Raw genomic sequence first — 1088782 nt, 5'->3', positions numbered from 1 at the left:
TGATTAGGATCTTTGAATTGTCTAAACAAATCTCAGTTCACTCATCTATAAAACAAAGTAGTTCTTTATTATGCTAGGTTCTCTGGTCCATGCTCAGGAATGAAAAAAAGAAAAAAAAAGTACCAAACGTGATCCATCCAGGTTGAATGGGTTAACTCACATGGAATTAACTGTAACTTTCTTTCTTTCTTTCTTTCTTTCTTTCTTTCTTTCTTTCTTTCTTCTCTCTCTCTTTCTAAGTAGGCTCCTCAAGTAGGGTCGGATCCCAAGGTGGGGCTTGAACTCATCACCCTGAGATCCAGACCTGAGCTGAGATCAAAAGGCTGAGGCTTAACTGTCTAAACCACCCAGATGCCCCCAACTATAACTCTTAATGTAATCATGTCTGGAGAAATAGGATTACAGTGCTATTGAAGCACCCAGGAAATATATAAAAGCATAAATGTGTCCTATACTTAATACCCATTCTCTAATCCTTATCTGAAATGGATAGTATTTTTGTTGGATTAGATTCTAATCCAATCCAATCTAGTTGAATCAAATCGAATCCTAATATTACGTTGAGAATTTTTGCACATAGGTCTATGAGAAAGAGGTCTGTAGTTTTCTTGCAATGTCCTTGCTTTTGGTATTGGGTCAATGCTGGTCTCATAGAAAGAGTTAGAAAGTTTTCCTTTATCTTTTATTTTCTGGAAAAGATTGTAGAAAATGGTGTAATTTCTTCCTTAAATGTTTTGTAGAAATCACTAGTGAAAACATCTGGACTTGGTGCTTTCTGTTTTGCAGAGTTGTTAAATGTTGGTTTAATTTCTTTAATAGATACAGATATAATAGAAGTAGTTTATTTCTTGTGTGAATTTTGGCAGATTGTGTCTTTCAAGGAAAAAATCCATTTCAATTAAATCATCAAATTTGTGGACATAGAGTTGTTCATAGTACTCTTTTTTAAAGTCCATGGGAGGGGTATCTGGGTGGCTCAGGCAGTTGAGCGTCAGACTCTTGATTTTGCTTAGGTCATGATCACAGGGTCATGGGATAGAGGACCGCATTGGAAAGCCTATTTGAGATTCTCCAAAAAAAAAAGTTTTTTTAAAAATAAAGTCCATGGGATATACAGTGATGTCCCATTTTTTTATTTCCAATACTAGTAACTTGTGTCTTCTCTTTTTTTCCTTTGTTGGCCTAGCTAGAAGTTTATGATTTTATTGCTCTTTTCAAAGAACCAGCTTTTGTTTTTATCCATTTTCTCTGTTGATTTCCTGTTTTAAATTTCATTGATATCTGCTCTAATTTTTATTATTTCTTTTCTTCTGCTTACTTGTATTTAATTTGCTCTTCCTTTTTTATTTCCTAAGATGGAAACTTAGATGATTGATTTTAGATTTCTAAGTTTATTCATTTCGAGAGAAAGATCACAAGCATGTGAGTGAAACAGCAGGAGCAGGGGAGGGGCAGAAAGAGAAGGAGAGACAGAATCCCAAGCAGAGAATCCATAGCGTCAGCGAGGAACTTGAGGCAGGGCTCCATCTCATGAACAATGAGATCATGACCTGAGCCGAAATCAAGAGTCGAAATCATGTGTCCGAACTTAACCGACTGAGCCACCCAGTAGCCCCTAGATTTTTCTTCTTTTCTTATATGCATTCAAGTCTATAAATTTCCCTCTAAACACTCTGGGTCTGTGGCTTGTCTTCTCATTCTCTAAACAGTGTCTTTCACAGAGCAGAAGTTTTAAATTTTAAGTATTGTTCTATTTTCTTTGTTGGCGTTTTTTATTTCTATTTCTTTAAAGTAATCTTTATGTGTACAGTGGGCCTTGAACTTACAACCCCCAAATCAAGAGTTGCATGCTCCATGGACTGAGCCAGCCAGGCACTCCCAGTATTGTTCTACTTTCTGAAGGGCTTCCTTCACTTTATCCTGCCACATAAAGGTGAATTCTACCAAATATAAGTAAGAAATTATACCAATTCTCTACAATCTCTTCCAGAAGGTAGAAGCAGAGGAAATACTTCCTAACTCATTGTATGAGGTCAAAATTACCCTAACACCAGTAGTGAACCCTAAAGTAAACTATGGATTTTGAGTGATAGTGACTTGTCTATGTGGGATCATCATAGCAAGGAATGTCCCAGTATGGTGACAGATGTTGACGGTGAGGAAGGCTGTGTGATGGGGGTTGGAGGACAGGAGGTGGGAGGAGTATATAGGAAATTTGTGGACTTACAGCTCAACTTTGCTATGAACCTAAAACTGCTTTATGAAAATAAAGTCTATTTTTGAAAAGAGGAATTTTGTGTCAAGCTCTTCATTTTGATTTTGTTTTTAATTGGATCAGCTAATTTTTGCCCCTTGGCCAGTTGACTAGCAAATAACATTCTAATATTCTATTTTCTTACTTGGTGAGAGGTGCTAAATAAAGGCATATCTAAAATGGTAATTACAGGCCCTTTTATGTATTTTAAATTATTCATAAAATAGAGCAAAATGCATCCCCTGTCGTTCAAGATCTATGACATTAAGCCTTTAGTGATTTAAAAAAAAAAAAAAAAGGTGAAATATTTTACTCTAGATCCCAACTAGAACTTAGAATATTCACTAAGCAAGTAGAAAATTGTGACCGTGGGGCTTTCAGGTCCGGTTTACCCTCTACTTCTCCCCACCGCCCCAGACAGAATAAAGATAAAAACGCGGAATTTAAGCGCGATTTTTACCCGAGGGCCCCTCGAGCCTGCGCTTTCTTTTTGCAGACAGAAAGGCTTCCACTCGTTCACACCTTTACCTCTGGGAGGGGTCTGACCGCAAGCTCTGGAGACTGGGGCTGAATCAGCCCCACTCCGCAGCTCTAGCTCCCCTCCACCCACTTAACCTCATAAGGCGCACCAGGGCCTTTCTCAGCTGGCAGCGGTTGCCGAAGATTCCCGAAACTCCCGGGTCGGAGGCGGAGAAGGCGCTCGATGGCCCACCCTCTCCTAGGCGCCGCTTCCCCCGCACTGCGAGTCTCTAGAGGCCCCCGCCCACGTCCTGGCCCGGCCCCAGCTTCCCCTCGAGTTTGTACAAGGGCGGGGTCACGGTGCGGCGCTCCCGCACTGGCTGTGGGGGTGGGATTAGGGGTCCCTGTATCCTCGGAGGAAAATATCATGGTCTCAACACCTTCCCACAAGGGGGCAGCAAACACCTCCCTTGGCTCTGGAAGCAGCTAGATGAGCAATTCAACTTGAAATTTAGGCACAAACCAGGGTGTGAATTCAGTAGGAAACCTAATTTTGGGAAATAGGCCCTATAGAGTTTAACTTGCCACCTGAATCAGGGAAGGTGACATTATGTAGGACACCTACAATCAGCCAGGCTTGTCTTCTCATTTAATTCTTGGAAAACTCCTGTGAGGGGGGTCGTGGGTGTCCCCATTTCACAGATGAAGACACTGAGGTCAGGGAGCCACTGTGCTTGGGAACCCGAGTGGATGTGATGCCAAAGCCAAGCAATTTCTGTTCCACCAGTTTGCCTCTCAAGGACCCTTGGGCATACTTCCAGGAGGAAGGGGATTTCAGCTTTGAACTGTAATCCCTACCAAGAAAAAACTGTTTCCCTGCCAATGAGTATAGTCAACGTGAGCTGCAAGATCATTATAGAATTAATATGTGTTCACATGATTTTGAAAAATAAAAACGTAACCTAGAGATAAATTTATTCCTCCCATTTTTTTTTCCAGGCAAAATTCTGGGATCCTTATTGTTGTGTAGTCTTTTGCCCTATTTTATAAAAAGGGCATTTCCCCCATGTTGTTAAACATTTTTTCTTTATTATTTACAGTATGTTCTTCTCTATAATTTGTCTTTTCATTTCACACTGGGAGGGCAAGGTATAGGGAATAAGTTTTAATTCTAATTTGGCAAAAAACTATCATTGTTCTTTTATGGTGACAGCATTTGGAGCCATGATCTAGTTCTCTTTACCCTCAAATTACATAAACATCAATCTATATATTCTAATAGCACTGCCTTTTAAAAGATGCAAAATTTGGGGGACACCTTGGTGGCTCGGCTCAGTCGGTTAGGCGTTGGACTTCAGCTCAGGTCATGATCTCATAGTTCATGAGTTCAAGCACCACATCAGGCTCTGCAGTGACAGTGCAGAGCCTGCTTAGGACTCTCTCTAGGCCTCTCTCTCTGTCCCTCCCCTACTCATGCTTTCTCTCTGTCTCAAAATAAATAAACTTAAAAAAAATGCAAAATTTTTATTCTGTTTCTGGAAATTTTTTTATGTGTATGTCAGATAGCCATCCAAATTTATTTCCAAAATACCCAATGCCCCATCACTGTTTTGAAATAATTTTATTATATACCATACTATTTTGTATATATGTATATGTTTGTTTTGTGTGCTTGTTTCTGGACTTCCTCTTCTGTTCCACAAAGACAAGGAGACTGACATGACCTCAAATTTTCAAAGGATCACTCTGGCTGCTATAAGGAGAATAGACGTTAAAAGGGAAATATTTTGATCTCATAGAAAAGTTGTAACTTAAGCCGTTGTAAGACCATGGGGAAGCTATTACAGAGGCAAGAGATAATGATGGCTTGGACTGGACTAGTTTCTTAGGAGTGAAGGCCATGAGAAAATATATATAAACATATTTGAGATATATTTTGAAGGTAGAGCTGACAGAATTTGTTTATAGGTATAAAATGTGACACAAAGAGAGGAAATCAACCAGGTGAATAGTGGTGGCCTTTACTGAAAAGGAGAGTAGTAGGGAAAGGCAGATGTGGGGAGTAGGTTTAAATGAGATACCTTTTATAGTGCAGGTGTCAGGTAGGGAGTCGAATATATCAAATAAACATTTTTCTTCTCTGATTCTTTGTAGTTTGATACAAAGTTGCAAAAGAAAAATGCAATCTCTAAAGAGAAGAAAGTTGTCATCCTTGTACTAGTGATTCTACAGCTGAGATTCTTTTTTAATGGAAATATTTGTAACATGAAACAACTTTCATGTATGCAGATACAGCTGATATTGTTTCCTACTTGCTTGGCACAATTAAGGGCTTACATGCATTAACTCATTTAAGCATCACAGTTCTAGGATCAAGGTACTATTATTGTCATCCCCGTTGTACAAATGGAAAACGAAGGACTAGGAGGTTAGCCACCTTGCCCAAGGTCACACACAACCAGTTAGTGGTGGTGGAGGGAGTGCAGAAACAGGGAAAAAGAGGGGGTGAAGCAGGATCTAGAATTCAGAGCAATTAGTCATCGTTGACGGCAGAATGTCGACAGTCTAAACGTGCCAGTACATCGTGATGTATAATGTTAATTGTATTTATCGAAGTAGGAAAATACGAGGAGCCAGAAATTGTCCTGAGCTTCTTGCATGCATTCAATTAATTTAATCTCCTGAACAATCCAACAAGCACTACTATTTTCATTGTTCACATTTTACAGATGGGGAAATCGAGGAACAAAGAAGTTTGATAAACTGCCCAGAGTCACAAATCCAGAAAGGTAGCAAAGCTGGAGCTGAAATCCATAGCTCTCTATTCCTTTCATAAACATTTTGTGCCAGGCGCAGTACGACCTGCTAAGAATAGCTAGAGAAAGGAAGACCTGCTCCCGGTTCTCAATGAATTCCAACCTATCTGAGCAAGCACACGCAGATCAGACCGTTCTTTCAACCACTTTGCCTTCGAAGGTACAAAAAGACCTGAGCCCTGACTTTGACCTGAGCCCTGAGCTCACGAGACCGTGAGCCCTGACTTTGTCACGTTACTCGACGTTGAAGGTGCCGTGTTCATGTGGCGCCTGCGGACTGAGGGGAAACCGGGAGTTCGAAAGCCGCCCCCAGCTTTCCAGTGCGCCGTATCCGGCAGCTCCGGTGGGTCCCCGCAGCCAGCTTCGGGGTTCCCGCGGCCGCCGCTCGGTTGGGCGCGCGGAGCTGCTTTCGGGGAAGCCTTAGGGCACACAGTGACCCGAGGCAGCGGCGCGCCTTCAGCAAATCCGGACCACCAGCGCACGCCGGTTTCTCGCCTGCTGCAACGGGCTGCGGGACTGGGCGGCCCCGGGGCACACCCTAGCCTACGGCGCCAAAACGCGTCTGCCGCACCGTGGGCTTCCCGGTTTCCCGCGGGCCGTGGTTTACAGCTTCCACCCGGACCTGACGGTGGCCTCGATCAGGAGGAGAGGGAGGATTTATCTGTAAGGCCCAAGACGCTTCGATCTGCGAATTTTCCAGATTTCAAGAAGAGCACCTGCAACCCCAGAGGTGTTTGACCTACCTGTAGTGCGCGCGTCAAAGATTTTTGGTGAGTGCTCGAATTGGGCCGCCCACCATGAGGCCTGTTTAGGCACGCTCCTTCTCCGGCCACCCCTGGTACAATCGCTCGGCCAGCTCAGGCCTATCCTCTCCGGTACCACCTCCTCGCCCCGCGCACAACCCAAGAACCAAATTACACACTTCTAGCAATGGACCAAGCTCCTGCTGTAAGTGCAAATTCTGTACTCCCAGGGCGGCCAGGATCTCCATTTTCCCACTGTCATAGAAGGAAAAGGTTTAGTCCATTATCCTCTGCGGAAGAAGGCAGCTCCTAGTCCATGAGTCACCTGAGGCTAGGAAGGACCACTGCGGGCCCTGGGGTGGCTGGGTGAGTCTGAGAACTAAGGGCAGTGTTGGGATGAATCCAGGGACTGTCCTGAGTGGGGAGCGCTGTTCGCCTTTCTGCAAAGCCTCGCGAGCTTTCTGGAGCCCGCGTCCCGCCCACTCTGGGGAAACCGCAGTCTTCCGGGGTCACTGAAGATTTAGCCGGGTGATGGAAGGGAAAGAATCGGCATGTCCCCTCTGCATGCCCTCTACCCGCCTAACCCCAAAGGGTACCCACCACATGCTCAATTTAGTCCCAAGGAAAAAAGTGGGGGCAGGCTTCCTCTGGTTTCATTTAACAATGGATGAGGGATTTTCTTAACATTTATTTATTTTTGAGACAGAGAGAGACAGAGCATGAACACGGGAGGATCAGAGAGAGAGGGAGACACAGAATGTGAAACAGGGTCCAAGCCCTGAGCTGTCAGCACAGAGCCCGACGCGGGGCTCGAACCCACGGATCGTGAGATCATGACCTGAGCCAAAGTTGGACGCTCGACCGACTGAGCCACCCAGGCGCCCCAAGGATGAGGGATTTTCAACAAGCAGGTATTATGGGTGGCCCTGTGAACTACTGAAAGTCTTGTAGGTTTTTCCTTTCGGAGACAGAGAAGGAGAAGCTAATGGAAGCCATGATGATCATCTATATTAGCTGTTGGTGAGAAACTCTGGGATGCCAGGGCCTTTCCTTATGCTCACCTCAACACAAAGAGAGTGGGTGGGCTGTGTGGGTGCACAGTGTGGGTATCAAGAGGCCCATCCATTTGGAGTTCTGTCACAGAATGTGCCTGTCCTGCTTTTGGAGGGGGGGGGGGGGGGAGGAAAAATTATTTGCCCTTTACTTTTCTGAGTTCTTGGCTGAAACCCCTGTAACAAAAGACATATTAACAAGAGAAAGATACAGGAAAAAATAAGCAACACCGCCTAACCCCTTAGGATTTAGGCTTAAATACCATTTTAATAGGAAAAGAGGAGGAATGTAAATCTCTTAGGGGAGAGGAAGTCATTTTTAGAAAGATAAATGGGTCCTTAGAAGAATAGGTGTGAGGTCTGAGGATTTGTGACAGTTTGCCTGGGTGTCATCCATTTTTATCAATCTTAACCTCGTTTATGAGACTCTGGCCAGGAGGTGTTTATGCCAGTTGAGTTCCTTTTGGAGCCTGTCTTTGGGCAGAAAAAGGGAGTTCAGAGAAAGCCTGTCCCTGCATTTGCTGTTTTTCAACCACCTACAGCCCAAAACAGTGCATCAAAGCAGCTTATTGGGGGTGGCATATCCTGAACTTCTACAGTCATTTTGGGGTGTCATTCTGTTACCTTTCATTTGCTATTAATAGAAACTTGTTTTAAAGATCACAAGTGGTTCTGTTAAAGAAATAAAATTTCAGTTCTTTAATACTGAGTGAGATGATGACTCTTGTTTTGCCAACATACTTAGCACAATTTTGGACTGCAGTTTAGTGTGGTGTACAATGTAGTAATTTTAGAAATCACTGCAATATAATTTTAGAACATTTCCATCACCCCTCAAAAAACTTTGTGCATCTGCAATCACTCCAGCCTCTAGCCACAGGCACTCTTTCTGTCTCTATAAAGGTTTACATAAACAGAATCCTAATAATATTTATCTTTTAGTGTCTGGCTTCTTTCATTTATTATGATGTTTTCAGGGTTCATCCTGCTATGCTATGGCAAGCATTGGTATTTCCTTCCTTCCTTTCATTTATTTTTTTTTAATTAAAAGTTACATCAAAGTTAGCATATAGTGCAATAATGATTTCAGGAGTAGAATCCAGTGATTCATTCCCTACGTATAACACCCAGTGCTCATCCCAACAAGTGTCTTTCTTAATGCCCCTTGCCCATTTAGCCCATCCCCCACACACACAACCCCTCCTTTAATTTATTTCAAGTTTATTTTGAGAGGGGGAGGGACAGAGAGAGGGGAGAACAGAGGCTCTGAAGTGGGCTCTGTGCTGACAGCAGACATCCCAATTCAGGGCCTGAACTCACTGTGAAATCAAGACCTGAGCCAAAGTCAGAAGCTTAATCCACCGAGCCACCCAGGTGCCCCAAGTATTTCCTTCCTTTTGGTTTCAACTAGTGTTCCATAAGATGGATATAGTACAAATTAAAAAAAAAAATTTTTTTTAACGTTTACTTATTTTTGAGACAGAGAGAGACAGAGCATGAACGGGGGAGGGTTAGAGAGAGAGGGAGACAGAATCTGAAACAGGCTCCAGGCTCTGAGCGGTCAGCACAGAGCCCCATGTGGGGCTCGACCTCACGGACCGCCAGATCATGACCTGAGCTGAAGTCGGACACTTAACCGACTGAGCCACCCAGGTGCCCCACAAATTTTTTTATACATTAACCAATTAATGGATGTTTGGGTTGTTGTCATTTGGATGTCATGAAAAAAAAATGCTATGAACATTTGCTTAGAAGACTTTGTTTTCTCTTGGGCAGATATCCAGGAATGCTCATGTAGAGACAGGCAAACTTTCCCAAGGTGGCTTTTGACATTCCCACCAGAAGTGTATGTGGGCTCTAGTTTCTCTACATCCTCAATACTTGTTACTGTCTTTTTGATTTTAGACATTTTGGGTGCTCTAGTGCTATTTTGTGCTTTTAATTTTCTTTTCCCTAATAACGTATGATATAAAGATCCTTTTATGTGCTATTGGCCTTTTGTATGGTGAAAGATACATTAATATCTTCTATCCATTTTTTCTTTAGACTATTTCTAATTGGTTGTCTTAATAAGTTGTAAGATCTATATTTATCCTTTATATAAAACTCTCAAGTAATTTCTCCCAGTGTGTGGTCAGTCTCTTCACTTTGTTGATGGTGTTTTTTTAAAGCACAAATTTTAATTTTGATGAACTCTACCTTACCAACATTTTTATCCCTTTTGCTTTTGGCATTATATATATATATATTATATAATATATATAATATATACATATATATTTAAAGCGCGTGCGCGCAAGAGAGAGGGAGAACATGAGCTTGAGCGTGAGCAGGGGAGGGGCAGAGAGAGAGGGAGACACAGAATCTGAGGCAGGCTCTAGGCACTAAGCTGTCAGCACAGAGCCTGATGTGGGGCTCAAACTTGTGAACGGCAAGAGCATGACCTGGGCCAAAGTTGGACGCCTAACCGACTGAGCCACCCTGGTTCCCCTCTTTTGGTATTATATCTAAAAACTCTTTGCCTAGGGTTACCTGGCTGGCTCAAGTCAGTGGAGCACGGGACTCTTGATCTCTCAGTGTCCTGAGTTCAAGCCCCACAATTGGGTACAGAGCTAACTCTTAAAAAAAAAAAAACAACTTTGCCTAAACCAAGGTCATTAAAATGTCCTTTTTTGTTTTCCGGGCACCAGTAGGGTGTAGAGCTTATTTAAAATCTTTGCCTCAGGGCATGTGGGTGGCTCAGTGGGTTAGCTGTCTGTTTCTGTTGGCTCAGCCCTCCCCCCCCCCCCCCCCCCCCCAGGCTCTGTGCTGATTGCATGCAGTCAGCTTGGGATTCTCTCCCTCTCTCTCTGCCCCTTCCTCATGTGCACTTTCTTTTTAAAAAATTTTAAAAACCCTTGCCTCATGGTGCCTGGATTTGCGTCCTACTTCAGTTCAAGTCTGTTCGTATGTTTAAGCCCTGCATCAGGCTCTGTGCTGACAGCTCAGATTTTGTGTCTTCCTCTGTAAGAGTTTCATAGTTTTAGCTTTTGCATTGTCTTTTTATTTTTTCTAAAAAATGTTTTATTAAATATAATTTATTGTCAAATTCGTTTCCATACAACACCCAGTGCTCATCCCAGCGGTGCCCTCCTCAATGCCCATCACCCACTTTTCTAAAATTTTTTTAAAGTTTATTTATTTCTGAGGGACAGAGAGAGACAGAGTGCCAGCTGGGGAGGGGCACAGAGAGGGAGACACAGAATCCCAAGCAGGCTCCAGGCTCTGAGCTGTCAGCACAGAGCCAGATGCGGGGCTTAAACTCATGAACACTGAGATCATGACCTGAGCTGATGTCAGATGCTTAAGCTACCTGAGCTGAGGTCAGATGTTTAACCGACTGAGCCACCCAGGCACCCCTGCATTAAGTGTCTTAATGTTCTTATGACTGGAATTTTCCTAATTTCATTTTTAGATTGTCCCTTGCTAGTATATAGAAATATAACTGATTTTAGTGTATATTGATCTTGCACCCTGTAACCTTTCTGAACTCATTTTTATAGTAACGTGTGTATGTGTGTGTTCCTTAGGATTTCTTACATACAAAATCTTTTTGTTGGTGGATAAAGACAGTCTTACTTCTTTTCCAGTATGCATACCTTTTATTTCTTTTTGTTGCCTGATTGCACTGGCTAGAAACCTCCAATACAATGTTAAATAAAAGTCAGAGCAGGCATCATTACCTTGTTCTTGATTTTCGGGGAAAGAATTCAGTCTTTCACTATTAAGTATGATGTACGATGGTAGCTGTGTGTTTTTTGATAATGACCTTTATTAAGTTGAGGAAGTTGCCTTCTATTCCTAGTAGTGTTATCATTAATAGATGTTGGATTTTTGTCAAATACATTTGATGAGGGACCATAAGGCAAGCTGAGGGCCAAGCACAAGCTAGCACAACCTCTCCCCCACCCCAGGGTGGGATATGTGTGATATTCCTCAGGCATTCCAGGCTGCCCAAGAATAAAGGAAAGGACAGAAAACAAATGGTTAAACTGATGGAGTCTCCATCAGTTTACAATTATCTCATCAATAACCTAATCTCCAGGAACTCCCTGCCATCTTAATAATGCTTTGCTAGAGGGAAAAACACCCTTAGCCTGATAATACCTAGGCCTCCAGTAATCCGTACGTAAATCTTCTTTAGCATAAGAACATCCCTTTAAAAAAACTTTCTCTTGACTTTATGCCTCCAACTCCAACAGTATATAAGCAGTCACTCAGCATAATCCCAGGGCACCTCTTCCTGCCACAGATCCTGTCCCCATGATTTTAAAAAAAAAAAAAAAAATCACTTTTTTGCACCAAAGACGTTTTTAAGAATTCTTTCTTGGCTGTCGGCTCTGAATCGCACCATCACCCCAAAACACTATTCACATTGTCTGCATTTGTTAAGATGATCATATGTTCTTTATTAACGTTGTATATCACATTAATTGACTCTTTAAAGTTTGAATTATTTAAGTAATATCTACACTCAACGTGGGGCTCACATGCTTTAATGACTGAGCCAGCCAGGCACCCCAGCAGCTTGTATTTTTCTAGGAAGTTTTCCATTTCATCCAGGTAACTTAATTTGTTGGCATATGCTTGTTCATAGTATTCCCTTGTAATTCTTTTTATTTTTGTAAGGTCAGTGATTATATCCCTTCTTTCATTTCTGATTTCAGTAATTTAAATCTTTTTGTCAGTCGAGCTAAAGATTTGTCGAGTTTGTCTTTTCAAAAGACCCACTTTTTACTTTGACTTGTTTTGTTTTCTACTGAGTAGATTTTTTCACTTTATTACTTCCTTCCTTCAGGTTGTGTTGCATTTACTCTTCACATCCTTGTCATTTTCCTTGTTGGACCCTTTCACTGCCCACTAATAGGATCATATCCTCCTGGCTCATACGCAATTTTGCAAACTACTTGATCAAGAAAATAGAGGCAGCTGGGTGCCTGGCTGTCTCGGAGGAGCATGTGACTCTTAATGTTTGTTTGTTTATTTAGAGATGGAGAGACCCAGTGCAAGCAACGGAGGAGCAGAGAGAGGGAGACAGAATCTGAAGCAGGCTCCAGGCTCCGAGCTGTCAGCACAGGGCACCATGCAGGGCTCAAACTCACTAGCCATGAGATCCTGACCTGAGCCAAAGTTGGACCCTTAACCGACTGAGCCACCCAGGTACCCCAATTGGACCACTGCAGCCTTTGACAAAGTAAAAGTTCACTTTCTCAACCTTTCCTCCCTCCGCTATGATACATTTTCTTCAATGATTTTCAATGTTGGGATTTGCCAACAAGTAGCTTTAGGCTTCAGCTCTTTCCACTGGCTGTTTTACTCTACGTATCTAAAGTGAAGCTCTCCAGTGCCTGAAGGCAGAACTCTGACTCAGAGACTGAAATCCAAAGGGATGTCCAAATCCTGTTTGTAAACCTGGGTCTACTTTCCTCCTTTTTTGATCACTATCTCTTGTGTTCTGGGCACTTACTCTGTTCTGTGGCCTCTGTGAAATAATTTCAAATTTATAGATAAATCAGAATTTATTAAGACTACATGCTAATTGTACTTGATCAGTAGATGTCTAAACTCTTTTTTTAAAATAATTTTAATTTATCTACTTACGTGTACAAATCATAAGGCTGAAGCTCAATGCGTCTTCAGGGAAGCTGTAAACACCCTCCAGATCAAATGAAAGAATATTACCAGGGTCCTTGGACCTTCCCTTCTCTTGGCATGTTTTTGAACTTGATATAAATGGAATCATACATTTGATGATTCTTTAGCTTACTCATGTAGTAGATTTAGGAGTAAAGTTATTGAATCATAGGATGCAAGTATGTTCATAAAACAAGCAGGCATGTGGGTACTGTGAAGAAACAATGTGTCAAAGAACTGGAATCAGTGTCACCACATCTAGCCTTTTTAGATGAAAGGGGTCACCTACATGCCATCATCTGCTCCTGCAGGATTATTGCTTTTTAAGTTACTTTTTGAATGTTTATTTATTTATTTTGAGTGAGAGAGAGTACACAAGCCCAAGTGGGGAAGGGGCAGAGAGAGAGGGGGAAAAAATATCCCAAGCAGGCTCCACGCTCTCAACACAAACCCGGATCAGCACAAAGCAGGCTCCATCCCAGGAATCATGAGGTCATGACCTGAGCCAAAGTCAAGTGTCAGATGCTTAACCATCTGAGCCAGCCAGGTGGCCAAAGATGATTTAAATTGTGAAGAGGATGTTGTAGAAATGCTTCTGGTACCAACTGAGTGTGACAGTATGTACTTGTAATATTTAGCTATGTTAGCGTAAATATGTAATATTTAGCTAATGTTAGCCTAAATATGAGACATTGAGATAAGTGGCAGTATGTCCAGACATATGGGAAAGCCTGGTTATCAGTTCATAGGGAGAAAATAATGCACTCCTGAGGGAGTTGTCATTATCAGTAATGATTTATATCGAAGAAATTTAGAATTCTCTGAAAGTTTGGCTAACATAGGTGTTTGAATGTTCTGTTTATCCTTTCTATCATACCTGAAGAATGAAGGTGGGATGGACAGGGAGATCATGAGCAAGATGTAATATCTTACAAAGCTCCTTCATAATGGGTCTGGTGTCTCTATCACTGGAGGTAGAACTCAGAATTTCCTACGCAGGAAACACAAAATCAAGCATCTCCACATGCCACCACCCCAACACTTTTTTGGGAAAAGCTTTGGTCTATCCTGAAAATAGACATGTAATGACTAAACATTAAATCCTGCTGCTGGGGGAAACACAATAAAAACTATTTAGAGGTGCTTAAAGGGGTCTTGAGGGTTTGGTTCCAGGTCCTGTTTCATCTTTACAGTTTTTTTTTGTTTTTGTTTTTGTTTTTAATTTTTTTTTTTAACGTTTATTTATTTTTGAGACAGAGAGAGACAGAGCTTGAACGGGGGAGGGTCAGAGAGAGAGGGAGACACAGAATCTGAAACAGGCTCCAGGCTCTGAGCTGTCAGCACAGAGCCCGACGCGGGGCTTGAACTCACAGACCGCGAGATCATGACCTGAGCCGAAGTCGGACGCTTAACCGACTGAGCCATCCAGGCGCCCCTCATCTTTACAGTTTTTAACGGATTATATTATCAGCAAAGAGGACTTCACTAGAAACTTTTTTGGATATGCCTTTACATTTTTTCATCAGGGCTAGTTTAAGACTAATCAATTTATCTCTGCCAGGAGAATAAGGCTAAATATATCTGGGAAATGTGTTATGTTAATCAGCAATAGCAGAATGGAAGAAAATGGAATTCTAATGGTAAGACATAATCATAAGATTGTAGTCAAAGAACATATTATGAACAAAAAGGATATTGACAGACCTCCAGGACCTTTTAATTTACATCATAAAATATCTTATGATTGTTGCCGATGAACAAAGTACAACAGAAAATTGGGCTTTTTCAATGATAACTTCATATGTATCTGAAGTTACTCCCACTCTTCCTTTCTTTCCCTCTCTCTTGGGAAAATTTTAATTTGATCAGTTAGGAAGAAACTACGTTGTCACTGCACTTACATGCCCCTGAGATGACTACCTCCTTAAATTCTGCATCCTAGGCATCTCACTTACCTCACTTGAGTCCTAGAATGGCCACCCCAACTGCTGGCTGAAGAAATGAGCATGCTTCTAGGAGGCAGAACACACACAGAGGCTCTTTCCCAAATGAATTTCTCATGCACAGATAAGACTGAAGAAATATAGACAAACAACATACAAGATGGTAGCAAAGCGCATTGAGGGGAGATAAAGTTGAAAACCATATTTCACCAGAGCATGCCCCGAATCTCACTAGATAAATAAAAAATTTGATATCAAAGTGCCAAATAGGGGCACCTGGGTGGCTCAGTCGGTTGAGCATCTGACTTCAGCTCAGGTCATGATCTCGCAGTTTGTGAGTTCGAGCCCCGTGTTGGCCTCTGTGCTGACAACTCAGATAGAGTTGCCAAATAGATAGATGATCAAGTCCAGAATCAGGAAGAAATGAAACAAACATACAGTTGGAGACAGAGTCCTCAGCGAGTAAAACACAGGGGTCTTGGTCTTGGAGGTATGCATTATTACTGAGTGGAGGGGAGAGTTTGGTCTGTGGCAGTGAGGTTCACAAGCAAACCTCAGCAGACCCTCCTCCAAATTGTCCTAGCCCAAATACTAGTCAGTATAAGACTACAGGGGACAAGCCTATAGTTTGACAAAGCCAGTTTTATGGACTCATTCTTTTTATTTTTATTTTTATTTTTTTTAATTTTTTTTTTTTCAACGTTTTTTAATTTTTATTTTTGGGACAGAGAGAGACATAGCATGAACGGGGGAGGGGCAGAGAGAGAGGGAGACACAGAATCGGAAACAGGCTCCAGGCTCCGAGCCATCAGCCCAGAGCCTGACGCGGGGCTCGAACTCACGGACCGTGAAATCGTGACCTGGCTGAAGTCGGACGCTTAACCGACTGCGCCACCCAGGCGCCCCATGGACTCATTCTTTTTAAAAAAAAATTTTTTTTTAATGTTTATTTATTTTTGAGACAGAGAGAGACAGAGCATGAACGGGGGAGGGTCAGAGAGAGGGAGACACAGAATCTGAAACAGGCTCCAGGCTCTGAGCTGTCAGCACAGAGCCCGATGCGGGGCTCCAACTCACGGACTGCGAGATCATGACCTGAGCCGAAGTCAGCCACTTCACGGACTGAGCCACCCAGGCGCCCCGATTTATGGACTCATTCTAATGAAGGACAATGCATAACAGAAAACCATGGAGCATCTCACCAACAAAAAACTCTTTTTTCTTTTTACAGGATTTGGGGAAGAATGAAGTGTAGGTAAACTTTACATAAAAAATGTTGCTTTGGATTGTGGGTGTAAGATGAACATCAGATCTTAACTGTGAAGTGGGGTCCTATTTCCTTGCAAACTTCAAAACTGAGATACATTTAGAATGCTGTATCCAGTAGCTGTTTCCATTTATTTTATTTTTGATAGGCAGAGAGAGACAGAGCACAAGTGGGGGAGGGGCAGAGAGAGAAGGAGACACAGAATCCAAAGCAGGCTCCAGGCTCCAAGCCTGGACAGCACAAAGCTCAACTCGGGGCTCGAACTCATAAGCCGCGAGATCGTGACCTAAGCCGAAGTCAGACGCCTGACTGGGCCACCCAGGTGCCTCTCCAGTAGCCCTTTAACTGAAACTCTGCAACTGACTTGTAAGTCAAGACTTCTCTGTCAAAGTGACTTACGTCCTCCAGGCAAAAGTGGGATGTTTCCTTGTTACTGACAGAATTTAAAACAGCAGTTTCTGATAGTCTATAATCTTGGAAAGCAAAGTTTCTCATTTAGTAAGAACACAGTAGTCATTCAAAGAAGGGAGGGGAGGGGCACCTGAATGGCTCAGTGGGTTAAGTGTCTGACTTGGGATCAGGTCATGATCTCACAGCTCGTGAGTGTGAGCCCCGCGTCGGGCTCTCTGTTGACAGCTCAGAGCCTGGAGTCTGGTCCCCCTCTCTTTGCTCCTGCCCAGCTCACTCTCTGTCTCCCTTTCAAAAATAAATAAATATTTTTAAAAAATTCAAAGGAGGAAGGGGAAATCATTATTACAATTTATGAATTTATGGGTGCAGTGTGTCTTTGGGAGAAACACTGTTTCTTGTTAACTTTGCAGCTGGCTTTATCAGTGCCTGTCCTCTTGGCTTTGTAATCAGCAAGGCAGAATTTTCTTCCTCACCCTGAGCTACTTTTTTCCTTTTTCCTTTCTCTCCTCTGTTACCTAAGAAAAGGTTAATTCTGTCAGCAAAGAGGTAGCTTGAAGGGGACTGTAGGAAGGGTCACAGAGCTCACCTTTACCTTGACTTGCCCCAAGCCATTTCAAGTCAGTATGCCAGCAAGGAAAGTCCAATTTTAAAAGAGAATTAAGGGGGCGCCTGGGTGGCTCAGTCGGTTGGGCGGCCGACTTCGGCTCAGGTCATGATCTCGCGGTCCGTGAGTTCAAGCCCTGCGTCGGGCTCTGTGCTGATGGCTCAGAGCCTGGAGCCTGTTTCAGATTCTGTGTCTCCCTCTCTCTGACCCTCCCCCATTCATGCTCTGTCTCTCTCTGTCTCAAAAATAAAAAACGTTAATAAAAAAAAAAAAATTAAAAAAAAAAAAAGAGAATTAAGTACAAGATAAGTTTCTTCTCCCCCATCAGTCAATCCAAAGGTTAAGAAATGCATTTTTTATAGTTCCAATACAAACTCCAGACTATAATGACATAGGCAAATACAGAGGGAAGGTAAGGTGGAAAATGAGAACATGTTGGTCTTCAAATTCAGGGCTGGGAGCAGGCCTCTAATCTGAGCCTTCCTTGACACCTCAGCAACCATTAACTTTTGTAGCTTGTGGGATTTGGGTTGGCTTTGGTTCTTGCTCCATAAAGTGCAGCATAAAATGGAGTTCTAGATGCACATCTGAGTTGGGCCCCCAAAAGAGCCTTGCCACTGTCCTTTGGCCTCTGGGATTCCACATCACTAGATAAAAGCATTATCACTTTCATGGGTCCTGAGCATTTATGCCTTCTTGGGGCTCCAAGAAGCTTGGAGCTTCAGGGCTCCATTAAAAAAGACTAAGTAAATAAATATTGTACTTTACCATGGTATTGACATAAAAACAAATATAATGAGACAGGGCTCATTATTATAATGTTCTTTTTTTCTGAATCAAATATTTTTTTAAGTTTATTTTATTTATTTTGAGAGAGGGAGAGAGAAAATCCTAAGCAGGCCCTGAGCTGTCAGGGTAGAGCCCTACTCGGGGCTCCATCTCACGAACTGTGAGATTATGACCTGAGCTGAGATCAAGAGTCTGATGCTTAACCCAGTGAGCCTCCCAGGCACCCCACTGATTAAAATATTTTGGGGGAGCTTTCTTCTTATTTTGAGTAGGCTCCACATCCAGTGTGGGGCTTGAACTTTCCATCCTGAGATCAAGACCTGAGCTGAGATCAAGAATCTGATGCTCAACCAACTGAACCATCCAAGTGCCACTGATTAAAATATTTTTTAATTAAAACATTGTCATGGGTGGGGCACCCTAGGTGGCTCAGTTGGTTATGCGGAGACTCTTGATTTCAGCTCAGGTCATGATCTCAGGGTTTGTGGAATCAGAGAGCCCCTCGTGGGGCTCTGTGCTCATAGCATGGAGCCTGCTTGGGATTCTCTCTCTCTCTCTCTCTCTCTCTCTCTCTCTCTCTGCCCTGCCCCCCTCAAAATAAATAGAGAAATAAATATTGTCATGGGTCTCATGCACTGTGCCTACTGAACCTGTTGAAGAAGTGGGCCCTGGCTTAATCATTCTCCCCTCCCTGTCAGTACACAATTCAGCTTGAGGTGGGAAGGAAACAACACTCCACCCGAGCACCTCAGGAGCGCCATCCATCGGGGACTTGGTTCACCCATATGGCCCGGTCCCCAGCCCCCAGAGCAACAGCGATCCCTGGTCCGCAACCTCATCTGGGTTCAAGTGGGAATTTACAAGCCTCAGCCCAGTTGCAGTCACTTCTCTCGATTGCTCGGACTTGCTGGGACTTGCTCAAAGTTAAGGCCTGTGTGAGGGAAGAACATTGGGGGTTGGGGGTGGGTGGTGCGGCTCAGTCGCTTTGGCTCAGGTGATTATGTCCGGGTTTGTGGTTTCCAGCCCTGCATCGGGCTCTGTGCTGACAGCTTCGAGCCTAGAGCCTGCTTGGATTCTGTGTCTCCCTCTGTCTGCTTCTCCCTCGCTCACGCTCTGTCAAAAATAAAGAAACATTAAAAATTTTTGAAAAAAAAAAAAAAAAGAGAACATGGGTCCAAGGGCGGAGAGTTTCCGAAACTTGCTGGGCAGTTGGGGGAGCTTGGGGTGGGGTGGGGGGTGGGGGGTGGGGGGGAGGAGGAGCAGGACTCGGACAGGTGTCCCGGGTGCTTGCGGGGCTGGGGAGGAGGAGGGACAGGGCCTCACGTGGGCATCACTTCTGTGCTCACTCACCAAAACACATTTTAGCCAGACTTGCTTCCAGGTGGAAGAGACCACCGCCGAACTTCCTAAGGTTCCCAGGTCCACCTGCAGTCGTGAATTAAAGTCAGATATAATCAGGCCACAAAGAGAAACCAAAGCTCAACTCACCTAGGGAGAGCACAGCCAAGACCAGAAAAATAGTGAGCGGCCAAATTTCGGAGGTGTCGCTGAGCCCCGCCCCCGGTCGCTCATTGGCCCGCAGGGCATGTGGGGCGGGGCCATCCAATCCTAGCAACTAGGGACCTCGCGATCGCTGCTCTTTACGCCCTTCCTTCCTAGTCAGAAGGTAAGGGAGAGTCGCATCCGCCGAGTGGGGAGGGACTTTCTCTGTCTCCTTTTTTTTTTCTGGTTATGTTCTTTACTTTCAGTCCTAAGTAGACCCGGGTGGGTCGGTCTCTGAAGGCACAGAAGTGGCCGCTGTAAGACTTGGTCCTGTGCGCAGGTTGCCACTGCCCGCGGGGCCCCGGTGGGTGGCGAGGGCTGGACGCAGGCACCTAGTCTCCTGGACTTAGCACCTGCAACACCAGTCCTGGAATCGACTCGTCTCTTCACTCGCACCCTAGCCTTTGGCCCCACTGTCGCATGGCTGTCTGGTGTCTGCAGCCTCAGCAGCTTTCCCTGTCCGGTACCAGAAGCACCAGCCACAGCTATTGAGGGCTTGATACAAAATTGAGGTCATGCTGTTCGAATCTATAACTTGGTCTTTTTAGTCAACAGTACATCAAAGATATTCTGTTCATTCTTTCTAGTATGTGTGTGTGTGTATTAACGCTTGCAATGCACTGTATTACGTTTATGTGATTTAGATAATTGGTTCCCAAATTTTAATCATTTTCTTTTTTTTTGTTCAGAACTCTGGCACTATAGCAAACAATGCTGAAATGAAAAAACTTTGTTCATGTTGCTTTATTTGTGAGTTATTGTAGGATGGAGTCCCAGACATTTAACTACTAAGTCATAGAGGCTGCAAACTACATTTTTGTAGGTGACAAATTATATCTTTAAAAAGTATATCCTTTTTATTAGAAGTTGGTGAAGAGCACCCTCCCACAGAAGTTGTTAGGTCCCTCAGTATTCAACCAGGTATGTGGGATTGGTAAAAGGGAGTTGAAGAAGATGCTTCAGGGTTATTATGCTGGTCATCTGTTCTGGAAAGCAAGTTAAATGGAAAGAATGAGACACCGAGTTGAGACTGGAACCTGTAGAATTTCTGATATCTTGAGGACTTCATAGTTGGTGGATATGGTAGCATCAGGAGAGAGGTTCTGGGTGGAGACCAGGGTTTAGAAACCTGGTCAAATTTGGGAATCAATAAGAATTCTTAGGAAGCAAGTGTGAAGACAAGAATAGAACCAGAGGATGGAATCATCAGAACACCAAGCTTTATTTTTTTATTTTTTTAATGTTTATTTTTGAAAGCCCTCTCTCTCTCTCTCTCTCTCTCTCTCTCTCTCTCTCTCATGCAAGTGGGGGAGGAGGAGGGAGAGGGACTGAGGATCTGAAGAGGGCTCTGTGCTGACAACAGAGAACCAGATGCTGGGCTCAGACTCAGGAACCATGAGATCATGCTGGGCCGAAGTAGGACGCTTAAGCAACTGAGACACCCAGGTGCTCCAGAACACTAAGCTTTAGATGGAAGATCATGGAGAAGTCAGGACTGGTGATAGAGAGTAGAGGAGAATCCATAACTTTAATGCCATCATCATGTTTAATAAAATTAACAGCAGCTTATTAATATATCCTGCCCAGATCCTGTTCAAGTTTTACAGTTACTTATTTGAATCCAGATGTTGGAAAGACCTTCCCATCACATTTGATTAATGTCTTTCAGTCTTTTTAAATTTTACAACATGTGTATGACCTAGAAAACCAGGTTATTTTTCCATGCTTCATTTGCTGATTGTATCTTCATTTCACCCATCTCCATGCTTCCTAAAAACTGGTAGTTAGAGCAAGAAGCTTGAATAGTTTCAGGTTCAATTTTATTTTTGGAAGGAAGACTTTATCTGCAGTGGTCTTTACTTCCTGTTGAATATCAGGAGGCATGTATACACTTCTAATACTGAAAACTAACCAGTGGGTTCAAGTGTTGTCATCCTGATTCACCTATTATGAATCTTTCCACCTGCCTTCCATCTAATAGTTTTTGTGTTCATTGATGATCATTTGCTTAGGTCTATTATCTCATCAGTGATTGCAAAATGGTAATATTTTAATTCCACCTTTTATTTTTTTATTATCACTGGCTTGAGTTCTAAATAAGGTGCTTTCCTTATCTTGATTATTCCAAAAGAGTTTCTACAAGAAATGTGGTGTAAATACTTGGTTCTACCCACAATATATCAATTTCCAGCATAATGACTTAGTGCCTTGTCAGCTTCCAAAGTGACTAATCTGTTGGAATTTGGGATTTGGCTGTGGACAGTCATTAGGTTGATGAATGAATGGTATAGTCCTTTGTTTATTTAGGTCCTCTTTTATATCTTACAGTAAACTTTTATAGTTTTATTCTATTTGGTCTATTACTTTGTGTTTTTTATTATTTGAGATTTTCTTTAAATTGTTGTTTTCTGGGGGCACCTGGGTGCTCAGTCGGTTAAGTGTCCGACTTCGGCTCAGGTCATGATCTCACGGTCCGTGAGTTCGAGCCCCGCGTCGGGCTCTGTGCTGACAGCTCAGAGCCTGGAGCCTGTTTCCAATTCTGTGTCTCCCTCTCTCTCTGACCCTCCCCCACTGGTCTTCAAATTCAGGGCTGGGAGCAGGCCTCTAATCTGAGCCTTCCTTGACACCTCAGCAACCATTAACTTTTGTAGCTTGCGGGATTTGGGTTGGCTCAGAGCCTGTCTCAAAAATAAATAAACGTTAAAAAAAAAAGGTATTAAATTGTTGTTTTCTGTTTATCATTGTCCGTTAGTATACTAGTGCACTATTGATTTTGGCATGTTGTTCTTGTATCTGATAAACTTGCTCTCTCATTAGTACTAATAGTTTTATTTATTTCCCTCAACAATCATATCATCTGCTAGTAATGACAGATTTTTCCCTTCATTGTCAGGATTTGACCTGACGTCATTGTGGAAGCTGGTTAGTCTTTGTAAGGTTGTTAGCTTTGCAGCAGTTGCTGCAACTTGAAGACCTCTGGGCAGACAGTTGGAAGGAAAGGGAAGATGATACAAAGCAGAGAGAGCAGGGACAAAGTAGAACCAATAAGCATGAGGTGGAAGCCACAAGGATGTGGACTAGAGCCCATGTCAGTCTTTCAGCACCAGTGACGAGGGTGTCCTGCAGGAGAAACTGGCACTCTTCTTCATGGAGTTAAACATGCACCCATGCCCTCAGAGCCATGGTTCTAAATTGTGGTTCCAACTACAGGGCCTCTGGAGAAATTCCCTACTGAGGGAATTAGCCATGTTAGTCCAGAGCCCCCAAGAGGTCTCAACATGAAGGTTCCACACTAAGGTCTTGTACCCCAGACACACCTCAGGGCACCTCAGGCGCCCACCAACTGCTGTGGGATGTTGTGAGGGGAGGTGAACAGACTCATTCTGGGGCCAGGAGTGACACCCCCACCCCCAGCTACTTCAAGCCTGTGTTTAAAATCAGGAAGGCCCATGAAACCAGAGTCCTGGTGACTACAGGCCAACTCTACCATCTCTCTCACTCTTACTCTCAACCTCTTGGGAAACCAAACACTTTCCCACAAGGCCATCAGCACAGAACTGTCTTTTTAAATTTTAACTCTTCAGATTAGTGGTGAGCTCTGAAATAAATCTATTTGCTCAAGAAACAAGAAAGCCAAAGCAAGCTGAGGATCTGAGTATACTTGCTTTTCTCCAATTTCCAGGGCCCAGCCCACCTCACAAGGTGGGGCCAATTGTCTTCATGGTGCATGGGCAATATGATTCAGTTCCTTCAAGAGCCATTCTCTGAGGGCTTCCTTGGCCTCCTTAGGTCTGAGTTGCCCTACAGAGGAGGGAAGAGCAGTCACATTAGAATAAGAAACTTGTGGCATGAAATTTAAAATAGGCACGTGATTGGCATGCAACTCAATTCCCCCAGGCACTTCCCACTTGCAGAACGCAGTTCTTAGTCCATACTCAGGATGTGCTGACTCTAACAATTCACCTAGAAATTTAGAAGCTCAGGAGTCAAGGTTGGGAGGCTTTGTGGAAGGGAGGGGAGGGGAGGAACAAATGGACTTACCTTTTTAAATATTTTTTTAATGTTTTATTATTTATTTTTGAGAGAGAGGCAGAGCATGAACAGGGAGGGGCAGAGAGAGAGACACACACAGAATCCAAAGCAGCTCCAGGCTCCGAGCTGTCAGCACAGAGCCCAACGTGGGGCTCGAACTCACAAACTGCGAGATCATGACCTGAGCTGAAGTCAGACGCTTAACCGACTGAGCCACCCAGGTGCCCCTGGACTTATCTTTTTAAACAAACTTACCGGTGTGTCTGGCAGGCTCAGTCAGTTAAGTATCTGACTTTGACTTCAGCTCAGGTCATGATCTCAAGGTTGGTGAGTTCGGGGCTGTGCTGACAGCTCAGAGCCTGGAGCCTGCTTTAGATTCTGTGTCTCCCTCTCTGCCCCTCGTCCACTCACACTGTCTCTCTCTCTCAAAAATAAATAAACAGTAAAAAAAAATAAAGTGGGAACAGCCATATATAATGAGCAAGTCCCAGAAAATCTCTAACATAAAAGAGGAAAAAGAAACCTGAAAACAGAAACAATGCAGTAAACAGAAGAAAACTTGAAAAGGCATTCGTATCTTCTGAAAGATAAGAGAAGACATTAAATTCATGAAATAACAGATCATAAAAAGAATATCCAAAGAATAAAAGAGGCTTATCAAATAGGAAAGAAAATATAAGAAAAATACAGGAAGAATCTAGATCGACCACAGAATGTGGCAATCAATTAACAGATTTCAGAAAATAATAGAGAAAATGTTGAGGAGCAGATTGCCAAAGAAATAGTTCAAAAAAGTTCCCAGAACTGTAAGAGCCTATGTTTTCAGATGGAGAAGGCACACTGACTGACTGATCAACGTAATGGGTAAAAGAAAATTACACAGGCACTTCATCAGGACACTGAAGGACAAAGAGAAGTTCTAAGACACAGACAGAGACGGAACAAGAAAATGACACACAAAAGGAAGGGGAACCTAGTCTAATATTGTAATGGTAGATATCATACATCTGTTAATACCCATAGGTTTACATTTTTTCAAAATAAAAAGTTGGTGGGAAAGGAGTACAATAAAATATATGTAATATTACAAAACAGTAAAAGCAAAAATTCCCAGATACTTGTATATACATTTGTTTCAATGGAAGGATAATCCAAAAATGAATGATAGTTAACTATATTGTGGAGGAGAAGACAGGATAAACAAGAGGGGATTAAAAATTAGAGGGGATTTAAAAGTGTACATTTTCCATAATGTTTTAAAAATGTACTTTGTAAATTATCCTTATATTCTAAATAGCCCATCAGTGATGATTTTCATTTCTTACTTTGAGTATGATTTAGTAGTGTGGTATAATGTCTCTGTATTTATCCATCCATCCAACCATCCATCTAAGAGAACTAGTGTATAATTACTGTTTGTAAATGCTCTTAAACATTAGAAAAATGTCCTAAAAAAAAAAAAGAAAAATGTCCTATATTCACAACTATTAGGCCTTTTTATATTCCTTTTCTGCATGATTGCTCCTAGTCTGACTGATTTGTTGAGTATCATCTCCTTACTAGTTTATTTTCTTCATTTTAACCATTTTTCCTGTGACATACATTGTGATATTATTATTTGATGCAAAAAAAACAGTGTTACGTCATCATTAGGCTTTGTACCATTTTTCACTGTGTAGAGATTTCTTAAGAGCTGAAAATTGCAAGAAGTGAGGTTATGAAGAACAAAGCTTCTCAATGAGAATTTACAAAATCAATTCACTCATATACTTATTGTCTGAACCCAAAGCTCTCCAGACTGGTTCCTCCAGGGCCAAGCTAGGAAAATGAAAGCATGCGATCTGCTGAAGTCTTCTTGGTGGGGTTTTTTTTTTGTCTTTTTTTTTTTTTTTTTTTTTTTTTTTTTTACTTTATGGGGTGGAGAGAGCTTAACTTGCATTCAGCCACAGAGCTAGAAAATGTTGGAGCAGTATTCAAATCATGACCCCTCGCACCAAAGTTAAATCAAGAAGCCTTGAAGGTAATAGAATGATTCATATTGGCAGATTCTGCTAAATCCCAAAAAACTCTGTTTGACGCTGGCATAAGGTCAGCAAATAAAACTCAAGACTTGCTAAATGTAGGAAACATTATGGAGTAATATGGAGTTTCTGCATAAAGCTAAGATCCCAAATGACTATACTTCCAAAATAAAACTAAATCAGAAGTAAACTTTGCTATCTAGATGTGATTGGCAAAGGAACATGTCTAGACCTTGCCTTTCCTCAAGTATGTCTTGACCTAATAACTATCACAAACCAGCCTTGTGGCTAACTCACACTGTATGTAGGAGTCTGAAATTTTTCAAGGAGATCATTTGAAGTGGCCTCAAGTTGAATGTATCATTAAGACAATTGCTGAAGGAAAAAATGATCAATATATGAAAAGATGAAATTACATCCCTTATGCCCAAGTTAAAAAAATTAACCCCAGATCATTCAAAGATTTACACGTTAAGATAGAAACTTTAGCATTCTTAGTAGAAAGTATATTGAGTATCTTTAGACCTTAGTGCAGGGAAGGATTTCTTAAGCAAGACATGGAATGCACTTACTATAAAGACTTATAAGTCTGACTATATTAGAATGAAATATTTTACTCATCAAAAGACACCTTAACATGAAAAAACAATTAAAAAATTTTTTTAATGTTTATTTTTGAGAGACAGAGACAGACACAGAATGAGAGAGGGAGTCACAGAATCCAAAGCAGGATCCAGGCTCTCAGCTGTTAGCACAGAGCCCAGCGTGGGGCTGGAACACACAGACCGTGAGATCATGACCTGAGCTGAAGTCGGACGCTTAACCAACTGAGCCACCCAGGTGCCCCAACATGAAAAAACAACTTAAACTAGAAGACATTCACAATACACACAACTGAAAAAAGATTAGTAAGAGATTGAGGGAGAATACTTGAAAGGGAGAACTTTAGGGGCGCCTGGGTGGCTCAGTCGGTTGAGGGTCCAACTTTCGGCTCAGGTCATGATCTCACAGTTCGTGGGTTCGAGCCCCGCATCAGGCTCTGTGCTGACCTCTTGCTCAGAGCCTGGAGACTGCTTCAGATTCTGTGTCTCCCTCTCTCTGCCCCTCCCCTGCTTATGCTTTGTCTCACTCTGTTTCTAAAAAATAAATAAATGTAAAAACAAATTAAAAAAAAAAGGGAGAACTTTAGGGGTGCCTGGGTGGCTCAGTCAGTTAAGTGTCCAACTTCAGTTCAGGTCATGATCTCATGGTCTGTGGGTTCAAGTCCTGCCTCCAGCTCTGTGCTGACAGCTCAGATCCTGGAGCCTGCTTTGGATTCTGTGTTTCCCTCGCTCTCTGCCCCTCCCCCACTCACACTCTGTCTCTCAAAAATAAATAAACATTAATAAATTTTTTTGAAAGGGAGAACTTTCATATATTATTTTATATCCTTGAGAGGTTTTCTTTTATAGTGTGCAAATACTATATTGATTTTTAAAATTAAATTGAAGAAATAAAAATATCCACTAAAGTTAGAGTCAATATCTCCTCTCATAGAGATTATCTGATAAGTGTTGTAGCCCAGATGATGTGGATGAGGGAATTCAGGACATTAAAACTATCACCCTTTTGTAAATTATCAAAATTTTCCATTAAAAAGATTTTTTAAAACAAACACTTCATAGCTAATTGTTAAGAACAAAACAGTTTGCACAATCTGCTATCTATTCTAGAACAACTACCAAACAAGATTTCTAGAAATGCATTAGGAAAGTATAAGAACATGCATGAGATATCAGCTTCAGAACAATGATTTCCTGTGGGAAGGGAAAGATGCTTTAAGTGATACCTATTTTATAACATTTTTTAATGTTTAAATTTTTTTGTAAGTGTTTATTTATTTTTGAGAGAGAGAGACAGAGCATGAGTGGAACAGAGGCAGAGAGAGAAGGAAACACAGAATTCCAAGCAGGTTCCAGGCTCTGAGTTGTCAGCATGGAGCTTGAGGGCTCCAACTCCGTGAGGGCTCCAAAACCATGAGATCTCACTGAGCCACCCAGGTACCCCTTTAATTTTTTTTTCAGTTTATTTATTTTTAGAGAGAGAGAGAGAGAAAGAGAGGACCAGTGGGGGAAGGGCAAAGAGAGAAGGGGACAGATGATCCCAAATGGGCTCTGTGGTGACAGCAGAGAACCCCACATGGGGCTGGAACCCACGAACTTGGAGATCATGACCTGAGCCACCCAGGTGCCCCTAAGTGACATCTATTTTAAAGAAGAGAGGTGAGGCAAAAGTGGGAAGGTGTTAACATCTTGTTAAATGGGGGAGGTGGTGGGAGTTACATAGGTATTTGTTATACAACTTTTCGAATGTGTGAAATCTCTCATAATTTAAATTTTTAACTATAATTAAGAATATTGGGAAGAAATGTTGTTTTAGGATGTTAGAATTAAACGGGATTTATTTATAGTTGCTACATTTTCTGGAAGGACTACCTCTAACGTTTATATTTTATTTTTTTAAATTTTTATTATTTTTTAAGTTTATTTTGAGAGAGAGCAGGAGCAGGGGAGGGGCAGAGAGAGGGAGGGAGAGGGAGAGAGAGAGACAGAGACAGAGAGAGACAGAGAAAGAAAATCCCAAGCTGGTTCCACACTGTCAGCGCAGAGCCCGATATGGGGCTCGAACTCAAAAAACGGTGAGATCATGACCTGAGCGGAAGCCGAGAATCAGAGGCTTAACCTGAGCTACCCAGGCACCCCTCTAACATTTATATTTTCAAACAGGACACACTTGCTTTAATCATTTTGAAGCAGTAACCAACCGTAGAGTCAGTAGACACCAGGGAGCAGAAGAAAGTAAGTGTAAATTCAATAAGGCGGCCCTTGGCCTGATCTACCTACTTACTCCTGGAAGGTAACATAGAAACCTTAACCTAGACACGGAAAGTGATTTGGGGCAATGAGCCTGCCAATTCAACGTTTTTTATTTATTTTTGGGACAGAGAGAGACAGAGCATGAACGGGGGAGGGGCAGAGAGAGAGGGAGACACAGAATCGGAAACAGGCTCCAGGCTCCGAGCCATCAGCCCAGAGCCTGACGCGGGGCTCTAACTCACGGACCGCGAGATCGTGACCTGGCTGAAGTCGGACGCTCAACCGACTGCGCCACCCAGGCGCCCCGAGGCTGCCAATTCAAACCACACTGTTAATCAGCTATGTGCCGGCGCAGGGGCCTTAAAGGCTAAGTGAGACCTTACGCAGCTTCTGAGAGCGGGCTGGAACTCAAACGCTAGTAGCAGGAAATCCGGGGGCCGCCTTCTCAGCGCCACCGAGCAGGGGCGCTGGGGGGGGGAGGGGGGGCGTCAGTTGGGTGGGCTCACCCGGAACCACGCACGGGGTCGCAGGAAGAGGCGGGGTTGGCCGGAAACTTAAAAGGGAGCACAGGATTCGCGCCTCCTTGGAGCTTTGCGGGGGCTGCTTGGACATTGCTCGGACCTTGCTCTTCCTGGGCTGCGGGACCTAGCATGGCAGACGATGCAGGTGCTGCTGAGGCCCAGGGGAACCAATGCACGCCTGCCCAGTCCCTGGGCAGGCTGCTGAAGTTACCACTTCCACCACCTCGGATTCGCACCCGGCCATGGTGGTTTCCTGTGCAGGAACTGAGAGACCCACTGGTGTTTTACCTGGAGGCATGGCTGGCTGACTCGATCTTTGGTGAGCCACCCTAGGTGTGCTGGTGCTGTAACCCCTCCAGTACGACAGTCCAGAGCAACTCTGGACAGTCTCTGCCTGATTTGCAGGCCACATTTGACACCAAGATGCCCACCTTCCTGCGCTTTCCTCTCCTGGCCTTCAAATCTAGCTCCCACTGACCGTTCGACCATGTTTCCCCTCAAAGTCTCTTTTCGTGTTTAGGCCCAGGCAGAGCCATCATTCCAGAAATAGAGTGGATGAGCCAAGTCCTGCTGACGGTGGACATAGTTAACTCTGGGGACTTAGTTGAAATCACCATCTTCGGACGGCCCCGTGTACAGAATCGGGTGAAGAGCGTGCTCCTGAGCCTGGCAAACTGGCACCGGAAACGTCGTGCCCGAGGTGAGCGTCTCTGAAAACCTGCAAGTGGAGGGAGCCACTGGTTAACCACCTGGCGGTACCTGCCTTTCTTCCAGCCTTTATTACCATAGCAAAACCTTTTGCAGTTTCCTAACTCCAGTGTTCTGCATGCATCCAGTTTTCTGGGCATCCCTTTGTGAGAGGAGTGCAAATAGGACCTTGGGAAAGCAAATCTGACACATTCAAGCCCGTCACTGCGCACGCATCCTCAGCTTGGTTTTACCACTGTGTCCAGATCTCAGGTTCAGAGTCTCCACCTGAGAAGTGATGCTGCTAGTACTTCCCCTCCTCCCCCACTCCCCTCAATGCCGAGTACTTTGGAACAGTGAGCATTTTTCCTTATCCAGCTGAGAAGATGAATCAACTTGAGGAGTTCTTGAAGACCCATGCATCAGGTCCCCAGACTCCTGAACATCCTATTGTGTAACTATTTTCAGGAGCATTGTGAGAACAGTCCTGCTTCTGCTGCTAAAGTTCAAGAGAAGCAAGTATGCATAAATCTCTGCATTCTTTTTTTCCTGTGTCTTGATGGGTAGTGCTCTGATTATTATGATGCAAAAGTGAGTTTGTAGTGCCATTCTAGTAAAGAACTGAATTTCCTTTTTGTCCAATGCTATAAAGAACTTTGCTGACTTAAAATTAAGCAAATACATAAAAGAGTGTTCATTCATGTCTTGATGTGAGAGGTGGGTAAAAGGCTGATGCTAGTGGTCTTATTTTTTCCTTTGCTTCTATCATTTGGAATCTACTAGCCCTTTTATGATTTTATGGCCACAGTCAGGCCCCTAAGCACAGGCCCACGAATTTGCATTTCTAATAAGCTCACAGGTAATACCAATGCTTCTCCTCTGGGGCTCTCACTTTGAAGTTGGTGGTTTGGCCCCTGGGTACCACCTACGGTGCATTTTCTTTTTGGAGTGGAGCCTTCCTCCCTGCACATGGGTGGGTGTTCCAACATGAAACCTGAGGTGATTGCTTATTTATTCTGTTGACATTGTGATTCATCAGAGTACAGCCAGGGTCCTTGGCATCTTGACTATTGGAAGGCATCCTGCCACCAAGCCAGCTGTCTCCTTTCTCTCTGAGGCCTGCACAGGTGTTCTGCATGAGCTGGGTTGTTTTTCCATTACCCATTACCATGCTAGGACTAATTTGTGCAAAATAGCCCCCACCTAACACTGCCTCCACTTTCAGGAAGCAGGCTTCTTAGGGGAAAAGTTATGGAGAGCTCTGTGGCTTCAGAGTGGAATTGATTCAACTCCTGCAATTTCTTTACCCCTTATCAGTAATGGATTCTAGCTGTTTGCAAGGGTTGTAAACACACACATACACAAGTCTTTTAAAATGTGCTGCTTTGGGGAGGGGGTTTCCTGGTGGCTCAATCAGTTAGGCATCTGACTTCAGCTCAGGTCATGATCTCACAGTTTGTGAGTTCCAGCCCCGCATCCAGCTTTCTGCAGTCAGGGCAGAGCCTGCTTGGGATCCTCTGTCTCCCTCGGTCTCTGTCCCTTCCCAACTCGTGTGTGTCCTCACGCATGCTCTCTATCTCAAAAATAAGTAAACATTAAAAAACTTTAAATGTGCTGCTTTGATTACAGGTGATATCGAATGTTTTTCTAATTCACATTTTTGTAAAATGCTTTTACATTTCTCATTCCTATATTCCTTCTTTCAACTCTGAAGATAGGAATTTTTATTATCTGTATGAGCTTTTGTAACAAATAATGGCCCATTATAACCAATATTTTCCACTCCTTTGCTTAAATTATTTGTATACGAAAAAATTCCATTTTCTGTAGTTAAACTAATTATTTTCTGTCTGATTTCCCCTCATCCTCATCCCAACCCCTTTTAATTAAGCCTAGGTACTCCTGCGTTTATCCTTCTGCAGAAATTTGATTAAAAAAAATTCCAACAGGTTATTTCTAGTGGGATATCTACAAAACCATTAAACACTTTTTATAATGTTATTTGGAGGAAGAGGATTATGCTTAAAACATTCTAATTGTCTAAAAATTATCCAGAATTATTAAATGATCCTGTGCACTTTTCATCCTTTACATACATTAACATGTTGAAGCCCTTAACCCCCAGTACTTCAGACTGTGACTGTATTTGGAGACAGGGCCTTTAAGGAGCTAATTAAAGTGAAATGAGGGGGGTGCCTGGGTGGCTCAGTTGGTTAAGTGTCTGACTTCAAAACTCAGGCCATGATCTCATGATTTGTGAGTTTGAACCCTTTATTGGGGTCTGCTCTGACAGCTCAGAGCCTGGAACCTGCTTTGGATTCTTTATCTCCCTTTCTCTCTGCCTCTCCCCCACTTGCGTGCACACTCTCTCTCTCTCTAAAAAATAAATAAACATTAGAAAAAACGAAATGAGATCCTATGAGTGGGACCTTAACCAATATGACTGGGGCCTTTATGGGAAGGGGAAATATGCACAGAGATAGGTGGGTGCATGGAGAAAAGACCATGTGAGAAGACAGCAAAATGGCAGCCATCTGCCAGCTGAGGAGAGAAGCCTCAGAAGAAACCAATCCTGCTGACACATTGATTTTGGACTTTCAGCCTCCACATCTTTGAGAAAATATTTAAGCCACCCGGTGTGTTGTGTTGTTATGGCAGCCCTAGCAAACTAATAACACATTTAGTATGGTTTTTCTCTGTGTTCCCTTTCACTGTATGCTGATATGGTATTTTTACTACCTTCATAACTTAATAATTAAAAATAATTAAAATTAAATAATAAAAAGATTGTCATTCTTTTCAGAATTTGGGGGTAATATTAGCTAAGTATTAGAGCTTGTATCACCTACCAGGCCTTGTGCCAAGCACCTAAATATGCTTGAAACATGATTAACTTGCTAAGGTCACAGAGCTAGGACATTGGGATGGATGGGTGAAATTTGAACCAAAACATTGATTCCAGGATCCAAACTCTTTATACTGTCCCACTTGCTTTCATTTTTCCTCCACACCTGAATTTAGACTCATTTCTCATAGTTTTTATTTCTTTTTAAGAGCAATTAGAATAAACCTCTTAATTGTAAAGAATCAGGGACAACGTGGTTTTTCTTTTTCTTTTTTCTTAAGTTTATTTTTTGAGAGAGAGCTAGACCAGGAAAGAGAGGATCCCAAGCAGGCTCTGCACGGTCAGCATGGAGCCCAACGTGGGGCTCGAACTCATGAACTGTGAGAGCATGATCTGAGCTGAAACCAAGAGTTAGACACTTAACTGACTGAACCACCTAGGTGCCCCACATTGACTTTTTAAAGTTTATTTATTTTGAGAGAGTGTGTGAGGGAAAGGGGCAGAGAGTTAATCCCAAACAGGGTCCACACTGTCAGCATGAGAGCCTGACACAGGGCTCCACCCCAACAAACTGTGAGATCATGACCTGAGCTGAAATCAAAAGTTGGATGCTTACCTGACTGAGCTACCCAGGCACCCCTTGTTTGTCCCACTCTTAGTGATGTTAAAAAAAAAACAAAAACAACCTTGTTTTGGGACATCTGGATGGCTCAGTCGGTTGAGCAGCAGACTTCAGCTCAGGTCATGATCTCATGGTTTGTGGATCCGAGCCCCACATCAGGCTCACTGCTGTCGGTGCAGAGCCTGCTTCAGATCCTGTGTCTCCCTCTCTCTTTGCCTCTCCCCACTCATGCGCTCTCAAAAATAAATAAAAAGGCCTTGTTTTGATCGAAAGTGTGAAACTGAGAGATTCTGATGTGCTAAGTAGTACCTGGCTTAACTAAAATGAAGCTGTGGGAAGACCTTGCAATAGGCTACATGTGTGGCCTACAGCTAACCTCAGAAGTTAGTTCTACAGATTCTATCAACCATGAATTTTTTTCTTTGATGCCTCTAATCAGCCTATTCAAAAATTGTCCAGACTGACCTTTTTACTAGCTGTCAATAGTTTTAGCTGAAAAAATATACAAACATGTCATCGTTTCCAGACTTTTGTAGTTTTACCTTTGTTCCTTCACAATCTTTTCATTGACTGCCATGGGTCTCAGTTCCCAGAGTTTCCCATCTAACTCACCATCTTCTTTTAGTTGGTAAAACATACTCTGTAATGCATATATAATGTATTTGTAAAGAATGAAATGAGCACTCCAGTGTACCCTAATAGAACCCAATATTTTTAGAAGGCATCTGTATACACCTTTTCTCTCAACCAATTTTCTGTTTTTAAATAAGTTCCTTTATCTGGAAAACAAATGACCAAGAGTGCCAATAGAACAGTGAGAGGCTTGTCCTATTAAATATTAAAACATTCTATAAAGCTACGTAGTTAGAACTGTGGGATAGGTATTGAAAAAAAATAGAGAAGTGACACACGTGGACATAAGTACAAGTGAAACTGTTGAAAGTGATTTTCCGTAAGAGAATAGGTTGAAAAGGGCAGATAGAGAGCTCTGGAGACCTTCAGCTGGGTGAAAACTCAGGTGGCACTGCTTCATGCCCTACTTTAAGAGTCTAATAGGGCTTTTTAAAAAAAAATTTTTTAATGTTTATTTTTGAGAGAGACAGAATGTGAGCAGGGTAAGGGGAGAGAGAGAGAGAGAGACAGAATCTGAAGCAGGTTCCAGGCTCCGAGCTGCCAACACAGAGCCCAACATGGGGCTCGAATTCACAAATCCTGAGATCATGACCTGAGCCGAAGTCAGAAGTCTGATGCTTGACTGACAGAACCACCCAGGAGCCCCTAATAGTTTTTTTTTTTTTTAATTGAACATTTGTTCTTTATTTACTCTGATATTCCCCTTCTGGATTAAAAAGATATATCAAGTCTTCATTCTACTCTGAGGTGGCCTCAATTGAAATTTTGAGCCTGGATTGTTTTTGAGTCTTAAATGTTTGAAGTTCACTCCACCCAGGCTTTTCTTTGCTTCTTCTAAAAACAGTTAATAATCCATTAAAATTCAGCTTTGCATTTTATTTCCCTTATTAAAATAAGTGCTAATTTAAAATTGGAGTGGTCATCCATTAGTGGTGACCAAAGAGTGTATGATAGATATACCACTCCTTTAGTTTTTAAAGTTAGGTTTCCTTGGAATTTTTAAATGAAAATTTTCACAATCAAGATTAACGTATGTTTTATTTATCCAAGCACCCAGCTGTTCACAGTTTGCTTCCTTCTGCTAGCTAGACACTGGCTCCCAGCTGCTAGGAGTAGAGCAGAAAGCCAAACTGACAGAGGTGCTGATTATCACTACAAAGGCAATCATATTACAATATGTAAATATCTGAAATTAACCTGTGCACCTTACATTTACACAATGTTACAGGTCAGGTATATTTCAATCAAAAAAAAAAAAAAAAAAGCGCCTGGGTGGCTCAGTTGGTTAAGCCTCCGACTTCAGCTCAGGTCACGATCTCTGGGTTTGTGGGTTCCAGCCCTGCGGGCCCTGTGCTGGAAGCTCAGAGCCTGGATCCTGTTTCAGATTCTCTCTCTCTGCCCCACCCCGCTCATGCTGCCTCTCTTTAAGAAATAATAAACACTAAAAAAAGTTTTTAAAAAGTGGCAAAGAAGGCTAGCCATCATCCCGCGCCAGTGCACTTTCGCTGCTGCGATTAGTAAGGGAGGAGTCTCCAGGACTGCTAGTGTCTCACTTGCGATAAAACTCACTGAAGGTCGGGTGACCCGACCCAAACTCGAGGACCAGGGCAGTCCTGGCTCTTTCTCCCAGTTTTCTCCTTCCTCGCCGTCAGGTGGCCGGGCTAGGAAGTCACTCGCGGCTTCCAGCGCCACGATATGCCCAGCCAGGAGGACAGTATTGGAACCAAGTTTTTTCATCCCACATCACCTAGAGTAGAAACACCACAGGCTTTAAGAAGTTTTCCAAGGAGGACGGACTCGATGGGCGGGAGAAGCCTCTTCACAGGTAAAACCAGATGTTTGCGATTAAAGAACACAAGACGTCTCACCTGCCTCTGGGTAGAGAGCAGCCTAGGGCAGATACTGGCTGCTGGAAGAATGGCCTCTCCTTCCCCTTTTACCTGATAATTAACAGACACTAGGGAAATTCAATTCTTTATTAGGATTCTTTAGGTCAGTGTTTGTAAACATTTAACATGGGGGCAGGGACCAAGAACTACCCACACCATTCTTTCCCCAGCTCTGCAGCAAGAATCAGGACTTAGGTGAACAGAGCTCCAGTAAGATCTTCCACTTCAACCTTGCCAGGCTTCTGCTTCCGGGCCCGAAGTTCTTTCATAACCTGGTAACTGGGCCCTAGGTAGCATCCAGGGAGCGCTGGGTTGCCGCCTCGCCTACCGCGCCGGGGTCCTGCTGGGTCGCCGCCTCGCGGACAGCGCCAGGGTCCTGGGTCGCCGCCTCCCGGACAGCGCCGGGGGAACGCTGGGTCGCCGCCTCCAGGAGAGCACCGGGGGAACGCTGGGTCGCCGCCTCCCGGACAGCGCCGGGGTCCTGCTGGGTCGCCGCCTCCCGGACAGCGCCGGGGGAACGCTGGGTCGCCGCCTCCAGGAGAGCACCGGGGGAACGCTGGGTCGCCGCCTCCAGGAGAGCACCGGGGGAACGCTGGGTCGCCGCCTCCCGGACAGCGCCGGGGTCCTGCTGGGTCGCCGCCTCCCGGACAGCGCCGGGGTCCTGCTGGGTCGCCGCCTCCCGGACAGCGCCGGGGGAACGCTGGGTCGCCGCCTCCCGGACAGCGCCGGGGGAACGCTGGGTCGCCGCCTCCCGGACAGCGCTGGGGTCCTGCTGGGTCGCCGCCTCGCGGACAGCGCCGGGGGAACGCTGGGTCGCCGCCTCGCGGACAGCGCTGGGGTCCTGCTGGGTCGCCGCCTCGCGGACAGCGCTGGGGTCCTGCTGGGTCGCCGCCTCCCGGACAGCGCCGGGGGAACGCTGGGTCGCCGCCTCCCGGACAGCGCCGGGGGAACGCTGGGTCGCCGCCTCCCGGACAGCGCTGGGGTCCTGCTGGGTCGCCGCCTCACGGACAGCGCCGGGGTCCTGCTGGGTCGCCGCCTCTCGGACAGCACCGGGGGAACGCTGGGTCGCCGCCTCGCGGACAGCGCCGGGGTCCTGCTGGGTCGCCGCCTCCCGGACAGCGCCGGGGGAACGCTGGGTCGCCGCCTCGCGGACAGCGCCAGGGTCCTGCTGGGTCGCTGCCTCCCGGACAGCGCTGGGGTCCTGCTGGGTCGCCGCCTCTCGGACAGCCTTCGGAGAGCTCTGGGTTGCCACCTCCTGGGCAGCATTGGGGTCCTGCTGGGTCGCCGCTTCCCGGACAGCATTGGGGTCCTGCTGGGTCGCCGCCTCCCGGACAGCCTTCGGAGAGCTCTGGGTCGCCACCTCTCGGGCAGCGTGGGGGGATCTCTGGGTCGCCGCCTCCTGAACAGACTTCGGAGAGCTCTGGCTCGCCACCTGCGGAGCTGCGTCGTCGGACCGCTGGGTCGCCGCCTCCCGGACAGACTTTGGAGAGCTCTGGGTCCCCGTCTCCGGGACAGCGTCGGGGGACCGCTGCGTCCCTACATCCTGGGCAGGGGCCTTCTCTGAGCCTGGAAGAACAGTGTGGAGACCTTACCTGTGTCCCCTACTTTCTCCACAAGAAGATTTATCCAAATGGGCTGGGGGATTAGGGTCTGGAACCTGAGAGTGCAGGATTAATTTGACCATCTATATTCCTTGCAAGAAGGAAACCCTCTCCTGGACTGAGAGGATGAGACCGCTGCCCGGTGATCTCCGGGAAGCATCAAGATCTCTACCAAGGAACCCATGGCCTGCCTAGGGAACCCCTCACTATTCCCGGTTTCATACTTTGTGCCCGGAGTTGGCGATGATAGTCAGCCAAATTCATGATCATCTTGGATACATCTTCCTGGTAATAGGGCCGACCAAATATCAAGATCTCAGCCTCGCCCTCGGGGTCCCAATGATTAACGTGAAGCAGGGTTTGTGACACACACTCGACGTGTGGTATGTGCTCTCCTCCCCGACCTGTGCAGGAAGCAAAGAGGCTGTGAGGGGCGGGATTTGGGAGGGGAAGGCGGCGGGAGAAGGTAGCGCTGGTTTGGGGCTAGGACCACTGGAGAGGCTGGCCCTGGAACGCGGCCAGCCTGGGGGGCGGGGTGGATAGGAGTGTCGGGGGTGGAAAGACCGCATTGGCCACCGCTCTCAGACCCACTCACCGAAGATCGCCTCCACCAGCCACGCCTCGAGGTGAACAGCCTTCGGACTCTTCAGGTACTCGGAGTGGAACCAATAGGGTCGCTTGGTGAGGTTACCGAGCACCTCGAATAGCGTCCCTTCTCTCTGTTCCAGCTGTACGAGCGTCGGAAACCGCTTAGGAGTGGCCATGCTGCAGTAGGCCTTGCTGCTAGCGGCCGTGAAGCTGCAAACCAAGAAGGCCAAGATTAGTATCAGTTGCGGCAGTTGTGGCTTGGCCAGGGCCTTATTTCAAGGGCTTTTGGTAAGCCCCTCCCCATCCGCCTCCCAAACTCCGCAGCCTGGGCTTCTTCCCGAGATTGCAGGAGTGCACTGGGTAGAGCACCTGGGCGCTGTAGGAGGGGCCACTGGTCTGGACCCGCCCATTTCCCCAGGCCCTGGGAGCCAGAGGTGGAGCTTCTTCTGGGAAGCAGGTCTCGGGGAGATGAGGACAGCCCGGTAGAGGCATGGGAAGATCCAACATCTGGACAATACCTTTCAGAGAAGCGAACTGATATTTGCGCAGACACAGGTGCTTTTCAGACGGTTCAAATGGGACCAGCATTCCTGAGGGGTTGGAATGACTTTTTCACGGAAAACCTAATGAAATGCATTAAAGAAGTAAAAACTCAAGGATTAAAAAAGGTGTTCAAGGGCTAAAGTAAGTCCCACTTTCTCTTGAACCCTGAATACTGAGTTCCCTCCTCAGAGACCATCACATTTCCAGCTTCTTCCTTGACTTGTCAGAGACAGCTGAGCACATCCAGAGCAAATTCTCTAAGTAACATGTTATTTCTATGTCTTGGTTTCGTTTGTTTGTTTTGTTTTGTACAGTTTAAAGCATTACCCATGAATTGCTACTCAGGAAGATAAAGTTATATAACTTTAGTAGTTGGGGTGTCATGCCCAGGCCCAGAGGTGAGAGATCTCTGAACTCAGGTTCAAACTTGTATCCTCTGTGGGAGTTCTGTAGGCCAAAGAAGTGCATGAGAAATTTGTAGGTGTCTGACAGGATCTAAAGTCTTGAGACCTAAGCAGAATGTGAATTAAGAGCCAAAGAAGGGCAAAATCTATTCAAAGAATCACAGAATGGATTGGCAGAACGATTGGGTAGACAGAACAATTGAGTGTATAACTGACACCCAAGGATCTGGGCTCCATAACTATCCCCTCTGGAGGTTACGGACTCACTAACATAGCAACTATAAATTGAATTTTAATGTCCCATCAGTACTGCCAAAAATAATCCAATCCGAGAAGTATTTCTATGAAAATCTCTAGTCTGAAATCTCTTTCTTACAGCAAATGATATAGGATAATATATTGTTTCTTAGTTGGTGTAAGAGGATACTTAGAGTTCTACGCATGTTATTGTCATTATGCACACGTAGAGATCTTTTACTTCATTGAAGTTTTAGAATTAGGAATGGAAATATTTAAGATAATTAAAATTAGAGTATTAATATTTAAAAGTGATCTGTCAATTATATAAAATCCTAGAATACGTGGACTAATCTATAGAAAGCATGGAGTATTCTCATGGATAGAAAGCATGGATTGAAAGCATGGAGTACTTGCCCAGGGAGGGGAATGCAGGGAGGAAAGGATTGGAAAGAGGCATTTGGAAACTCTCGGGGATGATGGAAATGTGCATTATCTTGATTACAGTGATGGTTTCACTGGATATGGTTTATATGTCAAAACTGGTTAATTGTACACATTTTAATGTAAGCAGTTTATTGTGCTTTATTCTTCAAAGTGGTTTAAAAAGAAAGGAACCATATACATGGTATTTTATATTGCTGTAATATTTTAGATAATTTATTATATTAGAAAAACAGTTTTGTAACTCCAATTTAAAATATATAAATAAAAAAGTGAAAAATAAAATATATAGTTAAGTCATGGATTTAGATATATGACTTTAAGATGAAATCTTAGTTTATATTCAGTGTTGGATCACTGAGAAGAACTTCAGTTTCAATATATTCATACGTTTTATTTATTTTATTTACAAGAATTATTTAGTAATTGAGAAGTTCTTGTTATTTGAGCCTATTAAAGTACTTTGCAAAGCTCTTTGCCATGTATGAGAATGGGTTTTGTTTTTGTTTTTGTTTGTTTTTGTTTTGTTTTGTTTCTGAGATTGTTTAATCAAATTCGTCAAGGAGACCTTATGTCATTCGTAGCCCATTAAACATAACTTTTAAAACTTTCTAGACTTATGAATAGGATAGTGAGTTTTGAAAGAAAAACTTGAAAGCTTAAGGAAGGACTAAAGGTTTGATTTTTACAATTTGAAAATATATTTCTTTTTTTTTAAATTTTTTTTAATGTTTTTATTTATTTTTGAGACAGAGAGAGACAGAGCATGAATGGGAGAGGGTCAGAGAGAGAGGGAGACAAAGAATCTGAAACAGGCTCCAGGCTCTGAGCTGTCAGCACAGAGCCCGACTTGGGGCTCGAACTCATGGACCGCGAGATCATGACCTGAGCTGAAGTCGGACGTCTAACCGACTGAGCCATCCAGGCGCCCCGAAAATATATTTCTTTTAATGTTTATTCATTTTGAAAGAGAGAGTGCACGTGTGAGCAGGGGAGAGCGAGAATCCCAAGCAGTCTCCTGCACTGTAGGCACAGAGCCCACTCAGGGTAGATCTAACAAACTGTGAGGCTATGACCTGAGCAGAAACAAAGAGTCAGCCGCCCAACCAACTGAGCTACCCAGGCGCCCCTGGTTTTTACAGTTTTAGGAAATATTAATTTTCAAAGAAATCTCTAAACACTCTTTTGTATGCACGTAAATCACCCCCAAGGTTCCAAAAAAGAAAAAATACACCGTCTTTCACCCTCCTCTCCCAGCTTACCTATATTTATCAGACCTGGTACCCCCTGTCCCACTTCAGTAATATGATTTTGTTAGAGCAGTGTTCAAGTTTATACTATTATGACCTTGTAAATAATATTCATAAACTGCAATATGATTTCTTGGGTAAAGTTTTATTTTTCTTGATGTTATTAATTGCTTTTTTGTTCAAATGCTTCTTTTTCTTTTTAAAATGCTTACTTTTCTGGGCACCTGGGTGGCTCAGTCAGTTAAGTGTCCAACTTCAGTTCAGATCATGGTCTCTTGGTTCATGTGTTCAAAGTTCCTTCTCTCTTGGTTCATGTGTTTGAGCTTCCTTCCAGGAAGGAAGCACTGTCAGTGTGGAGCCTGCTTGGGGGGTCTCCCTCCTTCCCTCTCTCTCTTTCTGCCTTTCCCCCACTTGCTCTCTCTCTCTCTCTCTCTCAAAATAAATAAACTTTAAAAAAAATGCTTATATTTCTATGTGTTCCTCCTTTATCTCCAAACTGCCCAACTATGTAAATTTCTCCTGTCCTTTCAAGCCGAGCAGGCAATTTATCATTTCATCTTGACAGTATTGCTCCTTCAGTCTTAACTGTTGTAATCTAAGTTAGTTGCTTTCCAGGCCCATCATCCTGTGGTTTACCACAGCCTTTTTCCGGTGTTGGGTCCTGGGCTCTCTGGATCCCATGACTTCCTTTCTTTGTGCATGTGCCTGTTTGGTTTTGTTGTTGTTGTTTGTTTGTTTGTTTAGTAGATTTTATAGTAGTATCAATAGCATTCAGGCAAAAATTATTAAATTTGTATATAATCATCTTCAAGAGGATCCTTGTGGTTTCTACTATACTTATGTTTCCCACTTTGTTTCTGATCAGCTCCTAAGAAGTTGAGACTGAGCTAGCTGAATTCCAGGAAGGCAGCAGAAAATTAAAGGCAGAGTTGTGAGCACAATTAGTTCAGGCTAAACAAAGAAATAGAGACTTGCAAGCTGATGACAAGACTGAAACATGCAGTGGAAGCATTAAAGGCAATTGTGGCAATAGATGCTGATGCCTAATGTGAGGTTTAGTAAGATGAGAAATATATTTTTTCAGGTGGAACTTAAGAGCAGTAGGCAACAAAAAAAATAAAAGCAAGTTTCAAGAGAATTTTTGAAATAAAATGTTCTCTTCTACTGAACCATGTAAAGGTGGCTTAGAGTTAAGAAGTTCACTTAGAAATTTCATAGCTGTCAGCTTTCTAGCCTAATGTTCCTAACTATAATATTGTAGTTCCTATAATTTTCAAAGGCTGTCAGATAGATTGGTTCATTCTACAGTACTTTAAAATTATATATATGACATATGCAGTTATTTCATTATCGTTCATTGTCCCTTCAGTTTTGGAGTCTAATTTGGGTTAACAATTAGCTTTAAAAAGGAGTTTTCAGTAGTACAAAGATTAACCCTTTTTGTTGCTCTTTACTACCTGCCTTAGCCAAATGCTTGGGAGTGTTTTTGCATCTGGGGAGTGAATGGGTTTGGGGAACGTGGTGGGAGAGTTCAGGTAAGGGATAATGAATTTGGACTCTTAGTGGTGGTTTACACTGGGCTTAACCTGGGCTACATTCACCCTGAGAACCAGAGATTCTCTCACCAAGTTCATAATATTTGAGGCAAAGGTTTCATTATTTGACTTCTCTTCAGAGAGAGACTTCCTTTCATTTTGATGGAGTAAATCCTCTATTATTTTCTGAGGAAATGCATATTTTGAGGCATTGCATGTTGGAATATATTTTTATTCTATCCAGATAGGTATTTGGACATTTGGCCTTAGAAATTTTTCTTTTTCAGAGAGAGAGAGGGAGAGAGAGAGTGCACACGTGTGTAAGCAGGGAAGGATCAGAAAGAGAAAGAGAGAATCTGAAGCAGGCTTTGTGCTGGCAACATGGCTCAAACTCACAAACCGCAAGATCATGACCTGAACTGAAATCTAGAGTTCCACACCCAACAGGCTGAGTCACCCAACTGTCCCTGGCCTTAGAATTCTTGACTGAAATAATTTTCCCCTCAAAATTTCATGCTTTACTTTATTGTCCTCTAGCTTCCACTGATGTTTTTGACAAGTTTAGGCCATTCTGATCTTAATCTTTGGGAAATGATCTTCAATTATTTTACTAAACATTTTTTTTTTTTTCCTCTGGGGCACCTGGGTGGCCTCAGTTGGTTAAGCATCTGACTTCCACTCACAGTTCATGAGTTTGAGCCCCATTGGGCTCTCTGCTGTCAGCCCAGAGCTGGCTTCAGATCCTCTGTCACCCTTTTTCTCTACCTCTTTCTCACTTGTGTTCTCTCTCTCTTAAATAAATAAACTTAAAACACACACACACACACACACACACACACACACACACACACACACACACATTTTTCTCCCTTGTGTTTCCTGGCTCTTTCTCTTGTTATTCAAAAGTTGGCCTTCTGGACCAGTGTTCTTCTTTTTCTTTTATTTTTCATTTGCCCTATGCTGTTTTGTTTGTCTGGTAATCACTGAAGTTTGGAACTAAAAAACTAATTAGAAGCTCTGAGCCTGTACGTTTGTCTACACCCAACATTCACTGAGGGAGATATGTGTAGAATTTTTTTGTGGGAATCCCAGTGCACTCTCATGAGATTTTTCAGTGTTCTCTCCACTGGCCACCCCTTATGTGAGTTCTGCTGACTTTAGAAGCAACACACACTTTTTAAAATCTAGTTTCCTTTTTTCTTTGAATTCATTGTCTTAGTTTAGATAGAAAAATTGTCATTTCAACCATGTACTGAAATCTTAATGTAAGTGAATGCTTGAAGCTAGTCAAAATGGTACCAATATAAAAATGGAGCTAGTAGTCCATGAGCTTGAAATCCATGAGTGATGATTTTTTTTTAATTTATTTTATTTATTTATTTTTTGATGATTTTTTAAATAAATAATAACAGCTATGTGGGAGTGGTATTGGGGTGGGGGAAGGATGTCCTCTGTATTAGAGGATGGCGATGATGATGATGATGATGATGATGATGATGATGAAATAATGATAGTAGCTGTGTGTGAATGAATTAAGGAAGCACTAATCACACACTATGTGACCTAATCTGTGGAACAATTTTGAGAGTAGTAGTGATTATTATTCCTGAATCTGAGGCTCGTAGAAATAACAGTGAGTGAAAATCGGATCTCATATCTTGGTGTATTTTGTCTTTTCCCCTCCCTGAGGAACAGAGTTTGTATCTTTATTCTTTTTGGTATTTATTCTGAGACCAAGGACTTGTTTAACCTGGTGATTTGTCTTCGATCCCCTGAAGGTGCTTTTTCCACAATCCAGGTGATTCTAAGGCACAAGAAAGTTGAGAATCACTATATGAGATCACTCTGTATTTTCTGATTTCCAGGGCTGATCGTGTAGCTTTAATACATCTCTTCTGTTCACAGATACTACTTTGATTCTGCATTTGTTCCTTGTTAATTTCAGAATGTCTTAAAACCATATGTGATATTTGAGTATGGACATATAAGAAAAAATATATACTTCTGCTTCATTACCTTGACTTTAAAAGACTGTTATTTTTTCTGTAATCAAAATAGATGCTTCTACTATAGAAATAAAATTTCTATACTACCTAAAACAACTATAACAAAAAAGAGTATTTCTAGTTGCATCTTTTGTTCTGTTTTAAGTCTTTCTACTCCTGCTTTGTATCTCTTATGGTCTAGGTTAAAAAACACTGAAGTCCACTGTAAAGAAAGCTTTATCATCTTCTGCACATCCACTTTAAATAATACAAGTTGTGGGGTGCCTGGGTGGCTAGGTCAGTTGATTGTCCAACTCTTGATTTTATCTCAGGTCATGATCCCAGAGTTTTGGGATCAAGCATCTCTTTGGGCTCCACGCTGAGTGTTCAGCCTGCTTAAGATTCTCCCTCTCTTTCTCTCTCTCTCTCCCTCTCTAAAATTAAATAAACAAGTGAATGAATAAGTAAGTAAATAAATAAATAAATGAATAATTCATGTTGTAATTATCAACATGGATGTGTCTGGCTCCAGTGTCCTTATACTGTGTTATAGGCCTGAAAAGTAAATAATTAAAATTATTTCTTCTAACAGTAAAAGGAGCCACCAGCTGCTCTGGAATGCTATTTCCAGGAAGACTCTGACCTCAGCTTTTTGGAAGATCTCTGTCACCCTCCCACCTCTTGCATTACTCCCATCCTACCTTCTTTAGTCAAGAAAGTATTTACTTTTATAGCTAGTAACAGGTGTTGAGGGGTAGTGAGTGTTTAGATGATGGAAAGGCCTACCCTAATAACACACTCAGATGGTTTTGAAGTTTTCAACCAGAATTAAACCTGAGTGGATTAAAATATCCAATTATTTGCTACTTAATAGAGATGCTCAATGCAAAAGGATGTAAACATTCTCCAACAGAAGAAAAGCAAATGAATTAGACAATAAGAAATAAACCTGAAGTTATAATGTTTAATATCTAGTAGACTTTAGGGGCGCCTGGGTGGCTCAGTCAGTTGAGCATCTGACTTCGGTTCAGGTCATGATCTCACAGTCTGTGACTTCGAGCCCTGCATCGGGCTTTGTACTGACAGCTCGGAGCCTGGAGCCTGCTTCGGATTCTGTGTCCCTCCCCTCTCTCTCTGCCCCATCTCTGCTTGTGCTCTGTCTCTCTCTGTCTTTCAAAAATGAATAAACATTAAAAAAATAATTAAAAAATATGTAGTTGACTTTACTGTGAATGGCATTAAGCAGGAAATGATCTTTATGTAAGAACATATTGTTAATCATTTTGTACCACAGTGTTCTCTTTAAGTCTCTTAACTATCCACCTTTCACTACCAATAGAACACAATGGTATATGGCAGCTAGAAAGGGGTCCCAAGATTGCAACTGAAATTCAGACAGATATTGAAATTTTAAAATTCTTTTTTTTTATTAGTTTTCTTTATTTTTGAGAGGCAGAGAGAAACAGAGCATGGGTGGGGGAGGGGCAGAGAGAGAGGGAGACACAGAATCCAAAGCAGGTTTCAGGCTCTGAGATGTTAGAACAGAGCCTGATGTGGGGCCCCAACCCACGGACCATGAGATCATGACCTGAGCTGAAGTTGGATGCTCAACTGACCAAGCCACCCAGGTGCCCCAGAAATTTTAAAATTCTGATTCCATTCTTTTAATTAAACTTTTTTTATTTTGGGATAATTGTAGATTCACATGCAGTTGAAATAAAAAATACAGAGAGAAAAAAAATACAATACAGAGAGCTCCCATGTACCCTTACTCAGTTTCCTCCTATGGTAACATCCTGCAAACCTTTAGTACAATATCACAACCAGGACATCAACATTGGTGTAGTCAAGACACAAGAAACCCCCATCTTGCTCTTTGATAGCCACACCCACGTCCTTTCAGTCCCTACCCCCTCATTAATTTCTGGCAACCACTTACATGTATCTGTTCTTCATTTCAATAATTTTGTCATTTCAAAAATGTTATGTAAATGGAATTATATAGTATGTAAACTTTTGGGATTGGCCTTTTTTCCCCATTAGCATTTTTCCCCATGGGCCTTTTTTCCCCATTCAGCATTATCCTATGGAGATTCATCCAGGTTGTTTCTTTCTTCTTCTTTTTTTTTTTTTTATGTTTATTTATTTTTTTGAGAGAGAGAGGGAGGGAGAAAGGAGAGGGGCAGAGAGAAAGGGAGAGAGAGAATCCTAAGCAGGCTCCATGTTCAGCAGGGAGCTCCACCTGGGGGTGGTCATTCTTTCCACCACCCCCCCCCCCCAAATTGTTTTAACTATTCTGGTTCCTTTGCCTTTTCATATAAATTTTGTTATTTTTTTAATTTAATTTTTTATTTTAGAGAGCAAGAGCTATCAGGGGAGAGGGGCAGAGAGAGAGAGAGAATCTAAGCAGGCACCATGCTCAGCACAGAGCCCAATGTAGGCTTTGATCCTATGACCCTGGGATCATGACCTGAGCCAAAATCAAGAGTCAGATGCTCAATGGACAGAGCCACCAAGGCACCCCCATCCAGGCTGTTTCTGTTAATACTTTGTTTCTTTTTATTGTTGAGTACTATTCTATGGTAAAGTATATCACAGTTTATTTAACTACTCACTTGTTGAAGGACATATGTGTTGTTTCCAGCTTTTGGCTATTACAAATAAGGCTGCTCTGAAAATTCCTGTGAGGGTCTTTGTGTGGACGTATGTTTTCATTTTTCTTGGGTGAATACCTCGGAGAGTAATTGCTGGGTCCTATGGTAACTCTGTTTAATTGTTTGGGGAACTGTCAGATTCTCTTCAGAGTTCCCATCAGCGATGTACAAGTGATGTAGTTTTTCTGAAGCTTCACTTTAGGGTTGTCCCTATTTTTAATTTTAGTCATTCTTTTTTTTTTTTTTAATTTTTTTTTTTTTTTACATTTATTTATTTTTGAGAAACAGAGTGAGACAAAGCGTGAGCGGGGGAGGGGCAGAGAAAGAAGGAGACACAGAATCTGAAGCAGGCTCCAGGCTCTGAGCAAGAGGTCAGCACAGAGCCTGATGTGGGGCTCGAACTCACGGACCGTGAGATCATGACCTGAGTCAAAGTCAGATGCCCAACTGACTGAGCGACCCAGATGCCCCTAATTTTAGTCATTCTAATAGTTGTGTATGGTATCTCATTTAGGTGTTTTTTTTTTTTTTTAATGTTTATTTATTTTTGAGAGAGAGAGAGACAGAGTGAGCGCTGGGGAGGGTCAGAGAGAGAGGGAGACACAGAATCCGAAGCCAGCTCCAGGCTCTGAGCTATCAGCACAGAGCCTGATGCGGGGCTCAAACCCACAAACTGTGAGATCATGATCTGAGCCAAAGTCAGACGCCCAACTGACTGAGCCACCCAGGTGCCCCATCTAATTTAGATTTTAATTTACATTTCCCTAATAGCAAATGATAATGAACATCTTTTCATGTACTTATTAGGCATCTCTATATCCCATTAAGTGAAATGTCTTTATGTCTTTTATTTTCTACTTGTATTAGTTTTTACTCTTGAGTTTTGGGAGTTCTTTATGTGTTCTTTTTTTAATGTTTATTCATTTAAAAAAATTTTAATATTTTTATTTATTTTTGAGAGAGAGAGCAAGAGTTGGGGAGGGTCAGAGAGAGAGGGAGACCCAGAATCCAAAGCAGGCTCCAGGCCCCTCAAAAATAAAAAAAGATTACAAAAAAAATTAAAAAAAAAAAAAAGGGGGAGGGGTGCCTGGATGGCTCAGTCAGTTAAGCGTCCGACTTCAGCTCAGGTCATGATCTCACCATTCGTGAGTTCGAGCCTCACATCCTGTTTTGTGCTGTCAGCTCAGAGCCTGGAGCCTGCTTTGGATTCTGTGTCTCCCTCTCTCTCTGTTCTTCCCCCATTCGTACTTTGTCTCTCCCAAAGCAGGCTTCAGACTCCTGAGCTGTCAGAACAGAGCCCGAGGTGGGGCTCGAACTCATGAACCTTGAGATCATGACCTGAGTTGAAGTTAGAAGCTTAACTAACTGATCCACTCATTCTTTGTGAGATATGTAGTTTCCATATGTTTTCTCCCAGTTATAGTTTGTCTTTTCATCTTCTTCTTCTTTTTTTTTAAAGTTTATTTATTTATTTTTGAGAAAGACAGAGACAATGTGAGTGGGGGAGGGGCAGAGAGAGAATCCCAAGCAGGCTCCATGCTGTCAGCACACAGCCTGACTGGGGCTCGAACCACAAACCTGTGAGATCTTGACCTGAGCTGAAACCAAAAGTCTCATGCTCAACTGACTGAGCCACATAGGAATCCCGCCTTTTCATCTTAATAGGTTCTTAACAAAAGTTTTAACTTTAGATGAGATCCATTGATGAATGTTTTCTTTTATTGATCAAGCTTTTGGTGACAAACCCAAGGACTCTTAGATTAACCTAGTTTCTGAAAGATTACTCCTGTATTTTTCCCTAAAGTCTTTATGCCCATATATTTTACATTTTATCTGCCCATACCATGCAGTCTTGATTACTATAGCTATAAAATGATAGTTAAATTTAGGCAGATTAATCATACTTTTTTTTAAAATTGTTTTAGCTATTCTGGTTCCTTGGCCTTTTCATATAAATTTTATTATTTTTAATTTAATTTAATTTCTTATTTTAGAGAGAAAGCAAGAATGGGCAGGGGAGAGGGGCAGAGGGAGAATCTTAGGCCCCACCTTCTGCGCAGAGCCCAATGTGGGGCTTGATCCCATGACCCTGGGATATGACCTGAGTGGAAACCAAGAGTTAGAGTCAACCAACTAAGCCACACTTTCATATAAATTTAAAATGTTTATTTATTTATTTAGAGAGAGTGTGTGCATGAGTGGGGGAGGGGCAGAGAGAGAGGAAGAGAGAGAGAATCTCAAGCAGGTTCCATGCTGTCAGTGCAGAGCTCATTGTAGGGGCTGGATCTCACGAACAGTGAGATCATGACCTGAGCTGAAATCAAGAGTCAGAAGGTTAACCAGACTGGGAAATTAAAGGGAGACACATAAATACTTGCATCCTGGGAAATAACAAAAGTTAAGATAGTTATTCCTCAAGCAAGAAGGGGTTGGTAGTAGCACACTTTCTGAGGAAGGGTTGGGGACAGGAATATACCTCCCCTTAGTAAATCACACCACTTGCCAAATAGGCCCCCAAACCAGCAGTTTGTGAAACTACAATCAAAATGGGTAAGTGAAAAAGCAACGAGGGCTCCATAGTCACTTATCCTAGGGGCCAGGCAGACAGTGGGGGAATCATTGATAGGAGTGGGGAAGCCAGTGCTTATAAGCTGCTGATAAGTTTGAAATAAGTTTGTATAGTTATGCAGGCTTGTCTCTAATGCCCTCAAGTTGGACATAATTCCTGTGCCTCTCTATCTGCTTCTTCAAATACTATATTGGTGGGACGACTGGCTAGCTTAGTCAGTGGAACATGTGACTCTTCATCTTGGGGTTGTGGATTTGAGCCCCATGTTGGGTATGGAGATTGCTTAAAAATAGAAGCTTTTTAAAAAAGTTTTAAGTTTATTTTTATTTATTTTGAGAGAGAGAGAGAGAGAGAGAGAGAGAGAGAGAGAGTACAAGCAGGGGAGGGGCAGAGACAAGGAGAGACAGAATCCCAAGCAGGTGCCACACCATCAGTGCAGAACCCAATGTGGGGCTCGAATTCATGAACTATGAGATCATGACCTGAGCCAAAATCAAGAGTCGGATGCTTAACCAACTGTACCACCCAGGCACCCCTAAAAAATAGAAGCTTTTAAATACATACATGCATACATACTACATTGAACTTCCAGCCAAAGAAATGTTGTGGGGGTAGGTACAGGAAAGTATTTAGAAAGCATGATAAGGAAATTCTCACTGAGGAGATGGGTTACACTTTTGTCCCCCAATAGTGTTACTTTGTATTAGCTAACTAACACACAATTACTTCTCCTCCCTTCCATTAAAATTCAAAACCACAGGTTTTGAACTGAGCCTGGCTGGCTCAGTCAGTAGAGCATGTGACTCTTAATCTCAGAGTCAGGAGTTCAAGCCCTAAGTTAGGCATGAAGCCTACTTAAAAAAAATAAAAAAGCAAAAAAGCAAAACCACAGAAAAGTAAAAAGAATTCTGTATTTCCTTACTGAGAATCAACTGTTGACATTTGTCACATTGGCTTTCTATATATACATAGAAAATGATAGTGTTTCATTTTTTTTGGCAGGGGGCTGAAATATTTGTAAGTAAATTGTAGATATCAACACTTTACATATTTCAGCATGTTTCTCACGGGAAACAGCACTTTCCCTTATATAATAAAACTACTTGGGGTGCCTGGGTGGCTTAGTTGGTTAAGCATCAGACTCTTGATTTTGGCTCAGGTCATGATGTCAGGGTTTGTGAGATGGAGCCCCGTGTTGGGTTCTGCACTGACAGTGTGGAGCCTTCTTGGTATTCTCTCACTCTCCCTTTCTGTCTGCCCCTCTCCCACTCACATTCTCTCTCTCTCTCTCAAAATCAATAAACATTAAAAAAATTAAAAAATATTTGTCATGTTCTACAAGTTATGTATTATAGAACATATATTCAAATATTACTTTACAACATAGTCCATATTAAAATGTCCCCATTGGGGGAAGCTGGCTGGCTCAGTCTGTAGAGCATGTGACTCTTGATCTCAACGTTGTGAGTCTGAGCCCCATGTTGGTGTAGACATTACTTAAAAATAAAATCATTTGTAATATTTTTTAATGTTTATTTATTTTTGAGAGAGAAAGACAGAGCATGAGTGGGGGAGGGGCAGAAAGAGAGGGAGACACAGAATCTGAAGCAGGCTCCAGGCTTTGAGCTGTCAGCACAGAGCTGGATGCAGGGCTTGAACCCATGAACCATGAGATCATGACCTGAGTTTAACTGACTGAGCCACCCAGGTGCACCTAAAAATAAAATCTTATAAGAAAAAACAGCCCCCATTGGTCTAAAATGTTCTGTCTCTGCCTTTGATTCAGGATTTGAATTATGCATTGCATTTCATTGTCTCTTTATTAATAAAAGTCTTCATTTTTGTTTATATGACATTGACAAACCAGTAGTCCAATTGTCCTATTGGTGATGCTAATTCTGGTCTTTGTTGAGGTGGCATCTGTCCTCCAACTCTATACTGTAAAGGAACATTCTCTCCTGTCATTCCTTCCAGAACTTGTGAATATCCAGTTCCTTAATAGTTGAATATTTGATAGTTTTAGCCATGGATAATTATATAAATTGATTACATTGGTGGTTGCTAAAATCCCACAGTTGTTTAACGTTATTTATTTTGAGAAGGGGGGAGAGGCAGAGAGAGAGAGAGAGAGAGAGAGAGAGAGAGAGAGAGAGAGAATCCCAAGCAGGGTCTACACTGTCATCACAGAGCCAGACTTGAACCCACCAACTGTGAGATCACAACCTGAGTCAAAACCAAGAGTCAGACACTCAACCAACTGAGCCACCCAGGTGCCCCAAGAACCTAGTTTTTGACTGAATATGAAGAAGTCTGCCCTAAGAAATAGTCTTAATATAGTAAGCTCATGGGCTTAGATGTTACCAGAACAAGGTCTTGGGGAAAGTCAGCTTCATCTCTGCATTTATGAAGCTACGAAACATTGAAATCACACTTTCATTGGGTGAATCCCATGTATGAACTACAAATGATGTGCTTTTTAAATGAATAAAACTATTTTTTTTAAGTTTATTTATTTTGAGAGAGAGAGTGTGTGCACAAGTGGTGGGAGAGCAGAAAGAGAGAATCCCAAGCAAGAATCCCCAATGCAGGACTCGAACTCACAAACCTGAGATCATAACCTGAGCCCAAGTTGGGTGCTTAACTGATTGAACCACCCACGTGCCCCTAAACAAAACTATTTAGAACCAGAAGTCTGGACAGTGTGGAGCCTTCTTGGTATTCTCTCACTCTCCCTTTCTGTCTGCCCCTCTCCCACTCACATTCTCTCTTTCTCAAAATCAATAAACATTAAAAACATACAGTTTGGGCCAAAATGGCCAGGTGCGGCACACCTGAGCTCTGAAATCTGGATAGATTTAAAAGTTCCAGACTCATGGGCTTCAAGGAACGTGGACAGCTGAGGCAGTTTAGAGCCCCCATCACATTCCTTGAAGATAATTTCTGAATCTCCTTTTCTCATTTGTTAAATGGCAGCAATTTTATTCCCAAGTCCCCAGGAGTTGTAGGGGTCTCAGTGAAGACTCAGGGTTGGGCCCCGTTAGGTCCAGGGGAAATGGAACCCTCCTTTGGAACGTGGGAGGCAAGGACTTGATTTGGCAGCTCCCCTGTGGTTCTCGCACCCTCAAACCTCAGTTTTCGACTTTTGCGGGTTCAGGCCCAACCGCTCGTTCCCAGGGGAAGAGCTGCCATCGCCCTCTCCCCCACACACTCCCCAGGACAAGAGATTCTGGTGCGGAAGCAACGAGTCGACGGAAACCCTTATACCCTCTGAGGCAGCTGGGCCCACCGGTGCTGGGGAGAGAGGAGGGTGACGGAGATGGTCACGTGCACGACCTAAGCGCAGGCGGGCCGGCGGAGCGTTGTGAGTGGCCGACTAGGGCGCCAGGCAGGGGGCGGGGCTTGTCGTAGGCGGGGCCTGCCCAGGTGCTCAACTTCCAGCCCGCGCCGCGGCCCTGGCTGACTGTGTTAGGCCTAGCTTGGGTTGGAGTGTAATTGGTTTTGAAACCAGTGCAGATGGGGACGCTGCCGAAACGAAAAGATATTCCACCGTGGGTGAAAATTCCCGACGACTTGAAAGATCCTGAGGTGTTTCAGGTCCAGACACAACTCTTGGAAGCTATGTTTGGTGAGTGAGCCCAGCCTTGACCCAGGCGTCTCGGTCTCCGTGGTCCTGAGCGCTCATCTCCTTCCCCAAACAGGCGTAGGTGGATCTCGAATCCCGTACATCGAGCGAGTCAGCAAAGTCATGCTTGAGTTAAAGGTTCTGGAATCCTCGGGCCTCGCCGAGGTCGTGGTTTATGGCTCTTACTTGTACAAGCTTAGGGCCAAATGGATGCTCCAGTCCATGGCCGAGTGGCACCGCCAGCGACAGGAACGAGGTGAGAGGTTTGGGGAAGCCTGGGTAGTTTTACTCCCTCTTCTGTAGCCCTTCTCACCTCTCCCTCTCTTCCACTGGCAACCACCACCCGCACTTTAGGCACCACCGGGGCGGCCCCCAGTAATGCCGTCTCTTGGTCCTAGAGACCCTGGATTAAGACTACGAAGAGAGGCTGCCTGGGACTGGCCTCATAGGGAAAGATTATCTGAGACCTGATCCCCATTCTTCCCTTCCCTCCAACACTCCCCCTAGCTTCTTGGGGGTTATTGGAATGGGCTCAGCGACCCCACCTTCTGAGGACTCCCAAGAATTCCAGGTGCAGACCGCTGGGCTGGGAAGTCCCAGAAATGAACCTTTAAAGAGGCTGAGAACTGCCCAGGCTTTTACCTTCTCTCCTCATGAACATCTGTTGCTTTCTGGTGCAGGGATGCTCAAGCTGGAGGATGCCATGAAGGCCCTACATCTAGGTCCTTGGATGAAGTGAAGCCAGTTAGCAACCAACGCACCTGGATGCGGGATTGAGAGTAGACTGTGGTCAGAGCTGGAATGATCTGGCCTGGTTTAAAGTCTGCTCCAGCTTGGCAAGGAAAAACCAACTGTTTGTGGTCTCTGGCTTTGCCTCGGAGTCCTAATGTAGCTACCATTGCCACCCGCCCCTCCCCTCCCAAGTTTGCTAATTAAAGACTAAAATTTTGAATAAATAGCTCCTTGATGTTTCATTGAAGATATTGGAGATAACATCACAGCCAAGGTGGCCCTTGAGTTTAACCCTTAATTAAAACTTTCAAATTTAGAAATGTTCAAGAACACACTTGGGGTAAAAAAAAAAAGGGGGGGGGAGGGTCTAGGAGTTGGGTTCTGAGATGCAGCTTTGACCAAAACTCAGTCTTAGGGGAAATGTGATATTGTCTGGAACTGACCTGGATTCTTTTTAAACGTAACTATAATAGGTGAACATAACATGTATAAAATGAAAAGCAAATATTCTCAAACAAATATAGAAGTGCCAGTACCTTCTCAGTGTACTACTTTTATATACATGTAAACCAAATAGAAGACCACTAGCTGAGTTCTCTGCATTTAGTCTGCTGCAGAATGTTATTTCGGTTGGAATTTGAAGAAAATTTAGCCTTATAGATAGGAATATGAAAAGGGAAAACCATACAGACCTCTTGAAAGGGTCTCTGGGATTCTCTACCACACTTATACAAAATTAACCACACTTGGCCCCCAAAGGGTAAGTGAAATTGGGGGAGGGGGTAGATGAAAGGTTTCCAATAGGTGGGACTCAATCCTGATGGTGGAGGGACAGTCAGACTGGGGACTACACTTTTCCCTACTAGAGATTAGCTTGGTAGTTCACAGATCAGAATGAATCCCACTTAGGGAGCTTTCTGGCCCTATGACCTTAGGTTGTTCAACCGCCTCAGTCTCTATTTTGGAGATAATAGCATCTGACTCCATACGAAGTTGTGAGGTTTAGCTGTTTATATATGTATGGTACTTATAACTGGCATCACATAGTAAGAAGTGTTGACTATTTCTTCGGGAGATTGGCCAATAATGGGAGAGAAAACTATCAATGAGATGTTTTCTGCAAGAGACCAAGGTGGCATGTCCATCAGATAACTGCTCCCCCCCCCCCCCCCGCCCCCTTCACTGTCACTAAATGAATGGCACCACCATTTTAGCCCAGTGGTTCTGGCCAAAAACTAAAAGCCATCATCGACACCTCACATGAAATCCAGGAGCAAGCCCAATCATCTTTACCTTTGAAAAAATAACCCAAATTGAAGCCCCTCCTGCACCTGCATTTTCTCCAGCCCTGCTGTCTCCACTCCCATCTTCCCTTGCCAGGACTCCTGGAAGAGACTCAAACAGGTTTCGATGGTTTCTCTTTTAGTTATCTCATGATCTGTTCTTCAGCCACTCTTAATTATTATTATTATTTTTTAACATTTATTTTTGAGAGACATTTATTTAGCCTGACCTGTAAGGCCCTGTGTAATCTAGTTTATTATCCTGTTGCTGCCTCTCAAGCAAACCATTTTGGTACCCCTTCAGGGCTTTTATCTTCTCTCTTGAGCCTGGAACATTTCTCACATTTTCAAATTGTTCTGATCCCTTCTCTCAGGTCCATGTTCATCTCTAGAGAGGTCCACTCCTTCACAGTCTCTACTTAACCTACTTTACTTTTCTTCATCGCATTTGTAAACCTTACTGACAGTGTTAGCTGCTCATTTTCCTCCTCTCTTCCACTAGAGTGTAAACTCCAGCAAGGCATTTTTTTTTTTTTTAACAGGCAATATGTAGGATAGAATGTTTAAGGGTTATTTCAGAAGACGCTGATACAAGCTAGACTGCTTGGGTTTGAAAAATTATCAGCTACCTATTAGGTTTGGAGCCATGCGCATGTCGGCCTTTGTGCTTCAGTGTCCTGTTTGTAATATGAGGATAATAACTATCTCAATGTGTTGTAGTGAGGATTAAATAAGCCAAGACTATGTCCTAAGACTATGTCAAGTCTTAGAACAATGTCCCTTACAATGGGCATTCAATAAATACTTCTTGAATGTAGGAGGAAGGCTGCTCTTCATCCACTGCCACTGGAACTAGATTGCTCCCTTCCAGCCTCCAGCCCAATCCTTTAAGGTTCTCATTATTGAAGACTCAATGGGAGAAGCCATGGAAATCCTTTGTAAAGGGCCTTGTTTTTCTGTCTCCTGAAAGCGTGGAATGCTCGTCCTGTTTTTTGGGGTCTTTAGCACACCATACAGCTTTTGGGTAACTGGGAAAACAAAGATGCATTTTGGCACACTGTTGAAGTTCCTTTGGCGAGTAGAGCAGGAGACCAGGCATGTACCTCAATTGGCATTTTGACACCCTCCCTTACAGCCTTGAGAATTGTACCAATACTCTGGTCAGAAAGCAGCTCCTGCCCAAGATTTTGGGGGGAAAATCAGTCTCATCTTTCCCACACCCACAAGAAATGATTGTTAAAACAACTGTACCTCTGATTTTGAAGAACTAGACACAGATAAATGAATTTCCTCCTATTTGGAATGTCAGGAGGGGAAGCTGGCTTAGCTCCATGCGGTAAGAGGGCTTGATTATTTACAAAGGTTGGTCTGTCTTGCACATTTGTTCCTTGCAGGCAAGGAGATCTCATGGTCTGTCATGGCAGAATCATTGGTTGCCAGGACCAGAGGCAATACCAGGGCCCAAGACTCCATAGACTGGGGAGGGGCTCGTTTGGGATGAGGTGGGCTGTTGGCAGGTGCCATCTTAGTTTCCAGGGAAGAGATTGTTGGTGAATCGTGGTCACCTCATGGTGGTTCTCTATGGCTTTGGGCACATTTTAACGGAACAGCATTGGTCAGGATATTTTTGAAAACCTGTCAGTGGTTGCAATGTAATGAGAACTATGGACTAAGGGGAGAGTACTGGTTGTAGTTATATTGGAATAAACAGCATTTTCTTAAGTAACAGTAATATTTAACACTTGCAAATTTTTAATAGGTACCACACTCATGGATCAGAATCCCAAAATGATAGAAAAGTCTCCTTCCTATCATTTATAGGATTATAAAAATTATTATCCATTTATCTATTTCTACTCTCCCAAAATAAAAAGCTGTCTATGCACTCTCCCAGAGTTTTTTTTTTTTTTTTAATACAATTACAATTATAAATGTAGATTATTTTCCTCCTTCCTTATAGCTGGGCATTATTCCATTTAATTAGTTCTCTACCAAAGGATTTTTGGGTTGTTCCCAACCTTTGGCTTTTACATAGGTGTGGTGAATATTTGAAAGTCATTGTTTTGCCAGTTTGCAAGTAGTCTGTAGGCTACATTCTAGGGAAAATTGCTGGTCCAGAGAAGAAAAAGTATATATAATTTTGATAGATATTACCAAATCGCCTTCCACAGGGGTTAAGGTAATTTCACCCCCAGCAGTAATATTGCCTGTTTCTCCACAAGTTCATCCAGAGATGGTTGGCATACTCTTCTTTTGCTGATCTGTTAAAATGCATAGTCTTTCTGAGTTCCGTACTTCTTGCTTGAGTCTGCTCTATAGACCAACAGTTGTGGTTCCCTCAAATTGTCCTTGGCTAGTGCACCCTTCAAACAATCAGTTTGCAATGAATGTGTGTGGAAATGTAAACTGGAGAGTTGGGAATCCAAATTCTGCAATGCAAATGAAACACACAAAACTGTCCTTGCCCTTATGTGGCATCTGGGTGGATCAGTCGGTTAAGCATCGGACTCTTGATTTCAGCTCTGGGCATGATCTCCTGGTTTGTGAGATACAGCCCCTTGTGGGATTCTGCGCTGACCTCAAGGGGCCTGCTTGGGATTCTCTCCTCTCTCAAAATAAATAAACATTAAAAACAACAACAACGACAACAAAAACTGTCCTTGCACTTAAAATCTACAAATTTCGTCCCGAGGGCAGTGCTTCCAAGGGTAGAAAACATCTTTAGGTTAATCTGGGTCAAAGTAGCAAAATCTGGAAATTTAAGAATATGCCATAAATTCCATGCACACCCTGGAATGAAGATGTTTTAGCCCTTAGAAACACACACACATACACAAAACTTTGAGAAAATTCATAAGAAAAGTTTTGGAATAACCTGAAGATTAAAAAAAAAAAGGTTGTTTTGGGGGTGGCTACCTTTTTTTTTTTCCCCTTGAGTTTTAAGCTTTTGACCAGTTTTCCACCAAGGATAAGTGCAAGATTATGAAAGGCAAAACAACTTTCATTGTAATGGAGATGGGGGGTCTGCCCTAGGGAAGGTCAGACTTTGGCACTGATGAGATTTGGAGAGGAGGAAAATCTAGGATTTAGTCAAGGAAAGCCTGGATTGCTTACAAAACAGAGTTGATGAACAGGAACAAAATCCAATCTAGTGAAATCCTTTGGCCCAAAAGTGGTTAACAATAGCCAGTGCTGATTAAGGCCTTCTTGCCTGCCAGGAACTCCATTAAGATCTTGCATTTAGTGACTCACCTAATTCTCTCAATACTGTAATTTTACAGTTTAGGAAAACCAAGGCTCATCAGTCACACCCCCTCCTCATGATTCATATATTCACATTTAAATAGGTATATAAGTTTTGAAAATTACAAGAAACAATTTTACTCTTTACATGGAGTGGGGGAAGGGGGAGATTCCTAGCAGGTGTAGGCACTCCTGGTTGGGACCCACACGAGTGCCCAAACAGATCTCCACTCCCTCTCACTGTGGGCTCCCCAGGAGGTGTAACCAAGGACTCCCAGGACCCAGGGCGTCGCTGGGAGTGGGGCTGCCTGGACATCAAGTGTTTGGAGGAGCTTCAGGGTGCTTGGGACTGACCTGGATGGTGGTGGTGGGGGGGGTGGTTAGGGAAGTTTCCCCAAGTAAGTCAGTCTGTGAGCCTGGCCAGGCGTAAGGGACTGGAGCAGATGCACCGCCCAGTAGAGACCTTGGGAACCAACGCTTGGGCCGAATGGCTGGGATTGAAGGAAAGCAGAGCAGACGGTGTTAAGGCTGGGAAGGGAGGAAGCAGGTCAGCCCAAGGCCTTGCAGACCATGCTAAGAGCTGGGGAAGTCATCCAGGGGTTTAAACTGATGGTGAGCTTTTGAAGAAGCTCTGGTTCCTCAGAACCACTCAAGTTCAGTTTCTGTCTCCCCTCCAGCTAGGATCTCAGTTTACATCCCGATTCCTCTCTAATCCCTCTGCCTTGCCTCCCCCCTGCTCCCATCAGTTCGTTTAATCTGGAAACTTTTGTTGAGTGTCTGCTTTGCCACCTGCTCAGGAACCTTGTTCTAGGGAGAAAAGAAAAATGAAGATGTGGCCAGGGAGCATTTTCAGGATTTCAGGGAATATTTTCAGGAAGCAAGCATCTGGAACGTGATTTACAGGAACTAAATCTGAAACATTAAATTGTATGGTTAACTAATGAGGAAGAAGAGGTTTATCTGTTTGGCATGTAGAATTTGGGAATTAGATTTTGTTCAAAGAGAGATGGCTGTACCAGGTCCATGTTGTAATCTCTGCAGCAGCAGTTCTGGAAACACTAGGTAATCCTAACCTGACTTCAGCCATCAAAATCTGGACCTAATTTCTTGGGATTTTGTTTTTATTTCTTTTTCATTAAAAAAAAAAAGTTTAAAGTTGGAGAGAGGAGAGAGGGAGAGAGTGCGAGCACAAGCAGAGGAGGGGCAGAGAGAGAATCCCAAGCAGGCTCTGCACTGTCAGTACAGAGCCCGATGGGGCTCGAACTCACGAACTATAAGATCATGACCTGAGCCAAAATCAAGAGTCGGACACTTAACTGACTGAGCCACCTAGGTGCCCCTGTTTTTCTTTCCAACTTTAGCAGAAAGCATGGTTATTGTTGTTGCACAGGGGATGTCTAAGATTTAATTTTATTAAGCTGCCAAATTAAATAGTGTTCAGCTATATTGTTGAAAAAGAAAAATAAGAAAATGTCCAACCTTCAAGGACTGCTAGCATGAACTTCTGCCACAGGTGTGGGACTTTAATGAGGGACAGGTAAGGCAAAGAAACTAGGGTGGAATGAATCAGGGCTTTGGGTATGAAGAAAGGAACTAAAAGGGAGAACAGATAGACAATTCTTCTCTTTTTTATTTGTATTTATTTTTTTATTGTTTATTTTTGAGAGAGAGAGTGTGAGAGGGAGAGGGACAGAGAGACAGGGAGGCACAGAATTTGAAGCAGGCTCCAGGCTCTGAGCTGTCAGCACAGAGCCCAATGTGGGGCTTGAACCCATGAACTGTGAGATCATGACCTGAGCTGAAGTCGGATGTTTAACCAACTGAGCCACCCAGGTGACCCATTTTTTTTGTTTTGTTTTTGTTTCTTTAATTTTTAAATGTGTATTTATTTTTGAGAGAGAGCGAGCGAGCAGGGGAGGGACAAAGAGAGGGGAGACACTATCTACCCAGAGATAGCATCAGATTCCACAAGTTAAGGGTTCAATCCCACAAGACTGCCTCCCTCCATCACCACCACTTCAGATGCCAGTCATGAACCTGGGTTATTACCTGTGTTTCTGAACAATGGGCTACATATTGGAGCTTCCAACTCCCCCTTCCTTGGGCTTCAGACACCAGGTGCAAATCCAGCTTATTACCTGTACTTCTGAACAAATGGCTATAAATTAGAGGTTTCCATGACCCTCACCCCACCTTGGGTTTGTTAGGGTGGCTCACAGAACTCTGGGAGCCAATTTACTCACTAGATTGACAGTTTATTATGAAAGGATATAACACAGAACAGCTGAATGAAAGAGATGGGCAAAGGGCAAGGAGCTTCCACGCTTTTCCAAATGTACCACTCTTTCCAAAGCTCCACCTATTCCCTAACTTGGAAGCTCTCTGAACCCTCTCCTTTTGGATTTTTAATGGAGGCTTCATTACACTGACATGATTGATTAAGTCATTGGCCATTGGTGATCAATTCAATTTCCCGCCCCCTATCCCCTGGAGGTCTGAGGGCTGGATTGAAAGTTTCAACTCTCTGATCAGTGGTTGGTTATCCTGGTCCAAAAGTCACCTCATTAACATAGAAAAAGACACCTCAATGGCTCTGCCTCAGGAAATTCCAAGGGTTTGATTTGCTGTGAGCCAAAACTAAGGAGTCAAATAGCCAGTCAGAGGAGGATTCACCCTTGATGGGATCCTGTAGTCAAAGGGCCCTCGCTGGAGGGATCTCTGAGGAACCCACCAGAGGACTGCATAGAGTCTGGAATGGAGTTCCGCGGAGTTCTGTTGAGCAGCATTTTCAAGATGACTCAAGGTGGCTTTTTTCTCTAGGTCGACAGGACATAGGCACTTTTGCCCCACTGGCAAGGAAACACCTCTCCATTTTACACTAGTCCTCTCTCCAAGTTTTGCCATCTGGACAATTGGTTGGCCCTTTGCCTTTAGACTTTTGCAGATCTGAAACTCACCCACCCACCAGTCTCTGTGTTCCATCAAGTATAGAGGACACAAAATTTCTTGGCAGTTCTCCTGAAGACCCCTCTCTTGGCTTGGGAAGGGGTTGGGGAAAGATCCCTAGATTTCTCCCATGGACACAAGTGGACACAAGTCTTTAAAGAACTCATTTAAATCTTAGCCTTCTTTATATATAGCCTGGAATTGGGTGATGGGCTAATGTTGGTGGAATTGGATTTTTGCCAAGCAGTCTGCTTTACAAGCCCTCTATAGGTGTTATAACTTCCTCTTGTTGAATGTGAGAGTACTTGATATATATTTTTCTCAGCTTTGGGGCCTCAGACAAAACTACAAAGATTAGGAGTCCTATTTTAACATCTTATTACGGGCTTTGGTGGGAAAATTTGTTATTTGGTATTGGTATTTTGTATAGAGAGGAATATAGGCTATTATTTATATCTGAGTTAGTCCTCAACTTACTATTATAAATCATTAATGTTTCTTGCCAGGATTTGGTATGAAAATTATTATTTTGTTTTTTAAGCTGTATTTATTTTTTTGAAAGAGAGGGGTGGGGGGACAGAAAATCCCAAACAGGCTCCACACTTAAAGCGCAGAGCCTGATGTGGGGCTCAAACTCATGAACTATGAGATTATGACCTGAGCCAAAGGCAGACGCTTAACTGATTGAGCCACCCAGGTGCCCCTGAAAAGTTGTTTTAAAAAGGTTAGCCTTTTAATAGATATATAGGAGTATCCAATTGTGGTTTGTTTGTTTTGTTTTTGAGAAATTTTAAAAGTATGGCACAGAATAAATGGCATGTTAAAAGTGTACATTTTGATGAGTTTTGACATATTTGTATATACCAGTGAAACCATCACCATTATCAAGATAACGAACATCTCCAAAATCCCCAAGTTTTCTCTTGCTCCTTTATAATTCCTCTCTCCTGCCCCTCTCTTGCCTTGAACCTGACTTAGAGGGGACACATTCAGTCTTTCACCATTAAATATGATGTTAGATGGAGGTTTTTGTAGATGCTTTTCATCAACTTGCTTAGGAAAAACTCCTGCGTGTCTCCTGTCCTCTCAGTACTCTACTACAACTATTTCACTTCTGCCACTTCTGGTTATGAAAGGTGTGTAGGCTTCCCCACACCAAGCACTTCTGCAACCCCAGCCGGGTGTCCTACAGTTAAACTAAATTCTTATTTTATTTTATTTTATTTTATTTTATTTTATTTTATTTTATTTTAATTCATTTATTTATTTTTTAATTTACATCCAAGTTCATTAACATACAGTGCAATAATGATTTCAGGAGTAGATTCCAGTGATTCATCCCCTTTGTATAACAGCAAGTGTCTTCCTTAATGCCCCTTACCCATTTAGCTCATCCCCCCACCCATAGCCCCTTCTATGACCCTCAGTTTGTTCTCTGTATTTAAGAGTCTCTTATGTTTTGTCCCCCTTCCCCGTTTTTATATTATTTTTGCTTCCCTTCCCTTATGTTCATGTTTTGTATCTTAAATTCCACATGTGAGTGAAGTCATATATTTGTCTTTCTTTAATTTCACTTAGCATAATAATACACTTAGTTCCATCCACATTGTTGCAAATGGCAAGATTTCTTTCTTTTTGATTGCCGAGTAATACTCCAATGTGTATACATAACCATATCTTCTATATCCATTCATCTGTTGATGGACATTTGGCCTCTTTTCACACTTTGGCTATTGATTATTTTTTATTTTAATGTTTATTTTTGAGAGAAAGAGAGAGCACGAGCATGAGTAGGGGAGGGGCAGAGAGAGGAGACAGAGGATCCAAAAGTAGGCTTCCAGATATCAGCACAGAGCCCCAACTGAGCCACCCAGGCACCCATTAAACTAAATTCTGACACTATCTACCTAAAGATAGCATCAGATCCCACAGGTTAAGGGCTCAGTCTACACAAGACTGCTTCCCCTCCCCCATGCCAGTTGAACCCTGCCTTCTGACCAACTAGCTATAAATTGGAGGTTCCTATTGCCCTCTCCCAGGCTCATTCAATATATTTGCTAGAGCAGCTCAGGAATTCAGGAAAATATTTAGTAGATTACAGGCTTATTATAAAACATATAATTAGCAACAGCCAGATGAACAGATTCATAGGGCAAGGTATGGGGAAATGATACAGAGTTTCCATGCCTCCTCCCTGAATCTCCACATGTTTACCAACTTGGAAGCTCTCCAAACCCTGTCTTTTTGTTTTTTTAAGGAGGCTACTTTACAAAGACATGATTGATTAAGTCCCTGGCCATGGGTCATTGATTCAACCTCCAGCCCCTCTCCTTTCCCCCAGAGGTCAGTGGGGTGGGACTGAATGTTTCAACCTTCTACACACCCTCTAAACTTAAGCAGTGATGGGATCCAAAAGTCACCTCATTAACATGACAAAAGGCACCCTTATCACTCTCCTCACTTAGGAAATTTTAAGGGTTTTAGGAGCTCTCTGGACCAAAAAGGGGATGGAGGCCAAATGTATACATTTTATTGTAAATCAAATATCACTCAGGTTAAGGCAGTTCTCTTCTCCACCTACTGGAGCGTTTTGTTTTGTTTTGTTTAAGTCTTGAATGGGTGTTGAATTTTATCAAATGCTTTTTCTGCATCAACTGGTATGATCTCGTGGTTTTTCTTCTTTAGTCTGGGAACATGGTGGATAACATTGATTTTTTTTTTTTTTAAGTGAATTCTTTCCCCAAGGGGCTTGAAGTCATGACCCCAAGATCAAGAGTCACATGTTCTACTGACTGAGGTAGACAGGTGCCCCACTTTTTTCAGACAGTAAAAAACCCTTTATTTTATTTTATTTTATTTTATTTTATTTATTTTATTTTTATGTTTACTTATTTTCAGAGAGAGTGAGCACGTGCACACGAGTGTGTTAGGGGCAGAGAGAGAGAGAGAATTCCCACTAACAACTCAAAGCCCACAGGGTTCAATCAAAAGAACCATGAAATCATGGCCTGAGCCGAAAACAAGAGTTAGACACTTAACTGACTGAGCCACCCAGACTCCCTGAAAACACTTTATTTTAATGATCTGATTATCTCTTAATTAAAAATTTAAATTTAGAAAAGAGAGATATTACCATGTTCTGTGAAATTAGAAAAGTGTCAAAAATCACATACATTCTCTCTTTCTCACATACATTCTCTTTAATAGATAAGCTTAACATTAGTGACAAATTTTGATAGAGTAGAAAGCCTTCATTATATTTGTCTGTATTTAAAGTTATCTAGGGGTGCCTGGGTGGCTCAGTCAGTTAAGTGTCTGACTCCTGATTTCGACTCAAGTCATGATCTCATGGTTCATGAGTTCTAGCCCTGCTTCAGGCTCTGCAGAGCCTGCTTGGAATTCTCTCTCCCTCTCTCTGCCCCTCCCCTGCTCGTGCTCTCTCTCTCAAAATAAATAAAACTTAAAAAAAAAAAAAAAGTTATCTATCTTTTGAAAAGAGAAGTTCCGAGGCTAATGTGCACTGAGGTTGTCAACGTGAAAAGTGTTTTGTCTTGACTCCTGGCACTAATATTAGCAATAAAGAATTAGAGATTGATGTCCAAAGTGAAAGCAACAGTTTTATTAAAGCAACAGTACACTCTCTAAGAGACAGCAGGCAGGTTCCTCGGGATACAACTGCCCTTAGAATTTTATTTGTTGGGTCTTCCTGGGCTGGGAGGAGCCGAGATGTACACTGGGGTGGTCTCTCATGGAGGCTGCTTTCAATCATTTGTGGGACTCATACTACAGGTGGGTACGGGGAGTTTTTGACCCTGCAAGGTTTGTACCAGAAGGTCATGGCAGTCTTTCTCACTGGGGTGGGGGAGGTTTTAACCACAAGGCAAATGCATTATAATGAATGTAGGGCTTACCCTGGGGCAGAGATGGAAGAGGAGAGCACTTGCTCTGCACCTGTGATTCTTGGTCTCTTAGTCCCAAGGTTTTGGAAACTGCAAAGTCGGGATTTTGTGGATCTCCCCACACTTACCTTCTAACCTGTGACCTATTTATCATCATCCTTGCCTCCTGTTCAAGTCTCTATCATTCCCCCCTTCGAGGACTTGGGACTCTGCCTCCTGGGTTCCTTCCACTGCTCATATCCAGCTTCTACCTAACAAAGTTAAGAAATTTAAGAAATTAGATCAACAGTTTATTCAAATTGTTTAACCTGGTGGTTATAGCTCATTAAGTTAAAGTTATATATTGGTTTGAGAGTGATTGGTGGTGATAAAAATTATCCAAAATAATGAGTAATGAGATATTTTGGCTTTAAAAGGATACCATACTCCTAAAATTTCAATTTTTTTATTTTAGTAATCGGTCAAATTTATTTATTTATTTATTTATTTATTTATTTATTTAAGTAATCTCTGTTAGGATGTCCTTGGAACCACAGTAGAGGGGACGGCCATCTTGCCAGAGCAACCCAATGAAAAGCCCCTAGTAGCGTGCCAGAACGAATTGGAGGTTAACCAATCACCGAGTGACAGCACGACCTGACTCGAAAAAGGCCCACCCGGACCTAAACCCAGAACCGCTGCAGCTTAAAAACCCCACCCCACCACACCTGGGTGCGACTTCCCTGACTTCTCTCTCTCTCTCTCTCCCTGAGTCACGGAACCTCGCCTGAGACCTTAGTTCCCAAATAAAGCCTTTGACTGCTAAAATTTTTTAGCCTCTGACTCCTATCTTTACCCTGCCTTGCGCCTGACCCTAACAATCTCTACACCCAACATGAGGCTTAAACTCACAACTCTGAGATCAAGAATTAAACACTCTTCTCACTGAGCCAGGCAGGCAGGCGCTCCAGTAATAAGTCAAATTTAAATATATATATACACATATATACATATACATATATATGTATATATATACATGTATATGTAATTTTTTTAATGTTTATTGATTTTTGAGAGAGAGAAAGTGCATGTGTGGTGGGGAGGAGCAGAGAAAGGGAGAAAGAATCCCAAGCGGGCTCTGTGCTGTCAGCTCTGAGCCCCACACTGGCTCAAACTCAAACTGTGAAATCGTGACCTGAACCAATATCAAGAGCCAGTCGCTCAACCAACTGAGCCACCCAGAAGCCCCTAAATACATTTTATATTATATATCAGTCTATCTAGTTTATTTCTCACCACAGTTTTGGAAAACTGTCACCAAAATGCAGTTTACTTCACAGAAGAACTTACGTGGTGAACCACAGCCATTAAGCACCCACAACTTAAGACACTTCAGTCACCTGTGCTTGTTCTTATACCTTCTCTCTGTCACCCTATCTGATTGGTACACTCTCCACCCTCAGGAAAATTGTCATTTTCAAAACCAGTTTGTAATGCCCCTGATTTCGAATCCGAGAGACCACCAAGGAGCCGATACCGATGCAAATGCACGAGGGTTTATTTGCAAGCTCGAGCTTGGGCCCAAGTATACCCGACACAGCAGAGCAGGGACTTGGACCCCTAGGTTAAAAGGGGTAGCAGTTTTATAGGGGCCAGTGGGCAATGAGATTGTAACACACACAGAAAGTTGCATAGTCATGTCAGTCCACACGCAGGTGGCCAATTGAATTACCATTTACCCTATAAATGGTATAGGGTATACCATTTATAAAATAAACTGTTTGAACTAGCCTATCACTGGGGTCAGAATTGGTGCGCAAATTTGGCGGGCAAAAGGCAGGGTTTAAGAATTGGTGGTTAGGGGTTCTGCATTCCTCTATGAGCTGGTTTCCAGTAAGGGTGTGCTCAGTGGCTTGACTAGGGTGGGGGAGTGTCTTAAGCAATAAGTAGGTCATGTGGGGGTTATACATGAGATGGTGAGTGTAGCACAAAATGGAATTAGTCTTGCTCTGCTTGTCCAGGGGTAGAGGATTTTTGTTAAATTCCTTGGGTCCCACAAGTTTCCAGACTAGTAGGTCTAGCAAAGCTTCAGCACACTTCCTACCTTGTCCATCACTCCCCACCCCCACCATACATTTCATTATAGATTGGTACCTGCATTAAGCAACCTTAAGGAATTTAAAAATCTGTGGTTCTAATATGAAGTACCTCTTTAGTAAACATAAAGTCACATGGAGTGCTTGTTTAATGAAGATTTTTTTTTTTTTCAACGTTTTTTATTTATTTTTGGGACAGAGAGAGACAGAGCATGAACGGGGGAGGGGCAGAGAGAGAGGGAGACACAGAATCGGAAACAGGCTCCAGGCTCCGAGCCATCAGCCCAGAGCCTGGCGGGGCTCGAACTCACGGACCGCGAGATCGTGACCTGGCTGAAGTCGGACGCTTAACCGACTGCGCCACCCAGGCGCCCCTAATGAAGATTTTCATGTCTACTCTCAGAGCTTTTAATTTCATTTCAATTTAATTTTAAGTTCTGGGTGAGGAATTTTTATATTTCATGTTTGACATTTTAATTATTTAGTGTTGTGGTGTGGACCTCTTTGGGTTCATCTTATTTGGAACTCTCTATGTTTCCTGAGCCTAGGTGTCTGTTTCCTTCCCATGTTAGGGAAGTTTTCAGCTATTTCTTTTTTTTTTTTTTTTTTAATTTTTTTTAATGTTTATTTATTTTTGAGACAGAGACAGAGCATGAACGGGGGAGGGTCAGAGAGAGAGGGAGACACAGAATCCGAAGCAGGCCCCAGGCTCCGAGCTGTCAGCACAGAGCCCGACGCGGGGCTTGAACTCAGGGACGGTGAGATCATGACCTGAGCTGAAGTCAGACGCTTAACCGACTGAGCCACCCAGGTGCCCCTCAGCTATTATTTCTTTAAATAAATTTTCTGTTCCTTTCTCTCTCTCTTCTCTTTCAGGGACCTCTATAATGCACATGATTGTTTACCTGATGTTGACCAAGACATCCCTTAACCTATCTGCTTTAAAAAAGTTTTTTTTTGGAGGGTGCGTGGGTGGCTCTGTCGGATGAATGTCCCACTCGTGATTTCGGCTCAGGTCATGATATCATGGTTTGTAGGATTGAGCCCCGAGTCAGGCTCTGCGCTGTCAGTGTGGAGCCTGCTTAGGATTCTTTCTCTCTCCCTCTCACTCTCTGCCCCTACCCAACTTTCGCTTTTTGTCCCTCTGTCAAAATAAACAAACACTTAAAAAAAATAACTTTTTTTTTTAAAGTTAATTTATTTATTTTGAGAGAGGAAAAAAAGAGAGAGAGAACAGGGGAGGGGCAGAGAGAGAGAGAGGGAGGGAGAGAATCCCAAGCAGGTTCCACACTGAGAGCACAGAGCCCAATTCAGGGCTCAAACTCAGGAACCACAAGATCATGACCCGCGCCAAAACCAAGAGTCAGAAGCTCAACCAACTGAACCACTCAGGAACCCCAACCTACCCTCATTTTTATTTATTTATTTATTTATTTATTTATTTATTTTTATATTTTTTTATTTTTTGTTTTTTGGTTTTTTTCTACCCTCATTTTTAAAGAAATTATTTTTTATTTTTAAACTTCACTATTCTTTTTTTTTAAATGTTTTATTTATGTTTTAGAGAGGGCAAGCAGGGGAGGCACAGAGAGTGAGGGGGACAGAGGATCCAAAGCAGGCTATGTGCTGACAGCAGCAAGCCCGATGGATGTGGGGCTTGAACCCATGAATGAAGAAATCGTGACCTGAGCCAAAGTCAGATGCTCAACCAACTGAGCCACCGAAGCGCTCCCAAAAATTGTTTTTTCTTTTTGTTCTTCAGCTTAGGTGCTTTCCATTTTCCATTACTCTGTCTTCAAGATTATAACCCTCTAATCTACTGTTGATTCCCTATAGTGTATTTTTTATTTCAGTAACTGTATTCTTCAACTCTCTTTGGTCCTTTTTTATATTTTCTGTCTCTTTGTTGAAGTTCTCACTGAGTTCATTCGCTCTTGTCTCCAGTCTGGTGAGTATCTTTATGACCACTACTTTGAATTCTTTATCAGGTGAATTGTTATCTCTGTTTCATTTATGTTTTTTTGAGATTTTGTCTTGGTTTCCTTTGGGACATATTTTTCTCTCTCTCCTCATTTTGTTTGACTTTTTTGTGTTTGTTTCTATGTGTTAGGCAGAACAGCTACTTTTAACTTGAAGGAATGATTTTGTGTATGGTCACTGCCTGTGTAGACTGTGTGTGCATGGCGACTGTGGTTGGCTGGCATGGGCTGGGAATCCCGGGGCTCTCTGTTCTGGGCCACATTGGTGGGATGGCTGGATCTGAAGTGAGTGCAGGCTGGGGCAGTCCCAGGGCTCTCTGCATAGAGTGCACCCTAGTAGGACAGCTGAAGCCGAAGTGGGTACAAGCTGGTATGTCTCAGGGTGCTCCATGCAGAGGGCACCCTGGTGGAGCAGCTGGAGCTGAGGCTGGTGTGGGCTACTGGGTACTTTGCTCCGGGGTGCCCTGGCAAGTTATCAGGAGCCAAAGTGGTACAGGCCTGGAGTGTTCCTGGGTGCTTTTCACCTGTGTCATCTTGTCAAGATGGCTGGAACTGTAGTGAGACTGACTAGGGGTGTTCTGGTGTGCTCCACACTGGAGCTGCCTTGCTGGAATGACTGGGACTGGTGTGGGTTAGGGGACCAGGGAACACTGAGGTGGCAGGCCAGCTATGGTGCCAGGACTGTTTCTGTCTGTGCTATCAAGATGGAGGGGAAACATAAACTCTGGAGCTCATCAGCCCTTCTGACCTGGAGAGAGTTCCAAAAGCTCCCTGACATTTGGCAAGGTTCTAGGGCTGGTTTCTTTATAATCTAGTTGCCGTTTTAAACTGCAGCTTTTTCTCTGTGCCCCAGGGCAGAGAAATTTGCTCACCATACCTCAGTACTATCACTCCCCTAGCTGCAGTTCTCAGCATTGGGGGTGGGAGTTCCCTTTGTTACCATCTCTCCCGCTATTCTCTATGTCTTTTGTTATGCAGAAGCTGTTCAATCAGCCCTAAATTCTTTTTCAGGAGGAATTGCTCTATTTATTGGCGTAGATTTGTTGTATCTGCGGAGGAAGTGAGGTCTTTCAATGTTGCCGTCTTGGACTGGAATTCAACATTGATTGAATTTTGCTTTTTTAATAAAAAAAATTTTTTTAGAGGTTTATTTATTTTTGAGAGAGAGAGAGAGAGAGAGAGAGAAAGAAAGCTGGGGAGGGACAGAGAGAGATGGGGACACAATCCCAAGTGGGCTCCAGGCTCTGAGCTGTCAGCACAGAGCCCTACATGGGGCTCAAACTCACAAACTGTGACATCATGACCTGAGCCGAAGTCAGATGGACACTCAACCCACTGAGCCACCCAGGTGCCCCACTTTAATTTATTTTTGAATGTTGAAACTGTCTTGCCTTGCTAGGATTCTTTTTCTTTTTTTTTTTTTTTTTCTTTTTTTCTTTTTTATATTTATTTCTGAGAGACAGAAAGACAGAGCATGAACGGGGGAGGGGCAGAGAGAGGGAGACACAGAATCAGAAGCAGGCTCCAGACTCTGAACTCTCAGAACAGAGCCCTATGTGGGGCTTGAATTCACAAACCATGAGATCATGACCTGAGCCGAAGTCAGTGGCTCAACCGACTGAGCCACCCAGATGCCCCGGGATTATTTTTCTTATTGTGCTGTTTTATTCCTTTTTAACCTTTTGGGTTTGATAGGGTAATACCTTTTTTTTTTTTTTTTAATTTAATTTTTTATTTTTTTAAATTTACATCCAAATTAGTTAGCATATAGTGCAACAATGATTTTAGGAGTAGATTCCTTAGTGCCCCTTACCCATTTAGCCCATCCCTCCTCCCACAGACCCTCCCATAACCCTCAGTTTGTTCTCCATATTTATGAGTCTCTTCTGTTTTGTCCCCCTCCCTGTTTTTATATTATTTTTGCTTCCCTTCCCTTATGTTCATCTGTTTTGTCTCTTAAAGTCCTCATATGAGTGAAGTCATATGATTTTTGTCTTTCTCTGACTGACTAATTTCACTTAGCATAATACCCTCCAGTTCCATGCACGTAGTTGCAAATGGTAAGATTTCATTCTTTTTGATTGCCGAATAATACTCCATTGTGTGTGTGTATGTGTGTGTGTATATATATATATATATATATATATATATATATACCACATCTTCTTTATCCATTCATCCATCAATGGACATTTGGACTCTTTCCATACTTTGGCTATTGTTGATAATGCTGCTATAAACATGGGGGTGCATTTGTCCCTTCAAAACAGCATACCTGTATCCCGTGGATAAATGCCTAGTAGTGCAATTGCTGGGTCGTAGGGTAGTTCTATTTTTAGTTTTTTGGGGAACCCCCATACTGTTTTTCAGAGTGGCTACACCAGCTTGCATTCCCTTTTTTTTTTTTTTTTAATTGTTGAGAGAGAGAGCATGAGCAAGGAAGGGGCAGAGAGAGATGGGGACAGAGGTTCGAACTGGGCCATGCTGACAACGTTTGACAGCAGCGAGCCCAATGTAGGGCTTGAACTTAAAAACTGTGAGGTTATGACCTGAGCCAAAGTCAGATGCTCAACCAATTGAGCCACCCAGGTGCCACTAGGGTAATAGCTTTTTTTGAGAATTTTTACATTTATACTTATGGCAGATATTGATCTTAGGTGCTATCATTTAGTATTAATAATAGGGTAATAGAAGCCTCTTAAAATGAGTTGGGAAGTGCTAAAAATAGTTATACCAATTTGTGTTTCCACAGGTAGTGTCTCAGAGTTTATGTCGGGTCACATAGGATCATCATTTTGTCTCATTAGACATAATTTTTTCCTTCATGGTGGCATGAGAAATAAGCCCCTTGACCCAATCAAAGGAGGGACGTGGAGACTCAGAGCACAGTGAAGGGAGGTTTTAATCAACATTCTTGCAAGAACAGGTATCTGATGGACAGGCACACTTGGGGCAGTTACAGCAGACAATTTATCTGCTAGTGTAAGTCCCTCCTCTGATTCCATATTGGCTGAGTACTACAGAGGTTGCAGCCTTACCTAGGAAGTCGCCTATGCCCACGTGAGGCAAAATGTATCTGACTGAAACAAATGTACATTCCTTGAGGTGATGCAGAGACTTTAGTTCTTTGGCGCAGGCTCATTGCAAAGCCCAGGAGGAAAAAAGCCTGTGAAATGGAGACTGGAAGAAGAACCAGGAAGTGAAGTGTCTAAGGGTTTGGGACTACATTATTGCGGGGGAGGGGGGTGTTCATACATATTTCCAATAGGTTCTAAACCTATTGTTAACTAGACAGCACAACTTAATTTGGTATTTCTAAAAATGAATCATCTCCCTTACTTATCACAGGTAGATATGAAATGAAGGTTCATTGTGTTTTAATTCCATTTCCTTGGTTACCAGTGAGGTGGAGGATCTTTTTTTTTTTTTAAGTTGAGCATCTTTTTATATGTTTACAAGCTATTTGTCTTTTTTTTCTTTGAAATGACTATGTCTTTTGCTCTTTTCTATTGCTTTGTCCTTTTTTATTGATTCATAGGGGATGAATTTGAACATATATATTCAGTCCTTTGAATATATAATATAGCTATCAGCGCAGGTCAGCCCTCCAGGACACAGAGCAGGGTGGAGACCGGAGGGGAGTGGATACAAAGGTGCAAAATGGTGATATCCAGCACAGAGCCAGAAGCTGATAGGAGAGGTTTGAAGAATGAAGGGGATTCAACATATATCCCTTTGTTTTTGTAAGGGTATAACAGAGTGGTCTAAGGTAAATGAAGATTGGGATAATAGAATGTTTTATTAGTAGAAACGTACACAGATAATCTGCAAAGTTCTATATGCCCCCCTTTCTTTCCTTGCTACATGCTGTGGGTAATATCCTTGGTTTGCCCCACTGGGCCAAGGCTCCTTTTTTTTTCCCTACAAGTCTCCTTTATCCTATTAAAAAAAATTTTTTTTAATGTTTATTTTTTTTTGAGAGAGAGAGAGAGAGAGAGAGAGACAGAGAGAGACCAAACTCAAGAGGGAAAGGGGCAGAGAGAGAGGGAGACACAATCTGAAGCAGGCTCCAGGCTCTGAGCTGTTAGCACAGAGCCCGACACGGGGCTCAAACTCACAGACTATGAGATCATGACCTTAGCCAAACTTGAACGCTTAACTGACTGAACCACCCAGGCACCCCCTTTTTATCTGAATGTTTAAAAAATATTTATTTTTGAGAGATAGGGAGAGAGAGCACAAGTGGCAGAGGTACTGAGGATTTGAAGCAGGGCCCCGTGCTAACAGTGGCAAGCCCATGCTGGGCTCAAACTCATGATTGTGAGATCACGACCTGAACCAAAGTTGGATATTCAACTGACTGAAGCACCCAGGTGCCCCCCGCCCCCAAGATTTACCTTCTGAGTGTATTATTATGCCTTTTTTTTTTTTTTTTTTTTAGTGGGCTTCACACCTACCAAAGGATTCAATGAGCCAGACCTCATAACCCTAAAATCAAAACCTGAGTTGAGATCAAGAGTTGGCCCCTTAACTGACTGAGCCACCCAGGCACCCCATACTTTTGACTTTTGTAAGAAATGGCCTCTCCCATGCTCCTGGGGTGGCCAGGAAGACCTGCTAGATATTTGTGAGGAATCTTTTATTTGATTTTGCATGGAAGATGCTAAAAAGCAAATTCAAAGAATGTGGTCACATGCTGTATGCTGACAACAAGATGGAGAACTGGAAGTCCAAGGGGTGCGCTGTGATTAAGTGTGAGTTGCCAGAGGTGGCTGAAAGAGTCTCTGGGATGATGAATGAGAAGAAGCTGATTGGCAGAGAGATTGAGGTTCAAATAGATAGCATGGCATAAACAATTGCCTTTTTAAAACATCAATACCAGACCTCTGAATGTGTATTTTTTCTTGTTAACCATTTCAATTTGCTGGCTAGATGTATAAAGATGTTTCAGAGGCACCTGAGTGGCTGAGTTGGTTAAGTGTCTGACTCTTGATTTCAGTTTAAGTCATGATCCCAGGGTTGTGGGATTGAGCCTTGCATCGGACTCTGTGCTGACAGCTTGGAGCCTGCTTGAGATTTTCTCTCTCCCTCTCTCTCTCTGCACCTACCCCACTCATGAGTGTGCTCATGCTCTCTCTCTCTCTCAAAATAAATAAATATTTAAAAAAGAAAAAGGGGCGCCTGTGTGGCTCAGTTGGTTAAGCATCTGACTTCAGCTCAGGTCATGATCTCATGGTTTGTGAGTTTGATTCCCGCGTTGAGCTCTGTGCTGACAGCTCAGAGCCTGGAGCCTGCTTCAGATTCTGTCTCTCTCTGCCCCTCCCCGCTTGTGCTCTCTCTCTCTGTTTCTCTCTGTCTCTCAAAAATAAATACATGTAAAAAAAATTAATTAATTAATTAAAAATAATAAAAAATATTTTAGGGGCGCCCGGGTGGCTCAGTCGGTTGAGCGTCTGACTTCGGCTCAGGTCATGATCTCATGGTCCGTGAGTTCGAGCCCCGCGTCGGGCTCTGGGCTGACAGCTCAGAGCCTGCAGCCTGCTTTGGATTCTGTGTCTCCCTCTCTCTCTGCCCCTCCCCGACTCATGTTCTGTCTCTCTCTGTCTCAGAAATAAACATTAAAAAAAAAAAATTAAAAAAAAATTTTTTTAAAAATTCAGTTGTGGGTGCCTGGCTGGCTCAGTCAGAAGAGTGTGTGACTCTTAATCTCGGGGACCTTAGTTTGAGCCCCACATTGGGTGTACAGATTACTTAAAAATAAAATCTTTAAAAAAATAAATAAAAATTCAGTTGCTTTTTGGGGTAATTTGAATTACTTTTTGAATGACTGCGGTTCCATTTGACTGTTTGCTTTGAGACTGCAATGTGTGCATTTTTTTCTGTAGTTGTGGCATCTTGTTGACATCAAATATGACTTTGATAATAAATACCGGTTCCTGAAAAGAAAAAAGAAATGCATTCTGAGTGTATTTTTAGTTTGCATGTATGAGTAAAACTGAACATCTTTTCACATGTTTAAAGGCTATTTTGATTTTTCTTTGGTAAGTTGTTCATGCCTTTGCTCATTTCCTATCAGATTTTGCTACTTTTCCTTGAATTTTATTTATAAAAAATTTTTTTTTAAATGTTTATTTTTGAGAGAGAGACAGAGCGTGAGTGGGCAAGGGGCAGAAAGAGAGGGAGACACAGAATCCAAAGCAGGCTCTGGGCTCCGAGCTGTCAGCACAGAGCCTGATGCAGGGCTCAAACTCACCGACCGTGAGATCATGACCTGAGCTGAAGTTGGATGCTTAACCGACAGGGCCACCCAGGTGCCCTGGTCCTTTCCCTTGAACTTTAAAAGTTTTTTATATATTAGGGATGTCATATATTACGGATGTTTGAATATCACCCCCTTTACCACCTTCTTCCTTCTCCAGGGGAGGAATCAGAGCATTCTTTTGGGAACACAATATATATTGCAAATATTTTCTTCCAATTTGCTTTTTCCTTTGATATTATGCTATCTTTTGATGCTCACATTTAGTTATTTTTATGAAATGAATGTTATTAATTTTTTGTCCTGGGTAGGAAGATTTTTTTTTTCTGTATACAACTTTTAGAGGAATTCACTCCTGTTTTCCTTTAGGACTTTTGTAGTTACATTTAAAAATTTTTAAATCTTTGAGGGCTGAAAAAAAATAGAAAAAATTTTTTAGATCTTTTATCCATTTGGAGTTTTTCTTATGTTGTTATTTGAATGGATCTAGTTTTCTCTATTTGTAAAGGGCTATCCATTTGTCCAAATATATGAATAGGAAAAGTCCATCTTTGTCTCAGCGATTTGATTTTATCACAGTCTAGATATCTATGTTGTTGTACCTATTTCTGGACTGTCTATTCTGTTTTACTGGTCTGTCTATTCATGTTGTGATACCACACTCTTTTAATTATAAAGTTTTATAGTACATTTTCGTATCTGGTAGGACATGTTCCCACTCATAGTTCTTCCATTTCAGTGTTTTCATAGTCTTTTCTGTTTTCCTAGCTATTCTTGCAATGTTCATTTTTCCATATAAACTTCAGTTTCAACTTTTCTATTATAGAAAAAAAGCATATTGGTATATTTTTTTCTATAACTGGAAATAATTGTCAAGAATTTCCTTTTTTCCTCGAGAGTTATGTTTTTTTATACTTAGGGAACTTGATGTCTTGCATGCATTTCCTCCCATCATACCTTCTCCCCTTTCCTTTCTACCTTCTTCCCTTCTTCCTTGTGTGTTTATATAGTTGTTGTCTACTTCCTTGCAAATGTGTAGGTAGCTTTGTCAGATGTTTAATTTTTTCCCCTAGACTTCAACAGAAAATGTTGAGGCCATGATTCTTCTCAGTTGAGGATGCATGGGTACCATAGGTCCATGTAAAGCCCTTCTCCTGTTTCATATATATGAATATTGCCCCCGCCCATCCCCTATCTTCACACTGATTCTTATCCCTCACCCCTTTCATATTTCTGCAGGTTTCTCCTCAAATGTGCCTGTCATAAGACCTTGTAAAAATATCTTATAGCTTTGTGTATGCATATGATTAAAATTTACACAAATATTACTATGCTATAGATTTAATTCTTGCTTATTTAAAAAATCTAATACCATATCCTAAAGATCATCTGGGCATGTCTGTAGTTAATTGTTTTTGACATCTGCTTTGTGTGCATTTACCACATTTTACTTATGTTTCCCCCTAATGATGGGCATTTAGATTGTTTTTAGTTCCTATTTCCAGGAACAATGCTATTAACGTCTTTATATATATATGCCCCCTTGTGGACATGTGGGGAAATTTCTCAGGCAATTAGCTAGTAATGTGCTTTCCGCTAGTAGGTTATGTTCATACTTCTCACACTTAATTTCACTAAATACTGCTAAATTGTACACCAGAATGGTCATACCAGTCATACCAAAATTTCATAAAGGTTCCAGTTTCTTAATGTGCTCACAAAAATTTGATATGCTTAGTTTTTTTCTAGTCTGATATGAATAAAATAGAATCTTATTGTATTTTCTGAACCAAATCCTTATTTCTTTCACCACCACCACCACCAAAAAAAAAAAAAAACCACTTTGTTTCATTTTGTTTGCTTTATTTTTTATTTTATTAAAAAAATTTTAAGGTTTTATTATTCATATTTGAGAGAGAGGGAGACAGAGCATGAACAGGGGAGGGGCAGAGAGAGGTGGGGGGGGGGGGAGACACAGAGTTTGAAGCAGGCTCCAAGCTGTCAGCACAGAGGCCGAAGCGGGGCTCAAACCCACAAACCGTGAGATCATGACCTGAGCTGAAGCCGGACGCTTAACTGACTGAGCCACACAGACACCCCTATTTTTTAAATTTTAGTTTTTTTTTGGCCATTTCCTAAATCTATCCAGTCTTTATTTACTTTTTTATTTTATTAAAAAATTGTTTTAATGTTTATTTATTTTTGAAGGACAGAGACATAGCATGAGCAGGGGAGGGGCACAGAAAGAGGGAGACACAGAATCCAAAGTGGGCTCCAGGCTCTGAGTTGTTAGCACAGAGCCCGACACAGGGCTTGAACTCACGAGCCATGAGATCATGACCTGAGCCAAAGTCAGATGCTTAATTAACTGAGCCACCTAGGAACCCCTAAATCTATCTATAGTCTTAAAGCTTAGCCAGGTTTTGCCTCTTTCTCATATTTTACCTGAATTGCTTCTTCTTTTCTATACTTACTCCCACTTTCTTAGGTCAGTCCCCTAGCACTCACTTTGAGCTTGAAACTGATACTGTGATCTGACTGGTCTCTCTGGCTCCATATTTGTCTCCATCATATCCATCCACATTTCCGTCAAATCTGATCCACTTTCAACAGCTTATATCTTTCAATAGCAATGGCATCAAGTCCCCGCAGTATAAAATCTAAATCTCAGCATTATATTATATTGAAAAATTTTGAATACTTATTTTTCTTCTATTGGCTCAAAAGTGCAAAGACAGAAATCCTGTCTAATCATTTTGGGGGCTGGCACATAATACAATCTCTCTCAAAAGCACTTAATTTATGTCTTGAACTGGAAGTCTTTTTTTTTTTTTTTTTTTAGTTTATTTATTTATTCTGATCTGAGAGAGAGAGAGAGGGAGGGAGAGAGAGCTAGTAGTGGAGGGGCAGAGAGAGGAAAGAAAGAGAGAGAATTCCAAGCAGGCTCCATGCTGTAAGCACAGAGCCTGATGGAGGGCTCGATCTGACAAACCATGAGATCATGGTCTGAGCCAAGATAGAGAGTTGGACGCCTAATCTACTGAGCCACCCAGGTGCCCCTGAACTCTTTCTTATTTTCTTGCCTGTCTTGTGTTTCTACCACATTCACCTGGCTAGTTTGAGACACTTTGCTGGTGTCTTCAAAACAACTAAGGATGCTTCTACTTCAAGGAACCCATAGGAAACAAGTGCTTTTGCTTCTCTTTCTATGGAAGTGCAGCCTGTTTCTCCTGAAAACACTTCTTGCCCATAGGAGTCAGAGTAACTAGTCAGCTCCTTGCCTCAAGACTATTTAGGCATGGGGACCACCCCCTTCATTACCAAATTCTAGAGAATACAGGTCAAGCTCTCTGAGTGGTACCTTTGAAGTTCTCTCACTTATTTCTATCAAATCTTTACCAGTGACCAAGCCTCCCCTTTATAACCTCCAGGTGGGCAATGGGCTCAGAGTTGCCACACCTACTACCCCTTAAAAAATAGTCTTTATTTTTTAGAGCAGTTTTAGGTTCACAGTGAAACTGAGCAGAAACTACAGAGATTTCCAGAAACGTCCACACACACACACACACACACAGCCTCTCTACTATTATCATTCTGTTTTGACAAATGTATAATGACATGTATCCACCATTATAGTATCATACAGAATACTTTTACAGCCCTAAAAATCTCTGTGTTCTGCCTATTCAACCCTCCCTTCCCCTTAACTCTTAGCAACCACATATCTTTCTACTGCCTCATAGTTTTGCATTTTCTAGAATAATTGGAATCATGCTCTATGTGGCCTTTTCAGATTGGCTTCTTTCATGTAGTAATATGCATTTAAGTTTCCTCCATGTTTTTTCATGGCTTAATAGCTCATTTCTTTTCAGTACTGAGCAATATTCCATTGTCTGGGTATCCACAGTTTATTTATCTATTCACCTACTGAAGGACATCTTGGTTGCTTTCAAGTTTGGGCAGTTATGAATAAGGCTTCCATAAATATCTGTGTGTAGGCTTTTGTGTGGACATAAGTTTTCAACTTGGGTAGATCAAAGGAGTGCATTTGTTGGCTCATATAGTAAGAATATGTTTACTTTTGTAAGAAACTATCAAGCTGTCTTTCAGTGAGGGTGCCACTTTACATTCCCATCAGCAATGAATGATTGCTAACGTTTGTTGTTTTCAGTGTTTTTGATTTTGCCCTTCCTAATAGGTGTGTAGTGATGCCTCAATGTTGTTTTAATTTTTAATTCCTTAATGACAATCATGTGAACCATCTTTTCACATACTTATTTGCTATCTGTATATCTTCTTTTTTTTTTTTTTAATGTTTATTTATTTCAAGAGAGAGAGCATGCATGAGATGGGGAGGGGCAGAAAGAGAGAAAGAGAATCCCAAGCACATTCTGCACTATCAGTGCAGAGCCTGACATAGGGCTCACGGTTTGGTTCATGAGGTCATGAGCTGAGCCTAAATCAAGAGAACGATGCTTGGACGCCTGGGTGGCTCAGTTGGTTGTGTCTGACTTCGGTTCAGGTAATGACCTCACAGATCCTGAGTTCAAGCTCCTCACTGGGCTCTGTGCTGACAGCTCAGCCTGGAGCCTACTTCGAATTCTGTGTGTCTCTCTCTGCCCCTCCCCAGCTCATGCTTTGTCTCTGTCTCTCTCTCTCTCAAAAATAAATAAACATTTAAAAAATTAAGAAAAAAAAAAAAAAAGAGAACGATGAGCCACCCAGACACCCCAGCCCTCAGTATATCTTCTTTGATGAGGTGTCTTTTCAGATGTTTTGCCCATTTTTAATTAAATCAGGCTGTTAATTTTCTTATTGTTGAATTTTAAGAGTTTTTATATATTTTGGTTATAGCTCTCTACCAGATATGTCTTTTGCAAATATTTTCTAGCAAATGCTAGATGAAAGATTTCACAGAGCATAAATTTTAAATTTTAATGAAGTCCAGCTTATCAACTATTTCTTTCATGGATTGTACCGTTGATATTGCATCAAAAAAGTTACCACCAATATACAGAATGGAATACTATTCAACAATAAAAAAGAATGAAATGTTGCTACTGTGACAAAATGGATGGACCTTGAGGGTACTATGCCAAGTGAAATAAGTTAGAGAAGACAAACACTGTATGATTTCACTTGTATGTGGAATCTAAAAGACAAAACAAACAGAAAGCAAACACAGATTGGTGGTTACCAAAGGTAAAGGGGGGGAGTGAGTAAAGGTACAAACTTCTAGTTATAAAATAAATAAGCCATGGAGATGTAATATATTGCATGGTGACTATAATTAATAATACTGTATTACATATATGTAACTTAAGAAAGCTAAGAGAGTAAATCTTAAAAGTTCTCATCACAAAAAGAAAAAGAAAAAAACCTTTTTGTTGTACTGTGGTGATTATTTTGCAATGTATACAAGTATTGAATGATGCTGTATACCTGAAACTAATATAATGTTATATGTCCATTATACCTCATTGAAAATAAATAAATAAAAAGTCATCACCAAACCCAAGGTCATCTAAATTTTCTCCTATGTTATCTTCCAGGAGTTTTATAGTTTTGCATATTATTTAGCTCTCTGATGCTTTTTATTATTATTATTATTTTTTGTATGTGGTTGGTCCAGTTCTTCCATAACTATTTGCTGAAAAAACTTTTTTTTCATGGTGTTGCTTTTGCTCCTTTGTCAAAAATAAGTTGACTGTATTTTATGTGGGTCTATTTCTGGATCTCTCTGGACTCTGTTCTATTGACCTATTTGTCTATGTTGTTTTGTTTGTTTTGTTTTGTTTTGTTTTGTGAATGCTGCACTGTCTTGATTACTGTAGCTTTATAGTAAGTCTAGTAAGCTTTATTGTTAAGTCTATAGTAAGGTGTCATTCCTTTGACTTTTTCTCCATCTTATTGTTTTAATGTTACATTTCTCAACGGGTAGGTAGATCATTTCATATACTTGTGTTTTTTGTTTTTACTTTTTATTTATTTTTTAAAAGTAGGCTCCATGCCTAACATGGGGCTTGAGCTTACACCCTTGAGACTGAGTCACATGCTGTACTGACTGAGCGAGCCAGGTGCCCCATCATCTCATATACTTGTAAATCATTTATTTTCCCTTTCTGTGATTTGCCTAATCATGTTCCTTTGTCCATTTTTCTATTGGGATACCCATCCTGTTTTTATTTGCAATTTTTTTTAAGTTTTCAAATATCTTCTTGAAATCTGTCATCAATTTGATAACATCATGTTGTCATCTTTTAATTAAAAAAACTGAGATTTAATTGACATATAATGACATATAATGTAATTGCTTCAAGTGTACAATATGATTAGATATTTGTATATATTGCAAAATTACCATAAGTCCACACATAGTTACAATTATTTTCCTTGTAATGAGAACTTTTAAGATCTACCCTCAGAAACTTCCAAATATACTATACAATATTAGCTATAGTTACCATGCTGTATTACATCCCTAGTACTTATTTATTTTATAACTGGAGGTTTGTACCTTTTGACAGCCCACCCATTTATCCCACCTCCTATTCCCACCCTCCTTCCTCCAAACTCTCATTTGTTGAAAAGGACTTAAGTTTTAGGTATTTGAAACGTGCTTATATAAAGCATTATTTATATAAAATTCAAATAAAACTGGGCATCTTGTATTTTACCTGACAATCCTGGCTGTGAGAATTTTCTGCTATGCCAGACCCTCCTCTTTGCAAGGGTTTCCTGTGAAAGACTATTTCTGTCAATATGCTTCTATGTTGTAAATAGCCAATACAAGAATCAGTCAATTCTTCTTGGTCATCTTTTAAGAGCTGAAAAGCACAAGTACTGCCAGATTGAACATTTGGCCACACTTGTTTTACCTACTGCACTTTTAACCTACCATGTGGACATTCCTCCCTTTCTGTTAAGAATGCTCACGTCTTTGTAAATTTGACAAATTTCTAGCTTCAGAGTTAATCCCATTGTTGGCCACTAGGTAGAGCTAGACTATTATTTATGCTGATTCTTGTGTACCCTATTTCTGGGTGTCCCATTTAAGAGGTAACTTGACCTCTGCCTTACAATTCTTAACATCATTTTATTTTATTTTTTAAAGTAAACTCTACTCTCAATGTGGGGCTTGAACTCACGACCCTCAGATCAAGAGTCCCATGTTCTACTGACTGAGACAGCCAGCTGCTCTGTCTTAAAGATTTTTAAGACAGTTTAAAAGCAACCTTCTTCTTAAAATCCCCCACAGATCTGGGGGCACCTGGGTGGCTAGATGGTGAAACCTCCAACCTTGCTTAGGTCATGATCTCACGCTGTGTGGGCACAGAGCACTGCGAAAGGCTCTGTGTGCTGACAGCTCATGGCCTGGAGCCTGCTTTGGATTCTGTGTCTCCCTTTCTCTTTGCCTCTCCCCAGCTTGTGCTCACTCTCTTTCTCAAAAATAAAAAAAATAAACTTAAAAAAATTCCCCACAGATCATCAAGTATATGAAGGATGTGCACCTGGGTGGCTCATTCAGTTGAACCTCCAACTTCAGCTCAGGTCATGATCTCACAGTTCATGAGTTCAGGCCCCACATTGGGCTCACTGCTGTCAGCTCAGAGCCTGCTTCAGATCCTCTGTCCCTCTCTCTGCCCCTCCCCCCCTCTCAAAATGAATAAACATTAAAAAAAAGGGATAAATAAAGGATAAGGGACGAATTTGCAAGTTCATTTACCAATCACGTTTCAGTATAATAACTATCTCTTCTTGGGGCACCTGGGTGGCTCAGTTGGTTGGGTGTCCGACTTCAGCTCAGGTCATGATCTCACAGCTCGTGGGTTCGAGCCCCGCGTCAGGCTCTGTGCGACAGCTCAGAGCCTGGAGCCTGCTTCGGATACTGTGTGTCCCTCTCTCTCGGCCCCTCCCCGCTCATGCTCTGTCTCTCTCTGTCTCAAAAATAAATATAAACATCAAAAAAATTAAAAAAAAATAACTATCTCTTCTTGAGGATGAGTCTCACAACTGTGCTCAGAGTCAGGGAAGTTCTGTGTTCAGTCAGCCTTCTGCAATCTGCCCAAGATGGTTTAGGTGACTTTGTAGCCAAAAATCAAGAACATTTCATTTTTTTTTTTTTAACCAGGTCCTAAACAGATTCTTTCTTTTAAAATAGCAATGAGCAGGGGGGCCTGGGTGGCTCAGTCAAAGTGCTCAACTTTGGCTCAGGTCATGGTCTTGCATGCGGTTCATGAGGTCCGACCCTGCGTTGGGATCTGTGCTGACAGCTTAGAGCCTGGAGCCTGTCTTCAGCCTCTGTGTCTCTGTCCCTCCCCTGCTTGCACTGTCTCTCTCTCTCTCTCAAAAATAAATAAAACATATATATATATATATATATATATATATATCAGTGAGTATAAGATTGAGAACTTTAAAGACAGATATTAAAAAAATTTTTTTGGTGAAGATCCTTTTATTTGCTACTCAGGATTTTATTTAGTAATAATAATCAGATGTCTCAACCTGCTGAGTCTGGCTTGTTCAAGGGTTCATGGTACAACAGCTGCTTAGAACCTTGGCTCTGCAGAAGGGGAGCAGTTACCACAGCATCTGCTATAATTCCAAACAAAAGCAAATCAAGAAGAACAACATCAACTACCAACAGCAAAAAGCACCCCTAACTCCTGGCACTTTGTCTTGGGCACCTTTATTCTTTGTAAATGTACCTTTATTGGGCTTTTTCAGTTATTGAAATGTCTTCCTAGATTTCATCACCACCTTCATGGATCCCAATTTATGACGCAGTAAGCTAGGCTGGCAGGTAGGAAGATTTATTTTCCCATTGCATCAAAAAAATGATGTATTTTATTTAAAACAAAACTTTTTCTGAAACAAGATGCGATTGGATTTTTTAATTCAGTGAGTCTGTATTAAAAGACACCTTGAGGGGTGCCTGGGTGGTACAGTTGGTTAAGCATCCGACTTTGGCTCAGGTCATGATCTCATGGTTCGTGGGTTTGAGCCCCGCATCAGGCGCTGTGCTGACAGCTCAGAGCCCGGAGCCTGCTTCAGATTCTGTCTCCCTCTCTCTCTGCCTCTCCCCTGCTCGCACTCTGCCTCTCTCTCTCTCAAAAATAAATAAACATTAAAAAAAATTTAAAAAAAAGACACCTTGAGACTGGAGAATCAACTAAAGATGGAACTGTCATTCAAATGGACTTTCCTTCTTCTGTAGCAAGTGTGCCAAATTATTCAATTAAATTTTGTATTTTTTAACACACATGTGCAAACATCAACAGTACAGAAGATACAAGAGGAAAAGTAAACTCCTTTTCCTAACCCACTTTTCTTTATAACCTACTCTCAGACTTTTTTTTCTTTCATATGTCTAGGCATACAGATTTAAGTCATTCTTTTTTCTTAAACTTTCTATTATGAAATATTTAAACATAAATAGAAGTAGGGGGAACAGTGTAACGAGCCCAATGTATTATCCAGCTTCAAGAATTATCAATAATCTTGTTTTATCATATTCCCTGTCTAGATTTTGAGGCAAGTTCTAGACATATTTGTAAATATTTCCTCTTTAATTTTTATTATTTATTTTTTTATAACGGTTTTAGATTTGTAGAAAACTTGAGCAGATAGTAGAGTTCCATACTATATCCCCCCCAGTTTCTGCTATTATTAATATCCCCTACTATTAAGTGTATCATATACATTGTTAACAAATTATACTTGTTACAATTAATGAACCAATAGTGACAATTATTAATTAAAGTCCATACTTTATTCAGATTAAATTTTTTTTACCTACTATACATTTTCTGCTCCAGGATCCATCCAGGATATGTTATATTTAATCCTCTTGACTGTGACATTTTTACAGACTTTTACTGGTTTTGATGACCTTGACGGTTGTGAGGAATACTAGTCAGATGTAGTATAGTCTGCCCCTATACTGGAATTTGTGTGATGTTTTTCTCATGATCAGATTGGAGTTATACATTTTTGGAGGAAGATCACAGAGGTCAAGTGCCCTTTTCATCCCATTTATGACAGTCGATGTTGACCTTGATCACCTGGCTAAGGCAGTGTTTGTCAGGATTCTCTACTGTAGAGATATTCTTCCCTGCCACACACTCCCCTCACCCCCTTCCATGCTGCACCAAGTACAAGGAAGTACCAAGTACCAAGGAAGGAAGTGACCAAGCACAGCCCACACTTAAGGAGTGAAGAGTTATGTTTAGGGTGGAGTCTCTACATAATTTATTTGAAATTCTTCTGCATAGATTTGTCTCTTCTGCATTTATTATTTTATACAATCATTTATATCTATATAGACTTGGGGGTATTTATTTTATACTTTGGGTTATAATCCAATATTTATTTACTTATTTTGTAAATTATTCTAGCTTTGACCATTGGGAACTCTTTGACTTGGCTCCTGTGTTCCTGCAATGTATATCTGTCTACCTACCTACCTACCTACCTATCTGTCTAAAACTTCCTTATTTTCTGGCACTTCAGGATACTCCAGGCTTGGGGTGCTTGCTTGGCTCAGTCCATGATCCACATGGATCATGCCACTCTTTACATTGGGCTTGTGAGTTCAAGTCCCATGTTGGGTGTGGAGGTTACTTAAAAATAAACTTAAAAAAAAAAGGCTTATTTATTTATTTTGAGAAAGAGAGAGAAAGAGTGTGAACAGGGGGAGGGGCAGAGAGAGAGAGAGAGGAGAGAAAGAATTCCCAAGAGAATCCCTGAGGCAGGCTTGAACTCACAAACTGTGAGATCATGCCCTGAGCTGAAATCAAGTCAGACACTTAACTGACTGAGTCACTCAAGTGCCCTCAAAATTAAATCTTAAAAAGGGATGCCTGGGTAGCTCAGTCGGTTAAGCATGCAACTTCAGCTCAGGTCATGATCTCATGGCTTGTGAGTTTGAGCCCCGCATCGGACTCTGTGCTGACAGCTCAGAACCTGGGGCTCCCTTCAGAGTCTGTGCCTCCCTCTCTCTGCCTCTCCCCCACTCATGCTGTCTCTCTTTCCTTCAAAAATAAATAAACATTAAAAAATTTTTTAAATTAAATCTTAAAAAAAAATACTCCAGAGTTTTTTGTATATTTCCTGCCCATTCCTAGCATCAGCCAATTTTCCAAGGACCCCTTTTTAATGGAGAATGGTATTAGAAACCAAAATTTGGGTGCTAAATGTGCTTGTTGCTACTGGCATGTTGTTTCTTTTAGGCCATCTCAGCTACAGAGGAAAGAAATATACAAGTGTTTATTAACTTGTGTATGTATCTACAAATATATATATATATAAAGTTTATATATATATATTATATATATAAATATATATAATATATATATAAAGTTTATTTATATTTATAAAGTATATATTTATAAAGTTTATTTATAAAGTATATATATATTATATAATATATATAATATATATATATATTATATATATATATTATATAATATATAATATATATATGTTATATATATATATATATTATATATATATAAAGTTTATTTATTTATTTTGAGAGAGAGAGTGTGTGCATAAGTGGGTAAGGGGCAGAGGGAGAGGGAAAGAGAGAGAATCACAAGCAGGGTCCACACTGTCAGCACAGAGTCCCATGTGTGGCTCAATCTCATGAACAGTGAGATCATGACCTGAGGCAAACCAAGAGTTGGATGCTTAACCAACTAAACCACTCAGGTGTCCCTATCTACAAATATTTCTATATTAAACATCTGTATCTATCAAATTAAATATGAGTTCCTACTGATGTCCCCAACTCTAATCCATTACTATATAGATCATTCTGTGTGGTATAGATTGTTACTTATTTGTAAATTCCCACTCCAACAATGAGAAACCTGGTTTCCACCATCCACCATTCACTTACTTAATTGTTCCATTCCAGTATGTATGTATAGAGGTATCAGAACTGTTAATCTGTGTCTCGGTGGGAAACAACTTTATCAACTAGAGTACACCGCTTATGTGTAGCTTCTTTTGCTTTTAGTTTTGACAGATTTAATTCATTTTCAAAGTTACCTGTAGCAGCACCTTTCCCTCCCTTCCCCCTTCGGTGAGTTTTTTTCATACATTTGCAATACAGTTAGATTCTCTTGTCACAGTTTGATTTCTTTTCTGAGATTCCCCCAATCTCCTAAATTATTTCTTTTTAATTTGCATACATTAAAGTCCATTCTTTGTGCTGTAAAGTTCTATGGCCTGACAGACGAATAATGTCATGTAGCCACCAGTATCATATCATATAGAATAGTTTCACTACCCTAATAATACCCTGTACTTCACCAATCATCCCTTCCTAAACCCCTATAACCACTGATCTTTTTACTGTCTCGTAGATTTGCCTTTTCCAGAATGTTATATAGTTAGAATCATACAGTGTGTTGCATTTTCAGACTGGTTTCTTTCTTAGCAAAATGCATTTGTTTTCTCCATAGCTTTTTGTGTCTTGATAACTCATTTATTTTCATTGCTGAATAGTAGCCCATTGTATGGAAGTACCACAGATTTTGTTGCTTTCTAATACAATGTATAACTCTATTCACTCATTTTCTATGATGGAAAGGTAGGCTACTTTCTTTTTCTTTATTTCTTCCTTGGTTCCCCTTCCTGAGGGAGGAGCATATATACTTCCCACTCTATTCATGTCATATAGCAAAGCTTGACATCTTTTGGCCAATGAAAAGTGAAGATGTTTCAAGAGCTATTACATGTACCTGTTTTCATATCAGCCATATGACTGGCATGTCTTACATGGAGGCGTTCCCTTTATCTGGGTCCGAGAGTGAAGACAACTTATAGATAAATGAGGGAAAAAAACCCTTTGTGATTGTAAGCAACTGAAATTTAGTGGTTCTTTGTTACATGTATAACAAAGCAAAAGCTGACAAATACATCCCCAACTTTGTTTTTCTATGCCAATGTCCTCTCCTCTCATCTTAGATTTTGTTATTTTTTTTGCAAACCTGGGCCTGTGATTCATTCAGGAGGGGGAAACACTGAAAGGATTTGCTTCAATTTAATATTTTGTTATTTAATTTTAGGTTATTACATGTTTATGAGAAAATTTTCTATATTCTAAATCTATGCTTATTAATTTTGGGGGAGATGGTGGGTAATAGATTGCTTAAAGTTGCACTAATACAGTAGCTACTAGTCACAGGCGGCAATTGCAATTAAATTAGATTAAATTAAAAACTCAATTCCTCATACCATTAGCCATATTTCAAGTGTTCAATAGTCATATGTGGTTAGTGGCTACCATATTGGACAGTACAAATACATATTTCCATCATTGCAAAAAGGAAAGGCCTATTAGTGCTGTTCTAGAGAATTTGTTGAGACCTGCATATGCAAATTTGAGGCCTGTACAGATTCCATGACCCTAGTATGGATCTTAGGTAAATCCCTTCCTATAGTTAGCATGCCCTACCTTATTTTGGGGTCAGTATCTGACCTTGAAATAACTGAAAAATTACGAGTCTACAAAATTCTGTGACTGCCTGGATCTTGACTGTGGGCCCTACACCCATTAATCCATGCAATGTCAAGCAGCCACAACAGGAGAAAAGCTGGTTTTTAAAAATATGCTTTAGTGCCTTTGGCTCAGGAATGCTGTATCTTAAAAGTAGCCATTGTAAATGCAAGGCATGAAGGCAGCTACATTTAAAGAAGAGGCTGCCTCTATCTTTTCTTATTCACCACTAGAGGAATGGATTCTGTGGGAGGGGTGGGTAGAAAGGCAAGCGGAGGCATTTTTCCATGAAACATAGACATGTAAAAATAATACCAGCAATAGTTTATGCCTAGTAGTCCTCAAATACTTGAAATCTACCCCCCCCCCCCCCAAATCTTGCAAGGAAAAGATGATTATTTTCCTTTTTAGGCTGGCAAACCCAATCTCCTATAAATAAATTGCCAAAGATCAAACAGCCTGTAAATGACCAAATCAGGACTTTAAGTTTGGCCTAGTACTATCCCTTAGGCTACCTTCCCAATTTGTCCTCACTTCCCTGCATGTTGATAGATGTGTGGTGAACTGTGAAGGCTGTCTGGGCACTTTTAATAGTCCTGCACATGCACCAGGAGCTGTCCAGATCCAGACTTGTAAGTGAGGTCTCCAGTACTTACCAATAGCTATAGCTCAGGCTCTGGGACCACAACATAAATGGTGGTATATAGACCTGAAAATTATAACACAGTTGCAGATAAAAGGTAAGGTGAAGGCTCAAAGAAAGGAGTGAAAAAGTGTGCCGGTGATTGAAGGAGAGGTGGTTTGTCTAAGGTAAGGCCTTTTGCCTTGCAGATGGGGAACCCAGAAATATTTAGTTTTTTTTTTTTTTTTTTTTAATGTAATAGGAAAAAGAAATAATCTGTGCTAAGGAGAGTAGAAGACTAGGTTTGAGGGCAGCCTGAGTGGCTCAATGGGTTAGGGGTTAGGCAGCAGACTCTTGATTTTGGCTCAGGTGTATGGAGCCTGCTTCTCATCTCTCTCTTCCTCTCTCTATCTCCCTCTTCCCCTCTCACTCTTGCTCTCTCTCAAAATAAATAAACTTAAAATTTTTTTTTTAATTTTTTTTCAACGTTTTTTATTTATTTTTGGGACAGAGAGAGACAGAGCATGAACGGGGGAGGGGCAGAGAGAGAGGGAGACACAGAATCGGAAACAGGCTCCAGGCTCCGAGCCATCAGCCCAGAGCCTGACGCGGGGCTCGAACTCACGGACCGCGAGATCGTGACCTGGCTGAAGTCGGACGCTTAACCGACTGCGCCACCCAGGCGCCCCTAAAATTTTTTTAATTAAAAAAATACATTAAAAAAAAAGACGAGGTTTGATAAAGGCCAGGTCCAGGAAATTATTACAGACTGCAAAAAACTCCCAACACTCAACCCCATGCACCAAAAAAGCGTCACTTATGTGTGAATTGCAGCAATTACCAAACCACAATACAAACAGCGCATATATGTGTTTCACAAAGTTGATCCGCGGTTTAAGGGCAGATGAAAAATTTTACCCAACTCGGAGAGCCTGGTGAACCTGGTGGGGGTGCTAAATCTGAGATGGTTCCAAAGAGCCAGGGATTGGGGCTCGCTCTCGGCTGCGAACGGACCTCATCCTGCTTTGAGTCCCCAGTGATCTCACGGTGCGGTTGATTGCCAAGGGTTACCCGCCTCCTGGGTCGAAGAAGCGAGGGGGGCCGAGCGTTGCTGGGCACTGTAATGTTGGGAGCTGCCCAGGTGCAGAGCACACACGGGAAGGGCGCCTGGGGGACTGGATGAGGAAAGCGGTGCCCAGGGCGGAGTTCACCTGCCAGGAAGGTTCCAGCGGACCTGCTTTGTCTCGGAATCTGAAGTTAGAGTATGTAAGACAGAATGCCCAGGTAGGGGAATCAGGTATCGCAGGGACATCTCGGACCTTCGAGCCACAGGGCCTTGGATCCTAGTGCACGTTCCCCTCTTTCCAAACTAGTTGTTTCAGTCTGCGGAGTCTCAGTTTTCTCGTAGGTGGTTACGATTTCAGCACACAGCCCGCAGAAGACACTCAGTCAACGCGGCTCTAAGTCCCGCCGCCGCCATCTGAGCGCCGTCACAGTTTCTCCCCCGGACGGCAGGTGTGGTTCCTGCGACTGTGGCAGGACGCAGGACTGAAGGGCCTTCTCGAAGGCGTGGAGATTTTGAAGATGGTGGAATTCTCAGAGGCTTCCCTTCTCTCCCCCTATCCCCTTTTCCAGATTCCTCTGCTTTTCACCCTAACTAGCTGGTCCCTCGGTGCCCGGGGGGGGGGGGGGGGGGCATTTCCAGTCTCAGCCGTGCCAGACGCACGTGGCTGCGCAGCCGGCCAGAGACACTCGAAAACTCGGAGCCTGGCGGTCCTGGGGACTTTCCAGGGCCCCTAGACGGCAGGGTAGGTAACCGAATGACTGAACGCGGGAAATGCTCGTTCGGAGGCTACAGGAAACGGCGGGCGGCAGAGTCGGCGGGGGTAGCACAGCGGGAGCGGGTGGGAGGAGCGGCCGCGAGGAGCGGCCGCGGAAGGGGAGGGCCCGGCGCGCTGCGAGAGCACAGCGCCCCACTCCCGGTCCCGGAGGCTGGGGGGCGGGATGTGGCTCCGCGCTCCCCGCCGGCGCGGGGGACCGCCGTTAGAGGACGGTCAGAACCCAGAGATCGTATATGTGTCGAGTTGTGGATGTTACCGACGTCGTTTGCTGCGTGCGTGCGAAGCTCTTGCCCTTCGAAGTCCCGTTGTCAGCATATCGTCGGGTGCCTGCCTGCGTTACTCCCTTCGCAGGGTGGAGGCCTTAACCCAGTGGTCCTCGAGATTTCCTGGAACTCTAAACTATACATTGATACAGGTTTTTGCCGACGGTGACGACCTCCATACGAGAACACGCCCAGCGCCTGGTGCAGAGCCCCAACTTCTACTTCGTGAACCTGAAGTGCCCGGGGCGCTACAAAATCACCACAGTGTTCAGCCACGCTCAGACGGTGGTGGTGTGCGTGGGCTGCACCACCGGCCTGTGCCAGCCGACCGGAGGAAAAGCAAGGCTCACGGAAGGATGCTCCTTCGGACGGAAGCAGCACTAAAAGCACCCTGAATCAACATGAGTGGGAAGCTATACCAATAAGCAGATTTTGGATCCAAAAAAACTCAAAACTGTACATTGTTATAACCTGGGTGGACTCTGACCCCGAGTGCTCCTTTCTTTCCTAACCTAAAGCTCATAACTGGTCCTTCCTGCCTGCTGGCCTTGCAGCAGTACCCGGGCTGTCCCTGGCTGTGGTTTAGCGTCCCCTTTCCTTCACAGGCCAGAGTGGCGAAATGCTGACGGTATTCCAGAGGTGCTTCGATGTCTTAATCGTGGCGAAAGACATCCCGGGATGCGGAGTACTGATTTTCATTATTGGATGGCCCTTTTACCAGTACCTTGCGATGCTCCTGAGTACGACAATGGCTTCTCAGCTTCGGATCCGCCAAAATCGAGGTGAGTAGCTTCAGGGGCCCTGGTGCGGAAAGCTTCATTTGCCCAGGGATCTGGGAAGGGGGCTTTCGCTTTCCGTATCTTTCTGGCTTACTCCACTTCTTTAGTGTAAGAGTCTGGGACAGTTCTGAAAACAGTCACTAAATCTAAATATCCCTGGGTGTGGGCCCTGGCACCTGAGTAGGAAGAATGAGATGAGATTGGGAAGGAGTCTGTGGCTAGATTGAATGTGGAAAATCTAGGATATCTGTGCACACCAGGCTTAGAAGTCCCCAGTGAGTTCTCTGGGCAGCTCCTTCAGGGGTCAGGCTTCTGCCAAATCTCTTTTGTGGATATACTAGATACCCTAGGCCAGCGGATTTCAAAACGTAGTGCATCGTCCCTCCTGCAGAGGCCGAGTCACCTGGAACTTGTAAAAAATGCAAACTCTGGCGCCCATCCCATACCCACAGAATCAGAAATTTTGGAGGTGGGGCTCAGTAACTTGTGTTTTAGCAAGACTGCAGATGATTCTGATGCATGCCAAAGATTGAGAACCACCACTCTGGGGTCATCACCACAAAACATGCACATGACCAGCTGCTTTCTTTTTAGCCACTTTTTAGATGGCTGCTAAATTCTGCCGGGACCTCCAAGCTCAGTTTAAGGCTGGGGCCTGTCTGGAATCCCTTATTCCCTTATCCAGACAGCATGCTTGTGGCTGACCTCGGGACAGGAATGACATTGCTTGCAGAAGAGGTGCTGGCCAGGCAATAGGAGGCCAAGGCTCCATCCAGTTTTGTTTTGTGCCATGAAAGATGGGGATGAGGATGGGTGTGGGGGCATCTGTTCTTAATTGTGTCACGTTCAAATTTTTGCAAACTTGATTTTTTTTTTTTTTTTTTACATCTAAGTTAATTAGTATATAGTGCAACAATGATTTCAGGAGTAGATTCCTTAATGCCCCTTACCCATTTAGCCCATCCCCCTCCCACAACCCCTCCAGTAACCCTCTGTTTGTTCTCTATATTTAAGAGTCTCTTATGTTTTGTTCCCTTCCCTGTTTTTATATTATTTTTGTTTCCCTTCCCTTATGTTCATCTGTTTTGTCTCTTAAAGTCCTCATATAAGTGAAGTCATATGATTTTTGTCTTTCTCTGATTGACTAATTTTACTTAGCATAATACCCTCCAGTTCTATCCACGTAGTTACAAATGGCAAGATTTCATTCTTTTTGATTGCCAAGTAATACTCCATTGTATATGTATACCACATCTTCCTTATCCATTCATCTATCGATGGACATTTGGGCTCTTTCCATATTTTGGCTATTGTTGATAGTACAAACTCGAACTTTTAAGAGCCATTTCAATGGTTTTATAATAAATAATTTTCAGTGGCTTTGTGTTGATCAGTGTTTCTTCCAGATTATGATGGGGGAAAGACAAAATTTTTCAAAATATGTTTTCAGCTTCTCACTTTTGGGGGCCGTGTGAAACTTTTTTCAGAGCAGTTCCCCAATGCCCCCCTGCTGTAGAATCAATCTCTCCTTTCTTGCCTGGTTCTCTGCCAGTAAAAGTGGAGAGTTTAAAGGAGGGAGTTGTCTGCTGGGAATACTGCCTAGTAGTCTAGTCAGATGAGGGCAAAGAACTGCTCCTTGGTTTGTGTGCCCAGGGCTTTCTGCTAGCTTTTGTAGAACAGTTCAGTTGCCACTCTGGGGTTCTTAGAAACTAGGTTGGAATGAGTTGAAGGACTTAAATGGAGATGCACATGAAGTATGTCTAGTAGACTTCTTTGACAAGTGGAACTGATGAAGCTCCTGGATAGTAAAACCTGGATAGTTTTTTGTTGAGGTGGGGAGCAAAGAAATAGCTGGCAATGGAGAAGGAGCTTGACATTTGCTGTAGAAAAGGACAGAATGTTGGGTCAGGGTAGGGATGACACGATGGGAGGGAGAGTCTAACAATCTGGAGGCAGAAGGGGATAATTGAGGCCTTCAAGCCCTTGTGAAAGCAAGAGGGATATTGCCCAAAGCCGTGGTGGAGGGACCACGTCCTGTGAGGTGGAGGAACATACATAACAGGAAGCCAGAAGGGTGAGGATTCAGGAGGCTTTGTGGAGAGTCATTCTGCCTAAAGAGAAAGGATACTCTTACATATACCTGTTTGATATCTGATTACTTATTCTATGACTATTAACATTTCTCTAATAAAACTAAATACATATATACTCCTTCATAATAACCCAAAATATATGTATTTATAAATGTAATTTGCTTAAATTTTAAAATGATTATTTTTAATGAAACTTCTAAAATGTAATTAAGTCACAAATTTAATATTTTAGATTCTCTTAAATGCTAAAAACTTTAAAAAGGAGCCAAAAGGTTTTCAAAATACATTGGCTAACATTTGAGAGTTTAAGTGCTAGATATGTTCTGTTTCAGATGTGTGATCTTATTCAATATTCAAAACAGCCCATAAGATGGGTGCTTAGGTCATTCCCTTGGAACTTAGACACAGAGAAACTAAGCCACTTGGCCATGGTCACACAGTCTGTGAGTGGCAGAGTTAGAATTGGAATCTAGGCTTTTATGTTGTCTTGCTCTTCTATTACAGTGAGTGCAAAATAGATTATAACAGTTTCATTAAAACTAGTTAGAGAAATGCTAGTATCAAGACTTTAGTTTCTTCATTATCTCTGTACTTATTTTAATACCTGAGTGGAGCACAAGTTTTATATATATAATATATATAAAATATATATGTTATATATATTATATATAAGTTATATATAATATAAGTTTTATATATTATATATAATATATATATTGTATATATGTAACTCTAGGAATGTATCATTATATATACATTATTATATATATAATGATATTTATGATATATTCCCAGAGTTGCAATAATATTACCAGGAAATAAGTTTATGCTTTCTTTGGATTTCAGTAAATTTTTAAGATCCCTAAAGGAAAGTAAAACCCTCTCAGATCAGACATATTTGTAGCTGATGGATTCTGGAAGGAAACTGGACCTTGTTTGATAGGGTAGTTCTGTGAAAACTGAACTCATCATTAAGCTGAGTGCCTTTTTTTTTTTTTTTAAAGAAGGCTCTATGCCCAGCAGGGATCCCAATGCAGGGCTTGAACTCATCAACCTGAGATCAAAACCTGAGCTGAGATTAAGAGCTGTATATGCTCAACTGACTGAGCCACCTAGGTGCTTCTAGGCTAAGTGCCATTTTATAGTCAAGTGTAGCAACCACTCAAGTCTCATTTTACTTAAAATTTTAGTTCCAAGGAGTGCTTGGCTGGCTCAGTTGGTAGAACATGTTACTCTTGATCTTGGAGTGGTGAGTTTGTTGGGTGTAGAGTTTGCTTAAAAATAATTTAGTTTCAAAAATATGTAATGCATGTACATGGAGATTCAGAAGATACAAAAGGGTATGTAGAGAAAGGTAAACCTCTCATTTATTGCCCCTCAGTCATCCAGTCTCTACTCAAGAGATATTATGTCTGTCTATATACGCATATTTTATATGTACATATACAGATGTATTTTAATGTGTGGCAGGATATTTCATACATTGATCTATACTTTTATTTTAAATTTTTAGCTAATTTTAAACTTACAAAATAATTGCAAAAATACTAGAGTTCCAGTATATCCTTCACTGAACTTCTACTTAAGTAAACATTTTATATAACAGAACATTTTTCAAAACTAAGAAATCATTTGGATTGCAACAGTTGTTCCACTGATGCAGTTTTTTCCCTTAAATATTTAAACATTTTTTTAAAGATTTAAAAAAGTGTTTATTTTTGAGAGAGAGCGAGAGAGAGAGGGTGAGTAGGGAAGGGGCAGAGAGAGAGAGGGGGAAAGATGATCCAAAGCCGGCTCCACGCCCACAGCGGTGAGTCCAACTCGGGGCTTAAACCCACGAACCACGAGATCATGGCCTGCACCGAAGTCTGTGGCTCAACTGTCTGAGCCACTCAGGCACCCTAAAGGCTTTTAATTTGTAAGTAATCTCTACACCCAGCGTGGGGCTTGAATTTACATCCCCGAGATTGAGATCGAAAATCGCATGTTCTACTGACTGAGTCAGCCAGGCGCCTCTCCTAATGTAGTTTTTCTGTTTGAGGATCCAATTTAGGATCCCACATCATATTTAGTTGTCTTGTCTCCTTTGTTTCTTCTCATCTTTGACAGTTCCACAGTCTTCCCTTGTCTTTCATGACCTTTACATGGTATTTGGATAAATACCGGTCACTTATTTTGTAAAGTGTCCTCGGCTTGGTTTTGTATGTTTTTTAATGATTAGCTGATTGGGCATTATTGGGAAGGATGCCACAGAGATGATGCAACCATGTTTTCTTCTCATTACAGCATATCAGGGGATATATGATGTCAGTATGTGCTACTCTGATGTTAACCTTGATCACTTGGCTAAAAAAATCACTTGCCTAGATTCTGTGCTGTAAACCTACTGTTTTTCCATTTGTGATTGTTAAATATTTGGGGGGAGATACACTGAGACTATATAAATATCATGTTTCTCATTAAACCTTCTAATTAAACTTACTAATTTTAGCATCTATTGGTAAGTCTTGTCAGAGGCAATGATTACTGTGCTGTTTTAGTGATTTCTTATTTCTCTCATTTCATTTACATTTATTAATTGGAATCTTTCTTAACAGTTGTTTCTCTCCAATTTATTCATTTATATTCGTATGCACTGTGGATTGAAACAATTTCTTTGGAGGGGAGGCGGCATGGGAAAAATTTTTTTGGGGTATAATTCAATACTATCATTTTTGTTGCTCAAGTTGACCCAACTTTGGCTCTTTCTTTTGGGTTGGAAGTTTGTCCAGGTTGGCTTCTATGGTGTGTTGTTTCAATATGTATCCATCCTTTGTTTTAGTACTCCCTTACTTTTTGGCACCACAAGATGCTAAAATGTCCAAATAAATATATGTTTGTACATGCATATTTTATATATGCACATATATTTTAATATGTGGCAACACATTTCATATGTTCATCTGTATATTTTAAACATAATTTTATCTTGGGGATTTTTCCATGTTAGTACATATAGAAATAAACCATTTAAAAATGTTAAACAGGGGCACTTGGATGATTCAGTTGGTTGAGCGTCCAGCTCTTGATTTCAGCTCAGGTCATGATCCCAGCATTGTGGGATTGAGCCCTGCATAGGGCTTTGCACTGAGCTTGGAGCCTTCTTAAGATTCTCTTTCTCTCCCTCTGCCCCTTTCCCCCACTTGTGCATGCTCTCTCTCTAAAATAAAAAAAGAAGAAAAAAATGCTAAATAATAATTCAGTATATAGATGTTGTATTATGACATTAAAATAAGATGACTTATTTTGCTGGTCTTAGTTGATGGACATTTAGTTAATTTTAGCCTTCTGCTATGATAAGCATCATATATGAGAGAGCATTTGTAGTGTGAATTCCTAGGATTTTTTTTTTTTTAATATATTTTGTCATTCCCAGAAATATTTAAAATTTTTCTATTGTGAAATATAGTAAAATCTTGGTTTGCAAGCATAATTCGTTCCAGAAACATGCTTATAATCCAAAGCATTTGTATATCAAAGTGAGTTTCAAGAGCCATTCGCTCAGTTGTGATCATGTGACATTTGGTATCAGGTACTACTCATATTGCAAGACATCGCATGTTTATCAAGTTAAAATTTGTTAGAAATGTTTGCTCGTCTTGTGGAACACTTGCAGAACACGTTACTCGCAATCCAAGGTTTTACTGTATATGAGTAGGAAAGTGTGCAAAACACAAATAAATGTACAGGTCAATGAATTATCATAATGTGACCACCCATGTGTTTATCATCTAAGTTAAAAAAAAAATAGACTATTGTCAACAAGCACCTTAGAAGTCCCTCTTGTGCCTTTCCCAGTCCCTCCCCTCCTTAACAAAAGTTCTTGTATGGTAATCATTTCCTTGTCTTTGTAATTATATATCACCTAAGCATTCATTCCTAAACATTATACTTAAGTTTTTCTTTTTTAATGGATGTTAAAGTAAAAGTAAAAGAATGCATATTGTTTCCTTTCATGACTAACTTTATTCAGGATAAGATTTCTCCATTTTGTTGCCTATAGCTGTTTCATTTATTTTCCTTGTTGTATAATATTCCATTATATAAATATACCACAATTCATTTATCCATTCTAACATTAATGGGTTTGGGGGTTGTTTTCAGTTTGGGGCTATTATAATGAGTGCTACAATAAACATTCTTGTATGTTTCTTATTTGTCAGCTAAGGCTGCCAGAACAAAATACCAGACTGAAGGCTTATCAACGGAAATTCATTTTCTCACAGTTCTGGAGGCCAGAAGCCCAAGATCCAAGGGTTGGTTTCTGGTGAGGCCTCGGCTTGCCGATGGCTGCCTACTCATTGTATCCCACATGGTCTTTCTTCTGAGTGTGCAGAGAGAGAGAGCAAGAGTGAGTGCATGAGCTAGAGCTTTGGTGTCTTTCTTTTCTTATGAGGGTATCAGTCCTATCAGATCTTATGACCTCATGTAACCTTAATTAGGTCCTACTCTAGATAATCACAATGGGGTAGAAGGCCTTACCATATGAATTTTGGGGAGGGACATAGTTCAGTCTGTAACAGTCTCCCAGTGTACGTACAAATGCAAATATCTTGGGGGTAGAGATACATACCTAGCTAGGGGCTTATACCATTTGGGTATACCTAGGAGTAGAATTGCCGAGTTGTAGTGTGTTTTCTGAAACTTAAAAGGTGATGCCAAAGTATTTTCTGAACTTGTCATTTTTTTAAAGTTTATTTATTTATTTTGAGAGAGACAGAGACAGCATGAGTAGGGAAGGGGCACAGAGAGAGAGAATCCCAAGCAGGCTCTGCACTGTCAGGGCAGAGCCGATGTGGGGCTCAAACTCATGACAGTGAGATCATAACCTCAGCTGAAACTGAGAGGGGGAATGCTTAACTGAGCCACCCAGGTGCCCCTCTAAAGTTGTCATTTACACTTTTCCTAACATAGTATATGAGAGTTCATGTTGTTCAGCATCTTTGCCAATACTTAGTATTTTCAATCTTAAATTTAACTATTCCTATGGGAAACTAATGGGGTCTCACAGTTGTTTTATTTCATAGTTTCCTGAATAAAATTGAACACCTCTCACAGTTTTATTCTGTTGTGAAGTGCCTGTTTGTCTCTTCCCCACTTTTTGATTGTCTGTATTTTTCTTACTGATTTGTTGGAGCTCTGTATATATCTTGGATATGAGCCCTTTGTTCATCACATGTGTTGTGAATATTTCCTCTGTTCTATGGTTTGTCTTTTCACCTTTTTAATGGTATCATTTGAAGATATTTTAAAAATTTAATGCCCTTCAATTTATCAATTTTTTTCCCTTGTGGTTGGTGCTTTTGTGTCCCGTTTAATAAATTTTTCCTGTCCTCGAGGTCATAAGGCCCTATTTGTCTTCTAGAAAGTTTATTGTTTTGCCTTTTGCATTTAATCTATACTTTATCTATAATTTATTTTTTAATTGAAAAATTTATTGAGATAATTGTAGATTCACATGCAGTTGCAAGAAGTAACATAGAAAGATTCTTTGTGCACTTTACCAATGCATAATAGAGATATTTTGAAAAATTGTAGTAAAATATCACAACCAGGATATTGATACAGACCTATTCCCTGGTTTTATTTGTATTTGTTTGTGTTTGTGTGTATATGTGTGTGAATTCAGGTCTATACAGTTTTTCTGACCTATAGGTTTGTGTATTCAGCACTACAGTCCAGGTTCTGAACAGTTCTGATACCATAAGGATCCCTCGTGTTGTGCTTTTTACATCACAACCACTTCTCTTCCTCCTCCTCCCCATTGTTTTTTGTGTATAGTTTGAGGTAGGATCACATTTCTTCCTTTTATTTCCTTTTTACTTATTTATTTTTTAAAGTTTTATTTATTTAAGTAATTTCTACATCCCTCAAGGGGCTCAAACTCACAACCCTGAGATCAAGAGTCACATGCTCTTCTGACTGAGCCAGTCAGGCACCCCTTTTAATTTTCTTTTTAAATGATATGTATTCAGTTGCCCTACCACCATTTATGAAAAGACTACCCTTCTCCCACTTCTCTGAAGTGCCTTTTCTGCTATAAATCAAGTCTCCATATGTTCGTGAGTCTATTTTAGGGTTTCTTGCTTTTTTCATCGGTGTATTTGTCTATTCTCACACCAAAACCACACTGTCTTAATTGTTGCAATTTAAAAAATGTCTAAAAGGAAAAAAATATATATCTAAAAGGGTCTAAATATGCAGTAGAAAAGCTCTACCTTGGGGTGCCTGGGTGGCTCAGTTGGTTAAGTGTCCAACTCTTGATTTCGGCTCAGGTCGTGATCTCCTGATTGCTGGGATGGAGCCTGCCTGGGGTGCTGCACTGGCATTGTGGAATCTGCTCGGGAGTCTCTCTCTGCCCCTCTCTTCTCCCACTATGCACTCGCTCTCTCTCTCAAAGTCAATAAATAAACTTTAATAAGTAAAAAAAAAGCTCTACCTTCTTATTTTTCCTCTACAGGCGAGTCCTGCTCTTCTTAATCCTTTGTATTTCTAAATACTTTTAGAATTAGCTTGTCATTTTCCATAGACAGTGACATTTTCCATATTCCGAGTGATATTGCATGATCATCTATCTCAAATGGCACTCCCAGTTGCCTGGATTTGTCTGGTGCTCTCTATTCTCTTCATAACTAGTTTTCACCTCTCTCTCTCTCTCTCTTTTTTTTTAATGCTTGGCCAATGTCCTTGCCTAATCCTCCTCAGGACAGAAGTCATCAATATGCATTCCTCTTATCCTTTCTTTCCACCGACTGTTTTGTCAGTGTGGTAAAGTCTTAAGATTAATGATACCTCATTCTATAAGAAATATAGTGAAAAAAAGAAATATGAATTCACACCTAAATTATTTTTTCTAGTTATATTACAAAAAGTGGCTCAAGAGCAGCAGCTGCAATTTGTTCCCATCAGCGTTCTTAGGATCATCTACCCTCCAGTATTTGGTCTCTATTACTTTTCTAGAAGGAGCCAGGACACAAGGAGAGTGGCTGCTTGTAAAACTTTGACTCTGTTACATCCTGCCATAAAGTAAGGAGTGAAAAAGTCTAGCAGACAATGTCAAGTTTTGACTCCCCCCACTTTTGACTTGAACTGTGTGACACAGACTTGGTAACTAGTTATCTCTGGCAGATCTGAAGCTGTGAGTGGCTGTCAGTGAGAGTGTCAGGAACCCTGGGCAGTCTTGCCTCACCGTGTGTTGCAGTTTGGGTTCCTGGTAAGCAGGTGTTTTAAGCCTATCCATGTGCAGGGTGCTCATTAGGGATCAGCATCTGTGGAGGGGAGGGAAAGGAAGCCAATCCAGCTAAGTGAATTAAGATGCAGGCCTAAGGAAGGCCTCATCTGGATCTCTGGAGCAGGGGATTTCTGGAGCAGGAGTAGGCCTTAAGCTGTCCTGAGTTGGGGTAAGAGGACCAAGATTTTGTATCCCTACATTGATCAATTATTGAATGTGGCCTGCCCCAGGAAGGGAGTATGACCTTGGGTGAGGTAGCTCTCTTCAGATAAGGCAATTTTGCAGCCTCAGAGGATTCACAGGAATATGGAAACTCAAAGATTTTCAGGGGCATCAATCCAGATGTCTTATCCTATATATCAGGGTCCCATTCTTTTCCAACCTTGGCAAAGTAGTCCTTCCTTTGTTGGAAGTTCAACTTTGGAGCTCAGCTACTCTCTCTTTTTAAAGTAAGCTCCACACTCTGTGTGGGGCTTGAATTCACCATCTTGAGACCAAGAGTTTCAAGCCCCACCAACTGAGCCAGCCAGGCATGCCCCTTAGCTACTCTCTCTTTTTTTTTTTAATTTTTCTTTAAATGTTTATTTATTTTTGACACACAGAGAGAGAGACAGAGCATGAGCAGGAGAGGGGCAGAGAGAGAGGGAGACACAGAATCCGAAGCAGGGTCCAGGCTCCAAGCTGTCAGCACAGAGCCCGATGTGGGGCTCGAACTCACAGACCGTGAGATCATGACCTGAGCCGAAGTCGGACGCTCAACTCACTGAGCCACCAAGCGCCCCATACCATCTTTTATTTTTTTTAATTTTTAAAAAAATTTTTTAAAATTTACATCCAAATTAGTCATACTCTCTTTTGATTAAGGCCTGGAACTCAGCTTTTTCTGCTTTCCTGCTGTAGATGGGAACCTTTTTACTAGCAATGACTTGACTATCAATTGTGCTAATTGCATTCAGCCTTGCACTGAATTTTTCTCAAGCAGTGGTTCGCCAAGTGTGGTCCCCAATAAGTAGCACTAGCTCCATCTGTGAACTTGTTAGAAATGCAGATTCTCAGAATTCACTGCCTTCTGAATCAGAAACTCTGGAGGCAGAGTGTAGCAATCTGTCATTTCACAAGCCTTTAGGTGATTCTAATGCATTCTAAAGTTGAGAATTATGGGGTACCTGGGTGGCTCGGTTTAGTGCCCAACTCTTGATTTTGGCTCAGGCCATGAGTTCACATTTCATGAGATAGAGCCCTGCTTTGGGCTTTGTGCTGACAGCATGGAGCCTGCTTTGGATTCTTGCTCTCCTTCTCTCTGCCCCTACCACCACACACTCTCTCTCTCAAAATAAATAAATTTAAAAAAACCAATAAGTTGAGAATTACTATTTTATTTTATTTTGTAAAGTTTATTTATTTTAAGAGAGAGAATGTGTGTGCATCTGTGTGCACGTGTGCAGGGGAGGGGCACAGAGGGAGGGAGACAGAGAATCCCAAGCGGGTTCTGTGCTGTCAGTGCAGAGTCTGATGTAGGACTCAATCTCACCAACTGTGAGGTCATGACCTGACCCACAATCAAGAGTCAGACGCCTAACCGACTGAACCACCCAGGTCCCCCAGAGAATCACTGTTTTAGATTAGAGCATTAATTAAGCTTAGTAGCCACCTAATTCTACTGTCATCATATTCCTTGATATTGTACACTATTCAAATTGAGTAGTTATGGAACTCTAACAATTGGATCATGGCCTTATGCCAGAGGCTATCTGTACTCCACTAACCACTAATGATGGTTGGATCATTACTAGTCAAGCAGTAGTGATCTAGCTCCCAAACCCCGTCCTATTGCCCACCCCCTTTCTTTTACCACTTCTTTTTTTTTTTTTTTTAAGTTTATTTATTTTGAGAGAGAGAAAGCACAAGCAGAGGAGGGGCAAAGAGAGGGAGAGAGAGGATCCCAAGCAGGCTCCACACTATCAGCACAGAGCCCAATGTGGGGTTCAAACCTACGAAGCATGAGATCATGACCTGAACCAAAATCGAGAGTTAGATGCTTAACCAACCGAGCTACCCAGGTACCCCACCACTCGTGATGTAATGAACACAAGTTAACTTTCCTAGGAAGGAGATTTTGAGATGGTAGCATTGTGTAGGATGTTCATTAGGGAGCACTCTTGGGATCAACACCCGTGGAGGGGTGGGGAAGGAAGCAGGACTCGGCAGAGAGAGAAGTCGGGCTTATGCCGGCCAAATGATGGCATCAGCCAGCTATCCAGGCCTCTGCAGAACAAAGAGGACCCTTTGTAGTTATAGTGGGATGTCTTGGGAAGACATTTCTTAGTGAGGCAGCTCTCTTCAGTGGAGGCAGGGCCCATATTTCTGACAGCTGGGGGATTTCTGCCTCAAACTCTTTAGCTTGGGTTCTTTCTTTAAAAAAAAAAAAAAGTTTATTTCGAGAGAGAGAGAAATAAAATAAAAAACAAGGGGAGGGTGGGCGGGGCACAGAGAGAAGGACCGACAGAATCCCAAGTAGGCCCGGAGCCATCAGCACAGAGCCCGATGTGGGGCTCAAACTCACCAACTGTGAGATCATGACCTGAGCCAAAATCAATAGTTGGATGCTTAACAAACTGTGCCACCCAGGTGCCTTGGGTTCTTTCTTGAAGGATGATTGGGTTGACACAATTCAGAGTTCAGCACACTGTCTGAAGTATTTTCCTTCATCATAGACAAAGACAGTTTTGATAAAATGCCATTGATTGAACCTAGGAAAGCAAGATTTATGTCATGAGAGATTTGACAAGTTTTATCAAGCAGGAGGAGGAAAGTGGGAAGGTGAAAGCACCATATAGTTCTTCAAAATATTTATATACTGCTTTTTGTCATGAAAAGGTCTGCATGCACATCTTTGTAATATTTCTTTAGAGAATAGATGAGGCAGAACTCTTGGTACCTTAACTGATAAATGAAAAGTTGATTTTGTGAGTGACACTGTGGTTTCAGCTATAAATGGAGGAAGAAGTTCATAGTTCTTCATAGTTCTGAATTTTTATATAGTTCAAGAAAAGAAATCCTCAAGAGCCGAGAGTAAGAAGTTAATGTGGGTAATATCTAATTATTACCAATATCATCTTATGTAAATGATATAAGGGACTATTTTGGATATCTCCTTTGATATATTTCTGTCAGCGTTCCAAGTTTTTCCTTCACTGCTTAAAACAAACAAACCACAGCAAAGCAAAAGGCAAAACTAAACTAAATAAGCAAGGAACAGGATCTTTCTGGTGTTATCTGGCTGCAGGATAAGTCTGGGAGTAGGTACAGAACTCTCCCTGGCTACTTAAATGGGTTGTAAGTCTTGCCTTCTTGAGTAGAAGGTTTTGTTGAATCATATAGATAGATGAGCTTAATAGTTTTTCTCTTTGCCCTTTCTCTAAGTATGGTTGTTAACAGGAAATTAAAAAAAAAGATTGGCCTACTTTGGAAGCAGCCTAAAATCTCTGAGGCAAATGGCCTTTCATTACCTTTAAACAACTAGACAGGAATATAATTAAGATAAGATTGCATTCCATCTTGTGGCTAACTTTGGGATCAGGTCTGGGAACTAGGAATTGACCAAATTTGGAAATGTCATAATTCTTTAAAAAATAATAATAGAGTAATAATAGGAAGCAATTGTAATAAGCACACAAATGGGCATGGAGCCCAAACTATTAGGGTCAATGTACAGCCTTTGTCAGGGCTTGTGGATTCTTGCTAAGACTTTAAAAGAAGATGTATAACAAGTAACCAGTTGTCTTTCTATGGCAAAATGAACCTGTGGAAATTTACAGAGTGGGATATTTACAATGCAGCTGCAGTTCCTTCATAGGCAGTCTTTGATAGGAAGGTTTCCAGTGGTGGAGGAGGCTGATATCCCAAGACAAAGGGCAGCAAAGAGCAGACCTAAAGTCTGATATCTAAGCCTGGCAGAAGAGGCTGCTGCCATTGGGCAGCAATTCCAGAGCTCTAGAGAGGGATCCTTGAGTGGATGGAGGTGGGGTGGGGGGGAAAGTTGTGGATCCCTCCTTGTACTGCAGTAAGAAGGTACTATCAGAAAGAATGAAAACAAATGAGGTAAACATTCAACTCTAAAAATGAGAAAAAATAATCTTAAGGAAACAAAGCAAAAAAAAAAAAAAAAGGTTAAGGCAGAAACCAAAGGAGTATGAAACACAAACAAAATAGGAATAACAAAACCAAAAGCTGGTTTATAATTTTTTTTTAACTTTTATTTATTTTTGAGACAGAGAGAGACAGAGCATGAACAGGGGAGGGTCAGAGAGAGGGAGACACAGAATCTGAAACAGGCTCCAGGCTCTGAGCTGTCAGCACAGAGCCCGACACGGGGCTCAAACTCACGGACCGCGAGATCATGACTTGAGCCGAAGTTGGCTGCTTAACTGACTGAGCCACCCAGGCGCCCCCAAAAGCTGGTTTTTAAAAAAGATAGTAAGATGTGAATCCATACTGATGCAAATAAATGATTGAATAAATAAATGAGGAAGAATAGACAAATGTATGCAGAATTCCAAATAGTTTATATAGATACTATGCCCTTGAGGAAGTCAACTAACTTCTTGCTCTGTTTTTTTTTTTTTAATGTTTATTTGTTTTGAGAGAGAGGGAAAGAGAGAGAGAGAGAGAGTGAGCAGGGGAGGGGCAGAGAGAGAGGGAGACAGTGCTGTCAGTGCAGATCCTGATGTGGGGCTTGAACCCACAACCGTGAGATCATAACCTGAGCCGAAATCAAGAGTTGGACAGTCAACTGACTGAGCCACCAGGGGCCCCTCCTTTGTCTTTAGCTGTGAACTGCACATGGTGACTTCTTTACAAGGGTACAGTAGGGGAAGTGGTGTGTGTGTGATTTTCTGGTGGAGAAGCCTGTCAAAGACTACCTCAGCAAGATGATCAAGGTCAATGTCAAAAGTGAAGTCATTTCATAGTATGTACTTTTGATATAATGTGATGAAGTGGGAGGCTACCTCTGTGGTCTTCCCCCAAACCCATTAACTCCAATCTAATTTTGAGAAAAAAAATCAGACAAATTACAATAAAGGGGCATCTAATAAGATAGCTGACCAGTACTCCTCAAAATTGTCAAGTTAATTAAAGCAAGGAAAGTATGAAAAGCTTTAACAGCCAAGAGGAGCCTAAGGTGAGATGATAACTAAATGTAATGTGGGATCCTGGAACAGATAAAGGACACTAGGTAAAAACTAAGGTGATCAGAATGAGGTATGGACTTCAGTTAATAATAGTATATCAATATTGGTTCATCAATTGTGTTAAAAAATAAAAAGCGTATTAAAATTTTAATAGTTATTTAAGTAAAAATCGATTCGAATAAGGCAGTATCCAATCTAGCAGATAAAAAGGAGCTCTAAGGAGCTGTACAAAATGAAAGACTTTTATAGGCAAAAGGGAAGAGGAACAAGGAAGTTATACTAGGCAAAAAAACAAGTTGGTTATTACAAAGTTAATCCTTTAGGGGATGACAGGTGTCTATCATTATTTAACTAGTGCTGACCAGGTGATTCCTGACTAATTGATTTAAGACTCCATTTCTGGGAGAGCTAAAACTGTAATTAAATTTAGTTTCAGTTTGATGGGTTTGGTGATGTGGTGCTTAGCATAAGCTACTCCATTTTGGGCCTGTTGTCTTGTTTTCAACAATTACAATAAAATGTATCATATTAATATAAGATGTAAATAGGGGAAACTGGGTGTGGGGTAAATGGGTATTCTTTGTATTATTTTCAAGATTTTTCTGTAAATCTAAAACTATTCTAAAAAATTAAGTTTATTTAAAAAAATTAGTAGGAAGAATTCTTGCAAGCCTTACCAAGAAACAAAGAAGATACTGATAAAATCTAGTATGAAGAGGGGTAAATATTGACAAGCACCACAGGTATTAAAAAAAATTAGACCACCTTTCCAGGAAGCATGGGGCTCTGCGCTACCCCATGGCTGCTGTGACCCTCAACAAGGGACACAGTGACTGAAACATGAAGCTAGCTGAGGACAGCTACCACTGCCTTGGGGGCCTCACCAAACACATCAAGTACTTGGGACACGATCTGGGAGGTGTGCAGCTTTGCCACATACAATTGGCTCACCATGGAGCTAAGGGGAAGCAAGCCCAGAGGTTCAAGAAAAAGGTGGAGACACACATCTGCCAAGAGGAAGAGAGGGGAGCTGAGTACTGTCCTGGCTGCCATGAGGAAAGCGGCTGCCAAGGACTGAGTCCTGAGTCCTTTCCCACCTCTGTGCATAATAAAGCCTTTTCAGGAGAAAAACAATTAGATGAGGCAGAAATCTTTTTTTTCTTTTTTTATAAGTTTGTTGATTTTGAGAGCGAGAGAGCGTGAGGGGGTGAGGGAATGCGTGGCACAGAGAGAGGGAGAGAGAGAATCCAAAGCAGGCTCTGCACTCTCAGTGCAGAGTCCCATGTGGGCTCCAACCTGTGAAATTCAAGATCATGACCTGAGCCGAAACCAAGAGTTGGAGGCTTAACTGAGTCACCCAGGTGACCCTAGACCAGGCAGAAATCTTAATTAGTAATGGCAGCCAGACCCTGTAAGAACTTTAAAGGGCTGAGAGAGAATAATAGTCAACTGAAGACTGTTTATCTAGCAAAACTCTCCTTTTAAGAACACAGGTGGAATGAAGGTCTTTTCTGGGAGGAAAATAAGAGTTTACCCTCATGAATGGAATATTTATTTATTTACAACCACCACATTTATTTTTATTAAGCAACAAGCAAACAAATAAACAATGAGATGGGTGGGGAGGACCTAAACCGGCTTTTTTTCTGAACTATTTTTAAAAACCAACTAACTGGTATCCCTTTAAGCTGCAGCTGCACCTGGAGGTATTTAATTTTCATGACATGCAAGACGAATTAGGTGGGGACCACTCTTCTCCTCCTTCCCCAGAACACATTTATAAACTTCAATGGCGGTGAGTTCCATCTAATACTCTGAAAGCCATTTCTCATTTCATAACTTACCAAAATCATATGCACAACTGCAAAAGGAAATAAACAAACCCCTCAGCATAAATAAGCCACAGTAGAGTGTTAATCTTGGAGCGTCAATCGAGTATTAAGGCCAAGTGATCTTTTAAACATTTTATGGAGGACAGCTGTCAGGCTTTCTCTGGAAAAGCCCACAAGGCTTCCTAAGCACCAACGCCTACATCTTTGACTGGCGGGGCACTGATGAGGTTACCGTGAACCCGCACATCTCTTCAAGTGCACAAGGCAGGGCCGCAAACCGTCTTCATTTCCTGCCACTCTGCACAGACGTCACAGTATCTGGTGAAAGGTGGTTTCTGTTTTCCTTGGTGACGCTGAACACCTGAACATCGTACCTGTTTCTCAGCTCTTCCACGAAGGCCAGCGGCTTTCCTTTAGTTGTGGGATTGTGCCCAGAACTACACACTCCTGGGGTGGACAACGTCTGACGAACAGCCTGGACGAAAGGCTGACTGAGCAGCTCCACTTTCCCAGTCTCATCCATGACACACACCCTCTGCCCTGGGCCTCTGCTGGGACCCGCGTTCTCAAGACCGGAAGTGGCGACTGCTCCGAGGGAGTCCAATACACCACGTACTGCCGAGCTCTGCACTGGCGTTTTCCAGGCAGAGGCTCTGACCCAATTCTAGACCAAACTTCCTGCGTGCAGGATGATGTGACAACGTTGAATCCTATTTCCTCCCTGTCTGACTTTTGCGTAAATCCATTGACAGGCACACCAGAGGATTTTAAAATCTTACTGGCTTTCTGGACCAACGCTGTTTTTCCAACTCCTGGGGACCCCGTGAGGAATACGTGCCGGGCCATACCTAGGTGGGTCGGGGTCAGGGCCGTGGGCAGGGTCCCCGAATGGAACTTTTAAAGGACATACTTAGGAAAAAGAAAAATGTCCCCAAGCTGGAGGTTCCAGGGAGAATGGCAGACATATCTAATTTTACATTTAAAGCCACATTAGAGTCCAGTAAAGAGATGAAAAAAAAAAAAAAAAAAAAGACATTAAACCTGAGAAATAGGCTGTCAGCACAGAGCCTGATGCGGGGCTTGAACTCCCAAACTGTGAGATCATGACCTGAGCTGAAGTCGGATGCTCAACTGACTGAGCCACTTAGGCGCCTCATCTTCCTCCCGTTTGACGCTTGAGACCCCTACCCCTTTCTTCTTAGCTCAAGATGGCATATAAGCTTCCACTGCCTGTCTTTGGGTTTCATGTCTTTGGGGATTTCATACATATGAAATTCGTTTTTCTCCTGTTAATCTGTCTTATGTCACTTTAGTGACTAGAAAGAAACTAGAAGGTAAGGGAAAAGTTTTTGGTCCTTACAGTCCCTCACTCTTAGTCATGACCTAAGTGGTAAGTTAATGTACAAATTTAAAGATAATTGTAATTCATAAATAAACATAAATGGATATGTTTAATCTGTAATTATTGTAGGAGGATAAATATTTGGGTATTATTTCTTCGATTAAGTATAGATAATGGCTATCAAATATAAGTATGCACATTTTCTCTATAGAGAGAAGGGTGGATTTAGTAAACTGTGACTAGGCCAAAGGAATGTGAAAAAGTTGTAAGTATACCAAGAATAGGAAGAATGAGCAACAATGATGATCACATGCAAAAGAACAAAACAGAGAGATGGTCCAATGGTGCCTCACAATACTAATGGATTAAATGTTCTAAGAAAACAGCTACCATATAAATGCGATAGAGAAGTTGTGAACTATTCATAGACCAGGTTGGGGCACTTGGGTGGCTCAGTCAGTTGAGCATCCGACTCTTCGTTTCAACTCAGGTCATGATATCACAGTTCATGGGTTCAAGCCCTGAACTGGGCTCTGCAATACCAGTGTAGAGCCTGCTTGGGATTCTCTTTCTCCCTCTCTCCATCCCTCCCCTTCTTTCACTTGTTCTCTCTCAAAATAAACAAAAGTTAAAAAAAAAATAGACCAGGTCAATAAATGACAAAGACAACACAATGACAAAAATACTTATCAAGCAAAGCCTGTATCATTTAAGGAGAGAAACAAGAAACCTGAAGTCCCAAGGCTATAGCAGGTGAATATGGACTATAAAAAGGGGCCCAGGCAGCTCTGGCAGGAAGCTGCTTTCTCTGCATCTCTCAGGTACTCCCAGGAGTGAGGTAGAGGAGGGTGAGGGGGGAGGGGAAGTGAGGGGAGTCTGAGAGAGAGGGTGGGCTTGCACCTGTAAATGGAACCCTACCACTCCTAGAGTCAGTGGGGTCAGAACCCTGAGGTCACTGACAAAGACCACATGGCAGAGCAGAAAGAACACCCCCTGTGGCAGGGGGCCAGTCTTTGAGATCCACAGATGTCTGAGGTTCCAAAGCACCTGAATGCTGCCCTAGTCTACCTCAAATTTGAATTCCTAAGAGTGTATATGATTATGACCAAGCTGAAAGATATGTAAGTTTATAAACAAACTTTCCACATTTCTGCCTGGGAAGGTCTTCAAGGCCTTACTCTTGCAAATTGTAGCCCATTGCTGAGGCCCTGAGGTAAAGCCAGGCCTCTCTCTCCTAGGGTCTTGTGACATGACCTAGAGCCAGAGGAGCTTTCCTGGAACCTCCAATTTACTCACCCTGTGCCTTTGGGCTAGTGGCTGACCCTGGCTACTTCCTACAGGGCTGCCTGGGTGGGCCCTAAGTACCTACTGCAAGAGACATTTTTAAACCCAGCCAGAAGCTTCCTCAATTCTGTAGGCTGAATCTGGAGTACCATGTTACCACTAAGGGAAATGGGGAAAAACAATAATTTTTCCTGATTACATTATTATGAAACTTAACGACTTTTGATGTTGTATAGCATATACAGGGATTCATACATGGTCAAGTGGTCACATTGTACACCTGGTTTTTATTAACACCACTATTTGCATTAACTAGGGCTGACTGGTTAGTAAATGAAGACAATCACTGTAACAAGTTAATAATCCAGTATTTAACTATTTGCCTAGGGCCTCAGGGGTAAAAGAAAACGGAATCATCCCTATAATGCCATAAGGAGTTTATAGTGTAGTGTGAAAATATATCAACATGAAAAGTGATAAATAAGCAGGACAACCCATTATTTGATGTTCTCACCCTGCTCTTTCCACATCTGTAAAATGGGTATAATCATATCTATTTTCATAGGATTATTATGAAGATCCAGTCAAATAATGTATATAAAGCACTAAACAGAACCTGACCTACACCAAATGCTCCATAAATGGTATTCTTGGGATCTGATCCAGAGGTTAATTGGTCAGTGAACCCAGGATATGCAAATTCAGGCTAAGATGGAATCCTTTTCCTTTTATTTATGATAATACTGAGAAAGTAAAGTAACTAATAAAATGATTTAATCCAGGAAACCTATCCTATTTGGAATTACAGGAATAATGAACACTTATAGATGCTTTTGTTCTAGTCATAATAAATTCTGTACTAATGTGTTTTGCTTTTTAAGCTATTAAAAAAGACATGACAAAGGAAAATAGGCTTCTTTTTCACTAAAAGCCAAGAATGGAATAAGTTTGTCATCAATGTTTCAACACTTAAGAACTGATTTCTAAATCTTGTTTAATATCAATGAAACATTTTATTTTTTAAATTAGCATCAATGAAAGAATAAACAGTAATGTTCTTCCCAATCTACAAAAGTGCCCTGGAACATTAAAGATTCTAGCCACACTCACCTAATACAAAACACTATGGAAAGTTAGAATCAGCCATTTGTAATTCTTACTTTTCCCATCTTGGAGCAAGCAAACCAAGATTACTTTCTTTGACAATACTAATGTATATCTATGTATGTATCTATAAATGTTTTTTTTAAGTTTTTTTTTTTTTTTTTTTAAATTACAACATGTTTGAACCTTTAAACAAGCATCTACGCAGGAGAAAGGTGGGTAGAGCACTGACACTAGTTTCCCCTTAGTCACAGAAGCAAAGGCAGAGTTAGACTGTGCCTCTGAGGGTAAGTCTCCTGACTCAGACCACCCTCCCCTGCACTAAGGTCCTGATCACAAAGATCACACTGTTTTGGTAACAGGTTCCTGGACAGTCTCCGAACCTATTTCCAGTGACTGCATGGCTTCATCCAGGCTGGTCATCACTGCAGTGGAGAGGGAAGCACTGGAATGAACATCCTCTCTTTTAACAGACTTCTTAAGGCTGAGCATCATTATGCCTGTAAGAAAAGCATGGAATTGAGCAAGTATACTGTCCAGGAGAACACAAAGGAAACAGGGGAAGTGACTCCACAGAAAACACTGCTGAGTCTACCTTATTGGTCACCTTAGAGCAGGCCACCTATGTTAGAATCACCCAGAACACCCAACAAAATAATGACAGCTCATATTAAGTATTTTCTATGTATTCTAAGTGCTTTGTTGTATTCATTCATTTCAATCCTTGGGAAAAACCTATATGTAGGTTACAACAACTAGACCCATTTTATAGTTAAGGAGACTGAGAACAAAGAGGTTTTGGTTTGCCAATATGCCGAACTCCTAAGTGGGGTCTCCTAGGTGGGGTTGGGGGAAGTGGTGGTGAACAACCCGCATTTTTTTTTTTTTAAACGTTTATTTATTTTTGAGACAGAGAGAGACAGAGCATGAACAGGGGAGGGGCAGAGAGAGAGGGAGTCACAGAATCTGAAACAGGCTCCAGGCTCTGAGCTGTCAGCACAGAGCCCGACGCGGGGCTCGAACTCACGGACCGTGATATCATGACCTGAGCCGAAGTCGGACACTTAACCGACCAAGCCACCCAGGCGCCCCATCAACCCGCATTTCTACAGTGCTCTTGGGTTCATTTGAAGTCTGAGAATCCCTGAGGACAGGACTTCCCAGGCTCCAGTTTTATCTCAGAAAGTGGGGTCCAGATGGATTCCTCCCCAACTTCTGAAAAGACAGGTGGGAAGGGACTAGGGTAGGAGTTCCTTATGGTTCTTCCTTCCCTGGGTTTGCCAGCTGTCTCCCACAGTGCCGTATTCTAGGGTTTCTGTGATTCCCCTAGAAACCTAGGAATCCTAGCGTCCCAGGATGTGAAAGGAGTCCCAGGCTTGTGGGAAGGGAGTGGCAGAAGTGAAAGTTCCCGTGGCACAGCCCAGGTCCGCGGCACCCCGTGCCTCGGCACAGGATGCTCCTCACCTCCATACAGTTTCCTTTCCGGCTTCGCGGCCAAAATGCGAAGCAGGCTTTTGGCACGCTTCCGGTATCGGCGCTTCCCCATGATAAAGATTTCAACTTTGCCCTCGGAGTCGGGCTCTCCCATCCGGAGCAGGACTTTGAACTCCTGTTCGAACCTTGGGAGGAGGGTTCTACTTGGACCTGTGGAGAATGGAGGGTTCCCAAGGGATTAGCGGGGGGGGGGGGGGGGGGGGGGGGGGAGGGGGGGGCCCACACCAGGAGTTTGCGGGGGGGGGGGGGGAAGGTCACTGGGATACACTAGCCACTGCCTTAGGTCTGCGGTGGGTGGTTCAATGTGGTTACCGGAGACCAAGGTGGGGCCCTGTGGCAAAGATTTGCGTGTACTCACCGAAAATCTTTTCTAGCCGACGTGCTTCCACGTGAAGCACTGATGGTTTCAGAAAGTGCTTAAACCTGCACCAGTCCCGTCGAGTGTGCAAAAGGAGCCAGTTCGCGTAATGGGAACACTTACTGCTGGCTCCTTGGCTGTGCGATCTATACTGGGTCGTCATCAGGTACGGCGCCATTGCTCGTGCCTGGGCCGCTATCCGCAGGAAGAGAAAATCCCACGTGGCCGGGAGGCGGGACGAGACTGCTCGCAGTCTGTCTACAGCCCGGTTGGTCCCTTCGCAGGCTCCGCCCACTCCAGGAGCGCTTGCCCATTGGCTCCCTCAAATCCGGGTAGGGCAACAGAGTCCCAGCAGTGCCTAGCGCCAACCTGTGGTCAGGAGGTTTGATGTCGTTGTGGCTGAGCATGGAGGAAGCAGGATTCCAACAGTGGCCATCTATGAGTTCCATTGTTTTCCTGATAATTAATGTTACCAAAACTGTGGGAGTATGAAAAGCACGTTGCTCACCAACATTAGGTATAGTTCAGAGAGATTCACGTTCCCCAGCACTGGATGCACCTGTATGAGGATTACCTCTGTAGTATCAAACAGCTAATATGACAAATTGTGGTCTTTTTAAGTAATTTATAACAACCTGTGAGGAAGATACAGTTATTATTTCCACTTTTACAGGTTAGGAAGTGGAAGTGGTGAGACTAGGACAGAAGTGCATATATTATATCGTGACCATAGATTCCCAAACACAGAATTTAGACTACTTTATCCTTCATCAGGTTGCCAATTCTTGCGGAAGGGGCAACTTAAAAATCATGGTTCTGAATGAACATGGCCCATCTCCCTCCCAGGTACTTTAAGAGAATTATATCTCTTATTCAGAAGCTATTTACTTGGTTGGATTTTTTTTTTTAAGTTTATTTATTTTGAGAGAGAGACTGAGCAGGGGAGGGGCAGAGAGAGAGAGAGGGAGAGGGAGAATCCCAAGCAGACTCCACACCATCAGCATGGAGCCTGATGTGAGGCTTGAATCCATGAACTGTGAGATCCTGACCTGAGCTGAAACCAAGAGTCAGGCCTTTAACCGACTGAGCCACCTAGGCAACCCTTTTTTTTTTTTCCTTAAGCAATACAAATACTGAATTATGTTAGACACCTGAAACTAATATGCTAATTATATCTCAATAAAAAATGACATTTCCAGATGCTTTTTAAGGTTATCTGCTAGAGTATAAGGTCCTTCAATTGCAGGAACCACCTGTGGGTTCCAGTGTTCTGCAAAGTGCCCTTATAGGATGGAATCAGTAACTATCTATTGAATAGCAAACAGTATCAAATTGTACAGATAAATAAATGCAACTTTTATTTTCTATAATACCTCAAAAAATCTGGGGGAAAACCCCATGATAGATAAAAACCAGTAGAGACGAAACATTGCCAATAACAGTAAGTCCAAGTAGGGATCAGATCCAGTTTCTGTGTATTCCTCCCCTCCCACTTCATATTGTGTTGGCTTCATTTTCATGCTGGTAGCAAGATGCTTATAGCTCTTTCCCAAATCATATGTAGTCCCTACCACTAGAAGAAGAGGAGGGACAAAATAATTTTTATGTCTCTTTTCAGAAATGAGAAAACCTATTCTGGAAGCTTCTTAGGCTTTACCTCATTTAAAAACTGAGACATATGCCATTTCCTACTCAGGTCACCAGCAAGGGAAATGAGATTATCAAGATTAATCCAATAACCTGGTATTGAATTGATATTAGGAGCTACTCACATCATCACTACAAGATTCTTTTTCTATATTTTCAAGTCATCTGGGAGTTGAAAATGTTGTTCTATTGTCAGCCAGAGATTGGCAGAGTAATAGAGATGCTGAATAAGAAATGGACTTCCCTGAGGGCCCCTGGGTAGCTCAATCAGTTGGGAGTCAGATTCTTGATTTAGGCTCAGGTCATGATCTCACAGCTTATGAGAGAGAGCTCCAGCTGCACTGACAGTGTGGAACCTGCTTGGAATTCTCTCTCTCCCTCTGTCTCTGCCCCTCCCCCACTTGCACGTGGATTCTCTCTCTCTCTCTCTCTCAAAAACTAGTACATAAACATTAAAAAAAAATCAAATTCAATGTAGAAAAATTGTTTTTGAAAAAAACATCAATTTTTTCATGTAAAATTACAAATATTATCTGCTGACAGCACAGAGCCCCAGGTGAGCCTCGATCTTTCTGATGGTGAGATCTTGACCTGAGTGGAAATCAAGAGTTGGATGTCTAACCGACTGAGTCACCCAGGCACTCCAAATCTGATTTTTAAAAATTCTCATCACAAAAGTGAAACAGTAGCTTTATTTCACCAAAGGGTTGATGTTTCAGAAAGTGAATGTCAACGTGCGTAGAAAGTGAACTAGAAGGTTAACTTTGTCGGAGTAGAAACTGAAGCCTCCTGATAATACTGGCATCAGTTACTTAGAAATGTTTTGAAATTTTTTTGCCCCCCAACACAAAGGCCATACCAGGGAACCACAGGAAAGCAATGATCTATTTTTTTTTAATGTTTATTTATTTTGAAAGAGAGCAATGGAGGGAAGCAGAGAGAGAGAAAGAGGGAGAGAGATAGAATCCCAAGTGGGCTCTGTGCTGACAGCTGGATTTTGGGCTTGAGCCCACAAACTGGGAGATCATGACCTGCCCCGAAAAAAGCTTTTTTTTTTTTTTGGAGCTACTTGCTTAAAATCATTAAGTCATAAAATCTTGCTTGCTTTATCTTCAAAGTGCACCTTAAATCCATGTTTCCTATTGTTGAAGTAACTTCTTTTTCTTAAAAATTTCCCCCAAATCCAAAATAATCAAACTTCTAAGATACCTTTTCTTTTTTTTTTTCTCTTTTAGTTTATAAAGGAAAAAATAGAATATTCAGGTTTGCTTCACATTCTAAAATTTTGAGTAACTCAAACATTATGAATTTTTTTTGGTTGCCAAATTAGAATATAAAAAACTGACAAATCAAAATAAAAGTTGAGTTTTTTTGGGCTAATTTTAATAAAATCATTATGTACTTCTAAAGTGAAAAACAAACCAACCCTTGTTCATTATACAGATTGACAATAACTATCAACACATTGATTTTAAAAAAGAAAATTCTGCAGATTGGTGACTCTTTTAGAGTTCCTGGACCCAATTCCAATGTGTGTGTGTGTGTGTGTGTGTGTGTGTGTGTGTGTATCAGGTGGGTTCCCCCACATACAACACAATTCTTGGATACCAGCAGGGTGTCCAATAAACTCAATTCTGACATTGTCTACTGGGAGATAGCATCAGATTCCACAGGTTAAGGATTCAGTCCCACAAGACTGGTCCCCATCCCTATCCCCTTCAGATGCAGGTAGCAAGCCCCAGGCTGTTACCTGTGCTTCTGACAGCCCAGCTAAAGATTGGAGGTTCCTAAGACATCCTCCTTAGATTTGATTAATTTGCTAGAGTTGCTCACAGAACTCAGGGAAACACTTAAATTTATCAGTTTATTAAAGGATAAGATAAAGAATACAAATCAACAGCAAGATGAAAGGATACATAGGATGAAGTTCTTAACCAAGGAGCTTCTGTTCTCATGGAACATGAGGCCTGGTTCAGCAGCATGTGGGAGCTTTCTGGTTCCCCAGGCATGGAAGCTTTCAGGGGGAAAAAAAAAGACTAAAAAAGCTGTCCACTTGGGTTTTAATGAAGGCTTCATTGTATAGTCATAATTGGCTAAGTCACTGACCATTGGCTGATTCAACCTCTAGCCCCAATTCCCTCCACCAGAGACTGGGGGTGGAGGGGGTAGGACTGAAAATTCACACTCTTCAATCACATGGTTGGTCTTCCTGGAAACCAGTGGCCTCCCTTGGATGGGGTCCAAAAGTCACCTTCATTAATAACAAGACACCCATTTCCCCTTTATGGTTCTGAAGCATTTTCTGGAACTGTGGATGAAGACTAAATATATCTGAGATATATATATTTTGTCATCTGTATATTTGGTCAACTGAAGGAAGCTAACTTCAAAGTGTAATGACCCAGAATTCCAAGGAAATACCTTAGCTTATCACTATGCGAAGCAAGCATTGACCAAAGAAATTGCCCCCGGTGATGGTATATGTACTGGCTATTGTTTACTTACAGGATAGATTGAGGATACTCCTGATGGATAGCCAAGGCTCTGAGGGTAAATTGCTTGATTGTTATTCTGGACCTAAGGAAATCTAACTGATTTCTTTGGTGATGTGGGGTACACATTTCACTGTTGTACTAAAGAGCAGCTCCAAAATGTCCTTTATGAAAAGGCCATGCCAGGGAACTTCAGGAAAGTAATAATCCAATAATTTATAACTGTAAGCATATAATTCTAAGTATTACAAAGGATTCATTTTTTTGTGCCCAAATTTATCATCAGTAAGTATAAGCAATATTCCCCAAATATCCTACCTAACTAGCTTCTGCAAGCTTGGAAACTTGGAGATTTAGTTTTTTGAAAGAGACTAAACTTCCAAAAATTATGGGAAAAATTATCTCTGGCCTCAGTTGAAAGAATTTCATTGAGAAACCTTAAAGGATTCTTACATATCCTCCAGGAATAACTGATCTTTGGAAGAAGACTACCAAACCAAGAACTTCATATAAAGCCAATGATGTGAAGTAGAGAGCTTCAACCCAAGGCAATAAAACAAGATAAATTTTTTGGTATCTCTGCCCTCCTTTTTTTATTTTGCTATACTTATCATTGTACTTTGGTGCCCCCTAGAGGTGAAGAGAAATTTTTCATAATTCTTTCTCATAGTTACATTTCTAATCTTAATCCTTTGTAATATTTCTCTTCCACTTGAGGAGAGGCAAACCTCTTTCTGTGTGTGTGTGTGTGTGTGTGTCCAGGCTATAGATATTGTTCTAAATCTAATTGATTAATGGATTTGTCATCCTACACCAGATTTGACTAACCAAAATTTAATAGCTGTTCTTTTCAACACTTCAAAAAAATAGATTTTCTTCTGCGAGTCCCTTCTGGAATTTGAATCTTCCTGACAGTATTAATCTTAGCTTTCAGCTCTATCAATATTGAACATTGAACCCAATACTTAGCCTGACTCATGAAACAAGATTATAGAATAAAAACAAATATTAAGGCTATCCTTGCAGTATTGGTCTGTTGTCTTCAGTGACTCCCCAGCCTCCACTTGAGGAATCTTTACATATTAAGGGACTAATGATTGTCCTGCTCCCATTGTGATCAATGATACTTGTGCTTCCTATTCAATTTGTGCAACAGTAAGTTACTACGTTTTATGTGGACATCAGGCATTCACCTGATTATTACACAAACCTATTTTGTGTAATAGTATGGAGTAACTTTTAGAGAGTTTGCAATATTTAAAGCATCTACTCCTACAGGAACTGTTTCTCTAAGAAAGATACTGAGAGACCTGAAACAAGGGAAGCATGGACTATTCAGAAGAGCTCCCAGGAGATGTAATTGACTCCCACTGCAATTTCAATAGTAGGAATAATACAACAAGAAAAGCTGGTACAAAATTTGTCTTTGAACCTAAGAGAAGTCATAAATGACACTACCTCTGCTCTGGAGGTCCAATAAACTAGATTAAATTAAAGTTTCATGGTGGTTATGGATGATTAAATGGCCTTTGGTTTCTTCTTGGCTAGCTAAGACCTTTGCTTTATAGAAAACACTGCTTGTAGCACCTCCCTAAAACACTAATGGTTAGGTAGAGCAGTTAGTAGTTGTTAGAAGAAAGACTATCTGGCTCTCTAGAACACATTAGGGTGGATTTGGGGATCTGATTTCATGGTCTGGGTTTGAAATCTAGGCTCTTTCCTTTGCAACCTGTTAATAGGACTAATAATCACTTTGTTTCCAGTAATTACCTGTATTTTAGTTGACCCATGTATCCTGTCCAGTCTTTTTTTTTTTTTTAGTTTACTTATTTATTTTGAAACAGAGAGAGAGAGTGCACAAGTGTGCACATGCATGCACGTGCAGAAGCGGGGGAGGAGCAGAGAGAGGGAGAGGAGGGAGAGAGAAACCCAAGCAGGCTCCACACTGTCAGTGGGCTTGAACCCATGAACTCACATGAGATCATGATCTAAGCCAAAATCAAGATGCTTAACCAACTGAGCCACCCAGGTGTCCCTATCCACAGGTGTCCCTATTAAATGCTACTGTGAAGTCATTATGTTCTTAAATAATTCAGCATCTCACCTTGTAATAAGACTCATGCGAAACTAACTGCAGTACAAATGCAGACAGTGTTCTCCAAATAGCCTTGTGATCAGTGGATTCTGGTGATAGTGTGGATCTAAACCATGCAGATGAATGTCCTGAGGGCTGGCCAATGTCCTTTGGTCAAAAGGGGAGATGGAAAAGTAAAAAAACAAAAAACCACCAAAAAAAAAAAAACACCCTAAGAACTTGCAGCTGGAAGGTAAACTCTAATGTTCCCTACTAAACATAAACGACTCTTGCAGAATACTTTAACCAGTCAAGACCACTCAGCGATTGTGATGCAGCAAGATGTAGAAAGGCCATTTACTACAAACTACGTGTACAACCAGACAGAGACAATGACACTCTTCAATCAAGACCACATTAACCTACCTCCTACATAAAAATCATCAGGATAATCACCAGATTGCCCTATTTTTACAAAACTGGCCTCTGCTTCTCTAAACAGCCCTCAGAATCACCCAGTCAAATCCTATAATAGGCTCTCCACAACTCTTCTGTATAAAGAGGCTCTGTATTTCTGGACTGTTGCTTCTTTCTTGAAGCAGCACACCAAATAAGCTCAGGTTTGACCACACATGTGTAATCATTGGTTGGCTGGTAGTAACTGCTATGGTCTGAATGCTTGCATGCCTCACCAGATTCACATATTGAATTCCTAACCCCCAAGGTGATGGTATTAGGAGGTGAGGCCTTTGGGAAAGTTCCTCCTCATTAACGTGATTCATGTCCTTATAAAAGAGGCCCCAGAAAGCTTGAGTGCCCCTTCAGACATGCAGCCATGTAAGGGCACAGTGAAAAGAAGGCTTTCTATGAACCAGGAATATCTTACCGGATATCAAATCTGCCAGTGCCATGATCTTGGCCTTTCCAGCCTCCAGAACTGTGAGAAATAAGTACTTGTTTAAAAATTTCTTTTAATGTTTATTATTTTTGAGAGAGAGAGACAAAGAGCAAGTAGGGAAGGGGCAGAGACAGACACAGAATTGGAAGCAGGCTCCAGGCTCTGAGCTGTCAGCACAGAGCGCTACACGGGGTTCCAACTCACAGACCATGAGATCATGACCTGAGCTGTAGTTGGCTGCCCAACCGACTGAGCCACCCAGGCGTCGTGGTACTTGTTGTTTATAAACCACCTCAGTCTATAATATTTTGCAGTGTGAGCAAACTAAAACAGTGCCTGTCCAAATCTAGGGAGGCCATTTTGGAATCTTCCTGTTCTAGTGTTTTCCATCCCTCAATCCCTGCCCTCACTCATGCCCAGTAGATATGCTCCAAAATTTCTTTGAAATTAGAATGAAGATAATTTTGGATTCTTGGACATCAGAGAGGCAAGCAGGGAGGAGATAATACAATTTGGCATGAAAGGATTAAGCTCCGATTAGACAGTTACTTGGGATGGATTTTATTGAAAGGAGTTGTAGGCATGGGCTGCCCTTCCCCTAAGGCTGTCCAAGATGTGGGGTTGTTCAGGTGCCAATATTTAGCACAGGTCCTGGGCCTATCCTGACTTCTTCCAGGTTCTTTTTTGACAGGTCATTTTAGCTTGCCCCTATTCCAAACCAGGTATGAGCAATTCAGGGCAAGGATACGAGGGCTTGCAGCAGGAAGCCATGGTTGACAGTATCTCCTGAGAACTTTTCCCTTCCATTGGTATTTGACATGGAAGAGAACCAGGAGGAGTGCATCTTTGTTGGGTGGCTCTTGTCTATGCCATGCCCCCTCCCCGGTTTCCAACCTTCCCCTACTCTGCCACAATCTGTCCCAGAGCACACACCCCTAGAGGTGGAGGTTCACACGTCCCTCCTCTGGTTGCAGGCCACCTAGACCTAGACCTTCACTGAATTGAGGTGCACAGCTACACCCTCATTTAGCTGGAAGGTTGGTTCATAGCCACATGCCAGACCCACGTCACCATAGTTGGACTGCCTGTGGCAAGGCAGTGGCTATGTGATATGATGTGGAGCATGGGGAGCTGGGACTTTGACTGGCAGGCTCAAGGTCAATGTCCTTGGCTGAATTGTAGAGCTGTGCGGCATCTTGATTTCTTCAGGAATCGCTTGGGTGGCCGGAAATCCAGGCACTCCAGTGAGTCCTTAACGATAGTGCCCTGGAGCCACAGCCATTTTGGTGGTCTTCAGTCTGGAATTGCAGCAAGGTAGCAGGGAGGTGTGTGGATAGGCACAGCCAGGAAGGCCCAGGTTGGGGTAACACTGCTTAATGTCTCCTTGGGGGTCCTGGCCTGCCCTGGGTCTTAGTTGTGAGCCCTGCCTCTGTCTCCACAGACCTTCAGATGCTGCAGTTCGGCTGGACCTAGGCCCTGACCAAGGACGACCTGGCCATCTCCCCCAGAGTGCCAGGGCCAGGGCCCAGTCTGCCTACGAGGGTGGGTGGGACTGTCTCTCTCTCAGGCTTTCCCAGGCTTCCCCTACCAATGGGTTGGTTGTCCTAGATTCCATTAGATTTCACTCTGTTAGTAATAAAGGACTGATCTCCCCTTGGCATTTAGGAGGTGAGGGAAAGTTTTGGCTTTGGTGAGAAATGGCATTGATAGAAGTTTGAATTTATGACCTAATCTTGTTCCTCTTGGACCTTCTAGGCATATGTCTGAGACACGTCTCCTAAATGGAAGAAAGTGTTCTTCCACTTCCAATAAAGTAAGTGACTCCATGTACAAAGTCTCTGATGTGCTGTCTTTTTCCTTTGGATAAGCTTATCTGACCCAGGAGGGGCTTTGGGCGGGTCCAGCACTGAGGTCTTCAGAACCATGATGTGCCACCTGTGCTCACTCCCAGAGATGCAGCCCAGTACTGGAGAAGGAAATGGAAAAGAGCTCTCTCACAAACTGCTTCTCTCACACGTGAAGCCTGGTCAGGCTCTTCTAGGTTGAATGAAGACAGGGGCTTCCAGAAAAGAAGGGACCCTGGGGCTCCTGGGTGGCTCAGTCGGTTCAGCGTCTGACTTTGGCTCAGGTCATGATCTCACGGATTGTGGATTTGAGCCGGCATTGGGCTCTGGGCTGACAGGTTGCTTAGAACCTGGAGCCTGCTTCAGATTCTGTGTCTCTTGCTCTCTCAGCCCCTCCCCCTCTCATGCTCTGTCTCTCAAAAATAAATGTTAAAAAAAAAAATAAGAAAAGAAGGGACCCTCCCCAACATTCCCCTGGACTTTAAAAGGTAAACTAATGAGGGGTGTCTGGGTGGCTCCATCGGTTGAGTGTCCGACCTTGGCTCAGGTCATGATCTCACGGTTTGACAGCTCGGAGCCTGGAGCCTGCTTCAGATACTGTGTCTCCCTCTTACTCTGCCCTTTCCCCACTCGCGATCTGTCTCCCTCTCTCTCTCAAGTATAAATAAACGTTTTAAAAAAATGGTAGGCTCATGTGAGAAGAAATGAAGAGAATGTGTGTGTGTGTGTGTGTGTGTGTGTGTGGTGGTGGAGGGTCTAAATGGAGACAGAAACTGGTCCTACTTCAAGTGCCTGCTGAAGTAGGCAGCCAGGCAGCCTGGAGAACCTTAGGTACCCAGGCATTGTCCTTGATTGCTAAATGTTCGGGGGTGGTGATGGGGTGTTCCAGGAGCTAAAGATCCTGAAGTCCTTTAAGCTATGAATAAATTGACAATAAGCCTTCCTAAATCTCCTTTCTAGAACTTTCCTGAATGGCAAATCCACAGCTGGATCTCTCTAGTCAAGATTATGACAAGCTAAACATGTCCTCACTTTGAACTTCTCCTCCTCCAGCAGCCTGGATCTCACAATGAGGCTATTGCAGGTGAGGAAAGATGGTGCCTTGGACTACATACAGTGCAGTGGTGGAGGTGCTAGGAAGTGGTTGAATTTGGAGTCTATTTTAAACCCCTCAAGATTTGTTAATTTCATAGTTTTTGGCCAGTTGTAAACACAAGTAAGAATAGGTTCATAGTAGAAAAACAGTCTGGCTGGAAAGAAAGCCAATCATACTATTTTCAAAGGGAACATTATGCTTACTTTCTAATTGATAATTGAAATATTAATGGCTCACAAAGTAGAAGGAAAGCTTTTATTAAAATAGACAATTTCAGGGTGCCTGGGCGGCTCAGTCAGTTGAGTGTCTGTCTCTTGATTTCAGCTCACGTCATGATCTTGTGGTTTGTGGGATGGAGCCCCACATCAGGCTCCTCACTGACAGCACAGAGCCTGCTTGGGATTCTCTCACTCCTTCTCTCTCTGCCCCTTCCCTGCATGTGCTGTCTCTTTCTCTCTCAAAATAAACAAACAAAAAAAGACAATTGCAAAAAGACTATTTTCTCCCTCAATTAAGTTTCACACTAGGAATTATCAAATTAACATTCTGTCTTCTTGGGACTGTAATTCTGATCTCTAAATCCAGTTCACCAAAGACTTCTGTATGGGCACACTCACATATTAATCATGTAGAAGTGGGGTGCCTGGTGGCTCAGTCAGTTAAGCACCGACTTCAGCTTAGGTCATGATCTCATGTTTTGTGAGTTGGAGCCCCACATCTGGCTCTCTGCTGTCATCACAGGGCCTGCTTTGGATCCTCTGTCTCCCTCACTCCCTGCCCCTCCCTCTGCGTTCTCTCTCTCAAAAACAAACAAACAAAAAAACAAACAAACAAACAAAATGTAGAAGTTAGTATCTCAGGGGTGCCTGGGTGGCTCAGTTGGTTGAGCGTCCAACTTTGGCTCAGGTCATGATCTCATGGTTTGTGGGTTCAAGCCATGTGTTGGGCTCTGTGCTGACAGCTCAGAGCCTGGAGCCTGCTTCAGATTCTGTGATTCCCTCTCTCTGCCCCTCCACTGCTCATGTTCTGTCTGTCTCTCTCTCAAAAATAAATATAAAAAAAAAAAAAAAAAAGTAGTATCTCAAACTCTGGAGTGAGACTACAAGTATTTAAACCGAGCTCTACCACTGAAAAGCTTTATGATCTTCAGCAAGTTAGTAATCTCTCAGTGCACTAGTTTTCTCATCTAATAGTAACTACCTATAACTATATAGTATGACAAAAAATATATATATTTATTATATTTTATATTGTATATAATATATATTTTGCCTAAATTTTTTCTTCCAATAGAACTATGATTTTGTGGGTCCCTTCTCCCTAGTTCCAAAAGGGGAGTTGTGATTGGCTCAAGCCAATCAGGGCAGATACTTGGTGACTGTTACCAGCCTCAAGAATTAACTCAGGAAACAACAGATGTTGGTGAGGATGCAGAGAAAGGGGAACACTTTTGCACTGTTGGTAGGAAAGCAAACTGGTGCAGCCACTCTGATAAACAGTATGGAGCTTCCCCCCAAAATTAAAAATAGAAGTACTCTATGACCCAGCAATTATACTATTAGGTATTTATCCCAAGGATACAAAAATGCTGATTCAAAAGGGCACATGCACCCCAATGTTTATAGCAGCCCTATCAAAAATAGCCAAATTATGGAAAGAGCCCAAATGTCCATTGACTGATGAATGGGTAAAGAAAATGTGGTGTATATACACAATGGAATATTACTCAGCCATCAAAAAGAATGAAATCTTGCTATATGCAACAACATGGATGGAACTAGAGTGTATTATGCTGAGTGAAATAAGCCAGTTAGAGAAAGACAAATATCATATGATGTCACTCGTATGTGGAATTTAAGAAACAAAACGGATAAACATAGGGGAAGGGAAGAAAAAATAAGATTAAAAAAAAGAGAGGGAAGCAAACTATAGAGACTCTTAACTACAGAGAACAAACTGAGGGTTGCTGGAGAGAGGATGGGCTACATGGGTGATGGGCAGTAAGGAGGGCACTTGTTGAGATGAGCGCTGGGTGTTATATGTAAGTGATGAATTGCTAAATTCTACTCTGGAAACCAATACTACACTATATGTTAACTAACTTGGATTTAAATAAAACAAAGCAAAGCACAAAAAAGGGAATGAACATGTGACCTGTTTTAGGTTGATCAAGTGTCAGGAAAGGATTTGTATTCCATGGTGAGTGGCAGGCTCCCCACCTCCTCCCTTTTCCTGTTGGCTGTGATTAAGGGTGTGTGTGGCAGCAGTTGCCTCTGGCAGCCATCTTGTGGACAAGAGAAGAATCATCAATACTATCCTGACAAGGAAGACAGTAGAGATAAAAACGTTGAACCTGGAACCTTGAAGATGTAATTGGGCAAACTGTATTATGCCATCCTACCTCTGGACTTCAACTGTGTTAGATAATAAAATGTTCTTATACATATTTTTAAAGTTTAAAAAAAAGGTTTTTATTTATTTATTTTTGAGAGAGAGAGAACGTGTACAAGCAGGGGAGGATGCAGAGAGAGAGGAGGACAGAGGATCTGAAGCAGGCTCTGCATGCACAGCAGAGAGCCTGATGTGGGGCTCGAACTCACGAACCGTGAGATCATGACCTGAGCTGAAGGCAGATACTCAACCAACTGAGCCACCCAGCCACCCCAAAAATGTTCTTATATTTAAGGTTGTTTCATCCAGAGTGTTCCTGGATATATTACCTGTGGTAATGTGGTAAGGATTACATGGCTTCACACTGTCAGCACAGTGCCCAACATGGGACTTGAACCCACGAATGTGAGAGCATGACCTAAGCCGAAATCAAGAGTCAGAGCTTAACCAACTGAGCCACCCAGGCGTCTCTGGTGTGATGTCTTCATGGCTCACATGAGAATGAGCGGCAGTAAGGGGATGCATGAATACTTCGTTACTTGGGGTCACAGGGATGCGCAGGGACTGGCAATCCAGGAAGGAAGTCACACTAATGTAGGTGAAGGAAGAAGAAGCAAATAATGGAGAGATGAACATCGCTAAAAATAAGAAAAAATGCATGTGGTTGAAAAAGTAGGTGTAGATGTTGTGGCAGGATATGAGAATGCTAGGATCGTGATGTCTCTCCTAGAGCACACCAGACTTAAAATTATGATAGACATGAAGTGAATCATGGGCAAAGAGAAGTAAGTCATACCAGTGTACCTCTGGATTTTCTATTTATTTGAACAAAAACATTTTGCCATTTACCAGTTTTGTGGTGTTGTAATTTCCATGGCAGTGCATAAATCTATAGTTTACACACAATACATCTGATAAATTTCTGCTTCGAAATGTATAATTTGCAATTAGGTGGGCTAGAAAGTGAAGCCTTGTTGTAATTAAAATTAAATTGTTTTTAAAAACAATTTTTACTTGCATCACATTTTTGAAGCAGTGAAAGCCACACTAATAAAAGTTTCCAAGGTCTGGGAACCTATTTTTTTTTTTTATGTTTATTTATTTATTTATTTTGAGAGAGAGAGAGAGAGAGAGGGAGGGAGAGAGCAGGAGAGGGGCAAAGAGAGAGGCAGAGAGAGACAGGATCCCAAGCAGGTTCGGCACTACCAGTGCAGAGCCCAGTGTGGGGCTCAAACTCACAAACCGTGATATCATGACCTGAGCAGAAATCAGGAGTTGGATCCTTCACTGAATGAGCCATGCAGGTGTCCCTGGGAACCTGTTTTTATCTATGGTTAAGATACAGTATTTGTCGGAAGTATAATTTTGCTTTTAAGTGGTGGGGGTGAAAGGTAGTGCTAAACAAGTTCAAACGTGTTTGGAAGTGATTTACACTTTTAAGTTGGTCAAGCAGGCATGTTCCGTACACAGTTTTATTTTCACTCATCTCTAGAAGGTGGTAGAATAGGCATAGACGTGTTTGGTCTCATTAGAGCCGTGGTGGGAAGTCCCCTCACTTTGCTCTCCGGGATAACACTCCTTCTTCCTTCTTCCTCTTGTCTCAAATGCTTCTGTTAGGGCTTTGTTACCTTGTAGTCCAGAGTCCTAACATTCAGAGCTTCCTTTAAAATAATTCCGCTGGAATTAATCATGGATACCTAGTGCAAAATTCCTACGAGAATAGAAGGAATGGGCTATTTTATTTATTTATTTATTTAATATATTGTCAAATTGGTTTCCATACAACACCCAATGTTCATCCCAACAAGTGCCCTCCTCAATGCCCATCCCCCACTTTCAAGTCCTTCTTTGGTATGGTGTTGCTGGCTAGAAGCTAAAAATGGTAATTCTGGGTAGCCAGGGGCTGCAGCTTTGGGCACCTGCCTGGTTTCCCAGTGATTTCCTGTCACTTGTTTAGCAAACCCTTTTATTAGAGTTAATACAAAGCACATGTGACATGTGTCTAGTTAATACACAAGCACTACTTACCTGAATTTTGATCAATATCAAATTAATTTTTCTTATTTTTTATTTTTATTTTTTAAGTAGGCTTCACACCCAGTGCCAAGCCCAACATAGGGCTTGAACTCATGATCTCAGGATCAAGACCTGAACTGAGCTAAGAGTCAGATGCTCAATCCACTGAGCCACCCAGGCGCCCCTAATTTTCTTATGATACACCCTCAAAAACATTTGCAAATCTCCCCCTCCCCAAATTACCAATGGTTTCTTCACTCACATTGCAGAAAGGGAACTTTTATATTTTAGTCCAAAATCTGTACACACCCCATTTGGCTCACTGGGCCCAGTGAGTTCAGAACCAACCGGTTAGTTCCAGATAAAAACAGTCACGCTAACTGTTTATAGACATATTTTTAATGTTTTACTTTAAAACAAATGATCCCAGTAAAAGAGAGCAAAGGAAATTACATTTCAATGATAGCTTGAGATGGGTATGATGTTCCTGATTTATTTGTTTTCAGGAACAGACGACTGTATTGTCATACTTGACTTTTAGAACTGCTCACTTAAAATGCACATAATTATATTAAGTTTCTCTTACAAAAACACAACCATGTCATTTAAGGCAAAAAATATCAGCTTCTGGGGAGATACATTAATGTTTATGACATTTTCTCAGTCTGGTTGAATGAAGTGATCCGTTAATTTAGTTGCTCAGATTTCATCCTTTCTTGTAGTTTTGCTTTGCAAATGGGCATGAGAATTAGTCACTTTGTGCCTGATTTCCTCCTATTAGACTTGTTTCACCTGCAAATTATGAACTTTCAGAATCACTGAGTCAATGGGAGGTGAGAAAGGCACCTTTGAACAGGAGATAAAGACTTAAAAACTCAATAAAGTGTCTTACTTAAAACAAAACTTGCAACCTACAGATATTAATTTAGTTGAACAAAATGCAAACATTTAGACCAGACACAGCAATATTTTTAGTCAACCTCATAGAAGGGATGTTTGCTAGTGCGTGTTAGCTTCATCAACCCTACATATTGAAGAAGGCAGACAAACTTCTGAGCATGTGACTGCTCAGTGCTCAGCTAAATTGTGCTTCAAGACACCATTTGGCATGGACCAATGGGACTTTGCTAAGTGTAAATGGGAGACCCCTCTCAACTCTGTCGAGAGTAGCACAACAGACAAAACCCTACAGTTTGCATACAGCACGACTATCTTTTAACATCCAACAGTTTTTGTGCTAGAGTAAGATAGACACAAAATGGTCATGGCTTCAATGTATAAAAGTTTTTCACATCATGGTTTATCACATTTTGCTACGATTAAGACCTCAGTGATGCATTTAGGGTTTGTTTCTGAATCTTCAGTCTTCAACAATGCTGGATGAATACTGTGTTTGAAGCCTAAAGAGGCCTAAGGAGGGGTCCCCAATACATTCAGAATTCCTGCTGCCAGTGGGGTTCGACCCAGGACAGAGTATGTCCAGGAATCAGTGCTACCTGAAAGTTGCTGCCTCCCTCCTCTTCCTCGACTGATATTTGGAGAGAGCCTGCAGAGTGCATGGCAGGTGTCTGGCTTTAGGTCAGAGGAATGGTGTGTGTGTGTGTGTGTGTGTGTGCGCGTGTGTGTCCAACCTCTTTGGGAGAGTGTGTCGCAACTTCAGGTTGAGGAGAGACATAGTAGGTGAAAAACTTCATTTAATAATTTACTAAAATTCTGTGCTTCAAAAATGAAAATAATTGCTTTAAAAGCTTGATAAAATCTTTTTTAACTGGAGTGTAGAATTGAGACCCTAACTTCTGTGTGTCTCCAGCAGCCAAGAAGATTCTGAATGATACACTCCAGGGGAGGATGCTAGAATCCAGGTGGGTTGAGAAGAGAAAGCTTTTAAAATTTCAGTGCTTATCAAAAGGGGCAAGGGTTTTAAAAGGTTGAGAAGCCTATTTGAGGAAGAGCAGAGAAGTCGCTTACTTGGGGATGGAGACTGGGTAAGGCCTGGTGAAGTTCAGGAGCAAAAGAGTGGCAGGGAATTGATAAGTTATTGGAGAGGAAGAGTAGGAGAGTCAGGGGTGGAGAAAGCCAGTTGGGGGAGACAGTTGGGAAGGACTGGTGGATTTCAGGGCCTCCTCCTGCCTTTGGACAGCCAGTTGCTATCCCTGCTTTGTCTTCCTGGCTGATGAAAGTTTTTTGGAGGAGCATTATCTGCCAAGGAAAAAAACTCTTCCTTTCATAAGTCCTTCTGTGGCTGGAGTTTAACTGAACTGAAGTGCTCTCTGGCTTCTCCTTGCTTTTTTTAATGCCATTACCTTGGCTGAAGTTCTGAGACAGCTAGAGAGGTTTCCAACAAGCAGTCAGCGTGGCTTGCTTTTCTGGTAAATGCATCTTTCACTTTGTTTCCCTTGGGTCCTTGCTGCTGCGGCTATATGATTAAGTGTTTTGATTTGCAGACCCAGCCAGGAGTACCTGGCTTCTAACTGTAAATGTATATACCAGAAACGGAACCAATAATTATAGATTTGGGGCAACATTCTTGGGGGAGAATAGAAAATGTTTGCTACAGTATAAAAAGTAAAGGAAGTTTAGTTATAGCCTTCCGTATGCAAAATGTATTACATAATAGCAAAAAACATTCAGGGCGTATTAAAAAATAAATACCTTGCAAAATTCTCTGTTTATATATAAGACGAAGGGATGTTTAAGTAGTTGAGATTCCCTAGTAATATTCATTTTCTAAAAAGATCAAGTTCTTCTATTTTGGTTTGTTTTTCTCCCTCTCTTTACCCTCTGAGGGTGAGGCTATTTTCATTAACTTCACCCACTTCCTGGTGTTGTGTCTGGATTCTTTTCAAGCCTTTCCCGTTTCAGTCTCACTCCAATGTCTAATTCCCCAGGATCCTGCCTGTCAATTCGGCAGGAATGGTTTCTGACACTACAGCAAGCCGGGGATGGTGCCATTGCAGAGAGATCAGCCCAGCCGCACTGGTCCTTCTACTCATCCGTATTGTATTCGCTTGTGTAGAAGTCGACCACTTATAAAGGTGATTTAGCCATCAAGGAATACCTTCCCATGAACTCACGTGTATCAAATAGTCTATTTGCCCCACTGGCCCTGAATTTCATTATTTGCACACTTTCTAACTGAAGAACATTCTCGTCCTAAAGAACAACATGAAAATGATGTGCAAAATTGCTTGCCACAGCGTTAAATCACCAAAAGCACACAGATTGACATTCAAATTACATTAATAATAAAATGACTGGATAGGAATGGGTTGGTAAATATATCTTGAAATAAGCAGCCGTTTCTATTATTATTCCCAAGTTCTGCTTTCCTTGATACCTTGTTAGCAGCGGTTGATGGTAGCCATTGTGTTTACATATACATTATGGCCTAATTTTGAAAATGTATTTTGTATTTAATCACAAAGCAGAAACGCCTGAAATTTGAAGTTGTTTACTCCCATAATTTCAAAACACAGAGTCAAATCTTCTAAATGACCTAATCTTGACATTTTCACACACCCCAAAGCATTAGCAGTGTTTGGTTTCTCAGGATTTTTAACTCAAGGTACATTACTAAATGAGTGGGTTAATGTTGATGTACCTTGGAATTTCAGCCATCCCTAACATGCATTTTCATGCAATTAAAAGATAACGGGCTTATAAACTTTCTTTCGTGTTCTTCCTGATTCTTGCAATTTCAACTTTTTAGAAGGGCTTTCGAAATAGTTCATGCAATGATATGTCTGGCTAAAGGAACTGCTATGCTAGAAGGAAAATGAAGAACTTATTTCAGTTTGACATGAGGCAAGCTGAGGGCTTCTGTACTTTCTCCTGCCTTACAAATGCTCTGAGATGATCGTGACCTTCCAGTCCTTAGAGAGTCTGACGCAAAAGCAGTTTCCCTGGCAGGCTGCGGCACAGCGTCAAACGTGTCTGTCTCAGTCTCTTCAGGACCCACCTCTTCATCAGTTATAAACAATTTGGATTCCCTCCATTTGGGGTAAAAATCCTGGCTGCCTCTGGAGCCACTTGACTCACTTCCAGAAAGCTGTATATTCAGTTCCTCCGTTGACCTGATCAGGTTTTGCACTGACAGGGATTTGCCCAAGTCCTTGGGCACCACGGGGTGGACAGATAACAGAGTTTCTCCTCCCATATCAAAGCTTTTCCTTAGAGAACGGTCCTTGGTCAGATTTGACTGTGCAACCTGAACATTTTCCTTGGAGGCAACAAGGCAGGTGGTGACATCAGAAATGCTTTCCTGTAAGCCTGCGGGGTTTGGGTGCAGGGTTTCTGGCCTGGGTAGATGCTTGATGGCTGGGAGAGGAGGCGGGATCTGTAAAGTTGTTGGGGCTGCTGGCTTGGGTGCCACATTTATTTGGTTTGCAATGTTGTTGGCGGCTGCCACTGCAGAGCCATCACTTTGACTCATTGGCACCTGTGTTGCTTGACTGTGCATAGTAGGGCTAAGCGCATAGAAAGTCTGAGCACTGAACTCATTTGGCGTCAGAATGAACTGCAGGCCTCGAGAGATGTTGGCACTAGCTGATCTGGATAAGCAGCCACTGTTCTGTGCGGAACTGGACAGGTCTTTGCTATCCACAGGGCTCTGATAGTCAGATGTCTGTTCACATTCAAAAGGTGGGATCTGGAATGAGGCCAAAGTGAGGGCAGAGGCAGAGCCTTTCCGGAGGACCTGTTGATATATGTCTAGTAGGCAGTCTAGCTTGGACTCGATGGACTGCACCTAAAAATGGGGAAAATGGTTACATATGAGTATAACCTGTCATAAGAATGGGCTTCATTTCTAGAATTAAAAAGTGCAGTCAGGGTGTTTCAATACAGTTAAATATTGAGTATAATGAACGTCAGCAGTGGTGGGGGCAAGGGATGATTTCAGAGGAGAGGTATGATTTGGCTTCTACATAATCTCTACCAAGACCCACCCCCTTAACTCTTTAAAATGGACAACTGATGTTCTCAAAAAACATATAAGCACTGTAAGAAAGCAACTTCAAGACTCCCAGCCCAATCAAGCTGCCTTTGGCTAAGCCTCCTCCAAGAAATATTCTGGGACTCTACTGCAGTCTGGTCAGGAACTTCTATAATGAAAGCAAGACCTTAAATATCAATGTAGGTGATTCCAAATTTAAAAATAAAGGTACCAGGGGGCAAAGCATAAGAGACTCTTAAATATAGAGAACAAACAGAGGGTTGCTGGAGGGGTTGTGGGAGGGGGATGGGCTAAATGGGTAAGGGGCATTAAGGAATCTACCCCTCAAGTCATTGTTGCACTATCTGCTAACTAACTTGGATGTAAATTAAAATACATAAATAAATAAAAATAAAGGGATAAAATGCTTCAGAATTAATACTTGAAATATTTTTGATTAGACTGGGGAGCAGTTTGATTTCTGGACAGTTGTCTTTTTTTAAAGTTTTTAATTTTAATTCCGGTATAGTTAAGATACAGTGTTATATTAGTTTTAAGTGAACAATGTAGTGATTCTGCAATTCCATACACTACTCAGTGCTCATCATAAGTGTACTCTTTAATCCCCATCATCTATTTCGCCCCTCCCCCTCCCCCAGCCCCCTTCGGGCCACCATAAATAACCATCAGTTTGTTCTCTATAGTTAGTTAAGAGTCTGTTTCTTGGTTTGGACGATTATCTTTGTATGAGAAGATACAGCTTCAGGGTTAGCAACTTTCAATGTACCATGATAGTTACAATGAAGTTTTGTTCTGTTTTTTAAAGAGTGAAAAAGATAACCACCAAAACACAATGAAAAATAGATCTTTGTTATTTTACTGTTGAAAATCTATAGTTGCCTCAAGTATTAATTGATGAGATGAAATTTTTTATTCCTTATGTGGAAATCCAAGTGTTTTAGAGAACACTGTCTATGCACAAAAAATGTAATTTCATTCACTCTTTCTTGGTTTTATGTCTTTAAAATACATTAATCACTAAAATACATCTAATTGCCAACATTTTGATTAAAAATATTCTGACTTAAAAGTTAACCAATGTAGTTGAACCGTACCTGTTTTTCAACCTTGACCACACGGCCGAGCATACTGAGATCATCAGTGGTCTCATGTTCTGCTGTTATTTTCTCTCGGCTCTTTTTATCCGACGTGATTTGCCCTTTTCCAAGAATTTGGTCAACACTATCAAGGAAAAAGGAGATCTGATTATAAATGCTGAAGGTGGAGATTGCCCTAGGCCAGAATGAAGTGTTTTGAAAAGAAAAATTAAAGACGATTATCTTTAATTTATGTAAGATGAAATAAAAATGATCTTATTCCAGTTGATGTGCTTATTTTCTTAACATGAGAATTACACACGAGATTAATTTTTTCATTACTCCGGTCGGTGATGAAGTCACTTATGGGCTATCTTCTGGAGGCAAAATTGTCCTAAACTACAAGATAACTTGTCTGTTTCCATCTCTAACCAGGCATTTCCTGAATTTGCTGAAAAAATTACAAAATCATAATTATGATTATTTCATGTTAATAGAACAGATTATTCAGTACATCTCATATGTGAGAGATAGGCAGATAAGAAAGTGATCACCTCCATCTTTTGGAATTCTAGTTGGGGAATATACACTGCATGAGCTGGAAATGTAAAGATTAGTTCTACAAATTCTGTGGCATTTCAACTTTATAAAAATGCTTGGAGCCACAGATAGTACTATTAAAGGACTTGGAAGACCATGGCCACACAGGCAGAGATTGTAACATGACTACAGAATGAATTAAAACAATTTCCAAGGAGACTTGATCAACTGAAATGGGGATTACTGTCTTCTTGTGTGTGTGTGTTAGAACTGAATTATCAGGAGTACTGACTCAACATTCCCGTTTGCTTTGTCTGCCTAGAAATACAGGCAGTGCCTACCTTCTGTCATATCTAATCTATTATACTGCAAGCTCTGCAAGGACTAAGTCATTATTTTATTAATCTCTGAATGTCCATAGTGCCTGGCACACATTCAGGACTCAATAATTGCCTGCTGGATGAATGAATGAGTGAATGAATGAATGAACAAATTATGATTTCTATAATTGATGAACAGGCGTTTTAGTAAGGGCGCATTATATCCCACTGGGCTAAGTGTGCTGTGGGATAAAAACAAATGTTTAAGACTCTCTCCTTGTGTTTTAAGAACTCTTCAAACACAAACACCAGTAATTTGTGCCTGAGAGTGAAGCAAGACTCTTAAAAAACTGAGTTGACTGAACATTCTGGCTTCAAGATAACACAATCAAATGTGGTTGGAGGAACATATTGAACTCATTTCTTTTAATCACTCACTAAGATGCTCACCGGAGAGATAGTGTGTACCTAGCACTGTACAGGACACTAAAGAAGAGAAAGGCCAGTCTTAGTCATGAACAAGAGGAATAAACTTGCCTCCAGGAAACAACATGGGAACCAACCCCTTGTTTTTCAGTCCCAATTCTCTGGCACAGTATACCAAGATTGTGAGTGTTTCTATGCTCTGTAGTAGTTCTAAATGCTGTAGGAGGTCAGAGAAGGGAAAGGTCTGATTTTGTGGGCCAGATAGTCGGGTCAAGTTTAATGAAGGAGAAAGACTATTCTTGAAGGATGGTTAGGATTTAGAGAATAACAAAACAACAATAGCGGCAATTATTCAAATGACATCAGCAACAACCATTAACATTTTTTGAGCATTTAGTTAATGTGTATTAATTCATTCAATCCTCATGACAACCCTATGAAGCAAGCACTAACATGAGTCCCATTTGTACAGATGAGGAAACTGAGATACTGTATACTGTCGTTGGAGGCTTCTAATGCCTGATTTACAGGCTTCAATAAAAATCTATGTTAAAAGAAAAAGTGCAGTTATCCATGAAAATGAATTAGAAATATGAGATTCAAGAGTTTTCTCTACAAAAAGTTCTTCTCAGATAGTTTTTATCCCTATTCCTTCACAACAAATCTCATTTCTATTGCTTACCGTGTTTGGAGACTTTTAATTCTACACAACATGTCTAGATGACCAGCAGAATATTGTTCAATGACATCTTTTACATCATATGGGCGTAATGTTTCCTTAAACTTCCGTTTTGCAACATGAAATTTCATAATCCTGTAAAAGCAACATATTCCATATTAATCTCCATAACTTTGCTAAAAGAAGTTACCCAAATAGCTTGCTAGTAAACATGAGAAACTCTGGGGAAAAAAAAGTCATGCATCAAATTATTTTAGGCTCCTCCAGAAATGCAACATAAAAGTCCAAGATTATAGTAGGCAATTTAAGAATATCTCATGGGATGCACACATTGAGAGTAGAAAAACACACAAAAAGAGACTTAATACTAAGTGTTATACCTTTTTAGTGTTCACTGAAACCTCAAATTAAAATCAAAGTTAAAATGCAATCCTGCCTTTCCTATGTGACCCTCGGAAGTCTAAGAAATAACACACTGCATTCCTTAAAAAATATAAAAGTTGTTAAAATGGTCTTTTGTGTACCTATATGCAATTTCAGATGCAGATGTGTCTGCAAAACTCTCTTATTCTCTCTAGAGAAATGTACCTTTGTATAGACATTTTTGAAAATTCTGTTTCATAAATTACTTTTGCAGAATGCTGCTCCATTAGGCAGCCACGTTCCCTTTGTTTCAGACATAACACACATCCACTGAGCTTGGAGATCTAAGATTTCAGAACCAGAGATCTCTTTTATTACAGTGCTTCCCCCAACATGGACCTTTGTTTTAAAACAATGTTTCATCAATAAATCCCATGATGCCATAATAGCCAAGTTGCCTAAGATAACCAGTTACTGCAATAACTTGATATTATTCCCAAAGAAATCAAAGAAGCATAACATTTTAATGAGTCTGTGCAGCCTTATTGCAGGTAAATGTTAAGCCTGCCAGTGTTTTTTCAACCATTAAATGGCTCATAGACTCCTGTTATCACACTCATGGATCCCAGGCTGGGAATTAGTCAATTAGGCTCTGCAAACCAAAATTTGTTGTCCCCCGGTGGAAAGTGGGAAGATTGGGAATAAATGTAGGATTTAAACAGAAAATACTCATTACCTATCCTGATAGCTCATTGCAAGGAATCCAAATTGTTTTACTGGTTAAAAAGCCCCAAACTCTTTCTTGTAATTGTATTATTAACTTCAAATTAATTGCACACTAATTATTCTGGAATCATTTATCCATAATATTCTTTCTCCCTCTCTCTACCACATTTTCTCCAACAAGCTCTTTTTTATTCAGGGTTTTTTGATCTGTTTTTATTTGCAAAAATATGTAGCAAAGTTATTCACAGGAAAGTAAAGGAGATATTTTTTGTTTTTATTTTTTTAATTTTATTTTTTTAAATGTTTATTTTTGAGGGAGAGAGAGACAGAGTGTGAGTGGGGGAGGGGCAGAGAGAGAGGGGGACACAGAATCCCAAGCAGGCTCCAGGCTCTGAGCTGTCAGCACAGGGCCTGAGGTGTGGCTCGAACTCACAAGCTGTGAGATCGAGACCTGAGCCGAAGACAGATGCTTAACCGGCTGGGCCACCCAGGTGGCCCAAGGAAATCTTTTTTAATTTAACCTCTTAGTATTTAGCTTTAGTTCCTTTTTTTTTTTTTTTTTCCAAATTTGGTTGGGGTTCAGTCTCCTATATTAAAAAATGGAGAAAAAATAGTGAAATATGTACTCTCTGAAATTTTTGGCCGTAATTATTTTTTAAATACCTGTTTCCCCACACTAAATTGTCAGCTACATGAAAGCAGGGCTGGGTCTCTTTTGCACAATGGTCAGTGGTCAGTAAGTGTTAGCTATTGTTACTACCAGTACTTCTACTATGGCTGTGACTACTACCATTTTTCTTCAACATTGTGTTCTCAGAGCTTTGCACAGTTCCTGATACACAGTAGAAAGAAATATTTGTTGAATAAGAGAAGAAAGGAAAGAAAGAGAAAAAGAAAATATCTGTGAATTTGGCTAATATTAAGGATTAATATTAAGGATAAAACTGAAAGAAAAGCTAAGCCAAAGCCCAGACACTTCTTTACTAACTGTCAGAGTAGCTAATGGCGCCTGGGTGGGTGGGAAGAAGGGAAAAATCATTCTTACACAACCTAGGTGGTTTTTAGGTGTTGTTGTTTGTGTTTTCAATAACACTACCACTTGTTATGTGAAGTACTTTAGATGTCTTGTCTTCAAGAGCACTTAAGATATTTTTATTTCCCTGGGAATGCAAGCCGGTGCAGCCACTCTGGAAAACAGTATGGAGATTCTCAAAAAGGTAACAATAGAATTACCCTATGACCCAGCAATTGCACTACTAGGTATTTATCCAAGGGATACAGGCATGCTGTTTTGAAGGGACACAGGCACCCCAGTGTTTATAGCAGCACCATCAACAATAGCCAAAGTATGGACAGAGCCCAAATGTCCATCGATGGATGAATGGGTAAAGAAGATGTGGTATATATATACAATGGAGTATTACTCAGCAATCGAAAAGAATGAAATCTTGCCATTTGCAGCTATGTGGATGGAACTGGAGGGTATCATGCTAAGTTAAATTAGTCAGTGTGAGAAAGACAAATATCATATGACTTCACTCATATGAGGACTTTAAGAGACAAAACAGATGAACATAAGGGAAGGGAAACAAAAATAATATAAAAACAGGGAGGGGGGCAAAACATAAGAGACTCATAAATATGGAGAATAAACAGGGTTACTGGAGGGGTTGTGGGAGGGGGGATGGGCTAAATGGGTAAGGGGCACTGAGGAATCTACTCCTGAAATCATTGTTGCACTATATGCTAACTAATTTGGATGTAAATTTTAAAAAATAAAATAAAAAAAAAAGATATTTTTATTTAATTTCCCTCGGTGCCTGGGTGGCTCAGTTGGTTAAGCCTCTGACTCTTGACTTTGGCTCAGGTCATGATCTCACAGCTTCGTGGGTTCTAGCCCTGCATCAGGTCTTTGCTGACAGCATTGAGCCTGCTTGGGATTCTCTCTCTCTCTCTCTCTCTCTCTCTGCCCCTCTCCTGCTCACTCTCTCTTTGTCTCTCAGAAATAAATAAATAAACATTAAAAAAATAAAAAGAAAAGATATTCTTATTTCCCTTTCGTATTTAGGGAAACTGAGATTCAAAGACTTGTCCCTACACAAGCAATCAGTATGAGGCAAAGCCAGGATCCCACCCAGATCTGTCTGTTCTCACCTTCATATCACCTCCTGGTTTCCCATGGCATAAATTCTGGAGATGTTGACAAGGTTGGCTGGGATCTTTGGCAATTTTTCTTGGCTATAGTGGTAGAAACCACCCTACACGCAGAGGGACAAGCTTTGGCATGAGTTAGTGTGTTCCCACCGACTGTAGCTCAGGCATTTGTGGCCTGTGGCATGGCTGCCCAGCGGTGGACCCACATGCCTCCAAACTGAATGATCTGTTTTGTCCTAATGGGGGCCTGCCCTTGTTTTTTGTAGGGAGTTGTGTGAATTCTCTATGGTAATTTGTCTCAGAGTTGAATGTTGCTTTTCTCTTTACCTTTCACAAATATTTTAACAGAAGAACAATTTGAAAGCATTCAACAGACAGTGTTACACTCTAGCCCTTAGTCATATTTTAAGCAGATCATAGATCATTTTATTTACATAATTTACCATTTATAAGCTAGCCAGATTAAAAGAAAATTCATTGTTAATAATTTTGATCAATATTTATAATTTGGATTTGTACTATTTGCACATTTCTGTGGTATAAATACTCCTACCATACTTCATTTCAAGCTATCAATGTGACATCACTTGAATAAGAAATTGGGAAGAGATGTACAATATTATATCATTAATCATATTTACACCATAGAGACACAATAGATGTGTATAACTCAAGAACAGAGAGAGTAATATGTTGTAAAATGATTAGGAAGTAGTGAGTGTTGAATATGTATTGCTTTTGTTTTTAATATAATTTATTTTATTGTGAGTTTATACAATTTACTTTTTCATAATGACTGTATTTAACAACCAGCAAAATTCCTAAAAATGTGACAATCAGCTCCTGAAAGTCATTACAGGCTGGCTCCAGTCCATCCCTGCATATATCCCTCCTTTTCAAATAATTGAAATAATATTATTAATCCAATTTTTAATTCCTAAACATGAAACTAGGCAAATCTGTAAGTAAAGCATTGGAGGGAAAGCAATTCCCCCAAAGAATGATACAATGTGTAGCCTATTAAGAACTTTAACATTGACTCAGCTTTGCATAATCATCATGTGGCCCTACTGAAACACTACAGAAGACAATCAGTCTCCCGTCTAGGACTGCTAAGCATTTACTAGGGCATCAGTGAGTGTGACAAAACCATTTTACCTATTAAGGATTAGGTTTTCTATTATAGAAACAAATAGATTTTCTTTTAACAATTTTAATTAATTAATTAATTAATTAATTAATTTTTATTTTAGAGAGAGAGAGACCACATGTGCAAGGGAGAGGGCCAGAGGGGGAGAGAGAGAGAATCACAAGCAGGCTCTACATTCAGCATGGAGCTTGACATGGGGCTCCATGTGGGGCTCCATCTGGGGCTTGATCCCATGAGCCTGGGACCATAACCTGAGCCTAAATCAAGAGTCAGATGCTCCACCAAGTCACACAGGTGCCCCTATTTTATTTTATTTTTTAAGTAATCTATACACCCAACATGGGGCTCAAACCCACAACCCTGAGATCAAGAGTCACATGCTCCACTGATTGAGCCAGCACCCCTGGACAACAAATAGATTTTCTTAACCGTCTTTGTTGTAGGTTGAAAATGAAAACATTGAAGAGGTCTAAGGTGAGATATGAAAATTCAAAATCGGGCAATATGTTTTATAAATGTGGAGGGAATGTTTAATAACATACATATTTTGGAAACCAGTAATTTATATGAAGGATGATGGCATTCATTTTGCCTTTGTTAAGGACAGACCAAGTATGTACTAATAGCTCCCAAAGCTGTCCCCTCCTTTTGATTTGCAATACTGTAACCTTGAAAGAATAAATCTTTCAAAGTGAAAGTAAGAACATCTTTCCCCCTTCCTAAGATCCTTCATTGGTTTTCATGGCCTGTCAAGTAAACATCAAATTCCTTAGTATATCATAATAATGCTGTTTATGGACTGGCCTTTCTCGACTTCTCTCACCCCATCCCCTTCCACTCTGCCTTTGGAACTTGAGGTTCCAGCAACAACAACAACAAAAACTTGCAGGGCCACAAAACACCATTCAATCAATTATAAACTTCAATTGTTCGTATATGCTATTTCCTCTTCCTGAAATCCTATGATATCTTCAAAAAAATTTAAAAAAATATTTATTTATTTTTGAGACAGCATGAGCAAGAGAGAGGCAGAGAGAGAGGGGACAGAGGATCTGAAGTGGGCTCTATGCTGACAGCACTGAGTCTGATGTGGGGCTTGAACTCATGAAACATGAGATCATGACCTGAGCTGAAGTCAGATGCTTAACTGACTGAGCCACCCAGGCGCCCCATATGATATCTTTAAGACTCAGCTCTAAAGTCAATTTTCTTATGGAAATTTCTGTGATTCTTCCAAAGTAGTTAGTCACTTGCATATCAACCTCTATTTTAGTACTTAGCACACTGCACTGTAATTATTTGCTTGTACATTTGCCTCCTTCCCCAGACTGTATAACGTTCTTGAATGAAGGGTTATTTCCTCTCCCCTTGATAATCCAACATTTGGATTAATGATCACGAGAGGTTTGTTTGTCTAGAAGCTCTACCAAAGAGACTGGGTGGGCCACCCAAGAGAGAAGAGGGTAATGGATGGGGACCTCACACCTTCTCTCTCCACATGATCATCTCTATTCATTCCTCTTTAAGAAGCCTGCACTCCAGTCCTCCTGGAGTTTTTGTCACCAAAGTGCTCATTTCTCAGGATTCTGTCTTTGTACTCTACCTAAAATGCTAACTGTCCTGGACTCAGCCCAAGCATTGACTTCTCTAGGAAGTCTTTCTTGATCACCTCTATAGGGAAAGATGGTCTTTTTTTGTGCCCTCAAATGCATTGTCCTGTAGCTAAATCTGAGGCACTGTATCTCACCCACTGGACTTTATCAATGTTAGGGCTATGGTTTTTACCCTAATGTCTTGCACAATCCCTGGCAAGTATCAGAGGTTCAACAAAAGCCTGCTGAAGAAATGAATGGGGATCAGCTACTCTAGTTGCTCAAAGTTGTTTACATTGTTTTGTGGCAAGGCAGGCTCTTGTAGAGGTCTTGAAAGAATGCCTTAGAATTAAATTGGAGTTCTTCAGACATATTTCAGGGAGCACAAATCCAGAATTACTCAAAGTGTAGACAAGGGGCAGAAATTTTTTTCTATAAAGGGCCAGATAGTAAGTATTTTATGCTTTATGGGTTGTATGGTTTCTATTGAAACCATTCATCTTGCATTGTGGCATGAGAGCAACTACAGACAATACGTAAGCAAGTTAAGTGTAGATGTGTTCTAATAAAACTTTATTGACAAAAAACAAACATTGGGTTGGATTTTGGCTCCCCACTGTAGTTTGCTGCCCCATGGTTTAGATAAGAGAGATGCGGGGAGCAGGAGCAATGAGGAAATGGCTTCAGGCCAGGAATAAACAAAAGCCCGTGCACTGGCCTGGGGAAAAGATGCAGAAGACCTCGGTGGTACCCTACATGCATATAAAGAAGTTTAAAATGTTCTATATATTGCTTGGTAGAAAGGAATGTTTAATCAGGTCATTCTAGAGTAAAATTAGGACTGTTAAGAAACATTTCACAATTAAGATAATAATGCCAAGCAGTAGTTTAAATTATAACCCTATGAGAAGGGTATTATTGTTATCTCCACTTGTAGATAAGGAAACTGAGGCATAGAGAGGTTAATAACTTGCCTGAAGTTAGATAGTAAATGTGGAATTGGGATTGGAATGAGTTTGGTTCCAGTGCTGAACTGTTAATCACAATGTTGTACTATTGTCTTAATATTAAGATTTTATATTTTGACACAAAATAACAGCAACAACAAAGATCCTTTCATATGATACAGCTCTTTTCACTCACATGTGCCTGGAATGTAGGTTCTCAAAGCTGCTAAGTGAATGGACTGTTCTTACTGGGCTTGTTGGAAGGTCTTTTGGAGGACCAAAAAAAAAAAGACTGAGGAGTAAGTTACACTCTCACTGGCTTCTTTTTTTCATGGGGGTAAATTGCACCACTGGAGCTAATGCAGCAGCAAAGAGCAAAAGCCCTTGAAGTTGGTTTCCTTTGATGCTGTCGGGAACTGAGAAGCTGGCTAGGAGTCTGAGAAAAGGAAACCTCTTGCACAAAGCTGACATGCCCTGTAGTACCACTAGAGGGGGAAAAAGATTCATCACAAACTTCATAAACTGGCACCTCCTGTTGAAACTGAAGGAAGTCTGCTCACACAATTTTCTGAGCACGAAGAAATAACTAAAGCAAAGTTAAACTCTGGGTAGAATATATCTATATATACACACAAACACATGTGCACTTATAAGGAAATGTAGGTGCATTTGTTGCCATGAGTTATAAAATCTTGCAAAAGTCTTGTTCCAGTCCTCTAAATCAGGGTAACAACATTGCATATAAATATGCAGAGATAAGAACGATTAGAAAGACAAGCGGCAGTGACTGCGGCCGCCACGGAACAGATGGAAGGGCCCGGCCGGCAGCCAAGGCGCGGGCAGGGCGGAGAGGGCTCAGCCGACTGTGAACCGAAGAGGCAGTTTGATTGACTGTAAGGACAGCCGTACTTCCCAAGCTTGGCTGCTCACTGGAACCGGCCGCGAGCTGTAAAAAACGCCCATGCCTGGGTCCCACCTCCGTTGTAATTGATCCAGGGTGTGGTTCAGAGATTTTGTAAAACTCTTCAGGGGATTCTAACGTGCAGCTCAGGTTCAGAGTCTCTGAAATGGAGGTGGGAAGAGGGAGATGGCAGAAAGATTTCCTTGCTCCCTGCCCCCACGCAAAGAAGTGATGGTGGGTGTTGCTAGGTCTTCTTTGTTACACCTGTCATACCCATAAGGCAGAGGGTCAGTGTGCTTTGGCGTCAGGCCTCCAATCAGAACCTGAATGTTTCCTGACCCCCTCCCTGCGTGAGGCCTGAAGTCTCATACAAGGAATAGTTAAGAAATTCCATTTGTTTTTCGGAAGGGAAAGGGAGTGCCGGGCGACGACTGATTGATTTTCTTTAAGTAAGTGTTCGTGGAGCGCCTACCACTGCGTGCTGGGGTGTGTGCTAGGTGCCGGAGGAGCACTGCCTCTGCTGGAAAGGAGCTGGCAGAGGTGAAGGAGGCTCCAGTGATTATCTGTCTCCAGTTTCTTCTCTCTCCAGTCCTGGTGGAGGCAGCAGCCCCTGTGGCCGGGAGCTCTGACAGGATCCAAGAGCCTCATTTGTTCAGAGCCAGAAGCTCTTTACATGAGCTCAGTGTGGCCGCTTCCCTGAGCGATGCCACAAGCGTGTCTGATGCGTGGGATTTAAGAATTCACTCATGGATTCTATCACTCACCTATCAGACATTTATTGAGTGCCCACCACATGCCAGGCTCTGTGCTGGATGGCAGGCACACAGTGATGAAGAAAATAAATCCTGCTGCTTGAGCACTTCGTGTCTGGTAGGGCAGACTGTGTGTGAGAGCAAGGTGGTGGGAGGTTCAGGCCAGCAGGAGTGCTAACTCAGATTAGTATTAGCGATAGGAAGCAATTTCAGGACGTGACAGTCCCTTACCCTTTGTACTTCCACCTCTGGGGATTATATTACCAAATTTTTATTTTCTTTAAAAAAATTGTTTTAATGTTTATTTTTGAGAGAGAGAGAGAGAGAGAGAGAGAGAGAGAGAGAGAGGCAGAGAGGAAGGGGCAGAGAGAGAGGGAGACACAGAATCCAAAGCAGGCTCCAGTCTCCAAGGTCTGAGCTGTCGGCACAGAGCCTGATGGAGGGAGGACTCGAACCCACGAACAGTGAGATCATGACCTGAGCTGAAGTCAGACACTTACCCGACTGAGCCACCCAGGCACCCTATATTACTGAATTTGTCCAGGCTGCACAAATGGCCCCTTATGTTTCCAGATCTTATATTTTTGGCATAGATGTGTGTTTCTCCTGCTGACCCCTTTTCTTACCTGATGTTGACCAGTTGGATTGACTTACTGTACTGATATGCATTCCATATCCCTCTCTTTCCCAGTTTGGATGATTCTACCCCATGACTTCTGACTCTTCACAAGAAATACAGCATCCATCTGCCTTAAAAGTAAGAGTCCTTGGACTCATTCTTGAAATGATACAGGGCCTTCTAATTACTGAAACTTCCCCACAGCAACCTCTTTTGCCTTTCAGAGATTGGTCAGGGGATGATGTTGATCATGGAGCAAGTTTGCCACGATAACTAAGTTTGTGGAACCTGAAATTTTGGGTCACTTATTAAAGGCATATGTGTTACCTGTTTGGATGATTTATTAATGTTCCTTCTTTGTTAATACATAAACATGATTTAATAATGCAGATTTACATTTGTGTACACATTAGACTCTGAAAACCTTTCAACATTAGTTATAGAATTATATATCCCAAACTCCTTTACCCTTCTTTCATCTTAGATCAGGCTACTAGCCAGGGAAAGAGCCTCAGGAGTTCCTGGATGGACTGACTAGCACTTCTACACACTCTATCAGATGTCCTCACTGCAGGGGCAGTCAGGAACCCCATGTGGCTGACTTAGGGATCAGCCACAGGACCAGTTCTGTGGCCACACTGCTGCCACACTGGATGTAGAGTTGTTTTTCTAATGCTTGTTATTATTATGCTTTATATTCAGGATTTGGTAGACTCTCCTACACATTTTTTTTTTTTTTTTTTTAAAGGGGTTAAGAATAGTAGAACTCAAGCAAGAACTTCTAGATTCACACAAGTCTGCAAATGGTTAACTCTCCTCTTAGGATTTTGTGAGCACTGATCCAGTAACTAAATTTGGGAATTTTGTTTTCCCAGGAGTATAAAATTCTGCATAAACTTTACAATATGAAGTGAATAAGTAAATAAATAAAGTACCCATACATGTTGATTGCTCTTGAATATTTTTAGTCATAGCAATGAATGGGAGTTTCAGTTTAAATTATAACCAAATAAAAGGTTAGAAATTAGAGGCTGTAAAGTAAGTGTGTCTTCAGTGAAAACACTAGTTTAATACAGCCTCAGAGCGAAATGTGGCCACAGGCAATTATCTTTAAAACAGAAACAAACAAAAAGAATATTCCAGGGAATATATTAGCTGATTTTAAAAATACGTGCTAAATGATCCCTAAAATGTTCTTCTAACAGCCTCCTTTACTGTAACATGCCAGGGACTTGGCTGACAAGAATGTCTTAACAGTGACTTGCAAACAAAGACTCATCACCTCTGCTAAAATAGCAGAGATGCTATCAGCAAAATTAAGAACTGGTGATGATTAAACAGCTTGTAGATTTAACAAAAACCCACAACGGCAAACATGTGCCTCTTCTTCTCTATTTGTGGAGTGTTCTTGTCTGAAGGATGGAGTGAGATTTAAGAAGGATTCAAAGATGAGAATGCATTTTAGGGGATGGTCAAGAGAATGGTTCTGAGCTGCCTTTCAAAATAGGAAGAATGCAAGGGCAAGAAAACTGGAAAACCTTGTCACCCAACCCAGGGTTCCAGAGAGGCCTGATTTGCATAATCACTTGAGAGACTCTGACAAATCATCATGGGTCTTCTCTTTGCTGATCAGATCTGAGCAATTTTAGAAGAGTTGATGAGTCTTTGCTAGTTGCAAAGAAATTCTTGACATTTTATCTAGGTTCTTATTAGAATGAAAGATTCTGATAGATAATTCTAAAAAATGTTTTGCTTACAGTCTGGCTTCCAACCCTTTTGCCACTATTGAATTTTTTTTCCCAAAGTCACTGATGACCTCCTGGTTGTCACTTCCAAATGACTTTCTCACACTTTATCATCTTGACCTCTTAGCAGCACTGAACACAGTGGACCTGGCCTCCTGCTCCTAGGCACTGTCTGCTAGCCCTTTCTCCGCCCCCCCCCCCCCCCCCACCAGTTTCCCTTAGTCTGGCTTCCTCATTAGTCTTCACCTGAGCCTTCTTCCTTTTGCAGCTCCCTGCAGGTTTGTGAGCCTTAACTTCTGTGGTGACCGTCTTCTGTCTTTACTCCCATACTCTCCTTGGGATGACACTTCTGCAAAACATCTATGTTTGTGCTGATGACTACGAAGTTTGCTCCCATTCCAGATTTTTCTCTGGGACTTCAGATCCAGGGCTTCATCTGCCTGAGGGGCCCTGCCGTAACTGTGCAAACTCAACAGTTGCAACAACGCACCATCTTCCCACAAGCCAGCCTCTGTGTGACTAGCCCCCCGGATGTACCATCCTGATTCCTCCTGCTCTTTCACTCCGTCTTCTTCAACCAGTAAATCTCCAATCCTGTCATTGTCTCCTGTCCAAAGAGCTCTGGAATCCATCCTTCACGACTGGCTGGCTTGGGCTCCCAGCAGATCCAGGTATTGTAACAACAATGGTCCCCTCTTTCCAATCTGTTCCTTGCACTGTGGTTAGTCATTGTTCTAAGTATTAGAATAAAACACCAGTCTGACAAATTTACGTCTGTACTTAGCCTCCATGCCTTCCTGCTTGTTATAACAGTTCCTGTTCCTCCCTTGAGTCTGACCTCTCCTCCCTATGTTCTCTACCCCCTACCAGCACATATACTTTCTTTTTTTTTTTTTTCCATATATGAAATTTATTGTCAAATTGGTTTCCATACAACACCCAGTGCTCATCCCAAAAGGTGCCCTCCTCAATACCCATCCCCCACCCTCCCCTCCCTCCCACCCCCCATCAACCCTCAGTTTGTTCTCAGTTTTTAACAGTCTCTTATGCTTTGGCTCTCTCCCACTCTAACCTCTTTTTTTTTTTTTTTTTTTCTTCCCCTCCCCCATGGGTTTCTGTTAAGTTTCTCAAGATCCACATAAGAGTGAAACCATATGGTATCTGTCTTTCTCTGTATGGCTTATTTCACTTAGCATCACACTCTCCAGTTCCATTCACGTTGCTACAAAAGGCCATATTTCATTCTTTCTCACTGCCACGTAGTACTCCATTGTGTATATAAACCACAATTTCTTTATCCATTCATCAGTTGATGGACATTTAGGCTCTTTCCACAATTTGGCTATTGTTGAGAGCAGCACATATACTTTCTAATGCCATCTTCAGATCTGGTTCTCGGCAACTGCAGTTCCCTCTGCTAAACTCACACCCTTTTCAATAGCCTGGCTGGTACCTACCAAGTCACCAGATCTCTGCTAGAAAACCCCTTCTTCCAGAAAGACTTCCCGAATGCCATCTCGCACATAAGTGCCAACATTCTTTGTGCCCAAATATCCTGGACTTCTATTATTGTAGCAATATGTTGCTCTGCATCATAATTGACTCTGTACTTTTCTGTCAGCCCTTCAAAACTCTAAGCAGGAATCCATTTTTCTTGTTAATGTCTATCCTGGTGTCTGGTGTAAAGTAGAAGCTCTACCATTTTTTTTTTTTTTTTTTTTTTTTTTTTTTTTAGAGTGTAGGATCCTTTGGGAGGAACTAAAGAGTTTATAGTCAGGCCTCTGTGAGGGCAGGGGAGGAAAAGGAGAAATAACTTCTCCCTTTCACAGTCCTTTTCTTGGGAGGGTGCCTGGGAAGGCAGCAAGCTCATCCAGAGGAGGAAGGGGGAGAAATCTACGTGGAACATTGCCTCATGGTTGCGTGGAAAAAATGCCCTTTCAGCCCTGAGTGGCGTTACTCTGAGTGATTCCTCAGCATAGGTGGTGAGGACATACCTGCAAGGGGTAACAGCAAGTGCTTCCTGGGGAAGGAGGTGCAGGCAGGCAAAGCTATAAACATTTGGAAGTTGGGAGCACCCCTCAGAAGAGAGAAAGAAGTGCTCCTCTCCCATGATATACATGGGAGTTGGTCTGGCCTGAGTGGAGGATGGGCAGAGTAGGCAGCATGCTGGGAAGACAGTAAGGAGCCCAGACACTTGTAGGTTAAAATAGCTCTTACGTAGTGCTTCCATGTGCCCAGCACGGTTCTGAGTGCTCTGCAAATGTCAATCCTCACCACAACCCTACAAGGTCAATACTATTACCATCCTCACTTCACCAACAAGGAAACGAGGCACGGAGAGCTGACATGAGTTGCCCAAGCTCACACAGACGCTGTCATTTCTTGGATCACTTCTCCTGAGCAGTTCTCAGGAGGGTGGGGGCTGGGGATAGAATTAGCTAATGGCACCAGGGTAAAGTTGGCTGCAGCTTCAACTAGAGAATTCTTTGAGTTTTCCTCCCAAACTTTATTCATTTGGTTTTCTAGAAGGCTGGTTTGACCTTCAGAAACAATAGGGTGCGTACAAGTCAAACATAGCAGGTGTGGTGATTATGTTAAGAGAAGTCAAGAACAGGATATAACCAACAGCTTCTTGGTCATTTCTGTTCAGAATACCGAGTAATGTCCATTGGGTTGTTTAGATTATCTTTACAAGAAGAATAGGTTGTATGGTATTCTGATTCATTTCTTGACAACTGACCAAAATAGTTGTGTAAGACAAGCTGACAAGAGAACAGTTGTTGTTGAAGATCTCACTGAGAATGGCTTTGATCTTAGCTATAGTAATTCTATGAAAAAAATGCAGGTAAGAAGCAAGTGAGCTTTGCATTGCATCATTTTAACAGACAGAGCTCATTCGCAGATTGCTTAATAAATCGTCTACACAGCACTTCTGTGTTGCCTAGGTGTGCAAATCTAAGAATTTATCTAGCCAGTTCAGTATAGGAAAACAAATACAAACATTTCTCTTGTATTTTTAAAAATTATTATTCTGAGAACTAAAATAATAAAAAGACAAGAAATAACAAGTGTTGGTGAGGATGTGGACAGAAGGGAAACCTTATGCATTGTTGGTGGGAATGTAAATTGGTGCAGCCACAGTGGAAGACGGTATGGATGTCCTCAAAAAATTAAAAATTGAAATACCATAAGATGAATGGATAAACAGTATGTGCTATATATATAATGGAATATTATGTATCCATAAAAGGGATGATATCTTGCTATTTGTGACAATATAAATGAACCTAGACGGTATAGTGCTAAGTGAAATAAATCAGACCGAGAAAGACAGATACTCTATGATTTCACTCCTATATGGAATCTAAAAAACAAAACAAATGAATAAACAAATAAAAAGCAGAATCAGACCTACAAATACAGAGAATAAATTGATGATTTCCAGAGGTAAGTGGGGTGGGAGGTTGGGCAAAAAGAGTGAAGGGGAGTAGGAGATACAGGCTTCCAGTTATGGAATGAATAAGTCACATGAATAAAGGGCACAGTATAGGGAATATGGTCAATAATAGTGTATAGCGTTGTATGGTGACAGGTGGTAGCTACAGTTGGGGTGAGCAAAGCATATAGAGAAGGTGAATCACTATACTGTACCCTAAAAATAATGTAGCATTGTGTTCAACTCAAATTAAAAAATTATTATAAAAGTTACTATTCTAGAACGCTTTTATAAATAGACTTGTATTGGATATAACTTTAAAAACTTATTTATTATGTATTATTTATTTATATTTATTATTTTGAATTAATGGGCATATATTAATTTTTGTGTGAAATATTACACAAGATTCTCACTTAGATAGTATTTACACAATGCCGAGTACAAGCTTGAAAGGTAATAGTCAACCTCTTCAGATATTCTCAAATATCCAGATGTTTGATATTGCGAGGGAACATATCTAGGTAATTTGTGGGTTTACTTTTAATCGGAATTTTTTGGTATTGTGCCTGAGAAAATATTTTTTAAACAGTGATAGGAAAACTGATATCTTGCCATGTGTTATGGCTGAACTGTGTACCCCCAAATTTCATATGTTAAATCCCTAGCCCCTAGTACCTGTATTATTGTGACTGTATTTGAAGACAGGACTTTAATAACAGAAGTGATTAAGTTGAAATGAGACCATGAGGGTAGGGCCTAATCCACCCTGACTGGGGCTAGTATAAGAGGAGGAGATTTGGACTCAGGTATGTGGGAACACAGAGGAAAGACCATGTGAAGACACAGTGAGAAGGTGCTATCTGCCTGCAAGCCAGAGAGGCCTCAGAGGAAACAACCCTGCTGACATCTTGATCTTGCATTTCCAGCCTCCAGAACTGTGAGAAAATACATTTCTATTGTTTAAGCCACCCAGTCCGTGGTATTTTGTTGTGGTGGCCCTAGCAGATGAATGTACCATGATATAATGAAAAGTGAGTGTGTAGAAAGTTCAAGAGTTTATCAGTTTGCCTGCCAATCTGCTTATTTCCCTGCCAATGTCAACTTTCTATTTAGAAACTAATTTCTATGAGTGAATGAAAAGAGACTTAGCATTATTTGAATTAAATAATTAACAAGATAAAAAAAAATCATTAACAGGATACAGAACTTTTGTTAAAAGTAAGTATAATCTTCCCTCCCATTATGGGTTTAAAACACATCTCTGGCAACTGTGCATTCCCACTAAATAATATTTTGAGAATAATCTGTGATAATCCTGGAGGGATTACACAAAACTAAGTATTGTTCTGACTTTTAAGATGTATTTTGGAAATGTCTAAGAACAGCCATTGTTTATTACTATAAAAAGTGATGTCATTCATTGAAAAAAAGTCTCCAAGTGCATTTGGAGAATGTAATCCAGACAAATTAAAACAGTGGCTTTAGTCATCTCAGAGAATCTTTACTCTCAAAAATAACTACAAATTAGAAAATGGCAGATGCTCAATAAATATTAATAACCCAAACAAGAACTCCTATTTTGCTCTTTGTGGGTGCAGTAGCATTGCTTTCCATGTTGTCATCCTTGCAGTGGAATACATATTTTCTGTTATACATCTAAATTTTAATTTGGCTCTTAGGAAAAACTATTATTATTGTAAGGGCAACTGGAGGACAAAAGGTATATTCAACTACTCATAGTAAATAATCAAACAATCGAGAAATAACAAGGAAAATGCCAAAACAAAGTTGCTGTTTTAGAGATGAATAATAGATGGTTTACAATTGCCATCAGCAACATACATATAAAACAGCACTTTAGGTGAGCTGTAAGAAATGGGTATATTCTGGCCAAAGACATTCCAGTCAACTGCTATTCAGCTTATTTATTTAGCTGAATTCAAGAAAAGGACACTTTTGCATAAGATTTAGGGATTTATACCAACAGACTCCTTTTCAGAACTGCTGATTATATGGATTGGTCTTTTAATCATGTATTTTAAGAAAGTAAGTATTACTGTAAGTCAAATATTTCCAATTAAGTTATTAGCTCTTGGGTGTAGCTATTATGTTTTTAGAGAATCCGTGAATTTTAAGGGGAACTTGGAAATGAGTTTGTAAAAACCCAGTAAGCAGAATCTGGATATGGGAGAGAAAAACATCCCCCTTGAGTGTCACAAAGTAGCAAGCAGAAAGCTTCAGAAATTCACAAAAAGGAGATACATGTAAATAATAAAGTCCTGTTAAAAATAAGAACCAAGAAAGGATTCTGAAAAGCAAGGGAATTCTGCAAAGGACTTCACAAAAATCAGGCAAGTTTCAAGAGGATGGTACAAAAGTAAGTCTTAAGCTGCCACTAAAGTGCTTAGCTCGCGGAATAAACCTATTTCATTTTCTTTCATTCAGCTCACAATTCTTTTTATAGGGTGTGAGGCAAAAGCAGAAAGCTATGGAAGGTCTTGGGAAACGAACAAATTGGGTTAAGAATGACTTTTAGGAAACCTAATCTGTTCCCATTAGATAAGATTTTATGGTACTTGTTGCAAGTCACACTAATCTGTGGATGAACTACTCCACCTTCACATTAGGGTGTTTGAGGGGTATAATGAATGAATGCAGAGAATTTCAAGGTGACTTCTTAGCCAGCCATGTCCAGTAAAACTTTCTGCAAAGATGATGGACTGTATCTTCTGTGCCTAGTATAGTAGCCACTTGTGGCTCTTGGGCACTTTAAAAGTGGATAGCGCCACTGATGAACTGAATTTTAAATTTTATTTAATTTTAATTCAAATTTAATTAGATTTATGTGGCCACTGGTGACTATATTGGACAATGCTGTTCAGGTCCTTTCTGTTCCTTTAACTGAAGACTTCAGGCATAATTTTACTACATATTCTTGGGTTTTCTGGGCTTTAATATTACCTAAGTCTTCTAGGTTCCCCTGGAGTAGTGTGATCATACAATTGTCCATACTGGGATACTTTGAGAAAGACAGGGAGTGACAGGGAGTGACAATGAACAATTATAATGAGACAAGAGGCATACTCTGGGATGGCCCAGGGCACAAAAGAAGGTTGGTCCCCTACTTATAGGGTTTGTTGCTTGAGGGTTCTGTTGAGAAGCAACCAAGTTTTATTTCACTTTTTTTTTTTTTTGGCCAGGGGTGGGGGAGTGTCATTACAGATAAGATTTAAGTATCTTCTAGGGGTACACATTTTCATCAACCATGATTTGCTTTGCCATCACAAACATTTACCAAAATCTTTTATAACTCATTTCTGCTTTCCCAGTGATTCCCAAACATCAAGTAAAGCGATGTCTAATGATACTAAATGACCAACTAAAAATAGCAGTAAATAATCAGTCACGCTGATCTCTGAAATTAGACTAAGTATCTGAAGAGCTATATTGGGTTGGATATTTTATGTTTTCTTTTGGCTTTTTGGTAAGAGACAGAGAAAGCCAAAAAGACCAGAGGTATTTCTTTGCAAGAGAGTCACTCTGGGTTCCCTGACAGATTAAAATTCTCCCAAAGGGATCAAAACTAGGCAGGATGAGCACGCAGCAGTTTATTTAATCCAGAAGCTGGGTTTTGGAGGGAGTGGATCCTGGAAGTATAAATGTAAGTTACTTTGGGTACGCTTTTAGCTTTTGCCATTGGGAGAGAGAGCATACTAAGATCAGTGTTTAAACTGAATATCTATTTAAAGAGTATTTAGAGGCCCAAATTCCTTCCTTGCCTCGGCCTGGTGGATGGCTGCCATGTGTATTCTCACCAGAGAAGAAGGATGGGGTTTTAGTCTCTGGAGAGGTCTCTGAACTGCAGGCTACCAGGCACATACTCTAACCTTAAACCTAACTCTAACCTGAACCCTAGCCCTACCCATGACTCCTAAAAACTAATGCTAATCCTAACCCTAAACCTAACTCTAATTCGAACCCTAACCCTGCTCCTAACTCCTAACCCTAACCTTATGGGAGGTCTCAAAACTGCAGGATACCAGGCAAACAGCCTCACCATGGCCTTAACTCTAAACCTAACCCAGATCTGAAAAAAAAAAAAAAAAAAAAAAAAAAAGGAAAAGAAGATGTGGTATATATATGCAATGGACTATTACTCAGCCATAAAAAGAATGAAATCTTGCCATTTGCCACGACGTGGACGGAGCAGGAGAATATTATGCAAAGCAAACTGATATGTCAGTCAGAAAAAGACAAATACCATATGATTTCACTCATTTGTGGAATTTAAGAGACAAAACAAATGAGCAAAGGAAAAACAAAGAGAGGCAAACCAAGAAACAGACTCTTAACTGTTGAGAACAAACTGATGGTTACCAGTAGGGAGAGGGTGGGCAGATTGGCTAAAGAGGCAATGGGGATTTAGGAGCGCATTTGGCTGTGATGAGCACCCGAGGTTGTATGGAAATGTTGAATCATTATACTGTACAGCTGAAACTAATACTTCACTGTACGTTGACTAACTGAAATTTAAATAAAAACTTAAAAAACAAAAGATCAGTGTTTGACATTATATTTCAGCAGGATAGGAGCAAGTCACTGCCTAGTACTTTACGTTTCCTCTTTTTTAGAACTCAACCTGTTTTGAAACAACCTAGTGGGATTTTTTTCCTTGACACAAGATACAGAACATGGATTGGAGCGTCAAGTCATAAAAATAATTTTAAAAATTCAGCTGGATCTATACACTAAATGTCCTGAAAGCCACAAATTCTTATGGTGAGCCAATTCTCATGGAATCTCTCTGGCATGGCCTGGCATTTCAAATCCTGCCGACCTTTTATATAACGCATTTTGTGTTGCGCACAGTAGAATTTTGTATTAAGAAATATATTTCAGGGGCGCCTGGGTGGCGCAGTCGGTTAAGCGTCCGACTTCAGCCAGGTCACGATCTCGCGGTCTGTGAGTTCGAGCCCCGCGTCAGGCTCTGGGCTGATGGCTCGGAGCCTGGAGCCTGTTTCCGATTCTGTGTCTCCCTCTCTCTCTGCCCCTCCCCCATTCATGCTCTGTCTCTCTCTGTCCCAAAAAAAAAAAAAAAAAAAAAAAAGTTGAAAAAAAAAAATTAAAAAAAAAAAAAAGAAAATATATTTCAGAATTTAATAGGCATGTGAATGAATAGGAACAGAGAAACTAATTATTTTAGGAGGTTTACCTGTAGGAAAAAGCACTTAGCAACATAGTCATTCACACAATCAGGGGTAGGTCTCGGACTCATTTTGTCAAAGGTTTTCCACCAACCTGATAGCTCGAATGACAGTTTTAAGCGGTGGGGTGAGGTCTTCTACTGATACGTCACACTGGCAGCCCTTTTCATCATATACATCATCAGTGCCAAGCGCTGTGTCAGCTGCAAGAGAAGATTACCAGTTAAACAATACCACCACCAGCAGTTTACAACATGTTTGCTGAATTTGTCTCACATAGGAATAGGGGGGAACTCACAGACTAAGCTTATAAACCGAGATATGTGTAAGGCCAGCCAATTGTTTTTCCCCATGTTATTCCTCCTCCTTTTCCTACAACCTCATTAATTTTATGTGATTTGAGATGAATACCTTTCTGAGCTGTTTTCCACGGGAAAGATGAAGCTGTTGACACACTGTCTTTCCAGTCGTGGTGATGGATTTGTGTTGATCCACCCATGCTCTTTTGCCCAGTTCTTTTGAAACTAACTGCCAGCATTCAAATAACAGCTGTTTGGAATTAGGGAAACAGTCTTTGGATACTTAACTAACTGGCCTGTAAATATAGAGCTTGAAGCCCATGTCATTGACCCCATTAGCTCCAGGCCCTGAACAAGTGTGTAAGCAGCTACTCCAAGAATACTACTTATAGGTTACTGGAAACAGGCAGCTCAGAAGAGAGTTTGCTTAAGATAGTGCAGCCAAAGCTGAGAGATTTCAGATTTCAGAGATTCGAGAAAATTAACTTTTGGGTTAATTGCAAAATTTGGAAAAGGGGGAAGGGTTATAATAAATACCAAATTAATAAAGACTTATAAAATTCATAAGGAATAAGCTCATACCATTGAAGCTTTGTTTTCAGCAACAAGATATTGAATACAAGTTAACATTTCTGGAATGGGGGATGGGTTAAATAAATATTGGTGTGTTTATACAATGGAATATTAGGAAGCTGTTAAAAATGATGTTTAAGACTAGGGACTGGGATAATGTCACAATTTATTATTTAAAAAAATCTATGTATCTTAAAAAAATCTTTTTTAATGTTTATCTTTGAGAGAGAGAGAAAGAGAGAACAGGGGAGGGGCAGAGACAGAGGGAGACACAGAATCCAAAGCAAGCTCTAAGCTCCAAGCCGTAGGCATGGAGCCCGACAGGGGACTCAAACTCACAAACTGCGAGATCATGACCTGAGCCGAAGTCGGATGCTTAACCGACTAAGTCACCCAGGTGCCCCTAAAAAAAAAAATCTATATATCTGGGATTAAGAATGATTTTATTCTTTTTGCTTGGCTATATATATATATATATATATATATATATACGTATATATATATACGTATATATATATGCATGTATATATATATACATATATATATACGTATATATATATACGTATATATATATACGTATATATATATAATGTTTATTTATTTTGAGAGAGACAGAGTGCATGAGCATAAGTGGGGACGGGGCAGAGAGACAGACAGAGAGAATCCAAAGCAGGCTTTGCACTGTCAGCATGGAGCCCAATGTGGGGCTCGAACTCACAAACCATGAGATCATGACCTGAACTGAAATCAAGAGTCGGAAGCTTAACTGACTGAACCATCCAGGCACCCTACTTAGCTATTATTTTCTAAAATTTCCATAATGAACATGTATTACCTTGGTAGTAAAGTAAATAAAGTAATAAAAATACACTCATGAGAGATGAGTTATGTAGCCTCTAAATACTATTTCAGCCTCCTTAAATGTTAAGGTGCACTAAAGGATTAACACCGCTTTCTGTTGCCTTTGCTGTGCCCAGTGTTCATTTGCTAAGTCATGAAAAGGAGAGAATTTGCCGTGAGTTGTCTTGGTTGGGTTCAAAATCCCAAAAGGCTATTAGAAGTCCATTCACTGAAGCAGTGCTTATATTTGGACTGCAGCTGGTGCATCATTTAGACTATTTACTGTGTGGTTACTCAGTTTATTGTGTGCTGAGAGCAGAAGTAGTGGTATGGAAAGATATGTAAATGGGTCTTCATAACCCTTCTTCATGGTCCTTCTGGTCTTCCTGCCCTCAAGCCTAGTGAGAGGGTAAGACAGAGCTACCACTTCACGATAATGAAAATAATAGCAACCACTCATTGACATTTATGCCAGGCACTTAGGTGAAGCTTCTGCAACGATTAGTTTTCTCACTTATAGCAACTCTCCCAGTTGGTGGTGATATTATGCTTGGTTTTTAGAAGCCAAAACTGAGGCTTAGAGAAGGTAAGTATCTCACGTGAGGCCACAAAAGTGGTCAGTGGAGACAGTAAGTTGCAGAGCATGTGGTTAAAATCCAGTTCCGGAGTCTGTAAAGCCTTTGCGCTTTACATTGCATTACCCAGTGTCAGCATGGGTTCAGGGTTCCATAATGGGTTCAGGAGTGGCGTGCAACATGCCAGGAGAGAGCAGGGGAGAGAGATCATCGCAAGCCTCATTGGTGCAGCATATCCCTGGGGGGTATGTTCTCAACTTCTCTCTAGAAGAGTTTGCTACAGTTTATTTTTTAAATTATTATTAGTTTTTTTAAATTTAATTTTTTATTCTTTAAAATTTACATCCAAATTAGTTAGCATATAGTGAAACAATGATTTCAGGAGTAGATTCCTTAATGCCCCTTACCCATTTAGCCCATCCCTATATTTAATTATTTTTGAGAGAGACAGCATGAGTGGGGGAGAGACAAAGAGAGGAGGTCAGAGGATGCAAAGTGGACTCTGAGCTGATAGCTACAAGCCCATGCGGGGCTTAAACCCAGGAACCGCGAGGTCGTGACCTGAGCGAAAGTCAGTCGCTCAACTGACTGAGCCCCCCAGGTGCCCCAGTTCATGACAGTTTAAATGAGAGTATTGACCCAGTCTGACACTTGGTTCTAACTCAGTGATGAGCTTGAGGGTAGCTGGCCCATTTCGCTTGATTGACCACCTACACAACACAGCCCTTTCAGTGCACAACATGCCCAAGGTTAGATGACATTCTTGCAGGAACTGTTTGCGATTTCTTCCTCCGATTTGATCCTAACCTGTTTTTAGTTGGTGGAGTGGGCTGAATAGTATTGCCCTAAAGTTCATATGCACTTGGAACATTAGAATATGGCCTTATTTGGAATAAGGGTCTTTGCAGATGTAATTAAGGTAAGGTTGAAGAAGAGGTCATACTGGGTTAGGGTGGGCCCTAAATCCAGTGAAAATGTCCTTATAAGGTAGAAAAGGAGAAGATACAGGAACAAAGAAAAGATGGAAGTGGAGACTGGAATAGTGCATTTAGAAGTCAAGAACACCAAGAATTCTGGGCAACCACAAAACAGAGAGGCATGGGATGGTTTCTCCCTCAGAGTCTCCAGAAGGAACCAACCCTGGTGCTGCCCTGATTTCTTGAACCGTGAGAGAAGAAATTTCTGTTGTTTCAAGCCATCCAGTGTGTGGTAATTTGTTATGGCATCCCTAGGAAACTAACACAGTGGGGAAAACTTTTCTTCATGGTTTCTAAATCTTCACTCAAGGACAATAATGATGATGATAATAACTGTAATAAGCGTTTTTTAGGGAAATCTAATTATGTGCCAAGAAATTTAATTAATTGCTTCAAATCCCACAAGAGGTATGGATAATAATATTTTATTGTTATATTTAACATGATATTAAAATGAAATATAAGCATATATTTAATATAATATGTGTCATATTATATTAAATAATGCCCTATTTTACAGACTATGAAAGTGAGGCACAGAAAGCTGAGAAGCTTGCCCATGGACAAATGAAGAGTAAGTGACAGAACCAGAATTTAAATGTGGGCAGTTGGGTTTTGGAGCTGCACTATTAATTAAATATTTCCTAACCCTGAGACTCATTTCTGACTCCTTCAAGATTTGTCTTTCTTGTCTCTCGTCATCTGGACTCCCTTCTCTTGCATTATGTTTTCATCCACATGGCTGTGTGCACCTGGCTCTCATGGTCTCAGCTGAAGTGATCCCATAACACTGAGAGAGAACTGTATTCAGAGGAGTGTGATTTCCATGGCCAAGTGCCGAAGGAGACCTACAAATAGGTCCCATGGAGGCTGGATGGTCATTGGGTGCTATTATGGAACACTTTGAGATGTCCAGATGTTAGCTCCCTTCAAGAAATATCAAATAATGCACTTAATCGGGATCCTCAGGACTGAATTCACAAAAGTATTTTACACTGTCCTTCAAAAAAGGAATATGTGACTGCTTTCCTCATCTGAACTCTAATGAGAGGTACTTCTAACATGGTCCCACTTCATATCTCAGAAAGCTGGGGAACACTGGAGAGGCTACAAGGAAGGCAGATCCTGCGATGCCTGTGCCAATGGCTTATCTGCTTGAAAATTCCATGTAACCAACCATAACACAATGATGTATGTCCAAAACAAATAGCATAAAATACTAGGTCCTTTAATTATGAGGTTAGTGGAAAACTTTATCAGCAGGTGTGTACTGTTACAATAGGCACAAAAGGTAAAGATAATGAAACTATAATGTTCTCACTGATTGTGAATGAAACTGGAAACATCCCAAATGATTACGAGACAGTTTCCATCCAGCTTAACTCTGCTTCACCTCGCCCCTGTCCTGTACCCCAATAAGAGCTTTAGTTTAGCCATACTGCTTACATTTAGCTTTAGTTTAGCCATACTTTAGTTTTAGCCATACAGGCGGGGCAGAAGATGGGAGTCAGTCACCAACTGCATCATATCCAAATGCACCTTACTGTGGAATATTATACCACTAATAACTTGATTGTTCAAGGCATAAATTAAATTCTCAGTCTTTAAAGAGATATTTTTTGTAGGTTAGGTCAGAGCAAATGAATAGGAAATATATCTTTGCTGGCATGTACTGAAGCAAGGGCTGAGTTAGGAATTTTTTCTCCTTATTTCAAAGCCACAAAAATGGGGAAAATGCTGTCTCTCTCCTTCATAACTATCTTGAGATGTCCATTTTCTTTCCCGTGAGGTTAATAGCACATTAAATGTCTTTCACATGATTCCTAGAGGCTTAAGACGTTTAGTGAATTTTAAGGCACCTAGATGGGGCTACATTTTCAGCCAAGCCTGGCTGTCTGCTCTCCAATCATATCTGGCTCTCTTCCCTTGCATTTTGGGAGATGTGGGTTATGGGTACATAAGCTCATGTGAGCATCAGTCTGCACAACACCTAATCACAGAAAGCAAGATGCCAATAGAGTGAGATGCTCCCTGGAAGTCCCACTCCCTGTGGGCAATCCTCCCAGGTGTGGGGAACCTGACCCAGTGGAAGATCTGTGCCTAGAGATAAAAGAAATTTAAAGTACAACCCTTTATCTCTCCCAACCCTCTCCTGTTTCCTATTAATTAGCAGTATGCAAAATTTGCTTTCAAATACTTTGTTCCCTACATTTTGGAAAATCTATTTCACAGTGTTTGGAAAAGATCATGTAAACCTTAGGTGATGAAGAGAGAGGACGTAAAGCATATTCTGAAACTTCTGCTATATCCCAAGACTGTTTTTCTGTTCCCACTATGAAATTCTGCCATCAAGATGTAGGTAGTTGTGAAAAAAGGAGAAGTAGTTTCTAGTCACCTCCGCTTGGTCACCTCCGCTTACAGATTAGATTTATTTCTACATTTCTTAGTGAAATGATTACAATGGTTTTCTACCTTGCCTGTATGTAAGAATCAGCTGGGGAGTATTAAAAAACAAACAAAAAAACCTTAATACCCAGAACATCCTCAGGACTAATAACATGAGGAAACTGAGGGCTGGGATCCAGGACAAAAAATGACATTCCGTGGTTTCCTCTCCGCCAGAGCTTAGGAGTGTGTTTGACTAGTCTGCCATTGGATTTGGGCTAATTCTCCATGTTTTCCCCGATACCGCTAGTATATTTTTCATGGGAACAATTTGAGACAATACAGGTGCTTCAACAGAAAGAGGAAATGATTGCCAGAAAACAATTTTAAAAACATCCCTTGGCAAATTGGTGATATAGGAGCTAGCTTTCAGCTTTTTACACAGCTAAAGGCTTCAGTTTTCAGAATCTCAGTTTGTGCTTCTATCACTCAGCCATCTGAAACCCCACTCTTTACAGGCCTTGCCTTGGCATTGTTCTCTTAGAAAGGAATCACCACTGTTTTTACACACAAGAGGCTTACATGCTCATCATTCAAAATAAAATCAAATTGTCAAAATGTAGCAGAAAATATTTGTTTTGTCTGTAGAGGAATGATAATGTCCTGATGTTTGGGTCAGTAGAAGAAATTATAAAGGACGCAGCTGACAGCTTTGATCATGAAGACGGAAAATGTTACTACCTGAAATAACTAAATTACAGTGCAAAGAAAAATGCTTGATTAGGAAAACAATGGAAAGATATAAAAAGGCTTAATATTTGTAATGCATAAAGAGCTTATTTGAAGGGATCAAAATTCAAAATGTAAATGTATAAATAAGCCTGTCAGGAGAGACCACTAGTATCAAAAAATGACAGAAAACTATTCAACCTAACTAGAAATAAAATAAATATAAATTAAAGCTATGTGAATGTATGGGTTTACACCAACTTAATTAGCAAAAAAAATAATGACTAATACTAATAATACTGAGGTGAATCTGGTGACTCTGACATTGCTAGTGACCATGTAAATTGGAACAAAATTTTATAATCAGCAATCTTATAATTTTACACCAGAGACATCTTCTTTGGAAATAATTCCAAAAAAGAAAATAAAGACAGCTTAGTACAATAATGTTTACAGCATTATTGTCCATTGTAGAGAAATAGTTATAGAAATTTCAATGTCCCAAAGTAGGAAACTGTCAGTTATGGTAAATTACAGTATTTGACCATGATGCTGTACTACACAGCTACAAAAAAGATAATTATGAGTAGTATAGTATAATATTAAAGTATGTATTTTTAAATGTTCAGTAAAATTAAAATATGAAACTAAATAGTCATGTTGATTATAACTATGTACGGTGATACATAAAAAGAAAACCAATGGAAACAGAATATATAAAAATAAAATTGGCTGTACTGAGCATGAAATTGTAAATGATTTGTATTACTTTTAAAATTCTGTAAGGAAGGGTGCCTGGGTGGCTCAGTCAGTTAAGCATCTGACTTTGGCTCAGGTCATGATCTCATGGTTTCTGAGTTCCAACCCCATGTCAGGCTCTGTGCTGATAACTCAGAGCCTGGAGCTTGCTTTAGATTCTGTGTCTCCCTCTGTCTCTCTGCCCCACCCCCGCCTGTGCTCTCTCTCTGTCTCTCTCCCTCTCTCTCTCAAAAAGTAAATAAACATTAAAAAAATAAAATAAAATTCCATAAGGAATTTAAAGATATTTTTCTATCACAAAAATATTAGAGTGGAGTATTTGAAAAATAGAAAAACAATGAGAGTGAAGAAAAAAAATCTTCCCAAGTTCCAGAGCTTAAAGGAAACAATTATTATAATGTAATTATTACAGTAAAATTGAGGAGGATGGAAATTCACAATACATTTTTATTTTGGGAATTTAAATGAAGCCTATTATAAATTCTATTCCATTATGCTATGGGGAGCATACATTAAAGTGGCCACTGTTAATGGCAGTGATAACTAATTTATTACATTCTGTTATGATTTATAATTTATTTTCCAAGCATTCCTTCCTTCTGTGGCTGTTGTGTTTCAATTACCTTTCCCCACGATCATTTTCCAACACCTTAAATATCATCCTAAAATTAGAGATTCCATTTTCGTCATGTGTTAGTCCAAAGGCAATTCCTTTAATCCAGTTAGAGTTTAGAATAGCTGCTTGGGCCCTGCTGTAGTAGTGCGATTTCATTTCACTATGTCCTTGGCCAGGGCTTTTTTCTTGTTGAGTTAGATGCTGCTATGTCATCAACAAGATGTACTGGGTTCTCAAGGTACTAATAAGGAACCTAGAAAAATACTCCAGTTAATAGATATTTTGTTCTAGATGTTTTTCTTTTCAAATACTTTTTTTAATACTTTTTTAAAATGTTTGTTTATTTTTGAGAGAGAGAGAGAGACAGAGTGTGAATGGGGGAGGGGCAGAAAGAGAGGGAGACACAGAATCCGAAGCAGGCTCCAGGCTCTGAGCTGTCAGCACAGAGCCTGACATGGGACTTGAACCCACAAACCATGAGATCATGACCTGAGCCAAAGTCAGCCGCTTAACCGACTGAGCCACCCAGGTGCTCCTTTTCCAATACTTTTTAAAACTTGTTCTTCTCCCATTATAACAATAATACATGCTCACTGTAGAAACTTTGAATTTTATTTTATTATTTAAAAAAAATTTTAATGTGTATTTATTTTTGAGAGAGAGAGTGTGCAAGTGGGGAAGGCCCAGAGAGAGAGGGAGACACAATCCAAAGCAGGCTCCAGGCTCTGAGCTGTCGGCACAGAGCCCGACCTGGGGCTTGAACTCGATCATGACCTGAGCTGCAGTTGGACGCTTAACTGACTGAGCCACCCAGGCGCCTCTAAAACTTTTAAGTTTAAATTAAATAATAAAGAATGAGAATAATTTGTTTATAGTTTTAACACTCTGAGGCATATCCTATTAAATTTTGGCCTATTCCCTTCCACTCCCTTTTCCTCTGCATTATCTGCTATTTAATGTCAAAGTCAATTTTTCAACACAGATTGCAAGTTGGACATCTCTGGGTGCCGTGTGAGGGAACTTTATTCGTATAGCTCAGCTTCATTCAACCTCACCTCATTATATATAGCCTTTCCATCCCAACCTCCAGCTGCACCAGACTACCAAAGGTTTCTCCAGGTGCTGTTTAGGCGTCAGTTAACTTTGGATACTCTCCCCAAGGGTAGTGTCGACACACCCCTATCCATTCTCCTCCCTGTTTTTTTTTTTTTTTTTTGGCTGGCAATCTCTGGGTGCTAAATTTTCAATCAATAGATTATATTATGTGCAGGGCACCGCAAAAACAAGGCACCCTCCTCCCCGTGGGGACAGCATCAGAATATTCAGAAAAAAATTTACATTTTAGCACGCATAAAAGTTTTGCACCATTTTGAAAACTAGAATTTTATCTTGATGCTTAGCAATGACTGATATTTTGAGTTATCCAAAACAGAGAGGGTGAGCTATAGAGGGAAGCATGACAAAGTTTAGAGCCTCGGATCCAGCTCTGCAATTATAAGCCCTTCGAGAGTTAACCACCTCCGTGAAAGGCAGCCTGATGCCCGACACTGACTCAGCCGTCTTCCTCCACTGTGAGCACATAGCTCTCTGACAGTTGTTACAAAGTATGATGCTTGATTGTTTGCAAGCCCCTTTCCTTGCTAGACATGAACTCTGTGAGGGCAGGGGCCATGTCTTTTAATTTTTGTGTCTATCTACCATGTATCTTCTCATTCATGTGCCTTCTGCCCCTAAAACACTGCATGGTTGAGAGAACACACTCAATGAATGTTTGGCTCATGAGTGATGAAGCATTTCCCCTAGGCTCCGTGACAGTAGTCCCTGTTCAATAATGTCTGGATTTAGGATTTTAAAATTTGGTGGTTGGGTAGATGACGTTTCACTGTGTTCTTGTTTACTGGGTGGATCACCTCCCCAAGTTGAGAGACAAGTGTCTTCACTGAAGAAGTTGTCAGCTGAGCAGTCAGGATGGCCCTAGTCTCTCAACTTTGTGTTCAGAGATGGATGAATTCAGAGCCTTTGCCTTGAGCACTCTGTGGCCTGGAGGGCCCTTTATTTTAGTAATGATAGCTGTAATTAATTTAGCCCTTCTATGTGAGGTGGTTTACAGTACAAACTGTAATTTAAAATATAAGACTGCCAGTTTGGAAATGCTATGCTCATTTTACAGATGAAGAAACTGTAGCTGAACAAGGTTAAATAACTGCCTAAGATACAGGCTTATTAAGGGCAGAGCAATAAAATTGAGATCATGTCTGTCTGTGTGCAAGTCTCCAATGGCTCCCCATTTTTTCCAGAGTAAAAGCCTGTCTTTTCTAGGGCTACAAGGCCCTGTATGTCTGTCTCTCCTCCATTTCCTTTCTGATATCATTTCCCATCATTTTCCCCCTGGCTCTTTTCCCTCCAGGCTTCTCTTCTCTCTCACAGGCCTCCTAGTTGCTCCTTAAAGGAGCCTGCACCTCTTCTTAGGTCTATCTTTGAGGAATTGTCTCCAGAAAACTTGGAGCCTCTTTAGCTGCTTTGGGTCTCTGCTCAGTATCAGTTCTTTAGGAGAACTACCTGAACCACCCTCTGTAAGTACATACCTCCCTACTCCACCAATCTGTGTGTCTCCTTACCTTTCGCTCCTTTTTGCTTTTTCTACAGCACTCACGTTAATATATGATTTACTTGTTGGTGTTTATTATTTCTTTTCCCTACTAGAATGTAAAATCTACAAAGGCCAGTATCTTGTTCTCTGATGTATCTCACTCACCTTGAGGAGCAGTGTGCTAATATTTAATAAGAGAACCATCAGGGTAAGGGAAGTCCCTTCTACTCTAGGATCTATCTTACTGGTTACAAAGTATAATTTACTAACTAACTTCTGGATTTTGGCCACCTTGCTGTTTTCTCTTGTACTGTAGTGTGTGTGTGTGTGTGTGTGTGTGTGTGTGTGATTTTTCATGACTAGGTATACTCTGAGATCCTACTGTAAAAAAAAATCTAATTTTTCCTCATAATGCTTAATTTTTACAGGATTTTAAAATAGGGTTTTCTAGGCCATATATGAAACACTCACAGCTAACGTCATACTCAATGGTGAGAAACAGTTTTTCTTTAAGATCAGCAATAAGACAAGGGTATCCACTCATACCATTTTTTAAAATCTATTTATGTACTGGAAGTCCTAGCCACAGCATTCAGACAAGAAAAGAAACTTGCACCAAAAATAATAAAATACCTAGGAATAAACTTAACCAAGGAGGTGAAAGACCTGTAATCTGGAGACTGTAAAACCGATGAAAGAAATTGAAGAGGATGCAAAGAAATGGAAAAGGATTCCATGCTCCTGGATAGGAAGGACAAATATTGTTAAAATGTCAATACTACCCAAAGCAATCTACAGATTTAATGCAATCTCTATGAAAATACCAACAGAAATCACTAAGTTGTACATCTGAAACTAATGTAACATTGTGTGTCAAGTATACTTTAATTAAAAAAAAGAAAAGAAAATAGGATTTTCCTCCAGTGGTCCATGAAAATATTTAAGAAGCAAAATAAATTTCAAGTAAATGAATGAATAACTTCTATAGTAGAACCTGGGGAATATCTGTTGAGTGAATGTCACACACTATACTTTTATTTTTAGGTGAAATGCAACTTGTAGGTCCACTTTAAATTTTGGGTCTGTAAGTTTATGATTAGTAAATAATAGAAAAAAATTTAATATCAGTACAATAAGCAAGAGGGATTTCTCTCTAGCTATCTATATCATCCATGTTGATATAATAATAAAGGCAATCCAGATTTATTATTCCCTTCAGGAACAATGCAACATTAATGCAAATGTAATTATATTAGAGTGAGATACAGCATAACTTCATATAGTCACTTTTGCATATTCACAACTTTGTGCTTTTCCAAATGTGACATTTATTCCAGTATCTTATATTGCTAATATTGTAGGGACAAATCGTGAAATTTCAGTCATGTGGCCATTGTTCACTCAGTTCTGAATTTTAGGAGATTTGGAGTAAGTAACTTAAAAATGAGTTCTCATTAAGAATTTGGAAATCATCTTACTGAATTCCCATAGAAATAAAAAATAATTTTATAAAGAAACTTTTCTTGCATCTGTGAACATATTCCCATTAATTTTTTTCTAGATTGGAGAATTAAAATGCTATATCATATTTGAAAAAAATTCTGAAAAACCAAAAATTTATTTTTACTGAAAAAAAATCCAAGTACACTCATCTGTGACATAAACTGATTTCAAAGTAATATATCCTCTTGAATTTTTAAGGTGATGTTCTAGTTAAAGATATAACTTTAATATTTTGACCAAGTAATTGAATTTTCCTGTGTATTTTTTTTAACCAAAGTAGATACAATTTATATAGCAAATCTTGCTAGCACAAATGAAGATTACATAATTTAGCTGTGCTCGCTGTGTATTGTACTTTATTATTATTATTATTATTTTTGGTGTTATGACATTCTTGACAGGGAACAGAAAATTTGGGACCCAGAATAGTCCTAGTACCCACAACAGAAGTGACGAGGTACATTCAAATCCACTATCAGAGGAAGTGCAGCTTACTTTTCTTCCCCCCTAAAGACAGTTATATCTATAGTATCCTGTGAATATCACATTCTGACAATATGGCCTATATGCTTTTAAAACTCCTTCAGCTCCATGGAAGATTTTCATAAAAAAAGAAAATACAGTTAACCTTTGACTGGACTTGACTACTTTGTTATTGGCATGGCCTAGCAGTGGTTTCCAATTTTTTTGATTTCCAGCCACAGTAAGAAATACACATACTAGTGTGATCCAGCCCATGTGTGCACACGCACGTGCACACACACAAACTTAAGATGGAAATTCCTTTCAGGGTTAAGATGGTAGATTGAACATACACATTTAATCTTGATCCCTCAAAAACCCACTAAAACTATAGTGATGAGATTATTTTTAAAAAGACATAAGCCCATAAAAGGAACAGAAGAGGAGGCAGCAACGACATAATTTTGGAAGTGGGAAAGCAGATGGACAAGTTAGGTAACTGACTAGCTGATACCAGAGAGAAAACCCTATGCCAACATTGGGAAAAGCTGAGGAATAACAAAATTTACACTTCAGAAAACTCAAAAGGCTCAGGAATTGGCAGCACTAGGTATCTCTGGGGATAACTAAGACAAGGCAGGCTGTGTGCAATCTGTCCCACAACCTTGGGTGTATGCTCCTCTCCTTTTCCAGCAGAAGACTGAATGGAAGCCTTTGGACAAGGGGTCATCAGGCACAGTCGAAGGAGGGGTATTATACCCCAGACAAGGCTATCAAGTGACCATAAACAGCCTGAACATTGAAAACCCACTGGTACCCTGTCACCATCATAACACTGGCAGCTGGACCTTTGCTCTCCAGGTAGCAGTTTGGATGGGTACTCTCTGCAGAATGTGATCAGCCCAAGAAAAAAGAGCTAAAGGTATTGACACTGGAAATTCCCCAAGAAATGGCAACCCCAGGTCAATGCATGGTGAGGATCAAAGGTGATCAGTCCCAATCATATGCTCAGAAATTCCAGTCACCTTCATCATCTTCCACCCTTCATTATGAAAAGACATGCAAGGTTTACCAAATATCTGAGGAAAATTTCCCAAAGATAAACACCAAAATCAACTAGAAGGAGACTAAGAAAATTTCAAAACACTGTCATTAATATCTTTACAGAGATAAGGTAAGAGAGTATATCTATGAAACAAACATGGAAGCTAAAATAAAGGGACACAGTAAACAGCAACATCAACAGAAAAACTTAGCAATGATAGCAGAAATAAAAATCTCAGTAAGAGGTTGGAACATAAACCCTAGATTTGGCCAAAACTCCTAGAAAGTACAGCAAAATCATAAAGAGGTGGAAAAGTGAGAGGAAAGAAAAAAATCAGAAGGCCAGTCCACAGGCACAGCTCATGGATTTCTGTAAGAGACAACAGAGAAAATGAAGAGAGAACCTTAAAAACAAAGAAACAAACAGAAGATTATGAATTATCAGTTTGAAATAACTCCTTGAGTGGAGTTACTCCTACTACAGTGGATAAAAATGTATCCATACCAAAAAACATCATAATGAAAATTCAGAACACAGGGGACAGACAACACGGGGGACAAAAAGTGGATTCTACAAGCTACCGAAGACAAAAACAACTCACTGCTGGTCACATACAACAATCAGAATGGCTTTGGACCTAACAATACTGAAAAGAAGCACACAGGGGTGCAATGTTTTCAAAATTCTGAAGGGAAATTATTTCCAGCCTAAAATTCGATACCAAGCAAACTATCAAGTAGCATGGGGATTTAAAAAAAAAAAAAAAAAAAAAGCCATTTCAGACATGGAGAGTCACTTTTTTTTTTTTTTTTTTTGCTTTCCTTGCATTCTTTCTCAAGAATGTACTGTTTGATGTACCTCATCAAAATAGGAAAGTAAACCAAGAGAGAGGAGGACCCAAGCACAGGAGACACAACAGGAATCACAGAATGATGGTGAGGGAAAACTTCTGTGTGATCACAGTGTGCCAGGTGAAGATGTAATTGGTTTAGGCAGGACAAGGGACAGGCACACTGCCTGCTGTCAGTGTCATACCTTCTGTCAACATCACATCTTTGTACCTAAAAAGGTATTGGAGTTTTACTATCTGAAATACGAGTAAATCAAGAAAGACATGAATATGAGTCCCCATAAACTGGGAATTCAATCCAGGAAAAAGTCAAAAGAAATTCAAAAGATAATGGCTGTGGAGCAGGCTTAGAGAACAGTCAGCTTAGCTCTAAGGAGGATGGAAGATTCCAGGATGAATTCTCCAAGAAAAGTCACAATGGAATTGATCAGTTACCTGATGAAACCGATCCTGTGGAAAATCTTACTGACAGATTACTAGAAGATGTGGGAAGAATTATAAAAGCAATAATAATAAACAGGACATTTATTTATTACAGGGACAGCAAAAAGTAAGAAACAACTGTAGTGCAATGTAACACATATGCATAATGTAGACCCTGAATTTTGACTTATCAAAAAATTACAAAACAATAAAAAAAATAAAAGTGAAAACAAAAAATAAAACCAAAAAAATTTGCAAAGCCTAGGTTGGAAGGATGGGAGGGTCTGCAGAAGAGAAATAGCAAAAAAAGCAAAAAAAAAAAAAAAAAAAAAAAAAAAGGCTAAATCTTCATTTACTAAAATTGGAAGTAAATAGATAATGTTCAAAAATCAGAAGGTAGTTATACACACCTGCTATCAAAAATATGGAAATTTATAAATCTCAGAAGAAACAGCCAAAAAATAGAAAGATTTGCTTCTAGGGGTGCCTGGGTGGCTCAGTCGGTTAAGCATCTGACTTTGGCTCTGGTCATGATCTCACAGTCCGTGAGTTTGGGCCCAACGTCAGGCTCTATGCTGACAGCTCAGAGCCTGGAGCCTGCTCCATATTCTGTGTCTTCCTCTCTTTGACCTCTCTTCCTCTCTTTGACCCTCCCATTCATGCTCTGTCTTTCTCTGTCTCAAAAATAAATACACATTAAAAAAGAAAAAAGAAAAGAAAGAGTTGCTTCTGGAATGGAGGCCTGGGGGTAGAGCAGAAGAGCAGAGCAGGGAACCACCATATTCTTTAATAAAGGGTTTATATTATTTGACTGGAGTTATCAATTTAAACTTTCAATTTTATAAATGGTAATCATAAATTTAAATTTGTAATCGTAGGTTCACATGCAGTTGTAGGAAATAATACAGAGATTCTGTCTACCCTTTATTCAGATTTCCCCAATGGTAATATCTTGCAAAGCTATAGTACCATATCACAGCTGGGATATTAACATTGATATAGTCAAGATACAGAACATTTTCATCTCCTCACATTCTCCTTTTACACCATACCCTCCTCCTTCCTATTCCATAGCCCTGACCCCTGGCAACCACTAATCCGATCTCCATTAAATTTGTCATTTCAAGAATGTTATATAAATCATATAGTATGTGACCTTTTGGGTTTTTTGTTTGTTTCACTCAGTACAATTTCTTCGTCATCCAAGTTCTTGTGCATATCAATAGTTCATTCACCTTCATTTCTGAATAGTATTCTACAGTTTGTGGAAGAATATCTGGGTTCTTTTCAGTTTTTGGTTATTATGAACAAAGCTGCTGTGAACATTCATGTGCAGGTTTTATATGAACATACGTTTTCATTCCTTGGGCGCCTGGGTGGCTCTACTGGTTAAGCATCCAATGCTTGATTTTAGCTCAGGTCATGATCTCACGGTTTGTGGGACTCAGCCCCATATTGGGCTCTGTGCTGACATCTCGGAGCCTGCTTGGGATTCTCTCTTTCTCCCTCTCTTTGTCCCTCCCCAACTCTCTCTCTCTCTTTCAAAATGAATAAATAAACTTAAAAATTAAAAAAAATTTTCTTTGGGATAATGTCTAGGAATACATTTGCTTGGTCATAGGGTAGCTGCATGTTTAGTTTCATTGGAGACAACCAAATTATTTTCCAGAGTGACTCTATGTTCTACTTTCCCCTCAGCAATGTATGATTGGTCCAGCATCTTGAATCTTCCTCAACAATTTGTGTTGTTACTGTTTTTTTTTTTTTTAGTCATTCTGATAGGTGTGTAGTGATGTCTCCTACAGTTCTGGTGGGCATTTCTCTAATGGCTAATTATATTAAATATCTTCTCATGAGTTTATTTGCCACCTGTATATACCCTCTTCGGTGAAATGTCTGTTCATGTCTTTCACCAACTTTCTAATTCATTTTCTAATATAATTATTTTGTTTATTGAATTTTGGAGTTCTTTATATATTCTAGATACTTATCTTTTGTAGGTGTGTGTTTTGCAAGTATTTCCTCTCATTCTGCAGCTTGTCTTTGATCCTCTTAATGAGGTAGTTCTCAGAGCAAAAGTTTTTAATTCGGATGAAGTCCACTTTATCAATTTTCCTTTCATGAAAAATGCTTGTGGTGTCAAATATAAGAACTGTTTGCTTAGTTCTTTTTTTAAATCTTTATTTTTATTGAAATTTTATTTTGTTTTATTAAAAATTTTTTTAACGTTTATTTATTTTTGAGACAGAAAGAGACAGAGCATGAATGGGGGAGGGTCAGAGAGAGAGGGAGACACAGAATCCGAAACAGGCTCCAGGCTCTGAGTGGTCAGCACAGAGCCCGATGCAGGGCTCGAACTCACGGATCCCGAGATCATGACCTGAGCTAAAGTCGGACGCTTAACCGACTGAGCCACCCAGGCGCCCCTTATTAAAAAAATTTTTAATGTTTATTTATTTTTGAGACAGAGAGAGACAGAGCATGAACGGGGGAGGGTCAGAGAGAGAGGGAGACACAGAATCTGAAGTGGGCTCCAGGTTCTGAGCTGTCAGCACAGAGCCCGATGCGGGGCTCGAACTCATGGACTATGAGAACATGAGTGAGCCGAAGTTGGACGCTTAAACGACTGAGCCATCCAGGCGCCCTATATTTTTATTAAAAATTTAAAATGTTTATTTATTTTTGAGAGAGAGACAGAGTGCAAGTGGGGGGAGGGCAGAGAGAGAGGGAGATACAGAATCTGAAGCAGACTGTCAGTGTAGAACCCCATGCAGGGCTCAAACTCACAGACCATAAGATCATGACCTGAGCTGAAGTCAGATGCTTAACCAACTGAGCCACTCAGGCACCTCTGCTTAGTTCTAAATCCTAAAATGAATAGATTAAGATTTGGTGTATATGTACACACACACACACACACACACAGACACACACAATGGACTACTACTCGGCCATCAAAAAGAATGAAATATTGCCATTTGCAATGATGTAGATGGAACTAGAGTATATTATGCTAAGTGAAATAAGTCAGTTAGAGAAAGACAAGTACCATATGATTTCACTCATATGTGGAATTTAAGAAACAAAACAGATGAACATAGGGGGAGGGAAGGAAAAATAAATTAAGATTAAAAACAGAGAGGAAGGGGAACCTGGGTGGCTCAGTAGGTTAAGTGTTTGACTTTGGCTCAGGTCATGATCTCACAATTCGTGAGTCTGAGACCCACATTGGCCTTTGTGCTGACAGCTCAGAGCCTGGAGCCTGCTTCAGATTCTGTGTCTCCCTCTCTCTCTGCCCCTCCCCCGCTTGCACTCTGTCCCTCTCTCAAAAATAATAAACATTAAAAAAATTAAAAAAAAACAGAGAGGAAGGCAAATCATAAGAGACTCTTAACTATAGAGAACAAACTGAGGGTTGCTGGAAGGGAGGTGGACAGGGGATGGTTAGATGGGTGATGGATATTAAGGAGGGCACTTGTGATGAGCACTGGGTGTTATATGTAAGTGTTGAATCACTAAATTCTACACCCGAAACTATTATTATACTGTTTGTTAACTAACTAGAACTTAAAGATTTTCTCTTATTTTTTTAACAAAAGTTTTATAGTTTTATGTTTTACATTAATTAAGTCTGTGATTCATTTGTGTTAATCTTTATTACTTGACTGTTAAAACTAGGCATGCATATTACTATGGCAACATAGAAATTCTTTGAAAGAAACCTGAAAGACTTGTGAAACAATACTGACTCTTGCTCCTCGTGACACATACTAATTCCTATTCTATCCGACCCTATCCCCCCTAACCCCGTACCTTCCCATCTCACCTTGTTTCATTTCATTACAAAAATGCTAATGAAATTAGCTTGATTTCATGGCACTCTACCATAGATTGAAAAGGACAGTAGACACAGTCTTTCCTGCTTGGTGCCCATCCCTCATTGTTCAATATTTCTTTTTTTAACCTCTCCATCAATTCTATTTCAGATGTTTAAAAAAAAATCACCCCCTGCATTTTAAAAGGAAGATAATAAAAAAACTGTTTTTGTCCTGAGGTTTCTTGCCTGTGTCCTTTTCACGTGCTTCCTTATAAAGTGGCACACGTAACATGTGCCATGAGTTCTAAAGTGTAAGGGAGAGCACTGGCAAGTTCAGTGCCAGCTAAGACACCTAAAGCCTGGGAAGACGAGAGGTATTCCTGCTACTTTCTCTTTAAAGTTCTGTACCTTTCTACAATCACCTCCCAAATAGAACACCATCTCCTTATTCTTCACAAGGGCTACATTTTTGCTAACTTCCTAAAATATTATTTATCTCAACTTTCAGGACAAACTCTCAGCAATAGTTGATTATTCCAAGGCAGGTAAAACATCATGTGCCCAGTGCCTGCCAACTGTAGGAAACTTGACTGCTGGGGCTGTCAATCCAAATACTAATCTAAACATGCTTTCCACCTCCACTAACCGGCACTCTTGCGATTTGGTGAATTTGATTTTTAGTGTGTTTGTTTTGAGGTTTGTTAATTAGCAACATCCAGAAATACTAATTCACACTAATGAGGGATCTATTATGTAAGATACTACTGCACTTGAGCATTTTCTTTTTAAGATCAAAGATCCCACTTACACTGATTGAGTAGATAATTCATGCATTATCAGCATCTTAAATTATGTTAATTATGATATGAATTTCTCTAAGATTCTCTATTAAGGGTTGTCAATTAACCTTACTGGCTAACAGAAATGCTGGCAAAATTTCGTGCAATAGTTCCTGACACTTAATTAAAAGGAATCTTTCTGTTCTGAGTGATGATATAAAGCACCAGAGAGTTCTCAAAAACAATTAAATGGTCTCTTCTGCTAAAATTGCTGATGACACCATAATAGCGGCTTAGTAACTGCCCATAAGGTAAAAAAGAAAAATATAAAAACAGTTTTCTTCTTTTTAATTGCATACGTTACTATATTGACTGTCTCTATTCAAAATGGGAACACTGGGGTATATGTTCTTTTAAAATTATTACAACTATAAAGCAATACAAGAATTTCATTATCTTCTTAAAAATCACTCAATGCCCACTTTATTGAATACCTCAGCATTTAGTGATTCAGCAGTAAACACTTCTAATAGTATCACTCTTTAGGCTTCAGTGATGCATCTCATTTGTGCGGTGGCTTTTTACAATCCCAAAGCAATTTTTATCAATGAGGTTTAATGAGTTGACTCCTGAATAACTAAATATTAAATCATTTATTTGTTCATTATCTGTTCACTATTATTCACTGAAAATAAATATTTTCTAAGCAACTATTATGTTGCCACACATTGTACTATCCTATAGTAAACCAATGCCTCTCTTCCCCAACAAATGAATTATTTCTGTCATCTTTAATAAAGGCAATGACCCCTGGATAAATAGTAATAGCATGAGGTATAATAAAGATAACCTCATCTTTCGGTGATTATATAAATTATTCAACAGGAGGACTCTAAAATTCAGTCTGAGGAATATAGGAAGAAAGTTTGTATGAATATATAACTTTAAAACTTCCGTTTACCATTGATAGGAACTGCCATCAAGTACTTGAAGAAGAGAAGATGAAAACATGCAAATTAATCAAGACTAGGACTTCAACTAATTAAAATTAATGAAAAAATTGGTATTAATGAAATAATAAATAATAACAGTCCATTCAACTTATTGAGTGCCTATTCTGTGGTGGGCATTGTGCAAGGATTTTACACACATTCTATCTCATTATTTTTTATTTTACTTTTTTTCCATTTATTTTTGAGAGACAGAGAGAGACAGAGCACAAGTGGGGGAGGGGCATAGATAGAAGGAGACACAGAATCCGAAGCAGGCCCCAGGCTCCAAGCACAGAGCCCGATACAGGGCTCGAACTCACTGACCGTGAGATCATGACCTGAGCTGAAGTCGGACGTTTAACCGACTGAGCCACTCAGGCGCCCCCCCCCCCTTTTTTTTTACATTTACGTTATATCTCATTATTACACAAACACCCTGTTAGGTAGGTATTATTTCAGTTACTTGACAGACACAGGGAGAGAGAGAGAGTGGGAGAAGAAGAGGGAGGGAGAGGGAGAGAGACAATAAACTAAAGTGCCATGTGGTTAAGTCACTTGCCTCATCTCATCTAATCTAGTGGGGAAACTAGGATTTGAAACATGCTGCATTTTATTCCCCAACTGGTTTTTATATCAAAAGTGGTTTTTCTAACTGCTGTTGGGTTAATTCAGTTTTCATAAAAAATTCCTCAAGAACTCACCATACTCAAAGCACTGTGAGTTTTCTCAACGGACAACTCCCGACTTTGAGAAAATGTATTTAAAAAAAATTCATATATACAAATCTACTTCTGTAGACTTTTGTAGTTCCACTAGTAAATCACTTAAGTATTTGTAATACAGGGCACATCATAGGCTAGCAGGAATGCCTTTATTAGAACAAACGTTCAGGTAATCCTAGCAAAGCCAAGTGACTATAGCAAAGCAAAGGCCAACCATTTGCAGGTAACCAGGAGAGTCAATGATCTGTGCCTGATAGCATCACCTCAGACAGCCTCCTCATATAGGAAAATAATTGAACTAAGTCAAATTACAAGAGTTTGAGACCAAGACAGACAGTACTTCACCGTAGGAAGAAACATTCTGAATCAATGACAAAGTGGCTTAAAAGAACTTATTTAATCCTATCTCCAAAAGGATGAGATGTGTCTTCTTTGAATCAAATTCAGAGACATCTGACCTCAACCAAGGCAGTCATGGTTTGCAATGGCCTGTCAGACTGCAGAGTTACAAATCTCCATTATTCATTAATCAAATCTATTCGGGAATTCAAAATGGATCTGGGAAAATTTTCTCTCAGCTTTCAATTTTTATTAGGCTAGCAGTGATACTGTCAGGAAATGCCATTGTGTAAACCTTTTAGATACCACTTGGACTAGGTTGTCCAGAGATAGCAATGTTTAAGTGTTGCTTTCAAAAAACAAACGTGGGGGGCAGTGGCGCCTAGGTGGCTCAGTCAGTTAAGTGTCTGACTCTTGATTTCAGCTCAGGTCATGATCTCAAGGTTCATGAGACTGAAACTTGTATCTGGCTCTGTGCCAACAATGCGGAGCCTGCTTGGGATTCTCTCCTCTGTCTCTGCCCCTTCCCCCCTCATGCTCGCTCTCTCTCAAAATAAATAAACTTAAAAAAACACAACCCCCCACCAAAACAACAACAAAAAACAAATGGGAATTACTGTGGTGCATTCCCTTATTTGACACTTGAGGGTATGGGGGAGAGTCCTTGTAGTAGTATATACAGTGACAAAGGGGCATGGCTTGAGATTTTCCATATTAATTGAAACAGAGGACAAGACAATCATTTGACTAACACTAAACTTAACAGCTGATTTGTACAACATTTCATTCATTCATTTATTAGTGATATGACCTACATGAAAGAAAGATGCTAAACAACATGGTACAACATGTAAGAGCTTTGGAATTATATCTAAATGCAATTTCAAATCCCAATTCTGGCATTTAGACTGAACTACATGGGCAAGTTATTTATATTTTCTAGATATTGATTTTCTTATCTGCAAAATGGCTGTGTGGGTATTGAATGAACCAATAGAAAATGCCTAGTCAATGCCTGGCATACATCAGGCAGGAACAATGCTGTTTTCCTTCCCTTTCCTTCTTAGGATCTAGAAGTGAAGGAAACTATAGGCAATAATGCAAAACAAATCAGACACCAACACATGGGTTAACAGAACCAATAGCACAGTGCAAAGAATAAAAGCGAATATGCTCCCAGTGACTAGGGCAACAGGTTGCCATACTGCTGACAATACTTAGGGCTCCTCGAATTAAGAGGTGGAGCCTCTTTCTCCACCCCTTGCAATTGAGGTGTCCTTGTGATTTGCTTTGGCCAGGATGCAGTGGGATTTACTCTGAGAATTTTTTTTAACTTTATTTATTTGAGAGAGAGAGAGAGAGAGAGAGAGAGCAAGCATGAGGAGAGGAGGTGCAAAGAGAGAAGATCTGAAGCAGCCTTTGTGCTTATGGCAGAGGGCCTGATATGAGGCTTGAGCTTGAACTCATGAACCGTGAGATCATGACCTGAGCTAAAAGTCAGACGCTTAGCCGACTGAGCCACCCAGGCACCTGTCCTCTGAAAGTTTAAGCCTAAGCCTCAAATAGGCCTTACAGGTTCATTTCACACGGCTCTTAAGGGCTTACCTCCACTGCAGGGAACCAGCCCAGCCTGCTGGAGGCTGAGAGACCACATGGAGCAGAGATGAGTCAGCCCAGCTGAGGCCTCCTTAGGCAAGTCAGCCCCCAGGCAACCCAGCAACTGATCACAGATGTACCAGTGAGTCTAGCTGAGAACAGAAGTACTGCCCAACAGAACCGCAGGCTAACTAAATGGTTGCTGTTTTGAACCACTGAATCTGGGGGGAAGGGAACAGTTTTGCTGTAACAGATAACTGATACAAATGTAAAAAGACATGAGGTCGTGACATTTTTCAACTGAAACACAAAATCATGGGAACACAGGTTCAAAACAATTTGGAGAAGATTAGTCACTGACTTCAACAGAATGATGTGGTACACCAGTTGCTACTGTATTAGATTAATGAAAAATGCAAATTTCTCACCAGTGGGGAGTTAGGGGTTTCATGTGCAAATGAATCTTTGTAACTGGAGGTACAGAGATTAATTTTCCCCAGGCAATATTCTTGTGAGGTTTCTGCATTTTCGGAGTCCAGGAACTGTTGTTATGCATTGTACATGGCAACAGAGGAAAAAGATGGCAAGGAAAGAAAAGCTGGGAAAAATTAGACATTGAAAATAAAATAAAAGGAATTTGGGACAATGTAGTGAGTTTCATACTGCAGGTAGCATAAAGGAAGCCTGGCTGGCTTGTCTCGTTTCTGTCCATTGCAAAGAAAGGATCCCGGCCTTCCTCTAACCTTTATTTTCTTCTTTACCAAGTAGAACACCCCATGAAAGCGATTAAATATAATTTTAAAATTGTGTCATATTGGTTTCTCTTTGTGAAGCACACAACTAAGTGTGCCTTTGGAGGAAATAATTTGCGATCCACGGATGAAAAATCACCATGCAGCTGAAAAGTGCTTCTCTTAAATATGGGCTAAATCCTGTGATTTGTGTAATGGCTAACTTTGTGCTGATTTTGTGCGAATTTCAGAGGTCACCCACAGGTTATTTCTGAAAAGTACCAAGTGTGAAAAGTGAGGAAGATGCCTTTTGTTACCCCTGGGTGCCAATCAATACTGTAAGGGATGGGACTGGGCAGTAAAATTTACAGGCAAATGGAAATTCTTTGATGTGGTCCTCGTCATGTCTACTTACTTCGTTCGCCCCTTTGGTGCCCAGGAAAATGCCAGCCCTGAGCAGTGGTATCCAAATACCTGTTGACTTGAATTGAAATGTGCCAGTTAAAGGCATATCCAAATCCTGTGAATGCTCCACTACAGAGAACACACAGACACATTGCAAGGATAGATGGGGCCTACTTGACACACTTTTCAGGGCTATAGCTGACAGTGAGAAGGGAAATCAAGAAGGGGGACTGGTGAGAGGGAAGAACCAATGGGAAGCACTCTGCCTCACAGAGAGATGAGACCAGGGTCAGGACAGAAAATGAGTCCCTGGAGTCCCTCAGGCGATCCCCACCTGCCCATATGCCCCACCTGGTTGTCCACTTTTCAGTTTGGAATTGCCAGGAGGATAACGGTAATGGTTAAGGAAGAACCAGAACAGCAGCTATAGAAGCCCAGGTTTGGGGGAAAATTTCTTTGGGGTTGTCTGGTTCCATCTGAAGAGCCTAGAAATCTCTGAATGTCGATCCTCCAAGTTTGGGTTGAAAGCTTTCGATGATGGACTCCATTCCATTGGTGTGAGGTCTCTAATTGTTAGCCTGTCATGATATAAGTAAAACTTAGTATTGTGCACTTGGTTCTAGCTCTGCCCTTTGACGTGACCAAGAACATCTCTTCAGGCTCTTGAAGTAGCTGATAAGAGGCCCCACATTCTAAAAAAATTTTTTTTATGTTTATTTATTTTTGAGAGAGAAAGAAAAAGACAGAGCATGAGCAGGGGAGGGACCGAGAGAGAGGGAGACACAGAATCTGAAACAGGCTCCAGGCTCAGAGCTGTCAGCACAGAGCCGGATGCGGGGCTCGAACTCACAAACCATGAGATCATGACCTGAGCCGAAGTCAGACACTCAACCGACTGAGCCACCCAGGTGCCCCTAGAGCCCCACATTCTAAAAGAAAGTGTGCTAGAATAGATGTTAGAACACTGGTTTTGCTACTGACTAGCTGGTTTCCTGCTCCCTCATTTTCTTTTATTTTTTTGTCACACTAATTGAATGCTCAATATTTTGTTAATATTACTTTTTGAAAGGCTGCACTAAGAATGGAATGTAATAATCTAGTTATAATGTGATCAAGGTTGAGGGTCAGGATGTGACTGGTTTTTGTTTTTGTTCTTTTTTTTTAAATATACTACATAGAATACTGGACATGAAGTGTTTAGACTAGAGGTCACAAACCCAAATGCGTTTAGAAGCAGGCAGGTAATGAAAACATTTGAAAGAGATGGGAAGCTGGTGGTTGGAGTTCCTAGAAAGACAACGGAGAGTGGTGGGTTCTGTGACCTGAAAGACAAACCCAATTTACAGTTATTTGTGGTAGCTAGCCTCTAAGATAGTCCGTCAATGACATCTACCTCCTGGTACCCACCCCTTTGAATAGTCCCCTTCTGCGTTGTACCAGAGTTAGTCTGTATGACCACTAGCATATGAAAGAAGTGTCACTTCTGAGGTGAGGTTATAAAAGACTGCAGCTTCTGTCTTGGGTACTCTCTCCCTCTCTCAAGCATGCACTCTGTATTGAATTACTAACTTTGGGGGAAGCCAGATGCACGTCAGGAGGACACTCCAGCCGATGGGGTAGCCGATGTGTGCAAGGAAACAAACGAAGGCTGCCAGCAAATGCTCCATTGCGCCTGGAAACAGATTCTCTCCCATTAAGATGACTTTTGTGGCCAGGGAATAATTGGTGGCAACCCCATGAAAGACTGAGTCAGAATCACCCATCTATGCTGCTGCTGAATTCCTGACCACAGAAACTGTGAGATTATGTGTCCCTTGTTTTTAACTGCCAAGTTTGGGGCAAATTGTTATGTATCAATAGATAACTAATACAGTATTCTAATTCACTTTAAAGCACCAATGGACACATCAGCACACTATGATGTGCTGGTGAAACAAAATTCAGAGCTCTGGTTTATAACCCAGTTTCCCAGGAAGACTTGGTTCTGTGGAAGTAAAAAAAAATATATATGGTTTAAAGCTGCACGCATAGGTCATTTGACAGCTTAGTTTCTGCTGGAAGGAAGGAGGTGGGATTCATTTATAGCTTATATCTTAAGCAGGAAGCTATTTTCTCCACCCATAGGAACAAAATATAATTTTCCCTATCACTATAGGGTGGCAACAAACATTGGGGCAGAACCTAGAGAAATCTGGACAGATATTCTGTTACAAAGAGTGCTTGAATTAGAATAGAAAGCTAGGGGGAACTCCAGTCCAATCAAAATAGAAACACATTTCTTCAGTAATTAAAAACCAAAAACAGGCGTTTCACAGAAAGTATTGGAAAAAGCAACCCTTCCCAGAAATACGATAAATATAGGCATACTTGCTTTATTACGCTTCACAGATACTGCTTTGGTTTTTTTTTTTTTTTTTTTTTTTTACTTATTGAAGTTTCAAGGCTTCAGTGGAGGAAGTAAGGGCAGATGTGGTGGAAATAGCAAGAGAACCAGAGTTAGAAGTGGAGACTGAAGACGTGACTGAAAGGCTGCAATCTCATGATCAATCTTGATTAGATGAAGAGTTGGCTTCTTATGGATGAGCACAGAGAGTGGTTTCTTGAGATGGAACCTACTCCTGGTGAAGATGCTGTGAAGATTGTTGAAATGACAACAAAGGGCTTAGAACATGGCATAAACGTAGATGAGAAAGTAGCAGCAGGGTTTGAGAGGATTGACTACAATTTTGAAAAAGGTTCTGCCATGGGTAAAATGCTATCAAGCAGCATTGCATGCTATGGAAAAATCATTTGTGAAAGGAGGAGTCAATTGATGCAGCAAACTTCATTATTGTCTTATTTAGGTATTTGCCACAGCCACCCCCACCTTCAACAACCACCGCCCTGATCCGTCAGCAGCCATCAACATTGAGCAAGATCCTCTACCAGCAAGAAGATTATAGTTCACTGAAAGCTCAGATGATGGTTCACATTTTTTAGCAATAAAGTATTTTTAAATTAAGGTATGCATACTTTCTAAAAATGTTTATTTATTTTGGGAGAGAGAGAGAGAGAGAGAGAGAATGTGTGTTTCTACACACATGCGAGAGTGGGAGAGGGCCAGAGACAGAAGGAGAGAAAGAATCCCAAGCAGACTCCAGCTGTCAGCATGGAGCCCAATGTAGGACTCAATCACATGAACTGTGAGATTATGACCTGAGCTGAAGTCAAGAGTTGGATGCTTAACTGACTGAGCCACCTGGGTGCCCCTCATAGTGTCTTTTTTTTTCTTATTTTTAGACATAATGCTTTTGAACACTTAATAAACGGCAGTATAGTGTAAACATAGCTTTTATAAGCACTTGGAAATCAAACATTTCCTTTGGCTCTCTTTATTGTGATATTGTTTTATTGCAGTGGTCTGAAACCCGACCTGCAATATCTCTGAGGTATGCCTGGACTTAATCACTTACAATCTGTAACCAGATATTGAGAGTTCTTCCCCTACTATCCACCCCCCATCCCCACTATAATAATACAAACATTGGAATAAAGAAGCTGATCTTCGGGGGACAGGAATAGTATAGGACACACAGGAGAGAACTAGGATGTGTCACCAAATGAAGAATAACAGACTGAATGGATAAGGAACCTGGACAACTAAAGGAAAAAGAAACCTATTGACCAGAATTGAGAAAATTTCTCCAGGTAATGGTTTTCACCAACTCCTTAGTGAAGAAGGACTGAAAGTGTATTTCAGAACCGTACTGAGTACCCTTGATAGGCTTTTGCATAGAAGGATGCTAACAAGTAAGTTGGGCATACGGTGAAGTATGTTCTATCGTGAAAGAAAACCCCCACATTTTGTAATAGAGCTCACAGGAGTGAGCATGCTTCTCACTCAGGGATACCCTGCCAGGAACGTGTACAAACAGAAGCGGAAGCCCTAATAGAATACCACTTTGACAAGAATTGTTTCTGTCAACACAATGCAGAGTCATTATCAGGTAATTTCAGAAAGTGCCAGGAAGCATCATATTTTGTGGAAAATTTTAATCAAAGTCTGGCTGAAGCTAGGCCATCAATAGGGAAAATCAGGAAAAACGTTAAGTGCAATGTGATGCTTGGCATTTTGTGGAAACACCAAAAATGTCAACTGGGGAGACTGAGAAAAACATGAGGGAAGACGATGCCATTGGAAAATAAGTGTAAAAGAGGATTAGTATAAGATGAAAGACCCATGTGCATAAATTAGACAAATATGAAATGTTGGTGGCTTGTGATTTATACTGCTTGGAAAAAATATCCCATTGTTTGTACAGAAGTCTGTTAATTCAGGATATTGTCAAAACCATTGCACTAAAATCCTTCCTTTTTGTCAGTATTCTTGTCAATCTTATTCTGATAATCTCAAGCATGAGTTTTAGGAATGGTGGGTCTGGGGCCTGGAAGACAGAGGTTAGAGGAGAGAGGAAGGGGATGGATGGACTTAGTATATTTAAGAGGAGTTGAGGGTTCTCTCATCTCATGCTGTGCATTTCAACTCTGTTGCTATTTTTAGGTGAGACTCCATTAATTATTATGAGCCTGAAAGGGAAGAAGGAGTCTCTAAGGAAGCTACTTGAGGAGGTGGTGAGGAAGGCAAGAGGCCCCCCCCCTCCCCCCCACGCCTGTTTGCCTTGGTCAAGGTAATGATAGGAAATGTACTGGCTGATTGTGTGTGGGAAGGGATTATTTTATCTAAATGGGGATTCATTTATTTTCCCCTACATTTTCCTTTACTATTTTGTCTTCTTTTAAAATTTAAGGAGGTAGGCCAGTCTGTGCTCACTGCCTCATGGAAATTATGTGGTAAAAGAAAGGAGAAAAAAAAAGATTTCTAAATCTGGCTTGTACGTTTAAAAACCATAGACACTTGGAAGAACAGAAATGACATATAAACAGAATGTTTGGGAGAAAACATGCTTAAGGGCATTCTTCCTCCTCAGCCTCACAAAGTAGAAAAGATTTCTTGGCTGTATCAGACACTACTAGAGGTTGCTTTCCCAATAGCCGATTCCCAAACATAAATCCTCAAATCTATCCAGTTACCATCTCCCTTTCCCCTGCTTGATCCAAGGGTTTCTGGGGAGTCTGGCCCCAGATCCAGGTACTGGATCCTGACTGAGACTGCAGATGCCCAATCATTTCAGGCATGAGACCCAATGCCACAAAATGACACAAATGGGCAGTTTTCCTCAATTTAACAAGAGATACCATTGTAATTCGGTCCCTTTTCTGCCTCTCAAAGTGTTGTGTCTGGAGAAGATGCTTAGAGCTGCTGCAGCCATCTTGCTCCCAGCCTGAGGAGGAGGCAGGCACACAGATGGGAGGAGTCAAAAGAAGACCCAAGAGAAGCGGTATCTAAATCAAGTCAGGATGATTGATGCCAGGAGTTTTCTTACCTCTGAATTTCTTTTTAAGTGGTAATATACACTTCATTATTATTTAAGGTATTTGAATCTGCTTCTTTTGTGTCCTGTGGCCAAATGCACCCTAACTGGTACACTGGCTGAGGAGAGAAAGGAACATGGAGAAGTGAAGAGAGAAGAGATACTAACAGTGCCTGCAACAGGGGATTGGCCACAAGGGATCCCCACTATTGGAAAGTATTCCACATCTTTAGCCCACTCAGCCTCTGCTCAGGTGAACCCCCCACATCTCCTGCACTCAGGCCATGCCAGTCTTTCTCAGAAACATCTGGTGAGGATGTGCCTCTCATGGCAGCCAGCATGAGCCCTTAGGATTGTCCAGCAGAGTCTCTACATTCCCCTAAAGCGGAAGCAGTGTTACATATGTTGAGACATGCAGTTTATACATGTACGTGGGTTGGATTTTTTTTTTAAACACGACAGGGAGGAGCTACCTCAAGTTACCTCCTTACCCTTCTCTGTCAAGATTATTGTATCTTTGAGTGCACTTCTTTCTGAAAGGCATTCCCAAGTACAGCAGCGTCCAGCAAGTATAGCCCTCCTTGACTGCAGACTAGCCACCAGAAATCTGGACTTTCCCCATCTCTAGTTTCATTCTCGTGGATTTTGGCTGCTTGGTACTCCTCTTACTTGCAGTATGCCACTTTCCATTTGCTTGTCTGTTGTTGATAGCCATCCATCCCCTGACACTATGTTTTGCATCTTGAAACCGGCCTTAGATGACCTCACCATTTGCCTCCCTCCCTGGGTAAACAGACACAGATCAGCACGGCTATTATCCTGAGGTTCTTCCCAGATACTAGATCAAAACAGAAAGGGTCATCTAAAGGCCATTTCCTTCATTTGCCTAATCTTCCACCTCTGGCAGTCTTTGAAGATGATATAGTTCTTAGGTTGGCATTGGAGGGGGGAGCGTTGGGAGAAAGGCAAGATGGGATGGGATAGTGTCAAGGTCAAATTATTTTTGTGGGAAGGGAATCTGACCAATTAAAGAGGGAAGAGTGAAAGTGAGTGGGGGGAAGGTGGCAGGGAAAAAGAAGAAATGAAAGAGGCTTAAAGGGGAATTGATATGACATTTGGGAGCACATCTACAAATGTGTCCTAAGAGAAGACCATGAAATTAGGCTGCCTGGATGTGTGCTGTGGCTCCCTTACTTCTATGTGTTAGTCTTTGGGCAAGTTTTTCAACTTCAAGTCTCAGTTTCCTCATCCATAAAATGGGGATAATAATGTACCCACTTCATAGGGGTATTGGAAAACTTGAATGAAATAATAGAACTAAAGCACTAAGAACATTGCTTGCCACAAAGAAAGATACAATAGATGTTACTTTTATCATCGTTATTTTATATGTTGAGAAAAAAAAGATTTCTACCCTACCTAATTTTTAAAAATTTTATCTCAAAAATAAAAACTGCATATATTTAAAGTGTATAACATGATGACTTGATATACATATACGCATTGAAATGAAATTGTGGTATAATTATATAATGGAATACTATTCATACTTAAAAAAGTACATCCTGCCATTTGCAACAAAATGGTGAAATAAGACAGACATGGAAAGAAAAAGATTGCATGATTGTACTTATATGTGGAATCTAAAAAATTCATATCCTACTTACTTTTAAAAATTATATGAAGAAGCTTAATACTATTGATTGACCAATGGAAAATTTCTACCTCTTATTATTGGATTTATAAACTAAAAATACTGTTCATATCATATTGTTCAAAATAAATTTTCTATGGCAATAGCACACCAGTCCCTTATAGTTTAATTTCTTCCTTCTGCCATATGTAAATTTCTGATTTCAACATCTGCCTATTACTTTCCACTTCTCTGGTATACATGAATGTGGAATATTGGAAGACAGTTATGCCCTTTTTAAGTGCAATATAAAATTTCATAAAAATTACAGCAAAAAAGCCTCACATGGGATATTTAATAACTTTTGTAAGAGTCATTAAATTATAAAAATAATACCATCTGTAGTAAAAGGTATCAGATTTGGCAGGAATTACTAAAATTACAGATTAACCCTAAGTTTCCCTTGTTTTTCCATGATAGTATCTTTTAGTTACAGGCCCATTATTTTCCAAATGTAACTGAGTTACTAAGTTAAAGGCCAACTGGGATTTTCATTATTCTTTCTGTTATTCATCCACTCTCTCTGAGCTGTTCATGGGCAATGAAATGCCTAAAATATGTACAGGAAGAAGAGAAGTAGAAGAAAAGAGCCTCAGAAATGAATGAGCAAATAGATCTGGAATAATTGGGAGGTGGTTGTGGTGCTATATATTATTTTCTATGGGTAATAAGTGGTTTTTAGACATACTTAAAACTGGGAGAGACACTATAAATAAAAATCTATAATTGAAGTCAACATTTTATTTGATAGTTACTTCTGTTTTTTTCTTTCTTTCTATAAAAAGAATCTTCCAGGGGTGCCTCAGTGGCTCAGTCGGTTGGGCGTCCGACTTTGGCTCAGGTCATGGGTTTGAGCCTCACGTTGGGCTCTGTGCTGACAGCTCAGAACCTGGAGCCTGCTTTGGATTCTGTCTACTTCTCTGACCCTCCCTGGCTTGCACTCTGTCTCTCAAAAATAAAGAAACATTAAAAAAATTTTTTTATTAAAAAAAAAAAAAGGAGCTTCCATTTTCCCAAGCCCTAACGTTGAGTTAAACCAGAGGTAAAGATTCTGGACTACTGGAGAAAAAGGGGAATCAGGAGACATGATCTTCTGCAGGTGGGCAGCCAACAAGGCTGCTTCCACAGAACAGCAATCAGGCCTCCTGTCACTTGTGGAACTCAGAACCAACTGAGATGGGCATCAACCAGGGAAAAACACTTCCTTTCTAACCAATGGAACTGTACTTGTATGAAATGATGCAGAAAATGGATGGCAGGAGACCTTTCCAATTTGTTATTTATTAGAGAATAGGACTTCTATTTCTATCTGTCTGACCTCTGAGACATCTTTGCAGTAACTGAAATACTGTGATGGATAGTGCTGACTCTAGGAGTCTTTGAAAAATGTTTTCCCTCTGGCCAAACATACAAGTAGAATTAATTTTCCATATTCAGGAACCAGATCCTATTGATTTTATATGCAGATGTGCTCAGCCAACCATCAGGACCTCACAGCACAAAGAATATTTTTTGAGGCTCCCCCCCATTGGAAGAGTGTGGACCCACTGTGGGTCATGCATGAATTTCTAGCACAGTGAGAACTCAGGATTAGGTTTGCAGATATCGGCACACCCCAGCTTGTCCAGGGATGCTATGATGTGGGTGAGCAGGAGCTCTGTTACTGGCTGAACTGTGTCCCTCCGAAATTCATATGTTGAAGTCCTAACCTCCAGTACCTCAGGAATGTGACTCTATTTGGAGATGGGGTCTTTAAAGATACAATTAAGTTAAAATGAGCTCAGTAGGGTGTGCTGTAATCCCATCTCATTGGGGTCTTTATAAGACGAAGAAATCTGGGCAAAGATATGCATGGAGGGAAGAGGAAGTGAAGACACAGGGAGAAGGTGGCTATCTACAAGCCAAGGAGATTCTCAGACTTCTGGCCTCCAGAACTATGAGAAAATCAATGTCTGCTGTGTAAGCCACACAGCTGTGCTACTTTGTTATGGCAACCCTAGAGCCTAATACAGCTCTATTTGCACTATGTTAAACTTCATTAGACAATCCATGTCTACACTCAACAAAGGCTGTTCCCCAGCGCTAAGACAAGGTGCTCTTTCTACCTCTTGGCAGCTGGGGAGAGGGAATCAGCCTAAGGAGAGGGATTTGGTGACCATCCGCTAGACCAAGGGCCCCTAGAGTTGGGGAAAGGGAGAGGGCATTATGAAAAGAAGGCTCAATTTTTTTTTTAATAGAAAATCATCCTTTGTTTTCTTTTGCAAAACTTTACATGCTCACTGTAGAAATAATGGGAAATACAGATGAAAAAAATGGACAAACAAAATGCAACTATGATCTCACCACTTGGAGGTAACTGTTCATACATTGTTGTAAATCTTTCCAGACCTTTTCCTATAAATACATGAATTTACACACACATACACACACACACAGCACAGCAAAATGGAATAGTTTGTTTTTTTATGACCATCTTTCCATGTCAATAATTTTTGATTTATAGTATCATTTCTAATGTCTGTTATTATTTCATTATATTGATTATATCCTAGAAATGGAATTGGTGGGTGGGATGTGTCCAAGCCTAGGCATATGTACAGGCTTTTGATATATGTTGCCAAATTGCCTTCCAGAAATGATGCATCCATTTATATTCAGAAAGTCTATTTTGAGTGCAACATAAAGCCCTGTAACGGGTAACTCTTTACTCAGCTGTTCATGGGCTTTCAGCCAAATTCCTGGGGAGGAGAATGTGGAAACCAGAGGACACTGAAAATCTGTGTTGCCAGTGACTCAGGACACTCACAGGCTTGATGGGGGAGTGTCCAGTGCTGGTTGAGGGGGCATTTCCTACCTCGGTAGAGTGATAGGCAGAGTGGAGCCTGGCAGGATGTGTATGTCCTGTGGCCAAGACGGGAGCTGCAAGCTCCAGCGGGAGAGGCCGTGTTGGGTTAGCACCTAGGCATCTACTGGGAAAGCATGGCATCCATGGAGTTGTGGAGAATGAAGAGGTGTGAAGAGGGGACTCATGTTGCTCACTTGATAGTGGGGATCATATCTCTGGGGATCTCTGAATGGGCTGGGAGGGACCCTTCGGCTGAGGTTCCAGGGATATTACTGCAGGGAGCCTGAGATCACTGAGATTATGACCCCTGGTTGTTAATTTTATCCCTCAGGCTTTCAGGGCCTGGGAAAATACAGGTTATACCAGGGAATGAGTACAGAAGGCCCGATAGCCTTTGCAGTTTTTATGCATTAATGGAAGATGCTGTTTGACTTTGGTTCTTTGCCCAGTATAAGAGATCCCAGGGGGGCATACTTAAAAGGAAAAGCAAGCTAATCTTAAATGAAAAAGGAACTATTTTATTTTATAAACATGAAAATTATACGGCACTCAATAAAATGTGTTGGCAAGTAAACTCCTGACACATTGTATGATAAATAAAGTAGGCTAGCTCCTCTTGGGGGAAGAACTTGAATTCTACTTATCGTTAGATTAAGAACTTTCTACAGGAATCTTTCTAGGGAAGATAAACCATGGTCTCTGATTTACTGGTGGATAGAGCATAGTAGAAAAGGGAGTAGCACCTTCATTGTTGTCCAGAAAGGGATTGTTACCCTTCTTACTGTGTTTCAAGACATTCACAGAGCACCTGGTCATCTTTGGGCCATGGACCTTTGCTGGTCAGACATAACCTATACATGAGAAGGACAGTCACATTGATCTTGATATGGACTTTGAGAAAGAATAATGTATTGTAGATAAGAGTGAAGAATTAACAGCAGTTTGACTTCTTTGTGATGTAGATTTAGCTGCCAAAGTTGCTCCCAAAAGTAAACTTATGTTCTGTACATTTGCCCAAGGCAATGAATAAATTTCCAATAAAACAAACAAACAATTCTTTCCTTGGGGTTGTTTTCTTCTATCTTCAAGTGGTACCATGGAGAATTAATTACTTCATAATCTTGCTCATGATAGCTTATCCAATTAAACATAGTTATGGAAAAACAGGGCTTACCGTCTATCACTGGTTTAGGCTGAGAACTTTTGAGGCGCAGCGAGGGCCGGAAGCGGGTTCGGTCGTTGAAGCTCCAGCTTTTCTGCACTTTGGTGGGGCTGCCCTCGGCTGTGATGTCGGTGCTCGGGGACCTCCTGTCACCTACTGAGGCTTGTCTGCTCTTAATACTCTGGCCCCTTGGGCTAGCCATGCGTACTCGCTCCTTAAAACTTAGCTTCTGACTGTGGACAACAGAGGCATGATTATTCCATTTCAAGCAATCTCTTCCACTCCACTTGGGTAAATACTTTGATGAAACTGTATATTATATTTCAATAGTGTTTTCAGCGAGTAGGAGCATAGCAATATATTCTTCCCTTACTGAAAATCTGAGCTTTATTTAAACTCTCTCTTTGCATTCATTTGAGCTCAAACACACTAGACAGGTATGCACACCCTTCCTGGATTCCTCATAGAAAGGACTGAGATCGGGCACGGTAGTTTGTACACAATTACCCTGGAAACAACCAAGAACTGGTTCGGTATTTGCTTTAGAAACAGACTTTAGCTTTAACCTCAACTTTAGAGATGAAAAAAAAAGTTATTTTTATTTGGGAAAATATCTCTTTGTGATTTCTAAGCCTTTCTACAGGGATGACAGTTACATATACATATATATCTACATTCTGCATGCATGTCATATTCCAGGCAAGATTACGATATCCATAAATTCATGCAATCTCGTATCAGTTGGTGGTACTGCATACATAATATTAAACATACAACACTTAACACCCATTTCTTTAATGCTCGCATTCATTCTTGTGAGACAAAAACCACACAATGTAGAACAGCCCCAACATATAATGAATGTGATGACTGATTAACGGAATGAGATGTTATGTTCACTAACACAATTTCCTGCTATTAAACAGGTTATTGATTTGCTGTGGCAGCTACTGGTAAATTATATTTGTTCAGACATTCAGTTCTCAGATGCCAGCTAGGACTGAAATGCTGTGTGCTGATCAAGGAAGCATCAACAACAACAAAACCCAAAGTGCATCTCTGTGCTTTCCTAATCAAAAGATGTAGTGTGATGTGGTGGGAAGGGTAGGCTGGAGTCAAAGAGACTTGAGGTTTGGAGTCCTCAGCTCCAACATAAAGATGAAAACAGCAGCGTTGCTAAGAGATTTTTGTGGGAATCAAATGAATGGTAGGAATTGTCGTGTACCCATTTTGTTTGTGTTCTTGTTTCATTTCTAAACCACTGTTACTCACTAGAAAGTGACACTGTTATCCAGTGACAGGCCCAGGACTCTATAGGGTCTGAAGAAATGAAGGGTGAAGGGTCTGAGGGCAGTAACTTGGAGCAGCCACTCTGAGATGCTGAGATTGCAGTCATGCTGCAGCCTTTGTGGGGCATGAAGGAGGCAGTGTTCTCATGGACACGGATTATCTGAGACGAAGTGGAGTCCTTGTTTTTTCCACTTACCGCAATGTCCACTGTCCCCAGCTGCAGCATGCCAACAGCAAATGTGTTTAGTGGATATGTGTTTTGTAGCTAACAAGAAACAGTAACATTTATTTTTCCATGCCTAGTTGCTTAACAAATGATATTCTAAAAAGACACCACATTTTATGTGTTTACATGAAGACAAATCAAATAATGAACTGCGGTGATCAGAAAGTCCTGGTAACAATAAACAAGTTGACCATGCAGCTGACAGCCCCCCCTCTAAAATGCAGACATAGCTAAGTCCAGCGTGACTAGCTGAAGGCACATGCAGGGAACAGGCCGGGCAGTTTTGTGATGGGGTCAGGTGGGTTCAAGAATTCTTTAAAACAATCGCATCAGTCAAAGGCTTCCTTTGTACTTGACAAATGCATGATTAAATGGTAGGTCACATTAAACAACAGCAACAATAACATATAAAACTGCATCTTTTTATGCTCCGGTTAGGTTCTTCACGTCATCCCAAACCTTCAGATTATTTAAACAAATCCTCAAAGGGACAGGGCCCAAAATGTCTACCCTTTTCAAGCTTTTTCTTTCTTTCTTTTTTTAAATAGTAAAGATTTCATATCTCTTCAGTTTCAGCACATCTGTTCCATCATTTAAATTTATGATGATCGGGTTCAGGAACATATGCTCAACTCTGCACCTTTATTTCAATTAATGAATGGCTCAAGTTTACACAGCTATCATTACAAGTATTCTCACTATACTTCATCTAATTGATTATCTTTTCTGGAGTTAATAGATGCTAATTACTACAGAAGGCCGAGTTTAGTTAATATCAAATCATTTTCTCAAACTTTAAAGATTTATCTCTTTCTTATACTAACTAAATGAAGAGGAAACTGATGAAAAAATCATAAAACCATTTAATATGAAATTTAGTTTTTCCATTTAAAAAATTTCAATTACTGAAGAAGTAAAAAAATCTAAAATAAGCATCAGTGTCACACCTGGCATGGTTTATCTGCAGTAACAAAACATTTAAAAGCAATTGCTTCTATGGAAATAGTTTTTAAAAGTTGCCTCTATGAAACATTTTGATATTATCTCTAATAATCAATGGAAAGTGAAAATAATATTAGTCTCTGAATCTTAGTACTATTTAAAGCACTTAAAGTTGATAGAAATGAATTCAGGTACTATTTCCCTTTTTGTCCTTCTCAACTGCATGAATATTTATTTGCCAATGTCTATACTAAAAAATAGCAGAATTATTTTTAACTGAATCCAACATATTACCTATGAAATTAGAAGAAAAAAGATGTAATGTTTTCACTCTCTCTTTTGACATAATTGTATGAAAGTTAAGAATAAGATCTTAACCCAGAACTTTTTAACCAGGCAAAAATTTTGTTCTCCAAAGCAAAGACCTGTTCTTACAAAAAGCTCACTTTTGTTAGTTTTTCTACTTCTTTTCCCCTTTGGAAATCAACAGAGCATCTTGTTTCGATGACTATTAACTTGATTAGATGAATGTTATTGAAAATGCACATTGATTAAAAATATAAACTCTTTGCTGGTCCATTGAAGTTTGCATTATTTTCCTGCTTTTTTTTGCCACATCTATAAACACAATTTTTTGAGGAAGATTTATGTAACAATATTTTGAGGAAGACTGTCAAAGATTATTCCCAGGAGACCAAAAAGGTGGTCTCTCTCTGGAGAAAGTAACCAAAAGGACATCGTGGTCATGGATTGCGGCATCTTTGAGTATGCAGTCCCACCTTCCCATCTGAGGACTATAGTGGGGGAGCCTGCACAACTACTGGGAATTCTGCAAGGGAATTCTTCTCTCTCTAGGAACCAGATGTACAAGTTACTCAAATGGCCCAACATGCAGGCTACTACCGGTTGTTCCCTGCCAGGGAACTATGTGGCATTACTGTAACCCCAGAGTAATCCTCTTGGACCTAGAATGCTATAGTTCTTGTTATCCTTAATTACGGTTTTAGCCCTTCATAGGATAAGCATTCAACAAATTCTCGCCCCAGGCACAATATGGCAACTGAGCCAAAACCATCCAGTGCGTGCGGCAGCTCAGCAGTTGTCCTACCACAAGGGGGCGCCAAAGGGGCTGACTGCCAGTGCTGTGCGGGACCCTGCCTATTTGTCCCTGGGGTAGAGTATCAAAGCAGGCAACAGGCAACAAGGAAAATTACAAGCGGGTTGAAAACCTCATTCAAGAAGTCCTTAGGAAGAGTGAGTCTGAGCAGGGCTCAGGTAGGATGGCGGTGTAACCTGGTCATGCACCTGAGGTTAGTTGGCATTCTCAAATTTCATGTCAATAGCCGGGATGCTGGGTACCTCTGCTTCCGTGAGGTGTACATTCTGAAGAGCTTCTGCTTATTACTACAGAACTTACTAGGAGTGAGGGAAATAGAGCAGCACATTACTAAGCATTTCACCACCATGAAAGTGCTCAGGGATTTCTTTTTCTTTTTAGAACAAAGCCATTTGACTTTATTGTTTTTCAGATATAAGTATACAGACTATTTAAGCAGTGAGTACTAACTATGCAGTTTAATCGTGCTGCTGGAAATATAACCAGTGCTCTTAATGGTTAGGCTGAAATAACTGGATGTGAAATAGGGCATTACAGATGATGGACATCTATGTGTTAGCATCTGATTCATATGAAAATTAAGAAGATAAATATTTTAGAAATAGCAATCCTTGTAATAAATAGCAATGCAACAGAGTAGAAATGAGGAACAAAATATTTCAGAACTTAAAAAAATAAATATTTATAGGAATCAATGAAGTTGATACCATTAATTGCTTTGAAATATTTAAAAAAAGTTTATTGATTTGTATAAGACACCTGTAGTTATAGTTAATATTGGTAAATAATTGTCAGAATACATGCTCAAAAAAGTCAGAAGAAAAGATTCTAGGTCACTAGCTTGTTAAGAAAAGTTTCTTACTGTAAGTCATATGATGTGTTTTTAAAAGACTAAATCCTTTCCCTCTATCAATAAATGAGAACAGAAGGAGAGACCATTTTCAAAAGATTATTTTTGAAACAATCTAACATTTTGCCCATAAGGACACAAGTTGATTATGCTGAAAAAAGAAGTCTAGTCTTACTTAGTTTAACAACACATGCAGATCATTCTTTGCGCACAGAAGAAAGAAAATGTAAATAATGGAAAATAAATGCAGACGAAATACAAGAACACACAGTCTTTTCTGTCAGCATTCTAGAGTTCTCTCCTAAGAGCCATTCATCTCAGAACCTTATGAAGCCAACCACATAGGAGCTATTTGGACAGAGCACTCGGTGGATCACAGCACAAGATGATAACATAATAAAAGAGTATCATTTATGCTTTAACTTTTAAGACATGCATCCTTGTAACAGTCTCACAAGAACCTGTTAAAGCAACTTTAGATAGTCTACTAAGAAGTCTGACAGAGTTCTATTTAAAGCTATACACTGTGATCAAGGCAGCTTAACTATGGAGCAGGCACATAGCCAACAATTGTTGATTAAGGAGACAGGGTAAGCAGAGGCAGCGAGATTTACAGATCATCCCTAAACCTCCATTGGCATGATCTATTCTCGTAGCAATAAAAACCTAGTAGGCAGGAAGAAGTAAGAGCCTTTTTGTGGCAGTGTGCTCTCGACGGCTAACTGACTTTCCTGTCAAGGAGGAAAGGAGGAGGACATAAAACCTCAAGGTGAGAATATTGGCTTAATCTGGTTAGATGGTTTATAGGTAAATTCTATTTTTTGACAGTGACAATTTATACTAAAATGGAAAAACTATCCAGTTTAAAAAATGAGTTGGAAAATTCCTTAATGGAATGATTAATTGCAATAAAATCAGTAAACATATTCACCACATATGAGATTAGAACTGTTTTGGTGGGAAGACAGAGGAAAACAAATGAATAATTAAATGATGCCAAACAACTTTCATTTATGGTCTAAGTAAAGGAAGAACAGAGCAGGCTCCATTGACACTAACGGTAATGTACCTGACCCTGTACCAAACAAAGACACATTATTTTAACTGTTGTTCAGCTGAGCTCTTGAAACCGTTGGTTTGCATTTTAAAGAAAAATTTTGGACCTGTCACGAACAATGCAAAAGCATCATGGAACTCGATGTCTTTCCCTAGCCAAAACATCATAGATACATTTTGTTTAAACATACCCTAACCTCAGTGTAGAAAGACAAAAATCTAACAAGAATATTCCAAAGCAGGGAACCTTGTTAACTATGGGGGTAAATGAATGTGTGATGCCTCACTACATTCTGCAGAGAGAAAAGCCTCTCTGTGTATGGCCTGGTCATTCAGAGGTAACAAATGCCAGGCACCTGGAGAGAGTTATTGGCTACTGGACTAACCTCATCTACACTTGAATTACTCCCAGTTCTTAACACAATGAAAAACCATGTGGAAAGATTTAGGAGACTCTAGGCTCTGAGATATCTGGAAGATAACAGAGTTGGCTAAAGTTTCTCTCTTCTGCTTCTCTGAATCACCATCAATAACCCTGTGGCCCCAAACACAGTGAGGGGCTTTGCACTGGGGTGGTGTTGATCAATCCACTTGAAACTGGGACAAGGATTATCAATATTATTAGTCTAAACCCAGATCTGCTCTCGTCCAAGAAACAGTCCTCATTCTAAATGCATTTTCTTTTGTTTGTATTTTGCTGGAGTAAGGGCAAATTTGTTTTTCTTAAGGTGGCACTGTTGCTGTTGTTAATACAATAGTCTTTTTGCATTCATTATGCAGTATTGGAAATTCCATTGCCTATGGAGCACAACAAGGTGAAAGCTAACCTAATGTTAAAATGGGAGTTTCAGCTTGTTTCCTTCAGAATGAAATGTTTTAATTTTTTCATTTTCTCTCTTTTTATGTATTTCCTTTTTCTCATTTTTGTTGGTGTTTTTCTTCATAAAACTACTTGAGGTCAGGAACATTTAATTACTCCATCCAAGAACTGTATATTGAGCATATTCTCTGTCATAGCTTTACACAGGGTGATAGGATACATAATTGGGGGATAGAAGACCTAAGTGTATGAAGTATGAAGAAGCCTCAACTAAGGCACGTGTGCTAAATAGTAATAGAGGACATGTTTCACAGTGGTTTTCCAAATGTCCATGACCAGAGAGAAGCAAGAAATCTCTGTTACATAGCTCAGTGTTTCTGTATATGTTCAAAACTGAAGGTGAGTTATTTTTGACACCCTTAGTCACAATTATGTAGAATAAATTTTAACGTTTTAGGTATATGTGAACATCATGAAATTAAAAAACTTTGGTTGTTGTCTTTTTGAATCACAACAGCGGACTAGGAGGTTCCTTGTTGGAGTGAGGAGAAGAAGCTCAACAGTGACACTTTAGTTTTGTCTTTACTTTCTGCCTTGGTGACATTGGGAAAAAGTGCAAGGTCATGTGTCAACCCAAGGGGACCCTTCCCTCAGGACTGCCATAAAGAATCGCACTTTTGAGCATTTTTATGTAACTCACAAGTTTCCCTTTTAGGCACCAATAGCTCTGTTTTGGAGGATGAAACCAAGACAGGTCACCTTACTCTTAGGCAGCTATGGAGTTTGTGCCAAAGATTTGGAGTTTCTGCCTTTAGGATTTGGAGATAAATTACCCTTTGTAAATGGATAGCTCCGGAAACAAGGAAAACTTTTCAAATATCATCAGACTAAAAGAGCTTATAATGGCTATGATTCATTTTGTGTAACTCCTTTCAGGTAAAATTGTCATGACAGAAGGATGGTGGGGTTTGTATGGATGGAGTCTAGACAAAAGAGGACTAAAGGGTCAGAACTGGCCAGCCTGCCTCTGCTAGAGTCTATACAAAGAATGTTCTGAGTCTGATGACCAGAACCTCTCTTTAGGCAGAAATATCTATAAAGTGGAGAACACCAAATCTTCAGGCTTTAAAACTTTCTGGAAGTATCATCCAGGAATATCCAAAGACCTTTGCTCTAACTCCTTGTCTACCAAAGAAGAGAAGGGTCTTTAATGCCACCCTGGTGTAGGCTTACCTACCCCAAAGGAGTGTTGTGCATCCTACCACATCTGTCTCCCACGATAGGTGCATTTATGTTTTGGCTTGTGAATCTTTTTAGGTGTTAATTAACATAATGCAGAAATGCGTGGGCCAGAGTCTCATCACCCCAAGTGAACTTCCAAAACTAGTTTCAGTACTGTATACATGTATTGCAATTAATGTCATTAGTAGGACAGTACAAAACTAAATGAATGATCCTTGGACTCCCGTTGGTCCCCACTGAGGGGCCAATTCTGTGCGGGTGGGGGGTGGGCAGGGAACACCGGTGTTCCCTCAATACTGAAACAAACAGAAGTGACTGGAAAAAGTTTTTTCTTCTTCCCTTTCAGGCACCTGGGTTTCTTCTGCTGGTTCTGCCTCTGCTACTCCTCACACCATCAGTGCTGAGATCCACCTGGCTCTGTCCTTTGAAGCTTTGCTCCCAAATTCAGATCCTTCCTGGCACTTACTAACACAGAATAAAATGTTCTCTTTCACCTCCTATTCCCCTATGTCTAACTCTCTGCTTTTTAATCTGATAAAGCATTTCCTTGAAAGGCATGAAAGAATGACCATAAATTACTTGAAGTTTCTGGGAGGATTATCTTCTTCTTAAAGGATGGTGGGTGGGTGAGGGGGGCGGGTAGGGGGAGCTCTTCTCCTGAAGCATGTCACCTGAGTAAGCCTCAGTGCTTAATGAGCTGGAGATGTCACAGAAAGATTGTTCCTACCTTCTATACACAGTGTTCCTTTTGCCAAAAAAACCCAATTTCTTATTCTAAAAGAAGGACCCTGAAGAAGGGGAATATATCTTACACTGCTTCCTGGAATTTGAATACTTGGGTTAAGACTTCTCTCTGAGAAAATGGTAGCATGAAATAACCAAAAGCCGTAGTTACTATTTTTCCCCAAGAATGTTCCATGCCCTGCCGATTGTAAAAAGCAGTGAGTGAGTTACGGAGACACTTATGCTTCTAAGGGAAAAAAAAGAATCAATGAAACAGCAACCTTTGCAGGCAATATTGTGAAAGGTCACTTTTAATCATTTCCAGTTTGTGATCAATTTTACTTACATGAGACACATTTAAAACATCTGTTAGGCATCAGATTTATAAACAAACATGTAGCAGAAGAGAAATCACAAACCTGCTTGATGTTTCCCCTTGTTCTTTCCTTCAGGTGCGTGCAGGCAGAAGAGAAATGATGATAAACTGGTGAATACATGTATAGCACTTGGTAATGGCCAAATTGGAGATTGGGGAATAAAATTACCTTAAGTATTTCTTTTCAAGCAAGATCCATAGAAGCAACAGTCTTTGTAATAAGTGTGCCTAACTTTTAAACATCTATTTTTTGTGCCACAGACCTGAGCTGGCACGTTTACTTAGCAAGACCAACAGTGCTCACATGTCACCCAAAACTATAGACTCTTCAGTAGCTGAAGTTATCCATCCATAGTTAAGAAAAAGTGGTTCTGATCTAACTGGCATTAGCAAAGACTCTTAGAATGGTGCTGGCAACACTGTAGCTGTAGTCCTGTGCTTTAGGCAGACTTCTGAGTTCCTAAATCTGGATTCATTAATGTGTGACTGTGGCCTTGCACTTTAATCACTTGTTGAGGAAGATTTTGTTTTCATATTGCATTCCATAGGAATTCTCTTGGAATAAATTAGGCACATAGAAAGTTGATCACAACTCTCCTAGCCTAGTGTTGGATGGCATTTTTAATAACCCATCTAGGCAGATTCAGTTCTGTGCAACCTGGTGTAGGGTCCCTGCTCTTTGGGAATGAGCTGTGTGTCCTTGGACAAACATCTTACTTTCTTGTAGGCCTTGATTTTCTTATGAATAAATTGAAGGCGTTAGATTAATAATGTCTAAATTCTGTCTTCTTAAGTATCACATGGCATCCTTGGAGCTTGATAATTCTCCACAGCTTCATAAAATATCAGACTCATTCCCTAAAAGAGCACATTTACCTGTGTTATACACTTTACATAGCCTTCATTTTCTTGGAGAAGAAAATCAAGAAAAAATATGTCCTGCTGTAAATCCTTCTGTTATTAAAACAGAACTTTGAAATAGCAACTGCTAAGACCTTGAAAATGTATGTGAGACCAGCCAGACCAGAAAGGAGAGAGTCGGAAACTGCTGTGTGTATCCCTGGCAGGTTTAAGTGGGTATGGCATGCCCCTCCCTCCCCCGCACACTTGTCACACCTCTTTTGCATCCTACTCCTTGGAATAAGGTTGAGGAGTCAAAGCATCTCATTTTATCTCTAAAACTGCTGGGGAGAAGAGCATGAGTTCATGTTTTTTAATAACAATATCATTGATGATGCTGCTGTTGATAATATGATCTCTCTTCCCTGACCACCTGTTTAAAACTGCAGTCCCTAATGTCCCTTAAATTCTTTCCCTACTTTACTTTTCTCCTTAGCACTATTGCCATCTAATATATTACATATTTATTTGTTTGTTTGTTTTCTCTTCCCAATGTTTGTTGAATATATATTTCCTGCAGCCTGAGATTCTGTTTTTTTTTTTTCTTTCACTGCTACATTTCTAGTGTCTAATAGCACTTTCACTGCTACATTTCTAATAGGTACTCAACGAATAGTTATTTAATGAATGCATGAATGAATGAGTGAATCATTTCTTCCTTCAGAAGTTCTTAAACTCTGAATGTTATAGGAAATATACTATGTAAATAAAAAGAAGTTTCAGTCTGTTTCTGACTACATCACTCTGCACTCAGTAAGCCAGCTAATTATAAATGTCAAAATATCCCTCTAAGTTATTGTAAGTTACTCTCTTCACAGCTCTACAAACTTGAATAAAGCAGGTATGCTTTCTAAAGCAAAGGTTCTGAACTTGGCTTCAGGGAGTCCATGAATACATTAAAATGGTAGGCAAAGTTTTGATTTTTTGTGCATTGAATATTTTTTGTCAGAAAGAGTCCATAATTATGATCATTCTCAATGGTTTAACAACAACAACAACAACAACAATAATAAAGATTAAGAACCAAACAATTTGGAGCAATAATGTGTCACTAAAGGGAGAGATGTTAGGACATCCAGGTTCCTATGAACTTTGCCAGTGACTGTTGTGTCATTCTGGACAAGTACCTGTTATTGAGTAAATGGGACTGAGATTCAGAGGTTAATGTGTGTGTGTGTGGGGGCATGTAGGGAGCCGACAATGAAGGGGATGGCTGATAGCCAGAGTGGAATAGGATGAATACAGGTGTTTGCATAAATTCTCCTCTACCCGCCGGCCCCCCCCCCCCATTTAAAATGGAAGATATCAGAGGAAACAGAGAAATTATGTGAGTAAAATAATAGCTTATGCATTGGGAGAATGTGACTCATTATTAATTTTTTTCTAGGTTTCAGAATGACCTTAATCCAAAAACTTGCGGAACTAGAAAGCCAAATTATCACATGATAAGAGACCACTCTCTTCTGTCACTTGAGAACCTTCTTTTGTTTTTTTCTACTAGCCTTCCTCTTACAAATTAACCCAGACAACTTCATGAGTACAAGACATGCAATTTCTATACAATTCCCATTTCTGATTCATACCCCCAAGTACTAGATGGCATGAGTTATGTCCCTTTTTTGTTTTTAATACCACAACTTTGAAAGAGTCTTATACTCAACAGAGGAAATTCAACTAAATTTTAAGATCTATGCGAAAAGACAATTCTCATCCATGCGTTCATTCAACACTATCCATGCTTCTATCCTTGCTAAGGTTCCATCTCTTCTAAAGCCTAGGGTTCTGTGAGTATCTGTCACAAGTGCTGACAAAGTTTTGACTCCAACTTCTAGGCGCCATGTCCTATCGGAGCTTAGAGGTTATCTTGCTCACCTTTAGTCCTTCACTTGGTAGATGGGAAAACTGAGGCCCAGGGAAGATTAGGGAAGCAATGTAACGGATCCTGACAGTGACACATCTATAGCTTCTCAACAGCATGCACTCTGAAGCATCACAAATCTCCTTCGAGACTGAAATTCCAGGCAACAAGTCATGGAGGTTTCCCCAGATGATTCCTCTTCCACATCAAGTAAGAAGGAGGTTTTTCTGACTGAATCACAGTAGTTAGATGCCTTGAACCCTTTTCAGCGACTAGGATTAAGGTTTTGTTGGACTAGGAAGGGAAACAGCAAGTGCTCTAAAATACTGAGTCAGATAAGCACTTTGATAACTTTTGAACAATGTGAGGAATGGACTGTTGTAATCCAGCTGGGTGACACACAGAAAGCCTTTCCCTTGACTTGGTTGCTTTGCTTGTTTCACTGATTTCTTTAATTAGATGGTGATTATGATTTAGTATGTTCTGCTAGTTGAACTGGAGTCTAGGATTTCAGGACTAAGGACTTTTTTTTTTTTTTTTTTTTAATTAAAGATCACTGTGGTAGCCATTATGGTCATTCATAATTTTTCTGGTTCTCCTCTCTTTTTCAGGCACATAGTATGATTGCACTTTCCCATCCTCTTTGAGTTGAAGCATGGTCAGGTGATTTGTCTTGACCAATGGAATGTGAATGAAAGCCATATTACTCTCAAATTTTGAATGCTTATTTCAACTTTTAATTTGATTGGTCCCATGGCTTCACTGTAGGTTATAATCCCATTAGGACTCCAGCTCTTCCTTTGCTACTGATACTAGTTTGATCAGCAAGTGAAAGCTCAAGGACCATCCTGTCAGGAGATCCAGATGAGAGAGGGCTTTGAGGGACTTCATGCAAACATACATTGCTCTCAAAGTTTTCCCTGCTTGGGGTCAGGTATTGGATGGAGTTTAAACAGTCATTGTTTTTCAGGAGCTCTAGTGCTTACCTTTAGAATTTTGGTGGGTTTTATGAAATGATTTATTAGAAAATAAACATGTAATAATAGAAATAAATCTCTATAAAAATTTGGATTCCTTTAATCTTTAAGCTCAGTCTAGGAATGGTGAGGAATGATCCTGAGACCATTTAGTTTTGTGCCTGAGTTGCTGCTGAACAGGGCTGAATCTCTCAAAGAGCAGCAGAGAATAAGACAAGCCAAAAGTCAACACGTGTGTGTGTGCACGTGTGCTCATGCATACATGGGTGTATGCGCAAGTGCGTGTGCGTGCGTGTGTATGATTTATTTTGCAAACTTGAGGAGGCTTGATGACAGCATCAGCTGTCACACTGATACCTACTTGGTGGGGCTGCAGGTGTGCAAGGCCTTCAAGTGTGGCTTCCAGGTTGCAATGGAAACAGATTTCTCATCAGCTGCATAACTACGCCAAACGCACTGCATGTGGCATACATGAGGACATAAAAAACAAAAACAAAAGAGAGGAGAAAACAGAATAACATGAAAAGGGAGATTATTAAGTTACTATATCTTAAGAATCTTTTCCTTGTCATACTTGGCCCTGATAAATGCCCAAAGGGTGAAAAAGACTACCTTGGCGTATTCTTTCACATTAGTAGAATTGTTTGTCCAAACAACTCACACCAAACAAAAAAAGTACCAAGGGGTGCCTGGGTGGCTCAGTTGGTTAAGCATCTGACTCTTGATTTCAGCTCATGTCATTATCTTGTGGTTCACAGGATCAAGCCCCAAGTCGGGCTCTGTGCTGACAAAGTGGAGCCTGCTTGGGATTCTCTGTCTCCCTTTCTCTCTGCCCCTCCCCCACTTGCTCACGCTCTCTCTCTCCCTATTTCTCAAAAAAAGAATAAAAATTAAAAAAAAGAAAGAGCCCAGCAATTACTTAACAACATTGTTTCAGAAGTAAATTAAAAAAAAAAAAAAGAATAAAAGTACCAAAAAGTAAAACATGAAGCAATTTTTGAATTAGCTAGGAAGAGATATGACTTATTTGAGGTAAATTATCTGAGCATGAACATGCCTTCCGGGAACCAACTGTACATCTTTAATCACTATTTGATAAGATAGTGGCAAAGGACTACTGAAAACCCACAATGCAACTAGTAAACTAACTAGTAAATTAATGACCACCAGAGTCATTAATGTACGTGAATTAGTGTAATTCCATGATGAACTGTGTAATATTCCTAATGCTAAAAATGGAGACACTGGTAACAAAATGCAGGGCTAAAACAAGATGGGGAAATGTATTCTCTAGGAATATAATTGGAAAGTTAAAAATTAATGTCATGGTTGGGGTGCCTGGGTGGCTCAGTTGGTTAAGTCAATTTCAACTCAGGTCATGATCTCGCTGTTTGTGAGTTTCAGCCTCCCGGACTCTGTGCTGACAGCTCAGAACCTGGAGCCTGCTTAGGATTCCGTGTCTCATCTCCAAAGGCATGGGAATTAAAAGCAAAAATGAACTATTGGGACCTCATCAAGATAAAAAGCTTCTGCACTGCAAAGAAAACAATCAACAGAACTAAAAGGCAACCAACAGAATGGGAAAAGATATTTGCAAATGACATATCAGACAAAGGTCTAGTATCCAAAATCTATAAAGAACTCACCAAACTCCACACCTGAAAAACAAATAATCCAGTGAAGAAATGGGCAGAAGACATGAATAGACACTTCTCTAAAGAAGACCTCCAGATGGCCAACAGGCACATGAAAAGATGCTAAACGTCACTCCTCATCAGGGAAATACAAAACAAAACCACACTGAGATATCACCTGCCAGTCAGATTGGCTAAAATGAACAAATTGGGAGACTATAGGTGCTGGCGAGGATGTGGAGAAACGGGAACCCTCTTGCACTGTTGGTGTGAAGGCAAACTGGTGCAGCCGCTCTGGAAAATAGTATGGAGGTTCCTCAAAAAATTAAAAATAGATCTACCCTATGACCCAGCAATAGCACTGCTAGGAATTTACCCAAAGGATACGAGAGTGCTGATGCATAGGGGCACTTGTACCCCAATGTTTATAGCAGCACTTTCAACAATAGCCAAATTATGGAAAGAGCCTAAATGTCCATCAACTGACGAATGAATAAAGAAATTGTGGTTTATATACACAATGGAGTACTACTTGGCAATGAGAAAGAATGAAATATGGCTTTTTGTAGCAATGTGGATGGAACTGGAGCGTGTTATGCTAAGTGAAATAAGCCATACAGAGAAAGACGGATACCATATGTTTTCATTCCTATGTGGATCCTGAGAAACTTAACAGATGACCATGGGGGAGGGGAAGGAAAAAAAAAAAGTTAGAGGGGGAGGGAGCCAAACCATAAGAGACTCTTAAAAACTGAGAACAAACTGAGGGTTGATGGGGGGTGGGAGGGAGGGGAGGGTGGGTGATGGGCATTGAGTAGGGCACCTGTTGGGATGAGCACTGGGTGTTGCACGGAAACCAATTTGACAATAAATTTCATATTAAAATAAAAAAAGGATTCTGTGTCTCTCCCTCTCTCTGTCCTTCCCCCGCGTGTGCTCTGTCTCTCTCTCTCTCTCAAGAATAAACATTAAACATTTTTTTTTAATTAAAAAAATCTAATGTCATAGTCTAAGATTATGTTTATGGCTTTTTGATGTAAAACATAAGCTCTCTTTACTTTATACATAATTACACCTGATACATACAATACAATGTATTTTCATGTAGTCTTCACACTCAGAGTATGGATTAAGAATCTTATTTTGTATAAGAGAAAATAAAGGCTCAGATAAATTAAGTGGTTGGTAGAGTTGAGACATTATCTCAGATTGCCTGGCTCTTGGTCTTAGAATCCCTCTATTGTCCTTTGCTTACTACTTGCTGACTATTGCTGTAAAAGTTTTCCTTTAAACTGTCCATTTGAGAGATTGCTTGAACGTACTTTCCATATAGATTTAAGTGAATTTTTTCCTTTGTAATAAGTCTGCAAACATTTATTTAAAAAAATTTTTTTAAGTTTATTTATTTTGAGAGAGAGAGAGACAGAGAGAGAGAGAGGGAGAGTACAAGCAGGGGAGGGGCAGAGAGAGAGAGAGAGAGAGAGAGAGAGAGAGAGAATCCCAATGAGGGGATGAGGGGCTCAAACTCTCAAACCATAAGATCATGACCTGAACCACAACCAAGAGTCGGATGCTTAACTGACTGAGCCACTCAGGCGCCCCAGTCTGCAAACATTTCTAATGACCAAGTGATTACTCCAATATCCCAAGAGAAAAGTTTTTTTTATTACAATTCATAAATCAAAGCATTCTACTTTATTGGGCAGATTCATTTAAATGGGTCATATCCCCGCTAAATAACTATCATTCATGATTTTGAAACTTATAAGGAAGAGAACAGTGATCAATGATCACTGATCATTTGATCAATAGTCAAAACTTACAATGAAGAGAATATCATTAAATAAATGTGCACTGAACAAAAAAAGTTAAAAACTGACCCAACAACTTTGGGAAACTGGCAGTATCTATTAAAGCTGAATGTATATATATCTTATGATACAGCTACATACTCCTACATACATACTCAGTAGGTGTGTTTATATACGTTCATCAAAAGATATGTACTATAGTGTTCAAAACTGCACTGCTCTCTTAATAAACTGAAGCTGGAAATGTTCAAACTCCTACTAACAGTAGAATAAAGAGGTAAGTTGTGGTACATTAACATAATGGAATGGTACACTATTACAACAGTAACAGCACACTGGAACTATGCTCGATGATGGACAAGCTTCATATGAATAACGTTGAGTGAAAGAAACAAGACACAGAAGGGTACATGTTGTGTAATTCCATTTCCATAAAGTACAAGCAACAGGAAAAACTAAGCTATGCTGTTAGAACACCAGCACAGTGAGGGACAGTGATTGAGAAAATGTATATAGGAGGTACTGTTTAGGTTCTGTTTCTTTATCTGGGTACTGTTCACACAGCAGTGCTCAGTTCTCTTTAGATATGTGCTCTATTCTGTATTCACATTGTACTTCAATAAAATGTTCAAGAAGTGATATAAAAAACTAGAAAAATATATAGTAAGACCTGAGGGTATATATATTTTTAAATATTATTAAGGAAGGTTTAAATAATTGAAACAGGGTTTCTTGCCTGGAGCCTTGCTTACATGGCTCATGTTGATTTATCCTACAGATCTGTGAAAACTTCTGCTAAATATCTTGGTATCTTAAAGAGTAAAACAATTACTGTTTCATCTTGAAATGGTAGTTTTTGCAAATATTGTACAAACATAATTTACAGAGGGACCTTGAGTAACCAATGAAAACACATGGGTTTATTACTGCAGCTTCTTTTTTTTTTAGTTTATTTATTTATTTTGAGAGAGAGAGAGAGAGAGAGAGAGAGAGAGAGAGAGAGTGTGTGCCCATGAGCAGTGGTAGGACAGACAGAGAGGGAGAGAGAGAATCCCAAGCAGGCTCCACACTATCAGCACAGAGCCCCATGAGGGACTTGATCTCACAACTGTGAGATCATGACCTGAGCTGAAATCAAGATTTGGACACTTATCCGACTGAGTCATTCAGGTGCCCTTATTATTGCAGCTTCTCATGTAGTGAGGCCCAGAGAACTTCCAATGCTTTGATAGCATATATGGCTGGTTTAATTTAACAATTTTCATAGAAGGCATCATATATATGTGAATTCAGATGCTTTGAAAGCATGACCCATGTAGAACTAGAAGCACACAGCAAGTCTGTGCATTATTAGATACTAGTGACAAAAATCCCAAACAATATAACAAAAAGTGGAACAAAGACATTACCTGCCAATGTTATAAAGAACTGGGGGCAAGAGAAGCCTCTTTTAGAAAATTGAATATTTTCTTAAAAATGAGACCTGGTTTCTTGCTCTTTTTCTATCACATTGATCTCAATAGCTAAGCTCTTATTCCTTTCATTACTCTTCTCCCAGAAATGTCTTGTAAATGGGAGGAACAGAAGGAGCAAGTGGCATCTATATTGGGGCTGATATTAGGTAACCGTTAAGATAGAAGTGGAAAATGTAACTCCATTAGTCTTATACTCTTAATAACTTTGTCTTGTCCTTAGCTCCGTCTCTCTCTCTCAGCTAATTGGCTTCAAGTACCTGAACCTCAAGGCCACAACTACATGTTCAAGTAGCTGATGTTTCTGTATTTACAGTCAAGATCACATAGTGGTTGACATGAGAAAAATAATGCCCCAGAGGGACATGATGTACATGGCATAAATAATCCAAAGGATAAGCCAACAAAAACCAAAATGAAAGTCAAATTTACCATTTATCAGGTGACCCTGGTGCTTTAGGCAGCCCAAAATGTCAGACTTTGGTCTATAATTGTAAGTATAATATTGGTATAATTAAGTTTTTAGGGAATATTTAGTTTGTATTGTCTGGAGTATAACAGCTATGGCACATTTGACCCTTTCTGGAAATTTTAGTTTCAGGTCACCTCCCAAAGGTATAATTAACATGGATCTGATTATTTCCAAGGTACAGAATTTAAGAGGTCAGAGAACTAAAAGATTTAGGATGAAAACAAGCAATCCCTTTCTCCACTTTGCTTCTGATTAATTTTTAAAAAATGTTTATTTATTTATTTTGAGAGAGAGAGTGTGTGTGTGTGCATGAGCAGGGGAGGGGCAGAGAGAGAGAGGGAGAGAGAAAATCTCAAGCAGTCTCCATGCTCATGCTGTCAGCACAGAGCCCAAGGCAGGGCTCCATCTCAGGAACCATGAGATCATGACCTGAGCTGAAATCACGAGTGGGATGCTTGAGCCACCCCGGTGCCTAACTTCTTGAATAAGGATAAATGGTAGATAAAGTTTTGAGATCTTGCATGTCTAAGAATGTCTTTATGCTACTTTCACACTCCATGAATAGTTTGGCTGAGTGCAGAATTTTAGGTTGGAGATAATTTTCTTCCATAATTGTGAAAGTATTGTTATGTAGTCTTTTTTTCTTTAATTTTTTTAATGTTTATTTATTTTTGGAGAGAGAGAGACAGTGAGAGCGGGAGAGGGGCAGAGAGAGAGAGGGAGACACAGAATCCGAAGCAGGCTCCGGTCTCTGAGCTGTCAGCATAGAGCCTGACGTGGGGTTTGAACTCATGAATGGCAAGATCATGACCCGAGCAGAAGTCTGATGCTCAACTGACTGAGCCACCCAGGCAACCCCAAGGATCCCCTTTTTTGCAAGTATTGTTTTGTTTGAAGTGCCAGGCACTTGGTAGCCCTTCTCCTGTGACCACCAGTTCTGGAGAATCATAACATAACATTACTTTGATAAAATCCTTCCCTTACAGTTTCCCTGTACTCTTTTTGAGGCATTCCTGTTAGTTGGATATTTGATCTCCTAGTAAGGTCACATACCTTTCCTATTTTTTGGTTTCATTTTCTCTGTCTTTTCCTTCTAATTTCTGGGAAGTTTTCACAATTTTAGTGACCTTCTGTTTTCTTTTTTTTTCCTGCTGTCACATTTTTCACTTCTAGGAAATTTTTTTTTTCAGTTTGTTCTTTTTTATGACTAAAGCACTAAAAAAAGATTATGTAATCTCTGAATAAGGCTTGAGTGTATTAACTGGTGGCCTTACTTTTTTTTTTGGTGGGGGGCATAGCAGTATCTATGGGAAATAAGCCTGTCTGGCAGCATCCACTTCACAAACTTTCACTTAATTCCCCTGTTTCCGTTCCAGTAAACATCTTGGCTCCACCTTGAGCTGGTCCAGTCTCTCTTGATGTGAACTCTCTAACACGGCACTTTTGAAGTATCTTTAAATGCTAGCCCCAAGCTTTCAGGAATACATAAATGAGGATGCAACTGCTGCTATTTGATTATGATTCAGACCCCAGGGACGGAGTTCCAACTCTTCCTAGAGTTGGCCTGGAGATCAAGTGACATCATGTATTAGAAACACTCTACAAACTGAAAAACACTTTGCTAGTCTTGGGTATTATTAATAAAAGTTGTGACATTTGGGCAAGTATTCAAGCTGCTTTCTTTTCCCAGACTGCTCCACTTGAAATGAAAAGTTAATTTAAATGAATCATGCAAAGATATTGACACAGCTAAATTTGCTGAAAGCTGCTGGGCTTTTAAACTTTTCTCTAAAACCCAGAAAGGCTGGTTAATTTAATTGTCTCACCAACCAAATGACAAAGCAATTTGGGCATCTCAGTGCCCTTTTGTTTTTTTAAATTTTTTTTTATTGAGGCATAACTGACATATAACATTAGTTTCAGGTGTACAGCCTAATGATTTGATATTTGTATGTATGTGAAATGATCGCCACAATGAGTTTAGTCTCCCTTCAATGCCCTTTTAGAAAGATAGCAGCTCTGGCTTAAAACAAATGACATTACTCTTGGTCTTGATGCTTTGTGTGTTCAGCAAACCAAGGCAGGTTTATTGGGTGAGAAAATAAATGGATCAGCAAATGAGGATTGCTATTCAATCTAGTGTATTCTTAAAAACACATTTCTGCAATATATAATCAAAGCTTAAAGCCCTGAATTCTGGCTAAGGGTCACAGCAAGGAAGAACAATGAATACCTTTAATAATTATATTATTATTCCTATGTCTCATAAAAAAGCAATTGCATTTGGATGGGGGAACAATTACCTTTTAAATTTGTAGATTCAGGGCACCTGGGTGGCTCAGTCGATTGAGTGTCTGACTCTTGATTTTGGCTTAGGTCATGATCTCACATTTGGTGAGACTGAGCCAGCACTGGGCTCTGAGCTGACAGTGTGGGGCCCGCCGGGGATTCTCTATCCCTCGCTCTTTGCGCTTCCCCCACTCATGCTCTCTCTCTCTCTCTCTTTCTCTCCTCTGTCTCTCTGTCTCTCTCTCAAAATAAATAAAATTTAAAAAATTTGTAGATTCTACTTTGATTACTGAAACTATGATTAGATTTTAAAGGTATTCTTGAATATTTTAAGTCTTTCATTTTATACTATTTTTTGTTCAGCATAACATAAACTAGAGTTTTAAGTAAAATAAGAATTAATGGTTTCATATGTATTACCTACATTTGTGTGAGTTTAATTATTATTTTTTATTGAGGCATAGGTGACATATAGTTACATTAACTTCAGGTGTACAACATAGTGACTGGACCACTCCATACATTATGCTGTGCTCCACACAAGTGTAGTTACCATTTGTCACCATACCACACTATTACAATACCATTGACTATATTCCCTATGCTGCACCTTTCATCCTGTGACTTATTTGTTCCATAACTGAAAGTATGTACCTCCCACTCTCCTTTACCCATTTTGCCCAATGTTTTACCCCGTTCCCCTCTGTATTTATGGGTCTGTTTCTGTTTGTTTGTTTGTGTGTTCATTTGTTTTGTTTTTTAGATTCTACATATAAGTGAAATCATATGGTATTTTTCTTTGTCTCCCCTATTTCACTTAGCATAATACCCTCTAGGTCAATCTATACTGAAACAAATGGCAAGATTTCTCTCTCTCTTTCTTTTTTTAAGGCCGAGTAATATTCCATTGCATAAATATACCACATCTTTTTTATCTGTTCATCTATTGATGGACACATCTTGGCTGTTGTGAATAATGCTGCAATAGCATAGGGGTGCAAATATGCCTTCAACTTAGTGTTTTTGTTTTCTTTGGGTAAATACCCAGTAGTGGAATTACTGTATCATAAGTTATTTCTATTTTTAATTTTTTGAGGAACCTCCATACTGTTTTCCACAGTGGCTGTATCAATTTACATTGCTACCAACAATGCACAAGGGTTCCTTTTTCTCCACATTCTTGCCAACACTTGTTATTTCTTGTCTCTTTGATTTTAGCCATTCTGACAGGTGTGAGGGGATATCTCATTGTGGTTTTGGCATGCATTTCCATAATGATTAGTGATGTTGAGCATCTTTTCATGTGTCTGTTGGCCATCTGTATGTCTTTGGAAAAATGTCTATTCAGGTCCTCTGCTGATTTTTTAATAGGATTGTTCGGGTTTTTTGGTGTTAAGTTGTATAAGTTTTTTATGTATTTTGGATATTGCCTCCTTATTAGATACATCATTTGTAAATATCTTCTCCCATTTTAAGCAGGCTGCTTTTTCATTTTGTTGATGGCTTCCTTTGCTGTGCAAAAGCTTCTTACTTGTACAAGTTTAATTACTGATTACAATATATATTACATAGCCCAGTTCCATACAATGAAATTCTAGATCTTGAAGCAAAACTGTTCAACCAGACTCTTTACTTTTCATGGGTTACCTGAGAGGAAGGCCTTATCTTGCTTTATCTGTGGATATATAAATACCTCTGGTCCAAAGATTTGCTGCAAGAGTAGTAATCTGTTTTCAAGTTCAATTGCAAATTGTTTTTGCACAATTTAGTAGTTGATAAGTTAGATCAGGGAATTTTCTCCAATACTCTCTATATCTGTCTTGTACAATATGGTAGCCAGTAGCCATCATATTGCTACTGACCACTTGAGATATGGCTAGTGCCTTTGAGGAATTGAATTTATGAATTAAATAGCTGCATGTAGCTACTGGCAACTGTATTGGGCATCATAGTTCTATATTATTACAAGGGATTCATGCATGAGAAATGCCTCAAAGGGCTCACTTTTTTTTATTATTTTTTTTTAAAGTTTATTTATTTTTTGAGAGAGAGACAGAGAGAGAAAGAAAGAGAGAGCACAAGCAAATGAGGGACAGAAAGAGAGAGGGAGGTACAGAATCTGAAGCAGGCTCCAGGCTCCGAATGGTCAGCGCAGAGCCTGATGCAGGTCTTGAACCCATGAAACATGAAATCATGACCTGAGCCGAACTTGGATGTTAAACCGACTGAGCTACTCAGGTGCCCCAAAGGGTTCAGTTTCTAACAGAACAGCTGATATTTTAAAATGTTTTTTGATATAGAGTTCCACTTTAATATCCAGAATTATCAAGAATATGTGCCTAGAAGTGGTTGTATTTTGAGTATGTGTTGATTGAGAAAATATACAATAAAAAAGTTAATAAATACTTTAGTAAGGATTTTAAATGAATTTAAACTTTATTTTTGATAACAGTATCTACAGTATCCTGGGGGCAAGTAGTCTAGATATGGGGAAGATATATGACTGGTTCCATAGGTAGACATATATGATTAGTGCCTGGATAGATGTAAGGAACTTATAGAATAATGTCTGCATTCACAAATTGGAAAACTTTGTTCTAGAATTAAAAGATGAGAGGTAAATTAAAGATAATTAAAAGATAAAAATAGTAAGAAGAAAAATTCATTGAAAGTGTGTTAATACCTCATAACCAGTTAAGAAGCACCAAAGGCTGAAAGGCTATCTGGGCCTCAGGTATTTTGTGTGCATACTAAAATGTGTGACATTTGTTTTAATTATGGTGATTATCTACTTGGCTTCAGATCTTAAAATTCTACTGCGTAAGGATCTTTTTATTTACAAAAACAAAATTTATCTTTAATGCTTTTTTAAAACCTAAAAATTAAAAAAATAGAGACTCTCAGTGATTTGTGTTAGAAGTCATGTCCAATGGTCTGTCGATAGTTGTAGAATAGTTTGATTTAAAAATTAATACTTATTGGGGCACCTGGGTGGCTCAGTTGGTTAAGTGTCCAACTTGGCTCAGGTCATGAGTTCGAGCCCCGCATCAGGTTTTCTGCAGTCAGCACAGAGCCTGCTTTGGATACTCTGTTACCTTCTCTGTGCTTCTCCCCCACTTTCATGCTCTTTCTCTCTCAAAATAAATAAACATTAAAAAGTTAATACTTATTTTGTCATTAGATACAAAAAGATGTCCTTCATGATATAACTGAACGGCCCTCCCCTGCTTCTTTCCCTTGTTCCATTTCTGTTGGAGGTACTGCATATCATAGCCATGGGCAAAGGCTAAAGATAGAGTTATGTAGTAGCTATCCCCCAGCAACCCACCCATTTAAACCTACAATCTAAATGAAAACAGTATCTTGTCACTAGTAGGAATTTATCCAAAGGATAGAGGAGTGCAGATTCAAAGGGGCACATGTACCCCAATGTTTATAGCAACACTTTCAACAATAGCCAAATTATGGAAAGAACCTAAATGTCCATCAACTGATGAATGGATAAAAAAGATGTGGTTTATATACACAATGGAATACTACTTGGCAATGAGAAAGAATGAGATCCTGCCATTTGCAGCAACGTGGATGGAACTGGAGGGTATTATGCAAAGTGAAATAAGTCAGTCAGAGAAAGACAGATATCTTATGTTTTCACTCATACGTGGAACTTGAGAAAGTTAACAGAAGACCATGGGGGAAGGGAAGGGGAAAAAATAGTTACAAATAGAGAGGGAGGGAGGCAAACCATAAGAGACTCTTAAATACAGAGAACAAACTGAGGGTTGATGGGGGTGGAGTAGGGGAGAGGGGAAAACGGGTGATAGGCACTGAGGAGGGCACTTGTTGGGATGAGCACTGGGTGTTGCTTGTAAGTGATGAATCAATGGGAATCTAGCTCCAAAACCAAGAACACACTGTATACAGTAGCCAACTGCAGTCAACTTGACAATAAATTGTATTAAAACAACAACAACAACAACAACAACAACAACAGTGTGCTGTTACTACAACATGAAGATAAATCTCCTGACATCTCAGATCACCACCCCAAAACCCTTCAGTTTAGAAGTTCTGCATCTCCCACTGTTTGGCAGAAAGGGAAAACAATTTCAGGCTGTATAATCATTGTCTGCATAATTAAATACCAACTTCATGGTATGGATTTAGAGAAGAATATATTTTGTGATTTTCAGGCAACCTGGTTTTAGGATGGTTCTATTCTCAAAAGATATAAATGGCAATGGGAAAAGCATTCCTTTTTAAGCCTGAAGCAAACCCCAAGATATTGAAAAGAGAATGAAATGTTAAACAACCTTATATTATGAGTTAGTTTCAAATAATATGCTTATTAGTTCATATTCTCAAACATTGACATATTCCATAATCCCACCAGCTCTTAAGATATTCAAGTTATTGCTCTAATGATGGCATTAAAAACAATCTCATGGGCAGTAAACCTTGACATCCTGAACAAATATGCTGTTCTTCAGAAGAGTAGCACACATCTGCCTGGAGAAAGTAATCGCAATGCAGGGAACAATCCCATGTTCTGCTCTATCACTTAACGATCAATTATGTTTCATCAAGTAATTCGCAAGACATATTAGGTCATTCCAGGAGCAACACAACTGCTAACCTCTCCATGGCCTTGCTGGCATGGTTAATAAATCTGAGCAATACACGGGCCATTTGCTGAAAATATATATAGTAGGGAGGGGGGAACATTTGCCCAAATCCAAGACTGTACATTAAGTTCCAATTTCATTTTTTTTACAAACAAAACAAATCAGAAGCTCTACTAAGCACTGAAGCACAAAGACTGGAAAATGACCCGGCAAGCGCTTACAGTGACAGATGTTGCCATCAACCTATTACATTGACATTCACCTGAATGAGGTTGGCAGCTGGGTTCCTTCTTTTCTCAAAGTGTTTCTGGCGGTGCTGTTCTTGTACTTTTAATGCAAAACCCGAGCCAAGAATGCCCTGGAACAAAATACAAAAATAGTTCTTAAATTTTTTTCAAAAGGACTGTTAAGCAATATAAATATTAAAAAAAAAACCTCAAATGAGTCTAAGGAAAGACAAACACTATTCAACCTGTTCGTAAACATATTACTTATTAAAACAAACACTATTTACCTCTTTTATGATACCACTGGCAATGGCAAGTTGTGGGGCAAGACTGCCAAGAAATGTAACAACTTTTGTTCTTTAGTAAATCAACCGGGCAATGCCATTTATTTCTTACAGTATGGTAAGAGGCATTACAATTACAAATAAAAATCACAATTTTTAAAGATGTTTTTTGTGTGGCCTTCTCTGTGACACTTCTTTATATGTTAGAGGAAATTCCCCATTTGGAATTAGGGGATGTGATTGAATTCAGAGGCTAGGAATTCTGGTTTTGGGCAGAGGTGGATTTAAAATTTGGGACAGTTTAAAGTCTCACTACTGTGGACATGGGAGTTTTTCTAGCACTTTGATGATACTATGAAATTTTATATTTTCCATTCTTGAAATGGTGGGGTATTTTTAAAATCTGTCCCAGCTTAATTCTCCACGATGCTATAATTCTATGCCTACCCAAGTAGAGTGAAAGGGGTGGGGGGAGATAGTTATCCAGACACTCAGTTTTGAACACAAAGTTTTCCATTTTGCCTGTTTATACAATAAAGACAAGAGCTCGGGTTATTGCAAAGAACATTCCTACTTCCCTGAGTTTTAATCTCACACTTTTAGCATTCCTTACCTTTCTGGTTTTAGCTCACTTTTTCAGATTTTGGAGTTAGTCAGACTAGTATGTGTCTCCTATGTTTATATTAGTACTTTTGGCTGGTTTGCCTCTTTCTGCTTATCATTTTGATCTGCTAGAATCCTGGCTCTTTGAAATGCCTCCCTCTTTTCAGTTTGCTCTGGTCTAACATTTGTGGAATCAAGATGCTTTGTTTCAGCCTTGGGCTGGCTTTTGGAGCTTGCTAAATTCAGTCTCTAGGCTTTGTTCATAAGTTTCCACTTTATTGGCATGGGACGTGGATCTCTACTGCTTTCAAGTCTGTGGCTTTTACTTGCTAGCTATAAATTATTACCTTTTTATTAAACTTCAAGGAGTCTAACTCTTAAGCTAGAGATGGATGTCTTATAAGCACTGAGTCAGTATTTGCTGTAGATAGGGAATGGTTGTTTTTCTTTTCATATATATATGTTTACTTATTCATTTTGCAAGAGAGAGAAGGGGAGGAGGGGCGGAGAGAGAGAGGGAGAGAGAATCCCAAGCAGGTTCCGCGCTATCAGTGAGATCATGAACTCATGAACCGTGAGATCATGACCTGAGCCAAAATTGAATGCTCAACCAAATGAGCCACCCAGGCACCCCATCTTTTATTTATATTTTCAAAGTAGCTCAAAGATGGTATAAGCTACCTAGGCAAGTGGTGGGTTTCTCATCTTTAGAAGGTGTTAAGTCTCGGCTGGATGACAATTTGACCAAGATATATTTGGGCTCTAGATCACCTTTAATGCCCCCTTCTTATCTTACATGTTACCATTCTGAGCACATCTGTGACAATAGCCAGATAATCAGTAATACAATTATGTTTAAAATACAGTTACATGATAATACTGCTTGCTATTAATGAGCAATAATCTCCATTATTAATTAGGATGAATGACTGTACCGTGAAATTAAAAATTACATTATAGGTTCTGTTTTCCATCTGCCTTTTTTTGTGATTGTCTCATGCTGTCTAAGATCATTAGGCTGGGGATGCACAAACCAAACTTCGTGCAAACTTAAAAACCTGGTCCGTATGGTCTTGTTTGTCAATTTAAACAACATTTCCCTCCATGTAGAGGTTATAAAAATGGCCTTCCAACTCTAGTCACTCATAACTCCTAAATTTTTTACTGCTATTTGAAGTGACTTAGGAAAGATTTATTTATTTTCCTTTTAATGTTATTTTTCATGAAGCACATACATGTAAGAAAATAGAAGGCATTAGAGTATATTACATATTTGTTATATGTATTGTGTGTACATACATTACATGCATAGGGCACACAATCCACTCATGGAGCATAATTCAGATTTTGTAGACATTAAATTAACAGTAATAGCTACCATTTTTTGGTATTTATTATGTGAAAATGAGGTTTAAATGTAAATCCCTTTTGGAAAATAAAGACAGGCCTAGCACAAACTCAGCATTTGCCAAACAAACTAAAATGTGCTAAAAATCACACTGGCATTGCTTAGAAATATATATTAGTAGTTGGCAAATGTTTGCTACATATCTCTTGTGCCAGACTGTACATTACAACAGTTATTAAACCAGGTCTGCTCATTGTCTCATTTTGGCTCCATTCCAATTTTCTTCCACCTCTCTACACAGCTCAGTGAACCTCAGAAGTCTGTTAAAATAAAGTTCATTATGTTATATATATATATATATATATATATATACACACACATATATACGTATACATATATAAAACTTATGGGATATATATAAATATATTATATATCTATAACTTATGGGATATATATATGTTATCTATGTATACAATCCATGTGCCATGCCTTCAAATAGCAACATCAATAAAATGAAACTTCATAGAAATTGACTTCTGTTGGGGTGCCTGAGTGGCTCAGTTGGTTGAACGTCTGACTTTGGCTCAGGTCATGATCTCATGGTTTGTGAGTTTGAGCCCTGTGTCGGGCTCTATGCTGACAGCTCAGAGCCCAGAGCCTGCTTCGGATCCTGTGTCTCTCTCTCTCTCTGCCCCTTCCCCACCCGTTCTCTCTCTCTCTCAAAAATAAATAAACATTAAATTTTTTTTTTTAAAAATTGACTTTTGTTTTCATTCATTGCCTAAGATCACATGACTTAAATTTTTAGGTTTTATGTTTTAGTGCTATGTTGAGAAGTATTACATAAACATCAAGTACAAAGAAAATATATTTTGGTAAACATTTAAGTATCTATCCCTTTTTATCTCCCAGATTAAAGGAGCTTAATGTAGCACAGAAGGACAGGCTACACTGAAAGATACTCTTAGCAGGAAGGAAGGGAGTGTTCTAAAGAAGGGAAAGGCCTGCACCTTAGGGCGATGCTGAGGAGCTGACTGCTTCTGTCTGCTCATTAGCTTAGGGATGCTGTGGGCCTCAAGGAAAGTGATCTTCCAGTGGAGTTTGGAAGGGTAGTTACATGGCTCTATGATGTGCAGAAGAGTCCTTCTGCTTTGAAGAAAGATGGGGAAAGGCTCTTCTCTTTCTTGGTCCTTGGTTTCCTGGGTGGGAGGAAACCCAACCAGGGATGGCTCACGTCTCACCTCTAAGTTTCCTAGCAAAATGTGCTTTCCTAAATCTCAATCATACAACACTGTTGCCAGCAGGCACACAAGACATAATGGTATTTCCAGCCACTTTTTTTAAAGGTATATATGGACCATTTAGTTTTTTCTTTTTTAAAGGTATATATGGACCATTTAGTCTTTCATTCAGTAAATATGAGGTTGCAATAAAAGATATATGGTAAGCCAACTATTCTTGGCATTGTTAGGGAGTGTTTTGTGCAAGCAAGTTTCTCAGATTTCCAGCACATATATATTTTTTTAACGTTTTATTTATTTTTGAGAGAGACAGAGTGCGAGTGGGGGAGGGGCAGAGAGAGGGAGACACAGAATCCGAAGCAGGCTCCAGGCTCTGAGCTGTCAGCACAGAGCCCGACATGGGGCTCGAACCCATGAACCGTGAGATCATGACCTGAGCTGAAGTCAGACACTTAACTGACGGAGCCACACAGGCGTCCCTCCCTTTTTTAACATTTTATTTAGATTTCCAACACATATTAATTTAATTTGCATATCTGAAAATTGTAATCACTTTATTGGGAAACATTTCCAAGCATAACAACTTAGTGTCTGACCTCTAACCTAACAGAATAACACAATTTAACCTTCCTGTGATAGTCCAGAGTTTCCTTATGGGGACTGGTATTTTGCTGTGCTGGATACGGCCAGTTTCCAGAGATGGGTTGACCCTAACACTAATGGGCCCCAGGTCCTTACAGATTTTGAACACTCGTGTTTGCTTGCTTCTTACAAATATTTTCCCCTTCCTTTGTTGTTAGTTTTCCACCATCTCTTCCCATTACACTGTTCAATCAGTGGACCTCTGCCTTTGCTGTTTATAATCTTCAGAGAATTGTAAAACTATGTAGCTCAGCTTATCAGAATTTTCTCTAAATTAAGAACAGGTTATGATTTAGGTTTCAAGAGGCTCTCCTATGAGGACAACACATACACTGTTGTCAATTTTAATAGCCCAGAAGTTGCCTGCTTCTTTGTTTATAGTTTTTCACTGGATCACACAGGTTGTTTTATATGTGGTCTCAGGATAAGTATAGACACTAAAGCAGCAGTAAAAAACCCAAGAACGTATTTATTGTTTCTAAAGGTATTTTCATGTAGGGAATTTGATTACTGAATGAATCCCTGCTCTGTTATGGATTGTTGAGTTTGCCAGATAAGTTGATTCTGGATAAGTGAGATTTTTTTTTTTTTGACTCTCCTTGATTTTGTCATTTCACAACAGAAAACAATACATCTAGATTCATACATAAAATGGGAGACAAAAGTCATGAAGGTTTTCTACATGGCAAGCATTAGACATATCACCATATTGCTCTTGACAAAATTTCTGTGGGTGCAATAATTCTTCTTCTATTATATAGATCAAGAAACATACCGCATGTTACTATTATTGGCTGAACTGTATCCCTCTGAAATTCCTATGCTGGAATCCTAATTCCCAGTACTTTAGAAAGTGACTTTATTTGGAGATAAGGTCTTTACAGAAGTAATCAAGTTACAATGAAGTCATTAAGGTTGAGCCCTAATATGATATGACTGGTGTCTTTATGAGAGGAAGTTTGGACATAGACATGTACAGAGGGAAGACAATGTGAGGATACAGGGAGAAGACTGCTATCCGTGAACCAAGGAAAGATGTCTGGAACAGATCCTTCTCTCATGCTCCTCAACAAGAACCAACCTTGCTTGCCCCTTGATTTTGGACTTCTAGATTCCAGAACTGTGAGACAATAAATGTCTGCTGTTTAAGTCACCCAACCTGTGATGTCTTTATAGCGGCCCTGGCAAACTAATATAGTCGCATGGGTGTACGTGACAAAACCAGGTAGCATGTGGCTTTAAATCCAAGCCAAGATCTAATGCTCAAGTGTATGCATAGTCGTTTCGGTGTCTTCTCTGTGGTCTCGTATGGTCTGGGGCAGAACCAGCCAGTCAATCTAAAGTTGGGGTCTGGCCATGGGAACGACATGAGTGTCCTCTGCACTCATTCACAGGCAGAGATGAAGCCCTGTGAGCCAAAGGCTGGGATGCTGAAAATCCCTAATCCCTTGGCTTCCTGTGGAGGGATGCTCTGGGGTCTCTGCTCAGCAGAGACGTGATGCCACTCACAGATAAGTACAGAGAAAGAGTGTCTGGAGCAAGAGTGAAGTTATTGTTCCTTAAGCATGCCTGCTGCTACACTGTAACCCTCCTTTTTGTTGGCTCTCTTCCCCTACAAGAGGTGGAGTGAGCAAAGTGAGAATTTGGGGATGGAGGCAAATTGTAATATTTTGACCAGCTGCCTTTACAAAAACAAGAGGATAAAATGATCAGAGAGTAAGCATCATCCATTAAGGAGAAAATAATCAGAGGCTTGGGAGAAGATAAATGTGCTCTTCATTCTGATAAGATGCAGAAGCTGTTCACTAAGAAAAATCAGTGATGGTGACAGAAAGAATAAATCGTCTGACACATTGAAACCCTTTAAGGTCATATGCTTTTCACTCAAATGGATCTGAAGAGGTAATATTCCACTTATCACATCCAACTCTTAAGCAGCACATGTTATAAGCCAAATCGGAGAGATCAGTTTAAAAAGAAGGTATCTTTAAATCTTTATACATATTTTAAATGTATTAGTAGCACATTGAATGAGAGGTGATGACATCTGAATTATTATTTGGTCATAAAGACCAAAGGGCATAAAACTCTCAGGTTAAGTATCTCCAAGGGAAGAACATATTTCACAAATTTTCCAACTAGATGTATGTATAAAAGTCAACATTATATTAATAAAATTATATCTGTAGCGATATAGATATGTTCCGGGCACACCAATTTGTGAAAGCTCATGCTAATAAACCTCTAAGATCTAATTTAAACTGTTTTATTTCTGCAAAGATACTCACGGCAGGAAGTGCAAAGAAAGAAATGCCAAGGAGTGCAAAGCCTGCAGAAAGCAATCTTCCCAGCCAAGTTAGGGGAGTTTTGTCTCCATAGCCAATCGTTGTCAATGTAATCTAAAAACAAAATAAATAGAACGTGCAGCTTAAGTACTTGAGAGGAAAGTTAGGACCTATGAACAGGAGGCAAAGCAACGTTTCCACTAAATCATTATTCAACAAGCCTTGTTGGCGCATTTTATTACTGTGCTTTAATTTTCCGTGACGCATAACAGAGCTTCTCTTTGTTTAAGGAAGGGAATAACCTACATACTTGTTCCTCCCTTATAACACAATTTTCCATCTTTTCTAAGTGTTTCCAAGGAAAGGTTATTTAAATAAGCGGATAACCATCAGAGATACAGAAATGATAGCACCATGGATTTAGGACTGGATCAGTACACAAAACAATAATTTATGTTAATTAAGCCTGTCTATTTATTACCTTGGCAGGCATTTCCTGGAGGTCTGGTGTGTGCAAGGTACGTGTTATGATTTGTAGTGGAACAAAAATTAGAGGTACGTAGTTCTTGTCCTAAGATATTTACGGCACAAGAGGGGAGACACGTCACACACAAATCATTAAAACACAAAATAGGGCAAGACAGCTACTATGATGGATGCACAAATAATCTGCTAAGTGTATTCAAAGAACAGATTGATTGTTTCCAGCTTGGAGGGGGTGGGGGAGGCGGTCAAGGAGGCTTTGAAAGAGAAGCAATATTTTGCGAGGCAAAAATGATAAAGAGGGTGATCTAGGGTGGGAAACAGGTGACCAGCTGCACAGCAGTGAGAACAAATATGGTAGGTTCTAGAAAGTATAAGTTGTTTAGTTGGGTTGGAGCATGGTGGGTCTTAAGAGGATTAGTGGAAGAGAAGATTAACTAAATATGCTATTGCTAGATCAGGGAGTGTCTTTGAAAAACGATATTTGGATCATGTCTCTCCCATGATCAGACTGCTCCAGGATCTTTCCATGTTTCTTAGAACAAAGTCCCAGCTCCTCTCTAGGGCCCATGAGGTTGTGCACGATCTGGAAGAATGATGGTGCAAGCGAACTGGAACAGTGCCAACGAGGCTGTATGGGAGTGCAAAGTAAAGAGACGTGCTTATGAAGTTCAATAGAAATGCATTTGTTAATTGTCTGGGATGAAGGGGAAGACTAAGTCAACTAGGACTTAAAATTTTTAAGAAGACAGCTCCAGTATAAATAGAAATATGATGAGAAAAAGATTTTGGAGCAAAGATAGAGAGTTTGGTTTTGCAAATAAGTGCTTTTTAAACATTTTTTAAATGTTTATTTATTTTTGAGAGAGAGAGACACATACCATGTGAGCATGGAGGGGCGGAGAGAGGGAGACACAGAATCCAAAGTAGCATCTAGGCTCTGAGCTGTCAGCATAGAGCCCAACGTGGGGCTCGAACTCACAAAACACAAGACCTGACCTGAGCCGAAGTCAGATGCTTAACCAACAGAGCCACCCAGGCACCCTGCATAAGTAGTTTTTAAATGTTAGTATGACTCTGATCTAGAAATGTCGAGCAGGAAATTGATATAGAGAACTTGAGTCTTGAAAGACAGAGACTGGGTTTGGCATGAGATTTGGATTTTAGAGTCAGGCACAGGATGATTATTGAAACTTTGTGAATAAATGAGATTGCAAAGTGTGCAAAGAAAGGGCCCAAGGACACCTCAGGAAATAGACATTTAAGAGATGGAAGGGAAAGGAGTCAGAGGAGAATAAATATTTTAAAAAGTAAGGGAACTAGAAATGGGTAAAATACATGGAAACTCAATGAAGAAGAGAGAGTTTCATAAGGGACCAGGTAATCCCTGGTATCACAGTCTCATAGAAAACAAGGAGAATGAGGACTGAGAAAAAAGATACTGGTTATGGAGATAGATAGTCACTGATTTCTAGGAAAGTGGTTGCTTTGGTCTTATCATCCTACCTGGGTTTTGAAGGAGGGGTTACATTTGAGAGACAGAAATGATAGAAGGAGATGATGCTTTGTGATGCCAGACCTTTCAGAAACTTACAGCTCAGCTGATAAGCCTTTCCTAGCTTTCTTCTCTCCTCACTTCCATGAGGTATCTTCGGTGGCTCCCCTTATGTGGGACCTCCTATGCTAATCAAACTTTGACTATTGGATTCTTAAGGTTTAATTCTGGGTCTTTCTCTCTTTTAAAAAATTCTATTCTTCTCTCACTTTCCTTTCTCTTCTATCCCATTTATTTCTGTCTCTTCCCAGGTGATCTTAAGTGTTCTCATGGATTTAAATTTTTATGGTGAACACATCAATGTATACCTTCAGGCAAGATTCTTTTGAGCTCTAGATTCACATATATACAGTTGATATTTCAATTTGGATGACACACAGTCATTTAAACTTCACATGTTTAAAACAGAGCACTTATCGCCCCCAAAGCTGTAACTCCCCCAAATGTATCCCTTCCCATCCTAATCAAGGGCACCACCATCCACTCAGTTGCTCATGTCAGAAGCCTCAGTTGTCCTCATTCCTTGTTTCCCTCACTCCTCTCCCTGAATCTATCAAGTCCCATGGATCCTATTACCCGAAGATACTGCAAATTCATCCCTTATGCACTGTCTTCCCTGCCACCATGATAGGCCAGGCTTCTGCAGCAATGTCTTAATTGCTATCTCTGCTTTTGCTTTTGATTTCCTCCAGTTCCTTCTCCCAAACCTGTGAGGGAAATTATTTTGTTACTTCCTTTTAAAAATCCTTCAATGGCTATTCACTGAATTCAGAATAAATTCTAAGCTCCTAACTATGGGCCTACCTGATCTAGTCTCCACCTGCCTCTCCAAGATGATTCCGGTTTCACCCTTGCTCACTATACTTTATTCACAATGTCCTTTCAACTCCTCAAACAGGCCAGGCTATTTCTGCCACAGTTCCTTTGCATATCTTGTTTCCTCAGCCAGAATTGTTTTTCTCCCCACCCTTCCCAGGGTTTCTTCTCATTCTTCAAGTCTTATCCAAAATACTCCATTGTCAGAGAGGTCTCCCCTACCCACTCTGTCTACAATGGGGCCTCCAGTCACTTTCTATTGCAGCCCCTTGCTTCTTAATATCACTTACCATAAGTGGTAGATTTCTGTATGTTTCTTTGGGGAGGGATCTCTATTTCCTTTACCAGAAGGGAAACTGTGTCTTTACTCTGTTATCTCTCTAACATCTAGCATGAGTAAATTAAGTAAATTATGTAAAGATTGAATCCTTTCAAGAACACTGGCAACAAATGGAGTGAGAAAAATAGGGCAAGAGCTCCCAGAAACCTCTGACTTGAAGGCAGGCTTTCTAGGATGTATTTGTGCATGTCTGAAGAAAGAATGAGGCTGACAGGGGGGAAGACTGGTAGCTTTATACAGGGTAAGGCAACCGTGGAGGAAGGAACATGGGATCAAGGGTACAGTTGGAATGGTTAGCCTTGGCAGTATGGAAGAACACCTCTTCCCCCATGGGGAAAAGATGGGGACACAGTGTGAATGAAGAGCAGCACTAAGGATGCTTGAGGTGGTCATCTTCAATTCCAGTGAAAGAGAGGGTGGGATCAGCCATGGGGAGCAAAAGGCTTAGAGCAGGGAAAAGGCTTGGGGCTGTGACAGTGTGAGAGGGTGTCAAGCACAGATCAATAAGTGGTCTACGGAGTGGGGGAGGCTCATCCAAGGTTGGAGAGAGGGAGTTTGTAGTAGAACCTAGTAGTCAAGTTAATCACACATCACCAGTGTTATCAGTGGTGGGGCTCTCAAAAGAATTCCTTGAGATTGCAGAAAAAATATTCAATTTTAACATTTTTAAAAAGTTTATTTATTTATTTTGAGAGAGATGGAGACAGCGTGAGTGGGGAAGGGGCAGAAAGAGAGGGAGACAAAGAATCCCAAGCAGGCTCTGTGCTGACAGCGCAGAGCCGGATGCGGGGCTCTGACTCACGAAACCCCGAGATCATCACCTGAGCTGAAACCAAGAGTTGACTGAGCCACCCAGGCACCCCTTGCCTCAATTTTATTATAGGTTCCTAATCTTAAAATACCTGGGAAAGATTTTAATCTATAAATTTTCTGCAAAGTAGCTTAATCCTTTTACAGCAGTTTAATAATAATAAATTAAAGGAGATATTTCATGGTTTGGTCACAGCAATAATGGTAAACTTTACATTCTAATAATACAGTAGTCCCCCTTATCCACAAGGGATGTATTCTAAGACCCCCAATGGATGCTTGAAGCCACACTTAGTACTGAACCCTATATATGCTGTTTTTTCCTATACACATATATCTATGATAAAGTTTAATATATAAATTAAGTATAGTAAGAGATTAACAACAATAATAAGAAGAACAGTTATAACAACATACTGAAAGTTATGTGAATGTGGTGGTCTCTCTTGAAATATTATCCTCACCCTTCTTGTGATGATGTAAGATGATAAAATGCCTACGTGATAAGATGAGGTGAGGTGAATGAGGTAGGTATTGTGAAGTAGTATTAGGCTACTACTGACCTCTGACCAAACACAGGAGGACCATCTACTTCCCAAGGGCAGATTGACTGCAGGTAACTGAAACAGCGGAAAGAGAAACCAGGGATAAGGGGGAACTACCCTGCATTTAAGTTATTCTCATTGACTCATCCCTCAGAGAGCGTTTTTTTGTTTGTTTTGTTTTGTTTTTTTAAATCACTGCCTCTAACTCTGAAGAATGAGACACGGCAAAGTGATGATGTGCTCAGTATTTCATTGTGAGTAGAGAAGAATGCCTGTTCTATCTCGTTCTGGATTTATAATTGCCCTCCCTCTTACATGCGTCCTTTTTCAGGGAGAAAAGAATGCTTCAACTCTGGGAGCTGCCTCCTGGAGCCCCGTGGGGATGGCAAAGACTCTGCTCACCTCTCTGCACTCCGGTTCAGGCTTCCAGACCACCCACCTTCTCTCTGCACTTGGTGCAGGCTTCCAATGACCATGTTCCACTGCCTGCAGGTGGCTGGAAAGACGGGAGCCAAGCTCAGGTGCGACAACTTCCTCCACTCCAATTTCAAAGTCTCTCAGGATGTTGCTTGGTTGAAAGCATAGAGGCCTTTTGTTGCCAAGCCGGGCTTGAGGAGGATCTGGCAACAGGGTGGCAGTTTTGTCTCAGTCCATTCTGGGGAGTGGGCTGGTGGGAGTTGCCTTTGTTTTGTGCCTGGTGGGAGTGTGTCTTTTTTTATGGCTGCAAAGAGGGCAACTGGGCTCCTTGATAGTTAACAGACAGGTAGCATCAGGGATGAAAATGTGACATTTCTAAAATGCACATACAATAAAAAGAGGTGAACTTCTTTATGAATTCACACTGACCCATCAGCTTGATCCGCTGCTGGCTTTCTAAGCAGTAACTGGTACATGCGATGAAACCATCCTCCAATGAGGCCTACATAGCTGTTCATTGATTTTCAGAACTTTTAGGTCAAGCTGTCCTTGAAGTACTGGTGTGTCCCCTTGGAAAAGTACAACTACATTATGTTTCTTTTCTTTTCCTAGCATCTGGAACGCCCTGCTAGTGATTATCAGCTGATCCTTTGTACATGAACTGAGCAGCAGAAGCTCTTTCGGTGTTTACTTTTCCCACATTTGCACCAAACAATAGACCCATTTCTGTCTTCTAGAAATCTTGTGAATCTTTCAATGGCTGAACGTAGTAACGACTAGTTTCATTTGGATCGAGATGCAGAGATGCTCTGGGGGAGCAGCTTGTCTCAGAGAAACTTGAGAGGGTGCGTATGTCATCTTTAGGGAATTGGAAGACATCCACCATATTGGACATCATTCCATTTTTTACCTACTTCCGGAGCTTACAAGAGATATGTTGGTTAACAAGCGCTGAATGGATTAAAATTTTAAAATGTATTTACATATGTACTTACATATTGATGATTGATTCCTACTCATTGACTTTTGACCATGGTGTTTACAATATCATTGGGAAGTTTGTGAAGCTTTGAATTTACTTATAAAATGAAAAGATAAGTTTAAAAACTTTCAAGTATCTCTTCCAGTGCAGTTTTAGGGAGATTACTACTTTCCTTAAGCGAAAGGATGTCATTTATTGCCACGTGTTGTGACCCGAGGTGGAAACTGGCAGATGCATTCTCAGGCTGTAGCCCGACAAGACAGATTAGGATCTGAGAGGGAATGGCCCACTGCACCCTGTCGCCCCTCCTCAGTTGACCTCAGGAATGCTGGTAGTTTGTGCCGTGTCTCCAGTCGGACTATCTACTGGAAGGTGATGTGGCAGCCGGGAACAGTTCAGATACATTTTTGCCCTCATCTTCCATATACTCAGTTGCAGCCATGCAGGTGAAAAAACATATTTTACGAAAAATCTGTGGGTTGCAAATGTTGGCATGGATATGTACTTGTAGTAGCAAAGGCAGACTGGGGGCTCCTTAGTGTGTTTAGTAACCCATAATTCTTCTTCAGGAATAATAATGCAACACAAATGTAAATCCTGGCCCAAGCTTTCTTTTTTTTTTCTTTTTAATTTTTAAAATTTAAATTCAAGGTAGCTAACATACAGTGCAATATTGGTTTCAGGAGTAGAATTCAATGATTCATCACTTAAATACAACACCTGGTACTCATCATAACAAGTGTCCTCCTTAATACCAATACCTGTCATGCATCTAGCCCATCCTCCACCCACCTCCCTCCATCAATCCTCAATTTGTTCTCTATCTCTAAGAGTCTCTTATGGTTTCCCTCTCTGTTTTCTTTCCCCCACCCCTTCCAATATGCTTATCTGTTTTGTTTCTTAAATTCCACATATGAGTGAAATCATATGGTGTTTGTCTTTCTCTGACTGACTTATTTCAATTAGCATAATATAGTCTAGCTCCATTCACGTCATTGCAAATGACAAGATTTCATTTTTTTATGGCCGAGTAATATTCCATTATATATATATATATATATATATATATATATATATATACACACAATATGTATACACACACATACACACACACACACACACACCACATCTTTATCCATTCACCAGTCGAGGGACATTTGTGACCCAGGCTTTTTTTCTTTTTCTTTTCTTTTCTTTTTTTGTGAGATAGCAGATGCTATGGTCGGATTACAATTTGGAAACTGGTGAGGCTGCAGTTTTTTTTCTTTCAATAACAGAATTAATTCTAAACCAGTAGGTATAAACCCATCCTTCTCTTCCAGTAATAAATCAATAAACATTTATTGGTTTAACTTTGAGGATACAATTATGAATACTAGTTTATAGCTAATGTATTCATGTAAACAAACTAAAAACATACTATTTGTAGATTTCCAAAGCACAGTATCATTTCCATGTAAGGTGGTCTTTTACACGAGGATGATTCACATTAGCAGTTTGTGAACCATTAGATGAGAAAGGTTTTCCATCTACAAACACCGGAATCTCTTGTGGTGGTGGTGTCATATCATTTGGGTTCTGTTGTGGCAGGCAGCTCAGGGCAATAGCATTTCATGTTGTTCTTCCAGGCTCATAGTCAAATATGTAATACCAGTAGTGACTAACATTTGTCCAGTGTCTGATAAAGCACATCTACGTGTCCTAATCTCATTTTAATACACATAACAACTTTGTATTTGGGTAATATTATTTTCTCAATTTTATAGACAGAGTAAATGTTTGCTGAATACCACACTAAATCATAACAGTAGGGCTGGAAGCCAAGTTTCTTGACTGTAATTCATCTGCTCTTTTCCAATAAGTATGTGCTCAACGTTTATGGAATAAATCTAAGCAAAAAATATTCAGAACCATGTGTGAGATGACTTCTTAGGAAGGAACAGACTTCTTAGGAAAGGCTTCCCCAAAGAGGCTTCTGACTAATATACTTCAACGATCCATGCCATCATGGATGGCAAGGGCTTGTAGATGCTCACGGCAGCTAGGATGTTTTGGTGGGTAGCAGCTTGGGTATGTGTGTTTCAGTGTTTGCTTGGTACTTGACAATGTTCTTGAATAGTTGGGGGTTGGTGTGTTGATTATCTTGTGGCCAAGTGAAGCTCTGATACCATCAGACAGTGTATTGGTGGTGAGAAACAGCTGTTAACTTTTATTTAATGAATCAGCACTGAGTCAGAAAACAACAGCTTAAAAAAGTGGCAGAAAACATTTTGTACTGTTGAACCCAGTCTAAAGAGGGTTGATTCCTGGTATTATCAAAGAAAAGGGTATTTTTGTTCATTCCACAAATTTACACCATTTCTTATTAATTAAAAATTTTTTTAATGTTTACTTACATTTGAGAGAGAGAGAGAGAGAGTGCGAATGGAAGGGGGCAGAGAGAGAGGGAGACACAGAATTGGAAGCAGGCTCCAGGCTCAGAGCTGTCAGCACAGAGCCCAACGAGGGGCTCAAACTCAGACTGTGAGATCATGACCTGGGCTGCGGTCAGACACTCAACTGACTGAGCCACCCGGGTGCCCCACACCATTTCTTATTCTTAGATTTTGCAGGGGGATGAAACTCATGGCATACATTTGGGCTGTACAACCTGCTGAGTGCACCATACATAGAGTCTTCTATATTATTTGCTTTCAGAAAGTCTGTAAGATTTTCAGCATAAATTCTAGGACTAATACTTCTACATGCCTGAAGTAATCATTTCAAGCACACGGTCCCAGGTGGGGGTTGTGCTCAGATGGTTACTCCAGAATAGATTTATACTACCTGCTGCTGTATGCTTCTTAAAAAAAAAAAAAAGGCTACCCCATAACACTGTCTTCATCACAGAAATATCAGTAAATAGAGAACAAACTGGCCTTTGAGAACAGGTCATATCAGGCAATATTACTTCAGGAAGACCTGATCTTATGTTATTTCAGAATAAATCTAACTGAAAAGGAGAAAAATAATAACAGGAAAGGAGATAATAATAGGAAATAACTCCAGGAAGACTTGTTCTTAAATTGTTTCAGAATAAATCTAAAGCAACCAAAAAGGAAGAAAATAATAATAGGAAATAATATTAAATGGAGCTACGCTTAACAATCAGAAGATCCTCTTTTCCTGTAGCTGTCAGTGCCTCAACCACCAGAGTTAAGTCCCCTTGCACCTTTTTTTACTTCCTCTGTCACAGATGTCCCTTTAGTTGCTACTTCAAAACCTAGAATATCTTTTCACTGTAACCCCCAATTCCCAAACCCCTTCTGTGCTTAAGCTGTGGGTCTGACATGAAGTATATAGCTCTTTGTTCTTTTTGTTATAAAGGTGTTTCCATCTAACATCCACAACGAAATGTCCATAGCAACAGTAGCTACCATCTTTGGGCACTGGCTGTGGTCTTAGTCTTACTCCACTTACTGAGCTAGGTGTTGATATTCAATAGTATGGAATGTTTTCAGGGATCAGAGTTCTTTGAATTGCTACTGGCTTTGAGCAGCGCTGATCACACCATGAATTCCTCCAAAAGTTGGCCTTGGAGATGGCCCTCACCATTTTCTTAATGAAAGAAGTTTAATATTTAACATTCAGAATTCACTGGGATTTTGTATCCATAGACCACAAATTGCATTTTGATACTTAATGTCAATAATTTGGGCTTTTTTAATGAAGAGAATTTCCTTTGTTTTAATGTTTATTTATTTATTTTGAAAGAGGGAGAGAGAGAGAGAGGGAGAGCGAGCTCTGAAGGGGTAGAGAGAGAGGGAGAGAGCAAGCAGGCTCCACACCATCAGCACAGAGCCCTATGTGGGGCTCAAACTCATGAACTGTGAGATCATGACCTGAGCCGAAATCAAGAGTTAGTCGCTTAATTGACTGAACCACCCAGGCGCCCCAAGAATTTCCTTTTTTTAAACGAAAGCCTACCACTTAGAAATACTCCAATTCAGGATGCTTTTATTTCTCTATTTATTATGGATACTTTCATAGTTATCAAGGTGTCCATTATGTGCAAAATGGACAATTTCAACTAAAAAGTATCCAGCCATATATTTCATTAAGGTCTGATCAATATATCATAAAAGGTATACTGTTCTAAATTTATTTTATTTCACACTGGAGATCTAGTATATGTTCTTCTTATAAAGAATAGAAATAATACACACTCTTGTTTGCTTTCTTGTATATTTCTAGGATTCAGACAATTTCATCAATGACTCAGTTAATATCAACAAACTCACTGTGGACCAACACGGCCTTTTCCTAGAAGCCTGACATCGTAGAAGATTTTGACTTTTGCATTGAAGACTAGATTTTTTTTTAATAGAGACATAATTAGGTCATTCAAAGAACCTGTTAAGTACAGGTTAAACTTCAGTCCAAATAGCACAACTGAAATGGGAATCAATGAAAATATGTTGCTTCCCCTCTGAAAGTCACAGATATGACCTTTGAAAACCTGCTATGTGGGTTATTCTGGCAAAAGAAATAAGCTGGTGACTAAGTGAGAAGTATATTAAGACTTTCCCACACACTGTTTAACACACAATACAGCAATTCTTATTAGTAATAAGGAGAAAAGGAAGGCTATTGGGAAGAAAGATAAAGAGCTGCCAGGCTGAACTCACCAACAACTGCATCTCAGTGGGACAGGTACACCTGAATGTCTCAATGACTTAAGTACGTTAGAATTATCAGAGAGAAACAAAAACTAAACTTAAAATTCAAATTGTTGCTTTGAAGCCTGGGATAATAAACTGTCGTCCCCTTGCTGGCTAGAAAAGCCTCCTATTTTCTCAGTTTACACAGTTTATCCCACAATGAGTCATAGATTTTCATTTGCTCTCTACATATAAAAGGTATTTTAAGAATGTCACATGACTGCTCTCTTTCAGGTTTTCTACTTTCTTCCTTTCAAAATGTCCATTATTGCTTGTGAAGTGGAAGGAAGGAGTTGGGAACCAAGTTATGAAACCACCAGATCGCTTTGTTATCAATGGCATAATCTTGTAGACATTTACTCTGATAATTTAATTAAAAAAATCCTAACCTTCAGGTGAATATATTTCTGATTCTTATTCATTTTACTGCTGCCGTGCAGCCAACAAACATACCGAGTTCTGCTTAATACAAGCCCTGACAAATTGTCCTTGTTCTTGACGAGGGTTCTAGTTCTCCCTGATGAGCTTTTAACGGGTAGCAGAACAATGCAACAATTGGTAACTTAAATCCATGCTTCACAAAACCAACAACCAACTTAAAAATATTAAAAAAAATTTTTTAAACGTTTATTTATTTTTGAGAGAGAGAAAGACAGAGTGCGAATGAGAGAGAGAGGGAGACACAGAATCCGAAGCAGGCTCCAGGCTCTGAGGTGTCAGCACAGAGCCTGACGGAGGGCTCGAATACACGAAATGCAAGATCATGACCTGAGCTGAAGTTGGATGCTTAATGGACTGAGCCACCCAGGTGCCCCCCAACTTATAAATATTTTAATAACAGTTTAAGAAAATGGTATTTTAATTTTGGTGAGTGTCTAGCACTCAAGAAATATTATGATTTATTAGAGAACTTAACTTTGTTGGACCAAAGAGATGGGAAGCTGTTTAGACAGTTAAAAATGCTGTACATTTTCACAAAACACACTTTTGGAATGTCTTAAGGAATAAAATAAAAAGACATATAGTTTATACACTGCCAAAAGCACGCCCCTAGCCTGTGACATTATTATTAGGGCACATGTTTCAATGACTTTTATAGATTCTTTACAATGCAGACAAGATTTTTACTTTAATGAAAAACTGTGCCTTGCTTAGAGCACACCCTTCCAGGTTATCAACTTCTGATTTTATGGGGCTGTGCATCTTTCATGGCTTTTGAGCTACTTTACAACTCTGTAAGTTGTAGATAACTAGTAGCAGTGGAAAGTAATTCTTGTCTATAGACACATAAATAAATTCTGTCTAGTGGAGGTTTAATTGACTTCCCTCTCACATTGTGGAAGAAGCCAGATTCATTTCAATATTCCTGATCTTTACGTGGTAATGTTCTTGGATAGCTCTTTGAACTGGATGTAACATCTTACTGGTTCCCTCATTAATCATGACAAGTTTAAAAAAGGAGTTAAAATCTTTAGCATGTGTCTGTATGAGAGTTATGATTTTTTTATTTGGGTGAAGTTTCCTGTAACAACCATTTATTTATTTTTTTAATATCTTTTTTCTTTTTAAAAACATTTTTTTGAAGGTTATTTATTTATTTTGAAAGAGACAGAGACAGCGTGGGTGGGGGAGGCACAGAGAGAGAGGGAGACAGAGATCCCAAGCAGTCTCTGTGCTGCCTCTGTGGGGAGCCCCATGCAGTTGGCTCCAACTCACAAAACCGTGAGATAGTGACCTGAGCTGAAACCGAGGGACATTTAACCTAATGAGCCACCCAAGAGTGGCCTTTAGTAACAATTTAAATGAAAAGTAGGTTTTTGTATGGATAGGTTTTAAAAAAATTATTTTTAAATGTTTATTTTTGAGAATGGGAGAGAGAGACAGAGACCAGGGGGAGTGCAGAGAGAAGGAGACAGAATCCAAAGCAGGCTCCAGGCTCTGAGCTGTTAGCAGAGCACCCAACACCAGGCTCCAACTCACGGACCTCGAGATCACGACCTGAGCCAAAGTCAGATGCCCAACGAACTGAGCCACCCAGGTGCCTATTATGAAAGTTTTGATATTAGGTGTCTATAATCTCTGATCTCACAGATGGTTATCAGTTTTCTCTTTTTCACTTGTGCCATACTTTTCTTAACTTTCATTCAGCTATTATTCCTTTTTTTTTTTAACCTCAGAGAAACTTTCTGATGAGAGGTAAGCCAATGCAACAATTGGTAATTTAAATTTGTGCTCCACAAAGTTAAGACAAACAAACAAGCCTATTAAGATTTTAATCACTGTTTAAAAAAAACCAATGTATTCTTATTTTGGCAACAATCTAGCACTCAAGAAATACCTCTGATGATTTATAAGAGAACTTGATTTTGTTGAGCTATAGAGATGGGAAAGCTCTTCAGACAATTTTAGTGCTGTATATTTTCATGTAACTCTCTTTTGGAAGTTAATGTTTTTATTGAGACCTTTCATAAATGATTCCTAGGAATCATTACATTGTATTCAAAGGAAACATTTCACAAAATCCAAAAAACAAAACTAGATTTTTATACTCACTGTGCCCCACCAGAGAGCATCTGCATATGTAGAAAACTCTTTATTGGCATCCTTTTCCACAAGATAGACAAGGAAAGATGAAAAAATAAGAACCAAAAATCCTATGTACCAAGCCGTGATTAATTCCTAGATATAAAAGGAATTGAAAGATCGTTAGAAGTAAAAAATCCGTGTAAAAGGGGAAAAAAAAATCTATGCATTCATTTTACTACTTTTTGGATATTTATGATAATATTTATTTGTTTATTTATAGGATTTACTCCTTTTTTAATGTTTATTTATTTTTGAGAGAGTGCAAGCTGGGGAGTGGCAGAAAGAGGGGAACAGAGGATCCGAAGCAGGCTCTGTGTGGACAGAGGACAGCCTGATGTGGGGCTTGAAATCACTCACAGCAAGATCATGACCTGAGCCAAAGTTGGATGCTCAACCGACTGAGCCACCCAGGTGCCCCGAATTTGCTTTTTTTATTCAGTGGATGTCCCAGTGAACAGGACAACTTCCTCAGGTTTCTTTTTTAAATGGTTGCACAGTATTCTAAATGTATGGGTTTACTATAATTTATTTGAGGCGTAAGGACTTGGAAAGCATTGCTTTTTATTTGAGTATAGTTGACACACAGTCTTACATTAGTTTCAGGTGTGCAACATCTCTGTATGTTACGCTGGGCTCACCACAAGTGTGGCTGACATCTGTCACCACACATACTGCTACAGTATCAGTGTCTATAGTCCCTGTGCCGTCCCTTTTATCCCGTGACTTAGTCATTCCCTAACTGCAAGCCTGGACCCCCCTCCCCCTTTTACCCACTTTGCCTCTCCTCCCAATCTCCTTCCCTCTGGCAACCATCTGACGACTTTTGAACAACCCATTATACATTGTGCTGTAGCCAATTTCTGAAATGACTCAGTTTGCTTGATGGGTTCTACTCTCCCACAGCAATCAACGAAAACGTTTCAAAAGTCTTGTTCTGCAATTCAGAAAGCAGATCTTACCTTGCTGTGAGCATAAACCACCGAACCTAGCAATTTCCAAGTGCCTCCCCTTCGGTCCATGCGCACCATACGGAGGATCTGTAGGAAACGGAGACTTCTGAGTGCGGACGTGGCGAAAATATTACCCTGAGTTTTTGCAGAAACAACTGCTATCGAAGCGATAAGAACAATGGTATCTGAAAGAAACAGGTTGAAACAATCGTAAGTAGCAGGACTAGGAATTTTGATTTCTCAAAATAATGTTTCAGAAAGTTTCACTTTGACCTATTTGAGGCACAAAGAAACAGATCCAACCCCAGCCTGGAATGGTGCTACTTGGGCTTTGTGATAACTGAAGAGTGAAAAGGGAAGGAAGAAAACCTACTTAACTGCCTTACTTCTGACCCCTTGGCCGTTCTATGCTTTATGTACGCAATTCTGAACCGTTTGCTATGTAACCTTTGATGAATTGGATGGCCAGTGGCCTTCAGAAAGTTCAGTGTACCAGGGAGCAGTGAGGCTGTGCGGCTCTGGTTTCTCAGCATTCCGGTCTGGCAGAAAGGAGCTTCTGCCTCAGTCCCACCACGGTGGCTTCCAGGGTGATGCCACAGAGGCACCACAGCCTGCACCGCTCTGAACGCGCTGCTTGGTATAATCCTATTTCTGGTTTTCTTGCCAAAGAAACTCGTAGCTCCTTTCTCCAAAAAGTTCCCTTATGCTAGGGAGTCTGCCTCGTCATGCACCATTTAACAAAGGTCTTAACTGAGGTGCATCCTCTAGGCTCTCTGCACAGAGCACTCTTTACGCCTGGTCAGTTACATGGAAGTTTGGTATACAAATGAAACAATACTACATTTGTTACAACAGAGTATGTAATTATATACACTGTACATTGCATGGGAATGGATATTTGATGTTTGACATTGACATTTGGCTTAAAATACATCTGCCCTTTTGTAAGTTAAAAAAGAGAAAAAAGAGCAGCTAATGAAAGCATAAAAAAAAAAAAGAGGACTTAATTGCTCCGAGGGCAAATATCTGAGGGATGGCAAGTAGGTTCTGAAGAGGGAGAAGTCAAGTGGGGATGAATGGCCTCCTATGGCAATTTTAAAATAAGTTAACTTGACCTTAACGTTCTCAAATAAATTTTCTTTCCCACTCCAAGTGGGCTGTGCATGACTGGGTGTCCAGACTCCAGAGAGAGGTTCCACTTCAAGGGCATTGGATTTATAATGTTTCTGTGACCCTCAGCATTAACTGCTGTATGAATCTGTATTCATCATCCAGCTGAGTCCTTCTCCCTGTACTGAGCAAACTCTGGTCTCCTGGTGTGGACTGAGCACATCTTTTGAATGACTCTTCTGGTCCCCTTTTTCGGTCAGGACTTGGAGTGGCTGGCGGTACAAGGGTCAGCTAAAGGGCTTTTTCCAATCAGATCTAAACACTATAGGACTTTGTGAGTAGGTACACAGGAAGCCACAGCACCTCCTTGAGTTACAGCTCTGTGCTGCTGTTGGAAATGAGAAGGAACTAAATGTGTTGACAGAGACACCAAAGACATATTTTAAGAGAGGAAGAAGACAGTTGTAAAGCTATATATACAATGTGATCTTATTTTAATAAAAAAATATGACTAGAAAAGCCATGTGAGAATATACACAGGTTATTACCATTAATTCTCCTTCGGGGTAGAGAGTGGGGTGAATATGTGGGTAAAGGGACTTTTTACTTTGAGTTATTAATTTCTGTAATATTGAATTTTATAACATTTTTTAAAATGACTTTTGAAATCAGAAAAAAAACTTTATTTTTAAAATGTTTATTTATTTTGAGAGAGAGAAAGAGAGAGATAGGGGAGGGACAGAGGGAGAGGGGGAGAGAGAATCCCAAGCAGGCTCCACACTGTCAGTGCAGAGCCTGACTCAGGGCTTGAACCCATGAACCGCAAGATCATGACCTGAGCTTCAATCAAGAGTCCGATGCTTAACCGACTGAGCCACCAGGTGCCCCAGAAAAAAAACTTTAGAGAAGAGTTAAGTGTAAAAACATCTCTTGGTCTGTATCATTTGGAGGGATTTCCTCCTGAGATAAGTGATTTACAGACAAAGACATTTCTTATATGGTCCTGTTAGATATATATTTGCTTTTACTTCTCATTGTAAACCTGCTTCCTACCAAGTGTACAAAGGAAAGGAAAAAGAACAATACCCCATTTACCATGTTAAAATATTCAAGATAGTAGAAATAAGTAAACGACTGAGAGGGGTGCAGAAAATACAGCATGTAAAACTTACTGTGTGCCTGGCCCTTTCTTTAGTTCTGTGTTTTTTTTTTTTTAATTAAAAAAATTTTTTTAATGTTTACTTATTTTTGAGACAGAGAGAGACAGAGCGTGAGCAGAGGAGGGGCAGAGAGAGGGAGACACAGAATCTGAAACAGGCTCCAGGCTTCAGGCTCTGAGCTGTCAGCACAGAACCTGATGCGAGGCTTGAACCCATGAACCACTAATTCACGACCTGAGCCAAAGTCGGAAGCTCAACCGACTGATCCACCCAGGTGCCCATAGTTCTGTGTTTTTTAATGAATGTTCATTATTTGATCCTTATAACAACTCTGTTTGTTGGTTAGGTCATCTACAGATCCCATTGTACAGATGAGAAAAGTGAGGCACAAAAAGCACATACTGTATTAGTTTAAAAGAATCAGCCATCAAGCTGTTAGACTACAGCACAAAAAGTATGAAGCTATGAAGTTATGCTAGCTCATTAGAGAAAACCTAGACAAAGTAAAAGCAACAGTGCCGGTTTGAGACAATTTAAAAAATTATGCACACAGTGAATCATAATCTAAGTGTTTGAAGTCATAAAATATGCAAAGGTAACTACAGATATGATTTAACACCCTCACTGTAATTCAGTTCAGATGAGAAAGTCAGAGTTCAGTAAAATGAAATCATAGATGAGCGACCAAATGGCAAATGATGAATGCAGTCATAACAATGTTTCTGGTTGGATTACAGTCCTCCACTGAATTTTGCTGTCAGTACCACCTAGAAATATTTCCCAGGCCCATATTTTAGAAGTTATGACTACTCCTTATTTTTATTTTTATGTATGTATTTATTATTTCTGTAGTCCATTACTTTATAGATTGGAGGTTCCACAAGTTTGGATACTTGTGTCCCAAGTACATAGTGTAGTTCCTGAAACATAGTAAGCACTCAATAAATATTTACAGAATGAACTCTGGTTAATAAATACTTAAAAATAGCTTGATTTTTGTTCTCTTACCGTATCACTGCCTTAATAACTAGAATCATCATCTAAAACACTCTTTTTTAAAAAAAATTAAATGTTTATTTATTTTTGAGAGATAGACAAAGCACAAGCAGGGGAGGGGCAGAGAGAGAGGGAGACAGAATCTGAAGCAGGCTCCAGGCTCTGAGCTGTCAACACAGAGCCTGACACGGGGCTCGAACTCACAAACTGTGAGATCCTGACCTGAGCCAAAGTTGGATGCTTAACTGACTAAGCCACCCAGGTGCCCCTAAAATACTCTTAAATTAATGAAGGGATCATTTCAGTATTCTATCTTGAAGTCTACTGCAACATATTGATTCATAGCTATCATCTATTAAAGTTTATAACTCTCACTAAGATTCCTTTTTTTTTTTTTTTTAAAGTTTACTTATTTTGAGAAAGAAAGCACGTGCACATGCATGAGTGGGGAAGGGCAGAGAGAGAGAATCCAAGCAGGCCTCATACTCTCAGTGCGAGCCAGACATGGGGCTCAAATCCACGAACCTTGAGATCATGACCTGAGCTGAAACCAAGAGTCACACACTCAACCGAGTGAGTCACCCGGGAGCCCCAACATGTCCTTTTTATAAAATTAGATGCGGGCAGTTTTTTTTTTTTAAGTTATGTTTTTTTTTTATTAAAAAAATTTTTTTTTTATTTGGGAGAGAAAGCATGAGCTTGGGAGAGGGGCAGAGGGAGAGAGAGAGAATCTTAAGCAGTCTCCTTAAGCAGAGAGGTAGGGGCAGTTTTTAAAGACAGTGACATAGGAGGCTCCCGAACTCCCTTCCTCCCATATGCACACTGAATAAACAGTTGCACGTGGAGTAATTCCCTCTGAAGGAAATCCAGAAACTAGCTGAGGGAGTCCCACACATTTGGCAAATAAGAAAATACCCACATGGGTAGGAAAGGCTGATGAGACATAATCTTGCCATAAACGTCACTCCTGGTACAGTGCCAAACGGGAGCTAACTTGCAACTCCCAGCTTCTCCCTGAGAGGCTAGGGGTTTGGAACCCACATTTAGCCTCCTAACTTTTAAGACTCCCACTTCAAGGACAGTTCTCCCAAACACCTTGCTCTGAAAGCCAGTGGGGATTGCATCCACAGGATTCACAAAACTATAGCACAAAGAAGCAATTATTAATGGGTGTGAGCACTGCTATGGCTCTCACCCTAGGGCTCAGTACAGAAGGCACAGGCAGAAATGTCCATCTCTCAGGCTTTCTCTAAAAGGATTCTATTTGCATACTTAAAAAAGTTTTTATTTAAATTCCAGTTTGTTAACATACAGTGTAATATTTTTTTTTAAATTTTTTTTTTAACGTTTATTTATTTTTGAGACAGAGAGAGACAGAGCATGAACGGGGGAGGGTCAGAGAGAGAGGGAGACACAGAATCTGAAACAGGCTCCAGGCCCTGAGCTGTCAGCACAGAGCCCGACGCGGGGCTCGAACTCACGGACCGCGAGATCATGACCTGAGCTGAAGTCGGACGCTTAACCGACTGAGCCACCCAGGCGCCCCTACATACAGTGTAATATTAATTTCAGGTGTATAAGATAGTGATTCAGCACTTCCATACATCACCCAGTGTTCATCACAAGTGCACTCTTTATTCTCTATCACCTATTTTACCCATTCCCCTGCCCACCTCCCTTCAGTAACCATCAGTTTGCTCTCTATAGTTAGAGCCTGTGTCTTGGTTCTCCTCCCTTGGTTTTTCCTCTATGATTGTTTGCTTTGTTTCTTACATTTCACATATGAGTGAAATCATGTGGCATTTGTTTTTCTCTAATGGACTTACATTGCTTAGCATAATATGCTCTAGCTCCATCCATGTTGTTGCAAATAGCAAGATTTCATTCTTTTTATGGCTGAGTAATAGTCCATTCTCTCTCTCTCTCTCATACATATATATATATATATATATATATATATATATATATATATGGTATATGTATATACCACATTTATTTATCCATTCATCTGTCAATGGACATTTGGGCTGTTTCCATAATTTGGCTATTGTAGATAGTGCTGCTATAAATATAGGGATGCATGTATCCCTCTGAATTAGTGTTCTTGTGTTCTTTGGGTAAATACCCAGTAGTATGATTGTAGGATCAAAAGGTAGTTTTATTTTTAACTTTTTGAGGAATCTCCATACTGTTTTCCAGAGTGGCTGCACCAGTTTGCATTCTCACCAACAGTGCAAGAGGTTTCCCCTTTCTCCACATCCTCATCAACATCCGTTGTTTCTTGTGTTGTTGATTTTAGCCTTTCTGACAGGTATGAGGTGATATCTCATTACAGTTTTGATTTGTATTTCCCTGATGATATGGTGTTGGGAAAACTGGTCAGCAAAATGCAAAAGAATGAAACTAGACCACTTTCTTACAGCATAACAAAAGTAAACTCAAAATGGATAAAGACCTAAATGTGAGACCTAAAACCATAAAAGTCCTAGAGGACAACACAGGCAGTAACCTCTTTAACCTTGGCCATAGCAACTTCTTTCTTTCTCCTGAGGCAGGGAAACAAAAACAAAGATAAACTATTGGGACCTCATCAAAACAAAAAGCTTTTGCACAGCGAAGGAAACAATCAACAAAACTAAAAGGCAATCTATGGAATGGAAGAAGATATTTGCAAATGACATATCTGATAAAGGGTTGGTATCCAAAAAGAACTATAAAACTATAAAAAAGAACTATAAAACTAAACACTCCAAAAAGCAAATAATCCAATAACAAAGGGGGCAGAAGACATGACTAGATATTTTTCAAAGAAGACATACAGATGGCCAACAGACACATGAAAAGATGCTCTATTTGCCTACTTTAAAAACTGCTGCCTAAGGGTCAGGTTTCAAATTTAGCACATCATGATCATGATCACGCATTTTGATCAAGTAACAGTTATTCTAAGGATGCAAGGATGGCTCAGCATCTGCAAATCAATCAGTGTGATATACCACATTAACAAAATGAAGGATGAAAGTCATATGATCACCTCAATAGGCGGAGAAAAAGCCTTTGACAAAATTCAACATACTTTCATGATAAAAGTTCTCAACAAAGTGGCTATAGAGGCCATATATGACAACCCCACAGTTAACACCGTAGTCAATGATTAAAAGCTTTTTCTCTAAGGTAAGGAACAAGGTAAGAATGCCCACTCTTGCCACTTTTATTTAGCATAGTATTAAAAGTCCCAGCCAAACAATTAGGCAGGAAAAAGAAACAAAAGGCTTTCAAATTTGAAAGGAAGAAGTAAAACTGTCACTATTTGCAGTTGACATGATATTATATATATATATAAAACTCTAAAGATTCCACCAAAACATTATTAGAATAATAAATGAATTAAGTAAAGTTGTAGCACACAAAATATTATACAAAAATCAGTTGTGTTTCTATACACTAACAGTGATGTCTGAGAAGGAGAAATAAAAAAATATCCTCTTTACAATAGTATTAAAAAGAATAAAATACTTACAAACAAATTTTTTAAAGTTTATTTATTTATTCTGAGAGAGACAGAAACAGCATGAGTGGGGGAGGGGCAGAGAGAGAGAGAGGGGGAGAGAGAGAATCCCAAGCAGGCTCTGCACTGCTAGAGCAGAGCCTGATGCGGGGCTCAAACCCATGAGATTATGATCTGAGCCAAAACCAAGAGTTGGATGCCTAACCAACTGAGCCACCCAGGCACCCCAATATTTAGGAACAATATTTAGGAAATTTAACCCGGGAAGTGAAAGATCTGTTTGGTGAAAACCATAAGACACTGATGAAAGAAATGGATAAAAACACAAATAAATGAAAAGATATTCCATGTCCATGGATTGGAAGAATTAATATTGTTAAAATGTCCCTACTACCTAAAGCAATCTACAGGTTCAATGCATTCCTTATCAAAATTCCAATGGTATTTTCCACAGTAATAGAACAAACAATTCTAAAATTCATATAGAAAGGCAAAAGACACTGAATAGCCAAAGCAAACCTGGCTATTCAAAGGAAAAAAGAAGAGGCTGGAAGCATCATGCTCCCTGATTTCAAACTATATTACAAAGTTATAATAATTAAGACAGAATGGTATTGGCAAAAAAATAGACACATAGAACAATGGAACAGAATAGACAGCTCAGAAATAAACCCATGCATACATGATCAATAATTAATGACAAGGAGCCAGAAATACACAGTGGGGAATGTATAATCTTGTCAATAAATGGTATTGGGAAAACTGGACAGCCACATACAAAAGAATGAAGCTGGACCACTATCTTTTCTTTTTAATAAAAAAATTTTTTAAATGTTTATTTATATTTGAGAGAGAGAGACAGAGCCCAAGTGGCAGAAGGGCAGAGAGAGAGGGAGACAGAATCTGAAGCAGGCTCCAGGCTCTGAGCTGTCAGCACAGAGGCAGACATGGGGCTTGAACTCACAAGCTGTGAGATCATGACCTGAGCCAAAGTTGGATGCCCAACCGACTGAGCCACCCACGTGTCCCTGGACCATTATCTTATACCATATACAAAAATCAACTAAAAATGTATTAAAGATTTAAGTGTAATACCTGACACCGTACAAGTCCTAGAAGAAAACATAGAGAGTAAGCTCCTTGACACTGATCTTGACAATGATTTTTTGGATTTGACACCAAGAACATAGACAACAAAAGCAAAAATTAACAAGTGGGACCACATCAAACCAAAAAGCTTCTCTACAGAAAAGGAAACCAGTAACAAAATGAAAAGGCAATGTACCAGATGGGAGAAAATACTTGCAAATCACATATCTGATAAGGAGTTCATATTTAAAATATATAAATAACTCACACAACTCAATAGTAAAGTAAAAAAAAATAATCCAATTAAAAAATGGGCAAGGAAATGAATAGACTTTATTCCAAACAACATAAAAATGGCCAACAGATACATGAAAAGATGCTCAACATCACTAATCATGAGATAATGCAAACCAAAACCATAGTGAGATGTCGCCTCATCCCTGTTAGAATGATTATTATAAAAAAGATAGGAGATAACAAATATTGGTGAGAATGTAAAGGAAAGGGAACTATTGGGCACTGTTGGTGGGAATATAAACTGGTATATTCATTAAGGAAAACAGTATGGAGGTTATTAAAAAAATTAAAAATAGTGGAATAGAGAGTGGAATATTTTTCATCCATGAGAAAGAAGAGAATCCTAATGTTTGCAACAACATGGATAGACCTTAAGGGTATTATGCTAACTAGAATGATCCAGACATAGGAAGATAAGTACTGTACATCAATTATGTATGGAATCTAAAAAAAATTGAACTAATAGAAACAGAGACCAGAATTTTGATTATCAGGAGAGGAGGTGGGAGAAATGAGGAGATGCTGGTCAAAGATTATAAACTTCCAGTTATAAGATGAATAAGTTCTGGGGATCTAATGCACAGCATGGTGACTATAGTTAATGATACTGTATTATTACATACTTGAAAGTTGCTAAGAGAGAATGCCTTAAATGTTTTCACCGCAAAAAAGAAATGATAATTATGTGATGTGATGGAGGTGTTAGTGGACAATCAGTTTGCAATATATGTGTATCAAATCAATGGGTTGTACATCCTAAGCTTACACATTGTTATATGTCAATTACATCTCAATAAGGCTGGAGAAAAAAATCAGAGAGAATAGCTTAAGTTGTGAAATTAGTTAATCATCTAAAGTGGTTTTTGAAATAGAGGAGCCTTGTCTTAAGTGAAGATACCACATTTTAGTATAAGGTAGAAACTATAGACAACTGTCAAAGCTCATTGGCTTCATATTCATTTGTTTATCCATTCATGCATCAAGGAGTTAATTGAATTTCAAATATTTTGTTGGATACTTGCATTAGAAATGAATATTCATCCATCTATCTGGTCCTAAGTACTTATTACATACATCATTGTTGTCAATGGGGATGATTTTGCCTCCCAGGGGACATCTAGCAATGTCTGGAGACATATCTGATTGTCTTAATTGGGAAGGGGATTGCTACTGGCATCTAGTGGGATAGGCCAGGGTTCCTGCAGAATATCCTACAATGTCCAAATAGTCCCCAGAAAAAAAGAATTACCTAGTTCCAAATGCCAATAGTGCCAAGGTTGGGAAACCCTGATGTACATACTTTATTTAGTCCTCTTATGAGGTAGATAATATTATTACCAACTTCTTCTTATAAATGAAGAACTAAGACTTGCATTGGTCACCTAGCCAAGGCCCAATATCCTAAGTGGCTGAGTTGGCCCTTCCTTGACACCAAAATTTGTGCCCTTAAAATTATGGTACACCATTCCTTGGATTAATAAAACGCTGGGTGACATGGGTGGGGTGGGGTGGGGAGATGGGGTGCGGTGGGATGAGGAGAAGAGGGTGGGCTGGTAAAGCAGGTGGATACTAAAGCAAGAATAAATTGTTATCACATGAAACATTCAGGGGAGAGCAGAATGCAGAAATAAAATGATACTAAAAACAGGTGGTACTTTTATAGATACATCAAGAGAAAATGGGGCTAGAGGAAGAAATAGAACTGCTAATAAACAAGGGGGAGATCCAAATTGCATGAAAACAAAAACATAATCCTGAGCTCTTAAAATCTACCTCTCCCAAGAGAAACAGATGCGAACAAGTTGGGACGTGGGGAAGGAATAGTTATTGATTGTAAGCAAGCAGCCCATTAGAAATGTGAAATATAGGCTCATAAGGTGCTAGGAAGTAGGTTCACATACTTTCTGAATCATTTACAATGATTTATGGATGAATCCTTGAGATTTGAGGAGACTGCAAAGATTTGAGCGAAGTAAATACTGTAATGATATTTAAGACACATAGGGACTATAAAAGAGCATATTATTAAATTCCACTGGAACTCTGCTCTAATATTTTTTTCATCAGCAAAATCAATATAAATTGATCACCCTGGACTTTGTGTAAAAGGGATTAGTCACTGAAATACTGAAAATCCCTCATTATAAGGTGGATTCATATCTAAGGCTACCTTAACAAGGACCCAAAGATTGGGTTAAAGCAAGATCAACTGCATGGATGGATCTAGAGACTATAGGGCTAAGCGAAATAATTCAGTTACAGAAAAATAAAGACCATCATTTCACTCATATATAGAATTTAAGACACAAACCAAAGATCAAAGTGGGAAAAAGAGAGAAAGAGACAAACTAAGCAACAGATTCTTAACTATAGAGAACAAACTGATGGTTACCAGACGGGAGGGTGGGGGGATGGGTGAGATTGGCAACAGGGATTAAGGAGCACACCTGCTGTGATGAGCACCTGGTGATGTATGGAAATGCTGAATCACTATAATGTATACTTGAAACTAATACTGTACTAACTGGAATTATAACAAAAGTTAAAAAAAAAAAAAGCAAGATCAACTGTACACCTGAACTTGACGGGATATATTTTGTTGCTACAATTATATGACATAATGCATCTATTAGAAAGTATATTTACTACACCTGCCTTAATTTAAAATCATTATTGGAACAATGAAAACTTATGGATTGAGCAAAACATGGCTGAACACTTTTAAATTAGTAATTGTAAGGACATATAGACTCTGTAGAGGTAAATTACAAAGGGGGTACATCTTGACTCCTAAAAACTGTCTGGAGACTTTAGGCTTTTAAAATTTTTGCAAAGTATGTAATAGTCTCAGAAAGTTTCCCCTGATGTCGAACATAAATTTCCTTCTTGCACTTTAAACTCATTTCATCTGTTATCTCTGGGAAAAACAGAAGTGCAACAAATACAATATTCTTCTCCCACCATCTTTTTTGTTCTAAATCCTTGAGCTCTTGTTAGTGGCCTCACTATAAGCTAGCTTTGGATGATTTAAGTAAAATCTTTCTCTATGTTTTCAAATTATAAAAATAGTAGCTGCTATAAAATATCAAAACACTAGACATATGTAGTATAAGATAGGAAAGAAATTTAATTAGCCAATTATTATTAATGAAGTAAAGGTTACTTTAATTTTTGCTCTAAAAATGATACTGAAATATACAGTTCCTTACACATATTTTTGTAGGTTAAGGATAAATTCCTAGAGATTGGATTGTTGGGTTGAATGTTGGCACATTTTGACGTTTGATATCAAAATACCCTCCAAAGGATGGTACCAATTGTTACTAACAATGTATGAAGGTAAATATTTTTCTGTCTATTTGCTAATACAAACTAATGGTAATAAAAATAATAATAGCATAGGGTGCCTGGGTGGTTCAGTTGGTTAAGTGTCTGACTCCTGGTTTCGGCTCAGGTCATGATCTCTCTCTGGCCCCCACTGGAGTATACTTGCTTGCTCTTTCTCTGTGTCACTCAAAATAAAAAAACTTAAAAAATGTAAAATAACAATAGTAACAGTAACAACTAACAGTAACAGTTTACTGTCTGATAGACCTTGTTCTAAGCATTTTTAGGTATTACATGGAATATTATAAATTTGTAATCTTTGCCAACATGATAGGCAAAAACATCACTTTTTTTCGTTACTGATTCTGGATTTCAGATTATTTAGAAGTCAAAGAAGTCAGGTCATCTAGAAAGACTTTGCCCAAGATTATAAAAATATTTTCCTAGATTTTATTTTGGTGTATTTTGATGCTCACTTAGTTAACATACTGACTTTTACTATTCAGGATGGTTCTCACAGCAAAGTTTTGGACATTGTAGGATGCCTGAGTGGCTCAGTAGGTTAAGCATCCGGCTTTGGCTCAGGTCATGATCTCACGGTTTGTGGGTTGGAGCCCTGCCTCGGGCTCCGTGCTGACAGCCCAGAGCCTGGAGACTGCTTTGGATTTTGTGTCTCCCTCTCTCTCTGCACCCCCCGTCCCACTCGTGCTCTGTCTCTCTCTGTCTCTCTCTCTCAGAAATAAACATTAAAAAAATGTAAAAATTAGATACAATCCAAATTGCTAATAAAAATTGATTCATAAAAAATGATGCAGTCTAGATATTCCAGAGCAAGCACTATGGAGCTCATCTTGCCTGAGTTTCAGGCCTGGCTCGCCTCTTATCAGCTGGGTTACCCCGATGAAGTTACTGAACTCTGCCCCCACTTCTTTATCTGCAAAATGAGAATCATAAAATTACCTATTTCATAGAGTTGTTGTAAGAAGCAAATAAGTTAATGCATTTGAAAGATCTTAGTACAACGCTAATGCACAATAGAGTTTATCTAATTTATTATTATTAGTAGTAGTATTACCATGGATAACTATGTAACCACAAGACATCATGTTTTAATGCTTATTTATTTATTTTGAGACACAGCAAGAGCATGAGCAAGGGAGGGGCAGAGGGAAAGGGAGACGGAGAATCCCAACAGGCTCCATGCTGTCAGTGCAGAGCCTGACGTCGGGCTGGAACTCACCAACTGTGAGATCCTGACCTGAGCTGAAATCAAGAATTGGACACTTAACCAACTGAGTCACCGAGGCACCTCAAGACATCATGTTTTAGAGGAATGTTGGTAAAATAAGAAAATTTCTCCTCCAATATATCATTATGTAAAAAACTAATTACATAGCAGAATACGCAGATGATTCCAATTTTGCCTTCAAAGGATTATGTGCTCTTATAGTATATATAAAAATAAATACTGTAAGTACCTATACTTGCATGCTAGCAGGGATTATTTTTGGGTGGTAGAATTATGTGTCAAGTTTAGTTTCTTTATACATACCTCTTTTCTTCCAAATAATCTATAATAAGCATGCATTGCTTTTGTAACGAGGAAAAGGAGAATTATTACTTATTTAAAATAAGAAGCTCTGGTGGGGCACCTGGGTGGCTCAGTTGGTTAAGTGTATGACTTCAGCTCAGGTCATGATCTCACAGTTTGTGAGAGCCCTGTGTCGGCTCTGTATTGACAGCTCAGAGCCTGGAGCCTGCTTGAGATTCTGTGTCTCCCTCTCTCGCTCTGCCCCTCCCCGACTCGTGCTTTGTCTCTGTCTCTGTCTCTGTCTCTCTCAAAAATAAATAAACATTTGGGCGCCTGGGTGGCTCAGTGGGTTAAACGTCTGACTTCAGCTTAGGTCATGATCTTACAGCTTGTGAGTTCGAGCCCCTCGTCAGACTCTGTGCTGACAGCTCCGAGCCTGGAGCCTGCTTCAGATTCTGTGCCTCCCTCTTTCTCTGCCCCAACCCACTCGCATTCTGTCTCTGTCTCTCTCAAAAATAAATATTAAAAAAAGTTTAAAAACATAAATGAACATTAAAAATGTTTATGGGGCTATGTGCCTTGGATAGTACACAAACTCTATTTCAATCCTTCTCCATAATGGCCCTCCAAGGAGGCACAGAGGTTAGAAGTGTGGACTTTGTGTGAGAGATCCCAGGTATTCCTACTTCTGTTCTTTCCTAGCTGTTTAACTTTAGACCTATTAATCTTGCTGAATCTTGGAGTCCTCACTTGTAAATAAGGACTAGAACCACTCTCCTCACAGGGCCGTTATGGGGATTAAATGAGATCATATACATAAAATTCTTAGTCTGCCTTAATGTGCCTGACTACATGTTACTGTAAGAAACTTATTTTATATACACATACACACTTTTATAGATCGTAATCGATACTAAGAAGGTTCAAGAATCTTATCCAAGATCATTTAGCTAGTAAATGGAGCCAAGAATCAAATTCATATCTGTCTTATTATAAACTGCTTACATTTTATTCCATGCTTCTCTTTTGATAATTTTTCTCTAGTAAGAAACCAGTAAACAGAGATGTAGGCAGTCAACCAAGGCTTAAATGTGAGACTCCAAGAAGTGTTATTAAGAATAGGGAATATAACGACTTACAAACAGTTGGCATTCAGATACATCTAGCCCAAACTTATAATTAACAGATTTTTATATTTTAGCTTGTCCCAACCAGATAGCAGAATATAACAGAGTGGTCAGCCTGTCCTGTCTATGTGGGACAGTTTCTGCATGAATTTGTCATTTTTTAGTGTCCCGTGTATATCATGTGCCAGATGCTTTATTGCCAGTAGAGCAGCAAGACAAGAAGGAATTAAAAATTTGTAGTTCCATTATATTTGCCAGTGTACACAACATTCTAACCTCTCAAAAGGAACAGAGATATGAGGAACAAAGTGTGAACACATAAAGAACACTGAACTATACCTAGTTTAATGATCAGTTCTGCCATTTACTAGCTTTGTCACCACTTATCTCTTGGGTCTGGTTTCCATATCTTCAAAATGAGATGAACTGAAGTGGAAAGTAGCAAGGATACTTTCTAAGTCCAAGTTTCTATAATCAAAGTGATAGTCTTAGCTGAGACATTAAATGGTTGGGTGACGATGCATCAGTAGGACTATTTTGGAAATGATTGTTTCTTAGATTAAATATTAAGGCAATTCACTCATTCAAGGACTATTTTATTTTATTTATTAAAAAAATTTTTTTACATTTTATTTATTTTTGATAGAGAGAGACAGAGCACAAGTGGGGAAGGGGCAGAAAGAGAGGGAGACACAGAATCCGAAGCAAGCTCCAGGCTCTGAGCTGTCAGCACAGAGCCCAATGCGGGACTCGAACCCAGGAACCATGAGATTATGACCTGAGCCAAAGTCAGATGCTCAACTGACTGAGCCACCCAGGCGCCCCTATTATTCTTTATTTCAAAAGTACATGGAAATTTAAAATTATATATCATATATCTGTTTCTCTTTTAAATTTTTTTTAATGTTTATTTATTTTTGAGAGAGAGAGACAGAGTGCGAGTGGGAGAGTGGCAGAGAGAGAGGGAGACACAGAATCCGAAGCAGGGTCCAGGCTCTGAGCTGTCAGCATAGAGCCTGAGGCGGGGCTCGAACTCACAAACCGCGAGATCATGACCTGAGCCGAAGTCGGACGCTCAACCGACTGAGCCACCCAGGTGGCCCCAAGCACTAGTTTATCCAACAAAGAATTTTTATTGCATGTCTGCTATGAGCCATGCTCTGGGGATAGAACAGTGAATAAAAGAGAAAACTTTGCTGCCCTCAAGGTGCTTATGTTCTATTGGGGTAGGCTGACATTAAACCAATAAATAAGTACAGAATCCAATGCCAGGTAGTGACAAAGGCTCTTGAGAAATAATAAACAGGGAAAGGGGCAGAGTCACAGGGGAGGAGGGGGTGCTTTCTCGGCTGGGATGGTTAGAGAAGACCTCTCTGAGGAGATGACAGTTGAACCCAGATCTAGAGACGTGAAGGGCTGACCATGACAATATTTAGGAAGAAGTATTCCAGGCAGAAAATACAAACCTTGAGGCAGAAGCATGGTCCATGTGTCCAAGGGGAGGTAAGAAGGTCAACTTAATTTCAGTGGAGTGAGGGGGAGAGTGAGCCCTGGCCAGATCATGGTGACTTTGGTAAGGGCTTTAGATATCCCTAGGGGTGTGATGGGTTTGGGGCAGAAGAGTTCAGGATCAGGTTTGTATTTTACAAGACTACTTTGGTTGCTCTTGGGAAACAGATCAAGATGGGGCTGGATGGCAAGAGTGGAAGTCAGAGGCCAGTTAATAAGCCACCTGATGGTCTGGACAAAGGGGAGGGCAGCTTTAGAGGAGCAAAGTTAACGTGAGGAGGAGCTGAGAAGGAGTTGGATATGGGACAAGTTGTGAAGGCTGGGATGTCAAGACTTGCTGAGGTATTGATTGTGGGTTGTGACATAAAGAAGGGAAGCGGAGGGTGACTTCTGGGTTTCTGGCCTGAGCAACTGGATGAATGAAGTGCTATTTACTGAGATGGGGGAATACTGCAGTTGGGTGGGTGGGTAAGCAGAAAGGAGGGCCATTTGAGGGGTAGAATGAACAGTTCAGTTTTGGCCTTATTAATTTTGAGATGCCCTCTAGACATCTGGTAGACAATGGGTGAATCTGGAGTTGAGAGAGAAAGTAGTTCTGCAGAGTCAGGCAGTAGATGTGTGTGTGTGTGTGTGTGTGTGTGTGTGTGTGTGAGCGTGCATATGTGCATGCACATGTGTTTTATGCTACAGGACTAATCTCCAATAATAGTAATATACTGAAACTATTGCTTCAGAGTGCAATCACAAACATTTAATTTCAGATGTGGGGTACACATTGGGGGATATAAAGAAGCTGTGTTTCTGTATTTATAAAACATGAAAGAAGCATTTGTCCTCTGAGAATCACTGTAATGAGTAGGAGGCAAACACATCCTATTCAAGGCACACTGTAGTATCTTGAGTAAATTACCTAGGTGTAATCCCATCAGTCCTCAGTACATCAAAAGATGAAAAGTCATGTGTATTTCATATTCAGAACATGTTTTAGGGCAATGACATGATGGCTTTATATTATATTTCTTGATACAGAGAGTACAAGAAAGGCTTTTAGAAGCAGCAATTTCCCACACTGACATCCTCAGATGTTTAAAACGTTCTCCTAGCACCTATTTTCATATATACCAAATGGTTCCGCAGTCAGTTTCAATTCAACAGAGCCCCATACCAGTATTTGACTACAGGTCTAAAAAAAGATTTGGATTCCCACCAGTGAATGATCAAAGTTGAAACTTTTACTGGAAATCCCCTAACATCCTATGATGAAATCCAATGCTTAGATATCTCGTTCAGAGTCATAGCCTGAATGTTTATATATCAGTCAAACAATGCCATTACAGGTTTAAATTTACAGAGTAAAAACAAAACTCCTAACTTTCAATGCTTTCCACTTACCCTAAGCAGTTGAATGATACTGGCTCTTTGAAATCTTGGCAGCCGGTTACAGTTAGTATTGGGATATGTAATCTTTCCTTGAGAAACTTGATATCTATTTTCAGATGACATGCAGGTTATGATTAATCATCACCTACTACTAAAGTTTTTGAAAGGATATCTTCAGGAAGTTCTTTGAATACACTGCTATTTGGGTTTTGCAGATGGAGATGCCATTTCAGCTAAAATGTCACTAAGCAAAGGACACCTATGGATGGCAATTCATTCTAAGTATTGTCTGGGGAAATTGAGAATTACCTGGTACACCTGGCTCTCTTAATCTTTTTCAATACACAATCTCTTATTTTTAGAAATAAGAAATGGATAAAGTTTAGGCTTCTGGATAATCCTTAGGGATAAACACTGGGGTGTGAAAATGGACTTTTCCTTCTGTGAAGAATGAAAAGATAGTGGTTTAAAGGAGTGAATTTGAGTAAATACATGCCACAAATAGATACCTGGCACTCATTATACTTGGTGCCATGTACAGATCTATTCTATCCATCTATCTGTATTTTTAGGAGGTCAATAACCAAATAGATCTTGTTTAATTACACATATAAGTTCCATCTTTAATTATAAAATCCTGGCCAAGTTTGCCCTCATTGGCGGTAGATAAAGGAAAGTTTTAAGAACTTTAAAATTTCACATTTGCTTTTGTGTGTTACTGCTTGTGAACCTCACATAGTATATTGCAGTTTTAAAGGAAAGAAATAGTGTCCCAGAGAGGCTTGTGTAAGATAATACAATGTTACTTCCAGAGACAGGATTAGAATTCATGGCAACCGACTCTGCAAACTGTAGCTCAGACTGGGAAACATATTGCCTCATAACAAATCCTAACACCATGAGGAAAAATCCTACTTTGGACTCGGTTTCTTTTCATTATCAATTCTTTTCCTACCATCATGAGCTTTTTGAATAAGACACGCTCTGTTTAAAGGAGAACAAAAAACAAGGTTTATTGAAAACATGTGGTGATACAACCTAGGAATCCTTTATAAAGAGGATGGAGAAGGTCTGACAGAGTTCAATACCATTCGGAAGCCGGACATTTTCCCACAAACTAAGTATGGGGAAGTATCAAGAAAATGTAAGTAAAAAATAGTTTCAGATGTGCACATTTGAACACTATGATTGGTAAATACTCCAGAAAACCACAGAAACCTGATAAGAGATGGATTCTTAAGTCAGACGATGGCAAACGTCCTGAGGATTAGCATCAGTACTTTGATCTCCAAATTCCAAACACAGATTTGGAGTCTGTGGTAGGGGCTAAAATCAAATACTTAAAGCGTTTTTGCAAAAGGCAGGAGTAAAAATATTGAGAAAAAGGCAGCATGGGAATAGAAGGGCTTTCTGTAAAGGAGCCTACAATTTTATAAGTAGGCAAAATAAGCACTTTATTTAAAAATGTCATCATGTTCATGTGACCAAGTTAAAGTAGGGAACTGAAGCAATTAGACAAAAAAATGCAGGCAAAAATAATTCTTCTGAAAACTCCTGATAGCTGAGGCAAAGGTGCTATGTTCTATCTTTCATTGTTTAGATAATTGCCACACAACTTTTTCTTTATTTCTTCATATTGTTCTTTTTACACTGTGTATGTGGGTACAATGGGGCTTGAGGTTCTGCATGTGAATATCTACTAGTTGGCAAGTTTTTAAATTTTTTATTCACTTAATACACATTTATTGTGGTCAGAAACTGCTAGAATCTGGGTATATAATAATAAAGGACATGGATGGGGCATGGAGGAGGTGGTCAAGACAGACACCTTTTGCCCATACAGGGGTGAAAGGACACTTGGCATAGAAGACACTGAATGGAGAGACCACAATCTCGGATGATGGATGTTATGATAGGAGAAATATAAGGAACCTAGTTATGTGGCCAGAAAGCCCTCCTGGGGGCAATATAGGTGAAACCATAATTAATAACCAGTCAAAAACAAAGCTACAAACCCCGTCTTATTTAACCCAACACCCTTAGGCACCATAACACAACCATTTCTGCAATAATCACATCTATAGAGCTCTAGTCTCAAAAAGTTCCTGGTGTGGTTCCTTCTCCTCCTCTTTTAAAATAAAATTTATTCTTGTTTAAGATACGCAGACTTTCAACCCCTAAAAGTTTAGTTTTGAGAAAGACAATTTAAGAAAAAACAATCAACAAAAACATACAGAGAGGTCTTACCAAGTTGATTTTTTTTTCTGATTATATTTATCACTTCCAGGATTGATGAAAATACAATGAATCCATTACTATTATGATTCAGTTTACTATCCCTAACAGTTGAGTATTTATTACGTGCCAGGCACTTAGCTAAGTACTTTGCATGCACTACCTCATTTAATCTTCTTGGGCAATCTTTTTGAGAAGACACAACTAAAATTCCAAGTTTAAGATTAAAGAATTATATGGAGAACACATTAAAGCAAATCGCAGATCACCTTTTAGAATAGGGCTTTATTAAGAGAGTTAAAAATGCTATATGTTATATGTTATTTCAGTCTAGGATTGTGGGCATTCATGTGAAAATCCTATGGAAAGTTATTGTTGGCATTGTCCTTCTTTGCAATGATAAAAATGTTTTGAGTGGGTGTGAGATCTTGCACAACGGTACATTATATCAACCAACTGGCCCCGATATTGCTATGCAATGATAATGACAATAAACATTTACGCTGTGCTTACTATGTGTAGGCAACAATTCTTTCTACTTAGTTTTGAATAGTTGATATATAGATATATATATATATATCATATATATATATATGGTTTAAGTATGAATATATATATATATATATATATATATATATATATATATGGTTTAAGTATGAAAATGATACAAAGAAGTGAAAAAGAGAGGAAAGCCAAAAAACAAACTCTTACCTATTGAGAACAAACTGATGGTCACTAGAGGGGAGGTGGGCGGGGGATGGGTGAAATAGGGGATGGGGATTAAGGGTGCACTTGTTGTGAGGAGCCTTGGGTGTCTTGTGGAAGTGTGAAAGGACTATATCGTACACCTGAGAACAATATTATGCTGTATGTTAACTAACTGCAATTTAATCAAAAACTTGGGACACCTGGGTGGCTCAGTCGGTTAAGCGTCTGACTTTGGCTCAGGTCATGATCTCACAGTTCGTGAGTTCGAGCCCTGCATCGGGCTCTGTGCTGACAGCTTAGAGACTGGAGCCTGCCTCAAATTCTATGTCTCTCTCTGCTCCTCCCCTGCTCATGCTCTGTCTCTCTCTCCTTCAAAAGTAAATAATAACATTAACATTTTTTTTAAATAAAAACTTAAAAAACTAAAAAGAAGTAGATGACGAGAAATCTAATTTCCCCCACCCCAGTGCCATTCACTTTGTTCCTACTCATTCTTCCAATGTTGCTTTATACAGATAAAAGCAATGTGAATATAGACTCTTTATTTTTTTTACACCAAAAGTTACATACTCTATATGCTATATTACAATTTTTTTTTTTTACTTAATGTATCCTGGATCCTTCTATAGCAATACAGAAAGACCTTCCTTTTTGCATTCTTTGTTTATTCAGCTATACTGAACACGTCTTATACATTGATGGAAATATTAAGAAGTAGAATTCCTGGGTCAGAGAGTAAATGTTATGTAATTTTAGTAAATATTGACACTTTCCATAAGAGTGATACCAGTCTGCACTCCTGTGGAGTATCAGGGCCTGTTTACTCATAGTCTAACTAAAAATGATTGTGGTCAGATTTTGGATTTTTTCCAACCTGACAGGTTAGGATAAGATTGAGTATGTTTAGGAGTCATATATGTATTTATTTTTTTGTGAACTATCTGTTCGTGTTCATTTCCTTTCTTTTATTTTCTACTGGGTTGTTGGGCTTTTCTTCTGGATTTCAGCAGCTCCTATACAGTTTAGGATGATTAACTGTCTCTGATAGAAGTTGTAAATATTTTCCCACATTTGTCTTTTGATTTTGCTTGTTGTTTGTTTTCTTTTGTTTTATCATGCAGTATTCTTTAATCTTATGTGGCCTAATTTTATCAATTAGTAATTTTCATCTGGCTTAAGTTTACCAATATTTTCCTCTACAGCTTCTTTATTTTTTTAAAAAAATTTAAATGGTTTTTTATTTTTGGAAGACAGAGAGAGAGAGAGCATGAGTGGGGAAGGGGCAGAGAGAGACACACACAGAATCTGAAGCAGGCCCCAGGCTCTGAGCTGTCAGCACAGAGCCCAACACTTGGCCGAACTCAGGAACCATGAGATCGTGACCTGAGCCGAAGTTGGACGCTTAAACTGACTGAGCCATCCAGATGCCTCTATGACTTCTTTATTTTTAGTTATAGTTAGAAAAGCCTTCTTGGTTCCAAGGTCACAAGAGAATTTACCCATTTCTGCATCCAGTATTTTTGGGTCTTATTTAATGTAAACCATTGATTTATTTGTAGGTTATCTTGATATATGATGAGATAAATATAGATCCAACCTGAACTTTTTCCCAATGAGTAATCAGTTGTTCCAACATTGGTTCTGACCACAATGAGGATGAAGTTGAAATTCACGAATTTGGCCACATGGGGTTGTTACTAACTTTTGACTTTTTTGTTAGTTATAATGTAAGATCTACTGGGACACATTAAGCAGGGTTTGGGAGGAAAAGCAGAGTCTTAGAGAATAGGTTTAAGAACAGGGGGATTTTCAAAATGTTTGGGATCAGGGAGGACTAATGACCTCTTTTTACATCCTCTTAGGACCATGAATAAGGGCTCCAACTTACCATAAAGCACCATTGGGCCTTGGTAGCAATTTTAAACATTTTATTCTGTGGGAGTCATCCTTCGAGGCTGTCATGTGATTATATACATCCTTTAGCAGGCAAACATAATTATTATTGATCTCAATAAAGTTTACTTGGATATGGACTTTCTGCAGCGTAAAGTTAGATTTAAATAGTGGTGCTTCAGGACTTTGTATAGCATTGGCTTTTTACATTAATTGCTCTCTCAATACTTCATCTACGTAAACGTCAAATTTATATTCATTTGCCAGAGCATGAAGAACTCCTCCTTAATAGTCTCTATTTTCATTTGTTTCTTGACCCAAATGGTTAAATATGAATTTCAGAAACTCTGCTTATTAAAATAATTTTTATAGAAAAACAGACAAAGCAGAAACATACATTTTCTATGAAAATAAAAAATGTCATTGAAGTCAGCATAGATGTAATTTACTGCCATGGAATAGCCTAGGCATTTCTGTATTTTAAAAGGAACGGCCTTGGGGCGCCTGGGTGGCTCAGTCGGTTAAGCGTCCGACTTCGGCTCAGGTCATGATCTCACGGTCTGTGAGTTCGAGCCCCGCGTCAGGCTCTGTGCTGACAGCTCAGAGCCTGGAGACTGTTTCAGATTCTGTGTCTCCCTCTCTCTCTGCCCCTCCCCTGTTCACGCTCTGTCTCCCTCTGTCTCAAAAATAAATAAACGTTAAAAAAAAATTTTAAAAGGAACGGCCATCCTCTGGAAAACAGTTTGGATGTTTCTGATAAAGTTAAACATACACTTACCATATGACCCTCTAATCCTACTCCTGGATGTTTACACTAGAGAAATTAAAAGTTATGTTCATACAAAAAACTTCTACATGAACATTCATAGCAGGTTTATTTATAATAGCCAAAATCTACAAACAATCCAAATGATCTTTTACATGAAAATGGACAAAATGTGGTACATCCATATCATGGAATACCATTCAACAAGAAAAAGAAATGAACAACTTGGAACTAGATCATTTGGAAATGATCTACCCAATGATTTGGATAGATCTCAAGAGCATTATTGGTTAATAAGCATAGGCCTGCAGTTTAGTTCATAATCTATATCGACATCAACTTTCTGGTTTTGATAATTGTAATACACTTATATAAGATATTATCATTGGGGGAAGCTGGGTAAAGGGTACGGATACATGGGAACTCTATGTGCTGTTTTTGCAATTTCTAAGTAAGTATGAAGTTATTTCAAAATAAAAAGTTGAAAAAAAGGCCAGATCTTAGAAAGATGACTGTTGACAGAAGGAACTGCACCTTTTTATGATACTAACATCTCTTCTCTTTTAGACTTCATATTAGTAAATGTCTCCCATGGGGTTTGGGGAGATTTGGGGGTAGGAATCAGACCTCATCACATGGTTTATTTATTTGTTCCTATGCCACATGCGGGTTGTGTAGAGAGACAACGTGGTGTCATAGCAAGAAGTCAGAATTTGATATGAGTAAATCTCTTCCTTCCTCTTTTTTTTTTATTCTCTTGCTTATATGCTGTGTGATCCTTGATAAGGCCCTTATTCTAAGTTTCTGTTTTTTGGTATATAAAAAGTATATAAAATAGGGATCATAATCTCTTCCAACTTCAATAAGATTATTATGAATTATATGAGATAGTCTATAAGCATGATTACAACTTAAACCATGAAATTTTATTCCTGTTCATATAACACCAGGTACCACAACTCCTAATTTCCTGTTATTTTTCTCTTCAAAGGAAGATTTCTTATCTAAATACAGCTCTAAAACTATTGTCTCTTTTCTAATGTGCATATAGGAAATAGAGAATGGATGGACTAGCATGGACACAGACACAGTGAATTAGTGGAAAAATAAACAAAAGTAAAAAATGAAGCAAAATCTCACTCATCTTTTGTTTCAAGAAAGGCTGTAAGTTGTGCATTTAACTCAATATAGTTCTTTCTTTTAACCCAGAAGGAGCGCAGAGGGGAATTATGCACGATTTTCTCTCTTATTTAACAACAGTCCTTATGTTTTATTTCTGACAAAAAAGATGGTTCTGCAGAATTTTCAACTGGAACCCTTCCTTATGTTTCAAAGTAAGAAAAAACAATTAGTCTCTTGTTAATTGTGGTCAGTAGAATTAGGATCATCTGTCACAGCATCAGACACCAACTAGAACATACTGAAAATCTGGATCCCAAAAAGAAGCTAATCTGTATAACATGGTCTCTCACCAACCTGTTAATGAATTCATTTTTTCCTGCACCTTCATTATTCTTCCATGTGTAGATTAAATGGATTATACTGTAATTAAATTTGACTCTTGCAAGAGGCAGTGCTTTAGAGCAGTGAGCTATAGGGAGGCTGGCATTCTATTCCTAGCTTCACTGCTAACTTAAGGGCCGAGCACAAAGCACCCCCACTTCCCGGAGCCTCAATTTTTTCTATCTATGGAGGGAGATAAACAATGTCTCAGAGGAACATGGTGCTGCTTTATGAGCTCTATATTCTAATTGAGCTCCAAATTCCTGTATAGAAAGGTACTCTTTGAAGAATTAAAGATGCATTTATATTGTTGTTGTGACTCTTAATAGGAATAAAGCTTTAAAATCTAATTTTAAAAGCCTCCTACTGCACAGTACATTATCCACGTTCTTAAATACTGCAATCAGCTGTGCACTGAGCTGCTCTGTGGTATTTATTAAAAAAAAAAGCAGCACCACGAAGATATACTGTAGAACATTTTTAAAGCCATGTGCAGTGGTTTTAACTGCAGGACTTCCTCTGAAGTTAATGGGACTCATACTGGCAAATTTCAAGCACCACTTTGAAAATTTACCCCATAGTGATAGTTTAATGCTTCTTATTGATCATAAGTCTTTACATAACATCTCAAGGCAAAAAGGGACAATGTCTCAAAGGAAATAAATAATCTTTAATGAAATAAATCTGCATTGCAACCATCATAACTAAGAGTCTGCAGCAGAGTCCTTTGGGAAGCAGACCCTTGGGAACCGCTCATTGGTGATAGTTACCAGTGGGGCCATAAAAGACCTTCCATCACATTCTCCTAATTCCAGTTGCTCATAGAAGATAACATATTTTCTTTTAATTTTGAAATTTCATGTTTCTAAGGGTAGATATGTATAGATACATGGAAACGTCAGAGGGAACAGATTTATATTCTGAATAAATAATAATTTGTATATTGCTGATAACAAGTTCGAACAGTTACAGATGACTATGAAACCCTGAGACTTATATACTTTTCACTGCCTGATCAAATTTTTTTTTTCTTGTTTTTTTCAACCCAAATATTCACCATTAGGCCTGTCATCAAGCTACTGGATGCTTGCTAGGGCCCCATCTCAGGAAGCTGTCCTGTATCAGGCAACTATTATATGGCCTCAAATGGCCTACATGGTTTTCAGGGTGTGACTGTCCCTCTTTCGTTTCCTACTACTTGCCCACTGCTCACTGAACTCCAGCCATAATGACCTTATGCCTCTTCCTTATATAAGCTGTTGGGTCACAAGAATATTGTAGTTATCATTCCCTGGCCTGGAAAATCTGTGCTTAAATCTCATGAATGGCTCCTTTTTAATATTCAGGTTAACTTGAGTGTCCATTCCTTAGAAAGACTCTCTTGGACCACCTAGTCTCTCTGCCCCTAATCTCTCTGTTTTATTTTTTTCATTGCAATTATCTCTAGTTGATACTACCTTGTTTTTCAAAAATATGTTTGCATAGTATGTTTCTCCATCCACTAGAATATTACTCTACAACGAGGCCATGGGCCATTTGGCACAACATAGCCTCCCAGCATAGAGAGCCATGCTTGTACATGGTAGGTGCTGTATAAATGTTTGTTGAATGACTGAGCTCAAACCCTTGGGTATCTTTTGCTTCTCTGTCTCATATAATCAATCATGATATTCTATATCCTTCTTACCGTGACAACTTCTACCTCCATCACCTTTGCTCTGTATCAGCATAATTAGTCTCCCTACTACTGGTTCTGCCCTTTTCTAAGGACAAAGGAAACCATACTTTCACAGTCAGGGACTATGTTTTAGTCATCTTTGTGTCTTTAGCACCAAAGATCATGTTTGGCACATAAGCGCTCTGTGAATGAATTTCACAGATACAGTGTACAATACTATGTACATACAGTACAGTACAATACAGTACTATGATAGTGCTATGTACTATCATCATAACTAGTGCCTTCCTTAATACCCATCACCCATCTAGCCCATCCCCCATCCGCCTCCCTCCATCAACCCTCAGTGTGTTCTCTTTTGTTAAGAGTCTCTTATGGTTTGTTCCTCTCTCTCTTTCCCCCCTCTTCCCATATGTTTATCTGTTTTGTTTCTTAAATTCCACATATAAGTGAAATCATATGGTATTTGTCTTTCTCTGACTGACTTATTTCGCTTAGTGTCATATATTCTAGCTCCATCCACATTGTTGCCAATGGCAAGATTTCAGTTTTTTCTGAGTAATATTCCATCAATATATATATATATATATATATATATATATATATATATATATATATAAAAGCACCACATCTTCTTTATCCATTCATCAGTTGATGGACATTTGGGCTCTTTCCATAGTTTGGATAATTTGGCTCTTGTTGATAATGCTGCTATAAACGTTGGGGTGCAGATACCCTTTCGAATCTGTATTTTTGTATCCTTTGGGTAAATACCTAGTACTGTAATTGCTGGATCATAGGGTAGTTCTATTTTTACCTTTTTGAGGAACCTCCATAGTGTTCCCCAGAGTGGCACACAAGTTTGCACTCCCACCAATAGTGCAAGAGAGTTTCCTTTTCTCCGCATCTTCACCAACACCTGTTGTTTCTTGTGTTGTTAATTTTAGCCATTCTGACAGGTATGAAGTGGTATCTCATCATGGTTTTGATTGGTATTTCCCTGATGATGTATGATGTTGAGCATCTTTTCATATGTCTGTTAGCATCTGGATGCCTTTGGAAAAGTGTCTATGTCTTCTGCCCATTTCTTAATTGAATTATTTGTTTTTCTGGGTGTTGAGTTTGGTAAGTGCTTTATAGATTTTGGATACTAACCGTTTATCAGATATGTCATTTGCAGATATCTTCTCCCATTCCACAGGCTGCCTTTTAGTTTTGTTGAATGTTTCTTTCACTGTGCAGAAATTTTTTATCTTGATGAAGTCCCAATTGTTCATGTTTGCTTATGTTTCCCTTGCCTTTGGTGACATGTTGAGTAAGAAGTTTCTCTCACCGAAGTCAAAGAGATTGCTGCCTGTGTTCTCCTCTAGAATTTTGATGATTTCCTGTTTCACATTTAGGTCTTTCATCTATTTTGAGTTTACTTTTGTGTGTGGTGTGAGAAAGTGGTCCAGTTTCATTCTTTTGCATGTTGCTGTCCAGTTTTCCCAACACCATTTGTTGAAGAGACCTTTTTTCGCTGGATATTCTTTCCTGCTTTGTCAAAGATTAGTTGGCCATATATTTGTGGGTCCATTTCTGGGTTCTCTGTTCTGTTCCATTGATCTACGTGTCTCTTCTTGTGCCAGCACCATACTGTCTTGATCAGCACAGCTTTGTAATACAGCTTGAAATCCAGAATCGTGATGCCTCCAGCTTTGCTTTCTTTTTCATGATTGCTTTGGCTATTCGGGGTCTTTTGTGGTTCCATACAAATTTTATGATTCTTTGTTCTAGATCTGTGAAAAATACTGGTGATATTTTAGTATATGTGCTGCCAAAGCGAGCACAATACTGGTGATATTTTGATAGGGATTGCATTAAATGTCTATGGGTAGTGTAAACATTTTAACAGTGTTTGTTCTCCCGGTCCATCAGCATGGAATGTTTTGCCACTTCTTTGTGTCCTCTTCAATTTCTTTCACAAGTGTTCTATTTTTCAGCGTACATATCTTTTACCTCTTTGGTCAGGTTTATTCTTAGTTATCTTATTGTTTTTGGTGCAGTTACAAGTGGGTTTGATTCCTTGATTTCTTTTTCTGCTGCTTCATTATTGGTGTATAGAAATGCAACGGATTTCTGCTGCTGATTTTTACATCCTACAACTTTGCTGAGTTCATGTATTAGTTCTAGCAATTTTTTGGTGGAGTCTTTAGGGTTTTCTACATAGAGTATCATGTCTGCAAATAGTGAATGTTTGACTTCCTCCTTGCAGATTTGGATGCCTTTTATTTCTTTTTTGTTGTCTGATTGCTGAGGCTAAGACTTCCAGTATTATGTTAAATAATCATGGTGAGAGTGGATATCCCTGTCTTGTTCCTGACTGTAGAGGAAAGGCTCTCAGTTGGGAAATAATCTTTAGGTATTCATTTCCAACTAAGGGCATTCTCTATATGGTTAAGTCATATCAGCTAATCAAGCCACCTTATAAGTTCAAATTTGTGTACTAAGTCAACAACTATCTGTTTAGACAAGTCTCTCAGTAGTCTACTAACCTTAACAAACATGAGAAGGCATTTCTGGGAGTAAGATCACTTACTCTGGAGATATCCCCAATTAGGAAATACCCAGAGAACTTTATGATAACATTGCTTAAAAAAATATGCAATTTTATACAAGGCAAGTAAGTCTATTTTAGAGACCCATTTCCCTTTTAGGTTAGAAAGCTGCAATAGATAACCTGATTTAGTTGATATAATAAGGCTGATATGTAAGGCCAATACTGCAATTAATGTTGTTTTCTAAAGCGAGGCTTCTCATTCAAAGATCTTAGATTACTAATGAAGAACATAAAAGTATCAGATTCTTTGTCTGTAAGTTGATGACAGTGGACAAGTTTCAATTATATTTAATTTTAGGGGCACTTGGGTGACTCAGTTGGTTAAGCTCAGTTGGTTAAGCTCTTGATTTCAGCTCAGGCCATGATCCCATGGTTTGTGGGTATGAACCCTATGTTGGGCTCTGCACTGACAGCACGGAGCCTGCATGGGATTCTCTCTCTCCCTTTCCCTCTGCAACCTCTTAAAATAAATAAATAAACTTAAAAGTTAATGTAAAAATACTAATAAACTTAAGTAAGAGCAATTTTCTTACAGTTGGGTAGTGTGGTTCAATGAGAAATACTCATTGTCTTGGATTCCTGGCACATGACTCCTAAAACCCTTGGAATTTCTGGAATAATAAGTGTCATTTTATGCAAATTAGATGACTGGTACCTGGGGGGGTGGTGGTGGTGGGGGTGTCCCTAGGTAAATTCAAGATGATGCCTGGTTACCAGAAAGACCAAATCATGATTAGAGAGTTGGAACTTTTAGCCTTATCCTCCAGACATCTGGGAAGGGAACAGGGTCTAGAGATTGAATTTAATGACCAATAGCCAACGTTTAATAAATTATGTCTATGTAATGAAAGCTCCATGAAAATATCTAAACCATGGGGTTCAGAGAGCTTCCAGATTGGTGAACACACCGAGGTGTTGGGAGGGTGGCATGCCTGTAGAGGTCATGGAAGCTCCATGTTAGCCATTCCCTTGCCCCAAGTACCTTACCCTATGCATCTCTTCCACTTGGCTGTTCCTGAATATATCTTTTATAATAAACTGATAACAGTAAGCAAAGCATTTTCCTGAATTCTGGGAGTCGTTCCTCATAAATCCTCATTTATGAAATAGAATATTATAATACCTATGTAGAATTAAATAAGACAATATTTATAGAATGCTTAGTGCAGTACCTAGCATACAGCAAGTCTCAATAAATATCATTTATCAACTAGAAGGACTGAAATGACTTTAGTATTCTGTGATCAATTAATCCAACAGGGTTTAATTGTCCTCAGATGGTCCAACCAATCATATGGAAAGAGTCTAAAGGAGTTTCAGTGCTTAGAAGTAAAGAGTAGTAGCAGAAGAGTAAATGACTGACAGAAAATAATCTGAGAGAACAGAATTTCTCCTAAAGGACAGGAAAGATTGGAAGATAAAGAAAATGATGCAATTCAAGAGCATGTCTCTTAGAACAAAAGATGGGGAAGGAGGAGAAATGGAAAATGATGTTTCAAATCTTCAGTTTAGAAGCCAGTGGCAGTTCTGGGAGTCTCTGATAAAACTTTTGAACACATTAGCAGCTTATGTTGCCTTTTAATAAGATGAACTCACAGATATATTAGAGTGGCCTTGGCTGTGTGGTTAATTTTAATAAGGGCTTCAATTTGGTTTTAGCCAAAGAAGAAACTGGTTATTTTTTTCTCATTAAAAAAAATGCACTTGTTGACATTTTCCTGAGTGACTGTTATCTCATGTCAAAAACGTATATGCCCAATTCATGCGGGAAACATCTGTGCTGTGGTTTGCCTCTTTTGTCCCCTTGTGGAAATATTAATGCTGAAGGAAAATTGTTAAAATAGCAAGAAGAAATCAACTTATATTTAGCATCAAATACAGACCCAAGATTAATAACAGGCTGGTATTTTCTGCTTCCCTGAGACATACTGCAAGACCAAGAAATATGGCTCTGTTATATATGTCTTTAGAAAGAGTCACCAGGGAATCCAAAAAAGCCACTGTTAGAAGTAATTTGTTGGCTTCCTGACACATCAGGCTCATTATTGTGATCTAAGTACCAGCCTTTGGTACTATTTGCAATTTTCAGGGAGGTCATTAATGAAAGCAGAAAAAAAAAAGAATGACTATGAAATTAGTCTTTGAGTGTATTTCACACATTCTCAATACTGAGGCCACTGATTGGTGGTTGAATGCAGAGAACTCATAAAGCAGCCAGTCTAGATAAGTGAAGGGCATCTTGGGGTAGTTATCCCAAAATATACTTGACTCTCCAAATTGGTAATGCACTGATTATTGCCTATAGCTATACACATGTTATTTCAAAAGAGTCTTAGAGGAGAGATGTAAATTGAACACACAGGTATAAGGAAGAATTTTGCAATAAAAGATAAAATTTTTACCAGTTTTCAAAGCAAACTCCCCAAACCAAGAAGAGATAAATCAATATAGTAATGAAAGAAAGCACTTAATTTTTAAAAAATTGAATAAACTTTTTCTTTCCTTTGGTTATACTTGTTTAAAATATATTGTTCAAACACAAGTATATGATGACTTTGTAATTTAAAATGCTCTTCATTCTGCCTAGAATGCAGGGCTGGAAGGGGTAGGCAGTTAAGGAGGGGGAAGTTTAGTCTTTGGGAATTAGCCTGTGGGGCCTCTAGCCACTCCAAATACTATCAGTTGATCTCTCAGACTCAAACTATATGAGCTCCACTAGCTGACCACTGCAGTAGCTTCAGTCTGTTTCCAACTGGAAAGAACAACATTGATGTGCCTACAGAAAGGATTTCTGATGTTGAAGGCATAGCCAGGCTACCACAGTTTTTTCTGTATCCTTTCTGGAATGCTCAAGACTGCTGAAAACATTTGGGCATGTATTTAGCGTGTGCAGGGTAATCAACTCTTACAAATACATGGAGCCTTGAGAGATATTAGCTACATTTGCAAACTCAGAATAGTTTTCACAGATGAGAGACCCCATTTCTTTCTTCCTTTCTTTTTTTTTTTTCATTTTGTCATGGTAAATTAGGTTGAACAAGGGAATTACAGGGCTCACTTTACATTGCACTTTATCATTTTATCAGTGGTATCAATCATTTTTATGCACCTATTAAACAGGCCTAGAATGGGTTTCTACAGTCACCTGCCACAGCCTGCTGCCTTCAGGCAGATGACATTTGGTTCCTCTGTGTAGATTAAATTTTACTGACATCATATGAAGATCCACATTTGAACATGCTCCACTATTACATCAATTCAGCTGGGCCACAATAAGCCCAAAGGTGATTAGGGTATTAAGATTACAGATATCCTGACATCAGTTTTAGAGCCACATATTTTTTTTAAAGATGTTCTATCATGACCACGAAGATCTGAGACAGGAAGAGACAGATTAAAGGACTAAGATGCACTGAGGTATCCAAAGCTGAAAACAGCTATCAAAAGGCAGCAGGCATCTGGGAAAGGACTTTCTTTTTAGCTTGCAGGCCAGAAATACATCGGCATTGCCTCTGGAATTGGAACAAAGCCAATTTTTAATTGGTTTTAAAATCTGGAATGAAACATTCCTTCAGTCATCCATGAACCGACCTCATCCTGTAGAAGCTGAGTGAATCTTGGCCAACCATCTGCCTTGTGAATTGTTTTGTTAGGGGCCCTTATAGGACAGAAAGTACTTGTGCAATAGTTTCACACCAAGTTAAAGTCCTTCATGATGTTTCTGGAGCAGAGAATTGAAAAAGAGAAAAGTCTCTGGAGAGAAAAATCAAATGCCTTCACTGATATGCCTGGGGGCTGGGTAATTTCTACCTACTTTCCTCCATATCTTAGCATAATGGCTTCCAAAAAGGAGTAAAGCCATTTCTCGCAGAAGACAGGCAGCTAGACAAGTAGACTGCAGTAGTGAAAGCCAAACCAGGTATTTTAAGATAGGTTTCATTTAACATTTTACTGGATTCACTACTGTAATTCCAGTGCTTCACACACAACCGAATTTCCATAAATTTCGGTTAAATGAATGGTGACTCTTTTGAAACAAGCATACTCTGAAATTAACTCAGTGGCAAAGAGCATATGGACAGCCCACCTTTTCTCCCATCCCCAGGACAGTGCTCCATCTATACAGCAAGGCTGGAAGAAAGGATTCTTCTTAACAGTGCCCAAGGATGAGCAGACACTTTCTCCAAGACCTGCCTAAGTCCATTCTGCCATTAGTGCAGGGAACAGGGGGAAAGGAGGAGACTAAGAAGATGAATCAACAATTCCTGAAACCTCAAATAAAATGGAAAACTAGCTGTCCATGAAGAAGATAGTATAAACAAGCTCGTAAATAAAAACCTACTTCCTCAGATGGGAAGTAGTTGAAGTAAGTAAGCCTCACCAAGAACTTTTAGTATTTGGATCTGAATGGCTGCCAAAGAAGTGGGAAGGAAAAAAGAGTAAGAAAACCAAATGTAGCTTTTATACAACAACAACAACAACAACAACAACAACAGGTTTTATATCTAGGGTTTTTTTCTCCCAAAGGAAGAACATTCTATTTTTAAAAAATAAGCTATAGTCTTCAAAAATGTCAATGTCCTACAAGACAAAGAATGGCTGAGGAGCTATTCTAGATGGAAGGACACTAGAGAGACAGGACAGCTGAGTGCAGTGTTTCATCATAGACTGGATCCAGCACGGGAGAGGAAAGCATGCTATAAAGGACATAATTAGGTCAGTTGATACAACTGGAATACAATCAGCAGATTAGGTAAAGTATTAATGTTCAATTTATGGAAGGTTATGTAAAAGAATATCCTTATTCTTAGGAAATCCACACCAAAATATTTGGGGATAAAGGGCTGTGATGTAGGCAATTTACTTAAAATTTGAAAATTGAGATATAATTGAATGAGTTTTCAATCTTATGGTATACTTTTAAATATATTCCTGGGAGTCGCCAGATCCTAAGTCCAGACTGCTGTATGACATCTTCATGAAAATGTATAATTTCAGGCTGGTACCCAGGTGATGGAATCCCTCTGAAACCACAGGAGCTAGAGAGCTGAAAAGAAGTGGTATTTATTCAGGGACTGCATTGTGGGGGAACTCAAATTTAACAGGGTAAAACACTTTATCAGGTCTAAAGTTGCCCATACATAAAGTAAGCCATACTTGTAATCATCCTTGAGGCATGCTAATTGAGATGCTTTATCAGGACTAATACATTGCTATCCACTCCAGTTGGTCAAGAGCATAAAAGGGGTATTGCTCATATTGTAAAGAAAAAAGGGGGCTTTATACATACTGAAATCAATGCTTCCCTAATTCAAGACAATACTGGAGAACGATACATTTCGCTGTAACTTAATTGGATATAAGTGAATAGTCTAGAGCCAGACCACTTGCCTCAAACTCCCAACTCCACCACTTTCTTTCACTTCTCTTTGTCTCAGTTTCTTCATTTGTAAAATGGAGATAATAAAAATACTTACCTCATAGTGTTATGGTTAGGATTAAGTGAGTCAATGCTTTTAAAACACAAAGTGCCTGACCCACAGTAAATGTTCCATGAATGTTGTCTTTTAATATTGATTAAATATTGCAATAAAGAAAAAAAAGGATGCAGTGCTGTAAATCCACATCTAGGACTTTGATATTCACCTATAACACAGAAGGGCTTTCGGGCAAATCTCAGTCTTCCTTGCCATCCTCTATACCGACAACAGCAACCTGCAGACCAGATTCGAATGATGAACTCCAAACCAAAGACGACAATCATCACGAACTCCTAAGATATGAAATAAGACATGTTAGAGAGAGGCATTATGGAGCAAACCAGAGCAAGAAGCTCTATGGGCATTTCTGGACACTTAGACATTTGCTATAAAACACATAGTTGTTAATCACTAACGTTAACATTCCCTCTAAACCCAGAGAACATCTGAACCTCACATTGTCTGTACTTCTACCTTGGAATGCTAGTCCTATGCAAGTTCCTAATACTGCAAATTTAGGAGTTGGTTTTAATACTAAATGGGCAGGCTGAATTATAGATCTTCCCTGTGTGGAATATACAGTGTAACTGACTTAGTTACCTGGTAGCATGCGAGATACTTGAAATGAAAGAGGGGACCCTGAAAACACAGCTTTACACTTGTACAAAAAACAGACCTTCATTTTGCTGCAAGAAATGATATAATCCCTTAGCCCTTAAGAATTGCTCTTACAGAAAAGGAAATAAACATTTAGAAGTATACTGAGTTCTTTTGTTATGATGTCAAAATCTTCTTATTAGACAGAAAGTTCCAAAAGCATTACTGTGTGTGTGACACATATATTCTTTGCCTGAAATGAGACCCTGAATCCTCCAGATCTGAAGCCTGTTAATTTTTATGTTGCCTTTTGGTGAAGATGCCCAGAAAATAACACCTGCTCCAGCAAAAGGACTGACATTATTTAGGAACAGTTGTGAATGAGCCCTGGGGAAAGGCCAACTAAAGTGGCTCATTAAGTATGGGTCATAGAATGAGAAACCAAATAGAATTTGTTAAGAATAAAGCATCTCTGGAGCAAGCTTATCATAGTCACTGTGTCGTCCCTTTAGAGGGATAGGCACTGAGTTTATTGAAATTTATTTTCTTTAAAAAATAATTCCATTTCTTGTTTTTTTTAAAAAAATTTTAATGTCTTTATTTATTTTTGAAGGAGAGACAGAGACAGAACATGAGTGGGGGAGGAGCAGAGAGAGAGGGAGACACAGAATTCGAAGCAGGCTCCAGGCTCTAAGCTGTCAGCACAGAGCCCGATGCGGGGCTCGAACCCACAAACTGTGAGCTAATGACCTGAGCTGAAGCCGTACGCTCACCTGGCTCACCCAGGTGCCCCTTCCCTTTCTTGTTTTTAAACAAGGGCTGACTTAGCATTTATCATGCAGGACAATGTTTACTAATTGATTTTTATTATAATTAATTAATTATAAAAGTGATAAGTAGTCTTTATTAAAACATTCAAACATCACAGACATATAGAGCATAGAGAGTAAAGGTCCTAATCTCCCACCCCATGTCCCAAGATAAAAACTGTTACTAAATTTAGAAAAATGGCATTTTTGTTGTTTCAGGCAAATGTCTCTGTTTAGTTAGTGCATGTGATAATATGTTGCACTTTTGCAAAGCTTAGTAGAGATATATCATTCTATCCTTCTGTTATTTTGCACTAAGTGACCCACTAATATTTCTCATGATGAAGAATAAATCTCCAATATCATCACTGCTTACAGTGACTTAAAACTACTTACAGAATAAATCTCCAAAGATGATTTTATGCACAGATAACCAAAACTATGGTTAACATACACTCATTAATGATATGAGGGTTTCATTTTATTTTGGTTTTGCGTATATATCTAGGTAGTTGAGTCTGTTCCTTCACTAAGATGGACAAAGTGCCAGATCACCTATATTTAATCCAGCACATCTTTCCACATAAAGAAAACATGCTGAGAGGCCTAAGATGCCCATGAAGTCCAATCTAGTTTTCATGGCAGGTCAGCTTTTTTTAAATCCCTGCCTCTAGCTCCTACTTGTGCCAAGAAGTCCAGCATGCCACTGGGGAGAGGTCATATAATAAGGGATACCCAAGAGAGTCCTGAATGTAGCTTGAGCAACTAGGCACATCATGCAATGAATTTTTTTCTTAAAATTTTTTTTTATTGTTTATTTATTTTTGAGAGAGAGACAGGGCATGAACAGGGGAGGGAAAGACAGAGAGGGAGACACAGAATCTGAAGCAGGCTCCAGGCTCTGAGCTGCCAGCACAGAGCCTGATGTAGGGCTTGAACTCATGAACCGTGAGATCATGGCCTGAGCCAAAGTCAGACGCTTAACCTACTGAGCCACTCAGGCACCCCATGAATTTTCTTTTTCACAGGAACAGACGAAACCAATAGATGTGTGGCCATTGTTCTAAAGTAAGGTAGGCCATCACTGTACCATTTCTATGTTGCACTGAGGCAGGATAAATTATATCTACACGTTCTTAACTCATGGCCCCTTGTTCAGGAATATTGCTTGCTGCCTTTTTTTTTTTTTTTTTTTAAGAGGTTAGGGGAAAAATCCTTCATTTCCAAATAAGCAAGAGGAAGTTGTAATTGGACTTTACCACAGGGTCACAATTTCTGCCTTGGGGTAAGTAACACTAGGGTCAGAATTCTCCTCTCCTTACTAGGCAATTACTTAGTGCTCTCTATAGGGGATAAAATTTCTAATCCTTGAGTAAGCAGCAGTGGGAGAGGAGAGCTCAGCGGATGACTATGGGGCATTTCTTTCAGGTCGAGAGCTGCAGGCTGTGGGAAATGTTCTTTCCCAAGGACCTGGGGCTTATGTAATAGGGAACAAAAGCATGAAAACCACTTTGACCAAATTCTGTCTATTGGTTCCTGAAATATACACTTTACTGCAATTATAAGGAACAAAATGCTATTGAGTCAGAGAAGGGAGGGCATCCCAAATCTGACAGGTGGGGAATAGATCTGTCAACATGCTGTGTACTGGTATTTATCTTGCACAAGTGAAACTTTGTACCCTTTGACCAACATCTCCCTTTCCCCCTACCTCTTCAGTCCTCGGTAATCACTATTCCACTCTCTGCTTGTATGAGTCTGACATTTTTAGATTCAACATATAAGTGAGATGATACAGTATTAGTCTTTCTGTGTCTGATTTTCTTCACTTAGGATGATGTCCTCCAACTTCATCCATATCCACTGAATAATATTCCTGCCTGTGTGTGTGTGTGTGTGTGTGTGTGTGTGTGTGTGTGTGTGTCTACCTATCTATCAATATATATCACATTTTCTTTATCCATTTGTCCACTAATGGACACTGGACACTTAGGCTGTTTCTATATCATGGCTATTGTGAATAATGCTGTGATGAAAATGGGAGTGCAGTAATCTCTTCAAGATCCCGACTTCATTTCCTCTGAATATACACCTGGAAGTGGGATTCATGGATCATATGGCAATTCTATTTTTAATTAAAAAAATTTTTTGATGTTTATTTATTTTTGAGAGAGACAGTGACACAGAGCACGAACAGGGGATGGGAAGAGAGAGAGAGAGAGAGAGAGAGAGAGAGAGAGAGAGAGACAGAATCTGAAGCAGGCTCCAGACTCTGAGCTGTCAGCACAGAGCCTGATGAGGGGATTGAATCCATGAACCGCATGATCATGAACTGAGCCGAAGTCAGACATTTAACCGACTGAGCCACCCAGGAGCCCCTATTTTTAATTTTTTGAGGAACCTCCATACTGTTTTCTATAGTGGCTGCACCAAATTACATTCTCACCAACAGGGTACAGGGTTCTTTTTACTCCACATCTCTGACAACACTTGTTATCTTTTGTCTATTTGATAATAGCCATTCTAACAGGTGTTAAGTAATAGCTCATTACTTAAGCTGGTTTTAATCAGCATTACCCAGATGATTAGTGATTTTGAATGCCTTTTCTTATACCTGTTGGTCATTTTTATGTTTTCTTTTGAGAAATGTCTATTCAGGTCCTTTGCCTTTTTTTAAGATCAGGTTTTTTTGTTTTTGTTTTTGCTATTCAGTTATGCATTTGGATATAATTCCTTATCAGACGTTTTCTTCCATTTTGGAGGTTGTCTCTTCACTCTGTTCATGGTTTCCTTTGCTGTACAGAAGCTTTTTATTTTAATGCAATTCCACTTTTTATTTTTGCTTTTGTTGTCTGTAATTTGGGGGTATAATCTAAAAGAATCATGGGGCGCCTGGGTGGCTCAGTTGTTTGAGCATCCGACTTCGGCTCAGATCATGATCTTGCGGTTGGTGGGTTTGAACCCCGCGTCGGGCTCTGTGGTGATGGCTCAGAGCCTGGAGCCTGCTTCAGATTCTGTGCCTCCCTTTCTCTCTGCCCCTTCCCCACTCACACCCTCTCTCTCTGAAAAATAAACATTAAAAAAAATTAAAAAAAAATCATTGCACAGACCTATGTCAAGAAGCTGCTTATGTTTTCTTCTAGCAGTTTTATAGTTTCAGGCCTTACCTTTAAGTATTTCATTCATTTTGAGTTGATTTTTGTATATAGAGTGAGAAAAGGATCCAATATCATTCTTCTGCATGTGGATATACAGTTTTCCCATTCATGGTAAAAACTCTTAGCAAGTTAGGAATAGAGGTTTACTATATTATTTGATAAGTAGCATCTACATAAACCAAGTAGCATCTACAAAAACCTATAGCTAATGTCATACTAATGGTGGAAGACTGAATGCTTTACCCTAAAATCAAGAAACAAGGCAAGATATTAGTTTCATCACTTTCATTCAACATAGTTGAGAAATACAGTCACTGCAGTAAGGTAAGTTAAAGAAATAAAAGGCATACACTGGAAAGGTAGATATAAAGCTGTCTCTATTTGCTGATGACATGATTGTTTTCAGGGAAAATTGCAAGGAATCTTCAAAAATAATGTTTAGAACTAGTGAGTCCTGTAAGGTTGCAAGACTTAAGATCAACTTACAAAATGTAATCACATTTCTGTACACTAATGATGAGGATATAGAAACCAAAATTAAAAGCACAATATTATTTATAAACCACTCCAAAGAAAATAAAATGTTTAGCTGTGCACTTAATAAAAGGAGGATATGCATGCTGAAAATTGTAAAATTTTGATAAGAGAAATCAGAATTCTAAGACCTAAATAAATGGAAATACCACATTCATGAATTGGAAGATTCAACATAATAAAGATGTTAACTTTTCATAAGTTGATCTATAGGTTAATGTAATTTATATCAAAATATCAGGAAGTGTTTTTTGTAGACACAAGCTTATTCTAAAATTTATATGGAAAGTCACAAAATCCTGAAAAGGGAGAATAATGTTGGAGAATAAAGAGTTACTTTATCTGACATTAAAGCCTACTATATAGTTTCAGTAATCAAGAGTATGTGGTATTGGTGGAGGATAAGACACACAGAGAAAAATGGAACAGAACAGAGAACTTAGAAATATACCCTGACTAATATGGGTTTGGATAGAGGTACAAAAATATAGATTAAAAATGTTTATTTATTTTGAGTGTGTATGTGTGAGAGAGAGAGGGCGGGGAGGGACAGAGAGAGGGGGAGAGACAGAATCCCAAGCAGTCTCCATACTGTCAGTGCAGAGCAAGATGCTGGGCCTGAACCCACCAATCTTGAGATCATGACCTGAGTCAAAACCAAGAGTTGGATGCTTAACTGACTCACATCTTATAAAAAAGTCAATTCAAAATAGGCCATAGGCTTAAAAGCTAAAGCTATAAAATTTTTAGTAAAAAACATAGGAAAAAATTTTTAGAATTTGTGTTAAGCAAATATTTGACACCAAAAACATAAGAAATAAAAGGAAAAATTGATAAACTGGACTTCATCAAAAGAGGATGAAAAGACAAACTTCAGACTGGGAGAAAATACTTACAAACCACATATCTGATAAAGTTCTAGTATCTAGGATATATAAAAACTCTCATAACTTAACAGTAAAAAAACCCAAACAAGTCAATTAGAAAAGGGGTGAAAGACATGAATAGACATTTCCCTGAAAAGGATATAGAGATGGCAAAGAAGCATGTGAAAAGATATTCAACATCATTAGCTATATGAGAAATGCAAATTAAAACCACACGACGTAACATCACACACCTAGCAGAATGGCAAAAATAAAATAAATTTTGTCCACACAAAATGCTGGGGAGAATTCAGAGAAACTGTATCACTCATGTACTGATGGTGACCATGTAAAATGGTACAGCCCTTTCAGAAAACAAGTTGATCATTTCTTGTAAAAGTAAACATGTAGTTCCTCAAAGGCTCAGCAATTGACTCGTGGGCATTCATGCCAGAGAAATTAAAATTTTTTTTATATGAAAAACTGTACATAAATGCTCACAGTGGATTTATTCATAATGACCAAAACCTGAAAACAGTCCAGATGTCCTTACCACGTGAATGGTTAAACAGGCTGTGATACATCCACACCATGGACTCTACTCCACAATAAAGATAAATGAACTACTGATACACACAACAATTTGGATGAATCTCTAGGGAATTATGCTGAGTGAAAAAAGGGAAATCTCAAAAGGTTACATACCATGTTATTCCATTTATATAATATTTTTGAAATGAAAACATTTTAGAAATGCAGAGCACATTAGTGTTTTTGAGAAGTCAGGGATGGGGGTAGAGGTACGTGAGTGGGAAGGAGATGTGACTATAGGTTTTAAAGGGCAACCTGACAGATCCTTGTGGTGATGGAGCTGTTTGATGTCTTGACATAACCCTCCAAATATGATAAAATTGTATAGAACTGAACACCCGTATACAAATACATACATACCCACATACAAATATCTTAAGCGCAAATGGGAAATGTGGGATATGTGGGAAAATGTGAATAAGATCTGTGGACTGTATCAATATTATTAGCCTGGTTGTGATATTATAGCTTTCCAAAATTGTATCATTTGGGGAAACTGGTGAAGTGTATGTAGGATATATCTGTATTATTTCTTACAGCTGAATGCGAATCAACAATTGTTAAAAAAAAAAAAAAAACTTCAATGAAAAAAAGAAAGCCATCCCCCACCATCTAAAGGAAATGTGTTCCTCTTCAGACTGGGATACTAGATCTGTTCTCACCGTGTTTTGAGTTAATGATGCTCTCTAAATGACCCTTTGGATGGAGTCTTCTTATTTTATTTTCAAATGACATAAAAATACAAACATTTGCTATGCTCAGTTGAAATGATTTAAATTAGGGGTGGTTCTTCTAATAGTTTTTGGACTAGCCATGTGACAGGTTCTGGTGCCTTTGTTGCCATACCTCAGGATAAATCAGTTCCTTTTCTCTTGCTTGTTTTTAATTGAAATAAAATATCCACTATTTATTCAAATGGTTGCTAAAGAGATTAGTGAATCATTATTGGAGTACTTGACCTCCTTGGAGGAAAGCTATAATGTAAAGTTGGTGTTATTAACAATGGTTCTATCCTTTATTGAAGCTTCTAAAAGCTTGGCTTTGACAGTTCTCTATAGAACAAAAGGCAATGTTTATTATTTTTATCACCTGTCTTGAAGAAGTTATAGTGTTTCCTCATTTCTACTCACAGAATTTTGATAAAACACAGAATACCTTTCCTATTCTTATAGACTAAAAACAATGTATATAGAAATCAAGAAACCTAATGGGCAGTGGTAGAGCTAGTCCTAGGTTCTATCTAGAATATTTATTGAGAATACTAACTTAGTACTAACTTTCCATTCTAGATATTAAGGAAGAATCTTTATATCTCACACCAGAAAACTGTGATGCTATTTCATTAATATAGATGACTTTGTTGTGTAATTCAAGATTTAAATTCTGTTCTTGCAGCTACTTTATTTTTGAGTTACTCAAAGTGGTTTTAGGTACAGATTGATTTTTTTTTGTACAAATTCACAATGCCTAACAGCTCATGTTCTAATTGTTTTCTCATTAATTAACAGCACTGTTCATTAAAACACAGTGACCTTTGTCTAATCTACAAGCTGTCTAATGTGACCATTAGTTTTTTCTGGTTTTATGCCATCAAATGGCATTTTTGTGAAGATGAAATGCCAACATTATAAACCCCATGACATTTCCACCAATCCTTGAAGAGCTGTGGCTAATTAGACATACAAAATTGGAACTACTGCCTTTATTCAGAATATCAACATAATCAATTTCTAGCTAGTTTGGCTCGTGTGTGTGTGTGTGTGTGTGTGTGCACTTAAAGTAACACAGGGCTAGCAGGCCAGCATGCCTCCTCACATAATCCCTGGAGGGAAAGGATCTGTGACGTCAACTGAGTCATAAATTTCAAAGAAAGGCATCAGTCAGAAGGGGTGCAGTTATAATTCTTTGTAATTTGGAAAATTCTACTAGTATAACACATATCAAGGAAGTGAAAGTAAGATCTAGAGATCACTCTACATTTAAATCAGAATGTGGAAATAAATACACAAAAGCAAGTCATTTTTTGGATTTTCGTCTCTTCCTAGAACAGAAAAAGACCCTAAACACAAGCTTACTAACCATCACCGAGAGGCCATTACATGCATCCATTGTCACTCTAGCTTCCTTTCACATTTCTCCTTATTTTGGGGGATGGTACATTAACTATTAGTGTATTGGAAGAGAATTTGAGAGAATGAATGTTTCTACCAACGGGGCTGATTTGACCTTGAGTTGAAGACGAGTCAATACCTTCAGGATAATGCTTGCATCCAGGGAGGGGAGTGGTGAGAATATGACGGAACTTTACTAAGTTGCTTAGTAGACACTGAGTGGGGGTGTGCAGAGAAAGGGGACATGGCACTAGCAGTAGGGGAGGGATGGGGAGACCATAACAAAATGTGAAGGGGCATTGATGCTGCCTGCCTTCAGAAACAGCGATTGAGATGGTTTTGAAAGTCACTGATAGACAAATCCATTTCAGGAGCACCAGGAAAATCCAGTGCCTCCTAAGGTCTTCCTTTTAGGGTTGGTTGATTCCTGAAAGTTGTCTAGAAATACTTTATCCTTTCAAGATTTTCATACCTATTAAAATGCAGATATCCCTCTGAAAAGTAATTCATCAACCATGTTTAAAAAATTTTTTTTAACGTTTATTTATTTTTGAGACAGAGAGAGACAGATCACGAATGGGGGAGGGTCAGAGAGAGGGAGACACAGAATCCGAAACAGGCTCCAGGCTCTGAGCTGTCAGCACAGAGCCCGACGCGGAGCTCGAACTCACGGACCGCGAGATCATGACCTGAGCCGAAGTCAGCTGCTTAACCGACTGAGCCACCCAGGCGCCCCCATCAACCATGTTTAGATGCAACATTCATTTATCCCAGAGGATTTTCAGTTGGGGCATAGGGAAGGGAGTAGTTTGAAAATGTCTCATCCCAAATGACTTATTTACACGTTACTACCAAAGGACCAGGGGCAGGTTTTTATCAGGTGTTGGGGTCACAGGTTGAGAGCATATGGGTGAGGGGTAGGAGGCAGTGCCTCCTTTGTGGTGGGGAGAAGATCAGAGGAACAGAGGACATTCCTTATTCCCCCTCACCGCCCCCCCCCCCACCACCCCAGTTCAGCCTAGCAATGGTCCTATGCACCTTAGTTGCTAGATGAGATGCCATGATGATATCTGCTCTCTTGTAGTGACTTTAGACACTTAGGGATAGGTTGGTTGCTGTCAAGTGTTGTAATGCCTGCCTGGTATGAAGGAGTCATCCAAGTGACCCCTCTGTGTTCCTGTTTTGTGCTCTTAAAGTCACATCTACATGAGGGGAAAGGGTGGCTTACGCATTCTACTCCACCTGCCACATCGTGGGTTGGAGAATTCTGTCCTTGGTACAGAGCCACAGTGGTGCTCTCTGAAGTGCCCAAGTTGGTGGTAGGGCTTTCTGCGCATTCTCTCCTTCCCCCTTTGGGAAAAGAAAGCAGTCTCACTGAGTACTTTTTTGGTTCCCCATCCCAAACCAAATTAAACCTTAATGGGTTGGAGATTTATATATGGGCATGTCTACATGCAGCCACATGTGTATGTAGCAGGGATTCATGAACTGAAAGCTAGAAAAACTGAAAACAGTTTGCTGTACCTTGAACTAAACCCAGGTATTCATTCTGCTATGGTTTTGCAAAAAAAAAAAAAAAAAAAAAAAAAAAAAAAATCACAAATGAACCTGTTAAAGTTGGAATTGAAGCTAAAAGCTCTGAATCAGATCAAAATGGGAACACCAAGAAAGTCTCCAAAATGAATGAAATCAAACAAAGTTTTCATTTGATTTGAATTGCTAATTTGTCAATTTCTCATTATCTTATAGGCTTTTCTTTCTCTTGGGAACTGTTATGAGCTTGCCCCCAAACAATATAAGTAACAACTTAAAATTAACATTGCTACTAGAAATAAAATTAGCCTATTCTATTGGTTTTATAATATGAAAATATGTAAAGGCAATGGGTTTTTCTTCCTTATAAAAATTTAAAATACTTATAAAATTTTAAATAAAATTCCTTAAAATAACAAGTAATATATTTCAATAAAAAGACATTCTTGTACTTATGAAATTGGTACATGTCAGCCAAGTTGATTATAAAGCAAATCTTATTGTTTCCTGTTGGTGAAATTTCTCTTGAAGGTTGTGGTGAACACCTGCGACAAGACAAGAGTTAGGATAGTTGCAGTGGAGTGAATGTTCCCTACAAAATTCAGACGTTGAAGCCTCAGCTCCCCCAGTGTGATGGTATTTGGAAGTGGGCCTTTGGAGGTAATTTGGTTTAGAGTCAGTCATGAAGGTGGGGCTCCATGATGGGATTAGTGTCCGTAAAAGGAAGAGAGACAGAGCTGCTTACAGGTTCTCCCACTTTTCCTGCCCCCACCACATGGGGACACAGTGAGAAGGCAATTGTCTGCAAGTCAGGAAGAGGGCCCTCATTGGGGAATAAAATCAGTCATTACCTTGATCTTGGACTTCTACCTTCCAGAACTGTGAGATATAAACATTTGTTGCTTAAGCCACCCAGTCTACATATTTTGTTACAACAGCCCAAGTGGACTAAGACAAATGGATTTTGTGCTACCAAAAGGCTGAGAGTCAGGTCAGGACTCAGCATATTCTTAGGAAACTTTTAGAACTTTTTACTTTTGTTGGGAGTATGTCTCAGCCCTTATAGCTACCCTTGCTTGGACCAAAGAAATTACTCTGATAATGAGAGGTCCCATGATTTTTAGAAAATTGGCCCCTTCCCTCTTCTTTCAGGGTGTTTGCATAGTTTAGTATAACTAACTCTTCTGCAACATTTATTTCATTCATAGGTGTTCTGCTTTTCATGAATTCCTTTTACAAATGTATACTGAATACCATAACCATGCAGTAGAGAGATGGGCAATGTGGCTATCACCCTTGAGTTTATTATTTTTTTTTTATTTATTTTTTATTTTTTATTTTTTAATATATGAAATTTACTGTCAAATTGGTTTCCATACAACACCCAGTGCTCATCCCAAAAGGTATCACCCTTGAGTTTATAATCTATTTGGCACTATAAGATATGCATAGTAGAACACTCATAAAATTATGTGCAGTAAGTGCTATCTGAGTGGTGGTCTTTTGTTTCTGGAGAAACTCCTCACTCGTTGTAGCAAATCCTCTACCTAGGCAGGCCCTCACAACAAACAAACTTCAAATGTTTGTTGAAGTTTCCTTCAGTTCAAAACTTCAGGTTCAGCAAAAACTAATTAGCATCCAGGTTTATCAATCCATTAAGATCAAAATTCTGAAAAAGGGCTGGTTAGAAGTAGAAAAATTAGGATGAGTTAATTGGCCTATGATTTTGGTCTAACCTGCCTATTCAGCACTATTACACTAATTGCAATTGGAGAGTGAATGGGTTCTCACCACAAGAAGTCTCAGTGTCAGTGTGTGCTTATTTTGATTAATCGAAGGTACAGAATAGTAACAGTAATTACCTAATTTCACTCTTATGATTTATAGCACTGAACAATTTTGTTTTCACTTGGGGTCACCTGATGATATCTCTTTTCTTTTTACTATCTTACTACTAGAATGATAAGATTTTTCGCCTTTGGTTAAGAAAGTTTAAGAAAATGTTTTTCCACATTTTATTTATTTTCGAGAGAGAGAGAAAGGACAATGACTTCAAGTAAGGGGTTTGTACTCAAACTTTCTCAAACTCCTTCTGACAGTTTTTGAAACCAACTCTAACTACCCTGTGCCTGGTAAATTGAAATTGACCACACTATCTCTGGTCAATAAAGATAGTAAATACTCTTAAGACAGGCTGGGAAAAGAAAAGAAAGCGAGGGGCAGTTTGTTCCTTTTATCTGAGTATAGTTTGGGTGGAATCCCCAAATGTTTTAATGTTTGGAGGAAATGGAACTTCAGGCAAGAGCCAAAGTGGCTCTCCTGAAGCAGCCAGTGTTTTATTAACTCGGTAATGAGGAAGGCAGATGCTGTGTTGATGGGGGGGTGGAACTCTGAGAACCTCAACTGTTGAGCTGTCCAATGGGAAAAACACTGCCTGTTGGTAGACCATGAAAACAGTGGGCATAATATGGAAGAAATAGAAACCTTTGGGACCATGGCTTTCTGAGGAGGAAAGGCTATGGGGCAGGGTGGTGATGGAGTCCAGCATAAATCAGTTACTTTCTTGTTTTCTTTCCATGTCCATAAGCTATAGACTGCAATGCAGACCTCCATATGCTACTGGGAGAAATCCCCATGCTTTCTTGGGTCATCTAACCCACCTTTCTTCTAGGCCTCCTGATAGAACAGGAGCTATTTTGATTTAAAACAGTCTTGGTTTCCTCCTCTCTTGCCCATAATAATTGTTTTCTCTTATAAGCATCAAAATGCATTTTCTTACCTAATGTTGTACATGCCCCCCACCCCATTACCATAGTATGTCTTATTGGTGTTAGTATACTCTGTGGTAACAAGAACAGTTTCCTTCGGTGAGCATGGAGAGGTAGGAAAACACATACCTAACTCTGTACATATTGCACATGTGCTGGCACACACACCTGTATGTGCACTTGCACAAAAGCTTTCAGAGCTGATATTGGGATTCAGTCAACCAGGCTCATGTTCAAGAAAAGGAGAGACAGAAATCTAAGAATGAAAATCTACAAGAGACCCTAGTAACAAAACATACCACACAAATAGAAAATGCATATCTGTTCTCAGGGCAATCTTTCATAAATATAAAATGTTAACTATCCCCAAAGTATGTGAGTCAGTGGCACTGTCACAATGTTCCATTAATAACACATTCTAAATTGGAGAAAAATGTAGTTTTCTGACCTTTTGAACATTAATATCATAAAGACAAATAAAATATATGCAAGATCACTTATTTTCATAGTTTCAATTTTATTAGCCATGTGAATCTTCACGTGAATCATCTTTTATGAAATCTGTCATGATCCTGGGATATTTATTTATGTGTCTAATTGTTTCTAGTGATCCCTCAAGATCATTCAAGACTAGTCATGCTATAAATCAAGTGTACTCTTAAATTGGGTAAGATGGAGGGCCTATTCACCGATAAACTTGAACAAATTTAATGAGTTCCTCTGCCTATTGTTCATTTGCACCATTAAACAATAGATTAAGAATGAATATATCTTTGGGGCGCCTGGGTGGCTCAGTTGGTTAAGTGTCTGACTCTTGATTTTGGCTCACATCATGATCTCATGGTTCCTGAGTTTGAGCGCTAGGTTGGGTTCTGCGCTGACAGCACAGGAGCCTACTTGGGATTCTCTTTCTCCCTTTATCTCTGCCCCTCCCCTGCTCTCTCTCTCAAAATAAATAAACTTAAAAAAGAAAAGAATGATTATGTCTTCTATACCTACTGGCTTAAGAAAAAATTGAGATGAGGATAAAATGAGAAAGATATTTGGGAAATTTCCAAGTGTTTTAGAATACCAGCTTTTATGATCCCTAAGCATAAGACAGCAGATGGCACGTATTTATCAATTTGATTTACTAGTAAGTTATCCTGGCAGCAGAATCCAAGGAATATTGGGGATATCCTTTGTTTTTAATCATAACCTATTTCTGTGTTGTGTTATTCACCAAGCCATGTTCTGATTCCAATTTGTTTTTCTGAAGTTTCTCTGCTGAAGAGAAAAATGACTTCACTTGCTACATCTAGCCTTTATCTCAGACAGAGATGGCTCCGATTGTACATTAGCCAATACTCTTATTTGCCCATAATAGTATGTGGAATGCTATTTCTGCCAAACGTCACATCCTCACATCATTGACGTATCTTAATTAATACGTTATCGACTTCTTGTCACCCGTTATGCACACCTGCCAAACAACCTCTGATTGGAGATGGCCTCCTTCTGCAGGATGGATTGCCATCACTTGGACTGATTTGGAAAATTACTTAGTGTAGGAGGGAACTGATCTGTCACAGTAATTTGAAACCCTGCTCTGCTCTCCTGCTCTTTTATTTGGTTGAAGACTTATTCCTACCTGGCAACACGACACTTGATTTGGAGACCACAGTAGTAGTATAATGATATATGAGAGGACTGATTGACAATTTTAACTAAGAAAGCATCCCGTACACAGTTCGTGAAGAAAGTTGTGGAAATACAGACCCATACATTGACTTTATGGGACACTAACAAAAAGTGGGCCCTGAGCAAAAATAACCATCTATTCAGAAGTAAGGCACTGCCCCAGAAAAGAATGCACTGGAGAAAGTACACTCCTTACCATTTCTGAAGCAGCATGGAATGCCTGAATAGATGTAAAGTGATATAGCAGTGTCAAGTTGACCTTTTGTAGAATCTAGACAAAAGAAGTCCTGGAGCAAGGTGTGCTGAAAGTAAATTTGCTCAGAGTGAGGGGGGTGGGGAGGTGATGGGCTGAAGAGAAAAGGAACATCTACCAACAGAGGTGGATTCTCCTGTTGAAGCAAAAGGGCCCTGGGAAATTTTCTCCAATGAAAGGGAAACCGACTCTCTCTTCTTTCTCGTCTGTGTTCCCCTTTATCATCCTCATTTGCCTTCCAGGCTAGTCCATGAAGTCTCCAGTGAAGAAATGCTGTCAGGCCCACCGCAAGGTAGTCTGATTAGGCAGCTGTGTGTATCACAGCCTCTAGTCATGGTCAAAGCCCCAACAGTCTCTCACCAGGTGTGGTTGTAGGGGAGACTTCCTTGCTGTTGCTTTACCTCGCAGCCCCATATCTTGACAGACAGGGAATAGAATTGTACTAGAGCAAGGATTTCACCACCCTCTCAGCCAATTAAGAGTATCTAAAAGTTACGGAAGGTAGTTTTCAAAGACTAGCTTTATATATCTAAAATGAGTTATCTTATCAGAGAGTAGAAATTGTTTATACTTCTGAAAAGTTCCCATTTTTACAACTTCTTCCATTATTTTACTCTGCATATTTACATAGTAAATGCAGGCTCAGTGGAATCTTTTCTTTTTAAAGAACACAAATACAATTCATTACTTCCATTCAGCCTTCTCTAATTCAGAATTTGTGATAATTCCACTAGAGTCTGGGTAACACTTATTTTTGTGCCATTTATTCAAAGAGGATTTACTAGGCAAATTAAGAACAGAAATGAGAGGACAAGGGGGAAGGTTTAACATATTTAAGAGGAAACAGTTTTCAAGATCTTTAATAGTACTTATTTGCATTTAAACAATTAATGGAATAATTACAACCAAGCCATCTCATTAATTAAAGAAAACCCAGCAGGATCTTTATTTGGCAACAGTTAGCAGAGATTCCCTAAGTATCAACTCAATGGGAAATTGGTAAGAAATATGCCTTCTCCCAAATTCTAATTACCCCCTTTCAATCATCTTAAATGTTTCCCAAACACTGAGGTAAACATTCCAATAAGCTGTAGCTAGCTTCATAAATTAGTATACAGATATGCATCAGTCTGTGCCATAGGTATCTCCAGGATCCTGTGATCACTGAAAGCAGCCCCCAACCTAGTAGAAGCATGACAAGTGGAGCAGGAGGAAGGGTCCGTAGCTGATCCAAAGGGCTTGTGTTCTGTTCTGGTCCTTTTTGTATCTCTCTTGTGACCTGACCCGGTAGATAGGCCTACTTACCTCTCCCTCCCAGGTACAAGCCCCTAGAGACCTTATAAACTACAAGTTTCCCTTCCAAGGAAACAGAAAGCCAGCACAAAGACTTGATTAGGTCATTTTCAAACACTGGGATCATTAATTTGGTCCTAGTAGGGCACTTAGGACAAAGTGCAGAAAATGGAGATTCCACCATGTTTCATTAATTCACTTAGCAGAGAGCAGGGGTTCAGAGCACAGAAGGGCTTTGCCACTTACTAGCTGTGTGACTTTGGGAAATTTATCTTAACCACACTGTGCCTCAGTTTTCTTTTCTATAAAATGGGGATATAAATTCCTTCTTTAAGGGTTGTTACCAGGGTTGAAATGACCTAATATTTGTACAGTGCTTACAACTGTGCCTGACAAGTAGAAATCACTTTATAAGTGCTAAATAAAATGAATTCATTCATCTAATATTCAATAAGTGCTTACTACATGACAGGTCCATTTCTAGATGCTGAAGATACAGAAGTGAACAGAATCAAAACCTCCTGTGTTCTTGGTGCTTCTAGTGAGGGAGGCAGATAATAACATAATAAATAAGCACATGTTACAGACATCAGAAGATAAGTGCCACTGAGAGTGATAAAGGAGGGGAAATGTGCTGAGGAGGGCTGGTGGATGTCCAGCCTTAAACAGGAGAGTCAGGGTAGGCCTTTCTGAGCAGACTAGAGGTTGTAGTTACAAGCCTGATGCAAATGCCCTGAAGTGTGGATGAGGAACAAGGAGACAGGGGGGCTGAAGTAGATTGAGTAAGGGGAGAAGAGTGGGAGGTGAGGACAGATGGGAATGGACAGGCAGACAGTCTTTAAGGGTCATTGTAAGTGGGTCTTTTAGGTCACTGTAAGAACTTTGGCTTGCTTTTTTTTTTTTTCTTTTTTTGATGTTTATTTATTTTGAGAGAGAGATCTAGTGAGCAGGGCAGGGGCAGAGAGAGACGGAGACAGAGAATGCCAAGCAGGCTTCATGCTCAGAGAGGAGCCCGATTCAGGGCTCAAACTCACGTAATGTGAGATAGTGACCTGAGCCAAAGTTGGACGCTCAACTGACTGAGCCACCCAGGTGCCCCAGAACCTTGGCTTTTACTCTGAGAGAAATGGAATGTGTTCTCCAGGACAAAGGCCTTAGGAAGAACCAGCCTGCTTTCTGTCTCCTCACCCACCATAGCTGCTCTGTTCATTCTCCAGGTTTTGGTAAAGATGGAAGATCTCTCTGAGAGGAACTGGGCACCCACCAACAATGGAAGAAGCAGGGTGTGGAAACTCAGACGGGACCCATATGTCTGTCTATTCTAGGCAAGAAGATAGAAATGAGGCTCTACTCTGAGAATAGGCTTTCCCTGATATGTACTAAAGTAGAAGCTTGAAGCTGTAAATATATTATATCATATGTTCATTAGACGATTTCCATAATTATCAGAACCTTCAAGTAGACACTATTCTGCTCACTGCCAAGTGCCAACCCACAGGTCTTCATTCCTAGTCTGCAGTGTGGCCCTGAACTGACAAGCTTCCAAGAGCTTCCACTCTGAGGAGATGAGAAACAATGTTAGATCTGATATGATTGATCAGCAGTAAAGGAAAGAAGAGAAGCAGATACAGAATAAAATTATTTTTTATTTAATTTTTATGTGCTTTCCAAACAAGATAAATTTAAATGGAAATTCAGAACACGTGAAATGTTTTTATTTGTAAGTTTGTAGGATATAAAACCCGACAATCCTTGCTTATCCTGTTCTGCTTAAATGCTTCTCTCTTTGGGAATCTAGAGCATCAATAATGCAACAGTTTTTGTAAAATTGCCAGTTTTTTCCTCAAATTTGATAAATGTCTGGCTCAAATTCTCTGAGATAAGATGAAGATAGTGAGAATCAGATCCCTCTTTACTTTTCTGACAGCTAAGCCGAAGCTGGGGAGAAGAGACTTCAAATTTCCCTTATTTTCTGACTTCAGGGCTCCATGTAAAAGAGTGACCATAAAGTGAAAATATTATTAAAGAAGCTATGGACAAAATAGTAATCTTCCCCCATCTCTCAACCAATTCTTCTGTGTTCAAGATGTTAAGAAAAATATATGACTCATAATTGATACTATTACATAAATGTTGAAACCTTTGAGTGTTAAGGGGACTGTTTTTAAAAAATCTTTTTTTAATGTTTATTTATTTTTGAGAGAGAGAGACAGAGTGCAAGTGGGGGAGGGGCAGAGAGAGAGGGAGACACAGAATCTGAAGCAGGCTCCAGGCTTCAAGCTGTCAGCACAGAGCCCAGTGCAGGGCTCAAACCCACGAACCATGAGATCATGACCTGAGCCAAAGTTGGATGCCTAACTGACTGAGCCACCCAGGTGCCCCAATTCAGGGGACTGTTTTAAGCAGTGCTGAGCTGTGGGTGACTACTGGGCACGCAGAGTGCTCTTAGCATCTCAGCATCCTCAGGCTGGGCCATGATTCACAGAAGTTGAGTGTGGTTATTTGCTTTGGTGATTTTTTTGTTTGTTTATTGGAAAGAGAACCTACTTGAATAATGTTTTTGTTCATCTGAAATGTGAGTCTTATAAAAAGTGACTAGACCATGGTGGTTAGAAATTTCCATCTTATAATTAAAAACAAAAAGTTGTTGGCTGTCAACAGAAGCATAAAGATGAATGCTCTGGTGAGGGTCAGATTATGTTGAGGTTTTATTTCATCCCTCTATATTTCTGAATGTTACTGAGTCAAGAGAAAGAGTAATCCCTCATTTCAGATGAATTTTTCTTGGAGACTTTCCCAAACAATTAATTCCCCTTTTCTTTGGCTTTCCTGCTTTCATCTCCTAAAATCTCAAACTTTGATTTTTTAAATCTCCAGCTATCATTTGATGACGCATCAAGGGAAGTATACATATGTAGGCAACCTAAAGCTTTTTTTTTTTTTTTTAATTGTTTCCCTTTGCAATAATTCTGTCCTAATGGTGCAAATACTTGTGCCTGTGACTGAACTCTTCTACTAATAATTTGTTGCTCGGGTATTTGACCAGGATTATTTATGTCAGAGGCTTAAGTCCTTAGGCTGACTTTTTACAGTTCACAATAGCTTAGTGAGTGGTTCTCAAGAGGGCAGGACATTACCTATGAAGTGCTAGGAGGCAATTTTGATTCATCCAATGATCGTTGGAAAGGGAAATTATATCGGGTAAGATGCTAGATTCCTGCAAAGCACTGATCCCACACAACCTTGGACATTTATGTAGAGGAAAGGAACTAAGCTTTCCAAGGTGCTTTTTTTCTGGGAGAACTCCAATCTTCTGTCATATGGGACAATGAACAGCATCAGGTGATTCCCCTAAAGCTTCAGGGCTTTTTAATCTTACATTTAGGTTTAAGAATGGTTCTTAGTGAGCCCTTTAAAGTTTTTTTGTTTTTGTTTTTGTTTTTAACAAATTAATTAATTTCCCTTAGTCTTCAGTGCAATACTGATCCATACATCCTTTAAAGGAAGAAGGCTCTATCCACAATTTTGCTTCCATCACTCAGGACCACTAGACTTTGGATGAAGACTGCTGTCTGCTAATACTCTAACTAGTTAAATGCTAGCATTGAAGATGATGCAGGTGGTAAGCCATGTCCTGGGAAGGCACCTAATTAAATGCCTCAAGTCTAAATTTAGAAGGCGTGCTTGGCATTAAGATTTCTAGGGGACATGGCATAACAAAGAGCAGTAATATTGGGTCTGATCTTAGAACGGTTTACTCATCATAATGGTGGCTACTGTTGTACAATTTTCTCACTCTCCACCTCTCAGGTTTCCTTCATTTCCCTACATATCCATGATCTCCAAATATAGACTGCCATATCTCCTGGACTATAGATAAATATTATTAATATGTTTAAAAGTAGCCTTTCTTCTGAACCTGTCGAATGCTCTGTGTTCTCAGTCTTGCATAATGGCATCACTATCTAACCACAGTCCAAAGTCAGAAAGTGCAGGCATCCTCACCTCCAATCTCTCACCTTAAACAACTACTCCTTGTTGGCTTGGCCTCAGAAATGTCCCCTGGGGTCACCCGGGTGGCTCAGTCCGTTAAGCGTCTGACTTTGGCTCAGGTCATGATCTCATGGTTCTTGAGTTTGAGCCCACTTTGGATCCACTGTCCCCCTCTCTCTCTGCCTCTTATCTGCTCATCTCTTTCTCTCTCAAAAATAAATAAACATTTTTAAAAAAGAAAAGTCCCCTGAATTCAGCCTTTCCTTTCTATTCCTTCTGCTTCTGTTTTAGTCCAGATGTTCACCATATGACTCAGGGCAATGCAGCAGCCTCCATTCTCTCCTGTCCTCCACTGCTCCTTCTCTTTTTCAGTTATCCTCCAAGGTGTAGTGAGAATTATCTTTCTCAAACCCAATTTGATCAAGTCATTGTGCTATTCATCAAAAGATTTTTCTTTTTTTTTTGATTCCCATCACTTACAGCATAAAATCCAAATGGCTTTAGAAAACTAGGGTCTTTTCAGTCTGGTTCCAACCTTCCTCTGAGCCTCTCTGTTCATCTACCTTAAATTTGGCCAGACTGCCCCAGACCTTTGTGATTCCAGACCCAGCTCAAATATCCCCACCTCTGGACACCTTCCCCAACTGGCAGTGGAGAATCATTTACTTCCTCTGCTGTAACTAATTGTTCTTCTTACACATTTCTTTCCTTTTTTTTTTTTTTAACAATTTTTTAAAATTTAAGTTTATTTATTTATTTTGAGAGAGAGAGCACAAGCCAGGGAGGGGCAGAGAGAGAGAGGGAGAGAGAATCCCAAGCAGGCTCCATGCTGACAGTGAAGAGCCCAACATGGGGCTCCATCTCACAAACCATGAGATCATGACCTGAGCCAAAATCTAGAGTTGGACGCTTAACCGACTGAGCCACCTGGGCTCCCCTTCTTACACATTTCTATTACTCCATCGTATTTATAGATCACCTACTCTCTAATTCCAGTTACTTTTGGTTCTCTCATTCACTTTTCGTTCTTTCTTTCAAGGTAAGAAATTGGACCTTTTAATTCAAAAAATGGTTTGGAATTTCACTCTCTCTTAAAAACTCTAGACAGAATAATTTACATGAGGTTAGGGAAAAGGCTAGGGCATAAAGCCTAGAATATAATAGGCACTAAAGACATGCTTGTCTAATGCCTGGTTTAAAGCAAAATACGTGTCAAAAGTGAAATATGGGCAATGTTATTATGTGAGGTCTGAGGAGGAAGTGATAACTATGTCTCAGTTTGATTAGGCTCAGTTAATCCAAAATGCCATTATAGGAAGCTATTTGGAGACTTTAGTCCCTATTTCTTTTGCCTTCAGAGATCATTAGTGAATGATTTAGTCATTAGTAAATGACTTTGTAATTAAAATATATTAGTGTTGAATAACTGACTAGGTCATTGCAATATCTCTCTTGTTGTGTGATCTTATTCTTTAAAAAAATTTTTTTAACGTTTATTTATTTTTTGAGAGACAGAGACAGAAAATGAGTGGGGGAGGGGACAGAGAGAGAGGGAGACACAGAATCCGAAGCAGGCTCCAGGCTCTGAGCTGTCAGCACAGAGCCTGATGCAGGATTCAAACCCACAAACTGTGAGATCATGACCTGAGCTGAAGTCAGATGCCTAACTGACTGAGCCACCCAGATGCCCTCGCCTCCCAATCTTATTCATTTTTAATGTTGGCTACAGAATCATTTTATACTATTATTCTTTAATGTCAATGATCAGCCTGCTTTGATATTAGGTAAGAGTACTTGCTTTAATAACATGAATACTTGATTATCCTAGATTCAAAAGGGTATTGAAACTCAGCAGAAAATAAGAATGAGTGAAAAAAGAAGAGGTGAAAGTTAGCAAATAATCTTTGTATTTTAGATTTTGAAAATTGTGTTCTACTACTTAATTATATTTGCCTTTATAGATCTTCCAAAGGAGTGAAAAATTGCTTTTTGGAATTTCATACTGCTAAAATTAAAAGATTAATTGAAACCAGAGTATTTTAATGTCTCCATGGAGGCACTGAACTTATATACTAATTATGAAAAAGCCTGGTATGAGTAGAGGAGAGTAAAATCTGGTTCTAGTCATTCATTTTGTACGTTAATAGTTTTATTTTGCACCTCTTTTCTTCCAGATATCAAGTACCTCTTTTGTCCCAGACACTGGGGAGAAAGTGATGAACAAAACAAGGGCCACTCTTAATGGAGCTTGTATTGTGTTGACAGAAATCAGTAATGAATAACAGTGACAAATAAGCAAGAAAATATCAAATAATGGTAGATGCTATAGAGACAACAAAACAGGGATACACATGGAGAATTACTACCAGTTTCTTTAGACTGGATGGCCAGGACATTTAGTTTTCACACATTTATTGAACATCTCCTATATGCTAGGCCCTGTCAGGCATACTAGGAAATATAAAGACTACTAACATATAGTCCCTATTCTAATGTAGTTTTCAGTCTTGCAGAAATGAAATACATCTTCGGAAATCAGTGATCATAGTGGAGGACAATGAACGCTGTTAAAGACCACCCACTGCTATAGACCATTCTCTCTGAGCTGTGCAGGACCCCAGAACACAGAGGAGAAAGAAACAACTCCTGGTGAGCTGGGGAAAACAGAGAGGCGGGGGGGGGGGGGGTGGAGAGAGAGAGAGAGAGAGAGAGAGAGAGAGAGAGAGAGAGAGAAAATCCCAAACAAGCTCCACGCTGTCAGCACAGAGTCCAACCCAGGGCTTGAACTCATGACCCATGAGATCATGACGTGAGCCAAAATCAAGAATTGGTCACTCAACTCACTGAGCCACCCAGGCACCCTGAAACCTATGGAACTTAAAAAAAGAAATCTAGTGAAAACAACAATCCTAATAAGACATTAGTGCATTTAAAAAGATTTATCAAATTCTAACAAGGAAATGCTGCAATAATTCCAGACTTCACCTACACCAATGTGAAGACAGCTTGATGGAGGGGGATGTCTGGAAGGGCACAGATGGCTGGATCATGAGGACAAGGGCCCTATATCACATGTCACAGGTAGAGAGGAAGGCATAGGCTTTGCACAAAATGCAGTGATATTAAAGATGGATTATTTCCTTTCTAACCTTATATTTGTGTCTTTTGCATAAGATTAGGGAAAATTGACTTATAAGTGCTTCCAAGGCAGAGCAAGTGTCCAAAATTAGAAGGAGGATATGGGCACCATTGTGGTTTTTTTTTTTTTTTAATTTTTTTATTCTCAAGTTAGTTAACACAGAGTAGTCTTGGCTTCAGGAGTAGAACCCAGTGATTCATCTCTTGCATATAACACCCAGTGCTCATCCTGAAGAGTGGATATGGGCAGTATTGTACTTTTTCAGCTTTGCTGCATTGAGCTAGGCTGGTATGCTTTACGCTCAGCTGCTGTTATTTGGGAAAAATCATCTTTAGCTTCCATGTTACGTTGACATCGTTACCCTATTTACAATTGCATATGAGGTGATTTGCATTATGGAAACAGAATAGACTGCATACGCATAATAGTCAAAATTCTCCACCTGACTTAACTAGAAAAATAACCTTAAAGAACCATCGCAGACAAGGATGGGGACTGTATGAGTATCTCAGTGTACAGCTGGTGTGTGATGTGTGCCAGGCTTCTGGCTCACAGCATACCTGGTAGGTGCTCAGTGAATATTTGATGAGTGAATAAATGAATGAATGAATCAGCAAGCAGCACAAGATAAAGCAAAGAAAAAAAATATCCTTCTGTCTGTAGAGGTGACTCAAGGAAATGTATGTCCTCACAACCTCTGCCCTCAGACGTAGCTGGGTGCTTCTCATCTCTGACCCCCAGCTTAGACTCTCCAACTCTATGAACAGACAACCTCCCCAACCTGGTTATACAATCCACTTTGCGTCAGTTGGCCCTTGCCATGCTGAACATGCAGTTTGTAGAGAGTTGCATCAGAACAGAAGAGAACCAGAAGGAGACTGAAGAAGGAGCCTGCTGGAAAGAAGATGGGTCAGCCAAGTAGGACAGAAAACTGTCCAGATTTACACGGATGGTTCTCCAGTCATTATTAGCATGAAGTCAAAGAGTCAGGGAGGCTCACCACCCGTACACTTCTACATAACACCTCCAATTATATTGAGATTTCTCTTTATTTTTTTTTAATTTTTAAAAACATTTATTTATTTATTTATTTATTTATTTATTTATTTATTCATTTATTTGAGAGAGAGAGCGTGAGTAGGGGAGAGGGGCAGAGGGAGAGAGAGAAAGAGAATACCAAGCAGGTTCTATGCTGTCAGCACAGAGCCCGTCATGGGGCTTGATCCTATGACCTTGGAATCATGACCTGAACTGAAATCAAGAGTTACATGTTTCACTGACTGAGCCACCCAAGCGCCCCTCTTTCTTTTAAGATTGCTTTTGACATTGAGTCATCCTTGATTTCACCTGATTTAAAAAAATAACGTTCATGGGGTGCCTGGGTAACTCAGTTGGTGAGCTACTGACTTTGGCTCAGGTCATGATCTCGCAGTTTGTGAGTTCGAACCCCACGTTGGGCTCTGTGCTGACAGCTCAGAGCCTGGGGCCTGCTTCGGATTCTGTGTCTCCCTCTCTCTCTCTGCTCCTCCCCTACTTGTGCTCTGTCTTTCTGTCTCTCAAAAACACATAAATATTAAAAATTAAAAAGATAATAAAAAAACGTTCAAGAGAGTGACTGGTGGGGAGGGTGAGAGAGTGGGTCCTCTCTGGCACTCGCACTTCGGGGAGGGGGTGTTTCCTCACGTTCTCCACTCCTGACCTCGCCCAAAGGTGGTCTGGGTCTGGGGTTTGCACTTCTTTGTGAAGGTTATTCTTCTGTGTTCTTTCGGGAGGAGGGCTTTCCAGGTTTTCCCATGGTGCTGCGATCTTGCAGCACTGAATCTCCCTCAATTAGTCTGCGGGCAAGCCAAGGCTGGAGGGCTTGTCACCCTCGCAGTCTCTTTCCTGTTCTCCATTTTCCAGTAATGTTCTGTGGATTCATTGTGATTTATAGCCCCAGAGGAAGCCAGGTCTGCAGCATTTTCATTGAATCCAGCCTGTAATGGTGTTTGTCAAGCTGCCATTTACAGCTTGGAAATTTTTTCTCTAATCTACTTTGCAGAAGTGTGATGTGTCTTCTCACCTTAACTGTGACCCCTGATGTTTGCCTGTGTGGGAAAGGGGACCCACCCCATTGCTTCCAGCTTTTGGTTTTGTACGGCACTAACCCAATATTCAATACAGGAGGACGATTCGTAGTAATCTATATTGAAAATAGTTTTTGATAATCTTATTTGTTACTTTTATGAGAAACAGATGGGAAAGGTATATTCTCTCATGTGCTTATGTCTCAAAGTGGTAATTAAAAAAATGTCAAATTAACCCATTTTTATTTCATCTCCTAATTTCGCCATTTATTCTTTGCAAACCCATGATTTCCAGGCTTTTAATTTGCTCTAGACTCAGTCAGAGGTTGTAGATGAGAATATACTTTATGATATCCTTCCAGGGCGGGATAATGTCTTATTTGTATTTGAGACTCCAGTCCCTGGCACAGACTGGAGTATAGGAAACTTTTAATATATATTTGAGTTAAAACTGCAGTGAATTAATTAGTCAGGATCCAGGGAAATATCTGGAAATCTACAGAGAGAAGATAGCATCTGAAATGAGGCAGGAAACAAACAATTTGGAGCTATGTAGTATGCGAGGGGCAGAATATCTCACTTCTGAGCAGAGCCCTCCCCAGACTCTCTGTGAGGCACCGACCAATGATTCGGAATTTACAGTTTTGATTTAACCTCTAAACCATCTATATTGCTCTAGTTCATCTCCTCTCCTCAGTTCACAGTGCCTCTGTTTTGTTGAGGGCTCCATCATGCTTCGTATGAATGACTTCAATTGCTTCCTAAATGGCTTCAATCCTACTCCCGTGCTTTCTAAGGTCAGGTATTGCATCTTGTTTTAATTTTGGTGCTGTATCTACGATACTGTGAAACTTCAATATTGATGTTGTGCAATTAAACAACTGGCCCTCTTCTTTCATAGAATATTTATTGATAATTTGTACCAGGTACCACCATATTAAGGGGTGTTGCTGAATTGGCTTTGGAGCCTCTTTTCAGGAAATTTTTAGTCCAACCGGTGCCTCATTTTTCCCCACTCATCCCCAGCTTAGTCTCCTTCAGCTGTTGTTGGGCTTCTTGCCTTTCCTTGGCTCAGTAGGTATGCTCCTGCCCAAGGCTCTTATTCTTGAAGTTCCATCTGCCTGGAATGTTCTTTCCTCTAATCTCTGCATGGCTTTTTGCTTCACCTTCATTTAAGTCTCTGCTATAATGCAACCCTTTCCAGTGGACTTCTCTAAATATACTATCCATTCCTCTTTCTTGCTTTCCTTTCATTTATAACACTTAATATATCAATTTGACAATTTGTTTACTGTAGATCTTCCCCATAAAAATGTGCATTCCATGAGGACAGAGATTTTGCCTATTTTATTCATTGCCATGTCCTTAACACCCAACAGAATGCCTTGCTTGTATGGATGCTGCATAATTATTGTTAAATAAATGAATAAGGGAGGAGATACAATGTCAAGTAACCCATGCCAAAGGAAATTAGAAGGAAAACACAGTTTATTCCAGGAAGAGCAAGTAACTAAGTTTGACCCAGGTTTCAAATGGTGGACATTACTTAAGCCTGGAAGGGTAGTAAGGGAAGAGTGTTCTTCCTTCCATTGCCAACCATCTTGGACTCTGTTATTTTCTAGGAGCCCTCTGGTGTTCATCATATCACCTTGCTTCTCTCTTTCTCAGCTGAATATACTTTTGTGGAGCTCAGGACATCAGCATTGGCGTGAACCTAATGGAGTGTGGTTCATTCACAGTTCTAAGGATGTCTGCCGCGTTGCTCCTCAAGTCTGGAAACAGAGTTTCTCAGGGTGGCTCTGTGATAGATTGGCCACTTGGTCAGGCACTGATACTCACATCAGAAATATGTAAAGTTCTTGCTTCCCTGACTACAGATGGGGACGTGGTCTTTTTCAGGCACAATTTCATTATCTTTAACTTGAACAAGCCTTTCCTCTGGTATCTGAAATACTTTTCACAGGATAACTTACTATATTATTATCCCTCAGTTAAGATTCAGCGTAGGTGTTAAACTACTCCTGCTCTTTCTTTTCAGTCATCAGCAGATTGATGAGGATTGTTAGTCTCCATGAATCATTTGAAAGTTTATTTGCATTTTTCTTGATGAAAGACAAGCAAAGGAAAATAATTGCAGTTTTCAATGTTCATTGGGGTATTCTGAGAGCTTTCTGCAGTAAATTACAGAGATGTGATAAACATAAAGAAGGATCACTCATTCCTCATATCTGACTGCTTAATATCTCATACTCTGTCACTTCCATTACAAACATACGATTTAATATCCTCAAATGGATTCTTATCCTTATCCTTTGTTATCTTCTCTTATAATGTTTAATGCCAGAACTTTAAATGTAGAGACTTAATGTAATCTTCTACATCAAACCCATATAATTTTATGCACAAACGTTTCTACTTTGCAAGGACTAGTACATGTGTTTGTGGCTGATGTTCCACGCTCCTAATACTGATAGATGGGAAGTGGCCACACCTCTAATTCTTCAATGCCATGTTAGATGATGGATGCTTATATAGCAATTAAAAAAACCCCACATGCACCCATATTAGAAAAAGAAAACAAACATGCAACACAGATTAATTATGTAGTTATTAGCTTTTTAAGGGGACTGTTCACTTTACAAAAGAATTCACTACAGATTTTCTTTAAATAGTAAGCTCCACTAGTGCATTTAGTATATAATTAGATCTGTCGAAATCGGATTCGTACACATTCAGGAACTGATTCATTGTGCAAAGAAACAGCAAACCCATGTTTGCTTCACTACATGAAGCAAAACCAGCAAAACTAGCAAATCTGCATATGCTCTGTTTAGAAGGTGCCAAACACCCAGATGTTTGGGAAAACCTGAATATTTGACCATGTGTTTGAGTACTCGACCAGATGCTTCGCACAATCCATTTGTGGTTTGGAGTCTTTCTAACACAGCAGGAGGGTAGAGAAGCAAATATACTAAGACATTCACTAGCTTCCTTAAAATGATAATGGCATTCTTTTGATTGCTTGTGGTTGGGCAGTTTTAGAAATGACCACCTTCAGAGAAAATTCTACATATAATACACATCACTTTCATTAAGTGGAGAGATCATCTATTTTCAATGGGTTGAACAACCTGCATTTAAAGCCCTAGAATGACTACTCTAAAACTAATCTGGAAGGCCAGAAGTTATCCAGTGGAGAGGAACTGCACTCCAAACAGCATTGTTCTTAAGAAGGTGGGATACAAAATGCTAAAATATATGACCTCAGGCTAAGGAAATCAAGACAAACCAAAACAAAACTTTCCACAATAGTTTAACCTGGAAAGAGAAGAGTTTCCTTTAACAGCACTACGATAACCTGAGTAATGTGAGCTGGGACTAGAAAATACAACTTTATACTTGACTATTTACCCCACAGATCAGGCTTTTGCTTGTTTACAAAGCAGTATTTAGAATTCTTGATACAAAGAACTTATAGTGGTCCAAACTGATATACCCATTTATGATAACTTAGTAAGTACACTTTCTATGAAAAAAAACCTAACTTTTTCCAAGTAAAAGGATTGTAGGCATCACTTGACATATATATATATATAGAGAGAGAGAGCCCAAAAGAAGCCTTACACCTTTGTGAGCAGCACAAATGCACTTTGGTAGTACCTGTCAGTCTTGACTAAGAGGCAGGAGAATATGAGGTTGCTGGCTACTGAGAAGACAGCCCAGGCTTTTCATCAGCCAGGCCTAAGATGGCATCTTGGCTCTGTCTTAGACCCAGTGCATGATCTTGCACAGTGTAATTAGCCATTTGGTAAATGAGAGGACTACTACTTAAATTGAACGTTTTTATGGTTTGTTTTTGTTTTACTAAGAAATCAACGAGTCGGATAAATGAAAGGTACTTAAAAAACGCTAGCTAGCTCCCCTTCAGTTTTGAAGAATTTTTTACAAGACATAGGAAATTAACACCAGCTTTGAACTGCCTTCGGTATGTAGGTACACAGTTTTGTATTATAGTCTTGAGTTCATACATGTTATCCGCAGAGTGAGGGCAGAGCAAGCCATTCTGGCAGATCTAGTTATCCGTGCCTCACGTTGCACCCAGCAGATGCAGATACTGAGGGAAGAACTTACGAAGCCGTGAGCATTTTCATCAGATGCATTTATCAAAGAACTACAACAATAAAAATCTGTTTCATTAGTCACCAAAAGTAAGTGGTTGTTATGAACACAGGCCTCATGGTGAATGTGTGCCATGGAGTCACTTTTAGTTAGATGAACACATTTGTATAGAAAGCTGTCATAGAAAAAAAGAAAGCTGCCATAATTAGCCATGTTTGTGGTGAGAAAATTCTAGCAAAGATCCTTGTTTTGTATTAGAAAAGTGTGGTATTTTCTCAAATGTAGCAATTTCAAATATTCCACTGTTCACTATCCTTATTAGGCTTCACTAATATGGAAGAACCAGTGGTTACAATATTTGCCAACTTTCTCTGTGCTGAGCCCTGTTCTCAGCACTTGAATTTAAGTCATCCTCACAACAACTTTATGAAGTAGGCTGTATTATTATCCACTTTTAACAGACGAGCAAACTAAGGCACAGAGAAGTGGTTTCCCAAAGGCACACATATAAAGAGTAGTAGAAGCAGAATTTGAACTCATTGTACCCAGCTCCAGAGTCTACACCACATTGTTAGGGCTGTGTGCCATGTTTCTGTGGAGAGCCATAAGGGAACCTGGTGCATAGTATGAAACCTCAGTCCACACAACTGGGAAGAATAAAAGAGAAAATTCACACAGCATTTGTGTGTATCCATTTGGCTGGTAACCAAGGCCAGTAAGTCACAAGTTTATAAGTAGCATTGGGAGTGCAATTCTAGATGAGAATGATGAGGCCTCTTCCCTTGGGATGGGAGATGGAGAGCCAAAGACTCTGTGAGAGCAAGACCAAGTCCAAAGACTGGTTCCCTCAAACACAGGTGGAAAGCATGAATGTCACAGAGGGGCTTGGCAAGTTTGTCCAGGAGCCAGCTGGCCTGTCATGTGCTCCGTCAGAAGTGTGGGTGCTTGTTACTTGCACAGAAATGGAATTACAGTTAGAATATGGGAACATCTTTTAAAGTGTTAAAAAAAAAACCCACACGGGACAGAGCTATGAAAAAATATACAACCGTGATGTATGATTTATATAGAGTTGTTCTAAACTTATTTCTCTGGTGCTTTATTTGTGGCCAAAAGTATACAAAAGTGACTTTATTATAAATTTTTGCAAACATTTTAAAAGCCATTCATATGACTATTTGGGTGGCAATTCTTTAGATATGTTTTATCTTGGGAACTAAAAACATTGCTAGTCAGAGTTGTGTTCTATGAATTCTGTTTGATTAGATGTTCAGAGGATAGACAGACTTTCAAATCAGATTAACTGTCTCAAACATACATATTAAAAGGATAAATGAGATTCCCTAAACCATTAAGAAGGTATCTGTTGGCTTTTTCCAATATTTTACAACCAACTGAACTTTTATGATAACCTAGATTAATCGTGAAAAAGAATTAAAACATGCATGCTTTTTCATTTTATTAATTAATACAAAAATAAAAACAAAGCTTATACTTGAATTATTTTTTTTTCTACATGATGTATGTGTGTGTGTGTGTGTGTGTGTGTGTGTGTGTGTGTGTGTATTTTAGCATTCACTCAGCTAACTCAGGAGAGCATGAAACCTTTAAATAAAACATATTTCTTGGAGAAATGTTGATGCAGAAGAATAACATCAGGGAAACCTTAGACCTGCAACACAGTCTGCATATTTCTAGGTAGGTTTTAAGAGTGTGCTTTGGTTTAAAACATACACCTTGACCATTTATCCCTATAGTGCAACAATAGGAGAATAAGCAAGCACTCTCCCTAGGGAAGTAGAGCAGCCTTTCTGAGAACATGTATCTGCAGCAATTACTGCATTGCTGAAAACAAATGGGACTGGTTTCTGCTTTGCTAAATCCAAAGGCATTCAAGACTGAGGGAGGAAAGAAGACATACAAATGGCCAGCAGGTACTCAATTGAAAAGGTGCTCAATATCAATAATCATCAGTGAAATGCAAATCAAAGCCACAGTGAGATACCACCTCACACCTATTAGAATGGCTATTATAAAAAAGACAAGAAAGGATGTGGAGAATAGAGAACTGTTGGTGGGAATGCAATCTGGTGCAGCCACTATGGAAAACAGTATGGAGGCTCTTCAAAAAATTAAAAATAGAACTGCCATATGATCCAGCAGTCTCACTTCTGGGTATATATCTGAAGAAAATACACACACACACACACACACACACACACACACACACACACAGGAATATTATTCAACCTTGAAAAGAAGGAAATCTCACCATTTGTGACAACATGAATGGATCCTGAGGGCCTTATGCCAAGTGAAATAAGTCAGAGAAATATAAATACTGTATGGTCTCACTTATATGTAGAATCTAAAAAACAAAAAACCCCTCAACTCATAGAGACAGAGAAGACTGGTCGTTGAGGCAGGGAAGGTGAAAGTGGTCCAAGGGCACAGACTTCCAGTTATAAGATAAGTAAGTTTTGAGGATCTAATGTACAGCATGGTGACTATAGTTAACAACAGTGTAGTGTATACTTGAAAACTGCTGAGAGTAGATCTTAGAAGTTCGCATCACAGGCACACACAAAATGGTAACGATGTGAGATTATGCAGTGTTAACTAATTTCATTGTGGCAATCATTTTGCAATATATATGTGTATAAAATCATCAAGTGGCATACCTTAAGCTTACACAATGTTATATGTCAATTATATCTCAATAAAGGTGGCACAAAGAAAACAACTGAGGAATATGTGACAACATCTACATTCTTATCTACTCAAATGCACCCTAGTTACTAAACTCTCATGAATTTGTTCACTGCTCAGAAAGTTTTAAAAATCAAGGTAAAAATCAGCTTTGGGATTTTTAGGAATATGTTTCTTTGGACTATTTAGAAACTCATTAGCAAAGGCTGAATTTATGTTTCGGAGATTTGAACGATGTAAACCTAACATTTTGAATCCTTGACCTGATTGTGAAAAATTCCTTTTTATGGGATTCTTAATGCTTGATTCATTCATTCATAATCATTGGTCATGCAGTAGACCAAGTTTTTCATGTTTCTGAGTCTAAAAATCAGATGTACTTTTTCAATCTAAAATTCCTATTTGTAATTCTGTATATGAACTTAAAGGCCAGCTGTGCCTTAGACCTTGGACTCAGATCATTTGTTGTTATCAAAGGGGTGCATAAGGCTAAAAGCCCACTTGCTACCCAAATGGAAACCTTATAAGTGAAGCAAATTCCCAGTGTGCTTTTTGGTCTGTTTTCTATGTTTGGTTTTGAAATAGCATCCTCAACATTAACAATATACCGCTGAGCACAATTTGTATGGAAACAAATTGGGATAGATTGGTTCCAGGCTCAACAATGATTTCTCCCTGATGTAGGACGGAGACTTGATGAAGTCTTGGTAACTTTAAGCACAAACTGGCCAACTGAAAGCATAGGTAGCAAGAACAGCTGCCCTCCAGTCAGTTTATATGAGTTGAGATCTTTCAGTCTTCATCTTCAAGGTAAGGATAATTTTCTTATATTAAATGTTCATTGCTGTACATAACCCATATCTGTTTATTAGGGCACATAAAAGGCAGCTTACCCCATACCCTCTTTTTCTTTCCTTCTATGTAGTCCACAAGGTTTTATAGAAGTGAGTTGTTCCAACTTATAGTTCATTGAGACAGTTCTGAGACTGTCAAGTCTGATATTTTTTGGACTAAGTGACTGGATCAAAATGGATGTAAATGAACAAAACTTTCAATCAGATGCAATTTGAGTATACAGTGATACAGTTTAGTTGTAATAGAAAGTAAAAGAGCTTAAAAGGCCCAGAATAATTCAGACTAAAATATCTTGGGGTCTTTTTCCATTTTAAAATGAATTGAGCAATTCTGTATGGTTGAGGATTGACAGCATAATGGAAACAGAGCTAACTGCAGAATTTCTTACCAGGTGACTTGTGTTAGCAGCAAAACTCAGAATGTAGTCTGTTGGTCGAAAAGAGCATGAAGGAGCCTTCTGTTTTCTTATGAGGTGCTATATTCTCCTAGTTCTTGGCTAATTACACTTACCTACTGCCACATTGCAGTTACTAGAAAATGCTCTCTACCTTTTAATTTTTAGCAATGTAATGAGAGACCTCATGGATATTTTTATTCTTCTTATAATTTGCTTATTGTAATAAATAAACATAAGTAAAACTGCTTCCAAGTCCTGCCTTCTGGTTTTGATGTAACTGCAACATAAGATATTGCTATGTAATAGTAATGCTGAATATCTGTATATATTCCTGAGGACTGGCTAAAAGGTAAAATGGTAGGCCAATATTTCAGTGATCTTTGAAAGTTTTATACTTCACAGTAACTCTTTTTTTTCTAGATGGAACTTTGTGGTGGGATAAAATGCATAGCATAAATATTATACACAGTTCTTATATAAACTTTATACACATTTTTGCTCATATGTATCACTTACCAGAATCAAGAGGCAACTTGAGGCCAATTTTGTGTGCTCAGGGATGGTGGAAAACACTGACAAAATCAAGCAACCAAAGACAAGGAGAAAACTGTAAAACAACAACAAAAAAAGAGAGAAATCTGATAAGAAACTTGCCTTATCATGACAGACTTCATTTCTTTTCTATAGTTTAAAGCACCAGACCCATTTGAAATGGCACTAATTAAATAATAAAAACCTTGGAAGGGACTAGCCGTTTTGAATGTCAAAATATAATATGATGTATGGTGCACATAGAGTTCCTTTACAACTTTGTTGATGAAGAGAATTGTGTGTGTGTGTGTGTGTGTGTGTGTGTGTGTGTGTGTGTGTGTGTTGCATGCTGTATTTAAATGTCTGCAACTAAGAATGTGTGAATTTCCCATAAACCCTTTCCCAAGTGGGGATCCTGAGAAAGGCCCCAGTGTGTTCTTGCCATCCTACCCCAGGAGTACATGCTGCAGCTGATCTCCTTTCAAAGAGGCAGAATCCACCTCACATGTGGCATCGTTGGTGACCCATCAAGTGTTCTAAGCCACTACTAAGCCACTGGTTCATTTTCACAGTCTAATTTTGTTTATGGATATTTGTCATTCCTTTATAATATTCATAAGAACAGTAAGGGAAGGGAATGATTTTTTCTGCTACCCATGTATTTTCTATTTCCTTACAAACTGCTAAAGAAATGACTCCTCAGCTCTGTCTATTCATACGGCAGTCATAGGGTGCAGAAGTGAGAAGCAGCATTTTCTACCAATCAATCTACAGACATTTTCATTCTTAAAATTGTGGTACTCTCAAGATCCAGAGGGGGAGCTGAGTTCCCAAGGAAAATGTTTAATAAAAAGAGAAGGCTCTGTTTTTTTTTTTTTTTAAAGTTTATTTATTTATTTTGAGAGAGACAGAGCCCGCATGAGTGGGGGAGGGGCAGAGAGAGAACGGAGACAGAGAATCCCAAGCAGGCTGTGTGCTGGGCTCAAACTCCTGACAAACCATGAGATCATGACCTGAACTGAAACCAAGAGTTAGACGCTTAACCAACTGAGTCACCCAGGCACCCCGGAGAAGCCTCTGTTCTAAAGTTGAAGTTACTTATCCTGAAATGCAAGATTGAAAACAATAACAACAATGAAACACCAATCCCTGAGCTACTTGCTCTAGGACATACTTTTTACTTTTACCTATCTCTGGGAAGCGCATAGAGTAATCTCCCCTAAAATACCAGTTTCCACATTATTTTTTTTAATGTTTATTTATTTTGAGATAGAGACAGAGAGAGCATGAGTCCGGGAGAGGCAGAGAGAGAGAGAGGGAGAGAGAATCCCAAGTAGGCTCCTCACTGACAGCATGGGGCCCGATGTGGGGCTCAATCTCATGAACCATGAGATCATGACCTGAGCTGAAATCAAGAGCTTAACTTCCCAGTCGCTCCAGTTTCCACATTCTTTTGTATGGCAGTGGAGTTCGTCCATGTCTCCTTTCGGCTTGCCCTGACAAGTCGTCCAAGTCTTTCTATAGCATTTGACTGGGAACTCCCAAGGACCTATAGCCAGGGATTGGTAAATTGTGGCCTAGGGAACAAATTTGGCTCTTGAAGTCTGTTTTTTGTAAATAAAGTTTTATTGTCACATAGCTACATTCATTTGCTTATGTATTGTCTACAGTGGCTTTCACGCTACAGCTACAGAGCTAAGTAGCTGTGGCAGAGACAGTATGGCACATGAGACTAACATATGGACTCTCTGACCCTTTAGAGGAAAAGTTTGTGGACCTTTCACTGATACCATGTATTCTTTATTTCTTTATACCTATCCCAAAACAGAATCAGTTGAGGCTCATAACTGCCTATGTTCTGTATGCTGGTAACAATGACTAACACTCATAGAGGGTTTCCTATATGCTGGATATGGTGCTAAGCCACTTTCACATGTGTTACCCATGTTATCCTCACAAATAGAAATATCACTATTCCTATTTTACAGATATGAAAACTGAGAATTAAGAACATTTTTTAACTCATCCAAGACTGTGTAGCAGAAAGAGGGTTCCAACATTGTTTGTCCTTGAGCTGCCGCAGAGTGTTGCTGAATAAGTGTGGATAGATAAGAATGGCAGTAACGTTCTTGGTTCTGCAAGACTTTTGGGGATACCTCTATATCTCTTCAAACTGAGAGGGAAGGAGTTATCATTTCAAATAGATGAGTCTCGAAGGAGGAGTCTACTAGTGAAAAAAAACCTAGTATACTTTGTTAATAACAACTCACCATACTTTTCACTCCTGTATCTAACAATTCAGGATACTTTGAATTACACCTTAAATTGGCCTTCATGAAATGGAAATTGTAAGCCAGAAATGAAATTCCAGTGCACCTACAAACCTCCAAGCTACTAATGAGAAAACGAAATTCAGCGATCACTAAGATAGTTGGGAGGATGATACAACATCAAATAAAGACAGTGATAGATGTTTCCCCTCTTGTGAGTGGCTGTTATCTAGGCATGCTCTCTGAATCCAGGCTGACCAGAAACCATTAGAAAAAGCAAGCAGGGCATTATTTAATCACTAAGGTATCTTCTTCCTTCAAGAGCATCCCAATGGTAGCTTCATGAAGCTCTCTGTGTTTGTGTTCAAAACAGATCTATACCATGAGTCCTTTGCTAGTTCCTTCTTCGATAATATTTGGGTGCTGTTTAAACTTTTTCCTTCATGTCACTACTTTGCTCCTTTTCTTTCTTGAGCCAATCTTTTTTTTTAAGTTTATTTATTTTGAGTGAGAGAGAGAGAGTGTGAGAGAGAGAGAGAGAGAGAGAGAGAGAGCGGGGGTAGGTAAAGAGAGAGAGTGAGCATGCAGGGGAGAGGGAGAGAGAGAGAGAGAGTGGGAGAGAGAAAGAGAGAGAGAGGGAGAGAATCCCAAGTTCTATGCTATTAGTGCAGAGTCCGATGTGGGACTTGAACTCACAAACCGTGAGATCATGACCTGTGCCGAAACTAGGAGTCAAAACACCTAACCAACTGAGCCACCCAGGTGCCCCTTTCTTGAGCCAATCTTACACTCCTTTCTAACAAGCATAGTTTCCTAACTAGAATTTTGTTATTTTTATAGGAGCCATCTGAAGACCGCAAGCCAAAGACCTTCACTGCTCAGGCTGCCCAAAGGGCTATCGATAGACAAATACATTCATTAATTCATTAATTCCTCCTTCCCTCAACCATTCATCCATTTAGTCAACCAGAAAATATTAAGTATATAATACTAGGCTGAGTCATGGGGATACAATAATAAGATTTTTTTTGCCTTGACAGAGTTTAGGGTCTGTTGAGGTATAAAGAGTAATAAACAGAAAATTAAATAAATATGAAATTTATTAAATTATTTTAATGTAAATGAATTCAATTTAAATTAAATTAAATAATATTAAATAAATAAACATTCAGCAGATGTAAACAGAAAATGAGAATTCTGAGTGATGACTGCAAAGACTGGGAAAATATAGGGGACAATAGGAATATGCAGGAAAGGAGGGGTTAGGTAGGACTGGTTACTCTGTTAGCGGAGTTGAGTCAAAGTAAAAATGTGGGCCCTTTGTTGAAAACTATCTCAAGATGTTTAAAAAAAATTTCAAGATGCTGACAGCAAAGTATGACACCAACTGTGGTAACCTTCTAAGTGCTGGGCTCCATGGGAACACACAGGTTGCATGAGCATGAAGCCAGACTTGGGGTTAGGAAGCCTTGCCGGCAAAAATGATGGCCAAACTGAGCCCCGAATGCCCAGCAGGAGTTAGCACAATGATTGGAATGGCCGGGGAGGAAGCAGCACTGTAGTGCATGAGACTGTGTGGGTGGAAGGCCAAGTGCAAGCACAACATCACTAAAATTTACCAATTAATCAATAAATCAGAGTCAGTGAACACGTGCTAGCTAGCTTATCCTTCAGTAGTACATGAAAAGTGTAAAGTGGGTCATCCCGGCAAATTCATTTTTTGCATAGGAATCATTTCAGTTCAGTTGAAAACATATACTGAGTACCCATTGTAAAAATGGTGTGCCTAACACTACTGAGGTACAAGGGATAAATTAAGCAGTCTATTTTTAAGGGATTAAAAATCTAATGCAGCTGGAATTTAAATAGAAACTTTAAAAAATCTATTTTGGTTGGTAAGATGAACATATAGTAGTCCCTCCCTTATCTGTGGTTTTGCCTTTCACGGTTTCAGTTACCAGTGGTCAACCATAGTACGGAAGCTGATGATCCTATACATTTTAAGAATTTTTTTAATGTTTATTTATTTTTGAGAGAGAGAGCATGAGTGGGTGAGGGGCAGAGACAGAGGGAGACACAGAGTCCAAAGTAGGCTCTGAGCTGTCAGCACAGCCTGACGCGGGGCTCAAAACCACAAACCATGAGATCATGACCTAAGCTGATGTCAGAAGCTTAACTGAGAGCCACCCAGGTGCCCCTAGATGATTCTATTTCTGACAGGTAGCCTAAGACTACATCACAATGCTGGTGTCATTCGCCTCACTTCACCTATCACAGAGGCATTTTATCACCTTATATCATCACAAGAAGGAGAAGGTTGAGTACAGTATTTTGAGAGAGAGGGAGAGACCAAATTTATATAACTTTTATTACAGAATATTATAATTGTTCTATTTTATTATTTATTATTGTTTACCTCTTACTGTGAATAATTATAACTTACACTTTACCATGGGTCTGTTTGTATAGGAAAAACATAGGATGTATAAGGTTTGGTACTATCCATTATTTCAGGCATCCCCGGTGTTCCCCGCAGTTAAGGGGAGACTACTGTACTGGATCATAATGAAGGGTAGAGGCTGATAAATGCTAAGAAAAATGCTATAGAGGCTAAAAGTGGGGAGGGGTTCCATTATTCAGTTGGGAATGGTGGAAGCACATCAAGAAAGTCTCTTCATAAATGGGTGATGCTTGAGATTGGATTGTCTCTGGAGGAACAGTAAGGTTTCAACAAGAGGACATTCTGGAGAAACACATTTCAGAAGGAGAGTACAACATAAGAAAGGTAATAAGGCAAAAAATAAATGAGGTAAAATATCTGTTTCCTGTTTCATGAACAAAGCATTATCAAGTTTGTAGTACAGGGTAAGACAGTCGCTTAATTGGGAGTCTGGGGCCATGATGTGGAGAGGCTTTTATGGCAGGGCCTGCCTTTAGTTCAGTAGATAACCGGGAGCCATTGAAGATTTTTGAACAGGGAACTATCATCAGAGTTGCACTCTGGGAAAATCAAGTTGACAGCAGTATGTGTTAGGACCTATCTGAGTAATTGAGAAGCAAGGGCAAGAGTAATGGTGATCCAAGTTAGGTTGTAAACTAACTGGTAGAAATGGGAAGGGGATAGAGAGGGACACTGGAGGGAAGTTGTAAACATAGGAGCTCCTTGACTTCGATAGTTATTACATTGGGCAGTAGAGTTTGGGAAGGGGGTGGAGGGGCTGAAAAGTCTGAGGTTTCCACATATAGTTACTGTGATGTACCTAAGAAGTCAGGAGGAGAAAAGTCGGGAAAGTCAGAAGACAAAATTGATTTTGAGAAAAGGATAAATCCAGTTTTAAACATCCACATGGACTTGTGGGTCTAAATCACGGGCACAACACCAGTTTAACGGGATGGAAGTACTTTTTTCCTAGAGGATATGAATGTAGAGAACACGCTCTCCTAGGGAAAGTGCAGACCGAGCATATAAGGTTTAGGCAAATAAACATAAAGGATATTTGGGGAACATTTCCTGATCTTGGAGAATGACATCATGGGGAATAACAAATACATTCTGCTACTAATTGGATTTTGGTAGTATTTCCAGAGAGACTCCCTGGCTGGAGAAAGCAGTGAACTGACACAGAATGACCCCTTTGAGGTGACAGTGTTCAGACGCTGGGCTCATTGGCAGTGACATGGTAGACCACTGGGGTGTGAGTGTGGCTCTGCTGACACCATTGCTCTTGAGGGTCTCACACAGATCTATGCTGACAACTGACCACTACCCCACTCCATCTCTCTACCGATTGAATAAAATTGGAAGCAGTGGCAAGAGTCACTGGATGCAGAGTGTCTTAATCCAGGGTCCATGAACTTCCAAGGGGTCTGTGGATAGAATTTAGGAGGGCTGTGAGCATGGATGGGAAAAAAATGACCTCTTTGTCACTAACTATGGCAACAAACCACGATGGTATTAGCCGTACTTGTGACTTCGTTACTCATAGAAGGCACAGATATTGTCATGTCCCATTTTATAGTTGTAGATGAAACCATAATCGTTTCATCTTGCATACATATTTTGCTCATTGCTAGTTCAAGATTATTTATGGTAGTTATTAGAGCCACTGCTAGGTTTATAAAAAATGTATTAATAAAAAAGTATAGATATTACTATACCAGAAAATTGCTCAAATTTTTAATAACAGTATTTCAATATAATTTTTTTCTCTTACAATCACATGTATTTTATACATTTAAAAACATTATTCTTAGGAATGGTTCATAAGCTTCACTAGACTGCTGAAGGATCAATGACACACACACACACACACACACATTAGGTACTTACAGTGGAAGATTAGGAAGGCAGGAGCTGGGAGCTGGAGAATGGCCCATTTTGGCATGAGTCACCAACTTAGTCAGGTAAGTTTTAAGATCAGTTTGAAAAAATATGGACATTTTTGTTTTAAATATTAATCCTGAAATATCCTGTAACAGCTATTGGCCTTTGTTTTGCCGAAAGCAATAATTTATATGTTATTTCTGAGGAAATTATCTTTAATGCAGACCTTTGTCTAAAACTTTAGATGGCAAAGATTATTGTATGCATAGAAGGATATTTATGATACAAAAATATTACCAGTTCAAAGGCCTCTATCACTCAAGAAAACTACCATCAACTTTTTCTGTGGGTTAATTAAGAATCAGTTTGTCAGGTTTAATTTGGCAAATAATAAAACACAACAAAAAAGCTTTACCTGGAAATATCATGGATGCTTAAGGAACAGATGATGTCCAGCTTCCAGAACTTGTGCTTTAAGCATGGGTTCATTTAGCAAGAATTAAAATGATGTGAAAATAAAGCATTCAGAAAAGCTCTGCTGATGCTTGCCAAATGAACCATGGCAAGTTACACAATGTCATTCACACAAACACACAACCCCCGGCCACTCACAAGCAATTATGAATAATGCAATGAAGACAGGAGAAATGGAGTTGATGTTTACAGTAGACATTTCAATGAACTTAGCTCAACGAGGAGGCAAATTAACAGCATGGGCTTTGCAGACTGAAACTACCACACATTTCCACCTAGAAAGTGTTTTTTGCAAGTATTTTGGTGGATGATAAGCTCTCCATAGTATAACTGTCCATGTGAGTCAACTATGAAGAAAGCATTAAGGGAGGGGAGGTCTTTAATGTCTTAAGTGGAATGGAATCATGGGCTTAAAATAAAGAATGCTAACAGGAAGAAGATAGAGAGTTTTGTTTTTTTTTTTTTTTTCAAGAAAACAATTCTTCAGAAATATCCTCTGAAGGAAATTTAGCCTTGCCTTTGATTTTTCATACATTTTTAAGTATTGCTGTGATAAAGTGTGTGTTTCAGTACATGTGATGGAAAGCCTCGTGAGTGCATCATGAATTAGGATGACTGGAGTACACATGCTAACATTAGTGACCAAACATGACCCACTGGCTGACATGACTTACCTAGAAGATGTGCCGCCTACTGAAATCAAAGCCTCATTATCAGAGGACTGGCTGGAGCCCACTTTTCTCTTCCATCCTCCTAAGTTTACCCCTTCTTTCTAAACTTGGCATTTTGCAAAATGTCCTTTCTGCATAATTTTTCCATAAAGGAAGGGCATTTTGCACATGAAATCTATCCACAGCACACTCAGCTTCCATTGCAAAGCAATAAAAATTAAATATGACATTTTTGGTGTCTTTAAAGGTGATTTGGAATATTTGATTAAAAGCACTGCATGCAAAAACTTGAAACTAAAAAAAACCACACTGCATGATTCTGCTTTTCAGGTGCAAAGAGCTCTAAATATTAATAAAGACCCTAATCAATAAATACTATCACTGTAATCTCTGTGAAGTTGCAAAAATAGGGTCATCAGCTAACAGTTTTAAAAAACGAAATGTGGCATTTTACCTGTGTGGTGTTATGAGGAAATTAGAGGGTATGGGAACTAGTTGTTTCTGCTTGCATAGTATGTTTCTGTAGAGGACTATGGGTAATGGAGATGAACTAAAACAAGGCAATAGAACCCATCAGCACTTCGAGAGCCTCCCCTCAGAGCAGCCCCCGGAACTGACTAACCACAGGCAGAGGACATGCTCAGTCTGATTCTCACCCCAGGATCAGGGAATCCTTGTGGTTTGAAGGATTTCTGACTGAGCTCCCTCTCTAGATGGGGATTAGTTTTAAAACATTATGGATAGATGATTGTGAAGTTCCTCTTTGAGCCTTTCCAACGTCCAGAACTCTCCCAACACTAAGGCAGCACAGTACTGGCATAGCCCACGCTACTGTGGGAAGACTACTTCCCTTCTGATTCAAGTCTCCTTATTCATGCCCTTTACTTACAGGTCCTGGGTCAGGCTCTGGACTACAAGCACATGTGTTCCCTCCTCCAAGTGGTAGTTTTTCAGATATTTGGGGCTGCTTTTATCCTCATGACCTTCCTGTCAGTCTTCAGATTACACTCAGCTCCGTTCTTTGTCTACTTAGCATATGAAACAATGTCCACATCTGTCACTCTCGCTGTCACTATTCTTTATTATTATTGATATAATTTATTGTCAAGTTAATTAAAATACAGTGTATACAGTGTACTTTTGGTTTCAGGGAGAAGATTCCCATGATCCATCGCTTACATACAACACCCAGTGCTCATCCCAACACGTGCCCTCCTCAATGCCCTGTCACTGTTCTTTACACACACGCAGTTTGGTCCTACATCTCTCCAAGTTTGATACAGGCCCATTGTTATGCTCGCAACTAAACAAAAGATTTAAGATTTAGCTGTCAACATAAAGTATCTGTACTGTCACTTCTTGCCAGGGAATCCAAATTCAAATTCTTCACTGCTCAGTTACTAGCAAAAGTTTGGTTTCAAAAAGGACTGTCTTGGAGATATACATTTCCTTCTTTTCCTGCATCTTTCCCACCACAGCACAGGGTCTAGAGCAAACATGACTCCTGACAACCTGTGTATTTTACCCTAATTGCCTTGATCACTCATGGGATTGCTTTCACTAAACTGTGATTTTTTGCTATTTTCTTTTTAAAAATTATTTATTTATTTTTTAAAGTTTATTTAGTTTCAGAGAGAGAGAGAGAGAGAGAGAGAGCATGAGTTGGGGAAGGGGAGAGAGAGAGAGGGAGAGAGATAATCCCAAGCAGGCTCCACACTGTCAGCCCAGAGCCTGACGTGGGGCTGGAACTCACAAAACCGTGAGATCATGAGATCATGAGATCGTGAGACAGGAACTGAAATCAAGAGTCAGACGCTTAATCAACTGAGCCACCCACGTGCCCCAATTTTTTGCTACTTTCTTGAAGAACAAAAAACATTTAACCAATTTACTATTTATAAGAGTTTCTCTGCACTTCACACTGTATTTGTTCAATGAAGTATCATGTGAAAATTTAGAAAATTCTTCTCCGGGAGATTTTTCTTGCAATTTGGTGAATAAATTTGGCTACTTCTAATGAGTTTCTGTTGCTGGGTCTGGATTTATTATGTTAGAAGCCATCAAAGGATTTGTGGATGAAATTGAAGAACTTTTATTAATAAACTGGAATAAATCTTGAAAACTATAATGGGAGCCAAATGACCAGAGAAAGGAAAATATTCTGAGTGTCAAAAAAAAAAAAAAAAAAAAAAAGAGGAAAGTAGGGACCCTGGATTTTGTTGTATATTGATAAGCTCAATCACAACTCCTAGAAATGCTCCAGATAGAATATTAAGCAAATGATTTCTAATCAATTCAAATGGATGACTGTGGTTCCTAAAGAGAAACACAAGTTCACCAAGAGCAAGAAACACTAAACTATGCTCATTTCCTAATTTGATGTTTGCCTGCTTGCTCTATCAGGGGAATAGAGCAGATGAAATGTCTTGATTTCAGCAAAGCACTGGGAAGTGTTTTATCATATCCTTGAGGGAAAGAAGGAGAAATTCAGGCAGGACGATGTGACTCTTATGAGGATCTGTACCTTGTGTTGGAAGTCTCCAGAGATGAGCCATGGTTTTTTGTAAGAAAACTCTGAAGATGAGTGAAATCCTAGAATCCATCAAGCCAATGCATCATCTGTTGCTTTTTGAAAAAATTAGGAGATTTTACTTTATGGAGACAGTGATCTTTGGATATATTTTTCTCCTTGCCTTGGCTGCTAGGAAGCTCAGAGGTGAATTTGTGACCTATGTTAATAATGACACAGATTTTTTCCGGTATACCTATCTATGGATTAACTTCATTCCTGACCTGTTTATATTATCCTATCATTAACTTACCTTCATTGTATTATTTCAGTCACAAATATTTGCAGGCACTGGAAACTCAGGGATGGTCTGTGCCTAATAGGGTTTTCAATTTAGTGGAAAGACAGACTTTTGCTTATTCTTAACCACTTATACCATATGTATTTTGTTAGCAGTCTCAAGTCCTTTCTAAATGATACAGGGTTTGGGGGTATACTTGACTAACGACAAAAAGTGATAAATATGTGGTTTTGTCTATCACTACTTTTTCCTTGAAATGGAAGTATTAATGCAGCCTAAAGTTATAGTACTTTTGGGGGTGCCTGGGTGGCTCAGTCGGTTAAGTGCCTGACTTCGGCTCAGGTCATGATCTCATAGTTTGTGGATTCCAGCCCCATGTGGAGCTCTGAACTGACAGTGAAGAGCCTGCTTGGGATTCTCTTTCTCTCCTTCTCTCTCTACCTCTTCCTGACTCACGCTTTCTTTCTCTCTCAAAATAAATAAATAAACTTAAAAAAATAAAGTTACAGTATTTTTAAAGAAGCAAATGACAACATTGGCTCAAATTTAACTTCATGTAAACCAAACTTATGAGATGTCTCTCAGTTGGATTAGTAAAAAGTTTTTTACACTCGTTATTTTTACATTTTATTATGTTAATCTTGATTATTTATTTATTTATTTATTTATTTATTTATTTATTACCTATTTATTCCCAGCATGAGCTACCAACTCCTTACTCCAAGGAAGTCGCCAAGTGTCCTACACTCGTCTTCAGTTTTCTTACAAAAAACCACGGCTCATCTCTGGAGACTTCCAACACAAGGTACAGATCCTCATAAGAGTCACATCGTCCTGCCTGAATTTCTCCTTCTTTCCCTCAAGGATATGATAAAACACTTCCCAGTGCTTTGCTGAAATCAAGACATTTCATCTGCTCTATTCCCCTGATAGAGCAAGCAGGCAAACATCAAATTAGGAAATGAGCATAGTTTAGTGTTTCTTGCTCTTGGTGAACTTGTGTTTCTCTTTAGGAACCACAGTCATCCATTTGAATTGATTAGAAATCATTTGCTTAATATTCTATCTGGAGCATTTCTAGGAGTTGTGATTGAGCTTATCAATATACAACAAAATCCAGGGTCCCTACTTTCCTCTTTTTTTTTTTTTTTTTTGACACTCAGGATATTTTCCTTTCTCTGGTCATTTGGCTCCTATTATAGTTTTCTTTTTTTAATTTTTTTTAACGTTTATTTATTTTTGAAACAGAGAGAGATAGAGCATGAACAGGGTGGGTCAGAGAGAGAGGGAGACACAGAATCCAAAACAGGCTCCAGGCTCTGAGCTGTCAGCACAGAGCCCAACGTGGTGCTTGAACTCACTGGCCGCGAGATCGTGACCTGAGCCGAAGTCGGACGCTTAGCCGACTGAGCTACCCAGGCGCCCCTATAGTTTTCAAGATTTATTCCAGTTTATTAATAAAAGTTCTTTAATTTCATCCACAAATCCTTTGATGGCATCCAGACCCAGCAACAGAAACTCATTAAAAGTGACCAATAATTTGCCCATCATATATTTTCATTTTCTCTGAATCACATTACAAAAATCCCTTTTAGTTTAAAAACCATTTTTTTTAATGTCAAAGAAGGCGTAAGTTAGGATTTGAATAGCTCAGTTTTCTCTGTGTTATAGTAACGATTTGGTCCTCAACAATAGGACTGTATCTTCTCCTATTCCTGTTTTTTATTTTTTTTGGTTTGTTTTCAAGAAAAAGAAGACTGTTTTGGGGGGGGGGTGGCATGTTCTGGTTTATCTGGCTTTTAGCCCATCTGAAGTTATTCTTAAAGACTGTGATTCTGTAAAAGATGTATTCTGTAAAAGAATTCTCTATCTTTAAAAATACCGAGTAAATACCTGAATTTTTTGAAGAATTTCTGGGTAGACAAGATAGGATTCTTTTGATGCTCCTTCTTTTAGTTCCTCTTCTACGTCTGTGTCCAGAGTTTAAATCTCTTGTTTTTACTGTTGTTAAGTACTGTTTTTCTAACTTCTAACCATGTTTCCTCATCTATATTCAGTCTGTTTCAGTCTCTTTCTTAAAAGGAGCACTTCTTTTTTTTTTTTTTAATTTTTTTTAACGTTTATTTATTTTTGAGACAGAGAGAGACACAGCATGAACGGGGGAGGGGCAGAGAGAGAGGGAGACACAGAATCGGAAGCAGGCTCCAGGCTCTGAGCCATCAGCCCAGAGCCCGACACAGGGCTCGAACTCGCGGACCGTGAGATCGTGACCTGAGCTGAAGTCGGAGGCTTAACCGACTGAGCCACCCAGGCGCCCCAAAAGGAGCACTTCTTAAGAAGTGGCCTCGAGATGGGAAGGTTCATTTTTTTTAAGCTTTTTTTTTTTTTTTTTTTTTTTAGTGTTTATTTATTTTTGAGAGAGAGAGGCAGAGAGAGGGAGACACAGATCCATTAGGCTCTGCACTGACAGCACAGAGAGCCCTATGTGGGGCTCGAGCTCACGAATCACGGGATCATGACCTGAGTTGAAGTTGGACGCTTAACCTGCAGCCACCCAGGCACCCTGAGATGGGAAAGTTCAGACTTTTCTCCATTGCTGTCTCATTTCCAGGTATCCATCACCAGTCCGAGTCCTGTGAAGACACTCACTTGGTCTGGAATGAATTGAATGGGTCGTGGCCTATCAAAATTAAATTGAAAATCTCTATTTTTTCAATAGCAGTAAGATACGTTTTCCATTCTATGTGTAGACTATGTAGGCAGCTGATGAATGAATCGAACGATTGGGAACCGTCATGCTGAAGAGAAAGAACAAGGTAACAGCACACTATTTCTTAAAGGGCCTGAGGTTTGCAATTCAGAAACCCGTCAGTCAATTTCTTGCCTCTGCAAGCTCTGTTTCTGTGACTGTTGCCAGGAAACATAGCTGAGAGTGGAAACCACTGGATAGTGTTCAGAGACCATGAATTTAAAGTAAAAAACAAAAACTGTCTTTCCAACTGTCACCTATTCAGTGCATGCAATAGGGGAACATTCTGTTTAACATTTTGTATTCTTGTTACGTTGTTATATTTTCCTTTGAGCACAGTACCATCTGGGAGTATTTGTTTATTTTGGTCTCCTCTTCTAGAATATAAGCTCCATGAGGGCAGGAACCTTGTCTCTCTTATTTGCTCCTTTTTTAAAAAAAAATTTTTTTTAACATTTATTTATTATTGAGAGATAGAGAGACACAGAGTGTGAACAGGGGAGGGGTAGAGAGAGGTAGAATCCAAAGCAGGCTCCAGGCTCTGAGCTGTCAGCACAGAGCTCGACACGGGGCTCAAACTCATAAACTATGAGATCATGACCTGAGCTGAAGTCAGTCACCCAACCAACTGAGCTACCCAGGCACCCCTCTTATTTGCTCCTTAATTACCAGTAACCAGAATCAGGCCTGGTACAGGTACAGGTTTCCTACTATCCAAAAATAAAGTGTTACTACAAAAACTTTCATAAGCCAAAATGGCCTAGAGTGTCCCCCCCTTTCATCCTTCCCTCCAACCCCATGTTCCAAAAGGTTGTGTTACACCACTTTGCTATTAAGAAAAACCTACTTTAGTACGGTAACAGCTTTTTTTTTTTTTGTAAAAGTGAAAATCCTTTTCAGATTTCTTTTGGTTAGCAAAAACAGGCACTAATGTGGGTCTGCTCCGGTCAAAGCAAAGTGGGTGGCATGTGAGCTTTCAGAAAGCGGAGACACCTGTCCTAATAAATTCATTAATTCATGCAGAACGTATTCCTCAGGGACTGCCATGCATAAGGCAGTGGTCTGGGTGGTAAAGGCACAGTAGTGGATAAAACAGACAAAAATCTCTGCTCTTGCAGAACTTGCATTCTAGTCAGAGAGCTGGGTCACGCACAATGTAAATAAATAAAATACATACAGTGTCAGAGAGTGATAACTGCTAAAGAGGAAAAAACTTCACACACAGCAGGTGCTGAGGGATTTGCAAGTTTGGATAGAGTGCCAGGGCAGGTCTAACTAAAAAGGTGACATTTCAACAGTAAATCCCATGACCCATCAAGCCAAAGCAACAGTGCGTTTGGAATGCAACCTGCCTAGGCGTTCCAGACCCTGCTCCCTAAAGGACTGCTTTATCATGCCAATTCCTTATTTTGAAACTTATAGTTCCTCTCTCTCACTGTCATATCCAAACTCTTTTGTCTGGACTTTAAGATCCCCATTAGAACATGAATTGCCCCATTCTTTCAGAGAGACCATGTGGGCAGGCCTGCCTCTTTCTTATTTTCTGCACAACATCATGCTGTAATATAATCCTGTGATATAATAGGGATCTTGTCTTCTGTGTGCTGCTTCCCCTGCCTGCAGCCGCGGTCTACAAGTCACAGGTCAGCTGGGCCCCATGCTCAGACCTCTGTCCTATTCAGCCTCCTTTCCAGATACCTCATTGCCTTTCCCTTGGAGCTGCTTTAAGGACTGAGATAGTGTTGAACTCAGAATTTGTGTTTTAACATAAAAATACACACACACACACACACACACACACACACACACACATATACCAAATTGAGTTAAAAATGCCAGTTGAGCATCACATTGACATGTAATTGCTGCATACTTTGTACAAGGTTTTATTAACACTATTAACAACTGCGACAAAGAATACAAGTGACTTATCATCTAAAATCTCTGCTTCTAAAGCAAGACATTTGAAAATTGAAAACATGAAACTGTGCAGCAAGGTCTGAGGTGCTCAAGTAATTTGTGTGTCTGAGAAAATCCATGTGAATGATGATGTAATAGTTCAAACCTGTGTGACCATGTTCTCAAGGTTGACTAGTCATGGTATTTTCTTGGACATAAGCAGCTTTGGTGAGTTGGACCTCCATGTCCTCTTCCTCACTACTCTGGATTCTCGGAAAACACACGAGGCTGCCCTAAATAAATGGGTAGTAGCATTGTGAAGTCATGGGGCTGCAGTCATACACGGAATGAGCCTTGACTGAATTGACCAGGTAGAGATTAATCAGAGAAATGATCACTAGTTGGGGCACCTGGGTAAGGTTCAGTCTGACTTCAGCTCAGGTCATGATCTCACGGTTGGTGAGTTCGAGCTCCACACCAGGCTCTGTGCTGACAGCTCAGAGCCTGGAGCCTGCTTCAGATTTTGTGTCTCCCTCTCTTTCTCTGCCCCTTCTCTGCATGCTCTTTCTTTCTCTCTCTCTCAAAAATAAATAAATGAGCATTACGAAAAAAGGTCACTAGTGACTGCTAAAGAACAGGCAATCTGTGTGTGTGGACTGAGAGAGGGGCTGCATGAGAAGATGCTAATTACAGCCATGAATGAAAAAAAGTTAGGGAGGGAGCCAAACCATAAGAGACTCTTAAATCCTGAGAACAAACTGAGGGTTGATGGGGGGTGGGAGGGAGCGGGAAGTGGGTGATGGGCATTGAGGAGGGTACCTGTTGGGTTGAGCACTGGGTGTTGTATGGAAACCTATTTGACAATAAATTTCATATTAAAAAAAATAGAAAGAAAGGTTATTCGTAACAGTGAGGGAGAGGCAACATTTGTAATATCTATGTGAATGTTGCTTTTAAAGTCATATTTTCAAGAGATAATCTTGGTGCTGACACCATGGAAAATAATCCAGCCTACTAGTTTGAAAATATGAGCCCAGGTGGATTAAATTTTCCATGCTTTGTTTCAAAAGGTCTGTTTATGCAAGAAGCTATGGCAAAGGTTGAAAACATGTGTTAAAAGATGTTTGACAATAGTTGTCTGACCTGAATAATTTTTTTCCACAAAAAGGTTGTAGATTTATTAGGCAAATAATGACTTAATCACTATAATTTTATATAAATATATGATAAAAACCATTAAATTATCTGAAAATGAGAAATAGAAATTCTTAACTACATTTATTTAAGTAGTACTATTGAGAACAACAAAAGGGAATAAAAATAGGCTTAAAGTTAATTTTCCCTGCAAACACAAGCTATTCTACAGTACTATAGCTGATAATAAAAACATCAACTATGAATTTTGTTCCTTTCAACTGATGAGACCCATTTGATCCACTTGCTTTAAAACCAAATTTTCCCTGGAAGGTTTTCTGAGAGCCTTCACACTTCATGGGAAATCTCAGTACAACTCTGTTGCACATACACACAAGGGGGCCCATCACTTCTCATGCAAAGAGAGATTTAAAGCTCTCACAAAAGAAAAACTTGCAACCAAGTACAGCCAGGTTAAGCTATGAGGCTGTCGAGTGGAGAGTTGCTACTGATTTTCTCTACTCTGTTTGGCCTGCAGAAATAAAGTAGTAAAGTGACTAACACAACAGAAAACAAAATCTTCCTGAGTAGTTAAAGGGCTCTTGGCACTAGACTTTATGATGTGGTACAACATCAGGAAAAAATAAACCCAGCAGACAGATGTCTCCAGAGAGTAATAACCATAAACTGAAACTATATGTAAGTACCTGCCCAAGGGATATGGAAGATACATGTTTCTCTTGGGATCCGTCTACAATGGCACTTGTTGCTCTTGGTGACTTGAGTTGAAAGGAAGCTGAAAGCCAGCACCACACTATGTGGAGTCACTGAAGTATTTTATGGACCAGCAAAGTTGGCAAGCAGCAAACAGACACTAGACAGCACGTACTTCCTGCCTCCAAAAATATATTTGCAGTCAGCTTTAAAAACCGTAGACACTCCTCCAGGGTCTCGTAAGTAAGTAAAAGGGTCTGCATTCTCTCCCTGCTGTTGTATAGACAGACATCAAAGTTTTGCTTGTTTGTTTGCTTGTTTTGTGACCAAAACATTGAAGTTGATGATTCCATGTGGATATAAACACAACTGGAAAAAAAAGGAGGCAAAATGTGGCTGTAGCTAATGTAATACTGTTCCCTCCACTGAAAATTCTAGATGTGTTTAACTTAAATTTTGTTATTGTTTCAGGTGCAGAGTTGAAACTAAAACAAATTAAGTGATAATGGAAGATGTAAAAGTCAAAAGTAGTTAATAGTATGGATGTTTTGCCCTAAATCCTCAGTTTTCATGGGCACCCATCCTTTTATCTTAAACTGGAAACATACCTCAGTTTTCTCATCAGTAAGGTGACAGGAATGCACTAAATGAACCCTAACATCACCACCAGTTAAAATTGTAGTTTTGGGAGTGCCTGGGTGGCTCAGTTGGTTGAGCGTCCAACGTTGGCTCAGGTCAATATCTCATGGTTTGTGAGTTGGAGCCCCACCTCGGGCTCTCTGCTGTCAGCGCAGAGCCCACTTTGTATCCTCTGTCCCCCATCCTCTCTGCTCCACTCCCACACTCTCTCTCTCTCTCTCAAAAATAAAAATAAAAATAAAAATAAAACATTTAAAAAATTATAGTTTTGGATACTCTGATGTTCTGTGTCTGTTCAGAGGACAGTGCAGGAAGGCCATGCTATTGAAGACCCCGAAATGCCTTCTGATTGCTGGGCCCTTGGAAATGTATGAGGCTGTCAGGGGCCTAGAAATATCACTTGCACAATCCAGGAAAAAGATGCATTATGTTCTGCTTCTTGTCGTAAGAGATTTTAGGCTATGTCTTTTCCCCCTGGTTATTACTGTCTGCAGGAGATGAAGGGAAAGGAGAAATATTTACAACAGGGTTTGGCAAACTTTTTCTGTAAAGGACCAGATAGTAAATATTTTAGACTTTGTGAGCATATGGTCTCTCTTGTAGCTACTCAGCTCTGCAAGTTGCAGTGCAAAAGCAACCACAGACAACGAAGAAATGAATGAGTATGGCTGTGTTCTAATAAAACTTTATTTAGAAAAACAGGCAGTGGGCCATATTTGCCCTCGATTCAGTTGAGGGGCAACAACATGACTTCCAATTTCAGCTGGCAAGACTACTGTAATTCTGTGCTGTAGTTCATCCCCCCCAAAGGTTTTCACCAAGTCTTTTCCTACTCAAGTCCTTGTGATAAAGGGCTCATCTTAAGTGTAATTTTACCACAGAATTTGTTTCAGATTTAAAGGTTATCATTCAAAATAAATTTAAAACATAGGAAAGATTTTATGTAATGAACACTTTTTGTCTCTTTAAATACAGAAATAACCAAAGGACAGATAGATGCATACAAAGCAATGTCACATATTTTGAAATTTTGAGAGGTAGAACTAAATTCAGTACTATTTGTGGTTGACAGAACCAGGAGGAAAGCAGTTTTCTCTCTTTATTATTCCAGTTTTGTCATTTGTATTAGATCAAATGGGTATCAGCCTATCAGAAGAGTATTTGGTCTTTATCTCCTCTGTTTAATGTTGCTTGGTGGAAAACCATGATTGAGAGAAGAACGACAGGAGAGTAACAGGCACTATTATCTGTAATGGATGTCAGGCAACCTTTCCATCACTGTAAAATTTTAAGAGCTTGAAAAGTTTTCCAGAGCATGTCTCTTTGCCATGAAGATTTGGAAGGCAGAAAGTAATTTATGTTCTCAAATTTCAAAATGATTTTCCATAATAATCAGTCTTTTAAAGGATTTCTACAAAACCCTTACCTTCCAATAAAAAAAGCAAGTGCTTTAATGTGCATACATACATATATTAAAAATGCATCTGAGAATAACTTTCCAACATTAAATGTTTGAAAAAAATCCATGGCATCTTGAAAAAGCACTGTGGACCCCAAGGTTTTAACATTTTCTTTCCACTGAGTAAAATAATTTTTTTTTGTAAGATGTGGATTTTCTTTTTACTCACTAAAAAATGTACAATCCTACAATATGATACAACTGTGATAAGCAAACAACTATATGACAGTAAACTATTAACTGAAGGCCACATTTTGAAAGCGTGACACTACTTTTTCTACTCATTTGGGGCATCAGCGAATGAAGGAGAGGATATTGTTTTCTTCTGTGTGCCAAGATGCTTCCTTTCCAGTCTGATTTAGTAAGCCTTAGGGAGGTTTGATCAAACTTGTGTTATATTAGGCATTAGAAGGGCTTGTTTTTAGTTTGGCTTCATTAAACTAACTCGGAACCTGTGATGGTTAATTTTGTGTCAACCTGACTGGCCATGAGGTGTCCAGTTTAAACCTTCTGAGTGTGTCTGTGGTCTCTGGATGAGCTTAGCATTTGAATTAGTGGACTCAGTAAAGTAGCTTGCCCTCTCCAGTGTGGGGGAGGGGGCATCATCCAATCTATTAGAGGGCCTGAATAGACTTAAAAGTGGAAAAGGAAGAATTCACCCTTTGCTTCCTGCCTCCCTGCTTGAGCTGGGACATCTCATCTCATCTTCTCCTGATTTACAGCCTCAGCTCCCCTGGTTCCCAGGCCTTGGGACTGAATTACACCACCAGCTTTCCTGGTCTCTAGTTTGCAGATGGCAGATCGTGGGACTTTTTAATCTTTCATAATTGCATGAGCCAATTCCTCACAATAAATATCCTTTGTATTTATCTTTCCTGTTGATTCTGGTTCTCTGGAGAACACTGACTAATACAGAGTTCTTGGCCAAATCTCTTATCTCTTATTTCTTCTGTGTTTTGGTTGCCTCTTCTGTAAAATGAGAAGTCTAATACCTGCATAGGTATGGTTTGATTACGTATGTGATGAAATAAAAGCATTTTACAGACACATGTTACTCCAGTGAGAAGATTATGAAGTCCTTGAGAGCAGGCCTTTGTCTTACTTCTTTGACTTTAAGAAAAATTCATTGAACACCTACCAGGCACCAATATTACCCACCAGGGCCTTAAATAAAGAAGTAGCTCAAAAATTACTCATTGACTTGTACCAGTTAAATGCTATATTTAATGTCAAACAGATATTCATTTATTCACTGGTGAATAGAAAATACAGGATCTTTTAAGTCTGTTTCTACACTAGATTTCTGAAAGGAATAATCTGAAAACCAGCTTTTTTGGCATGGTAGCTTGCATTCATTCTGATAGTAGTTTTCAGAGCCAGAGGCTGAGACAAATGCTATTATGGTTACAGAGTTTCTTTACCAATAGCTAAGAAGGCAGTGCAGCCTTTGATGCCATGCAAAAGCCATAACAAACAATTGCATTTGTTTCTACTAAAAAATGCCTGTCACAAAACTCAGATCATTTTTAGCACTTCCTATAAAGTCTAATTCTCCTCAACTGGGTCATTTGATTTGGTATTACTAAAACTGCATGTGGAGAAAACCCATCGCAATTTTCTGTTTTCAGATCATTGAGTTGACATTGTATACATGTGCGTCCGTAATACATACATGGTGATAATCAAACTAATGAACAGTCACATCAAAATTTAGATACTTAATCCATGGAAGCTGATAGTTATTTCAGTCTGTAAACATAGAGGGGGCGATGGAGAATGAAATGTAGGGGACAGAATAGAAATAAGCATGCTTGAATTTGGGGAGCATATTTTCTTTACAGCATTTGTCCCAGAGCCAGTCTTCTTTCTATATAGGCCTTTAGCACTCCTGTCAACCAATTCAGAAGTGACATCAGACAACAAAGGTTGACATGTACACAGAGTCCTCTCAGGCACTTGAATTTCTGGGATCCTCTAGATGCTCTTAGAAGTTAACAGGAATAGGAACAGATACAGAGGAAAGAGCAACAATACTTGACAGATTCTGTGTCGGTGCTACTGAGCTTGACATAGGAACTTCCTTTGACCTTTGAGACCAGAGGTCTGAGAATCTGCCAACCAAGAAACGGATTAGCATATAAGGACCACTGTAAGTAATCAGTCTGTCTGGTAATGTTTAGGAGACAATAAGAGACAGAGTAAAATGATACAGGACAGGAGGAGGCAAGAAGAGAGGAATTCTGGCCCAAGGTGGAGTCAAAATACCATCCCAACGCAACTGGTAAACTGTCTACTCAGGTGAGGAGAGACCACTAATGAGTGAGCGATTGTCATTCCTGGATGTCAGAAACAAATTTCAGCAATTTTACATGGTCCAACCTTACATATTATCCCTGCATTATGCTTATACTTTGCTATACATATATGTGTATTCATTTATTTATACACTCAACACAAAAATTTATATGTCTTTTTTCCTAGATTCAGAAAATTTCCTTAATAATATGTTAGAGAGATGAAGGAAAAAATAGCTTTTCAAACTGACATCAATATTTATAAAATATTTCCTTTGTCTATAGGGTTTTATCAGTTTAGTTACCTTCAAACTTGGTTATACTTTCAGATCAAAATCATATCTTGTGCCTTAGGCATAAGTGGCTCATTAAATATTAAGTAAAAACTGAATTTGTCATTTTTTAAATAAAATATACTTTTAAAAAATGAATACACTGAAATTGGAGACCACCAAATAGTTCTCACAGAAGTCAAACTATAGTTAGGAAGCACAAGTTGGCTGTTTTCAGCTTAGTCTCCAGCTCATTAGTTTCAGGTATAAATTCACCACATAGTGGCTGGATGACTAACCAAAAGGGAGATTTAGTAAGAGACCACGTCGTTCATTCTTATCCCGGAAGTCAGCCACACTTGAGAAATAAACAACAGGTGCTGACCACATTTGCAACACAGGTTGACCTTGGTGTTTCAACTTGTTTTGGCCAAGATATTATATTTGCACACCTGTTTGTAAACGTACGCACACACACACGTGCCCACAAATTATGCCCATCTACACATATTCTTAATCTGATAGGTCAACCTTAGTGAGTTTTAGGGAGACAGCATCTGATTATAAGAACAAGCCATTGTATTATACAGTAAGTATTGTAAAAACAAGCACATAAAAATACAGAAATGTATAACTTAGAAAGTCAAAATTCCTAGTAATCATTGCCTGCACCTTTGTTCACTCCCCATGAACCCCCAAAATAATCAATCTTAACATTTTGGGAGTTATGACATGAGTTTCCCTTTCCTCACCTCAGTGTTCTGCTTTTTTTCAATCACACTTTTATTTCTTTTAAAGGCCAACCTCCTCTGAGGTTCTCTTCTTCACTAAGCTGTATCATAATGATCTATTTCTTCTCTACACTTTCAGGGCCCTGAGTCTGCAGCCAAACATTAATAATAAAATGTCTTATGAGGCTCTTTAATCCATAATTTTCTAAACTGTTTCCATAGAATATCAGTATCTGAAGGGATTTTCTTAGGTCTGACTCAAAAAAAAAGAAAGTTTCTCTGTCAAATACAGTAACTGGGTGTCCTTATCACAGGGCTTGTGAAACATCTTTTTTTTAACGTTTATTCATTTTTGAAAGACAAAGCACGAGAAGGGGAGGGGCAGAGGGAGAGGGATACAGAATCTGAAGCAGGCTCCAGGTTCTAAGCAAGCTGTCAGCACAGAGCCCAATGCCGGCTCAAACCCACAATACATGAGATCATGACCTGAGCCAAAGTCAGACGCTGAACTGACTGAGCCACCCAGGTGCCCCTGGCCTGTGAAACATCTTTGACATCTAATGTGAATGGTGAAGTTCTAGGGGAAGTTTTTAGTGTAGCATATTTCTGAAGCTTGGATCAAGGAACACCATTCTTACCAATTCTCTGATATCTTTTTTTTTTAAGTTTATTCATTTTTGAGAGATTGAGAGAGAGAGAGAGAGAGAGTACGAGCTTGAGCAGGAGAGGGGCAGAGAGAGAGAGAGAGAGGAGACAGAGAATTCCAAGCAGGCTCTGCATTGTCTACGCAGAGCCTGATGTGGGGCTTGAACCCACAAATTGAAATCAAGAACCTGAGCTGAAATCAAGAGTCGGATGCTTAACTGATGCAGGTGCCCCCTCTTAGTGATATCTTAAGTGACAGTTATATTTCTTAGAACCTGGCATGGTAAACATTACATTCTTGAAAGCCGGAAACATGTTCTTTATTCATGTGAGACTCTTGTAGTACATAGCATCATTCTGAAAACGTCCAAGTATTCAATAATTATTTATTGATTTATTTATATGGTTGAAGGAAAATGAGAAGTAAGGAATGAAAAATATAGTGAAGGATGTGCCAAAGGCTTGCACCATACATTTAAAAAAATTACCTTTAATTAAATAAACTCAGACACAGGAAAAAATGCTGAACGTCACTAATCATCAGGGAAGCGCAAATCAAAACCACAATGAAATATCACCTTACATTTGTCAGAAAGGCTACAAAGACAAAGAATAACAAGTGTTGGTGAGGATGTGGAGAAAAAGGAATCCTCATGTACTGATTCTTAGTGGGAATGCAAATTGGTGCAGTCACTGTGGAAAATAATATGGAGGTTCCTCAAAAAGTTAAAAATAGAATCACCATATGGTAATACCACTATTGGGTAGTTACCCAAACAAAACAAAAACACTTAATTTGCACCCCTATGCTTATTGCAGCATTACTTATAATAGCTAAGATATGGAAGCAACCCAAGTGTCCATCCATAGACAGATAAAGAAGATGTGGTGTGTATGTATATATATACACACATATATATGCTCAGCCATCTAAAAGAATGAGATCTTGCCATTTGCAACGACATGGATGGACCTAAAGGGTATAATTCTAAGTGAAATAGATCAGAAAAGACAAATACTACATAATTTTACTCATATGTGGGGTTTAAGAAACAAAACAAATGAACAAACAAAAAAAGAAGCAAACAAACAAACAAAACAGACACTTAAGTACAGAGAACAAACTGGTGGTTACCAGCGGGGAGGTGGGCGGGAGGATGGGTGAAATAGATAAAGGAGATTAAAACCCAAGGAATCCAATTAAAAATGGGCAAAAAACATGCATAGCTATTTCTCCAAAGAAGACATACAGATGGCCAATAGATAAGTGAAAATCTGCTTAACATCACTCATCATCAGGGAAATGCAAATCAAAACCACAATGAGATACCACCTCATACCTGTCAGTATGGTTAAAATAAAAAAACACAAGAAACAAATGTTGGTGAGGATGTGGAGAAAAAGGAATCCCCCTGGATTGCTGGTGGGAATGCAAACTGGTGCCGCCACTCTGGAAAACAGTATGGAGGTTTTTCAAAAAATGAAAAATAGAAACACCATATGCTTCAGTAATTCCACTACTGGGTATTTACCCCCAAAATGCAAAAACACTAATTTGAAAGGTTATATGCACCCCTATGTTTATGAGGCATTATTTCCAATAGCCAAATTATGGAAACAGCCCAAGTGTCCATCTACAGATGAAGGGATAAAGAAGATGTAGTGTATATATATGAGTATATATATGTGTATGTGTATGTGTGTGTATATGTATCTATATCTATATCTATATCTATATCTATATCTATATCTATATCTATCTATATCTATATCTATGTCTATCACTCAGCCATAAAAATGAATGAAATATTGCCATTTGCTACAACATGGGTGGATCTAGAGTGTATGTATAATTCTAAGCAAAATAAGCCAGTCAGAGAAGGACAAATACCATATGATTTCACTCACATGTGGCATTTAAGAAATAAAACAAATGAACAAAGGGAAAAAAGAGACAAACCAAAATACAGACTTTAAACTATAGAGAATAAATTGACGGCTACCAGAGAGGAGGTGGGTGGGGGATGGGTGAAATAGATGAAGGGGATTAAGAGCACACTCATCTTGATAAGCATTGAGTAAGGCATAGAATTGTTGGATCATTATATTGTACACTTGAAACTAATATAACACTGTATATTAACTATACTTCAATAAAAATAAAAATAAAAAAAATATTACATTGAATAAATAAAGAGATGCCTTTTGGGGCACCTGGGTGGCTCAGTCCATTAAGCATCTGACTTTGGCTCAGCTGCCTGGAGCCTGCTTCAGATTCTGTGTCACCCTCTCTCTCTGCTCCTCCCCCGCTCATGCTCTGTCTCTCTCTCAAAAATAAATAAACATTTTTAAAAAAGAGATGCCTTTTGTTTTCGATGTATTTTAAAATCATGTCATGTCATTATCTTTCACTATGTTGACCAAGTCATTGCAAAGGAGGGTTACAGGCAGGCACTGGTTATAAAATCATCGAGAGAACTTGAAAAACTTACTGACTAAAATTCTTATTGGGCAAGGAATGTGTTCTTACCCTACAGAGGATATAAAAAGGAGGAAATAAAACCCTATAATTAATATCATTAGGTTTATGGAAAACTTTATAACTGTGGACCTTCTCCTTTGTCATTGCAGAAGGGAGCCAGTGCTGAAGTTCTGCTCCGTGTAATAAAATGCACAGAAGAAGAAAAATATAGTACCTTAAATATGTTATGTCTTTGTATATCTTCCTCTGGTCACTATAAGATATAAAACAAAACAGGTCTTGTTCCTTAATTTCTCCAACTCCTTCCAAAAATAACAAATCTTCAAGGCATAATTAAGTGGGTTCTATTGAACTCAGCCATTGGTAGAAGGTGCCAATCACCTGTGCCAGTTACTGAGCCATGGAGGAAGTGCTGGACTCCCCAAAACAGTCTGTATGGAGTGTATTCTTTTCAAAGCATTTCCTTTGCAATGTTCTCCGGTCCACAGTGCCTCCTACCTTGACCTGCTCAAAACCCAGACGTGAGTTTCAAACTGAACACAGTTAAGTTTCTCTTTTCCTCATGAAAGTTCGGCTTTAATATAAATATTTGAGTGTCATCACAAATTAATAGGAGAATGCTTTGCAAAATACTGCTTTCCTTTTTAAAATGAAAAGATAAAAATTCAGATTCTCAGTTATTTGGGAATATTTTACTTCTATTCATAAATATGCTTTAAACTAAAGGTATTTATAAGATAACAATAAGAAATTCCTGTTGGGCTTGGGATGACAACTCAAACTAGCAAAAACTGTTCTGACCTCTGTAGTTGGCGTCAGGACTTCCTAGGAAGGGTGGCGTGATGGAGCGAGGCACTCCTAGGACTGGAAGGCAGTGCCTCCAGCTCTGCCCCAGTATGTGGCCTTGGCAGGCACCTTAACCTCTCTAGGCCTGGCATTCCCTTCTGCAAAACCAAGAGGTTAATCTGCATAAGTTCAAACATCATTTCCAGCTAAACTGAAATTGACAACACTATTTATTATTCCATGTAAAAGCATGCTTTCGACCCTCTCACACACAGATAAAGTGAGTGACTCTCTTTACACAAGGCACTCTGTTAGGTGTTGCTAGCTCTAAAGTAATAGAATTCCACTGTACTCATTCCAGTTATGAGCCTTTCCTAAAAATTGAAATGATAATGTCTAAACCTATCAATTCAAACTTTAAGAGCAGCCTGCTTATTGAAGTTTGGATTTAAAAACACATGAGCATACAGTGGTTAACAATTCTGGAGACTACTGAGCCACTTTCCTCCGGCCAACTGTTTGATGCTGTGGGTCAATGGACAGTGCAACAAAAGTGGGCATAAAATCGCCTGCTCAGATGACACATTTCACATTCACAACCAGGCCATAATGGCTCATGATGAAATACTGGGAAAATGGCCTTCTAGGAAAGAAAAAACCAGTTTGATTTTTTAAGTAGAAAAAAATAGTTGATTCTCCTTATTGCTGGTAGTTATATGTTCTGTAAAGTTGCTTTGAACACTGAATTATCCAATACTGAATCACTGCTTCTAGGGAAAATACAGAAGTAGGTGCCTGTGAGCATCTGGTCACAACAGTTTTTTCAATCATTCAATAGATAATCTTGTTTTATGTATATTTCTGTTTAATTCTCATTTAATATATATTGCTGGTTCACTGGCATTAAACTCTTGGCCAGTAGTGCTATGGCAGATGCCTGAAAGAAGCTTATCTAACACATGTATTTTCTATCTAAGGCACATCACAGGGTTTTGTTTTGTTTTGTTTTGTTTTGTTTTGTTTTGTTTGTTTGTTTGTTTTTAAAGGAGCACCAGACAGCACTTTAGCACTACACTTAGGGACCATTTAAAAATAGTGAAATAATCAATAAAAAGCCAAACCTATGAAAAATGTGGCAATAAGTAGACTGTGAAAAGGAAACTTGTTTACAGCATGGGAGCTAAAACAAGAAGGCAGGGATACCTTTGTCCAGCCCCAGCTGGAAACATGTTGGGACAATGAAATTTTTCACTGTTGTACTAATGACCATAAAAGTGGCCGGAGTACTGATTTTCATCTCACAAAATTATTTTATTGAATTAGCAAATTTGTAAATATGGAATCCATAAGTAATGAGGATTGGCTGTATGTATAAACTGCATATAAATTCAAAATATGTAAACACCTAAATATAACTTTATTTAACAAGAATGCTTATTACTAATATCAACTCATGGAAAATGTGAGCTTCAAAGAATACTTTTTTATAAATATGAAGTATAACAATAAAGTATTGACAGTTCATATAAAAATAAAATCTTTCTGTACCATAATGCATACTTTCACCATGGTTTTAGAATCAACAAATAAACAGGAGTTACATTATAAAAAACCACGGCAGCTGCAAATACTCTCAGGAACTTGAGAGCACTGAGGCTTTCTCCTTCTATTGATTAGCACAGATCATTTGGCCATGTCCTTACAATAATCCACATATAATTGAAAGAGTCATAGAGAAAATAAAAATGAGCAACTTAGACAATGCTATCATTCTTAATGTTTCATGGCGTACACTTAAAAGTCTATCAGGGCACAATTACAATTACTGAGTCCATTGACTAAATAAGTACAAAGCTACCAAGGCCCTCACTCATGTAAAAGTGGCCAAGACAACATCATTGTAATCTGTTTAAGTAGATATCCATTCTTTTTAATTTTCTCAAACAATGGATAATTGTGTGAACTCAAACAAGGCACTGAGACTCATTATGACCGACTTGATAAGAAATATAAGCTTGCCATTTTAACAGTTAGGAGCTATGATTAACAACCTTTGCAATCTAATTGAAGGTTTCAAACTCAGTCTTTAACATGAATGTTTTCTACTCTGATTTAAGTAATGTATATTTGCTAAACAATACTTTTATATTTTAGGCATTTCACATTAGAAATGCAGGTGTTAGCTCTTTTTCTATCACATTTAGCAGAAAGAATAGTCATATACATTTTATTTGTTTGTTTGTTTTTTTAAGTAGGTTTCACACCCAGTGTGGAACCCAAAGCAGGGCCTGAACTCAAGACCCTGAGATGCTTAACCGAATGAACCACCCAGGCACTCCAAGAATAGTCCTATATTAAAATAAATCATTTCAGTAAGACGAAGGTTTGTTCTGTGAAATATATTAGTTAAATCATATTTTCACTTAAACTTCAAGGAGATTATCCACAAATATGAATTCCATGAATGCAGTCCATGTATTGCATTATGGTTAAGCAAAGAGGTTTTTTTTCCCCTCCATCTCCATCAGATAACTTTCTGCTTTTTTGTAAACAAAGTAAGGAGATCTGAAATATTTGAGAATCTGCAGTTTAAACCAATCTCACTGTTTCCAAAAGAAACTGACTCCAAAATGTCTGAAAATAACTCCTGTCACTTAAACTCAAGCAGCTATACAATGTTTTTTCTTTTGTAAATATGTAAGGTAACTTTTCTTTTTTTTGAGTAATAGATCTAATGTTTTATCTTGTACGTATTAAAATTTGGATGAAACTGTATTTTCCTCAGAAATGTGTAAGATATAAATTTCATCAGTGTAGAGGGAAAAAAGAATTAATGATATCTAAAATGAATCTAAATCCTCAGGTAAAAACATTGTAAATGCAAGATAGTTGTTGACTGTAGCTGGGCATTAAAGAATGACAAGTTTGAAGGCCTTTGCAGAGGGACTTGTGTGGCCCTAGGAGGCAATAAAGTTGACTCTGTCCAGTCTAGGCTCCAAAAGCCTTACAACTAGATGCTGTCATCAGCTTCTTATTAGTCTCTCTGGCTTCACTTATTCTCTGCTGCCATATAGTCTACAAACTGCTCTTAAATCCTCCTTTTATCACTTCGCTTTCCACTTCCAACAACCTTCAGTGGCTCCCTATGGCCTCTTGAACTGAACAAGGTTCTGCCTGCCTTCCAAGGGCATCATGGCCAGACCTGGTCTTTCTGTTCTCTGTCAACCAGTGTTTTCCACTTGCACAAATCTCTGGGTAGGTCTCTTCATTTTCATGCTCATTTGGCATCTTGCCTCAAGTTCATAGCTGAAATACTTTAAATCTTATCATCTCAGCCCATCCAAAATTCCACCAACCCCACTTTGTTCAGCGCACTATCCTCTACTTTCTCCTGATACCATCTCCTAAAATGCTTATTGTCTTGCACAGTTTGAGATATGATTATATACTGCTGTGTGGTGTCATCTAACCATTTATATCATTCTTGTCTACAGGCAGATGATGAGGGTCAGGGTCATATTTTACCCTTTTTCACTTTACTAAATTGCATCAGTGTTAGAAGTGAATTAATTAAACCATTTGTTTAATTAAACTAATTAATTAATTAAATGAATGGTTTAATTAAACTAATTAATTTAATTAAATGAATGCTTTAATTAATTAATAAGGATAGTTACTTTTATATTTCAAATGATAATATTCCTGTATAAAAATAACACATCTGGGGGGCACTGAAACAGAATATTGAGGGAAAATATTAAATATTTATTAAAAAGGTAAGAAAACAAAGGAATAGAGAAGTCTTTTAAATAAATATTTTTATCAGTTGGCACTGGATAGTTAAAAAGTCGTCTTAATGAGCTACCGTTAGGTGTTGGTTATTTTTGCCAGTGATACTCTGGCTGAAAGTCTGTGGGTCCATTTGGGGACTCCATCCCACCCCTCCCCCAGTTCTGAGTCTAATGTTGGTAATTTGAATTATGTGACAGCTCAGATGTCACAATGCCTGTAGAAGGACTGTGTTGTCAAGCTTCTTTCATTGTGATCCCAATCTATTGCAGATGAAAACTCAGCACACATAAAATAACATGCATCAAAGCATTCCTTTTCACTCTGGTCCATGGCTGGCAGGTTTTCAAAAATTCTTAGCAGTGCAAAATCACTCTATATTATGTTTATTTGTTTTAGAGTGTTAGATGAAAAGAGCTATTGCTCAAAGTTTAGTTAAAAAATTAACACACTCAAGACACTTCCCATACTTTTGTGCTCTGGGATGTCATTCCTGTAATTAGATTTGAATTGTATTGTGATTCTCCTAGATCCTCAAGTTTATAAATAAACTTCTATTCAGCAGCAATTTCAGTCTGCCTTTTTTTCCCAAAGCAATTTCTCAAAAAATGATGAAACTATCATTTTGAATTATAAACTCTGAAATAAGAAACTGTGATTTATTTATTTCCCCCATTTTTGGGGGGAAAGTTCTTGTTTTCCTTAACATTTCTGAATCTCAGGGCTTCCCAACACATTATATAACCAAAATAATATTGCTTGGTACTCTTTAGATTCAGATATACTGTACTAAACCATGACTCCTAAAATTTTTACGGCATCCTTAATTGAAAGCACAATTCTAGAATTATGGATGTGTGTTGAATGTCTTTGTAGGTAATCCATTTATATACATGTTTTCTAAAAATACAGAAACCTGAACCTTGTTTGGAAGCTGTGTTCCTTGGAGAGTTTCTTGGAGTTCCTGAACTCCAGCTACTTGTAAGCATCTTTCTTTTCTTGCCCAAATATGAAAGTTAGTGTTAATTCGATGCATATAAATGAAACAGCAAATATGAAACAGCAAAAATGACAGCCAAAAAGGCTCCGGGCAAGATTCCCAGGCAGAGAGCAGCTAGAATTCCAGCTCCGATTTGCAGGATCATTATTGGCCAAGCCTCCCCTGAAAGCTAAACATGTTTTATTTTGCTTATCAATGCAGGCTCTGCCTCATAACAGGACCACAGATTATTAAACTCATTTTCTCCCACAAAAAATCTGATTTACAGTTAACATTTTCAAAAGGGGAAGCAAAGAGTACTGGCTGGCTGGTAACATCCCAAGTATTAAAATATAAGATAGAAATAGAAAAGAAAAGAGAAGGATAAATGCTTTCAAAACTTTCCTGTTACTTTTACTGCAGTAAATAGGGAGCACATAAACAGGCTTCCATGGAGTTCTGTATTCGTTGCTGTTATTAGTAAAATGGGTCCTAGCTGTGATATAGGAGCATTCATGCTGTGGTACTAATAGCTGGCCACCACATGTTTTCCTGTTTTTAGATAATGTATTGTACTTTGAAAACGTTTAGAAACCATGTACCTGTAGTGCCAATTAGAGCAATTCTTCCATTAATGTCAATGGAATTGTTACCTGATTCTTGACCTTAGTGTAAGGTCTGTTCAACATCAACAGAACATATATTTATTGTGTGTCTCATGTGTGAGACCTCATATGGTTTTCACATTTTGTTGTACCTTAACATATCAGCATAAAATATCTAAATTACTCTACCATACTGTTCAATACAGAGGCAATGTTTGACTTTAATAGCCTACAGACAGACACTTAATTTAAAGTGAGAACTTAGAAAGTGAGCATGCTTTGGATAGAGGAGAACGCTTTGTTTGTGCCTGTAGGTATGTTGGGAGGGAGTGTAGAATAGATTTCTGGGGTCAGACTGGCAGAATATTACACCTTACATAAAAAACAATTGTGAAACAATGTTCATAAACTGAACACAACAACAGTTTTGTGCTTCTACTAACTATGCTATGCACAGGTTATTTGAGACGATCTCTATCCTTAATACTATAATTCCATCAAATCAACTACAGGTAGACTTGAGATAGGGGTGAAGAGGCTATAATAATGAATGTCACACTGCCCATTTGTTTAACAGTATGATCAAATTGTTAGTAGGTAGGTAGGTAGAGGCTTCATGAGGGAGCCATATCCATATGACACTATTCAGCTTTCAAGAGTCCACTGGCTGAATTGGATGCCTTTCATTTGTTAAGAAAAAAAAAAAATGGAGCACCTGTTATGTACCAGGTTATTTAGTGTATTAGGTACTGGGAACACATCAGTTCATAAAGCATATAAGGCCCTGAGGAATCTAGTAAAATAATGTAGTCATCCTCAAAGAGGCTGCAGAATTTTTCTTTTTCACAATTTGTGAGATTTAGCATTCAAGAATAATTGATCAAAAACATGGAAATGACTTGGAAAAGGAAGATGAGAACAAGAATAAAATCCTCTTCCTGGGGAACTCCTTAAGCTATTAGCCTTTTTCTCAGGTTTTCTGTGGAAAAGCCCAATTGTGTGATTAAATCCAGCCCATGAATAATATGGACACTGGAGAGAGAAATGTATAAAAATGAAACTTAAGCTCCTGATGTGATGCAGCAGCATAGCTGAGATATTTAAGAATGTCCTCATTAGCATTTCAATGACAGCAATCAGTTTAGAAGGACACAAGGATATCATTCAGATCAGTGGTTCTCCATTCTGGCTTCACATAAGAATCGTCTAAGGAGCACTTAAAAAACATTGATGCTCAGGCTTCATCCAAAGATGTAAGCAAATTAGATTCCTTGGGGGTGGCACCTAGGTATTGGAAACTTCAAAAAGCTTCCTACTATGTAGAACCAGGGCTGAGATCTACTGTTGTAGGTCAACCCTTACTCATTTCAAAGCTTAAAAAACCCAGATCCACAAGGCTAAGTTATGCACTCAAGATCACATTGTAAAGTAGGAACAGAGCTGAGACTGCCTGCTAGTTTCTGGACACTGTAACGAAATAGGTCTGAACCCAACTGCTCCCAACATCTGCTTTTATCTATGTTGACTTTTGAGGAAGCTTTGGATCATCTACCAACAGTAACTCTATTAAACAATTAGAATGTCTGACATCACTCAAAACTTTGAGATGTCAAAACTCATTTTGGTGAGAGACAGGGAAAGCCAGAATTTCAGTTTAGCCTGCCCTGCCCCTCTCCTCCTGTAATCAGAGTATCTCCGTTTTTGTCTGTTTAATATGCAGGTGTTCCCTTAAGATTTCATGTCAAGAACAAAGCTAAAAAGAAGCTCTAAAATGCACCAATTAAAGTCTTATCCTCCCCCACTTCAAGGAAAATAATGACTTGAGTTCTTATTTAGTATTGTTTAAATTATATCTCCTATCCTTGAAAGAGTATTTATGCATGGAGGAGGTTTAGACATTATAGGCAAGATACTGTGAGACTCCTAAATAATTTCGCTCAGATAATTGACTTGCTGTATGTGGCTTTGAACAACCTCTCTGAGTCTCAGTGTTTTTCATATATAAAATAAATACATTATCACTGGGTTATTGCCAAGTATTACATGAAATGATGAGTGCAGTAAACGATTTAGCACACACAAAAGGGAAATGAAAAGCGCTGAGTGTGGCATCCAACATGAAAGTGTGTGTTCAAGTTTATTATTTTCACTCCCTCTCTTCTCTTTTAGGTGACAGCTTAAAGGAAAAGCTTCTATTAAACGGTGACAGAATTATAGGCTAAAGAACTTAGCACTTAAAAATATGTTATGATTGGCCTTATTTGAAAACTATTGTTTTTGCACGGCACCTTTAGAAAATATAACCCGAGAAGACCCATTTCTATGGTGCTTTGGTGCATCACAGTGTTCCAAATTACAAAATGCAAAATAATTCAGTTTCAAGATTGTTAATATCTGAGACATGACTCAAGAACCAGGTCCTCATTCCTTCTATATCAACCTGCATCACTCCCCAAGTAACCCAACCAATATGTGGTAGATTAAATCACCTACAATATATATCTTTCTCTTTTTGTTGGAGGCATAAAGTTCCTACTCGTAGTTATAATAGATGAGTTAGCATGCATTTTGGCAACACTCAGAGCAATTAAAAAGGATTTAAAAGGCAAGAGGACAAAATTACCAGAGATGAAATACATCAAAGTAACCCAGTTGTTCAATTTTTTATTTAATCAAAGGCCTCAATTTGACTTTCTGCATTAACTTTAAAGAACTGTAAACTGAACAATTCAGAAGGCCTTTGGATGATTTATTCATGTTTTGTCATAATGTTTATGTATCCGATTTAAATTTAAATTTTACGATTACTCAGACTACATAATGATAAGAATAGACAAGTGGGTTCACTTTGGGAATGACACTGTGAGTGATTATGCTAACTGCTACAATAAAGAGATGAAAAATCGTGGAACAATTGTCTGTGAAAATAACCTAAACTAATGTTTAGATCTGTCCTAGTCCTCAACTCAATGCCAATTTTCCATGATGCTACTGACTCAACTGCCTTTGAAGAACTCTGCCAAGAGACTTCTCCTATCTGTAGGAAGAAAACAAAGGGGACCTTTTCCATGAGCTAAGAGCAAATCTCAAGTTAACAGGATCCAGATAAAAAGGTAGTAACAGCTGACAAGACTGGGAGAGTGTGTGAGCTTATGAGCTCATTCTCTCTCTTTCTCTCTCTTACACACACACACACACACACCCCACACCACACGGTGCTGTGGTTCCTTGACTCGCTCAAGTTTGAAACCGAAGTCTGCCCTTCTTTTCAAGCATCATGTACTCATTAAACACATGTCAAACACACTATTACCACACATATGAAACTGACCACTTAAACCAACTTACTGGGTGCTAAGTCTGTCTGGGGAAGGACTGGATATCCAGAAAAGCATATTTTGTCACTGTATTACCCTTTCAACTTAAATTCCTGTCACCCTGTACTATCCAGTGACATTTTCTATACCTATGAGATAGATTAAGAAGAAATAGCTTATTCTAAGTTTATAAGAAGTGAGAGTTTTATCAAAACATGCCTCCCTACACTGAAGAATCTTGAAATTTCATCTTTTGAGAATACAATTATACTCTAAGTTAATTCCTTCTCCATACAAGTATAATTGCATTAATAATCTTTCCTTAAGTAGATGCATTGAAATGCTGTCTTAGTTATCTCAAATTGTTTTTCTGCAGCATTATTTTGTACTTATTTTTACTCATTCTTTATCATCTCCATCCCCACCAACCTCCTTTCTCTCCTCCCCCTCCTTCTACTTTCCTGTGTAACACAGCACTGAAGCCAGGCAGATCTGGACATGACATGCTTGATTTTTCAGGTGAGCCTCTCTAATACAGGCCCATAGTTGGAACCAGAAGCTTGGCATGCTCTTTGTGAATCTTGTACTGTGTCACAGATAAGAAAGCCGGATAAAGTACCTGGAGATGAACCCAGAGACATTCTTACTTAGAAGTGCCGAGGTCTGCCAACGAAAAACTTTGAAAGATTGCCAAGGAATTTGAACTTCAGTAGCTAAGGTCTTTTGCTGACTCAGTTTTGTTACTGTTCTTTGTTGGTGGATGGTCATTATGATGGAAATCTCATAAACCACGCCAGGGAAACCTCTGATATACAGAGTAATGATTACGGTTAAAATATTGGCTGTGCTGCCTTCTCCAGCCATTTGTTTTTTCTCACCACACTGCCTCTATTTTCCTAACATTTTTTTCTTTTAAGTTTTTGTTTGCTTTTGTTTTGAATAGATAACACATTCTCATGTTTTATTTATTTATTTTAATTTTTAATTTTTTTAAAGTTTGTTTATTTTCAGAGAGACAGAGACAGTGTGAGCAGGGGTGGGGCAGAGAGAGAGGGAGAGAGAGAGAGTCCCAAGCAGTCTCTGCGCTGCCAGCACAGAGCCTGATGAGGGGCTTGAACTCACAAACCGTGAGATCATGACTTGAGCTGAAATCAAGAGTCAGACACTCAACTGACTGAGCCACCCAGGCACCCCAACATTCTTATGTTTTAGAAGTCAAAGCTCTGTAACACATGTAAATTGAGAGTCTCATGCCACTCCACTCTGTCTACCCTGCTTCCACCTCCACAGATAACTACAAAAATGAGAGTACTCTCTTGAAGCAGGTACAAACAGACCAAGATTTCTTACTGACAGAGAAGGGATAGACACGGAAGGATCTTAAGGGGGCAGAGGAAACGAAATATGCACTTTGGCATAAGGATTATTTTGAGAAGCAATAGACACAGAAGCTCAGAATACAGAGTAGCAGTTGCTCTTCTGTGAGGAAATCTCCATTTGCAAGGGTGTCTCCCTCTCTGTACCAGGAAAAGAAGGATGACTCTAAATCACAACGGAATCTTATCAATGGAGAAGGCACCCATTTAAATCTGTATGATAAACTTTACTCTTTTTAATAGTACTTTTCCTGGTCACCTTCCCATAACTTGCCTCCTCCACACCCTTCTTTCTTTGTTATAGTTGAAGATACAATTTTAAGCCACATATTTAAGTTTACTCATCACTGAGTTTCTCCCATGTATACATGAATATGCATATTAATAAACTGTTTTTCTCCTGTTAATCTGTCTTCTGTTACAGGGGCTACAGATGAGAACTTAGAAGGGTATAAGGAAAAAGATTTTTTTTCCTCCCCTAGAAGGAGCAGCAGAGATAGAGCAGGGGAGGGGAGCTGTCCTAAGAGGACTCTTGCTTGGTGGGGAAGAAGAGGAGACAGAGATGACAGGTTAGTATGATTCATCAAATTTGAATGTGGATTTAAGCGTAACAGTTCTTTTAGTGGTATTAGATATTTAACAATTTGTTGATGTCATTTCCTACAGTATGAGAAAGATATTCTGCAACCCAAAAACATGAGTCTAATACCAATGACATTGGTGACATTGAGCTAATAATCTCCCCTATTAGAACCAAAGAATGAATTACCAGCTCTTATTCTGCGGGCTAGGAGGGTCTTGTGATTCACAATTTGCCAATGCAAATTCTTACAAAAGAAAATCTTGTTTTATAGCTAGTTGGCTGCAAATCAGCCTGAAGTCCACTTGGGAAAATGTTAATCAAACTTTTTATACAAATATATGTGTCCGAATAAGATGTGTGTCAGAAGTTCTCATTTTGTATGCTTCATCACTGGGCTGTAAGATCTGTGAGAGCAGGGACCAAGTCTGTTTCACTCACCTGGTGCGTCTAGAGCATAGTGCTATTCCTGGCACATGCTAGGTACTCAACAAATAATCACCAAATGAATGAATCACAGAATAATATGGAACTAGCCTACTGGAAAGTTGTTACTCAGCATTTATTACATTCAGAAGCACATTACTGAGTCCTCAGAAGAAAAATAAAAGGCAGGAAAGAGAACAGATGCTTGTTTTTGGAATTTATAATCTAGATGTAGCATACAAGTTCACGATCTTTGACTTAAAAGAACAAAATTGGGCTATTAAAAGAAAAAAACTTCAGCTAAAGAATGGTTTTGGCAAGATGATAAAAGAGGGAATAAATGGTAGAGAGGATTCCTGATGAAGGTCTCCAAGAGCTTTATAATTAGAAAATTACTGAGAAAGAAAGGGGTTACTATCAAAGTAGAAAAGATAATTTCAAAGAAGGTGGAATCTGATATTTGGCTTTGAGTTTCACAATGTCTAAAGTCAGTTCAAGCTAGAAAATAATTTATAAAATAGTCTTAGGTTTAAAATTCAGCATCAGTGTAGGAGGCTGAAGGGAGCAAAACTGTCACCCCAAAATATGCCTCTTTGGCATAAAGTTTATTTTAGGCTGATTATTTTTAAGAAACAGCAGACATAGGAAAAGTTCCAAAACTGAGTGGAAGTTACCCTTTGGTAAAGGAAATGTACATTTATAAGGGAAATCTCTATTTGAAGGGTGACTCCCTCTCTGCACCTGGAAGAAAAGGATGCCTCTAAATCTCTAGAACTGTTGTCAAAGGAGAAGTCATTAAATCTGCATAACAACCTTGTTTACTGGGCTTGTCCTAGTGACCTCCCATAACTGGCCTACTCCTCTCCCATAACATTTTCTGTTGTCTTTAGCTGGAAATGGTATTTAAAATAGTGATTTGAGTCATTCAGGAGTTACTCGGTTTTCCTGGGTATCTCCTATGTATATGGGAGATATACATGTTATTAAACATCTGTTTGTTTTTCTCCTGTTAATCTGTTTTTTTTTTTTTTAATTACAGGGAGTGTCTCATCCAAGAACCAAGAAGGGTACAGGAAAAATTATTTTTCCTCTCTTACAAAGCTAGAATATTTTTGTCAACTTTCCAATTTTATTAAGGTTATTTCACATCACTATAAAACTATTTTCTTTCTAAAATTTTGTAGTGCTTCTTGAAACATTTTGAAGACACAGATTCTAGAATACTGTGGTCTATAAGGAAAAGTTCTGAGCTATGCATGTTTCTAGAGTATTTTTTTTTAAGTTTATTTATTTATTTTGAGAGACAGAGAGAGAGAGAGAGAGAGAGAGAGAGAGCATGAGCACGGCAGGGGTAGAGAGAGAGAGAGGGAGAGAATCCCAAGCACGTTCTGCACTGTCAGAACAGAACCCTACCCAGGGCTTGAACCTATGGACTGTGAGATTATGACCTGAGCTGAAATCAAAAGTTGGATGCTTAACCAACTGAGCCACCCAGGTGTCCCTGAGCTATGTATGTTAAAGAAATGTTCAATGCAAGGTCCTAAACTGAAACTAGCATCAATAAAATTTCTTTTCAATGGTGCAAATAATGAGGCATCTCAATAAAAAAAGAAAATCCTGGCCAAATGAATAGTAAAGTTGCTGACAAAAGTGGAAGAAAGTACTGAGTATTTGTGTTTGCTTTGTGTGTATATGCGTATGTACAACTGTGTGCTTTCCTGCAAAGTTTTCTTTGAAGTTGACCTCTGGAGTTGACTCCTTTGTGTGATACAACAGTGTCCTCATTCAAAAATATTTTATGTTTTTAAAAATGTTTATTTATTTTTGAGAGAGAGAGAGAGAGAGAGAATGGGGGAGGGGCAGAGAGAGAGGAAGACACAGAATCCGAAGCAGGCTCCATGTTCTGAGCTGTCAGCACAGAGCCTGACGTGGGGCTCGAACCCATGAACTGTGAGATCATTACCTGAGCCAAAGTCGGATGCTCAACTGACTGAGCCACCCAGACGCCCCTCATCTTTCCTCTTTGCTTCTATTTCACTACCTACCCTTCTAGCCTACTTCGATTTGGCAAACTTACAATGGCCATTTTCCCCCCCACATGGACAAATTGTTCTTAAGTAATGACTTCAGTTGTCAGGCACAAACATTACCCTTTCATATCTAACCACAGTTATAAGCCAAACTATTTAATTTCAGAGACATGACCCCATTTTATTTGGTGAATGTTAACTACTTTTCCACCCAGATCCTTCAACCTCTCTTTTAATTTAATGAATTTGGGTAGAATATGAAGTTCTAAGAGTACATTTCTCTACACTCTTCAGGAATGAGATCAGCTCTGCCATGTATTAAGAACTAAACTCTGCCCTTTGTTCTAGGTACAAAATCCTCTCCCTAAAAGGTATTTGTTTTCTGGGATGTCCTATGGGAAGTGGCTGTGAATTAGGATAAAATAAAAACACCATCACCAACTAGCGAACACAGATATATATTTTCATGGTTACTGACAAATTACATATCTTAGAGGGGGATATACCTTTCTATACTAGAAGGCTAAGGAGTAAAACTAAGGGAGAGTAATTTTTGGGAAAAGAAGATCTGGGAAGAAGAGAGTTTAAAATTCAGATCATGAGAGAACATCCCCACTCTTGCTCCCTGTTCAAATGCTTCTTCTGCATGTGAAAATATTCAAATTCTCAACACTGAGTTTTCAGGATTTGGGGAGCAGCAGATGGTACTGGAAATCAGGCTCAAAGTTTTCAGAAAAACAATCTACATTCTCAGATCCAAAAACCAGCAGCAGAAAAGGCTAGGGAAGATTGTTTTAAGGTCTTGGGATCAGACATCTAATCTAATCATTGATAGAAATGTGATTTCACACGATATTTTGTAGAGCACAGAAGAGTCAATATTTGGGTTTCCCCCTTTCAAGATATGAACTTCCTCCAAATTATGAAAACACATCTTTAGAATTCAAGATGGACCATGCCAGACTGGGACTGTTCTGCTGTCCAAATCCTTGGAATTTATGCCTTTGCCAGTTCTCTCTAACACATGAATGGCTGTGAACCAATTGCCCCCATTGGTGTGGTCACTGCAGCAGCCATGAGTGTCTTAATCATCACTGTCACCAGCTGAACACAAGGCATGAGCAGTGAGACAGCTGAGAGAGGCTCCGGTAGCCTGCGGTTCTTGTGACCATGAATGCAGACCAGGCATACCATTAGAGTTTTACTAACCACTTGGGTTTTTCTTTCATGCATCATGCAAGTTGGCAATAATCAGTGAGGATTTTCTGCCTGATTTTTGGACAACAATTTTAGTTTTCCTTTTTGTGAAGCAATAGCCTCATCAACTCCATTCAGGGACACTAGACTGTATCCTGACTCCAAACATGTGAATCAGTGTAGCAGATGATGAAATTCTGGGTGACAGATCATCTTCTAATCAGTTTGTTTACCAAAACTGGCTGCTAAGGGCTATCATAAAAAAGGATATTGGATACTCTACTATTTTTTTTTTAAATACAAATGGCTATCAAGACAAACCTTTAAGAAAGGCAATAAGAAATCAAATTTTTAATGGTCCTTGAGAGCACAATTTTGGTCTTCTTAGCTATTCTTGAGTTTTAGTGATCTGATATACCAGAATAGTTATTGAAAAAATTATTTAAGAGAAATTTCTGATATACTACTTCTGTTCCTGAAAGAACAAAAGCAGATTTCTTGCATCTCTTTTGGGAATATTAAAAAGGGAGAAAGTTTTGAATAAAAAGATTATGCAAGACAGTTTTTTAATGCAAGACAGTTTTTGAATAAAAATTAATTTGAGAGGGTAGAGCATTTTGAAAAAAAAATTCTTGTTCTTCCTTCATGATTAAAAAGAGCATTAAATTGATAATCATTTTTAAATAAACTTAGTTCACTGGGGGGAGGGGAAAGGGTAAGGCAAACATTACTCTTGCTTCCCATTTTAAAATTGGTGAGACATGCAGCTAGACTAATTCCTATCATGATTTATGAAAAACAATGACAAGAATTATTTATTAATCATTGCAGAAAAGACCAGTCACAGTCCATTGAACAAGTGATAAAATCAAATGTGGTACAATATTTACTTGACGTATACGTAAAAATTAGTGCAATAAGGATGTTTCTAAAACTGTATCAATGTAGTTAAAATTTTTTGTATGGTTTGTAATGTTGACATTATAATAAGCAGATAGCACATAAACTCAGAAAAGTCTCACACTGACTACTGTTGATGTTTCATAATCAATTTTAAAGAAATGGGCGAGACATGAAAATACAAGGGTATTCACAGCTGTCCTTGCCTATCATTACACCAGAAGGCTCTGTTCCAACATGGTGGATCCAAGTGTCCCGCTCCACTTTACATGGTTGCAAATGCTATTTGCCACATGTAATTCTATTCTGTGCCTTTGGACTCCAGACATGAAAAACAAGAGCCACAGTAACTCCAAGAAGGGAAATAATACTTCCATTATTCATATTTCCTGTGAGATAGCACAGGCAGATGATTTGTATAATGTTGGAGAGAATTAAAATTTAAGTGCAAGCTGGGGCTCAACTTTCCAAGCTGGAATGCCCATTTGAGAGGGATCTTGTGTCACTGTTTTACTTTAATTTTAATGAATTGAAAATTAAATCATTTCTGCGTTTTCCTGAATATAAGTAAATATGAACACTGCCAATTCAACAACAAGTTTGATCCAATAATACTAACCAGAAGACAGTGAAAAAAAATAGTAAAAAAAAAAAAAGTAGCGAGGAGACTAGAGATTCTAGCAAGACTGCATACTTGTACTTGTTTGCTGTTTAAAATTTCCATTGGTCAACATATCTGCTATCATCCTTTCCTATGGAATTTCAAAAAGATAAATGTTGTTAACATTGATCATTAAAGTAATCACATAAAATCTTCATCTTCTCTTGATAAAATTCAAACTCTTTCAAACCTTCCTTCCTGAATCTATTTAAGGAAAACTATAATGAACTATTGGCATGTGTTAATCTATTAGTATGACAAGTAACCTAAAAACTGAAATACAGACAATAACTTAAGGCAGTATTTTTCATAAACATGAAAACATACATTACCTAGGGGTAGGCTCAACCTCAAGATAACTGGCAACTTGAGTAACTGACAAGTGTATAAAGATAGCATACATTCAATATCCACTTTCTCTTTTCTCCTAATACATACTTTGAGAGAAAAAATTGGTAGTGACTATAAATCCATGAGAAAGAATTATCCATTCCATGTGAGAAAGGAAGCCAAGCCTAATAAAACATTGTTTATATCTTAATCACAGAAGATGCTCAATGCTCACTCTGCATGGGAAGTTAGCCAGAAGATTCAGAACAAGTTGTTCTAATGATTCTTAACTGTGAAGTATGGTAAGGACAGGTCAGTTGAATTTGTAAGCCAGCTGGGTTTTAGAAAGGTCTCGGCTGTTTGTGAAGCCAATCCATTTTTTTTTTTTTCAAATAATTTCATTCGAATAACCTCAGGGAACCTTAACATATTTCCTTCAAGTTTGTGGTATTGTTAATCAAAGTTCAGTCAAGCAATTATTTTAAATTAAGTATCTGACCAGCATGTAATTTGACCCTGAGATGATGGGAAAGGGCGATAATTTCTTTTTAGACTGATGTGGTGATATATTAATTGATTTTTTTTCTTTTGGTGTTCTGGGAAAACCCCAGCATTTGGTACTTCTTCATAACATTGTATAATTGGGCCCCTAGGACTTATATGAAGCTTTTAAAAATGGTTGTATATAGTTTTACTATATCTAAATTGTACAGATGCCAAGGTCCTAGTGAAAGTCTTATATTGTAAAACAAAATTAACTATAAACAATCTCCACCTAACATCTGTATAAGTGTGGCTGCAATAATAAATCTCATTTTTAAAATTTGACAGAATAAATGTGGTCACTATAGTTAGACTGATAGTGACAAATGTGGGCGTTCTTCATAAGATAAATCACATGTTTTGCTTTTTGAAGTACAGAACGGATAATGTTTCTAGATGTGGCACAATTATATCTATTAGGACTTTATATTAAAGTGAGAAACCTTTAACACTTCCAGTGGTGTTTGTTAGAGATACTCCACTGACCTTTAGATATCCCAAACTGTACACAACGGGCTTATAACCTATTAAATATGCAAGAAGTCTTGTATCTCAGGTATGTTTAATAGTCCAAACCTTGCCCTTATTCTGTGTAATAAATATTATGTGATGATGATGATGATTTTAGATGGTCCAAAATTTTCCCTCCTGACTTAGATTCAAAAGAGTAAATTAAAAACTGCCTGACAGATTTGCAGTGTGAAACAATGCTTCTTTCATGTTCAAAGCTCAGGAGAAACAACATGTCAAGTGGAGTGTATTTATTAGTTTCAACTTCCAAACAAAATTTTACCTTTGTTTCTTTGAAACTCATTATTATTAATTATGACCCATAACAGCCTACATACAGGCCCTGGCAGCTCACTAATACAGTCGAAATTAATATCGAGGCTTAAAGGCTCTTGTGGGGTTAATCATCTAGGGATACAGTCAGAATAATCACTGATGGAAGACTAGCTGCATAACCTAGGGAGAGGAAGAATTGTGAAACTCTGCCCGCCTGGAAGGCCATAAGGCTCACAGTCTAAGGGCTGGGCACGGCAACATACCTCATAGTGGAACTCCACATCACCTCGCCCTGCTTCGTTTTCAGGTGGAGAAAATAAGAGAAAGGAATTTTCCTCCCTGTATGTTGCACATGAGACAAATATTTAAAGTTTATTAATTCATTTTAGAGAGAGAGAGAGAGAGAGTGAGCGAGGGAGGCACAGAGAGAGTGGGAGAGAGGGAATCCCAAGCAAGCTCCACACTGACAGGGCAGAGCCCGATGCGGGGCTGGAATTCACGAACCGCAAGATCATGACCTCAGCCAAATTCAAGAGTTGGATGCTTAACCAACTGAACCACCCAGGCACCCCCAGATAGATATTTTAAATATAAAATTTCCGTATACAAGTTGTTCTATGGTCAAATTATAATTAACAGCAACATCAAGCACTTTACCAATCAAAGTCCATATTTATTTCATTTTCTCTTTGCTTTCCCAATTAGATTTAATAGATGTTTAGGTAAGGAAGAAACAAGTGTGTTTGGTTTCCTGGAAGGAACAGTTTAATTCAAAGGCATAAAAAAATATATATATGTAAGGCTTTTGATTTTTTCCACTTTTTCTACAAATGGATATAAAAATATTTCAAATCAGTACATAACATTTCTATTGCAGTTAAAATGGCTCACAAACTGTTAAATAAGCAATAAATCTTGCTTTGCCTGTATCTTAGTTATGCTTTCCAGTCTGAACTCTTTACTTCTAGGAATTAGTGTGTAATATTATTTGATGATAATGGTGAGTTTAAAGGGTATATCATAAAATGAATGGGAAAGGTGCTAATTTCATCCATGCCAATTACATTATTTTTATTCTTTTTAATGGATCATCAGGTATAATTTGTTAAAAGGGTAGCACTTTATCTGTGAAGTATAATTGATTTACAATTGTTGCAGATGGCTATTAATTCAATGGTTTTTTGATAAGTTACAGGAAAACATTTAGAGGTGGTTCTTCATGCTAATGATAATGTGATACATGTATAACAATAAAGTCTATAAAAACTGTTCAGAACTTCCTTCTCTTGAACAGCAGTGATCTTATATTCATCTGCACGATCTCTGTTCAAGTAAAACACTGTGGTTTCAATGAAAAGGACATGTCCATGAGCTTTGGACACAACTGGTCTAGTCTTGGCTCTGCTACCTTGGGGAACTTGGGCCAGATACATGGCTTTCCAGAATCGCTATTTTCACATAGTCAAATGATGGTTAAATGTACTTGTTTCCAGAGTTGCGGGAATTAAGTGAGATGACATTTATTAAATTTGTAAGTGGCCCATATATGTAAGTTTCCTTTCCCTCCCTTCATCTCTTAAGAAGAGATCATGAAAATCGCAGAATAAAGAAATAAATGTTCTCTCTCCTTAAATTTTTAGGGGACTAAATTTTCTATAAACTCAAGAATTTCTTCTCAAATAATAAAATGACTGAAAAAAGGATCTTGAATAATATTGTTATAATAAGTTGTTTTTCTTTGTATAGTCAAAAGACATAATCTGATACGAAAAGCATTCACTAATTTAATTATTTCACACGCTATTGATAGTGGCAGAGAATGAGAAAAATCTTTAAAAAGGAGTAAGTACAGGAGAAAACAACATAAGAAAATAAGATGAATGGTTAGATTCTCTTCTCAGGAGTCTAAAATCTCCAGCTTCTATTTTGGAACTCTGATGGCTTTTCTCCATGCAGTTATGAGGAGAATGGGTTAAATTTCGAGACATCCACTCGTGCCAGTGGAGAAAAACATGGCCAGCACATTCTTTCCCAGTCGGCTTCATTTATGGATGCAGTTCTCAGAGATCCTAGAGTGCCTTCTCTAAAGCGCATGGGGCAAAAACCAGTGACAGAGAGGACTGTGGTCTGTGTAATGCATCACCCTACTAATGTCCCAAGTGTTTAATGATGGAAGATTTCAATTTTAGTTGTGGCACTGGTTCCCAGGATTAAAGGCTCAAGTTGGAATTGAGTCAATGACAAAATGATTTACTAGGAGGTAAGCTCTGTGACAGCCAGGACTTTGTCTGTCTTGCTCTTTGCTGAATGCCCTAGAATAGGTTCTGGAATAATGCCAGGCATGTAGTAGGTGCCTTATTCTGCAAATAAGTATTTATAGAAAAAAATGAATGAATGATTTTTAAAAAAATTGCTGATTTTTGTATACTCTGGTGTATGAAATTCTACAAATCAAAAATGCATGATGTTTTTTGGTATATGTTGACCCCAACATAACCTTATCAAATCCTACAAAACATAGGTGAAGATGGTGTAAAAAAGAGAAAATTTTAGTGAAATGTGAAGTTTTTAATGCAATAAAAGAGAAACATATAGTAAACTATGATTTATAGTTTTTATAAACCAACAATAGTAATTAATACTCAGTGAATATTTACTAGAAACATGCAATGGTATACATGGTTTATTATATAATCTCACTGATGTGTGCATCAGGAATTGTAGAGTTGTGGTTTAAGACAGGCTTGGGGGCTAGACATCCTGGTTCTCAATTCAAACTCCGGCACTTAGCTGCCTCTGGGAAAACTATTTTACTTCTTGGTTTCTCAGTTTCCTTATCTGTGAGAAGGGGAAAATAACAGTGCCTACCCCATATGGTTGTTGTAAAGATTAAATGTGATAATTGATCCTAGAATTGTACCAGGCATGGAATATCTATTATCTCCCTGTATCTCTCTGCCTGTCTCTGTCTGTTTCTCACTTGCTTACAACAGTGTCCAGTGAAAAGTAGGAGCTATGTAAATGTTAGCAACCATTATGTATTATTATTATCATCCCCATTTTGCAGATGAGGAAACTGAGGCACACAGAAGTAACTTGCTCAGGATCACACAGCTAAACTAAGGTTCCAACACAACTAAGGCTGGAACCAAGGTAGTTTTAATTCTTAACCTACTGTGTGCTCTTAACCTCTATGCCACTGAATGAATGTACTGAAAATGTAGTTAGTTCACTCAGTAATAAACTGCTCCTAGAATTTATTCGATAATTTTCAAATGATAATTTGATACTCTTTGACTAGCATATCATCTTGAAGACATCGGATGAATAAATACAGCTGTTTCTGTATTTCTGTTATTAATAAAAAATGCTATTATTAACCCAGTTGCCTGATTAATTTTAAGAGCCAACGCACAAGAGAATGATTGCTATTTTCTGTAATTTAGTCTTCAAAAACTGTTAGTAACTAAAAATAAATCTCATCTCAGTGAGACCAGCTCTGCATTCATTTGACACTAACAAATTCCTAATTTTAATTCCCATCTGAGGTGATGGATCCTCAGCAAAGCTGTAGCTTAGGATGTATCCATGCAGATTCTACATGACACAAGAAGGGCAAGATTACCTCTTAGTGACTGTATAAGAGGTTGGTGGATTTGCAGAACAGTTGAGCCACACATGTAATTAAAAAAAAAATATGGACCAGTAACATGTATTGATAATAGTGCAGATTATATTTAAATAGCAAATGTAGATTTGTTTGAATATCGAATTGACCCTTTAGCTGTTTCACAGGTGGGATCATGGGAGGATAAAAAAGAAATCAATTATCTAACTTCCAAATCTCCCCTCAAATTATTTTAACTTTAAAAGTTTAAACGGCCTATGAAACATGGTCCAGTATGTCAAATACACTATTTATAAAGTGAAAGACTAAAACTTCACAAAAGTTATTTTCCATTAAAAATTACAACCATTTTCTTTCCTGAAATCAGTCAAATAGGTTTGTATACATAGATTCTGGCCAAGGCTGAAGTGATTAACCTTTTAGCTAATTTAATTTGTCATTTTAGCTCTGGACACTGTCTCTATTGTAGCCATTTCATGTCACCTTAGAGTCTCTATGGCACCACAGTGAACATTTGGAAAAAAAAATAATTTAAAGAAACCTATATATCTACTTTGGAAAACTCAGTTACACTTTTAAAGCTTCAATTTTCCCCAAATAATATTCAAATTTTCCCCAAATAATCTGAAAAGTTAGAAGGCAATTAGTGTACTGAAAGTAGAATGTCTCTGCAACTGAGGTTATGATTTCTTTAACTCCTTTATCTGTCAATCTCTCTTAATTTTTTATCTGTAAAATATATTTTTGAGCCTATTCTGGATGCCAACCTGACAGCTACAGAGCTGAGATGTCAGGAATGACTCCACTTCTTGATTTTTATAGGATAATCATAAAACCCTTGATGAATATTTGGCTACATATGGCGGTAATTATTGATAATTATGTTAACACAAATTTATGTAGAACAAGAGAAACAGGCTTAATTTTAATACTCCAGGTCAATCAATGAATAACTATGTATTTTTAAAATGCATAATTCTGTAAATGAAAAAGAAACTCTTATTTAGGAATAAATCACAAGCCACTGTTTGGTTTTCTGTATGGCAGAGCAACTTTTTTCTAGATATTGCCATACTTCCCTCCAATCCCTCCAACTTAGCTCTCTTCTGCCTGGGCACCACTGTTGCCTCTCTCCTGGAACTCCAGTCTTGTCCTAAAAATGGGCGCCCTAGCCACAGGTCTCTGTATGAGCTATTGCTTCCATGGAGAATGCCGTCCCCTTCTGTAAGCCTGGTAAAGTCTCTCACAGCCTTTATTATTTTTTAAAAATTTTTAAGTTTTTAAAAATTTATTGTTAAGTTAGCTAACATACAGTGTATACAGTATGCTCTTGGTTTTGGGGGTAGATTCCCGTGATTCATCACTTACATACAACACCCAGTGCTCATCCCAACAAGTGCCCTCCTCAATGTCCATCACCGATTTCCCCCCTCCCTTACTCCCCCCTCCATCAACCCTTTAAGAGTCTCTTATGGTTTGTCTCCCTCTCTGTTTGAAACTATTTTTTCCCCCTTTCCTTCCCCCATGGTCCTCCGTTAAGTTTCTCAAGTTCCACATATGAGTGAAAACATATATCTGTCTTTCTCTTCAGATTGCATAAATCTTGCCTCTCACAGCCTTTAGATCTAGGTAACGCTCCCAACATTCTCTTATAGGTCAAGTGCTTCTGACATATGCCCTTACAAAACACCATTTTGTTGGATAAGGAAACTTACCTAAGTTTGAAATTAGACTTTCATTAGTGAGGTAATCTGAGGAAAACCTTTCTCCCCCATTAGACTGTAAGAGAGTCAGAACCATGTTGGTTCGTCCCCCAGTTTAATTCCCAGAGTCCCAGCATGCCTGGCATGGAGGATGAAATGAGTGATCGTTAGCTGAAAGAGAAATAAAGAAAGGAAAGGAGGGTGGGGAAGAAGAGGAAGAGGAAGAGGAGGAGGAGGAGTAAGAGGAGGAAAAGGAGAAGTAAAGGAGGAGGAGGGGGAAGAGGAGAGTGAAAGGAGGAGGGGAGGAGGAGGAAGCAGGGGGAGGAGAAAAAAGGAAAGAAGGAAGAAATAGAGGAAGAGAGATAAAGAAAGGAAAATAAATACAGAAATGAAAGTAGAAGAAATAAAATTAAATATTGGGCAGGAGAAGGGAATAGTTATTGAGACCAAACTTTAGGTACTTTATAAACATCTCATTTTGGCCTCATGACCGTCTTAGAGAACAGAGATTTTTGAATCCATGTTCCATAAGACTCCACCCAATGCCAGCACCCTTCATGTTATACTACATTTACTTTGCCCATCGGAATGTTCTTTTCTTTGTAGCTTATTTTTACTTTTTTTCTACATGGAAGTATAATGTACAGATAATGAACATAGAGTGTTTATCATGTGCCAAGTACTTTCCTAAATACTTTCTATATACTACCTTATATCATCCTTAAAATAGCTCTATTATTATTCCCATTTTACCAAAAGGAAACACTAAGGCTATGGGTCACCAAGCATGAGTCAAAGCCACGATTCAAACCCAAGTATTCCAGATTCAGAGCCCAGGCGCTTGATCACTATCTTGTCCTGCCTCTTTTTGTAGAACAGACTGTGGAACACACAAGTGATTTGTCTGAGGAGCTTTTATCTTTCTGGCCAGAATGGTCTATCTGGACATATGCACTAACGCCATCTCTGCCCCCATCTGGGAGTGTTGACTGAGAGCGGGTAGCATCAGAGTCCTGGCCACACCCTGACTGTCTTCCCACTGGCTCAAGGACACCGTCAGTGGTTGGACATGAACACTGCAGTCCCTGCAGTGTGAGGAGGGATGAGGACATACTCTCTTGTCAGACAAGATTAAGTCAGGTTAGGCGATAACCCATCCTATTCATGGGAAGAAACAGAGCTGGGCCAAAAGGTTTTTCCTGGTGAAGCTTTAATAATTTGACTGAAATGGTAACCATTTCACTAATAATGTGTAAATAATTAAGCTTGATAAAATGTTTCCCCTGATAGACACACTCAAGTTATTAAGCTTTATTTTGGGGAATAATCAGTCCCATTTGGTTTTTTGTAAACCTGTGCTTCTTGCTGTGAAGCTATGGACTCAATTTGGGGTATCATGTACCGTTTAAGCTTAAAGAGGCCTTTGAAATCATGAATGAAACTCCATTATTTTATGATAGAAAAAAACTTAAGATCCAGAGAGACAGTTTAAGAGGAATGAGTATTTCTTTCAAGCCTTAAAATCATGCAGAAAGACACCATAGAGAATAAACATTTTTCATACGTTGCCCTTACGTTTCCTTTACAAAACTGAGAAAACCAGTAAACAATGATTGTCGCTATTCATCTTTGACTCATTTACACATTTTATTCATCTTCCACAGAGGCGACTATAAAGCAATGCTGACCTCTCTCTGCTAAGAGAATACATGCCTATGAGGTAGTCAGGGGCCAAATACAGGATCTCTGTTAGGAAATGTCCATGTAGGTTTATGTAGTTTGGTATCAGAAATATGACCTGATTTTATAGGCTTGGATAACTTTTAAACAGATAACAAGGCCTGATAAGTATTTGTTGAGTGAATGAAAGGATACACAGATTAATCAGTGGGCATATGTAGGGCTTCTCTTATCTGAGGCGTATAGATCAAGCTGGAAGAAAATAATATCCAGAGCCCATTCAGGGAGGCAGACACTCTGTGGAGAGATGTCTCTCCAAGGAGGACTTGTCTGTAAGTGGAAAAGGAGTTTGGGGTGTAGGATTTATACTGGGACAATTGTTGGAAATACAAGAAAACTTGGAAGAGTTGGGATCTAATTTCAAACCCAGAGAAAGGGAGTCTTTTATATTTTCCTAAAGCAGTAAAGTGTCTCTGGAAATAGAAAGCATGAACTGAAATCACAGACTTATTCCTCCCAAATGGAAGCAGAGCTCCCAGCTGTGGAGGGTCTGAGGTCGCCGCTCTGCCCACCCCCTTCCATTCTGCCTGTTCAGTGATGATCTGGGAGCCTTGCCAGGCAGCATCCCGGAGGGGTTGGGTTCAAGCAAATGAGTGTGCCAGGGCTTGGCTGTTCCTCCTCAGCCTGGCTTCTACCAGCTCTCCAAACCACACTAAGGGTTCTGTTATGCTCAATGAATGTCAAATTGACAACATTGGCAACATTTCCAGGCATGTCAAGGCCTTGTTTCTTAAACTAAAACCTCATGCATGCCGAGTTCAGTACAAGGGTTAATGAGTTTTTCCAAATTTTAGATATTGTATGTCTCTCAATAAAGCTTGAAAGCTGTTCTGGGTTTGAACCAGTATTGCTAAACTAGGAGTACATTAAAACTTACTTCTAAATTTTAAATCATTTGAAGTTTCAATTATATACAACTGTAGGCCAATAGCATCCTTGTTTTCCCAGTATATTGTAGTGCTTTTTTATTTATATGTGAGGTTTTCTCATTATAGACTACAAGCTCCTTGAGAGTAGGAACAATACCTTATGTATTTTTTTCTCACTAGACTACAACAAGCTCCTTGACAGTTGGGACTAAATCTTATCTATTTTTTAAAAAAAAACTTTATTGAGGTATAATATACATACACAAAATTCACCTGTTTTAAATGTATAATTCTATGATGATTGATAAATTTACAGAATTGGGCAACCATCATCACATCTAATTTTAGATCATCTTTATCACCCCAAATAGATATCTCATTCTCATCTGCCTTCATTTGTCCCCTACCATTGTTCTAGGCAACCATTAGTCTACTTTCTGCTCTATCCATTTTTGAAGCCCTGGTGCCTTGGGACATGTTGGGCACCTAGTAGTCACTCAATAAAAGTTTGTTCTTAATGTCTTAATTAATTAATTCGGTACTAGATACATAGCACTTTCTGCTAACAAAATCCAACCTTTTGTTTGTATAATAAGTATTTTAATGTGAAAACACTGTTCATCAGAACAAATTGTGAGGCAGGGTGGCTCGATCAGTTAAGCATCTGGCTCTTGATTTTGGCTAAGGTCATGATCTTGCACTTGTGGGATTGAGCCCTGGGCCAGGCTCTGCGATGAGTGCAGAGTCTGCTTGGCATTCTCTCTCCCCACCCCCCCCACCGCCCTTCCGCTGCTCATGCTCTCCTCTCTCTCTCAAAATGAAAACAAAACCAACCAACAAACAAGAAAACAGATTTAGAGAGGATAAATGATGTGCTCAAGTCAACCAGCTGCAAGGGATAAACCTATGCCTTTTGACTACATTCTGACTACACAGTCAGTTCTCCACTGTGGTCAAATAGAGGTGATAGAAAACGGAGAAAACTTGTGGTACACATAAATATATATGGAACTTCACGTAGAACCTAACATAAAAACTCCCCCATCTTTAAACCTGAATTTATTTGAATAGTACAACAAAAAGCATATAATTTTACAAATATTTTACAAATGCAAAATAAATAAGAACTGAAGAAATTATTTACGGTTTCTAAAAATACACATTAATCCTATTATTTGGCTAATTCAAGAGCATGCAGCCTTCTGAGGACCCCTTTGTGTGGTTGGTTGTCCAATCTTGCCCTTAGTTTTGGGTGAAGAAAGTATGATTTACCTACTTTAATATAACCAAAGTGATAGAGGAAAGAATTATTTAAAAAATGTACAAAAGGAAATTACCTTTTTAAATTAAAATATATTTCAACTTGATTACAATTATCTTTTTTTGATCAAATTATCTTAATTTTCCTTGTGCTATATTTTACAGATATATTATTCTATGGTGGAAAGAAGCATGAATTTTCTTTCAAAGTGGTCATGGCTGGCTCATGCCCTAGGAAATTTGTTATCATATCCCTTTGGGCAGATTCTTGTTGGTTCAAGCAAAGGATGACACAGGTCCTTGCCTGAAGTGACCTGGGCTTCAGCTGGGAGCTGAATTTGTCCCAGGCTTACAGAATATCGCACAGGACCTTTAAGTCTTGTAGTTCTTGAATATCCAAACAGTGAGGGTATGTGAGCCTCTCTGGGCATCTAAAGCTATAATTACTTTCTATAGCGCACTATTGTAAATTATCACAATAAAATTTTCATTTACCTCTTTACAATCCCAGCTTATATGGATAGTTTATCAATATGAATAGTTTTTATGAGTTTGTTTTGTTTATACTCCCAACTCCCTGGGGACTCTTACAGCCCCAATTACTGTTATAGCTACTGTTCTATACTAATTATGCAAAATGCACAATTGAAATTTTGGGGCAATTACAGAGAGAAGCAAACACATGAACACATTTGTAGGATGTAATATTCAGATGGGGTCAGAGAATTTGAAAACTGGAAATCACCAAGACCAAGGATGAAAAAACTAAGGTCTAGAGAGATTAAACAAGGTGTGGGAATTTAAGTTGAGGAAGACAGAGGTTTTGACAAATGCCAAGAATTTGCTATGGAATTTACATTTTAATAAGTTAAGTAAATGCATTAATTTATAAAAACAGATTAACTTAATATATATAAATTTTGAACTTAACTATAAAAATGTACTTTATATTATATTTTATTAAAATATAATAAAATTATTTACCCTGGTTGAAATTTCAGTTGTAAGAGGTTGGAAAATGAAAAGTTTATCAGTTCAGAGCTTTGCAAGTGACTGATTTTAAGACAACATCTAATTCTATGCTACTTTCCCTCATTTTAGGAAAATTCTTCATGTAGATTGAGTTAAATTTAAGGTTAAAGTCGAAGTGTCCAAGCAACATGCAGAAGGCTGAAACTAGACCACTTTCTCACACCATTCACAAAAATAAACTCAAAATGGATAAAGGACCTGAATGTGAGACAGGAAACCATCAAAACCTTAGAGGAGAAAGCAGGAAAAGACCTCTCTGACCTCAGCCGTAGCAATCTCTTACTCGGCACATCCCCAAAGGCAAGGGAATTAAAAGCAAAAGTGAATTACTGGGACCTTATGAAGATAAAAAGCTTCTGCACAGCAAAGGAAACAACCAACAAAACTAAAAGGCAACCAACGGAATGGGAAAAGATATTTGCAAATGACACATCGGACAAAGGGCTAGTATCCAAAATCTATAAAGAGCTCATCAAACTCCACACCCGAAAAACAAATAACCCAGTGAAGAAATGGGCAGAAAACATGAATAGACACTTCTCTAAAGAAGACATCCGGATGGCCAACAGGCACATGAAAAGATGTTCAACGTCGCTCCTTATCAGGGAAATACAAATCAAAACCACACTCAGATACCACCTTACGCCAGTCAGAGTGGCCAAAATGAAGAAATCAGGAGACTATAGATGCTGGAGAGGATGTGGAGAAACAGGAACCCTCTTGCACTGTTGGTGGGAATGCAAATTGGTGCAGCCGCTCTGGAAAACAGTATGGAGGTTCCTCAGAAAATTAAAAATAGACCTACCCTATGACCCAGCAATAGCACTGCTAGGAATTTATCCAAGGGATACAGGAGTACTGATGCATAGGGGCACCTGTACCCCAATGTTTATAGCGGCACTCTCAACAATAGCCAAATTATGGAAAGAGCCTAAATGTCCATCAACTGATGAATGGATAAAGAAATTGTGGTTTATATACACAATGGAATACTACGTGGCAATGAGAAAAAATGAAATATGGCCTTTTGTAGCAACATGGATGGAACTGGAGAGTGTGATGCTAAGTGAAATAAGCCATACAGAGAAAGACAGATACCATATGGTTTCACTCTTATGTGGATCCTGAGAAACATAACAGAAACCCATGGGGGAGGGGAAGGAAAAAAAAAAAAAAAAAAAGAGGTTAGAGTGGGAGAGAGCCAAAGCATTAGAGACTGTTAAAAACTGAGAACAAACTGAGGGTTGATGGGGGGTGGGAGGGAGGGCAGGGTGGGAGGGAGGGCAGGGTGGGTGATGGGTATTGAGGAGGGCACCTTTTGGGATGAGCACTGGGTGTTGTATGGAAACCAATTTGACAGTAAATTTCATATATTAAAAAAAAAAAAAAAAAAAAAAGAATAAACATTAAAAAAAAAAATAAATAAAGTCGAAGTGTCCAATCATTCATTCATTCATTCATTCATTTTACACTAAGAATCTACTTACTATCTACTGTGAACCAGGTGTTCTGTGCTCTTGCCCTAAAGCCAGAATAAGTCAGATGAACTTCCTGCCCTCATGGAACTCATATTCTAGAAGGAAGGCTTATTACGTACAAGAAAATCAATAAATTAGTAAGAATTTCTTTCTTTCTTTCTTTTTCTTTTCTTTTCTTTCTCCTTCCTTCCTTCCTTCTTTCTCTGTCTCCCCCCTTCCTTCTTTCTTCCCTCCCTTCCCTTCCCTTCCCTTCTCTTCCCTTCCCTTCCCTTCCCTTCCATTTCCTTCTTTCTCTTGCAGTGCTTTTTATTTTTTTCAGCTTTATTGAGATATAATTGACAAATAAGGTTGTAGATATTTAAGTACAACATGATGGTTGTATATTTTGTGAAAAAGTTTCCCCCATCAAGTTGTTAACACATCCATCACCTCACCCATCTCCTTTATTTTTCTTTTTTCCTCTTTTTGATGAGGCCATTTAAGTTCTATTCTTTTAGTAATTTTCAGTTATACATTACAGTTCTATCAACTACAGTCACATTATGCATTAGGTCCCCTGATCTTATTCATCTTATGAATATTTCTGAGAGTGACTCGTACAATGAGAAAATAAAAAAGGGCAATGGGATAGTGAGTGTCTGGAGAGGCTATTTTAGATCAGATGGTCAGGGAAATCTTTTCTATGGAGGGGACATCTGAGTTGAGGCCTGAATGGAGAAGAATATTCTAAGAAAAGCAAGGCATGGGAATAAATGGGTGAAGGGGGTCAAAAGTTACAAATTTGCAGTTTAAAATAAATAAGTCTGAGAGATATACAACATGGTAACTATAGTTAAAAGTACAATAGTTTAATATTTTTATTTTTATTTTTTTTATTTGAGAGAGAAAGAGAGAGTGTGAGTGGGGGAGAGAGGCAGGGGGAGAGAGAGAGAATCTCAAACAGGCTCCATGCTCAGTGTGGAGCCCCAGGTGGGGCTCCATCTCCCGACTCTAGGGTCATGACCTGAGCTGAAATCAAGAGTCAGACGCTCAACCAACTGAGCCACCCAAGCACTGCAATTATACCTTAATATTAACAAAAAATGTTATATAAGTGAGAAAAAAAGTGCAAGGTGTGAAAGGCCTTCCAAGTGGAATGATCCTCAAGTACAAAGGCCCTGGGGGCAGAAACAAGCTTAATGTGTTTGAGGAGTAAAAGGATCTGGAAATGAGTGAGGGAGGAGAGAATGTAGAAGCACATGAAGAAACAGTCAGGGACCAGACAGTGCATTTTCTCTCAGGAGGTGGTAATTTATTTCAAGGGTAAAAGAAAGTCAGGAGTATTTCAAGTGAAACACAGTCATAATCTAGTTTATACTGCTTATTTTGGCTGTTGTTTGGATCATAGGGGGCAACAGTGGGAGAAGGGGAGTAGTTAGTTTGGTATTACAATAACCCAGGCAAAAAAGATGGGAGTTCATAATGGCAGCCGGGGGAGGGGATAGGCAAAAGAGTTTAAGACATGGACAGATTCAAAACATTTTAGACATAGAACTGACAGGATTTGCTGTACAGCAAGGAAAAGGGAAGAATCAAGAATATGTGTAGTCAGTATAAACAACCAAGTGGAAGGTGCCAGTTACTGAGATGTGGATCACTAGAGAGGAATAATATTTTTTGTGTGTGTGACATTAAGAGTTCTTTTTTTGGCTGTGCTAAGTTTAAGATGACTCTCAGACAAATAAATGGAAATGTCAAGGAGACTTCTAGTTGTGTGAGTCTGGAGTTCAGAAAAGAGATTAGGACAGAAAAGAAAAAAGAGGCATTATCAGCATAGAGATGAGATTTGAAGACAGCATCAAAGAGAGATTTGAAAATAAAGAAGGCCCAGTGCTGAGTCCTGGGACAATCCCAAGTGTAGAGGCAGGTTAGAGAAGAGAAGAGGCTGAGAAGGCTTCTTCTGGGAGACAGGAGAAAACCAGAAGAGTGTAGAATCTTAGAATGTAAGAGAGAAAAGCTTCTAGAAGATGCTGGTCATCTGCATGAAATGCTGCTGTGAGGTAAAGTGAGAGCACAGGGGTGAAGCCATTGAATTTGGCATCGTGATGATTTGGAATCTGGCAAAAGCAAAGATGGAACCACAATGGGAATGATTGAGAGTGGTTGAGAAGCTAAGGAAATGGCTGTGAAGAGGAACAGAGTAGACAAAAGCTTGATGGGAATCTGAGTTCTGAGATATTTGCTTTTTCTTTTTAAAAAAATTTTTTTGGTAACATTTTTATTCATTTTTGAGAGACAGAGACAGAGCATGAGTGGGGAGTGGCAGAGAGAGAGGGAGACACACAATCTGAGGCATTCTCCAGGCTCTGAGCTGTTAGCACAGAGCCTGATATGGGGTTTGAACCCACAAATCGTGAGATTGTGACCTGAGCCAAAGTCTGATGCTTAACTGACTGAGCTACCCAGGTGCCCCAACTTTTTCTTTTTTTAAACGAGAAATAGTAAATCGTGTTTAATCGCTGTTAAGAATGATGGAACAGGCAGGAAAAATTTAATCATGTAAAGGAGTGAAGGTTTGATGCAGCTGTCCCTGAGTGGTGAGAAGAACATGTAGCAGGGGCATGAGGACCCATTTGAGACAAATGGTCATGAATTTGAGAGAGACCAGTCAGCATGGTGGGTAATTTTCTCAAGTGCAGTTTAGTTTCTCAGGCACAAGATAGGAGGAGGCCAATGCTTGGGTTTCGTCCAGGTTGGAGTTTTGTTGAGAGAGGGGATTGAAAGTGTATGTGTGTCATAGTGAAGATACAGGGGATCTACACTAGTGAAAAGAAAGAAGTGAGCACATAAGGGTGGTAATGGGTAGTTAAAGTGTTAGGGTCACTGGACTGGAGGTTCTCATTGGCTTAAGATTTAGTGGCATTGGTAACAATAAAGTTAAGTGTTGCAAGGGTAGGAAGTGAGAGGCTTGAAATCAGATTTTCAAAGTTGGTGACATTGTTGATGGGTGGAATAAAATAACAGAGCTGAGGTATGCAGGTCACAGGAATCCAGACAAAAGGAAAAGATCAGCTTGTTATCAAGCTGGAGTCCAGCATCCTTCCGCATAGAATAAACTCCTGTAGTTTGGGATGTGCTTAAGGAATCTTGAGGTTAGGGGATTCTTGTAAAGATAAGCCAATTCTCTAAGGGGACCTCTGATATAACAGTCAAAAGGCCAATGTTCAGGTTGCTTTTAAATCTCACTGTTAGACTGAGGGCTGATGGGGGGTGGGAGGGAGGGGTGGGTGGGTGGGTGATGGGTATTGAGGAGGGCACCTGTTGGGATGAGCACTGGGTGTTGTATGGAAACCAATTTGACAATAAATTTCATATATTTAAAAAAAAATTGAAACTATGGTTATGCATAGTAGGGTAATTTAAAACAAATTGTAAAGGACACGCTCGTAAAAAAACAATAAATCTCACTGTTACTAAATATTTTGGTTTGGGGACTGTATCATTTACTATGAGGTGACCATTGGCATTGTATTTAGTTTTTTTTTTTAATGTTTATTTATTTTTGAGAGGGAAAGATGAAGCAGGAGAGGGGCAGAGAGAGAGAGAGAGAGAGAGAGAGAGAGAGAGAGGCTCTCAAGCAGGTTCTGCACTGTCAAAATAAGTCTGATGTGGGGCTTAAACCCATGAACTGTGAGATCATGACCTGAGCCAAAACCAAGAGTCGGGCACTTAACTGACTGAGCCACCCAGTTGCCCCTGTATTTAGTTTTTGAGCTTCATTTGTAAAAGAAGTGAACTACCACCACCACCATTGTCATCACCATCACTATCATCCTTAACCTCATCCTCACCATAACCATAACCATCATCACTACATACTCATCATCATCATCATCATCATCATCATCACCACCACCATCATCACCACCACCACCACTGCTATATATAGGTGGCTATAAGTTATTTGGGGTCTTTCTACTGGCTCTGCATGGAACATTCTGTCTCTGGATCTTTGCTCAGCAGGTTGTTCAGTCATCAGTTCAAATGCCACCTCCTACCTGAATAGATACTTTTCCAAAGATGACATACAGATGGCCAACAGACATATGACACATATGTTCAACATAATCAATCATCAGGGAAACACAAATGAAAACCACAGTGAAATATTACCTTATGCCTGTCAGAGTGGCTAGAATAAAAAAGACAAGAAATAATAAGTGTTGGCAAGGATGTGGAGAAAAGGAAACCCTCATGCACTGTTGGTTGGAATGTAAATTGGTTCAGCCACTGTGGAAAACAGTGTAGAGGTTCCTTAAAAAATTAAAAATAGAAATATCATATGACCCAGTAATTCCACTACTGGGTATTTACCCAAAGAAAACAAAAACACTAATTTGAAAAGATATATGTACCCCATATGCTTATTGTTACATTATTTACAATAGCCAAGATATGGAAGCAACCCAAGTGTCCATTGACAGATGAATGGATAAAGAGGTGGTAAATATATACAACGGAATATTAGTCATAAAAAAGATGAGATCTCCCCATTGAAGCAACATGGATGGACATAGTGGGTATAATGCTAAGTGAAATAAGTCAGAGATAGAAGACAAATACCACATGCTTTCATTTACATGTGGAGTCTAAAAAACAAAACAAATGAACAAGTGAATAAACAAGCAAAAAAGCACAGAACTAGAATCATAAATATGGAGAAAAAACTGGTGGCTGCCAGAGGGGAGAGGGTTGGGGGATGGGAAAAATAGGTGAAGGGTATTAACAGGTATAAACTTTCAATTATAGAATAAGTAAGTCACAAGGATGAAAAATATTGCATAGGGAATATAGTCAATACTATTGTAATAACACTATATGGTGACAGATGGTAATTATTAATATAATATATGAGGTATACTATAATATAAAATGTAATACAATATCTAAATAATATATGCGATGTCAACTTTACCTCAATAAAAAAATAAAAATAAAAAAACCCAAACAAACAACTGTCACCTCTTCAGGGAAGCCCAATCACTCAAACTAAAGGAGGACGCCCTGCCTTCTGACATTCTCTATTCCTAAAACACCCAGTTTTATTCCTTATTGAACTCACGACTATCTGGAATTATCTTTTTTTAATGGGAGAGGTTATATACATTTATTTACTTGTTTACTTGTATTTATTTGCTTACTTTATTGTTCGTATTGCCTCTTTCAAGAAAAAAATTCTATGAAATCAGGGACCTTGTCTGAAGATCAGAACAAGGAATAGCTTAGAGTAATGATGAATGAAAAGGTAAACTATAAAATCCTTTACATACAGTGGCTGTTATTATTAGGAGGAGATTTGTGACCTCAGTACAATCAGTTTAAATCCATAAAGTTGCAGTTTGTAACTTGAAGAGAATATACTTAATTTGTATGTTGTATTTTCATTTTTTGTTTTTAAATGTTTATTTATTTTTGAGAAAGAGAGCGAGCACTAGCAGGGGAGGGGCAGAGAGAGAGGGAGACCCAGAATCTGAAGCAGGCTCCAGGCTCTGAGCTGTCAGCACAGAGCCGGACTCAGGGCTCGAACTCACGGACCGCGAGATCATGACCTGAGCTGAAGTCGGATGCCCAACCAACGGAGCCACCCAGGCACCCCTATATGTTGTATTTTTGAAGCATGACTATCAATTTATTTTTAAAAACCCTCCAGACCGACTTATGGAGTGGAAGACAAGTACTGTTCAACCCAATAAAGTTAATGTGACATAATCAGGTAGAATTAATTACCTGGGACAGATGACAGAAGATCGTTAGTTGGTACTTGCAGCAGAGACTAAGCAAATATAATGTGGTCAGAGGCAAGGTGTAAATCCCCAGAAGGATACAGGGATAAATAAGTGTGCTGCCTGCCGCCCCCACACCCACTCTCCCAACACACTCGGACTGGGTGAGATGCTCATCCTGTAAGAATTATGATTGGGATTTGACTAGAAGCAAAGGCATCATCCTTCCACAAGTGATAGAAACTAGCCTGATATGGAAAGGTGAAACATGTGGCCAGGAGAGAATAATTTCATAGCTCCCTCCGACGCTCTGGTTTTCATAATACCTCTTCAGATGAGTCTTAATCTAATGGTTTTTAATGTCAATTTTAAAAATTGTTAACATAATGCCTTCTGTTCAGAATTCTTTCCAATCTGAGCATCTAAAGGTGATTTTCATTTAACATACTCCAAAATATATTGGCTTTAAAAATTAAGATATTTCTCCCTTCTTGCTGTTTTATTGAGAATAAATGACACTCAGGAATGACACTGCTTTTGTTTTTTTCACGCTAAAATCCGTTTTAGAGCAATATAATTAATTTGTGTTTCAAATAAATCATAGTGAATTGACAGACATATTCTTAGTTACAAAAAATGTTACACAGTCATGAGAATTTTCAACAAATGTTTTCCAGACATTTTAAGAGTAGTTTTAGTGTAAAATAAAGTACACAGAGAGTGATAATGCTAACAAATAAATCATAAAGGAAATGGATTCCTTAAAGCAATAATAATATAAAAGCAAAATTTTATTTTTTAAAATTCTTAAATGTTTATTTATTTTTGAGAGAGGGAGGGCAGAGAGAGAGAGGGAGACAGAGGATCCAAAGCAGGCTCCGCTCACTGTCAGCACAGAGACAGATGTGGGGCTTGAACTCTCGAACTGTGAGATCATGACCTAAGCCAAGGCCCGAGGCTTAACCCATTGAGACACCCATGCACCCCAATCCTCTTAAATTTTATACAACATCTTATATTTATATTTAATGCAGGGTATAGGTGTATTTTGAGCTATTTGATATGACGTAGGATGGGGCATCCAAACGTAATAATTCCTAAGGCTATGTAGGTCTTAAGATGACAGATAATCATGAGGTGTAGATGAAAATAAGTTATAAAAGACAAACTGGGAATTTGGTAAAGAAAGAACAGCAGCTTTCTCTTACTCTCTTTAAAGTTTGTTTTTAAATGAGAAGAACTATGTAAGCATCTATTATAGTTTTAAATTTAGTTTTTATTTTTATCAAAGTGATATGTGCATATAATTGAGAGTCACATAGTTTCTTCCTCCCAAGCCAAATGCTTCCAGATCTAACTGATTTAAAAAAAAATCTAGGGGTGCCTGGGTGGCTCTGACTTCGGATCAGGTTATGATCTCATGGTTCCTGAGTTCGAGCTCCCAGTCGGGCTCTGTGCTGAGAGCTTGGAGCCTGGAGTCTGCCTTGGATTCTGTGTCTCCCTCTCTCTCTGCCCCTCCCCCGCTCTGCTCAGTCTGTCTCTCTCTCAAAAATATATAAACATTAAAAAATTAAAAAAAATCTAAATAAGATGGCTATCTGCTGCTTCTTGGTTATTCAGGCATTACCTATTGACTCCTCTTAGAAAGCTAAAGATGTGGTTCTCTTTCTCCTCATCTCCCTGCCACCCTCACCCCACACACACACACACACACACACACACACACACACGCACGCACATACACACACTTTTTTCTGTGCCCAAGCTCTCACTCTCCCAAGAGAGTTGGTACATATTTTTGGTAGGATCCATGTTCAGTGTTTCTATTATTAAGACCATACAATCCCTATCCTCAGCTGATCTCTCTCAGTGAGAAGAGTAAAAACTGAGAGTTCTGTTGAGCTTCAGCATTGGATGATCCGGTTGGGCCTTTTCATGAGGAACTGTTCCCCTCCCTGTCCCCCTCATTTCTAAGGAGCCAGGGCTTTGTTCCTAGGCTACAGAAATTCCTGAGAACCATGCTTCCAGTGCCTGGGGGAGGATGTAATCCTCTTTTCAATGTTTTGGGTGTCAGGTGGGAGAGAGCTACCCATAATGTGTTATCTTTCATTTTACCTGCCTTCTCTCAGTACAGTAGCCCTCCCTCAACAGTGCCTGGGGACCACAGTCTGAAAGCTCTCTGGGGCAGTCTCTCTAAAGAATGCACCTCCCATTTTTGCCAGGGTTTGGGAGGGTCAATTTCGTGGTTGTGTGGAGTTGGGGCGGGGCTCTGGGGTCTAACTGCCTCTTTGGCAAACTTATAATAAGCCCTTGTCAGAGTGCCCATTTCACTTCCACTTCCTGGGTGCCTAGTGTTGAGAGTCCTGAGCCTTTTGGTTGTAGTGTAAGTCAGGTGGCTTCTTGGCTTTCCCAGCTGCTGACTTAGAAGTTAACTTTCTGGGTTCTGCTAAATCAGTTACCACTTGTCCATGTGCTTTCCAGGGTTGTTGTTTGTGTTTTCGATTTTATTTCCTGTGTCCTAATGAGGTAGGATCTTTAAAAAAACAACAGCAGTTTATAGTCATTTTATTGGGATTTCAGAAAGGAATCTATGGCTAATACATGAGTTCAATTCACCAAATTTATCCAGAGATTCTGAGATATGACTCTTAACAAAAATAATTTAAACAGTGTTTAAGAGGGGCTCCTGGGTGGCTCAGTTGGTCGAGTGTCCACTTTGGCTCAGGTCATGATCCTTCGGTCCATGGGTTTGAGCCCCGAGATGGGCTCTGGGCTGACAGCTGGGAGCCTGGAGCCTGCTTTAGATTCTGTCTCCCTCTCTTTCTGCCCTGTCTTTCTCTGCCCTTCCCCCGCTCGTGCTCTCTCTCTTTCTTAAAAATAAATAAATGTTAAAACAATAAATAGTATTTAAGAAAAATACTGGTTTTTAAATGAGATAGTCTAGTAGTAGTGCATTATCACATTGTATTTGCCAACACGATATAGATTCAGGGAAACAAACCGATGAAATTAAAAAAGTAAACTTTTGTCTTAATGAAATATGAGTTATATTATCTAAAAAGGGTTACTTGTCTGTAAGAATCATCTCTCTAAATACAAACATTAGTATCCAATTAAAAATGGCCATAAAGGACATCAAGCATGACACAGTCTGTGTTTCTATATAAGGATCAGGTATATGTCTGGTTGTATGAAAGTACAGATTCTGTCACAAAAGTAAGCACAGTTAATAATGACCCAATTTACTCCAGACTGCAGCAGGTGGAAACAAACGTAAAGGTTCACGACTCTATTACTTAACTAAGGATGACTAAACAGTGATTAAAATTGGAATTACACGATCATCACTTCCCAAGTGTCTTTTCTAATGTATTAAGACACAGGACAGCTTGAGATAGCAAATTTAATTTAAACAAGTAAACCAATGGTTTATTCTTTTATTGCCTTCAATCACTTCCACAGCTGGTGTGAACATTTGTTAAGTTCCAAACGAACAGAAGCCAAAGCGTGTTGCAGTAATTAACTTATAAAAGCAATTAATGTAAGCAACATATGTATGAACATTATTATGTTGTAGTGCATATGGTTAATTAAAGTTTAACACAAATTAGATCTATTTAACCTTATTTTGAGGGTCACTGGCACAGGTTGTTTGCAAAATGCCCATATGTCTTAACCAAGGTGATTATATTAATGACCTCAAAAAATTAGCTGAAGCCTTGTGATTTATTTCTTAGTTGACAGCAACATGGCTCAAATGCCCTGTTTGCTTTCAAAACAATATAGAAAGCCATGACTGACTAATATACGCTAAAGCCAAATCAAGTATCAATCTTTCTGGAAATAACTGATATATTCCATATTAAAAAAAAAAAAAAACTTCCCTTGAATTTCAAGGTTATAAAACATACCATAGTTGCTCCTCTCAGATGAGCTTGAATTGCTTTGAATAAATTGACGTCTTTTTCTCTTTATTTATTTCACTTATGCAAGACTCAACAAAATTATACTCAATGTGGCAAATGTGTGTTCAGCTGCTACTTTGCATAAGGAGCTCTATTCAACTCTTTGATACCAAGGGAAATATTTTTTTCTTATTATATATCACCTCTTTGCAAAGATGATTCAAGATAGCTTATCAAAATAGTTATTCATCTAAGGAGATGAACATAGAATAAGAAAATTAAACATAAGGTCAGAAGAAGAGCCCAAGTAGTTACCAATTACTATAAATGTGTTATCAAATCTACACCAAGTTTTCTAATATTCATGGGGAAAAGAACCAAAACAAGTTAAATTCCATAGGCTTCATCTACATAAAAATAAATAAAATATAGTCCCTGCTCTTGGTATTTCCTGTCACAAGGCTGTGTCTAATATTAACATCTATCAAATTATTTTCTTGATAATCTGTATTAATTTTATTAACTTTTGTATTTAACAAATCTCACAGACTTTAAATTATCCTGGATAAAATGAACATTTTTAATGTACTGGATTTTACATATTCTTATCTTGGGCCATTTTCTTCTATCCTATTAAATATCTGTTCCAATCTATTTTTTTTCCAATTTGTTGTATTCCTTACATTGTATTCAGTACAACCAAACGTTTGTAAATGGGCAACTTTGCAGTTTAAAATCTTATGAAACACATGGAGTTGATTTTGTAATTCCAAAAGGTAAGATTCTTAATATATTTCAGAATTCAATAAATAAGAGACACATATCTCCTTGAACCTAGATAAGTACAGGTGCATTTTCGGGCAGTCACTTTCTGGCCTGTGGGAGGCTTAGGAGGAGTGGGTAGTTCACACTGCCCATTTGGTCTTGCTCCCCTAAACTTTACTACTTTCTCTTTCCTTTGGTTAACTGACACCAGCTTTTAGCTCTCTGCTCCTCATCCACATCAATGAGGCATTTGATTAACGATCCCTTTCATCTTTTTATACATACAGAAGAAATCTTAGTTTCAGCACTGCATTTTACAATTCGAGTTCATCCACTCATTGGGAGGTTAAAGGATTTGTTTGTGGCTTTACAACTAGTTAATTAGCCTCAGTTATGAGTCAGCTTTTATGAGGCTAGGATTTTAAAATATCACTTGCATAACTGATTAATTATATAATCATAATGATCCTCCTAAATTCATATACATGTGATCCTCCTACTCCCATATACATGATTCAGGATTGGGAGACAGCCTTAGGATGTTTTGTGAGTCTTGGAATGCAATGACCAAGTCTTATTTATCTTTGTTCCAACACATAGTGAAGTGTTGGGCACAGAATGTTTAATAAATGCTGGTTGATTGAGTGAAGAAATTAATGAATGAAAATCAAATTCATTCTGCTGAGTAAAGAACTGTATTGGGGGAATTAGCAGTTTATTTTAATGTCTAATTTCCATAGCAGACTAAGAATTATTTTTCTTCATAGATAACACATGTAGACATAAATTAGGCAATACTCTATCTGCAACTATATCTATACTATCTACCTAGGAATTTCTTTTTTAAAGTTTATTTATTTATTTTGAGAGACTGAGAGTGCAAGTGGGGGAGGGGCAGCAAGAGAGGAAGAATCCCAAGCCCAATGCTGGGCTTGAACTCACAAAACCATGAGATCATGACCTGAGCCAAAACCAAGAGTCCAATGCTTAAGACTGAGCCACCCAGGCGCCCCAGGAATTTCTCTTTTCTAAATTAAGACTTATTTGAAAATAAAATTAAGATTTTTCATGCCATCACAGATCTGAAAAATATGGGGCCTTTTGTTTACTTTCTCTCATTAAAATTAAGTGAAAGTTGTTCATAGATTTATGAAATGAAGTGGTTAAAAGCTAATAGAAAATTATTTAATGCTAAGATACTTCTTATGTAGAAAAGATATTAATATAAATGTAGCTCACAGAGCATTTATGAAGCACACTATGTGGAATCTCCAAGATTTCTGAGTTTTTTGGAATGGGTTCTTTCCATTGCATATAGTTCTCACGCCATCATCCAGGTAGGGTTTAAGACCTACTCCGTGCCATTAGGTGTTCAGGCATATTTTGGAACATCCTCCTCTTAAATTTAAGAATGCTTTCTATGAAGCATCCAGTAAAATATTTGCCCAGTATAACAGTATAACAGCAAAGATGTATTTCTTTTTTAGCCAGTTAAATGAGAACATCACAAACTAAGAGGTAACAATCTATGGTATACTTAAAGGACTTGACACAAGTATAAGAGAGTAACATGAAGGATTTGGTTTCTTCCCAAGCATCTTTACCTGTCTGTATTTAATAGAAACAAAAATTTTGTTGCTTAAAGAGTTCTGAATGGCACACATTTTTTTTTTAACATGTAAGTTTTCTATCCTTCCTTCTATTCATATACTTACTCCCTGGACTACAGTTTTCAAAGGGCTTATTTTTTCTTCCTGCAGTGCTTGGAGGTCTCAGGTATAGGAATGGGAACAAATGTTTGTTGAACGCCTGTTGTGGCCAGGAACAGTCTCTAGAGATTTCTTCTTCTTCTTTTTTTTAATGTTTATTTATTTATTCACTTACTTTGAGAGAGAGAGAGAGAGAGAGGCAGAGAGAGAGAGGGAGACAGAGAATCCCAAGCAGGCTCCACACTGTGATCACAGAGTCCGATGCAGGGCTCAATGACATGAACTGTGTGAGATCATGACCTGAGCCTAAATCAAGAGTCAGATGAGCCACCCAGGCACCCCTCTAGATATTTCTAATTCCAGAATTACCACTTACAAAAATAAGTAGGAAAAAACCACATGCATTGGTCACCTATAAATGACCAAATAAATGTTGATATATTTAATTAAAATAATACGAATTGATAAATGCAATGCAATCTTAGGTAGAAAATTCAGTTAATGGTAGCAATAAAGTACGCAATGGTAAGGAAAAGTACAGCATATGACTGAGTTAGCATTATTGCTATTTACATCATGGTCTTTAAATATTTTCTTTCCTGATAGGAAGAGATTAGCCGGATTATCCTCCCTCTCTCCCTCCCTACCCATTTTCTCATTTCTGAGTACTGAAATGATTATATGTTTTGAGACACTGATTTTACTTGAAATTCTCCTTGTGTTAGTTTCATCGTCACACACTCTGGGCCTAAAGCCATTGTAGAAATCACTAGGATCCCCAGAATCATAGGAAACACATACAAAAATAAGTTACCATAAAATATGAGGTGACTTGCTTCTGATTTGTACTATAAACAAACAGTTTTCCAAAGTGAGATATGAACAAGTCATATTTTCTGGAAAAAAATTCAGCTTATCATAGCCGAAATATTTGAGAAGCTCAGTGTTACTCAGGCCAGGGATATCTGCCACATATTAAAACTACAGCATTCTAGGTTGTAAAAGTTTTAGCATTTCCACATGGCTAATAAAGAACCACTAAGTACTACTGAAACTACTATAAAATTTCCTGCTGTGAGACCAAAGTTAGCCAGGTTTGTAGAATTTAATTTCTTGTGTCAATGTTTTGTGAGGCTTCAATTTTTATTTTTTAAATGAAGCCTCTGAATCTGGACTCTATCTAAACATTTACCAAGTAGTAAAAATGATTTGTTGAACTTAAAAGATAAGAAGTTGCTATGGTAATGAGAAACTTGTTGGAGCATATCATTTGTCCCTACATGTTTTTAATAAAAATACAAGTCTTATATTTCCCTTAAAAATGTTATATGACAAGGAGTTGGAATTTTCACAGAGGCATTTCTCCCCACTTACCAAAGAATTAAATTGAAAATTCTAAGGAACATTAGGGTTGTGGGCACCTCTTAAATAATGCTTATTGTCTTTTTAATATAATTTGAGGCTTAGGGAGTCATTAGGTACCATTGCTTATATAACTAACTATGTGATCAGAAGTAATAATTACAGTTAAAAATATATGGACTTCCAGAAACCAAAATACAATGCCAGAGAGAAAAGAGGAAAGTGGAAATTGAAATGATGCCCCAGCAGACACTATGAACAGATGTTTCCCATAAACAAAGTAAGCATGTTAGTTTTTTTTTAACACAGTGTAGCTTTTCATGAGCTGATAATTTCTTGCAGCAGTAATATTAATTGATCTTTTTCTATCCACTTCTGTGTCCCAAACCAATAAAATTCTGTGAGGCAGAGCTGTTTATCATCTTCCCTGGCAGTGAATGGAATGAATAAAGGTGGATCCCTGAAGGCAAAAGAGCAAGGAAGCAAACACCCAATCTCTGCTTTCAGTCTCCACCTACTACTGCTGCAGAGAAGTATTCCTGGGTCCATCATGTTGCTGAGATGCAGCTTCTTTGGGATCCCTGCTATTTCTCTTGCCTTTCCATGTCTGTTTTCACCATGGTTGATGGAGTAATCTTATTACAACATCAACTGGACCACACCTCCAAGCCTAAAACCCTTAGATGGCATCTCATTACACTTCATATAAAATGCAAAGCCTTTGCCTTAGCTTCAAGGTTCTAGGCAATCAGTGACTCTCCTTCAGCATTATCTCCCCTTTGCCTACAAGGTTCCGCTTAAAGTGTCTCCCTCAGGTTCCCCAAACTACTAAGCAAACTTCTGCCTCACACAAACTGTTCTTTCTCCAGAATTCTCCTTCACCCCTATCTGGATGATGGCAACCTTCAGATTTCAAAAAGGTCACCTTGTTTTTTCTCCCTTCTGTTGTACCCGTTTATTTTTCTTCTGAAGCCCATATCATGTGTTTTAATTATTTATCTATTGGATTTTTTTTTTTTTTTTGGTTCTATACCCTCAATGTATTATGAACTCCATGATGCCAAATCCTGAGACTTGGCTCCAACATGCCTAGAAGGGCAACTGGCATTTAGTAGGTGCTCAATTTGAAAATGGTTAGATGAATAAATGAATGATTATTTGCAGATCCATTCTGATGATATTGGTCTCTCAGGGATATAAAAACAAGATACAAAAAACAAACAAACAAATTAACAAACAAACAAAAAACAAACCCTAGCTGTGTAATAAAGCATTTAATTGACTTCGATGCTAGACAGATGTTCTGATTTTTATAAACATCTTTACTGAATTGACAGATTTGGATTTAAGATCTACATTTGGGAACTTATCTAGATTTCTAAGGCTCCACATACATTGATATTTTGCCACTTGCCCATTCTGCCTTATTCACAGGAAGCTATATGAGAGCATCCTTGTCCAGAATGTTGGGCATACTTGTTTATACACCTTTCTGAAAGAAAACCATTAAAACCATTCTTCTCTTAAGAGTTGTTAACATTTCACTGAAAGATAATTTTCTTTTTTTTAAGAATATTTTATAACAATAGCATTTCTTTTTTTTATTAAAAAATTTTGTTTTTACTGTTTGTTTGTTTATTTATTTATTTTTCAATATATGAAATTTATTGTCAAATTGGTTTCCATACAACACCCAGTGCTCATCCCAAAAGGTGCCCTCCTCAATACCCATCTCCCACCCCCCCCTCCCACCCCCCATCAATCCTCATTTTGTTCTCAGTTTTTGAGTCTCTTATGCTTTGGCTCTCTCCCACTCTAACCTCCTTTTTTTTTTTTTTTTTCTTCCCCTCCCCCCATGGGTTTCTGTTAAGTTTCTCAGGATCCACATCAGAGTGAAAACATATGGTATCTGACTGAAAGATAATTTTCAATGGCGGGTCCTGCCACATATGATCAAATAAAAACATTTTCATGGTTTATAAAATGAATTCAGAGGATCATCCCTTAAAATGATAAATTATGAGAAGGAATAATTGAACAATAAAAGCACCCTCTCTTTCTTTTTCAAAGACTTTTGGGAACAAAAATAATGAAAACTTGGCTCAGATCATGAGCACATGTTTGTGTGATCTGAAAGCAAGAAAAAAAAAATGAAGAACGATGAGGGACTGCCAGGTACCTCTCACTACCTCTTCTCTCATCACTCTTCACCTGTGGTACCAGCTGTCCTGGTTTTAGTGCTGAAAATTCCACAATCCCAAGCACTCTTTAGTTGTGGGCAAACTGGGACAGGAGTTGCTCACCCTACGAGAGAGGTCAGAGGGTGAAGGCATGTGTCACGGGGTGGAGAAAGGAGGATGAGAGAAGAGGAGAATCCTGTACAGCTCTGGGATGGGAAGGGAGGAATCTGCTACGCGAGGGAAGGCTTTGAGCTTGAAAAGCAAATTTCAAAATAACACACTGAGTTCAGTGCAGAGCTGGTAATGTGCTGTGGATAACAATCAGACTGGGGGGTCTGGAGGGACAAGATGACATCTATAACCAAAGTGGGAATGGGGATTGATGGGGTTTGGGACACACTACCTCAAAATTTGGCACCTTGGCATACTGAATATTTGAAGCTGAAGAAGTCTGAGAAAAAAGGCAGAAGCAGGAAGGTCATTCTGACCTTCCCACCCCTTCTCCCCCGATATATGTTATAAAACACTCATCATGTAAGAGGTGCCTTCCTTATACCTGGAAGAAAGGAGTATCCTTATCTCCAAAGATAAAGGGATCTGGAAGAATCCTAACAAACAGGACTTGCTAATTTTCCCTCAGTTTACTACAATTACCCATAAAAATACACAGGTCTGTTTCTTTGGGTCTTCATTTCCTAATGAAGGATGCTGTGTCACATAAAACTTATATTAGATAAACTTGTATGTTTTTCTCCTGTTTATCTGTCTTTGTCAGTTTATTATTTAGACACAGCCAGTGACTCTACAAGTGTCAATGAAAACTTTTTCCTTCCCAAGACCCACGAAAAAAGGCAATTTTACCTCACACTGAAGGCCTCTAAGTGGGATTTTAGTGACCCTACTTTTGACTTTCATATAGAACGGTAATTCTACAACTTGATAGTTCCAATATTAATTTCTGTTCAGAAAAGAATTGTTACTTTCAAAAAATGTCATAAGCTCACCTCTAAGCTACACTGGAAGTTATTTTGAAAATGGTAAATTGCAGATGGGCATGTTATGGCATGCAGTGATTAGAAGATGAACTACAAGAAAACTTCTTTTCACGTTAAAAATTCTTTGGAAAAAGGAATTAAAATGGAAAATAGTATAAATATCTCCCAAGTTGAATGTTAATTGATGTTACCCATGAAATATCAGGAAATGTTCTAGTTTAGTAAACTGGAATTGAATTATTTTAATACTTCTTTTCCAAACTCATCTTGACCGGAAATGGAAACCATCGTGTTTCCATCCCCAAGGACAAAAACTGTGTTTATACTTATCTTTTATTTAAAGATCATATAAAGAATAGAGTAATTAAAGCACAGGTAGAAAAATGGTATGCTCTTCTATTATATAAGCCACTAGTATTGACTGAGCATTTGCTATATGTTTAGATTTGTTCATAAGGTGATACATAAAATATGGCCACAAACATGAGGTCAGTTTAATATAGGTCTGAAACTGGTACCTCAGATATCTTTTGAGTGAACTGCTAGTTATGTACCATTGTCATTGTCAGTAAGCTGTAAGCAGATGGATTTTTCTGGCATTGTTTCCTGGCAAACCTCCCTTCCCCCACTTTTGGAATAACACCCTTTGACAGTATCAAGGATTTCAGGCTGAAGGAGCCATATGCCCTAAATTTTCCTCACATCCTTAACTGAAAAAGTTACTATCTAAGGGTCACAAAGCAAAATTAGGTTTGGGTTCAGTGATGCAATGGATTATGAATTGGAATATTTACGGTCAAAACATTCAAGTCTCTCTAGGATAAAAGATTAGCTAACGAATTTTGAGTCTTATTATGATTACTTATTAATAAGTATTTGTTGAGTACTTATTAAGAATTTAACATGTTTGGGGCTCCTGGGTGGCTCAGTGGGTTAAGCGTCAGACTTCAGCTCATTTCAAGATCTCCTGGCTCATGAGTTGAAGCCCTGTGTGGGGCTCTGTGCTGACAGCTCAGAGCCTGGATCCTACTTCGGATTCTGTGTTTCCCTCTCTCTCTGCCCCTCCCCTGCTTGCACGTGCTCTCTCTTTCTCAAAAATAAACATCAAAAAAAATTTTAAAAAGAATTTAACATGATTTAGATCATGTAATTCTTACTATAACCTAGTGAAATAGATCCTCATATTTTCCTCATTTTACAGAGGAAGAAACTGAAGTCAAATAGATTCTTATGTGCAAGTGAGGTAGTACAGCTAGTAAGTGACAGAGTCAGGACTCAAACTCTGATATTCCAGGTTTTGCTATCTTGCTCTTTGCCACTCACTACACACTCAGGTTTTCCAGAAGTATTCCTGGTCAATTCTTTTTGGCTCATCCCTCATTCTTCCCCCACACTTAATGTGCTATTGAGTCCAATGAACCTTCACACTACTCTAACTTGCTGTGTGTGCTCCTGTTTCCGTGTCTTTGCTCATATATTTGACCATTTGTTGGAGATGACTGATCCATCCAAATCTTAGTTGTAGCAAAACCATTGTATTTTTTAAAAATCAGACTAAATATGAACATAAAAAGGATTGGCTTAGATTTAGTGAAGCAAGGGGCACCTAGGTGGCTCAGTCGGTTGAGCGTCCTGATCTTGCAGTTTGTGGGTTCAAGCCCCGTGTCCGGCTTTGTGCTGACAGCTCAGAACCTGGAGCCTGCTTTGGATTCTGTGTCTCCCTCTCCCTCTGCCCCTCCCTTATTTGTGCTCTGTCTCTGTCTCTCTCAAAAATGAATAAACATCAAAAAAAATTAGAAAAAAAGATTTAGTGAAGCAAATATCTCTAAAAGACAGGTTGGAATCAGGCAAAGGACTAGAACTATTGACATTATCCTGAGCAAAAATGTAGAACACAGAAAAAGAAAAGAGCAATGAGCTTTCTCTTCGCTGAAATTAATGTCAGGAGTTAGAGTTTCCTGATTCTGAAATAACATCTGAGTGGCAGAAGTCGTCTTCAGGAAGTAGCTCTAATGGCTACCCTATTAATAATGGAAATTAGGAGGAGTATAAAGGATCCGCATAAGGCCACAGATCTTCTTAGGTGTGGATTCCCACACCCTGGTTCAGAATGCTCCGTTATTTTTAAAGGGATCACACTATTACTTTTTTTTGGGGGGATCACACTATTATTCTGATTAACCAATGAAGAAGAAAGACATGGATCATGACAGAGGCAGACAGGCAGACTGGAAGATGAGGAGGGACGCAGCACCCCTGTCTCAGGGAGGTGGAGGTGGAGGCATGTTGCTGTAAGACAGCTTCAGTGAGCAGCCTCGACTCAGCTGGGATTGTGCTAAATGGTCCCTGGGCTGTAGGCTTTTGGGCTCCAAGCAATAGGCACACTCTAAGCTCTGGAAATTACTAGAGAACTCACACAGAACACATCCATCTTGGGCATGGAAGTTCTGACACAAACTACATGATTGATCTCTAACCACAGGCAGGTTTCCTTTAATATTGGCTGATGCTTTTTCTGAAATACCTGCCCACCCAGGACAGTTTGCTGAAATTCAGGCATCCGTTGCCTAAAGTTACAGTTTTTCTTTCTGATTTTATTTTATTTTTTTGCCAGAGAGGGGGTTCAGCAGAGTAACTAAGAGCATAGACTGAACCAGATGCCTAGGTTTGAATCTAGGTTCCATTATTTATCAGCTGCCTGATTTGGGGGAACTTCTCTGGTTCTGTGTTTCCTCACTTATAAAATGGGAATAACAGTTCTATCTACCTCAATAGATTTGTTATGAGAAAACATGAGTGAACCACCAAAATACATTTATAAAAGCACCTAACATACAAATAGTTAGCACTTAACTGCTCAACAAATGCTAGTTGCCATTGTTATTATTATTATTTCTGTCAGCACATTGTTGTAAATGAAACACAATAGTGTGTTCTAACAGTTGTGTTTGGGGTTTTTTTGTCTCATCCCTAATCTCTTTCTTTAAGAGCTGCCTAGGCCCTTATAGCCTGCTCAATGGGCAGGTCCAGGTGACCCTAGAAATAATTTGTGTCTGTCCCCTCTTCCTTTGACTGCAGATTACTAAAACAGAGGCCAACACCTGATGCAGTTCATTGGATGGCCACAGATACTCAAGTTATTTGTGAAAAGCAGGGCCAAAGTCAGCTCAGGACAGTGTAAAGTCATGTGCCACATGCAGCTTTGAGGATTGGGACGGAGTGAAAGCAGAAGCCTGTCCACAGACAGGAGGATGGAACAGCCATTCTGAGATGAGGAGAGAAGAAAGGCTACGAAGAGGGAGAGTGAGAGCAAGCATGAGAAAGAGAAGAAGAGAAAGAGAAGGGAAGGCCGGGCAAAGCAAATGGAACAAACAGGACGAGAGCAAGTGATGTGGCCCTTGAAGTTTTCCCAGTTGCTGGCTGTAGTCTCTATGAATGCTTTCTGGGCTTCATGCAACTTTTCTTTCCAACTTGCTGTTTACTTGAGCCACTAGTTCACTTGCTTATTTACATGAATTTTTGTTCTTTTCACTATAATATATGAGAATATTGTAGAAGTATATAACTTTCACTGGGTAGCTCTTTAGACCAGGTACTGTTGCTTATCTTCCTCTCACTGTGTTAATTTGTTTGGTTTTGTCTGATGTTCTGGAGGGGAAAGGGATGTAAGGCAGCCAGCATGCAATTTCCTATTAGGACCTTTGCTGTCAGCTCCATCTTTGTCTGTCCTGTGTCACTCTGACTCTTCCCCAAATTTTCAAGTTTCTGGGAAAAACAAACTTTGTCTCTCCTCATAATAAGAGATTTCTCTTTCTCATGACCTTGAAATATGTTCACAAGAACGGTTATGTTATGTTCAGAGCTTTTTGATCACATGAAGCCTTAAAATAATAAATTATTTACTATATGAGGCTCTATCATCCAAAGCCCATCCAAAGTGTGTTTCAAGGACAAAGAGCTTTGCAAAATACTGATGGATGTTAGTGGAAAACAGGGGTACCATGTTAAATATATTTGGCATTGGTTTAAACACAGTTAGGCTGGACTTCTGAGAGATTTAAAAATGCTAATGGGCAGAAGGAATCTTTAAGAAGAGAAGATAGTGTGTACCAGTTCTCAAGATACCACTTTCTCATGGAGCATAGTGAAATAAGAACCCAGTTTGGTATGTTTAATCTAGATCAATTGTTCTCAGTCAGAGACAGTTTTGTCCATCCACCTCCCCCTGACCTTCCCTGGGAACACGTGGCAATGTCAGGAGCCATTTCTGGTTGTCACAATTCGGGAGAGTGGAAAGTTGCTATTGCATATAATGGGCAGAGGCCAAGGTGCTGTTCAACATCCTATAATGCACGGGATAGCCACCTACACAGACCATTATGTGGCTCTGAATGTCCACAGTGCTGAGGTTGAGAAATCCTGATCTATAGATCATGGTAACTTGATCTAGTAACGGTAACTTGAGGCACAGGGTGGAAAGAGTGGGCAGCAGGCTTCCTGGGCACAGCCTTCCTTCTCAGGGCAAAATGCCTTGTGAAAAGCTCTGAAATCTCTCGGAATCTGTACCACAGTAAGTTCTCTGCAGGTCCCTGATGTTCCTAGTTCAACAAAAAGCTTTTTCACATTTCTCAGTCCTATTATATTCATTCTTTTAAGAATATTGCAAATTTACAACATAAAAGGGAAGGTAAGGGTGAAATAAGTATTGGTGGTTTTTTTCTAGCCTCATGCTTTCTCAAGATTTACTCAGTTTAATTTATTTCTCCCACGTGCCATGGGAGATAAGCAGTAGCCGAGGTGTCTGCGGTTACAACAGCATGGCAATTGTGAGACTGCTCCGGCCCCTCCTTCTTTCTGCATCAGCTTTTCCTTCAGTGTCCTGGGCGCCTCTGAGGTTGCCCTGACTCTCTTCCCAGATGGAGAGCTCACTCCTGTGAGTGTACAAGTATGAAGGAAAAGATAGGATAAAATGGGCAGAGAGGGAAAGATTAGGGCCTGAGGTCCCTGGGTGGGGAAAACACAAATTTTGGAACAATGCTGGGAGCGGTTGACCAGAGCAAACCCCCTCGGGCGTAAGGTCCTCTTCTGAATGTAACAGACACCACCTACTCCCCCTCAAGTTCCCCTGATGAATTTAACAATCAAAACACTTAACCAAAAACAGTAAACCATAAAATCTATGTTATACAAGGGACAGTAGGACCATAGTCTGATTCCTCATACAATGGAGTTGAGCAAATCTAGCGGCCTAGAGCTATCAAGCTAATAGGGTAGAACCTGAGAAGGAGTGAGGGGGGAAGGAAGGGAGGGCTGACCAGAACCTTATAAAACAAGAACCCTTGCCTATAGTCACGGGTATTGACCTTGGAATGTCCCCTCTCTGTAAAGAGAGCTTTCCTACTATGCTTCCTTTCTGATCCTGTACTCTAATAAACTTTTGCCTGCTGCTCATTTTGTGTCTACCTCTTCATTCTTTGAAGCAGTGAGACCATGAACCCTGGGTATTGTGGGAAAAAATCCTGCAACACAAGGACATTAACACCTTATTCCTCCAGGGCCAGGGAGTATGTTCGTGGTGCAGGAAGAGAACAAAGAAATGAAAATTCATCAGAAAGTACCAGGCATCTGTACTTCAGTGTACAGTCTGCTTCGCCACCCTCAAAACCGTCCTGTAGGCAACTGTGGAAGCTGAAACTTCTGACTGAGGATGCATCTCAGAGGCATTACTCATCATTAGGAAACATCATTGCCAAAGGTAGAAATGGCCCAGAGAGTGTAGGGGTGTGGATTCTTTCCTTGTCTCCAATAAGGACACTCCTTCTTGCCCCTTCCTCTAGATCATTTGCCTTCCCAACCCCTAAGGAGTTTCCCCGGTTTGTCATGGAATGGCCACTTTAAGGAAAGGCACCCTTACTGGAGCGGGGGGCGGGTAGCGGGTGGTCCCTGCCCAGTGTAACAGTGCTACCTGTTTCTTCCAGACCTTTACAGCCACTGGTTGACCACTACAACTGGCCAACTGTATACAGAATAGTTGTGTTCCCACAGACCAGACAGCTACTGAAAAGTGCTGAGAAGTTCAATATACCAAGCATTGAAAGATTAGCTTTTTTCCTCCCATTTTTTTTCAAGTTTGAATGAAATAAAGCTAAAATATTCTCTCAATCTGCTACTTAATATGTCACTGTTGACAAATTAAGATTAATCACTTTTTTTTGTTTGTAAATAAAAGTAAAATTACTAAATCAAATATTGCAGAAGACAGTTATGTAGGAAAACTGTCGATTTACTTAAGAGTTAGGTCCGAAAGGGAAGAATTCACTTCCACCTCAGTGGAACTGGGAACAAGGAAAATGTTTTCCCTTTCAGATTTGAGAAGGTTTACTGCTAAGGCCTACAGCTGGAATAACCTAGCTGAACAAAGCCTGCTCTTGTCCCCATCTGCTCAGGAAGCAGTGGTCTCTGCAAAACCGCTCCTAAGGAGGGCCGCCTTGACTGTATGTGCTGGCTCTCTTCCTCCTTGTCATTGGTACAGTCCCTATTTTTTATTCCCCTTTGGCTCACTTCGATTATCTCCTGATCTGTTTCCCCTAAAATGTCTAAGAGAGCATGCTGTTGTCAGTTTCATATTAAATATTTCCAGGCAGGCACAATATCTGGAAATTATGGGGTTATGGTCATGTAATGGCGAGGGTGAAACATGATTGTTTTTACTTTATATTACGAATTAATATCCATTACTAATCCTGTGTAATAATAAAGTGGCTGGGAAGAAGACATAAAATGAGAAACTGCTGCCATAGAAACTGCCAATGATTCTGCTCTGTCACTGTAGTTTTTTTTTTTTTTTTTGGAGTTGTGTAAAAGAGCTCAATTTTTATAATTTAATATTAAAAATAAATTACTTTTCTTTAAAAGACTGATTCTAGGGGCGCCTGGGTGGCTCAGTCGGTTGAGCATCCGACTTCAGCTCAGGTCACGATCTCACGGTCCGTGAGTTCGAGCCCCGCGTCAGGCTCTGGGCTGATGGCTCGGAGCCTGGAGCCTGCTTCTGATTCTGTGTCTCCCTCTCTCTCTGTCCCTCCCCCATTCATGCTCTGTCTCTCTCTGTCTCAAAAATAAATAAAAACGTTAAAAAAATAAATAAATAAATAAAAGACTGATTCTATAGCTATGTCTTAATTCCCCAAGATTATCTATCAGGGATAAAACCAAAGCCACTTAATATCCACAGTCTAGGGAAGAAGGCAAAAAGCAACCTCATGTGTGAGGCTCTGTTTGCACTTGAATTGCTGTGCAAATTCTGGTTTAGGTGAGAACCTTGGTAGTTATGATTTTTAGTAGTGTCTCTGCATTTCATAGATCTTCCATTTCAAGCCTGATTCATTTTTGTGTGTTAATATTCAAGCAGGATCTTATGTAAATAATGACACAGGTTAGACATGTAAACAGAAGTACAATGAATAAACTTGTCATTTTTCTAGTGGTTGAGGATTTTTGATAGCACTTAAAATTTAGTCACTGTGCCTGTGTGTGACTGGGAGCGTATGTGTGTATACACAAGGGGAAGCTCATCACACAGGAAAACGTCTGTTATCCAACAATTTTCAAGCCTGTAGTATAGACACATACACATCTTATTTTAAAGAGATCATGTTTTTCAAAAATTTAAATACTTAAGATAGGATCTACTATTTTCAGGGAGATTTAAGAAATATTTATTTGGTGTGAATTAAAAAAAATTACTCAAGGGGCGCCTGGGTGGCTCAGTCGGTTAAGTGTCCAACTTTGGCTCAGGTCATGATCGACAGTTCATGAGTTCAAGCCCCACATCGGGCTCTGTGCTGACAGCTTGAAGCCTGGAGACTGCTTCAGATTCTGTGTTTCCCTCTTTCCCTGCTCCTCCCCTGCTCATGCTCTGTCTCTCTCTGTCTCTCTCTCTCTCAAAATAAAAAAACATTAAAAAAATTACTCAGTTTAGAGGCCATTTGGTTAATATTTTTCTGAGTCTTTGGGGTCATTTTTTCAGACAAACAAAAAGCAAAAAAATGTGAATCTTTTTATTTGGGAGCAAAGAGTCAATAGTTACCTAATCTTTTAGAAATAAGAGGTAAAATATCTTTGAACCCAGACTACATCATAAGTAGCAAAACTATACTCCCCTTTGACTAGAATAGACACCCCTTATAACCTGGAAATCCTTCCTCATGTCTAGCCTAAATAGGCCTTGCTGCCACCTCTGCCTTATTTTGCTTCAGTGGTTACAAAAATAAAGACGATTTACATTGTCACTGTGACATATTTGTTTTTGCTAAAAGCCATTATTAAGTCTTTCCTTTGGAGTCTCTTCTCTTGACTAAATAGCCCCAACTCCTTGACCTTTTTTTTTTTTTTTTTTTTTTTAAATTAATAGATTCGATTTTCTGGTTCTTGTATTATTCTTTCTAATTTCTATAATCTTACCACGGGGCTAGCTTGAGAGTTTCCCAAGCTTGCTTAGTATCAACAATACCACTGATCTAACTTTTCTCCCCACATCTTTTTTGAAAATGCAGTGCCATAGAAAGAAGCAACGTTCTCTGTTGAGTGGGGAGAGCAAGTAAGAGACAGCCCAGATTACTATTTGGTCCTGGGTTCTGCATGTTTCCTTTGACCAGGAGACATGCTGAGCTTGCATTCTTCCAAAGGCTCTAGGCCACCACCCTCCAACCCAGGTATATAAATCTACAGCTGCTCAAGTCCCTGGCTTGAGGCCTGAGTGTAGGGATTCAGGCAATGGCTCTCTTAGGGCCAACACTTGCAGCAAAGCTGCCCCATCCTCTCCCCCCCGCCTCCCCCCACCAGCTTCTTATGCTCATAGAATGCTCTTCTTGGTAAAGAAACCAAGATTTATTCCCTCAGTTCTTTAGAATCTCGGTGCTTCTTTTTTCAGAGCAACATAAGTCTTCCTGCTTTATTTTACTTTTTTTTTTTTTAAACCTGCTTTTACTGGGCTTTTATTTATATTTTCACACTTAAAACAGGAGAAGAGAGAGCCCTGTGGCACAGCAGATGTGTCAGTGGGAAGCTGAGCCTCAAAATGTGTGACCAGCTCCCTCTCCCTCTTATCAGCACTGAAGAGGCTGAGCTCACAAGGGCAACCTGGTCCTGAAAGCCTCTCTGTTGAGTTGATAACCCCACCTCTGAAGCACCTATGTCTGGTAATAAAACAAATTAATGCATCTGCAGGCTAAAAATTATCTATTCCCCTTTCCATCATCAATAAAGCAAACCCATGCATCCTTCCTAGCTCTTCTTTATTACCTTTATTAAGTTCCTCATGACATTATTCCCCAGCATGGACTGTTAGTACCTCTCCAAATGTTGTCTGGACATACCATAATTTCTCTGTTACAAGTTGCTATACTCCAAGCCCTTGACCTTCAAGTACAAGGACTCTGTTTAAAATATCCAAAGGTTCCACAGGGAGCGGTTTTATCTTATGCAACTATTAGTTGAGAAAGCACGTAATGAAACACTACTCAAACTCATTGATGTCTTTGAATGAATTTTTCTTTTTTTTCTTAAAAAATTTTTTAAGTTTATTTATTTATTTTGACAAAAAGAGAAAGAGAGAGATAGGAGGGGTGGGGGGAGGGACAGAGAGAAGGAGAGACAGAATCCCAAGCAGGCTCTGCACTGTCAGCACAGAGCCTGATGCAGTGCTCAAACTCACAAAACTATGAGATCATGACCTGAGCAAAACCAAGAGTCAGACCCTCGACTGACTCAGACACCCAGGTGCCCCTTGAATGAATTTTTCTAATCCCAATAGCACCTGCACACCTTTGAAAAGCAGCTGTACACATACATGAGATATGTAATACTGATTTTCTGTAGACAATGCTTAGCAAACCCATGGACCCACACACCTCTTGCCACAACTCAGTCTCCTAGTGGTCCTCAGGATACACAATAGGAACCACTGCTCCAGAGAATATAGACTGACACAATGCCACTTATCACTCTAAACTCTCCTTACGATCTGGTGGCTTGAAGATCAGATTTATTCTGAATTTCTGTCATCTTTCCACAGGGCTTGTTTAGCATCAATAATACCACTGATTAAAATCTAACTGATAACTACGAGTGGCGAGGAAAGAGAACATGGACAAGGCACCTGATTACAGCTAATACTCCAAACACTTCAAGTTAGTATTTTACCTAAATTAAATTAAGCTTAATGTGAATATTATGAAAGAAGGTTGCAGAAGTACATTTTGTTTTTAAATAATCTAATGAAATTCTGAATAGAAATACAGAATTCAAATAACATTAGTCTGCTTACCTTTGAGCTTCTGTCTTTAGCCCATCTAATGTTTTAAATATGACAAAGATATCTTTGGAAAATTTTTTATTTGACAGAATGGTCATAAAGGCATTTTATATAATTTTGCTAACCTCCTTTTTTGTGTCTGGCATCGTGGTACACTTTTTTTAACATAATCTAATTAAACCCCTCAAGCACGTATTTGAGATTGTGATCATTACTTATAAGATAGGAGAACGACTCAGAAAAGTTTGACAATTTATCCATGATTGCCAAGCTGAAGTGTCCCAAGACCTAAATCAATATGATGGCAAAGCCTGAGCATTTAAAAAAAATTTTTTTTTACTTTATTTATTTATTTTGAGAGAGAGAGAGAGAGAGAGAGAGAGAGAGAGAGAGAGAGCAAGCAGGAGAGGGACAGAGAGAGAGAGGAAGAGAGACAGAATTCCAAGCAGACTCTGCACTGTCAGAGGAGACCCTTATGTGGGGTTCAAGCTCACGAACTGTGAGATCATGACCTAAGCCAAAACCAAGAGTCAGATGCTTAACCAACTGAGCCACCCAGGCTCCCCGAAGTCTGAGCGTTTTGCATTATATGAGGCCACAAACTGATTAATTCAGCAAAAAGGAAAACAGTTGTTGCCAGTTCTGGGAAATCACAAATGACTCTGAAACTAAGCAAGAAGGACCCTGGATTAACAAGGAGGTGGAAAGCTTTATTGTCCAGTGAAAATATCCATAAATTTAGTAAACAGATCTATTCCATTAACATCCCTTATGAAAGAGTTACAGATTAGTAAACCCAGTAAGTCTTTTTCATTTGCCTTCTATGTGCATGGCCCTCTGTTGCCAGCAACACATAATCCCCCACAAGTAAGTAATTATTTTCAGTGACAGTGAGTATTTTGAATCCTGCCCAAGACTGATCTGTCCACATTCGGAATGATAATGCCGTCAATTAATAGAGATTCTCTACGATAACTCAGTGGGTGTGCACCTGCTTACTCTCAAATGTTTGTTCTCCAGTCTCTTCCCCTCACAGACGTTAACAATTAGAAAGCTTATGTGTTTGAACCTTGCTGTGAAGAATGAGAGAAGAAATGTGCACTGCCAAATGAGAAAGCAGAAAATGTATGGGCAAGCCCTCAAAGCATGGAAGCCATCAGCAAAACTGTCAGCTCAGAAGTAATGCAACATAGTGGTAACATACAACATCTTTAAGGAAAGGAAACTGCTATCAGGGAAATTCTATCTTGTCAAACAAAATTGAGAACTTTTTCTTTGGATCCAGCACACAACATAAATACATAAGATGTTCTTAGTTTTGCAGACTTGTATCAGACACTTAATCCTAATGCACAGCTGATGACAAGCTACCATGCTGGGCCAGTAAACCTTTCTCCTGCCCAGGTCTCTGAAACAGCATTATAATTATTCTCTCTGCTACCACACACACTCCGCTATCATTTATCAATCCCTCTTATTTCCAGGCACCATTCTAGGTATCTGTCTTTCTCACCGTTTACCACTCTTTCTCCATTGTTCACATTAAAACCAGAGGAAGGTTTCTAAAACAAATCTGATCATGTTATCTTCCTGCTATAAACTATGGACTTTCCATTGCTCTTGGGATAAAGTCTGAAGCTCCTTAGTACAGCTAACAAAGGTGTTTTACAACCTGACACTGGCTCAAGCTGGAGTCATGGGCACAGGCCTTGTTATGTGAGCTTCCTTAGGTCCTTTTCACACATCCCCCCTTGCAAATGTCTAAGACAATGTGTGTCTTTCATCTATGGATGCGTGAGGTGATCATCTGAAATAAAGTGGGTAAATCTCTATACCTGCTTCAGTGCTGTTCATACAGTGAATACTAAGTCACGTTCATGTTTGTCACTTTACATATATGGTTACTCATATTCATTTTTTATTTTATTTTATTTATTTATTTTTTCAATATATGAAGTTTATTGTCAAATTGGTTTCCATACAACACCCAGTGCTCATCCCAAAAGGTGCCCTCCTCATATTTTATTTTTAATTTTTAAAAAGTGTTTATTCATTTTTGAGTGAGAGAGAGGATGAGAGGAGAAGGGGCAGAGACAGAAAAAGGGAGATAGAGAATCCTAAGCAGGCTCCCCACTGTCAATACAGAGTCCAATGCAGGGCTCCAACTCATGAATTGTGAGATCATGACCTGAGCTGAAACCAAGAGTCAAGACACTTAACTGACTGAACCACCTCAGTGTAGTGCCTCTCATGTTCATGTTTTCTAATAAGAAGTTGAAATTTATTTAAATAATCCTGGAAGACATAAATTTGGGGGTGGACTGTCCTTTTTTTACTTTTAAATTTTTAAAATTGAAGTATAGTTGGTGCACAATGTTGTGTTAGTTTCAGGTGTACAACATAGTGATTTGACAACTGTATACATTATGCTGTGTTCACCACAAGTGTAGCTACCTTCTGTCACCATACAACACTATTACAATGAATTCATGTTCATTTTTATCCTCTTCCAGCTTCTCATTTAGAAAGTAGTCTAGGGGCATCTGGGTGGCTCAGTCAGTTAAGCGTCCAACTTCGGCTCAGGTCATGATCTCACGGTTCGTGGGTTCAAGCCCCGCGTTGGTCTCTGTGCTGACGGCTCAGAGCCTGGAGCCTGCTTCGGATTCTGTGTCTCCCTCTCTCTCTGCTGTTCCCCCACTCACGCTCTGTCTCTCTCTATCAAAAATAAATAAATTAAAAAAAAAAAAAACTAAAAAAAAAAAAAAAAAAAAAGAAAGAAAGTAGTCCAGACACTGAGAACAACCAGATTTAGAGTCCAAGGGTATTTGAGTAAGAAGAGTAGGAGCTCCTGGAAATGGGTGAAGAAGTATGTGCAGGAGAATGGTACACAGGGGACAATAATTTATCAGCCTCAAACACAGAAAATCCTTTCCATTCTGTAAGAGTTATTATAAATAAAAAAGCTTAAATTTATAAGTGTCTACAAATTAATCAGCTAATCAGGTGAAGAATGATAGCTAAGAGAATTCTTCACAGGTGATATGTAATAAAAATGTTATTCTTACACTATTCTATATAAGCATTTATATGCACTGGTAGGTGGTTCCTTTCTATCTCTGTCACTAATTATGTAACAACAAAGAGATTTAACCTTTATGGTTTTAAAAGAAATGAACTTTAAGGTGTGTCTAGTTCTAGGTTCAATAACTTTACTGGCATTGTCTTAGAAATGTGTAAGCATTTGTGTAAAGCATATGTGTAAACATAATGAATTCCACAGCTTAATGTCATAGATAATGATCACATTAGCAATATGGTTAAAATACTCCTGCAATTTAGGTGTATAACCATTAGGTGGTAGTAATGTGCTTGTATCATGCAACTCAAGATAAAAACTGAGTTGTATTTGATAAAGGATTTCATATATTTTCTTACATTTCATTGTGGAAGATAACTCTGCATTAAAGAAATTCAGTAACATTTAACAGTAAGGAAAATTCTGGGATTGTTTTCACTGATGGTCACCTTTTACTTTATCCACTGAACATGAGTTTGATGTCAGAAGTCCTGAGGGGATGTCCTAAATCTTCTATCTTACTTAATGTAGAATTGTCCATGATTATCAGTTTGGAACTTTTTCTTTTTATGCATCAGCCATGCCAGCCTATTTAGAAATTCCTAGATTTTTTTTTAGGTATCTCTGCTTGAAATTGCCTATATTCTATATTGAGGAAGCTAAGAAAACTCCAAAAAGAGGCATGGCAATCTCTAAATAGGAGCACTGGCTCTCATCATGGCCCTATTTTCATTCTTAAGGCCCTAGATCTGGACTCAAGCAACGATGTACCCTGGTTGTTTTCCCATTTAAAGTGCCACAATTACCTTTCCTTAGCTCCCATCCATAAAAACAATCTGATGTTAGCCAAAGGTCATCATTCTAACTTTGGCAAAATTTATTCTTGGTGTTTTAACATTCTATCAGATTGACCAAGGAGAAAGTTTTGGGATCCCTTGTATACTATGCTCTGATTTAATCTTCTCTTTAATTCTTGTTCTTTCTCTATTACTGTTTCTGTTTTCTTTGTTTCTAATACCTCACTCTGTATCACACCTCATTTCTCTTCTGTCTTCCCCAAAGCTATTTTCTCTAGAGAACACTATCAGTTTTTGTCTGATATTTCTCACAAGTATTAAATCTTATTACCTGTAACTTTTTCCCTTACACTTACCCTTTTCTTTCAAATGATTTAAGATCTGACTGCCTCCATAACTTTACCTTTTGTTTGAAAACTTTCCCACTGAAATGTTATTTTTCTAATTTTGAAACATCCAAAGATTTAAAATATCAAAAGGATGCTCATATAGAAAGGTCTGTTGAGGATTTTTCTTTTATATATATTTAATTTCATAAGAATATTAAACTATGTATATATATTTTTAATTGCAGAGAATGAGGAATGTTCGTGAAATTAAATGCATTTTTCTCAATTTATTTATATAAAGAAACTGTTGAAGATAGGTATAAAGCAGAGGTGGTATATTCAAATTAGCAGATATCTTTAATTTAAAAAAAGAATATAAATTTATAAAAATTTCTTCAATTCATTTGATTCTCTTCCATTCCACCAGAGTCAATAATCCTAAATATCATTACATATTAATTTACAGAGTTTTGGTTCCATAGCACAAAATAGTTTCCCCTATTCCTTTGTCTCCTGTTTTTGAATAATTCACTACAGCTTGTTGCATCCAACACTATTCAAAAGTCTCTTAAAGTTCCAAAAAGGTTTTCTTAATTTTAGAAAGTCCATATGCTTAGCTTCTGTTGATAAATGCTCTCTAGAGCCATAGTTAAATGGATATGGAAAATCTGCCTGTGGATAAAGAATATTCTTTCACATATTTTTAAATGTCTAGGGGAAAATAAAGATAAAAAAATCTGAATCTTGATGATAGAAATGCTGAACAAATGTACATGGTAGGTTAAGGCACTTGAGGAAGAAAATGTCTTTGCTTGTCAACACATTTCTATTGATATTACTGGTGTAGACTTGGCCATGTTGTATGTTTATTTTCTTATACAAGAAAATATACATATCTATCCAGGATAAGGATGAACTATTATGAATCTGTCTCAATGAGGCAACAAAACAATAGCATGGGAAGATATGAAAGTCACGAGGGCAAGGTTGAAAGAGTAATAAAATGGTGTCAAGGAGGTGTGGACTCAAGCCCTGGCTTAGCCACTATTGGCTTTGTACATGTGAGTCCACCTCTCACTAGGATTCTTCTCTGTGAAGATGTAAGGGGGGAGCAGAGGACCTCATCCTATAGTGGGTTAAGACAAAATAAATGCTGGCACTCAGGTGAGTTTAGAACTAATTTGAAGGATTTTCAGACTATGTTTTTAAAAAGATTAAGTAGAAAACAATTTAGGAGATCTGTCTAAAAAATAACAATGTGGCAATGTTCCTATATATTACAATTTCAAGGGTCATGATAATTATTTGTCATGGTTCATTATGTGTACTAATCACTTAGGAAAAGAAAAAGTCTACATATCCTTTGGTGTCACAGAATAAAAGGTGGTTAGAAATAATTAACAGAAAATGGCACTACTAATCCTTTATTCTCTTAATGATGTGGGTTTGGAACATTCCACCTTTTAAGTGATCTGCTCTTGAAAAAAAAGTACTTAAAACTCACTTTTTTATGAAAAGTCTTTACTTGATTACTTAGAATCCTGCACTAACCTATTTTTGTTAGTTATTGAAGGTTGAAGCTCAGAATTTCTACCCCAAATAAAGTAAAATTGTCCTGACTTGCTATAAACTGTTTTGATAGTTTGTTTTGTATCAAAAAGGATTTAAGATGGTATGCAATGTCATAAGAATAGACATATCAAAGAAGTAAAAGAGATAGCCTAGAATAAAATATACACAAAGTTCATTTTACTTACAATGAAAGAAATGTCATCGTTAGCGGAAAAGGAAAGGAAGAGTAAATTGTTGTAAGGCAAGTGTCTGGTTATTTATGAAAAAAGTCTTTCACACCCTTCACCAACAAAAAGAGATTCCATACATATTGGGGATAGCTGTAAATAATAACCCCCCCAAATAAGCTTATTCTAAATAAAAGTATAAATGCTTGATTATAGAAAATCAATATAAGGGTGTACTCTTAAAAGCATGCACAAACTAACACAGTAAATGTAATAAAAATTTTAAGTGTCTATATGATCTGAAATACACTGGATTTCAGATATATATACTGGTTACACTGAAATCCTTGCAAGGTAGGTCACAATCTGGTTGGAAAAAATATGGTATGGTCAACAATGTGATGATAGCTATGTACTATAAAATTCCTCAAAATCTTTAAGAAAAATGTTATGATCATAATTAGTAAATAAGCAGCAAATAATACAAGTAGAAAACTTGCAACAAAGGAAAATTTATGGATAAATTGGTTTGACTCAATTAGTAATCAAAGCAATGTAAATTAAGATAAATATAATTTATTATCAAAATAATAAAAATTGATAAATAATTTAACATACTGCAGAATATACAGTACAACTCCATTTTCAAAGTAATTTGGAAATATGTATCATATGTATTAAAAATACTCATACTGTTTGACCCAGTAATTTTACTGATATGAATGCATCCTCAGCAAATAATAGGAGATAAGGAAAAACATTATGCACAGCAAGATTCATTTCACTATTATATGTACAAGAAAAAGAATCTTAAAAAATTTTTTTTAAGTTTATTTATTTTGGGAGACAGAGAGAGCAAGAACATAAGAGCATGAGTGGGGGAGTGACAGAGAGGGAGAGAGAGAATCCTAAACAGGCTCCACAACGTTAGCACAGAGCCAGGTGTGGGGCTCAGTCCCATGAAACGTGAGATCATGATCTGAGCCAAAATCAAGAAGCAGACATTTAACCAATTGAGCCACTCAGTCACCCCCAAGAAAAAGAATCTTTTTTTTTTTTTAACTTGGAAGATAACTTTATTTTTTATTTATTTATTTTTTTAATATAATTTATTGTCAAATTGGCTAACATACAGTGTGTACAGTGTGCTCTTGGTTTTGGGGGTAGATTCCCAAGTTTCATCGCTTACATACAACACCCAGTGCTCATCCCAACAAGTGAACTTGAGAAACTTAACAAGAAAAAGAATCTTAAGTGTATCAAGGAACGACAATGGTTCCTGAGAATGCACTATTACCCAAATATGCTCTGATTTTGCCATATTTGTGTTTGGTCTTTTATTCTTGATTTCCATTCTTCTTAGAATGACTGTAATGCCAGAATGTGAAGTCAAAAATTTACTAGAAAAAAAAGAAATTTTGGTACAAGTTGGAATAGTATACGGCTAGTAAAAATGACTTTAGAGAATAACATCTAATATCAAGAGAAAATGCTTTTGTTAAAATGTAAGTGGACATGAACTTATTTGCTTCATAATATATACATAAGTAGACTGACATTTTCCCTTATGTGTCCTTCATTACTCAATAATAAACAAAAAATGCTTTACACATATATTAAGCTAAATAGCAAGTTGTTAGTACTTTTATATTTATCACTGAAAAAAAAATATTCAAGGAAAATATTCCTTGCTCTACACTGGTAGTATGGACAGGAGACAAGTTTTTGGTAGTGTAGACAGGAAAGATACAGCCTCATTTTTTATAAAGGCATTGTCAATTGTCAGGTAAAAATATTTTCTAGGAAGTTCATTTAATCTTAAAATTAGTCTTAGAAAAGTTTCCACCCCATTCCCCTATATCCCATCAACAAAGCCATGAATTTCAGTCTGTGGTTCTCTACTTCCTCACACTTCCAGGATGTCCTGATGTAGCCCTCGCTTGCTGTCAACCATTTTGTACTTCCTTTCTTCCTCCTTTTTCTTTTCTTTCTCTATCTGTTGTCTTGTTTCTACTTTTGTTGAACCCCCAATAACCCTGATAATGGTTCACAACCTTTATTATTTACCAAGTATCTTCATATGTACTCTCTTAGTTAACCAAGAAAAAGGAAACAGTTTCAGCTGATTGGCCCTCATTTTCTCATAAAAATATCTTCAATAATTCTCACCCTGGTAGAGTGAAATTCCCCGTTATTTTGAGCCCCACAGTGGGCCAGTCTACACAGCTGTACCCTCTTCTACTCCTGGAGTATTCTGTTCTTCTCACCATTACCCAAATGTGCTCTATTTTCTGCATATTTATGTTTAGTCTTTCATTCTTGTTTCCATTCTGCTTAGAATGACTGTAATACCAGGATGTAAAACTCAAAAATTTACTAGAAAAAAAAAAGGCTTCTGAGGATTTCCCAGCAAGAGAATACCAAAGGAGACTTCCTTTGGAGTAAGTAGTTTCTACAGTACTTGACTTTTCTGTGAATTTTTGACAGATGGCTCAGTGACGATCACACAGCTGAAGGCACCAGTGACTATGGTGCTGGTGGTGGTGGTGTGTAAGAATTCTAGGAGCATTACTGCTTACCATTTGGAAGACTTCTGGAAATATCTTCCACTCGAAATTTCAGCTGACCATAATTTATCATTCAAATGAATACACTGAGAATAGAAGTGGGAGTTATTAAAAATTATACCAGGACAATACCAAGTGAAAAGCAAAACAATTATGGACAAATTTTACAGCTTCTTACTTTATATTTTAAAAATACAGACTCCTAGATTTCTGACCTTCTGAATATGAATTTCTGCAATTTGAGCCTAAATCTGTATTTTAAACAGGCTCCTTAGTTGCTTATTAACTGAAGTTTGACAACTACTATTCTGAAATGTTTTTTAAACATGTAGGCATTTGTGATTTTCTTCCATAATCTTCCTCTAACATATAATGGAGATCACCATCAATACATTTTATTGAGTAAACAATTATAGAGGGTGCCTTTATGGCCCAGTACACACACAAAGTTAAAATTTGCTTTCTTTATGACATTTCCAATGATGCATTTATACCCACTATAGCAATCAATTTAAAGACTTGATTTAAATACTGTAATTACAGAACTACTATTTTCTACTATTTTTCAGGGCAATTATATAACATTTCAATTACAATGCGATCTCCTTTACAAACTCTTATTGGCCATTTTATTTTAACTTACAAATAATCTCATTATAATTTAATAGACTTGCTAAGAAATGAACTTTTGGAACTCAAGTCATATTTTTATTGATAATTATTAGTTTTGTGACTCAAGCACATTGTTTTAAAATAAAAGAAAATTTTCTGCAATGTCCAACTTCTGGGGTTTAGAATTTTTCCAGTTCACCTAGTAAGGACCTCACCAAATTTTCTACTAAATAATTATATTCTTTGGAGTGGATACAAACACTTTCTAAGTTGCAACCCTTTAAAATCCTTTGAGAATTAATATAGAATATTTTGAATGCAAGAAAAAAGCCTCTAAAGTCCTTTTTCCATTTAAACTGTACATGGGTAATGAATAATTAAAAATATCAGTTAATGTTCTTCCTAACCCTGCTTCTCTTTGGTGCTGTATTCTCTTAACGAATCCTTTACAACTGCATGCATTTTTTGCTTTTTTTTTCTCTTCAAAAGGTCCTGCTCACCCCACACCCCCCACCTTCCAAAAAAAAATCACGCTCTCAGTAGCATGCTTCTGAATTATTCATCATATGTATGGATGGCCAGCAATCCTGTCATTTCACACCTCAGCTGAAATTAAAGTAGCACAGTGTGGTGCTTCTCCACCAGGGGTGAGCATCTGCATCATTGTAGAGGTTTTTAAAAATACAAACTCCAGACTCCACCTTGAACCTGTATCAGAATGTATGGATCTGAGGCCCACATGTGTGTGTTCTCATGGGCTTCCTCAGGTGCCAACCACTGCATGTCCTTCATTAAGAAGGAAACCACTGATTGCTAAGACTTTGTCTAATTACTTTAGAGTTTGGGCTTTAGTTTCCAGTGGAGGATCTAATTAAAATACTTGTCTGACTACATGATAGTTGTGTGACCATATTATTTACTCTCCCTGAGATTAACTGCTCCTCTGAAGTTATCTTATCAAATTGAAAATGTTATTTTTACAGAGAGGGAGGGAGGCAAACCATAAGAGACTCTTAAATGCAGAGAACAAACTGAGGGTTGATGGGGATGGGGGGGTAGTGGGAGTGGGGGATATGGGAGATGGGGATTGAAGAGGGCACTTGTTGGAATGAGCACTGGGTGTTGTATGTAAGTGATGAATCATGGGAATCTACCCCCCCAAACCAAGAGCACACTGTATACTAGCCAACTTGACAATGAATTATATTAAAAAATAAATAAAAATAAAAATGTTAATTTTGATAATCAAAATAAGACAACCAATGTTAAGTGCCTGAATTTCCCTCTATGTAAGACAAATTTTCTTCTTTAACCTTGAAAATAAATGATTTTATGTGAAGAGTATTCTTTATACAATCTCCTTATGCTAGTTTTCACTTAATCAAACAGAGCTGACAGTCTCCAGGAGGAATCATAAAAATAATCAACCTTATCCCAAAGAATTGTCAACCAAGACAAAGCTGGAGGGAAATTCATTTTCACCATCTCTTAATATTTGATTTACAAGGAAATTTGTTTTTATAGCCATTCTTGGTTTCAGAATAAAAACCTGAGGCATAATCTTCTGGAACAATTTGTATATCATTTCTAACAAAGATGTTATGATGACCATCTATCAAAGCTCAACACCACTCAATAGCAATTACTATTATTGTAGTAATACCAAATTACTACAGAGGTAACAGTGAGAGCTGTTGGGTTGAATGTCAGAAAAGAAAAGGGAAAACTTCAAGGCATGGGGTAATTCTGTGTATTCACTTCCACTTTAAGTGTAATATTCTGATCCCATGGGAGAGGTAGGGATGTGTGTAAGGTATGCTTCCTAGGAAGCATCAAAGGTAAAACTTCAAGCATCAGAATAACTGCTTTAACTCATTTGAGTCAATATATATGACAAATTTTAAAGGGACCCTGCTTCTGCCTGGAACACTCTGCCTGCAGATATTTCCACAGTTTACTTCCTCACCACTTTCAAGTCTTAGTTCAGATAATTCCTTCTTAGCAAGGTCTCCCTGTGACCACTTACTTAAAATTTTAACCCCTTGTTTGCTCAAGTACTATCTACCTATCCTCTTATTTTTCCATAATACTTGTCACTTTCTAATACCCTTATAATTTATATTATGTTTATTATCTCTATCTTCCTACACGTACACACAGATGGTCAGAATATGGGCTCCATGAAGGCAGAGACTTTTTTCCTTTTGCCTGCTGCTGTTTCTTCAATGCCTACAAAAGAGTACCTTGCAGTAGTAATTTGCTCAATAAATACTGAATGATTAAATGAATAAATAGATAAGCGAATGAAGGACTATTCAGTAACGCAACGTGGCAAGAAAATAGGACGTCCCTACATATGGTCAAATGGTGGATATTCATCAAGGCTATGTGAAACAGGAAACTCATCACCTGGGCACTTCAGAGAGAAGTAAGACCCATAAAATGTGGACTGACACATTTGGTTTTGGAGTTGCTTTCACTGCTGCATCATTCCCTGATCCCAAGACCAGATACATGGTTCCTCACATGGTCTGTACTCCATCTAAGCCGCTATGCTCAACACCACCAGAATAACTGATCTCAAGTCAAAAGTTGATCATGACTCTCATCTGCCTAACAGTCTTCACTGACTCTCCACTTTTTCAAGATGAAGTCTAACAAAATGTATAAAACTCCTACTTGTAGTTCTTCATTTTTTCCTCATTATTGCTTGCCCTCTGTGCGCCGAGTCATATCCAAATACTTGCAGTTTTCTAGAAGTGCTGTGTTCTCTGTGTATGTACACTTGTTTTCCTTTAGCAGTTCTAGCCTATTTATCTGGCCCACACCTGGGATCCTTTGAATCTCAGCACAAGTGTCATCTTCCTTCTCCAAAGCCTACCCTGAATTGCCCAGGATGCACTGTTACCCTCTACTACTTAGCATGGTGAATCTGTCAATTCCTTCTTGTAGTTCCCCCAATTTCATGTTTTATGTAGTAGCCCTCTTTATCTCTCATGTTTTTTGTTTTCAAATTTATTTTTCTGCTTTTAATGCAGTTATACCAACTTCCTCCTCCTCAGTTTTCTTGGTATGTATTTTCTCATGATTTCATTTTTTAAAATATTATTGTGTTGTTATTTTTAAATGGGCTTCTTATCATAATATAGTAAAAAAATCTGTCAAGCTTGGTCCTTTAGAGTAGTTTATTTTCACTTATTAGGTTAGCAGTATATTTATGCTTTTGCTAATTTTTTACCTTTTAGCTTTTTGAATTAATTGAATTATGTTTCTTATCTTAGCCTTGTTAACTAGTTTTGGAATTATACTCTTGAATTTTAGTATTTTAGTGCTTACTCTCATTTCCAATATGCATAGTTAACTTAAAGCTTAAATTTAATCAATATATTTACTCTTCTTTTGAATAATACAAGGGCTTTGAACACTTTAACTCTGATTACTGATTACTGCCACCACCCCCAACTAGTATGCTGTTACCGAAGTTTTCAATTGTTTTGTTTATTGTGCAAATCAAATGCTATCTTTAATCACTTACTGTCAGTGTTTGTTTAGATTTATCTATGTTTACTCTTTTCTTTGCCCACCATTCTTTCTTGCATCTTAGAATTTCCTTTGAGGAAAAATTTCCTTTTTTCTTAGGATACTTTTATTCTGATGATCTCCTTAAAATTTCTTTCCCATTGTTTCTCAGTAGGTTTTTTTAAACACTATGACAATCAGTTTTTTAAATTTATTTGCTTATATTTACATAGTTATGTTCACCATTCTTTCTTATCTTTCAGACAAGATATGCTTTCTGGGAGAATTTGATTAAAAAATAATTTTTTTTAATGTTTATTTTTGAGAGAGAGAGGGACAGAGTGTGAGCCAGGGGAAGGGTAGAGAGAAAGAATCTGAAGCAGGCTCCAGGCTCCCAGCTGTCAGCACAGAGTCCGACGTGGGGCTCAAACTCATGAACTGCAAGATCATGACCTGTGCCAAAGATGGACGCTCAACTGACTGAGTCACCCAGGTGCCCCTATTCTTTCTGGATTCTGATTAAATGTACCTCTTTCAAAAATTTTCATATTTTTCTTCTTTATACTGCATTCTGGATAATTTTTTCACATTTATATTCTACTTCTCTAATTCCCTCTTAAGCTGTGTCTCTAATGTTATCTAACATTTATCACACACACACACACACACACACACACACACACACACACACCATATATATCTAGAAGTCTTGTTCATTCTTTTTTCAGCTATGGTGCCTCGTTATCTCTAATGTTCCTTTGTTCCTTAGCTATATTTGAGGGACCTTCTTTATTTGTTTAAACAGATTTAACACGTCTGTTTTATATTCTGAAATGGCAAAAATACAGTATGTGCAATCTTTAAGGGTCAGATTCTGGCATTTGTTTCTTTTGCTGACCCTCACTCATGTTAGCTCATAAGTATATAATGTGAGAATTCTTGAAGTCCTGGGTTAAGGTGTATTTCTCTAGAGAGGATTTTCTTTTACTTATTGTCAGGGGTAAACTTAGATTTTGGGAGAACACACAATTCATATAAACTCAAGTATACACTTCATGTAAGAGCTGGTTTGCGGTTCTTGGTGGAGACTTTTTTCCTCCCTCTAGCAAGAGCTAATGTTGAGACAAATAAATTTCATTAGTCTCTTGCTTTTAAGAGTGGTTTTCCTACCCTATTTTACTATTTCTCTGTGGTAGTTACTCTTAAACATTTTTAGCTTTTTTTGAGACACTTCTATAGTCCCCCTAGGCTTTTCCTCCTTTGTCCTGAATATGTGTGATCTGAGCCCTATGCCACTAGGCATGGGCAAAAGCACAGGATAACATGCCAACTGCCTTCTATTTGGATTCATGATTTGGGCCTTTGAAGAAATCCTTTACTTTCCTGTCAGCTCCGGTATGCATTTTTAAGGTGATGTTTTAAGAGGAATTTTCAGGGTATCTGTCCCATCATATAGTTAGAAAGGTAAGTCCCTGAGGTGCCTGGGTGGCTCAAAATCTCCTGATTTTGGCTTGGGTCATGGTCTCATGGTTCGTGGGATTGAACCCTGTGTTGGGCTCTGTACTGGCAGGGCAGAGCCTGCTTGGGATTCTCTCCCTCCTCTCTCTGCCCCTCCTCCACTCTCTCTTTCTCTCTCTCTCTCTCAGAATAAATAAACTAAAAAAAAAAAGTAAGTCCTTCGTTCCTTCTTTCAGTATTCTCAATTATCCATTTGATAGCATACATTCTTTTGTAATTGTCAATTAAATTTTCTATTTGTCCCAGTTGATTGTGTTCATCCTGGGGGCAGGAACTGTTGTTTCTTAATATATACTAATTTAAGAAATATTAAAAAATATTTATTCAAGAAATATTCAGTTTCTATTTCTTACCATGCCCTGGTATGCTGAATTAGTCGTTGTATATACAAAGGTAGTCTAAATTGAAACAGTGTCTGAACTTAACATGCTGACAATTAAAAATAATAAAAGCTTACATTTGTTGAATCATTTCCAGTTACCAAATGGTCAGCTGTTCTGATAAATGCTTCATATTTATTGTCTCATATTAATTTTCACAATTACTCTCTGAGTTTGCCATTATTATTATTTCATTTTAACAATGAGGAGACTGAGGCTGTAAGAAGTGACTTGTATGTGGCAAGAGAAGAGTGTGATAATTATTATGATAAACTAGCCACTACTTAGAAGAGTATCTTCAGGCAGGAACATGAAACTTTTCTAATAATCAGAGCATGAAACCTTTTTCTGAAAGAATTCAAACCTTGGTTATTTTACATGTATCAGACTTTTTAACTGAGTCCTATCTTTGAGCACCTACTTGATGTGGTAGATTTATCTCATCATGTAAGTTCTAGGAAAATGAAGAAGACGTATATACCCTTAAAGTTATGAACTCTTGAAATGTATCAAGCTATGACAATAGTAATTGCTATGTAACATATAGTTGCATTTTATTTTATTTAATGACATCCTTTCTGCAGCAATGTGTACTTTATTCAGCCTCACTTGTACTTGACATTTGAAGTTCTCCCAACCCCTGATCATTTTAATCTGCCTTATCGTAGGTTCTAGCCTCTTACATTCTTTGTTTTCTTTACTTCCTTATCTTCTGTGGCAGCCCAGGCAGCTGCCTAGTCTCCTCTTATTCTCACTCATCACCTACTATATGATGAGTTGCAGCATGAGATTTCCCTGCAGGTAGCAATGGGAACTTTTCTGTTCAGTTGTCTTGTACCCCTGGCCTCTATGCATACACAATGCTCTCTTTTTGATGTTATCTCTCCCCCCTTGCTTGCAAATGCTCTATTCTGATGATTCTTTTTTTCTTGAGTCAGCTCCATCCTGTGTTTGTTTCATTTTGGATTCTTCTTCTTTCTTTTCCTGAATCCTTTAAAAGGTTTTGGCTCTGAATTTTCAAGAGGAGTCTATAAAATCCAACAATGGGTATTTCAGGGATTTTTTTTTAATGTTTATGTATTTATTTTCAGAGACAGAGAACACAAGCAGGGGAGGGACAGAGAGAGAGGGAGAGAGAGAATCTCAAGCAGGCCTCATGCTGTCAGCGCAGAGCCTGACGCAAGCAAGACTCCATCTCACGAATCCATGAAATCACGACCTGAGCTGAAATCACGAGTCAGACGCTTAACTGACTGAGCCCCCCAGGCACCTCTGCTTCAGGGGTTTTTAATAGAGCATGAGCTCAGCAGGAAAAGAAGTCTTATCAGGATTTTTCACATTATAATTTTGCACTTTGTTTTATGACGACGGTACACCCAGAAAAAAACACATTGTTCATTTGAGTACGGGAAGTATCAACTGTTCTAGAAGGAATGGTGGTGTAAGTAAATAGAGGAAAACATTGCCAGAGGAAAAATCATCTTGTTTAACATTTCAAAAAGTGCAGACAGCATAGATGCTGTTCTTATTTTCAGCAGCTCTAATCAGACGATGATTACCTGGTACACCTTAAGGGTAGAGAAGTAAGATTGGTGAGTCTAAGACTCAAGTGCTGGAAATCTCACAGAAGAGTGGGCTTTTGACAGATCTTAGGCCTCTGATTAATTACAGACCAACAACTGCATGAGTCATAACTTGTTAGTCACATTAAAACTCTATCTAAATCAAGTTGAAAATACAATATAGATGTATTTTCCCTATACGTGAAAAAAAAAAGCAGCTCCCAACATTAAGGACCATAAAGCTCCTGTAATTATGCATACATTGTTGTCAAACTCCCCTCAATTCTTCAGAAAAATATCTCACAATCAGCACAAACCCAATAGAATTCAGGGAAATTAGTCAAACCATCCCTAGAATGTTTGTGAAGTGTACTGATAAGGAGAGAAGAAATGAATAATAGTAGTTACTCCAAAATTCCCAATAGTAAATTAGGAAAGTAATAATTTTTAGAAAAATGAATACCTGAAAGTTAAAGAGAAAGCAAGTAAAAGTATCTACACTTATGAGCATTTAAATCTTGTTCTCTTAACAACTTTATACAATGTCAGTGCCTTGTGCTTTTCCTAAAGACATTACTGATGGATTCTCTCATTTTACTCCACACATTTGGTGGCATTTTTCTTTATTTTTATGACATCTTATGTATTTAGAAGAAGTTTATCAAGATTTGTTTGTGCTAATTCAGTCTTTTTAAAAAAGAGTATTTCCCAGTTGATGCCTGTACCCTGTTCTGCATTACTAACAATTATGCAAATGAATCTTAGAACCACCCACGTCCACTTGTAACATCAAGCTCCCTCTGTACAGTAGGACTAAAATTCAGAGATTAAATATATCTATAATAGTGCTGAACTTTTAAAATTTAAATTGGTATATTTTGGCTTTTGAAGTGGCAATCATATATTTTATAACATTATTACTTAGTGGGATGGCATACTGTTTTTTTCCCCTCCATTCTGTTCATTAAAATACTCATGTGCCTGGGCAAGCTTCCATAGAAATTCACCTATCTCTATCCTTTTATTTCTTTTGTTGGTGAGTGAACAGTAAAAAAGCTGAAAAATAAAGACTGATTTGCAGAATTACCAGCTGGAAAGAGTTTCAAAAGGTAATCTAATCTATTCCTTGGCTTTAATCCCGAAGAGCATTTTGCTTATATTTTTACTTATAACATTTCTTTTATTCTGCCTGAAGTTATAATTGGTCATATCCTCATTTGTCTCCTTTAGTACACTGAAATCTCTTTAAAGATATTTTAGCTACCTTTCAGTGTCTCATCATGCTTATCACATAATGTTCAATAATTGTTTAAGTGGAACCTAAGAAACATGGATTTTTGTCTTGTTTTTAAAAGCTTCCAGAGAAAATAATCAGAGATACATTTGAGAAAGAAGTGAACATGAGCTTAAAATGATTTATGCTAGAGTTAAAGTTCATTACTTCTATTTCTGTCCTTCACAGAAATAAAGAAATTAACTAATGTCTAATGTTGAGGGTTCTAAGGGAGATAGGCTGGATTTGTGTCCTGTATTCATCAATCTTTAGTTGTATGGCCATGAACCAGTCACTAAACTTCTCCAGGACTCATTTTCTCATTCCTAAGATAGTAATAATAGCAGTTACCTTTCTCAGGTCGTTTTCCTAAGAGTTAGATATCATACAAACATAAAATGTTTAGTGCAATTTCTGATATGTAGTAACGCTCACTCATTAAATGTTGGCTATCATCATTACCATTATTACCATCATTCAGCTGGATTACCACAGTCAATAGTTTCAAATGTAATCTTTAATTCCTTAATTACTTTCTATCCCATAAACCTTGAAAAACTCCAACTGTTTTTTTCTTTTTTTGCTCTTGTCATTTGCCCTTTGAATGCTATCAGTCCTACTATTTAATATTGCACTAGAGGTGCTAGCCAAAGCAATAAGACAAGAAACTGAGTTGGGAAGGTAGACAGAACCGCTGACATAATTGATGGACTTCATAATCTACATACAAAATCTGAGATACTAAAAAGTTATTGATTAAAACTAATTAGACAATTCATCAAGGTAGAAAGATAGAAGACCAACCAGTAGTCCTTCTATACAACAGCAATAGCAAAACAGAAAATGAAATAGAAAAAAGATACTACTCATAATAGTGACAATACCTTTAAGGTTACTAGGCATAAATATAACAAAGACATGCATGTTTCTGTGGTATTTGTTGTTATTCACAAAGAACCAGCATGAATTTCAAGCTAGGATTAATGAATGCATAAGAAGACAGTATTATTTTGATATTACCTTTTTCAAATTTTTCTATAAATTCTGTCAATTTCCAAGCAAACCCTAGAAGGAGGTTTTTGGGAGGGGACAAAATAAAAAATTAATTTTATTATCATATGGAAGTGTAAAGGTCCAGAATTGGACAAGACAACTAGAAAAAAGAAAATACAGAGGGAAAGATGCCCTACCAGATGATAAATATATTATAATTAAGAATATGGATGGGCATAGGAATAGACAAAAAACAGATCTGTACAAAAAAATTTGAGAGTCCATAGCCTATTTAAGTTTACATGGATCTTGGTATGTTATCAGGAGGCATTATAAACCAGTGAAAAAATAAGAAAATGGACTAATGGTGACACTGGGACAATTGCCTTTGGAAATGAAAACAAAATGAAATTAGGTTTAATTTTTTATACCATACATAGAAATAAACTCCAAAAGATTTAAAGACCTAAATGTGAAAAAAGAACTTAAAAATCTTGAAAATAAAGAAGAATATCCTTATTACAACAGGGCAATAAAGAATTTATTACATAACACACAAGACGATAAAAAATAGACAAATTCAATACATCAAAATACAAAACTTTTCTACCATGAAAGACACCACAATGCTAAAAGAGTAAAGTGCCTGCAAGATATATATGTTAACATATAAGACAAATAGTAATATTTAGAATATATAATATCATTTAGAAAAAGACATAAGAGAGAAATGGGCAAGGAAGAGGTTAGGAAATTCACTAAATAGGAATCCCAAATAGCAGATAAATTTATGAGAAGATGCTCAGTATCATTTGTAATCAAAGCAGTGAAAAGTAAAACAATAAAGAGAAGACTTTTCATGTTATTAGGAGTAGCAAAAATTAAAATGTCTGACAATGTCAAGTACTGGTAAGAATTAGGAGAAATTGGAAGTCTTATATGCTCTTGGTGGAAATGAAAATTGTGAACCCAATTTGAAGTATAATTTATCAATATTTAGTAAAGTTAAAAACGAATGGAACCTAGAACCTAATAATTATACTTCTAGATATACACCCCAAAGACATTCTTATACCTGGTGACAGAGATATATTTAAGGATATTTGTTTATAGCATTATTTTTAATAGTCAAGAAGTTAGAAACACTCTAAATCTCATGGATCAATAATGGTATAATCATATGAGGGACTACTGTATACATATAAACATGGGAAGATCTTGAAAACATAATATTTATCTAAAAAATAAACATAAAATGATGATTTACATGATGAAGAGAATATTCAGTTGTATCCGAATTGAATGTAGGATCTCAGTAATTACATCTCATGACATAAAGGCTAGACATTCTTATAAATTAATCATATAAGTTGATATGGTAACTTATTACATGGCATATTTAGACTGATGAAAAGATGATAGTCTGAAAGGAAAAAGAATGAGATGAAAACATTTATATTAGAACAAGATTTTTTAGCAAAACTTAATAAAATTGAATTTAAAGGTATAATAAACTTCATGAAGTTCACATAAATTAAAAAAAAATGTTTCTCCTACCTCTGTTATTAAGTAGTCATGCCTTAATATGACATGCCACCATCTCTTTCTTCAATTCTCAAGAGTCACAATCTGACATGCATCCCTGGTAGCTAGATTTTGGTCCCTTTGTTCCATAAAAGGAATCAGGAATCCCTAAAAGTAGTTGATTCCTTCTTACCAAGTAGGGAAAATAAAGTTATACTTGAAATGAGTAGTAAGAAATGCCTTCAAAATGTTGAAAGTGAGAATGCTTTCAAAGATGTCTGAGGGCAGTTTCTATAGGGAAAAATATGCCTCCAGGGGTTGTGCCAATCAGAGCACCAGAAGAAAATAATGATCCTGTCAAAGTCCATGAGTTTATATTACTTAAAATAGGTAAATCGTATGAATATATAGAAGCAACAGCATCTATCAATTTCCAGTAATGTCTATAGAAAATACATATATCAACTGAACTATGTAAGTATATTTTATTTTCATCAATCCCATTAGGAAAAATTCAGATGGTAAAAATTTAATGGGGAAGCCATGTTAAAAAGTTGTGTATGAGGTACTAAAAGGAAAATGGGTGAGGGTGACAATTAAGGGATGCCCATAAGACAGTATGTGAGAAACCATTTCTCAGCAACAGACCAACTGACATCCAGCAGCAGGTGTATCATAACAAGAATAACATCCCAATAATCACTGGCTCCGTGGGACCCTATAAGAAAGCACACCCAGGTCCTATGTTTTGGTCTCACATCTCTGGCTAATAATCTAAATGTATAAACATATCAAAGTACTAATTTTATAATATGTAAACTTAATCTCTAATTAAACAGCCATCTTGAGATGGTTGTTTCCATGGCAAGTAATTTTGCATGGGATGGTATGACAAATGGTGGAACTGACGGAGAAACATACCACATTCTTAGTATTAATACTTTGGTGTTAAGTGCAAATATAGTAATGATTTGTAATTACTTTGCTGATTTGTATTTGTGCTCTCTTCTTTTTAAAGAGAAATATTTAAAGAAAACTGACACAAAAGACTTGAGATTCTCATTGAAATACTTAGAAAGATCTAACTTAACTTTGTGGTCAATGTTTAGATGTTCAAGGCAACCTGATTTCTAGAATCATCCATTTAGATTTATCGAATGTATAAGTAGTGTTTCAATGCTTAGTAAGATTTGTTTTGTTTTGTTTTTCTCGTGGGTATTTGAAAGTATGCCTTCCTGGATGTTTGAAGTACTTGAAAGAATCAGACATATCAAATTTGTCGTTTTATTTAAAAATGTTTAAGACAGTCTGCTTAACTTTTTAAAAAATATTTTTAAGTATTTAGAGGATTTTAATCTACCAAATGTATAAATAAATTTAATATTAATTCAAGGACAAATACAAGATGGTATTTTACTTTATTTTGTTTTTAAAGTTTATTTATTTTGAGAGAGAGAGAGTGAGAGCAGCAGAGGCACAGAGAGTGAGAGGGAGAGAGAGAGAGAATCCCAAGCAGGCTCCACAATGTCAGTGCAAAGCCTGATGCAGGGCTTGAACTCACAATCCACGATATCATTACCTGAACCGAAATCAAGAATGGGATGCTTTAACCCTACTGAGCCACTCAGGCTCCCCACAAGTTAGTATTTTAATGTATTCACAAAATTGTTGTTTTAAAAAATAAGATTCATAAGTTTACTTTGAATTTTTACAAAAACTGAGCTTTAAAATTAAATCTATCAAAAACAACACCACCAACTCCATATATTGTAGATGGACTATCATGTAGATACCAGGAAACATAAAAATGTGACCTGAGGAGGGGAATATAGCAGACATGAAATTTTATCTGAAATGTTTAATTTGTCAATAAATCTGAAATAATCATAACAAAATATTTGTTTATTGGTGGCAGGTACACTGGTGATAATTTTATTATCCATTGTCTTTTCAATTTTTCTCAAGATATCTGTTGTGAAGTTTCAAATAATAATATAGGAAGAACCCAAGAGACCAATAAAAGTGGTGAACTGGACATAGACTTGGGCTATTTAAATAGATTAACTGTGAGGACAATAGCTGGATAATTAAAATTATATAACAAAACATTTTCATTTAAAGCAAAACAGGTTAGAAATGAAAGAAGTAAAATTAGAAGAAAATAAGAATGAAAGAAGATGTCAACATGTCTCATACATTATGACTGATGAACTAACACAGTGACAATCTGAGATTCGCTGTGTTCTTTCATGTAAAGTGGACAAAATAATGTGTATTTGAGTAAAATAGTAACTGGTGATAAAATATATTCTTTCCAGTAAAACCTGGAAATAAATCATAAAAGTCTGCAGTGGAAACTCCAACATGGAGAAAAGTTTACTTGCTAAAATCTAAGTGAAATAAAGGATGATTTATTTCTATGTTATCAATGACATTATTCACAGAGAATTCATATTATTGGGTAAAATACTCAAATTTATTGTGATAAAGAAGTAAGGATCCATTTGAGAGATTCCACATAAAACAAAACTGAGGGCTTGAGGAGCCATGGCTGACTTCATTAGGATGATGTCGCAACGGACTTGTAGGAGAGTTTTTGAGCAGGTATCGTATTAACTGCCTTAATCATCCACCTTATGCATAAACAAGGTTCTACGTGCTTTCAGGGTGCTTCTAAAAGAAAAATCATCTCTAACGGGCAAACATTTTCCATTGGCAAAGACAATCAAAGGGAATGTGCTGCAGGGTCTGCAGGCAATTCCAAAACTGCCATGCTTTTTTGAGGAATTTGTTTTGTACAAATTGATTTTCTATATATTTTTCTTTTTTGGTGAACTTTTAAAAAACAAGTATTTCAGGTGAGTATATAACTTAATGAAGTACATGGGCTATGGATTCAGCTACGGATTGAATTCACGGCTTGCCTGTAAGTAGTATAGGAGACTCAAGTTTCTTTAGCTGTAAAATGGGGATGAGAGGGCTTCACTGGGCTGGGAGGCATGACATAACATGAAGTACCTAGCATAGTGCTCATGGCAGATACTCAATAACAGGTAGCTATTATGATTGTGATTGTTATTTTTTATGATATTATTATTCATTTGGCAAAAGGCATGAGAACTTTGTTTTTCTTCTCATTTAATCACTCCCATTAAACTTGAGAAATAATAAGGATTTCTGTTTTGATTTTAGTTATTTCAGTGATTGATGTGAAAATAAATTTCCACAAAAAAATCTCATTGTACAATTGTTAAATCATTTGCAATAGATAATTGCGTTGACAGACCAGTTAGGTCTCAGAGCTATATTGCCTACCACTTCTGTAACTTTTCTGCCTTACTTTCTCTGGGGAGGATGGTTATATTTATCTCTTCCAGTGAATGAATGTGTTCACTTTAAAACATATTTGCGAAAAACAAAAGTCACTAAGCCTGTATTTAGCTTATCTAATTAATTTGATAAAATTATTGATAGGGTGTTTTCCAGAAAACTAAAACTAGGATATTCCTTAACTTTTCCACTTTGAATATAGCAAAGGTGAATTATGTTTTATATTATTAAAATACTTGTCCTTTTAGGTTAGGAGAAGCATTCTCATTTGGGTTAAATAGCTATGAATTTTAATGCTTAAATGATATTATAATGAAGACATTAAATATCAGTTATTTTTAGTTTTACTCACATGTATAATGAGAAGCTTTAATCCAAAGATATATGTTCAGAGTTTATATATCACTGAGTATCATGGTTTATACAGTCTTTTCTCAACTCATACTATTAATATACTTGCGGACTATCATTAAAATTTTGTAAAGGATATATACATAGGTGTATTGGGAAAGCACTTCAAAATATATGTGTGCACTAATTAAAATGTCTACCTTAGAATATTTCTGGTCGAGGGACCTTACCTCATTCTTAGTCTAGGAAATACAATTGGAGTTTTTCTGGATTGTTTTTAATGTACTACATACTACTTCTAATGAGATGCTTTGGAAATATAATTAAGTATGAAGATGGCTACTAATATCATTAAGGAGAAAGTACAGCTAGGCTTTTCTAAGCCAGTTGAACCATTGTGCCAGCTGCCTCATTCGGTAATAAATCATATCTGATATCTGGAAGCAGAAATACCCTGTAAGCATGTTTTTTTTTCTTTTCTTGGCCATAAAAGTTTGGAGGACTGTATAGAATAGGATTTCTGATAGAGTCAAATCAAGTCTCAATCAGACTGTAAGTACCTGCTGATCTGCTTTTTTTAGTGGGGTTTGAGGTTGTTTTGCAAAATCGATGGTGTGCTTCAGGAAGAGCATATCATGTTTGCAGTGGATATAATACAAAACCATAAACTACAATGATTGTTCTTAAATTACCCAAAGTGAGAATATCTTACAAATTCTAAGAATTATGACAAAAAGCCCCCATAAATATGAGTATTACCTTACATTTTATTTTAGCTTTATTAATATTAATGCCAGAGAGAAAAGATGGATAGGAAACTTATCTAATTATAAACAATCTATAGAGAATGAAAATCTAGTCTCACTGACTGAAAATAAATTGAAAGCTATATTAATTCTAGAAGAGTTTAGATTAGCAAAACAAAGCCAATGGTGCTAAATAGGCTGAGTTCAAATCCTGAATCTATCATTTACTAATTGTGTGACCTTGGTCTAGTTACTTAACCACATTTGTCTGTAAAACCGGGAAAACAGTAACTGCCTAAAAGCATTTTTGAGAGTGTTAAGTGAAATAATATATGTGAAGCTCTTGGAAAAATGACTGGCACATAGAAATTAGTCAATGAATATCAGCTATTATTGCTATTTAAGAGCTATAGTCCCCAATATTTTGTTTTTTCTGAGACTCACCAGACAGATAATGTCCAACAGGTACAATATACCCTGTTGGTACATCTTCTATAGAGCACCCTTCCATACTGTTTCACGAAAAGTATGTTGTAATGCAAATTAGCAAGAGTGACATTATTATAAAGATAACTCTGAATCTGTTCTAACTTAAAATAAGAAATAATTAAAAACTTCAGTACTTAATTTAAGTAGCAGGTTAATAACAACACATGTCACAGTATATTATGACACAGTTGTGCTGAGAACAGTTCTTTTAGGAAGTAAAGGGAAGGGAGAGAACTATGTGGTGAAACAGAGGCTACAGTTTTGGATAAGGCTATTAAATGAAAACCAGTTCCTTTTCCATTCATCATCCCTCCATCTATCTCTACACCAGGCCATCCACCTATGTATCCAACCATCCTTCTATCTATCAAATATTTATAGAAAGTCTACATGGGGTTGGCAGTACTGAAATATTTCTCCGGAGGCCTAGGTTTGTTTGTTTTGCTGTTGTTCTTTGTCTATTTTTGGTTTTGGTTTTTACTCTTTGGGGGAACATTTCATCCTGGCAGAACGGGGGTAAGAGTAAATTTCTCCTAATACTCTCAAAATGAACTTTCATCTCTTCAGTGCTCTGTTAAAAACAATCTGATGTTGCAGATGAATGCCTGCCCAATCCCAGATTCTAGATGGAAAGTATTTTTGGACCAATATTCACAGAAATGAGAGAGAGAGGAAGACGTATCTTTATGGACAGAATCAGAGTATGTTTCATGGAACCTGGGGCAGTTCCTTTGATTTTTCCCTGGCTTTTATTATTCTGTATTTAGTGACCCATCAAGGTGGCTTTTAAATTAAATTCTGATGAAATATTGTTCTTTTGGGGTTAATATGGCAAGTATAATTTAGAATATTTTTGTTTAATTTTGCTAGTTCCTGATACAGGGGCATTATTATACTCAAAGTAAAATAAGCCTTTAACTTTAGTGCATAGCTACTTTTTTAATGATTCCAGCACATGTTTATTTACCAGATTAAATGATGGAGTTGGCAGCCATCACAGTATTTACTATATAAGTATGTAAATCTATTACAAAGAGTTAGATATAACAGGAAAGGTAAAAGCTATAGCAATCTATTTCTATTTGTTTCCCAGAATTTCCTGCTAGGTTGTACACAATCAGTAATAGTATGTTACATGGTCAAATAAAACATCAGAAGTCAGACTATAGAAGTAATGTATATTTAAATTACTTCTTTTTCCAAATTAAAAAATAACTTAATTAAGAAGTCTTGTTCTTGGTGCTGCGGGTTTCTTTTAAATGAGGTTGCTAGTTTTTTTCTCAAAGATGTCTGGTGATAATTAAGGATACAGTTAGTAGAATAATTAGAACTCTGCACTTAGTACAGGGGATGCTCACCAACTGTAACTATCACTGTGTGTAAAGCATTAGTTAGACCGACCCCATGCCAAAGTGTGTGAGTCCTCAGGGCATCTACCTGGAAGCTAGAAAACTTGTTCTTTTCGAGAGTATTGCTCTCAAATACCTAAAACATAAAAGTAAAAATTAACATAAGAGAAAACTGAAGCAGCAGAGAAATAGAGACCATCCTCTTCTGTTGAATATTTGACTTTGAAAATCTACATAGTATACAAAGAATAAAGTATAGTCATTATGAAGATATACACAAGAAATCTGCATTACTGGATTATTTGTACATTATACAATTTTTTTTCCTTTGGGTAAGAAATTTCCACCTGGTTACATGTTAGATATCTTTAACATGAATTACATGAGGGATGTCTTCAGTGCATTATAATGAAGATGAGGAGTTTATTATATTTTTTGCCAAGCTTATAGGGTACATCAGCATGAAATATTAAGAGTCATAAAATATGTCACTGGAATAGCATAGGTATCCTGATGTCACTGTAATCACAACAGAAATCCAGTTATCTGATTACATAATGTAATAATTATACCATGATTCTAAATTTTAATACTTAAAAGAAAGCAGTCAAATAATATAATAAAAATGCCAGCAACTCAGAAATAGTTGTACTTCACAGTATGAGTACCAGCAGGTAAAATTCTGATATGGCCATTTTGATGCCATGGACTCTTCAGTGCAGAAATTTTGGCAAAGGAACATTTTGATATGACACAAAGAGCAAACCATTAAATTCTTAACTTCTTAAAATGCCATGTTCTTTGCACAAAGCCATCCACATCCTCTCCCGGACATTCACCACATGCTAGTGCATGATCTGTCCTGAAGTCATGCTGGAACCCATGTCTGGCCTCACTGTATGCAGAATATCATGAAGGATGGCACAGAATGGGGAACACTGCTTAACTCGTTACTTGAAAATATCATCCCCATCAATATATTTAAATTTTTTTTTTTTACAACTTGAAGTGACTGAATTTCGAAAAGGCTGTGTCAAAATGTTCTGTTCTTTACAAGTGTTATGCTTGTAAAAGATGAGCAAGGAAACCTACGGAAGAAAAAGCACTCCTGCATTTAGTTCAAATACATGTAAAAATGGAAAATCTAAGTACGAGGGACTCCATACATTATTACAGTATCAGAGTATTTAAGGACTGGAAAATACCTCAAGAAGCCTGTGGTTTTAACACTGACCAGATACTCAAATGTTCCCCACATTGGCTGGTACCCCGGTCTCACAAGGCTGCTCTCCGGGCAAGTCACTTGACCCTCCCCTGCGATGTCAGTAGACCTCAAGCTGAGCTTTGCAGATGGTGAGGGTAACAGGAATCCTGGTTCCTGGTTCCACACTCTGGAAGACTTGGTCTAATCACAAATCCCACTCTGTAAGTGAGCACTGCTTTGAACTGGGTATTTTCCTTCTATCTGAGACTAAGTCTCTACCAGATCTTCACTCTTAAAATGGTTTCTTGTGCATGCATCTCTTTTTTCATTCTCTTTCTTAGGGAATGGGGGCTACCTCACTTTCCTCAGGTCCCTCAGAATGCCACCTATTTCATAAAAGTAGTTTTATTTTATTTGTATGTTAGAGCCATAATTTATTTATCCATATATTCTTCCCAGATTGAGGAATAAGCCAGCAGTGGCAACTGAGTATGTCTATGAATGCTTTGCTTTAGGGCCTTGCAGATTATGGTAAAGGGTTAAAAACAGTATTATTTTATTTTAATTTTAAAGTTTATTTATTTGAGAGAGCAAGAGAGTGAAAGAGTGAGCAAGCGAGTGAGCGGGAGAGAGAGAATGAGTGGGGAGGGGCAGAGAGAGAGAAGAAGAGTGAGAGAATCCCAAGCAGGCTGTGTGCTGTCAGCCAGCAAAGAACCCGACATGGGGGTTCGAACTCACAAACTGTGAGATCATGACCTGAGCCGAAACCAATAGTTGGATGCTTAAATGACTGAGCCACCCGGGTGCCCCCAAAGTGGTTTATTTTAAATTGATTTTTATATTTTATTCATTAGTTAGTTAACACATCCTTTGCCTAACATAATTACTATTTTGTTGTTGTAGTGATTTACTCTCTCAGCAACTTCCAAGTATACAATATAGTATCATTAATTATAGTTACAATGCTATATATTAAATCCCAGAACTTATTTCTCTCATAATTGGAAGTTTGCATCATTTAACCAACATTGCCGCAATACCCCCAAACCCTAGCCCCTGGTAACCACTGTTCAACTTTGCTTCCATGAATTCAGCTTTTTCAGATTCCACATATAAGTGATATTATACAGGTTTGTCTTTCTGTGTCTGACTTATTTCACTTAGTATAATGCCCTCAAGGTTCATTCATGTTGTTGCAAATGGCAGGATTTCCTTTTTTATGGCTTGGATAATATTCCATTGCATATATGTACCATACCTTCCTTATCCATTCATTTGTCAATGGACACTTAGTTTGTTTCTATGTCTTGGTTATTGTGAATAATGCTGCAGTGAATACGGGAGTTTAGATATTGCTTCAAGATCCTGATTTCATTTCCTTTGGATATATGCCCAGAAGTGGGATTGCTAGATCATATGGTAGTTCTATTTTTAATTTCTTGAGGAAACTCTATTATTACATTACTGCCAATAGTACACAAGAGTTCCCTTTTCTCCACATCTTTGTCAGCATTAGAATACCCCCTTTTAATGGGAGCTCTGCTACCTCCAGACATTATCTTTCTGATGTATAGGCTGCCATCCATTTAGCTACACCTCTAGGCTTTCCTGGTTCCAGTCTTTCTCATGACCATGCTCCAGCTGTCTGTTACTTTTTGCTGATCCTTCTTGATACTAGCTCCAGCTGCTACCTATCACAATACTCACTGAATGTAACATGACACCTGCCTGAATCCATTTTCTCCAATTCCAGCTGGGCCTACTCTCTCAACAACCACTGCCAGTGTTGGAATAGAGGCTCAGGTCCTGTCCTTCCCAGACTACTTTTGGTCATTATGCCTCTCTCTATCATGATTAGGATGCAATTTCTATTAAGTGGTCATCCAATTGCTTGAGCCTTAGAGGTCCAATGACCCATTAGTTTTTGAGGGAGTACATTTTATCAATTAAGACTAATGACTAATAGAAATATTTTTATTATACAAACTTGACATCAGAGCCTACATAACACACAGTGCTTGCTTTTGTGCCTGGTTCTGCCCTGTTGAGTCTCAAAAAACAGGTCAAAATGGCTCTTTCACAAAAGAATTCTCCAATTATTTGGTGACAGCTACTCCATTCCCTCTGCAGGTTTTCCCCCCTCCTTTGGGCTAAACATCCAGGTTCCTTCAATTATTCATCTTCACAAATGTTTTCAAATCCCTTCACTCTTTGTTGGCTCTTTTTGGAACATACTTCCACTTACCTATATTTTTCTTTCAGCACACTCTAAACCACATTCAGCAATACTCTAGGTGGGTTTTTACTGACGTAGAGTGCAGTGGAATTCCAATTCCTCTTGTTCTCCAACATTCTGTGCTTCTTTTAAATTAATCTAAGATTGCAGAGAGTTGGAACAGGCTGGCAAGAGAGACTCTGAGCTTTAATAATAAGTATTCTAAGATAAATAACTGTCAAACAGAACAAAACCAAAACTATATTTTCTTGAGATCATTTTTTAAAAAAGGAGTATAGAGAAAGTTACTCTGAGAAGGCAAAAGCTAAGTTGATTTTGTGTAATAAATCTAATTAGATTAAGGTTCAGTAACTTATTTTCTTCCATAAAGTAGATGCTGATTTACATGCATATTTTCAAACTATCTTCCTTCAAGTCTGTGTACACACATATATTTATCATTCAATTATTAAAATAATATGCAATCTGTGCCTCATATCAGTTGTAGTGGTGTCAGAGCTTAATGGGTTAGAATAATTTCATAAAGGCTAGACAGAAAAACATTCAAATATACATTGGGAGCAGATAATTTGAGCTCATACAGACAAAGGGGAGATGGTAAAAATGAAGAGGTTTATGTAGTTTTCTATATTAGGGAAGAATCTTCTAATTATGCTTTGAGTGGTATTGAAAATGTTGATGATAGAGGTCATGAAGTTCAAGGTCCTTCAGCAGGGTGGTTAGATCATGGCAAAGACTGAAATCTGAAAACTGTTTCTGTGTTTTTAAATTAATCAGCTGCTTGATAATTTGGATGCACTGCAAGTACTGAATTAGATTAAAAGGTCCGAATAAAATGTGCTTTGGAGGCAATCCTATGCATGTAACTATTTACACATATCCGTATCTTCTTTTTCGGCTTTTTTTTTTTTTTTTTTTTGTAGATAAGATCCTAATAGAGGAGAACCAGAAGAGAGATGGCTGAAATTAAGAAGGTGGAGGAAATGAGAATCAGCATGATGATTCGAGGTGGCATAATAAGGGGTACACAAGGAGATTCCAGAGTCAGACAGACATGGTGTCAGTCTTGACTCTGTCATTTTATAGTATGTGACATCTGGCCAAATTATCCAATTTATCTGACTATTAGTATTCTTGCATGTGAAATGGGGTTAATAATAGCTATTTTGAGGCACTGTTGGAAGAACTAAGATTATATTATGTAAAGCTCTGTGGATAGATATATGTTCAATAAAAGGTTTGTTAGTATCTGTATATCAGGAAAACTGACACAGGCAATAGGGTACCAAGAGTGACTAAAGGAGTGGACAGCTGGGTTTAGATCTTTAATTTGTAATTTTTATTTCGACCCAATGCTGGTTAGAAACACCAGCTTGCATTCTTTAATTTTAAATGCATGTTCTTTGCAGTTTCCACTGACACAGAGTAGTTGTGGATACCAGCCCTCCTCTGAAGAAAAACAATATTTCTCTTCTCATTGTCCCATATTAAAGATCCTGGGGACTTGAAAGCGCCTCATATTCAGAAAGTGAAAGGACTGCTGCACATTGATAGGAGACTTGGAATCCTCCTGGATGAGGGTACACATGCATAGAAGACATTATTAATAATCTCCAGTTGTCAGTTGCAAAGCATGTAGCCAGGAACTAAGTAAATGATATGGCCTAATTTCAACACACTATTGGCTTTGGAATTGGGGCCAAGTTTTCCTGACATGTCTCCAGCTGGCATCCCAGTAGTGCTGGTTTTCTGGATGGCAAAACATCCTGTTCAGGATCCCTTATGATCAAAAGAACTCAGTATGGGATTATCCTGTCAAAGAGTTGATGCACTGAATCTTACAAAGAGTAGGATTGTGACATGACCCTGAGTCAGGTTCAAGATCTTGTAGTGAATCCACCAATTCCACTTAGTTCCTTTAATTATGGCAGATGAGGGAGATTCTATCTATGAGACAGTTTGCCTATTAGTTTTTGTATTTTGACCAAGACTGTCTTTCCGTATACATTTTCATAATGACCTTTGACACTTGAAGTAGAACACATCTGTTTGAATAACATCAGAAAGGAGAATGGCAGAATGACAATACAATGGCGTGAAAAGAAGTTGAGATTCAGATCCAGAGGATTTGGGATTCAGGTCTCGGTTTTCACATAACAACATTTAAGTATCATGGTAAAGTCACTCCACTACCTTAGACTTCAGGTCCTCACCCTACAAAGTATGGATTATGATATCTACCTCCAAAGATGCTGTAATGATTAAGTGAAGGAATATAAGTAATGTAATGTAGAAGGCTCTTAACAAGTGTTTCCTGGATCCAAGACATGAAATATTGTTCATGGGGTGGTTATCCAAATAGCAGAAACTTTATTAGCTGCTAATTAAAACCATGTTAAAATACAGATTATTGACTCAGATGTGGAAAGCTCTGTGTAATTCTTAGGACTCTAGCTTTTCTGCTTCCATGAAGTACATATTAGTTCCTCTGAATTAGGGTGTCAAACACCAAAGACAAGTAAAAAAAACCCCAAAACTAAAGTTTTTTTATTCAACATTCACAAAAATAAGTAAATGAGAAAGAAAGCTAAATAATTAAACTTTCAAATGATGTTTATCTGTAAGTATGTAGGACTGTAGCATTTATATTTTTAAATTAGTTAAGCCTAAAACTTCACGAAGACTTTGGGACTGTGTGTGTGTGTGTGTGTGTGTGTGTGTGTGTGTACCTAAATTAGGTATTCATGCTATTACTGATAGAAACTAGCATTTTCAAATAATTCCACATGGCTCCATAATGTCAAATTCATTCAAGCTTTGGCTACTGCTAACATTTTCATGTTTAATAAATGTTACCTTATGAGAATATCAGGCTATTTTGCAAATCACCAAGCTAACATTGCAGGAAAAAAACTTGAGATAAAGAAAAGACAAGCAGCTTAACTAAGGTCAGGTACTGACCCAGATTTTCTCAGTGAGCAAACACTGCTTCTGGGGAAAGAGTTTGGCATTCTGGAATTGGCGTTAAGTTAGTAAGGCTACTAGAATAATACTTAGTAATTTATCACACATGCATACTAAGTAGCTCTGTTTCTTGACTAATACTGATAGCCCATTAGCATTGAAAGTGGCATTCATGGGACACAGAAAGGCCAGCACGTGTGCTGCATTTCCAACAGGTGTGGAGTACAGGGAAAGGGCACAGTAATAAGGTCGTGCAAGTAAAAGTAAAGCATATAGGAGAATGATACGTAGAGATACAAAAATTTATGACATGGACAGCAGGGTCAGGACATAGTTTTGATATTTTGGGGGTACCGAGCTACTTATAGGGGGGCTGTGATCTCTCTGCAATGCTGGTTCTAGGTAGTTTCACCATAAGCATCTTTCCTCCAGTATTTTTTCCGCCAACACTTTTGCCTCATAACTAATTGGCAGTAAGGCAATTTTCCCATAAAAGGTAAAATCACAAAAAAATAAAAGAGGAACATTCATTTAGAGGGACATAATGAAACACGAAAAATGAATAAAAAATTAAAAAGACTTACTGCAAAATATGAAATATTTAAATGTTTTTAAAATGTGTGTAAATTCATGGCAATACTTCACAAATAACTGATTCTATTTTGTGGACTGAACCTAAGTGCTAGTCTTCAAAGTCTTTTGTTCTTAGTGTTACACATTTTTAAAAACATCTTTTTGTTTGTTAATTCATCAAATTGGCATCACAATTTTTCTTTTTTTGCTAAAATTTCTTCCTTAGAGTTACCAGTCTTCAAATACCAGGATGAATATTTGTAACTGAGCTTTGTTTTGTGTTGTGAAAGCCTTCTATGCTGTTATCTGTTCTTGGTGTATTATCACATTGGAATGTGACAGATATTCCAAAGTTCTATGGGAAATGTGGGTTCAAAACTCTGTGCCACTGTATAGACCATTATAAGGGCTAAGATTTATATAATACAAAAATGAGGAATATTGCCTCATTGGAGAAGTGAAACAAACTGTCAACCAGCTGATGAAACTATCAAACTTCCAAACCACACTGTCAGCCATTTATTTTTTAATCTTTTATAGCAAAATTACCTTACACCCAATTAGTTATATGGTGAGAATATTTGCATGAGAATGCTTGCGGCAAAGATGTCTATGGCAAAGATGCTTACAGTAAAAATACTGGACATCTGCAAGTCCACAAGAAGGAGACAAATATGGGCTTAAATGCTAACTGTTGCTACCAGGCAGCTGTCATTCCCCTGGTAGGAGAAAGTGGTTGTCAAGGAAGTTCATACTTTTATTATTTACTTACAACACACAACACTTGTAATTATTTATGCAATATAAATTGAAATATCTTGTATTTTCAGCTGTAATTTTTGATGTTACCCATTTTCAACTGTAGTTTGAAAGAAATTTATTTTTTTGAATAAGAAAACACTTAAAAATTTTTAAAACAATACTCCAAAGAAGTATTTGTGACAGAAATTCCTATGTCTGGAGGGAACTAATGACCTACTGTGTTGTCCAGGTAGAAATCTACCAGTCTTCTCTGGGTCTACCTATTCCATCTTATTCATCATTGAGCTATTAAAAAAATAGTTTTTAATATGTCTCAGAATAGCTGTCTAGCTGGCTCTCTTAGCGGCTATATTTTACTTTCCTTAAGCCCTCTAGACTGCTTTCAATAAAATACATTGGATTTAAATGAGAAAAATTTTGAGCAATCATATGCAAAATTAGGAATTTAAAAATGTAAATTTTAGGAATGCATTAAAAGAAAAGACAGTTGGATCAAAGAAATACTTATTTCTAAATTGGGTACATCTATGGTATTAGCATGACACATCTTGCCTACTGAGAACAGACTACTTTGACCCTGTTTGTGTTGAGCCATCTGGTAATTGCCCATAAGAATTAACATATAAGGGGAGGTCTGGAAAAACTGTAGTCTCTTTGTGACTATATAGTTTGGGCATACAAACAAGATCAGAAAAAGGGTGATTTCTTAGGAGTCTGGGATCAGCTTTTCCTGTATTTACATCTAGCCTATTTAAGATATATTTGCTTGCTAAGAAATATATCCTCCGCACATCATAGAGTATGTTTACACACACAAAATCAATTGAATTAATTAATCTACCATAAACCACTTTCAGGTTTTCAGCCTATGTTGTCCAGAAGATAACACCATTTCTCTTTTTTGGCTCTGTTCCTATGAATAACAGTGCAAAGGTATTTACCTTAAAGAAAAACAAATAAGTATTACTATCTATCTTTAGATATAAAAAAAGACATTGGTTAGATTTGTTTTTCCCTAGCCTAAAAGAGTCACTAGATGGTTGCCAGAACACTAGAATAAGCTTATGAGGTATTCTGGAAATTAGTAAAAATCTTTTTTGAAAGCTATTTGCTTAGAGATTTGAAAGTCATAGAAAAACATAAAAAGAAAGACTACAGGAAAAGAGAGGCTTCCAAGCACTATGTGAATCACAGTGAGAAAGCAAGCCATTTGCTATCACTCTTCCTTGTTCAGTTATTAGTATATCTTAAGAAGATTAAAAACTGAGTCAACTTCCTTTTTAAATACAGTAGACATGACATTCATGCCAACCTACTCACTCCTCCTTAGAGAATTTGACTTCCTACTCCCCCCCAAAACAGTTCTCCTAGTCCATGACAGGACATTCCACAATGAGCCCCGTCACAACTGATTGGATAGAGGTGACAAGTGACTTGAGCTAGGGAGTGAGAGCTCTCTCTGAGGAATTTAGAATTGGAACGTACGGACAGGAGTCAGTTGCTTGCCTGTAGGGGTTTGGTTTGAAAGTTCATGTAGGGTCGGAGCCAAACTTAGCACCACCGCCAGCGAGAACTACACCCAAGCCCAGAGACCTAGCAGGGCTGGGAAGTCACGAGCAGGGAGCAAAACTGTTTTGCAGAAGGGAGGAATGTGAAGTAGACAGAGTGAGAGGAGCAGTAACAAGATAGAAAGACTCCAGGAAAGAGGAGTTCCTTGCGTTGATTTAAATGAGTTTTTATACTTGACAACTGGGGGTGGATCCACATTTTGTGGGGCCTGAAACATATGCCATTTTGGGAGTATTCTTTCAGAAGATTTCACAATTACAGTTGAGAATTCAGTACAGGGGTCCATGAAGCTGAAGTGAGAGGCCCTGAAGCTCAAACTCAATCATTTGGCCTTCATCTCTACTCACAATCAGGTCATTTCTGAGGGAGGTGTCCAAAACCACACTGAGGGGGGATTTTCTGCAGCACGTCAGAAGGAATCGGGACTGATTTATAAGGGAATCTTTCTAGAGACCCCTAATTAGGGACATTCTGGTGAATCCTTTCTTCTGGCTATTCCATCTTTGGAAGTGTACATGCTCTGGGGATTCTGAGGGCAACACCCACTAATTCGTTCTCTAACTCCCCACACATTTCACTGGTCCTCCTGCTATTTCAATTTTGCGGCTGGCCCTCTGGGAATTTACTTGTGTTTTAAATTATCCTTTAAAGGGATCTCTGATGCTTATTTTCTGTATTTGGAATTTTGCTGGTTGGTTTGCATAGTTGAAACCATCTGCTTTCTTCTTGAGTCATTATTAATAAAAAGAAAATTCATGAGGCACATGCTGTTTCCCTGTCTGGCTGGACTTCATTCTAGTCACATCCTAGAAGGATTTCAAATGGATTCATGGCTACTCTTGTAATCCTACAAGCCCGAGAATACTTTAGGAGACTGGGTAGAAATACTCGTGTTGCTATTTGAAAATGAGAGCTCTCAACCCCGATCTATCCAGGACACTTCAGCTAAACTTCTAACACTATGTATGTCAATACTAACATCCAAGAAATGGACAAAAAGTACAATTAAAGGGAAACTACTCAGAGTGGAGGATGGCCTCTTTTCTCTACCTCTATCTCCCAACACACACACACACACACACACACACACACACACACACACACACAGTCATAAAGGGCAACAGTGAACCAGAAACACATTAACACTAAGACCAAAAAAAAAAAAAACCCCACAGGAATTAAATTCATATCCCAATGTATGAAATACAGTAATGTTTTTGAAGGGAGAATTTTATACATGGAAAAATGGATTTTTTTCCAGGGAAAGTGGATATTGCTTGATTAACATTCTGACAGTAGAAAATGAATAAACTGATTCTCTAAATTTCATTGATCCTGAAAATTTTTAACAAAAGGCAAAAAATAATATATATATATAATATATATAATATATAACATATGTAATATATATTATATATATAGGGATAAGCTAATTTTTTGGTAGTATGCTAAGTGCTTTCCACAAATTGTTCCAAAAATCTTCAGAACAGGTCTGTATTAGTGTCCCCATTATTTGACAGATGAGGAAACTGAAGCTTAGAAAAGATTAAGTAAGTAAGTCAAACTCGCACACTAGGTAAAGGTGAAACCAGGGCTCCTATTCCTGTATGTCAGGGCTTTTTAAAAAACATTTTTCCCCAAGGAAGACTGAGCACTTTGTAAAGGTCCTATTGAAGTGATCAGATTGGGCTGCAATTTAAACAGGATTGGGTTGCAGGTATTTGCATGTTTTGCTATCTCGCAGGTGAAACTTCAGAGGAAGACATTTTGGATAGAGTAAACATGGGGGTACAGCTGAGGAAGTGTCACTGCATGTGTGACACTTACCACTATGAACCTTGTATCATTTGTATTTGAGTACTTGTTTTTCTTATCTCTCCACTAGGCCTTGGCTTTTCAGAAAAGGGCATTGTTTTCCCTTTGGCGTCCTGTCCTGTATCTTACACAAAGAAGATCAATATTTACTGATTGAGTGCTGAGACAGCAAAAGGAAAATGAGATTTTTTGATCAGTAACATTACAAAATTATAAATACAGAAGAGAAAGATAAATGAGTATTTAAAAATCAGGACTAAGTGAGGAAGGCAGGCACAAAGATAAAACAAAAAAACAAACAAAAAAACAAGTACAGAGGCGCCTGGGTGGCTCAGTCCACTAAGCGTCTGACTCTTGATTTAGGCTCAGGTCATGATTTCACAGTTCTTGAGATGGGGCTGGTACTGAACAGCACAGAGCCTGCTTGGGATTCTGTTTCTCTTATATCTCTGCCCCTCCCACCGTGCGCGCACACGCATGGGCACACACACACTCTCTCTCTCTCTCTCTCTCAAAATAAATAAATAAACTTAAAAAAACACTATGGGGCTTAAATATTTTAGGAGAATCAAAGATAAAATCGTATTGAAGGAAGTGATATATAATGCAATTAGTTTGAAAGAAACACTGAAAAAATGTAGGGAGAACAATTAGAAGTTATTTGCCAGCCATTTCTATACATTGGAGTAGAGTTAATTAAATAAATTTTGCTACCCATGCTTACAAAAAAAGTATTATTTGATGATTTTTTTTTCTTACAGCACTATGTAATAGGTGGGTGTATGTAGTTAAAAGGAAAACTTTATTATCATAGGAGAGAGACTTGGAATTTTTTAACGAGAGAGTTTATACACTCTTTGAGTATATCAACCTTTTAAATTTATGTGGCATAAACATGCACAATTTGAAGAAAGATGGGAATGAGAGAACCCCTTAAAAATTTTTTTGAAATAAGCGTAGACTTACAGAAGTTTCAAAAATAGTATTGAGAGGTCCTATGTACCCTTCACCAAGGTTCTGCCAATGTTATCTTAAATAACTATAACACTTCATCAAAACCAAGAAACTGGTGTTGGCACAATAAAATTAACTAAATTACAGACCTTACTCAGCATTTTATGCTTCTTTGAATGTGTATGTATTATTTTATGGAATTTTATTGCACGTATAGATTTGTGCTACCACCAACACAATCAAGACACAGAACTGGATATAGAACCCTTTAAAATGAGGGATCAGATAATAGAGAGATGCCATATTTAAGAAAGCCATTTTAAGAAAGACAAATGTGGTATAAGGCCAGAATATTTAAAAGAAAAAAATGAGGAAAATTAAATATAAAGGAAAGAAACACAATAAGCTGAAAATATAAATATAAAGGTTAAGGAGCAAAGATGTAAAAATCACATTTTGAAGGCTCGGGAAATATAAATATATATGTGACATATTGTGCAATGAGAGAATGGTCAAACCCAATAAAAATTTACACATGTCAGGAAAACAGCCTTTCTTCTTGAAAAAGGGGTATGAAGTGATAGAAACATAGGAACATCTGATCTCATTGTAAAAATGCAAAAAAGTTTTTGAAATAAATTTCTATGAACACAGAGATATAGACATTAAGAAAAAAATGTTATAAACAAATAAGAGCTTTACTCAAATCAAAGCAAATGGATGATAGAGACTATAGCTATAATGAGGATTTTAAAAAGCCTCATGGAATTATATATTTTCATAGGGGAAAATGTTTATGCCAATGCTGTAAACAGTATCCATTTTTCCACGCTTCTTTCTTTCCAACAGAACCACCTCCTGCCACAGAAGTTGAACTTGCTTTCGCAACCTCCTTTGCAGTGGGGACATGGACATATAATCTACCCCTGGTTGATGGAAGTTGGAGAAAAGCATGCTAGAAAGCATTCCAGGAAAGAATTTCTTCATAGATTAAAAAAGGAGAGTGAGAAAGAGATTGAGAAAGAGGAAAAAGAGATACGAAGCTCTGTCTCCTTTCCTGCTATTGATCTGCTGTGAGGACAAGCTGCTTGGATTTGCTGCAGCCATCTTGCAACCATGAGGTGAGGATAAGAGTCACAGAGAAGCTGAACCATAGCTCTGTCCACTGAACTAGGTTTGGATATATTTTGTGCCTAGACTTCTTGTTATGTGATCAAATAAAACTGTATTGTTTTCGTTAAGTATGTCCAGACTCTGTTACTTGAGGCCAAAGCACCCTGACTGATTCAGTCAGCTAAGAGTCATGCAATAATGCAGTAGTCACTCACTAAACACCTACCAGGTGCCAAGCATGACACTAAGCCCTTTACTTATCTCTTCCAATGAATGACATATGAATATATGAAATAGAAGTGACCAAAAGCCAAGAACGGGCCACAGAATGACAGTTTTATCTTGGAGATGGAAAAGAATCCATAGGAACTTTTTTTTTCTTTTACACCAAGGAATTTCTCATTTTGGGGGTGTTGGTGTTGAAAGCAGGTATGAAAAGGGAACAGGAGTAATAAAGAAGAAATATGTAAATGTGCATTTGAGGACTGCTCCTTTGTAAATATATGCAATGGCTAAATATATTTTGCCTCTTCAGAACCTGGAAATCTTAGAGATTAGCTTTCTTGGCAAGAAAAAGGCCATTTTCTGGCTTTATGATTATGAATGATTCAGTCCGCATGCCACATATATATCTGTATACATACATACATATTATGTGGGTCTGCAATATTTTTTCTCCCGAGAGGAGAAAAAGAGGACATGAAATTCTGTAAATACAAGAAAACCACTAAGTTTGGATGAACAATGTTTGCTCTCTCCATAAATACTATTCTCCCAGTTTTACCAAAAGTTTGCACTTGTCTGGAAAAAGAAGTTGATTGTTCACACTGTCACAGAATGGTTTAAGGCCATTAACTTTAGATTATGCCCTCTGAAGGGAAAGAACTTAATGAATAGAAATTACTTTGCTCAATGGCTGTCATACATCTAATAAGAAGAACTTCACGATGGCTGCTTCCTCTGCAATGCTGCCATGTGTATATTTTAGTAGAAATATAGAAATAATTTTAATGCATAGATAAGTATCTGAACACTTTTTCTCTATATTTATAATTACATTTTTCAAAGCAAAAGAGAATTTTATATCTAAATTCCATGAGAAAATTTTTGAATAATTTTATTCTAATGTATACTTCATATACAGTTCTATTCATTATGATTCAGCTAAAATTCTACTTTTTCCAATGTCTTACCTCTTATTATTTGTTCTCCTTTTTGATCCATATAATTTTTCACTAACCACTTTCCTTACTTATTGCTGCAGAATAAGAATGCAAGTTCTCTGAGGCAGAGTTCTTTGTGCATTTTTGTCCTCTTATATATTCCAAGAAATTGATGCCTGACACGTGGTAGCTATTCTAATGTTTATTGAAAAATTAATGAATATATTTTTATCCCTTAATTAAATTGCACACTCTTTGAGAGTGGGGTCTATGCCAGGTAATTTTGTATCCTCTCCTACATACATAGTGGGCTATTAGTAAATAATTGTTGATAAAAAGGTTGGATAATGTAACGCATACTGAGAAAATTCCCATTGTTTCAGGTCATAAGTCAGTGTCTTGGGTCAATAAGCCCACCATTGTTTTCTCTCCCTTGGCTTGTAAATATGCAAAAAACACAAATTATCTCACTGGGCAAATGCTCATTTATACTCTGAAGTCATTTAGAGCAGAGTTGAACAGCAGGAGTGTGCTGGGCCCATAAAGTCATTTAGTTTTATGCTTAATCCAAAAGGCAGAATATCAAGGTCAGTATATAGACAACTGCAAAGGTTCATCTTGCAAACTTGCCTGGTACTGAAAACTGTTCTTCCTGTAGAATATGCCAACATTAGAAGCATACAGGCAGTCTTTGCTTTGCATAGTAGAGTGGGACTGTGAAAAAGACCGCAAACTGAAACCATGCAAAGTGATCCTGATAACCAATGGAAAAATTAAAATTGACCTTTAAAATTTTTGTCAAAACATTAGAGTCCCTCATTGTCAGTTATAAAGGTATAGGAAAATGAAAAATGGGTAAAATAGGTTTTTTTTTTTTTGCTAGTATACTATAACTTAAAACCTTACAAACAGTGTGGATTAAAGTGTTTTACTTCTTTGTAAAAAAACCAATTATAATTCAAATAACACTTTCTTCCTTCTTGTCATGCCACTTACGGCTGGGCAGGGTGGTTATGCGCAGCTCCCGGCCCATGCATGGTCTCATAAGTGGCCTTGGTAATGAACACATCCATCACCTCACATAGTTAACATGAGTAGCTTTTTGTGTGTGTATATGGTGAGAACACTTAAGATCTACTCAATAAAGTTAAAAAGTCATTAAAAAAAGGGTGGTCTTGGGCCCCAAACATTTTTTTTATGTGGAGCTAAAGAGTCCTCAAGTCCTCAAGTACTGGGCTTATCATCTTTGGAGGGAGTATCTTTCTCTGTTTTGGGCTTGATGTAGATTCTTTTGTTTTTCTTTAAGCATGTGCATCAGTGGCTCTCAAGCACACCCCCAGCTTTCCATATTTCAGACCCTGTGGGAAGGGGTCAGGGCCCTTCTACTTCAGCACGAAGTACGTGGCTACACTGCCCAAGTTGGCTCTGGAGTGGATCTGCTGTCTATGGAGGGCTGATGTGTTTATAAAGAGCTGGATTTGGGGCACTTTCTCTCTTCTGCTGCTGCAAGTAAATGTTGTACTACTTTTGCCTGGTGTGTGTGTTGTTTGTTCTTGGGTGACCTTGAATCATGCACTGGTCTTTTTGCTGGGTGGCACTTATCTATCTGCCTTTTAACTTTGGCTGCACAGCCTGGCTACCTAGTGAATTGTACAACACTTAGGATATGGAAAAGCATCTTTTCCATGGCTTGGAAAATTGTCATACTCCTTTCTAGGTTTGGATTAGCTTCCAATATTTTGTCCTCCGCACTTTCATGGCATGATATACCTCTGAGAATTCCCTTAATGTGCTTTTTTTCTTTCTGGCGCCACCTCCTCGGACATCTTCAACCTTTCATTGCCACCACTTTCCTCATGCATATCAATCAATAGATTTGCTTTCACGAAGCTCCTTTGGCAGCATATTTACAGTCTGTTGAATGGGGGCAGTGCCAACATCCCCAGTCAGCTATTATTTCCATAATGCCATTTACATTTGATTTGAATTTCACTGTCAGTGTTATTACTTTTTGTTTCTTTGCTGCATTTTCATTTTGTCAACATTTTATTTTCGTTGTTCATTTTTGTGTGAACATATACATATACATTATATATATTGCTATCAAGGATTTGGTAAAATTAAAGTTTGCCTGCTGCTATTATCAAATTCTTCTTAAATCATACATTTCCAACTATGTAAAAACCCTTAACTGAGAGACTAAAATTCACAGCAGGAATCTTTGAACTTTTCACAGAAGAAGCTTTCCCCAAATGATGTATCAACCACAAGCATTATTGTAATAAAACAAATTCAGCAAGTAAATACACATCAGGCAGGCTTTGATCTAAACCAAAGTTTCATGTGCATTGACTTCTCAGAAGACCTCTTTTTAGAATGCTTGAAGAAGTTGAGGAAAACAGTCAATGACAGGAATGACATAACTTCTAACAGAACAGAGCAAAAATAGAAACACCATTTGTATGTAGCTGTGTCTAATAAACATATTTTGAAATGCTCATTCAAAATTTAAACAGGAAGACTGTATACTTTCCTCAGTTAATAAGGAATAAAACCCTCATTTTAGTGTATTTTTTAGAAAGGTATGAATATGAGTTACAGTGGTTTTATATAGGATCCCACATTCAACTTCTTGGTTAATTAAATTTCACGGTAAACTCAGATATACCGACAAATTCAAATCAACATTTTTAGTTTAAGATTATCAGAAGATAGGCCTTTAGCTATATTTACTTTAAAATCTCATCTATAGCAGGGGGTGAAATTTGCACGGTGAATTTTGTATCTCAGCTGGGAGCACTCATTAATTCTAGAGCTTAATATCTCCTGAATCATAAACCACTTACTTCCAAGCCCTTGGTTTCCATAACAGTGCTTTTTTCCTCCCCAGTATAATAGCCAGAATTTTACCAGAGTGCCTTTCCAAACTGCATTAAGCCTATGAGTATCATTCCTTGGTGTCTTATCAGAATAACTGAAAACACTTAACAAAACTGAATGAAATATTTATATTCTAGCTGTCTACCAATATAATGGACAGTTGTATATAAAACTAAGATCTTTTGCTTACGTTATTGTGTGTGTGTGTGCATACTCACATAATCAGAAACAAAGTTTGCCTTTCTGCATTTGAATTATTTGTTTTAATAATTGCTTTTTAAAAACCTAGCATTTTAGTAAAATAATGCATTTAATGTAACTAAGACTTGAAAAACATTTTTCTAGTTTCAGTTAATTTTTATTAGCATGTTCATATTCTTTAAAAATAGACTTTTAAATTTCAAATAGTTTTACTTTATCTTATTTAAAATGCTAGAACTGGTAAAAAATATTTTGGCCTACCATGGTATACTTTCTTATCTTCCTATCAAAAGCATGAATTTAATTTGAATGTTTAATATTGGTGAGGCTTAGTGAGAACATAATAATTTGCGCTGGGTTAGGCTTGGTGCTGTGCCTTTTCTAATGTGTGATAATTGATGATAAAACAATGGCTATTGATGAGTGAGTGCTTATATAGCACTTCTTGTTCCTCTGAATGAAGGAAGAGTATCATTATCCATGGTACAAAATGTCAATATCAAGAGCCGTTTGCTCAATGAGGCCAGGGACACTGAAAATGATAATTATGTCTTTTTTTCCACAAGGCCATGTAATTACAATAGGAAAATTGTGAATCCATAAATGACACTTCTCATCTGGCATGATAAAATTAATCTACTTGCTCTGATCACCCATGTAACATGGTTTTGTGTGTGTATGTATATACATACATATATACACACATACACATTTTTTTCTGTTACTAACTTTCTAGCAAGTCATTTAGATATGACTTATTCATGCTTTGACATTATAAGAAAGCATGGGCTCCTGGGTGGCTCAGTTGGTTAAGCATTCAACTCTTGATTTTTGACTCAGTTCATGGTCTTCCAGTTTGTGAGTTTGAGCCCCACTTCTGGCTTTCCACTGACAGTGAGGAGTCTGCTTGAGATCCTCTCTCTCTGCTCCTCTCCTGCTTTCTTTCTCTCTTAAAAATAAATAAACTTAAAAAAAAAACAAACAAAAAAAACACACAACCACTCAAAGAACTAAAGAATGACAAAATAATCCTTTAACTCTTTTTCTCTTTTAAGAATTATTCTCTCTTAAGAATTAATAATAGACATTGTAAACTTTTTTTGGATTACTTAAAACTATGACAAAATTCAGTAATACTGAATACACATATGTGTATATATATATATAGCAAAAAACATTTCCATTAATTAAAGCTACATAATCTCTTAACAATTTTGCCACCTTGGATAATATTCTGCTCATCCCATACTTAGCATTGTCTCAGTAAACTGTGCTTATAAGTATTGTATATGCAACATTAGTTAGTTAATTTGAAATTTAAATACAGCCAGATTGTAAAGAGATAATTTATTGACATTCACATATCATTTTTCCCTCTTTTTCTAACTTCACTAGTTGGGACAAGCATGTTTTTCCACTAAGTTGTAAAGATCTGCATTATATTTTAGGAGGAGGGCTCATGTAAGAATCACATTTAAATCTGAATGTAATGCTGCATGCAGCAGATTTTTTAAAAAAGTATTCTCATTGTATTGCTATTTATTAGGTAATTGTAACCTCTCTGCACAGACACTTCACTACAAAGTGGGCATTGGCATGATCTGATTTGTTGTGGTCCCTGTTAGAAATGGGTTATAGAAAACGACAAACTGACTCTGTCTAGAAACTGTACAGTAAATGGTAAAATTTTACCTTAAGGTTTCAGTGTATACATTAATATTGCATTACACATTTCTCTAAACATTTATAAGAAATATAATAATATACTATAAAATAAAAATGAATGAAAACTGAATTGTCAGTGCTTGGAGCATTGTTGAAAAGGGTACTACTGATGAATTACTTTCGTGAGATATATTTAGACTGAGAAATCTTACCCCTTGCCCAAGGTCACTCCTTTCAGTGAATGTTGACGGAGTTTTTTTCCTGCTACTGGACATAAGGGCAAGCTATACAACCTGGTTTCATATCAGCTAGGGCTGCCCTAAAGACAGGTGCAAAAATTATTTGCCAGTCTACACTTGAAGTGAATTTTTCAATGCTGTTTAAGATCACACCTGATTTTCAAGTTTAGAAAGAGGGCTTAGAATCATAAAATCTCAAAGCACTTTTTACAGACTGGAATATACAATATTAGCCTTTCCTCATTTTCACTAAAATCTATCAGAAGAAGGATTAATGGATACAAAGAATCAACAGATTTAGATATTTATGCAATAATTTAATTAGGATAGGTCAGTAGTATGCCAGTAATATTTTTAACAATCACCTTTCTAGCAAAAAAAAACAAAACAAAACAAAATAAAACACCCTTTCAACTGTAGGATTTGCTGATTTTTGAGGTGTAAATGTTCCCAACATAGCCAATATCAAGCTACTAATGTTATGTCACTGAATGTGAAACTGGGAAGAGGTGTCCCGTAGCTTCTTATTATACAATATATTCCTTCATATAGATACTGTAAATAACTTCAAGAGCATAGATTTAAAAATTGGAGATTTAGGAGTTTTGAGTATTAATTAATTTTGCTTTAAGGGTACTTTATTTACTTATACATTCATATAATCAGAAATTTAGTAATGCGTATTTAACAAATGGCTCACAAAATTCCTGACATTTTAACATTCAGCTCTCATAAGCTGGTGTGAGCCACTTCCAGCACACTGCTGGGCTAGGCAGACTAATGTTTCTACAGATACAGTCAAGTATGTTCTACTTATGCTTAAATCACTCTTTGTGTTTTCTTTAATATTGTTTCAGAATTCATTTAAAGTTTTTATTTATTTTGAGAGACAGAGAGAGAGAGAGCACATGCGCGCAAGTTGGGGGAAGGGGTGGAGAGAGGGAGAGCGAAAGAAGCCCAAGCAGGCTCTGAGGGGTCAGCGCAGAGCCCAATGTGGGGCTTGAACTAAAAAACTATGAGATCATGACCTGAGCCGAAACCAAGAGTCAGACGCTTAACCAACTGAGCCACCCAGATGCCCCCAAAGTTCATTTTAAATATTATTAGAAATGCCACAGAACTTGGTTTTTTTTTTGTATTAAATATAATTTATTGTCAAATTGGTTTGACAGGTGCCCTCCTCAATGCCCATCATCCACTTTCCCTTCTCCCCGACCCCCCATCAACCCTCAGTTTGTTCTCAGTATTTAAGACTCTCTTATGGTTTGCCTCCCTCCCTCTCTGTAACTTTTTTTTCCCTTTCCCCTCCCCCATGGTCTTCTGTTAAGTTTCTCAGGATCCACTTATGAATGAAAACATATGGTATCTATCTTTCTCTGCCTGACTTATTTCACTTAGCATAATATCCTCCAGTTCCATCCACATTGCTGCAAAGATACCAGAGATACCTGCAAAGATCCAGAGATACCACCTCACACCGGTCAGAGTGGCTAAAATGAACAAGTCAGGAGACTATAGATGCTAGCAAGGATGTGGAGAAATGGGAACCCTCTTGCACTGTTGGTGGGAATGCAAACTGGTGCAGCTGCTCTGGAAAACAGTGTGGAGGTTCCTCAAAAAATTAAAAATAGATCTACCCCATGACCCAGCAATAGCACTGGTAGGAATTTACCCAAGGGATACAGGAGTACTGATGCATAGGGGCACTTGTACCCCAATGTTTATAGCAGCACTCTCAACAATAGCCAAATTATGGAAAGAGCCTAAATGTCCATCAACTGACGTGTGTATAAAGAAGATGTAGTTTATATATACAATGGAATACTACTTGGCAATGAGGAAGAACTTGCTTTTTAATAGTTAATTTTTTCTGGAAGAAAAATCAGAAATGAAAGAGATAGTTTATTATACACTAATACTATGAACATGTGTATTTATATATGTAGTGAAATGTCCCCATCTTTCTATATCTATAGTCCGTCATCTATCTACTATCTAGATATATAGATTAAAATGGTAAAATCTGTCTATATTGATCTACATATGTTATAAACTATGCTCTGGAAAAAGCATCTCAATTATTTCCCAAGACAAGTAACTCTACAAAATATAATTTCACAAAAGTAATCATAACTATTCTTAACTTTATTAACTTATATAGATCACTTTTTTAAAGTATTAATTTTCACTTATGGTGTTTACAGAATAACTTAGATTTTTTGCAAACAACTATAGTGGGCAGAGAGTAGTTAGGGAGACTCAAGTTGACTATGTATCAAAAATCGAAATAACTGTAATCCACATGACATAAGATTTTGTATCTCATCATGTACGTGCCAATTTCTTCACAAAGTGACCTTTTTAGTAAATTGCAATCAGTGACAATAATGGTGCAGAGTAATAAAAAACCAAATGGCAATAAAGCTTTCTCCATAAAGTATGGCATATTATGAACTGAAGGACCAGTAACCAGACTTGTTTAGATCATAGGAGTCTTTGTTGAGTTGGTCCCAGATTAACAGCTGGAAATGAGCTCAGTTCCTAACTGCTGAGTGCTAATTAATGCCACTAACTGTCAACACACATTATAAGAGGCACAAAATTGTATTTTTCAAAAAGTGTCATTGAACAAATAATTTCAGATGTATGTTGACAACTTTATGTAGTAGAGGTTTTCAGCAACTTACAAAATAAATTTGCAGGATGTTCAGCAAGTCTATTAAAAAACCTGGATATCAATTGCTTTCCACTTTTTGAACTACTTGAAAAGGTGATAACAATATGATCCTTAATCTGATAACACATCATTTTAATGCAATAACTTCTTAAATTGCTTTGGAATTCAATAGAACTTTAAAAATTGAGGAGGCAAGAATATACAATGGGTAAAAGACAGTCTCTTCAACAAATGGTGCTGGGAGAACTGGACAACTACATGCAAAAGAATGAAACTGGACCACTTTCTTATGCCATACATGAAAATAAACTCAAAATGAGTCAAAGGACTGATTATGAGAAGTGAAACCAAAAAAATCATAGAAAAAAATTAGGCAGTAATTTCTTTCACACCACTGTAGAAACATTTTTCTACATATGTCTCCTCAGGCAAAGGCAACAAAAGCAAAATTAAACCATTGGGACTACCCCAAAATAAAAAGCTTTTGCACAGCAAAGGAACATATCAACAAATCAACAAAGGCAACCTACTAAATGGGAGAAAATATTTGCAAATTATATACCCAATAAGAGGTTAATACCCAAAATACATAAAGAACTTATACAGCTCACACCAAAAAACCCTGAAAAATCCAGTTAAAAATACGCAGAAGATATCACTTTACACAAGTCAGAATGGCTAGATAAAAAGGATAAGAAATAACACTTGCTGGTGAGGATGTTGAAAACCAGGGAACCCTTGTGCACTGTTTGATGGGAATGATGTGGAAAACAGTACAGAGGTTTCTTAAAAAATTAAAAATAGAAATACTATATAATCCAATAATTCTACTACTGGGTATTAACCCAAAGAAACAAAACACTAATTCGAAAAAACATATACACATTGCACATTGTTTACTATAGCCAAATTATGGAAACAACCCAAGGGTCCTTCAATAAATGAATGGATAAAGGTGTGTGTGTGTGTGTGTGTGTGTGTGTGTGTGTGTGCACGCGCGTGTGTGTGTGTGTGTGTGTGTGTGTGTGATGGAGTATTATTCAACCGCAAAAAATGAGATATTGCCCTTTGCCACAACGTGGATGAACCTAGAGGGTATACTGCTAAGTGAAATAGACAGAGAAAGACAAATGCCATATGATTTCACTCACATGTGGAATTTAAGAAACAAACAAATGAACAAAGAAAAGAGACAAACAAAAAACCAGACTCTTAAATAGAGAATAAACTGGTGGTTGTCAGAGGGGAGGTAAATGGGGAGATGAGTGAAACAGATAAAAGGATTAAGAGGTACGAACTTCCAGTTACAAGATAAATAAGTCACAGTAATGAAAAGTACACATAGGTAATACAATCAATAAAGATGCTAATAATGTTTGGTGACAGATGGTGATCACTTATTTTGGTGAGCAGTGAATAATGTATAGAATTATTGAATAATTATATTGTACACCTGAAACTAATACTACATTGTACGATAGTTGTATTTCAATAATAAAAAAAAGAATCCAACTACTATCTCAAAGAACAACAAAAAATTCTAAGCCATGGATTACTTCTGGGTTTTAAACATCTTTGCAAGATTCTTCCTGAACACAAGGAATATTTGTTAGTTAAAAAGCAAGATTTTGTTCTTTTTCTCTTTTTTCCTTTCTTTTTTCTTTTTCTCTTTTTTATGTATAATGAACCATGAAGATTTGAAGAAATCTATTCAAAAGAAACAAAAGAGATTAGGAGACATTCAGTCCATGTAAAATGTAATTTGATCTTTATACCTTTATCTTGTACTGGGCCATGAATCATGGACACATATGAATATAAGGCACATCAGTTAGTTCAGAATAACATAGTCCCAGGCCAGTAGCATCCAACCAGGAAAACCTGGTTTGTTAAAGAAGGTCTAGATGCAGGCTGTGGCCTGGAAAGGCAGCATTCTTCCATGTTTATATAACACGTTAATCTGAGGATTTCACGTACTTCACAAACATTCACTTGTCAGTTTTCACAGCATCTCCAGGAAACAAATAGTGTGAAAGATTATTATTCTCACAGGGGAGTTGGGGTAAGAGTCATACAGGAGATGTGTCTTCCAGGAGTCACAATGAAATGGATAGAGTACTTCTGCTATGCCTGTAGTAGGCTCTCAAAAAATACCATTTGATGGAGCTGAATAAAAGCCCGAGTTAATAAGCAGCCACAGATCTGCTTCTGCACCCTTCCTTTCTCTACTTCTTCCTCCTTAGGTTCCTTCCTTCTTATTTTTGCACCACCATAACTAATTTTTATCCGATCAAGGGCTCATATTGAAAGAATTAAACCAAAAGTGGGCTTTGATTGTGTGAGTTCAGATTCACATATTTAGAAAGATAAAAGTACTGTGATCTGTATACCTGAATGAAAACTGAAGGTTTACGGTTAACTTCATTGTACTTCTTAAATGTCCACAGCCTAGAACTCAGAAGTCACGGATCTTTTAGGTCCTTCTGGATGTCCCACAGGGCAATGGCACTTTTCTTGAGTTAAACAACCTTATCATCTTTAGCTTTCTGGTTGATAACCCCTTCACAAGGAAAGTAGACCCGAGAAATTCTGAAATAAATATCATTGTAGATCATGTCAATTGTGCTGGTCATCTCAGATAAGTAAACTTTTAGATCTAAAGTGAAGGCCAAACACTGAATCATCTTCCACTGGACTGGACAGTTATTCTGTTCTCTCTGTGAATGGTTGATACAAGACTGAGTCAGCTTTGTAGCTCCTACCTGATAATAAACTCCACTAGAAATCATAACTGCTTCTAAATAAATATTTTCTTCCTTGAGAAGACAAAAGCCTGATGTTACAAAATTTCTTTAAAAATATCACAAATTGATTAAGTTTACCAGGAAAACCAGCAAAAACATGCTATCTTCAAGAAACATACTCAGACCAATATATTTAGATAAGGAATATGTCCGATGCAGAAAAATGTGTTTTTAAACATTTGAGTGTTTAAGATTTATTTCTGAATGCTTATTCTAAATTCTAGGGCTATTTGTGGATTACTGGAAATAAATATGCCATGGATTGGGGGTGGGGAGCATTCATGAGTAGGAAGTGAAGACAGGATAGGATCAATAGTTCATGGACTCTCCCATTGTTGATGCAATACTCTAAAGAAGACTCCTCTCTCTATAATCATGAAGGGCTAAGTATAAAGAAGCATGGCCACACTGTTTTTGTTCTAAATTGCTGGACTCTTTTAGCCCTCTCTCCTTGCCCTCTTGCCTCAGAATCTGTTTGGTGGGCATTCGGCCTCACCATTGATTTTTCACATGTTAATATGGAGCCTGTGGTAGTAGCTCATGACTCACCTGTAATTCTCACAGATCTGCTTAAAACCATTGCCTCTGGAGGAATTCAGAAGTATCTGTTTCATCTTCGTATGCATTTTGACAGTACTGATCCTGGTTCATTGCTTTGGTCCTCCTCCATTTCCTTGAATATTTAATGATTGCTTGGGAACACTTGGATTTAATAATACAAATTTCAAATTCTGTTGGATATCTGGCTAGTTAAATTGCCCTACCCTTCTTTTTTACTTTCAACTGAAGCACAGTTGGCTGTCTTTACAGTGAAGCAATTTTAGATAAATATGTTTAGATGCATATATCAGCTATCTGAAGGCTGGAATGATGTTTTTGTAAGTTGCCTGCTAGCCACTTTCCTTTTGGGTTAGACAAACTGTTGGGGATGGGTTATTTGAATTACAAAGCCAGGTCAGAATACCCCTTCCTTCATTCCAAATCACACAAGAAAACTTTAATTTTAATCTTGTTAACTAAGTACATTTGTTATTAGTGAGTCAACCTTGGCCAAAGTTAGTATCTTGTGATATTAATATTATAATCTTGTGAATGGTAAACCTTATCAATACTCAAAGGCTATCCTGAGAGTTTTCATAAAGGCATCACATGAGAAGGCTACTACTGACCCTTCAAGTGCCCAGCAAATATCACAGTCTTACTATCCTTGCCTTCTCCGGGACATGGGCTAGACTAGCTTTGGGTATTTTCTTTGAAATTGGATGGTTTTCATTGGGAGTTGTCTTTCCTAGCCTTTCTGGATAGAAATACAATGCCAGAAATTCAAGGTTCTCTTCAGGTATTCATCACTTGTGATATATAATTCTGTTTATATAAACTATTTAAGTAAAATTTCTAAGCTATTTGGTTTTCTCTCTTTACAGAAGGGGCTGAGGTTCACAGCTGGTTTGCAAGTCTCCACTGATTTACTGTCTGGTAAAGAGAAATGGGTGCAGAGGACAAAGTCATTCCTCTGTGGTTGAGTTAGACTGCATTTTCCTTCTTTAAAAGTTTCCTTCTTTAAAAGTTCCTTCTAAAACTAGTCTTGGCATAATGCAAATATTAGTGGTTGGTCTCATAGCAAACTGCCATTAGCTAGTACCTTCCTGACATCCAGCATAGAAAAAGAATTGAGATACTGGGTGGAGGAAGAGAGGATTGGAGGGTGCAGTCTCATTGAGAGACATAGGGGTTCAACAAACAAAGTAACTACTTCTAAGCTTTGCCTAAGACCAACTCTCAATTGCTACTAAAAATCCTGTACTCTTCTACTTTTAGTAAATCCTTGTTTACTATCCGTACCATCTATCATCACCATCACAATTAAAAGACTCAGTTCAATGGCAAGGAGTTTTTCCCAGAGACCTCAATCTTATAACATTCTGGGGGATAAATCAGTAGATAAACCTCCCTATTCTCTACTCATCCCTTATTTTCTATTATGGAACATAGAGCAAGGCTGAGGTTTTCGCACCTGGATTGTAGAAGAATTGGGCTAGTTTTGGGTCTTTTGAATAACTCACTTAATCCAAATGAATAGGATCCCCACCAAAGCTTCCAATTTAGTGGATACCTGTATAACAATGGGTTTATTACTGAAAACAATTTTAGAAGTGATTAAAATAAACCGTGACAGATCCCTTTGAATACTTTGACACTTGGCACATTTTCACCCTTTGAGGGTGGATTTGATTCTTTTAACAGCCAAGTGTCATTCTGAGCCAACTCTGGTGAGGAATGTGCATAATCATGCAGGATAATCCTCTTTGGTTAAAAAAATGGTGAGACTACACAGCCACTAGGCTAAGTTGTGTATGTTTGTGTATTATAAATTTGCTTTAAAGTAAATTCTCAAGGACAGCTCTAGAAGTGTTTTGAGAAATGGTGGTGTCATTAGCATAATAAGGTGAGAGAGTGTCCCAAGAAGCACATTCTGAAACTCCATACATATGAAACCAATGTGATGTATTTGTTTGAAAACAAGTTTTTTTCTTTTACCATCATATTCTATTGTAGTTTGATGTCCTCCTCTAAGCTGGAGTATCATTCATTTATTCATGCATTCAATTTAATAAAGATTTGCCCATCAACACATTAAGAGAAGGATCCGGAGCCAGACTAGCTGGGTTCAAATCCGACTATGACATTTTGTACTGTGTCACCTTGGACATGACTACCTGACTTCGGTCTCCTCATCTGAGTAAATGGGTATAATATTAGTGTTGTTGGGATTCAGTGAGTAAGCATGCACTGTTTGATACTCACAGTAAGTTCTTCACAAATGTCAGCTGTCACCAAAGTTTTATTGACAACTCATTTTGTGCCACTCACTGTCTTGCCAAAATTCTTGGTTTGGGATTAAACTGAATCATCATAATAATTAATAACTTAAATAAATTCAAATAAAAATAGTAATTAAATAAATAACATCACTTTCACATGATTATTTAAAAATGTAAGGATAGAAAATCTTCTAAAAATATCCACAGAAGATTTATCTACATAATTGCACGTGACCAAAACATGAACTGTTATGACAATAGCAGTTAGATGACAGTTATTTTAAATTAGTATATGCTAATGGCCCTGAAAAATCCTCATTGAAAGCAACCGATATTTTATTCTGAAAGCTCTTAGCATTTAAACTATAAAAAGCATATTACCTTCATGTAACAATATTTGAAATATGAGCTGTATAGAAATATTTTGCATAAAACTCCATTACTATTCTTTTGTAAATGCTGCACATTTGCAAAGATTAAGTCATTTTTGGATCAAATTATAAGTGAGATGGTGTTCTAATAAGACCTCTTCTGGACACCTGGTTGGGTCAGTTAGCAAAGTATCTGACTTCGTCAGGTCAGGATCTTATGGTCTGTGGGTTCGAGTCCCGCGTCAGGCTCTGTGTTGACAGCTCAGAGCCTGGAGCATGCTTCGGATTCTGTGTGTGTTTCTCTCTCTGCTCCTCCCCCACTCATGCTGTCTCTCCATCTTTCAAAGATAAATAAATGTTAAAAAAAAAAAAAAAAAGAACTTTTCTGGTGATTCTGATGGCTGAACTTCTACAGCCAGAGTCCACAGTTAAACGATGGGCATGTGATGCTCTGCTTTAGAGTTCAGTAGGACAAGATTTGGGAAGCTTTCTCTTCTGGTCACAGAGGACTGATGTTTACAGTCTTTTTTTCCACTTGTATGTGCTTACACATTTACTGAATGTATTATCTACAACTAAATAATGCACCTGAATCTCTCGTAAAGTGGGCAGCATTAGAAGTAAGACAATGTTGAAGAATAATACAGCTTTTCCATAAGGTTTTCCAAACAATGGTTTTAGTTTAAGATTGATCCCACCAAAGGTATGATTTCCCAGTTATTTTGGCAGTTGCAATTATAGTTTCTTGGGCTTAAATGCTTAATTAGGATCTTTTGGAAAGTTTCATGTCAAGCTAAAAATATTTCTAATGTACACTCTCTGCTTACTCAAAGCTGCGTGGAGCTGTAATTTACAAAGGAAACTTGTTTCCTTAATTGTTGTGTCAGTCAGCAAAAGCACAGGGAGCAAGCACAGAATAATCTGTTTATATTTAGCTGTGCCAGTGGCCATGAAATGTCACAACCTTCATGTAATTTAGGGAAAGGTTAAGGATGTTATTGCTATAGAACCGATTGCTTTACAATGTGTTTTATTTTTTTAAGTTGTGTACTTTGCAGGAGTTTTACACAGGACTTTTACTTCTATCATTATAATTTTGCTTTTATACAATACTTTAAAGTGAAAGCTTGAGTAAGGTTTACCAGTTGATTCCTATGTTTCCTGGTTTACCAGTTGTTTCCTATTATAGTTAGTTGTTATGAAAAATTAGATGAATAGAAAACATAGACTAACATGTAGAGTTTGAGTTATAGGGGTTTATTTTATTTGAATTCTATTATCTTTACACTGTCTTCAGCTTTTGAAGAGTATGTTTCATTATGGAATAGATTTAGAGATGAATAAACCGAAGAGAAGCACGCATTTTCAGGATGACTCATGTATTTACCAAGTGTGATGAGAGAAAAGGGTAAAAACAAAGAAAAATGAGCAAACAAGAAGGAACAATGCCTTGCATCTCTATAGCATTCTTTGGCTTTCAAAACATTTTCACATCTATGATTGCAACCTTTCCAGAGAGAGCTTACAAAGTGTGTTCTTATCAGCTCATTCCCTGTGTTATGTAGTAGTTACAAATTCAGGGTTCAGAGTTAGATAGATGGGGGTTATAATCCCATTTCTGCTGTTTCCATCAGTGTGACCTTGGATAAATTACATAATGTCTTTGAGTGTCAGTTTCCTTCTGTGAAAAATGGGCATTATGGTAACTGCTTTACAGACTGTCCACACAAATGGGTGTATGCACATGGTACTCACTCAATGAATCTCAGTTGTTAATTCTTCTTGTTATCACTGCTATTGCTATCTAGTCCTACAGGCAGAGAAAATACTTTCCAGTTTTTGCTTAAAGACAGAGCTAAAGTAGAATGGACATTGGAGACTTGACAATGGACTTAATAAGACAGAAAGGTGTTTCATCTCTTTCCGGAAATCATTTCAACAAATGATGTCAACATACTGGCTTACTTATTTCCACATCCCATCATCTCCAAAAGTTATTTCTTAGAGTTGACCCTCCCTCACTAGAAAACTTTTTCCCTGATCTCTATTGCTTTATGCTGTTTGAAAATCTCTAGTTAATGGGATCCTATGATAAGTACCTATTTATTCTATTCTTTAGCTAGATTTGATTGAAATTATTTTTGTACTTTATGTGCATTAATTGAAAGTCAATAGGAGTATAGGAATTAGGGACCTCTTGAGATCCAAAACCAACCATCTAATAGTTACTTCATTTCATCATTTTTTGGTACATTTGTTTGATACTATATTTAATTTGAATATCAATATTCCTTAAGTGTTTCATAATAGTTGCAGTAATTTATAGAATTAATCTGTTATTGATAGAAATAGACATATGAGTTCTACATCTTTTAAGAAATAAGTACTGGGATTCAATGTTTAATAAGCATTATGTATCTAACTGAAAGAAGGAGCATATGGTTCTTGAGGAATAATCAGGTATAATATTGGCAGAGAAAGAGCTCAGGGTTTATGGTGAATAAAAACAGCATGTAAGAAATATGGCACTACAGTCTTTAACAATTACAGTTTTAGGAGGAATAAAAACAAGAAATAATGTAGGAGTCTAGAGGTATTTCTTTCAGTATCCTAAGCATTTTGTAACAAAGTTCTGGATGAGAAGTGACTTGGTATATCTATGACAGAATATGAATGGGGGCATGTTCATAACATGGAAAGAAAGTTGAAAGAATAGATAAATTCAGTTTAAGAAGGTATTTTCAAGCTAGATAGAAAGTTTTACTCAATTTAAGTAATAAGTACAGGGCTTTTCTTCATCATCAGAAGTTTACAATCAAATAGTGTTTTTACAAAACTAATGGGAATTATGATGCTTTTATAAAAAAATAACCAGTGAACAATATGCCATGTGACTGGAAAGGGGGAATGTGAAGAGGTGTGGAATCTATCTTTCAGGTCATGGCAATGATAGAGGCAATAGGCTAGATTTAATTTAGATTTTCTTGGCAATCGTATATTAAGTATTGCAATAGACTACTTGGAAAATGATGGAAAACATCTCTCTGTAGTTACTTGAGAGCAGGATTAAACCTCAACAGTCTGGGTCTTCTGGTGAATGTTTTTGGTAAAGATGATAACATGGGACAAAAGTAAAACATGGCCTTAGATTCTGTGTAGAACAGTCACCCATAGGTTTAATGATGACTGTATCAAAATAACTGTGTGCTTGCAACACAATATGCATAACATACACAATCAGTGCTGCATACACACAGAGTTGTAAACTGCCTAACCCTCAAGGGAGCCATTTAAATCACAGACTTCATAAATTTGTATGTATTGCAATGTGGTTTTGGAAAATGACAGAAAAATGTTTTTTTATATAAAATCAATATAGGAGTTTCCATTTCTGGTGTGGAAGAACAAGCTCCTAACAGCCTCCTGCAAATTACTACAAATTTTGGTGAAAATACAAGAAGACTCTGGAGAATGAACAAAAGTAGGAAAACTTTGAGGGGGAGTAAAAATTTGTAGGAAGTAACTAGCTCAAGCTGATTTTCAGATTTTTGCACTTTTATCCTGAATTTAGCTAGGACAACTAAAGGAAGAAGGCACGAGGAAGTGAGGGGGAAATTTCAGAAACGAGAGGGTCTGAGAAGGGGAGCTCCTAGGTGTGTGTATAAATTCTATCTACGTCTCTTACTAACCCTTGAAGTGCTCTCATGTGCAGAACACATTCAAAGTGATCTGAACAGTGATCTAAGCTGCCACCATGTAAGTGAGAGGGTTGGCAGGTTGAGTCTAACCATAACAACTGCCTGCTAAAACGAACACATCAATGCCCTTTAGAGTAATATAATAGAATCCAGAATCTCTACAATGGAACATTCACAATGTCCAGGATATAATTCCAAATTTTTGACAGAAAGTAAGGAAAACATGACCCATTTTCCAGGGAAAAATGATCAACAGATGCCAACTCCAGATGACCCAGATGTTGGAATTGTAAGACAAGGACTTTAAGGCGGTTATTATATAATAAGTTGACAAAACAAAATGTGCTTGTAAAGAAGAAAATGATATAGAATATCAGCAAAGAAAACTTCGAAACAAACCAGTATGGGGCTGGCTCAGTCGGTTAAGTGTCTGACTTTGGCTCAGGTCATGACCTCACGATTCATGAGTTAGAGCCCCGCATCGGACTCTGTGCTGACAGCTCAGAGCCTGCAGCCTGTTTCAGATTCTGTATCTCCCTCTCTCTGTGACCCTCCCCCGTTCATGCTCTGTCTCCCTCTGTCTCAAAAATAAATTTAAAAAGTTTAAAAAAATTAAAAAAAAACTTTATTAACTTGAAATTTTTATCTCATATTGCTTCCCAAAAGGTGCTAAATGGCTCACTGAGGGTTCACATAAAAGTGAATTAAAACACTGTTTGACAATGCTAGGCGAGAACAGAAATACACAAAATTTTCACTCTGTTCCAAATTCTAACAGACTTCTAAGAAATACAATATACAACAATATTGATAAAGAGAATACCTTCTATGAATCCAAGGACTAGATGAATTCTACATTTATCTGCAACTACAAACTGCAACATATTTGTTCAAAGACAAAGGCTAGAATGAAGAATGGAAATATAAAAATAAAAAGACATGGCCTTGCTTTCCAAAACTCACATCTTTTGCTGAGAAACTGAAACGACAGATTATCTGCTATGAAGAGTGGTATTTGACATTGCTGGTGGCTGGAGATTACAAAATTAATCACCTATGCTTACAGAAAAATGGGTATGTATAAACTACCAAATTTGTAAATCTCCTCTCGTTTTGCTCTAATAAACACAATCTAAATTTCAGATTCTTGTCTAAGGGTCACATAGTCAGTTTATTAGTTAAGCACAACTTTCTACTTTCTTTCTTGTCATCTAATAAATATATCTGTTTTTAAAATTCAGGCCTGTTTTGTTAGTAACCTACAGTTAGACTAAAGCTAATGAAGCTCATTGCTCTTCTCACTTTTTGATTAGACAAATTCACCAAAAGCTCAACTCACCCCAAATTATGTTAGTAGTGAGGAATTCAATGAAGGAAAAACAACTATGAAATTAACAAATACACAAAACCACAAACATCACCACCAAGGTTGTCAGTTTAACAACCGTCTTTCAAACAAACAAAACCAAACCCCTCTTTGTAGCATTTGCCGATTTCTGTGGCATAAATTCTCTATCCGTGGCTGATTTCAAGCTACCTATGTGATGGCACTAAATGTAGAGCTGGGAACACAAGCTCACTAATACACTATTTTATAGTCTTCCCACCCTAAAGACACGATGAATGCAAATAACCTTAAGAGTCATAATAGTAAAGTGTAGTAAATAATTAGGAAGTGATGGACTTTGAATATTTATTACCTTTGTTTTTAATGTACTTTAAAGTTTATATAATTAAAATTTTAATAATGGCCATGTTTAACAACCAGCTTGTAAAATTCCTAAAAATTCAACAGGTGGCTGTTGTGAGCCAGCATGAGCAGGCTCTACCACACTAAGTGTAGTATAACGATTAAAGGGTACGGCACATGGATTTGAAACTGATGCAGCCACTTTCAGTGATTATTGGTCAAATGATCTACTTTCTCTATACCTCAATGTTCTCATCTGTATAATTACCCACATCATCGAGTTGCTGCAAAGATAAAATGAAGGATTGTTTGTGTGATACTTAGCCCAGTATCTGCAACATAATAATAATTCACTCCATGTATTATTATAAATTGTTACCACCACAATACATTGTTGATGAAATTACTCTCTGTTCCTGCTTGGGGAAAAAAATGAGTGAAATTTTGTTGATGAAAAAATATGTTTGTTTTGTGATCTACAAAGAGAAAGTCAATTTTGCTACCAACACAGCAGATGATAATCTACTACCAGGAACTAAGAGGGGTAAGATGGTCTCAACCAATATGGTTGAAGCAATGTTTTATTAGCTGGATTGTGGCAGAAAGCGAGTCCATACATTGTGGATTACGTCTGCAGTAAGAGGTTTCATCTCAGGTAATAATTGTGATTAACTGAGCATCAGACTGAAATTGAATGCTGAGAAGGATTCTGAGGCTGCTTCTAGGCTTGGCAGGAAAGAGCATTTTAATATGTAAGTAATAGTCACTATGGCTAGTAATGGGGAGCAAAGAAACCATGATATGAATTTGATAGACCGAGGTCTATGCCTACAATGTTTGTAGATAATTTATGTTGTAGCCTGCTGGCAAAGAAGAGAAAAAAAATACTACTTGAACATATTTCCAAGTTTGGGGAGTATCGCACATTTGAAATGGAGGTGGACTAAAATATTATGGTGACCTTACAAAAAATTTATATAATTTATGGTCAACGTTAGAGCAAGAAAACAAAAGTGTCTCAATTCAGCAGTTTTTGGGGGGAGGGACAGCTGGAAAATGATATAAAGCAAATGGGACTTGGAATCTAAAGAAAAATCAACATTCCTGGTTATTTTTCGTTTTCCATCTGAGAGCCACACAACAAAAATAGCGAGGCCAGAGTATTATTTGAGATATGTGTTAACGGAAGTTACACATGCATTTTAAGAAAAGATTACAGGCCTTGGTTTAGCCTTCCAGGCTGTATAACAATCCCATTTCCACATAAAAGAAGCAAGGCCAGCAGGGTCTTGCAGCAGAAGGCCAATCTAAAGTTTCCTTAAGTGAATAGGGTTGAATTTAATTGTCTTGCCCTTTTTATCAAGAGGCAGCTTGTGTTCTGTGGGATAATTTTGTGTAAAACCCTTGACAAGTATTATACTATCTGGAATCAGGTTTTTCAGCGTATAAAAATCAATTCCTATATTCTTCAAGCCTCTTTCAGGGTATTCTCCTCAGAATCTTTACTCAAAAAACAAAATCTTTATCCTATTTAGGTACATACTTCAGAGTCGGATGAATACCCATAATATTCAACACTGAACCCCTCACAGGAATGGAAATAGGTGTTACTTCTTTTGAGCACTATAGGTCTTGGCAAATTATCCTAATTTGGGGTAGTTATTTTGCAGTCAGTTCAGTTCTTTTTTTCTAAACTCAAGCCCCATTTAATGAAATGTTCTTTTTTTTCTTTTCTAACGCTTAAAAAATACAGCAAAGTACGGAGAAAAACACACCAAACACCCATGTATCTAACCCTTAAATTCACAAATTTTCATGTTTTGTCATTTTGCTTCTTGTATATTCACTTGGTTTTACTTACATAAATAAAACTACAAAACTTTTCATCAAGTTGAGGTCCCTTTTTCTTCCTAGCCCATTCCTCTTCTTCCCTCACCAGATACAATTACTATAGCAAATTAGTATGTATCTTTCCAGTCTATATTTTTATGCCTTTACTACATCCAGTCATCCATAATCCATTTACAGGTTTCCCCAGCTATCCAAAGATAGAGCCTTCCTACGAAACTTTTCATAAGGTGAAATGGCATAAAACGAAGAGGCAATGATATGGAAAAATTACATGGAAAAATTTTTGAGCATTCCCACGTCCCTAAAATAATTTCTCTTGGGCTTTTCTTTTACCTCAGGATACACCTTGCTAATGGATGCACAAAATAAATTGAGATAAAGCACAGATGGTCACAGACATAGTTCAAAGGTAAGGCTGCTTGATGCTGAGATGATGAGAGTAGCTCCCGGGGAAGGAGCCTGGTGGTGCCACTCTGCTCTGTGTGTGGCCTCTGTAAGGGCTCAGGGCAAAATGAACACTGAGCCCTATTTTTGCTTTTCAACTTTTTTTGTGAAAGTGAAAATCCTCTTTAGATTTCTATTGGTTAGCAAACACAGGTACTAATGCAGATTCATAAAAGTGAAATGGCCTAACGTGAACTTTCAAAAAGCAAGGGACACCTGTACAGCATCATTTAACATTTCTTATTAAATTTACACAAGTAATATAATTTTACATACTACTTTGTAATTTGCTTCTTTCATTCATTCAACTCTTATGTTTTTGAGATCTATTGATGTTGACTAACATGGATGTAGATCATTCTTTTTAATGGCTATATAGTTATTTCATCAGATGAATATTTCACAATTTATTTTATATTTTCCTATGGATAGATGGACATTTAGGTTTTTCTAAAAGCAATCCTAAAAAAACCACAACCATGTAATTTGTTACCTTTAAAAAAATTTGTTTTCTGGTTTCTAATTTAAAATTTAATTCCAATGCAAACCATGTAGAAACCAACCAGGGGAGAGTCAAACAAAACCTGCCCCCGTCCATAATCTAGAAGTTAAATGAACATATACTCTCTTAATATTTTTAGTATGGGGATCTCCAAAGATACACACACTGTTACAAAAATGATATCCCAAGTATACAGACGACCTGTCAAGGAGTTCATGAATATCTTTACTCTTTCACATTTTCTTTTTGTTCTAGTTTTATTGCAATGAATTAAGTAGGCATCTATTGAGGAAACTTACAAAAATAAAATCGTACTTGCAAGTGCAGAAACACTAGGAACCTGGGCAATGCAGTGCAGGCACAGCCCAGCCAGCCCTTGTGTATCGCTGCTGCTGTCGACAGGCGGGTGAGAAGGCTCCACGGCAGACTAGCGCTGCTCAAGGACACGAACATGTTCTTTACTTGCCATGTGCATCTGTGAACACCCTGGACAAGTATGACTAAGTGTGAACTAAGTGTTCCTGGTTTTCCTCCCAGCAGTTTTACCATATATGTGTTAAGTTGGAATTACTTGAAAAAGATGAGTGTTGGCTCGCTTTTGTGTAAATAATTTGCTCCAGGGTCTCCTGGGAGGCTTGGTTGGTTAAGCATCTGACTTCGGCTCAGGTCATGATCTCACGGTTTGTGGGTTCAAGCCCCGCATCGATCGAGCTTTGTGCTGACAGCTCAGAGCCTGAAGCCTGCTTCAGATTCTGTGTCTCCTTCTCTCTCTGCCCCTTCCCTGCTCACGCTCTGTCTCTCTCTATCTCAAAAATAAACAAACATTAAAAAATTTTAGAAAGCAAATAATTTGGCCCAAAGCTGGTATTCTTATGTTGAGCATTTAATTTTTCTTTTATGGGGGAAATGTGGTGAAGAGTTGGGGAGGCTTGTCGAAAAGCTTATGTGCTTCTGAAAGCATTCCTACAAATTCTTGTAGGAGATAAAAGCATTTGGGAGACAATGTTTGTCTGACTAAACAAGATGTTGAAGGGATTTTCTTTTGGCAAATATAAAACAGGTTTCTTAACCTCTGCACTACTGACATTTTTGACCAGGTAACTCTTTGTTGTGGGCCTGTGTAGGATGTTTACTGGCTTTCCTCACCTCTTACCCTTGGGATGCCAGTGCATCACATCTTCCCCCTCCTGCACTTTTAACAAAATCCTCCCCCCCCCCCAACCCCGCCACCCCAGTTGAGCAGGGCTAGTGTAGAGTCAGCTACAACAGATAGAGCAGTAAAAGCTAGGGCTGGTCATTAAAATCTCTTTATTCTCATTCTTTCAAACATACCATCCATTGCCAATCTCATCAGTTCTAATCGCTATGGGAGTGAGTCCCAGTTTTCCCTTTAGGGAAGACTCTCTCTCAAATCCTGACCCTGTCTTTCCTGCTGTCTGCTGGATATTTCTCTCTGGATGACCTATAATCCTTGTAGGAAATTGAGAATGCCCTCTTGATTTTCCAATTCCATTAAAGGCCCCACTGGGATCCACACCTGAGAATTCTCCCTCTCTGGTACCCTGCATTCCTCCCTCACAATCACATAGGCTTTGCCTGCCCTGAAAGTCTCCCTGAAATCATGCCCACATCACCTTCACAATAGCCCCACTTCAATCATCTCTGTACACCAGTTTAACCCTACTAAAGGAGCTCTTTAATCATGCCACATCCTCTTAATGGCTCTCCTTGTCAGTTAACACACCAATCTGGTCACTCAGCCCACACTTGAGATTATTCACAATCTGTCCACTACAAATCTTTCTTTTTTTAAACATTTTTTTAATCTTTATTTATTTTTGAGAAAAAGAGAGAGAGACAGAGTGTGAGTGGAGGAGGAACAGAGAGGGAGAGACACAGAATCCAAAGCAGGCTTCAGGCTCCGAGCTGTCACCACAGAGCCCGATGTGGGGATTGAACCCACGAACCATGAGATCATGACCTGAGCCAAAGTCAGATGCTTAACCGACTGAGCCACGCAGGTGCCCCACAAATCTTTCTAGTCCTAGTCTCCCATCACCGTCTTAGAGAAACCTGGTTTACATAAACTTGAAAATTTGCCTTCTCTCAAACATCTACTCGTTCTCCCCCTTACATGCTTTTTTATCATGTCTTCCCTTACCCTAGAATCTCTCTGTCTTCTCCACTTACAGGGCTTTTACTTACATTTAATGATGTCACTGCTAATTCAGATCCTTTTGAGCCAGAGCATTCTTATTCCTGGAGCCCTTATCACATCTGCACAATTCTCTAAACTATTCACCTGGGAAATTCGTACTAAACATATATATCCTCTAAACATATATATCATGTGTCTCATGAGTCTAAAGTCTCCTCACAGTTCCTAGCACTGTCCCTTATACATAGAATGTATTCAGTAAGTATGTATTGAATGAATGAATGGGAGAGGTGAGAGAGAGAGAGAGAGAGAGAGAGAGAGAGAGAGAGAGAGAGGCTTTTAATATGATTGTAGTCACTGGCAAGCAGATCCAAGAAGGCCTCTTTATGTGATGAGTGCTACAAAAATGCTTTTGGCCAAAATATCGCTCATGTATATAACTGCTGTATGAAATCCTACTTCAAAAAATAAACTTCTTTGTTGTCGTGAGGTTTCTGAGATTTTTAAGAATGTACTAAAATTAGCGGGAGCTAGTTGATAAGGGCCTCCATAAGACATCCTGTGGCAGAATGGGACACATATTGGCTCCTGGGCAGGGGAGTATATGAGAGCATCTTTGGAGAGCCAGGGTATACTGGGAAAGAAATGAACAAGGAACAAGCAGATGTGGGCCACACCACAGTCAAACTGATTTACCATGAATATATCATACAAATATATACACAGACATGTACACATATGTGTGTGTGTGTATGTATATAAGTTTATTTTATGGGTTGTATTTAAAACAGAAGTACTTAAAAATTTTAAGATCATAGCAGGAACACTCAGGAGATAACATTTAATATAAATATGTTTATATTTAAGCAGATAGACATGCAAGACATGAGGAAATAATAGCCTTTTTTTTTTTTTAATTAGAAGCACAACGTACCTCTATTTACTCATTATTTCCTATCATGTTATGTAGCTTCTGGGGTGAAGAGACTGATAGAGAGACACTGACTTTCACTATTTCTAATTCACAAAAAATTACTGTGGTTTCTAAATTTAGCTTGTTATAGTTATCTGTTTTCCCCCCAGGCATTAACAAGGCTAATCAGGGGGTCGAATGATTAATCTCAGAGGAAGAATGACTAGTGTCTAATTGTCATATATGAGTGTATATATCTTTTGATGCTTAGATCAGATTAAGCAGATGTCTTTACCTTGCAAGCTTATAGTTTTGCATTTATACCCTGAACTAGTATGTATAAATTATAGTATCCAGAGCCAAACTCTCTGCCATGGATCTATGAAGGGAAGTGGTAGAAAAAGTCCCCAGAATCAAGTGGTTATCAACCAGGGAAGTGCCATTGCTTGCTGGCACAATACCTGAGGTTGACCCCGTGAAGGCAGATGTAATTGGACAACTGAGTTGGCCTTCCAGACCCCAAATATCTCCTTTATTTGGTGACTTTTGTTCCACTGAAATTTTCTTTCTACAATTAAGAATAAAGCATTCCATACCATTGATTTACTTTAACATAAAATGACTGGTTTCATTTGTTTATTTATTTATTTATTTATTTATCATTCATTCATTCATTCATTCATTCATTATTCATTGGACAAATGCTTCCTATGTTGCTAATGTGGGTATACAAACAGAAAACCTTAACAACTACTTCCAGGTTGCTTGGGAATGAGGTACCTGGACTGAGGGACTGACTTATCTTCCCTAAGCAGGAGGACCTTGTTCCCAAACTCAGCTTATCATGGGCCCTCCAGGTTTCACATCTTAGACAATAGGGATCCCATAAACTTTTGTAAAGGTTTGATATCTAAGGCCAGATTGTTTATTACACTAATTTAAACTATATTAGTCTTGCTTATAGGACTGTTTTCACCCTTGTCCCTGAAAAGGAGAGAACTCTCCCAGTGGAGCACCAGCTCAATATTCTGGTCGTTGAGTCCAGTCTGCACCCAGTGAGTCATGTTGGCATTTGATCATGCCCTTTGCCAGCATTATTTCAGTTGCTGGAGACATATGTACAAAATAGACCAAAATCCTTACCCTCAAGAATCTTCCATTTCAGTGGGGGGCCAGACAACAAATACAATGAGTAAACCAGTGAAATATATAGTACACCCAAAAGTAATAAGTGTGATGGGAAACACAGGAAGTAGGAAAGGGGAACAGAGAGCATTGTGATTGTTGCAGGTGTCATATTCTGTCTGCAGAGTAGATTCGGAGGTGTGATAAGGAAAAAGACAGCCTAATAGCATGGAACAGTTGAAGGTGGGGGGGTGGGTGAACATTTTGCTAGGGCAAATAGGGAAAAAGGTGTCAGGGAACACCAGAAGTGCATCAGGCCAATAGGTTTTGTGTTTTTTGTTTCTCCCAGGGCTGCTCTTACAGCAAAGTTCACCTGTCAGTCATAGATGATAACAATGCCCAGGGGTCCTCAGAGATGCTGAAGCTTGAAGAGGTCGCTTCATGAGTCAAAATGGGAATAGCACTGTCTCTCTTGCCCCCCTCTCAGGGTTGTTGTGAGGATCAAAGGAAAGAATGGCTATAAAGGTGCTTTGAAAACAATGAAAGCTCTTCATATTGGCAAGGCATTATTATTGCGGGATTGCGTCAGAAAGAAGTGGAGTGAACGTTCTTGTATCCAAATATTATTAACTGTAGCATAAAGATGAGAAAGAGAGGGAGGGAAGGACAGAGAAAGAGAGCGGGTGAGAGAGGAAAAGATTTAATATGGGCTCAGCTTCTAAACATATAGATCAAGCTGTTAGCTGATCATTTCATTCCAGGTGAAGTGATACCCTTCCTACCCCACCTGCAAGTCACTGCTGTTGGCTGGAACAGCTTTATGTCTGTTTCTGCCACACCACTGAGGTTGGTCTCCTTATCATTAGATTGTAAAGCACATGCTCAATTCTGGGATAAAAGTATTGGCTTTACCCTAGTAAGTGAATGTGTAAGTTGAAAGGCAGGCTAATTTTTGCATCCTCTTAAATTACTCAGGCAATAGAAAATAACAATAATTGCCAAACGGAAAACAAGGAACAATGATGAGAGAAGTATGTCTTTTAAGAACACACAACAGATATCAAAATTAATCAATATCTTGATACAAGAAATAAAATTAACAAATTCTTAATTTAGATATCACTTTTGTTCTCTTTTCAAAAACTCAGTTTTCTTCTTCATTGTCACAGACCTTACCCCTCCCTAAATTTACTGGTGATCAAGAATTGAAGACCATTTCTATTCCTTAATTACTTCTAAAATAGTAGGTAGGGAGCTTGTAATTAGTTTATGACTCATAATCTTCAAATATTAGTAATTATTTAAATAGAAAACTAATTCTCCAAAACATTATGGGAGCAAAACCGGCCATGTTTAATATTTGTCTCACTGGAATACAGTGGCTCTGTTTTAAACAAAAACTAGAGGGAAGAACATTGAAAATGGTAGTTATTAGCAGAAATAATCTGGAAAAATTAAAAAGAATCTAACAAAAACACACGAAAGTGTTCTACCTGTTGTGTACTATGAAGGAAAAGAAATCATAGACAAACATGCTGGAGGAAGCAGATCACACTAATGGTTTGAAGTTGGCTGGACTTCAGCATGTGAAATGTACTTGAATGTGCTGTCTTCACGATCCACAACCTACCCATGTACGTTTTACAAAGTTAATTAGATAGTTTTCTCACTTCAACATTCGTTTCTGAATCCGTGAGCTAGCATACGGTGTGGCCTGCAAAGACAACCTTACTGGTGTGGCAGAAGCAGGACGTGAGGGAACTGTGAAGCATCTGGCAGGCTCAGAACAAGCTGGGGTCAGGGACTGAAGGGAGCCCTCGCACCTGCCAACAACATGCAGGGCTTCCTTCTGCAGCTGCCATTGGCTCATAGGTTGTTACAAGGGAAAGTGTTTGTGTCCAAAACAAATGCAGAAGAAAAACCTCGGGGAGGGTAGGAAAAAGTGTCAGTGGGAGAATTTTTCATAAATTTGACATGTTCTTACATTTGAAAATTCTAGAAGAGTCCTATAGGTACTTACTTGTATTGAATGGAGTCTGGCATTTTTAAGGTCTTATTCATTTTCTTTATTTAAAAAACATTTTTTAAATGTTTATTTATTTTTAAGACGGAGAGAGACAGAGTGCAAGCAGGGAAGGGGCAGAGAGAGAGGGAGACACAGAATTCAAAGCAGGCTTCAGCCTGACGCAGGGCTTGAACTCACTAGCCGCGAGATCATGATCTGAATTGAAGTTGGCTGCTTAACCGACTGAGCCACCCAGGCGCCCTTGGTCTTGCTCATTTTCAATGCTACATACTATGAATATGCATGTATTGTATAAATGTATCAATGATACTCTGATATATAACTCTAATGGTGTATGAAGAATATGTGATATTCTTCCATTAAAAAAGCACAATATAATGCTCTATCAATCATTAAGCACCTGCTTGCTGTGATCTTAAAAAATAACTTTGCTCTATTTATTTGAATATTAGTATGTTTATTTTCAATGCATTATGTGAAAAGTATTATACACAGGTTCAAATTGACAACTAAATAGAGCGGGGAAGACAGAAGGATGCTCCCTGCAAAGAGGTCCATATGCTAATCTCTAGAATCTGTGAATATGCTATCTTTCATGCCACAGGGACTCTGGAGATGTAATAAGTTAAGGATCTAGAGATGGAGAGATTATCCTGGATTATCAGAGTGAGCCCAATGTGATCACGAGGGTCCTTATAAGAAGGAGGCAGGAGGGTCAGAGTCAGAGAAGTGGCAATGAAAGTGGAGGTCTGAGTGATACAGGATCATGAGCCAAGGAATGCAAGTGGCCCCGGAATCTGGAAAAGGGAGGGAAATGGATTCTTTCCTAGAGCCTGTAGAAGGAATGCAGCACTGCCAACATCTTGCTATTAGCCCTGACCCATTTTGGACTTCTGACCTCCAGGATTGTAAGGTAATACATTTGTGGTATTTATTGCAGCAACAATAGGAAATTAATGAGTTTATAAATTGATTTGTCCTCCCGTTCTCCAATAGATGCTAGGGGCTCAGCATTATTTGTAATAAACACTTACTCATCCCCAAGTGTTTCTTACAAACATCCTTTGTCGCTAGTGGAGACTTTGCAAACTCAAACACACAAGCAGAAGCTGACTGGATGTTATGGACTGAATGCTTGTGTCCCCTCAGATTCATATGTTGAAGCCCTAACTTCAAATGGGATGTTATTTGGAGATGGAACCTGTGGATAGTAGTTGGGTTTAGATGAGATGATGAGAGTGAGACAGCCCCCCACCATGATGGGATTAGTGTCTTTATAAAAGAAACCAGAGCTCCGTCCCTGCACACCCCCAACCCCTGGCCCCGTCAGGTGAAGATGCAGTGAAAAGGCAGCAGTCTGCAAGCCAGGAAAAAAGCTCTCATCAGGAACTGAATCTGTGGCACCTTGATCTTGGATTTCCCAGCATCCAGAATTATGAGAAATAAATGGCTGTTGTTTAAGCTACCCAGTTCATGGCATTTTGTTACAGCAGCCTAAGCTGACTAAAACACTGGTTAATAACAGTATTTCCTATGAGGACAGTTCAGGTTGATGTTGTTGAGCAGGGAGGCTGCATCCTTATTCATTTCAGGAATTTGAGAGTCTCTAGAAGTTGGTCAGGAAAGGGTGCATGCAAGAGATAGATCTTCCAAGATTCCCTGAGGGAAAAAGAAGGTGGTGTGGAGCATGCTATGAGCCTAGGTTCTTCGGGATAAGATTGATAAAGAAATGAATAACTTTTCTGAGAGGAGCAGACAGGAAGCATAAGGGCTGCAATGGGGCAGTTCATGGGGTGTGATGACAGCCTGAATGCAGAGACTGAATTACTTGATCCCAGTTAATGAGGAAATAAGAAGCATTGCAAGGGGTCTGGAGAGAAAAACTACATGTCATTAAACAGAGTTCTGTGAGGGAAGTTTTGGCAGTAACACTAAGGTACTTCAGTATGAGGGCACTAGGTTCCTAGACCCCACGAAAAATAATATAAGAGAAGTATAATAGTCTAGATAGGAAATAACTGTTTTTTAATAAAAGTAGAAGCAAAGGAGATGGAGAGATAATTTAAGAGAACAGTAATGTCAGAAATTACCAGCTGACTAGAGATGTGGAGAAAACTGTAATATATTTTTAAAAAAATCCCTTGAAACTTCACAAGTGGCCACTCTGCAACAAACATTATTTGGAAGGAGAGATAAATGACTGTGGCATTTCAGTTGTGATAGAATATTTAGCTCCAAATGTCTTCCACATTGACAGGATATAATATATGAAACTCAATGAAAGGCAATTTGGGAGGAAGACAAGTAAATTTGTCTCTCATTTACATGCCTGCTACCGTTGAGCTCAAGGAAAAGGGTACGTCTTTACGTGTCCAAATGTTGGAGAGAAGAGAATTAGAATCCAGGACTGATCTTTGATACTCCTTTCTTGAAGTGGTTCTTTTTTTTCTTTTTTCTTTTTGAGTGGTTCTTTATTGGGATGGAGTGGCTGGGAGGGTGTGTGGAACAAGAATTTTAGTAGAGAGCAACTTTTGTGAATATATTTTGAATTACTTAGGACGCTAATGCTAGGTAACTGTGTGGAATATTCCACCACTATTTATAGGACACACTAGCAACCCCTGCCACATCTGTAACATCACTCCCACACAGTTACTAGAAGCTTTACCTTTCTCTTTCTCTCAACATCCCCACATTATTATCTTCACCGTTAGTCAGTCTTCAAAGCCACACTGTCACTGTGGTACCTGTCACTTTTCTTTCTTTGTCTTTCCATTGCTGTCACAACATGCGTATCCACTACTGATAGATCAGCTTCTTTTCCCCAGAAGTCCAGCTAAAAGTCTAGTGGGATCATTTAATGCATCTCCTCCACATTTATAACTGTAGTCATAAAACAGTCCAGCAATCACAAGGCGAATACAGGCAGCATTCATATGAGCATAGCTCTAGGGCTCCATTGGTGCTCAGAGGCAGATCCTCACGGCAGAGGGAAATGACACATTTCATTGATATCTCTACGGCTGCCTATGTATTTTTCTAAGTCTGTCTTTGACTTGACACTGGAGAGAGCAAAAAACTGCCATTTTTTCTCAAGTTTTCCCCCAGGCCCACTCTGTTGTTCTGTTTTTAATGCATTTTGTTCTCTCTACTACAGGAAGATGAGATATTTTAAATACATTCCTTATTAAAGAATACAAATACTTCTTGGAATTTATACATAAACTCACCACCTTTTAAACTTACTCACAAAAAAGGAAAATAAGGGCTTGCTGGTGACTTTGAATGGGTTAGATTTGTTAGGAGTCTCCTGGTATACCATGCTCATATTGTCAAGGTAAGTGTTTAAGAACACACACTCAGGCATTCCAACTCTCTAGGTTGGAATCCCAGCTATAATTCTTACCATCTGGATGGCCTGTCCAAGTGACTTAACCTCGCTATGCATCAGTTCTACCATCTATCCAGTTTGCGATAATAGTATTTTAACCCTTGAATGGGAACCATAAAGTCCTCTGTTTGGTCAATCTGAAGTTCCACAGACTATGACAAGAGGAGTTGATTGGTGTCCACAAAGAAAAATACAGACTGAAATATGATTACTGTGGCAGAAAGTATAAATATCTGAGCCTAATGGGTCCACATGGGTATAAGAGAGATGGGCTTCAAGGCCTTAGATGCGGAGAGTGAGGGAAGCGGGGAGGTAGTACAATGCCTGGCTGCAGGAGCCCCTGTTAAGGGGATCTGCAGAGCACTGGGCACAGGAAGGAAGGGAGCAGAGATCAGAAAGTAAACTGAAAAAGGTTCCACGAGAGAAAACCAAATGTGGGGCTATCCTCTCAAGTCAACAGGTTGCCTAGGAAGTGGAAATCAGGTGCTATTCCAACAAGCAAACAAACAGGAAACTTAGATCACCTTCGGAGAAGCTCAAGGGGCACCAGGTCAAAGCTGAGCTGGCAGAACATGATAGGTACGAAGTTACTCCACTGAGTGGGACATGCCAACCTGGCATGATGGCTCATCCCAGCTGAGTAACCACAGAGTTCCTGGGGCCAGAAGGTGGGCGATGAGGAGAGTTGTCTTTCCTAGAGCAAAATGACCCACCTACAAGGCCCTAGAAATTTTACTACTACTCATCCTAGATACTCCTCACCTGGGTTGTTGGAATATTAGATAATTCTTATTTTTGAATACTTTTAGAAGAAGCACTTAACAGTGTTGATTTTCATAGTGATTTTGTAAAAAAGAGCTTCAAATTATGAAGAAATGTGGATCAGGTTATGTGATGTCATTATTTCGTTTTCAATTCTTGGGATTCTTATTCACAGATTTCCCTTTTTTTAAAGTAGCTTTATTGCTGGATGAGTATTGATTCCCTGTATCTATTATATATGTTACTAATTTTTCAAGTTTTCAAATAATTAAATAAAGGACGTCAATAGTAGGAAGAACTTTCTATTCCATAATGAATGAATAAACAGACATTAACTCTTTTTTAAGAGTATGTATCATGTCTAACAAACCATGTTCATGTAGCTGAAATATTACTGTGAAACAAGAAACTATTCAAATCAACTAATTCTGCTATTAAACATTCTAAAATATCTCTAAAATAATTCTTCACACATAAGGGTCAAGAGGATCACACACATGATGTAATATTTATAGTTCTGTAACATAGAAGTCAATTACAACATACTCATTTTAAGTAATGCATAGATTTTAGTTAAATATTAATGGTAATGTTTTTACAAATTTCAAATTAGCTGATCTTAGCCTTCATAAAATCAATAATTAAAATAGTCACACATGCACTATGAATATAACTATAATGTATAGCACTCAGAAAAATATCCTTCCTGGCTGTTTTCTCCTGCAATATGCTTACTTTGTGTAATAAACAAATACAGATTCTTAAAATTATAAAAATCTCTTAACAGTGTCTACCACATTGCAGTCTGTACTAATTAGTGTCCTTAAAATTATTGAATTCAGATTTATGGTTTTAATAAACAGAGAAAGCAGGTTAATTTTTAAAGCCCATGCTGAGTAACATATGAATTCTCAATGGAATTTTTTATTAATCAGCATTTCTTCACACTCAATACAAGTTTAAATATGTATGTGTGAATGCTTATTCACAAAATTTTCCAATTCATGATATAAAAGGGCTAATTCCTGTAAGTTTAGTTTCATTCAAACTGAGCTTAGATATTAAAAAATATTAACTGATGAATATACAAATATAAAATCTGTCATAGTTTAATGTGCCCTACTGATTTATTGAAGGGGTTTTGATGGGTTTATCTGAGTATTTATTTAATGAGGTTCTTGGACACTCTGGGCTTCAGTTTTCTCAATTCTAAAAGCAGGAGTCTGTCACAGGAACCTCCGAGGTCCCGCACAGCTCTAATTCTGGTTTGATCATTGCATTGAGTGGTACTTTCTTAACCTTGTGCTCAATCTTAATGCATTTTTTTTCTGAAATATTATCCCTTATTTTATACTGTATTATTAGTGGCCTTTGCACTTGTGCTATAGCAACATGTTTGTTTTATATTTGGAATATAATTTTGAGTAATGTATACTGAAATAAATTTTTGAACATGCTATGGTCATTTTCTCATATAAATTAAATCATTGCTAAACCAGGATAAATTGCACCTTATTCTGACAATTTCTCAATTAGATATTTAGTAGCAAGGTATATTCTCACTATTTCTATTAGTACTGATAATAATAATAATAATAGTCATGTTAATTGTAGCATTTAAATTTATTTTTAAGATGGAGTCTTTTATATATCCCTTCTTGGTTGGGGAAGCAGGAAAATCATCATTATGTCTTCCCCAATATTTTATTGTGAAGCAATTCCTACTCAGCATTGACAATAAGTGCATACTAGCAACTCCTGGACAATACCCCAAATATCTTTCCATATTTCTTAGGCCAGTAAGATACTTCTACTGTTCCTGTCTTTCACATGTATGGCAGGTTTTAGGAGTACTCTTTATCCTTCCTCCTCCTGAATGCAATGTTGAGAGTCTGGCTTCCTTTTCTATCTTGAGGAACACTCTTGTGAAGAGATGACTCAGTCTATTTCTCAAATATTACTATGGTGTATGACAATGGTAATGGAAGGGCAATGGTTTGTTTCTCTTCTATGGGAAGACAGGCCACATCCATAGGCAGCTACATGGCTGGATCATAAAATGGCTCATCCACCACTGGGATTCTCCTCATGGCCAGTTCTGAGCTGTTTGAGACACCACATTATTTGGTAAAATAATTTATATGCTTAATGTTATAATACCTTATATGCATAATGGATTTCATACAATTGGAACATATTAACTATGTTCTTGGTTCCATATGTTACCACCTTCTTGGAGATTTTGAACACCACTATTAGTTTTCAAATTGACTCCCTTATGGTGTCCTGAGGCCTTCTTTCAGTTTATAGGCCTGTTAGAGTTTCCCTCTTCTTACAAAGTTACCTTAACTTTACTATCTCCTTAAATTACTGAGTGAAGTTGGTGACTTTTAAGAGAGTAGTAGAATTAAGATAATTATAAGATCTCTTTCCTTTTACTACCAAACATCCTGAAAAAATCTTGTCTGCTCATTGCTGCTACTTTTTCAACACACATTCCCTCCTTAATCCTTTACAGCATGGCTCTCACTACTCTTTTGCTCTCATGAAAGGTCATGAGTTTCCTCTTAGTCACCAAATTCAGCATCTCTTCTCAGGTTCCATATTTATTTGCAACACTAAAACTCTTGTCTACCCTTTCCTTTCTGACACTTTCTCCCTCTGTGATTTCTTGGATACTCCATGATGTTCATCATTTTTATTTTATTTTTTATTTTTATTTTTTGCCATTCCCTCTTGGTGTGTTCCTACTCTCTAAATGGGAGTATTCCCTAAGGATCTGTCCTTAATACTCTGTCCTCAGGCCTTTCTCACTTTGTAATTAATTCTAAGACTTCAATTATCTTCTGTATGTGAATGATCTCTCCACTGAAAATCTCTCTCATGAATTCTGGTGTTGAATGTCTTGCCAGCAGCTTCAACTCAATGCGTCCCTAGTTATACTCATCATCTCCCCTGTCAAATCAGCTCTTCCTTTTGGGCTGCCTAGCTCTGCTAATGACACTATCATCTGTCACTAGGAGGCGCAAAATGAGCCATAGCAGTTAAAACTTCTAAGTGCCCCTTGCACTGCTCTCACCTTTTCTATGCTTGTTACCAGATGGTTCAATACTCATTCCCATTGTATTCATCACTGGAAATTTACTGATCCATTGAAATAATTCTCCTCCTAAAGCTCAGCTTTGATCATGTGACTATCCTGCTCTAGAGTCTTCCATGGGTCTTCATTGCCTACAGAATCAAGTCCAAATTCCAAGCCCACTGGAACTGGTCTGGAGCCAATCTGCTTTTCAACCTCTTCCCTTTAGTTAAACTATACTGCTCACAATCACTCTCACATCTCCTGCATTTCTAACCTCACTGCCTTTGCTCATGTCCTCTCTGCCCACAAAGTCACATATCCTGCACATCAGTAGTAGACCTGGCTCAAGTGCTTACCTTTTGCATCTTTCCCTCATCTCTCCATCAAATTGTAATTTCCCTTAGTGCACTTATAAACACATGTTTTTAATCTTTTATTATATTTTCTCATTTTGCTATATTCTGAGGATAAAAAGTGAGCAATTCATAGTTCTATGTATCAAGTATGTGTTAGGTTGTGGGGGATGTAAAGTTCCCATGTACATCCCAAGTCACCTATCTGACTCTATAAGCTCCTTGAGAATGAAAAGTATGTCTGATTCTTTTTTGTATCTTCTAAAACATCAAGCACTGGGACTCCACCCATACATACATAATACATAACTTAAACAGATGATCTGCATCTTACACTTCCTGACTATAGTCCACTCCTCCACCCCCTTCCTATGCTCTCTTCTACTTGATATTTGCTCTCTGTTGTTTGAATTCAGCTGACAAGATTCTATGTGAAAATCCATGCGGAATTATGAATATTATACCAAATTGTTTCCTACTTAACACTCTAAACAAGGGTTCTTTTCTGTTAAATTGTTTCCTACTTAAAACTCTAAACAAGGGCTCTATTCTGCTGTAAAAGAAATGCATTAAAAAACAGCCACAGAAAAGTTACTCTTCTTACTGTCACTGTGGCTTGGATTGATAGCATCCCCAGTGCCTTTGTCAATTAACAAGATGAAAAAGGAAACACTGGAACTATACCCCCATGTGTAGGTGTTCCACACGAGTAAATCTCAATGTGGATTTAATGTGAAAATCAATGTACTGCAAAGGATTTGATAAGAAAACAAAGACTCTTGCAAGTAGTCTTGGTGGAAGAAAGCCATATAGAAATTAAAGACTTCAAAAGCATGCTCTTGGATTGCAAAACACCATGCAATGCAAAAATACTTAATTCCTTGTATTGCTCTTTACAGGAATGAGCCATTGTATTCTATATTACCTAACTACTCTTCCCAGGCATCTATAAGGTTGATAATGATTTTATAACCTCTATTTTACAGACAAAGAAATAGGGGCAAGGAGAACTTGAGTCATCTCCCTAAGGTGGTACAATTAGTAAGTAGCAGAGTGAGGATTTGAAGCGAGGTAGCCCGAATGCAGGCTAAGGAGTGAACTGCTATGGCACACTGCAGCGGAGGGGTACAATGGAAAGTAGCTAATTCATCCTGTACTCAGGGGGCCCACCGGTGTGTTCTTCCTAGGGGACATGATGGCACTGCCACTCTCCACTGGGAACCTGGCCCTTTTCTGCTCTGTTTGCTGTACTATTGTCTCTGTTCCCTGAAATTTCCTTCCATTCTGTTCCTCACCCTTAAGTGTTGTGCATCAATGACCTTGGGGCTAACATTGTGCTGGGCCATGCTCTTGTTCTGGTAGCAACATTGCCTACCCTCTTTCTTGCTCTCATCCTGCCTGGTCCCATTACCTCTGGTTGATGGTGGCATGAACCAGGGCTCAACACAGTCAGCAAACCCAGGATTACCCACTGATAGCCCAGCAAATGATGCTAAATATCTGGCCTAAGGAATACAACAAGAGAATTTAAATGAAAGCCTCTATTTGAAAAGGTGGTATATGAAGTGGGTGTGAGATAAAGTAGTATTAATTGTGGGAAGTAGAAGAAAAGGCTCATTTGGATAAGAAGGTATTTCTCTATTTTCGGAGAATGTGTTCCATGCTAATAAAACCTTGTAGACTCATATTACTGTTACCCAGCAATAAGCTATACCTAAGAAGGTTTTAAAATATAACTATTTCCCCAGTTGACCTAAGATATTCTCAGGGTGAGACCTTCATGCTGGGAGAATCCTGGAAATAAGCTTTTGAAAAGAAGGCTATTTTAAAATATTTTGTTAGGTTTAAATATATATTTCGCAGACTGTTCACATTAGTAATAGGTAGCTGATAAAAACAAACACAGTGAACTGCAAAAATCAAGTAGATGAAACACCACAGTTCTTTACAGGTGAATAAATAGCATCTCCAGATAAGGAATAAGAAAGAAAGAAAAAAAAAAGAATGCTTGATTTCACCAGAAAAGCAATCACATTTAGAATATTTCCTGGGTAGTATACATTATCCTGTAATACTATCTTATAAATAAATTCTCAATGGATTATAAATCACCTAGGGAAATTTGTATTTTAGTCCATTAAAAAAATGTTTCCAATTAAAAATGCCCCTTCCTTGATTCAGTATTCTCATGACAGTAGATACCGGGGCAAATCCTAGCTTGCTGCTTATTTTTATCTTTTTCTCCTAACATTTATTTATTTATTTTTGAGAGCGAGAAAGCATGAGAGGGGGAGGGGCAGAGAGAGAGAGAAAAGACAGAGGGACAGAGAGACTCCCAAGATGCGGGGCTCTATCTCCGAACGGTGAGATCATGACTTGAGCTGAAATCAAGAGTCAGACGCGGAACCGACTGTGCCACCCAGGCGCCCAGCTTGCTGCTTATTTTTAAATTTGTTCTCACTTGCTCTTAAAACCTTTCCAATGTTTCCTTACAGTTAGAAATGAAGCTTGGGTGCACTTCATGTGCTTCTCACACTGACTGTGGCTTCTCAGTAGATCTTGTCTTTGAAGCCAGTCCAATCATCTTAGTGCCATCCTATAAAGAGTTAATAAGCCTCCCTGTCTCCATTCTGTCCAGGATTATTCCCCATACAAAGTGGCTCTCTGGTTCTCTCCCCACCCCCCACCCCCAATTTTTATCATGACAATTCCAAGTGACCCTATACACAGAACTTTCGCACTAAGTCCATGACAGAAGAGGTTTTGCCATTCAATGAATTCTGACACCAAATGCTTTTCAGCATTTTATAAATGGGATTCCCTGTGGGCTCCCCCTTCAGTATGATTTCATTCAATGAATCAGATTTCAGCACCTACTAGGGATAAAGTCCTGGCCTATGCATTGTATGAGGAGTGGGCCTTGGAACCTAGCACCCACAGGCTCACAATCCAGTGAGGCAGAAATCACTCTAACACATGCTGACTGAGAGATGTGCTGTTACTGTTGCAGTACTGTGGGGATACAGAAGATTAATTCTGAGATGAACTTGTCTTAAGAAAATGCTGGTGGAATAGAGTATTCTCTTTTAGTAGGAAAGAAATGCTTACTTACATCACTTATCCTCTATCCACAAATATAGAAAAAATAAATTCTGATCCTTTACCAAGAGAGGCTGCATAAAAGTCGACTAGCTGAAGATATTCAAATGAGCCTTCATGACTTTCTCTAGATTTCAAAATTTATTAGACCTCGTTGGATTCAGGAAGCATAAGCAGAGGATCCTTCTGGGAAGAGGAGTAAAAGAAAAAAATCTCCTCCTACAATTCTTCCTTTCTACCAAAAGTACGCTTTTTAGAACTGACCGTCAACAGAATTTTCCTCTGCTTCAAACTTAGCACAGGGAATTTTTGAGGCAGCTCAATGCCAACAGTGGCAGTCTACTTTGCACACAAGCTCCAACCCTGGCAACTCCCTGTTCCTCCTGGATTTTGAAGCCACCTGGCGAGGTCTATGCCTGAGCAAAGCCACATGTAGTGATGCCATGCCTAAGCTTTAGGCGAGAAGACATTTTCTTGCCCTTGTGTAAACACATGGAAATGAACCTCACCATTTAAAAAAGTGAATACTCTGTACCAAAGAGAACCAGACACAGAGTATTCTCAGCACCGCCAGGTTAGCCAGCATAAAAATATTACCATGGTGTTTTAGAAAATGAATTAAAAGATACTAACCCCTTCCGAGTTGTAGCTGTGGAAAATAATGTTAACTCTATATGTCAGAATGAAAAACACATGTTTGTGTCAGATTTTTTTCCTTGTCTTCATTCTTAACCCCAAAGTAATGACTAAGCATGCCCAAAGAGGCACTTTATTTTTATAGCCATACTTACAGAAAGCCAAAATGGCACCTGAATGACTTTTCCCCTCTAATTGCTTACAGTCATAATTTCTAGCACTCACATTATAGTATTTGGGACTGTTTTCAATAGCAAGCACTTCCTTTTTCATTTTCAAACACAGCAAAAGAAATAGGTTTCCTGCAGATCTGGCGGGTGAGAAAGTTAGATACTCTCACTACTTCTATGATGGGAAAGAAAAATAGATTTCTACTATGGTCAGACCAGAAATCCTGGTTCTCCAATCCCCAGAGAAAAGATACCTCCAGCATATGAAAATATCATAGTACATGCATTCTGTGCAATAAAATGTCATATCAAATCTAGTGTTTAGATCTATGTACTGTTTTTTTCACTCCTAGTTCTTCTTTCAAAAGAATTCTTTTACTCAACAGGTCAGAGAATATTATTGGAAACAGGGATAGAGTGGCAAAGTTAGCCAAAGAATTCAGAAAGCTAAAATATCTTCCTGAGGAAGCATGCATAAATGATATGACATCATTGTTAAGAAGCATTTAGCTGTAAGAATCCAAAAGGCATGGTTTGCTATTTCAGACACAGGGAAATGACAAACATGTTCGAGGGAGTAACAGCTATGCACTGGGAGCTTATTTAATAGGAACAGGGTTTAATGACATGTTAGTTTGAGCTCAAAGTGTAGTAAACATTTACTGCCCATAGTATATAATGAAACAGTGGGGTAATGCCTTTTATCAGAGGCTGTTTCTTAATCATTCAGGGCCCATTAACAGTCACAACAGAGGCAAACAGAAACTGTGACATGTGCCTCTAAAAATACTGCTTATTGGCAACTGCACTCTGGAAGAGGTATTTTGTGTTCATTGGAACCATTAGTGTGTGAGTGAAATTTTCCAGCAGTTCAAAAAAATACTCAGACCACATCAAGAGCACATCTGTGAACTTTAGAAAAAGTGAAAGTAGAAAGCAGCATATCTCTGTTATCAGAGCAGACTGGCTGTCACTAAACACTCCTTTGGCTTGACATTATTAGGATCAAATTGTAGGGAAGTGCTCTATGTGCAAATTTCCACCAAATGCAGTCAGCATCTAGCCCGCATGGATTATTGCTTTTACATGTGTTCTTCTGTGTGCAAGGTTTTGCCTTGTCAACATGGATGCCACTCAAAAAATGGTATCCCTTCCTCAGTCATTGTCATTCACCACCTGGCTTGGGAAAGGCTCCTCTGCCAATTGAAAGGCACAAGACATAAAAATAACAAAGAAAATGGCCCTTCCCTTTTTTTTCCTGCTTTAAATCAATTTATTTTAAATAGATACAGTGCACCATCAGGATGGATAACACAAGGAGTAGAAGTAAACTTATGGGCAATCTAAAAGTAACATGACTTTGGTAAGGTTACATCTCACCCAGAGAAATGGAGGCTTAACTAAATATTCTAAACCGAACAAGAAAAACAATAACTCAGCCACTGCTTCTTTATGCTGTATACCACCACTTTCCCACCTCCATTGGGGGTGCCCTTTCCGTGTCCTGTCTAAACTGTGCATTCAGTCACTTAAAGCTGCAAATTCAAATTCAACAACTTCTTCCTTAGGTATTCGTAAGCACTGCTCAAATCAGCCTACTTCTCTCCATTTCCTTTGCCACTACCTTGGATAAGGCCCATCATAGACTCTCTCTGATTTCTGTCCTGAGTCAACTCTTCACACTGCTGCCAGAAGAAGGATTTTTTGTAAAGCAAGCATTCAATCATGCCTGTCTATTGTTAACTCTTTTGTGGAACTTATTACCCTTAGGATAAAGTCCAAATTATTAACCCTACTTCCTTCCTACTTCCCCTTCTACACAACAGCCTTACTGAACTTCTTCCAGTTACCCTCAATGAACAGGTTCTCTTATTCTGTGGGCTTTTGCACTTTCAGCTCCCTCTGCCTGGAACACCTTCCTGAATTCTGTCCCAGCTTCCTGCATAGAACAAATCCTTCCTCTTCTTCAAATCCTACCTCAGATGTCACTTCTGCTAGGAGGCTGGTTTTGCTGGGGGCCAAAGAAGAGGTATGTTGGATGCATACCTCACTAACCCATGTAGGAATGTTAAACAACAATGATTTATCTCAGTGGTCTGTAAGCTCTAGTGAGCCTCACAATTGCCTAAACCCCACTATTCAATAGATTTGGGTGCATCCTGGACATCTATTTGTAAAGCTCTGCGAAAACTTTGAGAACAAGTGATTCAGCTCACAATTAATCAGGATAATCGACTGATGAATGGATAAAGAAGATGTAGTGCACCATGAAACATTACTCAGCAATCAAAAAGAATGAAAGCTTACCATTTGCACCAATGTGGATGGAATAGAATGTATTACGCTAAGTGAAATAAGTCAGAGAGAGACATCTATCATTTGATTTCACTCATATGTGGAACTTAAGAAACAAAATACATGAACATAGGAGAAGAGAAGCAAAAATAATATAAAAACAGAAAGGGAGACAAATCATAAGAGATTCTTAAATACAGAGAACAAACTGAGGGTTGCTTGAGGGGTGTTGGGTGCGGGGATGGGCCAAATTGGTGATGGGCATTAAGGAGGGCACTTGTTGGGATGAGCACTAGGTATTACATGCAAGTGATGAATCAGTAAATTCTACTCCTGAAAGCATTATTACTCTATATTTTAACTAACTTGGATTTAAGTAAAGTTAAAAAATATGAAAAATTAATCAGGATAGAAGATAAGTGGAGAAATGATTTCCAAGTACAAAAGATGTTGATCTTAGGTGATAATTTATAATTTAACAGGTTTAATCTCCCAGTGAGAGAAAAAATGACTATTACATAAATTAGTTATACCTTTGAAATATCTATTCTATTGTTACACATATAATAAATACTATATAAACATGATGAGGTAAAAATTAAAATTTACTGACCACTTATTATGAAACTAATCTTATGGTATGAATGTTGTATACATTAGCAAGAGGTGGCTTGTACTTGAAACCAGATATACTGATATCAAAACCTGCACTGTTTCAATACTACTCTGTTGTATGATTTAAATAACCCAACTATTGAATTTCCTGACATCAAAAATAAACAAATACACAAACAAATAAATAACTAGGATAAAGCACTTAACCACACATATTAAGGGAAATCTCATTGATACATCCTCATGAGAAATGAGACATAATTACAGTAAATGAGGGACAAAGGCTGCAGTACTGAATGTTCATTATGTATAGGAAAGAAATTTTCAAGTTGCAAAATCATCTATATATTTTATTTCCATAGAGTGAAAAGGTAAGGCTGAAAATTAACAAATAAAATTAAAAGGAAGAAAATGATTAATCCTCAAAAACATAAGGTAAGTCATTAGAGCCAGTTCAGTAAAAGCCCTAAGGACAAAGTGGAAACAAAAAAAATAGCAACAGATAAAGTAAGGCGGTAAGAATAGACTAATAATGCTTATGCTACCTTACGAGGTCATTTCAGGTAGAATGTACGAGGAAAAGAACTTTGTTTGAAACTTCCAAGACTCTAAGATGTTTGGCCAGTGTAGCTATAACTAGGGAATTAAATATCCCATTCTGGCGAGTTGGCCTGTACTTCTTCAAGCCAGTTCCACTTCTGCTCTTGCATGATAACACCACTGCACTGGAGCTCACAAAGTCTTCCCCCCTAGTCCACCCAAAGCATTTAAGAGGAAACAGCAGTGTGTGGAGAATGATTAATAGCACGGATGAGCATAAAAGGAGAAAAAAGACACACATTCTGGTTCTGTTCTTTAAGACTCTTAGAAAAGCTTTATAATCATAAAGAGGAAAAAAGGACAACCAACAGGATAAAAGAGGACTATTTCTCAGTAGTTTGTACTAACCTCCTTTACATCCTGAGTGCTTATATCCACGAATATAATAATGTAATTCATCAATGACAATCAGTGGTGGCTGGCAATTAAGTGGTTCTTTTAATATTAACATTTCCATATTTATTGTTATGTCACTCTGGAATGGCACACCAGGTAAGCTTCACATTACCAGAGAGCTCTTATGTAAAATTCTCTCATTTTCAAAATTCTCATTTACATTAGTACTTGAAAACCTACCCCCGCCATGATGCACAGATAGGCTTTGCAATAAAGACTTCCATAAAAAAGGTGGTGAAAGTATAAACTAAGTTGCTACAACCCTTTGACAAATCAATTTTATATGCATGCAGATAGCCTTGTGGACCAGTAATTGCACTTCTCAAAATCTATCCCACATAGTTAATCACACACACACACACACACACACACACACACACACACGATTTTAGTACAAAGGCATTCCCTACTTGCAATAGTGAAAAATTGGAAATAAATAAAATGTTAATCAATTGGGACATTCCACATGATGTATTATTACCAAGCCATTACAATAAGTTTTGTGAGGAATTCTCAAGAACAAAAATAAATGATGATGTTACAAAGTTAAGTGAATATAAGTAGAATATACTTTTATAATAAAAATGGTCAAAACACACATATTCTAAAAAGATCAGAAGAAAATACAGCAATATATTAAAAGTACTGGTACTCAAAATTGTGAGATTATTAGCAAACTCTATTCTATCCATTTTTCTTAGTTTTCTAATTTTACCCAATAAATATATATTACTTTTACAACGAGTAAGATAAGGGGACAAATGTATTTTTAAGTGCATTGCTTAGATGATGACTAATCCTTTCCTCATGGTGTGTAGGTTTTGTCATCTTTTGCATTTTTTGCCTGTCTTATTTCTTGGGCCAGTGGATTCCACCACTGGGAGGTGGTAGATGTGGGGAATGATGCCTGCATTCCCTCTTACAGTTATAAACATACTTAGGAAATTACCATTACTTGGCAAGGATCTCAATCAATGTCAAGTTAAAAAGAAAACACTCTTGCAAGCTGTAGCTTGTGTCTAGGTACATGGAACTTGTTTAGCATCATGAAAGTTAATAAAAGACAACTGTGGCAGACCATCAAAGAAAGATATGTCCAAGTCCCAAGATATTTCTGGACTCCACTTCCACCCTGCCTCTTTCTTAAGGTCTCTATCACTACCTGCCTCTCAGTAGATTTTAGCCACCAAGATAAAGTAATGATATAAAGCACCTCTCAAAAATCCAGAACAGTAAAATGTAAGGTTATTATAAATGTGAATTGTAAATACTTCTGCTTATATTCAAGACTAAGTTTTATCATCTGCTATGCTTTATTCCTCTCCTAAAATGCACCTATTTGTGGCCACTAAAGGGAAGATTATTGGGTTTATATTATTCACAACCAAAAGTATTATTTCTAAGAACAAAGAAGATTCTTTCTTGAGGGATCTCTGAAAAAGGACTCCAGGGAAATAAAAAAGGTGAGAAAGACTTTGGAATTAAGCATTCAAAGAATCAATTAAGTAAAAAATATCTGACAGCAAGTAGGACCCATACTTCCCAGTGAACACACTAGGAATATCTTCTCTTTTTTTAGCAAGTATATAAAACATCTAAAGCATTAGCACAATGCAGTCAAAGCTGTAGAATTTTGGGGGGAAATCTAATATGTGACTAATTTATAGGATAGACCTAATGCTTGTAGGGATATTCTGGTGTGGACAGATTGGGCAGACCTACTGGTAGAGACAGCAAGCTCTACTTTTGGAAATTGAAACCATTAAGCATAAACTCTTGGAAAAGCCTATGAGTTAAGACCCTTGAAGAAATGTATGTGCTTGGCAATTCCAGCACCAGACTCAGAGAGGCATGGCTTTTAGGACTCAGTAAGGAAGGAGTGTGGTGACTTTTTCCCCATTAAGTGTCTGTTCCTGGTCAAGATTTTATCTTGAGTCATTACATATATTTGAATATGCATAAATTAAAATGCTGAGAACGAACTGACATATGATGATACTCCACACCCCTTCCACTCCTGAAAGTAGAGGTGGGGGGAATCCATGGGAACATAATGGTAGGAATAAAGATTATGTCCAAGAGAAATATTAACTGTGGTTGGACTGAGATGGGACTCTTCGGCTGCTTTGAGAATAAGGTCAGGTACTGGTCTTAGAGACCAGAATAATTGTCCTGGCTCAATGTCTTGAAACAGTTCTCTAATTATCTCTGGAAATAACACTGATGCAGCCTGGGGATTGATAGGGCTGTAGAAGAATCATAAAAAAATGGGATCATTCACTATAATACAGTGACCATATTATAATTACTTACGTTCAACACAGAGATGCATGTTTATATGAGGAAAGAGTTTACAAGGAGAAAGCAGTTTTATGAGCCTGAGCTCCAATAAGACCAGAATGCAGTGTAATTGACTGGGCTGCAGTTGGGGTAGGGGGTGAAGGTTCTGGACTCTGCTCTATTTTTAACTAGCTATGGGACATAAGCTCTTGGACCTTAAAAGGATGACTCTATATGGACTTTGAGGCTCATTCTAAACAAAATGCCTGGATTCAGAAATATATTAAAAAACCCATCTTTAAAAATGTCTTATATTGATCTTTGTTACTGAAATGAGACTATAGCTAACACAAACAGAATTCTTTGTAAGTTAAAACAATGATATGGGGTTGAATTTTGCTTTGTTTACATGAGTGAACACTGAACTGAGTCAGTGGTTAATTTTGTTAGCAGAATATGTAAAAAAAAAAAAAAGATATTTTTTTATCTTATAGTAGAAAATGTTTGAGTAATCCAAAGTTGCCACCACTGTTTTGGTGCATAAGGTATGAGAGGTTAAATAACACCTAAAAAGTGTGTATAGCTTTACTCCTCGAAACCCAAACTGTATTTTGGGGAGTGTGGCATTTGTGGTGGGAATGAAGGTAGGCATTCTTTCATATACGTGTCCCTTGCTTTTTGAATGTTCATGTTCCACCACTTTGCTTTTACAAAAGACCTACATTAGTACCTGCTTTTACTACCTAAAAGAAATATGGAATTTTCCTTCTTTTTTGGGGAGGGGAGTGTAAAAAAAGGGCGACAAGTGGAAAGAGCATTTGGCTTTTTTTTTTCCTGACAGCCTTTATAGAGGCAACATGCACCCTGAGCAGTGAGCATGACACCACCAAGCTCCTTCCCTGGGAAGTACACTCAGCATCTCAGCATCAACCCGCCACAACTTGGAAACAGTGTGAACATCTGTGCTTTATCTTGATTTATTTTGTGCATCCGTTAGCAAGATGTGTCCTAAGGTATCAGAAAAGACTAAGAGAGGTTATTTTTTGGATTTGGGAATGCTCAAAAATTTTCCATGTAAATTAATGGTAATTGCTTCTTTGCTTTATGCCATCTAGGCTCATAAAAGGTTTCATAGGAACACTGTACTCTCAGATAAAAGGAAAACCTGTAATTATTTATTAGTCTGGTTATTAAGATTATGTGATCTAAAGCACTTAATTGTAGTGGCTAATAATCAAAGTAAACTGTTTTTTCCCATCACTGCTTTAATCCGAATTATTCTGAACGGTCCTAAAATGCAGTTATTAGGAAATTTCGATACAACAAGGATAATTAAATAAAATTAGAACTATATATTTTTTGAAGTAGACTTGATAGTTATTCAGCATCATCTGGAGGGACACAAATTAAGTCTGTGTTACACTATTTGTAAGAGTTTTAAGAGGTGGTTGGATTAAGGGCATGAAAAGTTCTTGGCCCAGGGTCTGGCACCTAGGATGTGCTCAGTGAATTGTGCTAGCCTAATTATCATTCTCATTCAAGAAGAGGACAAGGGGCCAGTCCCAGAGTTAAGAGCTGTTTTGCCAATAACCAGTTTCAGTGCCTTCTTCATATCCACTTCACATTCTATTCTGGAGTCTGCATGTTTAATCTCAAGGAAAATGTTACTAGACTAGGCTGTGAGAATACAGACTCGGCTTTCTTCATTAGTTGAACTGGGGTGTACAATTCAGTTAAATTTATAAGTATGTTCCCTTGTTGAAGCTATGCATATGATTTTAGGTTAATAAAGTTACTTGATGGGGGTGAGGGAGATGTTCTTAAGTAGAATAGGACATCAGAAGCCATGTGTGATGGCTAGTTTTATGTGCCAACTTGGTTAAGCAATAGTACTCAGTTACCAATCAAACACAAACCTAGGTGTTTCTGTGAAGGTATTTTGTTGACATGTTTTAACATCTACAATCAGTTGACTTTAAGTGATGGAGATTACCTTGATAATGTGGGAGGGCCTCATCCAATTAGCTGAAAGGTCTTAACAGCAAAACAGGTTTCCCTGAGAGAGAAGAAATTCTGCCTCACCTCAAGACTGCAGCATCAGCTCTTGCCTAAGAGTCTTTAGCCTACCAGCCTGCCCTTCAGATTTTAGACTTGTCAGTCCCCACAACTGCATAAGCCAATTACTAATCTCTCTCTCTCAATATCTTATTGGTTCTGTTTCATTGGAGAATCCAGACTAATACACACGTTCTTCTATTTATGTAAATAACTGTTTGTAAATTTAAAAACACACATTATTATATGTGTTGGGTATAGATATATCGTCTATATCTATATCTACAGACAGGAAGGTCTTACATTAAATGTACTTGAAGAGGTACCTATGTGGGAAAATGGGACTCAAAACATGTCTTATGAAACCTCATACTTAAAACTAAAATATCAGCTTAAAAAATATTTTCAAAAATATAGACTGACTACAGCTAAGGAGATATTGGGATAAAAAGTATCTGGACATACATGTGAACTGTCTATCACATTCCACGGATATGAATTACAGGCATCTCTCAAGACCTGGTTCAATTCCCATAATAGTTTTGCTCTGTTTTTGAATTATTTGAGCATTTACTCTCCAAATCGCTTAGTAGGTATTACAGGATGCTTTATATTGTTAATTGTTATTGTAAGTATTTTATGTCTTGCATCCCATGTAGGCTGTAAATTCCTTAAGAAAATCAACAATTTTTACATTTATTTATGTCAACATAAGGACTGGCTTAATGTCTCATCTATTGTGACATTCTTATTTTAGGCACTCAAGAATTGATTAACAATAATGAATAATTTATTCATTATGTAACTAATAATGGATAGAGAAGATATCATTCCAATGAAGAATTAACGAGTTTTAAAATTGTAAATAGAATCCTTATAACTTGATATTTATTTTCCTGACAAAAATACTAGCCAAAATTTGATTTTTACTTTGTTATTATTTATTCACATAAATAGCTAATAGTTGCAGCTAATGAAATGTCACTATCCTATAAAAGTCTAATAAAATTTCTTAATGTATATTGTATACTATTCACACAATTAAAATCTCAATTGCACTAAATAATATCACTATACTGACCTATTACATATATCATTAACTTACTTGGCTGAGCTCTGATAGCATATTGGGGTACTTGCCAATGTAACTATGATGAACAGTATTTATGCTTAAAATGTTAATAAATTAAAAAATGGACATAGTTTAGAGTCATTATGAGTTTTTATTTGATATTCTGTTTCAACAAGAATAGTTAATACATAGTTAATTCAGGTAAATTTAGGATTAAATACAAATTTAGTTACTTCCATGAAGCTTTGCTGAGCTACTATGATAAATGTTTCTGTTTTCTAAAAGAAATCAGGATTAAGGTATATTAACAAAGCGCAAAAGTGTAGTGAGTTTATATAAGTTGCAGTCTTGCATGTCTGCTCTGCATAGCTCATTTTCTTGTTTAAGCTAAGAAGTCATCTGCCTGAGAATAATCTTATTATGCTCAATGAACAGATTCACCAACAACAGCTCTTCTTGTCTTTTAATCCTATTACAGTATCTATTTGTATCTCAATTTTGACCTTTGGAAATTTAAAAATCAGTATTTCCTGCAAAATTTAATATCACTATCTCTAATATGACAAAGACATCTAATTATGTTGAAACTTTAAAGTTTCACAGGTCAGCAAAAATCAGTTTAATACTTTCTCTATCATTTTATAATTCCCATTTATGACATAAATGACTCTCAAGAGTCTGGCTACTAACACAGGACAACATGCTATACAGATGTGGATAGGGCAGGGAATGTTCCACATTACTCTCTCCATATCTTCACATCTTATTCCCTCTAATGATAATGACAGTTCTCTGGTCTGTGGCCTTGGATCCAGGGTGCCTTCAGGCACTCCCAGAGATCAGATCCCTGACCTTGGCCTCCTTATCACCAGCTCTAATGAACTAAGGTAACCAGATGCAGACACAAATGAGTTCCTTTGGCTCCCTGTGGTCCTGACTTGCTTTGAAATATGACACCTGCTTCACATCACTGTCAGGGCTCCAGAATTTGTCCATTTGGGGTTCTTATTGCATTCCTTTTAAAAGTGTATGTTTTCTGAAATGAACTCCTATACATTTATGGAATGATTATTTTCTGCTTGCAAATGACAGTATACCAGTTGTGCTTACCTACAATAATTAGGAGAAACAGTGATCAAAGGAATAAAAAATATAAGGAATTAAAAAATCAGAATTTCTTTTCAATACACATCTTAAACTGAGTAACAAGTTACTGTAATGATAAAAACTTGAGAAATGAAAACATAGCTGGGAAGGGAAAAAAACATAGGATTTTAAAAAATTTCATGTAAGCATTTGGTAATAACCTCTGTTAGTCCACCCGAAGAGTCATTCCAAAGTATCTTTGGGATATACAATAAATGCTTTAATAAAATTCTAATTTATATTTTATAATACCCTTCTCAAGTATTTTGCACTGCTGTAAGATAACCAGTTCTTGCAATTAGAAAACTCAATTTAAAGATGAGCGAATTCTTGAAAATTACTTAAAATTGATGGTTTTCAACTACATAATTTACAAAGTCTCTTTTGGTTCTAAAATTCTGTCATTCCCTAACTGTGCATTCTTACATCCCAAGAGGAAGATGAAAATTAGGATTTATGTAATGTAATATAAGTAAAGTAGATTTTGTCAATACCTGGCTATTCCCTTTAGGTTAGGCCACCAACAGTTGGAAGATATATCATCTCATCTCTTCCAATCTCAGTGCATTCGGCTCAGGTTCTGGTGGAGCTGATATGCCTTCCCCTATGAAGGCACATGACCTTAGCTTGACCAATCAGCATCATCTATCCATTCCCCAGCCCACATTATTTGCTTCATAGGTATGTGACCCAAATTGGTTCAATAAAACACATCCCAAAAGAAGACATAAAAAATGGACAACAGACACATGAAAAGATGCCCAACATCACTAATCATCATGGAAATGCAAATCAAAATCACAATGAGATATTGCCTCATACCTGTCAGAATGGCTAAAATAAAAACACAAGAAACAGTAAGTGTTGGTGAGGATGTGGAAATAAAGGGACCCTCATGTACTATTAGTAGGAATGCAAGCTGGTGCAGTCACTATGGAAAACAGTATGGAGGTTCCTCAAAAAATTAAAAATAGAAATAGCAGATGATCCAGTAATTGCACTACTGGGTATTTACCCAAAGAAAATGAAAACACTAATTTGAAAAGATATATGCACCCCTGTGTTTATTGCAGCATTATTTATAACAGTCAAATTATAGAAGCAACACAATTGTCTATTGATAGATGAATAGATAAAGATGGTGTGGTATATGTATACAATGGAATATTACTCAGCCATAAAAATAATGCATTTTTGCCATTTGTAACAACATGGATGAATCTAGAGGGTATAATGCTAAGTGAAATAAGTCACTCAGAGAAAAACAAATACCATATGATTTTACTTATATGTGGAATTTAAGAAACAAAACAAATGAACAAACTTAAAAAAGAAACAAATGAGAAAACAGACTCTTAATATAGGGAACAACTGGTGGGGAGGTGGGTGGGGGGATGGGTGAAATAGGTGAAGGGCATTAAGAGTATACTTATTGTGATGAGCACTGAGAAATGTATAGAATTGTTGAATCACTATATTGTACACCTGAAACTAATATAACACTGTATATTAATTTTACTGGAATTTAAAAAAAAGATACAACGTAGGACCTTTTGTGTGTGGGTTTTGTTTTTTGTTTTAGTTTTTGGGAAAAAGAAGTTTCACTCTGCTTGAATAAGAATAATTTAGTCATGGTGATTCTGTCACCCAACATGTTGAGAAAGACTCTGCTTTAAGTGAAGTCAATCCAGAGGAAGCACAGCAGAGTCAAACGGAAAACGAGCAAGGCAGACACCCATTTAATAATGTCATTTGAGTCCTTGTATCTACCTATGCCTGAAGCAAGTACTACCCTTGGACTTTCCAGTTTACTGAGCCAGCACATTCTCTTTTTTGCTTAAACCAGTTTTATTACCAGTTTTATTTTCTACAACTTGAAAGTAAACCTAAGAAAAGAGGTTTATAAAGATTGATTCTAGCCATCTTCAACTTTATTACAGTGGTTGCAATACACACCTTTTTAGCATAGGTACCCTCTCCCCTGAAGTTGGCTCTTCCTACATTGTTTTATTCTTTTGTAAGGCAATACTCTGGTCAGTGAAAAATGAGATACACAAATATGCGCTCCTCGTTAAACACTAACCTCTAGCTTTATCTAGGCATTTAAAAAAGAAAGCAATCTGTCACTTACTCTAAATTATAGCATGTTTAAATTGACAACTCTTTACACAGTAAAATTATCTTCCATGCTTTAAAATGCCTAGGCAATATCTATGTATCAGAAAGATCTTCATTTGTCACTCTTTAAAAACTCTCATCAACCATCAATGAAGGATTAGTATTGAATTCTGATAAGATTTAATTTTCATACACAGCACCTTTTAAAAATAATTTTGGGTCAGATTTATGACTGCCATATCTCTCAGTCTCTGTTTTTCCTTATTTTTGCTTTTTGGTTCATTTAAAAAATTTAAATTTTTTTGTACTTTCTAAATGCCTGGAATTTGGCTCAGTGGAGATAACCACTTTTGAAACAACTCCATAGCTAAAAGTGGATATAAACATATGTGTAGCATTTCAATGTTCATTTATCACTTGCGGATGTGTCCTGAAAGCTATAAATAGGAAGCACGAGCACAGCAATGTGCAGTGACATTCATATGCATATGAATTCGTGTGTGTTTCTACTATGATTTTTTTCAAACTTCATGATAATACTTCTTTGTGAAAATTTCATTAGCTACCATAAATCAGGCTCTGAGCCTGTCATGTATTTAATAGAACTTTTAAATAATTTTAACATTCCAGCAATGTCAAGAATATTCACCTACTCATTTCCTCTTATTCTCTGCTCTCCAAATGTCAAGCAGACAGCTCTGAATGTGGCACTCTGGGGCCAGGAGATTCAAAGCACACATGGCATTTCTCAGCACCATGCACAAAAAATTAGATCATGCATTTGAAAGGCTGGGCATAGGGCCTGGCACAGTAGGAGCTGAAGTCAAGGCCAATTCTCTCATCTCCCTTTCCTGTCTTTTCTTACTTTGCACTAAAGTGCACACGTGTGCACACACACAGCATCCCCCTTTCTTCTCGCAGGAGAGACACATTTTAGAAGAATCATTCTTAACCTTATCTCACCTCACTCTCTTTTAAAAACATAATTATTTTATAATGTCCCTCTAATACCATGAAATGAAATTCATAAATAAAACAATTTGTCTAAACACATATTCCCAAAAAGTCTGTAATATAAAGGAAACATATAAGGAGAGTAATTTATAATAAAAATAGATTTCAATAGGCAAATGTTTGGGCATGATACGCTTGATGAGAAGATATAATTAAATTGTTGGAGGGTGTCATCTAAACACAGAATCCCCATGACTGTAACTGCTACATACATCTAATGCAGGCATGGTTTACTGGCAACTCAAGTACCACAAGCTGTGCTGTCAGTGGCATAATTTTTTTTGAAATGATAACCAAGTCTTTGTAAAGTTCCAAATAAAACTAGCTACAGTCATCTATTAATTTACATAGTAGTTGCATTCTTGCAAAATTCAGTGAGTATTAAAATAGTGCCAAATTACCTTGTGTTTATTTCCAAATTGGAGACAGGCTTATGTTCAGATGACTATAACGGGCTTTTTATGCACATAAATGTCCAGCAAGATTTCAAAGTTGAATTGCCCCCGTGCATTGCAGACATTTAGCATTTCTGACCTCTGCAAAGATATTGTGACAACCTGAAGACATCTCACCCATTTAAAAAACTCTCCCTAAGGGGGTGATTCTATTCCCACTGAGAGGTTTTAGAGTGGTACGTTTTATTTCAAACCACATCTTTAGTTACAATAAAATAATTGGAGTATATGATAAAATATTCCATATTCTTCCTCAAATTCCTCTGGTGTTGCTGTCCTTTGCAATGAAGACATCACCAGTGTTTCTACGCATCTCTAACTATGTATGGATAGTCTTTGGGTTTTGAATTTGTTGAAATGGCCTTGAAAGAGAGACATTAATTACATGCTTAGTTGGAGACAATGTAATAAGGTTCCTTTGCCAGAGTAATTGGAACCCTGCAGTTATACTCTCCCAGTTATTATACAGTAGCAACAAGTTTTAAGGCACATAAAACACCAGAGGCAGGTTGAATTGTAACAGCATTTCAAAGTCAATTTAAAAAATTCTAAATTAAGATTTTAAAAAAGCCACCACCTGTCATTAAAATGCTCTGTTTCTTGACTTTGTGATCTCCAGAATATAGCCATCTAAAGAGCCATATTTAACTTAAAGATCTGTTTCATTCGAGAGCTAATTTATTTGTAAGACACCTAGAAAAACATTGATTCCAAAATAGTGGTACAAGAGGCTGTCTCTAATGTTTGTTTTATAGTGCTTCAGAAGAACAACATGGCAAGATCTCTTACACCAATGTAGAAACAACAGCAAAAAGAAGCTTATATTTAAAATGAGATTTTGCAAAAGTTCATGAACAGTAACTTTGAGAACTAGATGGATGTGGTAAAGGAAAAACACTGTAAGGTGAGACATTAAAAAGAGGACAAAGAAACAAATATTTAAAGATTTTTAGAATACAATATACTAGCTTTCTCCACAGAGTTACCACCATGAATAAGAAATGAAGGTCAAAACAAGGTTTTATACTCATGGCTTCCAAAGAAGTTTATTCTCTGGGAGTCTCAATTTAGATAGTGTGTTATATTAGTTTTCTTTCCATGAAAATATAGGAGCTTTCTTTTGCTGCATACTAGTGTTTGGAAACTAATGGTTTCCTAACAGTTGAATTTACAAAAACCACCCACCAATCAAGCCCAGGCGGAGTCATTTGCTATGACATTCTGAACTAGAGATAAAGAGGCACGTTTCTGGAAGTTAATATTTTAAATCTTTTCCTGCAAATGTGTCTGTTTGAGATGGGGGAAAGGAATGGGGGTAGGATTGAAGGGAATTAGAACACCACAAAATATGACATCAAGGGTATTTTTCCATTCTGATTTCTGTTTACCTGATGTTGCGCTTTGTTACCATTCTGTGCGTGTGTGTGTGTGTGTGTGTGTGTGTGTGCATGGGCATTTGTGCAAGAGTGCATGCATGCACACATGCACACACACACTCAGACACAGACATAAACACATATATTAGTAGGCACTCTGGCCTTTTCATCTCTGTCGTATGCAAAGCAGCTATCTTGAACATTTGTCTAAACCACTCCATTTTCTAACAAGTGCTTCCTCTGACTTGTCCTGTGGGTGGCTCTTTCTTAGTCTTGGGATCTCATCTCAAAAGTGATCTCTTCAGCAAGCACTTCCTGACTCTCAGTGGAAGGTACCATTCCTCCCTGACTCTGTGGAAGGTGCTGTTCTCACCCACCAGTCACTTTCCAAGACCACACTCTGTTCATTTCCTTTGGAGCATTTAAAAAGTTTAAATGATCTTGTTTGTTGACTTACTGTTTACTGATGATTTCCCTCCACTAAAATGCAAGCTGTTAGAGGGCAAGGTCCTTGTCTGTCTTGTTTACTATTCTTACTTCCAGACCTAGAACAATTCCTGGCACATAGAAGATACTAAAAATCTTTGTTGAATAAGCAAATATAGAATATAATTCTTTGGACCTAAAATTCTGTTCTTTAGCTACAAATTTAATGCTTTTTGCTTTATTCTTTTAATTTCCTTAACTTACAAAACTACGTTAGTATTACCAACTAGATTTTAACCCCCACAGAAAGAAATAATTATGCAAGTTCTTTTTCTGTATTTCAAATTGATGCTAAATTGCATTAGCCACTAAATTTACCTTTACTATTTTCCAGTTTATGCAATACTTACTGTGGCTCTCCTAGCTTCCCTAGCTTCACTAGCTCTTTTATTTACACAGAGAGCTCTATTTTGGGAGTCTTTCTTGTGATTACTCTCAATCTATAGACAGTAAAAGACCTAGACTTAGGGGGGAAAAACTTGGTAGTATAGATTTTTAAGCACTTAAGATATTGCTTTAAGAAAGTGTTAATGTTTGGGGCGCCTGGGTGGCTCAGTCGGTTGGGCGTCCAACTTCAGCTCAGGTCATGATCTCTCAGTCTGTGGGTTCAAGCCCTGTGTTGGGCTCTGTGCTGACACCTCAGCTCAGAGCCTGGAGCCTGCTTCAGATTCTGTGTCTCCCTCTCCCTGTTCCTCCCCTGCTCATACTCTGCCTCTCTCTGTCTCTGTCTCTCTCTCTCTCTCAAAAATAAATAAACATTAAAAAATAGAAAAAAAATAAAGTGTGTTAATGTTTAAATCAGCATTTTAACAAATTCTGTAGAGACAAGTTATGTCAACCATTCATCTTGACAAGTTGAGTCTAGTTCTATTTGTTTGGACACTGTAGCATCCCCTCATCTCAATACTATTCTTCTATTCTTTTGAACTGGGACCCATCCAAGTTCATTATAAAATGGCCCTTTGTGAAACATAAGTACATCCTGCTCATCACTCCTATCCAGTGGGTCTTTTCCACCGAGTGTAAAAAATGAAACCAAACAAAATGACACCCCCCACACTAAATTGATGAGAAAGAGCCCTGTAAAATATTACTGAGATGTCTTAGATGATTTTTATGATTGGGTACAACCAGTAAAACTTACAAGTTTACCTTTTCATGCATCTTTCTCTGGTTTTCTAAATAAAGAGAATCTTGCCAGGGTTAATTAAATTACTGGCTAAACCAATTGAGATAACAATGTCTGCAGGGGAAAAAAATCACAGAAGATGAAGAACTATACAAATGTAAGATTCTATTTTTAGAGACAGAAAAGAAAGTCGGGACTGTGTCCTATGACTTGGGATCATTTCATGACTTTGCCACTCCCTCACTGTGTGGACTGAATGTAAGTCTATTGACCTCTTTGTGTATCAATTTCCTCATTTAAAAAATGGGTACAGTAACATTTACCCCAAAAAACAGACCTAATGATGAAAGTCACCATACATAACACATAAAATGTGCTTAATTGAATTTTAAAGAATGAATTAAACATATACACTTTTTTTTTTTTTAAGTAGGCTTCACGTCCAGTACGGAGCCAAATGTAGGGCTTGAACTCATGACACTGAGATCAAGACTTCAGTTGACATCAAGGGTTGGAGCCTTTACTGACTGAGCCATCCAGGTGTCCCCAAACATATACACTTTAATTCTTCTTCCACTAATAACTCTCTTTAAATCCACTCATTTAAATTAAGCAATAGTCTACACAGTAAAGTTTTTGTATATGTCAAGAAAACTGCACTTCCTACAATTCTAGGTTTAGGATAAGCTTGAAACATTGGTCTGGAGGTAGAAAAACTGGGTTTCAGTTCCAATTCAGCTGGGGGGGTATCAATCATTTAATCTCTGAGCTTCATTTCCCCCCATATGTTAAACAGAAGGTGGGATAGGTAAGTGTTTTCCAATCTTGGCTATACATTGATATCATTTGGAAGACTGGAAACAAATGATGCCTTGGATCCACCCTCAGGGTTTCTGGTCTTGAGTGGAGCCTGGCATTAGAATTTTAAACGTACCTCCTCAAATGATTATCACATGAAACCAGGGTCAAGAACTTTTGATTCTTCATGATCTTAGGACTATTTTGGAACCAACAAATAGGAAAGGACAACATTTTAAAGAGCAGACCATGTTTTCCCTAAGTATATAAAATATGAGATCATATGAAGTAATTTTCCATCTCAAAACTTAAGAAGCCTTTGGAAAAAAAATAAAATTTAATGTTATGTAAAAAGAAACAAGGCCTACAAAGTGAATAGGTTTATGTGATGCTTATAGTTTGGAAAAAATCTATTACTAGAGCCATGGTATTGCACTAGAAAGTCAATTACAGAATTTTGTTATCTAGAATTATTTGAAATTTTGTATCGTAAAATATATGTTCAAATAATAAAATCACTGTTTACCAAGTCATCCTTAATAAGTGTTATCAGCTGCATAATTTAATAAATAAGACTGTAAACTACTCAGGACCTTTTCAGGCAAAAGGATGCCTTAGCCATGCAGAAGGAAGGACCAGGAAACTTTGTATTAAGGAGCTATTATGGGTCAGGGATTATACTAGCAACTATTGTATTTGATAAGTCATCCTAATACAACTCTGTGAAGTTGGTTTTACTCTCCTCACCTTAAAATATCCAAAGTCTTGTTCTCAGACATATGAAATGATCTTCCCATGGAGATCTCCAGGGAAAGTAGCAGAACCAGGATTTGAATATGGACACTTTGATTTTAAACTCACTATACCCACAAAACAGTCTGCAAAATTCCTGTGTATTTTTTCTAACTTTTCTTCCATTCCAACTTTTCATTCATTCTTTCATTCATTCGTCTGACTACCAATGAACCTATCCATGAAACACTTCAGTGACATTTCAGGCTGGAGACTCAAAGATACCCAAGAATAGAAACAACTGGAATGTAAGTTGCCAAAGGCAAAGGCATTGAGGCAACCAAGAAATAATTTGGAAAAAAAAGAAGAAAAATAAAATTGGTCCTCAGAAAGCTAGAAAAGCAGCACATACATAGTGAATCAGAACAGACATAAACAAAATCAGGTTAGAGAGACAGAATGGCCCCAGGCTGATAAGGCCGGATTAACTGGTGAATGCACAGGAAGAGTGTGTCAATCAGCAGGAGTTGGTTAAGTATGGAAGTGGAGGAACATCATGGTCACAGAAAAGAATATTGGCGGTTCTGGATGAGCACTGAATTGGAGGAATGTGCCTCGGCATGCTGACTCAAGTGGCCTGTATGCTGACAGGTCTGGATTGACTGAAGCTGGATACTCAAGTTGCTTTCCTGACTTGAGTCCATGTTCTCCACACAACTTCCTGGTTATTTTGTCTTCCTATACAGATTGGCTATAGTATTAGAATTAAAAATTTAATGCCAATGCTTAGTCCTCACCATAGACTAATTAAAGCAGAATACTTGGGGTGGGTGCTAGATATTTGTACTTTGTTAAAGCTTCTCAAGTAGTTCACACACACAACATGGGGTGAGAGCTACTGGTCTATGGCAGAGGTTGGCAAACATTCTCTGTAATAAGGCAGATAGTAAATATTTTAGGCTTTGTGGGCCATATGGTCTCTGTTGCGACTACAAAACTCTGCTGTTGTAGCACGAAAGCAGTCATAGATAATACTTAAATGAGTGTGTGGTAGTGTTCCAATAAAATATTTACAGACACTGATAACTGAATTTCAGGCAGTTTTCATGGATCACAAAATTCTAGTCTTCTTTTGATTTCCTATCAACTTTAAAAGCATAAAAACAATTCTTAGCTAATGGCTGTGCAAAAACAGGTGGGGGGCTGGCATTGGCACCTGCCAGGGGAACGAAACCCTGGTCCATGGAGATGGCATAAATGCATACACGCCTTCTGACACATTTCATTGCAAATAATCTAGCTTGGATCCTCATTTTTACACACAAGTCTCAGAATCTTGTCACTTAGGAGCCAGGATTCTGAAGTAAATCAACTTTAGGACTTCAAATAAATCAAGTTTTTCTAAATCCATGAAGTTGAGATCTAGACTCTGGGCAATGGTAAAGTCACTAAGATAAATGCCTACTTTTGGGGAGTCGACGAAAAGGGCAGCTGGCTTCCTTTACACGAGATTGCTTCCCTTTTTACCACATGCCATGAACCATGCATATTAGACATTTATTAGGCATAATTTTTTTTAATTTTTTTTAACGTTTTTTTTTTTTAATTTATTTTTGAGACAGGGAGAGACAGAGCATGAACAGGGGAGGGTCAGAGAGAGAGGGAGACACAGAATCTGAAACAGGCTCCAGGCTCTGAGCTGTCAGCACAGAGCCTGACGCGGGGCTCGGACTCACGGACTGCGAGATCACGACCTGAGCCGAAGTCGGCCGCTTAACCGACTGAGCCACCCAGGCGCCCCTATTAGGCATAATTAACAAGCTTTATAATAAATCATTATTTAAGGCCTGTAAACTCTGGAAAAGTGCTAATGTGGTAGCCACTTGCTATGTGTGGCTACTAACCACTTGAAATGTGGTTAGTCAGAATCGAGATGTGCTGTATCAAATGTACACTGGACTTTGAAGATTTAATACAAAAAGTAAAATATCTCACATACATAGTGAAAATACCTCACAATTGTTTTGCATGTAATAATAACAATCATATAAAATAATATTATTTTGGTATTATTTTGATATAATATCGATACTATAATATTTAATATTATTTAAACCAATATTTGGATATATTAATTTAAATAAAGTGTGTTATTAAAATTAATGTCACCTGTATCTGTTACCTTTTTTAATGTGGATAACAGAAAACTTACAAATACCTAGGCAGCTTGCATTATATTTGAGGCCCACGTGCTCTAAACCCAGACACAGCTTTTGGCAGAGAGTGGAACCTGGTGGGTTCTATGTAGTTGTTTGCTGAGGGAAAGAATGTTACTCTGATAAAGGCACACGCCAGCTGTGATGTGTGCACACAGGATGAGAAACTGTGAAACCACTGGAGAGGGCATGAGATGCAAGCAGACTCCAAGGAAGGGGTGAGTTAAGCTTGGACTTGAAGCTAAATTAATTAGGAGCCGAAGAGGGATGACCAAAGTATAAAAATTCTGCCCTGCTCCTGTTTCTTTACTAACTCCCTACCCGGTCATGTTTTCGAGTCACCTTCTCAGCTCCATGGTGTCTCTAACCTTTGCTGCTTCAATCTTTGACCCAGACCAAAAGAGCAGCTAGTGCAGGGAGACTCCAAGGGGCATGTGCCTCTCCTAACTCCTGGGAGAGAAAACTGCCTACATAAGTTATATAAAATATTGTTGTCCTATTTTTTCTTCAATAGAGAACAAATAAGAGAATAGAAACATTTTACAAGATAGGGGGCACCTTGGTGTCTCAGTCGGTTAAGCATCCAACTTCGATTCAGGTCATGATCTCACAGTTCATGAGTTTGAGCCCCATGTATGGGGCTCTGTGCTGACAGCTTGGAGCCTGGAGTCTGCTTTGGATTCTGTGTCTCCCTTTCTCTCTGCCCCTCCCCCTTTGCACTCTATCTCTCTCTCAAAAATAAATATACATATAAAAATTGAAAAAAAAAAGAAACATGTTACAAGAGAAAGATTAAGCAAAATCTAAAGCATTTTGGTATTGGTCAATGACCTTTCTTTGTTGTCTTTACTGACTGGTGTGTGGTTCTACCTGCATGACCTTGGGCCATCATAATTCCTGATTAGCTTTGAAGTGCTTTGGGCACTCATATATACACTTTTCCTTTGATTATTTGAGAATCTGGCCTTAATCTACTGTGGTTCATTCAAAATCCATAACCATCACTTTCTCTCTCAGTGCTGTCCTCAACCACAGAGGCTGGAAAAATAAACCCCCAAGTTCTCAGTCTTTTACAGGTAAGGGTTCTCATGGGACTCATTTCTGGCCAAAGGGACATGGGCAGAAATCCCTGGAAAAGTCTCTTTTCTCATGAGAAGACAAAACTTTTCTAGGAACTTCTTGGTCTCTTTGCCTCTTGACTGAAATGCAACTGAGGCTGGAGGTTGAGCAGCCATCTTGCGACCATGACAGAACAAACAGAACAATGACAAACTGAGCTGGGTAGAGCAGATAGAGCCTTAATGACAGTGTGGAAGCTTGACTTCCTTCTGATTTCTTGTTGTGTGACAAAAATAAATCCTGAATGTGTTAAGCTACTGTTTTCTATTACTTGAAGTGAATATAATCTTAACTAACACAGTACCTATTATTTACAACAATGACATAATAGAAGTCTTTTTTTTCCTTCCTGAAAAATCTTTCAATGACTATGCCTCTCTTACACCTTCCATCCAGTTGTCTTGCCCCTTGCTCTCTCCCTTCTCTCCTCCCTATCAGGTCTTGCCTCAGCAGATTCAGAATTCCCAGGAAACATTACATAAAAGAGAAGCACAGAACTTGAACAGCAATGGTGGTTTAGAACCACGATCAGTAACACATACAGCTCCAATGCCCTTGGCCTCAGCCCTCCCCCTGACGTCTTGGTTGTGTTCTCCCCAAGCAAAGAGGTATCCATCAGAGCACTCCGCTGAATGTGTGCCCACAGCCTTGGCCACACAGGCCCGGGATCTGAGGGAGGAAAAATTGCCACCAGACGTATAGAGGCAGGTGAGGTGGAGTATCAGCTCTCCGTGTTGGTGTGTTCATCTTATTTCCCCACTTGGCAAGCTCTCGGGCACTAAACGACATATTTCAGTTCTTTACGGGTGACACAGGCTTTAGTGTTCTGTGGTAAACCCACACAAGCCTTGCCATCCCAGCAAAGTCATCAGGCTCTAGTTAGAAAAGCATTCCTCCCCACAGATAAGAAAAAGAAGCCTCCATTCCAAAAACAGCCAAGTCAACAAAGGAAAATTGAAAAGACGCCCAGACAACAGCACAGAGACATATTAACTCAGGAAAGGAAAATGTCTTTTTCCCCTTGAGCTGTTTACTCAGAACTTTTTAATGTAACTAGGTGACACTGGGTAATGTTGATATAGCTACAGTTCTCCTTTTTCTTTCAACACAGTGATATCTTCTGCTTTCTTTCTGTAATTTCTTCATCTGGCAATACATACCTAGGATATTTTGGGTGGAATTAGCCTCTCTCGTTTCCTATACAAGCTATGTGAGATCAGATGTAGAGAGAGCAGGCAAACGCACATCCTAGAGCTAGGTAACCTTACCTGAATGTTTGCTTGAATGCATTCTGCATATTTGAACTTAGTTATTTCATTTCAAAGTCTAAATTGTTTATTCCAGCATGTTATTTCACTGCATACCACTGCTATATTATAATTCAATTACTCATGGAGTATACACATAAACACAGGATTTCAAAGTGTATATTTTTGTTGGAAAGCCCCTGGAAATGGTACTTGGGAATTCATCAATTTGCTTTTTTGGGAGTCTGATTTACTTGTCACATTTTATAGGCAAGCTTTAGAAATGTTCAGCTTATTGGGGCGCCTGGGTGGCGCAGTCGGTTGAGCGTCCGACTTCAGCCAGGTCACGATCTCGCGGTCCGTGAGTTCGAGCCCCGCGTCAGGCTCTGGGCTGATGGCTCGGAGCCTGGAGCCTGTTTCCGATTCTGTGTCTCCCTCTCTCTCTGCCCCTCCCCCGTTCATGCTCTGTCTCTCTCTGTCCCAAAAATAAATAAAAAAACGTTGAAAAAAAAAATTAAAAAAAAAAAAAGAAATGTTCAGCTTACATATGCATTTTCACCTCTCTCTACACCTGTCAAAAGAACATAACTTTAGGAATTAATTGCCTTTTTGTTACTGACCTACAGGTTCCTTGTGTTCATCCTTGGGCTGCCTCCCTCTTGTCTCTGCAGATTGTGAGCCCGACCCTTTTCCAACATTACCCAAGATTTCGCCTCAGGTTTCCACTAGAGTCCATGCTTCTACACTGGTAAAGAACCTCTGTCTTCAATGACCTATAACTTCTATGATGGCTTCTTTTTCTCAGTCCTCACTCTTTATGGTTCCTGGGATACCTACTCTGCATGCATTGCTTTATTCATTGAAAAAACATTTAATTAGCAACAGGCACAGTTCTAGGCTCTGTAGGGAGCACAGTGAGTAAGGCAGATAAGTGTCTGCTAGTCTGGACAGACAAAAAATAGATCAAACAATAAATTAATGAACAAGAAAACTTAGGTAGGTGTGATGATTAAAGAAACTGGAGATCTCTGTGGAGGAGATATTTCAGCTGAAACCTAAACGTCAGTAATCTCCTCATCACTGACCCTAAGACCTGCATCCTGCCTCCTAATATTATTAATTCATCAAAACAACAACCATAAAAACCTTCCAGGAGTGAATTTTAAAAGGAAAGTGGTAGCTGCTTTGTCACAGTGTATTTGTGTTTCTGGAGAACAGGGTAGCATTTACTTGTGCACAAACCACTAAAATATTCTTGCTCATTGCAAAGTATGAAATGATTTGCATCATCTGGGTAATTAGGGTAGCAGGTGTGGAGAAAATGGTCTGGGTAGAACTGCTCAAGTCACCAAATCTCCCTTTTTCCATCAGGTTGCACCTCAAGCTCTTGTGGGAAAGTGTGTGTGTGTGTGTGTGTGTGTGTGTGTGTGTGTGTAGCTGTCTCTGTGACTGATAAGTCTTAGCAGGCAGCCCCAGAAAACCTCAAATACATTTGTATCCAGCTTTTCTCTGAAAAATGAATGGCAAATGGAGTATTTGTGAAACGGGTAACAAATGTAAGTGATGTGTCAACAAGAAAATGGTTTGCAGGGAAAAGAATAAATGATGTAGGGTTAAATGCCATTGTGCTGGTAGAAATTAAAATGTTTTAATTCCTTTTTTGTTACATAGGAGTTACATGTCAATTTTATCTGAATAGCTCTAAAATCCTACACTTCTATCTTGTGGAAACTCAGAGTTTCCAATAAGATGTGAAAAGACTCCCTTTTGTGTTTGATTGCTTACGTTGCTTATCATATGCTTTGCAAACAGCTCTTGATATTTCCTGTCTTAAATAAGAGCAGACTCTGTCAACTCCTGGGTCAGTGCAAAAGTCAAGCCTAAAGCAGGCTTATACACTTTTATAACCATTTTCAAACATAGATGTTGGTGTTTTGGTTATAAAATAAGTCTTACCTTCATGGGACTTCCAGGGTAGCAAACAAAGAGAATTCTGTTTTTGTAACCCAATATATTTAAAGTGTGGGTACTAATATGAAGGTGAAAGCAAGACTAACCTCAGGGAATCCAAACGAGGTTAGTCTATTGGGCAAATGGCGGTGAAATACAACAAAGATGGCAGACTCATGAGATCATCAACTGTGAATGATCTTTCCTTCAAACATCATACACTTATTCATATGCAGTTAGAAATATATGAGAATATAACCCCATGTGGAAATTTAACTTAAGGAAAGAAGGGTGTTGTATTAGTGTCCTAGGGCTTCTGTAACAAAATAGCATTGACTTTTGGGCTTAAAACAACAGAAATTTAGAGTCTCACAGTCTGGAGGCCAGAGGTCTGAGATCAAGGCGTCAACAGGGCTATGCTCACACTGAAGGTTCTAGAAATGGATTCTTTGTTTCTTCCTAGCTTCTGCTGGGTCCTGGAAATCCTTGTCTTTCCCTGGTTTACAGCTGCATCATTCCAATCTGTTTCTGTCTTCACATTCTTTTCTGTGTGTTCTCTCCTTTTCTTACAAGAATACCCGTCATTGGATTTAAGGACCATGCTAATCCTGTATGACCTCATCTTAACAACTAGTTATATCTGCAAAGGCTCTATTTCCAAATAAGATCACACTCTGAGGTTCTGGGCAAATGTGAATATTTTTCTGTGGGGGGTGGGACACCAAACCCACTACAAGTGTCACCACATATATGTTTAGATATAAACAGAAAAACTACAAAAAATAATAAAACAATGGCAAGAACACTGGCCTCAAATCTAGGATCGTAGAGGTGGTTCTTTCTCCTTTAGATCCACTGCTATTGCCTTAGGCCTGGTTCTCAATATCTCTTACCCAAGGCCACTGCAATAGGCTCCCAACCAATATCCTTGCCTTAGCCAGACTGCCTGTGGTTCAAATTCTGCCTCTGCCACTTTTTAGCTTTGAGATCCTGGGCACGTAATTTAGCCCATCAGTGAAATGGAAATGACTACACTTCCATCAAACGGTTTCCATGATGATTAAATTATCAAATCTGTGTAAATTGCTTACATAGTGTTTGATCCAGTGTACACAAAAGCTCATAGTTTTCATAATTATTAGTCTCACTTTTGTATAATCCATCCTGCTTGTCACTGGCAGGATCATTTTCTAAAACTAAAATCTGATGTCATTCTCTTCTAGATATTTGCAAATGATATTTGCAACCCCTATAATGGGTTAATACCCCAAGTATATAAAGAATTTATACAACTCAACACCCCCAAAACCAAACAATCCTATTAAAAAATCAGCAGAGGATCTGAATAGACATTTTTCCAAAGAAGACATATAAATGGCCAACAGACACATGAAAAGATGCTCAACATCACTCATCATCAGGGAAATGCAAATCAAAACCACAATATAATACCACCTCACACCTGTCAGAATGGCTAGTATCAAAAAGACAGGAAATAACAAGTGTTGGACAGAATGTGGAGAAAAGGGAACCTTTGGGCACTTTGGTGGGAATGTAAATTGGTGCAAACACTGTGGAACACAGTGTGAAGTTTCCTCAAAAAATTAAAAAAGTTAAAAATAGAAATAGCATGTGATCCAGTAATTCCACTATTGGGTATTTACCCCGCCCCTGCACAAAACGAGAACACTAACTTGAAAAGACATATGTGTCCCTGTGTTTATTGTTGCTTTATTCACAATCACCAAGATATGGAAGTAACCCAAGTGTCCACTGCTAGATGAATGGATAAATAAGATGTATATACATACACTGGAATATTACTCAGTAAAAAAAAAATGAAATCTTGCCAATGGCAACAACATGGACAACATGGATCAACCTAGAGGGTATACTAAGTGAAGTAAGTCAGACAGAGAAAGATAAATACTATATGATTTCAGTCATATACACGTGGAATATAAGAAACAAGACAAAACACACACACACAAAAACAAACAGACTCCTAAATGTAGAGAACAGAGTATAGGTTCTCAGACAGGAGGTGGGTGGGGGGATTGGTGAAATAGATGGGGGGGATTGGCGAAATAGATGAAGGGGATTAAGAGGTACAAACTTCCACTAACAAAATAAATAAGTCACAGATATAAGTACAGCATAGGGAATATAGCCAATATTATTGTAATAACATTGTATGATGACAGACATAACTACACTTACTGTAGTGAACACTAACACACAACTGTCAAATCAATTGTACATCTGAAACTAATATAACACTGAAGGCCAATTATATTTCAATAATTAACAAAATCTGACATCATTCTCTTCTTTCAAACCTTCCATGTCAGCCAGCTACTACCAGACAAAGTAAGGTCTGATGCCCTTAATATTTGCTCTCATATCTCTCCCATCCCTCACCCAACAGTCACTCTATGCCCCAGGTGCTTTGAGCAAAAGTGTGACGGCTTCATACCTCCTTGATTTTTCACACACAGTCCTGAGTCTGGAATGCCCCTGACTCCTCATTCGCTTGGTGAATATTGACTCAGATCTGCTCAGTGCTCAGGTGTCTGCTCCCTGATAAGGCTTCCTTTAAAGTTCAGAGTGATGGGCTTCTCTTCTCTACTGTCTGAGCATATAAAACCCTGATACTTGCTTGTGATTATTTATTCACATATCTTCTTTTGTGGATTAGGAGTTCCCTGAAGCTAGGCAAAATGTTGTATCAATTCTTAAAGCTCTAAGTCCTTGGGAGGAAACATAGAATATTGGCTTGTTAGGCACATATAGTTTGGAGGTGGACAGAACTGTGTTCTGCCTTTTTACCGGCTGTGCAACATTGGGGAAGTTACTTAATCTGTAAATTGGGGTAATAAATATAATCACCTACTGGGGTTGAGGTAATGTTAGCAATGCATAATGCCAAGCATACATTAAGGAATATTTAATAAATGCCTTTTAAAAATTCTGTCAGTTGAGCATAACTGAAAAAATCATACAAGTTGCAGATTGTTGCTGTCAAACAGTAAGAGTCTCCCACTCTTAGCCTCAGTTTAATCTTTTTTATTTTTATCCTTAGTAACTCCCTTGCCTACACTCCTTAAAATTCATCCAAACCCTCACTGTTCTCCTAGGACTCAACTTATTCATTGTCAGCAGATGACTCTACCTCCTACTAGAAAAAATAAATAAGAATAAATAAATAAATAGCAGTCAAAGTCTTTAAGCATGATCTTCATCTCCGTACTGCCCCACTACCCTCACACACACACACACACACACACACACACTCACACACTCCTACAAACTTGACTATATGTTAATTTATGTTGGCTTCCTTCCTTCCAGAGAAGGAAATATTCCTTCAACTGTTGGATGGCATCTCCTCCCTCTGTATTTCTTTTATCCCAATATCCCCTGCCTTGCCCATGAACCTCCCTCACTAGATTCTTTCTCATCAACACCTGTCTTGCTAGGGGGCACTTCCTTGTAGCTTACAAATCTACTAAACATCTCACCCCAAACAAAACAACAGAAGAGTCTCCACTGCCTCTGTCTCTAGATTTTTTTCTCACCTTTCTCCTTTTACTCTCATCCAAACCTCCAAAGAATAGTCTAGAAAAGCAATCTCCACTATTTCATCATTCACATACTTATTAACCCACCTCACTGCAATTAAGAACAATTACTCCATTGAAAGAACGCTCACTGAAGTCACCCATGTCCTTTGCATTGCCAAATTTAACCGATTTTTAATGTGCGATTATGAGTGGCTCTTCTATATTCAATATCGTTGACCGCTCCTGAAAACTATCAAACTTCTATGCTGTTGGGGTACAACACTCTTTAGGTTTCCTAGTAGAGTTTTGACTATTTCACTGAATGTTTTATTGAAGACTTCACTTTCATTCCAATGTTGGTGATCCTGCATCTTTGGCCTGCTATTCTTGCCACTGTTTTATCCTTGAGAAATGGCATCTACTTTCATGATTTTTTTTTTCATACTATAACCTCTGACTCTCAAATTGTTGTCTTCCCCAGGTTTCAGAGTTGATTATGCCATTTTAATTTTTCTAATTAAATATTCCACAGGCATTTTAAATTTGGCTTCTTTAAAGCTGAACTAGTTATCTTTGGTCCTGATTTTCTTCCCATAATCTCTTTTTATAGGCAGCTCAATTTTCCACAGTCACCAAAGCCTAACATGGGATGCATGGGGGCAGGAATTCAACGTGTGCTCCTTTTGGAGATATACTTAAAATTTAGGTTGAACTCTCTGGAGCCTAGGGGTGAAAACAAAAGCCTTGGAAGCAAATCCTCTTGGTTCTGCAAAGAATCGCCTCAGTAGTGTCTCTTGATAATGTGAACACAGGGTAGAAGTTACCTTTCGTCCTCGGATGAGTTTTATTGTTGTTTGCTTTCTTTTGAATATTTATCAAAAACTGCTTGACTTGTGGGTATTCAGAGCTGTTTCCTAGGTTGGAGGACAAATGGATAAATTCAGCCCAGGTCTTATGTATACTCCTTGAGATTTGAAATCCAAAGACCTGTGGTATAGACTAGGGATGGTCAGCAACTTCATCCACCCACTCCACTGACCTCAACCCACCCAATTAATCATCAATCATCTATTCTTTTTTTTTTTCAATATATGAAATTTATTGTCAAATTGGTTTCCATACAACACCCAGTACTCATCCCAAAAGGTGCCCTCCTCAATACCCATCACCCACCCTCCCCTCCCTCCCACCCCCCATCAACCCTCAGTTTGTTCTCAGTTTTTAAGAGTCTCTTATGCTTTGGCTCTCTCCCACTCTAACCTCTTTTTTTTTTCCTTCCCCTCCTCCATGGGTTTCTGTTAAGTTTCTCAGGATCCACATAAGAGTGAAAACATATGGTATCTGTCTTTCTCTCTATGGCTTATTTCACTTAGCATCACACTCTCCAGTTCCATCCACGTTGCTACAAAGGGCCATATTTCGTTCTTTCTCAATCAATCATCTATTCTTAAATATTTCTTGAATACACCTCTTTTCCATATTACCCACCACCTTCCTAAACCAGCCCTTTACCATCAGTCATCTCTTAACTAGTGCAGTAACCTCTTTGACTGAGTTCTCAGTAATTAATCTTGTCTTCAGATCTATCTTCCAAACACCTGAGTGACCTAACTAAAATTCAGAATCTTTCAGTAACTTTCCATTTCTTACAAGACAAAGACTTAGCTCATTACAGGGCATAAAACCTTCTCCATGATTTAGCAGTTTTAGTTTTGCTGCTCCTTGCTTGCACTATTCTGAAGTAACAGCAGACAGCAAAGTTTCCTATACAACACATTATTTCACCATTTCTGCCTTGGGCTCAGGTGACAAGCTTTGCTTAGAATGTCGATTCTCAGACTCCTCATTTGTATAAACTCTAACTATCTTCCAAAGGCTCAAGTGACACCTAGCTCTGTCAGGTGATCTGCTCCTTCATTTTCATGGCACCCTGTACTATGTCTCCTAGCTCACTTCCACATTGTATGGTATTCATCCATTCATTTCCTTATCTATCTCCACCCCTGTGTCTTCCTCTGGAAGGATAAAGTCTTACTCATTTTTATATCTCCAGCACCTATCACAGTGTTTAAAATATAATAAATAATCGGTAAATGCTTGTTCAACTGAATAAGTGAATTCCAGCTCTCCCACCAATTTATTAAGACCCTGGGCAAATCCTAAACTCTCTGGCAATCAGTTATTTCATATAAAGTTAAGGAGCTGAACTAATCTCTTAAATGTCCCTTTCAGTTCCAACATTCTATGATGCTTCTATTATATTTGTTGAAAGGGTGTAATGGAGTGAAAATTTATTTTTAATAGTCTGTAATTACTAACAAAAACATTCTCTATTTCATCACTCAGCTACTCTGCTTGAAGTTTAATATAAAGAGTTTAACTTAAAATATCTGAGTAAGTTATAGTACATAAAGTTCCCACCTTAATGTGTTGAAGTAAACAAAAGTAATTCATGTTCATAAAGTTTAATCACTAGAAATACATCCAAACTTGTAGAGAAGGCATAGAATAATTACTGCATTATAACTGGCTATTGGATTATGAAACCATTCATTGTTTCCTACTCTTGTATTTTCTTACTGTTAATAACTTGATTCCGTAGTTTAAGTTTAACTCGGTGTTTATTATGTAGGTTATTTTTTCTTTTAAATAAAACTTTTACCTTGAAATAATTTTAGATTTACAGAAAACTTGCAAAGATAATACACAGAATTCCTGTACACCTGGACCAAGTTTCCTCTATTGTTAACCTCTTATATTAGTAGAGTAAATTTGTCATAATTAATGAACCAATTGGATATATTATTATTAAAATTCACACTATATTCAGATTTCCTTAATTTTTACCTAATATCCTTTTTTTTTTTTTTTCCTCTTCCATGATCCCATCCAGGACATGATATTTTATTTATTTATTTATTTATTTATTTATTTATTTATTTAAAATTTACTTATTTATAGAGACAGAGACAGAGAGAGAGAGAAAGAGAGACAAAGAGAGAATTTCAAGCAAGCTCCACACTGTCGACACAGATCTCGATGTCAGAGCTTGAACTCATGGAACCGTGAGATCATGACCTGAGCCAAAATCAAGAGTTAGATGCTTAATTGACTGAGCCACGCAGGCGCCCCCATGATATTACATTTAGATGTTGTGTCTCCTTAGGCTCTTCTTGGTTCTGATGGTTCACAGACTCTGTTTTTGATGGCTTTGACAGTTTTGAGGAGTACTCTCAGGTATTTTATGGAACGTGTCACAATTTGAACTTATCAGATTTTTTATGATTAGAGCAAGGTTATACCTCCATAGGAGGAAAACCATAGAGGTAATGTATCATTCTTATCACATCATATTAAGAGTTCATACTGTCAAAACAGAAGAGACTCATAAATATGGAGAACAAACTGAGGGTTACGGGAGGGTCTGTGGGAGGAGGGATGGGCTAAATGGGTAAGGGGCACTAAGGAATCTACTCCTGAAATCATTGTTGCACTATATGCTAACTAATTTGGATGTAAATGTAAAAAAATGAAAAATAAAATTAAAAAAAAAAGAGTTCATACTGTCAGTATGACCTATTAGTGATGATGTTGACCTGATCACCTGGCTAAGATAGTGTCTGTCAGATTTCTATACTCCAAAGTTACTCTTTCTTTCCTTTCCATCTTGTACTTTTTGGAAGGAAGTCACTATGCCTATCCCTAGCCTAACTCTTAAGGGGCAGACAGCATGGTCCACCTCCCTGAGGGTCAAGTATCTGCATAAATTATCTGAATTCTTCTGCATGAGAGATTTGTCTTCTGTCTCCCATTTATTAATTTACTAAATCACTTGTTTTTACCATACTGGACTTATGAAATATGGGTTATTTGTGCAACATCAAATGTACATTAAGTAGAAGTCAAAGGAGAACAAAATAAACATGATGCAGAGAAGGGAACAGGGAGTCAAGAAACATCGGGTTTATTTATCCTGATGCTAATCTAATTCTCTTCAAATGATTTAAGCCCCTTACAGTAAACTATAGTAAAGTGTACATAGAACAGTGCCCTTAAGTGTACATCTCAATTAATTTTCACAAACTGAATAAATCTATGAAACTTGTACCTAGTTCAAGAATCAATACTGACCCTCCAGAAACTTTCCCTTCCAGTTACTGTGTCCTCCCAACCCTGTGTAACCATGATTTTCAATTCTAACACATAAGCTTTGCCTATTTTTGAACTTCATACAAATGGAATCATACGTGTATTCTATTTGTGTCTGGCTTCTTTCACTTAATAATTTTTTGGAGGGTCAAGTTAGGGAGACATTCAGTCATGTTGTTGCATGCAGTTATAGATTATTCTTATTGTTATATAGTGTGAAAATATATTGTGTGAATATACAATGTATTTCCCTGTCTGTAATTGTAGATCTTTCTTAATGCTGTATTCACAGTGTGACTATATCACGTATATTTGTGTTTTTCTGTTGATGTGGATTGGGTAGTTTCCAGCTTGTGATAATTATGGATAGTGCCACAAGGGACATCCAGGTACATGTCTTTTAGTGAATACACAGACACATTCACGTTGATTTTATACCAAAGAATATACTTGTTGGATCATAGGATATACTTAAGATTACCTCACATAGACAATTCCATTTTCTAAAGGTGTTACTCCATTTACACTCTTGCTACCAGGATATGAAAGTTCACTTGTTCTATATCCTTAATAACACTTAGAACTACTGATTTTTTTCATTTGTGTATACATATTAGAATGTAATTGAAGCCTTATTTTTTTTTATTTTCCTGACAACTAATGAGGCTAAGAACTGTTCATATGTTTATTGGCCATTTGGATTTTATCTTTTGTGGAGTTTCTTTTGTAAAACTTTCATTCAAGAATTTCTTGCCCTTTTTTTTCTATTAGGTTGGCTCTTTTTAAAAAATTGGCCTGTAGAGTGTGTATGTGTGTGTGTGTATGTGTTTACAAATTTTGGATATAAATCCTTTGTTGAATATATGTATTTTAATTTTTTCTTCTACTCTGTGGCTCGCCTTTCAAAATCTTAACAGTATCTTTTGATGAACAGATTTAAAAATTTTAATGTCTAATTTATCAAACGTTTATTATTTGTCAACAACCTTTTGTGTTCAATTTAAGAAATCTTTACTTACTGGAAGGGAAGAGAGATGCTCTAGAAAAGGGGTTGGAAAACTATGGCCTACAAGTTAAATTCAGACTGTCATTTGTTTTTGCAAATAAAGTTTTATTGGAACACAGACAGGCTCATTCTCTCACATGTTGTCTATGACTATGCTACAAATACACTACAACGGCAGAGTTGAGTAGTTGCAAAAGAGACTATATGATTTGTAAGGCCTAAAATATTTACTACTTGTCCTTTAAGAAAAGTTTGCCAAACCTTATTCTAGAAGCTTTAAACAAACAAACAAATGAAAAAAAATCCTTATTTACCCTTAGAGTTGAAATTCATCTAAAATTGATTTTTGTGTATGTTGTGATAAGGGGGTCAAGATTTGTTGTTTCCATAAGGCTATTCTCCAACAACCTTACAGATCTCATTGTGAAAAAAATTCCTTTTCCTGCTGCACCACACTGTCATCTTGGTCATAAATTAGGGGACCTGTATGTGTGGGTCTGTTTCTGGACACTATTCTGTTCTATTGATTTATTGCTGTCCGTCCACACACCAATACTGTACTAAATTAAATGTTATGATTTTATAATAGGTCTTAGGTTTTTGTAATGCAAACCCACCAGATGATGGTAGGTATTCTCATCCTTTGCACTTCCATATGCTTTTTTAGAAAGTTTGATGTTGATGTTGCCAAATATTGTGACTGTTAGGGAAGGAGGAAAAAAAAGCTTTCCCTTTTATATCTATGTATCTATCTACCTATCTAATCTATATCTATATTTATATTTATAGTTTTCATATACAAAATAAAGCTTCAAAAATTATTAACTTTAAATTTAAAAACACTGAGGCTAATAGTTTTCATACACCGTTACTTTTGTTTATTGATATATATTTGATATTGTGTGTTTTATAAAATGCAATACCGATATGCAAAAATCTAGATTATCTGTGACACTAAAGAAAAGATACCTTGGGAAATTTAGTTCAATTTTAAAATTTTGTTTAAAATTTTGTGGTGTAAAGTAACCCACCACAATTCAGATGGTGCAAATGTTATATTTGCAGTAAAGACAACTTTTTGGGCAGCTTCAGAGTTCTTAGGAAAAAGCTCTACCTAAACATTTCTCAGTGGAGTGTCTTTGTGTGGTGGGGAAGAGAGCACACTGCTGTTATTTTTTCTGAATGCTGCAGTTCAGTGAAGTCTGTTTTAAAAGTAGTACTGTCTTCTCATCCCACAAGCAACAATTAATATGTTAGGAATTTTCACTTCTACAAAGCCCATTTATTTTACTATGATAAACAAAAATTTTTCTGCTTAGTGTATAGAATCACTTAACAATTTACAATGAACTATGCACAAATGTTATAAACTGGTGTCTATTTTCTAAAATTTGTGAAGTATTATCTTTTTTAACAGTTAGCCTTAAGACTTTCCTCATTGTACTTTGCAATAAAGTAGGCTATTGTAATAGCTGATTATAAATTCTGGCCTACATTGTAATTTTGTATATAATCTTTACAACAATATATTTTTTCTAAAATATATGCACCGTTTTAAAAATATAAGTGTTTACCAGAGAACCATCTCAAGATATATAATTCACTAATTTAGGGCCAATTTCATAAAGCAATATTTTTCATAAACTCAGAATAAGAATACTGAATTGATTAAAATTCTGTATCAGAAGATATATAAAATAATTTCTTACCTTAAATCAAAAGATTTACCTTTTTGAAACTATGAATCATTTTAGAATTTGTTGAAAACTATAGACTACTTCCCCAGAAAAAGTACACACACACACACACACACACACACACACACACACACACTGTGCATACAATAGTTCAGGGGTTTTTAAAGTCCTCATTCTGAATCTATAAATTCCCTGTCCATAGATCCCATCCTCTGCTCCCTTATACCTGTCCCCCGCAGCTTCTCAGATCATAGGAACTATTAAATAAATCTGTTATCAAATCACAGAACCCTGTTTTTTTTTTTAAAGGTTAATTTTTTAACGTTTTATTTATTTTTAAGACAGGGAGAGACAGAGCATGAACAAGGGAGGGTCAGAGAGAGGGAGACACAGAATCTGAAACAGGCTCCAGGCCCTGAGCTGTCAGCACAGAGCCCGACACGGGGCTCGAACTCACAGACCGCGAGATCATGACCTGAGCCGAAGTCGGCCGCTTAACCGACTGAGCCACCCAGGCGCCTCCACAGAACCCTGTTTTAATGAAGTCTGATAAAAAAGTCCTTATGTATAAATCATATTGCTATCAGCAGCTTTTTTTCTCCCCAAAGTTTATTTTATTTATTTTGAGAGAGGGGCTGGGGGGAGAGAGACAGAGAGAATCCCAAGCAGACTCTGCACTATCAGCATGGAGGCTGATACACGGCTGGAACTCATGAACGTGAGATCATGACGTGGGCCAAAAACAAGAGTAGGGCGCTTAACCGATTGAGCCACCCACACACCCCCATCAACAGCCATTTTTAAGACTAAAAACTACTTAAGTTTCCTAGGGGTTCTTGGGTGGCTTATTTGGTTGAGTGTGGGACTTCAGCTCAGGTCATGATCTCACTCATGGTTTGTGGGTTTGTCAGACCACGTCAGACTCTGTGCTGACAGCTCAAAACCTGAAGCCTACTTCAGATTCTGTCTCCTTGTCTCTTTGACACTTCCCCACTTTTGCTCTGACTCTCTATCTCTCAAAAATAAATAAACATCAAAAAAATCTACTTAGGATTCCTAATGGGCTAACCATCCCATTTTTCAAGCACTTTATTAAAAAAAAAGTAAGTTTAGGGGTCCCTGGGTGGATCAGTAGGTTAAGTGTCTGACTTCAGCTCAGGTCATGATCTCCCAGTTCCTGAGTTCAAGCCCTGCAACGGGCTTTGTGCTGATAGCTCAGAGTCTGGAACTTGCTTCAGATTCTGTGCCTCCCTCTCTCCGCCCCTCCCCTGCTTGTGCTCTGCCTCTCTTTCTCTCTCAAAAATAAAAATAAATATTTAAAAAAGTAAGTTTAATTCAACTGAAAGAATATTAATTGTTATTTTTTTGAGTTAGAATATATGAATATATGTCCATCTTGTCTGACCCTTGAATGCTACTTACCTGCTACTATCACAGTTCCCCCAATAATCCCTCCTTCCTGGCCACACATAAACTTGCATCCACACAGTAAAGCTGTTTTTCATGCTTTCATTTCCCACTCATCTTTCCAGAAAGGTTGCCTGCTCCTTTATTTGCTCCTTTTCTAGATGTGCAAGAACTTCTTTAGTGCATCTGATTTCTTGCCTATCTTTGATATAAGCTCCCTCCCACATCCCACTTATAGACTCAGGGTCCTTTGAAAGTTAAGGGGATTTCATATTTATTTACAAATCTGAATGTCTGATACAATGTTTGGCACATTAGTAAACAATAAAAGTTTGTGAATGAATAAATGAATAAAAGAATCTTTTCTGTAGTTGCACATTTATTTAAAAAATATTTTTTAGCGGGTGCCTGGGTGGCTCAGTTGGTTAGGTGCTGGACTCTTGATTTTGGCCCAGGTCAAGATTTCACAGTTCGTGAGTTCAAGCCCTGCATTAGGCTCCTCACTGTCAGGGTGGAGCCTGCTTGGGATGCTTTCTTTCCCTCCCTCTCTGCCCCTCCCTTGCTCACTCGCTGTCTCTCAAAATAAAAAAATAAACTTAAAAAAATTTAGTGTCGTAAGAACACTTAACATGAGATATACTCTGTCAATAAATTTTTATACCACAATACAGTATTGTTAACTATAAGTGCAAAACTCCTTTACGGGCTAATATTTACTAATTTATGACTGCATACACAAAGTAGTTCTAAGGTACTTATTTTTAGTTTTCAGTTATTCTATGATACACATATGGAAGTATTAAATGAATCTCCATAGCAGACAGGAGTTGTAATTATCTAAGTTCACCTGCAATAAGAGCACCCTAGAAGTATGAGAAAATGGACTGACCCACATCTATGAATAATTGTTCTTCTCTACTTGAAATAATTGTTGACTTCATACTAAATGTTCTTCATTTAAAAATAATTTGGGTCATTTTAGTTTTTAAAACAAAATTGATTGTTCTGCAGATTATATTTAGTGCCATATTTCATTCCTTTCAAAGATTATATCACTTAGTTTCATTCCTTTCAAACCCCTAAAGTAAATCTCCTTGTCATTCTTCCTTAGACATCACAGGCACTTATCAGGATCATCTACTGATGCTTTAATGTCTTTAATACAAAAGCTGAAGAGAAGGTGAGAAGTCTCTGGATGTCCTTCTGTAGCAATACCATCTAGTCATCTGGAGAATAGAACTCATCCTTCTACCTCTTCCTTTCTTCCCATTGCTTCTATGTTTGGACTATTGATATAGAATGATTTCACCCAGTATGACTACCATTTCCTATTATTTACTTCTCATGAAAACAAAATTTCAGTCAAATGAGCCATTAAAATCCATTTTTAAACCATATCTCCCATACAACCTTTCTCAACTTACTCCTTCAGATGGTACTGAGAGAGCTTCCATGCTGTTGGCTCTGTTTATAGATTTACAGGATTCTGTTTCTTTTATTGAACATGGTTTTAAAAATCCCATCTACTCTAGGCAGGCTCTCTACAGGAGGGTGTGATAGAAGGTATCACCTATCAGCACAGTGCCTAAAAATAGTTCTTAAATAGTCCAGCTGAATTCCCACTTCAATCGAATTAACAGCTGTTGAGTCCTTTGCATCTCTTAAGTCTGTTGAACTTTTTATTCTATATCCCCATCCTGAGACAAATCAAGAAAAAGCCATCAATTTAGCTTCTTGACCTTTACACAAACTGTTTTCAGACAAAGCTATGAAGTAAAAAGTATATTTTGTGATTGTATGTATGATTTTGAATTTGGTAATGCTTTGATTTATTTTGACACTTTTATAATTCTATAAAACAACTCACACTGTTACCCTCAAGCCTGTGTTTTTAGGGTGCATAGCATTAAACATTATGTCATTGATACATGTATATATATATATTATATACATATATGCACACTATATGTATATATGTGTATATATGCATATACATATGTATATATGTATATATATTTCCCATCTTACTTTCAAAATTCAAAAATCACTTTTGAAATGATGAACTAAACTAAGACTATATGCATTTGTTCTGTACACATGAGTTGGCATACTATAGTATCTCTGTTTAAAATTATTTTACTTTATTCTGTTCTTCTACTGGTAGTTCATCCTTTTCTGATCACTGCATAAGTAGAAATAGGAAAAAAAAGCATTTAGGGAAAGAGGAATATTTGGGGAGTTCTCGGCTGGGGCCTAAGATAGGAAGACTGGCTATTTGGGGAGTGATTCTTTTCATCATCCATTCCATGATGAAATGCCTTCCTTTCCTCCACTGCAAGGATTGTTGGCTGAAGCCCAACACTTTGCTTCAGCAGTGAAGTGGACAGTGAAATATTTATAAATGTAAATTATGCAGGATGGTCTCATATTGGCACATGTTGAAAAGGAACTAAAAGTTGGCTTTATTATAAATGAAAGAAATTACACACACATACATTCACACATTTAAAAAAATAAGGTAGCTTACAGAGCCCACAAATTTCATGAACTAGACTGTAATATAATGACTGGGGCTACTCATTTGCACCCACTCTGTCTTGCCATCCTTCCGCCAATTATTTTAGATGATGAGTTCCAGCTCATTTCCAAGGCTCATCCCTTTCCACCCAGGCCACAGATCCATCTTCTCTCAGAGGCTTTGCTCTAGTAATTATCCTCTGACTCTCTTTTGTACATCAATTTCTCCTTCTGTACTAGAACAATCACATTAGAAAACAAAACTGCTCAAAAACAAAACAAAACAAGAAACAAATATAAAAAACAAAAATCACACTTAAACCCAGCTCCTGTCCCATCTCACCTTCTAAGCAAAATTTCTTGAAGGAGCTATCAGCAGTTATCTTCCCTTCCTCACCCCTTTTCTCTTTTCCATCCATTCCAGTTGGCCTTCCCTACTCAACTTCACCAAGAAGTCTCTTCCCCAACTGCTGCCACATTGCCAAACTCAATAGTCAATTCTCTGGTCTCTTTTTAGTCAACCTCTCTGCAATGTTCAACCCAGATGACCCCTCCAACTTCCCTAGAAATGCATGCTTCTCAGCTCTTGTTGGCAATGTATTCCACTAGTTCTCCTTCCAGCTCACTGCCCACTGCTTTGCTGCTATGCCTATTTTCCTTTTATTTATTTATTTATTTATTTATTTATTTATTTATTTATTTATTTATTTATTTTGGGGTAAATGTTTTATTGAGATTTAATTCACACAGCATATATTTACTAAATCCTAGTGTATAATTCAATGATTTTTAGTATATTCAGAGTTGTGTAAGCATCACTACAATCAATTTTAGAACATTTCATCACCTCAAAAAGAAGTTCTATACTTTTTAGAAATCATTCACATTTCCTTTTAACTGTCTCCTTCCCACTTGCCCTAGGCAATCACCAATCTACTTTCATGAATGGGTACTGGATTTTGTCAAATAGCATTTGATGCTATTTCTGCATCTATTGGTATGATCGTGTGATCTTTTTTTACCTTATTGATGTGATAGATTACATTAAATTGATTTTTGAATGCTGAAGCAACCTTGTATTCCCAGGATAAATCCCAGTTGTGGTGGGTAATTCTCTTTGCACATTGTAGGATTCAATTTGCTAATATTTTGCTGAGGAAGCTTCCATGTATGTTCATGACAGATATTGGTCTGTAGTTCTTTTTCTTTGTGATATATTTGGTTTTGGTATTAGAGTAATGCTGACCTCATAAAATAATTTCAGAAGTATTCCTTCTGCTTCTATCCTCTCAAAAAGATTGTAGATAATTATTGTTTTTTTTAAGTAAATATCCAGTAGTGAATACAATAATATCATAATGTTGTTTGGTGACAGATGGTGACTATACTTATGGTGAGCAGTGAGTAATGTACAGAACTGCTTAATCAATATATTATACACCTGAAACTAATATAACATTGTACATTAATTTAAAAACTTGTTTTAAAAGCCCATGCCATGAGGAAAAAAGAAAAAAAGTAGAGAGACTTCCTCAGATTAAAAGATACTAAAAAAAAAAACAAAACAACTAACTGCAAATTAAAAAAAAAACAGTTGCAGATTATTGGTACAGTTTCTTCCTGAAGTGTTTGGAATTCACCTGAACCCATTTGTGCCTGGTGCTTTCTGTTTTGGAAAGTTATTACTTATTAATTCAATTACTTTAATAGTTATGAGCCTATTCAGATGGTCTTCTTGTGTGAGTTCTGGCAAATTGTGTCTTTCAAGGAATTGATCCTTTTCTCCTAGATTATAATATTTGTGGGCATAGAATTGTTTATAACATTTCTTTGTCTTGTAATGTCCACGGGCTCTGTAGTGATGTCTCTCTTTCGTTTTGAATATTAGTAATTGTGTCCTCTCACTTTTTTCTTAATCTGGCTAGAGGCTTACCAATTTTATTGATTGTTTTAAATAATCAGTTTTTGGTTTCATTGATTTTCTCTATTGATTTCCTATTTTCAATTTCACTGATTTCTGCTCCAATTCTTATTACTTCTTTTCTACTTTGATCTATATTTGGTCTCTATAGATTTGTCTATTCTGGATATCTTATGTAAATGGAATCACACATTATGTGGTCTTTTGTGACATCATACTGTTTTCAAGGTTTATCCATGTTATAGCATGTATTAGTACTTCATTCCTTTTTATTGTTGAATTACACCATATTTTATTTGTCCATTCATTAGTTGACGGATATTTGAGTTATTTCCACTTTGGGACTATTATGAATAATTCTGATATAATCATTTATATTCAGGTTTTTGTGTAGACATATATTTTAATTTCTCTTGGGTATATATCTAGAAGTGGGATTGCTGGATTATAAAGTAACTATATTTAACACTCTAAGGAACTGCCAGAGTGTTTTCTAAAGTTGCCACACCATCTCATATTCTCACCAGCAGTGTATGACAGTTCTGATTTCTCCATATATTCCTCAACACATTATTATTAACCTTTTTTGTTATAGCTGTCCTAGTTGAAGTGAAGTGGTATCTCATTGTTTGGCTGCCATTTCCCTGATAGCTAATGGTATCAAAAATCTTTTCAAGTACTTGCTGGTCATTTTTATATCTTCTTTGGAGAAATGTCTATTCAGATCCGTTATCCATTTTAAGAATTCGATTATTTGTCCTTTTGTTAATTAGTTGTAAAAGTTATTTATATATCCTGGGTACTACATCCTTATGAGATATACAATTTGCAAATATTTTTTCCCATTGTGTGGGTTGTATTTTTACTTTCTTGATGGTGTCTTTTGAAGCACAAAAATTTTGGGGCACCTGGGTGGCTTAGTCAGTTAATCATCCAACTGTGGCTCAGATCATGATCTCGAGGCTCACGAGTTTGAGCCCCGTGATGGGCTCTGTCTGACAGCTCAGAGCCTGGAGCCTGCTTCAGATTTTGTCTCCCTCTCTCTCTGCCCCTCCCCTGCTCACACTCTGTCTCTGTCTCTCTCAAAAATAAACATTAAAAAAAATTTGAAGCACAAATGTTTTTACTTTTCATGAAGTCCAATTTACCTATTTTTTTCTTCTATCCTTCATGATTTTGGCTTCAAATATAAGAATCGTTTGCCAAATCCAAGGTCATGATGATTTACTCCTAAGGTTTTTTTTGAAGAACTTTATAGTTTTAGCTTTTACACTTAGGTCTTGATCCATTTTGAGCTATTTTTTGTATATGGTGTGGGGTAAGGGTTCAACTTCAATCTTTTGCATGAGGATATCAAGATGTCCTGGCACCACTGGCTGATGTCACCCCTTCCTGGTTTTATTTACTTATTTTTAAATTTTTTTTTTTTTTTTTTTACCATTTATTCATTTTTTGAGAGACAGAGAGAGACAGTGTGAGCAGGGGAAGGACAGAGAGAGAGGGAGACACAGAATCCAAAGCAGGCTCCAGGCTCTCAGCTGTCAGCACAGAGCCTGATGCAAGCCTGGAACTCAGGAACCGAATGATGAGATCATGACCTGAGATGAAGTCTGATGCTTAACTGACTAAGCCACCCAGGTGCCTGGCCTTCCTGGTTTTAAATTTCTACTGCATATTAACAAGTTGATTTGCATGTTAACAGGCATCCCAAATTTAATATGCCAGAAGAAAACTCTTGATTCTTTCCCTACAAACTTACTGTTGTTCCTTTTCCAGTCTTCCCCAGCTCAGTGAGTAATGCCACTTTATAGTTACTTGTTCAAGCCAATAATTTACCCTTGTTGTCTCTCCCTAATTCTTCAGCAAGTTCTCTTATTTCTATCTTCAAAACACATATTATATGTATTCTCTTCTCTTTTCTACCTATCTTCACTTTTTAGGTGATTTCACCTGGTTCCATGGTTTAAATACCATCTATATGTAATGATAACAGAAATTTAAATCTTTAGTTTCACTTCCTATTCTTTTTTTTTTTTTTTTTTTTTTGAGAGAGAGAGAGAGAGCGTGAGTGAGCAGGAGTAAGGGAGGGGTAGAGGGAGAATTAAAGAAAGAATCTTAAGCAGCCTCCACACCCAACACGGAGCCAGAGGTGGGGTTTGATCTCATGATCTCACCACCTTGAGATCATGACCTGAGCTGAAATCAAGAGTCCAACACTTAACCAACTGAGCCACTCAGGCATCCTTCATCTCCTATTCTTTACTTTCTTTCTATTCAACCTTCTACTAGACAATTCCACTTGGATTATTTAATAGGTATCTTGAACTTAACATGTCCAAAAGCAAACACTTGGTATTAAACCTTACCTTACCACTCCCTACATTCCATACCCTCCTGGCTCCATCTCCAGGAAATGGTACCACCAGTAACCTAATTGTTCAGGATACAAGGCTTGCTTGGTGTTTTCTTGGCTTCTTGCTCTCACATCCAATATCCAACAGTTTAGCAAATTCTGTAGGCTCCACCCTCAAACTATATCCAGAATATTACCAGTTCTTACCACTCACACTGATACCTAGGCCAAGCCACCATCACCTCTTGCTGGTTCACTCCAAGGGTCTTCAAACACATCTTCCTGCTTCCTCTCACCCCACATTCATTGTCTCTTTTCATAAAGCAGCCAGAGTGAAACTTCTAAAATATAGAATCTCGGAGTGCCTGGGTGGCTCAGTCAGTTGAGTGTCTGACTTCAGCTCAGGTCATGATCTTGTGGTTTGTGAGTTCGACTGCATCAGGCTCTGTGCTGACAGCTCAGAGCCTGGAGCCTGCTTCAGATTCCGTGTCTCCCCCTCTCTCTGCTCCTCCCCCACTCATGCTCTGTCTCTCTCTCAAAAATAAATAAACATAAAAAATAAAATAAAATAAAATAAAATAAAATAAAATAAAATAAAATAAAATATAGAATCTCTTTACAAAACCTTTCAATGGATTTTCATAAAATTTAGAACAAAATCCAAAGTCCTTACCATGGTCTATCCAACTCTGCATGATCTTGCCCTAGCTAGCCTCCAGACCTCAACTCTTGCCGCATGCCTCCTACCCAATTGTGCTTCAGCCATACTGCTGTTGTTGCAATTCTCCCAGCATATTCCCATTCTAGGGTCTTTTTGCTACCAACTGCACTGTTTGCTCCTTCAGTTCATTTATGTCTGATCAGAATTCTTCCTTGACCAAACTATCTAAAATAGTCTCACCACCCATCATTCCCCTTGTCTATATTCATCACTGAATATAAACTATATGAGGGAGGGCAGATTCTTTGTTTTTGATTTTTGCTGCAAGCCCAATGCTTAGAACAGGGTTTGGCATGTACAGGCCATCAATAAATATTGCTGAATGAACAAATGAATTTAAAAATGTTTTCATTACAGTTAATATACTAGTTTAAGCCACTATGGTCTCTTATTAACAATTCATTCATCTCCTAATGGGTCTTCTGGCTTCTATTTTTGTCTCTTACAGTTTACTATCCATAGAGCATATGTTTTTTAGATGCTAATCATATTAAGTCATTCTCTTGCTTAAAACTCTCCAGTGGCAACTCATCATATAATACAATCCAAATACAACATAATGCACACAATACAATCATATATAACCCAAACTCCTTACAAGTGGTATACAAAGGTAGGTATGAGCTGTCTCCTACCTCTCAGTATCTAAGTCCACACTTCCACCTTGACCAGTGCATTCCACCTACACTGACCTTCAAGCACATGCAGCTCACTACTATCTTTGGGCCGTTTTTAATACTAACTGGTCCTTCTTCATGGAACACTCATACTTAAGTCTTCATAGGGCTGGCTTATTTCAGGTCATTGAGATATCAGCTTAAATATCACCTTATCAGAAGGGACTTTCCTGACCACCTAGTGGAAAACAGACACCAGTCACTCTCACTCATTGCTCTGTTTTTAGTTCTCTCCATTGCCCTTATCTTGACTTGATGTTATTCTTACTTATTGATGATTGTGTGCCTCTCTGCCCCCCCCAACTAGAATATAAACTCCAAGAGATGAGAAATTGTGCCCCCCTTGCTCAGCACAGTATCCTTAGAAACTAGTATAGTAGTTGGCACATAATATATGCTTAATATGTATTTATTGCATCAAATGGTTTATATTTTTTTCATCTTATCAGATACAAAACACCAACTTCTAGTTAAAGGAATATATCCTGATAAAGTCTCATACAGTTTTTTGTTGGTTTTCATTTTTCATCATCCCAAATGAGTGCAATTTTTAATTCATACCAATTTTTCAATTAAATTAGCAAGGTGTTTCCTCATGATTAGATTTCTTTTGTTCTTCTAGTTAGCCACTATCAGAATAATTATCATTAGACCTTATATTTGTATGGTAACTTAGAATTTACAGAGTTATTTTATAAAATGAAGTTTTTGATCTGCCCCCAAATCGTATATTCATTAGTGTTGTATATTGAGATGGAGGTTAAAGTGCAAAGAGATAAATGATACAGGATAAGAAAATGGTGGAGCCAGAACTAAGTTTAGTTTTCTTTTTACTCCTCCAAATGTCTTGCTCTTTCAACAATAGCACAGGATTACCCCTCAAGGGACAACTTAGCAACATGGAGTGTTAAAAATATTCCTCCATGAAGCTCCTTTCTCTTTAGGCTTTCTCTCTCTTTACTTGACAAACCTTAACTAGAATACCATGGAATTCAGAGAAAGCACTAGCTGGAGCCTTCCTTTTGTGATAGAAATTATAATAGAGGTCTCAGACCTGAACACCTTTCCTCTGATAACATAATTTGTTCTGTACTAAAGCACTGGAATTGTAAGAATTTATATGGTAAACATTCAGATATGAAGAATCTTCACACAAGGCAATAAAGGGCACCAAGCATGACTTATAACTGACATTTTATGCATTTATTTAAAGGAAGGGTTTATTAGGAAACACTGGAAATTTGCAAACTTTTAGGAAAGAATATGACAGGAGATGAGTATATGTGTGGGAGAAAGATGAAAAATAGGTTCTTGAACCTGTAATTTTAACTCCCACGCTGTTTCTTTCAAATATCTACACAGATAGTGTTTATGATAACTCATCCCTTCAAGGCCAACACATCCAGTCTACGGGGCTATTATGTCTGTTTAAAAAATAATTAATGTTATTAATTTGTTTGTTTGTTAACATTGTTCAATGTGTTGTGAAGTGACACACCTAGGGCCCCAGGCACTTGCACGTTTTGAGAAAAATAAATAAGAACATATATCTTTATATGAAAGAGAACATTTATGTTTTTGTAATAAATAAGTGATGTATTATGTTATCTAGAGTTCATAACTAAAATCTACCATTTATTATTGTTACATAAAAATGAATCTGATTCTAGATAATAGCTTAATATAATTGTGTAGGTTTTTTTGTGTGTGTATTTACCACAAGCACTACTAAAATGGTTTATATCTTGGGAAGATGAGATTAAATGCTCAAATCAGATTCAAATGACAATGATAGGCCAATTTAACAGAAAGCTTAAAAAAGAAAATTTAACTGAAATGGATGAATGTAATACATTTACTTAAGTAATTCTTGAGACATAGCAGTAAATGTAACTTGCTCAAACAGTAGCAAACAACGTGTAGCATTACTTACTCACTGAATCACAACACAGTGCCATACTTTCATTATTTAAGCAGTAGGTTGTGTTTATTCTAGTACCTAGGAAAAACTGTCCAACTTTGGATATTAATCTAAATTAACTTTCTTCTAGATTCCAATAGTATCACATTTTTGGCCATATTACACACTGCCTGGTGTGTTCAAAATCCTTCAATGTCAAGGGCTATCTGACCACTGTGATATCTAATGTCTGATTAAAATGATAAAAGATCTGATATTACATCATTAAATGTGCCTCTTTTCAGTCAAAAGATGTGGAGGGTCCAAACTTAAAACATATAAAAAAATAACATTAAGATTACCCAGCTAGTTAATGGCAAAGCTGTGTTTCAAACACAGGTTTATGGTTTTTACATTGTGCTTTCCTCCTCCCCTCCTAATGCATTCTTACAAAATTAAAACCATGCACTAATATTTTTAAATCTGTAAAGTTACACACATACATACATGCACATACACACATGTGCGTGCGCACAATACACACACCACCAGCATTCCTTCCTGATATCTTATTCTTTATTCCCCCCCCCCCAAATGTTTAATGTGATTTTATGAATTCTTCATATATACAATTCCAGCAGATATTTTTGATTGGGCTCCTCTAATGGGGTTCTCTCTGGCTAACAGTGAATATCTCCTGCAGGTGGGGCTGGGAATAATGAAAATATTTTCTGGACATGCCCCAAACCCAGCTCTAGTGGTGAAAAGGGGTATGTGTGGAACCTACAAATTCCTCTACCCAGGCATCCTGGCCACTGTGATCAGGAAAGGAAAACCAGGCCTTTTCAGCACCTGGCCTTGGGCACTTCCAGATACTATCTAGAAATCTTGGTGACCTCTGCTTATCAAAGGTTTGTTTCCAACTGCCACTATTGTTATTGGAGCTAAGAATATCCTAAAATGAAATTCCACCAAATATTTAGGGATAATGACCTGTAATATTTTAGATTAGTGCATCCTCTCCCCGATCCTTATTTAAAGATAGAAATACTAAGCAAGAAAATATATGTATTGCAGTTACTGAAAAGATGTCTTTAAGAACTGTAAGTCAAATTAACCACATAAAGAAATGAAATGATACATGATGAATATGTATCTTATTTAATAATTCTGGAGGAACTATGACTATAAAAATTATGACTTTATAACCTTTTATGTTTATATTTGTGATGAGTAAATATGATTTATATGGATGTATTTTGGATATTAAGAAACACATACATACATTAATTATTTTTTATAACATGGCTTAGAAAATATAACCTATTAGGCTAAAGAGGAAAAGAAGAATGAAGTTGAAGGATTTTTTTAAATGACTGTCAGTTAGTCATCAAAATAGTCCTAATTTTTATCTATTAAACCTTATGTGGAAAATAACTTTATAATTTTACTGTTCTCTTGCTTTTTGTAATCTTTAAAAATACTTAAGTTCTTTTGATCTTAGTATCTGTAAAATGATAGTGATTACAGCTGGTTATTGTGCTAAATTTCTTTTCCCAAAGGTGCTATAATTATTCTAAGAGAAAAGAGACAAGTTGATCATTCTTGGCTCTTAGTATTTTCTTAAATTTTTACCTTCTATTTGAAAGTGAAGAAAATAAGACTGCCCTAGGGCTAACTTCATGATGTCAAATTCAGGCTTACTTTATATTCTTTCATTCCTAGTTTCTCAGAATTGACAAATATATCCAGGAACAGGACCCTCCAAAATAAGAAAAGGTAAAGAAGGGTGGCCATTATCACAGATGAATATATGGGACAAATAATATAATAAAATGTGGTCATGACCATGGATTTAAACTAGGAATTAGAAACTAGTTATGAAAACTAAAAGCGTAAGCACAGAATGTGAACAAGGTGGCACGTGGGTTTCGTTTCTTTGTTTTGTCTTGTTTTGAATTTGTTTTTTTTCTGTTTAACAGCTTTCCTTGTGACAATTTTCTATCAAGTACAGTCATGGCTGTACTATTTTTTTTTTCCTCATTAGATAAGTAGACCAGATAAAGTACGTGCCTTTAGGGTCTGGTTCACCAGTTTTGACAATAGATACAGTCCCAGTTATGAGGAAGAGTGATGTGCTAATGGGCAGACGTATTCAACCAATGAAAAAATAATACCCGCCCCTTCTAGCCCAGAGGGTTTCCATGGGAATCCTGTCTATATTAGCTTTGGCACAGACGTGTGGCTATTTTTAGAGGTTTTGAAAGCAACTAAGAATGCCTTTCACTTTTATTCCAAAGCTGATCTGGTATCTATGATTATGAACCCTCTCATCCCATTCACATACTGCCCCCCCCCCACCCCGCCCCACTCACTCCTGAAAAAACAATTGTATTCAGCTTTAACTTGGGTGCAGCTCAAAATCAAAAGCCAAGTCACTGGTTCTTTTTCCACACTGTTCAGGTGCTGACAAGCCTGTCTTTTTAATTAGCTCTAATTGCTCTTAAAACTTTACCCAAGAGACCTTGCTACATTGTGTATTAGACCCAAATCTGGAGGCTAATGTTGCTCTTCCAACAAGAGCCTTTCTTGGTACAGCATAAATTACTGGACATGGTTTATTAACAAAAATTACCAAGTATAGACAAAGTCCAACAGGAGCACACCCTCATTGTGAAGAAAAAGTCTGCCATCTGGAAAAAGGCTTCTTTGAGTTTCTCATGAAATTATTTGCTGAGAGGAGTTCTGCATCATTCTGGGACAGGAATGCTGAGTGTTTCAGTCTGCTGGGTTCAGCAACAGCTATGCTTCGCTTTGCCCCTTCACCCTCTTTGTAATGTTTGTCTCATCTGCACGTCTTATCTACTTCCTTCCCTTTTCATCTTACTAGATTTTTAAGTCCCATAGGTATTTCAATTTGAAAAAAGACTGGAGCGTATGTGTGCGAAGCTTTATCCCTCTACTTTATAGTGTGCTTCTTTTGCATTGCTTCTTTTAATGTGATTTAAAAATGTATAAGTTTAGTTTTCAGCAGTATTTAATACTATCTGTGGGTATATTTAGCTAGTAGTTTCCCCTCTAGGGCAGAGCTATCTCTTGAGGAGTGGCTCATTAGCAGGGTGGCCTGTGGCTTTGTATTTTCATCAAAAACATATTTTGAGAATAAAAGGGGTATAAAACTGGGACTGTACCAGGTAAACTGAGAGGCATAAGGAAGCAGTCCTCCGTGTATGTATAGGTAAAACCTGGGCAACACTTCCACTAGAAATAATTATTTCAGAATACTCAGCTGCATAACCGTCATTCTATTGAGGAGCTAAATAAAAATGGAAGGAGGCAGACTATTATTATATGCGGTTGAACTTAGATATGCTCCTCCTTTAAACTTAGCCACGGTCAGCTTGAACTGATCATTCTGTCTCCTGCCATAATTATGTTTGCTTATAACTGGAGTGGGAGAGACTGACAGCCTTGGAGCAAAGGAAATTTGCTTGCTTAAGATTTATGTCTTTTGACCTCAGATTTACAGCTTCAAAATTTATGGATCAGTGTTTCGGCTTAGACCATATCTCTTCACATTCTCAGATCTTAATGAGGAGATCATTTACCTCTAAAGGATTTTATGCAGTTCGAACTGCTGTTAGTACTGGTTGTGTCCTGGACAGCCAGGCTTATCTGAAATGAGAAGCATCATGTAGCACCTTTGACTTTTTAGAAAGCTCTTGAAAGCCACAGATACCCTTCCCTACTTACTAAACCTCTAGTTTCAATGGATTCTTTCTTGTAATTATTCATGTTGAAATTTCTAGCCATTCTGGGAGATTTATTATTTTCAAACAATTTTATTTGAGTATAGTTGACACACAATGTTACACTGGTGTCAGGTGTACAACATAATGATTCAACCTCTGTATACATTATGCTATGCTCACCACTAGCGTAGCTTCCCCCACACAATGCTATTACAACTGGGTGATGTGTTTTAGTAACCTCTTCTTCCCAACATACTATATAATCCCTTTGGTTGTGTTTTTAGATCAACCAAGTTAGTAAGAACTCTGGACAGGGCCTAGCTCTGACACACCTCTTTCTTAGAGATCCACAATTTACTATTTTTGTATAATGGTAAACTAATGGAAATAATAAAATATAAATAAATATGCAACACAAAGGGAACAATCTAAGTGAGTATACTCAAAGATGACTAGAGGCAGTAACTACATATGTTTCAATTGCCGAGTCCCATTTTTATTCCTTTACTTGTTTCTCTTCTCACACTTTTCCTAATTGGCAGCTGGTGATGTCAAAGGCTTCTTGCTATATACTGGCTCTCAGCTCAGGCTTCACTTCTCTACTCTGTCTTGAATTCTGGTTTGACCTAAGCTCTTTGTAGTTAGGTAACTGTTGATGACATAAGGAGAAAATTTACACCTGTCATCTCAAACCCTCCCCTGGGTTGTCTGTGGGCTACAGATTTGATAGTTATGCTTTTTCACAAAATTACTAAAATCTTCTAATAAAAATGTCTTAAAAACCTAAAAAACAAATACATAGAAAAATAAAATGAGAATAGTTCTAAAATATCATAGTTTAAAGTGTATTCATATGAGCAACAAAATAGAAAGGTACCTACTAACGGGAGAAAAGGGAGCAGGGAGAGGTAAGTGAATCCCATATGGAATTCCACATTCTTAAAAGTGAACAGGAAAAGATCAATTTTGAGGCCACAGTCTAGTGAACAGTATCATGGGACTGAGAAGAAGGGATTGTTTTACATATTTTCCTCCTGAGATGATCTCCATCCTCCTGCTTTCCTTCCTCTGGCTGCATGGGAGACCTCTGGACATTCTGAAGACTTGTGCATGCCTCTTGCAGCTCTTATACTAGGTAGCTCTGTTTTCTTGCATTTGTGCTGAGTTTCCATCATCCCCTTACCAATCTGGAAGTCACTTGAGAGCAGAGAGACTATGCTATTGCAGCCATGAAGTACCTGATCTGTGCCTAGCAAATAAATATTTCTTGAATTACTTGGACCCAAATGCTAAATTCCTCAAACTCGAAAAAGAGCTTATTGATATGGCTTGTAACTTCATAATTAACTTGGTTTATTTTCTTCTGTTCTTAGACATGGATTTAAATTGGGGCACCTGGGTGGCACAGTCGGTTAAGCATCTGACTTCAGCTCAAGTCACGATCTCACTGTTTGTGAGTTAGAGCCCCGAGTGGGGCTCTGTGCTGACAACTCGGAACCTGGAGACTGCTCTGGATTCTGTGTCTCCCTCTCTGCCCCTCCCTTGCTCACGCTTTGTCTCTGTCTCTGTCTCTCTCTCTCTAAAATAAATAAACATTAAAAACAATTAAAAAAAGAAATGGATTTAAGTCAAATGTTAATTTCCTAATCATATCAATTTTCCATGGTGGAAAATTCTAAAAAGTAAACTAATAAAGACCTGTTTATAAAGGATGTATATATTTTCCTTAAAAGAAGGCTTAAGCGCACACTGATTAGGTAGTGCTATGCGATTAGCATTTTCCTGGGGTGTCTTACTTGGTAATCTATACTTCATCACTCACGATTGCTATGATTCAATCTGATTCACATTTTTTTAAAGGCTAACATATGAGTGCACTACATGAAAAACTCAGTTTGAATGCTCTATTACAGCCCAGTGTCTTTTTATATTAATCCATAGGCAATATTAAATTTCTTCACAACCTTTCATCCCAGCATAAATGAAGATGACATTATTTTGTGGGTATTTACATTATTCTTTATATTTGAATTGCTATATTACATTCCATACATCTGGAAGGCAGCTTTCATTATACAGAAGCTGACTTTAATTCTGATATAATAATGTATACATATTTTAAAAGAATCCTGAAATTTTGGCTTTTGTATATAGTCTAGATTCAAAGGAATCAAAAATAACTATTGTTTTTATAAGTGGATTTAATTTATTTGTGTCAAGTATGTGTATATAAATTATTTGAGTACATATGAACAGGGGGTGATAAATTTGTTTCACAGATCACTTGGTTATTAATCTGATATACAAAATTTATACAAATGAAAAAATATATATATTAGTACATAGTACTGTATTAAAATACAATGTAATGAATAGGAATTTAAGCAAATCACAAGGTTAATCTCATTCCATGCCATCTCCTCCAAACACCTCCTAATCTTGAGCCATGGAATTCATAGCACTGTCACAATCACTGCTTTTTGGGAAATGATTCTAGAAATAAAATCTTATATAGAAATAGACCCTTTGGGGTCATGCTAAATAATTTCTAAAATAAAAATTTCCAAGGAGCTAATAGTGACATATATCCTTCTGAATAATAAACAACTAATATAAGATACTACAGAGCAATATAGACTCTACCCTAAAATACATATACAGTAGAGTTCCAAAATGGTTTGAGCTATTTCAAATCCAAAACTAATTACCACCTTTTTAAATTTAAGACATTTAAAGAGAAGGCCTACTTCAACACAGGAGGTAGATGATGTAGAAAACCATGAGAGTATTGCTCTCCTCTATCACTAAACAAATGCCAGATGATATACAAAACCACAACTTTCCTTAATGTAAGACAACCAAGTAAAATGAATTCCAAAGAGTGACAAGTTTCTTTAAAAGGGACATACAAGTATTTTATCTTTGGCAAAGCATGGAAGAAAGAAGGAGTGATGGTATAGAGGAGTAAGAAGAAATTAGAACAAGCATGAACTAACAGAACTCCAGGCACGAGGGATTCCACATTTGCTCATAAACTTTTGTCCATGGGCCTCCATTAGGTGCTCATGACAAAGATTGGGAACAGGAACAGAGAAAGGGCCCTGCTGTGGCAGAAGCATGCAGAAGGTGACCAGATGCTGAGGGATAGCCATGAAGCCAACATATCTATGGCATAAGAAAAGTGAAAGGAGGTTCTTTAGATAGAATGCATAAGATACCAGATGGAATTTGTAGTTATACAAATAAATAAACAGCACTGGAAATGGAAAAAATAAAGGTACTTATGAAGATTTTTTTTCTCACCTTTAATCACTTATATAGATTACATGGCTTCCTAAAGCAAAAATAGTAACAATGTACTGCGAGGTTATCTAAAGAAGTGAAATGGATGATAACAACAGCACAAAAGATGGGAAGGAGTAAATATAATATGTGTTGTAAGGTTCTTACACTACAGATAAAATGGTGTAAAAATACTTGAAGGTACACTGCTAAGTTAAAGATGTAAATTGTAAACCCCAGAACAACTACCAAAAAAAATTTAAAAGAGGAACAAAAACAATAAGCCAATAATAGGGATAAAATAGAATCATAAAAAAAAACAAACAACTTTAATTAATCCAAAGTCAGGAAAAGAAGAAAAAGAAAAAAACAACACATGGAATCAATAGAAAACAACTAGTGATATAATATATTTAAACCTATCATGAAAATAATCACATTAAATGTAAATGCTCTAAATGCATTAAGGGACCAAAATTGTCAACATGAATTAAAGAAAGTCCCAACTATATGATGTGTACAAAAGCACACTTTATTTTATTTTTTTAAGTTTATTTGTTTATTCTGGGAGAGACAGAGACAGGGTGAGCGGGGTAGGGGCAAAGAGAGGGCAAACAGAATCCCGAGCAGTCTCCCCCCTGTCAGCGCAGAGCTGGATACACGGCTCGAGCTCACAAAACCATGAATGAGATCATGACCTGAGCCAAAACCAAGTGTCGGACGGATGCTTAACCAACTGGGCCATGCAGGCTCCCCAAAAGCACACTTTAAATACAGAGACACAGACAGGTTAAAAATTAAAGGATGAAAAAATACATCACATAATCACCAATCAACAGAAAACTGGAGTAGCTATATTAATTTAAAAAAAGAGTAGATTTAGAGCAAGAAGTATTAAAGGAATAAGAATGACCTCATGTATGATGAAGAGGTTCATTTTTCAAGAATTTATAAAAACCTGAATGTACTTAACTACATAGCTTCAAAATATGTGAAGCAAAAACTGATAGAACTGAAACAAGGGAAGACTTCACAGTTACCGGTGGAGATGGCCACACTCCTCTCAGCAATCTATACAAGTAGATAAAAATTCAATAGGGATACAGAAGATTGGAACAATACTATCAACCAAAGTTACCTAACTGACATGTATGCAATAGTCCCCTAATCAAGAGAATTAACTTTTTTTTTCCATGTGTATATTGAATACTCACCAATAGTCATATTCTAGGCCATGAAGCAAATGTGAACAAATTTTAAAGATTTGAAATCCTATAAAGCAGAATTTCTTAAACTTGCCACTATTGACATTTGGAGCCAAATCATTTCTTTTGTTGTGGGGGAGATTTCTTGTGTAATTTAGCAGCATTCTAAGCTGCTACACACTAGATGCCAGTAGCAAATCCTCCCCATCCTAAGAAAAACAAAAAACATGTCTCTAGATATTACCAAATGTCTCCTGGGGAACAAAACTGTCCCCAGTTAAGAATCACTGATATAAAATATATTCTATATTTTAGCAAATCAAATTCAGTGGTGTGAAAAAAATAATACCTTAGGCCAAAGTGAGTTTATCCCAGAAATGCCAGATCGATTCTATATTCAGCTGACCAAAAACAACACTAATAAAAATATAATCATTTCAATAGAGATGGAAACAACATTTGACAAAATTCAGGATCCATTCATAATCCTCAGTAAACTAGAAATAAGGAAGAAACTTCTTCAACTTGATAAAGGACACTCACAACAAACCTACGATTAACGTTACATTTAGTGGTGAAAGAAAAAATGTTTTCGCCTAAGGTCAAAAACGTGCAAGACTGTTCTCACTATTATAATGCCAATAGGCGGAGTGAAAATATAGATCTAATAAAAAACTCTTCCATTCTGAATTTTTAAAGAACTAATATAGTCAATAATAAAAACAAAGAAGCCATTTTTTTAAATGGGCAACTATGGGTGGTGAATAACATATGCAAAAACGTTCACCATCATTAGGTTAATGCATCATTAGAGAAATGCAAATTAAAACTATAATAAGATATTATTATATAACAATTAGAAGAGTTAAAATTTTTAAAGCTGTTGCTACCAAGTCTTGGTTTAGGTTTTGAGCAACTGAAACTCCATTCATTGTTAATTGGAATACAAAGTGATATACCCACTTTGAAAAAATAGTTGACAGTTTCTTATAAAGCTAAGCACACACTTACCATAAAAACCAGAATTCCCTCTCCTACATATTTACCCAAGTAAAACACAAAGACCTATATGAGGATGCTTAATACAGTTTTACCATATCACCAAAACCTAGAAATACATTAGTATCTGACATGGTGTTTTATAGAACATTCAGAGGGAAAACACCCCTAAATAAAGCTGACTGCATATAGAGATGCTAATTATGAACTCTGCTCTATTCATGAATTCAGTATCAGAAAAAAGAAAGATTAAAGCCAATAATTAGGTTTCTACCACTATTTCTACCCCCAAATCTCAAATTTTCCTCCTATTATCCTACATATTTTAATGTTTGACATCCTTTGTCTGTTGTAACAAAAAATAAGAACTTTTCTTAGATGAAAGTGATTTTTCTTTTTAGCAGGTAAGAAGTTGCACTAAATTCTATTTATTAATTTATAAATAACATTCAAACATTCACAATGGGTATATAGTTTTCCTGTCTCTTCAGAAAGTATTCTTCTAGAATCTAGAAGAATCTAGATCAATTGATTCTTTGTTTCCTGTCTTTGGTCACTGCATGTGTTTGCTATGCTGTGTTTCTAATAAAGCCACATTTTAAATGAGAGCAGTATAGAAAACTAGAAACTTAATATTACAGGTTACTGGGGACAGATACAGCTTTGGAATAACCTAGGCCAGTTCCCTATTTTACATATACTGGCTATTCCAGTTTGTCAGTTTAAACCATGTGCAACTTAGAATGTATCACTTCAGGAGGGTGTGGAGATCCTATATATGCAATGGACTGTGGTAGTGAGCACACAAGATATAACCTGGAGACTCATATAACTGATGTTGATTTTGAAGATGAGTGCTCATATCAATGGGTGGGGCAGAGCCAGAGTGAAACTAAGATGTTCTTTAACACCCTGGTTTTTATTTCCAAGCTCATTTGCTTTGAGATACAGCCAATAAAAAAAAAAAAAAGAAGAAAAAAAATAGAGAAAGCTGTTTTCTTTGCCTAAAATCCTCTCAGCTCTTTTACCTGTTAGCTCCTTTTCATCTTTAGGTCTTAGCTTAAATGCCTGAGGCCATTAGTCCTGCCCCAGGATCAAGTTCTTCCTCTTAGGCACTTCCTACTTACCCAGTACTGTCTTGATTTCAGTGAAGCAATTAGTTTGTAATTAGTGTTGTTTTTGTTTTTGTTTTTTAATCTGTCTCCCAACTCAAATATAAGCTCAAATCAAAACCCCAGCAAACTAAAAGCAAACAATATGCCTTTGAATTCCAACACTATCATTTACTTGTTAATGATTTGGGGGAAATTTATATAAAATATTCTGGCCATAATTCATCCTTAAAATGAGTCTAGTAGCAATTATGACATAGAGGTATTTAGTAATGTGCCTCACAATGTGCTCAGGTGGTCAAAAAAATTGTAAAATCAATCTATTGCTTTTTGCACTGAATCATAGTGATGCTTCTCTCAATCTTATGTTACATTTTAAGAGTTTCTTTGCATAAGACAAGTCAAGGATGAATTTATGACATTGGTGACATTTGACGGTTATTGGTTTTCAAAAACAATAATTTTAAGTGATTCAAACTATTTGATGCTTTTGTATCCTAAATATGTATATTTTCTTACATTTCTCTTTTTTACAACCAATGTGAATGTGACTGGTAACAGAAAATCTCACCAAACTCACCGATAATTCTTTCTTGGTCCTTCATTGCCTGTAAGAATAGTCTTTAACTCTATAGCATGTCATTCAAGCCTTCTCATCTGGCTTCAACCAACATTTTCAACCCTTTTTTCCACACTGAGCCCAAATCATATCAGATGATTCATTACCTAAATGTACCCTATACTTTCATGAGTCCATGCCTTGGCTCACCCTGTACCCTGTCCTTTGGAATTACCTTTCAACATTTTCATTAAAAGCATTGTCTATCACTTACAACCCAGTTCAAACGTTTTTTCTTACTGTCCTTCTATGCCTTTCCCTCCCCCCTATGCCTTTGGATAGCCCTTCTTGTATTAAAGCTAATTTGGGGCAGGATTTTCTACTGAGCTACTTGCATACTTCTTAATGGTAAAAACCATATGTTAGCTTTTGTATTTCACTACTAGCTCCATCAAAGCAAACATCTAAAATAACATCTTGGTCAACTGGAATACTCTGAAGATATTTTTGAGTAACAAAAGTTGATGAAACTCACTAAATTATACGTTGAAGAGTTAGAAGTGAAGGACTGGTTCTTTTTTTAGGGTGCTATAATTAGGTAAAATGATTTATTCTGGGCAAGTTATAACCTTTTAGCATCAGTAGCAACCAGCTAGCATTAGTAGATTTGCTTCTAAGATACAAAATCAGTGTAAGTGTGACCAAATGGATCAGGCAGTTTTATTACATATCTATTTAATTCAAAGCATTTTAACTTCAAATTCAGTGATTTTAATGTATCAGAGGATATTTGATCATATAGTGTAACTTTGCATTCTGAAATGTTAGTGTTGTGGTTTTTAATTTTATTTATTTATTTAACTTAAATTTTAGTTAGTTAACATATAGTGCAACATTGGCTTCAGGAGTAGAATTCAGTGATTCACCACTTACATACAACACCCAGTGCTCATCACAACAAGTGCTCTCCTTAGTACCCATCACCCATCTCCCACCCACCTCCCTCTGTCAACGCATAGTTTGTTCTCTATCATTAAGAGTCTCTTGTGGTTTGTTTCCCTCTTTTCTCTCTCCCCTCCCCACTTTCCATATGTTCATAAGTTTTGTTTCTTAAATTCCACATATGAATGAGTCATATGGTACTGGTCTTTCTCTGATTGGCTTATTTCACTTAGCATAATATATTCTAGCTCCATCCATGTCACTGCAAATGGCAAGATTTCATTCTTTTTGATGACTGAGAAATATTTCATTGTATATATATATATATATATACCACATTAGTGTTGTGGGGTTTTTTAATCAAATGGACTTAAAATGTATCATACTGTGGCAACATGAAAAATCACTTCAACTTCAATAAAAGCTCATCATTTTTCTATAACTCAGTCTGATCAAAATCTACCATCACCTGATTTTATTGCTTATAAAATTAATAAATCCCAAAATACATTGATAATTCACTAAGAGCTATCAGACTCCTGAGTAAACTTTTAGTAGTATTAAGTTTCCAAACCTACTGTACTGAAATAAGATATTTTCTGAAAACTCAAAATGACATTGAAATTGATTTCTGGTAAATCTTTACTGCTAAATAATTAATACCTAATCATATCAGACTTCATAAATTATTTATTTCCAGGGCACTCTTTCCCACTGGTTAGAAGTAGTGCATTTGAATTCACAAAACACCTTATGAAATGCATTTGAAAGTCCTTTTCAAAGTTTGTGAATGACTCACATTGTATTCAGGTTATTTGCTTTTTTGTCACTTGTGTTTCTCCATTTGTAAGAAGTATGTAAAATTTGCAATTTGCTATTTTGGACAACATTTTGATACCAAGATATACAGACCAAAATTTTATGGAATTTAAATCCATGTTCTTTGCATTTAAGTTTTAAAATGATAAACAATGAGGTAATTATAGATCTCAAAAAACAGTTTTGCTTTTTTTTGAAGTGTCGTCAACTGCAATTATAATTTGACCACGAATGGTGGGTACTTCCTTGACAGGCTACATTAATTTATACGTTTGCTTTTAATTAGATAATGCTTTCTGAAGAAATAAATTTACAAAATATCCTGTGAAAAGAATAACCAAATGCTTCAATGGTTATGTCAAAACAACCCTAAATTGATTATATAAGTGGAAATAAAAATATTTTTAAAATATTGTCAGTGACTGTTCCCTATGTGGACTTTTTTGCATATTGTATTTTTCCATTCACATACCTATGTTTGGACCATTTCCCTGCCCATTTTCTGTGGAATGGAAAGCTGAGCATGGCAGGAGAAATAAAATCTAATGAAGTTCAAATCCTTCCTTTTAGCTACTTGTGAGCAATTGGAGGAAGAGGTGTAGAGGAAGTTTTAATAGCAGGTACTAAAGTTTACAGAATATTAATGATTTTAATTTGCCCACATTATTCCATGAATAGTGGTAGCTGAGGATTAAGTGACTGACCAATGGCATGAAAAGTGTATTTTTAAATGAGAATAATTCCTACCCCCAACTAATAAACAAACAGTAAGTAGAAATATCTCACAACCAGGTGGCTTTAAATTATAAACAAAAAACACCCTTTCTAATTGGCTGGGTAAATTAGTATTCTGTTTGAACTTTTAACAGAACCTCGATGTAAATATCAGAATGAGGACTTGCCTTTAAATGAAAATGCTTTAGAGTTGAGAATTCTTTCTGTAGTTTATTCAAACTTCTCTGAATTGTAAGGTTCTGTCATGGCAATGAGCAGTGAGGAGAAATATGAGGAGGAAGAAAATAAATATGTAATTTAGAATTTGTTTAAGATCCAAGAGTTAACTCCCTTTATTCAAGAAAGTTGAGTCATGGGGAAACCACAGGTGGTCAGGGAGTGGGTGAACCACGACACATCTGTTTCTCATAAAACCCGACTGTGCCATTCTAGAGCCTTCACTTTTTCTGAATGAAATACATTCATGTGTGAACATGTCAGACCTCGTGCGGGGAAAAATATTAATTTTCCCTGGCATACCATGTACTTATGATTTGCCTAAATGCAATACATGGGCCTTCTTGCTCCCTCTAAATATTCACCACTTACGTTCACCAAGCTTTCCTAGCAAGTTTGTGGTCTCAACAGGGGCTGATTTTTCTAATATACTGTGTTCTCCATTATGAAAATCGGTTTACAAGCTCTTCAGGAACATTTGCCTGATTTAATGAGATTTCCACCCAAAGTAATTATTAAATGCATTTTTATTAGTATGGGCCTCATATCTCCTGATGAAGGTACAAACAACAGCTAAAAACTGAAACCATGAGAGTAAGGTGTAGGAATTTAATGTCTTGGTTATTATAGTTGAACTTAAAGTAATCAGTGCTTCTCAAATTTCAATGTACATTCAAATCACTCAAGGATCTCATTAAAATGCAAATTCTGAGTCAGTAGGTCTGGGCTCAAGAATTTCATTTATAATAGGCTGCCAAGTAATGCCCTAACAAGCTCTTGGTCTATAAAACAATTCTTGAATAAAGAGGACACTAGGGACAGTTCCTTTACAGGAAGGTTACAATCAACTGGATGATATGGAAGCGAGGCTGGGTTTATCTCAGCTTGACTCTCTCTGTTTCTAGTTTTTGTTGAGTATTTGCACTTAGAAAAATGTTGAGATAAAAACAATTGCACATCAACTGTATCAAAGTTCATGGACAGCAACTACTTTCCGAACCCAACATCATTCCCCTTCTTTGTCTTTGCTCTTTCCAAGGTCCTCAGGTCCATTTTATTCCTAATAAGCTATCTTATACTTTTATAAAAATGTGTAGACTAGACCCTGAAAAGATGAAGGATTTTCTAATGTAGAATTTTTCTAAGGAAACAGTGATGTGAAGTGATTGTCCCGCTGCACTACAATTTGGAAGAGTTGACCCTTTACTTACTCCATCTCTCTCTGCTTAAGGGAAAGTCACTTCTTTCCTTGTAAACTGGTAAGATCTTACTCTACCAATTTAACAACTCTGTTGATGGTTTCCAATAAGTTTTTATTATGTAGGAAAGCATTTGGAAAACATTTTTAAAAGCCTTATATAAATATAAGTTATTATTGAGGCACCTGGGTGGCTCAGTCGGTTCAACGTCTGACTTCGGTTCAGGTCATGATCTCACTCACAGTTTGCAGGTTCAAGCCCCACGTCGGGCTCTGTGCTGATAGCTCAGAACCTGGAGCCTGCTTTGGATTCTGTCTCTCTCTGCCCTTCCCCCACTGTGCTTGTTTGCTCTCTCTCAAAAAGAAATAAATAAACATTAAAAAATTTTTAAATATGTTATTATTTTGAGATACACAAACAATGGGAATTCATGTGCTATGTAACTGAAGTGTAATATCATTGAGAACAAGAATTATGTTATACTTCCATTTTTAAGACCTTGTATCTTAATTCATGTAGTCCAAAGCTAGGTATCATAGGTCTAAAAAAAATTCAGATGATGAATAAATTGATTTACTGAAAATAAAGTGAAGTTGTATTATTTAATGCTGACATTTGAGCCTGTTGTTTAACCTGCCATTGTGAAAGAGAGGGTACTTAAACTAGCCCAGAGGCTCTGTTTTTGTGTCATGGGCCATTCTGGCAGTCCATGAAGTCTGTAGAGCCATTTTTTTTAATGCAGAAAATAAAGACATTACAATGAAAACAAATTATAAAAATAATTAACAAAATATTAAAATAATTGTTAATACAAAAAAAATAAGGTCTAGCATTATGTGTTGGAGCTAACATAATTTTGAAATAGCGATGGGTACATATGATATGAGATATTTAAAATAATTGACATGCAATTCAAAAATAATCTATGATTTCTATTGGTGGCCAATAATACAATAGTTTGTTGCTTACATTCATAATTAAGAAGATATCAAATATCACAGTTAGTGAACATAAAAATGTATCTTTTTCTATCCAAGTTCTGGACCTTAGGTCATGAACCCTTAAGCTAAGGACAAGTATTAGAATTACAAAATAATATAATCCTTAAGAGATCTCAAAATCCACACCCTATCTCCTTCTAGGCAAGGTTTACAATACAACATATCATCTTTTGTTACTATAAGTAAAATGATTTGCAGTTCTGCCAGGTAGAATCAAGTCATTTTATTACTTTGGGCAATTACTATAGGTATATGTAATACTTGGTATGTATTAGTTTCAAAGAGTATAATATAAAAGGATGCTGCATTGGATCTCAATTTGTAATCTAAAATGGAAATTTCTAACTTTTTCTTTATTCTTATACTCAAAATTATATTAACATTACTTTGAAGGAAAAGATGGTGCTCCAAGATTCTGCTTAGATTTTTAAAAAGCACTTAGCTAAATTTGTCCAGTGTAGTTGTTGAAGAGGAAGAAGGAAAAACAAGTCTAAGTATCTCTATTAAAAGCAGTGCAAACTTTGTTTTCTTTCACCATTGCTTCAGATTTAGTTCAATGACAGCTACCATTAGTATCTGTCAGCAGATCCCTGACAGAGGGGGGAAACAGTGACTCACCCTTGATCACTGGCATGTCTACTCTGGTTCGTCTGAACTGTCTCCCAATGCTTTTAGAAACAAGGTAAAAGTTTGACAAGTCCCACTGAGAGAATCAAGAGAAAGAGAAGAGTTGTTATCAAGGAACCAGGTCTTAGGGCAAGTAAACAATAATGCAGAATTTTAAATAAACTGGCAATCAGAAACAAAGGGAATGATCTTGGTGAAATTAGTCTATGTCATGCATTTGGGGGCTGGGAGCAGAGGTATTCCACAGAATTTTCCCACAAAATTACAGAGAAGTTTCAATAATGTCATTGTTGTGGGTTAAATTATACCTCCACCCCCCTGCAAGGATACGTTGAAATCTTAACCTACTGGACCTGTGAATATGACCTTATTGGAAATAGTCTTTGCAGATGTAATATAGTTAAGATGAGGTCACACTGGGTTACAGTTGGGCTCTAAATCCAATGACTGGTGTCTTTATAAGTAGAGAAAAAGCTGGAGAGACACGGAGTTACACAGGGCAGATGGGGGATAACAGCCACGTGCTGACAGAGGCAGATTGTAGCATTGATGCTATAAGCCAAGGAATACCAAAGATTGCTGGGAACCACAGGAAGCTAGGTAGAGGCAAGGAAAGATTCTTCCTTGGAGTCTTCAGAGGAAATATGGCCTTCTAGCATTTTGATATCAGACTTCTGGCCTCCAGAACTATGAAAGAATAAATTTCTCTTGTTTTAAGCCACCCAGTTTATGGTAATTTGTTATGGCAGCCCTTGAAAAAGAAAAAAAACCACTTCCTTTAAAAAGAGTTGGAAATTCACTATGATTGGCATCAAGGTGACACCTAATTTCTGTCTTAAAAAGTTGCTTTAATTCCAAAGTAATATAAACTCAGTTTAAAGACAGCATGACCGCAATATTCTCATAAATATAAGGTTAAAATTTAGGAAAATTAAGTTATAAGTACTCTACCTGATCTTAGCCTTGACTGCTGCCATGACTGAATGACCATGCTGAACACTGGTGGTGGCTCCCAGAAATTGCAATGAGTGTGCAAGTTACACACATTTATTTGATTTAAACATGTAATCACTTATTGATCTGATACTACAATGAATTGCTAAGTTTGGAGAGCATGATGCAAGCAATTGACTACAGTTGACAAAAGAAGTATGGAGTACCCAATGATTCCCTAACTAATCTTTACAGTTTTAAGGAGTGATTGCACACATTGAAATGTGCATAGTTTCCAAAATTTCTGTCATTGCTAGACTTTTAAATGGTAAAGCGATAACACAAAGTGCAAGAGAAACAGACACAAAAAGCTGAGTCATTAGATTAAAAGGCCCTGATATTTTCACAAAAACAATATAAATGTACTCATTGAGAAGAGCCCCCAGATCAGAATTTCTGGAAGGAATTTTTCTTCTCTGTATTTCAGTGCATCACTTCCTCTCCAGAAATCCATGCCCCTTCTATTTTTCAATATCCTATTCTTAACTCATGTTTCTCAAAAATCTTCCTCAGTCTAGCTGTAGGATTCCTCAGCAGGGGTGGTGTCCCTCTACCTTTCTTCATACTTTTTATTATATAGATACAGATATATAGATATTTGCACTTCCCCTCTTGTCTCACTGGGAAGTTCCTGGTGGCCACATGACTTGCTCTGGCCAATGAAATGTGAGAATTGGCATGTCATTTTGGGGAGAAAGTTTTAAGTGCCAGTGCCTGATCTGCCCGCATCTTTCCCTCACCTTCCCTCACCTAGTGATTGTGGAAGCACGTATTAGCATGGAGCATTCCTTAGCCTGAGTCTCATAAGATTACAATGAGCTCAACTTCTGTAGATGTGAAGTGTGAGAGGGAAATAGGCTTCCACGTTTCTTTTTTTTTTTTTTAATTTTTTTTTAACGTTTATTTATTTTTGAGACAGAGAGAGACAGAGCATGAAAGGGGGGGGGGTGGGGGCAGGCAGAGAGAGAGGGAGACACAGAATCGGAAGCAGGCTCCAGGCTCTGAGCTGTCAGCCCAGAGCGGGGTTTGAACTCACGGACCGCGAGATCGTGACCTGAGCTGAAGTCTAGTGCTTAACGGGCTGAGCCACCCAGACGCCCCTAGGCTTCCACGTTTCAAGCCATTGAGATCTGGGCTTAATTTTTCTTTTGTTATTGCAGCAAAACCTAGCCTATCGGGAGAGATACAATAACAAAACTTCACACTGAATCCAATACTTTATTTCCATCTCAGTTAATACTTCTCCATAAAATAGGCATGGTTTAGATTAGAATTACCAGGTCACCAAACAGAAAGCTAAGGCTCAGTGTTATGAATCTGGTAAGAATACAAACCATAGAGTTGAATCCTGTCTAGCAGTCTTTCCTTTATAATATGCTTGTGATAGATACAACATGAATATAAGCATGGTCTTAATAGCAAGGGCAAGATCTGGATTTTATTTTATTTTATTTATTTATTTTTTTAAATACTTATTTATTTTTGAGACAGAGAGAGACAGAGCATGAACAGGGGAGGGCCAGAGAGAGAAGGAGACACAGAATCTGAAACAGGCTCCAGGCTCTGAGCTGTAAGCAGAGAGCCTGACGCGGGGCTTGAACTCACAGACCATGAGATCATGACCTGAGCCGGAGTCGGACGCTTAACCAACTGAGCCACCCAGGTGCCCCAAGATCTGGATTTTAAAAGGGCATATGTTTATTGAAGAATCATACTGGTATGATACTGAATATATTGTTTTTGTGAGATGTTAATAAATTGAATTTGTGAAATTGCTATTATGTTCTGTTTTCACCCATTGTATTGTATAATAAAAAATAAAAAAAAATAGTTTTGTATTTACTACAAATTTATTTAAAAATTCAGATTATGAAGCTGCATGGTAATGTTAGATTAAGTTCCATTAAAGCTCTGTTAACATACTTAAATTACATTTTAACGACTAAAATCATAAAAAATGCTTAATAAAATTCATTATATTATTAATAATTTAATAATTATATTTAATAATATTTGGACTTTTTACCAGTAGAGAAAAACTATACCCTACTGATTACTGCTTTTATGTATACAGTTACACTTCTTTCCATACTTTGGTTTTTAAATCCTCTAATGACTGTTGCTACATTTCCTAAAGTCAAGAGTGCATTTCAGATCAAAACACAACTAAAGTAGTTAGAATGATCAAATGTTTTTGCAGAATTTTGTGTAGAAGAGACAGAGTAGGCTTTAACCTGGACAATTTCAAGATAAAAATATTACTGGTTGGTTTCACCCTAAAAAGAATTTCATATTCCAGGTTTTGTTGACTGATATTTGTCTCAAAGAAGCAAGAATATTTCAGGTTTCTCTTAGTTAGGGGCATGGAAATAAGCAGACGCCTACACTCTTTGGGTCTGAAAGTTAACCGCAGACTGGGGGCCAATCAGACAGCTGCACTCTACTGAGTACGTTATGTTCATCTCTGCATTTGGATTTCATTTGAAGTTTCTCATGAAAATTCCAACTCAAGGGCATGGCCTCAAAAGACCACCACTGCTACTTGTTTCTAAATGTCCCTGTAGTGTCCAAACTCAGCTTATCTGCTCATTAGGAAGAGTGATTTTTTAATAAAATCATTGAGTTCAGGTATAATATTCATTGTATTTTACCTAAAAAGTATTAATTTATATTAGTAATAAAAGCATATCACCACCAAATCATAAATATAAATAACCAGATATCAGTCCATGAGCTACCTGGAAATCTTGAGCAGATTATAGAGAACTGTGGTTATTTATATCAGATACTGCAAAGAAAGCTGATCTGTAGGACAGCTGATATAAATAGCAGTAGAAAGAGGAGCAGGGGAAGTCACATTTGTATATGTGAACAGATCAAGTAGAACTTTTGCAACCCTTATGAACTTTGAAAACTGTTTCCAAGATTGCATTACAACAGCATCTATTATACAAGGGAAGTTTTACTGCACTAAGTTTTAAGAGAAATACAAATTCTCTGGTGATCCTTGAATTGCATTGCATTAAATATTCAAAGAACCTATTACAATGAAGGATACTGAAGCTATCTTCTAATCAGTCTTGCACCATTATTCCACCCCTCAGGAGATTTCATTACTCACCCCTCACCCTCACCCAGATCCCTCTAGATTATCTGACAACCAAATTCATTCACAGGCCAGGAACCTTCAGTTCTTCCTTACTGTATAGAAGTAGTTGAGAGCCAGTGGCAGCTATGGGCTGAATGGCAGGGCATGAGGGGGTGGGATGGGAGAAGAATGGGGTGTGAGAGTGTGACACAGTTCTTTAACCAGATGGTATTAAGTTGCCCCTAAAACTAAAACAGAAGATCATATCCTTCAGAGTTGGAGGATAATGGAGTTAGATTTGTCTGCTTCTCTAGCAACTGCCACATTTCCCATTCTTTCCTGATGTGCTCTTTAAAGATTTGCTTCAGCAAATGTGTCTTTTCAGGTTTTGTTTTTTCTGTGCATCTATAAGTATTTCTGAAGAGTTCTTTAATTCCTACTTCAGCTGCAAGGGATAAACCAAACTTTTATTTTGCAGTTTTATAATGTATGAAGACCATAATGACATCTAAGGTTTATTTTCCCTATTCTAGTGCTCCAACGTTTTGCTACTTAAACTGAGGTCTGTGGATCAGAAGCATCAGTACCACTTGGGAACTTGTTAGAAATGCAAATTCTCATCAACTCCATCCTGCTAACCTACATTTTAATAAGATTTCCAGATGATTCATATGATCATATATGTTTGAGAAACAATGCCCTAGGAGATATTTGGACTCTTGCTTCTGCAGCTGAGAGACTTCGTATCATGTGCCCTTGGGACTCTCTTTCACAGGCTACCTCCTGAGGGAAGTAAAAAGTAAAGAAGCACCATCCATTTCATTATACCAGTCTTCCTGGTTATCTGTTACTATTCAAAAGTCCCCAGGAAAGGAGACATTGTGTGATCTCATGTGACTTTTAAGACCTTAACCACGGAGCTCCCTTTGAGAACCCATTTACTGGACAATCTTACATCCCAGTTTAAGTCAGGCAAGGTTCAACTCATTGCCAACTCAACCTTCCTGAACATCTGGACTCTTATTTCCCACCCTCAGGGAAAAGACAAGCACACCACTGCCTCCGCCCAAACTCCCATCAGAGACTCTCTTCCCTAACTTATAGATGACAAATGTCATCCTCGCCATTCTAAAGAGAAAGTCCTTTAATGTTACTTTAGGTACAAGTTTAATTATACTACAAGCCCTGGAACATGACCTCCATCATCACCAAAAATCCTGGAACAATTCCTAGGTCCCCCTCCTGAAAGATACTCAATTCCAGCATGAATTAATTCACAATTAGAGGAAACGGGAAAGGACTGGACAAGGACACAGACCTGACAAGAGTTAGCAGCTACAATCTCTGGGGTTCTACCTGGAGTTCAAGATATAAGATGGCACCAGTAGCTTCTTGAATCTTTCAACATACAATTCTACCTCCTAGAATCTTTACTTCCTTTGCATAATTATGTTTGGAAAAGTCTTCACCTGCCCTTTGATCCTCTCTCAGAATTTCATCTCCCTTATCGGCTGGGAGAACAAGGCTGTATCTTCCCAACTACCAACACTATCATAAAACTGCTGCTTATACTTGGTCTTTCATTGAGAATATCATTTTTAGCCTTTAAGGCTTGTAACGGTCCTCATCAACTCAGATGACCTCTGCAGACTGATTCATAGACTCTACTTCATAGACTGCAACAGCTGCCCATGACAAATTTATCATTTGCAGAGAATTTCCAGTTACTCACTAGTTGTAGGATCAAGACAATTGATCTTGGCAGTTACTCTAAGTTTCTTTCCTCTTCTCAAAATGATTCAGGCCTGATCTCCCTCAACATCCTTCCCCAATTTGTTTCACTACTAGGTCATTCATTTCCTAAGATAAGGTCCTCTTATTCATCTAGTATTTCTAATACCTTGAACTGACAACTAAGATGTACTCAACAGACATTTCTAAACTGAAGATAATTGGAATGAAAAATCTAGGGTGGCTCTCTGCAGATGCTACTGTATCCAGGGAAGACATCAAAACTTATTGAGAAGGACTACTTAATAAAAATTTAGAAAAATTATTTCTTTGGTAAGTACTTCAGTATTTTGGTGGCCCATATCTGGATTTCAATCAGGTGAGACCCAGAGCAGAGAATTCAGATAAGTTGTGCCTAACACCTCACCCAAAGAAACTGTGAAACAATAAATTTATGTTGTTTTGAGTCACTACATTTGTGGTAATTTGTTACATTGCAATAGATTACTAATACAATAGTTTAGGCTTATAGTGCTGTAAATACTCTTAAAATACAAGAGCTAATTTTATTTTTCTCATTTTATAGATTTATAGTGTATGAAGCAGACTCTGAATGACATCAATTCCGGGGACCATAAAATCATTAGTAGAAGAGCTGCTGTAAGAATTAATAGCTTCTCAGCCCTAAGTTCTCGGCTCACTGAACATACCATCTGTAGCTCTGTGTTGCCTTCTCTGACAGAGAAACAAATTATTTAGGGGGCTATGATGTTCTTTTTTTATTTTTAAAGTGAATTTTTGAGAGAGAGAGAGAGAGAGAGAGAGAGAGAGAGAGCACGAGTGGGAGAGGGGCAGAGAGAGAGGGAGACACAGACTTGGAAGCAGAGCCCGACGTGGGGCTCAAACTCATGAACGGTAAGATCATAACCTGAGCCAAAGTCAGACGCTTAATTGATTGAGCAACCCAGGTGCCCGTACTCTGATTTTCTTTAAATGTTGTGTTTGTAAGAGAGGTGTCTATGTTAATATTCCTAAGAAAGAGTATGTTTAAAAATGAAATTTAGTAAAGCAGCAAAGGCTCAGAGTTTCTGTTAGGAAATGAAAGTTCAGAAGCAACAGGCACTCAGCAGAGTAAAACCAAAATGAGCTGTGGCAAGGCCATTGATAGAACAGGATGTGGTAAAGTTTACGTTTTTTTTCCTCTTGTGTCTTATTTATCAGTCCCATATAACACATCACAAATGGTGGCTTCAATCCTTCAGATGGAGCATTAGCGTCAGGCTTTTTCAGCAGTTACTCTATGGAATTACCCAATGATTTCTAGAATTCCCTATAATTATCCCTGATTGCAATTCTTATATTAATCCCTAATTTCTTTTTTAAATATTTCAAATAGACTTTATTTTTTAGAACAGTTTTAGGTCCACATCAAAATTGAGCAGAAAGTAGAGATTTCCCATATAGGCTTTGCTCCACACTTGTACAGCCTCCCACACTGTTAACATCCCCCACCACAGTGGTACATTTGTTACAATTGATAGAACGGACACATCATTATCACCAGAAGCCCACAGTTTACATTAAAGTTCACTCTTGGTGTTGTACATTCAATAGGTTTTGATAAATGCATAATGTCATGTATCCGTCATTACAGTAACATATAGAAGTTTCACTGCTCTAAAAATCCTTTGCTCTATTTGTCCTTTCCTCCCTGCAATCCCCAGTAACCACTGATCTTTTCGGTGTCTCCACAGTTTTGCCTTTTCCAAAATATCATATAATCGGAATCATATTGTATGTAGTCTTTTCAGATTGGCTTTTTTCACCTAGTAATATGCACTTAACTCTCCTCCATGTCTTTGTATGGCTTGATAGCTCATTTCTTTTTAACAGTGAGTAACATTCCAGTGTCTGCATGTACTACCATTATCTACTCACCTACTGCAAGACATCTTGGTTGCCCTAATTCCTTTTAAAAATATGTTTTCCATGCTACCATGCAAGTTCTTGTAGTTTACCATGGAAAGTAATGTAACAAATGCAATATAACGGCAAAAAGGAAAAAAAGGGAAGAAAAGGTAGATATTCTAAGGAATAAGTGAATTGAAAACCTTATCACTTTATTTGCATACTGTTTTGAATATACTGAAAAATCTTAAAAGGCTACAGTTGAGAACCTAAAGTTTAATGTAACATTTTAGTGTATTTATAGTCATTTAAGGAATAAAATTATATTACACATGAGAATATCTGAATTCTATAACAGAATGTAGCCTCTGAGAATTGAAAGCAGCCCCAGAACTCCTCATCCAGGTGAGTGAAGCTTCAGGTGCCAGAGTTGTTTTGAATGTGAAGGACTTGGAGGGTCAGTGTCCTCAGTCCTCTTGCATCGACAGATTGCTTTTGCCCTCTAAGGTAGTATTTGAAGCTTTTTCACCCAGATTGTAGATAATACATTTTATGTTCTCCATCTTCCTCCTTTCCTGCCCCCCTCCCCCATCTGTCTCTCTCTTTCATAGCTCTACGACAAGACTCGCAGGATGAAAAAACACCCTCTAACACCTACCCAAGCTTTCCCTCAGGCCCCCTCAGGAAGCTGCTTCTAACTCTGATCAGTCTGGTGGCTTCCAAAAAGAAAAAAACATCATCTATATTTTATGGAAGCCCTTTGAATCCAAAGGCAGAGCCTGTGTCTTAATCATCTTTGTGAGCCCTGTACAAACTGTGCCCTTTGGGGATTATGCTTTAACTCCTTACTGAGGTTCCTTAAGTCTAAAGAAGAAAAAGAGAACATGTGACCCAATTCCCCTTGAAAACATTTTAAAGTTAAAAACTAAAAAACCAAAAAATCCCAAACCCAAAACAAAACAAAACAACCCAACCAAACAAAGCAAGTGATAGAGAAGGGGAGGCAAACTATAAAACAGACTCTTAACTATAGAGAACAAACCCAGGGTTGCTGGAGGGGAGGTGGGGAGGGGGATGGGCTAAATGATGATGGGTTTTAAGGAGGGCACTTGTGATGAGTACTGGGTATTGTATGTAAGTGATGAATCACTTACGTATATTGTACTCCCGAAACTGTTACCCTGTACGTTAACTAACTGGAATTTAAACAAAAACAAAAACCAAAAAAAAAAAGAAGAAGAAGGAAAACTATAAAAACCAAAGCAGTGATTTCCAGCTCAGATTTTGCTGAACACTAGATTGTTTTAAATGATTCTAAAATCTAAAAAATAATCAAACTGCATTCACTTTATTCGCTCTCCTATTTTCTTGTTGGTATTTTCCTTCTCCTTTCTCACTGCGCTTTGAGGAGAAAATGAAAAAAACGCTCTCATTGTGGCAGGGATTGAAGGTTGCCTTCCTGAAATCAATTTTTCCTTTCTCTCTTAGTAGCAGAATCTCTACTTGGGAGCATCCCCTTGCCCAGATAAGGAGCGGGAGGTTAAAAAAGTGAGGCTGTGGAAGACAGTTGGCTTAGCTTGGTGGTGCACATTTTTTGCCCTTCTCCTCATTCTTTGTTCTCATCCCTGAAATGTGCATATTGGTGAGAGCTTCATCAGCCATCTTGAACCACGAGGCAAACCTGAAGATGGAAACCACCCACTAAAGATAGTAGTGGAAAAAGAAACAAGAAGCCTGGATCACTGGTGTTTATGAAATTACCACACCGAGGCTGGAGTGTCAACACCCAGAACTCACGTATAGGAGAGAAAAATAAACTTTTATCTAGTTTGAAGTCATTGTTATTTGGGAGAGCGATTATATGCAGCCAAGTTTAATTGATAAAATTCTTAGATCTACTTCTAAATGACAACTGTTCTGCCTTCTGTGGCCTTTCTAAATACATTTTGCTTTTCCCATGTTGTGTGTTCCAGAAAAATCTGGTGGCTTTCATTGGACAGGATGACAAAAGCTAGTTAGCACCAGGTATGCTACACCTCCCACCTGTCCCCTTATTTGCACTTAAAAGTTTCATCTGCCTTCTTACTACATTATCTGTTTCTTCTAATCCAGCAGGAATCTAGATGTAGAGCTATGATTAAAACAGCTAGCAAGCCCTTCCTTCTCAGCATCACATATGTTAAGCCATACATAGAATTAAAAAGAAAAGTACTTAATCAGAAATGTATGCAAACCACATGAAGGATTTGAAAACGCTTCTAAAAGACATAAAAGACAACCTGAACAAATAGAAACACATACATGTTCTTGGATAGGAAACTCACCATAAACATACTCTTCTTCTCAAAGCTAATTTGTAAATGTAACGGCACCCGAAAGAAGTCAGTATTTTTTTTTTTCCTTTGGAATGAAATACAGTTATTCTAAGGTTTATATAGAAAAATAAACAAGAACATCCAGGAAAATTCTAGAAACAAGAAAGAGGAATGAGTAATTCTACCATATAAAACATCCTAAAGCCTTAGTAATGAAACCAATACGAAACTATTACATGAATAGAGTTGTAAGCTTCGGGGGAAAAAATAAGGTTCAGAAATAGATACCAAAAACCAGAATCTTGGTATATGATAAAAGTGGCATTTCATACTCATGGAGAAAAGATGGACTACACAGTAAGTGGTATTGAGACAACTGGGCGGCCAGATAGATAAAAAATTGGATTTCTATCCTACACATACACTAGAAAATTTTTTTAAAGGATCCGACTAAATGTAATAAAACAAAATAGTGAAAGTACTAGAAGAAAAGTATATGAGAATTCTTTTTATAACCTTAGAGAAAGGCTTTTCTGTTATACAAAATGTAGAAGACATAAAAGAAAAATTGATAAATTAGGCCATACACTAAAGAAAAACAAATTTCTAAATAGTTTTCTAAAAACTACGAAGTCAATAAATGTGAAAAAATATTTACAATTCAAATAACCTAAAAAGGACTAATTTCCTTGGCATACATGCAGCTCCTACAAAATACTCATTTACTCAAGATCTATTTAAGGCAATAAGACAAAATCCAACAACCCAACGAAACTTGGTCCCAGTCTAAGAACAGGTAATATAAATTTTAAAAAATACAAATAGCTCCTAAATATATGAAATGTGTTCTCCCTCATTCATAATATAAGAAATGCAACTTCATTTTTCATTTAGGAAATTGGCCAAATTCCAAGAATCTGCTAACATACTGCTGGCAGGGCTATAGATAAAGAGGCCCTCTCTGTACTGTTAGTGGGAGTAATATTGTTAGAAATTCCACGAAAGACAATTTGGTAGTTTCTTTCAAAATTACATACTCATAAACTCTTTGACTCAACATTTCCACTTTTGGGTTTTTTTTCCCTACAAATATACTAACCAGTGTGCATAAAGACAGGCATACAAGATTATATATTGCAACATTATCTGTAACAGCAAAATATTTGGAACACCACAACTGTTTTTGATGGAGGACTAATTAAAAACTACGGTAGAGGCATCTGGGTGGCTCAGTCAGTTAAGTGTCTGACTTCAGCTCAGGTCATGATCTCATGGTTTGTGGGTTCAAGCCCTGCATCGGGCTCTGTGCTGACAGCTCAGAGCCTGGAGCCTGCTTTGGATTCTGTGCTTCCCTCTCTCTCTGTCCCTCCCCGCATTAGCACTCTGTCTCTCTCTGTCTCTCAAAAATAAATAAACGTTTAAAAAAAACTTCTGGCTAAAAAAACTATGGTATATCCATTAAATGAAGTAATACATAGCTCTAAAGAATGAGAGAGCACTTTCTGCACTGATACGGAAAAATCTGTGAGATATGTTAAGTGAAAAAAAGACTATTGTATAATATTTTTGTTATACTACAATTCTGTGTAAAAGAAAGAGATGAAAATGTTCACTCTATATATCTTCATATACTTTTTGATATTGGGAGGTTCACTTTATATCTTTTATACTTTTTGATATTTGGGCGATTAACATATATTACGTAGTCAAAAAATTAACCAAATGTTTTTTTCATAAAGTAAAGGAAAGAATATGTATACATAACATTGAGACCTTTACAAATCTGGAGACCTGTGTGATTACGTCCTAGAAGATATCATATTAAAGAAGTATAAAAAAATGCCAAAAATAAATTGAAAAAAGGAGTGTTTTCTTTCCTTGTCTCAAAGATCTTGATGCTTCTGAATACATTCAACAAGGCAAAAGTTGATACAACATCCTTTCCTACTTAGCTAATTCCCAGGGAGCAGAATCAGTACCTAATCAAGAGATATTCCCTTCCTCCAGGGTAGGGAGACCTGGCAACATTTGTCCAGTGGGATTTCAGAATTACTATGGACCAGTGATGACAATGTGCCTCTCACTGTCACTTTTTTTGAATGGACTGTTCATTGTGGCTATCCTGTCCCCATTTCATAATTATGTGTTGGGAGAATGTTTCTTATGGGACAGGATTAGACAATTTGTCTTTGAAATTCACAAGCCTTCAGATGAGGAGAAGCTGCATCTAGAACTGATATAAATCATAAAATCCTGGACTTTGAACCTGACTCCATAAATTAATGATAATTCTGGGATGTTTGGGGAAAGGAGATTATTAGAATGAAGGTATTTTGTGTGTGGAAGGCATGTAATTGTGATCTAGAATGTAAAGCATGGCAAACTGCATCATTATTACCAATTCCCAACTTTTCCCCATAGCTATGCCATATGCCACGCGATTGTGCAGAACCTCCCACTAGAATCAAAGCATATTTTCTTTCCTCTTTGGTGTTAGGCTTGGCAATGTGATTTGCTTTGACAAGCAGAATGTTAGTGGAAGTACATAAGTACGGGGTTAAAATGTTCTTGGCTTGTTGGGCTTTGGCACATTTATGCTGCCTTTTACCATAAGAAGACAATGCCTCACATAGCTTCTGATCCAAGGAAGATGGAAGAAAGATACAATTGACCTAAATCAAACATGCAACTGAAAGCCAAGCCTAGTTAAGGGCAGTTTATAACAGCAAAATTTGAACCGGCCCCAACCGATGTGTGAGAAAGAAATAAATGCTTCCTGAATGCTCCTGGGGATTAGATAATCTATTATCCAGTATTATTGTGGTAACAGCTAATATCTAATTAATACCAATCTAGGAGTATGAAGAATTACTGAGGGAATAAAAGTTGCTAGAAATTGATTCCAACTTATTTCAAGGGCAACTGTTAGGAAGTCATTGCTATTTGGTACATGTCTACAAAAGTCCAAAAAGATCCAGAAAAATTGTGAAATCAAGTGGCTGCTTCACAGAAAATAATAGGGAGTCTCTGAGAGGGAGGTGGCACTGAGTACCTAAATGCATTGAATTTACATGTAAAAATATTTTTATTTAATATTAAGAATAATGTTTGGGTAGTATACAATGAAAATCTTTTCTTTTCTTTTCTTTTCTTTTTTTTTAACATTTATTTATTTTTGAGACAGAGAGAGACAGAGCATGAACGGGGGAGGGTCAGAGAGAGAGGGAGACACAGAATCCGAAACAGGCTCCAGGCTCTGAGCTGTCAGCACAGAGCCCGATGCGGGGCTTGAACTCACAGACCGCAAGATCATGACCTGAGCTGAAGTCGGACGCTTAACCGACTGAGCCACCCAGGCGCCTCTATACAATGAAAATCTTAAACAAAAACTGGAAATCATTACCTCAGAGATGGGCTTAATGTTTTCCCATAAATCTTGATCAAAATAAAAAGTAGAAATCTCCAGCCCATGAGCTAAAACTGACTCTATGTGAGATGTTACTGCTCAGAACAGTTAATGGCTCATCCCTGCTGCCCCTTGGCAGGTAATACTAAGATCCTGCTGTGTTCCAATCAGCATATGATCTATCACAGTTAAACAATGATAGTTAAAACAGCTCCATTTCAAGAAAGCTTTTCCATGTGTAAGGACTGAATTGTTATAGTAGCTAGCCAGCTGATTAATATTTTGAAAAGAAATTACTTTTCCTGCATGCCATGAGTAAGTATGATCTGAACAGCTTACCTTTAATCAACATGCCACAGAACTTAAGGCCTTAATTCTGCCTTTAGTCTCCCTTCCTCTATCTTAGGTAGGGCTGCTATTACAAATTATCATAAACTGGGTGGCTTACATGTCAGATACTTATTTCTCGCAGTTTTGGAGGCTGCAGGTCTAAGATCAAGGTGCTAGGACATCCAGAGGGGCTGTTTCCTTGTTCATAGACAGCCATTTTCTCATTGTATCCTCATATGATGGACAGCAAAGAGCCAGAGTGAACTCTTATGTCTCTTCTTATAAGTGCACTGATTCCATTCAAGAGTGCTCCACCTACATAACTTGATGACCTCCCAAAAGCCCCACCTCCTAATATCACCACACTGGGGGTAAGGATTTCAACATATGTATTTTGGGAAAACACAGTCTATAACATTCTCTTAATTTTATTCCTTGCTGGTTTTTCTTTCCTTTAACCACAAGATAGAATTGAAAAGAGTATATTACATATATATATATATATATATATATATATATATATATATATATTTGTATTTATTTTATATATTTTATATTTAATAATATATATTATAATATTAATATATATTTGCATTGAATAACATTTCATAATCTATTTTTCATTGCTTTCTAATCACCCTACCAGCTCCCCTTATTTGCAACTCCTACACTGACCAATCACCTTTGACAAGAATTTTAAAAAGTGCCCTGTTTAATTTTAAGAATGAAATTTATGAAAAGAAGAAGTCATTTGTTGTGAGAAACTGACAATATTAAAAAACAAGTTTTATCCACAGTTTGTAAATGCTTTTTCTCCAATGAATTTAAGGGATAATGTTATTAAGTAAAAAACTTCTTCTTTACCAAAGTTAATATTTTTTTAGATTATGTGAGATGAGAACTTTTATATACAATGGATCCCTTTACAAATTACTTTGGAAATAGGGCATTTTTGGAAACTGTACTTAGAAAGAGATGACAATGACATATTCGTTTTTCTTACATAATAAACTGTCTGATAAATTATATCTGAGTATATAAATTATTTTCACTGTAAAATTTAAATATTATAGTCTAAAATGGGATTCTTCCTAAGAATAAAAATAACCAGGTTATACTATATTTGGTAATTAAAAATGATTCTTATAGAAATTATTTTTTCCTACTACACTTATTAAAGTCAAGCCCACTTGACTTTAGTCAAAAGTATATACTACTTTTACTACTTAAATTAATCAGTGACATCCCCACTACCCCCATCCAGCAATCAATATGATCAATTCATTTTTTGGGAAACATAGGAAAAATGATTGCTACTTGAACTTCATTAAATATATTGAATTTATACATTTTTGGAATATATATTTAAATATTAAGAGTTGATTATAATTCAGTGTTATTTTGTCACCAACTAGGTTACAATATAATTCATATTGCATTAAAAAGACTATTTGAGAAGATACCGTGGTTCCCCTACTAGCTAATTTTTTGTTCTTTTATTTTTTCTTTCTTTCTTTCTTTCTTTCTTTCTTTCTTTCTTTCTTTCTTTCTTTCTTTCTGCTATGATTTAGATTCTATTACATGAATTTTAAAAACAAACTGTGTTTAGGGGAAAAGCAGGGAAAATTTTTTAAGTAAAAATTCATCCTTATTTTAATACTTAAGACATCAATTTCAACATTCTTTAAGACTGTATGTAAGCCAATTTGACAATAAATAATATTTTAAAATTTTAAATAAATTAAAAAAATAAAAAAAACCAAAAAATTGAAAAAATAACATTCTTTAAGATAAGTTGTTAACTTCATAATGGTGAACATTAGGATTATATTGAGTTGTTTAAATTTGTTAAATGTAACCATGTTATAAGGTAAAACATAACTCGTATTTCTGCTCTGAAATCTATGGTAAATTAAACAATATATTTTCTATTTGGCTTCAAATACCTCTTTTTAATGAGAGAGACCCATAAAGAGAGGGCACAGATGGACATTTTGCACAAGCATGAACTGTTGCTTATTCGTGGGTAAAATCACTCTCACCAAGTCTGTAAAGTAGTATGGTTTTCATTCGGCACCGCCTCTTAATTCTCCGCCATGGCACTCCGTGCACTGTGGTCAAAGAGAACACGGGGCTATAAATCTCTCAACAGGGCAAACACTTTCTATTTTGTCAGATGAAGTCTCCATTTCTCATTTTAAATTCACTTACTGTGTGTGTGTGTGTGTGTGTGTGTGTGTGTGTGTGTGTGTGTGTGTCTAAGTCTAGAGTTAGTGTCTCCTTAAGGCAAAATGAATGATTTTCCAAGGCACTGGGTCACTAAGAAAGGTTTCCAGGGAGCGCCTGTAACTACTGTGACTGCCATTTTATATTCTAGGAAGAATACACAAAAAAGAGACTATCTCACAGGATGAGGGATATTCCCAATTGTCTTTTAAATTTAATCCCTTAAATTACAAAATTAAGTCTTTGAATAAAAGTGGCCAAAGGAATAAGAGGAGGTAATCTTTCCTTGCTTTAAAAATAATAAATGACAAAGGGTGAATTCTGAGTCATCTATTTAGTACATTTCAGTACACTTTTTTTTATAGGAATTAGTTTCATTTTCCTTTCTTGCTTTTAATGAATGGCAAAAGCATTTACTACCAAATTTTCCTAGCATTCTTGTATCATATTTCCTTAGTGATATGAAGCTATTTTATAAGGCTTAAATAAAAGCGAGTAATTCCAAGTCTCTCTAAAATAATTAGAGGACAACCAGGGAGAAAATATCTATATGAAATATATCAACATGTATAGATAAAAGACGCAAATAAGCCTGAGTTTCTAAATAAGAAATCATGTCAAAAGAAACCCAATTACTTAAAAATTTTATAACATTAGCAGACAAAGGAAGTGCAGAAGATGTAATAGATCTTAATTTTAGCATAGTCGCTCATGAACTCTCATTTGAAAAATGAATTCAAATTAGCTGGGATAAGGAGAGCTCCCATCTGTACTAAAATAGCATGAAAGGTTGTAAAGGGAAGGTAATGATGAATGGCAATGTACTGAATCACGGTTTTTTTTTTTTTCTTGCAAAAATGGTTCCAAAATCTAATGTATTCAAAGTATTTAAAATACCAAACTATTCATACAATCACCTGAGATGAAAGAGAGGAAGGAAAGAAGAAAGGGAGAGAGGGAGAGAGTGAGGTAAGGAGGGAGGGAGGAAAGAAAGTAGCCAAGTTTTGTGTTTCTTGCACACTTTTGTCATTTGAGTATTGCACCAACAGCAAGCCCTAAAAGTTTGTGGGACTCATAGTCTGTAACACATTTGATAGCAAAGCACCATGTATTAGACATATACCCAATTTTCTTCCTCCCATTTATCTTATTATTGCCATATATAAAGTACCAGGAATATCAAGATTAATAACAGAATAAAGACAAGTAAAAAGAAAATTGAATAACTGATTCCCATTAACAATGGTTAACATGTATTCAACTCTCACCATCTTCTAGGTGCTAAGATTTAAATTGATCATTTGACTTAATCCCAAAATCAATTTTAAGAGGTAAATACCATTATTATTCCCATTTTACAGAAGAAGACACTCAACTTCTTTTTTTTTTGAAGAAACTCACTTTCTTTCAAGACAGCCAGTAAATTGTGAAGCCAGAACTAAAACAGTCTTCCAAAATCATGCTCCTTTCATTATTTCACTTTGCTATTATTGTTACTGTTGTTTTATTATCATGCTTATTTCCATAGAGTTAACAGATACAGAAACAAACCACAAGCACATTAAAATTTAAACAGTGTGGTTGAATAGCCCTTCAAGATGATAATCAGAGATATACTGAACGATACTTCATATTATCACCAACACATTTAAAAGTCATTACTCTGATTTAGCTACCATGCCAATTCACTTTTATGTGAAGCATCTCTAGACTTCATGGTCCTATGAGGTTGACAGAAATAGACACTGAGACTTAGAGGGCTTAAGAAACTTCTCTAAGGTAGTTGTGGTAGAATCAGGATTTACATCTAGGAGTTCTGATTTGAGAGATTTTGTGCTTACCCATTCCTGGATGCAGGCTTTCATTATCGGGTGCACAATAAATTGCACAGGTCCTGATTGCCTTAGAACGTCAGAGAAGGGAAAATCACTCCTGGCTGGGAGGATCAAGGAAGGTTTTTATGCAAATAGGAGAAAGGATCTTTGAAAAAGTGGTCAAATAACAGACAGAAGGAGAACACCAACAACAAAAAAGAACATGCCAGGTGGCAAGTGAGCACAGCTCAGAGATGAGAAAGCATAAGACTATGTTCAGGGAGAGGGCAAGGACCACCAAGAGAGGAGCCAAAGACTAGAAAAGATGAGTACTTGGAGAAAACAAAGGTATTCGTTTTCTATTGCTGCTGCAAGAAATTACCACAAGTAGATTGGATTAAAATAGCACATATCTAGTATCTTATGGTTCTAAGATTGTAAGTCCAAAATCACTCTCACTGGGCTGAAGTCAAGGTGTCAGCAAGGCTGGTTCCTTCTGGAGGCTGTGAGGGGAGAATTTGTTTAATTTTCTTTCTCAGGTACTAGCAGTTGCATACCTTCCTTGGCTCAGTACCCCTCCCTGCCATCACTTTAATCTCCTGCTTCTATCTTCACATATTAACTGATACTCCTGCCTCTCTTATAAAGACCATTGTGATTACATGGGCTCACCTCAATAGCCAGGATAATGTCCACTGCACAATCCTTAATTTAAGTACATCTGCAAAGTCCCTTTGCCATATTCTAAGGTACTCTACTTCTAGATTCTAGATATTAGGACGTGGACATCTTTTGGAAGACGTTTTTCAGCCTATCACAAGACTAAATAGGCAAGTTCACACAACCTGATGGCCCTCCTTGCCAAACTGGAGAGTACCAAGAACTACTAAAGATTATTTAAACAAGGAAATTAAAAGTAATATTTTAGGTTGACTAATCTGACATTTAGGATGATTCATCTATAGCTGTGGTTCTCAATAGTTAAGAGTGTATAAAAATCATACTTAGCTTGTCATAAAACAGATTCCTGGACCCCTTCATCATTAGAGATTCTCATTCATTGGGTCTGTTGTGGAGTCCAGGAATCTTCCTTTTTTCAAATGACCACCCAAGTGATTCTTATGCAGGTGTTCTAAGATCGTGCTTTGAGAAATGCTGGTCTATGACACTTAAAAATCCTTTGTAAGTATACACTCATTTCTTTGCCACTCCATGCAGAGAATCAGATCTGGATTAAAGAAAAACAAACCATGAAAATCAAATGCATACTTAAACCTATTTACAAACTTGTTTGTAGGACTTACCAAAAATCTAAAGTAACCTTAATACAAGAAAAAGTCACTATTTTAAATATGAAGGGAGAAAATCTCCTTGCTTTATATAAAAGAGAAGAAGGCATATGATAATTGTGCATCTCTCTTATTGGACACATTACTGTAGGCCGGGCATTGTTCTCAGCACTATTTAACTCAATTCATTTAACTCTCACTCCATGGTTATTATTATAACCATTTTATGGATGAGAAAATTGAAGTTTAGGGGAATTAAACAGATTGTCCAATATTACAGCCAGAAAATGACAGACCTGGTATTTGGTCACTGTCTTTCTGGCTTCTAAATTATACACTTCTTACTTTGTGGCTTTCTCCTCTGCAGGATGCTAACCCAAAGGATAGTAACTACTGTAGTCATAAATTTAAATATGAGTTGTATAATCACTTAATAGATATACTTGATTCTCTCTAGGAAGGAGAAGAAATAAGAGTGGAGAGAGAGAGAGAGAGAGAGAGGCAATGAACTAAGAAGCAGAGGCTGGGGTTTTATCCTGGCTCTCGGAGCACTATCTCTGGGATCTTGAACATAGCCCTTCATCTTCATGGTCTACATTTTCCTGACCTGAAAATAAAAGGACCAGACAAAATAATCTCTAAGACCCTCACTGTTTCAAACTTCCAGAGTTTCATGATTATAGCACTTATGAGTCACATCAAACATCACATATCACTCCACACTGATTTGATCATGGTTTCCTTGAAAAGGGACTTGCACGTATTAGCAGAAACCTCTTTTGCTGAAAAGTGGCTAAATAAGAAAGAAATTGAAGAAAATTGCATGCTCAAAACTTGCCTAGAATCTGTGGGAACAAAAGGAAAAGAAAATATCCTTTACCACTTATTCCAAGAATACAGCAACATGAATAATATGATATAGTTGAGAGTAAAGGAGGAAGCAAAAAAAAAAAAAAAACTTCTTGGAACAGACAACAATTAATTTGATAGATTCAAAAACTTAAGTGAATGCAGAGGAGTCCTGCCCTAGGAGTCTTGTCATCTCTCATTTTAGGTAAAATATGAAAAAGCATCCATTCCATGACAGATTAAAAGCAGCAAACCTACCAGAAGGTTAAGTGAGCTGTGCACTCACTTTTATAGAAGTAAAAAGCAATGGAGAAAATAGTAAGATTATAAAAAGCTGACACAATGACTCAAAAGCACAGGTTTTGAAGCTCCTTGGTATGGGGCAAAGGACACTCCAGAGACCAAATGGTGGAATGATAGTGAGTGCTGCCTTGGATGCCAGACAAATACACGGATTTGGATCAAATCTCTAACACTGACTCAACATTTACTGAGTCACCACCAGGCTTTACTTATACATCAGGCATAGGAAGGATGGGAATTAAGAGAGAGGAGATCCTTCAGTAGTCTGGGACAAGGGTGAAAGATCCTGGTCGTATGTCATAAAGCCAGCAGGGCCCAAGATGAGGGTGTCAGTCCTTAAGGAAGTGCCTTGGGAGAGGCCTGGAGAACTGCTGCCGACACTAGAAGGTTCTGGAGATGATGCTGACCGAGTAACACTGTGCTGCCCAAACCCTGAGGAATTGTTCAAGGAAGGAAGGGAGTAACCAGAGAGACAAGAGACGAACATAGAAGAGCTACCCACAAAGGGCCCACTGGGCCACCACCACCAAGAAAAGATGCCACCTTCATAGGAAGGACATCAAAGCTTCATAGGAAGGCATCAAAGGATGCCACAAAGTTATAACTTTAAAAATGTGTATGACTTTGGAGTCACATGGACCTGGGTTTGAATCCTGACTAGGCTTGGTCGTTCAGTACCCAGATTTTTCACTCGTAAAATATCTGCCTCATCTCATTGGTGTAAGAATTGAATGAAATATTGATGGCACATAGCTGGACTTCAGTTAGTTAAATTTTTTTTTAATTCTCTTTGTTTTTCATTATGTAAGAAGTTTGGGGTGTACTCAGAAGAACATATGAGAGAAGAGGCTTCCTAGTGGGGTTATTTCGGGAAGTAGCAGGTAGAATGGAACAGCAAGGAATGCCTAATGTCTTGGAGAGATCTCTGCTTCTGTCTTCCATCTCAGTGTCCTTCATCTTTGGGGAAGGGAGACTATAGTAGTCTTTCAAAATACTTCTCCAGGGGAAGAATAATACTTTTCCATCTGAAACCTAGCATAGTATAGGGGTCTAAAATTCTGAGTGGAGTTCAGATACCTGCTGGTACAGGGCAGGATTCCAATTTATCCACCTAGGTTGCATGTTTTAAGGGAATACAATTATGTTTTGTTCATCTTTGTATGCCCTACAGATCCAAACAAATAGTAGATGTTTAACAGTTTTTTAACGAATGAATGAATGAATGAATGAATATCCTTTCCTCTGATCCCAGTAGTATCTCTTTTTCACTGATTCCATTTTACAACCATGTTTGAACCATTTCTTAGAAGTTATTTTTAGAAAACAAAGCCAGAATATTTTTGCATTTCAAATTTCTTTAATGTATATTTATTTTTGAGAGAGAGACGACAGAGAGCGTGAGCGGGGGAGGGGCAGAGAGAGAGAGGGAAACACAGAATCCAAAGCAGGCTCCAGGCTCCCAGCTGACAGCACAGAGACCAACGCAGGGCTCAAACTCATGAGCTGCGAGATCCGAGCCAAAGTTGGACACTTAACCGACTGAGCCACCTAGGCGCCCTGATTGTTTTTATATTTCAATACAAAAAGAGCAACCGATGAAACACTAGTAATTACAAAAGCAGGCTTAAAATGGGACTTATGTTGGGGAGTAGGGAGAAACTCATTTTTTTGTCCTTCCTTCTCTGGGCACCCCCCAAGTATGTGAAAGGATTTCAAATAAGACCGTAAAAAGGAGCAGAAGGGAACAATCTCAAGACCTGGCTTAGCTCCCAAATCTTCAAGTGAAAAGCAAGATAAAGATAAGGCAGCTGCTGCTGAATGCCACCAACTGCTGATGGAAAAGTGGCAAGCAGAGTAGGCAGACCAGCAAAGGATGAGGCCCACGTTTGTGACATAACTATTCAAACTCTCTTAGAGATCAGTTCAGAGGAACTCTTTTATAAGATCCCAGTTATCAAAAGAAATTTAGAAAAAAAAAAGTAAATGCTTGCTGCCAGGGCAACCTCAGTTTTTCAGGAAAGCTACTCAAGGGAAATTTTTAGCAATAGAAAGCAAGGAAGAAGAAAGGGTTCTTTATAGCTCTTAACCAAAACCAATTTGTAAAAACATACGGGTACTCCATGCATGAGGCACTGTGTATGTTTTGGGGTGGCTGTAGGGATTGGAAGGGGTACACATATAAAATACAGTCTTTGCCCTCTAGAGATTTACAGCTAAGGATTGGCAGTGTGATGTTTGGCAGAAAGAGAGTCATGCGAGGTCATGCTAGGGAAGACTCCAAGGCCAGATTCTAGCTACTGTTGTTACTACTGTAGTGCAACAGCTGAGTGAATATCTACTCAACAAATGGCCTTTAATTGAAATAATTTTTCAAAAACCTTCTTAGTACTAGAAGCATTTTTCATGTTTTTAGAGAAATTTTTCATGTTTTTAGAGAAATTCATTCATGAATGCATAAACAGAAGTATTCGCCCAGTTTTTATTTCTGTGGTTGAAATACACATTAAAATATCTAGAGGCAGCCTCATGGAGATGGATTTTAAGTAGAGACTTACTTAGGTGATGCTCTGTCCATTACTCTTTAAATATGTGGCTAATACTATGATTAAAAGCCCAAAGCCTGTAGCCTTTATTAGATAATGTACCAAAAATAAGTGTTCCTATACTAACACTTCACATGTATTATTTTCTAAAAGCATATGTCATCCAGGAATGACCTCTCAGTGAAGACATTGTTTGGCAACTCCTGAGAAATCCAAAGTGGTCAACCATTCCTCTTAAGCAAACCATTTTTTTTTTAATTTTTTTTTTAACGTTTATTTATTTTTGAGACAGAGAGAGACAGAGCATGAACGGGGGAGGGTCAGAGAGAGGGAGACACAGAATCTGAAACAGGCTCCAGGCTCCGAGCTGTCAGCACAGAGCCAGACGCGGGGCTCGAACTCACGGACCGCGAGATCATGACCTGAGCCGAAGTCGACCGCTTAACCGACTGAGCCACCCAGGCGCCCCAAGCAAACCATTTTAACACTGGTGAAAGAACATTAGGTGTTAGGCATCCGGATTGTCTACATTTGCTCAAACTGGGTAGAAAGCACTCTCTTTTGTGATACAGTTTACGAAGCTCACCAAATTATGCCAGTGAGACTCCACTGCTTTGGGATCATTACTCACATTTTGTCAATAGTCAAAAACAATGCTCACAAATACATTACAATATCTTCAAGAATCATCATTTGCCCCCACTAAAATGCAAATTATGTGGGAGCTCTATTTTGTTTATAGCTATTTTCCCAGTCCCTAGAACACTCTTTGGCTTATAGTAGGTGTTTAATAAACATTGTGTAGATAAAATGCATAAATGAATTTAAATTGCCACTTTGAGGTAGCACTGGGGAAGAGTGGCTAAAGAAGAAGAGGTTTATATGTTTTATGAATAAGCATCCCTGCAATCTCTTCTTTAAAGATTGCTTTTGTTAAAATATAATTTTATCTCGTTTCACCAAAGTTGAACATGTCTCTCAAATAACATTTTTAGAAAACCTAAAAATGACAAATTGTGTGTGTCTGACATCTGACATCCATTCAAGAGACAGTAATTGAACACCTACTATATAATGAGTAATATGACAGCCACAAAACAGTGAACCAAACATAAGTGGTCTTGTTTATGCCATAAAAACGTGAATATAAATTTAATCTTGTGGCTATAGACCCAGCCTTTACAAAATGTGGTGCCCAGAATTAATTCGCACAAAGTAAAGCTTCTGTTGAGATGAACAATTAAAGACCATGGAGAAGCCTCTAAAGCAGGTTTTCACCCACTGCGTTTGGTATTGCACAAAAGCTAAATGAATATTCAACTAAGCAAAAAACCTTAAAACGAAAAGAGAAACATTTAAAATGCCTCCTTGATGCTAAGAATAGTTTTTCACACTATTATGGTAGTTCATTCATAAGTAAATAAATGAATAAAAACATATGACTACATGCACATACCATATCTTATACATCCAAATAATTGATTTCCTTTATAAAATAGTTACTTTATAAGGTTATACATTCATTTATTCTCATGAATAGCCTTTTAAGTATTTCAAAATTACTTTTTAAATTTCCTTCGGAACTGTGTCCCATTCTTTTAAATTTACTCAAAGAATGAATTTTATTGTGGGAGGCTATAAAAGGATATTTGGAGTCCCTTATGATAAACAGTATAAATAATTAAGGTGGGCAATGGCATTTGGGTTAAGAACAAGATGCAACTGTAACATACTGGAAATTTTTTTAATGTGGTTCATAATTTGGTTATAAAGGCAAAACCAAAAGAAGAGCTCTAAAATAATTTTGAACAATAGCAATATCACTTGAATAAATAGAAAACTTATTATGGTAACTATTAAGATCAACTCACATTGTCTTACTGAAATGTATTTTTGAATCTCAATATCTTATCCCTTAAAGATGCATTTAAGACTTTATTATTTTTTTCCTAAAGAAATCAGACATAGGACATTGCTGCAAATCTTTCAAATGACATACTTTGAAGTGAAATATAGTTTTAATAACAGAGCTAAAATAATCCATGAGCCAATAAAATGTATTCAAATTTTAAATACAATGGGATCTATGTCCCCAAGAAGGTCTATAGGAAAAGAAGAATTGACCTGTGTTTGATCTGATCTAGTTCTTTAAATTCAACTTAGATTTCCCCCCGCCACCACCAATTCTTTATATTACTGTTTTTAATTTTTAGGTAGACATATGTGGTTTGTTATCTATTTGTTTGTGTAAGACCCCAGATACTAAGCCTTCTTAATGCTTTTTTTTTTAAGTAGTCTCCACAGAGCCTAACATAGGGCTTGAATTCATGACCCTGAGATCAAGACCTGAGCTAAGACCAAGAGTCAGACACTTAACCAAATGAGCCACCCAGGTGCCTCAAGGCTTCTTGATGTTTTCATATCATTTAAGAGTTCTTTAGAGTAGAGGTTTCATTTATTAGATGACTTTCGTAAAATTATCATCATAAGTTCTTATAAATATGCTATTGTACTTTCTTTAAATATGTGTGCATATTTTATAAAAATATTTGCATTAAATAAAACATCAGGAAGGATATGGAAAGTTTAAGACAGCAAAAGATTTAAATTTGAACACTACTGTGTGAGAATATTAAAATGAGCTTATCAGCTATCTTTTAATCTGTTATTAATCATATGACATACTTTCCATGTGAAAATTATCTATTAAGCAATTATCTATTTCTCAAAATTAAAATAAAACATAAAATCCACTGCATTATTTTTTCTATGATACACATAATGTTTCTGGGCATGGACTCTCATATTACAAGTCAAATGTTCTCTCATTGTATTTCATCCTTAACAAACTGTACAAGAGTTCTTATTGACTTGAAATAGGTACTTAATTATGATCTCAAGCATATTTCCATGATTTTACATGTAACAATATAAAAGTAATTATACCACAAACATCAATCTTGAACTTCTGAATTTTGATGCACGCTATGGAGAAAAATTATTTGTAGATACAATATTTCTCAAGACTTGAAAAACTGAGAGAATATTAGGATATTCAGATACTATGAAATAATTATTCTTTTTAAGAACTCAGTAAGAGATATCATTATAATTTCATAGTATTAGATTAATCATCATTAAAATACAATAGCATAAACCACAAGAATTATTTTTAAGATGTTTTATAAATGTGATTTTATAATTGATTTCCCCTTTTTAATTTATATGTGTCTATATTTGAAAGTAAGCCATTCTGCAGGATGAATAAGATCTAGAGATCTAACGTATAGTATGGCACCTATAATTAACAACACAGCACCGTGTACTGGAAATCTGTTGAGAGTAAATATTAGGTACTCTCACCACACACACACAGAAAAGGTAATTATGTGAGATGGATAATTATCTTGACCATAGTATTCATTTCACTAGTATATATGTACATCAAAACACAATGTTATACATCTTAAATATATATTTTTTTGGCCTAGAAATAGAATTTACTTAGCAATATTATATTTTATGTGGATTATTTGAGAGGAATAAGTTAGCCACTTTACTCTCAAATTGTCTGGTTCAACTTCACAAAATGTGTAAGGGAACTCTTAAACACCTATTGTTTGTGAATTTCTTTTTTAAATGGAAGTGTAGTTGACATATAATTTAGTTTCAGGTGTACAATATAGTGATTCAACATTTATGTACATTATAAAATGATCACCGAGATAAATCTAGCTACCATCTGTCACCATAGTTGTTAGATATTATTAACTATATTTCCTATAAAACTATGGAACGCGTCACAAATTTACATGTCAACCTTGTGCGAGGGTCATGCTACCTTTTCTATATCATTCTAATTTTAGTACATATACTTCCAAAGTGAGCACAAGTATATACAATTTTTATTAAAAAAAAAACCCAACAAAGTAAATTACATACGCTATTAAGCAAGTACATGTCCTTGGCCAAGGAGAGGATCCATCCTCTTCACATTTTAGTGAGAAACCAAGGAGACTCACTACCATGTGAAGGCAGAGAATTGGTCTCAGCAAAATTACATTTGGCTTCTTCTGCTCATTACCCATTTCATCTTATGCTTCAGAACCTTGTCTAAACCTCTGTAGCAAGAAAGTCTTTGTCATAATCAAAGCACAAACATTTTCTGAAAGCCTTGGTATACAAGATTGTAACTGTCATTAACAGCCAAAATCTGCAAGGTGAAAGCCAGGGCCTCAAGGGATTTGGCCTGAGGATTTGGGACAGGTTGGCAGAACCCGTATTGTGTAGTTGTACTGTGAACACACCCAGATACTGTCCAGTTTGTGTGCTACAAACACTGCATGTCTCTAATGATCTCACTGGTAGGTATAGAGATGGGAGTCAGTCTTCACACCCACCCTGCCTGAAATTGGCCACTTTAGGGATGAATCACATTCTCACTTACCTCAGTCCAATTAAAGAAATATTCACTAGTAAATAATTTGGCAACCACTTCTTTGTCATAAAACATATTTAAACATCAATTTTGGCCCCAACAGAAAGACAAATATTTGATGGTAGGAACAAATACTATGTTATTTAGCTAAATCATATAATTTTAAAACTCTTGCCTAGATTTAAAAAGTTCCATCTAATTTACAAAAGCAATTAATTTGCTCACAGAGACTGTATTTTTCCTCTTTGTAACATTTATTTTTGTTTTCCCATTTCCTTTATTATCTCCTGTTAGAAAACTGTTTCTAGCATTAATTTGTATTCTAAATATGATGGCAAAAATCCATCAGATTTATTGCCCAGACTCCCTGGTGCCCATTAATATGATTCTCAGGATATTAAGGGGAAATCAAGTTTTCGCTGTTTTGAACTGCCTTGACATTAGCAGTTACCATTTAGAAACTGATGGAAATTAGCCAGTATATGGAGTTCTGACATACATCAGTTGACAATTAAGCTCTGTATCTGCTGGTCATTAGTGAAATCACCCTAGCTACCAAATAATACCCGAGGTTACCACTATCTATATTTATGACAAAAAGAGATTTTTGCATGTCCTTTTGTAACCACATGATTATTAGGCATAAAGTACACAAGCAACTGCTCTTGAGCTACATTAGCAAAAAAAGGGAAAGCAAAGTATTTAGCCATATTGCACAGGACGTTCTATGAGGATCTGTTCAGCGCAGTGGAGGATCCATTTCCATTTTGAACTCTAAAGATGGTGTGAGTCTTCCTACCAAATGGGCTATAAAAAGCTGCTCATTGCTACAGCTCAAGGATGGAGAACTTTAGAGAAATAGAGCATAGCAGTTATTGTAGTGTTGCACAATCATGGCTAGCACTTAATAGAACATACCGGAGGAAAGGTAGGAATACTTTAGAAAGACATTATTTGATATGAACTTGAAATCTCAAATATGTAGAGAAATTAAGGCTTAGTAATAAGATCCCTTAAACAAAAAATGAACTCACCAGGAGCATATGTCTCTAAGGTGCTCAGAACCTACTCCATAGCACATATAGGTGCTCTTACAGAGGACTAAATGAAGGCTGTGAGCAAACAGAAAAGATGTAATTCTTCCTGTGGTGGTGGAAAAGGGCTCATAGGTGAGCAGATTTCAGTTAGGCATCTGAGAATGAAAGGGATCTTATCATGTGGGTAAGGGGAAAGAGGAGTCCATTCCAGTCAGAGGGATGAGATGAAGAAAGTCACAACTCAAGATGAAGTGCATACCCTTTCTAGAAACAATACAGGAATTATGTAGAGTGCTTGTGTTTAGGGTCATAGGAAGGATTGGATATAAAACTAGGAAGGCAAAAGAGTTTGGAAATATCATTTTAAGGGATTAAGTTTTACTGAATGTAAATGGGAAAATGTCTTTGAACATTTTTGAGAAGGACAGTGACATGAGCATATCTAGTCTTTATGCCCTCATGTAAGACAAAGAGCCCCATTTGGCCTTAGACTATTCCTTGAACCTAGAATGCACACACAATAAACTTAATGTTTTTTATTGATTAGCTAATATTCACACTGCTAAGTGTGGAATATCTGGAATATGGAATATCGACTGGAAAAAAAGGGAGACTAGAGGCACCAGAAGTCCTTAGGACGCCTTGCAACTGTCAGGAAAGGGGAGTTATCCAATGAATCATGACAGGGGCCATGTGGTTGAGAGGTTGGGTATCAGAAGGAGAGGGATTTTATAACTCAAAGGAGCAGGTAGGTAAAAGGTGATAAGAAGGCCTTAAGGAGGAGGAAGAGGTGTGAGGGTTGTGGGGGGTGGGGGGCAGAAAACAAAAAGAAGGGTGATTGGGTGGGATACCTTGAGTTCAAAGCACCTTTTGGATCTTCATGTGGAAACATCCAATGTGGGGCTGGTGCTTAGGAGAAGTCAGCTAAAGATGTTAAATCCAAAGCCAAAAAGTTTGCCTATATTTCAAATGTGTGACTTGATATCAAGAATTGCATTTCATGCTAAATAGCAAACTCAATCAGCATTTTATATCTACTTCCCACCATCAGGATTTAAGTATCTATTTATTTATTTATCCTGTAAATATTACTGAGCTCCTGCAATATGTCAGGCATAGTTTTGAGTGTGAGGATGCAGCAAAGCTGAGAGAGACAATGTTCTTGTCTTGTTCTTATTTTCCGTTGGAAGATAATCCAAGACCAAATAAAGTAAAAAACATATAATAAAATTTCAAGTAGGATAAGTGTATTGAAGAAAAATAAAGCAGGGAGGAAGAAACAGAACTATCCTTAAACTAAATATTTATAATCCACAGTTGGGATCAAAACCAAGGACTACTTAATGACTTTTCTCCTTATTCTTTCTATTGCTAATAATGAATAAGAGTCAAGTGGGTCATCTACCTCAAGAAAGAGGCCATTCAGAAGAAATGGAGAGGCAGGATTTTCTGCTGAATATTCTTGATCTCTCAGTTGAGGTCCATGACCCTAATTCAGCTATAAGAAAACTATGGTCATGAGAATAAGAAATGTCCCCAGATGGTTCCATATAGCTCTTCTGCAAGGTGGAGAATCTATACGAGAATAACTAGGATTACACAAAATATACTCATAACTTTGGAAATTAATAAATTAATTAATTAACCAGTCTACATTTTTTGTAGACAGTATACAGGTAGTGAAATAAAATTATTTTTTTACCATTTATTCAGGTCTTAATTATGACTTATCATGTGGTTATTCATGAAGCTAATAAAGTCTTTGTTATGCAGAGTATAGGGAAGCACAGAGTGAAATAAAAAGAGGGAGGGGAGGAGATAGTAAGGCAAAAAGCGGTTGAGTTTTCATCCAGAGAGAAGACTTCAAATGCATTTGTCAAGAAAAGCTACTGGTGTTCCATTACTCAAATACATTATTTGCAACTGTCATTATGATCATAAATTAATGCATGGAATGATGATGAAATTATATACACACCCATGCTGGGAATGTGTCAGAGATGTGGTTCCAAGAGACTGTTATTATCTGAGGTAAATCCTGCACATAAGAAATCAAATCTTTTTTGATTCAAAGATTGACAACAGTGATAAATAAATTCAAGTATTTTAAAGCCGTTAGGATTCAGAAGTGTTCATTCATGGGCTACGCTTGCTGCTGCATGCCACTCACTGCAGAGGATGAACTCACCTTTCTTCTTGAAGCACTCTTCCTCTGGCTACACGTACCTACCTCAGACTTTACTGATTTTCTTCTGACTGTTCCTTCGTTGTATATCTGTAAGTTCTACCCAGCCTATGAATGTTTCTTCAAGGTTTCATTCTAGACCTATTTCTCTTTTCATATGAAATGCTCTCTGTAGGTAATCAATTAATTCATTCAACACATATGTATTGAGTGCCTCCCATATGTCAGCACTGTTCCATGCACCTGGGATACATTTGTGAACAAAACAAATAAAATCCCTGTCTCTAGAGAACTGAAACTACAGCAAGTTTCAATTACTATATATATGCTGGTGAACCCCAAGCTTATATCTCCAGCTTCCATCTGTTTTCTGAGCTCCAGATTTATCCACTTACTCATTCTCCACTTGGATATTTTAGAAGCATCTCAAATTCAACATGTTCAAAATGGAACTGATTAGGTTTGGAGATAAAATTATGAATTCAGTGTTCCCTATCTCAAGAGTGGAATCAACTTCCTTCCATCTGCAAGGCCCAAAGATGTAGGAGTAATCCTTGTCCTGTCAGCTTCATCCGCAACTATCTACTTCTCTCCATCTTTATTGCTTCCTTTCCAGTCTAGTCTACTTCACCATCCCTCTGGGACTTTAGAGTGGTCTCCCTGCACTCATTCTTTCCCTACTCCAATTTTCCATAACCAGATGATGTTTAAAAATGCCAAATCTTTTTGATCATATGAGCCCCTTTAAGATAAAAGCCAAAATCCTTCAGAGAGCCTACCAGATCTTGTATGATTTACCTTCCCTCAACCTCTTCCATCTCTCCATGTGCGGTTCTTATCTTTGCTCTCAGAGCTGCAGCCAACAGGCTTTTGGAATCTCGAACACACTATATGCTTTTCAAACATAGGGTCCTTGCACATACTGTTACCTTACGCTACTTTAAGTGGTTAACTCCTATATTTCCTTCAGTTTTTGGCCCAAAGGTCACATCCGCATGGAAGCTGTATCAGTCTGCTATTGCTTTTGTAAGAAAACATTACAGGCTGGGTGGCTTAAACAATATAAATTTATTTTCTCACAATTCTGGAGACTAGGTGTCCAAATCAAAGGGTTGGCAGGTTTTGTTTTTCCTCAAGCACCTCTCCTTGGCTTGCAAATGGCCATCTACCTTCTCACTGAATCCTAACATGGCCTTTTGTCTGTGTGCATGGGTCCCTGGTACCTCTTTGTATTCTCATAAAGATACCAGTCTTATTGGATTAGGATCTTACCCTTCTACTTCATTTACCTAATTACCTCTTTCAAGGCCTTATCTTCAAACATGATCACATTGGGGAATTAAAACTTCAACATATGAATTTGGGGGGACACAATTTAATCCCCAACAGAGGCCTTCTCTAATTCCCCAGGTTAGTTTAGGCTCTCAGTTATCTGTTTTTTTTAACACTGGTATTTGTTATAAAGCACTCTGCACAGTTTGTAATAACCAAAGGTATTTGCCACATAAAAGATCTAGCCCCTTCCTATCTCTCTGATCTCATCTTCTACCACTCTCCCTCACTCACCCCATTTCCCTTGTGGATTCCCTAATATGTCAGTCACTTCCTGCCTGGAATTCTCTTCTCATGACTCATTCTCTTTCTTCATTCAGGTCTCTGTTCTAACATTTCCTGACCACTGTGTCTTGAAACATATTACCCCAATCCCCAAAATCTTCTATGCCCTCATATAACTTAATTTTTCTCATAGTACCACCTGTCATGATAACATCTATCTATTTTTATTTGCTTACTGTTTTTTTGCCTGCCAGAAGGTCAGCTTCTTAGGTTTTGGCACTGTGTCCTCCAAGTCTAGAACATTTTGGAAAAACAGGAGGCACTCAATGCATGTTTCCTGAATGAATAAAAAAATGTCTTTATTTATATAATTATTTGATCTTTATCTACTTGCCCTATCAGACTGTAATCTCTGTCAAACAGGAAGAATGTGTGCCCATGCTTACCAGTGACTGGGCATGTAAGACTAGTGGCTGGTACATGGGATATTCTTTTTATATTCTTAGTAAATTCTTAGTAAATTTATTTTTAGTAAATATTTGCTGAATGAATGAGTAAAAAGAAATAAAAGCAAAAGTAGTGCAAGTTTATAGAAAACATCTTGAAACAATTTGCAGAACATGAAGAGAAGTTGTGGCATTTCTAGCTATTTCACAATTCATTTTGATTTAGCAGGGGTGCACCCTCAGTTTAAACATGCTTTTCTGGGCCAAATCTCTGTTAGTGGCCATAAAACTGCCATCAGAGTGCTATGAAAATTACAGGAAAAAGAGAATAACAGTATTTTTATTTCTAGAAATATTTCCTTTCCAAGGACCAAGAGTAATCCCAGATTATTATTTATTTGGATGGTCTTTTAGTTTGCCAATGAATGGGATTCCAGAACTAAATTATTTAGATGTTTTGCATGGATTAAAATAAAGGTCTTAAAAACAAGGCAATAAAAGCATACATTTAGAGTGACTCCTACTCCAAACCAAGTAATTTTTTCTATGCTTGTTTTATTTTTGGAGGATTTTGAAAGGGAGGAAAACTGATCAATATTATATTTAGGTAATATATTATTTTTGAATGTGTCACGAATAGGTGCAACAATAACATTATATGTAATATTTGTAATTCCATAGAGAATCATGTCCTTTCTCTCCAAAAATACCCTGATAGCAACCCAACTACTTATTGAAAACTACATGAGTCAAAAGAGGAACTATAATTTTGCTATTTTGATTTGTCCCTCCATTTAGAAGAAAGTTTGAAAAAAAGTATTTGTTTAATAAGTTCAAATCTAATATTTTTTCTCTCTTTGCAATAAGGTAAAATTCTGAATAATTTCATGTCTTTAAGAACATCTGAAAGAATTTTCCTTTTCACATTTCAAATTTTTTCTCAATTTTTTCCTACCCTGACTCCCTTTAATTTCATATCTTAATACATATGAAATATGTGTTAATACATGCAAAAAGTCAAATTTATGAATGCTTTGACACTTAGTTGTAATTACAATTTCAATATCAAAACATATGTTGACAAAAACAGAAGGTAATATGAATAAGAATGAGTAAAAACTGCTGAGGAGCACAGATCAGAGTAAATTTAGGATGAAGAAAGTTGTAATAAAAGGAATAAGGTGGTCCCTACCATGTTTTGATAAATGTGGTGTAGACTCAGTTTCTGTTGGATCTTATTGTGTTGGTAGCCATGTGAATATTTAATGAAGTGTTTTTAAATCACCTCTGGCTGTCTTTGGAACATTTATTTGATCTTCCATTAACAGTGGTAAGAAGAGAAGAAATGCATACAATGGCATTCCATGGCCTAATCCCTAAAGGTTCTTGCTTTTGAGGAAATATATAAGATCTTAGATTGTTTACTGTGAAATTTAACACCTATTTTGGCAGGATTTCTTAACTTCAGTGCTACTGACTTTTGGAGGGTTGGGATAACTCTTTGTTGTGTTCCCGTGCACTGTTAGAATGTTCAGCTGCACTCCTGGCTTCTGCTCATTAGACGCCAGTAGGATCTCCCTCCCAACTGGGACAAGTAAAAATGTCTTCAGACATTGCCAAATGTCCCATATTGCCCCTGATTGAAAACTACTGCTTTAAAGTTTCATAATGATCCTTGTAATCTACACTCAATAAATGAGTATTTCTTGAGGACCTGTTATGTCTTTTTGTGTTCTAATGAGGATTAAGAGAAGAATATGACATGGCTTCTTCTCTTAAAATGCTGAGTCCATGTTACAGAGACAGTATCACTGGAGTACAATAGAAAACCTTTATCACTAGTTCTAGATGTCCTGTATTGCTAATAAATACCTGAGTGACTTAAAAGAGTATCCAGAGGGGAACCCATGGGGGAGATTTCTTAAAGGCACGACTGGGCATGGGCTCTGAAGACTGGATGAGATTTGGAAAGACAATATTAAGAGGAAAGTACATTTCGGGTTTCATGGACAACATATTCACAAAGGTCCAAAGCAAAAATCTGGGTAAAAAGAGTATAAGAGAAACTAAAGAAATAGATAAAAGGTAAGAACTCTTTAGGAGCTTATAGAAGGCAGTTACTTTGGAAATATGACAGGATGTCGATGGGGGGGAAATAGAAGGTCTGGCTAAGCAGGAGGTGTATTTCTTAAAAATTGATTTCCTTAAAAGCAGTCTAAAGTTCTGGATGAGTGGTTTAACAGCAGATGATGAGACTCAACAAAGGTAGGGACAACAGCTTTAGGATTGATAAGAGAAATGGAGGGGAAGGTCTGAATCTGAAAACAAGAAGAGCTATATAATTTTGGAGCTGATTTTGGGTAAAAGGTCAGAGTCAGACTGTTGACTGTACTAGCTGATTGAGTAAATACTATGTCAGCTATAGACCCTGAACACTTGTCCACTTGCTTTGGAGTGCTAGTAGAAAAAGTATATTTTTGATTTAGATTTTATTAGTCAGTTTTATAGCTACTGAACAATTAAACATATACATATAAAATTTTTAATTGGTAACTCGTTTCTATTCTGTCCTTGATTAACTATCTTCTGATTAATGTATACTTTAAATTCCAGGAGAATCATGGAATGAACTAAACATTCCTAAGCATTTTATCTTAGTTATAATTTATCTTAAGGGCTATTTTTGGATATTTTTCAATAATATTCATTTCTATTGATGAACATAAACTTTATTTCATTTCCTACTATATCCAGATATACCATATAATGATGTCATTTTTAAAAAGTTCTGAAATAAGCACACATGCACACACACACACACACACACACACACACACACACACACACAAACATAATCAAAAACTGGATAATGCCTGCCAGCGAAGGCAGAATTTTCACATACAGAACACTTTTATTATTGATACAAATCGATACTGATTTATATTAATTTAATTAGGCTTTCTGCCCTGATATTAACAAAAAAAGTATCAACACTGGTTCTCCAGTGGATTGGGCAACGTCTGTGATTTAAGATTTCACACTTAGTAATGGAAATGGTAATACTTTAAAGAGAATCAGGTGGCTTTGTGAATACACATACAAAAGCATTTATGAAGTTGAATTGCCATTCCCAATTGGAAACCCTAGGTGGTACACATGTCTAAATGGGTATACACAAATGCACACACACTCACAGTTTATATGACCATGTTACCTAGACATCTCTTTCCCTGTTATGGACACCAGGAAACAATTAAGTTAATACATTTTCCCTAAAATAGCTTAAGTACAATACAGGCAGGATGGTTATGCTGGTGTGGGTATCTTCATGTTTATGAATATTAATGAGCATAGAAAAATATTACATGTGGTTGTATTATTCTTTTGATAAGGAACATAGAAAGATGATACTTGCAGATTACTATAGAAAATCTTTTAGGAAGGTACCTTGATACTTTCAAGGCCATCACGACACCAGTTTATTGTGCCACATAGGAATTTACTAAAATAAAGATTTAATTGCTTAATGGAGTTGATGTGCTTTCTCATTTGCTTAATATAATATCAAGAAGTGATTTGAGCATGAGAAAAATATGAAACAAACCATTATGGCCTGATATTCATAACTGATTGAAAATATGAATATGTACATACACAGACATTAACATTTGTTCTCAGATTTTTGCAACTATAAAGACATGCATTTATATAAATATATTATACCATATATAATAAATATTTTAGAACCTATCATGAGGCCATGGGCAAGTATGGTCACTATCTTCATGCTTCTACCATATCCTGTACACACATTTACATAACATTTACTATTTCTATTGTATTTATTTGGTTATAGATTTATTTACACTCTTTGTACTGCAAATCTCTGAGGAATTACAGTTGTAATTCATCTCTCCATCTTGAGTGTCTACCACAGTGTCTGGCAAAGAGAAAGCACCAGTACATGTCTAATGGATGAGTGAATATATCTTTTTTTGATTCTTTAAACAGACATCTTTTAAAATTCAATTATAACAAGATATTTTATAAATTATTAAATTTATCAGAATCTCTCAAACTTAAACAGAAAACATATTTCCATTTCACATTTTATACTCAGAGTATCTTAATGCTCCTACTTTGATAAGAGGAAAGATAACAACAGCCAGATTTACGGTGGCCAATAAGGTGCTTCTTTTCTGAGCCACTCAAAAATTCATTCTAAAAAGAGAAAACACAACTACACTATTAGTGGCATTTTAACCAAATTTAATTTTATGATGTTTAATATTTCTGCTATCTGCTGCCTTATTTCACTAAAATTTCAAAGTAAATTAACGAAGCTCTTTATGCTGTAAACATTTATCAAATACTTTTTTCAAAAATAATTTATGCAAATGTAATACCTCATTTTAATAGTTTGCTATTCTTTCTCTTGTTTAAATTTTCACACACAGAAATCCTCTTTTTTGAGTAAGACAACAGTATCAAAAAGAAAAACATTTTTAATCTTATACTAGACTTCTTTCTTTGATCATTTATTTTAGGGAATTTGAGCCTGTCAATATTGTAACAATATTATAACAATAATATAACAAATTAGCTCTTAAATTGAATTAAAGTACAAAATCTAACAGCTCTTTTTGCCTCAAAAATCAAGGCTGATAATTGGTTAGAAAATCTCCTGCTGCCCAACCTCACTTCTTAAAGGGACACAAACTCCTACAGGAGGAGAAAGTAAGTTTTACAAATTTTCATTTATCTCATTGGCCATGTTTTATTTTAAAAATACTTTGACAGTAAAAATGCTAGGCATATTTTTATTTATTTATTCATTTAATTCAAATCCAAGTTAGTTAACATATAGTATAATAATGACTTCAGGAATAGGATTTAGTGATTTATCACTTACATATAACACCTAGTGCTCATCCCAATGAATGTCCTCCTTAACGCCCTTGCCCATTTAGCCCATCCCCTCACCCAACATCCAGCAACCCTCAGTTTGTTCTCCATGTTTAAGAGTCTTTTATGGTTTGCCTCCCTCTCTGTTTTTATCTTATTTTTGCTTCCCTTCCCCTATGTTCATCTGTTTTGTGTCTTAAATTCCACATATGAATGAAGCCATATGATATTTGCCTTTCTCTGATTGACTTATTTTGCTTAACATAATACACTCTAGTTCCATCCACGTTGTTGCAAATGGCAAGATTTCATTCTTTTTGATCACTGAGTAATATTCCATTACACACACACACACACACACACACACACACACACACACCTTCTTTATCCATTCATCAGTCCATGGACATTTGGGCTCTTTCCATTATTTGGCTATTGTCAATAGTGCTGCTATAAACATCGGGGTGCATGTGCCCCCTCGAATCAACAGCTTTGTATCCTTTGGATAAACACCTGGTAATGCAATTACTGGGTTGTAGGGTAGTTCTATTTTTAATTTTTTGAGGAACTTCCATACTGTTTTCCAGAGTGACTGCACCAGTTTGCATTCCCACCAGCAGTAACGCTGGGCATATTTTTAAGAATACTTGCACAATTAAATGCACTATGACATTTCAACCTGCTCCTACTTAAATGTTCTTACTCATAAAATACAAAGTCTCCAAAAGGCAGCAGCTAGTATTTCTTTTAATCTATGGAGGCAATTCTACCATCTATATCTTGGCAAAGTATTTTTCCTATTCATACTTACCAAACACTGACAAAAGTAGTAAATGGATTCAATATAAAGACATACTCTAGCTTTAGCTTCTGCTGTTTAAATTTACTGATGATTGATAGGCATGCAGTGAGTTCTACTGACCCAGGATTCTGTCCTCACAACTTAGCCATCTAAATCAAAGTGAATAAGTAGTTATTTAGGACACCCAGGATGCGAGTACCAAGAAAGTGATCACATATGTGGTAAAGGGCACTGGTGTGAGTGGGATTGGGCTCAAAAACAGAGGAAAGCACATCAGGTGGAAGAAACTGAGCAAAGGCAGAGAGGCAGAAAAGAATAGATGTTATTGCAGAAACACTGACTAAATCAGTTTATTTGGAGGAAAGACACCAAGACAGAGTCAAGTCAGAAATAACTTGGAAGCTGGGCTAGGCTATTGGGTAGGCACTGGAGTGCCTCTCTCTTTGTTTCTAAACTGAGGAGATATAATCAAATCTTCAACTGTAACATCTTCTCTGTAAATAATGTTTATATTTTAATGAAATAGTACAGTAATCCTCTTTTAAATGCAATGAACTTAATGGAGTAGAAGAAGAAGGAAAAGAAATAGTATGTTTTATACAGTATCACCAAATCAAAAGATAATGTAATAGAATGGAGTTGGAAGTCAGAAATACATACAGATGAAATAATAGCAATCCACTTAAAAAAGAAACCCTCCTAATTACAAAAATGGTAATTCTAAGCAAAGAGGAAACTTTACATTTCACATGAATGGAAGGAACTTTTCCACCACATACAACAATTATTCTCCAGAAAAACCATGACTACCTTTTTTAAAAAGCAAGAACTAGACATATGGAAACGTAAACTCATATTTTATATGTTCCCTTTTTATTAGGAAGGAGTCTCCCTAATCATAAAGTTGATATTGGCATTCATATATAATTCTATACATGATTTTCATGTTTTGCAAAAATACTAACCATATTGTACTAAGGAAAGAAGGTCATTATTGCTGTTGCCTAAAAGAATCTATTAAGCACCTCTTGCAGATATCCCTACAGGGTTCTCACTGGGTAATCTCTGACAAATGAGAAACAGGGCAATTTACAAAGACATAAAAAAGAACATGCATGTTGTTAATGTATTATTTAAAGACTTAAATAATGACTTGCAAATATTTCAGTTTGGTCCTTATGGGTATTAAAAAACAATCTTTTTTGATAAACTTAACATGATTTCACTGTCATTCTATAAATATAAGGAGAAATATTTTTTCTAAAGATTTGTGTTGCATACATTTAAAAAAAGAAGAAAATAGGAAATGATCTTCCCAAAACCTAATTATGATAATGAAAACATATCTAAAAATGTGAAGCTCAAGGCTAGAATAGAAGCTATTAATAAAATTTAAAAACACAACACCTTATGTGCAGTTATCAGTATTCAGAAGGAAGTAGGTAGGATTCAGTTTTATTTTTATAGAAAAGTATGGCTTGGTCATATATTTTAAGGCACACAAAAATGGAGTACAAAATATTGGTGTTTAAAAGTAGCCACAAGTAAACGATTTATTGAATTTGCCCTATTTTAAAACCTTATTTTAAGAGAAAATCTCTTCGAATGAGTAGTTTTACAAGTTTCACAGGAACAGCAAATATATCAAATGTCCTCATCCTGGGTAATTACTTCCTTTGCAGGGCCATGTACATTCTTGCAATCTAACTGAAAATTAGAACACATATTCCAAACAGAACTGGATAAATAGAAAAATGCTTTAAAAATCAGACCAAATGGAGGAATATTTTAAAATGCTGACATGTATCTAAACCACCTGAACTTGCTAGTTTTGCAAACGCTTCTTTGTAAGAATTTAAGTCTGTGTACCTTGGTTCTGGCCAAATGAAATATTTTTTAAGAAATGGTTTAACTAGACATTTTCAGCCCTTTCTGGTTTTGTTGGATTCTTATGACATTGTTTTTATCCCCCCAAAATTAATCTACTGGGGGTGGCAGACACTTAACAAATCATTACAAAGTAACATGGAAGTGGAATAAAGAAGACAGGCGCAGGCCATGGGCTCACAAACAAGGGCCACCTGACCCACCCACATCTGGAGGAAGTGACTTAGGAGTGGAGTCTAAGGGAGAAATTGGAGTAAAGGAAAGAGGATGGGCAGTAAGGGCAGCATGGGCAAAGGCAGAGGATGCAAAGGGCAAGACACTGCAAGTAGTTTAGGATTGCTGGAGTAGAGTCCGAGTTTTAGGGGAGAGTAGATGAAGAGATGGCTGCTCCTGCACAGAGGGGGTATGCTTTGCCCTCATTAGCGCTTGTCCTCTGTCTGCTGAACTGCAGGTCATTGCAGGGCTCTAGCAAAGGGGTAATGGCAACAGATCTGCACCTTAACAGACCACCCTTGTGGCTGTCTTGAGGAAGACATGGAGGAGAATAATCCAGTTAGGAGGCTGTTTAAATAGGAGAGTGAATAGGCTTGAGGCAGGTCAGAAATAACAGGGATGGAGAGGAGGAGAAAGATGAGTATTTTTAAAAGGAATCATGACTGATTCTATGGAGATAATAAGGCTGAACACTTGGAACAACAATAATAAATATAAATAATGTTTTTTCACTTGCGTCTGCCAAAAGTATAGCTTTATGAAATGAAATCTCATTGTAAAGTCACCATTTTTTTCTTCAATTGCAATGAAGTCTAGGGTAATGCATACTCCTTGACAATGAGAATCTGTTTGTCAATGTTCTTCGTGAATGAGTCATGTGCTGAGGACATGGGAGAACAACAGTCACACTTATCTGATTGTTGCACACAGACCTGGGGCTGAGTCTTAAAGTATTTCCACAGAGAGTGAAATAAAACAAAGGGAGTTTTTGTTCCTTGAAATTCAAAAACACATCTTTCTCTACGTGAACCTTAGCTATTTACTGCAACATTCCAAGAACTTAATACTTTTTTTATCACTTGCAAAAAACTGTTTCCTAAACCTTTTTATATACTCATTAAAAAATCTGTATTTCTTTCAAGTTGACCAATAATTCAGGAATTCCCACCTTTATTTCCCTTGAGCTGCATGAACTGGAGACTGCATTTGATTCCTAACTTTTATCTGAGAAGCATTTCACATTGCTACACAGAATTTAGTATTTTATACTTTTTCAGCCTCACTTTCACCCTTATAATGCATTTTCATTGAAAAGGCAATAGTTTGTGAATACTGGCTTTCCTCTGAAGGAGGAAATAATCTAGGACAATATGTACAATTTAGAACCTCAGTCAAGAAAATAATACTGTATTTGTTATGAATTGTTTTATAATTTTAGTGTTTTAGATTATTCTATAATTTTTTTTAATTTTAAAAAATCTTTTTATTTATTTTGAGAGAGAGACAGAGTGTGAGCAGGGGAGGAGCTGAGGGGAGGGAGACACAGAATCAGAAGCAGGCTCCAGGCCCCGAGCTGTCAGCACAGAGCCCGACGCGGGGCTCAAACTCACAAACCGTGAGATCATGACCTGAGCTGAAGTCAGATGCTTAACCGACTGAGTCACCCAGGAGCCCCTAGATTATTCTATAATTTCTAATGTGGAAAAAATTTAGCAACTTAGCTGAACATTCTCCTGGTAGTGATGTATAGTGATGTAATACAGAGTTTATTTAATACATCAAAAAACAGTCCACAATACTCTTTTTTTCTGCCATATGCATGGAGCACAAAATAATTCTTAGCTATAGAATTCATAATACTGCCTACTTATGAAAGTGTGAAATTTGTTACCAATTCTTAGACAGTATTTTATTTGAAAAACTGGGTCACAGTATTTGGTACTTGCTTATCAGAAGCAAAAAAAAGTTAAACCAAGTGAAATTTGTTTCAGAGGGTCTAAAGTTGTGATAAAAAGTCTTAAATATTGTGTGCGTTTTGGTTAACCTTTGTACAAAAAGATAAAAAATTCAGCTGATTCTTCTGGATTGCTGGCTAAATTTTCATGAGCATAAAGTTCTCACTAAACATGCTTTTACCTTGAGCCTTCTACAAAGTCCACCAGAATACAATTTATCAATCTTCTCAGAGAGTCATTAACAAAGCTACTAAAATTTCCCCCCATATTTTTGGTATTAAACTCCCACCTGGAACTTTAGGTTGGTGTTGATGCTGTACTTCTAAAATGAGTTGACACCATAAATGAACCTGGTAAGCAGTAATGTAGTCAGATGATAGAAGAGTTAACATGTCATTTGATCCCAAACTTACAGGATATCTGATGAATGTGATGATTCACCTGGTCAGTTCAGTTAGGAAGGGAACCTCCATGGAAGTTTAGCTGAGGGCGGGGGGAGGGTCTGCTCAGCCAATTCTCCATCTTTCAACCCAGCAACTGTGATGGATGACATGAAAGACCCTTTTGCAGGCATGAGCAGATTATAGGTCTGCAGTTCATGTGAGATTCCCAGGAGACTGTTCTCACTCTCAAGAAAGAACGTAAGTTTGTAATGGAGTGAATGGGATGTTGTTTTAAGGATAATTTTGTATATGCTATAATTTATGCTTAAAGAGTCATTTGTAAACGTTAGTTCTTTATTGTACTATTTGACTGTTTTGAATTAAATTACCTGTGACACATCTAACAACTGGCACTGTGGTTGAGAACCTCAGAATTGGATATTGTGTTCTAAAAAGAGAAACTCTATCTAAACCTGGTAAGTCTTTAAAGCAAACAAAAAAGAAAAACAACTGAATAGGACAGAGTTGATGGGCTTGAATGGAGCTAGGATAGTGATGATAGGGATGGGGATGTTTCTGTCAGGGTTTGAATAATTTGGAGTATGTTAAAGTTTAAAAAAATTAATTTCTATTTAGCTCTTTGAATGAAGGGACTGGACTCTAAAACCAAACATAACTGGGATTTTTTGCATCTCAGTGTTGCCAGCTCCTAGCTATGTGAACTACCTGTTTACTAAAAATTGTAATAATAATAATAATGCTTTTCTCATGTGACTGCTTTGATTATCAAAATAGCTGATTTTAGTATCTTACACTTATTGAGTGTTCACTCTCTACTGTTCAAAGTGAGACTGTAAATAATCTCATTTAATTTTTAAGCAAGCATTTGAGATGGGTCTAGTTATTATCTTCATTTTACAAATGAAGAGTTAGAAATAAAAAATAAGGGGCACCTGGGTGGCTCAGTAGGTTAAGCATCCACCTTTGGGCTCAGGTCATGATCTCATGCTCCATGAGCTTGAGCCCCGTGTTGGGCTCTGTGCTGACAGCTCAGAACCTGGAGCCTGCTTCGGATTCTATGTCTCCCTCTCTCTCTGCCCCTCCCCCACTTGTGCTCTGTCTCTCTCTGTCTCTCAAAAAATAAATGTTAACAAAATTTAGAAATAAAAATAAGGAATAATAAAATAATGTATAAAAAGTGAGGTGTGCAGTATGGAAAGTATGCCTCATACATAGTTAACACTCAAAAAAATGTTAACTACTTTTCTCACAGAAGTTTAACTTAACAGTGTAAATAATAAGGAGCACTCCAATATGTGAATATTTAGGCCTAATCTATATCATGTTAAACTTTCAAATTAAGCAAAGTTCAAATTAGTCATTTCATCTCAACATAAACCAAACTAAGTGGCTAAGAATGAAAATCATCTCATTAAAAGATCCTGAGTTTTCCTTCAACTCCTCAAATTATAAATTTCTGAGAGTAGCAAGACATTGTTTGTTCTTCAATTGTAATATTTATATAGCTCACAATGAAGCTGGAGGTTTGGCATTCTTCTAATGAACTTGATAATATAATCAGTCAAGTAGGATAGTTTAACTCTTATAGTTTAAAAAAATTGACCTAAATCATTAATTTTGGAGATCAAGAGAAGAGCTAAGCAAGGTCTTCATCAGCGGACATGAATAAAGGAATTGTTTAAATCCTTTTTTGGCCAGTGGAGCACTTTGCGAATCTCTAAATGGCAGTTTGTCAGCATTGAGCCACTGATCTCATCTCCAGCCATTGTTAGTTTGAACCTGACACAGTCATCTGATAAATACTATTTCATATCAGAAGGAAGACTAGAGCAAAATTCCTCGCTTCCTCATTTCTTCTAAATTTTCCAATTCTGAAATTCATCTTGCATTACAGTTTGTTTTGCTGCCCTCACCTGCTTTCTTTGCATATAGTTAAGAGAAAAATGTCCTTCCAGGAATAAACCTAGAATTTGTATTCCAAATTTCAGGAGAAGATGCTGAAATAAACACAGCTGTGACCCATAATGAGTTACTTGATTCTATAACTCTTCTACATGGCCCTTCCTTCCACCTCCTGCATCCCACTTGCTCCTTCCTCATTTCAAATGGTGCCCAGAAATACATACGCGAGAAGTTTTATGTGAATTCAGATATGTGAACAATCTGAATAGCTGGTAAAAACAACCATTGTATGAGAGCTACAGAATCAATATTCTCTGCAATACTGCTTCAGAGTGAAAAGGTCACTCAATGATTCTTGAGTAGAATGAAATCACAAAACAACCTTTCTTGACTTTAATGATCACCCAATTTATAGCATATTAGTTTTACAGAATGAGTTAAGAATATCCCATCAGCATCACAGTGATGAACATGGCAAGACATGAAAATAAAGAATGATACTATGATTGACTGCAACTATAACACTTTAGAAAGGTGAGTAGCAATAATCTGGTTATCCGCATCTTTAATAGAGTTTATCACTACAGTCACTAAAATGTGATACTGAAATGTCAATTATTTATTAGTGCTAAAATAACTATCTGTCAAATTATGGATGTACCTTTACTCCTTATGCAATAGATGTATTCTGGAAGCAATGAAAAAAATAACTTGTTATTTTGAGTCATATTTAAGATATTGTGTGTCTTTATCCAAAAGTGTTTGTATCCTTCCATTTTAGGGAATCCCCAATATGCTACACATTTAAGGTCATGTTTTAAGATGCCAGATCTTCTTAAAGCAGAGAACCCCTAAAGAACACTAATTTAAAGGACTTCTTAGATTATAATTTACTAAAAGATAGTGTAAAGAGTTGCCATCCAGCACTGCATAAAAACACTGAAGTAAAATTGCAAAGTAGATCTTGCCTATTTACTAACCTGCATCTCTTTTGGAGATGTCTTATTTTTCTCCTGTAGTTATGCAATCCCAATACATTGCTTTAGAACAAAAATAGATTATATAAAAATTATAGTGAGTAAAGTATAAGAAAATATACTTTGCTTTACAAGGTGTCCAAATTAAATAATTTTTCACACATAGATTTTCTCAAGTATTATTTTTATACTTACATGTTTTTATTTATTTATTTTAATATGAAATTTATTGTCAAATTGGTTTCCATACACACCCAGTGCTCATCCCAACAGGTGCCCTCCTCAATGCCCATCACCCACTTTCCCCTTCCTCCCACCCCCCATCAACCCTCAGTTTATTCTCAGTTTTTAAGAGTCTCTTATGGTTGCCTCCCTCCCTCTCTAACTTTTTTTTCCCCCTTCCCCTCCCCCATGGTCTTTTGTTAAGTTTCTCAGGATCCACATAAGAGTGAAAACATATGGTATCTGTCTTTCTCTGTATGACTTATTTCACTTAGCATAACACTCTCCAGTTCCATCCATGTTGCTACAAAAGGCCGTATTTCATTCTTTCTCATTGCCAAGTAGTATTCCATTGTGTATATAAACCACAATTTATCCATTCATCAGTTGATGGACATTTAGGCTCTTTCCATATTTTGGCTATTGTTGAAAGTGCTGCTATAAACATTGGGGTACAAAACATCTGCCTATACTTACATGTTTTTAATAGTTTGATCATTTTTCTAAGATTATCATATACTGCTTTATTAAAATGCTATTTTAGCTGTTATATAGTATTCCACTATTTGTCCATTTCATTAATGGGTTAGATTACTTCCATATTTTCATTATTAAAATCACTGCTATGAAAAAACTTATTCACATTTTCTGCAAATGTATGAGTTTCTAAAGATTTTGTATAAGTTTCTTGGCTCAGGATATACATTCTCTGAAATTTACTCAGTATTTCCAAATTATTCTACTCAATATTTGTCCAGATTTACCTTCCTACCAATAATATAAGAACTCATATTCTCTTTTCAAGTTAAAATGAACAGAACTCTATGTGTAACATGGATGAATCTCCCAAACATTATTTTTGAATGAAATAATTTATTTACAAGTTTAAATCCTCCAAAACAACAGTACATGTGTATATGTGCATATATTATATGTATACACATATATAAAATATATAATTATATATATGTACATATACTTTGTGGAAAAATTGATATGTAGTAAAAGCATAAAAACATTCCTGCATGAGACTGATAGATGCCCACTAAAGATAATAGTAACATTCAGAGAAGGAAAGAAACTGAGATGGGAAGGTGGGCTTCAGTGGTATTTGTAAACTTCATTTGTTTGCAAGAAAATCTGAAGGAAATGATGCAAAATTGTAATACCATGCTATCTATGAGGAACATCTATATTTTCTGTACTTTACTATTAGCTTAAAAATTCATAATCAAAAATGAGAATTGAAAACATAATGGAGCTTAGGTTGAAATTAATGTCCTTTTAAATGGAACTGAGTCATGAAACACTGACACATGGTGCTTTTTTTGTTTTACAACAATGATCATTTATGTGTCCAAATGTCTCCATAGTACTTGTCCTATAACAGAGAATTATGTGGTTCTAATATATTGACAACAGCACACTTCTTTGGGTCATTTGTCCAGGTATTTGCTCTCTGGATCCTCATAACCATTCTGCAAGGTCATCAGGGTACATTATTGCCTTTGTTTTAGAAATGAGGAAATTCAGACTCCACGTGCTTCACTGACTTGCCCACAGTCAATTATAGAGTTAATATGGGCCTAAGTCAGAACTAAAGCCCAGGACTCCATGTTTCTGGGCCGGGGCACTTTCTCCTAACTCTGCCACATGTCCCTTCTACATCTCTCAATCCACGAGAATAAAGGACAGACACAAAGAAAGGATGCATCTGTTACCATGGCAAGCCTTCAGACCAAGATAACAGAAACCCCCAGTCATCCAGCTAGTTTATCTGTAAACCAAGTCCTCCTCCCTGTATACCCCATGCAAGGCCTCTCTGAGGGCCACAGATGTTGCATATTTCCTGTGTACTGTTTCTCATGAAAATGGTATCTTGTGAAATATTGAAGAGGGCAAGTACAAAAAAAAATTTTTTTTTTCTCACTACCCTCCGTGAGCTTGCTGCTTACAACAGGGTGGGCTAGAATGGGACTGTTTTAGTTTTTGCTGGGCAGAAGGTAGCTAACATTCACATGTAAGGGTCCAAAGGAAGAAATTAATCTGAAAATTTAGGCTAATCAATGTTCTCCAAAACCCAGCAAAAAGAATAAAGAGAATGGAGTTCTGACACCTTTAGGAATTAAAATATTTGAAGCTATATTTTTTATTATAGCAGTTCTACTTTCAAAATTGAGAACCAATTGTGAAATAACTATGGTTTTGAGAAAGGTTGAAAGAAAAGTCTTAGAAACAGCTAATATAAATGTCTCTCTCCAAATTAAATCAGTGGGGTGCTAGTTTTAATACATCTGCTTATTAGCTCAAAATTTGGATTCAATATAAGCAATTAAAATATTTGCCTCTCTGAAATAGTTTAGGTGGAGTCTTGGCCTATGGTGGCACAATTTAAACAACCAGTAATAGTCCTGTAATTCTATGATTAGGGCTTCCTTTAGTGCCGTAAGATTGTTTTCATTTTCCTGTAACGCTTTTTTTCCTTACAGAGAAAAACTTTTACTCCATTCGATTCCCTCTCTTGCCCCTAGAAAATTTCTTAGCCCAGGACTAACAGATTTTTTCCTTGACAAAGTGAACCCAAACAGCATGAAGGCTCAAATGACCTTCTGATTGCAAGTCCACTGGTACTTTTTCAATGTTCACCCTACTTGACTGCTGGGGAGCAGCAACCTCCCCAGCCAACCTCCCCACCCCTTCCTTACCAACTTTTCTGTCTTAAAATGCACTCCTTGACTGGACCCTAAATAAACTTTCCTGGTTCTCTTCTTTCTAATCACTCCTTCACAGTCTTGTTTGCTTGTTCCTCCATCTCCAATCACATATACTGCCAAAGATTCCTTCCTTCTTTCCTGCCTATCTTCTTATTTTACTTGCTTTCCCTAGTTCCTCCCATCCATGGCTTTAATTATTATCTATAAGTTAATAACTCATACTTTTGAGTTCAATCTCTTTCCTGAAACCCTAAACCCAATATATTCTCCATCTTCGTACTAGTGTTATTATCTTCTTAAAAAAATGATCACAATCCTCTTATTGAAAAATTTGATGGCTAGTCTGCCTAGAGCACAAAGTCCAAACTTCTTATTATTGCATACAAAACTTTCTATAATATGTCTTTACATGGTTAGATTCTAATCTTTTTTTAATGTTTATTTATTATTTTGAGAGAGAGAGAGAGAGAAAGAGAATGAACTGGGGAGGGGCGGAGAGCAAGGGAGACACAGAATCCGAAGCAGGCTCCAGGCTCTGGGCTGTCAGCACAGAGCCTGACACAGGGATCGAACCCACAAACTGTGACATCATGACCTGAGCTGAAGTCGGATGCTCAACCGACTAAGCCACCCAGGGGCCTCTCTAATCTCTTTTTTTAATGTTTATTTTTTATTTTTGAGAGAGAGAGAGAGAGCATGATGGGGGAGGTGCAGAGAGAGGGGGGGACAGAGGATCTGAAGTGGGCTCCACGCTGAGAGCAGAGAGCCCAAGGAGGGGCTTGAATTCATTAACTGTGAGATCATGACCTGAACCAAAGTCAGATGCTTGACAGACTGAGCCACCCAGGTGCTCCCTTAGCTTTTAATCTCAATTCTTATTTCTCCTTATCATAAACCTCACACGACAGCACAGCAGTGCCTCGAAGGTCCTCCTCCATTCCTGTGTATTTTTGCTACATTGACCATATTTCCAAAATCAAGTGCATCAAGACATAAAGTCTGATAGACAGGATCACCAGGGTAGGAGGACTCAGTTGAAGTTAGGACCGTCTTGGGAAACAAGAGGAAACAGAGGCTGTTCCAAGCTGTCCCTACAGAGTTGTTTTTCCTCTTTGCCCAGCATCTTAGAAAATGTCAAAAACATTCATGCTCACATAAGATGGATTTACAGAATCTTGGGTAGAGAAACACATATTCCAGACTCTCTACTCTGGGAGACAGAATCTTCACTAGCTGAGTTATCTTCTTTATCAACGAATTAATTTCAGAAGTTGAGAGAAAGGAAAGAGACATGCAAAGAAACAGACCAGTTGGATGAACCTTGATAATCAAGGAAATGACCCTGCAGGCAGGTGTTTCTCACATACATCCTTTCACAGCTAAATTTGACAGTCAGGGAACATAGTTCTTCCTCTGTGTTCCTATAACATCTAGTTTATGGCTTGAGTATAGTTCACAGTGTATATTAATCTAAATTACTTGATTTTATGTCCATTTTCCCAGTCTGTGACTCCTGGCGCAGAGCAGATGCCAATGAAAGAGTAATGAACACAATGAAGAGCTTTTGTCAAGATTTTTTGCAATCATAGCAAAGGCTATATTAAAATAGCACAGTTTGGTCAAAGCAATTATGAATGCTGCTATAAACACTTTCTATTGACTAGGAAAATCAACATGCTAAAAACAACAACAACAACAATCTATTACTCAACTGCAGTTAGAGATCACTGACCCCATCTGCTACAAATTTTCCAAACAGCATAAAACAATTGTGATGGCAAAAGCTATCTCTGCTTTCAAGATACAAGACAAAAAATTGACGAATACCTTAGTATGCAATTCCATCAGAACCTCACTTGCATTTTTTCAAAATCCACCAAGAACTAATGAAATATTTGTGCTACAAAAGAAAGTCTTGGGCCAGCAAATGGTGCTATTTTTCTAGCTATGATGCGTGGAAATGCAGAGTGCTCAGGAGATTAGGATATCTATCCAAAATATCAGGCAGTTACCAAAAAACTGCTGATAACAATTCTCTTTTTGATTTTCACATCTCTAATATTCCTGTTTCTATTCCTCTCTTGATAGTTCACATTTATACGACTTCTTTCTCTGCAGTTTAGCTCTTTATTTAGCTCACAAAGTAGGCATTATACTAAGGAGGTAGAGTATTCATCTTTTGGCGTCAGTAGCAGTTGCCCTTAGCAACCACCACTTGAAGGGAAACCTTATTTTCATCTGGTAACTCAAAATAGGACTAAAGGGTCAACTGCAGAGCAATTGTAAAAGGCAGGTCTCAAACTGGCAAATTGCTCAATACAAGACTCTCTTTCATCTGGAGCATTCCAAAGACATTGGGAGTTTTGTTCACAAATATTTCATAAATCACAGGGTTTATAAATTGGTTTCTAAACAATACTTACAAAAATAGAACTATACATTCCAACTTAAAATTTCTTTATTATTGAGGCTATAGAGAGGAACCATATAATTGACACAAGTCTAATGCAAACAGAGAGGTAAAAGGAATAAATATTCATTTCAGATATATTATATCACATACTCTGAGACCTTTTGAATTTACTGATCTTTAATTTCAGTTCAAGCTTCAAGAATCTATATTAAGAAGAAAAGCCAATTTAAGCTCATATATTCTATGATTAAATAGTTAATCATTCTGGATACTTCTGAATTATTATCTGATACATAATAATTGCTAATCTATTATTAAGGAAAAAATCAGGGATGCATGTAATTTTCATTCTTTTTATGCTCTCTGAACCCTACTTATATATATAACTCATGCACCGTACTCTATGTGATATTTAATATATACTATACGTTAGCATCCTTCTTATGAGCCAAAGAATGGAAGGAACTGGAAAAAACACACTTCCACTATTGTGTCCTAAGATATCTATCTATTGTGGGCTATTAGGCTTTTCTGGACACGGATTCTAGAAGTCACTTTTTGCCCCATATTAGCATTCTAAGTGTGCTTGGGGGAGCAGAGATGACATCAGCATTGACAGCAGTGGCATTGATTCTACACAGGTTTTGCCTCTTCCATGGTAAGTCTTACAGGAAGACACCTAGTCATTGCTAACATCAATGTTTTACATTAAGTCCATTCGTTTCAACAACACATGACATGAAATTTTGCTAGTGCTCTCTGCCCACAACCCTAAATAGGACACAAGCCTTGCTTTCCTGAAACAAGGGAGATATGGCAAAGAGGAGTGGGAAAGGAAGGCACAGATTACTGGAAGCAAATCAAATATTAGGAAGAGTAACTTGAAAATATGATGATGATGATGACCATGAAATTATTAATAAGCATGGGAGTGTGACCACGTATGATTGCATGGCAAAAAGATCCTGCAGAAACAGCATGTTTTCATGCTTTTGCAAGCTACTCCAGCTAAGTTTTGAAATTCACATGTTACAAATGTAATCTTGTACTCTTTAACTCTTAAATAACTCTTGAAATAGAAGATAAATCAGTTACTGAATCACATACTGTCAACTTCTGATGGGATTTTGTTTTATTTTTCATTTTTCCTTCAGCATTGAGGTTGCATCAAAAATTATTGTTTTCAACTAAAAAACTATAATTAAAAACTACTTGAAAACTACATGCAATGTCATCAAATTGTACTTCGTTTCACATATGTATGTAAATTTTACCTCAGCAATAATAGTAACAAAAAATATAATGAACATAGATAAACTCCAGTTTGCTTAATACTTTACAAACATGAGTACATATGGTCTTTGAATCTTTATTTGAACACAACTTCTCAGGTACTACAAAGTCTGCCACCTCTGAAATTTCTCTTTCCAGGGGTACTGAAATCTTCTGGGGCTCATCTATCACAAACGTGTTCTACTCTGTGCATATAAGAATATTGCTCCAGACCTTTCCCTCACCTGACACTCTTAGTGTTTGGAAGGCACTGCTCAGGGCTCTCTTACCTGTTGTCCCTTATAACACATGGGACACTATGGAAAGGGCTTAGATGAGCGTGGGGATGCTGCCTGAGACTGGAGAACATCTCTTTGTGCTGGAGATTTTGTTTTGCTTTTCCTGTGTGGAAGCTAACTCCATCCATGGGGGAGTTAGACTCATGACTTTCTGTCCACCAGTCCCTGCCTATCTGTCAGGGCCCTCACTCATCCTGTCCTGACGGCTGACAGGAGAGATCCCCACACACTGGTGAATAGCTGCACTCTATTTGTATTCTAACCAGAGGGCTCCAGAGGGCTGTCTCTGTGAAATTTATTTTAAACTTCAAAGTTAATTGTAGATGGACCATCAGTAAATTAAGTTCCCAAATGTGAGAACTTTGAATGAACAAAAAATGTTTAAGAACTTAATGTGACATTTTTAATAGTGAAAACTCTTCAATTATTCTTATAGCTATAATGCTCCTCTCATTCTGAAGAATTTTTACTTTATGTGTGCTCAACTTTGACATGAAACATTCCTGAAGGTGAAAGGTATTTACCGAGCTTATATTTTTTAGTAACTCAGGTACAATGAGAAAACCACACACTAAAAGACTGAAATTTTCAAAAACTCACTTTTTTTGCAATTATATTTTATATTATTATGCATCATCAAAACAAATGGAAAAATATAATAAAAAGTAAATACTTTCCACAGATAAATATGGCACAATTTTAACAAAGGGTATCAAGAATGTTGATTAAATGTTTTCTGTAAAACTTTTTTTTTTTTAATGTTTATTTATTTTTGAGAGAGACAGAGACAGAATGTGAGTAGGTTAGGGGCAGAGAGAGAGGGAGAAGCAGGCTCCAGGCTCTGAGCTGTCAGCACAGAGCCCAACGCAGGGCTTGAACTCATGAGCTGGGAGATCATGACCTGAGCTGAAGTCGGACGCTCAGCCAACTGAGCCACCCAGGTGCCCCTGGAAAACTTTTATATTTTATTTTTTATGTATGACCAAATCTTACCTGTCCTCAGATAACCCCTCAACTGTATTGAACATCGCTGAAAAATTAACAATAATTTTTAAATATCTGAAGACGGAATGATTGCACAAGCTCTGGCACTATTCAGTACATATGTTTATTTATAGTAGGAACCTCACACTATCACAGGGATCCTAGTATTTTTCTAGATACAATTCTGACCAGCTTTTTCATCTGTTTTCCCAAACCACGCATGATAAGCAGCAGCAAATGAAAAGATGTAGAGATAAAGAAATGCTCAAAGTAACATTTGGATCCCAGTCTAGATTTAGACAATGAAGGAGAGGAAACAAACAAACAAACAAACAAAAAACAAAACTCTTGAAAGAGCGAACTCTTAAGAACCTTTTCACCAGGAGGTCTTGAAAGGTGCTGTGTGTGTATAAAGCATGAACTTGATGATATCTCTGGAACCCTTTTTTATTGCCTCTTTTTTTCCCCCCTTTCATTCTGTGTGTTTATTTGTTTTTGGCTTGATGTATAAACAAACAGAACAGAGGAGGGACAATGTTGTATGCCAAGAATGTAGCCCATAAGGAAATGTTTTTAAAGCATCAATGGAGGAGGAATAGAGCAATGCCTGGGGCCTGACAATGTTGCCTGGTGGGAGAGGCAGGTCTGCCCCAAAGGACAGTGATAGAAGTTTTTGTTTTTTTTTTAAAGCTTTTACTGCCTGTCAGAGCGGACAGAGTTTTCCAGGCAAAATAGCTGAGTAATAACTTGGGAATAAACTCAAATACTTTGTCAGCGCGGCTCTCACCCACTATGTGGATGTGCCCTAAAATGGACAAGTTGCTAGGGTCCTGTCTGTCAGTGACCTCAGATGTCAGGGGATGTGGTCTCCACTCTTGCAAAACAAGACCACCTAGATCTGAAAGAGGAATGACCTTGAATGAGTGGAGTGAGATTACCCTCATCCAGAATGGTGAGAGGGAGGCTGGGATTACCACGGCGGGGGCGGGGGGGGGGGGTGTGCTTTCAATGTATTTATTTAGTTTTTGTTTTGTAGAAGCCAGGTAATCACACCATGTGCATAACAGGTGATGAGGCCATACATATAGGAGAAGGGTTTACTTATAGGAGTTGAAATCAGAAGACCTGTGTGTTTATTACTAACTGCAGGTCAGTATAAACTCTCCAAGTCTCAGTTTCCTTACTGGTAAAACGAAGGTACTAAAAGCTATCTCACAGGTAAGATTTTCCGTGAGGACAAGCAATGATGGTTTATATGGATGTGTAAAAGGAAAGCTAGTTGTTGACAATTATAAAACTAAGCTCCAGGCAATGTAAATCTGAATGTTTTGACATAATCACTCTGCTCATCATAATTAGGTTAAGTTAATTGGTAAGCAGTTACACAAACAGCTGAGTTGGAGACAGTTATGAGACAGCTACACCAAGTACAGCTAAGATTATCTGTGTAAGAGAAAAGGTATGTGTGCCCCACAAGACCCTGCTTTGAGGTCCCTCTGAAGACCAGAGTCCAGGAGTGGGTGGGAATGTGTGTGTGGATTTCTCCCTCCTCTGACCACAGGTATCTGGAGGTGGGGGATTCTGAGAACCTAAGAAAGTCTTGAGGCAAAGCCTTGGCTTTGGGATTCAGGCACACTTTAGTTCGAGGACCTGTTTTAGCATTTACTATCTGTGTGACCTTTAGTTAATTATCCTTAATTTCTCCACTTACAAAGCTGTGATAAAGACACCCTAGCAAACTGGCTGTAGAATTAAAAGCAAAGTAAATCAAACATGTGAAGAATCAAGCATGGCATCTTCCATCCACTGTACGTAGGCTAAGGTAGACACTGAAGTCCCAGGTCAGATATGGTTGGGGCCAGAGCAGTCCTCACAGGGGGTGCATACTACAGGGAGGAAGAAGAGGGATGTCTAGATGTAGGGTAGCAACCAGTCCTCCTATCAACATAGAAAGGAGAAGAGCCTCCTGGAAGCCGGGACCACAGCCTCTCCTTTCTCTCCATTCTTTGGGCAGTGTTAAAAATAAGAAGAATTCTCCTTCCACAATTCCTTTACCCTCACCACCCTGGCAATCCACCAACTAAATCACTGGAGTTCATAAGCACTTCCTCATTCCACCCCACCCCCTTCCTAACAGTAAAGTAAGAGATACTCCACGCCATTTGTTCTCAGCAGGAATCAGTTTAAACAGCTCATTTTCATGGTTCCTTATAGTGATAGACAATTGAATAGCAAAAAGAATAAAGCAGGGGTATATGGCAGTACTTTGGGCATCAGGACACTGAAGGGGGGGGACAAGATACAAGTGAGCACTGTAGCCAAGAGTGGGTGGAAGAACCAGACGTCTGGGCACTAAAGGGAAGAAAAGTAGGGTGGAGAAAAGTAAGGAGGGTCTGAGTATGGGGCAAAGGAAGTCCTGAGTATGGGGCAAACTGGAAATAATTACAGAATCAGAGAACAGTAGAGTTAGAAGTTTAGAGGATTATCTCTTCTGGGGGCTTCAGAAAAAAATGGCTTTAGGGATCAAGTAGAGAATATTAATTAGGGAAGCAGGAAGAATATGATATAAAAGATAGCAGAGGGAGCTGTGGAGAACTTAAGCAAGTGTGTCTTTCCCAAAGACAACGTGATTGTGCTGTGCTGGCCAGAAGAACTTGACTGTGGGAGGAATTTCTCCAGTCCTTTCAATGTTATAAATGGGATTCCTAAGCATTAAAATACATAACAGAATATTTTATGATGTGACCTTATACAGAAATAGCTCAGGCAGGCTCTTTTCTCCAAGGATTTGAAAGCTGGGTCAGATTTGAAGATCTCACAAGAAATGGGTTAGCTCCCGATACTCCAAGAAATCCTCAAATCCTAGAGACTCCAGGAGGTTCCTAGTTCCATCTCAGGTAAGAAGAACTTTCACTTTCCAAGGCAACCCAGGAGTGAGTCCAGGCTACATCCAGAGATTCCTCAAAGAAAGATTTAAATACTCTAGGGTGATTGAAATTCTGTAAGTCATAAATGGGTCCTGAAGGTATTAAAAAGGGTGATTCACTTGTTGATTCCACTAAAACTCCATTATACCTTCTGAGTAACTTAAGATCACAGCATGAGGGATGAGGGCAAGTCACAGGAATAAGCTTAAAGAGGCAGCTATGAAGTCACAAGATCCAGAACAAAAGCAGGCGAAACACATTTACTTGGGGCAAGCATGCCACATCTCCTCTTTTGGGCCACAATAAACCACACTTTCATCAATATTATGGCTATGTGACATGTATAGTTTTGATGTCAAACATTAATTGCCCATCTTTGATTAATTCAAAGAGAGGGACTTTGGATTTGGTCAAGCCTGTGTCTGAATCCCAGCTCCATTACTTCTTAGCTATGCTATCCAGGAGAATCACTTCACTCTCCAGTGCCACATTTTCTCATTTGTGAAATAGTGACAAAACAACTTATCTTGAAGGGTTGTGAAGCTAAACGGTAAAATATAGATGCAGTGCGCCCTATAGATTTAGTAAGTATTTGATGAATAACAGTCACCACTATTATCTCTTGTAATCATTGCTATTGTTATCACCATTGTAGGAACAGACAAGTGCCATCACACACAGTAAGCCCTCATGCCTGTTTCTCAGCCCCTCATGGGATTTCCCAAATACGCAGGGCCTGTGTGTCCCCCAGGAGACCTACGATAATTTGCACAAGTCACTCAATGTGCATTCTGGTTACAGAAGCAAGTAACAGGATGAACAAAACTCCATGGCCTGTCCATGCCTTTTTACTCAAGTTCTTTGGGACACAATTAGTAAGTGGTATTTCTAGCAGCTTGTGATTTGCAGCAAGTAATTGCAGACTAGTGTTCTTTCTTCTATTGCTACTTGCTAAACACCCACATAAAGTATCAGATCACAAAATTCACTATAAATTGAAATATATGTTTCTCTTTGGGAAACATTATCTGGGAATAATCCAACAAGGACGAGGAGGAAAACACAACCCTAATTTCTACTCTTCATTTCATAACGCTACATTGATTATTTTCAGACTTAATTTTGTGTATAATAATGAAAAGAGATATTTCTTCTTATATTTTTGTTAATGTGGATTTTGGGGGTGGGGGGGGGGTTCCAGCCAATGCATTTATACTACCAAGTGTCAGGTAAAGTAAGGGAAAGCAAAATTACCTTACTGAGGCGTGTAAGTGAGAAAACACATTCTCGTGGTTCTCTAATTACCTGAGTAATGGAAGTCAACGTTTTCTTTCTAATGTTATCTTTTCATAAACTGATGTTGTTAACATGAGAGAAAAGGCCCAAGTGTTAATTATTGTTCTCCAATTAGAAACTAGCATGGGTTGTATTCAAGCTCCTACTCTTCAGATTTTAGTATAAACTAAAAATACGACCCAAACATCCATCACCTGATTAATAAATAAAATGTGGCCTATCCCCACAGTGGAATATTATTTAGCAACATAAAGGAATGAAGACTGAAGCATGCTACACTATGGATAAACCTTGAAAACATCATGTCAAGTAAAAGAAGCCAGGCAGAAGACCCCATAACGTATAATTCCACTTATAGTAAATGTCCAAAACAAGCAAATCCACGGGGGCAGAAAGTTGATTGGAGGCTGCCTGGGGCTGAGATGGTGGGGCTAGGAGTGCGGAGTGACTGCTAAAGTATATGAGGTTTCTTTTCGGAACGATAAAAATGTTTTGGAGTTACATAGTGACAATGGTTGTACAACTCGGTGAATATACTAAAAACCACCGAATTTTATACTTAAAAAGGGTGAATTGCATGGCATGGGAATTATATCTCAATATTCAATGTAGGAAATTCTTGCCTGTCATCACTATATTCCAAAACAAACATTCACTGCAAGCTTACCTTGTGAGATTCAGTGAATTCTTGAGTGACACTGCATTAGCAAAACAAGTTTTGAAATCCTTGTATGTAAATCTCAACTTGGTTTCCATAGTTTTATAAACAAAATTTCCTGCCAATTTAAATTAAAAAAAAATTGCCTTGGGTGATTCTTTCCTTTTATTGGCTTTTCTCATAGGATAAAATAAGTGTTCACATTTCTTTTTTTGTTTGCTTTTGTTTTGGTAATGAAGTGGAGTCAAAATGGAATTAAGTAAAAATTATATTGTATGGCTTCTTGAAAGCAGCAGCAGATCAAATATGGAGCATACCCAAAAGGGGAAAAAATAAGTTCCTTAATCAAGCACATTAATAAAAAAGAGCTCTCAAATAAAATGTTGTTTCACAGACATCTTAAACACAGAAGCATGACACACACATGTTGAAAAAACACCAAGTTTTACATTTTGGTCTTGTAGCAACTTAATGCCATAAAAATTTCCAGAAAAATGAAACGATTAATGCAATTTTTATAAAAACTGTACACATACGTATGACCAGTGTTACTTTTTTCTTTATGTTTTTAATGTTTATTTTTGAAAAGGACAGACAGAGCATGAGTGGGGAGGGGCAGAGAGAGAGGGAGACACAGAATCTGAAGCAGGCTCCAGGCTCTGAGCTGTCAGCACAGAGCCCGACCTGGGGTTCAAACCCACAAACCAGGAGATGGTGACCTGAGCCAAAGTTGAATGCTTAACCGACTGAGCCACCCAGGTGCCCCTCTTTATTTTTTAATGTAATGCATTCCGAAGTATCTTTAATGATGGGGCGCCTGGGTGGCTCAGTTGGTTGAGAGTCTGACTTTGGCTCAGGTCATGATCTCACCGGTTCGTGAGTTTGAGCCCTGCTTCAGGCTCTGTGCTGACAGCCTGGAGCCTACTTCAGATTCTGTGAGTGTCTCTCTCTCTGTTCCTCCCCTGCTCTTTCTCTCTCTCTCTCTCAAAGATACATAAACATTAAAAAAACAATTAAAAAAAAAGAAGTATCATTAATGCAAGGTTTAATTTAATAATGTGTAACAATTGTGGCATCAGGAGCCCTGGAGTCAGACTGATATGAATCCTGATTCCCTTACTAATGCCCTTAAGAAAGTTTCTTAATCTCTCTAGGCCTCAATTTCAACATCTATGAAATGATAACACAGGGTTGAGAAAATTCAACGATGGCACATTTAAAGTGCTTAGTAGGATGCTGGGCATGTGGTCAGCTGATACTACTGGCATCATCATCACCTTGTTTGTAGCATTGCTTAATGCCCTTTTATAGGATCATGTCTTATTCCAGTGACACTTCTGATAAAATCCACAGATTTCCGCTAGAGAAGCAGTGACGCAAACCGATTCAGTCCTACAGGGAGACACTTTCCTCTGTTTCTCTAAAAAGTTCAAATTATAATTCCAAGAAACCACACATCCTTTTTGCTAACAGGCCTCTAACCACAACTTCATAAAATGTCCTTTTTTCCATCAAGAAAGCCAAACATAATATCTTGTTCATCTGATTATAAGCAGAATAGCTGCTTTAGGAGCACTGCGGTATCACAGACAATAATGGCTATAATTACTATCCACCTGGCAAAAAAAATCACCTAAGAAAGACACGTGGTATCCATCAATGTAATGAAAAATGAAAACAAGGGAACAATGCTGCTCGCTCAACCTTATATATGGATACTTGATTTACGGGTCAGTAGCGTTACATGTAGCGTGTAAGTAATTTCTCATTCAATTGTATTCCCTAGTAATAAGCTAGGTGACACAGATACACCCTAAACTTAACACATGCTCTTACCTAAACTTTAAAACCTTATTCTGGTAATTAAGATTATCCTAAGACTTTGAAGTTCTGTGATCCTCTTAGGAAAAATTAGGAAGTTTTGTTCAAGATTTAGGGTTTCATTTCCGAAAAGTTAAAAAGAAACAAAACACCTTATTCTGAAACATGCTGTATTCAAAACCAAAAAATGAGCAAGTTTGTCAATTACAAGATAAGGCTTAGTAAAGGCAAGACAAACATCGTTAAAATGTTTGTGCTGGACACATTTATTCTCTGTGTCATTGGACACATCGCATTTCAAGATAAATTTTAAGTAATTTAGAAAAGTTCATGGTACGGTAAACAGTGACAGTAATCTTTTCAAGATTCCTCCTTTCCAAAAAAATTATTTTATGTCATCTTAATATAAACATTCCCATTCCTGAGGTTCCCAAATTGTCTGGGAACTATCCCATCGGCACCATTCCTGGAGACAATCTCATCAGGTGAATTTAAACATAAAGGCTGTTGGGGTGTTTCCAGACGGCAGCATCTGAAAGGCCCAAGTGTTGAGCAGTTACTGTGGGTCTGATGTGAGTCACCCCCAGCTGGCTTGTTACATGTCACAGCTTGGGAGCAGGGCTTCAGAGACTAGTGTGGCATGGTGTATATTCAATATTATGAACCAGGTTTTAGCTGACCAGTTGTTGGGGAGACAAAATGAATTGAGACTACAATTACCGAACTAGTTTGATTTGTTAGCTCAAGGAGGTAAGCCTCAAACATTTCAGAGCTTGTTATAGAAACACAGATACACAGACATACACACATACACACACCAAGTCAAAACAAAACAAAACAAAATGAAACAACCCCCCCCCAAACAAAAGAAACTGAAGAGAGAGAAATACTAACCAAAAAAGCAATTGTACCCAAGACTTAAACACTCCCTGCTATCCAAAAAATAATGCTTTGAGTCGAGGCCAGCAAAGACCTCCTAACATTTGGTCCTATGTTATTCTATACAAGCTTTGAAGAAAAACAAAATGAAAGATCTAGACACATCAATTTCATCTCCACATAAAAAGGTTTTAAAGATCAGCATTTTAAGAAGTAAATCAGAGAAAGAGAAATATCATCAAATTTCACTCATTTGTGGAATTTAAGAAACAAAACAGATGAACATAGGGGAAGGGAAGAAAAAATAAGATAAAAACAGACAAGGACGCAAACTATAAGAAACTCTTAAATACAGAAAACAGGGGCGCCTGGGTGGCTCGGTCGATTAAGCGTCCGACTTCGGCTCAGGTCATGATCTCACGGTCCGTGGTCCGTGGGTTCGAGCCCCGCTTCGGGCTCTGTGCTGACAGCTCAGAGCCTGGAGCCTGTTTCAGATTCTGTGTCTCCCTCTCTCTGTGACCCTCCCCCGTTCATGCTCTGTCTGTCTGTCTCAAAAATAAATAAACGTTAAAAAAAATTTTTTAAATACAGAAAACAAATTGAGGGTTGCTGGCGGGGTGTTGGGTGGGGGGATGGGCTAAATGGGTGATGGGCATTAAGGAGGACACTCTTTGGGATGAGAACTGAGTGTTACTTGTAAGTGATAAATCACTAAATCCTATTCCTGAAATCATTATTATGCTATGTGTTAACTAACTTGGATTTAAAATAAAAAAGAGAAGAAAACTTGAATATTTTAGTATTTTACTATCATTTAAAAAAAAGATCAGCATTTTATAAGGGATCAGGACAAAACTATTATATTAAGGATTTCATCCAGTTTTTTTTTAAATTTACTTTTTAATGCTTATTCACTTTTGAGAGATGGAGAGAGACACACCATGAGTGGGGGAGAAGTAGAGACAGAGAGGGAGGCACAGAATCCGAAGGAGGTTCCAGGCTCTGAACTTCCAGCACAGAGCCTGATGTTCAGAGCCTGAAGTTCAGGCTTGAACTTATGACCCGTGAGATCATGACCTGAGTCGAAGCTGGATGCTCAACTGACTGAGCCATCGAGGCACCCCTCACCCAGTTCTTTTAAATGTCAAACTTACAGGAAGAAACAAAAAAAAAAAGATACTAACAAAAAGGCAAGTGAAAGATAGTATTTAAAACATTGCTAGCATATTGATCAATTAATGTCACAACTGCAGAATAAATAGTAATTTTTTTCTAATTACCTAAGTTTTGTTTTCTGTTATTTCCACACAGAAATATTTATGTTTTTCTCTTTCTTTCTTTCTTTCTTTCTTTCTTTCTTTCTTTCTTTCTTTCTTTCTTTCTTTCCTTCCTTCCTCCTTCCTTCCTTCCTTCTTTCCTTTCCTTCCTTCCTTTCCTTTCCTTCCTTCCTTCCTTCCTTCCTTCCTTCCTTCCTTCCTTCCTTCCTTCCTTCTTCCTTTTTTGAATCTAAGGAAGTTTGAGATATTTACTCCAGGAATTCACTTTGAAAACTAGGGGCATGGATACCAGCCTGCTTCTTCTTAGACTTGCCATACAATAGAAGTATGCCATCCTTCCTATGTCATCCCTGAGTATACTCTGACTCAGTATAATTGAGTTTATGATAAAATAAAATACTTTTTAATGGGGATTTTATTCTATTACTTCATGAGAGAGAAAAACAATATTTAAACAATCCAGGAAAAAAGAGAGAATTTCCATTCTTTTGGATGTATTGCATTCCCATACCCCTCTCCTATTTGTAGTTCACATGCTAGGAGGCGTCTTTGTGTTCAAGAGAAGAGTACAGAATAACTAGTCCTTCCATGGAGTGCTCAACGGGATGTACGGTAGTTCAAGGCAGATTAGTCAGCTCCCGTTAGTAACCTCAAAAATCAGAAGGTCTTTCTAAGAGTTAGATCCTACAATAGCAGCTCCAAAGATTCAGTGCTCTGAATTTATTTAAACAGTTACAACAGGAGTAATACACAGTATCAAAATCAATAAGAGGCTCAGATTGGATATATTTTAAAAACAAAGGAAAGACTGTCCTAGTAAACTAGGTTAAAATGTCCAACGATTTACTCCCTCAATTCTAAAACGGATCAATTCTTCTAAGCCATTGCTCCCATCTCATAAAGCCACCACTCTACAAATTAATAGTGTAAGGCTACAGGAATGTAAAACCCTAAGGCTTAGTTTAAAAGAATCTATAGTGAAATAAGGGAGATGAATTCCAAAAAGGCAGAGTTTCACTAGGGGTCATTCTGGAAAACTGTGACACATACCTTCAACAAACATTCCAGGAAAGTTCACAGTAATTATCTCACTGGCAGTTCTTACTATTGTCCAGTCATTCAATCTTAACCACCGACGGTTAATCTTAGATGGCTGTTGATTGTGCAAGAAGCAAGACTGTAAGACAAAGTAGGAGCAGACACTAGGGCTCGATTTGAAAACTGAAATCAGTGGCCCATAGACAAAGACTGCCTTTTCAAAACAGAATTAAAATACACAATGTTTATAACTTAAATATTACTTCAATTCCAACATAAATTAATACAATTTAGATCTCTCTCTAATTCTTCCTTTTAAACTTTTATTTACAACAGATGACAATTTTATAATTTCTTGGAAAGCCATTGAATAAAATGTAAAATTAATTTACTAGTTTAACAAACAAGTTCATGATCAAGTCTAATGTGTCCTTAAGACAGTTTTGGATATTCGATTTTAAAAATCAAGTGGTCCCTTGATACCAACATATAATGCCATTAGGGAAATACAGACAGAGAAGGTTTATTTGTTTTTGTTTTGTTTTTGCTCAGAAAGATCTGAGAAAAGCAAAAAAAAAAAATACTACTGCGTTTTTAAAACACTGAAATATAGCGCCTTACATAACAATGTTAAGTGCAACTTAGCAAAAAACTTTCTACAAATCAATCTTTACATAATAATTATATTAGTTAAAGTAAGAGATCTAGTAGCATCCATGCAGTTACGCTCACACATGTATTTACTAACTGAACAATAAAACATATAGACTTATTATATGAAACAGAGGATCAAAATTAGTTGATAGTAAAGCCTTTTAGTTGATAGTAAAGCCTTACTTAGATTGTAGAAAGACAATTTGCCACACCTACTCCCAACCTATTTAAGGACCTCCTATTAGCATCTATTAATTCTACCCTCCAACCCATCAAGTTAAGAAATTTAACTCTAATTATTATCAAGGGTTTAGGAGGTGAAAAATAATTTCTCCTAAAAAAAAAAAAAAACACTGGAGATGATAGCTAGCTAGCTAATTAGCTAACTAGCTAGCTAGATAGACAGGGATAGAAATATTTTCCTTCCTCTATTTCCAAAAAAAGATCTGGAGTAACACTTATAATTCATTGCATAATTTCAATCTTTAAATCTTCAAAGTTAGCTTATGAGATAATGTTTCATTAGAATGAAATAAATAATTTGTTAACGTTTGGAATGTAGCATGTTGTATTGAGACTGGTTGAAATTCTAGAAATAAAAAGCTGATTCATGTTACCCTCATCATATAGCTTAAGTGGAGAACTTCTGGTTTGTGAACATTTGGTATGCTTTCATCCAAATGAAACTGCTTTGTCACTGCCACTGCAGTCTAGAAAACAGTTTCCACTGTCCACTCTGGTGGCCCCCTCAAGTTACTGCATCAAGCTAAAGAAATCAGAGGGTTGACAATCTGGATGAGGTAGTTAACCAGTTAACCAACTTTTAAAGGCAGAAGATAAATGATAACAGTGTTTATTTCCACAGTCAGTCTAAATGGGCAGTAGGTGTTCCCTTTACTGAATCTAAATATCTTCATTCCACCTCCTCCTGCTTGTACCCTCCACCACCCTTCATTGTACAACCCTTACTGTCTGTCTGAATCCTTCCACTCCCATAGCCTTTCCTTCCCCTCCCCCGCCCCTGCCCCCATCTCAGTCACTTTTAATGAATATAACTTTGGAAAGAAGAATGTTTTACTGTTTACTATACTCGTTAAAGAAATCTCTTCTCAATATTTAAAATAAAAACTAAACATTTCATTTTTCAAGGAGGGAAATACAGTTGATACACCGTGTAGTCAGTGTGTGACTTTCCATTGTTAATTTTTCTGTAGGTAAACAATCATTACCAGGAAAGTAAAAGGTTCCCTTATTATCACAGCACCCTAAATTCATATGGAAACAGAGCACAAAGCTCAGATTAAAGAAGTCCTGGGTCTCTGAAGTCCAAGCCCCTGACCCCAAGGCAAGAATGAAGTTCAGTCATCCCCAGCCAATGAGCAGCTGCCATGAAATGGGTTTCTACAACCTCTCCAGAAGCCAATTCTGCTTTGTAGTTACTCTCGCTATTGCTAAGTTATTTTGTTTAATTAACCTAAATAACTGAGGCTGAACTTTTCCATTCTGCTCATTATTATTAACTCTTCAGAATAGTATTCACGTGCTTCAGGACAATGACTGGATTATCTATTGGCCTTCTCTTCCTCATGTATAACTCTACAAATCATTTAACCTTTTCAAAAGTATTTTTTCTTATTTCTATCACTATTTTTTACTGATGCTGATTTCTCTAGAGTTTCACTATCACCTATAATTATGAAATGTGAAAGTGATAAATATTGGAAAATAATCACTATCATAGTAATGAAATAATGAGTAAAAGAAATGTAGTGCACTTTACAAAGTCCTTTCTTGGGCATGTTGTCTTCTGATTCTGACAAATCTGTAAGGTAGGTATGGCAGGGAATATAACTCCCATCTTCCTCAGATGAGGAAATTGAAACCCCAAAAGGTTGTCATTCCAAAGAATTAACAGTCATGTAGTGCCAAGGATTAAACTAGAACTTGGGATTTCTCACACCAAAACTTTTATACTTTGTATTTCTAAAAATGCTCAGCTGCCTACTCATACCAAAGCATATGATACACTCTTAGTGAACTGTTCTTTCAGAACAAAAAAAATTTTTTTTAAATTCCAAAACACATATATTAACAATTTTTATAATGTACATACCTATCTATCTGTATTTATATATCACCACAAACAAATATTTCTTGCTAAGAATCTGCATGCCCATGTGCTCTGCTAGCATGGATTAGGTTGTAAGGAAGCATGTTGTTGTGGTTACTTTGACAATCCTAATATACTTTGCTTTGTATAAATGTGAAATTACTATGCTATTTCTTCAATAAATAATATTAGAAAATTTAAGACCTAAAGGCAGAAGTATTTTATTTTATTTATTATTATTTATTATTATTATTTAGAGGCAGAGAGCGCAAGTGGGAAAGGGGGGGCAAAGGGAGAGAGATAGAATCTTAAGCAGGCTCTACATTCAGCACAGAGCCCAATGTGGCACTTAATCTCACAACCCTGGGATCATGACTCTAGTCAAAATCAAGAGTCAGATGCTCAACTGACTGAGCCACCCAGGTGCCCTGAGACAGAACAATTTTGAAGTGATGAATAAGATGTATTTACTGTCATTACCTTGTCCCTCTAGAAAGCAAAACCCAAGAACACAAAGGTATATGGCTTGGAGATAAGGTTCAAGACAACCTCAGTAATCCTAATTTACTGAGACTTAATGTAAATGCTGGTGACAAAACTATGAGAAATCCTTCTGGCAATTCTGACAGTAAACAAATCTAAGCCTTCAACACAGTCCTGCAAGCCCTCACTCTTGACCCTCTTTGAAACTCAACAATATTCCTGCTCCTTTCTCTCTCTCAGAAAGTAATTCACTTGGCTTTCCATTTATTTCAATATTTTCCATTGTTATGGAATGAATGTGTCCCCAAAATTCATATGTTGAGGCCTCAGCTCCCAGTGCAACTTTATTTAAAGATAGTGTCTATGAGGAGGGAATTAGGGTCTAAGATGGATTTTGGGCCCTAGAAGTGAGGTGCTACTGTAACAAATACCTGAAAATGTGGAAGTGGCTTTGGAACTGTGCAACAGGTAGAGGCTGGAAGAGTTCTGAGGTGCATGCTAGAGTCAAGATTGAGTCAAATCACGATTACCATGAATGGACTGTTGGTACAAACAAGTATGCCTACTAAAAGCAATTCTTATGGTAAAAGCTCAGAAAGAAGACCTGGAAAAAAGGCTTCCATCATTAGAGAATACATAAGTAATCATGAACAGAATGTTGGTAGAAACATGGAGGTTAAAGGCCATTCTGTGAGGTCTCAAAATGAGGAACATGTTATTGGAAACTGAAGAAAAGGCAATCCTTGTTATAAAGTGGCAAATAACATGGCTTAGTGATGGTCTAGAGTTTGTGTAGACAGAACTTATGATCAATGAAAGCAGATATTTAGCAGAAGAGATTTCTAAGTGAAGTATTGGAGGTGAGACTTGGGTCCTCCTTACTGCATATAGCAAAATGTGAGAGAAGAGAGATGAACTGAAGGAGGAATTGTTAAGTCAAAAGGAGCCACACTGGAGATTTGGAAAACTGTCAGCCTATCCCTATTGCAGAGAGAGAGAGAGAGAAAGAGAACACTTGTTCTAAAGAGGACACTAAAAATGTGGCTGAACAAGCTTTTATAAAAAATCATGAGTTGGACTAATGGATTTAGTCCATCTCAGCCATCTCAGCAGGTGCCAGGAATAAAGATGGGATTATACCAGCAAGACACTGCCAGTTTGAACCAAAGGGGACAGAGAAAGCAGGGCAGTATAAAGGAAAACTGTCAGACTTTGTAGATTCCACAGGATCAGATAAAGGAGCTACTGGGCAGTGAATATAGGCTATTCCTCAAGGAAAAGGAGGAGATGACTCCTGGGCAATTCAGAGATCTTTAGGGCTGCCATTACAAGCCCATGAGTAGGCTGTTTCCTCACAGGTTTCAGAGGGCTGGATACCTGCACAGAGCCAGAGGGGACAAGGTCACTACCCCCCGCTGAAGGGATGGGCCCACTCTACTTAATCACAGGGCCAAGATTAGTGGGCCTGGCAGGTGGAACATCCAGCCAAAGAGGATTATTCTCAAGACTGAAAATTCTATGGAATTTGCCTTGCTGGGTTTTGGATGTGCTTAGTATCTGTCATCTCTTCCTTCTTTCCAACTTCTCCTTTTGGAAAGAGAATATCCTATGCCTGTTCCACCATCATATTTCAGAAGCTCATAACTTGTCTAGATTCACAGGTTTATGGTTGGAGAGGAATTTTGCCACAGGTTTATCCTGAATCTTACCCACATGTGGCTTAGACGATACACTGATGAGGTTTTGGACTTCTTTAGAGTTGGTACTGGACTGAGTTAAGACTTTTGAGGCTGTTGGGAGGGAACAACTATATTCTGTATAAAAGAAAGGCATGAATTTGTTGGGACCAGGGATGGAACATTATGGACTGATATGTTCAAGTCCCAACCCTAAATATGATTGTATTTGAAGGTGAAGATTTTATGGAGGTAAAGTTAAATGAGGTCATAAGGGTAGAGCCCTGATCTGACAGGATTAATGTGCTTATAAGACAAGACATGGAAAAGCTCCTGCTTTGTCTCTGAAAATATGAGGTCACAGTGAGAAAGCAGCCATCTCTAACCCAGGAAGAGAGCTCTCACCAGGAATCAAATTGGCCAGCAACTTGCTCTGGGATTTTTAGCCCCCCAAACCATAAGAAAATACATTTCTATTGTTCAGACCACCCAGTCTATGGTATTTTGTTACGATAGCCTGAGTTAAGACATCATTAATCACCTAAAGTAACACACAAGTAACAGTCTATGCTTTGGCAAACTAGGCCACCAATTAGTTCCAAATACGCTCACTTTTTTGCCTTTTCTTAGGTTGATCTCTGCCTGGAATCCTTCTTTTCTGTCTTCTGTCAAAATTCAATCTTCAAGTTCTATACGTCTATTGTCTATTGAGTTTTTCTAAACCTACTATACCCAAATGATACACACACACACACACACACATGCACGCACACACACACGCACACACACACACGTGCACACACGTACACACACACATGCACACACACACACATGCATGCACACACACACACACACACACACAGCCCCAGCAGGTCATCCCTGCCCCATTTGTGTCAGCTCTCATGTCACTGACTTACTTTATTTTATTGTTCTCATTAAACTGTAAATTCCTTGAGGAAAGAAACTGTGTTTACTCGTCATAGTATCCTCTGCAGTGTTTAGCACACGGTGGGTACTCAGTAATTATGTTCAGTCAATACAATTGACTTACATTTATCTGAACTGTCAAGTTTCCTTTTTAAAAAATAACCTTTTAAATTTTGAATTCATTCTAGACTTACAGAAAAAGAGGCAAAAATAGTACAGAATTCCTGCACATTCTGTGCCCTGTCTCCCCAATGGCAGCATCTTATACGTGTATCAAACCCCAGCAATTAACATAACATTACATTAGCATTACATTACATAACATTACAAACTAAACTGTAGGAGTTCTTTTCTTTAGTTTCACCAGTTTTCCACTAATGTCTTTATTTTTTCTCAGGATCCAGACCAAGATCCCACAACGCATTTACTTGTTTTATCCCTAGTCCCCTCTAATCTATAACAATTTTTTCCTTTCCTTTCATGACCTGGAAACTTTTGGAGACTACTAGTCAATTATTTTGTAGAATATTCCTCAAGTTGGTTTTTAATGATAGTTTCTTGTTATTAGATTGAGGTTATGCATTATTAACATAAATACCAGCTTATATGGATATGTATTTTAGTATGTCCTATTATCATCATATTGTGATATATCACATAGATATATCTTATTACTGATGATGTTAACCTTGATCATTTGGTTAAAGTGTTGTCTTCAAGGTTTTTCCACTATAAAGTGATTAGATTTTCCCTTGTAATTAATATCTTGGGGTGGGGGTATCTTGAGACTATGCAAATATCCTATTTTGCATCAACTTTCATCAATTCATTCTAGCATCCCTTGGCAGAGCCTGGTAGAAAGAATCATTTCTGTGGTGTTTATCTAATGGTGATTACAAACTTTCCTTATTCTTTTAAACTGCCAATTTTCAAAACAAACTGATCCACTGCAGTTTTCTGTGGAGAAACAAAAGGCAAAGGCCTGGAATTCCCTGCATATTGAGGTAAGGGGTGAAATCCAAATTAAGAGTCTAAAGGATCAATACAAGTATAATAGGAGGTTAATGGGCATCCATATCCAGAGCAGGGACACATTTCAGGCATAGGTAGCTCTGGTGGCTGCTTTCATTTGATGTATGAGGCCCATCACAATCTTTTGCTCCTCCTCCTCCTCCAGGTTTTGAGCTGAGTTAGTCTGAAGGCTTGTTGTAAAGACAATTGAAAATAGATGTGTGTGGGGCAGGGTGGGGTGCCTGGGTGGCCCCAACTGAACAGCCTGACTCCTGGTTTTGGCTCAGGTCATGATACCTGGATCATGGTGATCAAGCCCTGCATCAGGCTCCCCGCTGGGCTCTCTCTCCCTCTGGCCCTTTCCCATGCTCACGCATGTGTGTGTGCTCACTCTCTCTCTCTCAATCAAATTAAAAAAAAAGGAAATAGATGTAGGGGGAGGAGGAGGAGGAGAGGAGGGAGAGCAACAGAACTTAGACATATTTCTTATCAAAAGCTATTTCTCATATCTTCTTTGAAAAAAATTTTGTAGTGAGTATTTGCTAACGTTATAGTAGTGTAGTACTACCCTTTAAAAACATTATTAATTAATTTATGTGGTGATTGATCTTAGCCAATATTGTCAGAATGTTTATTGCAATATATCTATAAACAATGGAACATATAATTGTGGAAAATGGAAACAATAACCTACTAATTGTACATTTAGTCGGAATGCTAGAAGTTAGTTACCCATTATAACTAAACCTAATAATTTTTTTATTGTACTTTCTGCTACATTTAATTGTGATTTTAAAATAATGTACTTTAAAAGTTTTTAAGTATAAATGTTCGTGAAAATAATTATGAAAAAACTATTACAGATAATTATTAAAATATTTCTCATGTTTTCATGTTAACATTAAATAAATCTACATTTCAAATCACCTTCTAGTATTTTGTGTTTTCAATCTTTTCATATACACATGTATAATTTCAATACTTCAAGTTATTCAAAAACAAATTAAGAATTTTTTAAAGGCTTAAGATTCAAATTTATAGATCTAAATTGTTCAAAATAGGAGTAAATCACTTATCAGTACATTAAATTTGGTAAAAAATATTAATATTCCTTCATTTTCAAATGATTGTTTTATGACATTGATACTGGTGATTTGATAATATCAAGAAGTTGGGATAAGGCTTGGCTTCCTCACAAATCAATATGTAAATTTACTTCATTTTTTATTATTTCATTTGTTATATATTTATAGGTTGCTAAAATGAACACAAATTTACAGTTGGAATTTTTTAATAATGACATTAAAGGCCTATATAAAATCATGACACATGGTTCTATTTCTTTTCTCTTTACTGTTATTAACTTTTGGGAAAGAAATAACATTTCATTTTATTTTTTAAAGTGTGGAAATAACCTCACCAAATCCCTGAATATACAGGTCTTTGACTTTCATGGAGAAGATGCAATCAAATGTAGCTGTAAAATTTTTCCTGTTATATTCAAGAGCTGAATCCATTTATGGAACTACTAGTTTGGAATTGTTTCCTTTTATTTTGATTACAGAAACAAAGATGGAGTCATTAGAAGCCAAAAGCAGTAAGAAAGGTGAGTGACAGGTTTGGGGTTTTATTCGTAATAACTATAAGATCTTATGTGGTTCATTAAGTGATTAAAGACAATTCCAACCAGACTGAGAAACAGATCCCCCTGTAATGTATACCAGTGGTATGACCTTTTGGGAATATTGCCTCTGGGACAACAGGGTGTGGGCTACATAACCTCTGGCATACTGTAACCACCTTCACACAGGCAGCTTTTGATGATTTACACCAATGAGAGTAAACAAGTGGAAATTTAAAAAGGTGGACTACCCATGAAAAATATAGTTACATGGAAAGGAAATAGATTGATTGCTTTGGGCAGAGTTACCATGCTTCTAATGGCCTCATACAAGTGCTGATTCTGAAAGTGGTTTCTTATGTAATGGCCAATCTACAATGTGAATAATCCACACTGAGCTAATTATAATTAGAGCTTTATAAGGATCCTACTGATTCTCTTGCCAGAAATTCATGGCAATTCTTGGGTAGATCTAAATGATGACAATAAGCTTTAGACTCTGGAAATTTTTAAACATCAAATTATGCAAATGGATTTTCCCCCCAAATTACAGTCTTAAGAATTGAAAGTTTTAATTGTTGCAACAGGTAATGTATGAATACTATCTTGTGAAATGTAGAACATTGCTATTTATAAGCAAGTCTTAGTTGTATATTTAAAAAGGCTTTGTTCTAGTCTCAAAAACAATGCTTTTATCCTAAAATACATCTGCACATAGTAAACTCCAGTCTGTCTCCCTATGTGATAAAGTATCTCTCACTAACATTTCATGTTTTTATCAATTCAAGGCAGATTAATGACAAACAGATTTAATAGTAATAGTGACAATAACAAGCCTTAATCAAGCTTCTGAATAACAAGCTTTCTTTTTTATTTATTTAATTAACATCATTACAATAAAGTTCTTCTATCTCATGGCCTTAAATCAAGCATTTGATGAGATGATTTTTCTCAATCTGTCATTTCACAAGTTCAGTTTATTCTCCTTACCTCTCATATAGCTTTCCAGATATTTACTAAAATTGTATTTCATGAATATGAACTATATTTTTATAGTATACATTTTGTACTTCAACCCAAAAAATTTGAAAAAGATGTGCCTTTGAAAGAAAAGCCTATTTTAGAACTGAAGTATGCATTTTATTTTATGTTTTTAAGATTATTTATTTATTTTGAGAGGGACAGAGAGAGCACAAGTAGGGTAGGGGCAGAGAGAGGAAGAATTCCAAGCAGGCTCCAAGTGGTCAGCACAGGGCCCAATGCCAGGCTTGAACTCTGGAACCACGAGATTATGGCCTGAGCTGAAATCAAGAGTCTGACATTTAACCAACTGACTCACCCAGGCGCCCCCTGAAGTATGCATTTTAAAAGTAGGGCTCTATAGTGAGAAAGTCCTAGACTTAGGTTACTTCTCAAAATCTTAATTTCTTCATTTGGGAATTTATATTTATCTTTTTGACATGCTATGCCAATTTCAGATTTATTCCTGGCTTACATCCTCATAACTAAAATCAGAACATTACTGTAAGAAAATTTCATTTAATTTTAGAGAAGTGTGACATCCTAAGAACTTAGCATTGGGCAGCATCTAAGGAAAGAGGGGTGTATTTTCAGAGTACTCACTCCTAGGCACCCTAGTTAGTCTTAGTCAACATTGTAGGTGGCCGAAGATACCAGGGCAGAGAGTCAGAGGGTTCAGTTTACCACGAAGCATCTCCGAAGCAACACTGATTTAGGTAATCCTGAGCCTCACCAAATTTCAGTACAATAATGATGAATGTTGTAGATAAAATTATACTATTCAGCAAATCATAGAGACTATCTTTTAGAGTTCCTTCACATTAGACTAGGGTTATATTAAAACTAGATAGAATTTCTCACAGAACCATAAGATTGATCTCTCTGAGGAAAAAAAAAAGCAAAATTACAAATATAAAATTGGGAAATTAAAAGCAGAGCCTTGAAAAGAGCCATGCAAGTGAAGGGATAATGAAACTTAGGGTTCATTTGCTTTATGGAAAATTTGCCTCTACATACCCCTGGAAAATGTAGATGGACATTTTGTCACTTTTTTCCAACCTCAGAAATGATCTCCCATGAATCCTGGACTGTCAAGTACCAGACCAAAATATGTTGGGTTCCCTTACGCCAGCTACATGTAGTATAAGGACAAATTTAAAATTAATTGCCATGTGTTCTTAACAGTGCCTCTTCCAGGCCTCACATTACACCTTTAAGGAGCTGTGCTACCTGAATAGCAGGTCTCACTGCTCTCTGCAACCACAGTGATACATTCTACAGGACCTTTTCTTATTAGATCAGTCCCTTCCTTGCCCTTTTTACATATGTCAGGGATGGCAATAACTCTTGAAACCTCTACTTATTCCAGTTTTGGAGTGTGATGAAAATAATGTAAGGGAGACCTCCCTTACACATATGTAAGGGAGACCTCCAATGAAGTTGCTCTTAGTTCTTATGAAACCAGGGAGAAGTATCCAAAGACTGAATTCTAGACAGGTGGTGAGATTCCTTAGAGAAACACCATTTTTTGTCAGCATTGAGGGGCCCTCCAATGACCAAATTGTACAATACTCCTTGGGGATTGCCAGAGCAATCCTGAAGAGAAGTGGGTGGGATAAGTGAGCTTGAACTGAAGCTAGCAATGCTGTCTGTTCGTAAAGGTGTCATGGGCTTGCGGTACTAAACTGTCCTCTCTTCCCTGTCCTCTACTTTCTGTGTGGAGGCCAAAGGTACTTCCATGCTTGGAGCAGCCACTACTGATGAGGGGACAGCCAGAGGAGGTAGATCGAAACCATGGAATGGGGAATGGGGAATGGGGAACAAGAATAGAGGAGTAGGACGAGGCTTCAGAGAAACAGACCTCAGCACAGTTCACTGTCCTCATTTATATGCAGAAGATAAAATATTTTGAAACCACTGACCAAAAAGGATATCCCGCAAGAAGTGAATTATGCTAAATACCAAGTGTGATTATAATTGCAGTATGTTATGCTTCACATCCTTGACAAATCTTAATGAAATGAAACTTTAGGCCTCCTTGGAAACATGACTATTTTAATGATCAGGCAACTACTATTGTACCATGCATGAGTTTTCTGGAAGACCTTTAAAACATTTCATCTTGGCAGGTTTTTAAAAGAGCGGCACAAAACTCCCCAATATGACTTTCTATGCCTTTATAAGTTCAGAGAAAGTTTGGCAATTATTTTAGATCATCATATTTATAGGTTTTAGATGTTAGAAATAGACTTTTTTATTTTTCTTTTACCAATAATTAGGGTGGTTTAAACAAAACAAAGCAATAAAAACATAAAAGGAATCTCCTCAAAGGATGAAGGACGCCAATCTTAAGTTGCCTAAAGTCTTATTACGCCAATCTTAAGTTGCCCAAAATGTTGTATTTGCTAAATGACATGACACCATGGACCCTTTCTAGGGGTAAAAGAAAAGTATATCTTTAGGTAAATGAAAAGATGTTCTTTCTCAGGAAGTAACCCGAGTTTTTGATCACTTACTTGTTTCAGTTCGATTATTTGTGAACATTATTAATTTTTTAAAATTTTTTGTCTCTCATGAGCATAGTGTAATGTTATCTACTTAGTAGCTGCTCCCACACCTACTTTTCAACAAATAAAAATATTCCAGATTAAAGTTATTTATGTCATCATGTCACCATCACATTTCTTCGGTGGCTAAAAAGAATAAAATAGAAACTAACTACGGATACATGCCTACACAGGAAAATGACGAAATTTTATTTATCTTATTCCTTGGATATAAATATCTATTTTTCATGTGTATTACTTTTAATTATTAAAAATTATTGAACAGTAATTGTGTCTAAAGAACTGTGCTTATATGTTAATATAATTTATTCTTAGCTGCACCATAAAGTTCAGGATGTAAATATACTGAAAGGGAAAGAAGCAATAATGCATATTCCTTTCATAACAGGTGGACACTATGTATCAGATGAGGAAAGAAAGATGAGGAAGAAAGATTATGTCAAATAGAGGCTTAGGAGAGAAAAGAAAATATTAAACAAACCTCAAACAGAAAAAGATCAAATGTGTGGGCAACCACAAACTATGGTACCTCCTGTGTCCCATGTGCTCATTTTGATGTGGCCTTCTCTTAGAGATTAGTGCTATAATGGAGAAAATAAATAAATAAATAACTTAAAATCAGTGCATTCCTTCATCTCACGAAGCTTATTCTAGTCCATGATGAGATACTACAAATCCAGAAAAATAGCTGATTATGTGTCAAGCAGTATGCTAACCACTTTACACATATGAACCCATGAAGAACTTGGTTAGGAAGGTTAAATAATTTGATCAAAGGACAAAGCCAACTAGTTAAATAACAGGTCAGCCTTTAAGCCCAAGGATTTGTGTCTCTAAAGCTCATCTAATCACTACACACCAGTGATCCACAATGGTGCATGTATCACTGGAAATATAGGACAGTATTAAAAACATTTCCAAGTCTAAATCATCACAGAAAACTAAAACCAAATAAATGGAAAACGTATGCAAAGAAACTGATTCCTATGGAAAAAAAATTATCTATGTGCTTATGTGCTTTAGCTATGTTAGAATAATTTGATAATGTTGTGGATGGTGGGTTAACTTGTATTTTTCCAAGCGTAACTCTCAATTTAAGAAAAGTACCCTGAGGCAGGTACTCACTTTTTATTATTTTGATTATATAACTGTACAATAGTGATCATGCTAAATAAGTCGATAACCTTCCAAGGTAGGACTAAAGAACAATTAACCAAGTTTTAAAAGTACTTTAAGATATAAAATAATGTTAACTTTATGTTGTACTTCCTTCAGTACACTCACAGTGTGTGACTGCTATAATTTAAATAGAAGTAATAACTGTGCTTGTTTCAGCAGCACATATACTAAATAGAAGTAATAATCAGTTATGTAAAATATTACATTTCCAAAACAATAAAGACTAAAGAATATATTAGTGACTTAGTTCTTGACAAGAGGATTACATCTTGCTTTGTATAATGGGTTTCCTTTGGACAGTTATTTAGATGTGAATATCTTAATAAACACTGGAAGGAAGAAACATATTAGACCTGGGTTTTATTACACAAAATATATAAATTTATTTATTTATTTGTTTATTTATTTATTTGAAAAACAACTTTTAATGTTTATTTATTTTTGAGAGAGAGAGACAGAGACAGAACATGAACATGATCAGGGGAGGGGCAGAGAGAGAGGGAGACACAGAAACTGAACCAGGAGGTTCCAGGCTCTGAGCTGTCAGCACAGAGCCCAACATGGGGCCCAAACCCACTAACCGTGAGATCATGACCTGAGCCAAAGTCCAGTGCTTAACCAACTGAGCCACCCAGGCACCCCCAAAATATATAAATTTATACTTGTGTAAACATCACTGAAAATTCATGTGATTTACAAAATTTTGGGGCGCCTGGGAGATATATATATATATATATATATATATATATATATATATATATATCAAGAAAAAAGAAAAATTTTGCCACCCACAAAAAGGAGTCTTCCATACATTTTTAGCAGTGCTTTTTATTATATGGTGATATTTAGATTATAATGACTTTGGTTCCAGTCATCATTATTAGACTGATAAAATACAGTAACATTAATACTTCCCAACCGAACTAAAATTCTTATTATTTTTTTAAATTTTTATTTATTTTGAGAGAGCAAGAGAGAGAGAGAGAGAGAAGGCGGGAGGAGTAGAGACAGAATCCCAACCAGGTTCCATGCTGTCAGCACAGAGCCCAGAGTGGGGCTTGATCTCATGAGCTGTGAGATCATGACCCGAGCCAAAATCAAGAGTCAGACACTTAACCAACTGAGCCACCCCGGGGCCACTAAAATTCTTCTTTATCTACAATTACATTCTTTTCAGTTCATGCTAGTTCTCATAAAGAATAGAACTTAATACATTTTTCTGAGAATAGCACTTACCACTTATACTCATTTATCACCTTAACGAACAATGATTTTAAAAATACAGTGATAGTGAAAAAGAAAACATCAATAGCAGAATTTAAACGAGGACTAAAGTGCAAAATAAACAGTAAAACTTAGCAATGGTAGTTTCAGCAAGACTAAAACACTGCTGGTGCCATCAGTATCAAGAGAAATATTTGGTGGTTACCCAGTGTACTGCAAACTACTTCTAACACAAACAGGATGCTAAGACACTTTATCACAAAGTTACCCTTCAAAATATATTATCTGTTATTGTTAGCTTTTTTCATTGATAAAAATGGAATATCAGATAGATCTTGTTTATAACAATATGCTATGTGAAGAGGTTAAACAGTTACCAAGAAAGGAGAGGAAATTGAACTTAGCTTTTTAGTGTCCCTACTCTGGATTCTGCTTATGTTCAAAGCATCCATAGCTTTACCACCGCACTACCTGAATGATCTTCAGAAAGTTGTTTAATCTTGCTTCAGCTCAATTTTTTCATATGTCAGGTGACAATAATAAGACATTGTGGTGAGGATTAAATGAGACTAGGCATGTATACTTTCAGCATAGGCTCTGCTACCTAGTAAGTGATCAATACCAATTAGCTTAAGTTATCATTAATAATTTTCATAACATTTTAATGATATCACTAAAGGGTTTTCAACAGAGAAAACATATGATCTAACTTAGGTTTTAAAAGATTCATTCAAGAGGCGCCTGGGTGGCTCAGCTGGTTGAGAATCTGACTCTTGATCTCAGCTCAGGTCTTGATCTCAGGGTCATGAGTTCAAGCCCTATGTTGGACTCTGTGCTGGGCATGAAACCTACTTAAAAAAAAATGTTCACTCAAGCTTCAGTATTGAGAACGGACCAAAGGGCCTAAGAATAGAAACAGGCAAAGCACGTAAACAGCCACTGTAGTAACAACCAACTTGAGAAGGGAGGGGAGGAAGTAGTGCAGAGTGGGAAGGTTACAGAGATAGCATGTTGGATTATTACTTTGTGGACTGGACATGGGTTTGAGAGAAAGAAGAGTAAAGATAATTAATGTGTGTATGTGTGTGGAAGGGGTTGTTTATTTACTTGTCTGTTGGGGGAGGGGTTGTGCATGTTTTTGTCTGAGTGACTAGAAGACAGAGTTTGAAGTGGTAAGATCCCTAGATTGGGATGATAATGCAGGTGTAGATTTGGTATAAGGAAATGAGGACAACCAAGAGTTTGGTTTTGTATGTTCAGGAACAGATGCTTATCAGACATCCATGTGGAGATGTCAAGGAGGCATTTGGATAAACAAGATCTCGGAGAGATGTGGGCTGAAGATTTAAAAGTAGATTCATCATTGGTTAAATTACATTGTTAGGAATGCTACTCAAATGTGACATAGCAAATTGAAAGAAGACAATCCTAAGTGGACAATTAACTGTAAGGTAAACTAATTTTTCTCCCACTAGGGATTATTTGAAAACCCTTAAATTATCTGAACAATTGTTGAGCTGTATGCATGGCACATTTTGGCATTAGCTGGATATTGTTAAATATGTTTGGAAATCTTACACTCTTTAAAGTCACAGATCACTATAAAAAGTTCACGATTCTAAGAAATGTCTATCATGAAATGTGCATATCTGAGTAAGAACACAGGAAGTGGCCAATACTCAGGAAAGAGACAAGTTTAGTCAACAGATCTCAACTGTCGACCCAAGGAACACTAATCATTGCTTAGTTGCAAGATTCAAACATTAAAATAACTCTCTACAATTCAACTTGGCAGTGGGCTATAGTCTCTAATAAATTAGCATTTATCCATCCAGTCATTTGGAATAAAGATGAAAAGCCAAAGCCAGAGCCTAGAGGAGTATCCCTAGTAAGGGATACACAATTGTTGAGGGAGAAATTCCCATGTGTTCTACTAAAGGCTCTGAAGGTACTGAGAACACATAGGTATAGAGCCAGTCACTGGATCCATCCATGGAGTCTCAGGACAGACTTCTGAGAGGAGCTGACTTTTTAAAAGGATCTAAAGATAGCTAGGAACTTGCAAGATTGAGAATATGGAATGGAAGAAGCATGTTAGAACAGGGAGCGTACAATGAAAGGCCTTACTTTGCCCTCTGTAGCTGTTCTATTCTAACTTTTAAATTGAGCTGTCTTCACATCACTAAAAATTAATTAATTGACTTTATAAGTTGACAAAATAAATGTAAATGATTCACAAAACAAACCGTCTTTATTTTCAAAGGGTACTTGAGCATCTATTCATTCAATACAGCATCAATTCATACAAAACATGGAAGGTAGACTAAACCTTCATCAATGATCTAAGCACAGAAGGTAAGAATTTCAGAAGTTCCAAGAAAGCTTCTTAGGCTGCCCTTCATACTCCTGGCCTACAGATGCTCCAAATACCATACATGGCTATGACTCATTTGAATCTAAGTAGTTGATTAAAATGCAAACATTATGATAAGTTTGATCATATTTACATCTTAATGTCACTTCAGTATCAGATTCTGAGGACCTTTCCAAAAAAAAGTGATGTTGGAGAAGTTGCAAAGTAAGACTAACAACTGAGAATGGGTGGATTTGGGAATATTAAAGATTAACTAATGTTGTTTTATAGGCTGTTATTAAATTCTCTTATAAAATCATAATAATTATACAAGGTGGACAAATATAAAAGTTGTGACTATATCATAGCATCATTCACAAATAAGTAATGAATTTCTATCTACACAGGACTTTATTTGAGGGAAGTGTTTCATAGTCTTGGCATATTCTACAACTCTGAATAAACTAATTAGGCACCTCCTAGGAACCACTGTGGGTGAACAAGACCTTGTTTCTTCCCTTAGGCTCTAACAGGCCATGAGGTAAATTCCCAAAAGCTTTAAAAGTAAAGTAAATAATCTCTTATGCTCTGAGAAAGTATATTACAGGACTTAAATCTATTTCATTGAAAAAGCTCCAGTGATCAACTGGGTGAGTTGATGAAGAGACAGATTTTGAAAGAAGATAAGAAAAAGTTATAAATGACTCTTTTAAGTGCTAAAAATCATACCACATTTCTAAGACTTCTCTCAATTAAAAAATAGGATTTGATTACACGCTGTACTTGAGGGGAAGCTAAAAATAATTTGTGGAGTGAATTTTTAAAAGCAGGGTCTTTTAGTTTTTGATCTATCATTTTATTAGGCTTTAAACTGTACCTTGATTCATAGGGTTTTGGTTAAAAATTTTTGTTTTATGATGTGGTGTAAAAATGTCCTAAAGCACCTAATGACAGAGCAAAATGCATCTCAGATGCACTAATTAATGGGAGTGATTAGGTCCAGGCCAAAATTGTCAGAGCCAGAGATAAGGGGCTCAAAATGGACATATATGTATGTGGTGACAAAACCTTCATGGAGCACAAATAACAGGAATTTGAGTCTAGCATGTTTATTTGATTCATAAATGAAGAAAACTAAATTTACCTTTCATCAGGTGAAAGGGAGATAAGAGCAAGGCCAAGAATGATTAATTGATTTCTGATTCTTCTTTTATAGTTATTTGTGCTAGAAGTTTTATTATAATTAAATGCATTTTATTGTGGCAAAGATATAATAGATGAATAAATAATATAATATCGCTATCTTAAATGCTCTTAAATGCTCTGAGATTCATGAAAAATAAATAAAGCAATAAATTTCAAGCATACCAATTGCTTCTGATGGAATATCAGATAGAGATGCATGTGAGAACTGAACCCACAGAGCAAACACACAATGTCCAAGTGAGACTGGGTGAGAAGAGCAGTTGGTTGCCTTTGTAAAGTAATTAAGAAGTGTCTCTAAAACTCCTGGGGCAACCAGTTCATAACATCATACAGTTTTATGTGGTCCTGAATCCCCAGTGAGATTTGGCTGCGTGACTATCCAGGATGAGCAGACGAGAAGCAGCAACGGACTTTACTTATGTATCAGCTTTTGTGGTCCTGAGAAGGTGAGAAAATCCCATTATCCCAGAACAAAAGTGGTTCTCTATAGTTGAGATTCACCTGCACAAAATCAGAGCACATCTCAGTCTGTGCCAAATATCTGAGGGCACAGTGGAAAATTGAAACAACTATTTGGACATGTGCTCTATGGAGTTCCACATAAAATGTTTCCAAATATTTGCATTTGGAAGACCCATATACAGAGTTTTTCCTTTTTATTTCATCCTGGTTCACACTTTCATTAACAGCTGGGCTATAACAATAGCTTCCCAGCCAGTTTCCCCAATTCCCATCTGTCTTCATTGCAGACCGTACTATGCACTGCTGTCATACCACTCTTTTAAACTGCTGCTCTAGTAATAGCATTCCCCTATTCAGAATGATGGATGGCTCTGCCTTGCCTACTACATGCATTTCCTCACACTAACATTTCCTCACATCACAATATGCCCTCACACCTCCCTCTCTACCTTAAGCTCCTATTACTCTCCCACTTTCATGTTCCTTTTCCTCTAGCCAACAGGACTAGCATTCCCCAGGAACACCATGCACCAAGCCTGTCTCCATGTCTCTGTTCATGTTGTTCTTGCTGTTGGGAACACGGCATCACTCTTCATTCCTACTCCTCATTTCTCTCCAATTCTACCTCCTCCACAAACCTTTTCTTGCCCTCTCTCAACCAGATGACCCCTTCACCTGAGAATCTCCATAATCTTTTGGAAATGTCTCACAGTGATCAACACACTCACTCTCCTTTGTGCCATGACGACTTAATTATCTTTGATACTTGAAGATTGTGAGCTTATTGTTTGCAAAATCTAACACATTGCTCACAAATGGGCAGTAAATATATATTTGTTGATTGGAACTGAATCTAACAGTATTTGATGTCTCTTTTGGTGGCAGGGGGTTGGGTTATAAACATTATAGGTCCATCCCTGTTTATTCTGAAAGCATTTTCCCCACCCCTTCCCTTTTGTTTGCACATAGCCACTGAGATAAAACATCCATGGTTTTCTTAAAAAATTAAATCTTTGTTACTAAATATAACAAAAGAATGTAAACATTATTTATTATAAATGGGTCTGGTTTACTACAAGTTTTGCAAGAAATTGCAGTACTAAGCATTTTCAAACATTTGAGTAATGCACATTCAGGATTGAGGCAAAAGCACATTCTTCATTGAATAACTACTTCAATATCTTTACTTTTATAAACACAATGATTTCATATCAGAATAAGTAGATATGTGTAACCATTTTCATATGCAAATATGATAGACACAAGCCAGGAATAGGCTACCTTTACTTTCATCTTCTATCACTGTAATTTATGAGAATAATCTTAAACTCAAAAAAAACATATTCAATGCTTTGAAAGTGATTCTTCCAGGGGCACCTGGGTGGCTCAGTCGGTTAAGCATCTGACTTCAGTTCAGGTCATGATCTTGTGGTTCGTGGGTTCAAGCCCTGCATCGGGCTCTATGCTGGCAGCCCAGAGCCTGGAGCCTGCTTCAGATTCTGTGTCTCCATCTCTCTCTCTGTCCCTCCTCCGCTCATGTTCAGTGTCTCTCTCTCTCTCTCTCTCTCTCTCTCAGAAAATAAAAAAAATTAAAAAAAATTTTTAAGTGATTCTTTTGAACATCTATAATTTTTTGAAGCTCTTTCTCCCCCAATGCAGCACTTTCTTCACATGCCATCAGCCTCTTGTGTTGGTGCCTTAAAGATTTGCTCCTCTCCCCTCCCATTTGTAATCATTGACCGACTCTTCAAGCTTAGCACATTGTTTTTCACTCCTAGCTTTCCCTTAGAAAACTGACTCACCAATTTTACATATTCCCATTCTAGGTTTTTCAGCTAAGCACAGCTTCTAGTGCACATTTGGCCCACAATAAATATCTCTTGAAAAAATAAGTAAACAACATAAAATTCCAGTGCAATCTATTCGATGGCTACAGTACATCTTCACTACAGTGACCTTCTACTACTCTAAATTCAATGTATCCCAAACACAACTCAGTATTTCCCTTCCTTTCCAAGCCCCCAAACATTCTCAATTCCCTCCCTCTGGGCCCCAATTTCTTTCTGTTCCTATTCTTACATTATATAGAAGTCATTTCTGTTTATTTCCTTTCTGTCTTCCCCTATCTAAAATGTTGATTATTCCTATTGTTATGTCCCAAACGTCTTATTCTAAGTTGTGTTTATAGCATGAAGTCAATCACAATATCTAGCATTTACTAAATCCTTCACAAATGCTAGGCACAGAGTTCTGTGTGTATTATTTATTATTTATTTTTATTTATTACTTTTATTTTTCAAAGTAACTCAATGAGAGGATGCTATTATTTCTATTTTACAGATGAGAAACAGTTTTTAAAATATTTACTGATCATAAGGAAGCACAAGGATATATAGTTATATACGAAATTGTCTGATATCCAGGTGTGTATAAATTTCCAACACATAGTCAAATATGTAGTATTTATAGTTTTTTCTAGAACATTTTCTCTAATAAGCATTGATAAAGTTTTCTTGAAAAATTTTTAAGAAAATATCACTTTACTGGTATAAATAATTAAATTTGGCAGGAGAATTAACTTTTTCTATGCACATTTAATGAGAGGAATTATTATCTAGTACATATTTGCACTGGCTAAATAAAATGCCATACTTATAAATATGTTATTTAGAAATTGACATTAATGCACTAATTCCGACAACTATGTATGATGACCACGATCATAAAATAATGTAGCTGATAAAAATCACCATAATACACTAAAAATACAAAAAAAAGACATGTGTTTAGTTTTTCTTTGAGGTACCACACATTATTTTATCCTCAGTATTGAAAGAAAATAACATCTATGAAACAAATTTTACAATTAGAGATGGAGGTAAAATTACATTAACAGACACTGATTAAAAAAATTATATTTAAACCAAGAGAATCCTTAAAGCAAAAACTGAAACACTGGGGGAAACTCATTGAGCGTATCTAAGATATACAGTAAATGGCTTGCTCCACTGATTCCAAAAACCTGCAAGCTGATTATTAAACATCAATACAAAGGCTTCAAGATGAGGAAGAGTCAGAAACTGTGGCTGCTGAAAACTGTTGTAATGAAAACCCAAGGGAAATGGCCCTCTTTTAAAATAAATTAAAACTACTCTTGTGGAATAAACAAACAACAGTAAGCAATTGTTACTATGATTCTTATAATCTGCAAATACCTGTGATTATCTGTGAGTAAATGGTGCTGACTGAAATGGGAAACAAGTCCAGGATGCTGTGAACAATAGCACGCAGGGAAGGGAAGATGTACTAGGCACAAGTTGGGTGCATGGCTTTTTACTTATATCATTTCAGGTAATCCTCATGACATTTCAGTGAGGTAGTTCTAACCATTGTCATTTTATAGGAGAGGAAACTGGAACCTGGAGGTTTCCTTACTTAAGATCACACAGTAATTTCTGAAGCTGAACTGAATTCTGCCTTTTGACTATGATTGAGTGTTCTTTTCTTGCTAGTATAGAGCCTCTGTTCAGGATTAAAACACAATACAGCAATTTCGATATGAATAAGTGTTCCTCCCACCTTTCCAAAGGTCTCTGAGCAATTCCCGTGATGGAGTGAGAGGAGAGGTGGACTGATATGGGTCAGAAAATGCCTAAAGGATCCAAGGACATACAGGTCTTCCTGTCCCTCAATGCACTTGGGAGAAGGTAGGGAATAGGAGGAAATGAGAATTACTCCCAGTTTATTCTGCTCAATCACCACCAAGCTGTTTGGGCTTTTTGTGGGAAGAGGGAGGTGAGAGAAAGGAAAAAGAAGAGAAGAGAGGGAAAATCTTGGAAAAAAGAAGAGAGAGAAAAAATGAGAGTGGTACTCCAAGTTGGAGAGAATGATTCAGAGGAGTTAATTATCCCACTTTGCTAGGGAAGCACACAATTAAAACATCTGCATCTTTTGAAATATCTAACTAAACAAGACAAGACTAGAAAGCCTTTTCTTTTCTTTTTTCTTTTCTTTTCTTTCTTTCTTTCTTTCTTTCTTTCTTTCTTTCTTTCTTTCTTTCTTTCTTTCTTTCTTTCTTCTGTCTGAAGCACTTTTAAAGTTGTCTACACATTGCAGAATGTTTTATGTTTGATTTCCTTTTAATGACCTGAATACTTGGATTGTTTCTTAATTTATATATGGTGTGCTGTGGTTTATACATAGGTCCCATGAAAAATAAAAATAAAGATACGTGTGTAAGTCTGTGCACCAAGACAGGAGGAAGAAGTAAATAAAGGAAACAGTTTAGAAAAACCTGTTTCTTACACTTTCCACCCCCATCAACAACAAGAAAAGAAACCAAAAAAGACCATAATTCATGAAAAAAAATAATCTGAGTTTTAAATAAGCATTATGAAGATTCTTATTGAGTATAAGTTTTTAAGTATTATGTTATAAAATTTAATGGAAAATTTTTCTTTCCCTTAAAAATAAACCAAAATACCACAGACATTTCCCAAAAATTCCAGCTGTCTGCTTGCTCTCCTTGTGTCTCCAGAACTATTTTATTTTTCCTCCATTGGTAGTTTAAAGGTGTACTCCTTGATATGTAATACCATTTTAAAGAGTTTAACAGAATTAAGATTTTGTTCCTGTATACTAAGTTTATTTTCACATAATTCAGGTACACATTGCAAAATTAGAGTGTTTTAGTTGGAAGACTTTATTTTCTAGTTAAAAACTGTCATCTCAATGAAAGAAAATACATCTAAATCAAAGGACAGTTTAGTCCAACAATTTAACAAGTATACTAGTGTATGCATGAGTGTGAAATTTTGGAAGAGCCAGACTTAGGAGGAAATAATTTCTAATTTGTAATCAAGTCCAAGAGTATTTCTAGCAAAAATATTTTTACATTCTACCACACCCAATGTATTGCATTTTTTTCTTCTATGTTGGTTTTTCCACTGAAGCAATCATAGCCCAAGTACATTTCTTTCTAAATCCAGAGCATCCATCCATCCATCCATCCATCCATCCATCCATCCATCCTTTCATTCATTCAGTTCAAATAAAAGAGCATTCATTGCACACCTACCAGGTGCCTGGCCCTATGCTAGGCACGAGAGAACAGAAATGAATAAAGTACTGTTCCTACTCTTGAGGACTTGACAGAGCAGATTAAAGAGTAATTGGGTAATTGCAGTATAATGAAGGGGAAGTTACATTAACTATCTGGACAAATGGTATGAGAACAAGACTCTAAGAAGGCAGAAATCTCACCTCTTACCTCACCTGCACACGGTACTATCTACTGTTCACAAAAGCAGTTCACAAAACATTCTCTCCTGCCTTTGGCCTCTGTTCCTGTTCCTTCCTACATGTCCCCTCAAACAGGCTGACGCTTTGTATCTTTCATCCACCAAATAAGCATCACCTCCCCTGACTATCCTCTCCACTGTGTCCCACAAGGTTAGTTACTGTTTATTTCATTCTGTTAGCACACTGTCTTGTCTCTTCAGTTTCTCCCTTAAACCTCTAACTACTTGAAGGCAGGGAGCTTTTCTTTCAACTTCATATCATCAGCGCTTACCTTGTAAATGTGTGATGAATGAAAAAAAGAATAATTATAAGAGTCTACATAAAGACATCTCACTGTGCCCTCCCATACACATATATTGCCTCCCCCTAAAAAAGAAACCATTAAGAACTCTTTTTTTTCTTCCATCAAAGTAAGAATTTAAAATATTTTCTCTTTTAAATGCACTACTCCCCAGAGGGCAAGCCATTCATTTACTTCCCTGGCAGAGAAAAATAGTAAAGTGTCAAAATGTCTAAGCCAGTTTGAAAATATTCTGGAATTTCTGGTTTCTCTTCTTTGATTTTTACACAGCTATATAAATGTAGACCTGTTCTGAAAGTCAGCTTGAAACACACATTTCAAGGCATTTGCAGTATTTTTTTTTTCTTTTTGCATTTCATTTGGTTGGACAGTTGTTTAAAATTTGGTATACCAGACTGCACCTATTTATGTTGGTTATTTCAAAATAGATGTCCATGAGTCACTGTTTTTATATACTTTAGCTAGTCAGCCAGTTGAGAGGGGAAAAAATGGTTAAATTATTAGAACAACAATTACTAACAATTACTAGAAGAATGATCTAATACAGATTAAACTATAAGAGAAAACAAGAAAAGGAAACTTAGTTTATATCTCACACAAGTGCATTCTAATTGTCTGATCAAACTGTAAATGTCATTTCAGAAGAATGGAAAATGGAGTTCCATATTATAAAAGGGCCACTAAGTATTTCAATCATGAATAAAAATGCATAACAGAAAAAAACATAACACTTGCAATGAGAAACTGTCTGTATTAAGTATATTTGGATATGTCAGTCACTGCAATATTTATTCAATGAACCAAGCTTCTGGAATTTCATTTCTATTTGCCACCTGGTGAATAAAAATGTGTTAAGTTCATGTTGTCTCTGACCTTTTACTAAAAATTTCATTCCTTAGTCATATTCTGCATTGGTGGTCAGAGTTTGTTGCCAAGAATTTGCTTGTCATCTGAATTTCCTTTCACATGTAATCCTTCAACTGAATTACACCATCCTAGTGATTGCATTTGAAGTGACAGAACTAGCTGAAGAATTTTCTATGCCGAGGAGCTTCCTTCTTTAAAGAACCATCAAGAACCATTATAAAACAATTAGAACAAGGACAGATTCTGTATATTTTGGTCATTTGTGCTCTGAGATTGATGGTAGTTAACAGGGTATCTTAAGTCAATGCACCTACAAAGTCTCACTGAGTGGCATAAGCTCACTGTGAGTCTATCGCTCTGTCTCCAGGGGCCTGTAAATAGTCACAGAAACTGCGCCATTAGTTGCCTTCACTGGAGGATTTGACCAAATTTATCTAAGGTTATCACTTCAGATCCCATGGTCTATGAACTTTTTTTTTTTAATGTTTGTTCATTTTTGAGAGAGACACAGAGACAGAGAGACAGAGAGAGATAGAGAGTGGGGAGGGATGGGGTGGGTAGAGAGGATCTGAAGCAGTCTCTGTGTAGACAGCGGCAAGCCTGATGCAGGGTTCCAATTCATGAACCATGAGATCATGACGTGAGCTGAAGTCGGATGCTCAACTGACTGAGCCACTCAGGCGCCCCAGAACTTCTTGAAATAAATGCAGTCACTTGTGTACGTACACACACGTGCGTGTTTGTTTAAGGAGATGGTTCATAATTTTTTCATATTCTGAAAGAAGCTATGGCCCAAAAACATTTGAAACCTTAGCCTTTGTAGCAGAAGTGTTGGCCAAGGATTCCTGACATTATTTGCCAGTCAGTTCTCAAATCCCTTCTGCTGCTGTCCAGCTCTGCACAGCTGCACACCTGTGGGCAGGACAAAGGCTCTGCTGAAACATAGCCTTCTCCAGGTTTCATTTATGAGTTTGACCACATGAAGTGGTGCCTTGACTCTATCACAAAGTGGATTTCACTTGGTTGACTAATCCGATTAAGCACACAATAAAACTGAGAAGCTCAGAGCTAAAACTGGGCCCTAATCCATATCATCTGGCCTGGCAAATTGAGTGTGACCATTCACATTTCCTTTCTTTGGTATGTCTCCATATAAATACACTTAGGATTTTTTTTTTTTTTTTTTTTTTTACTGTTCTGAGATATTTCAAACAGAAAAGTTCTGAGAATAATATAATGAATGTCCATGTAGCCATCGCCCATTTGTCTGTATTTCTTTTAGAGTTAGGCCTTTAAAAGAAACGAAATTAAAATATTCAGATACATTTGAAACCCAGCATATCCTCCTTAATCTCAGTTCTCTCCTTCGTCCCTCATTTAAAAGCAATCCTTTTATGTATCACTTCTAAGCAATAAAATATTTATACCACATATGTATACTAGCCTGAGCATTCTGTAAGTATTGGTTTCCCATTTTTTAAAACATTATATAGGTGCTCTCATAGTGTAAGAATGTTGTCACACCTTATTTTTGGCTCAGTAAGTTTGAGATTTACCAATATTGATTCATGTAGCTCTAGTTCATTCCTTTCAACTCCTGGATGGTATTTTATTGTATGATCACACTGCCAACTATTTATCCATCATTCTCTTTGTGGATATATTAATATATATTCCTTCTACCATTCTAGTTAGATGGACATTCTAGTTATATCTCATGTGCCCATCTGCACAAGACCCAATGATGCCTTCCCTGGTCTCTGTGGCAGGAAGGAATTCTCCCTTCTTATGAATAGCACTACTGTTCTTCCAAGGTCAAAGGCTCAGCCTCATCCATATTGGTATCCACGGTATCTGGCATTATGCTTAGCACATAAGTCTGTTATAAATATTTACTATTTAATTTAATTACTGCTGGTTTCCCTGTATGGTAATTGGTGTATCTGGCTCAACTTTCTTACAAGATTGTTTATGTTTCCCAGGAGTAGGCCTTGTTATGTACATATTCTCATTCATCATACTGTACTGTACAAGTTCTTTGCATTTAGTAAGTCTTTAATATTTACCGAATGACTGAACAAATGAAATAAAAGAGGAAATGTTAATTTTATTAAGTGTGAGATATCTTCATACTGCAGTCAACATTACATTTGAGTTTCTATCAACACAGCCCTTGTCCACTATATCAAGTGACTTTTCTACCCAAGTTAGTCTATTAGTGTTTATTGTCAATACTGAGGTCTAAAAGGGGAGTTATTCCCATAGAAACTTATAAATTCCCATAAAGAACTAAATTTGTCCCATGATGGACAAACACATAATGGTTTCTTTTAGTCCCTTTCTTTTAATTGCCCAGGAGAAGAGCGTCTTCCCTCATATGAAATAGCTCCTTCCTTTATAAGGTTTATGTACATATGCCTGTCTATTGGACAGCTGTCAGAAACCCTGGGGGCTCAAAGAACAAGCTAATCTCTGAAGACTATATGGTTTTCTTCTCTCTCATCTTAGAACATCTGTGGTTTTCTCTGGCTCTGTTCTGGCCCCCTTGGTCTCCTGACCAGGTTCCTCTGCTTCATTCATGGTTTCTGCTCCCTCTTAACTTCACATTGCACTCTCCCTTATTGATCATGACCTGAACTCCAACTAATGGCATCCTTTAAATTTTAACTCTACTGACAATTGACTCACCATGTTTATGTTTTCATCCCATGTGTCCATAAGTCACGTGCCAGCAGGGAAATGACACAATGTAGAAAACAGAGTTTTCCAGCCTAGGCCAGAGAGTAAACATTTTCAGCTTTGTGGGCCATAAGGTCACTGCTGGGACTACTCAAACCAGCTGATGTAGTGTGAAAATAGTGATGGACAATACATAAATGAATGTGCATGATAGTGTTTCAATAAAACTTTATTTATAAAACAGGTAGCAGGCTGAATGTGGCCTGTGGGCCATAATGTGCTGACCCCTGGCCTAGGCAATGGAGATTTCAAAAGGAAGTGTTAATGGGAGACAATCTACTGACATCCCTTACATAGAATCAAAATAGGAATAAGCAATTGACTCCAGAGCTACAAGACTTGACCAGAAATCTGATTGTTCTGTGCTTATGTTTACCAAGGCACCTTCTAATGATGGTTTGATTTTGCACATGGCTCTGTTTACAGGAAGATAATTGGACAGTTGTGTGCATTTGAGTATTCTAACTCATTAGAGAGTTTTACAAGGGCTAGTAAGCAAAAAGAACCCTTTCATATGTGACTAAAGTGTACAAAGTAATGGTGACTCATATGTCAGGGTTTACAGTCATGGCTGGATGGTGATTTGTAATTGGGACAATGCACCTAGGCTGTGCACTTGCTCATGGGCACCAGTAACACTTTACAATGTACAGTCATGGAACAAACGACACTAAAATCAATCACAGAGAACTTGATGCCAACCAGTTACAATCCAGAAGTCATCCTCAGTAACTCAAGAAAGCCTTGACCAGTGGAACACACTCACTCACACCACTTCTGATCCAAAAAGGTCCCTTTTAGTTTCACTGAAGGTTCCCATATACAGATGCAACTGTAAACCATGAAGACCAATAGATATCCATATGCTTTTTCCTAAAACCCTTGTGGTTTTATAGGATTGGCAATAACTACAATCTGTTCTACTTGTAGATAACTGTCATATTTGGTAAGGAAAATAAATGTTTGAGAAATCTTACTATTTTTATTTTTAGAGGTCCATACATTTATGAAGTTTATTCTTAAAATAAACTTACCATTTGTTGCTAAAGTTATTCTTTACAAGCCTGTTATTTTTTTCAAATGAAGGAGTGTTTTCACACATTTTGATTATATATGTGTATACGCATACAAACATATTTCAAAGACAATATTCTCAATGTTTGAGAAGAGATAGAATGATGGACGAAACACTGCTGGCAGAAACCAAATTATACAGAAATTTTAGTTACTTTTGATTACAAATAATGGGCATAAGGTGACAGTCCATGGGAAGCCATTAATACCAGTGAATCCCAGATATAACTAATAATGAGCATGACTTATATATCTTCTTTTTTAACCCATTGTCAGCTTAGCTTCCGTTTGCTTTTAACCAGGACTACAGTACATCACAGGAAGTACCTAGCAGAGGTGAAAATCTCTAGATTAATTAGGAAGAAAGATTTTCAGGGAGATTACTTTCTATTCAGGCTTTTCATAGGTGCTAAAAGAAAAGAATGCCATGGCATATGCAAGGAAGGAAACATAAAAAATTAAAACTTTTCCCTCTTTTCTAAAGTTATAAGTTATAAGGCAAGACTTCAAAGTAACCCAAGAAACCAAGCATATGAGCTGAGGACAAGTCAGAAATGGATGCTCTTGAGTTCTGGGCATCCTGTGGAAGGGAGACTCGAGAACTCTGAGCCCAGCAAAAAGCCAAGGGACTAAACCTGGGGATTTGCCACCCCCTCTGTTCTACAAGGGAGGTGAAAGGAGACGAGAAACTGGAATTCTACCTGAAGAAAATTTCCACACATATGTCAGATACCAACTTGATAGTTGTCATTATTAATATCATTAATATTATTTAAGTAGTTTTCTACTTATTAAGCCTCCAATCTGACAACCTGTGCTAAGAATTTAAGCAAGGGTATTTGGCAGACTTAAAGTGCCCTAAAGTCCAGGCTTTCTCAGGGTGCTAGGAAATAGGGTAATATTCTGTAACACAAATTACCCGGAGAACTCATGTTCTGAGTGTCATACTTAACATTTGTAAAACACGCTTCCTTTACAAAATTATGTTGGCCAACTTTGCCAAGAGCCTGATTCAGTGTATATTCACTATGATAAATTTAGCTAAAATAAAATCTTATCCCTATAGCTCCTCAGAAAATGCATACAGCTTGTTGAAGAATAAAGATGGTGGTGGTGGTAGAGGAGGGCAAGAGAGGACAGAGAAGAAGTATATGTTATGTACACACACACGTACGCACACACACACACACACACACACACACACACAAAACAGCCACACGGGACAGAGAGAGAGTTACAATGGAAGGTGCACCTTGTCTTACTTCTGCCATGGAGTCTTATTCTCTAACAGTTCCATCTAGCAGTTTCTTACAGTCCTTTGAGGAACCGTCCATTTGCACACACACACAAAGGGGTGTGTGTGTATGTGTGTGCACACATATATTCTGATCCTCATTACTTGCAGATTCCATATTTGTGAATTTTCCTACTCCTAAAATCAGTGCTCGCTGGGCACTCATGATCACATGTAGACATGAAAAAGGTGGCCCCAAACATGTCTACTGAAGCCACATTCCCAACTGACACTGAAGAAAGCAATTCTCTGCCTTCTTGTTTCAGCTCCCATTGTAAACAAGTGTCCTTTTCAAGGTGCATTTAATACCATGTTTTTCATTTTTTTGTTGTTTTTTTGAGAGGAAGGTGATTTCACTGTTTAAAAAGGCCCCCATTATAGTGCTGAAGCACTGTCTAGTGGTTGGTTTGTTTTTGTTTTTAGGGTGTTTTGTTGTTGTTGTCACTGTCTAGTTCTTAAGTACAAGTAAGCTATGGTGTGCCTTCCAGAGAAAATACATGTAAGGTAAGCTTCATTTAGATATGAGTTATAGTACTACTCACTATGAGTTCAATATTAATAAAACAATTACATATTAAATAGTAATAATAATGAACCTAACCCTGTATTTCTGCTAGGGGCAATGATTCAGTATTCACTAACTCAGTGTTTACAGTGACTTTATAGACTATAAACCACAAATAATGAGAATCTATTAGTGTGCACATTTTTAATTTACAAAAATGGATACTTATGTACATTATATCCACTATTTTATATCTTGATTTTTTTTACCTACTAATTCATTTTAGAAATCATGACATACCATGTCATGCACATTTACTTCCTTCTTTTAGAAGAATGCAGTTTTCCCTTGGACAATTTTGCCATTGTTGATTTAACTAGTTGATAATGATAGAATTTTCTTTTAATGACAAGACAATGCTTCAGGAAACATTCTTATACTTACATCTTTGCAAACTACACAGATCTCTGAATGAAGAGAATTCTGGCTTCTGTAACAAATACCTAACAGCTGCAGCTGTCTTAAGAGCCATCAAAAATGTTTAGCAGATTGGTATTATTACATAGGGTGTGGATTTGGCCTGCGAATTTGATGTGGCTGAGCAGCAGCTACCACACTGAGCATGTTTAACAAATGTCACATAATCAGGGGCGCCTGGGTGGCTCAGTCGGTTAAGCGGCCGACTTCGGCTCAGGTCATGGTCTCGCGGTTTGTGAGTTTGAGCCCCGCGTAGGGCTCTGTACTAACAGCTCAGATCCTGGAGCCTGCTTCAGATTCTGTGTCTCCTCCTCTCTCTGTCCCTCCCCCACTTGCACTCCATCTCTCAAAAATAAATGAACATTAAAAAAATTAAAAAAAAAACAAACAGATGTCACATAATCAGACCTTCTTCCACAGGTAAGGTCAGGGTTTCATAACTATAGGATCCCTTTATTTGAGTGTCAGTGTAAGTGCTCTGCATTTGTGTACAGATCTGCTCTATGACCAAAGGGAGCAGATGTGAAGCGCTCTGTAAACTGCTCTTTGTCTTGTGGCACCAAACCAACCCTATTCTTAAGGAAAACTGCAAGAGCCATGTGTCAAAGAAAATCTAGCCTCTCCTTTATCTGCCTCCCCCCACTCCCATCCCTGTGTTTGGGTAAGGAATGAAGAAGCTTTGAGTAGTGAATGAAGTACCTCTGAATCAGGACCACGTCGAGATTATGATGACTGAGAAAAAATACTGTTGGTATTAAAAACCACGGGAGTAATTTAGAGCACAAAGGATTGTTGATAAAAATAAATGAGAGCTTTTCATTTTCTCCAAGTCACTTCTCTGCCTCAAAATTTTCCTATCTACAGGGAAGATGCCTAGAGGAGCATGTAGAGCACATCAAACTCTCAATGTATATATACAAGATTCATGCAAAAAATTGCCATTTATAAGCCAACAATTTTAATTTTTTTTAACATTTATTCCTTTTTTAAAGTGAGAGAGACAGAGCATGAGTGAGGAGGGGCAGAGAGAATCAGAAGCAGGCTCCAGGCTCTGAGCTGTCAGCACAGGGCCCGATGTGGGGTTCGAACCCATGGACTGTGAGATCATTACCTGAGAAGAAGTCAGACGCTCAACCGACTGAGCCACCCAGGTGCCCCTATAAGCCAACAATTTTAAACAGTAACCAAAATTCCTTTACTCTCATAATTCATTAATGAAACCATTAATTTTCTAATGATAACATTAACCACAAAAAGTACATTTGATATAGTCAAAGATGGGGTACCAGGTGGCTGAGTCATTTAAGTATCAGACTTTGGCTCAGGTCATGATCTCATGGTTCGTGAGTTCAAGCCCTGCCTCTGTGCTGTAGCATAGAGACTGCTTGGGATTCTCTCTCTCCCTCTCTCTCTCTCTCTCTCCCTCTCTCTCTTTGACTGTCCCCCCCCTACTCCTCTCTCTCTCTCTCTCTCTCAAAATAAATAAACTTAAAAAAAATACCAGGAGGGCAGAAATCAAGTTTAAGTTAATTTTAGGCATTCACATTAGGAAATATATATTGTACCTGCAAAGCTGGAGAGGTGCCTCACCTCTCATGAAGTAGGGCAAGGAGTTTCCAGAAGTTGGGGTCATCTTTCCCTGCTGCTCCTGTATGTCATGGCCCAGGCTCTCTTGGGCATATAATCTGGGTGCTAGGTCTCTTTAACATGGCACATTTAAATACAGGTGTTCAAGTTCATTTGAACTTATGGATGAACACATTTGCTTTCACTAATGAATCTGACTAGTGAGATTGCTTGTGTGTGTGTATGTGTGAGTGTATGAGAGAAAGAAAGAAAGAAAGAAAGAAAGAAAGAAAGAAAGAAAGAAAGAAAGAAAGAAAGAAAGAAAGAAAGAAAAGAGAAAGGAAAGAAAAGAAAAGAAAAGAAAAGAAAGAAGGAGAGAAAGAAAGAAAGAAAGAAAGAAAGAAAGAAAGAAAGAAAGAAAAAAAAAAAGACAGCAAGAGGGAGCGAGGGAGGCTTTTGGAATCCTCATATAATGTTTGTATGTGCTTTTCCCACTCCCACTTGCTGGAATTCTGGAGATATTTCTCCCCAGATTTTGATATCTGAAAGAAACCACAGTGCTGCAACTGAAAGTACTAAGTATTAATTAGTATCTTACTTGATCTATTCATTTATTGGAGCCTTTAAAGAACAAGCCAATATATATTTTAACCCCCAAAGAGACCCTTTTTTCAGAATTCAACTTCTTTAGAAGAAAGGTCATAAAAATTAATACCCTTTTCTGGCATTTAGAAATTTGTAAAAGAGAGAAATATTTTCTCTGATAATATACAGAGTGAAAGAGAAAATGCTTTTTAAAAGATTATTCTTGGGGTGCCTGGGTGGTTCAGCCAGTTGAGTGTCTGACCCTTGATTTCATCTCAGGTCATGATCCCAGGGTCATGGGATCGAGCCCTGTGTCAGGTTCTTTGTTGAGCCTGCAACCTGTTTAAGATTCTCTCTTTCTCCTTCTTCCCTTATCCCCTGCTTTCTCTCTCTCTCTCTCTAAAATAAAATTAAAAAAAAATTTTTTAAAGATTACTCTTCACATAATAGTTGAACAAACAATAGTATTTTTAATGAATGTCATTGTTCACTTCTTTTGTTCATATGTTAAAAACCATAGAGAATCTTCAGTAGAGCAAGGTGAGGGCAGATCACAAGACCTATAACTGAAGTCATTTCTGTAAGGGCAATGGGAAAGTTTGGCCACCAGTGCTGCTCTGACAGTAAATGACTGGTCTTGTGCAAGTTACTCAACATTTTTGCAGAGTCTCAGTTTTCCCATCTAAAAAAAAGACAGTGTTAGAGCAGTTACCAAAGGTCCTTCCAGCTCTATAATCTTATTACTTAAATGTGTCATATCAGTAGTCTTTGACAGTGTTTTCAAATTTAAGCTTTAAGAATGTGCCTTTATCCAAGTATTCAAAAATAAAGACACTATAAAATATTTCCTGATTCCTGAGAAAAATCTTTTAGCTCAAGCTAAAAAAGCTTATACAGACAAAGGGAAATTTCTGACTGTCTAATCTTAGCACTAAATACAATGCTGTTGTAAAATAAGTAATATATTGTGGTAATTCATTTATTCACTCATTTATTCACTAAACACGTTTTTACATGTATTTATTATTGCAGTATCTCCTCCTCTGAAGAGGCTAAAAGACTATATTTGGTTAGGAAGTATAAAAACTACCATTGTGTGTGTGTGTGTGTGCATGTGTGTGCGAGTGTGTGTGTGTGTGTCTGTGTGTGTGCGCGCGCCAGCAATTATATAAGGAGCTTTCATAACTTGTACATTTCCACATTTATCATGTCTACATTTTTCAGATGGTTGGTGCTTAGAGAAGTTAGTGATTTGCCCAAGGTCACCCGCGTTTAGTGTGTGTGACTCCTAGAGCATTTCTCATTCCCTAGACACAGTTGCCAGCTCTGGGTTATGGCTCCATCTGCTTTTTAAATCTCCTCTGCACACCACCGTCAGAGAGATTCTCCAAATCACACACACTGAGTCTTCCACCTGGTTATGCCAAACTCCATCAGGGCCTTGCAGTTGTTAAGAAATCGTGTTATTCACCTCTGGCTGCTGCCTTAAACTGTTTATTTACCATAAATCCCTATCTCTCTTTTTCTAGGATCTGTTCCTCTTCGATTACATTCATCTTTCCTCTTCTAGAGGGGCCCTTTCCCTAGGTTTTTATATTTGTGCACACCTCCAGCTGCTTGGGGAAATAAAGAAAGGTTTAGTTTTACACTGTTGCTCTCTAATCTACCATTCTCTCTCTCTACCCATTCAATTGTCAATTCTGCAGCCTAATCTGTCTCCTTCTTTTCCCCTCCAAGCACTGTTTGGTGCCTTATCTCAAACTCTTTATAACTGCTTGGCACTTATCAGCATCTCTCTCAGGGACTGCAAAACCCCTTTCAAGCCAGATTTCCCTGCTTTCACAGGAAGCTCTCTGAATACCACCCTCTCCCCTGAGGTCCCCATTCCATACCTTCAGGGACACCCCTCATCCTGTGGATGCCTTTTGAAATGCTGACTGCTATACTTGCATTGTAACGGGTTGTTGAGTTATTTTGGCCCTTTTTCCAGGACATGATTTTTTCCCCCTGTGATACCAGATGTCCTCCTAGCACATAGTGCTGCAAATGCTGTTCACTCCTAGATCACTGAGTTTTCTTGTAGGTTCTGGCCCCTCTCCCTTTATCCTGCTTTCCATATTATTGCTACTTTTTACATTGACATCTTCATTTCTCTTCTTTATATTTCGCCCCACTGCAATCCTTCTCTGAGTCTTGGTTCTCCTTTGGATGCTGTATGGCACTGGTCTTCCTCCTCTCTGTCCCTTTCACAAACCCCTCTTTCCCCTCTTTTCTCCCCACATGGCACTATTTGCTAAACCTCTCTTGCTACATTTTTCTCCCAACACCTTTATTATTTTTTCATTCATCACCTCCACATTGGTAACTAATGACCCTCAGTCTTTCTCTCCCAATGCCCAAACGTGTCCACTCATGCATCCCGTCTCTCCCTAAAACAGAATTAAGCAACTTCTACTCAGCCATAGTCACATTTGCTTGAAACCTCGAAACCTTTAATTCTTTTATCTCTTTTTCCTACCAAAAATTGATCAAGGACTAAGACCTCCAGTTCTCCCTTTGAATTCTATTCTCTGCCCCTTCACACTCTCAGAGCAAACACTCCAGGCCAAGTCCTTGTCATGCAATGTGGCCATACCACTCCCAGACAATTATTCTGGAGTAACCACTCACTTTATGTGTGGCTCTTGAGGCAAAATAAAACAAACAAGAACAAAAATAAAACATAACAGAGTTACTGTGAATAGGTCTTTTAAATGTATTATCATGTGCTTTGCAAACTTATATTAAGATTGCAATGTGAAAAGGGACTTTGGACCAACAACCAACAAAAGAGAAAAAAAATTTCAGGTAATTGCCTTTAACCTTATTTGGAGGAAAAATATGTAATCTCTCACTGATAGCACTTGTGAGTTATGATAACTACCTCTGAATTAGAGGAATATTATGTTTTCTCCAGCACAATGTGATGATAACGTCTTGATTATTCTTGTTTAAGGTTGACTAGGCTACCTCACTTAGGACCATCTATAAACTTATTTTTATTATCTACTTCTTGCCCCAAAGCCTGGAATGAAACCCCATACCCATGACCTCTGGAAAATAGCTCTTGGAAACATGACCCAACTAGTTTGGGAACAGTAATTTGTGAAGTAACTCATCAAGTCCAACATTGGAAGTGAACACTCTAGAACCATGTAAAAGAATCTTTCCTGCTAAAGATAAGTTATACTTTCAGTGGGATGACTACTATTCCCTTCTTCTTAGAGAAGACAATAACAGGCCACTGAAGCATGATGGTCAAACCAAACCGGTGGGCTGAATGACTACCTAGAAGTCAACATGATTGGCACAAATGTGATGACTGGATACTTTTTTCTTCCCTTTTGTGTCTCTTGTCTTATCTTTGGAAGGTCTGCAGGACTATCTCAATTTAAGATTGAAGTAAGGTAGCATAACTAGGGTAGCTCATTCCTTTGGGGGTGATTTTGAAACATCACATTGTGTTTCTCTTTTGGTGGACTTGAATCTAAAAGACCTTATCTGGCTTTCTTCTGAAGGAAAAAGAAAACAAAAACCATGATACCAATTTGTGCAAGCTTGGTAAAATGTTGCTCCTAAACAAAGTGACTGTCATATCTAGTTCTCAAGGACAGCAAGAGTAAGAGTAAATGTTCCTTGGGTTCAAGATCCTATCTTGAAGGTTAAAAATGGGTTCCCTCAAAGTCTTTTGTATTGCCATTCAGCTTCTCTACCTTTTCCATTTGATGAAGCAAAACAGAGCTATAGGATTTTATCATCTGGCATGGAAAATTTTAAACTAATTTAATCTCACCTTGCAATTCCTTAACTTGATTGCTTATCTAGCTCAGAAATGTATTTGAAGGTTAGATTGTAGTCTTAAGGAGATGAGTGAAAAGCACCTTAGAGATCACAATGAACACAAATTCTTCCACTTACTGATCTTACTTTCATTCTGAAGTGAAAGCTGAAGAAGAGAGCCATTTTCCACATGCCTAGAGAAAGTCAATCAGATGCAAAGCAGTATTTTCAAAGTGTTCCAAGGACATGAGGACAGGATATGCAGTGGACATTGAATTATTGAATGAATGAATCCAAGAATGAATGAATGAATGAATGAATGAATTCTAGACCCTCTGGAAAGCTGGGTATAATATTTTCCTTCCAGGTACCAGAATAAAGAAGTTAACAATATTAGAAACTTGAGTATATACTGAAGACAGGCATTTCATTTGATGTAAACAACAACAACAACAACAACAAATTTTTGGCTTACGTTATTGTTCTTCAGCCATTTTGGGGAGAAAAAAAATAACATTCCTAAACAAAGTATTATGAAGCAGCACTGGTTTCTTTTCTATTTTTAAAAATACTTTGGAGCAAATTAAACATACTCAGAATGTTTTATTAACTAGAACATTTAGTTTAACTAGTTTAATTACCACTCTTTGGAAATTACTATGATCAGTGGGAACTCCTGTATTTGGTCTTTGTGTGGGAATGCCCTGAGCAGAACGCCCACCTGTACAGGCAGTTGAACACCAAAGTTTCCCAAGGGGTCAAGAGAACTGGTAATCAGCAGTTCTTTATATGGTGATTCTGGAGTTTACCTTGTAAACCCTTTCAATAGCAGCAACAGCTAAAAGCCGCTGGAAAAGGGCCAACCTTTGCTTTTATCCTAAGTCAATTCAGATAAATGGTTTTTTTAGCTCAGTAAATAGTAAACTAATATCCTTCTGGAGTAAAATATTTCTTGAGAGAACAGGTTGTGTTCTATTTCCATTTAGTCCTGGTAGTTCCTACTCAGGATCATACACATAGTAAGAGGTCAGGTTATTGAACAAATATTCCAAATTATGTCCTAACTTTACAAATCAGAAAGGTGAGGGGTGCCTGGGTGTCTGAGTCAGTTAAGTGTCCTACTCTTGATTTCCACTCAGGTCATGATCTCACAGTCTTAAGATTGAGCCCCGTGTTAGGCTCCACGGTGAGCCTGAGATTCTCTCTCCCCCTCTCTCTCTGCCCCTGCCCTGCTCATGCTCTCTTAAAATAAATACACATTAAAAAATGTCTCTTTAAGTACACATTAAAAAATAAATCAGAAAGCTGAGAAATGTATCCAACAACTCAAAATGTGAGAAGAAGAATCCAAATTCTCAATTCCATCTAGTCCTAGATTCATTCAGGTATGAGAGAAAGGTTTAGAGAAATGGAAGGCTCCCCTTCTATAAAAGGTTATGGAAATAGCTTTCACATGGTCTATGCTTTGGAAAATTTTCCAAGTAGGAAAAAATACAGGTGGTTTGCTATCTCATATGTACTCCTGTGACACTTGCATTTTGAATCCATGCTTTAATATCTCAATTAAAGAGGAAAAGTACAGCTCTCTGCTGCCAAATTATTGATCTACTTCTTGGCTCAATGAATAAGGAAACCCCTCATGACTATAGCGTCTATGTGTTGAATATTTTCAAGTTAACTACTATTGTTTACATCACAAACATATTTAGACTTCTTTAATGTACTTTTCTCTATAATTCCATCTGGAATAAAAATTATTTCCAATTTATTTCTCATCCATATATAGCAGTCAGTTTCCAATATAAAAATATGCCTTTTATAAACTATTTATTGCATATCTATCTGAATATTTCCAGATTTCATAAATAATAAATAGATATTAGAAAACCTCAGAGCAATTTTAAGACTTCACTCCCTTATTTTCTAAGAAATTTGACCTTAACTAAAACTCTAAGAAAAGTAGAGGTCTCTAGCCCTCACATCTTTCTGGAGGCTTCTGTTAATTACTGCAATACAATGTGTAAATTAGGTGGCCCAGTTTACTTATATCTTGGAGCAGTGCACTCTTGGAGCTTGTAAGCAATTACAGAGTCAATGCATTTCCTGATTAAGAGTAGACAGCTTTAACAGGATTATACAGCATGATATACATGCTTTTATTATACATGTATAATAAAATTATACAACATGATATATTATACAATATATTATTGTATATAATTATATATATACAACATGATATAAAGAATTATACAACATGATATAAAGAAACGTGCAGAAACACCATTCTAAAAAGATGGGTGCATGGAGAGGAAGGACAAAACAAACAAAAAATTAAAAGTAGATTAATTGGGGGCAGGAGGGTGGAAAATGGAACAAATGGGAGAGAGAAAAGAAGAAACTCCCAGAAAAAAAAAATGTATATATAAGAGGAGACAGAGACAAGCATGGAGGAGAAATGAAATGTATTTATGTTAGCATGAAGAAAACAAGCTTATTTTATTAGTTTAAAGAAATAAAATCCTGTAAATTCAGTTTGGAGAAAATGGTTCTATGCTCAGCCATTATGAAACTTAAGCAATTTCTGTTCTTTTTAAATGAATCTTAGGTATTCTGCAGTGAAAGTATAAATTAGAAATTTAATGTTCATAGGGAATGGTACTAAGAAGCAATAACAGCAATTTGGGTCTTCAATACAAATTGCTCTACAATTTAAATTAGGAGAACTTAAAATTCGTGTTTGGGAAAACAAAAGATTATAAGATTCAAACAATCTTATTGGTAGCAATAGGTAGGGTGAATTTTGATTAAAAATAAAGAATGAAAATCTGGGAGATACTAAAGAGGTTCTTTGGTTTCCTTAGAAATTATTTGTGAAGAATTAGATAAATGATACAATTTGAAGTCAATGCAAAAATGTAATTAAGGGCTAAAGTAAATAGTCTAAATAATAAAAGCAATGGGTAAATAGAGGTAAGGAAATAAGCCAAAGGTATCAGGAAAACCTTTATGGAAAAATTACAACTTGAGCTGGTTAGAATTTGAAGACAAAGGAACAAACATTCCTAATACTACTAATTTATATATAATTCTCTGGTACCAGTTCATAAGAAATTTTAACTATTGTTCATTTTTTTCACCAAGTATTTATTATGCATATACTACATTGCTAAGAGCTATCTATAAGAGACCCAAAAGCAGTTTTTGTAAAGAGCTATCTGATAGGAGGATCCCTAGGCCCACAGGTACCATCACAATCAAGATATAATGGCTAAGAACATGGGCTCTCAACCAATCTGCCTTAGTACAAAGCCCTATTCTGCCATTAATTCAGTGGCTGACCTCAGACAGAGTACTGAGTCTCTCCCCACCTCAGTATTCTGATCTATTAAAGGGAGATGATATTAATAGTATCTTTTAGGGCTATTCTGTGGATTAAAAGAGTTGATGTGCACAAAGAATTTAGGACAATGTCCAGTACATGGTCAATAATTAAAATGACTACTGATGATGGTAACTTATTCTCTCTTGCTTTCCCCCTTAGTCTTGTATTTCCTTCTAGCTAGTGTTCCAATCTCTCTTGAAACATATTCTTGCTAACTGGTTAACTGAATACATGGCTTACATTTGCTGTTTCGTCTCTTCATTTCTGACTCATTTCCCAATTAAAAGCTTTCTGACTTCTGCCCTAACCACTTCACTGAAGGTGAACAATTGGTGAGCTTACAAAATCACTGAAGACTTCGAAATTGCCAGATCTAATGGTAACTCCATAGTCCTTATCTTTCTAAATCACTGTCTACATTTCACACTTTTTGGAACATCCTTGATTTCCCTGACTATCTAACCATTTTTTTAATCTATTGTTTTATAGATTATTTATAGTTTTATTGTTCATTTGTTTAATCTATCTTGCTGTCTATTCCTTTTAATGTCCCCTATTTCCTCTGTTTACCATTTACATGTTGGTATTCCCCAGGTTTCCATCCTTAAGTTATTTTTGCCCTCTCTCTTTACATGCACTTCTTGTAGTTTTAACTCTTATTTGTGCTTTTATGTATTTTAAATTTTTATTCACAGCTGCTGGAAATATATAGCTGGAAGTCCCAGGCACTAAAAGCTCAACATGTCCACTGTTAAATTCATTTTATCACCCCCAAAATTCCACTCACCCTACTGTCTGTTTTTGTGATCTCAGTTAATGGCCCCACTATCTAGCCAACCACCCAAACCAGGAATCCAGAAATAACAAATCTATCTCTCTTCTTCATTTTCCAAATTCACTTCATTAACTATATTTCAACTCCATCATCATATTTCAACTTAATCACCATATTTTTAATACATTTCTACTCCATCATATTTTTTCCCCATCTTTACTACCACTGCCCCAGTCCAAGTCCAAATTATCTCTTGCCTAAGTTGAAACATCAGTTTCAAAAGCTTTCCTATCTCCTCTTTCAAGCCAGCATTAATAGAGCTGACAGAGTGATCAATCTAAAATAGAAATTCAATATCATTACCTGCTCAAACCCCACCTAACTGAAAGACTGCCTATCACCTACAGGATAAAATCCTAGACCTTTAAAATAGCAATATAGCCCACCACTGCATTATTTCTATTTTTCTCTATAATTTTATTAACAGCCACCATTCTAAGTGTGATTATACACATATAATTTATATGATGCTGTAATACCTTGGTGGAATATTATTATGCCTATTTTACATATTTAGTAAGTACTATTGGAAGTAACTTGCTCATAGTTATCAAATCAATAACACTGATAATTGAATCCAAATGTAATTATATTCCCTAATGGAATTTCCTTGAGGTCAGGGTCCACATCATTCCCTTTTTTGAACCACCAGCAACCAGCACATTAACTGATTCACATAATGGCTGTTAATTAAATATTAAACTAAATTGACTATTAAAAAAAGAAAAGAGAAATTATAACATGATTATAAAAGATCATCCTACCACTGACTAAGAAAGAGTAGAGATTCTAGAATTACCTCACTGGTAAATGGAAGCAACAGACACTATGACTGAGTTTGTAACAAGTGCCCATATATACTTAAATATCTTTAAAATTATGATATAATCTCCATATTGCCAAGAGTAACTTTAAGATCCTTTTTCTTTTTAACCTGCAGTTTATTCAGATGTCTTACTTTTAGAGGAGCAAAAATAAAGTGCATGTAAATATTTTCATGAACAAGTTCTCTGCTCACTGACAGTGTATGTGTGTGTATTGTATGTGTATTGGTATGTGTATGGAATATACACATGGAATATGTGTGCATATATATGCTTATATAATGGAGAAGTTCAAACTACCTTTAAGTTTAGGATTAGATGACGTCAGTAGCATTTAGGAAACTCATTCTTTAGCCACACTGATAACAAAGGATCAAAAGGCTCAGCTGAAACTCTGAGACCCATCAAAGAATTACAGTAATTATAAAAAATACAATGGTGAAGCCAATCTATCTCCCAGGTTGCAACAAAATAAAACTTCAAATAGCATACTTGTAAATAGTTGAAGAAAAGAAAATTAAAATGGAAACATCTACAAATCATTAAACATAACTCTGAACTGCAGCTATTCAACAATTGGACTTCAAGTCGTTTCACACCACTGGGTTAGGATAAAACATGCTCTGCTGGCATTTTCATCTGCCAAAATAGCCATTTGCAATTAAAAATTAAAACTGGCACCACTTCTTTGCAAGCAATTATCAAAAGGCTGCTGGCAATCTTCCTTGTTTATAGTGTTTCTTGTATCAAGACTTCAGTCCATTTTGAAATGTTTTTTTCTTAGGTTTTATTTCCTTTAGGCCATAATAGTCCCAATACTAATATTTTAACACTTTCAATATTTTAATTCAATATTACTATGAGCCTCAAATACTACAGCATTGTTTAAATTTCTGAAAACAAATCGATTTGAAGGATATATCTGTAGCATTTTATGTTACCCTATTAGCAAGGTATACAGCAGTATAACTTGGATAAGTCCCCTCTACATGTAAGGGAAATAGGTGATGTTTAAGGAATGTAGGAGTAAAAATAAAAGGCAAATATCAATTTATATGGACATAGCTTTAATCCAGAATAGAATATATATGTAAATAATAAAGTCATTCATTGGGTCTAATTGAGTCCTGACACAGGTAGCGACCAGTAGTGTAAACTCTTGTTTTCCACCAGGAAGTTAGTAGTATACTTTGGAGACTGGGGGTATCAGTAGGCGAATCAGTCTGTAAGTAGAAGCATCTTCTATGTGGCAGACATTGTGCTGGGTGCTGGTGATACAGCAGAGGACAAGATGGAAAGAGTCCCTGCCTTTAAAGAGTTGGGTAGAGACAGACAACAAACTGATTCCTTCTCCAAGCCTAGGAGTGATGTATTCTGTTTAACTCTTTAGAAAGGTCACTTTGGTTACTATGTGGCACACAACCTCACCAGGAGTTAGGAGAAAACTTAAACTGACCATTTAGGAAGCAGTCCTGCAGCTAAAAATGAGGAAGGGAAATGATAAAAGATAAGATCCCTTCTTATTACAAATATACCTTCCCTTTGTGATAGAATGTTAGACTATCTGCAGCATCCTCCACCATCTTGGCTCCATCACAGACACTGGACAGTGACATGCCCATTTCACAGATACAGATTTGGATACCCAAAATGGTGAAATGGTTTATTCCATGTCACAAAGCTAATTCGTTGGAAAGTTGGAAGCAAAGCAATGGTCTCCCACTTCCAGCTCCATACCTTTCTCCTCAAAATCAGTCATCAATATCTTCTAAGAAAATCAAAAAGATTTAGTAGTTCCATCAGCTTTAGTTCACTCGGAAACTCCTCAGTGAAAGGCTTCTAGAGAAATTATTTACTTAATCATTAAGCAAGTATTTACTGAGAACCTACTAGGTACAAGGCATCTTGCTAGGTGCTTGGAATTCAGAGATAAGTAGTTTTCCTTATCTCTGTGTGGGAGGTTTGCCCTCCTGTGAGAGAGCCAGACCAAGTAGCTCACAGAGAAAACAGTGGGGCAAGCACCATCATAATGACATCCTGAAGTGCCACAGAACCTAAGACAAGGGGCACCTAAGTTATCCTGGGAGTGGGGAGATGTGTCTAAGAGGAAGCAATCTTTAAACTGTGTTTCGAAGAAAGAGCAGGGGTTAGACAGCCAGAACGCATGGAGTGGCAAGAATTAAAAGAAGCAGCATGAGCAAAAGCACAGCAACGAGACACATGGAATAAGGCTGGAGCTCAGAGTGAACATTAGGAGGTGAAGAAAGAAAGATGGACAGAGGCCATGTCATAGAGTGTCTTGTGTACTGTTCCAAGGAATTTGGTTAACTACACTATTGTCTCTACTTTCCCAACTCTTAACCATCTTCAATCCATTTAATATACATTTATGACCCTCACCCCAAAGGTTATAGGTAAGGGGATGATATGATAAGATTTACATTTTAGGAAAAACACTACGGTGCCAGAGTGGAAAGCTGGAAGGCTGAGAACAGAAGCTGGATAATTAAGCAGGAGAATATTACAAATAATCCAATGGAGAGATACTGAGAAACAGAGAGGGATAGTAGCAATAGCAAAGGAGAGAAGGGAATAAATAGGAAATATATTTACAAGGTGAATACACAGAATTTAATGATCTTTTGGATGGCCAGCAGGACCAAGTTTCATAAAAACAAAGGTGTCAAGGATGAATTGCAATTTCTTAGCTTGGGTGAGTGGGCTGTTTCTTCTAATTTAAAATATCTATAAATTCTGATCCATGGCATTACCTCAGGCAAAGATACTCTGGACAAAGTAAGGGTTATGTGTATCTGGCACCCTGTTTAACATGCTGTTTTTTAGAACCACATTTGCTGCACCAATGCAAATTTATATATGAAGCCCTATCATGTGTTCTACTACCACCATTATTCTTCTAAACTTTTCCCAAAAAGAGGATGAATTAAAAATGGACAGAGGTGCCCAGGTGGCTCAGGTGGTTAAGTGTCCGACTCTTGATTTCTGCTCAGGTCATGATCTCGTGGTTTGTAAGTTTGAGTCCAGCATTGGGTGTGCGCAGAGCCTGCTTGGATCCTCTGTCTCTTCTCTCTCTGTGCCCCTCCCCCCACCTCAAAGTAAATAAATAAAATTTTAAAAAATGGACAAACAACATTTAAATAAATATATCACCTCATATTTGAATAGTTCATCTATTAAGCCAAAGAACAGCTGAAGACAGGAAATGAGGAGTCATAGCTGTCTGGTAAATCCTTAAGAATAGTAAGGGAACAGACTCTCCTAATCCCCACTAATTCATAAAGATTGGAAGAAAGTATTTGAAGTAGGTCATCTCTTGCTCTTGCCAGACATCTCATCAGTAGATATACACACTTGAAAACACATTTTATACCATTAAAATGCCATTATAATAATGATTTTTACATATTTAATAGAAACTTGTCTTTACCTGAAATATAACTTTAAACATACTTTTCTTGCTTTTTGGCAGTGAAAACACTGGTCGACCACATAAATCCATCCCTGAAGTACCTCATTAATCACAGTGCACTTGCTCTTGGCAAGAACCTTAATGTGCTACAAACACTGTTATTAAAGTAAGATTTGGGGATTCCCAGGCTGGCAGGGAATTAGTTACACGGCTTTAGAAATTATTTTCATATAATTTCCTTTATTATTAATGGTCTTGTTAGACTCACAGCTCAAAGTAACTTTTACTCATTTAATGTGTAAAGTCAGCTCTCTAAATAAACAGTAAGAAGCAATTGCCAAAGATGGCTTGTCCCTCAGGGTGGGCTATAGTTGTGTAGAATCCTCCCAGAAGATGATGCTATCCATTCCCTCTCCCTGCTAATGTGGATCTAGCACCCCTACCTAATTGCTCAAGCATTACAGTTTCAGAGTCTAGAAATGTATAAAGCAAGACTTCCTATTAGCACATGGTATTGGCAAACACATAATTTATTTCATATCTACCACTAAAGGCATTGATTGATAGGTTGATATGAAGTGTGGTGAGTAGAGAATTATCCAAACTTGAGCCTCTTGAAAAATTATTTGTTAAAGATTCTAAATTCTGTAAGGCCATAAAAATCTGTTAAACACAAATATATTGAAAAGACAATGTTGCGTTACAGTAAATCCTCATTCATGTTCAAGGGCAAAACTTAGGATATGTAAAACATGAGCATCAGCCAAAGTTGCCTCTCTATCCAAATATACAGTGCATAATTTACCAAAAGTTAAAACTTACCAATGGCATCATATTGTAAATTTAAATCTACAAATATTCTGAGCATACGCTTGTAAAAAAAAATCATTTTCCATACAGTATATACTTTGCTGCCAAATTGAACACGGATCATTATTGCTAAATGTTTTAATAGACCCTGACAGGTTAAAAGAATTTATCTGGCTTGCTAGGTAACATGATTAATTATATATCAACTCAGAAAGGACAAACATGAAAAGTATCATAGTATTTCTCTATGTCTATCATTTAGTACACTGACCACATCTAAACCAATGTGAATCTTACAGTAAAAGTTACACCTTTTGATGTGGTAATGATGCTACACAGTGTTCTCCTTGTGTGCATTGTAACATGGAAAGTTGGCTGGAATATTCTACCTAATGCTACATATTCACATCAATCTGAGACTGTAAAATTTTCCAGACACCAGAGCCCCACGGATTGTAGACTCCACCAATTTCCTGACTCCTACATGGTCAAATTCCAGGTTCACCTATTTACAAAACCAGCCCCTTCTTCCGTGTTATTTCAAAAAATGCTTTTGCTGTTGATGCCAATCCTCCATCCCAGGTGAGAACTATGTTTGGATGACATGCCTCATTTCTAAAAGAAACCTAGATTATGTGTTCAAAGCCTATTTTACTAGGAAATAAGGTACGGATCAGTGAGTGCCTGAAACCTTCTCTACAGGTCTCCTTAGGCTGATGTCTTTATATTTCATTTTAACATAAGAAACGGGGGAAAAAACTAAAAAGAGATGACAAATGAGAAAAAAAGAGAAATAGATAGGGTGTAACGGCATAAAACTACCTTAAAACGTTCAGATAAAGCTAACTCTAACAGGAGACTGAATGAATGGACCTTGTGGGAAAAACAGTAGTAAACTTTAAAGCCATTGAAAGGTTTTAAATGCCTAAGGGAAAAATAAACATTTGCTTCCAATCATTTTCTCATTAAGCATTCATTCTCTGCTAGATGGTGAAGGCGTACACACACACACACACACACACACACACACACTCACACACGCACTTTGACTCCGAGGCACAAATGCCTACTTAACCCACTGCCTGATCCCTGTCCCAGGTGGCTCATTTGCGCCTCTGCTATCGCACTTTGGTCCGGAGCCCCGGGCTCACCACTGGCCTCTACCACTGCACGAGAGCATCACCTCGCCCCGCCCAGCTCGCCTTTTCTAGACCTTAGCCATCTCGGTGGCAGAAAGGACTACACGCACTGACAGATTTTCCGTTAGTGGTGGAGATGGTGGCGAGGCGTGTTTCCGGGCGCACCTAAAACCTAGCTGCCCTCCCCACCAAGTGGCAGCTTCCCCAGCTCCGCCCCCAGGACTAAGGACCCAGCCGTCCGTTTCTCCTCTCACTACCCGGTCCTACCCTGGCATCACCTAACCTCTCCAGTACACTCTCACGAGCCCTCACACCGGCGCACATCCTCCCTTCGCCTTTCCCAGCTCCCGGGCGCCCCTCGCGGTTGAAATTTTTGTATCTCGGGACCTAATCGCTCCCAATTATCCGCGCAGCCTAAGTCCCAGGTCTGCCCGGCTCTCGCCTTCGGTGCCTAAAACTGCGGGGCAGCTCATTGGGTGTGTTAGGGGAGACGGCTGAGTCCGTAGAGGTGGAGGAGGTGGGGCTGAGGGAGGTAGAAGGCTCTAGGAGGAAGACCATAAACACGTGCAAAGAAATAAAAGCCACCACGTGTGCGCGCGCGAGTGTGTGAGAGAGTGTGTGTGCACGCGCGCGCGCCTGGCCAGGGCGTGGGCGCGGAGTGCGTCCCACGGGGCCAGGCACATAGACCCCCCGGAGCGGGCGTGGCGGGGGGCGCGCGGGGGCCGCGGGTACTCACACGAACGCGTGGTAGATGAACGCCCAGCCGCGGGGTCTCTCCAGCACGTTGTACAGATAGTTCTGCACCCGCCGGTACTTCACGTTGCGCCGGCAGCTCTGGCTACTGGTGTACGAGAGCGGCTTCCCCAGTAGGCTCATCCGGGCCCCCTGCTTGCCCCGGCGGCTCTCCCTCAGGCCGCCGCCGCTGCCGCCGCCGCCGCCGCCGCCGAGCGCGGCCGCGCGGGTGCCCAGCAGCAGCAGGCCGTCGCCCCTGGCGGCGGCTGAGTTCAGCAGCACCCTGCCCCGGCCCGACTCCACATCCTTCATGCCGCTGCCCAGGCGCCCCCCGCCCGCCGCCGCCGCCGCCGCCGCCGCCGCCGCGCCGCTCTTCACCCAGAGCCCGGCGGCGCCGCCCTCCTCTCCTCCCGCGTGGTGGCGGGGCATGGCATCACCACGGGCACCGCGAGGGGGGCGCCAGCGCCTGTGGCGGGGGCAGTGGCCTCATGCGCGCGGGCGGGTTTCGAGGAGGAAGCCGCGGCCGACGGAGCGCCCGCCGGCCCGCGACCTCCGAGCTAGGGGCGGGGAAGCAAGCAGCCAGCAAACCGCCGGGGCTTTGGGGTGGGGGCGGAGAGGGGTGTGCGAAGGAGGCCCAATTTCTAGCAGTCTTTAGCTTCGAATTCGAAATCAGGACCTGTTTGGGACGTCACTTTGAGAGGGTTTCCCTTGCTTCCTCTTATTACCGCAGCTAGAGCCCCTTCCTTCCCAAGTGCCCCAGGGCCGGACCCGCGGAGTGCGGGACGCTCCCACGCGCGCTCCCAGCGCACAACCAGTCCCAGGCTCCCCCCTTTCCTCTCTCACTAGATTCCCCACGCCCAGACTGCGTCCGCCCCCTCCCCTGGCTCGAAAGCCCCTCTCGGAGGCGCGAGTTTGGTTGAGTTCTCTCAGGGGCTTTGGAGCTGTCCGGAAGGTAAGTCGGCCTCGTGCCCTGAAGAGAAACTGGAGATGCAGGTCTCTGCTGACTCCCGCCGCTAAGATGCCGGGCCAGGTCCTGCTATCCTTTCCGCAAGGGGTGTGTGTGTGTGGAACGGCCCTGACCTGCCCTTCAGGTACCAGCCAGTACCTGAGCGCGTGGGGCGACGCTCCGGGAAGTGGCGCTCGGGTCCCCGCACAGCTGGAGGGTCCCTGCCAGTTCAGTGTGCAGACCGGCAGGACACGACTCCCAAGGCGGAGAGGCGGGCAGCGGGCATCTCCCCGCGGCTCACTCCAGCTTTCGGGCTGTGACTTTCCATCCCAGCATCAGGCAGCAAGCCCTCGAGTAACTGGACATCCTTCCCAGCCCGGGGGGTGGAGTGTAGGGAGGGCATAAAAACTACTGAGTGGTTCCTCCGCGGTTAAGGAGTTGCCCCTGGGCTTCGCCTGACAGCGGCGCGAAAGCACGGGAGAGCGAACTGGGTTCCCTTCGTCAAGAAATCTCCATTTAAGTCCGAAAAAAGTCACAAAACTGTTAAGTCTCCGCAGTGGCAGCGGCGGCCCCAGAGTCTGGGAGAAAAATCCTGGAGGGAAGAGAGCCCAGGACACCGGCTTCTTGGGGTCCTTCCCCCACCCCTGTAGGCTGTAACTTACACGGTGAGAGACATGTGGCGACTTAGTGCTGGCTGAGTCTCCCACCACCTCTGATACTCTGGGGACCCAAAGCGTGCGCGCCCTAGGCGAGGAGGGAGGCCACGGTGCCACTGGCTTCGGCCTCTGGCCTTCAGCAACATCGCATTATAAAGCATTAGCAGTTAAACCTCACAGTCAGCGTGGGGAAACTGAAAGGAAGCCAGGCTTGGACCTTCTACCGAAAGAGTGGATTCTCACCCCCCACCCCCACAAAATTACGAAAGAAAACAACCACCACGTTAGACTGAAGAAAGAACTAAGGTTCCACCAGAGCAGATGATCTCAAGGTACTGATTCCGTCTGCCTTTTCCTTCTAGAAGCCTGAAGCCGAGGCAATACTAAAGCAAAAGTCTTATTTCTGCTGTCTCCGCCCCTCGGGGATACAGACTCTCTCAACTCCCTCCTGTACACACACCCACGCCCGCGGCAGCTCCTTTCTGCTTCTGGCAGTAGCTGCATTTCAATGCTTTACTTTTACTTTCTTTTACTTTGCATTGTTACACTGTTGCTTGCGTGAAGCCCTCTCGCTGGCTCCTGGTCACCCGCTGGACCCTGCTTCCCTCCCTCCTTTTCCCCCAAGCCTCTCTTGGCGATCACTAGCTCAGAGCTGGAGCAGCTAGATGCAGCTGGCCGCGGTGCCACGTGACTGTGAGGCAACCACCAGTACCCAGAGTCACTGTCTCTTTCCCCTAATACACTTCACACCCACGCACTGTGGAGGTGCGAGAGATTGCTCTGTGCCCTGCTATTCGAGGCACATGCGGAGAGCGCCTTGGAGCAAGCTCTCCAATCCTAGAACAGCACGAGACCCCAGCTGAGGGTGGGGGGAGTTTGCTGTTGCTATATTTAGACTCCCAGCGGAGTTTCTGTGCTTGGACTTTCAGGGCGAAAGATCTAGAGTCAAAATGATTCGTGTGCACGCTTTAAACTTGAAAATCTTGGCTATTCTGCAGGCAAGTAAACAAATACCATTTCTTCTTAACCAAGCGGTTTTCCCTTCTTGCAAACTTTGACCACCACCTCTGAGCAGGTCAGGTGACTTCCATCTCACTTAATGTAGCTGGGCCCAGCGTGCAGGCAGGAAGTTTTGGGAAGGCAGAACCGGTACCGACACGGTTCTCTGGAAGAGCACCTGCTGCTTAGTTTCCCAGTGATATTTTCCTGGCGGGGCAGCAGTATCAGTAAAACCATGATGTTAAGTAAATGCCATGAAACTTAAAAAAATCAGATCTGGTAATCAGTAGCTGCTTAGAGGCGGCTTCTTACTGGTTTCGACCTTTGAGATCTTTTAGGGTAACCTCCAGTTAGAGGGCTAGCTTAGGTAAGGAGACCTGCCCAAGCGTTCATAGCATAGGGTTGCTAGGAACTCAGAAATCTCACTTCCCAGTACAGTATCCCATCAAACAGTCCTTATCTCCAACTGAGTACGTACAGAAGAGCACATGGTTTTATTTCAATGTGTCTGTCAACTACCTTTCAGAAAGAGGCATTTAGCTGCACGCCCTACTCATTCAGCCCTTGCATACCTGAGAAGGAAAAGCCAGGTGAGGCTGCATGGCCTCTAATACCAGATTCTCTTTGTGTGTCCCTTGCTTTCTTTACTACCTGCTAACTTACCTCAAAAGGCAGGAATTAATTGTGGGGAAAACAAAGTATTGTCATGAAGCTTTCTCTGTTGTTGTGTTTGAGTACAAATGTTGCTAGGAAACTACCTTTTATTTTCCTGAACTATTAAAATCCAGATATCAGAAGAGAGGATGGAATACATATTGTGCGGAGTAAAAACATTATAGGGTGTATTCTGTGCATAACAATTATATTAGGGCATTATAGAGAGATATAAAAGGCAAAAGACAACCACTTTTTTTCCAAAGGCAAATGTTTATTACTAATGTAAAGTGTGAGTTGATTAGCCTTCCCCATTCTTTGAGATAGGTTTGCTTTTAACCATTCATTCTCCACAGATTGTAAGATGACTGCCTGAAATTTGTGACCTTGGAAACTTGTGTTCTCTGAAGTCTACATGGAGATGGTTTCAACTGAAAATAGTTACTAGAAATATTTTATTTCAGTGTGTTTTCTATCCCATTATATTTTTCTTCTGAAGGGTACTCTTAAATAATAGTATTGAAAATGCCATTCAAGAGCCAGGAGATGCCCAGGTTAAGACTTTTCGGGAAGAACAGCTAGATCTGAGCTGGTTTCACAAAATGTCGGTGATCCCATTACTCTCCCCCTTTTCTTTTTCTTTATGGCTTTCCATCTTCCCATTTGCCCCAGCCCTACCCCCTCAACCTATCTTCCCATCAAGTCATGTTCATGGTTCATATAAACTAGTGAGTGATATAAATGCCACTTTTTAGTGAGGTGGATGCACTTTGATCCATGTGAGATTCCTGGGTCAACCAGAACAGTAATAATGGTAAGAAGAATTCTCAAACCTTAGAGCAAAAAGGAAATTTACCGATGAAATGGAAATCCATTGTTTGGCTGCTGTTCAGTGACTTGCTCAAGGCTTAGCTATTTGTCTTATAGTCCTAGAGGTAGAAGTGAAATCTCGTAACTCTTGAATAGAATGCCCTTTAAGCTATACCATCATTTTCCTTAGCTTTTATTTCCCTCCTATCAGATCATAATCAAACCAACAAGCATAGCAACTATAATTGCATTTGTTAGGTATCTTATTATAACCATTGGTTAACATATTTACCTTTTCTTAATATTTTAAGTATATGGGTATTGTGTACCACAGCACCATTTTTAGTCAATCAAGAATTCTTATCTGTAAGAGATATAATGTTAAAAGCTACTCAAAATGTTTCTCCAACAAACAGAAATTAATCAGAGAACCCAGGGTAATATCAGAGATCTTCTGGGCCTAGCCAGAATATATGAAGCTTTTAACACAGTAGGGATCCCAGCTCTTCCCCACACAATGGATGAGGCATGGCCCTTTCAGAAAAGCCTCTGCCCCAGGGATGCAAAAAGGGTGTAGATGGAGTGTATATGGGTATGAAGAGAGGCTGGTAGGGGAGCAGACAAAGAGTAGGAGAGGCTGAAAAAAAAAATCCATTTTATTATAACAACTAATAAAAACTTATTTTCCTAGGAATTACTAAAATAATGTGCTAAAAACCATTGTCAAAGAAAACAATAATATTTAGCACGTGTTTTTATGCACTGTGATTTGCAAGAATTATTTGATTTGATTCTGACAATGGCCTCACAAGTAGGCACTGCAATCATACCCAATTTATAGGGGAAGAAACTGAGGTGTGGACAAGTTAATAATTTTTCAAAACAAATACTTGTTGAGCCAGCATTCAAACTTATGGGTATTTAATACAAAACAAAATAAAACCCACTGAAAGGAAAACAAAAACCTAGATTTTTAACTATGAAACTAATACCAAACTTTTGAAATAAGAAGCTTAGCCCACTAATATGTATTAATAATGTTGACAGTTTCTCTTTCCAAAAGAAAAGGATTGGGAAGTTTCTGTTAGTTGTTTTAAAGTAATTTGGGGTTTCACTCTAAACACAGATATAGCCTCAATATTCCTGTTCACTTTTCCTGAAGAAGGAAGGGCTTTCTTTCATAGATACTTTTTTCTACTGAAAATTTTAAAACAGTCCCAAATCTTGTAGTATCAATTTCTTGAGATTGTATTTACATTGTGACTTTTTTCCTAATACTACCTTCATTTTTATTCATAAAACTCTTCGTTGTATTTGGCAGAGTGATACAAGTGCCTAATTTCATTTTTTTTTCTGACACGCTGGTATGGCAGCAATACTTTTTCTTTCTGCCAGCTACTTTAGTTCTTCTTTCTGAAGGTAATTTGAATATAGCTATTCGATCTTTTAAAGATCCATATATTTAGAAACTGTGTTAAGAGACTGATACAGAAGGAAAACGTCTTTGAGCTAGTGTACTGGAAAATTGTGTTATAATTCTGTGCCCCCTAGTGGTACTCACATTTTATCAAAACTTTTTCAAAGAGGAATTAAGAAGGCATCCTTTATGAACTTCCCAAAACTTACTTATTTTTTCAACAAGCAATTATTAATTTCAGGTGCTGTGCTAGCTGGAATGGGTACAGAAATGAAAAACAATCCTGAATCTTATGATGTTCCTGGGCTAGTTGGGGAGAAGGATAAGTGACAAGTTCACAGAGTTTTGCAAAGGATGTTATGGGAAGCTACACAGGGATTCCTGAAGAATGCAATTGCTGAGCCAAGTCTTGAGGAGTAACTGGACTTTTAAGAAGACATGAAGGCAGGGTATTCAGAGAGAGAACATTCGAGAAAATGTGAAGTCTAGAGAGCTGATTGTGCTTTGAGAATGACAAGAAGTTGGGTTCTGCTGGAGCCCAGGGTGCTTTTGCTGGTGTGACTGTAAGGAGGAGGGTAGAGGAGTAAAGCACTAAGTCACATATACACATATATATGGAATATATGTGTATATACATATATATATATGTATACATATATATATATACATATATATATACATATATATATATATATATATTTACTTGGAAGGAAGAAGCATGTTGGATAAACAATATATTTTTGTTTGATTTTATTTATAAGGAAAGGCTGAGGAACTGACCAGATCATCTAAGAGAATCTACCTATATATTTAGTTACAGTTATAGTTATATATCACTATATGTATATATATATATATATATAGTTATATAGTTATGTATATTTAAAAGGCTGATATCTCTTAAATATTCAACACAGTTTTCAAACACTGCTGCTCAGAGCTATAGGGGAACACCTGGAGTCCTTCAGACAGGTCAGTAATTGACAAGAGAGGGGCATCCAAGTTCCTGGAATTTTAACTGGGGATTTGTTATTATGAGGCTTCTGAATAGCATTATATTAAAAAAACTGTTAAAATTATCTTTGAAAACCAATGACTTTAGAGACTAGTCCTGTTTGCTTGGCTACTGACAGTAGTACTTCCTACTTTTTTGAGTCATGGCTACAAATGGTAAGACTCATGGCCCACTTGGGGCAAAAGGAGAAGGCCAGTGAAAGCCAGAGCTCATTGGCTTGAGGTTATGGTCATCTTGAGGTCTGTAGCTCTGTGGCAGGGATGCTCTGGATCATGGAAAGGTTTAGTATCAAAATGGTACAAAGAAACGTTGGGTCTTGTGTAGAAATCTTTAAAGTAAAGAGTTAGTTTGTGTGAGAGGCAGGTATCTTGAAAAACAGAAAGTGGGATTGCAACCAAGTTGCCTTGTTTTTATTTTTGCATCTTATTTTGTATGTGAGACTGAAGCATGTTGAGAAAAAGAGGTACGAAGTTGAAAATTGTTTTAAGAAAGAAGAGACTTTACCATGTGAATAGGAAGATTAAAAATGAGGAAGAAACGGGGGGCAACAAGACCCAGTATTATTTTGGGTGGTGAGAATCAAACATGGAACAATAATTACTAATAAATTGCTTTTAAACTGCTCAGGATTTAGAGTCAGAAAAAACTTCTAGGTTGTGGGATCCTGGTTCTTGGTTGAGTTACTGAATTTCTCTGTCTTCATTTCTTTCATGTTTAAAGTAGGGATAATGAGGGGGTGCCTGGATGGCTCAGTAGGTTAAGCATTTGACTCTTGGTTTTGGCTCAGGTCATGACCTCACAGTCCTTGAGATGGAGCCCGGGTTGGGCTCTGCACTGACACTGTGGACTCTGTTTGGGATTCTCTTTCTTCCTCTCTCTCTGCCCCTGCCCCACTCATTCTCTCTCTCTCTCTCTCTCTCTCTCTCTCTCTCTCTGAAAATAAATAAACATTAAAAAAATAAAGTAGGGATAATAATGTCTGTATCACTGGCTTTTGTGAAGATTAAATGAAATAGTTATGTAAAGGCCTTAGCATAGATCTGACACACAATTAGTGTTCAATAGATACTAACTACTATTACTACTAACCAACATTCATGCATACCAAGATTTACTTTAGGTTCAATTTTTTATTTAGGCTGCGATTTAAAAATAATAGCTGATTAATTTTCTGAAATATTAGCTTCTATAATTTTTAACATTTAACTGAAATTTAGTACTTAAAAATTATAGACATATGAACTTGTGATGTTCAAGGCAACCTCCATAAGACTGTTTCCTGATTTTTCAGCAGAAACTTTGCATGCCAGAAGGGAGTGGCATGATATATTCAAAGTGCTAAAAGAAAAAAGATTCCAACCAAGAGTAGTCTACCATGTAAAATTATCATTCAAAATTAACATTCAAAAAGGAGAGAGAAAAGGCTTTCCTGACAAGCAAAAACTAAAGGAGTTAGTTCATTACCACTAAATAGCCTTACAAGAAATGTTAAAGGAACTCCTTGAAGCTGCAAAGACAGGGTGCTAATTAGTAACAAGAAAACATATGAAAGAATAAGTCTCATTAGAAAGATAAATATATACTAAAGTTAGTGGATTAATCAATTATAAGGCTACTATAAAGGTTAAAAGGCAAAAATAGTAAAAGTAACTATGATTACAAGAATTAGTTAAGGGATACACAAGATAAAAAGATGTAAAATGTGGAGCGCCTGGGTGGCTCAGTCGGTTAAGCATCTGAGTCTTGATTTTAGCTCAGGTCATGATCTTACAGCTCGTGAGTACGAGCCCCGCAATTTGTGAGTTTGAACCCCACATTGGGCTCTGCGCTGACAACATGGAGCTTGTTTAGGATTCTCTGTCCCCTCTCTCTCTCTCCCCCTCCCCCACTTATTCCCACCCCCCACTTTCTCTCTCAAAAATAAATAAACTTTTAAAAAATGTGAAATGTGACATCAAAAACATAAAACATGAGGGATGGAAAATAAAAATATTAAGCTTTAGAATGGGATCAAACTTAAATAGTTATCAACTTAAAGTAGGTTATTATAAGTTTTATATGTAAGACTTATGGTAACCACAAAGTGAAAACCTATAGTAAACACACAAAAGATAAACAGAAAGGAATATAAGTGTACTAGTAAAGAAAGTCATCAAACCACAAAACAAGAGCACCAAATAAGAATAGAGAAGAACTACAAAAACAGCCAGTAAACAATTAACAAAATGGCAATAAATACATTTAAATGTAAATGGACTAAATTCTCCAATTCAAAGATACAAAATGGCTGAATGGGATAAAATAACCAGACCCATCTATTTGTTGCCTACAACTGACTCACTTTAGATGTAAGGGAACATGGGGCGCCTGGGTGGCGCAGTCGGTTAAGCGTCCGACTTCAGCCAGGTCACGATCTCGCGGTCCGTGAGTTCGAGCCCCGTGTCAGGCTCTGGGCTGATGGCTCAGAGCCTGGAGCCTGTTTCCGATTCTGTGTCTCCCTCTCTCTCTGCCCCTCCCCCGTTCATGCTCTGTCTCTCTCTGTCCCAAAAAAAATTAATTAAAAAAAAAAAAAAAAAAAGATGTAAGGGAACATAAGTCCCTTTAAGTGAAGGGACAGAGAAGGATATTCCATGCAAAAAGAAACCACAAGAAAGCTGGAGTAGTTATATCAGACACAATAGACTTTAAAACAAAGACCACAATGAGACACAAATATGGGCATTACAAAATGATAAAGGGGTCAGTCATTCCAACAAGACATAATTTTGTAAATATTTATGCATCTAACATAAGAACACTTAAATATATAAAGGAAACATTAACAGTCCCAAAGGGAGAAATATACAGCAATACAATAATAGCAGGGTATTTTAATAATTTACATATATTAATGGATAGATCATCCAGACAGAAAATCAATACAAAAACATTGGCTCTAAACAACAGATAGACTTAATAGATACAGAACATTCCATTCAAAAGCAACAGAATAAACATTCTTCTCAAGTTAACATTCAACATTTTCCAGGATATATCATATGTTAGGCCACAAAACAAGTCTTAATAAATTTGAGAGAACTGAAATAATATCAAGCATCTTTTCCAACCACAATGGTATGAAAGTATAAATCACTGACACAAAGAAAACTGGAAAATTTGCAAATATGTAGAGATTAAACAACGTGCTACTGAATAAACAATCAAAGAAGAAATAAAAGAAATATAAAAATACCTTGAGACAAATGAAAATGGAAATGTATCAAAATTTATGGGATGCAGCAAAAGCAGTTCTAACAGGGAAGTTCATAGTGATAAATACCTACCTCAAGAACAAGAAAAGTCTCAAACAACCTAACTTCACACCTCAAAGAACTAGAAAAAGAACAAACAAAGCCCAAAGTTGGTAGAAGGAAGGAAATAACAAAGAACAAGGTAGAAATAATCAAGTAGAGACTAAACAGACAATAGAGAAGATAATGAAACTAAGAGCCAGTTCTTTGAAAAGATGAAGTTGACAAGCCTTTAGCTAGACTCAGCAACAAAAAAAGAGAGGACTCAAATAAATACAATCAGAAATGAAAGAGGAGATGTTACAACTGCCACCACAGAAATACAAAGGATCATAATAGACTACTATGAATAATTATATGCCAACAAATTGGACAACCTAAAAAAATATGAATAAATTCCTAGAAACATACAATCTATAAAGACTGAATCATGATGAAAAAGAAAATCTGAACAGACTCAGTACTACTACAGCGATTGAATCAATAATCAAAAACTTCCCCAATAAACAAAAGTCCAGGACCAGATTCCTTCACTGGTAAATTCTAGTCAACATTCAAAGAAGAATTAATACCAATTCTTCTCACACTCTTCCAAAAAATACAAGAGAAGGGAACTCTACTAAACTCATTTTACAAGTCCAGCATTACCCTGATACCAAAACTAGACAAGGATGCCACAAGAAAAAATAGGCTTTGTTAATATCCCCAATGAACAAAGATGAAAAAAATTCTCAACAAACTATTAGCAAGCCAAATTCAGCAATATGTTAAAAGGATCATATACCACAATCAAGTGTTATTTATTCCAGGGATGCAAAGATGGTTCAACATCTGCAAATCAACCAATGTGATATACAGTAAAACCTTGGACTGCAAGTAACTTACTTGTTCTGTGAGTGTTCTGCAATACAAGCAAACATTTCTAATAAATTTTAACTGATAGACAAATGATGTCTTGCAATATGAGTAGCACATGATGCCAAATGTCACATGATCACAACTGAACCAAGGAGTCTTTTCTCTCTTGCTCGCTGCGGGAGTGTGGGTGATTGTCTCCCATGCTCTGATGCTCAGTCTCAGGCCGTGGTCCTTGGCAGAAATCAGTGACTTTTCAGTACCTTGGAAGGTGACCACAGCTGGCACTAGTGTATTTTTTTTGTCACTTCAAAGCAATTATGGACAGTCTTTTGCTTTTCCATGCAAGAGTAAACTTAAGAATGCTTTGCTTCACTCTAGGTCAGACTGCTTGCAGATATAGACCCTTTCCTCTGCTGCCTTATTGCTAGTTACATTAAATGCAGTATATGACAAGACTTTTTTTAATACTGCACTGTAGTCAACATCTGTGTGAGCCTATACAATGGTCCCCATGCAGGAAAAGATTCCAATGAGCCAATAGATAGCAGTGATTCCATTAGTGATAGTGGAAGTCATCTTACACAATAACCTTCCTCTCTCTTGTCTCCCTCACACCAGCCACGAAGGTTTTCAAAGATAAGTGCAGGTTAATTTGTTTATTTTTCTTTATATTTTGTATTTTATTATTGTGTCTTATATTAGGAATTATAATCATTTTTATATGAATATTTTTGTGTTGTGGAATGAATCATCTGAGTTTCCATTATTTCTTATGGGAAAATTCACTTAGATATAAAAGTGCTTTGGATTACAAGCATGTTTCTGGAATGAATTATGCTCACAAACCAAGTTTACTGTACCACATTAACAAAATGAAGGCCAAAAGGACAAAAATCATATGGTCAACTCAATAGATGCAGAACAATCATTTGACAAAATTCAACATCCATTTATGATAAAAACTCTCAAAAAAGTGGGTATAGAGGAAATGTTCCTCAACATAATAAAGGCCATATATGATGAACCCACAGTTTACATCCTACTCAACTGTGAAAAGGTGAAAGTCTTTCCTATAACATCAGGAACAAGACAAGGATGTCCACTCTCACCACTTTTATTCAACATAGCATTGATGTGGCAACAAAAATAAATAAAAAGCATCCAGATTGAAAAGTAAAACTTTACTTATTTGCAATAAGAAAAACTCTATTTGCAGATGACATGATATTAGAGAAAACCCCAAAGACTCCATTAGTTCTGTTAGAACTAATAAAATTCAGTTAAGTTGCAGGATACAAAATCAATATGCAAAAATATGTTGTTTTTTATACACCGATAAACTATCAGAAAGAATAAAGAAAAAAATCCCATTTATAATTAAAAAGAATAAAATACCTAAAAATAAATTTAACCAAGGAGACAAAAGACCTGTATATTGAAAATGACAAAGACATTAATCAAAGAAATTGAGGAAGACACAAATAAACAGAAAAATATTCTATGCTCATGGATTGGAAAATCAACATTGTTAAAATGCCCATACTACTTTAAACAATCTATAGGTCCAATGCAATCCCTATCAAAATTCCAATGATATTTTGCAAAGAAATAGAATAAATAATCCTAAAATTTGTATGGAACCACAGAAAACTATAAATAGCCAAAGCAATTGTGAGAAAGAACAACAAAGCTGGAGCATCACACTCCTTGATCTCAAAATATTTTTCAAAGGTATAGTAATTAAAACAGTGTAGTTTTTCCATAAAAACAGACACACAGATCAATGGAACAGAATACAGGAAAGAATACAAGAAAGAAACCCACACATGTATGGCCAATTACTTTATGACAAAGAAGCCAAGAATACACAATGAGGAAAGGACAGTCATTTCAATAAATGATGTTGGGAAAACTGGACAGCAACATGCAAAAGAATGAAAACTACTTCATTAAAAAAAAAATGAAAGTCAACTACCACCTTACACCATCCACAAAACTTAACTCAAAATGGATTAAAATTTTTTATGTAAAATTTCAAACCATGAAACTCCTAGAAAAAAATAGGTGGTACTCTTCTTGATATAGGTGTTGATGATGATTTTTTTAATCTGACACCAAAAGCAAAAACAACAAAATAAATAAGTGGGATGACATCATACTAAAAAGCTTCTGCACAGCTAGTATATATATATGGAATATATGGATATATATATAGAGAGAGAATACATATATATGTGTGTGTGTGTATATATATATATATATATATATATATATATATGGAATATATGGATATTTTTCAGCCATAAAAAATAAAATTTGTCATTTGTGACAATATGGATGAAATTGAGTCATGTGTGATGAAATGGATGAACTTAATGAGCATTATGCTAATTTAAATATGTCAGACACGTTTGTTCTATTATCTGAGGTCAAATTTTTAAAAAAATAAATATGAACTTGTAAACAAAATATGGCTTTTATGGGTAAACCTTGAAATAACCCAGAAGTAAAATTTTAAGAAATGTTGCAGATGATAGCTTTCAGGTGAACTATTTGTGAAACAAATGAAAGCAACCATACCTGGTAATATACCAGGCCATGCATTCATTTGTTGTTTAATAATACTTTATTACAAGTTACTAGATACAATTAAACAAAAGAAACCTTAACATATATATCTTCAGATATTATTATACTTCTAACAGCAATATTCAAGCACTAATGAGTTTTTAATTTTTGACTCTAAAATATATGTGATATTTTAGATGTTTGGTGATAGGTGTTGAATTCATCACCCTAGAGTACCTGTGAATTTATCATTCTAAAGTTCTTCTGGATGTCAGAGGTTTGAGAATTTGGTGAAAGCCTTAGAAAAAGTCTGAAAAGCATATGCATAATTTTACATACAACTTCTAGGGTTCACAGACACTCTGAAACAATTTATAAAACCTGAAGTTTATGAATCCCAGATTGTGAGTCCTTGGACTGAATTCTTAAAGGAATGCATTTTACAAGGATTCTCTGGGATGTATTAGACATATTGGAATATTTGGAGTAACAGAAACTTCCTTGATCTCCCTGAAATAGCCCATGCTATTTCTTAAAATGAAGTTAGGAATACCCTGATGACATTTATCAAGACAGGAAGGCCTATGGTTACCATAAAGCCCTTGAATCAGCAAAAATGAGATGCACAGACACCCTCAACAGAGTTATCCTACCCAAAATGCCAAGGTTGAGAAATCATGCTTTGGACATACTTTTAAAGCCAGTCTTTGAAGATATTGAGGTGGGGAGTTTTGCTGCCATTCATTGTATACCATTTGCTTCTATATTTAGAATTTTAGGTTTTAGTCTATGCCTGGAGAAATGGTGCTAGTTATTCTTAAGAAAAATATTTTCCATTTAAAATAAAATCTTTCAATGTATACAATACCAGGGAATGTCAAGAAAGTATGGCTATCTCGGCAGTATTCTAGAAGGTTAAAGCAATATCAGAATTATTTATATCTAAAAATTGACATCTTCCTGTCTGTACCATAGGACCAACATGAAAGAGGTAGTAAAAGAGTCAGGGAACAAATAAATGGCCAGTTTGAGGGCTCTTTGTGACATTCTCTCTTGACTGCATTAGAATATAGATCCTTTAAATAACAATATAGGTTGATTCATTATCTAACTTATACAAGAACTCCAAACACAAATTTCTTACCTCATTTGGGACACTGAGATGCTTGTATGTCTCTATTATTTTATAGAAACATAAATTACAAGCAAATGTAATTTCAAAGATAAATAAACAACAAACAAAAGGAAAGATTTATCAGGGAGTTTGATGACATGATATGTTCTTTGTTTTCTGAGAGAGGTTACAAGAAACTGAATTTTTATATCATCACCTTTCCAGAAGGAAAACTCACTATGTGGTGTTGTCGGGGGCCACAGACTCTGTGTAGAACATATTCTTGAGGGGTTGTCATGGATTCAAATGCAAGGTAAACTGAAACAACATAAATTGACAACAGCAGGTGATAAAAAATGTTAGTTAAAGAAACACAAGAATTTTGGTATTATCCTCAGACATGCGCATTATATGTAATTCAGATAGTTATTGACTTTTCACTGATCAATATTAGAAAGCAGATATTTTTACATACACACACACACACACACACACACACACACACCACACCACCACCACCACCACCACCACCCTGAAGTTAAAAAGAAACACATTATTGGTATTCTGTTTCTGGCATTGTGGATCCAGCCTCCCTTACAAGCCAAAAACTAATGAAAATGAGAATTCTGAGTTCCTACCGTAAGAAATATTTGCCAAATTCAAGTGAACTTGAAATTCAATTTTCACAGGCTGTTGGTGTTGAAGACATATACTGGCAGGAGGCAAAACTACTCAAGGTAAGAGGTTTAATAGGTGATTCTCCCAGCATAGAATCTCGATGGGCTAAATCTCCAATTAAAGGGCTAACTGGAAGAAAATAGAAAAATTAACTGTCTTAAAACTTGACAATGGGTTTGGGGGAAAAGAGGCTTTCCCAATAATTTTAACAAATCAGTACAAGAGCATTTGCAAACTAAAGTCGTATCATCTAGGTAGTTCAAAAAGGCTACTAGTAATTCATTAGTTCAAAGATGTTTTAGGTTTTAGTTTCCTCAGGAACTTGGAAGAAACAAAAATGCTATCCACTATCAAGTGAGGTTTCAAGGGAATACTACAAATGACATTCCAAAGAATGAGAGCTCACTGTCAAAATCACAAGGAACAGTGATACACGAGGAAACAGTACAATGTGAATGGCCACCAGAGTAAAAAAAAAAACAAGTGAAACAACTAGCAAAACTTTTAGATATTGGATCCATCAGACAGATAATAAAATGGCTATTTAGCATTTTTAAAATCCTTGCTTTAAAAAAGAAAAGATTAAAATATAAAGTGCTATAACATTAAACAAGTAGACTTGAAAAAAAGAGAACTTTCAGAAATGAAAAAAAAATTGAAATAAAAACAGTAGTTATGTTTAATGAAAAACTAAATACTTCATGAAAAGATTAGTGAACTAGATGATGGATCTGAAGTATTTATCCAGAATGCAGCATAGTGAGTAAAAGAGAAAATATAACAGAAAAGAGATAGGAAGAACAAAGTGAAAAAAATCTAACATGATTCAAATAATTGGAGTTCTAGGAATAGAGGAGATAGAATGAGGTAGAGGCAATATGTGAAGAGAAAAAAGTATGAGAAATTTTCTGATCTGATGAAAAGTATCAATTACAGATTCATGAAACCAAGTATCTGGCTTAAAGTACAGAATGCCACAGACTAACAGAAAAATCTTAAAAACTACCAGAAGGAAAGGAAATATATTTAAGCTGACAATTGACTTCTCAGGAACAACAATGGAAGCCAGAAGACAGTGGGATATTTTAGTGTGGTGAGAGAAAATACCTATTACTCTAGAATTATACACGTAGCAAAAATAACTTGGAAGAATGAAAAAAAAGACAAAAATATTATCAGATGAGGAAAAGTGAGAGAGTTTGTATCAAAAGATACTCTCTTTAAAAAATTCAACAGATGTACTCCAAGCAAAAGAAAACCAATTGCATGTGGAAGAGGCAAGAAGGATTAAAGAAAAATAAAATGGCAAATATGTGGGTAAATATAAACAACACTGAATGCACAAAACAATACTTCTTTGGGGGGTTTAAAACAGGGTAGAACACTGATATCCAATAAAAATTACATATAAGTCAGGAAGGTCATGATTAGATTGAAAAGTTTAATAAGATCATTGTTTAAAAGGAATGAAATGATAATTTAAGATTTTGATAAGTAGGCACCTGGAAATAAAATAAAAGATATAGAATATTTAACTTTCAAATCTGTATGGAAAATTGAGAAAAAAACATCCAATCAATATTATAGAAAGGTAGAACAAACAAAAAAGGAACAGATAAAGTGGGACAAATAGAAGGCACACAAATAGAAGAGTAGAAATAATTCCAAATAGAGATATCCTTCACTTCTGAGCTCTCAGTATTTAGGTATTCGCAATAATGACTTGCGTACGCTTCATAAAAAATTTATTATCTGATATGAAAACCAATTCTGATATAACTGCATACCATATACCAGCAAAAATGTTAAGTTCTGTGTATGTTCAGGAAAGAGACTTTATAGCTCTTGCAGATGTATGTCAGTTGTTTTCCTGATAATGTCTTATCTCTTGCTAATGCTGTTTTCCTGAGGGTTTAGCTTCTGTGTTTGCTTCTGTCAGGCACTTAGAGGCACTAACACCTAGATCCAATTTAGATAGTATCTATGCCATATTTAACAAAGGGATTTCTTTGTTTAGTTATGTAACAGTACCTATTTTTTATTGTTTGATAAAACAATAAACAAATAAATTTTTATTGTTTGATAAAACAATAAACAAAGCAATTTGCATTCAATACTGCACATAATAAATATATACTACATGAAACATACTCAGAAACATCATTAAGCACTAAATAACTTGATAAGTTAGGTTTGAAATATTCTATATAATGCAGAAATCTTTGTTGCTTTGTTAGATGAGTTTTAGAATGTCAGTGTTTAGGGAACTGATTTCAGTTTCTGTTTTATTATGTTTACTAATTTTCTTAGCAAGTATATAAAAGAATAAAAATGCAAATAAGGATCCATTTAAAAGACAACGATTTTTAGTCTTTATTACAAAATAAAAGACCCACCTAAAAAACTTCAGGATACAGTTTGAACAGTTTGGAAGGTTGGAACAAAAATGATAGTTAAAAGAAGAATGCTGTAACTGTAAATATCAGACAAAACATATTTCAGGGCAACAACATTAATAGAGATAAAAAAGATAATTGCAAAGTACAGAAAAGTTTCAATTTACTAGCAAATTTAAGAATTTTAATTTGTATAGATCTACTTAATATCATATTTGTATATAGGTGTATGAAATGAAAAGGATGAAAAGACACACACCATCAGAGTTGATAGATTTTAACATATTTGTCTAGTGACACATTGAATCTATGAGAGTACTGATCTGAATAACACAAGTACAAGCCTCACCTAATGGATCAATCGCAAAATGCTTATTCTGTTCAAAGGTACTTAGAACTTTTATGAAATTAACCACATATTGTTGCCATAAGGCAAGGCTCACCAAACTTTAAATAACTAGTGTCATGTATAACATGTTTTCTGACCACAATGAAATCAAGTTAGAAATAATTAACAAAAAATAAGATAAAACTCATAGTTCTGGAAATTAAACATTTCTAAAAAACATGTAGGTCAAAGAAGAAATCATAATGAAAATAAGAAAGTACTGAGAACTGAATGCCAGGGAAACTGCTCCATATCATACTTATGTAATAAAGCTAATGTGGTTCCTAGAAAAAAAATATAGAGCTTTATGTTAATATGTTAGAAAAAAAAATCTCAGGGTCCCTGGGTGGTTCAGTTGGTTAAGCATCCAACTTTGGCCCAGGTCATGATCTCGTGGTTCGTTGTGTTTAAGCCCAAGTCAGGCTCTGTGCTGACAGCTTAGAGCCTGGAGCCTGCTTATGATTCTGTGTTTCCCTCTCTCTCTGCCCCTGCCCTGCTCGTGCTCGGTCTCTCTCTCAAAAATAAAAATAAACATTAAAAAAAAAATCTTAAAAAAAAAAGAAAACAAAAAATCTCAAAGTGAATAGGCATAAGAAATTAGACTAGCAAAATCTGAATTCACCAGACAAAAACAGAAGGCAGGAAATAATAAAGAACCAATGGAAAAGAAACAGACATACAAGAGAGATAATCAACAAAGTTGAAAATGGATTATTTGAAATGAATAGCAAAATTGACAAACTCTGGTAAGAGCAAGAAAAAAAGGTGAAAAAAATATTATTAGTAATAAAGATGAGGCATAACTAGGCATTATGTGTAGTTTAAATGATAAAAAGTTAAAATTCAAATACTATGCTAACAAATTTTTAATGTCAGATAAAATGAACAAATTCTTAGAAAAATATAAGTTAAATACACTTAAGGAGAAACGGGAAAAATAAAATTTTCACTAGTAAGAAATGGAACCAATAGTTAAAATCTCTTCTCCCAGGCATGTTCTCAAAAACGCTCAATATCTTACTCCTATTTTCCACCAAACATTTATTTTATTTTAAAGTTAATTTATTTATTTTGAGAGAGACAGCGACAGTGCAAGTGAGGGAAGGGCAGAGAGAGAGGGAGAAAGAGAGAATCCCAAGCAGGTTTCACACTGCCAGTGCTGAGTCTGACACAGGGCTCAAACTCATGAAAGCACAAGATCGTGACCTGAGCAGAAACCAAAAGTTAGATGCTTAACCAATTGAGCCACCCAGGCACGACCTCTACCAAACATTTAATAGATGAATTAATTCCAATCCTATACAAATTATTCTAAAATATAGAAATAAAGGAAATATTCCCAGTTCATTTTATGTGGCTCTCCTTACCTTGATTTCAAAATTTGAAAGGACAGTATAAGAAAATTATGGACCAAACTAACTTGTGAACATAGATGTTAAAATCTTTGTTTTATTTTAAGTTTATTTATTTATTTTGAGAGAAAGTGAGTGAGAAGAGAGAGTATGCACACCACACGTGTGAGCGAGGGAGGGGCAGAAAGAGAATTCCCAAGCAGGCTCCACAGTCAGCACAGAGCCTAACCAGGGCTCAATTTTTGGGAATCATGAGATCATGACCTGAGCCGAAATCAAGAGTCAGATGGCCTAACCAAATGAACCACCCAGGTGCTCCCAAATCTTAACATTAGACAAATGTATGTTTATTCAAGAATATAAGGTGGCTTAATCGAAAATAAATTTCAATAACATACCATATTTGCAAATTAAGGAGAAATGTACAATTGTCTGAATGGATGAAGGTAAAGCATTTGATAAATTAAATTTCTCTGCGTTAAAATGCTTATCAAACTAAGAACTGAAAGCAAAAATGTTTTCTAATAGAAAGGATTGTCAAAAGCCAGAGAGTATACCTAGTGATAAAACTTTGAAAGTACTCTTTTCAAGATAAGACAGAGACAAGGGTTCCTGCTATCACCTTAGTTTTTAAAAAAATCAGAGAAATGGTTAAGACCATTATGAGATGTTAATTAATATCCACTACATTAGCAAAAAATTTTAAATATGAGAGCATGATATTTTGCTTACTGTATGAGGCCACCAGACCACTATGTGCTTTTGGTAGAAGTGTAAACGAGAACACATTTCAAAAATATTTGACATTTGCCAACTGAACTGAAGATAACACCAATCCTATGACCTACAAATTCCACTCTTGTCTATATTCCTGAAAACCACATGCACATGGATACCAGGAAATATGTGCGAGAATGTTGTTAGAAGCATTGTTTGTTAACAGCAAAAAACTGAAAACAACCCACTAGCAGGCTGAAAAAATAAATTGTGGAGTATTCATTCAGGGAACAGTCAACAACAAAAAAATGAGTGAATTACAACATTGATGAATCTCAGGAACAAAAAAAGGCAAATTCAAGAAGACACTTGATAATTCCATTTATATAAAGTACTAAACCATGCAAAAATTAAATGATACGCTGTTTGCATGTATAAATATACTTTGTACCAATTTTAAAAAGCAAAGGAATGATACAGAAAGATAGGGAAGGGGAGAGAAAAAGGGAGGGGACTGGCAAACAGGATGAGATTGGAAAACAGCATTTAGGAGATGTATAAAGTGATAGTAATGCTGGGTTTCTGAAACCAGGGTGTAGGTAAGCATGTATTTGTTGAAGTGCTGCACTGCTGTTTTTTGTTCTTTATACATATTTTACTTGTGCTTTTTTGTATCTACACAATGTTTAACGAAAATAATTTTAAAAAAGCTATTTTCAATAAGAGCTGTGAGGAAAACTCATTTTCATAACGCGATAGCTGGAGAAACTTCTAATAGTTGATTTCCTATGAGACATCAGTGTTACCTGAGAACATCCCAGAGTAGATCTGATTGTAAATAAGTCACTCCTGGTGAAACTTCTTAAATATCTTTTTTCAGTGTAGAGCCCACCTGACATTACTAAGCCATTATTGGTAGAAAAAAAAAATAGATGAATAGCAGGATAATGATAGCTCACAAATCTTTATGATTCTTGACCTTCTTAAGATCGCTCTAAGTGGAGGGACAAAATATGTTGAGATAAAACATGGCCTGATCTTTGAGTGAATTTGTTGTCTGGGGATACTTTAACTAAGGTTAAGTAGGAAGCACTTAAAGACAATGTTAAATGGGATTTACAAGTATTCCACATGATCTTTTGTCTTAATTTATAGTTCTTTTTATGTGAAATATCTTACTGTTTTCAGTCAACATTATGAACTACTAACTTGCTGCTTTATTTTACAGGATTTTAAATAGGAACATCTATACCAAGTATATACTCTTGGAGGTTTTTTCCTCAATTTTATGTGGGTCTTTATGTCTTTCCTTATTAGTGTTATCCGAATAGTTCCCCACTTCAAGGAGTTTATAATCTGTAATTCTTTGCTTAAGGCATGATTGCTGACCAAGGAGCACGTTTAAGAAGCACTTAGTTATTGCTTTTTGTAGTTGCTGCTTTTTATAGAGATGTGCCCTCAATTAATTGTAGATTAAGGCATGAGCTTTCTTGTGCAGGATTCCCCTCTTACTGTCTTATCTTCATTGATTCATTTAGTGGCTTTCCCAGAATTTAGGCTACTGAAGACAAATCGAATGTAACGGTACTTATCACCCTTCCTTCTGGCTAATTTGAAGGCACAGCTTTTCAAATTAAAAAACAAAACCAAACAAACAAAAAATGCAGCTGATATATTATTTTAAATTCAACTGCCTTAAAACCTTTCAGTAGTAAATGAACTTATGTGATTAATATGGAAAATTAGTCTGCTCTCCTTCACCCCCATGCTTCATTCTATGTTTTAGTTGTATTTGTGCCAAGGAGTTTTGGCAATCTGTACATCTTTTTTTAAAACCTCAAAAGTAAATAACAAAACACAGACTCCATGGTTGTGTGGCTGATTTTACACAGTATTATGGCATGGATAGCTGTGATAAAATTCTCCCAAATTTTCCTACTCCCGCAAGTGCATCTTTGGAATCCTTCCATAACATGTGTTTTGTGTGTGTGTGTGTGTGTGTGTGTGTGTGTGTGTGTAATTTGTAAATTGATACTACATTTACATGATTCAAACTTTTAAAAAGTGTAGAAAGATATTTAGTGGGCCCTCAGCACCCTGAAATGATAACTAAAAAAGCCAGATAGAACATTTAAAAAATTTTTAAAAACACATATGAGTTAATAAAATAGTGAAGAGTTACATGGCCAAAATCTAAGATAAACTAAAATTCAGACCAAGACCAACATAAAAAGCTACTTTTGCCTAAAGGGTATTTGTCTATTCAAAGAAATAGCTGTGGAATTGAGCTGTGGTTTGGGGACACTCCTGGGGCAAAAGGACAGACTTCAAAAATCATTTAAAAAAAATCATTTCCTACCCAACTGCAGAGTCTGAAAAGAGCTATACCCTCAGAGAAAAGGTGAGCCAGAAGCAAAGAAACCCTCGCTTGATCCTGCAGCCTGAGATGAAAACATTTTGCAGTTCCCTGCCCCCAGCAAAAGCAAATAAAAATTGTCTTTCGAGTCCTCAAATTATTCTTGCAATTAATTTTTTCAATTAATTCAATTCAGAAAAGAAAATACCATAAAATAAAACAAGCAGAAAAAAGTAGACCATAGAAAGAGATCATAAAGAATTCAGATATTTAAATTAAAAGACATATATTACAAGACAACTTATGTTTAAAAGCTAAAAATATAAAAATGACAGGCTTGAGACACAGAAAATTATTTAAAAAATGATACTGATTTTTAAAAAATCAAATCAGTCTATAAAACTATAACTAAAATTAAGAACTTGGTGGAAAGGTTTAACAACTGACTAGAAATAACTGAAAAGAAAATTAGTGAGCTAGAGGATAGGTTAGAGTAAGTTTTCTAGAATTCAGTATGAAGGGACAAAAAGATGGAAAATGCAAATTATATGCTAAGAGACACAGAACATAGACTGAAAAAATAAAAAATAACATAGGTAGGAATTGATTATTCTAGAGTATGTTGCTCTAGACCCAAGAGGCTGCAGACAAAGATGGCTGTGCTCATAAAAAATCAACTTGAAGGATCCTTGTGGGATTGGAACTATTTTTATCTCAACTGGGGTAAGGGACAGACAAACCTACATATGATATAAAATTGCATAAGACACACACACACACACACACACACACAAATAAGTACAAGTAAAACAAGAGATCCGAATAAGATCAGAGAATTGTTTAAGTGTTAATCTCCTGGTTGTGATATATATCACAGTTTTCACAAAATTTTAACACTGGAGGGAATTAGAGAAAGTATACACGAGATCTCTCTGTATTATTTCTTACAACTGCATGTGAATCTACAATTATTTCAATTAAATTTTAATTTAAGCAAGAAGCACACATCTTGACACATAATAATGAAAATACAGAATACCTAAGGCAAAGAGAAAATTTGAAGCACAATAGGAGAAAGGATTGGCAGAGTACTTCCAAAGAAACAGCAGCTTGACTGATAGCTCACCCTTAGCAGCAACAGAAGATTCTGTAGACATCTTCTACAGTCAGTAGAATATCTTCCATGTTTTAAGATAGATACCCAGTGAGTGAAGTTATCCTGTAAAATGAAGGTAAAGATATCTTCAATTCAAAAAAAAAAATTTGAGAGTGTTCTACACCTACCAAGCTGTATTTAAAGATGAATTGTAAAGGATGTGTTTAATAAGAATAAAAATGACTCCAGATGAAAGATTAAAGATGTATAAGGGAATAAAAAGCAAACAGAGTGGTAAATATGTTAGTTTGTAAAACATGACAAGTTATCAGATATCTCCACCAGTTATCAAGATCTAGTAACATTGAGGCAGTGAGAAATACTTAAGACAGCTCAATGAGGTAGAAGAGAGACCCTAGAAACAGAGTCATGCATGTATGGACATTGGATTAAGTGCGGGGACAGCAGTGGAAAAGGATGCCTTTTAAACAATGCAGTACTAATTATCTATGTGGAAAAAAGTAAATGTAGATCTCTATCTTACACCATTCACAGGTGGGTGAAGCACCAAAATGGGATAAGAATATAATAAAGCTATTGGAAATAAATTTGCATAATATATTCATGATATCTGGAAAGGGGAATATTTCTCAAATAAGATGCAAAAAGCACAAACCATAAAAGAAATGATCAGTGATTATGACTGTGTCAGAATTATGAATTTTGTTCATCAAAAGGTTCTAAAAATAATGATTAAAAGATAAGCGAGAGTGGGAGAAGATATTTACTAACAGATAAAAGACTCATGTCCATAAACACACAATGAGCTTATATAAATCAATAAAATGAAAGAAAATCCAATAGAAAAAAGTGGGTAAAGTATACAAACAGGCACTTTCCCCCAAACAAGGAGTCTGAAAGGCCAATAAACCTTTATAAAAATGCTTGAATTCATTTATAATCAAGGAAATGCCAGTTAAAATCATTATGAAATAACATTACTACCTCCCACTGCCCACCATCAGATTGGCAAAATTTGAATTCTCAAAACACAATAATAAAAATGACTCAGTTTCAAAATCAGTAGCATCTTTTAACAGATACTTTACCAAAGATATTCTGACAGCAAATAAGCACATGCAAAGGTGTTTATCCTCACTGGTCATTAGGTAAATACAAATTAAGATCACAACAAAATACAACTACACACCTATTCAAATGGCTAAAATTAAAAAGACTGACCATATCATGTGTTGAGTGAAAATGTGGAAGAAATAGAACTCTCATACACTGCTGGTCATAATGTTAAAAAATGAAACAAAACATTGTTTTCATTTGCAGTCTTCCATGTATATATGTCTCCCAGTTTCACTAAAAATGTAGATTTTAGGTTTTTGTTGCTTTTCTGTTTCCCAGTATGAGAAGGGGGGAAATGTTGACTTTCATAGCCATGTTTATCTGGAAGCATTCCATATATATATATATATTTTTTTTTTTTTAAACGTTTATTTATTTTGAGACAGAGAGAGACAGAGCATGAACGGGGGAGGGTCAGAGAGAGAGGGAGACACAGAATCTGAAACAGGCTCCAGGCTCCGAGCCATCAGCACAGAGCCGGATACGGAGCTGGAACTCACGGACCATGAGATCATGACCTGAGCCGAAGTCGGACGCTCAACCGACTGAGCCACCCAGGCGCCCCTCCTTATATTTTTTTAAGCACATCAATTAGTAATTTTAAAAAGCTAATTATGTGGCTCCTGAGAAACTTAACAGAAACCCATGGGGGAGGGGAAGGAAAAAAAAAAAAAAGAGGTTAGAGTGGGAGAGAGCCAAAGCATAAGAGACTGTTAAGAACTGAGAACAAACTGAGGGTTGATGGGGGGTGGGAGGGAGGGGAGGGTGGGGGATGGGTATTGAGGAGGGCACCTTTTGGGATGAGCACTGGGTGTTGTATGGAAACCAATTTGACAATAAATTTCATATATTGGAAAAAAATAAAAAATAAATAAAAAATAAAAAGCTAATTACAGGCACCTTTTTAATACTAAACTTTAATTTGTTATATTGACTTGTACAGTTGACTTTGAACAACATAGGTTTGAACTGTGCAGGTCCACTTATAAGTGGATTTTTTACAGTACAGTACTATAAATGTATTTCCTCTTATGATTTTCTTAATACCCTTTTCTCTAGCTTACTTTATTATAAGTATATAGTATATAATACATGTGACATATAAAATATATGTTAATACACTCTTCATGTTATTGGTAAGGCCTCTGTTCAACAGCAGGCTATTAGCAGTTAAGTTTTTGGGGAGTCAAAAGTTATACTTGTATTTTTGACTGCATGGGGTTGTGCCCCTAACCCCATGTTGTCCAAGGGTCAACTGTATGGTGCTATCAGGTTAACAAATCAAAAAGAATATATTCCTACACTATATCATTTATTATATAATTATTATTATCATGAAATTTAATTAGGTCCAATTTATTCAGCAAAGGAGTGAATATTACAATCAGAAAAATGAATGGTAAAGGAAACCAAAGCAATTATAGCATCCTAAAGCAATACTCAATACAATAAATAGATTAAAAAATATGTGGGCAGTCTCACCCAAGGCACGTGACTATTTTAACATCTTTAAGTGGGCAGAGAATGTGTCCCCCACTGCAGACTCACAGAGGAATCTGAGATTACCCACTTGTCTCCTGAGGGCTAGCCTCGTTCCTGCAAATCCCGTGGAGAGAGCTCAGTATATGCTCTTGTTATTGGATAGAACTAAAGTTTAATGTTTAGGCTTTGAACAAAGCATGAATCTGACAGGGCCATAGGAGTGTCTTTTCACATTTCTGAACTGAAAGATACTGAACATTTTATGCTTGATAAAACCCTAAAAAAGGCTCTCTCAGAAGCAAACTAGATTCTGTATACTGGTGTTGGTTTTCAAGAGGCTTTTTGTTTTGTTGAGCCACTATTACCTAGAAATGGCCTGTTCCATTCTTCCAACACAAGTAAATCCTCCATTCGTCTCTGTTTTATTATCCCAAACCATTCTTGCAAATTTTATCTTATATTCCCCCCATCTGTTTTACTATATTCATTTCTAGACCTCTTCTGTCTTCTCTGGAGTGTTTCAAGAAGTCCCTCTTCTAAAAGTAGAAAAGAGAGAATTGGTATGGTGGAGAATGTGGGTTAATCCAAAAGGGAAGACAAATGGTGAAGGGGCAGGCAAGAAAGACTGAACTAAGTGTGAAGATGGCCTAGAGAGGGATAACAGAAAATGTTTTTGGATAACATATTCTATGAGTTGGACTAAATGTTAAATATGTCAGGATAGAGGCAGGTGACTAAGTTAAGGGATATCTTTAAAAAACTACAGGTGGAAAAATAAGACTAAAGTTTGGACTTTTATTTTTGAACAAGTCTCTGAACAGCATAGACTAGATCACTGGCAGAAACTCAAGAGATGTCCTGGGTCTAACCCTGGGTTTTATATAGCTTTTTGATATTTGTTAGTGTAGTTCTTTGAGAAAGGAATATATTTTAGAGTCCAGTAGACTTAGGCTCACATGCCAGTTTCACTACTATTTTCTCTTGAGCAATTATGGGTTAAATAACGTCGAGTGAAAAGAATGAATAGGGAGAGCGGTATACACTTTCCAACCATAACAGGTAAGTAAAACTGGCCCATCACATAGCTATGGTGAAGCTAACTTTGACATGCAAGTATTTTGAAAGTATAACCCTGCCCATATGGTTGTTTTTTTATGGATGTATAATCTCCCATTTCACCATAGTGTGGAGAGAATGGGCTTTATCAGATTACTTGGATCTAGGAGAAGAGACATCAGGAGAGCATAAAAACTTGGGTCCCAGATGGAACATGAAAAAGAGAGACTTAAGACAGGTAGAATACAGTAGCTATATCTTTTATTTACTAATCCCAAATAGGGTGTCTTATAAATAAAGCAGATATTGCCAGGTATTCTTGGCAAACTAGTACTCTTTTCCTAATCACCATAGGGTGTGTGTGTGACAAGAATTACCAAGGAGTACACTTAGGCTTGCATCAAACACCATGAACTTCTGCCTCTTTGTACACAAAATAACATTTACTTTAGTGACTTAAAAAGAAAATCTAAATATTATTTTCATTGTGATTAGGAAAGGTTTTGATCAACTCTAATCAATTGGCTTTTAGAAATAAAAATTGACACTTTCTTTCAAGAGTCCTGACAATTTAAGTATTTTTGCAATATATTTGTTGTTAGCTTGTAGGGCATCTGATCATATTTGTCCACGCAGTCTTTTACTCTAATACTTCTAATTTCTTCATCATTTTGCAACTGAGATTTGCTTTATACATAATTAAACACTTTTTGCTTTATGACAGAGTCTGCTTCATTTCCAATTTTGAGAAAATGGCTTGTGTACTTTTTAGGAGGCTAACATCTTAAAACACTATTGGGAATAGGATTCCTGAATTAATTACCTGCCAGATGAGGATGGTCTGTAGACAGGGTGAAAGAAAGGTTTGATTCTTTGGAACAAAAAGAAAAAATATGGCTCAAGGGATTACTAAGAGTAACTGTTACAAATATATAGTTTAAAAGATAAAGACAGGTAGTCCTCTTTGGACATTTTATACCCACATATTTTAGGTAATAAATTCAACTGTTAAGGATTGAACTGTGTAATTATCTTAATAGAGCATGTTTAATCATGCTTGTTACAGCACGTATGAAAATCGAGTTGAAATTTAGTACTTACTGAGCCTCTTGCAGGTGATCCAAAGAATGACCCACTAGGTGGGGTGAGTGATGGAAAAGTATCCATTAAATAATGGAGTCACTCCAAGTAGCATATTTCCTTGAAACTTAAGGATATTCAGGACCTTCCGAATTAGAATAAGGGGACAGATTACAACCAGAAAAGACTCAAGAGCTTGGTCTTCACTGGCAGCCACCCTAACACACACCAGACCTTACATTTTCATGAGTTTTATTTCAGAAAAAGACAATCTAAGTCAGGAAATAAAATATCAAAGGAATATGGTTATATGATATGCACCAATATTCAGAATAGTTACAGACCACGTTTCCAAATGGTGTTATTGATTAAGGAGTCATAGGGTTGCATACTTGGATACTTACCTATTCCACAAAACAACATAATTACAAATAGACTTTCTTTTACACTTAGGTGGTAGTTAGCTATCAACATGTATCTTTGGAAACGCTCTCCAGAGTAATGGGGTCATCTATTTTTAAAATGTCTTTCTCTATCTTCCTATTTATTTTTTAGCTCAACAATAAGCCCTTTAATTAAAAAAAGAATATACAAAATAAACTTTATTATTAATGCCATCAAATTGTTTTTGCTGCTTCCAAATAAAATAGATTCATTACTTTTCTGAGGAGCAAGCTGAAAGATAATAATAGCTTCATTTTAGAAGAGCTGAAGCTGATGCTACTGATAGATATCAGATGACATTACTACACATACACTTTTTAAATAGAAGAAACATTGAATAAATATTTTTAGTGTAAGAATCACAAAGCATATTATTGTTAACTATTTCTAAGAGTTTCAAAAGAGTTTTCTGTATGAGAATGCTATTATAGTGTGATTTCTTTCCTCACATGGATTCCAAATTGATAAATATGATGTCAACTCTTTCTAGATCCATAAACTCCTGTTAACTAGAGTAGTACCCCCCCTACAGTAGCCGGAAGCATGCAGCAGATGGCACTAAGAACATTTAGCAAAGCAGCCAGGAAGAGGCCTTCCTTGATGGCTCCTCAGGGACTGAAAATTGCTTGAAAAATGAGATGTAGTAACTAATTGAATAAGGCCTTCTCAAGTTAAGTTACACAGTAGAAACTTCTACACAGTAGAAAGTTCTACTTTCTGGAATGTGAGCTGTCACAGCCACCACCTTTTCATTTTCAGATTAAACACATTTATTTGTTTTAACTTTGGAAACATAAAATACAATACGTGTAGTTTTTATATCTCAAAAAAAGGATGATTCATACAATAGATGGCACAGCGAACATCTGATTGTTTCCACAATATGTTGTTCATGCTTTCACTCTGTTACTTCCTTCCCTATATTTCCACTGATGTGGTGCTGTAGAGTTTTTTTGTCACACTTACGCTCTTATTCTCTGTCTTGTGCTTTTCTTGAGCAAACTGACATTTGTTGCAGGACTGTATTGTTATGATATTTTTAGATATTCAACAATATATGATTAAACCATAGAAAAAAACTGAAGCCAATCCAATATCTACAATGGAAAATAGAAATCAAGGACATTTCCAAGTCACTGTTGTACTTTAGAGAAAAATCTCTATTAGATTATTTTCTTTTGTATCCACAGTGCTAATTTCATCATTTTTTTTTTGTCCACAGGTAATTTTTATACAAACTATTATTGTATCAATAGCGCATGTTTATATATCAAAACCATAACATATAATGAACACTGAACTACACAAGGGGAAAATAGCTTTTCAGTCTTCTTTCAGTAACTGAACCTTAATTAAAAGAAAATTAATTCATTAGAGGACATGGATATACAAAGCCTGGGTTTTGGGGAATGTGCATCACTCAATGACATTCTGTCTCCATGAATGATTTCTTATTCTATTTGGTTTCTGCCATCCAAAACTAACAATTATAAAAACTTTTTGTGCTTTTTGCTGATATTAATTGAAAACTTTAATCAAATTAATCCTAAATATAATACAGATGAAAATAAATATGATAGCTACTGTAGAGAGATGAAGTAGTTCTTGTCTCATTTCTTTATGTAGAAAATGTTTCCTCCAGGATGGTTGTATAGAGGGAGGAAGGAAATAACATATAGGTCAGTTAGAGATCCTAGGAGCCCCATATATCAAACTAAAACACAAATAGAATACTGGCTTGTGAATTTAATATTTATCATTTCTTGAAGAGCCTATTCTGTTTTCAAGAAGACTTTTAATAATTTCTGCCAGCCCCATATACTCAAGGAATCACCAGCTTTTGAATAAATATATCCCCCATTTCCAGCAGTGTCTCTTAAGAGAAGAGAAGAAATGACACTAGAGCTTAGCAAATTCACTGTTAATATTCTTTTCAGGAAAATTAACTTGAGGAACCAACATGGCGTAGAAGTAGGGGGACCCGGAGTTCCATTGTCCCTCATACACAACAGTAAATTGAAGGCAGAAGACTTGGAATTCCAGGAATCCGGGCTACAGAATGACAGAAACATCTCCCAGGGCCCTTGCAACAACTTGGTGGGCCACAGGGGCATGATTATAAATTGGGAGAGATAAAACAGGTGGCGTAGGTGCAGAGGGGAAGGATCCACTTCTGTGGGGAGACAAAAGAAAGAGAAAGAGAGGCTGTGGAGTGTAGGATTGTATTTGGAAAAGAGAGAAACCTCCCCAGACCATGGACTGGGGAACAGGAAAAACAGAGAAGTAACCGATTTCTAACAGCCTTAAGAGTAAAGATCCAGGGTTGTGGTACTTTCTCTGGGCCGAGGCCTGCCTCCCTGTGTGTGCTTGGAGGGAGGGGGAGCCAGGCCCAGGATCCATAGCTAGCTCAGAGGCACAGTCGGAGAGACCAGTCCCCTCCCTTGGAAGAAGGAACATAGCCGCTCCAAGGACAAAAGACCCTGCAAGTGCCTGCCAGCCAGAGGCCCTTTGTTGGCTGGGTGGAGTGGCTCTACCCTGGAACCAAGGTGCGCCAGCAGGATCCTTTAAGACATCGGGGTTTGAATCCCAGTCAAGCATCTGGGAGGCACTGCAAACTGCAGTGGGACAAACCAGTCTGCTCAAACCTGCGCAGCACTGTGAATACAGACAGAACAGAGTGGTTGGGGACACTGGTCTGGGGAGGAGAGACTGAGGTATCACCATTTTTTTCCCAGTCACCAACAAGGTGGGGCTTCAGGGAACAGTGGGCCCACAGTGGAGTCGGGACCTCCTTCACCAAACCCCGCCCCTCTGTGCTGGTAACTACTTATGTACCAGAGCAAGATTGACATTGACAGAACCAGACAGCCCCTCCTCCAGACCAGTGAAGCCACTGGTTCCAAGGCACCATCAGATATCATTCCAGAAGTTTTGCATTCTCTGATTTCTTCCTCTTATTTCTTCCCTTCTCTATTCCGGTTGTTGGTTTGTTTAAGCAGACATTTTTAATCTATTCTTTTTATACCTCTTCTGTATCTCCTTCTTCTTTAGTTTCTTTTCTCTCTCTCTGGATTAAGCCATATAGTTTCTCTGATTTTCTGCCTGGCTAATTTTTTTCTCCTTTCTTTTCTTTTTCCCCATCCCTGTCATTTCTTTCTTTGTATGCAATAAGGCTTCTTCCACCACCACCTCCTTTTAAATTTTTCCAGGATTACTTCAATGAATAAATCCAAGCACACCTGGTGGAAGGTCCCAACCACCACTACTAGGGAGATAAAGCAACCAGAATTACACCAATAGAGAGCGTACAACACACTCCAAAAACACCTCCTGAAGGGCCAGTGTATGACCCATTTATAATATAGTAGTGCTCACAGGTGTAGGACACGTAACAAGTTATTAAAACATGTAAAGGACAGAAAACTAGCCAAAATGACAAAATGGAAGAATTCTCCTCAAAAGAAATTCCAGGAAGAAATGACAGAGAATTGCACAAAACAGATATAAACAATATATCTGATCAATAATTTAGAATAGTCATAAGATTAATAGCTTGGTTTGAAAAAAGCATAGAAGACAGCAGAGAATCTACTGCTGCAGAGATCAAGGAACTAAGAAATAGTCATGATGAATTAAGAAATGTTGTAAATGAGGTGCAAAATAAACTAGATGCAGTGACAGCAAGGATGGAAGAAGCAAAGGGAAGAACAAGTGAAATAGAAGATAAAATTATGGAAAATGATGAAGCTGAGAAAAAGATAAAAAAATATTAGACCATGAGGGGAGAATTAGAGAACTAAGTGATTCAATGAAACATAATATCTGTATCATAGGAGTTCCAGAAGAAGAGAGAAAGGGGCAAACGGTTTACTTGAACAAATTGTAGCTGAGAACTTCCCTAATCTGGGGAAGGGAGCAGACATCCAAATCCAGGAGGCATACAGAACTCGCTTCAGATTCAACAAGAATAGGTCTTTACCACGTCATATCATAGTGAAACTGACAAACCAAAAAGATAGAGAATTCTGAAAGCAGCTAGGGACAAATGGGCCTTAACCTACAAGGGTAGACACATAAGGGTAGTAGCAGACCTGTCTGCTGAAACTTGGCAGGCCAGAAGGGAATGGTAGGAAATATTCAATGTGCTGAATAGGAAAAATATGTAGCCAAGAATCCTTTATCCAGCATGGCTGTCATTCATAATAGAAGGAGAGATAAAAACTTTCCCAGACAAACAAAAACTGAAGGAGTTCATAACCACTAAACCAGCCCTGCAAGAGATTCTAACGGGCACTGTGAGTGAAATGCTGCAAAAACTACAAAGGACCAGAGACATCATCACAAGCATGAGCCCCACACATAATACAGTGACACTAAATCCATACCTTTCAATAATAACTTTTAATGTAAATGGCCCCAATCAAAAGACATAGGGTATCAGAAAGGATAAAAAACCAAGATCCATCTACATGCTCTCTACAAGAGACTCATTTTGTTTTTATTTTATTTTTTTAAATTTTTAATATTTATTTATTCTTGAGAGAGACAGAGAGACAGAGTGTGAGCAGGGGAGTGGCAGAGAGAGAGGGAGACAAAGAATCCGAAGCAGGCTCCAGGTTCTGAGCTGTCAGCACAGAGCCTGACATGGGGCTCAAATTCACGAACCACAAGATCATGACCCGAACCAAAGTCAGACGCTTAACTGACTGAGTCACCCAGGCACCCCTACAAGAAACTCATTTTAGACCTGAGGACACCTTCAGATTGAAAGCGAGGGAATGGAGAACCACCTATCATGCTACTGGAAGTCAAAAGAAAGCTGGAGTAGCCATACTTATATACTTCTACATATACAAGATTATAAACTAACGATTGTAACAAGATATTAAGAAGGGTGTTATATCATAATTATAGGGTCTATCCATCAAAAAGAGCTAACAATTGTAAATGTGCCTCCAACTTGGGATGTACACAAATATATAAATCAATTAATCACAAAAATAAGCAATCTTATTGATAAAAGTATGGTAATTGCAGGGGACTTTAATACTCCACTTACAACAATGGTCAGATCACCTAGGCAGAAAATCAATAAAGAAACAATGGCCTTGAATGATACACGGACCAGATGGACTTGACAGATATATTCAGAACTTTTCATCCAAAAGTAGCAGAATACAAGTTCTTCTCAAGTGCACTTGGAACATTTTCTAAGATAGATCACATACTTGATTACAAAATAGTCCTCATTGAATATAAACAAACTGAGATCATACCATGCATGTTTTCAGATCACAATGCTATGAAACTTGAAGTCAACCACAAGAAAAAATTTGGAAAGCCTCCAAATGCATGGAGGTTAAAGAATATCCTATTAAGGAATGAATGGGTCAACCAGACAATTAAAGAAGAAATTTAAAAATATATGAATGCAAATGAAAATGAAAACACGACAGTACAAACCCTTTGGAATGCAGCAAAAGCAGTCCTAAGAGGAAAATACATTGCAATCCAGGCTTATCTCAAGAAACAAGAAAAATTGCAAATACAAAACCTAACCACACACATAAAGGAACTAGAAGTGGTGCAGCAAAGAAACCCTGAAGCCAGCAGAAGAAGAGAAACAGTAAAGACTAGAGCAGAAATAACACAGAATCCAAAAAAAAAAATCAGTAGAACAGATTAGTGAATCTAAGAGCTGTTTTTTTTGAAAGAATAAACAAAATTGATAAACCCCTAGCCAGACTTCTCAAAAAGAAAAGAGAAAGAACCCAAATAGATAAAATTACAAATTAAAGAGGAGAAATCACAACCCACACACAGAAATACAAACAATTATTAGAGAATACTATGAAAAATTATATGCCAACAAACTGGACAACCTGGAAAAAACAGACAAATTCCTAGACACCTACGTACTACCAAAACTCAAACAGGAAGAAATAAAAAATCTGAACAGACCCATAGCCATAGAAACCCACAGAAATTGAATCAGTTATCAAAAATCTCCCAACAAATAAGAGTCCTGGGCAGATGGCTTCTCAGGGGAATTATATCAGACATTTAAAGCAGAGTTAATACCTATGTTTCTCAAGCTGTTCCAAAAAATAGAAATGGAATGAAAGCTTCCAGACTCATTCTATGAAGCAGCATTACCTTGATTCCTAAACCAGACAGAGACCCCACATAAAAGGAGAATTACAGGCCAATATCCCTGATGAACATGGATGCAAAAATTCTCAACAACATACTAGTAAATTGAAGTGAACAGTATATTAAAATTATTATTCACCATGAACAAGTGGGATTCATTTCTGGGCTGCAGGGCTGGTTAAATATTCACAAATCAATCAATGTGATACATCATATTAATAGAAGAAAGGAGAAGAACTATATGATCCTGTCAATAGATGCAGAAAAAGCATTTGACAAAATACAGCATCCTATCTTAAAAACCCTTGAGAAAGTCAGGATAGAAGGAACATACATTAACATCATAAAAGCCATATATGAAAAGCCCACAGTGCATATCATCCTCAATGGGGAAAAACTGACAGCTTTCCCCCTGAGATCAGGAACATGACAGGGATGTCCACTCTCACTGCTGTTGTTTAACATAGTGTTGGAAGTCCTAGCCCCAGCAATCAGACAACAAATTGAAATAAAAGGCAAAGAAGTCAAACTTTCACTTTCTGCAGATGACATGGATGACTCTACATGGAAAACCTGAAAGACTCCACCAAAAAGCTGTTAGAACTGATACATGAATTCAGCAAAGTCACAGCATAAAAGCAATGCATAGAAACTGGCTGCATTTCTATACACCAAAATGAAGCAACAGAAAGAGAAATCAAGAAATCAATGTTATTTATAATCAAGAACCATAAAACACCTAGGACTAAACCTAATCAAAGATGTAAAAGATTTGTATACTAAAAGCTACAGAAAACTTATAAAAGAAATTGAAGAAGACACAAAACAATGGAAAAACATTCCATGCTCATGGATTGTAAGAATAAATATTCTTAAAATGTCAATACTACCCAAAGCAATCTACACATTCAATGCAATCCCAATCAAAATTGCACCAGCATTCTTCTCAGAGCTAGAACAAACAATCCTAAAATTTGTATGGAACTACAAAAGCCAAAGTAATGCTGAAAAAGAAAACCAAAGCAGGAGGCATCACAATCCCAGACTTTAGCCTCTACTACAAAGCTGTAATCATCAAGACAGTATGGTATTGGTGCAAAAACAGACACATAGACCAGTGGAAGAGAATAGAGACCCCAGAATTGGACCCACAAATGTATGGCCAACTAATCTTTGACAAAGCAGGAAAGAGTAACCAATGGAAAAAGACAGTCTCTTTAGTAAATGGTGCAGAGAGGACTGGACAGCAACATGCAGAAGAATGAAGCTGGACCACTTTCTTACACCATACACAAAAATAAACTCAAAATGGATGAAAGACTTAAATGTGACTGGAAACCATCAAAACTCTAGAGACGAAAACAGGCAACAACCTCTTTGACCTCAACTGCAGTAACTTCTTACTTGACACGTCTCCAAAGGCAAGGGAAATAAAAACAAACATGAACTATTGGGACCTCATCAAGATAAAAAGCTTCTGCACTGCAAAGGAAACAATCAACAAAACTAAAAGGCAACTGATGGAATGGGAGAATATATTTGCAAATGACATATGGGGTAAAGGGTTAGTATCCAAAATTTATAAAGAATTTACCAAACTTAACACCTGAAAAACAAATAATCCAGTGAAGAAATGGGCAGAAGACATAAAGAGACACTTTCCAAAGAAGACATCCACATGGCCAACAGACAGATGAAAAGATGCTCAACATCACTCATCATCAGGAAAATACAAATCAAAACTACATTGAGATACCACTTCACACTGGTCAGAGTGGCTAAAATTAACAACTCAGGAAACAACAGATGTTGGTGAGGATGTGGAGAAATGGGAACCCTCTTGAACTGTTGGTGGGAATGCAGACTGGTGCAGCTGCTCTGGAAAACAGTGTGGAGGTTCCTCAAAAAATTAAAAATGGAATTACTCTGCAACCCGCAATAGCACTACAAGGAATTTAACCAAAGGATACAGGAGTGCTGACTCATGTGGGCACATGTACCTAATTTTATAGTAGCACTATCAACAATAGCCAAATTATGCAAAGAGCCCAAATGTCCATCAACTGATGAATGGATAAAGAAGATGTGGTTTATATATACAATAGAATACTACTTGGCAACGAGAAAGAATGAAATATTGCCATTAGCAAAAGCATGGATGTAACTGGAGGGTATTATGCTGAGTGAAATAAGTCAGTCAGAGAAAGACAGATATCATATTTTCACTCATATGTAGAATTTGAGAAACTGAACAGAAGACTATGGGGAAGGGATGGGGGAAAATAGTTTCAAACAGAGAGGGAGGCAAACAATAATAGACTCTTAAACACTGAGAACAAACTGAGGGTTGATGAGGGGGCAGGGAAGAGGAGAAAATAGGTGATGGGCATTGAGGAGGGCACCTGTTGGGATGAGCACTCGGTGTCAGATGTAAGCAGTGAAGCATGGGAATCTACTCCCAAAGCCAAGAGCACATTGTGTAGACTGTATGTTAGCTAACTTGACAAGAAATTATATTTAAAAAAATTCTTGTCAGTGTTTGCCAGGATGAAAGAAAATACTGTTTGTTCACTTGGGGTCTTCCAATAGAACATTCTTCCCTTATTCTGAAGAGAGTTCATCACCTAGTGCAGAATTTTCCAAATCCTGTTCTATAGAATACAAGTGTTTCTTAAGATGTTAGTAAGGTGTTCTATGCAAAATTATTAACAATTCCTTTCCTTCTAGATGTACCTTTTTAACTTAATAAAAAGTTTAAGATAGTTATATATATTTTTTATTATTATGCTAGAGTCTAACTTTAAGAAAAATTCCTGAGAGTATTAGGAAGTAAAAAAAGGAGTATGCCATTTGACAGTGTGCTAAAGCAGAGGCTGCATTCACCAAAGCTGTGTGCTGGAAGACCATCTGCTCATTTGCACCGTCTGGTTTTGTACCTTTAGCACACAATGGTTATATTTTCAATGTTTAAGGCATATGAAACCTTGTAGGTTAATGAATTCCTGTGGGGTTCTGTCAATACATCATAATTTAAAAACTGTTTTAGGATCAAATAAGTTTGAGATATGCAATTCTGGAGAGCAATTTTAAAGCTGTCAATGGCCCAGGAATAACAAAGTCTTTACATTATTTTGAGGAACAGAAATGAATAAAAATTTTCACATATATGATAAGTGGTAGTTTTGTATACATGTAGTAAAGTCATTATTTTCAATTTTGCTGCAGCTGGTTTGATAACATTTCCAATTCTTGAGTATTAGTGTACAGAGAATAAATGACACTGTTACTTAAACATTTTTTTAATTAGTAGACTTAATTTTTGAGTTTTGGAGTCATAACAGAGTAAGCAGAAAGTACAGACAGCTCCTCTGCCCTCATACATGCAGAACTTCCTCCCAATAGACACCCTCAACCACAGTGTTGTTAAAACTGATGAATCTACACTGACACCTTATCATCACCCAAAGTCCATAATATACACTAGGTTCACTCTTGTTTCTGTGCATTTTGTGGGGTTTGACAATTGCACAATGACATGTATCAACCATTATAGTATCATACAGAATTGTTTAACTGTCCTGAAAATCCTGTGCTCTACCTATCCATTCTTCTCTCCTTCATAAGCGCTGATAATGATATTGTCTCCGTAGTTTTGCCTTTTCCAGAATGTCATACAGCTGGAATCATACCGCAGTAACCTTTACAGACTGGCTTCTTTAACTTAGTAATATGCATTTAAGTTTCCTCCATGTCTTTTCATGACTTGATGCTTCATTTATTTTTAGAGCTAAATTATACTACATTGTCTGGATGTACCACAGTTTATTTATCCAGTCACCTATTGAAGATGTTCTTGGTTTCTATTTGGTTTGAATTTGAGTGAGGTAGAACTTATCAGTTCCTTTTCTCATGGATTGTTACCGCAGTGCTCTATCTAAAAAGCCATCACCATACTCAAGGTCACCTAAATTTTCTCCTATGTTATCTTCTACGAATTTCATTGTTTTGCATTTTACATTTAGGTCTATAATCAAATATTGAGTTTTGTGAAAGATTTAAGGTCTGTGTCTAGATTCATTTTTTTTTTTGCATGTGAATGTCTAGCTGTTCCAGCACCATTTGTTGAAAAAAGTATCTTTGTTCCATTGTACTGTTCTTGCTCCTTTGTCAAAAATCAGTTGGCTATATTTATGGGGATGCATTTCTGGGCTTTCTATTCTGTTCCATTAATCTATTTGTCTATTCTTTTGCCAATACCACGCTGCCTTCATTATTGTAGCTTTATGGTAAGTCTGCAAGTTGGGTAGTGTTAGTCTTCCAAGTTTGTTCTTCTTCAAAATTGAGTTAGCTATTGTGTGTCTTTTGCCTCTCCATATAAACTTTGGAATCAGTTTGTCAATATCCACAACATAACTTGTTGGGCTTTTGACTGGAATTGTAATGAATCTACAGATTAAGCAGAGAAGAATTGACATCTTGACAATGTTTAATCTCTCTCTCCATGAACATGACTATCCATTTATTTAGTTCTTCCTTGATATCTTTCATCTGAGCCTTGTAGTTTTCTCATATGCACTTAGGTATTGTTGGGTTTTTTTTTTTGAGTGATAAAATGTAAATGGTAATGTCTTTTTAGTTTCAAATTCTATTTGTTCATTGCTGGTATATAGGAAAGTGACTGACTTCTGTATATTAACTTTGTATCTTACAGCCTTGCTATATTGCACTAGTTCTAGGATTTTGTTGTTGTTGTTGTTGATTGTTCTAGATTTTCTACAAGGGTGACCCGGTCATCTGTGAATAATTTCATTTTTTCCTTCCCAATATACATACTTTTTATTTCCTTTTCTTGTATTCCTATGTTAGTTAAGACTTCCAGTACAATGTTGAAAAGTAGTGGTGAGAGGGAACACCCTTGCCTTGTTGCTGCTATTAGTGGGAAACCTTTGAGTTTTTTACCATTAAAGTATGATGTTAGCTGTGAGTTTTTTGTAGATGTACTTTGTCAAGTTGTATAAGTTCCTCTGTAACCCTAATTTGCTGAGAGTTTTCCTCAGGAGTGAGTGTTGAGTTCTGTTAAATATTTTTCTACACTGATGGTCATGTAATTTTTCTTCTTTAGCCTGTTTAATGAATTTTTGACTGAACATTAATTGATTTTTGATTGAACCAACCTTGCATACCTGAGATAAATCCCATTTGATTGTGGTGTATAATTCTTTTAAAATATGGTTAAATTTGACTTTCTGGTATTTTGTTGATGATTTTTACATATATGTTAATGAGAGATTGGTCTGTATTTTTCTTTTCTTATAATGTCTTTGTCTGGCTTTGATATTAGAACAATGCTGGCCTTATGGAATGAATTAGAAAGTATTCTCTCTGTTACCATCTTCTGGAAGAGATTGTAGAAAATTGGTGTCATTTCTTTTTTAAATGTTTGGTAGAACTCACAGGTAAACCCAGCCTTCTGTTTTGAAAGGTTATTAATTAATAATTCTATTTCTTCAATAGGTATAAGCATATTCAGATTTTCTGTTTCTTCTTGTGTGTTTTAACAGATTGTGTCATTTAAGGAACAGATTCATTTCATCTAAGTTATAAAATTTGTGAGCATAGAGTTGTTCATCATGTTCCTTTATTATCTTTTTAAAGTGCATGGGATCTGTAGTGATGTCCCCTTTCACTTGTGATAATAGCAATTTATGCCTTCTTTCCTTTTTTCTTAGATAGTCTGGCTAGAGGCTTATCAATTTTATTGATTTTTCCAAAGAACCAGCTTTTGTTTTGGTGATTTTTTATACTGATTTCTTATTTTCAATTTTATTTATTTATGTTCTAATTTGTATTATTTAATTTCTTCTGCTTACTGTGAATTTAATTTTTTCAATTAAATTCCAGTTAGTTAACATAGAGTGTATATTAATTTCAGATTACAAAGAGTGATTTAACACTTCCATACAACACCCAGTGCTCATCACAACATGTGCAGTTCTTAATCCCCATCATCTATTTCATCCATCCTCCCACCCTCTGGTAACCATCAGCTTGTTCTCTACAGTTAAGAGTCTTCTCTTGGTTTGTCTCTCTCTTTTCCCATAGCTCCTTTGTTTCATCTCATAGCTTCTACATATAAGTGAAATCATGTGGTATTTGTCTTTCTCTGCCTGACTTATTTTGCTTAGCATATTATCCTCTAGCTTCATCTATGTCATTGCAAATGGCAAGATTTCATTCTTTGTTATGGCTGAATAATATTCTGCTGTATGCATATGTGTGTGTGTGTGTGTGTGTGTGTGTGTGTGTGTATACACACTTTCGTTGGATATTCTTCTCTGCTTTGTTGAAGATTAATTGACCATACAGTTATTGGTTTATTTTTGGATTTTCTATTCTATTCCATTGATCTATGTGTCTATTTTTGTGCCAGTAACACACTATTTTGACCACTACATCTTTGTAATCTAACTTGAATACCAGAATAGTGATGCCTCCAGTTTTGCTTTTCTTTTTCCAAGCTACTTTGGCTACTCAGGGTCTTTTGTGGTTCCACACAAATTTTAGGATTCTTTGCTCTAGCTCTGTGAAAAATGCTATTGGTACTTTGATAGAGATTGCATTAAATGTGTAGATTGTTTTGGTAGTATCAACATTCTAACAATTTCTTCCAATCCATGAGCATAGTATGTTTTTCCATTTCTTTGTGTCATCTTCAGTTTCTTTTATTGGTGTTTTATAGTTTTCAGAGTACAGGTCTTTCACCTCTTTGGTTAGGTTTATTCCTAGGTCTTATTGTTTGGGTACAACTATAAATGGGATCATTTGCATGATTTCTTTTTCTGCTGCTTCATTATTGGTGTATAGAAATATAACAGATTTCTGTACATTGGTTTTGTATCCTGCAACTTTACTGAATTCATTTATTGATTCTAGCAGTTTTTTGGTGGAGTCTTTAGGATGTTCTATATAGATTATTTCTATATAGAGTATTATTCTATATAGAGTATTATTCTATATAGAGTATATCATCTGCAAATAGTGAAAGTTTTACTTATTCATTGGTGATTTGGATGCCTTTTATTTCTTTTTGTTGTCTGATTGCTGTGGCTAGGACTTGCAGTAGTATATTAAATAACAGTGGTGAGAGTGGACATCCCTGTCTTGTTCCTACCTAGAAGAAAAGCTCACAGCTTTTCCCCATTGAGGATGATATTAGCTTTGGGTTTTTCATAGATGGCCTTTATTTGTTGAGGTACGTTCCTTCTAACCCTACTTTGTTGAGAGTTTGTTTATCATGAATGGATATTGTACTTTGTACCCTTCTATTTATTTATTTATTTATTTAATTTATTTTGATTCTACTTTAAAAAAATTTATTTAAATCCAAACTAGTTAACGTATAGTGCAATAATGATTTCAGGAATAGAATTTAGTGCTTCATCACTTACATATAATATCCAGTGTTCATTCCAACAAGTGCCCTCCTTAATGCCCATCACCCATTTAGCCCATCCCCCCAACCACCACTCCTCCAGCAATCCTCAGTTTGTTCTCTGTATTTAAGTTTCTTATGGTTTGACTCCCTCTCTGTTTTTATCTTATTTTTGCTTCCCTTCCTCTATGTTCATCTGTTTTATTTCTTAAATTCCACATATGAGTGAATATATGATATTTGTCTTTCTCTGACTTATTTAGCTTAGCATAATACACTGTAGTTCCATCCATGTTGTTGCAAATGGCAAGATTTCCTTCTTTTTGATCACTGAGTAGTATTCCATTTGTATATACATATACCACATCTTTATCCACTCATCAGTTGATAGACATTTGTATAGTTTCCTTGTCTCTTGTTATAGTCTTCGTCTTAAAGTCTAGTTGTCTAGACTTTAGTATTGCCACACCAGCTTTCTTTTGACATATATTTGCATGATAAATGTTTCTCCATCCCCTTACTTTCAATATGCAGGTGTCTTTAGGTCTAAAATTAATCTCCTGTATGTGCTGTTTTGAAGGGATACATGCACCCCCATGTTTACAGCAGCACTATCAACAATAGCCAAAGTATGGAAAGAGCCCAAATGTCCATCGATGGATGAATGGATAAAGAAAATGTGAGATATATATATATCATGTCAATGAATGCTGCCTCTCAGGGCAAATAATAGCCCCACTGTGTGCCCCAGGCATTAATCAGATCTCTGCCTCCATGCTGTCTGCCTCTGGGTTGTTTGCCTGCCTTCTCTCCAGGAGCAGTGCAGTGCTCTCTGGGCTTTATCCCAGCCAAGCCTACTGACCTTTAGAAGTCCAGGCTTTAAATTCTAATGGTTGTAAGAATTCATGAATTCAGTCCCTCACATTTTCTAAGCCAATGGCTTTGGGGAAACATTTTCCTTGTGTGTTCCCCTGGGTGCTCCTCTCTCTCCCTTCTCAACCATGGCTCCCTCCCCTCTGCAGCACCTCAGGATCCCTTTCTCTCCTAAACCATGTCTTCACACTTCCTACCTTCTTCAGTATGAACTTCTCTTCCTTTATTTGTGGAGTTTGTTCTGCCAGTCTTCAGGTCAACTTCTGGGGTATTTAGGATAATTTGACAGTTATCTAGTTGTGTTTGTGGGAAAGATGAGCTGAGGGTCCTCTTACTCCACCCTCACCATCCTCTTTCTCCTCTACTTTGAATTTAATTCATTCTTTTTATACTTTTCTAAGGTGGAAGCTTAGATTATGGATTATAGATCTTTCTTCTTTTGTAATACATACAGTCAATACTATAAATTTCTGCTAAGCACTGCTTTCTCCTCATCTCACAAATTTTAATATGTTGTGGTATCATTTTGTCTAAAATATCATTTTCTCCTGATATTTGTTCTATGAACCATGTGCTATTTAGAAGTGTGTTGTTTAATCCCTAAGTATTTTGAGGTTTTTCCAGCTATCTTTCTGTTATTGGTTTCTAGTTTAATTTCAGGGTGGTCTGGGAGTAGACATTTATAAAATTTCTATTCTTTTAAATTTGTTAAGGTGTGTTTTATGGCTGAATGTAGTCTGTCAATTTCCTTTTTAGATATTACAACAGATAGAATACTTTATAAAGCAAAATGAAATTACCTTTTAAGCTCCATCTTTTAGTAGCTACACCTAAGAAAGAGTTAAAATGGAAATTTTAACTCTTTATCTGTTCTTAACATGAGACTTGGTTAGGTCTTTCTAAATACAGTAAAAGGTATTATAATTAAACTTCAGAAATTTCATTTCCATTAAAATTTATCAGAAATCATCGCTGTGTGGAGGTCATTAGTTTTTAGAATGATTGATAATAATACATTTTGCTCCACCTCTGCTATGAAATAGTAGTTATATTTTGGCTAAAATTCAAAACTAGCTTTTATTTTCATTTGGAATGTACTTTTTAGGTCCACTTAAATTTTAGTATAAAAGTTGTAATTGGAGAAGATGGAGAAATTAGTGGCTCTCCTAACTTATTCTATTTTTTCAACCGTTTACTTGTTTTATTAGTCTGCTTTTATTGTGTTGTATTGCTAAGAAGCTGCATTTATGAGTAAACTTTTTTCTAAAATCTGAAAAGATGAGATATGTCCTTCTTGGTATATTTGATTTGTTTATTGAGCCTTTTTTCTCAACATTTCTCTTAAAAAATCTCATTTATGTAAATACAGCATTTATTAGATTAAGTGGCAAGATCACCAATAGTTTAAAAAAGAAACAAGAAAAGATAATTAAGGTTTGTTATATTTTACATGTCCAGCAAGTGTGAATTAATACTCAAATTGCTATCACTAATGGCATTGACCTCACATGACTATAATTATCATGAATTATTCAGTTTTCATCTTTCTGACATTTTAGAACTATAAGCTGAATTTTGATTTAAGTTGTATCTGTATCTTGAGAATTTTAAGTGGAACAAAATCACATTATCATTATTGTTGAAGTCCTGAGTAATTAACAATCTTTAAAGACAGAAGACAATCTTTCTCTTATTTTTTTAAGACAAAAAAAGAGAGAATGTAAAAGACTAAAAGACTGTTTACTGATATCTTATCCTCAGCTGTGCATAGTCTTTGAACAACACAATATTAGAGCAGATATTGGTCCTAAAACAGCATTCAAAAGCTGCTACTTCAAAATGTGACACTCCAGGGGGCCTCCCAAATACTCAGTCACTTTTCACTGTGGCATTTACTATAAAAAATCGAACAGAATGTCTGATTGTACTTTTCCATCCCTAGTGGCTTTCCAAATGCCAAATGACATTGCTGGCCAGAAGATTCTCAGTATTAGTCTTCCCAAAGCATGTGTTTTGAAGCTGTTTTTCACACTATTAAGTTCAATAAAGACAAGTAAGCCATGATCTCTGCCCTCAAGGAGCTTACATGTTATCAAGGGATAGAGATAAACAGACAACTAACCAAAGACAGTCAAGTAAATACTATGCTCTTTGTGGAACACAGGGGAGGAAGCTAGTGATTCTTCTGAAAGGATCAGAAAATCTTTTATAGATAAGGTGAGTCTACAGTTTTTCTTTGACTACTGAATTTATTCCACAGGAAAAATGTCAGAGGGAACTAGGGAGAAGAAATTAAAGAGGGTAACACAAATCTTTGAATTTACAAGATTGTATAAATGGTTAGTAGAAAATGAAGAAATATGCTTAGTATGGGAAGAAAAAGAGCTACAACTTAAGATGTTAAGGTAGAAGGACTCATTTCATCAAAGAATATAAAAATGCTTGCACTCTAAGTATCATTTGTGCATTTGTTACATGGAAGGTACAATGCTAATGTCTTTGTAAATGATATCTCAGTCCATTGTGTCAACAACTCTTACAGTTATTATTTCCATTTTTAAGCTCAAAAAACCCCCTAAAGATTAGTAAAGGTTAAATAAACTTCCTAAGGTCACTTGGCTACTAGGTGGTTTAAGAGGGATTCAAACCCATCTTTTATGATTCCAACGTTCATTCATGCTCCTACCCACTCCATCACACTAACTCCACTGTACAAAAGATGTGCTGAAAAGAACATCAAGACACCTAGATGTACCTGATCCCAACTTCCAAAGGGTGCACTCAAGATGGAAGCCTTGCCTGGAAAGAATCTGTAGAGACTGAGTTCAGAGTGCTCACCTTGTCACTATTTTTTTGCAATCCCAGTATTTGGTTTAATAATCCAGGAGCATATTAGTCCTCACATCTTTTGTTAGAGCTATCTATCAGATAGTCTTCTGACATTCTATTTCCTTGGCACGTGACTAAAAATCCGATCCTACACACACACACACAAACAATATTCCCAGTTTCTACCCTTAAGATTCCATTGACTTAAGTTATTTTCTTCTGTTTTTAATGCTTGGACTCTGTATCAAACTAGGAATTCTCTACTGTTAATAACTGTGGAATTGCACTGCTGGGGAAATGTGAGAAGGAGGTTGAAGATGGGAGACTGTTAATTTTGGCTGAATATTCCTGCCAGACAACCAAAGAGAGAAGTTGTGCAGGCAGCCAAGGGCATTTCTGTCTCAATTTGCATTTCTGTGGCCTACAGGCTACAGGAGAAAAGTGTCTGGCAGATTCCCTGGCAGTCAGTGCACATGTCTGTGGGTCATACAGGACCAGGTAGGCAGTGGCCAAATGCCAGACTTTTTGGGATTGATCAAAATTAGTCAATAACAGGCAATTCTTTCTTCCTAAAGCTATTACTCAGAAACACACATTGGTCGTACTTCTCAGGAAGCTTTTTGTTTTACAGAGTAGACAGTGCTTTCATGTTGGAAGGGCAAGTGAAATCCATCATTAATTCACCTATTTCATACTCAATTGGATATCATAATGAACATTCCTAATGGTGAATTATCCATGAAAATTGCTTGAGTTTTTCTCCCTATTATTAATTCTCTATAAAAAGATTTCTATTGTAAAACACAATAGATTCCAACTCAATTCAAAAATTTCTATCAAAAATTAGACTATAAACCATCCTATCTCAATTTTTTAGTTTAGAACTATGCTTAAAGTGGAAAATAAAAAGAAATTAAAATACCTTGGAGAATCTCTGTTCATAGGCAAGTCTCAGCAAGTCTTACTTAGAGCACAGTGAAATGGTTTTTTTTTAGTATTACATCTTATGAAGTTAAAAAGAGAATCATGTATCCAGTATGCCTGGTATACATATTAACTTGTGAGCAAAAGGAAATTATGACAGATATTGATTTAAAACTTTAACACGGGGGAGATTATTTTAATATGACAAAGTTAATATATTCAGTAATAGAATGATTACATTTGCAAACCTTCTAATTGGATTTTTGTCTTTATATAAATTGCAAAACACATGCACTTTTGATAAATGAAATAGTGTATCCACCCAGATAATTATCACTTAATAATGAGCAGGCACCTCAGGGCTTATAACTCATATAAATTTGGACTTTGATTACTGAACCAGGTGCTTAATTTATATACCTTTAAGTTATTACTCATTCATAACTCTACTAATATAAAGAATAGGATGCTATAATATTCTTCTGTTCTGATATATTAAAGATAAAAATTTAAGATGAACACTCTAGTAATAGGCATTATAAATTATGAACAAGATTCACCAAATAAAATAGCTTACCTGTTATCACTATCATCAGCAGTACCATGACTGTTAAGAATAATACTATAAAATTTTAAAGTAGTAATAAAGTAAATTATTTCTTTCATTAGCTTACAGAGTAAAATTAATCAATGTTGCTTTATCAAAAACAGACATTAACAATTTGGTTTTTTCAAGGTAGCATGTTTTAACAAATGTGATCTCAGAGATGAGAAAAAAGCAGGAAATGTATCAATTATATATACAGTAATTGGGAAATAAATTATATTTCTTTGTTTAAATATTGGAAGTAAAAAGAAAAGATAAAAACTCAAATATACTAGTTCTAGTTAGCAGCACAAAGAGTCAGAATAAAGAAATCTGGGAAATAGCAAACCAGTCATGACTATGAGCACTTTCTCCTTTGGCTTGTGCCCTGGTAGATAAACTGTGTACAGGAGAACCAGGAAATAGGTAAAAGACCTAACAGAATATATTTCCCTGATCTCTGTTTCCTTAAAATTCTATTAAAACAATATTCTTCATAAGCTTTTCATTACCGTCAGCAGTATAGATGCCCTCTAAGGCTAGAGAGGTGGGTGTGGAAGGCATGATGGGTTTACTTTTCCCTTGGTTGCTGAGGAGTAAGTGACCACCCTGCTCCTAAACAATGCATAGAACATCAGATACTGCACAAAATGAGAGACCCCAGGCTTCTGGGTTGTAACTCCCCTAAGGTCCAGCACCCTTGGTCTGCAATGAGGCAGGTGGAGACATTTGGAATATTCAGCTAGATGTGTGGAACAGAGGTCCAGGAGGGGCTGGAGACAGTAATGGAGAGTTTGTTTTCCTTCAGGGATACTTGATAATGTGGGAGTTGGTGAGATACTCTGCTGGAATGCAAATGAGAAAGGTAGACAACAAAGATGGAACTCTGGAAAATTATAAAGACGAGACATGGAAGAAAATCCATTGTGAACAGCAGGACAGTTAACATATTTTACAAAACGGGGAAGAAGTATAGTTTCAGGGGTGATGCTTTAATCATGGTGTCAAATGATGCAGGAAGATGGAGTATAAAAAGGACAGTGGATTTGTCAGATAGAAGTTAGTTAGTAGCCTTAGCATGTGCAGTCTGAGAGTATGGTGAGGGTGGAAACTGCTTTCTAATGTGAATTAGAGGTGAAGAAGTGATGAAAAGCCGGCTTTGCCTCTGTTGGTATTGATTTATGCTATTATTTCTACCACAGAAATGGTAGGAGGAGAAACAGGATAGCTTAGTGCCACAGTTAATAACATTATAGTCACCTTGAGAAGAGTTTACTCAATTTTAGTTTCTTTGTTTTTTTTATATTAATGTCTGGGTATCACCCCAAATCAATTAAATCTGAATCTCTGATGATGGGACCCGGATACTGATATTTTTAAATAACACTCTAGGTGATTCTAATGTTTAGCTAGAATTGAGGATCACTGGATTAATTAGATAAGAATATGGGTTCTAGAATCAGCTTTAGTTTAAGTGTCAGCCTCATCATGTGCTAGCTGCATGACTTATCTGACTCTCAGTTCCCTTATCAAAGAAATGGGAATAGTAACAGTATCTTTCTCATTGGATAGTAAGAAGGATTAAATGACATAAGGTATGTAAAACACTTGGCAAGGCACTATGTATTACTGGCTGTTGTTACTGTTTATATTATTAAAACATATGATATAAATTTAATGATACAAACAGTAGTAACAACAACCAATAATAGTGCCTTGGCAAATGTTTTACATACCTTATGTCATATATATGTGTGCATGTGTGTGTATACATATATACATATATGTATGTATTATGTATATATACATACACACACAGAGGGGGAGGGAGGGAGACCCCACTTGGTGACCATATACCAATCAAGAGATGAGGAGTGGAGACAGACTCTGCCATTCTTTCCACCACTTATACTTCATGTCACCTCAACAACGCTGTTGCTACTTATGCCTAATAGCTGACCTAGTATTAGCTGTTTCAAAACTTTATTGCTTTTTGTTGTCTCTGGAGTTTTACATATGACTCTTGTGCCTTTCGTCTCTAACACCAACCATAGAAATTTGTGATTCTCTCATTGAACTTTATAAGATCTCTTAAGCCACTTGACTCATTTTCTATTCAGTATTAAAGTCTTTTGTGGCGATGCCTTTTTATGCCAGTAGTCTGTAAATACTACAGAGGGCTGATAGGAATTTGAAAATATTTGTTGGACCGACTGAATCACTCAGTCACCTTGCTTGGCTTTCTATCCTTGGGTCTTACCTTGGCTGTCATTGTCAAAACTAAAACGGCACTGGAGAAAGTTGAACAGGTAAGGGAAATTTTATCCAAGGCTATTGAAATATAGGAGAGAGACCTCAGTCTGAAATAAATTCTCTTGAAACAGAAGGAAAGGAGGGCTTTTCAAAGTGCTGGGGTGAGCAAGTAGAAAGTACTGAAGCACTTGACGGGAGAGGCTAAGCAGTGAGTTGGGTTGTAACACTGAGTTATTCCTGAGTTTATAAATGCTCTTGTCTGTTTTAGGCCATTGGTGTTCGCTAATTGGTGCCCATTAAGGTAGGCTCCTACCTTTCCACAGAGACTGGGAAATAGGGGATGCTATCTTCCTCAATGATTTCATTTCAAAGTAGTAGTTCCCAGGTCCCTGAGAAAGACATTCCTTACTCATAAATCAGGCAAGAGGCTAGGAGAAGATTTACATCTCAAAGGGGCTGAGACATCATTTTGGAAAACAATTATGTTTTTTAAAGTAAATGCTCTAAGAAAAAGGGAATTCAGGGCATAAAGCCAGGAAGTAGCCTGTCTAAAGTTTAGTCAAGCTGAGGGGAAAGTTAAGGCTGTCTTGGTTACCATATTTGAATTTTCTTTGCTTTAATCTTTTTCTTAACATCAGGTCTTTTAGATTCTATTGATTATAGTTTCTCTCTGCCTTTATACTATGGCTGAAGGCAAAATTTTATTCAGCTAAGAGTTTTTTTTTAATCTTAAAAATACTGTATTAGTTGGGAAAAGTACCTAAATTTAAAATTACACACACACACACACACTCTTTAGATTTGGAAGTAATCTTAAAATTAATCTAATATAATCCTGAGTCAAATATTTTAATCTCCCTTTTAGCATTCCCATAATTATCTCCAGGAAAAATAAGTGTTAGATAATTCTTCCTTTCTTTGGCTATGTTCTCCCCTCAAGGCAGAAATGTGCAAATCAAATTAATTACTCACATGAGAGTGCCTGAAGTAATTGTACACATAATTGAACTCTGACTTTCCTTTCTTTGCCATGTCTTTTCTTCTTCAGTTTTGACGTCCACTATTCCATATGTGATGTTGATTCAAGGCAGCTCATTATCTTGGTTGTTTTCTTCAATATTTCCTTGGTTGTTTTCTTCAATATTTCCTTGGTTGTTTTCTTCAATATCTCCTTTAAGATGTGGCACTTAAATGGAAAATGTCCTGAGTGGATATTGAACAGTTTAGAGTGGAGAAGGATTGCCTCCATTTTCTGGACACTCTACCACTATTCATGCAGACAGAAATCAAATTCACTTCTGGAAACTTTTCACAAAAATTTGTCTTGCCATGTATTTTTAAAAGTAAGTATTGGACTTTACATATACTCTGATTAAATGTATTTTGTTGGATTGGGTTCATCAGTCTAGTTTGTGAAGAACATTGGGATATTGCTTTTTATTAGCTAATTTTCCCACTTTCATACAATCTGGTAGACCTAGTACGGATTATTTACTTCTACTGGATCACCTGAGGTTAAGAGCCCTATTGTCCACCACTCACTGATGAGTCAGTACACTTAGAGCATGGTCATTTAACAAGTTGTAAATTTACTCATTGTTACCCAGTCTCCATTTATCTATCTTGTTCATATCCATATTCTAAGATACTCACATATGTTGGCAAACCACATCTTCAACAAGTTTATTATTTTCTGCCTGTTCTAATGTGCCTAGCTTTTAAAAATTGAAAGATTTTTAAAGAATTACAGTAGATCCTTCAACCCTCTAGTGGCATTTATAGACATTTATCCAAACTAAAATACATGGTACTCTAGTATTTAAGAAAAACTCTATCACAGACTATCTGCAAAACTTATAGTTAGTTGTTCTGAGAAAAAAATGGTTAGAGTTATTCTTGGAAAAAAGCAGAATTGTCATTCTTACATTCAAGCACAACCAAGAAACAGAAGGGCCAGGAGTCCTTCCCTTGACTTCTCTGGCAGAGTGATGTGTTCTCTGTTTTCAACTCAATTAGAAAAATATTTCAAGGCATAAACCTCCTTTAATCTCCCACACAATTAGTATTCAAACTTGTGAATTTTCATAATTTCTTTTTTTTTAATTAGCACTCTATGGATTGGCAGCATAATAAATATTTGGATGATTTATTTAAATTTTTATTACATAAAATTTTATGCATATGAAGACATGTAACATATAAGGCATGTTGGTTAACAACAAAATGAACTTTCATTACTCACTTTAAGAACTAGAATATCACCAATACCATTGTGCTTTTCCTTATTGCATTCCACTGCCTTCCTTCTGGGAGATAACATTTATCCTGAATTTTATGTTTAGCATCCCTTTTCTTTAGAAAAATATTATCATCTGTAAGTATCCCTAAATAATATATTTAGCTATGTTTGCTTGTATATTTTATTTTTCAAAAGTAAGGTAAATATCAGAAATGGGTTAGATACTCATGAGGGCCAAAATGCAGATTAATGTGGCCACTTTCTTTCAGCAGACCACTTGGCTGCACACTTGACAATTTGCTTCTGTTTGGGTCTTACTATTAAATCAGGAGAGGCTTTAGAAAGCTGTATTATAGACCATGTATTCTATATTGCCCACCTGCCAATGTACTTCTTTACTTTTGCTTTCTGAAAAGTTACATGCAGCATATGCAATAATTTTGCTGATGTTAATATAATATTAGGAGATAAAACATATTTAACTAAAATTTTGATATAACAATGACTTTTACCATTCCACTTATGGGTATAATCAGGTACATTCACAACTGAAGAGTAATTATGCTATTTAATGTATAAAATGGGTAAGTTAGCTGTAAGTGTAAGTGCTAAATTTCACATATCTTGACCATGATTAGTTGAGAGTCTTTTGTCTGGATCTTGTAAAATCCTGTGGTCCTTTTTAAGGGGTCTTTAGTCTCTCTCTCTCTCTCTCTCTTTTTTTTTTTTTTTTTTTTGACTTCCTAACTGCTTATGTATTTATTGATTCATTTCTCTCCTATTTGAATTTTGCCCCCTTCGGCATCTGCCTTTCCTTAACCCTCTATTGTGTTTGGCATCTGTCTTCATGTCATGTCTGTCTCTACAAGTCTGTTATTCCTGCTTTGTCCGGGATGCAAAATGAATTTAAATTCTGGGTGTTAGGAGTCCAGATTGAAACCTTCTAAAGAAACCCTGGCCAGTTCTAAAATAAGTTGTGTGATCACAAGGAAAGAGATGCAAAAACTTCAAAGATAGGGTGGCAGATACAGAGATAGACAAGGGGGAAGTGAGATATGGAGACAGGTGGGGGTAAATTTTTAGTACAAGATGAAAAATAAGAAGCAAATTAATTTTAAAGTTAAAGGAAATCTACACTAACCACTAGTGAAAAACCGAGATTTTTAAAAACTGCTTGATTGGTTTGTAATCTGTACTGAAGACCCTTGGTTCTGGACAACTGACATTCAAGTTAAGTTTTCTTATTTTATCATGGATTGTTTGTTGGGGCTTTATCATAAATAGGGAGACCAGGTTCTGTTTCACTAGAGCTTCCACCTAGCTGGTAATATAAATAATTGGTGATTTTGTTTGCAACTTCTTGTTTTATTTACATTATCCTTCTATAATTTAGGCACTGATGGCATCACTTCAAGTAGACTATAAACCCTTATTTGGCAGGATAAGACTCTGGCACTAAGCACTTAATCAGAATTAATCTCCTGAATATTAAATAAACATTTAGGGAAAGGTGACTGCTGAGACAGCCAGGAATAAAGGGAAGGAATGGGAGGCAGGAGTGGTGTTTCTGTGTCACAAGTCTGCCACTAAGCTTTCACTGTCAGCTGCCATGATTTCCACCATCTTACATTGACCTGAATTCAATATAGTTTTTTGGTTTCAGCTTTGCGTTTTTTTATGCAGTGAAGCACACACCAAAGTCAAGGAGTAACTGAAAACTGTGACAGGTCTGATCCCAAGGTGAAACTTTTGTGTCATTGATTTCGTTGGCAATCTGAGGAGAACTAAGGCTCCAAGAAAGACATTTTCCAATTTACAATTCTATGAAGAAGAGCCATTTTCAAGTGTGGCTACAACTGTCACCTACCATGTCTTCCTAGAGAAATCTCTGGTCAGCTGAGACTGAGTCCTGGAAGACTCCCCTGACACACAGTAATGGATCTTCTAAATGTGAGGAAAAGCGATGGCTGAAGAAGTCCTCTAAGTTGATGTTTCTCCAATTTTAACATGCATACAAATCACTTCGATGTCTTCATAAAATGCAAATCCTAAAGATACTGATATAGTAAAGCTGGGTGGTAGGACCAATAAGCTGCCTTTGGAGCAAGCCCTCAGGTGTTGCTGCTCTGCTATTTTGAGGAACATACTTTGAATAGAACCACCCTTAGCATTCACTTTACTAATTCCATTCAGAAAGAGGATGGCTTCTATAAATATCTACAACTAAAGAATGGGTCTCTGGAGGGCTGCCCACAGACTGAGGGGGTTGGAAGGGCACACCTTTCTAGCCAGTAAGATCACAGAATCAACTCTGGAAGTCAGTGTGGTAGTAGATGACACCACTAGATCACCTTCCCAGCCAGGAACCAACATCATGAGTGATGAGATGAGCCATGGTTGTGACCCAGGACAGGAAAGATTGTACACAGAACCCAAGTGCCATCATAAATTAATGAAGGCTACACTGACTATTGCCTGAGGTGGTGAGTGACCATCTGTGTGGGCATATATAAAACTCTTTGATATAGAGTGGGACAGCCTGGCAATAGAAGACTTGCACTGTCACTTCTCAGCTGTGTCCCTGAGACTGTTACTTAACCTTTCTGGGCCTCTTTTTTTTCATATGTAAATAGAGATATTAAAAATACCACCTTCTCAGGGTTGTTGTGAGACATATAAAAGCACTTAACACCATGCCTGGCATTATAAAGTGCTCAATAAAGATTAGTTACTACGCGCCCAGCAAGATATATTTTGCCTTTGATGATATCTAGTGACTTCATCAGAAACAAAGACTTCTTTATATATTTTAACGTGACAAATGCAAAATATTCACACAGGAGCTGGAGATTTTTTTTAAGGTTAATTTGATGAGAGTATATAAAATCTCCTGTTAAGATTAATTCAGTTACTGTTTTTGTGATGACTGTGCCTAGCTAAGGCTATCCTGGGCCATTTCCTCTAAATTTGCATTCCAACTAGGGGACAATTTTATTTCACAAATAACAAAGTTAGAATGTTGGTCATTTCTGGTATCATGAACTCCTGGGTAACTTTTCTGGCACCCTCTCAACCATCAGCTTGCTTCTGAGTTCTCTCAGAATATGCATTGTATTTATTCATTATTCATTTACTTCTTTTCACTCTTTATTGTACACAATCTATTCCTATTGCCATGGAGATAGCTATTCAATGACAATAACCTCTTTACTTCATTTCAGGCATTTATACAATTACTGTTGTGTCAGGTTGATTCTGGCTTTGATGCTGATGAAAAGATAAAAAGAAACATTTAATAAAGTGATTTTTTTCACTCAATTTGCTTTTACATCTCTTTATCTGTGCCTCAAATTTAGCAAGTGAAACACTTGTTTCAATGGATTATTTGAAATACATTGTTGGCTGTCACATGCATGACTGATTTTAAACGTATGCCTGAGTCCTTTCTACCAGACTAAACTCCTAGGACAGCAAAACACACTGTAAAAAAACGGCTTTCCTGTCATCATCAGATATACCCGTCATCTTTGACCTAACTCCCATATTGTAAGCAAGTAGTTGCTGGCAAGAGATCATAAACAAAACCAATCTCTCTGTCTCTATTTTCCACACGTCTCGCCAGGAAAGGTATCTCTCTAAGACATCACTCCATTTCATCCTCTCTTGGTCTCTGACTCTCTTTGTCTGTCTTCTTCCACACCATATTCACTTTCCCTATATCCATTTTGAATCAGTCTGCACCACTCTGGTTACTGTGGCTCAGCAATGAGTCATGGAAACTGCTTAAGATTTGTCTCTCTCAATTTATCCTACCAGCCATATCTTGTTATTTTTCTGCCTTTCAGCTGCACTTGTATAACAATATCCTTTTTCATTTGCTTTGTTCAGTGTTACTTCTCTTGTTTAAATTTTCTATCTTCTTTGAAATACCAGCCTGCACCTTCATTTTTAATGTTAAATATGTCCATTAAGTTTTTTTTAAAAAGTAGTAATTTGGCTAAACAACAATGTCTCTGTATTATAAACTAGGTAATAGTATAATGTTCTAAAATTACTTAGTTCTAATTAGTGTTACAAACCGAATTAATCGTATGGTCATTCTTATCTCTCTTCAATAGCAGAGGGATATGTAGTTTCAGAGTATACATGCAAAACCTTGATTTCCATTTCCCTTAAAGATCACACTATTTTTTATGATTTTTGGAAGGTCCAGCTTTATCCAACTGAATGGACTGATTTTCCAATAAGATAAATTTAATGTCACAGGAATATTGGCTATGTGACAATAATTGGAAAACTACAGCCTGCAGACCAAATCTGGCCGGACACCTGTTTTCTTAAATAAAGTTTTATTGGAATATGGTTGCACTCATTTACTTATGTATTGTCTGTGACTGCTTTTACCCTATGAAGGAAGAGTTGCAAGAGAAACTGTGTGACCTGCAAAGCCTAAAATATTATTGAATCTTTAAGAAAATGTTTGACTACTTAATAAACCAAGTCTGCCAAATTTCCCTAGGTAGGTCTTGAAGCAGAGTTCATACGATATTTACTTGTTGAAAATCTCTTTCCCCAAAATTTGTGAATATCACATATTAGCTCATAGGAAAAGCCAGATAGATTATCTTTAGAGGTAGCTCAAAATTATTTGTATACAAATAGGGTTGTCTGATAAAATATACAGGACACTCAGGTAATCTGAATTTCAGATGAACTACAAAGAATTTTGTAGTTCCAAATAGTATGTTCCAAATATCGCATTTATTTGTTGTTTATCTGAAGTTCAAGTTTATCTGGGTATCTTGTACTTTTATTTGTTAAATCTGGCAGGTCTATATATAAAAGGATAGAAAGAAAAACTGAAGAGAAGTTGAAGCAACATCTACAAGGCACTGTGTGAAGTTGTGAGTTTATTAGCACCTTCTAATGTTCTGTCTGATAACATTCCAGAGTTCTCCAATTTATATTCATGTTTTGAATCAATAATGAGAGGCTTCATACTTTACACTCAGGTGTTTGGCACACAGATGGTCAGCTTTCTGACCCAGGGATCCATGCTGTTTATTAGTAGTTTGAAATTTTCGATTGTACATCAGATTGCAGGAGAAAGAGCACTTTTTACTATAAGATGAAGGGGAATTACACAGGAGGACTTTATAGGTTTGATTTAGTCCCAGGAAGAGAGCAAAAAATAGAGTTTACAAAACGAGTTGATGGGGGAATTGGCAAGAGTGCATTTGTTCTAATAATCCTCTATCTGAAAGGAACAATGCTAGGAATTTAATTGCAATTGGGAAGCATTGGACAATGCAGAATATTAACTGAGAGAAAGCAAGGTTTGTTAAATAGAAAGATAATATATTTTTTTAAAAATCTATTAGAGGCAAGCTTTTGCTTAGGTGTACCTTAGAATATTTAATGAATTCCTGCAATGCTTTCTTTCTCATACCTATTTTACATTTCTAACTTGGTTGCATATAAGAAAACACATTTAGGGGCACCTGGGTGGCTCAGTCAGTTAAGCATCCAACTTCGGCTCAGGTCATGATCACACAGTTCATGAGTTCAAGCTCTGTGTGTGGCTCTGTGCTGACAGCTCAGAGCCTGGAGCCTGCTTGGGATTCTGTGTCTGCCTCTCTCTCTGCCCCTCCATCACTCACACTCTGTCTCTCTCTGTCTCAAAAATAAATATTAAAAAAATTTAAAAAACCACATTTATATATGTGGATTAGTACCTATGTCCCAAATTACTAACTTGCTGAGTGATTTTAAGTCAATAATTTTTTGGTTCTCAATATCTCATTCGAAGAAGCTGAATTAGAAGATTCTGAAGGCTCTTACCAGCTCCAAAACTCAACTTCTATAATATGCCTATGCACATTATATTAGAATGTGATGACTATAGTATATCCAAAATATCAAAATTATCAAAATGTAAATTATCAAATGTATCAAAATGTAAATGTGAATACTAGCCTCAAGTTTGGTAAACATGACAGCATCAGAAGTTAAACTCTATAGATGAGACTGATTCCCATCAAGGTATAACAAACCTGTAAACATTAGGTGGAGCCCTGGGTTATTATGTTTGGTTTGTGTATATCTAGCATACTTTCATGAAATATTTGAATGTCTGAAATTCTATTCCTCTCTTTATAAATATTTTGGTTTCTTGGTACTTCCTAAAATTTTAAGAGAAAAATTTTTTTTTAATTTTTTAATGTTTATTTATTTTTTACAGAGACAGAGACAGAGAACAAGTGGGGGAGGGGCAGAGAGAGAGGGAGACACAGAATCCCAAGCAGGCTCCATGCTCAGAGCTGTCAGCACAGAGCCCATTGCGGAGCTCGAACTCAGGAGCTGTGAGATCATGACCTGAACCTAAGTCGGACGCTTAACTGACCAAGTCACCCAACGGCACCTTAAGAGAAAATTTTACTTGATAGTAACTTCTATTATAGGATACCACGTTTGGAGGCAAGTGCAATAGAAAGCAAATCTGTCTTTTGTGGGTTTTGTGATATAGTAATCTATCAGTTAGAACAAATACACATGAAGTTATGGTAGAAACTGAAAGGTAAAGAATTGACTCGATATGCTTGTTCAGAAATAGCTATTTAAGACAGTATAACTAGAATTGGGGAAATGATGCCATGTGTTTTCTGTCTTAAGCAATTTTAAAAACATAAATCTGAGGAAGCACATATGTAAGTATGTATAAATATGCTAAGATTAACTTAGTGTTTAGTATATCTACTAAAACACTTTTTCAAATTGATTTCTCATTTACACAAATGGTATATGAAGGCATTCTGTCCAAAACTGATGAGGCTAAAATTGCCTTTGACCACCACCCTAATTTTTCTCCATTCACTCTCTTTTTAGAGGTAAGTACTGTTGTTGGTTTTGTGTATGCCCTTTCAGATAATTTCCAGTGCATTGTCTCACAAAGATTTGATTCTTTCCTGTATTACATATGTGCTAGCAAGCCTAGACCCCTGTGTTTATTAATGATGAACGGGCAAACAATGCTACTCATGAAAGAGTTTTCACACTGGGCTTGATACCAAAGTGAAGAAAACTACACTGGTAGACAGTAATTCATATCAGGGCTGTGTGTGTGTGTGTGTGTGTGTGTGTGTGTGTGTACACATATAACACACACACACATTTAGTTCACAAGCTACTCTGTATCTCAGTTTTCATATCTGCATCCCAGAACGTGATGATCCAAAACATCTCTAAGGTTTAGTTCAGTTCTTACTTTCTGTTGGTCTGTTATTTCCAGTCCTAATATAGCTGAAAAAATGACTGTGTGACAGCACTTCTGCTTTTCCCCCATGGCATTTAGTTTTAGTTTCTGTTTATACAACCTAATATTGTTTGCAAAAGCTGGATGCATACTCCTTTGCTCAAAATAGATCCAACTCAGACCTGGCTCCCACAGACCAGGAGGGAAGATCCAGTAATGTTAGTTAATCTTTCACACCATTTCATGGTTATTCCTTATCAGTTTTGTCCAACTCACTTAGAATTAATCCCACTAAATTTACACTCTCATACTTGTTCTGGGTACCATCGTAATCCCCTGAATTACACCAACCTTGGTGGGCAATGTTGCTACCTGATGTGATATTCTGTGATCTCTTACTTCAGAACTGCACATTAAGCTTAGCTTCTATACCCTCTCTCGGATGTCTCATGTTTTCTTTCTCCAAATCACTGCTACCCATACTAAAGTATCAAAAAGTAGAGTTTTTTAAAATCTCTTTTAAGTTTGTTATTTCTACTCTCATGTGAAAGTATTTTTAAGCAGCTAATTTTCCTTCTCTATCAAATACATGGCTATATTATCTGGGTGCCAGTACTCATTTACAAGCTCAGCATTCTGACCCTGAATCTGTGGCATTGTGATTTGTTGTTGTTTTCTAACATTCTTTAAGTCTCCTTCCTCAGCCAGATTTGCTGTTATTCTCCACATCAAATGAAGCAAAGGATCGGTGCAGAGAGCTGAACACAGGGTAATAATGTGTTAAGAGTTCCTTGTTATTTTCAAAGTGGCAAGAAAAATGCAAAACAAAAATAAATGTCATGAAAACATTTATATTTATAATTTCAAAGCCCAGTGTAAATTACTTTTGCAAATTTGTAACCTCTTTATAATTAATTGTGTCTTCATTCCTAACAATCCCGAGCAGTTGAATTGCTGGTTAATTTGAGGTTTTCAAAATAGGCTTGAATAATACTCTACCATAAAAATAACATTCATATGTAACCACTGACAGTTACCACTTGGTTAAGGTATCTTGTTTCTAATTTTACAGGTGTAAGATCTGGCTTGCTTCAGCCAGCTTCTTTGCTGGTCTCATCACCGGTGATTTCCAGTTAAAACTACAGCACACTTAGATGGTTGGAAAACAGTATAGACATGTGACGAAGAGATTCAACTTCTGAGGTACAAACATTCCTTAATGATTACCAGAAAAATCTCCAGAGTGAACACATTCAAAAGCATCTAATAAAATATTTCAAGCCAATGGGAATTTAATGTGTCCATCTTGGGTTTAATTTGACATTAATTGACATTCTTATGGTGTATTAAAAGACCAAGTTAGTGTGATATTCTTAGGGGTCATGAAATATATTGCTTTTTATAGATGATTTGAGTCTTGTGTTAAAAAGAAGTTGTGCTTTAATTAAATCAACAATTCTTTCAAGATTAAGAAAGACAATAAAAAGCATATGAGTTTATGCCTTTTTATGAGCCAGCAATGCTCCTAGAAGTTAGTGGTAATATATAGTTCAGATATTTTTATGGTAATTGCTTTCAGATTTTAAGGAAGCAAGTTCAAATGTTTCTAGAGAAGCGTCCAGTGCTCATCTTAGTTCTCTAGGGTGCAAAGAAATGATGTTTATCTCTAATCTTTGTGCCCAGAAGGGAAAACAAACAAACAAACAAACAAACAAAAAACCTTGTGATTTTTATAGTACTCATTTCCTCAGGTTATTAGGTCCTACTTCTGCACCCGTAATATTATAATATTGACATCCTCTTTCTGATACACAAAACTGTGTCCTCCCTTCAGTACACTGTTAGTGACAAATAAGCCTGAAGTTTTTTTCTTTCTTAAAGTCAGCAAGACAATTCTCATCAGTTTCCTTGTGTCTCTAGGTGAATTTACTTACTTTTAATATTTAGTACATCAGTCAATGTCCAGTCTGGTGCCAAGTGGCTATGCTTCTAAAATAATCATCATGAAAGTGTATAATATTCTTTGGCTTCATACATACAAATCCTCTTCAGTTTAGGCTAAGCCTATCTCATAAATTTGGAATACATCTTCTTTAATGCTGCATAATTTTAGAGCCATGCTCTTGCCTAAGATCAGGCCATAATTTTCAGTCCAGGCCATAATTTTTCATTCGTACAGAAAGTTTAATAATAGAGTGATGTCAAAATTATATTAAAAATTTCAGACTCACACAAAAGCAAAACTGTAGCATAGTTAATTGGAAGGTAGATTTACCAGTATTTTCTTTATGGTATTTTTCTTAAAATATTAAGAAATTTATTTGCCACACTGAGATCAAATAAGTACCTTTTAATAATTTATTGTTCCTTTCCTGCATATTTGAAATACAATACATTTAATCATAACATGTACACATGCTTACATGCATAGGGGCTCTGTCCTTTTTTTTTTTTTTTTTTCCTTTTTAAAACTCAATATTCAGTATCAATACCTTAGTTCTGGAGTCTGCAAATGCTTTTTTGTGAAAGACCAAATAGTAAATATTTTCAGCTTTGTTGGAACTACTCAAGTCTGCTGCCATACCACAAAAACAGCCACAGTCAATATATAAGGAATGGGTGTGGCTGCATCCCAATAAATGTTTACAAAAGCAGGTGCTAGCCCATGGGTCCTAGTAGTTGACCTGGTGGCTTTGGTATCTTGTATGTTCTCAGAAGCATATAAACCTCTGAGATAAGATTTCAGGCTGCCTTGTTTATGGTTATATCTACCTTTTTAGGATAGGTTTTAGTATGTACCCAATATGAATACTGAGTGAAAAAATAATTTCTGTTCTGTGTTCAAGCAAATATATTTTATATGTGTAAGAATAACAGTTAAAAGTATATCTGTAGGAGTGACATCATCAAAAATGGTGGGAACTCAAAGAGCATGTCTCACTGCAGAAACACTGGAAAACCTGGCAAAAACTGTCAGAATCAACTTTGTCAGAACTCTGGAAAACAGTCAAAGGTTTTACAGCAATCAACTGAACTTTCAATCAATAAAAAGGCAACTGAACACTGGCAAGATAACTTTGTAAGAATTTAACTTACCCTTGACTTTACTTCCCCCAGATGGATGGCAGTCTTGAAGATGGCAGTCCACATCCCCAGTGTGGGCTCCTAGGGCCAAAGGGAACACAGAAAACTTTGTTTTCAAAGAATTATTGCTGTCTGTTTTGATCTCTCTTGGAGCTCCCTGAAGCCTAATGCAAAGAGTTTGCTTTTATTTCTCTAATTCAAAGCTCTTTCAGAGAAGAGAAGCAGTAACATGGCTGCAGAAGGCAGTGGTTGAAAATATTCAAAGGCAAATGAACTTGCTGCCATGTAAGGCAAATGATATCAATTGTGAGAAACAATAGACACCTCAAAAAAGCTGGAAGGTTGGGGCGCCTGGCTGGCTCAGTCAGTTAAGCGTCTGACTTCGGCTCAGGTCACAATCTCACAGTTCGTGAGTTCGAGCCCCGCGTCAGGGTCTGTGCTGACAGCTCAGAGCCTGGAGCCTGCTTCACATTCTGTGTCTCCCTCTCTCTCTGCCCCTTCCCTGCTCATGCTGTGTCTCTCTCTGTCTCAAAAATAAATAAACATTTAAAAAAAAGCTGGAAGGAAATGTTGGAAAGAAGATCCTTTTGAGGAATAAGGGCTTTGAAAAATTCTCATGTATATCAGGGAATCTACAAGGCCATGCTCATGATCAGAGTTAGAAATATGCTCAGAAAAAACTTGAGAAGATCTCAAGCTCTTAACTGTCATAGGCATTCAAGCCCATGCAAATAGGAAAACAAGGCCAAGCCAGAATTGTAAACAGCTGGAGCACTGAAGACATGTCCCAACAAACATACAGAGAGAGCCCTGCTGCAAAGACAGGGATTTTTTTTTTTTTGGCTCCAGGCATCTAGAGACTTCAGTGGCCACATGCAACAAAGTCTTTAGTCTCTCCAAAAATATGTTATAAATGTCACTAAACAAATAAGTAAAACCACAACAAGCAGCAACAATAAATTCTGGGGAAGGAGGAGATTTTGAATTTTAGAGTTACTTTATTATAATATTTCTTTATTTCTTTATTATTTTTTTAACATTTATTTATTTTTGATAGAGAGAACATGAGCAGGGCAGAGGTGGAGACAGAGGATTTGAAGAAGGCTCTGTGCTGATAGCAGTAAGCCTGATGTGGGGCTTGAACACATGAACCACAAGATCATGACCTGAGCCAAAGTCAGAAGCTTAACCAATTGAGCCACCCAGGTGCCTCATTATATTATAATATTTAAGATATCAAGTTGTCAACAAAAATTATGGGGCATGCCAAGAAACTATGGTCTATTTATACACACACACACACACAAAGAAATGAATAGAAACTATATCTGAGAAAGCCCTTTGGACTTATGAGACAAAGATTTAAAACAACTTTTTAAAATGTGCTCAAAGAGCTAAATGTAATAATGAACAACAACAACAACTAAAGGGAACCAGGAAAAGAATATATCATCAAGTAGAGAATGTCAATAAAGAGAATTTATAAAAATAAGCCAAATATAAATTTAGATACTGAAAAATATAATAGTTAAAATGAAAACTTCATTAGAAGATACTAACATAAGACTTGAGCAGGAAGAAGAAAGAATCAGTGAACTTGAAGATAGGACAATTGAAATTATCCAGTCTGAGAAGCAGAAAGAAAAAAGAATAAAGAAACTGCACCAAAAAGTAGAAGAGGAGGGAAAACTTTCTAGTTCACTTTGTGAGGCCAGCATAGCTTTGAAACCAAAGCCAGACAAAGACATTACCATAAAAGGAAACTATAAACCAGTATCTCTAATGAATATAGTTGCAAAAATCCTCAATTGAATTTTAGTAACCCAAATTCAGCAGCATATTGAAAAGATCACACACCATGGCCATGTGAGATTTATCTTAGGAATGCAAAGATGGTTCAACATATAAAAACTAATTGATATGATGCACCACATAAATAGAAAAAAGGGGGGAAAAACCCCATGTGACCATGTCAATTGTTACAGAAAAGCATTTGACATAATCCAATAATCTTTCATGGGTAAAACACGCCACAAACAAGGAATAGAAAGAAACTTGCTCAGAAAGACAAAGGGCATTTTCAAAAAACAAAACAAAACCCCCGAAAAAAATTTTAATTAAAAGATTAAAGAAATTTTTCCATATGATCAGGAACAAGACAAGAACACCTGCCTCCATTCAACATTTTACTTGGAAGTTCTAGCCAAAACAATTATTCAATAATAAAAAGAGGTAAAAGTCATCCAGATTGGAAAGGAAGAAGTAAAACTCTCTCTTTTCACAGATGACATGATCTTATATAGAGGGAATCCTAAAAAATTAAGAACAACAATCAAACTATTAGAGCTAATAAATTACCCGAAGTTTCAGGATACAGTATCAACACACAAAAATCAGTTACATTTTAACAAACTAATAGTGAACAATCCAAAAAAGGAAATTAAGAAAAAAGTATCTTTTACAAAAGCACCAAAAAAAAAAATTTATTAATAAATTTAGCCAAGGAGGTACAAATTTTATACAGTGAAAACTATGAAAACAATGGTGAAAAAATTAAAGAAATAGACAAAAGGAAAGATACCGTTTGTTCATAGATTGGAAAATGTAATATTATGAAGATGGCAATACTCTCCAAGGTGATCTACAAATTTGAGGCAACCCCTATCAAAACCTAATGGCCTTTTTCTTTGCACAGATGGAAAGAAAAATACTAAAATTTGTACCAAATTGCAAATTACCTCTAGTAGTCAAAACAATCTTGAAAAAGAAGAACAAACTTGAATGACTCACACTTCCCAATTTCAAAATTTACTACAAACTATAGTAATCAAAAAAGTTTGGTACTGTCATAAAGATAAACATATGGCTCAGTAGAATACAACTGAGAGTTCAGAAATCAGTCTTTACATCTTTGGCCAATTGATTTTTGACAAGAGTGTCAAGGTCTTTTAATGGAGGCAGACAGAACAGGTTCTTCAACAAATGATTCTGTAAAAATGTCTACATGCAAAAGATATCTACATGCAAAAGAATAAAGTTCAATGTCTACCTCACATAATATTAAAAAATTAGCTCAAAATGGATCAAAAGTATAAGATCCAAAACTATAATATTCTTAGAATAAAAAAATCGAAGTAAATCCTGATGTTGGATTTGGCAATGGATGCTGAAATATGACACCAAAAGCATGAGCAACAACAACAACAAAATGGATAAATTGGACTTCATCAAAATTAAAACTTCTTGTGAATCAAAGGACACTATCAAGAGAGTGAAAAGACAACTCATAGTATAGGAGAAAATATTTGCAAATGATATACCTGATAAGGGTCTAGTGTGTGGTACATGTAAAGAACTCTTACAACTCAACAACAAAGGGAAAAACAACACAAATTTAAAATGAATACTGATACATTCTACAATATAGATGAAGCTTGACTGAAAGAAACCAGATACAAAAGACTACATATTGTGTACATGTGATTTTACTTACATTAGATATCCAGAAAGGGCAAATTCATAGAGACATAAAGCAGGTTAATGGTAGCCAGGGGCTTAGGGAAAGGAGAATGGGGAATGACTAATAAATGTGCACCAGGTTTCTTTCTGGGGTGATAAAAATGTTTAGAACTACACAGTGGTAATTGTTGCACAACATTTTGAATGTACTAAATGCCATTGAATTGTATTCTTAAAATGGTTAGATTTTATGTTGTGTGCATTAACCATAAAAAGTGTATGGCATGAGTTTTTAAAAATAAATTAATAGGGGCACCTGGGTGGCTCAGTCGGTTAAGCATCTGACTTTGGCTCAGGTCATGATCTCATTTGGGCTCTGTACTGACAGCTCAGAGCCTGGAGCCTGCTTTGAATTCTGTGTCTCCCTCTCTCTCTGCCCCTTCCCTGCTCACGCTCTGTCTCTTTCTCTCTCTCAAAAATAAACAAACATTTAAAACTTTAAAAAATAAACAAATATAAATATTTATATATCTCAACTATAAAATTCTATGATGCCACCTGACTCTATTTCTACTTTAGCATCGTCTTAAGCATCAAGGCTTCAAGTGTCAGAAAGCCTTGGTTAATAGCTTTCAACACTAAAAAAAACGTTTATAAATGGGGGTGCCTGGGTGGCTCAGTCAGTTGAGCTTCTGACTTCTGCTCAGTCATGATCTTGCATTTGTGGGTTCCAGAGCCGCATAGAGCTCTATGCTGACAGCTCAGAGCCTGGAGCCTGCATCAGATTCTGTGTCTCCCTCTCTTTCTGTCCCTTCCTCACTCACACTCTGTCTCTCTCTGTCTCTCAAAAAAATAAAAGAAAACATTAAAAAATTAATAAAAAAGAAACATTTATAATTGTACAGGTGAGCCTAGAATTAAAAGTTCTAACAAAGTCAATCTACCTGAACTGAAATGTTTCCATGCAGGGTTGTGTGTGTGTGTGTGTGTGTGTGTGTGTGTGTGTGTGTGTGTATGCATACATGTGTGTAGGTCTGTGTGTGTGCGCGCGCAAATTTTTCAGATGTAAAAGGGCAATGATGATGACTTGAGATTATTGTGAGGATCATAGTCTTGAATACCAGGGGAAAACCATTGGTATTATTTAAAGATATGAAAACTGAATTTGTGAGAAGAGATGAAAAGAATTAGGGATCAACTTGACTAGTGGCGATAAACTGAAGATTGGTTTAATAGGTGGAACCAAGTTACTGTATTAAACATAACTACTTGGGGAAAATAAAAGAATGTCGCATTACCTACCTCAAAAATGTGGAAGGCCAGGTGGGGCAGGTGTGGTGGATTTGCAATAGTAAGCTCTGTGAGAGTGGGGGATAGCAAAAGATCTGTGCCATCCTTACCTTGCAAAGTCACAGTAATTTTGATGGCTTAATGGGCCAAAATAAAAAGAGAATTATTCTTTTTCCTAAATATTTATAAAGACTTTTGGCATTTCTCTTCAGATAGGTCAGATAACTTTGGTAACTAAGAGGATTGTAATAGACAATGGGACTATGGGACTGAGACCATGTTTGTAGAAGAAAGAAGTTTCCTTAGAGTCAGAGACAATAAATACATTTTTTAAATGTGGTTTTCTTTGGAAATCTTTTAAATAGATTACATTCTAATCTATAAAAAACTATTTTATTACCATTTCGCTTGAGAGGAATGAAATGATTAGATGGCCACTCAAATTTCACTTACGTGAAGTAGGAGAATCATGTTTTTCTGATCATAACTCTCTCAAAATCCATAAATTCATAAAAACAGAATTGCACTTGAGACAAAATTTAATTCTTTAACAGTCTTACTTAATTTTAACCATTTTTGTAGACAGGTAGTATCACTAACACAGTTCCCAAGAAAGTCAGTAGCCTGACTATAGATTACAAACACATTTTATTACTACAAATAGAAACATAAATCTAGCATCAGCCTGGGAAACTTTAAAAATATATCATCAATAGTGCAAAATTCCTGCTATATGCAGCGTACAGGACACTACACTGAAGAAAGTCCTGAAAGGGGACCTTCCTGATGAGAAAAATGAATTCACCCACAACTTTCTCAACACTTGGATTAAATACAAAAGTAAATAAATTAAATATAAGGAAAAAAACTCAAAACTAGAATAAAAACTTTCTCTTTTTGACATCACATATTAGATATCCTGAAAAACCCTTAGGCTACCAAACATTTAAAATTCTGGATTCAAAAAAAAATTTCTAAATGACCAGCTGAGCCACTAACAAAGTAAGGGAAAAGTCAAAATTCAAAAACTAAGGTAAAGGAGAAGTCTAGGGAAGTAAGCAATAACTGAAGCCATGGCTGCTCTGAGCATCTTTTAAATTGCTTCAATGACCTAGAAATGAACCCTAGATATGGTCCTAGAGGTAGGATGGGACTGAATTCAGTAGATAATGCTCAGTTCTCATATAAAAGAAAATATTGGATTAGACATCCTATTGCAAAGCCCTACCCCCTGAAGGGTAGTACCCATGCTTAAAGGGTGAAATACATAAATAAAGAAACTTGCCTCTCACAGATCTGGCTTTAGATAGAGAGGGGGGAAATTTCTCATGTGGGTTTGAAGCTATAATTCTCAATATATAATTCTTCCAAAAAAATAAGAATTTGGTTTGAAGTCATCTTGAATTGGAGGATCCTTTTCCATGTCTAACAAAAACAAACCAAAAAATGAAAGTAAAACAAAAGTAAACTGAAATTTTCCAGGAAAGAACATTAAATACAGACCTCAAAATTAAAAAAAAAAGTATCAACAAATATGAACCCCCAAGAAAAAACTTCACAAATAGATGAAGAAAAAAAAGCCAACTTATGATAAAGAAGAAATAATGAACCTGTAAATATTCAGTAATCAGAGTGATTAGATGCAAAATATAAAGTGAGTTTAATATGCTTAAGGAAATGAAAGAGTTCATTTTATCAAAAAATGAACAGGCAGGGGGTGCCTGGGTGGCTAAGTCAGTTAAGCAACTGATTGTGGCCCGGGTCATGATCTACTGGTTTGTGAGTTTGAGCCCCATGCCGGACTCTGTGTTGACAGCACAGAGCCTGCTTGGGATTCTCTCTCTCTTCCTCTCTCTGCCCCCTCCACTATGTCTCTCTCTCTCTCAAAATAAATAAACAAATAAACTTAAAAAAAAATGAACAGGCAGAGGTACTACTTCTGGTAATAGTGGATTACCTTCATTTGGACCAACCCTACTGTAGAGCACAATAATCCCTGTACAAAATACTACTTAAAAAGGCAATTATTTGAAGGCATAGGATAAAAGCAGGCAGATATTGAAGGGGAATCATCTTTGAGAAAAGTTAACTGAGAGAGATTCCCATACACATGGCTTTCTTCTGGTCTGCAGTGATAGGAAATTTTAACTAGAGCAGAAAACCACTGTCTTTCTGGCTAGAGGAGTCAATGGATAAAGTTAGGTACTACTGCAATGACTGAAAAGTTAGGGGGATATGGAAAAGGAGGGATGTATACAGTGGATAATAATAACATCTAATAATAATCTACAAAAAACTGTATCCAAATCTTTGGTTGAACCCTGAATTATGCAAGCATGAGGGAGATTACAAGAGCTAAAATGCTGAGAGAACTGAGCTGCAAATTCAGCTCCTGCCAAATGCAAGGAAAACGGAGCTTATGGTTCAAGTCCAGCCAAGAGAACTCCCTCCTAAAACAAAATAAACATAGTCAGAAGCCAATAATAGATTCCCTCTCTACAACAGATTGTCTACAAAATTAAGTATAAAATTTAAGAATTACAGATATGTGAAGAAACAGAGAAAGGTGTTTGTAATTAAGGGAGAGAGGAGTCAATAGAAATAGACTCTAATATGATGCAGATGGTAGAATTAGTGGTTGTGCACTTTCAAGAAGTTATAATAAACATATTCAAGAACTAAAAGAAAATATAGTCTTAATGAGTGAACAGATAGAGAATCTCCATAGAGAAGTGGAGACTAACAAACAAGGGAAAAATAACCAAATGGAAATTAATTAACTGAAAAGTTCAGTATCTGGAAAAAAATTTCACTGATGGGTTTAACAACAAATTGGAGATGGCAGAAGTAAGGGTTAATATACTTGAAGTTAGAGAAATAAAAATGACAATCTTAAAAACAGAGGTAAAATTATGGGGTAAAATGATCTATGTAACAATATCATGTAGTGTACATGTTGGTATTGCAATCATTTTGCAATCATGTTGCATACCTGAAACTAACATAATGCTGTATTAATTGTATCTTAATAAAAAAAAATAGAATTATAAATATGAAAAAAAGCAACCAGAAATAACACACAGTGGAATAGAGGATCAAATTGACAACAGAACTTCAAAAATAATTCAGTCTAGAAGAAAATGAGACTTCTTTAACCTCTGTAAGAAAAACTGGTCAACATATATTTCTATGCCCAGCAAAAATATCATTTAAAAAATGAAGGAAAAATAAATACACTGTTCATATAAAAAGGGCTTTTATTAACAGGTTTATTATGGGTTGACAATTCTGAAGCTACTTTCTTTGAATTATGCTATGCCAATGAATAAATATTTTAAAAATAATGGGAGCCAAGGTTATCACTCCTGGAGAAGGGATTTAAAAAATAAGGAAAGAAAAAATTGTATAAGGTACCCAGTAGTATTGAATTGAAATTAATACCAATTAATCCATTTCGCACACACACACACACACGCACATGCACACACACACACACACACACACACACACTGTAAAGCTTTGTTGTTGAGAAGCCTTAGAAGCAATGACACACCAGAGCAATAAGTAAATCTATTGACCTGACATTGGTTTGTAAATACTACTCTTTCCAAAAGGAATCAGTACTTTTGGGACAAAGAGCTGATTCTAGGATTGGGACATAGAAAGTACTAGATAATCTCACAATATCTTATTTCATAAGAAAGTAAGAAACTGGCAAAAAAAAAAAATGATGGGTACATATCAAAAGTATATAGGGACCAGCTGTAAAGGTCTCCATCTAGAAACCTGGAATTGGACTTTTCAAAGAATTGATTTATGTTTCATTAATTTTGTCTCTTTTGTTTTCAGCTTCTTTGGTTTATTTTTTTAATTATTTATTTTCAGAGAGAGATTGTGCATGTGTGAGAAAGAGAGTGGGGGAGGGGCAGAGAGAGGCAGAGAGAGAATCCCAAGCAGAGCCCCACTTGGGGCTCAATATCAAGAATTGGGAGATCATGACCTGAGCCAAAATCAAGAGTAGGACGTTCATCCAACTGAGTCACCCGGGTGCCCTAGTTTTATTGACTTATCTTTATTATTTCATTCCATTTGTGTACTTTGGATTTATTTTGCTCTTCTTTTTCTAGGTTCTTGATGAGGGAGCTTAGATTACTGATTTGAGACTTTCCTCTTTTCTAATGTATTTTAGTATTATTAATTTCCTTCTCAGAACTGCTTTAGCTGCATGCTAAAAATTTTGACGTGTTTTATTTTCCTTTTCATTTAAACACATTTTTTACTTCTCTTGAGATTTCCTTTTTGACTTATGGGTTATTTAGAAGTCTGTTGTATAGTTTCCAAGGGTATGAATTTACTTGGTATCTTTCTGTTATTGATTTCTAGTTTGATTCTCTAGTGGTCAGAAATCATACTCTTCAAGATTTCAATTCTTTTAAATTTGTTGAGGTTTGTTTGTTTATTGGCCAGAATGTGGTTTTACTTGGTGTATGTTCTATGACTACTTAAAATAAATTTGTATGTGCTGTTTTTGGGCAGATCCCAAATATTTTTTGGATCCTTTTGGCTAATTTTTTTTGAGCATATACTGTATCCAGATTTCCTTAGTTTTTAGTTAATGTCTTTTTTGTTCTAAGATTCCATCCATGATACCACATTATATTTAATCATTATGGCTTCTTCAACTCCTGTTGGCAGTGACTGTTTCTCAGACTTCTTATCTTTTTAATTTTTTTTTAACATTTATTTATTTTTGAGAAACAGAGAGAGACAGAGCATGAGCTGGGAAGGGGCAGAGAGAGAGAGAGAGAAGGAGACACAGAGTCTGAAGCAGGCTCCAGGCTCTGAGCTTTCAGCACAGAGCCCGATGTGGGGTTTGAATTCATGAACCGTGAGATCATGACCTGAGCCGAAGTCGGATACTTAACCGACTGAGCCACCCAGGCTCCCCTTCCCTTTTTTTGGTGACCTTGAAAGTTTTGAGGAGTATTGATCAGGAATTTTGTAGAATGTCCTTCAATTTGGATTTGTCAGATATTTTCTCTTGATTAGACCACATGTATGTGTTCTTAGGAGGAAGATTACAGAGGGGAAAATAGCATTTTCATCATATCATATGAAGGCCGTATACTATCAACATGACTTATTATTGTTGATGTCCTTAATTACTTGGCTGAAGTAATGTTTGTCTTATTTTTCCACTGTGAAGTTATAACCCCCCTTTTCCATACTATACTCTTCAAAATAAAATCACTATGAATAGCCCACATTTAAGGATTGAGGATTTTGCTCCAGCTCCTTGAAAGTAAAGTAAATTATTTGGAATTCTGCATGGAAGAATTACCAAAGAATTACCAAAAGGATTACCCCCTTTCCACATATATTTATTTATTCAGTTAGTAATTTATATCAGTATGACCTTATGGATATGTATTTTATATTTTGGGTTATAATACAATACTATTTTATTTGTTGTGTTGCTTAAATTTTTTCTGGCTTTGGCCACTGGGACCTCTTCCAGTTGTCTGTGCCTCTTTCATACACCTCCTATATTAGTTTTCTAGAGTTGCTTCACCAGAGTACCAAAAATGCAGTAGTTTAAAACAACAGAACCGTGTTCTCTCACAGTCTGGAAGCCAGAGGTTTGAAACTAAGGTGTTGGTGTGGCCATGATCCTTTTGAAGGCTGAAGGGAAGAATCCTGTGTCTTCCAGCTTTTGATGCTTGCTGACAATCCTTGGCATTCCTTAGCTTGTAGACTCATCACTCCCATTTTCGTCTCTGTTTTCACATAGCATTTTCCTTTCTATGTTTTTGAGTGCCTTGTCTTCTTATAAGGATACCAGTCATTGGACTTAGAGCCCAACCTATTATAGTATGACTTCATCTTGAGTATTTTCAGATCTGCAAACAGTATTTCCAAATAAGGTCACATTCCTTGGTTCTATATGAAAATGAATTCTGGAAGGACACTTACTACCCCATTATCATTGTGAGATTCTTTTTGAGGATTTCCTAAAATTATGATATTACAAGATACTTCAGGATAATGTTGTATATTCCCTATGCCAGTACTAGAATCAGTTATTTCTCCATGGAATTCCCTGTCCTTTTATTGGAGAATGTAGTAGAAACCAAGGTATGGGAGCTAGGTGTGACTGTTGTTACTGGGATGGTGTTACTTCTAGGCCCTCTCAGACTGCAGCATAAGAAAATATGTGTGTCTATTAATCCGTGTGTGTAGACCTATATATATATTTCTATATGTAACAATTTACAAGTATATTAAGCTAAAAATGAATTCATATTAATCTTTTCAATTCTGATTCATTACCACATGGATCATTCTAGCCTTCTTCTCTTGCTTACATGTAACATCCCAGCCTAACAATGAGAAACCTGGCTGTAACCTTCCACCATCTATTTACTTAATTGTTCAATTCCAGGGTACATCTATAGAGGTATCAGAATTGTTAACCCATACCCCCATGGGAAACATTTTTATCAACTTTTTAAAACACACTTCCCTCCCTCCTTTCTCTTTCGGTGAGGTTGCTTCAAATATTTGTAGTACAATTAGACTGTTTTGTCAATTTTGAATTCCATTTTAGGTTCTCTGAACTCCAAAATATTTTTTTAATTTGCACATATTAAGATTCATTCTTTGTGTTTTGACAAACGCATAGTGTCATGTATCCACTATTAGAGTTCCTACAGAATAGTTTTACTGCCCTAAAAGAATTCCCTGTACTTCAACTTGCTTAACCCTCTTGCCTTCCTCTGACCTCCTGGCAACCACTGATCTTTTACCTCCATAACTTTGCCTTTTTCAGAATGTCATATAGTTGGAACCCTATAGTGTATAGTCTTTTCAGACTGGCTTCTTTTTAGCAACATGCATTCAATATTTATCCATGTCTTTTTTTTGTGACTTCTTAAAATCATTTTAAAAACTCTCTGAATAGTATTCCATTGTATGGATATACCAGTTTGTTTATCTATTCACCTATTGAAGGACATTTTGGTTGCTTCCAGGTTTTTGGCAATTATGAATAAAGCTGTTATAGAAATTTGCATCCAGGTTTTGGTGTGTGCATAAATTTTAAAATAGTTTGAGATGAATTAGAATGAAACCACAACATATCAAAACTTGAGATGCAGGAAATGCACTGTGCAGAGGTAATTAAACCCAAGGAAACAGAAGGAAGGAAATAATAAAGAAGGTGGACATAAATGAGATAGAGAATGGCAAAAAAAAAAAAAAAACAATAGACAAAATCTATGCAACTTGGTATTTTAAAAAGATAGAAAAGAATAATTTATCTTTACTTAGGATAACAAAGGAAAAATAGAGAAGATTAAATTACTAAAATCAGAAATAAAATAGGGGACTTGTCAATTTTCCAATTTAAAAAGTAAAATAATGGAATATTATTCTATGAAAAATTGTATGCCAGAAAATTAGATATCCTTAATGGAATGGATAGAAAGACACAATTAGACACTGAAAGACACAAACTACCACTCAGGAAAAAAAATAGAAAAACTGAATAAATCTATAAAAAGTAATGGGATTGAATTAGTTATCTAAAAAGTTCCCACAAAGAAAACTCCAAGCCCAGCTGATTTCATTAGCAGACCTCCAGTCTTGCATGGTTTTGGGCTCTTATCAGGTGTCACTTCCTCTTGTGCCTACTTTAAATGCCACCATACTATCTCAGATCTTCACTCTCATCTGCATTGCCTGCCAGTGCCTAAAAGCCAGAATTCCCCACCTCAGAGAGAGCCTCCAGCCTCTGTGAAGTGCCTTTCCAGTTGTCAAAGTTGTCTCTGAAAGTACAAATTAATGTTTCCCTCAGTGTTATGGTAATAGTGCTATGATACATAAGTTTTAACTGTCTTATCTCTGTTTTTCCAATAAACTGTGTAATTTTAGAGAGTACGAGTTTTGTTTTGTTTTGTTGTATTCCCTAGGACCATATGAAGGCCTATATGTCTATTTCCTAGGATTTTTGTGAGAGTTAACTAAGCTAATAAATGTATGGTGCCTAAAATATTCCTGGTACATAATAAGCTTTCTTTAAGTACTTACTGTTATTAAGGATGACTTTTTTCCTAATGTGATTTTTTTGGGGGGTTTCTGTTTTCCACAACTGAGTATGTGTTACCCTAAAATTATATAAACATGCCATTTTAGTAGTAATTACCTTCATGAAACTGATGAGTGTTCAAAATTTCATTTTAGTTTAATTACAAATAAACCACACATAAGCCAGGATCAATATTTGAGATTAATTAATAAGAGAGACCTGTATGAACATGGTAGGATGCAAAATGTGAAATGATCATCATTCTAAACCCAGTTCTGATATCTAGGCCTAAAACTGACAATTGAGGACAGCATAAATTTTAGACACCATAACAGAGGGAAGATGTTTTCATCATATGATAAGGTAGTCTTGAAAATATAAATATCAGTAAAAAATTGGTGTCCTATTCACAAACATGCTAGGGCTATAGTGATAAAGTATGGTGGTCAGGTAGAAACTTTCTGTAACCTTTGAAAAACCTAATACAATTTTCAGGGGTAAAGAGAATGTGATTTCTAGGCATATTCATAGACATTTATTTCACATCAGAAATTATAAAGAGATGTCAAAGGATTTCAAATCTACCATACTTAAGAGCAATGCAAGCCTAGTTACAGTTATTGAAGTTCAAATGTGTTGGCCTCAAAGGAGAGATGTTCAGCTCAAAAGTGTTCAGTGATCATCTGAGACTCTTGAGGCAAACATTTATAAGCCTTTTATGTCGCTGAAGCTCTTGAAACACATGCACACATGCACATACATGCATATAATAAAAAGTATAGATAACTGTACCACTTGCAGATTGAAGTTAGGGCAAAAATAGGGAGAAAGATATCAAGACACACTAATCTAAACTTTTAATAACCCTTGCAACTACATGGATGGAACTGGAGGGTATTATGCTAAATGAAATTAGTCAGAGAAAGACAAAAATCATGACTTCACTCATATGAGGACTTTAACAGACAAAACAGATAAACATAAGGGAAGGGGAACAAAAATAATATAAAAACAGGGAGGGGAAAAACCATAAGAGACTCATAAATACAGAGAAAAAACTGAGGGTTACTGGAGGGGTTGTGGGAGGAGGGATGGGCTAAATGGGTAAGGGGCACTAAGGAATCTACTCCTGAAATCATTGTTGCACTATATGCTAACTAATTTGGATGTAAATTTAAAAGAATAAAAAGAAAATTAAAAAAAAAGCCCAATACTGTTTAGAATCAGACACGCACACACATACACACAAAACAACCACAACAAACTTTTAACAACCCAAGCAGTGAAAATCCAATGTACCAGAGCTGGGGAAGTATGATAATCTGAGGTACCTGTTGTGTACATTTCTGCATAGTCAGATCTTAGTATAGTTTATTTTTACAGTATATTTTATATATTATTATATTTTTATGTCTCTTTCTTTACCTGCACACACATTTTTTTTTCAAAAAAAAGATTTCATTCATTCATTTATCATTCAATACTTACTAAGTACCCCCATGTGCTAGGACTATGCTAACATACCAGTGATTCTGCAGTGAAAAGGGCAATGGAGATTTTCAAAGGGCATGGTCTATAGGTGCTCAAAACTCATACTATGCAAATAAGTGAAGCCAGCAAAGCATATTGTAACAGAGAATGGCAAAGGCTTATTAAACCTGATGAAACCTTCTCTACTGGCATTGAAATTCAGATTATTAAGCAACACTGAGTCACTCACAGGATGCCAATTGGAGACTTCCACAAGATCAAGAGAAGTAGTTATTTCACACTTAAAACACAGAAGGGGATGTTCTGCAAAACAGCTTCTGGAGGACGTTTGAATCATACAGTAGAACACTGGGGTAGAGGGAAGACAGACATGGGTTTTGGGGTCCAACGGATATGAGCCAGCACTTCTATGCTTGGCTGAGGAGTCTTCGTTGTCAACTCTAAAGAAAGCACCACTGTACCACCTCTTTCCTATTTCTCATGTCTTTCTACATATTTGCTAATATTATATTCCTGGAGAGCTGAATCGACTTCACTTTTCTTCATGTCCTTAATTTAAATTTCCAAAGAAAAAAAAATCATAAGAAAGACATAAAGACCTACTGGGATTATGACACTGATGACCTACAGGAAGAAATCCTAAAGTAATGGAAAATAATTTCCAGGTAGAAGCATGAGAACCAGCTGCTTCAAATTTTAAGGGTGCTGGTGAAAAGGGGTTCCATCTAGCTCCTATGAATACAGAGGAGTAATACCTCCTAAAATGTGAGGGGAGGAGTGGTGTATGAATCTTTGAAGGATGCAAATTCACTTTAGAACAATATCAAGGAGAAGCAGCCTCTCAGTGAGGCAGCCTCAGGGCAAAGCCCACACTCTACCCCAGAGCCATGGATCAGACAGTGGGACACAAACAAGCTGAAGGTTACCTGAAAAAGCTTGGCATCCAGTGCAGCCAGGGGTCAGCAGTGTGATGCAGAGAGGGGGAGTCACAGGGGAGTGGCAGACCCCTTCACAAGGGGCATAAGATGGCTCCCCTGTGCCACTCATCTTGGCCACTGTGAATCAGAAACAGTGCTGTTAGAAGTGAAATAAGGCCCAAGGCAGGACGTGGGGGGGGGGGGTGTCTTTCCTAGCTTTTGATTGTAGCAAGGCAGGTTAGCAAGTAGGGTGCCACCCCTTGTGAGCCACCATGGGACCCCTCAGTGACGGAGAGACGGCATGACACTGATGTGTGCTGTTGGAATGGCCTGACCGCCACCCTTTGCATAGGGGGCAGTAATCTGGAAAATGTTGCTTCCATATGCTGCCCTCTATAAGATCCATATCAAAAAGAAAACAAGCACAGTGAGTAGTTTTCTCTACTTTTAAAGAGTGTTCTGAAAACTCTCCTATTCCTTGATGTCAGAGTAGCAATACCCAGGCTGGGCATATATTTCCCACTCCATCTGGTAGTGATATACTTCCAACTGCCTCTCACTCGTAAAGAGGAAAGAGCCAATAAAGACTTTAATAAGTAATAGGTTTAATAGAACATCTTGAAAGGTGGCCACACATTCTATTAGAATAATTCCAATACAATTTCACAAGAGCAAAATTTTGGGTGAATACATAAATCTTAAAAGCAACTAAATAATCACTTAATACAGTGTTGGCAAAGTGCTTCTTTTTCTATATGTATCTAGGCATATAGTGAAACTTTATAATATTTTGGGGAGATAGGTTTGTTGCTGGTATATGCATATGTTTACATTTGAAAACCAAACTCATGGGTAGCTTATAGTCCAAACGCAGACTTTCAAGGGAAGCACATTCCTCATGTAGTTATAATATCATCTCCCTGTTAAATAAAGGTGATACTAAGTAAACATATGTCAACTTTTCCTCCCCCTAAAAGTCACAAATGGCTCTATACATTTTATTCTATATCTTGTTCATTCTCCTTCTAATAAACTCATGGAAAAACCATTTCTTTGTAAAACTGTTCACAGTGCACAGAATATTTGGAAATTAGCAGCAAAATTCGTCAGGAAGCAGTTTTCATAAGAAATTAGAACATCACCTCTCCCTTATGCCCTTGTTGCAAATTCTTAAGTGTTAACTAAAACAATTTATATACATGGTTTCCTCCATGACCGAACAAGAGAAATTACACACTGAGTTAGGAACATCTTTCTCCATACATTTTAATAGTTTCTATTATTGGATACTAACTAACGTATTCAGTTTTACTGTACTTCTCTTAGCAGATCCCTCAGATTTAACACTTATAAGTTGAGTAATTACCCAATGTATATATATTGACAGATCAACAGTCTCAAACAAGCAATGAACAAACTTGCTACATATGTTCATCTCACCACAGATGCTTTCCCCTCCACTCTGATTTTTCAAGTGCATCAAATATTAATAAATACACTTGTGAATATTCTTACATATATCTCTAAGATAATCTTATTTTGTACCAAAATCCATCTTTGCTAGGTTTATAAAATCTTTATATAGGCAAATCTTTTGTAATAAAAAAAATTCTGAGGGTGGCATAGTACTATAAATACAGATTGCTAAAGGCAGAGAAGCAATAGGATTGATTAGCATGGTTTAGACTCAACAAACCACAATGAAAGGCAGATAGCCAAATAGTTACTATTTAGAAAATTCATAATCAGGGCCAAGATGGCAGTAGTATGGGGTGCTGATTAAACGATGCTAGGGCTGCATATCATATAAAAATCCACAGTGATCAACAGTAAGGCCAATGTTAATAGAGTTAATTTAGGACCTGCTAAAAATTCACGGGTAACATAATAATCAATAGCCCTTTATGTATTTGGAATGAGGAAGTGATTTTCAACCAGTAATGTTCTACATGTATGCTAGCTTCCTCTGAGAAATAATGAACCCATTTTACTGAGCATAGTTAGCCGCTCAGTGATCTAGGCAAACATTTATCTTCTCCGAACCTGTGTTCAGAGATGCTGTTACCAGCTCTGTCTGATGAATATGTTATTGTGAAGGTCTGATAAGAAGTCACATCACTGGAGATTTTATATTCTCTTCCTATGTGGCTGATGAAATGATAACATGTCAACTTACACTAGAATGACTGAACTAGACCATGCCAATTTTTGATAAGTGGTGCTTCTCACTTACTAGCTTAAGGTTCCTCAGTGATGCTTGATTTATTTGATCTTCTGTCCTTTCCCGATATAGTTCAAGGTTATATATAATGGAGACAGCATAATATAGAGAAAAGCCTGGGGATTAAAGTCAGAGGGTCTAGATTCAGGGTAAGTTACTTAATTAAACTGTGAGGATAGTTATGATGATGATGATGATGATGATGATGATGATGATGACGACGATGATGATGATGATGATGATGGAGGAGGAGGAGGAGGAGAAGAGTTTATACACACTCAGGACTAAGTCTCATATGACATCTTGTTATTAATTCTTTACATCAACCCTCATTTTATGAATGAGGAAACCAAAACTTAAAAACTTATATGACTTCCCAAGTTACCCAGTATTGTAAACAGTTAGTGATTTGAACCCATACAATTAGATTCTATAATCCTCACTATTATCTGCTGCCCTCCCATCAAATGGGGACAGTAACTAACTTGAAGTGACAGTGAAAGTGAAAGACAGCCATAATCCTGTAAAGTTCATGCAATGCCTAATCTGAAAAGACTCACTGAGCCTTTATAAGCAAACTTTTTGGGAGATAAACATTGTGAAAATTTCTTCTCTTTCTCTGTGATCCCCACTGAATTTGAGCTTGAGAAAAAGCCAGTTCATGATAACCTGAGAAAGGATTTCAAGTACACTATACATTAGGAGAGAGGGGGATATTGTTTCCCACTCCACCAACACTAGGAAAACCACAGAGAGGAGTTTTAGAAAGTAAAGGTTGTTATGACCTTGGTAAGTGGTTAGAATTTTTTTTAATAAATAATAGGGATGGTGACATACTGTGGAAACTCTTGGTTATGAAATCTTTTCTGTAACTGTCCATAAAAAGAATGGCTACTCATCTCTCTGAGCTTAGTTTTGGGTTAAACATCTAGAATTAAAAGTTTAAGATGTCTTTTTCAAAATCCTTTCTAAATCCTAGGACACTGTGATACTATACATTTTTAATGATAATTTTTCTTTAACAAACCACTTGATGCAAATCCTTGAAAACAAGCCTTTTTATTGTTAAGCTTGCTGGAACTGCCATAAAATTCTTAGAGACAAATAAAATTTTGACTAAAATTTATATAAGCACTCAAAAAGTATACATTCATGTTTACATGCATATGAAGTAGTTTAATTTCAATTAAATTGGGTAAAATTTATCATAAAACACTTGAGATCTGGTAAATTGTTTTTCAGGGACAGATGCTGTTATGACAATTTTAAAAACTTGGTTACATTTTAATGAGAAGATGGGATGAAGCTTCAGTGGTAGTTTTTAAGATCTGAAAACAAAAGCTGACATTCCAGGTTAGTTGCAACAATGCTTTGGTGATACTGGTGTTATTATTATTGTTTTTGTAGATAACTGCTTTTTAGGTATTGCTTTTGAAATCTTTCTGACTTTTAAAACATTTTTTTTTAATGTTTATTTATTTTTGAGAGAAAGAGTGTGAGTGGGGGAGTGGCAGAGAGAAAGGGAGACACAGAATCTGAAGCAGGCTCCGGGCTCTGAGCTGCCAGCTCAGAGCCCAACCCAGGGTTCAAACCCACAAACCATGAGATGGTGACCTGAGCCGAAGTAGGACGCTTAGCTGACTGAGCCACCCAGGCACCCCTTTCTGACTTTTTTCTTAATTAGGATATTTTAAATATACAAAACAACTGAACTTTGGAGTAAAATATCCTTATTAATCAGGCACATTTTAAAATAAAATCACCTATTTAATTCTAACTAGGAAAGTTAACAGGGCTCATCATTAATAAATAAAATAAAAAGAAATATAGTAATCAATTCTACTTCAGAGGAGTATCTATACACTGGTCAGCTTTTTCCAGCCTTAGAGGGATGGTAATGGTTTCAGGGCTTGTTTGCATGTCAGTGAAAGAATGTAGCTGCTTTTATGAAATGGGTGTCAAGAATTCACAATATATACTTCTTTGGTTCAGGACACTGACAGCTTTTGTTAAAATGAAAATATTAATAATAATATTTAATTATTGTCAACAATAACACCTTAACTCAAATGCATAAAAGGGCTAATTTAGGAATATACACACCTTTTATGAAAACATCCAGCATGGGCTGTATGCTCTAATTTTGGATGTGTGTGAGATAGAGAAAATTCTGGAGTATGAGGAAATTCCTAGTGTTGAAGGATTCAGGTTGGACAACATGGCAGAAAGATGGTGGCTGGGATGAAGACACCTGCTCCTTTTCTTAAACACGGGGTAGATGTCTAAGATATACGTTTATCTGGGATGATATGTGTATAGGATTTGCTATGCAAAGAATCTTGGAACAAGAAAGAATCCCCATATGCATTCATTCGGTGACTCATAATTAATAAGAATCTTGATTGTATTCACTACGGGGTAGGTCAGTATGGCTTTGAGTACCTGGGAAAAGTGATGGAATGTCTGTAAAAGTGTGGTAGTCTTGACAGACTTTGCTCTTTCTTCCCACGTGTAAAGGAAACAGTTGAGAGGGATGGCTATTTCTGAAGGGCAGGCTGGAGTAGTTGGGCCAGAGTCACTATGCCACAAAGAGAATGGGAAAGGTTATTGGATTGATGTCAATCTGGTTGTATTTCTGTAGGAACATGACAGAAGACTCTGTGTTTCATCCTGTTCTGTTCAACAGCGTAAATAGACTTAGAAAAATACATTGATGCATATTACTCAAACTTAGAAATTAAAAATTTAGAAAGATTAATATTTTAGATGAAAAAAACAGGAATCAAAAATAACTTTAAATATAACTGTAAAATAAATAAATAAATAAAATAAATATAACTTTATATAAATAAATATAAACTTTATATAACTGTAAAATAAATAAAATAAATATAACTTTTAACATAAATAACTGTTAAAGTAAATATAACAAAGAAATGTAAGATGTCTAAAAGCAAAGTGATACATTTGAGTTCAGAAATCAAATTGTACAGTTCTAGGACAGAGGATATTTGGTTTAGCCAACTGTGAGTTCAATGAATAAAGAGCAGATGTGTTGGCTTAGAAAGCTCCTGAGGGTTAGGCTAGGTTTATAGAGTGTGTCTAAGTGGTCTTGCTGGGTTTTGTGTTGATTAGACCTCACTAGGAATCATCTGTCCAAGGATAGTTAAAGAGATTCCTGAAGGGTAGCCAGAGGGAGGTGTTTAGAATAGCTAGTGGTCTAGAAACCATATCACATGGTTGTAGGAGAATGGGATGTTTAATTTATAGGAATAAAGACTTGAGGGAGGGCACATGATGGGTGGTCTTTGAGTATAGTGTTTTTACCCAGAAGATGGATTAGATTTCTTCTGTGTGGTATAAGAGGGCAAAGCTAGAACCAATGGGTCCAAGTTTTGGAAATAAAAATATTGGCTCATGAGGGATGATTATAGATAACGAGGAGGCAGCTTCCTGGGTGGGAGCAGTGGTTATTTGAAGTGTTTATACTTAAATGCACTGAGTTCTTCCAGGAAAGCCAAAAATCCAGGAAAAAAGACAGTCTTTGGAAATGGTATTTTCCATTGCTAGAGGTGATTAGGAATAGGCTGAAAGATCATTTTTCAAGGATGTGGTTATATCTGGGGGACATTTAAGCTCTCCCATCCTGAATTTCTGTGAGATTTTTCAAGGGCAAAGTCTGAAAAAAGGTAATTGCTAAACTCTGTTTAAAGAGAAAGAGTAAATGTCCTTTTCATGTAATTTTTTATATGCTTATTCTCCTAGTTTTGATCTAATTACTTTAATTCTTCTGTGTAAATAAACTGCTTTTGACATTTGCAACGCACAATTATATTTCTCTAAATACATATAGATATGTTAGCACTTGAAAAACTCCTGCAGTTTTCTGTGCTAGAGTGTTGAGATCTCCCTCCACGATGCAAACATTATTTGACTTTTGCTAGCTACACTCAACATAGAACAGTCTTAAAAGGCGTATCACAAGAATAAAGTTAACCATACAAATGAGAAAAGAGTTTGTAAACTATACCTTTTGTGAAAGTGGCTTAAGTTCAGTAAAGAGCATTTCATTAGAGGTTGAAAAGACCTCACCACCTGGTAAATGAAATAATTTTAGAACGATCTATTCTCACATAAAAGAAGGAAACAACTGTGGGAGTGACATTTCTTTCTGACAAGGGAAGAAACACCAAGGAAGGAAGAAATAATAGACGCTTTTTGGGAATTAAGAAAGCTGAATAAGTGAGAAATATTCAGTGTGGTATAAAATGAAATAATAGGAAATCATTCCAGGAGCTGAAAAGCACTTAAAGCAGGAGATAGAGGTTTCTTGGCATAATCTTTCAAGGCTCCCTTCCAAGAAGAGGGATTTATTTTGTATCCAAAGTTTATCTGGTTCTTGAGAAGTATGGCTGTTTAGGTGAGCAAAGTGATCCTAAGATCTCTCATATGTAGAGTGGAAGTGAAGCTTTGGTTTTAGGAATCTTATCTGAAACGTACTGGACTTAAAGGCTATTAGTAACCAACTCCTCCAAGAAGTAATATTTCTGAATGTTCTTCTCTCAGATATTCTGGTACTAATAGCTTCCTCTTCACAATTGCCTTTATAACTTTTTAAGGGGCTAAAGAAAATGTACGGAAAAGTATGTGGGATTCTAGATTATCCTTCATAAATATTTTCTGGCTGCTATTCATCACAGTCACATCCTTCTACTAACCTAGCACCTCCTTCAGTTTTCAGCATACATCAACACTCACGTGATGCTTTTGTTGACTGATTCCTAGAAAGATAAAAGCCTATTGCCAGGGCAAATTGTTCACATTTAGAGTTTTGTCTCAAAATAAAGTCTTTGATTAAACTCCATGGGAAGAATGTGTGTAGCAGGCAGTCTAGGCAAAGATAAGACTAACTTTGTGTTGAGTTGCTCTGCTCAACCTTGACCTGGGAAGTTCCTTGGGACTAGTGACTCCTTTAAAACGGTCTCCCCAGAGCAGTCAAGCTCAAGGGTGAGAGAAGGCAGGTGGCGGGGTGGGGTGGGGGAGAAGGAGAAAGAGAAATGCATCTTTGGGGTTTTAGAAAGTTGATGCCTTATGTGGCAGCAGGAGTAGGGGGACAATAGCCAACTGAAAGCCCAAAGGGCTCTTATCCTCCTAAGAGTTAGAAGAGGATATTGGATTAGACTTTCCTTTGGGTCTGCATAAGCCCCTGGAACTGGTGACAGTTCAGGGAGTAGAATCCATTGGCTCAGACTAGAGAGATACTGGGCTTTCAGCGAAATTTAGGAAGGGGACAATTGAACTGGTGTACATCTACTTGGGAGCTATCAAAGAAGTGTGGTGGTATCAGGTCCCCAAATGCGCTGTAGCTTCTCAACCCTGCAAATAATTTTTTGTGCAGGATGAAAGAGAGTTGAACAGAAAATATTAACTGTTGACAACAGATGGTTTTACTAATTTCCACCAGATGGGATATGCAGGGAAAGGGTTATTGTTATTTTTTTCGAAAGGCCTTAACTTTATTTATTAATTCTTCACTAATCCCATACCCTCCATCCCACTCCATTCCCTCACGGGATGCTCAATGAGTTCACTGGGGCTTGAAGCATCTTAGAAGCTTCTCCTCATCCCCCAAGTCTACACCTTCTTGCTCATGCGGAAGACAGGTGGTCTTGGCTAGTGCAGATGGCATCCTCCTGTGGGCTGTCCTGGCATCACTGGGCACTGAGTCCAGAGGCTACAGAAATGTTCCATGGGGGTGTTGAGGTGGGACCCCTCCTCTTTATACAGATCCAACTCCTGATTTCTGTGCTTCTGATCTTTCTCATGCTTCCCCAGTGGCTGAGCTGAGTGCAGCAAGGCAGCCAGCTGGTCAGCCAACAGGTGCAGCATTTGGGCAAGCAGGAGGCTGTGCACACACTAGTGAGCACTGTTTTACAGCACGAGATCCCCCCTCCTCTCCGTAGCAGCACAGCAGCATGTCCCTCACCCAAAGGATGGGCTCCAAGACGCACAGGAATCATGTGGTAGCTACTACTCCAAGTGGCATTGTGTGCAGATGGAAGACTGTCTCCTATCCTGTTCTTCATGCAAGAAGTCAGGCCTTTGGTGGGACAGCTTATCCTGGAGGGGACATGGAGGCCCAGTGGGCACACCTCCCTCCCCTCCCCTCCCCTCCTCAGGGCCCTGTTTTCTCATTCTCCACCTGTTGCAGGTCCTGCTTGTAGGCGTTTTTCTTGTTGTTGCTGTTTGTTTTGTTTTCAAATGTATTATGGAATTTATTTCTATTTCACTTTTAAAAAGCCAGAACATAAGGAATTTCACTTTCTGGAAAGTCAACTTATTAGAAATACATGTTGTGCCCTCAACACAGGAAAACAGGTCAAGTTTCTCTGACCACCAGTGAGACAAGTTTTAATCACTTCTCAAATGAAGGTTTTGTCAAATTTCTTTCCAAATTTCTCCAGAGATGTTCTCAAGTCAGGGAAGTTTGAGAGAACATTTTTCAGAAACTACAGTGAAGAAGATGACCTTAAAGTTTGGGTTAGAAAAAGTTATTGCCCCCAATAGGCCATATCTTCTAAGGGAAGAGGTCCACAGCAGCAGGGTAGGTTATATAGTATGTACTATTTGATTCCACTTATATGACACAATTGAAATAATAAAAAGATAGAGATGGAGTACAGATTATTGCTTGTTGGAGGTTAGACATGGGAAGTGAGGTGAGTGGATGAGGTCAGAAATGAGGTAGCACAAGGGAATCTGGTGATGAAAGTCTGTATCTTGCTGTGATTGCACAAATCCACATATATGATAAAACTCCACAGAACTACACATACATACACACACATACAGGCACACAAACCTGGTGAAAACTGAATAACTCTGTGGATTATACCAATATAGATATTCTGGACTGTATACTGTATTATAACCAGGCAAGATGTCACCATTGGGGAAATCTAGATGAAGGGTAAACAGGACTGCCAAAGTTAGGGTATGGAACTTCTATTTTAAGTAAGAAGGTAGGCATCATCTGTTTGGGGGAATAGAGAATATCAACAGCTAAAAGTTATACAGCGCATACTATATGTCAGGCACTCTGTTATGAGGTACACATGCAGTTTCTTGTACAATCCTCACATTTATGAGGTAGGTGGTATTTTAATCCACTTTTGAGACAAAATAAAATCTCAGAGAGTTTAGTTTCTCATGTTTTCACAATTAATATAGTACCATATTCCACAGAGCAAGGTAGAAACTGAGATGCTTTCAGGGTAGTGGGAAAACTTGTCTGCCTGTGTTAATACCTCTTGCTCTTGTCATTAAAGTCTACACTTCCTATGTCAGGTGTAAGACTTTTCAATTTCTAATTAGAAATGTGTCTGAGTCACAATATAAGGAAAAGAGACACCATATGAAATGCAGAAGACAGATGTGACACTATCTGAGACATACTTTGTGATTTTGCTCAAGAAATGTTCTAGTCTCACCTGAGGTTAGGAATTTCTTGAAGACAAAATTTGCACACTGGAAGATCCCTCCTAAGATTGGCATTGATACTGATACTTAAAATTGAAGTACAGCAAATTTGATCAAAATCAGTGAATTAATTGGAAAGTTTGTAGGAAACAAAATAGATGCAAAACACTAAAAGTTCCAATTGATTCACTATGTTCAATCAATATTTTTTTCATTTCCAATTCAGTGGGTAGCCTTCTTTTAAACATCCATGTAAGCCAAGAATGACTGAAAAAGTATTTGATTTTACTACATACTGCTAGCTGAAAGTTAACCACAGGGAGGCAGAAGACAGGATATTCAACAGTAAATCTACTTTTCTCTTCCATATGAAAAAGTCTAGTCACATAGACTATTTAAAAAAAAATCCATAGTTTATATATTAAGAGCTTAAGTGTATTTTTGGTTGATTTTTAGTGTGTCTTATATTCCAACTAATGATTGCTTTCTTGTGTTAGAGACATTTTGTGATTGAGTTTCAGAAATAGTAGCATAGCTGAAATCATTAACACACTTTGCTGATTTAAATTATGACAGTTTAGTTTCTGATCTTAAAATATTAAATATTTGATCTTATAATATAACAATGAAGCCTTTATTCCAAAGCCATAAAAACCTAGATTTCAAGAATAATTCATCCCCATCGATATTTCTTTCAACAAAACATTATCTAACATTCATTAAGCTCCAAGTATTACACTAAGAGCTGGGATATATCAAGTTAAATGACACAAAATTGTTTACATGTGACCTAGGGAATATATGACCTAAAACCAATAATTTCACACTGTTTAATCTAATAGAAATGAAAAAACTGCAGTTCCTACCATTACAACTTCACAATTTAATGCAAGACATTTATGAGTAAACAAAATTCCATGTTAGGGGAATTCTGAAAAACTTCCTTGAGGAAATGCTCCAGCTATTCTAGAAGGAGTATGAAAAGCCAGGTGAAGAAGGCAATGGGAAAGAAGGTTGCTTCTGAAAGAGAAGTGTTCACAGAGTCTAGAGTCTAGGAGGTAACAGGAAAAATTATGAGTCTCGACTGGAGAGAAAGCATCAAACTACAAAATCTCTTATGTGAAAAGATTTTTACTTAGGGCAATTGGGAAAACTTAAATGATTATGAACTGGAGAATAGAAGGTATGGTTTGCATTTTAGGAAGATCGCTTAAGCCGCAGTGTTGTATGTTGTTTCTCCACACTTCTCTTTTCTCTCACATCTTCAGTCTTTGCTGTTGTGTTGTGTTGTGTTGTTTTGTTTTGGAGGGGTTGAGTTTTTTTTTTTTTCCTGTATTTTCTGGGAGAATTCTTTATCTTTATTTTCCAATTCACCTATAACATTTTTGGCAGCAATATATTTCATAGGAGCTCATTTTAATTCTCTGGTTGTTACTTTCATAGCTTCCTATTCTTATCTTGTGGATTCAAGTTCCCCATGAGTCTCTAAGGATAACAATTAGAAGTATTTTGTTGTTGGGGCGCCTGGGTGGCTCAGTCCGTTGAGCGGCTGACTTCGGCTCAGGTCACGATCTCGTGGTCCGTGGGTTCGAGCCCCGCGTCGGGCTCCGTGCTGACAGCTGGGAGCCTGGAGCCTGTTTCGGATTCTGTGTCTCCCTCTCTCTGACCCTCCCCCGTTCATGCTCTGTCTCTCTCTGTCTCAAAAATAAATAAACGTTAAAAAAAAAAGAAGTATTTTGTTGTTTACTGTTTTTTAAGTTTATTTATTTTTGAGAGAGAGAATGCACGCAGGGGAGGGGCAGAGAAAGAGGAAGAACGAGGATCCGCAGTGGGCTCTCTGCTGTCAGCAGAGGGCTTGAACCCACGAACCATGAGATTATGATCTCAGCTGAAGTCAGAAGCTTAATCCACAGAGCCACCCAGGTGCCCCTACTTTTTTTTTTTTTTTTTTTTTTGAAGTTGGTTTTTATGTTAGTTTATTTTGGCCACTCTTCCACATTAAAGGCTTTCTTCAGACTTCTAGTGAATCTTAGCTGTTTATTTTTTTTACAAATAAACTGGTAAAAGAGCTGATTGGAACATCTCTCTATATGTTGGTACCTCTATTGCTAATTCACAGGCAAGCACTTTTTAAAAATGATGGCAGGGTTGGGGTAGGGGCCAGGGCGGGGGCCTGGGAATCCTACATTTAAGTTTCTTATGCTGAGGGAACTTTAAATAAGTTATTTTCTCTAGGACTGTTCACCTTCTTTAGAGAAGTACCCCCTTGCCTGGTGGATAGGAGCTTGCTTTTGAACTGGTTTCACTTAGAGGTTGGGATAGTTAACCATGCCACCAACAGATACTCTATTATCCCTCCTATTTTTAGCCTCATGTCTAACTTTGCCCTCAGCTGAGTGTAGCATTTTTCAGTCCCAAGCATTGACTAGATTCTGCATTACAGATGGGTTTAGACTACAAGCCTCTCTGTGTAGTCTAGGCTGGAGAGCTCCTCTGATCTAATTCACTAGTTAACACTTCTCCACCTCTTTTATGTATTCCATAAATTTCCTAAAATCTCTTATTTGTTTATGACCCATCTCCTTTTCTTTTCTAGATAGTGGCTTTATAAAATTGCAATGGAACTGTTTGATTGGAAATGAGATACAATGTATCTCTAATCACATATTTCCTTAAGCACAGGTTTAATTCTGTCTGTCCCTCTAGTTTATAAACTCTATGAAAGTAGGGATTATAGATGTTTTCACTGTTGTATTCCTACTGCCTATTGTAATGTCTAATAATGTCTTAAAATAGTCTTGCTGAAAGAGCAAATAGGACTTGTGAAAACATCATGAGGGAATATGTAAATAAAAAAATAAAACCATGAAATTTTAATATAGTTGGATCAAATTTTAAAACATTAAGGAGGATACAACCTGCCTCACATAAAGTTAGCATAATATTATCATAGATTCATTAAGAATCCACCTTGGCTACTTGTTTTTGAATAATGAAAAGGGTGACACTGGCACAAGAGAGGCAAAGAATTGTGCTTTTTCTGGCACTGGCTGCCCTTTGTGATGTACATCTATTCATGTATGTACATGGGAACATGTGTGTGCAAATGAACATGCACATACAGGATATATTTTTATTATTTTTCTCTGAGTCCTCTTTATTCATTAGGCATTAATTTTGTCAATTATGATTTTTTTCCAACTACAATGCTTAAGTAAAGCAATGTTCACAGTTGGTGAGGAATAACTATACCAAAGACATTAAGATATAGAAGCCATCTGCCTGGCTTCCAAGTTTTTACATAAGGCACATTAGCAGCTTGGCTGATTTAATCAGGCTTTCTGAGTGTTGAGACACCTAATGCCTGTTGCTCATTCTCCTTAGTTCATTTGTCCATTCATGAAATAACCTACTTTTTAAAACAAAAAAGAGTTAGGATTTGTGCGTATTCAACCAGACAAATATATAGGCTATATAAAATATATATGCTATATAAAAACAGCATAGGGCACCTGGGTGGCTCGGTCAGTTAAGTGTCCAACTTCAGCTCAGGTCATGATCTCACAGTCCATGAGTTCGAGCCCCGCATCAGGCTCTGTGCTGACAGCTCAGAGCCTGGAGTCTGCTTCAGAATCTGTGTCTCCCTCTCTCTCTGCCCCTCCCCTGCTCATACTCTGTCTCTGTCTCAAAAATAAATAAAAACATTTTTAAAAAATTTAAAAAAAAACAGCATAGGTGAAGAGACACATAATTTTGTAACAGAGAACAGAACATTTACAGGTACTCAGCAGCTATGGCATAATAATGATGGACATGAAGAAAGAGAAAGGAAGAAATGCCACGATCATTTAACCATCAGTCCTGGGGAACAGAGATTTGGATACAGGCTAGCAAGTCAGACCCCAAGAAAACATGTCCAGCAGTTCCAGACAGAGCAAGTTAATTGTATGCACCGACACAGGGTTGCCAAGAAGATTCCAATATACTTAACTAAGCCATAATTGGTTATGACCCTGCCCTTCCTGAAGTGATGGACCTGGACTGGTGGACCAAACTGCAAGGAAATGGGGAAAGCAGAACAAAGAAAATAATACAAAAAGTTACAGAATGTATTGAATGAAAAAAAAAACAAACTGGCCTTTTTGGTCTGTGTTATTAATTTAAAAGGTAGGTTAAGTGTATTTCTTATTATTTCTGACGCCTGGAGCTCCCTCCTAATACTTGTGGTCTTAGATCACTAGAGAAATGAGCAGAGAGGACAAATTTCAAGCATAGTTTGAAGATTGCTAAGACTAAGGGGTTTCAGCTAGCAATGAGGAAGGTGGAAATATGACAGCTGGAGCTTAGGCTGAAGGAATAAACTTTGGCAAGGACACCTTCTATAAGTTAAATGTTCCTCCTCATTATGAGACTTTGAATAGGATGACAAGTGAAACTTAGCATGCGAAATTTAAGGGGCACTCACTCCCAAAATTGTGCAAGGCCACCCTGCTCTTGCAAGTTCCTGAGAATTATTGCCTCCTTAAATTTTCTGTCTTTGGCCTCTTAGTTGCCTTAGACTACTTCTGGCCCTGCCACATTAAAATATGTTTCATGGTGGGGGTGCTGGGATAGCTAAGTCAGTTGAACATCTGAGTTGCTCAAGTTATGTTCTCATGGTTTTTGAGTTTAAGCCCCAGATTGGGCTTTCTGCTGTCAGTGCAGAGCCTGCTTCAGATCCACCGCCCCCCTCTCTCTGCCCCTCCCCTGACTTGAGCACACATTCTGTCTCTCTCTCTCTCTCTCTCTCTCTCCCTCTCAAAAATAAACATTTAAAAAATATAAAAAATAAAATAAAAGTAAAATATGTTTTATGGCAACCACCCATTCCATGCCTCATTTCATCTCCAGAATTACCTATACCTCAAAATAAGTAGTGAAGGAATTATCAAGAGAAATGGGAGGGAGATACATGCCTAAACATGAGATGTTCATTTGTCCTTGGATGTCTCAATTGGCAAATTTTAATCTTCTCATTTGATTTTTACCTTTTTTCCTATCTTTATATTTTTATCAATCTCATTTGATTTTTGTCTTTTAAAGCCATTAAAATCCTGTAACAAAGCAGCACATGCCTATGATCCATTTTTGGTAGCTGATGAGAGGATAGAGAATATACTTAAACAATTACATTTGACATGAAGTTGGTAGGGATAGTTTATATTGCATGCCAGAACCAAAATTCTAAAAGATCTTGACATGCTGAAATGATGGGCCAAATACAATATGATGAAACTTATCAGGGACAAATGTCGGTACTTTGGTTAAAATTCCATGTAAACAAGGGCAAAATGACAGAGATGCAGTTGAAGACAACTTTTCTGAAAGTCTTGAAGATATCAGTCTAAACAGTTTCAGTGAATCAATTGTGCAGTATGTTTAACCTAAAGCAAAGTGTAATTTTAGGCATTGTTGACAGAAGCAAATATCTAAAGTGAGGGAGATGATAACTCTGCTCTGTTTGAATAGAATCACTCCCCCATCAAGGGGAGTGGATAGCTCTTCTGCTTAGGAAAACCTATTAGTGGCCCCTTTGTGATGAGAAAAGTGGACTGATTTAGGAGAGGATGAGTGCTACAGGGAAGCTAAATTTTCTAAATATTTGAGAAATGGGAACTTTCTGAGAGAAAGATCTCTGTAGGTAGAGGTAGCATCTAACAGTACAGTGGCAGGCTGTAGACCAAGGAGAAATACTGTTAGTAAGAACTTTCTTGTTAGGGAAAAGAGCCTTTGGAGCTTCTGTTTAATAGAAGATTGTTTTCTGTTCTGATTTATAATTTCCCCATAAGTCCCCAAATCTTCATTATAGGTCAGTTACATACAACAAGTTTGTTTTTGGTGGACTAGAAGGAAATTCCCTTGTTGGGGGGATGGGGATAGTAAAGGAAGTAAGATGAAGACATTAAGAATGAAGCTCAGGGCAGGGATGTGGGGCAAGAGGTGACAAATAGCTTCTAAACCTAATTCATCCCCTGATGAATTCCTAATAAGATCAGTATGGGTGCTAAATTTCACTTGGTATAGGTTTTTGAATTATTTCATACTGCATGTTCGAAGTAAAGGCTGATTTTGAAACATTGGACAACTTCCAAGCTTCCAACCTTGGTAAAATTGAACTGCATTTGCATACGTGGTAGACTATGCATTTTTGTCACTGGACTGTTTGTCTCACTGGCATCTCCTACACAGTGCTTAGGATACAGAAATACTTTAAATATGTGTTGAGTGAATGAATGAGATTACTGATTTTGATATATCAAGAATGATACCATATAAATAGACATTATTAAAATAGAATCTGTCCTTAAGAATCCTATAGTCTTATAAGGGAGTCACTCTTTCCATTGAGGCATTTTATTGGCATTTGGGATATGTAAAAAAAAAGGTAGACAACGTCTGTGCTCTTATGGAGTTTTACCTTCTAGCTGGGGGCATACAGATAAGAAAAAAATTAATAATTAAGAAAAACATTCAGCCAGGATGAGCACTATGCAGAGAACTGAAATGGTATACAGTGACAGAGACCGACAGAGGCTGCAGGAGATAGGGTGGTCGGGGAAGCTTTTCTGCTGAGATGATATTTAAGGTAAGGTATGAATGACAAGGAAGGAGTCAGCTATGTAAAGACCAGGAGTTGCAAGCAAGTCTCCAAATAAGCATGGCAAATCTGAGGACCAAAGAGAAGTCCAGCAACACGTGTGAACACTGAGGAAGATAAAGAGTGGTAAGAGATGAGGTGGGAGATTTAGAGTGAGGTCAGATAACATAAAGTTATCTGAACCTGAATAAAGAATCAGATTTTATTCTGAGAGCTATGCAAAGCTTTTGAAGGGTTTTAAGCTTGACTGTGGTTATTAAAATAGTAATACAATATGATAAGTGCTCTGATACTAATAAAAGATAATCACAGGATTCTGAGGAAACAACCAGTGTCAGAGGGGCTATCAAGGAAGGCTCCTTGGAAGACATAGTATCTCTTATTTATGCCCAACAGTTAACAATGTGAAAAACAGAGAAAGGAAATGGGGGCATAAAGTGCATTCCAGTATGGGAGTTGGATAAACTATGACTTTGTCACAGAACTGCAAGGAGCACAGAACTGATAAGAGAGAATGAGAAAAGACGAAGCTGGAGAGGTGAGCAGTGGCCAAACTGGGAAAGATCATTCACATCTTGTTAACAAGTTTTTGCTTTTTGCCCAAAGGCAATATGGGGACAACACAGAATTTTCATCCGAGGATTTTCATAGCCAGATTTGTGCTTTACCACGTATGCTCTGGCATCACCATGAAGACAAATGAGAGCGGGGCAAAGCTTCTGTCCAGGACACCCAACTATGAGGCTGTAATCCAGAGCAGAGATAAGGGTGATCTTAACTAAGACACTGGAGGGGAGAAAAAGAAATGTATGGATACGGTTAATAAAAAGGAAATTAAAAAACATCTTTTTGGCCATTAGGTAGATAGATGGCAATGTGAGGAATAAAAAAGAGCACCAAGCCTAGTGGAGGGGATTTAAGGGAGAGTAGGAAAATAGGAGATGATGAATTCAGTTTTGTATATACTGGCTTTGAGATACTCAAGGATAGAAATGTGGATGTGTTTGTAGGCAGTGTAAGGGCTCTCAGAGAGAAAAGAATCTATGAATGAATTCCACTAAGAAGAATGAATTCCTGGAGAGGCAAGAGGAGTGCAAGAAAGCCTTATCACGGAGTCTGGTGACTTGAGAGTTTCAAGGAGACAGAGGCCAAAAATATCAAATGTTTCAGCAACATCAAGAAAGAACTGATAACTATCCTCAAAGTTTAAAAATGAAGAGAGAGACAGGTGATAACAACTGTTAAAGCAGTTTCATTGAAATGGCAGGGAGCATTACAATACTGGGAAAGTTCCTAAAGAGACAGAGAGAGAGATGTACCCAAGGAGGAAATATGAGAACATATTCCCTGTGACTAGATGTATTCAACTACCACTCTTTTGATATGGTTTTTGCATAATGAAAATCCAAACCTGAGAATGTTTAAGATGTAAAAAGTCATAATCAGTAACTTATAAGGATATAGTTTTACTGCCTTTTCACACCAAAATAAACAGGCATAATATAGTTAAGGGAATATAACAAAAGAGCTGTATTCTCAAGGAAACAAGTGAAATCTCAGACTGTTAATGCAATAAAATGTCCTGTAGCATATGTATTTATTTTTTACTTTGAAACAATTTCAAACATGGAGAAAAGCTGTAAGAATAAAGAAATTTTCTCCCCTTGAATTTGACAGTAAGTTGATGATGTGATGCTCCTCACCCCAAATACTTCAATGAGTATTTCTTATAAATGAAGACATTAACTTACATTACCACAAACCATCAGTATCAGGAAGCTAATATAAATATATCACTCCTATATAATCTTATAGCCATTTATGTTTTATGAATTAAAATAATGTCTGTTATAGCAGAAGGATATAGCTCAGAATCACATGTTGCATTTAGTTGTCACATCTCTTTCCTCCTCCAATTTGTAACAGATCCTCAGTCTTTCCTTGACATACAACTTGACACTACTGAAGATAAAGGTCAGCTATTTTGTATAATGTTCCTTAATTTGCATTTGTCTTTTTTTCTCATAGATTCAGAATATGCATTTTATTTATTGCAGGAATACCACATAAGTGATATTCCATTTGTCTCACTATATCCTATCAGTCAATACATAATTTGATTTTTCCTATTACTGGTTTTTTTTTTTTCATTTAAATTCCAGTTGATTAACATGTAGTGTAATATTAGTTTCTGGTGTACAATTTAGTGATGCAACACTTACATACAATAATACCCAGTGCTCATCACAACCAGTGCTCTCCTTAATCTCCATCACTTATTTAACCCATTCCCCCCCCCTCCCCCCCCCTCTGCTAACCATCAGTTTGTTCTCTATAGTTAAGAATCTATTTCTCAGTTTGCCTCTCTTTTTTTCCCACATGATCATTTGTTTCTTAAATTCCACATATAAGTGAAATCATATGGTATTTGTTTCTCTGGTTGACTTATTTTGCTTAGCATAATACTATCTAGCTCCATGCATGTTGTTGCAAATGGCAAGATTTCATTCTTTTTATGGCTGAATAGTATTCCATTGTGTGTGTGTGTGTGTGTGTGTGTGTGTGTGTGTGTGTGTACAATTTCTTTATCCATTCATCAGCTGATGGACATTTGGACTCTTTCTATCATTTGGCTATTGTTGATAATGCTGCTATAAATATTGGGGTACATGTATGCCTTTGAATTAGTATTTTTGTATTATTTGGGTAAATACTTAGTAGTGCAATTGCTGGATCATGGGGTAGTTCTATTTTTTTTTCTATTTTTAACTTTTTGAAGAACCTCCATATTGTTTTCCAAAGTGGCTGCACCAGTTTGCATTCACTATTTGCAGATGACATAATACTCTATATAGAAAACTTGAAAGACTGCACCAAAAAATTGCTAGAACTGATACAAATTCAGTAAAGTCATAAGATACAAAATCAAACACAGAAATCTGTTGCATTTCTATACACCAATAATGAAGCAGCATAAAGAAAAGTCAAGGAATTGATCTCATTTACAATTGCACCAAAAACAATAAGATACCTAGGAATAAACCTAACCAAAGAGTTAAAATATCTGTACTCTGAAAACTATAAAGCACTGATGAAAGAAATTGAAGATGACACAAAGAAATGGAAAAACATTCCATTCTCATGGATTAGAAGAACAAATATTATTAAAATGATACTACCCAAAGCAATCTACACATTTAATTCAATCCCTATGAAAATACTAACAGTATTTTTCACACAGCTTGAAGAAGCAATTCTAAAATTTGTATGCAACCACAGAGGATCCTGAATAGTCAAAGTAACCTTGAAAAAAAAAAAAAAAGCAGAGCTGCAGGCATCACAATTCTGGGCTTCAAGTTATACTACAAAGCTATAGTAATCAAAACAGTATGGTACTGATACAGAAGTAGACACATAGTTTAATAGAACAGAACAGAAAGCCCAAAATTATATGGTCAATTAATCTTTAACAAAAAAGGCAAGAATATGCAATGGGAAAAAGTCTCTTCAATAAATGGTTTTAGGAAAATGGGACAGGAACATGCAAAAGAATGAAACTAAACTTTCTTACACCATGAACAAAAATAAATTCAAAATGGATTAAAGACCTAAATGTAAAACAGGAAACCAATAAAATCCTAGGGGAGAACACAGGCAGTAACCTCTTTGACACTGGCATTAGCAACTTCTTATGAGATGTATTACCTAAGGCAAGGGAAACAAAAGCAAACGATCAGGACTTCATCAAAATAAAAAGCTTCTGCACAGTGAAGGAAACAATAAAACTAAAAGACAACCTTCAGAATGGGAGAAAATATCTGCAAATGACATATCTGATAAAGGGTTAATATTCAAAATACACAAAGAACTTATAAACCTCAACACCCAGAAAACAATCCAGTTTAAGAATGGGCAGAAGACACGAATAGACATTTTTCCAAAGAAGACATACAGTTGTCCTATTATTGTTTACTGTTAATATTGGCCATTAAAGTAGCATTTACCATAATTCTTCACGGAAAAATTATTATTATTTTTCTTTGTAATTAGTACATATTTAGTGCATTTGTACTTTGAGATTATGTAAATATGAGGGATGGTCTCATGAAACATTATGGGCTCATGGATTCTTATTTTATCTGATGTTACAATCTGTTGCTATTATTACTTATTAGGATGTTCCAGTTGTTCCGGCTTTGGCCAGTAGGAGCCTTTCCAGGCTGGTTCCCGTGTTCTTTGACATGCCCTCATCATTCTTTGAGCACTCTTATATGGTACGACAAGATGTTCCAGGATCATATTACACTTACCCTGCCCAGCGTTGGATTCAGCCATTTCTCTAAGGAGCCCTTTTAGGGAGAATAGTATTTAGTAACCAAGATCTGGAAGCTAGCTGTTTTTAAACACAGACACCCAAGCACACACACTGTGATGCTTAATTTTATGTATCAATTTGGGTCATGGGGTGCTCTGACATTTGATCAACTATTATTCTGGTTGTGTCTGTGAGGGTGTTGGGTGTTTCTGCATGAGATTAACATCTGAAACAGTAAACTGAGTAAAGCAGATTGCTCTTCTCAGTGCGGGCAACTTCATCCAACCCACTCATGGACTGAATAGAACAACAAAACTGATCTTCCTACAAGTAAGGGAAAATTCCTCCTGCCTGCCTTTGAACTGGGACATCAGTTTTGTCCTGCTTTTGGACTCAAACCTAAACATTGGCTCTTCCTGGGTCTTGAGCCTGCTGGCCTAGCTTTCCTGGGTCTTAGTTTGCCAACTGAAGATCTTGAGACTTCTCAGCCTTCATAATCATGTGAGCTGACTCTTTATAACAAACCATATACATAAACACACACACATACACAGAGGCATATTGGTTCTACTTCTATGGAGAATCCCAATACACACATATTTACCTCTGTATCTATTTCTATGTCATTTCAGTAAGTGATAAAACATAGGTTCATACCGTTATCTCCCATTTTGATACAACACTGAAGGACTCATCCTAGTTTCCTACTTTTCCATACTTGTACTTCCCGTCTCGACTATAAGAAACCTGGCTCCCATCATCCTTAATACATTTTTGTGATCAGACCCACTATATGTAACCAATCGTCAGCCCTTGTTGCCTCACTGCAACTGCAACTTGTCTCACTGCACTGACACCCTCCTAACTCAGCTCAGGCTCGGACACCACTTGCCTGGGGCTGTCCTCACTACTGCCCCCTGAGCATTCCCTTACATACACCACTGTAGCTGCAATACTTCATTTCATCCTCACTTCAGATATACTCCTCATCCTACTCAGGCACTGACACCTGTACTAGACAGCTGCATCTGCAGACCCCTACTTCTCCTTCCCCACCGCGTGGATCCCTTGCTCGCCCTGCTTGTTCTCCCACACCATGTGTAGGGCTGCTCTTCTATGTAAAAGAATGTAGGGGCGCCTGGGTGGCGCAGTCGGTTAAGCGTCCGACTTCAGCCAGGTCACGATCTCGCGGTCCGTGAGTTTGAGCCCCGCGTCAGGCTCTGGGCTGATGGCTCGTAGCCTGGAGCCTGTTTCCGATTCTGTGTCTCCCTCTCTCTCTGCCCCTCCCCCGTTCATGCTCTGTCTCTCTCTGTCCCAAAAATAAATTAAAAAAAAAAAAAAAAAAAAGAATGTAAAAAAAAAATCCTCTCCTGTTTTTGTTTTATGTTAGTCCACCAAACTGTAGGGAATATTTCTAATAAAATTTTGACACTTTCTGGTACAAACAATTCTCCAATTCATAAAATACATTCAGAAAAATACCTATATGAATATGGATAGCCTCCCTCCTCTACAATACCATTTTCCAGCCTTCTGTGTTAGTATCACCACCAAATGGAGTAAAGAAACCCATGGCCTTCAGACAGATCAAAAAGACCCCATATTATATTTGAGAAATAGCATTCTATGTCCCACTTATAGAAGTTGTGTATTCAAATTTAGGATTCATGGCAGCTATGCTACTATGCTTAGCAGAAGTGTGGATATGGAAATGTAATTTTGACAGACTTACCAACACAGCTTAAATCTTGTCTTGAAATATAAATTATTTAAAAATGTTTATTTACACAAGTGTGCTGTTCAAAGTCTCAATCAAAATATTCACCACTCTCGTCATGAAAGTATATATATCATGATAAACATCCCTATTGCTAGTATAGTTTTTGTAGCACATATTTTTTTAAAAGAAAAATGTTTCTACAGAAAAACACCGGCAAAATCTCTTTATCTTTCTCAATTTTTTACTCTTTCACTTAGAAAAACAATGAATACTCTCTCCCCTATACCAGGCACTGAAATGCTGACATATGAAGTGTAATTATTTATTACTTTTCAAGAGCAACATAAAAGTTGGCAGATATGTGCTTCTTAAGATTAAAGAAGAAACACTGCAAATTTCCTTGCCAAACACTATGGTGACAAGAGAACTACATGTGATTTATTCACAATAATAGAGTTGTCTAGAAATCAGAAAAAAAGAATATTCTGAAATGATTCTTCACATATATGTTGAATTGACTCCTATTGCTAGTTTCATTTCAGGAAAACTACCCCATAATTGTATCTCATACTAAAGCATTTTATTAAAAAAAACAAATAAGGAAAGAACACCTATTAGAAATGAGCACCATTGGAGAGCTTTAACTCTTTCACAATAGGAAGCATGGATTTGCTGTTTAGACTCAGCACTGAAGATTGAAAATGGGAACTGGCCAATCCAGTGATTGCAAATCCTGCTTCCGATAACTCAGTCTGCTTCCAATGATTGCAATGTGCATGAAAAATGTCCAAAAAATTCTCATAACAACCTATTTGTTGTCATTTAATAGTAGTGGTGGTATTTGGTTTCTTAATAGGTGTGCGTGCATTTCTCCCAGATTTGCTAAAAAATACTTAGCACATACAAATCATTAAAATCATTTAAAAACCATTAAAAATCACTTGAATATACTATAATTATAATCATAATAACCATATCATACAAATCATTAAAATCATTTAAATATATTATAATTATTGACACTAGTTCAGCAAATGTTGTTGATCATTTAATTATATTTCATGTACTATGGGTAGATCTGAGGGGATAAAGGATCTATGCTCCAGAAAGTTGGTTTGAGTGGCAGAGTGAAGTGTGAATAAAAGAGAAGTAGGCTGTTATCTGAGTGTCTCAATAAATAGATGGACAAAGTAGAATGGCAGGGGCACACATGGGCCTGAAGCTGAAAACCCCATGCAGAGTGCTCGCTTCAGCAGCACAGATGCTGAAAATCCTGTGCGAAGAATACTTGAAAAGAATCTTGAAGGTGAAGTGTAATAAAATAGAGGCAGGCAGAAAGGAGAGCAAATACAGAGACACGAGCATGTTACAACCTACTGAACAAGAAATGATTTGCATCTAGAGTCTGAAGGGGAGTGGGCTGATGGCACTAGAATGTAGCTAAAGGGTTAAAGAACACATTCCTAAGGGTTCTATTTGCTGTGCTGAGGTGCTAGTATTCTATCCTAATGAGAAAACATCACCCTTGAGGTTTCTATGAGTCACATGATTAGATCAGCCTTCATAACAGATAACTTGGATTGGAAAGAATGATTGGCAAGGGGGCCCCCATTGGAGGAAGGGAAATACAGTGTGAGCTTATTATACTAGAGGTGACAAGGTGCAAATTGAAGCCCTGAAAGTGAAGGAAGGCAGGAAAAGAGGTGAATTTGAATGAGGTCTAAACGGAAGAGCCATAGAACTTGTGACTGGACAGCAAGGGAGGGAGAGATAGGGGCAGGTGTTGAGTGAAGTTAAAGCAAGTGGGCTATGTTGACTTTCACTGAAATGATGAATATGAGAGTGATGGGTAGATTTGGGGGCCTAATGGATTTAATTTCAGGTATGTGATTAGGGTTTTGAAGAACCATTTCATGAAGACACTTAATAGGAGGTGGGATAGAACAGGCTCTCAAAAATGTACGTTAACTGAATGAATATACAAGCAATTGGACATTCAGGTGGACAGCTCGGGAGCAGCATCAGTGATTTGGTTATCTCTGGTTTAGAATAAGAGCAAAGAGCCTACAGAGAGATTCTGGGGAACACCAATACTGTGGGAATCAGGGAGAGAAAAGAGAAGGTAGAATCAGAATAGAAGGTTTGCAAGGCATGTAATCATACAACATCGTTTTAGTCTAAATGTGGATTTTAAATTTCAGGATAGAGCATTTGTTAAAGGAAAAAAAAATATCCATATAGTGTGCTATGTCAGGTCAGCTATCTTTACTGACTTCCATAGTTCTCCAGATCATGTTAGTATAAAGATTTAAGGAATGGATATCTATAAACTATAATATAACTCAGAATATTTTCAGGTACATAGGCACCCTAGATTGTTGTATGCTTTTACATTTCGTGAAGGTGTCTATGAGTTAGTGTAGTCAGGAGCAAAAAGACTTGAATTAACAAGGTGAGAGATGAAGGCTATGGTCAAAAGCCATCTGCATTAACTGGAAAGCTATAGGATGTGGGCATCATTATTACTACAGGTATTGCTATATCATAATAAACTAAAGGAATATGACTGTCAGAGAATGATAGTATTTATTGAGTCTCAGTAGGAAAACAGACTGGTTACTGGCCTCAGAAAGTACACTGAAAAAAACCTGCTGGCATATAATGACTCATAACTTGTGAGAACCAATGCGTCTTTTTATTTTTTATTTAAAATCTCTCTCAAATCTGTCAAATCTTTCCAACAGTGCCACTCTAGGACATGCCACCACTGCATCATCTTCTTTCACCTGGACCACTCTATCAGCTTCCTGACATAATTTTACACCAACCTTTGCATTTATTCTCTACATGTTAACTAGAGTGATTTTTCAAATGCAAATCTGATTATGTCACCCTTTGCCCAAAACTTTAAAGACTGAAATCCTTACAGTCTACAAGTTCCTGCATGATCTAGCCACAAATAACTTCCTTACCTTGTCCTCTGTGTTCCAGATGGGCAGACGGCTGTCAGAACCTTGATCATGTGATACCACCCAGATGTTCATCCTTTTCTTATTCTCTACTCAAAGGCAATTTCCCTAAGCCTCTAGACTTGGCCAGATGGACTTGGAGATGATGTAACAGGACAATGAAGTTTTCTTTTATAACAAAAATTATACCTTGTACTGAAGACTGGATTTGGTGAATACAGGTGACCCTTAAACAATATGGGTTTGAACTGTGCAAGTCCACTTATATGCAAGTTCTTAGAGTATGATACTGAAAATACATTTTCTCTCATGATTTTCTTAACATTTTGTTTTCTTTAGCTTTACTATAAGAATACAGTATATAAAACATGTAACATACAAAACATTTGTTTATAGACTTTATGTTACTGGTAAGGCTTTTGGTCAACTGTAGGCTATTAGTAAAATTTGGGGGGGATCAAATGTTATACACAAATTTTGACTGTATGGAGAGGTTGGCACCCCCAACTCCTGTGTTGTTCAAGGGTCAACTGTCACATAATTGCTGTCTGTCACCCTCACTGAACTGGAAGCATCGTGTGATTAGGGGCCACATTTATCTTATTCATCATTGTATCCCAGCACCTAGCACAGAGTTACGAATATGGAGAGGTTCAATGGCTCTTGGAATGAACAAAGCCCTGAGAAGGAATCAGCTAAGTTGGGGTGCAGTTGTGTCCTCTTGGATGAGCAGAGAGTTCTTTATAGAATCAGCCCAAATTAATCCATTTCACAATGATATATTAATATAAATGTGTTTTTCTGGCCGTTCTGTCTTATGTAGAAAATAATGACAAACAACTTACCATAATAAAGAAAATATCTTTATTATGAAGTTCTAGGATTGAAGTATCTCTATAGTTCTTTCCAGCCATGAAAAATTAGTACTTAATATGATATTCAATATGATAACTTTATACTTGGAATGTCTGTACCTAGTAATATGCTTTTTTCTTTATTATTTCCTATTTGTAAGTCATATTACTTATAATCAATATTTGCTCTTCCTATTTTTAAGGGTCTTTAATAATAAAAATTAAATGCAGTATCATATAATGCCTTCTTATCAGGGAGGAAAGAGTTTGATGACTTGGTTTACCTCTGTGCAACTGTAAATTATCCTAATGTCATCCTTTGCCTCAAACTGACTAAAATATAGGGCACCTGGGGGGCTCAGTTGGTTAAGTGTCCAACTTCAGCTCAGATCATGATCTTGCGGTTTGTGGGTTCAAGCCCCGTGTCAGGCTCTGTGCTGACAGCTTGCTCAGAGCCTGGAGCCTGCTCCAGATTCTGTCTCCCTTTCTCTCTGCCCCTTCCCTGCTCATACTCTGTCTCTGTCTCTCTCAAAAATAAACATTAAGAAAAATTTTTTTTAAAATGTTGATCACTTTAAAAAAATTGACTAAAATATAATTTGAATTGTACATCCTGAATTAAAAAGCCAAGTATTTGTGGATGTTAATACAAAGAATCCACTTAAGGAATAATTAGTATTAACTTTGAAATAATTAATAATTTCATTAAAAATTTAAATACTGGAAAAAAATTTAAATATTAGGGCACCTGAGTGACTTAGTCAGTTAAGCATTCTACTCTTGATCTCGGCTCAGGTCATGATCTCGCAATTCATAAGACTGAGCCCCATGTGAGACTCTGTGCTGACAATGCAGAGACTGCTTGGGATTTTCTCTCTCTGTCCCTCTCCCCTCTCTCTCAAAATAAATAAATAAACTTAAAAAAATTAAATATTGTATTAGAGAGTATAAGTATTAGGCCTATAAAATTATGCCTTCATTTATGAATTGTTAAACATCCCTGACACATAAGGAACAATAATACTAGATGAGCTTGTGTCTGGTGAGCTGATAGCAAAGGGTTCTAGGAGGGTGGAACAGTGAATTTCATGGTTTGTGTCCCCAGCAGTCATCCTCCTTTCAGCAGAAGGCTCCATTTTTTGTTTCCGTTTTATGTTTTGTTTTGTTTTGTTTTTTATTTACGTTTAACCAGCTGAGTCATCCAGGCACCCCTAAAAAGCTCCCGTTTTAGTTTAAGGTTCATTCTTCCCCATTCTTTCCTTTCCATAATGGCCTCCATCCTCAACTCTAGGAGTGGAACAGGTGCCTAAAGCCCAAGTCTAATGGCACTTTGTATTCTTATATTCTTCTGATCAGAGTAATTGATTGAGGGATGGACAGGTAATGCAATCAAAGCCAAGGAGACATAATAAAACTTTCAATTGGGAATATTGAGACAGGCAGGTCCTCTCTCCATTAGACTTGAGGTTGGAAGGATGTGAGGTTGCTGCAGATGCTACAAGCGTCTTGCTTTCATGAGAGGAAGAACCTACATGAGGCACGGATCCAGAGGAAGAGTCTTAGTGACATCTACCATCCTCTGCATCAAGGCACACTTGAAACTGTCCCTGTTGCCCTGACCTTTTCAGTTATGTAAACCATTCAATTTCTTTATATCTTTTAGATCTTTTTGAGTTGGTTTTTTGTCACATGTAACTCAGAATACTAACACTGGTGCTTTCAAGAGTTTCTAGAAGGATAGGGCACCTCGGTCATTCCCTCGGTTAAGCGGCCAACTCTTGGTTTGGGCTCAGGTCATGATCTCATGGTTCCTGGGTTCGAGCCCCATATCGGGCTCTGCGCTGAAGGTATGGGTCCTGCTTGAGATTCTCTATCTTTCTCTCTCTCTCTCTCCCTTTCTCCTTGCATTTCCCCTGCTCATTCTGTCTCTGTCTCTCTCAAAATAAATAAACTTAGAAAAAAAGAGTTTTTAGAAGGAGCTGAATTTATGCTATGAAAACAGGAAATATTCACTGAGTCAGTAGACCTCTGATATTTGTAAGGAGCTCCTCAGATCGTTCACATCCTCAGTTTGGAGGATCTCTGTAACTTTAGGCATAGCTTCTTTGGGGAATCATTTTTCCAAGAAGCAAAGTTTTTATCACTGTACTGTACCGTACATGAGTTACTGTACTATGTAACATGAGTGAATTTTAATTACAGAATTCTTTAGCCTAGTGCATTCAACTTGACCAATAAATTGTTCTTATATATTAGCCTTGAAGATGGCACAGTTCAATGTTATATTTAGACAAATTCTAAGTTACAATGCCATGCAACATCATGGCTGTTTTAAAGCAGTCAAAACCAGAACTTAAATACCTCAGATGCCAAGAAAGATTAGAAATTATTTGATAGTGGTCAATGCTTGCTTGGTTATGCTCTTTTAGAAAATAGAAGTAAAGCATTGCCATTCTTGCTATATTTTATGCCTAATCAAATTGATGATGAACAAATTAATGATATATTCTTAAAGTATAAGCAAAAATTGAATATGTAAAAAGATAGACACTTTTCCTTTGGGGGAAAATGAATTTAATCTAGTAGATGAAAGACTATAAAGTTACCTCTAGGTAGGTATCTAGTAGCTAAGGGGATCTTGTTGCAGCGTGGAATAAATGGAGAAGTGTCGGGAGGGAAAGATGAGTTCCCATCGTCCTCTCAAAATGAGAAATAATTATTGTTTTGGGACTGTGCTTTAAAGGAGATTGTGCCTTTCTGACTGAATAGATGAACTCTGCAGTGGTTTCTTCTGAGATGCAGGTCCAGCCTTTTGCAAGGAGTCTGACCTTGTAAATGTCCCCTGCTTGTTAGTAGATAAAGTTTGCCAAGGACTCCAAACACTTCCACAAAGGCCACCCTCATTCTCCAAACACTAATCTCATTTGTTAAGTCTCTGCACAGTGACATTTTGTTTTTCTGTGGGAAGAGAAAATTTTCTACTGGAGAGCAAAAGCAAGGAATAATTGTGTTAAAAGAGTAACAGATTTCAATGTTCTCAAATGGCTATTCATCTGTATGTATGCTACAATATCTATATTTTCACATCTGTAAACATAGCAGATGTGAAAGACAAACTACACTGCATATAATCTCTGTGCATCAACTCACACCACTGAAGAGCTCAGCCAGGCTACCAGGACTGATTCCAGGAGTTGGTTCTAATCTCACCTTTCCCTGGTGCCAAGACACTGTTTACACAAACTCCCTGAAGCATGTTATTTATTGAATGACCCTTGGGGGGCGGGGGGCAGGGGCGGCACAAACAAGTGTAGGGACTTCATGGATCATCTTTTGTTTTTTATTTATTTTTTAATGTTTATTTATTCCTGAGGGGGGGAGGATACAGAACATGAGCAGGGGAGGGGCAAAGTGAGAGAGGAACAGAGAATCTGAAGCAGGCTCCAGGCTCTGAGCTGTCAGCACAGAGCTGGACACAGGGCTCGAACTCACGGCTCGTGAGTTCATGACCTGAGCCTAAGTCAGCACTTAATCAAGTGAGTCACCGAAGTGCCCCTCATGAATCATCTAATTAAGAATTTTTCTAATGTTTACTGTTTTCTTGGTATGTTTGCCTCACTTTGTTTTTCACTTTAACTCTTTCTCTTAAGCATCACTAGGGGAGAAGATATAACCCCATGTGGGACATTAGATGCCGGTTGTTTTATAAATTAAAAAAAACCTATTTCAGTGATCAACCCATGTTTTATTCAGTTAAGCTGTCATATATTTTTCCAGAGTATAAACATTTAGACATCAATATTTTCATTATTAGCAGTAATGAAAATACTGTCATTTATATTTTGTTCTATATGAAAACACTGTCAGAAGCCAGGTTAGTGATTTTCCATAACAGTTCTTGGAGGGTCATTAGCAAGAAAAATCTTTATCTGAATTTTAACCATGTAAGAAATCATTCTTGTTATTTTTATTTTCTTTGAAGAGTTCAATTATAAATTGAACTGTATGGACGGGGTATCATTTTTATACTATTTTTAAAAGATTAGTCTCTTTTAAAACTTTGCTCAAATGAAGGGAAAATAAATGCACCCACATGTATATTCAGGGCTGCTCAAAATTACTTCCTGGTTTGGAAGAAATTGTGTGTTTTTGAGTAACAAAACTGAATTGGCAAAATGAAAAAAAATGAACCTTAATTTTTCAAAACCTGGACAATAAATAAGAAAAGACACTACTATTCAACTTTTGCTTCATCTTATTTTCTGACTCATATTTAATCAACTTAGCTTTTGATCCTCTCCCTATTATTTAGTGATTTATAAATAATGTTTACAAAGATGAAACTAAAAGGGACCCTATGTTCCTTCTGCAGTGAGATATCTTGCTGATTTAATGGTGTTCTCTAATTTATGTTTACAAATAAAATGTTCAAGTGCAAATGTTAAATATTCTGTTTAATAATTTAAAATGCTGTCTCAGAGTTAGAAGGTACATATCTACAGAAAATTTTTTTCTTAATATCCTGGTATCCTTTGGTGGTATGGATTTTCATAAACCCTATCTAGAGACATGTGTGTGCCTGTTTGAATGCACACACACACACACACACACACACACACACACACGTTAGAGGTACAGATGTACATTACACAGCAGTTAGTTCCCAAACTTGCAGATCTCAACATCTTTAATATCAAACATTTCTTCTTACCTGCATGATAATAGCTGAAATCTATTTATCTATTGACTAAGAAGATAGAAAACCTACACAGGATTAACCTAGTGTGTCAAATACATTTCTTCATTCACTGATAATATTACTGTACACATGGAGTTACTGTCCATGTCCACATGGAATAGCTCTTAGTACCCACTAAAGTCCATGGCATACAGGCTCAGAACAATTCCTAAACAGAGACATTTAAGCCATTCTTTTTGAGGGCCATATAGAATAACTTCCAAGAGATTCCATAATGGAAAAAAGTATAAACTCATAAGACAAATATGAACTCTGTATTGTTCAGGTCATTTTCTCATGAATCAAACTGTGAGCCCTGCTTTGAGCTCTGCTTCGGGCTCTGTCCTGATTCCAGCTTGGGATTCTCTCCCTCCTCCTCCCCCCACACACTATCTCTCTCTCTCTCTCAAAATAAATGCATAAACATTTTTTTTTTATAAAGAATCTAATTACTAATAGAAAAGAAACAAGACTTGCCCATCTTTCTAAATTATTTTTCTAGAAACAGAATGGTCTCCTATATTCTTCATTTAGCCATTCCTATGCCATTCTTTTTTTAAATTTATGATTAGTGTTTATTTTATAAAAAAGGAAATTAGTTACTTATATCAAAATTTGAGAATAAAATTATAATTGTCTCAAATTTTCATTTTATTTTTTAATTATTTTTATTTTTATTTTTGTTTGTTTCATGCTTTCATTTAAATTCCAGTTAGTTAACATATAGGGTAATATTAGTTTCAGGAGAATGTTAATGATTTATCACTTATATATAACACCCAGTGTCATCACAAGTGCCCTCCTTAATGTCCCTCACCCCATTAACCCATCCCCCCACCCCCTATCCAGCAACCCTCAGTTTGTTCTCTATAATTAAGAGTCTTTTTATGGTTTGCCTCCCCCCTCCCCATGTTCATGTTTTGTTTCTTAAATTCCACATGAGTGAAATCATATGGTATTTGTTTTTCTCTGACTGACTTCACTTAGCATAATACACTCTAGCTCCATCCATGTTGTGGCAATTTTCTATGCTGTTTTTCTTGTTTCTTAACGAACTGCACTACCTCTTTATTTTAGTAGCTCAACCCAGGGTAATGTTCTGCTCTTCTAGTAGGACTTACTAACATCTTGGTTAGCCAGATTTTACAATTCAATAGGATTATGACTTCTTTTCATGCTCCAGAATGTTAAATGTTTACAACAGATTAATTTTTTTAAACTATCAATTAAACCAAACTGGCTTAGTAGAGCTAAGGAATGCATACCCTAAGATTTAACAGTCTCTCCCAGGTATAATGCTAGAGGAGCTTCCATACGTGTACCAGGAAACAGATAAATGTATGTTCATAATTTGTAATAGCAAAAACAAAACAAAACCTGAAATAACCTACAGATCCATTAACAATATAATGGATAAACTGTGGTATATATAATGCCACAGAATATTATTAATCACAAAGGGAAAACCAATAGCTACACACTACTTGGATGAATCTTAAAGGAATAATAGAGAATGAAAAGAGCAAGTCATAGAAGAATGCACATAGTCTGACCATTTCATTTATATAAAGTTCAAAAACGGGCAAAACTAAACATAACATTGTTGGTATACACACTAATGGTAAAATTATAAAGAAAAACAAGGGAATGATTAACACAAAACTCAGGTTAGAAGTTAACTCAGGAGGATGGCTGGGGGATGTGATCTGAGAGAGGCACAGAGGAGAATTCTAAGGTGCTTATAATTTATTTAAGATGGCTGATATGTACACGTTGTGTATTAAGGAGAGTACTGCTGTGTGTATATTTCACGTTTTTAAAAAAAGAATGTACAAGAGGAAACATGTGAAAGTACAGTTTTTTTTACAGATTTTTTCAGATTTTTATCACCAACCCAAACTTTGATGATTAAAATAGATGCAGACTTTTCCTTCGTATCCAAATTTTTGTATGTTGGGAAAAAACTCTACAGGTTTGATGTAGGTTCTTCTGTTTTTATTCTGCTTTTTAAGAAGTAATAATTTTAAAAGGTCCTTCTTCTAAAATCCATTTCACTCATACGGATTCTTAAATGAACCCAGGAGGACAACTTGTACAATATAAGTTGGGATTTGTATCAGTATTTCACAGGCAGTGTGAAACCCCCGCTACCTCTCAAAGAAAAATTTGATATGGAGCTCAAGTTCAGAGATTGCAGACCCAGTCTTTTTTTTTTTTTTTTTTTTTTTTTTTTTTTAAGGTAAGAATAAAGTCAAGTGGAAGAAGTCTGGAGTGCTTCATCCAGGTACGTTTGAGAATTGCCTCAGGCCATGGAAACTCGAAGTATGTTGAAAAGAGAAAGAAATCCTTACAGTGTTCTCATTCAATTCCCTAATTTTATATAGAAGTAAACCAAAGCTAAAAGAAGTTAAATTAGTTATGAAAGTTACTCAGGGAGCTAGCAAAAAGCCAGCATAGAACTCAGCTCTCATTTTATTTAAATCTAGTGGCCAGTGTTACAGTAGAGTGATTGGGCATGGGCCTTTGAGTCAGGGAGACCTGGATTCAGATCGACCTCTTCCATTTACCAACTGTGTATTTGGGCAAATTAAATTACCTAACCTCTCAGAATTGTAAAATGTAAATCTATGAAATAGAACTCTGTTCTTATTGCACAGGGTTTGTATGAGAATTAAATAAAGTCCTACACATATAGTATTTTGTACAATGTCTCATTCTTAGCAAGTGCTTGACAGCTATTTATTACTATGAGTAAAAAAAAAGTTGACTTGTAATCAATTCTGAAGCTGGTATTAGTTTTTTGAATGTTTTATAAACCATATAACAAACTGTTCATACTTTCCCAATTACAAGGAAAGGGCTGTTTAACATTTCCTTCTAGAATCGTATTACATGTTATGTACAATAAGTCAGACACACCTGAGTTCAATTGCTCGCATTTATTGGCCTGTTACATTTTACGAGTTTCAGTTTCTTTCATTATACAATAATATGTACAGAAAGATTGTGTGAAAATTACATGAGGTGACTGATAAGAGAATGCATAAATATTTTCTTCTTTTTATATATTTCTTCATAAATCACTCTTCATTCATAGTCAAAAGAAGGAGAAAAATTAAACTCTGATTCCTGAGATAAAATTTTTATGGCACAGTTGTAATATTAGCAGTAGAAAGGAGAACGTGAAATCTACAAAGAACAATATAAATATTCACAATATTTTGACTTCTGATGTGTGCCTTGCCCACCATTTTAACCTATTTGCCAAAAGTATTACTGTCAATTTATTGAGTGATATTTTTCTTTAGGTCAAATTCTTTATATTAAAATGGAGGTGCATAGAAGGAAGTTTCTTTTCCAGTCAATATTGTTTTACTACAATGTACACAATAATTACTCTTACCTATTCAAGCAGTGTTTTTAATTTCACATACAAAAAAATGAAAGACCATAACAGAGTATTTGACCTACAAATAGATATATATACCTTTATATCCGGAAATGTGTCTTAGTTCTAATATTTAAGACACATAAAGAACAATCCTTCAGAGATACATGCTGATAGAGTGCATGCTATATGTTTTAAGATCAAATATCAGTATCAGGACATATCTACAAATATAAGGAATACTGTTGTCCTATAATTGACACACAACAAAATTCATTTTGATGAAACATCTTTGATTGCAAAGATTCATGAAATCATACCATGCCAGTGATGAAAGAAATCTTAGAAAACATCTGACCCAAATCCCGATATTTCAAGTGAGAAAGCTGACAACCTCGGAAGCAAAATTACTTGTGCAAGTCACACAATAAGTTGGTCAAAAAATCTAGACTGTACCTGGAACCTGACACTCTACTCCTGAGGTTTCCAATAGCCTCTAAGGCCCATGGCCAAGGACTATGCCATGGAAAGTCTTCCCAGAGGTTGCACTCAATAACAGAATATTCCTTACTTTTTCCAATTATGAGTGGAGCAAGGATTGAAAAAAGTAAGATAGAGATCAAACACCAAAAAAGTGGAAAATCTTGAACTGGCCCTAGATATATAATTTTTCCTCCCTAATTTAATCCCAGTAAACTAGCATCATAGTGAACTTGGTAGGAGAACTACCATCTTGGGCCACATTTCCAGGGAAAATTCCAAGCACTTGTGGTTGAAGAAAACAGGGGAAAATGAATGAAATGGATTTACTGTTGGGTGCTGAAGTTTTGAGATAGGAAAGACATATGTCACTATGGAGAAGCTATAAAATGAACAACATCTATTGTATAACAAACACCTATTGAGATTCTGTTACGTGCAAGCCAGGAAGTATACCAAGTACTTATAATTGAAAGATGAATAAGAAAATAGTGTACTTAACTAGCATAACGTTGTATTTAACTAAAGAAATTTAATAGCTCACGTGATGTACAGAAACACTAGGAGCTGACTTTAGGCATTGATGTCTTTCTCTAGGGACTTAGATGATACTTTCAAGACATTCTCTTTTTCCCTTCATCTCTTATCCCATCCTCTCCTGTAAGCCTGCCTCATAATCTCAGGCTTTTCTATACATAAGGAGCATCTAAGTCACATCCTTATACTATCTGACTTGAGGAAAGAAAGCACTTCTTTCTTTCCAGATTCATATATAAAAGTCCCAGCAAGGGTGCTCGAGTGGGTCAGTCGGTTAAGCATCCCACCCTTGATTTTGGCTCAGGTCATGATCCCAAGGTCATGGGATCCAGCCCTGTGTCAGGGCACAAACTGAGAAATTCACAGACCATATAAATAAGCTATGAACATTTCCCTTCCCCTACAAAAATCTGTAAAAACACAAGGAAGGGATGAGGGAACACTGTTTAAAAGTAAATTTAAATGTTAAAGAGAATTTATTAATGTAAAAAACTAGTAATAAAAATGGTAATATATATTCAAAATAATTGCATTAATAAAGAATGAAAATTCAACATGTAGCAAGGAGAAATAAAAATATTTTAAGCATTTGTTTCAAATTTTCAAAAGATATTTCATTTTTGTGTTTAGTAATCAGAGAAAAAGAGGTTAAAGAGGATAAGAAAAAGAGAAAAAGAGGAAAAAAGAGAAAAAAGAGGTTACTTTTACAAAACGCAGGGTTAAACATCAGCAAAATGAAAAATAAAGTATATAGCTTTCAAAATTATAGGAAAGCCAAAACAAAGGAACAAAAAAGAATAACATACATATCAAAAGAGCAAAGATAAAGAATTCTCTAGCAGCAAAAAAAAAAAACCTAAAAACAAACAAAAAAACCACACACACAAAACTCAACCCAGATATCTTAGAACTGAGTGACAGAAAGTTTTAATATTTGTTTTTTTAAATATAAATAGCTTAAATATCCCTAATAAAGACATAAAGGAAAAAAAAAGAAACCACTCATACTGAGTCAAAAACAATGCCTACTGATAGGCTAAGCATGAAATATATCAAAAAGTGATAACAAGATATCAAATATAAGGATAGTAGGTAAAGGAAGAGAAAGAAGGAAAAAGTTACTATCAGACAAAAAATAATGCAGAATAAAAAAATGTTAACTATGATATTAAAGTGACTGTGTTATCTCAACAGCGTCCAAATCATTATGTAGGTGTAATTTTAATGAACATTAATGAACTGAATATGTCACAGTGAGATACATAAAGGAAGAAAAACCACTAAACAATAAAAGGAAACATTTATAGAAATATGTAACTGGAGAGATTTTTAACACATTTTCCTTAATCTTTGACAAAGGAATATGACCACAAATAAGCATTTGAGAGATCCATAATCCCAGAGCACCTGGGTGGCTCAGTTGGTTAAGTGTGCATCTCTCGATTTTGGCTCAGGTCACGATCTCTTGGTTTCTTAGATCGAGCCCTGCATAGGGCTCTGTGCTGACAGCACCATGCTTGTTTGGGATTCTCTGTCTCTTTCTGCCTCTCTGTCTCTTTCTCTCAAAATAAATAAACACTAAAAAAAGAGAGGGATATAATCTGAATAGTACAATTAGATTTAAAATATCTATATTGAACTTTTACCATATAGACAATGCATCTTATTTTCCATTGTCTTCAGAACATCTAAAAATTCTTAGTCCAGAAAAAAATCTTAATTCCAAAACCGAAAATGTACAGCCCAAATATTTAGCACAATGAAATGAAAATGAAATTTTATTTTTTTAAGTTTTAACTGCGGCAAAAATAATGACTTGGAATTAATCAATAATCACTTGGAATTTTCATAAACAATTACAGGATTATGAAGAAATTAAAATGACAAAGGCTTTTTAGAAATCACCAAACCAAAATACTATATACAAAAACATACAGCCTGTAGCCAAAGCTAAAGTCAGAAGAAAATATATCATTTAAATTCCTTCATTAAGTTATAAAGAATAAAAACAGAGGCGCCTGGATGCCTAAGTTGGTTAAGCGTCCTACTTACTCAGGTCATGATCTCACAGTTTGTGAGTTCAAGCCCCACATTAGGCTCTGTGCTGACAGCTCAGAGCCTGGAGCCTGCTTAGGATTCTATGTCTCCTTCTCCCTCTGGCCCTCCCCCACTCACACTTTGTCTCTCTCAAAAATAAAGAAACATTAAAAAAAAAAAGAAATAAAAATTAGTTAAAAGCATAATGGTAGATTTGATCAATAAACCTCAAAAATCTCACTAGAAAGTGAGATTAAAATAACCAACTCTCTAGCATAGCAAATCCAGAGAAAGAGAAAGAAAACCATTTGAACATTAAGAATGAAAAGTATTAAACAACCACAGATTGAGAGCGATAAAAGTTTTAGGAACACATGATATATAATTCTTGGCCAATAAATATAAGGAAATTGGTAAAATGGATATTTTTTCTCAGAAAATTAGCTTACATGAAGAAGAAACATGAAATAAATTAGTAAACCAAAAAGAAGCGAAAAAAAGTTGCTCAAGAACTCTCTTCCTCAAGCAATTGGGTTCAAATGCATTTACAAATAGGTTTTAGTTTGAAGAAAAAATGACTCTACAACATTCAGTTAGTTCTGAAACATAAAATAGAAGGAAAATTCCCTATTCTTTGTACCAGGGTATTGTAATGCTGATGTCAAAATATAATAAAAACAGCTCAATTTAAAAAACATAAAGACCTCTCTCATTTTATGAACATAGTTATAGCAACTCCTCATTTAGGAACTAAGTTATATCAAGACTGGCTTACCTGTTATGCACAGCAGGCACATGTCCAGGGCTCATCTATATGGTTAAGGGCTCATAAAATATCTTCATTTAAATTAAAATTAGAAGGAAAAATGAACTTTTAGGTCAAATAAAATGTTTCAATATACAATATAAACATATTCATCTTTATATGAATACCTTTAAAATATAATCTTTAATAAATATTTAAAAATTTTTGATTATGACTTTTATGGAGGAAGGGGCCCACAAAGCAAAAAGTGGCTAAGGGCCATGAAGGTCATAACAAGCCCTGCTTGCTTAGTGATGGCTAGACAACCATTCAGAGCAATATTCAGGCTTAGGAAAACTGTGCCAGAGACATTTCTCTGTAATTTATCAGTGTGGAAATATGAGCACCTGTTTGAGATTCTTTTTCTCATTCACAGATTTACCATTTCCCACACATCTCAGTGTGTCTCTTTGAGAACTGACAATTTATTATTCTTTGTAAAAATATCCCAAAACACAGGAGTTTTATAATCTAAAGCACAATATGCTTTGGCATCATTCCATAACAGAGCCTGCATGAGGTGGGTACTCAGGTGGGCACAGCCCTGGGGCAGCATCAAATCGGAGACTGAGCAAAAGCAAGGCCTGGGAACCGTGTCCTCAACTCCACCTTGGCACCGCGGCAGGCGATATTTTACTGCCTCCTGTTCTTTCCACTAAATCCCTTTACTGTCATTCATCAAGATGTCTCTTTCGCCTAGAAAATTATAGAATTAAATCTGCAGTTCATGGAGGGAAGCACTTGCTCTCACAGTTCTAAAACAAATAAGAAAACCCAGAAGAAATAAATTTTTAAAGGAACAGAATTCCCTCCCCCGCCCCCTTAACCAATAGCATCATTAACATCTTTCAGCCCCAGACCCACAGTTTTAATTTTATCTTTGAGCTCTTCCTTCCAAATCACTGCTTTTTCGGGTCATATATGTAAAATCAGAAGAATTCCTCTTTCCTCCTCTTCCCTAAAAGTCCTTATGTATCTTACATTGTTTATTTGTGATATTGTCTAAACTCTCAGAGAAGGGAAGAACTGCCACTGAAGCAAAGAGGATGGGTCCTAGGCCCAGTGTGAGGACATGGGTGCAGCTGAAGCCAGTTTTTAAGGGATAAATAAGACAGTCCAGTATTTAGGCCTTTATCTACAAAATAGCTGGCAAAGAAGCTGTGTACATATAATTAGGAACTAAGCTCCCAGGAAGTGTATCCTGTAGTCAGAGGAGTAATAACAGTATCTAACTTTTCAGGGTCGTCATATAGGTTAGAGAAAGTATAATATAACCTCTTTGCAGAAGACTTAATATTAGCAGGTGCTCCAGAAACAACAATCACTACCAATATCACTATTATTGGCATCAGACAGTTTACTGAATAAAAATCACTTTCATGTAGCTGCTCCCCAACTTACAAATCGATTTTATGTAAATACTCCACACATACTTATCTCATTTCTTCAGACTCTGGGGGGCCAGTATTCCCATCCCCACTGTGTGTGTGTGTGTGTGTGTGTGTGTGTGTGTGTGTGTGTGTTTACTTTTATTTTATTTCCATCCCCAATTTTATAGGAAAGAAACTAAGATTTGGTAAATTGAAATGACTTGTCCTAATCACCCAGGACTATTTATTCCAAATCCTATGTGCCCTTGCTTATAACAAGTTAGGGATCATAATTTTAAAGGCCTGCTTTACATGCATTATAAGTGCTTTTATGTTTGTTGGAACAGTTGCCACTTGCATTTTCCACTGAATAGTTGAAGAGATTTTGTAATGACTCTTTTTGAATATCTTGTATCTCCTCTTTCCACAAGGAAGTGATTGAATTGTTAGCCATCAACACAGTATCGTACATTTTGCTAAAATGGAGGAGTCTAGATTGTGATTTTATTTTATGTTTATTTTTGAGAGAAAGAGAGAGACAGAGCACAAGTTGGGGAGGGGCACAGAGAGAGAGAGAGACATAGAATCTGAAGCAGCATCCACAGAATCTGAAGCAGAGAGAGGGAGACCCAGAATCTGTCAGCACAGAGCCTGAACTCACAAACTGTGAGATCATGACCTGAGCTGAAGTCAGCCGTTTAACCGACTGAGCTACCCAGGCGCCCCTAGATTAAGTGTGATTTTAGAGTTTAGAATGTAATAGAACAAGGGGTAGTGTTTTTTTTATTAATCTCTACTCTATATGTATAATGTTTCTAAAATAAAATTGGTATACCTAACACTCTGTACTTTTTACCTTTCATACAATGCTCTTAATAGAATGGAATCTTCCTCCTATCATTGGACTTAAGACTTTACTTTTACAAGTATTAGATACAAACTGCTAGATACAGTTAGATACCGATTTTTGTTGATTGCCAACCTCTAGCACTTATTTCATCTTCCGTTATTGCTTTCTTTCTTGTCTTCATTACATTTTACAGGATGACTGTCAGTTTTCTAACATCGTTTAAAATATTACTGATTCACACAATGAAATTCTGAATTTACATGAAGCCTGTAAACCAAGCATCTGAATCAGAAATGAAGACTCCAGGATCACACCTGGAGAAAAGTTAACCAACAGCTAAAACCAAATTGCTAACTTATAGTATGTTGTCTGTCCGATTACTGGAAACGGGGGCAAAATCTATAGCAAGATCTCAGAACAATCATAGAATCATCTCAGAGAAAGTATAGATGTGAGAATCAGATCTATCGGACTAAACCCACCCAGTTAGTTAGGAACAATTTACTTGTTTTAGCAAAGGAAAATGCTTCTCCGTTTTTCGATACTTAGGGATAAGGAGCTGTATGCAAGGATGGATGATAGCAAGAAAAGGTTGAGTGAATCTAGGAGCAGCTGCTCAAATTCAATGAACCAAGGAATAAATTAGGACAATCAAATCAAAACCAGATAAGGCCACACAGCTAAGCTAGCGAAACAGCCAACAGCTAATGCCAATAAAGCAGTAGGATGCTGGCCCTGAAGCAACAGTTGTCCCTGAAAGTGTCATGTTCTGGTTCTGTAATACCAGCTGCACTGCACAGTGCAACAGTGGTGTTGTTCAGACATCTGGGGGCTTCAGTCCTGAAACACAGAGCTCGTCCTTTTATTTACAAGCAACAGATGAATCCTAGTGACGTACACAGAAATATGCTCAAACTGGTACGTCCTCCGAGTTCTAGAAGCCCAAGCGAGGCTCTGCATCATGTTAGAGGACTGTAAATGGCTCCCTCTGAGCTCTGCGTCTCTTTCCATAGCAGCGGCAGTTTGATCTGCTCCTTTGATTTGTGCTGTGGTGCCACTAAACGCCACAAGCTGCCACGGAAGCCTGAAAACCACTGAGACGGGTTCTGTTTTCTTGATCTGTAGGGAACAGAGAATAAAAACAGACACCTCCAAAGATTATTTATTTCTCCTCTTCTGTTTTACATGGGGGGCACTGGAAACAGGAGCTGTGTGTGTTGGAATGGGTTTAAGCTACTAGTTTAGAGGGCTGAACCCGTGGCTGTGCCAGTTGCACGGTAGAGGGACCGTGAAGTCCTGAGTTGGTGAAAGCAGAGTTTTCAAGTCAGAGTAGCAGCCATGCCCTCTCATGTTTTCAAGTATGTACCACATCCTTCTTTTTCTTTGACTTTTTAAAATTCTGGTTTATTTAAGGGAGGCTTTTCTTCTCCCCCTTCATCCAGAAAACTGTTCCTGTTATTTTCTAAGGTAGTTCTCTAGCTGAAGTGCATGTAGCCATTGCCTGACTCACTATAAATAGTTCAGTTTTACATGCCTGCCAGAAAGAAATGCAAACAGGCACACGTTCCGTAACTCTCTATATTTTCTCAAGCCTTGCAGGGAGTTCAGGCCTACACTATGTCCTTTCATGTATTATTTTACTGGCTCACCCTTATTTTTCCACATGGTTCAAAATCACATTCTTTTAGGCACCAGAGTGAGAATTCTGGCATTTCTGTCACACAAACCGAAACCTTGTAAAGAAAACTTTTGCTTTCTTACTAGATAGCTATAATTTTTTAAAAACTTCTTGGCTTAAAAAACAAAAACAAAGTGACTCTTAATTTCTTATATGATTCCTTGTTCCGGGAATGCTATAAACCAGAGTTTGGCTAACATTTTCTGTAAAGGGACAGATAGTAAATATTTTTGCTTTTGTGGGTCACAGGGTCTCTGTTTCCAACTACCTGACTCTGCCACTGTAGCTTAAAAGCAGCCACATAAATGAATGGGCATGATTTATTCCAATAATACTATTTATGGATACTGAAACTTGAATTTCATTTTATTTTTACATGTCATAAAATACTATTCTTCTTTTGATTTTTTAACCAACCATTTTAAAAATGTAAAAACCATTCTTAGCTTGTAGGCCTTTCATAAACAAGTGGCAGGCCAAATTTGGTCCAGGGGTTGCAGTTTCCTGACCTCTGCTATAAATGTGTTTTTTCTTTTTCTTTCTTTTCTTTTCTTTTCTTTTCTTTTCTTTTCTTTTCTTTTCTTTCTTTCTTTCTTCTTTCTTTCTTTCTTTCTTTCTTTCTTTCTTTCTTTCTTTCTTTCTTTCTTTCTTTTCCTTCCTTCCTTCCTTCCTTCCTTCCTTCCTTCCTTCCTTCCTTCCTTCCTTCTTTTAATTAGAGAAAGCCTGTGCTCCACACACACATTAGTGATACGGCATCGTAACTCTATGGAGAAAGTATTTACTTCCTATGAAAAAGCTGTAAGAACAGCAATTAAACCCTGTGGATTAATAGCAAAATATCAAGAAACTACGTTTAATTTTTCAACCTCTTGAGCTATATGAATGCCTGGTGTACATTGCTTGAATAAATCATCAAGCAACATTTATGGATTATAACCAGTAAAGAGATAATGGTGGTGAGATTTTGGAATTAAACTTTCTGAAGTTATGTACAACCCTGATAATTCAGTAAGAAGGTAAAACTTTCCCTATAAATACATCAGCTACTTCTACCTTCCTGTATCCCCACCTCTAGTGCTTTTGTTTTTAGTGGAAGGGATTCTTCATTTTACTGGCAGTATCCTCCTCCTGACTTAGCTGTATAATGAAGCCATCAGGGACCGCAAACAGCTCAACGTAAGATTGATAGCTTGATTATAGCATGACTAGCCTAATTGTTCCTATGAATAATAATGTGCATTTCATTTGCTATTTTTTCAGCTAGTCTCATAGTTCATGGCCAACAGGCCTATTTCTAGATTCCAAGGGACAACAATTTTGAAAACATTTTTAGACTGCTGCAATACAGTTCAAGATGATAGCACATAAAGACAAATCCATACTGAATCTTACAACCACAATTCATGATTGTTGTTGTTGTTATTATTAATATTATAATTTTTTTGAGAAAGACAGAGAGTGTGAGTGGGGGAAGGGACAGAGAGAGGAGAGAGGGGGACAGAGGATCCAAAGTGGGCTCCACACTAACAGTAGCGAGCCCAATGTGGGGCTCAAACTCACAAACCACGAGATCACGACCTGAGCCAAAGTTGGGCGCTCAACTGACTGAGCCACCCAGGTTCCCCACTATTGTTATTATATAAACAATGAGACCATTTAGAGAAAACAGACTCCTTAAAGCAAGGCAGTTTGTTTCTGGATGGGGTTCATTTAACTTAATATAATTCAATAAAATATTCATCTTTGTTTTTTTTCCCAAGAAGCAAAAAATTGATATTTGATCCTGAGCTAAGCAGGGACAAGTACACAATTCCTGTTAGTGTCATTATTGTTGATGTCATGTGGCAATCTTAATAGGCTGTGTGTCTTTGGTATGTATCGCTTGCATTTAACACTACAATAAACCCTTATATATTTCTCCTCTCTCATTTTCTCTATTTTAAGGTTATCTATTACTTTTTAAGTTGACAGGTTTTATATTTTCCTTAAAGCCCAAATCTGATCATACTTTTCCTCTGCCTCAAAAATCCAATATCCATTCACTTAAGTGAGAATTAAGTTCAAACATTTAGCCAGCTGCTTAAATGTCTCAATAATCTGATTATTTCAGTTTACCACCTTCAATTTTCACAATATTCCTTCTTCACCATCCTTTGACATCTCAATGCATCCATACTTTTGTCCAGGTGGTTACTTCAGGGCTGCGGGCAATGACATTCTCCTTCACAGCTGCCTATCGATGTATCATTTCTCTCTCAACGCCTAAGTCAAATCTCTACTCTTTCAAGAATTCTTAAAAACTCAAACCAAAGATATACTCTTCTTCCCTTAGATAATCATGGTTATTCCCACATTATCTTGGAAATAAATTTTTCACATAAGATAGGTAGATACATAGATCAATTGATCGATCCTTTTTCTTCCAGGCTATAAGCCATGGAGGATAGGTATTTTGGCATGTTCTAAAGCATCTGGTATGGTGTTTTACATACATAAGAACAAAGGAATCATGATTTCTAGAGTAGGGCTTTGCAAGGATGCATCATTTAAGAATCTGCTGTCATCATTACATGATTTAGGTCTTCATTTAAAACAATGTATTATCATGCGGTGCCTGGGTGGCTCAGTGGGTTAAGAATCTGACTTTGGCTCAGGTCATGATCTCACGGTTTGTGAGTTCGAGCCTGGCATCAGGCTCTCTGCTGACAGCTTGGAGTCTGCAGCCTGCTTCAGATTCTGTGTGTCTCTCTATTCCTCCCCCCACTAGCTCTCTGTCTCTCTCTCTCAAAAATAAGTAAACATTAAAAAAATTTTTTTAAAAAAAAGACCGTGTGTTATCAGAGACTGCTGAGGACATAAGTATACGTCTTATAAGCAGTTTTAATTAAGCCAAGAACTTTATTGGGGGGAGGGGTGGTACAAAATGAAAACAAAATAAAAACAAAAACTTATAATTTCAAAACTTCCAGTTATTTTCTATGTATAAGAACTAAGGACTGGAAATCTCTTTTGCTTCAGATGCTTTATTTTAGGTAAAATATTGAAATTAAAAAAAAAAATTTGGTGTGGAAGGGGTCGTATTGTTTTGTTTTGTTTATGCATAAGTAAGGGAAAACCCATACTAAATGGAGATTGGAGAGATTTTGTAGCTCTGAGAAGAAAAACATTTTCATTAGAGGGAAAAGAATGGGATCAGAGAAAAACTGTTTTTGAGGGATCTATATAAGCTAACTGAGCTAATGGGAAAGAGACAATGGAAGAGCACATTATTCTCCACACTCTTTCCAAAACCCAGACTACTCTGAGAACCAAAGACTGGAAGCTTTGGAAACTCCGAGAGACACAACTTTGATATTTATGTGTTCTCACAATGGGCATAGTCAACAATGTCTGTGGATCTCCATAGAGATTCATGGCCAATGATAATGGACAAGTGGGAGCTGGAGCTAAAGAACAAGATGGAAAACATGGATCATGGGCTGCAGCTGACAGACTAGTTGCCAGTTTCACGCCAGTTTCATCCTCCTTTTGGAGACTCTAACAATTAACTGTTAAACCCTCTGAAAAGGGTGACATACTGACATCACAAGAGGGCATGTGGATCTTAAAAACTGATATGACATCATTTTGTAGACAAAGGCCAGAATATACAGTTATTTAATAAGTTTGTTTTTATTTTTGTTTAATGTTTATTTATATTTGAGAGAGAGAGAGAGAGCACAAGTGGGCAGGGAGGGAAGAGACGAGGGACAAAGCGAGAGGGAGACACAGAATCCGAAGCAGGCTCCACTCTGAGCTGTTAGCACAGGTCTGATGCAGGGTTTGACCCTGAGATCATGACCTGAAGTCCAATGCTCAACCAACTGAGCCACCCAGTTGCCTCAATAAGTTTTATTTAATAAAAGTCTATCAATGTTGACTTGAATTCTGGATGACCAGAATTGTTATTCTGGTGTAACTGCCTCACATAACAAACTCAGTCAGTTGAGTGTCCACTCTTGATCTCTGCTTGGGTCATGATCTCACTTAAGTGAGTTTGATCCCTGTGTCAGGCTCTGCACTAACAATGCAGAGTCTGCTTGGGATTCTATCTCTCCCTCTCTCCACCCCTTCCTCGCTTGCACTCTCACTCTCTCAAAATAATAAATAAATAAACTTAAAAAAAAAAAAGAAACTCTTCATCCATCATCCTAATACACCCTATTGAGACATCCATAATGCACTGTTTTCTGGCTAAACAGAAATACGCAGGCCCAGTCAAGGACACAAACTTTGGTAATTTTGATATTTTAAAAGTAAACATTGTACCTACTTAACCACTTAAGTCTTCAAGTTTACACAAAATGTTCTTAGAGCTAGGAAAAGAAGTGCTGTGGTGGCCACTTATGATATGTGAGTGTATATTCTCCTCCCCGTACTACCCACGAACACAACTGGTTTGTGGGTATACTTAAGTCTGTGAGTGAATGTGTGCCTGGCAATGAGTACAGCTACCTCTTATCTGCTACCTCAAGTCCAGATCTGGAGTTTGAGGAATGAGGCATTCATTTAGCTCACAGTGTAGGGTAGACTGGGGGGCAGTGCAGTTTAACATTCCACCACAGAAACACCCCAGAGTTGCCAACGAGACAACACCAACAGCCTAGTTCCCCACCTTCAACACCATATTTGTTTTTTGAAATTTTGGTCACATTAGATACATTAGAATTTCATTCCATCACAATTATTTTAAAATTCTATTCTATACGTTAATTTACAGGCATATACACATGCACACGCACACATGCACCTACACACCCCAAGACAAATACGTAGGCATATAGAATTTTGTTTTATATGAAAAGAGATAGTTAAATACAGCTAATTCTCAAGGCTCCTAAATGCCTTTCACCTCCATTTCTCTGCTACTGTGCAGAGCAATAATAAGAAAAAGAGATCTATCAGCCAGACATATCAGTCTATTCCAATATGCTTTCGATTTTAATTTTAATCAGAGTCCATGTAGGCTATCAATATCTTTCCTCTAATTTTCTTTCCTTGATTTTAATTATGCTTCTTAGGGAAATTTCTTTTTTTCTAGAATATTTTCACATTATAAGTATTCTCTTCACATATTAAAAACAAATTTTTAATCCAGTTTCATTTATGTATTCTCACTGGCCACTTAAAAAAAGACTGGTTTTGGAGGAAGACAGAAAAGAAGCGTAAAAGCAATGCTGATTTTTAAGAATTTTCAGTCTGTTTTTTTCTATATGTTGAAAATTGCATTTTTGCTTTAAGGGGCAAGTAAGAAGAAAGGAAACTATATTTTTCCTAACAGGCTGCTTAATAAGTATTTTTTTTTCCAGGAAAGGAAAAAAGCAGCTTCAAGCCTGCAGTGATGGATCAAGGTGTGTAAATTACCTTCCTCAGGAGGACTCTATAGGGTCTGCCCGCATTGGTGGGCTGCCTCCCTACATAGCATGGGGCACGCTGCTAATGTCAGAGCAGCTATGTTCCTTCTCCCTTCAGTAGCCAGATATTTCTGGATGAGATCATTTAGTAAACAGGATTCACTGATTGGGTGTTGGGTCCGGCCACTTTCCAAATGCTAATTTGGATGACAGGCTGTGATGAGCACAGTGGCATTTTCAGTGTGGGTCACTTCTGTCCCCTTAGTCTCAAGCTGACTTTAGAAATGTTGTGCTTACATGGAGTGTTGGCACATGAGAGATGGAGAGAAATGCCAACAAATCCTTTGACTTTCTCCCTCAGGAGCATGAGTCATGATGGTTCAAAGGAGGAGAGACTTCACAGCCTGTATTCTCATTGTCTTCTTGTTGCACTCCTGCAGTGCCCTTGGCCAGGACCTGCAGCTTGCAAAGACCCAGAGCTGAAGAGCTCCTCACTACTCTTGGCTTGGCTCCCACAAATCAATTTGAAGGCACAGTCAAGACTGATGTTAGAACGAATAAAATACAATGAATAAAGGTAGGGAAGATAAATAAGATTTCTCGAATGTCTAGTTATGTGTTAGTACACGTGCTTGTAAGTAGAGCCATGAATACAAACAGAGGCATTCACAGAAGATTTGATCTATGACTGTAATTTGTATTTAGACAGGAGTATAAACAGAAAAAAAATTGTTAGAGGGAACAGTTTATGTATAAAAGATGGGAGAAGAACGTGTTGATTTCAAGGTCAAAATGGGAGAGAAAATTGTGGGAGAAAAATCATCTTGTTAACAGCAAGACAGGGTAAAAACTTGGTTGTGGAAGGATATAGAAATACTTTTAGGAGATACAGTAAAGTGTGAATTAAACGCTGAAAGTTGTAATTGATAGAGAAAGAAGATCTTATCTGTACCTAACCAAAGATTTTATTCAAAGTGACTCCACTAATAAAAGATTATTGATGAGTGACATTACAGACTAGTATTAACCACTGCTTTGCCACCTCTGCTGGCCATTGCTTTAGACAATTTTGGAGGCTGTTTCAAAGATTCAGGTTTAATGTTTATCTATAAATCCACAAGGTTATTGCTGTGCTGTGTAAGTTCCACACACTAATAACTACTTTCATTAATGAGTTTCATGCTTCTGACAGAATCCAGATTTTTCATTTTATCATGTTACCACAGATTCATGTTTGGTAGGGAAAATGTTATCAATAAGCCAAGTAAGGATATGTTGTCTGAAGAGTATTACTGTTTCCATGGGAAAGCTTTTGAGGCTTCATGGACTATTCTAGGATAAAAGGGAGAGGAAAAATAATATGTATAATTTAGATAAACTCCACTCCAAGTAGAAACATAATCCTTTTATTTTATTTGTGAAGAGGGAACATGTGACAGGAATTGGGTTTCATGGTTTTCCATGGGGTTCAAAATAGAAAAATAAACATATGCACATTCATTAGGATAATTATCTGGTAATACTGGTAATGATGTTTATTTAGCAGATGAAAATAGAGTTTCAAACCTGCAGATATAAGAATTAGAATTCCAGAACATTAGAGTTAAAAGAGAACTTCAGAACAATTTAACCACAATGACTTCAGGAAGTCAACTGGCACTCAAGGTCACACATTGAATAGAGAAATAGCTGGACTCATCGAAGATGTGATTATAGCCAATAGCTCATAAATAGAATAGAGTGTGCAGATTATGAATTACCAAGCCCCTTTTCTCTTCTTCTCTGCTGATTTCACCTTTCTTAAAGGGAGTGATATGGAAACACTGAAAAAATAAGTAAAGTGAAGAGCTGTGCATATTTCTAGACCTATTTATCAGTGGCACCTATGAACAGCTTGGTGTATAAAGAGGTTGAAACTGGAATCTAAACTGAAAACTTTAATTCTCTATACATTTGCAAAGAATTAGTAGTTGATTATATAACTATTTATATTACATGACTATTTATTGAAGATTTATTTTCCAAAGATGGCAGTAACAGTGTCTTTCATTCCACCTGTTTTTGCCACTCTCTTCATCCAGAGGTGGGTTGATTTCCCCATCTGATCTACTCCTCACCTTCAACCAATCCCCCACCTTGTTCTACCTATACCTGGGCATTTCCTTGTGACTGTTTGGTGAAATGATGCTTTTCAACTTCAGAGGCTAGGCCATATAGGGCAGTATAGCCTTTACATCTATGTTGAGATACTTGCCTTGGGATCAAGTTGCCACTTATAGGTGTTCTGGCTGGAAGCCCCAGCTGAGGTTCCAGCCAACAGCCATGTGTATGAGAAAGTGTTTAAGATGACTCTGGCAGTTAGGGCACCTGGGTGGTTCAGTTGGTTAAGCGTCTGACTCGATTTCGCTTCAGGTCATGATCTCACGGTTTGTGAGATGGAGCTCCCTGCATTGAGCCCCAAGTACAGCTCCATGCTGGGCACGGAGCTTAAGTTTCTCTCTCTCTCTCTGTCTCTCTCTCCCTCTGGCCCTTCCCAACTTACACTCCTGCTCTCTCTTAAAAAACAAAATCAAAACAAGCAAAAACCTCTAAGATGACTCCAGCAGCCAACACCATCTGATTGCAGCTGCATAAGGGACCATGGACAAAAATTGCCTAGCTGAGGCCAGTTTCCCTGCCAAACAATGACAAATGACTGCTGTTACTTTAAATTATTAAGGTTTTGAGATGATTTGTTGCAACAGACAGGGAAAATGCTACTCCTCAGAACAGGAGGGAAAAGGTAAAAAAAGAAAAGTTATTATTATTATACTTTAAAAGATAAAATAAATTTAGAATCAATCAGACTCACATTCTATCACAAAGATACAAATTGATTTTGAAGAAAAATGTGAATAGCAAAGCTCATATAGTTTTATTAGCAAAACCTATAGATAAGATAAAATATAATGGGGGCTGTAAACAATATTTTCTAAGCTTAAAATGCTAAGTTATATAGGTTCAAACATTATTGTGCACACATTTTTGTATTTGCTTAAAAAAATAGGCAAGGTGACCTTATGCATCTTTTCCACCTCTAACTTCTGTCATTCTATCTTTATTGTGTGGGTGTTGAGTTTGCTGAAAAAGCCAGATTTCAGAACAGCTTTCTTTAGGAAATGATGTTTTTAAAAGTTAAGAAAAAAAAAGCTTGCCACATTGTAGAAGTGGCAGCTATAAAAATAGATATAAAAATAAATTGAAAATTCATAACAATTGTGCTGCAAAAGATGAATTGAGAACTGAATTACAAAGTTACATTAACAAAGTGGGTCTTTGATTAAATGAGTAAGCCAAATTACTTACAGTATGATATGTTGGAAATGGGTAGAGATGCTACAAAATAAATGAAGAAAACATTGTGTGTACAGTTCTAGGACTGACTAGCATAAAATAAGAATTTCAGAAAGTATGATCTTATAGTATAAGGCAAGGGGTCAGAGAGCTGGGTTAATTCCTAGCTCTAAAAGAAAGAACACTCAAAAGTGTGCTTAGAAACTGCAGAGAACTGGAAACCATGATATGTCAAAAAAAAGTTTTGTACTGGTAAAAAGATACAAGGAAGAAAACCAAGGGATTTGGAGGGGGTTGTATAAGATGAAAGTAAGTTCCTTCCTTCCCCTTGCATCCCACCCCCGCTGTCCTCAGACACATATCAACACCATTCTTTTTAAAAAGCAAAAGCAACTCCATGTTCCTCACTTACATCTGCACAGATGGCAATAATAATTCATCAGTTTCCTAACAACTCATCATCACTTTCTAAGCAAAGGGTGGAGACCTTCATTGGACTGAAATTCTAATAAGGCAAAGGATTTCATTGGAGTTCCTCTATTAACAAGTAGTTTTGCTAATTTACTCAGCACAATGTTAAGCACTTTAGAAGAATACAAAGGTCTAAAGCCTATTAGCAGCTAGTTCTTACCTAATTGAGGGGACAGAATTAAATTAATAAAGAATAATGAGTCCTGGAAAAGTCCAAGCGTTGTTTATGAGAAAAATGGAGTAAGCGGAGTTTGAAATATAGGTAAGAAATACTGACAAAGGAAGTCATCCCTGGTAAGTGCCTTGCTCTATACCCACTATATAGTAGGTGTTCCAGCAACATTTATTAAAAAAAAAAATGAACAAGCAGCACAAAACATCTGAAAAAGTGGCCTAAAATCATGTTAAGCAGTGTTCCAGCTCAACTAGAGATGCAAGGGCAAGGTTAGGTATCAGGGCATGCTTCGGTCAAGGAGGCCTGGGAAGAAAGGTGATACATTCACTTTCTGTGGTAGGAAAATGGAAATCAATAAAGCTGACTGCCTGATACTCAAGGGAGATTACTCTGACAGCAGAATGTGAGATGCAACAGAAAGAGAAATTCAAGTGAAGTAGCATCAATTTCAATTCTTCCCTGACTTGGTAGGCTTCTTTGCACTTTGTGCTCAAATGAAGTCAAACAACCTCAAGCGAAATATGTGTATTGTTGGGGAGGGAAGGTTGCTTCAAGAATATTATGAAGGACAGATGCAACTAGCTTTGTAGATATTCTAAGCATGTAGATGTGGAATGCTGAGGTGTGGGCAAGTCAGTATGAACCAAGATTTCCAGAAGCAAAAAAAAAAAAAAAAAAAGGCTTATGAGAAAGTATGCAAAATAAAGCCTTAGAACTCAAAGGATGAACCACAGTGAAGTTACTGTAGAATGACTAAAAGAAGTATACCCTCTATATGTCATAATGTTCACAAAGAACCAGGTTTTTCTTGCCACAAGAGAAAAGTAATCATATACTTAGCTTTAGCTAAGACATGAGGGACATACTTTATTTAAAACAAACAAACAAGCAAACTTTAATAGTCATTTCAACACTGATCTCTGCTGACCCACTAAATGTTTGATGTTGGGGATGAGAATTTAACATCTGTCATTTCACTGGAAAAGCAACAAGGTTTTTCGTGGGCTCTGGAAACATGTTGATTGAATTTAAATACATCACTTACTAGTCCTGAGACTTTAGGCAAGTTATTTATAACCTCTGTGTGCCTCCATTTCCTCATCCGAAAATAGGGATAATTCAAAAAGCTTTGATATAGGGTTATGAGAATTAAAACATTATTAATTTATTAAGTGCTTGGATGAGTATCTGACTTATAAGTAGTGATCAATAAATGTAAGCTATTTATTATTAGAAGTAACTATTTATAATTAGTATTATTACTACATTATATTATTACTGTATCATTACTATTATTACTGTATTAACTTTGTCTTTTTGTGTCTTTTTGGTTAAAGAAGAAACAAATCATTACTACCCATTTTTCTATGGCAGCATGTCAACTTGGTGGCTTACCCTAAGGAACACAATGAATTATTTGATGGCATTCAGAAAGTCCCCCCTTCTCAAATCCTTCTGGTAAAGAGAACCATATTTTTATTTTTCTGGAACAAAGCTCAAAAGAAAAATACACTTACTGAGTTGAACAAAACAGAATCATAAATAAATTAGTTGCATTTTGTTTTTCCTGTCTGAGAAAACCTGAAAAATCATTTTCCTTTCTATCTGAAAGGACATCTAAAAGGAACCAGACCACACAATGACACAGAGATGGCTGTACCTCAAGTAAAATAAATCACAGTGGAAAAGGACAGTATCTGACAGGAGGCTTTGGATATTGTTTTCATTATCCAGTTATTTTCTATGTAAAAGCCACTTGTGTCTTGGAGTGGACCTTGTCATCTGAAAAGCACTTTATCTTGTTGTATTTCCAAAGATTTAAATGGAAATTGTTGCTTTTGGGAAATAGCCATAAGGAGAGAGTTGGCTGCATTTAAAAGCCTCAATCCATTTGCCTCCTAATACCGGTAAGTCCCTCCCTCATGTTACAGGTTCTTTTCTTCCAGAAGCTAGTATTAATTTCATAATCATAGAAATAATCAAATCTTCAAAGCGTCGTATACACTTAACATGTGTGTATGTTGTGTAGTCACACAGAATCATATGTGATTCTAAACAGCAACCTTATAATGTTTGAATGATTTTTCTAATTTCACAGATGAGAAAACCAAGGCTACAAGGGTTAAGTCCCTTGTTCAAGGTCCCACAGCCACCAAAGGAAGGGATAGGAAGTCATCTCCACTAAGCTTCTTTGTTTCCACTTCTCAATTATTACCACCATCCTCAGTGGATATTTCTCTAGCCATTTCATTCAAAATAATAGAAAACTTAATAAAAAATGGAGCCATGGCCTCCCGGGATTCCTACCTGAACTTGGACGACTTAAAACAAGATTCAAAAGAAGACTTGGTCTATCACTATATTCTGTGCTATCTGGACATCAATCAGTGTCATGTGAACTGATCTCATGCATTTCTAGTAATATAAATTCACTGGAAATTCAATACTTGGGGGTTGGTATCCCATTTTATTGGCTTTTCTTGGACATGGCACCCCCACTGTTTTGACATCATTGTATTCTAGGTATGTTATTGATACAAAATGAAATCACTTTCACTGAAAAGATTCTTTAGAATGCTAGACAGGTAAAAAGTAAAACTGACTCTGTTTGCAATAGTGTTAAGCTAAAAATGAATGCCCAGGTTAAAAAGTAATGATTTCAAATATTACCCTCTGAGATTCCTTCTAAGGAACAGCACTGAATTTATAGTTATTCATTATAGATTAGTGGGTGTATGTTACTAACAGCAAGTTTTTCTTTCCCAGATGTATTAATTATTTACTGATATTTGAAATTCTAAAAATATGCTGTCTCTTGACTTGTGGGGAAAAACAAACAAAAGTTGGACATAACCACACTGCTGTGAACCTCTCAGATAAACAAAGTTGAAAAACCCATAGGCAGACACAACTGATTCTTCCTTTTCTATCTAACCAACAGCTGCTTTAAAAGATTCTAGGAACATATAGAGGATAGGAAGAACAAAAGAGATTTCTAATCCTATTTGGGTAACTCATGTTTTCTTGCTCTGCTAGCACTAAACAGCACGAGATTACATCGTTCTTTCATTTAAAAAAAAAAAAATTCATACAACTAACTGCAGAATTCACAGCCTTTTCAAGCACGTACTATTATTTTTTTTTTTTTAGATCATCAAGATCTCTCTCTTTTTTTTTTATTTTATTTTTATTTTTTAATATATGAAATTTACTGTCAAATTTTAAAAATTGACCATATACTGGCCATAAAGCATGGCTCAATATATTTAAAGGATTAAAATATTGGAGACTATGGTTTTTTGCATCCGAAGACAATTATGTTAAAAATGAAAACTACCAATGCGCCTGGGTAGCTCAGTTGGTTAAATACCTGACTTCAGCTCAGGTCTTGATCTCATGGCTCATGAGTCTAAACCCCACATGGGGCTCTGTGCTGACAGCTCAAAGCCTGGAGCCTGCTTCAGATTCTGTGTCCCACTGTCCCCCTGCCCCCCAACCTTCTCTCTCTGTCCCTCCCCTGATTAGGTTTGGTCTCTTTTTCTCTCTCTCAAAAATAAATAAACATGGAAAAAAAGAAAAACCACCATAAAACTAGGAAATATCCATATGTTTGGAAATATAAAAAATAATCATGTAAATAATATATAGGTTCAAAGAAAAATCCTAATGAATTAGACAGTATTTCAAATTGAATGATAAAGAAAATATGATTTCATAACTGCTGCTAAATCATTACCTAGAGAATATTTTTATTTAAAACACGATCACTAGAAAAGAAGAAATGTTGAAAATAGGTGAAGTAAGCAACCATATCAAGAAGTTATAGAAAGAAAATTAGCCAAAGGAAAGTAAAAGAAAGAAAAAATAAAGGTAAGAGCAGAAATTCATACAACAGAACAAATTGTACAATAGAGGAGACCAAAAGAGCCAAAAGTTGGTTTTGTTAAAAGAAAATCAAACTGATAAAACCTCCCAAAACTGACATAAGAAACCGAAAGAAAGAAAAGAAGAAAAGAAAGTCCTCAAGAATTTATCTACAAATATTAAAAGAAATAGTAATAAAAATTCTTATCAAAAAAGACACTCTGAGCCCAAATGGTTGTAATATTATTACCAAAACTCTTTCAAAGTAGTAAAATGAAAGGGTAGACTCCCCAAATCATGTTATGAGGATAATATAACATTGATTCTAAAACTAGGGATGCAAAATTATAGAAGCGTTTCTCACCAGTGAACATACATGCAAAAATCCTTTGAAAATTAACAGATTTATTACTAATAAATTAGTAAATTATTATTAATAAACAATTTATAAAGGGGTAATATGTATGACTAAATTGAGTAACTTCCAGAAACTCAATATTGGTTTAACATTCAAAACCTATCAATAGAATTTTCCATTACTAAGACATTAGAGGAGGGAAATTATAGTATCATTTTAATAGTTGCAGAAAATCCATTTGATAAAATTAAACATTCATTCATAATTAAAAACTTTAAAATTAAGAAAAAATAAAAGTTCCTCAGGTTGAAAAGAGGACGGTTAACCCTTGAACAATACAGGGTTGGGGCACTGACCCCCTGGGCAGTTGAAAATCTGTGTATAACTTTTAACTCCCTCAAAACTTTACTACCAACAGCCTACTGTTGACCAGAAGCCCTAATGACAACATAAAAAGTGAATTAACACATATTTTGTATGTTCTCTGTGTTACATACCATATCCTTACAATAAAGTAAGCTACAGAAAAGGAAATGCTATTAAGAAAATCATAAAAGAATATTAATTTATAGTACTATATTTACTGAAAAAAAAAACCCACATATAAATGGACTGATACAATCCTAACTTCTGTTGTTCAAAGAATGAACTGTATTTGTAAAAAAAATCTACAAGAAACATTGTACTTACTGGTATATTTTAACACAGAAACTAAGGATGCCACTATCATCATCTCCATTCATCTGTACGGTGATGGTTTCAGCAACTGCAGTAAACAAGGAAAAAGAAACATAAGAACTGGTAAGGAAATGTTATGTTTCACAAATTTTGACAAAAAATATTCAAATGAGCCCACAGACAAAATGTTAGTTTTAAGAGAATTTAGCAAAGTTACTAAACTTTGTAACCATGTTATATCTCTATGACACAATGTTATATCTCTATGACAGCCATAAATATTATAAAATGAAATTTATAAAATAGATAGTTTATACCAACAAAATATTAAGGACTAGTAATAAAATTAAGAAGAGATGCATACGACTTCTTTGTAGGAATTAATACACATTTAACAAGATAATTTTTAAATAACTGAAATAAATGGAGAAATACTCTGTGCATAAATCAGGAAACTTAATTTTGTAAAGATGTCAGCTCTTCCAACACTGATTTATAAATTCAAAGCAATCTCTACACAAATCCCTACACAGTCCAAATCCCTATACGGATCTCTGTGGAACAAGACAAGCTTAATTCAAATCTGTATAGAAATGGAGAGGCCAAGAGTAACACAAACACTCTGAAGAAGAACAGCAAATTGGGAGAAGACGTTCTAATGGCTATTAAATCTTATTATAAAGGTATAGTCAGAGGCAGATTTACTATGGAGCTTGCACTGTTCCCTTTCGGGACCCTTGGGTTCATACGGGGGAAAAACTGGACCCTCTACCTCACATCATTCACAAAAATAAATTATAGATATGTCATAGCCACAAATGTGAAAATGAAAACAATAAAGCTTTTACACAATATAGAACACTATCTTCATGATAGTTAGGGGATAATTCCTTAATTAGGATACCAGAAGCACTCTTAAAGAAAAATACTGATAAATTTAATCTAGAAGGGGAGAAATTTGTCACCCTAAAATATGCCTCTTTGCCATATGGATTATTTTAAGCTGCATATTTTTAATGAACCTGCAGACCCAGGAGAAGCTCTGAAAAACAAGTAAAAGTTACCCTTTTATAAAAGACATTTATACTTGTAAGGGAAATTTCCATTTATAAGGTTGTCTTCCCCTCTGTACCAGGAAGAGAACAATGACTCTAATCTCTAGAAACCCTTTATCAATGGTGAAGGTAAGGATTTAAATATGCATAAAACCTTATCCCGGTTTACTGTGCTTTTCTTTGTAACCTCCCATAACTGGCCTCCTCTGCCCACTCCTTTTGTCTTTAGTCGGAGATGTTATTTAAGGTGGGGGCTTAGGGCATTTGGGAGAGTTACTCAGTTTTCCTGGGTCTCTCCCATGTGTACAGGAGGTATACAGGTTATTAAACTTTTTGTTTTTCTTCTATTAATCTTTTATTGCAGGGGGATCTCAGCCAAGAACCTAGAAGAGTAGAGGAAAACATTATTTTTCCTACCCCACCACCTCATTAAAATTGGGAATTTCTGTTCATCAAAGGACACCACTGAAAGGGAACCCAGAGAGGGAAAAACCATATGCAACACACACAGGTGTCTTTAGGTGCATGTCTAGAATACATTGGTCCACAATCAATTAAAAACAAAGACAATGGACAAAAGTCACTTCACAAAAATCTGAATGTCTAAAAAGACATATAAAAAGGTGCTCAACCTCATTAGCCATCAGAGAAATGCAAATAAAAACCACAATCAGATACCATTATATACCTAGTATATCGGCAAAATTTTAAAAGTCTGTTATTCTGTAGAGCAAATGGGAATATGTTCTCACTACTGGTAGAAGTACAAATGGATACAATTTTAGACAGATGTTTAAGGGTAACTACTAAAACTTATTATATTAATACTCCATGATCAGCAATTTTACTCCCAGATATACATCCTAAAGAAACACATGCTTATGTACACTATGACACCTGTTGAAGAATATCCATACAGCACTGTGTTACAGACCCAAACTAGAAACAATTCAAATATCCATCAACAATACTGTATATGTTCCACTGTACAAATTACAGATTCAATTCTACAAAGTATTAATGCATTATAAAGGCGTATTGTTAAGCGAAGAATATAAAAGAATTGTACAAAAAGTTCAAAAACAGGCAAAATTAAACTACATTGTTTAGGGATATATGATTGGGTAGTAAAACTTTAAAGAAAAATCAAGGATTGGTTATAGTAAAGTATAGGATATTGGTTCTTATTGAGAAGGGAAAGGACAGAAAGGAATTTCTGAGAGATGTCAGTAATATTTAATATATATATGTTTTGTTTTGTTTTTTACCTGAGTATAGTTTACTAAGATTTTTATTTTATCTTTCAGTAAGCTGCTAATTTATGTTTTATGTACTCTTAGGTATATTTATTCTGTTTCATTACAAGACTGTTTTTTAAGTTCATGGTGAGTAAAGTTTTATAAAATTAAACATTACCCCAAATAAATATCTATTAAGGTGTTAAAAAACTTCATCTGAGTAAATTTGAAGATCTAATTGGTTTTATTAAGCAATTCATGAATTGCACAGCATCCCATCTAGCAAGTAAAAAAGAGCTTCAAGGAACTATAGGCAGAAAGATTCTATAGGCAGAAATGTGGTGAAACAAGGAGGTTACTGACGTGGAAATGTTAGGGTTTGGAGCCTACTACCAACAAAGAATTCTTGAGCTGTTTTTGGTGCAAAAAAGGTGGTTTTATATAGGATCCGTGGGGAGAAAGAGCTTCACTGGGGTCATGAAAAGTGGCTGATTACATACTTTCAAGTTCAGAGAGGGGTAGGGATAGCACAAGCCTGTAAGGTATTTTGGATACAAGGGTTATAGGACCCTGAGGAGGCTAGCTATTATTAGGAAAAGGTCATTTATTACTGTTCAGTAAAACTCAGTCATGAGACCCTTCAGATATATGCTTGGAGTATGATTGCCAACATATATTTGCGGGGTAGAGACAAAGGAAGATTCCAAAGGAATTTTTATATATTAAAGTAGACTTACAGGATCCTGGAGGTTGGGATGATGTTAAGCTAAGATTGCCTTTTGCCCTTAGCAAAGTGTCATCATTGAGGCAGTTGAGTCCCTAGAGGGAGGTCACTCTGCCTGTTTCAAAGACTTGTCAATGGGCTACAAGTTGTAAGAAAATTTAATTTTTTTCTTTTGCCTTTGTTTCGCATATCAGTTATCAGCAAAAGATATGATTATTTCAAGTAAGGTTACCTTCTCTTAAGGGAAGGCAGGAGGTTTTAACTGGCAGGTTATCTCACTAGTGCTGACCAGGAAATTCCAGACTGATTTGCTTAAAACTCCACTCCAGAGGGAGGCAGAAACCACAATTAGGTTAGGTACTAAGTTTTGGAGGTGCCTAATGTAAGTGACACCAATTGGGGCCTGTTTCTTTTTTTTTTTTTTTACCGCCCCCCCCTTTTTTTAAATCAGTAAATGCTTGTTTATGTTTTTAAAATCAAGCAATACAAAGATACAAGAACGGAGGAAGTCACCTCAAAGCCCATTAGGGAGGGCCTGTTTCTCTTTAACAAAGGAAAAGATGTTTTTTACACTTGTCAAAATGAGAATCAGACGTCTTATCTTACTAACTTTTAATAGAAATTTGCATTTTACAAAAACGTTTAGTGTCCTATGGAAAAATATTTCATTGAACGCTCACAGCCTAGCTTTGCTAAAAGTCTCCTTTTTTGGTGATGGATTGCCTATCCCTGCTAAACACTTTAGTGAAATAAAATACTTACTTTATATGAACTTTTACTTTGATGGTAAGGATTCAGATCTCTTAATTAGTGCCTAGACAAATAACTTGGGAAAAAGCAATCAAAAGCAAAGAACTATCAAACACTTAAGATATTTTATTTTATATAATAAAATAAAAGGTATTTTATATAATAAAAAGAAGGTATTTTATATAATAAAAATAACTTTTAAGTGTTCATTATAATTTATTTAGTAACTCAGGGTACCATAAAAATGGAATCACTTGAACTACATTCTCTTCTAGACACCTAATAAAGTGGAAAAGGGACAAGTCACTAGGGTCCAAATAAATACATTTGCCAAAATGTATTTATTCATTTATTCAAAAAGTATTTGTTGAGTGACTTTTATGTACCTTGCACTACATTAAGTGCTTGGGTTATGACAAAGGGCAAAACTGTCCAAACTCCATGCTCTCCTAGAATTTGCATTCTCATTTGGAAGACAGGTAATAAACAAATAGTTAAAATGACATCAGGCAGTGGTAAGTGCTCTGAAGACAAAGTTGAACGAAGGAACAGAGTAAGGATACAAACTCAGGTAAGGTGGAATGCTGAATGCTGGTCTTTGTATACCCAGTCTGCTGGTTTGGGAGGTAGATAGGGAAAATTCGTCAGACAGCAGATTATTTGCCAATGCTGGGAAACTCTCCAGGAATAGAGATGGTATTCTTCAGGTGTGGGAAAACTACAAAACCTGCAAGTGGGGAAAACTTCTGAGATTCTTGAACAATCCCTGAAGTAATCTGGTAGCTGATCTGCCTTTCAAATTGAGGCTTTCCATAAACTAGTTTCCAATCAGGGGGTGTGGGTCTCATGTCTACATTCGCATAACATCATGAGATTTTTATTTTCTAGGAGAACTAGCTTGGAAGTAGTACTATGTAGCTCAGGAGTCAGCTTAAAATGTTTCTGTTCTCTTACGATTGAGATTCTAAATCATGCACTTTTCTTATTCCTGCATGAAAAAGAATGGTTAAATTGAGACAGTTAAATGGTTTGTGGATGTTTGAGACCCTCATAAACTAGATTATTCTCAATAGCATTCATTCATCTTTATCTTCTGATGTAGTAAGAAATTAAACTAAATGTGTACTAACCCCAGAACCTCCTCTGAAAAGTGACACTGAAAAGTGTCAATCTGATCTCTTTGATAATCTGTCACTTTCTCCTAAAACTGAAACACAGCAAATAGAAACAAAGTGTTTTCAAAATCTGATTGAACAAACATTATTTATAAATTTAGCCCTTGATATGGGACCTGGAGTAATGCACATTAAAGTTTACTTTTTTTTTTTTTAATTTAATTTGCTTTTTGAGGAATAGTCAGACTGATAGCCCTGTATCTTTCTTGGAGAGTTTTTCATGACTTAACTTGAAGTCTAAACTAAACTAAATTCCACTAGATGAAACTCAAACCCATTTCTACTTTTTAAATACTTAATAAGGCTTATTTTACACAGCTATATTTAAAAAACATGAAACTGAATACATTGAATTTATTTAAGCTAATGCATTTATTTTCTTGTTTCTCAGAAATCAGTCACTTTTTTTTTGTCTGCTTTAGCTGCGGAGTTCATACTGGATACAAAAAAATTGGTAGTTCAAAAACAAGTGGTAACTATTTTCAGTGAATATTATCTATTGTGTGATTTCTGAAAGGCATGAGTTTTCTTAGTTAAAAACAGATTGCTGAACATTTATTAGTTGGATTAATGCTGGATTGATCAAAGCTACAAGTAGAAACCAACAACAGTTCTCCTGAGCCAGATTATAAGAAACATTCCATAAGGCAGCTATTTACAGTTGTATAGGTTATGCACTGCACATCTTTAGCACACCATTAACCTTGTACATGACTGCTTTAACTTGAGAAAAAATCATAATCCTGGACCTTGAGATAGAAAGGAACTAAGGAGCTACAGTTATCAGCATAAGAACAGATACACTTATGCTGCACTAGTGATGCCCACTGGGGTATAGAAGACTGGAAATTATGCAGGCTTAGGGAACCTACAGATCCACCTATGCAAAACAGTTCCATTAGAGCACAGGTGAACAAGTAATTCTTGCATAAACTTCTATGGTCTCTGGACAGCTTGTCCACTTTGGCCCCAAGGATGCCTCTCTGGGACCAACTTCTCATACTCTAATCCCTCAAAACAGTTCCTTAATCCCTGGACAGATATGCTGACAGAGAATACATTTTTACTCATGGCTTCTGCCAAATGACTGGGAGGTGAGTGGATTAATTTATAACCAAGAACTTGAAAATGCATCAGCATGGAATTGGAGATTGTGCTGTGAATTGAATTTATATCTTGCATTCTGCTCACACCTACAAATTGAAATTCTCCAAGTAAAGGCATTTGAGGATAATAGAGAACAAAATATATCTGAAAGGAAATAGATGCTTTCCTCAGCCACAGAATTTGGCATATTACATCACTTGGACAATGAATTTGGCTCCAAGCTTTCTTATAACCAGGAAATGCACTAAGGTTCTGGAGTTTTTGGTTTATGACAACAGAAAACATACAAATTCATCTGTAGTGGAAAAAAAAATCTTAAATAGAAAAGACAGCAAGAATCTACCGCATGCATAACAGTATTATCCGTCTTAAAGGAATCTAAAAAATATCTCATTCTATGTGAAAACTGAGGCTTAGAGAATTGATAATCATAATCTTAGAGCATATTCTTCATTAGTTTTCATGAGGGAATTCTAAAGATGTTTGTAAAGGGGAAAAATTGCTGATTTATTAATAAGGTGACAAGATTTTTGGAGTTAGAAGCAGCACTATTGATGAGGGAGCATAAGGCAAGCTGAGGGCAAAACACAAGCTAACAACTCCTCCTCCCATCCCACCCCTCCCAGGTGGGCTATGTGTGACATTCCTCAGGCACTCCTGGCTGCCCAAGAACAAAGGAAAGGACAGAAAACAAATGGTTAAACCGACAGAGTCTCCATCAGTTTACAAATATCTTAGTAAACTATAAGAAAAAGGCAATCTTTCAATAGCCCAATCTCCAGGAACTCCCTACTAGCTTAATGTTAATGCTTTGTCAGAGGGAAAAACAACCTTAGCTTGATAAAAGCTAGGCCTCCTGTAATCTGTGAGTCTTCCTTAGCATATGGAAATCCCTTTAAGAAACTTTCTCTCGACTTTACCTCCCCCAACTCCACAGTATATAAGCAGTCACTTCTTATAACGCCAGTGAAGCTTTTTCTGCCCACGGGTCCTGTCCCCATGCTTTAATAAAATCACCTTTTTGCACCAAAGATGTTTCAAGAATTCTTTCTTGGATGTCAGCTCTGAATCCCCACCACTCCAAAACCCTATATCCTTGACTTCCCAGATTTAGAAACTGAGACTCAGAGAAACTAAAACAAAACAAAATAAACAAAACAGCATTAGTTAATAAAAGAGGTAAGAAGAGTTAACAGGATTGTGAAAAGGGATTTCCTGTTTAGCATGACGCTGGGAGAGTGAACTTCAACCTCAAATCTTTCTTGATAATCGCCCCCCAATCCTCTAACACTTCACAATCAAAAAGAGGATGAATGGGCATCTTTTATTGATGGAGAAACTTACTCGGGTATTTGAAGCAGCAGCAACAGCAGTAGGTGTGCCAAGCCGGCTTTCAGGTGAGCCGCCTTCACGTGAGCCGCTGACTCTCTCATGGCTGTTTCCAGATGGATTGAGTAACTGACATTGCTGCTGACCCCCTGTGCTTTACTTGGCCGTGCTTATCACAGCCTGGCGCCTGGAACCGTCCCAGGCCGATTGCACAGCCAAACCGGGGCACACTACCCCATGTGCCCTGCTGCCGGGGTTCCTAGAGCGACAGTGAGCCAAGCGCAGTAGGGACCACACCGTGGTGCCCCACGGGTAACCGCCAGGGCACGTATCACCTGTGTGCGCAGGGGAAGGAGTTGGGTGGTTGGGACGGGTCCCCTGCACCGCACCTGGGAGAAGTCGGGCAGATACTGGAAGCAGCTGGCTGCCAAAGAACAAAGGCAGAACCGGAAGTACGTCCCCCAAGGCCCCAGCCACGTGGCTTGGATCTTCACCCTCCCGAGCCCAGTGCGGGTGTGGCGCTTTGGAAGTTCGGAAGGGATCCTGCTGCCGGTGAGTTTGGCTCAAGGGAAGAAAAGGAAAAAAAGGTTAGGATTTTGTTTTAACATATATATAAGAAAACAATACTTAAGCACATAAGTGCCACATTTAAGTGGTCGCTAAGAGATTTGCTATTAAGTTTAAATAAAACGGGCCATTTTACAGAGCAATAAAGTATAAAGGACTAGAGATCTGGGAAGATCACCCTTTAAACGGAGAAAGAAATCCAGAGTAAATGTCACTTAGAATGAGCTTGAGAGCAAACGACAGTCTCCAATTCAAGTTTTCATTAGAATAAACAAATTTTATTTGGACATACTTTATGTGGCTGCAGCTCTGCAGGTGTAAGACAGAGGGGGCATTACAAAAGACTGAAAAGGAAAAGAAGTTTGTAATAATTGGTTTAAGAGTAGATAGAAGAAACTAGAGAGAAGAGATAGAGACAGGGAGAATCAACAGATGTGGATAAGATGAGACCATAGAAACCGGCTGGATTTTATAGATTCATATAAAGGCCCACTGAGAAAAAAAAAAATCTTTCTTTTGGTTGATATTTCCTGCTATTGAAGAAAAAAAGTCACCTAAGGAAAGAACACTGAACAACCGCAATCTTATTACACCATGAAAATCAATGAGGTAGTGGTTAAAGTAGACTAACTTTTCTGGGTCTTTGCCCTTACCCAGAAACCTCTGATTTCCTCAAATTTTTAACAAAAACTCAAATTCTCTTGGGAAAAGATATTTAAACACCATAGTTTTCATGAATGGTAGATAAATGGGGAAATATGGGAAGGACTAGTACGAACTCAACACATTTTTAAAATCATGCTTATTAAAAATGTCTGGTAAGTCTTTTTTCCAAATTCACACCTTAGCACCTTAATCTCAGGCTAGGAAGCAGCAGAGAGGCCAATCAAACCTCCTCATGGACCCTTTCCTCAGACCTAATCAGAGGATCTGACTTCAACCTGTCCCCAAAGCTTACAGCTTCCTTCTCAAGTTCCCTCAGGCCACAGGAAGGCCTGCTGGAAATTCAAAGTAGGAATGGAACAAGGTGCTCAGCTGAATGAATTAGGGAGGAAATATTTTTTAGTGTAGTAGAGACAAACTACAAAGCCACAAAACTGATGTTCCTCTTGATCATTGGATGCATTTTTGGAGTAAGAATAAATGTATTTCCTATGAAACCACTTAGACAATACTCATCTGGATAGGCAAGTAAATTAAAGAAAAATATGCTCAATACTTTAAGATTATATAAAAGAATTGATCCTTGACAATACTGAATTGAAATTACTGCTGTTCACACGATTGTATACTTTTGTAAATGTGGGCCCAAGAGGATAATATGTCTGGTATTACGGTTTCAGGATCAAAATCAGCAAATTGAGTTTGGCTATCATTCAAGGAAAAGCTTTGAGGACTTTTTATTATGAATCCACAATTGGTGAAGAGCCACAAGGTAAAAAATGCAGCACACATTAGACAAGCTCATGCAATTTAAAGTCCAGTGTATCTTTCATAAAGTCAGGTACAAAGCACAAAGTGAGGCTCTAGTGCTATATGAGATAGACATATAAGAAAGTAAAAAATCTGTTCTTAAAAACAAATTAGCAGTTGTTTTGTGCCTTTCACCTATTCTTGCAAGAGATGTCTGCATGAGCAAAACATGGGAGCAGACCCATCTGTATTTTTTGCTCAAAAAATAGATTTAGTGGCTGTTGTGTTTTGGGAGGCAAATTAATGCTCAGAGACTGAGTTTCATCTTTGCCAGCAATTTATTTAACACCGGTTCACTGTGGGAATTATAATTTCACAAGCCACTACCGTACAGGATAATGTCTCTTAATAAGCTTCATATAGGAGTAACATATTCTAAGCCAGTGATAGATTAATCACATTCTTCTTCCAGGCAAAGGGAGATGAAAGGAGTAAAGTCCAAATTTAGTTGAGGTGTACCTATATAGGTGTTGGTACTTCAAAAAGATGGCTTAGCTGACTGAGAACTGATGTTCAGCTGCCAGAGTAAAAGTCTCCTGTTGCTGGATCACAGTGCTAAGCAAGGATGGTGTGGGGTGTTGACAGGCAAGAGGATTTCCTTTGTGGGGGCCACTGCATGATTTTTACTACTGCCTTACTGTGGTGGGAGCTAATTGCCCCAAGGGCTTCAGAGAACTGTTTAGATCAGCAAAGAGTCCCCTCACCCAGGCCAAATACTCTCAGGTAGTCCTTACAAACTTTTGGTATTTACAGTCTGAATGTGCCTTCCCTCGCCATAGTTGCTGTTTCATGTGTTTTTATTGATAAGCCCCAGTGGGGCCCCTTAGCAGCTGAACTACTGAGTTCTTATCAGTGACAACAGATGAGATGATGATATCCTGTCACAGCTTACTTCACTCATATCAAAACAACTTCACTCTTAAAGAACAGTTTCATTTTTGCTATAAACAAATGGAGTGGAAATTATATCAAACCAACATACAACGGTGTCCCTAGGTCAAGTCTACCTTAAAAAGTTGTAGACATCTGAGTTCTGTGGGCCGAAGGAAGATTTCCCTTCACACCCTAATGTATAGAAGCAAGAAAATTGTAAGGGGTGACTGAGACAGTTGTCCTACAGCTGTTTCAAATAACACAAACCCAGTCTAACTTTTAAAGAAAAAGGGTCAATTAATCATAAAGATAGGAGTACAAGGAAACCTCAGAGGGATTGGAAAGCCATCAGAATGTAGTCACTACTTTCTCAGTGACTCTCACTCTCTAGGGCCACATGCTTTCTCATCTTCACTTCTCTGTGTGATACCTTTCTTCTCTGGGGCCGATATAGCCACTCCAGCCCTCCACTATATCATTTTGTGGTTAAGAGCCTGGCAGACATTTAGTTCTTGTATCCCTGATTAGCCCAGGTTGTTCAGGTTCACCTCAGACAGTTGGCAAAAGCTTGGGTTATGAGGGCACCTGGCTGGCTCAGTCAGTTAAGCGTCCCTCTCTCGGTTTTGGCTCAGGTCATAATCCACAGTTCGTGGGTTCAAGCCCCGCATTGGGCTCTGCACTGACAGTGGGGAGTCTGCTTGGGATTCTCTCTCTGCCTCTCCCCTACTCGTGCTCTCTCAAAATAAATTAAAAAAAAAAAGAGTTTGGGTTATGGAATTTAAGCATCACTTCCAGGGTTCATCCACTTGGGTAGGTGACCTATTTGCAGAGTAGTCTGGGGAAGCAACCAAAAAGGCCTACCACCATAGTAGGTTAGGTTACTGCATCACATTAAATCACCAGACAGTTACCAGGTCACCCTGTATTTTCAAGTTAAATATATTTTAGAAAGTGTTTTAATATGGATTGCCATTCATAGTTTGGTAAGGAAGGCACGTACTTACATATATGAAAAGATGTATTTAAAGTTAATGGTCAGAATTTTAACCCCTTATTATATCAATGAATATTTGATAAAAAGCATATTTGATTGCTATTTGATTTACATTTTAGTGCTGGAACAGATAATGCAGATTGTTGTGACAGGGATAGCCAAAAGATTCACCCTTCTCTTCCATAGTGTCAGATTGTTGTTAGGAAGAAGCCGTCCACTTTGGGACTGTGTATCCCAGGCGCTGTTGAATCTAGGGAGAACTGTGTCCTGGTTCTTGCCAATGTTGACACATAGTGCTACAATTAAAGCCACATGTTAAAGATGACAGAGCCTCTGTCAGCCTCGGTCCCTGAATGCCTGTGTGGACCAGGGGCCTTAAGAAAGGTATCCTGGGGACACCTGGGTAGCTCAATTGGTTAAGCAGCTGACTTCAGCTCAGGTCATGATCTGGTGGTTCATAAGTTCTTGCCCCATGTTGGGCTCTGTGCTGACAGTTCAGAGCCTGGAGCCTGCTTCGGATTCTGTGTTTCCCTCCCCAGCTCACATTTTGTCTCTCTCTCTGTCAAAAATAAATAATCATTAAAAAAAAATTTTAAAAACCAAGAATTGTGCCCAAGGAAATACCCTAACCATATGCTTAGGACATACAAATATGCTTGGGAGAGGTGAGAATTTCTCCTACAATCATTTTAAAGTATACATTAGTGTTATTCAGTGTGTGATTGAAAACCACACGAGAACTTTTTGTTGCCAACCAGTGAAGGATGAAAAGCTTGCCTTGGAATGTAAATCGACTGCATCACTGAGCATACTGTTCAGTTCTGCTGACATTATTATTTTTCAGGGAGACTATTTTGCTGGAGAAGCAATGTGTTGATTTACATTTTGACATAAGCACCTGAACTTGTCATAGACCAGTACTTTGAGTAACCCTGGTATACATGATCCATATTTGATTTGTTCCTGAGAGCAAGTTGATTTTATTCTTTAAAGCAAAGCAACATATGGACATGCTGAAAACAAAACAAAACAAATGGAAACTAACAGTGCAGAAAGGAGGCATAGAATGAAAAGAAAGAAGTTTCCTTTCTCCTTGAGCCCGCTCAAATCTGTCACAAATTAATCACTTTCTTGTGTATCCAGTCAGAAAATATTATGAGCATATCTGCATATAAAAATATATAGTTTTAAAATACACACAAATGGAATTAGAGTATTCAAACTCTTTGATACCTTGCCTTTTCATTCAATGTTTCTTAGAAAACTACATCAGCAAATATAGATCTATCCCATCCCATGTGAAGGCTGTATAGTAAGACTATAAATATATCATAATGTAACTAAGTAATTCATTTGTGGACATGTACCACATTTCTAACTTGTTTTTTTTTTCTATTACAAACAATATTTCAATGAATAGAATTATACATACAGAAAATTTTGTGTACTATTAAAAATATGTCAGATGTAATCTCTGAGTCAAAGGAATGTATATATGAATATTTACAAGATATTATCAAATTGTCCTTCAAAAAGGTGGTTCCCATTCATATTCTTTTGCAAATGAATATGAGAGTATTTTTCTTATATTTTCTCTACCTTTTATTTTACTTTTTCTCTACTCACCAAAGCAACTACTGAACAGTAACATTTTAGCCAATCTGATAAGTGAATAATGTTTAGATTTGCACTGTTTGAGTGTGGATGAGCTTTTCTTCCCCTAAGGAGGGCAAGCTTAGGAAAACCAATTGTACCAAGAACATCCAAGGAAAGAGCCTGAGAACTGGGAAGCCGTTTAGAAAAATAGATTTTCTCTCTTATGGGTATAAGGATTCTCATTTGTTTCTTTCTGCATGTTTCCTCTCTCCCCTCCCCTCCCCTCCCCTCCCCTCCCCTCCCCTCTCTCTCTCTCTCTCTCTCTCTCTCTCTCTACTCTCTGTCGGTTTTCTCTGCTGAGTTAGGCACTGGCAAAGATGATGGTGCATTACAGCACCAGTGTTCAAACAAAAAAGAGTGACTAATATTCTGATTTTAGATCCCCAAGAGTGAAAAACTGATGAGTCCAGTTAGTCAGGGTTGCCACAATATGAACACAGGGTCCTCCATCCTATCCACTGTGGTTTCAGTGGTAAGAGAAGAGAGTGAGTCTAATAACAGAATAGCAGAAAGAGAAATTAAGAAAACAATTCCATTTATAATTATACTAAAAAGAATGAAATACTTTTTACCAAGGACGTGAATGATCTATACACTGAAAACTATAAAGCATTGTTGAAAGAAATTGAAGGTGACACAAACAAATGGAAAAGATATTCCATGCTTATCAGTTGGAACAACTAATGTTAAAATGTCCATACTACCCAAAGCAATATATAGATTCAGTGAACCCTCTATCAAGATGCCAACAGCATTTTTCAGTTGGCTAGAGAAAGTAATACTAACATTTTTATGGAGCCACAAAAGTTCCTGAATACCCAAAGCAATCTTGAGAAAGAAGAGCAAAGCTGGAGGTATCACAGTCCCAGATTTCAAGATATAGTACCAATCTGTAATAATCAAAACAGTACTGTAGTAGTACAAACATAGACATATAGATCAATAAAAAAGGATATAGAATCCAGAAATAAACCCATGCTTATATAGTCAATTTACGACAAAGGAGGAAAGAATATACAATGGCAAAAGGAATCTCTTCAATAAATGGTGCTGGGAAAACTTAATACCTACATGCAAAAGAATGAATTTGGACCACTTTCTTATAGCATACACAAAAAGAGACTCAAACTGGATTTAAGACCTGAATGTGACACCTGTAATCATAAAAGTCCTAGAAGAAAACATAGGCAGTAATCACTTTGGTAGCAGCCTTAGCATCATTTTTCTAGATATGTCTCCTCAGGCAAGGGAAACGAAAGCAAATGTAAGCATTGGGACTACACTAAAATAAAAAGCTTTTTCCCAGCAAAGGAAACCATCAGCAAAATGAAAAGGCAACCTACAGAATGGGAGAAGATATTTGCAAATGACATATCCAATAAGGGGTTAATATCCACAACACATAAATAACTCATACAACACCAAAAAATAATCCAATTAAAAAATGGGCAGAGGACTCAAATAGACATTTTTGCAAAGAAGACATACAGATAGCCAGCAGACAGATGAAAAGATGCTCAACATCACTGATTATCAGGGAAGTGTAAATCAAAACCACAATGAGATATTACCTTTGAACAGTCAGAATGACTAGTAACTAAAGCACAAGAAATTACAAGTGTTGGTGAGGACGTGGAGGAAAATGAACCCTTGTGCACTGTTGGTGGGAATGTAAATTGATGCCACTGTGGAAATTTTTTAATTTCAAAACACTAAAAGTAGAAATGCTATACAATACAGTAATTCCACTACTGGGTATTTCCCCAAAGAAAACAAAAACACTAACGTCTAAAGGTATATATGCTACCCTATGTTTTTTGCAGCGTTACTTACAAATAGTCAAGATATGGAAGCAACCTAGGGGTCCCATCGAGAGATGAATAAAAGATAAGTGATATATGTATATTATGGGATATTACTCACTTATAAAAAAGAATATTTTTCCATTTGCAACAACATGGATGGAACTAGAGGATGTTAAGTGAAATAAGTCAGAGAAAGACAAATATCATATGATTTCACTTATATGTGGAATCTGAGAAACAAAATGAACAAAGCAGAAACAGACCCATAAATACAGAGAACAAACTGGTGGTTGGCAGAGGAAAGGGGGTGGGAGGATTGGCAAAATGGGTGAGGGGAAGTGGAAGGTATAGAATTCCATTTATGGAATAAATAAGTCATGCCGATGAAAGATACAGCATAGGGAATATAGTCAATAGTATTGTGATAGTGTCGTATGGTGACAGATGGTAGCTACATTTGTGATGAGCACAGCATAACTTAGAGTTGTCGAATCTCTATGTTGTATATCTGAACTGATTACCATGTGTACCGTTGTATGTCAGTATTTCCATTAAAAAATAGAAGGGAGGGATGAGTGGTAGATGAGGAAGATAACTGAAAAGGTATCTATCACACAGACTTCCTATATGGGTCGTACACAGTATTAACTCATGACCTACAATTGGTCTGTTTCTTAAATGTTATTCTTCAGTAGTCTACTCTTTATCACAACCAATCTCCCCATTTCTTTTTTACTTCTTTGTTACTATTACAAACATGTTCCTCAAATTCATTAAGCCCTTATATATTTGACCCTTCCTTCCCCTTCCTCCCTGTCCATCACCTTCTACCACATGTCTTGTTCAAACCTAAAAATACTGACTCCCTGATCTAGAAAAATTACACATGACCACTGTGAATTAATTCAACCATAATCTTTCTCTGCCATGCAGCTGGACTTCTGAGCACTGCCAAAAAAGTCCCCAAAGCAAATTGATTGTTCAGAGCATTACAGTTTTTAAAACTGAAGCAAGATGCTCAGTACTGCTGGACAGTTCTGTGCCTTCTCCTTGGTTATGCTCTTTCCTCATGCCAAACTTTTAGCCTCTTCTCAAGTCTCTCACTCTAGGAAACCTTTTTTCTCTTAATCATACACGGTGTAATGTCATTTCCTTTGCTTTTAAGCATCTGAGGACTTGTCCTCACATTGATCTATAGAATCAAAATTCCTCAGCATAAGATCCTTCATGGAGTGGCTCCTGCTTGCCTCCCATTACATCCCACATCCCTTATGTACCCCATACTCCAGCCAAACCAGTAACAGAGATCTCAGGATGCTCCAGGCTCTCTCATACCACTCTGTTTTTGCACTTCCCATTTCACTCATTAGCATGTCATCTTCTCCTTGCTTGGCTTGGCAAGCTCCTCTTTACCCTTTCTAGTCAGTTCAGGTGTAACATTGTGTGAGAAACCTTGCATGCTGCCCTTCTCCTCCCACACCACATCCTTATCTGTTAGAGTTTGTGTCTTTCTCTTCAAACCCAGAGACCCTTTGCTTGTTTCTCTGCTCCCACCTCAGTCCCAGTCTTTTAATTCTGTGCGAGAATTAGAAGAGATTTTATGACTCAAAAACTAAAAATTGCAGCTGCTACATAATCAATAAATGTTTCTAGAATGAATAGACAGATGAGTCTTTAATGTGAAGAACAAGAAATTCCATTTAGTGATTGGGTGACTAGGAGAAAAATGGGGGTGACTTTTAGTATGTAAGATTCTGCCCTCCTATTTTATAATATTGTGGGGAAATAGGTTCTACTTACATAAATGCATTAAAAAAAAGCTTAGGGTGGAAAAGCCACCATCATGGGGTGAAAGCACCTGAAGTTAGCTAGCAAGATATTGTAATGGAATCACAAGTAACTTGTTACTTGTTACTTGTTATATCACGTGTAGGAAATTACTTTCCATCTGACACCAATGACCTTGATCACAAACATCACTTGCCACCCCCCCCCCCCCCCCCCCCGACCCTTTGCTTCTTACACAAGTTAATGATTGCTAGCTGATTGTTTTCTTCATGTTTACCACTTGTGTAAGATCTTGTTTTCTTCATGTTCACCACGTGGGTAATATCTTGTGAGCTCAGTAAATATGGAGACAAAACCCTTGCTCGGGGCTCTTGTCTTCTCCCGGACATTAGCCCCTCTGGTATTTAATTCTGCATCCACTCTCTTGCTAGACAAGAGAGAACTCCAGACTCCTAGTCTGCAACATAATATCACTAATATCAATAACTTGAAATTAACACTTAAATGTCTCAATCTGCTTAAAAGAGAGGAATGTCCTTTCCTGAAGTTAATTATCTTCAATATTTTTTGGAAAATTTTTTTTTAGTATTTATAGATGTCACATGGGATTGAAACTGTAGTATCCCTACTTTCTACTCTCCATTCCCAATAAGGGGATAAGGGAGAGAGATATGCTGACGCTTTTAAGGGAAATCAATACCCATAGATTCATCATCACCTACAGAGACAGAGTTGTCCAGGCTGACAGGCTTTACTGCAACCTCTGAAGTAGGTTACAGGCCTACAGCCCTCTGTTAACAGGCCAAGAGGAAGACAGTGTTAACCAGAGCAGCATCAATCAGAACCCTGTGGAAGTAGAGGCAAATAGGCAGATTGAAAGACGACCACAGTTCAGTGTTTCTTAAGCATCTGGGACACTTGTTTAAAATGCTGGTGAGCAGGCCCCATTTCAGTCCTACTAAATAAGAATCTCTGAAAGAGGAGTCCATGAATCTGAATTTTTTAAATTTTTATTTTTAATTTCTTTAGAGGGAGTGTGTGGAAATGTGTGAACAGGGGAAGGGCAAGGGGGTGAAGGGGGGGGAGAGAGAGAGAGAGAGAGAGACAGACAGACACAGACTGTGTTAAGCAAGCTCCATGCTCAGTGTGGAGCCTGACACGGGGGTTGTGGAATCAATCCACAACCCTGGCATTGTGAACTGAGTTGAAATCAAGAGTCAGATGCTCAGCCGACTGAGCTCCCCAAGCACCCTCATGAATCTGAAGTTTAAAAAGTTTTATGGAGGTGACTGGTGGCTCGGTTAGTTAAGTGTCCAACTTCGGCTCAGGTCATGATCTCACTGCTCTTAGGTTCAAGCCCTATGTCAGGCTCTGTGCTGACAGCTCAGAGCCTAGAGCCTGCTTCAGATTCTGTGTCTTCTGTGTCTCCTTCTCTCTCTGCCCCTCCCCTGCTCACACTCTGTCTCTGTCTCTCAAAAATGATTAAACATTAAAAAAATTAAAAACAAAGTTTTTCTCATGTTTCTTTGGCCCATTCTCCTGTGGGAGCACTGATTCAGACACGACTCCCACAGAGCTGCCCCAGAGCAGAAGGAAGGATCCCAATGTGCAGATGGGCATTTCAGGCTAAGCAAACCCAGATGCCCTTTACATTGTCAGATTACAAATGTACTTCCCCTGTTTTGACTCCATGCTCACTAAGCACCCTCCAACAATTCAGTTTCCATATAGCTAACCTAGTTGAGGAGACTGTGCAGTTATAGCCAATGTGTATCTTAGTTCTTTCACAGTGAGGTTTCTCATTGTAAATTAACAAATAGTTGTGGTTGTTCTACTTAATAATCAATTATAAGCTCTGTTCCTGTGAATCAAAGCCCTGAATCTGATCAATTCTTTAATAATTCTTTCCAATATATTGAGCATCTGGACATGTCAGGCTCGAGAAAGACCCTAGATTACCTCCATGTGCAAGGTCTTTATTAAGGAATATCTCTGGCCTCCTCCTCTCAATCCCTTCTCCTTTACCCCAACTGTCTTATCTTTCTGAAATATTTATGAATGAGTTTGTAGTGGCTTTATCTGAAGAGATTAAATTCTTATAAAATGTCTAGCTAAGTTCTTCTGTCTGAGTGAAACAGGGCACAAAAATGATGTTTCTTGGGTTCCTGGGTGGCTCAGTTGGTTAAGTGTCCGACTCTCAGATTTGGCTTAGGTCATGATCTTGCAGTTTCAGGAGTTTGAGCCCTGCATCAGGCTTCACGCTGACCGTGCAGAACCTGCTTGGGATTCTCTCTCTCCCTCTCTCTACCCCCCCCCCCATTCTCTCTCTCTCTCTTTCTGAAAATAATAAATAAACTTAAAAAAAATGATACTTCTTAAGAAACTTGACAGAATCTAGTTCCTATTTTTCCTCTAGGAGTAAGGCCAAACTCTGAAACAGTAGTTTTTAACCAAGGATGAATTTGCCCACCAGGAGACATTTGGCAATGTCTAGTGACATTTTTGTTTGTCACAATTGGGGGATGCGACTGGTGTCTAGAGTTTAGAGGCCAGGGAGGCCAGCTAAACATTTTACAGTGCACACGACAGCTCCCTACAAAAAAGAGATTATGGTAGGCAAAGGATATATGGGCACTGTCTGTACTTTCTGCTCAGTTTTACTGTAAACTTAAAACTCTAAAAATCTATTTTTTAAGAAAAGAGAGTTAGCCTAAAATGTCGATAGTACCAAATTTGAGAAGCCTTGCCCTGAAGGAAGCTAGAAAAGTTCTTTCCTACTTCTTAAACTTCATTCAACTTTTATGACAATGCTAGCTAGATTTGTAAAGGATAGAAATTTTGCATCTAAATGCTTTTAAACTGAGTTCAGATGTATCTCTCTCTCTCTGTTTTGTTCAAATCAGATGATGTTATAATTGAGTAACATATGCTCTACAACATCACCCTTGAGATGAAGCCATTTAGTTTTACCACAAATATGAACCATGCTGAGACGAGAATTGAATTCACTTTTAAAAGACACATTTATGTCAACAGAGGTAGACTAAATTAGAAGTATAAGATGTTAATGCAACAGAAATTTGGTCTTGGAATCTGGTTATGAGGGATGACCTACTTTGTTGGGGGGGGGTTCATTTTTGATTTCCAGAATCTGTGTGTTTCCCTCAGCACATGAGCCTTCCATACCCTCATCTTGTGGGCCATATGGTGCTCTTTGGAATGACTTTCATTTGATTTTCTCCCTTCTTTAGAAATATTTCTTTTATTTTCACTTTGTCAGGCAATGCTGAGGTCCTTGAAGAAGGGTCTTTTGTCTTAATGTTCTTACTAGTAGTGACCTTTGATAATTCCAACAAGATTCTTACCAGAACATTATACCTTTTGGAAAAAAGCAGAAGTGTAACTCTTTTGGTGAAGTTTAGAAAAGCATTTCTGTATAACTTATTTGGATGTAGAGAAATGAATGAATCTGCTCTTCATTTGGACTCAGGTCATCAATAATTGTGTGTAAAAATCACAGGTTTCATTTGTGTGGTGGAGGAAATGGGCAAGAAGTAAGTTAAAGGTTAGGGGTGTGAGAATATAAATGTCACTTCCTGAAGAGTTACTGAACTGCCTACCTCAAGACCATGGAAGAAGGGCATTTGACAACATCTGCTGTGATTTGAATGTTTCATTAGTAAAGATGAGAGAAAATGGTTAACTGCTTTTTACAAGGACAAAGGAAAAATAAATGGTGGAAATTAACTATCTGTTAGTTTTAAAAGATGCCAACAGGACAGCAGGGGAGAATCAGGATTAATTAAAAACAATTAAAAAGTGGAACTCACACACAAAAAAAATGGAACTCACTGTACCAAAACAGAGCCTGGTTGCTTCCCAGAAAGGCAGTATCTCACTGTGTTTTACCTCCATCCGTCTTCTCCTTTGGATGTCATCGTTCAGCTTCAGTGTAATACTCAATTGCCATCGAGACTGTGCGGAAGCACTCTGCTCCTTCTGGCAAGTTGCCTCCACCACTATGTCATCTGTTATATTTGCTTAGGACATTTCCACCATTGCATCTGCCCCCAAATCCACACGCTAAAACTCTTGGTTGGGAAATTGCTTATCAGAAATGTAGACATAGTCATTATCTATAGGATGACACCTTCTCTTAATGTTTAGTATCTCAGATTAATGGAAAACTTTTCCCAGTTGATGGTTTCATTTCACCTGCACAAAGCCAGGCAGCCTTTGAGTAAGTTTACACATACTGTTTTAGCCAAAAACACACAAATCTTAAATCCAAAATAACTGAAAAGCAATTTAAATCTTTACTGCAGTGGCTCAACCCAGTGTCAAAAGAGGTTTACGTTCACATCACATGGAAAGTAACTTCAAAGCCTCTTTCCCCATTTCTTTCCAACAATCTCACCAGGAATACAAGATGCTGGGAGAATGGCTCTTCTCTAGCCTCCAAAACTATCTCCACATTCAATTTATGTTAGGCTGAGTACCTCCTACCAGCTTTTGTTCTCTTAAGCTGTCCCTCAAATGTTCTTCAGTTATAATCTAGATTAATCTAGACTTTCAAAGTTTTTTTCAATTCTCCTTTATATCCTTTACATGGGTCAACAAAATCAAATGCTGAGGACCTGCCAAGCAATGAGGTGTTGCTACTTTGGAAGTGATATTAAAGACAACGGTTATACAAATCCACAGTTTTCCTTTACACATGCACACAACAGCAAGGCACTATTTTTTTTAAATGTTTATTTTTGAGAGAGAGAGAGAGAGAGAGCACAAGCAGGGGAGGGACAGAGACAGAGGGAGACACAGAAGCAGGCTCCAGGCTCTGAGCTGTCAGCACAGGGCCCGACGAGGGTCTCAAACCCATGAATGAGAAGATCATGACCTGAGCCGAAGTCAGACACGTAACCGACTGAGCCACCCAGGTGCCCCAAGGCACTCATCTTCTTGAAGGAGAAGACTATCAAGTCTTATGTCAAATTGTTAAAAGTATGTCTATACAAAATTAGTATTTTGGTGGCCCAGAGCAGGAAAAAGCATTTCAGCATGAAATGAAATTAAAGAATAATTCCACCCTATCATAGGCTACTCTCTGAGAAAGTTCTTGAAATGTTCTGATTCGTGCTGTCAATGCCACAGAGTTTTCTCTTTCTTAATGTGTTAATGGCACAATCTCTAGGCAGAAAGAGTGGCATGTCTTCAGGCTTCTCAAAAAGTATCCTCTTTTCAGTTCTTCAGTGAGTTAGTTAACCCTGCAGATGGTTTGCTCCTCTGGGCAAGGTGTTCAGTTGGCCTTCAGAGGATCTTTTCAACTCAGAGAGTCCTCCACTGGCTGGGATTCTGAAGATAATGGTCAGCACTCAGGGCTGGGAGCAGATGACGAGAAGCACTGTCTTCCCAATTAGCAAGAACAGAGGGCTTTGTTACTACAGGTCCATTTATATGTGTATTTTGTAAAGGAAAGTATCATTTTGTTAACACATTATCTTTTTTTTTAATTTTTAAAAAATTTTTTAAATTTATTTTTGAAGAAGAGAGACAGAACATGAGTGGGAAAAGGGCAGAGAGAGAGGGAGACACAGAATCCGAAGCAGGCTTCAGGCTCTGAGCTGTCAGCACAGAGCCTGACATGGGGCTTGAACTCACAATCTGTGAAATCATTACCTGAGTGAAGTCAGTCACCCAACTGACTGAGCCACCCAGGTGCCCCAACACAAAATTTAAAAAAAAATTTTAAAATCACAAAATTGATAAGTGCTACATTTAGTGTTACATCTGGTAATGTAGAGCTTCAGGTAGCTGGAAGATCAGAGCAAATTGAGTCCATCCTGGAGAGAGAAGGAAAGATGAGCTGGGCCCTGAATAATTACTTAGGGGAGAACTAAAGACCTAACCATGAGCTGTTTTTTACATACTCCCACTTTTCTCAATTGGAAGAAAAAAAACTCCATGTATTAAAATTTTTGCTCTTGGGGCGCCTGGGTGGCTCAGTCGGTTAAGCCGCTGACTTCGGCTCAGGTCATGATCTCGCGCTCCGTGAGTTCGAGCCCCGCGTCGGGTCGGGCTCTGTGCTGACAGCTCAGAGCCTGGAGACTGTTTCAGATTCTGTGTCTCCCTCTCTCTGACCCTCCCCCATTCATGCTCTGTCTCTCTCTGTCTCAAAAATAAAAATAAACGTTAAAAAAAATTTTTTTTGCTCTTTTCTGAATGTTTCCAAATTTTCTACCTATCAACCCAGGAAAAATTTTCTACATATATATTTCATCTTTTAATTACTTATTTTAGAAGGACTGCAAAAAGAATGTATATTTAGCATCAGAGGTTGTCAATAATCCAAAGAAGTGAAGGTACGTCTTCTAGAAACTATAGATGTTCATTATAGAGATTTTGGAAACTACAGAAAAGAGCACCTGTAATCCCACCATTTAGAGATAATCTCTGTTAACATTTTAGTGTTAGCTTGTGTTTTTAAATGTTTTTCCTGAAGAGTGACTCCAGAAGTTTTCTAATATTTTGAACATTTTATTATGAAATTTAACCATCCATAAGTATAATCATTAGTTAATTGTTGTCTGACTGGAAACATATGCCAGAAAAGTTCTTCTTTCTGAGCTGTAGGCACTCAGTTATGGTTCTTAATAGCCTCGTGTTTTCTTCTTTCCTACAGCCCTAGTTGCATTTCCTAAAGACTTTCAAAGGGACTATAACAAGTGAAATGGTTAACTTCTGGAAATAAAAAGCCACCTGCTCTTATGAATAGTTTCTGGAAGTCATTCCATTATTTTTGTTTGTTTGTTTTTTGTTTTTTAACAACCTCTTACCCCAGGTCATTTGGAAATGTATTCTTTTTTTTTTAATCTTTATTTACTTTTGGGAGAGAGACAGAGTGTGAGCAGGGGAGGAGCAGAGAGAGAGAGACACACACAGAATCTGAAGGAGGCTCCAGGCCTCGAGCTGTCAGCACAGAGCCTGATGCGGGGCTCGAACTCATGAACCGTGAGATCATGACCTGAGCCAAAGTCGGACACTCAACTGACTAAGCCACCCAGGCACCCCAGAAATGTACAGTATTCTTAAGTTGCAGTCTTATGGAGTTTTGAGGATTTTTCTATTGCTAACATAAAATGTTCACAATAAATGCACACATACTTTTTTTGGTCAACAAATAGGATGACTCCCTATTTTAACACCAGAAAGATCTGTTTCCTGACAAGATAGTAAACCTTCCATTAGTGTCATATTTAAATTTAAGGACTGTTTTATTTACTAATTATTTTATTTTTCATATGTCTAACATACCTTAAAAAATGAAACATTGGAGTTATAAAAACCAGCATATTTGAAAGTATTATATTTATTAATAAGCTATTTTGATTTAACAGCATTCTTCTTGCTCCACTCCTAAGTATTTAAAGGCATTTTGAAGACTTTCATGTCATTCTCCATTGCCACTTTGGAATTTTTGCTGTCTCACATTTCTCTAAAAAACAGAGTTATTTTTAGATTCGTATTGTGCAGCTGTACCACCTTCTGGCCATAAACAATATAATCATCACTGTTCTTCATGTAACTGATACACACTCTTTCAGGATTTTATTCTTTTTTTTATTGTTTACTTGTTTATTTTGAGAGAGAGAGAGAGAGAGAGAGAGAGAGTGAGTATGTGTGATGACTGGGGAAAGGGCAGAGAAAGGAGAAGAGAGAGAGAATTCCAAGTAGGCTCTATGATGTCAGTGCAGAGCTCGATGTGAGGCTCAAACCTACAAATTGTGAGATCATGACCTGGGCCAAAACCAAGAATCAAATGCCCAGCTGACTGAGCCACCCAGGTTCCCCCTCTTTCAGAAGTTTAATATTTGTGTCAGTTACCGTGTTACCTCCAATTCCTGCCATAACCTTGGAAGAATTCAGTTTCCAAAGGAAACAGTACATCCCATAGTTGAGGCTTAGTTTCATAATCATTTTAAATCAAATAACTTTTGTCTATTTAATAAATATTCTTTCTTGGAATTGTTAACTAAACACAACTTTGATATTCCCCTCCACAACCAAATCTTCCTCTCCTTTCACTCTCATTTGCTTTTATTAAATCTGCTCTTTCATTAACTGAGACCAGTAGGTCTTAGATTGTTCTCTTTAATTCCATTTGATCAGTTCCCTTTTGGCTTTTCTTCTTTCCTTTATGGCTTAAATACTGTGGTCAAATTATTTCAACTAGTTCTTCCCAGTGTCTCAAAGTCTTACCAACTTGTGTTTTTGTTCTATCTGATATATTGTGTAGGAAAACCCACTGCTCCTGGGTGTTGTCTTTACTCTGTCACTGCAACCTCTTTTGACACCAGATGTTTTCCCCACACCAAGAAATTCTGGGACACTAGCTCTGTGCCCTACAATTTGACTCAATTCTAACACTACCCACCCAGAGATAGAATCAGATTCCACAGTAGAGGCTCAGTCTCTCAAGACTGCCTTCCACTTCAGATGCTAGTCGCCAGTAGTAGGTCTCCATATTACCCACAACTTCTGTCCAACTTGGCAACAGATTGGAGGTTCCCATGATCTCCTTCTTCTTGGACTAGATTATTTTCCAGGACAGCTCATAGAACTCAGAGAAACATTTATGTATATCAGTTTATTAAAGGTTACAGATGAACACTCAGACAAAGAGATAAAAAGAGTGAGATCTGGGAGGGTCCTGACCTCAGCAGCTTCTATCCCTGTAGAGGTGAGGTACACCACTCTCCTGGTACATGGGTGTATTCACCAACTTGGAGCTCTCCAAACATAACAGTATTAGCATTTTATGGACACCCCTTATGTAGCCAGGATCAATTATTAACTCAATGTCTAGTCCCTCTTCTCTCCCTGGAGAATGGGACTGGGGCTGAAAGTTCCAAGCTTCTAACATTGGCTTTTGTTTTTGTTTTTGTTTTTGTTTTTATGAACAGACCCCATTCAGGAGTCATCCTGAGTCACTTTATTAGAACAAATTTTTTTTAATTCCCCAAAATTTCATATATATTCTAATATTATATGTGCACAGAATACATATATATTTAAACAAAAAGCTGTAATATCATATTGGAGATTTATAATATAAGAAACTGTAATACATGTGACAACTATAATATAAAGTTTGGGGCGGTACATGGACTTATACAATTGTCAGATTTTTACATTTTATGTGAAGTATATTAACTCTAAGCAGACTGTGAAACAAATTAAGGATGTATATTATAAAAAAAAAGAAAGAAAAAGAGAAAGAACAAAAGATACTCTTATCACCCAGGAAATTACAAAGGACTTGAGAACCCTATGTCAAGAACCAGGGTCAAAGATCAAATATTAGAACAAAAGGTGGTCCTAGTGCTCTTATCACTTAGGAACTTACAAGGTTTCAGGATCCCTGTGTCAGGAATGAGGGACAGAGACCAATATATATCTTTTCTATTACCTCACATATGTGAAGCCACATTTCTCCATTATTCATCCATTTACCTTTTCTCCTACCTGAAGACTTAGGAAGCCTGCTGAAAAAAAAAAAAGATCTCAAAAACTTTTCAGATTGGAGTTTGTACAAATGTATGATTTCCAATATCCACTGAGCCTTTTATGTAGCCTTGAATTCCTTGTTCTTGGAAAGATCACTTTCCCACTTCCCACCACTATCTTCAACTCAGTACCTCACTTTAACTCAAGTCCCCCACCCCGTCTTTCTTGGCAGATGGCCTTGTCTTCTACTTCCTAGTGAGAAGAAACTAACAAGTCCTCTCAGCTTCTTTCTTGCTTACTTCCCATTTCACAGGATGAAGTGTTTTCTTCCTAAAACAAATCCCTCACAATGACTATTGGTTTCTCCAAAGATTTGCCATTATTTACTTTTTCAGCTTTTTATAAACATCTCTTCCTCATGAGTAAAATGCTTATCTCCATTTCTTCTGAACTGTTACTAAAGTCTGTAATATATGCTTTTTATGCTTTTCTTTATTTTCCAAGTTTTTTATGTATTATGTCACTATATACAAAAACAACTCAATGTAATACAATCCATTCTATCTCTCACCTTGAGCAAATTTCTTGGAAGAATAATAGCATTATATACTGAATATTTATATTTTCTCAGGGTTTCTGGGCGGCTTAGTTGATTAAGCATCCGACTTCGGCTCAGGTCATGATCTTGCGATTCGTGGGTTTGAGCCCTGCGTTGGGCTCTATGCTGACAGCTCAGTGTCTGGATCCCGCTTCAGGTTCTGTGTCTCCCTCTCACTCTGTCCCTCCCCCACTTGTACTCTGTCTTGCTGTCTCTCTCTCAAAAAAAAAGAATACAATTTTTTTTTTACTGTTTATATTTTCTCACCTCTAATTTGTTATTCAGTCCCATGTCACCATGTCTCTGCTACACTTTGTCATCCCTTTGTTCACAAAAGTCACCAATAATTTTCTAAATAAATACATTAACACTTATTCCTTCTTTTTCTTACTTGACTTTTCTATGCCATGTGTTCAGGAGTCTTTATTCTCTCTCCTACTTTACATGGTCTCCCTGGGTGATAGCATCCACATCCATGGCTTCCAGGGATACAGTCACACTAAGGATATCCAGGGTTTTGTCTTCTTTGAGCTCCCAAATTAGATCTTAACTCTCCATTGATCATCTCTTCATGGGTATGGAACACAGGCCTCTCAAATTTAAAAGGGTTAGAATGGAACCAGTCATCTCCTCATTCAAATCTTCTCTTCCTTTTTTGTTTTCTATATTGATGACTAGTAATGCCTGTATCCCATCTTCCAAGCCAGAAGAGCCATTCTAGTCTACTTTGTTTTCCATATTCAATCATTTACCAAATCTATGTTGTTTCTGACAAATACATGTAGAATATGTTATATAATTTTCCTTTTAATCCTAACTGTCCCATTTTACTATAGAGCAATTGCTTTCTAACTCTCTTTGGTAAGTGGCTACTCAATTTTAGCAAATCACCAGCTCTAATAGAGGAAACTTAATGGCCAGGCTTCTATTAGTTAACCCCATTTCCTAAATATGAATGGTAATCCAGGTTGGGCCATCAGATTCTTTCTTCTAAAAATCTGAAATATTTTTGAATAGGGACAGAGAGACCAAGAGTTGGTGGAACTGATATACAGTAATGGTGCCACTTTAGGTAGACTGCCCACAATTCCTGTAGCACCCTTGGTTCTGTCCATTGTCTTAGTTGTTAATAACTTCCTCAAAGAAATGAGATAACATTTTACAGCAAATTTCCTTTTTTGTTAATTTTAGCCCATTTGTTCATGTTCCTTAAAACCAAAATATCCTTAAAGTATGCCCTCAGGTTTCTAATACTGCTATTGGAGTTCTCTTTCTGAAATGAGAGGTAGGTCTTATTTCTCTTCTTAAATTATTTCAGAGATACACCATGGCCTGGCATGTAAAATGAAAATTCCATAGCTAAGCATGAAAGAACCTTCGAAATCTGGGTTCTTCTTCCTTCCTTGTGTTATTACCCAATACTTTCTGTGTATAGTAGTAATTACAGCCCCAACACTTGTGATTCTGGGATCTTCTGTGTTGGGCAGGCAGCTGAGCCCTGGCCATGCCTCCCTTCCTGCTCAGTACTTTGGGTCTCCTCTCCCCTCCAGTGAATCCCCTCACTAACCTCCTCTAACACTCTTGGGTGCAGTCAGTGCCTTCTTCCCCTCTGTTCCCACTGCACATTCTTACTTCTGTAAGTGCTTACGATGCCAGAGGGTCACTATTGGTTTATATGCTTATTGTCCTATCAGACTGGAAACTCCTTGGTGGCAAAGACATCTGGCCAAAGCGTCCATGTGCCTCTGGAGGCATCGTCATGGGAAGGAAGATGACAAAAGATGAGAGACCCTTAGAAAGGTTGGAGAATGATGGTGGCCTTGTAAGCCTGTCAGGCAGCTTCCAGGGCAAGATACACCCTGACAGAAAATTATATCATGATATAATTTACTTCTGTAAGTGCTTACGATGCCAGAGGGTCACTATTGGTTTATATGCTTATTGTCCTATCAGACTGGAAACTCCTTGGTGGCAAAGACATCTGGCCAAAGAGTCCATGTGCCTCTGGAGGCATCGTCATGGGAAGGAAGATGACAAAAGATGAGAGACCCTTAGAAAGGTTGGAGAATGATGGTGGCCTTGTAAGCCTGTCAGGCAGCTTCCAGGGCAAGATACACCCTGACAGAAAATTATATCATGATATCAGAAAAGAAAAGAAAAAGAGAAAAGGGAAGGAAGGAAGGAAGGAAGGAAGGAAGGAAGGAAGGAAGGAAGGAAAGAGGGAATTACTACATTTGAAGTTTTAGCAACCAAAAGTAGTGCTTCTCTAATTTGGAGCTACAGGGTTAACAACACAGAAAAAACCTGTATGTCAGTATGGTGATAGCAGGAATGCAAGAGTCTGTGGCATGAGCATGGGGGATGTGAGGAAGAGTGGGATGACAGTTTAGGGACATATGCAGGACATACTAGTGATGGCTGAATAAAAATTCAGGCACCACTAATTTGGCTTCTGGACACCAGGAGATCTTTACTGTTACTGGGCCCACGTCACTGCCCTTTTTTGTAACCATTGCTGAAGTGACTAAAGAAAAGATCCACATATCCCACAAATGATTTCTAGAAACAATGAGAACAGCTATTTGCACTCGGGACCTCTGTTGTTTAAGAGTTAGGAGAGATTGGTCAAGGATATTGAACAGATGAGTGAGTCAGTCTGAACACAATGAGTCTAAGTATGTGACTAAGAAACCAAGGAGTACAATATGTTGAACAAAGGTTAATTAAAATATAAGTTTGGCAAGCACTAAAATTTTGGACTGCCTTAAAACTTTTTAAATGTTGCCACTTTAATATGCCCTTAGGTTTTTACTTATTTCTTTAATTACCATCTGTTAAGTGAACAGTGATGAAGAAGTAAAATAAAGTTTTCCCAGAGCTTTTGGTATTAAATCTGCCTTAAAAATTCACTCATCTATGAAACTTCACTTTATTTTTATTTTATTTTTAATTTTTTGGCTATTGCCTATTCTGTCCAGGCCAGCTACTTTTGGGTGTTTACTTATTCCAATATTCTCAGTTTTATGATGGTCACTATAACCACCATTTTAATATTCCCTGTGATGTTGCAGATGAAAACTCTGAATCATTCTTATCTTGTGAAAATCATCTGCTAGGTTTGATGATGAAAAGGAAAGTGCTTTTAAGAGCCCAGTATGGATGTACTTGTGCAGTTAGCATTTTAATATCTACCAACTGTGAATTTGGTTTTGGCAGAACACATTGTCACCTTTATGGATATTTTAGTAGTGGCTGTTGATTACATGGTTTGACATTATTTTTTCTAGTATTATATTTATTAAAATGAACTATATTAAAATGAAGCAATCATAATGTTTACCACCACTCTGTGATATAAAAGGTAAAGGAGATTTCAGATTGTTTGTTTTTCTACAGCCTGGGTAGGAAACAGTAATATGGGTGCATTTTGATATAGCAAATTCGCTAGGACAGATTTCCAGTTTGTCCTTTATCTACTGAAAACCTGCACCTAGGAGAAGTAAAAATGAATTAAATCCAATATAACCAGATTATATTTACTGCATAGAAGTCACAAGAAAAATCAACACTTTGGGGTTCCATTATAAAGTAAAAGAGATAAGCCAGCTGCTGAGGAAATGAGATATAAACCCCATGAAGACATAGAACTATTTTTTAGACTATGCCTGCCCTAAGGATTAGATTTAGATCAAATAGCTTGTTCTTAATGCCTTCCACCAATCTTGCTAGCCTTCTCATTGACAGGCACTTTGCCCCAACTCCCAAGTCTCCAGTTTTCCCTAAGTATCCAAATACTACATGTTTCTGATAGTCCAGTTCAATCCTATTTCAACTGGCCTCGAGTCTTAATGACTTCTGTCCCATCAGAATTATTTCACTGATTGGCGAACTGTGTATAACTAGCAGTTAAGTATATGCAGTACAGTATTGCTGACTATTGTGGCATGTGTCCACATCTTTATTCTCTATGTAGATTGTAAACTTTAGAAGGCAGGTATCATGTTTCATACTATTGCACTGTCCACCCCAAGAAAACCCTGCACATATGTCTGGCATATATTTATTACTTGAGGTATGGCTTCCTATAGGCTTGCTGAAAAGAAGGGAAGAACGTTATAAAAAGATGATCTGGATTAACTAAATTAAATCTCCCTGCAGGATGGATTATTAATACTCATGCAATTCATTTGCTGACGCTTGAATTTGTACCATTTTTCAAAGAATGGGGAATAAACAGGAAATAGTGGTAGTAGGGAATCAACAGGGAAGAATTCTATATAGACTCCCATTAATTCTGACTACTTTTCCTTAAGAAAGTTCTGTCTGTCTTAAATATGATTTATAAGCTGCTATATACTCACTGTTGTATGAAAGCACAGTTTCTTCTGACAGCTGACTACCAGTTCATTAAATTTGCAGCTTGTTTCTATTTTTCCTTCTTTTTATCCAAAGCAAATAGTCATTATTTTTTCTATTTCCTGTAACAGTTATTGCTACCATTAATCTATCCAATAAGTTCTACAGAGAGATATAAATCTGCCCCCAGTACCAGATAAGACAGATCCTCAAAGAAATAGATACTTAAATTAAAAATGACGCAATTTTAAGCTAGATTACAGTCTTTAAAAAAATTGTATTTCAACTTATTTGACCATCCATGACTCCGTTCACACACTCCTGTACATTTATTTAAGAAATAACAAATAACATACTCTATAAGGTAAGTAAATGAAATTTAGGACATTCTATTTAATCCAGCATTTCAGTTTTAAAATATGGCACTTCCAAAATTTGAAAGCAACCAAGATGTCCTCAATATGTAAATGTATGAACAAACTGGTATATACGATGGAATATTATTCCACTATTTTTTTTAATTAGCAATTGAGCCCCAAAAGACATTGAGGAAACTTAAATGCATATTGCTAAGTTAAAGAAGCCTGAAAAAGCGACATACTGTATGATTCCAACTATGTGACATACTGGAAAAGGCAAAACTATGGAGATGGTAAAATAAAAAGATCAATGATTGCCAGGAGTTCACAGGAAGGAGGAAAGGTGGGATGAACAGGGGGAGCACAGGACGTTTTTAGGGCAGTGAAAGAATTATGTATGATACTGTAATGGTAGATAGCTGGCATCATACAGTTGTTAAAACCCACAGAATATACAACACAAAAAGTGAACCATAATATAAACTATAGACTTTACTTAATATATTAATATTGGCTCATCAATTGTAACATACTACAGTAATGCAAGTTGTTGCTAATTGATGAGACTGGGATAAGGAAGGGGGTGAGGAGGCATGAAAACTGTCCTTTTTTTTTTAATCTTTTTTTTTATTTTTTAAATAGGCTCTATGCCCAACATGGGGCTTGAACTCATGACCCTGAGATCAAGAGTTGTGGGGTGCCTGGGTGGCTCAGTCGGTTAAGCGTCCAACTTTAGCTAAGGTCATGATCTCACAGTTCATGGGTTTGAGCCCCGCGTTGGGCTCTGTGCTGACAACTCAGAGCCTGGAGCCTGTTTCAGATTCTGTGTCTCCCTCTCTCTCTGACCCTCCCCTGTTCATGCTCTCTGTCTCAAAGATAAATGAACACTAAAAAAAAAATCTTTTTTTTTAAAGAGCTGCATGCTCTACCAATTGAACCAAGCAGGAGCCCTGAGAACTCTGTACTCTCTGCCCAATTTTTCTATAAACCTAAAACTTCCCCAAAAGTAGTCCATTAAAAACAAATATGGGAACATGATTTTTTTTTCTCATTTTATATGCAATGAGTTGCATTCTTTAGTTAAATATTTTGTTAATCTTTAAGATAACTGAACTTTATAAGGGCTAAAGTTGTTAATGACTTGTTCAGATGAATTTTAAAATCTGAATATAAAAATGAACGTTACAGTGAGTATGTTCAAAGGTTGTGTTGTCAAAATACATAAAGCAGTGGGCACAGAAGGAAGGTTGATAAATATTATTTGAGAATATGCTATAGCACACCCAGAATCTGCAAGCTGTCATGTGTGGGTGCATCAACTCTCGTCTGTCATCCTTAATCTAGTGTCTCCTTCTCTAGCTTGTCAGAGCAGTGAATGGACTTTTGTTTGAGGGGAAATAAATGTCTCTTGTTTCATCTGTAGTTAGATTTTTAAAAATGGATCCTGACTTGTAACATTTGGGGAGGCTAGTGTGTATATGGAAAGGATTTCAAAAATGAATGACTTAATTATGATAGTAATTTTATACTATTGAAATTAATTTTATACTATTTAACATTTATTAAATGTTCAGTTAATGACAGGCATTGACAAAATGCTTTTATAAGCATTCATACAGCATTTACTTAACAAATATCTAATAGGTGGCCACTAAGTGCCAGGCATTATTTGTTTCTCATTATAACTCCGTAAAATGAGAGCTCTTATTACTTATATTTGCTGTTGAGGAAATATATTTTCAAGCTTAATGAAAATTTCCGATGGTCATATAGTTAGACAGTGGAAGAGCCAGAATTCTGACTTCAGACTCACCTGAATTCTGACTCATACTACATCAAACCTAGAATTTTGAAGGTATATTGCAGGGCACAGCTTTATTCTCATATATGGAACAAGCAAGGAGATAAGTGAGAGATAAGGAAAGAGATGAGAATCAGGTCATTTCATTTTAAAAGTTATACATTTTGGGGGCACGGTGCCTTAGAGGCTCAGTAAGTTAAGCATCTGACTTCGGCTCAAGTCATGATCTCACGATTCCTGAATTCAAGCCCCACATTGGGCTCTCTGCTGTCAGTGCAGAGCCTGCTTGGATCCTCTGTCTCCTTCTCTTTCTGCCCCTCCCAACTCATTTGCAGGTGTGCATTTTTTTTCCTATCAAAAATAAGTATATTTTTTAAAAAAGTTACACATTTTTGCCACATTTTGGTAAAATCTTTGAAGTTCCATTAATTTCTCATTCTCCCAGTTCAACCTTAACTGGCAGTATGTTGGTAAATGTTTAACAACTGGCTCTCTAATATGAAAAGCCCTGATTTATAGCATTTACCAACTTCTGTGGAAGTTTACTCCTACCATGGCTGATACCAACACGACATAACTGAACACAGAGTTGGGAAGAGACATGCACCATTGGTTCATTTAGCCTGGCTTCAATATACCACTGTTTATATCCTGTCAAAATGGGCACTTACTAGTTGAGAAGTGATAAATTCCTGAAGGAAACTCTTTTGAAGATTGGAAGATTGAGGCTTTATGATATTTTTTGGTACACTGGGCTTGTTCCTTGAAAAAAAATCTAGAGAGAAGAAACAGTTTTCCCCAGGAGATTTTATGGTATTCCATTCAAGGACCGTGAATAGTTTCTCAGGTGATGAGCTGATCTCAAAGTTCTGGAATTAAAAACAAGGAATGTGTCCAGCTACATAAGCCAGAGGTAGATTTTTGATATTGTTGCCAGATGATTTGCTGAATTAATTCTTTGGATTGGTGATGGCCTCTAGCATCAACTGGTCGGGAGGAACAAGTAATGAAAATAGGGAATAAAAATATTCCTAGAAACTCACGTATAAAGGGCTTTAATTTATAATGTACATTCAGCATTCCCAGTAGGAGATGATACTGGGAAAAGTGCCACACCACTCTGGCCTCTGCATTCTGGCACAACAGTGCTGTGCTGGAAGGAACTGCTATCTGCAGCAACTTTCAGCCCTCCGTTTATATACTGCCACAGGACTCAACCGCCAGGAGCAGTGCAAGCACAGGAAGCATGGGTATATCCTAAGGTGATGGTGGGGGGTGGGGTGTTCTACAAGCTGCAGGGAACTCACCCAGGCCCCACCTCCTAACTACAATAAAAGCCAAAACCACTTGTTCCTCACTTGGCTCAACCATTCCAGATCAAGCTTGGGTGCTTGCCACGCTGTCCTCAGAAAATCTTACTCTATGATTAACAAACCTCTTCATATCCTCTGGGTACGTGCATGTCACCATCAGTCTTGATACCCAGACCAATATCAAGTTTGGGATTGATTTCTCCCTTGACAGGACAACCACAAAACAATAAAACTAAGTCTATTTATTAATAACTAAAAGACCAGAAGATCTATAGAATCTTTATGTGGTTTGCACCAAGGGAGGGAACACCCCCAGCTTTTTTACTGGCTTCTGAGTGGGGCAGAAAAAGGAAGGGAAGTGTGAGGCCTGAAAGCTGCTAGTGGCCAAATACCAAAGCAGAGTCTTTGAATTTAGATATAAGATAGTCCAATATAGTGTAGCTTGAACTTAATGTGCAGAAGGGCATGGGTAGAGTATATCTAGATAATAGCCATTTGCACTGGGTGATAAGTATGTGGAAGCTTACTACACTGTTCTCTTTTCATATGACTGAAATTTTCCATAAGTTTTTGAAAAGTATAGTCCAGTCCAATATCACAACTTCAGCCCCTCATCCAACTAAAGCTTCTCACTTTTCGCCAGCATGGGCTTGATTCAGATTCAGAAATCTACAGAACAGAGTGGGGTATAATCCGTTTCTTTTCCATTTCTTGACTTCCTCTCTGTGGCACTTCTGGCTGCTATCTTGAGAGCTGGAAGAGAAAGTGAGGACTGACAAGGTTGTGGTCCAGCACTGGTGTGCTCCAGAGTGTGGGAGGTGCCCAAATGCTGAGTGCTAGGTCACGTTTATGGATGCACACAGACTTTGTGAATCCTTTCACTTGGGCCTTCTTGTAGCCCCAATTCCAAGGTAAGAATGCAATCTATGGCTGGCCATTTACAACACCCACACCCACACCCACCTCCATCCCCTCCAATTGTAATCCTTCTGTCAGGGATGCCTACACCTGGAAGGAAGTGCTCTAGAGCAGAGTCTTGATCAACAGAGACCCATGATAGGAGTGCTGTTTACATCCTAAGCATTCTGTGTTCATCCTGCCTTGGGGGAATCTACAGACTGCCTTCATCCCTCAGTCTTCCCCAGGTGAGAGTCTAGTGCAAGTCCTTATGACACTACACCCCAGCTAACCAAGGGAGTATCTGTAAGAATCGGAGGCTGTGGGGCCAGCAGATTTCTGCAGCTTAACAAACATCCCTCAGGAGTGGGTGGTCACCCTCCCTGGTCTTGGCAAGTGCTCATGTCGCCCATGCATGGCTCCCTAGAAGCTCTCCTCACATAGCTTGTTGTAGAGCAAAGCCAGCTCTTTTCTTACCCCCAAAGGGTGATACACTGCATTCTGGCAACTGTCCCCAGAGAAAATCTTTACTCCTAACCTTCCCACAGTCCCTTTTTCATAAATACCCTAGAAGTGGAGTGTGGAGTTATAGGTGGCCAAACTGTGTTTTGGATTACCACTTAGCAAATTTTGTCTAAATGCTCTGGCATCTCCTTTTAGAATGTGCAGACAATTAACACTCTTCCTTATCAGCTTTGGGGCCTCAGCCAAAATTCTAAAACAACAGGGAATTCACACTTAGCGTCCTCCCTCTTGCATTTGCGATCATTTTAAGGCAATGTTGCTCATGACATTTCAGGGGAAAAAATGTATTATAAAATGTGGTTGTTGGTGGTTTTGTAAAACCTCTTAGGAATTAGTAAGAGTCCTATTTGGGTGATAAACACTTATAGGTACATGACACTGATAGACGTGAGCATTCACAGAAAATGGCTCGTAATTTCCATCTACAGATTACTGGACTCAAGTGATTTTAAAGCCTGGGAGCTAAAGAAATCAGTGAGAGTTGGGGAAAGTCTACCTATTACTACTCTACTGAATACTACTTAGAAAAATCTTTGTTGCATGAAATCATGATCTAGAACCTCATTCTTTTCACACCAGATATAGAAAAAGAAGCAAAAACAAAAGGATTGGAGGGGAAGATGCCATTGCCCTGTGCCTACCAATGTTTTTGTCCAAACAAAAAAGGCAGGACCTAGTGACAGCCCAGATACTCCTAAAGACAAAAGATGAAACTGAGAAAGGTACCTGTTTGATATCATTCTTATTAAAAAGGGGACTTTCAAGTCAATTTACATATAGCTCCTACCTTGTGTTCACTAAGTGAACTAGTCTTTTATCAAATGGTGTTTAGATGTTTCAAGGCATTTTTTGTAACAAAAACAGAAATCTTTTTAAGTTCTACCTTTCAGCCATGAGTCTTAAACGGTTCAGTTGTGGTGTGTGTTTGTTGGGGGGGGGGAGGAGGGGAAGGGGGAGCAGTTCTTCTTTTCAATGCCATCTGGATGGCACTGTTCACTTTGACTCTGGGGATCAGAGTATGAGGTGAACCATCTGGATTCTTTTCCCCTCCTGGTGATATGTTAGAAGGTACTTGGCACAGAGGACAGATTTGCATGGAAGCAAAAATAATAAGGTAAGAAATGAGAGACCAGCCCTTTGCTTTTAGACCCTGCTCCACAGAGCATGAAGGGGCCACCCCAGGGACCTGGGCAGGGGAGGGCCTGCAGCGCAAGTGTAGTTACCCACACAACCACCAAAGCCAGGCCATTAAAAAGAGTTCTTTTACAGATTAAGCTTTTGCTTTCCTCTAAAGAAAACCTGTTACTGCACAAATAATAATACTAATAATGATAATAATAATATTAACAATAGTAATAAGTTTTGGAAACAATGATATGTTTCAACTCTTATATGTCCTAGGAGAGGGGTTCAGAAGGAGTGAATGATTTGCACAAGTTTGTGGCAGGGCTGTGCAGGAATCCAAACCTCCTGACAAACCTCAGTGCACATACGTACAGTTGTGCTGGCCTAGCTGCCTCCTCAGGGATCCTCCCCACAATCCTGCCCTACTCTCCCCCCACCCCCCTACCATGCAGGGAGCCACAGAAACAGCACCTTCTGAGGTGAACAGACTTCTGGGTTAGTCATTTTCCCCTCATTCCGTCTTGATCCTTCTGAATGTCAGCGAAAGCCAGGAATGACTCTTCTAAAACAAATCTCTCTCATGTCTTTTTTTTCTTGTTTCCTTTGTGTGTCTGTCACTGAATAATTCTTCCTGAGCCTGCTCAGTTCTCTGAAATCCCTGAGCCTGTATTGAGGAAAAACAAGGGAACAAAGCTGCCTGTGTGCACATGGATATGTGACTTCTGGCATTTTGACATTACTGGAATGAATCCAAATTGAGATCTTTCCAGTTGAGGAGTAAACTCCAGAGGCAGAGGAAGGGGAATTGAAAATCAGGAAGCTTCCATCTTCACTTAATAGATTGTTATATAGAAATCAATATAACAAGTGTGCCAATCAAATGAGATAAGGTTTGTGAATTGTTTATTACCTCATGGACAAACAAAAACAAGACACGCAGAGGCACTAGTGCGGGTGTCCCAGGTTTCATGATACCTGGTTCTAGTCTTGGCTCTGCCCCCAACTAGGAGTGTGAGAAGGTCACTTCACCTTTCCAGGCCTAGTCACTTCCTCTATAAAATGAGTAGTTCCTGCCACCGTTGGTAATTTGGGATTCAATCACACTTAGGGAGCTAAACCAGATTTCTGGCACTGCTGCTTTGTAAGGCTGCTTTTGACCTAAGCATATGCAATGCTAAATATAATGTTTGAACTGCATTTCTGTCTCTGTTTATGGCTTCTTTTACTAAGCTGAGATGAGCCTGTTTGGTTTAAGGCTAGATAGCCTGGGTGTGTTGAGCACGTTCAAATGGTACTGCCTGTAACTGCAGCCTTTCTGGAATTGGCTATGGAAAAACAGCAGGAATCTTAAGTGAGGCTATACTCTTAATAACTAGATAAACTGCAAAATCAAAAGTCCTTATTAACTGAATGGTATGTATGAATATCTGGGCTGAAATACTTCTCTTTACAAAGTAATAGCAACTGAGCAGCAGGAACCTTTCCATCCCTGGGCAAAGCTGCTTAGGGACTGAATAGCCCTCTTTAGTGTCCTCTCCCCATCCAGAAGGTGATTACCACAGGCAGACTCTTGAACAAGCTCACTAGTTTTCTTCTAACCAGCTGTATAGATGCTCAGCAGTCTGTCACCAACAAGGATCACATGTGTCCCTCTTCTGTGAACTAAACAGCTCCCCACCAACAGCAAGATCTGGGGCCAGAGCCTACCCACTGCTTCCAGCACATTCTGAGATGCTGTCCGCTACTGATGATGGAATTGCACAGGGAAGGGATCTTGGCAGAGCCAGGGTGTGATGAAAGACCTCTAGTTTTGGGTGGTTTTATTTATTTTATATTTTTTAATTTAATTTAATTTTTTTTAATTTACATCCAAGTTAGTTAGCATATAGTGCAACAATGATTTCAGGAGTAGATTCCTTAGTGCCCCTTACCCATTTAGCCCATCCCCCCTCCCACAACCCCTCCAGTAACCCTCTGGTTGTTCTCCGTATTTAAAAGTCTCTTAGGTTTTTGTTCCCTTCCCCGTTTTTATATTATTTTTGTTTCCCTTCCCTTGTGTTCATCTTTTCTGTGTCTTAAAGTCCTCATATGAGTGAAGTCATATGATATTTGTCTTTCTTTGACTAATTTCACTTAGCATATACCCTCCAGTTCCATCCACGTAGTCACAAACAACAATATTTCATTCTCTGTAATTGCCGAGTAATACTCCATTGTATATATATATATTCATCCATCGATGACATTCATCCATTCATCCATCAATGGACATTTGGGCTCTTTCCATACTTTTGCCATTGTTGATAGTGCTGCTATAAACATTGGGGTGCATGTGCCCCTTTGAAACAGCATACCTATATCCCTTGGATAAATACCTAGTGATGCAATTGCTGGGTCATAGGGTAGTGCTATTTTCAGTTTTTTGAGGAACCTCCATACTGTTTTCCAGAGTGGCTGCACCAGCTTCCATTCCCACCAATAATGCAAAAGAGATCCTCTTTCTCCGCATCCTTGCCAACAACTGTTGTTCCTGAGTTGTTAATGTTAGCCATTCTGACAGGTGTAAGGTGATATCTCATTGTGGTTTTCATTTGTATTTCCCTGATGATGAGTGATGTTGAGCATTTTTTCATGTGTCTGTTGGCCATCTGAATGTCTACTTTGGAGAGGTGTCTATTCATGTCTTTTGCCCATTTCTTCACTGGATTATTTGTTTTTTGGGTGTTGAGTTTGATAAGTTCTTTATAGATTTTTGGATACTAGCCCTTTATCTGATAAGTCGTTTGCAAATACCTTATCCCATTGCGTCGGTTGCATTTTAATTTTGTTGATTGTTTCCTTCACTGTGCAGAAGTTTTTTATTTTGATGAGATACCAGTAGTTCATTTTTGCTCTTGTTTTCCTTGCCTCCAGAGACGTTTTCAGTAAGAAGTTGCTTTGGCAAAAATCAAAGAGGTTTTTTCTTGCTTTCTCCTTGAGGATTGTGATGGCTTTCTGTCTTACATTGAGGTCTTTCATCCAATTTGAGTTTATTTTTGTGTATGCTGTAAGAAAGTGGTCCAGGTTCATTCTTCTGCATGTTGCTGTCCAGTTGTCCCAGTACCACTTGCTGAAGAGACTGCATTTTTTCCATTGGATATTCTGTCCTGCTTTGTCAAACCTAGTTGGCCACACATTTGTGGGTCCATTTCTGGGTTCTCTATTCTGTTCCATTGATCTGTCTGTTCTTGTGCCAGTACCATACTGTATTGATGATTATAGCTTTGTAGTATAGCTTGAAGTCTGGGATTGTGATGCCTCCTGCTTTGGTTTTCTTTTTCAAGATTGCTTTGGCTATTCGGTGTCTTGTCTGGTTCCATACAAATTTTAGGATTAATTGTTCTAGCTCTGAAGAATGCTGGTGTTATTTCGATAGGGATTGCATTGAATATGTAGATGGCTTTGGATAATATTGACATTTTAACAATATTTGTTCTTCCTATCCAGGAGCATGGAATCTTTTTCCATTTTTTTGTGTCTTCTTCAGTTTCTTTCATGAGCTTTCGATAGTTTTAAGTGTATAGATTTTTCACCTCTTTGGTTAGATTTATTTGTAGGTATTTTATGGTTTTTGGTGTGATTGTAAATGGGATCGATTCCTTGATTTCTGTTTCTGTTGCTTTATTGTTGGTGTATAGGAATGCAACCAATTTCTGTGCTTTGATTTTATATCCTGCAACTTTGCTGAATTCATGGATCAGTTCTAGCAGTTTTTTGGTGGAATCTTTAGGGTTTTCCACATAGAGTATCATGTCATCTATGAAGAGTGAAAGTTTGATCTTCCCCTGGCCGATTTGGATGCCTTTTATTTCTTTGTGTTGTCTTACTGCAGAGGCTAAGACTTCCAATACTATGCTGAATAGCACTGGTGAGAGTGGAGATCCCTGTCTTGTTCCTGACCTGAGGCAGAAAGCTCTCAGTTTTTCCCCATTGAGGGTGATATTAACATTGGGTCATTCATATATGGCTTTATGATCTCAAGGTGTGCTCCTTCTATCCCTACTTTTTATCAAGAAAGGATGCTGCATTTTGTCAAATGCTTTCTCTGCATCTATTGAGAGGATCATATGGTTCTTGTCCTTTCTTTCATTGATGTGATGAATCACATTGATTGTTTTGTGGATATTGAACCAGCCCTGCATCCCAGGTATAAATCCCACTTGGTCGTGGTGAATAATTTTTTTAATGTATTGTTGGATCTGGTTGGCTATTATCTTGTTGAGGATTTTTGCATCCATGTTATCAGGGAAATTGGTCTATAGTTCTCCTTTCTAGTGGGGTGTCTGTCTGGTTTTGGAATCAAGGTAATGCTGGCTTCATAGAATGAGTTTGGAAGTTTTCCTTCCATTTCTATTTTTTTGGAACAGCTTCAAGAGAATAGGTGTTCACTCTTTCTTAAATGTTTGGTAGAATTTCCCTGGAAAGCCATCTGGCCCTGGACTCTTGTTTTTGGGAGATTTTTGATTACTGATTTGATTTCCTTACTGGTTATGCGTCTGTTCAAATTTTCTGTTTCTTCCTGTTTCAGTTTTGGTAGTGTATATGTTTCTAGGAATTTGTCCATTTCTTCCAGATTGCCCATTTATTGGTATATAATTGCTCAAAATAGTCTCTTATTGTTGTTTTTATTTCTGCTGTTGGTTGTGATCTCTTACATTCTTGATTTTATTTATTTGGGTCCTTTTCTTTTTGATCAAACTGGCTAGTGGTTTATCAATTTTGTTAATTCTTTCATAGAACCAGCTTCTGCTTTCATTGATCTGTTCTACATTTTTTTGGTTTTGATAGCATTGATTTCTGCTCTAATATTTATTATTTCCTGTGTTTTGCTGGTTTGGGGTTTTATTTGGTGTTCTTTTTCCAGCTTTTTAAGGTATAAGGTTAGGTTGTGTATCTGAGACCTTTCTTCCTTCTTTGGGAAGGTCTGGATTGCTATATGCTTTCCTCTTATGACCACCCTTACTCTGTCCCAGAGGTTTTGGGCTGTGGTGTTATCATTTTCATAGGCTTCCATGTACTTTTTAATTTCCTTTTGAACTTATTGGTCAGCCCGTTAATTCTTCAGTAGGATATTGTTTAGTCTCCAAGGATTTGTTTCCTTTCCAATTTTTTTCTTGTGGTTGATTTCGAGTTTCATAGCATGTGGCCTGAAATATGTACAGTATGATCTCAGTCTTTTTGTACTTGTTGAGGGCTGATTTGTGTCCCCATATGTGATCTATTCTGGAGAATGGTCCATGTGCACTGGAGAAGAATGTATATTCCACTGCTTTAGGATGAAATGTTCTGAATATATCTGTTAAGTCTATCTGGTCCAGTGTGTCATTCAAAGCCATTGTTTCCTTGTTGAGTTTTTGATTAGATGATCTGTCCTTTGCTGTGAGTGGGGTGTTGAAGTCTCCTACTATTATGGTATTACTATCGATGAGTTTCTTTATGTTTGTGATGAATTAATTTATATATTTGGGTGCTCTCACATTTGGTTCATAAATGGTTCCACTTGTTAGGTCTTCTTTGTGGATAGACTCCCTTCATTATGAAATAATGCCCTTCTTCATCTCTTGTTACAGTCTTTATTTTAAAGTGTGGTTTGTCTGATGTAAGTATGGGTACTCCTGCTTTCTTTTGTTGAACATTACCATGATAGATGGTTCGCCATCTCCTTACTTTCAATCTGAAGGTGTCTTTACATATCAAGTGGGTCTCTTGTAAACAGCATATAGAGAGATCTTGTTTTCTTATCCATTCCATTACCCTGTGTCTTTTGATTGGAGCATTTAGTCCATTGACATTTAGAGTGAGTACTGAAAGATATGAATTTATTGCAATTTTGTTTTCTTGTATACTTGGAGTTTCTGTTGGTGTTCTCTTGTCCTTCTAATCTTTGTTGCTTTTGGTCTTTTTTTTCTTTTTCATCTTTTCTCCCCTCAGAGAAAAATCCTCTTAAAATTTCTTTCAGGGGTGGTTTAGTGGTCATGAACTCCTTTAATTTTGGTTTGTCTGGGAAACTTTTAATCTCTCCTTCTATTTTGAATGACAGACAGCCTTGCTGGATAAAGAATTCTTGGCTGCATATTTTTCTGATTCAGCACACTGAATATATCCTGCCACTCCTTTCTGGCCTGCCAAGTTTCTGTGGATAGGTCTGCTGCAAACCTGATCTGTCTTCCCTTGTAAGTTAAGGAATTTTTTTTCCCTTGAGGCCCTCATGATTTTTCCTTGCCTGAGTATTTTGTGAATTTGACTATGATATGCCTTGTTGATGGTCAGTTTTGTTGAATCTAATGGGAGTCCTCTGTGCTTCCTGGATTTGGATGTCTGTGTCTTTCCCCAGGTTAGTAAAGTTTTCCACTATGATTTGTTCACAAAGCCCTTCTACCCCTTCTTCTCTCTCTTCATCATTTGGGACCCCTATGATTCGGATGTTGTTCCCTTTTAATGAGTCATTGATTTCTCTAATTCTTAAATCATGTTCTTTTGTCTTAGTCTCCCTCTTTTTTTCTGCTTCATTATTCTCCATAAATTTGTCCTTTATATCGCTGATTCTGTGCTCTGCCTCATCCATCCTTGCCACCGTGGCAGTCATTCGAGATTGCAGCTCAGTTATAGCATTTTTTGTTTCATCCCTTTCATCTCAAGAGAAAGGGATTCTAATGTTTTTGATTCCAGCTAGTATTCTTATTATTGTGATTCTAAATTCTGACTCAGACATCTTGCTTGTATCTGTGTTCTTTAAGTCCCTGGCTGTCGTTTCTTCCTGCTCTTTCTTTTGGGGTGAATTCCTTCATTGCATCATTTTGGAGGGAGAAAAGGAATTAATGAGGTAAAAAAAATTAAAATTAAAAAAATTTTAAATTAAAAAATTAAAGACAACACACAGACCAAAAAAAATCAAATAAATGATGCTAGATCCTAGGTGTATTTGCTTATGGGTGTCGAAAGGGGCTTGGGAGGTTAGAGAAAAAAGAGGAAAGGAAAAAAGAAGAAATTATTCGAAAATTTGAAAAAATGAATACACTAAAATAGAATAAAATGAAATGATGGAAGTAAAATAGAATTGAAAAGTTTACACAAAAGTAAAGAATATAGAAAAAATTAAAATATTTTTAATAAAAATTGAAAATAAAAGTAATTTTTTCTCTTTCTGTATTCAAGAAAAAGAAAAGAAACAAAAAGAAAAAAATAGATAATTGAATAGATTGACTAGTGAATGGACTGAAATACGATTGAAATTACTTCACTTTCCTCTAGAAGTCAAACTGTGAAGTGCTTTGTAGTCAGTAAACTAAGCAGGCAGAGAGATTTGTGTTCCTGAAGAGCCAGTTTGGCCCAGTTGGGCAGGACTTAGTGTAATGGCTCCATTCTCCACTAGTTGGCGCTGCATAGCTTACTGTGGCAGATTGTTGTGGTCCTTGTAGGTGCGTATGCGCATGCGCAGGAGCGGTGAAAATGGCGTCACTCAGCTACCCAGTCTCTACTATCAGAACTCTGTTCTCCCCAATCTGCAATCATGCACCCTTCCTTTGTCTCTGGCTTAAGTCCACTCCCTGCTTTTATACTGTCTGTGACCAAGCCCCAGGCAGCACCTCCCTTCTGAGTTTTATCTCATATGCGGCTATTTTTCCTGACTGCTTACTTCTGAGGGATTGCAGCTTTGACCCATTCTGCCCCTCTGTGGGAGGGTCTCACCAAGCAATGGCCTGGTGCTGGCTGCACCCAGGAATGTTCTCTGGATTGTGCTGCTGTCGATGCCCAGAGACGGCAGCTAGGTGCCAGCCTGCCCCAGGAAAAGTTCATGCTGTCATGTAGCAGCAATATCAGGGCTTATGGAAAATCATAGCACACATCTGGCATCAGGCTTCACCTCCACGATGTTCCGGCACCAGGGAATGTGGTTGTTCTCCCTGGTCCACTGGGACCTTTGCCTGTGGGGGTGCCACATAGCCTCTACCAGATGTCCTCCCAGCAGGGGAACTGCCTCTTCCCATGTGGCCCAAAAACCTCTGGACTTCACTCTGCTCCTGGGGATTCGACCTTCTCACCAGAGCACTGCCAGGTATTGTGCTGCAGAGTTTCAGACTCTGTTCTCCCCCTGTTTATAGAGTCTTAATGGAATTTAAACCCTCTCTTTTCTCCTTTCTCCTTTTTTATTTCAGTCCCTGCAGCTGTTTCCACTTTTCCACTCTCTTTCCAGCTGCTTTGGTGAGGGGGGTGCTTTTCCCATATTATCCACCCCCACCCACCATCTCCATCCTCTCTCTGCAAGCATAAATGGCTTCGTGCCCTCCACATCTTCTCTCTCCCCCAGTTCACCTCTCCGTGCCACGTACCTGCTGAGTTCTGTGGTTCGGGTTGTGCAGATTTTTGTGTTACTCCTAAGATCAGTTTTCTAGGTGTGCAGGATGGTTTAGTGTTAATCTGGCTGTATTTCATGGACACAAGACACAAAAAAAACTCCCATGTTGTTCTGCCATCTTGGCTCCTCCCTGGTGGTTTTATTTTCAATTGCAGATGAAAAAACCTGCCCTTCTATAACCTGTGCCCAGAGACTTTTCAGGAGTGCCTAAACCCAAGATAATTAAGAAATGATAGAAATTTATTTGGAAAGTCAAATGGGGAGGGAGATTACCTTTGATACAGGCCATTCAGTGGATTATATGGAGGGGTGAAATGTAGAGGTTTTAAAAAGTGGACAATTCCTGTTCTTAAATTTGTTTGTAAAGAAAACCGTAATGTCTTTAAATCACTCTTCGGTAAATAGATTACCTTTTTGCAGTGTTAAAATAAAACAAAACACTTGGGAGCAAAGTAAACCCAATTGCCCAAATGCTATGGGATGAAAGTCAGCAAGTTCTGCATCTCAGCTGTCAGGGAGCTCTCAGAAGGTCACCACTGGTCTCTAGAAAGGTAAATTGTGTTCTCTGCATGTTACCAATATGTCCAATTACAATGTATATTGGCGGTGGCATCCACAGGACCCAGGTCTTATGATAGCAGGAAGAACACTAGAAATGGAGAGCAGTCTATCAGTCATGTACACTTGTTAAGCACTGAGGACCACGGCAGCTCATCTAAAGTGGAGGAGGAACCTTGGCAGCAAATACTAGAAGAGGGCAATTCAGTGGTGTGGGTTCCTCAGCGGGGCTGCTGATTGGCAGCTCATGGTTACAGAGTCCCTAGAAAAGCATGCGTGCGGGCTATAACATTACTTGTGGATGGCTTCTACAGAGTAGTGTTCTATTTCTACTGGTGTGGGGGTGAGGGAGTGGGGGAAATGGATTCGTGTGTGACAATGAATTTACAGAAATAGAAAAATGTCAAAAAATATAAAGAGAAGACCAAGTCCTTTAAAAAGGCTGCTAAAGAGCTTTTTGGAAAGAAAACATGTTTTTCTCCTCTCCTGACCCCTACCAAGCTAGTGGGGCAGTGTAAAGGTGAGGAGACCCAAAGGTCTTCCAGTCTATCCACATTAAATAGGGAAGAAAAATGTTTTTGTGAATTTTAGTTGGTAAATAGGAAAGAAGATAAGAGCCTCTGTTTGTTACTCCTTAGTTTTCAAAGCACTTCCACAAAGTATTATTTGCTCTTACTACTTCCTTTCACAGATGTGGAAAAGATGTCAAATGACTTATGGAAATCCCACAATGATATGTTGGAAAGTTGTGATGAGAATGCCAACCGACCAGACAGAATCCTTCCTCTTCTCTTGCGTGGCACCTTTTCAGCTTCTCTAAGCTTTTAATTTTTTTTAATGTTTATTCATTTTTGAGAGAGAGAGCAAGAGTGAGCGAGTGCCAGGGAGGGGCAGAAAGATAAGGAGAAACAGAATCTGAAGCAGGCCCCAGGCTCTGAGCTGTCAGCACAGAGCCCGACATGGGGCTCAAACTCATGAATTGCGAGATCATGACCTGAGCCGAGTCGGACACTTAACAGACTGAGCCACCCAGATACCCCAGCTTCTCTAAGCTTTTAAAGAAGGGGTGATTTTCAAATGATACTCTGATGATGCTCAGACTTGAGCAGCTCCTTCAGCCTTAAAAAAAAAGCCATTTTTATAATAGAAATAATACCAATTATTAGTATGATATGTAAGTAATATGATAATTTTAATTTGTTGAGCACTCATTACTAACTATGTGTTGGGAATTGTACTACGCATATTTGCATACATTGCCTAATGTAATTCTCACAGAAGCCTTTTTAGGAAAGTGACATGGCATGCCCCACTTTGAAGGTGATCACTCTGGAGTACAGTGAAAGTTACTTGCAAAAGGCTACAGAGCTAGGGATTATTGCAGCATGGATTTGCTCCCCAATGTGCTTTGTCTGTAATTGTACTGGCATTATTAATCATGCATCACCTGCTCCAAGTGAATACCACCCAACCTGATATCTTGCCTGATGCCTTATCACCAAGGATGGTTTTATCACTACAAGAGGTCTGTGCTCTTTACTCCAGAGATACCATATTAGAGGCTCTACATGACCCTTTACAAGGCCCTAGAATATTCTGGCATTAATGGCTAAGAACATTGCTTTGCGTTAGAGAGACCTGGATACAAATGCTGTCTCAGCAATGGGCTAGTTGTGGCACCTATGTTACTTACTTAACCTTTTGGAGGATCTGTTTCTTTTTCAATAAGTTTGGGCAACCCTACCTACCTTATAGTGTTGGTGGGAACATGAAAACCAAATGCAGTAGCTATATAAAGTGCTGGCAACTAGTAAGTCTTCAGTGTAGTGATTATGTTGTCTCTACATCACTGAGTTTTTCTGAAAACTCATTGTTTGGTTACGTCTGCTCCACCTTCTCTCAGACTTCACTAAGAGGCAGGTATTTCTTTCAAATCATTACTGAGGACCAACCATGTCAGACACTGTGCCAGGTACTTGGAATAGAGAAATAAACATTATCCTTGATCTTAAAGAAATTACTTGAGTGGTAAAAGGAGCAGGCCCAAAATAGTTACAGTAGAATGTGATAATAAGGGCTGGAATATTGTACTTGGGAACACAGAGGAATAACTAATTCTATCTGGAGGCAGTCGAGAAGAGTTCAAAGATATGCAGTGAACAAGACAAATAAATGGCAAATCCAAATCCTGTATCTCCTCCAAGAGGAGAAGATGGCAAGATAACATTTTTTTCTATGGTCCTTTATGAGCGTTGTGCCAAGACAAGGCAAAGACATTATCTGAGGCTGACCTAGTCATTACATACCCAGGTTTGCCCACAAGAAGAATGATAGGGCTCCTGTGCCCAGCTATGACAGTGATTCCCCATAGAGCCCACAGTCTAGGCTTAAGGTTTGTACATCCTGTTTTTTGCTCCTAAAGAAGCAAAAAATTGTTACGAGTTTCTATTCAAGTGAACTCTGTGGAGAAGATGGGCATGATTCCTTTCATTGGCCATCATTTGCTTTTCCCTGGTCACTCAAAATATATGTCTTTCATTTGAAATCTGCTCTCAGCTCCACCAATCAACCAAGAACCTAGGCCACCCCAGTCTCTCCCTCAGCAGTTTCCTTGACAACCAGGGCCCCAACCCCAGAGCTCACCAAACCACAGTGAGACGGAGGGAAGCCCTGCAGGAGTGTCAGCACTCTCTCTGCTTTTAAAAACTAAGAGACCATATCAGAGATTCTCTCTCTTGCAAAAATGCCAACCTAGTTGCCATCACTTTGTGTTTGTATAGCATCTTTCATCTGGGCACCTTAAAGCAGAAATGCTTTTACAGCATGGGTCTTACCCTGTCAAGAAGAATGTCGTCATTATTCCCATTGTTCCTGTAGGGAATCCAGAGCGAGAAAAATCAAAGGATTATCCGGGGGGCTCTTTTGTTCTATTTTATTTTTATTTTTAACTATGTGCATGGCCTTCCCTCCCAGTTACTCTTTCAGTTGCTTGTGAAAATGCCAGACTACAGTACTAAAATATTGAGGTGAAAATCACAGAATTTTGTATGGTTCCCCAATCAGTATAGCCCCATTGATCTTCCACAGTAATCAAAACTGAACTCAACTGATGTCCAAGCCAGGCATTGTGATTGTGGTATGTAATCTGGCTGGCTGGGGATTGTCAGTGAAGAGGGTCCACGTAGCAGGAAAGAGTGACTTTTCTCTCTGTCAACCACTGCTCATATCTGGAGTGTTCCCAAGGAGCTCCTAATAATGGGGAGAATATTGAGGATCGCCATTGAGTGTATGAAACTGTCCAAACAGAGCTGGGCCTCTCAAACCCTAGCATCTGTGTGCATCACCCAGGGAGCAGGGAACCTGGTTCTGGTTCAGTCTAAGGTGGGACCTGAGGTTCTGCATTTCTGACATGTTCCCATGTGATGCTGCTGCTGTTGGTTGGAGGACTGGACTTTCAGTAGCCAGAGCTCAGGCTCTATGTCTATTCCTGTGACTACACGTGTGCCTGCACTTGCTATGAATATGGTAGAGAAAGCAAAATACACCTCTCATTTTTTCAGCGTTTTCAGTATTTTAAAATACTTTAATATATGTTCCCCTTAGGCAGGCAGGTAGGTAATACCGTCCCTCTTTCCTTTTTTTCCACAGTGACACATAGCTAATGAGATTTCAGATCCAATTTTTCCTGTTTTAGCACAAAAGACTAATCCAAATAGAATATTTTTGTCATTATTATAGTATCTTTGTTATTATAATGTTCATATGTGAATTAGAAATGCATTAGGAGGACTCTTATTAAACACACACATACAATATTGAAATGCTCTAAACCAAAGAGGGCTTAGGTTACTAGGAAATTATGTCATAGATCACAGAAAAGTTCACAGAAACATCTTTCTGGGGAAGGGGGTTTCTTTAGCAATGAAGCTTCTTCAGAAACTCCCATATTCATAGTCAAGTGAACTTTGATACTTGGCCTGATATTTACTGGCTGCTGTTCAGATTCATTGAAATTCCATAATTCTGGTGAGAATAATTAGATGTCAGGGAATAACCTACCTCCAAGCTGTAGTGTGTTGAATGGTGTGCCCCCACCCCCAGATAAAAGTCCACCTGGAGCCTTAATGGAAGAAAAGTGCAGATTTAATTAAGGTGAGGATCTCAAGATGAGATCATTGGTGATTTAGGGTGGACCCTAAATCCAATGATGACTGTCTTTGTAAGACACAGAGAAGAAGACACAGGGGACACAGGAACGGCATATGAAGATGGAGGCAAAGAATGGAGTAATGTTGCCACAATCCAAGGAGTCACCAGAAGCTGAGAGAAGCAAGGAAGGTTTGTTTCACTAGAGACTTTGAAGGGAGCTTGGTCCTGCTTACACTGGCCTCCAGAACTGTAAAACAATACATTTTTCTTGTTTTAAGCCTTCAGGTTTGTGGTGATTTATTGTGGCAGCCCTAGGGAACTAACAAGCAACTCCTTCCAGATCTTTCAAGGGTTAAAACTCCTTCCAGATCTTCCAAGGGTCCTGCCTTGGAAAGCTGCTCACAGTGCTATTGATGCTCTGTCCTGGTGTCTCAGGCACTTGGCCTCAGCTTGGCATATCTATATGGCAACTAGAGGGGAGTGTGGTGGCATTAGCCCTGGAGATAGGGCAGTTTACTATTAAATACATGGAAATTATATTTTGTGAGCAGATATATTTGTGGACTGAAATAAACCCATTGTACTCTTAAGGAAGGTGAGTCCTAACTCAGAATTCATTCAACAAAATAAGACCTCTTAACTAATTCTTAATGGAAATAAAGATAAGGAAAGCTTTGGGTATGTTTTCCTTGAAAGAAGCTGTTTTCCCAAAGTTTTGTCCTTGATCTTAAACTTCAGTCTGTCCCAGTCTAAATCTTCCCTACTTAAGACTTTCACATGGTACTGTCCCCTCCACAGGTACTTCTGCCTGTTGCAGCTTCCTTGAGCTGCGTGAAGCACTAGTGCCATCTTGTGGCTGAGTTGTGCCGCCACTCCCATTTGTTTGATCAGATTTCAGTTCTCACCAACAGAGGGCAGGGATTGAGGTCCTGGATTGGAGACAGAAACCTTTGTTTATAATTTTGAGCTTTTGGCATTAAACCGTTATGGCAGGGTGAGATTTGAAATTGAATATTAAGAAGGACCATATAATACAACTTCTGTTTGCTTATTATTAAATCAGTGGAAATTCACAAATATTACACAGCTTCCTTGGGGGTGAAAACATTCCACATAGATATACCGTTTTGAATTTCCAATTCTTTTCTTAACCCCCACCCATCCTATTCTGTAGTTGTAGCCAGCAGGCAGGCACTTGGAGTAGGAGGATGATGAGGGTCAGATTTCAGGAGGCTAGCTAACCCCCAGTCTGCTACTGGGCTTCTTGTTATGCCTGGAACTGAGAGGCCGCCTAATCCTAAATTGTTGGAACTTTTGTTAGATTACTTGTTTATTTAACTCTCCAAACAACTAAGGTTTTGATGGCCTAAGGTACTAGGAAATAGGATTTCATAATTGGTGTGTGGCTTCTGTTAGATTAGAAGAATCATTCTCTTTGTCTCCATCTAACTTTTCACAACAGTAGAACTTTCCTGACTGAGTTACACCAACATTCTCTGTCTCCAACCTCTAGAGAAATTTCCAAGCAGGTTGAAAGCTCAGAGCTCTGGTTGGAGCAAGAGTGAAGGTTCTGAGACCTATCTTTTTCTACAAATATCTAGAGACAGAAACTGTCCCTCACTTCTCTAGAACATCATTTGAAAAGCTCTTGTCAAGAGAAACGGTGTTCCAAAGGGAGGAGGGGAGAATTCCTAGAACATTGCTTCAGAAGTATCAACTTACCAATTTTAATCAAATCAATCAGAGATCTAAATGGTTGAAAAATCTTTACCTAGGCACTGTTCTTAGTAGAGAAAAAGCTACCGGAAAGGATGGCTAACCACAAGGTTTTGCTTTCTAGGCCTGGACATTCACAGTTTTCTACTCAAAGTAACATCCACCAACTCCTGCATCACCTGAGAGCAGGGCTGGCTTCATAGGTGTACATAAACTTGTACAGTCACTTGGGGCCTTGCACTTGGAAAGGTGCAGCACTTGGCTTAATGCTCTGTTGCCACCATCTTGAAATTCTTAATTTTTAAACATGAGACTCCTGTATTTTGTTTTGCACTGAGCCATAATATATCCTGCCTGGAAGCTTTTTAGAAATATATAATATGAGGTCCACCTCAAACTTCTAAAATTGAACCTCAATTATAACAAAATCTTGAGTGAATTGTTGCAACATTGAGATTTAAGAAGCACTGATCTCAGCTACCTCTGAGGTAAGTAGGGCCTAGATAGGGTAGGAGGGCTCAGATAGTAGCAAGTAGCTCCTTGGTGGAGAACACAGGGGAAGATCTGCATTCTTCTCTTTAGAGAAGAATCAAAAGACATTTTAGACTGGAGGAGCTGTGGGTGGGTCACAGTAGGGAGATAACTGTAGGACAAAGAAAGAGAATATGGAAAACTATTTTGTTGTATAGGAAATAGCATCTCCAAAATCATTTCTCTTAAAGTGATAGTGACCTGTCACAAATTTTTGAAAAATTCAATTGTAACATTAGAGTACAAAAGGGAAGTTGAACAATGAATGCCCACTGTTTTTTTACTTTGGGATAATGTCTGATCAGTGCTGAGCTATTGCTGTTAGGGCCATCCATTATTAGGGCCAAGTTGCCCTTTATCTTCTCACTGGACATTTCTAAGAATGTCCCCCCTGTTCCTCTTTTAGCTCTCAAAGTTCCTCTTCCTCCACCCCCTTTCTCTGGACATGTGTGCTTTCCTTTATATTATCAGAGGGTTTACATTTACAAAAGAACATAGTGGAAGAGATTTTGACCTTGGCTTTAGTTACTTTCAGAAAGCAAGAAGGAAAAGGCTTCAATAGGCCAACTGCTAGCAAGAGTGGTGGTGGATTTGAAGAGTTTAAATCAATTTATAATTTAAAATTATGCTGTTGTGATAATTAAGAAAAAATTAAATAGTAACATTTGGGATCCTTTTATCATAGCACCTTTTATATTGGTTATACTTGTAATTTTAATGAGCTAAATTACTGTATCTCCAGTGTAGAAGTCTCCATATTGGTATGAATAATTTGAGAAATCAGAACAACATCTTTGATATAATGATACAATTAGATAAAGCAGAAGCAAACTAAAAGTGTTTTTTTTTTTAAGTTTATTTTGAGAGATACAGAGAAAGTACAAGTGAGCAAGGGGCAGAAAGAGAGAGAGGGAGAGAGAGGATAGAGGTAGAGAGAGGGAGAATCCCAAGCAGGCTCTAGGTGGCCATTGTGCAGAGCCCACATGGGGCTCGAACCTGGAAACTGTGAGATCATGACCTGAGCTGAAATCAAAGTCAGATGCTTATACTGAGCCACCCAGTTACCCCAAATCAAAAGTATTGTTTTTAGAATACAAGCGGGAGAATAGCATACAAGAAAAATCTTGACTAGAAGCAACAAAAAAAGTATGGAATTTACTTTGTTTCTCAACTGCAGGAAGGCTATAGACCCCTTGGACATGATAATTGTAGCCATGTTGGGTGTAGGAGTTGAAATTTTTATTTTCATCCAAAGGAGATCGAGTTTTAATAGACTGAAAACAGTGATCTAGGAGAATATAGGGTTCTCAATCTTCCTGTCATTTGTTCATTCTACAATCATTTTTTGAAAAATTTTTAATGTTTGTTTATTTTTGAAGGAGAGAGAAAGACAGAACACGAGCAGAGGAGGGGCAGAGAGAGAGGGAGACACAGAATCCAAAGCAAGCTCCAGCCTCTGAGCTGTCAGCACAGAGCCCTACATGGGGCTTGAACTCACAAGCCATGAGATCACAACCTGAGCCGAAGTCGGACGCTTAACCAACTGAGCCACCCAGGGGCCCCTACAGTCATTTTTTGTACATGTTCTATGTGCCAGGGACTGAAGTACTAGTTTATGTCATTGTTTCTACCTTGAATAATTTCAAAAGGATTTACAAAGAGTTTCATCAAGCCATTTCCTTATAACAATATTGGAATAAAGCATTATGGGAGAAAAAAATACACTAGCCATTAGCTCTACTACAGTTGATATGAGAGTGTAATTGTTGATCAGGGTAAACTGAGGCAGGGAAAATTGTAAGGTAATTGCAGCCAAGGTAAATTGAGACCCTGGAAGCAATTCAGTAAGTTTTTGAATTTGGATGAGAAACAAAACAAAACAAAACACTGCACCTTCCTTTGTCTTTCCTACCTCTAATTGAAAGTATCATTTCTTACAATTGATACTGTAGGCAGCAAGCCATAACAATAGCATAGCAGTACCTATGACCTTGTTGTAAATACAATAACAGATATTTTTATATCATATTACAGTTGTTGCAGATACTTTGAACTATCATTTATGTTCATCACTTCACAGTAGTCATTCGATCTGTCACTTTATTTAGCACATCATTAAAGAAGTCATATGTATTACTACATCACAAGTTATTTTTAAAACATTTTTAATTTTACCAGTGTAATTAGTTTCCTTTGAATCCTATGTACTTTTTAAATTAGTTTAACATTACTTTAAGAAGGAGTCCATAGACTTCACCAGGCCTTACAGGGGTCCAAAGCATACAACAGATTAAGAACCCTGTGGTAGAAGAAAGCACAAGTCCATAGAAGAAAATTATTTTTCCAGACACTACACAATAAAGTATAGGACACACAAACAACATTATGTGCATCTATTTGCATGTATTGGAAACTAAATTTAAAATGGATTAAAGACCTGAATGTGAGACAAGAAATGATCAAAATCCTAGAGGAAAAAACAGGCAGCAACCTCTTTGACCTTGGCCTTGGCAACTTCTTACTAGATATGTCTCTGGAGGCAAGGGAAACAAAAAAGCAAACTTGAACTATTGAGACCTCATCAAGATAAAAAGCTTCTGCGCAGCAAACAATCAACAAAACTAAAAGGCAACTGATGGATTGGGGAAGATTTGCAAATGACATAGCTCATAAAGTGTTAATATCCAAAACCTACAAAGGACAATCAAACTCAGCACCCCCAAAAACAATAATCCAGTTAAGGCATGGGCAGATGACATGAAAAGACATTTTTCCAAAGAAGACATCCAGACAACTAACAGACACATGAAAAGATGCTCGATATCACTCATCATCAGGGAAATACAAATCAAAACTACAATGAGCTGTCACCTCACACCTGTCATAATGGCTTAAATTAACACAGGAAACAACAGATGTTGGCAAGGATGCAGAGAAAGGGGAACCCTCTTATACTATTGGTGAAAGTGCAAACTGGTGCAGCCACTCTGGAAAACAGTATGGAGGTTCCTCAAAAAGTTAAAAATAGATCTACCCTAGTATCTAACAATTGCACTACTAGGTATTTACCCAAAGAATACAAAAATACTGATTTGAAGGGATACATACACCCCGATGTTTATAGCAGAATTATCAGTAATAGCCAAATTAGGGAAAAAGCCCAAGTATCCCTGACCGATGAATGCATAAAGAAGTTGTGATATACATACATATGTGTATGTTTATATATGAATATTTGAATATATGAATAAACATATAATGGAATATTGCTCAGCAATATGGTGTGAAATCAAGGTATGAAATCTTGGGGCACCTGGGTGGCTCAGTCTGCTGAGCATCCAACTTCGGCTCAGGACATGATCATATTGCTTGTGGGTTCAAGCCCCGCATCGGGCTCTGTGCTGACAGCTGGGAGCCTGGAGCCTGCTTCAGATTCTGTGTCTCCTTCTCTCTTTGCCCCTCCCCTGTTCACACTCTGTTTATCTCTCTCTCTCAAAAATAAATAAACATTTTTTAAAAAGTACAAAATTTTGCCATTTGCAATGACATGGATGGAACTAGAGTGTATTGTGCTAAGCAAAATAAGAGAAAGACAAATACCATAATTCACTCATAGGTGGAATTCAAGAAATGAAACATATGAACATAGAGGGGAGAAAAAAGAGAGAGGCAAAGCATAAAACTTTTTTTTTTTTTGTAAGTAGGCTTCATGCCCAGAGTGAAGCACAACACAGGGCTTCAAACACATGACCCTAAGATCAAGACCTGAGCTGAGATCAGGGGTTGGGCACTTAGCTGACTGAACCACACAGGTGCCCCAAATAGACGTTTAACTATAGATAACAAACTCAGGGTTGCTGGAAGGGAGGTGGGCAGGGGGATAGGTTAAATGGGTGAAGAGTATTAAAGATGGCAATGGTTGCCATGAGCACTGGTATTGTATGAAGGTGGTGAATCACTAAATTCTTCTGAAATTAATATTACAATCTATGTTAATGGGTTAAAATAAAACCTTGGAAAAAAGGGAAAACGTCTTTGACAAAAAAAAATGTATAGCTAATGCAAGAATTTCTTTTGAATTTGTATTTATTTAATTTACATCCAAGATAGCATATAGTGCAACAATGATTTCAGGAAGATTCCTAAATGCCTCTTACCCATTTAGCCCATCCCCTGCTCCCACAACCCCTCCAGTAACCCTGTTTGTTCTCCATATTTAAGAGACTCTTATGTTTTTGTCTCCATCCCTGTTTTTATATTATTTTTGCTTCCCTTCCCTTATGTTCATCTGTTTTATCTCTTTTTTTTTCAATATATGAAATTTATTGTCAAATTAGTTTCCATACAACACCCAGTGCTCATCCCAAAAGGTGCCCTCCTCAATACCCATCCCCCACCCTCCCCTCCCTCCCACCTCCCATCAACCCTCAATTTGTTCTCAGTTTTTAAGAGTCTCTTATGCTTTGGCTCTCTCCCACTCTAACCTCTTTTTTTTTTTTCCTTCCCCTCCCCCATGGGTTTCTGTTAAGTTTCTCAGGATCCACATAAGAGTGAAACCATATGGTATCTGTCTTTCTCTGTATGGCTTATTTCACTTAGCATCACACTCTCCAGTTCCATCCACGTTGCTACAAAAGGCCATATTTCATTTTTTCTCATTGCCACGTAGTATTCCATTGTGTATATAAACCACAATTTCTTTATCCATTCATCAGTTGATGGACATTTAGGCTCTTTCCATAATTTGGCTATTGTTGAGAGTGCTGCTATAAACATTGGGGTACAAGTGCTCCTATGCATCAGTACTCCTGTATCCCTTGGGTAAATTCCTAGCAGTGCTATTGCTGGGTCATAGGGTAGGTCTATTTTTAATTTTCTGAGGAACCTCCACACTGTTTTCCAGGGTGGCTGCACCAGTTTGCATTCCCACCAACAGCAGTGCAAGAGGGTTCCCGTTTCTCCACATCCTCTCCAGCATCTATAGTCTCCTGATTTGTTCATTTTGGCCACTCTGACTGGCGTGAGGTGATATCTGAGTGTGGTTTTGATTTGTATTTCCCTGATAAGGAGCGACGTTGAACATCTTTTCATGTGCCTGTTGGCCATCCGGATGTCTTCTTTAGAGAAGTGTCTATTTGTGTTTTCTGCCCATTTCTTCACTGGGTTATTTGTTTTTTGGGTGTGGAGTTTGGTAAGCTCTTTATAGATTTTGGATACTAGCCCTTTGTCCGATATGTCATTTGCAAATATCTTTTCCCATTCTGTTGGTTGCCTTTTAGTTTTGTTGGTTGTTGCCTTTGCTGTGCAGAAGCTTTTTATCTTCATAAGGTCCCAGTAGTTCATTTTTGCTTTTAATTCCCTTGCCTTTGGGGATGTGTTGAGTAAGAGATTGCTACGGCTGAGGTCAGAGAGGTCTTTTCCTGCTTTCTCCTCTAGGGTTTTGATGGTTTCTGGTCTCAGATTCAAGTCCTTTATCCATTTTGAGTTTATTTTTGTGAATGGTGTGAGAAAGTGGTCTAGTTTCAACCTTCTGCATGTTGCTGTCCAGTTCTCCCAGCACCATTTGTTAAAGAGACTTTTTTCCATTGGATGTTCTTTCCTGCTTTGTCAAAGATTAGTTGGCCATACGTTTGTGGGTCTAGTTCTGGGGTTTCTATTCTATTCCATTGGTCTATGTGTCTGTTTTTGTGCCAATACCATGCTGTCTTGATGATTACAGCTTTGTAGTAGAGGCTAAAGTCTGGGATTGTGATGCCTCCTGCTTTGGTCTTCTTCTTCAAAATTACTTTGGCTATTCAGGGCCTTTTGTGGTTCCATATGAATTTTAAAATTGCTTGTTCTAGTTTTGAGAAGAATACTGGTGCAATTTTGATTGGGATTGCATTGAATGTGTAGATAGCTTTGGGTAGTATTGACATTTTGACAATATTTATTCTTCCAATCCATGAGCAGGGAATGTCTTTCCATTTCTTTATATCTTCTTCAATTACCTTCATAAGCTTTCTATAGTTTTCAGCATACAGATCTTGTACATCTTTGGTTAGATTTATTCCTAGGTATTTTATGCTTCTTGGTGCAATTGTGAATGGGATCAGTTTCTTTATTTGTCTTTCTGTTGCTTCATTGATAGTGTATAAGAATGCAACTGATTTCTGTACATTAATTTTGTATCCTGCAACTTTGCTGAATTCATGTATCAGTTCTAGCAGACTTTTGGTGGAGTCTATCGGATTTTCCATGTATAATATCATGTCATCTGCAAAAAGCGAAAGCTTGACTTCATCTTTGCCAAATTTGATGCCTTTGATTTCCTTTTGTTGTCTGATTGCTGATGCTAGAACTTCCAGCACTATGTTAAACAACAGCGGTGAGAGTGGGCATCCCTGTCGTGTTCCTGATCTCAGGGAAAAAGCTCCCAGTTTTTCCCTATTGAGGATGATGTTAGCTGTGGGCTTTTCATAAATAGCTTTGATGATGTTTAAGTATGTTCCTTCTATCCCGACTTTTTCGAGGGTTTTTATTAAGAAAGGGTGCTGGATTTTGTCAAAGGCCTTTTCTGCATCGATTGACAGGATCATATGGTTCTTCTCTTTTCTTTTATTAATGTGATGTATCACATTGATTGATTTGCGAATGTTGAACCAGCCCTGCATCCCAGCAATGAATCCCACTTGATCATGGTGAATAATTCTTTTTATATGCTGTTGAATTCGATTTGCTAGTATCTTATTAAGAATTTTTGCATCCATATTCATCAGGGATATTGGCCTGTAGTTCTCTTTTTTTACTGGGTCTCTGTCTGGTTTAGGAATCAAAGTAATACTGGCTTCATAGAATGAGTCTGGAAGTTTTCCTTCCCTTTCTATTTCTTGGAATAGCTTGAGAAGGATAGGTATTATCTCTGCTTTAAACGTCTGGTAGAACTCCCCTGGGAAGCCATCTGGTCCTGGACTCTTATTTGTTGGGAGATTTTTGATAACCGATTCAATTTCTTTGCTGGTATGGGTCTGTTCAAGTTTTCTATTTCCTCCTGATTGAGTTTTGGAAGAGTGTGGGTGTTTAGGAATTTGTCCATTTCTTCCAGGTTGTCCAATTTGTTGGCATATAATTTTTCATAGTATTCCCTGATAATTGTTTGTATCTCTGAGAGATTGGTTGTAATAATTCCATTTTCATTCATGATTTTATCTATTTGGGTCATCTCCCTTTTCTTTTTGAGAAGCCTGGCTAGAGGTTTGTCAATTTTGTTTATTTTTTCAAAAAACCAACTCTTGGTTTCGTTGATCTGCTCTACAGTTTTTTTAGATTCTATATTGTTTATTTCTGCTCTGATCTTTATTATTTCTCTTCTTCTGCTGGGTTTAGGCTGCCTTTGCTGCTCTGCTTCTATTTCCTTTAGGTGTGCTGTTAGATTTTGTATTTGGGATTTTTCTTGTTTCTGGAGATAGGCCTGGATTGCAATGTATTTTCCTCTCAGGACTGCCTTCGCTGCATCCCAGAGTGTTTGGATTGTTGTATTTTCATTTTCGTTTGTTTCCATATATATTTTAATTTCTTCTCTAATTGCCTGGTTGACCCACTCATTCGTTAGTAGGGTGTTCTTTAACCTCCATGCTTTTGGAGGTTTTCCAGACTTTTTCCTGTGGTTGATTTCAAGCTTCATAGCATTGTGGTCTGAAAGTATGCATGGTATAATTTCAATTCTTGTATACTTATGAAGGGCTGTTTTGTGACCCAGTATATGATCTATCTTGGAGAATGTTCCATGGGCACTCGAGAAGAAAGTATATTCTGTTGCTTTGGGATGCAGAGTTCTAAATATATCTGTCAAGTCCATCTGATCCAATGTGTCATTCAGGGCCCTTGTTTCTTTATTGACCGTGTGTCTAGATGATCTATCCATTTCTGTAAGTGGAGTGTTAAAGTCCCCTGCAATTACCACATTCTTATCAATAAGGTTGCTTATGTTTATGAGTAATTGTTTTATATATTTGGGGGCTCCGGTATTCGGTGCATAGACATTTATAATTGTTAGCTCTTCCTGATGGATAGACCCTGTGATTATTATATAATGCCCTTCTTCATCTCTTGTTACAGCCTTTAATTTAAAGTCTAGTTTGTCTGATATAAGTATGGCTACTCCAGCTTTCTTTTGGCTTCCAGGAGCATGATAAATAGTTCTCCATCCCCTCACTCTCAATCTAAAGGTGTCCTCAGGTCTAAAATGAGTCTCTTGTAGACAGCAAATAGACGGGTCTTGTTTTTTTATCCATTCTGATACCCTATGTATTTTGGTTGGCACATTTAGCCCATTTACATTCAGTGTTATTATAGGAAGATATGGGTTTAGAGTCATTGTGATGTCTGTAGGTTTCATGCTTGTAGTGAGGTCTCTGGTACTTTGTCTCACAGGATCCCCCTTAGGATCTCTTGTAGGGCTGGTTTAGTGGTGACAAATTCCTTCAGTTTTTGTTTGGGAAGACCTTTATCTCTCCTTCTATTCTAAATGACAGACTTGCTGGATAAAGGATTCTCGGCTGCATATTTTTTTCTGTTCAGCACATTGAAGATCTCGTGCCAATCCTTTCTGGCCTGCCAAGTTTCAGAAGAGAGATCAGTCACAAGTCTTATAGGTCTCCCTTTGTATGTGAGGGCACGTTTATCCCTTGCTGCTTTCAGAATTTTCTCTTTATCCTTGTATTTTGCCAGTTTCAGTATGATATGTTGTGCAGAAGATTGATTCAAGTTACGTCTGAAGGGAGTTCTCTGTGCCTCTTGGATTTCAATGCCTTTTTCCTTTCCCAGCTCAGGGAAGTTCTCAGCTATTATTTCTTCAAGTACCCCTTCAGCACCTTTCCCTCTCTCTTCCTCCTCTGGGATACCAATTATGCGTATATTATTTCTTTTTAGTGTATCACTTAGTTCTCTAATTTTCCCCTTCATACTCCTGGATTTTTTTATCCCTCTTTTTCTCAGCTTCCTCTTTTTCCATAATTTTATCTTCTAGTTCACCTATTCTCTCCTCTGCCTCTTCAATCTGAGCCGTCGTCGTTTCCATTTTATTTTGCATTTCGTGTAAAGCATTTTTCAGCTCCTCCTGGCTGTTCCTGAGTCCCTTGATCTCTGTAGCAAGAGATTCTCTGCTGTCCTGTATACTGTTTTCAAGCCCAGTGATTAATTTTATGACTATTATTCTAAATTCACTTTCTGTTATATTATTTAAATCCTTTTTGATCAGTTCATTGGCTGTTGTTATTTCCTGGAGATTCTTTTGAGGGGAATTCTTCCGTTTGGTCATTTTGGAGAGTCCCTGGAGTGGTGCAGACCTGCAGGGCACTTCCCCTGTGCTGTGGTGTATAACTGGAGTTGGGCAGACCCGCAGTCAGACCTGATGTCTGCCCCCAGCCCACCCCTGGGGCCACAGTCAGACTGGTGTGTGCCTTCTCTTCCCCTCTCCTAGGGGCGGGATTCACTGTGGGGTGGTGTGGCCCATCTGGGCTACTTGCACACTGCCAGGCTTGTGGTCCTGGGGATCTGGCGTATTAGCTGGGGTGGGTAGGCAAGGTGCATGGGGGCAGGAGGGGCAGGCTTAGCTTGCTTCTCCTTAGGTGATCCACTTCAGGAGGGGCCCTGTGGCAGCGGGAGGGAGTCAGAGCCGCTGCCACAGAAGCACAGCATTGGGTGTTTGTGCGGATCAAGCAAGTTCCCTGGCAGGAACTGGTTCCCTTTGGGATTTTGGCTGGGGGATGGGTGAAGGAGATGGCGCTGGTGAGCGCCTTTGTTCCCCAACAAACTGAGCTCTGTCGTCCGGGGGCTCAGCAACTCTCCCTCCCTTTGTCCTCCAGCCTTCCCGCTTTCCGAGCAGAGCTGTTAACTTATGACCTCCCAGATGCTAAGTCGCGCTTGCTGTTGGAACACACTCTGTCTGGCCCCTCCGCTTTTGCAAGCCAGACTCGGGGGCTCTGCTTGGCCGGCAGGCTGCCTCTCTGCCCTGGCTCCCTCCCTCCAGTCCATGGAGCGCACACCGCCTCGCCGCCCTTCCTACCCTCTTCCGTGGGCCTCTCGTCTGCGCTTGGCTCCAGAGACTCCATTCTGCTAGTCTTCTGGTGGTTTTCTGGGTTAGTTAGGCAGGTGTAGGTGGAATCTAAGTGATCAGCAGGACACGCGGTCAGCCCAGGGTCCTCCTATGTAGCCATCTTCCGCTGCTGTTTTGTCTCAAAGTCCTCATGAGTGAAGTCATATGCTATCTGTCTTTCTCTAATTTTGCTTACCATAATACCCTCTAGTTCCATCCACGTAGTTGCAAATGGCAATATTTCATTCTTTTTGATTGCTGGATATACTTCATTGTGTGTATGTGTGTGTGTGTGTGCGTGTGCATACACACCACATTTTCTTTATCCATTCATCCATCTGTGGACATTTGGGCACTTTCCATACTTAGGCTATTGACAGTGTTGCTGTAGACATTGGGGTGCGTGTGCCCCTTCAAAACAGCATGCCTGTATCCCTTGGATAAATACCTAGTAGTGCAACTGCTGGGTTGTAGGGTAGTTCTATTTTTAATCTTTGGAGGAACTTCCATACTGTTTTCCAGAGGGACTGCACTAGTTTGCATTCCCACCAGCAGTGCAAAAGAGATCCTCTTTCTCTGCAATCTCACCAGCATCTGTTGTTGCCTGAGTTGTTAATGTTAGCCATTCTGACAAGTGTGAGGTGATATCTCATTGTGGTTTTGATTTGTATTTCCCTGATGATGAGTGATGTTGAGCATTTTTTCATGTGTCTGTTTGCCATCTGAATATCTTTTTTGGAGAAGTGACTATTCATGTCTTTTGCCCATTTCTTCACTGATTATTTGTTTTTTGGGTGTTGAGTTTGATAAGTTATTTATAGATTTTGGAAACTAGTCCTTATCTGATATGTGTTTGCAAATACCTTCTCCCATTCTGTCGGTTGCCTTTTAGTTTTGCTGACTGTCTCCTTTGCTGTGCAGAAGATTTTTATTTTGATGAGGTACCAATAGTTCATTTTTGCTTTTGTTTCCCTTGCCTCCGGAGATGTGTTGAGTAAGAAGTTGCTGTGGCCAAGATCAAAGATGTTTTTTCCTGCTTTCTCACGAGCATTTTGATGGCTTCCTGTCTTACATTTAGGTGTTTCATCCATTTTGAGTTTATTTTTTTGTATGCTGTAAGAAAGTGGTCCAGGTTCATTTTTCTATATGTCGCTGTCCAGTTTTCTCAGCACCGCTTGCTGAAAAAACTGTCTATTCCATTGGATATTCGCTCCTTTTTTGTCAAAGATTAGTTGACCGTACATTTGTGGGTCCATTTCTGGGTTCTCTATTCTGTTCCATTGATCTGAGTGTCTGTTCTTGTGCCAGTACCATAATGTATTGGTGATTACAGCTTTGTAGTATAGCTTGAAGTCTGGGATTGTGATGCTTCCTGCTTTGGTTTTCTTCTTCAAGATTGCTTTGGCTATTCGGTGTCTTGTCTGGTTCCATACAAATTTTAGGATTGTTTGTTCTAGCTCTGAAGAATGCTGGTGTTATTCGATAGGGATTGCATTGAATATGTAGGTTGCTTTGGGTAGTATTGACATTTTAACAATATTTGTTCTTCCTATCCAGGAGCATGGAATCTTTTTCCATTTTTTTTTGTGTCTTCTTCAGTTTCTTTCTTGAGCTTTATATAGTTTTCAGTGTGTAGATTTTTCACCTCTTTGGTTAGATTTATTTGTAGGTATTTTATGGTTTTTGGTGCAATTGTAAATGGGATCGATTCCTTGATTTCTGTTTCTGTTGCTTTATTGTTGGTGTATAGGAATGCAACCAATTTCTGTGCATTGATTTTATATCCTGCAACTTTGCTGAATTCATGAATCAGTTCTAGCAGTTTTTTGGTGGAATCTTTAGGGTTTTCCATGTAGAGTATCATGTCATCTGTGAAGTGTGAAAGTTTGACCTCCCCCTGGCCGACTTGGATGCCTTTTATTTCTTTGTGTTGTCTGATTGCAGAGGCTAAGACTTCCAATAGTATGTTGAATAACACTGGTGAGAGTGGACATCCCTGTCTTGTTCCTGACCTTAGGGGGAAAGCTCTCAGCTTTTCCTCATTGAGGATGATATTGGCGTTGGGTTTTTCATATATGGTTTTTATCATCTCGAGGTGTGATCCTTCTATCCCTACTTTCTTGAGGGTTTTTATCAAGAAAGGATGCTGCATTTTGTCAAATGCTTTCTCTGCATCTATTGAGAGGATCATGTGGTTCTTGTCCTTTCTTTCATTGATATGATGAATCACATTAATTGGTTGTGGATATTGACTCAGCCCTGCATCCCAGGTATAAATCCCACTTGGTCGTGGTGAATAATTTTTTTAATGTATTGTTGGATCCTGTTGGCTATTACCTTATTGAGGATTTTTGCATCCATGTTCATCGGAAATTGGTCTATAGTTCTCCTTTTTAGTGGGATCTTTGTTTTGGTTTTGGAATCAAGGTAATGCTGGCTTAATGAAAAGGGTTTTGAAATTTTCCTTCCATTTCTGTTTTTTGGAACAGTTTCAAGAGAATAGGTGTTAACTCTTCCTTAAATGTTTGGTAGAATTCCCCTGGAAAGCCATTGTGCCCTGGACTCTTGTTTTTGGGAGATGTTTGATGACAGATTCAATTTCTTGCCTGGTTATGGGTCTGCTCAGATTTTCTATTTCTTCCTGTTTCAGTTTTGGTAGTTTTTGTTTCTAGGAATTTGTCCATTTCTTCCAGATTGCCCATTTTATTGGCATATAATTGCTGATAGTATTCTCTTATTATTGGTTTTCTTTCTGCTGTGTTGGTTGTGATCTCTCCTCTTTCATTCTTGATTTTATTTATTTAGGTCCTTTCCTTTTTCTTTTTGATCACACTGGCTAGTGGTGCATCAATTTTGTTAATTCTTTCAAAGAACCAGCTTCTGGTTTCATTGATCTGTTCTACTTTTTTTTTTTTTTTTTGGTTTTGATAGCATTGATTTCTGCTCTCATCTTTATTGTTTCCTGTCTTCTGCTGGTTTTGGGTTTTATTTGGTGTTCTTCTTCCAGCTTTTTAAGGTGTGAAGTTAGATTGTGTATCTGAGACCTTTCTTCCTTCTTTAGGAAGGCCTGGATTGCTAAATGCTTTCCTCTTATGACTGCCTTTGCTGTGTCCCAGAGTTTTTGGGTTGTGGTGTTATCAGTTTCATTGGCTGCCATTTAGTTTTAAATTTCCTCTTGAACTTCTTTGTTAGCCCATTCTTTCTTTTATTAGGATGTTGTGTACTCTCCAGGTGTTTGTTATCTTTCCAGATTTTTTCTTGTGGTTGATTTTGAGTTTCATAGTGTTGTAGTCTAAAAATAGGCATGGTATGATCTTGAATTTTTTGTACTTGTTGAGGGCTGATTTGTGTCCCAGTATGTGGTCTTTTCTGGAGAATGTTCTATGTACACTGGAGAGGAATGTATATTCTGCTACTTTAGGACAAAATGTTCTGAATATATCTGTTAAGTCCATCTGGTCCAGTGTGTCATTCAAAGCCATTGTTTCCTTGTTGGTTTTCTGTTTAGATGATCTGTTCAGTGTTGTAAGTGGGGTATTGAAATCCCCTACTATTATGGTATTATCAATAATTTTCTTTATTTTGTGATTAATTGATTTAAATATTTGGATGCTCTCACATTTGTAGCATAAATGACTTCAATTGTTAGGTCTTCTTGGTGGATAGACTCCCTTCATTATGAAATAATGCCCTTCTTTATCTCTTGTTACAGTCTTTATTTTAAAGTCTAAATCTTCTGATATAAGTATGGCTACTCCGGCTTTCTCTGTTGACCATTAGCATGATAGATCATTCCCCATCCCCTTACTTTCAATCTCAAGGTGTCTTTAGGTCTAAAATGTGTCTCTTGTAAACAGCATATACATGGATCTTGTTTTCTTATCCATTCTGTTACTCCATGTCTTTTGATTGGAGCATTTAGTCCATTGACATTTAGAGTGAGTACTGAAAGATATGAATTTATTGCAATTTTATTTCTTGTGTAGTTGGAGTTTCTGGTAGTGTTCTGTTGTCTTTTCTAGTCTTTGTTGCTTTTGGTCTTTTTTCCCCCATCTTTTCTCCCCTCAGAGTCCCCCTTAAAATTTCTTGCTGGGGCAATTTAGTGGTCATAAACTCCTTTAATTTTGGTTTTTCTGGGAAACTGTTAATCTCTCCTTCTATTTTGATGACAGACAGCCTTGCTGGATAAAGAATTCTTGGCTGCATATTTTTCTGATTCAGCACACTGAATATATCTTACCACTCCTTTCTGACCTGCCAAGTTTCTGTGGATAGGTCTTCTACAAACCTGATCTGTCTTCCCTTGTAGGTTAAGGAATTTTTTCCCTTGAGGCCCTCATGATTCTTTCCTTAGTATTTTGTATTTAGTATCTTTCCTGAGTATTTTGTGAATTTGACTGTGATATTCCTTGTTGATGGTCAGTTTTGTTGAATCTAATGGGAGTCCTCTGTGCTTCCTGGATTTGGATGTCTGTGTCTTCCCCCAGATTAGAAAGGTTTCCTGCTATGATTTACTCACATAACCTTCTACCCCTTTTTTCTCTCTTTTCATCATTTGGGACCCATATGATTCTGATGTTCTTCCCTTTTAATGAGTCACTGATTTCTCTAATTCTTAAATCGTGCATTTTGCCTTAGTCTCCCTCTTTTTTTTTCCTGCCTCATTATTATCCATAAGTGTGTCCTTTATATTGCTGGTTCTCTCCTCTGCCTCATCCATCCTTGCCACTGTGGCAGTCATTTGAGATTGCAGCTCAGTAATAGCATTTTTTGTTTCATCTTGATTAGTTTTTACTTCTTTTATCTCTGAATAGGGGGATTCTAATCTATTTTCAATCCCAGCTAGTATTCTTATTATTGTGATTCTAAATTCTGACTCAGACATCTTGCTTGTATCTGTGTTGGTTAAGTCCCAGGCTGTTGTTTCTTCCTGCTCTTTCTTTTGGGGTGAATTCCTTCATTTCATCATTTCGAAGGAAGAAAAGGAATTGATAAGGTGGAAAAAAAAGTAAAATTAAAAAAAAGAAACATACACACAAAATCAAATAAATGATGTTCGATTCTAGGTGTGTTTTGGTCTGGCTATTGAAAGGAGCTTGTTAGATTAGAGAAAAGGGGGGGAAATGGAAAAATGTTTGAAAATTTGTGAAAATGAATACAGTGAATAGAATAAAATGAAATGATGGAAGTCAAATAGAATTTGGAACGTTTACGAAAAGAAAAAATATAGAAAAAAATAAAAATATTTTTATTTTTTTTAAGAATGAGAGGGACAGAGCATGAGCAGGGGAGGGGCAGAGAGAGAGGGAGACACATAGTGTGAAGCAGGCTCCATACTCCGAGCTGTCATTACAGAGCCTGATGCGGGGCTCAAACTCATGTAATGTGAGATCATGATCTGAGCCGAAGTTGGACACCACCCAGGTACTTCTAAAGGAAAACATTTTTAATAAAAATTGAAAATAAAATAAATTTTTTCACTTTCTGTACTCAAGAAAAAGAAAAATGAAAAAGAAAAAAAATTGAATAGATGGACCAGCTAACAGACTGAAATACGATTGAAATTACATTGGTTTCCTCTAGAAGTCAAACTATGAAGCACTTTATAGTCTGTAAACTAAGCAGGCAGGGAGATTTGTGTTATTCCTGAAGAGTGAGGTTGGCCCAGTTGGGAGGGGCTTAGTGTAATGGCTCAGTTCTCCAATAGATGGTGCTGCTTAGCTTACTGGGGTGGATTGTTGTGTTGCTTGTAGGTGTGTATATGCATGTGCAGGAAGGATGAAAATGGTGTCACCCAGCTACCTAGTCTCTAGTATCGGAACTCTGTGCTCTCCCTGAGCAGCAATCGCGCACCCGTCCTTTGTCTCCAGCTTCTATCCACTCCCTGCTTTTACACTGTCTGTGACCAAGCTGTCAGGTTACCAGGCAGCACCTCCCTCTTGAGTTTTATCTCAAATGCAGCTGTGTTTTCTGACCCCTCATTCCTGAGGGACTGGGGCACTGACCTGCTCAGAACTTCTGGGGGAGGGTCTTACTGAGCAATGGTCATGTACCAGCTGCACCCAGGAACATTCATGGGACTGTGCTGCTGCCAATACCTGGAGACTGTGGCTGGATGCCAGCCTGCCCCTGAAAAAGTTCACGTGATCATGTAGCAGCAGCATTTCAGGGATTATGGAAAATCACAACACATGTCTGGCACCGGGCTTCACCCTTAACGATCTTTTTCCAGCACCAGCGAATGTTGTTGTTCTCTTGGGTTTGCTGGGACTTGGTGGCTGCAGAGCTTCTACCAAACGTCCTTCCATCAGTGGAACTGCTTCTCCCTGTGTGTCCCGAGAACCTCCCAGGCCCCACTCTGCTCTGGAGATTCACCTTCTCACCATAGCACTTCCAAGTATTGAGCTGCAGAGTTGCAGACTCTGTACTCCCCCTGTTTATAGAGTCTTAATGGAATTTAAACCCTTTCCTTTCTCCCCTTTTAGTTCAGTCCCTGCGGCTGTTTCCACTTTTCCACTTTACTCTATCTGCTTTTGGGGTGGGGTGCTTTTTCCATACTCTCCCCCTGTTCCATCCTCTCTCTGCAAGCAAAAACATCTCCCTGCTCTCCGTGGCTTCTTTCTCCTCCAGTTCACCTCTCCATGCCTTGTACCTGCTAAGTTCTGTGGTTCAGGTTGTGCAGATTGTTGTGTTAATCCTCAAATCAGTTTTCTAGGTGTTCAGGATGGTTTAGTGTTGATCTGGCTGTATTTCATGGATGCGGGACTCAAAAAGACTTCCATGCTCTTCTGCCATTTTGGCTCTTCCGCAAACGCAAGAATTTTATTTTGTTTATTTATTTTTATTTATTTATTTTTTAAGTTTATTTATTTTTGAGACAGAGAGAGACAGAGCATGAACAGGGAAGGGGCAGAGAGAGAGAGGGAGACACAGAATTGGAAGCAGTCTCCAGGCTCTGAGCCATCATCCCAGAGCCCGACGTGGGGCTCGAACTCACAGACTGCGAGATCGTGACCTGAGCTGAAGTTGGACCTGAGCTTAAGTTGAAGCTTAACCGACTGAGCCACCCAGGCGCCCCCTTTTTTTATTTATTTTTTATTTTTTTTAAGTTTATTTATTTTTGAGACAGAGAGAGACAGAGCATGAATGGGGGAGGGGCAGAGAGAGAGAGAGGGAGACACAGAATCAGAAGCAGGCTCCAGGCTCTGAGCCATCAAGAATTTTAAATTAAACTTAAAACCAAAAGCAAAACATTACAGAAAAACTTAGTGAATGTATGGTAGAGTGAACAAGAATAAGTTAGTGTGATCTGAGTGTATAGTTTCTGGTGTGATTATGTGTGATATGTGATTATGTGTGAAAGAACTTGGAAAATCTAGAGGAATGAAAGGATAATAAAATACATGCTAATCAGAAAAGCCATGGTCATGTCTTGTGGATTGCACAATAGGGAAAGGGCTACTAGAATGAAGTATGGAATGAGATGAATGAGAAGATGAATGAGAGACTCTAGCATTTAAAAGAAGAAGTCTAAAGAAGAGGGTGTACACCGTGAGAGAAAGTAAAAGGTAGTGATTTCAGTGAAAGGAAGTAAGTTCCTCTCCACCTGGAAAAATTGGTGAGGATTCAGAGATGTGGGAGCAAACCTGCAGGTACAGTATAGGGTGGTAACCTCACATAGCAGAGGGAAGTCAGGGAACATTGAAAGATTGAGAATTCTGGGACAGGAATTGTTAACTAAATGTTCCAGGAAATGTCACTAAAAATGCTGATGAGAGTAGTTCTGCTGGCCTGGGTCAGAGAGGGAGTTCTCTGCCTGCTTTCCAGAAAGTGGTGCTGACTAAATGCAATCATTGGCATAGAAAAGGAGTGAGCCATCAGCCCCACTGAGGTTGGCCAGGAGTGGAATGAAGAAAGCATATGTGGTATGGGGCACGGAAGTAAGAACTTCTGTGTCGCTCGTGTAGAAAAACAATCTTCTAGTCTCATCTGAGTGTACAGGGAAGGAATATCCCAGCAGTGGTGGTGGGTTGAGTACATAAGCAGGCACTAAAGGCTAGATTTGCCCAAGAGTTCTATGTTCAGTACAGTCTTCACTGTAACTTTGATGTATATTAGTATTTGATGCATAATAGTTATAGTTGCTAACATTTATTGGGTATTTACTATGAATTTAGATTTTACCTAAGAAGTCAATATTTACTAATTACCTTAATTTTCAAAATAACGCCAAAAAGAGGTTAGTATTATTATTCCGTTTAACAGATATGTTCTATTTTATTAATTCAACTCTTAATATAACTTTGTGGTAGGAGCAGGTTTCCCAATTTCACAAATTGCCAGTTGTATGAGCAAAGGCAAATTATCAAGTTAGCCTTAGGTTTCTTACATAAATCAAAATATGTCAGTTGCTATTGACATTATTACAATGGTATATCCCTCAAAATACTAGCCTGATATCCTAGAATATTTAAGGTTCTAGATGAGTGGTTTCTTAATTTGGAAGACAGGGAAATATGAGTCTCATCAAGGGAGGGGCATGATTGGGCATGGTCAGCCTTGAAGACTCTTGTTCCTCCTTCCCCAGGTTTTGAGGGAAGAGAAGGAATGGACCTAGAGTAGACAGAACTTTACCAGCAATTTGCCTTCTAATAGCATCCAGCTTTGCCATAGGGCACTATGTGATTTGGGTAGAACCGTTTAGACTCTAGATCCAGGACTGGACTCTTGACGTAAGCCTGACCATCAATATATTTCATCTCCCTGACCATAGATATTGGTTCAGTGTTAGGCAATGACTCAAGATGGTCCAAGAAAGTCAGGCCTGGGATTTTTCTGGGATGTTGGTAAGTTTGTGTGCTTTTTTCCACCCTGAGGTTGTTGAAGTATGGGTTATAAATCTGGGACGGCTAGCAGCTGTTTCTTTTCTTTTCTTTTTAATTACATCCAAGTTAGTTAGCATACAGTGCAACAATGATTTCAGGAGTAGATTCCTTAATGACCCTTATGCATTTAACCCATCCCCCCTCCCACAATCCCCCCAAGAACCCTCTGTTTGTTTTCCATTGTCTCCCTCCTGGTTTTTACATTATTTTTGCTTTCCTTCCCTTATGTTCATGTTTTGTCTCTTAAAGTCCTCATATGAATGAAGTCATATGATATTTGTCTTTCTCTGACTAATTTCGCTAGTTCCATCCTAATGGAACTAATGCCCTCTAGTTCCATCCATGTAGTTGCAAATGGCAATATTCATTCTTTTTGATTTCTGAGTAATACTCCATTGTATATATATATATATATATACCACATCTTCTTTATCCATTCATCTGTGTTTGGCGCTTTCTATACTTTGGCTATTATTGATAGTGCTGCTATAAACATTGGAGTGCATGTGCCCATTCAAAACAGCATACCTATATCCCTTGGATAAATACCTAGTAGTGCAACTGCTGGGTTGTAGGGTAGTTCTGTTTTTAATCTTTGGAGGAACTTCCATACTGTTTTCCAGAGTGGCTGCACCAGTTTGCATTCCCACCAAAAGAGATCCTCTTTCTCTGCAACCTCACCAACATCTGTTGTTGCCTGAGTTGTTAATATTAGCCATTCTGACAGGTGTGAGGTGATATCTCATTGTGGTTTTGATTTGTATTTCCCAGGTGATGGGTGATGTTGAGCATTTTTTCATGTGTCGGTTGGCCATCTGGATGTCTTCTTTGGAGAAGTGTCTATTCATGTCTTTTGCCCATTTCTTCACTGATTATTTGTTTTTTGGGCATTGAGTTTGATAAGTTGTTTATAGATTTTGGATACTAACCCTTTATCTGATATGTCGTTTGCAAATATCCCCTCCCATTCTGTCAGTCCCTTTCAGTTTTGCTGATTGTCTCCTTCTCTGTGCAGAAGATTTTTATTTTGATGAGGTACCAATAGTTCATTTTTGCTTTTGTTTCCCTTGCCTCCGGAGATGTGTTGAGTAAGAATTTGTTGCAGCCAAGATCAAAGGGGTTTTTGCCTGATTTCTCCTCGAGGATTATGATGGCTTCCTATCTTACATTGAGGTCTTTCATCCATTTTGAGTTTATTTTTGTGTATCCTGTAAGAAAGTGGTCCAGGTTCATTTTTCTATATGTTGCTCAGCACCGCTTGCTGAAAAAACTGTCTTTATTCCATTGGATATTCGCTCCTTTTTTGTCAAAGATTAGTTGACCGTACATTTGTGGGTCCATTTCTGGGTTCTCTATTCTGTTCCATTGATCTGAGTGTCTGTTCTTGTGCCATACCATAATGTATTGGTGATTACAGCTTTGTAGTATAGCTTGAAGTCTGGGATTGTGATGCTTCCTGCTTTGGTTTTCTTCTTCAAGATTGCTTTGGCTATTCGGTGTCTTGTCTGGTTCCATACAAATTTTAGGATTGTTTGTTCTAGCTCTGAAGAATGCTGGTGTTATTCGATAGGGATTGCATTGAATATGTAGGTTGCTTTGGGTAGTATTGACATTTTAACAATATTTGTTCTTCCTATCCAGGAGCATGGAATCTTTTTCCATTTTTTTTTTGTGTCTTCTTCAGTTTCTTTCTTGAGCTTTATATAGTTTTCAGTGTGTAGATTTTTCACCTCTTTGGTTAGATTTATTTGTAGGTATTTTATGGTTTTTGGTGCAATTGTAAATGGGATCGATTCCTTGATTTCTGTTTCTGTTGCTTTATTGTTGGTGTATAGGAATGCAACCAATTTCTGTGCATTGATTTTATATCCTGCAACTTTGCTGAATTCATGGATCAGTTCTAGCAGTTTTTTGGTGGACTCTTTAGGGTTTTCCACATAGAGTATCATGTCATCTGTGAAGTGTGAAAGTTGACCTCCCTCTGGCCAATTTGGATGCCTTTTATTTCTTTGTGTTGTCTGATTGCTGAGGCGAAGACTTCCAATACTATGCTGAATAACACTGGTGAGAGTGGACATCCCTGTCTTGTTCCTGACCTGAGGGGGAAAGCTCTCAGCTTTTCCTCATTGAGGATGATATTGGCGTTGGGTTTTTCATATATGGTTTTTATCATCTCGAGGTGTGATCCTTCTATCCCTACTTTCTTGAGGGTTTTTATCAAGAAAGGATGCTGCATTTTGTCAAATGCTTTCTCTGCATCTATTGAGAGGATCATATGGTTCTTGTCCTTTCTTTCATTGATGTGATGAATCACATTGATTGTTTTGTGGATATTGACCCAGCCCTGCATCCCAGGTATAAATCCCACTTGTTTTGGTGATAATTTTTTTAATGTATTATTGTATTTGGTTGGCTAATACCTTGTTTGGGATTTTTGCATCCATGTTCATTAGGGAAATTGGTCTATAGTCCTTTTTAGTGGGGTATTTGGCTTTGGAATCGAGGTAATGTTGGCTTCATGGAATGAGTTTGGAAGTTTTCTTTCCATTTAAATTTTACAACAACTTCAAGAGAATAGGTCTTAACTCTTCCTTAAATGTTTGGTGGAATTTCCCTGGAAAGCCATCTGGCCCTGGACTGTTGTTTTTTTGGGAGATTTTTGATTACTCATTCGATTTCTTTCCTGGTTATGGGCCTGTTCAGATCTTCTATTTCTTTCTGCTTCAGTTTTGGTAGTGTATATGTTTCTAGGAATTTGTCCATTTCTTCCAGATTGCCCATTTTATTGGCATATAATTGCTGATAGTGTTCTCTTGTTATTGGTTTTATTTCTGCTGTGTTGGTTGTGATCTCTCCTCTTTCATTCTTGATTTTATTTACTTAGGTCCTTTTTCTTTTTGATCACACTGGCTAGTGGTGCATCAATTTTGTTAATTCTTTCAAAGAACCAGCTTCTGGTTTCATTGTTCTGTTTTGGGTTTTTTGTTTTGTTTTGTTTTTTGGTTTTGTTAGCATTGATTTCTGCTCTAATCTTTATTGTGTCCTGTCTTCTGCTGGTTTTTGGGTTTTATTTGGTGTTCTTCTTCCAGCTTTTTAAGGTGTAAGGTTAGGTTGTGTATCTGAGACATTTCTTCCTTCTTTAGGAAGGCCTGGGTTGCTATATGCTTCCCTCTTATGACCTTCTTTTTGGGCCTTGGTATTATCATTTTCATTGGCTTCCATATACTTTTTAATGTCCTCTTGAACTTCTTGGTCAGCCTGTTAATTCTTTAGTAGGATGTTATGTAGTCTTCAAGTATTTGTTACCTTTCCAAATTTTTTCTTGTGGTTGATTTTGAGTTTCATAGTGTTGTAGTCTAAAAATATGCATGGTATGATCTTGAATTTTTGTACTTGTTGAGGGCTGATTTGTGTCCCAGAATGTGGTCTATTCTGGAGAGCGTTCTATGTGCACTGGAGAAGAATGTATATTCTGCTGCTTTAGAATGAAATGTTCTGAATATATCTGTTAAGTCCATCTGGTCCAGTGTGTCATTCAAAGCCATTGTTTCCTTGTTGGTTTTCTGTTTAGATGATCTGTTCAGTGTTGTAAGTGGGGTATTGAAGTCCCCTACTATTATGGTATTATTATCAATGATTTTCTTTATTTTGTGATTAATTGATTTATATATTTGGGTGCTCTCACATTTGGAGCATAAATGTTTCCAGTTGTAGGTCTTCTTGGTGCATAGACCCCTTCATTATGATATAATGCCCTTCTTAATCTCTTGATACAGTCTTTATTTTGAAGTCTAGATGGTCTGATATAAATATGGCTACTCCAATTTTTTTTTTCGACCATTAGCATGATAGATGGTTCTCCATCCCCATACTTTCAATCTCAAGGTGTCTTTAGGTTTAAAGTGGGTCTCTTGTAAATAGCATATAGATGGATCTTGTTTTCTTATCCATTCTGTTACTCCGTGTCTTTTGATTGGAGCATTTAGTCCATTGACGTTTAGAGTGAGTACCAAAAGATATGAATTTATTGCCATTATGTTGCTTGTAGAGTTGGAGTTTCTGGTAGTGTTCTCTTGTCCTTTCTAGTCTTTGTTGCTTTTCGCCTTTTTTTCCCCCATCTTTTCCTCTCTCAGAGAGTCCCCCTTAAAATATCTTGCAGGGCTGGTTTAGTGGTCATGAATGCCTTTAATTTTTGCTTGTATCTGTGTTGATTAAGTCCCTGGATATCATTTCTTCCATGTCTTTCATTTGGGGTGAATTCCTTAATTCCCTCACTTTGAAGGAAGAAAAGGAATTAATAAGGTAAAAATAAATTAAAATTAAAAAATTAAAAACACAAAACACACCAAAAAAATTCAAATAAATGGTGCTAGATCCTATATGTGTTTTATTCTGGTTGTTGAAAGGAGCTTGATAGTTTAGAGAAAAAAGGAGAAAAAACGAAAAAAAAAACTGAAAATGTTTGAAAATTTGAAAAAATGAATACAATGAAATAGAATAGAATGAAATGATGGGCTAAAGTAGAATTTGACAAACTTACAAATAAGTAAAAAATTAAAGTAAAAAAAATTAAAGAAAAATATTTTTTAAAGAAAAATTTTTTTAATAAAAATTGAAAATAAAAAATTTTACTCTTTCTGTATTCAGAAAAAAGAAATGAAAATGAAAAAAAAAGAAAATTGAATAGATGAACCAGCAAACAGACTGAAATACAATTGAAATTATATCGGTTTCCCCTAGGAGTGAAACTGAAGCACTTTATAGTTTGTAAACTAAGCATGTGGAGAGGTCTGTGTTGTTCCTGAAGAGCATGGTTGGCCCTGTTGGGCAGGGCTTAGTGTAATGGCCCCATTCTCCAGTAGATGGTGCTGCTTAGCTTAGTGGGGTGGATTGTTGCGTCACTTGTAGGTGTTTATGCGGATGCACGGGAGCAATGAAATTGGTGTCCCTCAGCTGCCCAGTCTGTAGTATTTGAACTTTGTTCTCCTCAATCAGCAATGGCACACCTGTCCTTTGTCTCCAGCTTCCATCCACTCCCTGCTTTTACACTGTCTATGACCAAGCCATCAGGTTGTCAGGTGGCACCTCCCTCCTGAGTTTTATCTAAGTTTGGCTGTTATCCCAACCCCTCACTTCTGAGGTACTGTGGCTTTGACCCACTCAGACCTTCTGGGTGGTCTGAGCAATGGCCAGGTGCCAGCCCACCCCAGAAAAAGTTCATGCAATCGTGCAGCAGCAGCATTTCAGGGATTATGGAAAATCACAACACACATCTGGCACCAGGCTTCACCCTTAACAACCTTGTTTCAACACCAGCGAATGTGATTGTTCCCTGGGGTCCGCTGGGACCTTTCACTGCGGAGTGGCTGCACAGTCTCTACCAAATGTCCTTCCAGCAGGGGAACTGCCTCTCCCCATGTGGCCTGAGGACTGCCCTGACCTCACTCTGCTGCTGGGGTTTTGCCCTTCTCACCAGAGCACCACCAGGTATTGAGCTGCAGAATTTCAGACTCTGTGCTCCCCCTGTTTATAGAGTCTTAATGGAATTTAAACCCTCTCCTTTCTCCTTTGTCCCTTTTTAGTTCAGTCCCTGAGGCTGTTTGCACTTTTCTACTTTCTCTCCAACTGCTTTTGGGGGTGGGGTGCTTTTCCCATATTCTCCCCCCCCGCCCCCGTCTCTGTCCTCTCTCTGCAAGCAAAAACAGCTCCCCGCCCTCTGCAGCTTCTCTCTCCCCCACTTCACCTCTCTGCGCAGCATACCTGCTGAGTTCTGTGGTTCAGGTTGTGCAGATTGTTGTGTTAATCCTCAAATCAGTTTTATAGGTGTGCAGGATGGTTTAGTGTTAATCTGGCTGCATTTCAGGGATGCGAGCCCCCAAGAACTCCATTGTTTTCTGCCATCTTGGCTCCTCCTCTGCTAGCAGCTATTTTGCTATACCTTGGAAGTACTATCTGAGCATGAAGCCAAAGAGAGGACATCAACATCAGGAGATGGAGAGAGACAGATTCTTTGTGATGTCTTTGATATACTAGCTTCAACCTGTGCCTGAAACAGAATCGACCTGTAGAATTTTCACTTATGTGAGTCTGTCAATTCCCTTTTCTGGTTTATGCCTTTTCAACTATATATAAATCATTCAATTTAAAAGCATATGGACACAGGATCTTAGCTTATTTTATATGTCTCAGTTAGGAGATGATCTGGATAGTGGAGGGGTGGTGAGCCGATGTTGGTTCCATGTGGGTATGGATTACATCTGTAACTGGTTTGGTCATACCTCACAGATGCTTGTCACAGTACACACTGGGCCTACAGCAAACTGCCTTTGCCCAAGAAAGCACGTGGATAGTTAAAAAACAGAACTTACTGAGAACAGGTGAAAATACTGAAAACCTTGTTAAATGTTGATCCTGTTGCTTGGATCTTGTTTAAGGAAAGACAACTTCTTGGGATCAGTAATTGAGAAAGGCTTATGAAAATGTCCTGAAGGACAGGTCATCCCAACGCTGAGCACGTTTTAAACAAATGATTTATGTGTCAGAGATTGTCATCCTGTACTCAGGATGTTTTCTACTGTTTTTGAGTGTGTTACTTGTATTGCTGAAACCGAAAGGAAAGTACTCAAACCCAAGGACACTAGTATGGGCACTAATAATATGCTTTGGCCTCCATATATTCATTCATTTACTGGAACAGAGACTGCTAATTACTCATCAAAATCCATGTTCTCATGTTTCTGGGCATTCACATCCTCTTTTGCAGTTAGGTAAGGCCATGTGACTGAATTCTAACTGCCGGAATATAAGTGGAAGCATGTCGCTCTTCAGTCATGGGCCATAAATGTCTTTTGCATGTTTTCCTCTATATGCTTTTCCAATTTCTAGATTGCTGCAATAGAGCCAATTTTTAGGGAGGTTTAGAAGTCATGTGTTAAAGATTCCAGAACATTCATCAACCTGGTTTCCTAAACACTGTGTAGAAGAGGACTGTCCTGGTTCACTTGTTCACATTCCCCTTACTGTTGGCCAGGAAAGAGTAAATTGTACTGTTGTACTTGAGCCATTATATATTTTGGGGTCAATTCTTTAGAGTAGTTACCCTCCCTTAACTAATACATTTACCAAAAATGTATTGAGCACCAAGTATGTGGAAGATAGATATATACTTTAATTAAGGGAGTTCTGTGGTTAAGAGCTGTAGAGAGTTATAAGCCCCTCTGGATTCTCAGAGAGGTTAAAGACAACACAGCATGATTTACCCCTGCCTACTTTGCTAGCCTCTTTGTTCTCTGCATTTCATTCAAGGTGACCTCCTTTTAGTTCTTAGAACGTGACACATTCTCTCCTGTCTCTGCCCTTTGTACATATCTCCTTTGTCTAGAATGTCTTGCTCTTTCCTCTGTATTTTTCAACAGAAATTTTACTTCTTCAAGAAAGCCTTCATAGCCCAGACACTCCACTTTCTCAGTCTAGGCCCAAGGATGGGCAAGATACTCATTATATGTTTTTATAGCACCCAGTAACTTTCCTTTACAGCTTTAATTATAAGCGGCCATTTTCTACATGAGCTATTATTTGAGTAATGTCTTTATTCCCCACTAGATTGTCGGTTCCTTTAAAGTGGGGCTCCTTTTTGTTTTCTTTAATTTTGTATGATCGATTATTTGGTAAGGTACCTAGTATAAAATAAATATTCAATTAAAATTTGTTGAATGCATAAGATATAAATGGAACCCTTTCTCTTTCAATTCCTCATGGACTTTATTCATTAATTATCACTACCTTTATCATCAGTATCAAGAATAAATCAAGTATTGGAAACTTGGAAAAGGTGATGCTGAACAGAAATAGGATGACTTTGGGGATATATAATCAAATTTTTTATTTAAATCTGTTTAGTTTGAGGTGCTGAATCCTTAAGGAGATATCTTATAAATAGTTTAGAAGGCAGACCTATTAAATGGAGAAATTGAAGTGCTAAGATTGAAATAAGGGCAATAATTGAAATCTGGGAGTAGATACGATTGTGGAAGGAGAGCACAAAAAGATAAAAAGGTAATATTTATGTGGAATAAATACAGTTAAGGATTGTTAAGGAGTCTGTGTCCTATTGAGCTTTGTGCTTTACTCAGTGTCTAGCATGATAATTATACATAGTGGTTGCTAATGAAGAGGAACTAATAAAGAAGGATGGTGTAATAGGCTTTGCTATAATAATGCTGCATAACAAATGACCTCTAAATCTTTGTGGCTCACAAGAGTGTTCTTTATCGTCCACAGATCTGGAGGTCATCAGGGGTAGCTCTGTTTCAACCTGGGAGTTGGGTTCAGGTCTGATCCACATGTCTCATATTGAAGGACCAGGTTGAATAAGCAGTGCCTACCTGCAGAAACCCAAAGTCAGTGTGATGGGAATATATGTTGTCAGCCTATTCTGTTGTGAGGCACTGTAAAGCATTGTGGCAATGGGTCTGTGTGTGTATAATCCTTTCAGAAGGAGTAAAGAATTGGAGACAGAATCTTGCCTTCAAGTTGGAAAAGTAGGACCATGAGAAGAGGAGAGAAAAATTTCCAAGAAGAGAATCTTTAGTAGTAGACTCAGAGAGGGTCAATAATTATGCTGTGAAAAGACTGGAGTTTGTCTGTGGTTAGATATCATTTATGGGAGCATGTCAGCAAAGTGGTGGTAGGGTGCACAGACCACATTACCAATAGAGGTAAGGTGGCCAGATTTAGCAAATAAAAATATAGGATGCCAAGTTAAATTTGAATTTGTGATAAAGACTAATTTTAAAATTGTTTAATTATTCATCGTTTATATGAAATTCCAGTGTAACTGGGTATTATGTATTTGATCTGGCAGCCATATATTAGTGTTATGAATGAGCAGTAGATGAGGTATTGGAGTCAAGATAAAGGAGACCATTGTTGAAGGTGGGTGATAAAGGGAAAAGGAGGGATAAACTAGAAGGTGTATATAATTAGGAAGAGCTCTATTAGTAGTGTAGACCTGACCATGTCATCAGAAATCATTACACATATACCCATGGTGTATCTGGGGGGGCAGGTAACACTGCTCATTTGGGGAGTTAATGCAACAAAGGAAAAAGTTTGAGCAGCAATTGGATACGATGACTCCAGAGCATCTCTGTGGCAATTTTAAAAAGTAAAAAGAAAATAAAAACTCATAAAACTTTATCCCAAGCTATGAATTTAGAGTAACCTATGTGAGAAAAACTAATAAAAATGTCATTATGTGATGGCTATGGTATTGATCATGTTTTGTTTACACTTAGGAGTTGTGAAGACTTGCATATGTTGTATCGTCTTGAGAGATACTGAGGAACCAGGATAGAAGTACTGTGTAGGATATGGGAGCTACTTAAGGCACCGATGACTTCTGAGCTCCTCTGAGAAGGGACTCTATGCATAGATCAGGAGTCATGGAACCTATTTTTGGGAGCAAATAACTTAGAGGCCATATGGACGCTCTCTGGGAGGACTGAAATCCTTTATGGGGCTGGGATTCAGGGCTCATCAGTTTAACCCCAAAATGCAGATTTTTGTCACTGATGCATAATTGAGGGGCACTGCTGCATTGGGATTAGGGACAAGGAGTCAGGTAGAGGTACTCCAAAGACAGTTTTACCTTGGAACCAAAGGATAAGTCTGGGGTTCAGCTAAGGAAAAGTTTTTCTAGCTCCTTTAGTACTTTTCCTGAAAGCTGATATGATAATGAAAATGGTGAGTGGAGTCGGAAGAGGACACAGAAGAGTTACAGGAGAAAAGTCTTAGAAACAGGGTTCAGTGGATGGAGAAGAGTTCACCGGCTCTCTTTCCCTACTCCCCTGCCTCCCGTGCTATTGGCAGAGTGCTTGGGAAACATGCAACAGGAGACCTTACTGGCTGGAATGTGTTGGATATTTTTCACATAAGCATCTTTGCTGTAGACATCTTTACTGCAAGCATTTTTGCCACACAGCTAATTGGCTGTAAGGCAGTTTTGCTGTAAAAGATGTCATGAAAAATAAAAGTGTATGTAGATGCAGGGCACCTGGGTGGTGGAGCATCCGACTTCTGCTCAGTTCATGATTCACGGTTTGTGAGTTAAAGGCCCACACCAGGCTCACAGCTATCAGCGCAGAGTCCACTTCAGATCCTCTGTCCCCCCTCTCTCTCCTCCTCCCCCGCTTATGCTCTCTCAACATAAATAAAACATTTTTAAAAATGTATGTAGATTCATGGCAATGCTATTTATATAACAGATTTTATTTTGTGAATTGTATCTAAGTGCTTCTTGTTTCTGAAGTCCTTCACTCATAGTACTATACACATTTTTTTTTCCTTGTTGATTTGTCTCTTTCCTCAGCACATACTTTTTTTTCTTTTTGGCTACATCTCCCTTTGTTAAGAGAGATATCAGTTTCCGAATACTAGGATGCATATTTGTAACTGAGTTTTGTATTGCGTCATGGAAGCCTTCTATTGTTTTTGGCATATTGTTCTTGACATATTGTCACATGTCTGTTGATAGATGTGCCAAAGTTCTATGGGTTCACAAATCCCCACCACTGTATAGGCCATTATGAGAACTAAGACTTACATAGTATAAAAATGGGAATTCTGTGTTGATGGAGAAATGAAACCAAACTGTCAACCAGTTGATGAAACCTACAAATTGTCAAACCAAACTGTCGTTTTGTTTTCTTGTTGTTTGTTTTTAAATCATATAGGGCCTAATAGCCAAGTAGCTATGTGGTGAAAATTTTTGCAGCAAAAATACTTGTGGCAAAGATGCCTATGGTAAGGGTGCTTATCGCAGAAGTATTTTTTTTAAACATTTATTTATTTTTGAGACAGAGAGAGACAGAACATGAATGGGGGAGGGTCAGAGAGAGAGAGAGAGGGAGACACAGAATCGGAAACAGGCTCCAGGCTCTGAGCTGTCAGCACAGAGCCTGATGCGGGGCTTGAACCCACGAACCGCGAGATCATGACCTGAGCCGAAGTCGGACGTTTAACCGACTGAGCCACCCAAGCGCCCCATCGCAGAAGTATTTGAAACTGGCCAGGACTTGCCTTAGGCAGAAGAGTTTGGGTTAGAATTCTTTCCCATCTGATGGACTCTTCATTCTTAAAGATCTAGCTCACCATCTGGTGGAGGATGGAAAGTGTTTGGCAGGGCAGGCTCTGGAGTCAGACTTTGGTTCATATACCAGCTCCATCAGTAACCAGTGCTGTGACCTTTGGCCTGTTGCTTAGCCTCTCCAAGCTGCAGATCCTTTATGTAAAATAGGGTTATAAAAGTACTTAACTCTTAGGGCTGGTGTGAGAATTAAAGGTAATCCCCATAGTGTTTTGTATACAAATTCAAAATTTGTTACTGTAATTATTTCTTTATGTCATGGTCTCCTTTAGTAGATAGGGAGCTCCTTTAAGACAGGTCAGTTTTTTTGTTTTTTCATTTTTACATCCCAAGTAAATAGCATCTAGTATCCAACAAAGCCCTTAATAATGTTCCTTATGTGTAGTCAGATTATATATCTCAAGGTGGGATTTCCAGATACTAAGTTGTCAGAGTCAGCAGGAAACCATGAAGACTTAGCAACATTGCTTTCCCTACTGTTACTTCCTCTCCACCATTACAGGCACTCAAGTCATAATGCTGTGAAGGTTTACATGATTTGAAGAGAGATTTCTGCTTTTCTGTCTCTGTCTAGACAAACAATTTTAAAGCTATATTTAGCTGCCTCCTATTTTAATGTCAGATTTGCCCCCGCCCTCCCCTGGTTATGTGCATTAAACAACTCTGCTCTGACAGCCCATTGTAAACTGAACCGATCTGTTGTTTTTTTTTTTTTTTCCTCCTTGACTCAACCTAACAGATAATTTCATGTCTTGTAGACCAAACAATTGGTTGACCCAATAGGGTAAAATTCAGTCAACTGCTTAAAAAATTTTAAACAACTTATGCAGTGACATGTCTCACATTGCTTTATTGTCTCAGATTTGATATTTCGTTGTGTTTATTTTGCTTTATGTTAAAGTTGGTTTGGTCTAAAAAATATTATGGGCTTTTAAAAGGTGGAGATTAGATCCCAACAGCAATTTTACTAAAAATGTACTGCAATATGAAATTATTGCTTACCAAGTATTTTGTGAGGATGATGATTTTATGAAATACATGAACACACTTTTGAAGAAGAAAGTTATAAAATTAAGAAAGCTAATAATTTTTCTTTTAACATATTACCTATAGAGACTGATCTATGATATTTGAAGATATATTTATTCCCTAAGATTCTGCTGAAGATAACTTAATGGCTTGCTTGGTTTGTTAAGTTGGCCTACTCTAAGGCAAAGGTCTACAAATCAGTCAGGGGTTCAGAAAGAAAAGATGGAAAGAGGAGCCAGATGCTTTGTGAGAGACGCAGAAATTAATATTTTGATACGTCACATAACTGGAAATGATTCAGCAATTTGACAATAGAGTTGTCTCTTTTATTTGCACACTCAAACAGCAGCAGAAAAACAACCTTCCATTTGATTCTTACTGAGATTTATTGTTTTTAATAATGCCACTTTTCAGAAGTATAGTCATGTGCTCACTTAGACAGGCTGACAAAGTGAAAACTCGTATGTGATGCAAAGTACCCTTTGGGTGTAGATTAAGACATATATAGTGCAGTGACAAGTCAAATGCCCACAGCAGACAACAAGTCCCAGCCTCCCTTTCCCATGATCTGGCTCCCATTTTGCACCATAGAACCCACAATGGAAATCTGGCAAAACATAGAACACAGATGGCTACCAACTGACATGAAAAGTAAATTTTATTAAACATGTTTACATACATGAGTTGTTCATTTTAAAAGCACAGGGGAGTGTTAAGACAAGTGGTCAAAATAGAAAGATACTACCCAATTATAGTTAGTTGATTGTTGGCCACTAAGACAGAACGGAATCTAGTAGAAGTGCACCAATGCTTCAGTTCTTCCTGCTCAGCATGGTGAGTAGTGGTCAATCTGTGCCCTGTGGAATGATGGGCAGATAATTCTGGCATGTGTAAATAATAATAAATAATTCACTTGGTGCAGGCAGTATGTCTATGGATTAAAACCTAGTGTGTACACAGTGTCTACATGTGTTACAGCCCCACAGTAGGAATCTACACCAAAATATTTATTAGAAGGAATTTGGTCCATACTACATCACGTTTTCCAGAGGGTAAAAAATAAAGTCCATCTATAGACATTTCACCCCAAACTCACATACGGAGTCTGGCTAAAACCTGCAAAATGTCTATAACAAAAATGGATGGCTTAGATTTCTTGGTTATTTCAGTATAGTAATTAACGAGCAAACTGTACAAGTACATGCAACATACAAGCTGTCCTAATGTGGAACTAACATACATTATTAAATAACCTTTTGGGTTTTTTTTCATTTTTTTCATTTTTTAAAAAAAAAACGTGCATGCAGCTTTGAACAGTTCCAAGTCATGCTGCTCTCTATTTGTGTGATCACAAAAGTTGAATGACTCATAAAAGGAGGGAGAACGTATCAATGCACCTGCAGAGTCTGCAGTGTGTAGCACATATACAGAATGTCACAAGGGAAATTCAAGGCCAAGAAAAACTCAAATGAAGAGAATGCAAGTTGAAATTTGACTTGTTTTATTTTCCCCCCAAAAGTAGGATATTTTGCATTAAAAAATCAAGCTTTTGTGCTTGCATCAATCTCAAAGAAATGTAAACTAAAATTTGATAAAAACATTACTTTAGTGCAGAATATTTCAACTGGAATTTCCAGTGGAATATTGGACAGCTCATACCATGCTCTTTCCAGGGCAGATGGGTATGTCTACACTGAGACATGGCCGAGAAGCCTGGGCATAGCTGAAAGTGTCTTAGGCTCAAATCCATTTCTAGTCACCATTTTGGGAAGTCAAAAGTATAGTTTATACACATGAGCATATACTTATTTTTGGGGATATCAGGAAGAAAAAGTTACTACAAGGAGTATTTCCAAAGTACAATTATGTGGTTAGTTTTAGTTCCCAGCATTAGTTGCAGATTGACTTCTCTAAAAGTCTTCCATGAAAAACGATGGAAAAAATAATGTTTTAGAACACAAACAGGTACGCTTTTCATTTTAAAAAAGTGATTCTATGATTATTTTAGAAGATGACTTTTTGTTTTCTGGGTTTGCACACATAAGACTTTGAAAAATTATAAAATGAAAGCCAGTGAAATCCTTCATTGGCCTCATCTTGCCTAGTTGCTGAACACTTTGGGGAGATGCCACAGAGACTGTTTCAGCCCTTTTTTAGTGCTTTTGGGAAAAGAAAGGAAGGGTCTTTGTAAGCATCATGAGGCCTGGCGTGACATGTCCAAAAACTAGTGGAAATAACATATACAATGAAAAACAAAGCAAAACAAATCAAGAAACCAAAACCCAACAAATAATGCACAAATAAACAAAACACACAAAAAACAGAACTTCTCAAACACCAGGGAAATAACACTGCTTGTGGTCTGTGCACAAACGTGTAAAATACAACTTTTCACAGAGTGAGAGTTTCCAGTTCAATTTGGTGTGTGTGTGTGTGTGTGTGTGTGTGTGAATTTGAAGTTTCCTCTTTTTCTGTTTGTTAGAAGCATCAGTGACTCTCACTAGCATGTTGACTCTTACTGTAATTTGATAGACTGCCTTGTTCTGTCATATGAAGCCAGGTTTTAAACAACGAGTGGGACATATTGAAAAACTACTACAGGCAAAACACAAGTTGATTGTCTGTCTCCAACAATGCTTTTTTGATCATGAAATATCTGGTTCAGATTATTATCCTGAAAGGTAGAGTTTCACTGGAATGACTCTGGTAGGAGTTCACTATGAGCGGATGCAGGGAGGCCCAGTTGAACTTTCCAGAGATGACTGGGAAGCCCGGCGGGTTAGGGGAGTGAGTGTGGGGTCCACCAGGGATGATGGTGGGAACAACTTGTACCATCCGATTACCATACTGGATAGATCGAGTTCTTCCAACAGGATTTGAGCCACACCCATAAAGCATTTATGGTCCATTCTGCCATAGTCCCCCCAGACAATGACCTGCAGAGACAGAGAAATGCAATAAAACTCTAATGTTTCTTTCATATTTGAAGAACTGAAAGCAACTATTCTGCAAAAGTGGGTCAATGAATGAGATGAAATGAATATAACTGACACTAAGGAGGAGGAACAGATAGAGATTAACATACAGGTGCTCAAAGAGATACTTCACAGTAATTTTTAGATTAGATAGAAAGCAACTAATGTTTCCATAGTCAATGAGGGATATTAGCTACATAAACCATGGTAAAGAAATACATATACAAGTTTGTTTATACATACATTCAATACTTTCTTTAGTAATGACTATCTGGTAAGTGATGTATAGGGCCATAGTGATATAAAAAACTAAAATTTGTACCAGTTAGGGCAAAACAATGCAATTCGGTGTATGGTAGAGTGTGCATATGAAGGAGTATGTATAAAGAATGAAAATATTCATTAAATTTCTTCTATATTATGTACTTGTTAGTGAAGGTTGAAAAATAATTGTAAGCTGGTTCCTTTTGAGCATTTGCCTGACAATTCTGATTTGATAAGATGGTTAATAAATCAGTGAGCTTATAGCTTATAGTGAGCTTATAGCACAATGTGGGTCAACTCCTGTTGGTGTCAGATAAGCACTCATTTCATTATACTTACTCCTAAAGTTCTATTTTCTAATCCTTTGGTCACCTGGAGACGTTCTCAACTGAATTCATTCACCTGCTTCACACAGGCAGGAGTGGTGAAACCTGCCTTTCCTATGTGCTGAGTAATTTTGTCAAATTATTTAATCTCTGTGATCCTCATACATAATCTTCAAAAGGGGGATAATGGTATTTTATATACATAGTAGATAAAGTGTTTAAAAGAAATAATGCATGTAATTACTTAACAATGCATCTGACATTCACCAGTCCTGAATATTCTCTTTCCTTGCTTCTATGTATCCCATGTCTGGGACATAGTAATGCTCAATAAATTATCAGCATCATTTGCCTTGATTACCTACCTACCTATTGAGAAGAGGGGCTGTGGGAGGCAGGGTAAAAGCAGAAGGAGATGATGGAGAGAAGGAAAAAAAGAAGGGAGAGAAAATAAACTTTGTATTATCTACTACATCCACCAGATATTTTTTTAATACTACATATTATTTATATTGTAAATTAACAATTTGTTTTTTCTACTCGAGGATGTTACCCTGCATTTCTCCTTACTGAAATTTATGCTCTTCATGTTTGGCCACTCTTCAGTGTTTATATGGATAATGTGGACATTACAATGTAAAAAGTCAAACAAACTTTTACTTACCTGAAGAACTTTACCCTGTGGACTTTCGTCAAAAACCAGGGACTGTTGATACAAAGGATCAAGGGTTTTTCGCGCAATTCTTGTCTTCTTCTTGGCTATACAGGCCCCGTTTTCCAAAAGATACACTTTGACATAAGGAGCTGAACAAAGGTGACATTAACATATAAGAAGTTAATCCTTCAAGTTAAACTGATTTTATTAGAGAATGCTTTATTAGAGAATTAGAGATTGCTTATTGAAAGTTTCTCTTGACTATTTACATCATTTTAACTTTCCCATGCTCCATAAATTCTATTCCTTAAAACCCTTATGTTACCATCACTGCCATTTTCCTCATTTCAAGTAAATGTATGTGGAATTAACCTAAGACTGAGTGACCTGGGGTATAGCTGGCATTACAGTTCACATTAAAAATAATTTTTTTAATGTTTTTGTTTATTTTTGAGAGAGAAACACAGCACGAATGGGGGAGGGTCAGAGAGAGAGGGAGACACAGAATCTGAAGCAGGCTCCAGGCCCTGAACTGTCAGCACAGAGCCTGACATGGGGTTCAAACTCACAAACCACAAGATCACGACCTAAGCCAAAGTCGTACACGTAACTGACTGAGCCTCCCAGGAGCCCCTACAGTTCCTATTATAAACATAATAATATATAAATACAATAAAATCTGTTTCTTTTTTATGATTGGAACTAAAAAAAATTTCATTTGTAAATGTGCAGAAAAAAATTAACTTGATAATACTCTTACTTAGACTTTGACAGTATAATTGTGCAAGGAAAACCCAGATCCATTTTTATAGAATCAAAGAATACAGAAAAGCTGCCTTTTTAATCAATCAGATGATGCAAAACAAGAGCATATAGAATTCAAATGCAGCAAATACTTGGATTTTTTTGCTTATGTCAGATTCTCTTGTGCAAACTCAGTACGACCTTTCCTTACCAGGTGTAGACTTGGAACCAGGTTTTTGTGTGAGGCTTCGTGCTCTAATAACTTCAACTTCTAATTGGCCCTTTTTATCCTCCATTCCAATTTGTATGTCACCTGCAAGTGGAGGGGAAACAAAATGTTTCAGCTTCTTTGCAGTTACATGCAGTTAAAAAACAGAGGTATGTAATAATAGACTCCAAATTATGATCTTCATGATCTTGATAAAAAACCCTAATATTTAGAGTTTCCTGATCCCACTTTTCTTCCCCTTCCTCCAAATCAGGTTTTGAAATGTTTCTCTTCATTTTTCTGGTACTAATCCATGTTATGAGTTTCATATTAGTTTATAAATCACTTAATTACAACAATACTGAATTTAAGTTATTCTTATATGCTAATAAGATTTCTTATCCTTTTTATCATCTAATATACTTCTTAGTAAAAAAGTATAATTATCTATATTTCCATTATCTAGAGAAGAACACTATTAATGTTTTGGTGAATATCCCATCTTAGAAGTGCTTTCTCTTTAACTAACTTCCTCCTTTGATCTATTCCTTCCTTCCTTCCTTCCTTCCTTCCTTCCTTCCTTCCTTCCTCTCTCTCTCTCTCTCTCTCTCTCTCTCTCTCTCTCTCTCCTATCTACCTACCTACCTACATCTATCTACCTACCTATCCCTATCTATCTATCTATCTATCTATCTATCTATCTATCTATCTATCTATCTTACCTACCTACCTACCTACCTACCTACCTACCTACCCATCTATCTATCATCTGTATCATGACCATGCATCCTTAGAATGGATATGTCATTACTTGTTTAACCAGATCCCTGTTGATGGAAATATAGACTATATACATTGTTGTTATTATAAATAGCACTGGAATGAACAGCTTTATAGAGAATTTTTGCACACTTGGTCAATTATCTCTTGAGCATAAATTCCCAGATTTTTAAATATGGGGTCTAATTGAATGGACATTAAAAAATTCTATGTATATTGCCAAGTATCCTTCAGAAAGATTGTGCCAGTTTGTACTACCATCAGAAGTATCTGTCTTTCCATATTGCACACCCACTAATAGTGGTATTAGCAATATGTCTAATTTTTGTCAGTCTGATGGTTTAAAATTTATAATTTGCATTTCTTTAGTAGACAGGCTGAACATATGTCTAAGTATTTTCAGTTTGTATTATTTCTCTTGTCTTGCCTGTTCATATCCTTTGCCCATGTTTACTAAGGTGTTCATCATTTTCTGATTGATATGATACTTTATTTCTTAAAATTAGTAAGTTCTAATTTTTCCTTAGCTAAATAATCTTCATTTTCTCAGTTGTGAATTCTCTTTATTTGCTAGGTCAATTGATCAATTTTGTGGTTCTGGATTGAGAACCATTACTTTTATAACTCTGTTTTAGACTCAGGTCCCACATTTCTCTTTGGTTTTTGTTTTAATCACATACACACACAGTTTAAAGAGTCAAACTGTTCTATAAGCCTATTTATTAGTATAAAAGATTCCCATTCTCTCTCTCAACTTCTTGCCTTCCAAAGATCACTGCTTTCAAGATTTTTAATATTTTTATGTGAAAAATTTTTTAACTGTTTGGCATTTGCCTCCCTATTTAGAAATACTAAATTTGTAAGGCATTTTCCTATGTTTTTCACTTTTAGATATTATTATTAGTTTCTAACTTCAACCTCTCTCACTGCCTTCCTTCGCCACCATATATTGACGCTGTCATTCCATTATTCCAATATTAGTCTATATAACTATGATTACATAACATTATTTAGAAATGAGTGCACTAGAATACTGTGGTTACTTCTCATTTCTTGGACAGCTCTTTCTTTTCCCTATTTAATAAGTGTCTTTTTAAAAAGCATTTGCTTACATTTTTATGGATGTATCATTAATTCAACCCCTTATTCTCTCCTGGTTGTTTACTTCTTCCATAAAATCAAGCACATTAGGTGTTCTGAGATTTTATCTTATGGATTCTGACATGTTACCCTTTGGACAAACTGTTTTTAAAGTTTGTTGCAATTGTTATCTTTAACTTTTCCTTCACTATCATATTGGATATCCCAACCGTTTTTCTCTTGTGCTGAAGCATTCATTTACTGGATCTTTTCTTTCTTTTTTAGTTCTCAACTTTTTCTAATTTACTCAGTTCATTTTGTTGAGGTATATCCTCCAGTAACTTTATGAGCAATGTTGTGTATGAGGAAAATGTTTTGACATCATTCTTGTCAGTGTGTTTTTATTCCAGCCTGAAACTTACTTGATAACTTGGCTGGCTATTGTACTCTACATTGGAAATCAATTGTTACTCAGAATTTTGAACATAATATGCAGTGATCTTCTGGCTTCCAATATTATTATTGAAGAGTCCAGTGGAAATCTGATTTTTTTGGTGTTTATACTGAGAGAGAGAGTGGGCAGGGAAGGGGCAGAGAGAGAGGGAGACAGAGAATCCAAAGCAGGCTCTGAGCTGTCAGCACAAAGCCTGACATCAGGCTCGAACCCACAAACCATGAGATCATGACCTGAGCCAAAGATGGAGGCTCAAATGACTGAGCCACCCAGGAACCCCTGACTTTTTGATAGTTTTATATAGAATTATCTTTCTTCTTAGGAAACTTGTAGAATTTTCTATTAATCTCTGGTGTTGTGAAATTCCATGATGATATGTCTTTGTGGTGACCTATTTTCATGCATTTTGCTGAGTATTCTTTGGGCCCTTGCAAGCTGCAATCTCATGTTCTTCAGGGGAATATCTGTTGTGCATGTTACATGTAATTTTCTCCATTCATCATTTTTCTTTTAACTTACTTTAGAGTTTTTTTTCTAGTAGAAGTTTTCAACTTATCTGGCTTTGGTTTGATCCTTTAGACGTTCTTTTCCACTCCCAAGAGCATAGAAACATTAATGTAAGTGTTTGTCAGTATTTTCTAGGGTCTTTCTCTACCCAATTTCTCCTTTATAATTCAGTCTAAAATATTTTTTTTAAGTTCTTAAGTAGGGAGGCAATTTCATTAATCTTTTTTTGCTTAGTGAAACAGGTAAGCCAGCATCCTTTACTGAATGATCCACTTGTCTTTCCAGGCTGTGAAATGCTATCCTTACTCTGTCTTGACAGAGTTTTCTGATAAATTCAAAGATTTTTTACTAACTTTGTTTTGTATAATGTCTCAAGTTAGAAACATGCATTAGAAATTAGAATAGTCATTTGAAACCAGAAATACCCTAAAATGTTGCTTCTCACTTATATTACTACTAGATGCTTTAAATGACTTTGTCAATCATGAAACATCAGTTTTCCTGTGGGGGGAAAAAGTGATTCTTACCCATTGCAGGGGTGGCAAGGGTTTGGCGGCCAACAAGCTGAGCTGGTCCCAGTCCATCAAGAAAATCACTGAATTGACTGTCTGCTCCTAGTCGTACTCCAGGAAATATTAAGCTATTAGCAAAAGGACAAAAAAATCAAAACATTAGATCTCCTAGAATTCATTTCATTAGCGTCCATATGACTGCTTATTCTGATCATGAATCATAAATATTGGACAACTTACTTGGTGATTCTTTGCATTCATTGCCCCTGAACCAAGCGAAGCCCAGCACTGACTGAGAAAAGGTCTAAATAAATTCTCAAGTTAAGAGCTGATGTTCTATTCAGGATGGCTTATAGTTTTAATATACTAAGTTTTCTGGACACTTAAAAATACAAGTCCCTCCATAAGTATATTATTGACATAAAATATAAGATGTAAATTTTTATATGATGAACCCTACATGAATAATTGCTCATGAACATTAAGTAACAATGCTAAATTAAAAAACAATGCCTGATAATTTCTTCAATAAATATCATAGCAAAGTACAATTTCTTATTTACAAATAAAAATGTTTATTCATTTTTTAATGAACTACATTTTAACATTATCTGAGATTTTTATTTAGTTCAAGTGGAAAAGAATTGATTAGAATATGTCCATTGCTTACTACCCCATGACTACCTGAACTCCCTGGGCTGTAAGCTCCAGCAGAGAGTGACTGTGCCCTTCTTGTTTATTGATTTGTCCATGTACCAAGAACCATGCTTGCTACGTATATGGCCTTCAATGAGTAGTTTTTGAATAAGCACATTTCTGTAGGGATTTGTTATTCCGAATGTGCTTTTTCACATATTACTTCCTCACAATCAAGGGAATTCGAGCACAAATTTATTATCACACCCAGAGACCACGAAAATCAATCTATGAGAGGTTAAGTGGCTTATTCAGGTGGAGGTAAATATTATTTGATTTATTAATTTTATATCAGAAAATATTGTCTCTGGTCTTTCATTTGTATGTCACATTACCGTATTTCATCAAATATTGGTATTTTGTCAGCAAGTTTATCTCTATAACTTTCATGCCTGCTGATTTTTGCTCTTAGCTATATGTTGCTGGGAGGATGCATACCAATCATTTGATCAAATAAACGGACTTAATAGTTTCAGGAATGGGTAAACATAGCATGATCATTAACTTGGCATAATTTTGTTTCATTTTCTAAACAGAAAAAAACAATTCCAGTAAAATAAATTACTACTATTAGATTGATGAATGAGATTTTTGAATGCCAATAAATAAATAATTATAGGAAAATTTGCACACAGCCAATCTCCAAGTAACCCACCGCAGAATAATAATTACTTAATTGTAAGATCTATCACCTCAGTAAAGGTTTGGTTTTACCAGAAAAATTCTAAAGCATAGAGAAATGCAGGATTTTTTGCAGGATCTATATGTAAAAGCAGACCAAGTAAGTAAAACACAAATCTACCTATATTTTTTCATGATTAATTTCAAAACTAACTAAAACTCTTTACACAAAAATAATGAGGAAGATAAATTTTGAGATCTTTTCCTAAGGTAAAAAAGAGTGATGTTTTAAAACAAAAAAAAATGTAAGTTCCTATTATGAGAGTGTTAGACTTACTCAGAACCCAAAATAGTTTGGAGAAAAGTAGGAATATGGGAAATTAATTTTCACTTCTAAATTTTATTTAATTTTTAAAAATGTGTATTTATTTTGAGAGAGAGGGTGAGCAGGGAAGGGACAGAGGAAGAAAAAGAGAATCCCAAGCAGGCTCCATGCTCAGTGGGGAGCCCAATGTGGGGCTTGATCTCACGACCCAGGGATCATGACCTGAGCCAAAGTCAAGAGTCTGAATTTTAACTGAGGGGTGTCTAGGTGGCTCAGTTGGTTAAGCATCCAACTCTTGGTTTTGGCTCAGGTTATGATATCGTGGTTTTGTGACTTTGAGCCCCACATGGGACTCTGCGCTGCCAGCACAGAATCTGCTTGGGATTATCTCTCTCCCTCTCTCTGCCCCTTCCTCACCCCCCCCAAATAAAATAAACTTTAGGAGTGCCTGGGTGGCTCAGTTGGTTGGGCGTCCAACTTTGGCCCAGGTCATGATCTCACGGTTTGTGGGTTCGAGCCCCTCGTCGGGCTCTGTGCTGGTGGCTCAGAGCCTGGAGCCTGCTTTGAATTCTGTGTCTCCCTCTCTCTGCTCCTTCCCTACTCATGCTCTGTCTCTCTCTGTCTCTCAAAAATAAACAAACACTGAAAAAATTTTTTTAAATAAGTAGACATTAAAAAAAAGGAATAAGCTGCACCATAAACATTGGTGGCTTTGTTATTTTACCTGTGACTTACAAAACCCATGGTTTTAAAGCCATACAGATGTGCTGACGTCACTTACTTTCCCTCGGAGCTATAACTGTTGATGCTGCCGTCAGTAGACTCTCGACTTGGTTGCCTTACCATCTTCCTCATTTCGGCTGCCATTCCTGTTTCTGTGCTTCTCTGTATGGTGCTTTTTAACTTCTTGTGGCCTGACTCTGACAAGAGAAAATACAAGAAACTCTAAGTCTTGTTTAGACAATTTCTCCCGGGATACTGGTTGATTCTGCAAATTAAACAATTATGCATATAATTAAAAGTTTACTCAAGAAAAGAGTCTAAGAGAATAATCTGATTAGCTAAATCTCTTTGCCGACAATATGCTTTGGCCAAGAGGGGTAGCAGTGGAAGGGAGACCACTGCCCCTGTTCCAGAGACTGCCTGAATCTCAGTGAACCAAAATGAACTCATTGTATTATTGCTGCTCAAGTTATCAACTTCAATGAAAAGTTGGATTTGGCACTGAACTGCATTATGGGGAAATATAATGTTGAACAACCTAAAAGGAAATTCCCAATCTGGAATGTTCCAAATATGTGGGAATAGAGCTAAATGAATGGGCCCTGTCCTTTAAAGGAGATGAGGCACAGCGGACTAAGCGTGAAAAATATCAGTTTTGGCCATGTATCAGCAATCCCATAAAAATAAACAGTAGTATTTAATGATTTTTGAAACAAGTTAACATACATGATCTCATTTGAGATGGCATATAAGGATACCTATGTAGGTAGAACAGGTATTAACTCCAAGGCTTTATTGCTGTCTCCTGGCTTTTGAACTGAGCTGAATCATTTCTTACTGGCAGTTTTGAGTATGAGTCTCTTTCTGCATTGTGAATTATAATGGCTGATCATTTTTTTAAACTCTAAATTCAGAGCAACTTCTTCAAACCACTTTGAAATGCACTAACCAGTCTATTCATAGCATAAAAATGAAATTCCAAAACATCTTTTTGGTTAGAACAATACCGAAAAGTTAGACTTTTAATACCTGCCACACTTTTTCCATCTAAACATTTGATGTGTATTTCTGGTTTTCTTTCAGGTTTTCACATAGTATCATTTAATACCCATTAATATATGAAGAACTCTATATGTATAACTGTATACATTAACTACTGTATGTGTATACACACATAAACTCTTCAACCCTCATAAAACCTCTGAAGCAGGTGCCCCAAAACACTCCTAAATACACCATATGAAAGATTGCATATTTTCCTCTCATTTTTGGTCACTGCAATCCTTTTGTAGATTGTCTAATAAAAGATATAATTGGTTTTACTATATGGACTCAATGCTGAATAGTCTCTTCGTAAAAGCCACAGCAGTTCCTTAAAAACACAATTCTGAATATATCATTCCCTTGCTCAAGATCTTGTGCTGGTTTATCATCAAAATTAAAAGAAAATCTGAAATTGTCACAATGGCCCATAAAATGCCACATAATATGGCCCCTGGCTACCTCTCCAGTCTCACACTCTGCCTCTCATCCCCATGATCACTGCTCTCCAGTCACACAGTCTTCCTGCATTTTCTTGAGCACTCCAAGCATGCTGCTTCAGGGCCTGTTTTCCTTACTGTCTCTCCTTCTGATTTTCTTGTCTTGCTCCCTCACTTTATTCAGGTCTCTGTGCCAGTGTCACCCCCTCAGAGAGGCTTTTTCTGGTCCTCATCACTTTTTATCTCCTTGCCATGCTTTATATGTCTTCATAGCACTGCTCTGCCATTAAACTTCTATTTGTTTGTTGTCTGTTCCCCAGTTAGAATTTAATCTCTATGAGGAGAGGGACATTGTGAATACTACTCACTGTTATCCATAGTATCTAGAACACTGGTATAAACTCAATACCAGGATCACACCACACATACTAATGTGCAATTTCCTCATTCCATTTAATATATCTGTAATACAAACATGTCTATATTTATTCTTTTTAATGACTGCACTGTTATGTGATCTCATAATTAAACCATGCATGTCCATATTGATGAGTACTTGGGATATTTCCAGTTGTTACAGGAGAGTTTTTATAGAACATATTTCTAGAAGCTGAATGATAGTGAAAGGGTACAAATCCATTTAATCTTAATAGCTTTTTCTAAATTGCCATTTAGAAACATGATAGTAGTTTAAATCACTCCTACCAACATTCTGTTGGTACCAAATAGGTACCAACAGATGTACCTATTTTCCCACCTAAGGCTCAGGAATTTTCTACCTTTCCCCTTTCTAGTCTCTGTCTTGCCTATTTGGCTTGTCATTGTAGAATGTGTACACTTACTGAAGGCAGTGACTTCATTTATTGACATCCTAGTGCTGTTTTTATTTATTTGTATATTGATTTATTTATATACTGTGCCTCCTTCTCAGATGTAGTTCCTTTATGAAGTCATTATGGTGGGGCAACACTTCATTCACACACACATACTGGCTGGGTCCCACTTGAGGGATAAAGGCAAGCCCCAAGGATGTATTACCAAACTGAGCCAAGCACAGTTATGCAAATGTTTACCCAAACCAGCAGGAAGCAATAAACCCAGGGTGGAACACCAAATTCTTATTGAGAACAAGTACTATCATGGCTAGAAAAATGAGGGCAACCTTTACATCTAAATGGTGAGGTGATGCTGGAAACAGAGGAGAGACAGTTAAGAGGATCAGTAGTGGGGAGGTTCAGGTTATTCACTCATTAAATTTTTCATTTATCCATCCATCCGTCTAACCACCCACCCACACATCCATCCAACAAATATTTACTAGGCACCTGCTATGTGTCATTCACTATTCTTGGTGCTGGAGATATACTGATGAATGACAAATTTCCTGCTGCCATGGAGCTTACATTCTAGTGTATGTGTGTATACAAGCAAGGCAATGAACAAATAAATAAATACATGCCTGGTAATAAGTGCTATGGAAAAAGGCAGGATAAGGAGGGATAGAGGGTGACAGGGTAGAGCAGCAATGGCTTTATTGTAAAGGGGTCAGGGTCTCATTAGTCATCAGTATGGAAGAAGTAAGGATACAGGCAATGAGGGAACAGGGAAGTAATACCCATGGTGGGACTGGTCCTGGTGATTGTGGTAGGGAGCCTCTGAGTAATGGTGGTCAGGAGGGGGGCTACTGTCTTATCAGTAGCACACAGGTTGCCTCTGCAGTCTTTCTAATGTTGTTGACTCTGGCCAAGAGGCTCCAACACCAGAGATCTCAGGGCTTTGTGTACACCTGGCATCGCAGCTGACAGCAGAGGGTAGGCTATCAGGTTGGCAGTCATTTCCTAACACAGGTTTCACATGGTTGCCACTTATTACATATTTGTTCAATGAATGAAAAAAAATTTTAAGTGAATATTAATTTTTTTATATTATGTAATTGGAATATCAGGTATTCTTAAAGGTTCATTTACAGGGTGTCTTAACTTTCTTAGAGCAATCTTAAAACTTAATACATTCCAAAACGTAAATGTTGCACACTTTAAGGAAATATTTGAGAAGTTGGTTATTGAACTTTCTTTTACACTTATTTAATTTTATGAGTTTGAATGATACATTTTTAATTTTAAAGTTTTTGTTTTTGTCCTTTGGAAGACAGCAAATATGGACTGATATTAGCTCTCGTCTTATTCATGTTAATAAATATTCATTGAAAAGAGCTTTGATGAACTAGACAATTTTATAAAGGCCAAGGTAAAAACTGAATAAACAGTTCCAGCTATGAATTTGTCTTATTTAAATTCATAACAGCTTTAATATTATTTACAATATAAGGGTTGGAAAGAACATTGTTTTGTAGATGTGGAAACTAATTTTGGAGAAGTGTAATTCATGTAAAAAATTATTTGTGGAGCACTTACGCTGAGCCCAACCTTTTCCAGATGCTGGTGATACAGGAATGAACATAACAGACAAAAATCCCTGCCCTAATGGAGCTTACATTCTAGTGAGTATAACGATTTGCTCAATGTCAGGCTAGTTAGCAGCAGAAAGCTGGATTAGATCTTCTGAATCTCAGTCTTGTGATCATTCCTTTATACCCCAGTTTAGGAAAACACAAAGTCTAATCTTACTTATTTTACAAACAGAACAATGGTTTAGCTACACATATATTTTCATGCACACATTCTCGTATTTAAAAACTTCCATTAAAATCACAAAAATTGTATAGAGGTGCAAATGTATACAATTATCTATCTCTGTACATATATTGTAAGTATAGCATACGTATATGTTACATATATGTAATTTAAAAATATCAATATAATACATTAAGCCACTAAATAATATCACCATTATTTACCAATTATTTGTATCCACTGAGGAATCATTAACCTGGGTAAGATATGAAGTCTCCTATCAAATTATGACATGAAACCTTTGACTTGAAACTACTATCCCAAGTATCATACAAAGAACAAATGGAATAGAAAACTAGACTATTTTAATACTCTATATTCACAAACAAATGTAAAATTAGTAAAATCCCTATCATTTGGGAGCAATTATTTTCTCTTGCTTTGAAGAAGAAACTTTCTCTCATAGAATGTTGTGGAATGTGCCATATTTACATATTCATTATTTCTCTTTTCATATTAAGAGATGTATGCTATATTTAGAAACACCCCACTGACTTATTAATTCATTCTGTAAATACTCATTATGCAGCAAGCATCTATAATAGGCATTTTTCTAGGTGTTACAGCTATAACAGTAACAAGACAGGATAGTGCTTATAATAAACTTATATAAATATAAATTTATATATTTATAATAATATAAATAAGTTATGATAATTTTAGAATTGGTGATAATCATGAAAAAAAAATAAAGCAGAAGAAACTGTCCCAGTAGATGCGTTACTTTTGATCAGCTGGGCAGAGAAGCCCACTTCTGAGAATGTTAAATAGAAGCCAGCCATGCAAAGATCTAAAGGAAGTGTTATCCAGGGAGAAGGAATAGGTGCACGACTCTGAAGAGTGATCTTCCTCAGTTTGTATGTGGAAGCTATAGAAAATTGAAGTAAGATGGACAAGGAGAAGATGGAGTGGAAGAGGCTGAAGGAGCTGGTGGGGCACAACCTACTGGAAAATAGCCTGGAATTTGTGCTGAGTGTGGTGGGGAGTCATAGGGCAGGGCCATGACCTGATTTCCATTTTCAATGGATCATTCTAGCTGTTGTGTGAAGAATGAATTGTAGGAACTAGATGTGGAAGCAGAGGAGGATGGGAAAGCTACTTTCTTACCTGAGAAGAGATGAATAGTGGCTTCTGTTAGGGAGCAGCAGTGGAGATATGGGAAGAGGGTAGGCTTTGATTATATTGTGAAGTGGAATGGACAGCACTTGCTCTAGATGTATAAATGGTTCAGAAAAAAATCAATAATTTCTAGGTTTTTACAAAAGGATAACTGGTTGAACAGTAGTGTCATTTACTGCAAGGAGGAGGAATTCATTATGAGTGGTGGAAATTATGAGTTCTCTTTTGGATGTTTGAGGGGCTTTCTAAATAGCCATGTGGAGAGTAAAGTAGGAAGTGCATGTGTGAATCAGGACCACGAGGGATAGGTCAGGGTTGGAAAAAGGTAGGTTGGTAGTTAGATAGGATATGTTGGCATACAGATGGAATTAAAATCTATAGTACTAAATGTAATAGGGAGGAAGTATAGATAGAGATAAAAAGAGTAAACAGAATGGAGTCTACGGTATCTTCCATATTTAGATGTCCAGAAGAAAATCAAGACTATTAAGGAGCCTATGAAGGAAGACCTTTTAAGGCATGTGGAAAAATAGATAAGTGTCATGGTGCAGAAATCAGAAGAATAAAGTGTTAGAACTAAAAATAAATGTTGTTTACTACTTAGAGTTTTAGTAAGAAACAGACACAGAAGTGATGATAGAGCTTGGCTCCATGGAGATCACTTGATTTCAAAAGGAGAAGATTTGGTGAAGTAGTAGGACTGAAAGGAATGGCCAGTCAGAAGAGAGAATGAGAGGTGGTATTTGGAGAGTCACACAGGATATGGGAAGGTTACCTATTTTTTTAAGATATGTGACATTAGAGCCTGTTTCTATGCAGCTGGGAATGATTACATGAGCAAGACAAAACATTTATAGATCTAATATTATTGGCTGGAAAGGTGGATAAACACAGATAATGTCTGATAAATCATCTTTCAATCAAAGTATTCTCTAATGCCAAATGAATAGTCAATTTTCATCAATTAATTTGAAAAATCAGTAACAGAATATCACTTAAACAGTTCGATCCAAAAGATATATGCAGTAATGTCCTATTACCTCACAAACAAAAACTACAGAGTAGTTTTGGTTATCCTGAAAGTGAAACTGAGATCAGTGATAGTTTTTATATGTACAGTGACAAAATTTATGTTTTTAAAAAGAAAAGTTGTTGTAATTAATGTTTTGATCATTTATTCCCTTGTTTACTTATTCATCAAACTATTCTCTGAGTGCTTTGGGTCCAGTACTGCATATGTAAGAGTGGACAGGAAACAGGCACTGTCCCCAACCATGTCATTGTCTAGTAAGAGAGACTGACAAACAGAAGTTTACTTGTGATTCAGTGTAAGTACTGTATAGGCACTGAGGTCTTATATTTATTTAGCTTTAGGTATTCATCTTATGTCTTATAATTTGGAGAGAGGAAGAGAAAGGGAAGAGAAGGAACAATTTAAACAGTGAGTGTGAGTCTGCTGTTTGCTGTGCTAATAACTAAATGAGCATGTAACCTGGTGAGAAATGCAAATCTTCTCTTCCTTTACTTTCAGTTCCTGAAGATAATTCCGCTGTTTATGATCATCTCTAAAATAGGCTTCCTAAAACACAACAAAAAAAACAAGACCAAACAAACCCAAACCAACCACTTTATCTGGTGTTCAAATGACGCAGCAGCAAATACAGTCAACTGACAGTATTCGATACCCTGAGAGACCACATTGGTATCCAAAGGATTTTAAAGGCAAATTTTAACTCCAGATGGTGAAGGGGGAAGGGTTGTATTTTAGGCCAAAAAGGCGGCATATTCAAAGGTTCTGACATGGTAAAGAACATAGCCCCTTGAGAAAACTGCATTTCCAGAATGACCAGCATTCAGTGAATGGTGAGTAAAGCTAGTGAGAGTGGAAGCAAGAGAGTTGGTAGGGTGGCCTCACACAGGACCTTTTATCTAATGCTCTCAAGGTCTGCCATTACATATCATTTGGGGTGGCTGTTGTGATTTACTAATGTGGTTTGTAATGATCTCAAGGTCTTGGTCTTCCCAGTACCAATATTATCCACATAAAGCTGTGTGTAATTTGCATTATATAAAATATGATACAGTGATATTGTCAAAGGTCTTCAACAGTCACTCTTTAAAAAAAAATATCCAGAAGTTCTCCTTTGTTGATATCAGATGCTTCACAGTGTTGTCATAACCATGTAGAAATTTTTATTAGGTAGTCTGTTCTAATAGTGCCACAGTTTTTCTTTCCTAGTTTTTAAACAAAAATATTGCTTTTGTGTTATGCCAAAGTTTTTAAATATATTTTATCCCAAGTCAGATGAGTACAACTTGTAAAAATTTCATATATCTGAAGATTACTTTTAGAAAATTGCATGAAGGGTCTTTGACTTTATGGTTTCCCTCATTTATTATTCTCCATGTTAGTTCCTACAAGTCATAAATTTTCCTTTCCTCTTCCCATTTTCAAGAGAGATTTATAATGAAAGAAATACAGCGGTCAAGAAAATAAAAACAGAATCAAGAATATCTTTGTGAGATGGATGGAATAAATTCCTTTGATGATACTCAAAATACTTCAAATCTTTTTCAGCGATGTGCCTATACTTTTTAATTTCACTGCCATAACCCAAAAGAGGTAAAATGTTTTCTCTTGCTGCCATACACTTTAAGTTCTCTACAGATACAACTTTAGAAAAGGGATTCATCTGTACTGAACACTGACCTGAATTTTTCCAGCTCTTCTGTGGCTAACAGTTATTCTCTGGTAAGAGACCTGATATTGTTCTGAGCGACTGTAATGCCTGCTGTCCTATCTGTTCAGTTCACTCAACCACATTTGATCTTGTCAGCAAAACGTTTGCTAATGTCACATTGATTTTTCCTCTTGCCTGGCTGGTGAAAATGTAAGCAATAGCAAGTTCAAGATGTTCTTTTAAATAATCTTCATATTGAATTTAGTAAGGCTGCCAAAAAATACTTAGATGGTTTACTGTCACTGAAACATACAACCTGTACCATATCTTATTTTGGCCAAAACTGTAAGATGGGAGTAGTCAAATGCTGAACTTCTCACTGTTGCTAATTGATTTCATAGCCTCAGTGTTTCCAAAGTGTTTCTGTGTTATGAACTGAATTATGCCCCTTTCCCACCAATTCATAGTCTGAACTAATCCTGAGTACCTCCTAATCCTGAGTACCTAAGCCTATGTATTTGGACACAGGGCCTTTAAATAGGTGATTAAGTTAAAATAATGCTACTAGGGAGGCCCTAATACCCATCTTTTGGTTTCCTTATGAGAAGAGAGCTTTAGGACACAGAGACCACCATGTGCAGAGGGCAGTCATTTGTGACCTAAGAAAGAGGCCTCAGAGGAAAGCAAACCTGCTCATACCTTGATCATGAACTTCCAGCTTCTAGAACTGTGAGAATATAAATTTTTGTTATTTTAACCATCCAGTCTAGGCTATTTTGTTGTGGCAGCCTTAGCAAACTAATGCATCTAGGGAGTGGATACTGTTATTTTAACACTGTCTTCTTACTTAACTTATTAGCAACTGTGATGTTCTAAATATAATTTAAAGCACCTCTGGATATATAATAATCACCTAAAACGGTCTGAGGGTGAGGATTAAGCCTCAAATACCAGGATGAAGTTGTTTTAGTTTGCCTTGATCAAAAAATGGTCTAAAGTATTACATGGATATACCTGAATATTTTATTAATAACCCTGATGTTCAGAAAATAAGGTCTTAGATTTATTTTCCCAGGAGTAATAAATATATCACATTTAGATTAAACCTGTTTCTTTTTCACTCTTCTTCAGTCTAAATTAATACCTTAGATGAATCTGGGTTTATTTATGGGTTATAAACCTAGAATATCTCATTATCTACCATCCTGATTGTAAAAAATAAAATAATAATTCAGGCAAAACCTTGTTTTGTATACTTCAGATTTTGTTTTGATTTTTAAAGTTTTGTTTAAACTCAAGGTATTACTCTTTAGAGAATCTTTCCTCCTATCCAGTTTCAAAAGGCAGCCTAACATTCCAAGTGTTAGGAAGTGGCTGAACAAGAAGTGGTTTGAGAGGCAATTCTGGAATCTGAATGTCTGGATTCAAGTACCAGCTCTACCCCTTATTAGTTCTGTGCCTTCAGGCAACATACTTGGCCTCTCTATGCCTCACTTTCCTATATGAGGAATTGGGGGATGGATTGTGATACCTAGGACAATTTTTGAGTAGTAAATGAGATAATCCATATAAAGCACTCCGGAAAGTGTGCACCTATTTAAATTACATATTGTTACACAATAAGATATCCAGTGTTTTGCTCAGATTACGTCTCCAAGTTGAATGATGCTAATTCTACCCTTGCTCCACTCAAAGCACATCTTTTTGTGCCTCGTATTTAATTCAAAATGTTATTTAGAATGAAGCCTAGTTAAGTTGCAATATGTCACAGAGACTACTCATGCCCCAAATACCCATTCTTACCCTGTTTTCTTGGTGATAGAAATTCCCCCATCCTCCCAGGTAAAGACCGATCACATAATTCTTTTCCTTCTTCCTTCTTGATGGTGTGGGGACACATGGCAGGAACAACTACTGTGATCTCAAGATGGAAGCACTTGTTGAAGGACCTTGGCACAGCCTGGGTCCCTGAAATGATAGAGCCACTATACCAGCCCCAGACTAGACTGTCCACCTGGACTGTTATGTCATAGTCTTGAGTAAGCCACTGTATCTAAGGGTATCCTGTTACAGCAACCTATCCTATATCAGAGTACATAGTGTTCCAAATTAAACCCAGTGTGTATTAAAAAAAATAAAACAATAGTTTTGTGAATAGTACTGTCAATTCTTTAGCTTTAGATAAGATACTTGGGTTACATTGAATTGTTGCTCTATAGTTTTATATTTGGAAGAATAAGGCTCTTCTAACAATAAAGTTAATGGAAATTTTTCTTTCTTATGAAGTCTCAGACAAGTAGGGTTAAAAGGGAATAAATTAGCAATAAATAAATAAACAGTATCATTATTGTAGACAGGACTTCCAGGAAAGATGGTAGGGCAGAAGGATCCTAGGATCACCACGTCCTATGGATACACCTAGATAACATCTACATCAGTGTAAATAATCCAGAAAATGACCGGCAGAACAGACTCTCTGCAGCTAAATGTAGAGAAGAGTACACATTGAAGAGGGTAGGAAGGGTGGAGACAGGTTGGGAGTCAAATGGACCCACAATACTGTCCATGAGAGGGATGGATGCTATAGACAGAATGGAGAGGAGCAGACCTCACACCGGGCACCCCAAATAGAGGGGGCCCACGCTGCGGAAATGAATCCTCATAACATTTGGCTTTGAAAACCAGAGGGGCCTAACTTTGCCAGTTCTTACAATCAGTGGGGCTTAACATCTAGAACTTTAAAAATCAGTGGGCTTGGGTGGGGGGAGAACCAAGATGGCAGAAAGGCATGGAAGTTTTTTGTGTGTCTTGCGCCCATGAAATACAGCGAGACCAACACTAAACCATTCTGCACACCTAGAAAACTGATCTGGGATCAACACAACAATCTGCACAACCTGAACCACAGAATTCAGCAGGTAGGTGGCATGGAGAGGTGAACTCGGGGAGTGAGAAGCCGCGGCAGGCAGGGAGCCACTTTGGCGGGTGGAGGGGGGGGAGGGAGAGGGAAAATATGGGAAAAGCACCCCTCCCCAAAAGCAGCTGGAGAGAAAGTGGAAAAGTGGAAACAGCCTCAGGGACTAAACTAAAAAGGGAGAAAGAAGAGGGTTTAAATTCCATTAAGACAGTAAACAAGAGGAGTGCAGAGTCTGCAACTCTGCAGCTCGATACCTGGCAGTGCTCTGGTGGGAAGGGTGAATCCCCAGGAGCAGAGTGGAGTCCGGGAGGTTCTTGGGCCACATGGGGAAAAGCGGTTCCATTGCTGGAAGGGCATTTAAGTAGAGACTGTTGAGGTCACCTGGTCCCAGCAGACCCCAGAAAACAGCCACATTCGCTGGTGCTGGGACAAGGTTCTTAAGGGTGAAGACTGGTGCCAGATGTGTGTTGTGGTTTTCCATAATTCCTGAAATGCTGCTGCTACACTATCTTTCAAACTTTTTCTGGGGCGGGCTGGCACCTGGCTGCAGTCTTGGGGCACCAGCAGCAGCAGGGTCCAGCAAGCATTCCTGGGTGCAGCTGACATTCGGCCATTACTTGGTGAGACCCTGCCGCAGAGAGGCTGAACGGGTCAAAGCCGCAGTCCTTCAGAAGTAAGGGGCCAGGGAAAACAGTCACATCTGAGACAAAACTCAGGAGAGAGGTACTGCCTGGGGCTTGGTCACAGACAGTGAAAAAGCAGGGAGTGGATGAAAGCTGAAGACAGGACAGATGTGCAACTGCTGATTGGAGAGAACAGAGTTCTGATACTAGAGACTGGGTGACGCCATTTTCACCACTCCCACACATGCACATACACACCTATGAGTGCCACAACAATCCACCCCAGTAGGTTAGCAGCACCATCTAGTGGAGAACGGAGCCATTACACTAAGCCCCGCCCAACTGGGCCAACCTCTCTCTTTAAGAATACAAATCTCACCGCCTGCATAGTTTATGGACTATAAATGCTTCATAGTCTGACTTCTAGGGAAAAGCGAAGTAGTTTTCAGTCGTATTTCAATCTGTTAGCAGGTCCATCTATTCAATTTTTTTTTCCTTTTTCACTTTTCTTTTTCTTGAGTACAGAAAGAGAAAAAATGGTTTTATTTTCAAATTAAAAATATTTTAATTTTTAATATATTTTTTACTTTTGTGTAAATTTTTTCAAATTATATTTTACTGCCATTTTATTTTATTCTACTTCAGTGTATTCACGTTTTCAAATTTTCAAATGATTTCCTTTTTTTTCATTTCTTTTTCTTGAATACAGAAAGAGAAAAAATTCATTTTTATTTTCAGTTTTTATTAAAAATTTTTCTTTGATTTTTATACTATATTTTAAACTTCTTTGCAAATTTTTTCAAATTCTATTTTACTTCCATCATTTCATATACTTCAGTGTATTCATTTTTTCAAATTCTCAAACGATTTCCTTCCCCCCTCCCTTTTTTCTTGATCTCTCAAAACACTTTCAACACCCAGACCAAAACACACCTAGGATCTAGCATCATTTATTCGATTTTTGTGTGTGTAATTTTTAATTTTAATATTTTTTAATTTTAATTTTTCTACCTCATTAATTCCTTTTCTCCCTTCAAAATGATGAAACAAAGGAATTCACCCCAAAAGAAACAGCAGGAAGAAATGACAGCCAGGGATTTGACTAACACAGATACAAGCTCAATGTCTGAGTCAGAATTTAGAATCATGACAATAAGAATACTAGCTGGAGTCAAAAACAGACTAGGATCCCTTTCTGTGGAGATAAAAGAAGTAAAAACTAGTCAGGATGAAATAAAAAATGCTATAACTGAGCTGCAATCACGGATGGATGCCATGGCAGCAAGGATGGATGAGGCAAAACAGAATCTGCGATATAGAGGACAAACTTATGGAAAATAATGAAGCAGAAAAAAAGAGGGAGATTAAGGCAGAAGAGCACGATTTAAGAATTAGAGAAATCAGTGACCCATTAAAAAGGAACAACATGAGAATCATGGGGGTCCCAGAAAAGGAAGAGAAAAAGGGGTAGAAGGGTTATGTGAACAAATCATAGCAGAAAACTTTCCTAACCTGGAGAAAGACACAGACATCAAAATCCAGGAAGCACAGAGGAACCCCATTAGATTCAACAAAAACCGACCATCAAAATGGCACATCATAGTCAAATTCACAAAATACTCAGGCAAAGAGAGAATCATGAAAGCAGCAAGGGAAAAAAAAGTCCCTAACCTACAAGGGAAGACAGATCAGGTTTGTAGCAGACCTATCCACAGAATCTTGGCAGGCCAGAAAGGAGTGGTAGGATACATTCAATGTGCTGAATCGGAAAAATATGCAGCCAAGAATTCTTTATCCAGCAAGGCTGTCATTCAAAATAGAAGGAGAGATTAAAAGTTTCCCAAACAAAAATTAAAGGAGTTCATGACCACTAAATCAGCCCTGAAAGAAATTTTAAGGGGGATTCTCTGAGGGGAGAAAAGATGAGGGAATGAATGAATACCAGAAGCAACAAGGATTAGAAAGGACCAGAGAACACCACCAGAAACTCCAACACTACAAGAAACATAATGGCAATAAATTCATATCTTTCAGTACTCTAAACGTCAATGGACTCAATACTCCAATCAAAAGACATAGGGTAACAGAATGGGTAAGAAAACAAGATACATCTATATCCTGTTTACAAGAGACCCACTTTAGACCTAAGACACCTTGAGATTGAAAGTAAGGGGATGGAGAACCATATATCATGCTAATGGTCGAAAAAAGAAAGCTGGAGTACACATACTTACATCAGACAATCTACACTTTAAAATAAAGACTGTATCAAGAGACGAAGAAGGGCATTGTATCATAATGAAGGGATCTATCCACCAAGAATACCTAACAATTGTAAACACTTATACACCACATATGAAAGCACCCAAATATATAAACCAATTAATCACAAACATAAACTCACTGATAATAATACCATAGTAGTAGGGGACTTCAACACCCCACTTACAGCACTGAACACATAATCTAAACAGAAAATCAACAAAAAACAATGGCTGTGAATGACACACTAGACCATATGGACTTAACAGGTATATTCAGAACATTTCATCCTAAAGCAGCGGAATATACATTCTTCTCCAGTGCACATGGAATGTTCTCCAGAACAGATCACATACTGGGATGCAAATCAGCACTCAACAGGTACAAAAAGATCGAGGTTATACTGTGCATATTTTCAGACCACAATGTATGAAACTCGAAATCAACCATAAGAAAAAATTTGGAAAGGTAAAAAATACTTGGAGACTGAAGAATATCCTACTAAAGAATGAATGGGCTAACCAAGAAGTTAAAGAGGAAATTAAAAGTATATGGAAACCAATGAAAATGATAACACCACAACCCAAAACCTCTGGGACGCAGCAAAGGCGGTCATAAGAGGAAAGCATATAGCAATCCAGGCCTTCCTAAAGAAGGAAGAAAGACCTCAGGTAGACAACCTAACCTTACACCTTAAAGAGCTGGAAAAAATAGGAAATAGAACCCAAAACCAGCAGAAGACAGGAAATAATAAAGGTTAGAGCAGAAATTAATGCTATCAGAACCACAAACACTGTTGAACAGATCAATGAAACCAGAAGCTGGTTCTTTGAAAGAATCCACAAAATTGATAAACCACTAGCCAGTTTGATCAAAAAGAAAAAGGAAAGGACCCAAATAAGCAAAATCAAGAATGAAAGAGGAGAGATCACAACCAACACAGCAGAAATAAAAACAATAATAAGAGAATATTATGAGCAATTATACACCAGTAGAATGGGCAATCTGGAAGGAATGGACAAATTCCTAGAAACATATACACTACCAAAACTGAAACAGGAAGAAACAGAAAATTTGAACAGACCTATAACCAGTAAGGATATCGAATCAGTAATCAAAAATCTCCCAAAAAACAAGAGTCTAGGGCCAGATGGCTTTCCAGGGAAATTCTACCAAACACATAAGGAAGAGTTAACACCTGTTCTCTGTTTGTTCCAAAAAATAGAAATGGAAGGAAAACTTCCAAACTCTTTCTATGAAGCCAGCATTACCTTGATTCCAAAACCAGACAGAGACCCCACTAAAAAGGAGAACTATAGACCAATTTCCCTGATGAACATGGATGCAAAAATCCTCAACAAGATATTAGCCAACCGGATCTAACAACACATTAAAAAAATTATTCACCACAACCAAGTGGGATTTATACCTGGGATGCAGGGCTGGGTCAATATCCACAAAACAATCAATGTGATTCATCACATCAATAAAAGAAAGGACAAGAACCACATGATCCTCCCAATAGATGCAGAGAAAGCATTTGACAAAACGCAGCATCCTTTCTTGATAAAAACCCTCAAGGAAGTAGGGATAGAAGGAGAATACTTCGAGATCATAAAAGCCATATATGAACGACCCAATGCTAATATCATCCTCAATGGGAAAAAACTGAGAGCTTTCCACCTAAGGTCAGGAACAAGACAGGGATGTCCAATGTCACCAGTGTTATTCAACATAGTATTGGAAGTCTTAGCCTCTGCAATCAGACAACACAAAGAAATAAAAGGCATCCAAATTGGCCAGGAGGAGGTCAAACTTTCACTCTTTGCAGATGACATGATACTCTATATGGAAAACCCTAAAGATTCCACCAAAAAACTGCTAGAACTGATTCATGAATTCAGCAAAGTTGCAGGATATAAAATCAATGCATAGAAACTGGTTGCATTCCTATATACCAACAATGAAGCAACAGAAAGAGAAATCAAGGAATTGATTCCATTTACAATTGCACCAAAAACCATAAAATACCTAGAAAAAAGTCTAACCAAGGAGGTGAAAAATCTATACACTGAAAACTATAGAAAGCTTATGAAATAAATTGAAGAAGACAAAAAATAATTTGGAAAAGATTCCATATTCCTGGATAGGAAGAATATCGTTAAAATGTTGACACTAACAAAGCAATCTACATATTCAATGCAATCCTTATCAAAATAACACTAGCATTCTTCACAGAGCTAGAACAAATAATCCTAAAATTTGTATAGACCAGAAAAGACCCCTAATAGCCAAAGCAATCTTGAAAAAGAAAACCAAAGCAGGAGGCATAACCATCCCAGACTTCAAGCTGTAATCATCAAGACAGTATGGTACTGGTACAAGAACAGACACTCAGATCCATGGAACAGAATAGAGAACCCAGAAATGGACCCACAAACGTATCGCCAACTAATATTGACAAATCAGGAAAGAATATCCAATGGAATCAAGACAGTCTCTTCAGCAAGTGGTGATGGGAAAACTGGACAGCAACATGCAGAAGAATGAACCTGGACCACTTTCTTATAGCATACACAAAAACAAACTCAAAATGGATGAAAGACCTAAATGTAATAAAGGAAGCCATCAAAATCCTTGAGCAGGAAGCAGGCAAAAACCTCTCTGGTTTTTGCCGAAGTAATTTCTTACTGAACATGTCTCTGGAGGCAAGGGAAACAAAAGCAAAAATGAACTACTGGGACCTCATCAAAATAAAAAGCTTCTGCACAGCGAAGGAAACAATCCACAAAACTAAAAGGCAACTGACAGAATGGGAGAAGATATTTGAAAACGACATATCAGATATAGGGTTAGTATCCAAAATATAAAGAACTTATCAAACTTAACACCAAAAAAACAAATAATCCAGTGAAGAAATGGGCAAAAGACATGAATAGACACTTCTCCAAAGAAGACATCCAGATGGCCAACCGACACATGAAAAAATACTCAACTTCACTCATCATCAGGGAAACACAAATCCACAATGAGATACCATCTTACACCTGTCAGAATGGCTAACATTAACAACTCAGGCAACAACAGATGTTGGCGAGGATGCGGAGAAAGAGGATTTCTTTTGCATTGTTGGTGGGAATGCAAGCTGGTGTAGTCACTCTGGAAAACAGTATGGAGGTTCCTTAAAAAACTAAAAATAGAACTATCCTACGACCCAGCAACTGCACCACTAGGTATTTATCCAAAGGATACAGGTGTGCTGTTTTGAAGGGACATATGCACCCCCATGTTTATAGCAGCACTATCAACAATAGCCAAAGTATGGAAAGAGCCCAAATGTCCATCAATGGATGAATGCATATATATACATATATATATATATATATATATATATATATATATATATATACACATACACACACACACACACACACACACAATGGAGTATTAACTTGGGAATCAAAAAGAATGAAATCTTGCCATTTGCAACTACGTGGATGGAATTGGAGGGTATTATGCTAAGTGAAATTGTTCAGATAAAGACAAATATCACATGACTTCACTCATATGAGGCCTTTAGGAGACAAAACAGATGAACATAAGGGATGGGAAACAAAAATAATATAAAAACAGGAAGGGGGACAAAACATAAGAGACTCATAAATATGGAGAATAAACAGGGTTACTGGAAGGGTTGTGGTGGGGGGGTGGGCTAAATGGGTAAGGGGTGTTAAGGAATTTACTCCTGAAATCATTGTTGCACTATATGCTAATTTGGATGTAAGTTATAAAAAGAAAATTAAAAGAAAATAAAATCAGTGAGCTTGGCTCTGGGAGAGCTGGAGAGAAAGAGGAAACTGAGTCCTTACCCTTAAAGAGATAGCTCAACAAACAGCCCCATTGAAATACAGCACAGAAGCAGTAGTTTGAAATCCAATGAACATATACAAGAAGATTTATTTACTAATCTCAGAGCATGTGTCAGAGTGGCAGAGATCATTGAAAAGACTTAAGAACAAGAGAGCTGGGAGCTGTCATTTCCCTCCCCCATCCCCAAGCTGAGCTACAAAGACACCCACGAGAACCAGCACTGCATGAACACTCTCCATCTAGCTTGCTAACAGCACACCCCAACCCTACACACTTCTGTGGATCTGCTGTCTCCATTCCAGCCTACACAGAAGTTTTCCTTGGTGGCTGCAGCTCTCTTCCCACAGCAGACAGGTATGGACCTTGCTACCAGTGCATCCTAACCCTGTGATCTCCTGCATACCTTCCCATTCCAATACATCCTTGGCTGAAGCCCATCCAAATGGTGCCACAATCCCAACAGTGTACAAGCAGCCCCAATAGGGGAAAGCACCATTCCAAAGTGACTCCTGCTCCAGGGAGAGGGGAAGATAACTACATACACCAGTCCAACTATGGCCCCAGAAGTGAGCTGGGGGCAGACATCTGGTCTGACTTCAGGCTCCACCCATCAATGAAAGCTTCTCTGGGACAACACAGGGAAAATGCCATGGAGTTCAGTGCTGCTGCACCTCTGGCAAACACTTGGTCTGACTCAACTCAGGCCAGACTGGCCCACTAACAACAGAGGGACCAAACATTGCCCTGCAACATGCAACAAGAGCCACTGCAGATGACTGAAGGCAAAAGCAGCTCAGCCACAATAGTAGGGCAGATGCAACACATAGAGCAGACACCTCCGAAGTACCAGTTTCTGATGAACAAGGAACATTGCACTGCAGAGCTCTATAAGACATTTTCTCCATAAGGCCACTGCTTTCAAGAGCAGTAGATGTAACTGACTTTCCTAACATGTAGAAACAGACAGAATTAAATAAAATGAAGAGACAGAGGACTATGTCCCAAATGAAAGAACAGGAAAAAATCACAGCAAGAGAGCTAAATGAAATGGAGGTAAGTAATATTCCTGAAAGAGAATTTAAAGTAATGATCATAAAGCTACTCACTGGACTTGAGAAAAGAGTGGAAGACCTCAGACCTTCAATAAAGAGAACACATAAAAAAACAGTAAGAGATGAAGAATTCAATAACTGAAATTAAAAATACACTAGATGGAAAATAGTAGACTGGAGGACACAGAAGAACAGTGACCTGGAACAAAGAGTAGTAGAAAGCAATCAAGTTCAACAGGAAAAAGAAAAATCATAAGAAATAAAAATAGATTAAGGGAACTCAATGACACCATCAAGCACACACAATAACCATCTGCATTATAGGGATCCCAGAAGGAGAAGACAGAAAATTTATTTGAAGTAATAATAGCTCAAAACTTCCTGAATCTGGGGAAGGAAACAAATCCAGATCAAGGAGGCACGGAGTATTCCGAACAAAGTCCACTGAAGGAGGGGTCCACACCAAGATACATAGTAATTAAAATGGCAAAAAGTAGCGATAGAGAATTTTAAAAGCAGCAAAAGAAGACAGTTACATACAAGGGAAATCTAATAAGGCTATCAGCTGATTTTTCAGCAGATACTTTGCAGACTAGGAGGCAGTGGCACGATTTCTTTTTTTCTGAAAGAAAAAACAAACAAACAAAAAACCCTGCAGCCAAGAATAAACTATCCAGCAAAGCTATTATTCAGAATAGAAGGAGAGATAAAGAGTTTCCCAAATAAACAAATGTTAAAGGAATTCATGACCACTAAACCAGCCTTAAAAGAAATGTTAATGAGGACTCTTTGAGTGGAAATAAAAGACCAAAAGTAGAAGAAAGAAAAGCAAGAAGCACAAAAGCAATAAAATTAAGTATATCCATAAAGATCAGTCATAAACTAAAAGTACATGAAGTATGACACTATATACCTAAAAGGTTGGAGGGAGGAGTAGAGGATGGATTTAAACTTAAGTGACTATCAACTTAATATAGACTACTATATGTGTAAGATGTTATATATAAACCTAATAGTAACCACAAATTAGAAACCAGTAATATATATGCAAAAAATAGAAAGGACTCTAAGTATATCACAAAAGAAAACCAGTAAGAGAGAAAACAGCAAGACAAGAAAGAAACAGAGAAGAGCTATAAAAATGACCACAAAATACTTAACAAAATGGCAATAAATATACATCTATCAATAATTACTTTGAATGTAAATGTAAATGCTCCAACCAAAAGGGTGACAGAATGAATAAAAAAGCAAGACCTATCTATATGCTGCCTATCAGACTAATTCCAAAACTAAAGACACATGCAGATTAAAAGTGAAGGGATGAAAAAGAATTTATCATGCAAATGGAAGTGCAAAGAATGCTGGGGTAGCAATGCTTGTATCATAAAAAATAGACTTTAAATCAAAGACTGTAACAAGAGACAAAGAAGGACACTACATAATCATAAAGGGGAGAATCCAACAATAAGATACAATTGTAAATATTTATGTGCCAACATGGGAGCACCCAAATACATAAAGCAGATAATAAAAAACATAAAAATTCAAAAACATGAAGGTCATAAAATGCACAATGCTATAAAACTGGAAATCAATCATTAAGAAAAAATTTGGAAAGAACGCAAATAACATGCTACTAAACAATGAATGGGCCAACCAAAATTAAAGAGGACATCAAAAAATACAGGGAGACAAATGAAAATGAAAACAAAACAGTCCAAAATCTTTGGGATGCAGCAAAAGTTGTTCTAACAGGAAGGTTTATTGCAATACAGGTCTACATCAAGCAGCAAGAAAAATCTCAAACAACCTAAACTCACACCTAAAGAAACTAGAAAAAGAATAATAAACAAAATCCCAAACTAGTAGATGGAAGGAAGTAATAAAGATTAGAGCAAAAAATAAATGAAACAGTAACTAAAAAAAACCCCAAGAGAACAGATAATTGAATTCAGGAATTGGTTCTTTGTAAGGACCAACAAAACTGATAAATCTTCAGCCAGTCTCATAGACAGATAGATAGAGAGGACTCAAAAAAATCAGAAATGAAAGAGGAGAATAACAACTGATACCACAAAAAAACAAAAGATTATAAGAATATTATAATAAATTATATGTCAATAAATGTCAATAAATCTAGAAGGGATGGATAAATTTTTAGAAACCTATAACCTCCCAAAACTGAATCAGGAAGAAATAGAAAATTTGAATAGGCCAATTACCAGGAATGAAATTTAATCAGAAAAGCAAAAACAAAAACAAAAAAAACCCCAACTCCCAACAAACAAAAGTCCAGGACCAGATGGCTTCACAGGTGAATTCTACCAAACATTTAAAGAAGAGTTAATACCTATTATTCACAAAATATTCCAAAAAATAGAAGAGGAAGGAAAACTTCCTAATTCATTCTGTGAAACCAGCATTACTCTGATACCAAAACCAGATAAAAACACTACAAAAAAAAAAAAAGTTCACACTAATATCTCTGATACACACAGACACAAAGATCCTAAACAAAATATTAGCAAACCTAATCCAATAATACATTAAAAAATCATTCACCACGATCAAAAGCAAATGGGGTTCATTCTGGAGGTGCAAAGGTGGTTCAGTATTTGCAAATCAATAACATGATAAATCACATCAACAAGAGAAAGGATAAAAACCATGTAATCATTTCAATAGATGCAGAAAAAACATGTGACAGAGTACATGTATTCATGATAAAAACTTTCAACCATGTAGATTTAGAGGGAACATACCTCAACATGATAAACTCCACATATGGAAAACCCACAGTGAACATCATACTCAAAACATACTCAAAAACAGAGCTTTTCCCCTAAGATGATGAGTAAGAAAAGGATGTCCACTCTCACCACTTTTATTCAACATAGTACTGGAACTCCCAGCCACAGCAATTAGACCATAAAGATATAAAAAGCATCTAAATTGGTAAGGATTTGCAGATGGCATACTATATATAGAAAACCCCAGAGACTCCACCAAAAATTTATAATACTCATAAATGAATTCAGTAAAGTCACAGGATACAAAATCAATGCACAGAAATCCACTGCATTTCTATACATTAATAATGAAGCATCAGAAAGAGAAATTACAAAAACAATCCCATTTACAACTGCACCAAAAATGGTAAGATACCTACGAATACACTCAGGAGGTGAAAACCAAGTGGGTGAAAGACCTGTACTATAAAAACTATAAAATACTGGTGAAAGAAACTGAAGATGATACAAACAAATGGAAAGATATACCATGCTCATGGATTGTAAGAATACTGTGAAAATGGCCATGCTACCCAAAGTGATCTACAGATTTAATGCAATCTCTACCAAAATACTATCTAAAGCAAAATCAATTGTGAAAAAGTAAGGACTATTAAGGTGGCTGTACTGTCCCTAAATATTATCATCTGGAAATGTTTCACTTCAGTTTTTATATCATAATTGGTGGTTTATCTGGATTTCTGATTACCAACTAGCTCTGGTTGCTACAAGTTAGTTCATTAGTTTAGTTTCTTCTAACACTTGGATGACATACCCAATCAAGAGGACGGGATGAAAATTTTAAAAATGGTTCTATTTACTGAGTGATCAGAAAGGTAATTTATGGTTTAAGAGTGTAGGGAAAGGTACAAAGAGTAGCTAGTAGGCATAGAAAGAGTTAATAAATTCAGGAGAAACTTTTCAGTTTGTGAGTGGAGAGAAGAGAATACATTAAGTGAAGGTGGAGGAGAGGGAGAGAAAGAGAGATCAATTTTCCTGTGGCAATTTAAGACCACAGAGTGAGGGTGGCCATCAACACAATGTGATTCTGTGCAGCTGATATTTGTAGAGTAAAATGCTCTAACGACTTCATTTCAGGCTGGCACTGAGATCAAACTATACCTCAGAACATAATAAGCAGCAAAACGGGCAAATTAAGTAAACTGTGGTAATTTGAGGCCTGGCCACACAGGTCTTGAGGGTAATTTGTGGGTTAGTTGTGTGTCACTGATGAAGAATGGTTCCGTGACTAGCAAGAATACAACTTATGTACAAAAGGGTTCATTTGAGTCTGTGTGCTTGAGAGATTTGAGAAACTGCTGGCTGGTTGCTTCTCTGTTGACTGTGATTAGAATAAATATTAAATAAAAAACCATAAGGTTGGATATTCATAAAAGCAAAAGAAAAACCCTTATGAAATAGAAAATGTTGGTGGTGAAAACTGGTACGATAGAATATTCAAATCTTTACGTCTTTAATTTTTAACCTCACTACCTTCCATATTTAGAACATCAGGCAAACAAAGAATTTGAAATATACAACACAATGAAAACATAAAAGTATGCTGGTGAAGGGGAAATCTAGTGACAAAGATTTACCAATCTCCAGAACTGTATTTCATATATCTCAGAGAATAGAAGGAATAAACTGAACTATGTCAAGCACAGTATTTAAAGATTCTGTAGGCATACAACATATGTGCCTACCCAGATATCTAAGCATTAATAGAGGGACTATCTTAACAAAATGGGGACTAGGAATGATGCACATTGCTGATACTAATTTGACATCCTTAACAAAGTCAATTACTGTCTGCTTCTCACTTTTCAAGATATTGCCTATTACTTTCAAGGCATTGTCCTAACATGGTTGTAAATCAGTGAGTCCTGATAATTTGAGGAGTTAGAGAAGCATTAGGTGCTAACCACACAAAAAATGTTTGATTCTGGTTCAGCTACCTACTATAGACTGAATGTTTGTGTCTTCCCTGGTCCCCCAATTCATATATGAACCCTAATATCCAATGTGATGGTCTTAGGAAGTGGGGCTTTTGGATTAGGTCATGAGAGTGAAGCCCTCATGAATAGGATTAGTGCCCTTATGCAAGAGACCCCAGGTAGTTTACTGCCCTTTCCACCATATGAGTTTATAGTTAATTAAAAAAAAAAAGCGCCATTTATGAATCAGGAAGCAGATCTTTACCAGAACCTGATCATGCTGGTACCCTGGTCTTGGACTTCCAAGCCTCCAGAACTGTGAGAAATAAATTTCTGTTGTTTATAAACTGGCCAGCCTATGGTATTTTTGTTACAGCAGCCTAAACAGACCAAGACATTATACCTTTACGAATGGGAGCAAATAAACATGGCCAAGATTGTAGAGTTCATACCTCTTTTCTAGAAGGAACACTAAGATATAACACCATGATATAAAAACAAACCTGACATTCTTTCATTAGAGAAGAAGTAAATTTGTAAGAACATTAAATACTTAATATATTTTGAGGTTTATGCAATATTAAAGCAGACAATTTCAAATTGGCAATATTTATTTTCAGTCCACATCAGATGAGGATTAAAATAATACTTAAAAATAAATATTGAGATGAAATACTGAAATGTATATGATAGGTGGGTTAAACTCATCCAGTTTAGAATATGTATGAAACCTAGCACTGGAGCTTTAAAAATAAGTGATCTCATCCAAACTCTTTGTTTAAATAATTGAAGGTGAAGTAAAGTTAAATCTTTAGCTTGTGGTCACACAACATCATAATGCCACAGTGAGGATTAGAGGCTGAATCTTTATGCTCCAAAGTGTCTCTGTATGGTCTTTACTGTAGATGAAATGTCAATTCCCATTTTGTAAAAACAAAAACAAAAAAAAAAAAGGTCTCATCATCAAAGCAGTGAAGCAGTGAGTGGAATGTGTCCTTTATTCCTATTTGTTTCAGAAAGAACACACATTGTCACACTCCATTTGTTCACATTTTAACATGCCACATCCAACCTCTAGTGATTTTAGTATCTCTCTGCTACAATAAGTTGTTATATAACAGGTGGTGCAGGCTAGATGCGGCCATTATAGTGTCCTTGCAATGAATAGGAATCCAATCACGGCAGATTAGACACAGTTCAGAGAAATCACTCTTAGTTCTGCTGTTCTCCTTAGAGACAGGAAGGCTTTGTTTCCAAATCTAATTCTGAAGTACTAGAGTAAAAAGCTTTCCAATAATGCTTCTTGAAATTGTCCCTTTAGTACAAAAGGAAAAAAAATACTATATGCCACTGGTTCCCTCAATTTTTGATAAGTGGATTTCAGCCATATTTCTCGATAAGTTTATATTTTTTGAAAGAAAATAAGCAGTCAAGTTCTAAATCAATCTGAGGGGGAAAAGCATGTTTATGGATTTCAAAGCTTCATCTACCATTTTCTAAATTAAAGGCCAAAATACATGAAAAAAATTTAAAATGTGGAACTTTGGAAGGGATAAGCAGAAATAATCATAACAGAAGTACATTAAACAATTCTGATGAGAGATGACATCTAATTTTGTAAAGTTAAATACCATGGAAGTATATACCAGCAATTTGAATTGAAGATGCATCTTTTTAAATTTTACATTTTCCTCTCAAGAACACTGCAATATAATGTAGATATGCAAAGTCATTCTCTGGTTCTTGCAACCAATATTGTAATAGTTATATTCATAAAGGGTGCCACCATTTGCAAAATAATTTCAACTTATTAATGTGGGAACCATATTTTGACTTACTGGCATTTATAATCAGTGCCAGGGTAGCATATGGGTGGGGGGAAAAATAGAGGTGAAATGTCAATTTGTATAAAAACTACCCATAATAGGCCCTCCGATCTCTGTCTCTGTCTCTCTGTCTCTCTCACACACACACACACACACACACACACACAGAAAAGGAGTAGCAGCTTTCATTGTTACAAGCATTTTAAATGCTTTAAATCAAAGTTAAATTGACAAATATAGTGTAAATATGTCATTTTTTCATATCAAGAAAAATCTCTTCTTAGGGGAAGGCACATTTTCTCTCATATCCATTTGTCTTTTATTTTCCTGGGAGGACAAATTTCTCCCATCCTTCCTGTTTCAACAAAATCTTTACCTACATCAAAACTCTCCTTTTCGGTATTAGGAGAATAGTATTCTTCCTCCTGCTTTGCATTCTTACCATACACTCCCCCTCCTCTTCTTCTCCACCTTATTCCCTTATATTTTTCTCGGTAAACCCCAGAGTAAACTCCTTCCACAAACTGTCTATAAACATATAGGTCTGCCTTCTCTATACTGTTTTCTCATATACGTGTGTACATAGCTATCCTTCCTTTCCCAGCACTTAAATGGTATTGTAATAGATGCTGTCAACTCAAAACTGAAAGGAGTTACAGTTTTGTGGGGGAGGAAAACATAAGCAATTCTATTTCAGCAGAGTAGGAAGTATAAAATATGCCTAAATGAGTGATGGGACAAAAAAGATGAAGTTAACATCTCTGTTGGCATGAGTTAAGGATCTTCCTACAGAGGAGGAGATGCTTGAGCTATACTTGGAAGGTCAAATAAACATTTTCTAGACAAGGGTGCCTGGTTGGCTCAGTCTGTTAAGCATGTGACTTGATCTAGGCTCAGGTCGTGATCTCACAGTTCGGGGGTTTGAGCCCTGCCTTGGGCTCTGTGCTATTTGGCGCAAAGCCTGCTTGGGATACTGTCTCTCCCTCTCTCTGCCCCTCCCCCCACTTGTTCTCTCTCTCTCTCTCTCTCTCTCTCTCTCTCTCTCTCTCTCAAAATAAATAAACTTAAAGAATTGCTAGACAGATGAGGAAGGAAAAGAACATTCAAGACTGTGGAGGCTAAGATGTCTGAAAGACCTTTCTATTAAGTAATCAGAACAGTGTTACATTTAATTCCTTATTATCTGGAATATGTATCTAATTTTTTATGTCTGAAACACCTGCAATCTGTAGTGTTTCTCATCTGTTCTACTTAAATTTTACTTTAAAAGTTAGGAGTAAAAAACTACTGATCTTTTCTCAGTGCAAATTCTATTTGGATCTCTGGCAGCAAGATACCCAAAATGCAGGAGGAAAGCAGGGAAACCATAGCAATACTCAGTCTACTGGAAATTTCAGGAAACTAATGAGAAAGTGTAGTGAAGAGAGGGACAGCCAAGGCCATCTGCTACTGTGGTTCTCTTCTTCCCTCTTTAATCTTTTTATTTTATCTTTTAGTTAATTCTTCTTTCTTCTGCCCCTTTAAATGGTTATCTCCATAATTCATTTTTGATGTAGAAGTTTACACCCTTCTCTGGGAATCTCCCACTTGACTGGCATGGGTATCCTTTCTATGTGGATAATGCCCATCTTGGTATCTCCAATCTCAGTAACTTTCCTGAGTTTCAATTCTGAATTTCCTATATATCTCTAACCATTTTCACCTAAGAAATCCTACTAGCACCTTGGAGTTTATATAGCACTTTGGAGATTTTTGATGGTTTTATTATGTGTCAACTTGGCTAGGCTACAGTCCCCAGTTATTCAACCAAACAAATTTAGGTGTCACTGTGAAAGTATTTTGTAGGTGTGCTAGAGTCCATAAACAGCTGACCATAAGTAAGGGATACTATTTCAGATAATCTGGATGGGCCCAATTCAACTAGTTGGAGAATTTAAGAACAGAAATAAGGCTTCCCTGATAAAGAAATTCCATTTGTATACCACAGCGTCAGCCAGTAGCTCAGAGTTCTAGCCTGCCCTTCTCAGGGCCTGCATTATGGATTTCAGACATGCCTAGTCAGCCCCCATAATCACATAACCCAATACCTTGTAATAAATCTCTTAATATACATTTCTTACAGATTCTGCTTCTCTGGTTGAACCAGGACTGGTAGAGGTTTACAGACTCAAACTGGCCTTCTCTAGTAATTTCCCAATTCCGTTAAAGATATTGCCATTTTTCCATTATCAAACATGGTTTATTAATTCCTTATCTCCTGTACTTATTCCTTCCTTTTTGTTTCAGTTGGTCTCTCCATATTGAGATTCTTGTCATTTCACTTGGGTTTCTACCACCACAACAGATAAAGATGTTGGTCTCCTGCTCCAATTTTATTGGCTCTCCCACAGCCTCCATGTCATTTACAGTGCTCCTATATTATATTCCCACCAAATATGCCATATTTACCTTTCTACCAGATAGCAACCTTCTGCTCCAACCAAGCTGGTTATATCCTGTTCTCTCTTCATGACTTTACATTTCCATATATATATATATATATATATATATATATATATATATATATATAGTTTTTTAATGTTTATTTTTGAGAGAGAGGGAGTGCACCTGTGAGAACAGGAGAGGGGCAAAGAGAGAGGGATACAGAGGATCCGAAGCCAGCTCTGTGCTGACAGCAGAAAGCCCAACACAGGGCTTGGTGAGTTGAATGAATGGTGAGATCATGACCTGAGCCAAAGTCGGACACTTAACAGACTAAACCACCCAGGTGCCCCATGACTTTATATTTTCTGCTTCCACAGTTTTCCTTATATCATCCTACCTATTAGCTATGTCCTTCTGTCTTTTCCCTATCAATGCTTTAAGACCATCTCAAAGCAGCCCTACTTATAACCTAGTCTGACCAGCCTAAGCTGCAATGATATTACTCTCCAAACTCCTATACTGATTATTTCCCTGTAAGTAAATTGGTAATTGACTATTAAATGCACTATGAAAACATTTAATGTAATGGACTTTTAATGAAATCTCACTTATATGTAACATTTCACCTAAATATATATGCTTTATACCTCTCCCTCCAGCACTCTCCTGTCAGAGTGCTTTGTGAAATAGTGCGCAGCAAATGTTTATCGAGGGGGTTGCTGACTGAATCTTAGTAACTAAAGCTTAGAGCATTAACTGTGTATATATCTTCATAGAAACCCAGAGTGGTTCCTATTAATTGGTCAATCGGATAAAAAAAAAATTTCTAGACCAGACTGACTCTGTACTGTTGGTCTTATACCAAGTTTGAAGTGTAAGGGAGAAAAAAATAGTTTTTTACTTTTTTATTTATTTATTACTTAGGTAGAAAAAGAATTTTTTGATGTCCACTAACAATGAGCATAGATAAGAAGCAAGGGGACAGTTCACTCAGTTGGTTAAACATGAGGATGGCATGAAACCAAACAGATGTTAAGATTCCTTTTAAGATAAATGACTTAAACTAAACTGGGAATTAGGGGAGGGAAAGATATAAATTACAAATGTATCACAGCTATCCTAAGTAATTTATGCCTTTTTTCCATGGATGAGCCCTGTTCCCAAAATTAAATATTAAGTGTTAAGACTAAAAATAAGGAATTAAGTCCAAGTTCTACTTAGAGTATAAAACAAAAATAAACACAATAAGCAATATATAGAATATTCTCCTTTGCTAATGTATAAAAACCTTCATACACAAAAGTGTCCTCCATCAGATTTTTATTTAGAGTTTTTTTTTTTTTTTAGAAAGAAGAAAGAGAGTTACTGATAAGTGTTAAAGATTTTACCATACAGTTTATATGCTTAGGCTTTGGAGAACCCCTCTGTTTTGGAATATATACAAATAGACTGTCCTTTTCCAGAGGGATCTCAGAATGGCTTTGGCACAAACTCTACTGATAACCATACTACATTTTTAGTTTCAGCCAGACTGTTGTGACATCAGCATATGAGTAAGAAAATCAATTAGGAAAAAAAATAATTACCAGGTTATACTTCTTCCTATAAATTATCTGAGAGCATAAGTCTATTTTGTTTTGAAATTTCTCTAAATTCTTAACATGTATGTTTTCTTCTGATCTAAAGATAATTAAAACATGTTTATCATTTGAGAATTTTAAGTGGTTTCTCTCAAATACTGCTGAGAAGATCTCCATAAGTAGGTAGTCTTAGGGAAAAAAAGTACAACCCATTGTAAGCAACACAGTTGATATAACTCATCATAAGTTATTCACACACAAAAAGTTACATTTCTCTGGTCCTTGGCTGCACATAACAAAATGAAAAGCAAAACTTTTGGAGTCTAAATAGAAAATAAGATTTATAATTTCCAAATGCAAATTAAAAATACTTCTTAATTTCTAAAATAAATCCATATAAAGTCTTTGCATTGAATTGTCTGTAAAAGGCCTATATGATATGCAACACAGTTGATGCAATTTTAAATATAAATGAAACTGTTTCAAAGAAAGCAATAACTTTGTGATAACATTAACATGTAGGTTTTGGTACTAATGAGTTGAGGCACTGCTCAATTTCAAATCCAGCTTTAAAGTGCAATGAGTTAATCATATTAGGCATTATAATTTTATAAATATCCTCGCAACATCTTTCTATAAGTAATCCATCCACCACGTAACAATTTTCACATTTTTTTCTTTTCATTCAATTATTAGTAATCTCGAGTATAACACTATCTTTGTTGGAAAATTAGTAACATAGCATTGAAAGCTCAGATGAACATAGAAATTCTGCTTTTGGTTTTAGTTTTATGAAAAGTTAGAAGTTAACCAGCAAACTCCTAGTAGAACGCAGTAAAATCATACATGGAACACAGACTTACCTAGTTTATCTTGGAAAAGTTAAGAATCAGCATTAAGTTCTCAGAGGAAAGCTGAAATCCAAATAAGATTTGACCTGGTTTAAATGACTTGTGCTCTCTCTGGGTGAAATATCGGAGCTCTCTGCAAAGTCTTTACTTTCTCTTTCCCAATCTCTGTCTCCCTCTCTCTCAGCCTCTCTCTCCTCCCCTCTCTCTTTCTCACACATACACACAGTATGATTAAATTGCTTCTGTCAAGACTGGTTTTTCTATAGCTTATTATAAGACCATGAAGTGAAAAACCACACAGTAAATTTGCTCTGCATCATCTCATAAATACGAAAACTGCTAAACAGTCACAATTTGAAAACTGCTACATAGTCACAAAATCTTAAACTATATAATGGATACATATGTAAGTCAAATGAAATGAAAATATTGCTTGCTTTATTAAAGACTATGTAGGTTCTCTGGTTATGTAAGAGATATCAGAGAAGTAAAGCTGAGGGCTAATTTCCAGGGTAAGCCTGTTTAAAGAGCTTTACATGGGCAAGAGGAAGGCCCATATTGATTTCTGACATCCTCCCTACTTGGCCTTTGTAATACACATGTAACACTTAAAGTGTCAAAATTATCACTTTGCAGATGCATTTATTAAGCACTCACAGGGTTCTGCTGGCTTTCCCCACACCCTTTCACATCCCACCCTCCTGCAAGAAGACAAGCACTAGGGCCAGGGAAATGGTAAAGCACAGAAGAAAAGGGCCTAACCTTTGTTGGGTGCTTTTTATATACTAAGCCCTGTGCTCAGTGCGTTATACACATTTCCATTAACCCTCATCCTAAGTCCCTGGTATTGGTGTTGCTCTACTTGACAAGTGTGAGAAATGGAGCTCAAGAGTTAAGAAGCAAGGGCGCCTTGGTGGCTCAGTTGGTTAAGTGTCCAATTCTTGATTTCAGCTCAGGTTATGATCTCATGGTTCATGAGATCAAACCCCACATCGGGCTCCGTGCTATCAGTGTGGAGCCTACTTGAGATTCTGTCTCCCTCTCTCTCTGCCCCTTCCCCACTCATCCTCTCTCTCTCAAGAATAAACATTAAAAAAGAGTTAAGAAGCGGTTAGTAAGTGGCAAAACTATCACCACCTCCCAAGTTTCCCCACCCAAAGTAAATTCCAAAGTCCACATCCTCTGAAATCTATATAATTCCTTAAGCTCTTTTCATGACACTATGTTGAGGAAGGGAAAATGGCAGCAAAAACAACAACAACAACAACAACAACAACAACAACAACAAAACCATATTACCACGACAGTGTTTTTCCTTTGTTTCCTCTTCACCACAATGGCACTGAGGAATCAGAATTCAGTGTTCTGCTTTTTCCTTTTCTTCCCTCCAGTACTGTCTCAAGAGCATGAAGAGGTAAAAGGAGGTACGGTAATCACACTTCCTGTGCCTCAGGGCAATCATGCTTTATGCCTATTGTTCTAGCATATTATTACTAGTGTTCCCTTTTACCCTCAAAGATATTCCATTTTGGATGATGACTTCTATAGTCAGCATATATTTAAGGAGTAGAGCAATACAAGTAAACTAAAGCTGCCTCAAAACAGTTACAAGGTGGGGCACCTGGGTGGCTCAGTCGGTTGAGCATCTGACTTCGGCTCAGGTCACGATCTCACAGTCTGTGAGTTCGAGCCCTACATCGGGCTCTGTGCTGACAGCTCAGAGCCTGGAGCCTGCTTCAGATTCTGTGTCTCCCTCTCTCTCTGCCCCTCCCCTGCTCATGCTCTGTCTCTGCCTCAAAAATAAATAAAAACATTAAAAAAAAACCAGTTACAAGGTGATATTCTGCAATTCCAATTAGATTGTTACCAAATTGAACAGGCAAGGAATGGAAGTCGATGTAACTCAAAAGTTCTTGCCTAGTGCTACCTGGTAAACAATGTATCTCTCTTTTAGAACTTGAAGTATTTATCTGGGTTTTTTTCCATTAGGAAACATCTGTGCGTTATGGAGGCACCTTTGTCGGCACAACTAAAACTAGTTAACTTGGGGCCAGAGGAACTGAAAAGGGACAAGATCATATCGTAACTTTCAAATAAATATAAAATGGCACATGGTCAGTCTCTCATTGCCAGCATGTCTCAAGCTGCCATTTTTATTCCTTTGGATGTCCTTAAGATGGGTGGTAGGGTGATAGCACACCGTGACACATGAAAACCCACCATGAGAACTTTATCCCTCAAATAAAATGCAGATTACCTCAGAGGAGTAATATGAAGTAATATGAATTAAACAATATAGCAACTCAGAGAATCTCTTTAACAGGATGTATCCCATGTGATAGCCAAAAATTAAGTATCTATAGAAAACTAAAGGGGTTTTGAAAATAGATGGACACTTAACATTACTAGAAATTTACTGTGCATCACAGAGTGATGTGGAGGGTGCTGACAGAGGTGGGCAGCCTTGTCTGTGTGGAATGCCCTGGACAAAGATGAAATATCAAGAGAGAAGTTCTGCCATAAAGCGCAGCCCTAGTGGAGGATAGAAGGCACAGAGAGAGAAGGCAAAAGAGGGGCCTCCGCAAGCAAACACTGTACATGTGGGCCATTTAGAAAAAGTGGAGATAACCTCACAGAACTTGTGGCTTGGTACATGTTGCACATACTTAACTATACCTGCTGGCTGGGTACCTTTGTCTAAAGCCTAATCTGTAGAAGTATAAATGGAGATTGAGGGTAGAAGGCTATAGTAATGGATGCTGTTGGTGCCCTGCCCACACCCGCCTGGCACTTGCTGCTCCTGTATGTGAGGATGGCGTCTCTGCAGGCACCTGCAACTCTCTGCTCAGGGCTCCTTCCAATTGTAGTCAGCTGGGCCCACGTGGAAAGGAGGCCTGAAGGTCCAGGAAGTTAACGATCCTGGAAACAGCCCTCATCCAGTGACAAATGAACGTTGCTGAATAAATGCTAGTGTCTTTACTCTCAGGGAAGACACCTTTACACTGTCTCCCACAGAATGCCAATAGGATCAAGCTCCAGTTGGCCAGAGCACTAATCTACTATGTAACACACCTTATATTGATTTGCTTTCCTATTTCACTTCCCAGTAACCCATACTGCTGTTTCTCTAGGGTCACCTCTCAAATAAAATACACCCAACATTTGTCTCAGGGTTTGTTTTTAGGGGACCCCAACTAATACAGTTGCCAAAGAGAAGCAGATTCCATTTTACAAGGCTGGACAGCTATAGCAAATATTTAACATTTGGGAGATATGGGAAATTTTTCTTACTTAGGCAACTGATTAGTATTTTACAAATATTGGAATGATATATGGCTATCCATCTTGACCATTTTTTAATTATTTATTTATTTATCTACTTATTTATTTATTTATTTAGAGAGAGAAAGAGAGCATGAGTGGGGGGGAAGAAAAGAGAGAGGGAGAGAGAGAATCCCAAGCACACTCTGTGCTATCAGTGCAGAGCCTGACACAGGGCTTGATCTCATGAACTGTAAGATCATAACCTGAGCTGAAATCAAGAGTAGGATGCTTAATTGACTGAGCCACCCAGGTGCCCCATCATCTTGACTATTTGTAAAGGTATATTATACCTCCATCAACAGAGAAACATATCCCAATGATATGTTTCTTTGTCATCATGTATTAAGCAGAGGTAGAAATTGTATCAGATGGGACACTAGAATGTGGCAAAGTTAGTTAAATATATGCAACACCATACAGAAAAAATAAACTATGCTACTGGCTATCTTAGGGCAGAAAAATATGGGATCCAAAACTGATTTATATTAATAGAAGCAGGGTAGGGGATTTGGTCAATGGCCAGGCTTGAAAAGGGAGAAGGAAACACCTAGAATAGAGAAGGCAATGCCAGAAGACTGTACTGAAGACAAGATATGTTCCTTGGAAACTAGTGAGGAATGCACCTGGTTGGAATCTATGATTGGCAAGTCTTAGAAGAAGGTTAAATCCACAAGAATGGGAAGCTGTATGAGGAGTTCTCTCTTCCCCACCATGAACAAGTACTACATCAGACAACCTTTCAAACCAGGTAAAGAAGTCCTGGTAATATTTGAGAAGGAACTCTTTGTAACTCCTTAATTATTCCCTTAACCAGTTAGTTTATGCCTGAAATGCTTATATGTAGGAAACTGTTCATTATACACTTAGAAGTAAAATGCAAACACCTGGTCAAAGAAACAGTATCAATGTGTCTCTCAGCATAAAAGCAACCAATCAGGTATGCTTTCTACTTTCTTGTATGTCTTAAATAGTGCTTAATGAATAACATTTTTAAAAAAGGAGTCATTGTCAATGAAAAGGCTTACATACCAGAATCCTTTTGAAGAGAAGATAGTTAATAACTCGTCTTTATATTTCAACTCCAAATATTTCTCTTTATCCTCTCATTTCCTTACATCTAATCTTGCATTTTTTCCTCTTCCCAGCCCAGTGCTCCAAAACAAACAGGTAAAACTTTAAATCTGCTTATCAGGGGGAGGAGCCAAGACGGCAGAGGAGCATGGAAGTTTTTCTTGTGTCTCGCATCCATGAACTCCAGCCAGACCAACACTAAACCATCCTGCACACCTAGAACACTGATCTGAGGATGAACACAACAATCCGCACAACCTGAACCACAGAACTCAGCGGATACACGGCGTGGAGAGGTGAACTTGGGGAGTGAGAAGCCAGGGAGATCAGGGAGCTGTTTTCGTGTGTGGAGAAAAGACGGGAGGGGGGCACCGGTGGTGAAATATGGGAAAAGCACCCCCCTAAAAGCAGCTGGAGAGAAAGTGGAAAAGAGAAAACAGTTGCAGGGACTGAACTAAAAAGGGAGAAAGGAGAAAGGAGAGGGTTAAATTCCATTAACACTCTATAAACAGGGGGAGTGCAGAGTCTGAAACTCAGCAGCTCCATACCTGGTAGTGCTCTGGTGGGAAGGGTGAATTCCCAGGAGCAGAGTGAAGTCTGGGATCTTCGGGCCACATGGGGAGAGGCGGTTTCCCTGCTGGGAGGACACCTGCTAGAAGCTGTGTGACTCGCGAAAGGTGAAGGCCGCAGTGCACCTGGGAAAACAGCCACATTCTCTGGTGCTGGAACAAGGTCGCTGGGAGTGAAGCCTGGTACCAGATGCATGATGTGATTTGCCATAACCCCTGAAATGCTGCTGCTACACGATCGCGTGAACTTTTTCTCGGGTGGACTGGCACCCAGTCACAGTCTCTGAGCATCCGCAGCAGCACAATCCGGCGAATGTTCCTGGGTGTGGCCGGCACCCAGCCATTGCTCGCGGTGAGACACTCCCACACAGGGGCAGAACAGGTCAAAGCCACAATCCTTCAGAAGTAAGGGTTCAGGAAAAACAGCTGCATCTGAGATAAAACTTAGGAGGGAGGTGCTGCCTGGGGCTTGGTTACAGGCAGTGTAAAAGCAGGGAGTGTACAGAAGCCCAAGACAAAGGACAGGTGCACGATTGCTGATTGGGGAGAAGAGAGTTCCGATACTAGACACTGGATAGCTGGGTGATGCCATTTTCACCGCTGCACACATGTGCATACACACCTACAAGCGCCGTAACAATCGACCCCAGTAAGCCAAGCAGCGCCATCTAGTGGAGAAGGGAGACATTACACTAAGCCCCGTTCAACTGGGCTAACCTTGCTCTTCAGGAACAATTAACACCTGCTTAGTTTATGGACTATAAAGCACTTCGTAGTTTGACTTCTAGGGGAAAACGAAGTAATTTCAATCGTATTTCAGTCTGTTCACCTGTCCATCTATTCAATTTTTCTTTTTTTCGCTTTTTCATTTCTTTTTCTTGAATACAGAAAGAGAAAAATTTATATTTTCAATTTTTATTAAAAGTGTTTCTTTCACTTTTTTCTACTAATATTTTTTACCTTTCTGTAATTTTTGCAAATTTTACTTCCATCATTTCATTTTATTCTACTGCAGTGTTTTTATGTTTCAAATTTTCAAGTGATTTCCTTTTTTTTCTTTCCCCTTTTTTCTGTAATCTATCAAGCTCCTTTCAACACCCAGACCAAAACACACCAGGCATCTAGCATCATTTCTTTGATTTTTTTTGTCTGTGTGTTTTTTTTTAATATTTAAATTTTAATATTATTTTAATTTTAATATTTTTCAACTTTAATTTGTTTTTACTTCATTAATTCCTTTTCTCCCTTCAAAATGATGAAACAAAGGAATTCACCTCAAAAGAAAGAGCAGGAAGAAACGACAGCTAGGGAAACCAACACAGATACGAGCAAGATGTCTGAACAAGAATTTAGAATCACAATAATAAGAATACTAGCTGGAGCTGATCATGAAAGCAGCCAGGGAAAAAAAGTCCTTAACCTATAAGGGAAGACAGATTAGGTTTGCAGACCTATTCACAGAAACTTGGCAGGCAGAAAGGAGTGGCAGGATATATTCAAAGTGCTTAATCAGAAAAATATGCAACCAAATATTCTTTATCCAGCAAGGCTGTCATTGAAAATAGAAGGAGAGATTAAAAGTTTCCCGGACAAAAAAAAATTAAAGGAGTTTGTGACCACTAAACCAGCCTTGCAAGAAATTTTAAGGGGGACTCTCTGAGGGGAGAAGAGATTAAAATAAATAAATATATACATACATTCATTCATACATACATACCAAAAGCGACAAAGACTAGAAAGGAGCAGAAAACACCACCAAAAACTTCAGCTCTACAAGAAACATTATGGCAATAAATTCATATCTTTTAGTACTCACTCTGAAAATGCTCCAATCAAAAGACACAGAGTAACAGAATGGATAAGAAAACAAGATACATCTATATGCTGTTTACAAGAGACCCACTTTAGATCTAAGACACCTTGGGATTGAAAGTAAGGGGATGGAGAACCATCTATCATGCTAATGGTCGAAAAAAGAAAGCTGGAGTAGACATACTTACATCAGACAATCTACACTTTAAAATAAAGACTATATCAAGAGATGAAGAAGGGCACTGTATCATAATGAAGGGGTCTATCCACCAAGAAGACCTAACAATTGTAAACACTTATACACCACATATGAAAGCACCCAAATATATAAACCAATTAATCACAAACATAAAGAAACTCACTGATAATAATACCATAGTAGTAGGGGGCTTCAACACCCCACTTATAGCACTGAACACATAATCTAAACAGAAAATCAACATAAAAACAACGGCTGTGAATGACACACTAGACCCTATGGAGTTAACAGATATATTCAGAACATTTCATCCTAAAGCAGCAGAATATACATTCTTCTCCACTGCACATGGAATGTTCTCCAGAACAGATCACATACTGGGATGCAAATGAGCCCTCAACAGGTACAAAAAGATCGAAATCATACCGTGCATATTTTCAGACTACCACACTATGAAACTCGAAATCAGCCACAAGAAAAAATTTGGAAAGGTAACAAATATTTGGAGACTAAAGAAAATCCTACTAAAGAGTGAATGGACTAACCAAGAAGTTAAAGAGGAAATTAAAAGTACATGGAAGCCAATGAAAATGATAACACCACAACCTAAAACCTCTGGGACGCAACCAAACGCAGTCATAAGAGGAAAGTATATAGCAATCCAGGCCTTCCTAAAGAAGGAAGAAAGGTCTCAGACACAAAACCTAACCTTACACCTTAAAGAGCTGGAAAAAGAACAGGAAATACAACCCAAAACCAGCAGAAGACAGGAAATAATAGAGATTAGAGCAGAAATCAATGCCATCAAAACCAAAAAAACTGTTGAACAGATCACTGAAACCAGAAGCTGGTTCTTTGAAAGAATTAACAAAATTGATAAACCACTAGCCAGTTTGATCAAAAAGAAAAAGGAAAGGACCCAAATAAGCAAAATCAAGAATGTAAGAGGAGAGATCACAACCAACACAGCGGAAATAAAAACAATAATAAGAGAATATTTTGAGCAATTATATGCCAATAAAATGGGCAATCTGGAAGAAATGGACAAATTCCTAGAAACATATACACTACCAAAACTGAAACAGGAAGAAACAGAAAATTTGAACAGACCTATAACCAGTAAGGATATCGAATCAGTAATCAAAAATCTCCCAAAAAACAAGAGCCCAGGGCCAGATGGCTTTCCAGGGAAATTCTACCAAACATTTAAGAAAGAGTGAACACCTATTCTCTTGAAGCTGTTCCAAAAAAATAGAAATGGAAGGAAAACTTCCAAACTCATTCTATGAAGCCAGCATTACCTTGATTCCAAAACCAGACAGAGACCCCACTAAAAAGGAGAACTATAGACCAATTTCCCTGATGAACATGGATGCAAAAATCCTCAACAAGATATCAGCCAACCAGATTCAACAATACATTAAAAAAATTATTCACCACGACCAAGTGGGATTTATACCTGGGATGCAGAGCTGGTTCAATATCCACAAAACAATCAATGTGATTCATCACATCAATAAAAGAAAGGACAAGAACCACATGATCCTCCCAATAGATGCAGAGAAAGCATTTGACAAAATGCAGCATCCTTTCTTGATAAAAACCCTCAAGAAGTAGGAATAGAAAGATCATACCCAGACATCATAAAAACCATATATGAAAGACCCAACACTAATATCATCCTCAATGGGAAAAAACTGAGAGGTTTCCCTCTAAGGTCAGGAACAAGACAGGGATGTCCACTCTCACCAGTGTTTTTCAACATAGTATTAGAAGTCTTAGCCCCAGCAATCAGACAACACAAAGAAATAAAAGGCATTCAGATTGGCTAGGAGCACGTCAAACTTTCACTCTTTGCAAATGACATTATACTCTACGTGGAAAACCCTAAAAATTCCACCAAAAAACTGCTAGAACTGATTCATGAATTCAGCAACGTTGCAGGATATAAGATCAATGCACAGAAATCGGTTGCCTTCCTATATACCAACAATGAGGCAACAGAAAGAGAAATCAAGGAATTGATTCCATTATCAATTGCACCAAAACCCATGAAATACCTAGGAATAAATTTAACCAAGGAGGTGAAAAATCTATACACTGAAAACTATAGAAGGTTTGTGAAATTGAAGACGACACAAAAAAATCTAAAAAGATTCCATGCTCCTGGATAGGAAGAACAAATATTGTTAAAATGTCAATACTACCCAAAGCAATCTACATATTCAATGCAATCCCTATTAACATAACACCAGCATTCTTCACAGAGCTAGAACAAACAATCCTAAAATTTGTATGGAACCAGACAAGACCCCGAATAGCCAATTTTGAAAATAGCCAATAGCAATCTTGAAAAAGAAAACCAAAGCAGGAGGCATCACAATCCCAGATTTCAGGCTGTATTACAAAGCTGTAATCATCAAGACAGTATGGTACTGGCACAAGAACAGACACTCAGATCAATGGAATAGAATAGAGAACCCAAAAATGGACCCACAAACATATGGCCAGCTAATCTTTGGCAAAGCAGGAAAGAATATCCAATGGAATAAAGACAGTCTCTTCAGCAAGCGTTACTGGAAAACTAGAGAGCAACATGCTGAATGAACCTGGACCACTTTCTTACAGCATACACAAAAATAAACTCAAAATGGATGAAAGACCTAAATGTAAGACAGGAAGCCATCATAATCCTCGAGGAGAAATCAGACAAAAACCCCTTTGATCTTGGCCACAGCAAATTCTTACTCAACACATCTCTGGAGGCTAGGAAAACAAAAGCAAAAATGAACTATTGGGACCTCATGAAAATAAAAATCTTCTGCACAGCGAAGGAGACAATCAGCAAACCTAAAAGGCAACCAACAGAATGGGAGGGGATATTTGCAAATGACATATCAGATGAAGGGTTAGTATCCAAAATCTATAAAGAACTTATCAAACTCAACACCCAAAAAACAAATAACCCAGTGAAGAAATGGGCAAAAGACATGAATAGTCACTTGCCCAAACAAGACATCCAGATGGCCGACACATGAAAAAATGCTCAACATCACTCATCACCTGGGAAATACAAATGAAAACCACAATGAGATACCACCTTATGCCTGTCAGAATGGTTTACATTAACAACTCAGGCAACAACAGATGTTGGTGAGGATGTGGAGTAAGAGGATCTCTTTTGGTGAGAATGCAAACTGGTGCAGCCACTCTAGAAAACAGTGTGGAGGTTCCTCAAAAAATTAAAAATAGAACTACCCTATGACCCAGCAATTGCAACACTAGGTATTTATCCAAGGGATACAGGTATGCTGTTTCAAAGGGGCACATGCACCCCAATGTTTATAGCAGCACTATCAACAATAACCAAAGTATGGAAAGTGCCCAAATGTCCATCGATGGATGAATGGAGATATGGTATACAATGGAGTATTACTTGGCAATCAAAGAGAATGACATATTGCCATTTGCAACTACGTGGATGGACCTAGAGGGTATTATTCTAAGTGAAATTAGAGAAAGACAAATAACATATGACTTCACTCATATGAGGTGAGGACTTTAAGATACAGAAAAGATGAACACAAGGGAAGGGAAGCAAAAATAATATAAAAACAAGGAGGGAGACAAAACCTAAGAGTCTCTTAAACATGGAGAAGAAACAGAGGGTTACTGGAGGGGTTGTGGGATGGAGGATGGGCTAAATGGGTAAGGGGCATTAAGGAATCTACTCCTGAAATCATTGTTGCACTATATGATGACTAATTTGGATGTAAATATAAAAAAATAAAAAAAAATCTGCTTATCAGATCATTCCACAATTTTGTTCAAAACTCAACAGCATGCTACTATGTTAAGATGAAACCAAAATATTAAGCATGGTCATTAGCACCAAATTGCTCTCAAGAACGTTCCTATACAGCTCTTTCCTTTTGCCCCTGTATATTTTGACCTTCTTTTAGCTCCTCAAAATATCAGTTCCCATCATAGGTCTTTGTCCATAATATTTCTGTTGCCTGGAATATTTTCCTTTCCCCTGTGCTACTTACTCCCCTGGATCACTCTGTCTCATCTCTCAGGTCTTGAAGTAAACCTCAGTACCACCAGTCTAGGTTAAGCCCCCTTGCAGGGCTTGCTTTCATAGGGCCCTGTCCCTCTTCATAACATTTAATGTTTGAGATGACCTTCCTATGACTCTCGGGAGCAAGGACCAGATCTATTCTGCTTATGACAAGCCCAGAACAGTACCTGGTAACTATTAGCTTGATTAATAAATGTTTTGAATGAATGAATAAACAGTTACCGAATCCAAGACCTTCTGGCCCCAAATTTTGTATTCTTTGTGTCACATCTCCCAGAACACAAGGAATTGGGACAATTAAACTGAAGGGGGGGAAATGACATAAATAAAAATGAACAAAGATTTGGTTAAAAACCAAACTTTGAAGGCATAATTTGGCAAGGGTTCTACCAATTTAATTTACCCAAAACAAGTGGAAGTTTTTAAAGAGGCATTTTTATCACACAGCTGTTTTGTTTGATCTATGGGTATACTGAACAATTGAGGACAAAATTAGTTTGGGTTAAGTTGGGATATATTTATGCAGTTTGCCTTTTTAGAGGTATGTATATGTTGTCATCTTTTTTCTCATTATACATAAGTATGTGCGTTAGTGTCTAATTTTGCATTTGTAGTTTTGTTTGTTCATTTCCTTAAAGAGGGCTTTCCATAAAGTTCAGACTGTATAAAACTAAATTGGCCTTTGATAAATAGAATAAGTGCCCCCCACCAAATATTTGTGTCCCTAATTTCTAGAATGTATGCTTCATGACACGGCAAGGGGAAATTATGGTTGCAGATAGAGTTAAGTTTGCTAGCCAACACACCATAAAATAATGAGATTATGCTAGATTGTCTGGGTTGGGGGCTATGTAATCATAGAGGCCCTTATAAGAGGAAGAGAGAGACACAAACATCAGGGTAAGATGTGATATGAAAAAGACTCCATCAGCCATTGCTGGCTTTGAAGGTGGAAAAGAGCTGCAGGCCAGGGAATAAGTATGGCCCCCAGAGCCTGGGAAAGCAAGAAAATGGATTCTCTCTTAGAGTCTCCGAAAGGAAGACAGCCCTATTGATACCTCGACCAGTTTTGGACTTCTGACTGCCAGAACTGCAAGATAATTCATTTCTTGTTATTTTAAACCACTACATTTGTGGTAATTTGTTACAGCAGCAATAAGAAACTAATACACTGCTCCTACCAGGAGATTATTCAAAAACCTATTACTCTACCAAAGAATTCTTTAAAATTTTCTTTTATTTATAAAATGATCTCATGATCCAAATCCTGAGGATAGTTATAGACAGTTTACAAATAGTTTTTTAACTACCATATGTAAGAAGGACTTCTAAGGCCAGGAAATATAATCTATTATAAAGGCTATTAGGGTCACACCTAAGGAGATACTCATTTGTAATTAGAATCCATTTAGTCAAATATTTATTAAGCATGTAAGAAGAACTATACATAGAAATAATACTGCTATTTCTCCTCACCTTAGGTACACACGTACACACACATTTCCCCCTCATTAAGACTTTACACAAAATTACATTTAAATCGAACCACTATCACTGATATAAAAGTAAGTTGTTTACCTTAAATTTCTATGTAAAGTGTAAACAGCTTAGTTTTCTGGAAGAAATAGAAATGATGACATATAAAGCACCCCGGGCAGGATTGATACCTAAAAAGGTAGTAGCTATATTAATATAATAATAACTCGGAGGGCACCTGGGTGGCTCAGTCGATTGGGCATCTGACTTTGGCTCTGGTCATGATTTCACAGTTTGTGGTTCGAGCCACGTGTTGGGCTCTGTGCTGACAGCTCAGAGCCTGGAGCCTGCTTCAGATTCTGTCTCCCTCTCTCTCTCTCCCCCTCCCCCACTCGCACACTTTCTCTCTCAAAAATGAATAAACATTAAAAAAATAACTTTGTACTTACAGATTTGTACACTGAGTAACACTGTCCTACAGATCCTCTATATTTTCTCACAAATAAGGATACTGACTAACATTTCTCTAAATGCTTGAAAGCAGTTTTAATAGGAAGATATTTTATAAGTAAGATAAAGACAGTGCTCTGATTAGAAGCTAGGTGATAAAATACAACAGAAATTAACCTTATACAAATGAAAACTTCAAATTAGCATTGAGTATTATTATTGAAAGGGTGTTTATAATCTATTATTTGACAAAGTTAAAATATCAGGAAAGCTAGATGCTACTTGTAGCTTTGACGGAATGTGAGGGGAGGGATGCAATGCAGAAAAGCAGCTTCATAAGAACTAATAATCCTCTGCTTAGGACTTTGGGATGGCTATGACATTTGAACCTGGAAAGTGAACAAAACTCTGATGTGTAAATTATTCTATTTTAGCCGGGTCACTGCAATGAAGACAAACACACCTGAAAAAATTTTATACAAATTATGTTAAAAAATATATGAAAACTACTGCACATTAAAAGTTACTTATGTAATGGCTGACCCAAAAGAATATAAGATGCTTCCAGAAAATTAGGAAGACAAATATTTTGCATGTTGGGTCATTTTCATGATTTTAACAATAAATTTTCAGATATGTGCTCATGGGAAAACAATTACTTTACAACACATTAACATATATTTGGAACCCAATCATGGAAAGTACTTTGCTTTTGTGATTTATATCTTATGAGCATTATTTATTTCACATGACCCTTGAAGGAAAATTCTTGTCAACTAGTCACGCAACCTTTGCTATTTTACACATTTAATTAAAAGAAATGTATGTCAAAATATAATTTCCTTGTCTTCAGGAGGTTCTGGTGAGTCCATGGACACTAGATGTTAATTTAGTGAGTTTTGTTGTTTATGCTACTACCTGAAATGTTCAGTATATTAAGAAGGGTTGTTAAAGATGTGCCCAACCAGCTGTTGATATTTGGGAAGGTCATTCATTGGAGGTAAAAAGGTAAATTGCTTTCTAATGATGTAACTTAAAGTGGATATGAAGCTCAGGGAGCACAGAAGAAAGGGTGGTGGGAGAGACTGAGGGACTTTCTAAATGCCTTAGGTGGCTGGGGCTCTGTTATGCACCCGAAGGACAGTTAGTGTCTTATATGAAGACCTATCTATGGGTTTAGGTGGCACATAAGTAGTTAGCTGGAGCCTGATGTGCAAGGACATCATACAGCCCCTAACCCTCCACATCCATTATTTCCCTCTTCCTCTCCTACCACAGGACAAAGAGGGGTCTCTCTTCTTACCTTGATTTGATACCACCTCTCCCTTCTGCCTTCCCAAGGACCAAGCTATATTAAAAAATTATTTTATTATTATTATTATTAACATTATGAGAGAGAAAGAGAAAGAAGAGAGAGAGAGAGAGATCAGGTAGTGGGGGAGGGACAAGGGGGGGAAGGAGAGAGAGAGAGAGAGAGAGAGGGAGAGAGAGAGAGAATCTCAAGCAAGCTCCAAGCTCAGCACAGAGCCCAACGTGGGGCTTGATCCAATGACCCTGAGATCATGCCCTGATGCAAAATCAAGAGTCAGATGCTCACCCGACTGAGCCACTCAGGCGCCCCCCCCCAAGCTCTATTTATTACATTCTCTCTCCATCTTTTTATCTTAAAAATGTTCCTTTCATTAGAACTTAAGTATTTCAAAACCTATATTCTTTTCTAACATAATGGACTCCTCTTCTGTGTTCATTTCTCAGAGAATTATATTTAAATAATTTTTTTCCTTATCTTTCCCCACATAATCTCCAGTTAAATTTAATGTCTTGCAAACAAGAATTTCTCCTGAATTTATCAAAGCAGGCTTTGCTAACCAGAAATTCTGGAATGTCAACAGCCACTTCTATTTCTTCCAGTTCTCAAACTTATACCTTTACTTTGCATTAGGAAAAAGACTCACTGACTGAAAGATTTTTGAGATAATTATCCTCACACCAGAATTGTAAAGATTTCTCCATCCCTTCATTATCCCACCTTGTCTGTTAGACTCAGTCTTTAATTGTATTTTAAGATGCCCATGCTTCTTATCATCAGTATTAGCACTACTGTTTTCTGTTCTTCACTCACTTGAATGAGAGGCACAAGGGAAGAACATGTTTATGTAACTGTACAAATCCAGCAAATGTTTTGGTCTTTTACTGTGCTGTAGGGGCCTAGGTGGTGACATGGCTGAAAGGGAGCTGTTTCCTATCAGGCAGCAACTGTGCTGTAGGCTAATCAATGGAGGAGGTGTGAGAGTAGGGCCCCACACAAGTGAAACATAGAGGAGTTGAGCGTCACTCTTAAATAAAAACCACCAGTGGTTTCTTTTCCTTAATTTCTCAATCTCTATAAGTAATCAGACTTGATATATTTTTGTGCTTAGAGAAAAAACTAAAAAGTGACATGACCTTTAGCACAATAATTATCAATTACCAATTTCAGAAAAGTGACATTATGACATATGGTTATTAGCAAATTTTGTTCCAGGTTTAGAGAAAAGCTAAAAGTTGAATATTATACATACATATGACTCAAGTAAATAAAATCTGGACTGAAGTCATGGTTATACAGAAAAATGTATAGAACCCTAGATTATACAGCTTGGTAGTAGTAGAGACCATGTAAAAAACCCAATCCTATTATCCTGCTGCTGGGAAAACTGAGGCTGAAGACCCGAAATACACTGTGGAAGGGCACACGGTTAGCCTCTGGAAGAGGGAGGCCCTGAAACTCAGGCTTGTTGAGTCTTAGTTTAGTCCATCTTTAGTCAACATACATAACTTACAGAACAATCCTGTAAGTCTATTGCTTATACTTAAAAATATTCTACTCATATAAAGTACTGCTCTCCCAGCCAGAAAGCTGGTGTGGTCCTCCCTGTATGTGCACCACTTCCTAGCAAAACCTGTCCTTCATCTGAGCAGAGGAAGGGCTGCTCTACAAGGTGCCCTCAAGCTGCTACAGGAAGCCTTCAGCTCAAAGTGCTCACCCCACTGGCCCTGCAGTTGGGCCTAGGTGAGGATTAAACATCAGAGCAACTGAGAACCAGAAAGGCTAAAGAGAAGTCTTTTCTCTGGTGGATCCATGGAAAAGATTCTTTATTCTTTAGCCTAAAGCCAAACTGAATTCAGTGTGAGTTACTGAATTAGTTCAGACAGTTGGAATTTGGTGCTAGATGATTATCTCTGGTTTGATATCTCTGCTGTCCAATTGGCTGTGTTTTACTCTACAGTCATGGACTTCACTGAAAATCTCTGTGGTTTAACCCACACATATGGACATCTGGCTTTAAGACCCTGGCTTATGTTCCTGGAGGGAGTTAAGCAGTGTTTTAGAGGATGTTTGAAGATAAGTGATAAACACAGAATTTTGAGAATACCACTCTTTTACATTTACTGGAAGATTTTGGGAAATTTTATAGTAAAATAAACATGAGTATGTAATAAGTGAAAGGCTAAAGTCTCATTAATTTTATGATAAAACTCAGAGTTCAAATAATCCTTCTCCTTTGGCTGTTGTTTGAGGCTATGGCTTCAGTCCTTCTGGAGATAGTTGCTACTTTCCTTTGCTATTAGAAGTGACTCAGTGGAAAAGTTTGAGAAACATGGATCATTTCTTTCTCTATCCCAGCAGCACAATTCCAAATTCCAGAAGGCAAATGATAGAATTTCAGTCTTTTTGGAGCTTGGTGATTTGGAGTTAAATTAGTTCTTAGTTCGTGTATTCCACAGATATGAAATAGTTATATTCTGAAGATAGCATTAAGGTCTGGAATCAGCTTAAAATGGGTATACGTTAGAGATCAATATGACTATTCACAGGTTATAGAATGTCAGAGCATCTCTGAGGTATTACAGGATGTCTTGAAACATTGGACTGGGATAACCTTCCAGATTATGTGGAAGAATTATGTCAGTGATGATATCCAATCTCCTTTATGTGTGTTGAGACTAAGCCAAAGAACTGTATAGTACATCCATATAATCTTCTGAGAATCAACCAGGAGTCATTATGTGCATGACAAGAATGTCAAAAGTGTTTTATTAGCAAATTTGAGCTCATGTTCATTACTCAATTCTCATGAAGGGGGAGGAAAAATGGGATATAAATAATGGGTACAGAACTGAGATATAAGAAGACTATACACAGAAAACCCAAACTTTTTTTAACCATAACAATCAACTACTGGGAAACTACAGATATATTCATAAACATATACATTCATGAAAATGTCATGCAATCTGAGATGTGGAAATATCCAGTATCTCTTGATGTGACAGTCTCTAGCCTGAGAACATAGCTGCTGCACAATTTACCAGTATGAAAAACTAACTGCTTATTATAATGGCATTTTTACTTATCTTTATTCATATGAAAGAATAACAAAAGAATCAGCTTTCTGCATATAAAAGGAAAAAATCAGGGAATAATTTTAAGAATTAAAAAATATTTTCAAGCCCCAGTAAATTATAATGCCATTATAATTCGGGTTATTTTTGCTTAAGGTACTTGAAGTATGAATACATATATTCTCTTGTTTATGAGAAATCAAGGTTTGATAATAACATCTACACCTAGAAAATATTTTGCGATAAACTAATGTTCAGAAAAGGACATGCTAAACTGTAACACTAAAGGATTTATGTGTAAGTACCGAACCGTGTCAACTTTGTAGACGGCATGAAATCCAGCACAGACTGACCAGAAAATAATCTCATTCTTCTTGAGCCTCATATTTGTGCTGTCAAAAATTATGAAGTGACACATAACTATTGCTTAAAAATTTAAAACAAAGCTTTAGTGAAAGTGTTCATTCTTTCTATATTGTATTGTCTATCTTAGAAATTGATTGGTGACACTCTGGATGCATAACCACAACACATAATAATTTTTCCCCTTCCTATTTGGCTATATAGGTTTGTGAACTTCCTTAGATGTTTACTATTTGAATATGCCACTGAGCACAAAAAAACAATGAGTTTTCAGAACAAAGAACAAAAGCCAGTACTGATAGCTGGATGCTATGTACGAAGTAGCAGCAGCAAAGATCTTAGGTGGTGGCCAGACTTACTTCTGGGCCCTAATCTGTGTGACAAGCCCATGAAGAATCTAAAGAACTTGCCAAGTACACTGAGATGTGTCTGTGTGCTTTATGGGTGTACATATACAAGGTCTACAAAACTAAATACATCTGTCAAAATCTTTACTCAACAAAAGAATACTAGGAAAAATTATAAATAAATCTCCTATAGTTAAAAACAACCAGTGGTAACTCCAGAACTCTTAGAAACGAACACTGAGCATGGGTTATATAGTATCTAAGAAACAAAGCCTAAGTAATATCAATTGCTAGATTGCATAGCACATTTTAGTTTTTTGTTAAAGTATAAGAAGTGCTATGCAGTCACTATAATTATTTTAACTACATCAAGTACTTAAGAGTTGGATTAAAAATTAGCTTAGTGTCAGAAATAAACTTAACAAAATAGAACTGTACTATAGGAGCTGGTATCAGAATTTTCCTTAGTGAAAAAGTTGTCCCCTCTGAGAGACAGAATAATTTAGTGGCTAAGAGGACATACTCTGCAGCCAAACAGCCTGGGTTTAAATCCCACCTCTGCCAATCACCACTTATTCTCTCTCCTTTAGCTTCCTCACAGGCAAATAGAAAAAATGATAGTATAAACCACCTCATAGGTCTGTTTTGAAGATTAAATAAATTTATAGAGTAACTTGAAGATGGACATAAATGTATTTGTTAATCATTTACAGATATTGACAGAATCCAGGAGAAATAACTGAGTAGTGAGAGAGAGAGGGGGAAAAAAGGGCAAAATACTGTGTGCCCAGTGATCATAACCACTTTCAAACCACCTCCTTCCCTCTAGTCCCCCACTTGCTCCCAATATCATTTTCATGATGTCTATTAGACTCATGAATGCCGAGAATGCACAAATTTTAATTGTTTTGTTGTAAAAAGCATGGACTGTTTTAAAAATAATGGATTCAATGTGGTATAGGACAGGGAAATCTGGACTCCAGAGTCAGAAGAGGCCAGGAAAATTTTAAGCTGAGGAACGAATAGCAATTGTGGGGACAGTTTTGGAATTTGACAAGCTCTGAAACTGGGATAAAGAGGCCCACAGATTACACTGGCAGTGCATGAATTTTAAAATAACATAAGATACAGGAGTGCTGATTCATAGGAGCACATGTACCCCAATGCTTATAGCAGCACTTTCAACAATAGCCAAATTATGGAAAGAGCCTAAATGCCCATCAATTGATGAATGGATAAAGAAGATGTAGTTTATATATACAATGGAATACTACTTGGCAATGAGAAAGAATGAAATCCTGCCATTTGCAGCAACGTGGATGGAACCAGTAGGTATTATGCTGAGTGAAATAAGTCAGTCGGAGAAAGACAGATATCATATGTTTTCACTCATATGCAGAATTTGAGAAACTTAACAGAAGACTATGGGGGAAGGGAAGGTGGAAAAATAGTTTCAAACAGAGAGGGAGGCAAACTGTAAGAGACTCTTAAATACCAAGAACAAACTGAGGGTTGATATGGGGGTGGGGGAGAAGGAAAATGGGTGATGGGCATTGAGGAGGGCACTTGTTGGGATGAGCACTGGGTGTTGTATATAAGCCAATTTGAAAACAAATTATATTAAAAAATAATAAAATAAAATAACATAAGAAAGCACCAGTATTTTCAGATTCTACTTTAAAAATTACTTAAACTCTTAAATGATTTAATTAAATAAAACAGAAGAAATTGTAAGGCATGTGTACAAGAACCAGTCAGCTGCTCATTCCTGCCCATTGCATAAAATTGACACTAAGCAGCTGTTAAGCCAGGATTATATTTCCCAGTCCCCATGCCTAGCATGCAGGCATGGTTATGTGATTCCTGATGTGTGGTGCTTCCAGAACAAGGCTTTTAAGAAGCAGATGTACCTTCTCCATTCTTCTTTTATTCGTCTGTGACATGGACTCAGATAATAAAAAAGCATAAAATATAAAGAGCGTGGGTGCCCAAACCACTGCATGGAAGAGAGAGGATTGTCAACTATGAACACCTGACCAAATTGTTAAATGAACAATAAACAGAATTTTACTGAACTTGAGACTATACATTTTAAAGTCAATTATTATAGCAGGTAGATTCATTTTAACGAATAATTTATCGAGTTAATTAAAGATGATGGCACAGTATCACGGCTAACAATATAAATGTTAAGCACACTGAATCTACTGTCTATTGGCTACATGATCTTGTGAAAATTATTTAATCTTTCTGAGCTCAGTTTCCTTACCTAAAAAGTGGTGACAACAATGGGTGGTATCTGTTTTAAAGTGTTAGAATTGTGCTAGTCTGGCTCACAGTAAGTATCCAATAAAGTCAGCCTTTATTATATAATTAGGCTTATCTTTGTGGATAAATGAATCAGTTAAGTGAACAGAACAAATGAATCTACTTCTATTATATGTATATAGTAGCAGTCTCAAGATATAAATGACTTGCTTATTGCACTCTCCCATCTTCTCCCCAACACGACCAACATGTTCTAGACTTTAGCACTGTTAGAGGAACCTTGTAGACAACTGCCTGTTACTTGCCTTATTCCCCTGTTACCTTCTCCCCTGAGACCATTCTTCTGCTGGTGCCCCATTATATGCAGTTTGGACAACATGGACCAAAGGGAATCTCCCATATGGATGTACACAACAGTCTTTTATCTCTCTTCTTCCTTCACTTCTCTTTTACAACTCTATCTCAGCTGTCCCAAGGAAATCTCTCCTTCTTTTGATAACCTCCTCAGTGCTTAGAAAGCAGTGACATAGTTCAGAGAAAAACAAGTACCATTCTGAACATAACTTATTACTTTGAGAGAAGACTATGAAATTTGAGATATGATCCCTTCTTAATATACTATCTTCTCTACAGAAAAGCCTACTAGAATTTACTGAACCCACAGATGCCCAACAAACTCGTTTTTTGTTAAATTAACAAGAAACACAGTCCTACTGTGTTTGAGCCTTTGCACATTTTAAGACAGCTTTAGGAACTAGTCCACCAAGCAGCTGGAGTTGCAGTACAGTATCATGGTCCTGGAACCAGATAGCTGGATGACAGTGTCACTTCCCAGGCCAGCTTTGATGATATGCTCCACTTAGAGCACAGACTCTGTAGCTCAACCCCTAGGTTCAAATTCCAGCTCTCTTCTTACCAGTGTGAACTCAGGCAAGTTACTCTCTCTCTTTCACTTTCCTGACAAGTAAAATCGGACTAATAGGTAAGGCATAGCACTGAAGAAAAAAAAATAGTGGTGTGCATTAGCTTATTAGTCTTAGTGTATAAAATTATTTGAAGATACATTTTACAGTTTTCTCCTTATAAGGAAAATGAAATCCAAATTAAATATTTTTCTAGTTACATAAACTTCTATGAAAATGACAAATTGTAACCACTGATACTGGATATTCTTGATATTTATAGATAATTATATATTTAACTAACAATTAACAGCACTTTAAACATACCCAGACCATGTAGTGCAATAACAAAAATACTATAAACTAGGTGTCTTATAAAGAGCAAAAATTTATTTCTCACAGTTCTGGAGGCTGGGAGGTCCAAGAACATGGAACCAGCAGATTTGGTGTCTGGTGAGGACTCATTTCCTGGTAGACAGATGACTTCTCACCATGACCTCACATGGTTGAAAGGGTAGTCAGCTCTGTGGAGCCTTTTTTAGAAGGGCACTAATCTCATTCATGAGGGCTCTACCGTCATGACCTAGTCACCTCCCAAATGCCCCACAGGACCTAATACCATCATACTGGCCATTAGGTTTCAATGTATGAATTTTAGGGGGACATAAATATTCAGCCTGGGGCAAGGACTAAGACTCTGAGTACAGACAAAGATTCAAATTCTCTCTTCCACTTACTTGCTGTATGACTTTGGGCAAGTGACTTAACTTCTTTCAGCCTTTTATTTTTTTTTCCCCTTGAAAATCCAAAGAAAATTACTGTATGTCATTAACTCTATAGCAACCACACAGAATTGTTGAGAGGGTTGAATGTGAATATAGTATAATGCATAGCAAGTATTTTACACAGGACCAATCATATAATATGGCTGAGTAAGTATTCACCATTCGTATTACTGATAGCCACTTGATAAATGTGGAGTAAATGAAATGTTTGGCACCACATGAACATTACTGCCAGTGCTAGGTGGGAACTTAAGTTCAGTGAGGGAACAACTGCTGGTTTCAGGCACTAATGACCCAAAGATTTAATGGTGGAAAAAGGAGAAAATTTAAAACAAAACTGATGGCTTCCTTTTACCTTGGGGAAGGGAGTAGGACTTAACTAAGAATGAACAATACAAATGTTAGTACAATATACTACTAAAAACAGATTGATTATTTTAAAGATTAAAATTCAGGTGATATGTATGTAAAATTTGAAATATTTGGGCTCTTTACAATTGTATTTAATTCTCACAATTATTTTCTGAATGGAAAGGAAAATAATATTAATAATATATTAAATTTTATGGAATTTTTGAGGACTAAAGAACGTATGTTTATATTACATTTAAAGCTAATGTTCCTCATGAATCCTTCATTAGCTAATGCCCTCCTAATTTTTCTTAATATGATCAGGCTTTTAAGAGTTTCCATAATTTTGCACTCATGAGATGGTAAGCCTGAAAAGCTCTGTAAACTGTAAATTTCTATAAAAAGACAGGACAGCCTTCTGCCTTTTACCAAGTCAAAACTGAGCTTATAAATAATTTGAGGGCAAGGAAAATGCCTTCTATTTGTGTGTACCATGAAGAATACTCACAGCAGCATTCTAAAAGGCATAGCTAGGGGGTATGCAACGAGTGAAAACTATGAAATATAAAAGCAGAACAAAAGGACAGACAACTGGCATTGCTTTGAGTAACGTCACTAAGCCATCTACAGAGTAAAAGGATGTGCACCAAATTGTCAAACTGTGCTATCCAGGCCGGAGAATCTAGGACGTGCCTACTAGGAACTAAAAGCACTGGCAGAGATATAGAGGAGATGGCTTCTGCATCCAGCACCAAGAGCAGAAGGGAGCCAACAGACCTGTTATTACAGAGCCACTTAGATTCAGGAACTCTCACCAAGGAACCCAGAATTCAGGCCACCTACACCTTGGAAATTAAAACCAATATCTGTAATTGTACTTAGATCAAATTTAAAAATATGGAAAAAATAGGCTTTTTCATCCCAGTCAGTGCATGTAATACATTACGTTAAAACATTTGAAATCAGCTGTTTTTCTTTCATGTTTCTGTATATATAATTTGGATTAGATTTTCAAAATTATTTACATGATTTATGAAAGTGGATTGTTTTTCTCCACAAAAATATGCTTTTGAATCTTTACTCAAAAAAGATTTAAAGAGATAATAAGGAATGCTCCATGAGAAGACAGAATTATTATTAAGCATTATAGAAAGTCAAAGCACCAAACTGAAAGTAAATTTTTACTTTTAAGGTAAAAGTTTCCTACTCTCATCTTGCTATTCATATTCACACCAATCTCTCTCTCTCTCTCTCTCTCTCTCTCTCTATATATATATATATATATATATATATACACACACACACACATATATAGATAGATAGATAGTTGTCTATCAATGATTTGTTGAAGATCACAGAATTCCCCTGAAAATTTATGTAATCTTTCTTAAAATGACATCTTTTCTATCTCTTCTTTCTTGCATTTTTTTTCTTTCTCCTTTTTATAAACATCTAGTTAATTGGGTAAATTTCCTGAGGTAGAAGTTGTAAATAGGAATTGGCATTTTTAGTAGCAGGCTGAATCATGTAGAGTCTATTAAATATCTCATTTGAGTTTATTTTCCTGTGGATTTCTAGTCAATAGGTTTTCCTATCAAGAATCCTCCCTCTCCTGAAATCATTGCTTCACTATATACTAATTTGGATGTAAATTTTAAAAAATAAAAAAATAAAGTTAAATTATATAAAAAAAAGAATCTTCCCTCATTAAAGGCATTGATTCTATTTTCAGTTTCTATAATTCAGGTAGATTAGAGATTCTCACACTTCCAGAGTATAAGAGTGATAAAAATTCAGAGTGATAAAAATATTCAGAGTGATGAAAATATTAAATTAAGATACTGATTTTTTGTATTTCTTAACTTAATATACTTCTGCTTCATTAGATAACAGCAAATTGTTTCAATGCAACTATATGTTTATTTACAAATATAAATTTATTTACATATTACATATAATTTATAATTCTTTTCATTTGAAACTTTCCTAAACACAATATGATTATTTACTACTTGATTGTCAGAAGTTTTATAGTTTCAAGTATAAAAGTATAAAAAATTATATAAAACTAAAAAAATATATATGAAAAAAGGTGCTATTTCAGCTTACAGAAACATACTAGGTTACTGAATTTGAATCTGGAATACTGACTATTATTTCTCCTATAGTCCTAGAACATGAAGTCTATTAAGCCTCACTAAAACTATGACTAACTATTGTGTGTACCACATTCTTTAGTTTGTAAATGATTATTTTAGTAAGTATTGCAATGTATTTGCCTGATATCAGAAATCTTATTTTCCACGTAAGGATTCACTAGCTGACTTGCCTAATAGTTATGGTAAATCCATTATGACAGGTATCCTTTGTCTCTATCCCTAAGAAAAGACAGATTTCCCAAAAATATATACATTTTAACATTTCTTAACTATGTATTTTCACAAGGTTAATAGACTTATTACATCAAGTGATATATGCAAGAGGGTGTTGAAAACTGTAACATCTTTATCAATCATTATCAAGGCAAATTGTCTTTTAGTAATTTTCTAATAAAATGTTACTTTCACTTTTACCATAATGGTAAAGAACTTACTATCACAACAATTCATTTACTGTGTCAAAACTTTAAAATGATTAAGTATCTACTGGTGCTTATAGAAAAGTTAAAACTTAAAAGCAGAAATGTGGAATTATCCAATAAAATGTATCCAGATCAATGTCTAGGTATTCTGAAGTGATATATATGAAGGGAAATAAAGGGAAAAGGAGGCAGAAAAATAACAGAAGAAAATCACTTTTACTTGTTAAAATTTTAAAAATTGTGTTGATTTCCTAAAAAATAACAAAGCCCAACATAAAAGAAAAACTGCCTATAAATTTACCCACTAACAACAGCATGTCACAACGTTAAAAGCAATACCATGATATGATCAATTAATTACCATCTGAACATGATATTTTGACTGAGCAAACATCACACCCATCCGATAGACTTCTATTAAGAATCTTCTGCATTAAAGGCACTATATCATGTAAGACCCACCCACTACTCCCCTAAAAACCTGCTGCACAGTTACTATCCTTGAGTAACTTTGAAATTCATCTTGTGATAAGAACCTTACAGATATATACGGGGCAGAGAAGTATTTAAACCGCACCACATGAGAACCAAAAAATGTTTTGCAGGAGTTCAGAGAATCACTTTTAGCCCTGACAGAAAGTTGGAATTTGGGTAGGGCTTGAATGAAGACAAGGATTTTGACAAGCAAGGTGACAGATTAAGAACTTTCCAAGTGGAGGGTTGGACCATTACAGGTTGTACCTGTAAAGATGCAAAGAAAGAAGCTTTAAATTATGTTTTATAAACCCAAAGAATTCATGTCTGGCTAGAGCACTGCCAGAAATTAAGTTACATACGTGAGAGACAGAAAGTAAGTAAGAATCATTTATTCATGTCACATATAAAGTATACATTTTTTACCAGTATTTTTCCATTACACACATATTATTGGTTTCCTATGCACAATACCTGTGACCTCACAACTTGTTAAATTTTATCCAAATCAAATTCATGTCTATGGGCTTTCTGTGACCTTAACAAGAACAATCTGGGAGTAATGAGAGGAGGAAAACTCAGATTGGTGTGTGAGGAGGACTGAGTGGCTTTTGAGGAAAGAGACAGAACACAGAAAACTTTCAAAAAGTTTCATTCATTCAAGAAAATCTTTGCATGCCTAGTAACAGCATTGTGTTAAGTTCTGGGGAAGTAATCATCACTGAAAGAACAGATACAACCCCTGAGTTCCCAACTGGGAAAATCACAGTTGAACAAAGTGGTTTCACTATTTTATGTGAGCAGCTAAGTCAAGGATCAAGTTTTAGGGCAAGGTTGAAGAGCTGAAGATTCTCATCTTTGGGGGATAAGCCTTCATTCTGGAGAATCATTTTGTCTAGTGAGAGATGATGCCAATAGGCAAACAGTATAAATGTAAATGCTGCAGGAATAAGGGGGGTGGGATTTGAAAGTCACAGTAGTAATATAAATTAACTTCTGGCTGAGCAGAGAATATGTTTAGATAACTATAAAAATGATCACAGTTCTCTAATGACTTCATCTGCATTCTGCATTGCAGTCAGTAAATTCTTGGCCTAGAGTAAAGGTCATGAAACTTTCTCTTTAAAAGACTAGATAGTGAATACTTTTGATTTTGTGGGCCATAAGTTTTGTGGCATGAAAGCAGCCATGGACCACACATAAATGAATAAGTATGGCTGTATTTGTTTTTTTTTAAGAGAGAGAGCAAGAGAGCAGGACAGAGGGACAAATGGGGGGGGGAGGGAGGGAGGGAGGGAGAAAGAGAGAGAGAGAGAGAGAGAGAGAGAGAGAGAGAGAGAGAGAGAGAGAGAGAAAATATCCCAAGCAGGCTCCATGCTCAGCGCAGGAGGGCCCAACATAGGTTCAATCCCACAACCACTGGACCATGACCTTAGCCAAAATTAAGAGTCAGACACTCAACCGACTGAGGCACCCAGGCGCCCCAGCATGGCTGTATTTCAATAAAACTGTTTATGGACACGAAAACTGAATTTCATATAATTTTTATGTGTCACAATATATTATTGTGACATTTTCATCCATTTGAAAAAAAAAATCATTCGTAGTTCATGGGCCATATGAAACAAACTTTGAGCCAAAGTTTGCTGACCCCTGACCTAGTATAGAAAAGTACAGGAAGGGTTGGATAAAGAGAGAAGATGGATCACTCTCTGGCAGATTATACCTAACACAGGATAAACATATGGATAACTACCCTTTAAGTGTGTGCACAATGTGGTATAATGTGACGAAGTGCAATTTCCTGAGGTCAGGGCTGATGGATTTCACAAGATCTTCAAAGGGGGACTTGACAGGAAGAACTTTGAGAGGCAGTGATTTAGAAGAACTCCAGTTAGATTTTAAGAATTTGTATACCATTAATCACTTTATAACTAGTGAGCAGATAAAAACATTGGCCAGGTTAGCTTGCCTCTCAGCACCATTCATGAATGATGCCACCAATATCTGTTCTTTACTGCCCTTCTATTTGGTTTCTCAGAATTATTAAAATTGCTAATTAGTATTACTATTGGGCCCTTTCTACATGCCAGGTACTTTGATAGAAACTGTTAACCTAAATTTTCATTTAATTCTCACAACAGTCTTCTGAGGTAGGTACCATTTATTATTCCATTTTATAGCTAAAGAAACTGAGGCTCAAAAAGGTCTTTACCTTTTGTTCTCCTTATATTCTGCACTGCCTTCCTAAGCAAATTCATTGATCCCAATTTCCATTTATATGTTGATGATCCTCAACTGCCTTAAAAACCTACCCAATGACTGTCCAGACATCAGCATGAAGTGCCCAATAATATCCTTTCCCAGGAGTCACTCTCTCAGTAAATGACAATATCCACCCCTATCCATGACATTCCTCTCCTCACTACTGCCCACAGACTCTTCCATACAAAGGACTGTAATCTCTTTCATGCTCATCTACCTTTTTCCAAATCTAGCCTGGTACAAGCCTTCTGCAATGGTGTCCTAACAGGTCTTCCTAAATACATATTTTTTAAAAGTAAAAAAAAGAGGTAGCATTATAGGACAAAATGAAATGTTATGAATATAGAAGTATTTTTAAAAAGGTATATAAAAACATATCTCTGTGTACATGGAGTTGCATGGAATTATAGTGAAGTGGTTAAGACATAAATTCCATTTCAACTTCTAAAAGTTGTGTGGCCTCAGACAAGTCACGGAACCTGTAAGATGGGAATAATAATAGTACCTTTTATGACTGTGTTTTGAGGACTAGAGAAGTTAATACATGCAAGGCAATTAAATGGATGGCATGTAGTAATTAATAAATAATAGCTGTCATTGCTGATGGTTTTATCAATATTAATAACACAGATGCATAAGAAAAGATTAGCTAATAATATACTAATATTTTCACAGTGAACTTGCAATTAGTGGTGGCATTGCAGGAGTTTTATGTATCTTCTTTTTTGTTTTTCTGTGCTTAAAAATCTGCAAAATATTACAAAAACAAATCAGCAATATATCTCTATATAAAATCACTGTTAAATGAGGATGCATTGAAATTGGTCATCTGCTGTAAAAATTATCAGACACACTTCTCGTTATATTTGAGCTACCCAAAATATTTTATCATATCCAGTCTGAAATTGATCTCATGTTTAAAAATATACTTAGTATAGTTAACAATAATTATCACCATATATAATTATTTGAGTACTTAGTATTGTCCTTTGAAGGCACTTAAGAAATGTTAGTTTCCTCTCCTCCTTCAAATCCTAAACACAAATTAATTATAAAAATTAATTCCACTCAAATAAATATTTTTTTCTGACAAATTGACCTAAAAGTATATATATATATATATATTAGCCAAATTCAAAATTTATAGTTCAGAGCCAAGAAAAGAACAAAAACATAGCAGCTGGCATATGTTTGAAAATACTAAACCTTATTAGGGCATCTCTTCAGAAGATGAGTTACTATAGCTGAACTGAATCTCTATTAACAGTAGTGAATTCCTAAGCCAGACAGCAACAGTAAATAAAAGAACCCATGCTTACATTCATTTGATGGTTTTGCAGACTTGAGAATCATTTCTGGCACCATGATTTTGCATTCAGGAAACAAAGAATATGAAACATTATGTTCCTCACAATGTTTTTCTTGTGCTATTAAATCAATCAAATAAATGAGGCAAAGACAAGAAATCTGGATTTCAGCAAGATTTTGATAAATGTAGCTTTCTATTTCTGAAACTTAGTGGGGCACCTATCCTTTGTAAGAACTTTTTGCTTCCATTATTAAGTAGCAGAACCAAGAAAACATTTCTTAAAATGTTCACAGAGAACACCTTAGCCTTCTCTGTAGCTACAGCTTACTTTTATAAAAAGGAAAAGACTGATAATATTCACAAAGCTGCAGTAGACTTAAAATACAGAGAATATTTTGGCAAACTGGATTGGTTGGAAGGAGATAAAATAAGTCCTATGGCAAAATAAGACATGCATTTTCCCAAGGTAAATAAAGTATAAAGTCCAAGCTGGCAATCATATTATTTATTTTAGGACTTTCTTCACCTGTGTGGCTTTTGGGAAGAAAATTGAAAAAAGATTAGCAGAAGGGTATTTAATAACTTGGATATTTTCTTGGCATGATTATTGTCTAAGGACCACATGAATTTTAAAATAATGCCCTAAACTCATAGGGAAATTAGATTATTCAAGAACTATCCCTTTAGGTGTAAGTGGGTTATAGTTGGAGTTTTATTTATTATTAATAATATTAGTATATTATTTACTTGACAGTGGAACAAGGGTAATTTTGTTAGTTTCCATTTATAATTTCTTCTTGAGAAATTTGTGATATGCCTTGGAAATTCATTAACTCTTATTAAGCTATTTTGAAATCAAACATACATACATCTACCCAAAACTTCTTAGAATACTTACATTTTTGCCTGTATAATCTTGTAGGATAATAAGCACTATGCAGTTTTTAACTCTACTATGAATCTTCTGAAATGTTTCATTCCCATGACTATAATGAAAGAATTATTTAATTTCATTGAGATAAACTGCCAAAAAAAGCCTTTTAGGCCCCTATTTTGAGTAAGAATAAGAAAAAGATTGGTTCATTGCCTTGGGAAGAAGTAATAACAATAGATAAGAGAGAGAGTAGAGCTTCAATTTTCCCCAAAGAGACAAATCTTTATATTGAGAAGAGTTCAACTAAGTAGTAAATGGTAGCCCAGGACAGGTGAATTTCCTATATGTAATTCTATATATATAATCTATTTTAGACTATAGATTCTAGATCTAGATCTAGATCAGCAGAAATCCTGGTGTGGACACCGGAGATGTGCACGGCAGGGGATGACCGTCTTGAAAAACAAATGAAACTAGTATGAACTAGATATCTGCAAATCCTGGTAAATGCACTTTAAAGTTACCTTGCAGAGATTTTGCATTATCCAAACCCAGCTGGAATTCCAATGCTGCTCAGCAGTACTTTTATCATAGTCATTTCTTATGGCATTCCTCACTCCATATCCTCACTCTATTTGCTCTCGCCTCATTTACACTGAGAAGATCAAAGGCCTCAGACTCATGTTTCTTCAGTCTTCATATTCCTGTTGCAATACTCCTGTGTATTCCAACCATTTCCTCTTTTCTATCAAACTCAGGAAGAGAACCATCTTTCCTTTTCTCCAAGAATAACTTTAGCGTCCTTGAATTATAACCTCTGTTCTCTAGGACTTTTCTCTGTTAATTAAAATTCTTTGTTATTTGTATCTTTCAATCTCTCCATCTAGAGGTGCTTTTCCCATACCTCATCCTTGGAAAATGCTCAGATCTCCTTCATTCTGAGACAGACATGTCACACACACACACACACACACACACACACGCACACACACACACACACACACATCACACACCCCTTATTTACTCTTAGTACTGTCTCCATTACAGTCTGCTATATAAAAGTACTTTATACATTTTGGTAGAATGAATGAAAGATGAACTGTTCATACTGGTTTTCCCTTCCTAACACTAAGCTTTCTGAAGAGAAGTTCCTAATAATTACTTTTATTTATTCATCTTTCCAGCCCCAGCCCCATACATATGAATAGGCTTTAGGGGGGTGAGGGCAGCCTCATGCTATCCTGTTGTAGACCCTCTAACTCCATGTTTCTGAGCTCCTACCTACATTCTCTGCTGTTCTAGCTCCTCACACCCATGACAAGAACCCCATCACAAATGCAATGGGGAGTAATTAAGTGGGCATGGATAAGATGATGGTTACAGACAGAAAGCTGAAATGAATGATGAGTGGAGAGTGGGATGGGCTGTAGCCCATGTTGGGTTCTGTCCCACACTTGAGGCATGCTCTATCTTCACCCCTTCCTCTCCAGTCTATTCAAACTTAAGGTCAGGAAGAATCCTTCTGTTCCAAAATCCAATGGTCTCTTCTCATTCTCTAGCCTCTTCAGTCCTGTAAGATTAACTAGTCTTTCTCTACAATTCTTTCCTCCACTGGGACTCTGCTTTTCTTCCTCTTTACTGCTCACTCTTTTTTTTCCCTCTGGATCCTGCTTCCACACTACACACGCTTCTTCCCTTAGAAGTTATTCCTGAATAAGGGCATCTCACTTTATCTTCTCTTAATGCCATTTTCAGTCCATTCCTTTCTGAGTGAGCTCATTCTTTTCCTTTTCCATAGCTCCTTCTCTAGCTCACTGTGTTATATGTCATTTGATCTATTAGCTCACACCGACTTCCTTGCTTCCTCGCTGAGTTTGTACACCTGGCTTCTGTTTGAGCTTCCAGTGGCACAGCTGTTTCTTCTATTCTCTTGATTAAAATGTCTCCATCAAGCAGTGAGCAAAGTCCCTTACAGGGCTTCAAAAGACCTGGCCCCAACCTTTTTTCTAAATGTATTTCCCACTAAGTCTTTTCATACACCTTTGTTTCAGCCAAACTGTGTCCATGGGCTGGGATAATTTATTGAAATATATATTTGTGTTTTTTTCCCAGTATTTTTCCTTCCACCTTTCCAAAAAAATTATTAGCCTTTTAATAATTTCCACAAAATTACTTTCTGCTTCTTTGCTTCAGGGATTCTTGCAGGAATATTAGGGCAGCCAGAAGGTAGTAGTGACTCTTTCATCCTTCTTAAAGGCCTAAACCCTAAAACATAATGCTAAATGTGCCAGCCAGATCAAAAAAGGAGGAGAAGGCTTTGCAGGGCCTATAGACATGAGTGGATCCTGTAGGCACCTGGAAGAGGCCCTGTTCCATGCACACAAAAAGGAGGAGGAAAACAGGAGCTTAATGTCACTGAAAGGTTTTGTTTTGTTTTGTTTTGGTACAGATTGAGTTTCTTTACTCAGAGGGAGTGTGCATCATTTTCAAGTCATGGAAATTTTTGTTTATCCATATCCATGTGAGATATGCTTCCTTATGAAATATATACCTATTACTTTGCTCATGGCAGTAGCCTCAAATTTTCGTGCTTGCAGCAAATTGACAGTAAAGTCAGAGCTTGATCTAATAGGAATTCACAGAAACAGATACTGGTAAAGGTTGAAGAAAAAGGGGACAACTTATAGAGTTACAAGACCTTGAGCAGGATCTTGAAGGAAAGGATTTGGACAGGGAAAAGTAAAATTTGGAATGGGGGAAAATTTTTAGAAAAACACAGACTATTATCAAAGAAACAAATGATTTTTTAGTACATTCTTGGTACATGATAACTGACTCTTAATTGTTTGAAAATTATAAAATAGAACTGCAACATCTCCATAATGTAAGCAGTTTTGATCATTAAACATGATATTAATCTAATAAAATATCTTCAGCTGTTAATGATATAATAAAAATTTTATTAAATGGTTAGACCATAATTATTTACTAATTCTGCATGTGCTCTCATCTTGAGACATAGATCTTAGACCAATTTGTCTTCCCACTTCTTTTGGTAACATATATAAATGGCAAGGGGTTTTACTACATTTGGCACTTGCTTTATATTTTTTCATTTAGTTCTTTGGTTCATGTTTATTTCGAGTGTGAAGGAAATTGCCTTCCACTGGGGATGATACTTTTAATTTTGAAATACCTACTGTGGCTGGTATAATACCGTAAATACAGTTATTCAATAATTTAAGATAAAGTAAATTGAACACTTTCTGATGATAGAAAAATAGAACTGATAGAAAATAGAGCTGATGATATTTTACATTTACAGATGTTTTCTTCATAAAAGTTAAAAGTTCTAAGCAGAAATCATAGTCTCGGATGCACAGTGCTTCTTTGATCTAAGATATGTTCTGAGATGACCTGTTTCTTGCAGTGAGAATGAATATCCATTAGAGTTATAGACATCTTTTATATGATTTTAGGATGCATACCTTTCCCAGGGGAATAAGCACTCATCATTTTCAACATTTTATCAATGTGCTGTGCCCTCTCACCTGGAATGAGCTTCCCTATATGGTATTACTGATTTAATTTTTAATATTCAGTCTCACCTCTTCAAAGAAGCCTCTCAAGATTGCATGAGAGTGAATCACATTCTGTGCTTCCTCTGTACCACTTTGATAAATGGATAATTGCCCTTTCTGAGATGGAATATTTATATGTAATTCACCATTTTCTACTGTGGTATCTTTGAAGCCAGAGGCAATATTTAATTCATCTCTTTAGTATTCCTAGGTCCTAGCCCAGTGCCTGGTATACTGTCTATCATGTACTAACAACAGAATTGTGCTTAAATGTTCGCTGAACATTATTTCAAACTCTTCTTTTTTGCAGAGTGAAGAGAATAGGCTTGGGCACCTGGAAGCCTGGGTTTAAATTCTGGCCCAATCACTTACAATAGGAACTTAAGAAATTACCCAATCACTCTATGCTTTAATTTCTTCAATTTCAAAATGGAAATAGTAATAATAAGAGTACTTAATAAGTTTGTTGTGACCAATAAAGGAGTGAAATTATATGTACACACATATGCATGTATGTAACTTAAGAGTGAATGGCAAAAGCTCTAGAAATGTAAATCATTATTAGTTTTATTCACTTAGACACATGAATAATCATTCTTATGATACTTAAAATTATCTTACATTTGTAGATAAAGTTATAAAGATTATCCCTAAGTTTACTCTGAGCCTCAATTCCAAAATATTTCTAGATATGGAGCTTTTTCTCATAATTCCCTTTCCTTCACTATTGTGCTTTTCAAACTAATCTAGCTACTGCTTACTGAATAGGTTTTTTGCTATATGCAAGATGGCTTGAAGACATTTACCAGTAGTAGCACCTAGAGTCATTGGAAATGTCCTATTTAAAAATACATATTTAAAGAAGTTATTCCTATTTTCATTATGAATAAATAGTGTGGTAAAGGTGTTTTTAAAATATTAATATTTATAATTGAAATATCCTGTAAAAATAATTACCTATAATTGAAGAGACTACTAAGTTATATATAAGAATAATTTTATATATATTAAAGAGCACAGTAACTACTCTTCATAATAAATACATATACATGAATGTGTGTGTATAGTATATAAAATTTACCATGCTATCAATTTGCTGAAATATATTTTACTTGATTTCAAACAAACACTCAAATATACTCCTTTAAGCAAACTTGTGGCTATAAAAACAAAAACAGAAAAGCAATGTGCTTGTAATATATCATTCTTAGAAAAGCTGATTAAACTTTTATTTCCAAGCGTTTCACATTTTTCTGATTATCTCTCATCTATATTGTAGAAGAGAAACTGTAACCCAGACTGTACGGATTAGTGGTTCACTAAAAGAGAAGCCCTTACTTAACCTTTTCTTCTACATTAAAATAATTAAACATTTACATTAAATGTAATACATTCTATTCCCCAGAATACACAGCTTGTTTTAAAGTAATGCTGTTTTCCTCTCCATATCACTTGTAGAAGACAGAAGAGGAAGAAAAATCAGGCCATGCACTGAAACAAAGAGGAATGATAATTAAGGTTTGTCACCATCGGTCATTTGCTTTAGAAAGATCAATAAGAATAAGTTATCAAAAAGAAGGTAAAATTATGATATAGAAAATATACATAAAATTTTATACCTGGAAATATCATAGGAGGACAGATAGTCCAATCCGCCCCCTGCCCCCTGCCCCCCCCACATTATATAAGCAAACTGAATCCTAGAGAGATGAAGTAACAGGTGATTTACTGAGTCACTTTAGAAAATAATTGTTTTGTTAGCTTGGCTTTGTAATCCAATGTCTTTTTTGTTTCCTTACACTGCAACCTAATTTTCTAAAGTAGGGTATTCTGTGGAGATTATTAACAATGCAACTTTTGGGGCGCCTGGGTGGTTCAGTCGGTTAAGCGTCCGACTTCGGCTCAGGTCATGACCTCGCGGTCCGTGAGTTCAAGCCCCGCGTCAGGCTCTGTGCTGACAGCTCAGAGCCTGGAACCTGTTTCAGATTCTGTGTCTTCCTCTTTCTCTGACCCTCCCCTGTTCATGCTCTCTCTCTCTCTCTGTCTCAAAAATAAATAAACGTTAAAAAAAATTTTTTTTAATTAAAAAAAAAACAAAAAAACAATGCAACTTTTGAAAAGGTAAATATTATTTGAAATTCAACAATGATCATAAACAGAATAAAATTTGAATTAATAAAGCAAAGAGGCTAATTAAGTATTTCAATGACAATCATTTGAACCTATTACCTACAAAGCTATGTAACAAGTATAGTTTCTAAATTATTGTGTTTTATTCTAGGAAAATATAATTCTACTTTAGTGAATGGTAGAGAGGGAATTATAGGGGCAAAATAAAGGAAGAGAGACTGTGGATAGTTAGCAGAAGAAGATAAGCAGTCCGCTAAATCTGCAGCTTCTCACGCAGGAAGCACTGGTTCATAAAAGAACATTTCCATTTCATCTAAGCGATGAAGGATTTTCAAACCTGGTGGTAAAAGCCTTATCCATACCCCACACTGTAAACTATCATTAGATCAATACCAAAAACCAGGAAGCGTCACCATCAAAAATAAGACAACACAAATGAAAAAATGCCTCCTACTCAAGGAGAAATCCGACCCTCAGAAAGATAAAAGATTCTCCTTCGCAATAAACAGCTCATCTTAGTGGGATGGCATAGAGACAGATCCATCAGAGACTTAGATAATCTAGGTTTATTCTATGATTTTCAGAAAGACAAACCTCTGTTTAAATAGCTGTGTGCTGTACTTCAGTTTCTGAATGGTTCAATTTCCTACCTTTAATTTATTTGTAAATATGTCCACTAGAATGCACATTTTAAAATAGATACTCTCCAGGATGCCAAGTCAACTACAGAAAAGAATTCCATGAACGTTTTCTGGAATAAGTAAATGTTGTTACAACAAGACTTTTGCTGTTAAGGAACAAAAATATGGAACCAATGGTTATAACAGAAGAAACAAGTGCTGACAATTTAATCAATTCAGTATTTCACTTACCTTTGGTTTTCCACAGTACTGAACATAGTAATGAATTAATCTAATATGTCTGATCAAATATTATGTAATTTTGGGCAATTTAAAAAATATTTTATAGTACAGAAATAACCATTCTCCCTTCTGTGTTTCTCCTTTTTCTATATACCTTGAGGACATAAAGCTTTTAAGATTTATAAGCAGTAGAAAATATCTGGAAACTCAAATTTGTATTAAGACATTATTCTTTGCACAAATCCACTGACCCATTTTCTAAAGTAGAAATAACTGCCGGGTTTTTAACTTGCACTGAAAATATAATAATCACAGTTCAATAATTACATTCATACAGTACCTTGAAGACTATATTTCAAGTTGCACAACTGACATTCTTTTCCATCAAAATATAGAGCCTAAATTATAGGTAATTGTATTATGGAACATTTTGAAAAGGAGAATCCTGTTGCTTTTCTTGCATATAAATAAATTTGGATCTTTAATACTTCTTTGCATTTCCTTGCATATTTATAAACATGGCTTTACTTTTTTTTTTAACTTAAAGGAAAATATCTGACCACTTTACCGATTGACAAATGATACCTTGTTAGACAGCTGCACAGAAAAAAAAAATAAAATCGCATATGTAACAGATTTTCAGAGACAGAAAAATAAACTTCCTTTGCAAAGAAGAATCAATATGCTCTGCAATCACTCACAAGCCATAGCACGAGGATCCACTTTTGTCTCTCCAGCAAGAACTCGAGGTATCTAAATTGAATTCACTTCACTCACCTGTTTGGCTTAGCTGGGATGTGCTTCTACTCCTTCTAGACACTATGGCAACCACTTTGGCACTCAGGCTGGATCTCCTTTTCTTTCCACCTCCTCCAACTGTACCCACAGCTGTGTCGGACTGACTGCCGTCATTATGCTCCAGTGTGTACATCTCCCCACTCACACTGGTGCTCTTCATGATGGCTCTTCCTGAAGTCCCCATCCGTCTGCCTTGCATTTTAGGGGTAAATGAACTATATTTACAAAGTAAAAACATATACGCATCCATAAATTATAGGTCAGCAAAACTGAAACTCTAAATCTAATTTATTTTGAAATAATCCAGGCAAATTTTTAGGGGGAAAAGCCAGTTGCATAGTAGTCTTACAACTATATAGCTCAAAACAATAGTATTTCAACAAGGAATCCATAAACTTTTAGTGAAAACAAATGCAACCAGTGTTATCCAAAAGGAGGTAAATGTTACTAATTTTTTAGTGTGTTACTTTCAGAGAAAAACAAGGATATTTAAATCAATAAGACAAGTTCATATACATTCCTGAGGAAAAAATATTAATAAAAAATGGATACTCTGAGTTTGCCATACAAGGTTTAAAAAAATGAAAACAGCTCTGTTCTACTTCCAACTAACAGACATCTCTTTGCCACCTGAGGCTTAATGAGTCTAGGAAACACTGCTAATGAGGCAAAAAAAAAAATTGCATTTCCCTCCTACTTCCTTGTCCCCTCATGCTCCATCTCCTCCAAATTTCATCTCATTTTTCTCTTTGAGTATTTCAAATTCATATGCTCAGGTTGAGATATTCCTTTTTTTCTTTCCTACCAAAACTTACTGGTCTATGTTCCCAGACTGTACTCATTTATCTGAACAGATTACTGCCCTTCTCTCCTAAATGAGAAAATTATTGTTGAGAATTTCAGGCACCATGTTGGTGGGAAAAAAAACCCATCTCTACCTGCCAAAGTAAATGTATGCCTGTGAACTGGGCAGAGAGGTAGGGCAAGCAAGTTGGGAGCTATAGATGTTAGGATTCTTCAAATCCTTTAAATTACATTGCATTGCATCTAGACTGGCCCCTTTTGGTCCAATAAAGATCTAGTTTGACAGATCTGAAATGACCCTCATTATTTTATGTTTCTTTAAAATATCTGCAAAAAATTGGCTTACGTGACACTCAGCACCATCTTGATTTTCAATTTTCTATTTCTTGTTTTCAAGTACAAAGTACGTTAAAGAGTATTTTTTTTCGAGAGACAGAGGGAGAAAGAAAGAAAGCATGAGTGGGGGAGAGGGGCAGAGGGAGGGAGAGAGAGAAATGTTAATGTTTATTTTTTTTGAGAGAGAGTGTGAGCAGGGGAGGGGCAGAGAGAGAAGGGGACAGAGGATCTGAAGCGGGCTCTGTGCTGACAGCGGAGAGCCCAATGAGGGTCTCAAACTCATGAACCATCAGATCATGACCCAAACTGAAGTCATATGTTCAACTGACTGAGCTACCCAGGTGCCCCTTAACATAAGCATCTTTTAAGAGTGATGACATTTAATAGTCATGTTGGGATAAATCCTAATATGATTAGAAATGATAAAACAAATTGTTGGGATCATGTAATATATTTGTGGTCATATATATAATGAGTGCTTTCAGAGAAAGGGAAATTGATATATTAGGGTGAGTTGAGAAATGTGGGAAAGTGAGATTGTGGAAGACTTAGAAGCAATGGAAAAGAAACAAGACTGTTTGATCTTTAGGATCCTTCCATGAATTGAATTGAAAAATGAGACCCCTCTTTGATAGGAATCATTTGGAATTTTTAATCCCTAGTTGTATTACTTGAACTGGTCCATATCAATAATGATATTAATATTTATATTCTTTCAATTTATTCTAATCAGCTTTTCATTAACTCAAAGTTTTTAAATTCATTTGCAAATCTGATAATTCTGCTATGCATTTTATGCCAACTCTTTTTCAAAACATGAACATATAGCCAGTCCAGAATGGATTCCTGTGGGGTTTATATTCCCAACTCCAGTGGACTTTCTTTCCTGATAAATGTTCCAGTAAATTTCTTCTGTGTCCTCAGCAATTTATTTCAGTGCATTACCTAAATCTGCCACCTCTCCTTAAGTCTGTTCTTGCTACCTGCTTTTTCTACTGTTTTACTTGCAGACTTCTGCTGAAGGACATGAAGCAGTGTCACGATTTGGTCAGTTTTGCAGTCATGATGTCCATCTTCAATTAAACACCTGTGACTGAGAAATCAGTAGTTTTTCCACCTCTCATCAATCTTTGCAGCACACTCCTCACAGGAATTATTTGAAACTTCCCTTCTAATGATTTTATTTTTACCTTTATAATAAAATATGGATAAATTAACATGTACATTTTTTCTTATTATTTCCATGAAAATTGGATTCTATTAAACTTTAAATTTGTATTTTAAAAGTTATTTCACAAAAAGTACTATTGTAAAATTTTCAACAGTGTTCTTCAGGCTATAGAAAAATTTAAAAGTATAGGGAAATGCTTTCAATAATATTTCTATCATGAAAATGTATTCAAGAAGAGCTAAGAAGATTCAAACATTTTTTAATGGATATTTAATCACAGCAATGAAATGTCCTATTACACTGACGAAATTTCTTAAAAAAATTAGGTAAATCTTTCTAGTCATTACCATTTAGGGGATTAAGAAGTTATGTTATTTTGTGAATAACTGGTAGAATTTTTCCTCAAAAAATAAAATATTTTATTTAGAATCTTAAAAGCATTCTTTTTAAAAAGTATTTATTTATTTACTTAGAGAGAGAGGGAGACAGAGAGAGACAGAGAGCAATCAGGGAAGGGGCAGAGAGAGCAAGGGAGAGCGAGAATCCCACACAGGCTCCACACTGCCAGCACAGATGTGGCCGTTGTGGGGTTTTATCCTATGAACCTTGAGATCATGACCCAAGCCGAAACCAGGAGTCAGACACTCAACCGAATGGGCCACCCAGGCACCTCAAGAATCTTTAAAGAATTCTTATATGATATGATGACTGTGAGTAGCTTCCTAAAGAATCTAGAATATCATAATGTTCAATGAGAACATGTTAAAACATTTTCAATTCTGTTTACCTAATTGAGGGCAGAGGTTTCTGGGGTCTAATCAGTCAGGGTAGTTTAATCCATGTGAAGGTTACCATCTAAGTACAAATATGCTTTATTTTTTTATTTTTTTATTTTATATATAGAGAGAGCATGATCTGGGGAGAGCGACAGAGGGAGAGACAGAATCTTAATTAAACAGGCTCCACATACAGCACGGAGCCCTACATGGGGCTCAATCCCACGACTTTGTGACCTGAGCTGAAATCATGAGTTGAATACTCAACCTACTAAACCACCCAGGTGCCTGAATATGCTATTTCCCTAATTTGTAGCCTTTTATTTGTTCTGCTTCAATTGCCTGGAAAACCATTCCTGTCATTTAGTCTCATCCTTCAGGATGTACTTTAAGGCTTTCTGCTTCATAAACTTCTAAGAGTCCCTCTATTGTCATGGCTATTGTTTCCCAGCCTCTATTTTCTTTTCTTTAAAAAAAATTTTTTTAATGTTTGTGTATTTTTGAAAGAGGGAAAGAGAGAGCACATGAGCATGGGAAGGGCAGAAAGAGAAGGAGACAGAGGATCTGAAGCAGGCTCTGCGCTGACAGCAGAGAGCCCGATGTGGGGCTCGAACCCACGAACCTTGAGATCATGACCTGAGCCAAAGTCAGACCTTAACTGACTGAGCCAACCAGGTGCCCCCGCAGCCCTTTCTTTTCTATTTTTTATTGGTTATTTTAGGATTCTGATATCTCATATCAGCATGCACCTTATACATGACTAAATCTGTCACAGTATCATTCCAATTGCTAAGTGAATTGAAGATTTATTGAGTAGGGAGTAAAAAAATAGTGATGTCAGTATACAAATAGACTATGATATAACCCATCTTTAAAATTAAACAAAAAACCGTCCATATTCCTTCAATATTCCCTCTCCCTCTGGCTACTGATCTTTGCTAAAAATCTACTCAGTTGTCCATACATCCTCTCTTCCTATTCTATCCTAAACTAACTTAAATTAGGTTTTGTCCCTACTACTTCACCAAAGCTGCCTTTTATCAAAGTCACCAATGACTTCTTCACATGGCAAAGTCCTATCATTGCATAGTCCTTATCCTTTTGACTTCTCAATAAATCATGTATATGACAATGCGTTTGATTCTACTGATCTTGAAACATTTTAATGATTTTCCTACCTAGTGCCTCACTGGCAAGACCTTTATCCTCTTTCATCACTAAATACTGGAGCACTTCAGTGCCTGGCCCTCTGACCTATATTCTTCCGTAGGAGACTAATTAGCTACATGTCTCATCTAGTCTCAGGCTTTACGTATTATCTGTATGCTGCAAATTCCAATTGTTTTTCTCCACCTGTCCTCAGTACTCAGTCCTGAACTTCAGATTTATATAGCCAGCTATCAAGTGACATTCTTGTTTGGATCTGTCTCTTAAACATAACATGTTCCACCCAACCAAAAAACTGCTAACTTATCGTTCATATCATATTAAAGATACCCCATTCCCCAATTGCTCAGACTAATAATTGCCCCCCTCACAGAAAAATCTAATGTGGATTTGACACCAAAAAAGAAAAAAAAAAAGCTGCCTTCCTTTTTTAATGCCATGCTTGAGCATTATCTAACAAGCCCACTTACAGGCCATTTGACTCTCTAGGGGAATGTAACACTTTTTACTTACTATTTAATCTTATAATAATTATACCACAAATATTTTACAACTCTGTAAAGCTAGATGTTAACTTGAATAAAACTGATAAGGACAAATGATTACCATTTAGAAGAGGTGGTAACTCCAAAGGGTTATGGTTTTATTGACCTACAGAATATTATCCAGTTTTGAATCTAAATTCATAATCTTATTCCAACATTCCTTTTTGTTTTCAATGACTCTCTCTCTCTCTATATATATATACGTATACGTATACGTATACGTATATATATATATGTATATATAAGTACATGAACTTCTTGGATCATCTTTGGAACCATTATATAACTCTGTTGGTTTTCTCACTAATTAATTAAAACTTAAATATTTGCTATGTGTTTTTCTTATTACTGTGTTTTAATTTTGAGAATTATATTTATTTATTTACTTTTGTGAGAGAGAGAGAGAGAGAGAGAGAAAGAGAGAGAGAGCAGGTGAGGGAAGGGCAGAGAGAGAGAGAGAGACAGAGAGTCCCAAGCAGGCTCTGCACTGTCATTGCAGAGCCTGATGTGGGGCTTGAACTCATGAACTATGAGATCATGACCTGAGCCGAAGTCAAGAGTCAGATGCTTAACTGACTGAGCCAGCAGGTGCCCTGAGAATGTTTTTATTATGTTGGGGAGTCCCATCAAAATGCCCAAGTGGACTCTACCGGATCCAACTAAATTTTGTTGGTGGAGCAGGGCACCTCATGAACTCAAGCCCAAGGTTGCCTTTAAACAAGTCCCAAGAGAACGTGACTTTCAGTCTCTGCTTTCTTTTTACTGACTCTGGTTTTCCATGTCTCTTTGTTTCTGGTTCTTGGTAAGTTTCGCTTTTATTTCGCTTGCTTGTAACTAATGATACATTCCTCACTAATGGGAGCAACAATAGGAAATCCATCTGTGGAATTAAATCTGCTGGATGGCAGACATCAGGATATATTACAAGTTGGATGGTGAATGACAGAAAATCTGGCTTGTTCGTCTTTTTACATGTGTGTTTGCTGCTAGAAGTTCATATCACTTATGAAAATGTGTTTCCAGAACTGCCCTTGAAAGTCTGGGCTTTGGTTTCCTTGTCAATTTTGGCCCTATGGTTAAGTGGTAAAACTGAAGTTGCCAGTTCTCTTGGCATGCTTAAAAATAGTCTTTATTATTGAAAACAAAAACCTCTTACTCTCTGTGCACCCTAGGGATAGCTGTCCAGGCAGACAGATATTAGATTCCAAGGTATCTGAAATTTAATAGACCTCCTGTTCCTGATTGATCTATACAGATGAGTATTTAAGTAATTTTAATATAGGTAACTGAAGAATCTGTACAGAAAAAATAAACTGAAATTCTAATATTTTGAATATGCTTGCCTTCTAAGAAAAAAAATTCTCAAGGAATTGCTAACTCGTAAGAATTTTAAAATAAGAACTTAAATCCACACAGCGAATCCTTAGATATATCAAACTCGTTCAATAAATTTGGCTTAAAACAGTCTTATGAGAACCACAATGAGATGCCACTTCATAAACGCTAGGATAGCTATAATAAAAGAGAGACAATAACAAGTAGTGATGAGAATCGAAGAAACTAGAATCCTCATACATTGCTGATGGGGAAATAAAATGATGCTGCTGCTTTGGAAAAGTGTGACAGTTTAGTTAAACTTAGATACAGTTCAATGAAACTCAAGAGTTACTGAATGACTCAGTAATTCCATTCAAAAGTTAAACGTAGTTACCATATGACCTAGCAATTCCATGCCTAGGTGCATACTCAAGAGAATTTAAAACACATATCCATATGAAAAATTACATATGAATACCCATATCAACATAATTCTTTATAGTTAAAAAGAGGACAACTTAAATGTTCACAAACTGATGAATGGAGAAACAAAATGTGGTATATCCATACAATGGAATATTATCAACCATAAAAAGGAATGAAGTACTGATTCATGCTATAAACATGGATGAAGTTAAAAACATACTATGTGAAAGAAGCTAGATATGCAAGGCTACTTATTGTATGATTCCATTTAAGTGGAATGTCCCATAGTCAAATCCATGGAGACAAATGTAGATTAGTGGTCACTGGGAGCTAGAAGGAATGGGAAGTGAGTATTAATGGGTATGGGTTTCTTGTGAGGGATGATAAAAATGTTCCAGAATTAGATAGTTGTGATGACTGCACACCTAATTGTGACTATACTACAAACCACTAAATTGCATCATTTCACAGGATAAATTTTATGGTATGTGAATTTATCTCAACTTAAAAAAAGTTTTATGTCTTCTTACAGATTTCCTCAGGATGGTATATAATACAAGCACAAAATCTTACTTTATTTTTAAAGACTTAGGTTGGTTTTCATAGACAGATTAACCTAGAATTCCTAAACTTCCTATACTGGTTTTACTTAATGGGTAAGTTAACATTTCTTCCAATAATGTTTGAAATTATAAAAAATGTAAAATTATGTAATAACTAAATTGAACTATAATTGTGATTAAAGTCTGATATCAATAGTAATTAAGCTGGTTGGAATGTCAGCTTAAAATTTCCAAGTGATTAATTAGTTAACTTTAAGATTTAGCATTAGCATTATATTTCATTAATTAATAAAAAATATCTTTGAATGTCTGAATAACTGCTAACTAAGTCAGAATATAAAACTTGGTCAATAACCAAGGAATGAATACACACACACACACACACACACACACACACACACACATACTTTAAAAATGCCTAGTTTTCATATGGTATCCAGTAGCTTTTCCTTTGATAAGGTTTATCTTCATTTTTGCAATTTTAAGAAAATGTCTAAGGGATACTGTAGGCATGTTGCTTTGTTATGTGTGCTATGTAACTTGCTGGTGTGCTAAATTTCTTGTATATGACAGCCTGCTATGCCTGATTTTCTACCTCTGAGTGTTCTCTATGAGACAGAAGCTTAGCTTAGAATTGTAACTGGGGTGCCTGGGTGGCTCAGTGGATTGAGCACCTGACTCTTGATTTCAGCTCAGGTCACGATCTTGTGGTTCATGGGATCAAGCCCTGCATCATCAGGCTCTGTGCTGACAGCACGGAGCCTGCTTGGGATTCTCTCTCTCTGCCCTTCCCCCTGCCCCCTCTCAAAATAAATAATAAAAATAAATTTAAAAAATAAAATAAAATAAAAGTTGTAACTAATATTGATGGTTGGTTCCACACTAGGTAAAATATATGGATACAAATTCAAGGTAATAGATGTGTTTTTATTTATCAAAGGAAAAGAAGGACATCATTGTTTACAGTAAAATACCTAGAATGTGAATGAAGATAGTAAACGGACAGAACTTGAGTAGATACATTAAATTGTAGAAGGTTTGAGGAAAAGTGAATTATTTACCCTGTTTTATTGTAGTTGTGAACAGTACGCCTGAAGGGCAAAAAAATAAAACTTTGACAAACTGGCTCCATTTGATGTAAATATTCACAATATAATAAAAGAGGTTTGTGAGTCATTTGCTGACAAAGTATAAAAATGCAAGATTAGAATCAGGTTTTCAGTTAAAATGACTAACTGATCTTAGAATATTTAGTTGAGAACAAATTTCATTTAACCAGAAGTGGCAAGCCGACCATTAGGAATAGGAGTTCTACTTTATATATAGAAACAGTATATGCAAAGTCTGTACTATGGCTTACAGGATCCTAGAACTACAGATAATAAAAAAAAAGTTCATATACTGAATTTAGCACAATTTTAGGGATCTCATAGGTACTGCAAAGGATGTCTGGTGGTGATTTTCACTTTGGCTCACACTGTAAATAACACAGATGTACAATGCTTGCTGTAAAATTACTATAGGTAACTTTTATCATTTTAAAAAAGTTCTCAGTTTGCTAAGATATTTTATCATATATATGTGATGAATTTTATCAAATATTTTTTGGTTCTATTGAGATGACGATATAATTTAATTCTGTAATGAATTACATAGAGAAAATGTTAAACAAATGTTGCATTTATGGAACAAATATTTTTGACATAATGTATTTTCATTCTCTCAAAATCAATCTATCCATTCATTCATCTATTATATATCTATCTTGATTCAATTTGCTAAAACTTTGTTTCAACTACTTTAGTGAGATTTGGGTTTATAATTTTCCTGTGTTATAATGTCCTTATCAAATTTATCAAGGATAGGCTGGCTTCACAAAAATATTTTTGGAAGTATTTTTACATTTTATTCTCTAGAAAAATTGGTAGAAGCCTGAGAGAATTATTTTTTAAATATTTGGAATAATTTATCAGTGAGCCCACCTGGGTAAGGAGTTTTCCTTGTGGGGAGCATTAAAATAATTATGGAATCAGTTAAAAAACAGATATAGTACTCTCATGGGGCGCCTGGGTGGCTTAGCCAGTTAAACATCCAACTTCGGCTCAGATCATGATCTCACAGTCATGGGTTCGAGCCCCACATTGGGCTCTGTGCTGACAGTTCAGAGCCTGGAGCCTGCTTCAGATTCTGTGTCTCCCTTTCTCTCTGCCCCTCCTCCACTCATGCTCTGTCTCCCTTACCTCTCTCTTTAAAAAATAAACATTAAAAATTTTTTTAAAAAACCAGATACAGGACTCTTCAAAGTTTTTATTTTTTATGTCATTTTTGGTAAGTTGTGCTTTCTAAGAAATTTGTACATTTCGTCTAACTCAGGTTTAGGCAAACTTAATTTCATAAAGGGCCATATAGTAAATATTTTAGGTTTTGTGGGACAGACTGTCTCTGTTGCAATTATTCAAGTTTGCTATTGTGGTGGGTGAAGAGCCATAGATAATATATAGGCAAATGAGCATAGATGTGTTCCAATAAACCTTTTTTTTTTTCCCACAAAAATAGGCAGTGGGCCAGATTTGGCTTGTTGGTCATAGTTTGGCTAACATTGATCTGAATTATAAAATTTATCGGCATACAACTGTTTGTACCATTTAAATATCTGTGTATTCTTCACTGAGATCTTCCTTTTTTCATTTCACGACAGTGGATATGTGTATTTAGACCATTTACTTTAAAAAAAAATTTAATGTTTATTTATTTTTGAGAGAGAGAGAGTGAGACAGAGCGTGAACAGGTGAGGGCCAGAGACAGGGAGACACAGACTCAGAAGCAGGCTCCAGGCTCCGAGCTGTCAGCACATAGCCTGACACGGGGCTAGAACCACAAACCATGAGATCATGACCTGAGCCAAAGTGGGGTACTCAACCAACACTGCCACCCAGGTGCCCCAAGACCATTTACTTTTGATGGAATTACTGATATAACTGGAATTGACTCTATCACTTGCCACTTATTTTTAATAATCATGTTTCTTCTTTTACTTCTCCATTTTGCCTAACTAGATTAATTCTGTGTTTTTTTTTCTCCACTATCAGCATTTGAATTATGTGTTCTTCTATTATTTATTAGTGGACACCCTAAGGATTAAAATATGTACCTTGACTTATTAGAAACTTCATTAAATTATACATTTTAACACTTTCAGAAGAATGCAAAAATTTTACAACAGCTTAATTCTACTTCTTTCATTTCTACCTTTTACCTAGGTGTTTTATATATTTTACTTCTACATATGTTGTAACTACCACAAGATGTTGTTGTTATCATCATTAACTCTTTCCAGTATTCATTCTTTCCTCAAATTTAGTGTTTCTGACTGGGGACATTTTCCTTCAACATGGAGTACAGGTCTATTGGTGATGAATTATCCTACTGGTTTTTATTCTAGTATTCCTTCCTTCCTTCCATTACTTCCTTCCTTCATTTCTTCCTTTCTTGTCTGTAGGATATGTTTGAAGGGTAATATTTATTAAGGATAAAATTTTAAGTTTGAAGTTTTAATTTTTTTTCTAAAGCATTTTTTCTTTTGGTTGTTCCATTGCTTTTTGGCTTTCATGGTATCTGTTGAAATTTCAACCAGTCTTATATCGTTGCTTCAGTGAAGCACTCAATGATATGTCTTCTTTTTTTCTGCTCTTTTTCTGCTTCTGATTCTTCATAAAAGTGTTTTTTTAGTTTTCAGTACTTTGATCATGATTTTGATAGATTTTTTTCTCTTTACACACCTTGAGGTTTTTACAGGATTTTGGACTTATAATTTGATGTATTACATTAATTTTGGAAGACCCAGCTAGTACCACAGTATTCAAGTATTGTTTATGCCATTTCCCCTCCTTCTGGAATCCCAATTACATGTATATTAGACTTTTTCATTATGCTCCAAAAGTCTCTTAGGGCCTTCTCCAATTTTTTTTTTCTCTTTGTGCACTGATTTATATACTGTCCACTGACCGACTCAAGAATTCTCTGTTCTATTGCTTCTAGCATGCCATTAAACCCACCTATTAAATTTTTTTTATATCTTTTAGTTTTAGGATTGCCATTTAACTTTTTAAAACGGGTTCCAGGTCTCTGTAGAAAACATCCATCTTCCTTTGTTTTCTGGAATATATTAATCATGGTTATTTTAAAGGCCTTATATAAAAATTGTATTGTTGGTTATAGTCAGTTGGTCCTTTTTTATTAATTTTTTAATCATGCCCCATAAATTTTAATTAGATGCCAGACACTGTGGATGTTCACTCTCTGATTTTCCTTCAGTAAGGGTAAAATTTTAGAAGTCATCTTATTCCTGGTCAGACTTGATTTTAAAGCTTTGCCATCACTTGTAGAGTGTAATGCTTATTCCCAGAGTTTGGCTTTTCTGAAATTTGTATAAGAAATCAAAGTATTTTTTCATTTTTTAAAAAAAATGTTTGTGTATTTTTGAGGGAGGGAGCGAGAGCGAGAGAAAGATAGTGTGAGCAAGGGAGGGGCAGAGAGAGGGAGACACAGAATCTGAGGCAGATTCCAGGCTTTGAGATGTCAGCACAGAGCTGGACATGGGGCTTGAATTCACAAGCAGTGAGATCATGACCTGAGCCAAAGTCAGACATTTAACCCACTGAGCCACACAGGCTCCCCCCCACCCCAAAGGTATTTTTCAAGCCCCTCTGACTGCAGAAACTGAAGGCAATCTGTATCTCCCCAGCATTGGGCACCCGCTGGAATCTTTGCTCAGCTCTTTAATCTTCCAGCTGCTGCTTTTTGTTTGGTTTCTTGGAGTCTTTCTCTGTGCACGATCACATTGGTCGTCAACAGATTTCATTAGGGGAATCTATAGCAAATTTTGGAGCCCTCCATGCAGTTTCCAACTCTGTGTCTGACCTGTGATCTGTCTCCTTAGCCCAGTAAGACCACTGCTTTCTGCTTGGGCTCTATTATCCCATGTCACTGAATTGGAAATACCTTCAAAGAAAACTGGGGCAAATCTGGCACGTATTTCATATTCTTCTCTTCTTTCAAAGACTGAAGTCCTTAAAATTTTTACCAATTTAATTGCTTCCAAATACCCTAAAACATTTGCTTGTTTGTTTTTGTAGTTTTAGAGGTAGGAAGGTTAATCTGATACAAACTATGTTGTCATGCCCGGAACTGGATGGATTGTGTCATCTTATTGCTTATTTTTGAATAATGGTAGAGTTATCCAGACCAGTGATGTTTTCAAAAATATCCATAAGGTTAGTAATGAAGGTGTATGTATTATAATTGTGTTATAGAAATTTATTTCTTTGCAAACTACATCAAATAGCTTTTGCCATATTGATCCCTATGCATCCCCCCCAATAGCCTCTCTGCCATAGCTGACTTGTGAGGCTTCTCCTCTGAGTTGATGTCATCTGCTACTCTGAGGCATAAAACATACAGTGTTTTCCAGTGCTAAAACTGTCCCTCGTTCTCGCAGATTGTAGATGGGAATTTTTCTGATGGGGCTTTCCAAAGCTGTGTCATTTATTTTAGAGAGCTCCACATTCTATTCAATAGGTGAGTAAGTCAGCATCTATTCTTGGTGTTTTTCCTCATTTTAGTCCAGATTTCACTGAATTTGAAAACTGTTTTCTATCATTTATAATTTAAAGATGTAGTTGTCTCCTAGGTTCATGGTAGATGAGGTTTTTAGTTTCTTTCTTAAAAAATTTGGTTTTCAGCTGGCAATTAGAGAGGAATAAACACCTCTGTTCTCTGTAATCTTCAGTGTATGATCATGAGTTCTATTTAAGAAGCAAAATCAATAAGTCCTGATGACTCATCTCAATATGCATTCTCAATGGGAGTGATATGCTTCCAAAGGGTAATAACTGGTTCATGGTGGAGGTAAGAGGAGTAAACATTTCTTAGATAATATAACAGTTTGTGGTCCTCTAAACAGCCACAGTATATAAACAGATACAGTGTTATCTGCAATATTAAAATGTCACGTGGAAAGGACAATTAGGAAAAGAACATCTAAAAGGCTTCTTAGGGGGTTGATAATGGTAAAAACATTGAGGAGCAATGCATTAGAAGGAGGACAGGCGAGAGTTAAAAATTAGGGTGGCTTCCAGTTTTTTGTTGATTTGGGAGCCAGGTGGAGAATAGGGTGGGAAGAATAGAACTACTCTGTTCAAATATTAGGTAAGCCAATATGTTTTTATATTTGTTCTAAGAAAAATTTTAGTATCTTAATGGCTGCAAATAGCTACTTAAAAATATATATCTTCATGTATTTCCAGGCTATTGTAAATGTAATTAAATATATATTTGTAACACACACACACACACACACACACACACACACACACTGTTCAACAAAAGCTGGTGTACAATATTCAGTGAATACCAAAACATTAAAAAATCATCTCATATCAAACATTTCTTATATGTCAATATGCCTATCTGGATGAAAAACTTCCTAAATACATTCTGTAGACAACATGCATTGATTGCTTATGGGTACTTATCTAAGCTCTAAATCTTCTCCATGGACATGTAGCTGTTTCTACCTCCAATATATCCACACATCTCTGTTCAGTGACATGCTGTCCATGAAATTTTAATTACAGTTGATTCTTGAACAATGTGAGGGCCAAGGGTGCTGACTCCATGTACAGTCAAAAATGCATATAACTTTGATTCCCCCCAAATTTAACTACTAACAGTCTATAGTTAACTAGAAGCCTTACCAATAAACACAGTTGATTAATATATTTTGTATGTTATATGTATTATATACTGTATTCTTTCAATAAAATAAGCTAGAGAAAAAGAAGTGTGAGGAAGAAAATCATAAAGAAGATAAAATACATCTACAGCACTGTACTTCATATATTGAAAAAAAATCTTCTGCATATAAGTGGACCTGGGCAATTCAAACCATGTTGTTCAAGAGTCAACTGTACTTGTGGTGAGATAATGATCATTCTCTTAGGTGTAGCAAATATTTTGTATCAATATGTAGAATTGAAGACCTATGATAAATGTTTTTATTGTTTTGTTTTTTTGCTTTTCAGCAACCTGTACTGGACATGCCTCCCAGTTACACTGCTTCCCCCTTGAATAAAAAAAAAAAAAGGTCATACACATTTGCTTGTGTTCAAGTGTGATGGGTCTGGTATCTTGTCATCTTGGCCACAGCTGACTGAATCAGATTGGCATCTGAGTTGAAAGTAGCTTCTAAGGGCAGGCAGGCAGCCTACAGAATGTCTTGGCTTTGGGACTCTGATTACAAAATGCTCTCTATTTGATGATTACTAATTGCTCCTTTGATCAGAGTCCCACCCATTTTCCTTCCTTAAATTCCAACATCCTGTGAGCTCGAAGAATCTCTTCTTCCATTTTAGCTGTAATCTCCCTTAACTCCTTACATTATTTTTCCATTCCCCAGCTACCATTCTTCCTTACATCTCCAGTGGCCCTTTCTCTGCTGGAGCTCCTTTCTGTCCTCATTTTCCTGGCCTCCGCTCCCTCCACCTCCTCCTTTGATGTCCTGGACTGCTATTTTCTCAACACCTTATATCTCACTTCAGCTCAATCTGATTCTCCTTGCCTTGCCCTGCCCTGCCACCTGCTAACTTAGGATAAAGTCCCTAAGGCCACAGGTCTTCTTGCTTTTTATACATACAATTATATTCTTATTCATTAATTTCATTTTAAATATTACCCTTTAAGTGAGTAAATTCAAAAACTCAAGAAATAGTAATGCATTAAATATTAAACACCTATTCTAGCAATTCGGTAGATGATACATTCTGAAAATCTCTTCACTCTTAGATGCCTAGAAATTAAGTGAAAATTGCAACAAATACCCATTCCAATTAACAAACCCAAGTTCACAAGAAAGGCAAATCCCCTTAGCCAAAATACCAAGAGGGAACTGAAAACAGATTGCTTAATGGATTATGAATGTCTTGGGAGGTTTTGCAGATGAGAAATTTAGAGCAGACCTAGTGGGGAGATAGAAATGAAATCTCTGTAGCAGCCAAGGCCCTTAAATAACAAGGAAAAACTCGGGTCTTCCCTAAGCCTTAATGGCCCTCACTGGTGACATTCTAATGCATATATTTCAGGAAGACAGGGAATACTCTCAAAATGAAAGTCTCAGACATATGGGAAATAGTTAGCAAAGAAACTAGAAAATATGTGGGTCAACCTAAAGCATTTAAAAGCAAAATAACATCCAATAATGGGAGAAAGAAAACAGCATATAGTTAAAACACTGGAAAAATATGTAAATGGTAGCAGGATGATAGCAGAGATAAAGTGTACTACAGTGATTTTTTTTTCCTAGGAGGGAATGGAGGTACTATTAACTTTAAATGTATTATTTAACTAATATATATTTGAAACACTAAACTCGGCACTAAAATCATAGAAATAGTATAATTTCCAGAATGGTAGAGGGGAGAAATGAAATAAATGCAATTTAATTAAAAACCAATTGGGAAAGGGGAAACATATAATAATAAAAATGGAAAATATAAAGTAGGATAGAAATCCAAATATATAATAAATCAAATAAATGCAAGCTGATTAAGTAGCCAATTAAATGATAGAGATTGTCAGACTAGAAGAAAAAAAACTAAATCAGTTGTATGCCATTTATAAGAGATATAACTAATACATATGGTCACAGAAAGGTTGAAAGTAAAAGGATGTGAATAGTTTGAATAGTAATTAAAAAACTATATTTTCATATAAGACAAAACAGACTTTAAACCAAAAGAATACTATCATTAGAGATAAACAGGTTCACTACACAATGATAAAAGGGTTAAACTACCAGTTAATTGGTAATTCCAGCTCAATTCTAGCTCTACCACATATTGGCCATGTGCCACTTATTTGTAAAACCAAGTTATTAGTAATTACACTATAGGGCTGTTATAGCGATAATGATCTTGCATGTGAATAATGTATCAAAATGCCTGGTACACAAAAAAAGATACTTAATAAATCACAGTATTTTTAATACATTGAAAATATAATAGGGGCACCTGGGTGGCTCAGTTGGTTAAGCGTCTGACTCTTGGTTTTGACTCAGGTCATGATCTCAGGGTCATGAAGTCAAGCTCTACATTGAGTGCCATGCTCAGCGTGGAGCCTACTTAAGATTCTCTCTCCCTCTCTCTCTCTGCCCCTCCCCCACTTACATGCATGCTCTCTTTCTCAAAAACATTAATAAAATAAAAATATAACAAAATACATGTTACATAGTTATGGCAAAATTATGAAAGTAACACATGAAATAGGTGTAGTTTGAAAAGCACTGGTTCAAAGTAAAAGGATATTGTATCCATTCCAAATAATAGGATAATTGACACAGAAATATGAATATTTACCCAAAAAAGGGGATATTTAACGTTTATAACAAGAGTTCATGCCTGGTGACCAATAAAACAATTATCTGCCAGCTGACATAATACAGCTAAATTTATAATCCCCATGTGGTTCTCCAATAAGCAAATATAAACATGCAAACATACCATGTTAAATAGAAAATTAAGAATCTGTTAGAAATTTTCCATTATATATTTTTTGGCATGAAAACATAGTAACAACCTGCAGTCCTTTCAAAACAGTCCTCCTGCTAATTTGATACCTACTATAGTACTGAGCATCCTTAATACAGCTGATCTGTGTGGTAATTACAACACATCAAAGACAAAGGGGTGACAGAACTGGCCCTTGAGGAAGTCCTCATGTGCTGTGAAAATCAGCACTGAAGCAAAGTCAGTCCACATCTTAGCAACAGGTGGGGTTTCTTATACTTAAACCTGATCTTTTAGAAGCAGAACACTCCTATCTATACCTGGCATGAATCCAAAAGGTGGTACTGCTGGACATCAGTCATAACCTCAGACTAAATACACTGTTCCTCGCCTCTGTGTCAATCACAAAGATCACAACTGCAAACATATCCTGTAAGGTAAAGAGGAATTTGCATTTGGGGGACAGATTTTTCTTTCTTTGAAAAGTATTCCCAGGGAGTAAAATGGTTGTATTTGAAAGTTGCTTTAATATTAGGATCCATAACTTGTGGTATTTTCCTTGCACTTAATATATACATAAACTTTACAGATCTTTAATAATATGTTACACTGAAGATATGCTGTTAGCAGCATGTCAGTTAATTTTTCTTATATATTGTGGGGAAAATAATAATTAAGCAGGGAGAATTATCCTTATTTTATTTAACAACAGAATGTTAAATATGTAACTTCGTTTAGGATAATTAAATTAGAAAACTATTGGAAAAAAACTTATACACAATTATGAATAAACTTGAATAAATTTTACATATTCTCTTCCAAAGACACAGTGAATTCTTTTTCTTTAAAGAAAATTTTCTAATTATCATTATCTATGATCTCCATTGACCATGCTCTTTATATCTATCTATCTATCTATCTATCTATCTATCTATCTATCTATCTATTTTTAAGTGTTTGTTTAAGAGAGAGAGAGAGCAAGCAAGGGAAGGGCAAAGAGAGAGGGAGAAAGAGAATCTCAAGTAGGCTCAACGCTGTCAGCAAGGAGCCCAACACAGGGCTTGATCTCATGAACCATGAGATCATGACCTAAGCCAAAGTCAAGAGTCAGACACTTAACCTACTGAGTCACCCAGGTTCTCCAAACATGCCCTTTAAAATATTTTAAATTTAAAAAGAATCTATAATTCACTTCTACCAGAATAAATAAAATTAGAGGGAAGTAGATTTCTATAAAAACAAGTCACAATGTACTTTTAAAACTCCATGTATATAGTGTATACTTTTCCCGCATATGACCAGCCACTAAGGCCTAATTATAATCATTTCTACAGATAACCCCATCTTTATAAGATATTCCAGGTTGCTATTAACTTTTGATAATTTATTATAACTGACCATTTTCACTGTCTGTTATGTAGTAAGCATTTATCTGACATTCCCAGAATTTAACTGACATTCCCAGAATTTAACTAAATACATCTTAGTATAAATCTATAATGAATTGGTAGAATAGAAAGGTAAAAACTAAGCAGATTGGTGCTGTTTCAAATGAGACCAGTGCTGCTTTACTTCAAACTGCAGTCTTAAATGGTTTGGAAGGAAGAAACTTACCAGGAAAACCTACTCACCTGTCTCAAGAGCTCTGTAACTTGCTGTTATCAAGACTGCTGTGTTACTTATATTCAGTTATTTTGTTTATATGTATGGCATGGTATAATAATTTAAATGTATGGCACATTCAGTCATATGGTGTATTAATAAGAATGTTATAGTAATTTTATGGAACCCTTTTTAAAAGGCTTATGGTACATTCTTTCCATTTCTTTATAGCTTTAATCTGGTCACAGGAAATAACAGTGGTAATGACTCATCAATCTTGGACTATTAAAACTAAGATGATACTATGAAAGAAGCCACTAGAAGATTGCTAAAATATCTTTCCTTTCTCAGATATTCAACATCCAGTATCTGGATTTCCCTGATATTTTCCTCTATTTCTTTTCAGTACTCTTGTTGATCTCAATAGACTGTTTTTCCACAGCACAACAGGCAAGCATGCAAAATTAAGGGTGGATAGCTCTAAAAAATTCCCTCTTGATCGCTCTTAATATGTTCAGTGTCATTAGGCATAATAATTAGTAAGTACATAAAAATTAAAGTTTAATTTGTTCTTCTAAGCTATTAATGTAGCAAGTGATTTTGCAGTTAAGTATTTCTCAAATATCACACACAAAAAAATCCAAAGATTATTTTTAAATGTTATCTTGTATTCCCTTGTGGAATTAAAGAACTATTATGAAACAAGGTACATTTGAAATTTTCTGTAACATTTTTCCAACATAACTGTAGTATCAATTGATTTTCCAGAAGATATTAACCTAACCTATTTATTTTCTATCACAATTAAAAATTTCAAATAATTTAACCTATGTCTTAAAACTCCCCCCCAAATATAAACCTATTTCTTTCAGTATATGTTTACTAATCATTATGCCTATACAAATTGCCAAATTTTAGTAAATTTATGGCTGCAAGATTATTATTTGTATATAGAAGATAATGTTTCTTAAAAAAAATTCATGCCATACTAGTACTCATATAAGTAGCTTTGAAGAAATGAATGAATGCATGAATAAAGTCTCCTACCACCTTAAAAAAAAAAAAACCTTCAAGTCTTTCAACCTATGAATGTAGAAAACAAAGGCAATTGCTTTTGAAAGTATTCTTCCCAAAAGAGATACCAAAAAGGTCAAATACTAGTGACATCAAATTTGCACTTCAAGTTTGTTTATTAAAATCCAGCTTGCTCTAGAAAGCCAACTTTGCAGATCTAGGAGAACATATATTACAAATGTGAATGCTGTTGGAAAATAGTTTTGACAAAGCTTATAAAATTCTGTAACACCTGAGAACAACTATAGGATTATGCCTGCATTTGCTGCATGGTTTTGTATGAAACATCTGAAATATGTCTGCCTGGAAAAAAAATGATATGCGATAAAGATGAAAAACAAGTTCAGAGCTATACCAAGAAAATTCATCTCCTTTCTGAGATGAAAATCTGCTTAAATTTAAAAGTGAACAGAGAACTCAGAAGCTCAATATATTCTTTCTGGCTTCTAGTATATGCACATTTTTTATTGTCAATTGTGCCACTTCTACTAATATACTGTACATATTTTGTGGTTGGATGGAAAAACATTCTTTGAGGAACACTTAAGAAAATACTAAATTAAAATTGTAAGGCACATCAAGAAATATCTGAAAACCTAGAAACCTCAATCTTTATTGATACTTACTATTTTGAAGTATTAAGTGTTGATTTTTTAAACATTTTTTTTAATGTTTATTTTTGAGAGAGACAGAGCGTGAGTAGGGGAAGGGCAGAGAGAGAAGGAGACACAGAATCTGAAGCAGGTTCCAGTCTCTGAGCCGTCAGCACAGAGCCTAACACAGGGCTTGAACTCATGACCCGTGAGATCACAACCTAAGCAGAGTTTGACGCCTGACAGCCCCCCAGGTGCCCCAAGTGTTGATTTTCTATTGTAAGAATCACACAATTATTTAAGCTTCAATTGTTTTAATCCTTGAAAATTAAAAAAAAAAAACTTTCATTCATTATATCTACACAAGATTATTTACCTTAAATGCAAACATCATAGTTTACTTTTTTTTCCTACTATAGCCCCCCTGCATATGTAAGCTTTAAAAACATGAAACATATTTTGGACTATTTTGAATGAACTATTCAGAATGCATCTGGAGGAAGGGATACTCCTTCTCAAGTCACACAGAACCATGTGGTTTAGCTAGCTGCATACTTGAGTAGATAAGATATTTGGTACATAATCATCTCAAACACAAAAGATTCAAGTGATGGCCCATGAATCTCTACCACTCTTTGAAAATGATATTTTAGAAATTGTTCATCCAAACATATTTATATTTTTCAACCTATAGACATCCTATAAGTGCTTAATTCTATTTGTCCTCAAACAGGCTTTGAAACAACTGTATAGTCTTTTATCTTTAAGGCAGAAAAAGATGCTAATTAACTAAAAAAGATTTTCTCAAATCGCTCACAAGAACTTTTCAATATACTAATTGATATCCTGTGAAAAAGAACATTGTGGAATAAGTTTGGTACATTTTGGAATAAACAAAGACAAACAAATTGTTTCAAGAGAAAACTTCCCAGGACCTTAAAAACAGTAACATGTACTGTGAATCATAAATAGGAAATTGTAGTAAGGAACATCTGGAAAACTATAAATTGCACAGAAGGTTGTGCAGCCCATTTCTTATTTCACATGTGCTTATTTCAACATTTTCTTGGTTTATAATATACTTGGTTAGAGGAAATCAAAACTCTACATGGTATTTTAAGTACCTACATACTATGCTTTTATATAATGTGGATAAGATCATGTCATATAGTTTCTTTCTATAATCCTTTATGAGAATACTAGGTATTTGATTGGCTTTTAGGGTACTGAATACTGTCTTTGGAAATGCTATAATGTCCTCTCAATCCTTGTGTTGATTTTCAGAATGAAACTCATCCAACACATCATATAATAAAACATGTCTTGTGTCATAGGAAAATTTGAATATATATATTCCATATATTTTCAAGTTTTCATATATATATATATATATATATATATATATATATATATATATATGTATCTATCTATCTATCTATCTATCCAGATAGATAGATAGATATAGAATGAGCCCATAAAAATAGATTTAGGGCATCTGGGTGGTTCGGTCAGTTAAGCATCTGACACTTGATTTAGGCTCAGGTCATGATCTCATGGTTCGTGAGATCAAGTCCTGTGTCTGGCTCTGCACTGACAGTGCAGAGCCTGCTATGGATTCTCTCTCTCTCTGCCCCTGCCCTGCTCATGCAGGCTCTCTCTCTTTCTGTCTCAAAATAAATAAATATATATTTTTCTAAAAATTGAAAACAGAGATTTAAACTCTTAAATGGATTATAATCCCCTTGAGTATGTAGCCTAGGCATTATACTTTAAGTTAGTGTTGGAAATAATGGTGTCTTCTTTCATGATAGGAATTCAAAAGTTTGCTGCTACTTATGACATATAAATGCATTCTATCATCATAATTGATCAAACTTGTTCATCTTTTATCCATGAACCTGAATAAATAGAATTTTAAAACCTATGCAGATGTTAGTTAAAAAAAAAAAGAAATGAGAAGCAGTACTATAATGAGAACAATCATTGTGTTACTTACGACAATAGGGAATATTTAAAGGCTGATGAGCCTGCAGACATTGTTCTAATAAGAGAGACACAGCATTTCTATATTGACATCATTCTGTTCTTTTTTTTTTTTTTTTCATTCCAAAACCTCCTCTCAGGATTTTACCACATGGTTGATGATGGATGCAAAATAACTGTGTGTGTGTGTGTGTACAGGTGCGCTTGTGTGCCTATGAGGATATGTCGGGAGAAGAATGTATATGAAAAGATAACTAGACTGAAGTCAGAATAAAGAGCTACCCATATCTCAGTTTTCCTCTCTCTTCCTCCTAAGTATTCTAAGAAATCAAAAGTATACCACATACAGAGAATCAATCACTGGCCTAAAGTATGGGACTACAAGAAAAGTAATTCTTCATGTTAGCTTAAGGGGAAATTTGTTTAGTCATTAGCTTTAGGGACTAAATTTACATAATCCACTTATATATAAAAATAAACAACAACCCTCTCAGCTCATATGTGTTCTAAGTTGCAGAGAAGGGAAAGGGAGCTGAAAACAGAAATGCCTAGAAAAACTGATTTAGCACTTATATTTAGCACTTTTATTTACATTTAGCACTTATATTTAGCACTTTTAATAATAAGAAATTATTTGTACCCTTCTTAGGTCCATGCCTATTCACACAACCTTCAATAAGTAAGAAAAGTCATGTGAATCAAGGAGACAAAGAATCCTCTATCTTTTGTTTCCTATCTTGACACAGTTATAATTAGTGTTGATTTCTTAAACTGGCATTATCCCACAAAGTAACACTGGTTCCAATATCCTACCACGTAGTTTCTTCTGAACCCCTTTGTATGAAATCACAGTCCTTTATTGCACTACCTACTTTCTGTTCTTTGCTTTCTTCCTCAAAAATCACACAGCCAACTTTCTCCTAAAGACCAAGTTTTGAAGAATACTATTCTCTTGAAATTTCAAAAAAAAAAATGGGCCCACAAATTATTCCTGTAATTGACTAGTAATATGAATTCTATTAACCAGTAATATTTTATAGTGTAGGACTCAAGGTACTTGCCTCTATTGTGAATATAAATGGAAATTACTTTAAGATTTAGTTTATAATTATTCAGTAAGTTGTTTTTAGTGATTAAATGTGAAAAGTCCTTGTTGAAGTCCTATTTATCAATAATTTTGCTAAACTGAATAGGTTTTGAAACATAATATCTTAATATTTCAATTAAAAGGAATCCATTAGAATAATTTTTACCCCTTGATCCTAAGCAGCTCAATGGGGCTATGTCTTTTAGCTCTTCTAATTCTATTTTAAGTTTTAGGGAACATCATATTCTGTTAGGATCAGATGCTAAGAATATCATAAATAGAGATAAAGCATATTCTATTAACATCTTCATCAAAGTTGAAATTGCTCATGTAGATGATCAGAATATGACACTGTTAATTAACAGTAAGACAATTACTCTCAATTTGCTTTAGCAGATGATGGAGGTACAGGGAAATCCAGGAAGAAGGAATGCTTGAACATATCGTAAATCATCAAAATGTCCAATAACAGATTTTCAGAGTATTAGAAAGGTAATTTCTCCTATTCTGAGCATTTATGTCTCTTGGGCCATTCATCAAGCCCCAAATTCCTTCAATGAAACTTCTATTTCTGGAAACTAGTTAAGAACAAATATAAAATATGCCTTGCCCATATTGAGTCTGCTTTACGTAAGATGGCACTTGGATTCCTGCAGTCTTTTCCCTTTCACAGCAGGGTATTTTCATTGTAAGAAGACAAAAGCACAGTTGGAGATTTAAACAAACTTCATGAAAATTTGTTACAACTCATGTAATGTAAACTAGGTATGTATACTTTGTATCACATCTGTTCAATCCTACTCTGAAAGCAGACCAACTACAATGGGACTAAAGATATCAGCAAACTAAAGCCCACAGGCAAAATGTAGCCCACTTCCTGTTTTTATAAATAAAATTTTATTAGAATACAGCTATGCTCAATTGTTTGCATAGCTTTCACACTCCAATGACATCATAAAGTAAATACAACAGAGACTGTTGTACATAGCCCAAAATATTTACTAGCTGGCCCTTTATAGGAAAGATTTTTTGACACTGGACTAAAGAATGCTCTGTGGATTTAATCGTATTAGAAAAAACTCCTGTAGGGGCGCCTGAGTGGCTTCATTTGGTTAAGCATCTGACTCTTGATTTTGGCTGAGGTCATAATCTCAATGGTTCATGAATTCGAGCCTCACGCTCAGAGTGGAGCCTGCCTAAGATTCTCTCTCTCCTTGTCTCTTTGACCCTCCCCTGCTCATTCTCTCTCTCCCTCTCTCTCTCTCTCTCTCTCTCTCTCTCTCTCTCTCTCCCTCTCTTTCTCTCCCTCAAAATAAATAAATAAACTTAAAAAAAGAAGAAAGTCCTGTAAATGTGACTCCAACAATCTTTAAAATTATGACTCTGTCTATAAGGTAGACAGTACCGAACAGTCTATAGGCGACATTATACAACAACAAATAAATGCTCCACCCACTCCAGTCCCAACAATGTTAGTGAAATGTTTCTGCTACTTGACCTAAACTGTTTTTTAGTAGGAACATTAAGAAAGCTAGTTGCATTTTTATCCCCATACAGACCCAGTTTATATAAAGAGTATTGCCAACTCACCTGATCCTACCCCTGGGGTGCTCAGATTGCTCTGACATAAAGCTTGTGCTGCTGAGGCGTGAGGCACTGCTGGTTCGGGAAATGGCGGACACATCACTGACATCACTATCTGATGATTTGGCAGAGACGTTATCACAGCTTCTGTACTGATCTTTATGTATGTTATACTAAAGATTAAAAACAAGAAAGTGTGAGCTCCATCATCAGGTTGTGGGAAAAGAGACATACACGGTGAGGTTAATGACTACTTTGCCTACACCAAGTAAAAGTGTACCTTCATAAAAGTAGGTGTGGAATTTAAAATAATCCAAACACAATGTAATATATGATTTTCAGTATAAAAATCCTACATCCTCTGAGCGGTAAAAAAAAAAAAAAAAAAAGAGGTTTATGAAGACTGAATTATAAATCAAACAAAAACTTTAAATATTTGGGTGGAAAATTCACTGAATAAATTATTGGCAAATACTTGAAACCTCAAAATTGTATTAGGTACTTTTTCTAGTGTATCGGTTTCTCTATTTTGCTTTAGTTTTCATAATTACCCATTTTATTCACCTCTACTCTAGCAAAGTATAGGCTGCTTCTATCTGTCTGTATTTTTGATTCTTTCTAAAATGATTCAATTTACCTACATATTTTCCCTATTTCAAGACATCACATTGTTTCAAATTTCTTGAAAAAAATGTATGTCTTCACAAAGGGCTGTGTCAAAAGCTGAGGGGCTGTGCCAAGGAGGATTAGAGCCATGGAGGTAAAGACTGGACTTCAACTTTCTATTATAATTAAGTAGAGATTTTCAGATTTAAACTATCAGCTCAGTGTCAAAAGTAAAAACAAAACAAAAAAAAAGGATTTCTATTAAAATTAGAATTTACACTATATCTTGTATTTTTAAATTTGTCTTTGGTATTCATTACTGAAGATTTTAGAATTCATTAGGTAAAAGATTAAAACAGACAAAGTTGTCAGAGCAGCTAATAAGCTCTTCTTCTTTCTACTTGATTCTTTTTGCAGTGGAACAAATAGCAAATAGCTTCATATATCAGTATTTTATATATGTGTTTTTATTATAATAAATAGGTTATAATATAACCACTTAAACCTTATATATATAATTTTGAAATACCTAATATATTAAGTGATTCTCTTATGTTTTTTACTGGAAGTTAAGTTAATATAACTTATTAACAAAAGGACACATAACTAAAAGGAACACATGACTAAACATTGGGTATTTAAGTTTCTTATCAAGTAATTTAATTCTATGTTTATACATTAAAGTGTGAAAATATCAAATGTTTATTAAAGTTGTAGAAAAGCTCATCCATTCTCTGATGTTCCCTATCAGATAACTTTTAATGAACCTAAAGTAATCCATCTATTTATAAAAATTTGTATAAATAATTGTCTTGCTAAAGTACACTAAATAAAACGATGCTAAAAACCTGGATCTGTATATACAAAAAGAAGTATAAAACAACAGTACATTTTAAAAAATGCTAGAAAAGATAATCATGTTTATTTAAAAATTCCTCAGATAAGAATAGTTCAGGCCTGAGGTATTTACATGTTAGTTTTAATTCTTTACTTCTCATGTGTATGTACTGAGCAAGGAACTTCACATCAAGCATGAAAACAATTCCAAATTATAGAATATCAATGAAATTATCTTTCCAAAGAAATTTTTCATAATTGCATGACTTGTTTTTGAAAGCCATATATCAAATTATAATCCAAAAGAAAATTCATATGTGTCCAGAATTGAGCTATTTATACAACTTGACGTAATCTCTAACATTAATATGATTTAAGGTAAGGTGCATTTTAAATTTATGTGGTAACGTTTCATCATCAAATTCTGTTACATCTGATTAACATGATCCTCACATGATTCATTTCAATCAGAACTATTTTTTATTTACAGAGTAGATGTGGTAAAAACTAAAATATGCTGACAGAAGGATCTAAATTTAATAGTAGTAGGATACAAACACAACTCCTATATTACTTGTCTTGGAAATGATTTTGCTAAGTACATAGATCATGTAATTATTACAATGTTTCCAAACATATTGAAATGATAGCTTGTCCATGAAAGAATATGAAAGAATTGGGTTCTAATACAATAAAAATGTACCCAGCTATAGGAGATTTTTCTGGCATTGTGTTGACACCCAGAACAAATGTTCCCCTTATTTGGCAAATGCCCATAACATACAGTATAGACTATAGCATCAGGGTATGTGTGTGTACATGGAACTATTTCTCCTAAAGAAATCTTGCTTTTCTGTAAGCCATCTCTTCTTCAACATTTTTGTATATAGACTTCTGCTATTTCAGCAAAGTGATAAAACAAGGTATCTTAAAAAACTAGATCATATTAAATTTTTCTATGTTGGGCGAAAGAAAAATCCATCATTCTCACACAAGATCATTTTTCTTTGCATTTAGTTATTTGAAGGAAATGAAAGACTTTTATATTCGCCTTTTACTATTTACTTATTTTCAGAATCTGTTAGAAATTTAAATAATGACTTTGACTTTTAATCAAGCATAATTTGTTAAATTTCCTATTTATCAATTAAATATTTTAATGGAAACACATTAACTATTATATTATTTAATATTTTAATATAATAACTATTATATTATTATATTATAATATTCTATTATATTTTTAGAAATATAATATCCCTAGGAAGAATTTATGCTAATCATACAGCAGGGAAATAAGTCATTGATGTGAAGGGAGGCTCTAATTATAGGGCAGCTATTTTTAAAAATAAGTAATAATAAACACTTAACAGCTACCCACAAAACTCATCCCATTAGTCTTGGTTGCTGTTCCTGGACTATAGAAACATAAACACTTTTTAAAATGTGAGTGCTTAAATGAGAACTTACCCTCCAATTATGAATTTCACCCCATCACTAGGGAATGTAACACTGTATACCATCATTGAAAAAACATCATGGTATCACATTTCAGGGATCCTAAAGCAGTCTTGTATTTTTTTAAAAGAAAAGTTAGTGCTAATTCCCTACTCAGGACAGTTAGGGATGTTCCATATTTTAAAGGAGGTGCCAGGTTTGAAACGTTTTAGGAATTATAGTACATTTGTCTAGTAATTCTTTGCCCTGAAGAAAATCTAGTTCTACTGGTGTTTGGTTCTAAACATTCTGAGAATAGTTAACTAATTTCTAATTTGGCAGAATTTCAACAAAGCTATTCCTCCAAAATGTCAAATGGATTAAAACACTAAAACAGAGTCAATAAAGGAATAAAGTTCAAAATTTAATGTATATTAAATTTATGACAATGCTTGTTCTCAACTATATGGATAAAATAGATTTTTGTAAAGTTAATTATAAAATGGTTGGGGTAAAAGAATAAAAAATGAGAAAGACTTTCTTAAGCATGTAAAAGAGTTTTGAGTTAATGGAAATGAAATTACTTAAAATGGAAAACTACTTACATGATTTCCTAATGAAATGGGAACTACTTAAAAATTTATTGTAAGCATTAGGCCATAATATGAATACTAGAATTGCGGAGTATGTAACTTCTGCTTGACATATAAAATAAAAAATAAGCTAATTATTTGTTATCCTATTTATTTTTCTTATCCTATATTCTTACAAGTTCTTAAAGATACCATATCCATGATCTCACATTTATTGATATAATTTGTAATAATTTTATTTATGTAACACAGTAGTATCAATTTATGCCATAGGAAAAACAGTAATATATTTGAAAGTAATGTTTTTTTTTTTTTTAATATTCAAATGGGATGAGAGAGAAAAAGAAAAAGGATGCTTGTGTAAAGGAGGGGGCAAAGACAGAATGTGATAGTTTAATTGTATTCAAATTAAAAGCCCTGGAAGAACTTATGAATCCAACTGGGATGACATGTACATTTCAATGATACAAGATGCAGAACAGTAGTACCTAAGTTTAAGACAAGGCGTTCTAGGGCTTATCACTCCACAGAAAGGCTTTACTAATTCTGGGTGAGACCTCAGTTTTCATAAGCTGGGTAAGTAAGAGAGCTGGAATAGTAGATCAATTTCATCTGATTCTAAATTTCTATGAAATCAGAGAACTTGGAATCTCCCAACCAAGATAAACCTACTTGTGATTCATCGTGAATATTAAGTATTAGTGGTTGTTTAGACTTCTAGGGCACTTCGTTTTTAGATTTTTTTTGATCAACTGATTAATGATTAGAGTCCTACTTCAGAATGACCAGAAAGGTTTTCAGTATTACCCTGATTGTTTACCTCTTTCTTGCTTCCTATACTGGCCCTAACTCCAACTCAATGTTCTATTTGACCTTATCCTTTGACATGATGCTAAGAAACCAATGAGGCATGTCCAGTTTAAAGAACTTTTCTAAATAACTGCATCCAATGTGGAGGCAGAAGACGTACATCATCCTGTCTTCTAATCTCTACTGCGTTTGTAGTAAAAGAAAACAAAGATGATGATGATATTCCTAAAGAAGACAAACAAATAAGATAAGTGATAATAATTAAGAATGAACTGCAGGGAAGACTTGTGGAGCTAGAATCAGCAACTCTATGGAACATCAAGATATTCTGCTTGCTGTTTTGTTTTGTGTTGTTTTGAATGATTTTTACGGTTTAAAGTGTTGTTTCAGATTCCTAGGATATTGAGTCTCGCTGAGTCACATCTCAGTTGGAAATCCTCCTGCAACTAACCTAAGATGTAAAGTGATAAACTGCCTCTGATACATACGACTCTATATGACAAGTCATATTTTGTAACCACCTCTATTTTCTTGCATTAATCTCTAAATATCTGAGATCAACCTCTAACATTTAAAAATCAGTAGGCTTTCCTACAGTCATATTTCAAATTAACAATATTGATTTAGTAGCTGTTTTTTTTTTTAATTTTGAATTTCTAAAAAGTCATTACTTCCAAAAGGGCTTCTTGACATGAAATTATAACACAGGTTGTTCTGTGATGGCTGGTGCCACTTTTGTAGTATTAAACAAACAAAAAAAAAAGGATTTTTAAATAAACCAGATAGTATATTTAAAATTGCTTCATGAGGTATACAATTCTACGCATATTTTAATTAAAATTATTAGGTGCTATTTAGCAGTTTATAGACTCGTAGTGCATCCTTACAAAATAATGCTGAAATATAAATTAAATGTTTTAATGCCACTTGAAATTGGGTAAATTTCAGTTTCTAAGAATTTGCTATCACTTACTTTTCTTACTGAAGACAGATCAATAAGAAATCTCACATTGCACAACTTATGTCATTCACTAATAAATCTCAATAGTGAACATCAACCTAAAATAGTACTTAAGACTATGAATTTACATCTTAATATTTTAAATGCAATTTAAGCAATAAAATGGCTTCATGTCTTGCTTATGTATAGGAATTTGACTATTGACAACAGATCATTGAGAGACTTTAATAATATCAAGTATTTACATTTCCTTTTTAGAAAAAAACATTAAATCCAAGTTAATCATATTTTTAACAGAGTTATATATCTTGTGAAAATATCAAGAGGAGAGAGGTTATGATACAAGACCATCACCTGAATGATAACTTCTCTCACACAACTTGGTGCTTACTAGTCCTACCTGCTATATACACTGTACATTTTTAAAAGGGAAACTCTTGGTTGGATACTACTTGTTTTACCTTGGAATATTGCTCGCGATCAAGTTCTTGACTAGAACCAGACCCTGTTGTCTGCTTAAATCGATGCACTTTCATTTTCATCTGTCTTGTTCGCTCCTCCACTACTAAGCTTGCTGCAAAAACACACAATGGAAGCCTATTAACACAGGCGAAGCACTTTTAGGAACTGAATGGTTTAAGATTGCAATTCTTTTGATATGACTTCAATTAAATGAAAATTTAGAAGTAACACATGACTAATAAACAAAATCCAGAATATACAATGCTATCACCTGTTAATTTAAAGATGAACATGACTCAAATCACACAAAATGGGGAACACAAATGTTAGTAACAAAATATAAGGACCCTGCTGCTTCTTTACCTGATATGAAATATTTTCAATTCCATTCATAAATGACTATATGAAATCAGATTTAATTGTGAAAATATGCTTTCAATTTAATCAACTGGTTGTTGCATGTACATATATAGAGAAAACAAATATGCATACTGAAGACATCACACATATATGCACATGCTTAACATGCATGCACACACCCACTTAACATCCTCAACTAACAGCAGTCACCTAAAAACTATTTTAATTGGTAAGCACCTGGTTTGCTGAGGCACTCTTATTAAATCATTAATTTCTACCTGTAGCATTTCATGAATATTTCCAGTCTTAAAAACGGACTAAGAGTAAATATTAGATTTCTATTTCTGGTTGCTCTGTCTGACCACATAGACGAAATTCCTATGCTTTGAAAATGTGACATAAAATGCTTAGCTATTTAAGTTATAATTTGTAAAGAACTGCATTACATTTAAGTCTTTATTAATCTCCTGAATAGCAAGTGTGACTGTTTAGATGGGAAAATTATAGCTTTCAATAAAGTACAAGTTATTTTAAGTCAGAATCCATCAGAAGCAGCTTAGCTTCAAGAGCATGCCATTAATTAATACATTTTTACAAATTAAGGGGAAAAAAGAGCCAAGTGTGCAGAATCAACTCTTCAAAACATACACCTGTATTGTGTGAGACCTATTTTTATTTTTTACAATTTATCTTTTGACAATTTCCTGGACTATTCAACCTCTGCAACCAGTGCTAAGATTTATTTTTAAGTTATGTATATATATACATATATATACATTTATATGTATATATGTGTGTGTGTGTGTGTGTGGTGTATATATATATATATATATGTATATATGTATATATACATATATACATATATATATATGTATATGTATATATACATATATACATATATATATATGTATATATGTATATGTATATATGGAAAAATACCTATTTGTATGTGATTAAAGTATTGGGGCTTCTGCCAAGAGGGCCCAGTGACTTAAAGGATAGTATAAATGTTGATATATGTGACTTAACTTGGCTGATGATTTTATCTTTTACAAAGAGTTTATAAAGATACTTGTTGGTAAATTTTACCACTGCAATGATTAAAGGTCTATCATCCTTGATAAAAGATACTGATACCAATTATAAAGATTATATAAATATGTAGCTTTTATTGTGTGTACAAACTAACAGCACAAGAGACAAATACATTGTTTTAAATGTGTGGATAAATATTTTAATTATATTTTTAGTATAAAATTATTAGATGTTTAGCTTTGCTTATATTCAGTAAATGAGATAGACAGTATCAATCCCTAACATCACAGTTTTGTGAATTAAGCAATGATGCACACTTGCTTTGGAAATGTTGACAGGAAATGATAACTGTATGATTAAAAGATGGCTCTATGGAGATCTTGAGAGAAGTAGTTCAGAAATGTATACTTGACAGTATTAAAGGAGTCATAACAAGTACTAGAAAATAAAAGGTTACTTGAGATTAATTAGAAAATGAGAAAAAGCTATTGAGAAATGAGTAATATTTGCAGAAAGCCATAGGCAATACAAGAAAATGCACAATTATCTGTTCTCTGCCTTCTGCCTATTTTGTGGGTGCCTCTGGACCCTTGCTCAGTCATTTGCTTTGAATTTCAAGGAAGTTAAATGAACTGTATGTAATCAGTTATACTCTACACTTAAAACTGGAACTAACTCAAAGCCATCTTTGTGATAAAAGCAAATTTAAATGGTATTAGCTTCATATTCTCAATAAATTATACTAATTTTAAGAAATTTTTCACATTGATTAGCCCATAGCTTTGTGACCTTCACTTTTAGTATCATGAAATTCCTAGGGAAGACAGTAACTTGACACTGAAAAGATGATTTCTCAAGAACTACTGGCCTGAAGCAATCTGAAACAGTTCTGATGATTTTAGTCTGCCAGGACAACACCTCATGTCTCTAAATATGACATGGCAGCATTTAAATCTTTATTTTGAAAAACTGAAAACGAAATCATAAGTAGACAGGGGTAGCCTAAATAAAATAAATCCTAAAATGGTTTTAAATGACTTCATTTTGACCTTCTAAAAATGATTAATAAACTATCTTTATTCTTAAAGGAGTGAAAGTTGACATCTTTTAATCTGTTGAAGAAAGAAAATGCCCAAAATCTGACTCAAAACCACAAGTAGACTCCCTTGACTAGCCAGCAAAAATATAGTTGCCATGCTGTCCTCACTGCTTGCTCTCAGATTTCAAGAACAGAAGCAAAACGCAAATAGCTTATCATTTACTTACTCATAATCAAAAGATCAGATAATTCCATAAAATTTACATTTTTAAGTAGTTCTCATTATTTCCTTATGGTTTGTACATTAGTGTGTATTCTGAAATAACTTTATACAAGTTCTTTATACTTTTTACAGAGTTTGCTTACTTGCATTTTATTTTTAAACAATCTATTTTGAAATGAAATGACATTATTTCTGAATTATTGGTATGTCTATCTAAATAGTAAAAACAAATATATGAATTAAAATATTTATCACAAATTTGAACCAGATGACATGATTATTAATGTACATGATTTATACAAAATAACAGATACTTAGCAATGATAAAACTAAATTGCATCCTTGGAATATGATTACCTGTTGAGTATCCCAATATAAGGACAATGAGCCACAGCCCATAGAGCTCAAATATCTTACTTTGAAAAGAAGGATTACTAATCATCATTTAAAATTTTTGTATTGACTTTTAATGCTAATAGCAAAATTAAAATATGAAATATCTTCCAATTCTCCCCATAATCCTAGCATCAAATTCACATTTAGGAGTATCCTGAATATTGGCAGCATTGTAAACTAACAAAATCATTAAAATGCCAGTTGCTCGTTCTTTATAAAAAGAATTTAAACATTGGAGGACTTCTGGGTTTTAAATTTTTTTTAATTTCAAAACTGTCACATACTAGAGAGTTAAAAAAAAATACGCTCTCATTTTATACAACAAATGTAATTATCATGCAATTGCATTTAATCTTTTAATGAACATATAGTCATTAGATACAATATAGTCAAAAAAGGATGTTTGTTAGAGACTGTTTCAGCTAGAATTGCAGATAGAGTGACAGTAATAAACAATTTTTCTCTACCTCTAAGGTGCAATTAACACTATAATTTTATACAAAAGTTCTTTAAGTTGGAATTATTCACTATGCTTTCTAAAAGCTGAATGCTGTGTTTGATGTTGAATTGTGTTTTTTAAAAAAGCAGATTACTAACTTACTTAAAAAATATTCATTGAACTTAAATCTGTTTTCTTAGGTCCACTTTACTTTCAGTTATTTTTAAACTCTGGAATTTTTATCAAGTGAATGTCTATATATCAAATATGAACTCAACATTACAATTAAGAAAGTATAAAACTAGGACTTTTTTACAGGTTAATTTAAAATCATACTTGTGAAATTATTTCTTCTAAGCTCAACAGGGACTCTTATTAGAGTATGAAAGATGAGAACAGTAAATATGATTTTAAAGTCTATAATTTATTACAATTTTCTAGTGGAAAATATTAGATACTATTAAGAAGTCAGAGTAAAATAATTACTCCCTTTTCATTTTCCAAATTTTGTGATGTATTCTTAGTTTAATGGTATGGATGATCTTTGATGAAAGTACAAATAAGCTGAAATCATTTGCAAATACTGTGTTTGTGCCTGCATGAATTTCTTCCAATTTTATCTCTTTGTAAGACTATTTAAGATAAGGCCTGTGACTTAAAAAATAAAAAAAAATTAAAAGCTTAAGAATCTTTAATAAATCTTCCTTAACCCATCACTGAAAGCTATATATATATAGTGTGTACATATGTATATAGTATCACCTCCACTAAAAAGAATGTGATTTTTCTGGGAAACTCCTTTGACTTACCGGACATTTGTGATTTGCTTAAAAATATTTTAAATATTAGAGTTAAGTGTAATTTAAGATAATTATAATGTAATCATTATACTTTCTTAGATATATTAAAAATATTCATAAATTTACAATTATACAAAGATAAATTTGCTCTGAATCTTCATTTCTTCCTATGCATCTACAAATTAACATGAATTTGGAATTTCAAATATTTGTGTTTACAGGCAAAAAAGAAAATCCATACAATATGTCGTTAAGCCTTCAAATACTTTTGGGTATTCCAAGTGAAACAAAAGTGTAAAAGAGAACAGGAATAATAAAATTTCTATATTAGTAAATATATTAAAGTAAAAATATTATGATTATTTTACTTTGTAACAAGGTGAGCTAGTACATCTGTCAGTGGTGACACAGGATATTTGGATAGGATAACTAAGCTTGTCAAGTCAACTACAATGTGTTATCACACTTTGTGAACAGAAAAGTTAATGCCTCTGCTTCACTGCTATTTAGTAGTACAATGAGTCTTCAGTGATAATGGAGTCCCATCTTTGCTCTGATGTCTCAGAGAAAGCAATGATAAATGACCGCATATCTGGAATTTGTCAGGCAGAATGAAATAAATAAATGAAACACCTACAATGTCTCAGTTATTGACAATATTGAAAAAAAATTTCTTCTCTGAAGCATTTAAAAAATCACTGATAGTAGGAACTCAAACATAAGAAACAATATAATATGAAACATGGAGACTATAAAGTAATAAAAGATGACAAATATTTAGCTAATTGATTTTGTAACATTATAAACTATCCACAGCCTGAATAGAAAGATGGGTTGATATCTGAAAATTTTAAAAATGTAATACTAATCTCTACTAACAGTTTTTTAAGCTTTAGTAGAGCACATATTGTTAATATGTATAAACATTCTCCATACATTTGGAAGCAATGCGGCAAAACGGTAAATCCCAAGGATGGGGAATGACTAGGCATAGATTATAATCTTAGACCCATTACCATTCATTGGTTCATCAGTGTTGCCTTGATCAATTCCTGAGACATTTCTTCACTATGCAGTTGTTATTTATAAAATGATTAAGACTACTCAGTGTAACCTCCAGCTATTGTGGTTTATGATTTTGTATTACTTCAGAAGGGTATTAGCAAGGTAATTTTTCCATTTTCAAAAAATGGAAAGCTACAATAATGACTTTCTCACTTGCTCTAGTACCTAATTTCCAGCATTTTAAAATTTGCCACCTTGCTACAAATATAGATGTTAAGGGAACAAAATCACCAGTGTATTTTACATTATTATTTATTATTATGGTTTCTTCTCAATTAAAAAGTATTCCTTGCATGTTCATCTTATTTGTGGAGTCATACAAATGTAGTAAGCAACTCTGATGTAATACTAATATGTCCTCTACCTTCCACACACATATACAGTAGATGTACATGAAGATTTAATGTCTAGACTATTTTGACTACACAGAAAGGCCCAAATTCTGGGTCACTTTCTCAGAATAAAGTGCATTTCAATTTGCAAGGGTAGAAATGTGTCAAATGGTCCCCCTTGTGCTATTGTATGCTTCTCTTAAATATGAAGGATTGTGCTATGCTAGTAGGAACGATAAGAATACAAGATAACATCTGGCCAGCATGGGAAACATTAAACACAACAAGTAAATAACATGTTAAATGAAAACACATTGCCTTTAAAGGCTTTTAAAGAAAATAGCCTGTGTTTTGGTATATCACTGAAAGGCAGTATCAGCATAGGCAAAATAGGTAATTTGTATATATAATCACTCAAATCTCACTGCAGCCAAAGCCACATACCATCACTTATAGCATGCTGATTTTCACCAAACTGTCGAAAACAAAGCTCAGGATTTCCAATCCCAGACATCACTTTCAGTGTTAAAACTGTCAAGCACCAGAGCAACACTGAAAATACTAGTCCAACACCTCACAGGTAAGAAAGTCAGGCTCCTGATGAAAGAATCTGCCATTTTACCTTGCTCTTTTATGTTTCACAGGAATAAAAGGCTTTTTAAATGTTTTTCTCTTCTGAGAGGGAATACTATTTTCCTTATGAGACACTTCTTAGGATACAGTCTTCATGAAAAGCAGCCCAGGTAGGTAAGGCTTCTCTGGGAGAATAACAAAATCATTCCTCGAGGGGCCATGTTGCTTATTCCAAATGATCTTCAATATATTTATCCATAGTTTTCATTACACTGACGGCAATTACACTTCAGTTACACTGACGGCAGCAGTATCTATCTTGAAAGGTTTGATGTAGCATAACTACTAAATTCAATATCAATTTTTTGACAATCTCTTCCCTTTCTTTTGTAAAAAATATTTACCAATTTTAAAACTTGTTAAAAATACACTATTTAAGGGAAATATATGTTGTTAAAAAAATCAAAGAGCTTATGCAAGGCTAGACCTCTGTCTGCCTTTTAGTCTTCCTCTGCACTTTCCCCACAAATTCCAGGAAGAAAGGGGTAATAATGTTCTCCCACAATGAGGCATATATTGCAAGCTGAGCCTTAGTTGATGTGTTAAATACTCTGAAGTTTTAGTCCATATACTATTATAAATAACCACACATGAATCAGCAGAATGGGAAAATAAGGTTAAAACCAAGAGTTCTGGGATGCTTGGGTGGCTCAGTCAGTTAAGCCTCTGATTTCGGCTCAGGTCCCGATCTCGCAGTTTGTGAGTTTGAGCCCCACATCAGGCTATACGCTGACAGCTCAGAGCCTGGAGCTTGCTTCAGATTCTGTGCCTCTCTCTCTCTCTCTTTCTCTCTCATAAATAAATAAATAAACTTAGGGAAAACCCCCCAAGAGTTCTAAACTGTTTCACATGAGCTGCTTCACTCTCTAAAGTTTAAAGAGAAGGCTAGAATGACAACTATATTTATGGATTTGTGGCAAAAAAAGAAATGGATAAATTAGACACTTTTACTAATATGAACAGTCATTCATAAATATTCGTTATGTGTTCAAGAAAAGCAAAGCCCTGGAAGATAAAGAAACTTAAATCTTCGAAATCACAACATGATACAATAAGAGGAAATGAAATCACCTGGCCAAATATGCATCCAATAAAATGTAAATAAAACTGAAATCCTTTTTTACTTAGTGACAGTTAAAATAATGCTGCTTCTGAAGAATACACAAATTTACTTGTTTTAGCAAAAATGAAGTTACATGATTTTTTCCTACCGTTTTACAACCATAGTATACTCTTAACGTGCAAGTATCATGTATACAATAGCTAAGGTCACAGAAGATTATTAAAATAATGTTTTCCACTTTTTTATATGAATTGCATCTAATTAAGGTTAATGCTTAAGAGTTCCAGAAAAATTATAAGTTTTTTTTTTTTTGCATAAGTTAGCATTCCAACTGTTCTTGTCAACATTTAAGGAAGGAAATTATAGGTAACTGATTGGAGCATTTTTTTATAGAAACCTTGTACTTTAAAATACAGTTGACTAGAGATAATCTTTTAATAGCCTCTATGACCTGATTGCAATAATTATTATATATCTTATTAGTGAAACTGGAAAACAAAAAGCAACAAATGCCATTTACTCTCTGCCCCTATTCAAATCATTTAATAACTTGAACTCTAATTGCTGCTCATTCTCCATGTGTGTAAATTACATTTTTTATAATAAAGAAAATTCGTATTTGTATAAAAGAGAATATGATGTGTTTTGTTATGATTCAAAATTGCTTACAAAACCCAAAAAGTTAATGCGCTTAAGAAATACTATCCAAAGTCATATAAGTTAGAAATTTATTATGATAGTAACATTTTTTCTCACCTTGATGTCATTTAATTTCTGGTTCTGTTTTGATCTTCTTATATCATTATTGCGATGCCCCCAAACTACATTCATGGGCTCTTTAAAACTGTCCAAGAAATGTAGCAGAGAGGGAAAAATTGGCTTACTTTTAGAATGAATAATTTAAAATATGCCTATAAAGCAGTTTGTGAAGTCTAAAATGATATGGTTTCTCAGCTTTCAACATAAAAGAGGGAAGTAAAAGATAAATAATGTAGTATGAACATTTATAGTTTCTCAAGTTAACTTTTCAACCCCGAGAATGTGTTATCTTTACTCAAATGCACTGGTTTTATTTTCTCAAATTAGTAACTTGAGGGCAAGCCAGGTATTAGGAGATTTAGTTCAGTGGTAAAAAAATGGGTCTTTAGGGGGTGCTGGAACCCCTAACTGGGCCTCTCCAAGATCCTGGTGTTGTAAGTGGCAGATGTCACAGCAATATGGAACCCTGGACAGAACATAGGCTGTGGACTGAAAATCTGGTTCTGCTGTCCAGAAGCTTTGTCACCTTAGGCATTTCACTTAACCCCTTGACTCTACATGAAATAAATGGGTAATAATACCTCCCTTACGGCTGTACATGTGTTGTTACCATAATCATGTGGTACTGCGTGCAAGGTAGGTACTCAATAAATGCTGTCTGAACGCTGAAGAGCCGGTAGAGCAGAGTAGTTAAGAACAAGGTCTTTGGAGTGAGTCTCAGGCCCACCTCCTGTTCTACCACTTACCAAATAAATGACTGATAAAGGGCCAGATTTTTAACCTTCCTAAGCATTAGTTTTCTCAGTTGGAAAATGAAGATATTGATAGTTACCTCTCAGGTAGCGCTCTTGGCCAAGTCATTCACATACAGTAAGTGCTCAATAAATTTTATCTAACATTAAAAATGCTAATAGTATTTAACACCTCTTTTTATGTGCTTTACAAATATATGCTGAAAAGTTATATACCTGCAGTATATATAACTCCCCTGCAGTTAGAGTGACCAGCCACCCCCCTATGCCTGCAACTGTCCCAGTTTAAGCACTGGAAATTTTGCATCTCAGTCCTCCACAAACTGGGACCATTAGCTGTCCCTACAAGTTTGTCTACAACTCATTAAAAGCAAACTCTCATGAGGAGCCCCTTAACCTATATGGTCACCTAGGCATGGCTTGTCCCATGTGAGGACTCAAAACATCTTAATTCTCCAATACGATCCATCCCAGAAAAGATCAGCTCATAGCAACAGTTTCTATGCAAAACAAAACTGTTTCTTTTTTATGGGGTATGTGAACCTAAAATCTGACTTTATTTAAAGAGATTTCCTGAATGTGCTTCTATTTGTTCTGGGCTTTGAACACTTTCTGTGACTAAGCAATACTCCCTTCGATACCAGGAGAGAGATGCAGCATCCCCTGCGCTCTCTGCCTTGCCTGCATGCATTTTGGGAGGTACCTCGTTGGCTATTTTCAGTCATGTGTGGTTCCATTCTGTGAAGCATATCCATGTCCTGTGTGCAAAGAAAACTGGGCAGAGTGATGACACATCTCATCCAGAACACAATGACCTTGTAAAAATGTCACAATCTGTCACACTCTGCAGGGAGCCTGTAAATGTGCATACTTCACAGAGACTTTAGGTTGCACATCTTAGGAATTTTGTTTTGATTAGCTAATTATAGCTTTTGGGTAGTAATAATACATATGGAAGATCTCTCTAAACAATTATTACCTTTTTCCTTCTTTTGGCTGAATTAATTAGGTCATGGCCCATTTCTAATATAGAATTTTAATTTTTTTATCAACTAAAATTTACCATGCAAATCCAAGTAAATTCTTCTGAACTAAAGTACAAATGTATTGGCCATTTTTATACCACTGAATTTAAAGTTTATTTCTGATACCTGAATTAAAAATTCAGGAAGGCTGGCAATCTATGCAAAATCTAGGGATGTAGACATCTTGGATCTTACTGAATATTTTATTTTTTCTTAATATGTACTTATTGCCTAGTATAGTGTCTGCCAGAATATGCATTTACCAGAATATAGACATATTTTTAAAAATTCAAATTAAATAAGTAATTGAATATTATCTCCCATTTTCACTCTGTAATACTGAGATATATAACAATACCTGAATATACTAGGATTTAGGGATAATGTAGTTGGGATTTGTGCTTATTAAAACAGGATATACTAAAGTATAGTGGAAGGAGGTCAAAAGTGAGAGACCTGGGCTTATAGTCTACTATCCATCAGCAGTGTAAGTCTCTTAATCTCTCATAATCTGAGTTTTATCATTCGTAAAGTAGGGATGATGCTACTCTCAGGACTAATTTTTAGGCTTACTACGTCCACCAAATTAATTCAATCATTAATCCACAATACTGAGTAAATGTACTTTTATTACACTATACAGTATTATTTAATTTTTAACTATTATTAATAATATTATTTCATTAAGCTAAAAACTCATATTCAAATACTTAATTATCAGGTCAACAGTAATACTGAATAGGAAATAGTATTAGCAGCACATGAGAGCAGGTCAAGGTATATGTGTGCTTGAAACTCAAGTCTGAAGACCAAAACTCAACTGTGATCCAAAAGATAAGGTTGGAGGTTACCAATGTGCCAACAAAGCAGTTTAAGTGGGCCAAGAGAAGTAACATTTAAGCATCCATTTCCTAGATGCATGATTGCAGTGGGGACCAAACATTCTACAATATTAGTGCTATTAAAAAGGAAAATCCAGGGATTTTCTATTCCTTTACTGGAGACATTACCCTGAACAGAAAGTAAGAATTAAACCCTTTACATGAGAGCAGGGGAATGGAAACAAACAAAACAAAAATATTTTAAAAATGTGTTATTTTTCCAAAGGAATGGTCAGAGTAGGTAAATTTTAAGACAAAGCACTCTTCATTTTAATATTTTCCTCTGTAGTGTGAACTGTACACAATATAAAATACTTAACATAAAATGCCTTACAAAACACTGTAGGGAAAAAACTACCCTTATGCTAAATAATTTTGCTCATTATTTTAATAAATACAGTTATATAACTCACATATTATGAAAGAAAAGGAATAATATTAAATGGTTAAAAAGTTACATTAATATTTACCTTTTGTGGAAGAGTTATATTTTTCTTGTTCTTCAATGAATTAAATGCACATAATGATGGAAACAAAAGAAAGAAATCAGCAAATTTATAGTTAGACACAGAAATGTGAATCAACACAATGGCATGAATAATAAAAATGCACAACATATAATGTAATATGATAAATCACAATGACAAACCATGAGGAACTCTCAAATATGGTACTAAAATTAATCAAAGAAAGAATGAATACAATTTAAAGATTTAAAATAAAAACAGAAACATTGGGAAATTAATGTTTGGCATTGAAAAATATATTGTGTGGCATTTTTCTTGCCTTTTAAGAACAGCAAAATATTTCAGCACCAATTTTTCCTAAAGCATTCTAATTTTAATCCATTAAGACTTTTTACTGCAAGTGTATTAAAAAGCATACTTAATATTCATACAAACATTTTTATCATTTCAAAAATGATAGCAGTACAGATAATTTGAAATTTTATATAAATAATGAAAACCTGAATTCTGATTTTTACTAGATAGTAGGCATTTTCTCTTCACTGTGAAAATAGTAACATTTTCCACATTGAAAAAAATTATCCTAATTAAGTGATCCCTTCTTCCTTCTCAAATTAATATTAAAATATCTCAAACAGAAATTGTTCTTTGGAGATTATATTTCTTAAGACATTTTACAAAACTTTATATCTGCTTCCTTGTTGGTACACTATTTATTGAAACATAATGGCCTTTCTAGATATTTCCGAAGGGGACTACCATTAGACTGTTAAGTGGCAGATGTAACAACAGAACACATAAAATATAACTGGCACACCAAGTGTTAGTTTACAAATAATTTTTAAATACTTCTTTAGAAGACATCTAGTTGAGCACGAAAAAATCACTTCATTGGTTTCAGAAAACCATATAACATTTGTATGCAAACAATTATGTTGCTTTCAGATTCACTCTCCATAGGGCTACACCGGAACACAACTTTGTAATATAACCAGAGAAATTTCTTGGAAGTCTTTGCTCTCAATTATCACAAACCATTAGTTACCTAATTGTAAGGCTACTTTTTTGACTAATTTATCTCAAAATCTGTGTTGTGATCATTTCTCTTCTTTTCTTCTAAGCATAAATATAATCAGAATCCCTGTAGCAAGTATGCTAACATTCATAATCTTTAAAAGAAACTTCAAAAAACTTTTTCAAAAATTAAGTAAAAATGTCTTTTCAAAGGATGTGTTTGCCTTTAAATAGCACATATTGCTTCTATGTTACAAAGACAGAGTAGTAAAACTGAGTTACAGAAAATAAAACAAAACATGCATCCAATCTAATCATCCTGGCATGAATCCAAAACACAATCATGTAGGTAACTGTACCCAGAAACCATATGAATAACATTACTTTATAAGTTCATCAAGAAGTTGCATCACTATCCAGGAAACTAAACCATTTGAAATATTTGCTCTTACCAATCAACTGCTTATCATCACCTCAGTTCTTTTTTCAAAAACAAAAATAAAAACAAAACAAAAAAAATACTGTTAAAAATAAAAAACAACAAAAAACAACGAAAAAGAAACTTGGAGAGAAGGAAATCAAGTAGAGGCTTAATTGCAAATAAACTGCACTCAGCATTAACTTCATAGAAGATATAACTAACGTTCAAAAAATAATATCAAAAGAAAAAACCATAATTCTATGAAAGCCCTATGAACAATGAAATGAATCATAAATAGAACATGCTACATTCTTTCTAGTCCATGAATCAAATGAATATTTTACTTTAAAAAATGTATTTTGGGACACACAAAGATGTCATGTCTGTTCAGTGTGAAATAGATCCATGATAAGATGATGGTGGACACTATCATCATTTACCAAAGGTCCCAGAGCACATGATAAAATCATAAAGTAAAACTGACCTATTTTAATTATAGAAAAACACTTAGAGAAAATAACACGTTTGTTCTCATATTTTTAAAAAGTTTTATGTATATGACTGTTGAGATCACAAATTTCAGGAACCTCAAATAATAAAAAGAGTTTACTAGTATATTTATGATATTAAATATCAAAATAAGTCCATCAATTTCATCCTCAGTCATTCCTTTCTTCCCACCTCAATTCAATCCTTACAAATTGATGATTTCTCTGAAAGACAACTGTGAATATGAATATCATAAACAATAATGTTGATATTAACAATAGAACATAAGCTTTAAAAAAAAAACAAATCCAGCATACATTCCAAATTATTTCATAGAAGCAATTCTTATTTCTATAGAAATAATATAGCTATAACCTCACTGTATGCGTTATATGCAGTACCCTTATATGCTTTTGAACTTACAGAGTGTTTTAGCAACTGGAGGAAATGCAAAGAATTTTAGGAACACATGACTTTTTGGATATCGATCTTTGGCAAATTATGGCTAATAACACTGAGTTTGTAGAAAAATTCTAGAATTTGTAGTTCTTTTAGTTGTGCAACAGGAGTTCATGAATGGATAATTTATATAAACACCAAATTTTATTTAAAGCAGTTTCTTTCATCTGGGCTGTTGTTAATTTGAGTCATAAAAACATTATGAATTATCTTCTCAAAATGTTCCCAAAAGAGAAAAGAAAGTTTGTTAAACACGTGAATTGAGAATTCCAATGAATTAATTGCTATTTTAGAAAAGAAAGTCAGATTTTCACATAGCAGCATATATATCTTATTAACTAAATGAATACTCTTATAATAATCCTGAATACTGAAGCATGATATATCAGTGAGATGTATAATATTTAAAAATAATACACATCCTGAGTTTACCATAGTAGCATTCCTCTATCAGTAAGTTAATACTTCTTAAAATCTACACTAATCTTTCTATAACCAAGTAGTCTATTTATAAATTCTGCCATAACAGTCCTTGAAACAATGTACTTATCTTCTTAGATCATTTCTGTGATACTTGTGTGATACATTTCTGTGATACATTCAGTAAAGTACTTCAATTAAGTAAAACACATACACAGCTCCCTCAATACAGAATGAAATACAAGTTTTATATCAGCAACAACCAACACTGTTGAAAAAATATTCAAAATGTTACCCTTTTAGTCATTTTATGGGGATGAAGATTTTGAATACATGTTTTAAATGTGAGTCCATTGTATTTATATTACCACCCCAAAATAAAAATTATTTCACTAAATTACTTAACAGATCCCACACTGGTTATGTGATAACATATACTGATAAATCATTTCACCTATGGAGAATTAGGATAGATCTTGGGTCACATGAAAAAACACAGTGACTATTTTAACCTAGAATTTATATAATCTAGCCCAAATACTTTAGGGAATTTATTTCCACTGTCAAAACTTTTTCCTTCTCTCTTTTTCTATTTCTCTTTCCCATTCTCTCTCTTTCTAGGAAAATAAACACAATGTGTATATGCTTAAAATAAGAGAATCTGTAAGTAACATGAACTGTTAAAAAAAACACAAAACACTAAAATGTGTTCTCTAAGACATTCTTCATAAAAGTTGTATAAAAAACACAGAATATTGCAAATGAATTAAAATTAAAAAATACTAGTAAAGACTTCAATATGATCAAGTGTTTGTTTAAAAAATATTTTTTAAAAAGCTTAAATAGGCCCTCTCACACACATAAAATACCGTATTTTACTAAGATTTTAAAAATTGTGTTTTGTTTCTTTGTTTCTTTGAAAAAAGGTGTTTCTAGGGCTGATTTCACTCTCTTAATTGGCAATCTAAAATTCATTCATTCACTCACTCAGCAATGTTAGAGTATATTCCATGAACCACTACCGTTAGGTTCTGGGAATAAAATTTCAAGAAACAAAATCTTAGGATTCTGCAAACTACATAAATCAAAGTACTATTCATTTAATAAAAGGAGTATAAAAAGAGGTGGTTCTCAAATCCAAGGTTTTTGGACAATGATCTCTCTTTATTGGATACCTTGTTCTATACTGCCGCTTCTCACTGGCACCTGTGGTAGCTGCCGGCCCCTCCGATTGCTGAAGGATGTGTCTGCAGGAGGAGGATGGGTCGGACTTGCTTGTCTGTGCATTCTGTGGGCAAAGAACAAAGGGGGGAATGAAATGGTGAAATTCCAAGAGGGCCTGACAAATACCTTCCCTTCATCCTATTACTATTAAAATAGACATAAACCTCCTAACTCAGCTTTTGGAAACAAAATCAAATGTTTTTGATGGTATGTGTAAAAGAAATATTATAAAAAGTGACTAAAAGAGACAGGGATAATGTCTGTCACACACAGTTCTGCATAATGAATTTCTGAATTGAGTACAATTAGACTCCCTTCTATGAATTAACTTTCTATGAAATTGTGGCTTTCCATTAAGTTATCCATTTTTGGTGGTGCTGAACCAAATAATATATTGACTTACAGCCTCTGAACTCTATCATTGTGGATAAATTAGTTAAGAAAGGCTGTTGCCTAAATTGCTACAATTAAGTTAATGAATGTTTATATCTAGAATTATTTGTAAGTGATAAGAATAGTTCTAGCTGTAGACTTTTATAAATTACCATTCACTTGTTATTTATTTTTAAATAGGAAAAATCTTGACAGATATTAAAAAAAAATAACCTTAAGTACATGTTATAAAATATACTGGTGGAATGGTCAAAATTACAAATATAAATTTGAGAAGTGTGCAGATACATTACTACTGCACATGAGTAAGCTGACCTCCATCTGCTGGCATTCAAAAATTTTTTTAAACTAAAGAACTTTAAAATGCTCTTAAGATTTTATTGAACACATACAAAAATTTTTTTTTTAATTTCTCTTATACTTTTTAAAGAAAATACACATTTAATTCTCCAGGTAATTTCTCATAAAGAATTTCACATAATTAAAAAAAATATATATATATATATGAATATGCCACAAACAGATGGAAGGACATAACACAGTCAAATTTAATTTTCAATGATAGCTAATCGGCAGGAGCTATAGACTACTACCAGCACAGTGAAGATAGATGCAAGTAATAGAGGATGTGGGAGAGGTTTAAGTGCCACAAAGAAAGGATTAAAAAATTATGGTGTCATAATGAGTGAAAGCATCAAGTGCTCAGGAAGGTACAACACCACACCAACACCTGGAGGCAGAACATGAATGCTGGGCTGGACACTGAATAGCGACCTTGTCAGAAGCGGAGAAGGTGGCGCCGACCCTCCAGGGGCAAGGTGGTGGGTAGAACACAGTGTTCTGACACTAGAGTGCTCACTCGACCTTGAGCGAGCGGGATGTTTTCCCCTAAGGACTGGCTGATCAGTCGCTCTTAGGGCTGCGTATCCCCTTCTAGAAAGGCATGGTGGGAGAACCCTAAAACATTAGGGCCAAAAAAGATCTTCAGTCAGCAGGTTCACATTAAGTTTGATACCAACACATTCGTCCAAGGAAAACCTGGTTACTCTTACAAGGCAGCGACTTTAAAAACCAGAAGAAACCCATCATCATGCAATCACTGAAACGGAATTAAAACGAAACGGACAAGTAACTGCAGCTATGCATGCCATGTGGTCTTCAGAGGGCTAATCCAGAAACCTCCAATGTAACAAATCTCTTGTTAAGTTGTACAAGGGCAGAGACTTCTGTCTCTTGTTTTTTATTGAGCTCTATCTCTAGTACCTAGAATACAGCTGTACAGCAAGCAAGAGCTCAATAAAGATAACCTGACTGAATGAATAAATACAATTAGAGTCATGAATATAGGAATACTTTAAGCATACGCCTTCAAGAAGAAACAGCACACTGTAAGACTCTGTATTTACAATGTTCATAAGTTTACTCTGCAATAGGAAGTCTATTCCAAGTAGGCTGCAAAAAGGAAGATATCTTCTGAGGTTAACTTAAGCAGGCCAACAAATTAAAATGATACAGTAAGGAGAAAGTTTCATTACTGAACTGACTAAATACAAATGGCTGATGTATGGATAATAACATGTCTTCTAAGATTAAAAATAAGTCTGAAAAGATATTTGTCCATATATTGACAGTTATCTTAATATAGGGTTCAAAATTATTATGAAATCAATTTACGAATTAAGGATTAAAAATTAAAAACTGATGTATGTGTATCTTGTTTAAAATATATACATGCTTTTGCCTTTTTAAATCATTTGCAGTTTGTATTTTAAATAAATGCATGTTTATGTACCCAATCTGTATTATTTTTTACAGTGACAGAAGCAAAGAAATAATACCTCATCATTTCTACAACAATGCTATAAAATTCACTTATCAAGTGATTTGAAGTATGAGAGTAAAAAATACATACTGCTCACTGGAAATATATTATTGTTTTATTCAAGTTGTATTCAGATTGACAATTTTTCTTTTAGATAAAATGATTTTCACAGCTGTAATTACTTTACTACAGGGTTATCTCCCCTATTATAGAACAAAAAAATGGGAAAATGTCAGATTCTAGGGGACAATAAGGTACAACTTAGATCTGTAATAATGTGCATTTTTATCTTCTTGACCTATAGATAGATGCTTCATCAGACCCTACTGCAAATCCTGAAACCTGGACTGTTGTCTCAATTTCCAAATTAAAAGAAAAAAGAACTAACTATACATACTAAGATTGTTCATTTATTCTAAATAGACTTTTCACATTAACTTAACTCTATAGAATTACTTTATATGGAAAGGATTACATGATCAAATCCTTTCTATTGGTAAAGAATGAGTTTTTATCTATTACTCTTTAAAAACCATGGTCATGAGAATAAACTTCAAGCAATCTTTGCTCAAAATACACTTTCTTAGTGTAGTCTGAAAATCGAGTAACACAGTTTTCACCCTAGTATTGAGAAATTTCATTTCAAATTCACTAAAATCTTGCTTCATTCCTTAATGCAATTTGTAAGCATTAAAAGAACTACTTAAATGTGACTTGAAATGTGAAAACTTTAGGTGGCTCTTATATGGCACCAAACTAAATGGCAAAGATATAGAAAGCAATTTTGGAGCAGATAAATGGTTTTCTAGGTCAGTATTATACCGATCAAGACTACATGACTTAGTGTTCCCATCTCCAAAGTCATGAGCTTGCAGTGTCTGAGCACAGCTTGTAGTGTTTACGGTCCATCATTTCGCACAAGATCTGTTTTTTCTTTGACATGAACTAAAAGTCCCTCAGTGACAAAGCAGTCCCTGCTGCCAGCCAAACTGTAATGAGTATGAAAGCGTAGACCAAAGGGGCAGTGTCAAAAACCACTTTGCCTGAGGAAGAGAGAGGTAAGTGCCAGAAAGTCTGAATTGTAGGAAAGGAAACTGAGGAGAGTAAATGAAAATGCAGAACTTAAGAGAAGAGCAAGGTTTGGAAATGAGAGATAATGGAACCAAGTATAATTCATTTTAGATGAAAGGAAAGGAGAATTAATCAAGAGATTCTGAGGTACAGAAGTGAAATGCTGACAAAACCCAGGCTATTGAGCCTTGATATTTCAATGAAATGGGATGTGCTAAGAATGTAGGGATGCATGAATGGAAGAAATTAGGAACAACCATATTAGAGAATGGAACAGGGAGTGCATGAGGGATGAGGAAAATGATGGTAACAACTTTTCTTTACTGAGCATCAATAGGGAGCCATCTATACATGCCAGGCACTGCATGTATGTGTGTGTGTGCATGCATCACACATACATACACATGTATGTTCTTCTTCTGATATTCTCATAACAGTTCTGAGAAGTGTCATTATTCCTATTTTATAGACAGAAAAACTGAGGATCATAGAGTGCCTTGTAAAAAGATAAAGAGCTAACATGTGGTAAAGACAGGATCCACACAGATCCACTGAGTGCCAATACTTGCTCCCTTTTCTGCCTATTGAGATAGGTTTGTTATATCACATTATGAGAAATGGCAAACCCTTGGATATATTGTTAATCTTATAAAACAAAACATAAATATATATCCAAATATCAACTTGTTTGACAAGGTTTAACAGAATTGTCTCCTGAGAGTTTACAGGAACAAAAGGTGAAATGGCATTTAATGAATACCTACTCTGCTATATAGATCTATAAATAACTCATAATTTTTAAGCAAAAAATAAGTCTTCTAGAGAAAAACTCCAATTCAAACCTAAGTATGTCTCAAGCTAGTTCACCATCTCCAAATGCGTATCTAAATATTTACCACTTAGTACAATCTGTGCCTACTCTCTTCACCTAAGACTAGGGTTTTGACTTGAACTTAAGTAAAACACATTTCTCACCAAAACCTGAGGTTGTCAGTCAGACATTTCTATTGTTGCAAATGGTCTTGCAGTAAATTTCTTCATTGCAGCTTAATAATATAATTCTGTTTTTTTTTTTTTAATGACTTGTTACGGGATGGACATGCACATGGTATTTAAGGTCAACAGTTCAAAATGGTTCCTCTTGTAATGGACATTACAGGCCTATACAGTCCCTTTCTAATAGCCCCAGTACAACATTGTATATACAACCAATTCTAAATACTAGTCCTGACAAATTATCCCCCAGGTAGGTTGCAGAGTATAGGTTCTACAAGAAGAAAAGTCACTAGGGTAGAAATGAGAAATGGTGCTAGCAGGTCATATAGCTGAATTCATATGAGAGTTAAGAGTCAGACTTTTATCTTACTAAGGAACTTCCCAAGAGAATCTGAAGCACTGCTTTCAATGGCTAGGCACAAAAGTCAGACATCAGTTCTGTTTATATTCTGTCTATAACTGGTCACCATCTTTCAAAGTATTTTCTTATAAGACTATTACTCATAAGGCCAAATTTGTTAAGGCCAAAAAGGGCCTTCAAAACTGATGACCATTAAATAGCAAATTTTGCCAGGAGCCAAGGTGTGGCTGTGTGGTATGAATCCTTTGTGTATGCTGTTAGCTTCCCAAAGGCCAACAATCAATGCCCAAGGCATTCATACTGTGACCTCAATTCACCTGAGGTTAGATGTCAACTCAAGGCATCTTCTAAAGAACTGAGAGCTGACACAAACCTAGAAAATCCAGGCAATTCTTCTTTTGTAACTAATTATTCTGCTCACTTGAGATATGATATATACTCTAATAAAAGTCAATGGAGAGCTTTAATTATAATAAAACAAATACGCACACTTAAAAGGTTTGAGTTTTCTACATTAAAACCTACTAGCAAAGTATATAAAGCAAGAGTAATATGAATATGGTCCTTAAGCAGCAAACATTTGAGACTGGGGAAATCAATCACATTCTTGCTATTCTTTTTGGAAGGAAGGAGGATTTGTATTTATTTACAGGTATTTTCAGTGTTGTAGAAGAAAATGCTCAAATATTACTCATTTGTAGTTAAATACCATCAGTTGATTCTAGAATCATCTAGCATTTTGTAAAACAGTATCCTATTGTCAAAGACTTCCTCATTGATATATCCTACTACAGAACTGCACACAGTAATCACTCAACTAGTAACTGTTAAGTGAATTTAAAAAAGCCTGAACAAAATAAAAATAAGACTCTGAGGAAAAATTTCAATCATGTCAAAAATAATTGAAATTATGTCTGTCTGTGAGGCAGGGGTCAGTGAATGACAGTTAAAGATTAAAAATTTGCCTAAGGAATTTAAGTCACTTATAATGCTAGTTAAGAAACTGCAGTTAACTGAGATGACATTAAATAATATGTAAATAGAAACATAATCAGTACTGTTTCATTGCAGTCTGTCTATCTACCTATCTATCTGAAGTGCTAGAGCTTTGTACTTCTTTCCTTTCTCGAAGCCTAGCTCCTTTGTAAAATTTAATTTCTACTCAACACTGTTCTGAATTCTCTAAATCCTTGTTCCATTGGGAATTAGATTCCCTAAATAGTCAGCATTTCCATAGATATTAACTAGGAAAAAATCCCATTCTCCCGTTATTCACATTCCTTGATGTAACTAATACCTATTCACACTTATAATCTCAACTCAGAGGTAATATCTCCTGGGAAGCTTTCCTCTTTTGCTGTTCACTATTTTATTCTTTGAACTTAGCACATAGTTGGGCACATATCCTTTCAATGAATAACTAAATTGTACAGAGTCTATCTCAATCAAGCCTATTGTGACAGCTTAGCTGGTGTCTCGCACTTGCCCTTGGATCTTTCAATCCACCTTACAAAATGTTGTTATAGTGTTCTATAATTCTGGAACTCAAAACCAATCATCTGTCTTTCAGCCTATCGATGGTTGATGGATGGATAAAACAGAAGTTGAGACTCTGTTAAATAGCACACAAGGGCATGTGCAACAAAACATCTAGGGATTTCTCCAGTTTTATTTTCATCACTCTCTCCCAGTTCCTGAAAGAATTCTCCCTCTCAAAATGTATACAAATCCCCCAAAATCAAGAGGAAATTTTAAGCCTCAGTGTTTCTCCCATTTTTTTTTTTCTTTCTCATGGGCTATTCTCTTCACATCTACTTTTATGTATCTAGATTTCACTCAAGCAATACCTTTTATGAGATATTTCCTGTTCCCACTCCACATTTTCCCGTGTTCCCCCTGTATCTTATGCATACCTCTGTAGTAATAGCTACGACACTTTAATACATTCTTTCATTTACATCTGTGTCCCCCTGTATGTTCTCGATAATTTTTAGATGAATGAATAATATGTTAATGGGACATTTGGTGTTTTTTAACAGCTATGTAAAATAATGTGTTAATATCTTACACCTAAAAATAGCAAAAAAATATGTAAAATTGGATAAATTGCAAAGAAAGGTCAGTAATTCCTTTAACTTTTACATTAACTCAGCAAGTATCTTTTATATACAAGTATAACTTAGACCTATTCACAGAAAAAAGATTTTTTTAAACATCGTTCAGATAAATAACACTCAAAATATTCGCATATCCTAAGTATTATGTTCATTGCTAACATTTAAATAATCTCAGAAACAAAATATTGATGTCCTAATATGTAAGTAGGAATGAGTACAGATTTAGTCCTCCTTAGTAATCAACATGATCACTATGAGAAATATATGAGATTTTTCTTAAACCCTAAGATTTAAGGGCCACCTTCAAATTACCCTTCTCTTGTTTTTTGAGGCCATTCCAATAGGCGAAGTTTATTTAAATGAATGTTTTTAAACACCACAATCTGTGCTTAAGAACCGATCATGTAAAATGAGAGAAGGCACCCTTGAATATATCAGCTGAAACAGAAGATGGCCACACAGCACAACACCAAGCCTACCTTTCTGCATCAGAGGCAGTGCCTTTCCTAGTCTGTTTTTGGATGCTAGATCTTTCAGACTTTCTGGAGTGCCTGTGGAATGAAATGTTAAAGAAATACAAAATATATGATGAATAGAGCTACAATAATATCATACAATGATAAAAGCAACAGGCATGAAAATGACAATTATCTTCTTTAAATGGTTTTGTCGGTCAATGCTTTTTAAAATAAAAACAAATGATAATAAATAAAAATAAAAATCAGAGTTGGTGCTGGGTGGAAGACACAAGTTGCCCAACAGGAGACACAAGAAGCTCCATTAGTCCAGGCAGGGTTGTTTGCAGTAAGGACTTAGTATGGGCCCCTGCTGAGCAACTTTGCCTCTCCTAATGAGTAAATAAACCCAGTGGGGAAATGTAGTGATGACAGATGTGATGACAGCAATGGTTTAGGTGCTGAAAGACCACAAAGGGATGACGTGCCCTCTATTTTACAAGTTGAAACATGGTGCTACAAAGATTTTTTTGTTATTCTTCTCTTGCAAAATATGAACTGAAGAAAAATACTATAGTGAAATATGCTTCACATCACTTTAAATCAAATATTAAAATTATTTCCAAAGTGATCATAACTATGCTTTTGCGACCACGTAGCATCTTAAAAAGCTAATCACATATCACAAACCAAACTAATAAAGTTCCCAGTTTACTTTATGTTCCAGAAGTAAATATATGTACACTGAACATTTACAACTTGAAATGCATTTTCCCAAAGAAATGTTTATAGAGAGCGTACCTCCCTAAGCAGCAGTTTACGTATGCCTATTTGACCTAAAATGTGTCTAGCCTACTATATATTTGAAATAAATATAAAATATTATGGTCAAGAAACTTATTTTAAAAAATTCCAGAGAAACCATAAAAAGTAATTTGCACTTTAATCTTGATAATTATGTATTTTTATCACAATAGTTGAGTCTTTAAACTTATGCTTATTTTTCTTTCCTATTTCTTCCAACAACAAAGAGAAAACTGCCATTACTTATTAATGCCAGATAATCTGAGTGTATCCTATATGTCAAGCCCTGCTCTGAAGCCCACTAGAAACACACGTCAAAGTAAAAAGTCCACCTTCATGGTGTGTATAGACTTCTGGGGCTGTTCATCTCTCCCCATCTCTTTCTCTATTGCCAAAAACTGGGTTCACTGTGTTGTCCTTCCAATTCAGGGTTTCGGCTGTGTGTTCTTCAGCCTTCTGTTACTGTGACATCTCACTTCTGAGAGATGAAGAAAGGGTTTAAGCAGAGGGGGGAACAATTTCTCACTTACCACTTTCCTTTACTATTTGGAAAAGAGGATATATTGAAGGACAGCTCTATGCCAGGCACTGAGGGAGGCACTGACTTATTTAACCCTCACAACTTTCCTTTCAGAAAGTGTCATCTTCATTTCAAAGATGAGGAAATAGACTCAGGACAAGGCTACTCAGCCAGTAAGTAGTAGAGCTAGGATCAGAATGTAAGTATGTCTGGCCCCTAACCTGTTCTGTCATATACTGTCCAGCAAAGAGAAGGGAGGAAGTAGATTCTGATTATGCCCTTGGGGTACACTCTTGCTCCAGAAGGGAAGAAAGCACGAAATAGGGTACAGGCCTAGGAAAGCACTAAGAGATGACCTCTGATGTGAAAGGCATATCTCCGATATTCTTATTTACTTTGTTGATCCTGTGATCAGGAGAGGTTGATAGTAGTGTGTAGAAGACTAGAGAAGTATGTGGCATGTGCCCAAAATCAATGTGAGATGGTTGTTGGGAAGGAAAGCTTGTTCCTAAGGCAAAGGGAAGGGAGGCATATATATAGCAGGAGCTACTGCAGGCCCAGTAGATATCTGAGCTCAAAATAAAAAGAAATATACCATTATGGGAAATTTATGCATTGTTCTAAGAATGCTCAGGGACTGGGAGGACAAGTGTTCCTTTTCTCATATTCAGCAGAAAGCAGAATGAGAGTACAGAGTTTTAGGCCAATTCATGAAACTCATTGCCATAAAGGTTTTCATTCCTTCACTCATTTATTCATTCAACAAATATTTGCTGGACATGTGTATATGCCAGACACTGCTAGTTGTCTGTGAACACATGCCTGTGAACACACACATATACACAGAAGATTTCTGCCTTCAAGTAATTGACATGTTATCTGTAGGAGACAAGCAATAAGCAACAACAACAAAAAGCCCACAAATAAATTACATGGCATATGAGAAGGTGACAAATGCTAACAACAACAACAAGTCCACTGGGGCAAGCAGGATCAGAAATGTGTGTGAGGGAGGGGCTTGGGGGCAGATGCAGATGGCCATTTTAAGTAAGGTGATCAGGGAAGGAGTCCTTGAATTGGTAACCTAAGATCAGGAGGGAGTTAGACCTGTTATATATCTAAGGAAAATGTATCCCAGGAAAATGAAACAGCAAGTACAGGGGCCCTAAGGCAAGTTTGTGCCTGGTATGTCCAAGCAAAGTAAGGAGACCAGAAAGAAAATTGTTGGAGAGGGAAGAGTCAGATGGCCAAGTTTGGCCATGAGGGGGGTGGTGGTGAGGGACGTGTAGAATCTGGTAGACTTTTGTACAAACTTTTTACCCCTGCACAACAAAAGGGTTATAGCATCTTTCAGAACTTGTCTGCTTTTGTTTCTATCCCTACTAATTTCTATTAATCTTTCTGGACCCCACTGAGATTTTACTTCTGTAAAACTTTCAAGTCTTCCTCTTCTGATCCCTATAATATATCTGTATTCTAGACTGATTATCACAGCAATCCAAAATGATGGTGGTGATGACAACAATGATGATGATACCAATGACATCTAACATTTACTAAGAGTTTGCTGTATGCTGGCATGACTGCTTTACCGGAATTAACTCATCTGATCTCACAATCTAGTGAGGTAGGTACTACTTTTATCCCTTTTAAAAATAAAAAGATTGAGGCTTAGAGAGATTAAATAATTTTCTCTAACGCACAAAGTCATTAAATGTGAAAACACGAGGTCAAATGAGACTCCACAATCTCAAAAGCAGTGATCACATTGCGTCTGTGACATAAATGACTCTGGAACACAGTAGTTAAAAGCATGGACACTGGACTCGTACTGTCTGGGTTAAACTGTCTGTTTCTGTCTAGCTGGGTAATTTTAGTCAAGTTACTTAACCAATTTGTGCCTCAGTTTTTTGTTCTTACCTGTGAAGTGGAAATAATACTACCATATCGCAAGTTTGCTAACTCTAAATATTTCAACCTTACTATTTTTTATTATAGTCTTTGCAACATTACATAAAACAAGCATTTGTAGTAGTTTTAGCATTACTTAGAACTAGCTAGTGGTAAGTGCTATAAAAGTATTATTTAAACTGATAGTTACATATATTTGTTTCATGAAGGTGAAGAATTTTATTTATCTATAATAGTGCCAAACTCAGTCACTGTTCCGTAACTGGGTGACAAAAATTCATGCAGTGGTTCATACATCTAATTTTTTATATTTTTAACTCACTTGTCAAGAATGACCTTTTTTTTTTTATCTCTCTCTAAATGCTATAGAAACTTGCTTTTATTGAAGATTCATCCTAAGATTTCTACAAAGGACAGGTTTTTATCATTCTTTTAACCATTTAAAAGGATCTTCAAATTGAGTTAACATACACATTAATTGTAATAATTCAGTATAAAGGAAGAATAGAGAAGAAAGTAGAAAATTCCAATGCCTTTTCCACTCCAAATCCCAAGTTACAACTATGAATACATTGCATATTTTAAACACAGCTTTTCTTAGAATAGAATCTTGCGACATGTGAAATGGGAAAGATAAGAACAATTCACGTACAGTTATGTACTATACTACTGAAACTGCTGATCATATAATCATAAATGGATCATAGTGAAATGAACCACATTCTACCTTACATTACTCTAACTTCCTCGCAATCAGGAACGGTATCCATCTGAGTTATCACTGTAACGTCAACACCTAGCACATAGTAGCTGCTCATAGGTATTGAATGAATGGTTAAAAAAGTAATAATTTGAGTTTTACTCTGTAACTTGAGAGTCTAAAAAAGTAATTAGGGTTACAAAATTCATTTTATATAAAATCAAATAAATTTAGAAATAAAACTTTTCATGTTTTCTGGGCTTCAGTAAAATACAAAATACCATAAAAATGCCATTTGGTTACTGCCTTATGCATAATGAACTGTCAGTCATTATTATTGGCCCAATATATGCATACAATGATACAACAAGGCAGCATAGACACAAGTGTAGTCTTCAAGGGACACTAGAATTCAGCTAGTCTACCTACAACTACATAAATTTACAGATGAGGAAACAGAGTCCCATAAGGTTTAAGTGACTAATCCAAGATAACAGAGGCTTTAGTAAGTTGGTGAGGACACCATCATGAGCTCATGTCCTTAGGTTCTCTGCCCATTCTGCCATCCAGTGGCTTGCATGATTTAATGTTTACTGGAGGGACCCCTGGAGAGAAGTGAACAAAAAAGTTACAGTGCTTCTATGATGTCTTAATTATTTTGGGTTTTAACAAGTTTTGTTCTATTAAAAGTTTTTATCATTATTTTACTGTTCACAAAGAATGTTTCTTTGGTTTACACATGCAAGAATCAGAACTATTGAGCTTTCTCTTCACTTCAAAACTTAATACTTGTATGGTTTTGATCCTATAATTCTTAGTTCACAGGGCACAAGTGGAATTCTTTAAAAGTTATCAAACTAAATCCAAATGTAAGGTATGACAACAATTATTTTATTATTAGAGCAAGAATAACGATCTGAAAAGGATCCAATGTTCCATATCCAGTGTTCTATATCCAATGTTCCTAATTAATCTAATTTCTTGAAGTTCCATTTTTATTATTCTATTAATTTAAATGTGAAGATTCATAAAATGTACTAATGAAGAGAGGTAATGGTTAAAATCTATTTCTGTGCTATTTTCCTTTCCTCTTCAGTAACTAAACTCAATTAGAGCAATTTCCCAAAGACATTGGTAAATACAGCTTTTCTGAAGATATTACAATTCTATTAAAGTCTAATGTTAATAAAAAAAGTAATACTATTAAAGGTATTTTATAATAAAATGAAAATACAGTATGTTCTGTTTGGGAGAAAATGTAACAAAAATCTACCACATAATGTTTTAATTTAATTAGAATTAACACGGATATCATGAGTAAATATCTGTATATTTGCTGGCCAACGATCTACATGGCTTAATGTGGAAGGCAAATCCATCCCGTGACTCAAGATGTGACTCATCTTGTGTCTTCATAAGTTTAGGAAGAAAGTATTGTATGTGAATAGAATCTACTTAAATAAGAAATGTTCACACACAGTGAAGATAGCTGCATGCAGTTAAGATGCATGTACATTTTTTAAGTATTGATAGTTATATATATGACTATAGCCATTAAACGGACTTAAGTATTTTGGTGAATGAGTATATTTCACTCATTCAAATAAAGAACATCTTTGAAAAACACAGATAACAAAAGATGTTATGAAACAAATAAAAATGGTAAGTAATGTACTGAATTTATGAATGGTTCTACATTAACTCTGTATCACTGTGGTAACTGCTCTGAATTTCGGAAGTAAAAAAAAACAGATGATCTCTTCATTCCAGAAGATTCTCTTAAGGAAGAGAGAAGATTAATTCAGTTTGAATCAAAAGAAACCATGTGACACTTTTGGTCAAAGATTCCAACAGGCAAGTAGCTGCTACTAAGTGACAGGTGTGGGAAACTATACAAATAAGATTATTTGCAAAAGAAAAAGAACTTTAGCAACTTAGGAATTAATCTTAAACACAGCGGGATGCTTTACTTGTTCCAATAATTTACTTCTTTCCAATAATTTAAAGTCCTGGAAAATAGGGTCATTTCATCAAATATTTTTAGTATTTATTTAAGTCACACACCTTAAAAAAAATCCTTAAAGATACCATGTGTAATGATGCAAAAATATATTTAATCACATATTGGAATTGGTGACTTCAAATTAATAAAGGGTTAAAATACATGTCAAAATGTACCAAAAGGATATATTGCATTTTCCTGAAAAAGCATTTATACCAAGAATAGTTTAAAGTAGAATTGGTCAATAATAATTATGATTATTTATACTAGTCTTTCACATTTAAGAATTATTGATTCAGCTGTGAGCACTAAACTCAGAACCTTGATGCTTCAGGGGTTTATTAGAACGCATTTGTTTCTAACTTGTAACGCAAAAAAAATTTGATTAGTTTGAAGCCATAAATAGATGCAAATTTTATTAAGATTCATAAACAGAATTATGTATACACAGATTGATAAAAGTTACTTTTTACATATTAAAATGATGCCATTTACTAAGAGGTATTTTGTTATTGGAGTGATTATTTCTTAAATGTGAACATTTTTAGTAATAAAACTGCAAGGAAATTTTCCCTACAATTTTATAGTCAGAACCATTCCTGGGGTTCCAAATCTATGTATTTTCTTTTTATCATTGTTTTAAATATTCTACAACTTCTAGGAAATTTTTCCAGATCTAAACAAACCTACTTCCATGTTAATTACAAATAAATCTATGATATAGCCTGAGATGACATCAAGACTGTTTGAAACTGAAATTAAATAGTGGAGAAAGGATACATTAAAAATTGTGTGTGTGCGTGAATGTGCATACATGCATGCATGTGTACATTTATGCTGTAAGAAATAAAGGGGCAGCTAAATGCTTTCCAGCTTACTAGGGAACTGTCTTAAGCAAAATTTTTTGTATTACTGCTATAATCAAGTAGGACCCTGATACAGGACGTCCAAAGGCTGATTATATAAACTGTGACTGATTTTAGAATACTCTGTTAGTTACCAGTGACCTGGGGCAAAAGTCACCTGATGCCCAAAACATTATGGGCATTCATCATCTCCAGATTTGATGTTCTATTAACTTCATTTGGAAATTGGTAGAAACTTCTGAATAAATAAATAAATCTGGTAAGAGGTAAGATGCAAGAGTTAAGTTTGCCAAATGACTGACATGGTTACCTATGAATTTAGCATCTGTTGATTTTGGTATTTCTCTATGGGCACATATTCCTATATTTTAATAAAAGTTTATTGTAAATAACTTTCTGTTCCCTATAGTAACAAGTAATAGTATCTAGCTATTTAAAAAGTATTTCTGTTGGTTGAACATGGATCTTATTTACAAATCATCATAATAAAAAAATGTGTATTCAGAATTACATATTAGTAAAGGTTCCCATAGTAATCTTACCTAAAATGACCATTTCCATTCCTAAAACTACCCGTAAAGTTATATATACAATCTATTAAATCAAGTAACATAATTAATTCATATGTCATTAAGTGACATCTAATTTTCAACTAATTTTCATCTCATGTATATAAGAACTGAAACTATTGTTTGGATATCCATTTTGCTTAATCTATGTCCTGATAAACTTACATTTATATTCATTATAAAGACCATTATATTTAATTGTCCTATACTCAGTCAGTACATATGATGAAATCCACTGATTGATTTGTTTGGAATAAATTCAAAGGCTTTCCAGAATTCTGTTTTATAAAAAGAAATTCCAAGTTGCTTGAATGGCCAGAACTTTGCTTTTCTTATACATGCTGTGACGCTAGCCATAAGAATAGTGTGCACAGCAGGGCACAATAAATATCTGTTCAATGAATGAGTAGCAATGGATGTAACCTTTGATTTAATTTATATGATTATTTTGTATCTTTTTTGAGACTACTTTAAATTTATAATAATTTTTAGATTGGATATTTTACTAATTTGTCTGCTCTCAGAAATTCTATCCTAGAAACCAGATAAGTAGCAGAAGGAATTAGTTTTAAATTTCAAATACTTTAAGTCATATTAAAAGGTAAATTTCTTAAAGATTAAAAGATGATAAAATATTCTTAAAGTCTTTATAAACTACTAGTTTGTGGTCCTTTCCAACATTTGTAAGATGACTTAATTTTTTCTGGGTGACAGGGCTTAGTTTTCTTTCCATTTGAAACCCTGAAGATATTTTGACTATTTACAGATATTGAAAAAAAAATTACATCACTCTTAAGACTGCAATTACTCTGCTATCACCACGCATATTGGAAACAAATAAACAAAAGGAACCTCCTGTATATGCTTGCATGACTAGCTGTTCTGTTTTTGAGCTACCAAACATACTTATCTATTTAATATATATTACCAATGTGTTGACTGAATTTCTACTTAAACTAGAAGAAACATATCCTAAATATCCAATAACCTTCTGTGACCAGTCAGAAAAAGATACCTAAAGATAAGGACTATATATGACAAACACCATAAAACAGGAGAACTGGGTTAACTACAACCGAGAAAGGTAACAAAGCATTTCTGACATATCAGCATGAAGTAGATTCAAAGCACTGATGCTATTTTTAAAAACCTACCTTGTAGACTGGCTCTAGCCCTTGGCAGTATTTGGTTTAAAAACACAATATTCATACGATTTATAAGAACCCATTATTCTACTTTCAATCAGATGTTTTTAATGTACCTCCAAACCTAAAATTATTATTAACAAATTTATGTAGTAAAAAAACAAGACAACTGAGATTAAACCACCAACCGATATAACAAAGAAAAGTCTGTCACAGATTTTAATAAATTTTAAAGCACCTGAAAATTTTTATTTATTCATGAATGTTTAAACAAAAACAATTATTTAAGTGTGTTTCTAGAAAATCAAAACACTGAAACAAATGCCCATTTAAAACAGAACTCTTCCGCTGGATCTGGCTTAGTTTGTCTAAACTATAGCATTTGCATGCCACTCTCATTTCAGGAAACACTCTGAGGTGTGTTATTAGAGGTGGATATGCAAAATATGTGGTTCTGGCTCCTGAAAGGAAGCATATCACAACCCACATTTCTTGGTCATCCTTCACTTGGTGGCCTAGAAGCCTGTTGAAGCCACTTGTTTGTGAGGAGGAGTTGGCTAGTACCTGTCATTCTCCGGAGATGCATGCTGGATTTGAATCCTGGGGCTAGGAGGTCGTCTCCTATCTAGGGAGGGGGACCATTTACCCCTGTTTGCCCAATGAACAAGACAGGAAAAAAACAGGACATTTAGTAACTTCTAACATAAAAGACTATATGGAACAACAGGACTGGAAAAGCACCGCAAAAAGGCAAAGGGTAGCTTCTTTGCTCCACAATTTACTCCTGATTTTGATAAGCCTTGGAAAGATAAATTATAATGTAAGGAAATAAATCTTGTTACCCTATAAGTGAACAGAGAAACAATTTACTTGGGAAGATGTTTGAAATCTATTATGTGTAATTGTTTTCTTTTAAACCGTGCTTGTGTGTGTATACATATCTGCACACACACATATATATAACTTTAAGTGAAAAAGATGCACCCTTAAGAATTTGGCTTATGTTTGAATAAAATAGGTTTAATAAGCTACCAATACTTAGTTGATACCAGGTGTTGAAATTACTGGATAAAGTGGCAAAGATGAGGTGTGTGAATTTAATACAAAGGAGAAACACAGTTTAGGTGAAAGAAAGAAAAATGCTCTTCAGTGTGGAAACAATGACATTAAGAAATAATTCATAGGAATGCTAACCAGTGAAATCTTAACAAATTTTCTTGGGGGAAACTGTAGCACTAATTACTGAAATTTAAAAATTGTGAGTAAAAAACACTGAGGGATAAAAGTGGGAAATATTACTTGTAAAAAATTTCTGCAAATCTTTATTTGCAAAAGTATCTCCCAATAGATTAAACAGTGGTTTTTTTATTTCTGTATTTACAATAGTATTTTTTGCGAATAACAGTTAAATGAAAGTCTGAATCTTGGTTTATTCTTTGTTAAACTATTTTGAGATTCTGTCTGTGTATAACCACAAATTACAAACACCTAGTTGAAAACTGAAAAGAGGCAATAAGGGACAGAGCAGGCCAGATTTGGAAATTTTTACATATTAGATATGAGCATTTTAAACAGGATAATTTCTGTTAATACTGGCTTCCTTTTATACAACAAGGGATAACTGAATGATCTTTAAGGACTCATCTAGATATAAGATTTTATAATTATTCAAAGTAGACTGGTCCTGTTGGTTGTTTGGTTTTTTTTAATCTGTATTTTTTGCCTTTTCACTTGGCTTATTGGATTTAGTTGATAATCTAGACAAAAACAGCAAAGGGCTGTCAACAGGTGACCAGGATATCTGAGACCAGCAGATACTCGATTCTGAAAGCCCTTTGGAAGCCTGCTTCATCAATCAGCCTTAGATAAACTTGTCATGATTCAAGCAGGGCTTTGAGGAAGGTGTGAGGCAAATAAAGATATTCAATAGCAGAATTTAGGCAGAGAAGAAAATTGTGTGACATGTACTCTTAAATGTGTTACATGTTTGTGAAATTAAAAATACTTTGCATTAATTTGAAATTATTTAATAATTTTAGATTATTGAGATAGTTGGTCAACCCAGTCCAAAAGCTTTAAAATATATTTCACTTTACTGGCTTCTGTTCTGAAGAACAATAACGAAAAAATATTTCTAAAATAATTGAAATCACAACCACCCTGTCTTCTACATGAAGCTGGATTCAGTCATGTTAAAACTTGAGGTGCTGAAAGTTTTACAGGATTTGGAAACACAAAAACATGGCTAATGTGTTTTTCTGTAAAGTGATAAGTAATGTTAACTTGACAGGATCATGAGTAACCCTGCTTCTTGAGGCAAAATTCCAGTCCTTGTGTTTATTTAAACAAAAAAGTAAAGAAAAATGCTGTAATTATGAAACATGCAGTGAAAAGCTATGGAGAAAGGTGTACATTTGGAAACAAGCAATTGTGAATGCAAGCTATGAAAAGGTAATTCTTGACAAAATATTTAGCATAATACATGGATTATCTGTACATTCAAAGTCCTTCTGAATATGCTGATATATGGTACCAATATAATAAAATCCATTTGCTTTCCCACCATATATTTAATATGGGAGCAAGACCAACTTATGCTCAATTTTTGTCCAAAGACTAGATATTAGGTAAGTTTTAACAGAACCCATATTTGTGAGTTTCAGATATACTAGGATATTTTACATGCTTTTAAATTGTGTGCAACTTCTTTCTCTCCTATTACAAAGAATAAAAGGTCAAAATTTGAATCTTTATCATTTTGCTAAAACACAGGGTTCAACTTCCATTTTCATTTGGAAGGTAGCACGGTGCAGCTGTTAATCATGAAGCTCCTTTTCTTGATTTCTCTTTCCAAACTAGCTTGCCTATAAGTTACACTGGTTAGTTACAGCATTTGCACTTTAACATCAGGTATCCTAAATTCATTAATTCAGGAATGTCTATATGTTGGAGCTCATCCCTTTCACTGTGATCACAGTAGAAGAAAGGTCACTCTGATGGTTAAGGGATGGAATTAACAGGCTGTGAGCTCCTTGCATAAGGAATTGTAGTGTTTTTTGGTTGAGTTTTGACAGTTATATAAACTATGCATTGCACTGAATGAGTAGCTTATATTTGCAAATATCCAAGTAGATAGTAAGTTAATACAGGTAAGAAATAGTGAGAACCTTAAGTAACAGATTACCAGTGGTGAGGGGACCTGCTGATAAGATATAAAGGAATTAGAATTGACAGGTCTCGATATGCAAATAAATGGTTCTTTCATCATGTCTTTTTCCCCCAGCAATAATACACTATAAAACAAATACGCATGTGTTTAAATGTGCAACTAATATTTATGCTTTCATATGTACACATCCTTCAATGGTGCATCTCTCTTGGCAGAACATGGAAAAGCAGCTTAATTATCTGAAAGAAAAATTATATGGAAATGTAAACCATTCACTCCATAAATAGCAAAAGAAATATCTGTGAGTTGGGGTGCCTGGGTGGCCCAGTCGGTTAGGTGTCTGACTTAGGCTCAGGTTATGATCTCGTAGTTCGTGAGTTCAAGCCCCACGTTGGGCTCTGTGCTGACAGCTCAGAGCCTGGAGCCTGCTTCGGATTCTGTGTCTCCCTCTCTCTCTGCCCCTTCCCCACTCACTCTCTGTCTCTCTCTCTCTCTCAACAATAAACATTAAAAAAAATTTTTTTTAATCTGTGAATTACTGTAATATTAGAACCTAAATCTGAACAAATGAGACAACTGATTATATAGTATTTTTATATTCTAATCCCACTATTTATTTTAGTCCTTTGAAAAATGTGTGATGGGGTACACCTGGTGGGCTCAGTCGGAAGAGCATGTGACTCTTCCTCTCAGGATTGTGTGTTTGAGCCCCACATTGGGTGTAGAGATTGCTTAAAAAGAAAATATTTAAAACAAGGGCTGATGGCTATTAAGGAGGGCACTTCTGATGAACACTGCGTGTTATATGTAAATGATGAATCACTTAATTCTACTCCTGAAATTAATGTTACATTATATGTTACCTAACTGGAATTTATAAATAAAAACTTGAAACAAAAATACATAAAAAGAAAAAAAAACCCTCATTTTTCCCAAAGTTGTTTTAAAGTAAAATTAATATAGGTACTTATACTGTTATTTTTTTAAATTTTAATTCAATTCCAGTTTATTTATTTTAATTCAAATTACAGTTGTTAAGTTTTAGGTAGGTACCTCCTTTCCCTTATTCCTCATGTTTTCCATGTAGAGGGAAATTTATTCAAGCAAGCTCCTGGTCTCTTTCTACCCTTCGCCTCAGGCTACCCCAAGAAAGGAGGACTGGCTTATAAGATCAGTGACTATGTTAAAGGACCAGGCACAGGTAACTTAGTCCTTTCTGGATGACTCCTTCCAAATCAAGCTACCTACAAATGGTAAATGCTACAGGACATAAACCTACAAAGCAGCTGTTAAGATGTGAGGCCTGGGCCTGAACCTGTCCTGAGGTTCTGTGAATCTGGCTGATTCTAGGGTGAGTTAGTTATTAACAAGCTTATAGACCTAAAGTCACAGCTTCTAAACTTGTTCACTGTATTTATGGTGATAATTAGATCTCCCTTCTTCTAGTTCTTGGGTCTAGCTCACAATTAGACCCAAATTTGGGAGCAGAAAATAGGGTGTATTTTTTAAGTTCCCCAAATCTCCAAATCGAGCATTTACTAAGTAAAAAATAATAATGCTATCACAAGAGATGGCAAGGACAAATAAGATATGATTCCTGTCCTCCAGGTATACAATATAGCAAAAGAAATAAATACCCTATTAAGTAAAATATAACGTGTTTTAATAGAAATATGTAGTATCATGTGGGCCCAGAAAGTAAATAATTCTGACAAAAAAGAAGGGGGGGTAGTATAAATGGGTTTTATAAAAGCTATGGTTATTAGACCTAAATTTTTGAAGAATGAGTAAAAATTTTAAGCAGACAACAAAGGAAAAATGGCATTTTAATTTTAATGGATAGAAAACTTGAGACAAGAAGGAATAAATACTACTAATAAAGCTCATGAAAAAATCAATTGGGCAAGAGTGACAAGGGAAGGGCTAGAATATAATTCAATATAATCAAGGTAAGGGACCTGTTTGGGAGATTCTGAAAAGAGAATTGATAGGATTTACTGATTCACTGAATGTGAAGGAGCAGGAAAACTGTTTCCAGCTAATGTGCTTTATTATATGTCAAAGCCATCCTAATAAGAGGAAAATTTAGAAAGAGAAAGTATTTTGCTATAAAAGGATGTAAGGGGAGCAGTACCTGAGTGACTTAGTTGGTTAAGCATCCGACTCTTGGTTTGAGTTCAGGTTATGATCTCACGGCTCATGGGTTTGAGCCCTGCAGTGGGCTCTGTGCTGAAAGTACAGAGCCTGCTTGCAATTCTCCCTCCCTCCCTCCCTCCCTCCCTCTCTCTCTCTCTCTCTCGCTCTCTGCCCCTCTCCCACTTGTGCTCTGTTTCTCTCAAAATAAATAAGTAAATAAACTTAAATTAAAAAAAAAGAAAGGATGTAAGAGGAGATAATGAATTTAAATTAGACATTTTGATGTACACAAATAGCAACTTTTAAAAATTTAGACCTAGCACTCAAGGGAAAGTTCTGGCCTGGTCAATTACAGTAGAGTGTTGTCTTCATAGGTATTAATTAGAATGGAAGTTTTTGATAGAAATATAATTTCAGGGACAAAACAAAAATGAAGATGGAGCCAGGAGAACACCTATCCATGTGGGGTGAGATAGGAAGAGAAGCCTGCAAGAAGAGGCTGGGTCATAACCAAGGCCTAAGAAAGAAAATCTGTAGAAGGTACTAAATACAAGAGAGGTTCAAGTGACTGGGTGGTTAATGCAAAATGTTGCAAGACACTGTTGGACAATTAGGGAGCCACTGTAGTTCATAGAGGAATTTCAGCATAGTGGTAGAGCCACGGTAAGGGGTAGAAGTCAGACTGCAGATTTACTAGGAGGTTAAAAAATGGAGGCAGTAAGTATAGACTACCATTTCATGAGCCTTCAGTAAGGCTGTGATTTCTGTGAACAGTCAAGGAAGAAGACAAAATATCCCAGGAAAGCAACTGTTCTCCAGTAGCTCTAACAATAAATGCTTCTGAACATTTCAGTAATAATTTGTTTTAAAATCTGGGAAAGAAAAGGTTAATGGCAGGCCTATAACTTACTCGTTCCCAAACAGGGATCAAGGGAATGAATGACCTCAACAGACCCCGAATAAAGATGAAGGAAAAGTGAAACAACCTTAACTAAACTTCCTTGTAAATATTCAATGGTATTTGCTAATGAAAAGATAAAGGAGAGTCCTCTATTAGACATCTTTAGTAGGAAATAATTAGTCTTTCTAGACCTTTTATTGCAAATAAACCCAAATTTTCTTAAGCATGACTAGAATGAGCAACGGGGTAATCCATAATTATTTTTGTTATTAGTGTAATCAACAGAATATATAATGAAGACACTCAAAAACTGAAATGGCTACCTTTGCAAACAGTGCTTCTACATGCATTATTCAGCCTGGGCCAAACCATCCTAATGAAGGAGACAAAATGGACTCCTTCAAGAAAAGAATAGGTCACTAGTGCCTGGTGCTCCTTTATCTTTGAATCATTAGTGAACTCTGGTGTTGGACACTGAGTCTGCTTTGACAGTTTCATTCTTTGCACTGACACAATACTTCATTTGTTTTAAAAGTGAGTGAAAATTCTTCAGAAAAGGGCACTGAGTTGGTATAACAACATACAAACATTCATCAAAATGGTTTAGAATCAGCAAGTTGGTTAGTTCACGAGGCTGTGGGCTGTGGAAATATGTTACTATCTTAAGTATATGAAATTATGTTTAAAATTTTTCTTTAACATTTTATCTACTGTGTATAAATTAGGTATTAACATAAGAAGCTCTCTGCTCAATCAGAGAAATTAATAACCTGGAAAGCCCTCTAAACCTCTCCATTCCTACTCTCTGCACATCCTGTCTAGGGACTTTAGCTACAGTGGAGAACAAAGTCACCACTGTTGATACTATGATGTTCTGCCTCAAAGCTGCTTATAGGCGTGTGCACAAAAGGGCATCTGAAGTCCCTATCCTCCAAACCAGTAAGAATCTACAGCTTCTGTAATTTTCTTGATGAAACCTATCTCATTTATTTTCTTCTTGGCAATAAAGTTGACCATAATAAATTAAAGATCAATGAGAATACCAATTCCTGCCTGTCTCAATTTTTAATGGAAAATTTCTTTGTATTAAATATATAGTGAATATATGGGGCGCCTGGGTGGCTTGGTTGGTTAAGCGTCCGACTTCGGCTCAGGTCATGATCTCACGGTCCGTGAGTTCAAGCCCCGCGTCAGGCTCTGTGCTGACAGCTCAGAGCCTGAAGCCTGTTTCAGATTCTGTGTCTCCCTCTCTCTCTGCCCCTCCCCTGTTCATGCTCTGTCTCAAAAATAAATAAACATTAAAAAAAATATATATATATATATAGTGAATATAGATTTCAATCATACTTTTCTTCTATCAAAAGTAAGTACATTCACTTAGACCTTAGACTATTGTGACCGGTACAATAACTTGGCCAGAATATTTGTCTACAAGCTGATCTATTTTAAGGGTATTATCTGAGAGGTTACATATACCAACACATGGATTTGTGAACCCTATGGCTTTAGTGTAACAAGGGAACATATGCTAGATAGGCTTCAGCATAAGGATAAACCTGTGGTATCCAATACAGTAGCCACAACCCACCAGTGTCTACTAAGCACTATGAAAACATACATGCAAAATATCTATACTTTTTAATAGACTATATGTCATAATGATATGTCAGATATCATTGTCAGATATATACTGGGTTAAAGTATTAAATTTAATTTCATCTTTTTAATATGGTAACCAGAAAATTAAAAATTATAATTGTGGCTTGTGTTATACTTCTATTAGCTAGCACCTATATAAAGATACTAAAAATGTTACGGTGTTGTTGTAGTCAGAGTATTCTACTGACTTGAACAATTCTGTCTTGTTTTAATACCAAACAGAACATATAAGGAAATAAAAAATAAGTAAAAAATATAAAAAGATTTTTCTGGCTACTCTTGTATTTACTTTTTTCTTGGGGAGAGGAATAATATATAACAAAAGAGGAAAAATAGAACAATTTCAGCTGTGATTTTAGAAGAGCCTATAGCCATTTCAACTAAAATTTCTACTACAAATATAAAAAATATACAACATACATAAGTTAGATTCTACTGTTTTCTATTACAAAATAGAAAAATACAAAAGAATTAAAAACAAAAAGGAAACTTCTCAGTAGAATGTTATGACAACAGTAAAAAAAGGGTGTGTATATCTGTACCGATTATTCAAGTCCAGAAATAAACAGCTCATAAACAAATAAACAGATTTAGTCTAGAAAGATTGCTAAAGAAAAGCTTTAAGCAGCCTCTAAAGAAGAGAAGTGGGTTACACATTAGCATCACTAAACATTTTTTCTTCAGGGTTTGTAAAGAGGGAGTAAACAAATCTCCAGTGACTGACTTCTAATTGAAAAGAAAAAACAATTACATCCAAGACTATCAATGATAACCAAGTTTACTGAGATAGAAAGTTCCACTACAATGGAAAAATTAGCTGCTCAAAATTAGGAGACATTGTAATACAAAAACATTGAATACATTCGAACTAAAATCAGAATTATTTATTAATCAATTAAAAGTGTTAAGCAAAACTGTGCGTGTATGTATAATGTGCATTTATTTTGTAAGGCATCATAAGATCTAAGATAGACATAACATTTTTTGTTGTCAAAATGTAACTTACTGCAAAATGTGATCTATATCAAAGAGTAGGTTGACTAAACAGCGAATATAAATTCACATGGGAAGTTTTCTACCTAAATGAAATTCTTACTTTAAGTTTGGGAACTGCTGAAACCTACAAATACTATTTATCATCAGAACTAATAGGAAAGTGATCCTCCCCTTCGGATAACTCACTGAACCTTATCACATTATCAGCATACTGAAGGCTCCCTGAGTAGTGTGTAAATAAAACCACTGAACAGGAACAGAAGGGAAAAAGCAGCAGCCAGAAGCAGTTACAAATTACATCACACCATTTGCAACAACATTCATGGAAATATGTGTATGTGTGCCCTCGGGCTGACCCACATACACATATCTCTAGGTAGACGTGTATCATAAGGGGAGGGGGGAATGGAGACAGCAAAGTGAACATGAATGAATAAACCTGTGAGACTCACATGAAACAAAACAAAGTGATTAAAAAAAACCACTAGTACAAATGACAGGGAATTAAGAAAGTCTTTATTTTATACCTTTCTCGTTCTGGTGAATGCAAACTAGTATCTGGTCTCAAGCAGTTGGTACTAGCACTCCTAGCCCTGTCAAGGGAGGGCTGCAGTTCACTAGTGCCAGTGCATTGCATCCAGTGGTAGAAGAGAAAGACAAAGAAAACAAAGAAAGGAAGACCATGTTAGAGAGTAAAGCATAAAATAATGTCCCCTTTACATAAAATGTAGAATCACTGTGATTCAGTTCATAAGGGTGTGAGAGAGCTGACAGGATGGCAGTGCAAAATTTTGTTTAGAAAATGAAACTAAACAAAGATTATGCTTGATTTGGGTTGCATAATTTTTTTAAAAGGGTCTCAGACTGAAAAAAAAATGAGACTAAGATCACACCTTCTTATGAAAAAACTGGGATACAAAAAGCACTAAAACAAAATGCCTAAAACTTCATTACCAAGAACAGATGCCACACCAAAACAAAATGAAGGACATCAGAGAAGAAAAAATTTACAACTCAACTATTTTGGGTCACAACACTAGACAAGGGAAGTGGAAGGCATGACTTCCAAATGTTCTTACCTAACCAATATTTCATCAGTAAATCTCAATACTCTTGTGTTAAAGCATTCATGATGAAGGGGAAAGTCCTGTCTAGTCACTGACTTGGTTTTGGTATGTGCAGGCAGAATTGAGCTTCACAAATCAAAATTATCCAAAAATAAAATAATATAAAATTAATTATCGTAATTAAAATCAACAAACAAAATAACATAAATGACAAGACAACTAGAATTCTGATATTTGAGTAATTAGATTTCATTTAGAGAGATAATCTAGAATAAGTTTTATAATTAATTAAAGTTATTTTTAGATATCATTTAATGTTTCTCTGCATATAATTACTCTCAAGAAGAAATGGTAGTGCTTTATTAGAATTTAAATTTGTTATTTTTAGTAGGCAAGGGATTCAGGATTAGTTTACAACTGGGACTCACTGTCATGACTCTTACCTGTAAATATTCCAGTGAGAACCGTTCTCTAATAAAGGCATCTTAGGCGGTAATGTTTTATAGTGCCTAACAAAGTATCTGGAACGTGGCCACACAAACACGCAGAAAACAGAAAAATATACAGGAAGCAAATTTTACTAAGACACACAAAAAATAGGAGGCCTATAAAGCTAAAATCAAAGACGCATCTTTTTTTTTTCCCCCCAGAATAACCACAATAATTATTTGAAGGTAGAAGAATCATTAAAATATGGAATCATAGACATTGTTTTCATAATTAAGAGAAAGACTCAAAATTATAATTGCCTTAATTTGAAAAATATCTGCTAACAAACTTCTATGAGTTAATCAATATTTAAATGTACTCTTTAATCCTTGATTTAATTTTATGCCTGCTTCTATGGAAGTAAACAACTCATACCTAAACGTACTAGCCAAATAATTTATGTAATTTGGGAATTAAAATATGACTGAGAGAGTTAACATTCTAGTAATTACGCTGACCAGCATGGCAGGGAGAAAGCTGATCACTGCATCAGACTGCAGTAAGAGAAGGCACCACCAACACATCAAGTGGCTGCAATGGAGGAAATCCTTCCCATTTATCGGCTTCTGAATTCAAATCCAACCACAGGTAAAATTTATTACTGGAAATTAAATGGGATGGGCAATAGATGCAAATGGGAATATGGATTTTGATTTCGCAGAAAATGGCAGAAAAAAGCCCAAGTTTATCTGAGTTCTTTTAAGAACTATGAGGGATTCTGGATGGTCTGTACTACACCAAGCGCAAACTAGGTCCAGTCAATTAATTTTTTGATGATTTAATAATGTTTCTACAAGTTTAATTGCTGTTATGAAAGTCCCTTGTCTATTTTGGCCTACATTAAAATACAATAAATAGGGAAGGGAATAAACATTTGCTAAGGACATACTAAACATTTAAACACCCCACTGGTTTACTCATATTTATACTAATGGCCAAATGAAAGGAAATCTCTTAAAGCTTCAGTTTAAAAATATATTAGAGTACCATATTTGAATACTAATTGAGGACAAATTTTACTGAAACTAAGGATTTTGCCTGCTTCACAGACAATAGTCTTATTTTCAACTCTTAACCTTCGCAAAATATCTCTAATACCAGTTGCTATATTACTTTTTAAAGCAATTGGTTCAAAAGTGATTATTCAGGAACACTCTAACAAGGATTAGCAAAGAATGTGAAACAGAATGGAAAATAGCATAATATTTATTTATAGTATGAAGTTCTAAATTCCCACCTTGGCTTTACCACTTAATGATGGACAGCTATTGAATTTTCTGTACAACATTACTTTCTTGGGTTGTGTTTTTATGAAAAAATGGTTTAATGGTTAAATAAGTAAATAAATACTTATTATTATAAATATTAAATTATAATAATTATAAGTTATAAACATAATAACTGGATATTATGTATTAATTATAAAAATAAATAGGCAGAAAATGAATTAAACAACATGAGACAAATTTCTTTAGTATATGACTTTAACATACTGTGCATATTAAATCAGTAGGGAGGGACTGTAATTTGCAATGTTTCCAAAATCTGTTTGACTCACAAACTCTTTTATTGGCACAGCACCAACTCCTCAGAATCTAATTTTGGAAAAACTAGATTTTCCAAGTTTGGTGGAAAATGTCAATAGACCTGATTTTGAATCCTTGCTCTGTTACTTATAAAATTAAACTTTCTCAGGATCTTTCCTCATCTGTAAAATTAGGATAATAACATTCATATAATATAATTACTGCCAGGGAATTGAGATAAAGTATATTAATGACAATACTATGCTTGGTGGCCAATGAACTTTATTTTCATTGTTTGCTAGAAAGTAGCAAATTCTTAAATTTTATCCTTCAAATTCCAAAGTAAATATGACATTATGTATTTTGAAGATTGTACAAAATAATGAAATTACCAGTATATCATACTTTTTATATCCTCGTATTTCACCTTTAGAAGTAGATAACATGGGAAAGAAAAAAAATATATTTAGCTGTTCTGTTTAGACTATTGGTCTAAATTTATTTTGTTTTGTTTTTGTTTTATTGTTTTTACAGTTATAGTCAAATCAACAGAGCTATGAGAAAAAAAGAAAACATTGTTCCTATAACAAACTATTTGTCAGAAAGAACAAGTAATAGTAAGCCTGGGCGGTTGAGCATTATAAAGAATTTGAGAAAATATTTACAACATTTCTCATTTTATATTTTTTCCCTAGTTCACAATCATAACTACTATTTCCTCATTTTTTTCCCCCATGGTGCTACAAGCAAACATGAAAGTAGTTATGAGTAGGCTAATTTTATATATATATAAAGTTGAAATAATTCTTATTAGCATGATCATGTTTGCAATACTGAGCAGAACCATATGTTCCATCTAGACAAAATAAATCCTGCATTTGACTAAGTATTGCATGCAGGTGCTCCAGGTCTAGCTCTTTCCTTCGCCTTGCTACTGTCTTTCTGTTGGCCAAATATATGAAAGAGTCTGTGTGTTGGTTTGTTTCACTGACTTTCTATTTCCTTACTTTCTATTAACTCCAAATTGACAATAAATATTTACAGACTGCATTCTATGAATAATCTGTAAGAGATTTTATGCATTAACTTATTTATTCTGGATGTGAAATCTAAGATGTAATGAGATGACAATAAAGTATCAGGTTCTTAGCTCCAGTTTACAGGAGAATATTCCATCCCCTTTTCTTCTCATCTTTAAAGAAGCATCATATTGTTTGTTACATGCTTTTAGGAGGAAGTCTGTATTGTAACCCTTCTGGACTGGTGGTGGGGGGGATGGAGGGAGGGAAGGTTTAGAAGTCAAAGGTCAAAGATTCTCATTCTTTATCAAGAAGGAAGCTGATGTTCAGTCGGCAAAAAGTGACTGCTGAAGATTTTATTAAAAGCAAACAATATCTGGGGCACCTGGGTGGCTCAGTCGGTTAAGCATCCAACTTCGGCCCAGGTCATGATCTCACGGTTTGGTTAGTGAGTTCGGGCCGTCAGGCTCTGTGCTGACAGCTCAGAGCCTGCAGCCTACTTCAGATTCTGTATCTTCCCCTCTCTCTCTGCCCTTCCCCTACTTATGCTCACGCACGTGCTGTCTCTCTCTCTCTCTCCCCCTCTCTTTCTCCAAAATAAAGAAACATTTAAAGAAAAATAAACAAAAGCAAACAGAATATCAACCATACTAGATTCCAAAAGGAAATTTTAAAAAGGCTAGAACAAACTTATAATCACGAAAACAATAACACTGCCATGCACAGATAAGACCTCTTGTGACTAGACAGGTGTGTGTGTGTTGTTGGGGAGGTTGGGGTGGGGGGGCTGCTCCCTGGTGAGCATTTAGAATTGTAATTGCAAAATTGGCTCCTCAGTTTTAGGAATGTGTAAAACAGTTCCAAAGAGGCTCATGAATCAGTCTCTGGATCCTGAATATACAAACAGGAAAGCAGTCTGCCTGGATTAGAATTGAAATATATTTGGAACCTTTCCACAACCTCCAATAAAACAAAACAAATTTTGAATTAATTTAACATATTTGTCATCATACCATTAAGGGAGAGAAGAAAGAATAGTAGAATGGAAAGAGAGTCATCACACACAGTTACCATTACCAAATCCCTGTATTTACCTGGTAGTATGGAGGCATTCTGCACTTCGTCCTCGTTTTGCTCTGGGCAGCATAAGAAGCTCACTGCACAGACAGGATGGGTGGTGAATGGAACAGATAAATCATGAGGCATTAAATGACATGGGTTATGCCAATGGTATGCCGATGAAAACATGAAAAGGGAAGAAACCAGATTGTCTGCACTAGCATATTTGCTTGAGAGGTTAAACAAAAAGAAACATGACAGTATTTTAAAAAATTTAAACAATAAAGTACAAACATTATGGTCAAAGTCCTAGCTGTTGCTGATTTGCTATTATATCTCCAAGTGACTTTACAAAATACTACAACAAAACTAAACTAAACCCTCCCCAAATAAGACATAGAAATCTATTTCCAATTCCAGATACTTGGATATTTTAAAGACCTTTGAAAGGCCTATACACCTGGCCTTTCTCATGCTAATTGGAACCCTAAGCATGATAGTCCTCTTGGTTTCTACAGCCACTAAAAACACAATATCACAGATTAGTTTTTTTTTTTTAACCAATCATGAATATACTCAATTAGAATTGTTTTATTTTAAGATTGTACTTTTTCTACACTCAAATTAGTCTCACCTTATTAAACGCCTTGGTCAAGAAGTCCTTTTTTCCAACCTCACCTAACATCATAGTGGCCCCAATGAATGTTGACAAAGTGACCCTCACTCAACTCAACTCAGGCTGAGCAGTGTGGAATCCTATTCCTCAGAGTAGTTCTTGTCTCAGTACCCAATATGACTACACTGTTGAAGGTCATGGCATCACTTCCCATGGTAGGATGACAATAAATGGTTAAGAAGCTCTACTGAGTTCTATGTCCTTGACTACACAGGAAAAAGTCAATCATTAAGCACCACTGTATCATTTCCCTACTCCTTCCTGAAAGTTTCTCTACTTTAAAAAGCCAGAAGAGGATATTCAACAAGGTGGGTATCCTAAAACCTTAATTCAGATCCTGAGCTTGTGGTCTAGCATATTATACAGTTATGTGGTTAGTTTGAGAAGAAAGTCTATGGGCATGTAGAACAATAGAGTCGTAATGTAGATTTTTAGTAACTGTGTCCAGGAAGTACTTGTTCACATGAAAAAATCCATCTCAATTATTTTGTTTTTTATAGAAATACATTTATGAAAATTAAGTATATAAAAATATTATTACTGAAGTCCTCACAGAAACTCTGCAACATTAACTTTCAGATGACCTGTATCCAAAATTGTTTAATAACATAAAAAACATATTTTTATAATTACATAAATAACATCCCAAAGACTGCATTCCACAAAATATAAAACATTGAAAATTGCTTAGGTAGGCTTCCTTATAGAAGTCAGAACAACAAGCTACACATTTTAACCTGGCTAAACATAAATTTTGATCTGTAAAAAATGCACACATTATGACAATATAATGTTAGCCAAATACTTCTTAAAGTTGCATTTCTATTGGGATACCCTGAAGAGTTGTTCCTTGAGAGTTAAATTTTGAGTGATTAAATACTTTTACTTTCTAATGTACTATGCCAAGATATTTACCATAAGTTAAAACAGAACAAACAAAAAGTTATAATGTTGAGATCATAATTTGAACAAATACCTGTCTTGTTCTGATAAATACTGACTATCCACATCTCTGGATCTGTGATCAACTGGACTTCGGGAGGCATCATGGTGTCTAGTTGGAGAACGTGACCTTCTTGTTGGATGAATTTCATCTAAACTCCTAAAATGATTACAAAAATTCATATGCATCAAAGTGTATCATCTTCCCAAATCAGGCCGACAGACTAATGGGGAAGATTTGACAGTAACTGGCAGATAACTGGCATGGCTTAAAAAGTGTTGGCATCATAACCAAATACATATTTTACCAATGAGCTAACGGTATTTATTCTCTGAGTGCTCTGCCTGAGCTACATTTCTTCAACCCTCTTTTCACCTCTGTCAAAAAAGGACCACAATTTTCATCTGCATATTTAATTAAAATTTAAGAAGTATGTTTCAATAGAAGATAAAATACGGCACTACATTATTTATGCTTTATATACTTTTCTAAGCATTTAAAGTGCTTCAAAGAGACAATTCTAAATTTCTTAAAAATACATTCTCCCTAGGGGCACCTGGGTGGCTTGGTCAGTTAAGCGTCCGACTTCAGCTCAGGTCATGATCTCACGGTCCGTGAGTTCGAGCCCCGCGTCGGGCTCTGTGCTGACAGCTCAGAGCCTGGAGCCTGTTTCCGATTCTGTGTCTCCCTCTCTCTCTGCCCCTCCCCTGTTCATGCTCTGTCTCTCTCTGTCTCAAAAATAAATAAACGTTAAAAAAAAAATTAAAAAAAAAAAAAAATAAAATAAATACATTCTCCCTCTTAACCTCTTCCTCTTTGCCATTTCTCTCTACAGGTTATTCACTATGGTACAATTTTTCCTAACAGGAGAGAAAACTAGCAAACAATACAAGATAATTATTCAAAAACTGTGCTTGGGACATAAACTTTTTCGACTCCCTGGAAAAAAAATTTCTTGAGATTCAAGAACAGAATGTAAGATAGGTTGGGTAATGAATAAAAAGACATTTTGCCTACAAATGATTCTGAAGAAAAGAACCTGACTGACCAAGCTGTTATTTCATTTCAGTAACAGTCTTGTGGCAGCTTACATTATATTAAAATTAAAAAGTACTCTCAGAGACACTAAGCCCATCTTAAAACCCACCTCTGTAATGGCACATTTGGTAAACGTGAACGCGGCCTTCCCTGATCATCGCCGCGGTGAGGAGATACTGAACGTGAGCGGTGATGAGTTGTTCTTTGCTGTTCTGGCACAGTTAATGTTGTAGATTTACTTTCTCTAGCACTAGACCTATAACCTACTGGCAAGAGTACACACAAAAAAAATCTGTCAGTATTCTTCTATAACATAAACTTTAATGTGGAAATATCAGATTACATCTAAAGCAGCCACTGACCTACGAAAATAAATGCCATGCAATCAATATTATTAACCTTTCTCTTCAAAACTATTAAGTATACGTACATAGAATGTAACATATACATGCATAAAAACAGGCTACAGATTTGTTCAAAGGTACCATGGAGATACTGAATATGAATATGACAGTTGATGCCTCAGACATTATAATGAGTTGGGATACTATTTTAATTCAAAAAATGAATGAGTTAGTGATTTTTCAGCAACCCAGATCAAGAACTTGACAGGGAACTATAGTTAACAGATAAGTCAATGCTTGGAAATTTGGTGTCTCTTTAAAAGTTATTTGAACTTTTCTTCCACAGGATAAACTATCTTGGCTGGATTTCAGATGGCTTTGCAAATAAGAAAATGAAAATATCATCATATAAATTTTAGTTAACAAAGAAAAGTACTAGATCTTCACTATTACAAATACTGACTGAATTTTGCAAACCACACATAATACTGCAATTTTCAAGTGAAAATAGTGTATGGATGGAGATGACTATGGCAATAATGCAGAGAAGATTAACCCTCCTATAGAAACAATCATCAAATCTACTTCAGACATCTGAACCTATTCCACAAATGCGTCGGTAACATAATTAATATAGTTAACATAACTGCAATTAGAAATAAATTCTAAAATTGATTCTCCCTTGAAGCAAAAAGGTTTATATCATCTTCTGACTTAGTTAAGATAAAATAGCAATCCAATCTCAAATGCACAGTAACAGTTTAAATTTTTTTTTCGCAAGGGTCATTGTTTGCCATTATTGAAAGCAAAATAAAAAATTCTGTGGCCAAAGGAAAATGATTATATTTACAACTATATAAATGTACATGAAACATGAAAACATTATATTTAATTGGACAGCTTGAACTTTTCTTCATTTATTTGCTTCATAACTGCTATATTATTTTAAAATATGCCATGAAACACCATTATTAAAGGCAGACTAAAAATCCCCAACAATTTATTTTTTCTGATTGTACGATCTTTTAACTAAGCTTAAAGTACAAGGAAGGTCTTTCAACATTTTGTAAAGTAAAATTTGACAATATTGAGATCAAAGAAGCTCAACCACTCTGCCATTCTGAAAACATCGGTATAATGACCGAATAACATAACCATAAATTATATAATTTATCATTTCATATACTTAATTTTATAACAAAAATCATAGCAATTAAGCTATTATTTTGTGTTTTGTGTAGGGAAGTTTCTTTGTCATTGTTAAGTTGTATAAACTGCAATATTAAGTCTAGAAAGAAACCAACTAAATTTACATGTAGTGAATTTGTTTCACAGCTCATTATAAAACATCGTGGTTATTTTTAAAGATAATTAATCCAAGGTCCAAATTACATAAACATTTCAAACTACCATTTGTTATCACTTGATAACATTTTTTATTATACAATAATTATGGAAGGTTAAAATTGAATTGGAAGCACCATTTCAAGATTTCAATGAATATTCATGTTATATAAATAAAACTTTCATATTTTATATAATTAATCACTATGAAATAACAGGGAATTAGACATCTTGCTGTGAGAAGGATATAAATGATTTTTTTCCCTTGGATTCTTTGTATTTACGTAGAAAGTAAGATTTTTTAACTTATCCTAATTTGTATTCACAGTTGTTTTTTTACCTTTTAATTTATTTTATTATTGTTTTAATATAATTTATTGTCAAACTGGCTTCATACAACACCCAGTGCTCGTCCTAACAAATGCCCTCTTCAATCAGTTTTTTGCTTTTCAAGGTCATTTGGTTTTCTCTGTAGAATGTTTATTATTGAGAACACATTCTAGCTTCAGAAAAAGTTGGGAGGACACTGATATTTTATGCTCATTTCAATGTTTTAGTTGACTCAAAGTTTGTTTGTTTTTCACTTTATGTATTTGCAATAATGCTCAGAGAAATTGAGATTACCATGGGGCTCCTGGCTGGTTCAGTCAGTTAAGTGTCTGACTTCGGATCAGGTCATGATCTCACAGCTTGTGGGTTCGAGCCCCACATGGGGCTCTCTGCTGACAGCTCAGAGCCTGGAGCCTGCTTTGGATTCTGTCTTTCTCTCTCTCTCTCTCTCTCTTTCTCTCTCTCTCTCTCTGCCCCTCCCCCACTCACACTCTGTCTCATGCTCTTTCAAAAAATAAACATAAAAAAAAGAAAAAAGTGAGATCACCATATGTCTTGCCCCATATAAGGGAATTCTGTATATGATTATTTTTATTCTTCTTAAGCAGCTAAAGTCATTTATTTCGAATAACCACAAAATTATGATACAGTTAATAAAAAGTAGCTCTGAATGTCTCAATTTCAGAACCTTAGATTCCCTAAGTGGAGATAGGTAGTAAGTACATCAAATAAGAGCACAGAACTCTGTGGTTCTAGAAAGGCGAACATATTTTTCTAAAAAGAAAATATAAGGTTCAGCTGTGGTAGGGCATCTATATAAATAAAGGTTTTGGGGGCACCTGGTGGCTCAGTCAGTTAAGTGGCCTATTCTTGATTTTGGCTCAGGTCATGCTGTCAGGTTCATGAGATCGATCCCTGTGTCAGGCTTTGCCCTGACAGCACGGAGTCTACTTGGGATTCTCTCTCTTCCTCTCTGCCCCTCACTCACTCATGCTCACGCTCTCTCTCTCAAAAAAAAAAAAAAAAAAGCTGTTGAACTTCTTGGGGAAACACAGAACCAGAAACTTCAGAGTATGCTGAACATATGCAGAACTAGTCTCTACTTCTAAACAAACTTCTCTTCCTATTGGATGCTAGGAAATGTAGTAACAAATTTGTAGTCAACTTCTAAAAGCATATGAGAATTTATCAAGATGCTTATTAGCTTATCCCTTCACTTTATTTTAGCTGCTTGCCCTAATTTTACCAATGTCTCATCTTCCCTCTTTATTTAAAATATATTATATATTACTTGCTACATTGTGTTTTTCACACCTGTATATATCTTTAGAAGCTACCACATGTCCATTTTGGACCAATGAAGACTATACCTGAAAATATAAATTAATTTCATTATCTCCCTTCTTAATTTATGATCAGACCTCTGGAACATAATATATTATTGGTTATTTATTTGTTATATTCTATTAAAAATCTGCCTAATTACCTTTTAAATACTAAATTAAAATGAATATGACTTGAAATGACAATTTAGGCACTGCTCCTATATGATAAAAGAGGTTATATACATTCATAAAAATCATAATATGGTATTTCAGTAGGGAATAAAAATATTTTTAGAACTCAGTGTTTTTTGGTGGTATTCAAGCACTAATTCCACCTGTAGTGGGTCCCATAACTTCCCATTTTGGTACCTGTGTGATCTCTCAGGGAAACGAGAAGAAACTTACCCTTTCAGTAATTTAGTGTTTATTCAATTGGCCGTTTATACTTTCATCCATTTGCTATCCTGCCTCATCATAAAAAATATGAAATTTTAGGTGAATAAAATGTGAGAACCACACATAAAAGTAAATTCTATTTAGATGAGCTGGTAATAATATTAAGGCTGATTAATAGCCAAGATTCTTGTTAGAAAGGTTTGATGACTTTCTTAACAGGAATCATCTGATTCCTATTTAAATATGTCAGTAGATTTAATATGCAATCACCTTTCCACTTTCAATTTTATAAAAAACCAATATTCTATTGAATGTTGTGTTAAAGTTTCTGTGGACAATGTGTCTAAATATTATGATACTTTTATAAATCAACAAAACAGAAAATAAAACATTAAATTTTACCCACTATTATTTAAAACTCTTCCAGTCTGGTATCAAAGAGTATTATCTAAGAGTATAGATGGGCACAGCAGCAAGTTTATTGTTTTTAAGAATATTTGCTAATGTCATACAGTGATTAAAAACTATATTTTCTCTGAATTACAGGAAGCAAATGAAAGCTACTTTTAGAGAACTCTCCATAATTTCTTGTACTTTTAAAGAAGTTGTATGTTTCTCTCCAAATTGTGAATTTAGTCACTAGTGTGGAATTGGTCTACTGACTTTACCAAAATCATTGCCCTCAAATTCAGTGCATCTCCATCTGAGAAATGACATAAATTAAGGGGTTATATGTCAATATCTTCCTAAGGAAATGCCTTTAGTAATCTTATTTATACATCTGAAGATTTTCACTTTACTTACTTATTTGGTATTTCCTTATTTTGTATTAGTAAATCAAGGAAATAACATAGAATTAGTGCCAAGGAAATAAGCCTTTACTACTTGGTTCTCTCACTTTCTGACAAAAAAGAGTCAGATGAGAAACAGAGATTTGAACCAGACAATGCCACAAAAATTTTACTAACTTATACAGCGATAAAAAAATGTTGACTTAAAATGAACACTGAATCTTTCTAAAGCATTTCCTTATTTTAATACACACATACACATTCTAGGTATAATAAGTGGTAAACACATCACAAAAGCATTAAAAGTTAAGCCATGCTGCATGCAATTTAAATCCTGCCATGCACCTGTCTCAGTATATTCCATGGAAGGCTACATTATTTTCACAAACAGAAGACAGAAAATTGTAGGCATACAATATAAAACATAGGAAAATGGAATTTTTATTTGAGAAAATGAACCATATCTTTTCAAAATAAAATTCATATTTTTACTTATGCTCAGAGCATTGTGAAATAATGATTTCAACCTAGCTAGCCATGCTTCTAGAAAAGAACCTAAGTTAAGTGGGAATGTTAATGAATAGTTACTAGTACATTTTAAACTTTTTTAGTAATTTGGAACACAAGTCACCATGGAATAATATAATACTGATTTCTCTGTGCCATAAATCTCCAGTTCAGTATCCCGAATAAGTCTGGAAATTGACAGTGAAAACAAGCATAAGAAGCACAGTGAAGCGGAGCCATGCTCTTCACCCACGCACCTGGAGGAACTACTCCAATACCATCATCAACCTCATAATCTGAGATGTCACTATCACTGATTCGCTGAGATCCTGCACAACAGTAAGGCAAACAGATACCTCTGTGTCTTGTTGGTTTATGAAATGTTAAAGGACAGGGTCAAAAAAAATGTTTTTTAAAGCTACTTACGTTACTACTAAATACTTCTGAACAAGAATAATACAAAGTAAATGCTGAGCTGATATATATAAAAAAAAAAAAGGGTTTGTGATCCAAGGATAACATTTTCTCAGTATTTCCTCTTTAAATCATTTAAGACATAGAAGGACCGGAATTTCATACAGTAAGATTTTGACTTTTCAAATTATTCTTTAAGTATATACATTGTTTTCTACCCAATTAGGTGCCCTCCTCTGCAGTTCAGGGTGGATGTGGCTGGGTGGAAAGTTAAAAGACTTTCTTGGCTGGAGCTCTACTGAGCTCATATTATTAAAAAAGGCACCATGGCTCTTTATAAAACATTTATGTTTATCCTTCAAAATTAGCCATTATTCTGCATTAAACATTAGCTTTGAGAAAATGATCAGAGAGACACTAACATGAAAAATTCAAATATATGAGGAACACAATCAGGTTCTAGATTACCAAAATGAAGCTTCTAAGTTTCAGTTGATTCATTATTTACTCATAAATCAAAATTTAATGGATACATGCAGAAAAGAATACTGTTCTTCCCAATCACCAGATGAGTAACAACAAACATACTTTACAATGTGTTTTTAAAAATGTTTCTTATGAATAACAATGTTAAAAATACCCAGGAGCTATAAGGTTATCAAGAACCTTATATGTAGCAACTCATCAATAATAACAAAAATTACTTTATCAGTTAACCAATCAACAATTCAATCAGTACTGGGCAAAGAATGATTAATTCAGAGTTTTTAAACTCTCAGCTCTGGAATCCCTCTACAGTACTATACATAATACTTGCATTAGGGAAATGTAGAAAATAGTTTTGCCAAGTCTTTTTGTATAAATAATTTTCCAGTATTTTGATGTCTAATAAACATTTGAAAAAAATATCTTGAATGTTGAAAAAATATCTTGAATGTTAATCTCTAATTTGGGTAACTAAAAATAACTTTAACCTACTTTGTAGTTTTTTGCTAGAGCTTTCTCCATGAATGTGTCGCCTTGGCATGAAAGGTGATGGCTGAGGCAGAGGTAGTGAAGATTCATCATGCGTCTGAAGTTTATACCAATGTGGCTCATCATCTAAAAGTGCTGTCTCCAATTCTATGAGGATCTGAAAGGGCAGTTCTTAAATTAAATCAAGCACCTTGACCAAAACATAATATAAAAGCTATCATAATTAATACATATCACAAAACTTCAATAAGCATTTGGCTCGAATCTTTACAATATACATCACCTCTCCAAGAAATTCACTCTCTTCTTCTTGTACTCTTGGTTGATCCCACACAGTTATTTCTAACATCCGTTCTCTAAAATCTCTACGATGTACATGTGAATAGACAAATGTTTGATTCCATTTTGGTTCTAGTACTTTCTTTACTGTTTTAGTCCTCCTTTTGCTTTTATCACTGAAAAATAAGTATGTTTTGTAAATGAAAAAGCAAAATAAAGTATATGCTGCCATCTACTGTAGTGACATGTAATACCACTATTGGGATTTTAACTATTTTTAATTCATAACTTTTAACATTAAAGTCTAAAAAGACCATAGAGTTTAATACTATTCTAATTTTAACTACAGTGTTAGCAGTAGTTATGATAATAGACATATATGCACAAAGGTACTTCCCAAATGATGTATAGCTATCCAAGACTAATAGATGTATAAACAAGGTAATGAAAAAATTTTAAATTGGTAAATTATGTTTTTAAAAATACAAGGCTTGAGGGATTTTTTTCAGGGGGAAAGTTTATTCCCTCATAGAAAATGATTTATTATACCTTAAAACTATATCACAGGTGCATGTGTATGTTCAAACTCATCAAAATGTTCACATTAATTATGTGCCATTTTTGGTATATCAATTTTACCAAATAAATAAAACTATATCCCAGGAAACAACAGTCTACCTTTTATATTAGTAAGATTTTTGCATATTTTTTTCCAAAATTATTCACTACCTTCTATCTGGAAGAAAATACATTTTCACATAGGGATTCCTGGGACGACCATCTACTCTTGTCGGTAAATCTGTTGCTTGCAGAACATTTACAATCAGCTGGTGTCCCACTTTATCATACCACAGCTTTACCTGAGATCGATAAAGAAAAGAATCATTTGCACAAGCCCTAAGATATTCTAATTCTACAAAAAATACTATTTTTGAAGAACTTTTAAATTATAATTATAAATACTATTTTTGAAAAGAATACGAATTTGAAAGCATAACCACTTACAATTTGACTTTTCTCTTTATGTATTTTAGACATGACTTACAACTGTCAAGCCTATAGTGTTATACTCTCTTAGATCATGTTATGAAAATAAAACTGACAATAATTTTATTAAAAAGGGAAGAAAGGGATATTGAAATAATTATCCTTGTTTTTAAACGCTAAGTGCCAGTGTTCAGTGATTATAAGTGACTTAATGACCTTATTGTGGCTACATGCATTTTGTAGCACCATATGTCACTGAAATAAAATGAGGCTTGATGAATAAACAATTTACCCAAGTAATCTGGAAGAGCTCAGGAAACGTATTTACTGTGGGCCCCCTTTACACCAGGTACTGTTGTTTCCTGTTATTTTTTTCATTTAATTTTCATAATTCACCTATTAAATGTTAATGTTCATGAGAGAAGGAGAAAAGAACAAGGAAGGCAGGAAGGTGCATTACATACCTTCAGCTAAGCGAAGGCCAAATAATGATATTTTTACTAAGATTTCATAATAGTTTGAATAAAGAAAAATGGGGGAATGGTACACTGAAATACTATTGTTGAGTTCCTAAACACCAGAACTTTAGCAGTCAATATATTTATAAATGCTGGCAGTAAACAGTGTTAACATTGTTTTTTTTTTTTAATTTAGAAGTTAGTTTTGGTTTTTTAGTTGAGTAAGAACTGTGAGAGAAAGTTGTCTAATGACAATATATATATGGAACATATTTAACAGTCACTATATGAAAATAAACCAATTTAACATAGGATTGGTCTTTCATAGTGCAGGGCAGATTAAGGATTCAAACCTGATTCCATATGAATCCATATCTCTGTTTTCAAATAATACCAGAGATGTGTTTTTCAAAAACCCAAACGGATTTTCATCCCTCTTGAAATATAGGTGGAGTACTTCAGAGATTCACACACACAGAGATGGCAGGGCAGATAAAATAAACAGAAAGGACTATTCAAAGATATCAATCTACTAAAAACAGAAGTTAAAACCAGGAATGGTTTTAAAAATAACATCAAGCTTATAGTTATCTTCTTTGTTTAATTAACGACAAGAGAAGTACAGCAAAAGCAGACTACAGAAATCCACACATTACCAAAGGAGAAAAAGTACACTATTTACAGAATAGTTTGAAGCAAGTTTTCTTTCAGTTATGAATATAAATGTCCTGTATTCTACCATAATCTACACAGATGGGGCATTTCATAATGGTTAGCCATCACTCCCTTACTCCAGCTTTCCTCACGTCACATGGAAAGCAACAGTAAGAAAAACTGTAGCTTTTTCAGAGTGATAATCAGAAATGAAGTGTTTCATTAAATGTCTCAAGAAAGTAAAAAGAATATTGAAAAACTTTTTTTCAGACTCCAGACTCATAAGGTTAAATAAGTGGAACATGACTTTCTTAGTTTCTTATATCTTACCAACTGACCTTGGAAACTTGCACACAAAATATAATGGATATTTTATTTACTTATGTTGTCATTTATCATTGAATGTTTATAATAGCGGGGTATACTGTAGGCACTCAATAAACATTTCCAAATAAATATATGGATAAAGGCTAATCTAATAACTTAATAAATACATGCAAAATTGCTGAAACAGATTATGGTGTTAGGTGACTACAAACATATCATAGGCTTCAAAGAAAGCCATGCATTTTTAAGGACAGACTCAGAACAGTGAACAAATCTTAATGGTCCCCAACATGTACAAAAAAATACATACAGAAAGTTGTCCTGGCAAGACTTGTGGGGCATCTTTTAGAGCTCCAGGACTTGTTGGAGAAATAACAGAAATGGAAGGTCTTTCCATCTTCTGAGATTCAAAGGAACTTGAACCTAAAATGAGAAAAAAAATAAGTAATTTGTAGTAACATTTATAACATATGTGTAGGAATATTTTTTATAAAATGTTAAATGCATCTGTTATTTGTATAAAACAATAATTCAATACCATCAATAACAGTAGAACATACTTCCAACTGGATAGTCACAGAAAATTATCATACTGTCTCCTTTGGTTTATTGCCTATTTTAAAAGTATTTATAATGATATAATAAATATTTATTTGATTCAATTTATATTGGTTTTCTACATTTCTGGAGGGTATCTGTACAGTTTAGATTCTTGCATAACCTCACATATGGGTGAAGGCTTCAGGCTTTACTGATAAGAAAGATGGTACCTGTTATTTTAATTATCTTGGCCAAAGAATCATCTATTATGAACTGTCCTTGCTGAAAGTAAAATGAATGCACATATAATATATGAGCCAAATCTAAGCCTAGAATTCACCACTTTTAAAATTTACCATCTATCTCAGTTTTGATCTTGAAATGTATCTTCTGTATGTCTGAGAATGCTGTCTCCAGTGACTCAACACAAGTAACCCACTTCACCTTTGTGTAGAGGAGGCTGGCTGTCCACTTAGCTACTCTGTGAGGCTTTCCTCCCCTCTTTTTTAAATGAGAGGTCTCTCTTCTCAGATCACTCTTAAAGTATAGCTTGACACGATCCACAGTATAGAATGTCTATAGAATGCTATTACCCCAGCAAGTATAACCTTAAACCCACAGTCATTGAAAACTTAGCTCTACTGATAAAACATTCATGGAGCATTGCCGGAGGGTATGTCATCCACATATTTTTTTTCTAAATACACACAAATTAAGTCTAAATTAAGCCGTGTAGCATCACTCTGTGCCCTGCAAAGACTTTAAGAAAGAGTTCTATAAAATTCTTTGTTATTACACTTCTTTTATCAAGGATCCTTAGGATAATTTTTTTCTTGGGTCTTAGTACAAGAACAGTATTGCTTCTAATAATCAGTCTGCTTTTAGTATTATATCAGTTTCATTTTTAAATAGTATTGACACTATAAATTATGTAATTGGTCCCATTTCCTTCTGTGTATTAGTTATCAGAAACTTCAAAACCAAATATGGGTTCATCTAGCAGGTATGCATGTTGGTAGGCATTTGATATACCTACCTAATCTTCAGCTCCTTGTTTATCCCACCCATATGTTTTCTACCTCCTTGTAACAACGATCACTTGGATCACTTGTTTTCCTCTTAAATCACCTTGTATTTTGTATTTCCATAAGATGGGGTCCATAATAACACTTGGTCATCAAGCCCAAGGTATTGAATTTAATACCAATCCATTGCAAAGTAAATATCTATCACTTCTACATTCTCACTGAAAACTTCATTACCAGTCTAGACTTTACTGCACACATTGTCATCTTCTATCACGTGGAGTGTCTCTAAAGGCTATGTAGATAATTCAACCCTTTAGCCTCACTGTCCCTTGACTCCCTTATATCCATTGAACTTTACCTCTACTCCACCTACTTACTTCCACAATCATACCTGACACTGTTACGCTGTTTTTAAAATATCTGTTAGCGTGTATATTTCCTTCACTAGAAGCCTAGCTCATGAGACTGAGCTAATTACCAATCAGACTGAATAATCCAGTGTAACAATAAATTTTTACGTACAGCAAATAGAACTAGTACTGTTATATTAACTGAGCTTTGTGAGGGTTCTGACTATTATGATGCAGAAGGTATACTGCCAGTAAAGATTTTTGTGTAACCATCACAAAAAAAAGGTGGGGGGGGAGGTAAAAAAAGAAAAATCTTAAAATAGAACTTTGGGTTTCCAATGATTGTCATAGTTGTCAACTTCTGATATCATTAGAGATAACCTTAGTATAGTAATACCAATTCATTTATATCAAATAATTAAAGCAAATGATAAATCTTTATTCTTTAATTTCATCCTATATATATCATAATAACAAATAAATCTTAAACTCACTGGACTCCAGTGGAGGATGGGAGCTCTCAGGGATCCGTGGAATATCACTAAAAGAAATTAGGGTATGGTGAAAATCCCATTAGCTAAGTTACCCTCCCTGAGGCAATCACAGCCACATGTATTTCAGTGGTGTGAACAATCCTTTTGGGTCTTTACAGGTGTGGAAATGGACAGGAGTTACTATTAAGGCAATTACTAATATGCATGATTGTCAAACACCACACACACACACACACAAACTGCAATAAAAATAAGTTTTTATATATTTAACAGCAAAACACTTCAACATGACAACAATCAGACTAATATTGTGGCTAAAACTACCACAATATTTTTACTACCAAAACAGTAGGTTTTGGAAATAAAAAATGTTAAAGGTAGTATTTTATTTCAATTCTACAAAATCAAAATGACACATTTTACTAATCAGTAATATGCTTTACAAACACATCTGAAAGAGTTTACTGAATGAAAGGGATGAAAACATTTCTTGATAATAAAATAATATGGTGAATATCATGGGCAAAGTTAATAAAATGAAAAGGATGAATTGCTTCGGAAAATAAAAATGGTTCAAGCTTGCAACAAAAAAGCTAAAATATTTTATATATGTGAATATGTAACTCATATACACATATATAACCCTATATAGAGATTTGTATCTCTATACTGAAGTTAGCTAAATATATGGCCATTTACTGTATGATTAGAAAGTGACTTGTGAGAACACCCACTCCTGTCACACTCACAAATTACTCTGAATAAATGTTTAATTATAACCTCAGCTTAATCCATTATCCACTGTGACCTTAAGAACCCTGGACCAGCTTGTTTTGGGAAGTATACTGCATAGAACTACTTTACCTCTGGTTTTTCAAAGATAGTTTAGTATCAATTTAAGGAGATTAACAATATGTAAGTATTAACATGACATATTAAAGCAGACTGGAGTTAGTACCAACAGAATTATTAGAATAATGTTAGAATATTGTTTAAGCATTTCTAACCACTTACCTGTGACCTAACTTCACTTTAATTTTGATTTTTCTTTGGACTATTGTGTGTGTGTCGGCAGGGGTAGAGGGGAGGGACAGAAACAAAAACAGTTTTCTCTGATTATTTTCTGGACTCATTTTCACTTTTTGTGCAAAGTAATTTTCATAACCACCTATAGTTTATACTTCTTACAAAGATAACACATCCTGTGTTATGCATTTTATAAATACATTTTATACGTATTTTTATAACTAGTAATTTGTATAATGTAAGTATTTCGTATGATAATTAAGAGACTAATTTGCAATACTTAAGACAACAACTATTTGAAGAAACCAACTATTTCTCTTCTGCTACCGTTTTCTAAATTTATCTAGGCAAATAAAAGCAAATTTTTAAAAAGAAACGTAGAAGCAATAAATTTTTAGATAGTACAACTTCTCTGAAAACCAGCCTCAAAGTCAATTATGAAAATTAGAATTTGGAATCCTAAAACCAGGTACAAGCTTAGGATTTGTATGTGTCTGAAAGATTGTGGAGAAGTAAAAAAATTTTAAAGTGATTTTGAATCAAAATATAATAATGTTAATTGCTTCAGTAATATTTTCTGGAATAAATTTCCACATTTACAAACATGTCTTCTTAATTAGTTCTACAAGAAAGGTGACAGAATAGTTCTAATACCAATTGTAAGTATAAATGCCAAGAATGTTATATTTGGTAGGCTAGCAAAAATGGTTCTTACCTCAAGATGGCAGATATTTCTTAGACCATGTATGATTCGCAGAATTACTATGCCACTAAACTGTGAATAAATTTTGGTTTCTGCTTTAAATTATAGAACTACATTAAACATAATTATTAAATATAGCTAGAATGATTCTTCTAGGATTCTAATAATTTCTCTATTAACTGGGAAGTTGATGCCAGATTTGATTTTTAAGTATAATCTTTGCATTCCATATTTCCTACAATTTAGGGTTTGGCTATGCAAATTATGACTTTTTAAGTTATTTTCATACAAAGGTAACAATCATGAAAATGTTATTCCAGTCCACTTTAATTGTCTGTTGGTTTTTTTAAAAGTTACCATAAATCAATATTTTAGCTGATTACTTTTAAACTACTACATATCTGAAAGTATTTGGCAGTGTGTACAATACTTGATTTAAAATTATTTTTTGAAACTTTTGATTCATTTTCCAATTTACTTACCTCTTTTCCAGCCTCATATTAACCTGAGCACTAGAACACATGTCATGTAAAACTAGCATAGATTATAAAGTGTTGCTATTTAAAAAAATTTTGCATGGAACTGTACAAATACTTTTGCAAATGTCTTCAATGTTTACTCTTAATAATCACCACTTAAAATTATTTATAATCTTGCTTTTATTTTAGAGTTTATATATATTAATATTATTCCTTGAAATACGTGATCATCTGTTTTCAGTCCTTTGAAAAATAGGATAATTATATTTTCTTCTATGTTTTGCATTGACATATATGCATGAAGACAACAAAAATTAAAGGCTATTACTTTTTCAACATAAGTCCTGAATTAATTAATGGCTCTATAATATTTTAGACAATGGGGAAAAAAAAGAGGGATTTATTTCCAAAAATATATTCAAACATTAATGCAACTATCAGGAGATATTTCAATATGTCTTCCAAAAAAATTACAGACTGGCAAAAAGAATATTCTGGACTTTTGGGTTAGCCAGGAAATCTAACAATGTGGGGGACCCTACACACAGATTAAAAAAAAAATTCCCATTGGCTATAGAGAATTAAATTATGCTAAAAACTGAAGTTTAAAAAATATTATACCAATTATTATGACCAATTTTTTAAAAAGTTAAAATATTTCACACTTGCTTGATTTTAAACAAATGTTGGCACTACCCATGGGTAAAAATATAGAAAAAAATACTCTCTTCTTAGTAAAATAATAAACAGTTCATGTAGACATGAAACAATTACTGTTTTAAATGTCATAAGAAGATGAGTTGTTAGTGACTCCCTTTAAGGAAATACTACTAAGTTAAATTACTAAAAATAGGTCTCCCATTAAAACAAAATATTTTTAGTTTATATTTCACTTCTGAAAATATATAACAATATTTTTTGATACTACAGTTGTTAAATTGTGGAGCTTCTAAAATGTAGTGAAGAAAAGTCAGTATTCAAGTTTAAAATATTAAGAAATTTAAAAAATATAAAGTGTATGCCCATAATTGAAGAAAAACTATCCATGTTATTAACATGTACTGTATGAATGTATAAACTTCTTTTTAAAACCCTGCTAATACATGTAATTTACTAAACTTAAGAAGTAAGTTTTTTTAGCCTTACCCAATAGGCCTTGAAACAATAATTTCAACTTGAGGTTCTGATTTTGATTCTAAAATAATGTTGTAAACTTCTTCATTTGTAGCTCCCGGCAGGGGTTTACCATTCCATTCTAGAACTTCATCCCCTTGAATTTAAAAAAAAGGGTATTTTTTTACCTTATATATTCTGTTTATTTTTCTTATCTTTTCTCTTTTTTTAACAAAGAAATGCAAAACATATACAAATAGTTTGTCTAGGCTCTGCTCTCAAAAGCAAATTGACTGACATATAATGTCAGCTAAATGGTTCTTCTAAACACTTTTTTCTTTTCTTTCTTTTTTTTCTTTTTCTTTCCCCCATAGAATATTACTGGTCACAGGAAACAGTACAATACAAAGCTACCTTTATCTTTTGAAATATACCAGAAATAATATAAAAAATAATCTCATGCTATGGGATGGAATTAGCACAGCCTATTTGGAAACATTAAAAAATAATAATCAGCAGCATGTCCTCCATATAATAAATGCAGGCAGCTCTATATGTGAAAGATTCTTATTTAACTCTGGATAAAGTCCTTTATTTTTGGTTGAAATAGCAATTAACATTTATTAGCATGAATTTTCCAATTATAAGTCATGCTTCATTGTCTTCACCAGACGCACAACAGAATAAAAATGCATGAAAGGATTTGAATTCATACCCACAGGGCAACGCAGGTAGCTATGGAAAAGTTACAAAGCAAGCAGATGTAAAACTGTTGCATGACAGTTAACCCACTTCCAGATGTTCATAACACACACATTCTATACATAATATATATTGTGAGCATTAAAGTAAAATTAGAAAATTTTTTTAAATATTTGAAAATAATAAAAAATTAATACAATACTCATTCATTTGTTAAATACTCTAAGAATCCAGGAGAATAATATAACGTTAAAATAAATGAGCTAATAATTTATTGTTGATATTTTAACTAGGGATTTTACCATGGATCATTTGGGAAAAACTGTTTATTTTCATGAATATTTAGAGCAGTTTTAGATCCCAAATGTTTCTCTCCTTCAATTCACAATAGCAGACTCAGCTGAAATACCCCAACCTCAATGGTACTTTAAGGTGTCTTAATTTAATTGTTTCTGCTCATCTTATTCTCAGTACCTGTAATGATTTAGTAGCTAATATATGCTGAATTGATAGATCAATATAATTTATATATATATAAATATATATACATATAATGAAAGATATATATGTCATATATATATGAAAGGTAACTGTAAACATGAGATGTCTCAGTTTGTAGGTATATATATATATATATATATAGGCAAGAGAACTATAAACATTAGATGTTTTCAGTTTGTTTTTTTAAAGTAGAAAAATTTTGTTTTGCTAGGACTATTTTAAAGTATTTTTTCCCAAATGTTTGCTTACTCAAAAATGAAAACTAAATATTTGAAAAGCATATAATGCTGCTTTGGTTTGGTAAAAGAGTATGGTTAACATTAATAGTTAAGGGACTTATAATTGTTTGACCTAAGAAGTTACACAGCAAGGTGTTTTACATAGGCAATGAATACACTTCAGTGTTAAAAAAAGAAATAAAATATAATTACAAATTTAAAATATATTCAGTCTTTTAAATTTGTTTGACCAAGAAAAAAAATAAAGTTTACATCATGTGAATATTGTATGTTTATGTGTATGTATGTGTATGTATGTGTGTATGAAAAAAATACTTTCCGAAACAATATTTACCCTGATATCTCCAATTCTATCATGTTCCATTTCATTTTTTTTAATTGATGGATGTAAACCATTAAAGTGACTATACAGTAATGTACTGCAGTCAACATTTTCAAAAGCACTGAATTATAAAAATTCTCCCCTTTATAGAAAGCAATCGGAAGCATAACTGTTAATATCTTATTAACTTAGTACATGTATTTATTTACAAATCAAAATATCTTAAACTAGAAGGTGGTGTCTTTAACAGTATTTATTTTTATACGGATAATCTCTTCAGGCAGAGATGCAGATTATGATGATGCAAATAAAAGAGATTTCCTCTGTCATTGGTGGGGGAGACATACAGGAATTAATATCTTTACTAAAATGTTATACACAATGATAGGAGTTCATCTGAGGAAGAGAAAGAGAGCCAGGTAGTGCTAGGGAGGTAGTAATTAGGTATTGTTCCAGGTGAGATATTAGGAAACACTTTACAATTAAGGCAACTTTAGATGAGTTTTGAAGGATGGAAAGGACTTCAACAGGTAGAGCACAAGAGCAAAAAAGCAACCAGATAAACAAGAGGCATGGACCAGGTCTAATAGGTGGATAGCTTGCCAGGGACCTATAGGCACACTGCCATGGCTAACAGGTAAAGTGGATGGTAATAGAAGTGGCTGGAATGGTTAGTAGAGGACAGAACTACAAAGCTTTGACTTAAGCAGATGATGACTGGAGACTGTGAAGACTTTTAATAAGGAGCACATCAGTGTCAACCTTGTTTTTGATAATTAAACCAAGTAGTGGTATAGTGCATGGACTTAAGGGGAAGAAACAGTACAGAAAGCTATGGCAAGATTAAAGCAAGATTGCAAATGCTGAACAAAGCTCACATTAATAAAAAAGCACAGCACTGTACAGCCAGTGATGGTTATATGCAAATAGAAGGAAGACTGTTCCTAAATTATAATGTAAATCAAACAGAATATATGATCTAATTTATTAAAATACTTCTTTCAAATGCATCAATTGCTTTTAGTGAAAACTCCACTTCTTTGTTTTACAGCTATCTATGCTGAGCTTTTAACATTTTACATTTAAGTTTCTCAGGCTCTAGGCACATAAGGGTGTTAAAAAATGAAATTAATCACTAAGGGATATTTTATGTAGAAAAACCCCTTCACTGACTTCATTAAGTAATCCTCTATTAAAATACAAAGACAAAATCAAAAGCCATTATGTTTATAATCTGATCTGCAAATTCAGATTTCTGTAGTTACATTAGAGCATTACATTAACTCAAGGGATTCTTATACTTCCTAAAAAAGAGATTCATAAACTTTCTAAGGCATGTTTCTCAGTCTTTAAATAAGCAAAGGCTTGGTTTATTGATACAGTCACACCTGATTGAGTTATTTTCTTATTAAATCATAACTAGTCCTTGATAAAAAAAAAACAGCGTACTGTACCTCTACACATCTTCAAAGCTGTATATATTGCAGATGAAGAAAAACCTCTGATTTGGATTTTCTCCCTATACAACACCTGCATAGGAAGTCTCTATTAAAGAAAAAACCTAAATGATTTTGAACTGATATCCTGGTAATCAACCACAACAAAAATATCTTTAACGGTTATAGAACACTTTTCTCAAGGTCTCAGTAATTACAATGTTAAGGTATAAAAACTGAAAACAGCCTAGAAATGTTCTCTTTCTATGTGCTATGGGTTATTAATCCTCAATTCTGTAGTTCAGCTTTCTCTGTTTTCTTTGTTATTGTCTTTCAAATGCATAGGCAGACACTCCAACCAAAAGATTTCTACAAAACCATGAAGTAAACTGGGAAAAATACATTAATATGATTTTAACTAAAATGAAGGGTAAATAACAAAAACAGATTTTAAAGTGTGTTGCTACTGAATATGGTATATGTGAATATATTAAATGATTTTATCATATTACGTTAAGGTTACAGAGCAACATAATGTAAGTTTCCAAATACCAAGAAGTAGCACATCTGCATGAGTATAATACATGTCACAATAAAATTAACAAATATTTTATTATGTAATCTGTGTAAGAAATGTGATTATGGTTGTATTTTACTAAAAACACTGCTACTGGTAAGTGTTTTGGGACCACTATGGAAAACTTTAGTAATTATAATAGTTTAAAATATAAAAAATTAATTAGTGATATTATTTTTTCTACAAGGCTAAATTGTTTTCGTTTTTGTAGAAAAATTATAAAGTCATCTACAAAAATTTGTAATCCTGCAGCATTTTGCATCTATTTACTTTTACATGAATAATAAAAGATTCCTAATCTTACTCTCTCCAAACTGCCATTGATGCATAGTTACCTATAATTGCAGTAAATACCCACGCCAGGGGAAAAAAATCTTCACCCATGCACTAAAATTAGTTATTTATTTAATTGACTTATTTGTAACTTACCCCACATTGAAAACCACCAACTCATGCAAAAAGTACACATTGTTTAAATGTTAAAAAGAAACTTTACCTGCTCGTAAGTGTCCAACTACATCTGCAAGGCTACCCTTCTTTACTTTGGTGATGAAGGCACCAAGGCGTCCTAAGTCAGTCATTTTTCCTCCAACAACCTGAATAATAATAAATTTATAAGTTCCCAAGATTCATTTTAAAATATAAGTTAATTACTTTTAGGAATTAATCCTACAGTCTTTTACAATGTATTTAGGATTGAGTGTAGGCACATTAATAAAGTGAAACATATTTTTGATTAAAGGAGTGGCAGTATACTTTTAAAAAGAAAACATCTCATTATATTTTAGGTGATCATGTGTCCCAAGAAAGTTCATGTCCTGATTACTTATACTGACCTAACAACACAACGGCACCAAAAGTAGTGTTTACCCTTAGAAGACAAGTGCGAGGTCTTTCCTACTTATAGAAGTGTGTGACACAGTTTACATTAGAGTTCATTTTTCTTTACCCTCCAAGTTCATGCCTCCTATTAGAATTAAAGTTCTATATGCACATCATGCCCCATTGTCACATCAGATCTTTATCCCTTCTGTATACCTTTAAGTAGGATATAGGTCTAAGACATAGACTATGGATTCAAACCAAGAATAGGCCACTTCTGGGAAGCAATTTACCATGGCACAATGAGTAATAGCCTAAGTTTATCTCTGCTACTGACCATCTGAATGACTTCACCTGAAATACATATTCTAATCTAACTCCTAAAGTCTGGGTTATATTACTGAATATTTAACACTTTCACCTGGCTTTTCCACTGTAACTGAAACTAAATACATCAGAAAGTTTCTAAGTTTAATTTCTCCCAATGCAGGCACCAAGTGTGTATAAATAAAGGTGCAACACATGTTCTCAAAGGCTGAGGCTGATCCACCATACTTTGGGATATGCCCATCAGTGGAGGCGATCAGAATTATTTCATAGCAAGAGAAATAAATGTTAATAATGAATAAGGTGATACTATTAAGTGCATTAACTGAAGAAAAGTTTTAGTTGGATTAATAGTCAATGGTTTTGAAGAGGTCAAATTATCACACGACTATAATATAATATCTTAGCAAATAATTTTAAAGCCCATCTTTGATTGTTTTTCTAAGTTTCTGAAAGCAAATAAAACTGTGATTTAGCACATATACACATACACACACAAATAAGACAAAATGTGTATATATATTTTTCCTATAATAAAATATAATCTTTTGCACTTTGTTAGTTTTTCTTTATATCTGTTGGATGTCAGTTAATATTTTTAAAAGACACATTTTACTCTTTTGATATTATGATAAAGTCTATTGTACTTAGGAAACAATTTCTTTAATGATGTTTTATGTTGTTTGTCCAGATAAAATAAAATTATGCAGTCCACATAATCTAACTTTACTACCATCCACTAAAACCTTCTTAATGTAAAAATCATCCTTGAACTTCATACTGAGATAAAAATTCTTTATTTTCCTATATTTCATGGCAGTTTCCTAACACATTTGTAAGCCATATTATAAAATGATTTTGAAATATTAATCCAGATAAAAATACTGTATCTGTCATAAGACATCAATATATGAAGAAGATACGTTCACTAGGTGAACTGTATTTTGGAGAAGAGAGGAAGATATTTAAAAATCGTTGTCAGAAATTTTGTTGAAGTCAGCCTGTACTGTAATCCACCCTTAAGAAACATTTTAAACCAGCATACTTACTTTCAGACCCAGTAATGCACCTGATTCTTTGGGCATGGTTGTTCTCTTGTTCAGAATAACACGTCCAATTAATCGGTCCCCCTCTTTAGATGGTTGCCACGTTACAGGATGCTATCAAAACATGGATAAAGTTTAAAAAAGCTAAGTGGTTTTCTTTCCTGTAGACACATAATTATTGGTTGTAGCAAGATGTGATTTCCTCAGTTAAAGGCACTCTAGAGGAAATTCTTTATTTTGGTGGGTTCTACCCTCAACTTACAACAATTTGCACTTGTAAATGCAGCTACATTTTATTTGCAGTAGACTCTTGAACTAAACAGTTCTAAGAGTGGTTAGCAACTAAGTAAATCTCTAAAAAATTGTTCTGAAATGATTAAATTGAATTAAACTTAAAACATATCTGCTTATAGAAAGAAAACCTATTCTATATTTTGAGTTGTTAATGTTGATATCATTAACCAAATAATATCTCATTTATATATAGTCATCATTTAATAATTGCTTCTTACTTAATTTAAAATTTGTTATAGAGGCACATTGATGGCTTAGTTGCTTAAGGGACTCACTCTTGATCTTGGTCATGATCTCATGAACCCTGAGACTGAGCCCCACTTTCAGCTCTGTGTTAACAGAGTGGGGGTGGGGGGGCTGCTTGACATTCTCTCTTGGCCTCTTCCCTGCTTGTGCATACTCACCCATGCACTCTCTCTCTAAAAAATAAACTTTTTAAAAATAAAATAAAATTTGTTATAATTATTCAGTGATTTTTTTTTTCCCTTCTAGACTGTACTACTTTAAATGAAATGGATATTTTCTTTCTTAAAATGTATAATGGAGGGCTCTTGGGTGGCTCAGTCAGCTAAGCATCTGACTCTTGACTGTGGCTCAGGTCATGATCTCATGGTTTGTGGGACTGAGCCCTGGGTCGGGCTCTTTTGCTGACAGCAAGGAGCTTGTTTGGGATTCTCTCTTTCCCTCTCTCTCTGCCTCTCCCTTGCTCGCTCATGCATGTTCTCTCTCTCTCTCTCTCTCAAAATAAATAAAATGTTTTAAAAAATGTATAACGAAACAGAGTAAGACTGCTATCCATCACATGTCAAATATAGATAGGACAATGAACAGTACACATCATCCCTAAGCTCCAACTTTCATTTCCCAGAAAGCTTACCGAACTAATAGGTGATGTTTCCCGGCTATGCCACGTGGCAGGATCCAACCAGTAATAATCCAAGTCACCTGCACCATGGGGGGGGGGGGGATGAAAAGTGCAATGCTTTAAAGTGGAGAATGCATCATTTTAAGTATGAATTCTTCAGTCTATAAAGTAAAGGGTTATGAACATCATAATCTTGAGTGTGTACATACCAGAATGATACACCCCTGTATTGCAAAGGCTGTGACTTGAATCATTGGAATGAATGTTACAAATGCACTTCATACTATATACTACCTTTATTCTCATAAATCAGCCTAGAAACACACATAAAAAGCACTGAAAGAACTGGGTTAACTCACTCCACCTTCCCTCGAAAGACTATCCATGCCAAGGCACAGCCTGCCATCTAGTGATGCTGAAAAAGTTTTATTCAATGAACTGAAATAAGTATTAAAACTTAGTGTCTCTCTTTCTACTCTTCTGAACTATATCATGTTATTTCAAAATTAACCTCTGGTCTCTATCCTCTTCCCTCATTAGCTGACACTAGGACACACATTTTAGCACACAGCGCTGAATAAATTATCAAGAATAACTTTTAGCAAGAGTACAACACAACCAACAGAAAATCCAATTGTACTAAAGCCATCAAAAAGACTTTAAAAAACTTTAAAAATCCTAATTTTGTAAGCATGAATTTATGAACCTTTAATTTTGATTTTTTTGGCTTAAAAATATATTAAAACACCTGAGAAAAAAGGAAAAAAATAACAGAAAGCAGCAGTGCTCTCAGTATTTGCATAGGAAAAAAAGGAATGGGTGAATGTGAGAATAAATTATCTCTTACATTTTAAATATTAGATTAAATCAATGAAGTTTTTCTCCTGATGTATCTTTAAAGAGAAAAAAATTAAGAAAGTGAGTAAAGCACACTAACTAATAGTGATATATCTAGCTGAGTGTTGGGAAAATATGTTTTTCTGGTATCTGTGAAGATCACAAGCAAAGAACTGTATGTAGATGACAGGCATGGCAGATACAGTCACTATAAAAGAAATGTGATAGAAAATGTAAAAATGTTTAAAATCTGCAGGCATAAAAAAACCTATACACCTAAGTTTCTTAGTAGTTGCTTCCCTTTTCTTTTAAAATAGTATCTTAGAGGGGCGCCTGGGTGGCTCAGTTGGTTGAGTGTCTGACTTCAGCTCGGGTCATGATCTCGCATTTCGTGGGTTCTGGCCCAGTGTCAGGCTCTGCTTCAGATTCTGTTTCTCCCTCTCTCTCTCTCTGCCCCTCCCCAGTTCGGGCACTGTCTCTCTCTCTCTCACTCAAAAATAAATAAAACATTAAAAATAATAAAATTAATAAATAATATCTTAGAAAGGCTGAAGGAGTTTGTTATATATACTACAACAAATACTAAAATGTTCTTCAAATGTGTCATATACATAACAGTATATTTTGTGAAGGGTTGAATATTGGAAACTGCATTAACAGGGGCGCCTGGGTGGCTCAGTCGGTTAAGCGGCCTACTTTGGCTCAGGTCATGATCTCGCAGTCCGTGAGTTCAAGCCCCGCATCGGGCTCTGTGCTGACAGCTCAGAGCCTGGAGCCTGTTTCAGATTCTGTGTCTCCCTCTCGCTGACTCTCCCCTGTTCATGCTCTGTCTCTCTCTGTCTCAAAAATAAATAAAAACGTTAAAAAATTAAAAAAAAAAAAAAGAAACTGCATTAACAGAAACTATATTGTTAAAATTCACTACACACAGAGTCCAAATCCCTTTCAAAATCACATACTTTTTTTTTTAATTTTTTTTTTTTAATGTTTATTTATTGTTGAGACAGAGAGAGACAGAGCATGAGCAGGGGAGGGTCAGAGAGACAGGGAGACACAGAATCTGAAATGGGCTCCAGGCTCTGAGCTGTCAGCACAGAGCCCGACGCGGGGCTCGAACTCACGGACCGTGAGATCATGACCTGAGCTGAAGTCGGCCGCTTAACCGACTGAGCCACCCAGGCGCTCCAAAATCACATACTTTAAAATGTGTACATGGCTTGGTGTCAATGATTATCTTCTTCTGAACCACCTCAGTTAATTAAATGCAAGGAAACTGTAAACAGGGTTTTTATCCCTCTTTTATTTGTACTGTTTGTAAACTTCAAAAGTTTTTTTTATTAATTTTTTTCTTTGAATATAACTGACACACAATGTTACATTAGTTTTAGGTGTACAACATAGGGATTCAACATATCTATACCTTATATGCTGTGCTCACCACAAGTGTCGCTGCCATCTGTCACCACACAATGCTATTATAATACCACTGACTATACTCCCTGTACTTATTCCCATGACTGACTCATTCCGTAACTGGAAGCCTGAATCTCTTACTCCCCCTCACACATTTTGCCCATCCCTGCCTACTTACTTATTCTTAAAGTTGCTTTTGCCTTTAGTATTATGACACTGTTCCCTTGAAAGAAAAACTATGTATAATAATAATAAAATTGCAATTATTAAGTAGTAACTAAAAATATCATTCAAAAGATTATTATAACTCATAAAACTTTTTCCCTAAAATTTCATATACTTAGGAGTAAGAAAGCCTGATGACTTCTTAAATGCTGACTCAATTTGAAATACTGTGACAAATTAACAGAACACAATATTTATGGGGTTTAAAGAAGAAAATTAGTCATTAAGTTGAAAGTTGGACTGCTTTGAAAGTCGTTGAGGTTAAAACAATGGCAAAATCCAACCCATTTTAAAACTTCAAGGGAACAAAGTTTTTTATATCCTTCAATTACTTAGATCTTAAAAACTATACTCCTTGGGATCCTTCTCTGGCTCATGATTCAATTCTTCATACGGTGTTTCAACCCTGTGTTTCACTCACCTTGTCATAAGTAAATCTAGATCTACATATCTGATTAATATTTCCTGTGCAGAAATTGGTCTTTATATGCAAAGAACCAAAAGCTGATGTTTCTGGTACGTTTTGGTGATGATACCAAGCACACTTTATTATAAAAACGCTGCTTTCAAGCAATGGTATCCTATCGTCTATAAGCTTTGTATAATTATGATCTTAAATGGAGAGTCTAATTTAATTCGTTTAAAATAGGATAATTTTGGTCATACATAGTGTTGATGTCTACTAAAAATTTCTATTAAATGAAAATCTAAAAGGCATTCAATATTTTAGCATACAATATTTGTATATATTTTAATGTATAATTACACTTCTTTCACATCCTGAATAGTTTCGAACAGTTTTCTTATCACAAATGTCATTATCACCCATTAAAATATAATATTTTTGCTTAAAGACTTATGAGAAATAAATTCTAAAATCTAAATATGTAGTTTTAAACTTATTTTTCTTCTTTCCATGTAATTACTAAATTTTAAAGATAATATTGAATTTTTAAGTACTGTAATTTGTATTTATAAGTCATATATCTCTATTATTAATGGACTAAGCAAAACTCACCAAAACCTCCTCCTAAAATATTCAGAATCTAGTATTTCATTAATATAAAACATTTTCCTTGATTATCTTTCTAATAGGTGATTAAAGAGATTGATTTCCAAGTAGCATAGCTACAAAATGATAAACTTATGGTATTTGCTTAAAGACCTGATACAAAATCATTTTGGTTCCAGTATTCAATATAACTATAAAAGAACAAATGCACTATTATCATTAATTTAGATCCAGGGGATATATCAGTCTACTGAAATGGCTCAAGTTCATAAACAGCTAAAATTCAATAACGTGTTATAATTTTGAGTATTATTTTTTGTTAAAACTTTAAAAACAAAATTTTATCCCATCTCTTGTGAAAAAGTAATTAATAAATAAGCACACAACTTTCATTGCACAAATGAAAGTCAGCTAAATGACTCCTGAATCTTCTGTAAAGAGAACCAGCTTTTCCTAACACAGGTTATTACCATTAGAGGATGTAACAATGTATAAATATGCACCTCTATGATTTAAAATTTTGTATCTTGTGATGTTTAATGTCAAAGCACAGTGGATTCCAATAAGACGAATCAAAGTCATTTGAACAAAAATGCTTTCTACATCATATAGATGCATAACTGTGTATGAGTATATTAACATTGCAAAAGGAAAACCATAACTCTGATTTACAAAATAAATATCTAACAATTCACATGATAATTACACTTGACCAGGTGGAATGTGTATCTAATGTGTAGGTAGCAAAAGAAAGGTTATATACATCAAAGCTGTTATGTATTAGAAAATTTGGACTTCTATTTCCATAAGAAACACAGCATATTTTTAACCTCATTATAATGATTGTGTTAAAAGATGGCACTCAAACTGATTCAAAGATTGACTCACAGTAACTGCACAATTCCAAATACATATCCTTAACTATGTTACCTGTCATCTCAAAGAAAATTATTCTTCCTATATAGTACAGATTGTTGTTATCCAAAGAAACTGTAAAATTCACAGACCAAAAATCGGGAGAATCATCCTTCCCAGAGATTTCCTATACCTCTTAAAACATTTTCCTCCTTTATTTTTGTTTATTCTCTATAGTAGGATGTGTGTTGGGACTAAGTAAAATTAAATAAATCCTAATATACTTTATTATAGCATAGCACATAAATTAAAATACTGGGCAGAAAATATATTTGTTGAATGCATGCAGTGCACACACAAAAAACGCTCAAGTTCTAAGAATGAGTTTTTAATTTAAGACAAAGTAGGGTATTTTTCATACTGAGTACCATGGTCAACACACGAGTTAATAAATATTGCTTTGGTTATAATGTGATAAAAATGTTATACATTTGAAATCACTTAAATATTTTACAAGGGCATTCTTTTCATAGATAGGAATTAAAATCCAAAGCCTAAGAACTGAGATAAAAATCTTAACTTCTGATTAATATAATGAAAATACCATTTTGAAATAATTTCTTCTTATTTTAGAAACCTATTTCAGATAGTCCCATGCCTACAAAAGGCAAGTGTGTCTGCTCCCACTTCTAAATTAAAAATAATAGTGGAATGAACTTTGAAATAAATAAGCGATAATTTGCTATACAGCAAAATCCTACAAAGCCTAATTTCACTTAAGTTAAATTAGCAGTCATGGATAAGAAACAAATATTATTTAATAGGTCTTAGAATCCAGGCATTAAAATAAAATGGGAAGATACACTTGCTAAATTCAATCATTAATCATATAATCAGTGAAATATTAAAGTCTAAAAATAAATATAAATACCATATGTAAGCAAAATCAGTAAATTATCATTCACTACAGAATTACTAACAGTCTAAGTTCCTAGGATAGTAAAAATATTGTTCCTCAAATACTTTTTGGTGATTTTATTCAAAATATACACTAATATACACTACACAATCTGACAGCAAATACTGTACAATTAAGGAACAGAGATTTGTGTCCCTTGAGCAATAAGGCTTGAGGCAGGGCCAGAGGCATTCCCAAACCACTGGTCTTCACAAGAACCTCTTCAAAAATTCTAAGTAACATAAATTCCAATTTCTTTTGGTCCAGGACACACACACACACACAAGGTGCCATTTGCTAGAAGACTTACATTATTCCAGTCTGTACAGATTCACTAGAGTGGCTGTTCTCTAAATGCTTGTTAGAAATTTCACTTTCAAAATTCCCCTTTGTTAACAATGAGCTCTGCTTCTATCAGAGAACCAACAATACCATTCTCTCTCGGGTGTATAAATTTTATGGTTCAAGGAAATGCAAGTTTTCTTTGTTAAGTTAATTTGTTATTATTTGTTAAGTTAATGAGGTGCCAAAGATGCTTGTATTCAGAAACATTTATACTCAATAGAGCTTCCAGAGTTGAACTACATCCAGTGAAAGGTAACATATTTGTGTAAAGGCCCATGGTGCCATCTTTGTTTAATACTTTTAGGGCATGGGAATATAGGCTTAGTACCTGATCAAGAATTTCACTAACATATTTGGTGGAGCTGATACTTCTCTGGTTATTACGCATATTTTTTTGTGAATGTGAGAACTAATGGAACATCAACCGTATTGCCACACAATTCTACAAAGCAATAATGTGGAACTCAGAATGAACACTCTGGTTGAGCTCTGAGCTCAGTCACTCAGATAATCCCTCATCTTCAGAGGTAACTCCTATAGCATTCCATTGTTCTTTCAAGGGTAGCCTGAGGTGAAGCACATGAAATTGCTTTACAATCTAGAAAGCACCACAGAAATGCAAGTTGTTTATTAGAGTGTAAAAATAGACACTAAAAAGTATTTCCAACAATAATACTGATAAGCCCTTCTGTCAATTCCAATGCCAGGTAAAAATTAAGAAACTGCCCCCACGGTTTACTTATTGAAAACTTAATCAGAGGGGCGCCTGGGTGGCTCAGTCGGTTAAGTGTCCGACTTCAGCTCAGGTCACAATCTAGTGGTCCGTGAGTTCGAGCCCCGTGTCGGGCTCTGGGCTGATGGCTCAGAGCCTGGAGCCTGCTTCGGATTCTGTGTCTCCCTCTCTCTCTGCCCCTCCCCCATTCATGCTCTGTCTCTGTCTCAAAAATAAATAAACGTTAAAAAAAAAAATTAAAAAAAAAAAGAAAATCAGAGAACCTCACTCTATTTTCATTCCTCTATTAACAGCATTATATCTTATCTGAAACTAATAATTTACATTGTTTCTTATAAAACATAAAAACCAGCTATTGTGCAAAAAGAGCATTGTACTCGATGTTACAGACCGATGACTCTATTCCTTACTCTGCCACATTCCTGATAATATCCCTTCATCTCTATAGACCTTGTCCTTCTCTATAAAATGGAGATAATGCCACTTTCTTGCAAAAGTTTCATGGGATTAAATGAGATATGTCAACTCTGCTAATTACAAAGGACTTTAGAAATGATTTTATTATGTAACTACACAACTGAAATTAGGAATATGAAATCATGGTGCTAGAGACCACATTTATAATTAATTAGCGATCATAACTAAAATATACATAAAATCAGTAATATTTGCAAAATATACTTTGAAATAGGCTTAGAAAAACGTTAAAGTCATTTTGTTTACAGAAATGATTAATCGGCCTGGTGCAAATGGATGCTCAAGTGTTCAGAATGTGTGAATATTTCTTTAATCCCAATTGCTAAAGGATGAGGAAAAGAGCCATCATATACAGAAAAAGTAACATAAAATTTCCTGTTTAATTTCCATAAAGCCAAGGGAAGCCTAAGGTATTAAGAAAATGGTTGTTTTTATAGTACAGTCAGGTGATCTATATATTAAGTATACAGATTAATCTCTAACTAAAAATATTTGGACTGTGAAGTAATTAATATGATCAGAATGTACAATGTATCCTTAATGTAAAAACAAATATTTCATCATTTCTTCTTTGTCTGATCATATTTTTATGTGGGAGAATAAAATACACATGTATCAGCAAAGTATTTGTGACTGAATTGTTCTGTATCATGAAACAAGTAGGCTATTATATCCCTTTTTACATTTTTCTTGATGACTCAAGATACCCTTGAAAATGTCTTCTTAAAACCAGCTTACTTTATACTTTAAAAATTATTTAGTACAAGCATCCTAACTTCCTAAGATTCTTTTTTCAGTTTATATTCTTCCTAGCCAAATCATCTAGAAAATAACTATAAGTTTAATGCATTAGGGTCACCCTGGATGATGGGGTTTTGGAAAAGCACAGAAAATTTTGTATTACTTTAAGTAGGATAAAGGATATTGATAAATAAAAAGCTATTTGAGATAGTTAACATTGCTCATGAGCTTAATTTTTCCTAGTTTTGAAAGTATATACACCTAGATTTTTGAGACTACATGAAGCTTCAGGGTTCGGAAACAGTTCCAAAACACCATGATGCTCAATGACATCCTTATTCTTTATCTCTGCACTGACCTGATGTTGCAGGACTCAGAAGTCAATAAATTAAAATTCCTGAGAGTTTTGAACAACAAGATAAAACCACACACACATACTCACACACACACACCTTTGTGCCTTAGAATAATGTTTATGGTCTTCAGGAAATGCAGATAGACTGTATTTATTATCTGTATTAAATGACAATAACAATGTATCTAAAGAAAAGTCTAAGGTCATTGATTGAGGTTAAAGCAAAAAGATGCCTACATATAATAGTTTAGAGAGGAATAAATTTTATGTGTAAATATGGTTTGAAGCCTAACGACTGAGAAATATCTTTTGTAGAACCTAAGTATATAATAGTAAAGTACCCTGGACAGCAAAGCACAAAATTAACAATCTTAGGGAAACTATTTTCTTTCTTCCAACACAATGATTCTTCATAAATAATAATTTTGGAAGTGCTGCACACAAGAGGGAAATATTTTACTGCAACTTTCCAACTGACCAGGCTTCCACATTGACACTGAGTATTCCATTCACGTGGGAGAACAGGTTGTCACGTGCAAAGCCTCGGAATAACCAGCCAGGAAACCCTGTGGAAAAAATTGGGGTTTATATGTTTTCATTGTTTGGGGACTGGATGTTAACCACAGGTTTAAGAAATTGTAGTGCTGGGCAAGTTCACAGCAGAGACATTACGAGAAAGCACTCTAGATGTAAATATATTTGATAAAGGAAAATGTTAGTTTTTATCCAGACCTCACACCCAGGCAACACTAATAAAACAATATTAGTTTGCAATAATAATTCTGGAATGTCAACTTCTATCTGCCCCTACATCCCAAAGACATGGAAATAAAAAAATATGGAGACACATTATCATGATTTTAGTGATACAAATAACAATAATAATAGCCAAATGATGATAAAGGTGAATTCTAAGGATATACAGAACAAAATGGAAGCACTTATGGGGGACTGATATTGCTTATCATTTAAAAATGTGTAATAAGCTATAAAATAGTAGAAAATAAATATACTCTTAGCAAACATTTTTGGTAATATAAACATGTTTTAAACCCAGAGCGCTATCAAAGAAAGTTACTGTAAAAATTAGGGTTTTTCCCTTTCTTTCTTTTTTTTTTATTTGCTTGTTTTTATGTTGGCTACTCAATTTATAGATATATTAAAAGACTTTTCTTTTTAAGTTGGATATTCCTTTGTTGGCAGTGGGAAATCATTAGACATAGAAATTTGGAGAACATTTTATGCCTCAACAGTATTCTAGAGAAAAATGTTAAGTATTCATATTCATAAACCTTCAAATTATAGCCACAGGAAAGCAGCGCAAGGTCACTGTCTAAATCTCTGCCACAGTGCCAAAGTGGTCAAGCTATATAAAGCTTTCAACTATACTCCAATTCCGTATGATGGAAGATAAATCAGGCAAGAAAAAGCACAGAAGGAAAGAGCAATATTCACAATGGATTTAGATCACGTCTACACTTATTTTTATAAAGCAAACTAAGTTAAAATTGGTCAAAGATTAACCTACTGACTCAAGAAAGGACTTCTCTTCCAGAGTTTCTAAATATTAAAGGGTTGGATAAACGAGTCTAAAATTTTGTTTCCAAAATAGCTTCATTTTAGATAACATTTTCATAACAGAAGTTGTTACTTTAAAAAGACTTAAAGGGCCCAACATAGTTTCTTGGCTGGGTCACAGATGCTCTCCTGAGAAAAACGGGGTGGCCTTCTATTCAGGAATGCAAGGCAATCCCATGTCCCGTGCGCCTGGCTGTTTCAATCCACAATTTCCACAATTACCCAGCTGCACTGAACTACTCCCAAGTGCACTTCAGAGGAAATGTATTTAGGAATACAATGTTTCTCCAGTGTTTTTGAAATCTTTTAGCTTAAAGCAATAGTATCTACAGAGGTCTTTGTGAGGGATATGCAGTAAATCAATTTAGATATTCTACAATCTAACTCTGAATTACTCCAGAACATCACACAACCATGCACATGGAATACACTACATTTCTATACAGTACCTTTCCCCTCACTGCCTCCACAATTCCTTCCATACATTGTCCCTGAACTTACGACTATAGAGATCATGGTGATGATGTCACTCACAAGGATCATGCTCTGATGATGATTATCTTTTCTGTGAAACTACACAAAAGAAACTTTCTCTGGTGTCACTATCAGGAAAAATTAGTGTGCACTTAACTGGTTTATTTTTATGTAATGGAAGCTGAAGTTTTGTAACTGATGTTACTTTTCTCGAAGCATGTATGTTAGAATGTTTATGGTTAAATCTGCAGCCAAATTTTCTACCCTTATTTTTCTTCACCAATCTTTTCTACACATTTTTAACTTATTTCATGTGGCTCTATTTTTACATTTTGGTAGGTACCTTAAGTCACTTTTGGTATTAGGGTAGACTTTAAAGCAGGAATTGAAATAAAATTAAATGAATATGCACAAAACATATTTTAATATATTTATTATAACTGTTTCCATTAAAATACAGAATTTTCCACCCATTAATCTCAAAATACCTTTGATTCAATGAGAAACAATGTAACTAAAATACAACTGATGTAAAGGTGTTAGTTTATTCATAGCTTGAACAGCAGAATTCAGGAAATAGGACATTATCTCAGCAAATTACCGATTTGGAAATCTTGCAAAGAATGGAAAGCAAGTGAAAAAAAAAAAAAAAGGCTTCTCATCTAGCAAATCAATCAATAAATAAATAACATCGCAAATCTGAGTTCCTAGACTTTATTCCTCCAAAAACCCACTAATTTTACAGTCACAATCCTAAGAGTTTCTCTGTTATTCAACTCCACAGGACCACTGAAGATGCATATTGTCCACAAGGAAAAGCACACTGACAGTAGTAAGAATTCACAAGGAAAGGGGCAGGGTAATCAAAAAAAGGGACAAAGGAAAAAAAAAATCAAATTGGCGAAGGGTATACATGCCCTCAATGCTGTGATACCTGAGTAGCACGATGAGCATAGCTATACTAAGGGGCAACCTAATAACAATATCCATTATGTAACAGACCAAAAAAAATTACTTTATGGCATATAAACTTTAAAGAAAACAGGATGAAATATCCTTTTCAGTTTTCCTGGTTTATTTAAAACAAAAAATGGTAGATTAATATACAATACTGATCAAAAAGATTTTAATTAAAATAATGTAAACAAATAACATCAATAACAACAAGCTGGTTGGCAAACGTTTTACATACAGGAAAACTCAGCTATTGAGAATGAGTTTTCACCATTCCAAAATTAAATCATTACTCATAAAGGCAACAAAACAGACATGTATTAACTATTTATCAAATACTGCTATAGTTTTATGGTGTATTAAAGTAAGATTTCAATACATAATAAATGTTAATTCTTATTTTCTCCCTTTGAATGTTCTATTTCTTGACATTTTGTGAATGAAGTACAAAAAATGGGAAATACAGAGTTAATTGTTCTTTGTAAAATTTCCTACACACAGAGTGGTTTAAATGTCTTCTAAATATTCTTAATCAAAATTAATGCTTTTTTAAGTAAGAGCAAAGCCAACAAAACTTGTCAAGGGGATGATAGTGTAACTGAATTAAACTGTGAAATTAACAACTATTTGGTGAAAAAACCTGAAATTGAATACCACTATTTGCACTGATATTTAAAATTTTCAGTGACATTAAATCTGAAAATTTACATTATTCTTTGAACTCTTTTATGAAAAAGATTAAATTGTTACTTCAACACTGTTAATTAAGAATAATGATTTTTCACATGTATTTTCTGATATAAATTTTATAAATCGGTAACAAATCTTTCCTAAGTAAGACACAGTGATATCATTCACAAAGATAGTAAATATTGTTGGGGTGCCTGGATGACTCAGTTGGTTAAGTGTCCAGCTCTTGAGTTTGGCTCAGGTCATGATCTCACAGTTCATAAGTTTGAGCCTGCATAGGGCTCTGTGCTTGGGATTCTCTCTCTTCCTCTCTCTGCCTCTCCCTGCTTGCACTCTATCTCAAAAATTAACATTTTTTAAAAAGATAGTAAATATCTTTAAATATTTTCTCCTAATAAATATGAGTACATTTAAGATTGATCAAATAATTCCAATGAATTTACCAACACAAGATCATTATACTGCATCTGATTTCCATATATATCAACCCAAATTTTAGAGTGTCTTACTGATCACAGCAAAAATGAACCGAAGAAATGGATGAAACCCATGAGAAATATCAAATTATTAGTGTGATTATAATATCTCCAATATTAAGAAAACAAATTATAGTTTATCCTAATCTTTCCCACAATATAAAGGCATATTTATTTTATATATACTTTAACTCAAATTAAACACTCATCTCCATTTGAAAAAGGAAAGAGCCAGTCAATTGGCATCCCCTAAACTCAACCTCACTTTCTATATGGTAAGACTGTAAGTAGCGTTTAGTTTTAGGTATAAAATTCTTATTATTGATGTTTGATATATATTTTATTGATGTTTATAGATATTTCAGTAGATTTAGAAAACTGTTGCAACTGTATTCTAATGACTAAAAATTCATTTTTCAAATGAGAAACTATATTACACCAGCCTGGCTATTTGCATTTTTTACTGTTGAAAAGGATAAAAACAATGAAAAGACAACATCTTGCTAGACTTTATAATTTCATGTATTACTAGGAATTTTTATAGTTCCATTTGTTTTCCAAAGTGATACACTAATAGTTTTGATGACAAAAAATTACACACATGCACACACACACTCCAGATCTTTGGGCCTACTATAATCTTTGTTCAATGTAATTATCATGCATCATATTTTAGGTCAAACATCTAGATGTGCACTTAGTTCACAGGCATGAAAACTGTACCCATTTCAATTTAGCTTTATAAACCAGCCTAGGCAAATGTGGAGAGTAAAGATGGTATGTCCAAGACTCTGTACAGAAACTCAAAAGGGACAGGTTCAAGCTAAAACTCCACAGATATCCTTCTCTTCATTATAAACCATAGGTTTCTTACCAACACTAAAAGTCTCTCAGATTAAATAGATATTTTGGAGGCTCTTATTCTGTGCTCATTTTTTCCATTACCTTCTTGTCTTCAATGAATAGCTCTGATTACAATAAAATTTCATAGACTGAAAGAAGCCTTACATAGAGATCTCAATAACTAAATGCTTGATCTAGAACAAGACTAGCCTCTGAAGTCAGGGAATCACAACATATTTGTCAAGAAAGCCTAATGTCAGAAAAAAATCTAGTCTCGGTTAAGCTATTCTGAACATAAACTACCCTAGCTAAGCCCTTCAGGTACAGATGAAATAATGTGCGTCCCTATAAAGTACAGTCCCCTATTCATCTGAATATGAAAGCACTCTATGTTGTATCTGAAATGTCTGTCATTTCTAGTCTCTTTACTCATATCAGTGTATCTGATCATTTATATACCTTTTGGAAAGTCAGGATTGGGTGGATTTTTTCAGTATAATGTGGAATAACATGAAAATTTCAAATGATAACGAAGTGTTCTTAAGCAAGAACATTTTGAAGTGAGTTTTGGGTTTATTTACTAACCACTGAAGCAAAATGGCTTACCTTCATGTAGGGCAAAACTTTTTCTACCACAGGATGTGGTAGAAAGCATTTTGTTTTTACAATCTTTAAGGCAAACTTTATAACCTGAGTTATGTGAACCCTTTTATATGATCCACAATTAGTTTAGGGGATCCGTATACTCTAAAATACAAATAAAATTTTCTGTGCAGTAAGTATATTTCTGTGAGAGTCCACTGCTTCCTTTATTTCTCTGATGGGCCCATGATCGCTCTCCAAATTACTAACAAATGGTTAAAGAGTCTGGATGAAGGGGTGACTCAGACTGGGGACACTTCTATATTGCCTTGGTGCTTTACCTTTAGTTCCCAGAATTATCTTCTCTTGCAGGTCCTCAGCCTCAGCAGTATGCTTTCATTAAGAACCCTATTTAAGCTAGACACTTAGGAAATCAAGAAACCATACTCAAAGAAAATGAAGTTTATGATTACATGCAGAGAGCAAAGAAATTCATCTCAGAAAGCACTTTTATGAGCTTTCAGGACATTAATGAATCATATATTTGAAAAGACTTTCATATCAATAGACAAAGGAAATACTATATACAGATGTGCTAATATCTCTTTCCTGATGAGTGTCTTAAACAACTTTGAAGACATTGACTAAAAAAGACAATATAGAAAAAAACTTTGTGTAATCTAAATAAACTATTAGAAAACATAATCTCGGAATTAAAGTGAAACTTGAAAGTGGATAAAACAATCGTTCCAATTTGGACTTGCTTAGAAGTTAAGAATAAGCTTCAAGGGCTAAGCATTCTTTAAAGATGGTAAAACAAACAAACAAACAAACAAACATTGCAAGGCTAACAGTTTCTTGTTACCACATAAAAGTTCAAAAGCTATTAATAAGTCTAAAATATCTGACAGATATTATACTATTGAAAATATGTTTGTTAGAGCCCACAACTGTACAATCAATATCCCCCCTTTACTGAAGTCAGCTTTGCAATTTGTTCAATATTTACAGTTTGTCAGAATAAGAAATTTATCCTCCTGGTCTTTAAAACCCACAGCTCACATAAAACCTTCCTTGAAACAAGCGATTTACAGAAACTAGGCATTTAAATTTTTTGGTTGTGTTTCTGCAATGAGTTGACCAACTCATTATATGGCAATTACCTTCTTAAAGACAAAAGATGGCCTACTTGAAGCTGGCTATCCAAAATCTAAACCCATTTCACTACCCTCCCATTTATTGGTGTGAAGCTGAATAGAGTAATAATCTTTTTGATTATTAATATTACTATAGATAATTAGTAATTCTTCACTGGTTTCTATATTTTTATAATTGAACATGCCACTTTCTAATCTTCATGGCCTTAGAAAATTGAGAAGAAGAAATACTTATTTCATTTATTTTTGACTCTCCTCCCAGTCACCTTGTTACCTCCTAATTGGATCTGGCTTTCCCTGGAGGCCACCTCAGTGGGAAGATGGCATCTTGAAGGGGCCTGCTGTGCTCAGTCTGTCTCAGTGTCACCATCAAGGCCTCTCTGTCTCTGGGGCTGCTTTGATTTGCCCTCTGTTAAGACATGCTCTCAGAGGCCACAGGTCACAGAGTTACTGCAGGCACAGGAAGGAGTAGGGACCCCAGAAACCAACCCTCCCCCTGACATGCTCCCACCATGTCCCATCCCCTCATTGCTACATGGTTGCTGTTGTGATTGAAGTTTGTATATTAAAGGGTTTTTATAATATGTTTTTGATTGATCTAAAAATAAAAAGCATTTCATCTAGGGAAAAAATTGTCTAAAAGGCATAAAAATTGCCTGCTTTGGACATTTCTCTAGGTCTCAGTCTCATTATTGGGTCTCAGGCACATGTAATTAAACTTTATTTTTTGTTTTATTTTTTCTCCTGTTAATCTGTCTCATGTCACTTTAATTATTGGATAAGCTAGAAGAATTATGAATGGTAAAGAAATTTTTTTTCTCCACAACACTCCAGAATTACCCGGAATATATACTTGCTGTTCATAGAGATTAATTTTGTCTTTGTTTTCCAAATGACTTCCATCACTTCTCTAACATAATATTCCTAAGGGCCATTCACAGACAATGCTTCAAAATGAAAGTATCTCCTTCTCCTGAAGAGCTTTTTAACCATGGGTTAATAATGAAGAGTATCACAAAGTTTGAAGAGAACTGAGTGGGCAACCTTCTGTATGATAATCACTTCACTAATGAAGTTACTGCCCTCATACATATATTTGTAGAAACTATAAACTCAAATAAACTGGTTCCCCAGAGCTAGATAGAGAAATCAATCACATTATTTTCCTCTCATCTCTCAGATGCAAATGTATGGGAGCATGAACCATCACTGCTTCAGTCTTCCTCTCAAATTAGTGGATGTCTGTCATTAAGAAGACACAGTAAGTATGACCATGAACATGAAATTCATGATCTTTATCAAGTAGAAATAACAGCCACTCTGCAAGTACATGCCTCAGTTTACGATAAAATCCTCTATCCTCTAGAAAGAACAGGTTTAATTTGTCACGAATGTTAACTAGAATTTGATAGACAGCAATATGATTCATACTTTTGCAAGCAGAAGGTGGCTGGTTGCTTCTTTTCCATTTGCCTCTGATCTCTTGGATTTTAAGCTTGTCCTCAGCACAAAGTGGACCTCCTGAAAGTCATCTGCTGGGAAGAGCATGCAGGCGCTTTCCTTAGCTGCTCTCAGCAGTACTTGCTGTACCTGAGAGGGAGCAGAGGAGTAGCCAGGAGAGCTCGTGTCCCTGGCAGGCTTTCAGAGAGCCCCAGTGCCTCTGCATCCAGGACCTTATCCTGCTGCTGCATAACTCCAGATGCCTCTTTCCTCCCTCCACCACCACCCCCACCAAAGGACTACAGTCTAACAGCAAGTGCCCTCAGGACACTTCAAACTTGCCCAATGCCAATTTGGCAAAATAGTAACAATGAAGCCAAGAGATTTACCAGTTTAATTTAAAAGGGTCATAATCTCCCTTCCAAAAAGCCTCAGCTGCTAAAACACTGAAAAGAAAAAAAAAAAAGAAAAAAAAAAAGAAAAAAAAAAAAAAGCTCTATTCCCTCCCTGTATTAAGAAAAATGTATACTTTTAAAAATTTAGTAACAATGTCTTTTTATACACAGAAATCATCATCAGACGATCCTGAGGACCTGAAAAACATTATGTTTTTCTCCCACTGATAACAGTAGTCTTTTTTCAAACTGGCAGAATGGAAACAAGGGCCAGGAGGGGTTAGTTAACTCTGTCGCCCCAAGGTCACACATCCAAATCTCTGACCCAAAAGACTGTATTTTCCTTTCCTTCTTTCTGTTTGGGCTTTCTTTCCCTTTATCTGGACAGTTCTCCTTTTAGTCCACAGCTTAATGTCACAGAAACACTGGCAATTCCATGCTGTGCTCTAAAATTCAGGACTGTCGACCAAGAGAAACCAGGCCTTGGCAGCCTTTGTCTAAACACTTCAAAATAACAATCTATACAGAAACTGGTATCTTTCTATTTTTAAGAAGATTAAGTTCTGAAGCTTTCTAATTTTAGTGAAATTAAGTAAACAGGAAAAACAACTGCCTTTAGGCAATCAGAAATGGAAAATATATACTTTCTGAATGAATTGTATATTATATACATATAAAGTTGAAAGTTATATATATATATATCAAGTTGAAAGTTAAATACTAAATTTAGATAATTTAATGTACACTTCAGATAGTCATTTAAAACATGAAACATGAAAATAACTTCATATAATGCAACTCGATGGTCACCATTGTATTCTAAAATGATGATACATTTGTGTAATTGCCGTGTTAAAAGTAAACTATTCTTTATTCTATATTTATAAAATCTACATGAAGCATTTTAATATCTTACTCTTGGGATAATTAAACAATATATTCCATTAATTTTACATTTATGTATAAGATTAATATAGCTTAGTTTACCTGTTCCTGAGTGCAACGTATGAAGTAGTAGAAACTGCAGAAACCCAGCAAACATAACAGCAGCATAGGAGTGGTTAAATAAATGCTACTGGCATCAAATCACTAAATTCTAGCTAGCAAAGGCAGCAAATCCACAACACAATAAAAAATCCACAAAAAATGCAAAAGACATTTTAAATAAAATTCCCTATGGTCCTCGCATTCTAAATCAAAACCAAAAAAAGCCTGCAGTGTCCAACATTATACAACGGTGACACTAAACAAGGCCATAAGTGCTGCTGTCATCAAAACAGATCTCTGCAGTGTACAGATTCTCATTGATTACCGCATTAATCTATAGTGTTCTCTGCTATACGAAAGAGGTTTCCACTGTAGCAAACACCAAAGCTCTGGTAGGTCCATAATTAACCATTTCCTGAAACAATGCACAGAAGATGTTACCTTCCTGTAGGCAGAGACACGAAATGAAACAAAATGCTGTGGTCCCTTAAAACTAGCACAGGAGAAAAGACTCGGGCATATGCTTGAAGAGCTCCTCCTATTATCCCCCAGTGACATTGCACTGAGATATTCATGGACTAAGATAACAAAGTCAAGCCTTGCTGGCTTGTGGACCACAGAAAACTCACCTGAAATGATCTGGTCCCATTATCAATCACTGGCAATGGTTCTGCCACGCTCTGTGTAACAGATCATTTCCCCTGCAGTTTCTCTGAGAGATCTTACTCAGTCCAATGACAACAACTGGCACCAGGAGGCATAAACCAGGAGTTAAGGAGTGATTATTGAGAACACAGACAAAAGTGTTCCTGTATAGCCAGCCTAGAGCTAATAGTGGCTCAACTCCAGGGGGCAAAAGACAACTCCAAATAGGCTTTGTCAGTGGGGCGGGGGGGGGGGGGGGGGGGGGCGGGGAGTGGGGCTCATATTATATTCAACGCTTTAAAAGATGTAGGTTTTTGATCCCTGTAGAGTCACAACTCATAGTCTTTTTCACAACTTACAGATATTTCTCACTGAGACAGAATCATTATCCTCTGTTAGGTCACTACACTCACTTTATCATCCCCATATCATGTATTACAGAACTGAAAAGTAGAGGCAGACTGCTTCTAGTTTGTTTTAAAAATTAAATGATCAAATGATAATAGGAGAAGAATTAAGAACCATCTTTCATTTATTTAAACTAAACTCACTGTGTTAAATCAAAATATATATACTTGTCAAAAATAATTGATAAAAAAAAGTTAACACTGAACCATGGATCATCTCACTATCACCAAATCAACTGCCAAATATCAGTCTCACACAAATCAGCAAATGCGAATGTTTTCTTCCCCTGAAGAGAACATGACTTTAGCCTCTATTTAGAATCTTTGGTTTTTCTTTATCTCAAACTTGCAACTGGCTTAAGTTAAAGACTGGCCAAATTGTTGCTTAGAAAAGAGAAAGGGAAATAAATATTATTTGAATGATTGTTACGTGCCAAATATTGTGCTGTGTTAATTTTACTTACTACATGGAATTCTCGTAGGTATATGGCAAAATCAATATTACTTACCCTTTATTGCTGATGAAGCTCAGAAAAGCTAATTAACTTGCCCAAGGTCACATGGATTTTAAGGAGGAAAGTTGGAATTTGGACTTGACTTTGTCTGACTTGAAAGTCCATGCAAAAGCTTTTCAATACAACATGGTATATATGAGCCACTGTAATTATTTTGACAGATTACCTCAAAGTTAAAAGTGCCAGTGACTTGGTGTGGAAAACCACAGTGATGCAGGAGGGGCCTACAATCATCTACCTCTATTTTCTACATCTGGAGTCAGACAGATCTGCTGGCCCAGCAAGCACACTGAAGAGAACACATGGAAGGAGAGTCAAACTTTCAACAACCAATTTACCAATCTCCTCTAGGTATAAGTAGTACTATATAATTCTATTTCACTGAAATGTAAAAATCTATGATCTTATAGACCTATGTACGCTAAGTCAACTGAATTAAAATATTTTAATTCACTGCATGTGAATTTCTTTGTTGTACTTTCTTTGAGGTATTTCTTTGTTGTATTTTCTCCTATTTCTTTTTTTTTTCTCAGTTATTAACTGGTAAAAATGTACTTCAAATTATAAAGTTGTTTTGAATGCTACTGGTCTAATATTTTTCTCTTATTCCATGTCATGAATTGATACTAATTTGGTATAATTATCTTTGATTCCCTAAAGTGCCTCCATAAGAAGAAATTTATCAAATGGTAACAAATTGTATTTCTAACAAAAGATACTTGGAAAACCAAATAAGGTCTCTGAGATGATGTACATAGCTTTCATAATTACAGAGTTAAAATACAGAATCAATGTGAGAAGGGGCTGATGACTTTATTTTAAAATACGCTTCCACTTATTTCTGAGTACCACATACTTGGATATTCTATGATAGAAACGAGTGTCAGTCACTGAGGACACTGTCCACAAATAAGTAGAAAAAAATCCTTCCATTTTCATCTTGTCAATTGAGAAATTTATATTAACAATATTTACTTATTTAAAGCATTTCTGTCACTCTGTCCATTTTGAACCATCATATCCCACCTTGGGGCTATATATTTCATACCCTCCCACTCGGCTGTGATTCCACAGCCTTTCAAAGACCAGCAGACTGATTTCCCTAGAGAGAGAACACATAAAACCTAACATCAATTGTAATTTTGAGCCAGCTTCACATACACCATTTGACCTTGTGATACCATGGCCCACGTCAAGGCTTGTGTGTTTGTGGAAGGGTTTCAGCTCTTTTCAAGAACCCAGGATCCATTGTTCTGAAAAAGTGACTCAAACTTCCTATATTTGCATTGAACTATCCACTAATGGTGAATTTAATTTGTTAAACATTTCTCACTCTCTATATTAGCATGAGGTAGCAAAGCATGGAATACACTGACCACCAAACAAAACTCATGCACAATTAAACAGCTTGCTATTCCTCTTCCTTATTTTCAGAGAATATTGACATTCTCATCTTTATATCTTTTTGGGGTTGGCTATTACACCAAAAAATAAATCACAAATGTGATTCATCATCTTACAATCTTTAGGGCTATGTTGCAAATATAATCATCCCTTTTCAGAGAAAAATAATGAAGATAAAGTTGGTATCTAGAAACTTTGCTTTGTTGAGAAAATGGAACAAAATCACTCTACACCTGACACACACAGAATGGGAATATTTATACTGAAAATATAGATACAGAGGGTGTGTTAAATATGTTTGTGTCCAATTCTTAAATATAATGAATTCCCATGCCCCAAACTCATTGTTGCTTACCAGCACCTGTTCCTCCGGCCTCGACTGTTCCCTCTTCGGAATCAACAGACCTCACTTCTTCCCACCCTTCTGAAGAGATGGGTATCCCAGGTGCACACATGACAGCAACCTTGTAAAGAAATTCAGCCTGGGGATTTTCAGCTGTGCTTTTAAACAAATTCAAGATATTATCTAAGAAGAGCATAAAGTGCCTCCACCACTTTGCTTACATCATTGAACATCAGCAACAACCCATGGGTCAGGAGCAGCAGAAAATGGAAACTGAAAGAAAATACTGGTGTAAGAAAATCGCTTTGTATGACTGACGTAGGTCATTGCAAGCACTGTGCAGCTATGCAAAGGATTGCTTGGATAAAATACTGTACCCAAGCCTCAGTGGGCCTGGTGGTGTGGAGACTGGTAGCATTTACTGAGGAGAAGCATATTGGCATCTCTGTTGGGTTTTAACCAGATCCACAGGATTCAGGAAATAAGCTCTCTGCCAGATGACACTATGCTCCTAGCCATTCCTTCTGTTTACTTATCTTCCAAATTGCTCTAACTAGTGGCCTTTCTCCTGCTGGGAGCTTATTTGTGGAGAGGGCTAAATAAAGGATTTTTATGACAACAAAATGGCCATTGGCCCATGGGATGATTTCTTAAAACATAACTCTTCTGCTTTTGTTTAGTACTATTCAAATCAATTAAATGTGAGTTTCTTATTATTATATCTTTGATTTCTGAAGAAAAAATTTTGTTTCTTCTGAAGAAATATTTGAAATTAGGCTATCTTTGTACGTATGCACATTATCTTTATATAGTATTTTCCTCCCATTTACATAAACTATTATTAAAGGTAGATTCTCTCTTCCTATTGTGGTATTTTCCAAGCAGAGGCAAACACTTTTAAATATAATACACACACACACACACACACACACACACACACACACACACGGGTTTATATGGGGTTTTTTATATGGGTTTTTTTTTTCCTACTATATGGGACCTGGTACATGTCCAGACTATGAAGGACTATATCTTCTTTTAGATGGAATGCATACTCCTACTTTATGGGGGAGCGGGGGAAGGAACTGTATTTTTCCTCTATCATAACACAGTCTTTTCATTAACACAAACAGATCTATGTATTTTACTTTTAGCATATTACTCTTCAAGTAATCATTACTTTTTTAAATTTTAATACAGAGAATGCTGTAAATAGTAAAAATAAGGTATATACATGTATTTCACATTTCCTAAAGCATATTCATGTACTTCAAAACAAACCTGAGAAGTGACCATAACACTCTAAGAGAATCAACCATCTATAGAAACAGGCATGGAAGTATATACCAAGACTGACTTGTCTAGAAACTAAATTCCTAAATCACAATGTAAGGCTTCTACTTCACCAAATTTTTTTATTTCCAAATTAAATTTCAGTACTAATAGAAAAGCCAGAAAATACAGATTACAATCAAGTGACAATACTATTAACGTTGAAATAGGAATCACATAAAATATCCTGGAAAATATGGGTTTTTCTTTTCCTCTACAGTCCCAGTAACTGATGAAAAAAAAAATCTGATTTCAAACCACAAATCTCTTACAAGTGCACTTTGAAGTAATAATCAATACTGTATTGAAGATCTAAGTTCTATGTAATACATATTAAGGAGAGTGGAACTGAAATACAATACAGTAAATACATATTATTTCCTAACTCTCCTCAAATACTTACAAACATTGAAAAACATCTGTACTCAACTATAGCTGACTGTATGTAATTCCTCAGCTGGTCACAATCATACCTTATAAAAAACAAGATATATCTCCACATAGACAAATATATCAAGTAATTTAAAAAATGAGAATATCTAGATCATAAACTCTTCATGGGATATTCATAAAGCATCTGATTTTCTGTAGAACTACAGACTTAAGACTGTCCAGGTAAAAATAACATGTTGTTACCGTATTGAACAGCTTTATCTGTTTTGTGAGCCACACTGCCATTATATTAATATTTTGGCATTTAAGATCAACGGCAGGACAAACTCTGGGCAGAAGAGGGTAAATACATTATCTTTCAGTCTATACATGTGTAAACTCTATGTGCTTTAAGTAAAATCAAGGTTCTTAATCTTTGCAACCAGTAGCAGAACACAGTATTTGTGAAAAGTTATGGCATAAACACAAGTTCAGGTTCAATGAACCTCTTCTGAGACATTTTCATAGACTAAAAAATCCACGTGGGTATCTTCATTGTTTTTCACAATGGACCCTTCAGGTCCAAACAGGAATATTCCATATTGGACTTAATTTTATTATTTCTCAAAGTTTTGTTGATCCATACACACACACACACACACACACACACACACACACACACACACACACTCATAATTTCTTTCACCTAGCAAAAATTCTGAACACTGCATATACTAATTATTAAAGAGAAAAAAGAAACAGACGAGGTCTCTTCCTTGAAGGTTTATTATCCCCATATTACAGAAGAAGAATCTGAGGCTTAGATATAAGTGACATACCTAATCAGTGGCAGAGTAAGACTTTTAATTTAAAAATAACAGTAATATAGGCGCCTGGGTGGTTCAGTTGGTTAAGCATCTGACTCTTGATCTTGGCTCAGGTGATGATCTCATATTTTGTGAGTTCAGAGCCCCACGTCAGTCTGTGTGCTGACAGTGTGGAATCTGCTTAAGATCCTCTCTCTCCCTTTCTCTCTGCCCCTCCCCTGCTCATGCTCTCTCTCTCTCAAAATAATAATAATAATAATAATAATAATAATAATAACAACAACAACAATAATAAAAATAACAGTAATAATCAAAGCTAATCTTGCTTTAGTTCACAACATCCTTAAGTCTGGGAACTAACTTTTACCTAATATCTAGTACAAGACTATTCTTGGTGGCTCGTGATTGAGGCAAATAAATCGACACCGAGTAAAATGCAAAGGATGCTATAGGCTGAGGTCTATAGAGTCTTCATGAGACTCTAGCAGGGCTCTGCCATGCCTTGACCTCAGAACACCAGTTTATAGAGATGTTAATGGATGGTTCAGGATGAAAGGTACCCTGATCAAATGTATTTAGGACACACTTTGTATTGTATTATTTTCTAGAACAATCACAATGCACATTACCTATAAAGGTGGTGAGAAGTCCTTAGAGAAATTCTGGCCAAAGTTAGCATTGGCCCAATTTATTTGAACACAAAAACTTATGTTTGGCAGCACACTTATTAAAACTATTATTGCTTTGCAAAAATACTAGATGGGAGTGCAATGCTGCATAAGTGATACTATTTCTTTTTATTTGTTAAGATACTGTAAGGAAAAAGGGAAGTACTGAATTCTATTTTATAGATTCAGAGTTGATTTTCAGGACCATGTTCTTTGGGTAGTTTCTGTAATAATAAGCACTGTTCCATGTCCTGCTTTGTCACTGGGATATCTGTGATTCTGCTGTCACAAAGCACCAACTCAGCTATCTCCTTCCTGACCCACAGGGATATGCTTCTGGATCAAGGTCTTCAATTTATTCAATTCTATTTAATCACCCTGAAGCAACTATTCTGAAGGATTCTAAGCTAAAATAAAACAAACAACATTAAACAAAACACAAAGTCCAAATGACATATTCTGGGAAATCCTAATTGTATATATATAGACACAGAATAAACCAATATTCAAAATACAACTAGGAGACTTTGTGGAGTAACAAAAAAGGTAAGCTCTAAAGACATGAGAATGAATAAAATACAGATGGTCCCTGACTTACAATGACTCAACTTACAGTTTTTCAACTTTATGATGGTACGAAAGCAATATGCATTCAATAGAAACTACAGCTCGAATTTTGAATTTTGATCTTTTTCTGGGCTAGCAATATGAGGTATAATATCATCTTATGATGCTGGGCAGCAGTAAGCCACAGATTATAGTCAGTGATGTGATCACAAGTGTAAACAACTGGTAGACTTATAACCATCTGTACCCAAGCATTTTTTTTTACTTAAGTACAACATTAAATTGAGATATTTAATACTTTATTATAAAATAGGCTTTGTGTTAGATGATTTTTCCCAACTGTACGGTAATGTAAGTGTTCTGAGCATGCGTTAACATTGACTAAGCTAAGCTATGATGTTCAGTAGGTTAGGTATTATGTGCATTTTCAACTTAATATTTTTAACTTATGATGGGTTCATTGGGACATAACCCAATCCTAAGTAAAGGAAAAACTGTATTAGGATTTGGGAAATTAATATATTTAATTAAGTTTTTTTTTTTTCCCCAGGATGGAGAGCTACTTTCATACTTGCAACTTCCTGAGTCATAAGGCTACAACCTATCTTGTATCAGGATTTATAGGTTTCCTACAATGGTGTGTTGGATACTAGAAGAAACTCTGGATATAAAGTGCCTAGTCTGAGAAAATCTGGAAGGTTAAAAATACTCAAAGAATTAGCTGCTATCAAGGGGCCCTGAATTCCAAAGCACTCTGAAATTCAATTATTCTGAAATTCTGAAATACAGGTGTGGGAATTACTGCTTTCAAATTGTGGTAATGAAACCATTTACAATATAAATGAATATAAGCATCCTATGAACGTTGCCATTCTTTGTCTCACAGTATGATAGAGGACAAGCATGTATGTAAAGGATCTTTCAAGGAGAATTGACTGGTACAACCTGCCTTGATCTGTGTTGTCTTCTAAGCTAGGGAGACCTAGGTCTCCCAGACCCTGAACCAACTACATGAAGAAACAGAGTTGATGCTGGGTATGGAATAAAGGGGATCAGAATAGCACATATGTCAAAATATCAGAGAGTGGCAGGATATAGGGCACAGTGAGGTAGGGAACACTTCAGAGAAGATCTTTTTAAGGAGATGAGGGGAAAAGATGAGTGAGTGATGAAAGAGAGATTAAAGAGAGAAATAGAAGGTAAAGGTAGGTCAGTATTAAGGATAATGATTACTTTGTAAACCTGATCCACCTACCACAGAATGTTTCTCCAATGTAAACCCTCTGACTGATCCTACACATTTTCTATAGGAGACCTGACAAAATAGGACAACAGGAAATTGAGTGCTTCTCATGGTGCTGAGATATTTAAAGAATAACCAAAAGTTGGCCATTTCAGCCTAAAGTCTGTACAAATGCTTTAGCCACTACTGCATTTCTCTGTAAAAAGATAGAAAACATGCTAAAAGAAAAGAGAAAGAAACCCAATGAACAAAGCCAGAATATTGGCTCTCTGAGACCCATTTCTTAGCACTTGTCTGTCCTTTGTAACTCAAGTTATTGATTATAGCAAAATGGGAAGGCTTTTGAGCTTGAAGCTGCATAGTAAAGGTATTACAGAATGAGGTATCTTTGACCAAGGACCAAATTTAATGTTAATTTCTTGTCCTGGGATTAAGTCATAATACAGACAATATAAATTCAGTCTACAAAATCCACCTAAGGAACACAATGAAACTTCAATTCCTTACAAGAGATTTATTGATTTTTCACCCAGGGTTCAGACAGAAAAAGGTTCCTCATTTATCTGAGTTGTGTGAAATTTAATATTAATCCTCCTTTCTTTGTAGGGTAAGCACTCTAAGGGTGATGGTCTTATGCACAGATGTCAGTTCCAATTACCTGCTTCTTACAAGGGCAAAACTGCCTCTGGTGGCCCTGTGTTGTTTAAAAACCCAAACCCTCACACATTGTAAGTCTTGATTCCATCAGAGGTGTTGCTGAAGTATCACACCCACATAACTTAGGGTTCAGTTTTCTCCTTTCATTTCTGACTCTTACAGATTTCTCTTAACACAAATTCAGCTACACCTTTTTAAATAAACATTCTTTTTCACCATTATAGGTTTTATGCAGTGGAGATTAGTTTTGTTTTAAATTTCTTTAGCTTAGGCAGCTATATAACTGTAAACAGGAAGTAGTTTCAAATGAAGTGTTGGGTAACTTTTTTCTTTTGATATGCTCGCAGTTTAAAATCTCATTTGTATGTTCAGGAACACCTGTAGGCTCAGTAAGTTAAGCATCTGACTTTGACCCAGCTCATGATCTCACGGTTCATGGGTTTGAACCCTGTGTTGGGCTCTGTGCCAACAGCTCAGAGCCTGGAGCCTGCTTCAGATTCTGTGTCTCCCTCTCTCTCTCTGCCCGTCCCCTGCTTGTGTTTTCTCTTTCTCTCTCTCTCTCAGAAATGATAAATGAATAAACTTTAAAAAATCTCATTTAAAGTTCAAAACCATTAAAGTATATATATTTATTAAGGATAAAATCCAAGTATGTGGTCCAAATACCTAGCTTCCTACACTCATGGATACGAACTATGTCTTCACTAAGAAAACAACCAATAAAAAGGCTTAAGTAGAAACATTAGGCCATGTATTACAAGACTTCAAACAGCAAGGTATTAAAGAGGGCACAAAGCCAAGAAGAGAGGGAAGATCATTTACCTGATGTACCAGCTAATTAATTAAATGCTATAGAAACTTTCTATACCTCATTTCTATACCTCATTTTCCTTTCCTATTTATTTCTATCCATATGTTGTCCTTTTTGTGCGGTAGTGGTTGTTAGAAGTAATTTAAAACCGTTCAGGAATTAAACAAAACAAATCAGAACCTGTGATTTCCCAGAAAAAGAGACTCCCTAAGTTCTACCTCAGTTAAATTTCCATCCAAGTCACATAAAAGGTCAGTAGTTTCTCTGGTTTCTACTATTACTAAAGGACCACAGTACTACTGTGGTAGTTTTTTCATTCTTAATTTTTTCATTCTTCCCTTAGTTAATTTTTTAAAAACGTCTTCTTAAAAATGGTATGTATGTTCCAGGTCAGGGTAAAGCACACATAAAATCTCCCTCTACTCAAACACAATATATATTTCAAATAATAAATAACATGCTACAAAGCCTAAATAAGACAAATGTAGGGCTCAATTCTACAGAAACCACAGTGGTGAGTGGTTGAACCTGTCTGTCCCGCTGATAGGGAGACCAAGCTCTGGGTTGAGGCGGCTATTGCTGTAATGCCATGTACTGCTGGGAGAGAAGGCTAAACCCTACTTCAAGCTCTCCCAGTTAACAGGGCTCAAAGTAACTCCAGTAAGCCTCCCAGGACTGCTTTCTGAACGGTGCAGATCCCCATGTGATTTACAAAGCACAGGAAACTATGCAGGAGAAAAAGCCTATGCTGTACATTCAACTGAAATATCATTCAAGAAATGACAAACGAATGGCATTTTACTACTCCCAGACTCTCACTAAAAGAATAAAATATATGCTCTAACAAAGAGAAAAATGAAGGCAAGAAAAAAGAGATCTAGAAAATAATTATGAAAAATGAAATCAGTAAATCATATTAAATACATTGGTAAATCTAAATATTAGCTATAAAAATAGTATTAACATTTATTTATATAAATGTTCTACAAGCTGGACCTATTCTAGATAACAGTAATATTAATGCTAAAGTCCTGTTTCATAGAGATAATAATTTTAGATTTTGCTAATAAAACAATTATAAAAGTAAGTATTGCACTGAAAAGTTAGGTTTGCACTGAAGGATAGGAAAAAAAGTATAATATCCTAAGCTCTAAAATAAATGAATAGGCTCAGAAAGTAACTCAATCAATCTAATAGAAGACACAAAAGGAAAAAAAGCAAAGCAAAACAAAGAAATAAAGGAACACCCAAATTAAATTAATACAAAGGAATATGTTTACGGTAGGAGTTTAAAAATATAAAAACAAAAAAATGAAGAATGCATCACTATCCAGATGTAAGTATGATCAACATTTTGATGTACATTCTTTCAGCTCCTTCTCTATATACAAATGTAAGTATTTTTTCAAAAACATACCATATAGTGTATATATACAATTAGCAACACCTTTCTCTCAACTATCACAAAAATATTTTTATGCCATAAACATAAGAATATATAATAGATGTTTTATGGCTATATAGTATTCCTTTAAACACTGCTCTTTAATCAGAAAAGAGAGCTAGCTTCCAATTTATATATTTTATAATAATAAATATTCACCCATACCCATGATAAAATGCTTTTTGAGATGCAATCATATTTTATAAACTAAACACAAAGAGGTCAGTTAGAGGTGAGGGTTCTATTAAATAAATTTGACAATTTCCTCATTAATTGGGCTACAATTTCTTGCATAATTTTGATTCCAACCATCCAGACTGAGTTTGAGTAATTTCAATCACTATCCCAAGTGCCCTGCTCATTGAAAAATACAAGGCCTTGGATGATGCTGCTTAATGTACCTCATGGTTTCCCAAAGGTTCTTAATCTCTAACCTGATTCATGGCTTCCCAAAGAAACTATTCCCTCTGGAACCTCCTAAACCTAATTTAAAATGTTGGGGGATTATGCCAGTTAAATTTTCAGCTCTTTCCTTTCTGACCACTCAGCTATAAGTCAGTTCTATGTGAACCGGTTTTATTTTACACAATTGTTGCTGGTGTTATTGATGTTGTTTTATTTCTTTCTTAATATCTAATAGCAATTCTTTACTGTAATTCACAATATAATTTCTTCTGTGTATAACTGAAATTTTTTTTCATTAAAATATGTATTAAATTAATGCCTAGTAATAGCAATATTGTGGTTTCCTTTTTATAGCTTGAAGAATTAATTAATGTCCAAATTACTAAAAATAATTAAAGAAACAGAATTCTGAGAACAGAGAAGTAAACTGTAATCACACAAGAAACAAAGTAAATAATTCTGTGCCATCTAGTGATCAGGTACCTATTGACTGAAATACTTTTTCCCCATGCACAATCATTAAATCAATAAACTAAAGGGATACACCAAGAATTAGAAGACAGGAAGTTACTCTTTTTCAGACTCAATTATCCTTAACTGTAGTTTTGGGTACATCTTTTCTCTCTACCGAAACATGTAAGTTATTAGTTTCTTACTTTTGTAATTAGCTTCACACATTTAAAAAATAGAGAAACATCGAGCAGTGTACAACTTAATCCAACAACTACATTTCTATGTATGTAAATATAAACTATCACTCTAAGTATAAACCAGTATATAAACGCATAAATATGATGTCTTCACTTAAAATTACAATTGATTTCCTTCAGGAAAAGACACAAACATACAAATGTCAAAAATAAAATTAGATACTTCAAGAGAATACAGGAGGAAGTGAAATTTAGTCTTAGTTTTAAATCATTACTAGAGATACAAGGGCATTTAAAAGAGTGGAAAATCAAGTGTCAAACAGTAGAGATGGAAATGTGTATGATATGCATAAAGTACAGTGTTGGGGCACCTGGGTGGCTCAGCTGGTTAGGCATCCAACTCTTGGTTTTGGCTCAAGTCACGATCTCACCATTTTTTAATTTGAACCCCACACTGGGCTCCTCCATGCTGATAGCACAGAGCACACCAGGGATTCTCTCTCTCAGCCTCCTGCTTGTGTTCTCTCTCTCTCAAAATAAATAAATAAATAAACTTAAAAAAAAAAAAAAAGGAGCACAGTGTTAGAGGAGGTGAGTCTGTGAGGATAAAATGGTGCTAAACTATGAGGACTGATGATCTTGGCTTAGGTTTTGGATTTTATTCTCTATGAAAAGACCCAATTTGTAAGAGTTTACCATTAACCCAACTGGGACAACCAACTGTTAGGACAGTAATAATTACTCACATTTGTAGAATACTCCAGATTCTGAGAATTCTTTCCTATTAGCTCTATACAGGCATGACTTCTGGTTTCTGTTTTGGACATTTCCAAGGTCACTCCTCCAAGGTCACTCCCTCTCTCATTTGTGGGCTCCTAAGCACTACAGTCAGCCAGGCAGAATTCACACCTGTTAGTCTGTCAGAAAATTAATTTAAAGTACCTGGGTACCAGGGTCAGAGTTCTAAAATCTATCTGGATACATACAACTCTTTATTCTGTCTTCAAAACATCAGTTGAGTCATTCTGTACTTATTCCAGCCAAATACATCCCCACATAAATAAGAAACTTTTTAAAATGGGGTTCGCATATGATACAAAATTAAAATTCTCTTGGAAGAACCAGCACTTCATAATTTATAAAGGGTCAGGACTGAGATTTGGAAAAGTCCCTGAATGAAGACTGTCAAACTGCCATTCATAACCCCGACTACACACTGGAATTAGCATAAGTGATCCTTAAAAAAAAAAAAAACAATAATGCTTGGGCCACAACCCAGAACAATTAAATCAGAATTCCTGTGCTTGGGAGCTTGAACATTTGTAGGAAGCTTCTCAAGTGATTATAATGTGCACTGAACTAGTCCTATAGTTCTCAATTTAGTTGCACATGTTAAAATAAATTGGGGCATGGTTCCACAATGACTAAATCAGAATCTCTTTTGGTGCTGCTCTGACAATTTTTAAAGAGGATTCTAAGGTATGCTCAAGGATGAGGATCACTAATATAATCCATCCCTCTCATTCTGTAGCCCAAGGTAACTCAGTTCTTGAAAGATATGGGATTAAAATTGTTCCCTTGATCAGTAACCTCTAGGCTCTCTTTCCTCCACAAGTCTCTAAGCTTATAGTTCCCAGAACAGTGTATATGCTCAGCACCTCTCATTGTTCATGCCAGGCTCTCTGACTAGAATACCACATTGAATATTCCTGCCCAAATTCTACCCCAATTCCACGATGAAACCTTAGGATTCTGGCTTTCCTCTGAGTTTCTGTAGCATGAATTATCTATACATCCTATTTGGTATCATAGAAATAAAAGTATTTATTGAGCACTTGCTGTTTGTCAGGTACTAGGTACACAGAAGCCATACCAGATTATCTAATTTAATCTTCACAACTACTGCATGGGATATGAACAGTTATTCCCAATGGCAGAACTTGAGGCTTACAGAGGTTAAGAAACATACCCAATGTGTTCCATCTCTGGCTGTGCCTAAAACTCTGTCTTCGTGATCTTGGATATCAATTGTCTTCATAAAGTACTCAATAAGATTCTTGATGATCTTATGTTTTTTTATGGATGAAAAACAAAGGAGACAAATGCAAAACTTTCGTATTTATCATGTACGTACACAAGTATGGAGAAGCCTTAATCTCGTTCCTCCTATGAATGTTATTGCTATGAACCTAATTGTGCCCCTCACTCATACATTAAAGTCCTCACCCCCAAGTGAGAATATAATCATATTTGGAGACATGGATTTTACAGAGATAATTAAATTAAAATGAAGTCATTAGGATGGCCCATAATCCAATATGACTGGTATCCTTATAAGGAAAGAAAATTCAGACACACACAGAGGAAAGGCAGTGTGAAGGCTCAGGAAGGAGATGATCATCTACAAGGCACAAGAAAGGCTTATTTGTTTTGAGAGTATGCACGCACACAAGCTAGGGAGAGGATGAGAGAAAGAGGGAGAGAGGGAGAGGGAGAGAGGGAGAGAGGGAGAGAGGGAGAGAGGGAGAGAGGGAGAGAGGGAGAGAGGGAGAGAGGGAGAGAGGGAGAGAGGGAGAGAGGGAGAGAGAGAGAATCCCAAGCAGGCTCCACACTCAGTGTGGAGCCCAATGTGGGGCTCGATCTCACAACTGAGAGATCATGACCTGAGCCAATATCAAGAGTTGGATGCTCAACCAAGTCACCCAGGTGCCCTGGAAAAGTATACACTATTATCTCAGACTCAGAAGAGTTTACTGGGGATTAAAGTTAGATATGCCCTTGGGCATGGGACAGGTGCTTAGAAAACAAAAACAAAAACAAAAAAACCTAACCACAGAAGTTCAGCTCAGTAATTAGTACAAAACACTCAAAGAAGATGGTTACAGGCAATAACTATTAAATCCAGAACAGCCATAAGAACCAGAGATACCCCACAATGTATGAAGAAGAATGATATACAAGGTAATATCTGGACTTCCAATATGGCAGTTGGCATCAAGAAAGTCAGTATCCAGAGGTCCAGCTTCTAATTTCTGGCCAGGAAACGGTGAGGGCAAGGCAATGTTTTAGTTCTAGAGGGACTTGGGTAGCAGAACTGGATCCACGGACAAAACCAAAACATGGCAAAAATCTGGTGCCTGGTCTCAGGAACAGGTTAGAAGCCAGGCTGCTGGGGCTGGGTCTAGACTGCAGACAGAACAAGTGGTTAAATTGTGAATGCTAATCCTCAGAGGGTCTGGCTGGAGCTGGGGACAAATTGAGTTCCAAGCTCTTCCAACTACAAAGAGAAAATGGCTTCGGGGACAGGAAATCAGGCAGGCCTCAACACCCATAATGTCTCCTTCCCTGTTCAATAGCTTCTGAATTCTCTCCCAGGTCTAAGATTCTGTTATTTTGTTAAATTGAACCAAAAGTAAGGACAACCTTCTCATTCACTGATAAAATGGGTCAAAAACACTGCAGTATGATTCTGCATTTTAAAAGGGTACTGAAGAACAACTTACTGAGAGATAAAATAGTGGCACTAAAATCTTCAATATCAAATCTTTTTGTAAATGTATTTTGAAGCATAAATGTTTCCCCTGAAAATGACCTTTACTTATGAATCTTTTAAAACATTCTATGTTAAAATTGTAAGCATATATTACACATAAAATTTGTATGATTATTTTTGAAAATGTGGCCCAGATTTTAATTTAGTTTCTCCTGATTCAAGAATAGGAATATCTTTAAGATGTAACTAAATGACTAATATTTCCAGCTATGGATTAATTTAGGAGAAATATTATTGGGTATAATCATGTTAGATTTACAGGCTTAATTTCTTTCCTTTTTATAGGATTTCCTTTTAATCACAACTCTTGTTTTAGAATCAAGGAGATTTTTTAGTAGTTATATATTAGGCGGAAATTGTAGCTCTGAAAAAGCCAGCTTTTCACCATGACGATTTCCAAAATTTGCTTAACACATATTCTTAGAATTAGCTCAGACCACACACATACATATACGCACACACACAGGGAGTTATTTGTGTCCTCTCAATCTCTTCCTAAGATTTAAATTGCACAGATGATTAAAACTGCTAATGTCCATTCCATATTCACTGTAAGAAGAAATCAGTTCTCAGAATCCCTCTAAGGCATTTAAACGGTAGCATCTAACACCCTAAATCATGCCTCTCTCAGTAGTTGAAAGGGAGAAAGAAACTTATCTTTCCCTCACCAATACCAGACAGTAGTCTCCCTTCTCTTTTGTGTATATTCTCATCTCTGTCCTTTATAATATTAACAAAAACCAGGCCAGGTAAAACTGTTGGGCTTTGGTGCTAAATGTCAACCTGTCCAACTGCTGGTCCTACAGTATTCTCTCTTGTCTGTATAGATCAAGAGGGTAAATTAAATAAAAAGCTAGAGAAAGTACTTGGTTGAAAGTTAAGAAGTGCAGGCAGAGGTCTATAAAAGTGTGTTCATCAGCCTCTGTGTGAATGGGCTAAGCAGAAGTACATAAAATGAAACAGGACAAAAGAAATGAGGTGGGCTCTTGTGAGAGAGTCACTATGGGCAGGGGCTATATTCTAATCATATATTCCAAAGCCTGGTAAATGCCTGTCATACACTAGGAACTCAATGAAATACTATGTAGAAAAGGTAAAAGAGAAGCCAATGCTGTTATAATTCTACATGGATCCATTGCTGTTTTGAGGTTCTGGTGGCAAAAATGCCAGTTATAAAAGACCCAGAAGATACCAAAACTGGTTATTTACAACTTAATGAAGGGGACACTAGATACCAGTTTTTTTTATGTATTCCTATTCATGCACATGATGAAAATTAAAATAAATATGGGCCTGATATGTAGTTACAATAATTCATTTCCCCTCACATCTTGTTCACACTATTATTCCACTTCTCAAACTTATTTTTAAATATTTATTTTCTTAGTTCTTCTAATGGAAAGTACTCTAATTTTTAAAAAATAAATTGCCTCTGTATGTTGACAGCCTTATCGAAGATATTATCCACTGGTTTCTAATTTTAAGATAATATTTATGGTTAAAACTGATTAGGGATGTTATGGGGCGCCTGGGTGGCTCAGCTGGTTGAGCATCTGACTTCAGCTCAGGTCATGATCTTGCTGTCCGTGAGTTCAAGCCCCGAGTCGGGCTCTGTGCTGACAGCTCGGAGCCTGGAGCCTGTTTCAGATTCTGTGTCTCCCTCTCTTTCTGCCCCTCCCCCACTCATGTTCTTTCTCTCATTCTCTGTCAAAAATAAATAAACATTAAAAAAATTTAAAAAACTTATTAGAGACGTTAGCTCACTTTTTTACATCCTTTGCTTTCACAAACCAATTTCTCCTATTATACTTCCATATTTAAATATACAAAATCTGGGGTGCCTGGGTGGCTTAGTCAGTTAAGCATCTGACTCTTGATCTTGACTCAGGTCATGATCTCATGGTTCATGGGATTGAGCCCCACATCGCACTCTGCACTGACAGTGTGGAGCCTGCTTAGGATTCTCTCTTCCTCACTCTCTGCCCCTCCCCTGGTCACTTGCTCTCTCTCTCAAAATAAATAAATAAACACTTAAAAAATATACATGTATACATAATCCTGTATTTCTTGTCCTAAAATTTCAACAAGCTATTTTAACTTTTGACCATTTTAGATGAGAATATTCATGTGCTTACCTGCACTTCTTCCCTGCCCAAATCCTCTCACCCCCATATTGGCCCGTTTTACCTTTATTTTGACATGGACAAAATATTTATATTCAATTATGTAAACATATATAAGTATTAAATGAACAAGGGAGTTCATTCTAAAACCTGAAAAACAGTAAGTGGCACTTACAATATTATTACATATAAGTATTCCAGAACCAAGCAAAAATGATATGCAAAAATTAAATTTCCTTTTCTAGGGATGAACTGCCAGGCTTCTTGTTCACTCAGAGAAAAATGTGCCTAGGCTAATAGTTGAATGGGCTATTTCAATTAATAAAATAATGTCACGCTTTTGTTTGCCTCATATTTGAAACTTGATTTTCCTTAATAGTGGTTGTTTTTGTTTTTGTTTTCTCAGTGTTCCTTTTTATTGTTGAAAAAAAGAGACAGCCTTTCCTTATTCAGTCAATAATGCCATGTAATTCATTAGTCATTGGATATTTCTTAGAATCCATGACATTCTTCTTAACAAAGATTTTCTTCTTGGAACTTCCTGGAAGTGATTTCCAGTTTTAATTTGTACATATTGCTTTCTGCACATAATGTCATTCAGGGATTTCTTTGCACTGGATTCTTGATTCAGTTTTTCTTGTTTCCCATTTGTCCCACTTTCTTGATTATTATTCTGTTTTCTTGAGTGATACATCTTTAAATAATTTTCTCGGAAGGAGACTACAAAGTAGGTTTTCTGAGAACCTGGAGTTGATTGAGGGTTTAGATGTACACAGAACTGTATTTCAAAATGGTTTTGTTCTTCCATACTTGAGAAACATTGAACAACTGTAGTCTGGAATCCACTGCTAATAGGAAGTGTAAGGGCAGTCTAACTCTTCTTGTGTATATGAGCTGGTTTATTTTAACTTCCAAAAGCTTATAGATATTTTCCCTTTTTCCTTCGCATCTTTAATGTTGTTGAACTTCCTCCTATGTTTCAAATTATGATCTCTGGGCTCATCCTCTGGGCTCCAATATATTTCCTCATGGGTCAGTTTCACATTTACCTCTTTTGGACCAAAAAGAGTTTATAGCCTTTACAATAGCTTTTATTTTAATGTATCAGATAAGATTATTTTACTTCCTGGTTAGGATAATTAACTCATACCTGAGGCAAGTTTGTGATCCTGAGTCCAGTCATATAGTCTTATATTTTGTCAAGTATTTGTGCCCAAGTGCTTTAGTGTTATGGGTTTTGGTAGCCACAGCTTTCTTTTTAAGCTTGGTTAATAACTTTAACTTTTCAAAAAATATTTTACACAGAGTATATCTGTGTGTTTGGGTGGGGAAGTTGCCCTGGGGATGGGGCTTAGACATTTCAGAATGTATCAAAGGTAACCAGGAATGTAGCATTTTGTACTGTTTTTTGCTCTTGAATTACTTCTTACTTCTAAGGTCTACTTGTTTATCTTGATCTTTTCTAGTGCCTCTTGCTGGCGTTCTTCATAGTTTGTAGCCTTTGTTGTTCATTCATATTTAAGATTGAGTACTGGCTGCACCACTAGGTATTTACCCAAAGGATACAAAAATACTGATTCAAAGGAATATATGCACCTTGATGTTTATAGCAGCATTATCAACAACAGCCAAATTATGGAAAGAGCCCGAATGTCAATCGAATGATGAATAAAGAAATTGTGGTGTATATATACAATGGAATATTACTCAGCCCCCCAAAAGAAGAAATCTTAACATTTACAATGACATGGATGGTCCTAGAGAGTATTATGCTAAGAGAAGTCAGTCAGAGAAAGACAAATACCATATATGATTTCACTTATATGTGGAATTTAAGAAATATAACAGACGAACATGGGGGGAAAGAGAGGCAAAGCATAAAACAGACTCTTAACTACAGAGAACGAACTGAGGGTTTCTGGAAGGGAGGTGGGCAGGGGGATCGGTTAAATGATGGGTATTAAGGAGGGCACTTGTGATGACATTGGATGTTGTATGTAAGTGAGAAATCACTCAATTCTATATGTGAAACTAATTTTACACTATGTTAACTAAATAGAATTTAAATAAAAACTTGTAGGGGTGCCTGGGTATCTCAGTTAGTTAAGAGTTTGACTCTGGATTTCAGCTCAGGTCATGATTTCAGTTTGGGAGATTGAGTCCATGTAGGGCTCTGTGCTGACAGTGCAGAGCTTGCTTAAGTTTCTCTCTCTCTCTCTCTCTCTCTCTCTCTCAAAATAAATAAATAAACATGAAAAAAAAAGAATTTAAATAAAAACTTGAAAAAGAAAAAAAAATTGAGTACTGGCTGGATTTCTGTGTGTAGCTGGTATGAATTTCCATGTAAGTCTTCTTATCAATGCCATTCAAATGGACACTAACAGTGTCTCTAACATCTGTGAATGAATGTTCGAGAGCTAATAACCTTCACTTTAGGGTAAACAATGTGTGCAACTCAGCATTAAGCTATAAAGGTGGGGGTGCAACAACCCCAATATCTGAGTTTTGCTCAGGCAGTCCACTGGACTTTTTTCTTGATTTCTATCTAGGGATTAAACGTGGGGTAGCTTTTGTTGTATACAAGGAAGTAAAGAGGAGAAGGGAACAGTAAGGAGAATAAACACCTACTCTGTCAACATATGTTGAATGAATCTGCCAGTCTAAAGCTTTCCTTCTCACTTCCTGCTCTAAGGAACCTAGTATCTGAGCCGTAAGTCTCTGTAAGGCACTTCACAGCAAACAGTCTTCTCCACCACCACATCCTCTTGTTCACTTGGAAACCTCTTATGCCCAAAAATAGGCTACTTTCTTCTTTCCATCTTCTCAAGAACATCTCATGTGCTCATAGCTCACTTCCTTTTTCTTCACTTTTGTGGGATCTCATGGGATAAGAAAAATAAATGCTTAAGTTTGGGCAGCCATTTGAAGAGGAACCTCTTTTAAAGTTGCATTTGTTTTAAAGTTATAATTTTTTTTAAATGTAGCCAAATTCTTACCACAGAACCTGATTTTATCTTGGTGCATCCTATCTCTCTATAAACTTTCCAATCAGAGTCTTCTGAATAGCCAATAAAAAATGTCATGAGGGCAGAAACGATGGCTATGTATATGTGCGTATTTATTTACTTAGCCACTGTACCTCTAGAACCTAGCACAGTATGCCTGGAATGCAGTAGGTTCTTATAGATACTTTGTTTAGTATCATGTGTATCATCCAATATTCATGTAATACTACATATAAATTAATACATAAATAAATCTGACCAAGTTATTTAATTGCAAGCCCTCTTAAGACTATCAAAAGGATATAAAATGCATTCTTCGCTGTCAAAAAAACATAAGTAAATCAATAACTTCTGGCCAGAATTAAAAGCTCTGTGAGCAGCAGGCACTGTATTGCTGGAGGTAAAAGAGGATACTCCCAATATTTTTAGTTTAATGATTAAAGAATAACATAGAGAACTACATTTTCATTTACAGAATTTAGTACCTGATTTTTGCAAAGGTTCCAATTCTTTTTCCTTATTCTTCAATGATTAAATTGCTATGTACCTAAACTTAATAGTCAATAATTCATAACACCTAAAACCTATGCTCTGGTCCCTGGAAACTGTCTTTGTCTTTAGGTGGAAAATTCATACCTGTAATTAAAGATACATAGCCTTATTTGATACCATTGCAGGTATCATTTCTTAGAATAAACCAGATATCACATACCCCTAAAAGGACTGATAAATACTACCCAGCAGTAATAGCTACAAACAAACCAATAAGCCCTTATTATACAAATTGACCTCGGAAGCCATTCACGGAGTACTTTCAAAGTTCACAGGCACAATCAATTTGTGTTGTATGTTCTGAGTTTATTCAAAGTCAGTAAGCAGAAGGGGATAAAAAAAGGAAATCCTGTTATCCAATGCCAGGCTCTTCTTCTAACTAGTTCTGTCTGAGGATTTATACTTTAAATTCCTTGTAAGTGTAAGTAGCTTACTCTCCTGATCAAGGCAGCAATACTTCTTTGTTTCTTCTCAGAACTGGTGCCATTTCTCTCCTCCACATTGGCACCATCTTTGTCTCTTTATTTCTCAAGCCTCTCTACTGAGTTCCTTGAGGAACAAAAAAAATTTTTTTTTAATGTTTATTTATTTTTGAGAAAGAGGGAGGGAGGGAGCAGGGGAGGGGCAGAGAGAGAGGGAGACACAGAATCCGAAGCAGGCTCCAGGCTCTGAGCTGTCAGCACAGAGCCCGACGTGGGGCTCGAACTCACAAACTGCAAGATGAATTTGCAGAACTTCACGAACGAGAGATGAAGTTGAACACTTAACCGACTGAGCCACCCAGGTGCCCAAGATCTTGAACCCAAGATTTTTGAACAGAGGAGCTGAAATAGTATTTAAAGTAAACAGTACTGGGGTGTCTGGGTGGCTCAGTTGGTTGGGTGTCCGACTTCAGCTCAGGTCATGATCTCACAGTTTGTGGGTTCGAGCCCTGCATCAGGCTCTGTGCTGACAGCTCAGAGCCTGCAGCCTGCTTCGGATTCTGTGTCTCCCTCTCTGTTCCTCCCCTGCTCACACTCTGTCTCTCTCTCTCTCCCAAAAATAAATAAACAGTAAAAAATTTTTTTTAAAAAAAGGAAACAGTATTAAAATGAGGGGCATGCTAGACCCCAGTGCATAGATTTTTGTGACTAAATATAAATGTGCAATCTTAAATACTGCTTTGTATTAAGAGTTTTGGACCTTCATAAGAGAGGTTCAGAGTCTCTGCATAGACAACAGACAACCCAGACCCCAGGGAGGTCCAGAGATAAAAAGCTGGTGGTCCTTGGGCTAGATGCAGCCAGTAAATGTGTCTGGCTGGCCCACAGCATGTTTGTAAACAATGTGAACCAATTCAAGAATCCAATTTCACATCAAAATGAAAGATGTGGAAATACAAAAACTTCATTCTTACTTTCATTTAGAACAGCTATCCCTTTAAAATGTATGAAAGCTTTCCAGTTTTCCTCCATTTGATATTTATTTATTTATTTATTTATTTATTTATTTATTTAAGAGAGAGGGAGAGAGAGGGAGAGACAGAATGAGTGGGGTAGGGGCAGAGAGTGAGGGAGACAGAGAAACCCAAGCAGGTTATATAACCTTAGGATAAAGCCTGATGCAGGGCTTGATCTCACAGTTCTTGGGATTGAGCCCCACATCAGGCTCTGGGCTAACAGTGCAGTGAGATCATGGCCTGAGCTGAAATCAAGAGTCAGACGTTCAACTGACTGAGCCACCCAGGTGCCTCTCTAGCAAAAAGTTTCTAAAATCCTTGGAATTTCCAAAGTGATGAAAGCCATAAAGGTATCTATCTTTTGTCAGGTTAAAGACGTGACTTTTGGACCACACCTAAGGATGGGTGCTGGTTGCTTAGAGAATCAATCATGTGATCGGCGGATTGAAACTTTATGTTCTAGCCCCCTGACTTCCTGACAGAGGAGTACTAGAAGTTGAACCAATTACCAATGGCCAATGATTTGATCAACCCTGCCTATGTAATAAAGCCTCCATAAAAATCCAAAAGTATTAGGTTGTGAGAGCTTCTAGGTAGGGAACATATGGAGGTGCTGGGAGAGTGGCATGCCTGGAGAGGGCATAGGAGCTCTGCACCCTTTCCCCAGAACTTGCTTTATGCATCTCTTGCAACTGGTTGTTCCTGAGTTCTATCATTTTATAATAAATCAATTATCTAGTATGTAAATGGGTTTCCTAAGTTCTGTGGGCTGTTCTAACAAATTAATCAAACCCATTAGGAAGTTGTGGGAACCTGTGATCTACAGCCAGTTGGTCAGAAGCATTGGTAACAGCCCGGGCTTATGACTGGCATCTGAGGTGAAGGTCAGTCTTTTGGGAATGAGATACTAACCTGTGGGATCTGATGCTATCTCTGGGTAGGTAATATCAGAATTGAATTAAGTTGAATTCTCAGACATCCTGCTGGCATACGAGAATTGCTTGTTGGTGTGGAAACTCACTCCGCTGCACACACACATATTGGAACTGAGACCAGAACCCAAAATAATGGGTTATAATTAAAATGCAATTTTAATTTCTGTCTCCCCCTGCCCTTTAAATTTTATTCCATGGGGATAATCTTCCCTTGACCCTGAAACTCACAACATGGCAGCCACTCTCCTAAGCAATCTCTTCCCAAATCATTCTTCTCACCCCATTAGATCCTATAAGACATAAATATAATTCTCACACCTTTTCTTTGCAGTTATATAAATGAATGATGCTCTCACACTCATTGTGACATTAAATATCTATGGAATAGGTAGCACGAGCAAAACCAAGACAGGAAGAATGCTAATTTAGTATCCTATTTTATATGCACCATCTCATCAAACCACTCAATAATAATACCACACAAATACTCTTAGCTCCATTGTGCCAATAAGAAAACTAGGACATATGAAAGTTAAGTAACTTGTGCAGAGTCACAGGATACTGCAGATTATCAGGGCCAGTTCCCTAGATCGTCCTTAGTAGACAATAGTGGGGTTTGGTAACAAAGGCATTAATAGCACAGAGAGCAGAATTTCTAATTCACTTTGAAATAGGAAAATTTCTATGCTACATTGATTCTAAAAAAAAGTATGCCCTTTATAGTTATTGTTTCATTTGGCAAACACTTAGTTGGGATTGGTTAAACTATTAGAATAAGACAACTATTTTGATTGGAGTGTATTTTCAAGACATTTATTGAAAACAGATTAATTATCAGAGAAAACAGAGTTGTCTGAATCAGATAAATACACATGTGATGCCCCTGTGTTCCCAGAAGAAGATATTTTACCTCAACTTCAGAAGTGTATATAGTCAACTAATGTCCCCAGAATGATAATGCCTAAGGAAGGAAGACAGTATGCAGAGGCAATAAGTTCCTCACATTACACCAATTCCATCCTTGCAATTACCCATGCCACTTGTCATTTTTTTCTTTCATAATCTGTTGGTATTGTGAGATTCAATTCTGACTGATTCTATGCCCATTGTGATTTAAAACACATACTCAGAAAAAGCTGATGTAGAGTTCTTTAAGAAATGGGAAAATATACATATACATATACATATACATATACATATACATATACATATACATATACATATACATATATATCCATTAAGAGCTATCTGCATACCAAATAAGCACACCCAGTTACATTTTAATTTAACAATTTATTATTTCAGGGAAATAAAATATGTGCTCACAAAACAATATTCGGTCACAGAGGCAGCAAGAGTACACTCACCATGGGACTTTTAAAAAGACCATATAGACAGTATGCGTAAGTGTATGCATGTTGACTTCTAAGTCAAACATAAGTCATCAGAAAGTGTGCTAAAAAGCCAAATGATCCCATATACATAGAATATTTTAATTTCTGTCTCCCATTGCCCTTTAAATTTTATTTCATGGGGACAGTCTTCCCTTGACCCTGAAACTTAAAACATGGCATCCACATTCTGCTACATAATCTCTTCCAAAATCACTGTCCAAAAAACAGTTATTTTAACTTGAGATGCAATAATTATAATGCCAGAGTAAACTTTCTTAATTGTTCCCAAATACATATATCCATTCATCCATCCATCCACTCACCTATCTATTTATCTAGACACACAGATAAATAGATGGATACATGTGTTTATATATGTATATCTACATCTATACTTATATCTATCTACCTACCTACCTACCTATCTACGACAGAGAAAGGAGACAGAAGACATAGAAGGGGAGAGGACACAGCCATGCAGTTTGAAGATAGAGAAGATGAGGAGGTAAAGTTACTTTTTTATAAATTTATAATATTTAGCACATAATTTAGCAACTATAAAACAAGCCAAAAAACTGTAAAAATAGTCACCTCAAAATATAACTAAGAAGCACTACAAGGATGATTATCACCACCATCAAATTTAGGACTGTAGCCAATTTAAATCTGAGTGAACAGCAGCAGAATGATGTGAATCTTCAAAACAAATACATAATTTCAACATTAAACTGAAATATTTTCTAGACCAGCATTATGTTATCCAAAGGAACTTTCTGTGATGATTGCTCCTGAGCACTTGAACTGTGGCTTAGTGCGACTGGGGAACTGAATTTTTAAGTTTATTTAATTGTAATTAATGTAAATAGCTACATGTGACTATGGTATAGTACACAGTGCAGGACAAGACAGAAAAAAAAAAGCGTATCACACAACACTGTAAAATGTTTTGTAGGGGCTTCTGGGTGGTTCAATTAAGCAACCGACTCTTGATTTTGGCTCAGGTCATGATGTCACCAGTTGGTGAGTTCGAGCCTTGCATCAGGCTCTATGTTGACAACACAGAGCCTACTTGGGATTCTGGATCTCGTGCTCTCTCTGCCTCTCTCTCAAAATAAATAAGCATTAAAAAAATAGAGGTACATTTGGGGCACCTGGGTGGCCCAGTCAGTTAAGCATCCAATTTTGGCTCAGGTTATGATCTCACAGTTGGTGGGTTCGAGCCCCGCGTCGGGCTCTGTGCTGACAGCTCAGAGCCTGGAGCCTGCTTCAGATTCTGTGTCTCCCTCTCTCTCTGTCCCTCCCCTGCTCACGCTGTCTCTGTCTCTCAAAAATAAATAAATGTTAAGTAAATAAATAAAAATAAATAAATAAATAAATAAAGAGGTACATTCCCCTTTATCAGGAATAGTTATGGTTTTCTAGAAAAGAAGCTTTCCCCCCAGACAAATCACCCAGAAATAATAAATTAAAAACACAAGACTGCACACTGAATTTCCCAGAATGACAAGAACACAAGTCATTAAGAACTCTTATAACCCAAATTTGAAGCGTGTGATTATGTTTCAAAATCCTACCAAAAAGAAACAAAGGAAGCGAGCAAGCTAAAACCTTCTATTCTATTCCCTGTGAAGCTATGTCTGTGAGCACTCCAAGTCGCACTTTCCCCTCCACTTCTATGGAAATACGGAGCTATAACTGACATACAACTCCGTATTAAGTTTAAGGTACACCACATGATTTCACATACATAATGCCAAACGATTACCAAAATAAGTATAGTTAGCATCTATCTACTCATCTAGCTAGAATTTTTGTTTTTCCCTCCTGATGAGTTTGGAATCTAGTCTCAGCAACTTTCTAACATACCATACAGCAGTGTTGACTACAGGCATTACCATGCAGGTTTCAAGGCACTTGAAACTTTTTACCCCTGCACACGCGCGCCTCTGAGCCCCAAACACTTCCGTGCTCGTGGTCCACGCGGCCAGCCCTTACCTTTCTCGCTGACGCTCTCGCTCTCCAGCTCCACGTCCTCGCAGCTAGTGTACTCCGGCGTGGATACGCCCTCCTCCTCGGAGCTGCTCACGGACATCTGCCGCTTCTTGCCGCCTCTCTTGGACCGGTGTGGCTTCGGCGGGGAAGGCCGCACGGACTCCGACTGATCAGAACTCAAAGAGTCGTTCCGCAGCATAGTCTCCACCTTCTCGCGCTTGGACTTCCTGATGAGGACGGCCGAGCTGGGGTCCAGGCGGCTCTGTTTCCTGAGGGGCTCCTGGGCTTTGGGCTCCAGGACTTCTGCGGGGACTGGCCCATGCCTGGGTGCCGGCGGGCTGTGGTTCGCCAGCTGCTTGGCGCCCGGCGTCCTGACTTCCCCAGTCCTCTCGGCAGAGTAGGCCCGCGGCGACTCCGGCGGCGAAGCCCTGGCGGGGGGCGGTGCGCGCTTGCCGGCCTTGGCGTCGGGCGGCGCAGCTCCGGCCTCAGTGCGCGGGAGCGCCACGTCGCTGTGGCGCCGCTCGTGCCTCGCGCGAGACACCCGGGCGTGCATGCGCATCTGCTGCTCCTCCGGCGGCGGTTTCACCGGGTACCGCGCCAGGTTCGGATCGCTGCGGTACCGGGTCTGGTACTCCTCCTCTTTCCTTTGCTTCTCATCGTCCACCGCTTTGCGATCCTCTCGTTTTTCCGGCACATCTGGGTAGTCCTGTGACCGTCCTTTCTCAAGCCGTCGACTTTCCCGCCTTTCTTTCCGCTCGCGTTCTTCCACGGCCCCCTCTCCCGGCTGCACTGAGGACTTGGGCACGCGTTTCCGCTCGCTCTTCTGGGCTCCTTTGCCATTCTGCTCAGAGAGCCCTGGAGTCTTCTTCCTGTGATAAAAAGGAACGTCAAGAAGAAAAGCAATGTGTAAAGCTAAAAGTAAAGCTAAAAATGAAGACCAGATTATTCGTTATAATCCGATGTCTAATTAAACGATTTGATAAAGAACTACATTAAACCTGTGTGTCTGATTAGCTTTCTAACTAAAGCTCCTTTATATTACAGCAGCCTAAGGAACTTTAAAAGTTGTTTTCACATTTAAAATTCCCTATAAATTAACTAGATTAATTAAAACCACCAATAAATTAATAAATGAACACGTTTTATGCTAACTTCTGCTTGTGAATGAAAGACTTAAAAATGTTTTAGATGAAAACTAAAATATGTAAAATATAGTAGCAAAAGAATACACATATCAGTTCAATTCTAAATATATATACTTGATATACATCTAGACAATACATTATCTGCAATCTTTTATTATAATAGAAGCTTTTAAAGAAATGTAAATACAAGTATGCCCATTTCAAAAATCAAATCTGGTAGCACTTCTTTAATAGTAGAAAAAGGTAATTTTAACAAGCTTATGTGCACCCAAACACTTAAGGGAGATGGTTAGGAAAGAAAATGACCGAACTTTAGCCTTCATTTTACCCTCCTTGGGCAATAGAAATATTGAAATGTTTCAAATTATTATTCAGTTTTCCTCCTTCTCTTCCCCTCTTCCTTTCCATCTCCCTCATTTTAGAACACAGTCCAAAAAACAAAAAACAAAAAAACAAAACACCAAAATAAAAACAAACAAAAATGGTTTTGTTTCTACTCTTCTCTCCATCCCATTTAAGGTACTGCAAAGATAAAAGGAAAGGAAAGGAAAGGAGTTTGGCGACCTTTGAATCTTGTAGCTATATCATTCATTTGCCCTTTCAGTCCTTTCTTGTACACTGGAGTGCACCTAATTTGGGAAAGTTCCAGCAACTATACCAGAATTTATCAAAAGTAAGGGCCTTGTCTAAGCACCCTGACACTATACAATATACCATGCAATTAAAGTGGGAACAACCTAAGCCTTCTTTTTTTTGAAACCCTGAGGCCCATAGAAGGCTTTCCAGAGGAAACATTTTTTTATTTCAAGTCCAAAAGCCGACATCATGCGTAAAAATAAAAAAATAAAAAAAACAATACGAGAAAAAGGGCAATTTCTATTGTGGGTCACCAAAGTAGTAGTTACTACGATATGCTGTGGGGTCAGTTTGAGGAGGGGCTAGTACTAGTAGTAGTAGTAGTAATAGTAGTAGTAGTAGAAAGAGTAAAGGGTTTCAAATGACATAGGTAAGCAAGATAGCATGGCAAATTCTGCTGAAGACGTTTAGTGCACATTGTTCTTTTGAAGCGAAAGAGATTGTTGTAAGAGGGAGGAATTGCAAGGGTGCCACTGCAGGTTTACAACGTAAGGAGTCTAATAGGAACATGTATTAATTATCAAATACAGTTTTCATACAAGTGTGATGATTGTACTACAGATATTTAGTAGCTCATTAAGGCATCGCTGATCTTGTTAGAAGTTTATATTGAATAAATTTTTCCTTGAAAAGCTGATAAATAATGCTTACCTTGCAAAGTTCACATGAGCATTAAAGGAGAGGCCATCTGTGAAAGTGCTTTATGGAGAGTGCTTTATATGAAGTGTCATACAAACGAAAGATGTTCTGCAGTCTTTCTGATTTTTGCTTCCCCGAGTATGCGTTTCCCCACCTCTACCTCTAATTATTCCATTTCCACTAACTCCTGATGAAGAATTCTTCAGTAATTTTAAACAGACTGCCTGCCATTCTTTTGGTCTCCTTATCTCCCTGAAGTTGCCACCCATCTCTTCTTTTCCTTCCATACCCTCAACATCCTCACTATTTTCTTATGTAGTCACATCATCACAAGTAATTTATATAATCAGCAGTAGCATTTGTCTCTATAAATCTTCAAATTTAATTTAAAAGTTTAAAACAAAAAGTTGGTTCTTATTCTTGAATTCTTTGTAGTTTTTTGTTTGTTGTTTTTTTTTGTTTTGTTTTGTTTTTTTACCATATGTCAAAAACAGGATTCATATTTTCCTTTTAGAAACTTTAGAGCTCCAAATTCTCTTATTTACAGGTATCATTTTCTGACCAATCCCAAATTGCATCTCCAATATTTTTGTCTCTTCTTAACCCACAATAGTTTGTCACCAAAAGCTATCCATTATACCTTCACTGAAGTATCTCTAGTGTCCTTTGCGTGTTCTCTCTGTATAGCTCAGGTGCATCCATTCTCTTTCTGAAATGTCCTCTCCTTCCTGTCTGCCTACCCTACAACTCCTGGGTATCCTGGAAGGCTTAATTCAGAAGGCACCTTCTCTTTCCTGTGACTCCCAAAGTACTATGTGTCTTCTAGATCCCAATGTATCTTCTAGCTTTGATCAAATAAGCTTTCTGGTACAGTTAATTGCTCAAGTGTCTGTCTCCTCTAGGATAGACTGTGGTAATTTCCCTGGGATCTGTCAGAAAAGGGACCATGTCCTAATCATCTTTATACTCCGGTTCCTAGCACAGTGTTTGCTTATAGTATACACATGGCTACTGGATTGATTAATAACTACATTCAATGAATGTGAGATGCTCCAAACTACCAATCTCATGATGAACAGGGCTATGTCCTCCTTGTTAACATGGTCTCCCAGTGTGTAGCATCCTGTCTCATCTTAAATGCATTGTTTGAATGAAGGAATGAATCAATTAAAGTAAGTTATCTGATCATGTTAGCCCATGCTTAAAACCCTCAGTAGCTTTCCATTATTCCTAGGGTAAAATGTAACTTGGCCAATAGGCCCAGTATGACTTGGTCCCTGATACCTAACCAGCCACCTCTCCCCCACTCTACCATGCCCTCCCCTTCTGCTACTCACATTCCTGGCAGTGGGCATCCTTTAGGTTCTCTCATGAGAACTTGTTTCTTCAGGCCACATGCCTGTGCATATACCTGGAGTACTCATTCCATTCTTTACCTGGTTAATTCCTAGTCACTTGTCAGAGCTCAGCATAAAAGAAATGTCCTCCAAAAAGACTTTGCTAATATACCTGTGCATCCTCCACTGTGTCAGGTCATAGTCTCTCAGAGCACACTTTCAAATTAAAGTGCTAGTTTTATAAGTAAATAAATGATCTAAGAACTTTTCTGAATTCAAGGTTGGAAGTTAGTGACTTGTTTACATCCGTGCATGTTAGGAAAGAAAAGCTTTTCAATAAAGGTCTCCTAAGGAACGACACATTCTAGAGGTAAACAAAGCACCTCAGGGCTGTTGTTACCTTCCAAGTGGGGCCTGAGAAGTACTACCTCCAAATATTCCTCTTAATAGCAGTTAAATTCCTGAAAATAGGTTTGCTCTCAATATAAAATCTTGTCTTTTGCTTACAGGGTTAATGAACTATTTATTACCTCTCTCTTGGAGGTTCACTTCTAGACCTCGATGAAACCTGCTTCTGTTCGGGCCCAAGGGCTTGCTGTGAGGACTCCGCCCCTTTGCTCCTGTCTGGCTGTGCGCTGGGAGGCGCTGTGTCCTGGGAGGAGGCAGCTGCTGTGCTCAGGGGTGTCTGAGACCGTGATCTTTCTTGGAGCCGTGCTTTCTTTTCTCTTGGTACCTCAGAACCAGCACCTGTAGCTGTATCACTTAGGGTTCCATCCTGACTTGGCTGCTGAGGGCCACTTCCAAAGAACCATGCCCCAGATTTGGTTAAGATTTCTTGTTGCTTTCGACATAAATTGCATACCCACATAACCTATTTGAAGAAGAGAGAACAATATAAATTTTCTATGCCATTTGGAAATGATGTATGTTTATCACATTAAAATATCTTTTAAGGAAAAGAATGGTTGTAATCTTTATACTTATCCTTGCAAATTTCTTGTGAAAATGATCCTTGCACAAGTTAAGTACATGAATGCCTAGAGTGGCACCCACCTGAAACCAAAGCACCTCTAGGTTTCCAGAGTAGGGTTTTTTTCTTGGTGTTCTTAACCACGTGATTCTGACTTTCCTTTTACCATGTATCCCTCACGTTTTATATGACTGACTCTGAAATTTCATTTAAAATATCTGTTAGTAAAAATGTTCTAAGCAGGGTAGTTGATTGATTAGAAAAATGCAAGGAGCTATAGAATTAATATTTATGTACATGAACCTCAATGTCTTGAAGGAGTTAGAAAATAGGTCTTCTCAAACTTTATGCATTATTAAAGTCAATATTAAAAGATATTCATAAGGAACAAACAATAAAAGGTAGGCACAAAAGGAAAGGTCAAGCTGTATATCTTCTCTAGTTTATTAGTAATAAACTAACCTCAGGTTGATATTATGCTATAAAAGTTTCCACACACATATTTACTAAAGCAGTAAATTTGGGGCTAGGTTTATTCATTTGTGACTACTCCGATATAGTTTCCACTAGAGGAGCTATTTTGGAACAGTCATTTAGCAACATATCCACTGATAAATTATAAGATGTATTACCACCTAAAATAAATCTACATATCAGCTCTCCTCTTGGTGACATTTAAAATTGAATGTAACAACGAGGACAACGATAGTAACAGAAGTAATGAATAACAATAGCAGCAAAACATAGTAGACACAGAGCCAAGATAGGTGCCTATGGCCCCATGAGCCTTCTTTTCAAATATCACCAGTACCTCTGCTTTGTGGTATAATTCCACCTCCCTGCCTCAGTTGCTTTCTTCTGAACACACTTCAGTTTTCCTTCGTACGAGAAACAGCACCCACAGGAAAGACTGTTCACCAAACTTCAGGCCCTTGTTTTCACAAATACTGATTCAGTCAACAATTACTCAAAAATATCACATAAGGGTGAATAAACTCCAGATACAGTAATTGAGAAACAGTTAACTGTTGACAGTCACCTATTAACAGGTAACTGTTAACAGTTAACTAACAGTTAACTATTAAGATAGTAAAAGACAAAGCCTTATTTAGTTGGCAAAAAGAAAATGTACCACTGAAAACATTTGAATGAATAGGAGAAAAACAACTATAGTTATAAAATAAGATAAAATACAAGCTAAAGTGAGAAGAAGAAAAAAAGGGAGAGAAGTTATATATTTTTAACAAGGAAGAGAGTATAGATGAACTGTTAAGAACTGCTGCTTGCCAAGAAAGAAAACTCAAATGAATTAATAATATAGGAAAAACTAAGACTTAGAGATGTTTACTCTAAAAAGCTCAAGATTGACAAAGCTTAATTCATTCCTCGA

The 1088782-nt window shown here is 37.3% G+C and overlaps 8 protein-coding genes, 3 long non-coding RNA genes and 1 other non-coding gene across 20 annotated transcripts; 5 read left to right on the top strand and 7 right to left on the bottom strand.

The window, feature by feature from the left end:
* Positions 1 to 28994: 28994 nt before the first annotated feature.
* LOC102951797 (oocyte expressed protein) lies at positions 28995 to 31082 on the top strand. Its single transcript, XM_007090109.2, has 3 exons — positions 28995 to 29301; positions 29503 to 29682; positions 30048 to 31082. The coding sequence occupies exons 1-3, from the start codon at positions 29112 to 29114 to the stop codon at positions 30125 to 30127; spliced, it is 450 nt and encodes a 149-aa protein (XP_007090171.1). The 5' UTR covers positions 28995 to 29111; the 3' UTR covers positions 30128 to 31082.
* A 4771-nt stretch (positions 31083 to 35853) lies between these two features.
* Positions 35854 to 38526, bottom strand: KHDC3L (KH domain containing 3 like, subcortical maternal complex member). The gene is made up of 3 exons (XM_042985308.1): positions 37855 to 38526; positions 37484 to 37663; positions 35854 to 37224 (listed from the first exon to the last, which is right to left on the bottom strand). The coding sequence occupies exons 1-3, from the start codon at positions 38021 to 38023 to the stop codon at positions 35945 to 35947; spliced, it is 1629 nt and encodes a 542-aa protein (XP_042841242.1). The 5' UTR covers positions 38024 to 38526; the 3' UTR covers positions 35854 to 35944.
* Positions 38527 to 52765: 14239 nt separating this feature from the next.
* On the top strand, positions 52766 to 54022 carry DPPA5 (developmental pluripotency associated 5). The gene is made up of 4 exons (XM_007090108.2): positions 52766 to 52829; positions 52982 to 53093; positions 53167 to 53346; positions 53771 to 54022. Exons 2-4 carry the CDS (start codon positions 52982 to 52984, stop codon positions 53827 to 53829), a joined length of 351 nt encoding a protein of 116 aa, XP_007090170.1. The 5' UTR covers positions 52766 to 52829; the 3' UTR covers positions 53830 to 54022.
* A 38106-nt stretch (positions 54023 to 92128) lies between these two features.
* Positions 92129 to 99385, top strand: LOC122238671 (KH homology domain-containing protein 1-like). The gene is made up of 2 exons (XM_042986662.1): positions 92129 to 92524; positions 98817 to 99385. The coding sequence occupies exons 1-2, from the start codon at positions 92362 to 92364 to the stop codon at positions 99014 to 99016; spliced, it is 363 nt and encodes a 120-aa protein (XP_042842596.1). The 5' UTR covers positions 92129 to 92361; the 3' UTR covers positions 99017 to 99385.
* A 9405-nt stretch (positions 99386 to 108790) lies between these two features.
* On the bottom strand, positions 108791 to 109757 carry LOC107180370 (cancer-related nucleoside-triphosphatase). Its single transcript, XM_015541058.2, is given in 2 exon segments — positions 108791 to 109475; positions 109478 to 109757. Coding segments are annotated over 2 exon segments (561 nt in total). The 5' UTR covers positions 109755 to 109757; the 3' UTR covers positions 108791 to 109191.
* Positions 109758 to 119955: 10198 nt separating this feature from the next.
* Positions 119956 to 123074, top strand: KHDC1L (KH domain containing 1 like). The gene is given in 4 exon segments (XM_042987608.1): positions 119956 to 119985; positions 122339 to 122474; positions 122591 to 122758; positions 123043 to 123074. Coding segments are annotated over 4 exon segments (366 nt in total).
* A 6125-nt stretch (positions 123075 to 129199) lies between these two features.
* KCNQ5 (potassium voltage-gated channel subfamily Q member 5) lies at positions 129200 to 642830 on the bottom strand. Its single transcript, XM_042986660.1, has 13 exons — positions 642406 to 642830; positions 305031 to 305121; positions 271210 to 271336; positions 237157 to 237332; positions 236165 to 236290; positions 222967 to 223077; positions 216596 to 216691; positions 204392 to 204486; positions 191666 to 191886; positions 156630 to 156738; positions 136947 to 137078; positions 134997 to 135123; positions 129200 to 133695 (listed from the first exon to the last, which is right to left on the bottom strand). Exons 1-13 carry the CDS (start codon positions 642828 to 642830, stop codon positions 132733 to 132735), a joined length of 2799 nt encoding a protein of 932 aa, XP_042842594.1. The 3' UTR covers positions 129200 to 132732.
* On the bottom strand, positions 557721 to 557826 carry LOC122238919. Its single transcript, XR_006218065.1, has one exon. It is a non-coding gene; the product is annotated as a U6 spliceosomal RNA (small nuclear RNA).
* Positions 642831 to 656969: 14139 nt separating the features above from the next.
* On the bottom strand, positions 656970 to 665808 carry LOC122238403. The gene is made up of 3 exons (XR_006217318.1): positions 665742 to 665808; positions 657367 to 657535; positions 656970 to 657046 (listed from the first exon to the last, which is right to left on the bottom strand). It is a non-coding gene; the product is annotated as an uncharacterized LOC122238403 (long non-coding RNA).
* A 27130-nt stretch (positions 665809 to 692938) lies between these two features.
* Positions 692939 to 719906, bottom strand: LOC122238404. The gene is made up of 3 exons (XR_006217319.1): positions 719788 to 719906; positions 704548 to 704616; positions 692939 to 693163 (listed from the first exon to the last, which is right to left on the bottom strand). It is a non-coding gene; the product is annotated as an uncharacterized LOC122238404 (long non-coding RNA).
* Positions 719907 to 862237: 142331 nt separating this feature from the next.
* Positions 862238 to 1083311, bottom strand: LOC102950023 (regulating synaptic membrane exocytosis protein 1). Of its 9 annotated transcripts, XM_042986656.1 has the most exons (27): positions 1082669 to 1083310; positions 1037869 to 1037936; positions 1036701 to 1036811; positions 1034999 to 1035098; positions 1030759 to 1030882; positions 1027405 to 1027451; positions 1025303 to 1025415; positions 1023296 to 1023426; positions 1022571 to 1022742; positions 1022291 to 1022444; positions 1015971 to 1016127; positions 1014857 to 1014982; positions 1013240 to 1013302; positions 1009555 to 1009632; positions 1008572 to 1008661; positions 999748 to 999831; positions 990691 to 990762; positions 983403 to 983515; positions 979428 to 979457; positions 968155 to 968267; positions 962456 to 962622; positions 937841 to 938076; positions 870553 to 870691; positions 868145 to 868257; positions 864800 to 864901; positions 863854 to 863993; positions 862238 to 862560 (listed from the first exon to the last, which is right to left on the bottom strand). In XM_042986656.1, the coding sequence occupies exons 1-27, from the start codon at positions 1083222 to 1083224 to the stop codon at positions 862342 to 862344; spliced, it is 3618 nt and encodes a 1205-aa protein (XP_042842590.1). In that variant the 5' UTR covers positions 1083225 to 1083310; the 3' UTR covers positions 862238 to 862341. The 9 variants fall into 9 exon arrangements, 8 of the variants coding, with proteins under 8 accessions (XP_042842590.1, XP_042842583.1, XP_042842585.1 ...); XM_042986649.1 differs by lacking the exons at positions 999748 to 999831; positions 1008572 to 1008661 and having other exon boundaries at positions 1082669 to 1083308; XM_042986651.1 differs by lacking the exons at positions 999748 to 999831; positions 1008572 to 1008661; positions 1009555 to 1009632 and having other exon boundaries at positions 1082669 to 1083308.
* On the top strand, positions 984580 to 993606 carry LOC122238670. The gene is made up of 3 exons (XR_006217714.1): positions 984580 to 984665; positions 992105 to 992163; positions 993471 to 993606. It is a non-coding gene; the product is annotated as an uncharacterized LOC122238670 (long non-coding RNA).
* Positions 1083312 to 1088782: the final 5471 nt, after the last annotated feature.

Source organism: Panthera tigris, chromosome B2 (assembly GCF_018350195.1).
Source record: "Panthera tigris isolate Pti1 chromosome B2, P.tigris_Pti1_mat1.1, whole genome shotgun sequence".
NCBI lineage: Eukaryota > Metazoa > Chordata > Mammalia > Carnivora > Felidae > Panthera > Panthera tigris.
The sequence above is the reverse complement of the archived record's forward strand: the minus strand, read 5'-3'. Positions and strand labels throughout refer to the sequence as shown.

Bases quoted from the DNA above. Each gene is read 5' to 3' on its own strand.
- LOC102951797 (XM_007090109.2), top strand. From the start codon at position 29,112: ATGGCAGACGATGCAGGTGCTGCTGAGGCCCAGGGGAACCAATGCACG. The intron at 29,302-29,502 runs GTGAGCCACCCT...TTTCGTGTTTAG, and splicing joins GCTGGCTGACTCGATCTTTG to GCCCAGGCAGAGCCATCATT. The intron at 29,683-30,047 runs GTGAGCGTCTCT...TTCCTTATCCAG, and splicing joins CCGGAAACGTCGTGCCCGAG to CTGAGAAGATGAATCAACTT.
- KHDC3L (XM_042985308.1), bottom strand. From the start codon at position 38,023: ATGGCCACTCCTAAGCGGTTTCCGACGCTCGTACAGCTGGAACAGAGA. The intron at 37,664-37,854 runs GTGAGTGGGTCT...CTTCCTGCACAG, and splicing joins GCTGGTGGAGGCGATCTTCG to GTCGGGGAGGAGAGCACATA. The intron at 37,225-37,483 runs GTATGAAACCGG...CTGTTCTTCCAG, and splicing joins TCGCCAACTCCGGGCACAAA to GCTCAGAGAAGGCCCCTGCC.
- DPPA5 (XM_007090108.2), top strand. From the start codon at position 52,982: ATGGGGACGCTGCCGAAACGAAAAGATATTCCACCGTGGGTGAAAATT. The intron at 53,094-53,166 runs GTGAGTGAGCCC...TTCCCCAAACAG, and splicing joins ACTCTTGGAAGCTATGTTTG to GCGTAGGTGGATCTCGAATC. The intron at 53,347-53,770 runs GTGAGAGGTTTG...TTTCTGGTGCAG, and splicing joins CCGCCAGCGACAGGAACGAG to GGATGCTCAAGCTGGAGGAT.
- LOC122238671 (XM_042986662.1), top strand. From the start codon at position 92,362: ATGCTGACGGTATTCCAGAGGTGCTTCGATGTCTTAATCGTGGCGAAA. The intron at 92,525-98,816 runs GTGAGTAGCTTC...CTTATTTGTCAG, and splicing joins TCGGATCCGCCAAAATCGAG to CTAAGGCTGCCAGAACAAAA.
- KCNQ5 (XM_042986660.1), bottom strand. From the start codon at position 642,830: ATGCCCCGCCACCACGCGGGAGGAGAGGAGGGCGGCGCCGCCGGGCTC. The intron at 191,887-204,391 runs GTAGGTATCAGT...TGTTGTCCACAG, and splicing joins CACACCTGCAGCCCCACCAA to TCAGAAGCTAAGTTTTAAGG. The intron at 137,079-156,629 runs GTTGGTGGAAAA...TTGCTTTTACAG, and splicing joins ACTGTCATTCGAGCTATCAG to GATTATGAAATTTCATGTTG.
- LOC102950023 (XM_042986656.1), bottom strand. From the start codon at position 1,083,224: ATGCGCATGCACGCCCGGGTGTCTCGCGCGAGGCACGAGCGGCGCCAC. The intron at 1,030,883-1,034,998 runs GTAAAGTTTCTT...TTTAAATTCAAG, and splicing joins AGTTGGACACTTACGAGCAG to GGGATGAAGTTCTAGAATGG. The intron at 999,832-1,008,571 runs GTATAAAATAAA...TTGGGCAAACAG, and splicing joins CATTCACCAGAACGAGAAAG to GGGTAAATGGTCCCCCTCCC.